General features: G+C 44.0%; 2 protein-coding genes and 2 pseudogenes across 3 annotated transcripts; 2 read left to right on the top strand and 2 right to left on the bottom strand.

Annotated features, from left to right (window-relative positions):
* Positions 1-272,858: 272,858 nt before the first annotated feature.
* On the top strand, positions 272,859-921,123 carry PDE1C (phosphodiesterase 1C). Of its 2 annotated transcripts, XM_088464282.1 has the most exons (17): positions 272,859-273,285; positions 452,446-452,472; positions 684,787-684,900; positions 689,497-689,679; positions 705,420-705,486; positions 714,823-714,939; positions 754,736-754,876; positions 804,582-804,682; positions 824,412-824,540; positions 831,384-831,485; positions 837,644-837,764; positions 859,855-859,936; positions 860,810-860,930; positions 862,924-863,099; positions 868,097-868,399; positions 918,403-918,459; positions 920,951-921,123. In XM_088464282.1, exons 1-17 carry the CDS (start codon positions 273,152-273,154, stop codon positions 921,121-921,123), a joined length of 2,148 nt encoding a protein of 715 aa, XP_088320408.1. In that variant the 5' UTR covers positions 272,859-273,151. The 2 variants fall into 2 exon arrangements, with proteins under 2 accessions (XP_088320408.1, XP_088320401.1); XM_088464275.1 differs by lacking the exons at positions 918,403-918,459; positions 920,951-921,123 and adding an exon at positions 906,524-911,938 and having other exon boundaries at positions 868,097-868,387.
* A 50,479-nt stretch (positions 921,124-971,602) lies between these two features.
* Positions 971,603-1,012,151, bottom strand: PPP1R17 (protein phosphatase 1 regulatory subunit 17). The gene is made up of 5 exons (XM_088464411.1): positions 1,012,115-1,012,151; positions 1,007,354-1,007,454; positions 985,813-985,965; positions 983,704-983,853; positions 971,603-971,775 (listed from the first exon to the last, which is right to left on the bottom strand). Exons 2-5 carry the CDS (start codon positions 1,007,430-1,007,432, stop codon positions 971,714-971,716), a joined length of 444 nt encoding a protein of 147 aa, XP_088320537.1. The 5' UTR covers positions 1,007,433-1,007,454; positions 1,012,115-1,012,151; the 3' UTR covers positions 971,603-971,713.
* Positions 1,012,152-1,051,477: 39,326 nt separating this feature from the next.
* LOC148535222 (uncharacterized) lies at positions 1,051,478-1,056,001 on the top strand (annotated as a pseudogene).
* Positions 1,056,002-1,095,274: 39,273 nt separating this feature from the next.
* The window catches only part of LOC148535219 (putative tyrosine carboxypeptidase MATCAP2), a 537,393-nt pseudogene continuing 479,234 nt past the window's right edge, over positions 1,095,275-1,153,433 (bottom strand).

Here is a 1,153,433-nt window from a genome sequence, read left to right as displayed (position 1 = left end):
TACTACTGGGGAGCATTACTAATGGGGGCATTACTAATGGGGGGCATTACTACTGAGGGAAATACAATAAGGGACATTACTACTGGCATTACTACTGTGGGCACTACTAATGGGGGCATTACTACTGTGGGCACTACTATAGGGGGCATTACTACTAGGGGACGTGTGGCATCGTGTGTTATAAAGGGCATTACTGCATGTGGCATAATGTTTTATAAAGGCCATTACTGCATGTGGCATAATGTGTTATTACTGCGTGTGGTATAATGTATTATAAAGGGCATTACTGCGCGTGGCATCGTGTGTTATAAAGGGCATTACTGCATGTGGCATAATGTTTTATAAAGGCCATTACTGCGTGTGGCATAATGTTATGTTATCTAAAAAAAAGTTCTTTCTTTTTTTTTTCTTTTTTTTTTCGGGGGGGGGGGGGGCGCAACTGGGAACTTTTGCCCTGAGCTCCACAATGTCTAGAACCGGCCCTGTCTAGAATAGGCTATTAGTGGCAGGTGCATTTTTGCAGAATTTATAAAACTTACTTTAGGGACTTAAACATATACTAGTACCCATTTTCATGTACCCCAAATTTGATGGGACCACTTAAAAAACGAAAAAAGTGCTCTTCTGCATCACTTCTTCAATGTCGGGAAAAAACACCTGCCGCGGCTATTTAAAAACCCGACTTTCTTTTGCAGGCAAAAATGGGGGTACCCATACTGATCCCCCATATCTGGACATCTTTAGGGGGGGTCCTACAATTATTTCCAAAAAATTCCAGTTTTTTTTCGTAGATCCCAATTCGCCGGGTCCCATTTTCGCTGATTTTAAATTGAATACGGGGATAAAGCGGGCACGCGCCTGATACTTTATCCCAGGAAAAGCTCCAATGTGGAGCGAAAAGTCCAGCATGGACTTTTTCGCTCCCAAATTGAATACGGGACATAATATGCTAAAACTGGGACCTCCTATTATGGCACCGGATCAATTCATCATTCCTTCAGTGCGGAGAAAGCTGATCCGAAAATCAGCTGTCTCCCCGAATATTCACTGCTCCTTTCAAAGCAGTGAAAATTAGCACTGGCTAGTCTGACTCGGTAATGCTAGAGTGCCTGCGTGAACTAGAGTTCACGCAGGCGCACAAAGTCCAGACGTTCGGCGGAAGGAGCCAGACTGGTGCAGAGGGATCTGAAAGGAATTCTCTTCACAACCCGGGACTACTTCCCGAAAACGGCGAATGCTCCCGCAGTCAAGCTCCAAAAATATTACATTTACTGAGCTTGATGAATTTATGTCCCCATACCAGTGGTCAAAGTGGGAATTTTGAAGTGGGGGTATGGAAAATCTAAGGTTGTACTTATGCGCGTGCCAGAGAAGGGGTGTGGTCACTCACAAGGGGGTGTGTCCTTAAGACACACCCCTTTTTCATTAGTGTAGTGTACTTCACCGTAGTACCCCTTCTACACATTATGCTACACAATAGTGCCCCTTATACAATGCCCACAGTAGTATTGCCCCCTCTACAATGCCCACAGTAGAAGTTCTAATGCAATGCCCACAGTAGTTCTCCTAATGCAATGCCCACAGTAGTAGTGCCCCATGCACTGCCCAAAGTAGTAGTTCCCCTAAGCAATGCCAACAGTATTAGTGGCCCTTATACAATGTCCACTTGTGCCCTCTATACAATGCGCATAGTAGTAGTGCCCCTTAGGCAGTGCCCACAGTAGTAGTGCTCCTTATACAATGCCCACAGACTGCATTGTATAAGGGGCACTATTACTGTGGGCACTTTCACATTAGCACATGCACACAGTGCAGTAACTTTGTAACCAGGTATCAGGCTGGGATATACCATTCTGGGCGCACATAGTGGCAGGGAGGGGATGTATTTTTATGCAGTCCAGTGCCAACAGCAGATGCAGAGGGCACTTATCCAGAAGAAATTACAGTCACTGGTGAAGAGGTGGGCAAGGAGTGGAGGCAGATGGGGAGGCGGGTGCGTAGAGTAGGTGAGCGAGGACAGAAGGTGGGTGAAGAGACAGGCAAGAGTAACTAGTAAGAGTAACGGCGGTGACACATCACCACGCCACAAGCCCCTTTATCTCCGGCTTGCGGCCATACTCCCGAGCCCGCCTCACCTCCCCCACTCGCGGCCGCACTCCCTAACCCCCCCACTCGTGGACGTACCCGGCACCCCCCCCACTCGCGGTCTTACTCCCGAACCCGCCTGTAGCAATACTCCCGAACCCCCTCATCTGCTTGCGCCAGTACTACCGCCGACACCTCCCCGCCCCCTGAGGCTCCCCCCGCGGGAACACATGATACAATACACACCAGCCTCGACAACCTCCGCTGTCAGGATCCAGGTAGCTGTGGCACGAGCAGCGGGGGAGATCAGTGAGCTCTGGCTGCGAGAAGCAGTGCACCTGGAGCCGGCAGCCTGTCGGTGATTAAACTAGAGATGAGCGGTTCGGATTCTGTGGAATCCGAACCGCTCCGAACATTGGGGATCCGAGTCCACCCGAACCCTGTTCGGGTGTTCACCGCCTGACTCGGATCCCCGTTCGGGGCCGAACGGCGGCCGCCTGATGTCGGATTCTCACTAGAGAATCCGACATCAGGTCTCCTCGCGTGTTGGGCAGAGCGCAGTGATAGCGCTCTGCCCTACACAGACACACAGCCGCCAGCGGCAGCTGTGTGTTTGTTACAGCAGCCAATGAGAGTTACACAGACTCTCATTGGCTGCTGCACGGAGGGAGCCGGCTGGAGCTCACACATGAGCTCCGTCTTCCGGCTCCCTCCTCAGTGTGTGACAGAGCGGACGGCGCGGGAGCGGGGATACAGGTAAGTTTTTATTTTTTTATTTGTGCAAGGGCCGGGGGCGCTACTTTGGGGGTCTGCTACTGGGGGTGCGGGGGGGCCATACTACTGGGGGGGTCTGCTACTGGGGGGGGCTATACTACTGGGGGGCCATACTACAGAGGGGCCTGCTACTGGGGGGGGTCTGCTACTGGGGGGGCCATACTACTGAGGGGCCTGCTACTGGGGGGGGCCATACTACTGGGGGGGCTTACTACTACTGGGGGGGGGCTGCTACTGGGGCAGCCTACTACAGGGGGGGGCCATACTACAGGGGGGGCTACTACTGGGGCAGCCTACTACTGGGGGGGCCTGCTACTGGGGCAGCCTACTACTGGGGGGGCCATACTACTGGGGGGGCATACTACTGGGTGGCATGCTAATGGGGGGCATACTACTGGGGGGGCCTGCTAATGGGGGGCATACTACTGGGTGGCATGCTAATGGGGGGCATACTACTGGGGGGGCCTGCTAATGGGGGGCATTCTACTGGGGGCACTGCATAGTGGACCATACTACTAAGGGGACTGCATAGGGGGCACCACTGCTGGGGGACATTGTGTAAGGGACACCGCTACTGTGGGCATTGTGTAAAAGGGTCACTACTGTGGGCATTGTGTAAAAGGGGCACTACTGTGTGTCGTAACATAAATAAGAGACACTACTTTATGGTGTAATGTGAATCAGGCCCTATGTGCGGTGTAATGCGAATAAGATTGTGCACTGTGACTCCTAGGGCCGTAGCCCACTTTGTAAACAAGTACTGTGACTCTGCTGGCCGTACCTCACTTTCATTTCTGCCACTGCTGTGTGGCAATGTGTCATAGATGTGCTTTATACTGTGGTGTCTTGTGTCGTTGTGCCGCTGCTTTGTCGCTTAGTAACCAGTCAGCTCACTGCAACCTTTGGCCAATAATGTTGAAAACAATATTATAAGCTGTGATATGGTCTAAATTGACTGAATATTAATGTTATTGAGGTTAATAATACTGTAGGAAGAAAAAAAAGACCAATTTATGTGATTTTAGCTTTTTTTGTCAATTTTTGTAAACAAATCCAAATCCAAAGCCAGTCACCGCAGTTTGGCAAATCCAAATCCAAAGCCGGACGACGAATTAGAACCAAATCCAAATCCGGCAAAAATGGTCCGGCGCACATCCCTAGATTAAACAGCTGCCAGAGTCTCCAGCCGCCCTCAGATCTGTGACTACATACACTGTAATAAGCGGGCATCATAAGAATGTTGAGGAGATGGGGTACAAATTTTGTGCTCATTATAGAACAAAAAGCACTCATTCGCTCACATTTCGGCTGGCTTTAGGGGCTGGGGCTGTCTTAGTACACACTGACACTGACAGCCTGTGAGCAGTGTCAGTGTAGCGGGCGGAGCCATGCACATTGCTTTCCAACTCAGCACTGCCCTCTGCTTAAAGTTGAAAAAAAAAATTGTCTCGTGCTCAAAGTGGCGGCATACCATACTATTGTATACCGTCACACTTCGAGCACTGTCCCATACTAATATATGGGGACAGCGGGACAGATCGAGGCTGAAAGGTAAGATATCTCCTGCAACAGCTTTATGATGAATGGCCCGGATACTTACTGTAATTTCTTCAAAAGTAGGTGAAATTAATAATTTTCACCTGCTTTTGTAGAAATTAAGTGATGATGAATAGACCATACCTGCCGACATTCTGGCTGCTCCTTCCGGGAGGGAGCAGCCAGATCGGCAGGACGAGGTGGGCGTGGCCGAGACAAGGGGGAGTGGCCGGTCGGGTGATGTCACTTGTGGGCGTGACGGGGGCGGAGTCACACGATCGCGTCAGTTTGGCCCCGCCCCGCTACACAATGCCGATAAAATAGGCATTGTGCGGCAGGGTGCGGGGCCAAAATGACGCGAATTGCGTCACTGCCCCCTCCCCGCTGCGGGGGTTACAGGGGTTATAGCGGGGGGGATAGGAGGGGTGAGCGGCAGCCGGGAGAATTGCCTGCCTTCCCGGGAGGTCGGGAGCGGCACCCGATTTTCGGGAGGCTCCCAACCAAATCGGGAGGGTAGGCAAGTATGGAATAGACCCCTAGAAGGCTACCTAGGTTAGCAGTAGGCAGGCAAATCTGATGGGTACCCTGTGCTAAAATATAAACTTATCTCATGAAAAACTGTTTGGTATTACCTATGGCGACATGCCTGGACTGTTTTTTTTTCCAATGCGAAATTTGGGTGTATTTGAAGCTGTATGTGTTTATGTACGACTGTATGTTTATATGTGTGTGACTGTATGTATGTCTATGTGTGTGACTGTATATATGTATGCAGAGCCGTAACTAGGGTAGTGCGACCTGTGCCATGACACAGGGCACTGCAGGATAGGGGGCGCTGTTTGGTCCTGTCAGTTTTCCTGCTTATTATCATTCACCCGCTCTTGCTGGGTGACACCCGGGTGCGGCCCGCACCCCCCTTTTAGATGCCACTGGCCTGAGCTATGCTTCCAGACTGCTCAACCATATCCCTTTATTTTTTGAGATTGTTCCCTTAGGGTCCGATTCATTATGGATCGCAACTGCGATTGCAATAGCGATTACGCACGCAGTCTCACTGCAAAGTTATGCTAATCCATTGCGATTGCTATGTCGTCACACCACTACGTAATGATGCCCACCTTACCTTACACACATCCGTAATAGAACAACACAAATAAGATAAAATATTAAAAATGGCAGCTATTATAATAAGTTACTCATTTGTTTTTATTAACTGTAACTTTGAATAACTGTTTTTTATTTACTTTAATAGCTGTTATTTTTTATATTTTATCTTTTTATCTTATTTGTGTTGTTCTAAAATGTTGTCTATTCAATAAATTTCAGGCTGCCTCTAATTATTAGAGAAAGCTGTGATTCATTTTACCATCAGTGCTAGTGTCACTACACCCAGGGGCGTATCTATAATGGGTGCAGGGTGTGCGGTGCACATAGGCCCCTGGTGCACAGTCTGCGCCCATATTATCTAATACTTACCTCTTCGAGGTCCCGCTTTGAGTGTCTCAGCCTGCAGAAAATGGCAGAAAAACTGCAATTTTTCCAGGCGTTTTGCGCATGCACAGTGAGGAAATCGTAGTAGACTCTGGCCACACTCTAGTGTCCAGAGTCTACAAATGCTGTGGTCGACGGTCAGACACGTCAGTCTGCTGCCAGCCGTCGGGGAGAGGGGAGGGGGCTCCGGACAGGGGATGAACACGGTCCCCCTCCTCTCTTAAAATGCCCCTGACTACACCTTAACTGTTTCATTTATACTTTCTTGGGTAAGGGATACCCTTAGTTAGTGATCACCAGCTGCTTTTGGAGGTGCGCTCAGGGACTGACCACATACTTCTGTCTTACACATCCGTAATGTTTAGCAAGACTGCAAAACCATCGGTAACATCGAGTACCATCGCAGTCTCATGCACACTTGCACAAGCTCTGATCTTACTCAGAAATTGCTAACCTCGTTTCACGCTATGAGTACTCAAGCTGCGTATGGCATCGCAGTGGATAAATTCTGCACATCCATGCAACAGCATTCAAACACACTGACACACCTGCGTTTTGCCGACCACCGCCCCCCGTCAACTCCCACAATCTGCACTTTCTGTCAATCACTCTGCAATGGGGTTGCGTAGCCACTTTGATCCCGATTGCAGTGGCTGGATCGCGATGCATACGCATGTACAGAATGCAGCAATTGCCCGATTGCGTGCGTAATCGCAGTTGCAATCTTTGCTGAATCAGGCCCAGTATCTCCTGAGGAAATTAAAAATCCAGAGGATACTGGAAGCAAAGCTTTTTACCACTGCAAATTTGTATAATAGAATAGATTAGTTTGTAATGAAATTGGGCAAAAATTATATTGTATTGCTGCAATAAAATAAATGGCAACAGAAAACCATTCTTATGGCCCACTTTATGTGAATAGGCTTGTGGTTAAAACGTAAACTTAAAATTATGAGTTTTTAATTGTCAGGTACAAAATGTACAGTATGTGAACTAGGGGCCCATGCCTTTAGTGACAGTGGTTGTACAATGACTTCCCCAGCATTCATAAACAGGTCTACGTATTCAAGCGTTCTACATGATTGGAGATATTTATGACTTTTGTGTACAGTCATACTTGCCGATATTCAGAGCTGTAAGGTTGGTGAAAAGAGAGGTAGAGGTGGGCGGGATGGTGCTTTGGCGCTGAGAATCATATAATCACAGACCCACTCCCATGATGTTTGGATGTGCACGCTGATTGGTTGCTATGGGTAACTTCTCCACTGCCCCACTTATCCACTCCTTACACGACTTGGCTTGACTAAAACTAAAATGCTTTTATGGTTACCTAGTGTGTTTGAGCCTATAGAACAAATACTGTAAACTTACAAATTTACAATCACAGTCAATTATATACATGCCCATGCTTTGTGGCTGACTGTCACTCTACATTACAAAAGCAACTTAGGCCCTCATTCAGAGCCGGACGCTGAATGAGGGCCGTCCTCCATAAAAATGGAGCGTCCTCCTGGACGCTCGTATAGCTGTGGGTCACCACCCACAGCACATACGAGCGTGCAGGATGATGGTCGCGATGGTCTTGACCATCGCGACCATCGCCAGTGCGACCAGAAGCCTGTGGTCGGGGTTTTCGACCACAAGCCCTGGAGTGATTTTGGCTCTATCAGAGCCAAAATCACTCCCACTGACATCACTAGTGATGTCAGTGGGGCCGGCTTCTGACGGTAGGCGTTCCCTTGTGAACGCCTCCATCTGGCAGACACGCCGCCGGCACGCCCACCAAAGGGGGCGTGCTGTCAATCAACATCGACAGCACGCCCCCTTTGATCAGACACACGAGCGAAGGAAAGTCCTTCGCTCGACGCGTCTGGCGCATGCGCACGACGGAGCTCCCTCCGTCGTGCGCATGCGCAGTGCACACCATCGACCCACTTGTGAGCGGACAGCCGCTTGCGAGTGGGTCTGAATGAGGCCCTTAGCTTTTGCAGGGTCTATTAATAGCAATGGAGTACACCGGACAGGACTGGTACAATGAGTCCCTGACAGGACAGACAGAAATGCAAGCAGGACTGAGGGACAGTCACACAGGCAGTGCTGAGAGATAAACTCATTGGGCTCTATTTACTACAATCCGCATTTGTAATGCAGATTGTAGTGTGACATTACCGACTGAATTCGCATTGCGATTTCAGGCAATATCACAGGGATTTACAGAGCTTGCGATAAAGCTTTGTCCCTGCGAATCCCTTCCGCACACTCATCACGGTATTTTCGCCAAAAATACAGTGACAAGTGCCAACGCATGCGCTGACTAACCATCGCTTAGCCCCGCCCCCTGCGATCGTGACCCTCCCGCAACCCCCCCTCCACTCCCCTGCGACCCCCTCCTCCCTTAATTACACTTACCTGCAGTCATCGGTGCTCTGGTGATGTCCTCCCCGGCTCTGGTCAGCTGACATCCCATACTGCACTGGGACTCAGGGCCTGATTCAGAGCCGCTCGTAAGCGGCTGCTCGTTCGCTCCGAGCGATGTTCGCACATCTGCGCATGCGTATGGGTCGTAATGCGCATGCGCCAACCAGTCAGTGCGGTCGGAAATCGTGTGTTCGCAAAATAGCGGGTGCCTGCTAATTTGAGTGACAGGATGAGGCGTTTATGGGTGGTAACAGGGGAAGGTGCTTGAAAACGGGGAGTGGAGATCCGAACGCAGGCGTACCAAACGGTCAAAACGGGCGTTTTAAGGGTGTGCATAATTAACAAAGCAGCGTCATCGGCCACGTCACTTGGTTGTCTCTTAGCCTGAACTGTTCGCATGATTGCGGTAGGAAAATCCAACCACAAGCACTGCGAGCAGTTCAGACGCCTTTCGATGTACTCGATTAATCTATTAAATAGCGGAGATGACGTAGGATGCGAGCGGCCAGGGGGCGTCTTTACAAAATAGCGACTGCATGTTTCGTTCGCTCGCTCAGACATCGAGGCGTCAACAGACCGCAAAGAGCGAGCGCTCAATTTAAATAGCCGGCCACTTTTTCTGAACGAGCGAGCGCAAATAGCGTCTGGCTCTGAATCAGGCCCTCAGTCAGGTGACGACCGGGCACCAGTGCAGGCTGGGAGACCAGCTGACCGGAGGGATGACATCACGGGAGCCCCGATCACCGGTCCCTGGACTCAGGTAATTTTTTTTTTTTTTACTATTTTTTTTAGCAGTGATCAGCGTGTGGTCTGTTTAGACCACACAGCTGATCACTGGGGCCGACTCCGGGCTCTTCTCTGCCCGTTAGAGCAGAGCAGGTGTCCGGTAACCGGGGGAGACCCTGGATAACGCCACCTCCAGGTGGCGTTATTATCACAGGGCTTTCCCCGGTATTTTTTATTTGTATTTTTAGTAACTTTGGCCAGATCACATTTCCCATTACAATTATGGGAAATGCGATCTGCTTACTAAAAATAAGTGATAATTAGGGCTTGGAGTAGAATTTTACGAATGCTACTCCAAATGCCCTTTAGTAACTTTAGGTGATACTAAAATAATGTGAAATGGGTGTGAAAACAGAAACACAATACAGAAAAACATACAGACAGTGCTGGAATACAGGCACACAGGAAGGACAGACAGTCATATTGGCAGTGATGGAATACAGACTCATAGACAGAGCCAGAATTAAGGTTGGTGGGGGCCCCAGAGCAACTAATTTTAGAGGGGTCCTAACAAAAAAAGTGTTAATACGATATGCTGCTGATGTTGTTATAATAATAATATACAGTCAGGTGCATAAATATTGGGACATCGACAGAATTTTCATATTTTGGCCTCTATTCACCACCACAATGGCTTTGAAATGAAACAAACAAGATGTGCTTTAACTGCAGGTTTTCAGATTTAATTTGAGGGTAATTACATCCAAATCAGGTGAACGGTGTAGGAATTACAACGGTTTCTATATGTGCCTCCCACTTTTTATGGGGCCAAAAGTAATGGGACAAACTAAACAATCCTAAATCTAACTTTCACTTTTTAATACTTTGTTGCAAATCCTTTGCAGACAATTACAGCCTGAAGTCTGGAACGCATAGACATCACCAGACGCTGGGTTTCATCCCCGGTGATGCTCTGCCAGGCCTTTACTGCAAATGTCTTCATGTGTGGACCTCTCAAGGAGACTGCTCACAGGACAGAGTTACAGACACTCGGACAGTGCTGAAAGACAGCCTCACAGGAGAGACACACTGACACTGTACTGGCAGAGATACTCACAGGTCAGACAGACACACTGACAATGCCCACCCTCTTTTCCTGCAGATCAGATAGCTACATATTCCCCTCCTCCCTGAGCTGGATGCTGGGCACTTCCTGATGACATAGAGGAGACACTTAGCTCATGATTGGGTTATTCTGCTGCATCCTGAACTAGTCTCACCCCTTCCCTCTGCTAGCAGCCCAGTGCAGTGCACAGAGAAGCTGTACACTTATTTTGATCACCCAGTGACAGGTAAGTTGTACAATAATTTTCAGCACCCGGTTGGCACCAGGAAACCCCTCGTATGGGCACCATTGCCCTTGACATTCCATGCTTGCAGCAGCAAACTCATTTCCCCCTCTCCAGCATCGGAGACTGACTGAACTTTCGGCTGCCCTGCATATACAGTCAGGTCCATAAATATTGGGACATTGACAGAATTTTCATATTTTGGCCTCTATTCACCACCACAATGGCTTTGAAATGAAACAAACAAGATGTGCTTTAACTGAAGACTTTCAGATTTAATTTTAGGGTAATTACATCCAAATCAGGTGAACTGTGTAGAAATTACAACGGTTTCTATATGTGCCTTCCACTTTTTAAGGGGCCAAAAGTAATGGGACAAACTAAACAATCCTAAATCTAACTTTCACTTTTTAATACTTTGTTGCAAATCCTTTGCAGGCAATTACAGCCTGAAGTCTGGAACGCATAGACATCACCAGACGCTGGGTTTCATCCCTGGTGATGCTCTGCCAGGCCTCTACTGCAAATGTCTTCAGTTCCTGCTTGTTCTTGGGGCATTTTCCCTTCAGTTTTGTCTTCATCAAGAGAAATGCATGCTCAATCGGATTCAGGTTAGGGGATTGACTTGGCCATTGCATAACATTCCACTTTTTAGCCTTAAAAAACTTTGTTTGCTTTTGCAGTATGTTTCGGGTCATTGTCCGTCTGCACTGTGAAGCGCCGTCCAATGAGTTCTGAAGTATTTGACTGAATATGAGTATATAATATTGCCCGAAACACTTCAGAATTCATTCTGCTGCTTTTGTCAGCAGTCAAATTATCAATAAATACAAGGGAACCAGTTCACTGATGAGGTGGTATGATTTGGATCATGAGCAGTTCCTTTACTTCTCTTCTCTTCCCATCACTCTGGTACAAGTTGATCTTTGTCTCATCTGTCCATAGGATGTTGTTCCAGAACTGTAATGGCTTTTTTAGATGTTGTTTGGCAAACTCTAATCTGGTCTTCCTGTTTTTGTGGCTCACCAATGGTTTGCATCTTGTGGTGAACCCTCTATAGTCACTCTTATGAAGTCTTCTCTTGATTGTTGACTTTGACACATATACATCTACCTCCTGGAGAGTGTTCTTGATTTGGCCAACTGTTGTGAAGGGGTTTTTCTTCACCAGGGAAATAATTCTTTTGTCATCCACCACAGTTGTTTTCCGTGGTCTTCCGGGTCTTTTGGTGTTGCTGAGCTCTCCAGTGTGTTCTTTCTTTTTAAGAATGTTCCAAACAGTTGATTTGGCCACACCTAATGTTTTTGCTATCTCTCTGATGGGTTTGTTTTGATTTTTCAGCCTAATGATGGCTTTTTACTGATAGTGACAGCTCTTTGGATCTCATATTGAGAGTTGATAGCAACTGATTCCAAATGCAAATGTCACACCTAGAATCAACTCCAGACCTTTTACCTGCTTAATTGATAATGAAATAATGAGGGAATAGCTCACACCTGTCCATGAAATAGCTTTTGAGTTGATAGTCCCATTACTTTTGGTCCCTTAAAAAGTGGGAGGCACATATTGAAACTGTTGTAATTCCTACACCGTTCACCCGATTTGAATGTAATTACCCTGAAATTAAATCTGAAAGTCTGCAGTTAAAGCACATCTTGTTTGTTTCATTTAGAAACCATTGTGGTGGTGAATAGAGGCCAAAATCTGAAAATTCTGTCAATGTCCCAATATTTATAGATCTGACTGTATATGCTTTAATGTCACTTTTGAAAAAATATTATCCTTAACATTAAATTAACTTGGTAAATGGTAATGCAATATGTCATACCAAAAGGTACAAATAAAATGCAGCTTTCAAAGTGATGGATCTTAATTATGGACAAAAGTCCATTTCAAAGAGTCTGTTGCTGTTCATTATTATTTTGGTCTTTTTAGATATATTTGCATGGCTTAAATTTGTGTTATTTTGGTATGCAACAGAGTGGGAAGCAGAGCAGGGAAGCAATGACATTCAATAAAACAGGATATTAAAGTGTGAGAGGAACAAGAACCCTCAGGGATCTCGCTGGCTCTTTTTATAAATGAAACAAAAGAGGAATGACCTGAAATAACCTAATATAAATGGACAGCATTAAACACGCTGTGAAGATCCAGATCTATCTCCTTGTTAAAGAAATGTTCAGCTGTTTTTATAGGAGCAAGAGGAACAAGATTTAACAGAGTATTAAAGAGATAAAATGTGTACAGTACATGTAATTCAATCCTGTTCTAGTTAGATTATTTAATTTATTCATAAATCATAAAGAAACCTTTGTTTTTTTAATTGGAATAGTACTGAATTAAATAATAGAATTTGAACAAGAAGATAACATGACAAGAGCCACAGTGGAATATTTTTCTTTACATTTGAGCTGTTGGGTAGCATGACACAGCTAGCCAGGAATGGATAGTTGGCAACATTTAACAAATTGTGTGTGTGACATACCCCCCCTGATGGCGGCCCTGCATACATATACATAGACACACACACACACATACAGGCAGGATCTAGGTTCTTTGCTACCAGCTAATACTAGTCATTAAGCTCTCAAACTGTTATGTGTTAATATTTATTTACTCCCGGGAGCATTTAGGGCCTGATTCAGAGCCACTCGTAAGCGGCAGCTCGTTCGCTCCGAGCGATGTTTGCCCAACTGCGCATGCGTACGGATCGTTATACGCATGCGCGAACCAGTCACTGCGGCCGAAATTCATGTGCTCGCAAAATAGCGAATGCCTGCTAATTTGAGTGACAGAATGAGGTGTATGTGGGTGGTAACAGGGGAAGGTGCTTGAAAACGGGGAGTGGAAATCCGATCGCAGGCGTGCTTAAAGGTCAAAACGGGCGTTTTAAGGGAGTGCATAATTAATACAGCAGCGTCATTGACCACCTCACTTGGTTTTTTTTAACTCAGAACTGCTCACAAAATAGTGGTTGAAAAAACCAACCACAAGAATAGCGAGCAGTTCATACGCTGGTCGATGTACTCGATTAATCTAATAAATAGCGGACATGACGTATGGTGCGAGCGGCCAGGGGGCGTATTTTCAAATTTACGTTCGCATGTTTTGCTCGCTCGTTCAGACTTAGAGGCGTGAACAGACCGCAAAGTGCGAACGGTTCATTTGAATAGCCACCCCTTTTTAGAAAACGAACGACCGCAAATAGCGAACGGCTCTGAATGAGGGCCTTAATTCTGTTTATGTGTTTTATATTAAATATATTTTTTATTAACTTTTTGGTCTGATACAGTATACAAAAAGAAAGGTCTAACAAGACCAGTAAAGACTCTATTGGGAGCACTGTTATAGCAAAAATTAGATCGGTCTTGATCAATAAAAGTTATTATCAACTAAATAAATATCTAAAATAAACATACAAACATATAACAATACAAAGGGATGCAAGTGCGTGTGCTATAAAATAGGATTGAGGATGAGAGAAACGTCAGATAATGTCCTACATGCGGCGCTACCATTAGGCAGCTGCCTAGAGCGCCGGCCACTGGGGGGGCGCCACTGAGCCACCTAAAAAAAATTGTTTTCTTTCACTTGGCATTGGCGGCCAGGGGCGGATTGCCAGTAGGGTCGGTGGGCCGTCGTGCTGTGGGGCTGACTATGTCAGCCGAGGGACTTTTCTTTTTTATTTGTGGCCCCGCCCCCAATAGCTCTTCATGCATTACAGGCAGTCCCGCCGGCCCCTGTCATAGCAAAAAGAGCGGCCCGAGGAGCTCTTAACGTCGCGATAAGAGGCTGTCAGCCCTTATTTCGTGAGACAGAGCTCCTCATCACTCCACCAGAGAGACCGCACTCACTCAGCTCCGAGTCCAGACAAAGGAATGGCTGCTGGCACTATTCCCCACACACACCAGGAGCAGCGCTCACAGGACAGCCTCCACACCCAGCTACAGTAGCAGGTAACTGGCCTTGGAACCAGGGGTGCTACTTTTATACTTAGACTCAATAAATTAGTCACAATATGGTCTAATATAATATCCACAAACGATATCACTGCAGCCGTTCAAAAATCAGTGGTTATCTGATTATATGAATATGTCTACATGTAAAAATAGGAACAGTGCAAAGATATTGTAGGTATGTAAAACCACTGCAAAGAATGGGTCCTAAATTGAAATTTATTAATACATATTGTATAAACTTATATATCCATAAAATTAGTAAACAACAAATAAAATAAAAAATGCATATTGATGAAAAATTATTTTTAGATATAATTTTTCATCAATATATATATATTTTTTTTCGTTTGCTAATTTTATGGATATATAAGTTTATGCAATATGTATTAATACATTTAGATTTTGGACCCATTCTGTGTAGTGGTTTTATCTTTGCGCTGTTCCTATTTTTACATGTAGTGCTACTTTTCCTACAAGTGATAACATGTCTCTCCACCCTCCCTCTCCTGCGCCTGACATCCTTTGCCCCAACCCTTCTCACCTGTGTGTGACAGACAGCCTGTCCTCTCCCCCCTCTCCTGCGTGTGACAGCATAGCCCTCCCCTTTCTGAAGAGACAACCTGCCTTCCCTGTCTATTGCGTGTGCCAGCCTGTTTCCCCATTTCATAATTAAGTGGCATCCTGCCTCCCTCCCCTGCGTGTGATGGCTTGCCATCTGTCCCGTTCTCAGCTGCAAGTAACAGCTTCCCCCAACTATTCCCTGACTGTATATATCAGCCTTTGCCTACTATACTCTCCCTGTGTGTATCCTCTCACTACCCTTAAGCCGGCCATACATGGTGCGATTTTATGTTGGTAAGATGTGTTGTACAGTTGCCCTTGAAATTCTTCTCTTGAAATTCTGTCAATGATGTGTACATATGGTGTATGATTGGTAATACAATCATACGATCCGATGCGTTGTTTCCGATTTCCAATCGTTAACAATGCATTGTTTATTGCTAAAACCCTCACGATAAAACTTCTGGAATTTGAATAGGGGAGGGCTTAGCTAGGGGGTATAAAAGGCAGCATCCATTTTAGATCTGCTTGGTGACAAGTGAGGCTTTTTTTTTATACCCTGCTGAACGCTGTACTTTGCTAGTGTGTATTGCTTTGTTTTAAGGCTCTCCTTTTACAAAGTGTGATTATTCTGCTTTCTGATGGATTCCTATCGCCATAAGCTTCTGCTAGCCTATGGCTATCTGAGGCTGAAAGGTGTAAGGCCTGAGGAGAGGAGGAGGATGCGGTTCTGCTGGACCAAGGAGTGGCAGACGAGGAGGAAGAGTGCCCCTGCTGATGGAGATTAGGGAGAACAACTCGGACGATTATCGCAACGACCTGTGGATGGATGACACCACATTTCAGGAGTTGCTGCGTCTGGTAACCCCCTATATCCAGAGGCAGGACACCAGCATGAGGATGGCCATTCTGGCTGAGGAGAGGTTGGTGGCTGCCCTGCGATATATGGCTACAGGACGGTCTTTTGAAGACCTAAAGTTCGGGACCCTCATTTCCGCCCAGGTGTTGGGGCGCATCATCCCGGACACCTGTGATGCCATTGTGAAAGTCCTGAAGTTCCAGTACTTCAAGGTGATTAAAAACACAACAATGTATTTTTGTATAAAACTGTTTTTATTTTTTTAATTTGGAAACACATATGTAACAACCAACATGGCTGTATTTAACGGTGTGTAACCAACGTTACTGTTTTTTTGGGGTACAACAAAACCAACATGGTCTTTATATTAGCCAAACTGGTATATCAACAAACACTGGCTGATACAGTGGCGAGGAAATATTCCTTCAAGAAACTTTTTCCCTTTACCGGAACACACATATAAATTACACACAAAATAACAGGTGTATCAACCATTTTTTGGCTGCCCAATAGATAGCCAGCTGGAAGGTATAGGGTGTGTCAGATGACGGATTGAAGAGGGCAAGAAGCGCAAGGCGCAAGTGCAGATTGAGGCCCCCGCAAACCACAAACTGCCCTTGCACCATACGTTTGGTCACCCTCTCCAAACCGCATCGTCCGCACCCTATAACCTGCAGCAGGTATTGGCCAGCCAAAAACTGCCTGATACAGAGGAAATATTTTTTATGAAAAATTATCAAATTGGGGTGGCTCCTCAGCCCCGGAAAACATGGCACGATAAAGCGCCTCTGAAGAGGAGGATGTTGAGGGGTAGGATGATTCAGGCATACTATAAGTGGGAGGGGGTGTGGGTTGGGATGGGGTTTACCCCATTCTTCCAGTGTCCTGGTAGGTTGGTGGGGATGTAAAGGCGATGCCATATACCCATTGGCCGTATTGAATGCGGAGGTGAGAGCCGGCTCCTTGATCACCCTGGAAGTATTTTCTAGTTGCTTCATTTTCCCCTGCATAATAATGTAATAGATCAGCATGGAGTTCCTGTTTCTCATTCATGAGGCGAAGATTGCTGGCCACATGTGATCCAAGGCTGGCGAATTGATCTGGTGGATGGCTAGGGCCTGCTTTACCTGCTGCAAAGAGGATCAGGGGCTGGCAGTTTACGGCGTGCCGTTCTTCTGATATGGCGCGGCACACTTTCAGCAGACTGGGTTAATAAGTGTGGGCTTGCACTTGCGTCAAACTCTGATGTAACAGACTGTAGGAGGAGAGATAGGGAAATGTTTGTTTAATGTGTTTCAATAAATTTATTTGCATTTTTGTTTGTTTTTTAGTTTCCAACATCAATGGAGGACTGGAAGACCATTGGCGAAGAATTTGAAAGTCGATGGAATTTCCCAAATTGCGGAGGAGCCATTGATGGGAAACATATACGCATTACCCCGCCTCCCCACAGTGGCTCCTTTTATTTCAATTATAAGGGATTTCATAGTATCGTGCTGATGGCGGTGGTAAATGCCAACTATCAATTTATTTATGTTGATGTGGGGACAAATGGACGTGCTTCCGATGGTGGTTCCTTCAAGCAAACGGAAGTTTATGACTGACTCACCAACAACCGTCTAAAATTGCCTACAACAGTGGAAACGAAGCACAGCCTGAACTTTGTGTTTGCGGCGGACGAGGCATTTGCTCTACATGAGCATTTAATGAAGCCGCATGGACAAAGGGGACTGACCAGAGAGAAACGCATTTTCAACTATCGCCTATCCAGGGCCCCGCGCATAGTTGAAAATGCTTTTGGAATTATGTGTAGTCAGTTCAGGATATTCCATTCGGCTATAAACCTACGTGTGGACAAAATTGATTCTGTGGTCATGGCCTGTTGTGTCCTACAAAATTTTTTGTGGGCGAAAAACTCCAAACAACTTGGACCAACGTGTATGAACCTGGACGACCAGGAACAACCACACGAGAGATGCCCAAATGCCCTCTGTCGCTACACCCACAGTGAGGGAGACGCTACCATCTGCATGGGCAAAACAGGTCAAGGAGCAATACCTGGCCTACTTTAATGGAGTGGGGGCAGTACCATGGCAGGAGGACAGTATACGATAAAGTACTTTTCAAAAACAATAATAACTTACCATATCTAGAGAGGACGCTGGCTCACTCCCTTGGTTCTCTGAAGACTCCTCCTCAGGGACGTGTCCTACTTGTCATTTCTGGAGAAATAAAAAACAAAAACTGCGTTAAGATATAGAATTTCAGATACAAAACTGTAAAAAAAAATGATGCTTTTACACAGTTTTTACTGTTGAATAGTTTAAAAAATTAATTTTAAATCCAAAAAAACATAATGATCCTTATTATCTAAACAATGGTATGCCGGGGTTAAAAAAAACATTGGTGGCACAGTAGTATAAACAATGGTGTGCCAGGGTTAAAAAAAACATTGGCACAGTAGTATAAACAAGAGTGTGCCAGGGTTAAATAAAACATAGGTGGCACATAGGTATAAACAAGGGTGTGCCAGGGTTAAATAAAACATTGGTGGCACATTGATATCAACAAGGGTGTGCCAGGGTTAAATAAAACATTGGTGGTACATTGGTATAAAAGAGGATGTGCCAGGGTTAAATAAAACATTGGTGGCACATCGGTATAAACAAGGGTGTGCCAGGGTTAAATAAAACATTGGTGGCACATCGATATAAACAAGGGTGTGCCAGGGTTAAATAAAACATTGGTGGCACATTGGTATAAACAAGGGTGTGCCAGGGTTAAATAAAACATTGGTGGCACATTGATATAAACAAGGGTGTGCCAAGGTTAAATAAAACATTGGTGGCACATTGATATAAACAAGGGTGTGCCAGGGGAATAAACATTGGTGGCACACTGATATAAACAAGAGTGTGCCAGGGGAATAAACATTGGTGGCAGATTGATATAAACAAGGGTGTGCCAGAGGAATAAACATTTGTGGCACAGTGGTTACAGGGTGTACAATGAGGCTGTATAGTACATATACTCACTTGCCAATGCTCACGATGTGCACGATGCTGCTTGCTGTTCTCCGTTTCGTCTTCTCTCAATCTCAAAATGGAGAAGGGGAGTGGCCAGGGATTTTGCATGACCTTGTACATCGTACATTGGATCGTAAATACACAAAAAGTACTACGATGTGTGTCACATCGTACACAACAGGTCATAATCTTACGGTTTTTCCATAAGATGTATGATGCAGATTTACGACGGCGGGGACGTGCATCGTCATCGTAAATGACCAAAAACAACACACGATGTGCACGATTGATCGTTACAATTGTTCTAAATCGCACACAACGTGAAAAAAATTGCACCGTGTATGGGCCGCTTTACTCTTCCCTGCATGTGACATATCTCTCTCTCACCTCGTGTGTCTCCTCCCACTTATGTATGACAGGTTTTTGTCCCCACTACCCACTCCCAACTTTCTATATCACTGTCTCCTTCCTCCAGCCTGTCTCCTCTCCTACCCCTCTAATCCTGTGTATAACAGACACTCATTGTGTCATGTGTCCTCTCCTGCTTTTGACATATTCTGACTCCCATACCACGTGTCCCCTCCCCTCCCCCTTATGTGTGACAGCTTCTTTTTCCTGTCTAACTCTCAGCCCTTCTGCTAAACCAGTCTCTCCTCACCACTCCCTGTGTGTGACTGCCTCAACATGTGACAGACTACACCTCTGTCACCCCCATCCCTCTCTCTTCTCCTTCCTTGTCACATGCACAGCTTTCCCTCTCTCCCCTTAGAATTTTGCAACTTGTCCTCCTCCCTTCTGTGTGTGACAGTCTGCACTATTCCTCCCTTTCCCTTCACATTCCTCTGTCTCCCTCCTCCGTCGTCTTCACGTTACAGCCTCTACAGCTGTTTCCCCCCTCTCTCCTCAGTGTGTTGCAGTCTACCCTTTGCTTCTCTCTGTGTGCTTTAGCCTCCCCTCTTTCTCCCCTTTTGCGTGATAGCATCTCCCTCTTTCTACTAGTTATTTTTTTTTTACATGCACATGCAGTACTTACCTCTTAATTAATAACTTGTGTAATATGGTGTCACTTATATTTATGTTATAGAATCACATTGGTGTTAATTTTTTATATTATTCACCCCATGAGGTACCTATGACCTATAATCATACTTGCCTACTTTTGAATAACCCATTAAGGGAGATTGTGAATGAAACACCTATGGGTGCGGCTGGCGTGTACTGCTACATCTGAGAGGTGTGCCATAAAACTGACTTACATCCAAATGTAAACAAGCCCCAAAGCAGTTACTAAGATCTATGGCCCTGATTCAGAGCCGGATGCTGTGACAGAGCGCTCGCTCTGAATCAGGGACGTCCTTCATTTTTAGAGCAGCCTCCTGGCCGCTCGTATAGCTGTGGGTGACCACCCACAGCTATAGCGAGCGGCCAGGAAGATGGTCGCGATGGTCAAGACCATCGCAACCATTAGGCTTGCGACGAGACCCTTGTGGTAGGGTCTCGTTGCCGTAAGCCCTGGAGTGCTTTCGCCTCTATCAGAGCCGAAGGCACTCCCACTGACCTCCATCGTGCGCATGCGCACTGGGCCAACATTGACCCGCTTGCGAGCGCTCAGCGCTCATGAGCGGGTCTGAATCAGGCCCTATGTGTTGATGAAAACACACTGATATTTTTCAGACAATACATGTAGCCATAGGGATCCTTGTGCCTTATATAACCAATGCAGGGAAATTATTCTAATGATCCCATTTTAATGTATATATCTCTGTTTTTTATATAACAGCTACATAATGGGGGTAAGGTGCAATAAGTGAGATTACTAGACTTTTCAGGGAGACAGGGAGATTGCTACTATTTCAGGGAGTCTCCCTGACAATGAGGGAGAGTTGCCAAGTATGCCTATATTGTGCTTTTTTATACTGTTTGGCAGACACTGAGGTGCTGTCTGTTTGGTGTGGTGGTCACTGCAATGCTGTCTGTCTAGTAGTGCGGATACTAGAATGCTGTTTATGCTCTATGGTAGCCACGGGGATGCTGTCTGTATGGTATGATGTTCACTGGGATGCTGCCTGTCCTGTATGACAGTCACTGCGATGTCTGTGTTTTATGGCGGTAACTGCAATGCTGTGTGCTGTATAGCATTGTGAATATCATATATATAACATGTAGTGGTTGTGTGAGGGGACCCAGGGGGTGTTTTTTGCTTTTGCATCAATTTTCTTTTATCTGTTTTGCTGCAATATCCTTTTAGGATAGGAGCCCCTATCTAAAGAAGGCAGCTTTAGGTGTGTGCACCAAGACAGTACTGTCAGCTATTCTATATTGTATTATCACAACTTTCTTCCAGCAAGACAACTAACTGCCAAAGACCCGTACCCACAGGGGAGCAAGGACGGTATTATGTTATTTCGCCTAGATATCTTGCATTGGCCCCGCCTAGGCCCTTCTTGGGGCAAAATATTACGATACAGTAATACAAATACACAAAGTATACATATATTGCATTAAAATACTCAGTGTCCAGACAGAAAAAATGTAATACATGTTAATATGCAAAATTTCATAAAATATATGAAGCAGTAATAATAATAATAATAATAATAATAATAAATGTTGCTGTACGTGATAAAGACCAAATTAGTAATAACATTAGAAGAAAAGTCGGGGATGTGGAGACCTGCTGTATTTTATTAACCATTCTACTTTATTCATGGAATATTATCAACTCCATTGAAGGTAGAGATAGAGGATGATTAACAGTGAATCAAAAGTTGATGAAACTGAGACACCTTGCCTTGTGTTTTTACTTTCTTACATTTCCTATCAGCCCCCACAATAAGCAATTAGCTCTCTCATTAGCTGTCCTATACCCTAGGGCAGTGATTTTCAACTGGAGGCACACTACGCAAGATTTTAAAATTGCCAAGGCACACCATCCAGCGATGCACGTGTGTGACCTAAGAAAAACTTATATATTGGCTCCCACATAAAAAAACAGACACATTGGCCTCCACAAGAACAAAACACACTGCATTAGCCTCCCCAAGAACAAAACACACTACATTGGCCTCCACAGGAATAAAACACACTACATTGGCCTCCACAGGAATAAAACACACTACATTGGCCTCCACAGGAATAAAACACACTACATTGGCCTCCACAGGAATAAAACACACTACATTGGCCTCCACAGGAATAAAACACACTACATTGGCCTCCACAGGAATAAAACACACTACATTGGCCTCCGCTGGAATAAAACACACTACATTGGCCTCCGCTGGAATAAAACACACTACGTTGGCCTCCGCTGGAATAAAACACACTACGTTGGCCTCCGCTGGAATAAAACACACTACATTGGCCTCCGCTGGAATAAAACACACATGCATTGGCCCCAGAAAAATAAAACACACCTAAATTGGCCCCACAGGAATAAAACGGACATACATTGGCCCCAGATAAATAAAATACACATACATTGGCCCCAGAGAAATAAAACACACATACACTGGCCCCAGAGGAATAAAACACACATACATTGGCCTCCACAGGAAAAAAATGCACATACATTGGCCCCAGAGAAATAAAACACACATGCATTGGCCCCAGAGAAATAAAACACACATGCATTAGCCCCCACAGGAATAAAACGCACATACATTGACCCCCACAGAAAAAAATAACATTGTCTGGCCCCCACAGAAACAAAAAACAAACACATTGCTCCCCACAGGAAAAACAATCACATTGGCTGACCCCCATGGAAAAAAATAAAAACCACATTGCTCCCCCTCAAAAAAGAAATCATTGGCTGGGCCACACAGAAAAAATATAAACCACATTGCTCCCTACAAAAAAAAACCTATTGGCTGACCCCTACAGAAAAAAATTAACCACATTGCTCCCCACAAAAAAAATCATTGGCTGGCCCTTACAGATAAAATAAAAAGCACATTGCTTCCCACAAAAAAATAAAAGAAATCATTGGCTGTCCCTCACAGAAAAAAATAAAAACCACATTGCTCCCCACAAAAAAAAAACCATTGGCTGACCCCTCCAGAAAAAAATAAAAACCACATTGCTTCCCACAAAATATAAAACCATTGGCTGGCCCCCAAAGAAAAAATAATCCCACATTGCTCCCCCCCCAAAAAAAATCACACTGGCTCGCACATAAAAAATTAAGTTAAATTTTTTCTGGCCCTACCTGTCTCTGATCGGCTGGGGGTCCACACGGTGCAGAGCTGTCAGCAGCGTGCTGGCTGACTGAGCAGGCTGGTGGGCGGGCTGGCAACACAGCATGTGTGACCTGTGATGTCATGCCGTTGCATCTTCATAGGTCACGGCCCGGGCGCGCCTGAGCCTCCCAGAAAAGCTCAGCACTGCCCAGTCTGCAGTACAGTAAAGGCGAATCTGACCGGCAGCTCTGACTGCCGGCTCTGAGGACAACCGTTCACAGCACACTAGTTGAAAAACGCTGCCCTAGGGCATGACCGTTGAAGGTATAAGTGAACAGCTATAAACAGGAAGTGATACTTGCTGTTGTTTTAATGGGTTGCTGTATAATATAGATAACATACGTCTCTCACTTCCTATTCAATACCTTTGTCAAGATAGGAAGAAGTAGGACCAGGGTTGCCTACCCTCCCAATTCGGGCGGGAGCCTCCCGATAAACAAGTGCAGCTCCCACTCTCCCGGAAAGGCAGGCAAGCCTCCCGCCTGCCGCCGATTCCCCGTCTCCCCCTCGCCAGTACCAGATAAACAACCCCGCAGCGGGGGGCCGCTGACGAGATTCGCGTCATTTTGGCCCCACCCCCTGCTTCACAATGCCTGTTTTTTCGGCATTGTGTAGCAGGGGCACTCTCGCAAACTGCCTACAACCCGCCTGGCCATGCCCCCTTTTGCCTGGCACGCCCTCTGTTCTGCCGATCTGGCTGCTCCCTCCCGGAAGGAGCAGTCAGATAGTCGGCAAGTATGAGTAGGACCTGATATATTTCAGATCTCCACATCCCTGACTTTTTTGTAATGTTATTACTAAGTTTGTCCTTTTGGACCTACAGCAACATTTATTTTTTATTATTATTATTATTATTATTATTATTACTGCTTCATATTAGGGGTGTGCCCCGGACACTTTTCGTGTTTTGGTTTTGGATCTGGATCTTTCTTCGTGTTTTGGATCTGGATTGGTTTTGCCAAAACCACCCTTCCGTGTTTTGGGTTCTGGGTTTTGTGTTTTGGATCTGTATTTTTTTGAAAAAAAGCATAAAAACAGCTAAAATCACAGAATTTGTAGGTTTTTCTGCTCCTATGCTATTATTAACCTCAATAACCTTAATTTCCACTCATTTCCAGTCTATTCTGAATACCTCACACCTCACAATAGTGTTTTTATGTCCAAAAGGTTGCACCGAGGTAGCTGGATGACTATGCTAAGCGACACGAGTGGGCGGCACAAACACGTGACCCATCTAGGCGTGAAACTGCAGTGGCAGACAGGATGGCATTGAAAAACTAGGCCCCAAACTGTACATAATGCAAAGAAAAAAAAGAGGTGCAAGATGGAATTGTCCTTGGGCCCTCCCACCCACCCTTATGTTGTATAAACAGGACATGCACACTTTAACAAACCAATCATTTCAGCGCCAGGGTCTGCCACACAACTGTGGCTGAAATGATTGGTTCGTTTGGGCCCCCACAAAACAAGCTGGCAATTTATCTGTCCCTGCACAAACTGGCTCTACGGAGGCAAGATGTCATCCTCATCCTCCTCATCCACCGATTCCTCACCCTCTTCAGTGTGTACATCCTCATCCTCACAGAGTATTAATTCGTCCCTGCTGGAACCACAGGTCCCTCTGTACGTTCTGGAGGCTGGTCTCCCTGGAAGAGTTGATAATTCATTTTATGAACATCATCTTCTCCACATTTTGTGGAAGCAACCTCCTACGCCTTTCGCTGACAAGGTTCCCGGCTGCACTAAACACTCTTTCGGAGTACACACTGGAGGGGGGGCAACTCAGGTAAAATAGAGCCAGTTTGTACAGGGACCTCCAAATTGCTTCTTTTTCCTGCCAGTACAGGTACGGACTGTCTGACATGCCTACTTGGATGCTGTCACCGATGTAATCCTTTAACAGACAGACGCACGCTTGTCGCTGCTGCTTTGAGGATTCAAGTGCGGCTACAGCCCACACAATTCACAAAGACAGAAAAAAAAAAAGAATATTTTTATTGTTTGTGGAGCACACTTTGAGGGTTACACCACCCTTTAACAGACAGACGCACGCTTGTCGCTGCTGCTTTGAGGATGCAAGTGCGGCTACAGCCCACACAATTCACAAAGACAGAAAAAAGAAGAATATTTTTATTGTTTGTGTAGCACACTTTGAGGGTGTCACCACCCTTTAACAGACAGACGCACGCTTGTCGCTGCTGCTTTAAGGATGCAGGTGCGACTACAGCCCACACATTTCACAAAGACCAAAAAAAAAAGAACAATATTTTAATTGTTTGTGTAGAACACTTTGAGGGTGTCACCACCCTTTAACAGACAGACGCACGCTTGTCGCTGCTGCTTTAAGGATGCAGGTGCGGCTACAGCCCACACAATTCACATAGACAGAAAAAAGAAGAAGAATATTTTTATTGTTTGTGTAGCACACTTTGAGGGTGTCACCACCCTTTAACAGACAGACGCACGCTTGTCGCTGCTGCTTTAAGGATGCAGGTGCGGCTACAGCCCACACATTTCACAAAGACCAAAAAAAAAAGAACAATATTTTAATTGTTTGTGTAGCACACTTTGAGGGTGTCACCACCCTTTAACAGACAGACGCACGCTTGTCGCTGCTGCTTTAAGGATGCAGGTGCGGCTACAGCCCACACAATTCACAAAGACAGAAAAAAGAACAATATTTTAATTGTTTGTGTAGCACACTTTGAGGGTGTCACCACCCTTTAACAGACAGACGCACGCTTGTTGCTGCTGCTTTAAGGATGCAGGTGCGGCTACAGCCCACACAATTCACAAAGACAGAAAAAAGAAGAAGAATATTTTTATTGTTTGTGTAGCACACTTTGAGGGTGTCACCACCCTTTAACAGACAGACGCACGCTTGTCGCTGCTGCTTTGAGGATGCAAGTGCGGCTACATCGCACACAAGTCACAAACACATTAAAAAAATAGTTTTTTATTTTTTGGAGCACTTTGAGAGTTACACCACCCTTTAACAGACAGACTCACGCTTGTCGCTGCTGCTTTAAGGATGCATTTGCGGCTACAGCCCACACATTTCACAAAGACCGAAAAAAAAAGAACAATATTTTAATTGTTTGTGTAGCACACTGTGAGGGTGTCACCACCCTTTAACAGACAGACGCACGCTTGTCGCTGCTGCTTTAAGGATGCAGGTGCGGCTACAGCCCACACAATTCACAAAGACAGAAAAAAAAAGAACAATATTTTAATTGTTTGTGTAGCACACTTTGAGGGTGTCACCACCCTTTAACAGACAGACGCACGCTTGTCGCTGCTGCTTTGAGGATGCAGGTGGAATCTAGACGGGATTTGGAACCGAGGACACACTACCTCCATCAATTGTCTAAATCCCACTGCACTAATGTCGGATACCGGACGCACGTCTAACACCAACATAGCAGTCAAGGCCTCAGTTATACGTTTTGCTTCAGGATGACTGCTGTCGTACTTCATCCTCATCGCTAGGGACTGTTGGAGGGTCAATTGTTTAGTAAAAGTAGTGATGTTCCTACTTCCTCTCTGGGATGATGAACAACTCCCAGCAGCAGCAACAGCACTAGGAGGAAGTGGTTCTTGATCTTTCCCTATTTTATTTTTATCGGAGAAAGTTTGGTCCTCCATTTATGTTATATTGATATATATACGTGCGGCTAAAGCGCACACAAACACAGAAAATATTTTTTTATTTTTGCTGGAGAGTAGTGCACTTTGTGGGTTACACCACCCTTTAAGAAATGAGCCAGCCGGCTCTTTACTTATGGGACACAGGCGCACGCTTGGCGCTGCTCCTTTGCTGATGCACGTGCAGCCACAGTGCACACAAGTCACAAACACAGAAAATATATATTTTTTTGGTTTGGAGTGTACTTTGGGGGTTACAGAACCCTTTAACGGTCAAGCCAGCCGGCCCTTTACTTATGACACAGGCGCACGCTTGGCACTACTTTGTTGATGCACGTGCGGCTACTGCGCACACAATTCACAAACACAGAAAATATTTTTTTTTTTGGTTTGGACTGGAGTGTACTTTGGGGGTTACAGCACCCTTTAACGGTCAAGCCAGCCGGCCCTTTACTTATGACACAGGCGCACGCTTGGCACTACTTTGTTGATGCACATGCGGCTGCTGCGCACACAATTCACAAACACAGAAAATAATTTTTTTTTTGGTTTGGACTGGAGTGTACTTTGGGGGTTACAGCACCCTTTAACGGTCAAGCCAGCCGGCCCTTTACTTATGACACAGGCGCACGCTTGGCACTACTTTGTTGATGCACGTGCGGCTACTGCGCACACAATTCACAAACACAGAAAATAATTTTTTTTTTGGTTTGGACTGGAGTGTACTTTCGGGGGTTACAGCACCCTTAACGGTCAAGCCAGCCGGCCCTTTACTTATGACACAGGCGCACGCTTGGCACTACTTTGTTGATGCACGTGCGGCTACTGCGCACACAATTCACAAACACAGAAAATAATTTTTTTTTTGGTTTGGACTGGAGTGTACTTTCGGGGGTTACAGCACCCTTAACGGTCAAGCCAGCCGGCCCTTTACTTATGACACAGGCGCACGCTTGGCACTACTTTGTTGATGCACTTGCGGCTACTGCGCACACAATTCACAAACACAGAAAATATATTATTTTTTTAGCACTTGGGGGGAGCACCCCTGATGGACAGAGCACCCCCTGGACAACACTACAGCACCCCTTTAGGACTGGGACACTGCACAGGACTTTGGAGTGGACACAGCCCCTATGGAGAACTGACTGCACAACACAGTCCAGCCAGCCCCTATGGACTTTGAAGTAGTGGACACAGCCCCTATTAACAACAGCAGCACAGCACAACACAGCCAGCCCCTATGGACTTTGAAGTAGTGGACAACAGCAGCACTACACTACACAGCCCTAACTCCCACCCTCCCTCTTCACTGTCCACAGCCGAGTGAGAAAATGGCGCCGACGCGGGTACCTTATATAGGATCCAAAACCCACGAGACTCGGAAGGCGGGATGATGACGTTTTGCCTCGATTTCAGATCCGAGTCAGGCGGGAAAAGTCGAGCCTGATTCGGATCGGACTCGGATCGGGGGGTTTCGGATTTCAGAAATCCGAACCCGCTCACCCCTACTTCATATATTTAATGAAATTTAGCATATTAACATGTATTACAATTTATCTGTCTGGACCCTGGGTGTAGTTTAATATATGTATACTTTGTGTAATTATATTACTGTATTGTAATATTTTACCTCCCCAAGAAGGATCTAGGACATTATTCGACGTCCCTCTCACCCTCAGTCCTATATTATAGCACACGCACTTGCACCCCTTTATATTGTTATATTTTTGTAAGTTTATTTTAGATATTTATGTAATTGATAATAAAAGTTATGTTTTATTGATCAAGACCTATCTAATTTTTGCTATATAAGAGTGACCCCCAATATAGTCTTTTCTGGTCTTGTTAGGGCTTTCTTTTTGTATTTATTACACTGTGCTTTTGTGGATCCTGTATCTAATTCTGACTCTGCCGATTCCTGCTGGCCTCCATCTCCTTAAGGTGCCCACACACATAACGATATATTTACGATCCAACGATGTGTCCGATTTCCCTTGAAATTCTCCCCGGCAGCTCAGCACACAATCAGCACACAATATGCACACGACATGCTGTCCAATCTTCATACGATCTCCTGCAGCCAGACTTTTTTATAGTGCATTGTGTCCTAGATTATCAGATCTGCCGTACTGCACGGCAGATCTGAAGATGCGATGTGCGACCTGCGGGGGCGCACATCGCATCGTGATCGTGAGTGGGACTCACGATTTGGGCATTTTTTATATGTGTGGGCACCTTAACATCATAATTCAACCCGTCACATAGAACTCTGCCCTGACACGATCTGCTCTCTCATCTTCAACTGCTGAGAACATTCTCATAATCCAGGTTGTTTTATCTCTGCCCCTTTAATCTGAGAACATCCTGAGTGAGTAGGAATTGACGATTGTCCAAGGTATAGCTTTAAAGAAAGTGGATGCATCAGAGCATGTCACATGCAGGAGACTTTCCTGCACTTCAACTTGCATTATTATGTATTTGGTTATAAGGTAATATATTTTGCATATTGAAACACTGCTCTTCATTAAGTGGAAACGTGTAAAACTGAAAAATAAGAATATTAAGAATTTAATTTAATAAACAATATAAGGAACTGTACAGCCTTGTTATTATATATTTAAAAGTACAAGATGTGGTGGATGCAACAAGTGAGTAGTGGTAATAGAACCAAGCAACAAGTCTAAAGCGTTTAGAGAAGCAGAGGTTGATCCAGGCAGCTAGCAGATAGCAGAGTCTGGGGAAAAAAGTAGCATAGAAGGGATACACAGGCAGTAGCCAGGATTGAAGGCACAACTGCAGACACAGGATGCAGCACAGGAACACTCATTAAACACTATAATAGGAAAAAAGCAGCAAGCACCAGTCATCACACAGTATGGGTCCAGCCCTATAGGTTTAATGTAGTAGACATAGGAAAGCTGATTGATCAACAGAACTACAGTATATGTAATACAATGGGAGACCTGGAAATGGTTTAGCGTGAACTGAAAGTGACAATGATCCAAAAAGTTGCATGTGTTTTTCAACGGAATGCACACCATCCGGATTAATTTGTTTTATGAATGGGACTAGCAGGGGGCAGCTAGAGGGAGCAGGATGGGCATATGCCCATGATGGTAGAGGGGTGGTGGTGGTAAAGGGGGGGATGGGACCAGCAGGGCAGTTGGAACTGCGGTCCAGCTCCCACAGTGTCAGATTGTCCAGCTGGAAAAATCCCTGGTGGGACACCCAGACCTATAGCTCTGCCCCTGCCAATGGGGAGTGAGGTCATGACCACCACTCATTGCACTTTGCCCAAATCGTGCTATCAGGCTGTGAACTAACCTACTACACTGGCAGCAGCCAGTTGAGCTAGCAAGTCACAAGAAGATGGATGACCAGACCCAGTGCCTCAGCCAGCAGTGCACTCAAATAGTACTTAAACAAACAACATGACTAAGATCAGTAAGTTTTTTAAAAAACAAAAGAAAGAAAGCAGTCTAGTGCTGATGATTGAAGAAAACTGAGCTGGGATGGAGGTGGTGATCTCTGTATTATGAGCCTGTCACTGATGCTTTCTATTATATAGTGGTGACTGATGCTATCTGTATCATATGGTGCTCACTGATGCTCTCTTATTAAATGGTGAACACTGATACTATATGTATCATGTGACACTCACAGATGGTCTCTGTATTATATAGCTGTCACTGATGCTCTCTGTATTATATGGTGATTATTGATGCTTTCTGTATTATGTGGAGGTCAGCATGGCGCTCTCTGTATCATATGGCAGTCACTGATGCTTTCTGAACTATATGGTGTCCCTGATGCTTTCTATTATATTACAGTCAATGATGCACTCTGTATTTTATGATGGCCACTGATGCTCTCTGCATTATATAACGGTCACTGTGATGTTCTCTGCATTATATGTTAGTCACTGTGCTGCTGATGCACTGGCCAGGAGGGAAGCAGGGCTGCGGGACGGGGGGCGGGATGTAGCAGAGGAGAGCCAGGGAGCTTTCTGCTTACTTCCCTCTCTGAACGCTGGCCAGGAAATGAGACATTGAGCCAGCAAGCAACAAGGCATTAAGTACTAAGATGAAGGTTCAGCCTCAGGACTAGCACATGGAGTTGAATGAGGGGAATCTGATGACATAAAGGATGAGGAGTCTGGGCAGGATGCGTACCCCATAGTGCAGACAGAAGGAAATCTTGCCAAGCATTTACTGTGATTAAATACTTTAATTTTTTAATTTCAATATTTCTAAAGATCTCAAAAACGATACCTGATATCAAATTTTGGGTCAGATCAGTGTACAAACCACCCATGTCACGTGTGCCATGACACTACTTTGTTAATTATGCACTCCCATAAAACGCTGTTCGCATAATTAGGCACGCCTGCATTCGGATCTCCACACCCCCGTTTTCAAGCACCTTCCCCTGTTACCACCCACAAACACCTCATTCTGACACTCAAACTACCTCATTCTGTCACTCAAACTACTGTGTTCAAGGAGAGAGATATTTCAGATCGTAGCAGCTAGTTTGCGCACGCGCATTGTGAACTTTACGCATGCGCAGTTTAGCGAACATCGGAGGCGTACGACCGTGCGGCCGCAACGACCGACTCTGAATGAGGTCCATAATATAATGTACAACTACATGTACCACAAAAGTATATTATATTCATAATATCAAGGCAACAATGGAATGAACAAAATGCTACAGCTTGTATTGATTAAAAAAAAAGAAAAATACACTGTTATCAACAATAGTCAAATACAATAAAAATAATAATTAGTTTGGTCCATTAACACTAGCCAATAATCAAGCGTATAATTTCAACTTGTGGTCTTGAAATGAGGACTTCGCCACTATTTTCTCTTTTTCCTACTAGTGTAAGAATAACAAAGAAAATATAGTAGTGACTTCAATAATAATGAGGGAAGTAGACGGAAAGATAGAAAAGGGGTAATGGGGGAGGAGAAAAAAAAGGAAAAAGAAAGAAAAAAAAATGGGGGGAAGGGGAGTAAGATGGGAAGGGGATATGAGCCATACACTCCCGGGCACAAGGCCATCGTTGTTTTTTAAGTGTAGGTAATTGGGGGATCTTGTAGAAGTATTCTAGTTTTATACCATTGTGTTGATTTGAAACATTGTTGTATTTGTCTTTTAATCTCAGAATTGAAAGTATCAATAAAACCTTCAATTAGCTTTATTAGGCTAATAATGCCATTTTTGGGGTTAATAAGGTAAAAAAAAAGTGTTGGAAAATGGGTTTAAAGTAGAGGGGTAGGCATTTTCTCTGATCACATTAGCCCAGGGCTGGATTAAGGCACTTATTAAATATGATGAACTGGGGGTATGCGCAATGGTGACCTCAGTAGTGTCAGTGCCCACAGTAGTGGTGCCCCCGATGCAATTCTCCCATTAGTAGTGCCCCCAGTAGTCATGACCCCTGTGGTAATGGCCCCAGTAGTCATGCCCCCTGTAGTAGTACCCTTTGTATAAATGCCCCCAGTAGTAATGCCCCTGTATCAGTGCCCCTAATAGTAATGCTCCCTCTGTAGTAGTGCCCCAGTATTAATGCCCTGCTTCTAGTAGAACCCCCAATAGTAATGCCCCCTGAAGTGGTGCCCCCAGTAGTAATGCCCCCAGTAGTAATGCCCCCCGAGTAATGCCCCCAGTAGTAATGCTCACCCCCCCCTTGAGTAATGCCCCCAGTACAATAGCCGCTTACACTAACAAAGAAAAAATAAGAGCTATTACTTACCTTAAGCCCCACTCCTGCTGCCGTCCACGTCCGGCCGCTCGGCTGCTCCTCTGCACCATGGGAGAGACGTTATGACGTCTCTCCCATAGTGCACTGCGTGAGCCGGAGCCCTCCAGGCTCCGGCTGTCGCATCGGGGAGGGAGCCGGGCGCCCGCTGGTTACAATCTCAGCGGGTGTCTGGCAAATGGTGCCTCCTTGCGGCACCGGGGTTAGGTTGGCCGGAGGAGGCGGAACTGGTTCCGTTTCCTCCGGTCCACATTAACCCCTTCAGGTGTGGGGGCCCTTCAGGTGTGGGGGCCCAGGGACGATCGCCCTGTCGCCCCCCCCCCCCCGTTAATCCGGCTCTGCCAAGCGCAGAGATTTTAAACCCATCGCCTCCCTTCTTCACCAGATTGACATCAATTACCAGTGGGGTTTCCCCTTCGATATCTTGGTCTTCCATCAGGGAAAAATGCTCATGGCCAGATCTCTCTCTGAGGCTCAGTATTTACTGTCCAAGTTGGGTATCCAAACAGAGAAGGTGACTTGGTGATGCAAGTGGGCAACTCCAATCCCAAGTTTTCTCTCTTCACTGACAATATTCTCTTACCCTTGACCCAACTGGCGATTTCTCTCCCCATCATATTTTATGTCCTTCAGTCCTATAGAACTGTCTCAGGCTATAAGATTAACCAAGTCGGAGGCCATGCTGCTCCACATTCCTCTTTGGGATGCTGAATGCCAAAGAACTAATTTTAACTTCAAATAGCAACTTAAAAAGATCAAGTACCTGACCTCCCGCTGTGATTCTCTCTTTCGTGAAAACTTCCCACCTCTGTTCTCCAGAATGCAGGCCGACTTGACATCCTGGAATCGACTTATTGTCTTGTGGCTGGGTGGGATCATAGCTGTCAAAATTATACCAGAATGGCTCTATCTTCTCCAAACCCTCACCATAACTGTTCCCACTGTCTTCCTGAGTAATGTTCAAAAAGCCCTTGACCCTTTATTTATGCAGTTAAAGTCCCTTAGAAGTCGGTTCCAGGAGGTGGTAGGGGTCTTCCTAATGTCAAACTACTACCTGGCCTCCCATTTCTCCCATATTATTGCTTCCTACTCTCCCCCGGGCTCTACTTCATGGCTTGACATTGAACCTGTGTTAATTTGGGATTTGACACTCCCTATGGGGCCTATCCTCCACACACTGACCACCTGCTTCCAAACTGTTCTCCACTATCAAATTTAATAGGATTTCTACTCTCTCAAAATTAATCTTACCTCTCCAACATCACCTTTGACCCCTATCTGGCACAATACCCTGTTCCCTCCTGGATCCTCTACTATGAGGTTTGTAATTGGACTAGCGTAGGGTGTGATTCCCCCCTTATTTTTGCAGACCAAGGCCAATGGTTATCCCTGTAAGCACTACAAAAAAAACCCCAATCCCAGATACTTAACCCTTTTGAATTCTTTCAAATTCGCCATTTCTTACACTACCTACCTCCACTGTCTTTTCTCAGAGCCCTTACCCCTTTTGAGAGTCTATGTAATCACCTCTTATCTAAGAATTTAATTTCCTAGCTTTATATTTTCCTTTTAGACACCACCCTCCCCTCTTTGAGACCCTATGAAATTGCTTGGGAGCATCCTCCAGATGATGAGGCCTGGGACGACAAATTAATTATAGCTGGTATTATACCCCTGAGAGACTTAATATAATGTTCCCGTCCTCCTCTCCCAATTGTTGGCTGGGTTGTGGCTGCAGGGATATTATGATCCATTCATGGTGGACTTGTCCAATTATTGTTCTCTTCTGGGACTTGGTTAATTTGCTCCTGAACTCACTTCTGGATGTTCAAATACCAAAGGATCCCTGGATATTTTTATTGTGCTACCCTCTCTGGGACATGGGCAAATTTTCCAGGAGATTGGGCGCACACATTTTGTCCGCAGTGAAATCCCTGATTGCTCTAAACTGGGAAAAGACCGCTCCCCCGCTTTTCTCCACACTTAAGAACCAGATCTGGCAGGGGGCGTGGCTTGGCTGCCGATTGAGTCGGGCGCGTGGTGCTGCAGCGGAGACCCCTTCTCATCCCTACTTACCTTGCCTTTGTGGGGCTTCTGCTCCTGGACGTCCCCGCTGTGGCCGGATCGTTTCCCGGGTTCCCGCTGGTGGTGTTCGGCGCTGGGGCCTGTGTGCCGCGCTGAAGCTGCGGCCTCGATTTCTCCCTGCCGCCGGAGCGGCCCGCTGCTGGAATACTAACCCGCGGGTGACCTCTAACTCCAAGTCCCGCTCTCTACTGCCTGACTCAGGTACCCGGCGCTGTGTGTGCTCCTGGTGGGGAACGGCTGACTCCTGCTGCTGGGGGCTGAGGGAGCACGGTGCTCTGATTGCCTGGGGCTGTCTCGTCCGGAGGGTGGGAATCCGGCTCACCAGGCACTGACTGCTGGGCTGTGCTGCTCCCCCTCTGTCTTCTGGGGCTGTAGCTGTCACCCTGCCAGACTCCTCACTCAGCCTGCTACACAGGCTTCAACATCTTGCCTCCCCCCACACCCGTGGTCTATGTTTCACTGCTGGAGTGATTTATTTAGTTTTGACAGGCACCATCACCTGTCAGCTTACTATATTGGTGACACTGCTGGCCAGGTCACTAATTTTGGAATACTCTCCTGTGTGATTGCAGTCCTCATACTGAACCACGCGGAATCCTAATTTTTCTGGACTTAAATAAGGTATTATAAAAAATATGCTATTTTATATAATGTGAATTACAAGTCATCTAGTGGTCGTAGTATATATTGCAAGATCAAAGTGATTTGAAGATCCTCGGTTGTGATTTTGGCCTTTTGACTCTTTATTCTGAAGAATGGATAAATACGTGGCTTCAACGCCCGCTCCTAAAAATCAGCGGGGTAAAAGTGGAGCCAAACGTGTGGATACCAACTTGCAGCGTACTGAAAACATTCCTACCACTCCTGACTCTAATGTCACCCCTTCGGCTTCGGACTCTCTGGTACCCCCTGTTTCTTTATAGTATGCGGAAGTGGTCAGAGCCATTCAGGAAACTGTTGGACCGTTATTACAAACACAAGCTGACAAATTTATGGGTGCAGTAGCGGACATAAAATCTCAATGGTCCTCTATGTCTCATCAAATCTCTAAAAATGAAAATCGTATCGGGGCTAATTTTCATGACATTGCGGAGTTAAAACAGCAAGTGTCATCACTTACTACCACACAGCAACAGCTGCTCTCACAGATTGACGACCTTGAAAATAGGTCGAGACATAATAACCTACGCCTGATAGGTCTGAGCGAATCTGTCAGGGACCCGGATATTGCTAAATTTCTACTATCTGACCTTCGTGAGCTCCTTGGCATTCCAGAAGAATTACAGCTTATGGAGATTGAACGAGCACACCGTTTAGGCCCTTTTCGTGACTCTCATAATACCAGGCCACGTGGAGTCATCTTCAAGTGTCTAAATTTTCGCCATAAGGAACTCATTTGGTCTACAGCCAAAAAGAAAGGCCCTCTTTCCTGGGATGGCAAGCGCATCTCTATTTTCCAGGACTACTCTGCAGAGGTCTCTAGAGCTCGCAGAGAGATGTCTCTGGTTTGTTCTCAACTTATTCAAGCTGGTAAAAGATTTGCTCTTCTATATCCGGCTCGGCTTCGAGTATTTACTTCACTAGGTCCTAGAGACTTCACCAATGTAGCTGATGCGCAGGCTTATCTTAGGGAGGAGGATGATGCCGCACCGTCCTCTGATATGGATCAAAATACTTGAGTATATTGATATGTAATGTATATGCCTTGCTTTTATTGCCTAATATTTTAAATGGTTGGTCTGCGTTCGATTTACCATTTATTTGGATGATATTTTCCTTTTTTCTTTGTATAGTCCACAATTGAGGGTTTTTAGTTAACTCTACCTAGAATGTTTTCACAGATAAGTCTGTCCACGTATAGGTATATGCTCATATATATACTTCTACTTATCAGCATTGTTTTTTTTTTTTTTTTTACATTACTCGAATTTATCATATTGGTTTCGAATGTATATCTTCTTTTGAAGTGTATTCTCTCTTTTATAATGATGCTGTTCCGACTTAATATTGGTCTATTGGTTCTCAATATTTGTTATTTTCTATAACTATGTCCACTAGATATTGACATTGCTTTTCTTTTTCAATTACATGTTTTCTATTCCAGTGTTTTTTCTTTTCTTTTTTCTTTTTTTGTCCGTTTTTATTTTTCTTAGTTTTTTTATTTTCCAATTTTTTTGTGTCTGTGTTGAGGGCCCTGGAGCAGTGTATGGTCTGTTTTTGCTCGCTATTAGATGTGAAATTTGTATAATTTTTCCGATTGATGTCCTGTCCAATTTAAATTATGTCGGAACTTAAATTGTGCTCCTGGAATGTGGGGGGGATTAATTCTCCTATGAAAAGGAAGAAAACATTTTTATATCTTAAAAAATATAAAAAATAAATATCTTAAAAAATAAAAGATATAGCATTATTGCAAGAGACGCATCTGACAGATAGTGAGGTTGTTAAATTGTCTTCACTGGGTTTTACGTTGGTGGCGCATGCCTCTTACAACTCCAAGGCCAGGGGGGTAGCGATACTGGTCAGGAAAGATTTATCTCCCCAGGTTCAATCTAATATAGCCGACCCTGAGGGCCGATATGTTATTAGTAATGTATCTATTTTGTCTGAGACTCTGGTGCTTTGTAATATCTATGCTCCCACAGCTTGTTCTAAAGTTTTCTTCCGGGGATTGTTGGCAAAGTTATACCCATTTACTGATTCACAGTTATTGGTGGGTGGAGATTTTAATTTAACGGTACTACCTGCTATGGATAGATCTCATAACCCTAAACGGATTCCCACTCCTCCGAAATTAGGTTTACAATTTTTTATTTCTCAATTAGGTTTAGTGGATAGTTGGAGAATGCATCATCCTACTGATAGGGACTTCACATGCCTGTCAGCAGCACACGGTACCTTGTCCCGAATCAACTATATTTTGCCAACCATATTTCTATTTTCTAAAGTATTAGATACAGGGATTGCACCTACAGTCAGGTCCATAAATATTGGGACATTGACAGAATTTTCAGATTTTGGCCTCTATTCACCACCACAATGGTTTTGAAATGAAACAAACAAGATGTGCTTTAACTGCAGACTTTCAGATTTAATTTCAGGGTAATTACATCCAAATCGGGTGAACGGTGTAGGAATTACAACAGTTTCAATATGTGCCTCCCACTTTTTAAGGGGCCAAAAGTAATGGGACTATCAACTCAAAAGCTATTTCATGGACAGGTGTGGGCTATTCCCTCATTATTTAATTATCAATTAAGCAGGTAAAAGGTCGAGTTGATTCTAGGTGTGACATTTGCATTTGGAATCAGTTGCTGTCAACTCTCAATATGTGATCCAAAGAGCTGTCACTATCAGTGAAGCAAGCCATCATTAGGCTGAAAATCAAAACAAACCCATCAGAGAGATAGCAAAAACATTAGGTGTGGCCAAATCAACTGTTTGGAACATTCTTAAAAAGAAAGAAGCTCAGCAACACCAAAAGACCCGGACGACCATGGAAAACAACTGTGGGGGATGACAAAAGAATTATTTCCCTGGTGAAGAAAAACCCCTTCACAACAGTTGGCCAAATCAAGAACACTCTCCAGGAGGTAGGTGTATATGTGTCAAAGTCAACAATCAAGAGAAGACTTCACAAGAGTGAATATAGAGGGTTCACCACAAGATGCAAACCATTGGTGAGCCACAAAAACAGGAAGACCAGATTAGAGTTTGCCAAACTACATCTAAAAAAGCCATTACAGTTCTGGAACAACATCCTATGGACAGATGAGAAGGAAAGAAACTGCTCATGATCCAAAACATACCACCTCATCAGTGAAGCATGGTGGTGGTAGTGTCATGGCGTGGGCATGTATGGCTGCCAATGGAACTGGTTCCCTTGTATTTATAGATGATGTGACTGCTGACAAAAGCAGCAGAATGAATTCTGAAGTGTTTCGGGCAATATTATATGTTCATATTCAGTCAAATACTTCAGAACTCATTGGACGGCGCTTCACAGTGCAGATGGACAATGACCCGAAGCATACTGCAAAACCAACCAAAGAGTTTTTTAAGGCTAAAAAGTGGAATGTTATGCAATGGCCAAGTCAATCCCCTGACCTGAATCCGATTGAGCATGCATTTCACTTGATGAAGACAAAACTGAAGGGAAAATGCCCCAAGAACAAGCAGGAACTGAAGACATTTGCAGTAGAGGCCTGGCAGAGCATCACCAGGGATGAAACCCAGCGTCTGGTGATGTCTATGCGTTCCAGACTTCAGGCTGTAATTGCCTGCAAAGGATTTGCAACAAAGTATTAAAAAGTGAAAGTTAGATTTAGGATTGTTTAGTTTGTCCCATTAATTTTGGCCCACTTAAAAAGTGGGAGGCACATATAGAAACCGTTGTAATTCCTACACTGTTCACCTGATTTGGATGTAATTACCCTCAAATTAAATCTGAAAGTCTGCAGTTAAATCACATCTTGTTTGTTTCATTTCAAAGCCATTGTGGTGGTGAATAGAGGCCAAAATCTGAAAATTCTGTCAATGTCCCAATATTTATGGACCTGACTGTATATGTTTATCTGATCATGCACTTATATGGTGCACTATAGCAACATCAGTAGATGTGGAATCTTGTCGCCAATGGCGCTTCCCATCATACCTTTCTTCCTCTATTAAATTCCAGAATATGATAGAAGCGAAGTGGCAGGAATATGCTCATGATAACCGGGAACATGTTTCTGACCCTTTATTGTTTTGGCAGAAGGCAAAGTCTGTTCTGCGTGGAGAAATTATTTCTTATGTTTCCAAATTTAGAAAAGATATTTCAGCTTTATATCTGCAATCCCAGGAAAGTTTAACTGCCGCTTATGTAAATTTTAAATCCTCCCTATCCCCTTGTAATAAAGCTGCTTATATACAGGCAAAGATTCGATTTGAAAAGGTATTGGCACAACAGTCGACAGTCGACTTGACATACCTTCTCTACTAATTTTATAAGCATGGGAACAAATCAGGTCGACTTTTGTCTAATTTAGTGAGGACCATTTTTTGGAATTGCTGTCGCTATTCGGTTCTTTTGCTGGGTATAATGTAAATCTACATAAATCAGAGGTCCTTTATATGCATGATTCAGGGTCCCCACCTTTGTCTCTTTCAGCTACATGCCTGGATCATTTCCGACTAGCTCAAAAAGCTATTAAGTAACTTGGAATCTATATCCCGGCTAATATCTCTAAGTTATATACGGTTAATTTCACCCCAGTGATAGCTGATATAACTAAATTACTGGACATTTGGCGACACCTTCCATTATCTCTCCTGGGCAGAGTTGAATTGTTGAAATCTGTCATATTTCCTAAACTGGCCTATCCTATTCAAATGTTGCCAATACGATTAACCCGTTTCGATATTACTTAAATTACTCGCCTATTTTTAAAATTTTTATGGAGGGATGGGAAACCACGAATATCTAGAGCTAAAATGTATTTGGGGAAATCTGATGGTGGATTAGCTGTTCCGCATGTCTCTGCATTCACCAATGCAGTATTTTTTCGATATATACGCGATTGGTTGACGGGTTGTGAAGCATATACCCATAAATCCCTGGAGGAAGAAATAGCTTCTCCCTATTCTTTATCTGCTCTACTTCATACTCCAAGATCACTTCTCCCACCATTGGTGCGAAATAATATCCTATTTTTTGACACCTACCTAGTTTGGATACAAATAAACTGTAAGCTTCACAGGCGCCACACTGTGTCTCAGTATAATACGTTCTGGGGTAATCCTATGTTTGTTCCTGGTCTAGAATACGCTGAGTACCTGGTCTGGAGAGTGAGGGGTATCGCTGCCATTCGTGATGTGTTTGACCCAGGGGGCCAAATATATTCTTTTCAGGATTTGAAGTCTAAATTTTTTCTTACTAATAGAGATTTTTTTATGTTTCTACAACTTCATCACTTTATACAATCTTTACCCCCTCCTATGTTAAGGGAGGAAGATTGTTTATATTTTACGGCCCTTATTTAATTTATCCAATACTGGGTATTACAAGACACGGTTGTTGTACCCCTACTTGCTTCCTGCGACAGCTGAGGTTTTATGGGAGAGTTGCATCCAAAATTGGTCCTCAGAAATATCACAAGTAGACTCCCCCACTGTTCTATTAAAACATACAGAGAAGACTTTAAGAATTCTCCATTCAGCTATTTGGCAGGAAGTGCATATTAGGACCATTCATAGGGCATATATGTCCCAGAGCCAGAGGAAACATGTTGTTGAGGAGGAGTCAGGCTGCTGCCCGAAGTGTAAATTTTCACGAGCTACTTTCTTCCATAATATGTGGGAATGTGGGAAAATTAGAACATTTTGGGATAAGATTATGGTATTTCTAAATAAGATATGCGCCTTACATCTTATGAAGGATCCATTGGCTATATTATGCGCTAATTTTGTGAATTGGGACCTACAAGGTCGTAAAGTGGAATTGTTGCCCTTTCTTACGGTGGTGGCAACTGTGGCGAAGAAAGCTATCCTCCGTAACTGGACAGTTTCCACAGCACCATCTCTTCAATCAGTTAAAACCATATTACTACAAATACTTTATTTTGATAGAAGAGCAACTATACCTGATGTTGAGAAGGGGGTGGTTTGCTTTTATGTTAAATGGGGTATATATATTGACTCACTGGATTCTGACGATAGAACACATATAATGAGATTATTTGAAACTACGAATTGGACTCTAGTTCATAATCTGGAATGAGGTTATATATTTAGGTCTTTAAATTCTATATTTACGAGTTAGGGGATAAGATTCCTCGTCTCCTGTAGAGGAACAATGATATTACCTCCAGTGTAGGAGTATCCGAGTAATGGAAAGGGGTCAAGCTGCACCAGGGTTCGGGGGGGGGGGGGTATATGTGTTAATTTTATTTTACTTTATACATTTATAATTTGTTTTTGTTTCTGTTATTATGGTTTTATTTTGAATTGTATATTTCATCTCTGTGCTTATGTTTAACAGTCATTTTTGACTAGCTATATCTTACAAAGAAAAATTTATTTGTTTGATGTTGCTTTTGAACTGTATTTGTTTTCACAGTTTGCAGTTCCGTATATATGTGTATATGGATTCATAGATTGTAAGCTTGTTAGCAGGGCCCTCTTACCCTTATGTATGTCATGTATGTATGTCTTTTACAACCCAGTATAATGTTAATCTTGATTCAAATTGTAAAGCGCAACGGAATTTGCTGCGCTATATAAGAAACTGTTAATAAATAAATAAATAAATAATGTAATATATCTGTTTGTATAGATATACATGTACATATAAGTTTGCATTTGTGAATATATAAAATAAAAATTGTTTTGGAAAAAAAAAAGAACCAGAACTGGCATGTTGCAGCCATGGAGGAGATAACTTATTACCTTCATGATCGAGGACTGGTTTTCTGCTAAGCATAGACCGTCCCCTTGAGTGCTAATCTCATACGTCGACCCATGGTCAGCGACTATTTCCTCTTCAAGGGGCCTATTCATTAACACTAAAATAAAGTTTTTAAGGACATTTTCCTTAATTAAAGTTATTGTAGTATTTATGAAGAGACTTAACACAGGAGATATAACTGATATCTCCTGGTTAAGTCCCCCTGTGTTAATTTCCACACTCCCCATACATTAGTATGGGGATATGGAAATTATGGTATTCATCAAATTCCAAAAATTATGTATTTTCGGAATTTGATGGAGTTACTATTCGACACTGTGAGGTGGCGAATAGCAGGTAAAACTTACCTGTGTCAGTGTGGGCAGATCCCCCGGCATCTTCCTCCGTCGCTCTGGTCCGTCGTCTGGCTCCGGTGGCTGCTCTGACACGTGTTCTCCCAGCAGAACACAATAAAGCTTTGAAAAAAATATTTTTTTTTTCAAAACTGTACTGTGGTCTGCTGGGAGAACACGTGTCAGAGGAGGAATGATGAATTCCTTCGGTAATTAGGTAAAACTCCATGCGAGTTCTAAACCTAATTACCTCCATTTGATTTTTTAGGTATGATGAATAGGCCCACAAGTCTTTGTTTTCACCCCATATGTTGTTGTTTTCTCCTATTTTTGTATTAGTAAATGGAATCTCCATCTGTATACACAATAAAAGCTGTCTGTATACCTGCCACAGGTGATGGATTAATCAAAGTCTTGATGCTGCTTTCTGGTTAAAAAAGCCTCAAAATGGAGGACTTGCACCATACATGCCTACCCTCCCGGTTTTCGCGGGAGGCTCCCGATTTTTTGGGTAACCCCCCGCACCCCCGGAAGGGTAGGCATTTCTCCCGCATTCTGCCCACTTCCTAGTGAAGTGAGCAGAATGAGGATACCCGTGGCGATCGCGGGTCTCCGTGTAGGGGGCGGGGCTTAAAACATGTTTCTACATGATCACGTCATTTGGCCCCGCCCCTATGCAAATTCTAGCCAATCGCGGCAATTTCCCCGGGAGGGGGCGGAGCTTAATTACACGAATCATCAGGCCCCGCCCCCATTGTCCCCCTCCTGCTTCTCTTACCCGGGCTTCTCACGGGAAGAGATTTACAAAGGTAGGCAACTCTGACTTGCACATGTCCCAAATTACCACTATAATATACTCCCAACTATCATTTTGTGCTGTTGCACCATCTGTGTGCTATATACTGGACCCAGAAAACAAGTTGTCACCACTTGTTTGGATTTCTGCTGCTGCTAAGAGACTGGTTTGTGAGCTCACATCAGGACTTTCTATTTCCCTTGGAGACACTTGTACAGAGCATATACACTTGGAGATTGCACTCTGCATGCCCACTGAAGAATTATCTTTATACAAGCCAGATATTCTACTGGTAATTTGGGACATGTGCAGAACAGCAAATGGATCGATGCGGCGAATGACAGAGCAGGTGAACACACTATATGTTGTGTACATATACAGATGTGTCCACATACATTTATACTCCGTGCACTAGAAGTCATGTTACACATAACGCGTGAGCACAGTGCGACTTGGTAGCACAGAGCTTCTTTTTGTGCGACTTATTCCCTATTCACAAAGCGATGGGAATATGATGAACAAGCAGCTTGTGCTGATTAAAATGATATGCGGCATACCTATGTTCTGTGTGCGACTGCAGTTATATCTGCTTGTGGAATGCTATGTTACATCATCAGCGGCTGTGACACTGTAACATAGTATTTTGCATGCAGATACAGCCGCAGTCGCACACAGAACATAGGCATGCCGCATATCATTTTAATCAGCATAAGCTGCTTGTGCACGGGAAACGTTCAGCACTATTGAGTTGCGCACGGCATGGCACGACTAGAAGGGCTGAGTAAAGCACAAAGAGGCTAGATGTATGTGGACACATCTGTATCATTCGGATCCACAAGGGAGGGCTGGGCCCAGGGGGCAGGGTGCCATTTGCCCCCAAGCTGGAACAATTTTAGTGGTCTAGAGCCGCCCAAAGCCGTGCTCTGCATATTCATAGCAGGCTGTGGAAGGCCCCGTCCAGGCTGTTGTCTTTGGCTGGTCCTCTCTGCTCCATCGCACATCCTACCTCTTGCTCCGCCATTTTTTCTCCGTGCTGATTTGCTGCATTTGCATATTAGCAATGACGGAATTGCAAAGCTGCTTGCGTGCAGCTTTGAAATTCCGTCCTAAGATGAATCCATACATGCCTACTCTCCCTGTTTTCGCGGAGGCTCCCGATTTTTCGTCTAACCCCCCGTACCCCGGGAAGGGTAGGCATTTTTCCTGCATTCTGCCCACTTCCTAGTGAAGTGGGCAGAATGGAGAGAATTTCTGCGGCGATCGCAAGTCCCCGAGTAGGGGGCGGGGCTTAATGATGCTATTCTTCATGAATCGCACCATTTAGCCCCGCCCCTATTTAAATTTAGGCCAATTGTGGCAATTTACTTCTAAGGGGGCGGGACTTAATGGTGTGATGCATCAGGCCCTGCCCCCGTCACAGCCCATCTGCTTGTCTTCCCCAGGCTTCTCCCGTGGAGAACAATAAAAAGGTAGGCAAGTATGGATGAATCACCCCCAGTGTGTACCCAGCTTAAGAACAGTATTAATCAATTAGTCGATTATGACGGTGTGAAAAATAGTAAATATAATGGGCCTGTTACAGATTCAGAAAGACTCAGGTGAGTCAGATAATAGGAATCAAATCTGAGAGCACAGAGCAGGACAATGGACCTTATTCAGAGTTGGTCGCAAGCACCGATTCGATGGTTAGTCCTGCACACGCGCAGCGGCCGCACTGCGTGTGCGCAAGCCCCGGAGCAACAGAGAAACTCTGTTGCTCCGGAGCTCGTTACCAAAGGGGCGGCTGTCGATGTTGATCAACAGCTTGCCCAATTTGGTAGGCGGGTCGGGGGGTTGGTTTCCAAAATGGAGGCATTCCTTAATGAACGCCTACCGTTTTGTGGGCGGCCGCACTGACATCATCAGTGATGTCAGTGGGGAGCTTCCTGCTCCATCAGAGCAGAAAGCTCCCTGGGGCTTACGAGTGCCCAGACGCAATCTTAGGGTCTGGTCGTAAGCCCCGATGGTCGCGATGGTGATCACCATCGCGACCATCAACCTGGTCGGTCATTAAGCTGTGGGTGGTAACCAACAGCTTAACGATCAACAAGGAGGCGGTCGTTCAGGATACAAGCGGCGCCCTGATTCAATGCGAATGCTTGCAACTAACGACCGCCTCTGAATGAGGTCCAATGTCTCAAAAGAAAGTGTCACACATCTTCATGAACAGTACTAATGGCACAGTATAATTCAGTAGCCAAAAGCTTGGGCAAAAAGGCAAGTGGGCTTATATAAATATATTGGAGATAGCAATTGAACCCTCCCAGAAGGGGACAAAAAGAGGAGAACTCCCACTAAATGTGGAGAGGCGTTCCTATCACAGCAAAATATTTCCAGCAAATGCCAAAAATATTGGTACCACCTGGACAGGACTTTGTAATGGGTCTCAACAACAGAGGTACTTAATAAGCAGGCTAGGGTTGTGGTGAATATTCTAATCCAGCTCTCTCTACTCGCACACTCCCTCTCCTGGGTTCATGGACTTACAGTATCTATTGTGCTGCATAATAATTGTAATAGCTAGTTCATTGGTAGCATAAAATGTTTCAGGCTGTGATGTCCATGTGTAGTGGTTATGCACAAAGATTAGCTTGTGAGAACCACATTAGGGATATATTTGGAGTTGGTGATGTTTCATGCATTCAGTAGGTTTTCTAATGGCTGGTTAGCAACTCTCCTGATTCCAAGCAATTTTACTCACTAAAGTGCAGGACCGGACTGAAACTAAAAATTGTTCCTGGCATTTAAAGCACACAGGCCCACCTTGGTATTGACTTCCAGCTCCTGTCATCCTCTTAGCTCCTCAAGTGGTTCCCAGCCCTCCCCAGTATGGACAACGTGAAGTCATGATGACATCACGCCTTACATTAATCCTGTGGAGAAGGACACTGGGAGGCAGAGCGGCTGAGCCAGGCCTCCAACCAGCTCAGCCTCTGACTGCCGACCAAAGGATGGATCTAGACTCCTCCTTTTTGACTGTTCCTACTTCTTAGTCTATACTCGTACAATACAAATACAGGTTGAGTCTCCCATATCCGTTATTCCAAAAAACGGAATATTTTGGTGCATATGTGACGTCACAACATCACCTGACGTCACATAGCATCAGCGGCCAATGACTAGCGGCGTGGGCATGGTCCACACGCCAGGCCACCCCCCGCATCACCCGCCGGACCCCCAGCGGCAGCCGCCGGACCCCTCGTGACAGCCGCAGCAGCCGCCGGACCCCTCGTGACAGCAGCAGCACCCGCCAGACCCTTCCGCCTTACCTGCCGGACCCTTCCGCCTCAGTCGCTGGACCCCTCACGACACCCGCCGGATCCCTGTAGCACCCGCCGGACCACTGCAAAACCCGCGCGACACCCCCGCCGGACACCTGTATCACCCACCGGACCACCGCAACACATTCTGGACCAACCCGCAGCACACGCAGGGGCCTCCCATGACACCCACCGGGCCCCCCCCAGGTATTCCGAACCCGAATAATCCAAAATCCGAAATGCTCGTGGTCCCGAACATTTCGGATATGGGAGACTCAACCTGTATAATTACAGATGAGTCCACATACACCTATCCTCAAATTACAACAAATAGCCCCGTTTGGCGCACCACAGACTTTGCGGCTGAGCCTCACCATGCATCTTGCCATAGACTTTTTCACAAAATATGTGTTTTATTCACATAGCTAATGTGACAAAATGACAATATTCGAGTACCCTGGACACTGGCCCTGGCATTGCATACAGCTGCTTTGCGCGTCTCAGACACTGATCTACATAATAAGGTTCAATACGAGTGAGCTGCACCAGAGGCGTCACTAGTGTTGGTGTCACCCGGTGCTATAACTCATGGTGACACCCCCCCCCCACCAAAAAAATAAAATAAATTGATGCGCAGCTCCGCAAACTCTCCCCAAATACCAGTCCAGCAGACACATTTACACAATGCCCCAGTAGTGGTGCCCCGTATGTGGTGCCCACAGTAGTGGTACCCCTATGCAATGTCCCCAGTGGTAATGCCCCCTAATAGTGCCCCCAGCGGTAGTGGTAATGCCCCTTATAGTAGTGCCCCCTATAGTATTAGTGCCCCCTATAGTAGTGACCCCAGTAATAATGCCCTCAGTAGAAATGCCCCTAGTAGTAATGCCCCCATTAGTAGTGCCCCTAGTAGTAATGCCTTCAGTAGTAATGCCCCCTGTAGTAATGCCATCAAAAGTAATGCTCCCTGTAGTAGTGCCCCCATTAGTAATGCCCCCTAATAGTGCCCACAATGGCAGTGTTAATGCCCCCTAAATTACCCCCAGAAGTAATGTCCCCTATTGTATTGCATAGAGTGTAACAGTGACTGCCAGATAATGCAGAGAGCATCGTAGTAACCGCCAGATAATGCAGAGAGCATTGTAGTAACCGCCTGATAATGCAGAGAGCATCGTAGTAACCGCCAGATAATGCAGAGAGCATCGTAGTAACCACCAGATAATGCAGAGAGCATCGAAGTAACCGCCTGATAATGCAGAGAGCATCGTAGTAACCGCCAGATAATGCAGAGAGCGTCATGGTAACCGCCAGATAATTCAGAGAGCATTGTAGTAACCGCCAGATAATTCAGAGAGCATCGTAGTAACCGCCAGATAATTCAGAGAGCATTGTAGTAACCGCCAGATAATGCAGAGAGCGTCATGGTAACCACCAGATAATTCAGAGAGCATTGTAGTAACCGCCAGATAATGCAGAGAGCGTCATGGTAACCGCCAGATAATTCAGAGAGCATCGTAGTAACCGCCAGATAATTCAGAGAGCATTGTAGTAACCGCCAGATAATGCAGAGAGCGTCATGGTAACCGCCAGATAATTCAGAGAGCATCGTAGTAACCGCCAGATAATTCAGAGAGCATTGTAGTAACCGCCAGATAATGCAGAGAGCGTCATGGTAACCGCCAGATAATTCAAAGAGCATTGTAGTAACCGCCAGATAATGCAGAGAGCATCGTAGTAACTGCCAGATAATTCAGAGAGCATTGTAGTAACCGCCAGATAATTCAGAGAGCATTGTAGTAACCGCCAGATAATGCAGAGAGCGTCATGGTAACCGCCAGATAATTCAGAGAGCATTGTAGTAACCGCCAGATAATGCAGAGAGCATCGTAGTAACCGCCAGATAATTCAGAGAGCATTGTAGTAACCGCCAGATAATTCAGAGAGCATTGTAGTAACCGCCAGATAATTCAAAGAGCATTGTAGTAACCGCCAGATAATGCAGAGAGCGTCATGGTAACCGCCAGATAATTCAAAGAGCATCGTAGTAACCGCCAGATAATACAGAGAGCATTGTAGTAACCGCCAGATAATGGAATGTCGTAGAAACCGCCAGATAATGCAGAGACCATCATTGACCCACATATAACCCATAACATGAATACACCCCTTATACACACAGAAACACAATGAGTATACCCACGCACATACAGTAATACACCATCCCCAGCATAGACACTCTCTCCTCACTGAATTAGTTACTTCCCATTACACCTACTGTATACATTAGACCATAGTCACTGTGCTGGCTGCTTCTGCACTGCATGCTGTCTCCCAGCTCCTTCTCATCCTCTCTGACTGGGAGGTCAGTGGGTCACGCTGGGAAGAAGCAGGGACAGTGTACAAAATACTTGTCAGTATTCAAGTGTAATCAACAGTATTTGAATACACTTGTAAACTGGCAAATGTTTTGTAGACTGTCCCTGCCTGCTCCCAGCGTGACGATCTGTCAGACAGGGAGGGAGCTGATTCACTGAAGAGAGGAAGAGCAGGAGCTCAGCTGCCATCCACCCCGGCGGCTTCAGTCAGGCTGATCGTCTTTACACTGACAGTAGGTAATCAGCTCCGTGCCTCTAGAGTCGGATTTTGGTGTTACCCCCTTGGAGGGTGACACTCGGTTCGGCCCGCACCCACCGCACCCCCCCTTGTGACGCCACTGAGCTGCACCAGGCTTCGTGTCACATATAGCTGTGCTTAATCTGCTACAGGGGACTCTGGGCCTGATTCAGACCCGCTCGCGAGCGCATAGTGCTCGCAAGCAGGTCGATGGGCGGGCAGTGCGCACGCGTGTTGTGCGCACTGCGCGTGCACGAGACCCGGAGCGAGTGAGAACTTGATCGGGGCTCGCAGCACAACGGGGCGGCTGTCGATGTTGGTCTACAGCTCGCCCCGTTTTGTAGGCGGGTCGGGTGGGGAGGTGGCTGGCCAAACGGAGGCGTTCCTGAAGGAACGCCTGCCGTTTGGGGGCGGCCCTACTGACATCACACATGATGTCAGTAGTGAACTTCCTGCTCTATTAGAGCAGGAAGTTCACTGGGGCTTGCGGTGGACGAGACCCTACCACAAGGGTCTCGTCGCAAGCCCAATGTTCACGATGGTTGTGACCATCGCCAGGCCGCCCGCTAAAGCTGTGGGTGGTTACCCACAGCTTAGCGAGCGGCCTGGAGGCAGGTGCAAATAAAAAACCGGCCCACCCTGATTCAGAGCGAGCGCTCGCAAATAGCAAGCGCCTCTGAATCAGGGCCTCTGCTTTTTTGAGCATTTCTCAAGAACCATTTGAACTAGCATAGGAGACTGACCAAGGTAGGATCTGGATGATGAAGAGTGGTCAGATAGTGGCCAGATATTTGACAGTTGGTATCTAAGACATCCATTAATACCAACCTTAAGGAAAATGCTTACAAACATTATACCAGATGGTATATGGTCCCTGAAAAACTGCATTCCATCTACCCACTGACTTCAGACCTTTGCTGGTGTCATTGTGGACATAAAGGCTCCTACTTCCACATACTGTACTGTGTGACTGTCCATTGATTTCTACATATTGGGATGAAGTTTTGTCATTCATAAGCAGTATCTTCAGCTCTGCGCCTAATAAAGAAAGATCCATTACATGTCTTGTTATGTAAACCATTTCCAGATACTTCTAAACCCTATAACAGGCTAAAGTATGTGGCAGGGGCGTGTTTATAATGGATGCAGGGTGTGCATGTAACAAGGGCCCCTGGGTCCAGGGGGGACCCGCACCGCACACCCTGCACCCATAATATTACTTACCTCTCCGGAGTCCCACATCGGCGCGGGGGTCCGGCGCTGTAAAACGACTGGAAAATGGCCATGGAGCCATTTACCCATCGTTTGCGCATGCGCAGTACAGGGAAAATGGCTGCTACGGCCATTTTCCCAGTGATTTATGCATACACTATAGACACTGGGCACAATCTAGTGCCCAGAGTCTATAACTCTGGTGCTGGCCGCGCACAGCTCAGTGCGCTGCTGGCCGCCGGGCGGAGAGGAGGGGTCCCGTGTCGGAGACTGCACACAGGCCCCCTCCTCTCTAGAAACGACCCTGGTATGTGGTCATGTGTTTAATGCTGCTAAACTCTTGATTGCCACTAACTGGAAACTACTTAGTACACCCCCTATTCCTGCACTAATCAAAAGAATTTGGTACACTGCTTCCATAGAATATATCACTGCTCTCCTCCATGAAAAAATTCCAAAATTTCACGAAGTACGGACCCCTTGGTATTTCACTTTAATAGGACCCTTCCAGATCTGGTTTGACCCTTATCAGAACCAAGTGTTATCTTTTTTCACTCTATTAAATCTGGTCTCATTTTTGGTACTTTGTTGACTCCGCTGCCTTCCCCCTCCCTATCTAGTTTATCTAATCTTACATCCATTATTGTATTTGTCAGATGTTACTGGTTACTGTACCTTAGTTTTTAAAAAGACACACAAAAACAAGGTAGTTTCACGTCTTTTATTATCTTTCATACTCTATTGCATATGATAGTTTCTGTGCCTCTTTGAAACCATGCTAGGTTTCATATTTCTCTTGTTACATATAATGTTTGGCACTCTTGTCTAAATGCAACCTTGTATTTTCTCTTTTGTTGTTAATACAATCACTTTGCTGTACAGTATTTATTTATTTATTACCAGTTATTTATATAGCGCACACATATTCTGCAGTGCTTTACAGAGAATATTTGGCCATTCAGATCAGTCCCTGCCCCAGTGGAGCTTACAATCTATATTCCCTATCACATGCACACGCACTTACCCACTGGGGTTAATTTTTGCTGGGAGTAATTTTCTTTTTTTATTTGCCTGTCTTCTACCTTTATAAATAAAGTGGTTACAAAAAACTAGGAAATAAATAAAAATCAAAAACAATAAAATAATTTTCTTTAAACCTTTAAAGATGTAAAAAAAAAAAAAAACGCATTTTTTTTTTACATGATTTTTAGGTATAAGAACTGCTCTGATAGCTGTAGTTATTAGATAGGCTTCCCATGCACTGGTGGTAACCCTTTAATAATCTTAGTATGCCATAATTTCTTTACTATTGTTTATGGGCATGCCCAGTGGCTCAGGGCTTTTGGAGATGGGTGAGATGGGAGACCAAAGTCCACTTAGTCAATTATGTTCCATTCACTCCGGAATGGGCCATTTTGGGTATCTTCCTGAGCGGTCAGAGGGTTACCCATGGCAGCAGGTAATTATTACTGACAGTGAGTGCAGCAGCAAAGAAGACTTGGATGGATGGAGGCGATGATTGAAAAAAATAAAGCTTTCTTCTCTTTGATAAATGGGAGAGTTATATTGCCACATTACTGACTTTGATGCAGTCTCAGATGTTTTGTTGCATAAGACTAACCCAGTGGTATGAGGCTCTAGCTCTTTTTAGTGATCCTCCCATTGTTTTGGCCAACAAATGTGCACCGGGACTTCTTCCCATGTAAGCCATAGTGCCCAGTTTTGGTTCCAGCTTTGCTCACTGGAACTGCAACTGAATACTGGGCCTGATTCAGACCCGCTTGCGAGCGCTGAGCGCTCGCAAGCGGGTCGATGTTGCCCAAGTGCGCATGCGCATGACGAAGGCGGCTCCATCGTGCGCATGCGCGAGACCCGAATAACGATGGCCAAGCCATCGTTATGGGTCTCGCACCAAAGGGGGCGTGCTGTTGATGGTGATTGACAGCACGCCCTCTTTGGTGGGTGTGCCGGGGGCGTGGCTGCCCAGACTGAGGCGTTTCCATGGGAACGCCTACCGTCTGGGGCCGGCCCCACTGACCTCACTAGTGATGTCAGTGGGAGTGCTTTTGGCTCTGATAGAGCCAAAAACACTCCAGGGCTTGCGGCAGCGAGTCCCTACTGCAAGGGTCTCGTCGCAAGCCCGATGGTCGCGATGGTCTTGACCATCGCAACCATCATTTTGGCCGCTCGCTATAGCTGTGGGTGGTCACCCACAGCTATGCGAGCAGCCAGGAGGCCGCTCCAAAAAGTAAGAGGGACGGCCCTAATTCAGATCGAGCGCTCTGTCAGAGCGTCCGGCTCTGAATCAGGGCCACTGTCTCCTATACTTGTTTCTAAATTCACTGCACACTATGTATTACCACTATGTACTAATTGTCGAGTTTATTTGGTTATATGGAATTTTATATCATAATCTCTGTGGACTTTATACAGTGACTATGCTTCAATTCACTATCTAGTTTCTCTTGTTATGTATTATCCTTTCTCTACACTTCATTGTACTTTGTATAATATATATATAAAATATAAAACAATGCCCTTATCTCTTCACCAGGAGGTGTTTCAACTCCTGGTGGACAAGTGGGGTCTTCCAGAGATAGACCTCATGGCCTCCCGACACAACAACAAGCTGCCTGTATACGGGTCAAGAACAAGAGACACGGAGACTCTTCTGGTAGATGCTCTGTCGGTCCGGTTTACCTTCCAGTTTGCGTACCTCTTCCCTCCGTTCTCCCTTCTTCGAGTGGTTCGAAATTTCAAGCAAGAAGGCGGCATGCTCCTGTTGATAGATCCAGCATGGCCCAGATGTCACTTATGCTCTGACCTTTGGAGTCTCTCCGTAGACACTCCGATGCTGTTGCCTCTATGTCCGGACCTGTTGTCACAGGGTCCTTGTCTTTACCCAAACCTGAGTCGTCTGTCTTTGACGGCGTGGCTGTTGGGACAGCCCTCTTAATGTCCAGGGGTTTTTCCAGCCCTGTAGTTAACACCATGCTAAGAGCTTGGAAGCCTACATCTGCAAGAATTTACCATGGAGTATAGCATACTTTCTTTGAGTGGTGTCGCCCTAGAGGCTATGATCCTCAGGTGTTCCGGATATCCAGACTGTTGGCTTTCCTACAGGCTTGCTTAAATCATGGTCTTCGCCTTGCTTCTCTGAAGGTGCAGGTTTCTGCCCTGTCCGTCTGGTTTCAGCGTAGGATTGCTACTCTTCCTGATGTCTGCACCTTTATGCAAGGTGTACTTCGTATTCAGCCTCCCTTTGTTCCACCAGTGGCTCCTTGGGATCTGGCTGTGGTCCTGAGGGCTCTCCAAGGACCGCCGTTTGAACCACTGGGCTCAGTGGATTTAAAATGGCTTACAGCTAAGACTGTATTCCTTCCGGCCATTGCTTCAGCCAGAAGGGTCTCAGAATTGGGGGCTCTCTCATGTCGACCTCCCTTTCTCATTTTTCATAGGGACAGGGCGGTGCTTCGCACTCGCCCTTGTTTCCTTCCGAAGGTGGTATCTAGTTTCCACATCAGCGAGCAAGTGCCGACCTTTAATTCACCAGACCTCTCAGTTGGTGAGGCCACCTTGGATGTGGTGCGGGCTCTAAGAATTTATGTTGACCGCACCAATTCTTTTAGGAAGTCGGATTCCTTGTTTGTCCTCTATGGCCTGCCACTAAGCAAACTTTGGCAGGATGGATTCGCATGGCAATTTCGGAAGCTTATATTCATGAAGGCCTTCCTGTTCCATCCTCTGTTAGGGCTCATTCATCTAGGTCTGTGGATCCTTCGTGTGCAGCTCGACATGGTGCCTCGGCTGTTCAGCTGTGCAAGGCTGCCATGTGGTCTTCTGTCCATACTTTTGTGAGGTATTATGCATTTGACACCTTTGCCTCTCAGGATGCTTCCTTCGGGCGGTGGATTCTTCTTTCAGCACAGGAGCATCCCTACCCTTAAAGGATACTGCTTTGGGACATCCAGAAGGTGTCCTGTGGATACTCTATGGACCTTGAAGTAGAAAATATGAGATATGGTAAGAACTTACCCTTGTTATCTCTATTTCTACGAAGTCCATAGGGTTCCACAGGACTCCCACCCTGTCGCACCTGTACTGCAGATGGGCTTTCATCTGGTCACCGTTTTTTCCATCTCCTTCTGGTGAGAATGTGATTCTTGTGTGTTCCAGATCTTTCTTCTCTCTCTTTCTTCTCCTCCTCCGGCCTATGGCTTGTTACGTAACTGATTTACCTTGGCTCGGGGGCGGCTTATAGGAGGGGGGCCCCAGTGCATCCTGAGAGGCTGAAAACTTAACTCTGTGGTGCCCGATGTCTGACGTCATTCCCTATACCCCAAGGTATCCTGTGGAACCCTATGGACTTCGTAGAAATAGAAATAACAAGGGTAAGTTCTTACAATATCTCATATTTTTTGCAGAATTTTCAAAATGCACTTTAGGGACTTAAAAATATGCTTACCCCCATTTTCATGTTCCCAAATTTGATCAATTTAAAAAAATAAATAACTATTCCTAAGTGCTATTCTTCACCACTTCTTCATAGCCGCAAATATGCACCTGCCGCGGCTATTACAAACCCCGACTTTCTTCAGCAAGCAAAAATGGGGGTACCCATAGTGATCCCCTATGTCTGGACATCTTTAGGGGGGTCTCAGGCACATTTCCCAAAAATTCCAGTTTTTTTTTCGTAGATCCAATTTCGCCGGGTCCCGTTCTTTCTCCTTTTAAATTGAATACGGGGATAAGCGGGCACGCGCCCGATACTTTATCCCCACTCTAACCTCCGATGTGGAGCGAAAAGTCCAGCACAGACTTTTTGGTCCCAAATTGAATACCCCCCTATGTGGCATATCCAATTGCAGGCGGGATATATGTAAAACCCCACGACTGCGTGGTTTTGCTATTCAATAAGGTGCCGGAAAATGGAATTTCTATAGAAATCACCACATCTTTTCTCTCGCACCTCCAGAGCAAGTCTGATTTTTCCTAAAATCGTTAACTTTAGGAAAAATAAGCAGGACTTGCTCTGGGACCCATGTGGAACCCCCTTGAGGACTAATTTTGTAAATTTCCAATTAGCTTAATTAGTCCTTAATTACTCACCTTCCACAGCGGTGTCATCTTCCTCCAGTGCCTGGAGCCTGCTCTTCTGCAGCAGGGTGAGTATGTGTATATGTGTGAGTCTTTGTGAGTGTTTTGTAAGTGTGTATGAGTGAGTGTGTGTCTGCATGAGTGTGTGAGTGACCCCCGGTGTGTGTAAACCTCCCCTCGTGTGAGTGTACACCCTCTTGTTCTGGTCGCTGGGTGAACTAGCGAGTGCTAAAGGGGTTATGTCTCATTGTGAAATGGGGCCCATGGGCTCCACATAAAAAAAACTACAGGCACACACACGAAAAAAAACACACAATATACACCCACAGGAAAAGAAAACATACAGGCACCCACATGAAATATTACTCAGCAGTTGCGCAATCTTATCCACATTACACCGCACATTGGACCTCATTCAGAGTCTCTCGCTAGGACGCGATCGCTCGCATCAGCAGTGAGCGAGAAAATGCAAAGCGAGCACTCGCTCGCAACACACAGCACAAGCAGGTAAACACCCACCACAATGAAAGCACACCTCCCGGACCACATAACAGGGCGAGCGAGGACTACAGTCGTAGTAATCTGTCGGATGCAGCCATCAACCTACGTGACCATCGTGATATCTTTGCAGAGTCTTGTTTTCTCATCTGTGCTTTCGATGGACCTTTTACTTGGTTTCGATGCGATTGCAATCAGCGTTAATTTGCACCTTGTTTTTTTTTTGTTTTTTTTGTTTTCATCATCTAATATATATAGGCTGGAGTAAGCAAATTGGACTTCCCCCAACTTTGTTAGACAAATTAAATATTGTTGCTCGCAATATATATATATCGATGTATATATATATATATACAAATATATATAGAAATATACAGAGAGATAGATCTAGATATATTTCCAGACAAATATATCTTAATTTGTAAATAAACATATAATTATATACATATATCTAGAGGTATATCTTTATATTATCTGCAATTTTTTTTTTAATTTGCCAAATATATATATATATATATATATATATATGTATATATATATATATAATATATATATATATATATAATTATATATATATAGTATGTAGAAAGCGGACGGCACTCGTGGAGACTCAATGCAAAAATGACGATGAAGCAACTGTTGCTTCATCGTCATTTTTGCATTGAGTCTCCACGAGTGCCGTCCACTTTCTACATACTACATTTCCATCTTCTGGAAGGGCACCGGAGCATTACTGACATTGACTGAGTGCCGGGTGCATGCTGGTTTCTATATATATATATATATATAGAGAGAGCTGGATTTCCTGTACGGAAGGATGCACTCACTCATTTTTTTAAAACAAATTTTCAAAGTTTATTCATTTTGAGACATCACAGTGAAACGAAGAAAATCTTGTTATCATGGTCGAAGTTTCGGTACAATCTTGTACCTTTCTCAAGACCTCAATTCGACAAGATCATAAATGACAGACACTGGAAACCGAAAGTAACAATATCTGTGAAACATGAAAAGAAACATACAATAATCTGTCTATCAGGTTCCCAAACGTCCAATATAATCAACCATGCCATTGATCACCCGTGTGTGAACAAAATATATGAATATATCAATTCATATGTGCACCCTAAACATGCAGCCTGACACCATATATAGACCTGTGAAAAGACTGCATACCTGTGCTCCGTTGAAACCAGGACATAAAGATATTGGAGATAATCTAAATATTAGATACATACAATATGTTACTATGGGCTCTATTTATTAATATTATTTTTACTAAAATAAAGTGAAAAAGGGTGTTTTCACACCCTTTTCACATTATTTTAGTTTCACCTGTAGTTACTATAGGGCAATTGGAGTAGAATTAGTAAAATTCTACTCCAACCCCCAGTATCACTTATTTTTAGTAAAGCAGATCGCATTTCCCATAATTGTAATGGGAAATGTGATCCGACCACAGTTACTAAAAATAAATTGTAAAAAAATACCGGGGGAAGCCCTGTGATAATAACGCCACCTGGAGGTGGCGTTATCCAGGGTCTCCCCCGGTTACCGGGCTCCCACTCTGCTCTAACGGGGAGAGCAGAGGCGGGAGCCGGTACCAGTAATCAGCTGTGTGGTCTAAGCAGACCGCAAGCTGATTGCTGTAAAAAAAAGAAAAAAAAAATTAAACATTTTTTTTTTTCCTTACCTGAATCCAGGGACCGGTGATCGGGCCTCCGGTGATGGCTCCTCTCCGGTCAGCTGGTCTCCCATAGTACACTGGGGCCCGGTCATCAGGTGATCGGGCCCCAGTGCAGTATGGGAGATCACCTGATCGGGAAGCCCGGAGAAGATCACCGGAGGCCAGGAGGATGCAGGTAAGTGTAATGAAGGGGGGGGAGGGGGGGTCGCGGGGGTCCGTGATCGCGGGGGCGGGGCTTAGCGCCGGGGCGGGGCTTAGCGTCGGTGGGGGGGTAGTAGCGGTGGTCGGTCGGCGCATGCGCGGGCTCTTAATCGCGGTATTTTTTCCAAAAATACCGCGACTAGAGTGCGGATGGGATCCGCAGGGACAGAGCTTTATCGCAAGCTCTGTCCCTGCAAGGGATTTATAGTAAATCCCTGTGATATTGCCTGAATTCGCAATGCGAATTCACTCGGTAATATCACACTACAATCCGCATTCAATATGCGGATTGTAGTAAATAGAGCCCTATAACTCACAACCACACATAGAGATAATACTCTAGCTTAAGAGACTGCCACTCATGCAGACCCAATCCTAATAGTAATAACAAGATATATTAAATTACCTCTATAAATTCTCACGGGGTATGGCCAGACTTAAAAAAACCATAAAGGGACATCATAACCTGTAAATATAATAACCACGAAGGTATCAACATCACAGTGTGAAACTGGACTAATAGCCATGTATATATAAACACAGGCTTACCTGCAGTCATGTGTCTAAAGTGAAAGCAGAGTATCGGCGCAGTCCTGGCGTGTCAGGGCTCCAATCCACCCCCGCTATGCTGGTAACATAGCGCTCAGTCGCGGCTAAAAAGCCGCCGTACCAGAAGTGAGTATTCATGAGACACGCAAGCCAAATGATGGTATCTAAGCAACAGTATGTAAACACGGTATCCAGGCGACCAGCTAACGCGATATGTCAAGGCACAAAATTGGAAATATGGGCAAATTGGGAGTCTGAGCCTGCTCTATTCGGGCAACAGTATGCATATTGATAAACGTTATAGGAACCTGATAGGACTAAACACAGGGTATCTATTGATGAAAAGGTTTTTTTTTTAATTTTATACAATTCACTTAATATTCATGTTTGGTGTTTCATTTAAACAATACACTACTTTGAAACATATATTGCCAAATACCCATAATATATTGCATATTAAGACCCCGTAAGGCTAAATGTACCAGAAAACTATCTATCATGTATAAAAATAAAGATTATTATTTGGAGAGATGAACAAAATACCCACTAGTCTCTCAAATCCAGTATTACAAGAACTGACTCTATAGTCCTATTAATGGAATATAATTACTCCTATATCAACTCACAAAAATACACTCCACGGGTTATGTTCATTTAAACCTCTTGGTGTGACCGTATCTAGTTTATGGATCCAAAAGCTCTCCCATCTTTTTAGACTTAAGAGCCTGTCACAGCCTGCTTTTGGAGGAATCCAATCAATTCACATCTTAGGGCTGCCGCTTGGTGAGATTTTTCAAAAAAATGTCTGGCTACCGGTTTATCACTTTTACCATTATGCAGGGCTGCCCTAATGGAGGCTTGGTGGTTTGCCATCCTATCCCTAAAACGACGTGTCGTGAGGCCTACATAATATAGGCCACAAGGACAAATAAGGATATAAATTAGATGATCTAATCCACAATGTAACCTATACTTAATGGCAATCTTGCTACCTGAATGAGGGTGAGGGAAAGAAGGACCCACTATCATGGAGGTGCAAGTTATGCAGCTTCCACATGAGTAACTACCTGGTCTTGATAGAAATAAATCCGTAATTTCACTCTTCTGATTTGAATATAAGGTTGGCCTCATTAATATCTGTTTTAGATTGGGACCTCTTCGATATGCCATCATAGGGGGTGCCATATGTTGAAAAGGTAACGTTTTATCACTTTGTATGATCGGCCAATGTTTTTTTATCGATTTCTGAATATACTTTGCTTTTCCATCATATGTGGTAGTATAAATCAAACGTTGGTCCTTCTTTCTAATATCTTCATCTGGAGGGGTCATAAAAATTAATTTAGCCTTCTGGAGGCATCTACGCAAAGTGGATTGCTGATAGCCCCTTTCGAGAAATCTTGTTGTCATATCCTTCAATTGGATCTCCCTCATTTCAGATGTAGAATTAATTCACATAACCCTCAGGTATTGTGATAACGGCAGGTATTCTTTTAATGCTACTGGATGGTGGTTCGTTGGTGACAAAGCCAAATTCCTGTCCGTTGGCTTCCTAAATAATGAAGTAGCTAGTTTGCCTTCAGATAAGGAAATAGAGACATCTAGAAAATTTATAGATCTACTTTCAATCTCGTACGTAAAACGTATTGGACTGTCCAGTGTAGTCAAATTAGTAACCATCTGTTTAAATTCTTCCTTTGTACCCTGCCATATCAAAAAAATATCATCTATGAACTGGCTGTAGAACTTAATATCATTGCCATACTCCGAGGTAATATGTTCTTTTTCATATCCGGCCATGTACAGGTTGGCGTACAAAGGTGCCAAATTCGATCCCATTGCCGTACCTGATACTTGAAGATAAAATTTATCTTTATATTGGAAATGGTTTTTAGAAGGTACCAGTGTCGCAAGGTCAATGAAAAACTCTGTTGGAATACACTTAGATTCCCTAGTCATTAGAGCTGTTCTCAAAGCTTCCAGACCTTCATGGTGAGGGATGACAGTATACAGTGACTTTACGTCTAAGGTGGCTAAAAAAACATCATCATTAAGATCTCGCATGCCACTCAGCAGTTGTAGCAGATGTCCAGTATCTCTCATGTAAGTATCCTGTCGTTGTACTAATGGTTGTAATTCTTTATCGATGAAGATAGCTAATGGTTGTAAGACCGACCCTTGTGCAGAAATAATCGGTCTGCCTGGTGGTTTAACTGTTGTTTTATGTATTTTCGGGAGTGTATACAAAATTGGGCATTGTGGGTTGTCAACCGTCAGAAATTTTAATTCATCTTCATCAATCCATCCCTGAATCCTGGCATTATTTAGTACAACATCAACCTGATTTTTAATCACATCTACAGATCACAAAGCTACATTAACATAGGTGTTACTATCAGCCAACTGTGACATGATTTCTGCGTCATAGTCAACCCAATCCTGCACAACCACTGCTCCCCCCTTGTCAGCAGGTCTAATAACTAAATTAGGGTTCTTCACCAGAGACTGTAATGCCTTATGCTCCAAGGCACTCAGGTTGTTGAATGTCCTAGATGCAACAGTCGATTTGATATCTTGATTGACAAGCCTATAAAATGTTTTGAGTCTAGCATTGCTGGAGGGTAGATCGAAAGCAGATGGTCTTTTAAATTTCTTAGTATCAGTTATATTGCCTTTATTAGAAAAAATTCTTTCAATCTAAGTGTTCTACCAAATTTATATAGATCAATGGAACTCTTAAATTCACTATGTCTATAAGTTGGCACAAATGAAAGGCCCTTGGCTAGTACTTTTAACTGTATTTCATCAAGACTACTACTGGAGAGATTGAAAACGACATTCATATCCGCCTTCCCCGTCGGCGTCTCCTTATGGCCACTCCGCCACGGGTGTGGTCTCCGACCCTTTCTTCGTTGAAATCGGGAGAGATCTGCTCCTGATTGGGTCCGACATCTAAAATATGACCGCTAGGTTTTTGTGTTCCATAATTGGCCTCAGTATCGGAAGTGGAAAATGACGATCCTGATTCTAGAGGAATTAATGGTGGTTGTCTACGTCTAGTGGTATTTTTCGATAATCTAGATATAGATTGTGCATTATCGCCTAACAACCAGCGATACACAGTGTGTTTCTGGTAATCAGATGTCACTGCATCTAACTTCTTCCGTTTGAATGATGTTAAATCCCTCTTATATGTCTCAATCTGTGTTTGTAGTCTCTCTAGCCAATTCGTGCTTTTATCATCACGCAATGAAGGTATAGTCACAATTTTCACCTGCTCTATTTCTGATTTAACCTTCTGTAGTTCACACCCCACCTCCTCGATAACGAGAACCAACAAATCCAATGAGCATTTATTAAGTATTGCACACCATCTACTACAGAATACAGGGTTGTTTCTCCCTAAAGTGGGAACATTGTGTATCCTAAACCCTCTAGGGATCTGTTTACGGCGATGGTATTCTGAGAGAAACTGACCATGCAATAATAGATCAACCTCTCTCCTCTGTAGTCTCAATAATCTATAAAATAGATCAGCCGATGTTTCTGCTGGCAATGCACTAAAATCTAATTGATCAAAAAGCACTTTGCTGATATCCTCATCAGTAAATGATAAAGCCCCACTCTCTGCTTAAGAAAGAAGACCCTCATCCAATAGGCCCGTACCTCCATAAGCCATAGTATAAATAATATAGGACTAGTCAGCAATATTACAAAAAGGAGCTCTAAGCACAATATCATATTTTCAATGTGCTTAGCAGTAATACAATAATACAGATCTTATAACATATAAATACATAAGATGTAGTTAGCTGAACAATTAGCCAATAGTCAACAAATATCATATGTTAATCACTTTCACAAACATATAAATACATATAGAAATAAATGTTGGGTGTCAGGAAAACTATATCAATCACCAATAATACTCTAAATATTGCCAAAAATCCTGCACTCTCAACTTTTTAGCGTGTCATCTTCAGGGTGCTTCCAAGGACGACTTGGTCCCAAAAATAGAGCTGGATTTCCTGTACGGAAGGATGCACTCACTGATTTTTAAAAAAAAAAATTTTCAAAGTTTTTTCATTTTGAGACATCACAGTGAAACGAAGAAAATCTTGTTATCATGGTCGACGTTTCAGTACAATCTTGTACCTTTCTCAAGACCTCAATTCGACAAGATCATGGAAACCGAAAATAACAATATCTGTGAAACATGAAAAGAAACATACAATAATCTGTCTATCAGTTTCCCAAACGTCCAATATAATCAACCATGCCATTGATCACCCGTGTGTGAACAAAATATATGAATATATCAATTCATATGTGCACCCTAAACATGCAGCCTGACACCATATATAGACCTGTGAAAAGACTGCATACCTGTGCTCCACTGAAACCAGGACATAAAGATATTGGAGATAATCTAAATATTAGATACATACAATATGTTACTATAACTCACAACCACACATAGAGATAATACTCTAGCTATAGAGACTGCCACTCATGCAGACCCAATCCTGATAGTAATAACAAGATATATTAAATTACCTCTATAAATTCTCACGGGGTATGGCCAGACTTAAAAAAAAACATAAAGGGACATCATAACCTGTAAATATAATAACCACAAAGGTATCAACAGCACAGTGTGAAACGGGACTAATAGCCATGTATATATAAACACAGGCTTACCTGCAGTCATGTGTCTAAAGTGAAAGCAGAGTATCGGCGCAGTCCTGGCATGTCAGGGCTCCAATCCACCCCCGCTATGCTGGTAACATAGCGCTCAGTCGCGGCTAAAAAGCCGCCGGACCGGAAGTGAGTATTCATGAGATCCGCTTCCGCGTGTCACAAGGACACGCAAGCCAAATGATGGTATCTAAGCAACAGTATGTAAACACAGGGAATCCAGGCGACCAGCTAACGCGATATGTCAAGGCACAAAATTGGAAATATGGGCAAATTGGGAGTCTGAGCCTGCTCTATTCGGGCAACAGTATGCATATTGATAAACGTTATAGGAACCTGATAGGACTAAATGGTTTTTTTTAATGGTTTTTTTAAGTCTGGCCATACCCCGTGAGAATTTATAGAGGTAATTTAATATATCTTGTTATCACTATCAGGATTGGGTCTGCATGAGTGGCAGTCTCTATAGCTAGAGTATTATCTCTATGTGTGGTTGTGAGTTATAGTAACATATTGTATGTATCTGATATTTAGATTATCTCCAATATCTTTATGTCCTGGTTTCAACGGAGCACAGGTATGCAGTCTTTTCACAGGTCTATATATGGTGTCAGGCTGCATGTTTAGGGTACACATATGAATTGATATATTCATATATTTTGTTCACACATGGGTGATCAATGGCATGGTTGATTATATTGGACGTTTGGGAACCTGATAGACAGATTATTGTATGTTTCTATTCATGTTTCACAGATATTGTTACTTTCGGTTTCCAGTGTCTGTCATTTATGATCTTATCGAATTGAGGTCTTGAGAAAGGTACATGATTGTACCGAAACGTCGACCATGATAACAAGATTTTCTTAATTTCACTGTGATGTCTCAAAATGAATAAACTTTGCATCCTTCCGTACAGGAAATCCAGCTCTATTTTTGGGACCAAGTCGTCCTTGGAAGCACCCTGAAGATGACACGCTAAAAAGTTGAGAGTGCAGGATTTTTGGCGATATTTAGAGTATTATTGGTGATCAATATACTTTTCCTGACACCCAACATTTATTTCTATATGTATTTATATGTTTGTGAAACTGATTAACATATGATATTTGTTGACTATTGGCTAATTGTTCAGCTAACTACATCTTATGTATTTATATGTTATAAGATCTGTATTATTGTATTACTGCTAAGCACATTGAAAATATGATATTGTGCTTAGAGCTCCTTTTTGTAATATTGCTGACTAGTCCTATATTATTTATACTATGGCTTATGGAGGTACGGGCCTATTGGATCCTAGGGTCTTCTTTCTTAAGCAGAGAGTGGGGCTTTATCATTTACTGATGAGGATATCAGCAAAGTGCTTTTTGATAAATTAGATTTTAGTGCATTGCCAGCAGAAACATCGGCTGATCTATTTTATAGATTATTGAGACTACAGAGGAGAGAGGTTGATCTATTATTGCATGGTCAGTTTCTCTCAGAATACCATCGCCGTAAACAGATCCCTAGAGGGTTTTGGATCACAATGTTCCCACTTTAGGGAGAAACAACCCTGTATTCTGTAGTAGATGGTGTGCAATACTTAATAAATGCTCATTGGATTTGTTGGTTCTAGTTATCGAGGAGGTGGGGTGTGAACTACAGAAGGTTAAATCAGAAATAGAGCAGATGAAAATTGTGACTATACCTTCATTGCGTGATGATAAAAGCACGAATTGGCTAGAGAGACTACAAACACAGATTGAGACATATAAGAGGGATTTAACATCATTCAAACGGAAGAAGTTAGATGCAGTGACATCTGATTACCAGAAACACACTGTGTATCACCGGTTGTTAGGCGATAATGCACAATCTAGATCTAGATTATCGAAAAATACCACTAGACGTAGACAACCACCATTAATTCCTCTAGAATCAGGATCGTCATTTTCCACTTCCGATACTGAGGCCAATTATGAAACACAAAAACCTAGCGGTCATTTTTTAGATGTCGGACCCAATCAGGAGCGGATCTCTCCCTATTTTAACGAAGAAAGGGTCGGAGACCACACCCGAGGCGGAGTGGCCATAAGGAGACGCCGGCGGGGAAGGCGGATATGAATGTCGTTTTCAATCTCTCCAGTAGTAGTCTTGATGAAATACAGTTAAAAGTACTAGCCAAGGGCCTTTCATTTGTGCCAACTTATAGACATAGTGAATTTAAGAGTTCCATTGATCTATATAAATTTGGTAGAACACTTAGATTGAAAGAATTTTTCTCTAATAAAGGCAATATAACTGATACTAAGAAATTTAAAAGACCATCTACTTTCGATCCACCCTCCAGCAATGCTAGTCTCAAAACATTTTATAGGCTTGTCAATCAAGACATCAAATCGACTGTTGCACCTAGGACATTCAACAACCTGAGTGCCTTGGAGGATAAGGCATTACAGTATCTGGTGAAGAACCTTAATTTAGTTATTAGACCTGCTGACAAGGGGGGAGCAGTGGTTGTGCAGGATTGGGTTGACTATGATGCAGAAATCATGTCAAAGTTGGCTGATAGTAACACCTATGTTAATGTAGCTTTGAGACCTGTAGATGTGATTAAAAATCAGGTTGATGTTGTACTAATAATGCCAGGATTCAGGGATGGATTGATGAAGATGAATTAAAATTTCTGACGGTTGACAACCCACAATGCCCAATTTTGTATACACTCCCGAAAATACATAAAACAACGGTTAAACCACCAGGCAGACCGATTATTTCTGCACAAGGGTCGGTCTTGCAACCATTAGCTATCTTCATCGATAAAGAATTACAACCATTAGTACAACGACAGGATACTTACCTGAGAGATACTGGACATTTGCTACAACTGCTGAGTGGCATACGAGATCTTAATGATGATGTTTTTTTAGCCACCTTAGACGTAAAGTCACTGTATACTGTCATCCCTCACCATGAAGGTCTGGAAGCTTTGAGAACAGCTCTAATGACTAGGGAATCTAAGTGTATTCCAACAGAGTTTTTGATTGACCTTGCGACACTGGTACTTTCTAAAAACCATTTCCAATATAAAGATAAATTTTATCTTCAAGTATCAGGTACGACAATGGGATCAAATTTGGCACCTTCGTACGCCAACCCGCACATGGCCGGATATGAAAAAGAACATATTACCTCGGAGTATGGCAATAATATTAAGTTCTACAACCGGTTCATAGATGATATTTTTTTGATATGGCAAGGTACGAAGGAAGAATTTAAACAGATGGTTACTAATTTGAATACACTGGACAGCCCAATACGTTTTACGTACGAGATTGACAGTAGATCTATACATTTTCTAGATGTCTCTATTTCCTTATCTGAAGGTAACCTAGCTACTTCATTATTTAGGAAGCCAACGGACAGGAATTTGGCTTTGTCACCAACGAGCCACCATCCAGTAGCATTAAAAGAAAACCTGCCGGTATCACAATACCTGAGGGTTATGCAAATTAATTCTACATCTGAAATGAGGGAGATCCAATTGAAGGATATGACAACAAGATTTCTCGAAAGGGGCTATCAGCAATCCACTTTGCGTAGATGCCTCCAGAAGGCGAAATTAATTTTTATGACCCCTCCAGATGAAGATATTAGAAAGAAGGACCAACGTTTGATTTATACTACCACATATGATGGAAAAGCAAAGTATATTTAGAAATTGATAAAAAAACATTGGCCGATCATACAAAGTGATAAAAACGTTACCTTTTCAACATATGGCACCCCCTATGATGGCATATCGAAGAGGTCCCAATCTAAAACAGATGTTAATGAGGCCAACCTTATATCCAAATCAGAAGAGTGAATTTACGGATTTATTTCTATCAAGACCAGGTAGTTACTCATGTGGAAGCTGCATAACTTGCACCTCCATGATAGTGGGTCCTTCTTTCCCTCACCCTCATTCAGGTAGCAAGATTGCCATTAAGTATAGGTTACATTGTGGATTAGATCATCTAATTTATATCCTTATTTGTCCTTGTGGCCTATATTATGTAGGCCTCATGACACGTCATTTTAGGGATAGGATGGCAAACCACCGAGCCTCCATTAGGGCAGCCCTGCATAATGGTAAAAGTGATAAACCGGTAGCCAGACATTTTTTTGAAAAATCTCACCAAGCGGCAGCCCTAAGATGTAAATTAATTGATTGGATTCCTCCAAAAGCAGGCTGTGACAGGCTCTTAAGTCTAAAAAGATGGGAGAGCTTTTGGATCCATAAACTAGATACGGTCACACCAAGAGGTTTAAATGAACATAACCTGTGGAGTGTATTTTTGTGAGTTGATATAGGAGTAATTATATTCCATTAATAGGACTATAGAGTCAGTTCTTGAAATACTGGATTTGAGAGACTAGTGGGTATTTTGTTCATCTCTCCAAATAATAATCTTTATTTTTATACATGATAGGTAGTTTTTTGGTACATTTAGCCTTACGGGGTCTTAATATGCAATATATTATGGGTATTTGGTAATATATGTTTCAAAGTAGTGTATTGTTTAAATGAAACACCAAACATGAATATTAAGTGAATTGTAAAAAAAATGTAAAAAAAAATTTTCATCGATAGATACCCTGTTTTTAGTCCTATCAGGTTCCTATAACGTTTATCAATATGCATACTGTTGCCCGAATAGAGCAGGCTCAGACTCCCAATTTGCCCTTATTTCCAATTTTGTGCCTTGACATATCGCGTTAGCTGGGCGCCTGGATACCCTGTGTTTACATACTGTTGCTTAGATACCATAATTTGGCTTGCGCGTCCTTGTGACACGCGGAGGCGGATCTCATGAATACTCATTCCGGTCCGGCGGCTTTTTAGCCGCGACTGAGCGCTATGTTACCAGCATAGCGGGGGTGGATTGGAGCCCTGACATGCCAGGACTGCGCCGATACTCTGCTTTCACTTTAGACACATGACTGCAGGTAAGCCTGTGTTTATATATACATGGCTATTAGTCCCGTTTCACACTGTGCTGTTGATACCTTCGTGGTTATTATATTTACAGGTTATGATGTCCCTTTATGTGTTTTTTTAAGTCTGGCCATACCCCGTGAGAATTTATAGAGGTAATTTAATATATCTTGTTATTACTATCAGGATTGGGTCTGCATGAGTGGCAGTCTCTATAGCTAGAGTATTATCTCTATGTGTGGTTGTGAGTTATAGTAACATATTGTATGTATCTAATATTTAGATTATCTCCAATATCTTTATGTCCTGGTTTCAATGGAGCACAGGTATACAGTCTTTTCACAGGTCTATATATGGTGTCAGGCTGCATGTTTAGGGTGCACATATGAATTGATATATTCATATATTTTGTTCACACACGGGTGATCAATGGCATGGTTGATTATATTGGACGTTTGGGAACCTGATAGACAGATTATTGTATGTTTCTTTTCACGTTTCACAGATATTGTTACTTTCGGTTTCCAGTGTCTGTCATTTATGATCTTGTCGAATTGAGGTCTTGAGAAAGGTACAAGATTGTACTGAAACGTCGACCATGATAACAAGATTTTCTTCTTTTCACTGTGATGTCTCAAAATGAATAAACTTTGAAAAAAATTTTTTTTAAAATCAGTGAGTGCATCCTTCTGTACAGGAAATCCAGCTCTATTTTTGGGACCAAGTCATCCTTGGAAGCACCCTGAAGATGACACGCTAAAAAGTTGAGAGTGCAGGATTTTTGGCGATATATATATATATATTATTTTTTATTTTTATTTTTTTTATTTTTTAAACACCTTAAAAATGTACATGTCTACCAAAACATTTATTCCTATAGTTCAACTTTATTAAGATCTGTTTTTATACATTTTTTGCCATTTAATAAAAACAACACTCATTTTTCTGGTCCAACTTTTTTTATTTTTTCTATTTTTTTGAGGACAAAAAAAAATTAAAGAGCATTATGTATCCATAAATGTGGAGGACATATTCTCCAATTACAGCCACCTCCCTCCTAAGTAGGTCCTGCAGTGGCTCCTCTTTTTCAACTGAAATGTAAAGGAAATTGATTATGAATTATTAAGTATTTGTTATTAATGCAAAACAGTTTTTAATAACAACCACCCACCATAGGCCTGAATAATTGGTGTGTATCCCTTTGCCACATTGCATTCTTTTCTGGTTCCTACATTACATATACATTGCATAATGACATCTGTAACATATGTACCTTCAGGTCCTTGGCCCAGCACTTCTTGGGCTGATGCAGCTCAATTACCACTTCCCGCGGAGTGGGTGGGTGAAAGCTCTTCTGGGGTTGGTTGAGAGGAGTGGGTGGGGGAGCCATCTTCTGGGGTTGGTGGGTAGGAGTGGGTGGGGGAGCCATCTTCTGGGGTTGGTGGGGAGGAGTGTGTGGGGGAGCCATCTTCTGTGGTTGGTGGGGAGGAGTGGGTGGGGGAGCCATCTTCTAGGATGGGTGGGGAGGAGTGGGTGGGGGAGCCATCTTCTGGGGTGGGTGGGGCCTCAGCTTGCCTCCTTCTTTGTCTTCTTTGATGTAATCCTATGAAATTAGAAATTTGTTTTTTTTAAGTAAATTTATAAAAAAAAGGGAATACATAAAGGCACCTGTGTCACCCATGTGACAAGAATCCACAGACACAGCATAAATTGTATCTTGACACTCAAATTGTCACACATCTTCTGCATTTAAACACATATGTCATAAACCATGTGGTTTTTCAAATAAACACACTCACACACACAAACTCACAGATACACCTAATGACTACAACAGTTGTGCTTATTTTTAAAAGACAGTCTTGAAATTATGGGTTGCAACTTGTTGGCAGCCATTTTGTGTTTGTAAAAAAATAGGCACACCTTAAAATGTGGAAAACAAACATCCCTTCAAAAGCAGAAAATAAAGCATAAACACACACGCCCACACACATACACACGCAGAAAGGCATACACAACACATAGCATACACGACGCAATGCATATACGCATTACTTACATTGGCGGTTGCCCGCATGCAGTTGCTCCAGGAGGACTGGGGTCCTCCGGAGATCCGACCACCGACGCTCTAATTAGACCACCGTCCGGAGGAATCCAAGGCGCTGCAGCCTCCCTCGGACCTCCACGTAAGCCAGCATCTTGATTCAGTTTGGCACATGTGGGCCTACGGGTCCCAGGCGACGGTCCATGACCTATGTCAAGATGCGGAGCTCCCGCCTGCAAAAGCTGGAGGATCTCATGATGGCAATGACAAATATTACAGTGTGCAAACTTTATATAAACTATGGTGCAGTCTGATCGGTTTGCCATTCTAAAATGGTGGATAAACACAGGACATTTGTTGATTTAATACATCTATAACAACACAACACCTATCAGACATCATGTGACTCACCTCATTCCACAGATAGGATATGCCTGTGCGGCCATTAGGGCAATCCCAACACTACGCAGCTCCTTGGGAAAGTGTTTGGAATTGTGAAAGGCGCTTTTAAAGGGTGTGTTAGTCGCTTGTGCATTGTGTAGTGCACTGCGTGGGAGTGGCGCACGATAGCAGACGCGTACGCAGATTGCTATAAATAGCAACGCCCGACTTTAAAACATTTGCAGTCATGGATTCAGAGGAGGCCAATGAGGACTGCATGCTTGATATACATGAATTTCTGGATGAATTTGGTTTAGGAGTTGCTTCAGAAATTAAAGTAGTGGATACACTTCCAGATGAGGCTGAGAAAGTGTGCCTGATCCCACACCAGATGATCCTCCTCCAGCACCTACAAACACATCACCTCCAAATGTGGCTGGCCCATCACATGGAATGATACAAGGTCAAGTTAAACCTTGTCGGGTTTCAGATACTCTAATCCAGATGGCACTAACCAGATTCACTTTTGGGCATAATATTCCTTTGCATAATCGGAAAAAAATCTGGGTGAAATTTACAAAGATCATCAATAGGAAGCACTCCACTCATTTGGAGACCTCTTTTCTGCGAAATAAGTAAGTTTATTGCTTAAATTGTCAATTTTTGGTTACTGTACAAAATTTTAAAAGTTTTTCTCTAGTTACGCAAACAAAGAAGTAGTAAAACTGTAAAATATTTGTAAAATGGCCTCACTCCTACAAAAATGTTTTGCCTTAAAAATAATTCTGGCGCACTTTTTCAAAAGGTGGAGTGACCTTTGCAGTTAACTCAAGTCGAAGCTGAAATTGCGGATCCAAAACTTTAATGGGCCAGTGGATCCCCTCCCTGACATCTTGGCTTTGACCAAAAGCCAACATCGACTTTTGGGGGCCTTAGATAGGAGGATAGTGGTGGAGGCACAAGTATACCATCGGGAGCCTCCACAAGATGACCCACATGCTGCGTCTGGTATTTATTTGCATGCATCTGGCTCTGTATCTGAATTTTTTTATTTTACTTTGTATTAATTGTTTTCTAATCACCCATATTTTAGGCACTAACATGGCTGAAAGCCTTCTGATGGATGGGGTGACGGTACAACCTTCATCAATTGTGCCTCACCCATCCTCCACTGCCACCCTTACCGAAGTCATGGATGGGCTTAGGGTGGCAGTGGTAAGGCAAGCAGCAGCCATGGAGGCTGTCCAGGCCAGCATGTTGGAGCAAACCTCCTATCTAAGGTCCATAAGCCAAGATGTCAGGGAGATTAAAGTACATCTGACTGGCCCAATAGAAGGTGGGGTGGACCAGTGCCCTGCTGTGGCTGGACCGAGCAACCAGCAGGGTCCACCCGGATCCGTAATTTCAGCTTACCGGAGTCGGCTGCAAAGAAGAAAAAATCCGATTGATGATCTTTAATTACACCCATAGCTTGCAAAAATTATGTCCAAAAAGTGAATCTGGTTAGTGCCCCTGGAAGGCCCACAAGTACTATTTTGATTTTGTATTGTTCCATGTGATGTGCCTGCCACGTTTTGAGGTGATGAGTTAGTAGGAGGTGCAGGAGGAGGCCTGTGGCGGCACAGGCACACTTTCATCACCCACATCTGCAAGTGTGTCCACTTCTTCATTTTCTGTTGGTAATCCAAAACCAAATTCGTCCAGAAATTCATGTATTTTTAATGAATTAAATAGTTCGTTTATTTTATGTTTTGGCAACAATATTCAAATGATGCTTTTGTTTAAAATCAAATTCCCCCCCAAAATGATGCTTTGGGTAATTATCTAAAAAACTATAGAAAAAAAAAAATAAAAAAAAATAATTGACAACATTTTTTTTGTTTCTTCATCCAACACAAATTATGATTATGACAATAGTATGGTTGAACAAATTCGGCCATGGCCTGCAACAGTATTGGCCAAAAAACATGTATTTACTCTGGAATGGCATGCTGGGATGTGCAGTACCACAATCAAAAAAGCACTATCACTTTAAAAACTTTAAAACAAAATAAACATGTATTTACTCTGGAATGGCATGCTGGGATGTGCAACACCACAAACAAAAAAGCACTATCACTTTAAAAACTTTAAAACAAAATAAACATGTATTTACTCTGGAATGGCATGCTGGGATGTGCAACACCACAAACAAAAAAGCACTATCACTTTAAAAACTTTTTTCTATAAAAAAATATGTATTTGAGAATTTTAAAAATACATGGACTATTGTATTGGAATTAACATTTCTATGGGTTTGTAATCAAATTTAAGATACAAATAACACACCAAAATAGACAAAAGAAAATAAATCTTTAAAAAAAATATGCTAATTTACGCAACCACTTTGCTATTATACAATGCAATGAGTAACACCTGTTACTCTATTAATTGACCTCAAACATCGGCAGAGGCAGAAACCATCGCCTGCACACGCAGTGCTTGTGGTAGACCCTGGGTTACCACAAGCACAGCAAGATGTTCCATCGTAATGGATGCGATATGACATCTGCTATGACACGTACTTTAAATTATGCACGCCCTTAAAACGCCGTTTTGACGGTCAGATACGCCTGCGTTCGCAGCACCACTCCCCCGTTCACAAGTACCTTCCCCTGTTACCACCCATAAACGGTACTATCTGTCACTCAGAGCAGCGACCTGATAGTGGCTTTCGAGCAACCAAAATCAGCTCGCAAAGACTGACTTGCGCACACACACTGCGAATTATACGCATGCGCAGATGTGAAAAAATTGCTCGTAGCGAGCGATCACACCCTAGCGAGAGACTCTGAATGAGGTCCATAGCGCCCCTGATTCACATCACATCACATAGTAATGTCCCTTACTCATGTTATGACACACAGTAGTGCCCCTTTTACACAATGCCCACAGTAGTAGTGCCTCTTATAAAATACACAAAGCAGTAATGCCCCTTATGCAGTGCCCCCAGTAGTGGTAATGCCCCTTATGCAGTGCCCCCAGTAGTGGTGCCCCTTATGCAGTGCACCCAGTAGTGGCACCCCTTATGCAGTGCATCCAGTAGTGGCAGTGCCCACAGTGGTTGTGCCCCTTATGCAGAGCCTCCAGTAGTGGTGCCCCTTGTGCAGTGTCCCCCAGTAGTGGCAGTGCCCACAGTGGTAGTGTCCCTTATGCAGAGCCCCCAGTAGTGGTGCCCCTTATGCAGTGCCCCCTATTCAATGCCCTCAGTTGTAGTGCCCCAGTAGTAATGCTCCTTGTAGTAGTGCCCCCTGTAGTATAGCCCTCTGTAGTTATGCTCCCTGTAGTAGTGCCCCCAATAGTAATACCCCTAATAGTAGTGCCCCTTGTAGTAATACCACCTATGTAATTCCCAAAGTAGTAGTGCCCCCAATAGTAATGCCTCCAGTAGTAATGACCCCTGTAGTAGTGCCACCTATAGTGAAGCCGCTTATACATACAAAAAAACAACAACATACTTACCTAAAGGCGATACAACAAACTGTATGTAATCAGACAAAATATCACAATAAAACAATCAATCTCATATAGGCAAAATTATACTGATACCATGGAAGGTTACATGCAGCAATTCAGTGTGCTTGGTCAAATATTTTGATGATGATCAATTATATGAAAAGAGAAAAAAATAACAACAAGGACCAATGTGTAGTAATGTTGTAAAATTCAAATAATTAATTTCCCTTATTCGGTGGATGGAAAATGAGGAAGTGAGGGTTAGGACAGATCCTCGCCACCACTAAACGATGGAATATAGCGTACCAGGGACTCACTTGGATCAAGTTTGTGAAATACTTGTAAAGGTATCTTTACTCCACCAAGTGTTGAGTCACAGTGCGCTGGACACCGGCTACCACTTACCGGGTCCGGCAGCACTGGAATCTCCGGTGCCTGCTGCTGTGACGTCTGCTCCGGGTCCCCCTCACTCTGGCTGGAAGTGCAGGTGGCCGCGGCTCTCCTAGGAGCACGGGTACCGACCTGCTAAGAGTTTAAAGTGACAGGTGTGCCAAACGTGAAGTCACGTTTGGTGTGAGAATTGAACTTACTCTATTAAAGGAAGTCTCTGGCACCAGACAGGTACCAGAGTATAGGTTCCATACCATACTCCAGTGTTCCAAGTACTTACCTGTTATCCTGATCTTGACCTTGGCTTGTTTGTGACTCCGAATTCGTCTTACCCCTTGTACTGTTCCTGATAACTGGTTCTGACCTCGGCTACTCCCTGTGACCCATTTACGTCTGCTCCCTGGTACCATCTCATCTGTTTGGTTTTGACCTGGCCTGTCGACTACGTTTATTCTTCTGCACCTCATCCAGTGTTCACCAGTATCTGTATAGGGGAACCTAACCTGAGGGCCGCGACGTGTGTGTCGGCTGCAGCCAATTCCATACCTTCTTGCGAGGGTCCCTGGTGAATACTGCCGGCACAATAGATTCCGCGCCTCAGGATAGGTCTAGCCAATTCCCTAACTACGGGCCACATCCACAATCCGTCCGAGAGTTGTGACAGATTACTATGGCCAAAAACATGGATGCTACTGGTAATCCGTCACCACGAGACCTGCTTGAGAACTTACTTGCTAGAGTCGAGAAGCAAGAACAAGACCAGGCTCAGATTATTCAGTGTTTGCAGACACTGTTGCAGCAAGTTGGTGTTTCTCAAGCACCTCCTGTACAACCAGGTCCATCTACTAAGGCACCAGCGTATACGGATTCCGATTCCAACAAAGTATGATGGGAATCCGACAGGCTGTCGTGGATTCCTGATCCAGTGCTCGATCCAGTTCGAAGTCCAGGCAGCAAGTTTCCCTTAGACAGGACAAAAGTGGCTTATATAATCTCGCTATTGTCAGGTCAAGCATTGGCTTGGGCCTCTCCATTGTGGGAAAGGAATGATCCACTTGTCAACAACAGTGCCGAGTTTCTGAGAGCCTTTCGGAAGGTCTTTGATGAGCCTGGGCGAGTATCCTCCGCAGGGTCGGCCATCATGCAGCTGAAACAGGGGAACCAATCTGCGGGACAGTATGCTGTACAGTTCTGAACCCTTGCTTCAGAGTTGGAGTGGAACAATGAAGCCTTGGTTGCCACATTTATGCAGGGACTATCGGATCAAAATTAAAGATGTTCTCACATCCAGGGAATTGCCAACTTCCTTGGATGACTTGATCTCCTTGTGTATCCAAGTAGACCTTCGCCGAGCTGGCTCCACGATTCACGGCACCTACTGAGTCTCCAGAAGAACCCATGCAGATTGGGAAATCTCGCCTTCCTGCCTCAGAAAGAGAAAGAAGGTTCAAAAATAAACTTTGTTTGCACTGTGGCGAATCAGGCCACCTTCTCTCTGGCTGTCCAAAGCGTTCGGGAAATGAGAAGGCCTAAATAATCGAGGGGTGGTCAGTTTAGGTGTGTTGAAATACACCCCAAAATACTAAGTTGCTTCCCAGGTTTCCATCGATGTAACCCTGGTCGTGGGAAAGTCCTTTGAAGAAGTCAAAGCCTTCTTAGATTCAGGTGCCGATGGCAATTTCATCACGGCTAAAAAGGTCCAAGAGTTAGATATTGCTAGCATGCCGCTGCAAAAACCCCTTGGTATCATTGGCGTGGATGGAAATAAACTTCCCATGGCTACCATTCACTTATGGACGACAGAAATCACCATGCAAATAGGGGCTCTTCATCGGGAATCAATAACATTTTATATCCTCCCATCAGCCGAAAGTCTTGTTATCTTGAGTCTTCCTTGGCTTTGCAAGCATGCCCCTGTTCTGGACTGGAGAGAGCCTCAAATCTTGTCATGGGGTTCTCAATGCCGAGGGTCTTGTTTATTATCTGCCAAACCACCTCATCGCATCATTTGGTCCTCCGTTGTCTCTTCGGAAGATCAGCTTCTGGCACCATACCAGTCCTTCAGAGAAAGGCAAAAAGGCCGTTGAGACGCTTCCTGCCCATCGGGAGTGGGATTGAGCTATAGATTGCGCTATAGATTTATTACCTGGAAAGGACCCATCTCGTGGAAGAATTTTTCCCCTCTCACTTCCCGAATCCCAGGCAGTTACTGAATACATTACAGAGAACCTGGAATGTGGATTTATCAGAGAGTATAAATCACCTGCTGGAGCTGGTCTCTTTTTTGTTAAAAAGAAGCATGGGGGTTTGAGACCATGCATCGATTACCGGGGGCCTGACTGCAATTACCATCAAGGATCGGTTCCCTCTACCTTTGATTTCAGAACTCTTTGATCGGATTAAGGGGGCAAAGGTTTTCACTAAGCTAGATCTTCGCGGGGCCTACAATTTAATCAGAATCCAATCTGGAGACGAGTGGAAGACTGCCTTTAACACTCGAGATGGCCACTACGAATACTAAATTATGCCTTTCGGATTAAGCAACGCCCCAACTGTTTTTTAAAAATACATATATATCTGTTGTATAAATACGTAGTGGTATACTTGGATGATATCCTAATATTTTCTGAAGATATAGCAAGTCATCGCCAATATGTATGTGAGGTGCTTTCACGACTTCGAGCTAATCAGCTTTTCTGCAAACTTGAGAAATGCTCTTTTGAGCAAAATTAACTGACATTTCTGGGGTACGTCATTTCGGGTTCCTGCCTTCGAATGTACCCAGAGAAGCTTGCCGCTATTGTCAACTGGTCCCGCCCAGTTGGATTGAAAGCAATACAACGCTTCCTGGGTTTTTGCAACTTCTACCGTCAATTCATCAGGAACTATGCTTCCATTGCTGCTCCCATCACTGCTCTTACCAGAAATGGTCAGGACACTCGTGAGTGGTCAACTAAGGCAGAGGAAGCTTTCGTCCATTTAAAACAGCACTTCCTTTCAGCATCTATCCTGAGACATCCTAATTTTTTCTGGAGGTGGACGCTTCCACGGTTGGGGTTGGGGCAGTCCTGTCACAGAGAGACAAAGGAAATAAGTTATACTCCTGTGGGTTCTTCTCCTGAAAGTTCTCTACATCAGAGAGGAATTATGCTGTTGGTGATAAAGAACTACTTGCCATCAAACTGGCTCTACAAGAATGGCGATACTTGTTAGAAGGAGCTAAATTTCCTGTAACAGTCTACACCGATCATAAGAATTTGACGTACCTCAGGACAGCTCACTGTCTAAATTATCATCAGTCCAGATGGTCATTATTCTTCGATCGATTTAATCTAGTGATTACTTACCGGCCGAGTAATAAGAACATCAAGGCCGATGCTCTGTCTCGAGCATTTAGTTCTGCTGAAATGGAAGAGGTAAAGGAGGATAGGGCCATTCTAAACCCTGCCTGTTTCTTAAAAAGCCACCAAGAAGGTCAAGATTCCGCTGGGAAAAACATTCATAACCTCAGAACTCCGGGCTAAACTACTTCAGTGGGCACATTCATCACGTTTCAGTGGGCATGCGGGCATCAAAAATCCTTGGAACTGATCCTCAGGTGGTACTGGTGGCCGACAATCCGTCAGGATATAAAGGACTTCGTGGCAGCCTGTCATATTTGTGCTCAGCACAAGATTCCACCGCAGTCTCCATCGGGTTCCCTGTTGCTACTACCAGTGCCTGATTGCCCTTGGACTCACAGTTCTATGGACTTTGTGACTGATCTGCCTTCATGCCAAGGGTTCAACACAATTCTGGTGGTGGTGGATAGGTTCTCCAAGGCCGCTCACGTTATTCCTTTGAAAGATCTACCATCAGCACCAAAGTTGGCAGAGATTTTTGTAAGAGAAATCTTTAGTTTACACGGGTTTCCTAAGGACATTGTTTCCGACCGAGGGGTAAAGTTTACCTCTAAGTACTGGAGAGCATTATGCAGGTGCTTTGGCATCAACCTGAGCTTTTCTTCGGCCTATCATCCCCAGTGTAATGGCAAGACTGAACGAGTAAACCAAGAATTGGAAAAATTCTTTAGGATGTATGTTTCAGACAATCAAGATGACTGGGTCTCTCCGCTACCTTGGGCTGAATTTGCCCACAATAACCTGTACCATGAGGCATCGGGAAACTCTCCATTCTTTGTTCAGTATGGTCTGCATCCAGTGTTACCCGAGTTACCAGGCATTCAGCCAGTATCACTTCCAGCCGTACGTGGTACAGTGAATCAATTCTTTAGGATCTGGAAGATGGTAAAAAGGAACTTGTGTAAAACTTCTTAAAGGTACAAGCTGTTTGCAGATAGGAGAAGGAGGAGCGGTCCGGTGCTGGCTCCTGGTGATAAAGTCTGGCTGTCAACCAAACATCTGAGATTAAGGGTTCCGACAATGAAATTCGCTCCCAGATTCATTGGTCCTTTTCAGATCTTACAAGTGATCAATCCAGTAGCATATCGTTTGTAGCACTCTAAGAATACCCAATGTGTTTCACATTTCTCTTCTCAAGCCCATGGTACTTAATCGTTTCTCAGCTCCTTGCAGCCCTCCTCCTGCGATTCCGTTAGACCATCAGGAGGAATTTGAAGTAAAACAGATTCTGGATTCAAGGGTTTCTAGAGGAGCTGTTCAGTTTCTAGTGGATTGGAGGAGGTATGGTCCTGAGGAACGTTACTGGGTCAAGGCTTCTGACATTCATGCGCCTCTGCTTCTTCAGAATTTCCACCAGAAGTTTCCTAACAAACCATTTGTGGGGTGTTAGGTGCCCACCCCTAGAGGGGGGGGGGTAATGTCACAGTGCACCGGATACCACTTACCGGGTCCGGCAGCACTGGAATCTCCGTCGGCGGCAGGCAGCGGGCGGGGAGTCCCCGGTACCAGCTGCTGTGATGTCCGCTCCGGGTCCCCCTCGCGCTGGCTGGAAATGCAGGCGGCCGCGGCTCTCCTAGGAGCACACGCGCCGACCTGCAAAGAGATTTAAAGTGATTGGCGCGCCTGTCACTTTAAATCTCTTTGCAGAACTGAACTTACTCTGTTAAAGGAAGTCTCTGGCACCAGACAGGTGCCAGAGTATAGGCTCCATACCATACTCCAGTGTTCCGAGTACTTACCTGTTATCCTGATCTTGACCTTGGCTTGTTTGTGACTCCGAATTTGTCTCACCCCTTGTACTGCTCCTGATAACTGGTTCTGACCTCGGCTACTCCCTTTGACCTGTTTATGTCTGCTCCCTGGTACCGTCTCATCTGTTTGGTTTTGACCCAGCCTGTCGACTATGTTTATTCTTCTGCACCTCATCCAGTGTTCACCAGTACCTGTATAGGGGAACCTAACCTGAGGGCCATGACCTGTGTGTCAGACGCAGCCAAGTCCATACCTACTTGCGAGGGTCCCTAGTGAATACCGCTGCTGCGGTACATCACTGTTCTCCATCCCTTGTTTCCCCGAATAATTAGTTCCGGCTTCACCGCAGCAACGCGAGATGCGAGGAACGTGTGACACGCAGCACTTCCGGTCTAGCGATTTTTCCGTTTTTTTCCTTTTAACAACTAATTTTATATCTAGTGACTGCTCTTTTATCTTATGAGTGTTTTTAGTTGATTGTTTGATCATTCAAAGGTGATTATATCTATGTATGCATGTGCCAACTTTTATTTACTTATTGAAATGAATCACATGACATCCGGTCATGTGGTATAAATACCCACATTACTCACTCCACAGTTACACCTTGAAAAAGATCCAGGAATGATCGAAACGGCGTTGGTGCTGGGAGTTGAGAACTACTTAAAGGACATTCACAGAGACTCTATCAATGATACTTATTGGAGGTATGCCGGTTTCCGAGATAACAGGTTTTAAAGTCCGGACCTTTTTTACTTGCTGTTTTTTGGAAATTTTTCCTGCGTATGTGATCGTTCCATCTCTCCATCCCATTGTTATCTGGACTCTGGTTTATGAATTTTTAGATTAAAAACTTGGCCATAATATTGGTACTTTTAAATTATTTTTGGAATAAATAACATTTTCTAACATTGTTTTGAGACCCATTTACGTACGTCTTTGAACCTAAAAGAAACATTTATATGTGGATTCCTATCATGTTTCATGTGAGTCGGGGTACTCTTTAACATTACTCATACAACACTTGGTGGAGTAAAGATACCTTTACAAGTATTTCACACACTTGATCCAAGTGAGTCCCTGGTACGCTATATTCCATCGTTTAGTGGTGGCGAGGATCTGTCCTACTCCTAACCCTCACTTCCTCATTTTCCATCCACCGAATAGGGGAAATTAATTATTTGAATTTTACGACATTACTACACATTGGTCCTTGTTGTTATTTTTTTCTCTTTTCATATAATTGATCATCATCAAAATATTTGACCAAGCACACTGAATTGCTGCATGTAACCTTCCATGGTATAAGTATAATTTTGCCTATATGAGATTGATTGTTTTATTGTGATATTTTGTCTGATTACATACAGTTTGTTGTATCGCCTTCGATCCTTTTCACTCCACATTTCCATACATCATTGTTTCACCTGTTGTTTGGGCAGGTTCTTGTGAAAAGGATTGGGCCAATATTCATTGTATTTCTTTCTCTTGCGCCAGAATCACTATTCTCATATATATTTTATATATATATATATATGTTATTTTAATATACTTTTATACACATAGTTACCTAAAGCCCCAATCCCGCTGCCTCGAGTTCGCCGGTTCCTCTGAACTATGGGAGAGACATCATGACGTCTCTCCCATTGTGCACTGCACACTGCGGAAGCCGGAGTTCAGGAGTGAGCTCTGCCCTCCGGCTGGTGAGCGGGGAGGGGCCCGCGCACCCGCAAGTAAGAAAATCTCAGCTGGCGTCTGGCAAATGGAGCCTCCTTGCGGTGCAGGGCTGAGGTGCGCCGGAGGAGGCGGTGCTGGTTTTATCTCCCGTTCCGGCCCTTTTTAACCCCTGGTGGGGACACGTGGGGACCCTTTCTGTGTGGGGGCCCCAGAACGACCTCCCCTGTCGCCCCCCCCATTAATCCGGCCTTGCCATACAGTATAAAAATGTATTATACTGCACTGTGTTTTACATTTTTTTCTTCTTCTTAAACTAACAAGCAATTTTTTTAAAATATAAATGTTGTTAACTAACAATTCTACATAATTTTCACAGTGTAAACAATAACAATTTTTATTTTAACAAAAAAAAGTCACAAATGGTGGTATTGTGAGTCAGTGGGAGTAGCGTCATGTGACAGGGTACTTGGTGCATACTGCATCTTGCCACTGTACATGGCACTATGAATGGGAGTGGAAGACTGGCCACCATAGTTGTGTGGGGTATGCAAAATTAGATGGTTTAGGGAAGAAGGCTGTATTGGTCTATATATATCAGGCTCATGCTTCAAGTAGGCCATCTAGACCCTTTGACATTGTCTCATAAACATTGCGCCCTCTGCTCCTGACTCATACGCCGCATATTAAAGACCACACTAGAACCAAAAACATCCCACTCGTCTAGGGGCTTGCACTATACTTCATGTGCATGTGTTATGACTTGGAGTGTGAGCTGGTAGTTTTCATCCTTTACATCCTCAACCACTGTTTTTTTCATTTCTTTCGTCTTTGGTGGCACTGGTTCTGCATCGACTGTAGCTGCACAATCCAGCTGCTGGCTAGTCATGCTTGTTTCTGGTGAAAGGTTGATAGGTAGTTCAGGTGTTGCAGTCTGTAAAGTATAAAAGATATGTTCACATGTTGTTTTACAATAATTGACTTTTTTTATCTAGTTCCCTACAACTGTAGAGGAATGGCAAAGTATTGCTGAAAATTCCATGGCCGATGGTACTTCCCAAACTGTGGGGGAACCATAGATGGGAAACATGTGAAGATAACCCCACCTGCCAACAGCAGATCCTTTTATATGAATTACAAGGGATTCTTTAGCATTGTATTGATGGCTGTGGTCAATGCTAATTATGAGTTTATTTTTCTGGATGTTGGCAAGAATGGTAGAGCTTCAGATGGTAGCTCCTTTAAGCTGACAATTTTCTACAATAACCTGATGTCCAAAACCCTCAATATACCGTCTGCTGAGGAAACTAAGCATACCCTCAATTCTGTATTTGTAGCTGATGAGGTCTTTGCTCTAATCGAGAATGTCATGAAGCCATATCCACAAAGGGTACTCACCAAAGAGAGGCGGATTTTTAACTACAGGCATTCAAGAATATGGTGGATTGTGGAAAGTGCCTTTGGGATATTAAGTAACAGATTCAGGATCTTCCACACAGCTATCAATCTGCGTGCTGACAAGATTGAATGGGTCATCATGGCATGCTGTGTACTGATACATTTCTACAGCAGAAAACCCACCAGCAAAGGTCAACGTACACAGTTATGCCAGATGAGTCAGAGCACGTGGAAGAAATGGATAGATGGACATTGTTGACAGCAGGGGTTGGACAAACAGCCAAGGATATACATGAGGAATACCTCACAAACTTCAATGGTGTGGGGGCAGTGCCATGGCAGGATGACTTCATAAACTAAAACATAACAGCAATATTTAATAAAACTGTACTCTTGAACATTCTGCATGGGGTGTGTTTGGTGTTTCCACTTACCAAATAATTTCTGCAACATTCTCCCATGTTATCCTCATCTTCACCTAGTCCTGGTTCTAACAAGCTCACAGATAGTCTCTGTGGCTCATGATCCGAAGTGAAGGTGGGCAAATTGTAATACCACAGACTGGGCACATATACGTCGTCAGGTCCTGCTCCCTGTCTCCTGGATGAATTTGCCTTTCTGTGTTCTTTCAGGAAGACCTCACATACTTTAATGGTGTTTGAGCAGTGCCATGGCAAGTTGACTTCATAAAGTAAAACAAAACAGAAATATTTAAAAAAAAAATGTACTCTTGAACATTCTGCATGTGGTATGTCTGGTGTTTCCACTTACCAAATCACTGCTGCAATATTCTTTAATGTCATCATCCTCATCGTCACCCAGTCCTGGTTCTAACAAGCTCAAAGATGGTCTCTGTGGCTCCTGATCCAAAGTGTAGGTAGCACGTGAGTGAGCCGTGAGGTGTCACTCACGTGCTCCGCAATGCCCCATGGGAGGAGCTAATGCGGCTCGGTATGCACAGCAGCCCTCCCTCTGCTATTTCACTTGTGAATGAGCTTCTGCGCATGCGCAGAAGTTCATTCATGACCGCTGCCTGTTCGGAACGCGGTAGCGGCCATTAGAGCCACCGGCTGTGTAAAGCTGCCCAGCAGGGGGGGAGAGGGGACCGGCCCAGCAGGGTGGAGAGGGGATCGGCCCAACAGGGGGAGAGGGGACCGGCCCAGTGGGAACTTTCCGCAGTCCCGGTGTCCCAATCCGCCCCTGCCTGTGTGTCCCGCTGTTCTATAGACAAAGTGCATACATACAATTTAAAAACATACATGGCAGAAGATTTCTAAGGGCATGAAATACATGGATGCAAAACATCTCACACTATCGATTTCAAACATCGATGGTCAGAATTATTCGATGCAGTGATTATAGTTGTTAAAGCATAAATTATAGCCAAAACTACATCTTACTGTAACCGTTGGAAACAGACCTTCATCATGAAGTGTCAAACACTGTTGGATGAAACATCGATACACTACCAATACATCAATACAAATAATATCAAGACACATTCACAGAAATAAATATAGATGCTCCCCAAACAGGGATAATGTTACAAAATACTACCTAATATCACCGATTATACTCCAAAGAAGGTTCCACCAATCATGATATAAAATATCGATGGTGATGTTAAATAGAAAAAAATCACCAATATAATAAACTGCAATAAAATCATATTAAATTAGTATCTACAGGAGGCTCATCAGATGCTCTCATCCAGCAGGCGCACCAGATATTCAAAAACAATCAAATTGCATGTCATAAGCATGTCCATACAGAACACTATGGGGCCTATTCATTAAACCTAAAAATTGTCTGGAGATAATTAGCTTTAGAACTCTCATGGAGTTCTAGCTAATTATAGGTGGAATTCATCATTCCACCTCTCCATAAGTATCTATTCCGAAAAGCTGTCATTTTTGCGATGACAGCTTTTCGGGAAATAGATACTTCTCCCTGCCTACACAACCTTATCGCATCTGGAAACAGTGCTGCGCATGCGCTGTTACATCTGTAAAACCAGCACATGCGCAGCACTGCCTACAGATGCGTTAAGTTTGTGTCTGTTTGTGTGTGTTTGTTAGAAGTGCCCTACATGCAGAAACAATGATATCATAGCAGGCAAATAGACGGCATATACAGTATATAAAATATCGAGTAAAGGACAATATGAACAAGCTTACTTACAAAAAGCAGTGCAAGCCAAAATTCTCATTCCGCTCTCTGGGGACAGAGGGCCTGATTCAGACCCCAAAGGATGCAAATCCCACGATCGCACGGCAAGGCATTAGCACGCCCACTATGTCTTGGCGTGCGATCGCGGTATATATTTAGACGCCCACCAGCCTGTCTTAAGACGCCCACTTTCCTTTATTGATACACGTCATCTCCAGGAAGTGTATACAACAATCGGTAACATTGAGTAACATCTGAGCCACACGCAGCACTTGTGGCTGACCATACCCTACCGCAAGCACTGCGAGTACTTCAGTGTTTAAATCAGCCATGTGACGTGTATTATGACTCTGCATCTTAATTATGCACGCCTCTGAAACAGCGTTAAGACGCTCAGACACGCCTGCATTCGCACTACCACTCCCCCGTTTCCATCGACCATCCCGTTACCACCCACAAATCTAGCGAGGCATCTGTGTAGAAGGGGCGATTGCTTCACGATCGCATGGACTGGTCAGTGCACGCGCATTGCCTCTTATATGCATGCGCAGATTGCAAACATCGGCAGGCTACATGTGAGCGCAGCCTAGCGAACGGGTCTGTATCAGGTCCAATGTTCCCAACCTGTGAATCCAACGTGACTCACATTGTAACAATTTCAATGATCGATTTCCCATCTAAATGTGACAGGGATATGATCAATAATCATGTAATGTAAACAAGAGAGATTATGGCCAGCCTCCGCATCAGGCGCATGCGCAGATTCCCGATAATCGTGAATTTGCGTGATCCTTGTCACTGCGTTCACAGCTGAATCACCCCCTCAACTGCAGACCAACATTGAAGACTATGTTTAGCAGGGGGGTATTTCCGGGACTGGAGTCCCGTTTCCAGACAGAAGGGGGCTCGCCTGCAGTGGCACTGTGTGGCTGCGATCAATCTCCCCTGCTGTTTGTAATCTCCATATGCTGAGCTTTGCCAGGGATTGATTATGCTGTTTGCAACAGTCTGAATGTATCAAGTGCTGAGCTGCTCATGAGCCTGCCAGGCAGTTTGCTAAGACCCACGGGGCGACTATGGTAAGATGAGACAGTGAGTGTAATGCTAATACTGCACACTGTTTAATGCCAAAGTTTATCATGCAAACACAGAAGGTTGACTAAATCCGTATTTCATATATGCGGCTGTTGGAAAAATGATATAACACAGCACTTTGGAAGAAATGAGAGTGTGACAGTGTGTATATGCAGCCAGCCCCTCAGAACCTGTGTAATTTATAAGTGTCCCAGTTTTATGGGATTGTGTAACCCTGACGAAGTTGAAACCTAGGCAAAAACCTAATCCTGGTCAAACTACACCACCATGCCAAATTTAGTGGAGCTAGGTACAAAATTCTGGCCATTCATAATCATCCACCCAATCATACACACTCTCGCTTGTTATATAAATATATCTATATAGATCTATAAATATATAAAGAGAGAGAGACAGAAATGACATGGGGTGTAGGGAAATAAACTTCAGCACACCTACCAGATATATCTTGCAGATCTGTGTCCACAACAAACGGGCTGCTGCCAAACATGCACTAGGGAGCTGGCCAGAAGTTCCTTGCATGTAGAGCAGGCGACAAGCCGACTGTGGGAGAAAATGGAAGATAGGGACTGGCTTGAGGTGACATCTTCAGAGGCCAGATCGGAACGACATATCGCATGGTCGTCTGGTTGGCCGTACACACTGTACACATGTGCTCCACATCATTAAAGATATCTTCTCATCTGCTGTATGAATGCGCAATTGTGCGTACGAATAAGACGATATGGACTATATGTTCCAATTCACCCCAAAATGACAAATCATCCAATATATCATTTAGTGTGTACCCAGCCTAAGGGTTTGGGGTCTGTAGTGGGCTGTCAGCAGAGGGGGTTGCCAGGACTAGTTCAGGAAGCAGCAGAACAACCCAATTGCCAAGTGTCTCCACTGTGTCATCAGAAGGCTCCAAGCGCACATACCAGGAGGACACCTGTGGAGGACCAGTACATGTGCTAGGTAATGGGATGATATTTGTGGAAGAAATCCTCATTGAAGTTGTAGAGACGGCTTTAAATCCTAATTGTGGAAGCACTGTACCAGAATTTTGTATGGTGAACAATGCAGAGTGCTGTACTCCCAACATAAACCAGGTTTATTTGATGAGATCTTTCTCCTAGGCCAGTGTACTCGGTTATGGAGTGGCTGTATGGCTTTCCCCTCGCTCGATGTCAGAGCTCTTACCTTTCCTATGATAGTAGGCTATAACTGACACCCCACAGATGATAATGACCTGCGTGAGGATCAGTACACATAGGATGATCACCCAAATGTATTCAAAGAATGGGGATTTGTTAGAATCAATCCCTGGAAAAAAAGAGAGAGTAGAATTATGAGTAGAGGACATTTACTGTATTATTCACTTCTTATTTTACCTTTCTATATCTGTTTCAGCTACATTTCCTATTCTAATTATTAATTTTTTTCTCAGAATATCTGACCTATCTAAAACTACATCTATAGTCTTACTTGTGGTAGATCTAGGTACGCTCTCCATTCCCACCTTGCTGCAGAGGATGCAGGCCTCACTGGTCTTGCCACTGTGGGCACTGGACAAGAACTGGATTAAGGGGGGTGGCACAGGGGCCATGTGCCCCACGCCCCCTCTCTCAGGGGCCCTCTGGGAATTGATTAATGTTGCAGTGCGGAGCAGGAGTCTGACTCAGGACTGCACTGCGAGGCTTCCAGTTGTAGAAGAGGAGACTGAAAGGGAGATAAAGTCGAAGCGGGTGCAGGGCTACACTGCACTGTACAGTCAGTACCAGAGCAACATGGGAGACAGAAGGGGAGGAGCAGCTGCAGACAGTGTGCCCAGAGGAATGAGTATTAGCCAGCCTATAATGTGAGAGGGTGGTGGTGGCTGTGTCACTATATGTATGTGTATATATAAGTGTGTGAATGTATGTGTGTGTATAAGTGTGTGACTGTATACAAATGTGTCCACATCTTACCTCCGTGAGCTACAAGTCGCGTTAAACATAACGCATCTGCGCCGTGTGACTTAGTAGCGCCTTATTCGCAAAGCAATGCAAATAGGATGCACAAACAGCTTCTGCTGAGTAAAATTATATGCGGCATGCCTATATTCTGCGTTCGATTACGGGTTACGGGAGCATCTGCATGCATAATATTACGTTACAGTGTCAGCTGCTGTGACACTGTAATGTAGCATGTTGCACGCAGATACACCCGCAGTCGCATGCAATAAGAGAATAAGATGCATTTGAAAGTAGAAAGTTGCACAAAAAAACAGTCAGCGCTACAGAGTCACACCACTGCATGGCGCGACTAGAAGGACTGTTTAACGCACAAGGAAATAAGAAGTATGTGGACACATTTGTATGTGTGTATGACTGTGTATGTGTGTGGATAAGTGTGTGACTGTATGTGTTTGTGTATGTGTGTAAAAGTGTGACTGTATGTATGTGTGTTTATAAGTGTGTGACTGAATGTACTCGTATGTGTGTGTATTAGTGTTTGATTTAATGTATGTGGGTTGGGTACAGGATCCAGGTGGTCGGGATGCCAGCACTGGCATTGTGACTGACTACATGCCATGTATGTTTGTATGTATGTATATATGTATGTATGTATGTATATGTGTCACTATGTATTTGTTTATATTTGTTGACTCTATATGTGTGTGCAAGTGTGTAACTATGCATGTGTATATATGTGAGACTGTATATATGTATGTGTGACAGTGTGTGTGTATGTTTGTATGTGCATGACTATGTATATATCCATACCCCGCGGTACAGTCCTGCTTTTCAAGGGAAAGGTAGGGAGAGGACTGTCACCTGCTGTGCGAAGCTGGGGAAGCGATTTACACCAGCCAGTGTGACTTGAAATGGGGGCGTGATGTGTGGTGCCCCTTTTCATGTGCCTGCAAAGTCCTGCATACTAGAACCCGACCCTGTGTTGCAATTAATGCTCTTTAGGGTGCCAGTAACGTCGCTATGGGGGTGCGAGCCGCATCAGGTGTCACCCTCGGAGGGTGACACCAGCAAAATCTTCCTCATTGACAGGAGCTGGGTGATGCAGTGTGACATTCTCCTGCAGCTCTTGGCTATTGTCACAGAGGAGCAGCCGACAGTGCAGGAACTAGTCTTCAAGGAGTTATTTCCAGCTAGACCACGCCCCTTTAAGGTCACACCCCTTTTTGGAGCACCGGGTGTCACCAGATCTGGTGATGCCTCTGCCTAGTTTTAAGTGCCCAGGGCCTCCCAAAGCCTTAATCCAGCTCTGCACTAGACTCTGCTGGCGGTGCTTGCCTCTATGTCCTTACCACTTGGGGTGCTGGCCTCTCCCCTGGGGGCATTGGCCTCTCCACTGGGTACACTGGCTTCTTCAGCCTCTTTGCTGGAGGCACTGGACTTCCCAGCCTCTTCACTGAGGGAGCTGGCCTCTCTGATATTTCCTATAAGTTCACTGGCCTCTCCACTGGGTACACTGGCTTCTTCAGCCTCTTCGCTGGAGGCACTGGACTTCCCAGCCTCTTCACTGAGGGAGCTGGCCTCTCTGATATTTCCTATAAGTTCACTGGCCTCTCCAGTGGGTGAGTTGGCCACTATGTCCTCTTCACTGAAGCCCCTGTTCTCCACAGACTCATCGCTGGGGGCTCCACTGGGAACGCTGTCCTTTACCTTACTGGGTATAAGGAGAGCCTATATAAATGTAAGAGATATATATGAAACTGACACAGATATAAAGATAAAAATTGTTCATGGTGTAAGGACTCAAGAAGCAAATCTGCATAATTAATAATCAACACATGCAGCACCAGTAAAATGTGTGAAGTGAATAAACACTGCAGTATATCAATAATACAGTATAATTGGGGGCATTTATGAAAATTGTTAGACTGGTAACTGATTAGAATATGTGGCATTGTAACTAGCAACCAATTAGACTTACAGCTTCCTAGCATAGTTTAAAATAAGAAAACAAATGCATATTTGGAATGAGCAAAACCACGTCCTGTGTAGTTACAGATGGTGTTGCCCATAGCAGCCAACCAGATATTTACTTTAATATTCTGTACTGTTCTAGACATATAGGACCATATCCAATTAGCCAAGCTAACGGATTTTTCCCCAATAAGCTTTCCTTACTGAGAACTTTTAGTTAAAAAAATTATCGCTAAATCCTATTAGCAGCGGTTTTCACATATGCAAAAACTGTAAAGGAATTATCGGAAATTACTTTTCACCATCTCTGAGTAGGTGATAAGTAGAGGTGTGCACCGGACACTTTTCGTGTTTTGTGTTTTGGTTTTGGATCTGGATCTTTCTTCGTGTTTTGGATCTGGATTGGTTTTGCCAAAACCACCCTTCCGTGTTTTGGGTTCTGGGTTTTGTGTTTTGGATCTGGATTTTTTCTTAAAAAATAAAAAAAACCGCTAAAATCACATAAATGGGCCTTTTTTTGTTCCTACGCTATTAATAACCCCAATAACATTAATTTCCACTCATTTCCACTCTATTCTGAACACCTCACAATATTGTTTTTAGGCCAAAAGGTTGTACCGAGGAAGCTGGATGACTATGCTAAGCGACACAAGGGGGCGGCACAAACACGTGGCCCATCTAGGAGTGGCACTGCAGTGGCAGACAGGAAGCCAATCAGCGTTATGGTGCCCATTTGCATGTAGCACGAACCCGGGAGATCCGTGCTACATGCATCTGTGTGATTGGCACAGAGCAATGACAGGTCCGTGAGACCCGTCTGTGCTGCTGTGGTAAAAAAAAAAAAAAAAAACCTGTGTAAAAAAAGAAAAAAATGGCGTGCACCCCCCCAAAAAAGAGCAACCAGCCCCGGGCATTAGTAACCCAGTGCTGGGTGTGCTTAAATACAGGGGACAAACGACGTAGGGGTCCCCTGTACTTAAGCACAACCAGCACCGGGCTAGTCAGAACCAGCGCTGGTTGCCAAAATACGGGGGACAAACGACGTAGGGGTCCCCTGTATTCTGCGCAACCAGCTCTGGGCTCTGATCCGGTCCTGGTTCTGGAAAAATAGGGGACAAAAAATGAGTAGGGTTCCCCTGTATGTTCCAGAACCAGCACTGGACTTTTTCTAGCGGGGGGCTGATGCCACAGCCAGGGGAGCCCTTTCACCGGGCCCCCCAGCCGCAGCATCAACCCTGACCGCTAGTCAGCCCAGGCCGGGGATCCCTGGAGAGCTGGGGACCCCCCCAATAAAGGGGTCACCCTCTCCAGGGCACCCCAGGCCCAGGCTGATAGCCCGGGGCTATCCCCGCCACCCCTGGTGGTGGTGGGTGGCGGGTTGATTGTGTGGTGTGGTGTAAATAAAGAATATCAAACATTGTCTTTACAAGTAGAACTGCAAGTCCCAGCTAGCCTGCCCCGCATGCTGGTACTTGGAGAACCACAAGTACCAGCATGCAGGGCATTAAGGGCCCACTAGTACCTGTAGTTCACCTGTAAAAAAAATGTTTAAAAAAACACAGGACACACACACCGTGACAGTATAAGTTTATTAAACATACATACACACACACACATGTACACATACTCACCTATGTAACCTGTAGCATCGGTCCACTTGTCCGGTAAAGTATCCATAGGGGACCTGTGAAAAAAAACATACTCACCATCTCCTATGCGAGGTTCTGTCCTCTTCGTTCCAAAGTAGGCATCCCCGGACTTGGCAAAAAAAAAAAACGAAAACGCGATCCACGAACTTAGTACCGTTCTATAGAACGGTACTTCCCGAATGAGAGCTTAGCGGCGGGGTATCACCATGGAAACCCCGCTGCTAAGCGTTCATTGGCTGAGAGAGGTCATCTCCCGTCTCTCAGCCAATGAACGGCTCCCTCCATTGTAGTCAATGGTGGGAACCGCAGGGTAAACTTTAATAACCTTGCGGCTCCCAGCATTGACTACAATGGAGGGAGCCGTTCATTGGCTGAGAGAGACGGGAGATGGCCTCTCTCAGCCAATGAACGCTTAGCAGCGGGGTTTCCATGGTGATACCCCGCCGCTAAGCTCTCATTCGGGAAGTACCGTTCTATAGAACGGTACTAAGTTCGTGGATCGCGTTTTCGTTTTTTTTTTTTTGCCAAGTCCGGGGATGCCTACTTTGGAACGAAGAGGACAGAACCTCGCATAGGAGATGGTGAGTATGTTTTTTTTCACAGGTCCCCTATGGATACTTTACCGGACAAGTGGACCGATGCTACAGGGTTACATAGGTGAGTATGTGCACATGTGTGTGTGTGTATGTATGTTTAATAAACTTATACTGTCACGGTGTGTGTGTCCTGTGTTTTTTTTAAACATTTTTTTACAGGTGAACTACAGGTACTAGTGGGCCCTTAATGCCCTGCATGCTGGTACTTGTGGTTCTCCAAGTACCAGCATGCGGGGCAGGCTTGCTGGGACTTGCAGTTCTACTTGTAAAGACAATGTTTGATATTCTTTATTTACACCACACCACACAATCAACCCGCCACCCACCGCCACCAGGGGTGGCGGGGATAGCCCCGGGCTATCAGCCTGGGCCTGGGGTGCCCTGGAGAGGGTGACCCCTTTATTGGGGGGGTCCCCAGCTCTCCAGGGATCCCCGGCCTGGGCTGACTAGCGGTCAGGGCTGATGCTGCGGCTGGGGGGCCCGGTGAAAGGGCTCCCCTGGCTGTGGCATCAGCCCCCCGCTAGAAAAAGTCCAGTGCTGGTTCTGGAACATACAGGGGAACCCTACTCATTTTTTTCCCCTGTATTTCCAGAACCAGGACCGGATCAGAGCCCAGAGCTGGTTGCGCAGAATACGGGGGACCCCTACGTCGTTTGTCCCCCGTATTTTGGCAACCAGCTCTGGTTCTGACTAGCCCAGTGCCGGTTGTGTTTAAGTACAGGGGACCCCTATGTCGTTTGTCCCCTGTATTTAAGCACACCCAGCACTGGGTCACTAATGCCCGGGGCTGGTTGCTCTTTTTTTGGGGGGGGGCACGCCTTTTTTTTCTCTTTTTACACAGGTTTTTTTTTTTTTTTTTTACCACAGCAGCACAGACGGGTCTCACGGACCCGTTAGTGCTCTGTGTCAATGACACAGATGCAAGTAGCACGGATCTCCTGGTCCGTGCGTGCATCTGTGTCATTGAAATACACAGCAGCACAGACGGGTCTCACTGACCCATCTGTGCTCTGTGTCACTGTCAATCACACAGATGCATGTAGCACGGATCTCACGAGTCCGTGCTACATGCAAATGAGCACCATAATGCTGATTGGCTGAGAGCCGTGACAGCCGGCTCTGTCAGCCAATCAGCACTTTGCCCATTAAAGGCAAAGGCATTTTTTTTTAAATGGCCGCTCGAGGCAAAACCTCGAGATCCGACAGCAGATCTCGAGGTTTTGCCTCGGGAGAGGGATCCGGGGCAGACAGGGAGATCCGAGCTTGGGCTCGGATCGCCCCGGATCCCCGAAGTTCGGGTGGGTTCGGTTCTCAGGGAACCGAACCCGCTCATCCCTAGTGATAAGTTGTGCAAAATCTCTATTATATGGTAGAAATGTCAGGACTTGTGCAGAACCTCTTGGACACCCCCCTTAATGACAAATTAGGCAATAAACTTAGCTTAATATGACCAATAATTACGTCATTTTTGGGGTGAAAAAAAAGTTTTGATAAATGAGTTTAAAGTAGTGGGTCAGGTATTTGGGGGACTGTATGGATAGGACATGTGTGTTTTTATTATTATTATTATTATTTATTATCCTTTATTTATATGGCGCCACAAGTGTTCCGCAGCGCCTTACATAGTACATAGAACTAATAGGTGAACAAGAAACAAGTAACTTACACTACATTACAGTGCAGGACAAGGACACAACTTATACACATTACATTACAGGTGGCTGCACCAAGTGTATTTTTAACATGTTTTAAAAGTGCCCTAAAATGACACAAAAATATACTTACACCCATGTTAACGTACCCCTAAGTTACCTGCAGCATTTATTTTGGCCAAAAAAAATCTTACTTTCTATAAGTTTTTCACTGTTATATTAAAATTAATATAACAGCCATTTGGCACAATTTAGGAACCCCAAATCCTTTGTTTATGTCACTAACACACTTCTATACTATTCCCCTATCTTAGGTCACCTTTATGGGGGTACAGGCTGATTTCCCCATTATCATCTGCACTTTTCGTCGGTCTTCAATGCAAGAATTAATGGATGAATGTGTTATCGCATCTTTTGCAATAGGATAACCCGATAAACGGGAGCTCGCAAACATACGAAATGCGCAAACTCAGTTGCATGGTACGAAAAGTTCTCTCTGGAGAAAACATGACGTTATCGCGGCTAATTGGATATGACCCTAAATATGAGATGTGTTTGTGGCTGCTGTCATTAATCTCTGGTGTTACCCCTAACATTTAGCACTAAGGCAATAGCTGAAGTGAAGCAAAGTTATTTTATAGGTAAATGCTGTAACATCAGAAAAACATCAGACAATAACCAATATTGTGCTATGTGCAGGACAAGGTACAGATCCCCAAGGCCAGACTAGGTCAGGGTAACAGCCAAGGTCACATAATAAATACAATGATGTGGGATACACTGATACACAGGTACTTAGGCCCTGAGTGAGAGCTGTATGCTAATACTAATATATGCTAATGCTGTATGAGGCGTCTTGTGTAATTAGACGCCTCCTGTATGCTTCTGTGATCTGTAGCCGAGGACACAGCCATCAGATCATCTGCAGAAACATTGGCCATCTCAGTAACTCTCAGGTTATACAGTATGGCCGCTGTATTCACTCTGCCAGGGATAATAAAGCTGCATCAGAAGACGCAGCCACTGGCCTCAGCACGCATTGATAACAGGGTCGACGCTCACTTGGGAATCGGTATGATTTACCGCACAGTACATTTATTTGCACAGTACAGATCCTGCGCATGTGCCGATCATTAAACATCAAACTTGTACGTAATCCATCGGGTTTGCTTACAAGTCTGAGTCAGGCCCTTATTACAGATGGAAATAATACAAGGTGATTTGGATATAGCTGATAGCGCTGTTGGTAATTCACAATGTCACATCAAAGTCCAGAATGTAAAGGAATAAACAGGTAAATAGACCGGTGATATAGCCAATAGCAATAGCACAATATAACGTGTGTTGTATATACAGGTGTTCTAATGTCACAATGAGCATAGCCATCCCTATCCTTTGTTTTCATGTATGTAATTATTTTGCCTACCTTATACAGTATGTACCTGATTACGTGTGATGTGTCCCCCCATGTCTACCATTGCGGAGCACTGTAACATGATATTATAAATAATAATAATACATTCAGGTATAATTGTATATGAGCCCTAATGCCTAAAATACATTCAGTGTAGGTTGTTCCGGGAGGGAGCAGCCAGATCGGCATTACTGGGGGGCGTGGCCAGCAGACGGGGGTGGGGCCGGCAAGATGAGAAGTTTTTGAAATTCCTGGGGGTAATAGACGGACAGCCGGGCATGCATATGAAATGAATCATTCTATAATATAGAATGATTCACATGCATGCCCGGCTGTGCCGCAGGGAGCCTGAGATGTTATTACCAGCGGGCGCCCGGCTCCTTCCCTGCAGCGCCGTGTTAGCTGGAGGCTGGAGTTCTCTTCTGAACTCCAGCTTCCGGTCTGCTCCATGCGCACTATGGGAGAGATGTCATGACGTCTCTCCCATAGTTCCGAGGAGTAGCCGGGCGGACAAGACGGCGGCGGATGCAGGAGTGGGGATTAAGGTAAGTGTTTTTTTTTTGTACAAGCGGCACTACATGAGGCATTATATGGGGAAACTATTACAGGGGCATTATATGGGGGCACTACTACAGGGTCACTATATGGGGGCACTACTACAGGGGCATTATATGGGGCACTACTACAGGGGCATAACTATGGGGGAACTACTACAGAGGCATTATATGGGGGCACTACTACAGGGGCATAACTATGGGGGCACTACTACAGGGGCATTATATGGGGGCACTACTACAGGGGCATAACTATGGGGGCACTTCTACAGGGGCATAACTATGGGGGCACTACTACAGGGGCATAACTATGGGGGCACTACTACAGGGGCATAACTATGGGGGCACTACTACAGGGGCATTATATGGGGGCACTACTATATGATTTCCTTCTTTTCAAATCAAGGGGGTAACGTCGGCGTATCTAAAAATATTTTGGGGTAAAAGGTAAAAAAGTTCCCTGACCCCTGCTTTAGAGTGATAACATCTGTTACAATCAAGATCAAACACCCGTTTGCCTGAAGACTACATGCACAACATTGCAATAATCAATTGTTGGTTTGAAGCTTAATGTTAAATGATGATTGCATTGCTATACACTAGCAGAGATGTACTTAATAAATGAAACACAGATATACTGTATGTTGTTTTGAAAGGTGGGTTTAGAAAAATGTATAACATATCTTAGGGTCTGTATTTTATAAATGAAAATGGCTTTTGTTATCTTTGTGGAATTACGTATAAGGGCCAAATTCAATTACACGCGAAAAGGCGAAATCTGCAAAAATATTTCGCCTATTGAAGGTTTTCGCCTGTTTGCGTCTTATCTCCAAATTCAATTCCGGGACCAATTCACCTAAGCGGAAACTCCATGCACTGAAACAGGCGAAAAAGTTTCTCCACTGAATGGCAGGCGGAAAAAAGTGCAAAATCTATATTTTGGGTGCAAATGTGGGAACTTGATCCAGAACCCTTTGGACACCCTCCCAAAGGACAAATCAGGCAAAAAAACAACAACCTTAGAATACCCCAAAAAAAGACATGTCATTTTTGGGGTGAAAATGTAAAAACTGGGGGGACAAGGCTAAAAAGTAGCAAAATAGTTTTCTTGGGGGGCTGTATGGATGGGACGGGTGTTTTTAGGATTGCAGGTGCCTGCAGCAGGTGGATTTTTAAATTTTTTTAAAAGAGCACTTTAGATACACAAAAATTTGCTAGCACCCAATTTCAAGTACCTCAAATTTGTCTGGACTATTTATTTTCAACCAAAAATACTGTTTTCTATCATTCTTCACCACTTTTATAAATATGTTTCTAGAAAGCGTTTAACACAACTTAAGGACACAAAGTACTTTTATTAGGGCTAATAGTACACATCTGTAATAATTTCCAGTGTCAGTGCGTCTTATTTTGGGGTAAAGACTGATTCCCCCAATCTATTCAGTACTTTCCGTCTGCTAAGCATTCGCCTATTTGCGTTTTCGCCTGTTCTGCAATTGAAGACTGCGAATCACGGCGACGTGCATTCAACGATTTTGCGTCTCAAAAAGGCGAATGCGGCGGAAAGTACAATATGCGTAGTTTCCGACTTTTCGCGTCTAGTTGAATTCGTCCCTAAATCTCTAATAAATAAGATAGATTTGACAAATCTGAAATATACTGTATATATCTCCATTATAATTAGTAACCTGTCTAGAAGATAGGGAGAATATTTGCAGCCAGGGCCGTAGCTAGGGTAGTGCGGCCGGTGCCATCGCACAGGGCACCACAGGTCAGGGGGCGCTGTTTGGGCCTGTCAAATTTCTGTTCATTATCATTCTTGCTTGTAGCTTCCTCTTATTTCATCCCCAGCATCTCCTGGCCTTCCCTATCTCTTCCCTGGTCCTTCCCCATGAAGATATGTCCCTTTTTTGGGTGCATTATGTCTCTTTGAATAATGAGGGGGGCGCCAATGCTCTTTCTGGCACAGGGCATCAAAATGTCTAGTTACGGCTCTGTTTGCAGCATTATTATTTCAATGATTATGATCATTTCAATGATTATTACACTAATGCAAGGGAGACAGAATGCCCTGTAAGTTAACAAACACATGGAAGTAACTGTCTTCCTTGGATACTAATCTCTGCAGGCTCTCTCGTGCTCAGTTATCTTTCCATCATTATAGTCTACATGCTATTCTTAGGTGCCCACACATATACTGACGTGCTCACGATACGATTTTATGGCCAATTTCCTCATGAACTTTCACGGGAGCTCCCTTGCCGTCGTGATCACGATTTGGGAAAAAAGACACCCAATCTGTCTTACGATCTCACGATCTATCGAATCGTACGCATCGTGAGATTGGACATAACAAATCGTGAGTTTAAAAAAAAAATAAAACAGGCTCTTGACTATTGGTGGGAAATTTAAATAGCCATAACAATGGGAGGGGCTATCTAGGGAGTATAAACAGCAGGAACCCTTTAAACTCTGTGTACATTCTGCTCTGCTACTAGATGAGGCTAGGTGTATTCCTGCTGAATCCTGTATATTGCTACTGTGCTCTTTGTATTTGGCTTGCCTTATACAAAGTTTATTCTACCTGCAAGTGTGTGCTACCTACCTGCATTCTATCCTGTTCCTGAATTCTGTACTGATGCGTCCCTACAGGGCCGCCATCAGGGGGGACAGCCAGCACTCCTGTACTGGGCCCGGACAGCTGAGGGGCCCGGACGTCGGCAGGCAGAGTTAATTGCTAATTTATTGCCCTCATACAGGACAGCTGAAGCTGCTAAGTGCTGGCCGGAGAGTTCTATGAATGAGTCATCACTCACAGCTCAGCAGTGTATGATGACTCATTCATTAATGAATTCTCTGGGCAGTGCTGCATGATCAGTGTCCTGCTTCTGATACTGTGAATCAGGAGCAGCTGCAGGAGGACCAGCTTATATAATAAAGGTAGGAGCACTGGGCCCCCTCACAGACAGGTTCCCCTCTCAGGACCCTATCAAATTAGTTACTTCAATCACCTCTGCCTCCATAGTTGCTCCACCCTCAGCTCTCCTCCTCTCCTCCCCCTGCTCTCATTGGCCAGATAATGTGTGCACTGCACTGAGGAAGGAAATGTGAGAGAGCAACTGCGGTGCACACACAGAGGCACCTCTGCCCCATCCCTCCCTCCTATACAATCTGCCCCATTGTCCCCTGTACTATGCCTAAATCCTGCCTCTGCCCTCCCCTCCCCCATCTATACAATCTGTCCCCTGTACTATTGCTGAATCCTGCTCTGTCCCCCTCCTATACAATCTTCCCCACTGTCCCCTGTAATATTCATGAATCCCGCTTCTGTCTCCCCACTACCCAAATTTCTATCTCTGTACTCTCCCCATATGTGCCCATACCTGTGCCCCAGTTCCCTCATAGCTGTGCCTTTGCCCCCTCTCCATCTCTGCCTCTGCCCGCTTCCCATTTTTGACTCTGCTCCTATCTCATCTGTGTCCTTTACTTAAGTGTGCTTCTCTCTATTTGCACCTCTGCCCCCTTGCCATGTCGGTACTGGGCCTGATTCAGACCCTGTCGCTAAGGAGCGATCACTCACTGCCGGGCGATTGTTGCTCAATGTGCATGCGTCTAATTCGCAGTGCGCGTGTGCAAGCCAGTCTCTGCATGGGAAATTGTGCGCTCATAGCACACAGACTGCCCGCTGCTTTGAGTGACAGTGCCATTTGTGGGTGGTAACGGGACGGTGCTTGTATCGGGAAGTGTTGTTGCGAACGCAGGCGTGTCAGGCCACCAAAACGCAGTTAAAGGGTGTGCATAATTAGCAAAGTAGCATCATTGTACAGGTCACCTCCACTCCATGTATTTCAGCCAGCACTGATCGCAGTGCTTGTGGTGGGGTAAGTCTACCTCAAGGGCTGCGATCAGCTCCGATGGCTCTTGATGTTACCGATTCATCCAACAATCCCAGGAGATGACGTGTGTTGCAAGGGGAAAGGGGGCGTCTTAACACACTTGCGAGCGCTCAGTGCCGTAGCTCGCTAAGACATAGAGGGCGTCCTTACGCGATGCAGTGCGGTCACATAATTTAAATATCCGCCCCTTTTTTTTGCAACGAGCGAGCGCATCTTGAGAGCGGGTCTGAATGAGGTCCAGTGTTCCATACCACATACAGTAATTGAACCTCCGGATGGCAGGTTAGGTCTGTTCTGTTGTAAATCATTAGGCTTTTCTCAATTTAAGAAACAAAAAATCTGTTTATTCTTTTTTAATATTTAAAGGAAAGAAAAAAAAAAAAATATATATATATATATATATATTCCAGATACCAGAGCTCAACCCCACCCCTTTGCGTCCACCAGACCTTTGGGGGGAAGAACAAAGGGGGTGGGGGGCCCTGCCTTTTTCATTTGTACCGGGCCCCACGATTTCTGATGGCAGCCCTGCGTCCCTATCAGTATAAAGTGTTGGTCGCTGAAGCCGGGGTCTGGGAGATAAGGAAGAGGGCCCAGTGAAGAAGGACGAGAGCATGCTGGACCAAGGAGTGGCTGCTACAAAGGGATACGCGCTCTCACATGTCCCTGCTGATAGAGATCAAGGAGAACAAGCCGGAGGACTATCGGAACTACCTGCGCATGGATGACGCCAGCTTCCAAGAATTGCTGCATCTGGTGACCCCCCACATCAAGAGACAGGACACAAGGTGGCGGAGGGCAATCCCTGCTGAAGACAGACTGGTGGCTACCCTGAGATACCTGGCTACAGGAAGGTCACTGGAAGACCTAAAGTTTGGGACACTCATCTCACCTCAGTCCTTGGGCGTCATCATTCCGGAGACCTGCAAAGCCATCGTAAAAGTGCTACAGTACCAGTATTGCAAGGTAAGTTAAAAAAAAACACCACACATTGGTTTCTTGTGCAAAGAAAAATTTTTATATTTATTTTTTACTCAACATATAAAGCAAGAAATTGCCTTCTTTTAGTACAATGTGCACTGACCTGCAGGCAACTGAAAGTGTGCACTAAACTGTGTGCAAAATACTTTTTTATTACAACTTTACAAAAGAACATTATTATCACCAAATTTTATGAATCTCAATAGGTAGCCGGCTGTATGTGATAGGGTGGGTCAGACGCCAGTTTGAACAGGCCAATACACACATGGCACAAGTACACATTGTGGCCCCGGCTTCCAGCTATGTGTACTTGTGCCATGTGCGTAGTGACCTTGTTCAAATGGCGTCATCACCACCCTATCCCATGCAGCAAGCACCGATTGGAATTCATAAAATTTGGTGATATTACAATATAGAAAAAATTTACATCTCTGTATATTGGGGCGACTCATCTGCTGCATCCAGCAGAGCATTATACAAGGTGGTGCTGGTGCTTGGGGTGCTTGGTGGGGGAGTAATATCTAACTGGGCAGGGGGGGGGGGCGGACATACCTATTTGGGGCAGGGGAAATAGCATTGGATCTGCAATGTATGTCGAATTTGAGATATTTTTGCTCATACAGCGACTCAAGAGGTCGTAGATTAACTGTAAAATTTTTTTTGGGATATCTGCATCCAGATTTCTCAATGTGCTGTTCACATGAGCTGTGAAATCATCAATTGCATCTGGGGGTTTCTGCAGCAGCCGTTCTGCGTTTTGTAAAAAATGGTCCTCTCGTTCTGTAAAATTCTCCTTTCTGCCTTTTTTTCTCTTTTTTTGGGGTTGTTGCGAAGATGAGGGTCCAGGTGGAACTTGACTTTCCACTCGTGTGCTATTCTCCGGATCACTGTCGCCACCGAGCAGACTGAGGTCCGGTGTTGATGTTAAATCAGGGTCTTGGGTGGGAGTCTATATAGGGAAAAAAGATATAAAAAATATTATAGTCATGTTTTAACATCTTTTTTCCTATTTTTACAGTTTCCTAACACCGTGGAGGAGTGGACTAGCATCGCGAAAGATTTTGAACAACGTTGGAATTTCCCTAACTGCGGAGGAGCCATCGATGGGAAACACATCCGCATCAACCCACCTGCCAACACCGGATCATATTACTACAACTACAAAGGATTCTTCAGCATCGTTCTCATGGCAGTGGTGAATGCCAACTACGAATTTCTGTTTGTGGATGTCGGCAAGAATGGGCGTGCTTCAGATGGTGTATCCTTCAAAAAGACGGCTTTCTACCAGAGACTCGCCAACAAAACCCTCAACCTGCCCTCACTGGACCAGACAAAGCACGGCCTAAATTACGTTTTCGTTGCAGACGAGGCTTTTGCATTACATGAACATGTGATGAAGCCATTTGCACACAGGGGCCTGACCAGAGAGAAAAGGATATACAACTACCGTCTATCCCGGGCATGGCGCATTGTGGAAAATGCGTTTGGAATAATGAGCAACCGCTTCCGCATTTTCCACACCACCATCAATCTACATGTGGAGAAGATAGACTGGGTCGTGATGGCGTGCTGTGTGCTGCACAACTTTCTGCGAAGAAAATCTACTCAACGAGGACCAGTCCCAGCTAGACCAGAAGATGTAGGACCCCTGGAGGACATTGAACATTTGACATCTGTGTCTGCACCAACAACTACAACAACATCCACCGCACGTGCCAAAGAAGTGAGGGAGGAGTACATGACCTATTTCAATGGACCAGGTGTTGTACCATGGCAGGAGGACTATCTGTGAACTACTGACTAAATTGGACATTTGGGATTTAACAACAAAAACATTAAGGATTTTGGTTTAAACTGTGTCACTACTTACCAAGACTTCTGCAACCTCCTCATCTCCCTCACGCTCAGACATCAAGATGATTGATTCCCTTTGAGGCTCTTGTTCACTGATGAATGACATCATTTGGTAGTACCACAGCGCAGGAGTATATATTTCATCTGTAGCCGCTCCTGATTTTCCACCTGAGTCATCCACCTTCTTTTTTTCTTTGATGTACACTGTCCTGAGATTTTGTATCTTTTGCCGTACAGTTTTCAGGTCTGCATCAGATATGTATTTTTTTGTATACACCAACAGTTCCTCGAGTGCGGCCAACTTCTGCGACTTATTGTGGTACTTCCGAGAACTGATCTTCCACAGACAGTCTTTCGAGTGCAGGATTTCAATGAATCCTGTAACGAATTCACGTTCAGAATCCATGGACATTATCTATGAATAAGAAAAAAAAGGACATTTAAATATTTGTGTATATTGGCCCTCATTCAGAGCCGTACGCTCTGAGCAGAGCGCACGCTCTGAATGAGGGCCGGCCTCCATTTTCATGGAGCGTCCTCCTGGACGCTCGTATAGCTGTGGGTCACCACCCACAGGCTATACGAGCGTGCATTGTGATGGTCGCGATGGTCGAGACCATCGCGACCATCGAATTTGCGAGCCGGAGCCTGCGGTTGAGGTTTTCAACCGCAAGCTCCGGAGTGATTTTGGCTCTATCAGAGCCAAAATCACTCCCACTGACATCACTAGTGATGTCAGTGGGCCGGCTTCTGACAGGAGGCGTTCCCGTGGGAACGCCCCCGTCAGGGAGGCACGCCCCCGGCACGCCCACCAAAGGGGGCGTGCTGTCAATCAACATTGACAGCACGCCCCCTTTGATCGGACACAACGAGCGAAGGACTTTCCTTCGCTCGTCGCGTCTGGCGCATGCGCACGACGGAGCTCCCTCCGTCGTGCGCATGCTCAGTCCATAACATCGACCCACTTGCGAGCGGACAGCCGCTCGCGAGTGGGTCTGAATCAGGCCCATAGTTTTGTAAAATGTAATGTTGTTATAGTTCACATTTTTTATGTTTTAATATTTTCTTTTTTACAGGTTTTTAAAGGTTTGTTATGGTATTCTAATCATGTTTTCTTTTACAGGAATGTTATGTGTTTATTGCTTGGTAATATAATGTTTTTCTTTGACAGTATGGGTTTTCCACCTTTGGGCCTGTCGTTGTGGTAGAACTACAGATCCCAGGATGCCCTCAAAATAGTTTCAAAGGTGGGTGGCAGGTCATCCTGGGATCTGTAGTTCCACAACAGCTGGAGACCGAAAGGTAGAAGACCCCCAGCTTGAAATAATGTGTGTTTTTAAATGTAATGTATGGTGTTTTTTTGGAAAAAACGTGTTTATTTATTTATTTGAGGTATTACACACATTGGTGGGCAGTGGGGGAGCTTAATGCATGACCCAGCCACCGCCCGCCTCAATACGGCGGGCGGTGGCTGGGTCATGCATTTATTGCCTGGGGGCACACATTGGTGGGCAGTGGGGGAGCTTAATGCATGACCCAGCCACCGCCCGCCTCAATACGGCGGGTGGTGGCTGGGTCATGCATTTATTGCCTGGGGGCACACATTGGTGGGCAGTGGGGGAGCTTAATGCATGACCCAGCCACCGCCCGCCTCAATACGGCGGGCGGTGGCTGGGTCATGCATTTATTGCCTGGGGGCATACATTGGTGGGCAGTGGGGAGCACATATTGGTGGTCAGTGTGGTTGCAAACTGTACAAATACTCACCAAATATCCAACAAAACAAATATCCAGTGTGCAGGCTCCCAAAGTGCGACTGACTTGCTCCATACACGATGCTGCACAAGATGGCGATGGGGCGTGTCCAGGCTTCTGTCAGTCAAATTCTGCATTGTGTGATGAATCGTACGATTCATCGTGAGGAAAAAAACCCTCACGATCGGCGTCCATCGGGTTCATGGTTGGCTAATCTGCCCTACAGCACGGCAGATCAGAAGATGCGATATACGACGAGCGGGGACGCGCATCGTGCTCGTGAGTATAAACTCACGATTTGTACTTTTTTTACCCGATTCGTCGTCACGATTCGGCCAAATCGCGTAAAATGTCGCTATGTGTGTGGGCACCTTTAGTTCTGAATACCAACTGCTACCCATGCTTTGATCTTTACTGTGTTATTGTCTACCATCTTCTGACATCTTCTCTCTGCTCTTAAAGGGGTCTATTTACTAAGCTTTGTTAGGAGATAAAGTGAACAGTGATAAGGTACGAGCCAATCAGCTCCTAACTGCCATGTCACAGGCTGTGTTTGAAAAATGGCAGTTAGGAGCTGTTTGGCTGGTACCTTATCACCGTTCACTTTATCTCCTAACAAAGCTTAGTAAATAGACCCCAAAGTATCTCTTACCCTGTAAATTGAATCATGAAGATAAAATACATTGATCAGGCAGTGGTTCCCAAACTTTTTTGAGTCACGGCGCCTTAGATTATCAGCACTTTTTTCATGGCACCCCTAGGCCCAAAACTTCTTATTCAGAAAACATTTTTAAATTGGGTAAATTGTGCTTATATATCATCATTAGGGTCAGTTGTGTGGTGCTGGTCAGGGTTGCACTTCTGTTTGTCCACATATTTTATGATTGGCAGAGACTAGCACTGGTTTAGCCTATAACATTGACCATAAATATTTGATTTGGTCCTTGACCACCAACCCATGGCACCCTTGCAAGTGCCTTGTGGCACCCCAGGATGCCACGACACACTGTTTGGGAACCACTGGATTGGTGATAACCTGATATTCATAATGCAAAACGTAGTTATTTGCACTGCCCTGTGTAAATGTAAAACTAAATGCTGCCTATTGGGAAATAAATCCACACCTTTTAAAAATAATTATTTTACAACAAAACAAACTAATTTCCAATGTGCAAAGTATGTACTATAAGAACTACTTATTGGTTACCATTTGTGAATCACATACCATTACTCAGAGTCAGATTTTGGATGGAGGGCACAGGAAGCATGTGCCCAGGGTCCTCCTCTCCAAGGTTCTAAGGAGACCCCCCACGTTTGCTACCCAGCAGTTGATTTGCTTTATTTATTTTTTTTTAAATCTTAGAAAAACTGACTTGTGCACAAGCCCAGTTTCGGGAGTGGTGGTGGGTTCAGATAGGGTCCCTCGAGAGGTTGTTGGTGTGCTGTATAATTGATAGACCAGTCAGTGACTCCCCATTTCTCTTTTCCCTTTTCTTCGTCTATGCCTCCTTGACAGCATGCCACACAGAGTCAGTGTTGGTGGAGTCCGCTGGTGGACATAATGTTAGTGTTGGTGGGGTCAGCTGGGGACCTTAGTGTTAGTGTTGGTGTGACTTTAGTGTCTAAGTTGGTGGGGTTCGCTGGTAACCTTAGTGTCAGTATTGGTAGGCTCCACTGGCAAGTTTAGGATTAGTTTTTTTAGGGCCTGCTGGTGACATTAGTGTCAGTGTTGGTAGGCTCCACTGGCAAGTTTAGGATTAGTTTTTTTAGGGCCTGCTGGTGACCTTAGTGTCAGTGTTGGTGGAGTCCGCTTGTGGCCTTAGTGTAAGAGTTGGTGGGGTCCACTTGGGGCCTTAGTGTCAATGTTGGTGGGGCCAGCTGGTGACCTTAGTGTCTGTGTTGGTGGGGTTCGCTGGTGACCTTAATGATAGTGTTGGTAGGGTCTACTGGTGATAGTGTTGGTAGGGTCTACTGGTGCTGAATTTCTCATTAGGCATGTGAGGTGTGTGCCTAGGGATGCCACTTGCTAGTGGCGGCACTCGCCCATTTATCTTATTACTGTCAGCATAAAAACATTTGAAAGCAAATTTTGGCAAGTAGGAAGCCCCTGTAAATTGTTTTACTTAGAAAATATGTGTACATAATTAAAAATAATAAAAAGCCATAGCTCATGGCTTGTATTATTATTTTATACTGGAAATCGCCAAGTTAAGGCTTATGTAATAATGCAAATAATAAAAGTGGGGGGTGACCATTAATGTGGTGCCTAGGTGAGGTCTGACCTCTAAATCCAATCCTGAGTACATACTTTGTGCCTTGGGACATAGAGGTCTATTTATGAAGGGGAGAGACACTTTAGAAGAGGTTAACCCCTCTGTACCCCTTGGCAACATCCCCATATACCACTGTGGATACGGTATCGACAGTCAATTTAGCAAGTGATGGAAAGACTAGTTTTTCCCTGTTATCTTTAGCCATTTCAGGATTGTGTTAGGTATTCTCAACAATAAAGACTAACGAAGCTGGAGAGGGTTTGATTGATCCCTACTGAGTAAAACTAGGTAAAGTTTTGAGCAATTTGGAAAAACAATTGCAGAGGAGCCCCAGATTGTTAAATACTTGAAAAACTGCCTTATGCATCTCTGCGGCATGCAGCGAGAAGGCTAGAACTAGGTGGTGTGACGTGCCACGGCACAGGTCCCCACAAGGCAGGTGTCACTGTTCGGCAGTGCCTGTCAATTTTGTGTTTTAATCATTCACACTTGCGGTGCTTCTGGTAGCTTCCACCTCTTTGATCCTAGGCATCTCCTGACCTCTCCCCCTCACCCCCTATCTCCTCCATGGCCATCTCCCTCCTCTCTGCTCCCTGGCCACCACCACAAAGCCCACTAATAGGAGCCTGAAGGTAGTGTAAAGACACAGTTCCTGATGATGTCATTTTTCAAAAGAACCTCAGGAACGGTGTTCCAGCTGAAATTATATATATATTATATATATATATATATATATTATATATATATATATACACACATATACAGTATATATATAAATTACTCCTTACATCAGAGCCGTAACTAGAGTTTTTGGTGCCCTGTGCCAGAAAGAGCATTGGCGCCCCCCCTTCACTGTTTTTCAAATAGGGACTAAAGATGGTGCACCTGAAAAATGGCAATGGCCTCATGGGGAAGGGCCAGGGAAGAGATAGGGGAGGCTAGGAGATGCTGGGGATAAAAGAAGAGGAAGCTACAAGTGAGAATGATAATAAATCGACAATTTACAGGGCCAAACAGTGCCCCCTGCCCTGCGGTGCCCTGTGCCATGGCACAGATCGCATTACCCTAGTTATGGCCCTGCCTATCATACATATTTAAGTATACGCTATGTATAAATTTAATACACACCTAGCTACATATACATATTTAAAACAGGATGATATATAAAGATATACAAGTATATACAGTTTGTTAGATAGAAAGAGGGGGCGCTCCATATTGTAAAACAGCTTGGCCACTGGGTACCACACAGTATCGTATTGTTAAATTACCCCACCGGCACACCGACAATTACCATCCAGGCTGAAGAGTCCAAGAATTAAAATATAGTGCTATGGATTGTTTGAAAGAGGGGGGCCCCAAACCGGTATTTTGCCTAGGGTCCCCTGAGATCTAAATCCGGCTCTGCTCTTACCTCTTAGTTACAGTATAAATGTCATCAGGGTAATTAAAGATATATCAACAGAGCTATGTTTGGAGTAAGAAGGCCAATGGGATTTCTCACAAGCAAAAATTGAGACTTGCCTCTGCTATTGACTTCAGTTTGGTTTAAACAAGGGGGGCAATAATTAAAGGAGGTAAAGGAATGGTGTGACAGACTATAAAGACATTATGGGTGTGTGCGCCAGTCTTTTTAATTTACACATTCTGTTACTAGAACCTGTATTTCATGTTTTATTTTTTTATCTGCTTTAATGTCGTCACCTATTCCTTGTTCTTTGTTGGCTCATTGATGCAAACTTGGTTCAGGGTAGACAGGATGTGGGTTAAGTCAGTTTGAAGGAGTCCATGGTTGCCATCCTCCACTGTCTGGCTCCTTCAACCCCGCGCCAGGGTTTTATGCACCTGCGTGAACCCTAGGCGCAGCATAAGTGGGCGGACCGGGGGCATGAGTGTACGTTTGAATGATTGTGTCCCCTTCCACGCTATAGACTGCCAGGATAATCACCACTGTAAAGCAGGAGCATGGCCAAGATTACGTATTTCAGCACATTCGGGAAGTGGGCAGCACCAGGTGCCTACGGGCAGCCTCCGGGAGACAGGTTTACTTTTCTGGTCGTCCAGCCACCCAAGATTGAAGACCCTCTTGGAAGTTTCCAGAGAGTGGGCAAGTGTGCCAAACTCCACAGTTATACTGGTAGGTTAATTGGCTTTTGATGAAATTAACCTGAGTTTGTTTGTCCATGTGGACAGCATATAAGCTCCACTGGGGCAGTGTCAGGATGCGGCCTGGGATCGGCGGCTACTCACCCCCCTGCCGGCGTCCTGGGGCTTTGGTGTTCAGTCCCTGGGAGTGGAGGTGAGTGGTGACTGAGTATTTTCCCCGGGGTCTGCTAGGGCTTCTGTGCATGCGTCCTGGTTTCCGGGGTGCCAGGCATGGGCGCAGTCATGTTGTTCCATATCACCTGACTAGTCTCTCCCACTGGTAGTCCTGTGGTCACTCAGCTGATCCTCTGATCCAATTACCAGCTACCCTGGGGTATATTAGTCAGACTCCAGGAACAGGAAACTGCTGTTCAACTTCGCTGTTCCAGTGTCTGTGTTATTAACCAGTGTTTCTCTGTGTTATTTCCTCAGTGTGTTGCTTCAGCCTACTCGCTGTTCTCCAGTGTACTTGCATTAGCTTCCATGCTAATTCTCAAGCGTGTTACTTTAGCTCTCTCTCAGTACTCCAGTGTTTCATGTTTCTATTCCTGTGCTGTCTTTTAGTGTGCTGCTTAGCTCTCTTGCAGCCTCCATGTGTTACTGTGGTGTCAGCTTTCATACTAATTACTAGCTAGCTCTCAGCTGGACCTCTAGCAATTCCAGTACATTCTCCTGTGTTCAAGTATTCAGTTCATCTCCTGTGTTCAAGTATTCAGTTCATCTCCTGTGTTCAAGTATTCAGTTCATACGCTAATACTCATTCTAATATAGTTCCGGTCTTCCTGCCACTCCCAGGTACCTGTCCAGAGGGCCGCGACCTGCTCACTTGGTGCAGTGAAACTCAAATCCCGATTGGAGGGGTCACTGGTGTAGACCACCAAGTGGGTTAGACTCCGCGCATCTGGGGAGGTCTAGCCAAACCTGGGTTTGGCCGCAATAGGGAGACCCAGTTTGTCACTTACCTAGTTGTTCCCTAGCCACCCTAACCCGCAGGCTCTTGTCCTCACCTGAGGAACTTCCGTGTGGATCATGACAGGCAGGAACCGTGAATGATTAAATATCTGTAAAAGCTGCACTATAAATAGCATAAAGGACCAAATGTAATAGGGTGAGAGCTTAGAAAATGTGAGAGTTTAGCAGTAAACTCTTACATTGGTCCAGTTTTATCTTTAAAATGGGAAAACTTCTGGATTAGAGTTTAAATCGTAAGAGTTTTTTGAGTCTGAAAAACATGCCAGTTTGCTCTGTTGCTTTGTTCTTGGACTCTATTACATTGGCCAAGTTTAAAAAGTGAGAGAAAACTCTTACATTTTCTAAACTCTCGCCCTATTACATTTGGCCCAAAAACTTTTAATAAATACATCTGGAAGAATCTTACAAATGTCTTATTATTCTACTATTTGATTGTTAGAAATATACTGCCAATAGTAGTGTACTTAAAGAACCACATTTATTTTATTAATTTTAATAACTGACTTACTTTAAACAGTGATAGAATAGAATTCCACAACTGCAGCCTGGTAGCCTGTGTTCTATTTATAATAATAATTATTATAATGATAATACTATGAAATTCCTTGAAATTTTAACATAGCACAGTTGGATATTGAGAATTACTGTAACTCTCACAACTCTCTGACATATTAGTATAATGAGCAATGAAGTCTGCCCACTCACTTCTGAGTTCTTATATCAATAATGTGCTGTTTAGAGAATATTTTATTAATCCTTCTGGTTGATAAGTAAAACATGTACTTCCCTCCCGCTGATAACTGTGTAAAATAAAATGTTCATTAGACTTGTGAGTTCTAAAATCCTGGCAATGTCAAACTAATTTCTTTAAAACATTGAAAATAGCCTGTAGATGAGTTGCATATTCATAAATAAGCTTTTTAACGAATGTAGGCTCAATGAATCAAAAATTCAAATAGACCGATGTTAGCAATTATAATTAAATAAACATGAGAAGAAATGTTAAGGCAGCCACTAGTTCTTAAATAATCTCCCATTTCAGTATGATTTAACTTTTTTGAATTGTGGTAATTTTTGAAGTTTATTAATGTTCTCAAAGCTGGAGCTTTTATTTCTTTTTAAAACAGCAGAAAATTGTTTCAGGAGGTGAATAGTTGTTAGTGCCCCCCACCACTCACATTCACTACCAACACCCAAGCAACACCCAGCCACACTCTCTCCTCCCCCTGCATTCACTACAAACACCCCTGCAGCACCAAACACACATCCTCCCCCCTGCATTCACTGTCAGCACCCAGACACTTTCTCCTGCATTAACTGCCAACACCCCAGCAGCACCCAGACACACACTATCACCCTTGCATTCACTGCTAACACTCCATCAGAACCCACACAATCTCCCCTCCTACATTCACTGCCAACACCCCAGCAGCACCAAGGCACACACTCGCTCTCCTGCATTCAATACCAACACCCCAACAGAATCCACACACTTTCCACCTGCATGCACTGCTAATAACCCAGCAGTACCCCGACACAGCTTCCCTTCTGCATTCACTGCCAAAACCCCAGCAGCACTCAGGCACAAACTCCCCCCTGCATTCACTGCTTACACCACAGCAGAATCCACACAATTCCCCTCCCTGCATTCACTGCCAACACCCCTGCAGCACCCAAACTGCGAATGGCGAAACTAGCAAAAAGTATAGCATATTTTGGGGAAATCAGTCTGTACCCCATAAAAAGCTTAACTGACACTAGAAATCAACATAGAAGTGTATTCATAGCCCGAATAAAAGTATTTTGGGTTCTTAAATTGAATCAAATTGCTGATATATACATATTTCATATTTTCAGAAATGTTGAAAAAATATATAAAATGCAATTTCTTTTGGAAAAAATAATAGTTAGAGTTAAATTGGGGGGTACATTAAAATTGGTGCTAGTATATTGTTGCGGCTATAAACTGCAATTTAAAAATTTTTTCAAAAATCAACTGCTGCAGCCACCTGCAAATTTAAAAACACCTGTCCCATCCATACAGCTCCCCAATATATCTGATCCAGTACTTTATTATTATTATTAATAATAATAATAATAATAATGTTATTTATATAGCGCTTTTCTCCTAAAAGGATTCAAAGTGCTTTATATATGCCTTACAGCACAAACTACAAAACAAACTTAACTATGGACATTAGTGAAATGCTTGGGTGACTATGTGATTCGTGAGTCTATTTTTGAAGGACTCTAGAGTGGAGGCCTCTCGAACTGTGCGGGGAAGTGAGTTCTATAGAGTCGGGGCCACAAAGCTGAAAGCTCACCCCCAGACGAATTCTGGGAGATTCTAGGGACTGTTAATAATCCTTCATCAATGGATCGCAGTAATCGAGTGGGACAGTAAGCAATCAGAAGCTGCTTCAGGTACCTGGGGCCCTGTCATGTAGGGCTTTGAAAGTTAGTTAGACAATTTTGAAAAAATTTGCCATCTGACAGGCAGCCAGTTAAGGGAGTAGAGAATGGGTGTTATGTGGCTGGAACGGGGCTGGTTGGTTAATAGCCTGGCAGCTGCATTTTGTACCATCTGCAAACGGTGCTTTTTTTTTGCTGGGAGACCAAGATAGAGGACGTTGCAGTAGTCTAGGCGTGATGATATAAATGCATGTATGACTTTAGGCAGATCTTCTGATGGAATTAAGTGCTTGATTCTGGCTATGTTCCTCAGATGAAAAAATTAGGATTTGATTGTGGCTGATACCTGATGTTTAAGTGTCAAGCCACTATCCTGGACAACACCAAGATTCTGCACATGTTCAGTATTTTGTAACTCTGAGACCCGAAGAGTAAGTCCTGTTGGTTGGCTATGCTGTAGCCTTGTTCTGTGACCTATCATAAGGACCTTTGTTTTAACAGAGTTCAGTCGTAGCCAACTCTTCCACTCCTGGAGCTCAGCTAGGCAGCCATTTAGGGTTGTTATGGGGTTCTTAGCACATGTAACAAAGGACAGGTGCAGTTGTGTATCATCTGCATAGCAGTGGTAGACCAGGCCAAGACGTCTGATTATTTCACCCAATGGTAGCATGTATACTGCAAAAAGCATGGGAGATAGTATAGAACCCTGTGGGACACCGCATGGAAGTGGCACTGGTGATGAAGAGTTACTCCAAAAGAAACTGTCTGTGACCTGCCGGTCAGAAATTATATGAACCAGCTAAGGACTGTGCCATCCAGTCCACAGAAATTTTTCAGGCGCCCAATTAGAATCCCGTGGTCCACAGTATCAAACGCTGCAGAGAGATCCTGAAGAATTAAGATTGAACAATCACCTCTGTCTCTTGCCATCAGAAGATCATTTAGCACACATACCAGGGCTGTTTCAGTGCTATGACTTCTCCTGAATCCTGACTGGAATGGATCATAAAGATCATGGGTAGACAGGTTGTTTTACAGTTGCATTGCCACCACTTTCTCAATGAACTTTCCTAGAAAAGGAAGATTTGATACTGGTCTGTAGTTGGTCATGCAGTCGGAGTCTAAATTAGGTTTTGAAGAAGTGGTCTAACAATTGCTTCCTTTAGTGCAGTAATGAAACTGGATCAGAACCTTTATATACCCCTGCCTATCCCTTCTAAATATCCTTCCTATAAACCGCTAAGAATAACGCTAATTTGCGTACGCAGTCTGACCGCAAATAAAGACAGGAGTGGAATCTGTGGTTCCAACGCACAAGTATTATTCAGGTAAAAGTACAGTCAGATACACGCAATTGATACATACACAATTTAGACGTAAAAGGAAATATTACAGACCAAGTACAGTATACATACGCTGCACCTCCGGACCCAGAGATAGACCTCAGACTAGAGACCCTCAGTACATACAGCATTCAGCATGGACTAAAAAACCTATTCGGGCACGTGTATTTATCCCCCCCAGACTAAAACAGGACAAAGGGGAAATTTCCTGCTGATGTCATTGGTTCCCAGAGGAGAAGCATATGTTACAGCATATTTAACAGGCTGGATCAAATAGACTCCCCCTGCCTCTAACAGCAGGGGAATCTTTCTAATAACGCCTCCTGTAACATTCCAACAGCTAAACATTTTGTTGTTTGTAAGTTCTGTGATCCGTAACTTGAGTTTGCATGATGCGATCTCTCCACCGATAACACCGGTATGCTGTAAAAAGCGTACACATCAGAACAAGACCAAACACAACTTGCTTATCATGTATAATACCTTAGTTATCAAAAACCTTTATTTCTCAGCATTTAAACTAACTTAACCAATTTGGATCATACATTTTGATGCTTATGGAACCTTATGTGTGAATATGAAATGTATGAGTATTCGGGGTTTGATATAAAGACATATTTAATGTGTGTATGAAGATGAGTGCATTTGTCTCTAACATTTTAGCATGCTGGGCCAGATAGTTCTTCTACATGTCCTGTCAGCAGGCCCTCCCACCTTTCCTGTGTCATTGCAGGAAGCTTGCTTATTTATTCTAGCCAGACCACCCGTAGTGAACAAACACTATGCAGGAAGCTTATCTACACAAGCCAGTTGTCACCTGGCCACTTGCTTAACGCAATACTTTAAAGCCATTTCTGGAATATATCCTTTATAATACGTAAAGTAATGAAATAGGCTTTTAGTGAATCGCCGTAACATATGGTAATGGTCACAGATGCATTCGCCTAATGCTAATGGTATTATCGCCACATGTACTAAAATGTGAGTTTATCTAAAATGGCGCTTAGGCGGCCATTTCGCAAAATGGCGTCTTGCGGGCAGTTACAAGATAGTGTCGCTGCGATTCAATTTTAAACTGATCTTGTCTCGGCCAATAATCCAGCTTCGACAGTCCACCCTTTGATAGCGAACAACATGCTATCACAATCTGCTATTAAAATTTAATTTAGGCTTACATTTACATATTATTTGGTGTTATTATGGGATGGCACAAGGTGAATCTTACTCCATCAATAATGTATCTCTGAGTGGGGAAATAAAACTACTATTATACGCACACCGCGGATCTTGGAAGATCATGTGACAGGTGTGGGAATGCACTAGTCTTATAACAGCAGTCTTGAAGGGGAATTGAGACTTTACATTGTCTGAGGTGTTCTATAAATAACATTTCAATAATACTTTCTATGCATGTCTAAATATAATACATTAAATGATGGTACTTCCTAGCTCAGGGTTGTAATGCAGTTCTGTGTCTACCTCGGTATTCATACTGGCCACTATCATAATTTCATTCTTTCGTTTTACTCTATTTTTACATTTTCTACACTTCAACACAATAGGAACACACTGGACGCATATGCCAATTACTATGATGACAATCAGTATAAGGATCAAGAATTTGCCTATGCTGGCGATCACTTGGAATGGGTCCCATTCCCCTAGACCTGAGAACCATTTCACTGGGTTCAGCCAGGACACCCATCCTTCTATCTTTTCCCCTGCTTCAGCCACTGATGCGTTATGATTCTTACGAAATTCCCACTTTAGCTGCAGAATCTCATCCATCTTCTGGTCTATCACCTCCTTAGGGTCGCTGGTATCATTGGTGACATAAGTGCAACATTTCACTCCAAATTGGGTGGCTAACGTTACGCAATACCCTCCAGTAACAGCAGTTAAATAATTCAACACTAGCCTGTGTTGCATTAGTTCTCTCTTGTACGCTTGCAATTCTCTCCCTGTGTACCTGAATGTGTCATCGTACATCTCAGTGATATTATCTATTAATTTAGCAAGTTCCTGGATATATCTAAAATTTTATGTACCCCTAGCAATCCTAGTGGGATCCAGGGCGACCAAAACTTGGAAGCCAGGTATCTCACTGATTAACTGAGCGGCTTTATGCATATCACCAGGTATCATATTTCTCTTGCCTCTGTTTTCATATTGTGTGTGAAGATATGGTGACGGTGTGTTTTTATGTATTCCCAACATTTCAACATGTGTGAGGGTCATAACTTCTGGAAGTATTTTTCCCAAATAACATAACAATTATAATACTAAAATTGGTCAGAAACTCCCGTTTGGCATTGCACTCCTCCTGACTCCACTCCATCAGCTCCGCCATCAGCTCACATCTCCTTTATCGGTCCCCCATCACAGACACTGAGTATCCCCAAACAGATCATCATGACAAAAACTCTGGAAAGAAAAAGAACTAGGATAACCATAGCAGACCACTCCATTGCTGGAAGCACTGATCTACACATTTCTTTAGCTCAGATATCTCACCGTCACCTTTTTAATTCTTCCGGCACAAGCTCGCAATCGACAGGTCCACGTTATCGGCCTTGTCTCTGGCTTGTATCTCCACCGGTTGGTTAACCACCCTATAGTGAGTGGAATGGACCCACGTATCTTCCCCAGCCACCCTTTGAGGATGCTGTATCGTCAGATACGGACCTTCCCGCCGATCAGTCAAACGACCTGAGCTAAAGGAAAAGACAGTCTGGGATAATCTCAGTGTTGTTACTTGTTACCCATCATCTTACACATGTTCTTGGAAACATCACCTGTAAAATAAGTCCCCCTATCATTTTTAATAATTCTAGGGATATAGTATCTGCATACAGGTTCCTGCAATTAAATCTTGTTATTAATAGCTACTGTTCTAAATAATGCCTGTGCCACTGTTTTGGATAGTATTCCGAGTAGTCGACCTCAGCCTGGCATGGCTGCCGTTTATCCTCAGCAACCTTGTGTCCTATGAGTGGGAGATAAAGCACAACCATTTAACATCATTTAAACATGACCTAAAATACAACAACAAATCATCCACATTTTACATTAGAACAGATCCATTGATAGGTTGAAAAGATTATAAACAGTCATATAAGGCCTGGGAGAAGATACTGGAGTTACCTATGAACCCATGGGAAACTTGTGTTCCTGTGTGGTGTTCTTCATTTTGCAGTTCTTACTTACGTGTCCCACTTGGTGACAGTTAAAACATAATTTTGAACGGGGTGGATGAAAAGATTGTTGTGGGATTTGAGCAAGAGGGAAAGGTGGTGGGTATGGGTAAGGAAAGGGAGGGTAAGGATATTGTAGGGGATATGAGTATGGGACCTGTGGTTGTGTATGATATGTGGGGTAAGGATGTGTTTGCTGTGGTGTGGGATTGGTGAGGACGTGTAATTGTTCAGGTGCAGGTGTGTGTGGGTGCAGGTGTGTCGGTTGGCTGTGATGTTATTGTCATTCCTTCCAGAGCTTGGATACTGACAGCCATTAGTTTTTCGCTCTGGGTCTCTCTCTTCTTTGTGATATTTTTATCATGTTCTATGGCAGACTCTATGAGGTTATCTATTGTGAGTCCCCTCCAGCCAGGTTGTGAGGTCTGAACCCGAATCTTTAAATCGTCTTTCAGACCGTCCATGAGTACCGTGACTATCATTCATTGATTGTGAAGATTTTGTTCCAGTTAACTACTACTGGAAAATATATACCCAATTGAATCACAATGCGGGAAATGTTACCTTGGTTTACTTGGTCTGTTAAGGGAACGTCGCCATCCAATACACAGTCCGTGATAAATTTTGTCACGTCGGTATTGTGTGGTAGACAGGCCCTTAACACCACACGCCAATCTTTATTAGTGGGCTCATGAGAACTACCCAAATTTCTCAAAAATCTTTGACATTTGGCTAATTCCTTTTTTGGATCAGGGAAATCATTTATGATGGAATTTAGTTCTGCTCTTGTCCATGGACAATGCATTACTGCTTCCCTCGTGGGCACTACACCGTTTGCATCCGCATTTCCATTCGGGACAGTTATTGTCCGAATGGGATGCAGACCGGCAGCGTTGCTACCTCTGACCTGGTTACCTGGCTGGGGGTTTAATCTGCTGCTGCTACGTATGGTATTAACAACTTCCTCTATGGGTGCAGAGTGTGTTAACACTTCCCTTGCTGTTACCGATGGAGATGGCGGCACCACCCGTGATTGTGGTGATGCAGCATCTATCATTTGCACAGCATGGGAAATGGCAGACATTACAATAGGCTCATCATCTACATCATAAACATTTTCTTTATGGTTACTTAAGAGAGGGTACAAGTTGCTTGTTACATTTTTATGGTTTTTTTTTGTAACTGTACTTGCACCTCCATCCACATAAGGTGGGGGAGGTGAGCGTGAACTGCTGGCAATACTCTCCACGACGCTACCTTGCCGCACGTGCGCGCCAATTTGCGGCTCGCCCGTATTGCAACTCAGCGTCGCGGATGTATTTTCTGGCAATGCGCTCGCAACGCTAGTTTGCATCGTTTGCACATTTTTAAGCCAAGCATCCCCTTCATGCTGCCACAGTTTTAAACATTCAAAATACTTAATCTTTTTCTCTCGGGATCGCACCATACTGATGTGATCCTGGAAATTGTCTAACACATTTTTATCAAAACTACCAATTCTGGGAAACGGTCTAACACTTGTTGAATTTGTAAATAAATATTTTTATACATTCCTGCCTATAAACCTCTAAGATTCACCTGCCTAGAACCTCTAAGACAAAACCTGCCTATAAACCTCTAAGATTCACCTGCCTAGAACCTCTAAGACAAAACCTGCCTATAAACCTCTAAACACAACGCTAATTGCGTACGCAGTATGACCGCAAATAAAGACAGGAGTGGAATCTGTGGTTCCAACGCACAAGTATTATTCAGGTAAAAGTACAGTCAGTTACACGCAATCTATACATACATAATTTAGGCGTAAAAAGGAAATAATTCAGACCAAGTACGGTTATACATACGCTGCGCCTCTGGACCCAGAGATAGACTTCTGACTAGATATCCTCAGTTCACCCAAAATTCAGCATGAACTGGCAAACCAGTGTTCAGACACATGTATTTATTCCCCCCCAGACTGAAACAGGACAAAGGGGGAACTTCCTGCTGATCTCATTGGTTCCCAGAGGAGAAGCATATGTAACGACACATTTAACAGGTTGTTTCAAACAGACTTTCCCTGCCTCTAACAGCCGGAGTCTTTCTGGTAACGCCTCCTTTAGCATCCTAACAGTTGAATCTAAAATATACATTTTGGTTGCTTGTAGGTTCTGCGGTCCATAACTCGAGAATGCATAATGCGATCTCCTCACCGATAGCACCGGGAAACTGTGGAAAGAGTATGCATCAGAACAACTCCAAGAATGACATGTTCATCTTGTATAATTCCTTAGTTAACAAATATCTTTATTTCTTAGCATTTAAACTAACTGAGCCTTCTTGAATCATACATTTTGATGCTTATGGAACCTTATGTGCGAATATGTATTGTGTGGGTATTCGGGGTTTGGTATAAGGACGCTAGTTATTAATGGGTGAGATTTAAGTGCATAATCTCTCATACACGAAGTGAACATCCAGCAGTGTGGATGGCTGAGGGTTGTAGTTCTACATGCCCTCTGTCAGCAGGCCCCCACCTGTTGTGTGTTCAAAGGAAAACAAAACCTCTTTTGTTCTCACAGACTCTTGTGTGAAGTGCAAATGTATTATCACCTCAAGCTGTGGAATTTGGGGCCATTCTGTCTAGGATTCAGACAAATCCAATTGTGTAGATATTATATTACAATTGCCACAACTATACTTTATCTGGATCCAGGGATTCCCAATTTGTATGCAAAAATACCCATTGTCTCTTCTTATTTACTTTTACTCAGAAAGCTTGTTTTTTTCAGTTGCCCTTGGTAGGTTAACAAAAACATTGCCATCTGTTCTTAGCTCCTGAGTTATAACTTGAATTGGCTGACCACAAAAATGGTGTCTTGCGATCTCATTTCCAAAATGGAGTCTTTCGGCCATTCGCAAGATGGCGTCGCTGCGATTAAATTTTAAACTGAACTTGTCTCCAGCAATTATTCAGCTTCGACAGTCCACCCTTTGATAGCAAACAACATGCTATCACAACCTAATTTGAATCTGTTTAGCCATGCATGAGAATATACCGTTCAATGTTATTATGGTATGACACAGTATGGTCATTTGAACCATTCAGATAATGCGTCTCCGGGAGGGACATAAAACTGCCCTTATACGCACACCGCGGATCCTTAAGGGATCATGGGAAAGATGTGGGGATGCACCTATCCTATAAGGAGAGTCTTGGAAGGGGTTGGGACTGCATTACCTAAGATGACTTAAAACAACATAAACGTTATATCCATGCACGACCACTCAAACTCAGGCTACATTGTTATACACTACGTCATATCTCAGGATTGAATTACAGTTCTTCCTTATTATTGTTATTCACATTTTCACAACAATTTACTGTACTGAAATTGGACTGGCACTCCCCTGATTTGGTATAGCACTCCTCCTCCTGACTCCACTCCATCAGCTCCGCCATCAGCTCACATCTCCTTTATCGGTCCCCCATCACAGACACCGAGCATCCCCAAACATATCATCATGACAAAAAAAATAAAACTCTGGAAAAAAAAAAAGAACTAGGATGACCACAGCAGACCACTCCATTGCTTGAAGCACTGATCTACACATTTCTTTAGCTCAGATATCTCACCGTCACCTTTTTAATCCTTCCGGCACAAGCTCGCAATTGACAGGTCCACGTTATCGGCCTTGTTTCTGCCTTGTATCTCCACCGGTTGGTTAACCTCCCTATAGTGAGCGGAATGGACCCACGTATCTTCCCTGGCCACCCTTTGAGGATGCTGTATCGTCAGATACGGACCTTTCCTCCGATCAGTCAAACAACCTGAGCTAAAAAAAAATTTGGATCATAACAAATTCTTCCAGATTTGACATCATGACAGTTTGCATTAGACATGTTAGTTAATAACACTTCCAATTTCGGTTATTCTCATTCATCTTCGTGAGACCCTGCACAGTAACCTCATTATCATATTTTCACATGAGGCTGCCTGTTTGGACAGTATCTCAAAGGGGGGGGCAAATAAAGGAAAAGACAATCTGGGATAATCTCAGTGTTGTTACCCATCATCTTACACATGTTCTTGGAAACGTCACCTATAAAATAAGTCCCCCTATCATTTTTAATAATTCTAGGGATATAGTATCTGCATACAGGTTCCTGCAATTAAATCTTGTTATTAATAGCTACTGCTCTAAATAATGCCTGTGCCGCTGGGTTGGATAGTTTTCCGAGTAGTCGACCACAGCCTGGCATGGCTGCCGTTTATCCTTAGCAACCTTGTGTCCTATGAGTGGGAGAAAAAGCACAACAGTTTAATATCATTTAAACATGACCCAAAATACAACAATAAGTCATCCACATTTTACATTAGAACAGATCCATTGATAGGTTGAAAAGATTATAAACAGTCATATAAGGCCTGGGAGAAGATACTGGGGTTACCTATGAACTCATGGGAAACTCGTGTTCCTGTGTGGTGTTCTTCGCTTTGCAGTACATACTTACGTGTCCCACTTGGTGACAGTTAAAACATAATTTTGAACGGGGTGGATGAAAAGATTGTTGTGGGATTTGAGCAAGAGGGAAAGGTGGTGGGTATGGGTAAGGATAGGGAGGGTAAGGATATTGTGGGGGATATGAGTATGGGACCTGTGGCTGTGAATGATATGTGGGGTAAGGATGTGTTTGCTGTGGTGTGGGATTGGTGAGGACGTGTAATTGTTCAGGTGCAGGTGTGTGTGTGGGTGCAGGTGTGTCGGTTGGCTGTGATGTTAACGTCATTCTCTACGGAGCTTGTATACTGACAGCCATTAATTTTTCGCTCTGGGTCTCCCTCTTTTTTGAGATGTTTTTGTCATGTTCTATGGCAGACTTTATGAGGTTTTCTATTGTAAGTCCCCGCCAGTCAGACCGTCCATGAGTACCGTGACTATCATTCCCCTGTGGTGAGTGCTATCTTTAATATCTTCTATCCCAGTGTACTGGGTGATAGCCTGCAGAGCCCGGTCGCAATATTCTTCTGCAGTTTCACTCTCTTTTTGCTTAATTGTAAAAATTTTGTTCCAGTTAACTACTACTGGAAAATATACACCCAATTGAGTTACAATGCGGGAAATGTTATCTTGGTTTACTTGGTCTGTTAAGGGAACGTCGCCATCCAATACACAGTCCGTGATAAATTTTGTCACGTCGGTATTGCGTGGTAGACAGGCCCTTAACACCACACGCCAATCTTTATTAGTGGGCTCATGAGAACTACCCAAATTTCTCAAAAATCTTTGACATTTGGCTAGTTCCTTTTTGGGATTGGGGAAATCATTTATGATGGAATTCAGTTCTGCTCTTGTCCATGGACAATGCATTACTACTTCCCTCGTGGGCACTACACCGTTTGCATCTGCATTTCCATTTGGAACAGTTATTGTCCGAATGGGATGCAGACCGGCAGCGTTGCCACTTCTGACCTGGTTACCTGGCTGGGGGTTTAATCTGCTGCTGCTACGTATGGTATTAACAACTTCCTCAATGGGTGCAGAGTGTATTAGCACTTCCCTTGCTGTTACCGATGGAGATGGCGGCACCACCCGTGATTGTGGTGATGCAGCATCTATCATTTGTACAGCATGGGAAATAGCAGACATTACAATAGGCTCATCTTCTACATCATAAACATTTTCTTTATGGTTACTTAAGAAGGGGTACAAATTACTTGTTACATTTTTATTGGTATTTTTGGTAACCATACTTGCACCTCCATCCACATAAGGTGGGGGATGTGAGCGTGAACTGCTGGCAATACTCTCCACGACGCTACTTTGCCACACGTGCGCGCCAATTTGCGGCTCGTCCGTATTGCATCTCAGCGTCGTGGATGTATTTTCTGGCAATGCGTTCGCAACGCTAGTTTGCATCGTTTGCACATTTTTAAGCCAAGCATCCCCTTCATGCTGCCATATTTTTAAACATTCAAAATACTTAATCTTTTTCTCTCGGGATCGCACCATACTGATGTGATCCTGGACATTATCTAACACATTTTTATCAAAACTACCAATTCTGGGAAACGGTCTAACACTCTTCCTCGTCATATTAAACCATAAATCACAATACCTTATTGCATAAGTACCGTACTTAGTATGCATAATACGACGGGCTGATCCAATCGGAGTCTCCATTAGCAGCACATCATTGCCTAACATTTCTACTGTTTGCGTGGCTCCCATTCTGAGACAACTCCTATGCTTTTCAATAAAAATTTAAACTGGTGAAAGACAATCAAGATACTTTCACTTACCTACGGACGAAATTTCTAGATGCGCCCCGCTCACCTACGGACGAAATTTCTAGATGCGCCCCGCTCACCTACGGACGAAATTTCTAGATGCGCCCCGCTCACCTATTATCTCTCAGCTCACAATCACACCTAGTGCGGCTCAACTACAATGCTCAAATTTTATTGAACACTGCAGTCACACTGAGAGCCGGTTCCTAACAAAAATAACAAACCATACACCTGCTCTGTGTACTGAACGGTAAGCTGCTTACCGAGCGGCTAGGCTAACCCTTGCACCTAGCCCTTAAGGATCATATGATACCCTTAACTGTCCAACATATACTCACTGTTACACACTTTTTCTCTGCGCAGAAAATTAACGTTTAACCCAGATATTGGTAGATAGAAAAAAAATGTAAACCTTAATGGCTTTGTTCAAACACGTGGCAGCAGAACCGGAAGTGCGTATACGCTTATTGTGCGACCGGCCGCATACACAATTATGCGACTACCACACAAGCGTATAATGACTTTTTAACTGCGTACGCAAAAATGCATCTCAGCCGCATACTCAATACTGCGGCACCCCTCTAAACGTAAGGTTCTATCAACAGAGAAAAAAACCTTTTTTTTTTTTTTTTTTCTCTCTTTTCCCTGGATTCTGATCAGCGCTTCCTCTACACAATAACCGGCAGTACGCTCTCAGCAACACTGTGGTAATGAAAGACTAATGCATCTCCCAAAAGGCGCCTCCACCCTTTTGGTGAGGGAGGAATGACCGAGTGTTATCGTGTATCAGATAGTGTGATAAACCGATGAGCCCCCACTGTTGAATTTGTAAATAAACCTTTTAATACATTCCTGCCTATAAACCTCTAAGATTCACCTGCCTAGAACCTCTAAGACAAGACCTGCCTATAAACCTCTAAGATTCACCTGCCTAGAACCTCTAAGACAAAACCTGCCTATAAACCTCTAAACACAACGCTAATTGCGTACGCAGTATGACCGCAAATAAAGATAGGAGTGGAATCTGTGGTTCCAACGCACAAGTATTATTCAGGTAAAAGTACAGTCAGTTACACGCAATCTATACTTACATAATTTAGGCATAAAAAGGAAATAATACAGACCAAGTACGGTTATACATACGCTGCGCCTCTGGACCCAGAGATAGACTTCTGACTAGATATCCTCAGTTCACCCAAAATTCAGCATGAACTGGCAAACCAGTGTTCGGACACATGTATTTATTCCCCCCCAGACTGAAACAGGACAAAGGGGGTACTTCCTGCTGATCTCATTGGTTCCCAGAGGAGAAGCATATGTAACGACACATTTAACAGGTTGTTTCAAATAGACTTTCCCTGCCTCTAACAGCCGGAGTCTTTCTGGTAACGCCTCCTTTAGCATCCTAACAGTTGAATCTAAAATATACATTTTGGTTGCTTGTAGGTTTTGCGGTCCATAACTCGAGAATGCATAATGCGATCTCCTCACCGATAGCACCGGGAAACTGTGGAAAGAGTATGCATCAGAACAACTCCAAGAATGACATGTTTATCTTGTATAATTCCTTAGTTAACAAATATCTTTATTTCTTAGCATTTAAACTAACTGAACCTTCTTGAATCATACATTTTGATGCTTATGGAACCTTATGTGCGAATATGTAGTGTGTGGGTATTCGGGGTTTGGTATAAGGACGCTAGTTATTAATGGGTGAGATTTAAGTGCATAATCTCTCATACACGAAGTGAACATCCAGCAGTGTGGATGGCTGAGGGTTGTAGTTCTACATGCCCTCTGTCAGCAGGCCCCCACCTGTTGTGTGTTCAAAGGAAAACAAAACCTCTTTTGTTCTCACAGACTCTTGTGTGAAGTGCAAATGTATTATCACCTCAAGCTGTGGAATTTGGGGCCATTCTGTCTAGGATTCAGACAAATTCAATTGTGTAGATATTATATTACAATTGCCACAACTATACTTTATCTGCATCCAGGGATTCCCAATTTGTATGTAAAAATACCCATTGTCTCTTCTTATTTACTTTTACTTAGAAAGCTTGTTTTTTTCAGTTGCCCTTGGTAGGTTAACAAAAACATTGCCATCTGTTCTTAGCTCCTGAGTTATAACTTGAATTGGCTGACCACAAAAATGGTGTCTTGCGATCTCATTTCCAAAATGGAGTCTTGCGGCCATTTGCAAGATGGCATCGCTGCGATTAAATTTTAAACTGAACTTGTCTCACTCAATTATTCAGCTTCGACACACTCTTCCTCGTCAAATTAAACCATAAATCACAATACCTTATTGCATAAGTACCGTACTTAGTATGCATAATACGACGGGCTGATCCAATCGGAGCCTCCATTAGCAGCACATCATTGCCTAACATCTCTACTGTTTGCGTGGCTCCCATTCTGAGACAACTGCTACGCTTTTCAATAAAAATTTAAACTGGTGAAAGACAATCAAGATACTTTCACTTACCTGTGGACGATTTAAGTCGGCGGCGCCCACACACCTGGATAAGATTTAGTAAGGCCACTTCCACACCTAGATAAGATTTGAAACAGGCAACTTCCACACCCGGATAAGTTTTAGTAAGGTAACTTCCAAACCTATGAGAGTTTATATGTCGGCTACTCTCACGCACCTCTATACAACAAAGACAACATGTACACCTGCTACTGTGTATAGAACGGTAAAGCTGCTTACCGAGCGACTAGGCTAACCCTTGCACCTAGCCCTTAAGGATCATACGATACCCTTAACTTTGTTCAACAAATATTCACTGTTACACACTTTTTTCCTGCGCAGAAAAATACACGTTTAACCCAGATATTGGTAATAGAAAAAAAATTTAAACCTCAATGGCTTTGTTCAAACATGTGGCAGCAGAACCGGAAGTACGTATACGCTGTTGTGCGACCAGCCGCATACACATTAATGCGACTACAACACAACCGTATAATTAATTTTTAACTGCGTGCACAAAAATGTGTTTTAGCCGCGTACGCAATACTGCGGCATCCCTCTAAACGCAAGGTTCTATCAACAGAGGAAAACAAACTTTTTCCTCTCTTGTCCTTGGATTCTAGTCAGCTTCCTTAATTCACACGGAGATGGATAGCGATCTTTCAGCACAAAGCGGTTGCAGGCAAACCCTGCATGTGGCCACTCCACCCTTTGCTGAAATATCGATGACCATATGTACCGTGTGAGCAGGTAAGTGACTTCTTTACGAGCCCCCAACTAACGAAACTGGATCAGAACCTTTATATACCCCTGCCTATACCTTCTAAATATCCTTCCTCTAAACCTCTAAGAATAACGCTAATTTGCGTACGCAGTCTGACCGCAAATAAAACAGGAGTGGAATCTGTGGTTCCAATGCACAAGTATTATTTAGGTAAAAGTACAGTCAGTTACACGCAATTGATACATACACAATTTAGGCGTAAAAGGAAATATTACAGACCCAAGTACAGTATACATACGCTGCGCCTCCGGACCCAGAGATAGACCTCAGACTAGAGACCCTCAGTACATACAGCATTCAGCATGGACTAAAAAAACAGTATTCGGGCACGTGTATTTATCCCCCCCAGACTAAAACAGGACAAAGGGGAAATTTCCTGCTGATGTCATTGGTTCCCAGAGGAAAAGCATATGTTACAGCATATTTAACAGGCTGGTTCAAATAGACTCCCCCTGCCTCTAACAGCAGGGGAATCTTTCTAATAACGCCTCCTGTAACATTCCAACAGCTAAACATGTTGTTGCTTGTAAGTTCTGTGATCCGTAACTTGAGTTTGCATGATGCGATCTCTCCACCGATAACACCGGGATGCTGTAAAAAGCGTACGCATCAGAACAAGACCAAACACAACTTGCTTATCATGTATAATACCTTAGTTATCAAAAACCTTTATTTCTCAGCATTTAAACTAACTTAACCAATTTGGATCATACATTTTGATGCTTATGGAACCTTATGTGTGAATATGAAATGTGTGAGTATTCGGGGTTTGATATAAAGACATATTTAATGTGTGTATGAAGATGAGTGCATTTGTCTCTAACATTTTAGCATGCTGGGCTAGATAGTTCTTCTACATGTCCTGTCAGCAGGCCCTCCCACCTTTCCTGTGTCATTGCAGGAAGCTTGCTTATTTATTCTAGCCAGACCACCCGTAGTGAACAAACACTATGCAGGAAGCTTATCTACACAAGCCAGTTGTCACCTGGCCACTTGCTTAACGCAATACTTTAAAGCCATTTCTGGAATATATCCTTTATAATACGTAAAGTAATGAAATAGACTTTTAGTGAATCGCCGTAACATATGGTAATAGTCACAGATGCATTCGCATGATGCTAATGGTGTTATCGCCACATGTACTAAAATGTGAGTTTATCTAAAATGGTGCTTAGGCGGCCATTTCGCAAAATGGTGTCTTGCGGCCAATCGCAAGATGGTGTCGCTACGATTCAATTTTAAACTGATCTTGTCTCGGCCAATAATCCAGCTTCGACAGCAGGGATGGGGAACCTCAGGTCCGGGGGCCATATAAGGCCCGTGGAATTATTTGGTTATGCCCTCAAAGCTTTTTTCTGCTAGCCTCATCTGGCTAGCAGGGTGCCTAGAATGGCACCCTGCAGCCAGGATCTATACAGCAGTGCCACCTTCAGACGGTCACGCTGCTGCCCTTTCCTCCCCGAAGCATCCCCAAGATGCTCTGGGCATTGCTGTAATCACCGGCGATTATGGCCCCTCCCCGTGTGATGTCACATGGAGGGGGCGTGGTCTGCACCAGGCCCGCAAATAATGTTATGTATATCAAAATTGCCCTCAGTGGAAAAAAGGTTTCCCCCCCCTTGCTTTAGTGGTTATGGAAAAATTCCTGTCTGCAAAGAGCATTGAACTATTTTTGCAATTACAGGGCCAATCGTGTTCATACTTCATACACCCTATGAGAAGCTTGGTTGAAGCAGGGTCCAGATCACAGGTGGTGGTTCGCAACATTCTGATAATTTTAGCAATGTCTTTTACATCCATTATGTCAATTCTGTTCCATAAAGAAATTTAGCAAACCTTGGCAGGCTTGGTAGTTTGGCACTCCTTTGATGGCACTGTAGGGATTCCAGGCCGGATGGAGGATACTTTATCTGCAAAGAATTTTGCAAACAAATTTTCACCGGTTTCTGCCTGTGGAGTTTTCACACGTGCGAAAACTCTGGGAATTGAATAGCGCGATACGCTGGTATGCGCAAAAAGATCACATCGGCGAGCGCTTTTCGTGACACACAAATTTTTGCACCTAATTGAATTTGGCCCTAAGTGGCAAGGGAACACTTGTGGGGTATAGTATTTGAAGAGGTCCTATTTAAAATTTGTACACAGTAGACCTTTAACAATGCCACTGCAAGATAAGCTAAATAATTTTTCAGATAAATTATCTTCCCAAATGAAACATGGATTATCAGATTTATAACATAAAGAATATGGTACTGTAAGCTACATTATGTGTAAAAGAGCAGTACAAATGTCACATTTAACCATTGGAAGTTGATAAGGTGTGTTTATGGCTACACTACATAGAAATTAACATATCTTCTACGTGTCATTGGCTGGATCCCTGTACCATCAACGTGGAGTGATTTCAGCAAGACATCCACCTCAGAAATAGACAAAACAGTAGCTTGATCCTCCTAAGTCAGCGATTCCCAACCTCGGTCCTCAAGGCACACTAACAGTCCTGGTTTTAGCGATATCTTTGGTTGTGCACTATGGATAAATCAAAATCACTGAGGTACTAATCAAGTCACTTGTGCTCAAGTATGGCTATCCCTAAAATCTGGAGTGTTAGTGTGCCTTGAGGACCGTGGTTGGGAAGCCCTGTCCTAAGTTATGCATGGCACCTAAAATCAGACCCGGCAACAGAGGGGGACTAAGGGGACCGTACCGGGCCCCGAGGTCTAGACGGGAACCATAGCCACCGCCGCCCAGCCCCAGCTCCCTTGTAGCCTGGTACGGGCAGCGCTGGGCTCTTCCAGGTGGCTAAGTTGCGGCCCGGGCCGTGCATGACCTTTACATCTGACTACAATGTGGTGGTGTGACGTCATTAGTGACGTCGCCGCATGTCTTCCCTGCCCAGGTGGAAGTGGATAGATCCCCGGCCAGCCATCAGGTGGTAAGTAGTTGAGGCTGCTGTTAGGGCTGGGGATTGAAGAAGGTGCAGGAGGCAGAGGAAGGTGACGGGCTGGAAGCAGAGGAAAGTGATGGTGTCTGGTGACGGAGGTTGAACGCAGAGGAAGGTGATGGGGGCTGGGGCAGAAGGTGACAGGGGCTGGAGGCAGAGGAAGGTGAAGGGGCAGATGAAGATGAAGGAGGCTGGGGCAGAGGAAGGTGATGGGGGCTGGAGGCAGAAGGTGACAGGGGCTAGAAGCAGAGGAAGGTGAAGGGGCAGAGGAAGATGAAGGAGGCTGGGGCAGAGGAAGATCCTTGGGGCAGAAGGTGACAGGGGTTGGAAAAAGAGGAAGGTGATGGTGCCTGGGGATGGAGGAAGATTAAGGGGGCAGAGGAAGATGAAGGGGGCTGGGGGCAGGGGAAAGTGATGGGGGGCTGGGGTCAGAAGGTGATAGGGGCTGAGGACTGAGGATGGGGGCTGGGGATGGTGAAAGGTGATGTGGGGCTTCTGGGCTGAGGATGGTGATGAGAGGCTGAATTTGAGGAAGGTGATGAGGGGCTGACGACTGAGGGTGGCTGACTGCAGACACCATCCCTCCTACCCCTGAGGCATCCACAGCACTGACATCAAGAAGACCTTGCAAGACGGTAAACAAGAACTACAGTCTGCATCATCAGTGACAGAGAGACAGTGTGGTAAGTCATAGTGTATTTTTACTTTATTTAAAGGCTGGCATAACTTTCAGTTAACATTTTCATGCTTCACATAACACACATACAGGGGAGGGATGTACGGGATTGGGGGTGGTGGCGAGAAGGTGGGGCCCCCAGGGACATCACTGTACCGGGCCCCGAGATTTCTGTTGCTGACCCTGCCTAAAATGCATACTTGAAAATACAATAGTAATACATCCACAGTCCCCCTGACATTATGCAAGATAAAATACAAAAACGCCAAACAGCAATTAATTTGCTTAAGGCCCTTACACACTGCACAATATATTTAACGATTTGGCCGATTCCGACACATCGCAACGACAAACCGTTAAAAATGCATCAAACAATGAAAAGAGAGGGCAGGGTGGACTGGGTCTTGGAGGTCCTCTTGAGTCTTGCAGTAGAATGGTTCAACCTCCATGTTGCACAATTTTATTTAGCTCCTATATTTTATTGTATAAATTAGCAGTCATGAATGAAGTAGTGCCGATCAACCACTTCAAGTTATGTTGTTTATTGTTTTTTTTGTTAAGCCATGAGAAATAAAGCTATGAGAAATACTTTATTTGTAACTAGGATGCCTAGATAATCATAAAGATGGTAATTTAAATCCACTCGCAGTCAATAAAATTTAACTAAAGATTAACATTTATGCCAAATCACTACTCTGAAGACATAGATAAGGCTAAAATATAATGTTATTATGACCTTTTCTGAGACAGACAGTTAATGATACCGCTTAGATGTAAATCGCTAATTGATGTGCTCTTTGACTTGCTGACTTTTTAATGAAATGTTATACTACACTAATATGTCTATAATTTTTTTTTTAACACTGCCAACAATTATGTACTGTAGGTGTATGTTATACTGGTGTTAGTATCAATCAATTGAGGTTTACCTAATGCTTCTATTATAACCAATTTTTTTTTTAAACATAGCAGCAATCTGAAGGCCCATTGTCATGCTAAGATACTGTATATTAGCTATGATTTTTTTTTTAGGGTTGTGGAGCTAGGAGTGGAACAGTGCATCATGGGGCTCTATTGCGATACTTATTAAGGGGCCCGTCAGTACTGCTATAGATTACCGGAGAAACCCGGTAGACAGACTGTAGTTCCGCCACTGGGCTGAGTCAGAACCAGTTTGAGCATAAAGCAGTTTTCAAACTAGAGGCAAATCTCTCTGAACATTTTATAATAGAAACTAGTGTGCCTGTGGCGAACATTTTGCCAATTGAACCCAGAACATACATACGGAAAATGCTTCGCTAGATAATGGCGAGATGATATGTTAATATGACGGAATCGGGTAATAAAAGATGTGTGTGAAACATAACCGACTAAGCCACGCCCTTTTATGGTTTTTGGGGATTTTTTTTACTATAAAATTTTGCCAATTTGTAAGCGCAATGATATATTTGGCTATGGACTCTGAAGCAACATGGAACGTTTCCAGGGGATATTGCAAGCTGAGCCCCTATAGATGCAAATGATAATGCACTGTTACTCCACCTCACCGTCTCCCAGTCTCCTGCCAGTCAGCGGCTGCCGGCAGCTCTTGTGGAAAACAGAAAAAAGAGGCGTTGCTTTTGAGGCCCACACCCAATGCTGATTGGCTGGGAGTTGCGAGCCTGGAATCGAAGTGTTGATATATTTTGCCATGGACTCTGAAGCAAAATGGGCCGTTTCCATGGGGTATTGGAAGCTGAGCCCCTATAGATGCAAATGATAATTCACTGTTACTCCACCTCACCGTCTCCCAGCCTCCAGCCAATCAGCGGCTGCAGGCATCTCTCGTGGAAAGCAGAGATAAGAGGCAGTGGCAAACGTAGGATTATTAAAGGGGGGTTTCCAAATACCGAATACATACGCTGGTTTTTCAGATGTAGCAGCGCATGCGCAGCACAGATTACAGCTGCGGTAAGGTAGTGTAGACAGGGAAAACTATCTATTTCCTGAAAAGCTGTCATCGCAAAAATTACAGCTTTTCAAAATAGATAGTTATGGGGAGGAGGAATGATGAATTCCTCAGATAATTAGGTAGAACTCCATGCGAGTTCTAAACCTAATTACATCCAGAGAAAGTTTAGGTATGATGAATAGGCCCCTTAGTAACATAAGCCTGATATTACCTGTTATCTGGGGACCATTAAAAATGACAATATAAGCCAGGGGTCACCAACATGGTCCTTGAGGGCCCCAAACAGTTCACATTTTCCAGACCATGTAGTTGGTGCACAGGTTTATTCTTTACTAGTGTTTGCCCGCAGCTTCGTTCGCGTGGATGTCTGTTATTGCTCAACTAATTTTACAAAGACAGCAGTGGCATCTAATATTGTGATTGATATTTTATATTGTAGACAGTGATCACAAAATGTCTTTGTACACAAGTGTCACTAGCTGCTCGCGGGGACAGATGATTTCGGATCAGCCTTTCAGACCCGATAATTAACATAATGAATAGACCCCTTACTGTGCCACAGAAGAGATACATTTAGAACAGGATGTCGCAAGGTTATTAATTCATATATGCGACAGTTGATCCGAAAAACAGCTGTCTCCACGAACGTTTTCACTTTCGTAGCAGTGAAGCACTGCCAAGTCTGAGTCGGCTGTGCTAGTGCGCCTGCATCAACTAGGGTTCACGCGGGCTCACAAAGCCCCAGGGTCTGGCGGAAGGTGCCGGACAGGGGCGGGGGGATACCAAAGGATCCCTCTTCGCAACCCGGGTCTATTTCCGATAGGGAAGGAGCAGGAGTGCAGATGCAAACGCCATCTGAAGATGGCAAATGTTACCGCAGTTAAGCTCCGAAAGTATTGTATTTTTGGAGCTTGATGAATTTAGGTCCCATACTAGTGTATGGGGACAATGGGACACATTGGGGCTGAAAGGTAAGCAGTAGATATCAGTGTTATCTCCTACGTTACATTTATGATAAATGGCCCCAAAACATAATTTCTACAAATGTAGAAATCAAGCATATTTGCCGACATTCAGCTCCGCGCTAACTCCTCATGGGGCGGGGCCAGGGCATGTCCGGACGAGCGCGTCATCGTAGCCCCGCCCCTCTTCACAATGCCGAAAATAAAGGCATTGTGAAGCAGGGGGCGGAGCCACGATGATGCGACTTAGCGCGAATCGAGTCATTGGCCCCCCCGCTGCGGGGGGTTTCTAGCTGTAGTTGGGGTGTCAGGCGGCAGCCGGGAGGCTTGCCTGCCTTCTGGGGGGGCGGGAGCGGCACTCGATATTCGGGAGGCTCCCGACCAAATCAGGAGGGTAGGCAAGCCTGAAGTGAATACAAACAAGACTTGCGCTGCTGATGTATAATAGATCACTGTTTATTAATAAATTCCAAAGTGGAATATCAAAATATAAAATGCACAATAAATTATATGTGATGAAAAATATTAGTTAAAAAGTATAAAGAAAATCTATAGAAGTAAATAAGTAAGAACACGTATTGAAAATGAATCAAAATAAACAGATATACAGATTCAAAATGAAACCATGACATGAAACAATGTATTGTTTCTTTAAAAAAGAAAAAACCAGCTGGTGACTAAAAAATAAAAATAATGAAAGTTCTTTATAATTAAGAAGTGGGCCTCCTTGGCACAACAGAGTCTATTAGGATATGAAGATAATCCCTAAATAGGGGTGCAAATCCTCAATATGCACACTGTAAGTTAACTTCTGTATATGAGTACAAAAAAGCAAATATTGGAGGATATTTTAGAATGTAACAAGCCCCCTTAGCACAACATAGTCAGTTGAAAGTTAGAATATATTCCCTTTGATTGGGCACAGTTCCTCAATTGATACACAGAATGTTCACGTTAGTGTAAAAATGGTGAGTAAATACTCACAGTGAGAAGGATGGAACTTAAATGTTACCTACATCAGGCACCAACTTCGATAAGTATGTATATGGTCCCGTAGATAATGGACAGGAAACAACTCACAGTTAGATGATTAAGTCCTGGAATGTAGGTATAGCTGTGTATCCCCGGTATACAGCACGGACTTGTAAATTCTGCGCTGTAAATGAAGCACGTGTAGTAACAAACGACTGTGGAATGATGCACTAGATCTATCCGAGCGTCCTCGGAGATCAGTGAAGGTTGGATCAAACGTGCTGGAATCCGGTGTGGGTCCAGAAGGGACAGATATATGACGTGGTTCAAATGAACAGATGCGGTCTCCACTCGCGGGACCAAAGGTCTCCCGCTAATCTCCACAGCACAGGTGTAGGACAGGAAAGCTGGCAATAGTAGCTGGAAAGCCGGACACTCCGGTCTCCCTGGAGGTAGACAGGGTGGTCTCCGATAAGGGACCAAGATTATCCGCTTGTCTCCACTGTACAGGTGCAATGAATAAAATAAATAAAAGCCGGCAGAGGTAGCTGGAGCGGCCAGACACTCCGGTGTCTCTAGAGGTCAGAAGTCCAAGAAGCCCTTAACGCGTTCGTCACGCTCACGTGACTTTCTCAAAAGGTGTGGCTTCAAACCTTAGATGCTTCCTATATATAGATCCCATTAAATAGTAGCAGGTGTGGGAATTAATCAAAACAGAAGTAATCGTTCTTTTTAAAGGGACATGAGCTGATAATTGCATGTTGAGCACTCATAGACTATTAATATAATAGGAAAAAATATATATGTATAGTTATTTAAATATATTGACCAGCAAAAAATCACTGAAGTAAAGATAAAAATAATTATTCTAAACACTAATCATATCAAAAATTATACACACATCTAGACAATTAAACATATATAGATAATACAACAGTATAATAATATAAGAGGGTATCATAAATAATATATTAATAAAAATGCAAATAGGAAAAAATTATAAAAGAAAAAAATAGATGACAAGACCATAGTCTCAAATATCAAAAAAAAAGGGAAATAAAGAATAAATAAGAGATCATAATGGATATCTATTGCATAGTATAGTGAGACCAAAAACTTATCTTAAAATCTAGCATTGTTAATTTAATTAGATCCTATTCATCCACAATAACTATGTAATAGTTTCGTATCCCTGCAGTGATTACGATAGATAATAGACATAATGCAGTTATATTAAACCAGATATATCATATATGTATCCAATGGAGAGAGCATCAAGTTCAATGCACATTAAAAAATATGTTCAAATAACAACATATAAAAAAATAAATAAATAGGAAAGTCTACATTCATATAAGAAAAAACCACAAGAAAGAACATAGCATAATTTCTCCTAGTGGAGTGATTGAAACAGATCCACAGATAGCTTAAGCAAATCTACATCGGCTTGACTCCATATTATGGGTCAAATTCTATACATTCATTTAGTCCCTCGGGAACGAGGGTCCTAAGTTTATGTATCCAGAAATTTTCCCTAGTGCATAATAGTTTGAATCTATCACCTCCACGGGAGGTGGGTTTGATCCATTCTATTCCTATCAAGGATAGTCCATGTGGATTATTGCCATGAAGGTCTACAAAATGTCTGGAGAGCCCATGAGTACAAAGACCCTTTATAATGTTCCTTCTATGCTCGAGGAATCTTGTTTTGAGGCAACGTGATGTTCTACCTACATACATTAATTGGCATTTACAGATCAGCACATATATAACAAATGTAGACTTACAGTTAATGTGTGACTGTATCTCAAATGATTCGTCGTCATTTGAAGTTTTAAAAAAATGTGTTTTATTCTTAATAAAAGAACATGTTATACATTTTGGTGACCCACATTTATAGCAACCTTTTACATTGCTTGGTAGCCAGGATAATTGTGAGGGCAAGGCAGTTATTAAAGGATTCCTTTTATCTATAAAAAAGCTTTGTGTTAATCGATCTTTAAGATTATCCGATTTTTTAAACACAACTGAGGGTTTATTTGAGAGACAAGAGTTGAGTATATTATCTGTTTGGAGTATACTATGGTTCCTTGTTATTATATTCTTTATAAGCTGTAGTCGGGGGGTCAGGCGGCAGCCGGGAGGCTTGCCTGCCTTCTGGGGGGGCGGGAGCGGCACTCGATATTCGGGAGGCTCCCGACCAAATCAGGAGGGTAGGCAAGCCTGAAATTAAGTGATGATGAATATGGTCCTAAATCACTTATTTAATGGGATCGAGGTACTAAATATGTAGAAAGGTAACCTGTGGTGGGGACCCAGAGATAGAATTGCACCAGCACGTATTATATGGAGCTTTCCTTTAGCTTCTGCTGTTATGTGGGACACAGCAATATATTGCACCTACCCCCCTACCTACCCCCCACCTGATGCACTGTACAGTATGTCTCAGGTATCGAATAATGTGCCTCTTGGGTTGTATAAATGTGTTATTATGAGCAGGGCTCTCTCTATCTTATGTCTCTTGTTTATTTGCTATTTGTGTGTATGTTATGATTTTCTGTGTAACTTGCACTTGTCACTGTGTATTGTACTTTTTCAATTTGTATTTGTATTTGCCCCCCCCCATGTTTTGATATTGTGTTTATTTGTTAATATGTTTATATGCATCAATATGATTTGTAATGCTGGCCATACACGCTGCAATTATCGGGACGATCCGCCCGATATCGGCGGATCGCCGCGATAATTGTAGCGTGGGGGGGCGACCGAGGGTTAAATATTGCTCGGTCGGGCATGCTGGATTGTCCAGCATGCCCGTCCGATGCGATATTACCCGGTAAACTGTCGGCCGCATCGGGCAGTGTATGCCCAGCGCAGCCAACAGACAGACATTTCCTGTGTTCCTTCCTACGGAAGGAACAGGGAAATGTCTCCTCCCCCGGGGGCGGAGTGCGGATGTCGGGCTATACACTGTGAGATTTCTCTCACAGTGTATGCCGCGGACATCTGCGGCTGGCAGCCGGCCAGATAAAATTTCTGTCGGTCTGACAGACATTTTATCTGGCAGTGTATGCCCAGCTTAAGATGCTGCAAACATTTTTGATGCCTTATAAACACTGATGTTGAGTCTATAAAATAGTACTATAAAACAAGTAATCCATATGTAATAACTTAATATTATTATGCATTACTATGAATTTTATGGGGCTCATGCTGATTTTAAAAGCATTTGCAACCAAATTTGCAGATGAACGATGCATATGGGCCAAGTTAATATCAGATAAACTTACATTACATTTTTTAAATATTTGTTTTGTAAGAAAAATACTTTCACTATTAGGTTTGAATAAAATAAAATAAAAATCCCTCTCAAATACAACGGATGTAACTATCCCCATCTATGAATATAAAAAACATGCTCATAAAATCATATAACATATGCATGAGCAACGAAGAAAGTGCCTATCAAGTGCCTATCCTAAACAGCCACAACTGATACAGCTATGTATATATCTCTGGGGTGCATCATACTTGCCTACTCTCCTGGAACATGCGGGAGGCACCCGATTCTTTCGGGTAGTCCCCTGCATCCCCAAAAGAGTAGGCACTTCTCCCGTAGGCACTTCTTTCTAGTGAAGCAGGCAGGGATGGGAAGAATGTTACCAACAATCCGTGGTCCGTGCGTAGGTATGGTAATCACGTAATTTGTACCACCCCCTATTGAAATGCCCGATTAGTGAGATTTCCCCGCAAATAGGCGGGACCTAATGATTTTAATATTCTCGCCCTGCCCCCATCACCGCTCACTTGGAAGTCCTCTTCAGCCCTCTCCTGGAGAGGTAAATATAGATATCGGTAAGTATGGTATGCATGTGTTTACAAATACAGAGACTTCCCTTTTCTGTATTTGGCCTATTATATTTTGCCCCTTCCCTCCCCCGACCTACTTTTCCTGGCACAAGTGTTAGATTAGAGCACATCAATATACGCATATATGCATGCTGTCTGTTTTCTGGACATGTGAAAAACCAACCTATGTATTTTACAGTACTGTACGCAAAATGATCCAACTCAGTATCAGCCCCTACATGTATATAAACAGTCAAACTATATTTTGCTTCTTTTTTTCATGATAAACTGTATTGTCTTTGCAACACTATAGTATTTTTTTAAATAAAATATTATATACAATTTTTTTCTAATATTTACATATATGTATAACGTACAATATATTTTTGTTTCATTATTTTCAGTTGCAAATGAAGCTGGTGACAAAAATGTACGACCCCTGGCAAGATTTTCAAGTAAGTTTTAGACCATCGAGAAATGTATAACCTATTTTTAAAATGAGCTATTTCCCGAAAATAATATTGGTAATATACTGTATGCAAAGGTTTTCATATTTTAATGTTTTTAGAATATGAATTAAAAAAATTAGTATTCCAATATTGGCCTTACAGATGGGTCCTTGCTCATCTAGCCTACATACGCCATGCAGCGGGATATGTCTGGCGTGAGTGAGCCGTCAGGTCCCGTGCAACTCTGCTAGCATCGGGTGTATTTTCTTGCCGAAAATGCAGCTAGGACGCACCAGGAGACTGTGCTGATTAATTTGATATGTGACACTTGAATATCTGTGTGCACCTGAATCTATAAACAGAACATGGAGTGGAAAAAAGCCCCTGGTGCATCCTAGTTGCATCGCTTTGTGACTTAAGTATGTAAAAAAGACGCCCAGTTCTAGCAGATTCTTACGGCATCGAGAGTGGCATGTTTGGCGGGGTTGTAGTCAGCATTCTGGCATTCGGGATGTCGGCGGTCAGAAGAACGGCGTCGAAATCCTGAGCACAGCACTAGTATCCCGACCGCTGGCATCCCGAAGGTCAGTATTGGGGTGTTAGGGGGAGGTTAGGGTTAGGTAGCGGGGTTAGGCATTAGGGGGAGGGTTAGGGTTAGGCACCGGGGAGGTATTGTTAGGATTAGGGTGCGGGGTGGGGGGGGTTAGATTTAGGCACTACGGGGGGAAGGTTAGGGTTAGGCACCAGGGAGGGAGGGTTAAGGTAGAGGTTAGGGTAGGGGTTAGATAAATACTTACCGCTGTTCTCTATGGGTGTCGTGATTCTGGCTGTCGGGATGCCACTGTCGGTATTCTGACCAGCGGCATCCGGCAGCCGGGATTTCATACCCAACCCGTTTGGTGTGACTACAGCAAAGACGAGTGAGGATACTTCTGTATGTAGACTACCATGGTATTTGGTTCAGTGCATTTATACTTAATATAATAACTTATTGAGGGGAAAAAGACAACAGCCAAAAAAAAAAATCTTTGTACAATAATATTAACTTTCATTATTATTATTGATTTGTAGACAGTGGCATCACTGAGGGGGCGACACCAAGATGCCAGCTTCTCCTCATTAATCTGGAGCCTACCTCAGCACTGTTTTCCTATTGTACTGCGCCCGGCTCCCGGTCACTGAGAAGAAGTCGTCAATGTGGGGAAGGTTTCTGGGGGCAGTCCGACATCTCCAGGAGTGCTTGTCACGCCCTCAGAGTGAGGAAAGGCCACAAGGCCACATCCCCTTGTCCACGAGGCCATGTCCCCTTTAGGGAACATTAACCTCCGGCGGGTGCAGGGGTCTATTGCCCGCACTGGATATCACTTGCTCATGAAAGAGGGCACAGTTGAAACAAAAGAAGCAAGTGTGGAGAGAGCAGAAGTTGTGAGGGTGCATTAGTGTGGGAGTGGAGTCAGCTCTAATAAATAGATGGGTTTTCAGAGAACGATAAGAAATTGAAGGTCATGGGACAGTCTGACTGGAAGTGGTAGGTAATTCCATTAGTGTGTAGTGACACAGGAGTAATCTTGTAGGCAGGACAAGGCAGAAAAGACAAGGCGAGGCTCAGGTCAAGGGTACAGATTAAGGTTTGTGGAGTCCCCAGGGCAACTAACTTGTGGGGGCCCCTACCAATAAAATTGTCAATATGATATGCCCGAGGTGTTATTACAAAGTTTCATGTGTAAATACTTCCAGCACCACAAAGGTGTTAATGTACTGTAGTGGCCCAGTTCACATTATGCCACACAGAAACCCCAGGTCACATATGCCACAGTGCATTCCACGTTGGTGATGTACATAGCTATTGGTGGGAGGCCCCTGTTTGTGAGGGCTGTGGTGCAACCGACTCTGCTGTCCTATTGTTAATCCGGCACTGCAGGGGTAGAATGAACAGAATAAGAGGGAAAATATTTTAAAATGAGGTTAAATAGTATGAATGAAGTTGGGTGGTCATTGAGGGCCTTGTGGGGAATCAGTATGAAAGACCGCCGGACGTCAGCCCAGCGGTTCAAATCCCGACGCCGGCAGTCCGCTGGGTGAAAATCCTGACAGCGCAGGTAAGTCTATTATCCTTACCCCTCCCCCCCTAACCCTAAGCCTCCATTAGGAGCGCCTAACCCTAACCTCCCCCCCTAGTGCCTAACCATAACCTCCCCTCGTTAGTGCCTAAACCTAACCCCCCTCCCCGCACCCTAAACCTAACCCTCCTGTGGGGGTGCCTAACCCTACAATCCTCCCCTAGTGCCTAAAAGTAATCCCCTCTTCCATAGCCAAATCCTAAACTTCCCCAGGGGGGGTAACTAACCCTAAGTCCCCCCAGGGGTTCCTAAACCTGACCCCTTCATCCCCGGCCAAGTGAATACCCCCGGCAGAAAACGAACGGTCCGGCGTTCTCTCAGCGTTCCGGTGTCGGGATTAACATAGGCGTCGGTATTTCGACGCCTGTGTTAAATCCCTTGCCTGGATTCCAGTGTCGGGATTGAGACCGGCAGCCATGTGGGCGCCCCGTCTCATAACTATATCCCCTTTGTGGATAAGGGTGAGTAATCTGTACATTATAGAGGACACAAGAAGGCAGTGCAGTGGTTTGCAAAGCGCTTCTACAGATGATCTTGCTGTGGCATTTAAGATAGACTGAAGTGGGGATAAATGGGAGAGGTAAATATTATTAGGAGGTTGCAGCAGTCCAGGTGGGAGATGATGAGAGATTAGATTTTGTTTTGGTAGCATTTTTTTGTGCAAAAAAAATGGCAATATTTCTGAAGTGGAGGCACAGGACTAGGAGAGACTGGATCTGCAATAAAGCAGAGGACAGAATCAAGTGTGGCACCAAGGTAGTGGAGTTGGGGCTTCCCATATTACTGCACGAGGTCAGGTTATGTTAAAGGGAATTATGCAAAAGTGATAACTCCTTGGTATACTGTAGTTTACGTTGTTTTATTTGGGAGGCAGGTTGTGGTCCAACAGCCTTAGTTTTGTGCTTCAGATATTGAAGATTGTTTATACTCTGGCTAGTTTATAAATATGCAAATAGAAATACACTTAACAGATGAAAGTGAAACTTGTACATTATTATCAGGATCAAACAAAAATATTTACTAAAATACACAAATTGATTGCTATGTATATGTGCTTAATTAATGTAAAAGATATTATCTATGGGCCTGATTCAGCATGGATTGCTATTGCGTGTTTCGTACTGTGCATGCGTGCGCATCGCAGTGGGCGAGTTAGCATTGCGATCGCTCTGCGTTCACCTACACAGATACAAAGCCATCGCAGACAGAGGGACGGGCCGTCAGCATTTGGGGGTGGGGACGGGGGAGTGGTCGGAGAAATGCAGACGTACCAGTCCGTTTGAACGCCGTTGCATGGGCGTGCATAAATTAGCCACTGTGACGGCATGCTTGTGTACTCACTGAGTGCGATGAGATTACAAATTTCTGAGTAAGATCAGACCTGTTGTAATTGTGCGTGAGGGGCCGATGTTACTCGATGTTACTGATGTGAACGCAGGATTGCAAGGTAATACGGATGTGCGAAAGTGGGAGAGGGCGTCTCTATGCTGGCTCTGGTCGTCTCTATAATAGCTTTGCAATTGCAGTCATTAGCATATTTTCACAGGAGACCTGTGTGTGTACTTGCAGCTGCGATTGCAATAGCGATCCGTAATGAATCAGGCTCTATATCTAATTATTTTGACGTGTCTTGATTTTGTTATGCCACATCATTATACTTCAATTCCACAAGTGGTTATAGTTTTCCATAAGGGTCAGTTTTACATATTTGATGGCATCTATCCATAAACAGTCACATGACTTTTTGTGGAGTTTAACGGGAACAGATTACTCATATTGCTATGCCCAGCATTTCCAACAGTTTTTACTTGTAAGAACCATATTAAAGTACTACCACATGGTGGCAGCACAGACCAAAGGTAAAAGAAGAAAAGCATCTACTTAAAATGTACCTGGTTCAAAGGGATCAGCAGATTATAGCTATTGAATACATTGTGATAAACAAAATGAAAGAATAAAGGGAACATTTTGCTGTTTTGTTTTCTTTTTTTCAAACATCCATGTACTCAATGGGAGGCAATCGGGAAGCCGACTGCCTAAATACCGGCAGCCGGCTTCCCGACTCTCTTATCCCGGCAAGGGTGAAATGCCGGGCGTCTAGATGTAGCCGGGAGACCGGCGTCCGGCATCACGATCGCGAGCGGACAGCCGCTTTTAGGTTTAGGGCTCCCGGGGGGGACTTAGGGTTAGGCACCCCCCCGGGAGGGTTAGGGTTAGGCTAGGGGGAGGGAGGGTTAGGGTTAGGCTAGGGGGAGGGAGGGTTAGGGTTAGGCACCCCCCGGGGGCGACTTAGGGTTAGGCACCCCCCCGGGGGACTTAGGTTTAGGCAGCGAGGAAGGGGGTGGTTAGGGTTAGGCACTTAGAGGGGGGATTAGGGTTAGGCACTTGGGGGGGAAGTTAGGGTTAGGCGCCCCTAAGGAGGGTTAGGGTTAGGGGGGTTAGGTTAGTGGATACTTACTTATCCATGATCAGGATTTCCAGCTCTGTCGGGCTTCCGCTGCATCGCACTCTGCTCCTGTCGGGCTGCCGCTGACGGGAATCGTGCGGCCGGCGGTGTTTCATGCCAATTCCTACTCAACACACCTTAGCTATACAATACAAAAGAGCCTCTCCACAGTCACCATATGTTTTTTTTTGTAAACTTCTAAAATATAATGAAATATAGTTGCATGCATGTGTGTGTGATTGTGTGTGTGTAAAAAATGATACTTAATGCACACAACATTTCTGAGATAAAGTGTAAATGTGGCTATAGAGTCTCAATTACTTGCTGTTATTCCATGAAAATGCCTATATGTGGACTGATTTATTTACCATTTTACCGTCTGCTATATATAATATATATATATAGATATATATATATACATTATATGTACTGTATGTATATATATATATGTATATATATATATATATATATGTATATATATATATATATATATATATATATATATATGAAAAAGCAGCAAATCCTTCACATTCTAACTTCTTTGGATATTTTTATAAATATTGATAGCAGCATATGTCCGGAACACTAGACAACCAGCACACCAATTTCAATGCAAAAAGGTAGTAGTTTTAATCCAATGATAAAAGCCATCAAAGAGAAAATCAATAGCCCAATAGCTAACAACGTCCGTTCATATGAGTTAAAAAATACAGTAATGTAGTCTTATAATAAAGTTCCATCATGGTACTCATCATGTATATTGACCCCTAGCGTCTATATATGCGGCCCGGCCCGACAGCTGTCTCGGTACCTTCTGCCAGGGGCCCCTGGAAGAAGGTACCGGAGGGTACTGAAACAGCTGTTGGATTAAGTAATTAATGTGAAGATAATTAATCCTGAAAATCCCGGGATTGGAGGCATCAATCCCGTGATTCAAAGCCCGACGTTTTTTCACACTACATCTTGGGATTCCACCAATTCTGATCCCCTACTTGTAGCCCACGAAATGTGATTTCTTTAGGCATAATGTTAAACACCAAACTATTTGTTAAGTTTTACTTGCAGTTCCATGGCTGGTGACATGTTTTGCTGCTGAATCATTGTAACTATGGGGTCTATTCATGTAGATCTGCGGTGATGAATTGTTACTTATCCCTATAGATTGCATCAGTTCGATGCGATCTAGAACCTTGATTAGGAGCAATTCACGTATACTTACCTTTCCGGAGAAGTGATCCGAAAAGCTGGCCCCTCTGCGATCCTTTAGTGATGTGCTGTGCAGCTGCATATCTCGATCCCTGGAAGCTGGATGCCTCTGCGCATGCACCAGCCAGAGCCACCGGCAAAGAGAGTTGTGGGGCAAGAGGCAGTCAGCAGCAGCCTGAAGTGACCAGGCATATGTCGGGTCACTTCATTAATCTTAATACAGGACAGAGTGGCGGCATCAGAAGTGGGGTAGCAGGCAGTAAGCAGTATGAAGTGGCCCAGCATCATTAGTACTTTCACTGTACAGAGCTGGGGTGGGGGCAGAGTGAGTGGGAACCTCTCATTAGTGTCCCTGTCACAAACACGCTAGAGACAGAGAAGGGAGCGGAGGCACAAAGGAGAATTTAGGTAGACAGCTGTCTTCCCCGCTTTTCTCCACCCAGGAGGCACATTACGCCGTTCTGAAATGGAGACATATTTTTGTTAAGCGAAACGGAAATCTGAGCTTTCCGTACTTCTATGAATCGCTCTCCCCATACTGGTGTATGGGAAAGCTATATGTATCCTAATCAGGGGCACCACTCGAGAAGTCTGAGATTTCTCCATGGTAACCCCTTCTATGAACAGGAGGAAGCAGTGAAAAGCCCTGTTATCCATGATAAAGTGTGGTCACTCTGAGAACCACAGTTTGCATGGAGTTTTTCTTTGCAGGTTATTTATAAGATAATGCAAAATATATATTGTGATCATTAGCCCCAGACTGGTCATCAAATGACTGATTTTTGCACAGTAAAGTAGGAACAATTGCCTTGTGCTGACCATCCTAGGGTTGGTAACCATTATCAGGGCTGGCTCCAGGGGGAGACGTGCCCTGTGCAGGATGAGTAATCGACGCCCCTTACTCGTGTGCGGCCAAAAATGGGTGTGTGACCTAATTACCATAGACCACACCCTATAAATGACGTTGTTTGGGGGCGTACAGTAAGTGTAATACTGAAATTGACAGCATTCATTGTGTGTTGACAGATAAGCTGTAATTAAGCGTTTTCCCATGGTAATGCACACAACTAAAAATGTCCTTCTTTGTTTGGTGACATGTCAGGGTCCAAGTCTCAGAACAGCCTGTGGAATAGCATTATCAGTGGGCTAAATCTCAAAGAAAAACAGAAGCCTGCAATTGTCACAGATCTTCGGAGCCCAGAAGAAATTTTAGCAGATGAGCTGCCACAGGTTGACAGCCCAGATGCAATTCCGAAGACATCGATCAGGTTTGACAGATACCATTCCTGTTATCCATTTTGTTTTATTTTGCCATTTCTATTGGGTACTTAGTAATGTTTTGGAAACCTACAGTACGTGTTGCTGTTTGCACTTATCATCAGACTGTAGGTAAATTGTGTGCGGATGTTTTTCAAGGTAGAGTTCTAGGGGCTCGTGCTGGGCATATTTTTAGGTTGGATGTATTCTCGTTTTCTTAGAGTAGGCATCAGATGCACCCGACTCAGCACATGGGCGTAAATACGCTTTTTTATGTGCTGCTTCTCGATTGTATTTTGTGGATGCATTGTATCCAGTTTAGCATTTACACTTTGTGGTTGATGTTGCTTACTACAATTTTTCACAGGCCAATAATCTGATTTTAAATAATTTTCTAACTTGGTATAGATTTGAAATAATGGTAAGGTTGAAAGCAAAGCCATGTCAGGTGCATAAACATATGTATTCTACCATTAAGTAATCTGAAAATCTATTTAATCTTCTACACTTGGTCAGTTGATAATAAACTGATACTTAATTCTGTGCACTTACTGTAAATGAATGTCACATGAAGTGAACATAACTTGAATGAGAGAACTAATTTCTAACTTGTATTGTGAAGTGATTCTAGCGCTTCCTGTGATCTAATGAATATCTTTTCTTTACAAAAAATATATGAAAAAGAAAAAGAAAACATATAGTGTAAAACCGTAACAAAGGCCCTCATTCAGAGCCGTACGCTCTGAGCAGAGCGCACGCTCTGAATGAGGGCCGCCCTCCATAATTATGGAACGTCCTCCTGGACGCTCGTATAGCTGTGGGTCACCACCCACAGCCTATACGAGCGTGCAGTTTGATGGCCGCGATGGTCTTGACCATCGCGACCTTCGCCACTGCGAGCCGGAGCCTGCGGTTGAGGTTTTCAACCGCAAGGCCCGGAGTGATTTTGGCTCTATCAGAGCCAAAATCACTCCCACTGACATCACTAGTGATGTCAGTGGGCCGCCATCTGACGGTAGGCGTTCCCTTGGGAACGCCCCCGTCAGGGAGGCACGCCCACCAAAGGGGGCGTGCTGTCAATCAACATCGACAGCACGCCCCCTTTGATTAGACACAACGAGCGAAGGAAAGTCCTTCGCTCGTCGCGTCTGGCGCATGCGCACGACGGAGCTCCCGGCGTCGTGCACATGCGCAGTGCACAACATCGACCCACTTGCGAGCGGACAGCCGCTCGCGAGTGGGTCTGAATCAGGCCCAATGTTTTATAAATCGTGAAAGGTTGATATAAACTCACCCTTTAGAAATAAGTTGTAGACGTTGTACCCAATTTTCACCGTGGTCCTGTGGTGGTTGCAGTATGCAACGTTGGCCTTTAAGGTGAGATCTTCAATTCCTCCCACACGTAGTGTTCTAAATGGGGAAATAAATACAACAAACCTCAATGGTACAGATCAATTTACCCAATCCAAGATTTTACACAATATGCAGTGAACTCACCTTGAATGGGATATATTATACGCCTAGGACATTCATGTTCTCATCCCGATGTCCGTTGGTATATTACTATGGGTCCTTATACCTAGTCCAAAAATAATTGTCGATATAGACTAATTTTGGAATTATCTTTGCTTTATTTATTTATTTTTTGATTTTTGCATTTTTATATATTTAAAATTTTCATTTAAACAGAAATTGTATGTGTTTTGAGGTCTGGTGAAATGAACTACATGCCGTTAAGACCTTTTTATCATATACAGATTAAGAAATAAATTACTGTTTTATAAAGAAATTAGTCTAGGGCCCTGATTCAGAGCAGGACGCTCTGACAGAGCGCTCGCTCTGAATCAGGGCGTCTTTTTTTTCTTTAATGGAGCGGTCTCCTGGCCACTCGCATTGCTGTGGGTTGCCACCCACAGCTAATGCGAGCGTCCATGATGATGGTCGCGATGGTCAAGACCATCGCGACCATCGGGCTTGCGACAAGACCCTTGTTGTAGGGTCTCGTGGCCACAAGCCCCAGAGAGCTTTCGGCTCTAACAGAGCCGAAAGCTCTCCCACTGACATCACTTGTGATGTCAGTGGGGCTGCCCCCAGACGGTAGGCGTTCTCATAGGAACGTCTCCCTCTGGGCAGCCACCCCCCCGGCCCACCCACCAAAGGGGGCGTGCTGTCACTCAACATCGACAGCATGACCCATTTGGTGCGAGACCTGGAGCGACGGATTGCCCGTCGCTATCTGGTTCTCGCGCATGCGCACGACGGAGCCGGCTCCGTCATGCGCATGCGCTCTGGGCCACCATCGACCCGGTTGCGAGCGCTGAATCAGGCCCTATATCCGCAAGACCACGGTGAAAATTGGGTCCAATGTCTACAACTTACTTCTGAAGGGTGAGTTTATATCAACATTTCACGATTTATAAAACATTGTTACGTTTTCACACTATATATTTTCTTTTTCATATATTTTTTGGAGAAAAATAACAAAAAGAAAAGATTTCCATTAGATCAGAGGAAGCTCCGCAACCACTTCACAATACAATTATCCTTTTGAGGGACCTTGATGAAAGCTCCTGCTGTTCCTGGCTGCATTCTGGGTCTATCGTTAGACTTCACAGGGAACATAGCGCCAGCCACTTACATCTGTAATTACTAGTACTGTCAGCTGTCCTCATATCTCTATCGCATTCTCAGGGTAGCGATAGTAGAGGCACCTGAGAAGCATTTCTTCCAGTGCAAATTATATTACAATATAAATTATATATTTTTTTGTATTCAGTTTTGTTTTCGCAGATTAGACTGACCAGAGAAGCAGTAATTGTCTTCTTACCACTGCTAGTCAGTATTGCCAGGGAAATGAGCAGTGTCCAGCTTCCCTGGAGATAATTTACATTGTGGCGCTAGATAGAAAGTTTTTTATTCCTGTTGTAAATGGTGATTGAATATGTTAGGGGGAGCGGGCCTGGACTGCACACCCTAGCTACTTGTAATGGGATGTGCTACCTAGCTGAGACTTAGTTCCAAAACATTAGCTGCATACACACGGGACGATTTTCCTGAATGATATAAACGATAACGATATCATTCAACAATAAATCGTTCATATCGTTCATTTTTATGCAGCGGACGAACGACCAACGATGCGTGTTCCCGCATGAACGATAACGATATCTATGGTCTTTCATGCATGCAGGCCAACTTGGAAGATTTTGTAAAGATTTGCATGTAAAAAGATAGCTTCAGTGAAATATTTATCATATATATCTATCAGTGTGTACAACCAGAATCGTTTGCCCTGCACTGCAGAAAGTTGGAGGGAAATCTATCAACGATATCTATGGTTGTTCAAGTTGTACCGTGTATGCACAATCAGACGAAAAGAGAGCAGGTCCGCCATGCAACCATTAGAGTTCGAATAAATGTAATAATTATACATCACATACGAGGTTTTTGGCATAAATTTGGCCAAAGTTATGAGCTTACCCACCAACGTCAAGGTAACCTTATTCGGTAAGTCCCTAATATTATAGGGCTTCATGTCTGGGGTGTGGGGCACACCAAACCAGCCCAGCCAAAACACCCCAGGGCTCCACACAAAAGAATAAATACATAAAATAAAGAAATAAATATAAATACAAAACAAAGTCGTGGGGTGAACTTTGGGTGTGGGGCCCCTTGAATTGTTCTGTTTGGGCCACCTCGGGGCATCACCATTTAACCCTTATTTTTAACACTTTATATCACTCTATGTTTGTTTTGTATTTATTTCACTTTTCTAACACTTCTAATACTAAGCAGCTACTTTCACTTACCTAACACTTCAACACTTAACAGCTATCTTTCATTTGTGTGGAGCCCTGGGGTGGTTTGGCTAGGCTGGTTTGGGGGTGCCCCACGACCCAGACATGAAGCCCTATAATGATAGGGACTTACAAGATTAGGTTACCTTGACGTTGGTGGGTAAGCTCATAACTTTGTCCAAATCTATGCCAAAAACCTCGTATATGATGTATAAATATTACATTTATTCTAACTCTAATGGTTGTATGGTACAGCTGCTCTCTTTTTGTCTATGTTGTAAATGGTGATCGAAAATCTCTCCAATTGCTGTAAATAATAGACACATTAATCTACACACATCTTACCCCAAATATATCACTGTTCTGACTGACAGTGTTTAATATAAAAAATGAGTGATGACATTTACTTATTTCACATATTATATTTTCCAAATACATGTTGGAGAAAGTGGGCGTATATACTTGGATTCATGTAAACACATTGAAACGAGAAACAATTATACAGCTCATAATAAAAACAGGACTAAGTAAATAAATGATTTTGTTATGTTTGAAATTGGAATTATTATGCAGCTGAAGGATTGAATGTATGCAGTATATACATCGTCAGACTATACTGTGGAGCTTGTGCGGCTGATTCAGTTAGCAACGAGAAACCCACTTTGTAGCATCCTAATTGAAGTAACAATCTTCTCTCATTTTTGCTCCCACCTCATAGGGTTGTGGTAAAAAATGAGTAATGTTTTCATTGTCTTCATGAAAGTAACTGTCAGTAATGTGCACAGAAATATACCAGGCAATGTTACCGTGGATGCTCTCTGCTAATTGAATCTGCCCCTGTATCTAGCTACTGAGTCCTGTATATCCCGTAGTCCCATATTTATTAGCAATACTGCCATCACGGAAATGCCACATTTCAAGGAAATCACATTGCTACTGTATGTGTCTGGTGATAGTTGGCACCTGAAAAAGTACGATGTTATAGCAAAGATATATGTGCTGATGATATAAGCAGTAGGGTGGGAATACATGTTAAAAGAAGTTGATCCAAGAAGTTTTCATATCTCTGCTCTCCATCGCCTGTGTGGGTCCAGCTGATATAATGGTAAGCGCCTCTACAAAAGTTTGGAATTTGTAATGTGCTCCCTGTGCTATTTCTGTTCATTCCTCTTTTAAATGGCTATACAACTCACCATACTGACATTGTTATTTATTTTGGCTTTTATAATAATTGTCAGTTCTTTATGGTAAGATGTGGCGTTACATATTAAGAAATATAGAATCCGTCAGTGGCACAAAGAGGATTTTAAAGAGGACTGGACTCATGAATTAATATTCTTATTTTTGGTTAAATGCACAAAATAGAGTAAAATCCTGTAACATACCGAACACCATATTGTTCTTTTGTTTGTCATGTGGTTAGTAACCACTAACTCAATGGACATGTTGTAGCAGCACCCATGGCCATATAATATAATGACTACACTCTTCTCTGCATACATGTGGCTCCAATCTGTGGCAGAGATAAAACAAGCATATATGATTACTTAGATGCGTATGGAGGTACTGTAGGAACATTTGGCCAGCTGGTAATCTGACTTTGGACATAAGGGAATTTTTAAAGTGATTTTATATGGAAATGTAAGGTCCTTCTTTAAACAACCTATTGCAATTGTTGGCCAATTGTTACAATTAGCCTCCCGGTGCTATTCAATTCGCGTTGAATTGAATCGCCCCCAATGAGCCTTTTACAGGGTCACACATATGTGTTATAATTTACACCATTGTAATTTATTTCTAATATCCTATTGTAAGTAAGAAAACTTTGTCACTGGTATTTTTTGTAAATATTTAAATAGTTAAATATTCACAGTATTATTATAACCTACAATATTAATGGCAGGAGTTTCAGTCAGCATGACACCAATGAATAATTAGTGTGTGAGGGTTATGGGACTCTCCATAGCTGCCTAGCTTTGGGCTAACTTATTTCTCCTGGTATCCAAGGGACAGCAAATGAGAAGGTAAGAGCCAGAGGTCAGTGGTACACTACTGCAAGGTTTCAGGTTATAATGCTAACGAGTCATAGGGCCCCTATAGACACATCAACGAGGATTGGCAACAGAGCCGTAAGTAGACTTTTTGGTGCCCTGTGCCAGAAAGAGCATTGGTGCCCCCCTCTGTTTTCAAAGGGACATAATGCACCCAAAAAAGGGCCAGGGAAGAGATAGGGGAGGCCAGGAGATGCTGGAGATTAAATAATAGGAAGCTACAAGCAAGAATTATAATAAACAGAAATTTGACAGGCCCAAACAGCGCCCCTGAGCTGTGGTGCCCTGTGCGATGGCATCGGCCGCACTACCCTAGCTACGGCCCTGATTGGCAATGTAGTGTTCAGATTTTTAGCAAGGAATTGTAGAGAGAGAAAACACTCAATGTGTACTAGAGATGCTGGGCTGTGACTTTAACTGCACTGGAATTTGTTTTAAACACGTAGAAAGTCGCAGATGAAGACAAAGCCAAAGCCGCTGCTTCCTAGCACTTTGTAAACAGATTCAGACTCAGTTGCACACAGATAAACAAATGTCACACATCCAATCAATCAGTGCAAGCTAGCAATGTAGTTATGTTACCCTCAGTTGTTTTATTTATGGGAATAAGATGGCCATTTTGAGCAAGAAAGAAGCTCAGCACGGCTCAGGGGCTATTTGCTTCGACTATAGTAACAGTGTATGCGGACATATCTGTATAATGCAAAGTGTATGTGACAGCTTTCACATTTAGGGGTCAATCCTGTTCCGTGCGATGTGCCATTGCAATGGCGTTAAAATGGCACGTCACACCCTTTGCAGCCCGACTCGACCCTGAATTCGCCAAACTTTGGGCTGCGAGCAATATTAGGCGAATCCTGGCAGCCGTAAAGTGCGGCCACTGCCGCTATGACTCGCGGCTAATAAGATTGACCCCATAGTAATAGACTATCAAATATTTATGTTTGTTTTATATGCCATATTCTCATGTCTGGATCTGTGTGCATTGCAAACATATTTAGACTAGGATACAAAAAACTTTAACTTAATTAAAATATACATCAAAGTAGGACTTTAGTGCACTATATAATTAAATAAAAACAAATCTTTCCAAATTAAACATGAATTTTTACTTGATCTTCTCTTTTCCCCATAATGTACATTTTGTGGGTGCTCGGACTGTTCTCTGCACTCATACTGTACATTGCCGGAGATTACATGTTATATCTCTTCTGCTATGGAGATTGCTAAGCAGTGTCATTGGTTTTTTTGTCCATGCTATAAGTGTGCTGACTACTTCAAATGTTTGTGGTACTGAGAAGGGAGCTCACCAGAGTACTCTTACTGGGAACAGTATAGTGAAGAATGACATGTCTCTGTGACCACTATAGAATGAGGAAGACGTTTAAATGTCACAGAGGTGACGCATGGCAAGTGACACAACTCATGAGGATATCAAACCTACATGTCTTAATTGACTTTAGAAATGTTTTTTTGACATGTCACAGATTGCCAGTCAATAGTTGAGCACATCAACTAACCGTAATTAGAGCTATATGTGTGCTATACACTAACGAAGTAGAATAAACCAATACTAGCAAAAGTCACCTGTCGTGTAACTGGGTATCAAGGTCAAGGGGGTACGAACTACAGCTCCAAAATTCCTGACAGCTATTGCTGCCTACTGATGTTGGGTGCATAGATTAAAACATAACCTACTGTTTGTTTATAGCCACTCTTTATCCACTCTTCTCGGCAGCGCCTAACCCTATTCATCAGCATTCTGAGCATGTTGACATTTCACATGTTAACATTTCAGATGTCAACATTGTGAACATTTAGACATTGCCAACAGTATATTCTAGTCTACAGTGCAGTGAACATTTGGGTATTTTTTTTTCTCTTTTGTTCTTTTAGACTTGAAGTTGAGACACTCCTGTGAAGTCAATATTTAAGCCTAATAATGTTACCATATATTAATATTTTTCTATTGACAAGTAAAATAATATATTCATAACCATAAAACACCCAGTTTACATTTTTTTTCGGTTTGTTTGATTGACTTAACAGTTTTCATGCGACTTGGGTACTTATTATGTACACTTTTAGGCCATTTACTATTATTTATATGAGTTGTGTGCTGCATTTGTGCTCCCAGTGAAGCCCCACTGCCTGTTGTACTCCTCTACAAAGAGAGGGAGGCACATGTTGCTAACCACACTGAGTTGGAAGCATTTATGACCAACAGTGCACAGAGTGCAAAAATGTGCAATTTTGTATGTAATTAATTTTACATTCTGCTGATGCGTAATTTACATTCAACTTATGATAAAGCTTTCAGGGGCATATTTATCATACTAAAATAATATGTAAATGGTTGTTTGCCCACCCTTTTCACATTATTTAGTATCATATAAATGTATAAAAGGGCTTTTGGGGGAGTTTTCATAAAACAACCACCCAATGCCCTAATATTTGCATAGTTTTAGAATGCTGATCGCATTTCCCATACATACAGTATAATGGGAAATGCAATCTTTTCAGATTTACTAAAAATAAATTGCAAAATATTAATGGAGGGAGCATCACAAAATGAACACCATCTTCAGATGGCATTATAGAGGCTTCCCTCCATTCAGCAGACGGGAGAGAAGTCTTTGCAGATACCCAGGGCCACCGACAGCTCTGCTGGGCTCTGGTACCAGAGTGGGGGCATGGCCAACACGGGGAAGTGTGACCAGACCACCTCCCGTGCTGCACAGGGGGGTGCCAGTGGCAGGTCGGGTGGAGGCGGGGGTGAATCACGCAGGGAGAGAGAGGACTGACAGCAGTCTTTTCTCGAAGTGCCGCATGCTGTTGCAGGGGGGAGGGGGCTGAAGGAGTAAAGAGTACCCGCTCCCTCCCACACACACACACTGGACGCTCCCGTTTTCCTGTCAGCTGTGCCTGGCATAGATATTTGGTCAGTATAGGCCCCAATTGATGCATTTTATCTATACAGTTAGCAAGTGCATTTTCTCTATAAAGTATATAAGCAAATAAAAGATATATGTTTACAATGGTCGAACAATTGGCAGCAATTTATTTCACCTTTGCTTCACTCTCTGTATTATAAAGGAAAATGCACTCTTAAATCTTCCTTTTTAAAACACATTAATGGCACAGAGATTGATAGAAATTGTCTGCTTTCATAGGCTATGCTTTTATATTGCATTGTACTTAGGAAATCCAACTGACACTATTTCCCAGAACAAAGGCTTATGCCAATCACTGTTTGGAAATTATTGTAAGATCACAATCCTTTCCTGCCAAATAAGGCTGTTGCAACTATGTTCCAAGAGTAGTTTTGTAAGGTCTTGGCACTAAGTAAATGCATGTTCTGTTAGACTCAGGTGTCATCTGATTAGAACAACACTGTATAATGTTTGCCAGTTATACTGCGCCAAGCCAAAATAGCCAGCAGACAGGTACCTCATTTCAAACTATCACGTTCATAATTAAAATAAACTCATAATTTTGCCTTCTTTCCAAAAAGAAGTACAATAAATAGCTGCATAATATGTCCATTGAAGGAAGCTATTTTTTTTTCTTTTTTTTGCAAATACATTATTCCATTCATTTGTGCCTTGGATAGTCATTTGATATAGTAATTGTTGTAACATGAACACACATGTCCTTATAATATGTCATGCTCAAAGGAAATAAAATAGTTGGTTAAGCCTGCTCCCTTTGGGACAGCTGAACATAAGGTGACAAAAGCTTACTATAATTTATAATTGAAGCTAGCAAGGGACTCTGCAAAGGCTAACTGCAAAATAGTCACTCAGTGATACATTATGTTAGAGAACTGAGGGTCTGATTCAGCACAGGACGGAATTGCAAAGCTGCACGCAAGCAGCTTTGCAATTCTGTGCTCGCAATTATGTTAATGCAGCAGGAGGCATCACACCTCCAGCATGCATTACTTAACCGAGCTCAAGGATGCAGCATCGGATAATCTGCGATAACATTGGTTGGCTGAGTGACCAATGGGGTCACGCAAGCCGGCCACCGCAGATATAAGTAAGAGGTTAGGAAATCTCCATCAGCCGATGGAGATCCTGGCCTCTTCCCTCCCCCCAACGGCGGCGACACGCCTCCGTTTTGGGAAACGTACAGCGCCGCTGCCCGCTCCCCGCCCACAAACGGCAGCAGACTGTCAATCATTGACAGTCTGCTGCCGTTCTGTGTGCGATCACGCAGGACCCTACTGCACATGAGTAGTAATGGTCCGGCACCTGCGCAGATTCTCGGCTTACGCGCACTGCTGAATCAGGCCCTGGGATTATTATCTGTATATAGAAATAAGCAAAAGAGCAAAAGCATGTCACATTAAGTTCTGCGGCAGATCAGGCTTATCTGCAGAGGTGTGAAGACTTTGCAGTACAGTTTTCAAACTATGTTTTTGCTTCACCTTTCCACGTAATAAGTTCTATTCGATAATTAGACCCCTTCATCTCTTGTAATTTGTATATTATGTGTAAAAGAAACATTGTAACCTATATGATATTGTTACTGGATTGTGAAGTCTTCTGTAAAATGTTTGAAAAAAATGTGATATTGGGTAACTGTTACTGGTGGAGTCTTCATGTGCCTCAGACATGACATCTTCCACCTTACACTTCAGACACAATTCTCTGATATAGAACTTCCTACTTATTTATCTATTACAGTTACCTGGTCTGAATAATGTATTGATAAGTATAACAGTATGGTTTTGCAAATACAACCCGGAATGACATGGGAGGTAGCAAGGGCGTACCTAGAACTTTGTGGGCCCCATAGCAAAATTACTAAGGGGCCCCCCAAGTTAGATTCTTCCTAATCTGTATATGCATCTTTGTGCCCCCCTCCTAATCTGTAAATGCATTATTGAGCCCTCCTTCCCACCTAGTTTGTCTATGCAATATTGTCATTCACTCACCCTTCATATGCATTATTGAACCCCCCTCCTAATCTGTCTATGCATTATTCTGCTCACCCCTCCCCTTGTCTATATATGAATTATTGTGCCCCCCTATATGTTTTGTAGTCTTCTCCCTCCCCAGTTGTTCTTACCTGCTCTGCTCTCTTCTCTTGCTCCTCTCGGCAGCTCAGCTCCTTCTCCAGTCTTATCCTCTCCTGTCTCCACTGACTGACAGGTAGCAGCAGCGCCATATCAGGACGGCAGTGTGCCCTGTGCTGCATTGCCGCCCCTCGCACTCCTCCCCCTGAGCACTTACTTTTTTCCGCCAGGGAGTGGGTGGAGGGGGGGATCTTCTTCGGCATCACTCTGCGAGCGCCAGGCGGCACTTCGGCAGGTCTCTCTACAGATCTCCAGAGCCGGACAGTCTGCGGCCGGTGACCTTGGAGGCTTCCACCCTGTGTGGAGGCACCGGCCACACCACCCTCCCTATGGCCCTGGGTAGCAGTAGCCATTAGAATCCCTGACCCTGCCTCTTCACGGTAAGGTCCTAACTGACTGGCGGGCATACAGGCAATGTTGCAATGTCATGACATCACATTTGCGACTTTGCAACTATTGAGTGCGGCATTCGCGAATAGTAGTGAGCGCCTGTGCACTGCCACGGCGGGGATCCAATGGTGTTCTGTGTTCCGGCAACCAGGAATAGCTGCTGCCGGGCCCTGTGTGTGGTGGTGCCCATTTGGGGCTTTGAGACCCAGATGACTGTCCTGCAGCCGCACCACCATTATTGCCCTCATAGATGAACATGGCGGCACTGATAGACATATCGCCTAGTCCATTGAACGGGCGATATATCTATAGTGGGTGTGTACAGCGTATATGTCTGTGAACAACATTGTATGCGAGTGGATAAGTGCATTGCTTTTGCTTTATTTTAATATACCTGTTTGATCTACAAACAGAGCAAATTGTATTATTTCATCCTCATGTACATGGGGCTATCACTACTCTCAAAATATCCCATATATAATCTTACTAGACTGTGTGTTCCTGACATGCGCAGTGACATACAGATCAGTGGTGCGCGTGCCACAGGCAGAATCACACTGCTGCCAGAATCCATTGAATTCCCACCCTACCATGTGTCACGTGGTGAGGTCCCCTCCTCATCAGTGACGCAGTTCCCCTACTCCCCCATGGGACAGCCAATTTTGTGCACTCGCATCCTGGTGAATGATTGGTATATAATACTAGTGAATTATATTTTCCATGAGTGAAATCATTTATCTCCAAACTATATATTCTATTTACATACATTTATACCTTAGCGCAACTACTGAAATCATCTATATTTATAATACAGTACTTTTGACAATTAAAATTGCAACCGGACAGCACCATAGCAGGGCTCAGAGGGACCCTTTCTGGCACAATCCACATCCAGCACACTTGATGAAGTCACATGGCATCACACAACAAGCACCCGGGGGAGCATGAAGATGCCCTGCACATTTCTGTGTAGGCACCACACATGCCTGGTGCCATTGGGCCAGAAAACTTGCTGCCACCCATGTCCTTGCACCCTAGGTGACGTCACTGCTCATACACCTCTCATTACAGCCCTGCAACCAGATATTTTACAAACAATCCAGATGTGTATGATCCACAATTGAATGTATTCAGAACCTTATACTGAATTAGACATGGCTTTTGTGTTGAAATAATTTGCAGTCAATTAGATTTGGTTTAATTGTCCCAAGAAAATAAATTTTACGCTTGTTTATGGCTAATAGAAATATCAAACCTTGTTGGAGGAATTTACCACAGAAAAAAAAATCTAGCTTCTCCTATAATACGTTTAAGAAATCATGTCTAATAATGTACAGAAAAGAAATACATATTGGAGAGTTCAGGCTTTTTATTAAACCCTCAAGGTGTCTGCTAGACTAGTGCGCCACTACTAACACAGGCCCGTATCATGCACCGTGCACTATATCTGTGTGCTTATTAGTTGTGATGGAAAGCTCTCTGTGAAATGTAATTATCATTTATAGATTTTTTATTGACTGCCTCTGTATAGTTGATGAGACATTATTTTGACTGCCTCTGTATAGTTGATGTATTACATTTCTCTCACGCTAAAAAAAAATTGAAGGAAATATCAAAGCCACAAAATATAATAGAACACATTTTAGTGGTGATATCATATACAGTAGCAGGCCGCCCACTCTCATTTCTTAATAATCATAGTGTAGTTTGTATCAGTTTATTGTCAGTGTATTTACATAAAGAACAATGACGCTGCCAGGCAAATGATTTGTATAATTTTATGACTGCTAGAAGGAATACTGTATACCGAATCAGAAGAAAAGAAGGTATAAAGAAAATAGTCTGTTTACCACAAATCACACAATGCACAATACAAAAATATTGCTGATCATTTTAAAGTGAATATAAGCAATGTCATAATTTCAGAGACTTGGACACATATACCACAGAAAATGCATGAATGATACATTTCGGTCATTTAAGGGGATTGCGAGTGAACTCTGAATCGTTTCTGCATTGTATTACCATAATCCTCAGGTTATCTAGCTTTGCTCTCCTGTTGTTTAGTACAATATTTTAAAGGACTACTAAACCTCTAAATTGAATTTTTCAGATATACTTCATGATAATATAGGTTATAATATATATAATATAATAATAAGTTTTACACATTTTTATTTGCCAGCTCAAGAAAGCGCTGAATCCACCTCCTACATCTTTGTGTCTTAATGTAATCTGATACAGGTAAAAAAAACAACAACAGCAACAACAACAAAAAAAGCAGATTGCTATCAGTTTAGCTGCTGTGATATTGCTGGCCCTGAGTGGACAGCTGAAACCACCTTCTACATCTTTAGGACCCATATTTACATAATTATAAAAAACATAATAATAATTTCATATCTAAATACTGCTTAATTTCATTTTGGAAATGCTTGTTTGTTTTTGCTATTGTCAATGTAATCAGTGCTCTGACTAATACCCCTTTTCCACTGCCTAAAAAACTCTGGGTAATTGCAGTGTCTACCAGGACTTGGCTCAGTAGAGACGGCTCCAAGGAAAAACTCCCGGGTCTACTGACCCAGAATTTCTAATGTGTTTTATATTTACTTGCATATACTGTATATGTGTGTATGTATGTATATATAAACTATATGGACAAAATGGACACCTGACCATTATACCAACAGGAACTGTAATGACATTGTATTCAAATACATATACTTTAATATGGAGTTGGTCCCCCTTTTGTAGCTATAACAGCTTCCACTCTTCTTGGAAGGCTTGCCACAAGATTTCTGAGTGTTTTTGTGGGAATTTGTGCCCATTCATTCTGTAGAGCATTTATGAAGTCAAGCACTGATGTTGGACGAGAAGGCCTGGCTCGCAATCTCCATTCCAGTTCATCTCAAAGGTGCTCGATGGGGTTGAGGTTAGGGCTCTATGTGGGCTAGTCAAGTTCTTCCACACCAAACTTATCAAACCATGTCTTTATAGTCCTTGCTTTGTGCACTGGGGCACAGTCATGTTGGAATAGAAAAGGCATTCCCCAAACTGTTGCCACATAGTTGGAAGCATAGCATTGTCCAAAATGTCTTGGTATTCTGAAGCATTAAGATTGTCCTTCACTGGAGATAGGCCCAAACACTGAAAAACAGCCCCATTCCATTATCCCTTCTCTACCAATCTTCACAGCCGACACAATGCAGTCAAGCAGGTAACATTCTCCCGGCATCTGCCAAACCCAGACTTTCCCATCTGACTGTCAAACAGAGAAGCGTGATTCGTTACTCCACAGAACACGTTTCCACTGCCCCGCAGCCCAGCATCGGTGTGCTTTGCACCACTCCAACCGACGCTTTGCATTGGACTTGGTGAAGTGAGTCTTGCATACAGCTGATCTGCCATGGAAACCCATTTTATTAAGCTCCTACCGCACAGTTTTTGTGCTTACATTAATGCCAGTGGAAGTTTGGATCTCTTCAGCTATGGAATCAGCAGAGCGTTGGCGACTTTTACGCACCATGCGCCTTAGCAGTCGTTGACCCTCCTCTGTGATTTTACGTGGTCTATCACTTCATTGATGTTGTTCCTAACCGTTTCCACTTTCTTAAAATATCACAGTCGACTTACAGTTGACTGTGGAATGTCCAGCAAGGATAAAATTTCACAAACTGCCTCATTGCAAAGGTGACAACCTATCACAGTACCATGCTCTTCAAAACGACCCATTTTGTATCACAAATGTTTGCAAATGGAGACTGCATGGCTAGGTGCTTGATTTTATACACCTGTGGCAACGGGTCTGATTGAAACACCTCAATTCAATAATTAACAGGTGTGGCCAAATACTTTTGTCCATATAGTGCATATACTGTGTATATATATATATATATATATATATATATTATATATATATATATCCATATCCCGCACTCCTGTTCATCCACTGACGCATTGCATGATGGTTACCGGTAATGCATCCTGAGACCATTCATATGTGGGTTTGCTTCTCAGCCAAGGGAGTGGGCTCACTCACAATTTTGCCTAAGAACACAGCCATTAAATAGAATGGTACCAAAACTTGGGTACTTCTATAGCTGCATCGATTCCGGATCAGATAGTGCTGTTAATGGAAGGTAAAACTGTTCCCCTAACACTCCTCCTAAGGAGGGATCAACATGAACAGAACACAGCAAAGGAGCCCCTCTATATAGCTGCATCGATTCTGGATCAGATAGTGCTGTTAATGGAAGGTAAAACTGTTCCAATAACACTCCTCCTAAGGAGGGATCAACATGAACAGAACACAGCAAAGGAGCCCCTCTATATAGCTGCATCGATTCCGGATCAGATGGTGCTGTTATTGGAAGGTAAAACTGTTCCCCTAACACTCCTCCTAAGGAAGAGTGTTAGGGGAACAGTTTTACCTTCCATTACCAGCACTATCTGATCCGGAATCGATGCAGCTATATAGAGGGGCTCCTTTGCTGTGTTCTGTTCATGTTGATCCAGTTACTACATCTTCTGGTACGGAGGTGATCTCCCCTTTTTTTATGTATTTTTTTGTGTATTAAAAGTATTATATTTTATCAAATCTGCACCATGAGGATTATTTCATGTTTCTTTGCATGAGTAACCTACGGTTTTGGACTTATTGAGAGTTCCTAAAGAAACCCTGATATGAGTACAACACAAGAATCCATGTAAGATATAGGGGCCTATTCATCAACACTAAAATAACGTTTTTAAGGACATTTTCCTTAAATAACGTTATTTTGGTATTCATGTAGCCACTTAGCACAGGAGATATCACAGATATCTCCTTGCTAAGTTCCCCTGCGTTAATTTCCACACTCCCCATACTTTAGTATGGGGATGTGGAAATTGTGGTATTCATCAAAGTCCGAAAATTATCAATTTTCGGAATTTGATGCAGTTACTATTCGCCACTGTGAGGTGGCGAATAGCAGGTGAAACTTACCTGTATCCGCGTGTGCAGATCCCCCGACGAGTCCCTCCGGCGCTCTGCTCCGTCCTCAGGCTCCGGAGGCTGGTCGGACATGTGTGCTCCCCAACAGAGCACAAGAAATTTTAGACAAAAAAAAAAAAGTTTTTTTTTTCTTCTAATCTGTCATGTGGTCTGCTGGGAAACCATATGACAGACTAGCAGGACGGAGCTGGAGGCTGCTGCGCAGACAGGTAAGTCGAGGGGGGGAGGTGAGCGGAGGGGGGAGGGGGGTCGGGGGGGGTACACAAACTTAACGCATCTGTAGACAGTGCTCCGCATGCGCTGGTTTTACAGATGTAACAGCGCATGCGCAGCACTGTTTCCAGATGTGATAAGGTAGTGTAGGCAGGGAAAAGTATCTATTTCCCGAAAAGCTGTCATCGCAAAAATGACAGCTTTTCGGAATAGATACTTATGGAGAGGTGGAATGATGAATTCCACCTATAATTAGCTAGAACTCCATGAGAGTTCTAAAGCTAATTATCCCAGAGAATTTTTAGGTTTAATGAATAGGCCCCATAGTGTGAGCATTTCCACATTCATTTGCATAGGGTATGCATTTATCTATATTGGTGGAGGTACACAGAGTGAAAGAAACCCTTATAGGAGTGACACCAAATACTCTAATGTAAGCTTTAATGTAAGCACTATTCCTTACGAGTCTAGCACTGAGAGTGAAGTTCGGGTATCTTTCATGCATGCAGGTTTTGGTCATTATTCATCTGGCTAAGAATCTGTATTTTTTCCACTTTCCACTTAGCTACATAAACTTGGTCATATCTACATTGTGCGAAAACTGTGTTTGTTTTTGTTATTTATTGTGAGAATCACTGGCACCAAGGGATACACTATTGTTGGAAGATCTTTACAATAAGTAGACACAGAAGCTAACATCTGGAACAGGATTGGCATAGAGAGCCATTACCTCTGTTTGTATTTATTGTATGGACTTGTTTTTGAGGTTTTTTTCTGCTGACTTTCTTTTGAGCACCTTGAGTGGATTTTATATTTTATTTTGTATATACTGTATATCAGTCAGTATGTGTCCCAGAAGTTGATTGACAGCATGCCAGGGCGAATTGCAGAGGTCTTGAAAAAGGGTCAACACTGCAAATATTGACTCTTTGCATAAACTTAGTGTAATTGTCAATGAAATCCTTAGACACTTATGAAATGCCTGTAATTTTACTTCAGTATACCATAGAAACATCTGACAAAAGGTCTAAAAACACTGAAGCAGCAAACTTTGTGAAAACCAATACTTGTGTCATTCTCAAAAGGTAGAGCCTTTGTACAGTAGCTTGGACTTCATTTTCCAGCAAATCCTACAGGTGCTCAATAGGGTTTACATCTGGGTAACTTGGATGCCAAGTCAAAACTTTGAACACTTTATCATGTTCCTCAAATCATTCTTGAATAATTTTTTCAGTGTGGCAGGGTGTATTATACTGTTGAAAAAGGCCACTGCCATTAGGGAATTCATTGCTCTGGTCTGCAACAATGTTTGTAGGTGGTACTGGTACATGTCAAAGTAACATCCTTATGAATGTCTACACCAAAGGTTTCCGAGCAGAACATTGCCCAGAGCATCATGGTGCCTCCGTCCGTTTTCTTGCTTCCCATAGTGCATCCTTGTACCATCTCATCCTCAGGTAAATGAAGTACATGCACCTGCCCATTCACATGATGTAAAAGAAACGTGATTCATCAGACCAGGCCACCTTCTTCCATTGCTTCATGATCCAGGTCTGACACTCATGTGCCCATTGTAGGCGCTTTTGGTGGTGGACAGGAGTCAGCATGGTCATTATGACCTGTCTGCGCCTATGCAGCAGCATACACAGCAAGCTGCAATGCACTGTGTAATCTGATTCCTTTCTAAACTTTCGAAACTGCCCAAAGATAGGTGTGCCAACCTTGTGGCATCATATTCAAAAACACTTGAGGCTGTAATTGCTGCCAAAGGTGCATCATCAAAGTACTGAGCAAAGGCTGTGAATACTTCTGTACATGTGATTTCTTAGTTTTTTTTTTTTTTTTTTTTATTAAATTTGCAAAAATCTAAAAAAAACTTTTTACATGTTGTCATTATGGGGTATTGTGTGTAGAATTTTGAGGACAAAAATTTATTTATTCCATTTTGGAATAAGGCTGTAACATTGCAAAATGTGGAAAAAGTGAAGCGCTGTGGATACTTTCTGGATGCACTGTATGTGAGATCGGACCAGACAGACTAGCCATCACTCCCCATGCACATCAGTTAGCCTTGGGCACCAATGACCCTGTCGCATTCTCACTGGTTGTCCTTCCTTGGACCACTTTTGGTAGGTACTGTCCATTGAATATAGGGAGCATCCCACAAGACCTACTGTTTTGGAGATGCTCTGATCCAGTCGTTTAGCTAAACTGGGCAGCATGGGGAAGATAAAAATGGGATTTGCAGGACTGTGGGGAAGGGATGTGCTAAATGAAGAGAAAATGCATAATTTTAGCCCAGTCCCCTCCCCAAAGGGATCGGTATGGAATAACACCGGACGCAAGTCTGGCGGTTCTAATCCCGACAGCGCAAGACCGGCAGTGAAGATCCCGACACTTTAAGTATTTTTACTATTTACTAATCTAACCCCCCCCCAACCCTCCCTTATGGGTGCCTAACCCTATTCCCCCCCAAGTGCCTAACCCTAACCCCCCCTGTAAGTGGCTAAACCTAACCTCCCCTTCCCTTCCCCGTAGCCTAAACCTAAGTCTCCCAGAGGGGCGCCTAACCCTAACCTTCCCCCCGGGGCGCCTAACCCTAACCTTCCCCCCGGGGTGCCTAACCCTAACCCCCCCTTCCCTTGGCCTGACCCTAACCCACTGGGGGGGTGCCTAACCCTAAGTTTCCCCCGGGAGCCCCTAACTTAACCCTCCCCCACACGCGGCTGTCCGCGCCCGCTGCCCGGCTTACCTTCGATCGGTATGCCGGGCGTCGGGCTCCCGGCATAGGTAAAATGACAGGCGTCGGCATCCCGACTGCCACCCCTCCCCATGGACCCTTGAATCACAGCATTTTGTGGCAAAAAGGGTGGGGCCTAATGACGTGAGAGCCCCCCACAAAATAACCTGATGCATCTCCTCTCTGGGCTTTTCACGGAGAGGGAATTCAAAAAGTACAGTAGTTAAGTATTCGTTAAAAGCATATAGTATTGCATTAATATTGCATTAATTGGAAATCATTGTTTTACTCCGCACATTTATTATGAATACTTTGTCTCATTTATTACTGTAAGTGCACCTATTTGCCCTCCAGATGCACTTCAATGTGCTTCGGAAACACCCTTAAAATGAATCTGTAGCTTAGTAGATACTCCACTAAATACGCAAGATGGAAACAGTAAAATTTCACTATGAATTCCAACCTACACCTGCTTTATTATTATTATTATCCTTTATTTATATGGCGCCACAAGTGTTCCACAGCGCCTTACAGAGTACATAAAATAACAAGTGAACAAGAAACGAGTTACTTACAGTACGTTACAGTGCAGGACAAGGCCATGGTTTATATACATAGCTGCAATAGCGATTAAAGCACTCACAATAAGCAGCCGGGAGTTGGCAGTCATGTGTTAGGTGCCCTTGTGGGGAGTAAAGAGTAGAAGAAAATGTAAATAGAAGCACATGAGGGAAGAGGTCCCTGCTCGTGAGTGATTACATTCTAAAGGGGACAATTATGACAATCACCCGCATTCGTTTCAGCTTCCCACCACCCAAAAATGTATTCTCCCTTTTCCATAAAATGCATGTGCGCAGAAGTAAACTCATAAAGTGAAAAAAGAGAATTTGGACTGTACTTTTGCAATTCTTGTGGATAACTTCTATTGTCGTGCTTTACATTTTCACGCTTTAGCACACGGTGATTCACTTACACTTAGTGATTATTCCGCAGTAATAGTTATCTATGGCAGGAGATCATCTTACTGTTACTGTGAAATTCAGACTACAGAGATGTTATGGCAAAAATGCACTCTGTTGATCCTAGCATGACTAAGAGTTAATGAAGGGGTCTTTTCGTGTTGATACACCTCTACCTTTGTGGATGAGTGGGACGTAAGAACATTTGCATCATGTGAGATTAATGCTGATGTGGAATGTCAAATTACATTTCACTCTTCACTGCAAATACTGCTCTTTTGAAGAACTGAAATGGCAGTGTACAGATTTCCTTTGCTTGCAGATTAGTAGGAACATTAAAAACGAGCTTCCTGAATGTTAACATCTTTGTATTTCCTACTATGTAACTTTAAAATATACTTGTAACTGCTTGTCCAGATGAACATTTTCTCATACTACATTGTTCCAAGTGAAACAAAGGGCCTGTTTCAGAGCTGAAGGTGTATTGGATGCATTTTATGCTCACAAAAGAATGCAAACATAGGGTGGGGTATGGATTGCCGGCGGTCGGGATGGCTCTGGTCAGAATACCGACAGCGGCATCCCGACAGTCAGAATCCCGACACCCATAAGAAAACAAGGTAAGTCTAACCCTAATCCCTATCCTAACCCTGCCTCGCCAGCGCCTAAACCTAACCTCCCCCCTACTGCCTAAGCCTAACCTTCCCCTCCCTGTACCCTAAACCTAATCCTCCCTCCCTGCTGCCTTACCCTAACCCTTCCCCTAGTGCCTAACCCCGCACCCTAACCCTCCACTAATCGGCGATACTTACCTTCGGACTGCCGGCGGTCGTGATACTGGTGCCGGGAAACTGACGCTGTCGGGATTTCAGCACCAGCATTTAGACCGTCGATATCCCGCATGCCGGGATGCTGACTACATCCCGCTAAACCATACACATCGCCAGGGCCGCCATCAGGGGGGGACTGCCGGGACTGGATTCCCGGGCCCAGTCCCAAAGGGGAGCTGGGAAGATGGAGCAGAGCACTGGATTTCATAACCGGGAGGGGAGTGAAGTGGGGGGAAAAAAAGAGCTGGGCAGAGCACTGGATTTAATAAGCTAGATGGGAGGGCCTGCCTATTTTGTCAGTCCCGGGCCCCACAATTGCTGATGGCAGCTCTGCACAGCGCAAGAGCACTAGTAGCAGAAGACCCTGGGTTATGTATACTTCCCATATGTTTAGAACAATTTGTTTTGATTGCATATAACTTTCTAATGCAACAGGTGCAGTGCTCCAATGTTGGCATGAAAATACAACGTTTGTACACATATACTTTATAATTGCATGAGCAACAAAGATAGCGCCTGTCAATTCAGAGATTAATTTGCAATCAACAAATCAGAGGTGATTGAGTAAATATAAATGGGAACAAGTATTAGATTCACACAAATTTGCATATGCACAAATGCATATGGCTTTTTCTGTGCATGCGCAGAATGATTTCGTATATTCTACACACTATGCAAACTGCGGCTCAGCATCAGCAGCAAAGGGAGAAAAACTCTGATGAAGTAATACTCATACAATTATATGTACAGTAAACAGTAATGTATCCTACACAGACAACAATAGCAATAGATTTTGGGATTCATACAACATCCTTGTTTTGCATATTTTATAGAGAATGGGATTGAAATGCCGGCAGCTGTTTATTTCGATGCCTATCTTCTGTCCCTTGCCGGTCTTCTGGTGTCGGGATATAGACCAGCGACATTTAGTCCGCCAGTCTATTAACTACATCCCGTGCATAGATATTTAATTGTTGTGTATGTAGGGTTGAATGTCAAGAAAGAATTTCATATCACATGTACCAAATTAATAAATGTTGGACTGGATAGACATACTGTAGCTCTTGTGTATCTGCACATGAGAAGTGGAGATGTTGCCCATAGCAACCAATCAGATTCTAGCTATTATCTTCTAGAAGGTTCTAGATAAATGTTAAGTAGAATCTGATTGGTTGCAACATCTCCACTTCTAAAAACCAGCACTTTAGTAAATATACCCTTTTAGTCTGAGTGAGTTTGGATAAACTATACGGTAGGTGCATTTAAGGTGATGTTACTGCCTAAATATATACCTGGGCGTATATTTACTAAAAGTCGACCTTGCTGGATTTTTGGTCGATGTTTGGTCGATTTTTGGACAATTTTGTGTTTCAGGGTCTAAATTGCACATTTACTAACAGGTGATTTTTTACATCTTTTTTTTTAAACAATGTAAAAAAAAAATCATCTCTATGTGTGATTTAGACCCTGAAACACAAAATTTACTAAAATCGACCTTTAGCAAATATACTACCTGGTGTCAAATAACAGCATTTGAACTACCATTTTCAACCTTTCATGAGTTATAATAATACTCATTACAACTACTTCAATAGTATTACATGGGTGTTAGACAGCAAGATGATTTCCTATAGAAGCCATATATGTTTTGATACTGTATTCATTAAATGTACATTCTAAGTAATTACTGAAAACTCAGACACCATTGCAGTCAGCTAGAGAATGTAAAGAAACAGTGTTACAGCTCATCATCTTACGACTGTTTATACAGTCAGAGTCATAATAACATATTAATAAAACATCTACAGAAGATTAGCACTCTTTAAAACTAGTCTCCGTGAAAGATATTCACAGTAATATAAACATCAGTGTAACCATAATTTCTAAATGGCGAGTGAAATAAATAGGAAGCAGAATAGCACAATGGGTCTGATTCTAATAGAGTATATTTACTAAAGTGAGAGTTTTTAGAAGTGGAGATGTTGCCCATAGCAACCAATCAGATTCTAGCTATTATCTTTTAGAAGGTGCTAGAAAAAATGTTAAGTAGAATTTGATTGGTTGCTATGGGTAATATCTCGACTTCTAAAAACCCGCACTTTAGTAAATACGTATACCCCTAAATTGTGAATAAAGCAAAAAAGAGCAAGTAAGTTTGCACATAAGTAAATCCATGCTGCACTGCAGATGAAACAGGTTTAATAGGTGCAGAGATATTTAGATGTGAGGCGGGCCCATCCAAACTGTGATATAAATTGCTGTGTAAAAATAAAACTGTCCGGCATGTGTGTGCTAATGCAACAGCTGCCAGTATTTATCCTGCATGCAAAAAATTTATGTATTCGCTCCCCTTGCATTGCCACAGGGTTTGTCCAGGTGCACAGTTACTTGCTCCCTCTGACTTTATTCCCACCTCAGAATCAGGCCCAATGGGGGAGATGTATGAAGGGGCGATAAAGGGGAGGAGTGGTATCAGCGCACATTGTCATTATCGCCACTGTCATTATGGGCACTGCTATCTACAGGATAGCAGCGCTGAAGTGCCAGGCGATATATGAACTGTCAGTGGCACTGACCGTTCCAACAGCTACCGCTATCGACTTCAACAGCTGCATTAAACATAATAATAACGTTATTTTTATCAAAAAGCTGCAGGTGCCGCTGGGGGTTTCTGACCAGCACATGCACAGAGTGCTAGTCACACGACGAAAGAGGGAGAGTGCCATTCGCCAGAGAGGTGAGTTAACACTCTCACTCGTCGACAACTACGTTAATAATAAATGCCGCCGATTAATTGACCTGCTTCGCCATGCTAAATGGGAGAAGCAGGTACTGACAAATAACAACCATTGCCTGCCCCTTCATACAAATCCCCCAATGTCCTTTGTGAAACAATGTATGGCTACAGTATACTGTATATAGAAGCTATACAAATACTAATCAGGGACCTGTCCAGTTCTTCTTCTATTGTGCATAATAGACCACAAAGTACACAATGGAGTTGATACAGATTTGGAAACAAATCAAGTGTATTTTAAGTAGAAAAAATAAGAACTGAAATAATACATATATATATTTTCCAGAATGCAGAGTTATACGGATCTGGAGATGCAACCACTCGTTCCTGTGCACCTGGTTTGATACTAATCATCATTGTCTCCATTGATACAAGTAATTATGTCCTGCCTACATTAAACTGTTCTGGGATTTTCTGAGTAGAACGTAGCAACTTAACAAATGTATTGCTGCTAAAATTGTCAAAGAACTGGTAAAGTCCATTAAACAATGATGACAGATTGCTTTAGTTTCTGCTCAGTTACATTTGCAAGTAAATGTCTGCAGCACAATGAAAAACACTTAACTCCCATAACTGTTTCCTGCTGTAAGAAATATCAAGCAGAGACTGCATCAGATCAAGCTGTTTTACCTATCCCTCAAATCCAAATACTCATTGAAATGTGAATATTCATGAGAAGCTAGGAACCTATTTGGCAAACTGTAAAGCCAGGTACACATTAAAAGATATATTGTACGATATATTATTCCGATGGAGATGGGAACGATATATCGTGTGGATCATATAGTGTGTAAGCATGGTTGCGTGTGCATGGTGGCGTTCATCGCATCGTCCCACCTGCATGGAACGATACATCGCATGGAAGTACACCGGATCGTGCGGTGTGTATGGCAGGCACGATGTATTGTTACATTGCATCGTTCTGACGGTGGGTACACAAATCCTGTTGTGTGTACCTAGCTTAAGCTTTCTTGCGTTTATTGTTTAAATAAATAATTGTAATCAAACGACTCAGTGGTTAGATGAGGAGCTGTAACAATGTTTCTTTACATTCTCAAGCTGGCTCCAACGGTTTCTGAGGTTTTAGTAAATTACTTATAAATAATGTATATTTAAATGCATACAGTATAAAAGCATGTATGGCTCTCTATAGGAAGCCATTTAAAAAGCACAAAGGATCTGATGCAGATTTGTGCATATGCCTTTTCTCAGAGTGTTCCCTGCATGTGTTTGCTTTGTGCATGCTCTGGAACTAAGGTAACGGAATTACGGGCCATGCAGTGTTGTATAAATTAAGTTTGCACCTACAAATCAACAATAAAGGTATAAAGAGCACATTCCATTTCTTCTAAAAGCAAAATGCCAAAACTTCCCGACAAGATGGTACAAAATGTTGGCATTGTGGTTAAATATGCCAGAAATGCCACAGTCATCTGTACACAGTAAGCATACTGTTACTTACACAAAGTCACAAGTAATTTACATGCAGTACTGTATTCATGAATAGGCATGTTAGGAGGTATTTCATTAATATAGTCCTCCTATTGTGTAACCTGCTGTTACCTGAGCTCACAGGCACTGCTATTGTGATGGATGGGAGCTATATTAATGTACTGAATGAAAAACATATATAACTGCTAAAAAAATATACTGTGTTTAGTATGTTTTCTGAAGTAACCACATACAGCATACGCAAGGGGGGTTTCTCAGTACCCAGAAACAGTATCCAGAAATCCCCCTACTGGGGGCACTGTATAAGAGGCACTACTGAGGGCACTGTATAAGGGACACTACTGGGGGCACTGCATAGGGGACCACTACTGGGGGCACTGTATAAGAGGCACTACTTGGGGCACTGTATAAGGGGCATTACTGGGGTAACTGCATAGGGGGACCACTACTGGGGGCACTGTATAAGGGACACTACTGGGGAGAGGGGGGGGTCTTTAATAAATCATGGGGTATTTTGGATAACGGAATATTCCGTATTTTGGAATATTTGCATTTAATAATGAAATCTCTTGGGAATAGGACCCAAATATAAACACAGAATGCATTTATGTGTTATGTACCCCTTATACACACAGCCTGCAGGTGATTTTATACAATATTTTCAATAATTTTGTGGCTCAAACAAAGTTTGTGTACAGAAATGAAATTCATTTATGTTTCATATACACCTTATACACAGAGCCTGTAGGTCATTTTAAACATTATTTTTAATAATTTGTGCCTTAGACAAAGTTTGTGTACATTGAACCATCAAAAATCAAAGGTTTCATTATCTCAATCAAGCAAAAAATATTCCGTATTTCGGAATATTCCGTATTTCTGAAAATTTGGATATGGGATATTTGGATATTATTTTATTTGTTGCCAGATGTTGTTTTTTTATTGGTTTGGTAACCAAGGATTTGGAAACCTCCTTTCAAAATCGTGCGTTTGCCACTGTACAGTAGTGAAATAAAAGCACAAAGGACAGAGGAGTCTAATAGTGTTATAGTTACAGCAACCGTGTGTACTATGTAATAGATAGAATGTGAAGCTGATTTTAAACATCAATATGCTCATTAGATAAACAACCTGGACATCATGCTGCTCTGGTCTCTGGTCTCCTTGAATCTGATCTCATAATGTATAAAAAAAAATTCCAGAAGTGATATCAATTTATCGCACGAAAATCTGTGAGTAACCAGGTAATAATACCTGCGTATAGGCAGAATGGTATTCTGTGTAGCTTCTGTTTCCTCAGTGCTGAAATACAAAATGAACTTAAAACAGTGGAAAAATATAAAAAAAAATGTATATAGAGAGAAAGTCAAAAAAATTCTTATGCATTTCAATTTATATGCTATGCAAGTTTGAAGTCTTTACAGTCCTTCAGATCTAAGCAGATGCCATTGTTCTCATAAATAAACAAGTAAAAGAACCATACCATATATGACACCATAGTGTAGTATTTAGATAACAATATTGTATTCGGAAGGAAAGTAATACATGTACATCTAAAGATAAAATGAAATAACTTTTTTGTATACTTGGCTTTAAGAATTTCTTTTGAAGAAGTACAGTATCTACTAAAGCAGGCAATAACATTGGGGAGATAGAACACAGGGTCTCTGGCGTCACTTCATCAGTTCTTTCTAGACGATATTCTCTTGAGTATATGACAGATTGTTATATTACTATATTGTGTACAAATAGGGTTATGGAACTTTACAATTTACTATAGAACTAACCCTGTCAAGCCACATCTCTACACTATTATCAGGCATGAGTATACACCTGTATGCCTGACCGTGTAAGGGTTTTAAGCTGGACATATTTTTAGATGCATCTGACTCAACATATACATAAGTATACTTTTTTGACATATGTCTTTTCCTGTTTGTATTCAGTGACTAAATTTGTCAATCAGATGGCTTCCCTTCCCTTTCAGAACTAGAGATGTGCGCCGACCCCTGTGTTTTGGTTTTGGATCTGGATCTCCTCTGGTTTTGGATCTGGATTGGTTTTGCCAAAACCTCACCTCCGTGTTTTGTTTTCGTGTTTTGGTTTTGGATCTGGATTTTTTCTTAAACAATAAAAAAAACAGCTAAAATCACATAAAATGGCCTTTTTTTTGTTCCTACAGTATTAATAACCTTAATAACATTTATTTCCACTCGTTTCCTGTCAATTTTGACCACCTCACAATATTGATTTTTTCATCTAGTTTAGGCCTAAAATTTGCACCAAGATAGCTGGCTGACTAAGCTAAGTTGCAGCAGTGGGTGGCACAAACACATGGCAGTTCACATGGCATATCAGGAAACACTTTTATTATTCAAGAGAGGCCTGAGGGAGTTGGAGTATGTATGTAGTTGAAGGTAGGGCAGGAACAGGAAGGGTTGATTGGTAGTAAATTTAATTTCCATTTTTGATTCCAAAGAACATTTATGAGGGAGAAGGGGACGGGAGGGGAGGAGGCATTTACAAAAAAGATGTGATACAGTACATTTACATCAATCCTTGCCACAGAAGAATCCTTGAGCATGGCTGCTGCTGCTAGGAGTTGATTTTCTCATCCTAGAAGGGGACCAGGAAGAGTGTTTTCCCCCAAAAAATAAACAATTGACTTAAATAATGCTTTGCAAACCTTCTATAAAGGCATTTCCCAACCTGTACAGGGACATAAAAAAAAACCATAGTTAGTTAGTGGCCTCAAAGTGCCACTTAACCAGCACAGATATGTGGACAAGTTTAAGATCTATGATTTAAGGGCAGGGGTAGCAAACCCTGGTCCTCGAAGAGCTACCAACAGTGCATGGTTTCCAGGTCTCCTCACAGAATCAATACTATAATAATTAACTCCACCTGTGGATCTTTCTAAATGTTTTGGTGAGTAATGAATACACCTGTGCACCAGCTAGGTCGTCTGGAAAACATGAGCTCTCGAGGACTGAGGTTGGTTACCCCTGATTTAAGGCCTTACGTTGTGTGTTTCTTGAGAATCCTGTGCCTGCTTCTGCGGCTAGGAGTGGATTTTCATCTCAGAAGGGGACCATGAAAATAAATGTAAATAAATATAGGCTTTAGTTTTTTTAGAGCATATAACTTTATAAGCTGTTAGGATAACATTTCTGCTATGTTTAAGATTAAAAAAACCCAACTCTTTGTAACCCAATAACTTAAAACAAAAAAGTTTTCATTGCAATATTCATGCAGCCACTTGACAGACAGCAGCACAGCACCCCTGTGCAGCTACGCCGATGACAGTGACAGCCAGGTGTGGCTGACATGCACACAATAAAAATTGTTTATTTATTTTTTGGGGCAGCAGCCCCTCGACAGACAAGAGCACAGCACCCCTGCGCAGCTACACCGATGACAGTGACACCCAGGTGTGGCTGACACGCACACAAAAAAATATTTGACAAAAAAAATACAATATTTTTTTATGTTTTTCAGCTCCAAAACTTGGGCTCAGAGCACAGATTGATGACGACTGAAGTCAGGCAGCACTAGTTTGCGTTGCCGACTTGCTAGATCTTGTGCGGCTAAGCCTAACACACCCAGACACACAGACAATTATTAGAAAAACAAGACAATATTTTTTTTTTACATTTTGAGAACTTGGGCTCAGAGCACCTGTTGATGATGACTGGAGTCGGGCAGCACTAGGTTGCAACTTGCGTTGCTGGCTGGATCTTGTGCGGCTAAGCCTAACACGCACACACACACAGAAAAATATTACACAAAAAAATATACTTTTATTGTTTGTTTTTTTTGACAATATATATATATATATTTTTTTTTTTGATTTTTTTTGATTTTTTCTTGAGTCCAGAACTTGGGCCCAGATGGACGCAGCACCAGCCCAGATGTATCTGCAGCAGCCCAGATAGACACAGCAGACAGCACAGCACCAGACCAGTATGGATCAGCAGCACCAGCCCAGGACACAGCAGACGGCGCCAGCCAAGAATGGATCAGTGCACCTGCCCAGGACACAGCAGACAGCACGGCACATGAGCAGGAGCACCAGCACCTCTCCCAGCCCTACACTACCCACCCTTCCTGTTCACTCTCCACAGCCGGAGTGAAATGGCGTCCACCGCGTGGTCCCTATATACTACATTGATTATAGAGACATAAGCTTGCGATTGCGAGATTTCAGACTCTATGGTTTTGCCTCGGTTTTGAGATCCGAGTCAGGCAGGAAACCCCGATCCTGCTTGGATCCGACTCGGATCTGCTAAATTCGGGTAGGTTCGGATCTCTTAGATCCGAACCCGCTCATCTCTATTCAGAACCCAATTCAAGGTTCTCTCACTCGCTTACAAAGCCCTCACCCATTCCTCTCCCATTTACATTTCTGACCTTATCTCCCTTCCCTCTCCTGTCCACCCTCATCGTTCAACAAATGCACGCCGCCTCTCATGACAATTGATTACTTCCTTCCACTACCGCCTCCAAGATTTTGTTCACGCTACTCAGTGGCGGGCTGGGCCGGGGGGCAGGGTGCCTTCTGCCCCCCGGGCCGGTACAATCGTCCAGCACTAGGGGCCGCCGCTGCGCTCTGTAAGAATATATCAGTGACAGCCGGGGAGGTTCCTATGCCTGTCTCCCGGCTGTCACTGTCAGGCAGCAGCAGTGCAAATAGTGAAGGGGCCATCAGGCACTGGGGAAACTACGGCGTGTGGCTCGGGGTGCACCCCACCATCCGCCCTGGCCGCGGCATTTACAAATTGTGTGCTGAATCCTGAAGCTGCCTGGAGGCTGCTCAGCTCCGCCTTCTCCCTCTGCTTGTGTAAGGCCGGGCGGTGCGGTCAGGGGCGGAACTACGGGATACAATAGAGGCTCCCTCCTCCATTGCTCCAGCCCCCAGAGGTATGTGCAGGCTATCTGCCAGAAGAATGGAGGGCACGGGCGGGGGTTAGGGGACCACCTGGGGCTCATCTGTTAATCGCTGCCGGCGGCAAGTGCAGATGCCTTTAAAAAAAAAAAAACCTCTATACTAATTTGCACTGGCCACAGCATCCGCATCGAGAGAGGAGGTGATGGACTAGACATACTACTTGTTCCCATAGAGGGAATATGTGGCCAACCCACACACAGCTATTCTGGGGGGCGTCACATAACTCGCGCATGCCACGCCCCCTGACCTCTCCTCTGCTGGCTTGCTGGGGACTTCACTTGCCGGGCCAGAGGACAGAAGATGGCAATGAAAATTGAAAAGTTCCTTCCAGGCACCAGCTGCCTGCGAGTCAGCTAGCCACGCCCCGTGGGATTCATGTGGCTGCATGCTGTGAGGATCTTTGCAGCAGCTGCCTAGTTAAGCACTTCCTGGATTTCTACTCCACCTCCCCCCGGTGCTGCTGTCATTGAATAGGTAGGTAAGTGCTAGTAGTGTTAGTAACCCCCCTCTCCCAGTGTGTATTATTCTCACCCTCTGTCTCTGTCCACCCTGGGGTTTATGGGCATCTGTGCCCCTGTTTGTGTTCCTGTGCTATGTCCTAAACCTCCCCTCTGTTTCCCCATCTGCCTTTGTCCACCACCCCCCATTCCCTTTCTTGAATTTGAATCCTGCAAGGTTAATGTATGTGCTTTAGGAATATATATATTCTGAAGATATAATATACTGGTTCCAGACACCTGGTGGAGGGCTGGAGGGGCTGTCTGTTCCCGCCCAGGGGCCGACTACCAAGGACTGCAGTTACTTTATTTTAGTCCATATGGGCCCCCTTGTCTTAAGCGCCCCGGGGCCCCTCGGAACCTTAATCAGGTTCTGGTCCTGGCAGAAGTGAGGCATGTAATGCACATGGCCTGAGGTGCTAATTGGCTGCTGTGTGACACTTTGTTTCTGTAGGGGACATGGCCAAAGAGTGAGTGAGAGAGTATCTGTTTTTGCTCTTTTGTCTGCTAATGCCTTCCCTAATACAGCACGTTCTCCGCACACACAGACACACTTTCAGCAAATTCTGCTGTATATCTGTGTAGTTTAGCATTGTGGCATCTGTAGTCCTAGCATAATAACTACATAGCTAAATAGGTGGATGCTATTCTTTAAAAAAAAAAGTGAGGCAAAGACTCTGCTCTGTGTAATACCTACTACCCTACCATGTTCTAGCTGTGCCCATGCATTGGGAGATAAATGGTTCTATAAGGGATACTACTGTGTGGCATATGGTGAATATCCATTAACGCCAGCGGGAGGGTGGGGGCGGGGTTTTCCGGTGATGGTGCGTTCAGACATTACCCTTTCGGGGCCAAGCTGCTAAATGCTTCACAATATGCTGAAAGAAAAGCTGGGGCAACTGGCTTGTGTTTGCCCCCCAGGCTGAAAGTTGCCAGCCAGCCCCTGACGCTACTCCCCACCTTTGGAACTCTCTCTCTCTTTCCATCAGACTCACCACCTCTCTACAATCCTTCAAACGGGCTCTCAAGACCCACTACTTCATCAAAGCCTTCCAGCTTTCACTTGCTGCTACATGCTCCTTCCTCCCTGTCTACCCATCTGTGTCACACCTGTTTGTTTTCCTCTCACCTTTAAAATGTAAGCTGTTACGAGCAGGGCCCTCTACCTTCTTGTGCTTCTCCTTACTTTACTTTCATCTACTTCTTACTCCCCACTAGAGCACCTAACACTTGGTTGCTTTGCTCTGTTGCTTATATGGGTGTTATGGTCGCTAATGTAGCAATGTATGTTATCCTTGTCCTTGTCTTATATTGTTTTGTACTGTAAGTCACTGGTCAACCTATTTGTTTATGTACTTTGTAAGGCGCTGCGGAACACTTGTGGCGCCATATAAATAAAAAAAAATAATAAACACTAAATGATCCCCTGTGTGCTTTGTATTTTAAATGCATTTGCACATTTCTTTAAGAGCAGGGTAACCTGCAGCCCAAAGTGGTCACAGACAAGTATGAGCAAAAACTACTTACAATCATCCATTGCACCGTGGTATTGGGATCTAGCAGCTTACACTGTGTGTTCTTAATGGGATGCAGTCAGGATACCGGCGGGTGCTATCCCACCTGCCGATATCCCGACACTGACAGCCCGACAGGGGACTAAGGGGTCTATTTACTAAGCAGTGTTAGGAGACAGAGTGAAAAGTGATAAGGAAGTGATAAGGTGCCAGCCAATCAGCTCCCAACTGTCATTTTTCAAACACAGCCTGTAAGATGACAGTTGGGAGCTGATTGGATGGCACCTTATCACTTTCTTATCACTTTTCACTATGTCTCCTAACACTGCTTAGTAAATAGACCCCTAAATATAGGCGTTGAAATCCCGAAGCCTATCATTAGTACCCGTACAAAATACCGATACCTGGCATACCGAACGAAGGTAAAAGGAGAGTGGGATGACTATGCTGGAGGAAGCTTTTATCCTTTGAGGACCAGATGAAGCAAAGACTTTATGAATGTGTTGTCAGGTGGCACAGTACTACACACAATGGTTTCTGCTTTAGATTGGATACCCTTTACACTATACCTTGCACCAGGAGTGGATTTATGAAGGGCTGGCTCTACCACTAAGCGAACCTAGTGCTCCAGGGTTTAGGGGCTTCTCTAAAACACTTTATTCATCGTCGAAACTGTCATCTCGGCACCCTTACACCAAGCGCCAACCATTTACGTAATAGGGCAACATCCAGCACCTTCGTAACTATGTTAATAATGCACATGTGGTAAATGGCTAGGATGTCACACCACCACACTCCAAGAATAGATAATGTGCGACAAAGGGTCAGAGAGGGCCGCAACAAAGAGTGGGCGCCATGGGCAACGCGTACCCTTGCACTGTCCTAGATTTGTGCCATGATATTATAATTTGCTTCTTATACTGTAGCAGACTGCATATGTAAAAATATATGAAAGGCAAAAATTCAACTAACCCACATCAGTTCCAAAATGTATTTGCTTATCGCTAAAATGTAGCATTTTATCTTTTAAAAAATTTTGTCATCCTGTAATATTATTGCTCTTTGACTACTTGCAGATTTGTCAATTAACAGGTGCTATCCTGTTTTAGTCTATTCTCCCAGGCACCCATAGCTGTTGCTCTAGTTTCACTTTCTAGCATCCCTCTAGTACAGGACTGGTGAGGGGAGAATGGCACAATGATAATAGTACCAAAAATAGAAAGGTGAGAATCGCACAGGACTGGTTATGATTACCTCTCTTTTGGTCTTTCAGGGCCGGTAGAGGTAAATGCAGAAAAATACACATATACTCTATACCAGTGGTCAGGGAACAGGGGTAAATTACCCCACATGGAGTAAAAATGAAATTCCTGGGGGTAATGGACGGACAGCCGGGCATGCATATGAATCATTCTATAATATAGAATGATTCATATGCATGCCCGGCTGTGCCGCAGGGAGGCTCTAAGCCGCACGCCCGCTGAGATGTTATTACCAGCGGGCGCCCGGCTCCTTCCCTGCAGCGCCGCGTTAGCCGGAGGCTGGAGTTCTTTTCTGAACTCCAGCTTCCGGCTCTCTCCATGCACACTATGGGAGAGACGCCATGACGTCTCTCCCATAGTTCCGAGAAACAGCCGGGCGGACAGGACGACGGCGGATGCAGGAGCGAGGATTAAGGTAAGTGGTTTTTTTTTGTACAAGCGGCACTGCATGGGCACTATATGGGGGCACTACTACAGGGGCATAACTATGGGGGCACTACTACAGGGGCATAACTATGTCGCACTATTACAGGGGCATTATATGGGGGCACTACTATATGATTTCCTTCCTTTCAAATCAAGGGGACAACGTCGGTGTATCTAAATATATTTTTGGGTAAAAGGTAAAAAATTCCCTGACTCTCTTTTGGGGGGCACTGCTAGTTTAAGATATTAAAAATTAGCTTTTAATAATGTACTTTAACATAAAGTTGGACATACATATACACAAAAAGGGAATTATCTCCATAAAACAAAAATCCTATAGGAAGATCCTCCTACATGGATTCAACACTCTGCTGTGATAATACAATATAGGTAACAAATTTATTCAAGGCAAATTTTTCTATCAAATAATTAGTTCATTAATACGCATTATCAGCCAATGGTATCTTAAAAACAGCACACAACAAAACCATTGCACGTGTAATTTAACCCGCTCATTCAGTAGTTGATATGATCACAGAAAAACACAGATATATAATACAGTAACAGCCTTCCAGCACACAGTTGTCTTACTATTGACACAAATAGGATGATTGTGCCAATATCAATTTACACAAATATGTCTTCCTATACGTCTCCTCATGGATGGCAGATAATAGGCTCAGTATGTATATAGTCCAAGGCAGGGCTGCAACTAGGGAAGGGGGGGCTGGAGGTGCACGTGCACTGGGTGTGCCGCTGCACCCGCCACCAGTGTCCTCCAGCCCGGCGCCGCAGGGAGTCTCTAAGCTGGACGCCCGCTGAGATTTTATTACCAGTGGGCGCCCGGCTCCTTCCCTGCAGCGTTGCGGTAGCTGGAGGCTGGAGTTCTCTCCTGAACTCCAGCTTTCGGCTCTCCCCACGGGCACTATGGGAGAGACGTCATGACGTCTCTCCCATAGGTCCGAGGAGCAGCCGGACGGACCGGACGGCGGGGGACGTAGGAGCAGGGTTTAAGCTAAGTATTAGGGGTTATTTTGTTTGTGTAAGCGGCACTACAGGCGCATTACTATAGGGACAATATGGGCACTACTACAGGGGCATTACCATGGGGGCATTACTATATGGGCACTACTACAGGGGCATTACTATATGGGCACTACTACAGGGGCATTACTATATGGGCACTGCTACAGGGGCATTACCATATGGGCACTACTACAAGGGCATTACCATATGTCCACTACTACAGGGGCAACACTATGGGGGCATTACTATATGGTCACTACTACAGGGGCATTACCATGGGGGCATTACTATATGGACACTTCTACAGGGGCATTACTATGGGGGCACTACGACAGGGGCACCCGCGCATACAGGGGGGGGATTCCGAGTACCTAGAAACCCCCCCTGCTCGACCTGGCGAGCAGCGCTGAACAAAAACTAATATTCAAAGACTGACACTGCCTGGGCTGGCTGTAGGGGGAGCTGCTGCGCACAAGCCCCTCCCAGTCAGTTCCCAGGCCGGGCACCGTGATCGGTTGACTCAGCGCCTCATGCCTGGACACTGTGGAGTGCCGGAGCTGAGTCAGCCACAAGACGTAGGTGGCCGGGTGCCGCCCGGAGGGGATATACAGCAGTACTGTCTGAGTCATCCTGCAGTACTGCTGTATGTCGGGGGAGTGCCGGGGGTCTTGCGGGCAGCGGCGGGGGGGAGGTCTGCGTGGCAGGGGCTGGGAGTAGTATTTCTTGATGCCATTCCGACTGCTGTATGTATATGGGCAGCGGGGCAGGGGGGGATATGTATTTAAATTATACCACTCCATTTCGACTGGTCTGCTCCATGTATTTGCGGTGGGTGGGGATGAAGGGGACACTGGGGGCACTGCATAAAGGGAGCACTACTGGGGGCACTATGTTGGGTGACCACTACTGGGGGCACTGCATAGGGGACCACTACTGTACATAGGGGAGCACAGTATATGGGGCACTACTGGGGCCACTGCATAAGGGGCACTACTGGGGACACTGGCATGACTGGGGGCACTGTATAAGAGGCACTACTGGGGGCACTGTATAAGGGGGCACTGTATAAGGGATGCTACTGGGGGCACTACATAGAGGGACCACTACTGGGGACACTGTATAAGGGGCACTGTATAAGTGGCACTGCATAGGGGGACCACTACTTAAGGGGGCACAGTATATGGGGCACTATTGGGGGCACTGCATAAGGGGCACTACTGGGTGCACTGGCACTACTGGGGGCACTGCATAAGGGGCACTACTGGGGGGAGGGGGTCTTTAATAAATCATGCTGCCTGTATTTATTTGCCTGCTGCATTCATGTTTTTTAGTGATAGAGGTGTGTGCTGTGTGTGTCTGTGTCAGTCAGTGTGCGCGTACCCCGTCATGGGCTGAGTGGTATATTTTACTGCAGTGGTCCTAAATCCTGTGTAAGCTGTCTCTCTCTCTCTCTTTATTTATTTGGGATCAAAAAAATTGCCTTGAATACTGTACATTTGTTACCTATATTGTATTATCACAGCAGGGCGTTGAATCCATGTAGGAGGATCTTCCTATATGATTTTTGTTTTATGGAGATAATTCCCTTTTTGTGTATATGTAGTGTTCCCGCTAGGCTGTTTAAGCGGGGCGCGGCGCCCTGCCCTCCTTCTGGAGGGCAAAAAGCACCCTGCCCTCCAGGAGGAGGGCAAAAAGCGCCCTGCCCTCACAGCCTGCGGGAGCCGTTCTCACCCGCGGGACGCAGTGTCCCGTGGGTGGAGAAACATGCGGTGACCCGGTCACCGCCGGAGAATAGACGCCGGGCGCATGCGCCCAGCATCTATTCTCCCTGTCTGCAGGGCTTGGGGGCTGCCCGGCGTGTCCGTAAGTGTCGGGCACGCCCCCAAGAGTGACGAAAAGGGGACGCGTCTTATAGACACGCCCCCTTTTCCGATGACCACGCCCCCTTCTCGGTCGCGCGCGCCTTCAGCGCGCGCGCAGGCATGCCCTCTCTAGCTCCGGCGCCCTGCCTCCCGCCGGAGCTAGAAGGAATACTACATATGCTGTATGTCCAACTTTATTTTAAAGTACATTATAAAAGCTAATTTTTAATACCTTAGCAAACTAGCAGTCCCCCCCCAAAAAGAGTCTTCTTTTTCTTTTGAACCATTTAAACAATGATAATAGTGATAGCACCTACATATGTGAACTATTCTAGCTCAAAACTCCCTTAGCAGCAAATTATTTTAATTAGAGGAGTTAAATAGATTTAGGTCAGATATAATTGTTGCTCAATTTGTACTCATAATTTAGAATCATCAATCATGCCTAAAATCTCGCTAACACTGAGACCCTGTAGCAGTTGCAGTTGATGAATTATTGTTGTATACCTCATTGAAATGCATAGACTCCATCACAAACACATCAAGCATTGTGTGTCTGGCTTACGGGCGTATATATGTTTGGTTAAAAACTGAACATAAATCGACAGATACAAAAGATGTTTTGCCCACTTTGCTGTTGACATAGATCATTGCAACAATGGCACCAAAATGTACAAGTTAAAAAGTAAAAAGTTGTTTGGGGTCAGAGCCGTAACTAGACTTTTTGGTGCCCTGTGCCAGAAAGAGCATTGACGCCCCCCTAATTTTTCAAAGGGACATAATGCACCCAAAAAAGGGCCATGGCTTCATGGGGAAGGGCCAGGGAAGAGATAGGGGAGGCCAGGAGATGCTGGGGATGAAATAAGAGGAAGCTACAAGCAAGATTGATAATAAACAGAAATTTGACAGGCCCAAACAGCACCCCCTGACCTGTGGTGCCCTGTGCGATGGCACCGGCCGCACTACCCTAGCTACGGCCCTGTTTGGGGTTATGACCTGCTTTATATCCAACGCAGTTTTTTGGTGACTGGGTTATGTCACTTCCCGTCAATCAATCTACATTACATGTGAGAGCCAAAGAGATTAACTACAGATACTAAGGGGTAAATTTACTAAAGTGAGAGTTTTTAGAAGTGGAGATGTTGCCCATAGCAACCAATCAGATTCTAGCTATTATCTTCTAGAAGGTGCTAGTTATATGTTAAGTAGTATCTGACTGGTTGCTATGGGCAACATCTCTACTTCTAAAAACTCTCACTTTAGTAAATATACCCCTAAATGTTAAAATACACTCAGTATTACAGTATATTATCACTGCAGAACATTACAGAGCAGAAGCTCAGTGCTTGCAATAGCTTTAGATCAGTTTAGCCGTTTGGCAAAACTAACTCAATGCAGTAACCTTGTCAGATGGAAATTATCTGTGTAATGATTTGTGCAGTGGTCCTTTAAAACATATTGCCATATACAGGAAAAAAAATCCCATTTGCCTGAAACCATATTAAACATTTGTTAATAAGATATTGATATTTCCTCAAAACACATTTTGGGGTCAATCCATTTAGGTGCGAATTGCAAGGTGCGAGGTGCGAGTTGTCATTTTCTATTGGAAGTCGCATAGCTAATTCATTTTGCAATCCAATTAGCAACTCGCACTGAATCAGTCAGACTGAATTCGCATCTTTTCATTCGCACCTACCTGAGGTTGAGAGATGGAAAGTAAAATCTTTATTTTATGGATAAAAATGTTGGGACACTGGCCCTCATTCAGAGGCGGTCGTTAGATGCAAGCGGTTGCACTGAATCAGGGCGGCCGCTTGCATCCTGAACGGCCGCCTCCTTGTCGATCGTTAAGCTTAACGACCGACCAGGTTGATGGTCACGATGGTGCTCACCATGGCGACCATCGGGGCTTACGACCAGACCCTAAGGTTGGGTCTGGGCACTCGTAAGCCCCAGGGAGCTTTCTGCTCTGATGGAGCAGGAAGCCCCCCACTGACATCACTGATGATGTCAGTGCGGCCGCCCACAAAATGGTAGGCGTTCGTAAAGGAACGCCCCCGTTTTGGAAACCACCCCCCCGGCCCGCCTACCAAACGGTTTCTCTGTCGCTCCGGGGCTTGCACACGCGCAGTGCGGCCGCTGCGCATGCGCAGGCCTACCCATCGAGTCGGTTACGAGCGCATCGGCGCTCGCGACCAACTCTGAATAAGGTCCACTGTGCTGAACCCCTTGGACACCACTCTAATGACTAATTAGGCAATTTGAAGTTTCCAAATAGCTTAATTAGTCCAATAATTACATGTCATTTTTTTGGGGGGGGGAAAAAAATTGTCCTCAAATTACCCCAAAATCAACTTTTTCGTTAGTTTAGGCAACCCAAATTTAATTACAATTTTTTACTTAAACAATTGTTTTTATAAAAATTTTTTGCAATTTTTCAAGTTGCCCTCAAAGTACCCCAAAATCACCTTTTTTTCCCCCTACTTTTTTGCATTTTTCGTTTAATTTTATGAGATTAAACAAAAAAGGTTTTTTTTTATCATTTTCTTGCTTTTAACAAAAAACCCCACAAATCAGCCATTTAACACCATTTCAAAACCTACTGTACCTTCCTAATGCCCACAAACAGCCTTGTATAGGGTCCGGCTAACGAAATTATCCATTTTGGGGGGTCCAGGATGGTCTCCCCACTTTTTCATGCACTTCTCTCAAATCTCATTTGGCAGTCAATTCGCACCCCTTCGCTGAGAGTAGTACAAATAGGCATTTTTAATTGGATTGGTGAATTCTCGGGAGTGTGCTTCGATGCGAAGTCTGCGAGTTTCAAGAAACAAGCTCACTACTCGCAATTTGCACCCAATTGTATTGACCCCCAAATGTAGGTATTTTCTTCTTATTGTTGTTGTTATTATTATTATTATTATTATTATTATTATTATTATTATTGGGAGCATGCTTCGATGCGAAGTCTGCGAGTTTGAAAAAACAAGCTCGCTACTCACATTTTGCACCTAATTGTATTGACCCCCAAATGTAGGTATTTTCTTCTTATTGTTGTTGTTATTATTATTATTATTATTATTATTATTATTGGGAGCATGCTTCGATGCGAAGTCTGCGAGTTTCAAGAAACAAGCTCACTACTCGCAATTTGCACCCAATTGTATTGACCCCCAAATGTAGGTATTTTCTTCTTATTGTTGTTGTTATTATTATTATTATTATTATTATTATTGGGAGCATGCTTCGATGCGAAGTCTGCGAGTTTGAAAAAACAAGCTCGCTACTCACATTTTGCACCTAATTGTATTGACCCCCAAATGTAGGTATTTTCTTCTTATTGTTGTTATTATTATTATTATTACTATTATTATATAATTTATTATTATTAATAATAATAATAATAATAATATTAAAAAAAAATTATTTATTTAGTGCCAGCTTATTCTGTTTCACTTTACAATTGGGAGCACAGTAATAAAACAAAACTGGTTATCAACAGACAGACAGAAAGGTAAGAGGACCCTGGGGCAGATGTATGAAGCTCTGGGAAGTGATAAAGTGGAGAGTGATAAACGACCAACCAATCAGCTCCCAACTGTAATTTTTCAAACATAGCCTGTAACTTGGCAGTTAGGAGCTGATTGGTTAGTCGTTTATCACTCTCCACTTTATCACTTCCAGAGGTTCATACATCTGCCCCCCTGTCCAGAAGCTTATAATCTATAAGGGTTGTATACTGGAAGTCAACACTCACTATGTGTACAGTGCAGTGGCGGAACTAGCATGTGGTGGGCCCAGGTGCAACAATATGCTTTGGGCCCCCTAAAAGAGGGGCAAGGTCTTGAGGGAAAGTGATGTGGCTTCACAACACATAGGGCCACAGTAGCGCCATATAATGCAGAGCGTTGCAGTGAGCACCATATAATGCAGAGAACATCACAGCGACTGCCTAGTAATGCAGAGAGCATCACAGTGACCACCATATAATGCAGGGAACATCACAACGACTGCCTAGTAATACAGAGAGCATCACAGTGACCACCACATAATGCAGGGAACATCACAGTGACTGCCTAGTAATGCAGAGAGCGTCACAGTGACCAACACATAATGCAGAGAACATCACAGCAACTGTCTAGTAATGCAGAGAGCGTCACAGTGACCACCATATAATGCAGAGAACATCACAGCGACTGTCTAGTAATGCAGAGAGCGTCACAGTGACCACCATATAATGCAGAGAACATCACAGCGACTACCTAGTAATGCAGAGAGCGTCACAGCGAGTGCTACATAATGCAGAGAACATCAGTGACTCACATATAAGTTATAACACAGATAATATGAATACACCCCTCACACACATGCACATAAAATGAATACACCCCACCCCACACAGACTACATTAATACAACCCCCCACCGCAGACAGAAGTGAAACACATTCCAATCTTCACCTTTCGCAAAACAAAAACAAATACACCCCTCCCCATTGCATACATATACCACCCCCCCAGATGACACTGGCACTTACATGTCCAGGAAGAGGATCTGTGTGGTCCCGGCTGGGCTCCAAGGCACAGGAAAGGACTCAAGTAGAGACACAGGACTAGATTGGAGAGAGAAGGGTGGGGACTCTGGGATAGAAGCAGTCATTATGGCAGGGATAGGAGGGTGACTGTCGTATAGACAGAGAGGAGGGGGCATGGTCTCGGGCAGTCTAGTGACAATTAGAGCAAGGAAAAGAAGGGGAGAGGCCACCTCATCTCCTCTGGCAAGACCACCTACTCCTTCATTGTGGCCGCAGTCCACACAGAGTATTATTATTATCCTTTATTTATATGGTTCCAAAAGGAGTCTGCAGCACCTTACAAAGTACAAAAACACAAATAGTTGAACAGATAACACTGGAACGTACGTGACATACAATACAGAACATTGCAGAACACGGACATTGTTTATAAACATTGCTGCATTAGCAGTCATTAGACTCAAATAAGCAGCAGGGTGGCTGAACCCAAAAATTGGGTGCTGTTGTGGGCAGTGGGCAGGATATGGTGGTAGAAGCAAGGGAAGAAAATGCTTAAAAGGTAAGAGGGTCCTGCTCGTGAGAGCTTACAATCTAAAGGAGGTGCAGACAGACTGGGCTGACACAGAGTGGAGAGACAATGAGCATCGAGCAGCAGGTTAGGATTAGAGCTGGTAGGCTTCAATGAAGAAATGGGTCTTGAGAGCCCGTTTGAAAGAGTACTGTTATTATGAGTCAGTTTGACTCATTATTAGAACTGCCCGGCTGCAGGCCTCTTCATTGTCGTGGACCCCGGTGCAATACACCAAATGCGCCTCCGATAGTTCTGCCCCTGGTACAGTGAGCATGTCGACCTCACAAAGCCTATGCCGGGATCCCAACATGGTTTAATGCTCCTCATGACTGCATACCATCTATAGGGAAGTAGGAATTTAATGCATGAAATTAAGTGCCTCATATATAGAATGCTTAGTGGACTGTATAATCACTATTGATCATACAGTCCACTGTTTTGATGATATTCTCTGATGGTGAGGGTCCTTGGTGTTTACCATCACCATGGTAACCAGCCCGTGTAGGGCATAATATGTATTTTTATATAGAAAGATAAAACATAATATAAAAAGTCAGTGAAATAGTTCAGTACGTATCATATATATCATGTATAAAGTCTAGAATGCTTTATTATATGACAATTATAAATGATTTGTTTCTTTCTACAGCATTTGTTTTTCTTAGCAAACTCTATATAGCAATACATTACTTTCTCTCTTTTTTGTGCTAAACACAATGGCCTACATTTATAAAACTGTAATTGTGTTTCTCCTGGGGAAATCTTTTTTCAATGTTATGTTCTTTTATGGAGCTGATTTATTAAACAGATAATTCTTTAGACATTTTGATGAATCGTTCTGTAAATGTTCACATTTGAAGGAAGAATTAGAGTATTTTATCTAAAGGTAATGCACTTCGTTTATCTCTTTAGGCTATATAAGGTACAGAAAACATGACAAAATTAACATAAAAATTCTACTTATGGTAAAAAAGGTAGAAACTAATTAAAACAATACAAGAAAAAAAAGTAAGCAGATGCGTAAATACTATACGCAGGTCTACATAATTATATGCATAATTGTATGCTGCTTTGACTTTTGGTTATAGGAAAACTCACTAACATTGAAACATGAATCAATAAAAGAGGCCTGGAATCAGGACAAGTCAGGTGCCATTGGGAATAAAAGACATAAACGCATCCTTTAAAATCAATACAGCATTTAATCTCTTTCATTCTGAAGGCAGATTTTGTGTCAGAGTTCTCACATATTCATTGATAAGTGATGTGTTTCTTCATGTTGTATTCATAAAGTGACAATGCAGATTTAACTTGATATTCCAGAGAACCAAAATATTAATTACGCACAGAACAGAAATCGTTTGGGCATCAGATAAAGAAACCAACATAAATCATAAATGGATATATATATCGATGCCAAGTAATTTGATCACAGTTGGTGGTGCACCATGAGGTAGAGTATAAGCATACTCGTAAAGGGGGTGATGTTCCAGAGATATTGGATCAGAAAGTTAAACTCCTTGTTGGTGCACTCTTCAGAAAATAGTATTCAAACAAAACTTTAAAGTATCAATACAAATTCAAAGATAATGATATAACTTACATAGAATGACTTAGGTAATAACTGCTCCCTCAGAACTCTTAAAGGCGAAAATATAATTACCTAATAATCACAAGACACCGGAATAAATACAAAACTGTAACAACTCTAATAGTTTCTCTATAAATCAGGTAAGGCAAAATTATGTGGTTAATAATCCAATTATGGCTTTGATGCATGCATACCTCATAGTAAAATATTTATACACAGGGTTGCTCTGTCTTGACCATATGTAATGACCGCAAAGGTGATCAAAAATAATTAAGCATTCAAACAGATAATAGTAACCAAAATAAGTTGGCATTACAGTAATGCACATATATCATGAATAACATTCACATAATGCACAAACATATCAACAAGAGTCAACATTCCAGTGTGCATATATATATATATATATATTAGGGGTGTGCACCGGCCACTTTTCGTGTTTTGTGTTTTGGATCTGGATCTTTCTTCGTGTTTTGGATCTGGATTGGTTTTGCCAAAACCACCCTTCCGTGTTTTGGGTTCTGGGTTTTGTGTTTTGGATCTGTATTTTTTTGAAAAAAAGCATAAAAACAGCTAAAATCACAGAATTTGTAGGTTTTTCTGCTCCTATGCTATTATTAACCTCAATAACCTTAATTTCCACTCATTTCCAGTCTATTCTGAACACCTCACACCTCACAATAGTGTTTTTATGTCCAAAAGGTTGCACCGAGGTAGCTGGATGACTATGCTAAGCGACACGAGTGGGCGGCACAAACACGTGACCCATCTAGGAGTGACACTGCAGTGGCAGACAGGATGGCAGTTAGAAAAACTAGGCCCCAAACTGTACATAAAGCAAAGAAAAAAAGAGGTGCAAGATGGAATTGTCCTTGGGCCCTCCCACCCACCCTTATGTTGTATAAACAGGACATGCACACTTTAACAAATCAATCATTTCAGCGCCAGGGTCTGCCACACAACTGTGGCTGAAATGATTGGTTCGTTTGGGCCCCCACAAAACAAGCTGGCAATTAATGTATCCCTGCACAAACTGGCTCTACGGAGGCAAGATGTCATCCTCATCCTCCTCATCCACCGATTCCTCACCCTCTTCAGTGTGTACATCCTCATCCTCACAAAGTATTAACTCGTCCCCACTTGAATCCACCACCACAGGTCCCTCTGTACCTTCTGGAGGCTGGTCTCCCTGGAAGAGCTGATAATTCATTTTGATGAACATCATCTTCTCCACATTCTGTGGAAGCAACCGCCTACGCCTTTCGCTGACAAGGTTCCCGGCTGCACTAAACACTCTTTCGGAGTACACACTGGAGGGGGGGCAACTCAGGTAAAATAGAGCCAGTTTGTACAGGGGCCTCCAAATTGCCTCTTTTTCCTGCCAGTACAGGTATGGACTGTCTGACATGCCTACTTGGATGCTGTCACCGATGTAATCCTCCACCATTCTGTCAATGGTGACAGTATCATATGCAGTGACAGTAGACATGTCAGAAATTGTTGCCAGGTCCTTCAGTCCGGACCAGATGTCCAAACTTGGTCCTGCCTGCCCTGCATCACCGCCAGCGGGTTGCTTAGGATACCTAAGTTTTTTTCTGGCAGCCCCAGTTGCGGGAGAAAATGAAGAAGGAGCCGTTGACGTGTCACGTTCCGCTTCAGCTGACAGTGTGTTCACCAGCAGGTCTTTGCACCTCTGCAGGCTTGTGTCGGCCGGAAAGAGAGACACCACATAGGCTTTAAACCTAGGATCGAGCACGGTGGCCAAAATGTAGTGGTCTGATTTCAACAGATTGACCACCCTGGAATCCTGGCAAAGCGAATGAAGGGCTTCATCCACAAGTCCCACATGCCGAGCGGAATCGCTCCGTCTTAGCTCCTCCTTCACTTTCTCCAGCTGCTTCTGCAAAAGCCTGATGAGGGGAATGACCTGACTCAAGCTGGCAGTGTCTGAACTGACTTCACGTGTGGCAAGTTCGAAGGGCTGAAGAACCTTGCACAACACGGAAATCATTCTCCACTGCGCTTGAGTCAGGTGCATACCCCCTCCTTTGCCTATGTCATAGGTGGATGTATAGGCTTGTATGGCCTTTTGCTGCTCCTCCATCCTCTGAAGCATATAGAGGGTTGAGTTCCACCGCGTCACAACCTCTTGCTTCAGGTGATGGCGGGGCAGGTTCAAGAGTGTTTGCTGGCGCTCCAGTCTTCGGCACGCAGTCGCTGAATGGCGAAAGTGGCCAGAAATTTTTCGGGCCACCCAAAGCGTCTCCTGCACGCCCCTGTCGCTTTTCAGAAAATTCTGCACCACCAAGTTTATTGTGTGAGCAAAACATGGGACGTGCTGGAATTTGCCCAGATGTAATGCCCGCACAATATTGGTGGCGTTGTCAGATATCACAAATCCCCAGGAGAGTCTAAGTGGGGTAAGCCACTGGGCGATGATTTCCCTCAGTTTCTCTAAGAGGTTGTCGGCGGTGTGCCTCTTACTGAAACCGGTGATACACAGCGTAGCCTGCCTTGTAACGAGCTGGCGTTTCTGAGATGCTGCTACTGGTGACGCTGCTGCTGTTGCTGCGTAAGGTGATACATCTACCCAGTGGGCTGTCACAGTCATATAGTCCTTAGTCTGCCCTGTTCCACTTGTCCACATGTCCGTGGTTAAGTGGACATTGTGTACAACGGCATTTTTCAGGACACTGAGGACACTTTTTCTGACGTTTCTGTACAGTCTCGGTATCGCCTGCCTAGTGAAGTGGAATCTAGACGGGATTTGGAACCGGGGACACACTACCTCCATCAATTGTCTAAATCCCACTGCACTAATGGCGGATACCGGACGCACGTCTAACACCAACATAGCAGTCAAGGCCTCAGTTATACGTTTTGCTTCAGGATGACTGCTGTCGTACTTCATCCTCCTCGCTAAGGACTGTTGGAGGGTCAATTGTTTAGTAAAAGTAGTGGTGTTCCTACTTCCTCTCTGGGATGATGAACGACTCCCAGCAGCAGCAACAGCAGCAGCGGCAGCAGTAGGCGTAGCAATGCAGGATCCTCCGGAGGAATCCCGGATAGGAGAGTCAGTCATGCCAGTGATATGGCCTGCAGGACTACTTCCGATCCTGACTAAGGAGGAAATTGACGAGGAGGGAGTTGACGGTGTGGTTTGCAGGCGCTTGGATACAACAGGACAACGGGATTTAGGTGTCCCTGGACTGCTTACGGTCTGAGCCAAAGTTTCTGAACTTGACAGTAACTTTTTATGAACGCGCTGCAGGTGCCGTATAAGGGAGGATGTTCCTAGGTGGTTGACGTCCCTACCCCTACTTATTTCACCTTTACATATGGTACATATGGCAAGACAGTTGTTGTTCGGATTTGGATAGAAATATTGCCAGACCAAAGAGGTGGAATGTTTGGTCTTCTGCCCAGGCATGACCGTGATGGGCTTTTTCATCCCACGGACAACAACTGTCTCCCCCGGAGCCTGATTTAAACAAACCACATCACCATCAGAATCCTCCTCGCCAACTTCCTCCTCAGCGCCAGCTACACCAGTATCCTCATCCTGTTGTACTTCAACAGTGACATCTTCAATTTGCATATCAGCAAGTGGACTGTGGGTGCTCCTTTCAGCACTTGCAGGGGGCGTGCAAATGGTGGAAAGAGCCACCTCTTCCCGTCCAGTGCTGGGAAGGTCAGGCATCGCAACCACCACCACACTTGGACTCTCCTTGGGGATTTGTGATATCTTCTTAGAAAGCACAGTTCTTCGCTGTGCTTTTGCCAGCTTAACTCTTTTGATTTTTTTAGTGGGAGGAGTGCTTCCATCGTCATGTGAAGCTGAACCACTAGTCATGAACATACTAGGGATCGACCTTAGCCGTTCCTTGCCACTCCGTGTCGTAAATGGCATATTGGCAAGTTTACGTTTCTCTTCAGCTGATTTAAATGTCTTTTTCAAGGTCATTTTCCTGAACTTTGCCATTTGGGATTGTATGTGCCCTCTACTATGACATTGGGCATCTACCTTGGCAGACGACGTTGATGGCATGTTATCGTCTATGTCATGACTAGTGGCAGCAGCTTCAGCACTAGGAGGAAGTGGTTCTTGATCTTTCTCTATTTTATTTTTATCGGAGAAAGTTTGGTCCTCCATTTATGTTATATCGATTTGATATATACGTGCGGCTAAACACAGAAAATAATTTTTTTTTTGGTTTGGACTGGAGTGTACTTTGTGGGTTACAGCACCCTTTAACGGTCAAGCCAGCCGGCCCTTTACTTATGACACAGGCGCACTCTTGGCACTACTTTGTTGATGCACGTGCGGCTACTGCGCACACAATTCACAAACACAGAAAATAATTTTTTTTTGGTTTGGACTGGAGTGTACTTTCGGGGGTTACAGCACCCTTTAACGGTCAAGCCAGCCGGCCCTTTACTTATGACTAGGGGTGAGCGGGTTCGGATTTCTGAAATCCGAACCCCCCCGAGCCCCCCCGATCCGAGTCCGATCCGAGTCAGGCTCGACTTTTCCCGCCTGACTCGGATCTGAAATCGAGGCAAAACGTCATCATCCCGCCTTCCGAGTCTCGCGGGTTTTGGATCCTATATAAGGTACCCGCGTTGGCGCCATTTTCTCACTCGGCTGTGGACAGTGAAGAGGGAGGGTGGGAGTTAGGGCTGTGTAGTGTAGTGTAGTGTAGTGCTGCTGTTGTCCACTACTTCAAAGTCCATAGGGGCTGGCTGTGTTGTGCTGTGCTGCTGTTGTTAATAGGGGCTGTGTCCACTACTTCAAAGTCCATAGGGGCTGGCTGGACTGTGTTGTGCAGTCAGTTCTCCATAGGGGCTGTGTCCACTCCAAAGTCCTGTGCAGTGTCCCAGTCCTAAAGGAGTGCTGTAGTGTTGTCCAGGGGGTGCTCTGTCCATCAGGGGTGCTCCCCCCAAGTGCTAAAAAAATAATATATTTTCTGTGTTTGTGAATTGTGTGCGCAGTAGCCGCACGTGCATCAACAAAGTAGTGCCAAGCGTGCGCCTGTGTCATAAGTAAAGGGCCGGCTGGCTTAACCGTTAAAGGGTGCTGTAACCCCCGAAAGTACACTCCAGTCCAAACCAAAAAAAAATTATTTTCTGTGTTTGTGAATTGTGTGCGCAGTAGCCGCACGTGCATCAACAAAGTAGTGCCAAGCGTGCGCCTGTGTCATAAGTAAAGGGCCGGCTGGCTTGACCGTTAAGGGTGCTGTAACCCCCGAAAGTACACTCCAGTCCAAACCAAAAAAAAAATTATTTTCTGTGTTTGTGAATTGTGTGCGCAGTAGCCGCACGTGCATCAACAAAGTAGTGCCAAGCGTGCGCCTGTGTCATAAGTAAAGGGCCGGCTGGCTTGACCGTTAAGGGTGCTGTAACCCCCGAAAGTACACTCCAGTCCAAACCAAAAAAAAAATTATTTTCTGTGTTTGTGAATTGTGTGCGCAGTAGCCGCACGTGCATCAACAAAGTAGTGCCAAGCGTGCACCTGTGTCATAAGTAAAGGGCCGGCTGGCTTGACCGTTAAGGGTGCTGTAACCCCCGAAAGTACACTCCAGTCCAAACCAAAAAAAAAATTATTTTCTGTGTTTGTGAATTGTGTGCGCAGTAGCCGCACGTGCATCAACAAAGTAGTGCCAAGCGTGCGCCTGTGTCATAAGTAAAGGGCCGGCTGGCTTGACCGTTAAAGGGTGCTGTAACCCCCAAAGTACACTCCAGTCCAAACCAAAAAAAAAATTATTTTCTGTGTTTGTGAATTGTGTGCGCAGTAGCCGCACGTGCATCAACAAAGTAGTGCCAAGCGTGCGCCTGTGTCATAAGTAAAGGGCCGGCTGGCTTGACCGTTAAGGGTGCTGTAACCCCCGAAAGTACACTCCAGTCCAAACCAAAAAAAAAATTATTTTCTGTGTTTGTGAATTGTGTGCGCAGTAGCCGCACGTGCATCAACAAAGTAGTGCCAAGCGTGCGCCTGTGTCATAAGTAAAGGGCCGGCTGGCTTGACCGTTAAAGGGTGCTGTAACCCACAAAGTACACTCCAGTCCAAACCAAAAAAAAAATTAATTTCTGTGTTTGTGAATTGTGTGCGCAGTAGCCGCACGTGCATCAACAAAGTAGTGCCACGCGTGCGCCTGTGTCATAAGTAGGGGTGTGCACCGGCCACTTTTCGTGTTTTGTGTTTTGGATCTGGATCTTTCTTCGTGTTTTGGATCTGGATTGGTTTTGCCAAAACCACCCTTCCGTGTTTTGGGTTCTGGGTTTTGTGTTTTGGATCTGTATTTTTTTTTAAAAAAGCATAAAAACAGCTAAAATCACAGAATTTGTAGGTTTTTCTGCTCCTATGCTATTATTAACCTCAATAACCTTAATTTCCACTCATTTCCAGTCTATTCTGAACACCTCACACCTCACAATAGTGTTTTCATGTCCAAAAGGTTGCACCGAGGTAGCTGGATGACTATGCTAAGCGACACGAGTGGGCGGCACAAACACGTGACCCATCTAGGAGTGACACTGCAGTGGCAGACAGGATGGCAGTTAGAAAAACTAGGCCCCAAACTGTACATAATGCAAAGAAAAAAAAGAAGTGCAAGATGGAATTGTCCTTGGGCCCTCCCACCCACCCAAACAGGACATGCACACTTTAGCAAACCAATCATTTCAGCACCAGGATCTGCCACACGACTGTGGCTGAAATGATTGGTTCGTTTGGGCCCCCACAAAACAAGCTGGCAATTAATCTGTCCCTGCACAAACTGGCTCTACGGAGGCAAGATGTCATCCTCATCCTCCTCATCCACCGATTCCTCACCCTCTTCAGTGTGTACATCCTCATCCTCACAAAGTATTAACTCGTCCCCACTTGAATCCACCACCACAGGTCCCTCTGTACCTTCTGGAGGCTGGTCTCCCTGGAAGAGCTGATAATTCATTTTGATGAACATCATCTTCTCCACATTCTGTGGAAGCAACCTCCTACGCCTTTCGCTGACAAGGTTCCCGGCTGCACTAAACACTCTTTCGGAGTACACACTGGAGGGGGGGCAACTCAGGTAAAATAGAGCCAGCTTGTACAGGGGCCTCCAAATTGCCTCTTTTTCCTGCCAGTACAGGTATGGACTGTCTGACATGCCTACTTGGATGCTGTCACCGATGTAATCCTCCACCATTCTGTCAATGGTGACAGTATCATATGCAGTGACAGTAGACATCTCAGAAATTGTTGCCAGGTCCTTCAGTCCGGACCAGATGTCCAAACTTGGTCCTGCCTGCCCTGCATCACCGCCAGCGGGTTGCTTAGGATATCTAAGTTTTTTCCTGGCAGCCCCATTTGCGGGAGAAAATGAAGAAGGAGCCGTTGACGTGTCACGTTCCGCTTCAGCTGACAGTGTGTTCACCAGCAGGTCTTTGCACCTCTGCAGGCTTGTGTCGGCCGGAAAGAGAGACACCACATAGGCTTTAAACCTAGGATCAAGCACGGTGGCCAAAATGTAGTGGTCTGATTTCAACAGATTGACCACCCTGGAATCCTGGCAAAGCGAATGAAGGGCTTCATCCACAAGTCCCACATGCCGAGCGGAATCGCTCCGTCTTAGCTCCTCCTTCACTTTCTCCAGCTGCTTCTGCAAAAGCCTGATGAGGGGAATGACCTGACTCAAGCTGGCTGTGTCTGAACTGACTTCACGTGTGGCAAGTTCGAAGGGCTGGAGAACCTTGCACAACACGGAAATCATTCTCCACTGCGCTTGAGTCAGGTGCATACCCCCTCCTTTGCCTATGTCATAGGTGGATGTATAGGCTTGTATGGCCTTTTGCTGCTCCTCCATCCTCTGAAGCATATAGAGGGTTGAGTTCCACCGCGTCACAACCTCTTGCTTCAGGTGATGGCGGGGCAGGTTCAAGAGTGTTTGCTGGCGCTCCAGTCTTCGGCACGCAGTCGCTGAATGGCGAAAGTCGCCAGAAATTTTTCGGGCCACCCAAAGCGTCTCCTGCACGCCCCTGTCGCTATTCAGAAAATTCTGCACCACCAAGTTTATTGTGTGAGCAAAACATGGGACGTGCTGGAATTTGCCCAGATGTAATGCCCGCACAATATTGGTGGCGTTGTCAGATATCACAAATCCCCAGGAGAGTCTAAGTGGGGTAAGCCACTGGGCGATGATTTCCCTCAGTTTCTCTAAGAGGTTGTCGGCGGTGTGCCTCTTACTGAAACCGGTGATACACAGCGTAGCCTGCCTTGTAACGAGCTGGCGTTTCTGAGATGCTGCTACTGGTGACGCTGCTGCTGTTGCTGCGTAAGGTGATACATCTACCCAGTGGGCTGTCACAGTCATATAGTCCTTAGTCTGCCCTGTTCCACTTGTCCACATGTCCGTGGTTAAGTGGACATTGTGTACAACGGCATTTTTCAGGACACTGAGGACACTTTTTCTGACGTTTCTGTACAGTCTCGGTATCGCCTGCCTAGTGAAGTGGAATCTAGACGGGATTTGGAACCGGGGACACACTACCTCCATCAATTGTCTAAATCCCACTGCACTAATGGCGGATACCGGACGCACGTCTAACACCAACATAGCAGTCAAGGCCTCAGTTATACGTTTTGCTTCAGGATGACTGCTGTCGTACTTCATCCTCCTCGCTAAGGACTGTTGGAGGGTCAATTGTTTAGTAAAAGTAGTGGTGTTCCTACTTCCTCTCTGGGATGATGAACGACTCCCAGCAGCAGCAACAGCAGCAGCGGCAGCAGTAGGCGTAGCAATGCAGGATCCTCCGGAGGAATCCCGGATAGGAGAGTCAGTCATGCCAGTGACATGGCCTGCAGGACTACTTCCGATCCTGACTAAGGAGGAAATTGACGAGGAGGGAGTTGACGGTGTGGTTTGCAGGCGCTTGGATACAACAGGACAACGGGATTTAGGTGTCCCTGGACTGCTTACGGTCTTAGCCAAAGTTTCTGAACTTGACAGTAACTTTTTATGAACGCGCTGCAGGTGCCGTATAAGGGAGGATGTTCCTAGGTGGTTGACGTCCCTACCCCTACTTATTTCACCTTTACATATGGTACATATGGCAAGACAGTTGTTGTCCGGATTTGGATAGAAATATTGCCAGACCAAAGAGGTGGAATGTTTGGTCTTCTGCCCAGGCATGACCGTGATGGGCTTTTTCATCCCACGGACAACAACTGTCTCCCCCGGAGCCTGATTTAAACAAACCACATCACCATCAGAATCCTCCTCGCCAACTTCCTCCTCAGCGCCAGCTACACCAGTATCCTCATCCTGTTGTACTTCAACAGTGACATCTTCAATTTGCATATCAGCAAGTGGACTGTGGGTGCTCCTTTCAGCACTTGCAGGGGGCGTGCAAATGGTGGAAAGAGCCACCTCTTCCCGTCCAGTGCTGGGAAGGTCAGGCATCGCAACCACCACCACACTTGGACTCTCCTTGGGGATTTGTGATATCTTCTTAGAAAGCACAGTTCTTCGCTGTGCTTTTGCCAGCTTAACTCTTTTGATTTTTTTAGTGGGAGGAGGGCTTCCATCGTCATGTGAAGCTGAACCACTAGTCATGAACATACTAGGGATCGACCTTAGCCGTTCCTTGCCACTCCGTGTCGTAAATGGCATATTGGCAAGTTTACGTTTCTCTTCAGCTGATTTAAATGTCTTTTTCAAGGTCATTTTCCTGAACTTTGCCATTTGGAATTGTATGTGCCCTCTACTATGACATTGGGCATCGGCCTTGGCAGACGACGTTGATGGCATGTTATCGTCTATGTCATGACTAGTGGCAGCAGCTTCAGCACTAGGAGGAAGTGGTTCTTGATCTTTCTCTATTTTATTTTTATCGGAGAAAGTTTGGTCCTCCATTTATGTTATATCGATTTGATATATACGTGCGGCTAAACACAGAAAATAATTTTTTTTTTGGTTTGGACTGGAGTGTACTTTCAGGGGTTACAGCACCCTTTAACGGTCAAGCCAGCCGGCCCTTTACTTATGACACAGGCGCACGCTTGGCACTACTTTGTTGATGCACGTGCGGCTACTGCGCACACAATTCACAAACACAGAAAATAATTTTTTATTTGGTTTGGACTGGAGTGTACTTTGGGGGTTACAGCACCCTTTAACGGTCAAGCCAGCCGGCCCTTTACTTATGACACAGGCGCACTCTTGGCACTACTTTGTTGATGCACGTGCGGCTACTGCGCACACAATTCACAAACACAGAAAATAATTTTTTTTTGGTTTGGACTGGAGTGTACTTTCGGGGGTTACAGCACCCTTTAACGGTCAAGCCAGCCGGCCCTTTACTTATGACACAGGCGCACGCTTGGCACTACTTTGTTGATGCACGTGCGGCTACTGCGCACACAATTCACAAACACAGAAAATAATTTTTTTTTTGGTTTGGACTGGAGTGTACTTTCGGGGGTTACAGCACCCTTAACGGTCAAGCCAGCCGGCCCTTTACTTATGACACAGGCGCACGCTTGGCACTACTTTGTTGATGCACGTGCGGCTACTGCGCACACAATTCACAAACACAGAAAATAATTTTTTTTTGGTTTGGACTGGAGTGTACTTTCGGGGGTTACAGCACCCTTTAACGGTCAAGCCAGCCGGCCCTTTACTTATGACACAGGCGCACGCTTGGCACTACTTTGTTGATGCACGTGCGGCTACTGCGCACACAATTCACAAACACAGAAAATAATTTTTTATTTGGTTTGGACTGGAGTGTACTTTGGGGGTTACAGCACCCTTTAACGGTCAAGCCAGCCGGCCCTTTACTTATGACACAGGCGCACTCTTGGCACTACTTTGTTGATGCACGTGCGGCTACTGCGCACACAATTCACAAACACAGAAAATAATTTTTTTTTGGTTTGGACTGGAGTGTACTTTCGGGGGTTACAGCACCCTTTAACGGTCAAGCCAGCCGGCCCTTTACTTATGACACAGGCGCACGCTTGGCACTACTTTGTTGATCCACGTGCGGCTACTGCGCACACAATTCACAAACACAGAAAATAATTTTTTTTTTGGTTTGGACTGGAGTGTACTTTTGGGGGTTACAGCACCCTTAACGGTCAAGCCAGCCGGCCCTTTACTTATGACACAGGCGCACGCTTGGCACTACTTTGTTGATGCACGTGCGGCTACTGCGCACACAATTCACAAACACAGAAAATAATTTTTTTTTGGTTTGGACTGGAGTGTACTTTCGGGGGTTACAGCACCCTTTAACGGTCAAGCCAGCCGGCCCTTTACTTATGACACAGGCGCACGCTTGGCACTACTTTGTTGATGCACGTGCGGCTACTGCGCACACAATTCACAAACACAGAAAATAATTTTTTTTTTGGTTTGGACTGGAGTGTACTTTGGGGGTTACAGCACCCTTTAACGGTCAAGCCAGCCGGCCCTTTACTTATGACACAGGCGCACGCTTGGCACTACTTTGTTGATGCACGTGCGGCTACTGCGCACACAATTCACAAACACAGAAAATAATTTTTTTTTTGGTTTGGACTGGAGTGTACTTTCGGGGGTTACAGCACCCTTAACAGTCAAGCCAGCCGGCCCTTTACTTATGACACAGGCGCACGCTTGGCACTACTTTGTTGATGCACGTGCGGCTACTGCGCACACAATTCACAAACACAGAAAATAATTTTTTTTTTGGTTTGGACTGGAGTGTACTTTCGGGGGTTACAGCACCCTTAACGGTCAAGCCAGCCGGCCCTTTACTTATGACACAGGCGCACGCTTGGCACTACTTTGTTGATGCACGTGCGGCTACTGCGCACACAATTCACAAACACAGAAAATAATTTTTTTTTGGTTTGGACTGGAGTGTACTTTCGGGGGTTACAGCACCCTTTAACGGTCAAGCCAGCCGGCCCTTTACTTATGACACAGGCGCACGCTTGGCACTACTTTGTTGATGCACGTGCGGCTACTGCGCACACAATTCACAAACACAGAAAATATATTATTTTTTTAGCACTTGGGGGGAGCACTCCTGATGGACAGAGCACCCCCTGGACAACACTACAGCACTCCTTTAGGACTGGGACACTGCACAGGACTTTGGAGTGGACACAGCCCCTATGGAGAACTGACTGCACAACACAGTCCAGCCAGCCCCTATGGACTTTGAAGTAGTGGACACAGCCCCTATTAACAACAGCAGCACAGCACAACACAGCCAGCCCCTATGGACTTTGAAGTAGTGGACAACAGCAGCACTACACTACACTACACTACACAGCCCTAACTCCCACCCTCCCTCTTCACTGTCCACAGCCGAGTGAGAAAATGGCGCCGACGCGGGTACCTTATATAGGATCCAAAACCCGCGAGACTCGGAAGGCGGGATGATGACGTTTTGCCTCGATTTCAGATCCGAGTCAGGCGGGAAAAGTCGAGCCTGACTCGGATCAGACTCGGATCGGGGGGGCTCGGGGGGATTCGGATTTCAGAAATCCGAACCCGCTCACCCCTAGTTTACACCCACTGTCCCCATGGTTACTGTAGACAAGCCCACAATTGTCTTTTCCTTTCATGTTCCATCACTGCTCTTCCTCCACTATCACTATGCAAATGTAAACATTGAGGATATCTCCATTTGTTTCACTGATTTCATTGCACATTGGCCTGATCACTCACTATTCTTAGCTATGTCTATTAATGGCGATGTTGGGGCATATGAGAAGTTACACCGGCAACAATCAGCTACAGGTTTACTAACACATCACGCTGTCATGATTATTTATTCATTTCATTTTTGCATGTGTATCTCTATTCGATCACTTTACAACCCACAATGGCCCTCATTCAGAGCCGTACGCTCTGAGCAGAGCGCACGCTCTGCATGAGGGCCGGGCTCCTTTTTCATGGAGCGTCCTCCTGGACGCTCGTATAGCTGTGGGTCACCACCCACAGGCTATACGAGCGTGCATTTTGATGGCCGCGATGGTCGTGACCATCGCGACCATCGAAATTGCGAGCCGGAGCCTGCGGTTGAGGTTTTCAACCGCAAGCTCCGGAGTGATTTTGGCTCTATCAGAGCCAAAATCACTCCCACTGACATCACTAGTGATGTCAGTGGGCCGGCTTCTGACGGGAGGCGTTCCCGTGGGAACGCCCCTGTCAGGGAGGCACGCCCCCAGCACGCCCACCAAAGGGGGCGTGCTGTCAAACAACATTGACAGCACGCCCCCTTTGATCGGACACAACGAGCGAAGGAAAGTCCTTCGCTCGTCGTGTCTGGCGCATGCGCACGACGGAGCTCCCTCCGTCGTGCGCATGCTCTGTGCAGACCATCGACCCACTTGCGAGCATACAGCCGCTCGCGAGTGGGTCTGAATCAGGCCCAATGTTATTTTTAACTAGCTGGAGTACCCGGCGTTGCCCGGGATTTTAAGAATGTTTGTTTATACATCATCCTCCAACAAACCTCTCCTTAGGCAGGCCTCACGAAAAGTGTGACAAACTTCCCCATCAACAGTCCTAAGGTCTTCGAAGGAAGTAGGACCTGTAACGGTGTAAAGCAAACTTCGGAGATAGAAGCATTCAAAATTTGTCGGATGTACAGTGTAAACACGGCCAAGAGCTTCTGTTGCTCTGATACCAGAATGACCATCTACAGCGACTCCCTGTTTTCTGCGCAGAAAAACTTTTGGAGAAGCATTCCATGTGTAATATTTTGGCAGCTCACAGGGTCCTTGCAAAGTCATCCTTTTGACACAGTTGGAAGAAAGAAGTGAATGTTGTTGCGTAATTCGGTATAGTCAGAGAGCTGAGAATGTTGGCTAAGTCTGCTAAAGCTCTCTTCGGTAATAAACATTAAGATCATGACAAAACATGAGGCCCTACCCATATGCCGTGAGGCCCCACAATGAGCGTCCAGCAAAAATTTTGTTTTTTAATTAATTAAAAATTAACAGTAATTAATTTCCATTTAAAAAATTTTTAGTTGCCTCCGACGTGTTTTAATACGCTCATATGTATAATGTCACGATCTTCGCTTGTAAACTGTGGATTTGTATAGAAAGACAAAAGTACAAAATGCAAACATTGTGGTTTTTCATTAATTATAAATTAACAGTAATTAATTTTGATTTCAAATTTTTTTAGTTGCCTCCGCCATGTGTAAAATTTCACGATCGTGTCTTGTAAACTGTGTATTTGCATAGAAAGACAGAAGGACAATTTTTCACTTTTATATAGTAGATTATGAAAATATTATTTCCTATTTTTCAAACCTATTTTCTCTGTGATCTGTCCTATCAATGATCCATCTTTTGAGATGGTACATTCTGCATTTAGCAATTTACCTATGTTTTGTCACTGTTGGCTTCATTCATTTCTTATCCTGAAGAAGCCGAAAAGTATTTGTGAAATGTATAGCAGCAATATTAAAGTGAAATACTCCTTAATTTTAATTTTATGTTTTATTTTTGTTTTTACTCAATTCAACATTTTAAATTAAAATATGTTTTATGCCATGATACTATTGTACTATATGGTAATGGTACTGTGAACATTATTTTATACCAGGATCATCTGCTATTGTCAGATGTATTCTCTATGATAATACTCTATACCAGGATTATTCAAAAGTGGGTGTTTGAACCTAAAATACTCTTTATCTATATTTGGACTGAACTATAAAGATTAATTATTTTTCTTATTACATTGGATATTCGTTCTTATATTTTGTAAAGGTCACAATCAGTAAGGAATTAGGTACTCATTCAGAACCGCTCACTAGATACGTTCGCTCGCACACAGCATATGCAAATCATGCGCACGCCCCACAAGGCAGGCGATCGCACGGCCGGGTATTAGCACGCCCACTATGTCTTGGCGTGCGATCACTTTGTGTATGCAGACGCCCACCAGCAATTCATAAGACGCCCACTTGCGCACATCAGTTCCTGGAAGTAGAAAAAGACTGTTATTTTTCAAATAATAAGGACCATCAGCTGGATCAGCGTGATTTTGCACCATACTCCCTCCCGTGAAGTGTGCCGTTCTCTCCACTATCAGCCTGCTTTCCGGAACAGTGAAGCTGATTAAGCAGAGCCCTTACTGTACTTAATAAGGGCAGTTCACACCCTATGGTTCAGTGGAGACCGATCAAGCAGAGCCCTCACTGTTTCCAACAGCGGCAGTGGTAAGAAAATAAACTAGGAGGCTGTGATATTTTCTCCTAAGAGACTTACGATCTTAATACCTCTTGTTATCTATGGGCTGCTAACCTGGACTAACATAAAGGGCTCTATTTACTACAATCCGCATTTGTAATGCAGATTGTAGTGTGATATTATTGACTGAATTCGCATTGCGAATTCAGGCAATATCACAGGGATTTACTATAAATCCCTTGCAGGGACAGAGCTTGCGATAAAGCTCTGTCCCTGCGAATCCCCTCGCACACTAGTCACGGTATTTTCTCAAAAAATACAGTGACAAAGTGCTGACGCATGCGCCGACCGCCGCTGCTGCCCCCTCGGCGCTAAGAACCCCCCCGCGACCCTTCCTCCCTCAATAGCACTTACCTGCAGTCATTGGTGCTCCGGTGACATCTTCCATGCCTCTGGTCAGCTGACATCCCATACTGCACTGGGGCACGGTCACCTGATGACCGGGCCGCAGTGCACCATGGGAGACCAGCTGACCGGAGGGAGAACATCCCCGGAGCCCTGATCACTGGTCCCTGGAGTCAGGTAAGTAAATTTTTTTTTTTTTTTTAGCAGAGATCAGCTTGCGGTCTGTTTAGATCACACAGCTGATCACTGGGACCGACTCCGGGCTCTGCTCTGCCCATTACAGCAGAGTAGGAGCCCGGTAACCGGGGGAGACCCTGGATGGCGTTATTATCACAGGGCCTCCCTAGGTATTTTTTTCACTATTTGTTTTTAGTAACTACCAGGCAGATCACATTTCCCATTACAATTATGGGAAATGCGATCTGATTACTAAAAATAAGTTATACTTAGGGGTTGGAGTAGAATTTTACGAATTCTACTCCAATTACCCTGTAATAACTATAGGTGATACTAAAATAATGTGAAAAGGGTGTGAAAACACCCTTTTTCACTTTATTTTAGTAAAAATAATGATAATAAATAGAGCCCAAAGTCACTTAACATAGGGAAAGTAGAGTTAATTTAGTTGGTGAGATTAATTATTTTCTCTGGAGAGAAGGATAAGACTATTCTTTTAAAGGCCGTTGAACATTATTTGGTCTAAAAGGATACTAACTGGCTGCCCCCAAAATTGGGTTTTTATCGGCCGGAGTTTATTCATAATTAGAACATATTTTCTTAATTATTTCAGAAGATAAAAATACTATTTTTCTAAATGTGTATCAATGTTATTTTTGTGCAATTTAATATATATTTTTATTTGATGTGTCTATGGATATATTTTATATTAAAAACTGTTTGATATCTTGATATCTATATGCGCTCCTTGTTATTTGAAAATTAACAGTCTTTGTCTATGTGTCTAGAGTATTACAGATTTACTCTGTAGGAGCAGCAGAGAATTAATATTATAACTAAATTGCAGAATATCTTTATATATTTTTATAATTGTACTATATATGCGCCTGAATTTTATTTGTTCTATTTGTTATACTAAACTCCTGGAAGTGCCTGAAACCATTGGTACTTCGCGCACCATCGTCGAAGCGATCGCAGCGCTTGAGGTTGACTATACCCTGCCGCAAGCACTGCGATCACCTCAGTGTGAAATACAACCAGGTGACGTATAGAATGATGCTGCCTGTTAATAATGCACGCCTCTGAAACATTGATTGCAAATATCGGCCAGCTACGAGCGAAAGCATCATAACGAGCGGGTCTGAATCAGGACCTTAGTCCATTAACAATCTCTGTTTGAAACTCAGAAGTTTCATCACTGAAATGAAAGTGTCACATGACACAAGAAGCCGAACCCAGATTAAAATAAGGGTTTATTTATTAACAGCATTAAAGAACTAATTTCATGTTTGGATGTTAGTCTGTACTAGATAAATTCACAGTTGCGCTCTATTTTCTATATTGTGGACTAGACAATATTCTGAGAGATATACTGTAAAAAGCCATTCCTCTTCAACTGCCCTTTTCTTAGATTTGTTTTGAATATTCTTTGATCTTTATGATGAAGCTATTCATTGGAAATGTGTTAACTAAGTGGGACAAAATTGTAATGTACTGACAAACTAATGATCTAAATAATTACTCAAAAGTTTTACATTGCAAAGTTCCCTTTTTTACCTTGATAGTATTCACTTTGTAGGTGTTAGATTACATATTGGCCTACATGCACATTTCTGCTCTCTGTGGTATCTGAACATTACTGATCTCTATTGAAACTTACATTTGCTGATCTGGGTTATTACTAAAAGTCTAATGAACATGCTTTGCAGGAACGACGTCATGATGCATAACAATCCTGCTTATCCAATCATAAAAGAAGCACACTGCATGATTTCTCTCGTGAATGAATTCTGCAGCCAATGAGAGTACAGTACTTATGATGGAGGCTTTATAGTATTTGTTAGACATCATTTTGGGTTATTTTCTACATGGAAACATACAGTAGAGTGTATACTCACTATGTAGTAGATGCTAACAGTATTCTGTGGATTCATGCCAGACACAGCACTATGTAGACACACAATACAACCTACAATCTCGATAACTCCTACAATGTTAGTGAATGAGCATGTAGGAGATTCACTGCCTTACATAATAAGGGGTTATTACTTAGCAGGATCTTAGAATCTTTGTTCCGCCCAGTAGATAACATTAACGTCTGTAATCTGTCACATTACAGCCTGTTATTACTTTCTAATGCACTGATGACATTCATGGCATCTGATACAGAAAATAGGTCAGTATGAATAGAAAGCAATTTATTCTTCCTCACCTTTTCAAAACATCAATAAACTGATAGCTGATTTTCATGTCAGTAGATTTGTTATATCCATTTTAAATTAAAAAAAACACAAGTGTCACCCAAGAGGTTTCTTTTACCAGAGTGAACTTGGATTCAGTAGAAGGAATAAGACCTCCCTATACCCTAATGAAATCTGCAGGATATGTCTATCGTCATTTTAAAATGCTTTATGCATCTAAAGAGATACGTTTTTTCCTATCCTTTTAAACCAATGATAAATTATAATAATCTATTACATATCTAAAGTAAACAAAATGAATAACACTCGTATTCAATCTGTGGAGCACTGATTACACATAAGGTGGGTACACACTAGGATGACGGATCCACCGTTCTATCTGACAATTAGTAAGTGCATACACACTTTCCAATCGTTGGCCTGATGTGTAGTGCCTGATGTCATAACCGAGCGGGTATTTACATGTGTCCCCTCAGTTATGATGTCAATCACCCGTGGCCTCTACAACAAGTGTATGGGCGGTTGCCTTACCACCCATACACACAGCGCGATGAGCCAATATAGCTACAGATATACAGTATCTGCCATTGGCTGTGGTGCACAGCCGACTTGATATGTCTGTACACACTGGCTGACGCACACATGATACATCAGCCGTTCAATTGAACGGCCAATATGTCGGCCAGTGTGTACCCAGCAATAGGTCTTTCGTCAAACACTTAGCAAGCAACCAGATGAGGTGGCATATTATTAATATTATTATTATTGATTTGTTAGGCACTACAAAGCTCCTTAGCACCTGACAGTGGAGAAAACAGGACGTACATAAAACGGACTTACATGAAACAGTCATACGATAAATGTAGACATGAAAATAAAGGGAGGTCCCTGCTCATGAGAGCTCGTACATTGTAATTGGAATGGAAACAAGAGGAGCTAGTTTGGAAGATAATGTCAAGGGAATGTCCATGGTGGTGGTCTGGAGAAGAAATTGGTTATTGTTCACACGTCCTCTACTTGGAACCCTATAATAATAATAACACTCACCTGTGATCCGGTGTAAATGTTCACATAAAGGTTTCTTTAACTTTGGGGATGATCCTTCTTGACTAAAAAACATATTTAGAGAGGAGGGGGCCCGTGTTCACTCACCATCCGTGGCCCCCTCCTCTCTCTCCAGCCGCATCGGTGTACTGACAGGTTCAGTAGACTCCAGGCACTAGTCTGTGCCCGGACTCTACTATGCAACACCTGATGTTTAATGGCAAAGGACTCTCTACTATCTCTGGATTATTATTTCCTCTTAATATCTTGGACTTTTCTGTTTAATGGTAAAGGACTCTCTACTATCTCTGGATTATTATTTCCTCTTAACATCTTGGACATTTCTATCCACTATACCCGGGAGTGGAGGAGGTGATATGCTTTTATATTAATCCAGATTTGGGATGCAGAGAAGCTCTGATTTTTTTATGTCTGTTGAATCTTATACTTTTTTGAATTCACCATGGTATTTTTATTGTTATGAAATAAAACAATGTTTTTATCCAATGTTGGAACATTTTTTCACATCTTCTGTGTGTGGAGAAAAACGTTTTTTGGTCAAGAAGGATAATCCCTAAAGTTAAAGAAAGGATAAAACCTTTATGTGAACGTTTACACATGATCCCAGGTGAGTGTTATTACTAAAGGGTTCCAAGTGGGGGACGTGTGAATAATAACCATACACCTACTGATTGACCGCCATAAAAAGAAACCTTTATGTGAATGCATTTTATTGTTAAGAGGTGAGTTCTAGTAGGAAGACTCCAGAGAGTTGATGTGTTCCTATACACTGGCATAATTTGCTATTTTATTTCTTCTATTTCTGAGCGGTAGTCCATATCAAGACGGACGTCTACTCACAATATCCAGAAGACTGCGCTTATTATTTGGACCACTGAATTGTTATATTGGTTTGGAGGTGTTGGTGCACTCGTGTGTGGACTAAGCTGCAGTTTGAAGTGTGCAGGTTGCCTTTGCCTCTTTTTCAGTCATGGAGAACAAATTGCCTAGTATGGGAGTAGGTAGGTCAAAGTACAGGAAATACAGTAAGTGAGCCAGGCAGCAAAGATTGTGCTGTATACTGTCATATAGCAGACATGCAGACTGGAATGGCAAGCGGGCCAAAAAATTTACCAACTAACCTTGTTTGGAATTTTTCAGCCACGTACAAATACAGAGGTGTAGCTATAATGGGTGCAGGGTGTCCGGGGCACACGGGCCCCTGGGTCCAGGGAGGCCCACACTGCACACCCTCCACCCATACTTCCTAATACCTCTCCAAAGTCCAAAGTCGGCTGGAGAGGCGCTACACGGAATGCCTGAAAAGTGGCCGCAGCGGCCACTTTCTGGTGTTCTGCGTATGCGCCGTAGGGAAATCACCTGGAAAATGGAGCAGCAGCCGTTTTCTCGGTGTCCTGCGCATGCGCAGTAAACTGTCTACTGAACCGGTCAGTACGCTTCGGCCGCTGGAGAGAGAGGAGGGGGCCCCGGATGGTAAGTGAACACAGACCCCCTCCTCTCTAAATACTCCCCTGCACATATAGTATATTGCCAGCTGTATGACTGTATGTGTGGCCAGCTTGTATGTGTTAGCAGCAGATAATATACAATTGCAGTAATGTGGGCATGTAAAAATTTAATTTAATTAAGTTATAGACTTAGAGAACAGTTATTTTTAGCAAACAAACTGCTAAATGGCTTGTTACATGTGCGAGTGCCCCTAATGACACTGCATTACAGTGTTAGACATTGCAATCAAGTGCTTGTAGGTGCTCAGTTCTGTTATTTCTCCAGCGGTATGTAAAAGAGGGTTTTTTTATTTTATTTTTTGCCTCACAGTGCCATGTGTATTACAAAACAGAAAAAGTTAAGAAATATTGCTCATAGATCATTTCATAAGTTGTGATGTCATTTAAAAATTTTCGAGCAGCAAGTTGAAGCAATAATTACAGATTGAACAAATAATATTTTTTTTCTTACCCAAAAAGTCTTTTTAAATCACTTTTTTTCTGTTTAAAGCAGGAATAGAGGATTTATATATCCATTTACAGAATAATGAACTACAGTATTAACCCAATAATAAATGTGAGGCACAAAAGGGCTTTGTTCTACAAAATCACATAATCTGTAGCCATATTTATGTCATCATTATATGCAATAAGTGCTACAATATTTTTGCTGTATGTCTTCCTATCGACCATTTGCTCCTCGGAACTACGGGAGAGACGTCATGACATCTCTCCGATAGTGCGCATGGGGAGAGCCGGAAGCTGGAGTTCAGAAGAGAACTCCAGCCTCCACCTAACGCGGCGCTGCAGGGAAGGAGCCGGGCGCCCACTGGTAATAACATCTCAGCAGGCGTCCGGCTTAGAGCCTCCCTGCGGCGCCGGGCTGGAGGTCACTGGCGCTGCACCCGGCGCCAGTGACCTCCATTCCTGGTGGTAATGGACAGACAGCTGGGCCTGCAATGATTAATATACATGTCCCGCTGTCCGTCCATTACCCCCAGGAATTTCATTTTTACCCCATTTGGGGTAATTTACCCCTGTTCCCCAACCAGTGGCCTAGTGGATGGGAAGCAGTACAGACGCAAACAGGTTAATTATATTGATCAGTGCAAAGCAGATCTCACACAGAGACACATAAATGAACACACTTTTATGAGGAGGACACTAAGTGCTTGACAAACTGGTTGGCCGCAAATAGACATGGCAGAATTTCTTCATGTTTGCTCATTGCATTTGTGGACATGTTGTATGGCTTCCAGTTATAGTTAATACAGTACTACATGTAATTAATCATGTTTTGTAGTTTTATTCTTATTGTTACTGTTTATCACTTCCTAAGCCAGAGTTATATCACTTATCTCATTCCACTGACTTCAAATGGTTATTTGGAAGCAAAACTTAGCAAGCATCACCTCCTTAGTCACGGTGCTTTTTATGCACATCACTTTATTAATGCAAATAGATTTTACCTTTCTGCACTTTAATTGCAACAATTGTTTTTGTTGCTCCAGGGAACTTTCTATCCAGTTTTGAATTTAATATACCTTAAATTTAACCAAAGAAGTTTCATTAAGATAAGTGCGATTGATTCCTTGCTTTATTTTCTGAGCCAGCAAAACATGAATTTTATATTAACCCCTTAGTCACTGGAGATTTTTCACACCCTAATGACCAAAGGTGATATATAATAGTGCAATATATCTTTACAGATTGTAGCTTGAGGCAGTGGCAGAATATAATGGGGATGTAATAGGTGACTGTCTGTGGCCCAAAGCAGTAGGAGGGACCATCGCTATGGACTGAACTGCCATAAGGTACCAACAGGGGAATGAGACACTATGCATCATATTGGTAGGGTGTCTGAGTCTCCCTCATCTCCATCAGGCAAACCAGCAACTCTTATGCTGGGTACACACTGGCTCCTACATTGGGCGTTTAGTTGAACGGCCGATATATTGTGGGCGCATCGGCAGGTGTGTACCAGCGATATGTCTGTGAATGGCATTGTTTACAGACATATCGCGTCAGCTTTGCAGCACAGCCGATGGCCGATATATATCTTCAGATATATCGGCACATCGTGCTGTGTGTGCGGGCGGTCAGCAGGCACTCATAGACACTGTGTTTTCAACCCCCACCTGTCCCCTGATGGCCCACTGAAGAGCTACTAGTGATGGTATTGTGAGATGATGACATCTCTCTCCTCCGGGCGGCGGCCAGGGACTGGGAGAGGATAGTGTGGTGCAGCAGCAGTAAGCGAGGAGCGGCGTCTAAACAGTGAGTGACTGTCAGAAAAACTGTGGTGCTGCAGCCTGCTAATTCTTTATACATATAATATGCCCATTAGTATTATACACAGTAACATATCTATGTACTGTATGTAAATATAGTATATATATAGATATATTTATACATATATATAAATGAATGTATAGGTATGTATACATATATATATATATATATATATATATATATATTAGTAATATATATATATATATATATATATAAATATACAGTATGTATACAAATGCATATACATATACAGATGTAGCCGGTTACATCGTTGCTGCAATGCGTGCACACGCATCACAGCATAGCGTGGCCCGAGTGTGGCCAGTGTTTGCCTATTGCGGTCTATAGTGGCCCGTGTGTACACTAGTTGCGCCATCCATGCCGCGGGATGGATGAGCGTGGCTACATCTGTATATGTATTTATATATATATCTATATATACACACAGGAAGGAAGCATTAGAGAATGATCTAATTGATAACAAAATCATACAAGCTTTGTTCCCCAATTCGCCGAAAGTACCCGTGTTTTATACGCTGCCAAAGCTGCATAAAGATGCTCTGAATCCACCAGGCAGGCCCATTGTTGCTGCACGTGACTCTTTGTACTATGATGTCTCTCGTTATGTACACTTATATTTACAGCCAGCCATACAGGCACATGGAACATATTTGAAAGACACCTCAGCTTTCTTTGAGAAACTTGATGAGTTGTCAGATTTACCTCCTAATTGTTGGCTATGCACCATTGACATAGTCAGCTTATACACCAGCATTCCCCATTATAGGGGCATTGCCGCAGTTAAGCGACTTCTCACCAACAATCCACAGTACCAGGGTCCGGATGTAACTTTTTTTATTAACTCTTTTGGAGTTAACCCTGACAAGGAACTATTTTATATTTGATGGTTCCTACTACCTGCAAATCTTGGGGTGTGCAATGGGGTCATGTGCTGCTCCGGCATATGCTAATGCATTCATTTATGGTATAGAGAGGGATTTATTCTTTAGTAACTCTACCTATTCAGATAATATCAAATTTTACATAAGGTGCATAGACGATGTATTCATGGTTTGGTTGGGCAGCAAGAATAGTTTGTTGGAAATGATGCAGGCTGTTAATCAGTTGGACACTAACATCAAATTCACATATGACATCGGTGCAGACAAGGTCCACTTTCTCGATGTTCTTGTACAGGTGACCGATTGTAAGATTGGCACCTCTATTTACAGGAAATCGACTGACCAGAACAATTTGTTGTTGACTTCAAGTCAACATCCCAGGAATCTTATCAATGGTCTACCTTATTCGCAGTTCTTAAGGATACACCGCATTTGCAGTGACCCTATAGATTAGAAAAGGCAACTAGAACAGATGTTTAATAACTTTGTGAAGAGAGGTTATTGTTCCAAATTACTTAGAGAGGCCAAATTAAAAGCCATTGCTGCCCCTAAACGAGGTAACAGTAGATCTCTCAGATCACACAAAGAAAGTCAGGATAGAATGGTATGGATTAATTGCTTCAGTGCCAGTAGTGATACCTTGCTTAAGATGGCCAAACGCTTTTGGCCCATGATAAATACCAATCAGAAATTACCTCTGCTAAAAAATTCCTCACTACTACCTTGTTATAGAAGAGGCAAAAACATTAGGAATTGGCTGGTCCACACGGATGTGTCGGGCTTCAGCGCTAAAAGCACTATACATTTTTTTACTAAAAAAACAGGGAATTATAAGTGCCTTGGCTGTACCACTTGTGGGTATTTGGAGAGAGGGGACAGTTTTGTTCACCCGTACTCGGGACATAGATACAAGATTAAACACATGTACTAGCCAATACGTAGTATACTACATAAGGTGTCCTTGTGGACTCCTATATGTAGACAAGACCACAAGACAGTTTCGCGAACGCATGGCACTTCATGCTGTCGATCATTTATTAGACTAGCCCTGATGGGCAAGGATAATGATCAACCTGTGGCCCGTCATTTCAGGGACTGCAGGCATAATTTATCTCAGCTAAGGTACTGTACAAGGAATTTGCGAGGAGGAGATAGGGCAAAAAGGCTACTCTAAGTTGAAGCCCGCTGTATACATACTTTGAATTCAGTGCAGCCTCATGGTCTAAATGAGTCATGTTTTAATTAGCCTGTATTCCATTACGTGACCAGTCACCTCAGTTCATATGTTATACAGGTCTTGCATATTGCCTAGCTACCTTGACTGCTGTTGATGAATTTGTAATTTGCTATTCTTCCGTTATCATTTTTTTTATCATTCATTCATTTTGTAAATTTTTTGATGTTATGGGATTTGCACTTAACTTTGTTTACTGTTCTTGCCATAGTGAGTTATGAGTCAGACGTTGCGCCCGCTGAGAGGTGCATCGCGATGACATCAGACCCAGTCTCAGACGCACGCCACCAAGAGCACTCATGTTGATTATCTTCTGTATATATGTAAGTGTATGTTTTATGTACTTTTCATCCTGACAAAAGTCCATAAGGACTGAAACGTTGAAGCGAATAGAGGTCTTTGTACCCTAAATATTGTTTATTGCCTATTTTAAGTGCCACCACCACCCGCACTTGTATGTATTTATATATATATATATATATACTAGCGACCCACCCTCGAGCAATTTTTAATTTACGCCAATCGTTTTTTTTTAACCCAGCTCTTATAAGATTGCCTTGAAGACGACATTAGTCGTTTTCCCTCCTGACGTCAACATGAAAAGATTAGGTTTTGATGTGACACACAAAAGGGCTACGTAGAGAAAAAGGCTACGTAAAGAGAAAAACAGTCTATTAAACTGAAAGTTTGTATCAGTAAATAGATCTTATGTAAATTTTTTCTGGAGAAACCAGATAATACGTTTGAAACTCTACATGGTATAAAATAAAGTCCATCATGATATATCTTTGACGTTAAGGTAGTGTAAACCAAGAAAGTGGTCGGACGTCCGTGTTTTCATTGACTTGCTTCACTAAGCCGTCGCTGCTTTGCAGGTGTGCCGAGAGGGGGGGAGGGGAGCAGGTACTAATCACCTGGGTCCGACAAAGCCCCCTCCCTCTTACCTGTCAGCAGCCCAACTTATGCTGGTGTGTCGATGTTTAGAGTGCTCTCAGCGCATATTTAAATACTGTTAAAGTCAATACAGACTTATGATAGGATGCTCTCGGCGCATATTTTAATACTGTTTAAATCAAAACAGACTAATAGTTAGATAAAAGAAATTTTTTTTTATTGTGTTAAATTCTTATTGAATGGATCGCAACTGTATCCACTACAAATAGATCTACCAAATGGAAAATGATGAAAACTTGTTCACTATGTATACCGGTATACAACATACCACATACATATGACAACATATAACATAAATTGAATCCTTCCTGGAGATAATTTCCTCTCCGTGGTCTCCAGTTGCGTAAAGGTAAAATCACATGATATTTAGTGAACACGCCTAAGCGTTTTACTTCCCTTAATTAAGGGTTAAAAGTATATTTTGTCCATATTGACGGTTTTTGTAACGGTAAATATTAGTATGGCAGTGCAGTGGTTGGCTTGACTGTTCTTATACTATTTTCCGTATGATTAAAGCTGCATACACACACAACGATTTAGTTAATGAACGATTTTAGTAAACGATTTTCTCCCTTGAAAAAATTAACTAAAATAATTTACTAAAGTTGTTCATTTACTATGTTCATTTAAATGTAATGAACGATTTTCTAGAACTACAAATGATTTTTGCATAGTCCCTTACTGAAAATCGTTGAGTTGAGAAGTCTGACTGAACTACAAACTACAAACGTGAAAGCGCATGAACAAAAACCGTTCATCGTTTGACTCAGAAAGTGAACGATTTTTACAAATGATTATCATTAAACGATATCGTTTAACGATAATCGTTCAAAAAATCATTGTGAGTGTATGCACCTTTACACTGACAATTAGAGCAGAATGGCTATACCTGTTTTCTGTGTCATGCCTGTCGTGGGGTGCAGTATATGGTACCTCCAGGTCTCTCGTGTGTGCCGCTCCCCAGGTGAAAACTGGCAGGTTCCAGTGTTGGTTTTATCAGGCAATGGCTCTGAGTCTTGTGTATAAGCTGTGCTGTACTAATATGTATATATATATATAGGGGGGTGCACGCTGCTGTGCTGTACTCTGCTGTAAAGGCTGTGCTGCTTAATTAATGGGTATATAGGAGGTGCACGCTGCTGTGCTGTACTTTGCTGTATAGGCTGTGTCCAGACTCACAAGTCACAAGTGACTGTGCTTCTTAGTCGTGTATAGGTGGTGCACGCTGCTGTATGCTGTGCTGTACTCTGCTGTATTGGCTGTGCTGTGTCCATCAGTAAGACATGTGCATATATATAAGCCCTGTGACTCCACTCCACGCTGTTTGAATAGAGCTGCGCCTGCAACATAAAAAAAAAATATTTAATTAAATAATTGTATTGTTTGTACTGTTAGGTGCCCTTTGTTTTACTCATGTGCATATATAAGCCCTGTGGCTCCAATCCACGCAGGAATAGAGCTGTGACATCCAAAAAATGAATTAAATAATTGTATTATTTGTATTGCTTGATGCGCTTTGTTTTGCTCATGTGCATATACAGTATAAGCCCTATGACCGCAGTCCATTCAGAAATAGAGCTGTGACATAAAAAAAATAAATTCAATATTTCTATTGTTTGTACTGTTTGGTGCACTTTGTTTATGTGCATATATAAGCGCAGTGGCTCTACGCAGTTTGAATTGAGCTGCAAATTCTTGATTAATGAAAACATTTGTTTCCTGATGTGCCATGTTGGAAGTTGAACTGCCACGTGTTTGTGCCTGCCCACTGCTGTCGCTTAGCTTAGTCAGCCAGCTAGCTCGGTGCAACCTTTTGGCCTCAACTGGATATTGTGAGCTTTGAGGTGGTCGGAATTGACTGGAAATGAGTGGAAATTAAAGTTATTGAGGTAATAATACTCAAAAAGGCTCAAATTATGTGATTTTGTTTTTTTTGTCTATTTTTTAAAAAAATCTAAAACCAAAACCAGTCACAGCACTTTAGCAAAACCAGATCCAAAAATCAAAACCAGATGACAAATTAGAACCAAAGCCGCAACCAAAACCAGCAAAAATGGTCCGGCGCCAGAGGGTCAGCAGCAGATTGAGCCACCAAAACGGTGGTGACTCACTTGTTTCAGGTTACTATAACCAATAGATATCCACGTGGATAGTAAATGATGAAGTCAGGGTACATTTTCTGAAGGGAATCTATCCCCAACCCTGCACTGACTGCAGCCACCAAGTTCAGTCCAGCTACTGTGCACAGCAAGGACTGGAGCCAGGAAAACTGCAGGGGCGGACTTGGCTTCCTGTTGTACCTTTTAAGAGTCTTATCTCAGCCCAGCATGTAATATGAGGGGTGATGTGCTGGCTGGGTGCGGGGTGATGGGTGCTGCTGCTGAGATCTGTGCTGTGCAGCTGGGTGAGGGGTGCTGTGCTGGGAAAGGAGTGCTTGGAGAGGGGTGCTGTGCTGGGTGATGGATGCAGTCAGGAGTGCTGGGAGAGGGGTGCTGTGCTGGGAAAGGAGTGCTGGGAGAGGGGTGCTGTGCTGGGTGATGGATGCAGTCAGGAGTGCTGGGAGAGGGGTGCTGTGAGGGGTGATAGGTGCTGTGCAGTGAGAGGAGAGGGGTGCTGTGAGGGGAGAACTGGGGTTCTGTGCTGTGAGGGGACAACGTGCCCTATAGAATACCTTCTATGGTGGAGGTATAAAGGACTTTCCCCTAAAATCTGTCCCTTTTTTTCCAATGTGTTATTTTTGGTGTCCGCGTATAAACACTAAGCTTGGTGGTGGAACTATCTGCTAGGGGGCACCAGCCAAAATCTTGCTCTGGGCACCAAATTGGTTAGGGCCGGCTCTGTCCGGCGCACATCTCTAATTAAAAGTGACTACAGATGTAGCCTGTGCAAGACATCTGGTGCGACAAAACATTCCGAGATGTATAGCATACCATATTTGTCTTTAAATTTTGTGTCTTATTCGCATCGCAGAAGCAGTGAAACATCACTCACAGTGTACTGGAGATGCTAGGCTGTGACTTTAACCACACAGGAATTGGTATTACACATGTACAAAGTCACAGAGAAAGCAAAACAGAAATTGGCGTTAGGAAAAGCTGCGACCGCTCGCATCAGAGCCCTTTTAACACAGATTCAGACTCAGTCGCACTCAGATGTACAAATGTCGCACACCCAATTGATCAGTGCAATCTAGCAATGCAGTTTTGTCACATATATGTGTTTTATTTTTTCTAACAAGATGCACATTTAAGCAAAAACAGTTGTTTGGCGCAGCTGAGTTGCACGGGACCTGGAGTGCCAAGAGGGGCTTCTTGGCACGATTGAAGCCACAGTATAAAAGGACACATCTGTAAGTTAAAGTTATTAACTAAAATTAGAGATGAGCACACCCAAACTTTTGGGTGTTGAGTTTGAACTGAGGGCCTGATTCAGATCCGGATGCTCTTTCAGAGCGCTCGCTCTGAATCAGTGCCAGCCTATTGTATTTTTAGAGCGGCCTCCTGGCCGCTCGCATAGCTGTGGGTGACCACCCACAGTTAGTGCGAGCGGCCAGGATGATGGTCGCGATGGTCAAGACCATCGCGACCATCGGACTTGCGACGAGACCCTTGTGGTAGGGTCTCGTTGCCGCAAGTCCCAGTGGACTTCTTGCTCTTACAGAGCAAGAAGTCCACCCACTGACATCACTTATGATGTCAGTGGGGCCGGCCCCAGACGGTAGGCGTTCCCATGGGAACGCCTCCGTCTGGGCAGCCACGCCCCCGGCCCGCCCACCAAAGGGGGCGTGCTCTCACTCAACATCGACAGCACGCCCCCTTTGTAGAGAGACCTGGAGCGACGGCTTGCCCATCGCTATCGGGTCTCGCGCATGCGCACGACGGAGCCGCCTCCATCGTGCGCATGCGCAATGGGCCAACATCAACCCGCTTGCGAGCGCTCTGCGCTCGTGAGCCGGTCTGAATCAGGCCCTGAGGTCACTTCCCGCAAGTCGGATCTCAGATATAAATAACGGATCTTGCGTGTTTTTGCTCTGCATGCTGCATGATTTCAGCTGCCAAACTTGGTCAAAATTTATTGAAAATGAATGTTATTGATGTTAATAATACTGAAGGAACATAACAGTTACATGATTTTAGCTCTTTATATCAATTTTTTCAAGAAAACCAAAACCGAAACTGAACCAAATCAGTAAAATCATCTGAGGGTGGTTTTTCCAAAACTAAAACCAAAGCACGATGATGATTTAGAACCAAAACCAAAACACAGGGGACTACGCATCTCTAACTTATATAACGCTACATAGTAATAGCAAAAATATGTCTTTTGACATGTACAACTTCTGATTGATCTACAGCACGCCTGGCCAAAACATCGATCACGATCTACTGGCGGGAGCTTTGCGAGCTACCGGTAGATCACGATCAACTTGCCTATAGAAACTGGAACGCTAGCCTCTGAAGTGACCAGAGGCTAAAGAAGTCTCTGATCGCTTCAGCGTTTCCAGTGATGCAGTACGCGGGTGATGTCATGACATCACCCGTGCACTGCATCATTGGGAATGTGTGAGGATCCTCCGCGCCTGCTGGATCCAGCTTGGTCCAGTCAGCACAGTGGCAGCATGAGTGACAGCGAGAGCGGTCCCCAGCATGAACTTCAGTCAGGTAACTTCTGCACAGGGGTGTGGGGGCTACTACTGGGGGCAATGCCTAAGGGGCACTACTACAAGGGGTACTGCATAAGGGGCACAACTACAGGGGGCACTGCATAAAGGGCACTACTACAGGGGGCATTGCATAAGGGGCACTACCACAGGGGGCATTACATAAGGGGCACTACTACACGGGACTTTACATAAAGGGCACTACTACAGGGGGCATTGTACAAGGGGCACTACCACAGGGGGCATTGCATAAGGGGCAATACCACAGGGGTCATTGCATAAGGGGCACTACCACAGGGGGCATTGCATAATGGGCACTACTACTGGGGGCATTACATAAGGGGCACTACTACTGGGGGCATTGCATAAGGAACACTACTACAGTGGGCATTGCATAACGGACACTGCTGTTGTCATTGTGTGTAAGGGGCACTACTGTGTGTCGTAACATGAACAAGGGACACTACTATGTGGTGTAATGTGAATAAAATGTTGCTGCTGTGTGGCATAATTTAAATTGGGGATACTACAGTATGTGTACTTGCTGTGAGGTCACGTCCCATGTTTCAAACTCGGTAGATGACTAATGGTTTTTAGCTTTAAAAGCAGACCACTGAGTCCAAAAGTCTGGCCACCCCTGATCTACAGTTTCTGATTATTTTAAAATCTCATAAGAGACTGCACTGTGATACATGCCATCCTAATTTTCAGTAAATATAGCATAACACTTAGCACCCTTTTATATTTTTTAATGTTATTAACCAAAGCAAAATATATTATTAGTTAGACAGCTACTATTATTGACATATTGGGGGTGATTTTGAACTGACTGCGCATGCATCCGAATCAAAAAATATACTGTGTGTACATGCACCACATTATGCATCCAAAGTAGCTAGTAGGTGCGTCCATGTCACATCTTGTGTGAATGAAGACTAACGTGAAGTAGGCAGGAGCAGAACTATGGGAGACAATGGAGGCGCCTGCCCCCGTGCTCCAGCTCTGAAGGGGTACCTCCTCCATTGTCCACAACATATTCACCTCACTTAGGGCTGGAACGATGTACCCGGAGTGTACTGTGATAGCCGACCAATACATGGCACCCCTTCCCTGTACCTGAGAAGCCACCATACACTAGTGGAGAGCTCCATGTCAGACCATCAGCTGCCGCCTTCGTCTATCGTCTATCTATAGCTTGTCTGCATGCAGATTGCTACATTACAGTGTCAGCGGCTGTGACCGGGGGGGGGGGGGGGGGGAGAGGGGGGCACCAAATTATAAAATTATAACTTGCCTCCGGGCGCCTGGGATGAATTTACGCCACTGAAAGTAGGCATTTCTGGACGGGAGCTAAGCAACGTGTATCCAGATGCATGGAATTTCTGTTTCTTATTGGAGTGTCATGGGCATGCATTGCAACTACAGTTCTTCAGTTAGGTATTCAGATGCAGTTGGGGTGCCTGTATTAGATGCAACTTTTGCACCCAGCAAGTTCAGATACTAATGATGATGGGTGAAGTACGGACACAATGTATCTAGACATTGCACATGACAGCGCTGATTCATGCACCTCAAAAGGGCCAGAGTAATGCCATAAAGTGGCAATGTCTAGTTGGATAGGGCAGGGTTTTGGCGGGCGCAGGTCAAGTGTGACCTTATTTTGACCCAATTATGTACATCCATGGCCAAAAGTTTTGAGAATGACAGTGGGCCTGATTCAGACCCGGTCGCTAAGCTGCGCTCTCTCGCTGCCAAAATTGGCCGGGTATGCAAATCCTGCGATCGCACGGTCTGGCTTAAGGACTCCCTCTATGTCTTAGAGAGCGACAGCAGTGAGCGTACACAGGAGTATTTCTCTCTTAGCACACATCATCTCAAGGAAGTGTGTGATTAATCGGGAACATCGAGACCCATCGGAGCTGCACGCTGCACTTGAGGTAGACCCTACCCCACCGCATGCACTGCGATCAGTTCAGGCTAAAATACAACCAAGTGACGTGTTCAATGACGCTACTTTGCTAATTATGCACACCCATTAAACTCCGTTTTGACTCTCAGACACACCTGCGTTCACACATCCACCCCCCTGTCACCACCCACAAACGGCGCTGTCTCTCAAAGTAGCGTCCAGTCTGTGTACTATGAGCGCACGATTCCTGGCCGAGTGACTGGTTTGCGCATGCATACTTTGATGCATACGCATGCGCAGATGTGCGATAATCGCCCATAGCATGCGTTCGCAGCTTAGCAAATGGGTCTGAATCAGGCCCAGAGTCTGCTGCTTCAGTTTTTATGATGGCAATTTGCATATACTCCAGAATATCATGAAGAGTGATCAGATGAATTGCAATTAATTGGAAGTCCCTCTTTGCCATGACAATGAACTTAGGGCCTGATGCAGACCTGGTCGCAAGGCTGCGTTTGCACGCAGCCTGCCGATGTTTGCAATCTGAACATGCGTAGAAGATGCAGTGAACCAGTCCATGCGATTGGGAAGCATTCACACCCTGTACACAGACGCTCCGCACGCACGAGTGACAGGATGTGCCGTGTGGGTGGTGACGGGGTGGTCGATGGTAACGGTGGTGTGTATACAGGTGTGTCTCTGCATTGGAACGCCATTTCAGGGGCATGCATAATTAAAACGCATTGTCAGCGTACACATCACATGGCGGAATTCAACACAGCAGCATTTGCATACTTTGTGTGCGGACAGCTGTGTGCGAACACAGCCTTACAAACAGGTCTGAATCAGGCCCTTAATTCCAAAAACAACATTTACACTGCATTTCAGCCCTGCCACAAACGGACCAACTGATATCATGTCAGTGATTCTCTCGTTAACACAGATGAGAGCGTGGACGAGGACAAGGCTGGAGACCACTCTGTTATGCTGATTGAGTTAGAAAAACAGGCTGGAAGCTTTAAAAGGAGGGTGGAGCTTGAAATCATTGTTCTTCCTCTGTTAACCATGGTTACCTGCAAGTAAACATGTGCAGTCATCGTTGCTTTGCACAAAAAGGGCTACACAGGTAGGGATATTGCTGCTAGTAAGATTGCACCTAAATCAACCATTTATCGGATCATCAAGAACTTCAAGGAGAGAGGTTCAATAGTTGTGAAGAAGGCTTCAGGGTGCCCAAGAAGGTCCAGCAAGTGCCAGGACCGTCTCCTAAAGTTGATTCAGCTGCGGGATCGGGGCACCACCAGTGCAGAGCTTGCTTAGGAGTGGCAGCAAGCAGGTGTGAGTGCATCTACACGCACAGTGAGGCGTGTCAAGAAGGGCAGCAAAGAAGCCACTTCTCTCCAGGAAAATCATCAGGGACAGACTGATATTCTGCAAAAGGTACAGGGATTGGACTGCTGAGGACTAAAGTTATTTTATCTGATGAATCCCCTTTCATATTGTTTGGGGCATCTGGAAAAACGCTTGTCCAGAGAAAGGTGAGCGCTACCATCAGTCCTGTGTCATGCCAACAGTAAAGCATCTGAGACCATTCATGTGTGGCGTTGCTTCTCCGCCAAGGGAGTGGGCTCACTCACAATTTTGCCTAAGTACACAGCCATGAATAAAGAATGGTACCAAAACATCCTCCAAGAGCAACTTCTCCCAACCATCCAAGAACAGTTTTGTGACGAACAATGCCTTTTCCAGCATGATGGAGCACCTTGCCATTAAGGCAAAAGTGATAACTAAGTGGCTCGGAGAACAAAACATCGATATTTTGGGTCCATGGCCAGGAAGCTCCCCAGATCTTAATCCCATTGAGAACTTGTGGTCAATCCTCAAGAGGCAGGTGGACAATCAAAAACCCACAAATTCTAACAAACTACAAGCATTGATTAGGCAAGAAAGGGCGGCCATCAGACAGTATGTGGCACAGAAGTTGATTGACAACATGCGAGGGTGAATTGCAGATGTCTTATAAAAGAAGGGTCAACACTGCAAATATTGACTCTTTGCATAAACTTAATGTAATTGTCAATAAAAGTCTTTGGGGTCTATTTACTAAGCAGTGTTAGGAGACAGAGTAAAAAGTGATAAGGTGCCAGCCAATCAACTCCCAACTGCGATCTGACAGGCTGTGTTTGAAAAATGACAGTTAGAAGCTGATTGGCTGGCACCTTATCACTTTTCACTCTGTCTCCTAACACTTCTTAATAAATAGACCCCTTTGACACTTATACAATGCTTGTAATTTTACTTCAGTATAGCATAGTAACATCTGACAAAAAGGTCTAAGCAGCAAACTTTGTAAAAACCAATACTTGTGTCATTCTCAAAACTATTAGCCATGGCTGTATGTCGGAAGGTATATTTTCGAGTTGGTAAGATTCAGTTTGTCATTATAATCAGAAATAACAAACATGATGGCTGCAAACTGTAATAATGTATAATTGTCCTACAAGAAAGGAGCTGCATTATATGAAGTCAGTAAGGAGAATTAAAAGTTAAAGCATGAAACATCCATATGTGGATATACAGTTGTTGTGTAACTACAGCTACCAGCAGTGGCGGGCTGGGCTGGGGGGCAGGGTGCCATGTGCCCCCCGGGCTGCAGCGTCATGCGGGCCGCGGGCCGGTGCAGTCTGTGTCACTGTGACACAGACTGCACCGCGTGTGTAGCGCTGACCGGACGGAGTTCGGTCAGCGCTAAACTGACAAACACACAGCCGCCGGCTCCGGCAGCTGTGTGTTTGTTGTAAGCAGCAGCCAATGAGAGTCTATCAGACTCTCATTAGCTGCTGCTGCTGCGCCCACTGCGGGAGCCGCTCCATCTTCCGGCTCCCGCAGTGGGTAATGGGAGAGACGTCATGATGTCATATGACGTCTCTCCCATAATGCAGAGCGGCCCGGCCTGGGAGGACAGACGGAGGAGCAGATGGTGGCGGGAGCGGGGATTCAGGTAAGTGGCTTTTTTTTTTTTTAATATTACGTGTGTCAACTGGGGGGGGGGTGTCTGGCACTACTGGGGACACTACAAAGGGGGGACTACTACTGGGGGCATTACAAGGGGGGTGGGGGACTACAACTACTGGGGGCACTACAAGGGGGGGACTACTACTACTGGGGACTACTACTACTGGGGGCACTATAAGGGGACTGCTACTACTACTGGGGGCACTACAAGGGGGGTAGGGGACTACTACTGGGGACTACTACTACTGGGGACACTAAAAGGGGGGGACTACTACTACTGGGGACACTACAAGGGGGGGACTACTACTGGGGCACTACAGGGGGGGACTACTACTACTGGGGGCACTACAAGGGGGGACTACTACTAATGGGGGCACTACAAAGGGGGCCACTACTACTACTGGGGGCACTGCAAATGGGGGGACTACTACTACTACTGGGGGCACTACAAAGGGGGGGACTACTACTACTGGGGGCACTACAAGGAGGGGGACTACTACTAATGGGGGCACTACAAAGGGGGGGACTACTACTGGGGGCACTGCAAATGGGGGAACTACTACTACTACTGGGGGCACTACAAAGGGGGGGGACTACTACTGGGGGCACAACCGGAGGCCTGCATAAGGGTGTTCTCTCCTGTGGCACACGGGGGCACTGCATATGGGCACTACGACAGGGGGCTGCCCTAATCTTTATTTTTACCTTACATTAATCCCATATGGACCCGCCTCCTCCCTGGAACACTGGAGGAAGGGGGGGGGCGCCGTAGCACGCATATTCTTCGAACACACACTACTCCTCTGCCAGGGCCGCCTGCATGCTTTTGCCCCCCAGGCTAAAAGTTGCCAGCCAGCCCCTGGCTACCAGTGAACTCTGTAGACCTGATAGGCTGCATTTGGACCTGTAGTTCAGCAATAACTGAGGATCTATAAGTTGCCTGTTCATCAGCAGCAGAGTTTGTGAAAAAAACTTGTCTGGAAGAGGAGCAGATGTCATAACTATTACTCATAAATCATATTAAAAAAGAGAAAGTGCTTAATGAATACAATTCATCATCATGTGTGTTGTGATTGAATATCTTAATACTCAATGCACTACTGAGCTATTTTCTCCTGCTGCAATCAATACAGTATTATAATATCTTTTTATAATGAGTTATGGTGTTACAACATTTATAATGAATAAACAGGACTTGAAATCTAGAACTCAGATCCTCAGCCACTGGTACCGTTACTCCAAGGGTTAAGGTGCCTACACACTAGACAATGTGCTCACGATGCGATATCATAAACGATTTCCGTGAACTCTCCCCGGCAGCTCCCCAGCACTCCAGGACACGATATGGTGCTAAAAAGTGTCCAATCTGACCAACGATCTATGGTGTGTCCTTGACAGCAAAAGTGCACTTCTCTGAATCAGGCTCATTGTAGTGACAGCTATAGTGCACTTCCCTGAATCAGGCTCATTGTAGTGTCAGCAATAGTGCACTTCTCTGAATTAGGCTCATTGTAGTGACAGCAATAGTGCACTTCTCTGAATCAGGCTCATTGTAGTGACAGCAATAGTGCACTTCTCTGAATCAGGCTCATTGTAGTGACAGCAATAGTGCACTTCTCTGAATCAGGCTCATTGTAGTGACAGCAATAGTGCACTTCTCTGAATCAGGCTCATTGTAGTGACAGCAATAGTGCACTTCTCTGAATCAGGCTCATTATAGTGACAGCTATAGTGCACTTCTCTGAATCAGGCTCATTGTAGTGACAGCAATAGTGCACTTCTCTGAATCAGGCTCATTGTAGTGACATATAAATCAAAAAGAAAAAGAAAACTCCTTTTACTTCCTGGCCAAAATATAGTCCAATCAATATACTTATTAAAATTATTGGTCACTTGGTATGCATGCAAATATGAGAGTGGTTTTTCAAGAATAATTACACAGGGCTCTATTTATTAACATTATTTTTACTTTATTATATTATTATTTATAATATTATTTTAAGGGTGTTTTCACACCCTTTTCACATTATTTTAGTTTCACCTGTAGTTATTACAGGGCAATTGGAGTAGAATTAGTAAAATTCTACTCCAACCCCTAGTATTACTTATTTTTAGTAAAGCAGATCGCATTTCCCATAATTGTAATGGGAAATGTGATCCGACTAGAGTTACTAAAAATAAATTGTAAAAAAATACCGGGGGAAGCCCTGTGATAATAACGCCACCTGGAGGTGGCGTTATTCAGGGTCTCCCCCGGTTACCGGGCTCCCACTCTGCTCTAACGGGGAGAGCAGAGGCGGGAGCCGGTACCAGTAATCAGCTATGTGGTCTAAACAGACCGCAAGCTGATTGCTGTAAAAAAAAGAAAAAAAAAATTGAAACATTTTTTTTTTACTTACCTAAATCCAGGGACCGGTGATCGGGCCTCCGGTGATGGCTCCTCTCCGGTCAGCTGGTCTCCCATAGTGCACTGCGGCCCGGTCATCAGGTGATCGGGTCCCAGTGCAGTATGGGAGATCACCTGATCGGGAAGCCCGGAGAAGATCACCGGAGGCCAGGAGGATGCAGGTAAGTGTAATGAAGGGAGGGGGGGGGTCGCGGGGGTTCGCGATCGCGGGGGGCGTGGCTTAGCATCGGTAGGGGGTAGCAGCGACGGTGGGTCGGCGCATGCGCGGGCTCTTAGTCGCGGTATTTTTTCCGAAAATACCGCGACTAGAGTGCGGATGGGATCCGCAGGGACAGAGCTTTATCGCAAGCTCTGTCCCTGCAAGGGATTTATAGTAAATCCCTGTGATATTGCCTGAATTCGTAATGCGAATTCACTCGGTAATATCACACTACAATCCGCATTCAATATGCGGATTGTAGTAAATAGAGCCCATAGTGTTTTGTGTTTGTGATGATTATGTTGAAATATACAATTCAAATATATTTCATCCTACCAATATACAATAACAGTGCATGAAAATATATTTTCTTTCTATAGCATTTGTAGCTTTTGAGAATTATATTGTGATTGATCATCCTCACTTTAATGATAGTTTACTTTCTGAATTGCTGAGAAAGTCTAGAAAGGAGATATCCATCCTGCTAACATCACATCTTTGATAAGTGATATCCTAGTTTCCAGGGCCATACCAAGGGTGACGAGACCAGTGCCACTACTCAGCACACAAGGCATACTAGGTGGCATGGTTGCAGCCCTGACGCGCCCTGGGGAGTGGGGTGCTGTGAACCCCTTAGCCCGGTGCAAATCCGGAGGGGGGGGAGCGATCAGTGTGATTGCTCGCAGCACAGGTAGACGAGACTACTTCTGCTCCTGAACAGTCTCCCAGTGCAGCCCAGCACACAGCAGTGCGTGTGCTGGGTTGCTAAAAGGTAAGAATGAGGGGGGGGCGGCATTCGACCAGGGCCCTTGCCGGGCCCCTCCAGCATGCCCAAGCCCGGGTAATTAGTACCCCCCTCTCGGCGCCCCTGTACAGTATATCTAGAAAAAGTTTCCAAAATATGGATGAATATGGAATATACTGTATCTCACACAAAACAGTGCAAAAACTTTCATTCAGGTACTCATCTTCTCTTGCACTGACTATAGCAATAAGCCTCTGTACTTGTTTCGCACCCGCGGAAAAGTTTCACCTGCCCTACTTTCATCATGTGTTTGGACGTGTAAACTTATCGTGCGAATCCCTGCTTTCCGCCGTATTCAATTACTAACCAGGCGAAAACGGCAAGTGGCAAATGCAGAACAGGCGGAAACTACTGTCAGACTTGGGGAAATCAGTCTGTACCCCAAGAAAAGATGCACTAACATTGGGGATCAATGTAGAAGTGTTCCAATAGCCCTAAGAAAACTATTTGGGGTACTGAAGTTGTTTAAAATCCTTGTTATTAGCGTCCTTGCAAAAGTGGTGTAGAATGGCGTTAAGCAGTATTTTTTTGTGAAAATAAGTAGTCCCATCAAATTTGGGGTGCTTGAAAATGGGTGCTAGCATATGTTAATGTGTCTAAAGTGAAGTTATTGAAAAGTGAAATTTCTACGTCATACAAACACCTGCAATCCCAAAAACACTCTTAGAGCACCCTCAGAAGCTTATTTCGCTAGTTATTGAAGTTGTCCCCCCACTTGTGTCATTTTCGCCCTCAATTTCAAAGGCGTTTTTTGGTGGGATCCTGGAAATTTTTATTTCTTTTTTTGGGTGAATTGTCCTTGGGGGGGGGGTGGGGTACCAAGGGTTTGGAGTGGTTTCCCAACATCTGCACCCCAAAATATAGACTTTACACTTTTTTTCACCTGCTATTCTGTGAAGAAAAAGTATTGCCTATTTCAGTGCCTTGAATTTCCGCATAGGCGAAAACGGAATGGAATTTAATACGGAGTAAGAAAAACCCGCAAAATTATCACTAAAAACCACGCGAAAACGGCTTTTCGCTTCTAATTGAATACAGCCCTTAGACTTGAATGCTACAATCTATTCTGAATGCTATGGACTGATTTGCCTTGCAAAATGTTCTTCTCTTGTACTGTGGCTCAGCTCTGTCAGTCCTTACATTAGTTGCCCGTATTTTCGCACATACATTATAAAATCCTTCTACTAACATTCAAGCACATAAACAACACTACACCAACATACAGCTCTTAGCTTATCTCAAATTATCTTCCAATGCTCCGCTCTGCACAAGATCTGTGCCTCTCATCAACACTCATTACCTGCTCCCACTCTACAGTACAGGACTTTTTCCGGCTGCATCTACTATGTGGAACAGTATTTCTTCCCTTGCACAATAAGACTTTTCTCTAGTCTCCAAACCTTGTAGTGTTCCCTGAAAACTTCTTGAAACGTAACTTCTTCAGACAAACTCGTCATTTCCAGAACCACCCATATAATCTCCCCAAGGGGCAGATGTGCTAAGCTCTGGAAAGTGATACATTGGAGAGTGATTAACTACCAACCAATCAGCTCCTGTCATTTTTCAAACACAGCCTGTAACATTACAGTTAGGAGCTGAGTGGCAGGTAGTTTATCACTTTCCAGTTTAGTACTTTTCAGAACTTAGTACATGTCCCCCTAAGTAATGCTACCCTATTATCACCTTTCTACAAAGTTCATACAAAATGTATGTTTTCTCTTTCCATATTCCAACAACCCACTATATCCCACAAAGTACAGAATCCAGGCACATTGTCAACAGTTACCATGTCGACACTCACAATGTTGACATAAGAATGTCGACATGGGTCAACATGTCGACAGGCACCATGTCGATATCCACAAAATGTGAACATATTCACAGTTTTGACATGCAATCTGTTGACATTCTCATAATGCCACTGGTTAGGGGTTGGCACAGTGGCGTAACTAGGGTATTTGGAGCCCAGGGCAAATTTGAAAAGGCAGCCCCCCACCCCAACATCCCGAGCTGCGCACGCGCCGAAGGCGTGGTCACTTAAAAATGGGGTGTGTCAACATGACACACCCCTTTATTTTCACACTGAACATTCCTATCCATATGCACCTTAACCCCAGTAGTTCACCTTATACAGTACCCCCAGTATGCAGTTGTGGTCCCTCTTATGCAGGCCCATAGTAGTGCCCCTTATACAGTATCCCAAGTAGTGGTCCCCTTTATACAGCCCCCAATTAGTTCCCCTTACTCAGTACCCCCAGTAGTGGCCCCCCCAAATGCAGTGCCCCACGTAGTGTTCCCCCTTATGCAGTGCCCCCAGTAGCAGTCCCCACAATGCAGTGTGCCCAGTAGCGGGTTCCCCTTATGCAGTGCCCTTTATATGGTGCCCCCAGTAGTAGTCCCCCCCTATGCAGTGCCCTTTATATAGTGCCCCCAGCAGTAGTCCCCCCGTGCAGTTTTCCCAGTAGTGGTCCCCTTATGCAGGCACCCTGTAGTGATCCCCCCTATCCAGTGCCCCCTGTAGTGGCCCTTCCTATTATTGCCCCCAGTAGTGGTCCCCCGAGTGCAGAGCCTCTTGTAGTAGGCCCCTTTTATAATGCCCCCAGTGGTAGTTCCCCCCAAGTAGTAGTCCCCAGTAGAGTAGGTCCTCCCAATGGTGCCCCCAGTAGTAGCCACCCCTCCCCCAGTAGAGGTCCCCCCAGTAGTAGCCACCCCTCCCCCAGTAGAGGTCCCCCCAGTAGTAGCCACCCCCCTCCCCCGTTGTGCAGATAGGTTTAAAAAAAAAATATATATATATAAAAATATACTTACCTGAATTTCTGCTCCTGGTCCTGGTCGCGACGCCGCTCCCGCCCGGGCTGGCGCGCTCAGCTTTATGGGACAGACATCATGACGTCAGTCCCATTACCCACTGCAGGAGCTGGACGGAAGTCCGGCTCTTGCAGTGGGTGCTGCAGCAGTCAATGAGAGCCTATCTGACTCTCATTGGCTGCTGTTCAACACACGCATCGCCGCCAGCGCTGGCGGCGATGCGTGTGTTATGCACAGCCTGAGCCCGCCTCCTGGCGCTATTGGGCAAACGCTCAGGGGGAGGGAACAGGCTCAGGCGTGCAGCACAGGACCGGCTAGATCTATTTGTTACTTTTTAGCCACATTGCTACAACAGTGGCTCCCTTTAGAATGATATGCTGTGAAACCTCAGTCAAACTATACCTTTTTTGCATTTAGCAATATATTACAGCCAAAGAGTTACTTATTTGTCTTATGTATTTATAGGATTTATTCCTTCATGTGCACATGATTGTAATTTTGGTGTTTTATATGTGGATCATATTGTGTCGATTAAAATATCAATTTTATTTATAAATAAGGCCTCCTGTTTACTAACAGACAGCAAACCTATCATAGACATCTTTATTCATCAAATCATCAGTGCATAGCGCAGAATTGATTTGTTGTCCCTCCAGCACACTGCTGCAATATTAGCAAAAATACTTGAATCCTACATGATTATAGCAATTCAGAGGTATTGGTTGCATACATTTGCAAATATATGATTAAGCGCCGGGCCAGCGTCAAGGCTCCTCTATACCGGCCTCCCTAACATTAAGGGGTTCACGTCCGAGGCGCAGAGCAGTCCAAAAGAACCCAGCCAAGGACCAGTCCCAGGGCATCACAAAATTGGAAGAAAGGTCCTCCCAATGCTGGCTCCTTTCATGCCTCTCAGAACTGCAAATAGAAAGTATGGTGGTCGCTCACATCAGCTTATTGATATTGCTCAGGTGCTTGTAAAGGGAGGGGTTTACACTGAACAACAGAAAAAAAAAAGATTCCCTCCGGCACACTGCAGCAATATTAGCAAAAATACTTGAATCCTACATGATAATTAATCATTAAGCTGATGTGAGCAACCACCATACTTTCTATTTACACCCATGATACTCCCAGAACACATCCATGAGATGGCCATTTTTTTTGCATTTACTTCAGACCACCTCACAATAACCTCCCAGGAATGCCCATGGCTTTCCGCTGCCAGCTCAAATACAGCATTTCCATACACAGCAGCAGTCTCTGGATACACGCAGTGGTACGCATGTGTCGTAGTGGTTTCCAGGATTTTTTGCGCAGTAGCAAGTAATTGGTCAACTACACAAACATCAACTGAGCCAGGACCAATGTATTAATCTCCAATTTCTCTATACTGTAGATTGTAAACTTGCGAGCAGGGCCCTCTTACCTCCCTGTCTGTCTGTTATTACCCAGTCTTGGCTTATTACTCTGTTCCCAATTGTAAAGGGCAACGGAATGTGCCGGCAATATATAAATAAATGTTAATAAATATTTTATACAGGTTAATTTTTTATGTTTTTGTGTGTGTACATCTCATATTAATTATAAGTAATTGCCTAGTTTATCAAAGCATTTCGTTCTGCCATTTAGAAAGAATGCCGCATGGTATCCTGGAATGTGTGATAAGACTGTAGGAACCACTTGACATTCTCTTGCTGGTCAGCTGAGTATTTGTGTGACCTCTTTGAAGAAATTTATATTACTGATTACTGTCTCACTATATATATAGTTAGTGGATAGATCCCCTTCATTATTTGTACCCTAACGTCATCAGTTACTGTCCAACGTAATTCCTTACTATCCACGTGAACATAGAGGGGGAAATAAACCTGTGTCGAGAGCAGAGCCGGCAACAGAAATCACGGAGCCCGGTACACCCATTCTTTCAGGGGCCCCCCATTCCAGGATCCCATGCAGAAATAGGCCAGTTGCTTGGGTCTGCCCTCCCTGCACAGTGAAGAGATGCCATGCGCACGGCATCTATTCACCCACTGCTCTGCGCAGCAGTGAAATTGATTTCTCACACCTCCTCCCACTGCAGGACACTGCAGCCCGTGGGTGGGACAGTACCTGAATAGCGGGACTGTCCCGCCAGAAGCGGGACAGTTGGGAGGTGTGCCTATATTTGGGTTTTCTAGGGAACCTCTGAGCCCCCACAGTTTCCCTTCATGCCTCACACTTACCTTATTCTATGTATACCTACCGCATCGACTCTGCTTGTGTGTCTTTTCCTCAGCTCGCCATACGCCGGATCCTCTCTTCTCTCGGTGCTGGCTTGACTCCGCCGGCTACTTGATTCTCGAAGGACCTAACCTAAGCAGCATGGGGGCTGGTACTAGCTCCTTTGAATATGCATATAATATATATATATATATTTCTATACTGGGAGCCCTGCTAACACCTGCAATAGGGGACATGAAGGATCCCATCTGATACCTCTCAGCCTGCGCTGTAGCAAGCGATGGTGCACCCACCATTGCTGCTGGACAGTGAGCTGGGACCACAGACACCTGCCTGATCTCCTATCCCAGTGACCACTGTTACAGAGAGCCACATGCCGGGAACCGTTGATTCTGTATCACAACAAATAGAGGCTCACTAGCATATGGTACTGCAGAGTCAGCTGAAACTCTGTGAGTCTGTATGACTCTGACCCACCAGCGTAACTGGGGCCCTGGAACAAAATGTGCATTATATATATATATATGCCAATTTTTTTTCCCCTTATTTGGGGGGGAGGGGGGGGGCACCAAACTCTAACTTGCCTCCGGGCGACTGAGATGAGCTTACGCCCCTGACTAGCCATATGCTAGGTGCAGATCATCAATCTGTGTATGGCCTCCAATGTGAACAATTCATTGTCTCTATAAGAAAACACTTTTAGCAACCCGCCCATACTATGTTACATCTGTGTCTGTCTATCCAAGCTCCAAGCTAGGAACACCCAACACATTTATAATACGCTTATTGGTGTGTGCGTCTGAATCTGTACAAACACCATAGGGATGCATGCATGATGCAGCTTGAGTGCAAGCGCCAACAGAAAAACATTGCACAAGAATAAAATAAAACACATTGTCGTCGTCCCCCAAGGAAAAAAAACAGACATTGGTCCCCACAGAATAAAAAAAAAACACATTGAACCACAAAAGGAAGCAAAAATACAAACACATTAACCTAAATAGCAAGAAACACACACACACATTTTTATTTTTGCCTCAATAGGAAAAAATTAAATAAAATACATTGGCTCCCAAAGGAGAAAAAAATTAAACCTGGGAGGGGGTAGGGTGGCCAGTGTATGTCCCTGGGGCTGGGTGTGATATAATGGCTAGTGCATGTCCCTGGGTTGGGGGGTACTGTGTCTAGGGAGCCAATGTCTGTGGGGCCAGGGGGTAGTTTAGGTCTATGGGGCCTATAGATATAGCAGAATATGAAAGAGGTAGCAGAGGAGGATAATGTGTAACAGGAGGATAATGTGTAGCAGAGGTTGATAGATGTTACAGAGCAGGAGAAAGCTGTGTTACAGTAAGTCATACTTACCTACTTTGCTGGGCAGCATTCCGGGAGCAGCAGGAGGGGACCTGCTGCTCTCCTCTTCGGGGGGCGGGGCCAGACGATAGATGGCATTAGACCCCACCCCCTTTACAGAAAACCCCCGTGATTCACGGGTCCGTGAGGAGGGGGCGGGGCTAAATGATGCGATTTGCCTAATTTAGCCCCGCCCCTTCCCAAAGGACCCGATAATTTCAGGTAAAATCTCCCCATCCTGCCCACTTCACTAGGAAGTGGGCGGGATGCGGGAGATATGCCTACGAAAAATCGGGAGCCTCCCGCGATTCCCGGGAGAGTAGGCATGTATGCAGTAAGTGTGTTGTAAATATAATCACATTTACTAAAGTGGTCCTGAGCAGAAGGCTTACATAAAAAGGTGCATATCAGATCGTCTCCTGTGTAGTGAGATGAGATAGGCAGCTCTAGTCTCTACTCACTGTGAATCCAGACACTTCCTGTTACAGCATGTGCCACCTATTCTTGTAAGATGCCGGGTGCCAGAGCATGCTGGGAAATGGAGTTTCACCAGCCACAGACTAGCATCCCATGGATTGAAAACACTACAACTCCCATGGGGCACCGTGCATATGTCGAGCCAGGCATACAGCAGCGTGCTGTACACATGAAGTGGTACAGCTTCAATATGCTCTACCCCGCTGCTCTATTCCTGGAGCTAGACGGAGCAGATGACTCACTGTTGACAGCTTCCGGTTTGCGTTCTACAGCGGAGCACAAATCCAGGAAGCTATGCAGCCAGCCCGGCTGATTTATTAATCAGTCAGGGACAGGTGAGCCGGCCCAGAGGAGGGGAGAATGGGACCGGCCCAGCGGGAACTCTCCCGCTTTCCCGGCGGCCCAATCTGCCCCTGTGCCTCCCACTTTTTAAGGGGCCAAAAGTAATGGGACAAACTAAACAATCCTAAATCTAACTTTCACTTTTTAATACTTTGTTGCAAATCCAGTATGCTTCGGGTCACTGTCCATCTGCACTGTGAAGCGCTGTCCAATGAGTTCTGAAGCATTTGACTGAATAGGAGCATATAATATTGCCCGAAACACTTCAGAATTCATTCTGCTGCTTTTGTCAGCAGTAACGTCCTCAATAAATACAAGGGAACCAGTTCCGTTGGCAGCCATACATGCCAACGCCATGACACTCCCACCACCATACTTCACTGATGAGGTGGTATGTTTTGGATCATGAGCAGTTCCTCTCCTTCTCCATACTCTTCTCTTCCCATCACTCTGGTACAAGTTGATCTTTATCTCATCTGTCCATAGGATGTTGTTCCAGAACTGTAATGGCTTTTTTAGATGTTGTTTGGCAAACTCTAATCTGGTCTTCCTGTTTTTGAGGCTCACCAATTGTTTACATCTTGTGGTGAACCCTCTATATTCACTCTTGTGAAGTCTTCTCTTGATTGTTGACTTTGACACATATACACCTACCTCCTGGAGAGTGTTCTTGATTTGGCCAACTGTTGTGAAGGGGTTTTTCTTCACCAAATAAATAATTCTTCTGTCATCCACCACAGTTGTTTTCCGTGGTCTGAGCTCTCCGGTGCGTTCTTTCTTTTTAAGAATGTTCCAAACTGTTGATTTGGCCACATTTAATGTTTTTACTATCTCTCTGATGGGTTTGTTTTGATTTTTCAGCCTAATGATGGCTTGCTTCACTGATAGTGACAGCTCTTTGGATCTCATATTGAGAGTCGACAGCAACTGATTCCAAATGCAAATGTCACACCTAGAATCAACTCCAGACCTTTTACCTGCTTAATTGATAATGAAATAACGAGGGAATAGCCCACACCTGTCCATGAAATAGCTTTTGAGTTGATAGTCCCATTACTTTTGGCCCCTTAAAAAGTGGGAGGCACATATAGAAACCGTTGTAATTCCTACACCGTTCACCTGATTTGGATGTAATACCCTCAAATTAAATCTGAAAGTCTGCAGTTAAAGCACATCTTGTTTGTTTCATTTCAAAGCCATTGTGGTGGTGAATAGAGGCGAAAATATGAAAATTCTGTCAATGTCCCAATATTTATGCACCTGACTGTATATATATATATATATATATATATATATATATATATATGTATACACGAGGGTTGTTCAAAAAGTAATGCCTAAATGCTCACAACTGAAATTTTATTATAGTTACAGATTTAAAAATTTGCAGTAAAATACTTTGAAGTCTTAGTAACAGAATGACTCTACTCAAAAAAATCACCTTCTGCCCTCAAACATTTTCTCCACCTCTCAACCCAAGCTGTGAATCCACTTTGGAAAAATTCCAGTGGTTGGTGTTTGACCCAGGAACATATGGCGTTTTTAACAACCTCTATGTCTTCAAAATGTTGACCCCGGAGAATAATCTATGAGAATAACACCTTGGCAATCCCAGAAGAATGTGTCCATGACTGTTTACGGATCGCTGTGATTTAAACTTTTTTGGCCTAGGTGAACTTGGGTGTTTCCATTGCTTTGATTGGGCCTTTGTTTCTGGGTCATAAAGGAATACCCAGGTCTCATCTCATGTAATGATGTTTTCCAAAAACGTCTCAAGGTTGGCTTCAAAGTTGAAGTTGGTCAAAAGGTCATTGCACACTTCTACCCTCTGGGCCTTATGATCCCTGGTTAATTGCTTTGGAACCCATTTAGCACACACTTTACGATATCCCAAATCATTGATTTGTGTTTCTACAGTACTATGGCTACATTCAAGTTCATCACTGATATCTCTGATGGTCACACAACGGTCTTTATGAATCGACTTTGTGTCGGTTCTCTGCTGTCACTGCAGTTGATGGTCTGCCACCACAAGGTTTGACGCACACGGACGATTCACCCAATTGAAAAAGCTTCATCCACGTTCTGACATTGCTATAATCAATTGTACGCTCACCATACCCTTTTTTCAGTCTTTTGTACATTTCTGTAGCACTGCAGCCTTCTTTTTCCAGAAATTCAATGACGGCTCTTTGTTTAATTTTGGATTTAGTGGCGTATCTATAATGGGTGTAGAGTGTGCGGGGCACACAGGCCCCCGGGTCCAGGGGGGCCCCGCACCGCACACACTGCACCCATATTTTTTTTTAAACTTACCTGTCCGGGGTCCTGCGTCGGGTGTCACTGCTGCTTAGAACACCAGAAAAATGGCAGCCGCGGCCATTTTCCGGTGTTCTGCGCATGCGCAATAGACTCCGTGCACTAGAGTGTGCCCGGAGTCTACTGCGCATGCACAGAACGCCGGAAAATGGCCGCCGTGGTCATTTTTTCGGCGTTCTGCGCATGCGCAGTAGACTCCGGGCACACTCTAGTGCCCGGAGTCTACTATTCCTCCGGTGGCTGGCCAGCCTCGTCAGTCGGCTGCCAGCCACCAGGGAGATTAGGGGGCCCCGCACGAGGAGTGCACACGGGCCCCCTCCTCTCTTAAAACGCCCCTGCTTGGATTCCATGGTATTTCTTTTACTACCTAAACAAATATACATATATAGCTAGCAGACATATTAAAATACAAACTGACAAAGTTTCAAATAATTGTTGCATAATATTTCAGAGTTATGAGCATTTAGGCATTACTTTTTGGACAACCCTCATATAGATAGATATATATATATATATATATATATATATATATATATATATATATACAGTATATATATATAAAATGTTTTACACATAAGCTCCCCATCCCATACTGTGTTTCCATATCCCACTGTGCTCCCCATCTGACACTATACTCTCATACCTCATCCCACAATGTGCTCTCCTATTCACCATTGTGATCCCCATCCCACACAGGCCCTGATTCAGAGCCGGACGCTCTGACAGAGTGCTCGCTCTGAATCAGGGCCGTCCCTCTGAATTTAAGAGCGGCCTCCTGGCTGCTCGCATAGCTGTGGGTGACCACCCACAGCTATAGCGAGTGGCCAAAATGATGGTCGCGATGGTCAAGACGAGACCCTTGCGGTAGGGTCTCGCTGCTGCAAGCCCTGGAGTGCTTTTGGCTCTATCAGAGCCAAAAGCACTCCCACTGACATCACTAATGATGTCAGTGGGGCCGACCCCAGACAGTAGACGTTCCCATGGGAAAGCCTCCGTCTGGGCAGCCACGCCCCCGGCACGCCCACCAAAGGGGGCGTGCTGTCAATCACCATCGACAGCACGCCCCCTTTGGTGCGAGACCCATAACGACGGCTTCGGGTCTCGCGCATGCGCACGACAGAGCCGCCTCCGTCGTGCGCATGCGCACTAGGGCAACATCGACCCGCATGCGAGCGCTCAGCGCTCGCGAGCGGGTCTGAATCAGGCCCACTGTGCCCTCCCATCCCCACTGTGTGCTCTCCCATCCCCCACTGTACTATCCCGTACTGTGCTCTCCCACCCCACACTGTTCTCTCCCACCCCACACTGTGCTCTCTCATCCCCCACTGTTCTCTCCCATCCCACACTGTGCTCTCCCACCCCACACTGTGCTCTCCCATCCCCCACTGTGCTCTCCCGTCCCCCACTGTGCTCTCCCATCCCCCACTGTGCTCTCCCATCCCGCTCTCACACTGTGCTCTCCCATCCCACACTGTGCTCTCCTATCCCCCATCCCAAACTGTGTGCTCTCCCATCCCCCACTGTGTGTTCTCCCATCCCCCATCCCACACTGTGCTCTCCCATCCCACACTGTGCTCTCCCATCCCCCCTCTCACACTGCTCTCCCATCCCCCCACACACAGCTCTCCCATCCCCTACTGTGCTTCCCAATCCTATCCCTAATTTTGTATCCTCGCCTCTCCCAGGCTGCACTCACCTCTCCTGCTTGAGCTTCCTGGGCAGCTTCTTCTGGAGTCCTCCTTCTCTGTCCAGACTGCTGCTGCTGCTGGGCTGGACTGGAGAGAGGCAGAGCACTGGGTTGGGGACGGAGCTACTGTATAATGACTCCTTCTATCTCTCAGCCATTGATCTTAGAGGACAGTTCCACTTACATGAGACTCCTCGGATCACCGGCTGAGACATCGAGGAGTCATCAGGCAACAGATCCGCCCCCACCCCAGTGCTGAGCTTCTCCAAGAGCCCCGGCAGCAGCCAGTAATAAGTGGGCCCACCCTGTCGCCGGGCCTGGTCGAGAGAAGTGAGCCCGCAATGGGACAAATTTCTTCTTTTGGTGGACTTCCGCCCTCACTCACTTCACTTCCAGGTACAAATACTGAAGGGGATCTATACACTACCGTTATACTGTATATACAATTGCTATCTGGCTGGTAAACATGGCACACAAGGCCTATCTTATTCTCAGTGCTTTAGCATTTATAGTTTTGTGTTTTGTTTTGTTTTCAGAAAAATGTTGGAAGCTGACTGTAAATGAATAGGCAGGCAGATTAAATGAGCCTATAGAGCAGGGGAACCTTTTTTCTGCCGAGGGCCATTTTGATATATATAACTTTTTTTGCGGGCCCGATGCAGGCCACGTCCCTCCGTGTGACTTCACACAAAGACGGGGCCACAATCGCTAGTGATTACAGATTACTCATGGGTGTGACTTATTGTGAGGCTGTGACTGCTGCTCTGCTGGCTGCCTGAGGATGCTGCTGGTGAGTACACTGTGTGGGCACTATAGGTGGCATAATGTGTGGAGACTACAGTGTAGCATAATGTGTGGGCACTACAGGTGGCATAATGTGTGGGGACTACAGTGTAGTATAATGTGTGGGCACTACAGGTGGCATAATGTATGGGGACTACAGTGTAGCATAATGTGTGGGCACTAGAGGTGGCAAAATGTGCAGCCACTACAGGTGGCATAATGTGGGCACTACAGTGTAGCATGTGTGGTGGCATAATGTGTGGGTACTGCAGTGTGGTATAATGTGTCGGGCACCCACTGCATGTTTCTGTCACACACTGCCTGTCACCTCTTCCTATCACCCTTTCCCTATCACCCACTGCCTCTTCCCTCTCCCTATCACTCACTGCCTGTCACCCTCTCCCTTTCACAGACTACCTGTCACCTCTCCATATCACCCACTGCCCCTCCCTCTCCCTGTCACTACTGCCTGTCACCTCTACCTATCACTCTCTCCCTTTCACCCATTGCCTGTCAACTATCCCTGTCACTCTCTACCCTCTCTGTCACCCACTGGTTCTCCCTGTCACCTCTCACCCTCTCCCCTGTCACCCACTGTCTCTTCCCTCTCCCTGTCACCCACTGCCTGTCACCTCTTTCTGTCACCGGAGTGCCTGTCACCCACTGCCCCTTCCCTCTCGCTGTCACCCACTGCCTAATATCTCTACCTGTCACCCACTGCTTCTTCCTGTCACCCTCTCCTTGTCAATTTCTTGCCTCTCTTTGCCTACCTCTTGCCTCTCCCTGTCACCCTTTACCTCTCCCTGTCACCCACTGCATTATGAACTTGGAGTAGGGCGGAGGAGGGAGGCCCAAAGCAAATTTTTGCACTTGGGCCCACCACTCACAAGTTCCGCCACTGCCTGCAACCCAGTGGTAACTGTAACATAGAAACATAGAATTTGACGGCAGATAAGAACCACTTGGCCCATCTAGTCTGCCCCTTTTCATGTGTCCTTTAGGTGACCTCAACCCTATTTACTCCTTACGTGTCTCTTAAGGATATTCTTATACCTATCCCAAGCGTGTTTAAATTGTTCCACCGTTTTAGCTCCAACCACATCTGATGGGAGGCTATTCCACTTATCCACTACCCTTTCTGTGAAGTAATTTTTCCTCATATTTCCTCTGAGCCTAACTCCCTCCAGTTTCAGTGCATTTCCTCGTGTTCTTGTACATCTCTTCCTTTGAAGAATGCTTCCATACTGTCCCTTGTTGAAACCCTTCATGTATTTGAAAGTTTCTATCATTTCCCCCCTTTCCCTTCTCTATTCCAAACTATACATATTAAGATCTCTTTCTGGGTAAGTTCTGTGCTGTAGGCCATGCACCATTTTAGTTGTCCTTCTTTGTATAGTCTCTAATGTGTCTATATCCTTCTGGATATATGGCCTCCAGAACTGAACACAGTATTCTAGATGAGGCCGTACCAAGGACAGTGGCATTATCACTTCTTTTTTCCTGCTACTGATTCCTCTCCCTATGCAACCAAGCATCTGACTTGCCTTCCTCATTTGCTTTGGTGCATTGCTTGCCTGCCTTCAAGTCATCTGAAATGGTGACTCCTAAATCCCTTTCCTCCTCTGTATTTTCCATTATAGTGTCCTTGTTACTATATTTAGCCTTTAGGTTACTGGGACCCAAGTGCATGATTTTGCATTTTTTTTACATTAAACTGTAGTTGCCATGTTCTTGCCCATTCCTCTAGTCTACTCAGATCCTCAGTCATTTGTTGTACCCCTCCTGTTGTGTCTACCCTGTTGCATACTTTTGTGTCATCTGCAAAAAGGCATACTCTCCCTTTAATATTATTTGCAATATCACCAACATAGATATAAAAAGCATTGGCCCAAATACTGATCCCTGGGGTACTCCACTGGTTACCTTTCCCTACCGTGAATACACTCCATTTACTACAACTCTCTGTTTCCTATCCTGCAACCAATATCTTATCCATTCAACAGTCATAGAATCCAATCCCAAGCTTTCCAGTTTGGTTATCATTCTGCGATGCGGGACCGTGTCAAAAGTCTTACTAAAGTCTAGATAAGCTACATCTACAGCCCCCCCTTGATCTATTACTTTTGTCACCCACTCAAAAAAGTCAATAAGATTTGTTTGGCATGATCTTTACTGAGTAAATCCATGCTGTTTGGGATCCTGTAAATTGTTTCATTTGAGATATTCCACCACTCTTTCTTTTAATAGTGTTTCCATAATTTTTCCCACTACTGATGTAAGGCTTACTGGTCTGTAGTTACTTGCTTCTTCTTTGCTGCCACTTTTGTACAGTGGTATTACATTTGCTCTTTTCCAGTCCTCTGGAATCACTCCTGATACTAGCGACTGGTTGAATAATTCTGTTAACTGTGTTACCAGGACCCATTTAAGCTCTTTTAGTATCCTTGGATGTATCCCATCTGGCCCCATTGATTTATCCACTTTCAGTTTTGAGAGTTCTGTTAGGACCCTCTCCTGTGTAAATTAATTTTATGTACTTCATTTTTATGAATGCCTCTACAACTTAACTGTGGCCCCTTTCCCTCTTTTTCTGTAGTGAATACTGAACAAAAATAATTATATAGATGATCTGCTATTTCTTTGTCTCCCTCAATCATGTACTCACTCTCTGTCTTAAGTCTTATTATTCCTCCATTTGACTTCCTCCTTTCACTTATATACTTAAAAAAAGTTTTGCTCCCTTTATCTACTGACTGGGCCATTTTCTCCTCAGGTTCTGCCTTTGCACGCCTTATCACCTTCTTAGCCTCCTTCCTTCTGCCAAGATACGCCTCTTTGTCGCTATTATTTTGAGTCTGGTTATATTTCCTAAAAGCCATCTTTTTTCATTTCACACTAGTAGATACCTGTTTTGTAAACCACACTGGTTTCCTTTTCCTGGTGCTTTTCCTAACCCTTTTAATGCAAAGGTCTGTAGCCTTCAGTATTGCATTTTTTATTTTTACCCACCTCTCCTGCACTCCCTCCAAGTTCCTCCAATCTGCGACTGACTCAGTAACACATCTTTCCATCTCTGCAAAGTCAGACTTCCTAAAATCTAACACTTTTGTTTGTGTATGGCATGATTTGAACTCTGGGCCTGATTCAGGCCCGCTCTCGAGTGCTGACACTCGCAAGCAGGTCGATGTTGGCCCAGTGCGCATGCGCAAGACCCGGATAGCAACGGGCAAGCCGTCGCTCCGGGTTTCGTACCAAAGGGGGCGTGCTGTCGGTGAGTGACAGCACGCCCCCTTTGGTGGGCGTGCCGGGGGCGTGGCTGCCCAGACTGAGGCGTTCCCAAGGAAAGCCTACCGTCTGGGGCCGGCCCCACTGACATAACAAGTGATGTCAGTGGGAGTGATTTCGGCTCTGATACAGCCGAAAGCACTCCAGGGCTTGCGGCAACGAGACCCTACCACAAGGGTCTCGTCGCAAGCCCGATGGTTGCGATGGTCGTGACCATCTTCCTGGCCGCTTGCTATAGATGTGGGTGGTCACCCACAGCTATACGAGCGGCCAGGAGGAAGGGCCTGATTCAGAGCGAGCGCTCTGTCAGAGCGTCCGGCTCTGAATCAGGGCCTCTGTCTTTATACTAAACCATACTGCTTGGTGATCACTGGATCCTAGGTTCTCACCCAAGTAGGTATACAGTAGATCACTATGGGCTGTGTGCTTGTAATAATGTTTACATTGCTTTATTTTTATTATTGTCCTTTATTTATAAGGCACAATAGCTACATAGGTAGAGACAACAACTACATAGGTAGAGAAAAGATCAATAAACATAAAAACATCAAGCATATCATGCCTCCTAAAGATTCACACAAATTAGAATGACTTTTTGAGCATAACTCCTAACTGGAAAAATTTCAGCTGGACAGTCCAGATTTAGTTGACTCTCGCGCTGTTCCGCAATCAAAGCATTTGTACCAATTCACAGCAGGTTGTCAGTAATTTCCATGAAAACTCCACGTCCAGTATGATGCAATCAGTCCAGTATGATCCACATCCAGTATGATGCAGTAGCCATATCCCCATCCGGAATACAGTAACTGTGTTCACTGTCAGTCTCATTATGAGTAGAAAATGGATAAGATTTTGGATATAACTTGGGTACAAACTGCATATTCTAGCAGAATTTCAGAGGTGAAGGCGGAAGTATTGCTAAAAAGACATGATGAGAAGAGTAATGCTGGCCATACACCTATGTGATTTCTGTCCGATTGCACGATTTCCGATGTATCGTACGATCAATCCTATAGAAATCGTGCATTTTTTTCCCCGGATACGATCCGATGCGCGCTTCCACAGCTCCTAAATTGGATCGTATGATCAGATTTGCAGCACATCTTGTCCGTCGTAATCGTATGCTGATTGTGCCGTATTTTTCAGCATGCGATGCAACGTGCATCCTAACGTCTGAGCCCCGTCACTTGAGTGACAAGTTCCTGTTTACGCGTACTGCAGACAGCAGCCCGAGCGGAGAGGATCAGCAAAGTGAGCAGCAGACACGATTGTGCAGGTATTGTAGTATTTGCAGGCCACTTGTTTCCGATATACAAAGCTCACTGGCCACCAATGTTTAGCATATGCATAGTGGGCATTGGTTTGAGCCCTGCACACACTGACCACCCCTGTTTGCCCAGCAATGCCCATCTATTCCCCAGCAATGCCCACTGTCTAGCTATAGTTTACCCAGCAATGCCCACCCCTCTTTGCCCAGCAAAGCCCATCTATTCCTCAGCAATGCCCACCATCTAGCTATAGTTTACCCAGCAATGCCCACCCCTGTTAGCTCGGCAATGCCCATCTATTCCTCAGCAAATCCCACTGTCTAGCTATTGATTACCCAGCAATGCCCACCCCTTTTTGCCCAGCAATGCCCATCTATTCCTCAGCAATGCCCACCATCTAGCTATTGTTTACCCAGCAATGCCCACCCCTTTTTGCCCAGCAATGCCCATCTATTCCCCAGCAATGCCCACCCCTGCTTGCCCAGCAACTGCCATCTATTCCCCAGCAATGCCCATCATCTAGCTATTGTTTACCCAGCAATGCACACCCCTTTTTGCCAAGCAATGCCCATCTATTCCCCAGCAATGCCCACCCCCACTGTTGGGGGTGGCCAGAATATAAGTCCACTTGGGGGCCCCATTTACACAGGTCAGTGGCCACCCCCACTGTTGGGGGTGGGCATATTAAAAACCATCAAATGAATATGTCCGTATATATATATATTTTTTCCCTAGAGGAATGTCTCTGGATCGTGAACCAGAATTCATAACTGGCTTTCTCGAGCTATACAGGCACCATGACTGTCGTTGGCGTACCATGTAAAAAAATGTACAGCAACAGACAGAAGCGTGACCAGGCCTTAAAGGAGTTGTCAGAGTATAGTATGCCATATCACACAGATGCAAAGTCCCTAGTGTGGGTGCGCAATAAGATACAGAATCTGCATACAACCTTTGTCAAACAGCACAAGAAGGTGGAGGATTCTAAACGTTCTGGAGCTGGGGCCGACAGCATATTCAAACCCAAGCTATGGTATTATGACCCGATGCTGTTCCTGGTGCAGCAGGATCCCGTGAGATCTTCCGTACAGGTGATGGCTGAGTCAGAGGAGTGCAGCCTGCTGGAAGAGGATTTCCTGGAATCTACAGAGATATCAGCGGTAAGTTCCACATTTTTCAGATCATATCCTCATATCCTCTTGCCACAGCACTGCACAGTCCCCATTAAAATAGGCCATATATTCCTCTCTGACCATTTTGTCCAGAGAAGTCCCGGGTTCCCTAACCGCGGGTGGCGCCACTGAGGGGAATGGAACAACCTCTTCCAGATTTTCGGGGTCTTCAACTGCAGATGTTCCCAATAACCTTTGCTGGGTGGCTTTCTTGCGCAGGAAGTTGTGCAGGATACAGTAAGCCGTGACCACCCAGTCAATCTTCTCGACCTTTAAATTTATAGGGGTATGCAAAATCCGGAATCGGCTGCTCAAAATCCCAAAGGCGTTCTCCACAATACGCTTTGCATGAGATAGGCGGTAACTGAACACCCGCTTTTCATGAGTCAAGGCCCTCTGAGGGAATGGCTTCATGACATTTTCATGAAGGGCGAAAGCCTCGTCAGCCACGAAAATGAAATACAGCCCATGTTCGTTGACTCTCTGGACGGCAAATGAAGGGTGTTAGTGGTGAGCCTCTCGTAGAATGCCGTCTTCTGAAAGGAGCCACCGTCAGAAGAACGGCCGTTCTTCCCCACATCTACAAACAGGATCTCGTAGTTTGCATTAACCACAGCCATCAGAACAACACTGAAGTACCCCTTATAATTATGGTAGTAGGACCCAGTGTTGGCAGGTGAGTTAATCCTAATATGCTTGCAGTCGATAGGTCCTCCGCAGTTAGGGAACTGCCAACGGCTCTCAAACTCATCCCCAATGACTATCCACTCTTCTGTGCTTGTAGGGAACTGTGAAAGAAATTGAAAACTTAATAAAAAAATTAAATTTTAAAAAATGTTCTCTATTTACAGACTTCAGATATCCCCAGCAACCCGGACCTACACAGTGGAGAAGAGAGTGTTGCGACTCCAAACCCCACCCCACCAATTTCTAAAAAACAAAAGCGGCAAAACAAAAATAAAGAAAATGAAGAAGACCCACTACTTTGCCAGGCCAGAGAGGCCTTATTAAAACCACCGGATGAATATGACAACTTTGCGGCCTATTTCAGTGCAGTGGTGCGAATGGTCCAGGACCAAAGAATACAATTTGAAAGACTGACGTCTGACCTCATATTTCAAGCAAGGCAATGTCTACGGACATCGGACACTGCCATTATTATCCCGCCAGTAGTTCCAACCCCCCCTATACTCAACACGGCAACACCCACCTACTATTCATCCCAAACATACCATCCACCAACTTCAATCTACCCACACTACCCTCCTGATACCCCACCCACCTTCACCTTCTAAACCTCATCCCCCACCCACCTCCTCCTACCAACCTCATCCCCCATCCTGCTCCCCCAACCACATCCTCTAGCCAAACAACTCACCCAACCACCTCTTCCTACCAACCTCTTCCCCCACCTACCTCTACCTACCATCCTGCTCCCCCAGCCACCTCCTCCTACGAAAATATAACTCCATCCGCCGCATCCTACCAAACTACTTCTACACCTTCACCACCCAATTTTTTCACACTATTACGCAAAGTAAATGAGGAAAATGAGGATTTCTCTTAATTGTTATGTGCTTCCCAAAGAATTTTACACACTTGTTTGTTATTAATGAAGTTTCATACTCCCTGGTAAGTATGGTGCTGAATGCAGCATGGTGTTTGTGTTCCAGACTGTCAGGCGGCTAGGAACACATGCTGGAAGTGCATGTCAGTGGGGCTGGGCCCACTGAATTTGCACTTTCTGAATGTGTTTGCGCCACTGAAATCTGGGCCAGAAACACCAAAGCTCATGCCGCACCATACTTTACAGGGATTAGGTAACTTGGTGATGCTTTTAACATTTTATAGACATGTGTTTTGGAACCAAAAAGAGCCATGTTGGCCTATTTTTGCACTGTGATAAGGAATTTTCATACTCCCTGGTAAGTATGGTGCTGAATGCTGCATTGGGGTTTGTGTTTCAGACTCTCAGGCGGCTAGGAACACATCCCTCATCCCCCATCCTGCTCCCCCAACCACATCCTCTAGCCAAACAACTCACCCAACCACCTCTTCCTACCAACCTCTTCCCCCACCTACCTCTACCTACCATCCTGCACACCCAGCCACCTCCTCCTACGAAAATATAACTCCATCCGCCGCATCCTACCAAACTACTTCTACACCTTCACCACCCAATTTTTTCACACTATTGCGCAAAGTAAATGAGGAAAATGAGGATTTCTCTTAATTGTTATGTGCTTCCCAAAGAATTTTACACACTTGTTTGTTATTAATGAAGTTTCCTACTCCCTGGTAAGTATGGTGCTGAATGCAGCATGGTGTTTGTGTTCCAGACTGTCAGGCGGCTAGGAACACATGCTGGAAGTGCATGTCAGTGGGGCTGGGCCCACTGAATTTGCACTTTCTGAATGTGTTTGCGCCACTGAAATCTGGGCCAGAAACACCAAAGCTCATGCCGCACCATACTTTACAGGGATTAGGTAACTTGGTGATGCTTTTAACATTTTATAGACATGTGTTTTGGAACCAAAAAGAGCCATGTTGGCCTATTTTTGCACTGTGATAAGGAATTTTCATACTCCCTGGTAAGTATGGTGCTGAATGCTGCATTGGGGTTTGTGTTTCAGACTCTCAGGCGGCTAGGAACACATGCTGGAAGTGCATGTCAGTGGTGCCGGGCCCACTGAATTTGCACTTTCTGCATGTGTTTGTGCTCCTGAAATCTTGGCCACAAACACCAAAACTCATGCCACACCATACTTAACAGGGATTGGGTAACTTGGTGATACTTTTAACATTTTAGCCATCTTTATATCTAAATATATATAATTTTCACATAAGTATTTAAGTTTCACATAAGTATTATTTTTAATCTAATTTTTCACATAACTAGCAAACTACAAAAACTTGAAATAAAACATTTTTCTGGTTTGACAATAAATAAAGTGTGGTGTGTGTGTTATCTTACCTTACAATAACGGAACTGCAGCACCTTCACGATAGCCTTGCACGTCTCTGGGATAATGCGTCCCAAATCTTGAGCCGAGATGCGGGTCCCAAACTTTAGGTCCTCAAAGGAGCGTCCCGTAGCCAGGTACCTCAGCGTAGCCACGAGCCTCTCCTTGGCCATGATGGCCATCCGAAATTTGGTGTCCTGCTTCCGGATATAGGCGGTCACCAGACGCAGCAATTCCTAAAAGGTGGTGTCATCCATCTGCAGGACGTTGCGGTAGTCGTCCATATTGTTCTTCCTCATCTCCGTCAGCATGGGCATATAAGATTGACTCTCCCTCTCCAGCAGCCAATCCTTGGTCCAGCAGGACATCATCCTCCTCCTATGCTGGGCCCTCTTCCTCTCCTCACTCAGCTTGACCACAGCATAGGACAGCAGTACTCTATAATGGCAGGGATCCATCACCACAAAAAAGAAGAAAACAGACCGACCACAGGAAATAGAGCAAGAAGCGCTTTGTAAAGCTAGGCAATACAAAGCAATGCACAGTAGCTAGCAATGTGGAACGTTCAGCAGGGTAAAAACCAAGCCTCACTAATCACAGAGCAAACAGGAGTGCACAAAGCTGAAGAGACAGGCATTTTTTATACCCCCAGGGAAGGCCAGCCCTCTTTTTAATTTTGGGGCCAATCTAGCGCATGATCGCATGTTTTTGGTGAGGCACACGATTAACCGTTTACACAATCCGTCGTATAGTGACGCGTGTTCATGTGACTGATCTAATGAAAATCGTGCGTGAAAAAAAAAAAAAATCGTGTGGTCAGGACTGCCGGGGAGCTCCGGGGAATTGAAGGGAAATCGTATGACGAATCGGATCTTATGCTGGTCGTGCAGGTGTATGGACAGCATAAATTGGAGTCATGTATGACAACTAGATAGATTTTAGGGGAGATGGTAATGCTGAGAGGAAGGAAAATTATCTGCTTTGTACATGTTTAGCTTTATGTGTACTAAGTCCTCCAAGTGCAAATAGCAGAGAGACAGTTGAACAGATGAGATAGTAGAGAAGGGAAGAGGGTGTGTAGGAGCAGTGGCGTATCTATAATGGATGCAGGGTGCACGGGGAACACGGGCCCCTGGATCCAGGGGGGCCCCGCACTACACACCTTGCACCCATAGAATTACTTACCTCTCCGGAGTCCCACGTTGGCGCGGTGCATGCTCTATAGACTCTGGGCGCACTCTAGTGCCCAGAGTCTATAAATCCGGCGCTGGCTGCGCCCAGCTCAGTGCGCTGCGCTGCCGGCCACCGGACAGAGAGGAGGGGGGCCGTGTTGGAGACTGCTCACAGGCCCTCTCCTCTCTAGAAACGCCCCTGTGGAGGAGAGATAGATTATGATGCCATCATAGGGGTATTGTTGCATCAAGTTAATTAGTTTACCAAAAGAAGCGGTATATAGTGTAGGGGCCTATTTACCCCAATCTACATTTAAAACGGGCTGTGGTGTGATATTTTCGCCTAAATTCCCATTGCGAATTTAGGAAATATGATATTACATGAAAATTGGCACACAGGGATAGAGCTTGTGAGAAAGCTCTGTCCCTGCAAATTCCATTGCTGCACTTCTCAGGGTATTTTGTTTACAAAAATACCACGAGACTGTGTCTGCGCATGAGCCGCCGGCATAAAATATTTGGTACTACTATAGGCCTTGTTAAGTACTTACAGCATTTCTTACATATAGACCGGTATACAGAATGGGTCTTAACCATTTTAAAAATAGCTTTGTTCCATTTATAGGGGTGATCATTTTGACCTTCTGTCCATGGGGCCTATTCATTATCACTTAATTTTTACAAAAGCAGATGAAAATACACATATTCACCTGTATTTTTTCGGAGCTTAATTGCGGTAGCATTCGCCATCTTCAGATGGTGTTTGCTTCCGCTACCTGCTCCTTTCATATGGGAAGGAATCCCGGGTTGCAAAGACATATCCTTTTGGATCCCTCCGCCTCTGTCCGGCTCCTTCCGCTGGACGTCGGGGACACTTGTGTGCATGCGTGACTGCTCCGAAACGAGCAGTGAAGCCGCTCGCTGGGGCAGCTGATTTTCGAATCAGCTGCCTCAGCGCCGGAGTAATGATGAATTGCTTCGGCATCTGCGGCGAGTCAGGGTGTTAATTATCGTGCTCCGTTCGGACCTTGACAATTAACATCTTGAATAGGCCCCCATGTGAGGACGATGTGGCCTATATGTGAGATAAGCATTAGTTTGTGCAAGGACTTCCAGTCTTTCTAAATCAGGATTCTGGAAGCTCTCTTCAACTCATTATTTAAATCCGCCAGATAGGGTAATTCAGACGCCCAGCACAAGGTCCTGAAGGACTACCTCCAAGTATGACCAAGGAAGAGGCAGCTTCCATTAAACTAAGAAACAGAAATATAGGACTGCGTGAATATGTGAGTTCAATATACTGTATATTAAGATAAAGGAAATTAATTAGAAAGGAGAACTATACACACCTATAAATGGGGATGTATATTAGGGGTGTGCACCGGCCACTTTTCGTGTTTTGTGTTTTGGTTTTGGATTTGGATCTTTCTTCGTGTTTTGGATCTGGATTGGTTTTGCCAAAACCACCCTTCCGTGTTTTGGGTTCTGGGTTTTGTGTTTTGGATCTGTATTTTTTTTTAACAGAATTTGTGGGTTTTTCTGCTCCTATGCTATTATTAACCTCAATAACCTTAATTTCCACTAATTTCCAGTCTATTCTGAACACCTCACACCTCACAATAGTGTTTTTATGTCCAAAAGGTTGCACCGAGGTAGCTGGATGACTATGCTAAGCGACACGAGTGGGCGGCACAAACACGTGGCCCATCTAGGAGTGACACTGCAGTGGCAGACAGGATGGCAGTTTGAAAAACTAGGCCCCAAACAGTACATAATGCAAAGAAAAAAAAGAGGTGCAAGATGGAATTGTCCTTGGGCCCTCCCACCCACCCAAACAGGACATGCACACTTTAGCAAACCAATCATTTCAGCACCAGGATCTGCCACACGACTGTGGCTGAAATGATTGGTTCGTTTGGGCCCCCACAAAACAAGCTGGCAATTAATCTGTCCCTGCACAAACTGGCTCTACGGAGGCAAGATGTCGTCGTCATCCTCCTCATCCACCGATTCCTCACCCTCTTCAGTGTTGTGTACATCCTCATCCTCACAGAGGGCCTGATTCAGAGCCGCTCGTAAACGGCTGCTCGTTCGCTCCGAGCGATGTTCGCACATCTGCGCATGCGTATGGGTTGTAATGCGCATGCGCCAACCAGTCAGTGCGATCGGAAATCGAGTGCTCGCAAAATAGCGAGTGCCTGCTAATTTGAGTGACAGGATGAGGCGTTTGTGGGTGGTAACAGGGGAGGGTGCTTGAAAACGAGGAGTGGAGATCCGAACACAGGTGTGCCAAACGGTCAAAACGGGCGTTTTAAGGGTGTGCATAATTAACAAAGCAGCGTCATCGACCACGTCACTTGGTTGTCTCTTAGCCTGAACTGTTCTAATGATTGCGGTAGGAAACTCCTACCACAAGCACTGCGAGCAGTTCAGACGCCTTTCGATGTACTCGATTAATCAAATAAATAGCAGAGATGACGTAGGATGCGAGCGGCCAGGGGGCGTCTTTACAAAATAGCGAGCGCATGTTTCGTTCGCTCGCTCAGACATAGAAGCATCAACAGACCGCAAAGAGCGACCGCTTAATTTAAATAGCTAGCCCCTTTTTCTGAACGAGCGAGCGCAAATAACGTCCAGCTCTGAATCAGAGTATTAATTCGTCCCCTCTGGAATCCACCACCACAGGTCCCTCTGTACGTTCTGGAGGCTGGTCTCCCTCGAAGAGTTGATAATTCATTCTTATGAACATCATCTTCTTCACATTTTGTGGAAGCAACCTCCTACGCCTTTCGCTGACAAGGTTCCCGGCTGCACTAAACAGTCTTTCGGAGTACACACTGGAGGGGGGGCAACTCAGGTAAAATAGAGCCAGTTTGTACAGGGGCCTCCAAATTGCCTCTTTTTCCTGCCAGTACAGGTACAGACTGTCTGACATGCCTACTTGAATGCTGTCACCGATGTAATCCTCCACCATTCTGTCAATGGTGACAGTATCATATGCAGTGACAGTAGACATGTCAGAAATTGTTGCCAGGTGCTTCAGTCTGGACCAGATGTCCAAACTTGGTCCTGCCTTCTCTGCATCACCGCCCGCGGGTTGCTTAGGATACCTACGTTTTTTCCTGGCAGCCCCAGTTGCGGAAGAAAATGAAGAAGGAGCTGTTGACGTGTCACGTTCCACTTCAGCTGACAGTGTTTTCACCAGCAGGTCTTTGCACCTCTGCAGGCTTGTGTCGACCGGAAAGAGAGACACCACATAGGCTTTAAACCTAGGATCGAGCACGGTGGCCAAAATGTAGTGGTCTGATTTCATCAGATTGACCACCCTGGAATCCTGGCAAAGCGAATGAAGGGCTTCATCCACAAGTCCCACATGCCGAGCGGAATCGCTCCGTCTTAGCTCCTCCTTCACTTTCTCCAGCTGCTTCTGCAAAAGCCTGATGAGGGGAATGACCTGACTCAAGCTGGCAGAGCCTGAACTGACTTCACGTGTGGCAAGTTCGAAGGGCTGGAGAACCTTGCACAACACGGAAATCATTCTCCACTGCGCTTGAGCCAGGTGCATACCCCCTCCTTTGCCTATGTCATAGGTGGATGTATAGGCTTGAATGGCCTTTTGCTGCTCCTCCATCCTCTGAAGCATATAGAGGGTTGAGTTCCACCTCGTCACAAACTCTTGCTTCAGGTGATGGTGGGACAGGTTCAAGAGTCTTTGCTGGTGCTCCAGTCTTCGGCACGCAGTCGCTGAATGGCGAAAGCGGCCAGAAATTTTTCAGGCCACCCAAAGCGTCTCCTGCACGCCCCTGTCGCTTTTCAGAAAATTCTGCACCACCAAGTTTATTGTGTGAGCAGAACATGGGACGTGCTGGAATTTGCCCAGATGTAATGCCCTCACAATATTGGTGGCGTTGTCAAATATCACAAATCCCCAGGAGAGTCTAAGTGGGGTAAGCCACTGGGCGATGATTTCCCTCAGTTTCTCTAAGAGGTTCTCAGCGGTGTGCCTCTTACTGAAACCGGTGATACACAGCATAGCCTGCCTTGGAACGAGCTGGCGTTTCTGAGATGCTGCTACTGGTGACGCTGCTGTTGTTGCTGCGTAAGGTGATACATCTACCCAGTGGGCTGTCACAGTCATATAGTCCTTAGTCTGCCCTGTTCCACTTGTCCACATGTCTGTGGTTAAGTGGACATTGGGTACAACCGCATTTTTCAGGACACTGAGGACACTTTTTCTGACGTTTCTGTACAGTCTCGTATCGCCTGCCTAGTGAAGTGGAATCTTGATGGGATTTGGAACTGGGGACACACTACCTCCATCAATTGTCTAAATCCCACTGCACTAATGGCGGCTACCGGACGCACTTCTAACACCAACATAGCAGTCAAGGCCTCAGTTATACGTTTTGCTTCAGGATGACTGCTGTCGTACTTCATCCTCCTCGCTAAGGACTGTTGGAGGGTCAATTGTTTAGGAAAAGTAGTGGTGTTCCTACTTCCTCTCTGGGATGATGAACGACTCCCAGCAGCAACAGTAGCAGCGGCAGCAGTAGGCGTAGCAATGCAGGATCCTCCGGAGGAATCCCAGATAGGAGAGTCAGTCATGCCAGTGACATGGCCTGCAGGACTACTTCCGATCCTGACTAAGGAGGAAATTGACGAGGAGGGAGTTGACGGTGTGGTTTGCAGGCGCTTGGATACAACAGGACAACGGGATTTAGGTGTCCCTGGACTGCTTACGGTCTTAGCCAAAGTTTCTGAACTTGACAGTAACTTTTTATGAACACGCTGGAGGTGCCGTATAAGGGAGGATGTTCCTGGGTGGTTAACGTCCCTACGCCTACTTATTTCACCTTTACATATGGTACATATGGCAAGACAGTTGTTGTCTGGATTTGGATAGAAATATTGCCAGACCAAAGAGGTGGAATGTTTGGTCTTCTGCCCAGGCATGACCGTGATGGGCTTTTTCATCCCACGGACAACAACTGTCTCCCCCGGAGCCTGATTTAAACAAACCACATCACCATCAGAATCCTCCTCGCCAACTTCCTCCTCAGCGCCAGCTACACCAGTATCCTCATCCTGTTGTACTTCAACAGTGACATCTTCAATTTGCATATCAGCAAGTGGACTGTGGGTGCTCCTTTCAGCACTTGCAGGGGGTGTGCAAATGGTGGAAAGAGCCAACTCTTCCCGTCCAGTGCTGGGAAGGTCAGGCATTGCAACCACTACCACACTTGGACTCTCCTTGGGGATTTGTGATATCTTCTTAGAACGCACAGTTCTTCGCTGTGCTTTTGCCAGCTTAACTCGTTTGATTTTTTTAGCGGGAGGAGGGCTTCCATCGTCATGTGAAGCTGAACCACTAGTCATGAACATAGGGAAAGACCTTAGCCGTTCCTTGTCACTCCGTGTCGTAAATGGCATATTGGCAAGTTTACGTTTCTCTTCAGATGATTTAAATGTTTTTTTTAAGGTCATTTTCCTGAACTTTGTCATTTGGGATTGTATGTGCCCTCTATTATGACATTGGGCATCGGCCTTGGCAGACGACGTTGATGGCATGTTATCGTCTATGTCATGACTAGTGGCAGCAGCTTCAGCACTAGGAGGAAGTGGTTCTTGATCTTTACCTATTTTATTTTTATTGGAGAAAGTTTGGTCCTCCATTTATGTTATATTGATATATACGTGCGGCTAAGGTGCACACAAACACAGAAAGTAATTTTTTATTTTTTTTGGAGACTAGTGCACTTTGTGGGTTACACCACCCTTTAAGAAATGAGCCAGCCGGCTCTTTACTTATGGGACACAGGCGCACGCTTGGCGTTGCTCCTTTATTGATGCACATGCAGCTACAGTGCACACAATTCACAAAGACAGAAAAAAAAGAAGAATTTTTTATTCTTTGTGGAGCGCACTTTGAGGGTTACACCACCCTTTAACAGACAGACGCACGCTTGGCGCTGCTGCTTTGAGGATGCAGGTGTGGCTATAGCCCACACAATTCACAAAGACAGAAAAAAAAGAAGAATTTTTTATTCTTTGTGGAACGCACTTTGAGGGTTACACCACCCTTTAACAGACAGACGCATGCTTGGCGCTGCTGCTTTGAGGATGCACGTACAGTGCCGACAATTCACAAACACAGAAGAAAATGTTTTATTTTTGTTGGAGTGCACTTTGGGGGTTACACCACCCTTTAACAGACAGACGCACGCTTGTTGCTGCTGCTTTGAGGATGCAGGTGCAGCTACAGCCCACACAATTCACAAAGACAGAAAAAAAAAAGGAGAATTTTTTATTTTTTGTGGAGCGCACTTTGAGGGTTACACCAACCTTTAATGGACAAGCCAGCCGGCCCTTTACTTATGGGACACAGGCGCACGCTTGACGCTGCTCCTTTGTTGATGCACGTGCAGCCACAGTGCACACAATTCACAAACACAGAAAATATTTTTTAATTTGGTTTGGAGTGCACTTTGGGGAATACAGCACTTTTTAATGGTCAAGCCAGCCGGCCCTTTACTTATGACACAGGCACACGCTTGGCGCTACTTTGTTGATGCACGTGCGGCTACTGCGCACACAATTCACAAACACAAAAAAATATATATTTTTATTCTTTTTGGAGTGCACTTTGGGGGTTACAGCACCCTTTAACGGACAAGCCAGCTGGCCCTTTACTTATGGGACACAGGCGCACGCTTGGCGCTGCTCCTTTGTTGATGCACGTGCAGCCACAGTGCACACAATTCACAAACACAGAAAATATTTTTTTATTTGGTTTGGAGTGCACTTTGGGGATTACAGCACCCTTTAACGGTCAAGCCAGCCGGCCCTTTACTCATGACACAGGCGCACGCTTGGAGCTACTTTGTTGATGCACGTGCGGCTACTGCGCACACAATTCACAAACAAAAAAATATATTTTTAAATTTTTTTTGGAGTGCACTTTGGGGGTTACAGCACCCTTTAACGGACAAGCCAGCAAGCCCTTTACTTATGGGACAGGACACAGGCGCACGCTTGGCGCTGCACCTTTGTTGATGCACACAATTCACAAACACAGAAAATATTTTTTTATTTGGTTTGGAGTGCACTTTGGGGGTTACAGCACCCTTTAACGGTCAAGCCAGCCGGCCCTTTACTTATGACACAGGCGCACACTTGGCGCTACTTTGTTGATGCACGTGCGGCTACTGCGCACACAATTCACAAACACAAACAAATATTTTTTTACATTTTTTTTGGAGTGCACTTTGGGGGTTACGGCACCCTTTAACGGACAAGCCAGCCGGCCCTTTACTTATGGGACACAGGCGCACGCTTGGCGCTGCTCCTTTATTGATGCACGTGCAGCCACGGTGCACAATTCACAAACACAGAAAATATTTTTTTATTTGGTTTGGAGTGCACTTTGGGGGTTACAGCACCCTTTAACGGTCAAGCCAGCTGGCCCTTTACTTATGACACAGGCACACGCTTGGCGCTACTTTGTTGATGCACGTGCGGCTACTGCGCACACAATTCACAAACACAGAAAAAATATTTATTTTTTTTGCACTCTGGGGGAGCACCCCTGATGGACAGAGCACCCCCTGGACAACACTACAGCACCCCTTTAGGACTGGGACACTGCACAGGACTTTGGAGTGGACACAGCCCCTATGGACAACTGACTGCACAACACAGTACAGCCAGCCCCTATGGACTTTGGAGGAGTGGACACAGCCCCTATGGACTGCAGTACAGCACAACACAGCCAGCCCCTATGGACTTTGGAGGAGTGGACACAACCCCTATGGACAACAGCAGCAGAGCACAACACAGCCAGCCCCTATGGACTTTGGAGGAGTGGACACAGCCCCTATGGACAACAGCAGCACAACACTATACTGCACTACACTACACAGCCCAGCCAGCCCTAACTCCCACCCTCCCTCTTCACTGTCCACAGCCGAGTGAGAAAATGGCACCGACGCGGGTACCTTATATAGAATCCAAAACCCGCGAGACCCGGAAGGCGGGATGATGACGTTTTGCCTCGATTTCAGATCCGAGTCAGGCGGGAAAAGTCGAGCCTGACTCGGATCTGCCTCGGATCGGGGGGGCTCGGGGAGGTTCGGATTTCAGAAATCCGAACCCACTCACCCCTAATGTATATTGGACATATAAATTACATAGGGCCCTATTTACTACAATCTGCATTAAAATGCAGATTGTAGTGTGATATTACCGACCGAGTTCACATTGCAAATTCAGGAAATATCACAGGGATTTATTAAAAATCCCTTGCAGGGACAGATCTTGCGATAAAGCTCTGTCCCTGCGAATCCCCTCGGCAGGATTATCATTGTATTTTTCTCAAAAAATACAGTGAACACGTGCCCGCTACCCCCCCCCCTCCCGCGATCGCGTGGTGCATATACAGTAAGTCATATTGACAGAAAACAGCAAGCAATTCAAAAAAGATAACCAATATAAGAATCAATACTCAACTTATGTGTGAACATCCTTGGATATGTCTTTCATATCTTTAAACTTCTGAGGGGAACCCATCACCACTACTTTGATGCACAGAATCAATGATCAGTCATTACAGAAATACTAAGCACAGCCACATATCGCTCTCTACCATAGTCGAATCCCAATGATACATAGAAGAAGTCTACTATACTATGCATTCTGCTGACCAAAATATATTTTCTGCTATTGGAACAACTCAGTATAATCTGGCTCTAACTGGTATTTGGTCCAATATGCTTATGTGTGCCCACTCTGTTACAGCCATTGCCTGTCTTATGGTTTTAACTTCAAGGTCTGTTTGTCATTCTGTTACATAAACAAGGGCTGTGTACAGACTCCTGATGGCCGCAGACAATATATTTGCAAGTCTATGTAGATATCACCAGTTACCATTTATTCCAATGCTGAAATCAGTCTTATAAAACACTATATTTTGTACACTAAAAAAAACACACATTGTGTTTTTAGATATTCTTTTCATGATAGATGCAATGTTCATAAAGATCATAATATGCAGTGGCGTAACTAGGGTCTTCGGAGCCCAGGGCAAGTTTCAGATTGGCGCCCCCCCCATTAAACAGCCATATATATCTTGCGCGCCGTAGTCGCGCGTCAAAAATATGGGCGTGGTCACCTACCAGAAGGGACGTGGCTACTGAAAATGGGGCATGCCAACATGACACGCCACCCATTTTTCGTCACATTCCTTTACATTCCATATGCTAGATAGATTTGAGTGCGCTGATCACCTAGATAGTATATCCTGATTATGACAGGCTGCTCCTACAGCAGGATCTGCACCTGCTAATATGATAAACAAGAAAAAAGGTGTGTATGGAGTGCTAGTCAAGATCAGGTGACCACAATGTGTAAATTGTATTTATTAAAACTCTTATAAAAAATTAGACCGCGCACACAGGATACAATAAATGATAAGTATCAAATCACAATAAAAAAACATGGGTAAAGAGCATCTGAGAACACCTGGAGATGTAATATGGAACTGCTATGAAAGTCCCTCTCCTAAGACGGAGCTTAAGACGGAGTCTCTGCTACCTTGTATTTATCCATATTACATCTCCAGGTGTTCTCAGATGCTCTTTACCCACGTTTTTTCTGTTATTGTGATTTGATACTTATCATTTATTATATCCTGTGTGCACTTTGTCATTTTTTATAAGCGTTTTAATAAATACAATTTACACACCGTGGTCACCTGATCTTCACTAGCGCTCCATACACACCTTTTTTCACATTCCATATGCACCTTACCTTTGCGGTAGTTTCTCACAATGTGGAACCTCTGAAGAAATGTATCCTCCCTGGAACGATGGCGTCTTCAGTCGGTATTCACTATTCATGTAGGTCACGTCGTCCGGAAGATGCCTGTTTGTGTGTTAAAAAAGTAATCATAAAACAGCGGTTCAACCAGACTCATTCCCCCTGTGTAACTTCCTTCCCCTGCGCCTCTCAGCCACACCATCATCTCACTGCATACTCTCTTAGCCACACCATCATCTCCCTCCCTGTGTCATCTCTTCTTAGCTACACCATCCCCTCCTCCTGCGTCGTCTCTCAGCACACCATCACCGCCTCCCCCTGCATCAATTCTCAGCACACCAACAACTCCCAACCTAGTCGTCTCTCAGCACACCATCACCGCCCCCCCTGCATTGTCTCTCAGTCAGGCGATCAGCTCCCCCCTGCATCGTCTCTCAGTCAGGCGATCAGCTCCCCCCTGCATTGTCTCTCAGTCAGGCGATCAGCTCCCCCCTGCATTGTCTCACAGTCAGGCTGTCACGGACAGGGTATTTCAGCATGGCACTAGGCGAGTGTTACCTGTGAGGTCATTGTGGCGCGGGCTGTCTGGTGGCGGAGCTGGTGTCTGGCGGGGGGCTTTGGCTGCGCGCGTTGTTGTGCGTGCCTGTTGTCACTCTGCGCTGGTAAGGCCTGGCGGCGTCTCCATTCCGTTTGGCATGGGCGCCGCCATCTTGCCTTCTGGCCATGTGATGCGGCTGGCCAATCCTGATGAGTCACATGTTCCCTCCGGCCAGTAACAGCACGGCATGGGGTATTTAGGAAGGGTCAGTGCCTTCCTTCTTTGACAGTGCAACGTGTATCTCAGCCTAGCTGAGAGGGAGTTCTGTGTGCTTATCCTGCTCCTGTGAATTCGCAGTCTGCCAGTCTGCCTGTCGCTCCTAGCTCCCACTGGACTACCCCGCTTCCTCCTTCACCCTTGCCCATACCTGAGTGCCTGAGCCTGCTGACATCCTGCGCTTCAGTTCACTACCTGCATACCTGGCTTGTTTATTTTCAATTCACTACCTGCATACCTGGTTTGATTATTTTCAGTTTCAATACCTGCACACCTGGACAGCTCTAATTGTTTCTACTTGGACATTAACCCTTTTACTCCCACCACAGAACTCTTGTGCACATTTATATATTCCTGGACTTTTATTTACTGCCACATTATGTCTACTCAAGCACTTATTAAAAATCCTAGTTTTATTTTCAAATCTGCTTCTGTGATCGCTCCTGCTACCACCCCGGGTCCACAAACAACCCAGAACATAACAGTTTGCAGTGGCCCCATGGAGCCGGCCACGGATCAGGAGTCAGGAGTGGATTTGTTCCGGTGCATTTCTGGTCGTTTAGAAAATCTGGAAAACATGCAGCATCAGATGGCTCAATTTCTGCAAGAGATGTCCAAGCGACAGGATAGTTTGGAAACTTTTCTACCCCTGAAGTACCAGCATCTACATCCGCATCAGCGTCTGGGAATACAGGAGGCAGATCATCTCCCCGCTTACATCTTCCTTTACCAAGTAAATTTGACGGCAATCCTAAACTCTGCCGAGGATTCCTAAATCAGTGTGACATACATTTTACCCTGCAGCCTGACAACTTTCTAACTGCAAGAACTAAAGTGGCTTATATAGTCTCTCTGTTATCCGGCCAGGCCTTGGAATGGGCTTCCCCACTCTGGGAGCGCTCAGATCCGCTGCTGGATAATTATGCAGGCTTTGTGTCATCCTTCAGGAGGATTTTCGATGAACCTGGGCGTACTGTATCAGCATCATCAAACATCATGACACTGAGACAAGGGGTCCGTCCTATCAGTCAATATGCGCTTCAGGGAATGGCTGAAAAAAACAGAACTGACCGGCAAAGGTCATTTACCCCCTCCATTTCTACCCGTCCCATTCCTTCGCCTACTGAAGAGGAGCCTATGCAGGTGAATCATACACACCTCTCCAAAGAAGAACGTCAGAGAAGAATGCAATAGAACCTCTGTCTGTACTGCGGAGAGTCTGGTCACCTGCTGATCTCTTGCCCCCGTAAACCGAGAAATGCCAAATCCTAACTGACCCTGGAGACATCAAGTTAGGAGTTATGAACCCGTCTCCAAAAATTAAAGATTTCACGATTACCCTAGCCTTGGATCTTAAACCCAAACCTGTCTTTGCTACTGCTCTACTTGACTCGGGAGCAGCCGGAAATTTCATAACGTCTAGTTTCATAGATAAATTTCAGATTCCTTGTTTGTCTCTCAACCATGCCATCTGTCTGACCTCTATAGACGGACGCCCTCTAACTAACGGGATAGTCACCAAAGAGACTGAACCAGTATTGGTCCGAATTGGGGCACTTCATTCTGAGTCCTTAAAATTCCTGGTGATATCAGAGGCCTCTCAAGAAATTGTTCTTGGTCTACCCTGGTTACATCAACATAATCCCAGGATTGATTGGAGTTCTATGCAGATTCTGTCATGGGGTATGGACTGTCAGAAATCCTGTCTTCCAAAAATTTGACCTGTGAGAAAGACATTAGTTTCTTCTGCCATTCCCAAGGAATATCAGATATTCGCTGACGTGTTCTCTGAGCAACAAGCAAATATCTTACCCCCTCATAGGGAATGGGACTATCCAATTGAATTGATACCTGATAAGATACCACCTCGGGGTCGTACCTATCCGCTGTCTTTGCCTGAGACTCAAGCCATGACTGAGTACATCCGGGACAACCTGGCAAAGGGATTCATTCGCCCCTCTACTTCACCTGCCGGAGCTGGGTTTTTCTTCGTTGGCAAGAAGGACGGTGGTCTAAGACCATGTATCGATTATCGAGGTCTTAATGACATTACTGTAAAGAATCGATACCCTCTTCCCCTGATTACTGAGTTGTTTGATAGGGTCAAGGGCTCTGTCATTTTTTCTAAATTAAATCTGAGAGGGGCTTACAACCTCATTCGTATCCGAGCTGGCGATGAATGGAAGACCGCTTTTAATACCAGAGATGGACATTTCGAGTATTTAGTAATGCCTTTTGGATTGTGCAATGCCCCTGCTGTCTTTCAAAGTTTCGTTAATGAGATTTTCCGGGATCTGTTATATGTTTTGGTTGTTGTCTATCTGGATGACATACTGATTTTTTCACCCTCTGTGGCTAAACATCAAGAACATGTTAAAGAAGTTCTGACCCGTTTGAGAGAAAACCACCTTTACTGCAAACTGGAGAAGTGCGTCTTTGGAGTGCCCAGTGTACCTTTTCTGGGCTATGTAATATCTGGCTCCAGTTTAGAAATGGACCCCAAGAAGGTACAAGCAATTCTGGATTGGACCCGACCTCAGACACTGAAGGCCATCCAGAGATTGTTGGGCTTCGCCAATTATTATAGACGCTTCATTAAGGGATTTTCTACACTGCTGGCTCCCATTACAGCCTTGACCCGCAAAGGTGCTAATCCTGCCCAATGGTCACCTGAGGCAGAGTCTGCCTTTCATCTTCTAAAACAGGCCTTTATCTCAGCACCAGTTCTTCTACAACCAGATCTGGACAGGCCTTTTTGTTGGAAGTAGACGCATCATCTGAAACTGTGGGAGCAGTCTTGTCTCAACGTTATGAGGACAACCGTCCATCCATGTGGGTTCTTTTCTAAAAAATTCTCACCTGCCGAAAGGAACTATGCCATAGGAGAGCAAGAACTACTAGCTGTAAAGTTGGCGTTGAAAGATTGGAGATATTTGCTAGAAGGCGCCAAGTTTCCATTTACTGTATTTACGGACCATAGAAATCTCCTATTTCTCAAAAACCTCCAATGTGTGAGTCCTCGTTTGGCCCGCTGGGCAATATTCTTTGCCAGGTTTCAGTTCACCCTGACCTTCCGGTCTGGAGCACTTAATCAGAAGGCTGATGCCCTATCGAGATCTCTCCTCTGTGATGATCAATCTGAAAATCAAAGCAATACCCTTGTCTTGGAATCAGGAGTTTTCGCCGCATTACAAGTTCAGCCTCCTACGGGAAAATCATTTGTGGCCCCGGAATTAAGGAAGCAGCTTCTCACTTGGGCACATTCCTCTCGCTTCGCAGGGCACTCAGGCACTCGGAAGACCTTGGAGTTCCTGAAAAGACACTATTGGTGGCCTTCTATGAAGGCAGATATAATGGAGTTCATCTCTTCCTGCTCCTCCTGTGCCCAGCATAAATCATCACGACAAGCTCCAGCTGGGGAATTGCTTCCATTACCTACTCCATCATGTCCATGGACGCATCTCTCCATGGATTTCGTCACAGACCTGCCAGTCTCTCAAGGTTTCAACACTATCTGGGTTGTAATAGACCGATTTTCTAAGATGGTCCACTATATACCGTTGAAGAAGTTACCTTCTGCCCCTGACCTGGCACAGTTGTTTGTCCAACACATATTTCGTCTACATGGCCTTCCTGCTGAAATTGTCTCTGACCGTGGTGTGCAGTTTGCTGCAAAATTCTGGAGGGCTTTGTGTTCTGTTCTTCATGTGAAGTTAAACTTTTCCACGGCCTACCATCCGCAAAACAACAGCTCCACCGAGAGAGTTAATCAAGATCTAGAGACTTTCTTAAGAATTTTTATGTCATCTTCCCAGGACAATTGGGCTGCCTTGCTGCCGTGGGCTGAGTTTGCACATAATGCTTCCTACCACTCGTCAACTAACCAAACGCCATTTCAGGTTGTATATGGCCTTCATCCTCGTGTTCCCGAATTCCGAAGCCTGTCTGTTTTCGATGTTCCGGCCGTGGAGGACACGGTGCAGAATTTTGCTGCCATCTGGACTCAAGTACGGTCAGATTTGTTGAAGGCATCCTCTCACTATAAGACCCAGGCTGATAGAAAGCATAGAATAGTTCCACGCATGCAAGTTGGAAGCCAGGTCTGGTTGTCCACCCAGAATCTTCATCTGAGGGTTCCTTCTATGAAATTTGCACCACGCTTCATTGGTCCCTTCTCCATAACAGAAGTCATTAATCCAGTGGCCTATCGTCTACAGTTACCCCCATACCTAAAAATCCCTAATTCCTTCCATATTTCCTTATTGAAGCCCCTGGTCCTGAATAAGTTCCATAGTGCTCTACCTGCTTCTCCTTGAGTCCAGACGGAGAGAGGAGTTGTGTTTGAAGTCGCCCAGATCTTGGACTCTCGTCTACGCAGAGGTCATCTACAGTATTAGCTGGACTGGAAAGGTTACGGTCCAGAGGAACGTTGCTGGACCGATGCTCGTGATGTCCACGCTCCCACGCTCATCAGGAGATTCCATTCTGCCCATTCGGAGAAGCCTGGTGAGTGTCCTGAGGCCACCCCAAAAGGGGGGGGTACTGTCACGGCCAGGGTATTTCAGCATGGCGCTAGGCAAGTGTGGTCATTGTGGCGCGGGCTGTCTGGTGGCGGAGCTGGTGTCTGGCGGGGGGCTTTGGCTGCGCACTTGTTGTGCGGGCCTGTTGTCACTCTGCGCTGGTAAGGCCTGGCGGCGTCTCCATTCCGTTTGGCATGGGCGCCGCCATCTTGCCTTCTGGCCATGTGATGCGGCTGGCCAATCCTGATGAGTCACATGTTCCCTCCGGCCAGTAACAGCACGGCATGGGGTATTTAGGAAGGGTCAGTGCCTTCCTTCTTTGCCAGTGCAACGTGTATCTCAGCCTAGCTTAGAGGGAGTTCTCTGTGCTTATCCTGTTCCTGTGAATTCACTGTCTGCCAGTCTGCCTGTCAGCTCCTAGCTCCCACTGGACTACCCCACTTCCTCCATCACCCTTGCCCATACCTGAGTGCCTGAGCCTGCTGACATCCTGCGCTTCAGTTCACTACCTGCATACCTGGCTTGTTTATTTTCAGTTCACTACCTGCACACCTGGACAGCTCTAATTGTTTCTACTTGGACATTAACCCTTTTACTCCCACCACAGAACTCTTGTGCACATTTATATATTCCTGGACTTTTATTTACTGCCACATTATGTCTACTCAAGCAAAAAAAAAATCCTAGCTTTATTTTCAAATTTGCTTCTGTGATCGCTCCTGCTACCACCCCGGGTCCACAAACAACCCAGAATATAACACAGGCGATCAGCTCCCCCCTCCATCGTCTCTCAGTCAGGCGATCAGCTGCCCCCTGCATCGTCTCTCAATCACGCGATCAGCTCCCACCCTGCATCGTCTCTGTCACACCATCATCTTCCCCTGCATTGTCTCTCAGCACAGACACAGATACACACACACACACTGACATATATATATATATATATATATTTATATATATACATACACACACACAGACATATACACACTCTGACATATATATCACACATACACACAATGACATATACAGTACACACACTGACATATATACCGTGTTTCCCCGATAATAAGACACTGTCTTATTATTTTTTTGGTTCCAAAAAACACCATAGGGCTTATTTTCGGGGTAGGTCTTATTTTAACTAACATTGACAGCCCCTTATGCAGGCCCCCCTGTAGCAGTGCCCCTTATGCAGGCCCCTCCTGTAGCAGTGCCCCTTATGCAGCCCCCTCCCCTGTAGCAGTGCCCCTTGTGTAGCAGTGCCCCTTATGCAGCCCCCCCCCCGTAGCAGTGCACCTTATGCAGCCTCCCTTGTGTAGCAGTGCCCCTTATGCAGGCCCCCACCCTGTAGCAGTGTCCTTTATGCAGGCCCCCTTATTGCAGTGCAAATACGGTACTTACCTGAGTCACCGCCGTCCGGGATGTCCCTTTCACTTGCGCGCTGACTGGATCTAATATGATCCAGCAGGCGCGGCCGCACAGGATCCTCAGCGCGCGGGTGACGTCATGACGTCACCCGCGCACTGCATGACTGGGAACGCTGGTCTCTGCAGCGTTCCCAGTTCAAAAAGAAAAAAAGGTAGGTCTTATTTTCGGGGTAGGGCTTATTTTAGACCGGGCTACAAAAGTAAAGCTTATTTTCAGGGTAGGTCTTATTATCGGGGAAACACGGTATATATATATATATATATATATATATATATATATATATACACACACACACACACACACACACACATACACACACTGACACATACACATACACACTCTGACATGTACACATACACCCACTGACATACAGTACACTGACACATATAGACATACACACACTGACATATACAGTACACTGACACATATAGACATACACACACTGACATACAGTACACTGACACATATATACATACACACACTGACATACAGTACACTGACACATATAGACATACACACACTGACATATACAGTACACTGACAATATATACATGCACACACTGACATATACAGTACACTGACACATATAGACATACACACACTGACATATAAAGTACACTGATACATATAGACATACACACACTGACATATACAGTACACTGACACATATAGACATACACACACTGACATATACAGTACACTGACACATATATACATGCACACACTGACAGCCTATACAGACACAGATATCTCTTTCACACAAATGCAGCCAGCATTCCCCTCCCCACACATCACACACACCAACCTCTTCCCCCCCACACATAACACACCCCCCCATTACCCACCCCCCCATTACCCACCTGCAGTGAGCAGAGAGAGCTGGGGAAGGAAGAATCACTCCTCTCCTGGTACCCGGAGTCAGATGGCAGCTCGTTTCAGGCAGGTCAGGGGACAAGAAGAGCTCTCACTCTCTCATCAACAAGACTGCCTGTGAGGGGCTGCGCGCTTCCACTGCAGCTCCCCCTAGAGGCAGTCCAATTAGTAGCAGGCTAGTAGGCACAGCACACTGACCTGCTCGTTATTAGTCGGGATACAATGATGGCGGGAGGGTGAAGGGCGGGTGTGCGTGCGGGTATGATGCCCAGCCCAGCACCCCTCTGCTGGGCTTGCCAGGGCGCCCAGGGCACGTGCCCCGCTCAACCCCCCCTAGTTACGCCACTGCTAGCATGAGAGTAAAATCTCATATGTAAAAACAGTGACACCCAGATGTCAGTTTCCACTTTGCACAGCTGCTATTATGAAGAAAGGATAACAATTACCGGTGATGTTCCGTATGGATGAAAAGTCTTGTGCAGTAGTTGGTCCACTAGTAAACTCTGATGAAAAAGTGGCATCTGTCTGCAGCTTGTGCAGCTCCATCCAGGAATGGCAGATGGGTGTGAGGAGCTGGAACGAAGTAATGATGAGCAGCAACTCTTTTGTATGAGATGCAAATTCCAGTATTTGGGGGTCCAATTGGTAGAAATAAAAGAGGCGTTTCCCCCAAAGCTGTGCAAGGTCCTGGGGAGTCTTTGGGCGTCACTGAAGGCAAGTTTTACTAAATCACTCAGCTTCATCAGAAACATAAAACTTTATGGACCTGCACTACATCTCCCTTTTCTGTGTTAGGGCCGGTACATATTAGAACATGGCCCTCGCTAACTATGTCGCCCATTGGGCGGTGTCGCTGACGACACGTGGGAGCGTGCATCGTCAGCGACATAGCGGGTATACACTAGACGATGTGCCCGATATGACGTCCGATCCGATCACCTCCTAATTGATCTTATTTATCATCAACCAAATTAGTTCTGTAAATGAAGACTTTCATATGAACAATTCTACACTAGTCTAAAAGCTTGTGATTTTCTATTTGGGTTACAGTGTGTTTGGAGTATAGAAGATTCTGGCCTTAGCTGACAACAAAAGTCTGAAGACAACTGAGTCTATAATTATATGTTATTGGGTTACTGTGCTATTTTAGTATATGCTGCTTGGATATAGCTCAAAAATTCTGTTATGGGTATTGAAAATCTTGGGCTGATTCAGAGTGGCACACTACTGCCTCTGCTTTAGCGTCTTTTGCCGTAGTCGTGTCTCTGACTTAATGCTAATGCTGGTATCTGCCTTTCCCCTGGTGTACAAGTGCCAACTGAGTGAGCAAGGACTGGGATGCCCACTTTATGTGTCTTTAGATGCAACAATCCCACTTGCAGTGTGTCTACACTCACTACAGTAGGACACACAATAGAAACTTGCACCTGCCCCATGCTAGATGCAGATTCTACATCAGAGTATGTAAAGCATCTCATTTTGCAACCTGTTATTCAACATGCCCATAAGGTGGTACATCTCCGTACGTCAGAATAGTCACCTCTCAGTCACCACCCAGGTATGCCCAAAACATTTCCACTACAATTCTGAGACTGTGTGTCTCAATCACTACTGTGAGACTTTTTAACTATTGCGTGTGACTCATGCTGGGCATACACTGGCACATAAAATGCCTGTCAGGCTGAAACCCAGTAGATATCACAGGCATACACTGTGAGATATCTCCCAGTGTATGGCACCCGATACCTGCGCTCCGCCCCCCGGGGAGGAGACATTTCCCTGTTTCTTCCCTGTGAAGGAACAGGGGAAATGTCTGTCGGTCAGTGGTGGCTGGGCTTACACTGCCCGATGCAACTTACTTTTAACTTACAAAATATCACATGGGACAGACATGCTGGATGAGCCGGCATGCCCAAGAAACCGATATTCTCAGGTCAGTTGTTTGCATACTTAGTACAGCAATCTGGGCGATCCGTCGATTAGAACTAGGCCCCTTATGTTTTAAAACTGACTTTGCTATTGATATACAGTACTGTAAGTTCCCAAATTGTTTTGGTTTTTGCTTTTCACAACATTTTCCTGGTGATTTGTGTAGCGCTGTCACTGCCGACGCGGGATTTTGGAGAGATAAGTATTAAAGTAATGGGTGAGGTGTGAGGACCCCCCAGGGGCCCATGTGCACCGCACACCCTGCACCCTTTGTACGTGCGCCACACCGGTTAGGGGGGGAAGGGAGAGGGGTTGGGTAAGGATACACAGTGCCTGAAGCTGAGCTGGAAACATATTGGACATAATTTATGCTCCAAAAAGTTACACAGAAAAACAGCATATTTACCCTCAAATGCTGGGGCATACGTCCTGCAAGTCTGCACCAGCTTATGTGCCCAGTTTATAGCAGGGATATGTCACATACACTTAGACCAATGTTTTTTTTTTTAACCATTTGCTTGGATTGTGATTTACGCATTCACTATTAGCTATCAGTAAAGCTGTAATACAGCAGGTACAACTCTTCATCTCGTGTACAGAAAAAAAATGTAAAACATACAAAAAACATAACCTATGCATGACCAGCAAAGAAAGCTTCAAAAAGGATTTTGCAATCAGCCAATAAGAAGGGTTTAGGTAGTGCTGGCCCTGTCATCATCATTAGCCTCACAGACACCTGCAACAGATACGACTTTTTACAGTCATGTATGTGTCTCCTTGTCGATCTGCATCTGTTTTTAATTACATGAAGTTGTGTCAATCAAAGTCATGCAAATGTGCATGTATGTTACCGGTCTTCTTGGCATGCCAATTTGAGTATTTATATTTTACATTATGGCAAAGGAATCCCTTCTATAACGTAAGCCTCCCGGCTGGTTCAGTCCGGTGCTGGTTACTGAAAAATAGAGGTGACCACATGCCGGTTTGCACCCCAATTTTCCAGTACCAGACCGGGCTCAGAAGTACGTGGCTGGTTATGCTTTTGGTGGGGAGACCCCACGCCATTTTGTTTTCATTAAACCTTTGTTTAATCCTTTAAACACAAAGGCCTACATATATCATACTGATCTGTGCAGTGCTTTATTCAAACACGCTGCTCACAGACAGGCCTATTTATTTTGTGCATTCTGCTGCAATTATTGGTGTGATTTTCATCAATTTGAATAACACGATTCTCAGTAAATTGGTGATTTGTATTCCTGACAATGTTAACTATGCAGTGTTCAGTCCAAACGTGTATTGCCGTATATTGGAGTGTGAAGTCGTGTTTCACATGCTATTTGCTTTCGATTTGTGCTTTAGTAAATCTCCAATTTACAAAATCACACCCATATCGTAATAAAACACCAACTCAACCAGAAACTAATCTTACTAAATTTATCCCTATGTCTTACTTGTCTACTTTCCTGGAACATCCAGAGGACCAAGTGTTTGGGGAGTCCTACGGATTCCCAGAATACTACAGATGGTTCCTCATGGATTCCCAGAATATTACAGATGGTTCCTCACTAACCCTCAAATCACGCCAAATAGCTCCACTTTGCGCGCCACAAAAAAGTTACTAAGCCATGTGTCCCATCACTTATTTTTTTTTTTACTGAATTTGCATCTGTTTCGTACTAATGCTTTTAAAAGAAGTATAAGTACACCACTAGTGGAGTTATGTGCTATAGTAGTGTGACAACGAAGCTAATCTGAGAAAAAGGCTAGACTCCAGGGCCAGATATGACTGAGTTGTGCCATGTGTCCGACCACGCAACATTGTGCAAATTTGCACAATTGCGTAAAAAGTACAAATTCTAAGCCCTCAGTACACTACAGTCTTGTGTGAGTGCAGCTGCGATGGGAGGTAGACAGGGGTATTTCTATTATAGGGTGTATGGGGCTCATGGGCCCTTGGGTCCAGGGGGGGCTCACACCGCACACCCTGCACCCATATTTTGAATACTTACCACTCCGCCGAGGGAGCCCCACGTCAGCACCTGTATCAGCCGCGGCCATTTTCCTGTCATTTTGCGCATGCACAGTAGAGAAAACACCTGGAAACTGGCCGCACATTCTAGTGCCCAGAGTCTACCGTTGTGGCGCTGCTCTTAGTGCGCAGCCGGCCGCCGTATAGAGAGGAGGGGGCCCCAAACAGACGCGCTCACCCCGCACAGGCAGACAGCCATAAACAGCCCTTGTTAGACGCAGCAGCACCACCGACAACAGGACCAAAGCAAATGCCAAAAACCAGCAGATGACAAGGCACACTTAGGATATGCGTCTGAGGCCAGCCCTCCAAAACTATGAAGGCGGCCAGGCATCCAGTAAACTCTGGGCCTGATTCAGATCCGGTCGCAAGCGCTGAGTGCTCGCAACTGGGTCGATGGTGGCCCAGAACGCATGCGCATGACGAAGCCGGCTCCGTTGTGCGCATGCGCGAGACCCAGATAGTAACGGGCAATCCGTCGCTCCGGGTCTCGCACCAAAGGGGGCGTGCTGTCTATGTTGAGTGACAGCATGCCCCCTTTGGTGGGCGGCCAGGGGGGTGGCTGCCCAGATGGAGGCGTTCCCATGAGAACCCCTACCGTCTGGGGGTGGCCCCACTGACATCACAAGTGATGTCAGTGGGAGAGCTATCGGCTCTGTTTGAGCCGAAAGCACTCTGGGGCTTGCGGCCACGAGACCCTACTACCATCGCGACCATCATCCTGGCAACCCACAGCAATGCGAGCGGCCAGGAGGTCGCTCCATAAAAAAAAAAAAGACGTCCTGATTCAGAGCGAGCGCTCTGTCAGAGCGTCCGGCTCTGAATCAGGGCCTCTGTGCAGAATATAAAGTTGTTTTTGCTGATATCAAGAAATCCCACTCTTCATCTATCAAAGTGCCCAAATCAGTATCCCAGCGAGATCTAAGGGTACACAGCCTTGCGGCACCAAATTGAGTTAATAAAGAGGAGTAAGCCATAGAAATTGAAGTTTCTACATAATTTTATAAAAAAAAAACTTTGATAAATAGACCCTATAGACTTAGCAGTTTTCTCTGCAGTGTGGCTCATCCAGATTTGTGTAGTAACAGAATTTGCTGTGTTTCATATGTAATGTGGCATAAGGTCTACTTATATACAGGGTTGTTCTTTTTGCTTGAATAGAAGAACTCACTTGAGCATGATTAAAGATATCTGGAAAACATTACCTGTTTAGTACTTGTAGATTGGAGATGGAAACCACTGGGTTAGAATAAAAGTTGGAAAATTGTGCATGAATGATTTTCCAGTGTTTTAGTGTGACATCAGCTTGTAGGGTCACTCGTGTGAACAGCAGTGGTGTGTTGGCACAGGTATCATTTAGTGCATGCCTAAATGCTTATAATTAAGGGTATTTTTCTGGTAGATGCAATATTATTATAACAAATTAAAAAATATTTACCACCATAAGGCAACAAGAAAAGTTTTAAAAAAAAACAACACAATACAAATATTTAAATTGGCAGATATTATTTTTGTTTAAATGGGCAGTTTTCACAACTGGTTCCTTGATAATTTTCTGACAAAATCCTAATTTCCCATGTGATTTATCTGCACAACCAGCGTATGCATAAAAAGGTCAATTGATGGATAAACCCAGATGCCAAGGGCTGACAAGAGTGAATGAACATGGTGTGTGACTTGGTTCTCACCCTTGTTGTTTTGGAAATGCCCTAATATAAAATGGCCTTCCTGATGAAGCTGAGTGAGATGAGAGTTAGCAATGAAACAAATTAAATATCATAGTGAACATTTGCTGGCAGCTGTATATCTCTCTGACATAGGACATTTTGTCTTATTTGGAATGTGAACGTGTATCTGTGGCTTCTACATAGCTGCTGTGTGTCAGTGTGTGAGACTATGGATTTCTTTATGCAGCCAACTTTAAACCTTAAAAGCTTGGTCTTTTGTGTGGATCTACTCCAAACAGCACCTTGCCAGTATCCCCCTCCTATATATCACTGTGCTAACGAGAGCCAGTTTTATTATTACTTTCCTTCAACCCACCCCCATTTCTTCCAAGTAGCAGCCAATTTTTCCTGCAGCCTGCTTAGTGCATCTGTGCATGAGAGAAGAAGCGTGTATGTGTGTGTGCATGTGTTAGAGGCATATCCCTGGCTGGCTACGGGATGACTTTTCCCTCACTTGTCAGTTCTCTTGCCTGTCAGCGGAGCTGCTGGTAGTGGAAAGGGGATAGAAGGGAGGAGAGAGGCAAAGAGTAAGGGGAGGGAGAAGCAGTGCTGGAGGGGACAAGGGCTGGCATTCAGAGCATCCTGGAGTAAAGAACACGCAAGGTCCATCAAATGGGAGGAATACACATATTAGAAGCAGTGCGGATGCCTCTGCTCTGTACTCCCCACCTTGTTGTCAGAGTGGTTTTTTCCTATCCTTTTTCCAACGACATAGAGTCTTCAGCTGGTATTACCGATTGTATGTCTGGCTTATCGTTTCCCAAAAAAAAATCTGTAGTGATTTCAATCTAGAGATCAGCCTAATCCCTTACATCAGACTCAGGATCATGGCATTCTGCCACAGCTACTCCCAGTATACACCTGGAACTCCTGGTGCCAGCACACACTTTCTGTAATAAAGAGAACAAATCTGGAAAATAAATTAAAGGGAGTAATAAGGAAAAGAAGAAACATTAGGAAAATGTTTGATGCTCCCCATTAGTGTTAAAGGTGAAGTGTGTTCCGTCTGTCTGTGTATGTATTGGTATTTGTTTGTTCAGAGTAACCATCCTTCATGAGCTTCAACCAAAGTCACAAACCTTTAGCCATGGAGTCACCCACAAAGGAGATTGAAGAATTTGAGAGCAATTCACTGAAATATCTGCAGCCAGACCAGATTGAGAAAATCTGGCTACGTCTTAGAGGACTGTAAGTACTAGTCTTTTATATATATATATATATATATATATATATATATATATATATATATATTTATATTTTTATATTTTCTATGTACTGCCCACTTAATTTTGTCTTAAATAGCGTCTGCTAAACATTGTTTAGAAAATGTCCAACATGTGAAAGTTTCTGTTTAAAAAGAAAAAACTAAAAGCATCATGGTTGAAAGTTTTATCATTTAAAAACTTACATTTAATTGAGTGCATATAGATGGTGAGGATTGTCAAGTGTTGATATATTTTATTTTATGATTTTTATTACACATAATGGGGGTTATTATCTTCACAGCGCTGTTATTCCATATGTTTCACCATGGATACAAAATGGGATTTGTTTTTTGGGGCCTGATTTATGCATTGATAATTATCTGACACTGTATATTAATAGACCTTGGCTGTATATGTTTTTCTCAGAGATGTAAGAGTGTCTGAGGTTATGAGACTGTAATGCAGTCTCTGCAGAACACTAACTCTGCTAGGAGGACTGTGAGCACTCAGGTGTTTAACCCATATAGACTATGGGCCATAGTAAAACGTAAACTTAGCAATCCAAAGAAAAAGTTTCTCTCTATACAATATCTTTTATTTCTATATTTCAAGTGCTGAAAGAAATTCACTTGTATAATGCACAAGGTTGGACTAATACCATATCAAGTACACTTTGGATATTATATTTAATCTAGTAGTACATTATAGCAGAGTTTATATATGAATCAGTGGCAGGTTATACAGGTAATATACATTGTGCAGACATACATTGGCACCCTGCATTATGGATGTCATGTAGTAGGTGGAATGACATTGTCACAGTGAAATATCCAGAATGAAGTTGTCCTGTGGTGCTACAGTATCTGATATTCCTGATTCACATCAATATCAGCTGATTATTCACACACTATAGAACTATTTTACTAAGGTGACTCAGAGGACCGTCTCACTTGAATAAAACATATAACATAGTGTTTTATATCTTCTTCACCTCTTATCAGACTGCATAGACCTTCCAGTATAGCATTGATTATCTGCTTCCGGGGCTCCCTGTGCTAAATACCTGATTCATAAGAGATGTTCCTGTTTTTTATTCTATTCTCATCACACAATTGATAACACAAACAATAATTATTGACTAGTTTACAGAATGCAGCATAAATCATTCAACAAAGTAGTCATCTGGGCCGCCTAACACCCAGGGAAATACCGGAGATATGAGTAGTGAGTGAGAAATATTTTTATTGCAAAGACTGTAGAAGAAAAATTTATAACAGTTAGCAAATTATATTATTATGAACTGGGGAATATTTTACTTTTTGAGCATAGTGTTCTCTTTAACACACTACAGGTACCACATACAGTAGTTTACAGAGTTTAATCTATCTCTCTATCTATCTATCTATCTGTCTGTCTGTCTATCTATCATATTGTTCTTATTCGCTTAATTTCTCATCAAGGTATACCGTACTTAAAACTTTTTTACAATCAGTTCTTATTACTGTATATAGAAGATCACAGTTCAGCACATACCACAGAAGAAAATATTTAAGTATATAGTAGTGTTTGGCTCAGTAAGTGTTTGTTACTGGTAAGTTACAAAATGTTACTTTTCTTATTTTATTTGAATTTTTTAAGTGGTGTTTCAGAGCTTAAAGAGAACATTAATGACAAAGTAAAATGCAATCATGTCAAGAATTGTTTTGCTGAGACAGAAATAAATCGTTTCCTACACACTTGTTTAGGAATGCACTGCTAAATGGTGCCTAGCCTCCCAAATAACAGCCACTGTGGCCTGCAGTCACAGCTGTAACTTATGTACAGTACAGTTGCAAAATATTGCCAGTTTGTGTTAAACTCATAAGGCAGCACTGTCCTGTGCAAATTGGTATAAAACAGAGATTTTTTTATGTTATGATTTTATCTTGTGATTACAACAGAGAAGTGCAAACAATGATAGGTTTATGTGCTATTCATTTACTGCATCAAGTAAGAATATTTGAACTTTGATGATTATTTTAATACTGCAGTAAATTACCTTATGGAATCAGTTATGTTTAGATGTCCCAGTGTATACTGTCCCAGCTATGCCATTTGGAGCTTGGTACATACTGTAGGGCTAGACAGTAGTCCTCATTGAGAATAATGGGGACTGCAGTTTGTAGCACTAATTAGCCTTTTGCAGGAGAAATCTGTTAAATCTGCTGCATTAGGCTATTGCAGTGATTCACAAACTTTCTTGGATCACGGCACCCATAGCAGCAGTATTTTTTTCATGGCACCCTTGAAAGTTTCTTATTGAGGAATTCAGCAATAATGATTAAATTAGGTACATTTTGCTTACCTGTTATCCTTAGGGTTAGTTATGTGGTGATAGTCAGGGCTGCGCTTCTGTTTGTACACATATTTTATGATTGGCAGCCAACAACACTGGCTTTGCCTAACACATTGACCATAAACAAAATTTGATTTGGTAATGGATTTCCAACCTGTGGCACCCCTGCAAGTGTCCTGCGGCACCCCAGGGTGCCACGGCACATAGTTTGGGAACCACTGGGCTATTGTTACATTGCTGGGATATATAAAATCATGCAGAAGCTGTAGTTTCCTCATGATTTTATGAGAAAGGAGCTTGATACATGGGCCCCTTTGCCCACAACGTGGCTGCCAGGACTGTAGTTAACAAATGAGCTGTAAACTCAATTACTATGAATATATTAATTTTAGCAACTTGTGTTTTTTTTTTTTTTAATACTGTGGGCAACTAGTACAGTATTGGGCAAAGAACCTAATAAATAAAGAGAATGGAAATATGCCTACCAGAATTGTACTGGAGACCAATGCACCTAGAATGGTTGTAGCCTTGTGAGAAAATGGCATTAACTCCCAAGAAATTATTGGTTGAAGAATGGTTTGGTCTGATCTGGGTCATTGTTTAGAATTTAGTTTGTCCAGATTTTCCAATAAGGGTTGTTAGCAGGACTAGATATGTGCTTTAGTTTTGATAGTAAGTAACTGAATATGTATGCATGGGTATTGTACCACTTACCTGCACCTGGACAGTTTAGATCACCATTACCATTTCTTCTAATTACGAGTTACACTCTGATACAAAATCCATCTCAGTGGGTGGTCTAGACCAGTGCTTTTTAATATTTTCTGTGATAACAGGTGTGATAATTATTGACCAATCAAAATAGATGCATTTATCTGTGCATGATTAAAGAAATCCTGAAAACATGACCTGTTGGAGGTATTTGAGGACTTAAAGTTGAGAATCACTGATATAGACCCATATACTTCTCTTTCAGTAGGGTAAACGCACAGCATCTTACCTCTGTTACCCTACTTTGCTAATGTGGCATGCAAATTCCTGTGCTTTTAATAGTTAACCATGAATTGTATTGAACCATCTCAATATTATTTGGCATTTAGATAAGGCAGTGGCTAAACAATAAATACTGCAAGTACCTCCTTTCCCAATCCCTCACTGTCATACTGTACATAATCCCATAAAATGAACCTTCACTGACTTCAGGAGAATAAGCACAAGATTAACTGTGTAAACCTGTATCAGAGCTTGATGAAGCTGTACATATATTCAATACAAGCTCCAGATTACAAGGAAATGACCTATGAAAATCATTTTTTTTTTTACAAATCCCCAGTAGATTTTGCACATAATTGTTACATAATTTTAGCAGTTATGAACATTCAATATCTTCATAATCAGCAGTCTTTTTTTATTTTTAATCTGTATTTAAAATAAAGAGCTCATGTAATGCATATATGCAATGTGGCTCTCCAGTTTTTTTTTGTGGAAATACAAGTCCCAGCATGACCTGCCAAACATACATATCTGACCACATTTCCGATTGTAAAGTCAGAATGCATTAGTCTATGATGTACCTATATTAAGCTTAGATCCACCTGAACCACACCCATTTGAGCCACAGTCATGTCCATTTCAGTCACAGCTATGCACCTTTCGGCCGCTTGAAATAGATTGAAAATGAAAATTGGGACAACTGGCCAGGAGGGGGAGAGACTGGGGAAGGGGGGGGTACTAAATAACCAGGACCAGGATTTTTCAAGGGGCCTGGCCAGCTATGCAGTGGATGGACACCCCCTCCTCAGCATGCAGGGACTTGCAAAGCAATTTTCATTCATATTTTCTGGGAAGGGAGGGGGTGGCATGGCCATGCCAACAGAATTTGGCCACTCCTCCCCATATCATCGGGGTCTATCATTTCTCTATACGCAATGCAATTGACAAGTATGACTAGGGAGAATACAACGGATTAATACTTCTTTGAAAGGAATAGTATTGAATTTTGCCCCTATTTTTGGTTGTTTATAATGCACACTTGTTTTTATTTACCTTAGACATGATTAGCCTTTATTTATAGAAGACCAACATATTATGGAGCACTGAACAATAGAAAACCAAGTTATAGACAATACAACATACCAAAAATAAATAAATAAATAAATAAAGAGCACTGTTCAAATAAATACTGTGTACAAGAATATTATATCTGACTTTCTACTATAATCTACAAATTGACGCATAGGTATTTTCTTAACTCATAGATATGTATATTTAAGCCAATATTTATGTTCCATGCAAAAAAAATTATCATTGTCATTTGTATATTTGCCTTCAAATGATGTCACATAACTGTAATAATAATATTCACCTGTGAATTGTTGCAAATTTGTTAAAATCCCTTTTTTAATTCTCAATTTTGAAACATCATCATATGCTTTAATGCATTTTATCAAGATCCAGGATACTGAAGAAACTAAAACTATTCCAGATCATTTTCTGTCTGGGAAATCTAACAATCTTTTTTTTGGCAAAATATAATCATAAAAATGTAATAATAATATTATAATAATGTATCATACCCCAGCAGATCAGTGCCATCTAGAGGCAAGTCAACAGTGCAACTGAACTAATGAACAAAAGATAATAAATTAAGAAATTAGATAAAATTACCAGAAAAATTATTATTCAATAAGTTCTTTTTGTATTCAGTAGCATGATGCAAATGCCACAAATGTGTTTTAGACTATAACAAAAAAAAAATTGTTTCCACCAGCCTCCCACCAGACCAGTAGTGGGCAACATGTGTCTTGGAGTGCCTTCAGCCCCCAGTCTGTGGCGTAACCTGCACTGATTCTCATGAGTCTGCATCATGTGACCTGCCCTGCACAGCACAGGGGGGGGGGGTCACGCAGCACATCCAATCAGAGGAAGAGGATGTATCTGCACCATGTGCTACTTCTTTCACTTACCTTTTTAGTGGCGCTCAGAGAGGATGCTTCTTTTGTCAATTGGGCACATCGTCCAGTTATCTCCCAGGTGCAGTTGCAGTAGGAGAGCTGGAATCCTGTGATATGGATGCTTTCCAGTCACTGATTGGCATGAAGCATGCAGTTCAGTGACTATTAGTGATTAAGAGCAGTTACATTATGGAACTCCATCTATTCTACATTAAGCAGCTGGGAGAGCCTGAGAGGACTGGAAAATGCGACCAGACCCGAATAGTGAGTAGCAACCCACCCCGTGCCAGTCCACAGCTTGTTTGGAATCCCAGTTTAATTATTGTAATCCTGGGTATTTTTGGGACCTAAGAGAAGGGCATGTTTGAGTAAGTGGGAGACAGTTACAGTATATAGAGGTGTAGAGGTTGGTTTTGGGCTGAAGAATATCAATTTGCTCATCATTGAAATAGACTGAATATTGGTTTTGTTATTATGGCTACAGCAGTGGCATCACAAGGAGGGTGCAGGCCGCAACCGGGTGTCGCCCTTCGAGGGGTGACACCAAAGTGCCGACTCCTCCTCAGTGACAGGAGGCAGGTGCTACACTGTAACATTACGTGCGGCTCTCGGTTCCTGACACAGTGAGGGAGCTGGCACTGCACACAGAGCAGAGCTTTCCCCGGGGGCAGTCCACACCTCTGTGACCCCCGGAGTGACTAAAACGGGGGTTCGGGTCATGCCTCTTACCAGCAAGGCCACGCCCCTACCAACGAGGCCACGACCCCTTTTTTTACAGACTCGCAGCGTGCACTGCAACCCTCCCCGCACCGAGTGTCACCACGAGAAGGGACGCCACTGGGTTACAGTGGCGCTTGTTCTGGGATCCCCGCTCCTTACTTTGGGAAGGAGTTCCAGGAATGCGAAGAGGAATCCAAGTGAATCCCTCCGCCACCTCCTCACTACCTCCCCGGCTGCTGTACGCATGCGTGACCCGAGGTCACGCATGCGTAGGCGGGAGCGATGGGGGTAGGTAAGTAACTGCGATACTAACCGAGGGGACAGCTGCTTTTCGGAGCAATTGTCCCCGCACCGGACCAATGTCACGTTTACCCCGCTGCCAGTTGGATACTTAAGTGTCCCTCTCAGTCTGATGATTACTTAATCATCTAGGTTTATTTTTTAATCAAGCTTGTAAATATACTTTTTTTATAACAATTTTTTATTACTGGGTTGACAAAAGATAAAAGACTAACATTTATCATTGACAATAAAGAGGCAAGTGAAAAACAACATTGTCTTATGATCATGAAAAGGGAATACTGTAGCGCTAGTAGAGACAATATATACAGTTTAATAACAAATGTAGCAGTCAATAAAACAATGTGACGTGCACAAAAATCAATACACTGTATCTCATAGGAAGTCAATATAAAAAAATCTATCTGGAGTAGTTGATATTTTCCAGAATAATGTAGACACAAATATTGTGATATCGGGGAGGACTTCCACTTAGATGTAAGCCCAATGGGTAAGTGTTCAACAAATGACAAGCTGGTATACTGTTCTCCAGATAAAAAAAAAATTGTTCTTATGGGAGCCGTGATGTATGATAACTATATCTTGCGGCTCACCTGATTCTCAAACAGTGTCCGATGGGAGGAATCCGCTAGCGTGTGGCTGATATACGTATGCTGGCCGCGGCAATGCACAGCCAGAAGCGGTCCAAGACCGATGGAACGTCCGTAGAAAATGTGCCACTGTATGGGCTCAGCCGGTGGGGAGAGTAATGTGCTCTCGTCCATGGAAATGGATGCAGCTGCTGCCGAAAAGATTTCGGGTCTCACCTGAGAGAGCCTCCACAGTCTGAATGAATGGGAACACTCAGACCGCAGGCAAGGTGTGACACTCTTACTCAGGGAGGCTGTGAGATGCAGCTGCTGCCGGCGTGGAGTCAAATAGGATTCTCTCACTTGGGGATAATCACGGAGAAGCAGGTCTTTTCAGAGACAGTGTATCGCCCTGTAGCCTTACGCGTTTCTCCGGGACAATGCTCCCGGTTTCTTCAGAAGGAGGGCTCAGATGGTTTTTCACTTCCTGTGGAGGTTTATATTGGCTCCACAGTTTATACACCTATCATCAATGATTTAATAATGAAAGGCAATTGTGATTGTTTTACCATGGTCTCACTTAGAACGTATTGCACCAGATATACAACTAAACAATTAATATATAATATATAAAATCAATAAAATTTAAATAATACATAGATAAGACATGCAGAACAATATAGATAAAAATTAATAATAATTATAATACCATAATGATCCATAAATATTTTTAAAAAACATACTACATAGATATACATATATAGAGAAATATATAAAAAGAAACAGATATATTCATGAAACACGGTGTGATTGAACTGAGGCCTGAAAATAGACATATATCAAGAGTCAGTTATTCTATTGTAAACATAATATTCTATGTTGCCATCATATGATTACGCAAGCCTAGATGGTTCCAGATCCCACGCAAATATATATCACAATAGCGTCCTCAAATGAAAATTCTAGTATAATAAATGATAAATCATCCAAATAATATGTATATTGAAAAACAATAATAATGAATAAATAATAAATATAATAATAAAGAACAGAACGGGGAGAGGATAAGGAATATAGGGAATAGAGAATAATGTTAGAGAAAAATAAATATAAAAATAGTATTGATAAGTATGATCTATAGAGAGCAAGGTATACATGGGGGACAGAGATAGAGTATAATATAAATTATATATCTAATTCAATATTTTCATTGTGTCCTTCAGGAAAAAGTGTATGCATTACATATATCCAATACGCTTCTCTAGCGCATAATTTATGGTATCTGTCCCCCCCCTCTTTCTGTGTGTCCAATCTGTTCTATTATAATAGCAGTTAACAATTCTGAATCAGCATTATGTGTCTCTGCAAAGTGACGCGACAGACTATGATTTAAATATCTCTTCTTGATGTTCCGACAGTGTTCAAGGAATCTAATTTTAAATTTCCTGGTAGTATGTCCAATGTATTGTTTCTTGCAAGGACACGCTAGCATATATATTACAAAATCTGTCTCGCAATTTACAAATGATTTAATTTGATGGAAGGGTGGAAATTAAAGCCACTGGGTGATCTTTCCCTCTGAGGGAAGGGGGATGGGCTAAAATTTAATGGGAACCTATGGACACTGGGGGGTCTGTTCATCAAAACTAAATAGCCCGGTAACCATATCTTAGTTACCGGGCCATTCATCTTCAGGGGTCTGAAAAGGTCCGCTGATATTCAGCAAACTCTTTGCTTCCGAGAACAAGGGCCAGCTTCAGACGGCGCTTGTTCTGGGATCCCCGCTCCTTACTTTGGGAAGGAGTTCCAGGAATGCGAAGAGGAATCCGAGTGAATCCCTCCGCCACCTCCTCACTACCTCCCCGGCATCTGTACGCATGCGTGACCCAAGGTCACGCATGCGTAGGCGGGAGCGATGGGGGTAGGTAAGTAACTGCGATACTAACCGAGGGGACAGCTGTTTTTCGGAGCAACTGTCCCCGCACCGGACCAATGTCACGTTTCCCCCGCTGCCAGTTGGATACTTAAGTGTCCCTCTCAGTCTGATGATTACTTAATCATCTAGGTTTATTTTTTAATCAAGCTTGTAAATATACTGCTTTTATAACAATTTTTTATTACTGGGTTGACAAAAGATAAAAGACAAACATTTATCATTGACAATAAAGAGGCAAGTGATGATGTTTAGCTTTTAGATGCAGTCTAAATTTTACTTTTAAAGATATCTTTTTTACTTAAATTTGTGCTGCCCCCCTCCAAGCCCCGCATCTTACCTTGTGCTGGCAAGTGGATTCCTTCTCCTACGTGGCGCCATCATTCTAGGGATATTCGAAAAGGTGACGCATATGGACAAGAGAGCAAAGGCTCTGGCACAGTGCCAGGGTGTTTGCTGTCACTGCACAGTGCCATCTTCCCAAAGATGTAACTGGGTAGATGGCATCGCACAGGAGGAGGGACCCACGTGCCAGCACAAGTATACTCTGGTGCAGGGTGTGCAGTGCAGGGGCCCTTTGAACCCAGGGGCCATGTGCACCGCACACCCTGCACCCATTATAAATACGCCTGTGGTCCTGACCCATTATAAATACGCCTGTGGTCCTGACCCATTATAAATACACCTGTGGTCCTGACCCATTATAAATACGCCTGTGGTCCTGACCCATTATAAATACGCCTGTGGTCCTGACCCATTATAAATACACCTGTGGTCCTGACCCATTATAAATACGCCTGTGGTCCTGACCGCAGGACAGTCCTCTAGAATCATATGCAAAGGGAAAAGTTGTTGTTGCCATAGCTACCAGGCAGATGTTTGCTATGGGCACCTCCACCTTTTTCCTTTGCACCAGTTTTGAGAAATGTTGGAGAGATTTATCAAAGCTTGGAAAGAGATAAAGTTAAGAAGACAAAGTACCAACCAATTAGCTTCTAACTGTCACTTTACAGGCTATGTTTGAAAAATTACAGGAGCTAAATGGCTGGTACTTTATCTCCCTCTACTTTATCCTTCTCCAAGCTTTGATAACGCTCCCTGCCACTCTTAAATATAAATGTCATTTATAAAGTTGTGTTTTTGTCTCTAAAAAAAAATCACCTCTAAACATCAACCTTTTAAATATTTAAACCTCAGAATTGCTTATATGTTTTTAGCTGCACTGATAGTGCCAGTGCTGTAAGCAAATCTGTAAATGTCTGTATTCATTAGAATAATCTATGATGCAACTGGAGCAAGCAATCAAAGACATTGTTGATTAAACGGAGCACTCTGAAATATGGTGCAAGAAATCAGTAAAGATTATTGTATAAACTGTTGCACTAAAACATCAATCAACAGAGGAAGCAGCCTGATTTCTGTTAGTGTTGCACGGTCAGTGATCGCAAATACGCGCTATAGCATGTATTTTACCTGTTCTAGAAGACCGGGGACTCACTTTTAAAAGAGGGTCGGGGACGCGCTATGCTGTGGCCAATCCCTGACAAGCTGTCAGGGGATTGGCCGCAGCATAGCGCATCCCCGGGGACCCGGCCGAGCCGCCCTGCATAGAGAGGCATAGTGTTCCCCCCATTGCTGCCCGCACCCCCCAGTGGCTACCCACTTCCAAAGCAAAAGTGGACAGTCTTGGGGGCCATTCGTGCTGAATCACATCGTAGCCACCATGTGCCACGCCCTGCAAGATGTAAACAAAGTGCCTTATTCAGAGATGCACGCTAATGCAAACGCAACTGCATACTCTCACAGATTGCATTTGATAAAATATGCTAATGCCTTCCAAAGCACAGCTGAGCATAGGGGAAGCCCACTACTGCCTTCTTATATCCGTACGACGACGTGCAACAGCGTAAACATAAGTACCATCGACATACAGCAGCCAGTCACGCAATATGTAAGTCAAGTCTGGCCAGCCGCATACACTGCAGCTCTTCTGACACACAGAGAGCTCTCATGCTGCACAGGAAATCGCAATGTCTAATCTAAGCATGCCCGTGAAATGGTGTTTAAATGGTCAGATGCCTGCGTTTGCCTAGCCACACCCCGTTTATTTGCCCCAAACGGTGACTTTCTGTCACTCACTTTGCAAATGGATTTGCTGTGCTGGCGTAATTGCAAAATAATCGCTGCACAATGTGGCTGACACGTGTGTGTAATGGCAAATAATCTGCATTGCGTCCAGGGCTGGATTAAGACTTGTGGGGGCCCCGGGGCTACTAAATTGTGGGGGCCCCAACCAATCAAATTGACGCTAGTCGCCTGTTGTCACTCATATGCCACTGCATGATAGTATGACACATGGCAGGTGGCATTTGTAAGGAGCTTTGGGGCAGTAGAGCATCTGGCAGGGAGGGTGGTCTCTGGGGAGCCAGCTGCAATCTTGGAATGCAAGGTTGCTGGAGCCCCCCATCACAGCCACAATGGGCAGCGGAGTGCAGAACGCACACACAGATACAAGGAGGGAGCCAGGAACAGGTGAGTTACCTGTCAGGACCCCAGTGACCGCGAGTGGTGCGCATCGCGCCATCGGCTGCCATCATCCTTTTGCTGGAGGTGCTGTCACTGCCCCGGCTTACACTGAGGAGCATCAATGCAGCCTGGGCTGGTAGAGTAGGGAGCCAGACAAGCGAGCAGAGCGCCGAGGTGCACTCCGCCTGAGGGAAAGCCGAACTGGATCACGGACTGGAAGGTAAGTAGGGGAAGGGTCTGACTTTGCAGTCAGCTATGCTTGCAGAAGCCGGACGGGCAAGGTAGGTGGCAGAGTGGGCCAGGTAGGGGCAATGTGTGGGGGCCCCCAGTGTGTGGGGGCCCCTGGACGACTGCCCCGTTCGCCCTGCCTATAATCCGGCCCTGATTGCGTCCATCTCTGAATCAGATACAGTGCACAAAGGGCCTGATTCAGCTAGCAACGCACAGGAGAGAACGCACGCACTTGGCCAATGGTTTTGTACTGCACATGCGATGGGGTAAGCGTACACAGACTACACACAGCGTGTACGCAGACCCCTTCAGTTCATAATTGACAGGAAGTGCTGTTTGTGGGTGGTGATGGGGGTAGTCAGGTGAACGCAGGCCTACCTGTGCATTGGGATGCCGTTTTAGGGGTGTCCATAAGTAAGCCAGTGCGGCGACGGACGCAGTGATGAGACTCCATGCACACAGGAAGTTGCCAAGATCCTGCGTGAGGTCTGGTCAACCACTATTATGCAATGTGGTCGATGGATCTCGATGTTACCGATGTTTACGCTATCTTGCGTACTGATCAGGCTTTGAGTAAAGGGAAGATGTGCTGCGGTCTCTGTGCGTATGCATTGATTAGCATATTCTCGCAGCGGCAGGGTGTGTGCGTTCTCTCCTGTGCGTTGCTTGCTGACTAAGGCCCAAAGTAAGCAGAATGCCAACTCTACACACATGCCACCCTAAGTTGGTGTCTATGAGGCTTTTCCATAAGTCCGTGTTGGCTAGTAAGGTTAATTAGCAATTATTTAATAGACAGAATATTGCAAAAGCAGCATTAAACATGCACCAATTTTATTTTGGAGTATTAGGGGTTTATTACTATGGAACAGCGGTAACAATCATTTGCATTGCTGCATATTGCAGTGATAAATAATAATGTACTGCAGCAATTTACCACCGAGTATCTCCTTAGCAAGATTTGTCTCCTGGTCACTGGCAGCCAATTATGCTGGCCAAGAGTTAAAGCCTTTTATGCGTCGACTGCGCGCAGCTAACATGATCCGTGTATGGGGTGGCATCCAGTGAAGCCTTTTTGCTGAGCGTGGCATTAGTTATAACCTTTAGCGGGTATAGCCAATGCCATGCTGAGAATTTTGCCACTTGTTAAATTTTCTCAGGCCGCCATTCGGTATCACAGGAGAAATCAGTGATTGTTCTGCAGTTTACCTCTTGGTAAACTGCGAGAAGCTGAGCAATTTATGAAGCTGGGAAAACAGCTTCATAAATAGTCCTTGTGATTATACTGATATGAATGCAAGTCAGATGTAATTGCTCCTGCATTATATGCCCCAAACTAAATGCATATCTTATTCTTCACCCACGTGCAGAGATGTATGCACTGTATTGAAAAATGCACATGCGCTGCATTGCTTGTACTTGTGTACGTTTTTACCTGGAGCAAGCACTGTACGAAAACATGCAGACAGGCTTACAATCAACTGTGCATCAGACATATGGAGGCATATCCAATTAGCCAGAGGGTTTACCCCACAGCTAATTGTCGGCGCTTCAATCACCCTGAACGTTAATTACCAGAGAGTGGACCATACTTGCCTACCCTCCCAAATTCGGCCGGGAGCCTTCAGAAAATTGGGTGCAAGCCTCTCGGTCCCGGCTGCCACCCCCCCCTCCGCCCCCCCACCGCGATTATAACAGAAGCACCCGCAGCGAGGGGGGTGGGGGGGGGTGACGCGATCCATGCTGAATCGCGTCATTTTTGGCCCCGCCCCCTGCATCACAATGCCAGTAGTCTCAGCATTGTGTAGCAGGGGTGGGGCCAAAACGTTGCGATCGTGTGACCATGCCCTGCTCTGTCCCCAATGGCGGCCACGCCCCCTTGCTTTGCCGATCTGGCTGCCCTCTCCCGGGGGGGAAGCCAGAATGTCGGCAACCCTGGGGTGGACTTCTCCTCTGCGTAAAAATGCACCTCTGGTAATTAACACATGGGGAAACCCATCAGATTATGCATTTTACAGGGAATCTGTAGGTTACCACATGTTATCAGGGGTCTTACCGTGCGGGGAAAAGACTAAATAATTGAATAATTCTGGGTGTTAATCCTGGAGCTTTCCCCACATGGTAAAACTCACGCCTGATTGTATTTGCCCCTTAGGGGTCTATTCATTATGTTAATTATCGGGATACTGATAATTAACATACTAACTTGACACAAGAGCTGGAGCAATTCATCATTGCTCTGGCGTGGAGACAGCTGATCCGAAAATCAGCGATCTCCCCAAAGCACTGCTCCGAATGGAGCAGTGACACTTAGCACTAGTGCGCCTGTGTGACCTAGAGTTTACACAGGCGCACAAAGCCCCCAACATCCGGCAGAAGGAGCCAGACAGGGGTTTAGGGATCTAAAAAGATCCCTTTCCGTAACTCGGGACTCCTTACCATATGGAAGGAGCAGGGTATGCGCTGCGAGCTGGAGCAAACGCCTTCAGAAGATGGTGAATGCTCCCGCAGCCAAGCTCCGAAAATATTATATTTTCAGAGCTTGATGAATTTCTGTCCCCATACTAGTGTATGGGGACAGAGGCCACATCATAAGTGAAAGGTAAGCAGTAGATATCGGTGATATCTCCTGCTTTACCTTTTTGACGATTGGCCCGAACACTTAATTCCTACAAAAGCAGGTGAAAATGTTAATTTTCACCTGTTTTTGTAGAAATTAAGTGGTAATGAATAGACCCCTTGAGTGAGCAAAAAAATTATATTTACATGATTAAAAACCTTCTGTTTGTCAGGATATATGTGGTATTGTGTAGCTGTCAACACGTCCTGTTTATAGGCCTATTTGTTTTCAGAAGTCCAAGCAGTAACTAGGAAGCCTTAACATTCACTAAGAGAGCTATTTTGGAATTTGTTAATGTGATTAGTTTTCCTTTTATTTTAAGTAACTTGCATTTCAGGTTTAGTCACACTTCATAAAGGATTTTATATAAGTCTCTGCAGACATACTCTGTTGTGTTATAAATAATTCTGATTCATGAGAATGATGCAGAGGTTTGTATATTGGTTGTTTATGAAACATGTCCAGATAACCCAAAGTACGTACAATTAATTCTACACTGCGTTTGGATGTACACTTCTGTATTAATACATTTATACATACAAAACTTCCAGGTTTTCGCGGGAGGCTCCTGATTTTTCGGGTAACCCCCCGCTACCCCGGAAGGGTAGGCATTTCTCCCGCATTCTGCCTACTTCCTAGTGAAGTGGGCAGAATGAGGACAATTCCCGCGGCTATTGCGGGTCTCCGTGTAGGGGGTGGGGCTTAAGACGTGATTCTACATGAATCATGTAATTTGACCCCGCCCCTCCTATGTAAATTCTAGCCAATCGCTGCAATTTTACTGTGAGGGGGCGAGGCTTAATGACACGAATCGTCAGACCCTGACCCCGTCGCCACCCTCCTGCTTCTCTTACCCGGGCTTCTCCCGGGAAGAGATATTAAAAGATAGGCAAGTATGAATACATATAGTACAGTACAGAAAAAGTCGTTTTCCAAATTGGTCACACAAGTTGTAACAGAAGGTGCATACACACTAGACGATATGCTCCCTGAGCGATATCGTCTAGTGTGTCCCCGGCAGGCTGTGCTCAATGTCGTTCATGACATTGAGCACAGCCGCTGAACAATATCATTAGCGATATCGTTCAGCGCCGGGCTCTCTCACCCATTCCCTGACATGCAGCAACCTGACGAGGTCGTCAGGTTGGCCTGCATGTCAGCCCGATGAACGAGGATGACGAACGACCCGCGGGAACGCGCGTCGTCGTCATCGTTCATCTTTTTTGTGTTAAAAATGGACGATAAAGTGGACGACTGAACGATAACGATATCGTTATCGTTCAGTCGTCCACTTTAATCGCCCAGTGTGTACGCACCATTACTGTAGTTGCCAACTTTGTGGGACTTCCCTACATAGTGAGAAGTCCCAGGGGCAATTATTTGGGGTTTCCATAAATCACATCATCTCAACCCAGCACCCGTTGCAAAATGCCACAATGACACTATTCACAACGAATTGCCCCAGGCCTACTCATTTTACTGCAAATGTTGATGTAATACAGGAAGGTTGTCCTCTCTCCCACATTAAGAACTCCCTCAAATCCTGGGAGTCTTATGGACACTCAGGGACAATAGGTAAGTATGAGGTACAGGCAGTGCTATTTTTGTGGGGGTGGGGCAGAGGTGGGCAGAGCTGTGTACAATGTGGGTGGAGCTATAGTGGGTGGGGCATCAATTGGTATTTAAAAAAAAATTGTCAAAGTTTGGGCTGTGGGGGTGGGTGTTATTATAACATGCCAATCTATCATATAGGAAAAAAACTGCTGTAAATTCATACACCCACAGAAAATCAGAATCCATCCTACATATATAGGGAAAGTCACATCACAGATACCCTGAGGCGCTGAGTATCCAAGCTTTACAGCAGCCGTGATAAGAGCCTGCAACTCCCAAAAAACAATCCAAATAGACCACAAGAAAACACAGGTGCTTGAAAAAAAAACTTAAGAATATCTGTATAACAGAGAATTTTTAATGAATTCACTTGAATATAAAAGAATTAGAGCAAATGCTTACTGGTATATCAAATTGATAACCACATGTATGTAACAAATTAGATCTGTAAATCCACCACTTATATCCCTTTCAGACATACGACCCAGGAAATTTACTGCTCAGACCAGGGAATTTCTCCTGTGCAAATTCCCGGGTATTTGGTCGAGACCCCCCTTTCACACTACAGTGTCTACCCGGGAAATTCCCAGGTAGACCCCTTTCAGGCATAAGCTGCGTTTTTTAGTTTTTAATATCACCTGCCTCCCCTCTGCCCTTCCTAGCCTATCCCCTCTCCGGCTGTCGCTGATGATGTCATCATCATGCAGCAGGCAGTCAACTAATCACTGCAGCCATTTTATTTTATTAATATTAAATTATTTATATCTGCCCTGGTGGTCCAGCGGGAGTGCGGGCGGCCCGCTGTGGCAGAGACCCGCCAGCGATCTCCAGCGCCAGCGTGTGTCCCTGGCGTCCGGCTGGAGTTCTCTGTACACAGCCACCAGCGTGGGGGGTGGTGAGCAGCAGCACTGGGCGTCCTATAGGACGCTCTGCACTGCCAACTCAAGCAGCAGCGCTGCGCTGCCAACTCAAAGCAGCAGCGCTGAGCGTCCTATAGGATGCTCTGCACTGCCAACTCAATATAAAAGCTGCATGGTGCAGCCCGGGAGTAAATTCCCAGGTAGCACCATTCAGACATAAGCAGGGCAATTTCTCGGGACTTAAGTCCTGGGAAATTCCCTGGTCGATTGAAAGGTCGGCTACACGGGAACCTGTTCCCGAGTAGATACCTTGCAGACATAGCAACCCGGGAATTTGGCTGAGACATGCCAAATCCCAGGAATTCTCGGTATGTCTGAAAGGGGTATAAGAGGTTACTATATACAATAGCTCAGCAATTATCCAATAAGCCACAGAGCTTAAAGGTGGCAACTCTACAGGGATGTGGCCTGGTTGGCAGCCGCAGTGGAAGTGCTCTGCTTGAACTCCTACAGCTGAGCCACTAATCAAGCACTTTCATGGTATACTACGCCCACACAAATAATTTAAAGTGCCCCCGTGTCCTACCCAACTCTTATGGAGGCTCCGATGCTTCTGGCGCTGCTCTGAGACTCAGGTGTGGACAAGGGCCTCCGACTGCAGACTGAAGTTGGAGCCACCTCCACTGTCATGATGATGAGACAGCCGCAGCATTTCAAATATGGTGCCGGCCACGAGCCACTCATAGCTCACGGACTGGCAGCCAATCAGGAGCAGCCAGCGCCATATTTCCAATGCTACGGCCGCTGTGGCTGTCTCTTCAAGGACTGTGACTGGATGGCTCCGGCCCGCAACTGCAACGATGACAAGTGGATTCCAGACCATTTCGTCTGAAATATAGCCTTGGGTATAGGCAGGGCCTGTGCAAGGTTTCTTGGCACCCTAGGCATTTCTTCAGCCTTGCGCCCCCACCCCCCCACACCCTCGGATAGCTACACAAGCCCTTATACAGTGCCCCCATCAGTGGTCCCCTCTATGCAGTGCCCCCAGTAGTGCCCCTTATACAGTGCCCCCAGTAGTGGCCCCCTATGCAGTGCCCCTTAAATAATGCCCCCAGTAGTAGTCCCACCTACGCAATGCTCCTTATATAGTGCCCCAGGTAGTGGTCCCCATATGCAGTGCCCCTTATATAATGCCCCCAGTAGTAGTCCCCCTGTGTACAGTGCCCCTTATATGATATCCCCAGTACTAGTCCCCCTCTGTGCAGTGCCCCTTATATAGTGCCCCCAGTACTAGTCCCCCCTGTGCAGTGCCCCTTATATAGTGCCCCCAGTACTACCCCCCCAGTGCAGTGCCCACAATAGTGGAGTGGTCCCCCCAAAGCAGTGCTCCCAGAAGTAGTCTCCCCCGGCAGTGGCTACAGTAGTCTCCCCCCCAGCTGTGCCCCCAGTAGTAGTCCCCCACCTATGCAGTGCCCCCAGCAGTAATCCCCACCTTTGCAGTGCCCCCAGTAGTGGTCCCACCAGTGCAGTGTCCCCAGCAGTTATCCCCCCCAGTAGTAGTCCCCCAGCAGTTGCCCCAGTAGTAATCCCCCACCAGCAGTGCCCCCAGTAGTAGTCCTCCCCTTAGCAGTGCCCTCAGCAGTGCCTCAGGCCCCAGTAGTAGTCATCCCCCCAGCAGTGCCCCCAGTAGTTCCCCCAGTAGTAGTCGTACCCCAGCAGTGCCCCAGTAGTAGTCCCCCCACAGCAGTGCTCCCGGTAGTAGTCATGCCCCCAGTAGTAGTCTCCCCCAGCAATGCCCCGTAGCAATCATGCCTCCAGTAGTAGCCTCCCCCTAGCAGTGCCCCCAGTAGTAGCCTCCCCCAGTAGTAGTCATGCCCCCAATAGTAGCCTTCCCCCAGCAGTGCCCCCAGTAGTAGTCGTGCCCCCAGTAGTAGCCTCCCCCAGCAATGCCCCCAGTAGTAATCGTGCCCCCAGTAGTAGCATCCCCCAGCAATGCCCCCAGTAGTAATCGTGCCCCCAGTAGTAGCCTCCCCCAGCAATGCCCCCAGTAGTAATCGTGCCCCCAGTAGTAGCCTCCCCCCAGCAGTGCCCAAAGTAGTGATACCACCTCCCCCAGCAGTAATCCCAGACAGACACACACGGAAGAAAAAACGAAACCCTCCACTTACCTTAATCCCCGCTCTGGTGTCCACTCCTCTGTCCCCCCGGGCCGGCCCGCTCTGCTTGATGGGAAAGACGTCATGACGTCTCTCCCATCACCCACTGCGGGAGCTGGAAAATGGATCTCATGAGTGAGCTTCAGCCCGGCTCCGGCAGTGGGTGCAGCAGCCAATGAGAGTCTGTTTGACTCTCATCGGCTGCTAAAACAAACACACAGCTGCCGCGGCCGTGTGTTTGTTCCTAGTAGTGTAGTGCGGTCCACACTACACTTTATTCCAGCGGCGCCCTGCAGTGGCCAGCGCTCTTAAACAGCTGCCTAAATTTGCCTAGTGGTAGCGCCAGCCCTGGGTATAGGCGTATATACAATGGGTGCAGGGTGTACTTAAGTTTTGCTGGCAAGCGGGTCCCTCATCCTCCACGGTGCCATCGTCCCAGTGACATATTCAGGAATTTGGCTCTGCCCAGTGAAAGTAAAGACCCTGGTGCATGAGCCATCTTCCCAAATGTCACTGAGAAAATGGTGCCGTAGAGGAGGAGGGACCCGCTTGCTGGCACAAGCTAAGATGTGGGGTTTAGGGGTGTCCCACTGCTCAAAGGAGAGGGCACGCTGTACATGGTCCCCCTCCAGTGTTAATAAGCCCCTGGTATGAGGTGTGTTCTAGTGTTATTTTAATTAAAATGGATCATGAAAACAAGTCAACTCTGCTGGATTAACCTGTAAACATACCTGGTTTAATAATCACCAATAATATTGACTAAATCCTAATGCTTTATTTTCTAGAACTTGTATCCTGCCTAAATGATGGATAGAGGTCACACAAGAGCATTGAAAAACAAAGCCTGTTAAAAGTGTTAACAAAACCTCATAGTACAGTACATTGTCCTTGCTATTAACAGTGCATTCAAAGTGGGTTCATAAAGCCTCCCTGCAGTATAGATTACAATGCACTTCATGAGCACTCCATTATATTGAACAGGCCATTAATACTCATGACGCTGTAAGCAACATTAAAATTGATACAAATTCGAACTCGAGTCAGAAAGTGTGCATGTACAGGCCAATTACATGAATGTGGAACTATCAGTGTTAAAGTGCATTTACCAAGCTTTAAGAACATATGTTGTACTTTTAAGCCTAGTGTTAATTCCCATGTGTGCAAGTCAGTTAGAGAAAATTGTATTGTTTTGAATTTTTCTATGGTTTACTGTTATTCCATCATTGTTGAGTTTGTTAGCATTATTTTCCTTTAGAGGTAGCACCGCTGTGTTGGTATTGTTGTCTAAAGCAGTGTATCTCAAACCTGATCCTTAGGGTCTTCTAATGCATTTTCATATGTGGAGCAGTGGTGTATTTCTTCTGACAGTCACATTTTAAAAGATTGACATGTGGTACTGATTATTGCACTGCTGATTATAATTTATGAAGAGAACCCAAACCCTATTTTGGAAACTACACAAAAGTAGACAAAAGTGATTGGACACTGACAGCAAATAGATCAACAAGATTTTTTTGTAGTCAGTACTTTGTTGGTCCACCACGTGCAGTGATTACTGCAGACATCCTTCTTGGCAAACTGTCCACAAGCAGGTGGTATGTTTTGCCATTCCACCTTAAGTACATTGACCCACTGTGACACTGAAGAAGGTTGAGTCGTCGTAGAAGGCACCCGTTGCTCCAATTCGTCCCAGAGGTTCTCAGTGGGGTTAAGATCTGGACTCTGAGCTGACCAGTCCATGCGGGTTATCAAGTTTTTTATATACCAGTCCAGCGTCATCCTGGAAACATGACAGGTGGCAGTGTCGTCCTGATAAAAACATTAGTTGTTTCCGTAGAACTGCAACAATGTAGGGAGCACAGAGTTATCGAGAACATCTCTATACTTCTCAGAGTTAATGTCACCATGCATTACATTTAGTGGACCCATGCAAAACCAGCTGAAACTGGGAGTGTCCAATCACTTTTGTCTACATAGTGTACTACTGCTACTATTTCCTTCAAAACAGATATCAAGACCATTTCCGTACATTTTTTTGTGACTTTTAGTATAGGCACTAGGGCTGTTGCAAAAATTCCCTGCGCCCTAGGCAAATCTTCATCATACTGCACTCCTGTCCCCAATGCACCTTCTCCAGCCCTTCACACAAACGGGTGTTTTCGGGGAATACCCAAAAATAATAAGGATCCCCTAAATGTAACAAGGAGGGTCGCAGGAGATACCTCCGATATTTGCTGCAGCCCCTTTATTTCCGACAGTGCAGCTACAATAGGTTTCTATGGGGGCTGCTAAACTATCAGCTATAGGCTACTCTTTCACAAATTTCAGTGCAAATTGTTTTTTATTGATTTGATTTGCATTAAATAGATAAACAAATAAAAAAAATGTTTAGACATGTAAATCACAGTCTACATACAAATAAAGTATGAAGAGACAACATAATATAGAAATAGCAAAATCATACAAGACAGTCTCAAATGAAATCATAGCAGAACAATATCCTTAAGAACAAAAAATAATGAAATTACTAGTAAAATAAAAAAGGAGGCAACAAACTTGGTGAGTTAAGGGAAGAAAGGAAAGAGAGAAAGAAGAGCAGAAGGAAAGAAGAAAAAAAAGGGGGTATTGGGGGGAAAGAACAGCTCTGGGTCCTACAATAACAAATAAAAGAGGAGCAAGCTCCACTCAATCAATTCCAAAGGCCGGCCAAATTAAGAAAACCCAACCAGTGTCAAAACCATGGTGCTGCGGACCCAGAAGGTCCCACAGACCATAAAAGGATGAGATGTAATAATATCCTTAAAGCTCTATGAGCCATGTATCTCTAAAATCTGTGTAATTACCTTCCGCAGAAGACAAAATATCTTAAATTTTCATATAGAAATCGATTTTAATTAACCAGTCTCTAACCGCTGGAAGATAGGAGGAGCGCCACCGTACAGGGATAACTGACTTAGCAGCGTTATTCAAATAGCACAGCGTGGATATTTTATATCTTGAGATAGGGGCAGGGGATACATGAAACAGCAAGAACCTCTTTCACAAATTTTATCTTCCGGATCCCTCTTCATCGGACCCCATTGATGTACGTACCAACGCCGACCCCGGAAGTAGAGTGATGCTCTCAGCTCTTCACTGCGATGAGCTCTTATCGGAGCCTATTCCCGGCAAGAGAATTATACTGAATATAGTATAACTATATAAGTACATTCTGTAAATATTAATAGATGAATTGTATATATATATATATATATATATGTGTGTGTATATATAGATATACATGTACAGATGTAGCCATGCTCATCCATCCCACGGCATGAATGGTGCGACTAGTGTACGCACGGGCCACCATAGACTGCAGTGGGCAAACATCGGCCACGCTATACTGCGATGCGTATGCCCGTGCGCATTGCAGCAATGATGTAACTGGCTACATCTGTATGTGTATATACATATGTATACATATATATATATACATACTTATATATGTGTATATGTATATATATATATATATATATATATATATATACAGTCAGGTCCATAAATATTGGGACATTTACAGAATTTTCAGATTTAGGCCTCTATTCACCACCACAATGGTTTTGAAATGAAACAAACAAGATGTGCTTTAACTGCAGACTTTCAGATTTAATTTGAGGGTAATTACATCCAAATCGGGTGAACGGTGTAGGAATTACAACAGTTTCAATATGTGCCTCCCACTTTTTAAGGGGCCAAAAGTAATGGGACTATCAACTCAAAAGCTATTTCATGGACAGCCGTGGGCTATTTCCTCATTATTTCATTATCAATTAAGCAGGTAAAAGGTCTGGAGTTGATTCTAGGTGTGACATTTGCATTTGGAATCAGTTGCTGTCAACTCTCAATATGAGATCCAAAGAGCTGTCACTATCAGTGAAGCAAGCCATCATTAGGCTGAAAAATCAAAACAAACCCATCAGAGAGATAGCAAAAACATTAGGTGTGGCCAAATCAACTGTTTGGAACATTCTTAAAAAGAAAGAACGCATCGGAGAGCTCAGCAACACCAAAAGACCCGGAAGACCACGGAAAACAACTGTGGTGGATGACAAAAATTATTTCCCTGGTGAAGAAAAACCCCTTCATAACAGTTGGCCAAATCAAGAACACTCTCCAGGAGGTAGATGTATATGTGTCAAAGTCAACAATCAAGAGAAGACTTCACAAGAGTGAATATAGAGGGTTCACCACAAGATGCAAACCATTGGTGAGCCACAAAAACAGGAAGACCAGATTAGAGTTTGCCAAACAACATCTAAAAAAGCCATTACAGTTCTGGAACAACATCCTATTGACAGATGAGACAAAGATCAACTTGTACCAGAGTGATGGGAAGAGAAGAGTATGGAGAAGGAAAGGAACTGCTAATGATCCAAAACATACCACTTCATCGGTGAATCATGGTGGTGGTAGTGTCATGGCGTGGGCATGTATGGCTGCCAATGGAACTGGTTCCCTTGTATTTATTGATGATGTGACTGCTGACAAAAGCAGCAGAATGAATTCAGAAGTGTTTCGGGCAATATTATATGCTCATATTCAGTCAAATGCTTCAGAACTCATTGGACGGCGCTTCACAGTGCAGATGGGCAATGACCCGAAGCATACTGCAAAAGCAACCAAAGAGTTTAAGGCTAAAAAGTGGAATGTTATGCAATGGCCAAGTCAATCCCCTGACCTGAATCCGATTGAGCATGCATTTCACTTGATGAAGACAAAACTGAAGGGAAAATGCCCCAAGAACAAGCAGGAACTGAAGACATTTGCAGTAGAGGCCTGGCAGAGCATCACCAGGGATGAAACCCAGCGTCTGGTGATGTCTATGCGTTCCAGACTTCAGGCTGTAATTGTCTGCAAAGGATTTGCAACAAAGTATTAAAAAGTGAAAGTTAGATTTAGGATTGTTTAGTTTGTCCCATTACTTTTGGCCCCTTAAAAAGTGTGAGGCACATATAAAAACCGTTGTAATTCCTACACCGCTCACCTGATTTGGATGTAATTACCCTCAAATTAAATCTGAAAGTCTCCAGTTAAATCACATCTGAAAATTCTGTCAATGTCCCAATATTTATGGACCTGACTGTATATGTATACAGATTGAGTCTCCCATATATTCAAATATTCCGAAATTTAGAATTTTTTTAGCATGACTGAGATAGTGACATATTTGCTTTTTGATGGCTCTGTACACAAATTATCTTCAAGCTGTGTGTATAAGGTGTATATGAAACATAAATGTATGTACACAAACTTTGTTTGAGCCACAGAATTATTGAAAATATTGTATACAATTACCTGCAGGCTGTGTGAATAAAATGTATATAAAACATAAATGCATTCTGTGTTTAGATTTGGGTCCCATTTCCAAGATATTCATTATGGTATGCAATTATTCCAAACTACGGAATATTCCAATATCCAAAATACCCCTGGTCCCAAGCATTTTGCATATGGGAGACTCAACCTGTATACAGTAGATGGATGGTGTCATCACTCCTCATTGCTTCGTGTGTTCTAAAGGCTCATATACACTAGACGATGTGTGTGATGAGTGATATTTGACGTGGTGAGCCCGGTGGGGGTGCCAATATTGGTAAGTGTATACACACTTGCCGATGTCGGCCACGACGAGCTACGGCAGGGGGAGGACCGTGGCCATGCTACATTCGGCAGCATGGCATCGTTAACGATATCCCCAGATTGAGCTTTATGTTCAGCCGACTGTGGATATCGTTAACGACCCGCAGAAGCACGCATCATTGATCGTTCACTGCATACACACATATCGTTATCGTCCATATCATTCATAAATATCGTCTAGTGTGTACGCAGCTTAAGTTCAACACTGCATGTGCATGTCGGGAGTGTCAGAGCAGGGGAGAAGTGCGACGGCGGCTGTAGCTTATAAGGTCCACGGCTGCCATAATTAAGCAGCATAAGGATGTGTCTTTCAGAGACAAACTTTTTTTTGTGCTGGATATCCTTTGTGCAGCTGCCTAATGGTAGCACCGGCCCTGATTGACACCGTGTATCAATGCTTTTATATAGGAGATATCACAATTGCTGCATCATACTGATTAGCAGAGCCATGGCAGAGGTCATGCTGCAGCTAAAGTGATTGCCGGGGCTTGGGATATATGAAAAGCAGACACAATCATCCTGCAGTTCCAGCCTTTTACTATTGATTTGGCACTTGTGCAAATACAGAGTGCAAATGGCAGATGCAAAAGACTGAAGTGGACGGCTTCATACTGTACAGACCTTTTTCGCCTGGACAACAGATTTTCAAAATAGTTGTCCCATCACTGGATGTTTGATACATTATGATGATAAAATGTACAATGTTGACGCAATATGTGGCGACATTAGACAGTATGTATCGGGCCATTTTCATGATAGTTAATACATATTACACTTGGGCAGAACTTTTTAGCAATACATCTGCCAGTTATTTTCAAGAGGACTAATGCCACATATCTGTACTGTGTATGACAGCATACATTTCCCTTTACGTGTTATTTTGTCCTTCCCAGATAAACCAGTAGTTTGAATACAAATGGATGACAATAATAATTTATTTAATCTACTCTCAAATAATTAGTGACATAAAACAGGTAATATATCTATATTTCCCAGTACACAATATAATTTCATAGCACACATTACCAAATGGCAGGACGTACCGCTGAAGTATAACAGCTCTATTTGATAGGTAAATGTTTAACTGACAATAAGTGCTGTGCTATTTCTTTCCCAGCATCAGGATATAAAAGGCTCTCATTTGCTCATTGTATGGAACCTGCATTGAGTGCCTGCATGAAATTACAGAAGACTTGAGCACTGTGCAAATCTCCAAGCCTTTTACTATTTACTGCTGTTTAACAGCTGTATCTGACAGAACATTGACATCATGTTCTACACTTGCTGTTCTGCAGCCCTACACACTTTCTGTGCTTCCTGGCAGTCAACTAGTTCTTCTAGCACATTGCACTCTTAGGGGTCTATTCATCATTACATAATTATCACTTGTGATAATTATGTTTTAAAGGGGCCTATTCATCAACACTAACATATCAATGGAGGTAATTAGGTTTAGAACTCGCATGATATTCTACCTAATTACCGGAGGAATTCATCATTCATCCTCTCCATAAGTATATATTCCGAAAAGCTGTCATTTTTGCGATGACAGCTTTTCAGAAAATAGATACTTTTCCCTACCTGCTCTAACTTACCGCAACAGTAATCAGTGCTGCACATGCGCAGCACGTAACATTCACAAAAGAGCAACATGCACAGCACTGATTACAGCTGCGGTAATTCTGTGTCTGTCTGCCCCCCCAACAACTCCCGCTCCCCTCCCCCACCCCCCCCACCTTCCTGGCTGCCTGGACCCTGGACCTCGACCTCCCGCTCGGCTTGCTGAATTTTTTTTTTTTTTAAAAGTTTTTGTTTTAAAACTTCATTAGTTTTTTTTACTTTACTGTGTGCTGCCGGGAGAACACAGGGCCTGATTCAGAGCCGGACGCTCTGACCAGAGCGCTCGCTCTGAATCAGGGCCCTCCTACATGAAAATGGAGCGGCCTCTTGGACGCTCGCATAGCTGTGGGTGACCACCCACAGCTATAGCGAGCGTCCATGATGATGGTCGCGATGGTCAAGACCATCGTGACCATCGGGCTTGCGACAGAGACCCTGCGGTAGGGTCTCGCTGCCGCAAGCCCTGGAGTGATTTTGGCTCTATCAGAGCCAAAATCACTCCCACTGACATCACTAATGTCAGTGGGGCAGGTTTCAGACGGTAGGCGTTCCCCCAAAGGGGGCGTGCTGTCAATCAACATCGACAGCACGCCCCCTTTGGTGCGAGACCCAGAGCGACGGCTACCCCGTCGCTGGCCGGGTCTCGCGCATGCGCACGATGGAGCTCCCTCCGTCGTGCGCATGCACAGTAGGGCACCATCGACCCGCTTGCGAGCGTCCTGCGCTCACGAGCGGCTTTGAATCAGGCCCACAGTGTCAGAGCAGCAGCCGGAGACGGAGGAGGGACCAGGGAGCGACGGAGGGAGCCGAGGAGGACCTGCCCAGCTGAAAGCAGATAAGTATATCCCGCTGTTCGTCACCTGAGAGTGGAGGATAGTAACACCATCAAATTCCGAAAATACATAATTTTCGGAATTTGATGAATAGCCTAATTTCTACATTCCCATACTGATGTATGGGGAGTGTGGAAATTAACGCAGGCGGACTTAACTAGGAGATATCAGTGATATCTCCTGTGTTAAGATACTTAATGAATACTAAAATAACGGTATTTAAGGAAAATCTCCTTAAAACCGTTAATTTAGTGTTGATGAATAGGCCCCAAACTCACTGCAAGTTTAAAAACTATTCGGAGGCATTCATCATGCCTCATTAACAAAAGTATCATTTCCAAAAAGCTGCTCTTTTTGCAGAGTCACCTTTTCGGAAAAGTGATACTTTTTCCTATACACCTGCCATGTCCCTATGGATTTCGCCTCTGCCAGGGTCTGTGCTCCCCCTGCCTATAGTTGCAGTTGCAGCCTCCACCATGCACCTGCCGACATCTGTGCCCCCCACTAACCCCGCTGCCCTCTGTATTATCTCATCTCCACCTGCATTCTTTCCTCGTTGTCCGTGGTGTGCGCTGTCCCCCCATCTCTCCTGCAGTGCAACTACAGCAGGGAGAGATTTGAATAAATTCATGTGCTGGCTGTAGAGTAAATCTTCATAGGCTGCCATGTAAACAGCAGCCTGTGAAGATATCGGGGGCTGTACGGCATCTCAGGATGACATACTGTAACACCACCAGTTTCCGAAGAAAATGCTTTTTCGGAACTTGATGAATAGCCCTGACACTTAAGTATATGAAAGTATTAATTTTCACCTTCCTGAAGAATAGACCCCTGTGTTTGAAAAATGACAGGAGCTGATTGGTTGGTACTTTAGCTCCACACACTTTATCTCTCTCCATGGCTTAGTACATAGACTTCTAGGGCCCTATTTACTACAATCCAAATTTGAAATGCAGATTGTAGTGTGATATTTTCACCTAAATTTGCATGGTGAATTTAGGCAATATCACAGGGATTAATCAAAAATCCCCTGCAGGGCCAGAGCTTGCTATAAAGCTCTGTCCATGCAAATCCCATCTGCAGCCTTATAACTGTATTTTTCACAAAAAACACAGTGAGAAGGTGGTGCTCATGCGCTGACCGGCTCACCATACAAAGCCCCCCCGAGACTGCAAACTTCTGACGAGGCCACCCTGCGATCCCCCTCAGTGCCCCCCCACGTATGCCCCCACCACGAACAACACGCTCCCCCCCCCGCACTTTCACTTACCCCCAGTTATTTGTGCTCGGCGATGTCCTCCAAGGCTCTGGTCGGCTGGTTCCCATCCTGCATTGTGACCCCGGTCAGCTGTTCCATTCAGCAGCTGACCAGTGTCACTGCATTAGCCAGGAGACCAGCTGACTGGAGCCCCGGAGGACATCACCAAGCACCGATCACCCTAGATGCATGTAAGTGTGTGTTTTTTTTTTTTGCAGTGATCAGCTTGTGCTCTGCTCTGCCTGTTAGAGCAGAGCAGGAGTCCGGGAACCGGGGGAAGCGATATATATTTAGTAACTTTGGCCAGATCACATTGCCCATTACAATTATGGGAAATGCGATCTACTTACTAAAAATATGTAATAATTAGGATTTGGAGTAGAATTTTACGAATTCCACTCCAATTGCTTTTTAGTAAATTCATGTGATACTAAAATAATGTGAAAAGGGTGTGAAAATGTGAAAATACCCCTTTTCACTTTATTTTAGTAAAAATAATGTTAATAAATACACCCCCTAAAGAGTTGTTAAGATCATATGGTTATTCACTTTAGGTGACTAATGATAACAATTATAAATATCTTAAGAGTGTATGTTTATAAATGTGTTGTATGAATGACCGTTAGAGTAGACATTGTATATCACCTAAAAAGGGGAGTCAGGAACAGTATATTAATCCATTTTCTCGCAGTAGTGTTTTTGGGAAGGGGAAGCTACACATGTAAGAACATTTGCATGATACTGTAGAAAGGAAATAGCACAATGGTAATATCTGTTTAATATGTGTCTTATGGCATTACTTAGCCTAAATAGTACAGTATAACCAAGGTACAGTACTTCTAAAGTGTTTTATAATGTAAGTTGTAGACTACTTAAAGCACGGTCTCTAGAAGGGTCATCTGGCCAATACAAACAGGATGATAATAGATTTGTATATGAATACAGCTGGGAGCATCCCACCATCCCCAGGCCCTGCACTGACCTCCGCTCACACATCACAGACTGGGAAGGTGCTATCTGTGTCCTCAGATTCTGGACCCTTGGATGAGCAGAATGGCAAGGAATTTTGCCCAAACTCTGGAGCCAGCAATGGACAAGAGCAGCACCAGCAGGGGGCAGTACAGAGACAGTACAGCACTCTCTCCCCCTGCGCACCACATTCAGACCCAGTTATAGTGCAGGCATCCACCGGTGAGCTCCTGCAGTTCCTGGGAGAGTATTTCTGCAGGCGGTGTCCCAACCTAAGAGACCTGAACCCAGAGAAATTCACTCAGTGGTTCCGTGATGCTGACTTCTGCAACACGGCCAAGAACACAGCTTCATTACTCCAGCCAATGTAGTGTTTGTGTATATGATCTGCAGAGAGGCCATTGGTGACCACCTGGACAATGAGGATCAACTACAAGCCACTACAAGGCTGATCTAGGAGAGAGTAGACCATTCTATCAGAGATTAGACAGAGGCAGCCCAGCCTCTCAGAGCACAGGGAGCAGGCAGAGGAACCAGTGCTGAGAAAGAATCACAGACAGTGACATTAAAGAGAGAAATTGCCTTATCTGTAATCAGAGGGCTGAAAACAGCAATAATTACCAAGTGGTGATAGGAAACTACTTACCACGAGTCGCATTTCCTCTGTGGGAGGAACTAGGAGATAGGCAGCTGCTGGGAACCAGTCTAGGAATGTACACCAGCCTGCCTGCTGATCAGTGCATGCATAAACATACCTCCCAACTGTCCCTGTTTCAGCGGGACAGTCCCGTTTTACAGGCACTGTCCCGCTGTCTCACCCGCAGGCCGAGGTGTCCCGCGGATGTGTGGAAATTGGAAGGGACACGCTAACACCGCTGCTCTGCATAGCTGAGCAGCGGTGAATGGATGACGTGGTTATGTGCGCGTCATCCATCTATATTTTGCCGTCTCTGGAATAGGCTGGGGGGCTGTCCAGCAGCTCCCGAAGCGATGGGCAAGCCCCCAGCATGATGAAAACGGAAGCGTGGATCGTGGGTACAGCATTTCCAATAAGGCCACACCCCTTTCCCTATATCTCTTAGAAAAGGAGGAGAGAGAGGATGATATTAACAGCCGGAAAGTTGGGGGTCTATTCATCATCACTTAATTTCTACAAAAGTAAGTGAAAATTAAGATTTTCACCTATTTTTGTATAAATTAAGTGTCAGTGTATTTCATCTCTCATGTAATGCAGGAAATATCACGGCACTGTTCGGGGAGACAGCTGATTTTTGGAGCAGCTGTCTCCGCGCAGGAGCAACGATGAATTGCTCCGGCACTTGCCGCAAGTTACTATTGAGAACTGCTATTGGACATTGATGCAGTTATGTTCCTTTGTTGAGTATGTTTAATGCTGTGCAGAAACAGAACTGTCGTGTTTTGTTTCTCTATGGGACAAGGAAGAAGACGTTAGACAAAAACATAAGCCCAAAGCTTTAAAAGACAGATTTATTGGCTTGTTGTCCTTTCAGTAATAAAAATGCCCTCTACATATTGTTGGGAGATGGCCATTTATGTCATTGCAAGCCTGAGATCTCAGGCCTATCCTTTGAATTACAATTGGAAAGTCAGTGTACAGTAATAGTCCTTTCACACATACTTGAAACTCCTGGGTTTTTGCACATGAACAAGCATCGACCTGGGATATTGGTATGTGTGAAAAGAAACAACGACCAGGGTCGGGCTGAGACCCGGGAATTTGCTGTATTGATAGATCCTGGAATTTCTGGATCTTAAGTCTGAAAGGGGTTACGATACAAAAGAGCACAAAATGGCCATGCAGACATTCTCATAATATTCCCGAAGACCTACATACTACTACTCCCTCCTGGAATAAACCTTGTGCATATTGTATGCTACCTTTGCTGATCTACATGTAGCTTGCGATATGAACATCTCTGTAAGCTGAGCAAAAGGCACCTTTTTGAGGATGCATTTATGGTTGCGATTTAAATGCTAATTCTGTCCAGCTCTATATGAACCCCATGTGAGACTGGTAATGGAGGCAAGAAGTAAGTCACAGGGGGTGATTCAATAGTTTTCACCCATGGCTGTGACTACTATGCACCAGATGGTTCAATTGTTGCTCCGTTCGGGCATGAATACCGTGGGTGGCCACATTTCTGGTCGCACTCTTCTGAGGTGACAAGCAGAAATGTGAGAAAACACCAGGTTTGGGCATGCTAAGCAGGACTTTAGACGTGTTTAGCAGTTTTACACGGCTAAACCCAGTCTATTTGGATGTCACATGCGCAAAAAGTCATGGGTGCTTAAAAATAATTGAATATGGCACCCCGATCTACAGTACCATCAATTTATACAGGAGATCAGGCATTATAAAAGAATTGAATTGCCCCCACAGACTGAGAGCTGCTCAGTGGAAGGACAACTGTAATCCAACAGCAAAAGTAATTCAGTGAGGCTGTTATCACACTAGAGTATAAAAACCATGGTGTTTAATGCAACTTAATACCATGTTTCATTAATACAACTAATCTATTTCAGCAATTAATTCTATGGATGGTGGTCTTTCCTGTTGAGGTGTTGCTGAGATACATTGCTATTCTAGCTGGAACAGGCAGGTGTAACTTCATATGCTAAAAACTGATCAGGTTGTCATGGCAGAGTAATTTACAGAGTTTTCAAATGTGTTAATTAAGTGAAAACAAGCCTTTACACTGAAACACACTAAATAATACAGCGTCAGTAGGTTCATTCGAACAGATGTCTTGACGAAATGCTGAATTTCTCATTCCTGTTGTCTCATAGACTCATAAGTTAATCAGTTATTACCAAGATAGGCATGTATGTATATGGGCTTATAGATGTTATGTGTCAATTTAAAATAGAAAAAATGTACAGTACTCTATAATTCCAGCTAGATAATGTACCAATACAAGTGGTGACATTTTAATGCAGAAATAAGAAAATGTAACCCATGCATTATTTAAGTTATTAAGCTGTATTCACTGTACTCACTGAGTATAATGTAGCAGGATGCATCAAAGTATCATCAAGCAATCAGGTTTTTTAGATTGCTCTTAAAGATCAATTAGACATGTTTATATAATTTACTCCCTACCCTAACAGATTTGCATATAAATTTCCCTTCCTCCCACCTAACTGATATATTTTGTAAGATAATCTTTTTCCCATTACTCATCACCCCATGACATAAAAGGATTCAAACAGACAATGTAAATGTCTAAATATTAAGGAAAGCTGTATATCTCGTAACATATTCCTGGGTTCCCTGTTTAAGTTCATAGTATGATATTGATGTAACATTGGTTACATTTTTAACTTATAGCACCTGTTATCTTTTGATACAATTATTTTGTTTTTTATTGTTTTATCTTATGGCACTTTGTAATAGTGGCCTGTTATAGTTTACCTCTCCCCTATGTAAACACATATTGGGGAAATGTAATAGTTTGTGATTAAGTGAAACAGGCATGATTACAGCGTGTTTTCTGCTAGTTTCAAGTGACCATACGTAATAGAACAATATTGTCTGTAAACCCATCAGAATCGCTCCTTAATCAGCCACACCGCAATACAATTCACCCTCCAGATGTTCCTAATACTAAGAATACAATTCACCCTCCAGATGTTCCTAATACTAAGAATACAATTCACCCTCCAGATGTTCCTAATACTAAGAATACAATTCACCCTCCAGATGTTCCTAATACTAAGAATACAATTTGCCCGATGTAATAGTTAGAAGGTTCAAATACAAGTTAAGTTAAAATGTGCCAGAATAACACACAAAATAATCAATAGGCCTCAGGACAGTAGGATTGATGAAATCTGACATTTGAGGCCTATTAGTTCACATATGTGGCTTATTTCAAAACATTCAAAGCTTATAGAGAAACTATCCCACAATCCATTTCACTACAAAAATTACAATTTGTTGTGTTTAATGGGTCTATTCCTTATCACTTAATTTCTAGAAAAGCAGGTGAAAATACCTGCTTTTGTAAGAATTACGTTTTCGGGCCATTCATCAAAAAGGTAACGCAGGAGATCTCACAGAAATCTCCAGCTTACCTTTCTCTCCTGATGCTGCCTGCTGTCCCCATACACTAGTATCACAGATATCTCCTGCTTACCTTTCTCTCCCCATGCGGCCTGCTGTCCCCAAAACTAGTATCACCGATATCTCCTGCTTACCTTTCTCTCCTGATGTGGCCTGCTGTCCCCATACACAAGTATCACAGATATCTCCTGCTTACCTTTCTCTCCTGATGTGGCCTGCTGTCCCCATACACAAGTATCACAGATATCTCCTGCTTACCTTTCTCTCCCCATGCGGCCTGCTGTCCCCATACACTAGTATCACAGATATCTCCTGCTTACCTTTCTCTCCCGATGCGGCCTGCTGTCCCCATACACTAGTATCACAGATATCTCCTGCTTACCTTTCTCTCCCGATGCGGCCTGCTGTTCCCATACACTAGTATAACAGATATCGCCTGCTTGCCTTTCTTTCCCAATGCGGCCTGCTGTCCTCATACACTAGTATTACAGATATCTCCTGCATACCTTTCTCTCCCGATGCGGCCTGCTGTTCCCATACACTAGTATAACAGATATCGCCTGCTTGCCTTTCTTTCCCAATGCGGCCTGCTGTCCTCATACACTAGTATCACACATATCTCCTGCATACCTTTATCTCCTGATACGGCCTGCTGTCCCCATACACTAGTATCACAGATATCTCCTGCTTACCTTTCTCTCCCGATGAGGCCTGCTGTCCCCATACACTAGTATCACAGATATCTCCTGCTTACCTTTCTCTCCCGATGCGGCCTGCTGTCCCCATACACTAGTATAACAGATATCGCCTGCTTGCCTTTCTTTCCCAATGCGGCCTGCTGTCCTCATACACTAGTATCACACATATCTCCTGCATACCTTTCTCTCCTGATGCGGCCTGCTGTCCCCATACACTAGTATCTCAGATATCTCCTGCTTACCTTTCTCTCCCGATGTGGCCTGCTGTCCCCATACACTAGTGTCACAGATATCTCCTGCATACCTTTCTCTCCCGATGCTGCCTGCTGTCCCCTACACTAGTATCACTGATATCTCCCGCTTACCTTTCTCTCCTGATGTGGCCTGCTGTCCCCATACACAAGTATCACAGATATCTCCTGCTTACCTTTCTCTCCCGATGCGGCCTGCTGTCCCCATACACTAGTATAACAGATATCGCCTGTTTGCCTTTCTTTCCCAATGCGGCCTGCTGTCCTCATACACTAGTATCACACATATCTCCTGCATACCTTTCTCTCCCGATGCGGCCTGCTGTCCCCATACACTAGTATCACAGATATCTCCTGCTTACCTTTCTCTCCCGATGCGGCCTGCTGTCCCCATACACTAGTATCACAGATATCTCCTGCTTACCTTTCTCTCCCGATGCGGCCTGCTGTTCCCATACACTAGTATAACAGATATCGCCTGCTTGCCTTTCTTTCCCAATGCGGCCTGCTGTCCTCATACACTAGTATTACAGATATCTCCTGCATACCTTTCTCTCCCGATGCGTCCTGCTGTTCCCATACACTAGTATAACAGATATCGCCTGCTTGCCTTTCTTTCCCAATGCGGCCTGCTGTCCTCATACACTAGTATCACACATATCTCCTGCATACCTTTCTCTACTGATACGGCCTGCTGTCCCCATACACTAGTATCACAGATATCTCCTGCTTACCTTTCTCTCCCGATGCGGCCTGCTGTCCCCATACACTAGTATAACAGATATCACCTGCTTGCCTTTCTTTCCCAATGCGGCCTGCTGTCCTCATACACTAGTATCACACATATCTCCTGCATACCTTTCTCTCCTGATGCGGCCTGCTGTCCCCATACACTAGTATCTCAGATATCTCCTGCTTACCTTTCTCTACGGATGCTGCCTGCTGTCCCCATACACTATTATCACAGATATCTCTTGCTTACCTTTCTCTCCTGATGCTGCCTGCTGTCCCCATACACTATTATCACAGATATCTCCTGCTTACCTTTCTCTCCTGGAATGGCCCGCTGTCCCCATACACTAGTATCACAGATATCTCCAGCATACCTTTCTCTCCCGATGCGACCTGCTGTCCCCATACACTAGTATCACAGATATCTCCTGCATTACCTTTCTCTCCCGATGTGGCCTGCTGTCCCCATACACTAGTATCACAGATATCTCCTGCTTACCTTTCTCTCCCGATGTGGCCTGCTGTCCCCATACACTAGTGTCACAGATATCTCCTGCATACCTTTCTCTCCTGATGTGGCCAGCTGTCCCCATACACTAGTATCACAGATATCTCCTGCTTACCTTTCTCTCCAACTGCGGCGTGCTGTCCCCATACACTAGTATCACAGATATCTCCTGCTTACCTTTCTTTCAAGATGCGGCCTGCTGTCCCCATACACTAGTATCACAGATTTCTCCTGCTTACATTTCTCTCCTGATGCGGCCTACTGTCCCCATACACTAGTATCACAGATATCTCCTGCTTACCTTTCTCTCCCGATGCGGCCTGCTGTCCCCATACACAAGTATCACAGATATCTCCTGCTTACCTTTCTCTCCCCATGCGGCCTGCTGTCCCCAAAACTAGTATCACCGATATCTCCTGCTTACCTTTCTCTCCTGATGTGGCCTGCTGTCCCCATACACAAGTATCACAGATATCTCCTGCTTACCTTTCTCTCCCCATGCGGCCTGCTGTCCCCATACACTAGTATCACAGATATCTCCTGCTTACCTTTCTCTCCCGATGCGGCGTGCTGTCCCCATACACTAGTATCACAGATATCTCCTGCTTACCTTTCTCTCCCGATGCGGCCTGCTGTTCCCATACACTAGTATAACAGATATCGCCTGCTTGCCTTTCTTTCCCAATGCGGCCTGCTGTCCTCATACACTAGTATTACAGATATCTCCTGCATACCTTTCTCTCCCGATGCGGCCTGCTGTTCCCATACACTAGTATAACAGATATCGCCTGCTTGCCTTTCTTTCCCAATGCGGCCTGCTGTCCTCATACACTAGTATCACACATATCTCCTGCATACCTTTATCTCCTGATACGGCCTGCTGTCCCCATACACTAGTATCACAGATATCTCCTGCTTACCTTTCTCTCCCGATGAGGCCTGCTGTCCCCATACACTAGTATCACAGATATCTCCTGCTTACCTTTCTCTCCCGATGCGGCCTGCTGTCCCCATACACTAGTATAACAGATATCGCCTGCTTGCCTTTCTTTCCCAATGCGGCCTGCTGTCCTCATACACTAGTATCACACATATCTCCTGCATACCTTTCTCTCCTGATGCGGCCTGCTGTCCCCATACACTAGTATCTCAGATATCTCCTGCTTACCTTTCTCTCCCGATGTGGCCTGCTGTCCCCATACACTAGTGTCACAGATATCTCCTGCATACCTTTCTCTCCCGATGCTGCCTGCTGTCCCCTACACTAGTATCACTGATATCTCCCGCTTACCTTTCTCTCCTGATGTGGCCTGCTGTCCCCATACACAAGTATCACAGATATCTCCTGCTTACCTTTCTCTCCCGATGCGGCCTGCTGTCCCCATACACTAGTATAACAGATATCGCCTGTTTGCCTTTCTTTCCCAATGCGGCCTGCTGTCCTCATACACTAGTATCACACATATCTCCTGCATACCTTTCTCTCCCGATGCGGCCTGCTGTCCCCATACACTAGTATCACAGATATCTCCTGCTTACCTTTCTCTCCCGATGCGGCCTGCTGTCCCCATACACTAGTATCACAGATATCTCCTGCTTACCTTTCTCTCCCGATGCGGCCTGCTGTTCCCATACACTAGTATAACAGATATCGCCTGCTTGCCTTTCTTTCCCAATGCGGCCTGCTGTCCTCATACACTAGTATTACAGATATCTCCTGCATACCTTTCTCTCCCGATGCGTCCTGCTGTTCCCATACACTAGTATAACAGATATCGCCTGCTTGCCTTTCTTTCCCAATGCGGCCTGCTGTCCTCATACACTAGTATCACACATATCTCCTGCATACCTTTCTCTACTGATACGGCCTGCTGTCCCCATACACTAGTATCACAGATATCTCCTGCTTACCTTTCTCTCCCGATGCGGCCTGCTGTCCCCATACACTAGTATAACAGATATCGCCTGCTTGCCTTTCTTTCCCAATGCGGCCTGCTGTCCTCATACACTAGTATCACACATATCTCCTGCATACCTTTCTCTCCTGATGCGGCCTGCTGTCCCCATACACTAGTATCTCAGATATCTCCTGCTTACCTTTCTCTACGGATGCTGCCTGCTGTCCCCATACACTATTATCACAGATATCTCTTGCTTACCTTTCTCTCCTGATGCTGCCTGCTGTCCCCATACACTATTATCACAGATATCTCCTGCTTACCTTTCTCTCCTGGAATGGCCCGCTGTCCCCATACACTAGTATCACAGATATCTCCAGCATACCTTTCTCTCCCGATGCGACCTGCTATCCCCATACACTAGTATCACAGATATCTCCTGCATTACCTTTCTCTCCCGATGTGGCCTGCTGTCCCCATACACTAGTATCACAGATATCTCCTGCTTACCTTTCTCTCCCGATGTGGCCTGCTGTCCCCATACACTAGTGTCACAGATATCTCCTGCATACCTTTCTCTCCCGATGTGGCCAGCTGTCCCCATACACTAGTATCACAGATATCTCCTGCTTACCTTTCTCTCCAACTGCGGCGTGCTGTCCCCATACACTAGTATCACAGATATCTCCTGCTTACCTTTCTTTCAAGATGCGGCCTGCTGTCCCCATACACTAGTATCACAGATTTCTCCTGCTTACATTTCTCTCCTGATGCGGCCTACTGTCCCCATACACTAGTATCACAGATATCTCCTGCTTACCTTTCTCTCCCGATGTGGCCTGCTGTCCCCATACACTAGTATCACAGATATCTCCTGCATACCTTTCTCTCCCGATGCTGCCTGCTGTCCCCTACACTAGTATCACAGATATCTCCCGCTTACCTTTCTCTCCCAATGTGGCCTGCTGTCCCCATACACTAGTATCACAGATATCTCCTGCATACCTTTCTCTCCTGATGCGGCCTGCTGTCCCCATACACTAGTATCACAGATATCTCCGGCTTACCTTTCTCTCCCGATGCGGCCTGCTGTCCCCATACACTAGTATAACAGATATCGCCTGCTTACCTTTCTTTCCCAATGCGGCCTGCTGTTCTCATACACTAGTATCACACATATCTCCTGCATACCTTTCTCTCCTGATGCGACCTGCTGTCCCCATACACTAGTATCACAGATATCACCTGCTTACCTTTCTCTCCCGATGCTGCCTGCTGTCCCCTTACACTATTATCACAGATATCTCCTGCTTACCTTTCTCTCCCGGAATAGCCCGCTGTCCCCATACACTAGTATCATAGATATCTCCTGCATACCTTTCTCTCCCGATGCAGCCTGCTGTCTCCGTACACTAGTATCACAGATATCTCCTGCATACCTTTCTCTCCTGATGCGGCCTCCTGTCCCCATACACTAGTATCACAGATATCTCCGGCTTACCTTTCTCTCCCGATGCGGCCTGCTGTCCCCATACACTAGTATCACAGATATCTCCTGCTTACCTTTCTCTCCTGATGCGGCCTCCTGTCCCCATACACTAGTATCACAGATTTCTCCTGCTTACCTTTCTCTCCCGATGCGGCCTGCTGTCCCCATACGCTAGTATCACAGATATCTCCTGCTTACCATTCTCTCCCGGAATGGCCTGCTGTCCCCATACACTAGTATCACAGATATCTCCTGCTTACCTTTCTCTCCCGATGCGGCCTGCTGTCCCCATACACTAGTATCACAGATATCGCCTGCATACCTTTGTCTCCTGATGCGGCCTGCTGTCCCCATACACTAGTATCACAGATATCTCCTGCTTACCTTTCTCTCCCGATGCGGCCTGCTGTCCCCATACACTAGTATCACAGATTTCTCCTGCTTACCTTTCTCTTCCGATGCGGCCTGCTGTCCCCATACACTAGTATCACAGATATCTCCTGCTTACCTTTCTCTCCCAATGCGGCCTGCTGTCCCCATACACTAGTATCACAGATATCTCCTGCATACCTTTCTCTCCTGATGCGGCCTGCTGTCCCCATACACTAGTATAACAGATATCGCCTGCTTACCGTTCTTTCCCAATGCGGCCTGCTGTCCCCATACACTAGTATCACAGATATCTCTTGCTTACCTTTCTCTCCCAATGCGGCCTGCTGTCCCCATACACTAGTATCACAGATATCTCCTGGTTACCTTTCTCTCTCTATGCGGCCTGCTGTCTCCATACACTAGTATCACAGATTTCTCCTGCTTACCTTTCTCTCCCGATGCGGCCTGCTGTCCCCATACACTAGTATCACAGATATCTCCTGCTTACCTTTCTCTCCCGATGCGGCCTGCTGTCCCCATACACTAGTATCAAAGATATATCCTGCTTACCTTTCTCTCTTGATGCGGCCTGCTGTCTCCATACACTAGTATCACAGATTTCTCCTGCTTACCTTTCTCTCCCATTGCGGCCTGCTGTCCCCATACACTAGTATCACAGATTTCTCCTGCTTACCTTTCTCTCCCGATGCGGCCTGCTGTCCCCAAACACTAGTATCACAGATATCTCCTGCTTACCTTTCTCTCCCGATGCGGCCTGCTGTCCCCATACACTAGTATCACAGATATCTCCTGCTTACCTTTCTCTCCCGATGTGGCCTGCTGTCCCCATACACTAGTATCACAGATATCTCCTGCTTACCTTTCTCTCCCGATGCGGCCTGCTGTCCCCATATACTAATATAACAGATATCGCCTGCTTACCTTTCTTTCCCAATGCGGCCTGCTGTTCTCATACACTAGTATCACACATATCTCCTGCATACCTTACTCTCCTGATGCGACCTGCTGTCCCCATACACTAGTATCACAGATATCTCCTGCTTACCTTTCTCTCCCGATGTGGCCTGCTGTCCCCATACACTAGTATCACAGATATCTCCTGCATACCTTTCTCTCCCGATGCTGCCTGCTGTCCTCAAACACTAGTATCACAGATATCTCCTGCTTACCTTTCTCTCCTGATGCGGCCTCCTGTCCCCATACACTAGTATCACAGATTTCTCCTGCTTTCCTTTCTCTCCCGATGCGGCCTGCTGTCCCCATACACTAGTATCACAGATATCTCCCGCTTACCTTTCTCTCCCAATGTGGCCTGCTGTCCCCATACACTAGTATCACAGATATCTCCTGCATACCTTTTTCTCCTGATGCGGCCTGCTGTCCCCATACACTAGTATCACAGATATCTCCTGCATACCTTTCTCTCCTGATGCGGCCTGCTGTCCCCATACACTAGTATCACAGATATCTCCAGCTTACCTTTCTCTCCCGATGCGGCCTGCTGTCCCCATACACTAGTATAACAGATATCGCCTGCTTACCTTTCTTTCCCAATGCGGCCTGCTGTTCTCATACACTAGTATCACACATATCTCCTGCATACCTTTCTCTCCTGATGCGACCTGCTGTCCCCATACACTAGTATCACAGATATCTCCTGCTTACCTTTCTCTCCCGATGCTGCCTGCTGTCCCCTTACACTATTATCACAGATATCTCCTGCTTACCTTTCTCTCCCGGAATGGCCCGCTGTCCCCATACACTAGTATCATAGATATCTCCTGCATACCTTTCTCTCCCGATGCAGCCTGCTGTCTCCGTACACTAGTATCACAGATATCTCCTGCATACCTTTCTCTCCTGATGCGGCCTGCTGTCCCCATACACTAGTATCACAGATATCTCCGGCTTACCTTTCTCTCCCGATGCGGCCTGCTGTCCCCATACACTAGTATAACAGATATCGCCTGCTTACCTTTCTTTCCCAATGCGGCCTGCTGTTCTCATACACTAGTATCACACATATCTCCTGCATACCTTTCTCTCCTGATGCGACCTGCTGTCCCCATACACTAGTATCACAGATATCTCCTGCTTACCTTTCTCTCCCGATGCGGCCTGCTGTCCCCTTACACTATTATCACAGATATCTCCGGCTTACCTTTCTCTCCCGATGCGGCCTGCTGTCCCCATACACTAGTATAACAGATATCGCCTGCTTACCTTTCTTTCCCAATGCGGCCTGCTGTTCTCATACACTAGTATCACACATATCTCCTGCATACCTTTCTCTCCCGATGCTGCCTGCTGTCCCCAAACACTAGTATCACAGATATCTCCCGCTTACCTTTCTCTCCCAATGTGGCCTGCTGTCCCCATACACTAGTATCACAGATATCTCCTGCATACCTTTTTCTCCTGATGCGGCCTGCTGTCCCCATACACTAGTATCACAGATATCTCCTGCTTACCTTTCTCTCCCGATGTGGCCTGCTGTCCCCATACACTAGTATCACAGATATCTCCTGCATAACTTTCTCTCCCGATGCTGCCTGCTGTCCCCTACACTAGTATCACAGATATCTCCCGCTTACCTTTCTCTCCCAATGTGGCCTGCTGTCCCCATACACTAGTATCATAGATATCTCCTGCATACCTTTCTCTCCTGATGCGGCCTGCTGTCCCCATACACTAGTATCACAGATATCTCCGGCTTACCTTTCTCTCCCGATGCGGCCTGCTGTCCCCATACACTAGTATAACAGATATCGCCTGCTTACCTTTCTTTCCCAATGCGGCCTGCTGTTCTCATACACTAGTATCACACATATCTCCTGCATACCTTTCTCTCCTGATGCGACCTGCTGTCCCCATACACTAGTATCACAGATATCTCCTGCTTACCTTTCTCTCCCGATGGTGCCTGCTGTCCCCATACACTATTATCACAGATATCTCCTGCTTACCTTTCTCTCCCGGAATGGCCCGCTGTCCCCATACACTAGTATCATAGATATCTCCTGCATACCTTTCTCTCCCGATGCAGCCTGCTGTCTCCGTACACTAGTATCACAGATATCTCCTGCATACCTTTCTCTCCTGATGCGGCCTGCTGTCCCCATACACTAGTATCACAGATATCTCCGGCTTACCTTTCTCTCCCGATGCGGCCTGCTGTCCCCATACACTAGTATAACAGATATCGCCTGCTTACCTTTCTTTCCCAATGCGGCCTGCTGTTCTCATACACTAGTATCACACATATCTCCTGCATACTTTTCTCTCCTGATACGACCTGCTGTCCCCATACACTAGTATCACAGATATCTCCTGCTTACCTTTCTCTCCCGATGCGGCCTGCTGTCCCCAAACACTATTATCACAGATATCTCCTGCTTACCTTTCTCTCCTGGAATGGCCCGCTGTCCCCATACACTAGTATCATATATATCTCCTGCATACCTTTCTCTCCCAATGTGGCCTGCTGTCCCCATACACTAGTATCACAGATATCTCCTGCATACCTTTTTCTCCTGATGCGGCCTGCTGTCCCCATACACTAGTATCACAGATATCTCCTGCTTACCTTTCTCTCCCGATGTGGCCTGCTGTCCCCATACACTAGTATCACAGATATCTCCTGCATAACTTTCTCTCCCGATGCTGCCTGCTGTCCCCTACACTAGTATCACAGATATCTCCCGCTTACCTTTCTCTCCCAATGTGGCCTGCTGTCCCCATACACTAGTATCATAGATATCTCCTGCATACCTTTCTCTCCTGATGCGGCCTGCTGTCCCCATACACTAGTATCACAGATATCTCCGGCTTACCTTTCTCTCCCGATGCGGCCTGCTGTCCCCATACACTAGTATAACAGATATCGCCTGCTTACCTTTCTTTCCCAATGCGGCCTGCTGTTCTCATACACTAGTATCACACATATCTCCTGCATACCTTTCTCTCCTGATGCGACCTGCTGTCCCCATACACTAGTATCACAGATATCTCCTGCTTACCTTTCTCTCCCGATGGTGCCTGCTGTCCCCATACACTATTATCACAGATATCTCCTGCTTACCTTTCTCTCCCGGAATGGCCCGCTGTCCCCATACACTAGTATCATAGATATCTCCTGCATACCTTTCTCTCCCGATGCAGCCTGCTGTCTCCGTACACTAGTATCACAGATATCTCCTGCATACCTTTCTCTCCTGATGCGGCCTGCTGTCCCCATACACTAGTATCACAGATATCTCCGGCTTACCTTTCTCTCCCGATGCGGCCTGCTGTCCCCATACACTAGTATAACAGATATCGCCTGCTTACCTTTCTTTCCCAATGCGGCCTGCTGTTCTCATACACTAGTATCACACATATCTCCTGCATACTTTTCTCTCCTGATACGACCTGCTGTCCCCATACACTAGTATCACAGATATCTCCTGCTTACCTTTCTCTCCCGATGCGGCCTGCTGTCCCCAAACACTATTATCACAGATATCTCCTGCTTACCTTTCTCTCCTGGAATGGCCCGCTGTCCCCATACACTAGTATCATATATATCTCCTGCATACCTTTCTCTCCCGATGCAGCCTGCTGTCTCCGTATACTAGTATCACAGATATCTCCTGCATACCTTTCTCTCCTGATGCGGCCTGCTGTCCCCATACACTAGTATCACAGATATCTCCGGCTTACCTTTCTCTCCCGATGCGGCCTGCTGTCCCCATACACTAGTATAACAGATATCGCCTGCTTACCTTTCTTTCCCAATGCGGCCTGCTGTCCTCATACACTAGTATCACAGATATCTCCTGCATACCTTTCTCTCCCGATGCGGCCTGCTGTCCCCATACACTAGTATCACAGATATCTCCTGCTTACCTTTCTCTCCTGATGCGGCCTCCTGTCCCCATACACTAGTATCACAGATTTCTCCTGCTTTCCTTTCTCTCCCGATGCGGCCTGCTGTCCCCATACACTAGTATCACAGATATCTCCTGCTTACCTTTCTCTCCCGGAATGGCCTGCTGTCCCCATACACTAGTATCACAGATATCTCCTGTTTACCTTTCTCTCCCGATGCGGCCTACTGTCCCCATACACTAGTATCACAGATATCGCCTTCATACGTTTCTCTCCTGATGCGGCCTGCTGTCCCCATAAACTAGTATCACAGATATCTCCTGCTTACCTTTCTCTCCCGATGCGGCCTGCTGTCCCCATACACTAGTATCACAGATATCTCCTGCTTACCTTTCTCTCCCGAAGCGGCCTGCTGTCCCCATACACTAGTATCACAGATATCTCCTGCTTACCTTTCTCTCCCAATGCGGCCTGCTGTCCCCATACACTAGTATCACAGATATCTCCTGCATACCTTTCTCTCCTGATGCGGCCTGCTGTCCCCATACACTAGTATAACAGATATCGCCTGCTTACCTTTCTTTCCCAATGCGACCTGCTGTCCCCATACACTAGTATCACAGATATCTCTTGCTTACCTTTCTCTCCCAATGCGGCCTGCTGTCCCCATACACTAGTATCACAGATATCTCCTGGTTACCTTTCTCTCTCTATGCGGCCTGCTGTCTCCATACACTAGTATCACAGATTTCTCCTGCTTACCTTTCTCTCCCATTGCGGCCTGCTGTCCCCATACACTAGTATCACAGATTTCTCCTGCTTACCTTTCTCTCCCGATGCGGCCTGCTGTTCCCATACACTAGTATCACAGATATATCCTGCTTACCTTTCTCTCCCGATGCGGCCTGCTGTCCCCATACACTAGTATCAAAGATATATCCTGCTTACCTTTCTCTCTCGATGCGGCCTGCTGTCTCCATACACTAGTATCACAGATTTCTCCTGCTTACCTTTCTCTCCCATTGCGGCCTGCTGTCCCCATACTATAGTATCACAGATTTCTCCTGCTTACCTTTCTCTCCCGATGCGGCCTGCTGTCCCCATACACTAGTATCACAGATATCTCCTGCTTACCTTTCTCTCCCGATGCGGCCTGCTGTCCCCATACACTAGTATCACAGATATCTCCTGCTTACCTTTCTCTCCCGATGTGGCCTGCTGTCCCCATACACTAGTATCACAGATATCTCCTGCTTACCTTTCTCTCCCGATGCGGCCTGCTGTCCCCATACACTAATATCACAGATATCGCCTGCTTACCTTTCTCTCCCAATGCGGCCTGCTGTCCCCATACACTAGTATAACAGATATCGCCTGCTTACCTTTCTTTCCCAATGCGGCCTGCTGTTCTCATACACTAGTATCACACATATCTCCTGCATACCTTTCTCTCCTGATGCGACCTGCTGTCCCCATACACTAGTATCACAGATATCTCCGGCTTACCTTTCTCTCCCGATGTGGCCTGCTGTCCCCATACACTAGTTTCAGAGATATCTCCTGCATACCTTTCTCTCCCGATGCTGCCTGCTGTCCCCTACACTAGTATCACAGATATCTCCCGCTTACCTTTCTCTCCCAATGTGGCCTGCTGTCCCCATACACTAGTATCACAGATATCTCCTGCATACCTTTCTCTCCTGATGCGGCCTGCTGTCCCCATACACTAGTATCACAGATATCTCCGGCTTACCTTTCTCTCCCGATGCGGCCTGCTGTCCCCATACACTAGTATAACAGATATCGCCTGCTTACCTTTCTTTCCCAATGCGGCCTGCTGTTCTCATACACTAGTATCACACATATCTCCTGCATACCTTTCTCTCCTGATGCGACCTGCTGTTCCCATACACTAGTATCACAGATATCTCCTGCTTACCTTTCTCTCCCGATGCTGCCTGCTGTCCCCTTACACTATTATCACAGATATCTCCTGCTTACCTTTCTCTCCCGGATTGGCCCGCTGTCCCCATACACTAGTATCATAGATATCTCCTGCATACCTTTCTCTCCCGATGCAGCCTGCTGTCTCCGTACACTAGTATCACAGATATCTCCTGCATACCTTTCTCTCCTGATTCGGCCTGCTGTCCCCATACACTAGTATCACAGATATCTCCGGCTTACCTTTCTCTCCCGATGCGGCCTGCTGTCCCCATACACTAGTATAACAGATATCGCCTGCTTACCTTTCTTTCCCAATGCGGCCTGCTGTTCTCATACACTAGTATCACACATATCTCCTGCATACCTTTCTCTCCTGATGCGACCTGCTGTCCCCATACACTAGTATCACAGATATCTCCTGCTTACCTTTCTCTCCCGATGCTGCCTGCTGTCCCCTTACACTATTATCACAGATATCTCCTGCTTACCTTTCTCTCCCGGAATGGCCCGCTGTCCCCACACACTAGTATCATAGATATCTCCTGCATACCTTTCTCTCCCGATGCAGCCTGCTGTCTCCGTACACTAGTATCACAGATATCTCCTGCATACCTTTCTCTCCTGATGCGGCTTGCTGTCCCCATACACTAGTATCACAGATATCTCCGGCTTACCTTTCTCTCCCGATGCGGCCTGCTGTCCCCATACACTAGCATAACAGATATCGCCTGCTTACCTTTCTTTCCCAATGCGGCCTGCTGTCCTCATACACTAGTATCACAGATATCTCCTGCATACCTTTCTCTCCCGATGCGGCCTGCTGTCCCCATACACTAGTATCACAGATATCTCCTGCTTACCTTTCTCTCCTGATGCGGCCTCCTGTCCCCATACACTAGTATCACAGATTTCTCCTGCTTTCCTTTCTCTCCCGATGCGGCCTGCTGTCCCCATACACTAGTATCACAGATATCTCCTGCTTACCTTTCTCTCCCGGAATGGCCTGCTGTCCCCATACACTAGTATCACAGATATCTCCTGTTTACCTTTCCCTCCCGATGCGGCCTGCTGTCCCCATACACTAGTATCACAGATATCGCCTTCATACCTTTCTCTCCTGATGCGGCCTGCTGTCCCCATACACTAGTATCACAGATATCTCCTGCTTACCTTTCTCTCCCGATGCGGCCTGCTGTCCCCATACACTAGTATCACAGATATCTCCTGCTTACCTTTCTCTCCCGAAGTGGCCTGCTGTCCCCATACACTAGTATCACAGATATCTCCTGCTTACCTTTCTCTCCCAATGCGGCCTGCTGTCCCCATACACTAGTATCACAGATATCTCCTGCATACCTTTCTCTCCTGATGCGGCCTGCTGTCCCCATACACTAGTATAACAGATATCGCCTGCTTACCTTTCTTTCCCAATGCGGCCTGCTGTCCCCATACACTAGTATCACAGATATCTCTTGCTTACCTTTCTCTCCCAATGCGGCCTGCTGTCCCCATACACTAGTATCACAGATATCTCTTGGTTACCTTTCTCTCTCTATGCGGCCTGCTGTCTCCATTCGCTAGTATCACAGATTTCTCCTGCTTACCTTTCTCTCCCATTGCGGCCTGCTGTCCCCATACACTAGTATCACAGATTTCTCCTCCTTACCTTTCTCTCCCGATGCGGCCTGCTGTCCCCATACACTAGTATCACAGATATCTCCTGCTTACCTTTCTCTCCCGATGCGGCCTGCTGTCCCCATACACTAGTATCAAAGATATATCCTGCTTACCTTTCTCTCTCGATGCGGCCTGCTGTCTCCATACACTAGTATCACAGATTTCTCCTGCTTACCTTTCTCTCCCATTGCGGCCTCCTGTCCCCATACTATAGTATCACAGATTTCTCCTGTTTACCTTTCTCTCCCGATGCGGCCTGCTGTCCCCAAACACTAGTATCACAGATATCTCCTGCTTACCTTTCTCTCCCGATGCGGCCTGCTGTCCCCATACACTAGTATCACAGATATCTCCTGCTTACCTTTCTCTCCCGATGTGGCCTGCTGACCCCATACACTAGTATCACAGATATCTCCTGCTTACCTTTCTCTCCCGATGCGGCCTGCTGTCCCCATACACTAATATCAATATCGCCTGCTTACCTTTCTCTCCCAATGCGGCCTGCTGTCCCCATACACTAGTATAACAAATATCGCCTGCTTACCTTTCTTTCCCAATGCGGCCTGCTGTTCTCATACACTAGTATCACACATATCTCCTGCATACCTTTCTCTCCTGATGCGACCTGCTGTCCCCATACACTAGTATCACAGATATCTCCGGCTTACCTTTCTCTCCCGATGTGGCCTGCTGTCCCCATACACTAGTATCACAGATATCTCCTGCATACCTTTCTCTCCCGATGCTGCCTGCTGTCCCCTACACTAGTATCACAGAAATCTCCCGCTTACCTTTCTCTCCCAATGTGGCCTGCTGTCCCCATACACTAGTATCACAGATATCTCCTGCATACCTTTCTCTCCTGATGCGGCCTTCTGTCCCCATACACTAGTATCACAGATATCTCCGGCTTACCTTTCTCTCCCGATGCGGCCTGCTGTCCCCATACACTAGTATAACAGATATCGCCTGCATACCTTTCTTTCCCAATGCGGCCTGCTGTTCTCATACACTAGTATCACACATATCTCCTGCATACCTTTCTTTCCTGATGCGACCTGCTGTCCCCATACACTAGTATCACAGATATCTCCTGCTTACCTTTCTCTCCCGATGCTGCCTGCTGTCCCCTTACACTATTATCACAGATATCTCCTGCTTACCTTTCTCTCCCGGAACGGCCCGCTGTCCCCATACACTAGTATCATAGATATCTCCTGCATACCTTTCTCTCCTGATGCAGCCTGCTGTCTCCGTACACTAGTATCACAGATATCTCCTGCATACCTTTCTCTGCTGATGCGGCCTGCTGTCCCCATACACTAGTATCACAGATATCTCCGGCTTACCTTTCTCTCCCGATGCGGCCTGCTGTCCCCATACACTAGTATAACAGATATCGCCTGCTTACCTTTCTTTCCCAATGCGGCCTGCTGTCCTCATACACTAGTATCACAGATATCTCCTGCATACCTTTCTCTCCCGATGCGGCCTGCTGTCCCCATACACTAGTATCACAGATATCTCCTGCTTACCTTTCTCTCCTGATGCGGCCTCCTGTCCCCATACACTAGTGTCACAGATTTCTCCTGCTTTCCTTTCTCTCCCGATGCGGCCTGCTGTCCCCATACACTAGTATCACAGATATCTCCTGTTTACCTTTCTCTCCCGGAATGGCCTGCTGTCCCCATACACTAGTATCACAGATATCTCCTGTTTACCTTTCCCTCCCGATGCGGCCTGCTGTCCCCATACACTAGTATCACAGATATCGCCTTCATACCTTTCTCTCCTGATGCGGCCTGCTGTCCCCATACACTAGTATCACAGATATCTCCTGCTTACCTTTCTCTCCCGATGCGGCCTGCTGTCCCCATACACTAGTATCACAGATATCTCCTGCTTACCTTTCTCTCCCGAAGTGGCCTGCTGTCCCCATACACTAGTATCACAGATATCTCCTGCTTACCTTTCTCTCCCAATGCGGCCTGCTGTCCCCATACACTAGTATCACAGATATCTCCTGCATACCTTTCTCTCCTGATGCGGCCTGCTGTCCTCATACACTAGTATAACAGATATCGCCTGCTTACCTTTCTTTCCCAATGCGGCCTGCTGTCCCCATACACTAGTATCACAGATATCTCTTGCTTACCTTTCTCCCCCAATGCGGCCTGCTGTCCCCATACACTAGTATCACAGATATCTCTTGGTTACCTTTCTCTCTCTATGCGGCCTGCTGTCTCCATTCACTAGTATCACAGATTTCTCCTGCTTACCTTTCTCTCCCATTGCGGCCTGCTGTCCCCATACACTAGTATCACAGATTTCTCCTCCTTACCTTTCTCTCCCGATGCGGCCTGCTGTCCCCATACACTAGTATCACAGATATCTCCTGCTTACCTTTCTCTCCCGATGCGGCCTGCTGTCCCCATACACTAGTATCAAAGATATATCCTGCTTACCTTTCTCTCTCGATGCGGCCTGCTGTCTCCATACACTAGTATCACAGATTTCTCCTGTTTACCTTTCTCTCCCATTGCGGCCTCCTGTCCCCATACTATAGTATCACAGATTTCTCCTGTTTACCTTTCTCTCCCGATGCGGCCTGCTGTCCCCAAACACTAGTATCACAGATATCTCCTGCTTACCTTTCTCTCCCGATGCGGCCTGCTGTCCCCATACACTAGTATCACAGATATCTCCTGCTTACCTTTCGCTCCCGATGTGGCCTGCTGACCCCATACACTAGTATCACAGATATCTCCTGCTTACCTTTCTCTCCCGATGCGGCCTGCTGTCCCCATACACTAATATCACAGATATCGCCTGCTTACCTTTCTCTCCCAATGCGGCCTGCTGTCCCCATACACTAGTATAACAGATATCGCCTGCTTACCTTTCTTTCCCAATGCGGCCTGCTGTTCTCATACACTAGTATCACACATATCTCCTGCATACCTTTCTCTCCTGATGCGACCTGCTGTCCCCATACACTAGTATCACAGATATCTCCGGCTTACCTTTCTCTCCCGATGTGGCCTGCTGTCCCCATTCACTAGTATCACAGATATCTCCTGCATACCTTTCTCTCCCGATGCTGCCTGCTGTCCCCTACACTAGTATCACAGAAATCTCCCGCTTACCTTTCTCTCCCAATGTGGCCTGCTGTCCCCATACACTAGTATCACAGATATCTCCTGCATACCTTTCTCTCCTGATGCGTCCTGCTGTCCCCATACACTAGTATCACAGATATCTCCGGCTTACCTTTCTCTCCCGATGCGGCCTGCTGTCCCCATACACTAGTATAACAGATATCACCTGCATACCTTTCTTTCCCAATGCGGCCTGCTGTTCTCATACACTAGTATCACACATATCTCCTGCATACCTTTCTCTCCTGATGCGACCTGCTGTCCCCATACACTAGTATCACAGATATCTCCTGCTTACCTTTCTCTCCCGATGCTGCCTGCTGTCCCCTTACACTATTATCACAGATATCTCCTGCTTACCTTTCTCTCCCGGAATGGCCCGCTGTCTCCATACACTAGTATCATAGATATCTCCTGCATACCTTTCTCTCCCGATGCGGCCTGCTGTCCCCATACACTAGTATCACAGATATCTCCGGCTTACCTTTCTCTCCTGATGCGGCCTCCTGTCCCCATACACTAGTATCACAGATTTCTCCTGCTTTCCTTTCTCTCCCGATGCGGCCTGCTGTCCCCATACACTAGTATCACAGATATCTCCTGCTTACCTTTCTCTCCCGGAATGGCCTGCTGTCCCCATACACTAGTATCACAGATATCTCCTGCTTACCTTTGTCTCCCGATGCGGCCTGCTGTCCCCATACACTAGTATCACAGATATCGCCTGCATAACTTTCTCTCCTGATGCGGCCTGCTGTCCCCATACACTAGTATCACAGATATCTCCTGCTTACCTTTCTCTCCCGATGCGGCCTGCTGTCCCCATACACTAGTATCACAGATATCTCCTGCTTACCTTTCTCTCCCGAAGCGGCCTTCTGTCCCCATACACTAGTATCACAGATATCTCCTGCTTACCTTTCTCTCCCAATGCGGCCTGCTGTCCCCATACACTAGTATCACAGATATCTCCTGCATACCTTTCTCTCCTGATGCGGCCTGCTGTCCCCATACACTAGTATAACAGATATCGCCTGCTTACCTTTCTTTCCCAATGCGGCCTGCTGTCCCCATACACTAGTATCACAGATATCTCTTTCTTACCTTTCTCTCCCAATGCGGCCTGCTGCCCCCATACACTAGTATAACAGATATCTCCTGGTTACCTTTCTCTCTCTATGCGGCCTGCTGTCTCCATACACTAGTATCACAGATTTCTCCTGCTTACCTTTCTCTCCCATTGCGGCCTGCTGTCCCCATACACTAGTATCACAGATTTCTCCTGCTTACCTTTCTCTCCCGATGCGGCCTGCTGTCCCCATACACTAGTATCACAGATATCTCCTGCTTACCTTTCTCTCCCGATGCGGCCTGCTGTCCCCATACACTAGTATCAAAAATATATCCTACTTACCTTTCTCTCTCGATGCGGCCTGCTGTCTCCATACACTAGTATCACAGATTTCTCCTGCTTACCTTTCTCTCCCATTGCGGCCTGCTGTCCCCATACTGTAGTATCACAGATTTCTCCTGCTTACCTTTCTCTCCCGATGCGGCCTGCTGTCCCCATACACTAGTATCACAGATATCTCCTGCTTACCTTTCTCTCCCGATGCGGCCTGCTGTCCCCATACACTAGTATCACAGATATCTCCTGCTTACCTTTCTCTCCCGATGTGGCCTGCTGTCCCCATACACTAGTATCACAGATATCTCCTGCTTACCTTTCTCTCCCGATGCGGCCTGCTGTCCCCATACACTAATATCACAGATATCGCCTGCTTACCTTTCTCTCCCAATGCGGCCTGCTGTCCCCATACACTAGTATAACAGATATCGCCTGCTTACCTTTCTTTCCCAATGCGGCCTGCTGTTCTCATACACTAGTATCACACATATCTCCTGCATACCTTTCTCTCCCGATGCAGCCTGCTGTCTCCGTATACTAGTATCACAGATATCTCCTGCATACCTTTCTCTCCTGATGCGGCCTGCTGTCCCCATACACTAGTATCACAGATATCTTCGGCTTACCTTTCTCTCCCGATGCGGCCTGCTGTCCCCATACACTAGTATAACAGATATCGCCTGCTTACCTTTCTTTCCCAATGCGGCCTGCTGTCCTCATACACTAGTATCACAGATATCTCCTGCATACCTTTCTCTCCCGATGCGGCCTGCTGTCCCCATACACTAGTATCACAGATATCTCCTGCTTACCTTTCTCTCCTGATGCGGCCTCCTGTCCCCATACACTAGTATCACAGATTTCTCCTGCTTTCCTATCTCTCCCGATGCGGCCTGCTGTCCCCATATACTAGTATCACAGATATCTCCTGCTTACCTTTCTCTCCCGGAATGGCCTGCTGTCCCCATACACTAGTATCACAGATATCTCCTGTTTACCTTTCTCTCCCGATGCGGCCTGCTGTCCCCATACACTAGTATCACAGATATCGCCTTCATACCTTTCTCTCCTGATGCGGCCTGCTGTCCCCATACACTAGTATCACAGATATCTCCTGCTTACCTTTCTCTCCCGATGCGGCCTGCTGTCCCCATACACTAGTATCACAGATATCTCCTGCTTACCTTTCTCTCCCGAAGTGGCCTGCTGTCCCCATACACTAGTATCACAGATATCTCCTGCTTAACTTTCTCTCCCAATGCGGCCTGCTGTCCCCATACACTAGTATCACAGATATCTCCTGCATACCTTTCTCTCCTGATGCGGCCTGCTGTCCCCATACACTAGTATAACAGATATCGCCTGCTTACCTTTCTTTCCCAATGCGGCCTGCTGTCCCCATACACTAGTATCACAGATATCTCTTGCTTACCTTTCTCTCCCAATGCGGCCTGCTGTCCCCATACACTAGTATCAAAGATATATCCTGCTTACCTTTCTCTCTCGATGCGACCTGCTGTCTCCATACACTAGTATCACAGATTTCTCCTGCTTACCTTTCTCTCCCATTGCGGCCTCCTGTCCCCATACTATAGTATCACAGATTTCTCCTGTTTACCTTTCTCTCCCGATGCGGCCTGCTGTCCCCAAACACTAGTATCACAGATATCTCCTGCTTACCTTTCTCTCCCGATGCGGCCTGCTGTCCCCATACACTAGTATCACAGATATCTCCTGCTTACCTTTCTCTCCCGATGTGGCCTGCTGACCCCATACACTAGTATCACAGATATCTCCTGCTTACCTTTCTCTCCCGATGCGGCCTGCTGTCCCCATACACTAATATCACAGATATCGCCTGCTTACCTTTCTCTCCCAATGCGGCCTGCTGTCCCCATACACTAGTATAACAGATATCGCCTGCTTACCTTTCTTTCCCAAAGCGGCCTGCTGTTCTCATACACTAGTATCACACATATCTCCTGCATACCTTTCTCTCCTGATGTGACCTGCTGTCCCCATACACTAATATCACAGATATCTCCGGCTTACCTTTCTCTCCCGATGTGGCCTGCTGTCCCCATACACTAGTATCACAGATATCTCCTGCATACCTTTCTCTCCCGATGCTGCCTGCTGTCCCCTACACTAGTATCACAGAAATCTCCCGCTTACCTTTCTCTCCCAATGTGGCCTGCTGTCCCCATACACTAGTATCACAGATATCTCCTGCATTCCTTTCTCTCCTGATGCGGCCTGCTGTCCCCATACACTAGTATCACAGATATCTCCGGCTTACCTTTCTCTCCCGATGCGGCCTGCTGTCCCCATACACTAGTATAACAGATATCGCCTGCATACCTTTCTTTCCCAATGCGGCCTGCTGTTCTCATACACTAGTATCACACATATCTCCTGCATACCTTTCTCTCCTGATGCGACCTGCTGTCCCCATACACTAGTATCACAGATATCTCCTGCTTACCTTTCTCTCCCAATGCGGCCTGCTGTCCCCATACACTAGTATCACAGATATCTCCTGCATACCTTTCTCTCCTGATGCGGCCTGCTGTCCCCATACACTAGTATAACAGATATCGCCTGCTTACCTTTCTTTCCCAATGCGGCCTGCTGTCCCCATACACTAGTATCACAGATATCTCTTGCTTACCTTTCTCTCCCAATGCGGCCTGCTGTCCCCATACACTAGTATCAAAGATATATCCTGCTTACCTTTCTCTCTCGATGCGACCTGCTGTCTCCATACACTAGTATCACAGATTTCTCCTGCTTACCTTTCTCTCCCATTGCGGCCTCCTGTCCCCATACTATAGTATCACAGATTTCTCCTGTTTACCTTTCTCTCCCGATGCGGCCTGCTGTCCCCAAACACTAGTATCACAGATATCTCCTGCTTACCTTTCTCTCCCGATGCGGCCTGCTGTCCCCATACACTAGTATCACAGATATCTCCTGCTTACCTTTCTCTCCCGATGTGGCCTGCTGACCCCATACACTAGTATCACAGATATCTCCTGCTTACCTTTCTCTCCCAATGCGGCCTGCTGTCCCCATACACTAATATCACAAGTATCGCCTGCTTACCTTTCTCTCCCAATGCGGCCTGCTGTCCCCATACACTAGTATAACAGATATCGCCTGCTTACCTTTCTTTCCCAAAGCGGCCTGCTGTTCTCATACACTAGTATCACACATATCTCCTGCATACCTTTCTCTCCTGATGTGACCTGCTGTCCCCATACACTAATATCACAGATATCTCCGGCTTACCTTTCTCTCCCGATGTGGCCTGCTGTCCCCATACACTAGTATCACAGATATCTCCTGCATACCTTTCTCTCCCGATGCTGCCTGCTGTCCCCTACACTGGTATCACAGAAATCTCCCGCTTACCTTTCTCTCCCAATGTGGCCTGCTGTCCCCATACACTAGTATCACAGATATCTCCTGCATTCCTTTCTCTCCTGATGAGGCCTGCTGTCCCCATACACTAGTATAACAGATATCTCCGGCTTACCTTTCTCTCCCGATGCGGCCTGCTGTCCCCATACACTAGTATAACAGATATCGCCTGCATACCTTTCTTTCCCAATGCGGCCTGCTGTTCTCATACACTAGTATCACACATATCTCCTGCATACCTTTCTCTCCTGATGCGACCTGCTGTCCCCATACACTAGTATCACAGATATCTCCTGCTTACCTTTCTCTCCCGATGCTGCCTGCTGTCCCCTTACACTATTATCACAGATATCTCCTGCTTACCTTTCTCTCCCGGAATGGCCCGCTGTCCCCATACACTAGTATCATAGATATCTCCTGCATACCTTTCTCTCCTGATGCAGCCTGCTGTCTCCGTACACTAGTATCACAGATATCTCCTGCATACCTTTCTCTCCTGATGCGGCCTGCTGTCCCCATACACTAGTATCACAGATATCTCCGGCTTACCTTTCTCTCCCGATGCGGCCTGCTGTCCCCATACACTAGTATAACAGATATCGCCTGCTTACCTTTCTTTCCCAATGCGGCCTGCTGTTCTCATACACTACTATCACACATATCTCCTACATACCTTTCTCTCCTGATGCGACCTGCTGTCCCCATACACTAGTATCACAGATATCTCCTGCTTACCTTTCTCTCCCGATGCTGCCTGCTGTCCCCTTACACTATTATCACAGATATCTCCTTCTTACCTTTCTCCCCCGGAATGGCCCACTGTCCCCATACACTAGTATCATAGATATCTCCTGCATACCTTTCTCTCCCGATGCAGCCTGCTGTCTCCGTACACTAGTATCACAGATATCTCCGGCATACCTTTCTCTCCTGATGCGGCCTCCTGTCCCCATACGCTAGTATCACAGATTTCTCCTGCTTTCCTTTCTCTCCCGATGCGGCCTGCTGTCCCCATACACTAGTATCACAGATATCTCCTGCTTACCTTTCTCTCCCGGAATGGCCTGCTGTCCCCATACACTAGTATCACAGATATCTCCTGCTTACCTTTGTCTCCCGATGCGGCCTGCTGTCCCCATACACTAGTATCACAGATATCGCCTGCATAACTTTCTCTCCTGATGCGGCCTGCTGTCCCCATACTATAGTATCACAGATTTCTCCTGTTTACCTTTCTCTCCCGATGCGGCCTGCTGTCCCCAAACACTAGTATCACAGATATCTCCTGCTTACCTTTCTCTCCCGATGCGGCCTGCTGTCCCCATACACTAGTATCACAGATATCTCCTGCTTACCTTTCTCTCCCGATGTGGCCTGCTGACCCCATACACTAGTATCACAGATATCTCCTGCTTACCTTTCTCTCCCAATGCGGCCTGCTGTCCCCATACACTAATATCACAAGTATCGCCTGCTTACCTTTCTCTCCCAATGCGGCCTGCTGTCCCCATACACTAGTATAACAGATATCGCCTGCTTACCTTTCTTTCCCAAAGCGGCCTGCTGTTCTCATACACTAGTATCACACATATCTCCTGCATACCTTTCTCTCCTGATGTGACCTGCTGTCCCCATACACTAATATCACAGATATCTCCGGCTTACCTTTCTCTCCCGATGTGGCCTGCTGTCCCCATACACTAGTATCACAGATATCTCCTGCATACCTTTCTCTCCCGATGCTGCCTGCTGTCCCCTACACTGGTATCACAGAAATCTCCCGCTTACCTTTCTCTCCCAATGTGGCCTGCTGTCCCCATACACTAGTATCACAGATATCTCCTGCATTCCTTTCTCTCCTGATGAGGCCTGCTGTCCCCATACACTAGTATAACAGATATCTCCGGCTTACCTTTCTCTCCCGATGCGGCCTGCTGTCCCCATACACTAGTATAACAGATATCGCCTGCATACCTTTCTTTCCCAATGCGGCCTGCTGTTCTCATACACTAGTATCACACATATCTCCTGCATACCTTTCTCTCCTGATGCGACCTGCTGTCCCCATACACTAGTATCACAGATATCTCCTGCTTACCTTTCTCTCCCGATGCTGCCTGCTGTCCCCTTACACTATTATCACAGATATCTCCTGCTTACCTTTCTCTCCCGGAATGGCCCGCTGTCCCCATACACTAGTATCATAGATATCTCCTGCATACCTTTCTCTCCTGATGCAGCCTGCTGTCTCCGTACACTAGTATCACAGATATCTCCTGCATACCTTTCTCTCCTGATGCGGCCTGCTGTCCCCATACACTAGTATCACAGATATCTCCGGCTTACCTTTCTCTCCCGATGCGGCCTGCTGTCCCCATACACTAGTATAACAGATATCGCCTGCTTACCTTTCTTTCCCAATGCGGCCTGCTGTTCTCATACACTAGTATCACACATATCTCCTACATACCTTTCTCTCCTGATGCGACCTGCTGTCCCCATACACTAGTATCACAGATATCTCCTGCTTACCTTTCTCTCCCGATGCTGCCTGCTGTCCCCTTACACTATTATCACAGATATCTCCTTCTTACCTTTCTCCCCCGGAATGGCCCACTGTCCCCATACACTAGTATCATAGATATCTCCTGCATACCTTTCTCTCCCGATGCAGCCTGCTGTCTCCGTACACTAGTATCACAGATATCTCCGGCTTACCTTTCTCTCCTGATGCGGCCTCCTGTCCCCATACGCTAGTATCACAGATTTCTCCTGCTTTCCTTTCTCTCCCGATGCGGCCTGCTGTCCCCATACACTAGTATCACAGATATCTCCTGCTTACCTTTCTCTCCCGGAATGGCCTGCTGTCCCCATACACTAGTATCACAGATATCTCCTGCTTACCTTTGTCTCCCGATGCGGCCTGCTGTCCCCATACACTAGTATCACAGATATCGCCTGCATAACTTTCTCTCCTGATGCGGCCTGCTGTCCCCATACACTAGTATCACAGATATCTCCTGCTTACCTTTCTCTCCCGATGCGGCTTGCTGTCCCCATACACTAGTATCACAGATATCTCCTGCTTACCTTTCTCTCCCGAAGCGGCCTGCTGTCCCCATACACTAGTATCACAGATATCTCCTGCTTACCTTTCTCTCCTGATGCGGCCTGCTGTCCCCATACACTAGTATAACAGATATCGCCTGCTTACCTTTCTTTCCCAATGCGGCCTGCTGTCCCCATACACTAGTATCACAGATATCTCTTGCTTACCTTTCTCTCCCAATGCGGCCAGCTGTCCCCATACACTAGTATCACAGATATCTCCTGGTTACCTTTCTCTCTCTATGCGGCCTGCTGTCTCCATACACTAGTATCACAGATTTCTCCTGCTTACCTTTCTCTCCCATTGCGGCCTGCTGTCCCCATACACTAGTATCACAGATTTCTCCTGCTTACCTTTCTCTCCCGATGCAGCCTGCTGTCCCCATACACTAGTATCACAGATATCTCCTGCTTACCTTTCTCTCCCGATGCGGCCTGCTGTCCCCATACACTAGTATCAAAGATATATCCTGCTTACCTTTCTCTCTCGATGCGGCCTGCTGTCTCCATACACTAGTATCACAGATTTCTCCTGCTTACCTTTCTCTCCCATTGCGGCCTGCTGTCCCCATACTATAGTATCACAGATTTCTCCTGCTTACCTTTCTCTCCCGATGCGGCCTGCTGTCCCCATACACTAGTATCACAGATATCTCCTGCTTACCTTTCTCTCCCGATGCGGCCTGCTGTCCCCATACACTAGTATCACAGATATCTCCTGCTTACCTTTCTCTCCCGATGTGGCCTGCTGTCCCCATACACTAGTATCACAGATATCTCCTGCTTACCTTTCTCTCCCGATGCGGCCTGCTGTCCCCATACACTAATATCACAGATATCGCCTGGTTACCTTTCTCTCCCAATGCGGCCTGCTGTCCCCATACACTAGTATAACAGATATCGCCTGCTTACCTTTCTTTCCCAATGCGGCCTGCTGTTCTCATACACTAGTATCACACATATCTCCTGCATACCTTTCTCTCCTGATGCGACCTGCTGTCCCCATACACTAGTATCACAGATATCTCCGGCTTACCTTTCTCTCCCGATGTGGCCTGCTGTCCCCATACACTAGTATCACAGATATCTCCTGCATACCTCTCTCTCCCGATGCTGCCTGCTGTCCCCTACACTAGTATCACAGATATCTCCCGCTTACCTTTCTCTCCCAATGTGGCCTGCTGTCCCCATACACTAGTATCACAGATATCTCCTGCATACCTTTCTCTCCTGATGCGGCCTGCTGTCCCCATACACTAGTATCACAGATATCTCCGGCTTACCTTTCTCTCCCGATGCGGCCTGCTGTCCCCATACACTAGTATCACAGATATCGCCTGCTTACCTTTCTTTCCCAATGCGGCCTGCTGTTCTCATACACTAGTATCACACATATCTCCTGGATACCTTTCTCTCCCGATGCAGCCTGCTGTCTCCGTACACTAGTATCACAGATATCTCCTGCATACCTTTCTCTCCTGATTCGGCCTGCTGTCCCCATACACTAGTATCACAGATATCTCCGGCTTACCTTTCTCTCCCGATGCGGCCTGCTGTCCCCATACACTAGTATAACAGATATCGCCTGCTTACCTTTCTTTCCCAATGCGGCCTGCTGTTCTCATACACTAGTATCACACATATCTCCTGCATACCTTTCTCTCCTGATGCGACCTGCTGTCCCCATACACTAGTATCACAGATATCTCCTGCTTACCTTTCTCTCCCGATGCTGCCTGCTGTCCCCTTACACTATTATCACAGATATCTCCTGCTTACCTTTCTCTCCCGGAATGGCCCGCTGTCCCCATACACTAGTATCATAGATATCTCCTGCATACCTTTCTCTCCCGATGCAGCCTGCTGTCTCCGTACACTAGTATCACAGATATCTCCTGCATACCTTTCTCTCCTGATGCGGCTTGCTGTCCCCATACACTAGTATCACAGATATCTCCGGCTTACCTTTCTCTCCCGATGCGGCCTGCTGTCCCCATACACTAGTATAACAGATATCGCCTGCTTACCTTTCTTTCCCAATGCGGCCTGCTGTCCTCATACACTAGTATCACAGATATCTCCTGCATACCTTTCTCTCCCGATGCGGCCTGCTATCCCCATACACTAGTATCACAGATATCTCCTGCTTACCTTTCTCTCCTGATGCGGCCTCCTGTCCCCATACACTAGTATCACAGATTTCTCCTGCTTTCCTTTCTCTCCCGATGCGGCCTGCTGTCCCCATACACTAGTATCACAGATATCTCCTGCTTACCTTTCTCTCCCGGAATGGCCTGCTGTCCCCATACACTAGTATCACAGATATCTCCTGTTTACCTTTCCCTCCCGATGCGGCCTGCTGTCCCCATACACTAGTATCACAGATATCGCCTTCATACCTTTCTCTCCTGATGCGGCCTGCTGTCCCCATACACTAGTATCACAGATATCTCCTGCTTACCTTTCTCTCCCGATGCGGCCTGCTGTCCCCATACACTAGTATCACAGATATCTCCTGCTTACCTTTCTCTCCCGAAGTGGCCTGCTGTCCCCATACACTAGTATCACAGATATCTCCTGCTTACCTTTCTCTCCCAATGCGGCCTGCTGTCCCCATACACTAGTATCACAGATATCTCCTGCATACCTTTCTCTCCTGATGCGGCCTGCTGTCCCCATACACTAGTATAACAGATATCGCCTGCTTACCTTTCTTTCCCAATGCGGCCTGCTGTCCCCATACACTAGTATCACAGATATCTCTTGCTTACCTTTCTCTCCCAATGCGGCCTGCTGTCCCCATACACTAGTATCACAGATATCTCTTGGTTACCTTTCTCTCTCTATGCGGCCTGCTGTCTCCATTCACTAGTATCACAGATTTCTCCTGCTTACCTTTCTCTCCCATTGCGGCCTGCTGTCCCCATACACTAGTATCACAGATTTCTCCTCCTTACCTTTCTCTCCCGATGCGGCCTGCTGTCCCCATACACTAGTATCACAGATATCTCCTGCTTACCTTTCTCTCCCGATGCGGCCTGCTGTCCCCATACACTAGTATCAAAGATATATCCTGCTTACCTTTCTCTCTCGATGCGGCCTGCTGTCTCCATACACTAGTATCACAGATTTCTCCTGCTTACCTTTCTCTCCCATTGCGGCCTCCTGTCCCCATACTATAGTATCACAGATTTCTCCTGTTTACCTTTCTCTCCCGATGCGGCCTGCTGTCCCCAAACACTAGTATCACAGATATCTCCTGCTTACCTTTCTCTCCCGATGCGGCCTGCTGTCCCCATACACTAGTATCACAGATATCTCCTGCTTACCTTTCTCTCCCGATGTGGCCTGCTGACCCCATACACTAGTATCACAGATATCTCCTGCTTACCTTTCTCTCCCGATGCGGCCTGCTGTCCCCATACACTAATATCACAGATATCGCCTGCTTACCTTTCTCTCCCAATGCGGCCTGCTGTCCCCATACACTAGTATAACAGATATCGCCTGCTTACCTTTCTTTCCCAATGCGGCCTGCTGTTCTCATACACTAGTATCACACATATCTCCTGCATACCTTTCTCTCCTGATGCGACCTGCTGTCCCCATACACTAGTATCACAGATATCTCCGGCTTACCTTTCTCTCCCGATGTGGCCTGCTGTCCCCATACACTAGTATCACAGATATCTCCTGCATACCTTTCTCTCCCGATGCTGCCTGCTGTCCCCTACACTAGTATCACAGAAATCTCCCGCTTACCTTTCTCTCCCAATGTGGCCTGCTGTCCCCATACACTAGTATCACAGATATCTCCTGCATACCTTTCTCTCCTGATGCGGCCTTCTGTCCCCATACACTAGTATCACAGATATCTCTGGCTTACCTTTCTCTCCCGATGCGGCCTGCTGTCCCCATACACTAGTATAACAGATATCGCCTGCATACCTTTCTTTCCCAATGCGGCCTGCTGTTCTCATACACTAGTATCACACATATCTCCTGCATACCTTTCTCTCCTGATGCGACCTGCTGTCCCCATACACTAGTATCACAGATATCTCCTGCTTACCTTTCTCTCCCGATGCTGCCTGCTGTCCCCTTACACTATTATCACAGATATCTCCTGCTTACCTTTCTCTCCCGGAATGGCCCGCTGTCCCCATACACTAGTATCATAGATATCTCCTGCATACCTTTCTCTCCTGATGCAGCCTGCTGTCTCCGTACACTAGTATCACAGATATCTCCTGCATACCTTTCTCTCCTGATGCGGCCTGCTGTCCCCATACACTAGTATCACAGATATCTCCGGCTTACCTTTCTCTCCCGATGCGGCCTGCTGTCCCCATACACTAGTATAACAGATATCACCTGCTTACCTTTCTTTCCCAATGCGGCCTGCTGTCCTCATACACTAGTATCACAGATATCTCCTGCATACCTTTCTCTCCCGATGCGGCCTGCTGTCCCCATACACTAGTATCACAGATATCTCCTGCTTACCTTTCTGTCCTGATGCGGCCTCATGTCCCCATACACTAGTATCACAGATTTCTCCTGCTTTCCTTTCTCTCCCGATGCGGCCTGCTGTCCCCATACACTAGTATCACAGATATCTCCTGTTTACCTTTCTCTCCCGGAATGGCCTGCTGTCCCCATACACTAGTATCACAGATATCTCCTGTTTACCTTTCCCTCCCGATGCGGCCTGCTGTCCCCATACACTAGTATCACAGATATCGCCTTCATACCTTTCTCTCCTGATGCGGCCTGCTGTCCCCATACACTAGTATCACAGATATCTCCTGCTTACCTTTCTCTCCCGATGCGGCCTGCTGTCCCCATACACTAGTATCACAGATATCTCCTGCTTACCTTTCTCTCCCGAAGTGGCCTGCTGTCCCCATACACTAGTATCACAGATATCTCCTGCTTACCTTTCTCTCCCAATGCGGCCTGCTGTCCCCATACACTAGTATCACAGATATCTCCTGCATACCTTTCTCTCCTGATGCGGCCTGCTGTCCTCATACACTAGTATAACAGATATCGCCTGCTTACCTTTCTTTCCCAATGCGGCCTGCTGTCCCCATACACTAGTATCACAGATATCTCTTGCTTACCTTTCTCCCCCAATGCGGCCTGCTGTCCCCATACACTAGTATCACAGATATCTCTTGGTTACCTTTCTCTCTCTATGCGGCCTGCTGTCTCCATTCACTAGTATCACAGATTTCTCCTGCTTACCTTTCTCTCCCATTGCGGCCTGCTGTCCCCATACACTAGTATCACAGATTTCTCCTCCTTACCTTTCTCTCCCGATGCGGCCTGCTGTCCCCATACACTAGTATCACAGATATCTCCTGCTTACCTTTCTCTCCCGATGCGGCCTGCTGTCCCCATACACTAGTATCAAAGATATATCCTGCTTACCTTTCTCTCTCGATGCGGCCTGCTGTCTCCATACACTAGTATCACAGATTTCTCCTGCTTACCTTTCTCTCCCATTGCGGCCTCCTGTCCCCATACTATAGTATCACAGATTTCTCCTGTTTACCTTTCTCTCCCGATGCGGCCTGCTGTCCCCAAACACTAGTATCACAGATATCTCCTGCTTACCTTTCTCTCCCGATGCGGCCTGCTGTCCCCATACACTAGTATCACAGATATCTCCTGCTTACCTTTCGCTCCCGATGTGGCCTGCTGACCCCATACACTAGTATCACAGATATCTCCTGCTTACCTTTCTCTCCCGATGCGGCCTGCTGTCCCCATACACTAATATCACAGATATCGCCTGCTTACCTTTCTCTCCCAATGCGGCCTGCTGTCCCCATACACTAGTATAACAGATATCGCCTGCTTACCTTTCTTTCCCAATGCGGCCTGCTGTTCTCATACACTAGTATCACACATATCTCCTGCATACCTTTCTCTCCTGATGCGACCTGCTGTCCCCATACACTAGTATCACAGATATCTCCGGCTTACCTTTCTCTCCCGATGTGGCCTGCTGTCCCCATTCACTAGTATCACAGATATCTCCTGCATACCTTTCTCTCCCGATGCTGCCTGCTGTCCCCTACACTAGTATCACAGAAATCTCCCGCTTACCTTTCTCTCCCAATGTGGCCTGCTGTCCCCATACACTAGTATCACAGATATCTCCGGCTTACCTTTCTCTCCCGATGCGGCCTGCTGTCCCCATACACTAGTATAACAGATATCACCTGCATACCTTTCTTTCCCAATGCGGCCTGCTGTTCTCATACACTAGTATCACACATATCTCCTGCATACCTTTCTCTCCTGATGCGACCTGCTGTCCCCATACACTAGTATCACAGATATCTCCTGCTTACCTTTCTCTCCCGATGCTGCCTGCTGTCCCCTTACACTATTATCACAGATATCTCCTGCTTACCTTTCTCTCCCGGAATGGCCCGCTGTCCCCATACACTAGTATCATAGATATCTCCTGCATACCTTTCTCTCCTGATGCAGCCTGCTGTCTCCGTACACTAGTATCACAGATATCTCCTGCATACCTTTCTCTCCTGATGCGGCCTGCTGTCCCCATACACTAGTATCACAGATATCTCCGGCTTACCTTTCTCTCCCGATGCGGCCTGCTGTCCCCATACACTAGTATAACAGATATCGCCTGCTTACCTTTCTTTCCCAATGCGGCCTGCTGTCCCCATACACTAGTATCACAGATATCTCTTGCTTACCTTTCTCCCCCAATGCGGCCTGCTGTCCCCATACACTAGTATCACAGTTATCTCTTGGTTACCTTTCTCTCTCTATGCGGCCTGCTGTCTCCATTCACTAGTATCACAGATTTCTCCTGCTTACCTTTCTCTCCCATTGCGGCCTGCTGTCCCCATACACTAGTATCACAGATTTCTCCTCCTTACCTTTCTCTCCCGATGCGGCCTGCTGTCCCCATACACTAGTATCACAGATATCTCCTGCTTACCTTTCTCTCCCGATGCGGCCTGCTGTCCCCATACACTAGTATCAAAGATATATCCTGCTTACCTTTCTCTCTCGATGCGGCCTGCTGTCTCCATACACTAGTATCACAGATTTCTCCTGCTTACCTTTCTCTCCCATTGCGGCCTCCTGTCCCCATACTATAGTATCACAGATTTCTCCTGTTTACCTTTCTCTCCCGATGCGGCCTGCTGTCCCCAAACACTAGTATCACAGATATCTCCTGCTTACCTTTCTCTCCCGATGCGGCCTGCTGTCCCCATACACTAGTATCACAGATATCTCCTGCTTACCTTTCGCTCCCGATGTGGCCTGCTGACCCCATACACTAGTATCACAGATATCTCCTGCTTACCTTTCTCTCCCGATGCGGCCTGCTGTCCCCATACACTAATATCACAGATATCGCCTGCTTACCTTTCTCTCCCAATGCGGCCTGCTGTCCCCATACACTAGTATAACAGATATCGCCTGCTTACCTTTCTTTCCCAATGCGGCCTGCTGTTCTCATACACTAGTATCACACATATCTCCTGCATACCTTTCTCTCCTGATGCGACCTGCTGTCCCCATACACTAGTATCACAGATATCTCCGGCTTACCTTTCTCTCCCGATGTGGCCTGCTGTCCCCATTCACTAGTATCACAGATATCTCCTGCATACCTTTCTCTCCCGATGCTGCCTGCTGTCCCCTACACTAGTATCACAGAAATCTCCCGCTTACCTTTCTCTCCCAATGTGGCCTGCTGTCCCCATACACTAGTATCACAGATATCTCCGGCTTACCTTTCTCTCCCGATGCGGCCTGTTGTCCCCATACACTAGTATAACAGATATCACCTGCATACCTTTCTTTCCCAATGCGGCCTGCTGTTCTCATACACTAGTATCACACATATCTCCTGCATACCTTTCTCTCCTGATGCGACCTGCTGTCCCCATACACTAGTATCACAGATATCTCCTGCTTACCTTTCTCTCCCGATGCTGCCTGCTGTCCCCTTACACTATTATCACAGATATCTCCTGCTTACCTTTCTCTCCCGGAATGGCCCGCTGTCCCCATACACTAGTATCATAGATATCTCCTGCATACCTTTCTCTCCTGATGCAGCCTGCTGTCTCCGTACACTAGTATCACAGATATCTCCTGCATACCTTTCTCTCCTGATGCGGCCTGCTGTCCCCATACACTAGTATCACAGATATCTCCGGCTTACCTTTCTCTCCCGATGCGGCCTGCTGTCCCCATACACTAGTATAACAGATATCGCCTGCTTACCTTTCTTTCCCAATGCGGCCTGCTGTCCTCATACACTAGTATCACAGATATCTCCTGCATACCTTTCTCTCCCGATGCGGCCTGCTGTCCCCATACACTAGTATCACAGATATCTCCTGCTTACCTTTCTGTCCTGATGCGGCCTCATGTCCCCATACACTAGTATCACAGATTTCTCCTGCTTTCCTTTCTCTCCCGATGCGGCCTGCTGTCCCCATACACTAGTATCACAGATATCTCCTGTTTACCTTTCTCTCCCGGAATGGCCTGCTGTCCCCATACACTAGTATCACAGATATCTCCTGTTTACCTTTCCCTCCCGATGCGGCCTGCTGTCCCCATACACTAGTATCACAGATATCGCCTTCATACCTTTCTCTCCTGATGCGGCCTGCTGTCCCCATACACTAGTATAACAGATATCTCCTGCTTACCTTTCTCTCCCGATGCGGCCTGCTGTCCCCATACACTAGTATCACAGATATCTCCTGCTTACCTTTCTCTCCCGAAGTGGCCTGCTGTCCCCATACACTAGTATCACAGATATCTCCTGCTTACCTTTCTCTCCCAATGCGGCCTGCTGTCCCCATACACTAGTATCACAGATATCTCCTGCATACCTTTCTCTCCTGATGCGGCCTGCTGTCCTCATACACTAGTATAACAGATATCGCCTGCTTACCTTTCTTTCCCAATGCGGCCTGCTGTCCCCATACACTAGTATCACAGATATCTCTTGCTTACCTTTCTCCCCCAATGCGGCCTGCTGTCCCCATACACTAGTATCACAGATATCTCTTGGTTACCTTTCTCTCTCTATGCGGCCTGCTGTCTCCATTCACTAGTATCACAGATTTCTCCTGCTTACCTTTCTCTCCCATTGCGGCCTGCTGTCCCCATACACTAGTATCACAGATTTCTCCTCCTTACCTTTCTCTCCCGATGCGGCCTGCTGTCCCCATACACTAGTATCACAGATATCTCCTGCTTACCTTTCTCTCCCGATGCGGCCTGCTGTCCCCATACACTAGTATCAAAGATATATCCTGCTTACCTTTCTCTCTCGATGCGGCCTGCTGTCTCCATACACTAGTATCACAGATTTCTCCTGCTTACCTTTCTCTCCCATTGCGGCCTCCTGTCCCCATACTATAGTATCACAGATTTCTCCTGTTTACCTTTCTCTCCCGATGCGGCCTGCTGTCCCCAAACACTAGTATCACAGATATCTCCTGCTTACCTTTCTCTCCCGATGCGGCCTGCTGTCCCCATACACTAGTATCACAGATATCTCCTGCTTACCTTTCGCTCCCGATGTGGCCTGCTGACCCCATACACTAGTATCACAGATATCTCCTGCTTACCTTTCTCTCCCGATGCGGCCTGCTGTCCCCATACACTAATATCACAGATATCGCCTGCTTACCTTTCTCTCCCAATGCGGCCTGCTGTCCCCATACACTAGTATAACAGATATCGCCTGCTTACCTTTCTTTCCCAATGCGGCCTGCTGTTCTCATACACTAGTATCACACATATCTCCTGCATACCTTTCTCTCCTGATGCGACCTGCTGTCCCCATACACTAGTATCACAGATATCTCCGGCTTACCTTTCTCTCCCGATGTGGCCTGCTGTCCCCATTCACTAGTATCACAGATATCTCCTGCATACCTTTCTCTCCCGATGCTGCCTGCTGTCCCCTACACTAGTATCACAGAAATCTCCCGCTTACCTTTCTCTCCCAATGTGGCCTGCTGTCCCCATACACTAGTATCACAGATATCTCCGGCTTACCTTTCTCTCCCGATGCGGCCTGCTGTCCCCATACACTAGTATAACAGATATCACCTGCATACCTTTCTTTCCCAATGCGGCCTGCTGATCTCATACACTAGTATCACACATATCTCCTGCATACCTTTCTCTCCTGATGCGACCTGCTGTCCCCATACACTAGTATCACAGATATCTCCTGCTTACCTTTCTCTCCCGATGCTGCCTGCTGTCCCCTTACACTATTATCACAGATATCTCCTGCTTACCTTTCTCTCCCGGAATGGCCCGCTGTCTCCATACACTAGTATCATAGATATCTCCTGCATACCTTTCTCTCCCGATGCGGCCTGCTGTCCCCATACACTAGTATCACAGATATCTCCGGCTTACCTTTCTCTCCTGATGCGGCCTCCTGTCCCCATACACTAGTATCACAGATTTCTCCTGCTTTCCTTTCTCTCCCGATGCGGCCTGCTGTCCCCATACACTAGTATCACAGATATCTCCTGCTTACCTTTCTCTCCCGGAATGGCCTGCTGTCCCCATACACTAGTATCACAGATATCTCCTGCTTACCTTTGTCTCCCGATGCGGCCTGCTGTCCCCATACACTAGTATCACAGATATCGCCTGCATAACTTTCTCTCCTGATGCGGCCTGCTGTCCCCATACACTAGTATCACAGATATCTCCTGCTTACCTTTCTCTCCCGATGCTGCCTGCTGTCCCCATACACTAGTATCACAGATATCTCCTGCTTACCTTTCTCTCCCGAAGCGGCCTTCTGTCCCCATACACTAGTATCACAGATATCTCCTGCTTACCTTTCTCTCCCAATGCGGCCTGCTGTCCCCATACACTAGTATCACAGATATCTCCTGCATACCTTTCTCTCCTGATGCGGCCTGCTGTCCCCATACACTAGTATAACAGATATCGCCTGCTTACCTTTCTTTCCCAATGCGGCCTGCTGTCCCCATACACTAGTATCACAGATATCTCTTTCTTACCTTTCTCTCCCAATGCGGCCTGCTGTCCCCATACACTAGTATAACAGATATCTCCTGGTTACCTTTCTCTCTCTATGCGGCCTGCTGTCTCCATACACTAGTATCACAGATTTCTCCTGCTTACCTTTCTCTCCCATTGCGGCCTGCTGTCCCCATACACTAGTATCACAGATTTCTCCTGCTTACCTTTCTCTCCCGATGCGGCCTGCTGTCCCCATACACTAGTATCACAGATATCTCCTGCTTACCTTTCTCTCCCGATGCGGCCTGCTGTCCCCATACACTAGTATCAAAGATATATCCTACTTACCTTTCTCTCTCGATGCGGCCTGCTGTCTCCATACACTAGTATCACAGATTTCTCCTGCTTACCTTTCTCTCCCATTGCGGCCTGCTGTCCCCATACTGTAGTATCACAGATTTCTCCTGCTTACCTTTCTCTCCCGATGCGGCCTGCTGTCCCCATACACTAGTATCACAGATATCTCCTGCTTACCTTTCTCTCCCGATGCGGCCTGCTGTCCCCATACACTAGTATCACAGATATCTCCTGCTTACCTTTCTCTCCCGATGTGGCCTGCTGTCCCCATACACTAGTATCACAGATATCTCCTGCTTACCTTTCTCTCCCGATGCGGCCTGCTGTCCCCATACACTAATATCACAGATATCGCCTGCTTACCTTTCTCTCCCAATGCGGCCTGCTGTCCCCATACACTAGTATAACAGATATCGCCTGCTTACCTTTCTTTCCCAATGCGGCCTGCTGTTCTCATACACTAGTATCACACATATCTCCTGCATACCTTTCTCTCCCGATGCAGCCTGCTGTCTCCGTATACTAGTATCACAGATATCTCCTGCATACCTTTCTCTCCTGATGCGGCCTGCTGTCCCCATACACTAGTATCACAGATATCTCCGGCTTACCTTTCTCTCCCGATGCGGCCTGCTGTCCCCATACACTAGTATAACAGATATCGCCTGCTTACCTTTCTTTCCCAATGCGGCCTGCTGTCCTCATACACTAGTATCACAGATATCTCCTGCATACCTTTCTCTCCCGATGCGGCCTGCTGTCCCCATACACTAGTATCACAGATATCTCCTGCTTACCTTTCTCTTCTGATGCGGCCTCCTGTCCCCATACACTAGTATCACAGATTTCTCCTGCTTTCCTTTCTCTCCCGATGCGGCCTGCTGTCCCCATACACTAGTATCACAGATATCTCCTGCTTACCTTTCTCTCCCGGAATGGCCTGCTGTCCCCATACACTAGTATCACAGATATCTCCTGTTTACCTTTCTCTCCCGATGCGGCCTGCTGTCCCCATACACTAGTATCACAGATATCGCCTTCATACCTTTCTCTCCTGATGCGGCCTGCTGTCCCCATACACTAGTATCACAGATATCTCCTGCTTACCTTTCTCTCCCGATGCGGCCTGCTGTCCCCATACACTAGTATCACAGATATCTCCTGCTTACCTTTCTCTCCCGAAGTGGCCTGCTGTCCCCATACACTAGTATCACAGATATCTCCTGCTTACCTTTCTCTCCCAATGCGGCCTGCTGTCCCCATACACTAGTATCACAGATATCTCCTGCATACCTTTCTCTCCTGATGCGGCCTGCTGTCCCCATACACTAGTATAACAGATATCGCCTGCTTACCTTTCTTTCCCAATGCGGCCTGCTGTCCCCATACACTAGTATCACAGATATCTCTTGCTTACCTTTCTCTCCCAATGTGGCCTGCTGTCCCCATACACTAGTATCAAAGCTATATCCTGCTTACCTTTCTCTCTCGATGCGACCTGCTGTCTCCATACACTAGTATCACAGATTTCTCCTGCTTACCTTTCTCTCCCATTGCGGCCTCCTGTCCCCATACTATAGTATCACAGATTTCTCCTGTTTACCTTTCTCTCCCGATGCGGCCTGCTGTCCCCAAACACTAGTATCACAGATATCTCCTGCTTACCTTTCTCTCCCGATGCGGCCTGCTGTCCCCATACACTAGTATCACAGATATCTCCTGCTTACCTTTCTCTCCCGATGTGGCCTGCTGACCCCATACACTAGTATCACAGATATCTCCTGCTTACCTTTCTCTCCCGATGCGGCCTGCTGTCCCCATACACTAATATCACAGATATCGCCTGCTTACCTTTCTCTCCCAATGCGGCCTGCTGTCCCCATACACTAGTATAACAGATATCGCCTGCTTACCTTTCTTTCCCAAAGCGGCCTGCTGTTCTCATACACTAGTATCACACATATCTCCTGCATACCTTTCTCTCCTGATGTGACCTGCTGTCCCCATACACTAATATCACAGATATCTCCGGCTTACCTTTCTCTCCCGATGTGGCCTGCTGTCCCCATACACTAGTATCACAGATATCTCCTGCATACCTTTCTCTCCCGATGCTGCCTGCTGTCCCCTACACTAGTATCACAGAAATCTCCCGCTTACCTTTCTCTCCCAATGTGGCCTGCTGTCCCCATACACTAGTATCACAGATATCTCCTGCATACCTTTCTCTCCTGATGCGGCCTGCTGTCCCCATACACTAGTATCACAGATATCTCCGGCTTACCTTTCTCTCCCGATGCGGCCTGCTGTCCCCATACACTAGTATAACAGATATCGCCTGCATACCTTTCTTTCCCAATGCGGCCTGCTGTTCTCATACACTAGTATCACACATATCTCCTGCATACCTTTCTCTCCTGATGCGACCTGCTGTCCCCATACACTAGTATCACAGATATCTCCTGCTTACCTTTCTCTCCCGATGCTGCCTGCTGTCACCTTACACTATTATCACAGATATCTCCTGCTTACCTTTCTCTCCCGGAATGGCCTGCTGTCCCCATACACTAGTATCATAGATATCTCCTGCATACCTTTCTCTCCTGATGCAGCCTGCTGTCTCCGTACACTAGTATCACAGATATCTCCTGCATACCTTTCTCTCCTTATGCGGCCTGCTGTCCCCATACACTAGTATCACAGATATCTCCGGCTTACCTTTCTCTCCCGATGCGGCCTGCTGTCCCCATACACTAGTATAACAGATATCGCCTGCTTACCTTTCTTTCCCAATGCGGCCTGCTGTTCTCATACACTAGTATCACACATATCTCCTACATACCTTTCTCTCCTGATGCGACCTGCTGTCCCCATACACTAGTATCACAGATATCTCCTGCTTACCTTTCTCTCCCGATGCTGCCTGCTGTCCCCTTACACTATTATCACAGATATCTCCTTCTTACCTTTCTCCCCCGGAATGGCCCACTGTCCCCATACACTAGTATCATAGATATCTCCTGCATACCTTTCTCTCCCGATGCAGCCTGCTGTCTCCGTACACTAGTATCACAGATATCTCCTGCATACCTTTCTCTCCTGATGCGGCTTGCTGTCCCCATACACTAGTATCACAGATATCTCCGGCTTACCTTTCTCTCCCGATGCGGCCTGCTGTCCCCATACACTAGTATAACAGATATCGCCTGCTTACCTTTCTTTCCCAATGCGGCCTGCTGTCCTCATACACTAGTATCACAGATATCTCCTGCATACCTTTCTCTCCCGATGCGGCCTGCTGTCCCCATACACTAGTATCACAGATATCTCCGGCTTACCTTTCTCTCCTGATGCGGCCTCCTGTCCCCATACGCTAGTATCACAGATTTCTCCTGCTTTCCTTTCTCTCCCGATGCGGCCTGCTGTCTCCATACACTAGTATCACAGATATCTCCTGCTTACCTTTCTCTCCCGGAATGGCCTGCTGTCCCCATACACTAGTATCACAGATATCTCCTGCTTACCTTTGTCTCCCGATGCGGCCTGCTGTCCCCATACACTAGTATCACAGATATCGCCTGCATAACTTTCTCTCCTGATGCGGCCTGCTGTCCCCATACACTAGTATCACAGATATCTCCTGCTTACCTTTCTCTCCCGATGCGGCCTGCTGTCCCCATACACTAGTATCACAGATATCTCCTGCTTACCTTTCTCTCCCGAAGCGGCCTGCTGTCCCCATACACTAGTATCACAGATATCTCCTGCTTACCTTTCTCTCCCAATGCGGCCTGCTGTCCCCATACACTAGTATCACAGATATCTCCTGCATACCTTTCTCTCCTGATGCGGCCTGCTGTCCCCATACACTAGTATAACAGATATCGCCTGCTTACCTTTCTTTCCCAATGCGGCCTGCTGTCCCCATACACTAGTATCACAGATATCTCTTGCTTACCTTTCTCTCCCAATGCGGCCTGCTGTCCCCATACACTAGTATCACAGATATCTCCTGGTTACCTTTCTCTCTCTATGCGGCCTGCTGTCTCCATACACTAGTATCACAGATTTCTCCTGCTTACCTTTCTCTCCCATTGCGGCCTGCTGTCCCCATACACTAGTATCACAGATTTCTCCTGCTTACCTTTCTCTCCCGATGCGGCCTGCTGTCCCAATACACTAGTATCACAGATATCTCCTGCTTACCTTTCTCTCCCGATGCGGCCTGCTGTCCCCATACACTAGTATCAAAGATATATCCTGCTTACCTTTCTCTCTCGATGCGGCCTGCTGTCTCCATACACTAGTATCACAGATTTCTCCTGCTTACCTTTCTCTCCCATTGCGGCCTGCTGTCCCCATACTATAGTATCACAGATTTCTCCTGCTTACCTTTCTCTCCCGATGCGGCCTGCTGTCCCCATACACTAGTATCACAGATATCTCCTGCTTACCTTTCTCTCCCGATGCGGCCTGCTGTCCCCATACACTAGTATCACAGATATCTCCTGCTTACCTTTCTCTCCCGATGTGGCCTGCTGTCCCCATAAACTAGTATCACAGATATCTCCTGCTTACCTTTCTCTCCCGATGCGGCCTGCTGTCCCCATACACTAATATCACAGATATCGCCTGCTTACCTTTCTCTCCCAATGCGGCCTGCTGTCCCCATACACTAGTATAACAGATATCGCCTGCTTACCTTTCTTTCCCAATGCGGCCTGCTGTTCTCATACACTAGTATCACACATATCTCCTGCATACCTTTCTCTCCTGATGCGACCTGCTGTCCCCATACACTAGTATCACAGATATCTCCGGCTTACCTTTCTCTCCCGATGTGGCCTGCTGTCCCCATACACTAGTATCACAGATATCTCCTGCATACCTTTCTCTCCCGATGCTGCCTGCTGTCCCCTACACTAGTATCACAGATATCTCCCGCTTACCTTTCTCTCCCAATGTGGCCTGCTGTCCCCATACACTAGTATCACAGATGTCTCCTGCATACCTTTCTCTCCTGATGCGGCCTGCTGTCCCCATACACTAGTATCACAGATATCTCCGGCTTACCTTTCTCTCCCGATGCGGCCTGCTGTCCCCATACACTAGTATAACAGATATCGCCTGCTCACCTTTCTTTCCCAATGCGGCCTGCTGTTCTCATACACTAGTATCACACATATCTCCTGCATACCTTTCTCTCCCGATGCAGCCTGCTGTCTCCGTACACTAGTATCACAGATATCTCCTGCATACCTTTCTCTCCTGATTCGGCCTGCTGTCCCCATACACTAGTATCACAGATATCTCCGGCTTACCTTTCTCTCCCGATGCGGCCTGCTGTCCCCTACACTAGTATAACAGATATCGCCTGCTTACCTTTCTTTCCCAATGCGGCCTGCTGTTCTCATACACTAGTATCACACATATCTCCTGCATACCTTTCTCTCCTGATGCGACCTGCTGTCCCCATACACTAGTATCACAGATATCTCCTGCTTACCTTTCTCTCCCGATGCTGCCTGCTGTCCCCTTACACTATTATCACAGATATCTCCTGCTTACCTTTCTCTCCCGGAATGGCCCGCTGTCCCCATACACTAGTATCATAGATATCTCCTGCATACCTTTCTCTCCCGATGCAGCCTGCTGTCTCCGTACACTAGTATCACAGATATCTCCTGCATACCTTTCTCTCCTGATGCGGCTTGCTGTCCCCATACACTAGTATCACAGATATCTCCGGCTTACCTTTCTCTCCCGATGCGGCCTGCTGTCCCCATACACTAGTATAACAGATATCGCCTGCTTACCTTTCTTTCCCAATGCGGCCTGCTGTCCTCATACACTAGTATCACAGATATCTCCTGCATACCTTTCTCTCCCGATGCGGCCTGCTGTCCCCATACACTAGTATCACAGATATCTCCTGCTTACCTTTCTCTCCTGATGCGGCCTCCTGTCCCCATACACTAGTATCACAGATTTCTCCTGCTTTCCTTTCTCTCCCGATGCGGCCTGCTGTCCCCATACACTAGTATCACAGATATCTCCTGCTTACCTTTCTCTCCCGGAATGGCCTGCTGTCCCCATACACTAGTATCACAGATATCTCCTGTTTACCTTTCCCTCCCGATGCGGCCTGCTGTCCCCATACACTAGTATCACAGATATCGCCTTCATACCTTTCTCTCCTGATGCGGCCTGCTGTCCCCATACACTAGTATCACAGATATCTCCTGCTTACCTTTCTCTCCCGATGCGGCCTGCTGTCCCCATACACTAGTATCACAGATATCTCCTGCTTACCTTTCTCTCCCGAAGTGGCCTGCTGTCCCCATACACTAGTATCACAGATATCTCCTGCTTACCTTTCTCTCCCAATGCGGCCTGCTGTCCCCATACACTAGTATCACAGATATCTCCTGCATACCTTTCTCTCCTGATGCGGCCTGCTGTCCCCATACACTAGTATAACAGATATCGCCTGCTTACCTTTCTTTCCCAATGCGGCCTGCTGTCCCCATACACTAGTATCACAGATATCTCTTGCTTACCTTTCTCTCCCAATGTGGCCTGCTGTCCCCATACACTAGTATCACAGATATCTCTTGGTTACCTTTCTCTCTCTATGCGGCCTGCTGTCTCCATTCACTAGTATCACAGATTTCTCCTGCTTACCTTTCTCTCCCATTGCGGCCTGCTGTCCCCATACACTAGTATCACAGATTTCTCCTCCTTACCTTTCTCTCCCGATGCGGCCTGCTGTCCCCATACACTAGTATCACAGATATCTCCTGCTTACCTTTCTCTCCCGATGCGGCCTGCTGTCCCCATACACTAGTATCAAAGATATATCCTGCTTACCTTTCTCTCTCGATGCGGCCTGCTGTCTCCATACACTAGTATCACAGATTTCTCCTGCTTACCTTTCTCTCCCATTGCGGCCTCCTGTCCCCATACTATAGTATCACAGATTTCTCCTGTTTACCTTTCTCTCCCGATGCGGCCTGCTGTCCCCAAACACTAGTATCACAGATATCTCCTGCTTACCTTTCTCTCCCGATGCGGCCTGCTGTCCCCATACACTAGTATCACAGATATCTCCTGCTTACCTTTCTCTCCCGATGTGGCCTGCTGACCCCATACACTAGTATCACAGATATCTCCTGCTTACCTTTCTCTCCCGATGCGGCCTGCTGTCCCCATACACTAATATCACAGATATCGCCTGCTTACCTTTCTCTCCCAATGCGGCCTGCTGTCCCCATACACTAGTATAACAGATATCGCCTGCTTACCTTTCTTTCCCAATGCGGCCTGCTGTTCTCATACACTAGTATCACACATATCTCCTGCATACCTTTCTCTCCTGATGCGACCTGCTGTCCCCATACACTAGTATCACAGATATCTCCGGCTTACCTTTCTCTCCCGATGTGGCCTGCTGTCCCCATACACTAGTATCACAGATATCTCCTGCATACCTTTCTCTCCCGATGCTGCCTGCTGTCCCCTACACTAGTATCACAGAAATCTCCCGCTTACCTTTCTCTCCCAATGTGGCCTGCTGTCCCCATACACTAGTATCACAGATATCTCCTGCATACCTTTCTCTCCTGATGCGGCCTTCTGTCCCCATACACTAGTATCACAGATATCTCCGGCTTACCTTTCTCTCCCGATGCGGCCTGCTGTCCCCATACACTAGTATAACAGATATCGCCTGCATACCTTTCTTTCCCAATGTGGCCTGCTGTTCTCATACACTGGTATCACACATATCTCCTGCATACCTTTCTCTCCTGATGCGACCTGCTGTCCCCATACACTAGTATCACAGATATCTCCTGCTTACCTTTCTCTCCCGATGCTGCCTGCTGTCCCCTTACACTATTATCACAGATATCTCCTGCTTACCTTTCTCTCCCGGAATGGCCCGCTGTCCCCATACACTAGTATCATAGATATCTCCTGCATACCTTTCTCTCCTGATGCAGCCTGCTGTCTCCGTACACTAGTATCACAGATATCTCCTGCATACCTTTCTCTCCTGATGCGGCCTGCTGTCCCCATACACTAGTATCACAGATATCTTCGGCTTACCTTTCTCTCCCGATGCGGCCTGCTGTCCCCATACACTAGTATAACAGATATCGCCTGCTTACCTTTCTTTCCCAATGCGGCCTGCTGTCCTCATACACTAGTATCACAGATATCTCCTGCATACCTTTCTCTCCCGATGCGGCCTGCTGTCCCCATACACTAGTATCACAGATATCTCCTGCTTACCTTTCTCTCCTGATGCGGCCTCCTGTCCCCATACACTAGTATCACAGATTTCTCCTGCTTTCCTTTCTCTCCCGATGCGGCCTGCTGTCCCCATACACTAGTATCACAGATATCTCCTGTTTACCTTTCTCTCCCGGAATGGCCTGCTGTCCCCATACACTAGTATCACAGATATCTCCTGTTTACCTTTCCCTCCCGATGCGGCCTGCTGTCCCCATACACTAGTATCACAGATATCGCCTTCATACCTTTCTCTCCTGATGCGGCCTGCTGTCCCCATACACTAGTATCACAGATATCTCCTGCTTACCTTTCTCTCCCGATGCGGCCTGCTGTCCCCATACACTAGTATCACAGATATCTCCTGCTTACCTTTCTCTCCCGAAGTGGCCTGCTGTCCCCATACACTAGTATCACAGATATCTCCTGCTTACCTTTCTCTCCCAATGCGGCCTGCTGTCCCCATACACTAGTATCACAGATATCTCCTGCATACCTTTCTCTCCTGATGCGGCCTGCTGTCCTCATACACTAGTATAACAGATATCGCCTGCTTACCTTTCTTTCCCAATGCGGCCTGCTGTCCCCATACACTAGTATCACAGATATCTCTTGCTTACCTTTCTCTCCCAATGCGGCCTGCTGTCCCCATACACTAGTATCACAGATATCTCTTGGTTACCTTTCTCTCTCTATGCGGCCTGCTGTCTCCATTCACTAGTATCACAGATTTCTCCTGCTTACCTTTCTCTCCCATTGCGGCCTGCTGTCCCCATACACTAGTATCACAGATTTCTCCTCCTTACCTTTCTCTCCCGATGCGGCCTGCTGTCCCCATACACTAGTATCACAGATATCTCCTGCTTACCTTTCTCTCCCGATGCGGCCTGCTGTCCCCATACACTAGTATCAAAGATATATCCTGCTTACCTTTCTCTCTCGATGCGGCCTGCTGTCTCCATACACTAGTATCACAGATTTCTCCTGCTTACCTTTCTCTCCCATTGCGGCCTCCTGTCCCCATACTATAGTATCACAGATTTCTCCTGTTTACCTTTCTCTCCCGATGCGGCCTGCTGTCCCCAAACACTAGTATCACAGATATCTCCTGCTTACCTTTCTCTCCCGATGCGGCCTGCTGTCCCCATACACTAGTATCACAGATATCTCCTGCTTACCTTTCTCTCCCGATGTGGCCTGCTGACCCCATACACTAGTATAACAGATATCTCCTGCTTACCTTTCTCTCCCGATGCGGCCTGCTGTCCCCATACACTAATATCACAGATATCGCCTGCTTACCTTTCTCTCCCAATGCGGCCTGCTGTCCCCATACACTAGTATAACAGATATCGCCTGCTTACCTTTCTTTCCCAATGCGGCCTGCTGTTCTCATACACTAGTATCACACATATCTCCTGCATACCTTTCTCTCCTGATGCGACCTGCTGTCCCCATACACTAGTATCACAGATATCTCCGGCTTACCTTTCTCTCCCGATGTGGCCTGCTGTCCCCATTCACTAGTATCACAGATATCTCCTGCATACCTTTCTCTCCCGATGCTGCCTGCTGTCCCCTACACTAGTATCACAGAAATCTCCCGCTTACCTTTCTCTCCCAATGTGGCCTGCTGTCCCCTTACACTAGTATCACAGATATCTCCTGCATACCTTTCTCTCCTGATGCGGCCTGCTGTCCCCATACACTAGTATCACAGATATCTCCGGCTTACCTTTCTCTCCCGATGCGGCCTGCTGTCCCCATACACTAGTATAACAGATATCACCTGCATACCTTTCTTTCCCAATGCGGCCTGCTGTTCTCATACACTAGTATCACACATATCTCCTGCATACCTTTCTCTCCTGATGCGACCTGCTGTCCCCATACACTAGTATCACAGATATCTCTTGCTTACCTTTCTCTCCCAATGCGGCCTGCTGTCCCCATACACTAGTATAACAGATATCTCCTGGTTACCTTTCTCTCTCTATGCGGCCTGCTGTCTCCATACACTAGTATCACAGATTTCTCCTGCTTACCTTTCTCTCCCATTGCGGCCTGCTGTCCCCATACACTAGTATCACAGATTTCTCCTGCTTACCTTTCTCTCCCGATGCGGCCTGCTGTCCCCATACACTAGTATCACAGATATCTCCTGCTTACCTTTCTCTCCCGATGCGGCCTGCTGTCCCCATACACTAGTATCAAAGATATATCCTACTTACCTTTCTCTCTCGATGCGGCCTGCTGTCTCCATACACTAGTATCACAGATTTCTCCTGCTTACCTTTCTCTCCCATTGCGGCCTGCTGTCCCCATACTATAGTATCACAGATTTCTCCTGCTTACCTTTCTCTCCCGATGCGGCCTGCTGTCCCCATACACTAGTATCACAGATATCTCCTGCTTACCTTTCTCTCCCGATGCGGCCTGCTGTCCCCATACACTAGTATCAAAGATATATCCTACTTACCTTTCTCTCTCGATGCGGCCTGCTGTCTCCATACACTAGTATCACAGATTTCTCCTGCTTACCTTTCTCTCCCATTGCGGCCTGCTGTCCCCATACTATAGTATCACAGATTTCTCCTGCTTACCTTTCTCTCCCGATGCGGCCTGCTGTCCCCATACACTAGTATCACAGATATCTCCTGCTTACCTTTCTCTCCCGATGCGGCCTGCTGTCCCCATACACTAGTATCACAGATATCTCCTGCTTACCTTTCTCTCCCGATGTGGCCTGCTGTCCCCATACACTAGTATCACAGATATCTCCTCCTTACCTTTCTCTCCCGATGCGGCCTGCTGTCCCCATACACTAATATCACAGATATCGCCTGCTTACCTTTCTCTCCCAATGCGGCCTGCTGTCCCCATACACTAGTATAACAGATATCGCCTGCTTACCTTTCTTTCCCAATGCGGCCTGCTGTTCTCATACACTAGTATCACACATATCTCCTGCATACCTTTCTCTCCTGATGCGACCTGCTGTCCCCATACACTAGTATCACAGATATCTCCGGCTTCCCTTTCTCTCCCGATGTGGCCTGCTGTCCCCTTACACTATTATCACAGATATCTCCTGCTTACCTTTCTCTCCCGGAATGGCCCGCTGTCCCCATACACTAGTATCATAGATATCTCCTGCATACCTTTCTCTCCTGATGCGGCCTGCTGTCCCCATACACTAGTATCACAGATATCTCCGGCTTACCTTTCTCTCCCGATGCGGCCTGCTGTCCCCATACACTAGTATAACAGATATCGCCTGCATACCTTTCTCTCCCGATGCGGCCTGCTGTCCCTATACACTAGTATTACAGATATCGCCTGCTTACCTTTCTTTCCCAATGCGGCCTGCTGTTCTCATACACTAGTATCACACATATCTCCTACATACCTTTCTCTCCTGATGCGACCTGCTGTCCCCATACACTAGCATCACAGATATCTCCTGCTTACCTTTCTCTCCCGATGCTGCCTGCTGTCCCCTTACACTATTATCACAGATATCTCCTTCTTACCTTTCTCCCCCGGAATGGCCCGCTGTCCCCATACACTAGTATCATAGATATCTCCTGCATACCTTTCTCTCCCGATGCAGCCTGCTGTCTCCGTACACTAGTATCACAGATATCTCCTGCATACCTTTCTCTCCTGATGCGGCTTGCTGTCCCCATACACTAGTATCACAGATATCTCAGGCTTACCTTTCTCTCCCGATGCGGCCTGCTGTCCCCATACACTAGTATAACAGATATCGCCTGCTTACCTTTCTTTCCCAATGCGGCCTGCTGTCCTCATACACTAGTGTCACAGATATCTCCTGCATACCTTTCTCTCCCGATGCGGCCTGCTATCCCCATACACTAGTATCACAGATATCTCCGGCTTACCTTTCTCTCCTGATGCGGCCTCCTGTCCCCATACACTAGTATCACAGATTTCTCCTGCTTTCCTTTCTCTCCCGATGCGGCCTGCTGTCCCCATACACTAGTATCACAGATATCTCCTGCTTACCTTTCTCTCCCGGAATGGCCTGCTGTCCCCATACACTAGTATCACAGATATCTCCTGCTTACCTTTGTCTCCCGATGCGGCCTGCTGTCCCCATACACTAGTATCACAGATATCGCCTGCATAACTTTCTCTCCTGATGCGGCCTGCTGTCCCCATACACTAGTATCACAGATATCTCCTGCTTACCTTTCTCTCCCGATGCGGCCTGCTGTCCCCATACACTAGTATCACAGATATCTCCTGCTTACCTTTCTCTCCCGAAGCGGCCTGCTGTCCCCATACACTAGTATCACAGATATCTCCTGCTTACCTTTCTCTCCCAATGCGGCCTGCTGTCCCCATACACTAGTATCACAGATATCTCCTGCATACCTTTCTCTCCTGATGCGGCCTGCTGTCCCCATACACTTGTATAACAGATATCGCCTGCTTACCTTTCTTTCCCAATGCGGCCTGCTGTCCCCATACACTAGTATCACAGATATCTCTTGCTTACCTTTCTCTCCCAATGCGGCCTGCTGTCCCCATACACTAGTATCACAGATATCTCCTGGTTACCTTTCTCTCTCTATGCGGCCTGCTGTCTCCATACACTAGTATCACAGATTTCTCCTGCTTACCTTTCTCTCCCATTGCGGCCTGCTGTCCCCATACACTAGTATCACAGATTTCTCCTGCTTACCTTTCTCTCCCGATGCGGCCTGCTGTCCCCATACACTAGTATCACAGATATCTCCTGCTTACCTTTCTCTCCCGATGCGGCCTGCTGTCCCCATACACTAGTATCAAAGATATATCCTGCTTACCTTTCTCTCTCGATGCGGCCTGCTGTCTCCATACACTAGTATCACAGATTTCTCCTGCTTACCTTTCTCTCCCATTGCGGCCTGCTGTCCCCATACTATAGTATCACAGATTTCTCCTGCTTACCTTTCTCTCCCGATGCGGCCTGCTGTCCCCATACACTAGTATCACAGATATCTCCTGCTTACCTTTCTCTCCCGATGCGGCCTGCTGTCCCCATACACTGGTATCACAGATATCTCCTGCTTACCTTTCTCTCCCGATGTGGCCTGCTGTCCCCATACACTAGTATCACAGATATCTCCTGCTTACCTTTCTCTCCCGATGCGGCCTGCTGTCCCCATACACTAATATCACAGATATCGCCTGCTTACCTTTCTCTCCCAATGCGGCCTGCTGTCCCCATACACTAGTATAACAGATATCGCCTGCTTACCTTTCTTTCCCAATGCGGCCTGCTGTTCTCATACACTAGTATCACACATATCTCCTGCATACCTTTCTCTCCTGATGCGACCTGCTGTCCCCATACACTAGTATCACAGATATCTCCGGCTTACCTTTCTCTCCCGATGTGGCCTGCTGTCCCCATACACTAGTATCACAGATATCTCCTGCATACCTTTCTCTCCCGATGCTGCCTGCTGTCCCCTACACTAGTATCACAGATATCTCCCGCTTACCTTTCTCTCCCAATGTGGCCTGCTGTCCCCATACACTAGTATCACAGATATCTCCTGCATACCTTTCTCTCCTGATGCGGCCTGCTGTCCCCATACACTAGTATCACAGATATCTCCGGCTTACCTTTCTCTCCCGATGCGGCCTGCTGTCCCCATACACTAGTATAACAGATATCGCCTGCTTACCTTTCTTTCCCAATGCGGCCTGCTGTTCTCATACACTAGTATCACACATATCTCCTGCATACCTTTCTCTCCTGATGCGACCTGCTGTCCCCATACACTAGTATCACAGATATCTCCTGCATACCTTTCTCTCCTGATGCGACCTGCTGTCCCCATACACTAGTATCACAGATATCTCCTGCTTACCTTTCTCTCCCGATGCTGCCTGCTGTCCCCTTACACTATTATCACAGATATCTCCTGCTTACCTTTCTCTCCCGGAATGGCCCGCTGTCCCCATACACTAGTATCATAGATATCTCCTGCATACCTTTCTCTCCCGATGCAGCCTGCTGTCTCCGTACACTAGTATCATAGATATCTCCTGCATACCTTTCTCTCCTGATGCGGCTTGCTGTCCCCATACACTAGTATCACAGATATCTCCGGCTTACCTTTCTCTCCCGATGCGGCCTGCTGTCCCCATACACTAGTATAACAGATATCGCCTGCTTACCTTTCTTTCCCAATGCGGCCTGCTGTCCTCATACACTAGTATCACAGATATCTCCTGCATACCTTTCTCTCCCGATGCGGCCTGCTGTCCCCATACACTAGTATCACAGATATCTCCTGCTTACCTTTCTCTCCTGATGCGGCCTCCTGTCCCCATACACTAGTATCACAGATTTCTCCTGCTTACCTTTCTCTCCCGATGCGGCCTGCTGTCCCCATACTCTAGTATCACAGATATCTGCTGCTTACCTTTCTCTCCCGGAATGGCCTGCTGTCCCCATACACTAGTATCACAGATATCTCCTGCTTACCTTTCTCTCCCGATGCGGCCTGCTGTCCCCATACACTAGTATCACAGTTATCTCCTGCTTACCTTTCTCTCCTGATGCGGCCTTCTGTCCCCATACACTAGTATCACAGATATCTCCTGCTTACCTTTCTCTCCCGATGCGGCCTGCTGTCCCCATACACTAGTATCACAGATATCTCCTGCTTACCTTTCTCTCCCAATGCGGCCTGCTGTCCCCATACACTAGTATCACAGATATCTCCTGCTTACCTTTCTCTCCCAATGCGGCCTGCTGTCCCCATACACTAGTGTGACCGGACGCCTTTCGCCTAGGCCATCCCTGGTCATGGGTTAGCGCTTTTGGACTCCCACTCACCGTCTGTGACCGCCTCTCACTGACTCCGCCCACTGTGCCGTGGGCGTGTAACGATGCTGCCACCACCAAACTCTACCATCGGCGCTTATTAGGTACCCTCAGGCTCCTACGTCGGCACCTGGAACCGCTTCTGCTGCGTATGCGTTTGATTAACTGCGGACACACCTCCTGTTTGGTGTCGGCTGTTCCCACCTGATCCCTCGCAATGGACCAGGTCTGCACGGTAGCTTGGCAGAGGGCTTGAACTTGGAGACATGGAGCTCTTACCCAGAACAGCAGGAGAACGGAATAGCGTTTTGCGCAATTTTGTTAGTCGCAGGATTGAGATATCATTGAAGTCAGGCAAGGTGTTTATAGCTCAAAGTCTTAAAAAAGACCCTCCCTTCCGCCTGAAGGGGAATATCAGCATACAAGATGTTACAGCAATTCTTCTCCACACAGGATTTACAAGGATGTACACATACAGGGCTCACAGGCCCTTCTTTTATGCCACTCTAATACACATTTCCACAGGGGGTAAGCCCGCCCTGTGGTTTCCAACCAATCATCATAAGTGCATGACCTGTGCATGTGCTAGCCACATGCACGTTTAACATTGTCCCTTATGGCAAGGGGGAGTGGTGACTCCCCTGTGCCTGGGCTCAACCTCTGAGCTGGGCAACGCCCACGGCTCCGCTCCGTCTGGACACAGCCTGGGAAGATAAGGTTTTCCCGCCGAAACGGACTTCCAGGAATCTGCTAAGGGACCAAGCTTGCTACTCTTGCCCGAATCTGAGCTCCAGAGGTGGGCAAGCAGGGTCCCCGAGCACGGTTTCCTGACCATGGAAGGGAAGCGATTTGAAGCTCCCTAAACCCACTTAGCTGGCTGCATTAGCCAGCTACCTATGCACCCCCTCATACCACTTCCAGGCATGAGGCTGCATTGGAGGACATTTTATTCCCCTAGGGAAGAGGCCTGGGGACCCAGCAGCCCACAGAGAGCTCCGGATCCCCCTGGACCTCCACAGACCACAGGTAAGTGCACTTTTCTTAAATTATACATTAAACATGTACATTTCATGTTTTTACACATACACCAAGCCTGTGCCCTGCATCAGACTGTTACACACTGCAGCACTGTAGCCCAGGACCTGCTGTCCTGGCTCAGTGCTGCACAAATCATTTCAAATGCATTTATATTTATTTATTACACTGCCCAGTGCTCAGCGCTGGGCTCCCTTATCCCTGCCGCCCTGGACTGCAGGGTTCAGTGCTGGGGCTCTCTCAGCGCTGGGGGTTACCAGGAGTTAAATCTCCTGAGCACCGCAGCCACAGGACTTTGGCTGCGAGCGCTCTGTACTGCCCCCATACAGCCCCGCTGCACTGGGAGCCGGCTTCTCCGGTCTCCCAGCATGTGGCCTCCTCTCTGCACTGGGGTATCGGGAGCTAGCACTCCCGACCCCCAGCGTGCGGCTATGGCGACTCTCCCCTCGGTGCCACGCACCAAGGGTTAACTGCCAGCCCCGCTGCGTTGTACAGCTGGGGCGCCGGGAGCATTGCTACCGGTCCCCAGCGATCAGCACCACCTGGGGGAGCCGGCTAGCCCGGTCCCCGCCCCTTGAGCCACTTAGCCCTGCAGTCCGGGACGATCGTAACCCAGCTGCAGAGGCTCCCTGCTGCCCTGGGCACCAGGAACTCTGCTCCCAGTCCCCAGCGGTCAGCATCCCGCCCTGCCCTCCGCTGCCTGGCCGCAGTAAGCAGCCGGCACGGAGGGACCAGCGGCGTCCCTGTGGAGCTGGGACGCCGGGAGTCACACTCCCGGGTCCCAGCGTGGAGCGCAGAGCGGCTCCCTGCCCTCCGTTCTCCCCCGGTGTGGCACACCGGGGGCTACGTCATCCCTGCCGCGGCCGCCAGAGCAGGGCTGGACCGCGGCAGGAAAATACATAAATTGATACATTTAACTTAACCCTCGGCGCTTAGCGCCGTGAACACATTTTAAATATGGCGCCCAGCGCCCGGTGTCCCTTTTAAAAATGGCGCCGCAGCACAGGGGTTAACCCCTTCAGTGCCGCGGCCGCCATTCCCCACGTGAGGCCGGCCTCCGGCCACAACTAGTATCACAGATATCTCCTGGTTACCTTTCTCTCTCTATGCGGCCTGCTGTCTCCATACACTAGTATCACAGATTTCTCCTGCTTACCTTTCTCTCCCATTGCGGCCTGCTGTCCCCATACACTAGTATCACAGATTTCTCCTGCTTACCTTTCTCTCCCATTGCGGCCTGCTGTCCCCATACACTAGTATCACAGATTTCTCCTGCTTACCTTTCTCTCCCGATGCGGCCTGCTGTCCCCATACACTAGTATCACAGATATCTCCTGCTTACCTTTCTCTCCCGATGCGGCCTGCTGTCCCCATACACTAGTATCAAAGATATATCCTGCTTACCTTTCTCTCTCGATGCGGCCTGCTGTCTCCATACACTAGTATCACAGATTTCTCCTGCTTACCTTTCTCTCCCACTGCGGCCTGCTGTCCCCATACACTAGTATCACAGATTTCTGCTGCTTACCTTTCTCTCCCGATGCGGCCTGCTGTCCCCAAACACTAGTATCACAGATATCTCCTGCATACCTTTCTCTCCCGATGCAGCCTGCTGTCCCCATACACTAGTATCACAGATATCTCCTACTTACCTTTCTCTCCCGATGTGGCCTGCTGTCCCCATACACTAGTATCACAGATATCTCCTGCTTACCTTTCTCTCCCGATGCGGCCTGCTGTCCCCATACACTAATATCACAGATATCGCCTGCTTACCTTTCTCTCCCGATGCGGCCTGCTGTCCCCATACACTAGTATTACAGATATCGCCTGCTTACCTTTCTTTCCCAAGACGGCCTGCGGTCCTCATACACTAGTATCACAGATATCTCCTGCATACCTTTCTCTCCTGATGCGGCCTGCTGTCCCCATACACTAGTATCACAGATATCTCCTGCTTACCTTTCTCTCCCGATGCGGCCTGCTGTCCCCATACACTAGTATCAAAGATATATCCTGCTTACCTTTCTCTCTCGATGCGGCCTGCTGTCTCCATACACTAGTATCACAGATTTCTCCTGCTTACCTTTCTCTCCCACTGCGGCCTGCTGTCCCCATACACTAGTATCACAGATTTCTGCTGCTTACCTTTCTCTCCCGATGCGGCCTGCTGTCCCCAAACACTAGTATCACAGATATCTCCTGCTTACCTTTCTCTCCCGATGCAGCCTGCTGTCCCCATACACTAGTATCACAGATATCTCCTACTTACCTTTCTCTCCCGATGTGGCCTGCTGTCCCCATACACTAGTATCACAGATATCTCCTGCTTACCTTTCTCTCCCGATGCGGCCTGCTGTCCCCATACACTAATATCACAGATATCGCCTGCTTACCTTTCTCTCCCGATGCGGCCTGCTGTCCCCATACACTAGTATTACAGATATCGCCTGCTTACCTTTCTTTCCCAAGACGGCCTGCGGTCCTCATACACTAGTATCACAGATATCTCCTGCATACCTTTCTCTCCTGATGCGGCCTGCTGTCCCCATACACTAGTATCACAGATATCTCCTGCTTACCTTTCTCTCCGGATGCTGCCTGCTGTCCCCATACACTATTATCACAGATATTGCCTGCTTACCTTTCTCTCCCGATGCGGCCTGCTGTCCCCATACACTAGTATGACAGATATCGCCTGCTTACCTTTCTCTCCCGATGCGGCCTGCTGTCCTCATTCACTAGTATCACAGATATCTCCTGCATACCTTTCTCTCCCGATGCGGCCTGCTCTCCCCATAAACTTGTATCACAGATATCTCCTGTATACCTTTCTCTCCCGATGTGGCCTACTGTCCCCTACACTAGTATCACAGATATCTCCTGCTTACCTTTCTCTCCCGATGCGGCCTGCTGTCCCTATACACTAGTGTCACAGATATCTCCTGCATACCTTTCTCTCCCAATGCGGCCTGCTGTCCCCATACACTAGTATCACAGATTTCTCCGCCTTACCTTTCTCTCCCGATGCAGCCTGCTGTCCCCAAACACTTGTATCAAAGATATCTCCTGCTTACCTTTCTCTCCCGGAATGGCCCTCTGTCCCCATACACTAGTATCACAGATATCTCCTGCATACTTTTCTCTCCCGATGCGGCCTGCTGTCCCATACACTAGTTTTACAGATATCTTCTACTTACCTTTCTCTCCCGTTGCGGCCTGCTGTCCCCATACACTAGTATAACAGATATCGCCTGCTTACCTTTCTTTCCCAATGCAGCCTGCTGTCCTCATTCACTAGTATCACAGATACTGTATCTCCTGCATACCTTTCTCTTCCGATGTGGCCTGCTGTCCCCATACACTAGTATCACAGATATCTCCTGCTTACCTTTCTCTCCCGATGCGGCCTGCTGTCCCCATACACTAGTATCACAGATATCTCCTGCATACCTTTCTCTCCCAATGCGGCCTGCTGTTCCCATACACTAGTATCACAGTTTTCTCCGCCTTCCCTTTCTCTCCAGATGCGGCCTGCTGTCCCCTACACTAGTATCACAGATATCTCCTGCTTACCTTTCTCTCGCGATGCAGCCTGCTGTCCCCAAACACTTGTATCACAGATATCTCCTGCTTACCTTTCTCTCCCGGAATGGCCCGCTGTCCCCATACACTAGCATCACAGATTTCTCCTGCATACCTTTCTCTCCCGATGCGGCCTGCTGTCCCATACACTAGTTTTACAGATATCTTCTACTTACCTTTTTCTCCTGATGCAGCCTGCTGTCCCCTACACTAGTGTCACTGATATCTCCTGCTTACCTTTCTCTCCCGATGTGGCCTGCTGTCCCCTACACTAGTATCACAGATATCTTCTGCCTACCTTTCTCTCCCGATGCGGCCTGCTGTCCCCATACACTAGTATAACAGATATTGCCTGCTTACCTTTCTTTCCCAATGCGGCCTGCTGTCCTCATACACTAGTATCACAGATATCTCCTGCATACCTTTGTCTCCTGATGCGGCCTCCTGTCCCCATACAGTAGTATCACAGATTTCTCCTGCTTACCTTTCTCTCCCGATGCGGCCTGCTGTCCCCATACACTAGTATCACAGATATCTCCTGCTTACCTTTCTCTCCCATCATGGCCTGCTGTCCCCATACACTAGTATCACAGATATCGCCTGCATACCTTTCTCTCCTGATGCGGCCTGCTGTCCCCATACACTAGTATCACAGATATCTCCTGCTTACCTTTCTCTCCCGATGCGGCCTGCTGTCCCCATACACTAGTATCACAGATATCTCCTGCTTACCTTTCTCTCCCGATGCTGCCTGCTGTCCCCATACACTAGTATCACAGATATCTCCTGCTTTCCTTTCTCTCCCTATGCGGCCTGCTGTCCCCATACACTAGTATCACAGATATCTCCTGCATACCTTTCTCTCCTGATGCAGCCTGCTGTCCCCATACACTAGTATAACAGATATCGCCTGCTTACCTTTCTTTCCCAATGCGGCCTGCTGTCCCCATACACTAGTATCACAGATATCTCTTGCTTACCTTTCTCTCCCAATGCGGCCTGCTGTCCCCATACACTAGTATCACAGATATCTCCTGGTTACCTTTCTCTCTGTATGCGGTCTGCTGTCTCCATACACTAGTATCACAGATTTCTCCTGCTTACTTTTCTCTCCCATTGCGGCCTGCTGTCCCCATACACTAGTATCACAGATTTCTCCTGCTTACCTTTCTCTCCCGATGCGGCCTGCTCTCCCCATACACTAGTATCACAGATATCTCCTGCTTACCTTTCTCTCCCGATGCGGCCTGCTGTCCCCATACACTAGTATCACAGATATATCCTGCTTACCTTTCTCTCTCGATGCGGCCTGCTGTCTCCATACACTAGTATCACAGATTTCTCCTGCTTACCTTTCTCTCCCATTGCGGCCTGCTGTCCCCATACACTAGTATCACAGATTTCTCCTGCTTATCTTTCTCTCCCGATGCGGCCTGCTGTCCCCATACACTAGTATCACAGATATCTCCTGCTTTCCTTTCTCTCCCTATGCGGCCTGCTGTCCCCATACACTAGTATCACAGATATCTCCTGCATACCTTTCTCTCCTGATGCAGCCTGCTGTCCCCATACACTAGTATAACAGATATCGCCTGCTTACCTTTCTTTCCCAATGCGGCCTGCTGTCCCCATACACTAGTATCACAGATATCTCTTGCTTACCTTTCTCTCCCAATGCGGCCTGCTGTCCCCATACACTAGTATCACAGATATCTCCTGGTTACCTTTCTCTCTCTATGCGGTCTGCTGTCTCCATACACTAGTATCACAGATTTCTCCTGCTTACTTTTCTCTCCCATTGCGGCCTGCTGTCCCCATACACTAGTATCACAGATTTCTCCTGCTTACCTTTCTCTCCCGATGCGGCCTGCTCTCCCCATACACTAGTATCACAGATATCTCCTGCTTACCTTTCTCTCCCGATGCGGCCTGCTGTCCCCATACACTAGTATCACAGATATATCCTGCTTACCTTTCTCTCTCGATGCGGCCTGCTGTCTCCATACACTAGTATCACAGATTTCTCCTGCTTACCTTTCTCTCCCATTGCGGCCTGCTGTCCCCATACACTAGTATCACAGATTTCTCCTGCTTATCTTTCTCTCCCGATGCGGCCTGCTGTCCCCATACACTAGTATCACAGATATCTCCTGCTTACCTTTCTCTCCCGATGCGGCCTGCTGTCCCCATACACTAGTATAACAGATATCGTCTGCTTACATTTCTTTCCCAATGCGGCCTGCTGTCCTCATACACTAGTATTACAGATATCTCCTGCATACCTCTCTCTCCCGATGCGGCCTGCTGTCCCCATACACTAGTATCACAGATATCTCCTGCTTACCTTTCTCTCCTGATGCGGCCTCCTGCGCCCCATACAGTAGTATCACAGATTTCTCCTGCTTACCTTTCTCTCCAAATGCGGCCTGCTGTCTCCATACACTAGTATCACAGATATCTCCTGCTTACCTTTCTCTCCCGGAATGGCCTGCTGTCCCCATACACTAGAATCACAGATATCTCCTGCTTACCTTTCTCTCCCGATGCGGCCTGCTGTCCCCATACACTAGTATCACAGATATCGCCTGCATACCTTTCTCCCCTGATGCGGCCTGCTGTCCCCATACACTAGTATCACAGATATCTCCTGCTTACCTTTCTCTCCCGATGCGGCCTGCTGTCCCCATACACTAGTATCACAGATATCTCCTGCTTACCTTTCTCTCCCGATGCTGCCTGCTGTCCCCATACACTAGTATCACAGATATCTCCTGATTACCTTTCTCTCCCAATGCGGCCTGCTGTCTCCATACACTAGTATCACAGATTTCTCCTGCTTACCTTTCTCTCCCATTGCGGCCTGCTGTCCCCATACACTAGTATCACAGATTTCTCCTGCTTACCTTTCTCTCCCGATGCGGCCTGCTGTCCCCATACACTAGTATCACAGATATATCCTGCTTACCTTTCTCTCTCGATGCGGCCTGCTGTCTCCATACACTAGTATCACAGATTTCTCCTGCTTACCTTTCTCTCCCATTGCGGCCTGCTGTCTCCATACACTAGTATCACAGATTTCTCCTGGTTACCTTTCTCTCCCATTGCGGCCTGCTGTCCCCATACACTAGTATCACAGATATCTCCTGCTTACCTTTCTCTCCCGATGCGGCCTGCTGTCCCCATACACTAGTATCACAGATATCTCCTGCTTACCTTTCTCTCCCGATGTGGCCTGCTGTCCCCATACACTAGTATCACAGATATCTCCTGCTTACCTTTCTCTCCCGATGCGGCCTGCTGTCCCCATACACTAGTATAACAGATATCGCCTGCTTTCCTTTCTTTCCCAAGGTGGCCTGCGGTCCTCATACACTAGTATCACAGATATCTCCTGCATACCTTTCTCTCCTGATGCGGCCTGCTGTCCCCATAAACTTGTATCACAGATATCTCCTGCTTACCTTTCTCTCCCGGAATGGCCCGCTGTCCCCATACACTAGTATCACAGATATCTCCTGCATACCTTTCTCTCCCGATGCGGCCTGCTGTCCCATACACTAGTTTTACAGATATCTTCTACTTACCTTTCTCTCCCGATGCGGCCTGCTGTCCCCATACACTAGTATAACAGATATCGCCTGCTTATCTTTCTTTCCCAATGCGTCCTGCTGTCCTCATTCACTAGTATCACAGATACTGTATCTCCTGCATACCTTTCTCTCCCAATGCGGCCTGCTCTCCCCATACACTTGTATCACAGATATCTCCTGCATACCTTTCTCTCCCGATGTGGCCTGCTGTCCCCTACACTAGTATCACAGATATCTCCTGCTTACCTTTCTCTTCCGATGTGGCCTGCTGTCCCCATACACTAGCATCACAGATATCTCCTGCTTACCTTTCTCTCCCGATGTGGCCTGCTGTCCCCATACACTAGTATCACAGATATCTCCTGCTTACCTTTCTCTCCCGATGCGGCCTGCTGTCCCCATACACTAGTGTCACAGATATCTCCTGCATACCTTTCTCTCCCAATGCGGCCTGCTGTCCCCATACACTAGTATCACAGATTTCTCCGCCTTCCCTTTCTCTCCCAATGCGGCCTGCTGTCCCCATACACTAGTATCACAGATATCTCTTGCTTTCCTTTCTCTCCCGGAATGGCCCGCTGTCCACATACACTAGTTTTACAGATATCTTCTACTTACCTTTCTCTCCTGATGCGGCCTGCTGTCCCCTACACTAGTATCACTGATATCTCCTGCTTACCTTTCTCTCCCGATGCAGCCTGCTGTCCCCAAACACTTGTATCACAGATATCTCCTGCTTACCTTTCTCTCCCGGAATGGCCCGCTGTCCCCATACACTAGTATCACAGATATCTCCTGCATACCTTTCTCTCCCGATGCGGCCTGCTGTCCCATACACTAGTTTTACAGATATCTTCTACTTACCTTTCTCTCCTGATGCGGCCTGCTGTCCCCTACACTAGTATCACTGATATCTCCTGCTTACCTTTCTCTCCCGATGTGGCCTGCTGTCCCCTACACTAGTATCACAGATATCTTCTGCTTACCTTTCTCTCCCGGAATGTCCTGCTGTCCCCATACACTAGTATTACAGATATCTCCTGCATACCTTTCTCTCCCGATGTGGCCGGCTGTCCCCTCTACTAGTATCACAGATATCTCCTGCTTACCTTTCTCTCCCGATGTGGCCTGCTGTCCCCATACACTAGTATCACAGATATCTCCTGCATACCTTTCTCTCCCGATGCGGCCTGCTGTCCCCTCTACTAGTATCACAGATATCCCCTGCTTACCTTTTTCTCCCGATGTGGCCTGCTGTCCCCATACACTAGTATCACAGATATCTCCGGCATTACCTTTCTCTCCCGATGTGGCCTGCTGTCCCCATACACTAGTATCACAGATATCTCCTGCTTACCTTTCTCTCCTGATGCGGCCTGCTGTCCCCATACACTAATATCACAGATATCTCCTGCTTACCTTTCTCTCCCGATGTGGCCTGCTGTCCCCATACACTAGTATCACAGATATGTCCTGCATACCTTTCTCTCCCGATGCGGCCTGCTGTCCCCTCTACTAGTATCACAGATATCTCCTGCTTACCCTTCTCTCCCGATGTGGCCTGCTGTCCCCATACACTAGTATCACAGATATCTCCGGCATTACCTTTCTCTCCCGATGTGGCTTGCTGTCCCCATACACTAGTATCACAGATATCTCCTGCTTACCTTTCTCTCCCGATGCGGCCTGCTGTCCCCATACACTAGTGTCAATGATATCTCCTGCATACCTTTCTCTCCCAATACGGCCTGCTGTCCCCATACACTAGTATAACAGATATCGCCTGCTTACCTTTCTTTCCCAATGCGGTCTGCTGTCCCCATACACTAGTATCACAGATATCTCTTGCTTACCTTTCTCTCAATGCGGCCTGCTGTCCCCATACATTAGTATCACAGATATCTCCTGCATGCCTTTCTCTCCCGATGCGGCCTGCTGTCCCCTCTACTAGTATCACAGATATCTCCTGCTTACCTTTCTCTCCCGATTTGGCCTGCTGTCCCCATACATTAGTTTCACAGATATCTCCGGCATTACCTTTCTCTCCCGATGCGGCCTGCTGTCCCCATACACTATTATCACAGATATCTCCTGCTTACCTTTCTCTCCCGAAGCGGCCTGCTGTCCCCATACACTAGTGTCAATGATATCTCCTGCATACCTTTCTCTGCTGATGCGGCCTGCTATCCCCATACACTAGTATCACAGATATCTCCTGCATTCCTTTCTCTCCCGATGCGGCCTGCTGTTCCCATACACTAGTATCACAGATATCTCCTGCTTCCCTTTCTCTCCCAATGCGGCCTGCTGTCCCCATACACTAGTATCACAGATATCTCCTGGTTACCTTTCTCTCCCGGTGCGGCCTGCTGTCCCCATACACTAGTATCACAGATTTCTCCTGCTTAACTTTCTCTCCCAATGCGGCCTGCTGTCCCCATAGACTAGTATCACAGATATCTCCTGCTTACCTTTCTCTCCCGATGCGGCCTGCTGTCCCCATACGCTAGTATCACAGATATCTCCTGCTTACCTTTCTCTCCCGATGCGGCCTGCTGTTCCCATACACTAGTATCACAGATATCTCCTGCTTACCTTTCTCGCCCGATGCGGCCTGCTGTCCCCATACACTAGTATGGGTTCCTAAATTCATCAAGCTCCGAAAATATTATATTTTCGGAGCTTGACTGCGGGTGCACTAAATTACATTCATCCCATTATCTCTTATAACATATTTCTTTCAATTAGACTTTATACAGCTTCAGTCAGTACTAGCTGGTCAGAATGTGCTTATTTCTATATTTATTGTTAAAACAGTGGCGCCAGCATTAATGACAATTAAATCAGAAATGCAACAATATTCTGCCTGTGAAAACAAAATGCAAGTAAACAGTGTCTTCTGCACTAAACATTTTGGCAGGTTTATCTGTTTTCATTTTATCTGTTAAACATGTTCCGTTTATTTTATTTTTTTTGCCACAAATGTAATAGGCTCTGATTTGTGGGACCCAGCATGATTTTGGCAACATCGGGCCTGATTCAGAGATGGACACTAAATGCACAGCAGCTGCAACTTTGGACCCAGCTCCTGTGCAAAAATATATAAAAGCAGCAGGAGGCGTCTGTAGTTGAAAGATACCCACTGCATCCTTTTGTGATTCGCTGCTACTAACGATCATCTGCATGAACATTGGATCATCTGCGTAAAAAGATCCTCTGCATGTGCGCAGATCGACAAACATCGGAGATGTACGTGAACCATCATTAGGGCCAGAATTAGGCCCATAGTCACTAGATTTATAGCAGCAATGACTTTTAAGACAGAAACATCCTGATTTTGACTTAAACCGAAGTGGCACTTTAAATCTAGCGGCTAGATCGCCAGAATTACACCAGTACCAGCAAATAGAAGTCTATTACATTTGTGCCTTTATCTTCATCCAATCTTGTTTCCCTGGAATGTGCCTACTATATACTGTATATTCTCCAACCATTTGTAATGCTTTTTCCGATTTACCATCACTCCTGTCCTTTTCCTCACAATCATAGGTGTCGGGACAGAACCCCCAAAAAAACATTTGAAAGGCGCCGGCCGCATACGGTCAGGGGCTGTGCATTATAGCAATAGGCTGCACAGCCCCTGCACTGCAAGAAGGAGGAGGAAATGTAATGTGCAGTCTTTAAGTTAAAACACTGCTCATTACACCACCTCTTCCGTACAGTGCAGGGGCTGTGCAGGCTGATTGCTATAAAGCACAGCCCCAGACCGTCTCCGGCCGCCGCTCCAGTCCTGGCCTGCGTTGATATTTCCCTTCAGCTACAGAGGACCCGAGCCAGACATGACTTCTAGTAAGGGCGGAAGTGCGGTTCCATGCCCGTACGGATAGGGGCTTGGGTTGAGGTTGGGGGGGAGGGGAACGGTTTTATGTTGCGCACCCCAAAACAAAATCATTCCGATGCCCCTGCTCACATTACCAGGAACTGCTCTCTTCTCAAAAATAATACCTTTTCCATCATGCCCCTCAAAACGCACACCTCGCACATTCTTAATTCTTAATTCCCAACAATGTCGCTCTGGAGCATGAATTACCTAGGGATGCCCATGCCAATGCTAAGTAGCATTGGCCCCATCCTAATACTTCTGGCTGCTGGGTACACAGGGAAAAGAGTAAATATAATCCCATTTGTCTAATGTTATCTGTGTCCCCTTTAGATATTAAATATAATGTGGGTCTCACGTCAATATATGTAAACCTGCCATCAGCTATATGGCAGAAGCTTGCAGTTTAACAAAACCTGGAGAGCAACAGATTGTCTAGGCCTGCCCTAATCCTTGTTCTATTCTCAAATTGCAATCTACAGTATTTCTGGCATTCATTTAACCTCTTCTTTCACTACTAAACTAAATAAACTTATAAAGATCATTTTTTTCACTGGTATAACCTGTACTCCATGAAATGTCTGTAGTAAATTATTCTCTATCCACAATCAGATTATAATCAACACCTTCACTTGTCCTTGGTTGCAAAGAAGCACAGGGCCTGATTCATTAAGGATCGCTATTGCGATCACAGCTCCGTAATAGCACGCAGGTCTGCTGCGAAAATATGCTAATGAATTCAATTGCAATGCCATCACACTGCCAGCGTAGAGACGCCCACTGCCTTCCACTACCACTATCTCACATCGGTAATACTTTGCAAACCTTCACAACCATCGGTAACATTGAGTACCATCGGTCCCTCATGCAGAATTACAGCAGCCCTTACCTTACTTACAATACAAATTGCTAATTTTGTTGCACGCAGTGAGTACTGAAGCTGCATCTGCAATCGCAATAGCTAATTTACGCATGCCCACACAACGGTGTTCAAACAGTCAGGCACGCCTGCGTTTCTCCGACCACCATCCGTCACCACCCCCAAATGCTCACTGCCTGTCAGTCACTCTGCGATGGCTCCGCATGGTCTCCATCATCGCATTACAATCGCAGTGGTGCCTTCGCACATGCGCACTGCAATGCCTATGCATACTAAGTGCGCAACAATCGCCCGTCTGCATACACTTTAGAAACAGCGATCTGTAATGAATCAGGCCCACAGTTTGCGTCCTGACATTACCTCTCTGATCTACTTTAGTTCAGCCACAGCTATAAACCTGGAATCGAGATTGTAAGTTAGGCTCCTACTGCTCAAAATTGGATCCTTCAAACCTACAGCATTTAAATTCATCTAAATTCTTCGATCTCTACATTGCTCCTTCTATTTCTCTCCACTGTCAACCCCAACATAGGGCCTGATTCAGAGACGGATGGTAATGCAAACACAACTGCATACTCTCACAGATTGCAGTTGCTAAAATATGCTTATGCCTTCCAAAGCATATCCGAGCATAGGGATGCCCACTGCTGCCTTCTCATATCCGTACAATGACGCGCAAAAGTGTAAACATCTGTATCAGAGTAGGCTCTAGGCACGTTCGACTAGTGTGGTTGAACAGGGGCGCCACCCTATAGAGGGCGCACCCCTCCCAGCCATCCCGATTTCAGTGGGACAGTCTCGTATTTTGGGCACTGCCCAGCTGTGCGGCGGTGCCAGCCTCGGAGAAGAGGAATGGCTCCGCACGGCATGCATTCAGTGCAGGGAGAGAGCTGGAGGCAGCCCAGCTACTGATGGAGTGCTGGGCACACCCCAGCCTGATGTTAAATGGGAGGCGTGCCATACGGGCACGCCCCCAAATAAGCGTAATTTAGGGGGCGCGGCCTATGGTAATGCGGCGTTAGAGTACCTGTCTGCAAAGGGCGTGGCTCTTACATCGTTTGGCCGGGGGCTTAGTTGTTCTTTTGGAGGGGGGCACGCCTGCACCGCTGCTGCTAACGCACGCTACCCCCCCTCCCCCAGGTCCCGGCCACAGCTAACGCCCTCCCAAATCCACATTTTTTTTTGTTTTTGACTTGAAATATGGCATGCAACACCGAGCAACAGTTCTACCCACTCATGCCAAATTTCAACTTGGTATCTCCAATAGCTTTTGAGGTGTAGCCCCTTAAACACCATACCCCCCCTCAGGAGTTCTCTATGGGAGAATGCTGTTTTTTTTTTATTCAGCCTTAATATAAGGGCACGACTGAGCCCTTATAATATGTATGTATGTTTATGTGTATATATACAGATGTGTCCTCATACACCTTTAACTTTTTGCTTCATTTGGCAGGAGATGCCAGCACGGCTAAGACGGTCCACGACAAGTAGCAATTGGATTGATCCCAATTATTTTTTTGCTGCAAAAGTATTCAAGTAAAGTAGCAGATTAAAGAAGCAAATTTTTAGAAAAATCCAAAGGCTTGGCTAATTCGCAAATTCAAAGGCATGGCAAATGTTGCCATATTGCTAGATTTTAGGAAAGGTGACACATCTGTATGTATATATATAGACAGTCAGGTGCATAAATATTGGGACATTGACAGAATTTTCATATTTTGGCCTCTATTCACCACCACAATGGTTTTGAAATGAAACAAACAAGATGTGCTTTAACTGCAGAATTTCTGATTTAATTTGAGGGTAATTACATCCAAATCAGGTGAACGGTGTAGGAATTACAACGGTTTCTATATGTGCCTCCCACTTTTTAAGGGGCCAAAAGTAATGGGACTATCAACTCAAAAGCTATTTCATGGACAGGTGTGGGCTATTCCCTCGTTATTTCATTATCAATTAAGCAGGTAAAAGGTCTGGAGTTGATTCTAGGTGTGACATTTGCATTTGGAATCAGTTGCTGTCGACTCTCAATATGAGATCAAAAGAGCTATCACTATCAGTGAAGCAAGCCATCATTAGGCTGAAAAATCAAAACAAACCCATCAGAGAGATAGCAAAAACATTAGGTGTGGCCAAATCAACTGTTTGGAACATTCTTAAAAAGAACGAACACACCGGAGAGCTCAGCAACACCAAAAGACCCCGGAAGACCACGGAAAACAACTGTGGTGGATGACAGAAGAATTATTTCCCTGGTGAAGAAAAATCCCTTCACAACAGTTGGCCAAATCAAGAACACTCTCCAGGAGGTAGGTGTATATGTGTCAAAGTCAACAATCAAGAGAAGACTTCACAAGAGTGAATATAGAGGGTTCACCACAAGATATAAACCATTGGTGAGCCACAAAAACAGGAAGACCAGATTAGAGTTTGCCAAACAACATCCTATGGACAGATGAGACAAAGATCAACTTGTACCAGAGTGATGGGAAGAAAAGAGTATGGAGAAGGAAAGGAACTGCTCATGATCCAAAACATACCACCTCATCAGTGAAGCATGGTGGTGGTAGGGTCATGGTGTGGGCATGGTGGTGGTAGGGTGATGATGTGGTTCCCTTGTATTTATTGATGATGTGACTGCTGACAAAAGCAGCAGAATGAATTCTGAAGTGTTTCAGGCAATATTATATTTTCATATTCAGTCAAATGCTTCAGAACTCATTGGACGGCGCTTCAAAGTGCAGGTGGAAAATGACCCGAAGCATACTGCAAAAGCAACCAAAGAGTTTTTTAAGGCTAAAAAGTAGATTGTTATGCAATGGCCAAGTCAATCCCCTGACCTGAATCTGATTGAGCATGAATTTCACTTGATGAAGACAAAACTGAAGGGAAAATGCCCCAAGAACAAGCAGGAGGGTTCTTGGGGCCTGGCAGAGCATCATCAGGGATGAAACCCAGCGTCTGGTGATGTCTATGCGTTCCAGACTTCAGGCTGTAATTGCCTGCAAAGGATTTGCAACAAAGTTTTAAAAAGTGAAAGTTAGATTTAGGATTGTTTAGTTTGTCCCATTACTTTTGGCCCCTTAAAAAGTGTGAGGCACATATAGAAACCGTTGTAATTGCTACACCGTTCACCTGATTTGGATGTAATTACCCTCAAGTTAAATATGAAAGTCTGCAGTTAAAGCACATCTTGTTTGTTTCATTTTCATGTCAAAGCTATTGTGGTGGTGGTGAATAGAGGCCAAAATATGAAAATTCTGTCAATGTCCCAATATTTATGCACATGACTGTATATATTACATTACTTGTAATACATTACTTGTATTCTAACATATCCCTGAACACACACATGCCCACAGTGGCAGCAAACCAGCCAGTAGATCACTGATGAGGGCAGAACCGGGTGCATAGCATCATTAGACCCCACCTCCTCACAGTGTGATTTTGTAGGTCTTTAAAGAGTTGATGGGCAAACATTTCACAAGGGTTGGAGCTTCAATCACAGACTGTGGAAGACGACTTAATCATATAAAAAATTTCGCCCATCAGGGGGGTTTCTGGGTACTCCCCTGCATGCGGCACTACTGGCACAGTTTTAAAATCCCTAATAGCAAAACTGTTGCAGGGCATGCTGGGATGTTTAGTTCCACAGCAGCTAGAGTGACACATGTTTCCTAGCCCTGCATTAGAAGTTATCAGTTATCAGTTTATAGAAACCGTTGTAATTGCTACACCGTTCACCTGATTTGGATGTAATTACCCTCAAGTTAAATATGAAAGTCTGCAGTTAAAGCACATCTTGTTTGTTTAATTTCAAAGCCATTGTGGTGGTGAATAGAGGCCAAAATATGAAAATTCTGTCAATGTCCCAATATATATGCACCTGACTGCATATATATATATATATATGTATATATATAAATTATATATATATATGTGTGTTTATATATATATATATATATATAAATTATATATATATATATATATATATATATATACCGTATGTGGAAAAATATGTATATGTGTGCGTATATATATATATATATATATATACACACAGTTTTTTTTAACCACTTAACTGGTGTGGTTGCATGTAATGCGACCGGAGCCAGAAGTGCTTTATCTGGCAAAGTCGCATTACATGTCCCCTGCCTACAGCAGGGGAGATCCATTTCCCACAAGTGCAGAACAGCTCTTCTCTGTCTCTTGGACCCCCCTGCAGTGATACAGTGGTCTGTGACCACTGACATCACTGCCAGAATCGCACCCAAACAGCGCTCTGGAGGGCATGTGCTGATAGTAAAAGTACGAGGAGGGGAACATAGCTCCCCCCGAGCACCAGTCTCCTGATCTTTGCGTGTGCATAGATCAGCTGCAGCAGGAGGGACTAATGATTGGTCCCCCGTGCCCCACTGCGCTCTGCATTTGTGAGGGGGCGGGGATATATCAGGGGTAACAGGGGTGGCATCTTTTTGCCCTTGGGAGGGGGAGGGTTATGCAGGCCAGTAAAATATTTTTTATTTGGAGAGGGTGGGGTTATCTAAATTTTTTTGTAACATATATACAGTATATATATATATATATATATACATATATATATATAGTGACACATGGGGAGGAGGGGGCCTTAAATTTGGCACCCATTGTCCCTGGGGGTTGCTGTGCAACAGGTACCTATTATAACTAGGGAGGTGGGGGCTGTTATTGCTGTGGATCTTTTGACACTGGGGAGGCTATTTTTAATGGGGGGGTGGAACGTTAAATTACAATGGGAGCCTATGGACAGGGAAGTTAGGGGGGGATGCAAAATATCCCTTAGATATATTAAATATTTAAAAAAAAAACTTTTTAAACTTCATTAAATTTGAAAAAGAAAAACGACAATTTCTGTGCGGTTTTGATGAAAAACAATTGTCAGTTAAGTGGTAAAAGAAATGGAGCAGTGGTGGATTTTACCTAATGCTGCAGCCCTCCCCAGTAAAATCCACAACTACTCTATGAGCCCCCAGTCCTTGGCCCCACTTAACAGTGGCAGTTCCTACCTTTTTTCTCATTGGAAGCACTTTCTGCTATTCACACTTCAGACAGGCAGTCCCAGGAGGACTGCCATTAGCAAAGAGAGTGCTTCCAATGGGAAGCCTCTTCTGCTTTTATTATAGCAGCCCTATTCAGCGTCTAGGGGCTGCAGCCGATGCCGTTTTACTGCGCATGCGCAAGACTTGTGTGGGTTTATTTTCCTTTTCCTTTTTTGCACATGCGCAATGGATAGGACCTTGGCCGAAGCATGGGGATGTTGCAGCCCGGCCAGCCTCTACACGGGAGTCAGGTAAGAACCGCCACTGGCTGAGAGTGAATATTGTTACATATTGCCTCACAATTAGCCTTAAACATCAACTTCTAACCACAGACTGTGGTAACTCCCAATCCGCCATTTTTTTGACAACGTATAAAATTTATGTAAAGCTGTCAAGCAAGCACCAGGCATAAAGCTATGAAGAACCTCGTGATAATGATGTCCTAAAATGATGTATATTTATTTACATGGTATCAAAATGATGAAAGTATAACCATGTGTTTCAGCTACGTAATTGGAACTATAAGTGACCCTCATATCTCAGCTGTAATAGCAGAGGAGTATATAATTAATACAATAGGTGAACATATAAGAGACAATATATAACAAATAAACAGATAAGCTCTGAAGTAAAGACTGGAACATAAATCCGCCGTATCAATTCGTAATGACCAAAAATGAAAGGTGCCAGGTGAGTACAATAATTTTCAAGGCACTGTGTAAATATCCGTAATGATTCACTAGGTATAAGCGTGCATATGTAGGTCACCATATTTTAGTATCAACAAATATCAACATAGAGGATTATAACAGGTATCAGGGTTATAGAATACAATCAAAATTGAACAGTCTGGTATCTCTCACTAAGGATGAAAGAGAAGGCACATAGCCAGGTCATATATATATAGACACTACATAAGCATTATGGACAGGTTTCACCTATAAGCAGTGCCTATGCCTTAGTCATATTGTTAAAGGTAATAGTCCATAGCTATATGAGTGGTACAACCAGTGTTCGTGACAGAATAATATATGAGTTGTAATGACACAGTCAGGATACCACTCACTTAAGGTAAGGGGATAGGTGGCTTCTGTATCCCATGTACACCAGTATTGAATGGGATATGAGTGGACCCACCACATATACCATGAGGGTATGAAGATAGAAAGATAGCGAGCATATACTGTCACCTGTGTGTGTCCACCTAAAGCCAGGTATATAAATGTTGCCTAACTGGTGGACCACTGGAGAAGTGAGAGAATATCCAGAAATGAACAGTGAGTAGTGAGTTTCTTTGCCTGATTACTGTTATCTATAGGCTGCCACGCCTTGTGTACCATTTCCCGAGATACGATGGTCTTTGATACCTTCTCATATATACAGATGAGATATGATGGTCATTGATACCTTCTCATATATATCGATGAGATATTTAGCTCAATTTCTGTTATTTGTTGTCTAGTCTTGTTAGTCCTTTTTACATTTAAATACTTATTAAAAGTTAAGTTTTATATTACAGAGGCAGATACTGTGCCCCAGCAAAAGAGAGTACTTCTCTTTCTTTCTCCCATACTACACTTTACTCTCATGGGTGCACCTCCTTTTTGCCATTATTACATTGGGACATATCCCTCTTATTGATCTCTTTAATTGTAGTGGCGTTTTTATCTGCCTCATTTCTCTATCAATACAGTGCTTTGGTACCAGTGCTTAGGGTCTCCCCGTACCTCTCTCCCTACATATAGAGTCCATTTATCTGGCTTAGTCCAGATTTCTTTGCCCTGACGCACGGATCAATACCAAATTTTTATTTACTAAAGTATGGCTTTTAGCCTTAAAAATTAATTGATATCTAAACGTAGGACAGCTGAAGAATTAGATCCGGATGTGGTTTCTGAATGTACACATAACACCAATTGGGAAGATGACTTTAGGAAACTAAAACTTCTGTTACAAAAACAAATAAGAGTCAAGTGGGACGCAACTACTATTGAAAATTATGTTAAACATAAGATAGTACCAAGAGGTCTGAGACCAAAAGTGTTCCCTACTTTTGATTTGGCTACCAAAAATGTAACAGATGAATGGGAAACTGCGCTCCTAAAGTGTTCAGGTGAATTACTGAATATACTTAATAAACATGATCTATTAATCCTGGAAGAGGTCGAAAGAGAAATAGAACAACTAGGAAGTAATTTAGAGGAGTGGGAAAAAGATAAAAATTTTCAAAAGTGCTTTCAGAAAAATAAAGAGGACCTACTATCCTATGAACAAATTATCATTGAAAGGAATAAAGGAAAATTCTTGAGAGACAAACGGGATTTTTCCACAGGATCAGTATTCAAGTGGAATAACGTTAGCATTATATAGCTCCTCAGAAGCTGAGTCCTCTGGAACCGAAGATAATCTGCCTTCATCATCTAACCCTCAGTTAACTTTTTTAGAAGAAAGTACCACAATAACCAGAGGAACAAACCGGAATCCAAAAAGAGGACGCGGAGGAGTAAGAAAAAGAGAAGTCGATCCAAGATCATGGCTATCTACCCAACCCTAGCGGCAATCTTTAAGGACACTGCAGAAGAGGTTCTAACATGCAGGGATAATTTGAAAATCATTAACCTATCAGACAAAGTTCTCTCTGATGTTGAGATCCGTTTACTCAGCAAGGGACTCTCGTTCTCCCCCACAACATCATTCAATAGATTCAACTGGGAAAAAGATCTACGACTGTTTGGCAGAAAGTTACTCCTGAAAAAATTCCTCAGTAATAAGAAAAATGAGGAGAATATCATAACCTCTGATACATCCATCCCCACAGCTTATTCAGAAGAAGAATTAGAGGCCATTGAAGCCTTGGAAGATCTTTTGAGGGCTAATGAGGAAGTCCCATGCTCCACCCCTATAATGAGGAGACATCTATGCAAGAAGAAATCTACCTTCTCCCCACAGGAGATTATATGCCCAGAGGTCAAAATATTCATGGACCTCATTTCAAAAGACATGGACCAATTATATCAAAAGACATGGACATGAAAATTCATGTCATGAAAATTCTCTTTTCCAGTAGAAAAAAAGACATGAAAATTATCTTTTCCAGTAGAAAAAAAGACATGAAAATTCTCTTTTCCAGTAGAAAAGAGATTTTTCCCTCCAATAATAATTTGACCCAAGAAGAGAGAAAAGCCCTGAGACAGTTGAAGGAATGGAATGTGGTTGTTATCAAACCCTCTGACAAAGGGGGCAATATTGTTATCTGGCCTGTTGGAATGTACTTAGAAGAAGCCTATAGACAACTTAATGACATCACATGCTATAGACAACTTTTATTTAACCCTATTGACAACTACCTCTATCTATTCATCAAAACGGCTTTTAATAAAGGTATCATTACTAAGGATGAAAAAGCATTCCTACCGGTGGAGAACCCCAAAACGCCTAACTTTTTATCTTCTGCCGAAGATTCATAAAGATATTGTCAAACCACCCGGTAGATCTATAGTATCAGGGATTTCGAGCTTACTTGAACCAGTCAGTATTTTTCTCGACAAACACCTGAGACACCATGTGATTAGCCTCCCATCATACCTTCAAGATACATCGGACCTACTAAGAAAGCTGAATGATATCCAGTTGGATCTTAGTCACACTGGATGTAGAATCACTTTATACCTGCTGAATGATGTCCAGTTGGATCTTAGTCACACTGGATGTAGAATCACTTTATACCTGCTGAATGATGTCCAGTTGGATCTTAGTCACACTGGATGTAGAATCACTTTATACCAGCATTCAACATCAATATGGGATAGCATCGGTTAAGTACTTTCTCAATATGGAAGGTTTTAATCCATTCCGTAAATTTCTATTGGAATTGTTGGAATTTGTCCTAACTAGAAATTATTTCACCTTTGATAACAAATTCTTCCTTCAGACACGTGGGACAGCGATGGGTGCGGCTTGCGCACCCACGTACGCAAATTTGTTTTTGGGATGGTGGGAGGCAGAATACATCTTTAATGAAGGCATGGAAATCTCTACATGTCATATAACAACATGGCAAATATATATTGACGATATCTGTATGATTTGGCAAGGAATGGAACTGGAACTACACCAATTTATTGACAGGCTTAATTTGAATAACTTTAACTTAAAACTGACAAGTAACATTAGCAGAGAGATGGTTAACTTTTTGGATCTTAACATCATCATGGGAGATGAAGGTACCATTAGGACAGAACTTTATAGGAAGGACACAGCTACTAATAGTGTCCTGCATCATAACAGCTCACACTTTCCCTCAACAATAAGGAACATACCTAAAGGAGAGTTCCTAAGATTGCGGAGAAATTGCTCCAAAAAGGACACATACCTTGAGAAAAGTGTGGAACTATGTCAAAGGCTAAGGGACAGAGATTACAGCAAACGCTCAATAAAAAATGCCCAATTTCAAGTGTGTAAAATGGAAAGAGATAACCTTATCTTTTCTGGCAAGAAGGATAACATTGACACCAACAAAATTTGTTTTGTTGAGAATTTCTGCCAGGAATGGAAACAATTACAGGATATAGTCAATACACATTGGCATATTCTACGATTGGACCCAGATCTTAAAGAACAACTGGACCATCGGGCAGCTTTTAGTTGGCACAGAGCTTCTAATCTTAGGGATACCTTAACCAATAGCCATTTCAATCCAAATCCCAGAAAAACTAGTAAGATCAGAGGGACATTCCCATGTGGGAAATGTAAAGCCTGTCCTCATATGGCAAAGGTAGACTCTATTAAGGACAGATACAATAATACCTTAGAAATAAAGCAATTTTTCAACTGTAATGCTATTGGAGTGGTTTATTGCCTGGAATGCCCATGTCACAAAAGATATGTAGGCATGACTACGAGACCCTTCAAGAATAGACTTCTTGAACACATTGGTAACATAAGATAAGCCACCACTGTCTCACAGAAAATGAAAAAACTGACCTCTGTGGCCAGACACTTCCTGAATCATCATGTTGGTTCCCCTATAAGCCTTTCAGCCTTTGGTTTAGAACATGTGAGACTAGGCATTAGGGGAGGTGACCTGACTAAGGTCCTATTACAGAAAGAGAGTGAATGGACATTTAAACTGCAGACCCTCTGGTCTAAATGAATATATCAACTATACGGCTTGATCATGCAACAATAAGCCTATTAGAATTTTCGTTTTTTTCTTACACTACTCTTTTACCAGTATTTCACTACTTCATAACTGTAATAATATAATACTTATTATTCCATTCACGTTAATATTCACATCCCACATTATATATATCAATTCTCTTATAATTTCATTACTTCATCTACCTTCACATTCCACATTACATACACCACTTCCTTGTATCTTATCCTTATTTATTTATCACCATATGTATTATCTTATTATACATTATAAACACCACTTACACCTCACTTTACGAGATACATATAATTTGCTCTTCTCTTCTTTTTTCCACTTGCACATGGATTTCTAACAATAACTCTACCCAATACACTGAACAACTATGTTTTATATTTATTGACATAATTTCTTGGTCTATCATCCATTTATTTCCTTGCTCTTACTCCTTATATGAGGTACTTCATTTACATAATCTCTAATCCAGTATTCTGGATATACTTATTTATCTTTCTCTAAATCCTATTCGCGGAGACCAGTTACCATGGAGACGCGGCTACTAGGCTAATAGCCAATAGAAACGGACCTGTTTTTCAGCCTTGCACCTGATTGGCTATATGTGTACAGAAAAGAGGCCAGCCCTCTGTGACATCACGGAGCTCACTGACGAAGCCGTAGGTGAAACGCGCGTCTGCTTCCTGTTTGCTGGGAGCCCCCAGAGTGCACGTGGGGACTCCCGCTATCTGGACTCTCCGCCGCCGCATACACACAGGTATCTCCCCTGTCCTATTCAACAGACATCCGGACTGCACCACCTCATTTACTGTTCCCACTGCACTGTCTTATGATATCAGTGTGGTGAGGTGCGCTCATTGCAGAGACCGGCGCTGTTCCGTTCTTTACTTTCATGGTGCTATTTTGTACTACTGGCTATTTCTATCAGCCGATTACATTTTCTATTTGACAGGGATGGTTATTTTATTTCTACTCACTGTTCATTTCTGGATATTCTCTCACTTCTCCAGTGGTCCACCAGTTAGGCAACATTTATATACCTGGCTTTAGGGGTACACAGACGGGTGACAGTATATGCTCTCTATCTTTCTATCTTCATACCCTCATGGTATATGTGGTGGGTCCGCTCATATCCCATTCAATACTGGTGTACATGGGATACAGAAGCCACCTATCCCCTTACCTTGAGTTGTATCCTGACTGTGTCATTACAGCTCATATATTATTCTGTCACGAACACTGGTTGTACCACTCATATAGCTATGGACTATTACCTTTAACAATATGACTAAGGCATAGGCACTGCTTATAGGTGAAACCTGTCCATAATGCTTATGTAGTGTCTATATATATGAGACCTGGCTATGTGCCTTCTCTTTCATCCTTAGTGAGAGATACCAGACTGTTCAATTTTGATTGTATTCTATAACCCTGATACCTGTTATAATCTTCTATGTTGATATGTGTTGATACTAACATATGGTGACCTACATATGCACACTTATACCTAGTGAATCATTACGGATATTTACACAGTGCCTTGAAAATTATTGTACTCACCTGGCACCTTTCATTTTTGGTCATTATGAATTGATACAGCGGATTTATGTTCTAATTTTTACTTCAGAGCTTATCTGTTTATTTGTTATATATTGTCTCTTATATGTTCACCTATTGTATTAATTATATACTCCTCTGCTATTATAGCTGAGATATGAGCGTCACTGACACCATCTCCTGTGTATCGATTGGATATTTCTTTGCTTTTACAGCATATACCATTGGCCACTAGGCATAGCCTGATTACTGTTATCTATAGGCTGCCACACCTTGTGTACCATTTCCCGAGATACGATGGTCTTTGATACCTTCTCATATATATTGATGAGAGACGATGGTCTTTGATACCTTCTCATATATACAGATGAGATATGATGGTCATTGATACCTTCTCATATATATCGATGAGATATTTAGCTCAATTTCTGTTATTTGTTGTCTAGTCTTGTTAGTCCTTTTTACATTTATATGCTTATTAAAAGTTAAGTTTTAGATTACAGAGGCAGATACTGTGCCCCAGCAAAAGAGAGTACTTTCTCTTTCTTTCTCCCATACTACACTTTACTCTCATGGATGCACCTCCTTTTTGCCATTATTACATTGGGACATATCCCTCTTTAATTGTAGTGGAGTTTTTATCTGCCTCATCTCTCTATCAATACAGTGGTTTGGTACCAGTGCTTAGGGTCTCCCCGTACCCCTTTCCCTACATATAGAGTCCTTTTCATTTCTTAACAATCATTTTGGACAACCTTGCAATGTCTAATGTTCCCCAAGCCTCCTGGTTAGTGGCAATTTGTTACTCTCAATCCTCATGTTCATGCTCACATTAAGCCTCACATTCATGCTCACATTTAAGCTCAAACAACTGTCTACCATCTTTATCAGCATACAGTATTTCATATCTGCATGATTCAAATAAACTATTAGTACATACTTTAATCATATCCTGGCTACCGTTGAACAGACTAGTCCAATCTGTTGTGAATTCTGAATTGAGATCTGGACCGTATAAATAAATGTCTGTATCATCCACATAGAGGTGATATTTCAATTCTATAAAGCTTACTAGTTTTTCAAAGGAAGTGATATAGCTCAAGAACAGTAGAGGGAATAGCACTGAGCCTTGTGGTACTCCCAATTTATAGAGGAGGCATAGAAGACGTGGATCCAGTGAAACAACAACACAGAGAAGAGGATGAGAACCATTATAGAACAGTCTACTCAAGACCCAGGGACTGTAGTGTTTGTATGAGAAGAGAGTGATAAACAATGTCAAATCCAGCTGAGGGTTTTAGGAGACTAAGAAATGAGTATTGACATTTAGATCTAGCAATGGTCAAATTAATGACCATCTTAGTCAGTGCAGTTCTGTGGAGTGGTAGAAGCCTGACTGAAGATGTTGTGCGAGAGGAGGAAATGTGTAAGGTAAATGTAGGCTTGTCTCCCTAGAAGAGCATGAACGAATGCAGTCAGCATGTCATCATTCACTATGCCGACATTCCCATTAGGGTTAGGCTTAGGTTTAGGGGTTAGGTTTATCGTTAGGGATACCTTATAAATACATTATCGACATTATGAATATCTCCTCAAAGCCCAGTGCTAGTGCTGGCCCAGCGGTGATGTTAAAAAAAGGTTTTTGCTGGTCTTAAAAAAACAATAACAAACCCAGATTACAGAGCCATGGCTAGTTCTCAGTATTAACGGGGTAATGAGACCGAAAGAGGTAATTAGGGTGCTAAGGTAAATTAATTGTATTATTTGATGATTAATGGTAAAAATGAGAGGTAGTATAATGATTATAAAGAGATTAATTATATAGAATGGGGTTGTTACAATGAAGCTGAGTAGTTGATGATTTTTGAGGAAGGGTTGATTATTGCTGAGGGAATGATATTGTAAAGTGATCAAAATATGGCAGTCACTGATGCTCTCGGTATTATATGGTGATCACTGATGTTCTGTACATTATATGGCAATCACTGATGTTCTCTGTATCAGATGGCTACCACTAATGCTCTCTGTACTATATGGTGATCACATATATGCACTATATTATATGGTGGTCACTGATGCTCTCTATATTACTTGGTGGTCGCTGATACCCTCTCTATTATATGGTGGACAAAAATATTCTTTGTATTACATGGCGGTCACTGATGCTGTCTGTATTATATGGTGGGAATAAATACTTTCTGTATTATATGGCGGTCACTGATGCTCTCTGTATTATATGGAGGTCACTGATGTTCTCTGCATAACAAGTGGTCACTGATATGTTCTATGTATATGTTGACATCTGCTTTCAAGCAAGTCGAAGGTGACTACCAACTGCTGAGAATGGGGGGATCAGCCAAGAGGAGTCTTTGGCTTAGGTGACAGAAAGCCTAGCTTCGTACGTGACCAATGGAGTTGCAGTTTTGCCACCTCAGCTGTCCCTACAATCCGTACTCATTTTGTGAATATAATATAAATACACACAGAATCTTCCTAACATATAATCCATAGGAAAGTATTCTTAGGGCCGTATTCAATTAGAAGCGAAAAGTCCGTGTCCAGACTTTTCACCGTCAATGCTGATATTGCGTGCAAAAAAATATCTTGCTCGTCTCCGCTTATCCCCGTAATTAATTCCAAGGTGGAGAAAACGGGACCCAGCGAAACTAAAGTGGCCGAAAAGTTCTGTCAGTTCTGGGGAAATCAGCCTGACACCCCCCAAAAGATGCACTGACATGGGGGATCACTATGGGTACCCCCGAACAGCCCTGCTAAAGGTATTTGGGGTTTTTAAATGATCTCAATAGGCGCTATTTAGCGTCTTGCAGCAAGGGGTGAAGAATAGCATTTTGAAACTTTTTTGGGGGGAAATTAGTATTCCCATCAAATTTGGGGTACATGAAAATGGGTGCAAGCATATGTTAAAGTTGCTAAAGTAAAGCATTAAAAAGCACCAAAAATGCACCTTCAGCAAACACCTGCAATCTAAAATACACCTCACCCATACTTGCAGACTCCCCCAAAGACTATTCCGCTAGTTTTTGAATTTGTACCCCCACTTTGCTTTTTTTCGGCCACTTTTTCAAAGTGCTTTTTTGGGGTGTCCTTTGTGGCTTTTTTTGCGGTTTTTGACACATTTAGTGTCAGGGGGGTATCCAAAGGGTGCAGGGTGGTTCCCGCAACGTTGCACCCCAAAACCCCAATTCTGAACTTTTTTCTGCCGGGTTTTCATAGGCTAAACTTTTTCGCCTATTACATTGCATTGCGTTATCGCGCTGTCGAAAAGACGCTACAATTGAATACAGGGATAAGTTGAAACCGGCAAAAATGACATCATCGGCGAAAAAGTATCGCCGAAACTGACTTTTCGCTTCTAATTGAATACGGCCCTTTCTTTGAAATTGAACTGATAACTTCTAATGCAGGGCTAGGAAACATGTGTCACTCTAGCTGCTGTGGAACTAAACATCCCAGCATGCCCTGCAACAGTTTTGCTATTAGGGATTTTAAAACTGTGCCAGTAGTGCCGCATGCAGGGGAGTACCCAGAAACCCCCCTGATGGGCGAAATTTTTTATATGATTAAGTCGTCTTCCACAGTCTGTGATTGAAGCTCCAACCCTTGTGAAATGTTTGCCCATCAACTCTTTAAAGACCTACAAAATCACACTGTGAGGAGGTGGGGTCTAATGATGCTATGCACCCGGTTCTGCCCTCATCAGTGATCTACTGGCTGGTTTGCTGCCACTGCATCGGACCCATAAATACTGATAACTTTGGTGTGTGGGCATGTGTGTGTTCAGGGATATGTTAGAATACAAGTAATGTATTACAAGTAATGTAATATATACAGTCATGTGCATAAATATTGGGACATTGACAGAATTTTCATATTTTGGCCTCTATTCACCACCACCACAATAGCTTTGACATGAAAATAAACAAACAAGATGTGCTTTAACTGCAGACTTTCAGATTTAATTTGAGGGTAATCACATCCAAATCAGGTGAACAGTGTAGGAATTACAACGGTTTCTATATGTACCTCCCACTTTTAAGGGGCCAAAAGTAATGGGACAAAGTAAACAATCCTAAATCTAACTTTCACTTTTTAATACTTTGTTGCAAATCCTTTGCAGACAATTACAGCCTGAAGTCTGGAACGCATAGACATCACCAGACGCTGGGTTTCATCCCTGGTGATGCTCTGCCAGGCACCAAGAACCCTCCTGCTTGTTCTTGGGGCATCTTCCCTTCAGTTTTGTCTTCATCAAGTGAAATTCATGCTCAATCGGATTCAGGTCAGGGGATTGACTTGGCCATTGCATAACATTCCACTTTTTAGCCTTAAAAAACTCTTCGGTTGCTTTTGCAGTATGCTTCGGGTCATTGTCCATCTGCACTGTGAAGCGCCGTCCAATGAGTTCTGAAGCATTTGACTGAATATGAAAATATAATATTGCCCGAAACACTTCAGAATTAATTCTGCTGCTTTTGTCAGCAGTCACATCATCAATAAATACAACGGAACCAGTTCCATTGGCAGCTATACATGCCCACACCATGACACTACCACCACCATGCTTCACTGATGAGGTGGTATGTTTTGGATCATGAGCAGTTCCTTTCCTTCTCCATACTCTTCTCTTCCCATCACTCTGGTACAAGTTGATCTTTGTCTCATCTGTCCATAGGATGTTGTTCCAGAACTGTAATGGCTTTTTTAGATGTTGTTTGGCAAACTCTAATCTGGTCTTCCTGTTTTTGTGGCTCACTAATGGTTTACATCTTGTGATGGATCCTCTATATTCACTCTTGTGAAGTCTTCTCATGATTGTTGACTTTGACACATATACACCTACCAACTGGAGAGTGTTCTTTGATTTGACCAACTGTTGTGAAGGAGTTTTTCTTCACCAGGGAAATAATTCTTCTGTCATCCACCACAGTTGTTTTCCGTGGTCTTCCGGGTCTTTTGGTGTTGCTGAGCTCTCCGGTGCATTCTTTCTTTTTAAGAATGTTCCAAACAGTTGATTTGGCCACACCTAATGTTTTTGCTATCTCTCTGATGGGTTTGTTTTGATTTTTCAGCCTAATGATGGCTTGCTTCACTGATAGTGACAGATCTTCGGATCTCATATTGAGAGTCGACAGCAACTGATTCCAAATGCAAATGTCACACCTAGAATCAACTCCAGACCTTTTACCTGCTTAATTGATAATGAAATAACGAGGGAATAGCCCACACCTGTCCATGAAATAGCTTTTGAGTTGATAGTCCCATTACTTTTGGCCCCTTAAAAAGTGGGAGACATATATAGAAACCGTTGTAATTCCTACACCGATCACCTGATTTGGATGTAATTACCCTCAAATTAAATCTGAAAGTCTGCAGTTAAAGCACATCTTGTTTGTTTCATTTCAAAGCCATTGTGGTGGTGAATAGAGGCCAAAATATGAAAATTCTGTCAATGTCCCAATATTTATGCACCTGACTGTATATTAGTTTAATGGACCTGGCATATGCCATATGACCTCAGTCTCTGCCTGCTCTCAGCTCTGCCCCTCTGGCTGGCCCTGCCACCTACCTGCTGTCCTCTCTATACCCCCTCCTTCCTTCTTTCACGGCCCAGTCATAACCACCCGAACCTCCCCACGCACCGCAGCGGCTCTGTCCTGAACACCCTCTATACTTACTCCAGTGGCCGGCCCTCCTCTCGTAAGACTCTCCCCATTTGGGCTCGCACAGTGAGGAGATGGGACAGCCTTACCCAAATTATGTAGAGATATATATATATATATATATACAGTCATGTATACAGACATACACACGCACACACACACAATACCTTCCCCACCCCTTCCTATACCAATAAGGGCAGTATTTAGATTTCAAGGTGTAAAGTGGCCCATACACCTACGCGATCAGCATCCGATCTGATTCAGATCGGATTAGCCTGCAGTCCCGTCGTCACCATTTCTTTTTTTTCTTAGCACAGGATCTGTCGTAAGATCGATCCTGTGCCTCACGTGCTCATTAGGGAATAGGGACAAACAGTCATTGAAATGACTTGAATTACCACACGATGGATCGCATGAACCAAAAAACGGCACGATCTGCACACGATAAGATGGATCATATGTGCTGCACATATGATCATAAGATCCAATTGAAGGACCCACGGGAGCGGGCATCGGCTCAAAAAATGCACGATTTCTACAAGACTGAACACACGGCGAGTCGAAAATCGTGTAATCGTCCACAAATCGCGTAGGTGTATGGGGGCCTTTATCTCAAATTCATTCCACCATTAATGATGCACTGTGGATTAAAGCAACTGAAAGCAGGCACCTAATAAGGGTTATTTTGTTGTTTTAACAAAAAAATATTTGCTCTTTGTTGGCTAACTGTGCAACTTAACTTGTTAAATAAATTGCTTAGAATTCCGAAAGTGATCAAGAACAAGCAGTGAGGTTTTAGTTGTATAATATGGTAGCAGCAGGTGGATCATCTGCACATACTGTAAAACACATTTTGTGGTACCCAATATCCCTTTCTATAATAATTTACAAAGACGTTAACACCCCCTCCATCTTGCTGTAAGCAAGAGACCAGCGTAGAGAGTATGACCAATCTTGCTATTTAGTTGTTTTCTAGCTACTGTTAAATCCAGTTTTTCTTACACAGTACTAAAACGATGACTAACATTGAATAAATACAGACAAAATAGTGAACAAAATTTCTTAAATCGACTTGACAAATAAAAGAACACAGAAACATTCATGCATTAGATGCAGCAGTATTTTCACAAATACGCTTGATACATTGGCCCCTACATGTCAGAAGAAAGCACAAGATTTCTGCAGAGCTATCTGAATTAGAATGTCACTTGCTGAATAAAACGCTCTCTCACCTCATCATAGGTCACCTTTTTCTTATTTCCACACAGTGAAAGATGAAGCTTCTATTTCCTTTATGTGGCCTTTAAACAAAAGGCTTTGATGCATCTATTTCCATTACAAGCTATTCTCACACACTCCAGAAGCAACACCTCGGTGCCAAAAGTGTAAATTAGATTTCAGTTGGAAAATATGAATATGCAAATGTATTTTACGTAACAGAAGACTATGTTATACGTGTTATGCTTCAGCTAATATAACGATGTAAAGAATTATCTCTAGTGCTTCAAGGCTGCAATATTGGTAATATAAAACAATGATAAACAATTACATCTAATGCATCAAGACTGCACATATTAGGAGTAAAATAATCTATAGATTTATATCTACACACACATATAGGTTTAGGAAAGTATTGCAAACAAAGTGCATCCACCTAGTTATGCCACAATCACATAGATAAATGCATTTATTAACAATTACTTACTGTATATACTGTAGCACCAGCATTTCTGTTGTGTTTTATAACTGAAAATAAAACAGTAATAGAACAGTAATAAAGCTGCTCATTTTCCGGAGTCAGCTTTTCGGAATTGTGATACCTTTCCCCTGCAGCTGAGGTGTCCATAAAGACTTCCGCAAACTGAACATGCGTCGTCGTCGCCACCACCGGTGTCCCCCCCCTAGCCAACCACGCTGACCCTGCTGCTGTCTGTATCGTTTCCCAGTACCCCCCCACTCACCCCTCCCCCACGCCAGTCTATGTCCACCCCGCCGCCGCTGTCTTCCTCCCTGCATCCTCTCACCTGCCTTCTCGCAGCGGAGCTGTGGATCCTGTACGGAGTCTGGACGAGAGGAGCAACTGAGGTGAGTCGGAGGCAGTGTGTGGGACAATGGGCTGCGGTGCCGCTGGAGCTTTGCAGATACAGCAGAGAGGGATCTGAAGAATCCCTCTGCTGGCTGCAGCAGCTGCCGTATAAACAGCAGCCTGTGAAGATTATCGGGGGTTGTACGCCATCGTGAGATGGTACAGTAACACCACCAAGTTCCGAAAAAATTATTTTTGGAACTTGAGGAATGGCCCTGACACTTAATTTATACAAAGTATGTGAAACTGTTAATTTTCACCTGCATTTGTAAAAATTAAGTGATTATGAATAGACCCCCAAAAGAGCACAGGCCGTAATTACACATAACTTTTACCTAGAATCTTTAATTTACTTGAGTAAGGACCCCATGCACACCCAGACTGGGCATGAAGGGCCCACTGGGGGAATGCTGTGATAGGGGCCCATACTTAGGGGTGTGGCCAGCCTCCAGAGGGGGTGTGGCAAGCCTTCCCAGAGGCTTGGCTAACCATTACAGAGTGCATGGACTGGGCCCCTTAAAAATGTATATATATTTTATAGTAAATACACTATAGTCCTGTGCATGTAACATATGTATAATATATAGGTCAAGTGCACAGTCTTGAACTCGATCCCTAGAGGAGGGGGTGGGCCCTCAGGCTGTGGGGCCCACCGGGAATTCCCCTGTATCCCTGTGTGGGTCACTCCGGTCCTGTGCACACATAACAATAGGTGGACCAAAAGAAATATACATACATGATGTCACAGTACAGAAAGTCAGTGACTTTTATTCTGTACCAGAGTATTCTTTTATGCCATAGGTGGCCCTCAGTATCTGCTTTGAAATTAAAAGCATGTTTAATAAAGCTGATGTTTGTATGCTGTCATCAGCTTTTGTTCATTTATTTAGTGTATATAAAAATTGTTAATAAACATTAGAAATAGTTGTGTAATTGATGCAGCATTCCCATATATTGTTTTTATCAAATTTATACTTTTTAGGTTGGAAAAAATATGCTGAATACTGTATATCACTCATCACCATGCGCCATTTAAAATGTTTTATTGTAGTTGTAGTGCATAAAACTCAGATAATGCATGCTCTTAGGAAAGAGACAGTGACAGAGTGAATACATTCTTGGCAAAGGACTTTGATTTTGGTACACTAGTCATGTTAGGAGAGCTCTCAAATGTGTCCCCTAAGCGGTATCAGCATATATTATTTTCTAGGAGCAAACTTAAAGAAGGAATTTTCAAATAGCTCTAGCGGTCAGATAACACCACTTGAACAACATTCTCAGGCCTCTAATTAGCTACAGACAAGATATCGGTGAGTAGGCTCTTACTACCTCTGCATGTATCTCTCTGCTGTGTACATGTGTACAGTATGTCTGAGATGTGGTTTGCACTAGAAAATATATCACTACGCTTTTTATTTAATTTAAATCAGGGGTGGGGGACATTTTTTCTGACGAGGGCAATTTTGATATGTTTAACATTATTTGCAGGCCCTGGTGCAGACTACGCCCCATCCATGTGATGTCAGATGGGGCGGGGCCACAATCATTGGTGATTACAGCAATGCTCGGAGGATCCTCAGGATGCTCCGTGGAGCTGTAAGGGCAGCAGTGTGACCATCTGAAGTGTCCTAAGGATGCTCCAGGCGGCACTGCTGCATAGATTCTGGCTGCAGGGTGCCATTCTAGGCACCCTGCTAGCCAGACGAGGCTAGCAGAAAAAAGCTCACAGGGACAGACCAAATGATTCTGGGGGCCCCGGGCCTGAAGTTCCTCATCCCTGATTTAAATGGAAAAAGATAATTTTTTAAAGAGAATAAAATAATAGTTCCCCATGCTTTGGCCTAGATAACCAGTAGATTCCTGTTCATACCTTCCAACGTTCCTCATTTCAGCAAGACTGCTCTGATTTGTGGATTGGGAAATGAGATTACAGGGACATAAGTGGGACTTTAGCATCAAAAGTGAGCAGATTATGGAAGGGTTTGGGTGAATTACAAGAGTGGTTTGCGTAGGTCGGGATCTTATTTTATCAGAATTTTATAACTGCATAAAAGTTGGTAAGGTATGCGTATTCATATCTTTTGGCCACCTACACCCAGAGAGGCAGATCACAAGCAAGCACATCTTATTTACAGTAAGGGCATTCACTCTATAGTTAGGCTGGTTGGTGTATATACCTTACTGAAAGCAACCATCACCAAGATATGCTCTGTGCTCCAGATCAGCACAAGGCTGACTTCCCTAGAAGCAGTGGCATCACTAAGGGGTGTACACCGCACTGGGTGCCACCCTCCGAGGGCGTGACACCAAAATGCCGGGTACTTCTCAGTGACCGGGAGCCAGGTGCTGTACACTGACAATTTGGGATTCAAGATATATAAAACTTTCGGTTTTACCGAACATAGGTAAGCCGGGCGTCGGGGGGGTGGGGGGATGGGGGGTTAGGTCTAGGCATCCCTGGGGAGAGGTTAGGCCCTTTAGGGTGGAGGTTAGGTTAGGCACCCCTAAGGGAGGTGCCTAACCTAAAATTCCTGGGGGTAATGGACGGACAGCCGGGCATGCGTATGAATCATTCTATAATATAGAATAATTCATATGCATGCTCGGCTGTGCCGCAGGGAGGCTCTAAGCTGGATGCCCGCTGAGATGTTATTACCAGCGTGCGCCCGACTCCTTCCCTGCAGCGCCACGTTAACCGGTGGCTGGAGTTATCTTCTGACGCCCGGTATACCGAACATAGGTAAGCCGGGCGTCGGGGGGGTGGGGGGATGGGGGGTTAGGTCTAGGCATCCCTGGGGAGAGGTTAGGCCCTTTAGGGTGGAGGTTAGGGTTAGGCACCCCTAAGGGAGGGTTAGGGATAGGGGGGGAGAGGGGAGGGTTAGAGGTCTTACTCACCTCTGTCTGGATCTTCATGTGCTGGCCTTCCAGCATCGGTATTTCATCCGCCGAGCTTAGGGTCCGGTGGTAATTCATACCAATTCCGGCACTGAAGAATTCAAAAACAGACATAGAAAAGAGTGCAGTGACATGGCCATGAGGTGCAGCACATTAATGAGTATATATAAAATATGCATTGTACAATTTGGGATTCAAGATATATAAAACTTTCGGTTTCTGTGCATTGTTGTTCTTCCCTATTTCAGGATGATATAAAACAGATAAACTGTGCAGCACCCGGCCCCCGATCACTGACCAGGAGCCGGTAGTGCAGGGAGAGTCTCTGAGTGCAGGGCAGGCCGCCTAGAGTGATGGAATGGGGTGTGTGCAGCAAGGCCATGTCAGTGTAGCAAGGCCATGCTCCCTCCCAGCACGTCCACATCATACTTGCCTACTTTTTTTTTCTCTTACCCAAAAAAATCGGGACCCTCCTGCAAATTCCGGGAGGGTAGGAATGTATCGTCCACATTCACTTTTTGGTCACTTGGGTATGTCTACTTGTAGCACTGGGTATCACCCACCCCAGGGCCACTATTGCCTAGAGCAGTGGTCAGGGAACAGGGGTAAATTATTCCACTTGGGGTAAAAATGAAATTCCTGGGGGTAATGGACGGACAGCCGGGCATGCGTATGAATCATTCTATAATATAGAATAATTCATATGCATGCTCGGCTGTGCCGCAGGGAGGCTCTAAGCTGGATGCCCGCTGAGATGTTATTACCAGCGTGCGCCCGACTCCTTCCCTGCAGCGCCACGTTAACCGGTGGCTGGAGTTATCTTCTGACGCCCGGTATACCGAACATAGGTAAGCCGGGCGTCGGGGGGGTGGGGGGATGGGGGGTTAGGTCTAGGCATCCCTGGGGAGAGGTTAGGCCCTTTAGGGTGGAGGTTAGGGTTAGGCACCCCTAAGGGAGGGTTAGGGATAGGGGGGGAGAGGGGAGGGTTAGAGGTCTTACTCACCTCTGTCTGGATCTTCATGTGCTGGCCTTCCAGCATCGGTATTTCATCCGCCGAGCTTAGGGTCCGGTGGTAATTCATACCAATTCCGGCACTGAAGAATTCAAAAACAGACATAGAAAAGAGTGCAGTGACATGGCCATGAGGTGCAGCACATTAATGAGTATATATAAAATATGCATAGTACAATTTGGGATTCAAGATATATAAAACTTTCGGTTTCTGTGCATTGTTGTTCTTCCCTATTTCAGGATGATATAAAACAGATAAACTGTGCCACCTTAACATTTTTCTAAATATCCGCTATAGGAATCAATATGGAATAGATCAGTTCTTATTCATTTTTATTTATTTATTAACAGTTTCTTATATAGCGCAGCATATTCCGTTGCGCTTTACAATTGTCAACATTGATAGAACAAAACTGGGTAATAACAGACAGATATATAGATAGGAAGGCCCTGCTCGCAAGCTTACAATCTATAGGGAAATAGGCAGTAATACACAAGGATAGGTGCTATATATTGCATCTTGGTCCAGCCACAATGCACAGTTTCTTGGTTGGCTGCATGATCCTGTCACACAGGAATGTCGGCCAAATGTCATGAGGATGTGAGAGAAAGACGATGTGTGAGGTTGTGTGTGGACTGTAAAAGGGGATGTAATTAGATATGGAAACTATGAAGGTTGTGTGGGCGGTTCTGGGATCTGATAAGCTTGCCTGAAGAGGTGAGTTTTCAGGGATCGCTTGAAGGATTGGAGACTATAGGAAAGTCTTATTGTGCGTGGTAAGGCATTCCATAGAGTGGGTGCAGCCCGAAGAAAGTCCTGTAACCGTGAGTGGGAGCAAGTAATGCATAGGGATGAGAGACGCAGATCTTGTGCTGAGCGGAGAGGTCGGGTAGGGCGATATTTTGAGATGAGTGAAGTTTATTTAGTTGGTTCCAAACGCTTTGGTTTGGGGTTTCAAGAAGCAACGAATTTAAACATGAAAATGTACTGACCAAGGGGCATATTTAAAAACTTTTTACAAAAATAATGTGAAAACGGGTGTTTTCACACCCTTTTCACATTATTTTAGTATCACATACATTTGTTAAAGGGCAATTGGAGTAGTTTTTGTGAAAAATTACTCCAATCCCTTCAATTCACATATTTTTAGTAAGCAGATCGCATTTTCCATATGTCTAATGGGAAATGTGATCTGCCCAGCTTTACTAAACAGGCAGAGCAGAGCTGGGAGCTGGAACCTGTGATCAGCTTTGTGGTCTAAATAGACCACAAGCTGATTATTGAAAAAAATAAAAAAATAAAACGCTTACCTGATTGGAGCTCTGGAGAGGTCCTCTCTCAGGTGTTCCGGTCAGCTGGTCTCCAGGCTTCTGCACTATGACCCTGGTCAGCTACTGCTGACCGGGATCACAGTGCAGGAGCCGGGAGACCAGCTGACCGGAACCCCTGAGAGAGGACCTCACCAGAAATGAGCAGGGGTGTCGCGGGGGGTGACAGTCGCGCGTTGGGGGGGGGCATCGGTATCCAGCAGCGGCGCATGCGCAGATACATTCTCCGTGTATTTTTTCACAAAAATACAGAGAGAAGTGTGCAGGCAGGAGCATTATTGCAAGCTCTGTCCCTGCATGTGGATGTTAGTACATCCATGTGATATTTCCTAAATTCGCAATGTGAATTTAGTAGGAAATATTACACTACAACCGCATTTTAAATGTGGATTGTAGTAAATAGGGGCTTTACCTACATAAATACAAATTTATTTAACACTAGCTGGAGTACCCGGCGTTGCCCGGGATTTTAAGACTGTTTGTTTACACATCATCCTCCAACCAACCTCTCCTTAGGCAGGCCTCACGAAAAGTGTGACAAACTTCCCCATCAACAGTCCTAAGGTCTTCAAAGGAAGTAGGACCTGTAATGGTGAAAAGCAAACTTCGGAGATAGAAGCATTCAAAATTTGTAGGATGTACTATGTAAACAGGGCCAAGAGCTTCTGTTGCTCTGATACCAGGATGACCATCTACAGCTACTCCCTGTTTTCTGCGCAGAAAAACTTTTGGAGAAGCATTCCATGTGTAATATTTTGGCAGCTCACAGTACAGCAGGGTCCTTGCAAAGTCATCTTTTTGACATGACAAAACATGACAACACAAAACGCTTGCTCCGAGGCCCTACCCATATGTCGTGAGGCCCCACAATGAGTGTCTGGCAAAAATTGTGGTTTTAAATTCATTAAAAATTATCAGTAATTAATTTATATTTTTAATTTTTTTAGTTGCCTCCGCCATGTTTTAATACGCTCTTATGTAAAATGTCACGATCTTCGCTTGTAAACTGTGGATTTGTATAGAAAGACAGAAGGACAAATAGTAGATAAGCTAAATCCTTTTGTAATTCCGTGCCTGACCTGTAGAGGGTGAATGCTATGCCAAAATTGTGTTTTTTTATTAATTAAAAATTAACAGTAATTTATTTTGATTTCAACATATTTAGTTGCCTCCGCTGTGTTTGTAAATGTAAATACGATCGTGGCTTGTAAACTGTGGATTTGTATAGAAAGACAAAAGGACAAATTTTCGCTTTTATATAGTAGATTTCTTGATCTACATATTAAAATAAGGGACATATGGTCCCCAGAGAACAGGGGGTGTGTAAAAACATGGACCTTCCAGGAGGTGACCATTTAAATTTTGCAAGTGTGCCCAGTGCAAATCAATTACAAAAAGCAGAATGGGGTGTTCAACTGTTCAAGTAGATCCATTTCTAATTTCTAATCCATTTCTAAAAGATATGCACTGAACATGTATATATTTTGCAGCTCAGACAATTACAGGTCGAGTCTCCCATATCCAAAATTCTTTGGACCAGGGGTATTTTGGATAACGGAATATTCCGTATTTTGGAATATTTGCATATCATAATGAAATATCTTGGGAATTGGACCCCAATATACACACAGAATGCATTTATGTTTCATATACACCTTATACACACAGCCTGAAGGTCATTTTATACAATATTTTTAATAATTTGTGCCTTAGACAAAGTTTGTGTATATTGAACATCAAAAATCAAAGGTTTCATTGTCTTAGTCGTGCCAAAAAAATTCTGTATTTCGGAATATTTGGATATGGGAGACTCAACCTGTACCCATATTCTCTTATTCTGATTATGTTTTGGTATTTAATTTATCATGCATCAGCCAATCAGAGCTCAGCTGGCAGCAGGTTCTTAACAGGATTGGATTAATTCTTGATTAACACAGGATAGAAAAAAAGAAGAGCTATATAGATTTAGAAGTACAGTATAATGGAAATGAAGATTTCTAATGGTCAGTGTTCATGTCTTATATGTATTTAATTAAATTAGTGGAACTGCACCTCTCAGTAGGCCTGGTTACCAGCACCAGCATGCCATGGCAGCAGTGGCTATACTGGCACCTGCCGAAATAAACGTCATCCTCTCCTCCACAGATCTGGATTTCCTGGGGGATTAGTCTGCACATTTTCTGTGGGCCAGAATCTCCTAGGAAATGATGACACATGCTGACCATGCTGGGACTGCTGCACATTATCACATATGGTGACTCCACGTGGTGGGTCTTTCTGTTGTACAGCCAAGTCTAAAGCTGATTGCTACTATTGCAGGTGGCCACCAAGTTTTTTTCTTTACATTTATTTACTGTACCCAGGTCAGGTTATAAACACTGGCCCTGCTCACTCTTTTGAGGGATAAACACGTTTTATTTGTTTAATCATTTACATTAAGTGGCAGTCATCATCATCAAGTTGATGATGATGACGACTGGTGCAAACATACTGCAAGCACATCAAGATAAGCTTAAAAATACACATTCACTTATACTATGGGTAGCAACATTGTTTATTTAGGTACTTTTATTAAGTAAGACTCAAGCTGGGTACACACCTATACAATCATCGGGCCGTTCATCCAATATCGAGAGAATGGTCGTTGGATTGTATAGATGTGTACACTGTCCTGATGCAGGAGCGTTAGCTGATAAACGGCTTTTAACGCTACTGCAACGGTCGGGATCGGGAGGTCACATCTTAAGCTGGGTACACACTTTTTCGATTGTAGGCTGATCGGGTAAAAATATCCCGATCAGCCGTGCAGTCTGTTCCCAGTGTGACCCCTGTCAGCTGCCTGTGAGCTGCGCACACACTGTGCAGACATAGCACAGTGGGCCTGATTCAGACCCGTTCGCTAGGATGCGTTCATATGCAGCCATCCTTTGGGGCCTCATTTATCAACGAGTTTATAACTCAAAACTAGTGATAAATATCACTTTTTATGATAAATGGTGCTCAGCCAATCAGCTCCCAACTGTCAACTGTTAGAAAAATGACAGTTGGGAGCTGATTGGCTGAGCACCATTTATCATAAAAAGTGATATTTATCACTAGTTTTGAGTTATAAACTCGTTGATAAATGAGGTTGAAATTATTCAAATCCTGTGATCGCTAGCACTATGTCTAGCTGTGCAATAGCGGTATGTATTTAGATGCCCACCAGCCTGACACAAGACGCCCATTTTCCCTTAGTAACAAGCGTCATCTCTAGGAAGTATACTAAACAATCGGTAACGTCAAGTAACATCGGACCCATACGCAGCACTTGTGGCTGACCATATCGTACCACAAGCACTAGGAGTGCTGTTGTGTGTAATTCAGCCATGTGACGTTTATGCTGACGCTGCGTCTTAATTATGCACGCTCCTGAAACGGTGTCCAGATGCACAGATACGCCTGCATTCGCACCACCACACCCCCGTTACCATTGACCACCCCCTGTCACCACACTCAAACGGCACGTCCTGTCACTCATGCTTGCGGAGCGTCTGTGTACAGGGTGCGAACACTTCCCGATCGCATGGACTGGTTCGCGCACGCACAATGTGTCTTATACATATGCGCAGATTGCAAACATTGACTGGCTATGTGCGAACGCAGCCTAGCGAACAGGTCTGAATCAGGGCCAGTATGTACGGGCTTTTATGGGATCAGGAGGTGGAACCGATAAAAATTAAACAGTACATAAGATGCGACCTCTCGATCCCGACTGTTGTAGGAACGTTAAAAGCGCTAACGCTACGGGACAGTGTACACACCTATACAATCCAACGGCCGTTCTCTCGATATTGAATGAATGGCCCGATGACTGTATAGGTGTGTACCCAGCCTTATGTACTGTTTAATATTTATTGGTTCGACCTCCTGATCCCATAGAAGCCTGTACACACTGCTATATCTGCACAGTGTGTACGCAGTTCACAGGCAGATGACAGGGGTCCCACTGGGGCCAGACTACATGGCTGATCAGGACAGTTTTACCTGATCAGTCTGCAATCGAAAAAGTGTGTACCCAGCTTTAGCTACGCTATAAACTTTACATGAACAAATATTGTTCTATACAATCATCGGGCCGTTCATCCAATATTGAGAGAATAGCTGTTGGATTGTATAGGTGTGTACCCTGTCCCAATGCAGGAGCATAGCTAATAAACGGCTTTTAACGCTCCTGCAACGGTCGAGATCGGGAGGTTGCATCTTATTTACTGTTTAATATTTATTGGTTCGACTTCCCGATCCCATAGAAGCCCGTACACACTGTGCTATGTCTGCACAGTGTGTACGGGGCTCACAGGCAGATGACAGGGGTCACACTGGGGACAGACTACACGGCTGATCAGGACAGTTTTACCCGATCAGCCTGCAATTGAAAAGTGTGTACCCAGCTTTAGCTACGCTATAAACTTTACATGAACAAATATTATTCTAGAATGCTGCGAGACACTTGAGAAATGTTGTATTATTTATGCTGTTTGTAATACACACTGAAATTTATGAAACAGACCAGCTGCAGTATCAGATTCAATGTTACGTGGGCAAGGATGAGAGCATGACAAGTTTGCCAAAAGCACGCCTCAGGAAAAGCACTCTCATCAGCCTTGTATAATGAGGCGTCCACAGAATCTGCACTGCCGACTGGCAAGTGTACTAAGACCTAGGGCTGTCTCTTTGCCCAGGCTGTTTTAAATCAAGGAGGGGAACTATTGGCCTGCTTACTGCATGATGCATCACGGTCCTCTCCAGCACAAGAGGGCTTCAAGCAATCATTTATATGTAGTGGGAAAGAACCGCATTTATTTCCTAATTTATGACCTGCTTAAGCAACAAATACAATAATGTGTAACAGCAAGTCATTAGCAGGCACAATGACAGGCACAAGTAGCACATGTCTAAGCAAGTACTGTGCTTTAATCTGCAATTGGTATGCTTAGATCTGTAGCTATATCCTTTTATGTGGATAATATAATAATACAGCTATCAACAGCACTTACGTAGCAACACATACATTTGCCTTCATTACTCTTAAGATGCACATAAATGCTGTACTTGTGATAGTCCAGGAGAATTTATTGAATCCAAGTGGCCACAACTTTCAGCCTATGGCCCGTATTCAATATGTTTCACACCCGCGATACTTTTTCGCCTGGTGGACTTTTCGCCTACATCACGTGTTTTGGGTGCGGAAACTTTTCGCGCACGTCCCCGCGATTCCCCATATTCAATATGAAAGTACGCAAAACGGCACCCGGCGATACTTGAACAGGCGGAAAGTCCTCTCCAAAATGGGGTAATCAGCCTGGTACCCCCCAAAACATGCACTGACATGGGGGATCACTATGGATACCCCCGAGTTGGCCTGCTGAAGGTATTTGGTGTTTTGCGTATTTGCATAAGTGGTGAAGAATAGCATTTTGTTTTATTTTATGGATAAAATAACTAGTCCCTGCAAATTTTGGGTACCTGAAAATGGCATATTTTAAGTTACTAAAGTATCATTTAAAAATAGGTAAAAATTCCACTTGCCGCAAACACCTGCAATGACAAAAACACCTGGGGCATACTTGGGGACCCCCGGAGTCTATTTCGCTAGTTTTTTACTTCGTCCCCCAATTATTATTTTTTTGTCGCACCCAAAATGAAAGTAATATTTTGGGGTGTTCTTAAGTATTTTTTAAGAATTTTTTGATGCAGTTTACCTTTGGGGACTGTCTTAAGGCTGTACGGGGGTTCCCGCAACATTGCTCCCCAAAACCCAAATTCTGCACTTTTTTCCGCCTGCTATTCATAAGTGAAACTTTTTCGCCTATTACATTGCATCTTTCAAATTGAATACGGCGATACATTTCTGCCTGGTGAAATGAGGTCATTGAATACGGGCCTATGTGGGAGCAAAAAGACCATCGATCCTGATTAACAACGAATCAAATGTTGGTCAGGTCAGATGGTAAAGAGGATGGGCACAGCACTGCCAGGACATGTTAAGTGCCCCACCTGATCCTGTAATTCGGCCTGGGCACGTTTTGGCTTAATCTTTTCTATATAGCCAAATCTGACACAACTGGCTGGATTCTAAGATCATTCTATAGACAAGTGTGGGAACCTTTAGGCTATGTGCGCATGGGCTGATTATGACAACAACTCTGCCTGTTGGGATCAGACAAACACTGACAGGAGAAGCGCTATAGTGTTGGATCATTACAGGCCTGCTGAATCTGGATATTGACACTCTGGGCCGAATGCAATTAGCCTTGAAGTGAGGTTTAGCCGCGATGCTGCCTCCGGGGCCAGGGCCATGTCACAGGGCAACGCAGGGCAGGGGGCGCTGTTTGGGCCTGTTAATTTTCCTGTTTATTATCATTCTCAGTTGTAGCTTCCTCTTCTTTTATCCCCAGCATCTCCTGGCCTCCCCTATCTCTTCCCTGGCCCTTCCCCATGAGGCCATGGCTCTTTTTCAGGTGCACAATCTTATGTCCCTATTTAAAAAATGTGGGCGGGGCGCAAATGCTCTCTCTGGCACAGGGCACCAAAAAGTCTAGTTACGGCTCTGCCCAGGGCTATTCAGTTGCAGCCCATGAAGCTCGAACAGTAAGACTGTTTGCCCTTATTGCGGTTGCCGCATGCAATGGCAGAATGCCATATAGAGAACAACAGCAGCAAGTTGTGCTCAACTGGGAAGTGGAGGTCTGGAAACTCAGCATTAAATATTGTTTATAAATCAAGTCTTGGCGAGGAATTTATCAAACCTTCTAAGGAAGACAAGAGGAGCTTTTGCCCATAATGTAACAACCAGATTCTAGCTTTCATTTATCTAGAACATTCAATAAAATGATAACTATAATCTGACTGGCTGCTATGGGCTACATCTCTACTTGTCCTCTTTATGGGCAAGACCTAGGGCACAATAATCTTAGACTGACTGACTACAAGAAGCAGTGATAATTTCAGCAAGTCAGCTGCAGCCGCAGATAAGCAAGAACATGACATACTTATTGATTGCCGAGCATGCCAAAGATGATTGTGTACTTTGTGATTAAAGTATCTGGGCATGCTCTGGTGTTATAAGAATTTCTCAAAATCCTGACAGTCCTATATATTCAGCACTAAGGCCCTGATTCAGACCCACTCGCAATTGGGCGTACGTACGTTCGGCATACGTAAAAAAATATTTAAATTCAAGCACTCGCTCGTATTTTCGTACGCAGCAAAAAATCCGCCCCAAACTCAGCCGACCCCTCCTCTAACTAACGAGCGTGCCAAATAGCGAGCGTACATCCCCGAAATGGCTTGAAGGGAACGCACGCACAAGTACAAACCGGAAGTGGGACTGTCAGATTCCGATGACCTGCTCATTTTTTCTGCCTACCTCCCTCAATCGTATCATGCCAATCAATGTATCAATTAGCTTAATTGTTTTTTTTTTTTCAACACAATGCAATAAACTTTAATCTTGTCCGTGTTTGTGTTTGCTCGCAGAATACGTACGGCTGAAACCTTCGCTTTTATTGTTCAAAAGACATGTTACCCCAATTAAACAATTGTTCTATTTGTTTGTCTCCCCACAAATTTTCTGTGGTTCATTTCTTTATTTAAATTTGCTTACGCATGTCACTGCATCAAGCCTATCATAACTCTCGAGAGATTTGTGGCCCTGTCGAACACATGACTCATACACTAACCAATAGAATTTGTCCTGTTAATTTCCCAAATACATTAGCCAATCAAATTTTTTTGGGGTGCTTTATTAAAAATATTTAGCCAAAAAAACACCATTGCCATCATGAGATCCGCTGCATTCACCAGGCGCGAACTGCTGGTGCTGACGGAGGTGATGGACAGGCGGATCACCAGTCAGCCTCCACCCATCTCAAATAGGCGAAAGCGTTCCGCATATGCGGAGGTACGTCGCCGCCTGCGCGCCTTCGGCTCACGCCGACATATTGGCCAGCTGGAGCGCAGGTGGTCGGACCTGCACCGGTGTACGCCCCGCTTGCTGGCATGCTTTCGCATGCAGATTGCGGAAAGTAAGTTTTCTGGACTGTGGTTTTCAAGTTTATCTTGTGGGCCCTAACTGCGTGTGCATGTTTTCATGTCTGTCCTATTGAGTCATTGTAGTCATATCTGCATGTGCATGTTTTCATGTCTGTCCTATTGAGTCATTGTAGTCATATCTGCATGTGCATGTTTTCATGTCTGTCCTATTTAGTCATTGTTTTTTTTTTTGTTTTTGTTTTTAATTTTGGATTCCTGTTGAAACTAACCACAATATTTTTTTCATTTTTTAGGGGCACAGCAAAGACTACGGCGGCATCGCCAGACAAGACGCCGGTCCCGGCCCCTCTCTCCAACCCCCAATTCCTCAATTACCCCCTCCTCCCCAGACCCTGTGGCCGAGATTTCAGGTCTACTTCCCCTCCAGCCCAATTCCCCCTCTCCTCCATCCATCCCTCCTCCAAATACCCCCTCCCAGGATTCCTCAAACACCCTGCCCCTAGGTTTGGGGAATGTAGCCACCTCCGAGGTGGGCCAGGGAGTGGCTTCTGGCTCTGGCGTTTTGGAGAACGGTATGTTTTTTAATTTTATTTTGGGCACCACAAACTGTTTGTATGTAATCATGTGTCGTCCCCATTTTTGTTGGCTTTCTGTCGCCTTAGGGTATTTTTGGGGGTTGTCTTTACCTGTTCCTGCTGATGTCACCATACACATATCACACCTGTGTGCATTTTTTTAGGGCCCTTGTATTTTTGGCCTACGACATTTTGGGGTGCTGGGTTTTATCCGTGTAATGTTTTTTTTGGCCACAAGCTTTTAAGTTTTGGTTTGCTTGTTTTTTGTATTTTTAGAATGTTGCTTCATTATAGATTTATTAATCCCCAAACTTTTGTCACCCACAGAGGAACAGAGGCGTCGGGCAGAAATCTTTCATTGTGTGGCAGGTATGCGGGAGCAGGTCACCGGGCTTCTGCAGGGCCTTGACCATCTGTTGGTCCTCCTTAGGAATTAGTTTTTTTTTGTTTTTTTTTCTAATTGTTTCCTAATAAATCAGTTTTAATTCAAGCTCTGTCTCATGCGTTTTGAGTAAATCCAAGATTCTTTACACTGACATAAGTAGACTCTTCAAGCAAGGATTGCCACAGAATCTCACTACAGATTGTGTGTTGTATTTTGAATGCAAACAGGCACAAGAAACACCTCCCAGTACCAATGTCATTTTCCTTTTTTGTGGTGGTCAACATGATAGTTTACAACATTTTCAGTGGCCAAACTGCTTAGGACAATCTTACGAAGGCAACTGATTGTACAGGATTCCTTGGTGTGTTGGTTAGTACCCCGAAAACATATTACATTTTAGCTCCACTTGCTTCATTACTGGGTTACCCCTTAGGTAAAATTAACGTTTGGGAGTTTGTTTACACTTGCTTCTAACGTGCCCAAAAAGGAAACAAATTACACTCTCCAAATATTTATTCACAACAGAAATCAAAATACAAAGTGGTCACTCACAAACAAAACACACAGTGATAATCAGAAATACACCACATACCAAAAACACGAAACAAACACACAACAAATCAAGAACTGGTTGACGAAGGTCCATGCCCACATGATTTCAAAAATATGGCGTTGCAATATTGGTGTCAGAATATATTCCAGAAGTTTCCAGATAAAGGTTTTTGAAGGGTAGCAGGAAGTAGTCATCGTGGGAGTGCCAAAGATTATGCAAACAAACAGAAGATGGTGCAAGAATTAATATCAAAAAAGATGAACGCTAAAAAACCGTAACACATTGGGTATACACACTGTTGTTTGGTCAATAATTACCTAAAATATTGGGCCACCACATCATCGCGTATGGCCCCCCCCACATACTGACCTCCGACCAACCTCGGGGGGGCCATCCTCAGGTAAGGCATCCTCTGGCTGCATTGGAACACCACTCCTTATGGCGATGTTGTGAAAGATCCCACACAGGACCACAATTTTCGAAACCATATCCGGCAAATACATGAGCTCGCCACCAGAGTGGTGGAGGCATCTGAATCGGCCTTTTAAAAGGCCGATACAGCGCTCCACCACTTGCCTGGTGGCTGTAAGTGCGGTATTAAACTCACTTTGTGGACCTGGTGTGGGAGCCAAATAAGGAGTGAGCAGCCAGGGCATGCAAGGGTATCCACTGTCTCCTGTGAAAAAGAATAGACAACATCAGGATCACTGTGTATCAAGCTTAACATTGTTATGTACTAAAGGTCTCCACTTACCCAGAAGCCACGCATCACCAGCTTGGAGGTTGTTTAATTTGTGCCATATCCCTGATTGCCGGATGACGAAGGAGTCATGTGCACTTCCTGGTAATTTTGCATTCAGGGACAGGATCTGGAGGGAGGCATCACATACCACCATTACATTCAGGGAGTGATAGTGTTTACGGTTGCGAAATATTGCCTCCAGCCGTGCTGGAGGCTGAAGTGGTATGTGAGTACCATCCACAACCCCTATGATGTGTGGGAAGCCAGCTATTTGGTAAAAATTGGCCTTGGCCACACTAAGGGCACCCTTATCCAAAGGCATTTTAATAAAATGATGGAGGTGCTTGAAAAGTGCCTCCATCACTGCCCTCAGGATCCTGGAAAAGGAGGATTGTGAGATGCCCGCCACTATTCCCACCGTTGTTTGAAACGATCCTGAGGCACAGAAATGTAACACCGCCATAAATTGCGTAAGTGGTGGTATTGCTGTTGGACTGTCAATTTGCCGCTCAAGAACACTCTCTATTAATGAGAGAGTGTTTATGATGATTTTGGGAGGAAGACCTCATCATCGGGCATTCCAAAAAGGGTGACACGTGTTCGAAATATCTGGGGCCTTGCACGCCTACGATGCCTACGCCTGGGACGAGATTGAGGTTGGTCGGCTTCCGGGAGCATGGCCAGAACAATCCGCCAAAGATCAACCTGAAATGGCAAGATTTGAATGTAAGGCTTTGGACCCACCCCAAAAGAAAATTAAGAACAACTTAGCTTGATGATACCATCCATTGCTGCTTAGATGCCGGGGTATTGTCATGATACGTCCAAACTGAAATTAATCCCAAAAATAATTTGAAAAAGTTTAGTCTGTGCATTTATGTTTCTAAATTTTGTGCTAGACAAAACTTAAAATATGCGAAACACACATTTGGCCAAAGAGCAAAACGACATTTCACACAGTACATCAAAATGGGTTGAAATGTAAGCCAAAAAAGCGAAAGGGCAACCACAAACAATTTTACAGGATTAATAAGCATTTAAAAATGCGCTAATTAGTTCACCAATACAAGTTAATAAACAAACAGAAAAATGCGCTAATTAGTTCGCAAATACAAGTCACTATACAAACAGAGAAAAATGCGCTAATTAGTTTGCAAATACAAGATAAAAAATGGACTTACCAAGAGCAAATATATAAGATTCCAAATCAAAAGGTCTTTGGGTCTGAAATTAAAAAAAAAGCTAAAAGAGATGAAATTATGGATCCAAAAAATAAAAACAAGAAGAAACACAATGAGACACCAATTGAACCAAAGTTAGACTTCACAAAACTTACCAAATCAAGAAACGAGGCCAAAAAAAAAAAAAGCGAACGGAAAATAAAAACGCAAATCTAGCAAACAAAATAAACTCCAAACGCCAACTCCTTTATCCGCAAACAAGAAACTCCAACCAAGGTAACCTCCAACAATCCAAAAACGCCACCTCGACTCGAGACACACCAAGCCATAAATAGTGTTTCGTTTCCCGCACAAATTAAGGAGGGATCATAGGAACGCACAATCAATGATGCGGCCGCAAAATAAGGACGCATGTATAAATACGTCACGAAAACACATTTAAATTCTGGTGTATTTCTTGTTTGGACCTCAGACATGGCTACAGACCAGGGAAACAATGGACAAGAGTCAGGCGGTAAGTCTTTCATGCATTTTGTCTCAATGATTCATTTGAAACATAAGATTGGGCAAGTTGTGAATTTGAAAAATCTGAATATTTACACAAATAGGTGAGGAGGATGACATGGAAGAGGCTGCTGGGCCCAGTATTCCGGCCAAAGCTGCAAAAAAAAAAAGGCAGCCACATTTCACAAGAAAGGAGATGGAGGTTTTGATTCAGAAGTGTGTGGACATCCTGCCACAGGCAGACAGGAATATGAGTACAAGCCAGAAGTGGAGAATGTGGGAAGAGGTAGCCGTTGCTGTCAATAGGGTGGGTGATTATGTCCGTCTAGCCCGGGATGTCAAATGGCGGTAAGTAAACACTTGCCCCCCCTAAAAACAAACACCATTTTAAACAAAAGGATAATGGCTTCCATTTTATCCCACAGATGGGGCGACTTCAAATATCGCCTAAAGCAAAAACTCGCGGACAGGGCTAGGCATGCAAGGGGGACAGGTGGGGGTCTCACCCCTGTGTCATTGGAGTTGACGGATTTAGAAGAGCTGGCACAGGGGTGTGTGCAGCCTGTGGAGGTGTTTGGCGTGTCCAACATGGATACGGACATGCCAGACTTTGCGGCTCCTCATGTTGTCCCAGGTAAATCTTGTGATGTCACCAACTCTGAAATGTTAGTGGGCCAATATGTAGATTCTAATGTGTCTTTTCTCATTTTTCCTAACAGAGACACAGGCGGATGAGTCTGCTCCAGAGGGGAGCCTTGGCCGCCAAATTTCTGCTGGCTCTGCAGGGGAGGAACCAGTACATCCGGCTGAGGACCCTGCAGAAGCCAGTCCAGGGCAATCCCCCTCGCAGGCAGTGGCCCTCCTCACAGAACTCAATTTCAAATCGGATTTCCATACGGAGATTCTGCAGAGGATGGACGCCAGTCTGCTACGGGTGGCTGAGGCCCTGGAGCAAAATGCTGCGGCCAATGTGACCATTGGTCAGGCCCTGGCGGAAAATACCAGGGCCAACATCCGCATCGCCAATGCCCTGGAGCAGCTCGTTCGCCAGCACATGGTGGAGCCGACCTCCCTTCCTGCCGGAACATCAGGATCCTCCACCTCTGGCACAACATCAGCCAATCCTCCAAATGTGCCTAGCCCTGTGCCTAGTCCAGAGGCCACAACATCTGCCTCTGGACAGGCAAGCCCGATGGCATCCCGGACCCGGTCTGGCGCCCTCCCTCCCCCAGCCAAACGGGTGAAAAAACGGTAAAGCAATGGCGACTTTTCCCACACTCCTTCTGTGCTTGGCTCATATTCCTTTCTGGTCAAAACTTCCCTCTCCTTTCTTGTGAATTGTTTTTAATTTTGTGTTCTACATTTCATAAATCTTTTATTTTGGCCCAATTATTGTAACTTTGGAAATGAACCCTGCAAAAAAACTTTGGCAAAAATTTTTAGAATTGTGATTTTTTCTTTGAGCAATAAAAAAAAAATAAAAAACTGACATTGTATTCTCACATTATTGTCACAATGGATTACATTTAATCCTGCGCCAAAAGGCACAAACTGGCAAGAACCACATTTTACATGCCCCCCCAAAAAAGGGCTCTTTAAGGAACGTTTCAAATTCAACATAACGAGGCAAATTCAACAGGCCAAAAGAAAAAGGGAAAAACCAAAAAAACATGATGACATTATTGTTACATTAGGCCCTAACCAACAAATTGAGCCCCAAAGAAACTACCACAAATGTACGTAAATTGATTGTGTAATCATCACATTAGCAGCTATGATTTCCACCTGCGTACGCTTTTGTGCTAACACATAAAAATTACTTTCAAAACACATACCAAGCCGGTTTTCAATCCACCACTAATTGCTGTTCAGACCACCCCCGATTAATCGCAGCAACATCGAGGAGTGCCGGGATGGAGGTGAAGGCCATCGCCAATGTGGTCAAGTAATCCAGACCCTAAGCTGTGCGAGCATTTTGAAGGGAAAGAGGATCATCCAGTGACGTATGAGTCGGTCTGTACACATTTTACGCTCGCATCTGCTAATGTATGTACGCCCCAAAAACGCCTCGCCACGCCTGCGTTTTTCCATCTCCACCCCCGTCAACACCCAAAAACGCCCTGTTCTGTCAATCACATTTGACATGTCACTTCCTGTACGCTATTTGACGAACGAGACCAAAAAAACTCGCAATCTGCCGTACGCACATGCGCAGTGTTACACCGACGCATGCGCGGTTAGTCAACATCAGAACGCAACGAGCGTACTGCTGTTTGCGAGTGGCTCTGAATGAGGGCCTAATTACCATTGTAGAGGTGGCACCTAAAAGCTACCAAAATCATGCTGTCCTAAAGTATTTCAGTGGTTTTTTTTATTGCCAGAAAGTAAGCTACACAGTTCAGAATTTGTATTGAAGCCAAAAGTAATATTTTTTATATTATCCAAGTGCCAAATTTATGTACGGTAATTATAATAATAATGGTCACATTAATCAATTTCTATTTTACAGAATTTTACACAGTGTAAGTAGGCATATTGTACACTATCGTTACTAGGTATTAGTGACACCAAGTGGCATCGCTAGGGGGGTGCGGGCCGCACCTGGTGACACCATCCGAGGGGTAACACCAATGGGTCTATTCTTGTACAACATGAAGTGGCTACTTAAAGATATCATTGTATATCGCATCACATCGATGTGATATATAGTGATGTTTAGTAGTCATTCATGAACACTTACCTGTCCGGCGTTTTCGGGCACAGTCCGGCCCCTCCCCGATCCCTGGACGCCGTGAGAATATAGACATATCTGGAGCCCGTTATGCCTGTATTCTTACTGCGCATGCGCCGGCGTCCGAGAGCAGCAGGTCAGGTCAGACCTGCTGCAGTGGATGCTAGTAAAAGGGGACGGAGCCAGCGCCGGGTGCTAGGCAGACAGCAGGGAAGTATGCTAGTTCCCAGCTCTGTCCGGCTTGCAGTACAGATTACACCACCCTGTGATGGCAAATGTGTACCGCAGGAGAGGAACGGAAAGCTCCTTCATGAATCGCACTCACAATACAATAGAATGGTGATGTGATGCAGGCATGGAGCGGGAGTGCCGCTGGAGAAGTAATTCACTTCTTCATGGTAACTTGCTCCATGAATAGCACGAAGCAGAGAAGAGCCCTGATTTCAGCAAATCAGGGCTCTTCTCTGCTTCATGAATAGACCCCAAAATAGCAGAATTGCTCTACTTTTTTGGTGATAGGTTAATTCTCAAGAATATTAGTTTAACTCCAAAAATAGTCACCTTTCCTGTTTGTAAGTGATAGGTACACTTAAATGATGTCAGTTATGTAAACCAATATTGTTCAACTGCAGTCCAAGATCAAACTCCTTGGATTTTTGTGTGGCCCTTACTATCATGGCAACCTATACAGACTTTACGCTCTTGTGCATGTAGTTATACATAGATGGCCCTAGTCTAGTAAATATTTGGACATCACTGATGTAGGCTCTGGCTTATTTTGGTAAAACAGTTATGTAAAATGGACTGTTTTCCCATTAATGATAAAGTAGTGAGTCCTTCGAAAAGTTTCTATCACTGCAGATGTTCATACCAAGGGGCCTATTCATCAACACTAAAATAAAGTTTTTAAGGACATTTTCCTTAAATAACGTTATTTTGGTATTCATGTAGCCACTTAGCACAGGAGATATCACAGATATCTCCTTGCTAAGTTCCCCTGCGTTAATTTCCACACTCCCCATACATTAGTATGGGGATGTGGAAATTGTGGTATTCATCAAATTCCGAAAATTATCAATTTTCGGAATTTGATGCAGTTACTATTCGCCACTGTGAGGTGGCGAATAGCAGGTGAAACTTACCTATATCCGCATGTGCAGGTCCCCCGATGAGTCCCTCCGGCGCTCTGCTCCGTCCTCAGGCTCCGGAGGCTGGTCGGACATGTGTGCTCCCAAGCAGAGCACAAGAAAGTTTAGACAAAAAAAAAAAAGTTTTTTTTTTTTTTCTAATCTGTCATGTGGTCTGCTGGGAAACCACATGACAGACCAGCAGGACGGAGGGGGAGGCTGCTGCGCGGACAGGTAAGTCGGGGGGGGGGAGGTGAGCGGAGGGGGGTCAGGGGGGGTACACAAACTTAACGCATCTGTAGGCAGTGCTGCGCATGTGCTGGTTTTACAGATGTAACAGCGCATGCGCAGCACTGTTTCCAGATGTTATAAGGTAGTGTAGGCAGGGAAAAGTATCTATTTCCCGAAAAGCTGTCATCGCAAATATGACAGCTTTTCGGAATAGATACTTATGGAGAGGTGGAATGATGAATTCCACCTATAATTAGCTAGAACTCCATGAGAGTTCTAAAGCTAATTATCTCCAGAGAATTTTTAGGTTTAATGAATAGGCCCCCAAGAGTAAGCATAAACAACTGAAAATCCAAGACACAGTCCAAATGATTTACTGCAGCTTAGAGCTAGATGTTGATTTGTTCTGTTTCTCTTAATAAAGTGCTGGCCAGTTTGATGTGATTCTAATCTGTCATTTTTGCTGCAGCTGGTAATGATAAATCTTTCTTCCTCTAAATTCCCGTACATTGCTGTAATTCCTGATCCCAACTGTACAGCTGCCATTTCATTGTTGCAGAATATTACAATACATTGTTTAAACATGACCACCAGTACTCTAACAAAACTATTAGACTGTAATTATATGCAAGAGTAAATGCGAAAACAATTTAGTGATGTAGAAAACAATTCCACTGAAGTTTATGTACTCTAAAACACCAAGTACAAAACATTGTATATACTGTACATAAAGAAGAAACTAGTCTAGGAAAATCACGGGGCCTACAGATGTCATAGGCAAATGCAGGGTGGTTCCGGTTGCTTGAAACCCCCCTCCCCAGCCCACACCATGACCACAATAAAAATATTAATATAATAGGATTTTGCTACTGCTGAATGTTCTTCTCAGTATCACAAATCAAATTATTAGCACCACCTCTGGATCTTTAACATGTGTAAGACAGTAATAAATACACCTGTGCACCAACTAGGAGATATGGAAAACATGCACTGAAAGGAGTGCACTGCTATAGATCATCAATAGAGTTAATTATTAGTACTGTATAATAATACACTATCCAGTGTATAAGAAGACCAATATATACATATATGTCCAGGGCAGTGCTAGGTTCTTCTGCTGCTCCCCCAGACTCCCGGACTTGCTCCAATGCTGTGTAATGGTGCCCACATCTGAAATAAAATCAATCAGCTAAGGCAGGATGGCCCTACTGCGGGATGCAATCGGGAAGCCGCCTGATCTTATACCGACAGCTGGCTTCCCGACTGTCATATCCCGGCGAGGGTGAAATGCCCAGCGTCTAGATATAGACGCCGCTCATTTCACCGATGCCGGGTGCCGCGAGCGGACAGCTGCGGGGGGGAGGGTTAGGTTTAGCGCACCCGGGGGGGACTTAGGGTTAGGCACCCCCCGGGGAGGTTAAGGTTAGGCTAGGAGGAGGGAGGGTTAGGGTTAGGCACCCCCCGGGGGACTTAGGTTTAAGCAGCGGGGAAGGGGGGGATAGGCACTTATAGGGGGGATTAGGGTTAGGCACTTGGGGCGAGGTTAGGGTTAGATACCCCTAAGGAGGGTTAGGGTTAGGGGGGTTAGGTTAGTCATTACTTACCTTACGACGATTGGGATTTCCAACGCTGTCGGGCTGCCGCTGCCGGGATCTGTTCCATGCGGCTGGCGGTATTTCATACCGATTCCCCCTACTGCAGCACCTAATGACTATTATTGTGATCGCTGATGCTGTATATGCTGGATTTATGACACACAATATGCTTTGAATGACAGATATAAGTGCTAATTATTCCCTCTTCATGGACTGGCCACACTCATTCTAAAATCAAGCATTTGGAAACCCCCCTCTAGAAATTCTGCGTTTGCGACTAGATGGTGGCTAGCCAGCTTTATATAAATAAGGGGTCTATGTACTAAGCCTTGGAGGGAGATAAAGGGGTCTCTTTACTAAGCCTTGGAGATAGATAAAGTGGATGTAGATAAAGTACCAACCAATCAGCTCTTGACTACCACGGTCAAAGTCCCTGGAATAGCGACTGGTTGACCTTTTCACACAGAAAAACGACCTGGGTCAACCTGGCTCGTGCCAGAAAATTACTGGGCACTTTCTCTGTATGAAAGGGGTATAACTCATTTTACAGGCTGTGTTTGAAAAATGACAGATAGGAGCTGATTGGTTGGTACTTTATCTCCATCCACTTTATCTCTCTCCAAGCCTTAATACATAGGGCTCTATTTATTAACATTATTTTTACTAAAATAAAATGAAAAAGGGTGTTTTCACACCCTTTTCACATTATTTTAGTTTCACCTGTAGTTATTACAGGGCAATTGGAGTAGAATTAGTAAAATTCTACTCCAACCCCCAGTATCACTTATTTTTAGTAAAGCAGATCGCATTTCCCATAATTGTAATGGGAAATGTGATCTGTGTGCAAGTTACTAAAAATAAATTGTAAAAAAATACCGGGGGAAGCCCTGTGATAATAACGCCACCTGGAGGTGGCGTTATCCATGGTCTCCCCCAGTTACCGGGCTCCCACTCTCCTCTAACGGGGAGAGCAGAGGCGGGAGCCGGTACCAGTAATCAGCTATGTGGTCTAATGAGACCGCAAGCTGATTGCTGTAAAAAAAAGAAAAAAAAAATTAAATATTTTTTTTTTACTTACCTGAATCCAGGGACCGGTGATCGGGCCTCCGGTGATGGCTCCTCTCCGGTCAGCTGGTCTCCCACACTGCACTGGGGCCCGGTCATCAGGTGATCGGGCCCCAGTGCAGTATGGGAGATCACCTGATCGGGAAGCCACCACCGGAGGCCAGGAGGATGCAGGTAAGTGTAATGAAGGGAGGGGGGGTCGCGGGGGGTCGCGGGGGTCGCGGGGGTCCGCGATCGTGGGGGGCGGGGCTTAGCGCCGGGGGGCGGGGCTTAGCGTCGGTGGGGGGGTAGTAGCGGTGTTCGGTCGGCGCATGCGCGGTCTCTTAGTCGCGGTATTTTTTCCGAAAATACCGCGACTAGAGTGCGGATGGGATCCGCAGGGACAGAGCTTTATCGCAAGCTCTGTCCTTGCAAGGGATTTATAGTAAATCCCTGTGATATTGCCTGAATTCGCAATGCGAATTCACTCGGTAATATCACACTACAATCCGCATTCAATATGCGGATTGTAGTAAATAGAGCCCATAGACCCCTAATTCTGTGTACACACTGGCCAACATATCGGCCGTTCAATTGAACGGCATATATATTGTGTACATGTCAGTCAGTGTGTACAGGCGATATGTCTGTGAATGACGTCGTTCACAGACATCTCGTGACGGCTGTGCAGTACAGCCGATGGCAGATATATCTACAGATATATCTGCTCATCGTGATGTGTGTACAGGCGGTCAGCCAACCGCCCGTACACTTGCTGCAGAGGCTGTAAGGGAGGGGGACGGGAAGCCATCCCCGGTCAGCAGGACCCGCGACCAGAGGCAGTGATGGTTGTTCAGTGTGTGTGTGAACAACCATCAACTGCTGATATATCTGCAGATCAATCGATCTACAGATATACAGTATGTTCCCAGTGTGTACCCAGCTTAAGTCTCCTATACTCATTGGGTAGCCATTATCTGGCCATTGGCAATCCCAGAATCATAAGACTTGTATAGCAGAACAAACTTCTGTTGAGAAATGTATCTCAATGTTATAAGAGCTTATCTTTGATGTTATTAACATCTAACATACAGTTTATTGTGCAGCTCAATAACATAATAGCAAACTATATAAAATAATACCATATTCCCATGTTTTTTAACTCATATTTGGGGCCCACATATGCAGTCTGCTTTAAATTACAAGATTAATCATGCAAAATGCACCTAAAATGTTATTATGGATGCTATGGAGACTCTCTGGACCAGTGGAACAAAAAACAATAAAAAGCCATATCTGCTTAAAATGATACTGAACTCAGGAACATCATATAATAATTTTGGTGTTGGATCTTATGGTGCTTGGGGCCTATTTAACAAATAATATTTGCTGGTTATCGCCAGCAAATATTAAGGATCCCCTGAATTTATGGATATCCGGACTATAGGTAGTTATTAGGTCGACAATGTCTAAATAGACACCAGATGTTAGACAGGCAATAGGTCGACAGGGACAAAAAGTTGACATACTAAAGGTCAATATAGAAGATCGACAGGTACAAATGGTCGACGGGGTCAAAAAGTCAACACGAAAATGGTTAGGGTTAGGCACTTACCATAGGGTTAGGTTTAGACCCTTACCCCAACGGTTAGGCACTTACCCAGACAGTTAGGGTTAGGCACCAGGAGGGAGGGTTAGGCACTTACCGGAGGGTTAAGGTTAGGCACTAGAAGAGACGAATAGGGTCAGGCACCTACCCTGATGTTTATTGTCAGGGCCGTAATTATGGCGGTGCGACCTGTGCCATAGCACATGGCACCGCAGGGCAAGGGGCGCTGTTTGGGCCTGGCAATTTTCCTGTTTATTACCATTCTAACTTGTAGCTTCCTCTTCTTTTATCCCCAGCATCTTCTGGCCTCTCCTATCTCTTCCCTGGCCCTCCCCATGAGACCATGGCCCTTTTTCAGGTGAACTGCATCTTATGTCCCTATTTAAAAAATGGAGGGGGGGGGGCGCCAATGCTCTCTCTGGCACTGGGCACCAAAAAGTCTAGTTACGGCTCTAGTTAGGGTTAGACACAAATAGGTAGGGCTAGGGTTAGGCACCATGGGGAGGGTTAGGGTTAATATTAGGGTTATAAACAAATAAAGCATGTGTCGACCATTGTTTTGGTGTCGACCATATTTGTGTCGACCTTTTGACCATGTCAACCATTTGTACCTGTCGAACTCCATCAATGTCGACCTTGAGTGTGTCAATCTTTTGTCCCTGTCGATCTATTACCTGTCTACCATCTGATGTCTATTTAGACATTGTCGATCTTTTAACTGTCTTTTATACCACACCCAAATTTATGTATGGGTGACCGCAGCAGATACTGTATCAGAGATATTTTTCCCAAAAGCGCCCCCGTAGGTTTCTATGGGGCTGCGTAATGCCGAATTTATTTAGCTCCTGAAAACAAAGCATTCTAGAGCTTGGTGTCGGTGGTATATGCAATCATTGTACTACTTACTGATTCAGTGAGCAAAGATTACGGAGTAATCATGTATTGCGGTGATAAAGAATCTTAAGGTGCGTACACACTAGACGATATGCTCCCTGAGCGATATCGTCTAGTGTGTCCCTGGCAGGGTGTGCTCAATGTCGTTCATGACATTGAGCACATCCGCTGAACGATATCATTAACGATTTCGTTCAGCGCCGGGCTCTCTCCCCCATTCCCCAACATGCAGCAACCTGACGACATCGTCACGTTGGCCTGCATGTTATCGATGAACGATAATGACGAACGACCCGCGGGAACGCGCGTCGTCATTATCGTTCATCGTTTTTGTGTTAAAAATGGACGATAAAGTGGACGACTGAACGATAACGATATCGTTTTCGTTCAGTCGTCCACTTTAATCGCACAGTGTTTACACACCATTACACATTGCAATTAATCTACACTAATATAATAAGAATGTTGTGTCTGTCTGTTTGTTCCAAGTTGGCGCAAAAACTCCTGAACTGATTTTCATGAAATCTGCATCATTTTGTAGTGGAAACTCCTAGAAGTAACCTGCACTATGTTTCATCTCGGCTAAAGGCTGAGCAATAACAAAAGCAAAATTTACTGACATCATCAATAGAAGAAATAGGTGTGGCACCATGCGTGCGGCCAGTAAGAGGTGCGAGCAGAGGTGCTTTAGGTCTGCGTCCACTTGAATAGGATAGGCTACATAGCAGTCTGTGCACAGGGCACACAGTGACATTGGTGTGAGTGGTGGGTGATGGCGCTGCTGTCACCAGTCTGTATAGCGCTGCTGGTCAACAGGGCCCTTATGCAAAGCAATACAACTAGAACACCTCAAATAAAAAAAAATTGGCAGAAGCAATTTCATTGTGGGCGAAGCCGTGGGCAACAGCTAGTATACTAATATAGCAATGAACAGTAAATTAAAAAAAAATGCAGAGCTCAATACAATGGGACTGATTCTGAATTGAATGTACCGCATACTTACAGTACTTACTCTCCCGATAGGTGCATAATATTCCCGATATTTTGGGTATTCTCCTGGACCCCGGAAGAGTGGGTGGATCTCCCACATCCCACCCATTTCCTAGTGAAGTCGGCATTATGAGAAGATAATATAGGTAATCGCAGGTCTGTATGGAGGGGGAGGGGCGAAAATTAGGAGAATTAGGTAGTTTAGCCCTGTCCCCTCCACACGGACCCATGATTCACGCCCAGAGGAGTAGCGTGTAGCCAGGGTGCCTGGAGCATGTGCTCCGGGCACCCTGGCTCCGTCCGGTCAGCACTACACGTGCAGTGCAGCTGTGTCACAGAGACACAGACTGTTTGCAACCCGCATTGCGCTGTGGCCCGGGGGACACATGGCACCCTGCCCCCGGCCCAGTCCGCCTCTGCCCAGCAGGCTGTCAGCTTAGACAGCTGCCGGGTACACAGCAGGTGGCGCCTCCGGACACCTTCTGCGCATGGAGCTTGCGCTCCACTGGAACTGCCCTCCCTACGCCCCTGTTCACGCCATTTTGCTGTGATGGGGGCAGAGCCTTGAGACATAAAGTGTCAGCCCCACCCCTGAAGTGGTCATCTGTATCTCCTTTCCGGGCTTCTCCTGGACAGGACAGAGGAAAGTAGGCAAACATGTATGTACATCTATCTGAAGGGGGTATCTTGCATATTTTCGCACTGCACATGCCATGGGCAATGCAAAGTCATACGCATTTCAGTTGCATCCAGCCAATTTCCATTCATCTCTTTTTTATAAGCCTGATTTAAAATAATTGGACGTAATTCCGATGTTTACGCAGTTGAGCTATTATTGGTGATCTGTGGTTGCGTCAAGTTTTGTTACTGTTGGTGGTCGATTTGGTTACATTGTGATTGATATCCAGGGACTGTTTTGGGGAGGTAACGAGGGAGTGGTGACAAAAACACAGACGTGTTGTTGTGACCAGAGGTGGGTCCCTACCTATCTGGTCGGGGGTTCTGCACGTCATAGGCTGCAGTCTATGCAGACCTCTATTCCCTGCCATCCTGGTGATTGATAGCTGATGACACCGGGAGACAGGGCTTAAGTCCAGCGCAGCGAGGGACGGAGCCTAAATGAGGGGGCATTGCTTAAGTCCGGCGCTGCTAGCAAACAGACTGGCATCAGGTGCAGCCCCTATTAGCCAAATAGAGCTGTTGTAATAGCATGGGAGTGGCTCCATGGGAAGCACTCTCTCTGTTATTGGAGTCCAGACTGGAAGTCCCAGGGGGAGAAAACACCTCCCCCTGGGACTGCCTATCTGGTTGTGATCAGCAGGGTGTGCTTTCAATAAGAAGTCACTGCCAATGCTATGCAGTACCTACGGCTGGCAGATTTTACCGGGGGGCTGCACTGGGTTCGACCGTTTTGGTGGGGTGTCAGACTGCGATTGTGTTTCCGTATGTAGTAAAAATGGCTGTGGAGCCTCAGGGCCTGATTCAGAGCCGGACGCTCTGAAAGAGTGCTCGCTCTGAATCAGGGCGATTTTTTATTTTTTTGGAGCGGCCTCCTGGCCGCTCGCATAGCTGTGGGTGACCACCCACAGCTATAGCGAGCAGCCAGGTTGATGGTCGCGATAGTCAAGACCATCGCGACCATCAGGCTTGCGACGAGACCCTTGTGGTAGGGTCTTGTGGCCGCAAGCCCCAGGGAGCTTTCGGCTCTAACAGAGCCGGAAGCTCTCCCATTGACATCACTGGTGATGTCAGTGGGGCCGCCCCCAAACGGCAAGTGTTCCGCTGGGAACACCTCCGTTTGGCCGGCCACCTCCCCGGCCCACCCACCAAACGGGGCGAGCTGTCACTCACCATCGACAGCTCGCCCCCTTTGGTGCGAGACCCGGAGCGACGGAGCACCCGTCGCTAGCCGGGTCTCGTGCATGCGCACGACAGAGCCGGATCCATCGTGCACATGCCCAGTGGGCAAACATCGACCCGGTTGCGAGCGCTCAGCGCTCGCGACCGGGTCTGAATCAGGCCCTCAGTTCCTGCGGCCATTCTGAGCAGGGTCGGATTAATGTCTGTGGGGGCCCGTGGGTAACAAACATGTGGGGCCCCTATTAAATATGGACAAAATGGTGGTATGCGCAATGGGGAGTGTATAGCTTGTAAGCGGTACATTGACAAACATCAATAAGCTAAGCTTAGCGCTGTTTGTTAAATACTGAAAGGAGTACATAACCCCTTTAGTAGTGAGTGCAAAAGGGGTTATGTCTCATTGCAAAATGGGGCCCATGGGCTCCACATGAAAAAAAAATCACAGACACACACACGAAAAAAATCTACACCCACAGGAAAAAAAGACACACATACAGTATAGGCACCCACATAAAATATTACTCACCAGTTGCGCAATCTTATCCACATTACACTGCACATAGGGTCTCATTCAGACCTGCTCGCAAGTGCCTGAGCGCTTGCAAGCGGGTTGATGTTTTGCTTAGTGCACGCGCAGTGGCCGCACTGCGCGTGCGCAAGTCCCGGAGCGAGAGAGAAATTCTCTCGCTCCGGGGCTCACTACAAAAGGGGCAGCTGTCAATGTTGATCGACAGCTCACCCCGTTTTGTAGGTGTGGCGGGGGGGTGGTTTCACAAATGGAGGCGTTCCCAAGCGAATGCTTGCCGTTTGTGGGCGGCCTCACTGACATCACCAGTGATGTCAGTGGGAGAGCTTCCGGCTCTGTTAGAGCCGAAAGCGTTCTGCAGCAGACGAGACCCTACCACAAGGGTCTCGTCGCAAGCCCCGATGGTCGCGATGTCTTAACCATCATGACCATCAACCTGGTCACTAGCGAGTGGCCAGGAGGCCAGATAATTTTTTAGATGAGGCTGCCCTCATTCAGAGCGAGCGCTCGCATTTGGCGAGCAGCTCTAAATGAGGTCCATAGTGCCCCTAATTCACATTGCACCACATAATAATGTCCCTTATTCATATTATGACACACAGCAGTGCCCCTTATACACAATGCCCACAGTAGTGCCCCTTATACACAAAGCCCACAGTAGTAGTGCCCCTAAAACACACAATGCCCACAGTAGTAGTGCCTCTTATACATATCCCACAGCAGTAGTGCCCCTTATGCAATGCCCCCAATAGTGGTGCCCCTTATGCAGTGCCCCCAGTAGTGGTAGTGCCCCTTGTGCAGTGCCCCCTGTAGTGATAGTGCCCCTTATGCAGTGCCCCCAGTAGTGATAGTGCCCCTTGTGCAGTGCCCCCAGTAGTCATGCCCCTAGTAGTATTGCCCCCAGTAGTAATGCCCCTTGTGGTAGTGTCCCCTGTGGTGGTGCCCCCTGTGGTAGTGCCCCAATAGTACTGCCCCAGTAGTGATGCTCCCCTTAGAAATGCCCCCAGTAGTAATGTGGCCAGAAGTAGTGAACCCAGTAGTAGTGTCCGCAGTAGTAATGCCCCCGGTAGCAGTGCCCCCTGTAGTAATGCCCCCTGTAGTAGTGCCCCCTGTAGTAATGCCTCCTGTAGTAGTGCCCTATGTAGTAATGCCCTCCTGTAGCAGTGCCCCCTGTAGTGTCCCAACTTACCTTAAGCCCCGCTTACGTGCCCATCCGGCTGCCCGCTCCTCTGAACTATGGGAGAGACGTCATGACATCTCTCCCATAGTGCACTGCACACTGCGGGAGCCGGAAGCCGGAGCTCATGTGTGAGATCCAGCCAGAGGTGCAGCATGTGGCCAGGGTGCCCGGAGCACAAGCATGCTACCGTGCCCCCCCCCTAAAAAAACAACAACAACCAGTGTGTACTATATAATATAACCACTATATATATATATATATATATATATATATATATATACACATACATAATGTACATGGCAGGGTCACACATGCACACATACAGGCAGGGTCACACATACATACATACATACATACATACATTCATACAGGCAGGCAGGGTCACACATACATACAGGCAGGCAGGCAGGGTCACACATACATACATACATACATACATACATACACACATACAGACATGGTCACACATACATACAGTACATACATACACATGCAGGCAGGGTCACACATTCATTCATACATACATACACACACATACATACAAGCAGGGTCATTCATACATACATACACACACACACACATACAGACAGGGTCACACATGCATATATACATACATACTGTATATACATACATGCATACAACATACAGTACATACAGGCAGGGAGGGTGACAGACATAACTGGGGTATAACCTCTCTTACCTTAATGTGGACCCTCCTGCAGCGTCTTCCTCGTCGATACAATATGCTGTTGCAGGGGTCAGATGAACATGTGCTGAGCTCCACCAATCAGGGCTCAGCACAAGCTCCTCTGACCACAGAGTCTATTTAGGTAGGACAGGACGCTGTTGCTGCGGACCTGGCAGGCTGTCAGCTACTTGACAGCTGCTCCGGAGTCTGACTTCAGGGCGCCCTCTGGTAAGTAAGGCGCCTGGAGCTTGCGCTCCAGTGGAACCGCCCTCCCTACGCCCCTGGCTCCAGCCTCCGGCTATCACTGGCCCTTCGGAGGAGGAAGCCAGGCGCTCACTGGTAACAAAATCTCAGCGGGCATCCAGCAAATGGAGCCTCCCTGCGGCGCCGGAGTTAGGTGGGCCGGAGGAGGCTCCCGGACCACTTTAACCCCTGCTGGGTGTGGGGGCCTCTTATGTGTGGGGGCCCCGGGACAACCGCCCCTGTCGCCCCCCCATTAATCCAGCCCTGATTCTGACTCTGAGCAACCATAGGGTTACTGAGACCTTTGATGAGCACCTGACCTGTGACCAATACTGCGTCTTGGTATGCGATTGTTTAGATTTTTGCTTTGGATAAGTCTCTATGAGCTTGCCGCATCTTACCCCTGGGATTTTTGCCCATTCCTCAAGGCAAAACTGCTCCAGCTCCTTCATGTTGGATGGTTTCCGCTTGTGAACAGCAATCTTCAAGTCTGACCACAGATTCTCAATTGGATTGATATCTGGGCATTGACTAGGCCATTCCAACAAATTTAAATGTTTCCCCTTAAACCACTCGTGTGTTGCTTTAGCAGTATGCTTCGGGTCATTGTCCTGCTGGAAGGTGAACCTCTGTCCCAGTCTCAAATCACAGGCAGATAGAAACAGGTTTTGCTCAAGAATATCACTGTAGTTCGCACCATCAATCTTTCCCTCGACTCGAATCGAGTCCCTTCTGCTGAAAAACATCCCCACAGCATGATGCTGCCACCAACATGTTTCACTGCGGGGATGGTGTTCTTGGGGTGATGGGATGTGTTGGGTTTGTGCCAGACATAGCGTTTTCCTTGGTGGCCGAAAAGTAAAATTTTAGTCTCATATGACCAGAGCACCTTCCTCCATACATTTGGGGAGTCACCCACATGCCTTTTGGCAAACTCAAATCTTGTCTTCTTATTTTTATCACTAAGTAATGGCTTTTTTCTGGCCACTCTTCCATAAATACACGAAAAGAGATACAAGTGCACAACTCCAAATTAACTGATTATATATAAATACATTTTTGCAGTAAATAGAGGTTTTTGGCATAATCTTGGCCAAGGTTATGGGCCTACCCACCACATCCGGGTAACCTCTGTAGGGTAGGTTACCCTAGGGTTCAAATCCAGAGCGTAGGACACCCCCAAACAAGCCCAGCTAAGCCAACCCAAGGCACCGCTATAATAAGAAAAGTGAAGTGTAAAGGAAATAGTTAAGAGCAGCCGCAGCTGCATATAAAGACTAAAAATAAAAAAGTGACAAATAGTAACTCCATCAAATTCCGAAAATACATAATTTTTGGAATTTGATGAATACCATAATTTCCATATCCCCATACTAATGTGGAAATTAACGCAGGGGGACTTAACCAGGAGATATCAGTGATATCTCCTGTGTTAAGATACTTCATGAATACTAAAATAACGGTATTTAAGGAATATGTCCTTAAAAACGTTATTTTAGTGTTGATGAATAGACCCCTGTATCTTGTTGAACATATTAATAAAAATATGACTCCTTTCTCCACAACAAGCCATCAGGCCACATTATCTTCCCAGATCCCATGGTTGGAAAACAACCTGATAATGGGAAACGTGGAGTACACAACATGTAATTACAACCATTTGAAAACACACAGGGCCTGTTTCAGAGCCGCTCGTAAGCGGCCGCTCGTTCGCTCTGAGCGATGTTCGCACAACTGCGCATGCGTATGGGTCGTAATGCGCATGCGCAAACCAGTCATTGCGGTTGGAAATCGTGCGCTCGTAAAACAGCGAGGGGCTGCTAATTTGATTGACAGAATGTATCGTTTGTGGGTGGTAACGGGAAGGTGCTTGAAAACGGGGGAGTGGAGATCCGAACGCAGGCGTGCCTAACGGTAAAAAGAGCGTTTAATGGGAGTGCATAATTAGTAAAGGAGCGTCATCGACCACGTCACTTGGTTGTCTTTTAGCCTGAACTGCTCGCAGTGATAGCGGTAAGAAAATCCTACCACAACCACTGCGAGCAGATCAGATGCCTTTCGATGTTCCCGATTAATCTAATAAATACCAGAGATGACGTGTGATGCGAACGGCAATGGGGCGTCTTTACAAAATAGCGACCACAAAGAGCGAGCGCTCAATTTAAATATCCGGCCCCTTTTTTAGAACGACCGTCTGCAAATAGCGTCCGGCTCTGAATCAGGCCCACACTTAACTAGAGAAACATTTCCTGTGATTTAAAATCTTGTCTTATTCTGTTTCCATCTAATAAGTAAATGTCCTCACATTATGTTTGTCTGATACAGTCTGCTGGAAAAAAAATTATGAGTGGAAGGATTTGAAAAGTAACTAGCCAAATTTACAAGTACTTAAAAACAGATGACAAAACTTCATGTTTGGGATAAGTAATCTAATTTACTGTATACTGTAATCTGCACACAAGCAATAGTGTTTATACTTTATAGGAATAGCATATGAAGCATAGAACAGTTTGTTGCTGAACATCATTAAGGGGTCTATTTACTAAGCTTTGGTAGGAGATAAAGGGAACGGAGATAAGGTACAAGCCAATCAGCTCCTCCTAACTGTCATTTTTCAAACACAGCCTGTGACATGACAGTTACGAGTTGATTGGCTGGTACCTTACCTCTATTCCCTTTATCTCCTAACAAAGCTTAGTAAATAGACCCCTGAATGTCAAAGTATAACTTATAAGTGTTTTGTACATAGTCATACTGTAGGATCATTTTGTTTAAAAAAATGTGATCAACATTTTGTAGTCATCAGAGCCACCTTTTGCATAGAATTATTTTTTACAATGCAAATCAAATATCGTTCAGGAAGGTCTTCCCAACACTGCTGCAGAAGTTCCCACAATTGTGTTGCACATGTAGGTTGCTTTGTTTTCACCCTTCTGTCCAGTTAATTCCAAAACAGCTACAGTATATAGGGTTTAAGCCTGGAGACTACGCTGGTCATTGCATGATTTGAAGCGTACCAACTTGTACTTTTTCTGAAGGTTCTGACATAGCTGCAGTTATGTTTTGGTTTGGGTCATCGTCTTGCTGTAAGATGAACCCTCAACCAAATAGGCGCAGACCAGAGGGTATTGCATGGTACTGCGAAATGCTGTGTAGCTCTTTTAGCACAGAGTGACAGTCATTGACACAAGATCCAGGAAAGAGTCCCAGACCATCAAACTTCCTTCTTCATGTTAGACAGTTGGTGTCACGGTGGTGCTAAGCGGTGAATTGTAAAATCCACCACTTCCTGCAATTTAAAAGGACAATATTTTTAATAACAAAACATGGGTTATAGAGGCTGGGAATACAAAACCCATAAATTAATAAACAGCAAACTTTCTAAGTACCTCCCTCTTTTCAGAATGCTAAGTATCCCAGGACAGTTAGCGTGATCCACAAATATCTTCATGGGAGGACATGGAGCCAGGGAGAATTGGAAATTGGAAGAGAGAGCATGACATGTCAGGTTGCACACAGAGGTGTTGAGGGTTGGGCTGGGGAGTGGTACAGAATACAAGGGCACGGTCTGCAGGGTCCCGGGTGTGCAAGGGAGACGTATCCGTGCCCCTTTGCATGCCTACAGTACCTGTTACCATATTCTTCTTGTCATCATGGTGGCTGATGAAAATCCAAGGTGAGACATCAGTGATATGATGTCCAACAATCACAGTGCTCACTCCTGGCTGCGTGTCTCACTAGCACTGCTGGCTTGAGATCCTCAATGTAGATAGGGGAAGATGGGATGTAGCTGTTTTACAGTATGTAGAATGGGGTCCAAAAAACCTTTGTATATGCAAAATTTTTGTCATTCCTCAGCCTTATTATAAACTGAGCTGTTTGTTAGCATGTGTCTGTGCGTATAATGCATGAAGCGCTATATAAGAGACAGACACATGATATATGTTGCAAATCAATATTGGTTGTCTACATGACTTAAGGATCACTGTCATCAACTCTAATGGCCTTTGCCTCATGCACAGTAGCGCTCAACTTTTTATACCCTCATTGCTATGATGGCTTACGGTTTTTACAAAAAACTGTATAAGATGAAAAGCTTTTTATGGAGCAGTCACTGTTCTGCTTCAGTGCACATTTTACTCAAGCTGCTTGGCTGCGCTATACCCACGTCATTGTATGTCCTCGATTTGAACAGCATGGGAGACAGGAGGCCTTATATAAGTATGTCAGGCCCCAAGGACACATAACTCATTTCCTTTTATGAAGAAACTTAAGTAAAACCTCTAAAAGGTTATGATATTATGTTGGAACAAAGACATGCAGACTTTCAAAACTAGGTTGATGATAAATACAGTGACAGAGCAAGTGCAGCATACAAGTAACTTACAGCTGTTTCTAATGTAATTGTGCATCACCATGAAATAAACAGAAAACATGCCTCACACAGTTCTTCAGGCTTGTCCAAAATCCTAACACATTATACAGTATTTAGGCTGCATGTTCCATCAAGCGAAAAAGTGGAAAAATTATTTTTTTTATAAATTTACTGCTGAAAAGAAGAATTTTATAACTTCACTATGAATATATAAAAGACGTGTGTTTTGTGATACAGAACAGATGTCTAAACAGTCTAAATTCAATAGAAATGAATAGCTATTTAAAAAAATATTGATTAGAAATGACTAAAAAAAAATATATAATTAATTCATTATCCAATCGCTCTATTCTACCGGACAGTCATTTTCTTTCCAAATCAAATGAACATCATAGTTTTTAGGTAATATACAGAAAAATTGCTCCCTAAATATCAGAACATTTTCCCATGCAATTCAATAGTCCATTTTTGTCAGTGGGATTCTGCAGGACAAGTAGAAACCTATCAAAAGAAATTGCCTTTTAAATAGATGGAGATCCAAAGCATAGTTAACTGGCTTTTTCTACATCAATACAGATTTACACAATACAGTCTGTTTTGACGTGCCATCAAGCATGGAGTCACCCCTGAGTGACAACCAATAAGAGCAGCCAGTGTCAGGATTTGCTCATGATTGGCTGGCAGCAAAGCTGAACCCCAGGATTACCCTGCCTTGATGCCACATCAATATTGACTAAATAAATCGCTGTTGATGTTGAAACATTTACAATGCTGTGGAAGCTCCAATCAATTAATTGTCCTATTCCTTCAAAACATTGGGGCCCTAGTCAATTATAAAGGGACCACTGATGTGGAAGGTGTCAATCTTTTTCATTACTATTAACTGTATTACTATTTAATTGCAGGGCTGATACAGTAGTTTTGGTGGGTGGAGTATGCAGTCAAACCTTTTTTGTTATTGTCAAAGCTTTCACTATTCAGTGGCCTATCCATTTAAATGGGGTTTCTTGCATGAAGTGACTGGCATGTCGGGAAACATGTCAAAGTGGGTATAAGATAAATTGCTCCCAAAATGTTTGTATGATTTCCTGTGGATGGCTATGTATGGGATGTTTGTTTAGCATCTGCTGTATATCATTGATCCTTGGAAAGCTTAGCATACAGAGATAAGGATGGTCATCGGTGTGGCATCCATCGATGGTGACACAAACCATTGATGCCCGGTAACTATTCAGTGTGGTGCCATAAATGGTTTTACCATTGTTGTCTTTGCGCATGTGTGTTGGCTGGCTCTGCTTCAGACTGAGCTGGTGGCAGGGCAGAGCTGTGAATGACAGCTCAGCCTATGACAGAGGCGGGACATCCGATTCCCGGCTCTTACTCATAGTGTAAGAGGATGGGGCGGTGCAGGGCTGGCTGACAGTCAGCTCTGTGTACCAGCAGCAGCCCTGAAAATGACAGGGAAACAAAAACAACCATTGTGTATACAGCTGCCATCGATGGTGGGACACCATATGGTTTTCCAATATCGATAGTAAAAGTATTCAACAACGACCATAAACCATCGATGATTTTGAATCATCTGTAGTTGATGGCCATCCCTCTAAGGAGACAACAAACATCAGGGGAGATTTATCGCAGTCAAACAGTGCCACTACAGTTGGGCCCCCTCATTCCGGGAAAGGGACTCCAGTCCCAGCATTCCCCGCCCTGATGGCACTCCTGTTAGCAGCTCTGTGTACCAGCAGCAGCCCTAAAAATGACAGGGAAACAAAAGCGTCCATCATGCATACAGCTACCATTGATGGCAGGAAACCATATGGTTCTCCGCCATCGATAGTAATAGTATTCAACATTAACCATAAACCATCAATGATTTTGATTAATCTATGGTTGATGGCTATTCCTATAAAGAGATTACAGACAGCAGGGGAGATTGATCGCAGCCAAATAGTGCCACTGCAGGCGGACCACCCCTCTGTCTGGGAAAGGGACTCAAGTCCTCTGATGCCACCCCTGCTAGACATGATCTTAAATTGGTCTGCAGTGATTTCAGGGGGTGATTCAGCTGCGGACGCAGTAACAGGGATCATGCATATTTGCATATTCCTGATTATTGGGAATCTGCACATGCGGATGACCTGTGCAGCGCATGTGCAGTACGTGATTGACAGTTTGCTGCCGTTTCTGGACGGGAAAGGAGCGGCGACAGCCTTCATTTCCAAAAACAGAGGGGCTGTTGAGAGGCCAGGATCTCCGTCGACTGACTGAGATTTCCTGGCCTCTTTTACTCATCTGCGGCACCCGGCCTGCCTGATCCCATGGTCAGTCAGCCGGCCGAAGGGATCACAGACGATCCGATGCTGTGTTTGGACGCAGCTCGGATCAGTAATGCATGCAGGAGGTGTGACACCTCCTGCTGCATTACAATATTACAGCCATCGCAGCTGCTAACAGGTGAGCATCTGCAATAACATATCCATCTGCAGCTGAATCACCCCCTCTGTTCTGCAGTGATTTGTGAAACTCCAGTGATTTGGAAGCTATACTGATTTCTGTTCTGTAAGTCAGTCTACTCCTGACACAGCCGTAACTAGACTTTTTGGTGCCCTGTGCCAGAAAGAGCATTGGCGCCCCCCCCTCATATTTCAAAGGGACATAATGCACCCAAAAAAGGGGAATGGCCTCATGGGGAAGGGCCAGGGAAGAGATAGGGAAGGCCAGGAGATGCTGGGGATGAAATAAGAGGAAGCTACAAGTGGGAATGATAATAAACAGAAATTTGACAGGCCCAAACAGTGCCCCCTGACCTGTGGTGCCCTGTGCGATGGCGCCGGCCGCACTACCCTAGCTACGGCCCTGACTCCTGATATACCCAATTCCAAATGATATGAGAATATGCCTGCCTCCTAATTTGCATAGTTATCTAGATTATAGGCGAGGACAATGTAAAAAAATGAAGGTTGCAGGTGTATTGCAGGGTCCAGTCTTCAACCCGGTCAACGCTGGGTATCCCAGCCAGTAAAATAATAAATCTTCCTTTTTGTTTAATATTGGCAAAGGATTTACAACTTCTTACTGGTTGCTGAATGTTCTAGTTATAAATTACTTTTTAAGAACTGAGATAAAATCTTCTTTGAAACAAATGTAAGTGCTACAAACTTGTCTCCTACAAACCATGATTATACCTTAAAGTAGTAATGTGGAACATGATATGCACTTATGACTGTGTAGAAGGTGATAGCGATGCGTCTACATTTGCATATACACCCACAAACATAATGTACTTACAGTCAGTTTTGCTGCCTACGTTATTCTCATTTTTTTTCTACTTAAATTGTTAACTTGAAAACATTTGTAAAAAATTAAGTTTATGCTGTATGAACAGTATGTATATACTTCCGTGTATGCTGGATCGGGTATTTCATTTTTTGCCAAGACCCCTGGATTCCTACTGGACTGGAAGGGAGACCCTAGTTTATTTTTGGGGTCCCCACTTTCCGAGAATTGCCAGCCCTGGGATGACCAGTTTGGGGCTGGTTTACATTATGGCATGTGGACCACACACTGTGTCTCTCGCTATAGTGTAAGCCTCCTGGCTGGTTCAGCCCGGTGCTGGGTATAGGAAAATAGGGGGAACTCCTTCATTTCCAAAAACAGAGGGGCTGTTGAGAGGCCAGGATCTCCGTCGACTGACTGAGATTTCCTGGCCTCTTTTACTCATCTGCGGCACCCGGCCTGCCTGATCCCATGGTCAGTCAGCCGGCCGAAGGGATCACAGACGATCCGATGCTGTGTTTGGACGCAGCTCGGATCAGTAATGCATGCAGGAGGTGTGACACCTCCTGCTGCATTACAATATTACAGCCATCGCAGCTGCTAACAGGTGAGCATCTGCAATAACATATCCGTCTGCAGCTGAATCACCCCCTCTGTTCTGCAGTGATTTCTGAAACTCCAGTGATTTGGAAGTGCTTCTGCAGAACACGCTGATAAGGAGGTGGTCTATTTAAAACTCTTATTTTGGCCCGAGTTTGCTCCATGTTCGATCATGTTTGCAAGCATGATTCTTAGTAAACCCCCGTGTTGTATTCCTGTCTATGGAAAGTACTAGCGAGTTGGTTCGACTTCTGTTTGTGTTTTTGTCTGTTTTTTGCAGTTAGAATTCTATTTTTACACCAGTGTTTGCCTTTAGTAAATTTCCGTGTTTGAAATTCAGACTTAACACGCACGGGAATGCAGTCACGACCAGACATGATTCTTAGTTAATATACCCCTTACAATATGACATTGTATTATTATAACCTTCAAAGGTTTGTTTTTACAAAACAAGTGATAAAAAATGATGCTTCTTAAGGATGGTTATCCACTAGCATTGACTTTTTGGCAAAAATAAAAACACAAACCAAGTGTGAAAATGCATATAAATGCTGAGCGTTTGATATGTGGTTTACATGTAGTATATATCATACTTGCCTACAACAACAAAAAATAATTTTAGGCTGGCTAAATTGAATGTGCCTCGCAGATCTCAGATGGCATTGCCAGAACAGGAGCAATAAATATGCTTTATTCTTGGATGAAAGGTTCTTAATTGTACGTCAATGTAGCTTACCAGTTCTACAATGCTTCTCTATCTTGAACCATTGTTTACATTTCTTACTCCCTGGCTTAAGTCCTTTTAAGTCATCACATCAGCGATGTATCAACAGATTTGGAAAGAGTGGCATGGCAACAGTAAAATTAAACAATACATGAGGGTGGTTCAATAAATAAGGGTATCTAGACTATAGATAGACAATTAAAAGGTCAACAATGTCTAGATAGACACCAGATGTTAGACCGGCATATAAGTCGACAGGGACAAAATGTCGACAGGGTCAAAATGTTGACACGCTAAAGGTCAACATGGAAGAAGGAGTACGAGTACAAATGGTCAATAGGGTAAACAGGTCGACATGAAAATGGTCGACACGCAAATGGTTGCCACATGTTTTTATGTTTTTTAGAGTTAGGGTTGGGCACTTCCTGGAGTGTTAGGGTTAGGCACTTACCCCGGCGGTTAGCATTAGGCACCAGGAGGGAGGGTTAGAGTTAGGCACTAGGCACTAGAAGGGATGGTTAGGGTCCAGCACATTCCCCAATGGTTAGGGTTAGGCACCAGGAGGGAGGGTTAGGCACCACAGATAGGATGAAGATTATGGTTTGTCTGTTGACCTTTTGTCCCTGCTGACCATCTTCCATGTCGATCTTTAGTGTGTTGACATTTTGTCCCTGTCGACCTATTGCCTGTCTAACTTCTGGTGTCTATCTAGACATTGTCGACCTTTTAACTGTCTATCTTTTATCCCATACCCGCAAATAAGAGTCAAGACCCATCATTACTTAAATTTATTCAACTTGTGCATATACGTATAATCAATATTATGGCTTTGGTACAGATTATTTTTCCACATAATCCCCATACAGTATTTGTTTAAGCATTTGTTCCAATCGTACATTAAGGTATTTATCCCGGCATAGAAGAAATCAGTGTCAAGTGCCTGAAGCCAGGATATGATAGCTTGCTGAACTTCACCGTTGGTTGTGAATTGCCTTTTACCCAGCTGAAGGGAGGATGGTCCAGTACCTCCCAATGGTAACGCTATAAAAATACGACGCCTGTTTGCAGCAAACTAAACCCAAACCTGTTTTCGTGACATGACATTATCACTGTACACCTCAACAAGTTGGTGCTGAAGTTTAGCTGCTGATGTGCCCTTTACTATGCACCTCAATGTTTGACCATGTTTTCACCAGACCCGCCATCTTACAACTGATGTTGGGACAGCATGACTGATATGAGGCACAGGCTAATTGCCGTGAGGGAAGCAGTGGTCTACCAGCTCTGGCCTGGTGGGAAATTAGAATGAAGTAGAGAACATTACACACGTGAGAGGTCGTTACCTTACTTATTGAATCACCCTAATTTTTCTACAATATTCAGCAGATGCCAAGACATTTTCAACTTCATTTCTTTCTACTGATAAACGTAATGTAACTGTCACAGTGACTTCAGATGATGTAGTAAACATTGGTGACTGGTTCTATGTTGATATGATGAAAAGAGTTAAGGAGCGTACACACTAGACGATATGCTCCCTGAGCGATATCGTCTAGTGTGTCCCCGGCAGGCTGTACTCAACGTCGTTCATGACATTGAGCACACCCGCTGAATGATATCATTAACGATATCGTTAAGCGCCTGGCTCTCTCCCCCATTCCCCAACATGCAGCAACCTGACGATATTGTCAGGTTGGCCTGCATGTTTACCCGATGAACGATAATGACGAACGACCTGCGGGAACACGCATCGTCGTTATCGTTCATCATTTTGGTGTTAAAAATGGATGATAAAGTGGACGAGTGAACGATAACGATATCGTTATCGCTCAGTCGTCCACTTTAATCGCCCAGTGTGTACGCACCTTTACCCAGGTGAGATCAAGGACATCAGAGATGTTGAATACTTATATGAGCAACGGAGCAAACTGGCAGCAACTGCCAGCCCTTTGACTAGGGACAGAAATGTAGCATGAGCCACATTCATATATAACATGTCAAAATTGATTTTGAGTACAGTTTGGTTAACATTCAGTTTTTTTGTTTTTGTGTCAATCATAGGTTCATGGTCTTTTAAATGTATTGTATAACAAACATATTGTAAAAATAATTGGTAGAGCAGATTTAAATAAATATATAATATATCAGTTTAGTTATTAGATGTTTTTCCTCAAACGACTGGGACAACTCACTTGACAAGTTGCTCCAGCAACAGCCTTCCAGTGGAGGGGCCATTTCTCTAGTCTATAAAAAACTCCAGGTTCACCTGGACCATTCCAAATCACAAAGCGGCCTTATGGTTTGGTCTTCCCAAATTCCAGGTTTACAAATAGAAGACTTAAGCCGGGCATACACTATACAATTTTCTGTCAGATATCTGTCCAATCTGGCTTGTTGGAATGAAAACCTGGTAATGTATGGGAGCAACTGACAGTCGATCATATGGTTTTAAACACTGAAAAAGAACAAAAACAATTGTTCAAATTGGTTAAATTTGTGTGTTTTAACCAATTTGTCTGAACGACCATTTTTGGCTACTTTCCAGTGTTTGTGAGCAAATGGAAGATTGTTATTTCCTCCCATACATTACCAGATTTTCATTCCAACCAGCCATTTGTATATATATATATACATGTCCATCTCCCACTCTAAGAGTCACACACACATGTAAATAATACGGTTCAGGACCATAGTGTTGCTGATTCCTATGACATGTTCTGTATAACAATATATTGCATTTCTCAAATTTCTTTTAAAATACCAAAAAAACAGCTTGTTATTTACTAACATTGTATTTACATGAAAATTTGCAATAAATAGCAACTAAATGATTAATATTTTTATCTATCTAGAGCAAGTTAAACGGTCAAAGTAAAAGTTTGATTAAATTTTATAGTTTTGTTCAAATTTGCAGTCACTTGCAATATTAGTAAATAGCTCACTGTGTCTGCAAACTCTGATGCACACATGATATATTTTTGTGTACCATGCTGCTGTCTGTGTTCAGCATAGAACATTGCACAGAGAAACTAAGACAACTTGTAATTAGGACAAGAAGCTTTTCTCTTAATTTGTCTCCAAACTTTATTAATGAATTAACTCCGTTGGGATAGAATAGGGTTAAAGATTCTGGCATTTAATAATTCAAAAAACATATTTTGCCTTTGAGTTTTAATTTTCTCTCATTATTAGGTTCAATGCTTTTGTATTCAATCATTTGCTGTCTATTATTGTGGATTTTCCACTGTTGGAGTCAAGGAAAAAAATACTTATAAGTATACATGATAGATAGATAGATAGATAGATAGATAGATAGATAGATAGATAGATAGATAGATAGATAGATAGATAGATAGATAGAGAGATAGAGAGATAGATAGACAGATAACTTTTTTAACACAGATTTTCATGAAAATTATTCAGCATTTGGAAGAACCTTTTATACCATACTATACTAAATACCATCATTTGTGGACTATTTAACCTGAAAACAATACTGTCATATTTTCTGGTCATTTTTAATATTGTTAAAACAAAAAACAAAACAAATGAACAAACAAAATATAATTATAGGAATTACATAGATCTCAATTGTTGATCTTAAACAAGCTCAGATAATACCAGCAGAAATGATAAAACAAGGACATGGATTGCAACAATGTTTAGGTAATAAATAATCAGCCATACATGTTATGGTAGGTAATAAAGCCAAACGAATGTAGGCTTAATATTACAACAATGCTTGTGCAAAATATCACAGCACATAGGAAATGTTTAATACCATGGAAATATTATTTCATATGCTTAGAGATTAGTTTATCACAGACTATCACATTGGCTGTGGTTTGAGCATACAATGAAACTGATTTTAGATATTTAACCAATGGGCATTTTAAGAAAGTAGAACAACATTATACTGTTCTGGATTTGTAAGTGTTATATTTATTAGGGAATGGTGGCATTCGTAGTAATTTCAGATCAGGGAATATTAAGGATCGGGGCAACACTTGTAGTGCACAGTTGTTGCACTACTAGTATTGCACTACTAGTACTGCTGCCTGCTCCTTTGTATTGCGGTGCTGGTAGTCTGGCTTAGGGCGGTATTCAATTAGTTTCACATCAGCGAGAAAGTTTCGCCTGTTGGACTTTTCGCCTGCATAGCGTGTTTTGGACGCGAAAACTTTTCATGCGTATCCCCGCTATTCGCCCTATTCAATTACAAACCAGGCAAAAACGGCAATCAGCGAATGCGGAACAGGCACAAAGTACTGTCAGAATAGGGAAAATCAGTCTGAACCCCCCCAAAAAGATGCACTAACATTGGGGATCAATGTAGTAGTGTTCCAATAGCCCTAATAAGACTATTTGGGGTACTGAAGTTGTTTAAAATCCTTGTTATTAGCGTTCTTGTTAAAGTGGTGAAGAATGGCATTAAGCAGTATTTTTTGGTGAAAATAAGTAGTCCAGTCAAATTTGGGGTACTTGAAAATGGGTGCAAGCATATTTTTATATCTCTAAAGTGAAGTTTAAAAAAAAAGGGAAAAACGCACCTGTTGTATGCACCTGCAATCCTAAAAACACCTGATCCATCCTTGCAGACCCCTAAGAAGGCAATTTCTCTAGTTTTTATGCTTGTCCCCCCACTTTGTACTTTTTCGAATTGAAAGTACTTTTTTGGGGGTCTTCTTATGTTTTTCTCCAGGATTTTTTTACACAGTTGTCCTTTGGAGGTCTGTCCCAAGGATTCTGGGTGGTTTCCCCATGTTTGCACCCCAAAATAAAAATTTGCACTTCTTTTCTCCTGCTATTCTTAGGCAAATCTTTTTCTCCTATTACTTTGCATTGACTTTCCGTGTAGGCGAAAACTTGCTAGAATTGAATTTGGAGATAGGTTCCGACCACGCAAAAAGCCCCGACCCGCGATACTTTTCTGCGCAAAACGGCTCTTCACTTCTAATTGAATACGTCCCTTAGTCGCAAAATGGTCGTGACAAACTGCTTGAGAACACTGCACTGATTAATTTGATATGCAACACTTGTATATCTGAGCACGACTGAGTCTCTCAAGTGTCGCATATTAAATTAATCAGTGCAGTCTCCTCAGGCATGCATTTGCAATTAAGACTAATCTTCTGGCAAAAGCGCTCACAAAATGCGCTAGCATTAGAGTTAGGGTTACAGTTAGGTTTAGTATTCGGGTTAAGGAGAGAATTACATAAAAAAGACCATTTTCAACATTTCAGCAATGTCGACATTCTCACGTCGATATAATTATTTTCAACATTGTGAATGTCGACATAATGTACTACACCAATTCTCAGTCCTACGCCTACCACTCTACATGGCACAATGATCCCACCTCCATTCATAGAAATTCTACAGAAAACATTGAAGAATAGCATTCATGGAACAGGAACATTGTATTGCTTTAAAGTTTGATTCTCTAAATACTGCCCACTTCTGCCACCAAACTCGAGTTATGCAAATGTTGCTCTAATTCATAACATTCAGGTCCTTCCATTAAAGAACTGGTCTATTAGCCTAGATATCCTAATGTTTTCCCTAACCTTTTACTTTCTTGATATTTTTATCCTTCTTCCTACTGTACACTTTTCCCTCTAACATAATGTTGAATCCTGCATCTTACTGATGATATATTAATGAAAATTCTAAACATTGATGTCTCTGTACCCTGAGGCTATACAGTTCAATGAGAGGCGTGTAATTAATTTTTAGATTCTAGCATACCGTACACCCTTGAAATTAGCCAGCAGAGAAATTCTGAATGAAGTCAGATTCTTTCAAATATTGTGTTTTTGTTGCTAGGTTCTGATAAAGAAAACTTGCAACTCTAACATGCCCTTTTTTACATGGAATGAATCAGATGTGAAGATGAAGCTCAGATGCTGACTCTCAAGGGTCAGATGACACACTGAATGGATTTCACATCTCATTTCCTACGTTTTGGTTCAGAGATTCCAATGTGAACCTTTTTTATCCATGCTGTTACATTTAAGTTGAGAGAAGCCTAACAGCCAAACTGGATTCCAGCCATCATTAAGTGAATGCAAAGCTTCCTTCAAATATAGACAAGAGAAGCAACCTCATATAGGACAGTTTTAGCTAGAGGTCAGTGAAGTCTGGTTTGGGTCAGCAACTCTGATCTGCTTGTTAAGTTTAAAGTGACTTTTAAAAGGGGTTATGAATAATGGAAGGGGAACCAGAAATGACTAAAGCAAATGGTGAGGAGAAAACATTACTTAGATAATGGGTTGAAGGGAAGAATTAGATATTTCAAACTTGAAAGAAAATATTTTAGTGTGGAACGATGTAGTCTGCACTATAAGCTGCTATTCTGTGCTGCAGAAAAACAACATCAGCTGTTCTGTATATGTAATGGCAATGTATATTCACAATCCCAGCATTACAGCTTATGATTTATGAATATATATAATAAAATAGAAAAGCTTCAATACTCCATAAAAAATTTTCAGCAAAACTGTTAAGCACACTGATGTTATTAGATTCGAGTGTCACAACAATGACCTTCAATGGCCTTGTTCGCAGAGAGGCATCCTGACAACTAGGTCTGCGTACAGTTTGGAGAAATATTGGTGTCGATGCAGAACTGATCATATGTTGGTTATAATTCCTCTCTTTATGTGCTCAGAACGTAAATGAATATGTTCACCCATATGCTTAGTATGCATCTCTGCAGTTGGGTGCTTGGTTTCATAACCGTCATCACTTTCAGTGCACACTTGACAGCCCTAACCTTGGTCAGAGCTGGATTAAAGCTTGTGGGGACATCCTCCAATAAAATTGACACCCCGCCACCACTAGGCCCCTTACCTTGCCCCACAGTGTTCCCCATGTATGCCCCACAGTGCCTTCCCCCCAATATGCACCACAGTGCCCTGCTGTTTGCTGCATTGTGCCCAGTGGCGTAACTATAAAGTTTGCTCCCCCATGCCAAAAAAGTTTCAGGCACCCCCCCCCCCCACCCCCTGCCCAAAGATCAAACACACCCAAAGACGACGTTTAAGGTGTGTGGTTACATGATACAGCAACGTGCCTTACACATTATGACACACTAAGTAATGCCACTTATAACACATTATGCCACACCGGAATGCCCCTTACAACACATTATGCCACACAGCAATGCCCCTTACACATGCCACACAACAATGCCACGTATAACACATGACATACAGTAAAGCCCTTATAACAAATTTATGCCATGCTGTAATGCCCCTATTTCACATTATGCCACACTGTAATGCCACATACAACACATTATGCCACACAGTAATGCCACATACAACACATTTTGCCACACAGTAATGCCCCTAATAGCATATTGTGCACACAGTAATGCTCATTACATCCCACCCTGACAGATCTACTTCACCAACCCTCCTCTCTGCTCCTGCCAGTCTGTCACTTCAGCTCAAGACATGTTGCACAATTTTTATGTCCATGTAGAACCAGATTATTGGGAACATAGTTTATAACCTGTAAACTGTGTGTATCAAGTTAGTGCCCCTTATACAGTGCCCCCTGTAGTTGTGCCCCAAAATGCAATGCCCCCTATACTAGTGCCCCTTATGCAATGCCCCTGTAATAGTGCCCCTTATGCAATGTCCTCTGTAGTAGTGCCCATTAAAGTAGTGCCCCCTGTAGTTGTGCCCGATATGCAATGCCCCCTATACTAGTGCCCCTTATGCAATGCCCCCTGTAGTAGTGCCCCTTATGCAATGCCCCCTGTAGTTGTGCCCATTATGCAGGGCCCCCTGTAATTGTGCCCCTTCAAGTAGTGCCCCCTGTAGTTGTGCCCCTTCTAGTAGTGCCCCCTGTAGTTGTGCCCATTTTAGTAGTGCCCCCTGTAGTTGTGCCCAGTAGTTGCCCCCTGTAGTTGCCCCCAGTAGTGAGCACCCAGTAGTTGCCCCCTGTAGTGAGCCCCCTGTAGTTGCACCTTGTTGATCCCAATAGTGAGCCCCTGTAGTTGCCCCCAGTAGTGGAGGCAGTAGTGAGCCCCCTGTAGTTGCCCCCTGTAGTTGCCCCCAGTAGTGAGCCCCCTGTAGTTGCCCCTGTAGTTAGACCCCTGTAGTTGCTCCCCCCGCTCGCACACAAACACACACATAGAAAAAAAAAACACTTACCTTTATCCTCGCTCCTGTGCTGCTGCCGTCCATACCCCGGCGTCCGCTCCTCGGCACAATGGGAGTGACGTCATGACGTCACTCCCATTTTGCCTTTGCGGGACCCGGAAGACGGAGGAAGCGCCATCCTCCAGCTGCCGCCGAGGGTTCGAATAGGAGCCGGGCGCCCACTGGTAACACACTCAGCGGGCGCCCAGCAGATGGAGGGTACAGGGGGTGCGACCGCACGCCCTGCACCCTCCGTAGTTACGGGAGTTCCGCCACTGAGTGGCTTAACTACTGCCCCCGTTGCCCCCAAGCTAGCCAGCGCCTCCAAGCCACCGCGGGGGCTGCGGGGGCAGTAGTTACACCACTGATTGTGCCACCCCCACATGCCCCCAAGTACTCGCTTCCCTTGACTTGTCCAGCTTCACTTGAAACCTTCTGGCTCTTCTGTGCTCTGCATGCACAGCCAGTGTGCATACAGTGCGAAGCGGCTCCCACGTGAGTCCCCTCATCACAGACTTGATGTGTCACATGATGCTGATGAAGGGCTTTGGGAGCTTCTCTGTGCCATGTGCACTCACTCTGCATGCAGAACATAGACCCGCAGCAGCCGCCCCCTTCTGGGAACAGGTGCTGTTCTTAACTATTGCAGTGTCACACTGACCCTGTGTGGGGGTCCCTCTGTGTGTGGGGGCTCCAGGGTGACCAACCCTACCACTCCCCCCTTAATTCGGCCCTGCTCTTGGTACAACAGTTGAATAATCACTAGAGGAAGACTTTCAGACCAATATTATGCTGGTGTTTGAATCCACAGAATGAGATCTCTTTTGCCATCTTGGATACTTTAGACAGTGGTTCCCAAACTGTGTACAGTGACACCCTGAAGTGCCACGGGGCACTTGCAGGTCAATGTGATCAGCAAAACCAGTGCTGGTGGCTGCCAATCAGAAAATATGTGGACAACAGAAGTGTGTCACGGCACGCCGGACACCGACATGCACTGCAGCGCTGGTCAGCAGAATTTCCCTCCCCCGCCCACACCATGATGACCACAATAGATATAGCATATAATACCAAAGTGTCATGTTTTTATAGATCCCCTCAGTGTCACAATGAAATAATTAGCACCACCTGTTGTTTAAAATGTGTGAGCCAGTAATGAATACACTTGTGCACCAACTAGAAGATCTTGTAAATATGCACTGTTAAGGGTGCACTGATATAGACCATCTATAGGGTCAGTTATTAATACTGTATAATAATACACTATTCAGTGCATAGGGAGACCAATGTGTACATATATGTCCAGGGCAGTGCTAGGTTCTTTTGCTGCTCCCCCAGACTCCCAAACTTTCTCAAATGATCTGGAATGGTGCCCACTTCTGAAATAATAACATTCTGCTCAGGCAGGATGGCCCTACTTACGCATATAATGGCATACTGTGATTGTTGGTCCTGTATGTATTAGAATTATTACATACACTGCAATCCGTATGGCGTATATTATAGCTGGTTAAGTGCTGATTATGCCCTCTTCATGGACTGGCCACATTTGCTTTAAAATCAAGCATTTGGAAACCCCCCTCTAAAAATCTTGCATTGCCCCTGATCACTTATTGTTTTTTCTTTCTCGCCCCCAGATAAAATGGGACATTCATGGGTCTATTTATTAAGGTCATTCTTCTCTAATAATGAGAACTTTTTTTTAAATATGAGAGCTATTTAAGAAATGCCTAAAATCTGAGATATCAGAGCTAAGGCTACAGCTGCCATAACCCTATGTGGAGAACATCCATGAATGAAGAACTTCTGATCTCTCCACAGTAGTCTCCATGATCCTCTCCATTACTGTACTGTGTGTGCGGCCTCCTGGTCATACATGTGCTGTGTAAGAGCTGTCAGTAAAGTGTTAGCTGTCACCTATCAGAGCCACTGATCAGGCAAGAGGCAATATGTGATATAATAGAAACCAGAACCCTCATTTATTCCTACCAGAAACTGCACTGTGCCTTTACCATGTCATGTCACTCTGTGGTTCACTGTAGTATTATTGGTCACATACACGATCCCATTTCACCTTCCAAGAAAGGTTTTAATTAGTTATCAAAACTACAATATGTTTTTTACTAAACTGTCAATCATTTCCGATACATTTTGTATTGTTCTCAAAGGTCATTTCTCTACAAGGCATAATTATTCCATTTCATATATTTTAGTATGAACTCCTCATATGCAAATCTGGCATTTGTATAGTGGTAAATTAGCAAAATGACTTTAAATTATTCAGACCTTGTACAATGCACATGTCTAGCACAACAAAATATAAGGTTGCACAAAGTTAAACTCATTAGGGTAAATTCAGTTAGCTTAAAGGGGGGACGAATTGCTGTTGCAGTGACGTGGAAATGCGAGCAGCGGCTACCGTATATGTGGCATATGATTGACTTGATCCCAATGTATTTGCTTTTATGTATTTGTGAATAGTTCAGCACCAAAAATTTTATTTTTGTATATAAGGGATGTACACAAACAATGTCCAATAATGGAAAGTCTGTTTAATAGGAAACATCTATTCATTTTCCATGTAGAAAATGGAAGCCAGGCACAGTTCTCTTACACAATGCCAAGTTAAGTCATTAAAGCTAGTTTAATAACTGATTGTCCACGTCATTAGAATAATATTCAAATGTGATTTTCATTATTAAAGTATAAAGAAATAAACAGCTTAAACAGCATAAAAAGCTGAATCCAACTCCAGCTTTCAATATTGAACAGCTTTCTGCCCACAAAGAGCAGAGCATGTACATTTTACATTCTCTCAGTAGGATGGTGGAGATCGGGAGCATGTCGTAGCATTCCATTGTGAATACATTATATTCTGCTATTCCATTGGTTATGGAGCTTGTCTGTCAAATACACAATGTCACATTGGTGGTTTCCTCCCATGAGCAGCACAGACGGTGTAATGGTTAGCGTTACTGCCTCACAGCAATGAGGTCATGGGTTCAATTCTTACCACATGATAATTTTATCTCAATTGAATTCAAAATTGCTAATGTTCTATGTACAAAATAGAGATATGAATTGCAATAGGAATCAAAATCTCTAGTGCAGCTTTCGCTGTCAGAGTCATGAATCTCATCTGTGGCCCTAATGACTGTTGTCTCTTGCAGTATTTCATAGCATTATCATTTTTTTAAACATTGACATTCACAAAATTCCCATAACTGGACATCTCTATTTACTATAAGGGGTAAATTTACTAAGATTTGAGATGATCCCGATTTTCAAAGTGATTTATCTCGCTGGAATTCACCCAAATTTGGGTGATTTAATCCCTTTTCTTTTACCAAATTTACCAACAGGCGATTTGAGGCTAAATGAGTTTGCTGATGGTGAAGCAGAACGAGATATCTCTCTGAGTAACTCATTTTGCAGAAGATTAGTTACCCGAGATTGCAGTGTTTTCTCTCTGCAAATCTCTCCTGAGCTAGCAGCCTGCACATATCAGTGAGATATGTGCTTGCTGCTTGTGATTTAACCCTTGTAAAAATTTGAAAAATGTTTTTTTTTTTTTAAATGACGTGAGGTCCCCCCCCAAAACACTAACAAGCCCCGGGCTTGCCAGCCTGTCCAGGTTCTTAACATTACAGGGAAAAAAATGTATAGGGATCCCCTGTAATGTAAGAACCAGCACAAGGCTGCAGGGTCAGAGCTGGTTTTAAATATACGGTGAAAAAAAATTACGTGGGTTATACCGTATATTTAAAACCAGCCGTGGACCCTTTCTAATGGGGGGCTGATGCCACAGCCAGGGGTGCCCTTTCACTGGGCCCCCCAGCTGCAGCATTAGCCCTGACTGTTAGTCAGCCCAGGCCAGGGATCCCTGGGGAGTTGGTGACCCCCCCAATAAAGGGGTCACCCTCTCCAGGGCACCCCTGGCCTAGGCGGATAGCCCGGGGCTATCCCCGCCATCCCTGGGTGGTGGGTGGAGGGTTGATTGTGTTAGGTGAAGTGTAAAAAATAGATGTATCATCATTGTCTTTACAGTGGAACTACAGGTCCCAGCAAGCCTCCCCCGCATGCTGGTACTTGGAGAACCACAAGTACCAGCATGCGGGGCATTAAGGGACCACTGGTACCTGTACTTCACCTGTAAAGAAATGGTTAAAAAAACACACAATACACCTGTAAAATAAAGCTTTATTACATACATGCATACACATACTGTACATACTCACCTGTTTCAAGATGTTCGCGTCCACTTGTCAACGTAAAGTATCCTATTGGAATTACCTGTAAAAAAAGATCCAATACTCACCTTTGTGTCCCACGATGTTCTCCGCAGAAATCCAAGACCGGCCCCGGATACAGTGTAGCAGCATGTTACTGCATGCTGTTACATTGCACTACTGTCTGCTCGTGGGAACTAGCAGACTTCAGTAGCGGGCCACCGCCAATCAGTGGCAGCTAACATTAGCGGCCGCTCATTGGCTGGGACCCACGTGGAGGAGCCGCTCATAGGCTAAGCCCACGTGGGTCCCAGCCAATCAGCTGGGATCCTTGTGATCTGGATGTAATTGTAACAACAGTAACACTAAACATTGCAGCTATGTCATCATGCATCTAAAAGTAATGCCTTGTTTGTGGAGCTGGTTTGTCGACTCTACTCCAAGACCTATACCATACAGACAGTACATGTCCCTGTAGCTGCGCCTGTTTTTAAGCCGCCAATCTGCGATACGGCATTTGCAATTGTGTTACATTTTTAGGCATCATATTGTGTTAATGGGTTTAAGCTATTCATTCATTTGGGATTGCTGCATATTTGCATGAACATTTACTATACATACTGCGAGAAAAGAATAGCAAATCCTGTATCTGCTTTTAGTTCTCCTGCCACACTCTCGCATAACCCCAGTAATGTTTCATTACTTCAGTTAATCTTTGTTTCCCTTTATCTTCAGGGAGAATTGATTTGTTACATTCACATAACATGATAATTTTGATCTACTACATTTATTAGACTAGGGATGAGTCTTTTTTATCATTTACTGAATTTATTGCTGGGAGCATATGAGGTGTTGTCTCTGGGTGTATAATAGAAGTGATTTCTCTCTTGTGGCCTCACATCTATTCTCTGCGCTGTATTATAATTTTAATCACTGTGAACATATTTGCAAGTAATTCCCATTAGGATGGATAGTAAGATTTCACAATGATTACTTTAGGAAACAATGAGATATGGCATTGATCAGAAAAGACCTGTTCAATATGTTCATTTGGGAACTAAAACGTATCAAAATAAATTGCTATTTGCTTATGCTGTTACTATAATAGATGGGAATTCAAAATAGCATTGCTCTGTGAATGTATATGGGATAATGGGCCTGATTCAGAGCTGAACGCTCTGACCAGAGCGCTCGCTCTGAATCAGGGCCCTCCTACCTTTTTTTGGAGCGTCCTCATGGACGCTCGCATAGCTGAGCGTCCCTGCGGTAGGGTCTCGCTGCTGCAAGCCCTGGAGTGATTTTGGCTCTATCAGAGCCAAAATCACTCCCACTGACATCACTAGTGATGTCAGTGGGGCCGGCTTGAGATGGTAGGCGTTCCCATGGGAACGCCTCCGTCTGGCAGGCACGCCCCTGGCACGCCCACCAAAGGGGGCGTGCTGTCAACCAACATCGACAGCACGCCCCCTTTGGTGCGAGACCCAGAGCGATGGTGAGCCCGTCGCTCACCGGGTCTCGCGCATGCGCACGTCGGAGCTCCCTCCGTCGTGCGCATGCACAGTGGGGAACATCGACCCGCTTGCGAGCGTCCTGCCGCTCGCGAGCGGGTCTGAATGACCCCCAATGTACCATCCCAATAGTCATAAAAGGAGTTCTGTGACTCTGTCCATATCCAAGCCCTAATGAATCACAAAGCCTAAAAAAAAACAAGTTTAATTATTTGAAAATGATGTTGGAAAATTCATAAGTATATCTGTAAAGCAATGAAAATGTCATAGGTGCAGTCACTGCACCCCTTATTCCTTATCTCATAATTGTGCGTTCACTGACTCTCCCAAAGCATAGTCCTAACCCCTGAGAGCTTTTAGAGAAACCTCAAACATCCATCTTACATTACAAATTAGACCAGTGTTTCCCAAACTCATTTCTCAGGGAGCACTAACAGTGCATGTTTTCCAGGTCTCCTCACAGAATCACAAGTGAAATAGTTAGCTCCACCTGTGGATCTTTGAAAATGTGTCAGCCAGTAATCAGGGGCACTGAGAGCCGGACCTGGGCGAAGGGGGCGTGGTCTAATTGAGAGGTCTGGCCACGCCCCCTTAGGATTAAAAAAATTTTTTTTTTTAGCGGTGCTGGGGTGTCCAGCATACAGCAGAGTGTGCTGGGCTGCTGTGAGGTAGAAGGAAGGGGGTCCCCTCCAGCAATAGCTGCCCCCCCCCTTTCGGGTGCCCCTGCCAGTAATGAATACACCTGTGCACCTATTAGGTAAAATGGAAACCATGCACTGTTAGTTCTCACTGCGGAATGAGTTTTTCGAAACACTAAACTAGACATTCTGCATGCATGTGAGAAAATAAATCACTATGATCTCATCAAGCTACTTGTGTGAGTATCTCATCCTCTGACTAAATGATCATTCTACAAGCACTAGCAAATGAACAGCTGTGTATGTTAATCTCGGTTATTGCTTTTATTACAGCTTCAGTTATCGGAGTAGATGATCTACAGTATGTTGCAGAAATAAGACTTCAGGTTCAGGAGCAGTGTTTTCTCACTGGCTGCTTTGTCAACAGTTCTCATGTTTGTTTCTATACACTTACAGAGGAAGACACATGTAACTAACTCTAATACAGCTTATACAAGCAACTTTTTCTTGCTGAACTTACAGAGTAACTTTGTAAAATATGATAGAAGCTTTTTAGGCCTGAAACAGCCCTCAAAGATAAATCCCATTAGTTAGGTCATATGGTATGGAACATTGTGTTACATTTCAATAATGTGTTAATAAGGTGGGAAGTGTTGCTATTATTATTATTATTATTATTATTATCCCTTATTTTTATGGCACCACAAGGATTCTGCAGCGCCTTACAAAGGAGCAAAACAAGAAAACAGTGGCTTACAGTACAAAACATTGCAGGGACATGGACATGGTTTATAAACATTGCTGCATCCGTGATCATGACACTCAAATAAGCTGCAGGGCGTCAGCAACCAAAGGTGATGTCGTAGGAAGTATATGGTAGTGTAAAGGCCGGCATACACTAGACAATGTCTAGTGTGTACCGGTGATGTCTAGTGTGTACCGACCTTGTTAATGTTGGGACTCGGCGGGGTGCCGGCATCGGCAAGTGCGTACACACTTGCCTATGCCGGGAGCAATGGTGCGACTGCGGGGCCATTCTGCATTCGGCAGTATGGCTCCCGCTGATGATATCAGCCGTCTGACCTGTATGCATGTCCAACGGGCAATGTTGCTTACAATGTAACATTTAGTGGGCATTACACAACTAGTACTCAGTTGTAGCACCATTTGTGGCTGAAGGTGCATATGGTAACCGGGAGTTTACAATTAGGCAAAGTTTAATGATGGTGAGTCGAGGGCATGGAATCGGTATGAAATACCGGCAGCGCCTGGCTGACAGATGAGCAGAGCCCGGCAGCGGAAGCCTGACAGCGCTGGAAATCCCAATCGTCGCTAAGGTAAGTATATACTAACCTAACCCCCTAATCCTAACCCTCCTTAGGGGTGCCTAACCCTAACCTCCCCCCAAAGCGCATAACCCTAATCCCCCCTCTAAGTGCCTAACCCTAACCCCCCCTTCCCCGCTGCCTAAACCTAAGTCCCCGGGGGTGCCTAACCCTAACCCTCCCGTGGGGGTGCCTAACCCTAAGTCCCCCCCGGGTGCCCTAAACCTAACCCTCCCCCCCGTGGCTGTCTGCTCGTGGCGCCCGGTGTCGGGGAAATGTCAGGCGTCTACATCTAGACGCCCGGCATTTCACCCTCGCCGGGATATGACAGTCGGGAAGCCGGCTGCCTGGAATTAAGGCAGCCGGTTTCCTGATTGTATACCGAGGGCATTTGGATGGAATTGCGAGCTGTACAAAGTTGTGTTTGTATGCAGAATTACGCCTGATTTCAGATGGATCTTGTGAACCAGGGATAGGGCTGAAGGAAGTTTGCAATCATAATGAGACAGCTATGACACCAAGCATATGGTTGGGGTGGCCTGCCTTTAGAAATGTATACGGATGAATATACTGTAAGCATTTAGATCTACGCATGTAATGTGGGAGCAATTACAGCTTTGTTACCACCACGGCTGATTTAGAGACCAGTGCAATACCTGCTAGAAAAGAAATTTAGTCTACAGTATGCTCTCGTTTTGTGTTTACACAGGTGAGCTTTAAGTGGCTCTAAGCATTTTCAACCCCAGTCTCTTCACAAGATGAAAAATAAGTTGCTGGAAGAAAAGAAATTATTATTTTTTCACTATACTTACAGATTAGATTTTGTTGGCATTCATGTAGCATAGAGATGTGCAGCTACTTTCTGCAGGGCATGTACAAATGAGGTATAATGCGTAGCAGCTGTGACTGTTTACTTTCTGCACCGGAACAGTATGGCTAAGGAAGGCAAAACCATACGCAGATCCGTAATGTGATCTGAATATTACCAGCTTCCATGTAAAGAAAACGCAGGTGTGGGAATAATGACACCAGCGACAAATCTTTCTTCTTGGGAATTCATCTGTCAAGTGATTTTCCATGGTCTATTTAAATAATTTGATATATTATGACCTAAATCAATAGACGTACATTTGTATGGAGGAGAAGACGGCTTTTTATTAACTACCATTTCAGATATGGTTTAAGTATATCTCTATTCGGTGTGCAATTCCCTTAATGAATTTTACTTTGGAAATTAAAACTTCGTTGGTACAAGTGGCTAAGATGCAGGTTTTATTTGACTTATGGCCTTATAGATAAAAAACAAATTTCTTAATATTAACTTGAGATAAGAGTGTCACAATTTTATAAAATGTTCAGGGGCATAAACATGATTTATAGGGGGAGTTCTACATATGTACATATACAGTCAGGTCCATAAATATTGGGACATTGACAGAATTTTCATATTTTGGCCTCTATTCACCACCACAATGGTTTTGAAATGAAACAAACAAGATGTGTTTTAACTGCAGACTTTTAGACTTAATTTGAGGGTAATTACATCCAAATCGGGTGAACGGTGTAGGAATTACAACAGATTCAATATGTGCCTCCCACTTTTTAAGGGGCCAAAAGTAATGAGACTATCAACTCAAAAGCTATTTCATGGACAAGTGTGGGCTATTCCCTCATTATTTCATTATCAATTAAGCAGGTAAAAGGTCTGGAGTTGATTCTAGGTGTAACATTTGCATTTGGAATCAGTTGCTGTCAACTCTCAATATGAGATCCAAAGAGCTGTCACTATCTGTGAAGCAAGCCATCATTAGGCTGAAAAATCAAAACTAACCCATCAGAGAGATTGCAAATACATTAGGTGTGCCCAAATCAACTGTTTGGAACATTCTTAAAAAGAAAGAACGCACTGGAGAGCTCAGCAACACCAAAAGACCCGGAAGACCATGGAAAACAACTGTGGTGGATGACAAAAGAATTATTTCCCTGGTGAAGAAAAACCCCTTCACAACAGTTGGCCAAATCAAGAACACTCTCCAGGAGGTAGATGTATTTGTGTCAAAGTCAACAATCAAGAGAAGACTTCACAAGAGTGAATATAGAGGGCTCACCACAAGATGCAAACCATTGGTGAGCCACAAAAACAGGAAGACCAGATTAGAGTTTGCCATACAACATCTAAAAAAGCCATTACAGTTCTGGAACAACATCCTATTGACAGATGAGACAAAGATCAACTTGTACCAGAGTGATGGGAAGAGAAGAGAAGGAAAGGAACTGCTCATGATCCAAAACATACCACCTCATCAGTGAAGCCTGGTGGTGGTAGTGTCATGGTGTGGGCATGTATGGCTGCCAATGGAACTGGTTCCCTTGTATTTATTGATGATGTGACTGCTGACAAAAGCAGCAGAATGAATTCTGAAGTGTTTCGGGCAATATTATATGCTCATATTCAGTCAAATGCTTCAGAACTCATTGGACAGCACTTCACAGTGCAGATGGACAATGACCCGAAGCGTACTGCAAAAGCAACCAAAGAGTTTTTTAAGGCTAAAAAGTGGAATGTTATGCAATTGCCAAGTCAATCCCCTGACCTGAATCCGATTGAGCATGCATTTAACTTGATGAAGACAAAACTGAAGGGAAAATGCCCCAAGAACAAGCAGGAACTGAAGATATTTGCAATAGAGGCCTGGCAGAGCATCACCAGGGATGAAACCCAGCGTCTGGTGATGTCTATGCGTTCCAGACTTCAGGCTGTAATTGCCTGCAAAGAATTTGCACCAAAGTATTAAAAAGTGAAAGTTAGATTTAGGATTGTTTAGTTTGTCCCATTACTTTTGGCCCCTTAAAAAGTGAGAGGCACATATAGAAACCGTTGTAATTCCTACACCGTTCACCTGATTTGGATGTAATTACCCTCAAATTAAATCTGAAAGTCTGCAGTTAAAGCACATCTTGTTTGTTTCATTTCAAAACCATTGTGGTGGTGAATAGAGGACAAAATATGAAAATTCTGTCAATGTCCCAATATTTATGGACCTGACTGTATATATCTCACACACGAATACTGTATTATTTATAATAACACACACACTTACATCTTAAGGGGAGATGCAGCAGCAGGTTACTGATGGGTGCAGGCACTTTGCCTGATTTGGCACCATCTCTCGCTGCAAGCTGCAATTTGTGGAGTCATGGGGAAGGGGTGGGGCAAATATGACACCGTTGCCATAGAATCACCTCATATTGGCTCTGCCCTCTGTCCGTAGATTTAGGCATAAAGGAATTATGCTGCAAGGGAGCAGGGCTACAGTGTCAGAGAAAAATAGGTCCATCAAGGGGGGTTCTTGGGTACTCAATAGACCCCCCTGTATGAGCCACTGATGCTAACATTAGCAAATGAAGACTGAACCTCAGCTGGCCATAGGCATGGACATTCAAAGCAGTAGGTCACTAATAAAACAAGTCATGATACATACTGTAGAGCCATCATTTTTCCTGTTGGGCTTTAACAGGCCAAATTACATTGTTATTTTCAAACTATGCCATGCTATGTAGTACAATCAGATGAATCATAGCAGTATAAGTCAATTGCAATGTAACAGGCTTTTGGTGTTTTAAGTTAAACGCAACTTTCACATGTTGGCAATATGAAGGGTTCTTCATTTATACTCTCATTTCAAATCATAAATGTGGGCAGTGTCATGAGTTATCAAATATCCTGATTTGTCTGTTTGTTATTATTATTTGTTTTTAGAGAAAACACCTGTTATAGGTGTAGAAAATGAGAAATGTATGATTTTCTAAGCTCCTGGATAAGATGAAAAATTCCCACCTGTGATGTTTTTATGAAAATGAAAAATAAATGCGCTCCTGAGCACAACCTCTTAATTGGATTCAAAATACCTGTTTACACCATTTGTTGCTGTAAATCCAGACAAAATAATTGCTGGCTGTTAATCACACCCATCCACCTAGTTTAGAGTAGTTACTTAATAATAAGTGCAGGGGCAGATTTAGGGGTCAGGGCGCCTCTAGGCATAACAGTAATGATCGCCCCCCTCCCTCCACTGCCTAATTTTATTTTTATTGATTTGGTTATAAGTCCTGATTTAATGATTGGTAATTTAATAAAATCATTAAAAAAGCCATGCACTTTGAATTTTGTTTTGTTTTTAATTATATATACTGTACATACATATTTACTAACTAGGACAGCATCCAGGGCCATTTATGCATGTCCTACCCGTGTACACTCCACTCAAAATGGCATATGGTACAGGAGAGTGGAAATATTTTGTAGTTAGTGTTACATTTCAAACTGACAGTACTGAAACAAACAGCTAAGTGATGCCCCCCAACAAGTGTCATCTCGAGGCACGTGCCTCATGGGAGATACACCACTGCGTGAGTGTCAGTGACAGCATCATATTTCTGCAGATTCCCCCAGTCTTCATTTTCTTATTTTTTTCTTCTAGGAGGAAATACAAGAAAACATCACAGAGGTAGGAGTCACTGTCAAGAGGAACTTCAGCAAAATTAATTTGACGCGTCTTAAAAATGAAGACTATATTTGTTTATGTTGTGATCTTGTGACATAGTGCAGTGTGATAAGTGTCTTTTAGAGAGATGCAATTCTCTGACCGCTATCCAACACTCTGACAGTGTCATGGGGAAATAGTGGGGAAGATGTATCAAACCTTCTAAAAAAGACAGGTGGAGAAGTTACCCATAGAAACCAATCACATTCTAGCTATTATTTTATAGAAAGTACTACATAAATGCTACCTAGAACCCCTTTAACATATGTATGAAATGGATTTTCATATAAAACCAGTTCATTCAAAGGTTTAAAAGTCCACAGTGTATGAGACTGTCCAACATTCTTCCCTTTGGTTATTGTACCTCATAAGAAGAAAGAAATGGGATATGTGTTGAAACGTAAAGACATTTGAGAAGTTATATGTGGTTGGTACTACTCACAAACAAATGTCCTGTACGCAGTCACATAGTAAATACTGGTGGTGAGCTTTGTCGCCTCGGCCTTATCTGTGGATTTAGCTCAGTATAATATAGGAGAGAATCTCCATATAGTGTGATCCCTCTCAGAGGTATTACTTGGCCACATAAAGACTCCATCCTCACCAACACTTACAGACTTTATTACCTCCTAAATCCGGTACACGACTATTCTCACTATATGGTGGATTTTTTAATCATTGTTCATATATCGATACATAGGGCCATATTCAATATGGGGCGAAAAGTCCGTTATAGGCGATTTTTCGCCTATTTCCAATATCCCTGTATTCAATTTCATTGACTTTTCGCTGGAGCAAAAAGTCAATGTACAAAACCGGGGATAATTTTTCGCTTGCCTTTAGCAGGCGAAAAACAGGGCAGAATTGGGGTTTAGGGGTGTAGGCTTAAAAAAAATTGCCTGCACCCCTGGGAATGGTCCCTAAAAATAATCTGTGTTAAAAAGTTTAAAAAAAATAGGCACACCCCAAAAAATGTATTTACATTTTGAGGTTTCAAAAAAAAAATAGGGAACACACTTCTAAATTAGTGGAATTGAGTCCAGAGGGGTTCCCTTATATGCGGCAGGTGTTTCCTTCATTGCGGGAGTAGCGGCAGGTGCATTTTTGCAGAATTTTAAAAAATCATTTAAGGGACTTAAAAATACCCATTTTCAAGTACCCCAAATTTGATTGGCATAGTTATTTTTCCCCAAAAAAACTTTTAAATACTCTTCTGCATCACCTTCTTCAAATCCGCATTTATGCACCTACCGCGGCTATTTAAAAACCCAACTTTCTTCTGCAGGCAAAAACGGGGGTACCCATAGTGATTCCCCCATGTCTGGACATCTTTAGGGGGGTCCTAGGATTATTTCCCGAAAATTCAAGTATTTTTTTGCTGATCTGAGTTTCGCAGGTTCCCGATTTGGCCTACTTTGAAATTGAAAACGGGGAATAGCGGGCACGCGCGCGATACTTTTCCGCCTGGAAAACAAGCGAAGGAGGCGAAAAGTCTGGACTTTTCACCTCAAATTGAATACGGGCCATAGTATAAAATAAAGTCCCTGGTAGGCATCTATTTGTTCGGGCTAATCTCGAGAACCACTGAACGGATTTTGATGCAGTTGTCGTTATTTGATAGAGTACTTGTCGAGGAAGGTTTAGGTGCATGAAACATTAATGTATGACAAAAGGGAGCCGAGCAGTGACAATTTTAGTTGAAGCAAGTCAATGAGAAAAATTAACGTCCGAGCGCTTTCTTTGCCTACACTGCCTAAATCATTAAAGATATATAACAACAATGGCCTTTATTTTATACCATGTATAGATTGATTTGCATTAACTGGTTTCTCCAGAAAAATTGATGTAAGCCCTGTTTACAGAAACAACATTTCAGGTTTTCCATTCTTTTACCGTTCCTATTTAATTTATCTGAAAAACAATTCTTTCATTTCAAACGAGAATTAATAAAGCACAGGGACAGACACTTAACGTGACTAGAGTTGACCTGAGTGGAGACTGTGGCCATGATTCAGACCCGCTCGCTGCCGGAGGCAGCTCGCTGGTCTGAAGGGCGTTTTTTTTGGGGGTTCTAGCCTTCTGGCCGCTCGCTAGGCTGTGGGTGACTACCCACAGCTTTTGCAAATGGCCAGGTGAAGGTTGCAATGGTCGCGACCATCGGGTTTGCGATGAGACCCTTTGGTAGGGTCTCGTCTGCCGCAAGCCGTGGTGAGCTTCCGGCTCTAATAGAGCAGGAAGCTCACTACTGACATCACTGGTGATGTCAGTAGGGCCGCCCCCAAATGGCAGGCGTTCCTTCGGGAATGCCTCAGTTTTTCCAGCCACCCCTCCGACCCGCCTACCAAACCAGTTTGGATGCGAGCGCCGGAGCAAGTGCTTTTTTGCTCGCTCTGGGGCTCGCGCGGCATGTGCACTGCCTGGCCATCGACCCTCTTGCGAGCGCTAAGCGCTCGCGAGCGGGTCTGAATCAGGCCCTGTGTTTTCTCATGGACAACTTTATTTGGCCCTTTTGTATGTCACATCAAAATTAAATCTTTTCGTGTTGATGGACTAATGTAATCTACAAGGAAATCTCATAAGACCTTGGTTAAAAAAGACTGTAAATTCAAAATTGGTTCTGTGTGTCGCGAGTGTTTATATAAAGTGATTTTTATTATTGTTGAGTAATAAAAAAACGGTATCACACTATATGAAGATAAAATTACAATGTAATTGAAATTGCTTGTGTAGCAAAGCACATAGAAAGGAATGGTTATGCAGCTACTATCTATCTCTAATGAGTTAAAAGTCTACATAACTCAAAATCAACCCATGTAGCCTAGACCCCTTAGATACACTCTCCATTATACCCCTTCCCCTTAGTACAAAATGCTCTGCTCCCCAATTGACCTTTTGATTTACTATTCTGGAAACTTGACTGAATTATTAATTTATGTTTGTTTTTTAAATACCCTTTTTATTAAATTGCAATATTAAACAGAAATAATAAATTAAATAGAGAGTCAAAGTCAGACAACAAACTTTTTCTACTAGGAGGAAATGACATATATGCTGAAATATATGTACTACTTCTACTTATTTTAGTGGATATTTTTCTGTTCCTTACAATACTTACTATAACAATTGTGCATGGTTGTACATATATTATGCTGTACATGAAAATTCTATGTACACCTTAAATAAAAACATTATCCTGGCTTAATTTTTGGTTAATATTAAATATTTTACACTTCATCCCCTTAAATCTTTTAGTATTCAACAACAGTTATAGTGATTTGTCAGTTTAGAAAGACTTCTGATATCTATCTCATTAGCATTTCCTGCTATAGCTAATAGAGAGTACATTGTATCAAGGGAGAAACTGGAGATGAAACAGCAGTTTTGTTACTACTGGTTTCACTAATAGATATAAGCCACTACTAACGTGTGTGCTCCAAACATGCTTCTTATTGTGCAGATGGAGCAGACTTTATTGCACTGACTGGGATACCCTAACAATTGATTTGACTACCTGGTTTATTGACATCATAATCTATGTGTATAGTGTGTGATCTCTTCATAGGATACTAAACTATAACAATGCAATAATATTGCACTGAGGGCCTGATTCAGAGCAAATCGTAAGCGGCCGCTCGTTCGCTACGAGCGATGTTCGCACAACTGTGCATGCGTATGGGTCGTAATGCGCATGCGCCAACCAGTCATTGCGGTCGGAAATCGAGCGCTCGCAAAATAGCGAGTGCCTGCTGATTTGAGTGACAGGATGAGGCGTTTGTGGGTGGTAACAGGGGAAGGTGCTTGAAAACGGGGAGTGGAGATCCGAACGCAGGCGTGCCAAACGGTCAAAACGGGCGTTTAAAGGGTGTGCATAATTAACAAAGCAGCGTCATCAGCCACGTCACTTGGTTGTCTCTTAGCCTGAACTGTTCGCATGATTGCGGTAGGAAAATCCTACCACAAGCACTGCGAGCAGTTCAGACGCCTTTCGATGTACTCGATTAATCTAATAAATAGCGGAGATGACGTAGGATGCGAGCGGCCAGGGGGCGTCATTACAAAATAGCGAGCACATGTTTTGTTCGCTCACTCAGACATAGAGGCGTCAACAGACCGCAAAGAGCGAGCGCTCAATTTAAATAGCCGGCCCCTTTTTCTGAACGAGTGAGCGCAAATAGCGTCCGGCTCTGAATCAGGCCCTGAGTTTTTACTGGACAGTAAATATTCTCCACTTGCTCTACTAAATCAGATCATTTTAAATCATGGTGACAAGACATTTAGTAACATACAAAATCAATCTTAAGTTGATGTTTTTTGTATCACAAATTCAGAAAAGTTATTGCAATTATTTCTAACACAAATCAATAATTTCATTTTGTGCTACCCTTATTTACATTGCTCTATATCCCTGGGATTGAACTGTGTTTTTTTCAGAAATGGTACTGACTAATATATTACTGCGCACGTATAAGAGCTTCATGGTGTACTTTGTGAGTGCAACTGACATAGCCAGTAATCATTCTATCAGTTCTGTGTCAGTAATGTAGTTGCTAACAGAGCCTAGCATCATACTGAATGTATTTTTTCAGCCTGCACAGAGAAATCTATTTATACAGTGTGATATAGAGTGCCATAATTTCTTGCAATCATCATTATTCTTTGATAGTTTATACTTGCTTTTTCAACAGGATATATACTGTATGTAATACTGTGATTCTGCTTGTGGATTTGCTCCTGTATACCAAGGGTGTTAGCTTTTATTTTCTGGATAATTTTTTGTAATCTTTTTTGGCAGTCCACCAGTTCCTAAAAAGATGGATTTAGTGCATTCTAGTTATAATACATATTATGTGTAGCTTGCATCAGAGTTTCCTATTTACTAGCACAGCAGACTGTAGTTTTAGGAGGATAGCAATCCCTAGAAATCAGTGGTAATATACTGTATGTGGTCAGAAAAAAAGTTGAAATGTGGCAAACTTCCAAACACATACCTGAGTTCTCTATGGGTGGGATGCACTAAAATGCTGTCAAACCTCCGAATATGCCGTTTTCTGTGGCTTGACCATATTCCCCATATGCATCAAGCTCCAGTTTCATCACTCTGGGGATGTTGAGCTGCCCCAGAGACTCTCCCCCCGTACTGCAGACTCTTCCTCAGTGATCGGGAGCCAGGTGCTGCACACCTATAACATCACAGTGCAGTGTCAGGTTCCCAATCCCTGAGGAGGAGCCAGAAGTTTGGTGTCACCCCCTTGGAGGATGATACCCGGTGCGGGTCGCACTCCCGGCACCCACCAAGTAACACCACTGCCAATATCAGATACATGCAGGTGAGTCATGGTGTATACTAACAAAGAAAGGGAACAACGCCTACAAAAAAGGGACTCTGGTCACTTCACTTCTATATCAGGGCCCCGCAGTGCTACTGTGCATGTTTTGGTAAATCTTGGTCTTGCTAAATCTGGAATCTATGCGCGCTGCAGTTGCTGTTGCAAATGGAGGGACCACAGCAGAAATCAGAAATATCTGCTGGGGTCCCTCTGTGTTACATTCTGGTGATTTCTGGCAAATATTGACTGATAAAAAGGCCCCAAGCACCTAAATAATGTCTAAATTTGTCTTTCTATTCTATTAGAGTGATATCATGATAAAATATAGAACTGAGATAATATATTATTATTACATTTAGTATTATTATCATATATTATTATTACATTTATATGTCATGTAATGTTGCATTAAGGAGCCCTGCTAGAGCTGATTCTAAAGAAGATATTATGTTACAGCATATAGTCATCTGAAAATAAAAAGACTGTAACGTACATTATGCAAATAAAGTTATACTTCAAACTAATGATTACACCCTAATGCTACCTCCAAACAACAGTATTTGGTAGACCATTAGGTACTGTAAGTATATACGCTGGCTGATGACAGGGAAGAAAATCAGACAAGTTTTCAGACATCTGTGGCCTTAGGGCCTGATTCTGGTTGGTTCACAAGGCTGCGTTCACACGCAGCTGGCCGATGCATGCATTCTGCGCATGCGTACGCATCGCAGTGCGCGTGCGGGAATCGATCGCAGTAAGCACGCAGTCCCTTTACACAAAGATTGACAGGAAGTGACCATTTGGGGGTGGAGAGGGGGGGGGGGTCAGGCGATCGCAGGCATGCCTGTGCATTTGAACGCTGTTACAGGGGCATGCATAATTAAACCCCTGCGATTGTATATGTAGCCAGAGATCTAGTTAGCGACAGGAAGTTTAGCAGTTTGTGCAGCAGGTCATGGTCAACCACAACTGTGCGTATGGGTTCGATGTTACTCAATGTTACCAATGTTTTTGCTGACCTGCGGATGCATGTCATGGGAAGTGGGTGGCTTTATATAGTGGTGGGCGTCTTGGTATAGCGCTGCGATTGCCGTGCAATTCCATTCATTAGCATATTTTCGCAGCGATCAGATACGTGCGAACGCAGCCTTGCGAACCAACCTGAATCAGGCCCTTAATCCTTCAATTCCCTCATTTGCCCAGCAGTATGTTTAACTATATCAGAATTGCTTTTGTCTTTGCTGTTTGCTTCAATAAATTCCAGTGACCAATCAGAAATCTAGTAAACTCCAACTGGCTACTTAAGTTAATTGAAGAAATCTTAAAAAGAATATATTTAAGAAAGTACCAGTCACTTGTTAGTAATTAGTTCAGGCACTGCCTACAGTAGGTGATAGAAAAATTGCTTAAAATGACACCAACTACTACATGAGAAAGCTGTGACTGCTGATGTGGTGTTACAATTCTGCCGTTCTTAGCTAGACCCATTCATGTGAATAATTGAATGCTGCATTGTGTCCTTGTAGGGTACAGTATTATATCCTGAGATGCAGATGTCCCTGCTTTTTGTGCTGCTAGAATAGGACAGCATTGTATGCTGGGTAGAGAAATCTGTATTGTTTTCTAGACAGATGAGTTGTCTGGCATAAGGGTAAAAAATTGCCTCTAGATAAGCAAATGTTTGGAGTCAGTATAACTGTAAGTGTTGGGATGTGCAATAAGTTTTTGTATGCACAAAAAGTATTATAATTACAAATAAAGTGAACATTAAATGTTATCAAAGTATTCGCCAGAGGAGTCTATGCAACAGTTGCATGCGCTCAAACCACTTGGTGAAGCAGCTGGATAAGTCCGAAGCAAGTATGTCTTCTGCATGCTAGATTAAAGTCGCAGGGGGCCAGGTCTGGACTGTACGGCGGATGAACAAGCTCTGGGATGCGTACATAGGCCAGAAATTCCACCACTTTCCTGGATTGTGGGCAGGTGCATAGTCATGATGTAGAAGGGCTCCACGAGCACAAGTTCTTGGACGGCGCCTGGAAATGGCTTCCAACAATTGCAGCAGGCATTGGTTGGCGTACCAGTTCCCAGTGATGGTGCGCTGCTACATGAGGGTTATGGTAGTTACATGTCAAATCTAGGCCACAAAAACAGCCACCAACTGCATGGCCATGTTGTCCTCAGGTCGGAAGTTCTGTGGTGGTGCACCTCCAACTGGGCTGACTGTTGTTTGGTCTTTGGGTCGAAAGTGTAGATCCAGGATTCATCTCCCAGACAGAGTTTGAGCGACCGCCATCAAACCTGGCCAGCATGTTGTGGCTCCAAGTCACCCGAGCCGCCTACTTCTCATGAGTCTGCTGATGGGGCATCCAGCATGCAGAAACCTTGCTGAGGCCAATCTTTTTGTGGAGTATCGAGCGGATGGATCCCGATGAGGAACCTATTTCCTTCTTTAACTGGGCCAAGGTCACAGGGTCACCCTGGATTCCACCTCAACTATGGAATGCACGTCAGTAACGTTGTTCAGTGATGGCGGCCACAGCTCCCGCGTCAAAATTCTGCAACCTACTCAAACACAGTGGTTCAGACGGTTCTTCCTCCCCAAAAGCAGCTCGCAGTCGGTCAAAACTCTCCTGCTGTCACAGACTACTCTTGTAATCATAGAAGATCATGGATCTCTAGTAGCCTCTGTTGAGCTCCATAACATGTTTCTAGAAGGAAGTGAACAAGCTGACTTCTTCAGTGCGCAGTGCTGCTTTATATGGTTCTGTGCCCTTAAATGTCACAAGAACTTTAGTCAGGGATTACAGTTCACAACCAGTCAGATTGTGTCTTCTCTACCTATGCACTGCACCAGAAATTTATTGCACACCCCTCATATGTTTATATGATGTTCCCCCATCATAAAATAGAGAACAAAATTATTATTTGCAAATCATCCTGTATTAATTAAGGTATATTTCTTAAAATAATATTGATCTTCCTTAATTTAAAGCAGAGATATGCGGTTTGATTTTTGGCAAAATCTTTATCTTTGTCCGTGAAAGATTACGTTTTGCCGTAATTAGCGGGAAGATCCGAGCCAATACCGAACCGCTAATCTCTAAAAGTGAATTCTTTAGTGGCTACTGACAATACTATTCAGAGACCAACACAGAGATGGTCTGAGGAAAGCAGCATCGTAACTAGATTTTTTGGTGCCGCGTGCCAGAGAGACCATTGGCACCCCCCCCCCATTTTTTAAATAGGGACATAAGATAGTGCATCTCAAAAAGGGCCATGGCCTCATGGGGAAGGGTCAGGGAAGAGATAGGGGAGGCCAAGAGATGCTGGGGATAAAAGAAGAGGAAGCTACAAGTGAGAATGACAATAAACAGGAAAATTGTCAGGCCCAAACAGCACCCCCTGCCCTACGGTGCCCTGTGCCATGGCTCTGGTCGCACTACCCTAGTTACGGCCCTGGAGGAAAGGTCTCCTGAAATCCCCGGCCTATTCTGTCTTAGTCAGTCTAAAGATAACAAATATGACATACTGTACCTCTTGCAAAAATGTTTTCCTTTGAATTTCAAGAAATGATTCACTCACACCCCCCTCTCCCTCCCCAAAACGTATTTCAATAAAAATATTAATATCAAACACAAGACTCTATTGTATTTGCCTTATTGAGATTGTCGCCAGTTATTATGTACAGGGTGTTGGGGGCAGGCAGAAAGTACCCAGGCTCAGACTTCCCTCCGGGGCTGATTGGTGGTGTTGGAAAATTTATGTCTATAGGGAAATGATCTCTTAGTGGACTAGGGGCCTGATTCATTACGGATCTCAATTGCAACAGCGCATGCAGATCGGTCGATGGTGCTTACTGGGCATACGTATGCACCGCAGTGCGCATACGTGAGTTAGTATTGCAATTGCACTGCGCTCATGCAGATACAAAGCCGTCGCACAGTGAGTGACGGGAGGTCAACGTTTGGGGGTGGTGACGTGGTAGTGGTTGGAGAAACGCAGGTGTGCCAGTCTGTTTGAATGCCATTACTTGGGCGTGCATAAATTAACCACTGCGATGGCATACACAGGTTGAGTACTCACTGCATGTAACAAGGTTAGCAATTTCTGAGTAAGGTCATGGCTGCTGTAATTGTGCGTGAGGGGCCGATGTTACGCAGTGTTACCGATGTATACACAGGATTGTACAATATTACGGATGTAAGATAGTGGTAGTGGGTGTCTCTGCTGGATGTGCGACGGCTTTGCGATTGTATTCATTAGCATATTTTCGCAGCAGATCTAAGTGCGTAATCTCAGCTGCAATCGCAATAGCGATCAGTAGTGATTCAGGCCCTAGGGGCGGCATCTGTGTGCTTTCTCTACATAATAAAGCACATTTGTCAGCAGGCAGAGCGCTCATGCAAGGGTCCAGACAGGGCTGCCATCAGAAAAAATAGGCAGCCCCCCCACCGCCCCCACAACCCGAGACACTTACCTTAGTTACCTCACTCTTATTGTTATTCTGTTCTAGTTGCTCCCCAGTCCTCACATGCCACGGCTCCTCTCTTATTCAGTGGCGGGCGTTATGACGTCCCGTCGCGCCGGCTAACAAGAAACATTCTATTGTACAGAACAGGCGCGACATAGGTAGGAGGTGGAGCTGGAGGGTGGCTGGGTGAGAAGTGACCCACGAGCAGGGGTGGATCCAGAACAAAATGACAGGGGGGGCACCATGATGGAAAAGGAGGGGGCTTTTTTGTGCGCGCCCCCGGGAAAGGACAACAAGGAGCCCCCTCACAACAAGGAGCATGGCCTCAATGGGAATGCTGCATCCACAAGCCACACCCTTGTTGGAGAGGCAATGGGTGATGCCTGGGAGAGGCAGTGGGAGACGCCATGGAACAGTTGACAGGGGGAGTCAGAGGGTGAAGCTAGGGGTTGGCAGTGGGTAACGTAGAGGATATTTTTTAGAGGCAATGAGTGACAGGAGAGATGGGTGATGGGTAGAGATAGTGGGAGATGGATAGTCAGTGCGTGACAGAAAAGGGTGATGGGGAGGAGCAGCAAGTGACTGGAAGAGTCAGTGGGTGACTGGAAGAGTCAGTGGGTGACGCGAAGAGGCAGTGGGTGATAGGGAGAAGCAGAAAGTGATAGGGAGAGGATGATGCCTTGTAGAGGGCAGAGGGTGACAGGAGTGAGAGGGTGATGGGGAGATAGTGATGCAGGGGGGAGGCAGAGGGTGACGGGGAGAAGATTACAGGGAGAGGCAGTGGATGATACCTGGGAGAGGATGACAGGGAGAGGCAGTGGGTGACGCCAGGGAATGGGCGATGGGGGAGTCAGTAGGTGATGCCAGGGGGTGATGTGGAAGATGTAGCGGCTGGCAGGAGATTTAGGTGACTGGTAGAAATAGTGGGAGATGGAGAGGTAGTGGTTGACAGGAAAGGGTGACGAGAGTGGGTGACGGGAAGAGGCAGTGGGTGATAGGGAGAAGCAGAGAGTGACAGGGAGAGGGTGATGCCTTGTAGAAAGCAGAGGGTGACAGAAGAGAGAGGGTGATGGGGAGATAGTGACACAAGGGAGAGGGAGAGGTTGACGGGGAGAGGCAGTAGCTGACATCAGGGATAGAGTGTCAGGGTCAGAGTTAAGCTTCACAGAAGGCAAATCACCATAGCGGAACTACCTCTTTGGAACCACAGGTATATTCCACTTTATATACTACTTTGCCAATGCACCACCCCCGCAGCAATATTTCTGTGGGACCCCTGCAGGTGGCAGAAGGACTTATGAGTGTATAGCCACTATGCATATATGTATATAAACTGAATCACACGCATTTGAGTCATAGCACACTGGACCTACAAATGTGGAGTTACCTACACTTTTTATACATTGTGTTACATTAACCTAACACCAACATATTGGACTTAAAAGGAGTATCAACGTTTTAGCAGTGGCCTAAGCATCTCCCACTATATACACAGAGTGAATAAAACACCTCAAGTGTATCACTCAGTGACACTGTATGTTTTGCTATATTGCACATGTTTTATGTTCTATGTTGTATACCGGTATTAGATTCATTTTATTCTAATTTTGAAATCTTGTTTACAAATACCTATCGCATATAGCGATTTTTCATACTTTTTATCATTCTAAATAAATTCATTATATTTTCTTTTTATATTGAGTACGACTCTTTACTTCACACATTGTAAGATTTTACTGTTATTTACAGCAATCTATATGATTGTAAAAAGACTGTGGTATGCGCTTAGTGTCTTTTCTCTTTATACGCAATTCCAGTAAGGGTTAGTAGTGCTCTTGACACACCGAGCAGCTACCGCTATAGCCTTATTATAACGGTTTAGCGCACCCCCTTCCAACTATTTACCCTTGTCTTTCCAGCCTGTGTCGCCCTCTCGTACCATTTGCATGGTTCTCTAGTAGCTGGTCCGGCTCTCCCACGCAACTGGCGATTCCTTTCTATGGCAGTGAGTGCAACGTGATGTCCCCGCAGTCCTGCAGGTATGACTAGGAACTGTCAGGCCGCCGAGCTCCATGGTCTTGCTCGGTGGCATAGCGGCAGTTCCTGCATAATGGCGACGGATGGTACGGCGTACCGGCTGACAAGTATTTAACGGTATGCCATACTGCTATATGGCAGGTGGAGCGGGAGGGCCTCCCTGGGCTTGTGCATCGGCAGTGGAAGGGGAAGTGGAGAGGTGGGCCCACGGAGTGTCCGGCCGCGGCTTTGTTAGGAGGCGGAGCAAGAGGGCTTACCTGGCTTGTACGGCAGCAAGGGGTAAAAATGGGCGGGCCCCCCGAGTGTCTGGGTCTGGGACTCCAGTCCTGGCAGTCCCCCCCTGATGGCGACCCTGGTCCCAGATAACTCTCTATGCATCCCAGCTCTGCACTGTCCATAAACTGCAACACTGAAGGATGTTCCTCTATTTCTTCAGAATATATTTACCATATTTTTGACTGTTCTGATAATTCTGGTTATTAGTCTCATAGAATATTAATTTATTTAATTTACACTGAATTTTACTATCATGAAAATGTTCATGTGATACTGAAAGTAATACTAATACACAGTGTGTTTATACTTAGGATTAAATATTTGTATTGCATCACAGCCCACTGCACATGAATGGGGTTAATCTTAGACTGTAAGCTCTTCCATACAAGGATTATGTTAAAGCAACTATCTCTTGTGTTTCTATTTCAGTAATGGTTTTCTTAGTATCTATAATTACGGTTTGTCATTTTGCTTTCTCGTTACATTATAAATCACAGAGTATAATTTAAAAGAGGTCATGGTAATGAATTGGAGATGTCATTTGTGTGTCATGATAAAGTAAATAAGGGATGAGTTATAGGTCTAAATTATGAAATGCAGCAGCCGATAATTATACTCAATTGACTCACATTTCTGTCACCATTTTAACCTTACTGCGTGCATCAATCTATAAAGCATAAAGATAAACATGTGTGTATTTAAAATAATAATTTAATACACAAAGCTTTTTTTTTTTATTGGATTAACAGGCAGTAATATCAATCATTTATTGATGGCCAAGAGCAGTGGCGTAAGTTCATGACAGGCACCCAGAGGCAAAATAAATGGTGGTGCCCTCCCCCCCGTAGGCTCCGGCTTGCTCCAGACCCCCCATTGTGTCTCCATTTCCAACCAACCCCCAGTGTCTCTTCAGCCACTGCCAGTGTCTCTCCAGCCAGCCCCCCTCTGTCTCTTCAGTCAGCCCTTCTCGGTCTCACCTGCCAGCCCCAATTTATTTGCCTCTTCATCCAACCACCACTGTCTCACCTGACAGCGTCCCTCTTTCTGTCTCTCCAGCCAGCACCCCTAGTGTCTCCCCAGCCAGCACCTCTAGTGTCTCTCCAGCCAGCCACCCTCTGTCTCTCCAGCCAGCCCCTCTATGTAGCTCCAGTCAGCCCCCATTGCCAGCCACCTCTCTGTCTCACCTGCCAGCCCTCCTCTGTTTCCCCAGCCAGCCAACACTGACAGCCCCCCTCTCTCTATCTCTCAGCCAGCCAACACTGTCTCTTGCCAGCCCCCCTCTCTGTGTGTCTCCAGGCAGCTCTTATAGTGTCTGCCAGCCCCTCTTGTTTCATCTGCCAGCCCCCTCCTCTCTGTGTCTTCAGCAAGTCCCCATTTTGTTTTCAGCCAGCCCCCACTATCTCTGCAGCCAGCCCCCGCATCCCTCCGGATCCACATTCCTTCTTCTGGGTTGGTTGCATCTTTCTGCTCCTCTTCATGCCGCTGCTCCTTTGACTGCCACAATACATATCTGAAGGTACCACCGGTGGTTGGTTTAATAAAGTTTTTTTTGTTTATTGCAACTCGCAATAAGCAAAATAAAAACTTTGTTGTACTGCCTTTATTGTACTGTGTGCCTGAAGAGCGGAGACAGCAGCTCTACTGAAGGTATGCACACCATAAACAGATCCATCTATAACCGCAGGCAGTGGTTATATATGGATTTATCTGTGTGCCTCTGCTGCCTAGAGCCCCCCTGACAGCTGGCGCCCGGAGGCCAGTGACTCCACTGCCTCTGGGAGTTCTGGCCACTGGCCAAGAGAGTCGAAACTATTCTCAATTTATTAATATAAAAGACACAGCCATGCACAGCTATATTAGATGTCCCACGGTACAGCTGTTTTCAGAAATTAGGGTCTTCACTCTAAAGCAGGGATGGGGAAACCGTATAAGGCACCCAGAATAATTTTATCTGGCCCTCAGAGCTTTTTTCTGCACACCTCATCTGGCTAGCAGAGTGCCTAGAATGGCACCTTGCAGCCAGACTCTATGCAGCAGTGCCGCCTGGAGTGTCTTTAGGATGCTGCCCTTACAGCTCCCCGGGGGATCCTGAGGATGCTCTGGGTATTGCTGTAATCACCAGTGATTGTGGCCCACCCCGTGAATAATGTTATATATATCAAAATGGCCCCTGGCAGAAAAAAGGTTCCACACACCTGCTCAAAAGCAAATACTGCTTGACCAGAGAGGAAATCAGCTGAAAGGACAATACCAGCAACAGGGCCATAAATTAAATCCACAAAACCAATTTGGTACTGTACACCTAATCTTAAAGTTATAGATTTGCCCACTTGGATGAGCACTTTATCACATGTAATAGAGAACGTTCTTATTGTGATGCGAGGTGAGAATCTCAATTTAGGAGGCACTTTTGTCCAGTGGTAACTACTGTACGAGGCTCTTTTCTCGCCTTCTGGTCCCCATCCTGTTATGTTCCCTTCTGTCCACTGTTACCTGCACCTAAATCATTGATTTTGGGATAGAACTTAGTGTAAAATTAAAGAGAGTTTCGATAGGGGCTGCAAATGGGATTTCAGGTGGCATAAGGGAAAGGAACACCCCTAACCTTTGATAACATTATCCAACAAATCCAGAAACCTAATCTAATTAAATGGGTTAAAAAAAAAGTGTTTCCACTTTTCATTTCCACATTTTATTTGGGGGACCAGCGCTGTAACTGCGGTTGTGTGAGCAGTGCCACTGCCCAGACGCAAGGTCAAGGGAATGGCACCATTGCTACCCCATGGCTTCTGTATTTGGCTTGCATGGTGTGTGATATGGCACCCTGCAGCCTGCAGATCCGCCGAGGAGCCGTTATTACATGTCAGCTTCTTGGATGCCAGGCAGCCCAGCCCCCTCTTTTTAACCTTTTTAGGTTGTGTAGCTTTCTAAAATGTTAAATGTGCCATTATAATGTTAGAACTCAGTGGTGGGAACAAGTCCATGCTAATCGTTCATCCAATTTTTAATGCACTTATTCATTAAAGGCTGGAAAGATATGAACGAGCATGGAACTAAAGGGGCATATTTGCCTTTCTGTAAAGTTGTGCACATCTGGACTGTTGCTATCTGTATGCTTGGTTTCATAGCCATCATCATTATCAGTGCGCACTAGCAACAGCCTTATCTGTGGTGCAAAAATTCATATAAAAATAAATAAAACAAGTGACTATAGTACATAAATTACTGGGGAAACAATATACAATGTGTGCTTTTCGAAGCTGTTGGATTTAAAGGGGTAATAATAATAAATAAAAAAACGGATATTTTTTATATATAATATTATTGCCCCTTTAAATCCAATGGATGAAACCGAAAAGAAATTGCAGCTTTGAAAAGAACCACTCAGTAAATTTACCCCATTGAGTCTTACAAATTATGCTGTAAAGGAATATAAACAAAATGTTAGAAAGAAAAACAACGAGAACATATCAGAAGCAAAAATCCAAAGATTTTCTATATATTGGATGATGATTTGTATTAATGTAAGTAGTGTTACTCTATAGGCAGCAATTGTATTTATGTTACAGAAAATAATTACATATTATTATAATTGAGGTATTTTGTAACTACTGTTTTCTAAGTAGCATAGGGCCTGATTCAGACCCACTCGCGAGCGGCTGTCTGCTCGCAAGTGGGTCGATGTTGTGCACTGCGCATGCGCACGACGGCGGGAGCTCCATCGTGCGCATGCGCCAGACGCGACGAGCGAAGGACTTTCCTTCGCTCGTTGTGTCTGATCAAAGGGGGCGTGCTGTCGATGTTGATTGACAGCACGCCCCCTTTGGTGGGCGTGCCGGGGTCGTGCCTCCCTGACGGGGGCGTTCCCAAGGGAACGCCTACCGTCAGAAGCTGGCCCACTGACATCACTAGTGATGTCAGTGGGGAGTGATTTTGGCTCTGATAGAGCCAAAATCACTCCGGGCCTTGCGGTTGAAAACCTCAACCGCAGGCTCCGGCTCGCAGTGGCGATGGTCGCGATGGTCAAGACCATCGCGGCCATCAAACTGCACGCTCGTATAGGCTGTGGGTGGTGACCCACAGCTATACGAGCGTCCAGGAGGACGCTCCATAATTATGGAGGGCGGCCCTCATTCAGAGCGTGCGCTCTGCTCAGAGCGTACGGCTCTGAATGAGGGCCATAGTGTGAAGAGGATACTTTTTTATCAGAATGATATTTCAGAATATATTATAGTATAAAATAGTTTAAGATACTTTAAGATACAAATACATTATTAGTCAAGCAATTTATTAAACATCTTCATTGTAGTAATTACATTTATTTTTCCGTTACTATTTTGCTGCCATTTATGTAGCCCACTAAAATGAGACTTGTTCTGGTCATCATAAAGAGAATTTCTGATATCTAAAATTGTTAAAAAGGGACACGTAACTGTGTTTCTGTTGGTCAACATCTGTATGTGCTCTAGTCTAGCCTTGGCCTCCCTGGCTTTACTCTATTCCCATAGGTTTAGCGTAGTAATATCATCGCTGTTTACTATTACACTTATGTTTACTGCTTGCAGCATATTAACTGACAGAAACAGTGTACCATTACGTTATTACTGCCCCTGTTATAATCCAAGCGCTCTTAACCTTATTTTCTATGCTCTTCCGTATACCTTGCAGGCGTACCTCCTTCATTGAAGTTTAAATCAAGGTGGGGTGCTCCTTCGGGAGGATTGCTAGAGTATAGTAATATAATTACTGTTTCTACCATTTGTGTTCATTATTTTATCTCTCACATTGTAGGTTATCTCTATTAGTGGGGAGTTAGCTAGTGGATTCCCCCAGAATCTATCATTTCATTTTGATTATTTCTTCACACCTCCGTTGATCAGCCCCTCTACTATGCCTTTCCCTACTAGGCATGGACAAATTTCCTACCTCCACTATGGTGAAGCCAAAGCCCACTCCCTGTAAAACAATTTCCCCCTCATCCCCTCAACTGGACACTGATGCTCCTGCATCCTCAGGTTCTATTCTATTTATTTATTATTTATTACCAGTCAAGGTGTGTATCCACTAGCAGATAGTGCAACGACAGTACGATTACAACATTGTAATCGTGCAGACGTTCCTCTTCTCCTGCAGTGCCTACACTGAACGATATGTCATTCAGTGTAGGCACCCTCCCTCATCACCCTCCCTCATCCCTGAACATGGTCAATCTGTCGTTATCAGCAGATTGACCAGCATGTTCAGGCGATGATTGATGTCGAAAACGACCAGCGGGAGCTCGCATCACTGGTTGTTTTCCACATTTTCATGACCGATTCATGCACGATTAATGAGCGTTTAAACGATAACGATATTGTTATCATTCAATCGCTCATTTTAATCGGCAAGTGGATACACAGCTTTATTTATATAATGCACATATTCCGCAGAGCTTTACAGAGAATATTTGGCCATTCACATCAGTCCCTGCACCAGTGAAACATTCCCTATCACATACACAATAGGGTAATTTTTTGGGAGTCAGTTAACCTACCAATATATTTTTCAAGTGTGGGAGGAAACCAGAGTACCTGGAGGAAACCCACGCAAGCTACACCCGCTCACACTCTGTAAACACCAATTTGACACTAATCTTCTGGAATGGTGATAGGTGGACGGAATATGTCTATAAAGAGAAGGCAGATGGTATAGTGTATCTCACCTGGGTAATATTGTTTTTCTTCAATAGACATATTGGGTGTTGGGAGCTCCTCATGTTCTCCGAGCACCTTGGACAGGGACCTGCATTTCTGCTCCATATCGTATAGCTCGTCTCCTCAACAAAAACCTACCAGTCCACATCTTGTCTCAAATTATAGACCCAGTAGGTCACTTTATCATTTTAAATGTGGAGAGATGAAATATTGCCTATAGACTGGTTAATAAATATGCCCCTAGTATGGAAATCAATATATTTTTGGTCCATATTACTTAAACACTTCTCTGCCGCTCTAATTTGTTGGCAGGAATTTCAATGTGGTGGATAACCCAACCCTAGTCAAATCTTCCCCAGTTCAAGGACCCCAGATATTCAAATGGAAAAATAGTTTATCCACGACCTTAATACATGACTCCACTTAACAGACCCCTAGCTTCTGCTAAATCCTACAAATAGGACTTTAACTTTCCACTCTGCAGTTCACTAATCTTTTTGTAGAATTACCTATGTCTTTATTCACCTTGGTCTCCCAGGTGAATAAAATGACCATACATGATATCTTAATCTTAGACCATGCTCCTGTATCATTGCATTTGAGATATAACTAGTTAAAACCTTCTTATCATCTTTAGAACGCCATAAACTATTTATCTAATTCAGAAGATTTTCAAGCATACCTGATTAGTAGGTGGGCTGATTGCTTAAATGATAGCATTAAACACTAGGATAATCCTGTACGTTTTTTGGGGGGCCTCAAAGGAGGTCATGTAGGGTCACATCACTAGGTATGTCGCACAACGATGCAAAAAGGATGAGGCCAATTATACTTTCTTCCATCAAACTACGGCGTGAGCATTTGATGTCTATATGACTCATCCAACTGATGAGACCCGAACGAGCTATAAACAAGCTTGGCACTTACTTATCACGAGCTAAACGGGACACTGATTTCACCAGGCACAATACTGTAGGTGGGGTAACAAAACAAGATGACTCTTTGCATCACTGTCTCGACCATGAAAGACACAACATTTTTTAACTTGAATTAAAGACCCTTTAACTCACTGTCTACATCTGCAGTTTACTGTGCAACCTCAATATTCAAGATGGCATGGCTTCCTATACCGTCTATTTGTGGAGGGTGGGGAGTCTTACTTCTATCCACCATTTAATGAATAAATCTGGTCTTAAACCACTGATCTATGTGGGGGCTTCTGGCAAATTCGAGGTTATATGGCCCTTCTACCTAGCATTTCTACAAACACCAGCACTACGTGATTCATGTAATACAGAACATTTCTGCTGCGGATTGGTCCAACCCAGCCAATACCTTCCTCCTCAGAGATATCCACAGTTATGTCTAAGTTTTTTCACACTTTCCTTCCCTAACTGTTCCTATATTGGTATGGACTCTTCTTTTTCTGCTAGCATTTACAAGAACTTTTTCTTTATATTTTATATAACACCTATATATCACCTGCCCAGTGCTTTCGGATTGGATCTCTCCTAAACCCATACTTGCCCTAAATGTGACATAGACGAAGCTGACAGTTACCACTGTTTATGGGAATGTCCTCTTATTAGATATATTTGGCATTCTGTTTGTGTATGCGCAGAACAATAATTGACTAATTATATTCCATCCACCCCTGAATGGGCAATTCTAGGGATTTTACCTCAGAACCAATACGTGACAAAGGGCTATAGGACATTACTCTTAGCCATCAGTGCAGCAGGGAGGAAGACAACCCTACAAAATTGGACAGGCTCTGGATCTCCACAATTGTCTCTATGTTTACAAAAAATGTCCTTCCTCTTTCAAATGGATTGGGTAGAAACATTACTACAAAAGGAAACTCACATTTATTTATTACCAGTTGTTTATATAGCGCACACATATTCTGCAGCGCTTTACAGAGAACATCTGTCCATTCACATCAGTCCCTGCCCCAGTGGAGCTTACAGTCTATATATTACCTATCACATCTGCACACACACATACACACTAGGGTTAATTTTGTTGGGAGTGAATTAACCTATCAGTATATTTTTTGAGTGTGGGAGGAAACCGGAGTACCCGGATAAAAACCCACGAAATCACAGGGAGAATATACAAACTCCACAGTGTTAGGGATGTGGTGGGAATCGAACCCACAACCTCAGTGCTGTGAGGCAGTAAACATTACACCATCTGTAAATATAAATAAATTAATTGGGTAGAGATATTACTACAAAAGGAAACTCACACTTAACATTTTGGCCCTGATTCAGAGCCGGACGCTCTGACCAGAGCGCTCGCTCTGAATCAGGGCCCTCCTCCATTAAAATGGAGCGTCCTCCTGGACGCTCGTATAGCTGTGGGTCACCACCCACAGCATATACGAGCGTCCAACAAGATGGTCGTGATGGTCTTGACCATCGCGACCATCGGAGTTGCGAGTGAAACCCTGTGGTCGGGTTTCTCAACCACAAGCCCTGGAGTGATTTTGGCTCTATCAGAGCCAAAATCACTCCCACTGACATCACTAGTGATGTCAGTGGGGCCGGCTTCAGACGGTAGGCGTTCCCATGGGAACGCCTCCGTCTGGCAGGCACGCCCCCGGCACGCCCACCAAAGGGGGCGTGCTGTCAATCAACATCGACAGCACGTCCCCTTTGGTGCGAGACCCGGAGCGATGGAAAGTCCTTCGCTCGCCGGGTCTCGCGCATGCGCACGACGGAGCTCCATCCGTCGTGCGCATGCGCAGTGGGGACCATCGACCCACTTGCGAGCGTACTGCCGCTCGCGAGTGGGTCTGAGTGACCCCTTTTGTCTCCATATGGGAGAGTTATATTGATATCTTATCGAATTCCACCAAACATCAAGTTAAAAATTGTCTCCAACATACTACCTGGTACGAACGTATAATGGTGGCAGCAGACCCCCCTATCCAATTCGCTACCCCTCTATCTGCCGACAATTGCTTACATAATTATTTTGGTTCTCCCTAGAAACCTTTTCTCTGCAGCCTCCCCCTGGGCATAACATATTGCCATTGTGGTTTCTCACATTTTATGCTATACTACTAGAATTCATCACTCGCCTAGGGCCTGATACAGAGATGGACGCAGTAGCACAGTAGATACGTCTTTGGATGCAGCAACTCTGATAAAATATGGTAATCCCGCAGAAGACATCTTGAAGAAATAGATGCTTCCTGCTGGTTCTGTGATCCGTTGCTGTACCCTGAGATGCAGCATTGGTTCACTCTGCGAGAGCATCAGACTTCTGAGTAACCAGGTTACTCAGGATGGCCGGTGTTTTCATGCAGCTGAAATCAGTGAACTTGCATGCTTCGGCATGCCCAGAAAACAGGGCTGACATGCTCCCGTTCTTCTGAGAGATAATACAGAGAACGGGGATAGCACACAGAGGGGGTCATTCAGACCCGGTCGTTAGCGCCGATGCGCTCGGACCGGGTCGATGGCCCCCCACAGAGCATGCGCACGCCGGCGCCGTCGTACGCAGGCGTGAGACCCGCTATGACCAACAGCGCCGGTCGCAGCGGGTCTCTTTCCAAAGGGGGCGAGTTGTCGATGTTGATTGACAGCTCGCCCCGTTTGGAAGGCGGGCCGGGGGGGTGGCAGCCCAAATGGGGGCATTCCCATGGGAACGCCTACCGTGTGGGGGCGGCCCCACTGACATCACTAGTGATGTCAGTGGAGAGCTTCCGGCTCAGACAGAGCCGAAAGCTCTCCGGGGCTTACGACAAGGGAGACCCTACCCTAGGGTCTCGTCGTAAGCCCAAATGGTCGCGATGGTCTTGACCATCGCGACCATCACCTTAGGCGGTCGTAAGGCTGTGGGTGTTAACCCACAGCCTTACCACCGCAAAGGAGGACGTCTTGAAAATTCAAGAGGTCCTCCCCTCATTCAAACCGACCGCACGCTCTGTGCGACTAGCTCTGAATGAGGTCCAGAGTCTCCAATAAATCAACAATCCAATGCACAAGTAGTAGGCTACTACTTGTGCATTGGATTGTTGACTTACTGGAGACTCTGGACCTCATTCAGAGTCTCTCGCTAGATGCGATAGCTCGCACCCACGTATGCAAATTTGTCAAAGTGACGCCACGGGAAGCGATCACTTGCCAAGGCATAAGCACACCCACCATGTCTTAGCGAGCGGCCAGCGTACACCCAATCGCACAGGCAGAGCCGCCTTCCAGCACAAGTCATCTCCAGGAAGTGTATTAAAACATTGGTACATAGAGGACAATCGGAAGCAATCTCAGCGCTTGTGGTTGCCTTACCCTACCGCAAGCACTGCGAGGACTTCAGTGTAAAAAACAGGCATGTGACGTGTACTATGACGCTGTGTGTTGATTATGCATGCCTCTAAGGCGGCGTTGAACACTCAGACACACCTGCGCTCGCACCTCCACTCCCCCGTTATTAGTGTCCTGCCCCTGTTACCACCCACAAACGGCCTCTCCTGTCACTCATTTCACTGGGCTGTCTTTGCTGGGCGAGCGAGCGGCATGCGATCGCACAGAGTAGTTCGCACCAGCGCAGTACTAAGCGTGCGCATGCAAACCATCGGGCCGCTTTGCGAGCGCACAGCGCTAGTGAGAGACTCTGAATGAGGTCCTCTGAGTGCTATCCCTGTTGTCTGTATTATCTCTATATCTATCATTGGATAAGCAGCGGGGCTTGTTGCATGTTTTCTGGAGTGCCGATCCTTCATCTATATATATATATATATATATATATATAATTTTTTTTTAAGAGTCACCTAAATGCCTTTGAGCTTTATTAGTACAAATAGACATACCATTGTAATTAAACAATAAGAGATGTACGTTGAAGTGCAAAAGTCATGGGATAGATGCCTTGTATCGTGTAAGACCACCTCTTGCCGCAACTTGATGTGGCATCCAAGTGCAGCAACTCCATGTGGCATCCATTTCACAAATGGACAGAAGACCTCTGATGTGGATATGAATAGACCTCTCCACCACGTCCCATAAATGCTTGTTTGAGTTCATGTCAGGCGAAGGAAGGTTGTGGCCACACCATTCGCCAGAACTCTCCAGAATGCTCCGTGAGCGAATTCTGGAAAACTTGGTACTGATGACATGATGCATTACCCTGCTGGAATATTCCATCATTGTGGGAGTATATGATGTCCATGAAGAGTTGCAAATGGTCATCAAGCCTTGTTGATAAGTGGGGTCCATGGCCTCATGGGATCCGCGCCACACCCGAACCCTGCCATCGGCCCGAAACAACTGAAACCATGATCATATGACCATGCCGCATGTTGCTAGTCCTGCAGGGTCCAATTAGCAATGTCACTAGCCCAGTTGAGGAGCTGTGTCTGGTGTGATAGTGTTAACAGCTGCACTCTGGTGGATCTTCTATCCCATGAAAGCTAGAGAACGCTGCACTGACATGCTGGATATGCATCTAGTACCTCCTGTACTGAATGTGGATGTGATTTGAACCAGTCTCGCTTATGTTACCACGGACAATACTGGCCAGACTCCACTGGTCATGATAATTAAACATCCATGGTCGGCCACTGCTCTGCCCATAGTGGGTGGTAATCAGGGGTTCCCAACCATGGTCCTCAAAGCAAACTAACAGTCCAGGTTTTAAGGATAACCATACTTGAACACAGGTGACTTAATTAGTGACTTGATTTAACCATCTGTGCTCAACCATGGATATCACTAAAGCCAGGACTGTTAGTGTGCCTTGAGGACCAAGGTTGGGAATAACTGATGTAGATCGAGGAATGTTAAATGTATGCACATCTTCGGAAATGGAATGTCCCATCCAAATGCCGATAATTCACGTCACCTTGCCATATCAGATTACAATTTATGCAGGTGTGGGCATTTGTGACACCACCTACCACTACCTTTACATACTGCTATCCCATGACTTTTGGCACTTCAGTGTATATCCCTACTACAAATGTTGAAAAGGAACTTCAGACAAATTAAAAAAAAAATGCATTGTAACCAAATAAAATGATTTGCAAATTATTGTTATTAACTTTTCTGCTGCACTCTGATAAGAAAATAAGCATATATTAAAGTTTCCCTAAATAGCTTGCTTCTGACCAGGAGAGTTTAGGTTTCAGAGAGAGTAGTCAGAACTCTCTAATGCCTATCCCTCCGTACTTACTACAACAGAACTTGGCAGATAGCCATGACCACTATTGGTGTTTTTTACATTGATGCAGTAATGTTGCTGCTTTATACAGAACAGTCTGGATCTCCACTGGTATTAAAAAAAAAAAAAATTTTTTTACTAACCTTTTTTAATGCCAGCAAATACATTGAATTGGGTATAGAAATGAAACCTGTTAGTTCCAGAGAACTGATACATGCTACCAGGGCCGTAATTAGGGTAGTGCGACCAGTGCCGTGGCACAGGGCACCACAGGGCAAGGGGCGCTGTTTGGGCCTGTCAATTTTCCAGTTTATTATAATTCTCACTTGTAGCTTCCTCTTCTTTTATCTCCAGCATCTCCTAGTCTCCCCTATCTCTTCCCCTGGAGACCATGGCCCTTTTTCAGGTGCACTATCTTATTTCCCTATTTAAAAAATGGGGGGGAGGGACACCAATGCTCTCTCTGGCACAGGGCACCAAAAAGTCTAGTTACGGCTCTGCATGCTATGGAAAATGGTTATAATATTTCTGGCACAAATATATAGATAGTGTGCTTCTATATGGATAAATATATCGCTAATTCTGGAACTATTGGGTGTGCTGTAGGAGTTTAATAAGAGAGGAATAAAAATGGGGTATATAGATTGTTTTTATTCTGGTAAAATAAGGCATAAAATGAATGACTTAAAAGAAAAATGTAACTGTATAATGTGCTTTTAGACACATAGAGAGGTATTCAATATGAAACGTTAACTTCACTGTCGAAGTTAACGTTTCATATCAGAGTTTTTACCTGCGTTAAAGTATCGGGCGCGCTCCCGCTTATACCCTTATTCAATATAAAATTAACGAAAACGGGAAACTCCGAAGTTGGATTTGCTTAAAAAAATTGTAAGAGCCCCTAAAGTTGTAAAAACATGGGGGATCACTATGGGTACCCCCGTTTTAGTCTTTAATTGAAAGTCGGGGATTTAAATAGCCGCAGCAGGTGTTTTTTTTCCGACATTGAAGAAGTTATGCAGAAGAGCACTTAGGTTACTTTTTTCGTTTTTTTTAAGTGGTCCCATCAAATTTGGGTTACATGAAAATGGGTACTAGCATATTTTTATGTCCCTAAAGTAAGTTTTTAAAAATTCTGCATTTGTGCACCTGCCGCTATAATTCTATTCTTCAAAACACCTGCCGCATACAGAATAGCCCTGAACCTATTTCCCTATTCTTAAACAATTTTTTTCCATTTTTTTTTTTTCACCCGAATTTTTAAATTCATTTTTTGGGGTGTCCCTATTTTTTTTTAAACTTTTTTTGACACAGTTCTTTTTTAAATGTCATTCCCAGGGGTGCAGGCGATTTTTTTTAAGCCTGCACCCCTAAACCCCAATTCTGCACTTTTTTTCGACACCTATTCAATGGTGAAAAGTTATCCCCGTTTTTTATCAAAGACTTTTCAAAACTGCGATAAGTCTTTGAAATTGAATACGGCGTAAAAGTAAAACCTGCGATAATGACGTCATACCTCCGATATTCACGCAAAAACTATGTTTTCGCTCCCATATTGAATACCCCTGATAAACTTGTGCATAAATGGAATCAATATATCACATCTATTTACATAAAAAGTCTGCATGACATTAAGCAGAAAAAGAAAAGTTTAAAAATTGCAAGTTGTCATTAGTTTGGAAAAAAGTTTACTTTTTCCGGTTAGCGCGGAGTAATTGTGTTTTCAGAAATGTCATGAAAAGTCTCTTGCCGTCAATGTTGTGGCAATTATGCAGTTTTTATAGGTAATATAAGGTGTGATCCTGCGCTGTATCAAAGAGATACACTGACGCTCCGGCTTTTACCTGTGGTGTAAGCAGGAACTGTGGATGCCGCGACTGTCCAGGTATGCTTCTCCTAGACGTGGATGTTCAGGTTCCACTGAGCTTTGTTACTCTGTAAGTTCCCCGGCATCCCCATAGCTCGACTGAGCTCAAAGCCGGACGGGGTCTCCTGGGGAAGGTTTGTGTGGCACTGTGTAGAGTGTGAGTCCGGACCAACGCGTTTCGATCTCCAATGGGCGGTGATCTTCATCAGGGCGATTTGATTGGCTGTCTGCCTATCTGTCTTTTATGGGAGAGTTTGTTTCCTTTTTGGTTAAGTTTGGTGTCAATCATTTGTTCGGTGTTTGTGTCAATTTCTCCAACATGCATTTTGATACAATACAAGGTAATGCAGTATATGATGTTTCAACTAAAATACGATCTATAATAATATTATAAATGTGTGTTTAGTTTGAAATGGAAATAGTAGTTTCTACATAAATCTAAATGTTCAGAAGTGTGGTGATTGCTTGTCAGACTAGTTTAAGTAGTGCAATGCTGAAGTGTATTGTGGATACCTTCAAATTAAAGAATGGAATTTTGAGAGACAGTATATATAGTGTTTTATAACTATTGTCTTTAAGCAGAGTATTGTGGATTTTGATGTGTTCAAACAACTTAATTTCCGGTGTTTTATGATCAATAGTTTAACCGAATTCTAATAGTTATAGTGTATTTGATTGTTTGGGAAAAGGGGATTTCATTATTAATGAGTATATAATAATAGAAGAGGGCAATAACATTCAGGTCTTTTCTTTTTCACAATATTTCTAATTTTTTATTTTTTTTATTTTATCGGAATATTAATTCTACTTTTGTTTTGGTAGATTTCTTCTGTTTTTGGTTTGCATGATTTTTAATCTTGTTTATATCCTCAAAATTTTCCCTGTGGCTGTAGTTTCTCTATCGTAACATGCCATTGATGTTGGGAGCTGCAGTGGCATGTCAGCACCATTTGAACAAACTTACATTTTTTGCCTTCACGGTAGTGAACACAAGGTGGTGAACACAAGGTGGTCAGTGGAGCTTATCTCATTACCCCCCCTCCCACTGCACTTGTAGCCCCGGATCATGCTTTACGTTTGGTGTTTCTGGTGTTTTCATAATAGCAATCCATAAGAGGCTTGCAGATTTTTAATGTTGAAAGATATGGGATTGAACCTGTCCCCATTTGCATGCCATGGGGGCCAGTGGTATCTTTGGCCATTGCCTGCTGTATTTACAGCTCATTGCAAGTGAATGTATAGTGGTAATTAGTTCCCCTCCCCGGCTACCACTGCATGTCCATTGTAATCTCTGTGTCTTCCAAACGTCTGTCAGCAACAAACCTGACAGAGCAAATAAATTTATATAATTAATGTGGGGAGGTCTTTCTATGAAGTTGTTAATAAAGTTCTACTGTCACGCTGTGTGAGTCTTGTCTTTATTTTAGTATTTCTTTTGCAGGTGAACTAGAGGTACCTGGGGGCCCTTAATGCCCGCATGCTTGTACTTGTGGTTCTCCAAGTACCAGTATGCGGTAGAGGCTTGCTGGGACCTCTAGTTCTCCTATAAAAGACAATGTTATTTATTCTATTTTTATACACAATCAACCCGGCACCCTCCGGCCAAGGGTGCCAGGGATGGCCCTGGGCTATCAGCCCAAGTCTGGGGTGACCTGGAGAGGGGGAACACCTTTATTGGGGGGTCCCCACCTCCCTAGGGATCCCCTGCCTGGGCTGACTAGCGGTCAGGTATAATGTTTTGGCCAGGGGACCCGGTGAGAGGGTACCCCGACTGTGGCACTACACTCCACTAGAAAGAGTCCGGGGCTGGTTTTGCAAAATATGGGGGACCTCTACTCATTTTGTCCCTCGTATTTCAAAAACCAGGACTGGCTCACTGCGCCTGGTGCTGATTGTTGAAAATACAGGAAAACCCTACGTCTTTTTCGCCTTGTATGTTCACAACCAGGACCCGCTCATAAAAGACCAGTGCTGGTTGTACATTTAGGGAGGCCTCATTTCATTTTTTTGGAAGGATTTTACACTTTATATAAGTTTGTTCACATAGAAACATGAACGGATCTCACTGATCTGTGCATGTTTTTGTGTAACTGGCACCTGCTCATGCTAAAATTGACAGCATGAAGCAGGTCTATTATTTAGGGGATTTTAAGTTTGATCTTCTGTTTGATTTGGTGTTCGATTTGGACATGGGCATCCAAAATCTAACAAGAAATCACTAGTCCAAATCGAACCACATCGAATTCGATTTAGAAAAGGCTTACAAAATCAAAATTTTGTAAATGTGGGATTTTGACAGTGATTTCTACTTTCGATTTGATTCGATTTCAGGTGAGCTAAATCAAAAATATAATCAAATGCAAAATCGAACTTTGATAAATATACCCCTCAGTCTCTGACTGGTTGGCCACCTCTCATATGCTGTACATAGTGTTAAAAACACAAGTAAAAGTAACTTAAAAATGGGGGCCATCAATGAGAACTGGAGCACAAAAAAAAATATTGTAACTAAATATATTCTAAGAAATGTAAGCCCATTTGTTTAGTTCAATTTATAAAATGGAACCAAAAATATTAATTGGCTGCTACAGGATACAGCAAATTTTCCCAATGCACCAATTTTTACAAATATCTTTAAACATATTTGGGTTTATTTTTGTTATTTTTTTTTATATCTGGTACTACTCACATGATAAACTCAAACATATCAAACAGGCATATAATTGGCATATGTATTGATAGACAGATTGATTAGGTTATTACAGTGGTTCTCAAACTCGGTCCTCAGTACCCCACACAGTTCACATTTCCCAGGTCACCCAGTAGGAGCAAAGGTGTATTCATTACTCATTGACACATTTTAAAAGATCCACAGATGGAGCTAATTATTTCACTTGTAATTCTGTGGGGAGACCTGGAAAACATGCACTGTTTGGAGTCCTGAGGACCGAGTTTGAGAACCTGTGGGTTATTACAATTGTTAATGTTAACCTAACAATGGATAAGGACCGAAGTTACACTATATATGGGAAATCTCATTTCCTTTCTACATTTTGAATCTCAGTTTCTGTTAATAATTTATGCTAAGTATGTCAATATATTTTATGAGGTTAACTGTCATGTTATAAGCACTGTACAATAACCTTGAGCAGAATAGATGCTAACATGGAATTATAGTCTAAGCATCACCTAAGGACTTGATCGCTAATAAAGAAAATGAAACTAGCTTGATTATACATCCACATTATGCAGAATTAATAATTAATTACAAATTCAGATTACCATATTGTTAATCATATTACATTTATATGCCTCTGCATAGTAAACAGATGATTTATTATTGAGTAAGATTTCTTATAACATTTCTGACTTAAAAATATACATATTAATTTTATTTATGTGACTGAAATACACTTTCTGAAAGTATTTGCCGTCACACAATATTAGCACTTTTTTGAGAATCATTTTAACCGCAAATAATAATTTAGTTAAAATATATTTTATTCTCAAGACCTTATTCCAGTGACCTTCAATTTGCTTTAGAAACCACACATAAAAACAGGCTCTATTTTCAGCTAGAAGCTATGCAACCAGCAATATGCAATGCACCATTTCTTATGCAAACTGAAAATAATTTAATTTCAAAAATCCTATTTTCAAATAAAGATGATTTATATTCAAATGTTATCCATTTCTAGAATTCACAATTTGCAAACATTTAAAAATATCCATATAAATTATTACAAAACTATGGCTCATAGAAAATTAAAAATATTTTTTATCCATATCTGGTCTCCAGACAATTGTCTTTAATAATTATTATGATTTAATTAAGACAATGATATTTATTATTTTATTTAATTAAATACATATGCTTTATCCAGTATAAATTGGCAAGTCTGCATTAATTAATGATTGGTTATGTATTTACAGTGAAATAAATTGTATAATATTGATGTCTAGTCTTAGGGGTCAATTCATTTAGACGCAAGGGTGTGAGTTGCCATTGTAATGGTGTGGAAATGCCACTAATGGCCCTGCAACTTGCCCCCCTCACAGCCTGATTTTGCCCCAAGCTCATATATTTATTGTATGCAGCCATACTTAGTCTTGGCCACGAGTTAGTCACTTTTAATTTAATTGACTCCTTAATTTACTTTTATGATATTTTTTTTTTAACTCATAAACACAACAAAATATTATAAAAACATCACAGAAGGTAACCTATTTTACATATGAGCACATGTATGCAGAGCCGCCATAAGCGGGGGCCTGCCGGGACTAAAGTCCCGGGCGCGGACACTCAGACAGAGAGGGGAGGCCTGCCCGCACCTACATCCCACCATGCAATAAAATGACAGGGGGCCACTCCTACCGCCACAGCTGTGCAATAGTTATTTTTTTGAGAGCCAGCGCATATGACGTCGCTCCGCATCGCTGAAATAAACATGGTGTGTTAGGAGCAGCAACAACAGAATAAGGTAAGCATCATGTCATGCGAGGGCTGGCTAGGGCTGGAGAGTGGAGACAAGAAATAAAGCAGGACTGGAGAGACAAAAAGGGCCTGGCTGTGGTTAGGGAGACACTACAGGGCTGGGGAGACAGAAGGGGTGCTAGCTGTAAGACAGAAGGGGTGCTGGCTGTGGAGACAGAAGGGGTGCTGGCTGGGGAGACAGAAGGGGGGCTGGCTGGGGAGACAGAAGGGGGGCTGGCTGGGGAGACAGAAGGGGGGCTGGCTGGGGAGACAGAAGGGGTGCTGGCTGTGAAGACAGAAAGGGTTCTAGCTGTAGAGACAGAAGAGGTGCTGAATGGGGAGACAGAAAGGGTGACAGTATCAGATACCCCTCCTGGGGTCAGAACATCAGATACCCCTCCTGGGGTCAGGATATCGTAGACCCCTCCTGGGTTCAGAACATCGGATGCCTCTCCGGAGGCTTGCAAGTCTTGATATAAGACTCCTTTTGAGCAACTCTCCTGTTACCCCTACCAGGGACAGTGGTAACTGGAACTGAACAAGAAACTTGAGATTGTTTGTAAACATGAATGTCCTGAGCTGGAAAGACAGAAGGGGTGCTGGCTGGAGAGACAGATGGCGGCTGGCTGGAGAGACAGAAGGGTGCTGGCTGAGGAGACAGAAAGGGTCCTGGCTTGGTAGACAGAAGGGGTGCTGGCTGGGGAGACAGAAGGTGGGCTGGAGAGACAGAAGGGGACTTGCTGGAACTGGCTGCCTGTTTTGTCAGTCCCAGGCCCCACAATTTCTGATGGCAGCCCTGCATGTATTCATTAATGTACTTTGTCACACAGCAGTGGATTAGGACCTTAAAGTAAACTTGGAAAAAAATGATGACGGTGGCCTTACATACGGATGTGTCCACTTGCACCTTTGCCGTGATTGCAAAATATCACGGGATGCACAAAGTGAAAATCGTGTCTGCAAATGGGTGTGTGCACTGCGTTTGCACCCGCGATACATAGAATTGCATAGAATTGCATGGTGCCTCTCTAATCCACACTCATTACCTGCTGCCATGCACTGTTACAGGACTATTTACGTACTGCACCCACTCTGTTGAATGCCCTCCCACGCTCAATAAGACTTTCCTCTAGCCTCTAAAACTTTGAAGCGTTCACTGAAAACTCAGCTCTTCAGGCAAGTTTATCATTTTCCAGAACCACCCACATAACCTCCATAAGCAATTCTACCCATTAACTACTATCCCTCTACACAGTCTGCACAGAATGTACACGTTCTCTTTCTGCACCTACTCATCCCACTGCCGCAGGCCATTATTGCTGGATCATATAATCCACTAAGCATCTCTGCAATCTGGCTGGACCAATATGCAATATGTACTGTAGCACTTATCCTCCTGTATGAAAACTCTATAGATTGTAAACCTGCAAGAAGGGCTCTCTTACCTCTGTTGATTTGTTATTACCCAGTCTTGTTTTATTACTGTTGTAAAATGCAACAGAAAATGGTGGCGCTAAATAAATAACTGTCAATCGCCTAAATAGTCAGAGTCTACTGCTCCTGTTTAGGTCTCTGGGACACGGGACTCCTTGAGTATATTAAATGGGTGCAAAGAACAACAATAATCACAGTATCACAATATTTGTACTGTGTTAAAAGTACTGTATTATCAAATACTCCAAAAAATACAGAGGGGTGTAGCTAGGCATCCTTTCATCCGGGACAAAGACTAATTTGTTTGCCCTCAAAAGTAGCATAAATATTTACCAATTTAGAAGGTTTTAGTTAGGTCCTTCATGCTGTGTTACGGTTTGCACAGTAAGATGCAACTCCTTCTTCAGTATATTTCGAGAGGAGATGCTCCTCAGATTGCATCACTCACCAGAAAGCTTCCTAAAGGCTAAAAACAGTGATAGGAGGTCAAATGTCATTATTAAGTGCAGGGGCATTTTAAGAGAGGAGGGGGCCTGTGTGCAGACTCAGTGCGGGCCACCTCCTCGCTGTAGCGGTGCTGCTGCCGCTGCGGCCAGTGGGTGCAGCAGCAGATTCTGGCTTAGCATGTGCGGGTCTCCGGGAAATGGCACAGTTTTCCCAGGTACAGCAGTACTGCGCATGCGCGAGTCACCGGGAAAATGGGCGCCGCCATTTTCCCAGTGATTTTTGCTGCTCTGCAGCGCGGCCCAGAGCAGCACTCGGACGGGTAAGTACGGTATGAAGAGTATATGGGTGCAGGGTGTGCACCCATTATAGATATGCCTCTGATTAAGGGGTCTATGCATCATCACTTAATTTATACAAAGACAGGTGAAAATTATCATAATGGGGCTAATCATCATAATGGTAACGCCTAGATCTGTCCCGCTGTTCCCATACATTAGTATGGGGACCTAAATTCATTATTTTCGGAGCTTGACTGTGGGAGCATTCACCATCTTCAGAAGGCATTTGCTCCGGCACACCCGAGTGCCGGGTTGCGAGGATCCATTCGCCCCTGTCAAAGTCGACTCGGCAGTGCTAAGTTACAAAGTAGCAGTGAAAACATTCATTCCGCGCCGGAGCAATGATAAATTGCTCAGGCGTTCGGCGCAAGTTAGAATGTTAATTATCTGTGTCCGCCCGGACCCCAATAACTAACATAATGAATATGGCCCTAAGCCTCTAAAAAAATAAATAATAAATTATATGTGTGTACATACAGTTTAATATTTAATAAATACTACAGTTGCAGAAAAGACTGAAAATGAGGCAATTTCTTAGAGAATAGATAGAGCTGTTATCTGGAGCACAATAGAGAAATATCCTTGTGTCATTTAATTTGCTATATTAAGCTGCACGTTTGCATATAATATCTGTAAGAGGAGTGCGGTGCGGTGCCTGCTGCCGTGCAGGTGTACTTCCATATCTTACCTTGCGTCACACCCTCTCACCTTCAGGCCGTATGGAGAACAGACGGTCCTGGAAACCAAACTGGACATGGACACGATGACCTAGGACAGCGGTGGCCAACCTGTGGCTCTTGAGCCACATGTGGCTCTTCCATTGTCCTGACACGGCTCTCCTGCCGGATCCCCTGACTGTCACTGACTGCTGGAGTGACACATGGAGAGGCTGCTGTTGTGACACATCAGGGGACGCTGGAGTTACACATGGAGGGGCTGGATTGTATTATATGAATCTGTTTTTTTTTCCAATATACTGTATATTTTTTGGAAGTGGCTTTTTCAGTGTATTATTACTGGATATGGCTTTTTCATTGTATTTTATGTGGATCTGGCTTGTTTCAGTGTATTTTATGTGGATATGTTTTTTTCTGGCTTTTTCTTTAATAGTTACCTCCATGGTGATTGCGGGCATGCGCTTTTACATACTCCTACAAAAATCGTATCAGGGACGTGGCCTAGCTGGTATAAGGCCACACCCCTTTTTGCATGTGCGCCTTCGGTGCGCGCATGATCACGGCTCTTTGACATACCTACAGATATTTTTGGGCTCTTTGACTCTGACTGGTTGGCCACCCTTGACCTAGGAGGAAGGAAATTATGTGAGAACCATCCTTCCTCTATGTTGACCGACACTGCCTACTGGACCGAGGACCACACAAAACAGGGATTCCAGTTTTAAGTAAAGATCATCACTGGCACTTTTGGCCTCAGATTCCGAGTTTCACCTATAAGTACTTGCGCACCAGGTGAAGACTTGACCTTGCGCCGGAGTGCAAGGCCCACTGTCCACCCAGATGGAAAGAAAGACAGAAAGGAAAACAGACAAACACAGAGGTTCTCTCCAGTGGCACACTTGTAACTTCGTCCTGCTCGATTCCTCACAAGTCCCTGTAGGGAGACAATGATAACGCCATGCAGGGCCCTATCCTGCTCTAACAGTGTATCACACTAATACACCTATCTACACTAATAATGGCCCTAACTCACCACCTAACAAACTGTGTGTCCTGTCCTGCCCACTTTGTTTGGAAGTGGGCGGGATGCGGGAGATCCGCCTACTCTTCCGAGGGTGCGAGATGGGAACTTCCAAGAGAGTGGGCAAGTATGGATTTATTCCAATTTTACATTTGTTAAAACATTTGAAAAAATGTGTTACTCTGCTGCAACCAACGTTACAATAGCTAAAGTGATCTTTATATTTTTAGGGAATAGGTTCAAATAATACATGGCTTTCATTTATATGTAAACCAATGTTTGGTTTCTGCGACACATCCCTTGCTCTATTTTTATCATTTGAAAAGAAGGGTCATGAGTTCAATTGACATTTAATTTGCTTCTAAAGTTATTCATGTGTCCTCAGAAGACTTCACCTCGGGTCCTGGCAATGCCACCCTAAATATCCTTGAGGCACTACATCTTTTTTATACTGTACTTTGTCCTCAATTTCTACTGCGTGCCTGAACATTATGAAATACATTAGCATAGCTACCTAATGCATGAAACCTGGATGTCAAAAATCACATTCTGACTTTGTCTAATTTTCAAACTGAGGTAACAAGTAACAAGTAACCATATTTGAAAATTCACCTTTTATGCTGGCCATACACGCTACGATTATCGGGGCGATCCGCCTGATATCGGCGGATCGCCCCGATAATTGTAGCGTGTGTGCGGGCGACCGAGGGCTAAATATTGCTCGGTCGGGCATGCTGGATTGTCCAGCATGCCCGTCCGATGCGATATTTACCCGGTAACTGTCGGCCGCATCGGGCAGTGTATGCCCAGCGCGGCCGACAGACAGACATTTCCTGTGTTCCTTCCTACGGAAGGAACAGGGAAATGTCTCCTCCCCCGGGGGCGGAGCGCGGATGTCCTGCTATACACTGTGAGATTTCTCTCACAGTGTATGCCGGCGACATCTGCGGCTGGCAGCTGGCCAGATAAAATGTCTGTCGGTCTGACAGACATTTTATCTGGCTGTGTATGCCCAGCATTAGTAATAAATATTTTATTTGTATAAAAAATACATTATTTTCAAACTTTCTTTTATATTTTGAAATGAATCTGTTAAGAAGATGTATTTCATGATACAGAGCTATGTACTGTAGTAGGCATTGTATAGTTGAGCAAACAGCAATGCCAAAAACACAGCACTGTGATCATAAAGCTATTATCTAACAATAATAAGTATATAAAATGACTATGCTTATGTCAGAAGTATCCATTTAATAAAGGCACGTATCCAAATAACAGACATAAAATCAATCATACATGAACAGAAATGTCAACAAAAAATCAGCAACTATGGACCAATGATAAGAGGTACAAAATGTACCCATTGTAAGCATCTATAATAATGATGTCTCCAATTATACAAATAGCCTAAATTTATAGGGGCTGACTGGATTACTGGGCAGGCGCTAAAGAAAGAAATCAGCTTCTGTGATGTGTTGGATCAGGTATCCGCACACGGAAGGAGATAGCTGGTGCATGTGGATTGGTCTGTCTGCAGACGGAGCACATTATACATGAATTGGGCATGTCTGTGCAGTAGCTGGGCAACCAGTACAGAACTCTTCTGTCTCATAGGAGTGTCATAGGCGTGTAAGCTGGCTACCTTGCTCGATCACGGCGTATGGATGGAACTTTGTTTCCACCAGATCTTTTGTACCCAGCATGGGGCTGGTGTAAGCCCTGTTAATAATGATGATGGCTACAGCTGCAGACATAAGAATGGTGGACAGGATAGACTATCAGATGCATTGGCATGGATTTTTTAGTATACTAATATACAAAGATGAATTCTCGCATTAGCATACACTAGTAAGCAGGCTGCCATGGGCGTACGGAAAAAGGGCTAGTTGCGTCTCACTCGGAATCAGGTCCATAATGCAAATGTTTGTGATTGTTCCTATAGTTGCTTTTATCAAATTAATAGAAATGCAGAAATTAAAATGATACCGCATACATTTACTTAATACATGGGTTGACATCTACTTACAAACAGTAGGTGCATATTCAACCATTCAGCCATCAGTTTTCATTGGTCTGGTGCAAGTTAGGTTAATAAAAGAAAATGTTACTGCACAGTTTCACTTCTGTTTTTATTCTGGCAAGTGACCTCTGATGGCAGCACCTGGTCATTCTGCCATTGTTGCAAGACTTGAAAACATTATATCATTATTATTATTATTATTATTATTATTATTATTATTGTTATTATGATTACAGAGGTCCTATGCCTGGTGATTCTAATAGACACTCCCCATAAATATTACATAAAATTTAATTTTACCTAAAGAGACAGATAGTGGAGCTCATTCAGACCCGCTCGCTAGATGCGTTCGCTCGCACCCTGCGAATGCAAATCCAGTGCACGCCCAGCAAGGCAGGTGATCGCACGGCAAGCCATTAGCACGACCACTATGTCTTGGTGTGCGATCACTTTGTGTATGCAGACGCCCACCAGCCATTCATAAGATGCCCAGTTGCGCACGTCCTCTCCTGGAAGTGCATGAAACCATTGGTACATCGAGCACCATCAGATGCGATCGGAGAGCTTGAGGTTAACTATACCCTGCCACAAGCACTGCGATCACTTCAGTGTGAAATACAATCAAGTGACGTGTACTATGACGCTGCCTTGTAATTATGCACGCCTCTGAAACACTTAGGCACCCCTGCGTTCGCACCTCCACTCCTCCATTTTTAGTGGACTGTCCCTGTCACCACCCACAAATGGCTTCTCCTGTCAATCACTCTGCTGGCTATCTATGCGCAGCGAGCGAACGCTTCCCGATCTCTCGGGCTGCCAGAATGTCGGCAAGTATGTATCAACTTGTTTAAAAATGCTACACTACTTCCATTTTGAAAGCACTGGTTCACGCACGCGCTTTGCAATTCATACGCATGCGCAGATTGCAAATATCGGCCAGCAACGACAGATCGCATCCTAGCGAGCGGTTCTGAATCAGCTCCAGAGTTCCAGTTCAACTGTATTACTCATAGATATTACAGCCTCTCGCTGGCTAGAATAGTTAAGACAGGTCATTAAAGCTACCAGATGTATGTTCCATTAAAATCTCTCGTTCAGTTTTACAACAGAAATTGAGTGTAGATCTCGCTCTGCTTTGAATTTTGCAAGACCTCTCAGGGAAACCTCACCTGACAGCTCATCTCCTCTTTAGAGTAATCAGTTATCAGCGACAGTCTCCCTTCTGCAGGGCGTACCATAGCCAGAAACCTGTAGCTCAGAAACAGAACTGCAAAAGAGAATTAGCTAGGCAATAATGCCTTTCCAACCCCCTCCACAGACATTCTTATTTTAATATTAGTAATTGTGAGTCACTGCTGCCTACTGAAGCTGAAGACTTTACATTTGTGCCAAATTTTTGCTGTACACTGATAATGTAACAGCATTTGACAGAGTTCCAGCTCCACTGGGTGCCTCTGACACCTATAGCTGGGGGGGAACCCATATTACTTCTGACCTTTACTCGTTAGAGCATGACACCCATGCTAAATATTTTATTTTTTTTATCTTTTTTTTTTCTTCACTATTTAATATTGTGTTTTAAATTGTATTTCCATTATGATTTCATCACAAATCCACTAAGGCTGAACTTTGTGTTACCAGGAACTGGATCCAATGATTACAGTGCTAAAACCAGACACTATCGACTCATACTTACCTACTCTTCCCGAAAATCGGGTGGCGCTCCCAGCTCCCCGGAAAAGTAGGTAAACCTCCTGGACCGCCAGACCCCCCACGAATCCCAGACAAACCCCTGCAGCGGGATGGTGGGCTGATGACGCGATTCGCGCTGAATCGCATCATCATGACCCCGCCTCCTGCTTCAAAAATCTCGGCATTGTGTAGCAGGGGTGGGGCCAAAATGACGTCATTCCATAGCCACGATCCGCCCCTATCGCCACGTAGTATCCCCGGCCGCGCCCCCCTCTACCGCGCCATGCCCTCTTGCTTGTGCGACTTGGTTGCCCCTCTCTGGGGGGGCTGCCAGAATGTCGGCAAGTATGTATCGACTTGTTTAAAAATGCTACACTACCGCCATTTTGAAAGCATGCAAGTCCTGTCAGATAGACAGACAATGGGTGCTGGTGGTTAAACGTAGCACACAAAAATTGATAGAATTACACTTTAAATACATGTGTTAATCAATCTTGGCATCTGTATCTAACAGTATAGTCATTGTAATATGTGATATTTTTCCTGCATTCATATCACACTCTGTAAGTGTAACGTGTTTGTTACTCATACTGGTAAGTAAATTGCAAACAGAGCTGCTCGTACTTTAATGTACAGTAAACCACTCAGAGTACTTATACCTATGTTGACCTCATCCATATTACAAAGCATGCAGAAGTGGGTGTGAGATGTTGTATCATTCAACAGTGTCTGTTAATAAGACCATATATAATGTATCATAGATAGAAACACCTTCTTAACAAATATGTAAAAAAAAGTGAGCTAGTCAAAAATGTATTGTAGGACCACGGGCTTTTGTGCATTGTCTAGAAAAATAAAAAAATAAAAAAATAAACCAACCTAATCTATTTAAACCATACCTGCCAACTCTCCCTGATTGTCAGGGAGACTACCTGAAATAGTAACAATCTCCCTGACTCCCTGAAGAGTCTAGCAATCTCCCTGATTGCACCTTACCTCCATTATGTAGCTGGTATATAAAAAAACAGAGATATGATGAGATCATTAATATTAATTCACTGCTTTGGTTATAGGGACCTACGATCCCTATGGCTACATGCATTTTCGGAAGAGTATCAGTGTGTTTTCATCAACAAGTAGATCTTACTAATTGCTTTGGGGCTGGTTTACATTTGGATGTAAGTCAGGTTTATGACGCGCCTCTCAGATGTAGCAGGACACGCCCACTTTACTACCACACTCATAGGTGCTGCTTTCACAATCTCTCTGAAATGCTTTTTCAGAAGTAGGCAAGTAAGGTTTAAACCATTGAATTGTATTCCCGAGACAAGATCTCCATTCATTTATTTATTTATTTAGCCTATTTCTTCCTCCTTTTCCAAAAACAATATATATAAATGAAACATATTAATGAATATAACAAAGCTGTCACCTCTTGGGTAGAGTTTTACATATTCCAAATCATTTTGTAGAAACTTCCTGTTTTTAAGGTAATCTGAAATATGTAGACTGTATACTATTGCAACTTATCCAAGGGAACAAGAGCCCAAAACAACTATAAATGAATAAAATTATGTATACAATGGAAGTGAAGTGAAACAACTCCACCAGGTTTTGTATGTATGGACTGGAACCTACAAAAACCCCATATCATTTACACAGATTGTTATTATAATATTCTGCAACACCATACAATGGGTAAACTAAGCATAATTCAACGGCTGTACAAGTATAATACAAAATATACACAACAAATAACACATCAAAATGCAATACAAAAAACAAGCAAATGCATTAGTTTAACACAGTGGTCCTCAACCCTCAAGTTTTCTCTACAGGTCATGTTTTGAAGATTTCTGTGTATGGAAACAGGTGGAATAATTACTGACCCAGCAAAATGGATTAACTCATCTGTGCTTGATTAAAGGAATCCACAAAACATGACCTGGTGCGGGATGCACTATCCTCTATTATGTGGTCAAACCCCCGAAAATGCAGTTTTCAAGGGTTTGACCACATTTCTCATATGCACCAAACAGCTCTCGTCAGGAGAGCTGTCCTTTGTGATTTTCTTCATGCATACTGGCTACTGACTTCAGCTACGCCATCTAGTCCCAGAAGTAGCTCCCGCCCCTCCCCCCTCTCTGCGCCCCTAAGGAGAGATTGGGGAGACATAATGATGAGAGGGGGGATTGATGACATGAAAATAGTGTTAGACGCACTCCTGGATGGTGCTAGAGATGCCACAGAACACAGAGTTTCTTGCATTAAATTTGCCTGGGTGCACATTTTAATAAAATATGCTGCATACATCAATGATTTGCATATTAATGCATATAATCAGCTGTAGCTCCTTTCCTATCTGTCCAGGAGGTCTGTGTGTCATAGGTTGCAGTCTATGCAGCCCTCTCTTCCCTACCATCCTGGTGATTGTCCAGCAGTAGTGAGGGGTGGAGCCTAAATAAGGGGCATGACTTAAGTTCGCCACTGCTAGCAAGCAGGCTGGCTTCTAGGGACTGCAGCCCCTAGAAGCGAGATAGGGCTGCTATAATAGCAGGGGAACAGCTTCACATGGGAATCACTCTCTGCTATTGCAGTCTGGAGAAAACACCTCCCCCTGGGACTGCTTGTCTGGCTGTGCTCAGCAGGGAGTGCTTCCAATGGGGAGTCACTGCCACTGCTAGGCAGTCCACTGCATATAATGTATTTTTTATACAAGTAAAGCTGGCCACACACTAGACCAACTTTTATCCAACCATCCTACTAGTTGGTTGGTTGGAATGAAAATCTGGTAATGTATGGGAGTAACTGATGATCAGCAATTTGCTCCTAAATACCAGAAAACAGATACAAATGATTGTCAGACAAGTTTGTTAAATGTTTGATCTAAACAATTTGTTCAAACAACAGTTTTTGTCCATTTTCTGGCGTTTGGAAGCAAATTGCTGATTGTCATTTGCTTTCATACCTTACCAGATTTTCATTCCAACTAGTTGGCTGGTTGGATGTAAGTTGGTCTAGTGTTTAGCCAGCTTAACAGTTGTTATCGGTAAAAAAAAAAGAAATAATGCTGCATGCTAATAAACTTGTGTCACCCTTTGCTCATTATATATTCTACATTTCTTATAAACACAATTAATTTGTCAACTGCAGGTGCTCTGAAAATTAATTAAGTGGCAGGAATATTTATGACACACTGAAAGCCCTTAATAATAATAAGACTTGGTTTGAATATACTCTCCTGTGGCTTCTCTAAATGCAATTTCTTGTTCTGACTTGCCATTCAGTTGCAGGCACAGCTGTTTATGTTCATCACTCTTAAGGCACACATCCACTAGAAAATTAAATTGATTGATTGAACGATAAAGATATCGTTATCACTCAATAATCATTTCAAAATCGTTTCAAAATCATTAGCAAAATGTCTTAAACAACCAGCAATGCGCGCTCCCGCTAGTCGTTTAGACATCTATCATTGTACAAATATGTTGTACATTCTGAAGATATCATCAGGTTTAACATGCTTGCAGATGATTAATGAGCCTGCACTGAACGACTGCTTGGTCAGTGAAGGCACATCACAGACAAACGACTGCACGATTACAATGTCGTAATCGTGCAGTCTCTTGCCTGTCGTCTAGTGTATGTGTGCCTTTAGACATGACACATTACTGCTCTGCTTTGTACAGAGAATATCAACAGAACTACAGTACTCTTTAAATGGTTTACTAACTTACCAAGGGCCGGAGCAAGGTTTCTTGGCACCCTAGTCATTTCTTCAGCCTTGTACCCCCCCCTCAGATAGCTAAACAAGCCCTTATACAGTGCCCCCAGCAATGGTCCCCTCTATGCAGTGCCCCTTATACAGTTTCCCCAGTAGGGGCCCCTATGTAGTGATTCCCCTATGCAGTGCCCCTTATATAATGCCCCCAGTAGTAGTCCCACCTACGCAGTGCCCCTTATATGTCCCCAGTAGTAGTCCCCCCTGTGCAGTGCCCCTTATATAATGCCCCCAGTAGTTGCCTCCCCCCAGCAGTGCCCCCAGTAGTAGCCTTCCCCCAGCAGTGCCCCCAGTAGTAGCCTCCCCCCAGCAATTCCCCCAGTAGTAATCGTGCCCCCAGTAGTAGCCTCCCCCCAGCAGTGCCCCCAGTAGTAATCGTGCCCCCAGTAGTAGCCTCCCCGCAGCAGTGCCCCCAGTAGAGATTCCCCTATGCAGTACCCCTTATATAATGCCCCCAGTAGTAGTCCCACCTATGCAGTGCCCCTTATATAGTGCCACAGGTAGTGGTCCCCCTATGCAGTGGCCCTTATATAATGTCCCCAGTAGTAGTCCCCCCTGTGCAGTGCCCCTTATATAATGCCCCCAGTAGTTGCCTCCCCCCAGCAGTGCCCCCAGTAGTAGCCTCCCCCCAGCAGTGCCCCCAGTAGTAGCTTCCCCCCAGCAATGCCCCCAGTAGTAGTCGTGCCCCCAGTAGTAGCCTCCCCCCAGCAGTGCCCCCAGTAGTAATTGTGCCCCCAGTAGTAGCCTCCCCCCAGCAGTACCCCCAGTAGTAGCCTCCCCCCAGCAGTGCCCCCAGTAGTAGGCTCCCCCCAGACAGACACACATGTAAAAAAAAAAAAATCTCCACTTACCTTAATCCTGGCTCCGGCATCTGCTCCGGCGTCCCCCGGACTCCGGCAGTCCCTGCGGGCCGCTTTGCATGATGAGGGAGATGTCATGACGTCTCTCCCATCACCCAGTGCGGGAGCCGGAAAATGGAGCTCATGAGTGAGCTCCAGCCTGGCTCCGGCAGTGGGCGCAGCAGTCGATGAGAGTCTGTCTGACTCTCATCGGCTGCTAAAATATACACACAGCTGCCGGCACCGGCGGCTGTGTGTTTGTTCCTATTAGTGTAATGCGGACTGCACTTATGTGCGGTCCATACTACCGCCCTGCAGGGCTGGCGCTCTCAGGCAGCTGTCTAAGTTTGCCTAGTGGTAGCGCCAGACCTGAACTTATCTGCTCTGTCCCATATCTTCCTTACTGTATGTTGAAGTCCTATTTTTTGTTTTATAGTTTTTCTTTCTCTTTGAAGCATAAAGTCCATTTCTCATTAGTGTTATTTGACTTGTTCTGCCTTGCTCACCTAGAAGTAAATATAATTTCATGTATTTGTATGGTCTGCACAGCATGTATTCATTTCCTTTAGTCTATTATGTTATTTTTCATATGAAACTGCACTTTACATAGATCTGTATGGGCAACATGCAAGTATGCATACATTACACCCAGGGCCGGATTAAGGTTTGTTAGGGCCCCAAGGCAACTAATTTGTGGGGCCACTACCAGTAAAATTGTCAATAAAATATGCTTGTGATGTTATTAAAAAGTATACAGTGTTATACTCCCAGCACCACAAATGTGTTAACACACTGTAGTGGCCCCAGTTCACATTATACCACACAGAAACCCCAGTCGCCATATGCCACACTGCCCCCCATGCTGGTGATGTAGGTATGTGTGAGTGCCTACTAGTGTGTGGGGCCCTGGGGCGACCACTCCACCTGCCCTGTTGTTAATCTGGCTCTGATTACATTTACTGTTATCCCTGCACAGTGCCTACCTACTCTAATTATTATTTTTAGGGAGAGAGACTTCACTGGCCAGCTCGTATACAAGATACAGGTACTGTCATTTCAAGATAACATTACATAGCGGCGAAAAAAATAAAGCTGCAAAAATGTGCAAAACTGGGTAATGGCTCTTCACTACTTAAATAGATATACCCTTAATGTCAACAGAAAATTAACCAGGTATTCATGATTATTAAAAAGAGACCGAGAGGGGGAGATGTATCAAAACCTTGGAGAGAAAAAAAATGGAAAGAGATAAAGTACTAACCAATCAGCTTCTAACTGTCCTTTTACATGCTGTGTATGTAAAATGTCAGACGCTGACTGGTTGGGTACTTTATCTCTCTCCAAGCTTTGAAAAATCTCCCCCTGACCATGTTTTTCTATATACTAGCATGCTCACTCTTTTCCTCATCAAACAGGAAGTCTCCTAGCTATCAGAATACAGGACCTGGATGATTACATAAGATCTGTGTCACCAGATCACACTAATAACTTGCAATGGCTATAAAAATCTGCTAAGAGATCTGTGCAGTAATAGAAATGGAATGGCATACATTAATTTAGATTAATACATTTTTTTTTCAAGAATTGTATGGGAGAAACTGTATACTGAATGGGGAAGCATTTGAGAAGCTGACGGACGGAATCCCGACTGTTGGCTTCCTGACTGTCTAATCCCGGCAAGGGTTACATGACAGGTGTCGAGATCCCGACGCCTGTCATTAGATCTACGCTGGGAGCCTGACACCCAGCTTACCGATCGAAGGTAAGCCGTGCGCGGGTGGGGGGGGTTAGGTTAGGGGCTCCTGAGGGGGGCTTAGGGTTAGGCACCCCTCCGGGAGGTTAGGGTTAAGCTAGGGGAAGGGGGGGGTTAGGTTTAGGCACTTAGAGGGGGGTTAGGGTTAGGTACTGGGGTGGGAGGTTAGGTTTAGGCACCCTTAAGGGTGGGTTACAATTATGGGGGGGAGAGGGTTAGGGGTACTACCATGCGGCCGGCGGTAAATCATACCGATCCGTATTGAATGTAGGCTTTTAATCAATCCATACTAATAAAGTACATTTTTTTTTTCAAAACTGCCTGATGTACTATAAAGGGTATTTTTACATCAGAGAAAGGTTGACTATTTTACTTTCTAATATAGACACTTTAGTCATGCCACAAATAGTGACTTGCTCAAGGTCAAAACTAGCTGAACCACAGTAATCAAACCAAATACGCCAGAAGGTGCAAATGTTACACTGCTGTTGGGTACTTTATGGTCAAAGTCAAAACCCACAAAATACTCACAAATCCAAAGTCGAGTTTCATTACATGAGGCATGTTTTCTTTGAAACCAATGTAGCCATTGGTCTGCAAATGTCGCCGGAATTTGACCTCATTGGCCGCTATATAAGTAGAACGTCAGCATATATTTCTCTGTTTTGGGAAGGAGCCAGGTGTAAGAGAGTGTAGTTGATGAGCAGATTAGGTTTGGAGTGTGTTGAGTTGTGATATTGTCATTGAGGTGTCATGAGCCCGAATCTCCTGGTGATTTTAGAGAGGTAAAAATTAATACAAACATATCAGGAAAGAGTTTACATATCATACTAATCACACCAGGGATGTTTAAGGTTGAACGTGAAGGAACAATAGCCAATAAACTTGTAAGCTATTTCAAGCAGAATCACAGGAAGGCTATTTTGGTATTTGCAAAAATTGTTTCCAACACAGATGCAGAAAATTTTAACCAAAAGTTTATTTTGAGCAGATTGTCTGGGTCACTTTAAGAACATGCTTGTTAAGGGCCCTGCAGTCACAAACTATTACACACCTGCAACACCAGAAGTAAATGCTAGTGGGAAGAGCAAGTATTACATACCGAGTAGCCAGCCCTCCGGCATCTGTCCACATTCAAACTTCTCCCATAGAGCTGACTAGCACAGGAATTAGGCATCAAGACAAGATCCTGGATAACCTGTAACCACACTGAGCATTCGGAGGTGAACATCACAGACAACCTGCACATTGAGAGAGTAGAAGTGATACCTATTGACATACACTTCCCCCCTCAAGTGTTGTACTCTTTTCCAAATGTGGGTAAAATCCATGGCTCCCTGTACATTAATTACATTATTTGATAGGGGCACTAGTTAAAATTTTTGTCTTGCTTCTTTGCCCAGAATAATTGATGATTAGATCTTCTGTAATTGTATGGGGCTTCTTTGGCTACTTTATATTCAACTTGGTATGAAACAAAAAGTAGTGGTTTTTCTACAGAAATGAAAACCATCTTTGGGAGAGTTCCTCTAGAATCAAAATGAGCACTTTTCATTTTCAAATATCCAAGATCATGTCCTTCAACATCAGCTCCACCATGTTGTTGAAGTGCTCCTGAAGCTTTGATGGCTTTAGATTTGAGTTGGAAAACAACGCTACAAAGAATGTAGTGGGGTTTTTGCACACCATCATTTCCAGTTGTCAAACTGTATCCGAAGCGCACATATTCAACATTCCATCTCCTTTTTGACATAATGAAGGGATGAAATCTGCGAAACAGAAAGTAAAAATATGAGCTATTTGACCTAATCATAAAGCCCATTCGGACAAATGTTATGTCCAAACATTACAAAACAATAATAAAGAAAATTAAAATGTTGACATAACACTCAAAGCACAATTTAAAACACCAACAAAATGGCGGCACACAGGAAACTGATTGCACCACAACAGAGTCGGACAACGCACCTCATTTAGACATCCAAATGCATACTGAAACACAGTGCCGCTGACAGCAGTGATGTAACTGGCAGCCGCGCCTTGGCTCGCTTGCTGGATGGCTTCGGCCAGCAGAACTTGCGGAGCACGCATGGCCAGCACCAGCCAGCCTAGCATTGTCGCACCTCTTGAAATGCAATCTCACTGCCCAGGTTGGGAACCCCTGCTGTAGCTGAAACAATCCAGTCCACACTCAGGGTTATATTTACTAAAGTGAGAGTTTTTAGAATTGGAGATGTTGCCCATAGTAACCAAATTCTATTTAACATTTAACTAGCACCTTCTAGAACAGGGGTTCCCAACCACAGTCCTCAAGGCACACTAACAGTCCAGGTTTTAGGGATAGCCATACTTGAGCACACTTAACTTAATTAGTACCTCAGTTATATTGATTTAACCATCTGTGCACAATCATGGATATCACTAAAACCAGGAGTGTTAATGTGCCTTGAGGACCGAGGTTGGGAATCACTGTTCTAGAAGATAATAGCTAGAATCTGATTGGTTGCTATGGGCAACATCTCCACTTCTCAAAACTGTCACTTTAGTAAATATACCCCTCAGAGCCTGATTCAGAGGTGGACACAAATCCTGATGCGGCTACTATCCCATACGCAGCTGCGAAAATCTGCAAATCTTGCAGCAACTGGGATTCGTATTGAGACATCTACTAGCGGCGTCTCAAGTCCGTCATTTGCGTAATTGATCGCACATCGGTTGCAGCATCGATGTTCTGAGCAACCCTATTGACGGTCAGTCTTTCCTGGAAGTAAGCAGGAGTCTTAACCACTGCATACGAATTCTCAGGCACAGATATGCCCCCAAAACAGTTGCAACAGGCTTGTGTTTGAGTGGCCACTCCCCCGTTTCCTCTTACAAATGGTTACTGACTGTCAATCACTCTGCGTCCAAGTCCTCACTGTAACCGCCATCAGTAATGAAACTTGGAGCATGCACAGTGTGAGCATAATCACTTTAACATGCAAACATCATTATTGTGTTCACCTCTGAATCAGGCCCTCAGTTAATATCATAAGAAGCAAATATGTGTGAATACAGACACATTGGTATAGAAATAATGGCGTTAGTTACTGCTGCGCCTTTGCTGTGTCTTTACATAAGCTAAGCTAAATATACCTAGGGAACACAAGACAATATTGTTTTTGTTTTCATTCACATTTCCAATGTAGGGAACATTTTAACAGGTTGTTCCGAATGGCAGACATCTATAGTGTGGTGCTTATCTGGGGAAAAATAAAACTACCAGACTCTTACTGTACAATCTTCCTAAATATAGATGCATTCTTTTATACTAATGCAATCTCTGTTTTGATCTACATTTTAGTTCCATAGCACGTTCTAATCACAAGAGTTGCAAAGTGCGCCTGCTAGGTGAAAATTAAAATGGAATGTGAGAAGGTAGTTTTGAGGTAAACATAAGAAAAATGAGAACAGCTTTGTGATGGTGCGAGAAGAAAAAAAATAGCTTTGGGTGTACAGGCAAAACTAAAATTAGTTAGGGGAAAAAAAATAAATTAAACCCCTCATTTAAATACAAGTTAGCTATAGTTTTGACCACTATAACTATGAAAAATATCATTGGATGAGCTGCATTACCAAAAAAGATAGTTAGCAACCATATCAAACCAGGAATCGAATGGAAAAACAATTTCCATTAAGCCAGGAACATCGATGGTTTCTAATCAACGGCTTTCTATGTTCATCCCTAAGCTAAACTCTAAATTGCAGTGTAAAAATAAAGATGTGCAGTATTTATGTGCTGCATGCAAAAGTAGCCAGTATTTACCCTGCATGCAAAAGCAGCCAGTATTTACCCTGCATGCAAAAAAACAAACAAAAAAAGTATTTGCACCCTTTGCAGTGCAGCATAGTTTGTCCAGGTACAAAGTTACTAATTTTTTTTGCTTTGCTCCCAACTCTGAATCAGTCACAGCCTACAGTACCATAGATTTCTGCTAACAGAGCATCAACAATCCCAGAAGAGTTTCATCTTATCTTACCTAATTAACACCTAAGAATGCAGCTTAGAAAAGGTTTCCAAAGATAACCATTGGGGATCGATATGGGACTATACATGCTCTATTTGTAGAATTGGATTCTAAAGAGTATGGCAGCAACAATTGGGAAAATAATAGGGTTTTTTTGCTGAGTAAATAGAGCTGTTCTGAAAACCATTGATAAGAAAAACTGCACTTCAACCTCTTAACTAAAAATATAATAATAATGCTAAGCTTACATACTAAATTGAGGACTGTGATAATATTGTCTTTCCTTGAATGTCATAATAATCGCTCTGCTTACCCTGAAAATCATTTTAAAGTTGCTAATTGCATACTGCAGGCAAAAGCTTCTGGCTCTAAATGGTGTAGTCAGATACATCCACTCAAGGTCATTCATGTACATTGTACCCAGGAGGAGCAGGGGTCACAGTCAAAATTCATTCAGATTAATGTGGATCACACACAGGCTGATCCTTACTCTCATGATCGCTTTACCAGTTGTGCTTGTGGTTGTCTTAAATGGATACAGTAATGTACAACTGTTTGGAACTTCTTCCATGCAGCTGGATTATATTCTGGCCTGTAGTGCAGCAGGCATAAATTATATCAAATCCCTTTATATTCCATTTGCCACAATTCTTTGAAAAGTAAAATGTATTGTTTATTCTGATCTTTTGAAAGTATGTGATTAAGGGGTCCATTTACTAAGCAGTGTTAGGAGACAGAGTGAAAAGTGATAAGAAAGTGATAAGGTGCCAGCCAATTAACTCCCAACTGTCATTTTTCAAACACAGCCTGTGAGTTGACAGTTGGGAGCTGATTGGCTGGCACCTTATCACTTTGTTATCACTTTTCACTCTGTCTCCTAACACTGCTTAGTAAATAGACCAGGCTTGCCTACCCTCCTGATTTGGCCGGGAGCCTCCCGAATATCGGGTGCCGCTCCCTGTCCCCCGGAAAGGCAGGCAAGCCTCCCGACATTCCCCAGAAGAGGGGACGGGGCCATGATGATGCGATCATACGTCCCCGTCCCCAACGTGTCACAGCTGTCCGGACACTGCCCCCGCTGTTAGCCGACAATCAGATCCCTCCCGGAAGGAGGGAGCTGATTGTCAGCAAGTATGAAATAGACCCCTAAGGGGCCTATTCATCATCCGATAAATGGCCCAATAACCATGCGGAACAGCTGTGACCATGCCGAAGCAAAGATGAATTGCTCCGGATTCTGCAGTGAGTTAGAATGTTAATTATCGGGGTCCGTTTAGAACCCGATAATAAACATCATGAATAGGCCCCTATATCTCAGTTCACATGACAGATCAGATGACCGGGTTACAGAAGGAGCCCAGCAATCATCTGACCGGGTAAGTGTATTTTTTTTTCTTTTATTCTAACTTTTTTACTTTTTAAGCCTGGGGTCTATCAGACACACACGACTGGTCACAGAAGCCTACTCTGGGCTCTGCTGTCCCTGTCAGCGATCAGGAAAGGCTGAGCTGGAGTGGATAAAACGGGGAACACTGCATAACGCCAACTCGAGATAGTATTGTTATCATCGAGGGCTTCCTTCCGGTATTTTTTTTACAATTTATTTTAGTACATCTGAAACAGGTCACATTTCCCATTACAAGTATGAGAAATGCAATCTGCTTACTAAAAGAATGCTAATTTAAGAGCTTGGAGTAGTGTTTTATGAAAATTGATCCAAAAGCCCTTTGATACATTTAAGTGATAGTAAATAAATGTAAAAAGGATGTGAAAACACCCGTTTTCACATCCTTGATAAATAGGCCCTATTGGGGGGATAACAAAGGCATAAATGATGAGGGGGGTGGAGACATACATACAAAACTGTAAACAAATACAGAAACTGGTTGTGGTATGGTATGTCAACAGTCATAATGTCGACATACATTATGTAGGCAGTGATGAAATGTCGACATGATATTAGAATGTCAACATATTGTCCCTGGTGTCCCATTGGTGACTTACCTGCTCCTGACAGCTGCAATGAGTCCCGGCAGTCATGTGACTGTGACTTCCAGGTCATACATGTGATCCTGCTGCCTTTGTTCTCATAGTTCTCAAGTATTCTTCTCCTAACTCTAATCCCTACCCCTCATCTCTCCTCAAGTGCCTAACCCTAACACCCCTCTCCCCCCCTGCAGCCTAACCATAACCCCTCCCCCTGCAGCCTAACCTTAACCTTCCTGCCAGCAGCCTAACACTAATGTCGACATTCTGAGAATGTAGGCATGTTGCCTGTTGACATTTTAACAATGTCATCATCATAACAGTCGACATTGTAGTGTTGACATTATGACCAAAGGCTACTTCTCTTGAAATACAGACAGCTGCACAGGGATTACTCTGAATATTGTATTTTCGGAGCTTGATGAATTCTGTCCCCATACTAGTGTATGGGGACAGCGGGCCATTCCGCACAAGGAAGGTAAGCAGGAGATATCTGTGATATTTCCTGCTTTACCTTCTTGATGAATGGCCCGATAACTTGCAGTTTAACTGTGCATTTTCACCTGCTTTTGTGAAAATTAAGTGATGATGAATAGGCCCCACATTGTTTTATTGATCTGTTCACCTAGTAAGGTTTAACAGTAGTATTACTGAATATTGATGTTAAGTGGTATTACTAAATATTGGTGTTGCTAGGCTTTAGCACCAGGGATACAGCCCTTGTGCTTCACACACAGTGCATGGTTGACGGGTCGTTTAATTCATTGATTCTTTTTTTTTACATTTTCTTTTTTTGACTTACAGTATAGAGATTTTTTTGCTATAATTAAACTGGTAGAAATGTCTTCATTTATTTGTGTCACTTGTACTGTAACTTGTGGATTATGGGAGTGACTACATTATGGGCTACCATTGGATGTGTGACCCTAGATCTTTATAGATCCTCGTAATGACTGTGAAGATAACAAATTAATTTCTTTTAATAGAAACTGTGGGCCCCATTCAGGGGCGTAACTAGGTATTTGAAGGCCCAATAGCCAAAGTTTGTAAGGGCCCCTATGTACCACCCAATGATGAAAAATGCATAAATCATATGTAACTTTGACAAGGACGATGGGCCCCCATTAGCTCTGGGCCCCATAGCAGCTGTACCCCTTGCCCCTATGGTAGCTTAGCCCAAGGCCCCATTTGACAACAAACCTAAATACCAGCTGTATATTTTGTTTAGTGTCGCAGTGATACAAATGAATATGCCACTGGTATTCACCATTACTAACACCTCCGGGTAGGTCCAGCGATGTCCAGGGTCATGCCGTCAGGGTAGGCAAAGGAGGCAGACTTAAATATTGACTTCACAGGAGTGTCTCAGCTTCAAGTCTAAAAGAACAAAAGAGGGGAAAAGAGACCCAAATGTTCACTGCACCCTAGACTAAATGTCCTCCTCATTGGTAGGGTCCTCCGCTCACCTACTCTGTCATGCGCAATAACCGTTGTTACTGACCACACCTTCTGGTGCTACTATGCTACCAGTTGTAGGAGAATAGCTTCCGCCACCACCATGCTCCTTCATTTGCACCTTGATCCCCTGCGTTTGGGAGGTGGGTGTAGTTGCTTTTTATTTCTTCCCATTTGTTGGGGAAGGTAATTCAACCACAGAAACTCTCATTGAATCCTTCTTTATACAAAATATATTTTCTCAAATGAGATGTCCAAATTATTAAGATACGACCAACGTAAAATTATAAAATAACTTTGCTTGCAATAAATAAATACAAGCAGAGTTTATTTAAGTGAAAAGAGCAGCTCCTATATTTTTTCTATATGAACACAAATATTTTTAAACTTTTCAGAGCTAAACTAATCAAAGATCTATCAGAAGACAACACAGATTCTCATAATAATCCTTATCCATAGTGAGGTACTTGCACAATAAACTTTGCTTCATCCCTCTGAATGCTCAGCAAAATCTATTCTATAACACAAGCGAGCAGAAAAGCTGGTTTACTTCGCACCACATGCCAAATGCCTACTATGCAAGCCGTCACTATTATTGTAGTATTTCTATTCTGCTGAGCATTTCTGATCTCCAATCTCTGTATGTCAAGTCACACAGGAAAAATTACTGATTTCATGTCATTCCAGCTGACAGACAGTTGGCGTATAATCACTAGCTACCTCGGTTCTGTATTTTTCTCAGCATCTTTAAAGGAATGGATAAATAGATAAGCCTAGTGTTACACACAGTTAGTCACTGACACGGTATGATAGTTTATTTTTAAAAAATGCAGAAAAAATCTTAATAGAAGCTATGACAAATAGTATTAAATAGATTAAAAATTATTATGTCTAATTATAAAATACTATGGGGCCTATTCATCAACACTAAAATAACGTTTTTAAGGACATTTTCCTTAATTAACGTTATTTTAGTATTCATGAAGCCACTTAGCACAGGAGATATCACTGATATCTCCTTGCTAAGTCCCCCTGCGTTAATTTCTACACTCCCCATACATTAGTATGGGGATATGGAAATTATGGTATTCATCAAATTCCGAAAATTATGTATTTTCGCAATTTGATGTAGTTACTATTCGCCACTGTGAGGTGGCGAATAGCAGGTAACACTTACCTGCTTACAGCTGGACAGGTCCCCCGACGTCTCCCTCCGGCGCTCTGGTGCGTCCTCCATCTGCTAAGCGGTCATGTGTTCTACCAGCAGAACACAATAAAGTTTAGAAAAAAAAATAATATTTTTTTTTCTAAACAGTACTGTGTGCTCTGCTGGGAGGCCACATGACCGCATAGCAGACGGAGCCGGAGGCTGCTGCGCGAGCAGGTAAGTGCTGAACGGGGGGAGGTGAGCGGTGGGGGGAAGGGGGGCAGGTGAGCCGAGGGGGACACACAAACTTACCGCATCTGTAGGCAGTGCTGCGCATGCACTGGTTTTACAGATGTAACAGCGCATGCACAGCTCTGCTTCCAGCTGCGGTAAGTTAGAGTAGTGAGGGATAACTATCTATTTCCCAAAAACTTGTCATCGCTAAAATTACAGCTTTCCGGAATAGATAGTTATAGGGAGGAGGAATGATGAACTCTTCCGGTAATGAGGTAGAACTCCATGCGCGTTCTAAACCTAATTACCTCGTGGGAAACTTTAGTTATGATGAATAGGCCCCTAAGTTGTTAAATATTGTACACATCGGAATTTACTGAAATATGCTAAATCATTCCATTCAGCAAACTATGTGGTTTCCATTTAATTAAATTTTTTTACTTTATTTTATTACCATTTATTTTATTATATAGTGCACACATATTCCGTAGCGCTTCACAGAGAATATTTGGCCCACATCAGTCCCTGCCCCAGTGGAGCTTACAATCTATGTTCCACTGGGGCAGGGACTGATGAAAACACACATAATAATCATACTAATAAAGAGATATCTGCATTGAGTAATTAAACAAAAGTTAGTAGCTGAGTGGGGGCAGGAAGATAAACACAAATATAACTAAAATCTAATAGCTTGAAATTTCTGTTCGCTGAAACATCATTAAGATACTAAAGTGAAAGGCAAATCAAAGCTAACAGGTGTACTTTAAGTGGTGATGGGGCTGTTTTCTTGTCACTGCTTATCACAACGGCAGACAACCTATCGCCAGTATTTAATAAAATACTGTAGTATTCTGGTAGCAATAAGAGAACTCGTACCACTTTGCCAGCCAGTCTGGATGAATCTGTGCAAGGGATGTGCGCTGACCCCCGTGTTTTGGTTTTGGATCTGTATCTCCTTCAAGGGTTTGGATGTGGATTGGTTTTGCAAAACCGCCCTTGCATGCTTTGGTTTTGGACATGTATTTTCTTAAAAATGTTATAAAAACAGCTAAAATCACATAATTTGGGCCTTTTTTGTTTGTTCCTACAGTACTATTTACCTCAATAACATTAATTTCCAGTAGTTTCCAGTCAATTTTGACCACTTCACAGCCACAATATTGTTCACCAACATAGGCCAAAAGCTGACTGGCTAAACTAAGCAACCAACAGAGCAGTGGCACAAACACACGGCAGTTATTTCTGTTTACAAATGTTTTGCAAATTAGTAATGTATTAGCAATAACCAAAGAAACAACTCACAAGTACGTTCAATAGAAAACAATACAACACAGTAATTTACTAAAAATCGTGCGTGGAATATCCTTGCTCAAAACAAGTAGGCGTAGCAGCAAAAAAGAAGAACCCTAAACTACGTGTAAATAGCAACAGCAGACATAAATGCCCCCAACGCAAGTGCACATGGCCCCAGTACATGCCTATTCTCAGTGCCCAATCTGTACCTCCCTCTTGGGGGCGCTGGGCCACTGATGACTGGCACTCTGTGCCCATGTAAAGCCCCGTTCAATCAGCCTTTTTGTTGATCAGTTCCCCAAAATCTCCCCAACCATAAAAACAGCATTTCATACCTGCGGGTCAGAAACAGTGCTGGTCGGATACAGTGCAGGTCAGATACAGTACAGGTCGGATACAGTGCGGGTCGAATATAGTGCAAGTCAGATATAGTGCAGGATACAGTGTGGGTTGAATACAGTGCGGTATACAGTGTGGGTTGGATGCAGTGCAGATCTGGATACAGTGCGGGTCTGATATAGTACGAGATACAGTGTGGGTTGGATACAGTGCAGACCGGATACAGGGCCTGATTCAGACCCGCTCGCAAGCGGGTCGATGTTGCCCAAGTATGCATGCGCATGACGGAGGCAGCTCCGCCGTGCGCATGCGCGAGACCCGAATAACGACGACCAAGCCGTCGTTATGGGTCTCGCACCAAAGGGGGCGTGCTGTCAATGGTGATTGACAGCACACCCCCTTTGGTGGGCGTGCCGGGGGCATGGCTGCCCAGACGGAGGCGTTCCCATGGGAACGCCTACCGTCTGGGGCCGGCCCCACTGACATCACTAGTGATGTCAGTGGGAGTGCTTTTGGCTCTGATAGAGCCAAAAGCACATTAATAACTATATATTTGCAGAGAAGCAAAAAGAACAAATGTAGTCTTACTGGTGCACTCTTAATCAATAGGAAGAAAAAGTTAAAAAAAATCCATAAAAAAGGAAATAGGAATGATCAATTATCTATATTAAAACTTAACCTTTAATTGTTATTCAATAAAATAGTGTATTAGATACACTAATTATTACCCGGGATCACAAAAACAGACAACGAATAATCATAAATTACACATCACAAGACAATACAACATTAACATAATAATAGGCGAAAATATTGTTTCACAGTTCCCTTGTGTGATCATATAGTCAGATAAATTATTTAGGATAAATTTCTCAGGGAACCAGAATCAGTACACCACATACCTGACAAATGAAATACTTATTTACATGATCTCATTAAATATGTTAGCAGGGCCGAAACTAGGATTTTTGTCACCAGGGGCAAGACAGTAATTTGGCGCCCCCCATGTAATTCCCCCTGCAGTAGTGCCCATATTGTAATGCCCCCATAGTAATGCCCATATGTTAATACACCCATAGTAATGCCCCTGTAGTGCCCACCATACAGTAATGCCCCTGTAGTGCCCATGCTCCCATATTAATGCCCCTGTAGTGCCCATGCTTTCATAGTAATGCCCCTGTAGTGCAGATGCTCTCATAGTAATGCCCCTGTATTGCCCATGCCCCCATAGTCATATCCCTGTAGTGCCCTTACAGTAATGCCCCTGTAGTGCTCATGCCCCCACAGTAATGCCCCTGTAGTGCTCATGCCCCATTAGTAATGCCCCTTATTGCCAATGCCCCATAGTAATGCCCCTGTGGTAATGCCCCTGCCCCCATAATAATGCCCCTGTAGTGCAGCTTATTAAAAAAAAAAATACTTACCTTGAACCCCGCTCCTGCATCCAGCGTCGCGTCCGGTCCGCCGGCTGCTCCTTGGAACTATGGGGGAGATGTCATGACGTCTCCCCCATAGTGCCCGTGGGGAGAGCCGGAAGCTGGAGTTCGGGAGAGAACTCCAGCCTCCGGCTCCGGCTACACCGCGTCGCTGCAGAGAAGGAGCCGGGCGCCCGCTGGTAATAAATATTACCAGCGGACGTCCGGCTTGGAGCCTCTCTGCAGCGCCGGGCTGGAGGTCACTGGCACCAGGTACAGCGGCTCACCCGGTGCACGTGCACCTCCAGCCCCCCCCTAGTTGCGGCCCTGATGTTAGAGAGATATTTAAGCAATAAAGTCAGCAATCTGAACAGCTGTATAAAGAAACCAACATCGTTGGTGCTAATTATCCTTAATGGCACTGTCCCTAAAAAGGGATTAATAGAGAATACTCAATGCTATTATAACAGCCTTAAGCTCACATATGTAATAACCGTGGTTAATCATACAATTAAAAAAGCATATATAAACCCGTGACTACTCCTGTGTCATCATAATCATACCTGTAACGGCAAAAATTCAAGTATTTACCCTGGAAGGTCACACTCAAATATCTCTATATCTTCAATAATACAGAGAAAGCCTACTAAGTATATACACTCAAATAATTGGTGGTTTAGAAAATGATGAAAAATCCATTCATTAAAGTATAACACGTGACATGGTATGGATAAACCTGCTTAATATATAACATGGCACGACAGAGTTAAATCAGTGTGTAGTGAGAGATAAAGTATAGCCTGGTGTCAAGCTGCATCACACACCTTCTACTGTCCCTTGTCTTATATAAATATAGCGAACAAGGGATGAGAGAGGAGTGAACCAGAACTACCAGGGAAACAACAGGTTAAGCGCCTCTGCTGTCCCCGCTCCTGACTGTATCTCCCCTCTGTTGCTATGTGGGCATTGCAGAGGGAGAGTGTCAGCCCGGCTTGGATGAGAGAGCGCTAGAGTGATAGGAGAAAAATGGATACCTGGAGTAAATACGGTAGTGCTGATACAGTGGTCAAAGGAGTTTCTATTGCTGTTTATCAGTCCATCGCGTGTAATCGCGAGAATACAGCTGCTCGTGGTATAGCAAGGTAGAGCTGGTTACATGTGGACAGCCCGTCAGATAGCCATCGCGTGTAATCGCGAAAATACAGCCGCTCGTGGTGTAGCAATGCAGGGCTGGTTACACGTGGACAGCCCGTCAGGACGTGCGTTTCGCCTTCCCAGGCTTGGTCACCTGATCGGTCTATCACTCTAGCGCTCTCTCATCCAAGCCGGGCTGACACTCTCCCTCTGCAATGCCCACATAGCAACAGAGGGGAGATACAGTCAGGAGCGGGGACAGCAGAGGCGCTTAACCTGTTGTTTCCCTAGTAGTTCTGGTTCACTCCTCTCTCATCCCTTGTTCGCTATATTTATATAAGACAAGGGACAGTAGAAGGTGTGTGATGCAGCTTGACACTAGGCTATACTTTATCTCTCACTACACACTGATTTAACTCTGTGGTGCCATGTTATATATTAAACAGGTTTATTCATACCATGTCACGTGTTATACTTTAATGAATGGATTTTTCATCATTTTCTAAACCACCAACTATTTGAGTGTATATACTTAGTAGGCTTTCTCTGTATTATTGAAGATGTAGAGATATTTGAGTGTGACCTTCCAGGGTAAATACTTGAATTTTTGCCGTTACAGGTATGATTATGATGACACAGGAGTAGTCACGGGTTTACATATGCTTTTTTAATTGTATGATTAACCACGGTTATTACATATGTGAGCTTAAGGCTGTTATAATAGCATTGAGTATTCTCTATTAATCCCTTTTTAGGGACAGTGCCATTAAGGATAATTAGCACCAACGATGTTGGTTTCTTTATACAGCTGTTCAGATTTCTGACTTTATTGCTTAAATATCTCTAACATATTTAATGAGATCATGTAAATAAGTATTTCATTTGTCAGGTATGTGGTGTACTGATTCTGGTTCCCTGAGAAATTTATCCTAAATAATTTATCTGACTATATGATCACACAAGGGAACTGTGAAACAATATTTTCGCCTATTATTATGTTAATGTTGTATTGTCTTGTGATGTGTAATTTATGATTATTCGTTGTCTGTTTTTGTGATCCCGGGTAATAATTAGTGCATCTAATACACTATTTTATTGAATAACAATTAAAGGTTAAGTTTTAATATAGATAATTGATCATTCCTATTTCCTTTTTTATGGATTTTTTTTAACTTTTTCTTCCTATTGATTAAGAGTGCACCAGTAAGACTACATTTGTTCTTTTTGCTTCTCTGCAAATATATAGCTATTAATGTGTTTTCACAAATTTATCTGGTGCACCACCAACCAAGTAATAGTCTTACTGCATTTTCTCAACTAAGACCAGTATGTTGGTTTATACATTATGGGCCTGATTCAGAGCTGGACGCAATTAGCGCTCGCTCGTCCAGAAAATAGGAGTGGCTATTCAAATGAACCGTTCGCTGTTTGCGGTCTGTTCACGCCTCTAGGTCTGAACGAGCGAACAAAACTTGCGGTCGTTTTTTGGGAAACTACGCCCCCTGGCCGCTCGCATCTTATGTCATGTCCGCTATTTATTAGATTAATCGAGTACATCGACCAGCCTATGAACTGCTCGCTATTCTTGTGGTTGGTTTTTGCTACCACAATTTTGCGAGCAGTTCTGGCTATTAAATAACCCAGTGACGTGGTCAATGACGCTGCTGTTTTAATTATGCACACCCATAAAACGCCCGTTTTGACCTTTAAGCACGCCTGCGAGCGGGGCTCCACTCCCCGTTTTCAAGCACCTTCCCCTGTTACCACCCACATACGCCTCATTCTGTCACTCAAATTATCAGGCATTCGCTATTTTGCGAGCACATGAATTTCGGCCGCACTGACTGGTTCGCGCATGCGTATTACGATCCGTACGCATGCGCAGTTGGGCAAACATCGCTCGGAGCGAACGAGCGGCCGCTTATGAGCGGCTCTGAATCAGGCCCTATATTCTCAGTAATTGTGTGTTAATGGTTCTGATTGACTAGTGCGGATTCTACCCAATTTTTCTATAGAGCCAAAAGCACTCCAGGGCTTGCGGCAGACGAGACCCTACCACAAGGGTCTCGTCGCAACCGACCATCGCGACTATCATTTTGGCCGCTCGCTATAGCTGTGGGTGGGCACCCACAGCTATGCGAGCGGCCAGGAGGCCGCTCCAAAAAGTAAGAGGGACAGCCCTGATTCAGAGCGAGCGCTCTGTCAGAGGATTAGGCTGCGGGCAAGGAGGGTTAGGTTTAGGGGTAGGGTTAGAGTACTTACTGCTAGCTGTCAGCATTCTAACCCGTTCGAAATACCGGCGGCAGGATTATGCGCACCGGGATCCTGAGCGCTGCCATCCCGTACCCAACTCGTACTCGCAGACAGGGTGCCCTAATTTTGAGCATGCCATTGTTAATATTTTATTTGACTAATTTACTAAATTCGGAAGAAAATTTGTCACGTTTAACTCTGTACCATGCAGAGGTTTTATTTTCTATTAGAGTTTCAGTGAAACACAATCTGATTGAGGGTGCAGAAAATTTAGCACATGCCATGTGTGGCAAGCAAACATTGTTCATTTGTTCATTTATGTACAGTTCCTATTCAGTGTAAGCGATTCAATAAAAAGTAACTTAGATAAACAGTAGCTTACATGTACTCTTGTTGGATTTAAATATGGAGTGGTGATGCTACTAGTGTAGCTGCCATGGTACTTGCAAGACCTTCAGGTGCTGGTCCCTGTGTAGATGTTACAAGTCCTGCTGTAGGGTCTTGCTTCTCTTTGCAGTATACATAGTCAGCAGGGTGCCTAATGTATTGGCAGATCCTATAGCTGTTGATATAGGTGCCAGCAGTGTATGATGGACGTCAGTCCTCACGATAGATAACTAAACCAGATCTTTGGTTCATTATACCAAGCAGAACAGGTTTGCAGGATGACACAGGGTTAATGTAGCAGGTATGTACAACAGGTACACAATGCACATGTACAATGGATGTACCCGATCCAGCAAGGAATATATGGGATAGCATCGTACTTGCCTACTTTTGAGAAAAAAATTCAGGGAAATTATGAAAGCAACACCTATAAGCGCAGCATGTAAGATCTACATGTTGATGAAAACACTGATACTTTTCAGGGCTTGTTTATGTATTGTGTTTTACAAGTGGTTCCATACAAGTGGCCACAAGAAACCTTATATAAAAATGCAAGTAGCCATAGGGATCATTGTGCCTTATCATAACCAATGCAGGGAAATTGCACTGATGATTCTTTCTGAATGTATATATGTCAGATTATTTTTTCTAATATATAATAGCTATATAATGGGGGTAAGGTGCAACTAGACTCTTCAGGGAGTCAGGGAGATTGCTACTATTTCAGGGACTCTCCCTTATATTCAAGCAGAGTTGGCAAGTATGGATAGGGCCAGAGCCAGCCCTACCTAGTTTGATGCCCTAGGCAAGAATTTGGTGGTGCCCCCTAGCACCATTGGTGGTTCCGCCTCTGACCCAGCACCCTGCTCCCAGCACAGCACGCATCAACCAGCAGTACAGATCACAGCAGCAGCATCCATCACCCCTCACCCATTGCAATCCTCATCCACAGAGCTGTAACTAGACATTTTGGTGCCCAGTGCCAGCAGTGTGTGTCTTCCTGCAGACAGGCTCAGCCTACTGGACTCCGCATGGGAGGAGCTGCTGCGACTGGGCAAACTTTGCAGCCCTCCTCCAGCAGCAATTTATGTTACTGCCCCCTGCCCCCACTGTTTTTGCTCCCCGGTCCCGCTGCTGACAGCTTTATGAGCTGCTGCCCAATCAGAGCTGAGCTGAGAGCTCCAATTGCTGTAGGACAGCAAGAGCTGAGGCGCTGTCCACCTGTTCCCCGGTCCCGCCATTGCCCGCTGTCAAGCTGGGCTGGTTCTTGGCTTCAAATACATGCCCCTAGGCATTTGCCTAGTTTGCCTAGGTCTAGGGCCATCTCTGGGTAGGACAGGTGATATGCAGATAAACGGGTGCACATTCCTGTGTGTATACATATAGTGGTGGCAGTGGAGTATGTACACACTGGCATATACTGTATATGTAGCGGTTATAGTGGTGTTGTTATAATGGAACATGCATGCTCTGGGAATGTCCTTCCTCTATGAAGGATGGAGCTGCAGACGTGCGATATGGCTGTGCAGTAAGGGTTGGAGATCACCCATCTGGCACCGTAGGGTCCTAATGCCGCCAGGTAATGAAACAGTGCAAGGAGCTCTCCCTTAAGATAATTAACATAATGCTCTGTAACCAATAACACTATAAGGAATTTGAAACTGGCATTCTAGGCCTCAAAAATAATTTTGTTTTCAAAGGGGAAGGGAATTGTGGTGTTCCCTGCCTTTCTGAACAGAAAGTGCAGAGCAATTGGGGAAGATGAGGCAGATAGCCATAAAGTGAGGAGTGCCTTTCCGTAGATGGAGGCTCCATCAAAATTTTACTATGTTCTATTACCAACACTTTCTTTCTGCATACAGTATTACCCAAAATTGGGTGTACTGTAGACTCTTGTACATCATTTGTACCTTATATGTGTATGGTATGGTGGGTGAAATGTACTTGTGAATCCATCGCATACAGATGAATATTGGCAACCATTCTGTGCACAGATCAGTATTATTATTGGAAATACACGTACACTTGAATAATGGACATTTAAAAGGCTATAAATAATCATGAGTTCTATTTTTGGTGGACTTTCTGGCAGCTGTGTTGAAAGCCAGGTGATTGTGACACAGTTGGCTTGCCAAGCCTGAAGTACATGTACAAATTAAATCAAAGTAAAAATCAAAGTAAAAATAGACAAGGAGATAACTGCCAGTAACATACATACGGGTATGAATTCCTCCAGGACAAAGATGTCAAATTATGATTTTCTGGTTGGCAGTAAATGAGGTTCATTTTTTTATTCAAAATTTAACGTGACTTAATGCTTTAATGCATAACAAACTCCATATAAAACCAGCAGTAGCCTCAGTACTGCTACTGAAATTACAGGAAATATATTCAAGTACAATTTTGGAATCTCAGTGTGAACTTCTCAGACGTCTGACAAGGTGCATACTTATTACCTGGGTTCATGTGAAATACATATAAAGAGAAGCTATGATTTACATTTATTTAAAATAAATATTTAGTTCTATTTTTACCTTTTGAATATTGTAAAGAATATTATCACATATCTGCTCAAAATCAAAACAAAACCCCTTTTCAGTTGTTCCAAATTTGTAATAATGGCTTTCTAAACTAAAAAAAAGAAACTACCCACAATCCCCATGGGCTCAAATCTAGAAGCCGGTTCTCCCATTAGCTGCTGTACACCCCTACAGGTACTTCAGAATTCTTGCCTTGCATCAACTAAACAATCAGCTTTATATAATTTTTATTCCAGCAGCTGCTGTCCTGCTTACATACAACCTCTACAGTGGCGTAACTTCATACCAGACGCCCGCAGGCAAGTTATAATTTGGTGCCCCCCGTAAAAGAAGGTAAAATATATATGGTGCATATCTATCTGTCTGTCTATCACATATGCACAAAAACACTTATATGAAATAGCCTTAAGTGGGGTAAATATATTTTGTGGCGCAATGGAGGAGATACCCCTTCAGTGCTGGCGCCTGGCTGAAGGCGCCTCCATTGTCTCCCATAATTCTGCCCCTGAACCTCTATAGTACAAGGAGGGTAGACTGACAGTATGAATGTCCATATATTGCGAGTTCTTTTAGACTATGCCACTTTTTAAATACAGTAGGTACTTTTTGTGTTTTTAATAGTTTTAATCTGGTTTTGGGCTATTTACAGAAAATACTGAGGGATATGGATCGGCTTGGTTAGGTCTAGTAAAAATACTTGAATCACTTAACTGACACATTTTTTCACAAAAACTGCTCCATAATTATCGTTTTTATTTTTATGATTGAATTTAGGTCAGGAACATCATTTTAAAACTTATCCAACACGATTTAAAAAAAAAAAAAAAAACAAGTTTAAACACAGTATATGTTATATTGTATTGATGGCTATTGACAGCTGTACCATTGATGGTCAATGGGCCAACTATCGATAAACAATCATTGATTGTTTGAGACCGCAGCTACCGATGTTTCATTAACACATATACATAAATATATATACATAAATATATATATATATATATATATATATATACATACATATACACAGTCAGGTCCATAAAAAAATTCTGTCAATGTCCCAATATTTATGGACCTGACTGTATATATATATATATATATATATACACACATATATATATATATACACACATATTGTATACATATATATACATATATATACACACACACATACATACATATATTACACACACATATATAAATATATATATATATATATATATATATATATATATATACACACACACACACACACACACACACACACACGATAGTGATGTCCGGCACTCCTCCAGTACTTCAATGCAGCTTGCCCGCTGCCTATCCTAAAGTAAGTAATATGTCCACATCAAATGGATGGCACTCTGGGTCTCATATATGCTGGAAAGAATCCCCCAAAGGCTGGAGTACTGTTGGTCAACGTTTCAGGGTTTGCGCCCTGAAACGTTGACCAACAGTACTTCAGCCTTTGGGGGATTCTTTCCAGCATACATGAGACCCAGAGTGCCATCCATTTGATGTGGACATATATATATATATATATATATATATACACAATTAATCCAATGAGCTGCACTCATAGCATCAAGTTCACCATGTGGGGTGCTCTATTTAGAGACGGCAAAGTCCAAAGCATAAGGAAGAGAGAATAGGCACTCACCATTCAGTTGAAGGAATCTTTAATAACTCACATACATAGCATGATGAAATTGACGTTTCGGTCCTACCAGGACCTTTGTCAAGACAGAGACAATCGCCACAAAGCTACCACCAACAAGACACACAGAACACTATCCCCTGTGCCTGCTGATATAGCCACATCAATTAGTAAGCTCCACCCTGTCAATCAACACAATGAGTGAACATAAGGAAACTACTATCACATACACTGCATCAGAGCACTATGGGAATACTTACAACACTATATTGTGCGAAGCAGACATACCGCTAATGCAGCATCAGCTGCTAGCATGTTATTAGTCAACAAAACAAATACAGTTCATGCCTGCATCGCGTCAAGACCGGAAATAGCATGCGCTCCACCAAGTGGAACGCACCAGCCCCGGAAGTGACGCAACAGGTCAGTGCCAGCCAAACGCCTAAGCAGTTGCTAGGTAACACAGCATAACAATAAGCCAGTAATGTACTACATGGCCTATCATAGATAATCACAACTACAGTTAGCATAGGGACAATCCCCTCATAAAAAACGCACTACACAGAAAGAATAAGATCAATCAAACAGATAGATCGCATAGATAATTACTAAGTAACATGGCACAGCAGCAAACCCATATCAGAGTGAACTGTAAATCGAAGATGTTCACCACTACAAGCTACATTAGGACAATTACTACAAAAAAGACAAACGACACTAAATTACCAAGACAGAGCTACACAAACCATTCAAATGGACAGTTGCCAAAATAGTGGCAACAACAACCATCGATGTCAAAGATGAAACCATCGATGAATATTGAACATCACCATATTCAACATTGAATACTATAGGTGGCTAACTCAACAGGCAACAAAGGGATAACCACATGGAGACACACATAACATACAAAACCAACATATTAGACACCAAATCTATAAAAACAGGCACCGAAGTGCACATTAAAGGGTTAAATATCCAGAATATTGGACTGTCACTAATAATCACCAAATAATCCAAATGGAATGAAAAAATAACCATGTGCTGACATTGCAAAACAAGACAAAAAAAAATATATATATATATATATATATCAATTCCAGCAATCGAAATCCTCATATACCATATAAGGCACACCACAAAGCATCGGTCGCAAGCGGCTTATGGGTATTACCGCAAGAAGATATTATACGGATGGTATTCATTGAGGCCCTTTGGGGATACAGTATCCAGTTTAAAGATCCACATTGCCTCACGTTTTTTGAGAAGAAGCTCCCTATCCCCACCACGTACAGGTGGTGGGACATGGTCAATAAGCATAAATCTTAATGAGGCCGCAGAGTGTCCACAAGCCACAAAATGTTTAGCCACTGGTTTATCGGACTTATTGGTAAGTAAGGCAGTCCGAATAGTAGAACGATGATTGGCCATGCGGTCCCTGAATGGTCTTGTAGTCATCCCTACATAGTAGAGACCGCATGGACACATCAAAATATATATTACGAAGTCCGACAAACAATGTAATCGATGGCGAATGGCTATCTTCTTGCCATTATGCGGATGAGAGAAACACGCCCCCATTGTCATTGAACGACAAGTAATGCAATCTGCACATTTATAACAGCCAGGGCGACGAGTCAACAGCCAGTTTGTCTGTAGCGCCATGGGTTGTTTCATCGGCCGCATAAGTAACTGTCGCAGACTGGGACCACGGTGGTAAGCCATCATAGGGGGTCTTTTGTTCATACTCTTAAATGCTGGATCCGTAGTGATAACCGACCAATGTCGTCGAATAGCCTTATCGGTAGTTGAAGCAGCTAAATCATATGTGGCAGGATAAATCATTCGTGAGGGATCTATCTCCTTTTTAGTTGTAATATTTAAATGTCTCTGTCGTGCCTTCAACAAGCATCGATCAACAACTGAAGGTGAGTAGCCTCTCTCTAGGAATCTGGTACACATATCAGTTAATTGTATCTCAGCGGCCTGCTGAGAAGTGTTATTCCGTAAAACTCAGATAAACTGAGATATTGGAAGGGACTCCTTGAGTCTGCTCGCATGATGACTCGACGCATGGAGAAGTGTGTTGCGGTCTGTTGGTTTCCGGTACAGGGTAGAACTCAGACTGGTACCCTGACATGTGATAGTCACATCCAAAAAATTTAAACAATCCTTATTGATATCAGCAGTAAATCGAATGGGACTATCTAATGCATTGAGAATCAAAACCATATCGTAAAACTCTATATCTGTCCCGTGCCAAATAAGGAACAGATCGTCAATATAACTTTTATAACAAATAATTTTATGTCCAAATTTGCCCAAAATATTTCTCTGTTCATAAGCTTGCATGTACATATTGGCATAGGATGGGGCCAAATTCGACCCCATCGCCGTACCAGATAATTGGATGTAAAAATCACCCCCATAACAAAAATGGTTGCAACCTAGTACTAACTCAATCAGTTCACATAAAAACTCAATAGGCGGTCCAACATGTATGCCATTGTTAAGAGTGGTTCTCACAGCATCAATCCCTGCCTGATGGGGAATTACCGTGTATAAGGACGATACGTCCATAGTAGCCAGCCACATGTCATCTGTAATATCGTTCAGGACAAAAATTTTATCCAGAAAGTCAGAAGTATCACGTAAAAAACTATCCATACACATCACATGTGGCTGAAGGAAACTATCTACAAAGATAGCCAGGGGTTGTAACACCGAACCCCTAGCCGAAATGATCGGACGTCCTGGGGAGTCGACCAGTGTCTTATGGATTTTAGGCAATAAGTAAATGATAGGACATATCGGGTGCGGTACCGTTAAATACATTGCTACTCCTTCATCAATCCATCTACACTGTAGCGCCTTAGTGACTACCTGGTTAACCTTGTTTTTAACCCCACACATTGGATTAGTAGTAACCTTTGCATACGTACATGTGTCATTCAACTGGCGACGGACCTCACGGTCGTATGCGTGCCAATCTTGTACCACCACAGCTCCACCCTTATCGGCCTGGCGTATTACCACTGTCTCGTCATGGATTAATCCAGTTAGGGCTTGTCTCTGGGGCTGGGTTAGGTTATCATAAGTTTTATAGATCTTAGCAGAGGACACGTCATGTTCAACCAATCGCAAAAAAATTTTTATACTGGCGTTGTTTGACTGAGGGTCGAACACACTGGGGTTTCTAAACATGCTGATAGTAGTCAAATCCTTTGAGGATGAAAAATGTTCCCGTAGGCGCAATTTGCGCCCCAATTTTTTAATGATCAATCGACCAATTAAATCTATTATGTTGCACTGTGGGGACAAAAGATAAACCAAGGGCTAGAACTTCAGTCTCTGCCCGTGTTAAAGTTCTACGTGACAAATTATAAACAGGATCTATTTCCTGGACCGTCCTTTCCCTTGTTTTCTTGGGTTTACTACCGCGTCTACTGGGATATCTGGGGCTCGATTTAGGCCTATTCCCTGACCCCTGCCTAAAAAAGAAGAGGAACCACTCGGAGGCCGTTGTCGAATAGGTTCACTCTCAGAATTGGATTGAGAGGAAGAAGAGTCAAAACGGACAGGGGATCTGTATCTGGAAACGCCAACCTGTCGGCGAGGGGCACTATCACTTCTTAACCACCGATACACTTGGTGGTTAGTATAGTCGGCGTTAACAGTCATCAGTTTTTTACGTTTAAATGTGATAAGGTCCCTCTGGTAATTATTGACCTGTTCTTGTAATTTACCTAGCCAACTTTCACTGCTATCACCAGTCAGTGTAGTGAGGTGGCTATTATTAAATAGTCTAATCTCTTCCCTTACTTTAGGTAACTCGGTCCCCACCTCTTCAATAACTAATAAAATTAGATCAAGGGAACATTTGTTCAATATCCCACACCATTTGGTACAAAACGCCAAATTGTTGCGCCCAATGGTGGGGGTATTGCTCACTCTAAATCCCCTAGGTATTCTTTTGTTACGGTAATACTCAGAGAGGAATTGACCGTGCAGAGTTAAATCGACCTCTCTTTTTTTGAGTCTTAACAACTTATGATACAAGTCAACACTTGATTCATCAGGGAGTTTCGCAAACTCTGCATGTCAAATAACACCCTATCAGCATCGTCATCCGTGAGTGAAACAAATGTATTTTGTGCCAATTCCATGTGGCATCATCCAGCATATGTCCACCCTCACTAGTCATATCAAACAACGCCAGTACACAATCAACAAATATTATATAATATATTGGGTATCAACCGGATGATCACCAACAAATGCGAACTGACAAATTAGATATCAGACTACCACCCCATCATGACATACAACATATAACACAACACAAATACATATAAAGGTAAATCGAATGGCACGATCTCAATGCAAAAAATAGTACCCAGCAATGTCAGCACATGAAAATATAGAACATCAAGAAAAACCAAAATCATTCAAGAACAAAAAAAAATAAAGAAAAAAATAAAGAAAAATATAAAGAGATACATATACAAAAAAATTATATATATACTCTCAAAAAAAACAATCCAACCATGCGGAGGTCTGTGTGCATCAGAGGTCCATTGTGGAGAAAGAAAAACAAGAACCAGCAATGCAATTGAAGCAACAATCCAATGTAGTTCCAGGTGCTAGCTTAAAGGTGTATATCAACACCCAAATATCCAATTAATCCAATGAGCTGCACTCATAGCATCAAGTTCACCATGTGGGGTGCTCTATTTAGAGACAGCAAAGTCCAAAGCATAAGGAAGAGAGAATAGGCACTCACCATTCAGTAGAAGGAATCTTTAATAACTCACATATATAGCATGATGAAATCGACGTTTCGGTCCTACCAGGACCTTTGTCAAGACAGAGACAATCGCCACAAAGCTACCACCAACAAGACACACAGAACACTATCCCCTGTGCCTGCTGATATAGCCACATCAATTAGTAAGCTCCACCCTGTCAATCAACACAATGAGTGAACATACGGAAACTACTATCCCATACACTGCATCAGAACACTATGGGAATACTTACAACACTATATTGTGCGAAGCAGACATACCGCTAATGCAGCATCAGCCGCTAGCATGTTATTAGTCAACAAAACAAATACAGTTCATGCCTGCATCGCGTCAAGACCGGAAATAGCATGCGCTCCACCAAGTGGAACGCACCAGCCCCGGATGTGATGCGACAGGTCAGTGCCAGCCAAACGCCTAAGCAGTTGCTAGGTAACACAGCATAACAATAAGCCAGTAATGTACTACATGGCCTATCATAGATAATCACAACTACAGTTAGCATAGGAACAATCCCCTCATAAAAAACGCACTACACAGAATGAATAAGATCAAACAGATAGATCGCATAGATAATTACTAAGTAACGTGGCACAGCAGCAAACCCATATCAGAGTGAACTGTAAATCGAAGATGTTCACCACTACAAGCTACATTAGGACAATTACTACAAAAAAGACAAACGACACTAAATTACCAAGACAGAGCTACACAAACCATTCAAATGGACAGTTGCCAAAATACTGGCAACAACAACCATCGATGTCAAAGATGAAACCCAATGTGTGGGGTTAAAAACAAGGTTGACCAGGTAGTCACTAAGGCGCTACAGTGTAGATGGATTGATGAAGGAGTAGCAATGTATTTAACGTTACCGCACCCGATATGTCCTATCATTTACTTATTGCCTAAAATCCATAAGACACTGGTCGACCCCCCAGGACGTCCGATCATTCCGGCTAGGGGTTCGGTGTTACAACCCCTGGCTATCTTTGTAGATAGTTTCCTTCAGCCACATGTGATGTGTATGGATAGTTTTTTACGTGATACTTCTGACTTTCTGGGTAAAATTTTAGTCCTGAACGATATTACAGATGACATGTGGCTGGCTACTATGGACGTATCGTCCTTATACATGGTAATTCCCCATCAGGCAGGGATTGATGCTGTGAGAACCACTCTTAACAATGGCATACATGTTGGAACGCCTATTGAGTTTTTATGTGAACTGATTGAGTTAGTACTAGGTTGCAACCATTTTTGTTATGGGGGTGATTATTACATCCAATTATCTGGTACGGCAATGGGGTCGAATTTGGCCCCATCCTATGCCAATTTGTACATGCAAGCTTATGAACAGAGAAATATTTTGGGCAAATTTGGACATAAAATTATTTGTTATAAACGTTATATTGACGATCTGTTCCTTATTTGGCACGGGACAGATGTAGAGTTTTACGATATGGTTTCGATTCTCAATGCATTAGATAGTCCCATTCGATTTACTGCTGATATCAATAAGGATTGTATACATTTTTTGGATGTGACTATCACACGTCAGGGTACCAGTCTAAATATTACAACTAAAAAGGAGATAGATCCCTCACGAATGATTTATCCTGCCACATATGATTAGCTGCTTCAACTACCGATAAGGCTATTCGACGACATTGGTCGGTTATCACTACGGATCCAGCATTTAAGAGTATGAGCAAAAGACCCCCTATGATGGCTTACCGCCGTGGTCCCAGTCTGCGACAGTTACTTATGCAGCCGATGAAACAACCCATGGCGCTACAGACAAACTGGCTGTTGACTCGTCGCCCTGGCTGTTATAAATGTGCAGATTGCATTACTTGTCGTTCAATGACAATGGGGGCGTGTTTTTCTCATCCGCATAATGGCAAGAAGATAGCCATTCGCCATCGATTACATTGTTTGTCGGACTTCGTAATATATATTTTGATGTGTCCATGCGGTCTCTACTATGTAGGGATGACTACAAGACCTTTCAGGGACCGCATGGCCAATCATCGTTCTACTATTCGGGCTGCCTTACTTACCAATAAGTCCGATAAACCAGTGGCTAAACATTTTGTGGCTTGTGGACACTCTGTGGCCTCATTAAGATGTATGCTTATTGACCATGTCCCACCACCTGTACGTGGTGGGGATAGAGAGCTTCTTCTCAAAAAACATGAGCAAATGTGGATCTTTAAACTGGATACTGTATCCCCAAAGGGCCTCAATGAATACCATCCGTATAATATCTTCTTGCGTTAATACCCATAAGCCGCTTGCGACCGATGCTTTGTGGTGTGCCTTATATGGTATATGAGGATTTCGATTGCTGGAATTGATATATATATTTTTTTATTTTTTGTCTTGTTTTGCAATGTCAGCACATGGTTATTTTTTCATTCCATTTGGATTATTTGGTGATTATTAGTGACAGTCCAATATTCTGGATATTTAACCCTTTAATGTGCACTTCGGTGCCTGTTTTTATAGATTTGGTGTCTAATATGTTGGTTTTGTATGTTATGTGTGTCTCCATGTGGTTATCCCTTTGTTGCCTGTTGATCTAGCCACCTATAGTATTCATTGTTGAATATGGTGATGTTCAATATTCATCGATGGTTTCATCTTTGACATCGATGGTTGTTGTTGCCACTATTTTGGCAACTGTCCATTTGAATGGTTTGTGTAGCTCTGTCTTGGTAATTTAGTGTCGTTTGTCTTTTTTGTAGTAATTGTCCTAATGTAGCTTGTAGTGGTGAACATCTTCGATTTACTTTTCACTCTGATATGGGTTTGCTGCTGTGCCACGTTACTTAGTAATTATCTATGCGATCTATCTGTTTGATTGATCTTATTCTTTCTGTGTAGTGCGTTTTTTATGAGGGGATTGTCCCTATGCTAACTGTAGTTGTGATTATCTATGATAGGCCATGTAGTACATTACTGGCTTATTGTTATGCTGTGTTACCTAGCAACTGCTTAGGCGTTTGGCTGGCACTGACCTGTCGCGTCACTTCCTGGGCTGGTGCGTTCCACTTGGTGGAGCGCATGCTATTTCCGGTCTTGACGCGATGCAGGCATGAACTGTTTGTTTTGTTGACTAATAACACGCTAGCGGCTGATGCTGCATTAGCGGTATGTCTGCTTCGCACAATATAGTGTTGTACGTATTCCCATAGTGTTCTGATGCAGTGTATGTGATAGTAGTTTCCTTATGTTCACTCATTGTGTTGATTGACAGGGTGGAGCTTACTAATTGATGTGGCTATATCAGCAGGCACAGGGGATAGTGTTCTGTGTCTTGTTGGTGGTAGCTTTGTGGCGATTGTCTCTGTCTTGACAAAGGTCCTGGTAGGACCGAAACGTCGATTTCATCATGCTATATATGTGAGTTATTAAAGATTCCTTCTACTGAATGGTGAGTGCCTATTCTCTCTTCCTTATATATATATATATATATATAGCCAGGGCTCTGCTGAAGACACATACATGGAGGGGTGGGCGAGTGGGGGGACAATACGCTGCTTACACCCGGTGGCTGCATAGAGGAAAGAGCTGCCACCGGTGGACTGGTGCCGGGCTGCCTCTAGCTAGGCTGCGGCGGCAGCGGCAGGGGGGCGAGGAGAGATGGACTGCGTGCTGCTTCTATTTACTTGGCGGCTGCTTCTTCCTCTCTGCAACCGCCAGGTTGCCTCTAGCTAGGCAGTGGTGAGGGTAAGTGGGGAGGCGGAGAGGTGTTCGTGGAGGACAGCGGGCTGTTAACTTTTTCCTCGGCGGCTGCTCCATCCACTCTGCAGCCGTGGATCCGCGGGGCTGTCTTCTCTAGCCAGGAGGTGGAGGGCTAGAGGAGGACAGCAGCTGCCTTTGTCTATTTGCTCGGTGGTTGATCCTTCCTCTAGCAGCCGCTGGGTGTGTGTGCTGCTGGGCTGTCTCTAGCTAGGCAGCGGAGGGTAGGGATGCGAGAGGTGGACAGCGGGCTGTTACTTTTTTTCCCTGCCGGCTTCTCCATCTCCTTTACAGCCGCTGGGTGGGGGTGCGCCGGTATTGGCCATCCCGATCACTACTTCCTAACAGTGATCGGGACAGGGTGAGGAGCAATGGGACCAGCAGGTCCCTCTGAGATGGGCGGCTGCTGGAAGTTAACTTCCAGCAAGCCGCCCACTGGGCATTTCTGACTGGTCGCATCAGATGAGACCATGACAGGGAAAAGCCCAGCCTGGTGTGGTTGAATCTTATACGAACATGCCAGGCAAGTGGTTAAGCCGCTGTTACCAGGGTTGGACTGGCCCACAGGTGAACAGGGGAAATACCTGGTGGGCCACACCCCTTCTTTTAGGGATCCGTAATTTGGTGGAGCAGGATCATGGATAAACTTGGGTGCTTAGTTTGTTTCTATGGAAACTACACCAAGATTAGCCCTCCTGCTAAGCAAAGTGGGTGGTCCTGACACACCCCTGTCCCCTTCTTTATGAAGGGGCACTGGGCCTGATTCAGAGCCGGACGCTATTTGCGCTCGCTCGTTCAGAAAAAGGGGCCAGCTATTTAAATTGAGCGCTCGCTCTTTACGGTCTGTTGACGCCTCTATGTCTGAGCGAGCGAACGAAACATGCGCTCGCTATTTTGTAAAGACGCCCCCTGGCCGCTCGCATCCTACGTCATCTCCGCTATTTATTAGATTAATCGAGTACATCGGAAGGCGTCTGAACTGCTCGCAGTGCTTGTGGTTGGATTTTCCTACCGCAATCATGCGAATAGTTCAGGCTAAGAAACAACCAAGTGACGTGGTCGATGACGCTGCTTTGTTAATTATGCACACCCTTAAAACGCCCGTTTTGACCGTTTGGCACGCCTGTGTTCGGATCTCCACTCCCCGTTTTCAAGCACCTTCCCCTATTACCACCCACAAACGCCTCATCCTGTCACTCAAATTAGCAGGCACTCGCTATTTTGCGAGCACTCGATTTTCGACCGCAATGACTGGTTGGTGCATGCGCATTACGACCCATACGCATGCGCAGTTGTGCGAACAACGCTCGGAGCGAACGAGCGGCCGCTTACGAGCGGCTCTGAATCAGGCCCACTGTTCTTTGCATGCCCTCTGTAATGACTGGTCACACCCCCTCTGGTGGCTGGCCTCACCCCTTAAGCTTGGGCCCCTACTACTGCATTCCCTGGTGAGCCCTTCATGCCCCAGTCCTACACCGCTTGCTACAGAACAGAACTAGAAGCCTGCCATGAGTTAACTATAGTTACATTAGTATTTTCATATCAGCAAAAACAGATCTTCTGGACAGACAAACTCATAATTTTTCTGCCAGGGAAAATGTTTTTTTTTTAAATTCCGCAATTTCTCAAACAAGCACTGTATTGTACAGATTATATAGTTTTGTCGGTGTACTGCTTGTATGCAATTCTATAACAAGGCAGCAAAGCATGGACAAAGTCAATTAATAAAATATTTTAAATTAATTGTCGGAGAAGTCAATAAAGTATTATTGTACTTGGGAAGTATTATTGTATAGGCTGCGGAGCTGTGTACCTTTTGTGTGTACACAATTGGCCTGTTTTAAAGATGTATGCAAACTCATTTGCATAAATCTCTGATTGGTGGGGGTTTACATGTGCAGAACGGGTCCTGCGTGGTCACTCACAGTCTCCCCTTAGCTTCAGCATGATTGACATGCTGCGTCGTTTGGGGGGGGCGATCACAAGAAAAGGTCTCGACAACAGGGCGTTTAGTTCTGATGGCCGAGCTGCGTAAGTTTCAGCTTACACAGCCTGGCCAAAGCAGCAACTATCGCGACCGGTTGTGATGGTGATCCGAGGCAGCATCTGCGGACACTGCACATAGATCGCAGATGCATGCAGGAAGTGTCTATTACCTACAGACACTTCCTGCTGCATTTACATTTCCTACCATCCATCTCTGTATCAGGCCCAATACACACAAATCGTCCTCTATAAGCAAGGTTGGACAGCTATGTTCTGTCTAAAAACAGCATCAAATACATCTTTTTTTTGTACATATTGAGACTATAATTTTAACATATGTGCTTTCTGAATATTCTTATAATGAAATTTCACACTTTTTCTTTCCTCCCTGCTAGACAGCACAGGTGGGAACATAGCACATGGTTCTGTATACCAAACAAGGTAATATTCTATTACTAACCACTGATCACACTTCATTTTCACCGAGAATAACAGCTCATTCTGCAATAACTGCTACACGGACTTTTGAAAAGTTTGTTAGAATTTTATGCAGTGATATATTATAAAGCTGTATGAATTACTGTTTGCTGACAAAAATGCTGTTATTTCATACTTATATGCATCCTGAATGTAGAAATATTTGTATATTTTGTAGATTATTACAGAGGCCTTTCAGGGGCAGAGATTAGCTTCAAAAACAAATTTCAACATCAGGGTGGCTAAGTGGTCTTTCTGTGGAAGATATAAAAATTATTGTAATATGATTCACCCCAAAATGGGGTTATAAAGAAATCTCAGCACTCAATTGTCCAGATTAATACACTGTATTCTGTGGGAGGGGATGTGGTTAACAATCCCGACAACCAGGACACCGTCTGTCGGAACCTTGGCATCAGAATCCTGATCGGTGAGACAATCCCAACATGCGATCGTAAGGACACCGGGGAAAGGTATCAGCCGCGGGGGGAGAGTTAGGTTTAGGCAGCCTGGGGGGATTTAGAGTTAGGCAACAGGAGGGGGGAGGTTAAGATTAGGCTCCGGGCAGGGGGGTTAGGGTTAGGCACTAAGGGGGTAGGGTTAGGTTTAGGCACATACCGGGAGGATAATGGTGCGGGTAGGGAGAGGTGGGGTTGAAAGACACAAGATAAATCATGAGATAAAATGTTTGCACAGGTGAGTGATTTTTCTGCTACTGCACGTGTGCAAAAAAATCAGAGAAAACCCCTATGGCACAGGCGTACCACTGAATGTACATAGAGACCACCGGGGCAAACAGTGTAGCTTGTATAAGAGCTGGCAGCAGACAGTCATGGCCGTTCCTGTGAGACAGGGCCGTAACTAGGGGCGTGCAAGTGATTTCGTTGGACAGGGCCCTGGGGCGGCATTGTCACTGTCCACGGCACATCATGTGGCTTGCAGGGTGCGTGGAACGGCACCCTGCAACCAGTAGGACTACTGCAGAGCTGCCTGGAGCGTCCTAGAAATGCGCCTGGAAGGCACCCTTCAGCCTGCGGAGCTGCCCGAGCATTCTTAGGATGCTCCGGTGTAGTGCCAAACTTCCTAGAACCTGTGTCCCTTCCCTCTAGGTGTGACATGGTGCACCGATGGTGGAGTGTTTGAGTTCAGATGTGGATTTCCACTTTCCAGGGACTTGAAAGTGGGTGTCTCACGACTTGCAATCTCCAGTGCTCATTACACAAGGCGAAGGCTGAAACTAGCATTTGCATATTATCACAGTATTGACTCTGAAAGAATTCAAAGCCGCAACAGCATTAGCGCCAGGCCCGAAGGGATGAAATTAAAATGTAAGCTATATTTTTTATTTATTTAACTAAATAGAGTTGAATAAATTGAACTAACATTGTGCAAATGCTCAGAGCAAGAAACTAGCACTATATTTACTATATACACAAAGCCAGACAGCAGCACTGTACATGTAATCACCAACTGCCCAGAGCCACAAAAGAATACTGTACCTGTGATCACAACCTGCTGGGAACTGGCATCTGCCTGTGGTCATGTACTGCCTGGAGCCAGGAAATAGCATAGTGCCTGTGTCTGCCAACTACCTACTGTATGGTCAACTACTGTCTAGAGCCAAGAACTAGCACAGTGCCTTGTACTCCTGAACATATATATCCCCACCAATGGACATCATTTGTTAAACCTCTACCTTACATATAATGGCCGGATTAAGGCTTGTGGGGGTCCCGGGGCAACTAAATTGTGGGGGCCCTATCAATAAAGTTGCCACACCCCCACACAGCGACTACTATTCCTCTTATATTGTCTCCAGACTCTCCACTGACTGGCAGGTCCGCAGTATACTACTTCATGTCTGCAACTCTACTGGGAACCGACTCCCGCCAGCATACCGGACATGATCTAGTACACTGCCAGGGGCAGTGAGAGAGAGGGGGGAGAAAGAGAGAGAGGCATGGAGGGAGGCAAAGGGGTAAATTTACTAAGAATCGAGTCTGATAGAGTTTGTTTTTTTTTAAACTCGATTAGCATCGCCGAAACTCGGGTGATTTTCCCATTTTTCAACTCGCAAAGTTACTAAGAAGTGAGTCTCAGATGAAAGTGAGTTTTCCGATGGTGAAGCAGATCAAGATTTCTCCCCCGAGTAGCAAGTTTAGCTGAGATTACTTACCCGAGATTGCAGTGTTTTCTCTCTGCAAAACTCTCCCGAGCAAGCAGCCTGCACATATCAGTGAGAAATGTGAAGGCTGCTTGGTGTGGTCATCCTGTTAAAAAAGGGTTACATCTTTAAAAACTATTATAAAATTATAAAAGAATCATGTAGGGTTCTCCCCCCAAAATACATAACCAGCCCCGGACTGGTCAGCCAGTCCTGGTTTCTAAAATGATGGCGAAGAAACAAGTAGGGTTCCCCGAAATTTAGGAACCATCACCTGCCGCAGGGCCAGTGCTGCTTTTAAATATAGGGGGGCCCCTATGCATTTTTCTCCACCCTATATTTAAAACCAGCACTGGCCCTGCAGCCAGGTGCTCGTTCCTAAATTACGGTGGAATCCTACTCGTTTTGTTCCCCGTAATTTTTGGAACCAGAACTGGCTGACCAGTCCGGGGCTGGTTATGTATTTTGGGGGGAGACCCTACGTAATTTTTTTATAATATAACTTTACATTAAGTACACGTGCAGAACTATACACAAATCACACTGATCTGTGTATGTTTCTGGCAAACTCGCAGCTCGGGATATATATATTCTATTATGCCCCTGCACAATAGAATATATGTTGCACAACATTCAACAGCTTAAATAAAATAGCAGTTGTAGTTAGTACAATACCTCTTTTCCACCAGATCCTGGGTCCAGCCCAGGACACTGAACACGGGTTTCAAGCCCTGTCACAGCGACTTGAACCCTGTTTTCACCACAGACCGGACCCAGGATATTGCCGGGGCTTGCCTCTGCCGGCGCTTGGAGATTCCATTATCTGGGGAGTGGCTCTAGACTGCACACCCTAATAGTAATGAAAGGTGCTTTCATGCTGGGATGTTAAAGTAATATGCACAGGAAAAGAAATAGCAGATGCACTATGCGATCATTACTGTTCAAATTTAAATGTACATTGTGATTGTATATCATATCAGAGGTAGTTAGCATATCGTTGGCCAGTGATACTGCCCTGCCCACCAACGTCAAGGTCATCTCATCAAGCAGGTCCCTAACACTCTGGGGTTCACATCTGAGGTGCAGGGCACCCCAGAAAACAGCCCAGCCAAAGACCCCCCCAGGGCATCACACGAAAAAAAGGGTGACAGTGAAATTAAGTATCAGGTGTGTGAAGGTAGCTAATGAGTGTTGAAATAATTACAAAAGTAAAAAAATGTGTGAAAAAATAAATGAAGAATAAACAAACATAAAGAGTGATATAAAAGTGACTATGTGTATTAAGTGGTGATGCCCTGAAGAGGCCCAGCCAGAACAGCTCAAGGGGCCCCACGCCCAAACGCTCACCCCAAATATACTGACACTTTATAAATATAGATAGGATTTATTTTGGATTATGCCTGTTACCAAGTGCAGTCAGATGCTACTGTAGTTACCTGCTTAAAAACATATAGAGGGAGGTGGGGGAGGGGTGCCAATCTAGACTGAAGTAATCTCAGACTTCAGGTGTGTGTATGGATGCACATAACATAGAGCTTTGGGAAGTTTCTCTAGACTGCACACCCTAATAGTAATGAAAGGTGCTATCATGCTGAGATTTTAAAGTAATATGCACAGGAAATGAAATTGCAGATGCATTATGCGATCATTACTGTTCAAATTTAAATGTACATTGTAATTATATATATTATTATATATTATGTACATTTTATTATATTATTTTATATATATTCTATATTATGTATATGTAAATTTGAAGCATCTGTGTGTGAAAGTGGAGGGGACATCATGGTTTTCTATGCTGAATACAGGCCTCATATCGCATCAAGAGCGCTCGCTCTGAATCAGAGCTTTTTTTTGGAGAAGCCTCCTGGCCGCTCGCATAGGCCGCCGGAAGCTCTCTCACTGACCACACTGGTGATGTGAGTGGGGCCGCCCACAAACGGCAGGCGTTCGCATGGGAACGCCTCCGTTTGTGAAGCCACCCCCACGCCACGCCTCCAAAACGGTGCGAGCTGTCGATCAAAATCGACAGCCGCCCCCTTTTGGTGCGAGACCCGGAGCGACGGAGTGCCTGGAATGACCTAACATTGACCCGCTCGCGAGCGCATAGAGCATGCGAGCGGGTCTGAATCAGGCTCCATGTTACAAGTTGATAGAGAAGCGCAATCCCACACACAAAGAGTTGCATGCAAGTCTGTTTTTCATATGGATCTTGCATATTTTTGCACTGTTTATGTTCTGTAGCCAAGGACATGCATCTATGGGCAATTCGAAACTCAGTTGTATCTCCACTTTCTGCTGAAGAGGCACATCTACAGTAGGTGGTACACCCCTTGCATGTAACCAAAGATGAGCAAAGGTGTCCAGCGTGTGTGGATGGATTTGCGCTTTATGCAGAGTTGTGTTTACTCAAAGATACGCCTCTTTTCCCAGTGTGCCCAGTGCTAGTTCAGGATATAATAGAGGGGGGAAAGGGAGTAGTCATCTAGAGGGGCTGTCCATGGTTTTCAATATTTACATCAATACAAGTTAAGAAGATACTGCAGATAAAAGAGACACTGAGTAGTGCACACTGTAGATTCTTGCATCAGTCAATGTACAGAAATACATTAGGTATATTGGATTTACCAAGTGTATCTCAAAGGAAGTATTAACCAAAATATAAAGCTGGGTACACACTGGGCAATATATTGATTTAACGGCCGATATATGCGCAAGTGCGTGGGCGGGTATGTACCCCCGATATGTCTGTGAACGACGTTGTTATGTGTATAATTTACCTGATCAGATTAACGAACCAAAACCAGATAGGAAAAGTTAATGTATTATAATGAGTTTATGGCATACTTGCCTACTCTCCCGGGACTGTCGGGAGCCTCCCGAAAATCGGGTGCCGCTCCCAGCACCCCGCAAGACTAGGCAAGTCCCCCGGAATGGATGCCGTCACCCCGCTAATCCCCGCGCCAACTGCAAAAGTGGGCGGTGCAGGGGTGTGATGACGCGAATTGCGCTGAATTGCGTCATCGTATCCCCGCACCCTGCCGTATAATGCCAGTAATATTGTCATTATAAAGCGGGGGGCGGGGCCACTATGATGCAATCACATCAGCACGCTTCCCCAGTCCGCCTATTTGATCCGCCCCAATCCTCCTTGCTGGACAGACCTGCCAGCTCCCTACCGGATTCCCCTGCCGAAATGTCGGCAAGTATGGTTTATGGACATCTGCTGTCCTGAAGGTACTAGATGAATACCTAGATTCCCAATAGTCTCAACACCTTAGCTAGCGCCAACCAATAGTAACATATTGGGGTTACATCAAAGTCAATGTGCTAAAATAACTTTTTGATATGAAATTACTTAGCCACATAGCTACAGTTGTTGGGGTGACGAGGCTTCCTACCCCTGGATCACGGTATACAAAACACTACTCCTGTGCTTTATCAATTTTCCTTACAGCCGGCTGGGAAGATAAGGAAACTCAACACAATCTGTGATGAATTGCACTTAGCTCTCACAGGTACATCCTCTTTGAGCCGACTTTTATAAGTTCAGAAAACTGCTGTCACAAACATTTGCCAAAAATGGTTTGACAGAAAAGAATACATATGATTGGTTTAACAAGTACATAGGATGTGTCAATGCATCTTCAGTTTGTCTTTTTTTCACAGTGTCCAGACTTGGTATCCTATTCTGGGATCATTCAGCTGCTGCTGTCTTGTAACATGCTCGCTCAGTATGGATCAATCTCATGATATTTGTGTAAAGGAAAATGGCTTTTTCTGATAAATCATACAGTATGTTTTAAATAAACACTATAAATTATTATAGACTCTCACACAGTGCAGTCTTTTAGGTTTATAGATATTCTACCCTTTTCAGCAAAAGCCTGCAGAGTTGGATTGTGCAACTCCAGCTGGAAAATGGAAAGCTTTTAGAGTATGTTGACAAGCACATTGCTAGAAGCACAGGATAGATAAGCATTTCATTACACAAGCATATTAAAAAGTTGATTACTTTATGGGGGATAGTCTGTAGATAAGACTAACTGGGGAATGAGCTTCTCTTAAAGACACTAGAAACTAGAATTACTTTTCAGTCTCGCTTTTTCTCTTATAAACTGTACACTGCTTTCCGTAATAGTTAATAAGACACACAGCACAATTTCAGCACTGGCAGAAAGCCATTTCCTTCTAATGAGAAAAAGAAGGCAGACAACTGAGGGCGTAAATTGAAGTAGTATTGGCATACATGCAATTTTCAGCTGGTTATGAGAGGCCTTGCAATCTAACCATGATTCCTTATTAATCAGTGATCACAGGGTTGTCATAAAATACCAGTCAAGTAACTTTTTGGACTTGCTTTCAGCTTTTGCTGAACTGTAGAGAGATAAATCACGTGAGGACCTCAGAGCACTTATACACTCGTGATTTATCACTCTATACACCCTAGTGGGGTTGGGACACCTCGCACGTATAGAGCAGCTAGAGGAACAATACACTCCCTAGTAGCGCTGACCATCACAATCCTCTTTGCTGAACTGTAGCCTTTGTTATGGGTGATACAGGTAATCAAAATCTGGAGGTGCCAAAGGTCCTCCATGTCTGTGCACATAACATAATATAATCACAGTAAGTCATATCAATTACCTTCAATTCATTTTGGGTACGGCACACAACAATGTTTCAAAACAATAATTGGATAATTAAAAAGAAGAAAGAACACATTTCCTTTTCAATTTCTAAAGACAGACCTACTTAATTAAGACCCAAAGAGGCAGAAAATATGGCACAAGAAAGGGGTCGTAATGACCTCTGGCCATTATACTATGGCAGACAAATTATGATGCCCCTTCGTATGTATGGTTGACCACTCTGCTAGACAAGCTTTGCTGGCTAACATGATTTTGAGGGAACACGCAGCCTGGTGAGTGCACACTGAGTTGGTTCGCATGCAGTTGGTTGATTTCAGTGTAAGGGGCAACAAACAGTAAAACAGAATGGCCATCTTCTGCTAGTCACAAACAGACTAGTATGTAAAAAGACTTTCAAGGCATTAATATGTTTTTATTTTACTCTAATATTTAGACCCAATGGCCACGATTCAAATCAAAGCACTGCTGAATAGCCCCTGGAGGGAGCTCCCGGAGCTATTCAATTCAGCGCGCTAAGTCGGAAAATGGCGGTTCTCCTTAACCTGGGTGTTAGTCGCGAGAACCATTATTCTCTGACTAAAGTGGCGGCCGCGAAGCTGTTAGCGCTGCGCTAAGCCAGCAAACAGCCGTGCGGCCGGCACTTTAGTCAGACTAAGGAGGGTGCAAGAAGAAATCCTTTAGTCAGACTAAACAGCGCGCTGAATTGAATAGCTCTGGGTGCACTCTCCCAGGGCTATCCAGCATCACTTTGAATTGAATCACGGCATTTGACCCTTATACATCACTCTGTCTCCCATTAGCATGGAAGTTAGTAAGCCGCTGGGTATGACATTCATTGCTGCTTCTGTGGATGCTATTGTCCAAGCACTGGATGTCACTATTAAGGTGCTTCCAGGCATAGATTCATTTACACCCATCCACTGACCAATGAAATATGTGGTTTTGAAACAAATGTCACGCTCTTGTCAGGATTGCAATATAATGTACTAGTCATTGTGGTAACAACACCTTTCTGTAAAGACCTCATAAACTGTTCAAAACTGTCTACACACTAACACCAGGGAGATTAAAAAGAATTATAGCACTTTAGGTGCTGGCCTGGAACCCTAGTGAATTTATCCTGCTAATCACTAGTCCTGCCGACCTTGTGTTACTATTAATGCACTGCTTTTAACCCATCAGGAAGTTCTTGCAAACTCTATTTGTAGTATAACTATTACCACAGGGTGAGGCAAGCATCAAAAGCTATATACTGTAGTGTAGAGTGATAATTAGAAAAGATGAATGACAATTAGAAGAAATCACGGACTGGTGGGATTGGAAGCATAGAAAAGTTTAACATCTGCTCACAGAGGAGACATCTATGGAAGAGAGGAAGCAGACATTACATATTTCCCCTCTTGTAAAACCTTGTAATTGCAACTGTGACGCATAAATAAATATAAATCGTATTATACTTAATAAGACATATGGTGAACCCTAACAGTCCAAAGCTATATATAGTTGTATGTATAACAGTTCTGGGGCATCTTTGCAATGATGTATCATAAGTACTAAGAGGTAAAAGATAAATAAGAAGAAAGTGCATCATTTACATACTGTAGTCTTCTGGACAGCAAATCTCACAACTAAATATGTCATCTCTGTAACTAGGTTCATCAGTGCTGCAATGTCAGTGTTTGTTCCGTTCCCCCACATTTATAACATGCTTGAGAATCAAACTGTGCAGAAGCAGCTATTTGTAGACGTGTAGCTCAATAGTAAGAAGGGAAGCTACAGTATTTACAATGGGGTTGGGCACGGGATGCTGGCGCTCTGATCCCAGCAGTCAGAATCCCGATGCCGGCATCTCCCCAAGGTTAGGATACCGACACCTGACAGTAAGTATCCTAACCCTACCCCTGAACCTAACCCTCCCTCCCTGCACCCTAAACCTAACCTCCGCCTCTAGTGCCTAAACCTAACCCTTCCCCTTTAGTGCCTAACCCTTACTATCCCCCCTAGTGCCTAACCCCCCCATAGTGCCTAACCCCTAACCCCTCCCCTCTAGTGCCTAACCCTAACTATCCCCAACTAGTGCCTAACCATAGCCCCCCATAGTGCCTAACCCCTAACCCTTCCCCTCTAGTGCCTAACCCTAACTATCCCCCCTAGTGCCTAACCCCCCCCATAGTGCCTAAGGCTCCACAACTAGGGCCTAACCCTAACCATCCTCCCATAGGGCCTAACCCTAACCATCCTCCCATAGTGCCTAACCCTAACCATCCCTCTAGTGCCTCACCCCTAACCCTCTCCCTAACCCTACTACTTACAGTTGGGATTCTGACTGGTGTCGGGATTTCGGCGCCAGCAGTCTGGACACCAGCATACCAACCGCCGGGATTTGAACTACATCCCTAGCCATACACATTTATAGATGCCTGGTTTACAAAAATGAAATATCTTGCTTTATAAGAAGTATAATCTAAAAACTGTCCAAGTCTAGTGTTCTAGTGTTTCATCAGGTATCCTGATGAAAATGCTGTGAGCATTGAAACGTCGATCCAAAACTTGTTTTGCAGTCTGTGTGATCTTTATTAGTCGTCCTGAGTGCCGCCTGACGTTGTGCCATGATTATTTCCTCCCTGCCTGGGTGGTAAGACGGAGGGCACCAGATGCAAGTTTCTACATGTACTAGAGGAGTGCCGGCTTCTCTGTATTATATATATATATTGGAAACCGGAGTGCTGCACCTTGTGGAGTTTGTATATATATATATATATATATATATATATATATATATATAATTATAATGAATACTTTCAATTATTGTATATGTTATTTGGCAAGTGTTTATAGTTGGTTTTAGTTCATCTTTAATAGCAAAATGTATTATAGGACACAATAGAGAAGAAGGAAACTGGCCATTGTGTAATGTAACTTTACATACTGTAAGTTTTAATGCGAACATTTTCTTTCATCAATACTTTTGACAAATGTTCTACTTTACAGATGCAAGAAAATGAAGCCATAATAATGATTAAGACTAATACAATATGCTGGTAATGGGATCTGTGATGCTCCTTTGTTATCTCTGAACTGTGACTGCCACAGAAAAGTAAAAGTAATCATTGTATCATTTTACTATGCATTACACATAAATTCCTACCAGTATGATATGCATCTTAAATGTAATTGAATTGCCAACATTGAAATTGGGAAGCAGTAATATAGTGAGAGGCTGTTTGCCTGGCTTGCAGTGCCTGTGATTCATTGTCTAAGTAAAAACAATAGCACTGTGCTCGAATGGGAAATTTGAAATGTAACAAAAGGAATTAAGGAATTACACATTATAATATTATGCATTACAAACACAAAAGAAAGGCTAGGTGTTGATTGGAAATTGGATTGCTCAAAGGCATTTTTGTCTTATGTCATTAGTTTACAGAATTTATCATTTGTGGGTATTTTGCTAGAAGGAAAACATGCAAATGTATAAAGAAATGTAACATAATCTAGCTGTTCTTTGGCAGATATATATTGTACGACGTACTGGATGTGCAGTAATACTGAATGTCAGAGCCAGCCCTAGGCCTAGGCATTCTAAGCAAATGCCTAGGGCGAGTGGAATGCCTATGGGCATCCACGGCCCTGCCCCCCACCCAGAGCCAGCCCTAGGCATAGACAAACTAAGCAAATGCCTAGGGGCACACAAGCCTGCCTAGGGCCGGCAAAGCTTTGGGGCAGGAGCTGTCGGGGCACCTGCTGCTGGCTGGGTAGAGACTATGGCAGCTGCTACTGTCACTGTGCAGCATCCATGATTGGAGCTCAGCTGACAGCTCTGATTGGGCCTGGCAGCAGTAAACACTGAGCGGGCAGCGGTGGTTTGTGGAACAGGCCACCTGGACAATGGCTAGTGGTTAGCACGGGTGCTGTGCTGGGAGAGGGGTGATGGGTGCTGTGCTGGGAGAGGGGTGCTGTGCTGGGAGAGGGGTCAGGGGACAGGGGTGCTGGGTGATGTGTGCTGTGCTGTGATCTGTGCTGGGTGAGGGGTGCTGGGAGCGCAGCACAATGGGGAAGGGGCCACAGCACAGTGAGACCACGCCCCATCTGTGAGGCCACATGCTTTTTCAGAATCCTATGAGGAGGGGGCACCGCCCAAACTTGCCTAAGGCACTAATTTGGTTAGGGACGGCTTTGCCCCCACCCCCTGCTACCGCGATTGGAGCTCAGCTCCGATCAGGCAGCACAGCAGCCAGCCGGTCAGGTTGTCAGCTAAGCCAGGTCAGAATGAGCCTCTGCACAGAAGCTCATCCTGGCTACAGGAGGAGACCAGGTAGGTGGCCGCGGGTGGGCATGCTGTGCATACCCACCCGCAGCCACTCCTCCCATGGGTTTTTGCGGCGCAGAGCCATGAGTGACAACTCACAGCTCTGCCTCCAGATTAGCCGCCGCTGCCATCACCCGTTGGACCAGCATCAAGAATGAAGGCAGCAGGGCGAGTGAGTCTCATTCTAGGTAAGCTAGATCTAGCTCAGGCTGGGCCGCTGGGTGACAGGAGGGGAGGGGCGGGCACCCACTAAGCAGAGAGGGGTGCCACTGAGTCTGACACTGAGAGGGGCTGGGTCTGTCACTGTGTATTATGGGCAGAACGGGTCCTGCGAGATCGCTCGCAGTGGCCCCTGAGGCGCAGGCTGTTTGACAGGCTGCGGCTGTTTGGGGGTGAGGATGGAGCGGCGCTGGGCAGCTTTCCTGAAAAAGGGAGCATGTCGTCCCCAATATCTAGGAGTGCCGAGGCCAGTGTGTGCGTTGGGCTCCGTTGGTAAAAAAAAGGGCAAAATGGAACCTCTGCAAACACATGTTTGAAATCCAGGTCAAGTTACACAGATGTGTAGGTACTATAGTGGTATAGTACATATCACAGATGTTAATGAAATTGGCACCAGAATATCTCTCAATAGTGTTCACTACTCTTGAATTTTTTCAGCAGGTGCTTAATAGCTACAATAAATATTCAGCAATGATTTGTAAGTGCTGCCAACTCTCCATGGAGTTAATTGTCACTTTGTTCGGACTACTCTTTCCTTCTCAGAAACTCCCCTGATTTCTCAGGTCATTCTCCATGTCACTTGTCCATGTTTCCTTTCAGTATACACAGATATATCTTGCGACTTACAGGTACTCACAGGTTGATGTATCAAGCACTGAATAGAGGGGAGAAGTAAACCAGTGGAGAAGTTGCCTATAGCAACCAATCAGCTCCTACCTATTATTTTATAGAATGTGCTTGATAAATGCTACATCAAAGCTGATTGATTGCTATGGGCAACTTCTCCATCAGGCCACTTCTCCACTCTTTTCACTGCTTGATACATCACCCCCTAAAACTGTGAGCTCAGTTGTTATCTTCACTGTCTTTACTCTCTAGACAGTTGAATTGACAGTCTAATTCTGGGTACACACTTGCCGATGTGTACCTGGACGATATGTTGACATATCGTTACTGCAGGTACACATTGAGCGATGCAATGAATGACGGAACGATCCTTCATTACTTGCAACGGCACTGCATGCGATATCGTCCGGTTGACCGTGCAGCACGGCCGACCGGACAATATCGCATGCGACCGTAGGAGCGCACAGATAGTACATACACACTATGCGATTCCCACGATCTATCGTTCAGATTAACATCGGAACGATAGATCGTTCAATGGATCGCATAGTGTGTACCCGGCTTTAGGCTCAAATCTTAACATCAATAAATGAGTGGGGTTGGAAGGAGGAATGAGTGTAATTAAGGGAAATTAATGTTGAGCATCTGTGGTTAGTTAGAATGATTGGGTCTATGGTTTATGAGCATAAAGAGGTTAATGATCGTATTACAGTTAATTATGAAAGGGTTCTGTTCATGAGACTGGGGAGGTAATGAGGTGGTTAATGAATATGAATAGTATGATATGAAGGTTAAGTATAGATGGTAAACATGCTTTTTAATTGGGTGTGCGTTACATACAATACAGCATGCAATCGGGAACGTTGGGGGATGGGTACAGATTACCTAGGCCTGGGTCTGTCTATGGGACCCAATTGGGGTCAGAGATAGACAGCTAGGGGGAGCAATGCCCCCCTCAGTGTGCGCCGCCTCATTGTTTGCAAATTATTCATATGACCATGTGTTTTGTTTGGGGCATGGCCACGCACTCATCTTAAGCACTGGAGCCCGCAAGCTCTCTCGCCAACCCTGTATGCAATATTGTATAGGTATGATATGTCATATATTATAATATTTGTTCCCATCTATTCTTCTACTTTCTTTTTGACACATTTAAGAATAAATGAAAATGATATTTCCAAAGTCACCCACCATTTTGCTACCTACTATATATAACTCTTAGGGGTAAATCTAGTTCTAAACCAAAACCGGTGGTAACTTGCGGACATCGCCATTGTGTTGCTGTCCAAAAACCGGCTATTTATCATCTGTCGGGTTTCAGCTCCAATTGAAACCTGACGTTGATGGCAGTTTTTGCAGCTCTAAATGCCATCGGTTTTGATCTTGCAGTTCAAAACTGAGGCAAATAGAAGTTAAAAACCGACGGCAAACCCATCCAAACATAAGCACTGCACTATGATCTATGCAGGCGTAGTGATCTGTGCGTTAGGTTGAAATCTTTGAAAGAGATCATTTAAGGGACTGATTCAGTTTGGATCGCAGTTGCTAATACGCACACAATCGGCTGATTGTTGCGTACTGCGCAAGCGTATACATCGGAGTGCACGTGAGCAAATCAGTCACTGTGACAGTAACATCGTAGAGTGATTGACAGGAAGTGCCGTTTGTGGGTGGTGATGGGGGGTGCTTGGTAAAATGCAGGCGTGCCAGTGCGTTTGAACACTGTTGCATGGGCGTGCATAAATTATCCATTGCGATGCCCTACGCGTCATAGCGTGCGCTGAAGTTAGCAATTTTTGAGTAAGGTCAGATCTTGTGCAAGTGTGCGTGAGGCTGCGATGGTACTCAATTGTACCAATGTTATTGCAGTGTTGCTAAAAATTACGGATGTGTGTAAGGTAAAATGGGCGTCCTTATGTAGTGCTGCGTCGGCATAGCGATCACAATGAATTAGCATATTATCACAGTTGAACTGCATGCGTAATTGCTATTGCAATCGCAGTTGTGATCGGTAGTGAATCAGGCCCTAAACCCATAACTAGCCCCAGACCTTTCAGCCTGAGCTCGTATAGAAAAATAGGAACAAAGAAACGGTGTGGGGCTTTCCTATAACCAGCAGCGGGCTGAACTAGCCAGGGGAACAATGCCATAGCAGGGAGACACACAGCATGGAGTCCTGCTGCCATAACATTAATGTGAGTGCGGGATTAATGTGTAAAGAATAGATAATAATATTGTTCTTTACAGATGGACTATAGGTGTCAGCAAGCCAGCAGCGGCATGACAGCACTTGTGAAACAACAAGTGTATATATATATATGTATATATGTATATATATATATATATATATATATATATATATATATATATATGTCCACGTGGCGGCACTCCGTGATAAAAAAAAATTGAAAGACAGCAGCTGTACATGCAACATTTCAGCGCGCTGAAACGTTGCATGTACAGCTGCTGTCTTTGAATTTTTTATCACGGAGTGCCGCCACGTGGACATTTGTGTTTGGTGCGCCCCGAGCAGGGCTGACTACGGAGGGCACCCGGTTCTTTTGCTGTATCCTCATGGAGTGCCGGATTATGGATAGATAGATATATATATATATATATATATATATATATATACACACATTTTTTTTTTTGCACTAGCAATAATAACCTTAACAAGCTGTGTGCTCATGGTTTAGTTTACAACTGAAAAGATAAAGGCCCTGATTCAGACCCACTCGCAAGCGGACGCACGTACGTTAGGCGTACGTACAAAAATATTTAAATTCAAGGGCTCGCTCGTATTTTCGTTCGCATCTAAAATTCCTCCCTAAACTCTGACGGCCCCTCCTCTAACTAACGAGCGTACGAAATAGCGAGCGTACATCCCCGAAATGGCTTGAAAGGAACGCACGCACAAGTATAAACAGGAAGTGGCCTTGTCAGATGTCGATTACCTGCTCCTTTATTCTGCCTACCTCCATCAATCGTATCATGCCAATCAATGTATCAATTAGCTTAATTGTATGTTTTTTTTCAACACAATGCAAGAAACTTTACTCTTGTCCGTGTTTGTGTTTACCCGCAGAATACGTACGGATGAAACATTCGCTTTTATTGTTCAAAAAACATGTGAACCACAATTAAACAATTGTTCTATTGCTGTGGATCCCCGCATATTTCCCTGGGTTCATTTCTTTATTTAAATTTGCTTACGCATGTCACTGCATCAAGCCTATCATAACTCTCCAGAGATTTCTGGCCCTGTCGAACACATGACTCATACACTAACCAATAAAATTGCTCCTGTTAATTTCCAAAATACATTAGCCAATCAGAAAATTTTTACACACTTTATCAAAAATGATTTTTAAGAAAAACACAATTGCCATCATGAGAGCCTCCGCATTCACCAGGCGCGAGCTGCTGGTGCTTACGGAGGTCATGGATCGCCGGATCACCAGCCAACCTCAACCCATCACCAACCGGCAGAAGCGCTCCGCGTATGCGGAGGCACGGTCCCGCCTGCGGTCCTTCGGCTCACGCCGCAACATCGGGCAGCTGGAGTGCAGGTGGTCCGACCTGCAACGGCGAACGCCCCGCTTGCTGGCATGCTTTCGCATGCAGATCCTGGAAAGTAAGTGTTATGTATTGTGGTTTTAATGTTTGTGTTTGTGGGGCAAACTGCGTGTGCATGTTTTCCTGTCTGTCCTATTTATTATTTGTACTCATATCTGCGTGTGCATGTTTTCCTGTCTGTCCTATTTATTATTTGTACTCATATCTGCGTGTGCATGTTTTCCTGTCTGTCCTATTTATTATTTGTACTCATCTGCGTGTGCATGTTTTCCTGTCTGTCCTATTTATTATTTGTACTCATATCTGCGTGTGCATGTTTTCCTGTCTGTCCTATTTATTATTTGTACTCATATCTGCGTGTGCATGTTTTCCTGTCTGTCCTATTTATTATTTGTACTCATATCTGCGTGTGCATGTTTTCCTGTCTGTCCTATTTATTATTTGTACTCATATCTGTGTGTGCATGTTTTCCTGTCTGTCCTATTTATTATTTGTACTCATCTGCGTGTGCATGTTTTCCCTCTATTTCTGATTTATTCATTCTACTCCTATTTGGCTTATTTTTTGGGTTGTTTTTTTTTTTTAGTTTTGGTCCCCGGATTTGTCCATAAACTAACCGCAATTTCTTGGACATATTTTAGGGGGACAGCCAAGACTCCGCCATCACCGTCCGTCCAGACGGCGTTCCCGGCCACTATCCCCAACCCCCAGCCAACACTCCACCCCAAATCTTTCCCCTATTCCCCACTCCTCCCCATCCTTCCCAGACCCTCTCCCGGAAATGTCGGGCCTCCTTCCCCTCCGTCCCACTTCCCCCTCTCCTCCACCCACCCCTCTTCCAATTACCTCCTCCCCGGAGTCCATCATAACTCCTCCCCATTCTTTGGGGAATGACGGATCCTCCGAGGAGGATCATGGAGGCATTTCCGGAGCTCCCGTTTTGGCTCCCGGTATGTTTTTATTTTGTTTTTTTTAAAGCACAAACTGTTTGTATGTAATCATGTGTCGTGCCTTTCTTCGTGTTTTTGTGGCTTGACTTTTGGTGATTTTGCAGTTTGCCTTTACCTCTTCCTGGTGATTTCAACATACACATATCACACCTGTGGGAATTTGTACATAGGCCTTGTATTTTTGGCAGCACCCCCTTTTTTTTTTTTTTTTTAGGTTTAGGAGTGATTTCGTTGTGTTTTTGTTTTTTTAATGTGGATTCCCTATTGTTGTATTAACCCACACACTTTTCTCACCCACAGAGGAACAGAGGCGTCGGCAAGAGGTGGCGGATTGTGTTGGCCAGATGCGCCAACATGTAATTGGCATTCTGGTGGCCCTCGACCGGCTGTCTGGCCTCCTTCGCCAGTAGTTTTTTTATTTTTGTTAACGTTTCAAAATAAATTTATTCAGACAAATATACGTTCTGGCTCATTTTTTAAATCCAAAACCAAGATAGTTTAGCATGACATAAGTAGACTGTTCCTGCAAGGATTTCCCTTTTTTAAAAGTTAGATTGTGTTTTGTCTTTGTATGTCAAACAGACACAAGAAACACATAACAGTAACAATGTCATTTCCCTTTTTGGGTGTAGTGTCAATTACATATTTCTACATTTTACAGGTTCCTAGTTGGTGCGCAAGCTGCTTAGGCCAATCTTACAAATCCCAAGGTTGGGCCAGGCTTCCTTTTGGTGTGGGTTGGGAAGCTGAAAACATATTTCAGTTTAGCTCAACTGGCGTCAGTACTGGATTACCCCTTAGTCAAATGTAACTTGTGTTAACCTGGTTACACTTGCTGTTAAAGTCCCAAAAAAGGAAGACCATTTCACTCTCCAAACATTTATTCACAACATAACAGAGAAAACAAAGTGGTCACTCCCAAAAAAAGAACACAGTGATAAATTCAAATACAACACATACCAAGAAATAATTAAATAAAAACAAAAAATCAAGAACTGGTTGACGAAGGACCATGCCAACATGATTCCACAAACATGGCGTTGCAATATGGGTTCCAGAATATATGCCCAAAAGGACCAGATCCAGGTTTGGTAAGGGTAGCAGGAAGTAGTGAGCGTTGGAGTGCCAAAGATTATGTGAACAAACAGAAGATGGTGAGAAAAAAAACACAAAATTAGATGTTCGCAAACAAACACAAACACATTAGGTATAAACACTGTAGTTTTGTTACAACTTACCTAAAAAATCTGGCCACCACATCATCGCGTATGGCCCCCCCACATACTGACCTCCGACCAACCTCGGGGGGGCCATCCTCAGGTAAGGCATCCTCTGGCTGCATTGGGACACCACTCCTTATGGCAATGTTGTGAAATATCCCACACAGGACCACAATTTTAGACACCATATCCGGCACATACATGAGCTCGCCACCAGAGCGGTGGAGGCATCTGAATCGGCCTTTTAAAAGGCCGATACAGCGCTCCACCACTTGCCTGGTGGCTGTAAGTGCGGAATTATACGCACTTTGTGGCCCTGGTGTGGGAGCCAAATAAGGAGTGAGCAGCCAGGACATGCAAGGGTATCCACTGTCTCCTGTGAAAAAAAATAGACAACATCAGGAACACTGTGTATCAAGCTTAACATTGTTATGTACTAAAGGTCTCCACTTACCCAGAAGCCACGCATCACCAGCTTGTAGGTTGGTTAATTTCTGCCATATCCCTGATTGCCGGATGACGAAGGAGTCATGAGCACTTCCTGGTAATTTAGCATTCAGGGACAGGATCTGGAGGGAGGCATCACATACCACCATTACATTCAGGGAGTGATAGTGTTTCCTGTTTCTAAATATTGCCTCCAGCCGTGCTGGAGGCTGAAGTGGTATGTGAGTACCATCCACAACCCCTATGATGTGTGGGAAGCCAGCTATTTGGTAAAAATTGGCCTTGGCCACACTAAGGGCACCCATATCCAAAGGCATTTTAATAAAATGATGGAGGTGCTTGAAAAGTGCCTCCATCACTGCCCTCAGGATCCGGGAAAAGGAGGATTGGGAGATGCCCGCCACTATTCCCACCGTTGTTTGAAACGATCCTGAGGCACAGAAATGTAACACCGCCATAAATTGCGTCAGTGGTGGTATTGCTGTTGGACTGTCAATTTGCCGCTCAAGATCACTTTCTATTAATGAGAGAGTGTCTATGATGATTTTGGGAGGTAGACGGTAGCGTCTTAAAACCTCATCATCGGGCATTCCAAAAAGGGTGACACGTGTTCGAAATATCTGGGGCCTTGCATGCCTACGATGCCTACGCCTGGGACGAGTTTGAGGTTGGTCGTCTTCCGGGAGCAGGGCCAGAACAATTCGCCCCAGATCTACCTGAAATTCAAAGTTTACAATGTAAGGCTTTTGAGCCACCCCAAAAGTAACATAAAACAACTTAGCTTTATGATACCATCCATAGCTGCTTACATGCCGGGGTATTGTCATGATACGTATAAACTGTAAAAAAGCCAAAAATGAGACATCAAAAATTTAGAGGGTGATTTTATGTTTGTCAAATTGGTGCAAGCCAACACATAAAATAGGCGAAACACACATTTGGCCATCGATGAAAACGACATTGCACACCGTACGTCAAATAGGGGTCAAATGGACCCCAAAAATGGAAAAGGGAAAAGCAAAACTGGTTTACATGATGAATAAGCCTCGAAAAATGCGTTAATTAGTTCGCAAATGCAAGTCACTACACCAACAGTCAAAAATGCGTTAATTAGTTCGCAAATGCAAGTCACTACATCAACAGTCAAAAATGCGTTAATTAGTTCGCAAATGCAAGAAAAATAATGGACTTACCAAAATCGAATATATAAGATTTCCAACAAAAAGGTCTTTGGGTCCGAAAGCCAAAACAAACTAAAATAGATGAAATTAGTGTTAAAAAATATATATAAAACAAAAAACCAGAAGTAGACACCAATTGGCCACAAATTAGACTGCACAAAACTTACCAAATCAGGAAACGATGGCAAAAAACCCCCCCAAAAAATGCGAACGGAAAACCAAAACAACTGTAGCAAAACAAAAAAAATACAAACACCGCCAAATCCTCCAACCGCAAACAACCAAATCCAACCAACTTAACCGCCAACAATCCAACAACGCAACCTCGACTCCACACACACCAAGCCATAAATAGTGTTTATTTTCCCGCACAAATTAAGGATGAATCATAGGTACGCACAATCAATGATGCGGCCGCAAACTAAGGACGCATGTATAAATACGTCACGAAATCACATTTAATTTCTGGTTGATTTCATTCTGGAAGCAGAGACATGGCTTCAGACCAGGGAAACAATGGCCAAAAATCCGGCGGTAAGGCCTTCATGCATTTTGTCTCAATGATTCTTTTAAAACATAATATTGTGCAAGTTGTGAAGTGGCTAAATCTGCATATTTACCCAAATAGGTGAGGAGGATGACATGGAAGAGACTGCTGGCCCCAGTCAACCCGCCAAAGCTGCCAAAAAAAAAAGGCAGCCACATTTCACAAGCAAGGAGATGGAGGTTTTGATCCAGAAGTGCGTTGACATCCTGCCCCAGGCAGCCAGGAATATGAGCCAAAGCCAGAAGTGGAGAATGTGGGAGGAGGTCGCCGTTGCTGTCAATAGGGTGGGTGATTATGTCCGTCTAGCCCGGGATGTCAAACGGCGGTAAGTAAACACTTTCCCATCCTATAAACAAACCCCATTGTAAAAAAAAGGATAATGGTTCCAATTTCATTCCACAGATGGGCAGACTTCAAATATCGTCTCAAGCAAAAACTTGCCGACAGGGCTAGGCATGCAAGGGGGACAGGTGGGGGTCCCACCCCTGTGTCATTGGAGTTGACAGACTTAGAAGAGCTGGCACAGGGGTGTGTGCAGGCTGTGGAGGTGTTTGGCGTGTCCAACATGGATACGGACATGCCAGACTTTGCGGCTCCTCATGTTGGCCAAGGTAAGTCTTGTGATGTCACCAACTCTGAAATGCTATTGTGCCAATATGTAGATTCTAATGTGAGTCTTTTCGCATTTTTCCTAACAGAGACAGAGGCGGATGAGTCTGCTCCAGAGGGGAGCCTTGGCCGCAGAATTTCTGCTGGCTCTGCAGGGGAGGAACCAGTACATCCGGCTGAGGACCCTGCAGAAGCCAGTCCAGGGCGTGCCCCCTCGCAGGCAGTGGGCCTCCTCACAGAACTCAATTTTAAATCGGATTTCCATACGGAGATTCTGCAGAGGATGGACGCCAGTCTGATACGGGTGGCTGAGGCCCTGGAGCAAAATGCTGCGGCCAACGTGACCATTGCTCAGGCCCTGGCGGAAAATACCAGGGCCAACATCCGCATCACCAATGCCCTGGAGCAGCTCGTTCGCCAGCACATGGTGGAGCCGACCTCCCTTCCTGCCGGAACATCCGGATCCTCCACCTCTGGCACAACATCAGCCAATCCTCCAAATGTGCCTAGCCCTGTGCCTAGTCCAGAGGCCACAACATCTGCCTCTGGACAGGCCAGCCCGATGGCATCCCGGACCCGGTCTGGCGCCCACCCTCACCCAGCCAAACGGGCGAGAAAACGGTGACAGCAATGGCGACTTTTCCCACACTCCTTCTGTGCTTGGCTCATATTCCTTTCTGGTCAAAACTTCCCTCTCCTTTCTTGTGAAATTTTTTTAAATTTGGTATTTACGTTTATGTTACCAGTTATGGCTTTTTTTTTTTTTTTTAACAAATATCTTTGCCACAAAAAAAAGGCAACAAAATATTAGGCCAATTTGTTTGTGTTTAAACAATAAATTTAAAACAAAAAACTGACATTGTATTGTGACATTATTGTACAAATGGGTTACATTTAATCCTGGCCCTAAAGGCAAAAACTGACCCTCTTAAAAAAAAAAAAAAAGGCCTCTTTAAGGAACGTTTAAAAAATCACATAGCGATGCAAATTCCACAGTAAACCAAAAAAAAGGGGAGCTAATTAAAACATGATGACATTATTGTTACAATAGGCCATAACCAACAAATTGTGGCCAAAAGAAAACACCAAAAATGTACGCTAATTGATTGTGTAATCCTGACATTAGCAGCTCTGATTTCCACCTGCGTACGCTTTTGTGCTATCCCAATAAACTGCTTTCCAAACACATACCAAGCCGGTTTTCAATCCAACACTAATTACTTTACTGACCAGCCGCGATTAATCGCAGCACCATCGTTGAGTCCCGGGACGGAGGAGAAGGCCATCGCCAATGTGGTCGAGTAATCCTGACCCTAAGCTGTGCGAGCATTTTGAAGGGAAAGCGGATGTTCCAGTGATGTATGAGACGGTCCGAACACATTTGACGTTCGCATCTGCTAATGTATGTACGCCCCAAAAACGCCTCGCCACGCCTGCGTTTTTTCATCTCCACCCCCGTCAACACCCAAAAACGCCCTGTTCTGTCAATCACATTTGACATGTCACTTCCTGTACGCTATTTTAGGAACGAGAGAAAAAAACTCGCAATCTGCCGTACGCACATGCGCAGTGTAACACCGACGCATGCGCGGTTAGTCAACATCGGAACGCAACGAGCGTACTGTTGTTAACGTGCGGCTCTGAATGAGGGCCAATGTTCAGTATTGTTACCATCTCAGCTTTTGCATTTCCCAATTGCAGGGTTTTCTATCATATGATTTTTCATTACTGGAAGAAATTGTTACTACATGTTTAAGTTGTAAATTTTCATTCAGCAACTGCCTAATGGAAAAAAAAATCATCCCAATTGCCCGTTCTAATGGAAGGAAGAGAAATACTCACAAAAGTTTTCTTATGAAAGACCAAGAACTATTAAGCTGCATACACACAAAGATTTTCTGTCCAACCATCCAACTAGTTGATTGGTTGGAATGAAAATCTGGTAAGGTATGAAAGCAAATGATGATCAGCAATTTGCTCCCAAATGCCGGAAAATGGACAAAAACTGTTGTTTGAACAAATTGTTTAGATCAAACATTTAACAAACTTGTCTGATTGACCATTTTCATCTGTTTTCTACCATTTAGGAGCAAATTGCTGATCATCATTTACTCCCATACGTTACCAGATTTTCATTCCAACCAATCAACTAGTTGGACAGAAAATCTTTACGTGTGTGTGCAGCATTAGAGTCGTATTAAGGCTGCCACTGCATGTCACAATTCTTGAATTCCTTTTCAATTCATGCCATACTTTTATATTTCTGTTTTTTTTTAAGTTCTTTATTTCTAAAGGCCCCCATACTGTGGCAATTCTGCAATCGATTGAAAAAGGGAAAGATTTTTATACACAATCGATTGCAAATTGCACAATTGCTACAATCAATTGCTGATGTATGGGGGCCTTTACATGTTATTCATTCATGTGTTACCAATAGGTAGGATTTTCATATGGAATACACATAGGGGTCAATCCAATTAGGTGCGAATTGCGAGTAGCGAGTTTGTTTCATGAAGCTCGCAGTCTTCGCACAAATGCGCACACCCGAGAATTCTCCAATCCAATAAAAAAGGCCTATTCGCGGTACTTGCAGCAGAGGTTTAACCAACGTGGACCCCCCAAAATTGATCATTTTGTTAGCAGAACCACAGAGAAGGCTGTTTGTGGGCATTAGGTAAGTACTGAAGGTTTTTTAATGGTGTCAAATGACTGCAAAATGCAAAAAAATATGTAAACAGCAAACTTTTATCGTTTAATATCAAAAGGATTAAACGAAAAATGCAAAAAAAAAAGTAGGAAAAAAGGTGATTTTGGGGTACTTTGAGGGCACTGAAAAATTAAGAGAAATTATAGAAAAAAAATAAAAATATTTTACAATTAAAAAAATACTGTTATTAAAGTTGAGGTGCCTAAACTAACATGGAATTATTGGCCTAATTAAACTAAATTGGGGGCAGGGGATTCAGCATGGTGTCCTGATATTTTAACCTTAAAATAAAGATTTTCCTTTCCATGTCTCACCCTCAGGGAGTTGCGAATGGAAAAATGCAAATTCAGTTGCTAATTGGATTGCAAAATGAATTCACTATTGAAATTAGTAGGGGTGTGCACCGGCCACTTTTCGTGTTTTGGTTTTGGATCTGGATCTTTCTTCGTGTTTTGGATCTGGATTGGTTTTGCCAAAACCACCCTTCCGTGTTTTGGGTTCTGGGTTTTGTGTTTTGGATCTGTATTTTTTTGAAAAAAAGCATAAAAACAGCTAAAATCACAGAATTTGTAGGTTTTTCTGCTCCTATGCTATTATTAACCTCAATAACCTTAATTTCCACTCATTTCCAGTCTATTCTGAATACCTCACACCTCACAATAGTGTTTTTATGTCCAAAAGGTTGCACCGAGGTAGCTGGATGACTATGCTAAGCGACACGAGTGGGCGGCACAAACACGTGACCCATCTAGGCGTGAAACTGCAGTGGCAGACAGGATGGCATTGAAAAACTAGGCCCCAAACTGTACATAATGCAAAGAAAAAAAAGAGGTGCAAGATGGAATTGTCCTTGGGCCCTCCCACCCACCCTTATGTTGTATAAACAGGACATGCACACTTTAACAAACCAATCATTTCAGCGCCAGGGTCTGCCACACAACTGTGGCTGAAATGATTGGTTCGTTTGGGCCCCCACAAAACAAGCTGGCAATTAATCTGTCCCTGCACAAACTGGCTCTACGGAGGCAAGAAGTCGTCCTCATCCTCCTCATCCACAGATTCCTCACCCTCTTCAGTGTTATGTACATCCTCATCCTCACAGAGTATTAATTCGTCCCTGCTGGAACCACAGGTCCCTCTGTACGTTCTGGAGGCCGGTCTCCCTGGAAGAGTTGATCATTCATTTTATGAACATCATCTTCTCCACATTTTGTGGAAGCAACCTCCTACGCCTTTCGCTAACAAGGTTCCCGGCTGCACTAAACACTCTTTCGGAGTACACACTGGAGGGGGGGCAACTCAGGTAAAATAGAGCCAGTTTGTACAGGGACCTCCAAATTGCTTCTTTTTCCTGCCAGTACAGGTACGGACTGTCTGACATGCCTACTTGGATGCTGTCACCGATGTAATCCTTTAACAGACAGACGCACGCTTGTCGCTGCTGCTTTGAGGATTCAAGTGCGGCTACAGCCCACACAATTCACAAAGACAGAAAAAAAAAAGAATATTTTTATTGTTTGTGGAGCACACTTTGAGGGTTACACCACCCTCTAACAGACAGACGCACGCTTGTCGCTGCTGCTTTGAGGATGCAAGTGCGGCTACAGCCCACACAATTCACAAAGACAGAAAAAAGAAGAAGAATATTTTTATTCTTTGTGTAGCACACTTTGAGAGTTACACCACCCTTTAACAGACAGACGCACGCTTGTCGCTGCTGCTTTAAGGATGCAGGTGCGGCTACAGCCCACACATTTCACAAAGACCGAAAAAAAAAGAAGAATATTTTTATTGTTTGTGTAGCACACTTTGAGGGTGTCACCACCCTTTAACAGACAGACGCACGCTTGTCGCTGCTGCTTTGAGGATGCAGGTGGAATCTAGACGGGATTTGGAACCGAGGACACACTACCTCCATCAATTGTCTAAATCCCACTGCACTAATGTCGGATACCGGACGCACGTCTAACACCAACATAGCAGTCAAGGCCTCAGTTATACGTTTTGCTTCAGGATGACTGCTGTCGTACTTCATCCTCCTCGCTAAGGACTGTTGGAGGGTCAATTGTTTAGTAAAAGTAGTGATGTTCCTACTTCCTCTCTGGGATGATGAACAACTCCCAGCAGCAGCAACAGCACTAGTAGGAAGTGGTTCTTGATCTTTCCCTATTTTATTTTTATCAGAGAAAGTTTGGTCCTCCATTTATGTTATATTGATATATATACGTGCGGCTAAAGCGCACACAAACACAGAAAATATTTTTTTATTTTTGCTGGAGAGTAGTGCACTTTGTGGGTTACACCACCCTTTAAGAAATGAGCCAGCCGGCTCTTTACTTATGGGACACAGGCGCACGCTTGGCGCTGCTCCTTTGTTGATGCACGTGCAGCCACAGTGCACACAAGTCACAAACACAGAAAATATATATTTTTTTGGTTTGGAGTGTACATTGGGGGTTACAGAACCCTTTAACGGTCAAGCCAGCCGGCCCTTTACTTATGACACAGGCGCACGCTTGGCACTACTTTGTTGATGCACGTGCGGCTACTGCGCACACAATTCACAAACACAGAAAATAATTTTTTTTTTGGTTTGGACTGGAGTGTACTTTCGGGGGTTACAGCACCCTTTAACGGTCAAGCCAGCCGGCCCTTTACTTATGACACAGGCGCACACTTGGCACTACTTTGTTGATGCACGTGCGGCTACTGCGCACACAATTCACAAACACAGAAAATAATTTTTTTTTTGGTTTGGACTGGAGTGTACTTTCGGGGGTTACAGCACCCTTAACGGTCAAGCCAGCCGACCCTTTACTTATGACACAGGCGCACGCTTGGCACTACTTTGTTGATGCACGTGCGGCTACTGCGCACACAATTCACAAACACAGAAAATAATTTTTTTTTTGGTTTGGACTGGAGTGTACTTTCGGGGGTTACAGCACCCTTAACGGTCAAGCCAGCCGGCCCTTTACTTATGACACAGGCGCACGCTTGGCACTACTTTGTTGATGCACGTGCGGCTACTGCGCACACAATTCACAAACACAGAAAATAATTTTTTTTTTGGTTTGGACTGGAGTGTACTTTCGGGGGTTACAGCACCCTTAACGGTCAAGCCAGCCGGCCCTTTACTTATGACACAGGCGCACGCTTGGCACTACTTTGTTGATGCACGTGCGGCTACTGCGCACACAATTCACAAACACAGAAAATAATTTTTTTTTGGTTTGGACTGGAGTGTACTTTCGGGGGTTACAGCACCCTTTAACGGTCAAGCCAGCCGGCCCTTTACTTATGACACAGGCGCACGCTTGGCACTACTTTGTTGATGCACGTGCGGCTACTGCGCACACAATTCACAAACACAGAAAATATATTATTTTTTTAGCACTTGGGGGGAGCACCCCTGATGGACAGAGCACCCCCTGGACAACACTACAGCACCTCTTTAGGACTGGGACACTGCACAGGACTTTGGAGTGGACACAGCCCCTATGGAGAACTGACTGCACAACACAGTCCAGCCAGCCCCTATGGACTTTGAAGTAGTGGACACAGCCCCTATTAACAACAGCAGCACAGCACAACACAGCCAGCCCCTATGGACTTTGAAGTAGTGGACAACAGCAGCACTACACTACACTACACTACACAGCCCTAACTCCCACCCTCCCTCTTCACTGTCCACAGCCGAGTGAGAAAATGGCGCCGACGTGGGTACCTTATATAGGATCCAAAACCTGCGAGACTCGGAAGGCGGGATAATGACGTTTTGCCTCGATTTCAGATCCGAGTCAGGCGGGAAAAGTCGAGCCTGATTCGGATCGGACTCGGATCGGGGGGGCTCGGGGGGGTTCGGATTTCAGAAATCCGAACCCGCTCACCCCTAGAAATTAGTAGAGAAAACAGCAGCTCGCACTTCGCAATTCGCATCTAATTGGATTGACTCCATAGTATGCTGCAGGGCCGTAACTAGGGTAGTGCGACCAGTGCTATGGCACAGGGCACCACAGGGCAGGGGGCGCTTATTGGGTCTGTCAATTTTTCCTGTTTATTATCATTCTCACTTGTAGCTTCCCCTTCTTTTATCCCCAGCATCTCCTGGCCTCTCCTATTTCTTCCCTGGCCTTCCCCATGAGGCATAGTCCTTTTTAAGTGCACTATCTTATGTCCCTATTTAAAAAATGGGGAGGAGGGGCACCAATGCTCTCTCTGTCACAGGGCACCAAAAAGTCTAGTTATGGCTTTGATATGCTGGTCTGCCTTAGATTTCACATAGCACATGTTCTTCATTCCTTGATTCTGAAGCTGTCTGTACATGAGCAGATTCAGACACTCACATGTGTGAACAAGGCCTAATTCAGAGATGTACGCAGTGCTGATGTTTACACAGTTGAGCGACTATCGACCTACTGCGAATACGTCACGGTTGCACTGCGTACATGCCAAGGTATCTTCTTCTCAAAGTGATTGACAGTCAGGGACCATTTGGGCAGGCCCGCCAAGAGCCGCGGCAGGCCCAGGTAACAGGGGGCGTGGCCTAATTGCGGGAGGCATGGCCACGCCCCCTTCAGGAAAAAACAATTTCAGCGCGCTGGCGAGGGGGGCGCTCTAAGCCCCCTCAGCCCGGCACAAAGCCGGGGGGGGGCGTTCAGTGTGATCGCTCCCACCCCCACAGGCATAGGAGACTGCTGTGGCTGCTGCCACGAGCAGTCTCCCACTGCAGCTCAGCACACGCTGTGTGCTGGGCTGCTGTGAGGGAGGAGGGGGCCGCGTCGGACCCGGGCCCCCGCCGGGACCCTCAGGAAGCCCAGGCCCGGGTAACTTGTACCCGCTCCCCCCCTTCTCAGCAGTCCTGCGTTTGGGGGTGGTAGCGGGACGTGGCAGCAAAAAGCAGGCATATTGCAACTGTTTTCAAGGCATGTCTCAGCCTACAACTGCGATTCTGTATGCAGAAAACATAAAATTTGCATAGTCAATTATTGAAGTATCTGCAACCGCCGCTGTGGGTGTGTACGCACCTGCTTATAAGTCTGTTATCACATCAAGCTTCTGAATCACATGGGGCCAAATACACATGGTCGGCCAGTGACCAGATGAACATTGGCCAACTGGATTTTTATACAATCCTGATCATGCTATCAATGGTAACTGTGTGGTTCACAGAGAACCACTGTCCTGGAAATTTGTGAAGCTTAGCTTTGATTTTAATAGTCTAAAGCCGGGTACACACTGAGTAATGTGTACCGGCATGATAATCGGCCGTGACGGGTGCACATCCCTCGTTCTGTATTTCATTACAGGCAGTGGGGACGCATGCTATATCGTCCGGTTGGACATGCAGCACGGCCGACTGGACAATGTCGCATGCGACTGCGGGAGCGCCCATATTGGTCGTATACATTGAGCGATGCGGCTGATATATCGTACCGATTTGGCCGGAAACAATATATCGTGCCGACATACTGTGTCATATCTTAAAAGTTTTACAACAAAATTATATTGTACAACTGATATAGCAATTGGTAGCTTGTCTTTTCAAATCTAATTGCATGGATAATGTAAGTGTGTGATTATACTTATATACTACAGGATAGGGATCATTGATCCCTATGTGAATATGGATAAAATACATATATTTTGATTAGATACACATATTTTCTGGGATGTAGTCTGCATCCCGGGGGGGGATGCTGACGGATTGAAGTACCGGCACCGAAATCCCGACAGGTCGGGGTCCCGGGACCAGTATCCCAACCGCCGGCATCCTGAAGGTAAGTATCGGGGTGTTAGGTGAGGTTATTGTTAGGGTGCGGGAAAAGGGTTAGGCACTAGGGGGAGGGATTTGGTTAGGCACCAGGGAAGGGGTGTTAGGTTTAGGGTGCGGGGAGGGGGAGATTAGCATTAGGCACTAGGGGGAGGTTAGGTTTAGGCACTGGAGAAGGGGTGTTAGGTTTAGGGTGCAGGGAGGGTGAGGTGAGGCATAAGCACTAGGGGGGAGGTTAGGTTTAGGCACCAGGGAGGGAGGGTTAGGGTAGGGGTTAGAAAAACACTCACCGGTCATCCCTATGGGTGTCGGGATTCTGGTTGTCGGGATGCTGCTATCGTTATCCTGATCAGCGGCATCCCGACAGCCGGGATTTCATACCCAACCCATATTTTCCCTATGCACATTTAATACAGCCATAATCCTGTATTTAATTTAATTGCTATGGAGATTAAGGGCCTGATTCAGAGCTCGCTCTGAATCAGGGGGTTTTTTACTTAATTTTTGTTCCGACCTCCTGGGCGCTCGCTAAGCTGTGGGTGACCACCCACAGCTTTTGCGGGCGGCTAGGTGATGGTCGCGATGGTCGCGACCATCAGGGCTTGCGACGAGACCCTTGTAGTAGGGTCTCGTCCGTCGCAAGCCCCAAAGAGCTTCCTGCTCTAACAGAGCAGGAAGCTCTCCACTGACATCACTGGTGATGTTAGTGGTGTCTCCCACAAACGGCAGGCATTCCTTCGGGAACGCCTCCGTTAGTGTAGCCACCACCCCTCCCTGCATACAAAACGGGGCGAGCTGTCGATCAACATCGACAGCCGCCCCTTTTGTAGTGAGTCCCGGAGTGAGAGAATTTCTCTCTCGCTCCGGGGCTTGCGCATGCTCGCGGCGCGCAGTACACCACCATTGACCCGCTTGCGAGCGCGTCTGAATCAGGCCCTAATAACACTGTGGTAAATTGCAGTCATAAATCTAGCCTTGCACATTTTTTATTTAGTTACCACTGCTTTGGTATGATCACGATTTGAAATTGTTGCCCTCTGTGTGGTTGTAAAGATTAAAAATGTCGGTCATAGTACTTTGTACAGTAGTTTCCAGTTATCTCCCTAAAACAATGCTTTTTTCTTACTTAAGGGTTGTCTTTATTTTGCGTCTCATGATTGTGTGCAGAGGTGTAACTACTGTAACTGAGGGTCCCTGGATTGGGCCAGGAATCATGGCATTTAGTTGCTGGCCATTTAGCCATACTGAACACTGGGCCTGATTCAGAGCCGCTCGCCAATGCATTAGCACGTCCAGTATTTCTTAAAGAGCGATCACATAGTGTATTTAGATACCCACCAGCCTGTTTTAAGACGCCCACTTGTGTACGTCATGTCCAGGAAGTGTATGCAACCATCGATACATCGGTTGCTATAGCAGCGCTTGCGGTTGATCATACCCTGCTGCAAGCACTGCGAGCACTTCAGTGTAAAAACAAGCTAGGTGATGTGTACTATGATGCTGTCTTATAATTATGCACACCTCTAAGATGCTGTTGAGATGCTCAGGCACGCCTGCGTTTGCACCTCCACTCACTCGTTTTTAATGGCCAGCCCGTTACCACCTACAAACGGCTTCTCCTGTCACTCACTCTGCTGGGCTTTCCGTGTGAACTTTCGCTAAGGTATGCGCATGCACACAATGCATACACACTGCATACCATCTGCAGCAGCGAGAGTATGCATCTTAGCGAGCGGGTCTGAATCAGGCCCACTATACCAAGAGGGCATACAGGATTTAGAATAATAAAATCCTGTGTTGGTGATGTGTTGGTGCAGTTCTGTTGAAGAACTATGTGCGATAGCAAGGGTTGTGTAGCCATTAGTGATAAGAGAGCAGCCAGGCCCTAGTGCTAGGGATAGTAGCCAAGCGCATGTGGAAAAGCAACCCATCGGCTGCCCCCTACAGAAGGTGCATGTGCTACCTCTCTGCTATAGGGAGTCTAGTCTCGCCATCTTGGGCATTGATACACCTCCCTGGCAGGACCAGGTCCCCAAGGAGGCTCTGGTACTTTGTTTCCATCCTCCACCTCTTTCACCACCCCTGAACCTTCTACAGCTTCAACACTGATGTGTCCTTTGTCATATATATTCCACATTTCTCTTTATCTATTTAGTTTAGGCTATGAAAATCTTGTGTGCGTAGGTTGAGAAAGTACAATTTAATGTGACTGTTAGCGTGATAATTTATATGGTGGGCAAGGGACTGTTATGAGGCTTTTATTTTGCTGGGTATGGAACTTAGGGCTGGATTCAATTAGAGGCGAAAAGTGCCGTTTGGAGATAAGTTTCCGCGGATTTGGACTTTCCGTCTGTTTTCAAAGTATCTCCATATTCAATTCCAGGACGATTTTGCCTAAGCGGAAACTCAATGCATTGTAATAGGAGGAAAAGTATCTCCTAAGAATATCAGGTGAAAAGTGCAAACTCGCTATTTTGGGGTGCAAACGTGGGGAAATGGCTCAGAGCCCTTGGGACAGCCCCCCAAAGGACAAATCAACAAAAAAAAAATTAACTCAGAACACCCCAAAAAAGTACTTCTGTTTTGGGGCGAAAAAGTCAAAAGTGGGTCGACAAGCATAAAAACTAGCAAAATAGACTTCTTGGGGTCTGCAAGGATGGGTCAGGTTTTTTTGGGATTGCAGATCAAATTGTGCTGATGAACCAACGCGTTTCATCCCTAATTCAGGAAAAAGTTCCGAATTAGTGATGAAATGCGTTGGAAGCATCAGTGCAATTGCTCATTGACTCTATTGATTTTGACATTGATTTTATAGACTGTACCTATACACTATAGTAATCGTATTACTGGTGTAATTAATGTAAGCATAAAGGAGAGGGAATAATATGATAGTAACTATACCATATATATACCATATATATGCTTGTATAATAATCACTAGTCCTCATACCCACACACATTTACCCTCGGGATTGCAGTATGCCAGTAACCAGAGGACCAGCAGAAGCCGCTTGGTAAGTAACATCAAACTTACTTAATATCTGCAATATAGTGTCCGCACCACCCTGATTCTGCACTTATTATTCCCAAGGTATTTAAGACCTGATACAGTGGTGGACCAATAAGAACACACTAAGAAGGGATATCTTTATGCATATAATTGTGATATATTACATATGTTTTATTAATGTGTGCAGTTTACCAATAAAACATTTTGAAGAAAAAAAAAAGAAGGAATATCTTTAAAGGATTGTGATTCACTATAATATGGATTGAAAACACTGCCAACAGTTTTTGCCCACCTGGTTGTAAAAGACATTATTGTTGGAATTGTAATGATGCATGTCATCTCGCGTGAATATCGTGCCCACAGTTATTGCCCACCAGTTGTTCATAGACTTTACAAAAGTTGGGCCAGACTGCATCCACCATAACAACACGGAATACACTGAACGTCGCGCTACAGAAAATCAAACACTGTCAGTTTATTAAACATTAATCACACATAAAATAGAAACTATTACAACACATCCCTATACCATAGAGCACTTACTCCCCCCAATCTGCGACTTTATCTATATATACAGTATATTTATATATAGCCTATTTATTGCAGGCTTGATGAGAAATTATTGTGTAAATTTACAAAGTGAAAATTAATATTGTGGTGGCCGGTAGGAAAAAACTATGCTCTGAAGTAGCCTATACCATACTTGCCTACTTTTTAATTCTTCTCTCCAGTATGCAGCTGACCACTTTTGGGGACGAGGCCAGTTTCTTTTCGTCATTAGGCCCTGGCCCTCCTCGCCATTTGCTTAAATTTAGCTCCTTTTCCTACCGGTATTATCTCCCCAACCTGCCCACTTGGGTGGGATGCAGCAGAGCCACCTACTCCAGGGGTGCAGGGGACTGCCTGAAATTTGGAAGTCTCCAGCACCTTCTGGGAGAGAAGGAAACATGGCCTATAATGCCTGATGATATGTTGTAAATATACAAGCACCTTTTCATGCGAGAACATTTTTTAAATACATTTTTTGTTTTTTTTTATTGTCCATAATGTTTTATTGTTGTTTTACACTATGGAGACAAAAGTGATTGGACACTGACAGCAAATAGAACTACAAGATTTTATTGATGTCATTACTTTGTAGGTCCGTCAAGTGCAGTGATTACTGCAGACAGCCTTCTTGGCAAACTGTCCACATGTTCTTGGACAACACGAGCGACCAACTGTGACACTGAAGAAGGTCGAGTCGGCCTACAACACACCCATCATTCCAATTCATCCCAGAGGTTCTCATTGGAGTTAAGATCTGGACTCTGAGCTGGCCAGTTCATCAAATTTTCTGTATACCAGTCCAGTGTCGCCCTGAAAACATGACAGGTGGCATTGTCGCCCTGATAAAAAACATTTTTTGTTTCCGTAGAACTGCCACAATGTAGGGGGCACAGAGTTAAAGAGAACATCTCTTTACTTCTCGTTTTATACCTTCACGAACATACTGTATGCCTGCTGTGTCCAGTCACTTTTGTCAACTTTTAAAAAAACATTTTATATATATATATATATATATATATATATATATATTAGGGGTGAGCGGGTTCGGATTTCTGAAATCCGAACCCCCCCGAGCCCCCCCGATCCGAGTCCGATCCAGGCTCGACTTTTCCCGCCTGACTCGGATCTGAAATCGAGGCAAAACGTCATCATCCCGCCTTCCGAGTCTCGCGGGTTTTGGATCCTATATAAGGTACCCGCGTCGGCGCCATTTTCTCACTCGGCTGTGGACAGTGAAGAGGGAGGGTGGGAGTTAGGGCTGTGTAGTGTAGTGTAGTGTAGTGTAGTGCTGCTGTTGTCCACTACTTCAAAGTCCATAGGGGCTGGCTGTGTTGTGCTGTGCTGCTGTTGTTAATAGGGGCTGTGTCCACTACTTCAAAGTCCATAGGGGCTGGCTGGACTGTGTTGTGCAGTCAGTTCTCCATAGGGGCTGTGTCCACTCCAAAGTCCTGTGCAGTGTCCCAGTCCTAAAGGAGTGCTGTAGTGTTGTCCAGGGGGTGCTCTGTCCATCAGGGGTGCTCCCCCCAAGTGCTAAAAAAATAATATATTTTCTGTGTTTGTGAATTGTGTGCGCAGTAGCCGCACGTGCATCAACAAAGTAGTGCCAAGCGTGCACCTGTGTCATAAGTAAAGGGCCGGCTGGCTTGACCGTTAAGGGTGCTGTAACCCCCGAAAGTACACTCCAGTCCAAACCAAAATAAAAATTATTTTCTGTGTTTGTGAATTGTGTGCGCAGTAGCCGCACGTGCATCAACAAAGTAGTGCCAAGCGTGCACCTGTGTCATAAGTAAAGGGCCGGCTGGCTTGACCGTTAAGGGTGCTGTAACCCCCGAAAGTACACTCCAGTCCAAACCAAAATAAAAATTATTTTCTGTGTTTGTGAATTGTGTGCGCAGTAGCCGCACCTGCATCAACAAAGTAGTGCCAAGCGTGCGCCTGTGTCATAAGTAAAGGGCCGGCTGGCTTGACCGTTAAAGGGTGCTGTAACCCCCAAAGTACACTCCAGTCCAAACCAAAAAAAAAATTATTTTCTGTGTTTGTGAATTGTGTGCGCAGTAGCCGCACGTGCATCAACAAAGTAGTGCCAAGCGTGCGCCTGTGTCATAAGTAAAGGGCCGGCTGGCTTGACCGTTAAAGGGTGCTGTAACCCCCGAAAGTACACTCCAGTCCAAACCAAAAAAAAATTATTTTCTGTGTTTGTGAATTGTGTGCGCAGTAGCCGCACGTGCATCAACAAAGTAGTGCCAAGCGTGCGCCTGTGTCATAAGTAAAGGGCCGGCTGGCTTGACCGTTAAGGGTGCTGTAACCCCCGAGAGTACACTCCAGTCCAAACCAAAAAAAAAATTATTTTCTGTGTTTGTGAATTGTGTGCGCAGTAGCCGCACGTGCATCAACAAAGTAGTGCCAAGCGTGCGCCTGTGTCATAAGTAAAGGGCCGGCTGGCTTGACCGTTAAGGGTGCTGTAACCCCCGAAAGTACACTCCAGTCCAAACCAAAAAAAAAATTATTTTCTGTGTTTGTGAATTGTGTGCGCAGTAGCCGCACGTGCATCAACAAAGTAGTGCCAAGCGTGCGCCTGTGTCATAAGTAAAGGGCCGGCTGGCTTGACCGTTAAGGGTGCTGTAACCCCCGAAAGTACACTCCAGTCCAAACCAAAAAAAAAATTATTTTCTGTGTTTGTGAATTGTGTGCGCAGTAGCCGCACGTGCATCAACAAAGTAGTGCCAAGCGTGCGCCTGTGTCATAAGTAAAGGGCCGGCTGGCTTGACCGTTAAAGGGTGCTGTAACCCCCAAAGTACACTCCAGTCCAAACCAAAAAAAAAAATATTTTCTGTGTTTGTGAATTGTGTGCGCAGTAGCCGCACGTGCATCAACAAAGTAGTGCCAAGCGTGCGCCTGTGTCATAAGTAAAGGGCCGGCTGGCTTGACCGTTAAGGGTGCTGTAACCCCCGAAAGTACACTCAAGTCCAAACCAAAAAAAAAATTATTTTCTGTGTTTGTGAATTGTGTGCGCAGTAGCCGCACGTGCATCAACAAAGTAGTGCCAAGCGTGCGCCTGTGTCATAAGTAAAGGGCCGGCTGGCTTGACCGTTAAAGGGTGCTGTAACCCCCAAAGTACACTCCAGTCCAAACCAAAAAAAAAATTATTTTCCGTGTTTGTGAATTGTGTGCGCAGTAGCCGCACGTGCATCAACAAAGTAGTGCCAAGCGTGCGCCTGTGTCATAAGTAAAGGGCCGGCTGGCTTGACCGTTAAAGGGTGCTGTAACCCCCAAAGTACACTCCAGTCCAAACCAAAAAAAAAATTATTTTCTGTGTTTGTGAATTGTGTGCGCAGTAGCCGCACGTGCATCAACAAAGTAGTGCCAAGCGTGCGCCTGTGTCATAAGTAAAGGGCCGGCTGGCTTGACCGTTAAAGGGTGCTGTAACCCCCAAAGTACACTCCAGTCCAAACCAAAAAAAAAATTATTTTCTGTGTTTGTGAATTGTGTGCGCAGTAGCCGCACGTGCATCAACAAAGTAGTGCCAAGCGTGCGCCTGTGTCATAAGTAAAGGGCCGGCTGGCTTGACCGTTAAGGGTGCTGTAACCCCCGAAAGTACACTCCAGTCCAAACAAAAAAAAAATTATTTTCTGTGTTTGTGAATTGTGTGCGCAGTAGCCGCACGTGCATCAACAAAGTAGTGCCAAGAGTGCGCCTGTGTCATAAGTAAAGGGCCGGCTGGCTTGACCGTTAAAGGGTGCTGTAACCCACAAAGTACACTCCAGTCCAAACCAAAAAAAAAATTATTTTCTGTGTTTAGCCGCACGTATATATCAAATCGATATAACATAAATGGAGGACCAAACTTTCTCCGATAAAAATAAAATAGAGAAAGATCAAGAACCACTTGCTCCTAGTGCTGAAGCTGCTGCCACTAGTCATGACATAGACGATAACATGCCATCAACGTCGTCTGCCAAGGCCGATGCCCAATGTCATAGTAGAGGGCACATACAATCCCAAATGGCAAAGTTCAGGAAAATGACCTTGAAAAAGACATTTAAATCAGCTGAAGAGAAACGTAAACTTGCCAATATGCCATTTACGACACGGAGTGGCAAGGAACGGCTAAGGTCGATCCCTAGTATGTTCATGACTAGTGGTTCAGCTTCACATGACGATGGAAGCCCTCCTCCCACTAAAAAAATCAAAAGAGTTAAGCTGGCAAAAGCACAGCGAAGAACTGTGCTTTCTAAGAAGATATCACAAATCCCCAAGGAGAGTCCAAGTGTGGTGGTGGTTGCGATGCCTGACCTTCCCAGCACTGGACGGGAAGAGGTGGCTCTTTCCACCATTTGCACGCCCCCTGCAAGTGCTGAAAGGAGCACCCACAGTCCACTTGCTGATATGCAAATTGAAGATGTCACTGTTGAAGTACAACAGGATGAGGATACTGGTGTAGCTGGCGCTGAGGAGGAAGTTGGCGAGGAGGATTCTGATGGTGATGTGGTTTGTTTAAATCAGGCTCCGGGGGAGACAGTTGTTGTCCGTGGGATGAAAAAGCCCATCACGGTCATGCCTGGGCAGAAGACCAAACATTCCACCTCTTTGGTCTGGCAATATTTCTATCCAAATCCGGACAACAACTGTCTTGCCATATGTACCATATGTAAAGGTGAAATAAGTAGGGGTAGGGACGTCAACCACCTAGGAACATCCTCCCTTATACGGCACCTGCAGCGCGTTCATAAAAAGTTACTGTCAAGTTCAGAAACTTTGGCTAAGACCGTAAGCAGTCCAGGGACACCTAAATCCCGTTGTCCTGTTGTATCCAAGCGCCTGCAAACCACACCGTCAACTCCCTCCTCGTCAATTTCCTCCTTAGTCAGGATCGGAAGTAGTCCTGCAGGCCATGTCACTGGCATGACTGACTCTCCTATCCGGGATTCCTCTGGAGGATCCTGCATTGCTACGCCTACTGCTGCCGCTGCTGCTGTTGCTGCTGCTGGGAGTCGTTCATCATCCCAGAGAGGAAGTAGGAACACCACTACTTTTACTAAACAATTGACCCTCCAACAGTCCTTAGCGAGGAGGATGAAGTACGACAGCAGTCATCCTGAAGCAAAACGTATAACTGAGGCCTTGACTGCTATGTTGGTGTTAGACGTGCGTCCGGTATCCGCCATTAGTGCAGTGGGATTTAGACAATTGATGGAGGTAGTGTGTCCCTGGTTCCAAATCCCGTCTAGATTCCACTTCACTAGGCAGGCGATACCGAGACTGTACAGAAACGTCAGAAAAAGTGTACTCAGTGTCCTGAAAAATGCCGTTGTACACAATGTCCACTTAAGCACGGACATGTGGACAAGTGGAACAGGGCAGACTAAGGACTATATGACTGTGACAGCCCACTGGGTAGATGTATCACCTTACGCAGCAACAGCAGCAGCGTCACCAGTAGCAGCATCTCAGAAACGCCAGCTCGTTACAAGGCAGGCTACGCTGTGTATCACCGGTTTCAGTAAGAGGCACACCGCCGGCAACCTCTTAGAGAAACTGAGGGAAATCATCGCCCAGTGGCTTACCCCACTTAGACTCTCCTGGGGATTTGTGATATCTGACAACGCCACCAATATTGTGCGGGCATTACATCTGGGCAAATTCCAGCACGTCCCATGTTTTGCTCACACAATAAACTTGGTGGTGCAGAATTTTCTGAAAAGCGACAGGGGCGTGCAGGAGACGCTTTGGGTGGCCCGAAAAATTTCTGGCCACTTTCGCCATTCAGCGACTGCGTGCCGAAGACTGGAGCGCCAGCAAACACTCTTGAACCTGCCCCGCCATCACCTGAAGCAAGAGGTTGTGACGCGGTGGAACTCAACCCTCTATATGCTTCAGAGGATGGAGGAGCAGCAAAAGGCCATACAAGCCTATACATCCACCTATGACATAGGCAAAGGAGGGGGTATGCACCTGACTCAAGCGCAGTGGAGAATGATTTCCGTGTTGTGCAAGGTTCTCCAGCCCTTCGAACTTGCCACACGTGAAGTCAGTTCAGACACAGCCAGCTTGAGTCAGGTCATTCCCCTCATCAGGCTTTTGCAGAAGCAGCTGGAGAAAGTGAAGGAGGAGCTAAGACGGAGCGATTCCGCTCGGCATGTGGGACTTGTGGATGAAGCCCTTCATTCGCTTTGCCAGGATTCCAGGGTGGTCAATCTGTTGAAATCAGACCACTACATTTTGGCCACCGTGCTTGATCCTAGGTTTAAAGCCTATGTGGTGTCTCTCTTTCCGGCCGACACAAGCCTGCAGAGGTGCAAAGACCTGCTGGTGAACACACTGTCAGCTGAAGCGGAACGTGACACGTCAACGGCTCCTTCTTCATTTTCTCCCGCAACTGGGGCTGCCAGGAAAAAACTTAGGTATCCTAAGCAACCCGCTGGCGGTGATGCAGGGCAGGCAGGACCAAGTTTGGACATCTGGTCCGGACTGAAGGACCTGGCAACAATTTCTGACATGTCTACTGTCACTGCATATGATACTGTCACCATTGACAGAATGGTGGAGGATTACATCGGTGACAGCATCCAAGTAGGCATGTCAGACAGTCCATACCTGTACTGGCAGGAAAGAGAGGCAATTTGGAGGCCCCTGTACAAGCTGGCTCTATTTTACCTGAGTTGCCCCCCCTCCAGTGTGTACTCCGAAAGAGTGTTTAGTGCAGCCGGGAACCTTGTCAGCGAAAGGCGTAGGAGGTTGCTTCCACAGAATGTGGAGAAGATGATGTTCATCAAAATGAATTATCAGCTCTTCCAGGGAGACCAGCCTCCAGAAGGTACAGAGGGACCTGTGGTGGTGGATTCAAGTGGGGACGAGTTAATACTTTGTGAGGATGAGGATGTACACACTGAAGAGGGTGAGGAATCAGTGGATGAGGAGGATGAGGATGACATCTTGCCTCCGTAGAGCCAGTTTGTGCAAAGACACATTAATTGCCAGCTTGTTTTGTGGGGGCCCAAACGAACCAATCATTTCAGCCACAGTTGTGTGGCAGACCCTGGCGCTGAAATGATTGATTTGTTAAAGTGAGCATGTCCTGTTTATACAACATAAGGGTGGGTGGGAGGGCCCAAGGACAATTCCATCTTGCACTTCTTTTTTTTCTTTGCATTATGTACAGTTTGGGGCCTAGTTTTTCTAACTGCCATCCTGTCTGCCACTGCAGTGTCACTCCTAGATGGGTCACGTGTTTGTGCCGCCCACTCGTGTCGCTTAGCATAGTCATCCAGCTACCTCGGTGCAACCTTTTGGACATGAAAACACTATTGTGAGGTGTGAGGTGTTCAGAATAGACTGGAAATGAGTGGAAATTAAGGTTATTGAGGTTAATAATAGCATAGGAGCAGAGAAACCAACAAATTCTGTGATTTTAGCTGTTTTTATGCTTTTTAAAAAAAAAATACAGATCCAAAACACAAAACCCAGAACCCAAAACACGGAAGGGTGGTTTTGGCAAAACCAATCCAGATCCAAAACACGAAGAAAGATCCAGATCCAAAACCAAAACACAAAACACGAAAAGTGGCCGGTGCACACCCCTAATATATATATATATATATATCTGTCCAAGAAGGCGGCACTCACAGACTTCAAATCATGGTAACACAAACTCCAGTTTATTTGATCGACGTTTCGGAGGTCGATCCTCCTTTCTCAAGACACTGACATACAATATTACAATACATACAACTACACTTAAATACCTGATCAGACAGCAAAGTTCCTCCTCCCCGCAAACAAGAGATGCCAGCCACACTTACGGTGACCAACAGAGACATGCTTGAGCCCAATGCCTGGCCCCCGTACACATCACAAGGAAGCGCCGCTGTCGCCACGATGACGTAGTTCGTTGGGAATGTGACCATGGCAACCATCTAAAAGACGGGAGCCAATCTGCACAGACCGCAGAACCACATACATCGGGATAAAAAACATATAACACTCACAAAAAACATGAATATGGTATTGAATACTGTTGAAATGTTTACAGAAAGGATATACATACACATAAATAGAAATGCCATAATCTGTCCCAGGGATTAAACTAGTGAATACCGCATATAACGTGTGGTTACAGCATGTTCAAAAAAATCAACATATATCAATACTATCCAGAAAAAACAGCGAAAAAAAAATCACTTAATGTACAACAAAGCTGTCTCCATATAGGAATACATAGCTACAAAAAACAGTTGAGGCCCAGAGATTCATTAAGGCCTCTTGGTGCCAACGTATCTAATAAAAATATCCATCGTGATTCCATTTGCAACAGATGTTTAGGTCTGTTACCACCACGTAGTGACAAGTGAACATGGTCGATCATCTGGTAGCGTAATGTGGCTACCCCATGCTTTGCCTGGGCAAAGTGGCGAGCCACTGGCTGGTCACTAGAGCCACAGGCAATCGCCGCCCTGATTGCAGAGCGATGCTGGGCCATTCGCTCCTTGAATTGCCTCTCTGTCTTGCCCACGTAGTATAGCATGGGCAAGACAGAAGGTATACCACTAAACGAGAACTACAGGTTAGAGCATGAAAAATCTTAAACTTCTGTCCAGACTATGGATGCAGAAAACTATCGCCTGTGACCATATAATGACAGGTAAGACACCCAGGGGCCTATTCATCATAACTAAAGTTTCCCAGGAGGTAATTAGGTTTAGAACTCGCATGAATTTCTACCTAATTACCGGAGGAATTCATCATTCTTCCTCCCTATAACTATTTATTCCGAAAAGCTGTCATTTTTGCGATGACAGGTTTTCGGGAAATAGATAGTTATCCCTCTCTACTCTAACTTACCGCAGCTGTAATCCGTTTTGCGCATGCGCTGTTACATCTGTAAAACCAGCGCATGCGCAGCACTGCCTACAGATGTGGTAAGTTTGTGTTACCTGCCCCCACTCCCCCCCGCTCACCTCCCCCCCCGTTCAGCACTTACCTGCCCGCGCAGCAGCCTCTGGCTCCGTCTGCTATGCTGTCATGTGGTCTCCCAGCAGCACACAGTACTGTTTAGAAAAAAAAAAACGTTTTTTTTTTTTCTAAACTTTATTGTGCTCTGCTGGGGAGAACACGACAGCATAGCAGACGGAGCCAGAGGAGAGACCAGAGCGCCGGAGGGAGATGCCGGGGGACCTGCACACGCTGACACAGGTAAGTGTTACCTGCTATTCGCCACCTCACAGTGGCGAATAGTAACTACATCAAATTCCGAAAATACGTAATTTTCGTAATTTGATGAATACCATAATTTCCATATCCCCATACTAATGTATGGGGAGTGTGGAAATTAACGCAGGGGGACTTAGCAAGGAGAAATCAGTGTTATCTCCTGTGCTAAGTATCTTCATGAATACTAAAATAACGTTATTTAAGAAAAATATCCTTAAAAACGTTATTTTAGTGTTGATGAATAGGCCCCCCAGTGCATTAGCATCCATTTTTCCTCTGCAAAAAATAAGTGGGGGCAACCTGAGAGAAACATGTGATTTTAGATTTTACTAAAAGATCTCTAAGGTTGCGACCCCTAATGTAGCAAGGGCGAATTCGAGAGTTCGCTAATGCTGCTAATTCTGGATCAGTCTGTATCAGCGGCCAAAGTTATTTGGCCTTTCTATAACAACTTTTGCTGCTGGTACTAAACCTGTTAACCCAAGTAATAACATTCTGATCCGGGGATTTATTAAAAGGCTGCAATAAGTAGTTACGATGATCAGATAAGGCTTTTTGTTTGGCATGAATTAATAGACAAAGGTCCAGAAGAGACCGAAACGTAGTTCTTACTACTCGTTGTTATCATGGAATAAAAATCTTTTTTACTATCAACTTTAAAGACTGGTGAGTGTACCCCTATGTTTTGAATTATGTACGGTGGTTGCAGATTTTCCTCACCACAGTTTGGTTGGCACCCAGGCATACAGGGTATATAAAGAGCTGAGCGGAAACACTGTGAACGTATATATATATATATATATATATATATATATATATATATATATACATATATTCTATAAATTGTGAGCAAAGTAAATTCTACTCCTTAAATATAATTATCTATTTGTTTCAAACCTTGGCCCTCAATCAGAGCCGTACGCTCTGAGCAGAGCGCACGCTCTGAATGAGGGCCGGGCTCCATTTTCATGGAGCGTCCTCCTGGACGCTCGTATAGCTGTGGGTCACCACCCACAGGCTATACGAGCGTGCATTGTGATGGCCGCGATGGTCGAGACCATCGCGACCATCGAAATTGCGAGTCGGAGCCTGCGGTTGAGGTTTTCAACCGCAAGCTCCGGAGTGATTTTGGCTCTATCAGAGCCAAAATCACTCCCACTGACATCACTAGTGATGTCAGTGGGCCGGCTTCTGACGGGAGGCGTTCCCGTGGGAACGCCCCCGTCAGGGAGGCACGCCCCCGGCACGCCCACCAAAGGGGGCGTGCTGTCAATCAACATTGACAGCACGCCCCCTTTGATCGGACAGAACGAGCGAAGGACTTTCCTTCGCTCGTCGCGTCTGGCGCATGCGCACGACGGAGCTCGCTCCGTCGTGCGCATGCTCAGTCCATAACATCGACCCACTTGCGAGCGGACAGCCGCTCGCGAGTGGGTCTGAATCAGGCCCCTTGACACCGGTATTTGGCCTGGGAGTGAAGTATTGAACACCGCAAATATTTGTGTTTTCTATCTATCTGAATTATTACATATTTTGTATTCCATACCATGTGATTGATCTATTGTAAGTATTGCTTTCTTATTATTGAGTGACTAAATAATTGGATCTCTAGTCTGTTTAACTCTCGATACCCATGATCAGAGTTCGCAATCAGACTAGGGCTCATACATTGTGGGTTTAATCACATATTATTACCTCTTTGCTATGACCTCTGGGAGTATTTTGGGAAGTCCTTAATTCTCTTAGGCTGCAGGATACAGACAGTACCCCTTCTTTAAAAACCGCCTCTATGATAATCGGCTTTTTTGCCGCCAGTTAGAACACAATTACTACTAGGGTCAAACTTGCAATCTAGCAACCCCCTTGAAAAGCTAATGGGGCTACTTTTGCGATGGAACACGTGGGACTGCAGCAGTTATCTCCGATATCTGCTGCACTCTTCCCTAGATACATTGTGGGGAAGCTTGAAATTCGTAGATATCCAGCCAAGTTCTTTTGATTAATACATACTTGCCCACCTTCCCGATTCGGCCGGGAGCCTCACGAAAATCGGGTGCCGCTCAAGCCTCCTTGCCCCCGGCGATCCCCCCGCCCCATTTCCGCGGTTCCGCAATAAACCCCCGGCAGCAGGGGAGACCCGTGACGCGATTTCACTCTGAATCGTGTCATCATGACCCCGCCCCCTGTTTCACATTGCCATTAATTGTCCTTTAACCGCTACACGCCCCCCGCTGTGAAAGACCGACAGCTCCCTCCTGGAAGGAGGGAGCTAAAAGCCGGTAAGTATGAATTAATATGCCCCATGGTGAGATTAAAAAAGTCACTCTTCACAATTATCATCATTATTGTAATATAGTGGTGATAAGTAGTAAAACATATGAGTATTGTAATGAAATGAGTAGGGTAAACACTGCTATTCTTATTTACATGAAAAAATATATTTTAGATAGTCTTTCAGTGGGAAAATGGATTTAATGTGCATATATGAAGAGCACATCCTAAAAATTGTAATTCTTGAAAAGTTACTGTACTGTAGCTAAAATGTCTACAAGTCTAGATTGTGTGTGCACTTCATGCCTGACGACTCATAAATTCTCCTACCTGGGAGAAGCCTTGGGAGGAGAAGCAGGTGAGCGGAGTTGGGGGCAGGCCGGCTGGGTCGCATAATTAAGCTCCGCCCCTCAAAGGAATTAACGTTGTGTATTTAAAGCAGGGCTGGGGCTATATGATGTAATTATAGAATCCCGTCATTAGGCTCCGCCCCAACACATGGACCCGCTGATCCCGGTAATATTCTCCCCATTCTTCCCACTTCACTAGGAAGTGGGCAGAATGCGATAAAAGTACCTACCCTTCCGGGGTGCGGGAAAAATCGGGAGCCTCCCGCGTCTTCCGGGAAGGTAGGAAAGTATGGTGTACTTGTACAGTGTGCATACATTGGAGATTATTTACAAAGGTAACACATCAAGGCGCAAAACAAAACACACATCAAGGTGCACACTTACCCTATGCTCACAAGAGACGCACCTAGAAGTGCTGAAAGGCGTACTGAGCAACATGTCTTATCAAAGGCTTGTGGGAAGGTATATGAAAAAATTCAGACTGAACTACTACAAACTGAAGCAATGTTGATGAGTGTAAATGACCTTTTACTGCTTCACACCAAAAGGAACACACCCAAAAATGTGGCCTTTAACCCATTACCCTGTTATCTCATCACTGTCAGTCTCACATTTACCAGTAGTTGCAAGCAGAAAAAGACAAATGCAAGTGCACACTCTAACTATGCTGAACCTAATAATAATACTGCTAAATTGCATCCAAGAGGTTCTTAGCATAATAATGGCCATAATTATGGGCCTGCCCACCACGTCCAGGTGACCTCTATCAGGCAGGTCCCTAACACTCCTACGGAACCAATACAGGGCACGGGACCCCCCAGGCCAACCCCGCAGAACCGCCCCATGGCATCACACTAGTGTGAGATTTAAAATGAGGGTTGAAGAATAATAAATAAGAAAGCCTATGTGTTAAGTCCTAAATAAGTAGGAGGTTATAATAAAAAGTGTATAAAGTGCTACATATACAAAAAACAAACTAAAGAAGTGAAAAAGTGTACATTATGATGCCATGAAGCATTCCATTCACACCAGCCCAGAGAGCCCCACACCCCAATACCAGTCCCAAAACTGACACACAGCGTATATATAATAGGTCTTACCCACAGTGTGCCTCATTAGATGTGCAGGCTAGTGTCACGTTCAAAGCTGACAATTAGTAAATGACCAGCACTGGGTTATGTAGTGTTTGTGTTTATTTCTTTTGATGTATGATGTGTGTTCAGTTTAAATAGTTTAATCTTTTCCCCAGTACTTGTCACCTGTGTTTTATGTAAAATAATGATTATTTCCCCCCTTTGAGCAACGCTCTGATTTAACTGAAGAAAACTCATTTATCTTAAAAATCAATGACTTTGTGCTATGTATTTTTTGGGCTTGTTCATCACTTTATTATTGTACACCATATTTGCTTACTCTCTCAAAACATCCCGGGTACTCCTGAATCTTGGAGAGTCCCAAATGACTCCAGGGAGAGGCGCACAACCTGCCTTCTCATTTTCTCAAAGTACGGATGTGTCCTTGCTCATCTAGCCTCAGAACACCATGCAGCGCGATATGCCTGGTGTGAATGAGCTGTCAGGTCCCAAGGAACTGTGCTAGTGTTGGGCATCTTTTTTTGCCAGAGACTGTTGTAATTAATTAATGAATTTGATATGTGACACTTATATATCTGTGTGCATCTAAGTCTGTATATGAAGCACAATGGAACTTGACGTGGAAAAAAGCTGTGGCCACTGCATCGTAGCACTTTGCATGCTGATTGAGAGACTAAAGCCGCATACACACTGGACGATATTTATTAATGATTTGAACGATACTGACATCTTTGAACGATATAGCGTTCAAATGTGTATGCACTAAGCGATGAACAATGCGCGCTCCCGCACGTCGTTAACGATATCTCCAGACATCTGTACATGCAGCTCAATCTGGGGATATCGTTAACGATGCCATTCTGCCGAATCCCCCCCTCCCTCAGCCGTCGTTCATTGTTGCCAGCATTGGCAAGTGTGTATGCACTTACCGATGCCAGCACCTCCGCCGGGCCCGCCACTGCCGATATCGCTGAATACACACATCGTCCAGTATGTATGTGGCTTTAGTCACACACAGATATACAAGTTTCAATTATCATATGGTGCCTCCTAGTTGCATCTTCATCAATAAAGACGCAATAAAGATGCCAGCCACTAGCAGGTCTCACGGGACCAGGCGCGCCAGGAGGGGCTGTTTGACATGATGTATGGCCACTGTGGCTGTGGTGCTGCAAAACAGTGCACAGCCGCATGCTGAAACACTCCCATAACACGCCTATGCCGCCTTCTCTTTTTGCAATCACTTTAGGTCACCCCCCAGTCTCCACCCTGAAATGCCCATGGATCTCAGACATTGTCTGAAGTTATAGCAATGTCATATTCAAATGCATAGACCATCGCACACAGTGGTTTGCGCATATGCTGAAAGGGTTTACTAAACTTTTTGCGCATGGACAGTAGTAAATAATCACTGAACTGCGTAACATTGGCACCTCTGAATCATGCCCTTAGTTCACCTCAGGTAACTGCAGATGGGTGGTTTGGGAGCAGAGTTCTCTTACTAAATGGAAGAGATCATATTGGGCTGACTGGAGGTTAAAATTTGATAATAAATTAGGTCAGACTCTTAACCAATTTTAGTGCTTGAAAGAAAGTGTAATACTAATGCGCAGAATGATCATTCTCTGACAACTGTGGAAAAATGTATAACTGTCTTAGGAGCAGATGTACTAAGCTCTGGAAAGTGATAAACTGAAGAGTGATAAACTATCAACCAATCAGCTCCTAACTGCGATTTTTCAAACACAGCGTGTAACATGCCAGTTAGAAGCAGAGTGGCTGGCAGTTTATCACTTTTTAATTTATAATTTTCCAGGGCTTAGTAAATCTCCCCCTTAGTGATTTATACAGATTTTTTCTCACCGCCTAATTTATAGAGTCTGTCTCATTATTTGCACCTCTTTAGAAAATAGTTTCCTACCTACTGACTGAAACTATAATTGTTATGTCATTGGCAGAAGGGTCTTTTGTCGGAAAAATGAGCATGCATTGTAAGCGATCCTTACTTTACAGAGCAGCATGATTGGTATTACCTAAGTGCTACATGCAAAGATAATGACCTTCTTTAGGAAAACTAATAATCTTGGACAGACATGAGAGTTTCATAATTATACATGATAGGTAGAGTATTAAAACAAATTACAAGTTCTACTGTGTAATGGAAAAACCAACCTATTTTTACTTCCTGGTAACTGCACCTGCAATACATGTTTAAGGTAGTAAGATCTTCCTGTTAGTTGTTAACATGTTATTCATTATGCCAAGACAATCATCTTCTAGGTTAAATACTAGCTTTTGCATAGTGGAATGCAAATTAGAATATAACACCAGGGCTACTTACATCCTCTCTCATTTTACTTCTTTTTATTTGTATTGTATCTCTTTTAATGGTAACACCAGACAACACGTGAAATTAAACTTTAGTTTTATTAGGGTAGCCTTTCCATTTCCATTTTTACTTCCATAAGGTTCCCTGTGTCCAAACATATGCTTTTTATATGTACCTTGCATCTATATACAATGCTATAAATTTACGTTATCATTGGTTGTATGCACCATTTGCCAAATGTATTATTATTATCTTTACAGTAATTTTAAGGCACCATATAGTTTCTGCAGAGCCATACAGGCAATATACAGATAGCAGTAAAACTTGTCATATCGATCCATTTAGGGTCCCGATCTCATCCTGCACTCGCACATTTTTGCTCGCAGCCCTATGGGACTTTGGACAAAAATGTGTGATTCCAGCAGTACAGTAAGTGCGGTATTCAGCGGTACAGTAAGTGCGGCATTCAGCGGTACAGTAAGTGCGGCATCCAGCGGTACAGTAAGTGCGGCATCCAGCGGTACAGTAAGTGCGGCATCCAGCGGTACAGTAAGTGCGGCATCCAGCGGTACAGTAAGTGCGGCATCCAGCGGTACAGTAAGTGCGGCATCCAGCGGTACAGTAAGTGCGGCATCCAGCGGTACAGTAAGTGCGGCATCCAGCGGTACAGTAAGTGCGGCATCCAGCGGTACAGTAAGTGCGGCATCCAGCGGTACAGTAAGTGCGGCATCCAGCGGTACAGTAAGTGCGGCATCCAGCGGTACAGTAAGTGCGGCATCCAGCGGTACAGTAAGTGCGGCATCCAGCGGTACAGTAAGTGCGGCATCCAGCGGTACAGTAAGTGCGGCATCCAGCGGTACAGTAAGTGCGGCATCCAGCGGTACAGTAAGTGCGGCATCCAGCGGTACAGTAAGTGCGGCATCCAGCAGTACAGTAAGTGCGGCATCCAGCAGTACAGTAAGTGCGGCATCCAGCGGTACAGTAAGTGCGGCATCCAGCGGTACAGTAAGTGCGGCATCCAGCGGTACAGTAAGTGCGGCATTCAGCGGTACAGTAAGTGCGGCATTCAGCGGTACAGTAAGTGCGGCATTCAGTGGTACAGTAAGTGCAGGAATTCAGTGGTACAGTAAGTGCAGCAGTCAGTGGTACAGTAAGTGCGGCACTCAAGCGCTTTTACTTGCACTGCAAGGAAATCACTGCACTGCTCCAAATCAGATCGAGCCCATTGTTGGAACAACACAGAGCATGTAAAAGTCAACCTAACTAGGACATAGACAAAGGTGGGGTTAGGTAACTCACTGTGGGTGGGATGTATGATGCATTGCATCCGGCCACCCTTCGCATGCATGCCGGCGTTAGTTACATTGGTATGCATGAAGAAATGAACAAAGGACTCTCTCAGTTTGAGCTGTCCTTTGCGAATGAGGGACATCTGGGTCCCATGCGAAGAAGGACGCACACGCCGCGGAGGGTACTGGGAGGGATCTGATCAGATCCCTCTCACAGCACTCTGTGGAGAGAAGCCCATAGGCTTTTATAGAGAGATACGTCATCTGAAGATGGCGTTACTCACCGCATCCATGCCCCGGAATGCATCGCATTCCAAGGCTTGGTGCATATGAGAAATGCGGTCAAACCTGCATTTTCGGGTTCAGACCCCGATAATTAACATAATGAATATACCCCTAAATCTCTGGTGATTTGCAATCTTTAACTATTATATTACAAATTCATATTACAATTTTGTTTTTCTCTTGTACCTCAGAGATGAAAGAGTTCTGCACTACAGTGTAAAATAGTTTCTTGTCAGGGGCAGAACTATAGGAGACAATGGAGGCACCTGCCACCGGGCTCCAGCTCTGAAGGGGCACCTCCCCCATTGTCCACTACATATTCATCCTACTTAGGGCTGTAACTATGTACCTGGAGTGTACCGTCACAGCCGCCCAATACATGGCACCCTTTCCCGTCACCTGAGAAGCCACCATACACTATTGGAGAGCTCCATGTCAGACCATCAGCTGCTGCCTTCCTCTATCTATAGCCTGTCTGCATGTGAATTGCTACATTACAGTGTCAGCGGCTGTGACGGAGGAGGGCACATAATTATAACTTGCCTCCGGGCGTCTGGGATGAATTTACGCCACTGTTTCTTGTTCAGACAGTAAAACTACCGAAGCCGTTATAGAATAATTGTCAACTGCAAACAAATGCACATCAGATATTTTAACAGATATCTAAATATATTAATTTAGCTTTTTATTACGACAAAGTTACCCTGAGCGACTATAAATAAATACTTTTATGTCAATAGTCAGATGTTTCACGCTGCCTCAGTTCTTAATGATTTAAGCAGGGCCGGACTGGACATCTGTCACTTCTGGTCCGAAAGCCTGGACGAGCAGCTCTGCTCGGCCAGCATGAAGAGAGAAAGGGGTGTGCCGTAAGACCACACCCCACTGGCTCGTGGCACTCTCCATGACATGTGGCTATGCCCCTTTTCCGAATGCCGAGGCTGTCCTGCAGCCACAGAGTCCCTGGATTTAGGCATAAGCAGCTGGAGGACTTAGCCAATGTCATCATCGTCATAGCGTTTTGTTGCTCCAGCCTTCTAGTTCACACAAGAAATACAGTATGCCTCTTAAAGCAGGGGAGTTTTATCAGTTGTGAGGTCCTATGTGCAGCGCCCTCTCCCCACCCCCCATACCTGTACTGGAAGCCGATATTTGGAAAGACGGCGCATGCATAGTAGAAAGTAAAGACTCTGGCACAGTACCACTACCAGAATATTTGCTGGCTGCTGTGCCGGCACCATCTTCCTAAATACATTATGACCCCTATATTCGATTCCATGCATTTCTCTGAGTGTCCACTAGAACTATAGATATGATCAGTATATGGAATTAATTACAAGGAGGACAAAGACCATTCTACTCAAGGGAGCTGATTACCAGAGACTGTCACTGAGAATTCTGATTGAATGGATGCTTAAAGATTAACAAATATTATTATTTGTAAATTCCCTATTTGGCTCTTTCATAAAACTCTTTTTACTAACAGAAAAGAGTAAGAGGATTCAGATGTGAACTGCTTGAAACATATTTCTGTTCATGCGCATGTTAAGATATATAAATCTTTTATTAAATTAAATACTTTTTATACCAATATTATTTTGTATGGATTGTAAATAATTAATACGTTTATTTTAACATTCGGAATATATCACCGGAAAACGACGGCACGGGGCTAGATATGGGGGTAGGAGGGCTGCACACTTGGGGAAGACCACTACACATGGCCCCTCCCTCCGCCAGCTCTTAAAATGACACAATTACGTTTAATGCGACTTTCTTTTTTTTTAATAACTGTCATGCAATATTTTTGTGCTGTTTGTTAGTTACTGAGTTTCCAAGGTGCGTTCAAGTGTGACTGATTGGGGAGTCAGTTGAACATAAATAGCAATTTCTGCATCTAATGTGAATGTCTCTGGCAATGGTGAGCACTAAACTCGGTAGAGTGAAGTGTATAGTCCGGAGTACCAGTTGTCTATGAAGATAAACTCCTTTTAGTGAGTTTTTGTACTGATTATTTATCATTTCTGTCATGTTTCAGCATATTTTCTCTCATGGAGTGATCATTCCTGCCATGTCTATATAGCTCTTTTGCAATGCTGGTCTATAGTATTGCGACTCAGCTCTTTTTTTCGCTTTGAGTTTCTAGCTGTTCTTTTGTTTGTGTAGTTAGCCCTACAACATGACACTTCATTCTGCTTGTGGTCTGATTGCGGTATAATTAGGGAGATGAGTGGATTAAGGTGAATATTTAACAGAAATGCTTAGAAAATGTAATTAATTTATACTGTGCATTGAATAGCAATTAGTGAGCATAACATTACTTAAAAATACTGACAATATGTTCCCATATATGTAATGGATTTTAAGAGTAACTACTATATATTTGCGATTGTATATGGTTCTGTCCGCTTGAGGTCAATACTGTGAGCAATGTGCAGCAAGAACTCCTAAAAAGAAGTAAGTTTTCACTGTCACAGTAGATTGTAGAATATCCCAGTGGTTCCCAAACTTTCTCAGTTTAAGGCGCCCTTAGGGACTCCATAATTTCAAGGCACCCCTAATCCAAAATAATTACCGATCAGTACAGTTTTTTAAGTAGCTGGGTCAACGTAATAAGAAATTAAGAAAGAAAGAGAAAAACTGTTCTATTTCTTACCCATTTGTCTCTCTCCTATTGCCTCCTCCATCTCTCTCCCATTGCCCACTGTCTCTCTTCCATTGCCTTCCAGCTCTTTCCCTTTGCTACCTCCACCTCCATGTCTCTCCATATGCCCCCTCCATGTCTCTCCATATGCCCCCTCCATGTCTCTCCCTTTGTCACCTCCATGTCTCTCCCTTTGCCCCCTCCATGTCTCTCCCTTTGCCACCTCCATGCCTCTCCCTTTGCCACCTCCATGCCTCTCCCTTTGCTACATCCATGTGTCTCCATTTGCCCCTCTCCATGTTGCTTCCATTAACCCCAGTATGTCTCTCCCATTGCCCCCTCAGCGTCAGCGCTGTTGTGCAGCATCACTCCTCAGATCAGATCAGACACTTTGGGCCAAATGTAATAGGGTGAGAGTTTACAAAAGTGAGAGTTTCTGACACTTTTTAAACTTTGCCAATCTAATAGAGTCCAAAAACAAAGTAACAGAATGAATTTGCATGTTTTTTTAGACTTAAAAAACCCTCAAGATTTAAAATCTCATTCAGATGTTTTCCGATTTTGAAAATAAAACTCAACCAATGTGAGAGTTTACTGCTAAACTCTCACATTTTCTAAACTCTCACCCTATTACATTTGGCCCCTTCTGTCTGATCTCCCACAACTCACTGCGTTGTAGGACCCCATTCACCATCAGGCAGCCTCAGATTCACTGCCTGTAGCTTTACAGTGACAGCTCTCCCCCCCCCCCGCTCATCGCAACACAAACCCCTCCCCCCTGCAGCACTCTCCACTCTACTTAACGTCGCCAACCCCTCTCCCAACTGTGCAAAAAAAAATAAAAAAATGACACAAAAAATAAAAAATACAGCGATGGGGAGCCGCAGCGCGCAGTGTGGGAACCGCTGAGCCATATTTTCCCCGTATTTATCAAGGCATTTTTTTTTTATTTTAAAATTATGCAGGAACTGCGGTTTCTGCTTAATTTTATGTATCACCACTATGTACTAATTGTCATGCTTGTTTTTGTTTGTGGAACCGGAGTCGAATAGATGTCTGTTATAGAAGTGGAAGGTGTGTATGCAAAGCTGGCAGGCCTGAGGAGACCTCTTGACATGTAGTTAGATGCCTCCCTGACTGGGAATCAAAAAAGTGGTTTGAGAATGACACAAGTATTGGTTTTCACAAAGTTTGCTGCTTCAGTGTTGTTAGGCCTATTTGTCAGATGTTACTATGGTACAGTATACTGAATTAAAATTACAGGCATTTCATAAGTGTCAAAGGCTTTTTATTGACAATTACATTAAGTTTATGCAAAGAGTCAATATTTGCAGTGTTGACCCTTATTTTTCAAGACCTCTGCAATTCGCCCTGGCATTCTGTCAATCAATTTCTGGGCCACATACTGACTGATGGCCGCCCATTCTTACCTAATCAATGCTTGGAGTTTGTCAGAGTTTCTGGGGTTTTGTTTGTCTACCCGCTGAAGTTCTCAATGGGATTAAGGTCTGGGGAGTTGCCTGGCCATGGACTCACAATTGACTCTTTGCATAAACTTAATGTAATTGTCAATAAAATCATTTGACACTTATGAAATGCCTGTAATTTTACTTCAGTATACCATAGTAACATCTGACAAAAAGGTCTAAAAACACTGAAGCAGCAAACCTTGTGAAAACCAATACTTGTGTCATTCTCAAAACTTTTGGCCATGGCTGTACATGAAAGATTTATAATGCTTTAATGCTGTTGGGCAAAACATCAATACTATCCTTAAGGGCTCACTGGTAAGTGCTTAAACTTGCACAGCACAATGCATGTTTTGCCAAACTCTGATGAGTTTTTTTAATCAACTAAATCCTTTCTCTCACTGATTAAATTATTTATAGTGTGTTTAGATGAGTCTGAAGTTGGCATGCAGGCATGAGGCTTGACTAATCCTTGTTAGCTTGCTCACCTCTGCCGCTGGTAGAAATTACTTTTGGAAGAATCATGTCTGTTTCCCTGTTAGTGCTGTAAAGATTGCATTTAATCATGCTGCAGAGAAATCCCTCTGGAAATGTGGTGCAAAGGATTGAAACAAAAGATGCAGATTATGTGGGCGTAATGTTATTGTATGTATTGTATTACTAACTAACTTAAGCATGTTTTAAAGTTATTTTTTTTAGCATACAATTTTTCTTATGTGCACTTTATAAGTAGAAAATACATAGTACTAACATGCTAATAATAAAAATAACAAATGTAAAGGGTATTCCGTCATCATTACTGCAATTATGAATATTTGATATATTGACCAACTAACATATGTAACTTGTGTAATATCCAAACCAGAAGTCTCCAACAAAATCTTGTGCCATTTTATCAAATCTTGGAGAGAGATAAAGTAACCAATCAGCTTCTAACGGTCACTTGTTGTGTCTAAAAAACAAACAAACAACAAAACTGACGGAAAACCTGCACACATATGTTAACTGATTACCTATGTGCAGCTTTATGATGGCCATACATTCCAGCCTTACTGGTTATGATCGCTGTAGTCAAAATGTGTGTACTTTTGTCGCACAGATTACAATGCAGTTGGGCTGCACACATCTTCCATAAGATCTCGGGGGATGGGGGGGAATGTGTCGGCAGCACATGTGCGGACACATTCTCACTGTATTTTTTGCAAAACATACAGGGAGAAATGTGCGGAGGTGATTGGCAGGGTCAGAGCTTTATCACAAGATCTGTCCCTGCAAGTGATTTTTCCTGTGATATTTGAAATGCGATTGCAGTAAATATGCGCTGTAGGCTAAACTCACAATGCGAATTTAGGAAATATCACTTGGTTGGACTAACATCTGAATGCAGGGACAGAACTTGTGATAAAGCTCTGTCCCTGCGAATCCTCCTCGCACACTTCTCATGGTATTTTTTGCATAAAATACAGTGTGAAGGTGTCTGCACATGCGCCGCCACCGGCTTGCGCTACTCCCCCTCTCCCCTACTGAATTGACACTTACCTTGGTGATCCGGTGAGCTCTCTCCTCCAGTCAGCTGGTCTCCAGGTTCCTGGTTTGTGACCCCAGTCATCTGGTGTGTGCTGCAAACTGAGATGCTGATTTATAGTACAGCTGATCAGGGTCACAGTGCAGGAGCCCAGGCAACCAGGTGATTGGAGGAGAGAGCTCACCGATCACCAATCAGTGGACCCGCAGCTGCAGGTAAGTGTTTCATTTTCTTTTAAACTATTTTTTTTTTACAGTCATCACCTTGTGGTCTTTTTAGACCACAGGTTCTCAAACTTGGTCCTCAGGACTCCAAACAGTACATGTTTTCCAGGTCTCCTCACAGAATCACAAATGAATAATTAGCTCCACCAGGGGATTTTCTAAATTGTGTCAGTGAGTAATGAATACACCTGTGCACCTGCTGGGTGACCTGCAGAATGAGAACTATGTGGGGTCCTGAGGACCAAGTTTGAGAACCACTAATTTAGACCACAGAACCAATCACAGGGAGCAGGCTCCCGGCTCGGCTTTTCCCGTCAGATGGAGCAGGAGTCTGGGAACCAGGGGGGAACCCTACATGACGCCATCTCTAGATGGAGATTTTATAGCAGCGCTTCCAACCGGTATTTTTTCACAATTCCCCCATAGTAAATTTCAAGTGGATCGCATTTCCCATTACAAGTATGGGAAATGCGAACTAATTACTAAACCAATGTAAATTAAAGGGCTTGAAGTAGTTTTTCACAAAAACTGCTCCAAATGCCCTCTAAAATATTACAGTGAAACTAAAATAATGTGAAAAGGGTATGAAAGACACCTGTTTTCCCATTATTTTAGTAAAAAACAAATTGATAAATAGAGCTTTTAAGGTCCAGATAGGCTTAGTAGTCAGGTGAATGAATGGACCAGATGGTGTATAAGCACCTTATAAAATCTGCCTACCATTCATCGAATTCAAATAGTACAATACTTACATAGAACTGGTAAGAACACACTGGGGGTCATTCAGACCCGCTCGCGAGCGCAGGACGCTCGCAAGCGGGTCGATGTTGCCCCACTGCGCATGCGCACGACGGAGGGAGCTACGTCATGCGCATCCGCGAGACCCGGATAGCGACGGGCTCTCCGTCGCTCCGGGTCTCGCACCAAAGGGGGCGTGCTGTCAATGTTGATTGACAGCACGCCCCCTTTGGTGGGCGTGCCGGGGGCGTGGCTGCCAGACGGAGGCGTTCCCATGGGAACGCCTACCGTCTGAAGCCGGCCACACTGACATCACTAGTGATGTCAGTGGGAGTGATTTTGGCTCTGATAGAGCCAAAATCACTCCAGGGCTTGCGGCAGCGAGACTCTACAGCAGGGTCTCCGTCGCAAACCCGATGGCCGCGATGGTCTTGACCATCGCGACCATCATCTTGGACGCTCGCATAAGCTGTGGGTGGTCACCCACAGCTATGCGAGCGTCCGGGAGGACGCTCCATTTTCATGGAGGAGGGCCCTGATTCAGAGCGAGTGATCTGGTGAGAGCGTTCGGCTCTGAATCAGGCCCACAGTCCCATCTATTCTGCCAATTTTTATCCTTAGAACTCCCAGTTGCTTTAATTATATTTATTATATTATATATTTTATTGGTGGTAATTAAAGCCCAACACACATCACTTTGCATTGTTGGCCCAATTTGTCAGCCTACAAAACCAAACGATTAGGAACAAGAACAATGGATATGGACAATTTTCATCTTAATATGTGTCTACAAGTAGTGAGTACAGATATGGTTTATAACCTGATTATGTTAAGATATGAAGATTCTCCCTGCTCCCTGAATGTTCTCAGTTTTGTCATAGTTGGCCACACACATAATTGGTTAGATCACATGAGTGAAGACACACTGGGCATGATTCAGAGGTTGTTGCTAAAGCAGCATGACTGCATCTTTCTGCTAATTCCACAGTTGATGGGTTTTAGCACAGAGATGCCCACTGGCTGCGGTGTTAATCTGCCGCTGTGCACATTAAGACACATCGCCCACGCCATGGAACATTACACCAGTCCTATGGAGGTGCAGAATCTCTGAACATAGCAGCCAGAAGCAGTTCAACTGCGGCAAAAGACACAGTCACTGATTGCGACACGTCCGTGTCTGGTTAGCCACACCCTTTTACCACCCACAAATACCCACTGAAATTGCCTATCTTTGCATCCAAATTTGTTCTGCGGCTTTCAGCGGTAACCATGGAGACGCATGTGCAATGCGACTTGTATGCAAACTGAAGACATCAGCCACTTGCGTGTGGCATCCAGGGCCGGCACTACCAATAGGCAAACTTAGGCATTTGCCTAAGAGCACCGGCCACTGCAGGGCGGAAGTGTGGACGCACTACACTACTACGAACAAACACACAGCCGCCGGCTTCGGCAGCTGGGTGTTTGTTTTAGCAGCCGTGAGAGTCAGACAGACTCTCATCAGCTGTTGCGCCCACTGCCGGACGGAGGACCATGCCGGAGCGGGGATTAAGGCAAGTGGAGTTTTTTTTTTTCATGTGTGTGTGTGTGTCTGGCGGGGGGGGGATGGACAGACTACTGCTGGGGTACTACTAGGGGCACTTTTGGAGGCACTACTAGGGGCACTGTGGGGGTACTACTAGGGGCACTGATGGGGGTACTACTAGGGGCACTGTTGGGGGTACTACTAGGGGCCCTGTTGGGGGCACTGATGGGGGTACTACTAGGGGAACTGCTGGGGGTACTACTAGGGGCACTCATGGGAGTACTATTAGGGGCACTGATGGGGTACTACTAGGGGCACTGCTGGGAGGACTACTAGGAGCACTGCTGGGGGGACTACTTGGGCACTGCTGGGGGGACTACTGGGGGCACTGCATAGAGGGGAGTTAATACTAGGGATACTGTTTGGGGGGACTGCTACTGGGGGCACTGCTGGGACAGACTGCTACTAGGGGCACTGCTGAGGGACTACTACTGGGGGCACAACATGGGGGGATTACTGCTGGGGGGGCTACTACTAGGGGCACTGCTACTGTAGGCAGTTCACTGGTGGGACCACTACTGGGGGCACTGCATAGGGAGAGCTGCTACTTGGGGGATTACTACTGGGGCACTGCTGGGGGGGAGACTACTACTGGGAGCACTGCATCGGGAGGACCACTACTGGGGGCACTGCTTAGGGAGGGTTACTACTGGGGTCACTATATAAGGGACACTGCATAGGTGGGGGACTACTACTGGGAGCACTGTATAAGGGGCACTACTGAGGGCACTGTATAAGGGGCATTAAATTGGGGGAACTGCATGGGGGGACCACTACTGGGGGCACTGCATAGGGAGGGACCACTACTGGGGGCACTGCATAGGGGGGCCACTACTGGGGGCACTGTATAAGGGCTTGTGTAGCTATCAAGGGTGGGGGCAGGGAGGGGCGTAAGGCTGAAGAAATGCCTAGGGTGCCAAGAAACCTTGCATCGGCCCTGGTGGCATCTGGATCAGGCCCACTGTGCACGCACGTTCAGTGTCGTTTAGCTGTTAACCAAAGATTAAGAGGATTCCATTTTGACATAAGATATAGAATTGTGTTACCTCATCTATATGATACTGAAAAATGACATGTCCTGAGACGCATATGCACATTCTGATAGGGGGCACGTGCCGCAGACACCCCCTCCTCTAATGACTCCCACCACAGGACAATGAAAGAAAGGAGTCGCGACTGGGATTACGAAAATATAATTGTACTTGTACCTAATAAAAAATTAATTGTCCTACTGTTTATTTGTAATTCTGAAAATGATTTAAGGCTGCACTATCACCTATGGAAAAGTCTTCCATGCTCTTCCCTCAGGGGCGGATTGGGATGGTAAACCAGCCCGGGAAATTTTTGAAAGCAGCCCTAATGGGGGTGGGCTCTGTTGAAAGGGCGGGGTCTGTTGATGGAATGGGATACTCCCTCCTTATAAGGCCTGATTCTAATTGGATGCAGTCGCGGCTACTTCTAAACCCTTGCATGGTGCACAGCTGTGTCAGAATGCAAGGACTGAGACGCCTACATTTAGAGTCTATAGATGCCGCAATACCACTTGGTGCGCTTTTAGATGCCACCATCGGTTGCACCAGCAATATACAAGTTGCATTTCATCCATCCGTATGGCCTGAATGTGTATGCAACTACTTCAGCAAACACTCGCAACCTTCCAATAACATGCCCATACTATGCAACATCTACATCTGATTAGTAACCACCTGTAACCTCCCAGGATTGCCCAACACATTTAAAATATTGATATTGCTTTGCAGAAATAAATAATTGAACAGCACCTTATTTTATCATAGGGCCTGATTCTGAGTAGGATGCGGCAGCGTCCATCTGTGCGTCCTTTGCCGCAGTGGCATCTGCAACCTTATACTAATGTTGCTGAAAACTCCTTGCATGGTGCACAGCCATGCATCTGAATGTGCAAGGACTAAGACCAGAGCCGTAACTAGATATTTTGGTGCCCTGTGCCAGAAATAGCATTGGTGCCCCCCCATCCCATAGTCTAAACAAGGACAGTGTGCGCCTCAGGCGTGCGGCTCAAAAAAGGTTGTGGTCTTGTAGGGAAAGGTCATGGCCGCACTATAGTACCCCCAATTCACATTACGAGACATAGTAATAATGCTTCTTACACATTATGACCACACAGTAGTAGTGCCCCTTACACATTAGGTCCACAGTGTTAATGCCCCTTGCACATTATGCCCACAGTTGTAATGCTCCATACATATTATGCCCACAGTTGTAATGCTCCATACATATGCCCACAGTAGTAATCCCCCATACATATGCCCACAGTAGTAATCCCCTCCCATTTACACGTTATGCCACAGTACAAATGCTGTGTGTTCACGCTCATGGAAAAGTGGAAGTGAATTCGCAACAAGGAAGCATGGCCTCAAAGGTAGTGTTGTATCCACGAGCTATGCCCTCATTGGAGAGGAAGTGGGTTACGTCTGGAATGGATGACAAAGGGAGGCAGTGGGTGACGCTATGGGGAGGTAGTGGGTACTGTAGAGGAAGATAGGGAGAGGCAGTGGGTGTCAGGGAGCAAGGGTAACAGGAGACATAGGTGACGAGGAGAAATAGTTGGAGACGGAGAGGCAGTGGGTGATGTATAGGGAGGCAGTAAGATGGGAATGGGGCAGTAAGATGGTGCTGGGAGGGAGGGAACACTAGGCTGGAGAAGGGGGTTCACTGGGTTAAATGATGGGGGGACAACCCCCAGTCTTGCTGAGAAGCAGTGGGCTGGTTGGGTTAGGGAAGGAGCTAGACACTAGGCTGGCAGGGTGGGAGACACTGGTATGGGGGCATGAGATGGTGAGCTGGATGGGGGGACACTTTGTGAATGGGGGCACTGGGCAGGATGGGAAGGAGGCAATTAGAAGGTATAGGATTACTGTGACTGGACTGTTTGCATAGTACTTGTGCCAAATAGAATTGCATATAGTAGATGTGCTGGGGTTTTGGAATTGTAGCGAGAGCAGAGCAATGAGCTGCAACACAAAAGATGTCATCTGTGGAATTGCTTTTCCACATTTTTGTTTTGCATATCATTGTACTCTCTTTCTGCAATTCAATTTCAAAACCCCAGCACATGTACTATATATTACACATATACTATGTATTACACATGTACTATATATTACACAGTTACTATGTATTTGCCACATACACAGTGTGTATGTGTGTACTAAATAAAAAGACACCTTACCTATATGGTGGTTTCTCTACGATGGGGAACCTCTGAAGAAATTGATCCTCCTTTGGCAGACAGTCGGTATTCATTATTCATGTAAGAAATCCCATTTACCGGAAGATGCCTGTTTGTGTAGGAATATAACCAATATCATCATCATACAACAGAGGTTCAACCAAACTCGTGCCTCATGTCCCCTCCAGCCTCCTACCTGTGTCACTCCAGACTCCTGCTCCATGTCCAATCATTCATGTATCTCTCAAGCTACATGCCCCGTGTCTCTCAAGTCTTGTGCCCTGTGTCGCCTCCAGCCTCCTGCTCCATGCGTTACCTCCTGCTCAAAGTCCCCACCAACCTTCTGTGTCTCCCTAACCTCCTGCCCAATGTCGCCTCCAGCTCCCTGTGTCACCTCCTGCCCCATGTCACTTGAGCTTCCTGTCCGACTGTCTTTCCTTCCTCTGCTACCTGTCTTTCAAGACTCCTACACCCCTCTGTAATTTCAAGACCATCCCCTACTGTCTTTCCTGCCCGTCACCTGTCTTGCAAGCCTCTGCCCCGTTTTCAAGCATCCTGTCTCCCCTCTGTATTTCCAGCCTCCTGTGTCCCCTCTCTATATCCAGCCTCCTGTCCCCCCTTTGTATTTCCAGCCTCCTGTCTCCCCTCTGTATATCCCGCCTCCTGTCTCCCATCTGTATATCCAACCTCCTGCCCCCTCCGTATATCCAGCCGCCTGCCCCCTCCGTATATCCAGTCACCTACCCCCTCCGTATATCCAGCTTCCTGCCCCCTCCGTATATCCAGCCTCCTGCCCCCTCCGTATATCCAGTCACCTGCCCCCTCCGTATATCCAGCCTCCTGCCCCCTCCGTATATCCAGCCTCCTGCCCCCTCCGTATATCCAGCCGCCTGCCCCCTCCGTATATCCAGCTGCCTGCCCCCTCCGTATATCCAGCCGCCTGCCCCCTCCGTATATCCAGCCTCCTGCCTCCTCCGTATATCCAGGCTCTTGCCCCCTCCGTATATCCAGCCTCTTGCCCCTCTGTATATCCAGCCTCCTGCCCCCTCTGTATATCCAGCCTCCTGCCCCCTCTGTATATCCAGCCTCCTACCCCCTCTGTATATTCAGCCTCCTGCCCCCTCTGCGCAGAAGTTGTAACACTGCCGATCGCGGCAGCAGGGGCCGGCCCGGCTGATCATAGAGGTGGTGGGTGATGGGACCGCACCAGGCAGCCGCCGGCCCCTAAAGGCATATAAACGGACCGGCCCAGCAGGAAACGGCCCAATCCGCCCCTGTCTTCCCTACAGGGGACAACATACATCTGTGTTTTCTAGGCCTCCTTTCCTCCTTCATCCCATGCTGAAAACCAGGGAGAGCATTGATCACAATCACACTGATGAATGGTTCTACTGCTAACATCCCTCCTGAACCTGCTCTCATAAACCATCACTGTTTAAAAGTGGCAAGCTGCACTGATTACTGGTTCCATAATACAGAACCAGTAGCGACATGGAGACAGAAAATAACAGCCTGGGGTTCTGGCTGGGAGACAGGCACCTTAGTCAAATATTTTCCGTACATGGTGGTTCAGCTTTAAGGTATTGTTAATTATAGTAATTGGAACTTTCAGCTTTATCATGTTCCGGGTTCAGCTTCATCATTTACAGTACAAGTATAGTCTCTTCTGCATTGTCAATTTCCCTCATATCTGTTCCTTTTAGCTGTCATCTAACATGTGTAATACATTTCTCCAAACTAGATTATCATCAATTCTCTTTGCACAATTGAAAACATAAAATGATTATATGGAGTGGAGATAAAACCCATAATGTAGGAAGAAAATAAAACCATAGTGAATGTGGCTGTATTATTCTAGATACCAAACAATGCAGATGTATATTAGTATTAGTATATTAGTATTAGTATATTAGTATTAGTATATTAGTATTAGTTCAGAAATAATTGCCTGTTTGTTAATACTTAATGTAATGCATCTTTTTAAAAATCTATAATTGCAATTCTTATTTAGCTGCAGTGTAGCCAGAGTGCTGGAACTCTGCTCTTATTAAAATAAATACAAGGCAATATTTTCAATTGCTACTTTATCTTTTTTATGTAATTTTGCATTGCAGTATATCTTACAACATGCTTAATGGCGAAGAGTTCTTGAATGAATCTGACCTTTACCTGAACTCACAATAAGCCACACAGGACGGGAATTTTGCTTCTGCAATAACACTAAATGATTTAGGCCGGCTGTCAGCATGCTAAAGAAAACCATGTAAATCAAGTTGACAAAGTCATACTTAATAAGGGAATCATGAATGCTGCCAGATTATAACAGTAATGGAAATTAGCTCATATGCCTTTGCATGGATTGGTGGCAAAATCTGCAACATTGGATTCTAAAGATTGTCAGGCAATGGTGTATCCTAAATAATAACATAGTAATTGCACTGACTTCTAGCTAGAAATAAATATGTTCTGGCAATGCAATGAGAGGATCAGAAAAAAGAAGGGTGTCGGTCCTAGGACTTCTACCCAAGAACTCTAGAAGGGTGCACTCTAATAGCCAGAGTCACATAGAATAAAACATAACTTTTAATACTTGAATAAATTGAGTATAAAAAGACTAACATGGATACCACAAATATGTAACACACAATTGTCTGGTTGTATTAACCTATATGTGGTAGGCGAAATATGAAAGAAACATATATAAATCACATGATTATGACCCCTGAATGGGCCTTATTTGGCATTCTTCCAAGTGGGACTAGAGTTACGAGAGGAGGTAGTCGTCTATATTTGGCGGTCAGCGCGGCCGCTCGTAAGTCTATTCTGCAGGTGTGGATACACCCAGAGCCTCCCACCCTATCCCTCTTCAAAGCAAAACTGTTCTATTTGTTTTGTATGGCCTGGGTGGAGACGGTGCATGACAAAGAGATTAAAACGTAAAAAATTTTTGAGATGTGGGAAAGTTTTTTTTCAACTCTTCCCACGAGTATTCAAGACCAAATTCGAAACTCCATACGATATACATCCTGGTATCTTTTGCGGGAGATTGAAGGTGTTCCACCGATCCCGATCCCTGACTTGGGATAGGAGTGGGGGGAGGAGAGAGCAAATTTTATTTTATTTTAATTAAATTTTATTTTATTATCTTATTCTTCAGTTTATTTCTATTTGTATTATGTGTTGTTTATTTTGTTTAATTGAGTAATCGATGATTTACAATGTATGTACTTTAATATCTAAACAAACCTATTAGTTGTAAGCTGTGTATAAAATGAAGGCGTATTGTTTCATTGTCAACATCACTAGCTTTATTTTTATGGCCTATGTAATAACTGTTTCATTGGGTCTAACTGTACCTGATTTTGTACATGTATTATCGCATTGTAAGAAATGTTTATGTTTTTGGTGCATTGCTTCAATAAAAATATATTTAAAAAAGAAAAGAAACATATATAGACAATACAACATTAAACATGTATAACAATGATAACAAACACCAGGTCAAAAGATGTGAATAAATTGCATCTGAGATAAAAATGCCACACAATAAGTTTGTATTGTGCCTTATAGAAATCGTGGTAGAGAAATGAAATAGAAAAGTAGGGGTATAAGATCCAATACTAGGCTCTGCTGCTCCTTTCACACTAAATAGTGGAGGAAGCGGAGTGAGAGATCTGCTAGTCTGGTAACCTCTAAGGAAATAGTATAGTCAACAGTGGTTCTCGTCATCAACCCCAATTACTGCTGTTGGTTGTCTTACCCATTGGCATTGGGCAACAAATGAGTGAATCTTTAGGTTGGTATGGGAACCACTGGGATAATACAGAGAAAAAAGTAAGATGTAATGGCAGTTAAGGTAAATATTAAATCTCTCTGAGGTAAATCGCCCCAAGATATAATAAAACGCCAATAATGTAATTTACCAGAAAAACAGATAGAATATGTAGGGACTAAAGATTCCGCAACTAGGCTCTGCTGCTCGTTCTCATACACATGTGTAGAGGAGAGGGAGTGAGAGATCTGCTAGTGAGGTAGTCCCGTGAAAATATAGTTAAGAGCGGCGGGTGCTGCGGCTGTCACGAGGTGTCCGGCGGGTGCTGCGGCTGTCACGAGGGGTCCGGCGGCTGCCGCTGGGGTCCGGCGGGTGATGCGGGGGTTGACCTGGCGTGTGGACCATGCCCACGCCGCTAGTCATTGGCCGTTGATGCTAGTGACGTCATGACATATGCACCAAAATATTCCGGTTTTTGGAATATTTCGGTTTTTGGAATAACGGATATGGGAGACTCAACCTGTACTGTAACTGTGACTGCGCAGTACAGGACACCCCAACACCAGGTCATATTGCAGTTTCTTGGGAGATGCCTCAGCAATAGCGCTACACTCAGAGTATGTCTCTGTATATGAGTACCGATTGACATAGTAGTTGTTATTTACCTTCTTACTGCCACTGTATTTCCTTGTCTCACTTACACACTGTCATAGCCGGATGGAGTGGATATGCAAGGGATTTCTTGTACATGCTCAGCATTACGTGTATTAAATTAATTCTACTCTTTATATAGATCACAGCAGGGGCTGGCTGGCAACTCTTAGCCTGGGGGGCAAATGCATGCAGGCGGCCCTGGCAGAGGAGTAGCGTGTAGCCAGGGTGCCCGAAGAATGTGCGTGCTACGCCCCCCCCCCGCTCAAGTGTTCCAGGGAGGAGACGGGTCCATATGGGATTAATGTAAGGTGAAAATAAAGATTAGGGGCAGCCCCCTGTCGTAGTGCCCATATGCAGTGCCCCCGTGTGCCACAGGAGAGAACACCCTTATGCAGGCCTCCAGTAGTGCCCCCAGTAGTGATCCCCCCTATGCAGTGCCCCTTGTGCCCCCAGTAGTAAGCCCCTTATATAGTGCCCCCAGTAGTGATCCCCCCTATGCAGTGCCCCCAGTAGTAAGCTCCTTATATAGTGCCCCCAGTAGTGGTCCCCCCTGTGCAGTGCCCCTTGTGCCCCCAGTCGTAAGCCCCTTATACAGTGCCCCTAATAGTGGTACCCCCTATGCAGTACCCCTTATATAGTGCCCCCAGTAGCTGTCCACCCCCCATGCAGTGCCCCCAATAGTGGTAACCTTTATGCAATACCCCTTAAATAGTGCCCCCAGTTGTAGTCTCCCCCCTATGCAGTACCCCCCAGTATTGCCCTTTATATAGAGCCCCCAGCAGTGGTCCCTCGATGCAGTGCCCCCAGTAGTAGTCCCCTCCCCCTATGTAGTGCCCCTAGTAGTAGTCTCCTCCCCCCTATGCAGTGCCCCTAGTAGTAGTCCCCTCCCCTTGTAGTGCCCCTAGTAGTAGTCCCCCCCTTGTAGTGCCCCCAGTAGTAGTAGCTCCCCCTTGTAGTGCCCCCAGTAGTAGTAGTCCCCCCTTGTAGTGCCCCCAGTAGTAGTCCCCCCTTGTAGTGACCCCAGTAGTAGTCCCCCCCTTTGTAGTGCCCCCAGTAGTAGTCCCCCCCTTGTAGTGACCCCAGTAGTAGTCCCCCCCTTTGTAGTGCCCCCAGTAGTAGTAGTCCCCCCCTTGTAGTGTCCCCAATAGTAGTAGTCCCCAGTAGTAGTAGTCCCCCACCCCCCTTGTAGTGCCCCCAGTAGTAGTAGTAGTCCCCTTGTAGTGCCCCCAGTATTAGTAGTCCCCAGTAGTAGTAGTCCCCTCCCCCTTGTAGTGCCCCCAGTAGTAGTAGTCCCCACTTGTAGTGCCCCCAGTAGTAGTAGTCCCCTACTTGTAGTGCCCCCAGTAGTAGTAGTCCGCAGTAGTAGTAGTCCCCATCCCCCTTGTAGTTCCCCCAGTAGTAGTAGTCCCTCCTTTGTAGTGCCCCCAGTAGTGCCAGACCCCCCCCCCAGTAGACACACGTAATATAAAAAACAAAAACAAAAAAACAGTTACCTGAATCCCCGCTCCCGACGTCGCCATCCGCTCCTCCGTCTGTCCTTCCCGGGCCGGGCCGCTCTGCATTATGGGAGAGACGTCATATGACATCATGACGCCTCTCCCATTGCCCACTGCGGGAGCTGGAAGATGGAGCGGCTCCTGCAGTGGTTACAGCAGCAGCTAATGAGAGTGTGACAGACTCTCATTGGCTGCTGATCAAACACACAGCTGCCGGAGCCGGCGGCTGTGTGTTTGTCACTTGTGTAGCGCTGACTGAACTCCGTCCGGTCAGCGCTACACATGCGGTGCAGTCTGTGTCACAGTGACACAGACTGCACCGGCCCGCGGCCTGCATGACGCTGCGGCCCGTGGGGCACATGGCACCCTGCCCCCCGGCCCAGCCCGCCACTGGATCACAGGGTCTTTACCCTTTCAGTGCTATAGTGTTATCTCTTCTTAGATATGATATCTACTGCATATATGCTAGTAATACAGATAAGGGTTCCCTTTATATCCCTATGAGGTTTTCGCAAACCTGTCTAATTATTTAGTCGTATTTTATTATGCATGTTGCAGGGTTGTAACCCTTTCAATGCTATGGTACTTACCATCTTTTACATGATAGGATATCCACCTCATGACTGAGAATACCAAGGATTCATTGGACATACCTAATGTTACATAATGACACCCATTAGAATTTTTGTGATATGGTATTAACCATATGACTGCTAATATATTATATTTGGCTGTCATTCACTGATACATATACTAAATGTAGCAATAGTCAATATTCTAAACGATCTATCGTATTTATGACTGTAATTGATTTGCTGATCTCTATGCTACAGAATTTATATTTTGTTGCGCATGACACCATCACAAAAAACTTTTTTTGTATACTAATTTTTTCATATACCGTTTGAGTTAAGAGTGTATGTAGGACACTCTACCTATGGATGAGTATGAGGTATCAATACCATCTATGATCTGAAGAGATGGTGTCTTTATTAATGTAATTTCTATGTTACAGTATATTTATTTCAAATATGTGGTCCCACATGATGATTATTGATATTGTAATTGTTGACTAGCAACCATTGAGAAATATCTATTTCTACAATTCCAGTGGCTTTGTATCAACCTGCGGTTTCTCTCATTGGTTGTCCAAGGCCTTATGGTATGAGAACCAACAGCAGAAATTGGGGTTGTATACTAAAACTGCTCTTAACTATATTTTCACGGAACTACCTCACTAGCAGATCTCTCACTCCCTCTCCTCTACACATGTGTATGAGACCGAGCAGCAGAGCCTAGTTGCGGAATCTTTAGTCCCTACATATTCTATCTGTTTTTCTGGTAAATTACATTATTGGCATTTTATTATATCTTGGGGCGATTTACCTCAGAGACATTTAATATTTACCTTAACTGCCATTACATCTTACTTTTTTCTCTGTATTTTCCCAGTGGTTCCCATACCAACCTAAAGATTCACTCATTTGTTGCCCAATGCCAATGGGTAAGACAACCAAAAGCAGTAATTGGGGTTGATGACGAGAACCACTGTTGACTATACTATTTCCTTAGAAGTTACCAGACTAGCAGATCTCTCACTCCGCTTCCTCCACTATTTAGTGTGAAAGGAGCAGCAGAGCCTAGTATTGGATCTTACACCCCTACTTTTCTGTTTCATTTCTCTACCATGATTTCTATAAGGCACAATACAAACTTATTGTGTGGCATTTTTGTATCAGATGCAATTTTTTCACATCTTCTGACCTGGTGTTTTTTTATCATTGTTATACATGTTTAATGTTGTATTGTCTATATATGTTTATTTCATATTTCGCCTACCACATTTAGGTTAATACAACCAGACAATTGTTTGTTACATATTTGTGATATCCATGTTAGTCTTTTTATACTCAATTTATTCAAGTATTAAAAGTTATGTTTTATTCTGTGTGACTTTGGCCATTAGAGTGCACCCTTCTAGAGTTCTTGGGTAGAAGTCCTAGGACCGACACCCTTCTTTTTTCTTATTCCCATATATTTACTCTGGGTAGCACCACCACCTTCTTTATTATTATCTGTTTATTATAACCTTATGCTTTGTAGAGGTGGTTATAGCCTGCATTATATACACCTTTACACATACAATTACACTTGAGTTCAGTGCGGTGTTCTTCCTCCCTCTCCCATTCCCCATTGATTTTCATAATGCAATAAGAGGGTTACATATCACCTCTGATGCTCTTTGCTTGGCATAATCCATTTACTAACGATGTTAAAATGAACCTCTATATACCCCTGCCTGTACCTTCTAAAATCCTTCCTATAAACCTCTAAGGATGATGCTAATTTGCATACGCAGTCATACAATAAATAGAGACTCCAGACTCAGAACATGTGGTTCCGAGGCACAAAGTATTATTCAAGTAAAAGTACAGTCAGTTACACGCTATGATCTGTGTACAATTTAGCGCAAAGGAATTATACAGACCCAAGTACAGTATACATACACAGCGCCTCTGGACCAGATCCAGGCCTTCAGAAAGAAAACCTCCGTCAATCAGCATTCAGCAAGAAGACTAAAGACCCAGTGTTTGAGCATACATGTTTATACCCCCCAGAATAGACAGGACAATAGAAAAGTTTCTTGCTTATACCATTAGTTCCCAGGGGAGAAGCATATGTTACAGTGCATTTAACAGGCTGGTTCAAATAGACTCGCCCAGCCTCTAACAACTGAGGGTCTTTTCCCTCCCGCCTCCCCATGCTGCATCCTAACAGTTGTTCCTAAAATATACATTTTGTTGCTTGTAGTCTCTGCGGTCCATAAGTTGGGAATGCATGATGCGATCTCCACACCGATAGTACCGGAATTCTGTTGAAAGAGTACGCATCAGTTCGAAACCAAACACGGCTGTCTTAACATGTATAGAACCTTAGTTATCAAATATCTTTATTTCTCAGCATTTAAACTAACTGAACCAACTTAAATCATATACTTTAAAGCTTATTAAACCTTATGTGTGAATATGTAATGTGTGAGTATTTGGGGTTTCATATAAAGACGTATTAATGTGTGTATGAGGAAGGGTGCACTTAACTCTCACTAAGTGAACATCTTAGCAGTGTGACATGCTGAGCCAGATAGTTCCACATGCCCACTCTGTCAGCAGTCCCCCCCCCACCTGTCCCAGGCTTCAAAAGAAAAACTCTTTATTCTCCCAGTCTCTTGCGTGAAATGCAAATAGCCCAGCTACAAGAGACAGACCTAAGATGACACTCTAGTCTTTGAAATCATGTCATTGCAGGAAGCCTGCTAATGTAAGGTGTGTATTCTAGCCGGACCACCTGGAGTGGGAGCAGACACTGTCCAGGAAGCTTATCTACACAAGCTAGTTGTCACTTGGCCACTTGCTCTATTCAGCTAATGCAATTTTGGCATACTGTAAAGCCATTTCTGAAATATATATCCTTTATAATACGTAAAGTAATGAAATGGTGAATCGCCGTAACCTATGGCGATGGGCACAGATGCATTCGCATGATGCTAATAGTATTATCGCCACATGTACTAAAGTGTGAGTTTATCTAAAATGGCGCTTAGGTGGCCATTTCGCAAAATGGCGTCTTGCTGCCAGTCGAAAGATGGTGTCGCTGCGATTCAATTTTAAACTGATCTTGTCTCAGCCAATAATCCAGTTTTGACATTACTTTAAGGTGTTTGCAATGGAGGTATTTCTAGAATATTGTCATATTTCATTGTGGAGAATGTAGTAGTAACCATGGGGCTACACCAATTATTTAAGGGTAATTTTCTGCATTTATTATGTGGAACCTTAAGAAACAGCAGAAAGTTTGGGGTGCTGCATCAGTCCTTCCCCTGGCATTACAGTGTGATCATCAAAAGCAAAATTAATATCTAAAATAGGTGGCAAAGTGGTGACTAGAACAAGACACATCTCCACCAGGAAAATACGGTCAACACCTCCTAAATTCTGTTTGTGGGGGATGTCCTGGATTAGTGTACACTGGTGCATTGTTGTTTGCTTTGGATGATTACATTCCTGCATGTATGATCACATCTCTACTCAAAGAACTCTCATTAGCCCTCAATCTTGGTAGTTTGATTACAATTGTTTGCACATACTGGAACAGCAGGAGCCAGCTTTATTGGCAACATATTTTGTTCATGTGTAACTATTGATATGTACTCTATCAGTGGGAAACGCAGGATTTTGAGAGGGGGGTTTCCAAATGCTTGATTTTAGAGTGTGGCCAATCCATCAAGGGGGTATAATTAGCACCTAACCAGCTTTAATATGCGTTATTTCAAAGTGTACTTTGTGTCATAATTCCAGCATATACAGAACTAGCAAGCACAGTGTAGCCATTAGTTTCGGCCATAGGGCCATCCTTCCTGAGATAAATGGTTTTATTTCAGATGTGGGCACCATTCCAGAGCATTGCAACAAGTCCGGGAGTCTGGGGGAGCAGCAGAAGAACCTAGCACTGCCCTGGACATAGTGTATATGTACATATTGGTCTCCTTATGCATTGGATATTGTATTATTATACAGTATTAATAATTAACCCTATTGGTGGTGTATAGCAGTACACCCCTAACAGTGCATGTTTTCCAGGTCTCTTATTTGGTGCACAGGTGTATTTGTTACTGGCTCACACATGCCAAAAGATCCACAGGTGGTGCTGATTATTGCCTTTGTGATATTGAGAAGAACATGCAGCACTAGTAACATTCTATTATATTACTATTTTTATTGTGGTCATGGTGTGGGCTGGGGAGGGGGGTTTCTAGGCAACCAGAACCCCCCCTGCCTTTGGCCTTTGGCCTTTGCCTATGCTCTATAGTACTCACGAGTTGTCTGTCTTGTTTGTACTCTATGCTTGTGCATTTATGCATAATGATAATGAGAACATTCATTCAAAAACAAACATAATGGTGCTGATTGAATAGTGTACTTCTTGTGATTGCATATGCAGCATGATTTTGCCACATGTCCTCTTGTATACTCGAAACGGTTGTGTTCTAATTTTCGCCAATTAGAGTAAGAAAGTATTTGTGCAATCGTGAGAACATGCAGATCAGGACGAAGAAGCATCCTGGGAAAGCAGTTTTATTTCCTGGTGGTCGGCAGCAGACACATCCAGAAGATGGCGATGACATCCCCAACAATTAGCATATCACTTGTGATTGGTTGATTGCAAACACTACACCTGAAATGATTGCTAGGCACTTTTGTACCTATTTTTGGTACATGAGACAAGGATTTTTGTCTGCTGGATTACAAAAGGTTTTAGCAGTTTTATTGACTAATGACTATAACTATATGACTAATAGTGAATGCATGTGTTGTAAATAAAATAAATGGTTAAAAACATGGGTGGGACATACGCGTATGTGACACATGTCTGGCATAAACCATATACTTCCCCTTCTGTTGCTGTCACACATCATAAAATAATAGCCACATTGCATATGCATGCAGATTACTTATGAACACAAATTGCATCTGAGATTTGGAGTGCAAGCTCCGGGGACCTAAGCATTTTGGATAATAGACCCCATACCTGACAGGAAGGTCAGAGAGACAGTATTTTTAAAACATTTTAGGAGTCATTTACGACCAGCAGGCATAAAATGTAAGTGCACATATTGTTTGCAAGCTTATGCCGGCTTTGAGTTTGAAATAAAATTATCAAAACTGGGCTGATATTTACATCCAAACTGGGTTTGTGTCCATTTGTGAGTTGTACATTTATTCTGCCCATAGATCATAGGTGCATCATTATATCTAAGTGTTTCCTCTTTAAAATGCAATTTACAACGTTCTAACATTACACTGCTCTTTTTTTTATTATTATTTTTTTATTGAAGCGTCATGTATAATAGGTTTTCCATATACAGAAAATACAATGCAAAGACAATAATCAAAACAATTAGATGATACAAATATACATCTCTATATATTAAGCTGACAATATAAATTTAATTGTAACAGCGTAATATCTTTTGTAAATATATTCAAGAAATATATTGTCATTTATATAAATAATATATAATAAATTAAATGAAATTAAAATAAAAGAACTCTCTCCTTACCTTCCCCCCCCCCTTCCGCCGGCCCACCTAGTCAGGATCCGCATCTAAAATGATAGGTGGAACATTATCGACCATCCGCAGTAAGTACCATGAAGTAGTATGGAAACTTTGGTGTATTTGACGTCTCATATCTATGGACAGTGTAGATATGTAACTTTCCCACATATCGAAAAATCTCTCCGTTTTGTATTCTTTCTCCAAAATAACCTCCACCCATTCAATTCGAAATAAGTTAAATATTTTAGATCTGAATAATGATAAGGATGGAATAAGTGTTGATATCCATTCTTGTAAAATAGTTTTGCGGCCTGCCGCAGTTATAGCCATTAATAGTCTTTTCCCTGCCTTACTTATCTTAATATTTGGTGGCAGAATGCCTAATACAGCCCATTCTGCTGTAAGTGGTAAATCATTTATTAAATTGGTTTCTGCATATTGTTTTATTTGAAGCCAGAATATTCTGACCAATGGGCAAAGCCAGAAACAGTGACGACCCATTTTAAAGCTTCTCTTTGGGGACAGATACGCTCGATGGAAAATATTTAAAAACATCTCCACATACTTGGCTGATGGAAACTGTTTACGGGAAGTTTCTAGTGCCCTCAGTAACTCATTGATAGTTAATGAAGGGAAATGAAATAGCCACTTTACATACCTATAGTTGAAGTTGAATGCTCCATATTATCCGTTAAGGCAATATAGTAGTGGGAAATAGCTTTCCCAGTGACAGGAGAACGCCTAAAAAGTGTATCTATGGAATTTTCCCAATCATTATCTGTAAAGTTACTGACCACCGAGTTAATATAGTGCTTTGTTTGGAGAAAGGCTATGGGATGACCTGCTATGGTCGGATATCTATCCACTGCATCTGAGAAAGATAATTGTTTTGTGCTTCTATTGACCATGCAGCCTATGTTGTTAATCCCTCCAACCTTCCATATTGTGAATGGATATGCAGCTTGGACTTTTTGAAAGTTTAGGTTATGTAACAGTGGAAGAAATAGCGTGTTGTATGAGCTTAACTTGGCTTTATGTCTAAGCAGATGCCAAACCTTTCTGGTGTTCCATAATAATGGGTTAATTCTTAAGTCTGGAGGTATTTTTTGGTCTTGAAGATGTAAGAAAGCAGTTAGACTTTTGTTAGGTAAAAATGATTTTTCTACTGAAGTGTTAGCATAAATATCGGAGTCATGGAGCCAATCAGACAAATATCTGCACATAGCTGCCCAGTTATATTGTTTTATGTCTGGGAATCCCAGTCCCCCGTTAATTCTAGTTTGTTGTAATCTAAGTAAACTGATTTTTGGTCTTTTACCATTCCAAATAAATCGTCTGAACATCTTATTAATATCTTGTAAATCTTTGACTGTTAAGAATAAAGGGAGAGCTTGAAGAAAATAAAGGAATCTTGGAAAGGATACCATTTTAATTAAGTGAATTCTACCCAAATATGTTAGGGAGATGTTTTTCCAACCCTCCAGCTCCTCTGAGATCTTTTTTATAATTTGCGTATAATTTAAGGAATAAAGATTACTAATACATCGGTGTAAACATACCCCTAAATATTTAAAATGAATTTTAGTTTGATGTAGAAGAGTGTTTCCCATTGTCAGCGGTTGTATAGGTCCTGAGCCTAGCAGAGTGCTACTGATTTTTCCGCATTTACTGCAAATCCTGACAGTTTTTCAAATTTGTGTACAATTTGGGAAATAGGAGTTAATGAGATAGATGGATTAGCCAAATATAATAATACGTCATCAGCAAATGCCGTCATTTTGATTTCCCTGGGTCCAAAACAAATTCCCCCAAACTCTACACACTTGTCCAATGTGCAAAATAAAGGGTCTATCGCCAAATTGAATAAAAGAGGAGAAAGGGGGCAGCCCTGTCTGGTTCCTTTATGTAGCTCTATAGAACTACTGCGATGTCCATTTCTAATTAATGTTGTGGATGGTGATGTGTACAAGTATCTTACCATATCCATAAACACAGGAACAAATTTTCTTTCTTGGAGTATGTTAAAGAGGTGTGGCCACAAAACTGAGTCAAATGCTTTCATTTTGTCAAGACTCAATAGTATGCTTTTGTTGGTGTGTACTTTTGATGATTCTGTAATTGCTGCTATGGCTGCTCTTATCCCTCGAACGGAATGCTAGTTCTTCACAAATCCTAGCTGGTGGGGAATTAATAAATCGGGGAGAATTGATTGTAGGCGATTTGCCATAATCTTAGCAAAAAGTTTTGTGTCTGTATTCATTAGACTGATTGGTCTGTATGAGTCCATAGAAGTAGGATCTTTTTGCGGTTTGGGAAGTAATATAGTATTTGTGTCTGTAAAATGTGGGAACCAAGTGTGTCGGGTAAGTAGATCATTAAACAGTCTGGTGCTACTTGTTGTTTTAATAGTTTCAAATATTCGTTGGATAGGCCATCCGGACCGAGAGATTTGCCTAAGTGTAAATTCGAAATAACAAATAGAATTTCATCTATGGAAATGTCTTTATTAAGCATCTCTTTTTGGTCCAGAGTCAGCTTAGGCAATGTAGCCTCCAGCAGCATTTGACAATGGGCATCGGGATCAAATGGTTGATCTTTATATAGGGCTGAATAATAGTTTTCCAATAGTTTAACTATTTTAACTATTTCTTCATTAGAATTTACAATCAAATTTGTGGAAGGGTTTCTAATTGAAGTTATCTATGTTCTTTTTTGTATTGGTTTAGACATTCTGGCCAGTAGTTTACCAGCCTTATTTCCCCATCTAAAACATTTTTGTTTAGAGAAAAGAATGTCTTTTTTCGCCTGGGATAAGAGATAACTGTCTAGTGCTTGTTTAGCTCGTTTATATCCCTCACTTAATGTAACATTGGGGTTATTAATATAATCTTTTAATGCAGATGACATTGAATTATAAAGGGCATTATAGGTTTTCTTTGCCTCCCTGCGCTGACTGGAAATATATTCTATGATGTAGGCTTATAACACTGCACACTGCTCTTTTTTATAATTAACTTATTGACCTAATGGAGCAAATGTGTTAATTTGATTTGTCACTTTTATTAACATTGCCTTGCAGTGTGTAGACTTTAGTGCCATGTGCAAAGTGTGCACCTGGTTGTCCAGATGTCTTCTCATTAAAGATCTGTGACAAGATGACATTGAGATCAGGCTCAAAATTCATCATGTGCATTTATGCACAAAAAAAGCCCGTGCCACCAAGTTTGGCCAATCACCTACTCTTTGTGTTCATTAAAAATCAAGGTTGGACATCAGCCTAATTAGTTATATTGATGGACTCCTTTAATACATCAAATGTTCTGAAAAGTTCTTGACAGATGTCAACCACATTCAGAGGTTGGAGTTGCAAACATTGAGTCTGCCCTCTGCCTTGTATGATTGATAGCTGGTGCCGATAATTTTGCTGTCTGAAAAAATCTATTCTTACCTCAATCATTAACACCCCTCAGCCATCTCGCCCCAACCCACACCACCATCAGTTTGTATGGTGTACAATAGGAAACACAAACTCACCAACAGGATTTGAACTACTAATACAGGCTTCTGCAGCAAGAAAATGTGTGTGTCTTACTGTACCTCCTGCCTTCATTTGCATCATTACAGTCACAGCTGCCTAGATTTCATTTTACTGCATATATTTTGTTTTAGTGCATCACAAGATAAAAGTAATTTAAAAAAACCAGTGCGGTTAATGTGTGTGAGCTGCTGAACTACTGTCTATTAGACACACCTTTCAAACAATCTTTGACCCAATTTGCAGTAGTTTGGGGGTATTTCCATAGAAACACCATAAAACTTGTGGCAGTTGTCACACACTCTATGAAATGGTCATGTCCACAGTATGCCATGGTCATACTACCCATCCAAATTGCCAATCAGAGATATGTATTAGAAACATCTAGAAATTAAGATAATATGAGGAAATATAATATATTTTATATGATAAGTAATAAATACAGAAGAATCAATATTTCAAGTGGAAACTTAAAGAAACAATTCGACAGGAAGCATATATTTAGCTAGATGATGGAAACAAATATAAGGTTGAAGTGAAACAAATACACAGAGAAGTGTTCTGAGATAAATCTAGGTGCAAGGTATGCCAAAGGATAGATCAGGCTCATTGAGCTATGAATGTAACACACTCATAAAAGTAAAGTATACTGTACAATAGGTGAGGATGAAGGTGCTTTCATTGATAAAGAATAGATGTGACAATAGGATGTTATACTTGTAGGAATAAAGTTTTGAGTCGGATTCTCAATGTTTTGCTGGAGTTGTGCATGTGTGGAAGAACAATTTTGATGCAAGGATAAAAATTACCATTTGTAATATAATCTTAATTTATTCATTGCAAATATATTTATACCAAGTACATTGATTTTATTATATTTATTCAACAGATCCTAAATTGAACAATACAACAGAATTAAAGTCTGAAAATTACTTTCGTGACATAACATTATAAAATGACTGTAGGTTCCAAGCGCCACAGATCTGTGTACAATTTAGTATTCATGTTATATCAATATAATATTTAATTAAAAGTCACCTAAGCTCATGAAACAAATTACTTTTTTCCCTTCAGTATATAAGCAAGAAGCTCACCCTGTTGAGAAAACTAACTTGTTCCAATAACAAATAGGTCGGTGACAGACCTTCGAAGGTGTTAAAGGGAGCACTTACCCCTTAGGTCATTGTATCCTTGTTAAGATAGGTACACAGCATAAGATTTTACCCAATGATGCTAAAGGCTAGAATGTGTAGACCGACCAAAACAATCCCGAAAACAGCCAATGTACATCGTACACACTACCCAATAATTGTTTAGTTCCAAATAATCCTTTCAATTCCAAATCATTTTCATCTCTGTAGGGGAATGCTAATGAATCAGCAGACAGCAGGCCGACGTCCGTACATGCTGCACTATCTAACCAATACCATAATAATGGAACCAACATATCACGTACAGCACACGTTATAACGGGAGCCTATCCGATGAGCTTAAGATTGACCATTGGGCCCTGGTGTTGCGTACACTCTAGACAATTATCGACCCTGTCTGGCGGATATAGCTATGTTGGACCGAAAATCGCATAGTGTGTACCCAGCTTTAGTCAAGGCTGGCCTAGCACTTGATTAGTAGATAGTGCTGGCCATTCAACAGTCAGAGATTATGATATCCTACACAGTGATTGGTGAATGATTAGTGTTATCTATCAATCAAAATGCTGGTTTCAGTCTAGCGCTCGCCACTGCACTAATGGTGGGTACACACCGCAAATATATATCTGCAGATGGAGTGATCTGCAGATATATCTGCAGATGATGGTCTTTTCACTGAACGGCCATCATCTGCTTCTAGCTGTGGGTCCCGCCGGCTGCGGGGCGGGATGGGGATGTGTCCGCTCCCCTCCCCGCAGCCTCTGCTGCATGTGCTTTTGGTGGACCGACTGCCCATACACATGGAGATATATCTGCTATCGGCTCTGCAGCAAAGCAGAGGTGATATGTCTGTGAACGACGTCATTCACAGACATTTCGCTGGCACACACTGGCCGACGGGCACCAGATATATTGGGCGATCAAATTCCAGTGTGTACGCACTATTGCACGCTCCCGTTTGACATTTGTCGCATCTTCAGATCTGCCTGCAGTGCAGGCCAATCTGAAGATCCAGCAGACAACACCATGCCTACGGTGGGGAACGATACAGTATATTGGGAAGTTACATTTAAAAATATGATTTGCATAGTCTCTGTATACACAGACACACACTCTAATTGTGTTCATAGTTCACCTCATTTGATATGTACAACCATTACAGCTTTGATGGTTAAACACGTAGCCAAAACATGTGTTATTCCAGTAAAGAAAAAAAAAAGTATAGTAAGTATTTTTTGTTCACCTTTAACAATTAATTAATTTTAAAGAGTAGACTTTATAAATTATAGGGAATTAGTTCAAATAATTACAGTTGTGGCAATAAGAAATGAAGTATCTGCCAGGATTTAACAACAGAGCCGGCACTAGGCATAGGCATAATAAGCTAATGCCTAGGGGAGACGAATGCCTAGGGGCATTCAAGGCTCTGCCGCTGCCTCCCACACGCTGCAGCCGCGATCGGAGCTCCGCTCCGACCTGGCAGCGCACCTGTCAGCCGGTCAGGTGACTGACTGGTCAGAATGAGCTTCTGCACAGAAGCTCATTCTGGATACAGGACAGGGGCGGAACTAGTGGCGGTGCAGCTGTTGCCCGCTGTGGTGCAGGTGCCCATGGTAGCCTGCATCCGACAGCGCCGCTGCCCGCCTACCCGGTCCCCATTATTTAAATGGTTGGAGTCGGAGCGGGCCCGCTTCGGCCGCTTCGGCTCCACCAACATAACAGCCACCCGCCGTGGCCCGGCCCCTTGTTATGACACGGCACGCGTGATGTCATGCGCACCGTGTCATAACAAGGGGCCGGGCTGCTGGAAGGAGAAGATCAAGAGGAGCCGTGGAGAAGAAGCAGCCAAGGTAAATGGCGGCTACGCTGGTATGGGATGGGGAGGATGCAAGGCTGAGACACACTCTGGGGCGGGGCGGCTGAGACATGCACTGGGTCTGGGGGGGAAGGCTGAAACACGCACTGGGGCTGGGGGGGGAGGCTGAGACACTCACTGGGGCTGGGGGGGAAGGCTGAGACATGCACTGGGGCTAGGGGGAAGGCTGAGACACGCACTGGGGCTGGGGAGGAAGGCTGAGACACACACTGGGGCTTTGGGGGAAGGCTGATACATGCACTGGGGCTGGGGGGAGAAGGCTGTGACACACTGGGGCTGGAGGGGGAAGGCTGAGACACACACTGGGGCTGGGGGGGAGGGCTGAGACATGCACTGGGTCTGGGGGGAAGGCTGAAACATGCACTGAGGCTGGGGGGGAGGCTGAGACACTCACTGGGGCTGGGGGGAAGGCTGAGACATGCACTGGGGCTAGGGGGAAGGCTGAGACACACACTGGGGCTGGGGGGGAAGGCTGAAACACGCACTGGGGCTGGGGGGGAGGCTGAGACACTGGGGCTGGGGGGAAGGCTGAGACATGCACTGGGGCTAGGGGGAAGGCTGAGACACGCACTGGGGCTGTGGGGGAGGCTGAGACACACACGGGCTTTGGGGAAGGCTGATGCATGCACTGGGGCTGGGGGGAGAAGGCTGAGACACACTGGGGCTGGAGGGGGAAGGCTGAGACACGCACTGGGGCTGGGGGGGAGGGCTGAGACATGCACTGGGTCTGGGGGGAAGGCTGAAACACGCACTGGGGCTGGGGGGGAGGCTGAGTCACTCACTGGGGCTGGGGGGAAGGCTGAGACATGCACTGGGGCTAGGGGGAAGGCTGAGACACACACTGGGGCTGGGGGGGAAGGCTGAGACACACACGGGCTTTGGGGGAAGGCTGATGCATGCACTGGGGCTGGGGGGAGAAGGCTGAGACACACTGGGGCTGGAGGGGGAAGGCTGAGACACACACTGGGGCTGGGGGGGAGGGCTGAGACATGCACTGGGTCTGGGGGGAAGGCTGAAACATGCACTGGGGCTGGGGGGGAGGCTGAGACACTCACTGGGGCTGGGGGGAAGGCTGAGACATGCACTGGGGCTAGGGGGAAGGCTGAGACACACACTGGGGCTGGGGGGAAGGCAGATACATGCACTGGGGCTGGGGGGAGAAGGCTGAGACACACTGGGACTTGAGGGGGAAGGCAAGGCTGAGACACACTGTGGGGCTTGGGGGGAGAAAGAGGCTGATGCACTGGTGGTGGGGGGAAAGAGGCTGACACACCCTGGGGCTGGGAAACATGCTGGAGGGGAGACTGATGCTGACACACCCTGGGGCTGGGGGGAGAATGAGGCTGACACAGTGGGGGAATGGTGCCGAGAGACACACTGGGTCTAAGGGAATGGGGCTGAGACACACACTAGGTCTGGGGGAATGGGGCTGAGACACTCACTAGGTCTGGGGGAATGGGGCTGGTGGAACTGCAAGGTGCTATGCCGGCCTTTTGTTATTAGCTCTGCTCCGACCTGGCAGCGCACCTGTCAGCCGGTCAGGTGACTTTGACCGGTCAGAATGAGCTTCTGCACAGAAGCTCATTCTGGATACAGGATAGGGGCGGAACTAGCGGCGGTGCAGCCGGTGCACGCTGTGGTGCAGGGGCCCGTGGCCGCCTACATCCGACAGCTCCACTGCCCTCCGACCCGGTCCCCATTGCCCTCCGAGCCGGTTAGAGTTGGAGCAGACCCGCTTCGGCCACTCCGGCTTCACCAACATAACAGCCACCCGCCGCGGCCCGGCCCCTTGTTATGACACGGCGCGCGTGACATCATGCGCACCATGTCATAACAAGAGGCCGGGCTGCTGGAAGGAGAGGATCAAGAGGAGCCGCGGAGAAGAAGAAGCCAAGGTAAGTGGCGGCGGCTGCGCTGGTATGGGATGGGGAGGATGCAAGGCTGAGACACACCCTGGGGCGGGGAGTCTGAGACATGCCCTGGGTCTGGGGGGGAAGGCTGAAACACGCCCTGGGGCTGGGGGGGAAGACTGAGACACGCACTGGGGCTGGGGGGGAGGGCTGAGACACGCACTGGGGCTGGGGGGGAAGGCTGAGACACGCACTGGGGCTGGGGGGGAGGCTGAGACACGCACTGGGGCTGGGGGGGAAGGCTGAGACACGCACTGGGGCTGGGGGGGAAGGCTCAGACACACACTGGGGCTGGGGGGGAGGCTGAGACACGCACTGGGGCTGGGGGGGAAGGCTGAGACATGCACTGGGGCTGGGTTGAGAAGGCTGAGACACACTGTGGCTGGAGGGGGAAGGCAAGGCTGAGACACACTCTGGGGCTTGGGGGGAGAAAGAGGCTGACACGCTGGGGGTGGGGGGAAAGAGGCTGACACACTGGGACTGGGAAACATGCTGGAGGGGAGAATGATGCTGACACACCCTGGGGCTCGGGGGCGAATGAGGCTGACACAGTGGGGGAATGGTGCTGAGACACAGACTAGGTCTGGGGGAATGGGGCTGGTGGAACTGCAAGGTGGGGTGCCGGCCTTTTATTACGTAGATAGATAGATTTTATATATATATATATATATATATATATATATTAATAATACATGCTGTGGGGCATCAGCCAAAATTTTGCCTAGGGCACCGAATTGGCTAGGGCCGGCTCTGTTTAACAATATTCACATGTAGGGACAGGAGCTCTGACAGGAGCCCGTCCCTGCAATGTGTTAGAACATTAAAGTGACAGGTAATGTAACACGGCTGTGCCACTGCACATGTGCAGTAATCAGGTTGCACATGTGCAAGAGGAGATGGATCCTATGGAAACTTTTGTGTAATGTAGCCCATAGGCTACTGGGGCCTAGCTCCGGATTTCTTTGTATTACGGAGGTTGGTAAATTTGGCACTTTTGCAGCCTCCATAGAAAACCTAATAAACAAACACTAATTCAGGCGCTAAAATTATAATCAAAAATTGAATGGATATGATGAACTCCTATTACAACAAAAAGCAGCTCCTAAAAGGTGACTCTGCAATCACCGCTTGAAACAACTAAATATTTATAATAATTAATATTATACAAAAGAGCGCTTATATAAAATGACACAATATAATAACAATGTATATAAATCAATAGCAATGTTCATACATTCTACATATAAGCAATATTAAAGCTACAGAAAGAATGCAAAAACAAACACATAAGTGAATTTTTTTTTCTTTTAAAAAAGCTCATGTAGCGTGCCTCTTTCAATTAAAAAAGCATACTCTTGACATATTTTAGGCAGTTCTTATAGATGTATATAATCATCCATGTATTGAAAATCAATATATAACAAAAGTTCCAATTGCCCTTGTGGACTGAGAGGTATAATGCCGTTTATATGGCCGCTTACCAGCGCTTTGTCTCAACCTCCCCGTGGGTCCAGGTCTCGCCGACAGCAGTGTTCCTTACCCACGTGGGAAAATGTATTTTAGGCTTTGCTGTATTAATCCCGCTGTGGGTTAGGGAGTGCACGGCTCTTGTGTAGCGGCTCCTGTGTATAGATGACAAAGCTGGTGAAGATAGCAGCTCAGCCTAGGATGACTCCTCTATAAAGTCCAATAACCAAGGATCTTTCTGCCAAGTCTCTGCTGGTGTGGATATAGGCCCTCATTCAGAGCCGCTCGCTAGCGGCCTTACGCTCGTTCCGAGCGATGTTCGCAAATCTGCACATGCGTGCGGTTTTTAGTACGCATGCGCGAACCAGTCAGTGCGGCCGAAAATCGTTTGTACGCTATATAGCGAGTGCCTGCTATTTTGAGTGACAGAATGAGGCGTATGTGGGTGGTAACAGGGGAAGGTGCTTGAAAATGGGGGAGTGGAATTCGAACGCAGGCGTGCTTAAAAGTCAAAACAGGCGTTTTAAGGGAGTGCATAATTAATACAGCAGCATCATTGACCACGTCACTTGTTTTTTTTTAACTCAGAACTGCTCGCAAAATAGCGGTTGAAAAAACCAACCACAAGAATAGCGAGCAGTTCATACGCTGTTCGATGTACTCGATTAATCTAATAAATAGCGGACATGACGTATGGTGCGAGCGGCCAGGGGGCGTTTTTAACAAATAAACGAGCGTATGTTTTGCACACTCGTTCAGACTTAGAGGTGTGAACAGACTGCAATTTGCGAACGGATCATTTGAATAGCCACCCCTTGTTTTTGAACGAACGACCGCAAATAGCGAACGGCTCTGAATCAGGCCCATAGAATCTAAAGCGTTTCTCCGCTGTCCATATTAGCGGTTTCCTCAGAGGAAAGGCCCATAGGCTACTGGGACCTAGCTCCGGATTGCTTTGTATTACGGAGGTTGGTAAATTTGCCGTTTTTACAGCCTCCATAGAAAACCACGGGTGCTGCTTTTGTGGACAAAAATGGGGGATCACAGGGGATGCTTACTATTTTATGTGATAAATATACTCCCAGGGGTCATAGATATAATTGCACAATGAATTTCTAAAAATATTGAAACACATCCATTCCTGCACCATTGGAGCATATTAGATTTCCTACTACACAAACAGACACTAGGGTCCATTTTTGATTTGAAGTTCCTTTTGCCCCTTTATGAAAACAGCTTTGGTGGAACTCATAAATTGCTTCAGTGACACCACTGTATCATCACTGAGTATGGCATATAACCACATTTTCCCACTCTTCTCACCCCATAAATATTTATATTGTTCTACCAATAAACTGCTGATTATTCCTCATTTATGTTTCACATAATTCCTGACAGTTTCAGGACATCATGGTTGCCTTTATTTTAGGTAGGGTGATATCAGCAAACACAAAACTACTAACGTGAGTGCACCCAAATACAGAAAGCAATATAACACTAAACAGCTGTTCTTTTGCACCACAGACACACAAACCGCACCAGGACAGAAACTAACACATCCACAATTAGAGAGAGAGGGTGCTAGATCAGGTACAAAGAGGCCCACACGTAACCACACCTGTCTTATATAGACTTCCTAAACCCACCCTGATCAGCACTCCTCCATGCAATCATTGGTCCCTGATAAACTGTCCATTACCAAGCTCTAGCATCAACAATCCTGTATCACTAACACAAAATGGCTGCAAATAATCACAACCTCAGAATTTAGAAGCTGACAGGCTTAAATACAGTCTTCTCCTGTCCTTCTCCATCTCCATCAAAGAAGGTCTGCAAGTGCTGTGAGGTATAGTATGTTTAAACACAGTGGAGTACTTTGTATCAATTTGGATTTAAATCCTGTATGTTCCATACTGATGTTCTTACTGCAGGGTCCATAGGACTCCACAGGAGACCTTGGGTTATAGGCTGATGACGTCAGTCGTCGAGCACCTCAATAGTTAAAATTGTGCTTCCAGGATGCACCAGGTCCCTCTCCTATACCTCGCCCCCATGACAAGGCACCTCAGTTTCATAGGTGCTCGGCACGGAGTCGGGTCACTTCAAGGTGGGCTGTGTGGACAGCCTCTGAAAATAGTTATTTTTTCTTCAAGAGTGGTCAGCATGGGCTGTCCGGAGGACGCCCATGCTGCCACTCCAACACCCCGCCGGTGCCGAGATGCTGGCACGGCGCCAGGGATTGCGGCGGGTGTCCGGGGGTTTTGGCTAGCAGAAGCCCCCAGACGCTCAGAACTGTGGCCGGACTGCACGGGGGACATTCAGGTAAGCAGCGGGCGTCTGCTGCAGGCGCCCGTTGTTACACAGTTCCGTTTTACTTCCCTGAGTGGGGGTCCCTGGGTTGGGCTGCGCGTGTCAACAGGCACAGCGCCTGCTCTGACACTAGACCACCAGGGAAAGGTTGCCACAGCGTGCAGTCGTTGTGGCATCCCTGAGGTTAACTGCATGACAGGGAGCTGGCCTTCCCTGTAAGGCACAGCCGGCACCTCCCCCGCTGCTCTGCGCGCCTTTCCACTGCAGTCTGGTGGTTGCAGACAGCTCTCCTCCCTCAGGCACGCCCCCTGTGAGTCCTCCGGCGGCCATTTTATGTGCTAAAAATGCTGGTCTCAACCAGGAGCTGTGGAGCCTGGGACACCCTGCATATCTCTCTTCCACGTAGGTCAGTGTATGTAGCACTAGTCCTACTAGACACAAGGTCTAGTTAGTTGATGATAGTGCAGTATAGTGCAGGTTTTTCCTGGCATTGTATGTGTCTGTTGCTAGCGCTGTCTGACTGTATTCTTTTCTCTGTCAGCCATTTTAACTATCCCTGTACCTTCTATTTCACTAGCCCTTGCGGTGACAGTGCTGCTGAGGGATCATATTACTTCACAGTTCAGTCATTATTGAGCTGAGGAGTTGACACATACATTCATCATGTCTGGCAGTGATTCTGGACAAGCTGATATTCCCCTCACACAGTCCAATCCTGCAACAGGTGTTTGGCTGGAATAAAGGAGGGAGAGATTATTGTGGGAGGATTATGTACCCTGTGTTCCAGAAATGCAGGACTACCTGCTGGGCCCAGCTCATCTCAAGAGCCGCCCTGGGCTTGTTTCGCACAAGCACTAACTACCCTGATGGGTTGGCTTGCTACACCTCAAGTGGCCCCACAATCGGGGTACACTCAGCAGGTAGCTATGCCATCTATGTCACAGGGAATTCCCCGACAGTTGGTTGTGGCTCATAATATGCCTTTGCAACCTTCTCCCTACCAGGCGTCACCTGAAACTGTATGGGTTAATACTCTCTCCAATACGGTGCAAATCCTGACGGAGGTGTTACAGGGGGAGTCCTTCCAGCATACCGCTAGGAAGGAGGTACTGTCCCAGTCCACTTACTATCATGATGACGTGTCGACTGATGATGGGAAAATTCAGGACTTATCTGATACAGAGCCCCCTCAAAAAAAGGTGGAACCAAAACCCAAAATTTATGTACATGGCCTCATTCGGGCGGACCGTGTGGCAATGGATATTAGGGACGAGGATACCCCAGCAGCCAAATCTAGGCATGCTTCCTTTAAGGAAGTCAAAAGCTCAGCGACAGCTTTTCCTCTGTCGGATCAGCTAGTAGAGCGCCTGGAGGAAGCCTGGAAAACCCCAAGCAGGAGGTTTCAACCACAGAGACGGTTGGAGGCCACTTTTCCGTTTGAGGAAAAGTATTTCTCTAAATGGGAAACTCCTCCTCAAGTGGATTCTCATATTACGCGCCTTGTCAAAAGTGCGACACTTCCTATGCCATCCATGTCATCATTAAAGGATGTTACGGACAGAAAAGTGGAAGTATGCCTAAAGTCCATTTATTCCCTGTCGGGGGGGGGGGTCGCTTGGCCGGCTACGGCTATATGCTGGGTGGCCAGGGCCATGGAACGTTGGGCTAATGCCTTGGAGGCATCCTTACCTGTAGAGGCTACCAGTGAACAAATTGAACTAGTAGGTTTCCTCAGAGACTCGGCTACATATGTGAATGAAGCTGCTTTCTATGTTAGTCTCCTGACATCTCGCATTTCATCGGCTGCAGTATCAGCTAGACGCTCTCTTTGGTTGCGATCTTGGAGAGCAGATGCTGACTCCAAGAAAGGATTAGAAGGTTTACCCTTTAATGGCCAGTCCTTATTTGGACCAAATTTGGACAAAATCGTGGACACTTTGGCTGCCGCCAAGTCGGCCTGCTTACCCTCGGCCCAATACCATCAGGATCAGGAACTCAGTCCTTTCGGACTTTCCGTCCTCAGAGTAAGGCCAAGGTTCAGTCCTTTCCCAGACCGTCAGGAACTAAGAAGGTCACGAAGCCCAAGAAACAGGCTTGGAGTGCCAGGCGCCCAGCTGCCAAGCCCAACGCTAAACCCAACGCTAAACCTCCAGCCTGATGGGGCAGATCTCTCTTTGGGGGACCCCAAGGTGGGAGGCCAACTTTTTCAGTTCGCCCAGTGTTGGTGTCAAACCACTACAGACACTTGGGTAAGGGAAGTGGTCTCTCAAGGGTACGCCCTTTCCTTCCAGAACAGACCTCCTCATCAGTTCTTCCCTACAGGACTTCAGAGGGATTAGGAAAAGGCATTGGAACTGCAGAAAGTTATACAATCTATGATCCTGAAGGGAGTTATAGTTCCGGTACCTACTCCCCAGAGGGGAATGGGGTATTATTCCACCCTCTTTTTGGTTCCAAAACTGAATTGTACATACAGGCCTATCCTGAACAAGTTTCTCCGAGTGCCTCGGTTCAAAATGGAAACCCTGCGGTCGATTATACTGGCTATGGAACCTGGGGATTTTATGATGTCTCTGGACATTCAGGATGCATATCTGCATGTCCCGATAGCCTCAGCTCACCAGAGGTACCTCAGGTTCGCAGTGTTACAACAACACTTCCAGTTTCAGGCCTTGCCGTTTGAACAGTCTACGGCACCCAGGGTATTCACAAAACTTATGGCAGTAATGGCGGCCCAACTGCGGCTGCAGGGGATCTGTCTATTACCCTACCTGGATGACCTGCTGCTGTTAGCCAGGTCTCCAGATTTGCTTCTTCAGCATCTGCAGCTGACGATAACAGTACTGCAAAGCCACGGTTGGTTGATCAACTGGAAGAAGTCCTCGCTGATGCCCTCACAGAGGATGCTACATCTTGGGGCATTGTTGGATTCTCAACAACAGAGGATTTTCTTAACCAGGGACAAGATAACCACACTACAGCAGCAGGTTCGCAGCTGCTTACACAGTCGCCGGGTGTCGATTCACTTGGCAATGCAATTACTGGGCTCCATGGTGTCGACATTCGACATGGTTGAGTATGGCCAGTTTCATTCCCGGCCTATATAGACACTGATCCTTTCCAGATGGGATGGGTCTCCACGTCGGATACGAACCCAGACATTGGTAATGTCTCCGGTGGCATGTCTGTCTCTGACTTGGTGGCTACACACAGGTCACCTCACCAAGGACCACCCTTTTTGGATCCCAGAGTGGGTCCTGTTGATGCCTGTCCCCGGGATTGGAGTGCTGTGACAGGTTCACACCTCTTCCAAGGAAGGTGGATAATAGAGGAGTCTGTGCTTCCAATAAACATATTGGAACTCAGGGCGGTTCTAAGGGCTCTTCAGCAAGCAAGGCTCATACTTCACGGAAAACCCGTGCAAGTCCAGTCAGACAACGCCACCACAGTGGCCTACATAAACCGTCAAGGAGGCACCCGAAGTCAGGTGACACTAAGGGAAGTGTCCCGCATTCTGACCTGGGCGGAGGAAAATATCCCAGCCATATCCCGGGAGTCCTGAACAGGGAAGCGGACTTTCTAAGCCGTCACGACGTACATCCAGGGGAATGGTCACTTCACCAGGATGTATTCAGCTTCTAGTGGAAATATGGGGCCTTCCCGAAGTAGATCTGATGGCATCTCGGCACAACCACAAGTTGCCAAGGTACGGCTCAAGGACACGAGATGTGGGGGCTCTGTTGGTAGACGCTCTGGCGGTCAAATGGACCTTCCAGTTCATGTACCTGTTTCCTCTGTCCTCCCTTCTGCCTCGGGTGATTCGGAAGTTCAAGCAGGAAGGAGGTACGCTGCTGCTGGTGGCTCCAGCATGGCCCAGACATAACTGGTACGCAGATCTTCAGGGTCTGTCCATAGACACCCCGATGCTGTTGCCTCAACGTCCGGACCTGTTGTCCCAAGGTCCTTGCCTCTACCCGGACCTGAGTCTTCTGTCTTTGACAGCATGGCTCTTGAGGCTGCCCTCTTGAGTTCCAGGGCTTTTTCCAGCTCGGTGGTAAACACCATGCTCAGAGCTCGCAAGCCTGCTTCGGCGAGAATTTATCACAGAGTGTGGCACACAGTCTTTGAATGGTGTCGCCCCAGAGGTTATAATCCTCAGACATTTGGATTATCCAGGATTTTAGCATTTCTACAGGTGGGCTTAGATCACAGTCTTCGCCTTGCTTCTCTGAAGGAGCAGGTTTCTGCCCTGTCAGTACTGTTTCACCATAGGATTGCTTTATGAAATGGGTGCTTCGCATCCAACCTCCTTTTATCCCACCAGTGGCTCTGTGGGATTTGACTGTGGTCCTTAGGGCTCTACAAGGACCGCCATTTGAAACACTGGGCTCTGTGGATTTAAAATGGCTTACTATTAAAATTGTGTTTCTTCTGGCCATTGCTTCGGCTAGAAGGGTTTCAGATTTGGGGGCTCTTTCATTTCGTCCTCCCTTTCTGATTTTTCATAGGGACAGGGCAGTTCTTAGTACTCGCCCTGGTTTCCTGCCTAAAGTGATATCCAGCTTCCACATTAATGAGGAAATTGTTGTGCCAGGCTTTAACTCCCCAAACCTCTCAGCTGGTGAGGCCTCCTTGGATGTGGTACGGGCTCTAAAGACCTATGTGGACCGTACCAACTCATTTTGGAAATCGGACATTCTTTGTCCTTTTTGGTTTCCGAAAGAAAGAATGGCCTGCCACTAAGCAGACGTTGACAGGCTGGATTCGCCTGGCAATATCAGAGGCTTACATTCATGAGGGCCTTTCTGCTCCGTTCTCTGTCAAAGCTCACTCTACTCGGTCTGTGGGTCCCTCGTGGGCAGCTCATCGTAGCGCCTAAGCTGTTTAGCTGTGTAAGGCAGCCACTTGGTCTACTGTCCATACATTCCTAAGGTATTATGCATCCAATACCTTTGCCTCTCAGGATGCCTCCTTCGGGTGGCGGATTCTCCTCTCTGCAAAGGAGCGTCCCCACCCTTAAAGAGACTGCTTTGGGACATCCCCAAGGTCTCCTGTGAAGCCCTGTTGTCCCTGCAGTAGAAAATAAGAGATATGGTAAGACCTTACCTTTGTTATCTCTATTTCTACGAAGTCCATAGGGATCCACAGGACTCCCACCCTGTCGCACCTGTGCTGCAGATGGGCTATATTCTGGTCACCGGTTTTTCCGTCTCCTTCTGTTTGTGAGAATGTGATACTTGTGTGTTCCAGAAGTTCTTTCTTCTTTCTTCTCCTCCTCCAGCCATTGGCTTGTTATGAAACTGAGGTGCCTTGGCATGGGGGCGGGGTATAGGAGAGGGACCTGGTGCATCCTGGGAGCACAATTTTAACTATTGAGGTGCTCGATGACTGACATCATCAGCCTATACCCCAAGGTCTTCTGTGGATCCCTATGGACTTCGTACAAATAGAGATAACAAAGGTAAGGTCTTACCATATCTCTTATTATTTTACATTCACAAACAGAGCTAACTGAACTAATTTGTTTTCAATTATGCTAGAAAAAAATTGTTACGTCCATCATATGAATAGTCATATACTTGGGAACAACATGTAAATCAAAGGTAGCATTTATGATTTATGTCAGTCACTGTTGGTTCCAAACAATTTTAACTAAATAATTATCAGAGAAATTATATGAATGTCCCAGCTATGGAATTATTTACTGCATTCTCCTGTGTGAGTCGATTCTCTACAGTGCTGCCAAATATAATTATTGTCTCTGTAAGTCCCACAGCAGATATTTTAATGCTGTGCTATTTCTATTCCCTGTGCTTGGCACATTTTTTTTTTCTTGCATTGGTTTCTGGAGGATTGTATTTAAGAATGAGTCACCGTGCTTTACAAGAGCACTTAGGCCCTAGAGCGCTCAAGTTCAGAGATTCACTTCTCATCACAGTAGAACGTCGCATGTGTGACTGAAATGCTTTGACTTTGGGAAAATGTAGATAGAGATGGATAGTACTATCTAACTTAGTACAGTTATCCAGTATTTTAAGTCTTCATTCATAAATGTAAGAGGAGTGATCATGAAAATGATAGGAAAGTATTTTTTGTACTTTATATAAAGGGACATTACAATTCAGAGCCATGTTCTGACCATTATGACAGTATCTTGCGACCACTAACATCACAGATTTTTCCGTGCACCCCATAGAGGTGAGCAGGGAAATCTGTGATGTTGGGCTATGGTAATCCCAAGTGATGTGTACTGCTGCATATCATGACTTCATATCACTTGGAGTCTAATATATCCAGCATAATCATATACTAAAGCTACAATATCTGGTTCAGCTTAGCACCACTGACTCCTTGGTGGCTGTTCACAGTCGTTGTTTGACAATGTGAGGGAGAAGTAAGCAGGAGGAACAATGGAAACCTGCAACCACAGGCACTATTTCTCACACCTTGCACACACAATATAAAGTGAGGAACAATATTTTTCAGTACTTAAGTTATAATAGAGCTTAATTTATGCTTTAAAAAAATCCTTTGTTCTCCTTTAGTGGTTACCGGCTAAAACATAATCTTTTTAAATATGGAACAAGTGAGATTATTATGATATCCAAAACGGCAAATGCACGCTGCAGATATGCAAAACAGCAAATGCGCGTGTTTCAGACCACAAGGTCCTTCCTCAGGATGTTCAGACCTTGTGGTCTGAAACGCGTTGATGGTGGTGGACCTTGTACATACCTAAACAGAAGAACTTATATGTCATCTGGCTATTGTTTCCATCCAGCTGAGATCACCTTGCTTCCCGGGTTTATGTAAGGAGATCCATCAGCCTATTATAGCTTTCATCTTCTGTTCTGAGTTTACCCATGGTTAATCCATGTTTTATGTTTTTTGTGGAATAAAATTATCTATTTGGAGAAGCTGATTTTTCTCTTCTTTGAAAAACGGAGGTGTCATCTGTTGGAAACTGCTCCCCAATAAAGATACCTTTATATGAACGTGACAAGGGGCAAATAGGTGAGTCCCATTCCATAAACCTTATGTGTGTGGTGGTAACGAGTAGGAGAAAGGAAGAGAAAATTGAGAAACCTTTCTAGTACCGATATAGGTTCCAGTTGGCAAGTTCTATCCAGATTAATTAGAACACAGCAGCTCCATCACAAGTCGGTGAAGAACTCACATAAGGATCAGAAATTTTAGTTGGATCCATATATCTCTCTGTGTTGTTTTTTATTTTAGACAGTGCTGATGTATTATTCCAATTTTTAGACATATGATTGTTTAGGTTGGTGAACCTTGGGCATAATACTAAGCAGCAGTCTGAGGCGCAAGGCACTGTTCTTTTTCTTTGTAGGTATTAAAGGCAGTCTGCACATATATGTTCATTTTGCAGTGCAAAATTATTGAGATGGATAAAGTGTTGGATAGGGTACATTTTTGCAGAGGTAATATCTAATATGGTCCGCTAACATATCCTGTTGATGTATAAACTGTAAAGACATATATACCTAGACTGCCTAAGGCAGAATTAAGTGTTACTGGTATGTACTAATATAGAAAAAAGAAGATATCTGCTTTCAGTCCACCAGCCCTTGCAGCAGCCATTCACATAGCCATTCCCATAGTCTTCTATGGGGACAGTATTTAACAAGATCCACAGTCAATGCTTTGCAGATCTTGACTGCGTGGGTCAACGCCATCTTCAGATGGTGTTAGCCCATTGATTGCAATGGGATAGCCCTACCAGAGATGGATTTTGCGATCCTTCTCCAGTATGCTGGAGGAGGCATTTTTTTTCCACAGTGTGCATGTGCAGCTGGAAAGCCGCACATGAGAAATAGCCGCAAGGGTGTGTCCATAGGTAGAAGTAAAGTGATCATGGATGCGATCACTTTACTTCTTACTGATCGCTCGGATGGGCTCTTATCAGAGCCAGTGTCCCAGTGTTTTTTATTGATGCATTTAAGCAAATAAAGCAGTGAACAAGTCTAAGGCATTGGACAGGCCAAATTCAATTTCATTCTGAGAACCTTTATATGTAGGTATAAGAATTCTGCAGCATCCAAATAATGTTAAATCTAAGAATACACCAGATATATTAATATATAAAAAGTTTGATTTAATGTCGGTAGCATCTTCTTAAATTACAAAATAAGTTATACATAAAAAAAACCTGTCAGCACATATTTGTGTCTGTGGTGCACTTCCACTGAACTTCTCACCCAGATTTCTGCAGTGTAGAGACAGACATTAGCATCAAAATATTAAAAAGCACCCTGTGTAGTATGACAGGCACTGAATCATTCAATACCTGTCATGGTAAGCCCCACTCCTTTTTGGTTGGTTTCAAGTACTGCCACTGTTGCAGTAAACGATTCTTTCATATTGTGTTATCGCTTTCATAGTCTTTGTGAGTTATAGGACATTTAAGAGGTTGTGTTTTATATGGGAAAATGTACTCAGCATTTTGCAATTAATTTAAACTGAGTAGTTTAGAGAGAATGATTGCTTCTCACATTGTTTTAGGGCAGGGGTGGCCAACCCGTGGTTCTCGAGCCGCATATGGCTCTTTCTTTGTTGTGATGCGGCTGGGCAGTGGCGTAACAACGGCACCCGCAGACCCCACGGTGGCCACTGCAACTGTGAATGCTGGCCTCTGAGGCGATCAGAGGCTAAAGAAGCCTCTGATCACTATAGAGGCCAGTGGGCCTGATTCAGACCCGGTCACAAGCACTGAGCTCTCGCAACCAAGTCGATGGTGGCCCACAGCGCATGTGCATGACGGAGCTGGCTCCGTCGTGCGCATGCGCGAGACCCGGCTAGCGACGGGCACTCCGTCGCTCCGGGTCTCGCACCAAAGGGGGCAAGCTGTCGATGTTGAGTGACAGCCCTTTGGTGGGCGGGCCGTGGGGGTGGCTGCCCAAATGGAGGCATTCCCATGAGAACGCCTGCTGTTTGGGGGTGGCCCCACTGATATCACAAGTGATGTCAGTGGAGAACTTCCGGCTCTGTTAGAGCCGAAGGCTCTCTGGGGCTTGCGATGAATGAGACCCTACCACAAGGGTCTCGTAGCAAGCCTGATGCTCGCGATGGTCTTGACCATCGCGACCATCATCATGGCCGCTAGCTATAGCTGTGTGTGGTCCAAAAGTAAAAAAGCCGGCCCTGATTCAGAGTGAGCGCTCTGTCAGAGCGAGCGGCTCTGAATCAGGCCCAGTGTTCCCAATGATGCAGTGCACGGATGACATCATGATGTTACCCGTGATGTGAGGAGCCTGCGCTCCTGCTGGATCCAGTTAAATCCAGTCAGCGGCAGCAACAGTGGGAGCTTGAGCCCTGATGGCATGGAGAGAGATGATGCCCAACGTTGTCAGGTAAGTACTGGTGGCACTGCATAAGGGGCACTACTTTAGGGGGCACTGCAGAAGGGGCACTATCCCAGAAAGCACTACATATGGGGCACAACTACTGGGGGCACTGCATAAGGGGCACAACTACTGGGGGCACTGCATATGGGGCACAACTACAGGGGCACTGCATAAGGGGCACTACTGCAAGAAGCACTGCATAATGGTCACTTCTACCGGGGGCATTGCATAATGGACACTACTACAGGGGTGTGACACAAAGTCATGCTCCTGCAAATGTCATACCAAAGGCGAGCGCACAAAAATGGGGCATGGCCTTGTGACTGCTAGGCCACTCCCCATTTTGCACATGCACCTTCGGCGCGCATGATATTGTCTCTTTAACTTGACTACAGATATTATTTGGCTCTTTGCCTCTGACTGGTTGGCCATCCCTGTTCTAGGGGCTTAATCCAAATTGGAACGAATTACTCACAAATCGAGTAACAGTGACTGTATGCACTTACGGTACTACTGGACTCGCACATTTTTGTCCGCAGTCCCATAGGGCTGTGAGCACAGATGTACGAGTCCGGGGTGAGATCGGGCCGCGAGGGGAAGAATAGTACATTGTTACAACAGCAATTCTCCCCCCTCCTGGGGACATTGCAACTAATTTGATTGCGTGCACAGCTTGTCACAATTTGCTGGTGGCCAATTTTGGGATGCAATCATTCACGCACAAGTAATGCTGGGCGCTGTGAGAATTTTTTCAAATTGTATTTGTCTGATAAATTTCAATTGGTTACTTTATATGTTCTCCAAAAATCATAATAATAATAATTATTCATTATTATTATACAATAGGAAAGGGACTCAGTCATCTTAGTATCTGCCTGTTGCTCCGACCCGCTCTCTCCCATTCTGCTCCATGCTCCGGCTGAGTCCCGTGCCTTTCCTGCTCCTCCCTGCACCCATAACCCCCCCTCCCCCCCACCGATGCAGATGCTTTGTAATGCTTTCCCCTACCCTCATGTTTACCATGTTCCTGCCACGTGCTTTCCTCCTGTTCTGTCTCCCTAGCAGTGGGAGCCTTCTTTGTGTGTGCACATGTTGGACCAGAGTGGACAGACCTTAAGCAATTATTATATAGATGTTAGCAAAAGAGATATCATTCTTTCTCAAAACAGAAACAAAATGTATTTCGATTTATTCAGTACAGTTTAACTAGCAGTAGATTGGTAAAATGACTAATGTAAGAGATTCATGACATTTATGCCATGTGTGTAATAAAGCCTCTTAGCTTAAACAAACCATTTATACTTGTCAATCTAGTGTCAATGTAATCATGCCTTTACTGACCGAATGCCACAAAATGTGTATTCTTATGTTTAGGAAATACTTCTCATGACAAGTATTAATGGCTGAATATTATTATTGTTTAATTACATAATATACAGTTCATCTAGCTACACAACTCGATCTGCAATAAGAGTACATTTAATTTTAAAATGTGATTTTAAGAACCGTCAGCTATTTATAAGCCTAAATACAGATTAATATTTGTATATAGGTGAATTAGTGGTAGGTGGTGTAATTCTACCTTGGGAGGAGGACCATGGGTACCTACATATAGGACCTCATTCAGGGCCGGTCGCACAGAGCGTGCGGTCGGTCTGAATGAGGGGAGGACCTCTTGAATTTTCAAGACGTCCTCCTTTGCGGTGGTAAGGCTGTGGATTAACACCCACAGCCTTACGACCGCCTAAGGTGATGGTCGCGATGGTCAAGACCATCGCGACCATCGGGGCTTACGACGAGAGGGTAGGGTCTCCCTTGTCGTAAGCCCCGGAGAGCCCCGGAGAGCTTTCGGCTCTGTCTGAGCCGGAAGCTCTCCACTGACATCACTAGTGATGTCAGTGGGGCCGCCCCCAAATGGTAGGCGTTCCCATGGGAACGCCCCCGTTTGGGCTGCCACCCCCCGGCCCGCCTTCCAAACGGGGTGAGCTGTCAATCAACATCGACAGCTCGCCCCCTTTGGATCGAGACCCGCTACGACCGGCGCTGTCGGTCGTAGCGGGTCTCACGCATACGCACGCCGGCGGCGGCGCCGTCGTGCGCATGCCATGTGGGGGGCCATCGACCCGGTCCGAGCGCATCGGCGCTAATGACCGGGTCTGAATGACCCCCATAGTCTTCAAGCATGTCAGTGAGCTTTTATTGTACATACTGTATGAATCTGTGCAATGTGTGAAATTTGATCCAGGATAATGCAGTGTGAATGTCTCTATTGTGTCTCTTATGTCCATTATTACATTGTTTGGTTAGTTGTAAAATTAATCATTTATTTTTCCACCATAAAATATTATCTCAACTCCTGTTATGTTGGGCTTCCGTTAAGCCCTTCTCGGGGTAATATTATTATCCAGTGTAACCATTGTTAGGAACTGCGGCTTCTATTTATCAAAGGCATCAAGGGCCGTATTCAATTAGCTGTGAAAAGTGCCGTTTGGAGAGAAGTTTTCTCTTTGGACACCCTCCTAATGAGTAATAGGACAAAAAAATGTAAAAAAAAAAAAATTTACTTAAGTGACCCCAAAAAAGACATGTCATTTTCGGGGCGAAAATTAAAAAAGTGTTGGAAAGTGGAAAAAAAGTGGAGGGCCTGGTACTTTGGGGGGCTATATGGTTGGGACATGTATTTTTGGATTGCACGAGGCTGCAGCAGGTGTATTTTTGAGATTTATAAAATTTTCATTTTAAAGACGACAAAATATACTAGTACCCATTTTCATCTATTCCAAATTTAACCTCGGTACTTATTTTTTAGAAAAAACATTGCTTTCTATAATTTTTCCACATACTGTATATGCAAATATGAATATAACAGCCCTTTGCCTCAAAATAAGTTCACTAAATACCTTTATTAGCGCTACTAGTACTACTATTCGATATTGAATCCCAGGGTCACTAAAGCTATTTATGGGTACAGACTGATTTCCCCCCCAAAGAAAGAGGTCCCTTTCGCTAGTTTCGCTTTGGAGAACATTCGCCTATCCGCGTTTTCGCATGTTTTTCAATCGAATAGGGCGAAAAGCGGGGATGTGCATGGAGAAAACATTGCGGCAAAACAGACGAATGAGGCAAATTCAATCCACTTTTTGCCAAACGGCACTTTTCGCAGCTAATTGAATTCGGCCCTGCTCTAAATCCTGTGAAAACAAGTTGATGTTTTTTTTGCACAATTCTGGGTTTCTACGTATTTTAATGCCCTGGAACCTGCCATGGTCATTGTGCCTGATTCATTACTGATCGCAAATGCGATTACGCACACAATCGGCCAGTTGTTGTGTACTGCGCATGCATCGCAGTGCGGGTGCGCGAAGGCTCCACTGCGATCAGACTGCAATTGCAGTGAGTACGCAGACCCATCACAGAGTGATTGACAGGAAGTGAGCGTTTTGGGGTGATGATGGGGGTGGTTGACGAAACGCAGGCGTGGCAGTGCATTTGAACGCCGTTACAGGGGCATGCATATATTATCCACTGTGATGCCATACGCAGCTTGGGCTTTCACTGCGTGCGATGAGGTTAGCAATTTCTGAGTAAGGTCAGACCTTGTGCAAGTGTACGTAAGGCTCCGGTGGTACTCGATGTTACCGATGGGTTTTCAGACTTGTGAAGTATTACGAATGTGTGTAAGGTAAAGTGGGCATTTTTATGTAAGGCTGCGACAGCATTGTGATAGCAGACATTAGCATATTTTCGCAGTGAGACTGTGTGCGTAATCACAGCTGCGATCGCAATAGCGATCCGTAATGAATCAGGCCCATTGTTGGGTATTGCTGTTGGTGGTCATTGCTGCGGCTGTCCTGTGATGGCTTCCCCATTCAAAGCATGGGGATGCTTGTTACTGCATATTTAAGAGGACATCGATGGTACCGTTACCGCAGGCTGTCGTCCGATGCTATTGCCATCTCAGGATTCGAGAAAGAAGATATTTAAGCTTTAATTTAAATGAAAGCATATTTTCTTTAAAGTATATTCAAATGTTTTGCTATATTTCTTTTTTTAACACTTTATTTTTATTTATCTTTTTTTCATTTTTATTTTATTATTAAATCTGCACCTGGAAGCCCAAACCAAAGGCTCCAGATGCAGTGTGCAGGGATGACCTGACAACACTAGATCACACATCAGCAGGAGGGACCACAATGCAGTAAGTCATTGCTGAATGCTCGCGGCCAGCCTTTGAGCTAAGCATCGGTAAGCTGCCTCTGGTGATTTTTTTTATTTTGTTAAATAGCCCCCCAAAACATAATTGCAATGGGAAATGATAGAAAAATTTTCCTTTTGATAAATAGACCAATGTATTTTAAAATATAAGCAAACACTTCAGTTGCATGATTAGCAAAATGAAGAGTCATATACTTAAAAGAAATATGACTCGATTGGTAAAACTAACAAATCAATAAGTTAGCATGTAGAAAGGCATTATTCTGCTAGGTGGGTTAGCCAGTTCATGTTACATAAAATATGCAGGGCCAAATTAACAGTGAGGCGGATGGAGCTCCAGCTCCAGGCCTCTACATAAAAATAGGCTCATCATCATGGCAGCATGATAATAACCGGCTACCCAGCTGGGCACAACACTGTCAGCCATAAACTAAGTGTTAAGTATTAATATTGTTTTTCTAGTTTTATCATAAAATTCAGCAATTATCCTATATGTATTTCAGAAGAGAGTGAGACTGATAGTGTAGGGGGTGTACACCGGGGCGTATCTATAATGGGTGCAGGGTGTGCGAGGTACACGTGCCCCTGGGTCCAGGGGGGCCCACACCGCACACCCTGCACCCATAGGTAATTATACTGGCATGAAGCCAGAATCTACAGCGCTCAGTGCCGCTGAGCCGCCGTCAGAGAGGAGGGGGCCCAAACGGAGGCTGCACATGGGCCACCTCCTCTCTTAAAATGCCCCTGGCTGTTCACACATAGCACTGGTCACAGGTCCGTATAGGGCCTTAAATATTTAATACATTGCTGAGAATATTCATAGCTATAAAGCATGAGCATTTCTTTGGGAATAATGTTGCTTACTTATTGTTGTTAATATGCGGTAATTAATTTGTAATTGATATCACATAACCCATGTGAGTTGTAATGTTTGGTTGACCTTGATACTATGAAGTAGGCATGTTCTAATACTAACATAATTTAGAGTAACAAAGCAAAGTCCCCGCAGTTTAATAATTTTATTTATTGTCAAATAACCTTTGCTTGAAATTATTAAAATTATTATGAGAACTACGTATATCCCAGTCACCGATTTTTTTTGCGAATAGTACCATACATATACATCTTTAATACAATACATTCCCACCACCCTTTCCCCGCTCCCTGGTTTCTCTTGTGTGCGCCCTTCAAGAAAAACCCATATATTTCTGTACATATCTTTGAGTGATCAAGAAAGGGATCACATTGATCTGTGGCAGCCACAAAACCTATTTCCCCCACCCCCAAATTTTTCAATCCCTATTTCCCCCCTCTCTCTTAAAATAGCGTGGATCACATACCATTCTAAATCGTTAACGATATATCGTTTGGCAGCAAACAACCTCAAGTTAATTATTCTGTCTCTCCGTCAACTCGTACAAAATGTAGGAATGGAGTGGCCAGGAAGAGTGACGACATATCGGTCATCTTCCATCGCATCGTTCATTGTGCATACATACAAAACGATGTGTGCCAAATCGTGAAAAATAGGTCGATATCTTTCTGCAGGTTCAGCGACCACGATCAGCGACAGTGGGAGCGCGCATCGGTATCGTGATCATCCCCACATACGGCACTTTTTAAACTATTGGTCGTTCCAATCGATCGAAAATGGCCAAATTGTGTAAAAATCGTACCGTGTGTGGGGGCCTTTAATTTCATCCAAAGCCAATTAACCTACCAGTATATTTTATGGGACTGCAGGAAGAAACTGCAGAAGTTGGAGGCAACCCATTTGAGTTCCATACAAACAGCGTTGGTGAGAGATGTGAGGGGAAGGCTGTGTGCTCTCTGGGGACCTTGGTGTGCCATGGACGTGTAACCACACTTCTAAGATGTCACAAAAACACACCCTTAATTCAGCTTCTACAGAGGGCACCAGATGGCATGTGGCCACACCCACACCCTTAATACCAGGGTCTGGCCGCTCTTAGCCACCATGTGCACAAATAGTGCCATTTGGGATCAAATCCATTGCCCCATCCCTGTGAGGCAACAATGCAATTTAAGCTTATATCTATCCCTTGCAATTCTGTATTTTGTGCAGTGTTTTTAATTAGATGATTAAAAGCGTATGAGCATTTTCAAGGCTGAGGTTAGTTGACATTTGCTTATTATCATGAGGGATGCAGTGCTTACTACAGTGATCACTTAAATTTGTCTTGAACTTTTATATCTTTCTTAATTAACTATACATTAAGAACAGTACAAAACACACTCTGCATACAAAACTTATTCGCATGCATGCAGTGACCCAGACCAAGATATGAATCTGAACCCAATTTAAGTATAACAGCTATTTATCTCCTCCAATTTAACCCTCAACATGTGGGGATTTGTAACAGAAGACACTGGGGTAGATGTATTATAGCGGCACGCTATAACGCTTCCCTCTTCGCCTCTTTACCGAGGCGAAGCAGGAAGCACTACCGATGAGATGTATAAACATCTCATCGGCTGGAGAGGGGGAACATTAACTTCCCCCTCCAGCGCTACCCGCTAGAGACAGCAGCGCATCAGCCTAGTGCTGATGCGCTGTGTCTCTGTCCCGGCCGGCTCCACTGAGCATGCGCGGGATCTCACAAGTATCGCGAGATCCCCGCGTGGAGCCCTGGAGCCGGCAGACGCCGCAGCAGGGACAGCGCTGTCCCTGCTGTGGGGATAGGCTAGCGCCAGGCTGTAGTTGTCGATAACGACAGCTACAGCCGGCCGAACGGTCATGCGTTATGACCGTTCGTACATGGCCACCCATCTGCACCCTCTCCTGCAGCTGCAGAAGCCACCCATTCACCAAGCAAAAGTGAGCGGTGCGGGGCGGCTGATGACACGATTTGCACTAATCATATCATTGTAGCTCTGCCACTGCTTTATAATGAACGTGATCTCAACACTGTATAGCGGGGTGGGACCACTATGACGCGATTGCGCCGCTACACTCCCCGCACCCTCCACCTATGCTGCTGCCATACCCCTTGCTGTGTCCAGAGGGGGCAGCCAGAAAGTCGGCAAATATGAATTGTTACCCACAGTTGTAGAGCAGAGGGGAACTCGACGCTCAGTGGCTTCTGCTAGGGACAGGAAGAGAGAGGGCCCATCCCTCCTGTCAGTGCCCAGAGTAGCCACACACATTCAGGCAAAGAGTATTGCGATATATAAATCTTAATTGGTACTGAGCACTCGTCTATTTGTATAGCATTTATATTTCATAAAGAATTGATATCAGTACAAAGGGCATTACTTTTATATCGAGGAAAAAGCGCCATCTCCAGTCAATATGTGTACAAATGGTATTTCTTTCCAAATATTAGTTATCCTTAAAATATTTTTATTATCTAGTTAAACATTTTATGCATTTTTACAACAAGTAAGTACTAATTTGTCTATTTAGATCTTAAATGTGCTTATCTCTTGCACCTGACTGTACAAGAGCTAATTACTGCACCACCCTATTACCAGATATCAATAAACAAAGGCTTGTAAATCGTTCTCCCCAAAAGGTAGTGACTTGCGGATTCGTTCAGAGGGGTCTTGGGTAAGATGATGCTATTCTATGAGAGCTGCCTCATTATCCAACCGTGCCTTATTTAATTTAGAAGTGTGCGGGATGAGGGAGGGTGACCTACACTTCTGGGAAGCATAAAAAAGTCAATTTGTGGTAAGAAAAAGCCTTATTTGAGCACTATAAATGTGTCCTTTCAAACATTGGCATGTCTATAATGGTTGCAGGTTGTGCAGTGCACAAGGGGGACTACACCACACACCATGCACCCGTTTATTAATTATACTGGACTGAAAATCACGACCATTTTCCCAGTGATTTGCGCATGCACCATTGATGTCACTCTGTTTTGAATTAATAATATTGTCCTAGGGATATCTGCAGCACTTTCTACTAACATGCCTACCTGCAATTTATTTAGATGTATTTGGTAATGGTTTTGCTGTGGTTTCTAAAGCCGGCGCTAAGTAAATCGGATGTTTCTATACTGCAGTATATACAATGATAAAACATTGACGGTGAACTAAAGTCTGGCTTCGCAGCGGTTTTCTGGAGATTAGTAAATCAGTGAGATGCAATCCTGACAGAAAACCGCAGAAAAGCCAAAACCACTGCTTAGTAAATTTGGTATCCGGATGAAAGGTTGACAGTTAGAAGGTCGACAATGAATAGGTCGTCACCTAATGGTCGACATGCACTAGATTGACAGGGACAAAAGGTCGACAAGTACAAAAGGTTGACACATGTTTTTACAGCATTTTTAAGGATAGGGTTAAGTACTTGGGGGAGGGTTAGAGTTAGGCTGCTGCAGGGGATACTTAGGGTTGGGTACTAGGGGGAGGGTTAGGATTGGGCTACAGTTAGGTTTAGACACAAGGGGGAGGTTTAGGGTTAGGCACCAGGGCTAGGATTAATTTTAGGGTTAAAATACAATAAAAATGTGTTGACCATTTTTGTGTCGACCATATGAACCTGTCGACCCTTTAAATTATTTTGGCCTTTTGCACTGTCGACCTTTTGTCCCTGCCAACCTTTTGACCCTGTTGACCTAGAGCATTTCGACCATTTGATGTCGACCAATTCATTGTCGACCTTTTTACTGTCAGTCTTTTATACCACACCCAAAAAATATAACACTTAATTCCTGTACAACTCATCAGGGACACGCCTACATGAAGGTCTACTTTGCTAATTCACAAAATATTGAGGGTATCCCATGCAGGGACAACATTTCCACAAGTGCATATTTATAACACAAATACCAGTTGTAACAGCTCTTGACCCTGTGTTACCTACCGTCGCAATTGCCCTTGTTATGATTCACTGCAGCTTGCAGGAAATAAGGCAATCGTTCAATGAAGTTTCCAGAGTCGTTCTCCAAGAGAGCATTATCTATCACAGTAATGGAGAATGGATCATGCACAGTACTTTGTAATGCCTAAGAGGCCATCATTTTCTAAATGCAAAATGCATAAAAACATGAGCACTGAGCTTGCCACGGACATCATATCATAAACGGCTCAGTCCTAAAATTAATTTTATTATAGCTTATAAAAATGAATGGATTATTAAAATAATAGTGTTTCTTATAATTATTTAATTTTATCCAAATGTGTTGTTCATAGCCCCTGATTCAGTAGTGCACTGCTGAACGCAGATACCCGATGGTCGGGAATCTGCGTAGGTGCCAGACCTGTTCTGTGCATGTGCAATACGGGACCTGTTCGCACGCAGAGTGGCAGCAGACTGTCAATGATTGACTCCCACAATGGAGGCGTGTCGCCGACGTTGAGGGGGAGGGAAAACGCCATTATTTCCAACGGCTGATGGAGATTTCCTGGCCTCTTTGTTGTATTACAGTAATTGCAAGGACTGAATTGCACTGCTGATTGTGTGCAGCTTTGCAATTCCGTCCTGTGCTGAATCAGACCATAGTGTCTTACGTTAGACTGTATAACTATTGTGGTAGCACTTTTTTTATTCCTGCATGACATACATGTGGATACCTCTAGCCTACGTGCTGTATGCTCACTGTACAAGTCATTCGAAAAATTATTATTTTTTATTTAACATATTGGATTCTTTGCATAAGTTATTTAGAATGTTTTATGGTTGGGTACAGCTAAATAAACTGTTTTGTTACCTAGATTGAGAAACTATACACTATAAATCTATTTATTATATTCATAATAATATAATTGACATTTCAATAATTCTTAGAAACGAGGAAAGAACGGCTGGTCCTAAAACATTCTCTATGATTATATATCTGTAAGTGCTTTTTTAGCTATAACTTGAAACGTAGGTCACTAAATTGTGATTTATCTTCAAATATAAGACCTTTAATAGCATTGTTTATTATATGTGCACATATTTAACTCCAGACAAGAGAAGCCCGGGGCAGCGTTTTCTAAGTGACAGATAATATGAGTTTGCAGGGAGAATCCAGGACTGCTGAAAGCCACAGTCATTGCAAACAAAGGGGACGAACCATTAGCAATCTAGACTCTAAGAGGCTTTACCCCTCTTTCCCAGCAGGTCTTTGTGTTTCTCTCTCCATTGGCGGCAGTGCTGATGAGATTAGAAAGCACATTAAGATCAGTTTCATTAAGCTCTAAAAGCAAATATTAACAGTATGGTCTATTAAATCTTTCATTAAGACAAAAAAAATATTACTTATGTGCTATTTTAATAATATTATTAATAATAAAACTTATAATGATAAAAGTGAAACATACACATTTATACCTGTCAGTTTTATGGTTTAAGTATTTTTTAATGTTTGTTTGTATGACAAATATGTGCATAGCATACAGATGTTGGATTCATTTGAATATACTATACTGTACTGTAAGACAGACCACTGAGCACTTCTAGATGTTTTCATACAAAGTTTTAATCAAACTATACTAAATCCAAATTGTAAACTAATAACAACATTTGTACATTTGTACCAGTAAACAACTATTAATAACTGAAAAGCTAAATATACAGTAGCTATTTGCCATGCTACAAAATGTATTTAAAGCTTTCATTATATAGAGTGCGTGGGTCATTCTTTACATTACATTATATAAAGAGTGAAAGGGTTTCTGCTGTAATCTGGCTCCACTCCACTCACATCACATGCCTCAGATGTGGATGTGGCACAAATCATTGGTATAATACATTGTAAATAACGCCATTGTTTTTTTAATGGGTTTGTTTATAAGTCTACAACCCGCCTTTGGCACATTCCCCGAGAAAGTGTATGTGCATGTGGGAGCTAGTTATAAAACAGGTTACATGTAGATTTGAATAACAAATTCATTTTTCCTTCATTTAAAACAACAATGAATGTTATTCCGTCCCCATCTGAGAGGGTAGTGGTTCAGTGGCTGTGTGTTTCAGAGCTGGCTCTGATTATTGTTTGCACTTTTTCAGACACATTTGTAAGCACCTGTTCCCAAGTCCGTATATATATTCGGAAACAATGCTTTTAGCGTGTTTTATGTAATGGAGCCATTTACTATTACTGAAGCTTAGAAAACTAAACGATTCGGAGCTTGACTGCGGGAACTGACACCACCTTCAGATGGGGCTTTCTCACTGAGGCCTGCTCCTTCCTACAGGTAGGAGACCTGGAGTGTGAAGGGGGATCCATTCCAATCCCACTGCCTCTTCAGGCCCTAACTGTGTGCCCGGTAGAGTAAACTTTTGCAGCTTCTAATTAGAGGTGAAAGTGTAGTTGTTAGGGATCGCAGGACAGCTGTTTTTTTTTTGGAGAAGCTGTCCCGGCATAGGAGCAATACTAGATTGCTCTGGTGGATTTGTGTCTGCCGCTGAAACTCACAGCGAGTTATATACATCATTTTTAGCATTTTAAACTTTAAAAGTTTTAATTTTTAAATAAGCATTGTAAATAAAGTGTTTCTTTATTAGTCTATTTCATATATACTCTAAAAGAAGCTATCCTAAACTATTATTGATTATGCTAAAAGTATTGGGGGACCAACTGAGTGCTAGTTTGTGTTGCCAAGACTGCACAGTTGTACAAAAGTAATTTGGGGACCTGTGGCCCTTTCTCTGCATGTTGTGGCAGACGTCTGGCTTATAAACACATATTTAGGGGGGTGTATTGTATAATGGACACAGTGATAAAATATTAATTATGAGTATATTATAAAGCTCTGTCCTCACTACATCGAAATCTGGGGGATGTGCGGGAACGTAGTCCTGACCCTATTATAGCACAAAACAGTTAGATACACCTAGTGCACCTGTCATACATTAAAAGGAAATCTAAATACTCCTTGACTTAATATCCTAAAAAATACCTCTTTGCAGAGAATCAGTCTAAAACACAGGTTCTCAAACTTGGTCCTTGGGACCCCAAACAGTGCATGTTTTCTAGGTCTCCTCACTGAATCACTAGTGAAATAATTATCTCCACCTGTGGATCTTTTAAAATGTGTCAGTGAGTTATGAATACACCTGTATACCTGCTGGGTGACCCGGAAAACGTGACCTGTGTGGGGTCCCGAGGACCAAGTTTGAGAACCACTGGTCTAACACTATGAAAATATTTTAAAATACTGAGTGGTATCATATCAGACAGTTGTGAGTAATTTCTAGGTTGGTAATGTTTGATGTCGTAGATCATTATATAACCACCCCTCCTTCTTTAAAGCTCCCATTGTTCCACATGTTGCCCCCCTGTCACATCTGACTCCTTAGAGCTCCTGGATATGTTGGTGAAATCCTTTGGCACCAGTGGCTTGAGTCTGAGTCTATGTTTGGATTTATTGTTTGCAATTGGTAACTTATATTTTATAGGTTTGTATGTTAAGTGTGTTGTGTGTACTTTAATTTGACCTTTATCTTTATTACAGTATCTGGGGATACTCCTCCCCCCCCCAAAAAAAATTATAACCAGCCCTGCCAAGCCCGGAATGGTATTAAAAAGATAAGGGGGACAAATAACCTCACTAGGCTGAACCAGTGGGACACACAGCATGGTGTCCTCCTGCCATAATGGCAACCAGCCGTGACTGGTCAGCTTAGGGCTTTAACTCCTAGGGAAGTGGGGTACCCCTGCAAAAAATGGGATCCCCCTCTCCAAGTACAATCTTCTCCACACCCCTGGCCCTTTGGGTGCGGAGGAAGTAGTTTAAATAAAGTTAAAATAATATAGTTCTTTACAGGTGGACTATAGGTCCCAGCAAGCCTGTCTGCATGACGGCACTTGTTGAACCACATACTTAGACATGAAGTGCTCGTTGGCACTTGTAAAAATAATAATGACACAAACGACAGGACCCACTGGTAGTAATATTTTATTAAATAAACACACTCCGACACATCTGACATTTACCAATTTATTACTCACATAGGGTGCAGATGTACTAAGCTCTGGAAAGTGAAAAAATTGGAGAGTGATAAACTACCAACCAATCAGCTCCTAACTGTCATTTTTCAAACACAGCCTGTAACATGACAGTTAGGAGCTGATTGGTTGGCAGTTTATCACTTTCCAGAGCTTAGTATATCTTCCCCTCACCCATTTATTACTCACAAAATGAAGGGGTCAAGTCCTCTTTGGTACCTTTAGCTTCCTGAATCTTGGCAAAAAAAAACAAAAAAACGCTGCGACTGCTTCTTATAGAGCCCCATCTCTAATGGGAGGTCATTGAGGGACACTTTCCATTGGAATGAATAAAGCCACGCTGATTGGGCAGAGCATAGGAACTGCTACAAACTAATGCTATTGTAATTCCACAAATAGTTCTGTAGCATATGGATCCTTGGTGCTGCTGTTGTATTTTTTAATAGAAATTCAAGGCTTGTTTAATCAGTTACCTTGTTAGGATGATGTTGCTTCTACTACAAGTCTATTATATATTCTGTATACTTGCTGAGGCCGTTTGACACTAATAAGTACATGTCTTAGAAAATACGGTTTGCTGTGAACTAAACTAGGAGAGGGCAGACGGCTGTGTACTGACTTTGTACATTCTGATTCATTTTTCATTTACAATACAGTAACTAGCTGTTATTATCTACAGTTATTTTCCCAATAAATGTAAAAAATAATGGACACTGACAAGAAATAAAAAACCCTAGCCACTAAAGTCATAACACTCTGAACCTTTTATATTATTACTTTAACATATCCAGCCAACAGCAGTGTAGTGAATATTTATGTATCAGAAGAGGTTTCATTTACATTTCAGATTTAAATGTTTTTTTTTATATATTACATTCTTCGATTGAGCCTGGGGTCATTAATAGAGAACTGGAACAATTTACTGCTTCGCCCTGAAAACAAAAAGACGGACCGGAGATCACAGTATTTTGCTGGAAACAATAATCTGGAGAAGGTTATTTTAGTGCTCAAATAAACTGCCATAAAACACACTACAGAATATGCCCTACTACAGGTCTAGTTACAGAACAATTCAGATAGTGGTTACAAGGTACAGTACAATATATATTTTTGACAACAAAGCATCCTAAGCACTTTCTGAGCCTAAGTAAAAGAAATAGATTTGGTACTATCACAAGCTCAACATAATTCACTTTAACAGTGCGACCATTTTTTCAATTACATTGGATGAGAATTGATTAACTTCTCTATCTACTGCATGCAGATAGGGATTTGAAAAGAAATCAGATAGTGACCTTTTACATGCACAGTAATGGTCTTCTCTTTGGCTAAAGATGTTTCTGTTGGTGACAGTGGGGGCGGTGATACATTGCTCAACATTGTGATGCACACATTACTCAGTATTACTGTACAGTAACATCTTCGATTTTCCTGTGCACTTCTATGGGCTAAGAAGGGAAAACAGTTGTTAGTGGCTAGAGGTTGACGGGAACGGTCTAAACACCAGTAACTCACGGACATCACAGTAACTGAATTGCCCCTCATTCAGTTTGTTTACACAGAGCTGGCACCTTCAAGAGGTCAACTACACTAGAGATTAAACATATACCTAGTACTATATGGTAGCCCTAAATAGTGCCAGGGTCATGAAGTGCTCTGCCAGGCTCTGGTCTGAGTGGGCATATTCTTGCCATCTTAGATGTATGGTTACACTTCCTGCTCTCGTGGGCTCCCAGAAGAACCTACCTAATTATTTATTTGCATATTGAAAATCAATATAATCATAACAAAAATGTCAGGAATATTGTTATATTAATGAAGTATATATATATATATATATATATATATATATATACTCATGCTTACCTCCCAACTGTCCTGATTTCAGCAGCTGTTGCCTTTGCCAGTTGGAAGATACGTCTCCCACTCACAATGCTGTACTCATCAGAGACATAGGCCTGTGCATGTGTGGCAATTTCAAAGGAGTTTCGGGAGAGGGGAGCTGTATAGCAGTTCAGAAATGTTAGTCCTATACCGTGGGGGTGTGACTATTCTCCCTGTGATGTGGACATGTGTCTATTGTGATAAAGTTACACCATACCCCTTACAGAAGCTGCAACCCAACCTGGTCACACAAAATGTTGGAAGGTACGCACATGCAATTCATCTACATGTATATACCATTACTGGAGTACAAGAGGGCATGTATGTGTGTATATCTATCTATCTATCTATCTATCTATCTATCTATCTATCTATATATATATATATATATATATATATACATGATATATATATATAAGTACTTTATAAAAGAACCAGCCCTGTCCCGCTCTGTCCCCTCCCCACCCCTTCACATGAACACAAACCTGATAACCTAATATTTATCAGATTCCAATTTTATATACAAATTACAAAAAAGAAAAACAGCACCAAATCAGTTAACACTTTTATTACTGTAATGTATATATAATAAATAAACAAAACGCCGGACGACTACACTGGTCAGGCTAAATAAAAAAAAAAACAATCAAACCTAGAAGCCCCCTGAGCCATTGGCCCACCCAGGATAACTCTTGGTGTAGCCTATGGCAAATCCGCAGCTACACTTACATGAGCTCACAGACAAGATAAACATAAAGTCTCTATCGGTAGATGCAGTCACACTCCACACATACAAATGCTTATCTAAAATAAAGACACGTACAACTGAAGTTGGAGTGAAAAGGGATCAGCTTAATTGAAAGGGACTTTGACCTAAATTAATTAATTTAATAGAAACTGATTTATACTAAGGTATGGTAACAAGGGAAAGAACGGCCTAGTTTAAGCAAATCTAAACATAACAATAAAAAGAACAAGATGGGCCATCTGCCCTCGACAAAGATACGACCAACTGCCAACATCCCTGTCCAGCAACTCGCAAGGGTGAACGGGCCATCTGCCCCAGCCCCTTGTGGGAACCTTACAATAATCTAAAGCGGCCAACTGCCGCTGTATCTACATACATGCCAACCCTCCCGCATCTCGCGGGAGGCTTCCGTTTTTTTTACAAGCCTCCCGCTGCCCCGCTAGCTAATGAAATCTCCCGCATCCCCCACAGCCCTGTCTGAAATCCGGACTGCGCAGTGTAAGGTAGTAACAGGGAGGGGGGACACTGTGTGTAAATGTGTGATTATATGTAAATATGGGTGACAGTATGTATATACATGTGTGTGACTGTACAGTACATATGTATGTATATTTGTGTGTAACAGTATTTATAGTATGTATGTGTGTGACTGTGTGTATATGTGTGTGACTGCCTCTCCCCCCCTTTGCCAGAGGTCACCTCACCTTGCAGGAGTCCTTGCTGTCAGCTCTTATTAGCCTGCTATGCCCATGTCACACTGCTACACCCATATACCACTGACAGCCAGCACCCCTTCCCCCACATACCAGGGGTTACCTCACCCAGCAGGAGGTAGTGGCGGCAGCTGTGACTATTATCCTGCTTGTGCCCATGTTACACTTTTACAGCAAAATATACTGAGGCCAGCTGCCAGCTCCCTCCTGCAACCCCTATGCCCACCTCCCCACCAATGTTAGGGGTCACCTTACCTTGCAGAAGACATTGCTGGCACTGTAATCACCTTGCTGGTGCTCCCTTTTACACTGTTACACCAAAATACTACTAAGATCAGCTACCAGCATTCTACTGCCCCTCCCTGTACCTTGCCCATGCTGCTCTTAGTATTACTCATACTTGCCAACTCTGATTGTCAGGGAGACTGAAATAGTAGCAATCTCCCTGAAGAGGCTAGTAATCTCCCTGATTACACCTTACCCCCATTATTTGGGGCCGTTTACATTTTGATGTAAACCAATTTTATGACACACCTCTCAGATGTAGCAGTTCACGCCCACTTTACCGCCGTGCTTATTGGTGTTGCTTTCACAATCTCCCTGAAATACTTTTTCAAAAGTAGTCAAGTATGCGTATCTATAAACTTGAGGCACCAACCCAACCACAGAGAAGGTAAAAGAGCCTCCAGGATTGGTGATCTCCTTGCCTATCCTCCTCCATGGCATGAGTCGCACCCAGGAGAATCTAATAGCAACAAGTTTAACTGAGCAAATGCCGTTCTGAAACCGGCCACCTAAACTATAAAAGCTGACCACCATAAACAAATCCAGGGAGGGAGGGTGGGCAATTTCAGAAAGGAAGAGAAAGAAAGAATTACCTCCTCCCTTGAAAAACTATACAACTCCTCCCCTGTGCTATAAAACAAACAACTAATGGATTCTTACCACAAACAAAGTCCCTCCCTACAAAAACTTAACCCCTGCATTGTCTGTGAGGAGAGTCAAATGCACAGGCCTGGAGGTTTATGACACTACTGTCATATAAAACGTCCTCCGTGTTCTTTTTAAATATATTTACAGTGCATACTGTCATCTGCTGTTTTATAATGCTTTATAAACAATACAGTCTGCAAACAGCCACAGTAAACTATTTCAGGGCTGCAGCCTATTCAGCCAAAACGGGTAGTTACATTGTTTGTGAATAGACTACATGCTCAAGATTGTGTTTTGCTGGGGATTATTGAGAAATATATGGTGTGCATATATAATTTTGCAATCATTTTGTCAGCTCATCATCTATATATCAATATATATATATTTTTGAAGCAAACACATAGCACAGTGGGTTTATAGAATTGTATGATTAGAGAAGCAATGTTAATTTGGTTGCCCTAGTTTTTTCGTTTCCTTCTATCTAGAGGGTCAATCCTCACAAAGCCTGGCAAACAGGAGATTAACAAAGGATTTCCGTCAGAACACGTTTATTATAGATTATTACCCAATCCTAAAGGTATTGTTCCTGTTGGAGACTCGTTTCGCACAATAATAATATTTACTAAATGTTAAAGATTTACGCTGGACAATCAGCAGTGATTTATCATGCACTCCAATCAGTAATACCACAGTAACAGAAACATGGAGAGTATGAAAAGGGCTTTCTATTTCAGACTTATTCACAGCCATATCTACTGTACAATATATATTTTATACCACTTTGGTAAATACAATGTCAACATGTTATTGTTGCCTATTTATTGTTTGTACTATTTATTGTGATTTTATCCTAGTAATAATTCTTAAAGGGGCATTTTACTGAAATATTGCTAACGATAAAGGCAATATATGTAATAGAACTGTTGTTGTTTATTAAAAGAAATTTAATTGCATGTTTCAGAGAGTTTTTCCTTATTTATAATTATTTTATCAAGTTAAACTGACCAAAAGGTAAACTGTTTCATTGTAATGAAAGACTATATAGAGGCTGATTCAGAGTTATGTATAAATCAGTTATACAGTATTATGTGCTTTAAATTAATTTGCTATTATGCATCAGTTAAACTACAAAAACTTTTCTAAAACAAAAATAAGTCCATCTCGCATACAAAAAAATATTGTTGCGCATACACGCTTACAAATGCATAAGCTATGCCCAAGTGATGGCGACAGCACCAATCAGTGTCAGCAGAGCTTTCACAAGCAACCAATAACATGGGGTTCACTCTTGCCAGTGGCCATCATCCTCTTCATCATCCATTATTAGCACCTGCCCCTATCCACCTGCCTGAGGCGCTTTAAGAGAGGAGGGGGCCTGTGTGCAGACTCCGATCAGGCCCCCTCCTCTTCGGTGGTGCAGTAGATGCTGGCATTGTGCTAACATAGGCAAACATTGAGGCTTAGTGTGTACACGCCCACATGGCACTGGCCACACGCTCGCAGCACTAGTTGTGGCTCCTCCTCTTCTCACAACAGGCCCTTGATCATATTCAGCCTAAATCCATTTGGCCCTTAATCTGTCCCTGGAAAGAGGAACAGATTTTAGCACAATTTTTCACATTTAAGCCCTACCCATTGGCCCACTCCCAGACCCCCATAGCCTTGCCATAGTCCCAGCATATATCTATATCACTACTGTAAGAAAAAAAAGACCACAAATACCCACCCATACTGTATTTCCCCCAGATCATGGCCCCATATTGATTTTGCGCTAAATTATGCACTTACCCCAGGTTATCAGTGCAAATTTTTAATTAGGGCCCACATGTACCTCCCAGCTACCTGGAATGTGTTTATACCAAATTATAAATCCTGGACTCCCATATGCGAATGTTTTTTTTATTAATAACCCTTTTTCTTTTCTATTGAAAGATGAACTGGAAGTCCAAGCCGGAGGTTCCAGTTCACTGTACATACAGTATGTGAATCATCACAGCTGACTTTATCACTGCCACTGCGTGAGCTGAGTGAATGCCCCGATGAATGACAGTCCCTCTGTGAATCAATGGTGGTATAGGGTACTTGTAGTTAGTTTTACTGGCTGTACTGACATGTATTCTGGTGAAAGCCTCTGGAGTCCGTCCTGTCCTCAAGGACAAGAGCAGAATAAAGACGCATAGAGACAGTAGCGAATGTCAGAGGTCGGGCTCCTCCTGACTGAGCTGCACCGAGTCCTAATGTCCGCCGGCTCAGTTCCACCTACAGGATGCTGAAGGGAAGCAGGGTAGGAGCACACTCCTTCCAACATTTTTTATAAGCAATGAAGAGCCAAAATGTCAATGCTGTTTGCTATTTAAAAATAATTTATAACACCAAACAAAGTTTTGATTCACCACATTCCAGCAGCTTACTACCATCCATAGACCTCTATGGGGACTACAAATGTGATAAACTTCAGGATTTCAATCCCAGCTTAATGTGTCCATCTCATGAAGATGTTAGCATACCTGGTTGAGAAAAGCTTTGCTGGGTCAAAACCCTAGGCTCATCTGCTGTCCTTTGCCACACTACCTCCTTTTTGGCTGCAGTGTAAGGCTGATGGAGAAAGGCATATCTTCTTCACTGAGGAGGGAGACGAGCCCGGTCATAGTAAATTACTTCATTATGTATCACTGCGATGTGCAGCAATACATCATGATATATACCAAAAGCTCACTTCCACCACTGATGCGTAGCAGACACGATGGGCCAAGGCTAAGACTTATCATGTTCGGTGTATAGGCAATCCAGTCCAATCCTTCAGCTCATCACAGAATGAGATGTGTGCAGTCTGACATCTTACCTCATAGGCTGTGCTGTCGGATTACCCTCTGTTTTTGCACACTGTTTAAACCTGCTTAGATTGCTGTTCAATGATCTTCATACAACCTTCTAGGTGCCTGACATCTTGGCTCCCTGGAATTCCTTCTGTCTCTTAGTTTACCTGTGTCTCTAAGTGCTGTATTAGTGCTGTACTCTACTTTCTGGTGCAACGTGCTTCACAACACTTCCATTGTACCTATTGCTCCATCTCCATTTTCCCGAAGGTCAGTACATTGCTGTATCTTATATTGCAAACCACTAACCCACCAGACCTCCCGGTGCCTTGTACCTCACAGCACATTACAGTATCTACTACCATATTCCTTACCTCCTGGTCAGCCTGTGTCCCATCAAGTCAAGTGTGTTAGTCACTATACCTACACTGTACATTTCCAACTACTTTAGTAAAACTTAAGTTTTGCCCCATTCATTAAGCAGGTAACACTTCCAAAATTATGTATTTTTGGAGTTTGATGAATGAGGTCCCCCATACTACAGTATGGGGACTACATTCTGCTGCGGGGATGACAGGTAAGCATATGAATTTGATTTCGAGAACGGACACCATCTTCAGATGGCATCCATTCTCGATGCTCTATTTGGATCCCTCTGCATCCTGTTCGGATCCCTATGTTGACTTCTGGGTTCTTTGTACACATGCGTAAACTCAAGTTCACGTATGCACACTAACACTGCCGAGTCAGGCTCGCCAATGTTCATTTTCACTGCTACAGAAATACTGTAGCAGTGATAAAGTTTGCAGGGACCGCTGACTTTCGGATTAGCTGTCTCCACATCGGAGCAATGTTGATTTTATCCAGTGATTTTGTATCCACCACTGCTACTCACAACTGGATGGATACTTAATTATTGGGGGACAACGGCTCCCGATAATGAATAGGCCCCTAGCTCAATAATAAAATAAGGTATAATGTGGTATTTGGAAGCATACCACTTATTGAACTTTTGCAAATTATAATGTTATTTTATGAGATATAGCACCCTCTGATATTTTGTTGTGTGCAAAATACTATAGGCATTTACACTAACAATGTCTAATGGCAATTGCCATACAGTATTTTAGACGTCAAAAAAACACCCTTGTTGTTACAGTATTCAACAGACAAATATGATATATGTAATGCATAATTTCTTTAAGGTATGAAGTCACAATATTATGTACCTCCAGGTATTGTTAAGACTGACAATTCTAATGTATCCCACTCTGTTTTGAATATTTGGCACATAGAAGCATAATGGATTTTGTGAAATGTCCAAACTACAATCACAAAAACAATTAAGAACTATAAAATATCTAAATATTTTGCAACTCACCAACCATCTTATTTCAAAGCCAAAATATGTTTACAGCAATTGCAGTACGAAGTACAATAAATTGTATTACATGAGATTGAACCCCTCTGTTTTTGAAGTTGTTTGAAGAGCAATGAAAATAAGAAAATGCCCCATTTGAATACTACTTTTTTTCCCATGAGAATTTTTTTTTGGATAGATAGACAGTGTAAGTGTATGAAGTATAAACAAATGACATATTAACAATTTTACACATTTAGGGGCCTATGTATTAATAATTGCGGTACTGCAGTGATTATTTATGGTCCAACGTGCCGGGAATATTTTCAGTTTTAATGAAAATATCCCAGCTATGTATTACCGGGAACACGTAGGGACAGTGGTTGCGGTAACCACTGTCCCCACGAGTTACTGTATATCCCCAGCATTTAGGAGAAGTCTTTCACTGAAGTAAAAGACTTCCCCAGGTGAAGCGGACACTGCGCATGCACACCGTATCAGCTTCCGGGGGCTGCGGGGGAGAGTTCAAAAGATCTTTCTCCTGCCCCTGGAGCCCCCATAGACAAACCAGCATGTGGGGGGGACCCTGAATAACCCAATCGGACTCCATTGAAGGCAGTGTATTAATTTATACATTATCCAGGAACAGGGTGGTGTGAACGTAGGACTAATTGATTTATTGACAGGGGTATTTAAGAGACCCAAATGCAACTAAGTCCCATGCATCTTGAAAAAGATCTGCAGATGCAGATCAAAACGCGTTGATACTACGGGACTATCTTTCTGGACATATCATTTTACACAGGACTTCACAGTGAACAACATTGGGAACCTTTCTCCCAGTTTTTTAGAAACTGAACTCAAGGACATCTGACAGGTTGTGAACAGCCTTTTTTTTGTTTGTTTATTTAACTTTGTGTCATATAGTGATTATTGCTCACGTTTATGAATATTTTTTTTTAGTTTAAATAAATTGGAGCCTGTGATTTCCATGAGTCCATCTCCCTTGATTAACTATCATCTGTATTGAATTTAACCACTAAAACTGGTTATGAATTTATTGTATTTTTTTCTATATATGTATTTAGAACATCAATATGATTTAAAGGTGTACATCAAAACACCCAACTAATACGTCTTGAGACTGTCAACTCATATTAGGATTGAGTATTACATATATTTTTTATCCTTTTATATGTCACGTTATTAATTTGATATCCAGCGCCATTTTTACACTCATAAAATCTTTTTGCTATTTATGTTATTGTGTGGCGACACTTTTTTGGGGGGGAAAGTGAATAGGCTGCAGGTTTTTCGCACCTTTTTGCTACAAGCTTAATTTAGCCTTATTGTCTTTTGCATCTCCAAACTATTTTCTACTTCTTCATCTCCCTCCCCCACTATCTCTGTATCACTGCCCCCTTATTCTCTCCTGTGCATCACTGATACTGGTGGGAGGGGTCAGGGCTCTTACAGTACTAACTGTCATTATATTTTAATGTACAATAAAAAATAAATGGGTAGAAAAAGCACAAAAACATAATTAATAGCAGCCACTAGCGCTCAAGGAGGATGCCCATCAATACTTCTCAATAAATGTTTTTACCATAAAAATGTGTACCGTATCTGGTCTTAGGCTCTCAATGTTGATGTATCCCACAAATTCAATAGCAGCTAATACATTAAAATAAAAGAAAACACTAAACTGTAGTATATCATCAATTAAATTGACACCAAATAGTCAAATAGTGTAGAATTGATTCTGAAAAAGTGAATATAAGTCCCATAGAGTTGAAAAAGAGGGTCACTGTACTCTTTTGGAGAGGCTAACTGTAATACATGGGCATGATTGCTTATCGAGGTATCTATTCCAAGTCCCCTGGTCTGCAGGTGGCTTCATTTTCTCTCAGGGACATATAAAAGGAAGAGAAGGGATCTAGAGCAACACTGTATGACTAAATTAAATGTATTAATAATACACAATGCAAACTCACATGTAGACAAAGTAGAAGCACATACATGAATGGCTAAACAATCCTTCCAACATTCAGAGCGGCTACCATAAATGTCTGGATAAAAAGCACATCATAATATTCAGAGTCCTGGTAACTCCTGTATCAAGAAGTGGTTCTACTCTGCTGGTGCCATTGGAGTCAGATGAAAAGCGTGTTGTGTTGGAATGGATGATGATAACTAGTCTCTGCTTCTGGGAGGGGGCAGCCAGATCGGCATTTGTGGGCGGAGCCATGAGACCGCGTCATTTTGCCCCCGCCCCCGCTACACAATGCCAAGATTGGCATTGTGCAGCAGGGGGCGGGGCTAAAATTACGCATTTCGGTGTGAATCGCGTCACCCCCCCACTGCGGGAGATTCTCCTACAATCGTGGGGGGGACAGGAGAGGTCAGCGGCTGCCGGGTGGCTTGTCTGCCTTTCTGAGGGGCCGGGAGTGGCACCCGATTTTCGGGAGGCTCCCAACCAAATCTGGAGGGTAGTCAAGTATAGTTTATATCCTTTTGCCTTTATCAAAATTGGATATAGTGTATTGGAGTGGCCAACATATATTCCCTGAGGGAACTGTCATGTTTGTCCAGGCTTGAAGGAAACGGGGAGGTATGTTGCTCCTTGCTTTTCATGGTGAACAGGTGCCACATCCAGTCCAAGGTGCCTGTGGCACTTTAATGGTGTTTTTAAGAGTGAAGTAGGTTTGACAGTGACCATGCCCAATGTGACACTCTTTAATCTATAAAATGGAAAATCCTGGTACAGGTGATTGAAGGGCTCACTTTACAAAGTAGTGGGCTCTCAAGACCCACTACTTCATCAAAGCCTTCCAGCTCCCATCCTAACTTGCTGCAACATGCTCCTTCCTCTGTTTACCCCATCTGTGTCACACCTGTTTGTCTGCCCCTCCCCTTTAGAATGTAAGCTCTTACGAGCAGGGCCTCTACCCTCTTGTGCTTCTCCTTACTTTACTTTCACCTACTTCTTACCCCCCACCATGACACCAAACACTTGGTTGCTTACGCTCTGTTGCATATCTTGATGTTATGGTCACTTATGTATCAATGTATATTATCCATGTCCTTGTCCTATTTTTTCTGTAAGTCCGTTGTCAAATTATTTGTTTATGTACTTTGTAAGGCGCTGCGGAACACTTGTGGCGCCATATAAATAAACGATAATAATAATAATAATAATACTATTTATTGGCATTAGTAACATCTGTGGCATTTCAATAGTCACTATGATAACTGCATCAATTCAATTGTACAGACAATTCTCTTTTATGTTCTAGAACAATCAAATGTTACTTTAGAAATATACTAATTGCAAAATAATGTTTCTTTGTGGTGGGATAAACTGCTTTAGTACTATTGTATTGTGGAAGGAGGAAGGGCCATGCTCTGAAATGTCACATCTTGATGCACTGTGAAAGGATTGCTGTGAATGGAAATCATAGCAGCTGGGACAAGGCATTGGAGAAAGTCATATTCATGTTGTGTCGTGTGTGAAGCACTTTACTAAATTCACCAAGCCCAAGGCTGGCATTGATTTTCATTAGCAAAGTCACTACTAAAGTATGTTAGGCCAGGCGTCTATTGAGCAACGCCAGGGTGACGAGACAATTCAGTTTTTAAAATTAAATAGCTCATTAATGTGTTAACCCATTCATATGAAAACATTAGGTAGTTTCTTAAAGTTCTTTGTTTATTGGTATTACTAATACAACATGTTGGTCACTGGTCTTAATGCTAAAATTATATTTACTTATTAGCAGAGTGATAGCAGCAGTGGCCTGTGGCTCAGGACCTATTAGCAGGGTGCTGGAGTTCTTGGCTGAATGCGCAGTGGATGTGTGAGTGTCAGTCAGTCCACACAACAAATAACCACATGGAAGGTTTATTAACCAAGTCAAAACAAGCGGCATTATACATAGGGTTTATCACAGGTACAGGTTGCAGATATGGTGTCAGATACAGTTTGGAGCTTAAGGCGTTTGCTGTGGGTTGCAGTGTGCCAGCTAGTATTAGCACATATGTCCTGGTGGTGTGGATCGGTATGCTCCCTATGATAAGCGATGGTGGCACAGTGTATTAGGGGCACACATGTAAGAGGGGTGCGGTGCCTTCTGCCATGTACTTCCATATCTTACCTTGCGTCGCACCCTCTCACCTTCAGGCCATATGATGAACAGACGGTCCTGGTACACCAGACTGAAAACTGACATGATGACCTAGGAGGAAGGAGATGATGAGAGAACCATCCATCCTCAACGTCAACCAACACGCCCTACCGGACCGAGGACCAACAAAATGGATTTGGGTTTTAAGTGAAGATCATCACTGGCACTTTTGGCCTCAGATTCCGAGTTTCACCTATAGGTACTCACGCACCAGGTGAAAACTCGACCTTGCACTGGGGTGCAAGGTCCACTGTCCACCCAGAAGCAAAGATAGACAGAAAGGGACAAACAGAAAGTGAGAGACAGTACACAGATATTGCTCACCGTGTCCACTCTTGTTCTTTGTCTGCTCATCAGTGGCGTAACTAGAGTATTTGGAGTCCAGGGCAAATTTGAAAAGGGAGCCCCCCCCCGATATATGTGTGCGGCAAAAAATGGGAGTGGTAACTTAAAAATGGGGCGTGTCAACATGACATACCCCTTTATTTTCACGCTGAACATTCCTATCCATATGCACCTTAACCCCAGTAGTGCCACTTATACAGTACCCCCAGTATGCAGTTGTGGTCCCTCTTATGCAGGTCCATAGTTGTGCCCTTATACAGTATCCCCAGTAGTGGTCCCCCTTATACAGCCCCCAATTAGTTCCCCTTATTCAGTGCCCCCAGCAGTGGTCCCCCCAAATGCAGTGCCCCATGTAGTGTTCCCCCTTATGCAGTGCCCCCAGTAGCAGTCCCCACAATGCAGTGCGCCCAGTAGTGGTATCCCCTTATGCAGTGCCCTTTATATAGTGCCCCCAGCAGTAGTTCCCCCCATGCAGTTTTCCCAGTAGTGGTCCCCCTGATGCAGGCCCCCAGTAGTGATCCCCCCTATCCAGTGCCCCCTATAGTGGTCCTTCCTATTATTGCCCCAAGTAGTGGTCCCCCCAGTGCAGTGCCCCTAGTAGTAGGCCCCTTTTATAATGCCCCCAGTAGTAGTTCCCCCCCAAGTAGTAGTCCCCAGTAGAGGTTCCCCCTCCCGATTAAGTGCCCCCAGTAGTAGCCCCCCCAGTAGAGGTCCTCCCAGTAATGGTGCCCCCAGTAGTAGCCCCCCCCAGTAGAGGTCCTCCCAGTAATGGTGCCCCCAGTAGTAGCCCCCACCCCCAGTAGAGGTCCCCCCAGTAGCAGCCACCCCCCTCCCCCGTTGTCCCCCCAGTAGTGCAGAGAGGTTTAAAAAAATCTATATACAAATATACTTACCTGAATCCATGCTGCTGGCTCTGGACCGCGACACTGCTCCCGCCACCCGCCAGTTCTCCCGGGCTGGCGCGCTCAGCATTATGGGAGAAACGTCATGATGTCATAACATCTGTCCCATTACCCACTGCAGGAGCCGGACAGAAGCCCGGCTCTTGCAGTGGGTGCTGCAGCAGTCATTAAGAGTCTATCTGACTCTCGGCTGCTGTTTAATGCACGCATCGCCGCCAGCGCAGGCGGCGATGCGTGTGTTATGCACAGCCTGAGCCCTCCTCCTGGCGCTATTGGGCAAGCGCTCAGGGGGAGGGAACGGGCTCAGCTGTGCAGCACAGGACCGGCGCTGGAAGCCTAGCACCGGTCCTGTGTAAATGTGTAGTGCTGACCGCACTCACTGCGGTCGGCGCTACACTGGCTAACTAGGGTGGACCGGACCGCCCGCGCTGCCGGTCCCACGGCGCCCAGGGCACGTACCCCGCTCGCCCTGCCCTAGTTACGACACTGCTGCTCACTCACTTACAGGTCCCTGTAAGGAGTTAATAAAACACCACAGCCGTGCAGGGCCTAAACCTGTGTCACGTTACTACACATACTATGACAACATCGCCCTCAACCTGCAGTGTGTAGTGTGGCATGTATAACAATAAACCATTAAACTTTTACCCTGCACGGAACAACAATCACAGATGGTAATCACACAAGAGTAAAACATGGTGCTGTCCCTTTAAATGTTTGCTACCTGCCTAACTGGAGCTGGCCAGCTCCTCTTCTAGTTGACTGGGAAAACACTACATTTTGGTGGGAGCCTGACAGCTCTCCACGGGGTATTTTGAGGGTTAAAGTTATTTAGGTGGGAGCCTGACAGCTCTCCACTGGGTACTTGGAGGGTGGGCTGCCTACTTACTATACCAGTGGTCTGGGCCTAATACCCAGAGCCACTCTCAATGGGCACAGCACCCTGGGCATTATGCCCAGGGTCTTACCGGTGGCTCAGGCTTTTAAGCCTGCCTACTACAGGGCACAAAGGGACTTGGGCCTACAGCTCAGAGTCCCTTTCCTTAATGTTGCCCCAGGCCTATGGCCTGAATAATGGAGGAGCTTAGCTAGTGGCCTGTGCCTAATGCCCATGGCCACTGTATACAGGGCTCAGGCCTATGGGCCTGCCTAACCGGGGCACTTACTTGGTTGCCTGGGCTTAATACCCAGGCCACTTCATCTATTTAGGGTGGCCCGCCTATTTGTGGCACTTTTAGTGACCTGGGCCTAACACCCAGGTCACTCAATCCTAATTGGGGTGATAATAACTCTATATGGCCAAATGCCCCCTATAAAGCACAGGCCTAGTGCCCACCTATATGCCCACAGGCCTACTGCCTGAATTTACCCCACGGCTTAGTGCTCGACACCTGGTGGTCTAAGGAGTGGTTAAATAATACCAGTGGCCCAAGGCCACCTGCCGGTATGCTGGGAGAGGCTGCAGTGTGGAGCTTCGTTAGCTCTTTTGCATTCCACCACTGCATCACTTCTCTGGTCCTCAACCTCTTTCTTGTGCCGCTGGCTCATCCTGGCCAGCAGTGCCACCTCTTCCTCTCTTCATCCAGCCGCTGTCGATCTCTCTTGATCGCGGCGTCTCCTGGCCTCTTCTGTGGCCGCCGGAACTGTTGCCGCAATGCTCCTCACTTCTTTGGGAGGTCTTCTTTCCTCCTCCTCCGCCACTGGACTGACTTTTCCGACTCAGCGGCGGCTATTACAAGACGCCGCAAGTGGGCATGGCTATGACATGGTGAACCGCGATTGGCTCATCGAATCTGCCTCCTATTGGCTGCTGGACCGCGAGCCGTGATTGGCTCACGGCCAGAGCCAAACACCCACCGGACCCGACGATGCTTTACCACTGGTGCTGGTGGAAGGGACCAGGCAGTCCCTTTACCAGGTACCTGCCGCGTCTCCACTGCTGGCGCTGAGGACACTGTCCCAGCGCCTGCTATGACTGTTTCCCCTTGGAGGACACATCCACACTGGCCCCTTTGCTATACCGTTGCTGGGATCAGCCACTTGATCCCAGCACGGCTTTCCACACACAGTAGGGCCTTCTATGGCTCAGTAGAGTGGAGTGTCTCAGGGGCGCGTCCACACAGCAAAGTACCACATGTCAGAGGTCAGACTACTAGGAATGAGCCAGACGGCTCTCCTCCATGAACAGTAGCGCTGAGCGTTCTGTATCCCGACACATGGGATGCCGGTGCCGGCATCTTGACTTTCGGCATCCAAAAGTAAGTAGCGGGTTTGGGAGGAAGGAGTAAGGGTTAGGGGTTAGGGTTAGGCACTAGTGGGAGGGTTAGGATTAGGCACTGGGGGGGAGGGTTAGCGTTAGGCACTAGGGGGGAGAGTTAGGTTTATGGTGTGGGGAGGGGGAAGTTAGGTTTAGGCACTGGGGGAGATGTTAAGTTCAGGCACCAGGGAGGGAGGGTTAGGGTAGGTAGAGTGGAAGGGTTAGGATACCGACCATACGGTGCCGGTATCTTAACCCTGTTGGGATGCCGGTATCTGGATTTTCACCGCCGGGATCCCTTACCCATCCCTGTATAATATCCTTCTCAGTTTACAGTGTCATGTGAGAGATACCTGATAACTGGTACACAAATTATTCTAGTAATGTTGTTTAGTAATCACTTACAAGTTTTAAACTGAAGTGTAATGTGCAGTGCTTTGAGATGTGTGTTAGCATTATATCAGTAATGGATTGCGATAAAAAGAAAATGCTTTGTGCTATTTTGGTTAAAGGTTGCAGATTTTGCTACTGCAATTTTGATCTGTGTAAATTATTCTGCAAATACATAATGCTGTGATTAGAATCAGCAGGCTAAATGGCTGCACTTTATTGAAGAAAAACATTGGACATTTTGGAATGACCAGAAACGCATTAGAATATCAAACTACTGTGTCCATATATTACGGTTTTAATTTCAATCCTGAAACATAACCGTATTATACTATGATTATTCCTCCTCATTTTAAATAATTATTTCCACTGAACAGAAATTCTGAATAATTTATTTTAAGGTATTGAATTGTGAACATCTTTTTAAAGCTTTTTCTATGTTCTCTTATTAATAAGTGATTATTTAATGAATATAGAAAATGACTTGTTTAGGACTTACTTTACATGTAATGTCTTCAGCAAGTGATTATTACCTTTTTCTTAGTTTAAGTGGATTCGGTTTAAGGTGCCGTAAAGTTAGTGTTAAGCCATCATCTGAAGGAAAATGTGAGAAAGTTTTATACAGATCCTTCATTATCATAATTTAATAAATTCTTCATGATCTTTTCAGAACTTGCCAAAGTTTAATTAGTTTGCAGCGTCCGAAAAACAATCATAACACACTGTTTGTGCAATTATGGGATCGACTTGCAGATTGGTATTTGGGAAATGACAGGTAATTCCTTGCTCTTCCAGTTTGATCACAGAGCAAAACATTTTATAAGATGAGTAAAACAATTTTGACATTTCAGTCGTTGTTGTCCAAAACCTCATATAACGTCACGGGTTGTTCAGCCGTTGAATAGAATAGTAAAGGTCACACAATTGCTGGACTACTGAATGCTTTCTTGCCTTTGTGGTGCTGTGTACCTCAGGTTCTTGTGTTGAGATGTAAATTCTGACCAAAACTGCTTCATCATCACTGTTGCCTAATAGCAGCTATTAGAATCACAACAGATAGAAACATTACTGTAGGTAGAGTTCTGATTCACCCAAGGGTTTGTAATCAGTCAATTTAACCCAGTATACACAGTCAAGTTCTCTCTGTGTCCTGTTTCTTAGTACTGTACAAGGATCACATATGATTCTTCTAGGGGAAGCAGACAGTGCCAAACATTTATGAATTAGGAGGAATCTGCAGAACAAGTTGACACTGTCTCAGTAGTACAAGGGAATATAGCTGTCCAACAGATTTGGAACACAGGGAACATAACTTGAATGTTTTAATTCTACTATCAGATAGTACTGTAGTTGGGACTAGACTCTTCTTAATCTCAGTATGCTTTGCAGAATGCATCAGTGACTTCTTTTCAAGTGATATCACCAAGAGTACTGTTTACAGGGACCCTAGTCTCTGTAGATAGCAGTCGCATTGTGATTGCCAACACATTCCTCTCTGTGGCTCATCATACTGTAGGACATAACAACAATAACACAGGAAGCGTTCAGTTACATGGGGAAACGCGGTTTCAAGAACCCTTTAAGTGAGGATTGCATCATTTATTTTTTATTTATTATATGGTTTATTTTTATAAGTTTTGTTTTAAAATTGTTATTTTCAGGTTGTTTATTTAGTGTTGCTACATATATTTTATTGTTTCAGAAACATTTTTACTTTTATATTTATTATTATACATTTTTACTAGAATGTTATTTATTGGGAAACATTATTCATATTGATAAGAGTGAAGGGATTAACCAGTTTGCATTCTAACTATATTCTGGGAATTCTAAATAAAATATTATTTTAGTATTGGATGATCTCTCTATTATTGATATCTAATGAAATGAGTAATTAGTAGGTCTCCTCCTATTTTTTAAACATTGTTTATTAGAATTACCTGAAATTAGAGCCCTCAATTTTTTAGGGTTTGGATTCATCTTTAGGGGTTCCCTATTCCAGCGCTGGCAATAAACAAATCTATCTTATCATAGGACATAACAACAGACAAAGTGGTCTACAGATGCTTTCAAGTTGATAAAATACTGGTGAGATGTAGGGATGCTTCCATTGGAATTTAGTTCCTGGTTACAGTGTTCTGCTTACTCAGGTGGTAAATTATATAAACTAAGGGTACATGGATGCTGTGGTATATTTAATCTAGTATTGCAGCATCTCATAGTGATACTATTATACCTTCATTTAATAATTGCTTACCTGTCTGCAAGGTCCATCTGTTTCTCCCTCCTCTGGGTTGTTTTCTCCTGTGTTGTCGGCGACTGCTTAATATCAAATTTGCATGCGCGGCAATTGTGCGCATGGCTTAGCTCTTCCCATTCTGTGGGAATTTAGCAAAGCCGATACGGCCAATTGCAAGCAATGGGGATGTTATCAGTAATGTCATCTATACAGTAGCTTAAGTTTGTGCCGCTTGATAAATACAGTGTAGCCGCTATAAGGTCTATGGGAATGTCGATATTTGACAGCAAGTGGGTCAACCTTTTGATAAATAGCCCCAAGCAATAAAGAGCCTATCTGGTGATTTTGTCAGAAAATTGGTTTATTGCTGCTTCATAAATAATGCAATAAGTGCAGTTTTTAATTTAGTTCAGCATTCTATATTAGCATAATGGGCCAATTTGGTGAATTGCCTCAATCAGTGTAACACCACAATTTCTATAGTACAGTGGATTTGCAAGAATTCATATTTATGTTCATTATTGTACTAAAAATTCTATTAGTCCGACAAGCTAAACTGAATTTACTGAGCATTTGGGATGAATATGCAATTTCATTTGGCAATGTTATGTGCTCTTCAATCTATCGTGCATTTTAATAAAGTTCTGTTTACTGAAAAAAGCAAAAACAAACTAAATCTTCCTCCAGTATAAATGGAAACAATATTCCTAATTATTACAATCTGTCATCATATTTATGAGGTTACAGAAAGTCAATTGTATTTCATCTCACATTAGTCAGACACCTTTTATCAGGGACATCTCATTTCTAGCTGAAAGTACAATACAAATAGTGATTAGTGAACGGTGAGCTTTTTTGGGGGGAGATTACTTAAATATTGAATGGCTGCGGGGCTGTGCTTCAATATCTAATAAAGAAAAACAACACATGAAGTCTGGGAAAAGAAAGAAATGGGAAAGAAAATAATTATATCTTTTTTTTTCACCTTTGCAATGAAATGTTAAAATTAAAAAGCTTTCACCCGCTGGATATGAGAGTATAGTTTGATATTTATTTCAACAAAGGTCGGTAATCTGTCTGAAATACTTCTAGTATTATAAAATGACACATTAAAATTTAAATCTGAGACATTAGAGGACTAAACTTATATTAAATCATGTAAAGGTTGTCTTTCTGTGAAGGGGGCTATTATTAACAAATAATTTGTGTAGCCTCTTGTTTGCCTGGTGGGTGTTGTAGGTGCATTTCTCTGTGACACCCACTTCTTCAGCATTCATTAATCCACCATGTGACTTAGCTCAGTGTCATTCACCTCAGGCTATGGTGAGTGAATCCGCACACAGGTGTAGTAAGTGTAATGATGCACATTTGGCATGCAGATACAGCCGCAGTCACACACAGAATATAGGCATGCCGCATATCATTTTAATCAGCTGAAGCTGCTTGTGTGTCCTATTCACATCGCAATAAGATGCATTTGAAGGGAAAAAGTCGCACTCATGCGTTATGTGTAATGAGACTTGTAGTGCACGGAGGATAGATGTATGTGGGCACATCTGTACTTTCTTTTGTAAAATTTGCATTGTCGGCATCTTCTCCAGGGTCACATATGTTCAGCATTCACTTATCGCTGTTGTAGCCATGCTTCCTAACATTCCCAGCAATTGGATCAGTAGGACAAATCGGGACTTTCCCACCTAGATCAGGGCAGTTGGGAGGGAAACAATAACTGATAGCTTATCAGATTGAAATAGTGCTCTTACATTTCTGAAAAAAAGTTGTTGGAGAAGAGCCGTAACAAGGGATGTATAAGTGATGTCACTGCTCAGGTCACAGGGTCAGGGGCTGACATAGCTGCTGCTCAGTTGTACGTGCATTTAGCTTGCAGCGTCCCTGGAACGTCCCTGGGACACTCCAGGCATGCACCCTGCAGCCTGAAGAACCACACTGGTGATCCCGTCCCCTGGATTTGATTTCATTATGTCACATGTTTCAGGGCAGGGGGCAAGCACAGGTTGGATTATAGCCTTACTATGGCCCTGTGCTGGAGTGAAGTAGAATCACGAGGGGGTGTCTTATCCAGGTACCATTCTACAGGAACCTTGCAACATTTTGCATTCACAGGAGTTAGAGTGAGTAGTGGCCACGCCTCCTGTAAATACCATTCTTTGTGAATATTGTGCATGACAGGGTTGGGAGGCGTTGCTGAATTTGTCACCTTAATGTGTTCCTGCCTTTCTATCCTTTTGCCTTGTTGTTTGCTCTGCAATCTGTGCATGCTAATATTTTTGCCTGAGCAAGTGGGACTTAAACAGAACATGTTACAGATTAGATCATCACTGGCTGAAGAAAATAATGGGTTTCTTTAAATTCTCTTTTTAATGAGAATTTCCTCATGATTGATATATTGCAGAAAAAAACAGAAATTGTAAGAACAGATGAATTACTTTGTAGGAGCAATCATTTGTTTTAACTGTCATTTAAATTAATGAGTCAAATAATCTTTTATGTTACAGCAAATTGTGAAGTGACTGGCGTGCCAGTCTGTTAACCTTAGCACAACTGTTGCAATATTGGCACTGATATATGGCAGCTGGACTGTGTGTCCCAAAAGCAAACCCAGGTGCCAAATAATAAATTAATTTCCATAAATATTGGCAAATGTGGTTATAAGATTACCAGTATTGGCATGCATGTCATACTTGCCTACTTTTGAAAAATCATTTCAGGGAGAGTGTGAAAGCAGCACCTATGAGCGCGGCGGTAAAGTGGGCGTGTACTGCTACATCTGAGAGGTGTCATAATACTGACTTACATCCAAATGTAAATGAGATCCAAAATAGTTAGTAAGATCTACTTGTTGATGAAAACACATTGATACGTTTCAGAAAATGCATGTAGCCATAGGGATCATTGTGCCTTATAACCAATGCAGGAAAATAATACTAATGATCCCATATGAATGTACATATCTCTGATTTTATTTATATATATATCAGCTTCATAATGGGGGAAAGATACAATCAGGGAGATTGCTAGACTCTTCAGGGAGTGAGGGAGATTGCTACTATTTCAGGGAGTCTCCCTGACAATGAGGGAGATTTGGCAAGTATAATGCATATACATTTATCTTCTGATGAACTAGCAGGCCCCAATGACTTGTCCAGTAAGGCCACCAACGTGTATCACAAAAATTGTACACCAATACTGTTGGTCGGCCAAGTGGCAGCATCGACCCTTTTATAACCAGCATTAGATTAGTGTGTTATACTAACCAAACAGCAGACTCACTTCTCCTAGTGTACTTATGTTTTCACATATTCACTTATGAAAATAAAACCTATTGAAATAAACCAGCCCCCATGCCATAAGATTTTTATTTACAGTACAACATGATAGATGTGTTAGTGTAAAAACAATAAGTGAAGATTAAAACACATAGAGGGAGATGTATTAAACCTTGTAGAGAGATAATCTGGAGAGAGATAAAGTACCATCCAATCAGCTTCTGTCATTTTTCAAACACAACCTCGCGTTGTCCCCCCTCTCCCCCATTGTTGTTTCCATAACAATTTGCATCTCATCAGTTATGAGGGAATGTGTGGCATACTTGTTTTCAGTAACAGGAGTGTGTGATATAACCCATAATGCATTGTACCTACGATTACAGCTGTGCTCTCAGCTGGTGACCCAAGCCCTTAGGGACATTTTGCTTGAAGTTTCTTTGTATGTCAGACAATGTCTTTGCTTTCTAGGCTGTCACAAAAGTATTCTGAGTATTATTATTAACCTTGTCAAATGATATTACTAAACACCAAACATAGATAACAAAAAAGTTCCCAGGGCAAGAGAAATACTATTATTAGTTTGATGATGCACTGCTGTAGGTTGTACATGACAGCTGAGATTGAATAATTGCCATCTTCAAATGTCCAGGGGCTTCACACCGCACACCCTGCACCCATGTTCTTTAATACCTACCTCTCCAGAGTCCAGCAGCAGTGTTTCACAAATCAGCAGGTGAAATGGCGAGGTGGACTTTTTCCTGGCAATTTGCACATACGCAGTAGAAAAACCTTTGCGAAAACGGCAGCCGTGCCATTTTACAAAAGAACTTCGCAAGCGCAGTAGACTTTGCCCCAGCACTGGAGGCTACTCCACACGCTGCCAGCTAGAGAGGAGGAGGCACTGATGGAGACTGCACACTGCCCCCCCCTCATCCATGTACTAGAAATATTGTCTATGTCCCATTATTGCTTGTCACCTTCAAATCTAATTTACGTTGTGCTAATTCTCTCACAGTACAACAGTTTATTGGGCAGAGCCAAATGAATGTTTTCTGCAGTAAGGTATATTTTATTCAAATAAAAGTAAAACACATAAGCGCATGATTACATTATTGATTTATAACCATTTCATATCTGAATGATTTTCACCCTTTAATGACCAGACCAAATTGCACATTTTGAAGATCTGTTTCATAACATTTCTTATTCCTTAGACTACTCTTTTATTTTTTTCACCAGACTAAGGGCTGATCAGTGTAAATCAAGCGCTCCCAAAGTGTGTAAAGCAGCTCTCTATTTTGGAAGGTCAGATAACAGACCAATCAATAATTAGAAATAGATGTGATAGAAGCGCTAACTGCAAGCTGCATACCCCCAGACCTTTCTAAATCCACCTGCAAACAGAAGGGATTCCACTTTTGTCTGGACTGCAACTCCACGAAACCTATTTTGAGTTTTTGTTCCAACACCAACAAAAGGACATTTCCCATTAAACAAAATTTGAGTTGCAACACAGAGGGTGTCGTATACCTTCTACATTGCCCCTGCGGCCTCCAATATGTGGGCCACACGATAAGAAAATTTAAAACAAGAATTGGTGAGCACATTTACAACATACAGAAATGAGTGACTACACACAGTGGACCTCATTCAGAGTCGGTCGAAGCGGCCGCACGGTCGTACGGGAAAAGGGGTCGGATATTCAAATGATTCCCTCACAAGTTGCGTCCCTAAGTTCGGATCGTTAGCTGGCCGACCAAGGGGAGGAAGTGGTCGGAATTAAAAAAAATACGCCCCCTTCTCGTACACATTGCACGTCATCCCCGGGCATATAAGGATTAATCGAGACCATCGGGAACCATCGGAACTGGCCGTACAGCTTAAGGTTGACCATACCCTCTCTTAAGCTCTACGATCATGTCAGTGTAAAAACCTCCCATGTCACATGTGCCATGACGCTACTTTGTTAATTATGCACTCCCATAAACCGTATGCACTTCCATAAAACGCCGTTCGCATAATTAGGCACGCCTGCGTTCGGATCTCCACTCCCCCGTTTTCAAGCACCTTCCCCTGTTACCACCCACAAACGCCTCATTCTGTCACTCAAACTACCGGCCTGGCTGTGTTCAAGGAAAGAGAAATTTCTGATCGTAGCGGCTAGTTTGCACACGCACATTGCGAACTTTACGTATGCGCAGTATAGCGAACATCGGTGGCGTACGACCGTGCGGCCGCAACGACCGACTCTGAATGAGGTCCAGTGTCTCAAACCATTTCCTCACACACCATAAAAAAAATCTCAAATGGTTAAGATTTATGGCGATTAAAATTTTTTAAAAAGATTGGAGAGGAGGACAATTTGTGGAAAAGATTTCAAGATCAGAAACAGAGTGGATTTATAACCTAGGAACTTTACCCTGGAAGGACTTAATATAGATTTTGATCTGGGAGCCTTTCTAAAACTCTAATCTCTTATACTCTCTGTTATCCCATGCTATTACGGCAAATATTAGTCACATCTTTTTATTTACCGTTAACATCAACACTCTAGCTTTTTAGTTTCCCTATTTATTCAAATTTTTATTTTTAGTCAGGACTCCAGCAATTATTAACACATTGTAGAGCAATCTGCTGATAATATCGTGATAATGTTATTTTGTAACAATCCGTTGTGGTGTTGTATCCATTTACATAATTTTTAAATATTATTAAAATATTTTAACCATTATCTTTTTTTAATTAAAATTTCACATTTATTATTTTACATATTTTGTATCATTCCCTTTACTAACCTCCTTTCCCTAAAAACCTTTCACAATTGAGTGGGACGACTGGCAAGTTTGAGTGACAGGAATGTAGCCAATTAGAACAAACCCACAGGTTTAAAAGGAATAAGGGAGAATTCATGGACACACCTTGACAAAGTCTGCATAGATGAAAGGCGTTGGTGTTACTCATTACCCCATTGACGCTACCACCTAACGAGGACTAGGAGCGGGAGCTATAACCTAGCGGGGTCCTGAACAAGACTGCACAGAAGCACGTGACACCCGACGGGGTTGCCATTCACAAAGGTGGCTGATGGCCACAGCGTGCACTTCCAGCAGCGGTTGAGCTTCAGGAGATCACCGTCATTTTCCAGGATCGTTCATCGGGCAAGGTAGGGTCAGACCTGTTCTCTGTGTACCCGCATCAGCCCTCTACGGTGATCACGGGGGAACTACATTATTCAACACCTTCCCACCCACTCATGGAAAGTGCTGTAAACATTATCACTGTTATATGTTTGTTTGTTCAGTATTGTCTCAACATTGCTGGTCCTGCTAACATCGTAGTTTTTCATGTGTTTTTAATTTGTTCTATATTGCCCACAAACACCTCATTGTCACATTCAGCTGCACATCGTTTATCTTTATCAGCACACTTGCTGACAAAAACTTGCATCATTTGTTTTATACAAAAGCGCTTCTATCACATCTATTTCAGACTAAGGGCTCTATTTATTAACATTATTTTTACTAAAATAAAGTAAAAAAGGGTGTTTTCACACCCTTTTCACATTATTTTAGTATCACCTAAAGTTACTAAAGGGAAATTAGAGTAGAATTCGTAAGATTCTACTACAACCCCTAAGTATCACTTATTTTTAGTAAGCAGATCGCATTTCCCATAATTGTAATGGGAAATGTGATCCAACCAAAGTTACTAAAAATAAATTGTGAAAAAATACAGAGGAAAGCCCTGTGATAATAACGCCACCTGGAGGTGGCATTATCCAGGGTCTTCCCCAGTTACCGGACTCCTGCTCTGCTCTAACATGCAGAGCAGAACCTGGAGCCAGCCCCAGTGATCAGCTGTGTGGTCTAAACAGTAGAGATGGCTAGTGAGTGAGTGTCTCGACACAATGACTAAAATCATTTAGATGTTCGAATGATTCGAGTCACTCAAAGGTTGGGGAGTCAAGACACCCACCCACCTCTCTAGCCTCCCACAGTTACATAGTCAGAGGGAGCCAGAGGTTACAGTGTGTAAATGTGTGTAATTACTGTAGTCAGGGGCAGCTCCAGGAGTCGGGACCCGGGAGAGTCATCATTCATGTGATCCTGCCAGTGTGCCTGCCTTCACTGATAGCCAATGCTCAGTGAAAGAGTCGTGTCCCGAGACTCAGTAGAGTGAATCACTCTGCCCATGTCTACTAAACAGACCACATGCTGATCACTGCTAAAAAAAAGAAAGAAAAATAGTAAAAAAAAAAGAAACTTTCCTGAGTCCAGGGACCGGTGATCGGGGCTCCCGTGATTTCCTCCCTCCGATCAGCTCATCTCCCAGCCTGCACTGGTGCCCAGTCGTCACCTGACTGAGCCCCAGTGCAGGATGGGATGTCAGCTGACCGGAGCCACGGAGGACATCACCGAAGCACCGATGACTGCATGTAAGTGTAATTAAGGGAGGGGAGGTTGCGCGTCACGGAGGGGTCTGCGATCTTGGGGGGCGAGGCTTAGCACCGGGGGGCGGGGCTTATTGACTGTCAGTCGGTGCATGCGTCAGCACTTGTCACGGTATTTTTTATGAAAATACCTTGATAAGTGTGCAGAGGGGATTCGCAGCGATAGAGCTTTATCGCAAGCTCTGTCCCTACAAGGGATTTGTAGTAAATCCCTGTGATATTGCCTGAATTCGCAATGCGAATTAATATCACACTACAATCTGCATTACAAATACGGATTGTAGTAAATAGAGCCCAAAAAGAGATTTCTTTGGTTTATTGTTTCCTGAGGATAAGCTACATTTGCAAGCTGGTAGAATGGGATAGGTGTTGCACAGATAATGCTAGATCTAATAGTTTTAGTGCTAAAGCAGATCCATTCTGTCACTGACAGGTCCTCCACACAAAGAATCAGAGATTCATATACAACTCCTAAGTTTTCTCATAGCCTGTATAACCCCTATTTCTCCTTTTACACTGACGTGAAAATCCCGGGTTTTTGCGCGTGAACGTGAACGCACATCAACCTGGGATTTTTGACAAGTGACCCGTGGATCCAAAATGGGTAGCTTGCAGGGTTGGGCACGGGTAGTTCCCATGTCACCCTGCAGTGTAAACGGCACGACCCAGGTCATGATGACCCAGGTCGTGCCACATGCTACCTGATTGGTCGGATTCAGTGGTGCTTGGAGATTACATTATCTCCAAGCGTCCACTGCAACGCTGGAAGTCCCGGTTACTGCAGACCCGGGTTCGGTGTGAACGGTGGCGACCCGGGGATAACTTGAGTGTGAAAGGGGTCTGTCCCAGGTCTGATATGGGTTTGAAACGTATTCCAAAACCCGGGTCAGACCCGGGACTTTGGTGTAAAAGGGGTATTACATACTTATTGCAGAGGTGTTAATTCCGCCACTACCAGCAGAGCCCACGGCTAGTTTATTACTATTAGTTGCAATCTATAATTTGATGATATTTGCTATTTTATCCTACACTACCTACTACCTGGCCCGTAAATATGTTAATTGCAGGTGCTCTTTTTTTTTTGCAATATGTTATGTGGGATACACACTTGCCCGACGGTGTCACTGACTTACAAACCCAGTGATCCTGCGACCCATGTTGGTAAGCCAATGGGCCGCATGATATGTCTGGCCAGATATAACAACTGGACGGGCATTTAAATATGCCCCAATCTGTTGTGATTTCATTGTCACTGGTTCCTGTGGCCAGCATATTGGTCGACTGGTTGTCTGTACACACTTGCAAAAGTGAACAATATATCTTTCAGATGGATTCAGTATGATTTACCGCCGGCCGCACGGCCGTCGGTTCAAATCACGACAGCGGCATCCCGGCATCACTGAAAATCCTGATCGTCCCCAGGTAAGTATTCTCTAACCTATTCTACCCCCTAACCCTAACTCTCCCTTAGGGGTGCCTAACCCTAACCTCCCCCCTTAGTGCGTAACCCTAATCCCCCATCTAAGTGCCTAAACCTAACCCCCCTTCCCCAGCCGCCTACACCTAAGTCCCCCAGGGGGTGCCTAACCCTAATCCCCCTTCCCCTAGCCTAAACCTAACCTCCCGGGGGGATGCCTATCCCTAAGTCCCCCCCGGGAACCCTAAACCTAAAACCCGCGGCTGTCCGCGCAAGTCGCCCGGCTTACCTTCGATCGGTAAGCCGGGTGTCGAGCTCACGGCGTAGGGAAAATGACAGGCGTCGGGATTTCGATGCTGGTCATTTAACCCTTTCCGGGATTATACAGTTGGGAAGCCGGCGGTCGGGATTCCGTCCATCGGCTTCCCGACTATTTCCCCTTTCAGATATATCACATCTGCCATGCTGCTCGGCCTATGCAATATGTCTGGGAAAGACATCGTTCACAGATGTATTGTGTGTACGTACAAGCTGATGCAATAAACGATATATTGTTCATCGGCTGAATGAACAATATATCACCTAGTTTATACCCAGCATTAGTATGCTCCTAAGCATTTTATAATATACACAAAAATATTGTAAATGTTTAAATACTTTGATACATCTTAAGGTGCATACACACGGAATGATCTGTACCACCAACGACTTGAAAGATATCTTTCAAAAGATTATATTTCAAAGATATCTTTCATAGATATCGTTCATAGATCGTTCAAAGATCATTCAAAGATCTTTCAAAGATATCTTTCAGTGAAGTCATCCTGCCACATCTCTGAACAGGAAAAGTTGACGATATCGTCCAGATTGGCCTGCATGTACGGACGATCATACCGTAGATATCGTTATCGTTCATACGGGAACGCGCATCGTTGGTCGTTCACTGAATAAAAAATGAACGACATGATCGATATATCATTGAACAATATAGTTATCGTTCATATCGTAACAATATATCTGTCCGTGTGTACGCACCTTTAAGATCTTTGGTATCATGTTTGCTGATTTGCAATTGATTATAAGCTATTTTCAGTTTTCACACATTTCACACATTGAAAGACTGGCTTCAGTACAAAAGTGGATTGACAGGAAGTCTCATGTGTCAAGAAAAAAGCTGTTGCTAGATACTATTTCAACCTGGTGAATTCCATGAGGATCTCTAAAAAAGGAGATGAGTGCATTTTCAAGCTACTCAACCAAGTGTCGTACTGGGGCAGGAAGGGCCCACCAAGGAATGCCGTGGAAGGGGCCCAAGCTTGTGTGGCCAGCCACCAGAGAGGGTGCGGCCAGCCACAACAGAGGGACTTGGACCTCCATTAGAGAGCACATGCAAATAACAGGGTTCCTTTATAAAAAGAGGGGATAGGGGTGTGTTAGGATCACCCACTTAGATGGCTGGAGGGCTAATTTTGTTGTAGTTTCCCTAGAAACAAACCAGGCACCCAAGTTAATCCATGATCTTGCTCCGCCCCTGGAGGAGGGGTGGGGCCCTCAGTCAGTGGGGACCACCAGGGATTTCACATATCTTTCCATACACTACCCTGGAACTCCATTCTTCATTGTCTTGAGTTTTAGCACCACTCACTGTAACTATGGGAATCATCTACAGTAAGGAGCAAATTCAGCTAAGGGGGCACACTTTTTCTTTACGCGTGCAGTGAAATTACTGTCCGATTCTGCATGTAGCACATAAATCTGGGCTGATTTAGCTTTACTAGGTGAATTTAGCATTGAGCTAGGAACACAACCCCCTCCTCAACCCTTAACTGTCCACACAATATAAATTTTCTCAACTGCTGCTAAAAATTGCTCCTATAGCTTTGATTAATCCTAACTGTTCATGAAGTCTGTTTCAGAGGGTTGCCACATTGTTTAGTATTGGGTCATTTACCAAGGGTGTCCCACAGCAGAAATCAGAGATATCTGCTGCATTCCTCCTCTTGTTAACTGTTGCAAAATAAGTCCTTATGGTTGTCTGTTGGAACTGTTCAACAGCCATAATAATCAAGCTCGGAAAAGCTGAGCTTTAGGCCTTGGTAGCTGATGGCATCTTAGATGGTGTTCATCATTTGTAGCCTATACACTACATATTTGCAAATCTTTTTAGATAGGGACTTAAAGGATCCTTTACCCGGAAGTAAAACAATCATTTTACTTTTTAGAGTTTGCTGTGAGGAGCTATTTATTAGGCCCAAAAGAATCACATTGCTCCAAAAAGAATCACCACGATATGCAGCGATGAGGAATGTGACTTTAGGGGGCTTTTATGTAAATTTTAATAAATAAGCACTATAATCACCTAATAGCAAAATTTACTGTCTTTTACTTTGTGTTTTTAGAATGTACTGAATAACATATCCCATAATCATATTTGTGGCACAGTCATTAGGATTGCTGCATCATAGACCACTATCTGGAACAGTCTGTATATGTTCTCCTAATATTTTTGTGACTTTTCCCCAGGGTGCTCCAGTTACCCACGCCGCAGTCCAAAGTGTATTGGTAGGTTAATTGGATTCTAATGTTTATATATGTGTGTGCCACCATACAAATTTCTGATAATACTTAAATATTAATATAGCATCAATTTAGTGAAACAGTTGACACTTATACCCCTTTCACATCAAGCTTCTGCTTGTGTCTCCCGGGATTTCAACCCTGGTCGCTACCAGGGTCGAACCCAAGACCGACCCGGATACATTGCATGCTGAGAGGGAGGACCCAGGTTATTCTACCCAGATTACGTTTAAAAGCTGTTGATTGGCTGCGGATGTAGAGACCCACCTCAAGGGAGTGACATGCAGGGCAAACATGGGTGCAGTGTGAACGGGGAGGACCCAGGAATAACCCCAGGTGCAGTGTGAAAGGGGTCTGAGCAGCTGTGACACGGGTTGAAACCGTGTTCAGTAACCTGGGTCGGACCCGGGATTTTAGTCTGAAATTGGTAATAGTTGTAAATTATACCAAAAGTGTTTATTTGCAATTACCAACACTATTAAGGATAGTTCAATATTATACAGTATACAACAAATGTATTATAATTATATTAAAATAATTACAAGATTCCAGTTTCAAACATGTTGGATTAGTAAAGATTAGACACATAAGGAGTATGGCTTTAATAGGCATGTGGATGAGAAACAGGAAATTATTGAGCTGTTCATTCTGTTAAGCTCCCTTCATTTTAATTTAATTAAAGGATCAGAAGATATCTGATCCAAGCATTGCTCCAGACAATCTCATTAGGCAGAAGCATCCCTTCAGCCAGTTCACTGAGAGCCAGAACCAGCACTAAAAAGCTTAATTTGGCAGTGAACCTGAAATCAAGTGCTACAAATTGTCTTTTTTAACGTATTCTGCTTTTGATCAAATTTAGACAATCAGTAATGAAACTGTCGTCATGTTAGTTGGCAGCTCAGTCATTTCAACATATTCAGCAGTACAGCTCGAAAGATCTTTAGCAGTCATCGGATGATAAGATGTCTGATGTATGACTTTTATAAAAACAATAATTTACAAATAATTCCTGCAGACTTCAAGTTCAGACATGTATGACTGGAACTTTAGATGTTTGACAATTGTATTCGCTGCTATTGCAAAACGACAGTAACTCCCATTACCTCTGGGTCCAAGTGGTCAGTCATCATGAGTTAACATTTTGCATAAACAGTACTTCAATAAGTACATGAGTTTCATGTTAGCTATGATTACAGAAATATCTTCAGTTTAAACTATTTCAAATTTGTGTGTTTTTTCATATGGTAAATACTGTACATTGTGGGTAAAATATCAAGAAAAATGTAACTTATATTTTACTCAAATTTTTGACCTGTCATTTGCCGGTTTGCTAGCTAGTGTGTGGCTGTGCTCTGTGTCTCTGTTATCTAATCTCTCCCATGTCTTTTATCTCTGTCACCACCCCCATCATATCTTCTCCTCTCCCTCACAATTCCCATTCTCTAATCTCTGTCCCCCATTAGGCAGGGAGGTGTGGTGGTCTGTCAGCATATTGTGGTGGTGGGACATGTGGGGGCTGTGTAGGCAGGGTGTGTCAGCTCCAAGCACTAACAGGTGTCTTCCACCACCTTCCCTTCTCTCCCACCACACTCACCCCCATCTGTCTCTTGCATCTCTCTCCATCCTTTGCCCATTTCCGTCTCTCTGTCATCTCTGTCCCCTTCCCCCATCTCTCTTTCATTTCTGCCCCTCTCCCCCATCTCTCTTTCATCTCTGTCCCTCTGCTTCCCCGATCTCTTTAATCTCTGCCCCCTGACACCAGGGCCAGATTAACAATGGGGCGGATGGAGCTACAGCTCCAGGCCTCGACATAAAAATAGGCCCATCAACATGACAGCATGATTACCAGCTGCCTAACTGGCCATAAATTTTAAGTATTTAAATAGTTTTTGTAGTTTTCCCCCTAAAAAAAAATTATGCAATTATTCTATTTCTATGTAGTTAGGGAGACATTGTGCCTCATAGTGTAGGGGGTGTACACACCAAGGTGACTCTGACCACACCCACACAGCACCGATCACAGCTCTTCCCCTTCTCAGTATAGGCCCTTTGAACATTTTCAGCTCCAGGCCCATGTGGGCCTTAATCCGGCCCTGCCTGACACACAGGGCCGGCCTGAGCCTAATATTTTTGGTAAGCGAAGATACATTTTGGCGCCTCTTAGTGGACTTTGCATGTGCCCAAGGTGCGCGCACCCGGCAAAGGAAAGGGGTGTGGTCTCATGGGAAAAGCCATAATCACGAGCACCACCCCGCAATTCCAATCATGCTGGGTACATGCCCAGTGCTCTTGGTGCTGCTGGGCATGCTCCCAGTCCCTTTCTCCAGTCAATAGATGCCGCATGAATGCGCATGGCATCTATTCACCATTTCCCCCCCCTCATCAGGGACACTTTCTCACTAAAATCAGGATGGTTGGGAGGTTTGCTAAAGGCGAGGTCTCAAAAGAAAGGGGCGTGGTCACACAATAGTATGCAAAATTCAAAGTACACCACACAGTAGCACAATCTTATTAAAATTACACGACACATAGTGCCCCGATTCACATTACACCACATAATAGTGTCCCTTATTTATGTTCTGACACACAGTAGTGCCCCTTTTACACAATGCCCACATTAGTGCCCCTTATACACAATGCTCACAGTAGTAGTGCTCCTAATACAAAGCCCAAAGTAGTAGTGCCCTTAATACAATGTCCATAGTAGTAGTGCCCCTTATACAATGCCTACAGCATTAGTGCCCCTTACACATAATGCCCACAGCAGTGGTACCCATTATGCAGTGCCCCCAGTAGTGGTGCCCCTCCTGCAATTCCCCCATTAGTAGTAGCTCCAGTAGTAATGACCCCTGCAGTAGTGCCCCCAGTACTAGTGACCCTGTAATAGTGCCCCTAAAGTAATGTTCCCTGTATTAGTGCCCCCAATAGTAATGCCCCCTGTAATAGTGCCCCCAGTATTAATGCCCCTGTAATAATGCCCCCAGTAGTTAGCCCCCAGTAGTAGTGCCCCCAATAGTAATGCCCCCAGTAGTAATATCCCTGGAAAATTGCCCCAGTATTAATACCACCTTTAAGAGTGGCCCCAGTAGTAATGCCCCCTGTAAAAGTGCCCCCAGTAGTAATGCCCCCTGTAAGAGTGCCCCCAGTAGTAATGCCCCCTGAAAAATGTTCCCCCAGTAGTAATGCCCTCTGTAAAATGTGCACCCTGTAAGATGTGCCCCCAGTAGTAATGCCCCCTGTAAGATGTGCCCCCAGTAGTAATACCCCTGTAAAAGTGCCCCCCCCGGTAAGAGTACCGCGCCCCCACACACAAAACCCCCCCCACAATATTTACCTTAAGCCCTGATCCCGCTTCCGCTGCTGTCCGCCGCTCCTCGGAACTATGGGAGAGACGTCATGACGTCTCTCCCATAGTCCCCGTGTGGGGGAGCCGGAAGCCAGAGCTCAGGAGTGAGCTAAGGCTGTCGCTACGGGGAAAGAGCCGGATGCCCACTGGTAATTAAATCTCAGCGGGTGACCGGCAAATGGAGCCTGCGGCGGCCGGCGCAGGGAGGGGGGCTATGGAGTGCGGCGGCGGTGGGGTGCGGGAAGGAGATGTGGCACTGGGGACTGAATTGTGATGGTGGCTAATCACAGCGCCCTCTGCTGGCTGGCGCCCTATGCACCTGCGTAGTCCGCGTAATGGGCCGTCCGGCACTGCTGACACAGCACCCCTGTGGGTGGGGGATGCAGCAAACGTGTGAGTAGGTGCCGTGAGGGGGCGACGTGAGTGGGTTGCTGATGGGTCCATGTGGTGACAGGACTTGATGAAAAGTCCTGTCCATCCGTGGGGTAAATAACCCCAAAAATGCTGTATAGTATGGTAGAGTTAATAAAACATAGGTAGAGGTTTGTTAACATCCTAACTAAAACTGGGGCTATTCAAAAGTGGCCCCATTCGATTCCCACCATGGCCCTACCTGTGCGGAGTTTGTATATTCTCCCTGTGCTTGCGTGGGTTCCCTCCGGGTACTCCGGTTTCCTCCCACACGCCAAAAATATACTGGTAGGTTAATTGGCTCCCAACAAAATTTAACCCTAGTGTGTGTGCATGTGATAGGGAACATAAATTGTAAGCTCCACTGGGGAGTGGCCAAATATTCTCTGTAAAGCGCTGCGTAATATGTGTGCGCTATATAAATAACTGGTAATAATATATATATATATGTATGTATGTATGTATGAATCATGTTTAGGTATAGCTTGTTCACATGTGCTGATTTTATATACTGTATATAAATAACAATGATTACATTGTCTTAATTACATGGGGAAATTACATAGTCACATTTTATTATATTTTGCCACATATAGTGATGATCTAATTAAACTTTTCAAGTGACAGACAATTTAATATGATTTTAATGAACCAGTTACCATACCACCGGTCAAAAAAATGACAAGATAAAATCTGCATAATTGTACATAATTATGATGCATAATTTTTACTTGTCTTTCGGGAGCTACTCATTTTGTCCTTCATAAACGTACATCATAATATCACAGCATGCATGACATTCGTGATATATTATTCTTTCAGCACAGTATTCTCCGTAAGATTCATAATGCTACAAAGTACAGAACCCCTATTTAATAAAATATATTCCAAGGCAAGGTGCTTCAAGTGTATTTTTTAAAATACTTAGGGGTAAATTTACTAAAGTGAGAATTTTTAGAAGTAAGTTTTAGAAGAGATGTTGCCCATAGCAACCAATCAGATTCTAGCTATTATCTTTTAGAAGGTGCTAGTTAAATGTTAAGAAGAATCTAATTGGTTGCTATGGGCAACATCTCTTCTAAAACTCACTTCTAAAAACTCTCACTTTAGTAAACTTACCCCTTACAGTCATTTCTCCTAATATAAGGTTCTGGTTTTTCCACTAACAATCTTTAATATACAGCAGCTGATGTAGAGATGCTGTAGATGTAAAGTTCTTTATTATGTGTAAAAGACACATTTTTGTAATGCACATGTACATAAATACTTATACCTCTTTTTCCACCAAAAACCCTGGTCCAACCTAGGTATTTGGACATGGTTCCAACCCAGGTTAGACCCAGTTCAGACCCCGTTTACACTGCACCTTTGATCTGGGTTACTCCCAGGTCAGCCCTGTTCACACTGAGCCCAGGTCTGCCCTGCTAAACCTGTGAGGTCATAAAGTGGGAAGTGACTGCTCCACAACCACCAATCAACTCATTTTAGGCATGACCCAGGTCGGATAACCCAAGTCACGCCGTTTACACTGCACCATTACCCGGGTACATCCTGGGTCCAACACTGGTAGCTACCTGGGTTGGATTCCCGGGTCACTTGACCCGGGTTATTTTTCAGGGACTCTTTTACACAGCTGCGACCTGGGTAGACCTGGCAATAACCTGGGTTTTTGCACCAGTGTGAAAGGTGTATCAGGCAGTGTCTTTCTTCCATCAGTATGCAGATTTTTTAGCATTTTGTGCTTCTGACTGCTAAGAATGAAAGAGCTGGAATAGGGGTAGGGAGTGGTTTACAAGAATAGGTCAATTGTACAAAGGGTGTCTTCACATAAAAATGTCTTGTGCAGGCAAAGATGCATATCTGTCTGTCGGGAGGTGCATAAATTGTGGGATCCAACCTCTTCTGCAAAATACGCAGTGCCGGATTAGGGCCTTTAGACCGGCTCCCTGCTGAGAAAGCCGTCAAGCGAAATGCGCTTTCAGGAGAACGGGAGTGTCAGTGGTGCACGACTGATCTCCCCAACAGCATCTGAAAAACTCTCACGAGACGCTACCCGCACACTACTTCTTCTTGTTATCTCATTCAGGTACTGTATCTTATCCTCGACTCTCTCACGGCTCAGGATTAGTGAAAAGGCTGTGCTGCAATATCTGGCATATCAGCGGGTTAGGCACAGCCCGGTAGCCGCAGCAGAAGCCCCTTTTTCCTTTCTTCAACAGCTCACATACTTCGTCAACGTACTCTCATTTCTCAATCAATGCTTGTCATATTGTCAGACAGTAGATGCGGCACGGGGAATATGTGACTGTAACTTACAGTATTTCCATCTAGCACATCTGAGTTGAGCTCACGTAGGGTTGTAAGGCAGGTCTGCTCCAAGTGGCACTACGACTGACAATATATCAATTATTACCAACTATAGAGGTGGTAGGGGTTAATATGAGATTCTGAGATATCACTTACAGAAAGTGAATTCTATATAGTAAATACTAATTATTTATTGTATATCATGAACGATGCTGATTATGTATATTCATGTATTATGACGTAAATAGTGCCGTCCTGTGATATATATTGAGAGCACAGAGCATTTAAGCCCGTTATTAAGACTAATTGCAACAGATGCCGGTATTTGTATGGATATAGCTTGTTAAAATATGGTAAATGTGTTTTTTCAATGATTTGTGTGAAATTAAATTTTCTCTGATATCCCATAACTAATTCAAGCATATCCAATATTTTTGCCTAATCTCTCCCTAAAAGAGTATTAGTAAGGTGACTTCATAATACACTATGATGTGTCTTAAATTTTTATTATTAATTTTTTGTTTGTTTTTTCTGTGGTGAATATAATTAATTTTTAACCACAATTATGTGTTCTATTGAACAGTGAGTTCACGTGTGAATAGTACTTTTCTTTTAAGTGCATATCGAATAAAAGTTATGTTTTAATATTTCCAAATTTTCATTAGTTATCACAACATAAGCGTGCCCCCACTAAGGAGTTTTCTTTTGTTATCCTGCTATATAGGATAATATTGGTTTCTTGCTTTAGAATTCTGTTATACAGAATGAGTATATGACTATTTCTTCTGGCATAAAATTGGTGCATATGCTTATTCAGGCTTACCTACCCTCCCGATTTGGCCAGGAGCCTCCCAAATATCAGGTGCCGCTCCCAGCCCCCCGGAAAGGAAGGGAAGCCTCCCGACAACCCCCCCCGAGTAAATAGAGAAACCCCCGCAGCAGGTGGGCCCGGTAACGCGATTCGCTCTGAATCGCGTCATCGTGTCCCAGCCCCCTGCTTTACAACGCCGTTTATTCCGGCATTATGAAGAGGGGGTGGGGCTTTGATGATGCAATCTCGCAGTCCCGCTCCCGGTTTTGCCCCCAAAACTTCACCATCGTCCGGCCACAACCCCCGTTGTAAGCTGACATTCAGCTACCTCCCGGAAGGACCTGTGATTACACAAAATGTGTCCGACTGGATTTTACTAATGTGTAGTTCTTCTAAGGTTTGCAAACCACCTATTCTAGGCTCCGCATGATTTACTATTCTTTGGTTTGGCTGAAACTTAGAACCATATGTGATATGTTGCTGTTTGAGAATCCCTAAACTTCAATCAGCATTTGATGATGCCCCTTCCAATTCAACAAGCCCTGTGTTGCTCAGCATCAGGCCCAGTCCTCTAAGAGTGGCCCCTACATCTAGGGAGGAGCTGCTAATGCTGAATAACACTGGGCCCTTCTGGTACTCATGGCTAGTGGGTACCGAGGTAATGCTCTGGACATAGTGTACACTCTTGTGTCCCTACAAACATCAGTATGCCCATGTACACAATACATACTGTATGCACTTGTAGTGACAGCATGAAAATAAATAGCATTACCCCCAGTAGCATGACGATAAATAGTGGTGGGCAGTGGAATTAAATAAAGAGATAAGGGCACATTCATCAAAATAATATTATCCCCTGTGTAACTTTAGTTTGGAACTCGCATTGATAAACTGTGAGTGTCCTTTAAATACCAGGGCCACTCATCACTCAGCAACTACATTAACATCACTTCCACAAATCTGTTGTTTTTGCGAAGACAGTTTGTCTGAGGTGTGTTAGCCTAACCCTCCTTGATCTTCGCTTCTTTTTTTGCATTTGGGCATGTGCCATTAGCCTCCTGCCCCAACAGACAGAGCGGTTGAAGCAGTCCATCTATCTATTTATCTATCTGTCTGTCTGTCTGTCTGTCTGTCTGTCTGTCTGTCTGTCTGTCTGTCTGTCTGTCTATCTATCTATCTATCTATCTATCTATCTATCTAATGTGTATATAAACCGTGGCTGCAAGTAGAGTGTTACTGTATTTAATTTGCATTTTAAATTTAGTTAATTACTGGGGTTTAAATATATACACAGCAGCCAGGAAACAGCACACCACTCCAGAGTTTTCGTGCAAGCTAGACGGAGCTAGTTTTTATTGTGCAATATAAAAACTAGGGATGTGCGCCGGACCATTTTTGCCGGATTTGGATTTGGATTTGGTTCTAATTCGTCGTCCGGCTTTGGATTTGGATTTGCCAAACTGCGGTGACTGGCTTTGGATTTGGATTTGGATTTGGATTTGGATTTTTTTACAAAAATTGACAAAAAAAGCTAAAATCACATAAATTGGTCTTTTTTTTCTTCCTAGAGTATTATTAACCTCAATAACATTAATTTCCAGTCAATTTAGACCATATCACAGCTTATAATATTGTTTTCAACATTATTGGCCAAAGGTTGCAGTGAGCTGACTGGTTACTAAGCGACAAAGCAGCGGCACAACGACACAGACACCACAGTATAAAGCACATCTATGACACATTGCCACACAGCAGTGGCAGAAATGAAAAGTAGTGCACCCACCCAGTGGGGTACGGCCAGCAGAGTCACAGTACTTGTTTACAAAGTGGGCTACGGCCCTAGGAGTCACAGTGCACAATCTTATTAGCATTACACCGCACATAGGGCCTGATTCACATTACACCATAAAGTAGTGTCTCTTATTTATGTTACGACACACAGTAGTGCCCCTTTTACACAATGCCCACAGTAGTGACCCTTTTACACAATGCCCACAGTAGCGGTGTCCCTTACACAATGTCCCCCAGCAGTGGTGCCCCCTATGCAGTCCCCTTAGTAGTACGGTCCACTATGCAGTGCCCCCAGTTGAATGCTCCCCAGTAGTATGCCCCCCATTAGCAGGCCCCCCCAGTAGTATGTCCCCCATTAGCAGGCCCCCCCAGTAGTATGCCCCCCATTAGCATGCCACCCAGTAGTATGCCCCCCCAGTAGTATGGCTCCCCCAGTAGTAGGCTGCCCCAGTAGCAGGCCCCCCCAGTAGTAGGCTGCTCCAGTAGTAGCCCCCCCTGTAGTATGGGCCCCCCCTGTAGTATGGCCCCCCCTGTAGTAGGCCCCCCCAGTAGTATGGCCCCCCCCAGTAGCAGGCCCCTCAGTAGTATGGCCCCCCCAGTAGCAGACCCCCCCAGTAGTATAGCCCCCCCCAGTAGCAGGCCCCTCTGTAGTATGGCCCCCCCAGTAGTATAGCCCTGCCCAGTAGCAGACCCCCCCCAGTAGTGCAGACCCCCCCAGTAGTATAGCCCCCCCCCAGTAGCAGGCCCCTCTGTAGTATGGCCCCCCAATAGTGCAGATCCCCCCCAGTAGTATGGCCCCCCCAGTAGCAGACCCCCCCCAGTAGTATAGCCCCCCCCAGTAGCAGGCCCCTCTGTAGTATGGCCCCCCCAGTAGTATTGCCTCCCCCAGTAGCAGACCCCCCCCCAGTAGTGCAGACCCCCCCCAGTAGTATAGCCCCCCCAGTAGCAGGCCCCTCTGTAGTATGGCCCCCCCAGTAGTATAGCCCCCCCCAGTAGCAGACCCCCCCAGTAGTGCAGACCCCCCCCCAGTAGCGCCCCCGGACCTTTGACAAGTAAAAAAATAAAAAAAATAAAACTTACCTGTATCCCCGCTCCCGCGCCGTCCGCTCTGTCACACGCTGAGGAGGGAGCCGGAAGACGGAGCTCATGTGTGAGCTCCAGCCGGCTCCCTCCGTGCAGCAGCCAATGAGAGTCTGTGTGACTCTCATTGGCTGCTGTAACAAACACACAGCTGCCGCTGGCGGCTGTGTGTCTGTGTCTGTGTAGGGCAGAGCGCTATCACTGCGCTCTGCCCTACACGCGAGGAGACCTGATGTCGGATTCTCTAGTGAGAATCCGACATCAGGCGGCCGCCGTTCGGCCCCGAACGGGGATCCGAGTCAGGCGGTGAACACCCGAACAGGGTTCGGGTGGACTCGGATCCCCAATGTTCGGAGCGGTTCGGATTCCACAGAATCCGAACCGCTCATCTCTAATAAAAACTAAATAATAAAAATCCTAGCCCGTCTGGCACTAACTAAACAACAGGTTCCCTCTCTGAACAGGACAGGGCCTATTGCCCTCACCACAACATAGGCATATGCACAGTACTTACAATAAGTATAACACAGTGTCCCTGAACAAGCCTGCCGGCTTCCTCTCCCCAGGTGTAAGACCCTGACCCAAACCCTGACCCAGCTTATATCCTCATTCAGGTGCAATAACTAATCAGCCTGCTTTCAGGCTGAAAGGCCCAAACACCTCCCTTCTCTCTCACATCCACACCCCCAGGACCCATTATCCGACTTTTACTTAAAGCCCAAAACTCCAACAAACCAAATGCAGATATTTCCTGGGGGTTTTAAAATACATAGGTCCGAAACCTTTTACAAATGTACACTCCATTTAGTACTTCACCAGTGCTTCTATCACTATATATATATATATATATATATATATATATATATATACGCACAAGTAATTAACTTAATTACAAATAAAGGTAATTTTAGAAACTTTTTTGATACTTATTGAAAAAAAAAGTATTAAAAAGGAAAAACTAGACAAATAAGTAACTATGTATACTGTTTGTTCTAGATAAACATTCTCTTTTAGTTATTCCCGCTTTCATATCCCACTGCAAAGTCTTGAATAATACTTGTGGCATCTGTAATGAAAAGCGCATACATGCAGAACAAAAAGAGAGAGAGGATCCAAATCAGTATGTGATATTCGCACGCACATATCTGTTTAAACAGCAGCATTATGCAGGAAAAAGTGGTGGAGTTAAAAAATTCCCAGCACTGCATTAATTTCCACATGCCTCTGGCACTTCGACTCAGAGCCTAAATTATTTTCCTTGGTTTAGTTTTCCTGCGAGGTGTATACATCCACCTCCAGTAAAAGACATTAGATTTTTCTTGGTAAGTCAGTTTCGCTACTTTGACCATTAAAAATACAAGGCATGTTGTGATATTAATCATTCCTGTCTGGGCAGCAGAAACTAAATGAAAAATAGAAAAAAAGCTAGTAGTGACGTACACTTGTATTTGTATGAAGCTATGTTCAAGCTGGGGATATTGACTCCCGCAGCCGCCTGCTGCTCATGAAATAGTATTTTAAAAAGTAGAATCAATCATTGCTGTAACAATCTCCTGTCACATGAAAGCTTAGTTTAGATTCCTCATGGGCATCATTGATGCAATTTGCATTTACTTAGACAGTGATTATTCAATTATAAACAGCAACTGTTGTGAAAGAGATGTTTTGCCTAAATAAAACAAAGAGCTTCTGTAGGGGGAATATAAAAGCATAAAAAGAAAAAGAAATAACTAACGAACAGGTCAGAAGATATGTTTTGGTAAGTATGTGTTCAGAGCTGGACAAAATCATTACGCTTTAATTGTGACATAAGAGTATTCAGGTAAATTCACAATACCGACTAATTTTTTGACTACATGTCTTCAATTGCCCATTCTCTTGATTAATGGGGGTGATCATCAGCTTTCATCTCTTAAAGGGGATAATTCAGTTGGTGGCAATGGCTATAAATCTGGCATTGATTCTTTGTGACCACAAACATTGCCATCATTGCTGTACCAGGGTGCGTTTGCACATTGGGCCAGCACCTCCTTCCATGGTGCATGGGGACATCATAAGATCATACAACAAGCTCTGGAGGAGCACTTGGAGCAGGAATGTTGCTGCCAGAAATGTCCTGCAGTTTTTTATGGCGTGGGGTGCCTAAACAGGCAAAAAAAGAGCAGTAGAATGATTCTACAAGGTGATGTAGGGGTAGCGACAGTGCTGCCTCCTCCGCCTTGCGCCCTGGACGGGAGCACCAATCGCATACCACTTTTTACGGCCGTGATCACCATTTTCCCTCTCACTCCGTATGGGAAATCTAGTTCATTTTGGTGATCTAGTTCACTCAAAAGATCAGTTAATTTAGGTCATTGCATCACTGGCTCTGTTACACTGCTGATATAAGTGATTGGAAACAGAACTAGTCTATTACACAACACATAGGGTTAGGCTAGGGGAAGCGGGGTTAGGGTTAGGCACCCCCAGGGGGAAGTTAGGGTTAGGCACTGCCCCCGGGGGATTTAGGCTTAGGCGGCGGGGAAGGGGGGGTTAGGTTTAGGCACTTAGAGGGGGGATTAGGGTTAGGCACTGGTGGGGAGATTAGGGTCAGGCAACCCTAAGGGAGGGTTAGGTTTAGGGGGAGAATTAGGTTAGCGATACTTACCTTAGGGACGATCAGGATTTTCACCCTTGCCGGGCTGCCGCTGTCGGGATTTGAACCGCTGGACGCATATCATTAACGATATCGTTCAGCGCCGGGCTCTCTCCCCCATTCCCTGACATGCAGCAACCTGACGAGATCGTCAGGTTGGCGTGCATGTCAGCCCGATGAACGATAATGACGAACGACGCGCAGGAACGCGCGTTGTCGTTATCGTACATCTTTTTGGGGTTAAAAATGGACGATAAAGTGGACGACTGAATGATAACGATATCGTTATTGTTCAGTCGTCCACTTTATCGCCCAGTGTGTACGCACCTTAACTCCTCCCACTTGTTTTAGGTCCTGATGAACTGATCTTTGCCAGAGCTGTGAACTGAGTGAACTAGTTCATTTTGAAGATCAGTTCATTTGAACTGATCATTCTTGAACTACCCATCACTAGTTGGGAGTACCATATTCTACCACAATGTATGCAGCCGAACATAGTGACTGTACATTGCAGAGAATTGAAAGCAGGCCAAAGTATGCTAGATAGACTATAAATGTCCTCCATTGAGAAAACAACAGTGTGAGCACAAAATGATGTTCCTCATGATTATGTTGCCACTATCCACTCCCCAAGATCGTTGCCTCATGTTCTTCTACTGACCGATGCTTTCCTACATCTTTGATAGCAGGAGAAAGCAGAGTAAGGGCACATAGACAAACCTACACTCCCTATATCAGTGTTATCCCTCCTTATACTGTATCTGACTTGGTAATACAGTGTTAGTAGGCAGGAGAGGTAATAAAGTGGCGGTTTGTAACCTAGTCCCAGCTGCCTCTAGAAATGCTCTGGCTGTGATGAGTACAGTTTGCTTCCTAGGAGAAACGCCCCTGATTGTAATGTTTACCTCAGCTGTAAATGAATGTGCTTTGCAACTTGTTTGGGAGAAAGAAATGATGCATGTACTGAGATGTTTTATGTTTTTTAAAACATGACTTTGTTGTTTATAACAAAAAGGATCAATTAACTCTTGTGAAACTTGGCTGTACATGATGCAGAAGTTAATAGGTAATATACACAACTGGACTTAGGGCCTGATTCAGACCTGGTCGCTATGAGCGTACGCTCGCATGATGTGTATGCAAATATTTGAAAGTGAAGCGGTGGGGAGCGATCGCTGGGTACGCCCATCGTACCTGTACGAGCATTCACTTTGTGTATGCAGACTCCCCTTAGCGTATGCAGAGACGCCCACTGCCCCACGTCATCTCCTGGAAGTTTATGAAAACATTGGTACATCGACCACTATCGGATGTGAATGCAGTGCTTGTGTTAGCTTTTTTTTTACTGCAAGCATTGCGAGGAAAACAGAGGAAAAAAATACCTGGTGACGTGTACTATGATGCTGCCTGTTAATTATGCACGCCTCTAAAATGGCGTTGAAACACTCGGGCACGCCTGTGTTCGCATCCCCAACCCCCCGTTTTTACTGGACTGCCCCTGTCACCACCCACAAACGGCCTCTCCTGTCACTCACTCTGCTGGGCTGGTTTTGCTGGGCGAGCAAGGGATCTGTGAACGCACAGTGTAGTTCACGCATGCGCACTGCGATGCATACGCATGCGCAGATTAGCAACCATCGTCAATTGCGAATGGACTGAAGATACCGTCTGGGTCATTTTTCATACATAGGCTGTGAGATGGCAGTTAGGAGCTGATTGGCTGGCACCTTATCACTTATCACTCTGGGCCTGATTCAGAGCCGCTCGTAAGCGGCCGCTCGTTCGCTCCGAGCGATGTTCGCACAACTGCGCATGCGTATGGGTTGTAATACGCATGCGCGAACCAGTCATTGCAGTCGGAAATTGTGTGCTCGCAAAATAGCGAATGCCTGCTAATTTGAGTGACAGAATGAGGCGTTTGTGGGTGGTAACAGGGGAAGGTGCTTGAAAACGGGGAGTGGAGATCTGAACGCAGGCGTGCCAAACGGTCCAAACGGGCGTTTTAAGGGTGTGCATAATTAACAAAGCAGCGTCATCGACCACGTCACTCGGTTGTCTTTTAGCCTGAACTGCTCGCATGATTGCAGTAGGAAAATCCTACCACAAGCACTGCGAGCAGTTCATACGCCTTTCGATGTACTCGATTAATCTAATAAATAGCGGAGATGACGTAGGATGCGAGCGGCCAGGGGGCGTTTTTTAAAAAATAGCGAGCGCATGTTTCGTTCGCTCGTTCAGACATAGAGGCGTCATCAGACCGCAAAGAGCGAGCGCTCTATTTAAATATCCGGCCCCTTTTTCTGAACGAGCGAGCGCAAATAGCGCTCTGAATTAGGCCCTCTGTCTCCTAACACTGCTTAGTAAATAGACCCCTCAAACCTGTAGAAATTGTTTCCGACTCTTGCTATTCCCTGAGAGAACAACATGAACCAATTGCCCCAAGGGTGACACTTGCAATATTGCTCTGTGTGTCTTTATCATCTTAGTACAGGTTGAGTCTCCCATATCCAAAATGCTTGGGACCAGGGGTATTTTGGATATCGGAATATTCCGTATTTTGGAATAATTGCATATTATAATGAAATGTCTTGGAAATGGGACCCAAATATACACACAGAATGCATTTATGTGTTATATACACCTTATACACACAGCCTGCAGGTAATTTTAGACAATATTTTTTATAATTTTGTGCATCCAAAAAAGTTTGTGTACATACATGAAATTCATTTATGTTTCATATACACCTTATACACACAGCCTGAAGGTTATTTTATACAATCTTTTTAATAATTTGTGCTTTAGACAAAGTTTATGTACATTAAACCATCAAAAATCAAAGGTTTCATTATCTCAGTCATGCTGAAAATATTCCGTATTTCGGAATATTCCGTATTTCGGAATATTTGGATATGGGAGACTCAACCTGTATAGGGTTTGTCCTTCTTATCTACTCCTTCTTATATTTCACAAATGAAAGTATTTTTCAGAGACAGGTGCAGTAATGAATTAATTAATTTAAGTCTCAGAACAAACATCTATTTTATTTTCTTTATCAGTTCCTCATATATCTCTGCACCTCACATATTTCTGCAATTTCTGTCAAGACCATCGCGACCATCAGGCTTGCGACGAGACCCTTGTGGTAGGGTCTCGTTGCCACAAGCCCTGAAGTGCTTTTGGCTCTATCAGAGCCGAAGGCACTCCCACTGACATCACTTGTGATGTCAGTGGGGCCGGCCCCAGATGGTAGGCGTCTCCGTCCGGGCAGCCACGCCCCCGGCATGCCCACCAAAGGGGGCGTGCTATCACTCACCATCGACAGCACGCCCCCTTTGTAGCGAGACCCATAGCAACGGCTTGCCCGTCGCTATCCGGGTCTCGCGCATGCGCACGACGGAGCCGGGTCCGTCATGCGCATGTGCAGTGGGCCAACATCGATCCGCTTGCGAGCGCTCAGCACTCGTGAGTGGGTCTGAATTAGGCCCTCTGTCCCAACAGCTGTCAAATGTGTTGTGCTCCTGCACCTCACTACCATTAATTAGTACAATCATTAGGCTCTCAGTATACAGTATCTATAAAGGCAGTACTACTTGCATCAGCTGCAAACTCCAAAGTACAGGAGTGTATTTATGATCACAAAGAATTGTACAGGAAATTGAGCCACCAAATTGACAGGTGGTAGAAGCCTGGACAATTTAAAGCTTATTAAGTTCCACTATAATTATTTTGTTGGGTTCAGCCATGTTCTGCATGAGCCATTATAAGTGATGGTATTGTTGGCAGGAGTTCGATCTATAGGATAGATAAGTACCCGCTGTATTGTTAGTCATTATTGGGATGTCATCAGGTAGCTACACGATCCATAGAACAATCTTATCCCCTGACTGTGGGATTGTGTATACTAGTATCCGTCGCACCGGGTCTCGCAACAAAGGGGGCGAGCTGTCGATGTTGAGTGACAGCTCGCCCTCTTTGGTGGGCGGACTGGGGGGGTGGCTGCCCAAACAGAGGCGTTCCCATAAGAACGCCTGTCATTTGGGGGCGGCCCCACTGACATCACGGGTGATGTCAGTGGAGAGATTCCGGCTCTGTTAGAGCCGAAATCTCTCTGGGGCTTGCGGCCACGAGACCCTACCACAAGGGTCTCGCCGCAAGCCCGATGGTCGCAATGGTTGACCATCGCGACCATCATCATGTCCGCTCGCTGTAGCTGTGGGTGGTCACCCACAGCTATGCGGGCGGCCAGGAGGCTGTTCTAAAAAAAAAACCACGGCCCTGATTCAGAGCGAGCGCTCAGGTCTGAATCAGGCCCTAAGAGCAGTGAGCAATTAATTTCTATTCCCTGCCAATCCAGCCCTTCCTCTGCCATCCACCCACATGACCTCATCCAAGAGTGTGGGTAAATAAATTCCATCGGCATCTTCCTATTTATTTATATTTTATATTTCACTAAGGGCCATAACTATGTTGCATGACCTCCTATCATTGATTCTACACTTATTAGAATGGTGCTGAAATGAGAAATGAAATAATTCCAAAAAGATCCTGTCCAATTGAATAAGGGAGATCTGCATATTAGCAGGGTTCCTGATATTGCAATCACTCAAAATTTCTCCGGGGGCTTTCCTCTTCAGTCCTTCTTCAGTCATGGGTCTTCCAACGTGAAGGAAAACTTTCTGATTTGATTTTTGCTTTCTTTGTAGTTTGGCTTATCATAAAGTATATTTTCCAGGGACCCTTTCAGAGTCTATTAAGACTAGCCCTGGGGAAGCTGACACCTGTTTTTTACCTAGGTGGCCCTGTCTAATAAAATGCAAAAATGTGGATGTGAACTGAATGCAACTATTCATTAGGAACAATAGTTAGATTGCCTATTTAAGTTAAATTGTATTATACAGTTTCTAAATTACTTTTAATAAACATATCAATATCATTGGAACAGCATGCATCAACACCTTATCTAACTTGAGTAGCCCATGGCTGGATTTATGAACAGCGTAACTACAACGGGAATACTCAGGTTGGGGGGGGGGAATGATGTTGGATTCAGGTTCTTTATAGGGGATGTAGGCAGAATTCCTGTGGCGACCATCCCGATGGTCACAATACTGACTCTGGAATCCCAATGGTCATCACAATACCAGCTCCAGAATCCCGGCAATGAGTATTAAGGTTAGGTTTAGTGCCAGGGTTAGCCACTAGGGGGAAAGTTAGGGTCAGGCTGTGGTAGGGGACGGTCAGGTTTAGGGTGCGGGAGGGGATGGTTAGGGTTGTGCTGCCAAAGTGGACGGTTAGGGTTAGGCTGCAGAAAGGGTGGGTTAGGGTAAGGGTTAGAATACTTACCAACATGCCTCAGGATTTTGACCATAGGGATTCTGCTGCTGTAATTGTGACTTTATAGAACTTTGCACAGCTCTGTTGGGTAGGTTGTTGCTTCGGATCTAATTGTAAATATATAGCAGACATTTCGCCATATTATATAAGAGAAAAGAAATCTGTTGGTGTGGACTTGAATGAAATAAAGGGTAATGAAAATGAATGTGTTGATATTACACTACATGGAGTGATTTAAGTAATGCAACAGAACATTCTAACATGGTCATGTACTGTCTGTAAGCAATAATTGTGGTATATTCAGAAAACACACATACTGTATATAATTTAGGAAAGTTATTTTATTACTTTGCAGTATATTTCATATCTCTTTGTATAACCTGTTGTGAGAAACTACAGCCTGAAAATAGACCAATTAAGATAATTAATATATAATTGCATAAACTTCATATTTGACTTTCTGACAACTCCTTTCAAAGCAGCTAACCATGGATATATGTTTTCCAAAAAGCCCTTACCAGAAAGAGGCCTACAGTATATAGAGTTTCAATACCATAACTTGTTTCAGCACTGCTATAATTTTACTTATTATTTAAAATGATCAATGGCATGGCAATATGTAGAGCAACATCAATCACAAGGAGTTTTACATGAGAGATGTACAGAATGTGTACACAGGCATCTATTATTTATCTGATGCAGAAATTATAGTCTAGGCATTAAAAATATTTTATTACATTGGTCCAGGTGTTTTGTTTATTATACTTTTGTTATTTATATCTGGATTATCACATAATTATTAATTAACTAGTGCTCAATGCGGCTGTTTCCTGCAGCGCTGTTGTTCATCTCACGTACTAGGGAACAGCAGTTGCATCTTTCAACTGCAGATTCTGATTGGTCCCTCAGTTCACTACCCCATGACAATCACTTCTTAGTGGATAGAATAAAGATTTGTTGAGTCTACATTACAGAAATGAAGGAGCTGCATGGAGTGGCCATGGGACTCCAGAAGGGCAAAAAGCAGGTGGATTATGGATAAAATGTAATGATTATGTGGTAATGCAGCTTTAACGGAAATAAAGAGTAGCCTATAGTATAATTAATAAAAGGCTACAATTGTTTCTGTTCACTTCCAACAAATGAGTCAATAATTTTTCTTAAAACAAAACGTTTTAATTGTTCCAGTAATATATTTGTATTCTTAAGAATGCAGTTAATGCAGCTTGTAAATGATTATACAGTATGCTGTTGAATAAATGTATTTGTAAGGCATGTTTAATAAATAAAATGTAATATGCTTTTACGTCATTAATAACTCTAACATATTTTATGTGATCTGCAGGTTACGATGTCTAGTAAAACAGCTGGAAAGAGGAGAAGCTTCAGTGGTGGACCTGAAGAAGAATCTTGAGTATGCAGCCACTGTACTCGAGTCCGTTTATATTGATGAAACAAGGTGAGGAAGGCTCATAGATTCTCAAGTGTTGCACATTAAATTAGGGGAGTAATTGAGGGTACATTTATATTATGAAGTTTAATTTTACAGGAATCAATATAATTGCTATATAATATTTAAAGTAGAAGGCTGTTAAAAGTGAAATATTATACGATAAATCTTTTTTTTTTCCATATAATGACCAAATTAAAGAAAAAGTATTATTCATTTTAGTATTTTGCTTCAATAAATGTAGTTTTTCAATGTTGTGACAATACAATGTAATGTCTAGGAAAGGACATAGCACGCAGCTCTGGCTCTATAAAGCTCACTGGGAGATCCAATTTGTTAAAGCAGAGATTTAAAAAATATATAAGACTCCTTTTAACTCCATAAACATTTGGGATTAGAGTTTCCTAGCATTTGTTTGATATGAACTTTAGGACCACTTTAAAAGATGCAAATATGTTTTTATAAATTATATTTTTAAACCTAGAGTTATGGAATTTATTCAATGAAGATAAAATGTGAATGTAATGGTTTCAATGCTTTGGAATCACTGTGTACCATTTGTTTTTCTGCGGTTTCCATGCATCCTAATTCCCCAATAAATATATATATATATATATATATAAAATTATTAAACTCAAATGTGCAATTAACTTGATCTTGAAACATATTAATTTAGTTCATGCAATTGTGTCTCAATGTCAAGGAGTACTGTAGGTGTATATATATATACATATATTGTACTAATGATAAAGAGCACCTATAAGTGCCTAATAAAGTGAAAAATCAGTGTGGAAATTTTCTGTGATATGTAAAGTGCATATGTGCAGCAATGAATAAATAACAATTGGTAAAAAATGTATTAATTAATCATTAAGCAGTTTGCATAACATATAGAAAAGGGCATATGTGCAGCAATAAATAGATTATAAATAGTGAATGTATCTCAGTGCATACTGTACATTTTCAAACCCAATAACAGACCTCAGTTGTATTTGATAATAAAAAATATATAAAAAAAAATGTATGTACTATAAAATGACTAAGCACCATACATTGCTTTTACAGTCAACCAAGCATATAGAAAAAAAACACCAAATGGATAAAATAATAATAAATAAAAATGAGCAATAATGAAAATGGCTGAACAGTATTTAAAAAACAAGATTTCAAGATTAACAAGATTATCTCTTATTCAGGTTTTGGAAGGTCCATGAAGGTAGGATAGCACAGACCCAACGCGTTTCGTCTGGTATCTTGACGAAGTCTAGATACCAGACAAAATGCATTGGTACTGTGCTATCCTGTCTTCATGGACCTTCCTAAACCTGAATCTTGTTTCTTAAATACTGTTCAGCCGTTTTCATTATTGCTCATTTCATTTTTTTATTCTTTTATCTATTTGTTGCTTTTTTTCTATATGCTTGGTTGACTTTTAAAGAGATGTATGGTGCTTAGTAATTTTATAGTAAATAAATTGTTTTTTTTGTATATTTATTATTATCAAATATGACTGAGGTCTGTTATTTGGGGTTGAAAATGTATGCACTGAGATACATTCACTATTTATAATATATTTATTGCTGCACATATGCACTTTTCTTTTCTTTTTTCAAATCACTTTTTATTTAAGCATCACATCAACTTACAGACATCAAACATAGTATTTCGAAAATACAGAAGAAAAATATATATGAAAAATACACATACATATTAATTTCGTAATCATATACAGAGATATACAATAATATACACAGATGTAGTCAACCACATGGCTAATATGTCTAAAGCCATAATTAATACATAACAAATCTCAGGATTGCTTTAAAGCCTTAATCCAGTTAGGCCCTTCTCAGAGACGAGAGGAGCCAAAAACCAAAACAGGTAAATATAAGGTATCAAAGAGTTAGTCCTCCAATATTATGGGAGGATCGCCCAGAAAAAGTCTGGTTTCATATCATTCTGTATTTTTAAGAGAATGTCTAATTTGACCCTGAAAGTCTGCTGGGAGAATGGAGACATAACTTTCCCAGGACCCAAAGAACTTAGAAACCAATTTTTCTTTATCTAAGGTTGTATCCAACCAGTCCATTTGGAAAATATGGTGTATCTTTCTTTTAAATAAATTTAAAGAAGGTGGGAGAGGAAGGGTCCATTCTTGTAGAATGGATTTAATCGCTGCTGCACTAATTGCCAGCAAGAGTTTTCTACAACCTCTGGAAACATTCTTTGGGATAATTCCAAAAATTGCCCATTCCGCAGTGAATGGCTAATAATTTACTAAATATTCCATTGACAAATTGTTAACTTGGATCCAGAATCGTCGTATCAAAGGACAGGCCCAGAAACAATGAAAAAGATCTGCCTCAGGAGCACGACAGCGACGACACTTGTGGGAAGCAGACATACCTGCCAGACATTGCCTGTGGGGCGAATAATATGCTATATGAAATATATTGAGAAACATCTCTTGGTATTATATTGAGGGAAGTAGATGACATGAAGAAACTGCATTTTTAAGTAATATAGGGCAGCTGGAAAGTCCGCGAGCCACTGTTGCACTCCTGATCTAGTAGTAGAATGCTCTAAAGAAGAACGCAGGAAAGATCATTGTGCAGATATGGCTTTTCTAGCAGCAGGCCGGGATCCCAACAGGCAGTCCAGTGAATTTGACCAGTCCGAATCTGAAAACCCTCCAACAACTAAGTTGGCATAGTGTAGCATCTGAAAGTATGCTAGTGGAAAGCGTTGAAGGAGAGGGAAGGTTTGTTTGGCTTCTTCAAAGCGTTTAAGCTTATTAGTGGAAGAATCTACTACTCCGCCAATAGAATCGTGAAGGGCAAAGCTGCCTCCCCATGTTGGAACGCCTCATTATCCAAAAAGGTAAAAAATAAAGACTTATATTAATTCAAATTAGCATTACATCGTAATAAGTGCCATAAACGATACTCTGACCAGAGCAAAGGGTTCTCCTTTATCTCCTGATCAATCTCTGCTTCAAAGCGGTGAAGGAAAGTGATGAAGTTACCTTATGAAACAAACCGAGTTTCTAGCATAGTATTTGTATACATTTCACTGTTAGAGATCCAATCACATAGATATCTTAACATTGCCGCTTGGTTATAAAGTTGAATCTGCGGAAAATTAATGCCTCCATTTAATTTATGTTGCTGTAATTTTATTAATGCTATTCTCGGTCTCTTTCCTTTCCATATAATTTACGAAATAGCATATTAATGTTAGCCAAGACAGCGTAGCTAATTAATAGGGGCAAAGACTGCATTAGATATAAGAGGCGTGGGTAGCTTGACATTTTTATTAAATTGGCTCTGCCCATATACTGTAGGAAACATCAGATGATTCCACCCTTCCAGCTCAGACGAGATGGCCATGATTGTTTCTCATATATTTATACGGTATAATTCCAAAGGGTATTTTGGACAATTAATGGCTAGGTATGTAATATGGGATTTAGCCTATGTGAGTGGGAGCTGTCGGCTCCAAGTTGGTTGAGTTACCCCCGGGACAAGATACATACCCACCGATTTAGAGAGATTGACCTCAAACCCGGATATACTTCCGAACTCCTGTAAAAGATCTAGGATCTTGGGTAGAGAGTTGGGTTAACTGTATACAATAACACATCATCTGCAAATGCAGATAACTTTACCTCTATGTTACCAATTTGAATACCCTTAAAAACAGACGAGGCTTGTAGAATACAGAGTAGAGGATCAATGGATAAATTAGAAAGTAGTGGTGATATAGGGCACCCTTGTCTTGTGCCGCGCTGCATAATCAACTGTTCACCCCTTGAGCCATTAACCAAAAGAGAGGTGGAGGGCACCGTATAAAAGTATTGTATAAGTTTAATAAAGTTTCATCGAACTCTCTGCCTTCCAACACTTCAAATAAGTGGGGCCAGGCCACTGTGTCAAAGGCCTTATGGGTGTCGAGACTGAGGAGCACATGTCCCGTTTCCCCCCCCGAGCAGAGGCTATTGTCGCACAATGGCACTATGAATCGCTTTTACCGAGTGGCGTCCCTGAACAAAACCCAATTGGTGGGAAGTTAACAATTCGTGGTGGATCTGCCGTAATCTGTTCATATGCACTTTTCTATATGTTATGCAAACTGCTTAATGATCAATCAATTTTTTACTAATTGTTATTTATTCATTACTGCACATATGCACTTTATGTATCACAGAAAATTTGCACAATTTGCAATTATAGGTGCTCTTTATCAACTATATTATTTTGATATATGTGTGTGTGTATATACAGTATATATACTGTACATATATTTTATCAACTACATTATTATAATCTTGAAACCTAGGTGGCAGAACCCAAATGTCACTACTGTATACTGTTGATTGAGCCGACAACCAAAAGGAAAATGGGACTGCAGTAAGGTTTTTATTGAATAATTTCCACACAATTGTTTAAGTGTTTATTTCACACAATTACACAATTCTTAGACAGGAGTATATATAAAATAAGCCATATATTGTATTATTAATTTTGTATAGAAGTGAAACTGCATCCTACATAAGCATAGAGTGTGCCATTGCACGTGTCTAACTAAATGTGTTGTCTTCTGCAGACGTTTATTGGATACGGAAGATGAACTCAGTGACATTCAGTCCGACTCTGTTCCTTCAGAAGTGCGGGACTGGCTTGCCTCCACCTTTACGCGACAAATGGGGTTAATGTTAAGAAGAACAGAGGAGAAACCACGGTTTAGAAGCATTGTCCATGCAGTGCAGGCTGGGATATTTGTTGAAAGGTAAGAGAGGATTTAAAGCCATATGAAAGTACTTTCTGATATATGAAACAATGCTACCTGGCACAAATACAGCATCACACACACTGTACCAGTGTATTACCAGTGTAGCAAATACATTTATGTTATTGATATCAATAACAATACTTTGTATGTTTCAGTCAACTAGCGATGCCCACTGATACCACTTTATGTGAATCAATGACAGCAGATGTCAGACTTATAACTATGGTTAATGCAGCTTTGTCTTTAAATGCAATGTTAATAAATAATCCTCATTGTTACCTATTTACAAAACAGTTTCCGATTGATTTCCAAGTAATGAGAGCTGGCTGACTGTAAGCCCTACTTCTCCCAGGCTGACTGTAATCCGTACTTCTCCATGCTGACCATAATCCATACTTTTCCCCAGGCTGACAGTATCCCATAATTCTCCCAGGCTGACTGTAACCCGTACTTTTCCCAGGCTGACTGTAACTTATAATTTTCCCAGTCTGACTGTATCCTCTACTTCTGTCTGTAACCTGTACTCTCCCAGAAAGACTATAGGTGGTATTTACTTTAGGCAGACTGCAACCCATATTTCTCCTAGTCTGACTGTAACCCATACTTCTGCCAGGCTGACTGTAACCCGTACTTTTCCAGGAGGACTGTAGCCTGTACTTCTCCAGGATGAATGTTACCTATATTTTTCCCAGGCTGACTGTAACCCCTACTTCTCTCAGGCTGAGTAATCCATGCTTCTCCCAGGCTGACTGTAACCCCTACTTTTCTCAGTCTGAGTAACCCATGCTTCTCCCAGGCTAAATGTAATTGTAACCAGGGCTGTCATCAGAAAATGTGGGGCCCAGGACTGACAAAATTGGCAGCCCCCCCGTTTCCCCTGCTACCTTATTCCTATGAAAATACATTTGTCCAAAAATTATCAAACCTGCCCTCTTCTGTATGCAGGTTGGGTGGTGCTGATGCGCTACTTAGGAGTAAAGCTGCATACACACGCAACGATTTTGTTACCAACGATTTTCTGAACGATTTTCTGAACGATTATCTGTCAGATTATCTGTCAGATTTTTTAGAGTGTAATGAACGATTTTTTAGAACTACAAACGATTTTTGCATTGTAACTTAATGAAAATCGTTGAGTTGGCCAGAGTGACTGATCTACAAACTACAAATGTGAACGCGCATGAACGATAATCGTTCATCGTTTTCACTCAGAAAGTGAACGATTTTTTCAATGATTGAATGATAAACGATATCATTAACGATAATCGTTCAAAAAATCGTTGTGTGTGTATGCACCTTAAAGGTGGAGGATGAGGTGGGCTAGTGTTGCAGCTTAAGACACTGGTGATTACCCCAATATCACCAAAGGGAAATATAATCGATATGGTAGTGTGTCTAGTTAATAGCACAACAAAATATATGTTACTAAGAAGATGTCAAAAGTATAAAACTGTATTCTGATTAATAAAACATGAATATATATAAAGTAAAATCTGAAATAAAATATGACCAATAGTATTGTACAACTGGATCAAGTTGAGAAGTACAGACAATGCATAAAATAGGTAATGTCTCAATATGATTGAGAGCAATCCTGTCTAAAGGCAGTGATACTGATACAATGTGTAGATAGAAAAGTTCACATTTGTTACATGGAATGCTGTAGTTCACAGGATGGTCTTAGTCAGAAAGGTTTGCAACAGTTTGAATGATTGTAGCTGTAGCTACTGAGCGCTGCATTGAATACAGTGTAGCACCTCCTACCTGCTGTGACGAGGTAGGAGGTGCATGCACTCACTAACAGACATTTGCTACACTGCATTCAATGCAGCGCTCAGTAGCTACCGCTACAATCATTCAAACTGTTGCAAACCTTTCTGACTAAGGGGGTCATTCAGACCCACTCGCAAGCGGCAGTACGCTCGCAAGTGGGTCGATGTTCCCCACTGCGCATGCGCACGACGGAGGGAGCTCCGTCGTGCGCATGCGCAAGACCCGGACTGCGACAGCCAAGCGGTCGCTCCGGGTCTCGCACCAAAGGGGGCGTGCTGTCGATGGTGACTGACAGCACGCCCCCTTTGGTGGGCGTGCTGGGGGCGTGCCTGCCAGACGGAGGCGTTCCCATGGGAACGCCTACCGTCTGAAGCCGGCCCCACTGACATCACTAGTGATGTCAGTGGGAGTGATTTTGGCTCTAATAGAGCCAAAATCACTCCAGGGCTTGTGGCAGGGAGACCCTACCGCAGGGTCTCCGTCGCAAGTCCGATGGTCGCGATGGTCAAGACCATCGCGACCATCTTTTTGGACGCTCGTATATACTGTGGGTGGTGACCCACAGCTATACGAGCGTCCAGGAGGACGCTCCATTTTAATGGAGGAGGGCCCTGATTCAGAGCGAGCGCTCTGGTCAGAGCGTCCGGCTCTGAATCAGGCCCTATATGTAGTGTAGTTTGTGCAGCATTTTGCAAAATACATTGAGCAAAATTATAGGGAGGGGAGAAAAAAGGGTGTGCACTTTAAAAGAATTGATTAGTTCTCATATATTATCTGACTATAGGGGTAATATATGGTTGGACATATCATGGAACACTGGATAGAGATATAGGGACTTGATGTCAGCCCCCCCTTGTCTGTCCAACCAGCCCCCCTTATATGCATCTGGCCAGCCCCCTTATGTACGTCCACTCATCCCCCCTTATGTGCGTCCATCCAGCCCCCATTATGTGTCTAGCCTGCCCCCCTTATGTGCGTCCAACTAGCCCCCCTTATGTGTCCAGCCAGCCACCCTTCTGTGTGTCCAGCAAGGCCCCCTTATGTGTCCAGCCAGCCACCCTTCTGTGTGTCCAGCAAGGCCCCCTTATGTGTCCAGCCAGCTCCCCTTATCTGTGTGTCCAGCCATCTCCCTTATATGTCCTGCCAACCCCCTTCTGTGTGTGTCCAGCAAGGCCCCCTTGTGTGTCCAGTTAGCCCCCCTTATATGTCCAGCTAACCCCCCTTCTGTGTGTGTCCAGCAAGGCCCCCTTGTATGTTCAGTCAGCCCCCCTTCTCTGTGTATCCAGCCAGGCCCCCTTCTCTTTGCATCCAGTCAGGCCACCTTGTGTGTCCAGTCGGGCTCCATTGTGTGCCCAGCCAGGCCCCCTTATTTGTCCCCCTCCCTTCCCTCCCCTCCCTCATACAGCACAGCGCAGCACATCGTGTTTAAACTTTCTTACCGGCTTCACGATGAGTGCTTCCCACTACTGTCTGTCTCCTCTGTGTTCAGGGCATTTATGTGGATGCGCATGCGCAGTAGTTGCCAGACGGACCTGGCCTGTTAGTCAGCCAGTCTACTGGAGTCAGCAGCAGCAGTGCTGCTGCGCTGCGTAAGTTTTTTTTAGAAACTATAGGGGTAGGAGCAGGCCTCCCCCTTTCTGCTAATTGTCCGGGCCCAGGACTCCTGTCCCGACAGTCCCCCCCTGATGGCGGCTAAGATTGTAACCCATACTTCTCCCAACCTGAATGTAACCCATGCTGACTGTAACCCATATTTCTCCCAGGCTGACTATAACCTATATGTTTCTCAGTCTAATTGTAATCGTACCTCTCCCAGGCCGACTGTAACACGTACGTCTCCCAGGCTGACTTTAACGCGTACGTCTCCCAGCCTGACTGTAAGCCCTACTTCTCCCAGAAGAATGTAACCCATACTTCTCCCAGACTGACTGTAACCTGTACTTCTCCCGGGCTGACTTTAACCTGTACTTCTCCAATGCTGACTGTAACCTGTGCTTTTCCCAGGCTAAATGTAATTGTAACCCATACATCTCCCAGCATGAATGTAACCTATACATCTCTCATGCTGACTATAACCCATATTTCTCCCAGGCTGACTATAACCTGTATCTCTCCCAGGCTGATTGTAATTGTACCTCTCCCAGGCTGACTGTAACACGTACGTCTTCCAGGCTGGCTGTAAGCCCTACTTCTCCCAGGAACAATAACCCATACTTCTCCCAGACTGACTGTAACCACTACTTCTCCCAGGCTGACTGTAACCATTTCTTCTCCCAGGCTGACTGTAACCTATACTTATCCAATGCTGACTGTTACCCCAACTTCTCTCAGGCTGACTGTAACCCATGCTTCTTCCAGTTTAAATGTAATTGTAACCCCTACATCTCCCAGCCTGAATGTAACCTATACGTCTCACATGCTGACTGTAACCCATATTTTTCCCAGGCTGACTGTAACCGGTATTTCTTCCAGGCTGATTGTAATCGTACCTCTCACAGGCTGACTGTAAAACGTGCATCTCCCAGGCTGGCTGTAAGCCCTACTTCTCCCAGGAACAATGTAACCCATACTTCTCCCACACTGACTGTAACCACTATATCTCCCAGGCTGACTGTAACCGATACTTCTCCCAGACTGACTGTAACCATTACTTCTCCCAGGCTGACTGTAACCTATACTTCTCCAGTTTGACTGTAACCCCTACTTCTCTCAGGCTGACTGTAACCCATGCTTCTTCCAGGCTAAATGTAATTGTAACCCATACATCTCCCAGCCTGAATGTAACCTACAGTATACATCTCCCATGCTGACTGTAACCCATATTTTTCACAGGCTAACTGTAACTGGTATTTCTTCCAGGCTGATTGTAATAGTACCTCTTCCAGGCTGACTGTAACACGTACGTCTCCCAGGCTGACTGTAAGCCCTACTTATCCCAGGAAGAATGCAACCCATACTTCTCCCAGACTGACAGTAACCACTACTTCTCCCTAGCTGACTGTAACCTGTACTTCTCCTAGGCTGACTTTAACCTATACTTCTCCCAGGCTAACTGTAATCCATACTCTCCCAGGCTGACTATAAACTGTACTTCTGTAGGCTGACTATAAACTTCAATTTTCCCAGGCTGACAGTAACCCATACTTCTCCCAGTCTGACTGTAGCCCTTACATCTTCCAGGCTGACTGCAACATGCAGGCCCCTCAAGAGCCGCGCCGGGCCCCAGTAAAAAGGGGGCGTGACCTAATTGTGGGAGGCGTGGCCACGCCCCCATAGGTAAAAAAAAATTGGCGCCCAAAACATGCGATTTCAATGAAAAGTATGGCATACGAAGAAGTATCGCGGGTGTGAAACTAATTGAATACTGCCCTATGTTTGAAATGGTTGTATTTCGTAGAATAAAATGTACTGTAAATGTTTCCTGCTTAACTTGTATGCAGCAATTTGCTTTAGTAATCTTATCATTGCCTTAGGGGAAGAACAGGGAATCATAAAAAATGTACATTAAAACAAAACAGTGTACTTTCGTATCTAATATATAAATGTGCATATACTCCTATGCTATCTTTATGTAAATTCTGTTTTGTGGGATAAGAACAAATGTTAAGGTTTTAATTTAAAAATGTAACGCAGAAGAACTCATAAACTAAATATTTAAGAGAATGAACTAACCTGCTAACAGAATTGCAGTAGTTTTAACAGTAGTAATAATCAAACAATTAAGACTTTGGAAGAGTTTGCTCTAAATAAAATTAATTAAAATAATGGTTTGGAAAAATACAAGTTGTAATTTATACAAGATTTAACTGATATATGAATAATAGTATTGTCTGTCTCATTTTGGCCCATCATTGTAAATTTTGCTACACTGAGTAGGTAGGTTAATGTAATAATCACTATAAAAAGAATAACATAATTTACAATCTAGACTTGTTCTTATCTTTTAATACTTTGTTTATATAATTTGTCTAAAGTTGCCAGTAAAAAATATATCTTCCTAAAAAGCCTAAAATGTCTCTCTCCATAATTCTGTGTGACCATTGCCTGACACATTCTAAATTCCCTCCCCAACCCAAGGAAACCCACTAAGCTGGATTTTGACCTAGAGCTTTTTGAAGTTCAATACTTGAACACTTTAAAGATATATATTTTTAAATAGAAGTAGATAAATAATAAAGTTTAGGTAACATGTTTTTAAAATGGAGGTGAATTCACTTTATGTTTTATAACAATTCCTTCTCAGTAACCTTAAAGTGGTGGAATATTTGTTATGGACTATGGAGTTAATTTGCCTCCATTTTTGGGACAGGCTTCCTCCAATTTTTAAAGCCTCCACCTGCCTCTTTCCACTCATGCTCTACTCTAACCACAGTCCACTACAGACAAATCATGTACTGTTTTCATTGCCATTGATTTTGCATGTCATTTATTCATCCGCCAAGAAATTCTATTGCAATCTCCATGCATCAAATCCACTTACTCCTTGGCTATATCTTTATGCACCCCATAGGCAAACGCAGGGGGGGTTCCAGTTGCCTGGAACCCCCAGCCCACACCATGACCACAATAGAGATAGTAATATAATAACATTTTACTAGTGCTGCATGTTTTTCTCAGTACCGCAAAATAAATAATTAGCACCACCTGTGGATCTTTTAACATTTTTCAGCCAGTAATAAATACACCTGTGCACCAACTAGGAGATCTTGAAAACATGCACTGTTAGGGGTGCACCGCTAGAGACCAATATGTACATATATGTCCAGGGCAGTGCTGGTTCTTCTGCTGCTCCCCCAGACTCACGAACTTGCTCCAATGGTCTGGAATGGTGCAAACATCTGAAATAAAAACATTCAGCTCAGACAGGATAGTGCTACTGCTGCATCTAATGGCTTAGTGCGAATGCTGGTCCTGTATATGCTGGAATTAATACACACAATACACTTTGTATGACACATATTAAAGCTGGTTAAATGCTAACTATGCCCTTTTCATGGACTGGCCACACTCATTCTAAAATCAAGCATTTAGGAACCCCCCTCTAGAAATCCTGCGTTTGTCACTGCACCCATCCCCTATTAACAATTGTTTAAACAAGAGAAATATTTTTTCTTCATTGCCACCTCACTACATGCCCTCTTGATTCTTTTAGTGAATGAAACTAGCTAGGGTCTGATGCTGTGCTGAACATAAGTTGGCCTGGCTTTGTGTACATGGAACTACAGATATGCCCAGCTACATCCTTGTCTGTAGGGCAGCGAATTGCGTCTCCATAGGAATGAATGGGAGACGCACTCCCACAAACGGAGATTTGCAATCGCGTCTCCATATGATTGAATGGAGACGCACTCCCGCGATTGGGGATGCACCAAAGCCTATCGTGGCGCATAGCGCGAGCATGTTTGTGGTGTGATCAGCCACAATGAACTTGGACGCATCAGTAAATGCAGAGTTGTATGCATCTTTGTGGGTGGAATGTACCTATCTGTACACTTGAATAGGCATCGTTATCAGGGCACCTGCACCAACCTATCCTTGGTGCAAAAGAAACTGCTTGGAAGCATGCATATTTACACATCCAACCACCTCTGCATAGCCCGCTAATCCATCCCTCCCTGAGCTTCGCCTACGTGAGAACATCCCGATACAGACCTGTTACACCCATTCATTCTCTTGTGAAGATGCAACTGAAGTGCGTATGACTGTACATCACTTTTACTTGCTTATGTTTGTTTCCAGAGCATTTGTAGTGCAAACAAATGCAAGATGTGCTCAGCAAGCAGGCATACTTTCAACTCTGCATCAACCCCCAAATCTCTAACCTTTAGCTTACATCAAAAATAGAAAACAAAAACAGCTAACTAATACTAACGTTCCACCTGACCTTTGGGCTGTAAAATGAGTGTGTTGTAAAAATGGCAGCAACATAATGACAGGACATTGAAGTTATAGGAGAGAGGAGTAATCGTAAAGAAAATGAAAAGTGTATCAGGTTGAAAGTATTTAAATGTTGCTGTGTGCATGTACACATGGGTGCAAGGGTCTTGGCAGCTGGTTTGGTTTTTTTTTGTAAGTATGTGGTAGAAGAGTGGGAAGGCTGAGTTTCAGAAGGAGAAGAGATAGAGCAAGAGCAGGTGCAAGAAACAACAAGGTCAAATGTGTGTCTATCACAGTGGATGGAGAAAATGGCCCACTGTTAGAGACCAAGGGGTCTATTCATTATCACATAGGGGTCTATTTACTAACCAGTGTTAGGAGACAGAGTGAAAAGTGATAAAGTACCAGCCAATCAGCTCCCAACTGTCATTTTTCAAAAACAGCCTGTGAGATGACAGTTGGGAGCTGATTGGCTGGCACCTTATCACTTTTCACTCTGTCTCCTAACACTGCTTAGTGAATAGACCTCTTAATTTTTACAAAAGAAGGTGAAAATGAAAATTTGCACCTGCTTTTGTAGAAATTAAGTTTTGGGGCCACCTATCATAAAGGTAAGGCAGGAGATATCACATATATCTCCTGCTTACCTTTCTCTCCCAATGTGGCCTGGTGTAACCATACACCAACATTTATCAAGCCCCAAAAATATAATTTCTTTTGGAGCTTGACTGTGGTAGCATTCGCCATCTTCAGATGGCATTTGCTCCCACAACCCGATCATTCCCTATGGGAAGAAGTCCTGAGTTTGCGAAGAGGGATCTTTTTGGATTTTTCCTACCGTCGGATGCTGGTGCTTTTGTGCGCCTGTGTGAACTCCACTTCACGTAGATGCGCTAGCACTGCTGAGTCAGACTCAGCAGTACTAAGTTTCACTGCGCCGAAAGGAGCAGTGAAAACATTTGGGGAGAAAGCTGAATTTTGGATCAGCTGTCTCCACGCCAGAGCAATGATGAATTGCTCCGGCGGTCGTCATGAGTAGGACTGTCAATTATCGGGGTCCACCCGGACCCCGATAATCAACATAATGAATAGACCCTTAAAGGTGTAAGTGAAAGAATTTTGTAGAAACTGAGACAACGGGGTTGTCAATGGAAAGTCAAAGAATAAAGTTTTAGTAGTAGCAGTAATCCAATCTCCAGATTTTATGCAGATCAAATAGTGGAATACTGACACATATAGAATGAGTTCAATAATCATTTCCTGTCCTCCTATTACCAATATTAACATTTTGGGAACTAATAGTACCAAAATAACATCCCAAGTATAATAATCAGGACATTAAAAATTAAGATGTCAGAAACACACTTAATCTCTCTGCCAAAGTAAGAATATGGGAGTGTTTCAATAGTAGATATAGCAAACTGAAAAAAGCAATCAGACCTGTAAATGTTAGAACTGTAGCATATTAGTATTGATGGATCTGTCTCTGGTGCCTGTTTGACGTGTTTCGTCCACATAATTGGACTTTTTCAAAGATATCAGGAATGGAAAATTGCAGGTATGTAACCCCCTCTCCAGCTCCTCGTATAACTAAGGAGTGTTCCAGGGGTACAGTGTAGCAGAAGGTGGAATGCCGACTCTGCCACCTTGTCTGTCTCTGAGTGAGTCTGGGTGTGTAGCTTACAGTGACTTCCCCATACAGAACTTAGTTTCAGAGAGGGTAAGCAAGATTATCCAGAATGGCTAGGATGTTGAAGGATTTTTAAATGAATAGATCATGGATGGATGTTTGCTACAAACAAATCTAGTGTTTCAGAGTCCACAGATGAGGTAAGGAAGTTGAGCTATGTAGATAAGGTTGGAGGGATGGGAAGTTCAAGGTGGAGTAGAAGTTTTGGTTTGGAAAGAAGAGTAGAATCAGATAATGTGGTCCAGAGTTGGGTGAAATGTCTTTAGCAGCCGTGTGAAGCAGGAGAATGAAGAAGAGGCCATTAGAGGGTGAATTTTATTTGATCTGTATTTCTAAGTGTGATGAGTGAGGTGTCTACAGGAATCAGAACAGTTTGTGGGTGCAGACAAGCGAGGAGGTAATGAGGAGAGAAATAATAATAACAGCTGGAGAAATAGGGCGTTAGAGAGAAGAAGAAAATTAAATTAAGAAATAGTGAAGGTAAGTTGAAAGGAAAGTTGAAACACATTAAATATACACAATTGTACTCCAATCTATTAATTATGTTACCTCAGAAAATACATTACTGCCCTGGGTTACAGTGTAACCAAATTTGTCTGTTATACATTTGTTAGTAATTAAGAAAAGAAAATACATTTGTTGTCTATAGTTGACATTATAGAGCATTTCTGCTGATCATTTAATTCCTTTATTTGTAAAATGTGAACATGCCAATAGGAAATTATGTGATTATCTATTACCGCACATTTCACTTCTAAATATTATTGATACTGATGCTGCAAATAAATAGTCAGTCTTGCCCTGTGACATGCGTCAGTGATTACTAAACACTACTGTACACTATGGGCCCGATTCAGAACCTCTCGCAAGCGGCTCGATGTTCTAGCCCTGCGCATGCGCCGCGTCCGGTGTGCGCATGCATGAGCCCCGCAGAGCGACTGAAGTTCACTCGCTCCGGGGCTCGCAACAAGATGGGGCGGCTGTCCCGTTTTGTGGGTTGGGTAGGAGGGGTGGCCAGACAAACGCAGGCGTTCCCTTAGGATCACCTGGCATTTGTAGGAGGGCTTACTGACATCACTAGTGGACTCAGGAGCGTATCTTCCTATTGGCCTGGATGGCCCTCACCTATCTTCCTATTGGCCTGGATGGCCCTCACCAGGGGCCCGACATAATTAACAAATGATCACCGGTCTCCTGTGCGCAGTGTGCCACAGACAGCTGTCATTAGTAAATGATCCCTGGTCTCCTTCTGTCTCCTCTGCTCTTATCAGTGTCCTCCATTGATTGTTAATGTGTATCAGGCTTCTTATATGTCCCTTTATATCAGAAACATTTAAAATTAGAGAGACTCATTTTTTATATATTTTTTTTCTAATATATCTCTTCTCCCACAATACCCACTACATACCAATCACCACTCACTAATTCCCATATGTCAACCTTGCAGGAAAAGAGTGTAAGCACAACATCAACCACAATGCTCTATTCGCAAGATAATTTTCATATATGCAAATTATCTTGTCCACAATGCACCTTGTTTGTTATTGATGCCCTCTTTTCCTGTGTTGTTGACATATAGAAATTAATAAACAGTGCTTGCATGTAGTAAGTGTTATAACTGAAAAAATATAAAAATATATATATATTAAAAAAAAAGTATATATATATATATATATATATATATATATATTGTCTCCCTATTTCTACAGGCGTGTAAGTTGAACTACCCCCAGTGTAAGTACTAATACATTTATCTTTTCCTCAGTATGGGGAATTGACCATGATCTTTATAGATTGTGGGTAATCAGGTGTCAGGATTAAGATATAATCCTTATGGGTTGTTTTTATTTGTGTGTGAAATAGCAATGGACTTATGTGGGCGGTTTTACCAGTGAATTATATGGCAGAGTTAAAAAAGCATAATGCAGTGTATAGTCCAATTTGAATATATGTAAATTATTTTACCCATAATGCATGTTTGCTTTTGATGCTATGTTTTCAAGCTTTTCCTGTGTATTTTGGCATTAGTAAATAGTGGTTTGCAATAGAGTAAGTTCTGTAAAAGATATATATATATTAAAAAGAGAAAAAAAAATTCTCCCTATTTCTACAGGTGTCTGAATTAAACTACCCCCAGTGTGTGTTATTTTATTTTTTCAAGTAGAAGCAGTCTTTGGAGGGGGGCGCCAGTCCCTTAGTTTGCCAGGGGCACTCGGACCCCAAGATACACCCCTGAGTGGACTTCCTGTTAGAGCAGGAAGTCCGCTCAGGCTTGCGGCAGCTAGACTCTACCCCAGAGTCTTATCACAAGCCAAGTGGTCGCGATAATCGCGAAGGTCTCCAGCCTGCTCGCACAAGCTGTGGGTGGTCACCCACAGCTTTGCGAGAGGCCTGGAGGAAAAAAAAAACGCCCACAGACCCAGCGAGCAGCCAGCGGCTGCGAGCGGGTCTGAATCAGGGCCAATATCCACAAATCACTAATCAATGTAGGAATAGTATTATTTAGAAGCCACCTTGTCTTGGTACACATGTACATAATATATAAGTGAATACATACCTATTGTGTAAGAATCTCTTTCTACATTTTCTGACAGTTAATGCACATTACAATCAAAGCTATAGCCACAAATTTGTTTGAAAAAGTATTGTATCCTTTTTATAAGCTGTCGCACATAATGGTGGCCAAATCCCTCTGTGGTAGCTTGGGACCCTACCACTACATTCTCCGATGGGCCCTTCATGGCCTAGTCCTACACTGTTGTTTCATTATATGTTTCCTTATTAATAACCTGATGTGACTTTTCTCCCTGACATTGTGATAATACTAATATTATTATTAATAAACTAATAGAACATACAATCCTTAGTCTTTACAGTATACAGTATATGAAAATAATGAAATACAGTATATTAAAATTATATTTTCATATACTGTACTTCCCAAATATGTGAGCAATGTTATTTTTTTTTTCATATATTTTGTGCAAATAATGTTTTAATATACAATAAACTTATCTTACATTAGTCTATATGATGTAAAAGCTACAGTAGCAGGCATAAAACAGAAGGACTCACAGGACAGCAGATCACCCTGCCAGATCACGTCCACTTCCCCACTAAGGTCCTGATTCAGAGCCGGTCGCTCTGACAGAGCGCTCGCTCTGAATCAGGGCCGTCTTTTTTTTTTTTAGAACGGCCTCCTGGCCGCGCGCATAGCTGTGGGTGACCACCCACAGCTATAGCGAGCGGCCAGGAAGATGGTTGCGGGGGTCAAGACCATCGCGACCATCGAGCTTGCGACGAGACCCTAGTGGTAGGGTCTCGTTGCCGCAAACCCCAGAGAGATTTCGGCTCTAACAGAGCCAGAATCTCTCCACTGACATCACTTGTGATGTCAGTGGGGCCGGCCCCAAACGGTAGGCATTCACATGGGAACACCTCTCAGTGATCAAATGGGAACACCTCTGTTTGGGCGGCCACCCCGCCCTACGGCCCGTTCACTCAACATCGACAGCACGCCCCCTTTGGTGAGAGACCCGGAGCGAAGGATTGCCCGTTGCTATCCGGGTATCGCGCATGCGCGCGACGGAGCATGCGCTGTGGGCCACCATTGACCCGGTTGCGAGCGCTCAACGCTTGCGACCAGGTCTGAATCAGGCCCTAAGTTCCTTGTTCTCAGACAGCTGATAACCAAATGTTCTTGGCTTACATTGTTGTTTATACCCAAACCGAGTGGCGTCATAATATGATATAAATCAGTGACATGATCAGTCTAGTCAAATCTGTTTAATCACTACCAGCCTTCATTTTGTAAATGAATAGAGGGAAAGTACATGTCTGTTCATCACATTTTAATGAGTACTATCAGCTTGTTAGATAGTACTTGTTAATCCCAGCTTGTATTTCTGGCAACACCTGTGATGAGGACAAATACATCAAAAGGATTTTGTGCTATTACAGTATGTGGATATTCTTCAAGATGAAAAAATAATTCAGTTAAAAGAAATGATGAACTCGGCAGTGGTACAAGTTGTTAGTGATTTTGCTGCTCAAACTAGAGTTTCAAAAATGAAGCACTTTCATCTCGGTATACACTATTTACAGAACATTGCATGATAGATGCTGAGAATGGTCACTGCTAACTGACTGTAATGTGCGGAAGACTAGTCAGGCATATGATTGATCTGGAAGTGATTGTGGGTTTGAAAACTGAATGATAAACCTTCACAGCTGGATAGCCATATATCAACATTTACAGCACATGTTGCATATATAAATAAATATATATATATACAGGTTTATGCATAATAAGGCAAGGGTATGACGTGAGCTTCCAAAAATACATGCATCAAGAAAGACAATGGCAGACAATGTGTTGGGAAAATCAGGATAGAGAGCATTGTATGGAGGAGAATATGTACAGTGCATATTTTGGAAGGACAGGGATCGGGAATAACTAGTGCAAGAGGCAGAAAGGTGAGCTGCTGCATAGGGAAATACTATATGCATCGTACAGAAGAGCATGAAAGTGACTGAGTTACATGAATACTGCTGGGAAAAGACTCAAGGACTGGTCAGGGAACCAGAATAACATAGATGGTAGAGAGCCTGCTGACACATGTTGTTATTGACAAGTAATTAAATAAGTAGAATTTTAATATTTTAACAAAGTGAAATGGAATATGGTTTGATTATATTGCTTTCCTCAGAGAACTTGATAAGCAGATAAACTGTACTTTTGGGACACACATGTTTTGTAAGTGGAAACAGATCCTTCTTATGTGAATTTGCCCTAGGCTCTGATTTTACAAACAACTTAAACTATATATGGGATAATGCCCTGTTAGAGATATAGAAATTAGAAGTTAATGTGATATGTGACCATTTAATGCTGAAGACTGTAGGTCTTTATACAAAGCAAAGAATACTGAGGTGACTTCTAAAATTAGTTGGATCCATCATTCGCCACACTGAAGGGTTTTTAACTGCCACCTGTCTCCCCCTATTCTCTTTCTCTCCTCCCTCCCCTCTGTGGACTGTATTGACTCCTTCCCCTCTGTGGACTGCATGAACTGTCAGGATGGTCAGGCATCTAAGCTCCCAGCTTCTTAAAAGGCTGTTCTGCTGTCCTTCTACCCTATATTGTCCATCCATCTCAGCACTGAGAGCATCATTTATGATTATATAATAGATCATTCATAATAGGGATGCATTCTTGTTATATCATGACTCACTGATTATACAGTTATTTACAGGAATTTTACACATATTAGTATAATTTACGGAATGGGTATGAAATACCGCCGGGCGCATGGCCGGTGGTTCGATTCCCGTCAGCGGCAGCCCGACAAGAGCAGAGTTAGAAGCAGCGGAAGCCCGACAGCGCTGGAAATCCCGATCGTGGATAGGTAAGTATGTACTAACCTATCCCCCCTAACCCTAACCCTCCTTAGGGGTGCCTAACCCTAACTTCCCCCCCAAGTGCCTAACCCTTATCCCCCCTCTAAGTGCCTAACCCTAACCACCCCCTTCCCAGCTGCCTAAACCTAAGTCCCCCCCGGGGGTGCCTAACCCTCCCTCCCTCCCCTAGCCTAACCCTCCCGGTGGGGTGCCTGACCCTAAGTCCCCCCCGGGAGCCCTAAACCTAACCCTCCCCCCCGCGGCTGTCCGCTCGCGGCCCCCGGCATCAGTACGATCAGGATGCCGGGCGCCGGACTCCCGGCGTCGGGGAAATGCGGGCGTCTACATCTAGACTCCCGGCATTTCACCCTTGCCGGGATATGACAGTTGGGAAGCCGGCTGCCGGTATTTAGGCAGTTGGCTTCCCGATTGCTTCCCTAATTTACAGCATACATACCTACCATCTCGGTTTTCGCGGGAGGCTCCCGATTTTTTGGGTAACCCCCCACACCACCGGAAGGGTAGGAATTTCTCCTGAATTCTACCCACTTCCCAGTGAAGTGGGTAGAATGAGGAGAATTTCTGCGCCGATCGCGGGTCTCTGTGTAGGGGGCGAGACTTAATTCTGCATGAATCATGTCATTTGGCCCCACCCCTTATGTAAATGCTAGCCAATTGCGGTAATTTTCCCATGAGAGGGCGGGGCTTAATGATGCAACTCATCAGGCTCCGCCCCCGTCGCCACCCTCCTGCTTCTCTTACCTGGGCTTCTCCCGGGAAGAGAACTTACAAGGTAAGCAAGTATGACTCACAGTATATATATTATTTTATGTACAGTTTATCATTCTCTGCAGTGTAATGCATAGCATTACTGCCATTTCAATAATTTATTTAATGTTAATTTTATATTCCAAAGATAACCTAAATTCCATTTAAATAAATTTGTTTTCTGATTATAGCAAAAATATGTAATAATTGTCATTTTTTACTTTAATAGAATGTACAGAAGAACATCAAACATGGTTGGACTCAGTTATCCTCCTGCTGTCATTGCTGTTTTAAAGGTAAATATTGTACTATTGGATTATATAAAATATAAACTTTATTTCTTGTAGATTGCTGTATACAGTGATCCTGCTGCTACTCACAAAATAACTGCATCCTATGTACAGTTGTAATTTCCTTTTATGCTATTTACAACTGTTCACACAATAAAAACGTGTTAAATGGGATATACATATTTATTATGGAATACACTGTAATAATAATATTTAGAACATTGAAGTTGTAAATATAAATCAAGCATACTCACACTTATGGTGCATACACACGATCAGATTTTTCCTTCAGATATGAACGATAACGATTTAAAAATCGTTCAGTCGTTCATATCTGAAGGAAAATCGTTCATATCTGACATGCCTGAACGATGGACGATCAACGATGCGCGTTCCCGTTTGTCAGATAACGATATCTGACATCTGATGGGTTTGCAGTCAGACTTGGACGATTCCATTCATTTTAATGCAGTCAAAAATCGTTCAATCGTTCAAATCGTTCAAATCGTTCAAAACTTTGGTAAAATTGTTCAAATCGTTCAGATCGTTTAATCGTTCAGTCGTTCATCTGACAAATCTGACAAGTCTGACAAATCTGACCGTGTGTACGCTCCATTACAGTATTAAGCAGCTTGGCCACTTCTAGGTTTAACACATCTACTAAGTACATATATGCAGGGGCGTAACAAGGTAGTTGAAGGCCCCATAGCAAAAGTTTGTAAGAGCCCCTACGTACCACCCAATGGTGAAATATGTATATAACACATGTAACTTGGACAAGGAAGATGGGCCCCCTCAGCTATGGGGCCCGGCCCCCATAGCAGCTGCACCCCTTGCACCTATGGTAGTTACACCTATGCTAATTTTGGTAATTTTAGAGATTCTGGAATACCACTGATGTCATTAGAGCAAATACTTAAAGTAACTTTCCTCCTTCACATAACTTTTATGTTTGCATGTGCTCTCCTGCAGCTTTTACTAAGCACATTGGGTTTCCCTTTTTTACCTTGTAAAAGTTATTTTTGAAAAATTCAGAAATCAAGCAAACAATTACCCTTAGTCATCAACACATACCCCAACCATAGTATTGTCACAAAGGACATATGAGTCCAAAGTTCCTAGCCACATGGCTCCATTGTATAAATGGCTACCTCATGCAGCACATGACTGCCTCAGTAAAAGGCCCGCCACTAGAATCAGCCATAAGTGACAGTCCAGCGGTCTGGATCACTTGCACACGTTGAATGATATGTGCCGAATGAAGCTCCAAGCAGGCATCTGATGTCACATGCTGAGATCACTAGTAATCACCTACATGAAGGGAAACCTATACTAAATCAAGGACGATCTAAGTCACAGAGTGTCTGGTACACCCAGTTCAGCCACTATGCAGACACTGCATCTGCCATTTGGAATGTTGCTACTAAGGGTTTCTTCATAAGTATATCTGTAACATGGAGCACCATGCCTAAAATATATCTATCTAGATTTCAAAATGACCCCTTGTTTTCCCCCATATTGCCCTTGCATTCCCCCCATTACATGTTATGTTCCTTAGGGGCGCAGATTCCCAGCCTGGGCCCGGGGAAGAGGGCGTTGCCTATATGTGGGGGTGGGGGCGTTATCACTCCCCATTCGGGAAATAAAAATTGTTTTGGGGAAGGGGGCTATGTGAGCTTCTCAGCCCAGCACAAAGCCAGGATCAGTGTGATCGCTCCCACAGGCAGAGAAGAGGAGACTGTTGCTACTCAGCAGCAGCGACCAGTCTCTCACTGCAGTGTGTGCTGGGCTGCTGACAAGTAAGAGGGAGGGGGGGCGGCGGCGGACCCGGGCCCCCCGTCTGGCCCCTCGAACAAGCCAGGGCTCGGGTAATTAGTACCCGTTCCGCGTCCCCTCTCGGCACCCCTGATGCTCCTCTCAGTGATCATGTCAGCATTCAGCAACTATTCTTTACATTCTCCTTCTGGTTTTCAGAAGACAATACAGCATTTGCAAAGAAAGACCCCATACTCATATACAGTATAAGCAGGACACTCTCTGTTTAAATATTGGAGATGTCTACCAACCAAACCTGCAGTACTTTGCTTGGTCTATTGTCACAAAATAGAAGACTGTCACTTTCCTATATTTGAAGTTACATACCAGTTTTTTATTTGATTAGGTTAAATGTCAGGGTTTGATCTGAGATTGTGCAATTATTCTTTTTGAAACTTTTGTGACAGCTATCATAATGCCTGATCCGTTTTCCATAAGTCATTTGTCAGCAGTGAGTCATGCTCACATATACCAAATACCACAGCATTTTTCTTTAGTTTATTGATGTGACTGCTGGGAATTGGACCATAGCCCCTGACAGATATTGAGCATAAAGCAAAACTTCCAATTTAAAGATTTAAATCTTTAATGCACAGTAGGAACAATGAGACTTAGCTATGCATGAATTTACACAGACTGAACGCACACAATCATATTTAGTTAATATGAATTAGGGCTTGCCAGAGGCCATAGACTGCTGCTTAATTACACATCAAAAGAAATCTCACATTTAACCTCTTCAGCTAAATGAGATAATGTATAGTGGTATATTCAGTACTATACTAGCAGTAGAGGGTGGAATACACAGGTACAACAATGCAGAAAGAAATCACGCCACTTTTTACGCATAAATGTTGGATTTAATAACTAAACCAGACACATGGACACATTAACATAAAATATCACAGCAAACTGCAAACAAAAATGGACTTGTACACTTGATTGATGATCAGTGAAGAGATGTGAGAACAGATTAGCGTTGTATATGAATGTGAGCCTTTAGGGGTACTGTCACTTTTTAATGCTTTCTGCCATTGCACAGTGCTACTGCTTTGTGCTGTAAATCTCCATTCAGCGCATCCAATGGCGTCATTGCTGGCCACCAGCTCCTCTGAACGTTCACTATAAAATACAAACTATATGCAATATTCTTCCTGTAACACCTGCAACACTGGACATTCAGTATAAAATACAAACTATATGCAATATTCTTTCTGTAACACCTGCAACACTGGACATTCAGTATAAATACAAACTATATGCAATATTCTTCCTGTAACACCTGCAACACTGGACATTCAGTATAAATACAAACTATATGCAATATTCTTCCTGTAACACCTTTACCACTATATATGGAATTTACCCACTTTTTTTCAGTTAGAAAACTTTTGACTAGTAGAGAGCATGGGTTGGGTATGACCTCCCCCCCTAGTGGCTAAACCTAACTGCCTCCTCCCCGCACCCTAAACCTATCCCTCCCCCCTTAGTGCCTAACCCTAACCCTCCACCTAGTGCCTAACCCTAACTTAACCCTCCCCTAACCCCTGATACTTACCTTCGGGATGCTAGCGGTCTGGATACTGGAGCTGGGATCCCACGTATTTAGACCATCGTCATCCCGTACGCCGGGATGTTGACTACATCCCAGGAGATATATGTGCCCCAGGTTCCTAGCTTCTGTCTGGTAGACAGTTAACTAATTAGCAGCATTGATTGCCAGACCACCTTTGTTAGTTAGGCTAGGATTTATTCTTATGTTTTGTCTTATTTTATACTTATACCAAGGCCATGGAATGGTGTACTTCTAATTGGCTACTGCCATTTACCCCAGGAGTTGGTAACCCTTAGCTGATCTTGTGACACAGTATATATACTTGCATGTTTACTTTAGATGATTGGCATAGTGGATAATGTGCGTGATTGATGTTAAATAAAAAAAAAGACAATATTTTTCCTTAAGTATGGAGCCTGTTAATATATAGATCCACTGTTCCCTGAAGTAGCATCTCTTCAGTATCTGTTCTGCTGTATTACCTCTGCACCGTTTGTTAACTATAGAGCCAGCAATAATGATTTAATAATTTTGTTCTTCAATGATCACAACGTTGCCCAGCCTCACAATGCATGGCCAGCTACCAGTTTAAAACAGATGAGGACCAAAATACTGGAACAGCTGGCTGCATAGATTCTCTAAGCATGGACTGATCTGACCTGACTATTACTGTAAAGCGCATTAAGACAGGCAGCATATGCCTCAATAGTTCCACAATTAGATATACAAGATGCAAACAACCTAATTCCACCGAAAAATACATTCTTACAATCAAAAGTATATGGTGTTCTTTGCAATAAATCTATTTAATAAAATTAACTGGTGATAGAAAATATCATGTTGGCATGTAATGACAGTTGGTATGAACTTTGACCCCTCCCACCAGTGTCTGCGATGTTACTTCCAGGAAGTTTCGACATAACACACATCTACTGTCTCCAAACACTTTTGTTATTTTTGTTGGATGAGGATAACTCCTGCCCTGCCTCCACCCACACGGCATTCAGGTAACTGAGCCAGCAGTCTGTAGGACCTACTGGAACTCAGCAGGAGGCCTGACCTCCGACATGCACAATTGCACATGCATGCCCTGTTGGCGCATTTTTTCCTCTGCGTTCCGTGTTATTGGATGTGCCCTCTGAGACTATCGCTAGTACACTGTATTACCACCGCTACTATAGAGGGGCATAGGGCAATATACCACCGGGGTGTATGAATTCATACTGCCTGGCGCACTGCAATGCCCAGCAATACCCTTGCGCTCCAGGTTGCTCTATACCGTCACTATATAGTTACATGGGCAATTGCAGGATTTCCAAAGGGGGGTTTCCAACTGCTTGATTTTAGAGCAAGAAAGGCCAACCCATAAAGAGGGCATGATTAGTAATAATCTGTAGTCTGCCTCATACAAAGTGCAGTGTATATAATGTTATAGGGGAGAGAGTCTGAAAAATGAACCTTCTGTTCCAAACATATTTATCTAATATAAATAAAAATAACATAAGTGTTCAGGAACATTTTAAAAATCCCATAATAAATATACATACGTAGTATAACCAGATGATGGAGACAGTACTGACATTTTTAAGCTCAGATTCTCCCGCGTCATGGTAAGATGCCTGTCTCTTCTTGTTGGCAGCTGCTCTCTGGTCTCTCTGGTCTGGTGCGCTAATTAAGCGCTCAGATCCACACACACAGTGACTTGGTAGGATAAGCTGCTGCCAATAGGCATACACAGCAGCTTTGTTCCATCCGTTATACTGCATGTTGTGGCCGCAGCTCTAGTAAAATCTACTATTGTGGTCATGATTTGAGCTACTTGCTGAAGTGGAGGAAGGGGGTTTCCAGGCAACTGAAAATCAACCAATAACATCATAACCAAGAATGTATAAGAAGACAGGAAAAAGGTACACAGGATTGCACAGGCCACTAAGGATGTGTGAGAAATGTAATAGTAAAGATGAAAAATAAAGGTAATGTAAATAATAATCTATATAATAAAATTATGTAATCACATTGGTCGTACCTGACGTGCACAGTGACTCTGCACACTCCACAACCCTGTCCCCACTCCCCTTCAAATACATACAAAATAATTACATTAGCCCTCCATAAAGTTAAAAAACACAATCCAGGCACACTCATGTGCTCATCAGGTCTGCGGTTCACACGTGACAGCCAGAAGAGTGATGTGCACAGTGTGTGCCACAGCCAGTGATTGGTCGGTGCAACAACAACTGCAGAAACTGAAGATGGGCCCGGGAGCAGGAATTACAGAGACACAGACACAGGGGCAGGAGAGTGAGAAGAGGGAAAATAGCAAGACAGAAGGGTGAAGAGAGAGAGGCAACAGAAAAAGAGAAAAAGGGAGAGGTGTCAGAGGGAGAAAGAAAAATAAACAGTTGTGGGGAAAGATGGAGTAAGATGGGAAAAGAGAGAAGGAGAAAATGAGGACGGGGCACCAAAGAGAGAGAGAAGGAACGAGAGAGACAGTTGGAAAGTTAGAAAGAGGGATAAAAAAAACAATAAATGTAATGGAAAACAGTGTTTAATGATTTTTGAAGACATTTATAGATAAGGAACTTTACCATATTGTTAAGAGAATCTGAGTAGCAGTCTGTACCAGGGTCATTAATCACTCCACATATAAATGTACTAATAAAGACATTCCCAGATGCTGAGGAAAATTCTGTGCACAAAGAAAGGTTTCTCATGAATTTGTTTAATTTGATTAAACAAAGAAACAATGTGTTTAACAGTGCAATAAATATATATAGTGACAAAAACACTGGAAAGGTTGTCAGAGTGAGATTGAGATATATATATATATATATATATATATATATATATATATATATATGCCCCAGCTTTATAGTTTATGTCTGGTAGACTGAAGCTGATTAGCAGCCTTGATTGCCAGACCACCTGTGAGAGGCTAATAAAGGGTGAGTGAGATTCTGTAGTCAGTCTCTCACTGCCTAGTGACAGGTAAGAGGCATGTTGAGAGACACTGTGATTACTGAATGTAAGTGCTTTTTTGTGAGATGACCTCCGCTCTGAGAAAAGTGATAATTTTGTTTTGTTAGAGCCTGACAGACCAGGATTCACTTTGCTTTATTTTTATGCTGCTAATAAAACTAGCTGCAGATACTTGTACCACGGCCCTTGAATGGTGTACTACTACTTGGCTGCTGTATAACTGTTTACTCCAGGAGATTAGGGTTAGTGATTAGGGTAGGCGAGAAATAGTCACCCAAATGCCAGAGGATTGGTGGTCTGACCCAGAAGTCACAGTCACATAACCACTGGGACCCGAAAGATGCTGCTGCTGCAGCCGTTGGGGGCAGGTAAATCACCACTGGGCCACCAGGGACGATATATCGTGATTCTAACATGTCAACATTTCATCACTGTTTACATGATGACTATGTCGACATGATGAATGTCAACATATCATACCCAACCCAGGGAGCATAGATGCTATAGATTTGCATGCAGCTCTCAATTAGGCTCAATCTCTCTCTCTGTATAACAAATACTGTACTTTTATTTACCAAAATATACATAGCATTTTGAAAGACTTTTGCAATCAATTACATAATCCCATGACTATTCTCCACTTCCACACCAGTATTTCTTAATTTACTGTATCCCTAGACAGCATTATGAAATCCTTACAAATGTCCCCCACCCTCTGACCTGTCAACAGCTCCTCAACTGCATTTGGTTTGTAGCCAAGATGATGTTTATAACAAGCCTCCAAAATAATATTGTGGATAAGTTTCATGCAGTATGGGCACCATGGTAACAAAGTGTGACCCGCTCTCCCCTCTTTCACTTCTGGAACTCCTCTAGTTGTCTCCCCCAACTCCCTCTACTTTTTCTAGCCTTCTATTTTTTATATATGTTCTTTCACTCACTATATTTATTTTATTTTTCTCCCCATCCCTCTTTCTTCCATTGTCTTCATTCCCGCCCCTTCCACCCACCTGGACTTTTGAAGTTTACCTTCAATAAATGATATGCAGTTGTGCATTGTGACCCTCTAATTATCTCTTTCTTTTATGTTTTTTTTTCTTTCTTTCTTTTTCTTGGTTTGCTTCCCCACTGGGTTCTTATTCACAACCTCTACCCCATCTTTTCTCTATTTATTTTTCTTTTTTGGGATAATTAATATTGCTGAAAAGCTTCCCCATGTTATGTTATGTTTTATTATGTAGCATGTTATTCTTTGTTTCCGTGTAGGATGTTTAGAATTTGTTTTAACACCTACTCTGTTATTGTGATTTATCCTCTATCATTTATGTATGGTTTTTTTTTCAGATTTTTCAATAGAATTTTAAGATTTAAAAAAAGAAAAAAAATTCCATGTCCCAAAGTCTTCATTTAATGGAGTTACACACAAAATTATATATTTTCCATCCTTGTAAAAATCAGCCTCTGTGTTCTGCTCACCATCTCCTAATATTTATGTTATGTAAAATCTAACTTCCAATGTGGTAGTGAGTTTTCACATATTTCCAATTTTACATTTCAAGGGAGACATTAACTTGTGAGTTTCCTCTTCAGGCCTGAGTGGATAAAAATGTTTTGTACATCTGCTCTTATCCCATTGAAAAGGCCACTATAAATGTCTCTTATTATTGTTTTTATGCCCCACCAGACTTAATAATATGCTCCCTCTGTTTCCTACCGAAGAGGTTGTGCAGATAATCTTTCAGATGATGACTTTAGTATATACTATGACGAGATGTTACAATTTTCAAAGATGAATTTTACTTCAGAATTCCATTCAGTTACATAACTTTCGCTCAGTATTTAACTATTAGAAAAAGTGTAAACTCTGAAACATGAAAGATCAAAATTTAAACATTACAGGTGCTGTCAATATTTTATAAGGCCTATGTGTATTGACTGTCTGTGGGGTACATGTAATAGCCTTTGAGTTGCAGGATAATTAGCCGATTTTTTGAAAGGTAAAACCAGTCCCCAACTTGGTTTTAGAATTTTCTGAGTAGTATCTATGTACATAACTGCTATCTGATACAATATATGCTGATTGCTGTCACTGCTTGGAAATGTACCATACTAGGTTTAACCTAGATGACATCAAGTTTGTTATGTTAGGTGATATATGTGAAAATGTGAAGTATGTACTGTACATATTGTAAATCATTGATACTCAGTTTTTACCCTTTGAACGTATCGTGTATTCCCTATATTCGATACAAACATTTATATGATAAGCGAGAAAGTATTTGTTTGTGTGTCTGCCTGTCTGTTTGGCCTTTATGCATGGCCAGAGTTTTGTACCTAGTTCCACCAAATTTGGCATGGTTGTGTAGTTTGACCAAGATTAGGTTTTGGCTACAGGTATGTTTGAAGTATCAGGGCCATGGAGATCTAAATGGTTACCACCAAGTAGGCCGTGTAGTCTCTGATTTGAATTTTTTGTTGCGCAGGATGTCTTCCAGTGCCTAAAACTGCACTGATATGCAGGCACAGGCTGATATGTACCAGTTAGTGCAGGCAGAGCTCCAATAGAAGAGGAGTGAGTCAGAGGATCAACTGTCACACTGCACCCGCACTGACAGTTACTAATTCAAGCACATTTTCATAGGCCATGGTCTCCAATGTTAGTCTGCAATGTAAAAAATGAAGACTGCAGATGTACTTCAAGGTCCATTTTTCAACCCAGGCAACACCGGAAATCCCATCTAGTATTGAAAAAAAGATTAAGGAGGCTACAGTACATATTTATCTCTGGAATCATTTAATTAGTTATGTTGCTAGATGTTTACTAGATTAAGGTGGTTTAAGATAACATAAATTGTTTGATTTACTACAAGATTAACTGTTTTGAGACAATCCCTGTACTCTGTAGATCAGAAATGTATTCAATGTGAATGTTAATATATAGTGTATGTGATTAATGTGTAGAATTAATTATTGTACATGTTACTCTCTTGCAGAATGTTGACAAGTGGTCCTTTGATGTGTTTGCACTAAATGATGCTAGTGGTGATCATGCACTTAAATTCATCTTTTATGAATTACTCACACGTTATGATTTGATCAATCGCTTCAAGGTGAGTGGCTCCAATATATATTCACTGAATCCAAAATAACAAATTATTCATTTAAATTAGATATTCAGTGATATTATAGATTACAATTCATCATGTAACTTTAGTTGGCTCGCTTACAATTCCATTTTCATTAATTTAATTTTAATAATAGTTGATGATCCATAAAAAGACTTGTATCTGAGACTGATAATCGCTAGCATACAAAGGCTAATATAAAAACATTGTTACCCTAACTATATCTTAAGTGCACAGTATTGCTAAAGTATGTTTCTTAAAGCCTAATTGGAGGTTATTTGGTTATTAAGTGGCACTTGCTTTACTCAAAATAACTTTAACCTAATTTGAGAAAAATATGAATCAATATATATATTTTTGTGTGAAAGAATAACTAGCCAAAACCAAAACAGTAAGGTAAGTTATCATCTGGTGTTACATAATCCTCGCTGCTAATAAGGCCTTTATAAAACTAACTGCTGTAGTTACAGTTTTGTCAGGTTACCATGAACTTTCTATGAACATAGGGCCTAATTCTGCAATGGGAGAAAAGCAAAAAAAGCACATAACTCTGCACCTAGACAAACCACGTTGCACTGCAAGGGGTGCAACTAAATTTGTTTATACAGAATAAATACTGGCTGCTGTTGCATGTATCCCACAAATGCTGGACACCTTTATTGTTGCACTGCAATTTTAGTTTGGACTCACCCCTCCCAAATCTAAATCTCTCTGCACATTTTAAATCTGCCCCACCTGCAGTGCAGCATGGTTTTGCCCAGGTGCAAAGTTATTTGCTTTTCTTGTTTTGCCCCCAACTCCAAATCAGCCCCATAAATGGGAAGCTCACATGCGGAGAAGTGTTGACAAAGCTGCAGCCTTTTGATGGATCATTGTAGCTTTCGGAGTACCGTACCAAAGGTAAATAGAAATCAGAAATGTATCTTATTTCTTGCATAAAACGCAGGGCGGCCACAAACAATTTTTCCTGCATTATGCGCATGCACAGTGGGTAAACCGCTGGGAAAATGGTGGCCACGCATTAAACTCTGGTCGCAGACTAGTGCCCAGGCTCTACTGTTGTGGTCAGTCGGAGGAGAGAGGAGGGGGCCCCCCCGGACAGGGAATGCATATGGGCCCCCTCCTCCCCTAATACGCCCCTGGTGAAGGGGTGTCCGAATACATAACCGGACTGGCAGACAAGCAAACAAACAGACCAATTAATTTTGTATAGATAGATAGATAGATAGATAGATAGATAGATAGATAGATAGATACAATATCCTACTGCACTCACATGCAGAAGTGTATAGTCCATGGGGTGCTTCACTAAGGAGATAAAGTCAGGTACTCCACTTACATATCCAGGTATAGGCTTATTACACCTAAAAGAGAGCACTCACCGCAATTCTTTTCAAAGCAATTAATCAAACATCTTAAATGTAAGAAATTCATATCACCATAGTAGTATATCTGTCGACGTTTCGACCCCATAAGGATCTTTTTCAAGACAAGTCACCAGATCCAACCTTCCAGCATGCTGACTAGGATGAGTGCTCTCTTTTGGCTGTAATAAGCCTTTACCTGGATATATATATATATATATATATATATATATATATATATATTATTGTAGATGCTGTTTCAACATGGAAAGAGATATTTTACCTATGTGGGTCCACATTTTAGCCTATCTGCTCTCTGCAAGCTAATTGTTTGTTATATTTTACTTTTATACTACTATTTGTTACGTGTTTAAATAAACCTTTTCTGTTACACCTTCCGACTTGAAGGTATTTTATAAGGTCCATAGAGCTGTATACACTACCATTGTTTTTAGGATAACACTTTGGAGTATTTTGGGTAACCCTGGTTAATTGGTCTCAGGCTGCTTAATCTGCTGCGCTGTTTGGATTTGCATGTCCTATCAACATATTCTTCAATACTAATGTAATCCAATGTTAGTTTGCACTTTTTGGGGGCTCAAACTGATTTCTTCATTGTTTCCGACACAACGCTGCTAACATCATAGAAAATAACAGTGCGACCACTTTTTACAATTGGATTAGGTGGTAAGCGGGATTGCACATAGCTGCACTAAATGGTATTACCGCATTAACTCAATCTGCAGTAAACAAAAATCTTACTGCGGATAATTGAATATGCCCCATAGCTTCTAATATTTTCAAGTGTAGAAACATCCTAGGGCAGTGGTTCCCAAACTGTGCGCTGTGGCACCCTGGGATACCTCGGGACACTTGCAGGGGTGCCTCAGGTTGGTGGTCCAGCACCAAATCAAATTATTTATGGTCAATGTAATGTAAATATGTGTACAAACAGAAGCGTAAACCTGTCCAACACCACATAACTGAGCCTAAGGATGACAGGTAAGCACAATTTATTTCACTTTACCACTTCACTACATTTTTTCTGAATTTCTCAATAACAAACTTTTAGCTCATGTGCCATGAAAACAATGCTGATACATTAAGGCACCGTGATTCAAAACAGTTTGGGAACCAATGTCCTAGTGTGAAGTAACAGGCATTATCAATGAGAGGGGGGGGGGTGCCAAAAATAAATTATATATTGCCCCCCAACATAAAATCATTCTGAAGCCCCAGCAATCCAGTATATTATTGCTTTATATTCTTGCAATTTAATAACATGTTGATGAGAGCTACAGTTAACCGACATGTGTAACATTGGAGGTATATCATACAGTTAATGGAGATCATACATTAATATTTCTTATGGTGCATAGCATACACACGGTCACATTTTTCTTCAAATCTCAATGATAACGATTTAAAAAATCGTTCAATTGTTCATATCTGAAGGAAAACCTGACATATCTGACATGTTTGAACGATGAACGATGCGCGTTCCCGATGGTCAGATAACGATATCTGACATCTGATGTGTTTGCAGTCAGTTTTGGACGATTTCAGTCATTTTAATGCAGTCAAAAATCGTTCAATCGTTCATCTGACACATCTTTAATGGATAAGTTTACACAACATCATTCCCCAGCTTGTACACAGTATTTTGAGCAGCAGCTTCTTCAGCAGAGCAACCCAGTACAAGATGCTTTAGTCTGAGTTAAGGGTGTATAGATCTTGCAACACCAAAGGTTAATACCCTTCATACATCCTGTCAGTTAGCCTTCCATGTACCTTGCATTACTTTATACTGTGTTCACTCCAAAGTTTGAAGGCTTATAAAATAGTGAACATTGATCCCTACAGTAAATATTTGCTAGGCAACAGTGATACACCACAAACACACCATGTTTTATTTTCAGCATGTCACTACTGGCATCTCTTATTTTTATCTGCCCAAAGGGTTGATGCAGAGGGCATGCAGTCGGGATGCCGATGGTTTAAATCCCGACCTCGGCATTCCGACTGTCTAATCCCAGCAAGAGTCTAATGACAGGCGTGAACAGCAGGGGTAGGTTTGGTTAGGGGCTTAGGGTTAGGCATGGGGAAAGGGGGGTTAGGATTAGGCACCCCCGGGGGGAGGTTAGGGTTAGGCACCCCCCCTGGGAGACTTAAGTGTAGGCGTGGGGAAGGGGGGGTTAGGTTTAGGCACTTAGAGGGGGGGTAGGCACTTGGGGGGAGGTTAGGGTTAGGCACCCCTAAGGGAGGGTTAGGGTTGGGGGGTGGTTAGGTTAGTTTATACTTACTTTTAGCGTATTCAGGATCTTCACCTCTGCCGGGCTTCCGCTGTCAGGATTTGAACCGCCGGCCGGTGGTAAATCATACAGATCCCGATGCAGAGATCTCCACAAAAGCACATAATTTACCACTAAAAAGTCAGACCAAGAACAGTTTATTTACACCCACATGCAGAGTTAAGATGTGCGCCTATCAGAAACATAAGCTCATGCTTTATGCCAGACACGTGTCACTGTCACACTTCTGCCTATTTTTTAAACTAATTTAAGTGCAACAAACTCTTTCAATATTATGCCTCAATTAAACTACAAAACCTTTGTAATACATCACAACATTTCCGTCTCATGTACCAAACACTCCCCTCCCTCCAACCTCGCTCATAAAAAAAATAGCTTCAGTTTACTCACAGAAGCATTATATATGCCTAAGTGATGAAGGAAGCACCAATCAGCACTTTCGGAGTGTTCACAAACCGCCAATCACATGCAGTTTGCTATTGCCAGCATCCAGCATCATCAGCCAGTATTTGCTCCAGCCTCTGACCATCAGCAAGTAATGAGGCTTTCCCGGATGCATATACATCTTTATAATGGTCTACATCTGATTGCAATTGTGGGAATTATCCCTTACTGAATCTGATATACAATTGATATCACCCATTCTGCCAATTCATGCTTAAGTGGCAGAATCACACAAATCTGCATAGGGACCTATATATCCCGCCACTGTTACGGACATGCGCAGTGTGAAATAACACTACACCGTCTCATGTAGTACTCACTCTGCATCAGTCCCCAATAGTCTAAGCTGCTTTTACTCTGCAGTGGGGACACAACATAATACAGAATACTGAAGTATATTCCAACATGTGCATAGCATAAATGTTCTCAGAACAAACAACTTTTGGGCACAGTTTTGTGACTCTACAGTTCAGCATTTGATGACATTGCAATATGTTGATGTTTTATGAATAAATGAGAATAATATTGATAGTGTTTTATGTATTGCACAGAAAACATGGACTACAATATATTAAACATTATGCACAGTCAATGGGAATTATTCATTTCATTAAATATATTTATGTGGAGTATTCTCCATATTGATTAAAATGATAATTTGGCCATTGCTGAGAATGAAAACTTACCACTACAGTACATTATATCCATAAACACGTTATTTGCTGCCAGTGGTGTAACTAGGGGGGGGGTTGGGCAGGGTGCGTGCCCTGGGCGCCGTGGGACCGGCGGCGCGGGGGGGCGCCACCGGCCACGGTCCGGCCCGCCCTAGTTAGCCACCAGTGTAGCACCAACCGCAGTGAGTGCGGTCAGTGCTACACATTTACACAGGACCGGCACTAGGCTTCCAGCGCCGGTCCTGTGCTGCACAGCTGAGCCCATTCCCTCCCCCTGAGCGCTTGCCCAATAGCGCTAGGAGGCGTGCTCAGGCTGTGCATAACACACGCATTGCCGCCAGCGCTGGCGGCGATGCGTGTGTTAAACAGCAGCCAATGAGAGTCAGATAGACTCTCATTGACTGCTGCAGCACCCACTGCAAGAGCCGGGCTTCCGTCCGGCTCCTGCAGTGGGTAATGGGACAGATGTCATGACATCATGACGTCTCTCCCATAATGCTGAGTGCGCCAGCCCGGGAGGACTGGCGGGTGGCGGTGGGAGTGGTGTTGCGGACCAGAGCAGCAGCAGCATAGATTCAGGTAAGTATATTTTTATATATATATTTTTTAAACCTGTCTGCACTACTGGGGGCACAACGGGGGAGGGGGGTGGCTACTACTGGGGAGACCTCTATTGGGAGTGGGGGCACAATGGGGGAGGTGTGGCTACTACTGGGGGCACCATTATTGGGAGGACCTCTACTGGGGGGGGGCTACTACTGGGGGCACTTAATTGGGAGGGGGAACCTCTACTGGGGACTACTACTTGGGGGGGGGAACTACCACTGGGGGCATTATAAAAGGGGCCTACTACTAGAGGCACTGCACTGGGGGGACCACTACTGGGGGCAATAATAGGAAGGGCCACTACAGGGGGCACTGGATAGGGGAGATCACTACTGGGTGCCTGCATAAGGGGGACCACTACAGGGAAAACTGCATGGGGGGGACTACTGCTGGGGGCACTATATAAAGGGCACTGCATAGGGGGGGACACTACTACTGGGGGCACTATATAAAGTGCACTGCATAAGGGGATACCGCTACTGGGCACACTGCATTGTGGGGACTGCTACTTGGGGCACTGCATAAGGGGGAACACTACATGGGGCACTGCATTTGGGGGGGCCACTACTGTGGGTACTGAGTAAGGGGAACTAATTGGGGGCTGTATAAGGGGGACCACTACTGGGGATACTGTATACGGGGCACTACTATGGGCCTGCATAAGAGGGACCACAACTGCATACTGGGGGTACTGTATAAGGGGTACTACTTGGGTTAAGGTGCGCATGGATAGGAATGTTCAGCGTGAAAATAAAGGAGTGTGTCATGTTGACATGCCCCATTTTTAAGTGACCACGCCCATTTTTTGGCCGCGTGTGCCTTCAGTGCGCGCACATCGGGGGAGGGGGGGCTCCCTTTTCAAATTTGCACTGGGCTCCAAATACCCTAGTTACACCACTGTTTGCTGCATGGTCACTGATGGCATTGCTCTTCATTAAGCATTCAAACTCAGTGAACTGCCAAGATGTAATAACTAAGATTAATGCATTCACATATTACACAGCTAATTAAAATAACTTTAGGAGGAAACTCTGCAAACATACCCACTTTCCCATAATAGAGGTACAGTTGTGTCCTCATACACCTATCCCTTCTGTGCAATATGGCGCAAGATGCCTGGTGCAAATCCCTTGCTGTGTATTTGTTCCTCAAGTTTCCTACTTTTTCCTTAAATGTGCTACTTCTTCCTCTATTGGCAGTGATTTAATTCAGCGGGAGTTGAATAGCGCCAGGAGGGAGCTCTCGGAGCTATTCAATTCAGCGCGCTGTTTAGTCCGACTAGAAGCTGTTAAGACGGAGAATGCTGGCTCTTGCGACTTAACCTGGGTGTTTCGTTGCGAGACCTGGCATTCTCCAACTAAAGTGCTAGACACGTGCCTGTTAGCGCCGTGTTAAGCTGAAAATCAGCCTCAAAGCCAGCACTTTAGTCGGATTTCTCCTCACACTCTCAGGAGGAGAAGAAATCATTAGTCGACTAAACAGCGCGGTAAATTGAATAGCTCTGGTAGCTCCCTCCATGCAATATTCCACTCCAGCTGAATTGAGCTACTTTTCCTCATCTTTGCAAATTAGTAAGCAAATAGTGTACTAGGTACTTAGGATAAGTTTTTTGTAGCAAAGGAATTGGTATAAATCTGAGCTGTCTTTATCGTCTTCTACCCCTATTCCACTAGCCAAAATACCCAGGTTATTGTCGTGTCGACCCAGGTAGTGGCTCAGTGGAAAAGGCTCTTAGGAAAATTCCCGGGTTGATTGACCTGACATTTTTTCCTGGGTCTGGTCAAACTCAGTGGAAACAGGTAACCTGGGTCTTCTGACCAGGGACCTGTTTACAGCATACTGATTGGGTGCTATTCAGAAGTTGACTGTGACAGCTGTCACCGGGGAGGTAGAGATTACAGCCTCCCCGTATGGTCCGGACCGTTCTGGTTTTTACCTCATCCTCGCTTCATATGGGGGAAGCTGTAATGTCTCCCTGCCCGTCTCCCCAGTGACAGCTGTGACATCAGCCTCCCAAAAGGATAGCCCCCCCCCAGGAAGGACCCCCTCCCCTGGTCCCCGGTCCACTCCAGTCTGGCGTTCAGGGAAGAGCTGGAGTTTCTGGTGCTTGGTGATGACATCATCTCTAAGCGCCAGTACTGCACCCATGTGTATTGTGAATGGTGCCGACCCGGGATATTCCCAGGTCGGCGCCGCAATGGGAATGAGGTAAATCCCAGGACCTGGGATTTTGTTGGGAAAGGGGCATTACATAGATTGCATACCTTTTACTCAACTTTGCTACATTCTCTTTCATTGTGCTACTTTTTCCTTCATTGTGATACTTTTTCCTCAATTTTGCATCTTAGAGCACATTTAGGACCTGATTCAGAGGTGCATACAGATGCGGCAGTGACTGCGTCTTTTGATGCAGCCGTATCTTCAGCTTTATGATAATTCCTTGACCGATGATATTCCTACTCAGATGCTCACTGGCGGCGGCGCTAATCTGTCTCGGTGCGTCTTTAGATGCACCATCACTGCACCAACGAAGCTAGCACCAGTCCTATGGCAGGTGCAATTTCTCTGTAGTTGGCGTCCTGTGTCTGCGCTAATAGATCTTTAGACACAGTCGCAGTAAGCAACACGCCCCCATCTGCCTAAACATCCACCTGTTATCTCCCTGGAAAGCCCACTGAATTCCATGGCTCTTGCGTCCAAATTCGTTCTGCGTCTCTCGGTGGTAGCCATCAGGACACATTTGCAGTATGTCTCGTATGAATCACAGTACTTCCAACATCGGCCAACTGCATGAATTTCGGCATTTCATACAGTTAGCGCACACCTCTGAATCAGGCCCAGATTGTACCACAATAGGATTTGTTTTTTGTCACAAAGGAATTGTTATAAAATTGAATTAGTGCAAATATTTAAAAGTGTTCTATGGAATACTGTCATCATTTTGCAAACTTTTGCACTTTTTGTCAGCAGAAAATATAAAGTTCCAGCACTCTAATCACATCACACAGAGGAAAGAGTTGGTCATCATTGTCCCAGCTTTATTTAAACACTATAAATGATACAAAATGTACAACAGGGTTATAGTATCATTTTCCTTACAGTAATTTTGCATCTTAGTTCGCTTATAATGTACTAGGTACTTAGGATTAGTGTTTTTGGCGCAGCTAAGTTGCAAAGTCTGTGGAGCTTTTTGGCACAATTTGAGGATATGTATATGTGGACACATCTGTATACGTGGGAAGTAGGGTCGGACTGCCCATCTGGCACTTCTGGCAAATGCCAGAAGAGCCGATGGTCAGATCGGCCAGACTGGCGCCAAACCCCGGCCAAGCAGCCCTGCCTCTCGGCACTCTGCTTGGCTGGGGATACTGAAAGAAGGGGGCGTGCTGCAAGGCCAGGCACCCGTGACTCACGGCATGCCCCTTGGGGCGAGGCCATGCCATGTTTGAGGCGAGGACATGCTCCTTTTCTGGGCTAGCACAAGTGGGCTGCCAGTCCGTCCCTAATGGAAAGGTAGTTCCGGATCTCATAATTAGACATGATATCCCCAAAATCTGTTCTGTCCATGCAGAACATGCTCAATTAGTATAACACTGTATCAAAAATAAGTACAATGTATTAATAACATTGAATAGCATTGCTTATTCTTTATATAGGTGTTTTTAAGTTTCCTTCACTATTATTGTTGAATATACAGTACTGTACAGTAATTTGAGTATCTTGATTTGGTCTCTATTGAACTTTAATGTGCGCTAGCCCTATTTGTTTATTTCCCATTTATACTTGTTTAATGGAAATATAAAGGGATCTATTTAAAATAATATTCCTGTTGCAGGAAATTGCCTGGCTTCAGCTAAGGTATCTCTGCCTGGGAAAACATAGTTTACCATGCATTAGACAGCCATTGTTTTAGAATTTGAGTCATAACCTTCAGTTATGAGTGCCGTTAAGTTGTTAATTTTTAGTACAGAAGAAAAACAGCAAAAACAAAAAAAACACAGCTTATAGTTATTTAAGATAACTATTGTGATGTATTCTTAGATGTTTTATACATCTGAAATAGTATTACAGTACCTCTTATGTATGGCATTTATAAAAACATGTAAATGTTAGCTGAATGTCATATTTAAATAAACATTAGTATATTAAATATCAGAATCATTATTAATTATATGTGAGAACATACAGTACAGATATTAAGTTCCTCCCATTTGTAAAAAGCATCCATGATAACAACTTTCCACCTACCCTGTGGATTGTTAGCCAATTAGTTTGTAAGCTCAATGAGCAGGAACTAAATACCTTTTACTATTGTCTAAAGTTGGACTATTTTTTTTTCTATAATATTGAAAGTATTTGTACTGTACAGCATGTCTTCCATGTATCTCTTCCCTATAAAGCTGAATTACTTGCAAGAAGTGATAGCTGTTACTGGATTCAAATAAAATATTACATGGATGCAGCTGCACATATGGTTTACAGGCATTTTAGGTAATGTGGTCCTGATAACCTGTGTGCAGCATCATCTATGTGTTTTTGTTTCCTTAAGAGTTATCACATTTTGCAAATAATGTTCCAAGTTTTTATAGTATACATCAGCTGTAGATTCTAGCTACTGGATCTTGCAGAATATGTAGGAGAGATGCACATGTCCATCCCTTCATATGACTAGAAGAAATATTGATGAACCACCCTTCTTCCAGTCTACGTCTCTGAAAAACTGAATTACTTAATTGAGGCTATCTGTGTAGCCTGCTCTTATGACCCGGCTACCCATGTAACCCTTTTACAGTAGTTCAGATCAGAACTCTGGACAGCGCAACTCTCAACTCAGCAGTCCCTAAACTGCAGCACTATATCCTGATGAAGACAACACTCCTTGACTGGAATACAAAAAGGCTGTTTGGTTTATTTTCAGACATTCTAATTTCAGAGATTTAAAAAATGCAATACCAATAGTAGTATGTATAATAAACCTTTATTAAATACTGCATAGCATTGAAAACAGATTTCATAACCACTGCCATAACAAAGCCTGGATTTCTGAGTTACAATAGCTGTCACAATATGTTATTATATTCCTATGATGTGATTTTTATCTGCGTATTATATTATCATTTTTATTTTGTTTATTTATTTTTTTTGTTCCATTTTGAACCAGCTAGTTTTTCATTTGCCTCCAATGTAAATTTCTAATTATAAAAGCTATAAAGATCATTCATCACCTGTTTTGTTTCCACAGGATAGAGACATTGGGCCAAATGTAATAGGGTGAGAGTTTAGAAAATGTGAGAGTTTAGCAGTAAACTCTCACATTGGTTGAGTTTTATCTTCAAAATGGGAAAACATCTGAATAAGATTTTAAATCGTGAGAGTTTTTAAGTCTAAAAAAACATGCAAGTTCGCTCTGTTACTTTGTTTTTGGACTCTATTACATTGGCAAAGTTTAAAAAGTGTCAGAAACTCTCACTTTTCTAAACTCTCGCCCTATTACATTTGGCACAATATATTCATACAGGCATTCCTCACGTAAAATGTGCAGTTAAAGCATATTGAGATCTTAGTTGTTTTTCTTTTAATATTGTTATACAGTATATGCAACAACCATACAATCACACAACTACTATATTATAGTATATGTTTTGTAGTAATGCGCCCATCTATATTAAATCTAAATTCTACTTTTTGGTTTTTATTCAGGTGCCAAGGCACAGTTCCTTTCATGTAAGCCCAAAATAAATATGTATTATGTCCTCTTTATTTTAATTTGAAAGGTTATTCATTCTTATTTTAGTTGTATTGGATTACTGTTCGTTCCGTTGTAGTTGCTGAAGAATTTAGCTAAAAATTTACTTAATATGATAAACAGTATAATAAGTAGGATAGTAGATTTGGGATATGTTATTGGACAATACATTGTGGCTGATTCTGAGTTGGGGACAAAGCAAAAAGAGCAAGTATCTTTGCACCTTGGCAATACCATGTTGAATTACAGATGGGGCAGTTGTAAATGTACAGAGAGATTTACATGTGAGAGAGGTATGTGTCCAAACTCAAATCTAAATGGCCGGCGGTTCAAATCCCGACAGCAGCAGCCAGACAGGGGTGGAAATCCCGATCGTCGGAAGGTAAGTATTGACTAAACTATTCTACTCCCTAACCCTAACCCTCCCTTAGGGGTGACTAACCCTAACATCCCCCTCAAGTGCCTAACCCTAATCCCCCCTCAAAGTGCCTAAACCTAACCCCCCCTTCCCTGCAGCCTAAACCTAAGTCCCCCGGGGGGGTGCCTAACCCTAACCTCCCCTGGGGGTGCCTAACCATAACCCCCGCTTCCCCTAGCCTAACCCTAACCTCCCGGGGGGGGGGCTAACCCTAAATCCCCCCCAGGAGCCCCTAACCTAACCCTTTCCACGCCCGGCGCCCTGCTTACCTTCGTTCGGTAAGCCGGGTGTCGGGCTCCCGGCGTAGGTCTAATGACAGGCGTCGGGATTTCGAAGCCTGTCATTAGACACTTGCTGGAATTAGACAGTCGGGAAGCCAGCAGTCGGGACTACGTCCGTCGGCTTCCCGACTGCTTCCCATCTAAATGACAGTGTGAACACAGTGGCGGAACTCCCGGAGACAATGGAGTCATTTGCTGCCGGGCCCCAGCCCTTAAGGGGCACCTGGCTCCATTGTCCCCCGGGCCGTTCCGGGCACTGCTATGGAGATGGAGCGCCGCTGATCGGCGCTCCACCTCCAGCGGCGTCACTACGGGGGGTGCGGTCACACCCCCTATTTGCCGGGCGCCCGCTGAGTGTGTTACCAGCGGGCGCCCGGCTCCTTCATTCCCCCCGGCGGCAGCCTGAGTAACGGAGCTCACTCCTGAGCTCCGCTGTCGGGTCCAGCAATGCACTATGACGTCACTCCCATAGTTCCAAGGAGCAGGCACCGGGGACAGAAGGCAGCAGCACTGGAGTGGGGTTTCAGGTAAGTATTGTGTTTGGGTTTTTTTTTGTATGTGTGTGCACTCGCTACAGGGGGAATTATTGGAGGCTCACTACAGGGGGCATTACTGGGGGCTCACTTCAGGGGGCATTACTGGGGACTCACTACAGGGGGCATTACTGGGGGCTTACTACAGGGGGCATTACTGGGAGCACTACAGGGGGCATTACTGGGGGATTTCTACAGGGGGCTTACTACAGGGGGCATTACTGGGGGCTGGCTACAGGGGCATTATGGGGGCTTACTGCAGGGGGCATTACTGGGGGCTGACTATAGGGGGCATTATGGGGGCTTACTACAGGGGGCATTACTGGGGGCTTTCTACAGGGGGTATTACTGGGGGCTTACTACTGGGGGCACTACAGGGAGTTTACTACTGGGGGCACTACAGGGGGTTTACTACTGGGAGCACTACATGGGGTTTACTACTGGGGGCACTACAGGGGCCCTTACTACTGGGGCACTGCAAAGGGGGACCACTACTGGGGGGCACTACATAGGCGGCACTGCATAGGGGGACCTCTACAGAGGGCACTGCACAGGGGGACCACTACTGGGGGAACTTCATAGGGGGGCGGCAGCTGGGGCTGGCATAGGTGCTGGGGGGTGGTACATTTTAATTTGGGGGGGCACCAACATTTCTCTATCTGGGCACCTGGGATGAAGTTACGCCACTGTGTGAACATAAAGCTGCCCCGTATTTGTGGGCTAAATGCAAAAGCAGCCAGTATTTACCCTGCATGGAAAATAAATGTTTTTGCACACCTTGCATTGGAGCATGGTTAGTTCCAGAAAAAAAGTTTCTTGCTTTGTTTGATTTGCTCCCAGTCCAGAATCAGCCCCATTATGTTCTTTAATAAAATATTTGTCTATATTTAAAGTGAAATTAAGCATCAGAAGTCGAAATGCTTCCATTAAAATAATATGCTAAGGGCATGATATTGAAAGTGCGAAACGAGTATTACTTAATGGTTTCCATAAAAGCTATGATTTCCTGACTGAGAGCTGCCATAAAAAAATAATTGTTTTTAAAATGTGCAGCACTGTGTTGTCTTGATTGAGAGAAAATAAATATGGAGATTGTCCTTTTACTAATTGTCCACTGAAACATAAGCTTGGTTCTTTTTATCTGATACTTAAAGGGGAAACAGCATTTAAAGAGCAAAACTGTATTTTTTCAACTGTTCTACATAATTTAGAGAGAAGTGTATTGCCCTTACATCTCACAGCAAAACTGCATATTTTCTAATTTTTTTTTAGTTTTGGCACAGTATTTACATTTTTTAAAATCTACCCATTAATGCAATGGACAGTTAGCATGACTATGTGCTGGGGTAGTGCTCGTCGGTGTCGGCGCATGCGTGGTGGTGCTTACTGTATTCTTTGTGAAAAATATAGTGAGAATTGTGTTGTGATGATTCGCAGGGACATAGCTTTCTCACAAGCTCTGTCCCTGCTTGAAAATGTTGATACATTCTCGTGATAGTTCCTATATTCACAATGCGAATTTACCGTAGGTGAAATTATCACACTACAATTCGCAATTGAAATGCGGATTGTAGTAAATAGAAGCCTAAGGGGTAAATTTACTAAGATGGGAGTTCTATCTAAGTGATGTTGCCCATAGCACCCAATCAGATTCCAGGTATTATCTTCTAGAAGGTGCTAGATAAATGAGAAGTAGAATCTGATTGGTTGCTATGGGCAACATCACTTCTTAATAGAACTCCCATCTTAGTAAATTTACCCCTATGAGTTCTAATACTCAAATAACATCATAATGCAGCATGAGTTGGTCATCATTGTCCCAACGTTATTTATACACTAAACTTACATCAGGGTTATAGCATCTGCAACTCATACCTCCCAGGTGACTACATTTGGGACTTTTTGGCCTCCATTTTAGTTGTTATTCATGACTACACTCCCACTCCACGACGTTACGTTACTATATTTGGCCGTTTTAGCATGCCACTACAGTACATGTGTCTGCGTGTCAATTCTAGCCCTGGTTCCAGCCTCCTAATCATATGGAATCACGTCTGGCATAAGATTGAAAGAAACGAAAAGATTCTCACCCACATTAAAGACAAATGCAACATGCTTCTAAAAAAGTTGCCGCAAAGCACTTTTATGAAAAAAACACTGCGCTCTGATAATTAAGTAGAAACATATGAGTAACACCTTGGTATGTTAAACTCAATTTATTATCTATAAAAAAGATATTAAAATAATGATAAGACACACATAGAAAATGACATATAAAACACATAATAATCACATAAAGTCAGATGAGGAAGCTATATAGAATGTGAACAATAAAGGATAATTAACATTGTGAATACAGATAAAGGAGATGATCAGGCTCCGATATTAGTATCTCAATCCTCTACTATTGACTATAGATATATTAATTATGACAATCTGTGCCAAAAAGTAAAGTTGCAGCTAAGTAGCCAATTCAGGTGTATTCAGCAATGCATGTAAAATGAGAACATTGACACAGTCTAGCTAATGGTAGCTCTCCCCTTTATAAAAACAGAAGCCTTTGGTGTTATGTCCAACACATGTATCAAAGTCCTGGATACAGTGGGTTATGCCCAACAAATTGTAAATATGAAGAACCGCAAGTGAGTCTGTATCAGGAAATGATTGTAAATTCTTGAAATGTGTTGCAGGACACAAACATAGGTACCTGAAAGTTTATACAATGATGGAAGCCATAGGTTTACCTGTGAAGGCTGCAATCACGATCTCTGAGTGTTAGAAACACAGGACCTAGTGTGGCTTAACGTGGGTCAGCACAGCCAGCCAGGGAGTGACGTCCGGCAGAGGTAGATGTACTGCAGCGCACTGTGTAATGGAAATTAATACCAATCTCCGTCTGTGTGCTGACGTCCACCGGGACCTTCAACTGGCAATGATAGCATCTTGGGTGCCTCTGCTCTGATCGCACAGTGTGGTCAGCAGACAGGGAACCGGTGTGCACCCGCACTCTCTCAGGAGAAGTTATAGATTACCGCTTCTGGTACAGCCGCGATTAGGTAGTAGTAGCAGGTCTCATGAAGAAAATGTGAGCGGCTGTCAGACCATTAACTGCAGGTATCTTGATTGGGAAGCAGCTCCAATTAGCTGAATATAGAACACAGCAACGCGTTTCGGCTACTGCTTGAAGAAGGCTACAGCAGTAGCTGAAACGCGTTGCTGTGTTCATTATTCCTTATCAAGTCTATAAGCTGAAGTCACAAAAATCCAAGGAGACTTACAATATCCATAGTAATATACAGTAGGGTCTATATTGTCCATAACAAGGTGATGCGACTGAGACAGGATGAAGCGGGCTTGAGGGCCGTGGCGTGACTGGAACAAGGTGATGTGACTGAGACAGGATGGAGCACCTTGAGGGTCGTGGCGTGACTGGAACTAGGTGATGTGACCTTGCGGCCAAGATGCAACTGGAACAAGACGGTAAACAGGTAAACTTAGACATGGCAGGAACATAGACTGGAAGCAGCGCGTATGAGAACACTGCAAACTAAACTTTGGTGGACATAAACAGACACAACTTGACAGTCAATGGATATGCAGGCTGTGATGTGGCCTAGCAGGCTGAGGTGCAGGAACCAGATGACAGACAGGTGCAGTCAGATGCGGCAGGACTACAGGCTGGATGACACACAGGCAGATCCAGATCAAACAGACAGACACTGAGTACTGGTACAGCAGAACTAGGTAAACCGGCTACAAATCAGGAACTGAGAACACAACCACATACTCTTGAAGTCAGACAGTATAACTGGCACAGAGTGCAGGACTGGCTGTAACTTATGTGATGCAGGATCCAATCAGAGCCATTTCCTGCAGAGAGCCTTTCCTAATGACAGGGTAGTGTGCAGCTCGGTTCAGCACACAGAGAGACAATTAATTACTGTGCAGCAGAGGTCAGCACACAGACAGACAGGTAGGATTACAGCTTAGAGCTGAAAACAGACTAGACAGGATTTCCAGCTTCCTGCAACAGCCGGAACAAGGACAAGACATGATGCAGTGTCCCACTTGCAACTGACTGGGAACTGCCACCAAGATGATCCACTGTTGCGGTTACTAACACTTTGTCTATGTGAGAATCCCCTGTTACTACCCAGTTATGCCCCTTAAGGCTGCAAGATGCCAAATCTGCATTGCCTGTACTTGTGTATACTGGGCCTGATTCAGAGATGGATGGAATTGCAGAGCTGCACATAAGTGGCTGTGCAATTCCATCCATCTCAAATGCAAATGCAGTAGGAGAGATAACCATTGCTTCTTTGGCCAGGCTGCAGAAGCTGAAACATACCGCAGCCTGACCGGTCCCTGGCAGCTGCAAGGCCAGGAAGTCTGCATCCACCGACACAGACACTGGCCTCACCCCTCCCGCAAAAGGGGGGCGATATGCCCCCATTTCAAGGGAACATTGGCAAGCGACACATGCACAGATCCTAAACCATCAGAAATGTACGCTAACCATCAGGTTAGCTTACATCTTTCAATCTGGCCCACTGTTCTCTGGGGAATGCACAGTGCACAGCCATGCAAGATACGCCCACAAAAGTGTCTTGCATTCAAGCCATGGGGGTGGTGTTGGGGTCCTTCTATCCCCTGGTTACTCATACCAACTCATACCCTCAGAACCATCCCTTACATTCTCAACATTTGAAGTTCATGCAATACGCCTCTTCCAACCAGTACACCTCTGAGTAGCTGTCATTTACCATCCCCCTGGCCCTCCCTCTAAGGTCCTTGACAACTTTGTTTCCTGGCTCCCTCACTTTCTCTCCTCAGACCTTCCCTCTATTATACTAGGTGACTTCAATATTCCAATTGATATCCCCACAGAATCCTCTGCCTCCAAACTCCTCACCCTCGCTTCCTCATTTGGCCTCTCCCAATGGACCATCCCATGTGAGTGGGCATTTGCATGATCTGGTATTCACTCACCGTTGTGATATTTCTGCCTACTCCAATTCCCCATTCCCCCTCTCTGATCATCACCTTCTCTCTTTTAACCTATCCCTCTCTCCTTCACCTCCTCTGCCTCCAAAAGCCACCATCACTAAGAGTAACATTGAAGCTATCAACACTGCTTTCTTTTCTTCCCTACTTGACTCACTTCTCTCCCCTATCCTCTCTTTCTCCTACCCTGAACAAGCTACTACCCTATACAATGCCTCCCTTACTTCTGCTCTGGACTCTGTTGCACTGGCGATCACTTCTCACCCTTGCAAATCCACACTTCAACCTCAGTTTTTCAAATGCACCAGATACCTGCAAAAATGTTCACGAACCGCTAAGCGACAGTGGAGAAGATCACGCTCTCAGGCAGATTTTCTCCATTTCAAATTCCTACAGTGCTGCCCTTTCCCTCTCTAAACAGTCATATTTCAAAATCTCTTCTCCCAGTGCTCAAATACCCAGCGTCTCTTTTCCACCTTCAACCCCCTCCTCTGCCCACCCCCTCCTCGTCTCCCCTCCTTGCTCTCTGCCATTGACTTTGCTACCTACTTTACATCTAAAATTGATTCCATATGTCAGGACATCATATCCAACCAATCCCCCAGCTCTCCACCTCCACCTTACCCGGATAACCCCTCCCGACTCTAACATCCTTCTCCCCTGTATCTGGAGAGGAAGTAAAGGCCCTCATCCAGTCCTCCCCCCCTTCCACCTCTCCCCTTGACCTCATCCCCTCCCGCCTCCTCTGCTACCTCTCTCCTTCTGCCTGCTCCCATCTTGACCACCTCATTAACCTCTCCCTCTCTCCTGGCACTGTCCTGTCTGCATTCAAACATTCCCTTGTCTCCCCCATTCTTAAAAAATCTACCCTTGATCCATTCTCTCTAACTACCAACCCATCTCTCTCCTCCCTTTTGCCTCCAAACTCCCTGAGCATATTGTTTACAACCGCCTCACCGCATTTCTTTCATCCCACTCCCTCCTTGACCCTTTTCAGTCTGGCTTCCGTTCTCTCCATTCCACTGAAACAGCCCTCATGAAAGTCAGCAATGACCTCATTGCTGCCAAATCCAAGGGCCACCACTCCCTGCTCATTCTCCTTGACATCTCTGCTGCTTTTGACACTGTGGATCACCCTCTCCTGCTGCATATCCTTCACTCCCTTGGTCTACGTGACACTGTTCTCTCCTGGCTGTCCTCCTACCTCCCTGACCATTCCTTCTGTTTCTTCTCACGACTCCTCCACCCCCCCACGGCCTCTTAAAGTAGGTTTTCCCCAAGGTTTTCTTCTTGGACCTCTCCTATTCTCTCTCTATACATCCTCTCTAGGTAAACTCATCCACTTTTTTTACCTCAATTATCATCTATATGCTGATGATACTCAGATCTACCTTTCCTCACCTGATCTTTCCCCCTCTCTACTGACTCGTATCTCCAACTGTCTCTCTGCTATCTCTTCCTGGATGTCCCAGCAATTTCTCAAACTTAATATGTCTAAGACTGAGCTGATTGTCTTCCCACCCTCCCACATAACCTAATTTCCCACTATTTCCTTACCAATAGATGGCATAAATATCTCATCTAGTCCCAAAGTGCGTTGTCTTGGAGTCATCCTGGACTCTTCACTCTCCTTCAAACTACATATTCAGAACCTCTCACAGTCCTGTCGTTTCCATCTCAAGAATATTTCCAAGATCAGACCCTTTCTCAACCAGGATGTCACCAAAACCCTCATACACTCACTAGTCATTTCCAGATTTGACTACTGTAACCTCCTCCTATCTGGCCTCCCCAAATCCCATCTCTCTCCTCTCCAGTCTGTGCTCATTGCTGCTGCTTGGCCCATCTTCCTCTCCAAACGCTCTACATCTGCCTCCCCTCTCCTACAAGCTCTCCACTGGCTCCCCTTCCCTTTCAGAACCCAATTCAAGGTTCTCACACTCACTTACAAAGCCCTCACCCATTCCTCTTCCATTTACATTTCTGATCTCATTTCCCTTCACTCTTCTGTCAGCCCTCTTCGTTCACTTCATACATGCCAACTTTCATGCCAATTGATTACTTCCTCCCACTCCCGCCTCCAAGATTTTGCCATCACTGCTCCCCACCTTTGGAACTCCCTCCCTCTCCCCATCAGACACTGCACCTCTCTACAATCATTCAAACGAGCTCTTAAGACCCACTACTTCATTAAAGCCTTCCAGCTCTCATCCTAACTTGCTGCTACATCTTCCTTCCTCCCCGCCTACCCCATCTGTCACTCCTGTTTGTCTGCACCTCTATTTTAGAATGTAAGCTCTTTTGAGCAGGGCCCTCTAGCCTCTTGTGCTGCTCCCTGCTGTATTTTAATTTTATCTCTTACTCCCCACTAGGGCAACTAACACTTGGCTGCTTATGTGGGTGTAAAGGTCGCTAATATAGCAATGTGTATTATCCTTGTGCGTGTATTGTATTGCATTGTAAGTCGTTAGTTACTTATTTGTTTATGTACTTTGTAAGGCGCTGCGTAACGCCATATAAATAAATGATAATAATAATAATAACTCTGCATCAGCTCTTATAAAAAGTATAAGTTCCCCAAAATGTAATTCAATTACTTTACTCTCATTCTTTTTTATTTAGTTTTCGAGATATTATATTATGTTCAGCTGATGTTTTAATTTCATTTAGCGTAGCTAGCAAAGCCTTCACTTGAAGCACAGCAATTAATACACTATGGGAGACAGATAAATCAGGATTTTGAAATTTTTTCAATCATTTTTTGCTGAACTTTCATATATCTGGAAATGGTATAATTCTCGGTGTGGTAACAATCGGGGCCCATGCGCAGTGTGACTCAGACACATGTGCAGCACTTAAAACATTGACCAACTGCGCACATATCGGCTTAGCGTGTGACTCTGAATCTGGCCCTACATGGTTTCTTTTAAGTTCGTCAGAAATATATACATTATTATTTTGTGATTAAAATGTAATCAGTAAATATTATAGGACTTAGGCCATATTTAAAATGCATTTAAGGCAGCTCTGTATTTTGACTGACATTTTTGATATTGTCAAAATATGGACAATCAAAATGTTGACATTAAAAGTATAGGTAACTGCACATACTGTAGTATAACCTGCCGTCATCATGTAGTCAGGTCTGCATGCTTTACTTGTCATTTATTTATCGGAACTATGAAAGGGAATAGCATTACCGTGACGGGGCTTAGTGCTACAGTGACGGGTTTATTGCAACAGTAGCATCAATTAATTATGTACTGAGAAATATATATAAAAATACAATAAGTGCAATATGCATAAGTATATTGGATATCTTGGGGTACCCTATTCAGCTATAACTCCATCAATAGAAATGTTGCACTGTAAGTATCTCCTTAAGTACTGAGGTAGATAAATAGCAGTAGTCTGTAAATGATATTACTAGTCCTTGAAAAGTTCAAATCGTAGTTCAGCCAGTGTAACCGAGCAAAGAGCAAACTTTTTCCTGCAGTCTGTGCACTTCCTTAGCTCCGGAACTGTATACAATGCTTGTGGACTGTGTTGTTGGATGTCACTGTTAGACTATAGACAATGGTAGTTTGCAGTCCATAATAGATTTAGCAGAATTCCCAACGTGGTAAAGGTCACCTTAGTAGTATGTAGAAGTTGGAAAGTTTGCAGCATCTGTGTGGGTACCACAAGTCCAGTAGTTCTAACGCGTTTCGTGATGGGGTTTAGCACAACGGTTGCCGCAATGAATTTATGGTGTGGCACATAACAGGTGTACAGTTACTCAATGCAAAGTTCTCCAGCAAGGGGGTGATAATGATTTTTATTATGTGACAGTTATGGAAATCTGGCTCTATGAATAATATGATAGAGTCAGTGGTGTTGTACATGAACAGTGCATTTCCATCAGCAGGCAAGCTCCGGCAGTCCAGCTGCTGTGCTCTGGCATGTGCTGCCTCAGTTTTAGTATATCCTAACAGCAAATCTGTGACATGGAATGCTGGCATGTGTAGTTCCACAACAGATTGAGTGTTACAGGTTGCCTAATTCTGTTATACACATATCTTCATATGACAATTAGGCACATCAGGCAATGTGGCTGACATGACAGGGTCACTGTTTGTGCATGTGCAGTGCTCGTCTCTCAGTGGGACACATTTATCTATTATGAAAGGTCAGCATTATTTAACTGTGTCTACATTTTGGTTGTCAACGTTTATTTTTTTCATTGTCATCATTTTGACTATGTCTATATTTTAACTGTTGACTTAATGACCCTGTCAACCTCATATCCATGTCAACCTTATGATTGTGTAGATTTTCACTGTCTAAATTTTAACTACATCCCCATTTGGAGAAACGCAGAGGAAAGCACTCTTCATGTGCTATGCATGGCTCTATTCATTAAAATTTTTTAGGATTCTACACTTCCCAGAATATCACTGAATTGAAAATAAATTCAATAAGCTCAGAGACCCTAATGTAACAAGTTTACCAACTCAATGAGTAATGAACGGGTTGGGTATGAAATGCCGGCAGTCGGGATGCCATCTGTCAATATACAGACCGCGGCATTCCGATGCTCAGTATCCCGACAGGGGTATGTAACTATGCTAACCCTCCCCCCTTCTCCCTCTAATCCTAACTCTGACTTTTCTCCCTTTCTTGCACCCTAACCCTCCCCACCCGCACCTTAACCCTAACCCTCCCCTTAGTGCCTAATCCTAACCCCCCCAGTGATGCCTGACCCTAACCTCCCCTGTCCGAAGCCTAACCCTAAACTCCTCCCGCAAACCTAACCCTAACCCCCATGGTGCCTAAACCTAACCCTCCCCCCCGTGGCTAACACCTAACCCAGCCCCACTACACTTACGTTCGGGATGCTGGCTGTAGGGATTCCGACATCGGTATTTAAACTGGCATCAGGATTTAGGCACCTATGGGCCTGATTCAGGTTGGATCACAACTGTGATCACGGCTGCGGTTACATACGCAATCTCACAGCGAAGGTATGCTAATCCACTGCCATCGCTATGCTGTCGCAGCACAACAACTTACACACTTCCATAATACTTAGCAAGATTGCAAAACCATCGCAGCGTCATGCACACTTGCACAAGGTCAGACCTTACTCAGAAATTGCTAACCTTATGGTACCCAGTTAAAGCTCAAGCTGCATATGTCATCGCAGTGGATAATTTATGCACGCCCCTGCAACAGCGTTCAAACGCATTGACGTGTCTGCGTTTCGCCAACCACAACCCAAACGCTCACTTGCTGTCACTCTGCGATGGGTCAGCATAGTCACTGTGAACGCGTACACACACTGCGATGCATATACATACACAGAATGCAACAATCGGCCGAGAGTGTGCGTAGTCGCAGTTGCTATCCAACCTGAATCGGGAGCTATGTTTAGTCCCGGGTAGGGATTCCGATGCTGGGATTTCAACATCCTGTCCGTTGGCAAGGTAATTACATCCCGTAAGGTAACTACATCCTGTAATGAACACGAGGAAGTTTAAATGGAGAGGGACATTATTTATTAATGGGGCAAGAACCTTGCCAATTTTTGATGGAGTTAGGTCTTTCCTGCTCGGCGCCAAAACAAGTTTTCACATGGGTATATGCAACAAGACCGGCCAATGAAGTGCTGAGTTTAGCCTTATGGCCACCAGTCTTTATCATTCAGCTGTCACTACAGCATTTTGTTAGCTAATTGCGATGACAACTGATTTTCATTAGAATTTCAGCCTCATTGCAGATTTATAATATGCCTGAGTGAATCAACTATGAGTGGACTGTTTCATCCTATACTCTATAGCATATTCTGTTTTTCTTTTCCTATACTGTAACAATTATACTATAATCTGCTTGATGTAGTCATGAGTAAAGGCTCTGTGGTAGCTCGATAGCATAAACCCTACTCTTGATCTTCTTAGTAGACATGGGTTTATCTTTTTAACACAATAAGTACCTACAATCTCATTAAAAATATTTTGCATTACTTCTAGCAGCAGCTAAATATTGATTTGTATTTATACAACTAGCAATATGTAAAACTGTCAACTATCTATAATTCATAGCTATAGATTATAAAAGCCTCGTTCTCATCAAGTATAACATACAGTCCAAATCACGCAAATCATATAAATTGTAGTGATTTAAGAAAAAGGGCTTTGTGACCTCATTTCTTTTGGGATTTAGTCTTGGATTTATTAGTAGCAAATAGTTTACCATCTGGTCACTTGGAGTTTATTTTCAGGACAGGACTGCTAAACTGTTCAATTGTAAGTTTACTCAGAAAATTGCGTGGTGGTGCTTATCACATTGCACAAATGAAAGTTGCTACGGTAAGTTTACAGATCTTTTATTCATTTTTTTACCACTTTTACAAAGACAGTACACAAAAAGTTAAATAATTTAGATGACACTGAAAGATGTCAACATATTTTGTACAATAGGATATAATATTTCACATTTACAGTTTTTTTGTTGTTTTTTAACTCTGTTTATTTTATTTTCATACAAGAACAAATAATATACAACATAAAAATTGTGAAAACACATCTAGTGCAGAATATGTCAGCAGTGATAATAAAAAGTAACTGTGTGACAAGAAAGAAATAATTTTCTCAAAATAGTGTACAGTACATGCAGAACATAAAACCTATAAAACAAACTGATACTTACAAAACTAAAACAATAGATTTAAGCTCGGACTCAGGCCACCGATGTTGGAGAACTGCACCACCTCATCTAGGAGTTTCAAGGGAACCAGAGTCGACAAGAATAAAATTAGGGGAAGGTGCAGAGGATGGTCGGTATAGGTAAGGATCAGAGATGGGAGCTAAGGGAGCTGGTTGGATAGGGGGCCCACAAGTCATGATAACAAGGTCATTGCAAACCTATAAACTTCTCACAATTTTCTAATCGGATACCAATCAGTGTTTTAAAATATGTTCATAATAGTAGACTGAGGGCTCTATGTACTAAGCCTTGGAGAGAGATAAAGTGGATGGAGATAACGTACTAACCAATCAGCTCCTAACTCACTTTACAGGCTGTGTTTAAAAAATTACAGGTAGGAGCTGATAGTATTTTAACTCCGTCCACTTTGTGTCTCTCCAAGGCTTAGTACATAGACCTCTTAGTCACTGCATCGAGAGATTGTATATAGAATCTACAGAATTTTTTGACTCCTGTCAGGGAGAGTGGCTGTCCTATCTATATATCGGGGGATATGTAGAAAGCCTTGAGGAGAAATAAAGTGAAGAGAGATAAACTACCAACCAATCATCTCCTAACTGTAATTTTTCAAACACAGCCTGTAAAATGACAGTTAGGTGCAGATTGGTTAGTATTTTATCTCTCTCCACTTTATCTTTCTCCAAGGTTTGCTACATCTCCCATATATTGTATCCAAGAGGTCTGTCCTGATAGTTTCCAGAAGAGGAGGGATGGGGAAAGCACACAGAATAGTTTTCTTTTTTTTTTAGGGGTGGGGGTTTACAGTAGAGTGGGTACACACGATGGTGCAACCCAACAACGGTGCGTTGCGATGTAACGGTGCAGTGTATCATTACTGTACATGCTTCATGTATCAGCACCGCGTCATTCATTGCATTGTCCCATCTGCCGTGAAGAACACCAGATGACACAACGTGATGAATGACTGATTTGAATGACAGATCAGGCGTACACACTATACGATCTGTAAGATATATCGTTCTGATGTGTGTTGGAACGATATATTCTACAATACATCATATTATGTATACCCAGCTTAAGGGTTAAAGAGAATGTGCTAGAGGGGCCGGGGGCTACTAATGGAAATGAACAAATAAAGTTGCCTCTGGAATCATGGTAACAATTCAATAGACCGTGGATTAAATTGGTTCTAGAAAACCTACACTATGGGCATATCCCCTATTTTCCTTCAATCATTGGTTTATGTTGTTATCGAGTAACATAAGCTCTATTGGGCACCTTTTGGAATGGAAAGATTTCATGGTGTGATTATAGTGTGTCAGAATCAAATATGGCTGGGATGTCTGCATACCAAGTCCTCACCACACCAGCCCAACCCATCTCTGGCTCAGAGTGGGCATATTTGCTGTTTTTAAGATGATATATGCCAGATACATTGGTCTGTAGCTTTTGTCAGACCTGTAACTATATTGTATATTGTGTTTTTGGGATGTACAGTAGAATGAATAAATCTATGGACACACAGACAGCACATACAGTATTAAATGGAAGGCAAGCTGTCTCTTAAAACTGAAATAACAGAGAAAATAGGGTAAAAAGTGTTGTAATATTTATTTGTATTTTCTTGTCCACAGAGTGAAGATAGACATTCTAGTAAACAAAATCAGAGCTACATATACACCAAGGAATTTATTTACTAAAGGTCGATTCTAATAGTCTTTTATCAATTTAAGATCAATCAACATCGATGTTGTGTTTCTGGGGCTAAATCACACATTTACTAACTTTTTTATTTGTTTTTTTTAACCATTAGTAAATGTGTGCTTACAGCCACATACACACTTAACTATATGCTCCATGAGCGATAAGTGTTTTCTTTGAACTGCCAGGCTCAATGTCGGGAACGACATTGAGCATACACTGAACGATATAGTTAACGATATCATTCAGTGACGGCACCCTCCCTCATCTCTGAACATGCACAAGCTGACGATATCGTCAGGTTGCCCTGCAAGTTCAGGCGATTAAATATACATCGCTAACAATTCGTGGGAGCGCACACTGTTCACGATATCATGCATACACACTGGGCGATATTGAACTCTATGAACGATAACAATATTGTTATCGTCCATATCATTCAATTTATCATCATTTATCAATTTATCATCTGTGTATGAGTCTTTAACCCACAGAAACACAACACCGATGTTTATTGATTTTTAATCGATCGAAATCAATTAAAATTGTTGTTTAGTAAATATACCTCTTACTATATAAATTCATACAGTGTGAACAGAGTAATGTAAACACATAGATTGGTAAAAAGATAAATTGTTTAAATTATAAGCTAAAAGTACTTGTAAAGTGTATTTAACACAAAAAAACATACCTGCTTGTATCACATAATATCAATCATATAGAAATGTCTCCTGTGAATCAATGCTAATTGATATAATGTGCTATTCATCATCCACACTGTGATGCAAGGAGTTCTCTGTCCATGCTGAAATGAAACAGGGAAGGTCACAGCGTCTGACATCGCTTCCTGTTTCCTCTAGACAGTTACAGATTGGGGACCATAACTAATGTGCAATTTTACTTCATCAGTGGAGTGGCTTCCCTAAGCTCTATACTCTATTTAAAGAATATGGCTGGATCAATGATACTAAAAAAGCATATAAATAATATTCCCACACTAATTCCTAATATAACCTGCTCCACCACTTTGAACTTAGAGGTACAGTAGTTGGATTTTTATTGTTTAAATCAAAAAATGTAATAAGCAGACGTACTGGAACTCGCTTTTGAAATTTCTATGATGCTCGTGAATTTTATTTTGAATTATCTCTTGGTTTTGCCTGTCTGAGGTAACTCACAACCCATCATATAAATTGCACACTTAACAATGCAATTAATTAAACTGCTATTAATATCATCAGGGATACTACATAAAACTATTTTCAGAAGCTATCTGCGTTATTGAATAAAGCATTATTTCCCATACTGTGAGCTGTGGCACCCTGGGGTGCCTCAGCGCACTTACAGGAGTGCCGGGCAGGGCCGGATAATCTAGAAAATGGACCAGGCAGCCATGGGGGCTTATAAGATTTTTTTTATCAGGCTGTAGGGAGAACAAAACTCTGGGGCCATGTGGGGAGAACCGCATTATGGAAGGGCATGGTGGTGTTGAGATACAGTGCAACAGCAGTTCCATTCCTTTTTTCCTGCTGTGAGTATGTATGTGTGACCCCGCCTGTATGTATGTATGTAACTATGTATGTATGTATGTATGTATGTGGCCATGTGTGACCCTGCCTATATGTATATGTTTATGTGTGACCATGCCTGTATGTGTGTGTATGTATGTATCTATGTATGTGTATGTCTATGTGTGACCCTGCACACATAAGAGGTTATTATTGTAAGAGAACCTTGGTTGCTTTTGCTAGTGTTACATTAGTGTGAGAAGTTCCAATGGAACCTTAATGCTAATTGAATCTATTCCTTGGATTAGGGGTGCCACAATAAAATTCGGAGACAATAAGGGTGCCACAAACAGAGAAAGTTTGGGAACCACTGAAATAAAGGCTGAACTGAAGCAATTATGCCCATGGACTAGTTTCATTATCTTAATAAATTAAAAAACAATATAATTACATTTACATTAGATTCCATTCAGTTAATTATTGCACATGATTAATTTCAGTGTAGTAATTTTTTTTTGCAGACTAGGGGACAGCTAAGAACTAAATTGTCCCAATGGAACCAACATTAGCCCATGGTGCATTAGGAACATGTTTTCTTCTATACTAGGAAGTTTTACTCCAATAGCATTTGTGTCTACAACGTATATATGAATAATTTATCAATAGTTTGGAAGGGTATGGGGGCAGATGTTGAGAAAATTCTGAATGATTTCAATAAGGATTATTTAAACCTCAAATTTAATTACAAAATATTAAAATTAAATATTTGTATTTTTGGTTTAAAAGTGGAGACAGGTAACATTTTTCATATAATTATTAGTACATTATATAAACCAGCAAATGATGAGTAGTGATAATAATAGTGTATGAGGAATATTTATGTAAGACGAGAAAGTCTGGTAAGAAAAGTGTTGTATACTCTGATACTGTGAGCCCTTTCATTACCAGGTACATGTATTCCAGTAACATGATTAAATCTGTTTTATGATGACATTGGCCCCTTGTCTTGTGAAAAACATTTAATCTACTGTATTATGTTTTCTATAAATTTTTTTAAATAGGACATCGAAAATTATAGTTATACTTGTTCAAACTGCTTGGTTTATAAATATATAAAACAATATAAAATATACACTGTTAGAAATGAATGTATTGAAATACTACAGTTATAATCTATTTATTTCAATAAGCTGTTCATTAATTTATTGCAATTAACACTTGTAAATATAACCCGTTAAGCTAGTTTACAACTAATAAAAAACGACAAGACACCACTGCGTTGGTTTCAAATTAAACGGTATTTATTTAATTAATTTGAATTTAAATAATAAGGGTGGCAAAGAAGGACGCTACCACACACCAGCTCTAGCCCAATTGACTACCTTTAAAAATTGGGGGATGACTAAAACGTCCCCCCTGTATAACGGCATACCCTGCGTTGTGCAGAACTCACCACCTTTTACTCTGGCACAGTGTGGACGCTCCGTAAGGAAATGCCCGCTGTCCTCCCGTAGGGGTAGGACATACCCGCCGTCTTTCAAAAGGATAAGTGCCCCACAACCGCCACTTATGCCACGTGTGGCCACTGGCTAGTAGCCCCTTCCCGCCACGGCTAGGTTCTGAAAAACCACAGCCCCGCCTCCCTCAACTAACCTATACCCAAAAATGCCCCTAGTCCTTAATCAACGAAGAAATGAAAAAATATCTTTGAGGAAAACTTCTACACCAATGTCAGAAAGATGCACCCCGTCCGATCTGAACTATTGCGGACTCTGTAACGTCAACAACTGATGTCTAACAACTACTCCTCCCGAAGCAGACACATACTTAAAAATAGCATTGACCTTTTTTCTACATTTGTCTATGGCCACCAGATCCCTGGAATCTCTCCAAACAAATCTAGGTATCATTTCTGACCATACAACGTGAGCATCTGGCAAGCGTGAAGCCACTTCTTCCAAGTACGCCTTCACTTTCAAAATCAAATCAATACCTTTTACCTGCCCAATGTTATTGCCTCCAAGGTGCACTACTAACCATCCTGGTCTCCCCCAAAGATGTTCTTTCTTGAAGATTAATTCCAAAAACGCTGCCCACCTTAAGCCACGCACCCCTATCCATCTGACCCTACGCCCTTGCAACATCAATGAAGCTTTCCTAGCAAATGGATGCCTTTCAGCCCAAAATATGTAGGAGTGACCTACAATCCACACTTGCTCCGTTGACGTATGGGATGCTGTAAAAGAAGAATCCCTAAAATCCAGTATCCTTACCCAGAAACCAAGTAACTGAAACAATACAAAAACTGAGTTAGTACGAACGATAAAAAACCCAAGTGAAGGAGAAAAATCGAAAACCTCCCGTGGACCTTGAAGTTCAGCCAATTGTAATTAGGCCCCCTCGGAGGAATATAAAAATCCCTTCACACCCCCACTTTTTGAATGCTAGCCATTCAAAAATTGACGGGTAAGCAACGTTTATGGGTTAGCCCAACCGGTGCAACTTCAAACCTTATCAAAACGAACATAGGACTTAAAAGCCGAAGACTTCCATCGTCCCATCTCTTGGATGGCTGATGCTGGCAAACTGCTGGCCGCTGCGCAAGTAGCCGCTCCAATGTGAAATGAGTGGGTGCCGTAGTCCTCACTTTTCAATCCCAATTTAACCAAACATCGCTTAAAAACTGCTGCAAATTTAAATTTCGGAAGGGGCAGAGAGTCTGCATGTAATAACAACTGTCCCTTTACTGCTGGCCGCGACTGCAAGTAATTCTTAGCTAATCTCAATGGGCAAATATCAGCTACTACATTACTTTTAATAGACAACTAACGTCCCTTTCCCATTTGATCAGTTTTAGAGCTAGGGATCTTACAGAGAACCGCCTCATCCTTTACTACAACATTTTTAAATAATAAACCAGTATCCCTGGAACGTTTACTTGATGCCACTAGCTCACTAATTCTAAAGGCCCCGAAGAAAGCAAAAGAAAAAGCCACTTGAAATAGTGCTGTCTCGAACCTTGAATCCGCTACCGACCTAAGGATTTCTAACAAATCTTTTAACAAACCCAAATCAATGGGCCTACACGAATCTGCCGGCGATGGCCTCTCTTTAGCCCACCCCTTAAGTGCCCTTGACAAAACAAATGATTTAGTGGGATCAGGAACCTGATTAAGCTTAGCAAAAAAGGAAATTCCTGCCAAAGCTGTAGCCATGGAAGATTTTAACCTCCCTTGACTATAGTGTCCCCAAACAAACTCCATCAAACAATCCTCCGCTGACTTACCCTCCTGCTGGCGACTACGACAAAAAGCCTCCCACTTGTACCAAGCAGACGAATAAGTTCGCAGTGTAGATTTCCGCCAAGGATTTCCGTGCAAATTCCGCTATGCCTGATCGATAATCTGCCAGATTACACGTTACACAGAGGACACGTTTATCCATAGGGTTCAGCTCCTGGCACCAATTTTCTAAACTTATCGAAGTTGAAACGGGATAAAGCATCTGCTATCCCATTGTCAACTCCTGGGACATGTTTGGCAATAAAATTAATATTAAACTGTAGACACTTCAAAACAAGGTGGCGTAAAAGCCGCAGTGCCTGTGATGATGAAGAACGCTGGTTATTAACCACATGAACCACTCCTAAATTTTCGCACCGAAAGACAATGCTCTGATTCGACAATCTTTTTGCCCACAGCTCCACAGCCACAATTATTGGAAACAATTCCAACAAAAGCAAGTTGGCCGTGAAACCACGTGAAAACCAAGATGGAGGCCAAGGGGCAGCACACCATTCCCCCTGGAAAAAAGTTCCGAAACCTGAAGAACCAGCCGCATAAGTGAACAACTGAATGACCGAATTTGAGACCGGCCTGGAAGTCCAGATCAGTTCCAAATTGAAATGAATCAAGAACGAGGACCACACCCGTAAGTCGTCCGTCATCTCTTTAGACAATCTCATGGTATGATGTGGCTAGACCACTCCTGCAGTTGCCCTCTCCAGCTTCCTACAAAAAACTTTCCCCAGTGGAATTACTCTACAGGCAAAATTGAAGGAGCCGAGGAGGGACTGAACCTGACGCAGTCCCACCCTCTCCTTGCTCAAGCATTCATCTATCTGGGCCAACAGCTTCCGGACCTTGTCCGCCGGAATGCGACAACAACCTACTTCTGTGTCTACCTCTATCGTCCAAGTAGTGTGCTATGCCGGTGTGACCAGTGCTCGCTTGGATGCACCAATCCAAAAACGTGCTGAATTTCTCAAAATATGCACAAGAGACAGAGCAACCCATGGGTAAACACTTATCTAAGTAAAAAAGGCCATCCAATTTAAAACCCATGTACCTCAAGGAATTGGGGTGAAGCGGAAGAAGACGAAAAGTGGACTCGATGTCCAATTTCACCATCAATGCCCCGGAGCCAAAAAACCTAATCAAATCAAGGGCTTCCTCAAATAACTGGTAGCGAACCCTACAATACTCGTCAGGAATGGCGTCATTAATAGAGTTCCCCTGGGGGTGAGACAAATGTTGGATTAAGCGGAATTTCCCCGGAACTTTATTGGGCACCACCCCCCAAAGGGGAAATGCACAAACCGGGTAACGGTTCAGATAAGAAAGGACCGCTCATCCAGCCCAAATTGATTTCCGCTTCCACTTTCTGCTTCACCACCTGAGGTAACTCCCTTGCAGACCTTAAATTCCTGCGTGCTACCACGTGTACCGCATCAACAATGGGCAAACTGAAGCCTGAACTAAAACCTGCCCGCAAAAATTTAGCATCTTTATACTTGGGATATCTTGCCAACAATTTGTTCAATTCTGAAAGAACCACTGGGGATGACGCCTTACTTACTACCTCCACTGCCTGTACGCGTTCGGATTGACCTTCCCTTGCTGACGACTTACAGTCTCTTGCTGGGTGACCTGCTCCACAAATTCTACATGAGTATCGAAAACGACAACTCGTGCCCCTGTGACATTTAGAGTCATTGTATGCAAAACATTTCCCCCTAGCTACGTACCCAGGCCCTGCCTTAGCCGTGTGTGTGTATTTTTATCTTGGCCCTCAAACGTGTTTTTGCTCTGCTGCGTTACTTCTAACCAAACCTCTACATCTTTAAATCCTAAAGGCATGGTCGTGTATCCATCCTGTTTTTTACGAAATTATTCGTCGTATTCCCTCCAAACATAACCCCTCGACTTTATGAACATTTCGTGGACCAAAAATAGATATTTCAAAATGTTGGGATGCTCGTTGGGCCTTGTTTCAAGATAAGATACTGAAAAAACGAATAAACCCGTTAACCAGTGATGAAAACTCCGAAAAGCGTTTTCACCTATGCCTCCTGCCTTTTTAGCCTTTTCAAAATCCCTCTTCATCTCATCCGTAAGTGTAAACACGTCTACATACTTCCCCTTTTTAATCTTTTCCTTCATTCTTTTTCGTAAACCCCTAGTTACAGCTGTATTTGCGCAATGCACCATCTCTGAAAAATTTGCCGGCTCTGAAGAAGGTACCGCCACTGCCTTATCCTTCTGTTTTGCTGCTTTTTTAGCTAAGCGGTGCGCAATTAACTTGGCTAACTTTCGCGGGCGCTTAGGCGAACCGGAGGATTCGCTACTGGTTGACGATGGAGATGAAGAACTGACAGAGGACATATTAAAAACCGCATGCTCACCAGATCCAGATGGTCCAGGAATCTCCACCGCGTCTGCGTTGGCTGCTGTCACCGAACTGGACGACTCCCCGGTTAAAACCCTTTGCTCGCTTGCTGCTTGTCTCTTCCTTCGTACAACTTCCATTGGTGCTACATCCATAGCTGAAGTGCTAGCTACCTCAGAACCAGAGACAGTGTTCGTTAAAATGTCAGAAATTGCAAATTCTGCAGCAGGAGTGGGGGGAAGGGGGGGTTCTGTGCCAGCAGGGACTGGGGGGGCTGGAGGTAAAAGGGGCACACTTCTGGTAGAGGTAGCATGTTGAGGGGGTGGGGCGGCGGGTGAAGGGGTTAGCAACAGGCGTGCTATTCGCCGGTGTGTAACCAGGAAACCAAAGGCCCGGCGGCACGTGGCCTTCTTGCCAGGGGTACGTGAAATGGCCTGTGGGTTGTTGTATGGATGAAAAAGCTGGCTGCCAATATGGTGTTTGTCTAAAACATTGATACCGGCGGGGGGTTTACTTGTAATGGCGCGGAAAAAGGCATGAAATTGGGGCTGGGCATAAAATTCAGCTGTGAGCCCGACGACCAGGTGGACTGCACGGCAGCAGGGGAGGATACTACTGCAGGAAGGTTTGAGGTGACATGCGGGGACGCTGTCAAATGAAAATATTGCTGGCATGGGACGTTGGCTGGACAAACCTGTAAACCAGGAAAACCTGCAGAGAATGCGCTAGCAGCCATGGACCTATGTGTCCCTAATTATTATTATTATTATTATTATCATTTATTTATATGGCGCCACAAGTGTTCCGCAGCGCCTTACAAAGTACAAAAACAAATTGTATACAAGTGACTTACAGAACAATACAATACAGGACATGGATAATATATATTGCTACATTAGTGACCATATCACCCAGATAAGCAACAGAGCATAAGCAACCAAGTGTTAGGTGCCCTAATGCTAAAGGCTGGGCTTGCAAATTAACTGTCGCAAGTGAGCTGTGCGAACTAACAACCTGCATAAATCCTGTGTGGGCAGCAGGTGGCGCTGCTGCTCCATCTAAAATGGAGTCTGCAGCTTGAGACCCAAGACTCATTCCTAAAATGGCGGCAGCTGTATTAACCCCTGCAGCACTTGCAGCAGGGGTTGCCATATATGCCCTACTGTGGGGGTTAATGCGACCTCTGCACAGAGGCCTGCTGCTTCTAAAACTGATAACCCCCTCGGAATATATAAGGACGCAGCCGGGGATGCCCAGTCCCCGGCGTTCGCGTCTGAAAGAACAGCCTGCCCCGCATTCATCACTCGTGATGCGGGGAGGTCAGGCGGAGGCTGCTGAGAGGGGGATGCAGCCAGCGCGGGAGAAGCCGCGCGCTGTAAAGGGGCACCGCTGCATAGTTCCCCAGAGACGGGAGAACTTTCACCCGCACAGGGGGGGGCGGGAGGCGGAGGGCGCCGGCGAGCTGGCTGCATCCTCGGAGCGATGGGATGGCGCCACCGGCTGCAAGCCCCCGCTCAGACAGGGTGGGCAGAAGCCGACGAACGCCAGCGGGCGGGCCGCGTCTGCAAGGCGCTGGGGTGGGGGAGCGGACCGTTTGGGACGCTGGGCAGAGCAAGAGGCGGGGAACAATGGGGGGGCGCTGGGCAGAGCAAGCGGCGGGGAAAAATAGTGGAGGGGGAACAATATCAATAAAGGAGAGCAAGAAAACAGTTAAAAGATAAGAAATGAGAATAAGAATTAGTGAAAAGGGGTGGGGAAAGAAAATAATGGAGTGAGACAATTAAAGGAATAAAAGATGATTCAGAGATAGAGTGGGGAAGGAATAATGGATTTAATGAAGCTAAGACGGATTTTAAGAAAGACAAGAAAGGTTTTTAATACAGTGAAAATTCCTGAGGTAACAGATATCTGACACAGATTCTACTCAGCCTGACTTCCAAACTGCAAAGAGGCTGAACCCTATTCAAATCCTTCCTTACATAGTTACTTTAAGGTATACGCCCTAAAAACCATACATAGGCTAAATCCTATGGCCGTCACTATCAAACAAACCAACTAATCTACCTAGCAACAGGTTCCCAACCTTTTAACCAATCACAAAAAATTAGGACACTTATATGCTTCGTGCCTATGCAGCGCTCAGCTAATTATAAGATGTCAATTATCTTATTTACATAACAAACCAACAACTGAAAATCAGGTTTCAGGAGTATCTTAGAAAAATATAAAACGGGTTCCAGAACCATAGCATCTCCTAGCACTTTTTAAAAAAATACAATAAGGAATAAAGGATCCATAGAGGAGGAAATAGGGAATTAAGATTTTCCAAACGAGAATCATATTGGATTTTTGAATCCAATTCATTTGTTTATTTTATTTAGTATAAATATTTTATTTTATTTAGTATAAATAAAGATGTTTCTTTTTTTTGGTCTGCTGATAATCTTAAATTACATACATTTTATAATGTTCTATGTCAGGGTCGGACTGGCCCACAGTGGGCCCCACTGTCTGGAGGCCCCTTCCCCTCTTCTTGGTTACCTGGTGAAGCAGGACTATTGATGTACTTTGGTGCTTGGTTTGTTTCAATGTAAACTACACCAAGATTTGCCCTTCTGCCAATCAAAATTATCGGTTATGTTAACAGTTTTTTGTGTAAAAATAAAACTTTAAATACAGCATATTGCAAACTATGAATGTAGTTGTAAAGTATTTTCTGAGAACTTAGATAATAGAAGTTGTTTTTTTTGTACAGTGGAAGGTATTTGGCCTTTAATACTATAACAGGTTTCATTGGGGTCATGGATTGGTCCTCTATCACATGTGCAGTGCATTATTTTGGTATATATAGACAGGATCACCATCTATGCATTATTGTTATACATATGTTACATTTTACAGCTATCCTACGACTAAAGTGTACTGCTGTTATCAACCTGGTACATTATACTTCATGCACTGTCTGTGTAAACTAAAAGGGGACCAGACCATGGACTGTAGTAGCCATGTTGGCTGCAGGCTCTGTCCTTTCTAATGGCTAACCAAGCCACTGTTGTAGATGGCCACACCACTTAAGCATGGGCAATCGCCGGTGGCCCATGCCCTTCATACCCCAGTCTGACACTGTTCTATATCATTATTTCATGTTCTACAGTATCTATTATTAATGGTCAAACCAAAACTCTCTGCAAAACTGCAGCATCTATGTGGCTAATCCGAAGGTAATGGTGCATACACATTGGACGACCGTCAGCGATAACGATATCGCTGAATGATCTCCCGGGTGTGCTGGATGATCGATATCGATCATCCAGCATACCACCAACCCACCAACGATGGCCAGGTCCCTATAGTAACCTGGTCGATATCGACCAGGGTGGCCTGCATGCACGGTCGATGGATGATATCTTTATCGTCCATACGTGCCCGAGCATTGCAGGTTGTTGGTGGGTTGGTGGCACCGAAAAATGCACGATATGAACGATATAAATATGATCGATATCGTTATCGCTCATATCGAGCATTTTAATCGTACCGTGTGTACACACCTTAAGGACTCCCAATACGCTTTTAGTAAGTATTAATTATGTATTGATGAAGGAGGAAATTAGAATTAATAATACTCCAACAGGGACGATTATATTTTACTTATATATTACGGATGCAATTTGAATCAGTTGCTAATTGGTGTTAAATACAGAATAGCATTGTGATTGTAACACAAACTATATATTATATGTATTGTAATCTAAAGCATAGGACACAAATGTATTAATGTCTATTTAATATTCTGTTTTTGTATATCTTCCTCTCTTGTGATCTGAAATTAAGGAACAACAATTATTAATGATAATTTTCTAAAACTGGGAACAAAGTTATTCACACGTCTTTGTTTTCTTGTGCGTTTCAAGCACTAAAGTCTAATGATACAACCAGTGAATGCTACCCTAATCAGGGCTGTAACTAGGGGTGTGCGACCTGTGCCATCAAATAGGTCACATGTGGCTTGCAGGGTACTTGGAACAGCACCATGCAACCATTATCGCTACTGCAGAGTCGCCCAAAGCATTCAAGTAAAGCTCCGGTTAGTGCTTTACTTCCCAGAGCCAGCGGCCCTGCCCCCCAGGTGTAACGTCATGCCTTGTCATGTCCCATGTGTGCTACATTTTAGCTATGAGTAAGACACAGGATACTTTCCCATTCCTTTATATTGCAGGATCACTGCTTACTAATACTTTTTCCACCTATGTCCCGGATCTGACCCGAGATTTGGGACACAGGGCCTGATTCAGAGATGGACAGTATTGTACAGCCGCACACAAGTGGCTGTGTAATTCCGTCCATTTAAAATGCAAATGCAGAAGGAGATATCAGACACCCCCTTGCTGCATCAGCGTGATCCCGGTGCTGCTGTGGTCGCAGCCTGGGATCGCTATCAGAACAATCGCGACCATCTGCACCGTTCACACTGCACGTGGACCACTTCTCCCGGCACTCCCGGCATCTCCAAGTGCCGAGAAACCCAGAAGTCCCGGGTTACCCGTTTACACTGCAGGGTTTTCAGTTAGTTTTATTTTTTCTGTCTTTTTTGAGTACTATTAATTTAATTGAAACACCCAGGTAATAAAATAATTGACACATGCAATAAAGCCAGCCTCAAATGCACCTCATTTGGTTAATTAAAAACATGATTGAGGCTGAAACAAGCAACCTTTTAAGTGGAATATGACCAATTATAATACAAAAAGGGGCAGTTCTAATGTTTTAATAGGCAGGTAATTTAACTTTTTACTATTTCCACCATGGATATTTCCAACTGGGCCATAATGCTGCCTAAGCAGGTACAGACTGATGTTGTGGGAAAATGTCTAAATACCAGAATATGGGCATCTTGTCATGTTTGCACTTTGCATCATGCAGGTAGATGATTTGCGCATATAGAAATGCATTGTGGGGGAATGTTGTTGCATGTTCTTAATAAAACCTCAGCTGTGTAAAGGAGACAGCGCACAGGATCAGACCAATCACTTCGCACTTCCTCCTGTAGCCCGGGAGCAGGATGGCCAGTGAATGGCTGCAGTGTAAGAGTGAGTCACAGGATGTATAGCAGCAATCTGGGAAAAAGGTAAAAATATGCTTCTTTTGTGAGTGTGTGATGTAAGATTGTTTTATCTACTATTGTTATGGCTTATGAAAAAAGTGTCAAGTGTTCTATATAAGTTCAACTTAGGTTTTGGGTAAGAGCCTATGCTTTTATTTATTGTTATAGCTTGCTGGTTATCTTCTGGCAGCCTCCTGGGCTAGCCTGTACTTGGGTGTACTCAACTTACTCGGTGACACTGCTGCCTGTTTGCTAATAACACCAATTTATAAAGCTAAGAAATGATTCTTTAGTCAATCATATTATAAAGCTGACTAAAAACGTGTTTGCTTGATGATTAATAAAAAAAAGTCAGATCACAAATTAAAAGGAGGCTAAGAATCGGGGTACTAGAAGCAGGGTATGTTCAGGAGAAGTCAGACAAGACTTCTACAGACCTGTGGTCTTAGCACCCTGAGTTATCACTGAACACCTTACCTTTCTAAACTCTGTATATTAGTTTTAGTTCAGTAGTATGTGCAAAAGGCATAAAGGGCCTGATTCAGATTTGGGAATAGAGTAAGATAGAACAAGTAACTGTACACCTGGACAAACCATGTTGCGATTCATCGGGTGCAAATACAGATTTTTTTTTTGCATGCAGGGTAAATACTGGCTGCTGTTGAATGTAGCCCACAAATGCTGGACAGCTTTATTTTACACTGCAGTTTAGATCAGTTTGGACACACCCCTCCCAAATCTAAATCTCTCTGCACATATTACATCTTCCCCACCTGCAGCACAGCATGGTGTTACCAAGATGCACAGTCACTTGCTCTTTCTTAAGGGGTCTATCCATTAGCAGATGTTTTTCGGAGCGATGAAAGACAAAAGATATCCCTTGAAAATTCATGACATCATTCAGGGAGTGGATTTTTTTCTCTGCATCGCTCTGTAGCTGCTGCTAATATCTTTCATCGTTCGTGGTTTACCGCATATAAACTGCACGATATTGCTAATATCTGGCAGCGATATGCGATAATTGACCAACATGTTGGAGAGATGAAAGATTCAATTTATCAACCGCGGGAGTGCGCATCTGTCATCGTTCAGAGCCTATCGTCAATTTATCTGTTAATGGATAGGCCCTTTCAATCTATTCCCAAATCCGAGTCAGGTCCAACGATCCAAATGATCTTTGATAAATAAGGATAAAGGATAAGGTGAATTGATTCCTAGAAGGGAACAGAATTGGTAGGTATTATGTATATGTGTTCATGTGTCTGTGTAGAATCAAGCAACATTTTTATTTTTGTTTACATTTTGTATCATTTTCCTTTTTATACTTTTCTAACATTCACAATGGGGCATAAAGAAAAGGTCATTACATTGCATTTTTTTCATCTGAAACTGTATTGATACATTGTCCAAAGCCTAGATGACTGTTTATAGTGGTAATCTCCATTGTTTGCCTAAGAGCACTTCTACTCTGACAGGCTATGATATTGAAACACAACGGATGTATTATTCAAATTATGGTAACGATTTTTATCTTTTCTTACATGTGGTATACTTCATTTATAATGGTCTCATTGTCTTTTTTTACTCTATATCCTAGTTTATTGTGTCTAGTTTAAGTGTTCTCATTGACTAATTGTGAGTCACTATATTTGTACAGTTTTCCTCCTGTTGATGTCATATGTATGAGACAACATAATCATATTGTTTTCTATTCTAGATACCGATCTCTGCACTTGTTTCATTTGTGGAAGCCCTGGAAGTCGGATACACCAAACATAAAAATCCATATCATAACCTGGTACATGCAGCTGATGTTACCCAAACTGTTCATTACTTTCTCTTTAAGTCAGGGTTAGCAGTAAGTACAAGCTTGCCTTTTCTATTTACGCACTCTATATGCTCTCTCTCTCTAATTTTTTTTTTATATAAGATATCCGTACTCACATCCACACACATCAGTCACATCAGGGGTGCTCCACTATAGAAACAAAACACAGCTTGGTTTCCAAATTGTATCCAGATTATTGATGAAGAACTATATCAAAGTGTTTTATTCAGCGAATATCACCATAGTCAGTCAAGATTTTGGCTCTGAATGGTCTTTATCAAGACCAGCAAAGGAGGGATGTCAGCACAGAATGCAGGCAGGCAGCTTGCTCCCTCTGCACGTCGTCATGACGTCATGCGCAAAGGGGGTTTGCGAATCAGCATGGAACTTTTTCTGGCAAGCTGCCGGGTGGTCAATGGGGAGAGAGCTTGACTGAGGGTGGCACTAAGCTGCAGTGAGCCAAGCAATGGTTTAGGTCCTAGATGTGCAGACTGGCAGCCAAAAGGGCACTGTGGTGTAAACAGTAACTGAAGGCTGAGGAATAGTAAGATTGATTAAACTCCTTATTGTACATAGGATCTTGCCGATGATGCCCAAGAATCCAAGTGCCCCAGGCTGCAGACTGATCAGCCTATTGGCTAATCAGGCACTGCCAGGGTGCCTGCTTTGAAGCTAGGTCACCCTAGGCAAGTCCAAATAGGCAAGTGCCTAGTTTGCCTATGCCCAGGGCCGGCCCTGACCTACTGGTTGGTTAGGTAGCAAGGCTTACTGGCAGGCATTTGTCTGAAGACGCTACCTGCACAGATAGAAAGAAAATGGCCTGGTGAAATGTTTTAAGCCAAAATAAGCATTTAATACAAATTCACTGGTATAAAGATTGTACTTCTAAGCCAGGCATAACTGCTCTAGGCCCTGCTAACTTCATTCAACCCCTCTGAGCATGTTGGGAAAGATTGTGTTCTGAAAGCCATATCATGAGCCTTCTATATGCTGATAGATATGCTGTGTGATATATGATCAAGAAAATTTCATTAGAAGTAGTTGCTGGTAGGAGTCTGCTATACTGTAGTCTCTGTGTCAGGATATCTCAGAGAGAAGGGGAGGCCATACTGCATATAATGGCATAGTTAGCCTGTCTGGTTACACAGAACATTTAAATGTAGGGAGATAGCTTTATATCACTGGGGTTATTAGGTTATTGGTTTTTTTTTGTCAGGAAGATATCTAATATTGTTATTATAACTATGTAGATATAGAGAATGCCCTGCTTTTCCCACATAGTGAGCAGGTTGGCTGCCATGCTGTTCTGAAATGGCTAGTTGGGCAAGAAGGATTTGCAGGCATCCAACTTTTGTTGATGTCTGAAAAATGAAAATGTGCCTACTATAAATCTGCTTTTGGTCATTAGTAGTGGGTTGTGTAAAATGTGCTGGGGAATCACATGGTCGAGTACTGTAGATGTAAGAAAGATATTAGGTTGATGTCCTTGCTGAAGTTTTTATCAGGACAGTTTTGGGCTTAATTATCTTGATTGACAAATCTCTTAAATACCATTGTTGAATAGCTTTATAAAACTTTATATTTGATGGGTAATCCCTCCATTTGTTTTGATTTTTTTATCTACTGTAGGTTTACTGTATCTGCAATCTTTTGTCCAAATAAAATTATGACCGGTACAAGTTTCTAGGCCTCCTAAACAAAGCTATACAACACCGCCCCTGCTTCCCCAATAACCTAGTCCTAGTCAATGAGGGTGATCTGGTTTAAAAGGTTCATGGTGACCATGTTGTATGACCACTCAAAGCCCATAAGCTTACAGTCTTAGCAGGAAAAAACTTTTTAAGGAGCTATACTAAAAATCCCTACAATTAAATCAGCAGGTGAATTACTCACACATGCCTAGTACACACAACTGTCTACTTACGGGCAAACTTGACATGGGCTTTCATCAAGCAAGTGAAACCACGTTTGCACATCTTGTGGTGCAATGTGCATCCTTATGCAGTCAGTGTTTGAGGAGAAGGGTTTTATCCTAGAACCTGTCAATCCTCCGTAACTTAGTCTTTCCTGTGCACCCTACCCTGATACTGTACTTTATAGCACCCATAAACTTGGCAGACCCTTGTTGTGCCTCTCCTGTACTCCATACACAACTAGAATCCTGGTAGAGCCCATTTCCTTTAGCCACATCAAACTCCTGGTAGTGCCCATCTCCTGCATCCACCTCACACTCCTGGTAGTGCCCATCCTCTGCATTCACCTTACATTCTTAGAAGTAGGGGTGAGCGGGTTCGGATTTCTGAAATCCGAACCCCCCCGAGCCCCCCCGATCCGAGTCCGATCCGAATCAGGCTCGACTTTTCCCGCCTGACTCGGATCTGAAATTGAGGCAAAACGTCATCATCCCGCCTTCCGAGTCTCGCAGGTTTTGGATCCTATATAAGGTACCCGCATCGGCGCCATTTTCTCACTCGGCTGTGGACAGTGAAGAGGGAGGGTGGGAGTTAGGGCTGTGTAGTGTAGTGTAGTGCTGCTGTTGTCCACTACTTCAAAGTCCATAGGGGCTGGCTGTGTTGTGCTGTGCTGCTGTTGTTAATAGGGGCTGTGTCCACTGCTTCAAAGTCCATAGGGGCTGGCTGGACTGTGTTGTGCAGTCAGTTCTCCATAGGGGCTGTGTCCACTCCAAAATCCTGTGCAGTGTCCCAGTCCTAAAGGGGTGCTGTAGTGTTGTCCAGGGGGTGCTCTGTCCATCAGGGGTGCTCCCCCCAAGTGCTAAAAAAATAATATATTTTCTGTGTTTGTGAATTGTGTGCGCAGTAGCCGCACGTGCATCAACAAAGTAGTGCCAAGCGTGCGCCTGTGTCATAAGTAAAGGGCCGGCTGGCTTGACCGTTAAAGGGTGCTGTAACCCCCGAAAGTACACTCCAGTCCAAACCAAAAAAAAAATTATTTTCTGTGTTTGTGAATTGTGTGCGCAGTAGCCGCACGTGCATCAACAAAGTAGTGCCAAGCGTGCGCCTGTGTCATAAGTAAAGGGGCGGCTGGCTTGACCGTTAAAGGGTGCTGTAACCCCGAAAGTACACTCCAGTCCAAACCAAAAAAAAAATTATTTTCTGTGTTTGTGAATTGTGTGCGCAGTAGCCGCACGTGCTTCAACAAAGTAGTGCCAAGCGTGCGCCTGTGTCATAAGTAAAGGGCCGGCTGGCTTGACCGTTAAAGGGTGCTGTAACCCCCGAAAGTACACTCCAGTCCAAACCAAAAAAAAAATTATTTTCTGTGTTTGTGAATTGTGTGCGCAGTAGCCGTACGTGCATCAACAAAGTAGCGCCAAGCGTGCGCCTGTGTCATAAGTAAAGGGCCGGCTGGCTTGACCGTTAAAGGGTGCTGTAACCCCCGAAAGTACACTCCAGTCCAAACCAAAAAAAAAATAATTTTCTGTGTTTGTGAATTGTGTGCGCAGTAGCCGCACGTGCATCAACAAAGTAGTGCCAAGCGTGCGCCTGTGTCATAAGTAAAGGGCCGACTGGCTTGACCGTTAAAGGGTGCTGTAACCCCCGAAAGTACACTCCAGTCCAAACCTAAAAAAAAATTATTTTCTGTGTTTGTGAATTGTGTGCGCAGTAGCCGCACGTGCATCAACAAAGTAGTGCCAAGCGTGCGCCTGTGTCATAAGTAAAGGGCCGGCTGGCTTGACCGTTAAAGGGTGCTGTAACCCCCGAAAGTACACTCCAGTCCAAACCAAAAAAAAAATTATTTTCTGTTTGTGAATTGTGTGCGCAGTAGCCGCACGTGCATCAACAAAGTAGTGCCAAGCGTGCGCCTGTGTCATAAGTAAAGGGCCGGCTGGCTTGACCGTTAAAGGGTTCTGTAACCCCGAAAGTACACTCCAAACCAAAAAAATATACGTTTTCTGTGTTTGTGACTTATGTGCACTGTGGCTGCACGTGCATCAACAAAGGAGCAGCGCCAAGCGTGCGCCTGTGTCCCATAAGTAAAGAGCCGGCTGGCTCATTTCTTAAAGGGTGGTGTAACCCACAAAGTGCACTACTCTCCAGCAAAAATAAAAAAATATTTTCTGTGTTTGTGTGCGCTTTAGCCGCACGTATATATCAATATAACATAAATGGAGGACCAAACTTTCTCCGATAAAAATAAAATAGGGAAAGATGAAGAACCACTTCCTCCTAGTGCTGTTGCTGCTGCTGGGAGTTGTTCATCATCCCAGAGAGGAAGTAGGAACATCACTACTTTTACTAAACAATTGACCCTCCAACAGTCCCTAGCGATGAGGATGAAGTACGACAGCAGTCATCCTGAAGCAAAACGTATAACTGAGGCCTTGACTGCTATGTTGGTGTTAGACGTGCGTCCGGTATCCGCCATTAGTGCAGTGGGATTTAGACAATTGATGGAGGTAGTGTGTCCTCGGTTCCAAATCCCGTCTAGATTCCACCTGCATCCTCAAAGCAGCAGCGACAAGCGTGCGTCTGTCTGTTAAAGGGTGGTGACACCCTCAAAGTGTGCTACACAAACAATTAAAATATTGTTCTTTTTTTTTCTGTCTTTGTGAAATGTGTGGGCTGTAGCCGCACCTGCATCCTTAAAGCAGCAGCGACAAGCGTGCGTCTGTCTGTTAAAGGGTGGTGACACCCTCAAAGTGTGCTACACAAACAATTAAAATATTGTTCTTTTTTTTTCTGTCTTTGTGAATTGTGTGGGCTGTAGCCGCACTTGCATCCTCAAAGCAGCAGCGACAAGCGTGCGTCTGTTTGTTAAAGGGTGTTGTAACTCTCAAAGTGCTCCAAAAAATAATAATTTTTTTTTAATATGTTTGTGACTTGTGTGCGATGTAGCCGCACTTGCATCCTCAAAGCAGCAGCGACAAGCGTGCGTCTGTCTGTTAAAGGGTGGTGACACCCTCAAAGTGTGCTGCACAAACAATAAAAATATTCTTCTTCTTTTTTCTGTCTTTGTGAATTGTGTGGGCTGTAGCCGCACCTGCATCCTTAAAGCAGCAGCGACAAGCGTGCGTCTGTCTGTTAAAGGGTGGTGACACCCTCAAAGTGTGCTACACAAACAATAAAAATATTCTTCTTCTTTTTTCTGTCTTTGTGAATTGTGTGGGCTGTAGCCGCACCTGCATCCTTAAAGCAGCAGCGACAAGCGTGCGTCTGTCTGTTAAAGGGTGGTGACACCCTCAAAGTGTGCTACACAAACAATTAAAATATTGTTCTTTTTTTGTCGGTCTTTGTGAAATGTGTGGGCTGTAGCTGCACCTGCATCCTTAAAGCAGCAGCAACAAGCATGCGTCTGTCTGTTAAAGGGTGGTGTAACTCTCAAAGTGCTCCAAAAAATAAAAAACAATTTTTTTAATGTGTTTGTGACTTGTGTGCGATGTAGCCGCACTTGCATCCTCAAAGCAGCAGCGACAAGCGTGCGTCTGTCTGTTAAAGGGTGGTGACACCCTCAAAGTGTGCTACACAAACAATTAAAATATTGTTCTTTTTTTTCGGTCTTTGTGAAATGTGTGGGCTGTAGCCGCACCTGCATCCTTAAAGCAGCAGCGACAAGCGTGCGTCTGTCTGTTAAAGGGTGGTGACACCCTCAAAGTGTGCTACACAAACAATAAAAATATTCTTCTTCTTTTTTCTGTCTTTGTGAATTGTGTGGGCTGTAGCCGCACTTGCATCCTCAAAGCAGCAGCGACAAGCGTGCGTCTGTCTGTTAAAGGATTACATCGGTGACAGCATCCAAGTAGGCATGTCAGACAGTCCATACCTGTACTGGCAGGAAAAAGAAGCAATTTGGAGGTCCCTGTACAAACTGGCTCTATTTTACCTGAGTTGCCCCCCCTCCAGTGTGTACTCCGAAAGAGTGTTTAGTGCAGCCGGGAACCTTGTCAGCGAAAGGCGTAGGAGGTTGCTTCCACAAAATGTGGAGAAGATGATGTTCATAAAATGAATTATCAACTCTTCCAGGGAGACCAGCCTCCAGAACGTACAGAGGGACCTGTGGTTCCAGCAGGGACGAATTAATACTCTGTGAGGATGAGGATGTACACACTGAAGAGGGTGAGGAATCGGTGGATGAGGAGGATGAGGATGACATCTTGCCTCCGTAGAGCCAGTTTGTGCAGGGACAGATTAATTGCCAGCTTGTTTTGTGGGGGCCCAAACGAACCAATCATTTCAGCCACAGTTGTGTGGCAGACCCTGGCGCTGAAATGATTGATTTGTTAAAGTGTGCATGTCCTGTTTATACAACATAAGGGTGGGTGGGAGGGCCCAAGGACAATTCCATCTTGCACCTCTTTTTTTTCTTTGCATTATGTACAGTTTGGGGCCTAGTTTTTCAAACTGCCATCCTGTCTGCCACTGCAGTTTCACGCCTAGATGGGTCACGTGTTTGTGCCGCCCACTCGTGTTGCTTAGCATAGTCATCCAGCTACCTCGGTGCAACCTTTTGGACATAAAAACACTATTGTGAGGTGTTCAGAATAGACTGGAAATGAGTGGAAATTAAGGTTATTGAGGTTAATAATAGCATAGGAGCAGAAAAACCTACAAATTCTGTGATTTTATCTGTTTTTATGCTTTTTTTCAAAAAAATACAGATCCAAAACACAAAACCCAGAACCCAAAACACGGAAGGGTGGTTTTGGCAAAACCAATCCAGATCCAAAACACGAAGAAAGATCCAGATCCAAAACCAAAACACAAAACACGAAAAGTGGCTGGTGCACACCCCTACTTAGAAGTGACCATTTCTGCAACCCTCATCTCACCCACAATCCTAGTAGTGCCCATCCCCTGCACCCTAATCACACTCCTGGTAGTGCCCATCTCCTGCACTCACCTCACAATCCTGGTAGTGTCCATTACTGCAACCTCCCCCACCTTCCCCAAACGCACACCCCTGGTGGTGCCCATCTCCTGCACACCCCCCTACACACACACACTTCACTTCAGTTTGGTGAGTCCATCCAGGGCCGACAACAGAAATCTTGCACTCATGTTTTTGGGGCCCCCTATACCCTCTCCTAGTCCTTATCCAAGCCTGTCACACACACACCCCTCTTCCCAGCCCCTGTGACTGTCACACACCCCTCTTCCTCAGCCCCTGTGTCAGTCACACACCTCCTCTTCCCCAGCCCGTGTCAGTCACACACCCCTCTTCCCCAGCCCCTGTGTCTGTCATCTCCCCTCTTCCCCAGCCCCTGTGTCACACACCCCTCTTCCCCTGCCTCTGTGTCACACACCCCTCTTCCCCAGTCAGTCACACACAGCCCCTGTACTGTCACATCTCCCCCTCTACCCCATCCGCTGTCACATCTCCCCCTCTTTCCCAGCCCCTGTCACATCTCCCCCTCTTTCCCAGCCCCTGTCACATCTCCCCCTCTTCCCCAGTCCCTGTCACATCTCCCCCTCTTCCCCAGCCCGTCACATCTCCCCCTCTTCCCCAGCCCGTTCCCCTCTTCCCCAACCCCTGTCACATGTCCCCCTCTTTTCAACCCCCTGTCACATGTCTCCCTATTCTCCAGCCCTGTCACATCTCCCCCTCTTCCCAAGCCCCTGTCACATGTCCCCCTCTTCCCCACCCCTGTCACATGTCCCCCTCTTCACCAGCCCCTGTCACATGACCCCCCTCTCCCCAGCCCGTCACATTTCCCCCTCTTCACCAGTCTCTGCCATATGTCCCCCTCTTCCCCAGCCCCTGTCCCCCTCTTCCCCAACCCCTGTCACATGTCCCCCTCTTCCCAAGCCCCTGTCACATGTGCCCCTATTCTCCAGCCCCTGTCACATCTCCCCTTCTTCCCCAGCCCCTGTCACATGTCCCCCTCTTCCCCACCCCTGTCACATGTCCCCCTCTTCCCCAGCCCGTCACATGACCCCCCTCTCCCCCAGCCCCACATCTCCCCCTCTTCACCAGTCTCTGCCATATGTACCCCTCTTCCCCAGCCCCTGTCACATCTCCCCCAGCCCGTGTCTGCCACACCTTTCATCTGTAGCACCCCACCACCCGACCCATGACTCTCTAGCTCAGCCGAGCCATGGCCAACACTTACCTGCTGCGCTTGCCTGTATTTTTCAGTCTTCTCTGGTGGCTCTCACACCCGGCAGCTCCTCAGTCTGATTCAGTGGCGCGACGTCATGACTTCACGCACGCTGCACCGGTCTGGCCTCCCTGTGTTTGCCAGGACTAGTCGGGAGCATCTAGCCGCAATCGTCGTGCCGGGTGCCCTGCTTACACAGCAGGTAGCTGTCTGCAGAGCCAAAAATCTCTGGGCCCGGTACAAGTGTCCCCTTTGTCCCCCCCTGTCGCCGGGCTGAGTCCATCACTGCAGTCTCCCCTCTCAGGGACTTTTTCAGTGGTGGTCAGGTCATCCCTGTAGCTGCTGTGCAGTGATTCTGGGATTAGATCCAATTTAGCGGGAACGAATAGTATATATGGGACAGGGACAACGTGAATCCTGATTGGATGGCAGGAAAGTGGTGGGCAGGTCATGTAATGTTATGCGTGTCGTGCTGAGCCTGTGTGACGGAGTGAAAACGTTGGTCCAGTCATGTGGTTAATGTGAACATTGGTTCCGCGTCATGCAGCATATAATGAGTCAGTCTGACTCATTATAATGCCTCTGGCTATGGGCCCCTTCATTGCAGTGGGCCCCGATGCAATGCACTGGCTGCACCACCGCACAGAGGGCAGCCCCTTTTATCAAGAAGGGTAGGAGCCAAACGCTGTTCCTGACCAGTGAAGTTGCATAATCACTGTTTACATAAACGTGAAAATGAATAGGAGCTGCACAAAAAATGACAATAAAACACTATGGGCCTGATTCATAGCTGAACGCTCTGACCAGAGCACTCACTCTGAATCAGGGCCCTCCTACTTGTTTTAGGAGCGTCCTCATGGACGCTCGCATAGCTGTGGGTTACCACCCACAGCTTATGCGAGCGTCCATGATGATGGTCGCGATGGTCAAGACCATCGCGACCATCGGGCTTGCGACGGAGACACTGCGGTAGGGTCTCACTGCCGCAAGCCCTGGAGTGATTTTGGCTCTATCAGAGCCAAAATCACTCCCACTGACATTACTAGTGATGTCAGTGGGGCCGGCTTGAGACGGTAGGCGTTACCATGGGAACGCCTCCGTCTGGCAGGCACGCCCCCAGTACACCCACCAAAGGGGGCGTGCTGTCAATCAACATCGACAGCACACCCCCTTTTGTGCGAGACCCGCAACACAGGAGAGCCCGTCGCTCTCCGGGTCTCCGGGAGCTCCCTCCGTCATGCGCATGCGCAGTGGGGGACATCGACCCGCTTGCGAGCGTACTGCCGCTCACGAGCGGGTCTGAATGACCCCCTATGTTCCCAACCTTTGCTGTGCTGCTTATTATCTTAGCTGATACGTTTTCATGGCAAAGAAAAGTCTTTCATTGGTTATTCATTCCAAAGAAAAAAAAAGTTAATTACTGTGGTGTCCAAAAAAAACTCACAAAAATAAAAGATTTAAAACTCCTAATATTCAATAGTCATGTTTAAAAATAAAGTACATGTGTTAGGTTTCACTAGATAGGCAAAAATACTTAAAATGATTGTGAAAAAATTTGTATTTTGTTTATTTGGAATTTACTACTATATTGTTATAAGTGGCAAATTCATAGGAAAGATGAACAATACAATACACATATGTATGAAGAAACTACTAAAGTTGTGATTTGGGGGGAAATTACTTTGAAAAATTCACTATAAATATCTTTTTTTCAAATTTATGTGGAAACTTATGATCTCTTCATTAAAATATATGAGTTAAGATGAACAATATCTAGACATTTCAGGTTGCTTAATCCACCATATTTAAAAATATTATAAAAAGTGTGCTTGAAGTGTCACAACCCCTACTGTATATCATTTTATTTAATTGGCTGTTTTCAAAAAGAGCCAGTTGAATAGAAACAAGTTAATCATGTAGGTGGCAAGGTTAAGTAAAATATTTTCCTAATCTAGAAGATATAATTTTTTACTTTCTAGTTTTAAATCTCAGTTTTTGGGCAAAATGTAATAGGGTCCGAGTTTGGGAAATGCACAAGTATAGCACATCCAGATGTTTTGCCATTGTTAAGCTACAACTCGGCCAATGTAATAGAGTGCAAGTTTTTAACTCACCCAATATTACTGATGCTGGGCATATACTCTACAATTATCTGTCAGATATCTGTCCAATCTATCTGGTAGGAAGGAAAATCTTGTCCGTTTTCTAGTGTTTGGGAGCAAATTTCTATTGTTATTTGCTGCCATACATTACCAGGTTTTCATTTCAACCAGCCAGATTGGACAGATATCTGACAGATAATTGTATAGTGTATGCCCAGCTTTACTTAAAACTCACAAAAAAAATAGATTTGCCCTTTAGGCTAGCGAGTATAGCCTGAGCAGGTGCGAGTTACACAGAGACATGCACAAATCAGTGAGATCCGTGTATGATTCTGTGTCAAAAAACCTATAAAAGTGTTAAAATAAAATAAAAAATGACGTTGGGTCTCCTCCTAAAAGCATAACCAGCATCTGGCTTTTCTGAGCCGGTCCTGCTTGTAAAATCCGGGGGACAAAAGACGTAGGGGTTCCCCCTATTTTCAACAACCAGCACCAGGCTTGTAAAAATATGGGGGAACAAATGAGTAGGGGGCCCTAGTATTTTCCACAACCAGCACCGGACTTTTTCTAGCGGGGTTGTAATGCTACAGCTGTGGGACTTACTTCTCGGGGGGTTCCCTGGCCAAAGCATTATCACCTCATGCTAGTCAGCCCAGGCCGGGGATTCCTGGGGAGGTTCTCCCTCTCCAGGACACCCCAGGCCTGGGCTGATAGCCCGGGGATATCCTCGGCACCCCTGGGCGGTGGGCAGGGCCGCCATAAGGGGGGGGTCTGCCAGCACTGGAGTTCCGGGCCCGGACATTGCCAGAACGGGAGGGGCCCGTCCGCTGATACTGCCGCTACATAGCATGTAACCCCATACATCCCCTTGATTGAAAGAGGTGGGCCACTTCTACGACCCGCCGACCCGGCCCGCACTACCCAGGCCTCATAAAAAAAAGGAGGAGGCTGGCCTGCTCTGGCCACTTTAACCTAAACGTAGCACTGAGGTGACATCCGCCGGTTTTGGTGATCAATAAAGTTTATTTTGGAGCCGGCGCGCGTGACGTCATGATGTCACGCGCGCCGCTGGACAGGAGAGGTCGGAGGAGCCGCAATGTGAGAGGAGCAGCTCCAGGGTCTGCCGGAGAAGAAGATGTAAGAAAGGACTCAGAGCCTTCTTCAAGGAGAGATGAGGTAAGTAAGTAAATCGTTAGATGTAATAAACCAGGGAAGTGGGAAAAAGAGCGGGGCAGAGGAGCACTGGTACACATTTAATAAACCTTGAATAAAGGTAGCGTGGAAGGGGCAGGGGGTCACAGGGAGGAAGGTGTGGCATGGGGGCCCTGGCTATTTAGTCAGTGCCGGGCCCCACAATTGCTGATGGCAGCCCTGGCGGTGGGTGCCGGGATGATTGTGTGTAAAAATAGAATAAATAATATTGTCTTTTACGAGAGAACTAGAGGGGGTGCCGGGTTGATAGTGTAAAGTGTGTGTAAAAAAAGGATATAATAACCTTGTCTTTTACAGTCGAACTACAGATCTAAGCAAACCTCCCCCGCATGCTGGTACTTGGAGAACCACAAGTACCAGCTTGCAGAGCACTAAGGGCCTGCTGGTACCTCTAGTTCACCTGCAAAAGAAAGTCGCATTACAAGGTGTGAGTTTACCCGTAGTTTTAACTCGCATGTGAGTCAAAATGGGACCCTTACATTCGCACCCTATTACCTTTGTGAGTTTCAGGAAAAACCTGCACATTCTAAATGTGTGAGAATGCGCGAGTTTGACTCACACAGAAAACTCACACCCTATTACATTTGGCACTTGGCCCTGATTCAGAGCCGGACGTTCTGACAGAGCGCTTGCTCTTAATCAGGGACGGGCTATTTTTTTTTTAACGGCCTCCTGGCCACTCGCATAGCTGTGGATGACCACGCACAGCTATAGCGAGCGGCCAGGAAGATGGTCGCTATGGTCAAGACCATCGCGACCATCGGGCTTGCGACGAGACCCTAGTGGTAGGGTCTCGTTGCCGCAAGCCCCAGAGAGATTTCGGCTCAAACAGAGCCGAAATCTCTCCCACTGACATCACTCGTGATGTCAGTGGGGCCGGCCCCAGACGGAGGCGTTCACATGGGAACGCCTCCATTTGGACAGCCACTCCCCCAGCCCGCCAACCAAAGGGGGCGTGCTGTCACTCAACATCGACAGCACGCCCCCTTTGGTATGAGACCCGGAGCGACGGAGTGCCCGTCGCTATCCGGGTCTCGCACATGCGCATGATGGAGCCGGCTCCGTCGTGTGCATGCGCTCTGGACCACCATCGACCCGGTTGCGAGCGCTCAGCGCTTGCGACCGGGTATGAATCAGGCCCTCTGTCTTAAGTTCTCCTCTGATGTTTACTTGATCTGTGCATTTTGAATTTGTTTTTAAGGATCTAACCCTAGGGTTTTTTTTACATTTTTAAAGAATAAAAAAAAATAGTTTTTTGCTCTTAAGTTTTATATTTCTAAGTAAAACAAATGAAATCATATCGAATTGAATGATACAAGACAATGAATTATAGTCATTTATTTAAGAAGTACAGTAACTCATTTTAGCCTGATGATGTCACTTTTATAAGCTGTATTTGTCGGTATCTAGTTCTCTTCTTACACAGCAGAAACCACTTTCTGACTATATATGTTATATTATTTTAGACACTTCATGACTTTTGAATGATGTATCAAGATTCTACCAACACTAATGTTTTAATTAGCAGAAATAGAGATACAACATATGCATATTAAAAAAGTGTGATAAATGCAAATTATATTTAAACTTTCCATATGTAGCAAGCATGAGTATTATTTTCTACATTCCTGCCAACTCTTACAATTAATGCTGTTATCAATTTAACAATTATGCTGCTCCAAATACTTACATATTTGGCATTGTCGAACGTACAAATAAAAATAATACATTTACTATAGAAACGGAGGACCTCATTCAGAGGTGGTCGTTAGTTGCAAGCGGTCGCACTGAATCAGTGGGCCGCTTGCATACTGAACGACTGCCACAGCTCTAGCGACCGACATGGGTGATGGTCGCGATGGTCAAGACCATCGCGACCATCAGGGTTTTCCGACCAGACCCTAAGGTTGGGTCTGGGAACTCGTAAGCCCCAGGGAGCTTTCTGCTCTGATCGAGCGGGAAGTTCCCCACTGATATCAGCAATGATGTCAGTGGGGCCACCCCCAAACGGCAAGCATTCCGGCGGGAGCGCCTCCGTTTGGGCAGGCACGCCCCCTGCCCGCCTCCCAAACGGGGCGAGCTGTCACTCACCCTTTGGTGCGAGACCCCTAGCGACGGAGTGTCCGTCGCTAGCCGGGTCTCGTGCACGCACACGACGGATCCGGCTCCGTCGTGCGCATGCCCAGTGGGGCAACATCAAGTCGGTTGCGAGCGCTCAGCGCTTGCGACCGACTCTGAATGACCCCCCGAATCTTTAGCCTGTTTGTCTGAGTCCAAAATAAGCAGATGGTGTGTGCAGTTGCTTTGACAAGCCACAGCAACACTTACTTTGGCTCTGACCTCCTGACTTTAAAACTAAAAGATTTTATTCGGAGAGTAGAATCCAATAGATAGTAATAAATAGGATTGAATTAGGGAGAAATTGTTCTGTTAACAAAGTCAGAGCCGACCCTAGCCAATTTGGTTCCATAGGCAAGATTTTGGCTGGTGCCCACCCTATCTACTGTATAGATTATATATATATATATATATATATATATATATATATATAAACAGATAACTCAGCACTCACCATTGTTAAATCACTCACGGTAATATATAAATAAATAATGGGGTTTTGGTCATGGATTGATCAATGCATTTAAGCCTGCAGCCCACATCACGGGACCCCACTTCTCTGCAGGTCCTACACTATCTGTCATACTTATGGAAACCTAGTAGCTGCTATCACAGAGTTTAAACTGAAAAAATGTTAACAGGTTTAAAGCTCACCTGCCAGCTAATGGCTTTTAAATACAAGGCAGTCACTAAACATAGCTTCTATCATACTACCAAAAAGGCAGCTGACACAGGTTGTGATTATAAATGAGCTTACTCAGGGGTGCATGAGAAAGCTATGGTCACAAAAGGTTAATTAAAAAATTAACCAAATATACAAAGTCAGAAACCCACTGCACTCGCCACTCCCAGATTTGGGGTGCAGACCTGCATTCGCCATTCCCAGGCGGTATACACTCGGGAAGCCGGCTGCTGGAATCCCGGCAGCTGGCTTCCCGACTGCTTTATCCCGCCGTGGGATAAATGACTGGCACACCCCTCTTCCTCAGCCCCTGTGTCAGTCACACACCTCCTCTTCCCCAGCCCGTGTCAGTCACACACCCCTCTTCCCCAGCCCCTGTGTCTGTTATCTCCCCTCTTCCCCAGCCCCTGTGTCACACACCCCTCTTCCCCAGTCAGTCACACACAGCCCCTGTACTGAAACATCTCCCCCTCTTCCCCATCCGCTGTCACATCTCCCCCTCTTTCCCAGACCCTGTCACATCTCCCCCTCTTTCCCAGCCCCTGTCACATCTCCCCCTCTTCCCCAGTCCCTGTCACATCTCCCCCTCTTCCCCAGCCCGTCACATCTCCCCCTCTTCCCCAGCCCGTCACATCTCCCCCTCTTCCCAAGCCCGTCACATCTCCCCCTCTTCCCCAGCCCCTGTCACATCTCCCCCTCTTCCCCAGCCCCTGTCACATGCCCCCCTCTTCCCCAGCCCTTGTTCCCCTCTTCCCCAACCCCTGTCACATGTCCCCCTCTTTTCAACCCCCTGTCACATGTCTCCCTATTCTCCAGCCCCTGTCACATTTCCCCCTCTTCCCCAGCCCCTGTCACATGTCCCCCTCTTCCCCACCCCTGTCACATGTCCCCCTCTTCCCCAGCCCCTGTCACATGACCCCCCTCTCCCCCAGCACCTGTCACATTTCCCCTTCTTCACCAGTCTCTGCCATATGTCCCCCTCTTCCCCAGCCCCTGTCCCCCTCTTCCCCAACCCCTGTCACATGTCCCCCTCTTCCCAAGCCCCTGTCACATGTGCCCCTATTCTCCAGCCCCTGTCACATCTCCCCTTCTTCCCCAGCCCCTGTCACATCTCCCCTTCTTCCCCAGCCCCTGTCACATGTCCCCCTCTTCCCCACCCCTGTCACATGTCCCCCTCTTCCCCAGCCCGTCACATGACCCCCCTCTCCCCCAGCCCCACATCTCCCCCTCTTCACCAGTCTCTGCCATATGTACCCCTCTTCCCCAGCCCCTGTCACATCTCCCCCAGCCCCTGTGTCTGCCACACCTTTCATCTGTAGCTCCCCACCACCCGACCCATGACTCTCTAGCTCAGCCCAGCCATGGCCAACACTTACCTGCTGCGCTTGCCTGTATTTTTCAGTCTTCTCTGGTGGCTCTCACACCCGGCAGCTCCTCAGTCTGATTCAGTGGCGCGACGTCATGACTTCACGCACGCTGCACCGGTCTGGCCTCCCTGTGTTTGCCAGGACTAGTCGGGAGCATCTAGCCGCAATCGTCGTGCCGGGTGCCCTGCTTACACAGCAGGTAGCTGTCTGCAGAGCCAAAAATCTCTGGGCCCGGTACAAGTGTCCCCTTTGTCCCCCCCTGTCGCCGGTCTGAGTCCATCACTGCAGTCTCCCCTCTCAGGGACTTTTTCAGTGGTGGTCAGGTCATCCCTGTAGCTGCTGTGCAATGATTCTGGGATTAGATCCAATTTAGCGGGAACGAATAGTATATATGGGACAGGGACAACGTGAATCCTGATTGGATGGCAGGAAAGTGGTGGGCAGGTCATGTAATGTTATGCGTGTCGTGCTGAGCCTGTGTGACGGAGTGAAAACGTTGGTCCAGTCATGTGGTTAATGTGAACATTGGCTCCGCGTCATGCAGCATATAATGAGTCAGTCTGACTCATTATAATGCCTCTGGCTATGGGTCCCTTCATTGCAGTGGGCCCCGATGCAATGCACTGGCTGCACCACCGCACAGAGGGCAGCCCCTTTTATCAAGAAGGGTAGGAGCCAAACGCTGTTCCTGACCAGTGAAGTTGCATAATCACTGTTTACATAAACGTGAAAATGAATAGGAGCTGCACAAAAAATGACAATAAAACACTATGGGCCTGATTCATAGCTGAACGCTCTGACCAGAGCACTCACTCTGAATCAGGGCCCTCCTACTTGTTTTAGGAGCGTCCTCATGGACGCTCGCATAGCTGTGGGTTACCACCCACAGCTTATGCGAGCGTCCATGATGATGGTCGCGATGGTCAAGACCATCGCGACCATCGGGCTTGCGACGGAGACACTGCGGTAGGGTCTCACTGCCGCAAGCCCTGGAGTGATTTTGGCTCTATCAGAGCCAAAATCACTCCCACTGACATTACTAGTGATGTCAGTGGGGCCGGCTTGAGACGGTAGGCGTTACCATGGGAACGCCTCCGTCTGGCAGGCACGCCCCCAGTACACCCACCAAAGGGGGCGTGCTGTCAATCAACATCGACAGCACACCCCCTTTTGTGCGAGACCCGCAACACAGGAGAGCCCGTCGCTCTCCGGGTCTCCGGGAGCTCCCTCCGTCATGCGCATGCGCAGTGGGGGACATCGACCCGCTTGCGAGCGTACTGCCGCTCACGAGCGGGTCTGAATGACCCCCTATGTTCCCAACCTTTGCTGTGCTGCTTATTATCTTAGCTGATACGTTTTCATGGCAAAGAAAAGTCTTTCATTGGTTATTCATTCCAAAGAAAAAAAAAGTTAATTACTGTGGTGTCCAAAAAAAACTCACAAAAATAAAAGATTTAAAACTCCTAATATTCAATAGTCATGTTTAAAAATAAAGTACATGTGTTAGGTTTCACTAGATAGGCAAAAATACTTAAAATGATTGTGAAAAAATTTGTATTTTGTTTATTTGGAATTTACTACTATATTGTTATAAGTGGCAAATTCATAGGAAAGATGAACAATACAATACACATATGTATGAAGAAACTACTAAAGTTGTGATTTGGGGGGAAATTACTTTGAAAAATTCACTATAAATATCTTTTTTTCAAATTTATGTGGAAACTTATGATCTCTTCATTAAAATATATGAGTTAAGATGAACAATATCTAGACATTTCAGGTTGCTTAATCCACCATATTTAAAAATATTATAAAAAGTGTGCTTGAAGTGTCACAACCCCTACTGTATATCAATTTATTTAATTGGCTGTTTTCAAAAAGAGCCAGTTGAATAGAAACAAGTTAATCATGTAGGTGGCAAGGTTAAGTAAAATATTTTCCTAATCTAGAAGATATAATTTTTTACTTTCTAGTTTTAAATCTCAGTTTCTGGGCAAAATGTAATAGGGTCCGAGTTTGGGAAATGCACAAGTATAGCACATCCAGATGTTTTGCCATTGTTAAGCTACAACTCGGCCAATGTAATAGAGTGCAAGTTTTTAACTCACCCAATATTACTGATGCTGGGCATATACTCTACAATTATCTGTCAGATATCTGTCCAATCTATCTGGTAGGAAGGAAAATCTTGTCCGTTTTCTAGTGTTTGGGAGCAAATTTCTATTGTTATTTGCTGCCATACATTACCAGGTTTTCATTTCAACCAGCCAGATTGGACAGATATCTGACAGATAATTGTATAGTGTATGCCCAGCTTTACTTAAAACTCACAAAAAAAATAGATTTGCCCTTTAGGCTAGCGAGTATAGCCTGAGCAGGTGCGAGTTACACAGAGACATGCACAAATCAGTGAGATCCGTGTATGATTCTGTGTCAAAAAACCTATAAAAGTGTTAAAATAAAATAAAAAATGACGTTGGGTCTCCTCCTAAAAGCATAACCAGCATCTGGCTTTTCTAAGCCGGTCCTGCTTGTAAAATCCGGGGGACAAAAGACGTAGGGGTTCCCCCTATTTTCAACAACCAGCACCAGGCTTGTAAAAATATGGGGGAACAAATGAGTAGGGGGCCCTCGTATTTTCCACAACCAGCACCGGACTTTTTCTAGCAGGGTTGTAATGCTACAGCTGTGGGACTTACTTCTCGTGGGGTTCCCTGGCCAAAGCATTATCACCTCATGCTAGTCAGCCCAGGCCGGGGATTCCTGGGGAGGTTCTCCCTCTCCAGGACACCCCAGGCCTGGGCTGATAGCCCGGGGATATCCTCGGCACCCCTGGGCGGTGGGCAGGGCCGCCATAAGGGGGGGGTCTGCCAGCACTGGAGTTCCGGGCCCGGACATTGCCAGAACGGGAGGGGCCCGTCCGCTGATACTGCCGCTACATAGCATGTAACCCCATACATCCCCTTGATTGAAAGAGGTGGGCCACTTCTACGACCCGCCGACCCGGCCCGCACTACCCAGGCCTCATAAAAAAAAGGAGGAGGCTGGCCTGCTCTGGCCACTTTAACCTAAACGTAGCACTGAGGTGACATCCGCCGGTTTTGGTGATCAATAAAGTTTATTTTGGAGCCGGCGCGCGTGACGTCATGATGTCACGCGCGCCGCTGGACAGGAGAGGTCGGAGGAGCCGCAATGTGAGAGGAGCAGCTCCAGGGTCTGCCGGAGAAGAAGATGTAAGAAAGGACTCAGAGCCTTCTTCAAGGAGAGATGAGGTAAGTAAGTAAATCGTTAGATGTAATAAACCAGGGAAGTGGGAAAAAGAGCGGGGCAGAGGAGCACTGGTACACATTTAATAAACCTTGAATAAAGGTAGCGTGGAAGGGGCAGGGGGTCACAGGGAGGAAGGTGTGGCATGGGGGCCCTGGCTATTTAGTCAGTGCCGGGCCCCACAATTGCTGATGGCAGCCCTGGCGGTGGGTGCCGGGATGATTGTGTGTAAAAATAGAATAAATAATATTGTCTTTTACGAGAGAACTAGAGGGGGTGCCGGGTTGATAGTGTAAAGTGTGTGTAAAAAAAGGATATAATAACCTTGTCTTTTACAGTCGAACTACAGATCTAAGCAAACCTCCCCCGCATGCTGGTACTTGGAGAACCACAAGTACCAGCTTGCAGAGCACTAAGGGCCTGCTGGTACCTCTAGTTCACCTGCAAAAGAAAGTCGCATTACAAGGTGTGAGTTTACCCGTAGTTTTAACTCGCATGTGAGTCAAAATGGGACCCTTACATTCGCACCCTATTACCTTTGTGAGTTTCAGGAAAAACCTGCACATTCTAAATGTGTGAGAATGCGCGAGTTTGACTCACACAGAAAACTCACACCCTATTACATTTGGCACTTGGCCCTGATTCAGAGCCGGACGTTCTGACAGAGCGCTTGCTCTTAATCAGGGACGGGCTATTTTTTTTTTAACGGCCTCCTGGCCACTCGCATAGCTGTGGATGACCACGCACAGCTATAGCGAGCGGCCAGGAAGATGGTCGCTATGGTCAAGACCATCGCGACCATCGGGCTTGCGACGAGACCCTAGTGGTAGGGTCTCGTTGCCGCAAGCCCCAGAGAGATTTCGGCTCAAACAGAGCCGAAATCTCTCCCACTGACATCACTCGTGATGTCAGTGGGGCCGGCCCCAGACGGAGGCGTTCACATGGGAACGCCTCCATTTGGACAGCCACTCCCCCAGCCCGCCAACCAAAGGGGGCGTGCTGTCACTCAACATCGACAGCACGCCCCCTTTGGTATGAGACCCGGAGCGACGGAGTGCCCGTCGCTATCCGGGTCTCGCACATGCGCATGATGGAGCCGGCTCCGTCGTGTGCATGCGCTCTGGACCACCATCGACCCGGTTGCGAGCGCTCAGCGCTTGCGACCGGGTATGAATCAGGCCCTCTGTCTTAAGTTCTCCTCTGATGTTTACTTGATCTGTGCATTTTGAATTTGTTTTTAAGGATCTAACCCTAGGGTTTTTTTTACATTTTTAAAGAATAAAAAAAAATAGTTTTTTGCTCTTAAGTTTTATATTTCTAAGTAAAACAAATGAAATATACAGAAGAGGTTGGATGGTAAAAATTACTAATTTATTCCCTGTTGAAAAGTTGAAATAAAGCCTATTTAAATGAAGCGGTCTCTTCAAGATATGATTTACAGTAACTTGCAAATATCATATCGAATTGAATGATACAAGACAATGAATTATAGTCATTTATTTAAGAAGTACAGTAACTCATTTTAGCCTGATGATGTCACTTTTATAAGCTGTATTTGTCGGTATCTAGTTCTCTTCTTACACAGCAGAAACCACTTTCTGACTATATATGTTATATTATTTTAGACACTTCATGACTTTTGAATGATGTATCAAGATTCTACCAACACTAATGTTTTAATTAGCAGAAATAGAGATACAACATATGCATATTAAAAAAGTGTGATAAATGCAAATTATATTTAAACTTTCCATATGTAGCAAGCATGAGTATTATTTTCTACATTCCTGCCAACTCTTACAATTAATGCTGTTATCAATTTAACAATTATGCTGCTCCAAATACTTACATATTTGGCATTGTCGAACGTACAAATAAAAATAATACATTTACTATAGAAACGGAGGACCTCATTCAGAGGTGGTCGTTAGTTGCAAGCGGTCGCACTGAATCAGTGGGCCGCTTGCATACTGAACGACTGCCACAGCTCTAGCGACCGACATGGGTGATGGTCGCGATGGTCAAGACCATCGCGACCATCAGGGTTTTCCGACCAGACCCTAAGGTTGGGTCTGGGAACTCGTAAGCCCCAGGGAGCTTTCTGCTCTGATCGAGCGGGAAGTTCCCCACTGATATCAGCAATGATGTCAGTGGGGCCACCCCCAAACGGCAAGCATTCCGGCGGGAGCGCCTCCGTTTGGGCAGGCACGCCCCCTGCCCGCCTCCCAAACGGGGCGAGCTGTCACTCACCCTTTGGTGCGAGACCCCTAGCGACGGAGTGTCCGTCGCTAGCCGGGTCTCGTGCACGCACACGACGGATCCGGCTCCGTCGTGCGCATGCCCAGTGGGGCAACATCAAGTCGGTTGCGAGCGCTCAGCGCTTGCGACCGACTCTGAATGACCCCCCGAATCTTTAGCCTGTTTGTCTGAGTCCAAAATAAGCAGATGGTGTGTGCAGTTGCTTTGACAAGCCACAGCAACACTTACTTTGGCTCTGACCTCCTGACTTTAAAACTAAAAGATTTTATTCGGAGAGTAGAATCCAATAGATAGTAATAAATAGGATTGAATTAGGGAGAAATTGTTCTGTTAACAAAGTCAGAGCCGACCCTAGCCAATTTGGTTCCATAGGCAAGATTTTGGCTGGTGCCCACCCTATCTACTGTATAGATTATATATATATATATATATATATAAACAGATAACTCAGCACTCACCATTGTTAAATCACTCACGGTAATATATAAATAAATAATGGGGTTTTGGTCATGGATTGATCAATGCATTTAAGCCTGCAGCCCACATCACGGGACCCCACTTCTCTGCAGGTCCTACACTATCTGTCATACTTATGGAAACCTAGTAGCTGCTATCACAGAGTTTAAACTGAAAAAATGTTAACAGGTTTAAAGCTCACCTGCCAGCTAATGGCTTTTAAATACAAGGCAGTCACTAAACATAGCTTCTATCATACTACCAAAAAGGCAGCTGACACAGGTTGTGATTATAAATGAGCTTACTCAGGGGTGCATGAGAAAGCTATGGTCACAAAAGGTTAATTAAAAAATTAACCAAATATACAAAGTCAGAAACCCACTGCACTCGCCACTCCCAGATTTGGGGTGCAGACCTGCATTCGCCATTCCCAGGCGGTATACACTCGGGAAGCCGGCTGCTGGAATCCCGGCAGCTGGCTTCCCGACTGCTTTATCCCGCCGTGGGATAAATGACTGGCACACCCCTCTTCCTCAGCCCCTGTGTCAGTCACACACCTCCTCTTCCCCAGCCCGTGTCAGTCACACACCCCTCTTCCCCAGCCCCTGTGTCTGTTATCTCCCCTCTTCCCCAGCCCCTGTGTCACACACCCCTCTTCCCCAGTCAGTCACACACAGCCCCTGTACTGAAACATCTCCCCCTCTTCCCCATCCGCTGTCACATCTCCCCCTCTTTCCCAGACCCTGTCACATCTCCCCCTCTTTCCCAGCCCCTGTCACATCTCCCCCTCTTCCCCAGTCCCTGTCACATCTCCCCCTCTTCCCCAGCCCGTCACATCTCCCCCTCTTCCCCAGCCCGTCACATCTCCCCCTCTTCCCAAGCCCGTCACATCTCCCCCTCTTCCCCAGCCCCTGTCACATCTCCCCCTCTTCCCCAGCCCCTGTCACATGCCCCCCTCTTCCCCAGCCCTTGTTCCCCTCTTCCCCAACCCCTGTCACATGTCCCCCTCTTTTCAACCCCCTGTCACATGTCTCCCTATTCTCCAGCCCCTGTCACATTTCCCCCTCTTCCCCAGCCCCTGTCACATGTCCCCCTCTTCCCCACCCCTGTCACATGTCCCCCTCTTCCCCAGCCCCTGTCACATGACCCCCCTCTCCCCCAGCACCTGTCACATTTCCCCTTCTTCACCAGTCTCTGCCATATGTCCCCCTCTTCCCCAGCCCCTGTCCCCCTCTTCCCAAGCCCCTGTCACATGTGCCCCTATTCTCCAGCCCCTGTCACATCTCCCCTTCTTCCCCAGCCCCTGTCACATCTCCCCTTCTTCCCCAGCCCCTGTCACATGTCCCCCTCTTCCCCAGCCCCACATCTCCCCCTCTTCACCAGTCTCTGCCATATGTACCCCTCTTCCCCAGCCCCTGTCACATCTCCCCCAGCCCCTGTGTCTGCCACACCTTTCATCTGTAGCTCCCCACCACCCGACCCATGACTCTCTAGCTCAGCCCAGCCATGGCCAACACTTACCTGCTGCGCTTGCCTGTATTTTTCAGTCTTCTCTGGTGGCTCTCACACCCGGCAGCTCCTCAGTCTGATTCAGTGGCGCGACGTCATGACTTCACGCACGCTGCACCGGTCTGGCCTCCCTGTGTTTGCCAGGACTAGTCGGGAGCATCTAGCCGCAATCGTCGTGCCGGGTGCCCTGCTTACACAGCAGGTAGCTGTCTGCAGAGCCAAAAATCTCTGGGCCCGGTACAAGTGTCCCCTTTGTCCCCCCCTGTCGCCGGGCTGAGTCCATCACTGCAGTCTCCCCTCTCAGGGACTTTTTCAGTGGTGGTCAGGTCATCCCTGTAGCTGCTGTGCAATGATTCTGGGATTAGATCCAATTTAGCGGGAACGAATAGTATATATGGGACAGGGACAACGTGAATCCTGATTGGATGGCAGGAAAGTGGTGGGCAGGTCATGTAATGTTATGCGTGTCGTGCTGAGCCTGTGTGACGGAGTGAAAACGTTGGTCCAGTCATGTGGTTAATGTGAACATTGGCTCCGCGTCATGCAGCATATAATGAGTCAGTCTGACTCATTATAATGCCTCTGGCTATGGGCCCCTTCATTGCAGTGGGCCCCGATGCAATGCACTGGCTGCACCACCGCACAGAGGGCAGCCCCTTTTATCAAGAAGGGTAGGAGCCAAACGCTGTTCCTGACCAGTGAAGTTGCATAATCACTGTTTACATAAACGTGAAAATGAATAGGAGCTGCACAAAAAATGACAATAAAACACTATGGGCCTGATTCATAGCTGAACGCTCTGACCAGAGCACTCACTCTGAATCAGGGCCCTCCTACCTGTTTTAGGAGCGTCCTCATGGACGCTCGCATAGCTGTGGGTTACCACCCACAGCTTATGCGAGCGTCCATGATGATGGTCGCGATGGTCAAGACCATCGCGACCATCGGGCTTGCGACGGAGACCCTGCGGTAGGGTCTCACTGCCGCAAGCCCTGGAGTGATTTTGGCTCTATCAGAGCCAAAATCACTCCCACTGACATCACTAGTGATGTCAGTGGGGCCGGCTTGAGACGGTAGGCGTTACCATGGGAATGCCTCCGTCTGGCAGGCACGCCCCCGGTACACCCACCAAAGGGGTCAATCAACATCGACAGCACACCCCCTTTTGTGCGAGACCCGCAACACTGGAGAGCCCGTCGCTCTCCGGGTCTCGCGCATGCGCACGACGGAGCTCCCTCCGTCATGCGCATGCGCAGTGGGGGACATCGACCCGCTTGCGAGCGTACTGCCGCTCACGAGCGGGTCTGAATGACCCCCTATGTTCCCAACCTTTGCTGTGCTGCTTATTATCTTAGCTGATACGTTTTCATGGCAAAGAAAAGTCTTTCATTGGTTATTCATTCCAAAGAAAAAAAAAGTTAATTACTGTGGTGTCCAAAAAAAACTCACAAAAATAAAAGATTTAAAACTCCTAATATTCAATAGTCATGTTTAAAAATAAAGTACATGTGTTAGGTTTCACTAGATAGGCAAAAATACTTAAAATGATTGTGAAAAAATTTGTATTTTGTTTATTTGGAATTTACTACTATATTGTTATAAGTGGCAAATTCATAGGAAAGATGAACAATACAATACACATATGTATGAAGAAACTACTAAAGTTGTGATTTGGGGGGAAATTACTTTGAAAAATTCACTATAAATATCTTTTTTTCAAATTTATGTGGAAACTTATGATCTCTTCATTAAAATATATGAGTTAAGATGAACAATATCTAGACATTTCAGGTTGCTTAATCCACCATATTTAAAAATATTATAAAAAGTGTGCTTGAAGTGTCACAACCCCTACTGTATATCATTTTATTTAATTGGCTGTTTTCAAAAAGAGCCAGTTGAATAGAAACAAGTTAATCATGTAGGTGGCAAGGTTAAGTAAAATATTTTCCTAATCTAGAAGATATAATTTTTTACTTTCTAGTTTTAAATCTCAGTTTTTGGGCAAAATGTAATAGGGTCCGAGTTTGGGAAATGCACAAGTATAGCACATCCAGATGTTTTGCCATTGTTAAGCTACAACTCGGCCAATGTAATAGAGTGCAAGTTTTTAACTCACCCAATATTACTGATGCTGGGCATATACTCTACAATTATCTGTCAGATATCTGTCCAATCTATCTGGTAGGAAGGAAAATCTTGTCCGTTTTCTAGTGTTTGGGAGCAAATTTCTATTGTTATTTGCTGCCATACATTACCAGGTTTTCATTTCAACCAGCCAGATTGGACAGATATCTGACAGATAATTGTATAGTGTATGCCCAGCTTTACTTAAAACTCACAAAAAAAATAGATTTGCCCTTTAGGCTAGCGAGTATAGCCTGAGCAGGTGCGAGTTACACAGAGACATGCACAAATCAGTGAGATCCGTGTATGATTCTGTGTCAAAAAACCTATAAAAGTGTTAAAATAAAATAAAAAATGACGTTGGGTCTCCTCCTAAAAGCATAACCAGCATCTGGCTTTTCTAAGCCGGTCCTGCTTGTAAAATCCGGGGGACAAAAGACGTAGGGGTTCCCCCTATTTTCAACAACCAGCACCAGGCTTGTAAAAATATGGGGGAACAAATGAGTAGGGGGCCCTCGTATTTTCCACAACCAGCACCGGACTTTTTCTAGCAGGGTTGTAATGCTACAGCTGTGGGACTTACTTCTCGTGGGGTTCCCTGGCCAAAGCATTATCACCTCATGCTAGTCAGCCCAGGCCGGGGATTCCTGGGGAGGTTCTCCCTCTCCAGGACACCCCAGGCCTGGGCTGATAGCCCGGGGATATCCTCGGCACCCCTGGGCGGTGGGCAGGGCCGCCATAAGGGGGGGGTCTGCCAGCACTGGAGTTCCGGGCCCGGACATTGCCAGAACGGGAGGGGCCCGTCCGCTGATACTGCCGCTACATAGCATGTAACCCCATACATCCCCTTGATTGAAAGAGGTGGGCCACTTCTACGACCCGCCGACCCGGCCCGCACTACCCAGGCCTCATAAAAAAAAGGAGGAGGCTGGCCTGCTCTGGCCACTTTAACCTAAACGTAGCACTGAGGTGACATCCGCCGGTTTTGGTGATCAATAAAGTTTATTTTGGAGCCGGCGCGCGTGACGTCATGATGTCACGCGCGCCGCTGGACAGGAGAGGTCGGAGGAGCCGCAATGTGAGAGGAGCAGCTCCAGGGTCTGCCGGAGAAGAAGATGTAAGAAAGGACTCAGAGCCTTCTTCAAGGAGAGATGAGGTAAGTAAGTAAATCGTTAGATGTAATAAACCAGGGAAGTGGGAAAAAGAGCGGGGCAGAGGAGCACTGGTACACATTTAATAAACCTTGAATAAAGGTAGCGTGGAAGGGGCAGGGGGTCACAGGGAGGAAGGTGTGGCATGGGGGCCCTGGCTATTTAGTCAGTGCCGGGCCCCACAATTGCTGATGGCAGCCCTGGCGGTGGGTGCCGGGATGATTGTGTGTAAAAATAGAATAAATAATATTGTCTTTTACGAGAGAACTAGAGGGGGTGCCGGGTTGATAGTGTAAAGTGTGTGTAAAAAAAGGATATAATAACCTTGTCTTTTACAGTCGAACTACAGATCTAAGCAAACCTCCCCCGCATGCTGGTACTTGGAGAACCACAAGTACCAGCTTGCAGAGCACTAAGGGCCTGCTGGTACCTCTAGTTCACCTGCAAAAGAAAGTCGCATTACAAGGTGTGAGTTTACCCGTAGTTTTAACTCGCATGTGAGTCAAAATGGGACCCTTACATTCGCACCCTATTACCTTTGTGAGTTTCAGGAAAAACCTGCACATTCTAAATGTGTGAGAATGCGCGAGTTTGACTCACACAGAAAACTCACACCCTATTACATTTGGCACTTGGCCCTGATTCAGAGCCGGACGTTCTGACAGAGCGCTTGCTCTTAATCAGGGACGGGCTATTTTTTTTTTAACGGCCTCCTGGCCACTCGCATAGCTGTGGATGACCACGCACAGCTATAGCGAGCGGCCAGGAAGATGGTCGCTATGGTCAAGACCATCGCGACCATCGGGCTTGCGACGAGACCCTAGTGGTAGGGTCTCGTTGCCGCAAGCCCCAGAGAGATTTCGGCTCAAACAGAGCCGAAATCTCTCCCACTGACATCACTCGTGATGTCAGTGGGGCCGGCCCCAGACGGAGGCGTTCACATGGGAACGCCTCCATTTGGACAGCCACTCCCCCAGCCCGCCAACCAAAGGGGGCGTGCTGTCACTCAACATCGACAGCACGCCCCCTTTGGTATGAGACCCGGAGCGACGGAGTGCCCGTCGCTATCCGGGTCTCGCACATGCGCATGATGGAGCCGGCTCCGTCGTGTGCATGCGCTCTGGACCACCATCGACCCGGTTGCGAGCGCTCAGCGCTTGCGACCGGGTATGAATCAGGCCCTCTGTCTTAAGTTCTCCTCTGATGTTTACTTGATCTGTGCATTTTGAATTTGTTTTTAAGGATCTAACCCTAGGGTTTTTTTTACATTTTTAAAGAATAAAAAAAAATAGTTTTTTGCTCTTAAGTTTTATATTTCTAAGTAAAACAAATGAAATATACAGAAGAGGTTGGATGGTAAAAATTACTAATTTATTCCCTGTTGAAAAGTTGAAATAAAGCCTATTTAAATGAAGCGGTCTCTTCAAGATATGATTTACAGTAACTTGCAAATATCATATCGAATTGAATGATACAAGACAATGAATTATAGTCATTTATTTAAGAAGTACAGTAACTCATTTTAGCCTGATGATGTCACTTTTATAAGCTGTATTTGTCGGTATCTAGTTCTCTTCTTACACAGCAGAAACCACTTTCTGACTATATATGTTATATTATTTTAGACACTTCATGACTTTTGAATGATGTATCAAGATTCTACCAACACTAATGTTTTAATTAGCAGAAATAGAGATACAACATATGCATATTAAAAAAGTGTGATAAATGCAAATTATATTTAAACTTTCCATATGTAGCAAGCATGAGTATTATTTTCTACATTCCTGCCAACTCTTACAATTAATGCTGTTATCAATTTAACAATTATGCTGCTCCAAATACTTACATATTTGGCATTGTCGAACGTACAAATAAAAATAATACATTTACTATAGAAACGGAGGACCTCATTCAGAGGTGGTCGTTAGTTGCAAGCGGTCGCACTGAATCAGTGGGCCGCTTGCATACTGAACGACTGCCACAGCTCTAGCGACCGACATGGGTGATGGTCGCGATGGTCAAGACCATCGCGACCATCAGGGTTTTCCGACCAGACCCTAAGGTTGGGTCTGGGAACTCGTAAGCCCCAGGGAGCTTTCTGCTCTGATCGAGCGGGAAGTTCCCCACTGATATCAGCAATGATGTCAGTGGGGCCACCCCCAAACGGCAAGCATTCCGGCGGGAGCGCCTCCGTTTGGGCAGGCACGCCCCCTGCCCGCCTCCCAAACGGGGCGAGCTGTCACTCACCCTTTGGTGCGAGACCCCTAGCGACGGAGTGTCCGTCGCTAGCCGGGTCTCGTGCACGCACACGACGGATCCGGCTCCGTCGTGCGCATGCCCAGTGGGGCAACATCAAGTCGGTTGCGAGCGCTCAGCGCTTGCGACCGACTCTGAATGACCCCCCGAATCTTTAGCCTGTTTGTCTGAGTCCAAAATAAGCAGATGGTGTGTGCAGTTGCTTTGACAAGCCACAGCAACACTTACTTTGGCTCTGACCTCCTGACTTTAAAACTAAAAGATTTTATTCGGAGAGTAGAATCCAATAGATAGTAATAAATAGGATTGAATTAGGGAGAAATTGTTCTGTTAACATAGTCAGAGCCGACCCTAGCCAATTTGGTCCCATAGGCAAGATTTTGGCTGGTGCCCACCCTATCTGCTGTATAGATATATATATATATATATATATATATATATATAAACAGATAACTCAGCACTCACCATTGTTAAATCACTCACGGTAATATATAAATAAATAATGGGGTTTTGGTCATGGATTGATCAATGCATTTAAGCCTGCAGCCCACATCACGGGACCCCACTTCTCTGCAGGTCCTACACTATCTGTCATACTTATGGAAACCTAGTAGCTGCTATCACAGAGTTTAAACTGAAAAAATGTTAACAGGTTTAAAGCTCACCTGCCAGCTAATGGGTTTTAAATACAAGGCAGTCACTAAACATAGCTTCTATTATACTACCAAAAAGGCAGCTGACACAGGTTGTGATTATAAATGAGCTTACTCAGGGGTGCATGAGAAAGCTATGATCACAAAAGGTTAATTAAAAAATTAACCAAATATACAAAGTCAGAAACCCACTGCACTCGCCACTCCCAGATTTGGGGTGCAGACCTGCATTCGCCATTCCCAGGCGGTATACACTCGGGAAGCCGGCTGCTGGAATCCCGGCAGCTGGCTTCCCGACTGCTTTATCCCGCCGTGGGATAAATGACTGGCGTCTAGATATATCTAGATGCCGCTCATTTCCCCGACGACGGGAGACAGGCGCCCGGCATCGAGCGGATGCCGGTCACCGCGAACGGACAGCCGCGGGGGGGAGGGTTAGGTTTGGGCACCCGGGGAGGACTTAGGGTTAGGCACCACCCCGGGAGGGTTAGGGTTAGGCTAGGGTGAGGGAGGGTTAGGCACCCCCGGGGGGGACTTAGGGTTAGACACCCCCGGTGAACTTAGGTTTAGGCAGTGGGGAAGCGGGGATTAGGGTTAGGCACTTAGAGGGGGGATTAGGGTTAGGCACAGGGGGGGAGGTTGGGTTTAGGCACCCCTAAGGAGGGTTAGGGTTAGGTTAGATTAGACAATACTAACCTTACCACGATCTGGATTTCCAGCGCTGTCGGGCTTCTGCTGCCAGGCTCTGCTGTTTTGTCGGGCTGCCACTGCCGGGATTCGAACTCCCAGCCATGCGGCAGCCGGGATATCATACCCATTCCTCCCAGGCATGGGGTGCAAGTGGCTTGTGACCACATAAATAAAAACAGAAAACTCAGCTCTCACCATTGTTAGACCACTAATAATAATATATTTATAAATAATGGAGTTTTGGTTCATGGATTGGGCTGCAGGCTTAAATGCATTCATCAATCCATGAACCAAAACCCCATTATTTATTTATACATTATTGTGAGTGATTTAACAATGGTGAGTGCTGAGTTTTCTGTTTTTATTTATTTAAGCAATGTGGTCACAAGCCACTTGCACCCCATACCTGGGAATGGCGAGTGCAGGTCTGCACCCCAAATCTGGGAGTGGCGAGTGCAGTGGATTTCTGACTTTGTATATATGGTTAATTTTTAATTAACATTTTGTGATCATAGCTTTCTCATGTACCCCTTTGATGAAGTCTGGAGGAGACGAAACGCGTTAGAAAGCTCCATACTCTTGCCACTTGAACTTTTTTCTCCTGAATTAAGATAAGCTCTTTTTATAAAATAATTTTTGTTTACTGAAATATTCTCTTAATACTGGTTTTAACCATTTTATACTTAGAATAACACAGGGGTGGGTGGGTTAGGTTTTGGCACCCCCGGGGGGACTTAGGGTTAGGCACCCCCGGGGGAGGGTTAGGCTAGGAGCAGGGGGGTTTAGGCATCACTAGGGGAGGTTACGGTTTGGCACCTCCCCGAGGGGGTTAGGATTAGGGTGCGGGGGGAGGGTTACGTTTAGGCACCCCGGGGGGCACTTAGGGTTAGGCACCACCCCGGGAGTTTTAGGGTTAGGTGCCCCTAAGGGAGGGTTAGGGTTAAGGGGGGGAGAAGGGTAGGGTTAGGGTACTTACCTGCTCCACCGGGATTACGCATGTTCGGGTTTCCGGCATCTGCATTCTACCCGGCCACCGAGATTTCATGCCCAACCCATATATATACAGTATATACTGTATATGCATAGATACATACACGATATAGATATGATATATATATATTTATGTTTAAGACCAGCCACAAGGAAATATATATATAAATATATATATATATTCTCAGAGTCAGCACCAGCAGCACAGCCAGCTCCCCTCTCTTTCCAGTGCCCAGTGTGTGCCCACCGCCCCTCTCCTATCTCCTAGCCTGAACTAACTTACCTAGAGAGAGGGAGACTCACTGTCCAGGCTGGAGTGGGAGTTACCAGGACCGTCTGTCCTGGGTTGTGCTGGCTGCAGTGCCAGTGGACTGGTGCCTGTCTTCTTTCTTGATGCAGATGCCTGGTCCGATGGGTGCTGGCTAGCAGCTAATATGGAGGCGGAGCCGTAAGTAGTTACTGCTCTGCTCCGTAAAAGCCCATGAGACGAGTGGGCGCGGCTGGACATGCATAGCATGCTCTCGCATGGCCATCCTCGTCTCCTCCTGTAGCTAGAATGAGCTTCTGTGCAGAAGCTCATTCTAATCTGGCTGTCACAGTCACCTGACTGGCTGACCGCGGCCTCCCTTATCGCTGCTGGGGGGGGAGCTGCAGAGCTGTGGAATGCCCCTAGGCATTCCAGTTGCCCTAGAAATTTGCTTAGAGTGCCTATGCCAAGGGCCGGCTCTGAAAATACTGTTGACATTTTAAATATGATTTAACTTTAAAATTATTTTTCCCCAAAGGAATAAAATAAATTATTTATTAAGGTTGTCCCTTCTCCTTATAGTCATACAATATGTTTAGATAAAAATAACCAAAAAACAAATGCCACTTATAAACATATATGTTTCCCTTTAAGGATAAAGAGCAACCGTATTATGCCTAAAATAACCTAAATTCTTGGCCTTTTTGCATTTATTAATATGGGAACATCCATGCTGTTTCTCTGTCAAAATTTAATTGTATATCATTATTAGACTACACTGGAAGAGTGTCACTTGTAACCAGACTATGCTGTAAAATGTTGAAATATTGCTTTACCATACAATAAATCTTGAAGAAACTGCAGATAGTGTGAAAAAAACTCACAAAAAAGTTAAGTACATATGATTAAATGGTGAAAAGCAGCATAAAAGCATTTATTTGAAATTTTATTCCATCTTCATCTACTGTACATTTACATTGTAACTTGGGATTTTGTGAGTCAAGAAGGCAGCTTCCATGAGGGGATGTAGTTAATAGACCGGCGTACATGATGCCACCGGTCTAAATCCCGACTCGTCCTGCCCGACAAGGGATTTAAGATAGGCGTCGAAATGCCAACGCCTATCTTAATCCCGACGCCTGAAGACCGACCCCTGCCATCCCGATTGTCCTCTGATGGGTAAGTAGAGCACATAGACCAGGGATGGGGGGGGTTAGGTTTAGGGGCCCCTAGGGGACTTAGGGTTAAGCACCCCCCGGGGAAGGTTAGGCTTAGGCTAGGGGAAGGGGGGTTAGGGTTAGACACTAGGGGGGAGGTTAGGGTTAGGCACCCCCGCTGAAGGGTTAGGTTTAGGGTGCAGGGAGGGGGGTTAGGTTTGGGCACCCCAGGGGGGAGGTTAGGGTTAGGCACAAAGAGGGGAGGTTAGGGTTAGGCACCCCTAAAGGAGGGTTAGTGGGAGGAGAAGGGAGGGTTAGGTTACTTACCTTTACCTGTCGGGATTTCGACCCGCCGTGCTGCCGCTGTTGGTATTTGAACCTATTCCTCTATGAGAGTGCACAGGAATGTTTGATCCATAGACAAGACAGAGTATTCTGCAGCCCAAACCAAGACTACGAAAGCATATCCCATGTATTCTGTATTTAAGGGGATACAAACCCACCATATACTACCCACTCTGATTGATGGGTTAGCTTGTAGTGTTGCAGCAGGAGACCCACTACTGCAGTATCATGATACGTGCATGTGTCCTCAAGTCAATATTGGAAATGGCAGGTATTGTATGATTTAGACTTATCATCATGTTTATATGTTATTAGCTGAAGTACCTGGCATTGCCCACTTGATTTACTTCAAATTATTAAGTTAGGCATCCCAGAGCAATTGCCACCCCTCTGTGAAATTTCATCCAAATCCATCCAGTGGAAGGCCCAGAACAGGTTCCCCAAGTCAAAGTTCTGCCCAGCGTACACCATTGGGAGGTCTGACTGGGATCTAGGGGTCTATTTACTAAGCAGTGTTAGGAGACAGAGTGAAAAGTGATAAGAAAGTGATCAGGTGCCAGCCAATCAGCTCCCAACTGTCATTTTTCAAACACAGCCTGTGAGATGACAGTTGGGAGCTGATTGGCTGGCACCTTATCACTTTCTTATCACTTTCCACTCTGTCTCCTAACACTGATTAGTAAATAGACCCCCTAATTTGCTAATTATCAAGTTATTAAGTTAGGTATCCCAGACCAGTTGCCACCCCTCTGTGGCAATTCATCCAAATCCATCGAGTGGAAGGCCCAGAACAGGCTCCCCGGGTCAAAGTTCTGCCCAGCGTACACCAACAGGAGGTCCGATCAGGACCCTAACCCCCTTAAAACCTGTCCAGGATCCAAATGGACCACCTCACATTGGTTTCATCCCAATTGGTGCAGCGGTGTCCGAATGCATAACCGGGCAGGCAAACAGTCCAATGAATTTTATATATAAGATCAAGACCATTTACACCTTACTGCAATCTAAATGTCAGCTTCTGATGCCCCTACTGACAGAGGATTTGATCTTGGTTAAGACATTTGTGCTTTTTATTACTAATGTGGGAGCCACCTATCAGGCCCGCAGAGAAATGAGGCGGTCATGAATACTAGGGAGCATGGCCAGTGAAGGGTGCACAGCTATGCTGTACATATGTGCAATGGGGGAGTGAACATGGCATCATGGTGGCATGGTAATGCCTCTCCTGTATTCTTGGGTCCCTACAACGGTCTGGGCCCAGATAATGTGTACCTCTCTCTTCTCCCATATCTTGATGTCCCAACTGCCTTATGAATTAGGCTCCCATTTAATTACATTTATTTTTTTTATCTGAATAGTGGAAATGGGCGTGGCACTGACACTCACACTCATCATCTTTAGCCAAATTGTAGACAGTGGTAACCACCATGCCACTCACAGAATTGGTCGTATAGTACTCCTGTAGGCAACTGTAGCCCTGTAGAACTAATACTGCATTAGTGAAAGCTATTCATAGGTGGAAAAATCAATTATAACTGGTGCTGTCACGTTAGTCATAACATATTGCTCATACCATACTTTTACAATTAATGACCTGGCCACACATAGGCAGGATGCAGGTGGTGGCCAAAAGCTCCCCATGGCAGTCTTACCTTGTCCGTTTGGTTCCAATTAACTGTATATTTTAAGGTGTGATTGCTTTTAAATTTCTTAGCAACTTTGTTATCTCATGGCTCTTCTAGGCCTTGATTAAAGTTCAGAAAATGTAGAACAATATTTGTCAACATCATTGCTATGATTTTAAATTGGTTTCCAGGGACACTTTGAAACTTAGCTGATGAATCTAAGAAGGGACGTTGTGAAAAGGTCAACAATAACAATGTTGAAATGCATAATGTCAACACCACAATGTTGAAAGTTATGATGTTGACATTGTTTAAATGTGGACAGGTAACGTGTAGACATTGTCAGAATGTAGACAGATGAAATGTCGACATTGTCAGAATGTCAACATTAGGGCTAAGCTGCAGGTGGGAGGGCTAGGGTAAGGCTGTGTGGGTGGGGGGAGTTAGGGCAGGGCCGTAGGGAGCTGTACTGGGCCCTGCTACTTTTAGGGAGTGTGACCTAATCTGTATGATTGCCCAACGCCCGCACAGTCACAGGAGACCGCTGCTGCTCATCAGCGGCAGCAGTCTCCCTGATCCCACCGCAGCCTAGCACATAGACGCATGTGTTGAGCTGGGGAGGCACAGACTGCTGCCGCTGACAGGTAAGGAAGGGGGTGGTCGGCGCACCTGGGCCCCTGCCAAGCCACATCATCAAGCCACGATAATAAGTATCTAAGCCTCTGGGTTAGGGTTACGCTACGTACATTAGAAGATTCTAACATGACGACATTTCATCACTGTCTTCATGATGAATGTCAATGTTGACATTATGACCATGTAGACATTATGGCTATCGACATATCATACCCAACACTGTAAGAGCGAGGACCAGCTGTTCCCCTGGCTTAGTGGGGGACAAGCTGCACACGGGCCTTCTATTTCTTAAAATACCACTGCATTTTATTAATGAAATGGGATGAATGTAGTCAGCATCCCGGCGCTCAGGAAAAAATGTGGACATTCTCAAGGACAAATTCTTAAATTGTAGGACTGAATCTGTAAACCAGGGACATTGATACCCCGGTTTACAGATGATACCCTGTTCAAATAGGCATTTTATGGGCACTATCAGTTTCAGTGTAGAGAGACAGTGTGAAGTTTAAACACTAAATTCCATATAGAAAATAATTGTAATTAAACTTATACCTTATTGAAGCTAGATACTTGGTCCTCAATAATTTTTCAGCTGTGGACTCCTTGTATAGTATACTATCGCTTGTCCCGATCTAATGTAGAGTATTAGTAGAGGATGCAGCACATTACAAAAAAATAATCACTTGGCCTTAATCTTATGAATGTGGGTCAGAAGAAATGTTGTCTAGTAGCAATATATATATATAAAATAAGTACAGTACATACACAATGCAAAGTGAAGCAAAGCAACAATACTATAAATAGACATTTTATAAAAATGATACTACAATAGACATGAAATAATTTGTATAATAATAAGGAGTGAAAATAATGACATTAGATTAATTTGCCAGTGTCTACTTTTCTAATGAAACAGCTTAATTAAATGTACAAAGACTCCAGGGACCCAGTGTCTGTCTGCGAGAATTGCTTCTCTTTTGAAACACTCAGGAGAGTTCTTTAAATACATGAATAATCTAGAAGACCCAACAGTGTAAACAAGCATTTATCAATTTCCCACATTTTTGTAAATAAATATTTAATGATTTGTATGATAAATTGCCCTTTTAATAATGTAATTATGGCAGCTGCTGGCAGAGCATCACACGTATTGCTTGACGGATCTGTCATGATAATACAAGATTTTACATTGTGTAGAAAAATCAAGCATGACACTGGCTGATCTATAACAGACCAGCATTCAATACATATGATATTGAACATATTAGATGGGGATTTATTTAAAGAGAAATGACAGTTACAATGTTTCCCAAAGCCGGCTGATCTATAACAGGCCAGCATTTAATATACAGGTGTGTCCTCATACACCTAGGGGTAAATTTACTAAAGTGAAAGTTTTTAGAAGGGAGTTTTAAAAGTGAAGTTGCCCATAGCAACCAATCAGATTCTACCTATTCTCTTCTAGATGGTGCTAGCTAAATGTTAAGTAGAATCTGATTGGTTGCTATGGGCAACATCACTTTTAAACTCACTTCTAAAAACTCTCACTTTAGTAAATTTACCCCCTAGCCTCAATATGCCATGTGGAGTGAAATATCCGGAGTGAGTGAGCCGCGCCAAGTGGTGTAGCATAGCGTTTTTTCGTTTAAATTTGCATCTTATTCGCACCACACTGAAACACCACTCAATCTGTACCAGAGACGCCGGGCTGCAACTTTAACTGCATAGAAATTAGTTTTAACTATGTACAAAGTCGCAGATGAAGCACAACGGAACTTGGCGTGAAAAAAAGCCATGGCCGCTGCATCGCAGCACTTCATATAAAGATCCAGACTCATTCGCACACAGATGTACAAATGCTGCATATGAAATTAATCAGTGCAGTCTCGTTAAGTGGTTTTGTCGCATCCAATTGTTTCAATTGTGTGAAAGACGCACATTCAAGCGAAAAAGACTATCAGTGCAAGCTGCGTTGCATGAGATATGGTTCGGACTGTTTGGCGCAAGTGTGGCTATACTGTATAAGGACACATCTGTATAAGAGATTATGGGGTCTATTCATTATCACTTCATTTCTACAATGAACAATTTCAGTGGTCTTGAAAGTGGCCGAAAAAATGACAGTTCGAACTCTAGATTACTTCCAAATCCTCATTGTTTATTTGTTTGCCCTGAAAATTGGCATGCAGCACTGAGTGACAGTTCTATCCCTGCATACCAATTTTTAGCTCAGTACGTCCAAAAGCTTTTCAGTCAGGTGTAGCCCATAAGACATCATGCCCATCTCAGGAATTCCCTACGGGAGAATGCCGTTTTCTTCGATTCAGCCTTATAATATATATATACTGTATATTTAATTGGAGCGCCAATACTAAAAAGCTAAATACAACTCATGGTTTTTGTACAAATAAATTTAATATCCATTAATAATTACATGACATGTAGAATATAAAGTTAAAAAAACCTTCAATCAAAAGGACATAAATATAGACATGATATTTTTCAGCAATAGCTGTGCAAAATCAACTCACACGGATGACTATCCAATTTAATATTGTTAATTAGAGCAGCTGACTTGATGCAAATGTATCACTAGAAAAAATATTCCAGCAAACCTACAAAAGTCACTCATAGGTATGTACTTACGTTGGCCCAGAACGTGCTAATGGGAGCTTGGGAAGATGTATAGTGATTTGCTGCTGTGCTCCTGGTCTGTAGGACAGAAGAAATGACCTGACTGCAGCTCCACTTCCAGCTATTCTCCCCGTCTGTACTGTCCTTAGCTAACCGCAAACTTACATTCCCGCACTCGTCAGTGCTAAAGGGTACTCACATATGTCCATGGTGTATGTAACGGAGTTTAGTGGCGCTATACCCCTTAGTGATAGTGGTGGTGGTATATGGAACTTGTGGTGCTCTATAGTGCTCTGCATGGCTCCTAAGGCTGATAGTCTCAGAGTGCACATACTGTACAGTCGCCTGGAACGCTGAGGAGGAAAACGTGTTAACAGGACGTACATGTGCAGCAGCGCATGTTGGAGGTCAGACCTATTGCTGAGCTGCTCTGTGGATCTGAACATTTATAACAAATTATATAACAAATCCTAAATGCATTTGCATTCAACATTATATCATCATGGACAGTTCTCTTCTACAGCTCACATGACCTGTTAACCAGGTAGTCCTTCAAGATTTATATCATGCCTGGGACCTCGCATGATTTCCCCTTACCAGTGCGTAAGAGGGTATGCAGTCAGGAAGCCGGTGGACGTAATCCCGACAGCTGGCTTCCCAACTGCTTGATCCCGGTGAGGGTTAAATGAAAGGCATCTAAATCTAGACCCCTGTCATTTTACCGACGCTGGGAGACCGGCGCCCGGCATCCCGATCGAAGTGATGCCGGGCGCCGCTGTGGACAGCCGCGGGGGGGAGGGTTAGGTTTAGGGCTCCTGGGGGGGACTTAGGGTTAGGTACCCCCCCGGGGGGTTAGGTACCCCCCCGGGAGGTTAGGGTTAGGCTAGGTGAAGGGAGAGATAGGGTTAGGCACCCCCGGGGGGGACTTTGGGTTAGCCGTTGTCGGGATTTGAACTTGCATCCGGCGGTAATTCATGCCGATTCCGTAGGCGCATGTTTACTATAAACTTTGTGTTAACCCATCAGGTAGTTGGGTTGGGAACCAAAACCAGGGATGCTGGCAAGCAGGATAGCACTTCTAAATTTCTCTTCCTGACACAGATGAATTCCTGACTTCCTGTTTTCTGCTTCTCAACTCATTTTCAAAAGTGTTATTAGTATAAAAGGAACTCCAGCCATGACTACAGATATGCCCAGCTATATCCTTGTCGCTGGCATGGCAAATCACGCCACGCATAAACTCGTGCCCGCGAATGGAAGCACACACAACCGCGTCTCCATAGGAATGCATGGTGCAATCGCAGTGCGCGCCATATCGTACCTTAGCGTATGCAGGCATGGGGAATCGCATGCTGACAGCATGGGCTGACTGGCAACTTTAATCCCTGGGGGCTTAATGCGTGTGGCCCTCGATTTTCTACCAAATAACTGGACAGACACAATAGCATAATAATTTCTCAGAGGCGTGGTGTATCTAATGTGGGTGGGTGTGGTTTAAATAGCCATAGAAAATACTTGTTATGTCAAAGAGCTATAAACAAATACATAACCTACCAGCCCCATCTGACAAAACAGAAACTATACAAGTGTAATTCCTTCAATATAGAGACCATAACAGTGACCTCTAATAATTACACATAGAATAATTACACATAAAACCAGATCCACAATCTGGCTGCCTCTCCTTGCTCATTAAAAATAATCCCCCCCTTTTTAAATTAGACCCCAGATTTCACCAACCCAAACCTCCATTATTAAAATTCCTACCCCAGATATGACGCCCCACACACACTCCTGATTAAAAGCTGCACCTCAAATTTGATATCTCCCTTTCTTCCTCATGAAATATCAGACTACTCCCTCATTGAAAATAATGCTACTACGATGAACTGAATACAGTGTAATTGATTAATCCAATCCCGGAGAGCCGCTGTGTATGTTATACATCTATCCATCATAGATTCAGAGGGCACCTGGGTCCTACATTCCCACTGGTCGGAGGAGTGCCGGGCTATATAACTATTGTGTGTATATATATATTATACACACTATATATATATTAGTTAAAGTAGAGATGGTGGCACTCTCGGTTAATATATTCAGCTTTTTTTTTACCTATTAACCGAGAGTGCCGCCATCTCTGCTTTAACCATCTGTACATTTGTAGAGGGCACCAGTGAAGCTGCTTATTGTATCCTGGAGTGGCGAGTTCTCTTCTTTATTGATCTCTCTCTCTCTCTCTTTATACATAAAACAACTACCTAGGTACCTCCTTTAAGAATAGAAAACATTGAAGTGTGTGCATCTATAAATACAGAAATGGGCACGATCAACACTCTTTGGATTTCATGAAAAGGAAATATTATAAAATGCTGACACACAGGGGTCTATTCATGTAGATCTGTGTTAAAGAATTGTTACTTATCACTATAGATCACATCAGTTTGATACGATCTTTAGTTTTGATAAGTAGCAATTCATGTACACTTGCTGTACCTAAAATGTAGGAGGTGGCAGGGGTAAGAATGGGTGGGGGGTGTGGTGTCAGCGGGCAGCAGTATGCTAGGTGACCCGGCATATGCATATGCTGGGTCACTTTACTTTAGAAGCTGGCAGCGGCCGGTGGCAGTTTAAATTTGGCTCCAGTTACGGCAGCCAATCAGAAACAGCGGAGGTCAAGCAAGGAAGACGGCAGAAGAAAGAAGATGAAGACTTAAGATAAAGAAGGAAGATTGGCGGCGTTGGAACAGCGGTAGAAGAAAGAAGATGAGGACTCGGAGAGTGCTGCAGGTAGTGGGAAGATAAGAGCTAAACAAAGCTCCCCACTGCAGCCTCTCCCTGCTTACAGGTACAGTAGGCTGCCTTGGCTACAGGCAATTTGCCTCCCCCTGCCTTCTCCCTGGACCACCAGGCGTCGGGCATTAACCCAGGTCACTTTTTATGCCCTATGGTAGGCAGGCAATAGCCTGAGCCCCTGGCATTAGGCCCAGTCCGCTCATTATCGGCAGATAGGTAAGGGCGGTCTCTACTGTGTGGCATAAAGCTCCTTTATCACATTATGCCACACAGTAGGACCCCATTACCTATCTGCACTTTAATGTGAATAAGTAGATATACTGTGTGGCATACTGTGTATAATGGGCTCTACTACTGTATGGCATACTGTTTATAATTGGCACTACTACTGTGTGGCATACTGTGTATAATGGCCACTACTACTGTGTGGCATACTGTATATAATGGGAACTACTACTTTGTGGCATACAGTGTATAATGGGAACTACTACTGTGTGGCATACTGTATATAATTGGCACTACTACTGTGTCGCATACTGTGTATAATGGACACTTTTACTGTATGGCATACTGTGTATAATGGGTACTACTACTGTGTGGCATACTGTGTATAATGGACACTACTACTCTGTGGCATACAGTGTATAATGGGTACTACTACTGTGTGTCATACTGTATATAACGGACACTACTACTGTGTGGCATACTGTATATAATGGATACTACTACTGTGTGGCATACTGTGTATCATTGGCACTACTACTGTGTCACATACTGTGTATAATGGACACTTCTACTGTGTGGCATACTGTGTATAATGGACACTACTACTCTGTGGCATACAGTGTATAATGGGTACTACTACTGTGTGTCATACTGTATATAACGGACACTACTACTGTGTGGCATACTGTATATAATGGACACGACTACTGTGTGGCATACTGTATATAATGGACACGACTACTGTGTGGCATTCTGTGTTATTACTGTGCTGTTGCTCTGAGAGCTTGCATAGGGGCCCTGGAGCTGCTCCTGTGCTAAGCTTGCGGTGCCGCATATTGTATTTTTTTTTTACTTTTTCTGGGAGAGGCATGACCATGCCTCCCAATTTTGCCATGCCCCAGTGTGTCCCGTTTATCTTTTTTTTTTAAATATAGCAATCGGTCCCTACCTCTGCCCAATTAACTGTCATTAGTGTAATACAGCTCCTGCTCTATGCCTAGAATGCGGAGGTTGAAGTACAATGGTAGCATGGTATACAATGGTGCCTGCAATTGTAAAGGTTCCTCCTTTCACAAAGCCCAAACAGCACCAGTGCAGCTGCAGTCAATTGCTCAACAAATGTTGTCATAGCAACCAAAAGGAAGCTTTTGATTGGTTAACAGTTTAGGCCATACATGCCTACTGTCTCGGTAGTTGTGGGAGGGTCACGATTTTTCGGGTAAACCCCATGCATCCCTGGAAGAGTAGGCATATCTCCCGCATTCCTGCCCACCTCCTAGTGAAGTTGGTATGATGGGACGATTTTATGTGGAAATTTCAGGTCTGTAGGGTAGGTGCCATTTAGCCCCGCCCCCTCCTCACTGACCCGCAAATTTCGGGGTTTTCTGTAAAGGGGACGGGGCCTAATGACGATTATAGTCTGGCCCGCCCCGCCGAAGATGAAAGCAGCAGATCCCCTCTGGCTGCTCCCGGATAGGTGCCCGGCAATGTTGGTAAGTATGGTTTAGGCTGCTTCCTATTACAGGTTGAGTCTCCCATATCCAAAATGCTTGGGACCAGGGGTATTTTGGATAACGGAATATTCCGTATTTTGGAATATTTGCATATCATAATTAAATATTTTGGGATTGGGACCCAAATATACATACAGAATGCATTTATGTGTTATATACACCTTATACACACAGTATGCTGGTCATTTTATACAATATTTTCAATAATTTTGTGGCTCAAGCAAGGTTTGTGTACAGATATGAAATTCTTTTATGTTTCATATACACCTTATACACAAAGCCTGAAGGTAATTTTATACTATATTTTTAATAATTTGTGCATTAATCAAAGTTTGTGTACATTGGACCATCAAAAATCAAAGGTTTTATTATCTCAGTCACGCCAAAATTATTCTGTATTTCGGAATATTCCATATTTCGGAATATTTGGAAATGGGAGACTCAACCTGTATTTACTAACATTAATAACCACAGAATATTCAATAAAGGGAGCTTCAGTAGGCTGGAGGAAGTGAGAAATTGTCTGCTTCATATACATGGGAGCCCTTACAAAATATTGCTAATTGGATTTGCAAGTTATGTTTATAGGCAAAAGCAGGAGGGGTTTCTGGTTGCTTGGAAACCCCCTCCCAGCCCACACCATAACCACTATAGAAATAGAATGTACTACAATTTTATTAGTGTTGCATGTTCTCCTGAGTATCAAAAATTAAATAATTAGCACCACCTGTGGATCTTTCAACATGTCGGCCAGTAATGAATACACCTATTCACCAACTAGGAGATCTGGAAAACATGCACTGTTAGGGTTGCACTGATTTAGACAGGGGCGTATCTTCCTATTAGCCTTGATGGCCCTTGCCAGGGGCGCCGGCTGATGGGGGCGCTGTTTCAGCCCAACATCACTTAGCACATGATACATGATCTCAGTCTCCTCTGCTCTTAGCAGTGTCCCGCAGTCAGCTGCAGCAAAGATCCCTGGTCTCCTTCTGTCTCCTCTGCTCTTGCCAGTGTTCTCCATTGATTGCTAATATGTATTAGCCTTCTTATATGTCCCTTTATTTCAGAAACATTTAAAATTAGGGATATATCTCTTCCCCCACAATATCCAACACATACCAATCACCACTCACTAATTCCAATATGTCAACTGTGCAGGAAAAGAGTGCAAGCACCACATCAATCACAAGGATCTATTCACAAGGTAATTTGCATATATGCAAATTATCTTGCCCACAATGCATCTTGTTTGTTATTGATGCCCTCTTTTCCTGTGCTGTTGACATATAGAAATTAATAAACAGTGCTTTTCATGTAGTAAGTGTTATAACTAAAAAAAAATTATCGTATATATATATATATATATATATATATATATATATAGTCTCCCTATTTCTACAGGCATGTAAATTGAACTACCCCCAGTGTAAGTGTAATAAATGTATCTTTTTCTCAGTTGGGGGGACTGGCTATGATCTGTATAGGTTGTGGCTAACCCCGTGTTGGGAATAAGATATGATCCATATGGACTGTCTTCATTCTTACGTGGTATAATATAAAAGATCATGTGAGTTATCATCCCCGTAAATTAATGGTGGAGTGTAGGTATCAGTTGTTAAAAAGCGTAATGCAGTATAGATAGCCCAATTTGAACATATGTAAATTATGTTACCCTTAATGCATTTTGTTTGTTTTTGATTCAATGTTTTAAAACTTTTCCTGTGTTTTTTTGTATAAATAAATTTATATATAGTGGTTTGCAATAGAGTAAGTTCTATAAAAAATATATATATATATATATATTAAAAAGAGAAATGAAAATTATACATTCCCTATTTCTTCACATGTGTGAATTAAACCATCTACAGAGTTCATTTTTAATACTGTTCTCCAAGGAAACCAATATGTACATACATGTCCAGAGCAGTGCTAGGTTCTTCTGCTGCTCCCTCAGACTCCTGTTTTGCTACCATGCCCTGGAATGGTACCCACATGTGAAATAAAAATATTCAGCTCAGGCAGGATGGCCTTACTGCCACATCTAATGGCTTCCTGTGATCACTGGTCCTGTATAATGCTGGAATTATGACATACATTACACCTGGTATGTTGCATATTCAAGCTGGTTAAGTGCTAATTATGTCCTCTTCTTGGATTAGCCACACTCGCTCTAAAATCAAGCATTTGGAAACCCCCCTTTATAAAACCTGCATTTGCCCCTGGGAGCACCTGTTTAAGTTATTGAAATCCAGTGGCACAGAGCACAGTGTAATCGCCATAAGGTACTTGTGATTCTTGCAGTCAATGTCACTGTGTTTGTGACTTGTGTTTCTTAAAAAAAAATAGGCTGCTCCTTATCCCCATTATCTTGAAACACCAAATCACTGCCATTTGCACCAGTGGCAGTTGTACATGGCCCCCATTCGAGACATACTGTACCTTCAACAAAGGTGTATGCAGGTGAAACAATGGGTCAGAACACTCAAATTTGAACTATCCTACCTGGATCAGCATAGTTTGGAGGTACAGACGTGTAATCATATACCTATTGTCACAAGCTGCTGCGTTTGCTAGGAGATGCGAACGCCGGGCGATCAATCACTGAACTCTTCCTACCTCCTGCCTGTCATTCCTGAACTAACCGGATTGGCTCCTGTGGCTTTTTTTATCTTGTCCGTAGGTTGCTCGGGTGCCGGTGATAAAATTTTCACGTGTTTCCTGTTCTGGTGGTTAGTTTCTGTTCAGTCGAGTGTCCAATACCTCTGCCTGTCTTGAATATCTCCTGCCGTTTGTATCATCTAGGCGATACGGCCGCACCTCAGTTTCCTGCCACTTGTGCCATCTAGGTGGCACGGGCCGCACCCCAGCGTCCTGTTGCTTGTATCAAACCGGCGGCACAAGGCGTACACCAGCGTCTCCTGTACACGCAATCCAGCGTCCTGCCGCTTGTGTCATCTAGGCAGCACAAGTGGTATCCCAGCGTCCTATCACTTATGTCAATGCGGCGGCACAAGGCGCACACCAGCGTCACCTGTACACGCAATCCAGCATCCAGCCGCTTCTGTCATCTATGTGGCATGGCCCGCACCTAAGCATCCTGTTGCTTGTGTCAACCCAGTGGCACAAGGTGCACATCAGCGGCCCCGGAATATGCAATCCAGTGTATTGCCGCTTGTGTCAACCCGACGGCACAAGTTACTTACCAATGTCTCCTGTACACGCAATCCAGTGTACTGCCACTTGTGTCAACTCAGTAGCACAAGTAGCACACTAGCGTCTCCAATATACACTATCCTGCGTACTGCCACTTGTGTCTACCAGGAGGCACAAGTCGCACTCCAGCATCATCCTGCCAAGCATTACCAGCTCTCAAGGATGCTACACGGCTCAAGGGCTGCATCTTGCTAAACGTCACCAGACCTCATGGCTGATAAACGGCCCAAAGGCCACATCTTGTTGGAAACATCATCGGCCCTCAAGGCTGTTACACGGCCTCATTTTGCCAAGCATTACCAGCCCTCAAGGCTGTTACATGTCCTCATCTCACCAAGCGTCATCAGCCCTCAAGGCTGCTACACGACTCAAAGGCTGCCTCTCGTCACCGTCATCTGCCCTCAAGGCTGCTACATGGCCCAAAGGCCGCATATTGTCAAGCATCACCAGCCCACAAGGCTGTTTCACGGCCACCTCTAACCAAGCATAACCAGCCCTCAAGGCTGTTACACGGCCGCATCTAGCCAAGCAGTATAGGGGCTGATTCTGAGTCGGAAAGCAAAGCAAAAAAGATCAAGTATTGGCCTGTCTTTTACCTTTTTACAGGTAAAATTTGCTACTTTTTCCTCAATTTTGTATCTTACTTTGCTTATAGTATACTAGGCAGTGGCGTAACTATGGAGGGTGCAGGGGGTGCGGTTGCTATGGGGCCCGGCGGCTTAAGGGGTCCGCCAGCCCAGCGATCGCACCCCCTGCACCCTCCATTTGCTGGGCGCCCGCTGAGATTGTGATACCAGCTTCTTCATTCCCCCCCCCTGGAGCCAGCAGCAGCGGCAGCCAGAGGACGGAGTCAGGCCCGGCGACAGGGGGGTACAAGGGGCACACCGCCGGGCCCCGAGGTCATGAGGGGCCCGAGTGCTCACTGGCACAAACCGCATCTCTGCCGCGAGTCTGAGGCTAATATTAAATACTGTTTTAACTTAATTGGCCCGCTGGTCGCCCGTTTGGCTCCCCTCCCCCTTCCAAAGAACACACCGCCTTCCCCATCACTTTTGTTGTGGCACTCGCCCGTGATCAGGCGCCTGCACATATCGCGTCATGACGCTGCGCCAGTCCTCCTCCCGGTATCCCTGGCCTCCCTCCCGCTGCACTGTGTCATCCACCGCGGAGCAGGGAGACCAGGAACTAAAGTACAACCGACCACACATAGAGAGGCCACCTGTGTGCCTGCAACTCAGCACTGTTCTCCACTGTCTGTCCCAGCGCAGCGGATCTTATAGGGGTGAGTAAAAGTGACTGACTTCCATAACAGACAGTGCTCATTTTATTAAGATCTACAGTGCCCTTTATCTTAATTATACAGACAGCTCCAATATATATCTATATCTAGATCTATATATGTACACTACAGGGGCCTTACTACTGGGGGCATCATATGGGGGCACTACAGGGGCCTTACTCCTGGGGGAGTCATATGGGGGCACTACAGGGGCCTTACTACTGGGGGCACTATTGGGACCATTACAACTGGGGCCACTACAGGTGCCCTTACTACTGGGGGCACTTCAAGGGGCATTACAGGGAGCATTACTACTGGTGGCACTGCAGGGGGAATTTTTACTGGGGGCACTACTTTTAGGGGGCATTACTTTTAGGTGCATTATTACCAACGGGCATTGTTACCAGGCGCATTACTATAGGGGTATTATTACTACTGGGGGCACTGCGTAAGGGGCACCATTACAGTGGACATTGCTTAAGGGGCACCATTACAGTGGGCATTTAATGTTTTAGTGGAACTACTATGGGCTTTGTGTAAGACCTACGTTAGGGGGGCCCCTTAAAAATGTTGCTATGGGGCCCAAACAGTTCTAGTTACGCCCCTGATACTAGGTAGTACGGATTAGTATTTTTGCAGCAAAGGAATTGTCTTAAAATAGCAGAATAAGCATAGTGGTGCATGGCGCAGATCTCTTGTATCAGTGCTGGATATGAGGGGGTGGGGTGATCAGGGTGATCACCCCATGTATCACATAAACCTTCGCCTTTGGCAACCTCCTTCTCGTCATCAGGGCCATGCTCTCAGCGTAGAGAGGGAGGTCATGGCCGCACCCCCCTGGATCTGCCACTGGCTCATATCGGACCTGTCCTTTGCCTTTTTACACTAAATTTAGCACTTATTTCTGTTATCTACTTTTGCTTTATTGTGCTACTTTTTCCTCAATTTTGTGTCTTTAGTGTTTTGGCAAAGCTAAGTTCAAAAGTCTGTGGTGCGCTATACAGAGCTATTTGGAGCGATTTGAGGGAAGGTGTATGTGGACACCTCTGTATATGTGATCCAAGATGAGAAAGTCGTATCATATGAGGAGGTGGGGTGATCAGGGCTATCACCCCATGCAGCACACAAACCACCTTTGGGCAGCCGCGACCTCCTTCTCGTCATCAGGGCCATGCTCTCAGCGTAGTGAGGGAGGTCATGGCCGTACCCCCCTGGATGCACCACTGAGACGACTCGGATCTGTCCTTTGCCTTTTTACACAAAATTTTGCACTTATTTCTGTTTTGCTACGTTTTGCTTTATTGTGCTACCTTTTTCTCAATGTTGTGTCTTTAGTGTTTTGGCAGAGCTAAGTTCAAAAGTCTGTGGTGCGCTATACAGAGCTACAGAATTTGGAGCGATTTGAGGAAAAGTGTATGTGAACACCTCTGTATATGTGAACCAAGATGAGAAATTCCTATCATACAGAGAAAGGGACATTTGCAAAACTGTTGTATTGTTTAAATGTCACACAAGTGCGATCATAAGGTCATGAAAGTATATTTGTGGCTATGCCTGTGGAATAATACAAGGATGTTCAAGGAAAAGTTATTACATTTAACACCAGATAATGTTAAAATCATAGACAGTAAAAGTGCTGCAGGCTAGGTACAGTATAACATTCTTCACTATCCACAAAATCCATAAAACCAAGATGTCTATTTATAGAGTGAAACCCTTCAAGTAGTGTTGACATAGAATTTTCTTGCAACTTATTCTCTTAGCATTCTGACCTGTGGTTGTTAACCGTATTAGAGAATGGAATGTTACCCAAGTCTATCATTGTATATATTCACACACATGCCATCCTTTGTTTGATAAGTTATGGTTAATAAAAAGTGAAAATGGTTTAACGTTATTTTTATATGTATTTCCATGCAATGGTTAATCTTTGCCAAGTAAGCCACTAATGAATTTATATTTGTACGAAGTACTCTTAATGTATTTATATATATTTTTTAATTTCAAAGTAGCTAAAACAAGAATGATTAAAAAGTCAGCATTATCACTATTGAGAAAACAATAACATTTGCTTTGGTTGTGTAAAAAGTAAAACAGGTATTCCCATTATCGTTTAAATCAGCCTGTTTTGTTCCATTTTGGCAAGTATGGTGCCAGTAACGCTCAGTGCTCATACTGTAGATATCTAGTTGTAGACAAATTATATATTAACTTCTATGAGTGATCCAACACATCAATGGGAGTCAAGTGAGTTCATTCAGAGAATTTTTTTTTTAATTAATGGTAAGGAAATGCTTGAGGAGATGATGTGCTGAGGACTCGTGCCTTCCTAATTGCAATGACCGTGCACAGTGTGTGTAGATGAACAGTGACCTTGCTGAATGATGGATGTGAACAAATGACTTTTAGACTAGGCCCAGTATGCTGCACTCGTAAGTCTTGCTGATCCTACGTACTGGCACGTACGTACGTGGCAGTTTAAAAGAGGAAAGGACCCATGTGCAGGCTCCATGCGGAACCCTCCTCCATGGCAGCGCACTAGACTCTGGCCACGTTCCCGGAGACTTCTCTATTGCATATGCGGAAAATACCAGGAAAATGGGCGCCACATCATTTAACGCGGTCTTCTAGTAGTAAGTGCAGGGGTGAAATTTGCCTTTCTGTCACCAGGGGCACCCCACGCCTGTCCCAGTGAATAGTAGTTACCTAGTCACCTTCTACCTATATGACCACCATATAATACAGACATTTCGCTATATGCTGGGACTAACAAAACATAACTACTAAATTAATATAACATTTTATGCCATTTCATTTCTAGTTTACTCTGTTAAATGTTATTGTACCTTTTATATCTAGACTTTATCTCTTGCCATACTTTTATATGCTGAAATTATAATGTAAAGAGGCATTCCTGCTGGCTTAATATGGTCAGTTAAATGCTAAGCAGTACATGGAGTAAGAGAATGTAGGGATTTTGCCTTAGGCGACAATATTTACTCCTAGCACTGAATAAGAATGTTAGGAAGTACTTTTCCAAAATGTAACAAATAAATAATTTTACCAGCAGATTTTAATGAAGGAAATAGAAAATTACATACTTGAATAATAGTAGCAAATAAGTTTCTTGATAGATCATGTCACTCATCTACTTTTGCTTTTCTAGCACTGGCTAACAGAACTGGAGATATTTGCAATGATTTTTGCAGCTGCTGTCCACGACTATGAACACACTGGCACTACCAACAACTTCCACATCCAAACAAGGTAATACAATTATTACTTTAGTTTACATCATCCTTTTATAATGCTTTCTTCCCAATACTACAGCTGTTAACAAGTTGATCATATTACTCTGAGTATCTGGCCTCAGCTTTAGAAACCAACGGTTCTGAATGCATAGTTAGCTCAGCTGGCATAAAAGAAGAGATTATTTTGTTTCTGCTCTCTCCTTTACTCCTTGGTTTATAAAATAAGATACTCTCGGGCTGAAAATTCGATGGGGCCATTACCAGAGCAGAAATTGTAGTTAAGTCTAAGAAGTGTTATTCTACTATTTGTTTTAACAATAGGCTAATTTTTCTCTTAAATGTGGACTTTGGGAAAAAGTGGCCAAAAACGTAGGCTCCTGGTTGGGCTAAGCTATTAACTCTGAGGTATGCCTGAACATTGTAGATTTTATCCCTGGCCAACAATTGATGAATAGTGAAATATTCAAACAATAAGCATTACTTCTGGGTGATTAATATACACAAAAGCTGATATAGCAATAACTAAATGACAGCAGCCCCACAAAAAAACGAAAGAGTGTTAGAGGCGGTAGTCAATCTAAAATACATTTATTATTGGTATAACTATAGGGAAAAATAATAAATAAAATGATTAAAAAATGAAAACAAGAAACAACCTATTAAAAGTCAGATTTAAAATGCATCAAATGGCCAATACACATGAAAATATGTCAATCTTACTTATGCTGACGCACAATGGAGCTGAAAAAGTAACTACTCAGATAATCAATTAGGAATACATAGTTAATAGTATCACAAATGAAAGCAACTAGCGAATATGTTGCAATCTAATTCATAGAATAATGCTCAGTGTTACAAGTTAGCGTTTTGTAGCAATATAGCACTTTTAGCGCTAGTGCGGCAATATCCGTGAGTTTCCGTCTGTGATGATTCTTTGTGTTAAGAAAACACACAGAAACAAGGTAATCCAAAAACTAAAAGTTCCAATATGAAAGTGATAGACTGTGGATTCATTTAGGCATTGTTGGCAGGGGGAGTGTATGAGAAAAAAAGCATGCATGTACAGTAATAATTATCCGAACACTCACTCCCTCGTGGTGTGCCTTGTATGCAGTTAGCATTCAGATCTTATTGCTTTATAACTGTGTAGTTACCAGTCCTTCATATGATGAAACGGTGCTCAGAGACTCAGCATACTGTGCCAGCACCAATATGAACATCAAGCATCAAGAAAGGGACCCTTGGTGACACGCCAACCTTCCTTTTCCTTATTCGTCTCCACACGTGGGCAAACTCACTAACGCGTTTCTCTGCCTCTTTGGCCCATCGGCAGCTTCTGAATTGATGGATAGTACCTGCAAAGCAATTTACCTCAATTATGTAGTAAACATCGGTTTCAGCCTGCATTGGTGGAGATTATGGTGATGGCCTTCAATAGGATTGATTGATCTTTCATGTGCTTTAACTTACAGGCTTTTGGGCTCCATGGCAATTATCTATGCACAGTTGAGTCTAGTTTAATACTTGAACTTTGATGTTAGTCAATGGTTATGCCTCCACCCTCTTTATCATCAATATTGACAGGAGACAGGGGGTGTTCCCTATCACCTCTATTGTTTGTCTTAACTATGGAACCTATTGCAGCCAAACTGATTAGAAACCCAGATACTTATGAGATTCTGGTTGGTCCCTGGGATCATAAGCTAGCTCTGCATGCAAAGTGGCTGTAGTTACAGGCAGCTGCATTAGCCGGATTTACAACCTTATGACAGTATCCATTCAACTAATGCAGGGGATTGTGTATTTGCAAGCAAAACCTGTGCCGCCCATTGATTTTGCACCGGCCACTGCAACCATCATTATTAGTATTTGCACTTGCACCAGCCCCATGCTAGATGCAGGAGATACATTAGAAACTTTTTATACTGTACATGCCCACGACACTCCCATGAAACTCCTATGAGACTCCCACAAGTCAGGGTAAGTATGTGTGTTCGCATTGTCACCGCCCAGTTCACGCTCCAAAATGCCTAATTTTACAGAAAGACAGTTTCAACAAGTTGCATCGACATAGAATAGGGCATACATATACCTATACAGTATCTGTAAATTCATATCTACTCATGCACTTAAAGCAAAAAGTCACCATGTACTTTGCTTGATTTGCTTGTGACTTAGAATCAGCATCATTGTCTTGTTCACCGTTACAAAGCCTCTGGCCTCTCATCTTTGCTCAGAAGACTTCAAAATTATGGGAAGTTGTTTAACTTTATAATGAAAGCCCTTCCCTTGAATACTGTCCTGAACATGCTCTCCTTACTCTATCGCAAATACGATTTCCACAGGCGAATCAATAATATCAAATATTTAGGTGTTCATCTTACTAAACCTTTTGACCAGCTATTTCCAATAAACGTCCCTTTCTTTTATGAACTCTGCAAGGTAGCTGGGTGCTAACAGGGGCGGATTGGGATGGAAAACCAGCCCGGAAAATTTTTGGAAGCAGCCCTAATGGGGACGGGCTCTATTGAGAGGGCGGGGTATGCTTAGGGGACGGGATACTCCCTCCTTATAGGGCCCATTTCTAAATTGGGCGCAGTCGCAGTGACTACTAACCCCTTGCATGGTGTACAACTGTGCGCCCTTATGTGCAAGGACTGAGACGCCTACTTTTAGAATCAACAGATGCTGCAATACATCTTGGTGCGCCTTTAGACACTACCAATGGTCGCACCATCTGCTAAGTGCAGATTATCCATCTAAGTATGGCCTCCAATGTGAGTGATTCAGCATCTCTGCACGCAAGCACTTTCAGCAACATGCCCGCGTCACTCCAATAACGCCCAGACTAGGCTAAATCTGAGCATGATTAACCAACCCAATGTAGCTACACAGGAACGCTCAAAACATTTCTGATGCACTTCTTTGTGTGTGTGAAACTATACTGCGACTCTGTCTAAACACTATCGGAATGTATGCGAGGTGCAACTCAGACAACAAACACCACTCCACTGCATCCAACATCTCCACTGTGTCTGACTCACAATCAGGCCCATAATGTTGTATACTGTGCCATAGTGGTTCTTCCCATATAAAATAACTACAAAAGGACCATGCATATTTACATAATGTCACTCCCCTTCTATCAGCTGATCTCACTTGTTATAATAACGTTCAGAGGTGCAATAAATATAAAAAATAACAATTACCTTAACTACCACATAATACAAAGAACATTGCAGCTACCAGCATATAATGCAGAGAATATTGTAGTGACCACCAAAATAATGCATATATATTATACACACATCTACAGTGCCACCCATCCACTTGATATATATATATATATATATATGTATATATATAATATATACATATATATACAGTATATATAATATACATGCGCATGCATGTATATATATATATATATATATATATATATAAATACAGTAAATTCAGTGCGCAAATCAATCAATCAATCAATCAATGCATAAACACATATAATACTGTGAAAAGTTTTTTAGAATCCAATAAATAAATGGATTTTTGGAACAAAGTAAATCTGTGTCACAGACGCCAGATATAGCACAGGCCACAGGTACCACACAGGCCGGCGTCTTCCCCACGTTAAAACCCGGATCCAAGCGGGTATTGGTTTATCTGGAATTGAGAGCAAGAAAGAAGGGGCGCCACATAATGCATGAAACTGTAAAACAGATTTTATTGCAGACAGCGGACATAAAACTCGTTCAATGAATATGCGTACCACAATCAGCGGTCAGATACCATCGCAAGTAATAAAAATGAAGAAGCCTGAATATCACCCCTTCTTTCTTGCTCTCAATTCCATATATATATATATATATATATATATATATATATATATATATATATATATATAGCTAGCAAGTGGATGGGTGGCACTGTAGATGTGTACATATATATATGTATATAATTATATATACTGTATATATAATAGTATATAAAATATATATATATATATACTATATACATGTATATGTGCAGATATATATACACATTGCACATACATATATACATGTATTTTAGAGGCATTCATTCAAAGGATTCAGCATTATGCAGGATGATTTTTTTTATTAATTGTTGATAAATTGATGACTTCACTAAAATGCACATCTGAGTATCTCCTTAGTTGAGAAGTCAGCATGTGAAATGAAATGTTTATGGATGTTTAGCACATACCGAGTTACCTTGCTTAATGAATGAGGTCTTCATTGCTGACACACTGTGGAACAGTCCAAATAATAGCTTAGCAGTTCCTGGTTCGAATCCTGCCCTGGAGAGCAGGAAGCGGAGCCGTCAGTGGTGACTGACTGGCTCCGCAAAGGCTTATGGGCAGAGCTGCTGGTGCTGGGCATGCGCTGCCCTCAGCGGGCATTTTTCTTTAGGTTGATTAAGTTGTAACACTGCCCGGTCGGAGCTGAGCTCCGTTCGCGGCAGCTGGTGTGGCAGAGCAGAGGGGTGGTTGAGCCAGGGAAGGACCGGCCCCTAAAGGGAACAAAGGGACTGGCCCAGTGGGGACCGGTCCGGTGTCCCGGCGGTCCAATCCGCCCCTGGGTGCTAAAGTCCTAGATAATGTTCCCCGAGATATGCTCCAACCATATAATAAATAGAACACAAATATAGTATAGTACAATATGGGCAACAAAACGGTTACATTCCCTTCTTCCCCAGATGATCCACGATGACCAGGTGGGATTTGTCAGAGGTCGTGAGGCATGTGACAATACCATGAAAATCCTCAACCTGGTTCATTTTGCCACTTCTCAGATGAACACTTCAATTATCTTACGCTCTACCGACGCAGAAAAAGCGTTTGATAGAATCAATTGGTCTTCTATGGGGTCTGTGCTCGTTCACATGGGATTGGATCCTCTTGCTCTTCATAGGATTTTATCCCTGTATTCATGGTCAGTGGCAATCTAACTGAAAAATTTTCCATAAACAATGGCATGCGGCAGGGTTTGTCGCCATTGATCTTCATTCTCTGCATGCAGGCACTAGCACGATCCATTTGGATCAACCCTTTTATTTCTGGTATTCTAGCAGGCGGTATGGAACACAAATTGGCTCTATTGCTGACAACCTACTAGCTACCATATCCCATCTGGTGACATCCCTGCCACATTTAATGCGTGAGTTTGAACAGTTTGGGAAATTAACCAATTTTAAGATTCATTTTTCAAAATCTTGGGCTTTAAACCTGTCTGCTCATGCCTCCATGGTAGCAGGTCTACAAACCACATTTCCATTCTCCTGGCATCCCTCCCATATCACATGCCTAGGGGTTAAAATAACCAGAAACTTGTCACAACTTTTTGCTACTAATTTCTTACCTCTTCTCTCTTCTATTCAGTTGGATTATTCCAACTGGAATTTGAAGCAGCTTTCTTGGTTAGTGAAAATTAATGTAGTAAAAATCAATATGCTTCTCAAATTGCTTTACCTCTTCCAAACTGTACCCATTCTGGTACCTGATTCTTGGTTTCATTCTCTGAACTTACTGATTCAGCAATTTATCTGGTCCCGGAAAAGGCCTTGGATTAGACGTGATCTTTTATCGCGGGCAAAACAATTGGGAGGTCTCCAACTTCCGGATAGCAATTCTTATTATCATGCTGTACACCTTAATAGAAAACTGGAGTGGACTAGATATAGGGAGGTTAAGCAATGGGTTGCTCTTGAAGGCTGCTTCATGCAACTTCCCTCTGAATACACCTTGGCTACCTTCCTTCCATAAACTAAACATGCTTCATCCGACTATGTACCCTTCTCTTTCTATTTGGAAGTCCTTACGACGTCTCTCACAAACATTTCCTCATGTTTTGGCCCTCTCCCTTCCTTTCTAGCTAAACCTGATTTTCCCCCTGGTATTAACCTTTCGCATTTTCCTAACTGGGTGCTTGAGGGCCTCTTTAGAGTTGGCCAGCTGGTGACTGAGTTGGGTGTTAAGCAATTTGATGATCTCCAAGAAAAATGGACAATATCACATTCTGACTTCTGGAAATTCCTCCAGGTTCTGCATTTCCTGAACTCCGCAGATAGACTAGGGCTATCTAAGAGAGACCTCACCTCATTTGAGAGTCTCTGTGTCTCTCCAACTTCTCCTTCACACACAATTACTGCTATATACTAGCTTCTTTAACCAGTTCAGCCTCTCCTATCCCCCATGGACAAAAAAATGCAAATCAGACCTGGATATTGCCTTTACAGAACAAGAATGGCAAACTATATTTCTCAAAACTCACTGTAGCTCTGTTTGCACAATTGTTAAGGAAACTTTAATGCGGTGGTGTAGACACCCTTCCCTACTCCATGCCATGTTCCCAACGATATCTGGCTCTTGTTTGAGATGTCTCTCTACGACATATATGGTGGGACTGCCCTTGATTATATAAATTTTGGTTAGAGGTTATCTCCATTTTGCAAAAAATTCTAGGCTCCCCTGTCCCTACTGATCCTGCATTTTGGCTGCTTAATCATTCACATACCTCATTGGGGTCCAAAAAAATACTTGCTACGCCATCTTAGTAATGCGGTCAGAGCAGTTATTCCATTACTTTGGAATTCCTGCACCCCTCTCATCAGTAAAGATTGGTTCCAGAGGATCGATTACTACATGTCCATGGAAGACCTCTGAAGCTCTTCTACCAATAGGCCCTCTACTTTCACCGATATTTGGTTCCCATGGCTGGAATATAAGTCCACCACATAAATTTAAAACTATGTGTCTTCAACCCACCATCCCAGGTAACATGTTTTGGCTTCCTTTTAATCTGCTACCATCAGTTTACCCTGCATACGGTGACCTTACTTTCTCCCCCCCCCCCCCGTTCCATATCCTCTGGTTCTTTTCTCTCTGCTCTGTTTTCCTTATGTTTGTACACATTTACAGCCATATTCAATTTGGAGCGAAAAGTCCGCGCTGGACTTTTCACTCCACATCGGAGCTTTTCTGGGGATAAAGTATCGGGCGCGTGCCTGCTATATCACCGTATTCAATTAAAACGTTACGAAAACGGGAGTCGGCGAAACAGGATCGGCGAAAAAAAACGGGATTTATCTGGAATAAATTGTAGGACCCCCCTAAAGCTCTCCAGATATGGGGGATCACTATGTGTACCCCTGTTTTAGCCTGCAAAAGAAAGTCTGGGTTTTACATAGCTGCGGCAGGTGTTTTTTCGCGACATTGAAGAAGTGATGCAGAAGAGCACTTAGGTTATTTTTTTCATTTTTTTAAGTGGTCCCATCAAATTTGGGGTAGATGAAAATGGGTACTAGCATATTTTTAAGTCCCTAAAGTGTTTTTTTTTTTTAATTCTGCAAAAATGCACCTGCCGCTAATAATCTATTCTAGAAAACACCTGCCGCATATTTGCAGAATAGCCCTGAACCTATTTCCCTATTTTTAAACACTTTTTTTTTCCTTTTTTTTTTTCACCCCAAATTTTTTAAGAAATTTTTTGGGGTGTCCCTATTTTTTTAAAAACTTTTTTGACACAGTTTATTTTTAAATGTCATTCCCAGGGGTGCAGGCTGTTTTTTTTAAGCCTACACCCCTAAACCCCAATTCTGCACTTTTTTTTCGCCATGTAAAACATGGTGAAAAGTTATCCCCATTTTTTTTCAAAGACTTTTTGCACCTGCGAAAAGTCTTTGAAATTGAATACGGGGATAATTGAAATCGGCGAAAATGACGTCATCGGCGATAATTTATCACCGATTCCGAACTTTTCGCTCCAAATTGAATACCCCTGTTAGTGTGTTACTGTACAAATTTTACTGCATTGGATCCCAATTTATGTACACTTTTGTTATATTATCTGTTTTGATACGGATATGCTTGTATTATACTGTTTCTGTATATCTGTTTATTTGGAACCTTTAATAAAAGAAAACAGAATGCACACAATATGGGCAACAGCACCCTCAGTGCATAATTCCCTTCAATCCAGATAGACTTCAAGAACTGAAAGCAGTCTCTCACCGGCAATCCCCTTGTTAAGATATGTTTACAAGAAGAAACCAGTATAGACTTTGCCTTATATTACTGGGTCTTTACTGTTGAATCCTCACTGGTTCCATCTGTTAATGTTTCTGTTGTTCAGGCACAAACAGATAGCCAGTCCAGGGCAACATGTTTTGGCTAAATCCCTTTTTTAAACCATAATTCTGATAAAGGGACTTACCTGAAATGACCCTGCTACTGTATTTCCTTAATTTCCAGAGCTCCTGGATCGATATGGCATCCTCCCAAGAGATTCTATCAGTTCTTTCAATTATGACATTTCTACTCCTGCCTTGTGAGCACTTACAGCACAGCTCAGTACAACTCACTAAAGACCTGTCTACTGAATCAAATTGAGAGGACTTACCTCCATCTTCTGCCATTCTGATTACTGTACCAGTATTTTCAACAAATTTCCCAACAAGATTAGTTGTGCATTGTTCCCTTTCCCTTGTATCTCACATAGGGCGGAATGCATCAAGCATCGCATTTTGGATGGAATGCATTCCGCCAATCATCGCATGCATGCCGGCGTTTATTAACACCATATACATGATGATTTAAGCAAAGGACACCTCTTCCAATAAGAGCTGTTCTTTGCAGGTTTATGACCCAGAAGTCCCTCTGAGCATGTGCGGCTGCCGGCCAGCATGTGCGTGAACCGGGGGGGACCCTGGGAGGGATCCCATTGGATCCATCAAGAGGAAAACTCAGAAAAGAAGCTTATAGGCTTCTATTAGGCAACGCCAACTAAAGATGGCTTTGCCTATCGTGACTTTCCAGGGCTTGGTGCATACAAGAAATTAGGTCACACCTCCAAAAACTGCATTTTCTGAGGTTTCACCAGATTTTTCTGCAGTGTGCACCCTGCCCCTGATGAGGCCTCACAATAAGGCTGTAAGACTGAGACAAAATCCTTTTTTTTCCCAGTGCTTCCAGCAAGTCCTTTCATCCATCTCTTTGTCTCTTTGTCCCCTGTGCTTACATTCCCTTCCTCTTTTTTTTTTGCCTTTCTGTCCACGATTTCAGCTTCAGCTTTATCCTATGTCTGTCACAACTTAATTAGCCTTATCTGTTGGTTATTCATTGCAATAAGTACCAGATGCTCAGTCATTTACTCATTGTTATACTTATCTCTATTAGTGGATTGATTGTTGCTGATTTTAATAATGGCTATAATTTTCTTGTTACTTTTTTGAAAGCTCAATAAAATTATATTTTCAAAAGAAAGCAATTTGGATGTATCCGACCATTACTTCCATAATCTCAATATTTAGTTTTTGTGAGGCAATGACATCAGGCAATATTTAAGGACACACACATACTACATTTTAAATACAGTGTTTGGAATTTTGGTTCCTGCAGAATCGATTCATATTTGCATGTAAGTTTACAGGAATTACACAAGTGCAAATATGAATTGAACCTGGTGTGTATATATAACTTTTAACTTGAGAGTCAAAGGTGTGTTTTATATTGGCTTTGCATTAAATCTCACTACATGTAAAAATGTTTAGTATACACTTATTGTGCACTTAATGAGCTTTAGAAGAATTTACGAAGCATGGGAGTACGGTAAGCTGTAATATAGAGATAGATTTATACTTGATAAATGCTACCTCAAAGCTAATTGGTTTCAGGGGGCAACATCTGCACTCTTTGAAGGCTTGATATATCTCCCACTGAGAGAGAAAGCAATAAAGTAAAAGATTAAGGGGTATATGTACTAATAATCGCGGCACTGCCACGATTATTATGTATCTATCTCGCCGGGAATATTTTAATTTTTAATAAAATTATACCGGCTATGTACTACCGGGAACTCACAGGGACAGCAGTTGCAGTAACCGCTGTCCCCACGAGTTATATCCCTGGCATTTTGGAGAAGTCTTTCGCTGAAGTGAAAGACTTCCCCAGGGGAAGCTGTCACTGCGTATGCGCACAGACTCAGCTTCCAGAACTGGCCAGGGGTGCAGGGGAGAGAGCGAAAGATCTCTCTCCTGCCCCTGGAGCACCCATAGGCTTACAGTAGTTTACACCATCTGAAGATGGTATAAACTACTGGTACTAAACTCCGAAAAAAGTATGGAGAATTTACCATAAACTTGCTGTAAGTACTGTAGATCGTCGATCACTTTTTTGAGTATAGAATCAGTGGAATGGAGGGGGGAAAACCCGATTGCAGAGAGCAGGGAGTGAGGAGAGAAAGTGGGATAGCTGGTTGTACAGTATATAAGTTGTAGTTTGGAGACAAAGACAGGAGAGAAATAGAGTGGTAGTTGGAGAGAGGATGGGTCAACAAATGGTTTCCATAGGATTAGTGAAATTTTATATTTAAAGGAATGTATTGGGGATGGCTTAAATAAAACTTGGGAATGAAATGTTTGAAAAAATCCAGTGAATGAGTGATGACTTCAGTATTACCATGAAATGGAAATACATAGGGGCCTACGTATCAAGAATTTTTTTCATAGAATTATGTGGAAACTGCAGTCTCTGCATAATTTTATGAACTATTGCTATGTACTAATAGCACAATGCAGGAGATTTCACAGAAATCTCTGGCAGAGTGCTAATTAGCACTGTAGATCACAGTCCCCTTTATTATAAATGGGACTACGATCTCAGCCCTATGTACCAAACTTCAAAAGTTAAGTTTTTCAGATTTTGGACCCGGTAGTTTACTCCATCTTCGGATGGTGTAAACTGCTTTAAGCCTATGCAGACTTACAAATAGGAGAGAGATCTTTCGATCTCTCTCCCGCAGCCACTGGCCGGTGGCGGAAGCTAACACTGTGCGCATGCGCAGTGACAGCTTCCACAGGAGAAGTCTTTCACAAACGTGAACGACTTAAATTAAATGCCCGCGAGTTCCCCTTTGTATGTAGTGGTGATATTTTTATTAATAATGAAAATATCTGTCGCGATATGAAACCTTCACAATTGTGGAGGTTCTGTGATTATTAATACATAGGCAGTGGTGTAAGTTGAAGTACAACTATAACACAATGCTTCAACTAATATAATTAAATGAGATAACATTAGAAGAACATAACAGACTAGAAACATGCACTATGGATTTAATAAATGGTAGAAATTAATGAGATTAGAAAATATGAATGGAATTGGAAAAGATACAATGATAGATAAAGTAAATAGTTTTGAAGCTATACATAGATGCAATCAATATTTGTATACAGCATTGCCCAATAATCTCCCTATGAGACAATAATGACTATAATGACATACCTGCTTTATATAAGATTATGACAATGAGAAAGAATGAACAATGTGATCTACGTATATTTAAATAAGAATCTTTGTGGCTTACACTGTGTGAAGTTATGTGAATAGGAATAACAGATGGTCAATGAAGACAAGCCGTAAGAGAGGAGATTTTTGATTAAACACATAAGTGACTGCCTATCATGACAAATTAAATTGAATGCTTATCTGCTTAACTGGAATAATTATTATGTCCTGTTTGGATGAGAAGTGTACATAAGCATTAACCTGTGGTACAAAAAATACAATTAAATTAGAAATGGGGTAGTGTTTTGGAGTGCTAAGATACCATGTGAAGCTAGGTGATCCAATGCTAGGGTGGTTTAAACAAGTATGAAGCAAGGAAAGAAAGTAAAAGGCAGACAAGGGATATTCAGCTTAAATAAATGTACAATGAAGCATCATTTAACTGATTGAGGGAATGTGGAATTAGGTAGTCTACTGTAAATGAATGCAGATAAAAGATGGAGAGATGAGGTTACAAACTGGAGTAATCCTCATGCAATTATTGTAATCTGTTACAAGAATAATATTAAATACTTACCATGAATTACAATACACACTGAATAAGTGCACAGACCTCGTTCTAAAAACTTTTTTCTACACTTTTTTCACTATATTGTGAAATATTTTGCTGATTTGAGATTCATGAATACAATGTGTTTTATTGCTAAATTATGCTAATAAAAGTTATGTTTTATTTGAATATTCCTATGGTAGGGTCATTAACATGTACATTTGGTTTCCATGTTCCTGACCCTAGGCCAAACACACCACACAGCACAATGAAGACAAGACACAAGACACATACAATTAACCACAGATCAAGAAAATGTTACTTAATGTAAACTAAATTGGAGCAGATCAGATAGGGAGGGTTTATGTACAAATTGCGCACTTTTGCCATCCATGACGTATTTATGCCATGGCCACCACTTCCCAAATGGAGAGGAGGATAGGGTAGAATAAGTAAATATCTGTCTTAAGCTGGTTACACACCACATGATATGTCGTCTGATACTGTATATTGTCCCAACGTGGATTGGAGCGATATATCCTACACATAGTATAGTGAGTGCTCTCGATCCGTAGTTCCCGGCCATCGCTCATTGAATGTGCTACACATCCAATGGGATGATTCAATGATGACGTAGTGTAGTTACATGTAGCATGTAATGAAACATCGCGCCGTTGTTTGGTGGATTGTGTAGTGTGTACGGCACACGTGATGTATCGTTACATCGTTCACTGCATTGCTGGGTCGCATTGTTGTAAGGTGTGTACCCAGCTTAAGGAATCAAAGGTGCAACAATATCTTTAAAGTCCATGTAAAAAATATTTTTTTTTTCTTTTTAGTTTGGTACTACTGTACTGATCATTGTTATTCTAAGACAAGCATTTATTTCATACAGGCACTCATACACACATCAGTACGGGATGTAGTCAGGAAGCCGGCGGTCGAAATGCTGACCGCCGGCTTCCTGACAGTGAAATCCCAGCATGGGACTTATGATAGCCGTCTAAATATGACGCCTATCATTAGCCCCACACCGAAATCCCAACGCCCGGCATACCGAACGCAAGTAAGCCGGGCATCGGGAGGTGATAGCCTCGCGGGGGTGTGGAGGGGTTACGTTTAGGGGCTCCCAGGAGGTTTTAGGGTTAGGCACCCCCCCAGGAGGGTTAGGGCCAGGCTAGGGGAAGGGGGGTTAGCATCAGGCACCCCTGAGGGAAGGTTATGTTTAGGCACCCCCCCGGAAGTGTTAGGTTTAGGGTGCGGGGAGGGAGGGTTAGGTTTAGGTGCCCCTGGTGGGAGGTTAGGGTTAGGCACTAGGGGGGGAGGTTAGGGTTAGGCACCCCTAAGGGAGGGTTACGGGGGTGGAGGGGAGGGTTATGGGTCTTACTTACCTCTGTCGGGATCTTCATGTGCCGGCCTTCCAGCGTCGGTATTTCATCTGCCGGGCTTAGGTCCAGCGGTAATTCATACCGATTTCATCAGTACTACTCTAAAAGTAAGGGGGCTGGCAATGATTAATTTGATTGATTTATAAAGCATTGCATTTAATCTGGATCTATAATTTAATCCTTTTAGATAGATTTGCATCACTCCTTCCCTTTGATTGATTTGTATTTTCATTAGAAACTTCCATGCTGATAATACAGCAGTAATAACAGTAATTTGGTGGCTCTGGATTTAAAATGCTTAGAAATATAAATAGCTACAATATAGCACAGTAACAACAGTCGAAGTGCATATGTTCTCACCCTTTCAGACAAAATACATTTGATCTAAACCTGTCATCAAAATATATTTAATATACAGTATTCTATTAAAAGATGAAATAATGATATTTATACACGGGTATACTTCTACCAAGTGTGCCGGCTTGTCTCTCCTTAAAGGTTCTTTTCACCTGTTATTAATCTTACCAAGTCCTTCAAACATTGCTTCTATTTTTATTAGTTATACACCTACTTGCCTAATTGCCTACAATGTTGTCAGTATGCTCAGCAGTCAGAGGCAGCCACTTGACTGGTTGGCAGACCCACTACTCCACTTATCCCTTGGCTTCCAAACTTCATTATAGTGTAAAAGCCCATTATAGAAAAATCAAGCACTATAATATGTGTTCACGCAGAGACTGCTGACATTGTGGTCAGTGTTGGAAATAGCAAGTCTCACTAATAAAAACAGTATACTTACGGTGGGCTATTTTTACATCAGTTCAAGCTGCACTCGCAGCACAAGGATAATGTACCTGGAATGGATTTTAGAATCCCCTCCTTACACCCCAGATGTGGATCCCAAAACCCACTATTGTAAGAACTACTTTTTTTTTAATTCTCTTTATTAAGTTTCCTCCTCATTTAAAAAACATAATGTAACATAGTCAGATTTTTCACAAATACATTTTCTTAATAACTGTAAAGGATTTGTAGGATCATATTTATATAAAACATCAACATACAAAATCAACTTACACAATTTGGCAATATCTAAATTCATCTTCATTTCCTTTCTTCCTCTTATGTCATTTGAGGTATGATTTCTTCCTAATTCTGATATAATAATTTCTTTTTATCTACATTGGTAATCCTAATCTCTATTTCAAATTTATTGGTGGATCTCCCAAGGTGATGCTTGTTTCATACCATTCCGTGTTCTCAAAACACTTATGCAGTTGTATTTTTATAGATTCAGGTAAAGAATGAATAAATCCTTCCTCTCAATATATTTTCCCTGTGTATAGCAGTTTCTATCCTTTCCATTCTAAATACAAAAAATAATATACTTAAAAATAAAGATATTTATGGTGGATTGGGTTCGATCCATATTTGTAATACCCCTTTTACACTGGAGCTAAAACCCGGGTTATTGCAGGGTTAACCCAGGCAGCTCCTTGGTGTAAAAGGGGAGAGGGTTGGATCGCCGGGTTGAGTGACCCTGCAATCCAACCCAGGTAAATAGCAGGGTTTAACACGGTAGTAGCCCGTGAAATCCTGCTGTGAGAACAGCGCACTCCGGGTCACGATGACCAGGAGTGCGCTGGAAGCCGGCCGATTGGTCCGGCTTCAGTGGCGCTTGGAGATGACGTCATCTCCAAGCGTCCACTTTCACTGGGGGAAAGCCGGGTCTATGCAGACCCGACTCCGGTGTGAGCGGCGCTGACTCGGGAATATCCCGAGTCGGTGCCGGCTAAATTCCGGGTCTGAACCGGATAGGAACTCTGGCCCTGATTCAGAGCCGGACGCTCTGACAGAGCGCTCGCTCTGAATCAGGGCCATCCTTCTTCATTTTTAGAGCGGTGGTCAAGACCATTGCGACCATCGGGCTTGCGACGAGACCCTTGTGGTAGGGTCTCGTTGCCGCAAGCCCTGGAGTGCTTTCGGCTCTATCAGAGCCGAAGGCACTCCCACTATAGAGCGATGGTCAAGACCATCGCGACCATCGGGCTTGCGACGAGACCCTTGTGGTAGGGTCTTGTTGCCGCAAGCCCTGGAGTGCTTTCGGCTCTATCAGAGCCGAAGGCACTCCCACTAACATCACTTGTGATGTCAGTGGGGCCGGCCCCAGAAGGTAGGCGTTCCCATGGGAATGCCTCTGTCTGGGCAGGCATGCCACCGGCACGCCCACCAAAGGGGGCGTGCTGTCACTCACCATCGACAGCACGCCCCCTTTGTAGCGAGACCCATAGCGACGGCTTGCCCGCCGCTCTCCGGGTCTCGCGCATGCGCACGATGGAGCCGCCTCCGTCTTGCGCATGCGCACTGGGCCAACATCGACCCGCTTGCGAGCGCTCATGAGCGGGTATGAATTAGGCCCTCTGTTCCAACTCTGGGTCAGACCCGGAATATTGGTGGAAAAGGGGTATTATATAAATTTTTTTTACCACTGCTAATACTATTGTAAGTATTGCTTCTTTTAGTATATCTTAGATCAGAATCTAATATCCCCAGAATTGCCCATTTTGCTGTACAAGGAACATATTCTACTAAGTGTGTATATGTAAAATTTTGTACCTGTCCCCAAAAGTGTTTTATCTCGGAACATTCCCATAAACAGTGATATAGTGAAGCATTAAATTCCTTACATTTAGGGCATTCATTTGATTCAGCAAGTCTCATCTTAAATCTCCTTTGTGGGGTTATACTCGTATATTTATTATTTATTTATTTATTACCAGTTATTTATATAGCGCACACATATTCCGTAGCGCTTTACAGAGAATATTTGGACATTCACATCAGTCCTCTATGGTATATATTCAAAATCATTTCTCTATATGACACAGATGTTATAGTTTTATTACAATATTCTAATGATCTTAATTCTCTACTGAAATATCAGGGAAGGTATCTTGCCATTTTTCAATTCCTCTCTCTATTATGGAGGTGTCTAACAATTTTCTCAGTAGATTATAATGTACTGTAATAGCCTGTCTAACTATTAGCTGTTTATTAAGTATTTTATCCTAGTAATTATTGATATCATTTTGCGATAATTCCTGTATCATTTCTTGAGCATAATGAAGGGCCTGGAATAATGCAAATGTATCCTTTAATAGTAAGATTACAGTATATTTCCTCATAAATTCCTCAATATACATCAATTTCCCCATTCTGGTGTTAATTAAATCCCCTATATTTATTATTCCATTTAGTTTCCATCTCAGAAAACGCTCAGCTGCTCCTCCCCTTTGCAATGAGCGATTGTTCACAAACTTCAAAAATAATGTTGATTAATCCTAATTGTTTCCTAATATTTTTCCAAGTTTCCCATACTGTCATTAATAAAGGATTATTTTGGATATCTATCGTGAGATCAGATCTTATAGCATGTAAAAATGAGATAAGTGACCCGTCTAGCAAAAATGATTGTTATAGTTTGGTATTTGCATAGTTTTGCATACACGGTCAGATTTTGTTAAAGATATGAACGATATCGATTGCAAATATCGTTCAATCGTTCATATATTTGACATGTGTGGCATGCATCGATGAATGATGCTCGTGCCCGCATGTCTGATAACGATATCTGAAATTTGATGTGTTTGCAGTCAGATTTTAATGATTTCATTCATTTTAATACTGTCAGAAATCGTTCATCGTTCATGAAATCGTTGGTAAAATCGTTCAAATCATTCATCGTTCAAATCTGACCGTGTGTATGCACCATTATGCATCCAATCCCTAATGTATCTAAGAATGCTAGCAATGTTATATCTCTTAATGTTCGGGAGATTTAAACCCCCTTCAGATACTTTTTGCTGAAGTTTAACTAGAGCTATACGGAGTTGTTTATTATTCCATATAAATTTCCTAAATTCTTTATTTAGCAATCTCTCATCCCTTTTCGTAAGTAGTAGAGTATAGTAGACTTGAAATGGGTATAGTATTTTAGGGAATAGTACCATCTTAATGAGATTTATTCTTCTAGTGTATTTAAGAGGTAGTTTTTGCCATCTCCTATTTAATTATTGTCCCCATGTTAAGCTTATACTGTACAATTTAAGAATTACTTCTTATATGTAAATATCCTGTAGTATACCTACATATGCCAATCGCTTAAAGCTGGACTCCCAAGTAGTGAAGGGCTGTGTGAAGATAAATATGTTTTCAATAAAAATGACTGTATGATTCCAGCATAACACTTTTGCACAGTGTGTCCTGAATTGTACTAGGTTGCCTGCATTCCTTAAATGTAATTAAACAATTTCCAGTCCGGATGAAACCAACCATTCAAAGGAAAAATGCCTATTGTCATTACCATTTCACCAGACAAAACTAAATCTGAAGTCCTTTGCTCATAATTCAAGAATAATGCAAACTTAATACATAACTGGGACTTTGAAATGTCTATGACACTGACATTGCTGTATAAAAGCAATATTTTTACACTGATGATCTATGCTAGAGGTGGGTTATTTGCTCTGATTACAGATTACAGTTTGAGGCTGTGGCTCTTACTATATTCTATCCAAGACTTGTATTTCTATCAAATTACAGACAAACAACGGGTGAAAAAAAACACCACATGTTATTTATTAAGGAACGGGAATGTTGGTGGGTTTGTCCAGCAAGCCACCGGATTTATTACGGATTGGTTTGGAGAGTAAAAACTCAAATAACCAGTGATGTGCTATGATGTCAGAATTTCCATGCATGCAGAATAGGGAAACTGCCATTAAGAATATTGCAAGAAAGCCCCTTGCTCTCCTACTGCAGTTCTACTAATCTGGGGGCAGGGGACAAGGGGTGCCACCTAAGATAACCAACCTAAAGCAATGTATCATACAGTAGTTCTTATCACTTTGACCACCATACTATATTGTGGAGCACCATACTCAGAAACCACTACCCCTTGAATGTGCCATGCCTCAGGACCCCATTATAATGATGGACTCAGTTCCAATAAATGCTAAGTGCAAGAATCTGTGGATAGATCTAAATTATTTTTAATGTAAAAAGTAAATGTATCCAAAGGCATAAAGCAGTGGTTCCCAAACTGTGCGCCGTGGCACCCTGGGGTGCCTCAGGACACTTGCAGGGGTGCCTCAGGATGGTGGTCCAGAACAAAATCAAATTCTTTATGGTCAATGTAATGTAAATATGTGGACAAACAGAAGCACAGACCCGTCCACCACCACATAACTGACCCTAAGGATGATGGGTAACCACAATTTACAAAAAAAAATTCTGAATTTCTCAATAACAAATTTTTGGCTTAGGGGTGCCGTGAAAACAATGCTGATACTCTAAGGTGCCGCTGTTCAAAAAAGTTTGAGAACCACTGGCATAAACTAAGTATTGTGTAGTGTAAATATATCACTCTTAACAAAGTATAAAAGAGCAGTAGTCCTAGATAGAACCATCCTGCTTTAGATAAACAGGCTTATCCTGAGAATAGGAAAAACCTGATAGCTTGATTTGCTGACAACATTGTACATCTAGCATAGAAAGATCACCTGTCACCTACACAGACACAGTGAAGGCATACATTGTATGGACTGACTTAATATTCAACAAAATGTATCCCATTGGGTGCACTTCATGTGTATCTTCTGTTACTCAATTCTTTAGGCATGTTTGTCATACTGAACCTCCTTCTTACACTCCTAGTTACCTCCTCTCTTCACAGCTCATGCAGAACATGCATTTATACTGTATTATATTCAGACTCCCAAACCAGCATTGCTGTGGTGACTGGATCATATAGTCCCACTAAGAACTGTTACCATTGCCATCTGGCTGGGCCAATATCCAATCTCTTGCATTTAATCTCATGTCCCAAGATAGCACTTTTGTGTAGATTTCTATAGATTGTAAGCTTGCAAGTACAGTAGCGTCCACTTACCTGTTTTCCTGCTGTTTTCCTAATATCTGGTCTTTATAACTGTGTGCCTGATTTAGAGGAGCAGAAATCCCACCACAACTGCGATTCTGTACGCATTTCGGTTCTGCGAAAATATGCTAATGCCGCAGCTACTAGGATTTGTACAGCCACACCATCGGTCACAAATCAGTCACAGAATCTATCCTCTCAGCAGCCATAGGAAGTAAGCCGCCGGAGCCTTTGCAAGTGCGTACACAGGCGCAGTCACAGGCTGAGACACACATTGGTTGCGACACGCCTGCGTTTAACTCGCCATCACCTTATTACCTACCACAAATGGTCCTCGCTGTGACCGCTGTCGGTAATCAAACTTGATGCGTGCGCAGTGCAACTGACGCATGCGCAGTACAAAATAAATCGTTCATCTCAGCAATCATCGGCCTTGCGTCCGCCTCTGAATCAGGCCCTGTGTTTGGTCCGAATTGGAAGGGACAGTATAGAATGCTGTCCCTTTATAAATGAAGGTTCATAGTACTAAAAATAACAGTAGTGTGATGTTTACTCTTTTTCCTGTTTCAGGTCAGATTCAGCAGTTCTATACAATGACCGATCTGTACTTGAAAATCACCATGTAAGTGCAGCATATCGCCTCCTTCAGGATGATGAGGAAATGAATATACTCTATAACCTTTCTAAGGATGACTGGAGGTGAGATGTGTAAGCAATATATAATCTGCTTTCTTTTGTAAGTATGCATGTATTTACTCAGAATCCTTTGGTGCAGGCATGTTTTGCTGTGTTATATGATTCTGTGGGGTGGCTGGGCTTCTACCTGCATACATTAAACATATGTCTGTTATTAAAACTTCACATCCTGTAAATACTATAGTTCAAATGTGCATTTCCGCACTTATCCCCTCTATTTGCCTGCATGGGATAGGCAGTGTAAGCGCTGAGATTCTATGACCCAAGAACACCTTTTGTTGAACACATTAGAACTTGTATGGCAGGGACTCTGGGCCTGATTCAGACCCGCTCGCGAGCGCTATGCGCTCACAAGCGGGTCGATGGTGGCCCAGTGCGCATGCGCACGATGGAGCCGGCTTCGTCTTGCGCATGCGCGAGACCCGGATAGCGACGGGCAAACCGTCGCTCCGGGTCTCGTACCAAAGGGGGCGTGCTGTCGATGTTGAGTGACAGCACGCCCCCTTTGGTGGGCAGGCCGGGGGAGTGGCTGCCCAAATGGAGGCTTTCCCATGTGAACGCCTCCGTTTGGGGGCGGCCCCACTGACATCACGAGTGATGTCAATGGGAGAGATTTCGGCTCTGTGAGAGCTGAAATCTCTCTGGGGCTTGCGGCAACGAGACCCTACCACAAGGGTCTCGTCGCAAGCCCGATGGTCGCGATGGTCTTGACCATCGCGACCATCTTCCTGGCCGCTCACTATATGCGAGCGGCCGGGAGGCCGCTCTAAAAAACAAGAAGGCAGGCCCTGATTCTGGCAGAGCGTCCGGCTCTGAATCAGGGCCTCTGTGCTAATAATGCCTCTTATCTGCAAGCAAATAAAGGGCCTTATCTGAGTGAGACATAAATGTGATTTGTGGCATCTTTTCGCAATGCACATCTTTTTTTTTCGTTAGACAGACATGCGACTGTGTACACCTAGGCCAATGTACATTAAGGGCATGGTGTAGTCGCGGATTGCAATTAAATGAATAAATAAAATGTCTGGCAAAAAGTCACAAACATAATCATTTGGAAAGGTTGGCCATGCATTCCCTGGTGTAAGTTGCACAGTGATGATGATGATTACTTCTTTTGATTGGCCATATTCCAGGACAGGGATGTGTGGCTAGGGGATTGGCTAAAACCGCAATAGGGTTACAGCCATTTTGTTTGATTTCAAGATATTTTCTTACCACTCTAATAAAGAGCCCCCTCATGCCCCTTTATATGCCAGCCCAGAGCCTCTTCAAGCCCCTTTTATATGCCAGCCAAGAGCCTCCTCATATCCCTTTATATAACAGTCCACAGCCTCTTGATGACCCTTTAAATGGCAGACCAGAGCCTCCTCATGCCCCTTTAGATGGCAGACCAGAGCTTTTTAATGCCCCTTTATATAACAGACCAGAGCCTCCTCATACCCCTTTATATGGCAGACCAGAGCCTCCTCATGCCCCTTTCTCATGCCCCTTTATATGACAGACCAGAGCCTCCTCATGCCCCTTTATATGGCAGACCAGAGCCTCCTCATGCCCCTTTCTCATGCCCCTTTATATGACAGACCAGAGCCTCCTCATACCCCTTTATATGGCAGACCAGAGCCTCCTCATGCCCCTTTCTCATGCCCCTTTATATGGCAGACCAGAGCCTCCTCATGCCCCTTTATATGCCTCAGAGTTGCCTCTTGCTTCTTATATGACAGCCCAAATTTCCCTCATACCCATATATTCCAGCCCAGAACCTCCTCATACCCATGTATATGCATCAGAGCTGCTCATGTCCAATTATATACCTGTTATGAATCACTGGGTAGATTCACTGTGTGTGAATGGTTAAAGTAATCAGAAAAGAGGAACACAAAGGAGCTTGAAGAAGACTGGATAAGAAAGTAGCCAAAAGGCCTGCAGTAGTCAGAAAGGTCAGAAAACAACAAGGTAGGAGATGCGGAATTGGCCCAGTGGTAGCCTTGAGTGCTGATGTGTACAAGGTTTGAGATGTGAGAAAATGATAATTATAGCCTTGAGGTTGATATATACTTTGTTGAGGTGTGGCCTTGTGGCCGAGTTGCAGCCTTGAGGGCTGTTGTGTACTTGGCTGGGATGCGGCCTTGTGGCCGAGTTGCAGCCTTGTGGGCTGATGTGTACATGGCTGGGATGCGCCTTGTGGCGAAGTTGCAGCCTTGAGGGCTGATGTATACTTGGCTGGGATGCGGCCTTGTGGCTGAGGCAGTCGTGAAAGTCTTTTGCTCAGCTGTGGCCTAACGGCCGTGATGTGTCCGGGATGAAGTAAGAAAAGTCCACTCAGATGCAGCAGTGCGGCTGAGACTGCTGTGATGTTGGTAACTAAAAGTCCACTCAGACGCAGCAGTGCGGCTGAGACTGCTGTGAAGTTGGTAACTAAAAGTCCGCTCAGACGCTGCAGTGCGGCTGAGGCTGCTGTGAGGCTGGTAACAAAAAGTCCACTCAGATGCCACAGTACTGCTGAGGCTGTAAAGATACACGCTGGACAGGAGGTGCTGGAACACACTGCGAGAATGATCTCCACACACGGAACCGGAAGACACATGCTAAACGCTATAGCCGGCATCCGAGCAGAGAATCAGCAGAGGTGAAAAAGGAGAAGGATCCAATCAGGACAGGGCAGATATGATGGTGCAGCCAGGTAGGAGAACCTCATGAAGTAGCAGCCCGGCATCCTGGTCTCTTAGCAACGGGCCTGAGAGGATGCCTGGAGCACTGTTGTCAAACAAGGTGCAGCGGTGGCTTGTGATAGTACCCTAACCCCCTCATGCCCTTATATCTGCCCATAGCCCCCTCATTCCTATATGTCTGTCCAGAGCCCCCTGATGCCCTTATGTCTGCCCAGATCCTCCTCAAGCAATTATGTCTGACCAGAGCCTTCCCTCTGCCCAGAGGCCCCTAATGCCAAATTATTTGCCAGAACTCCATCATGCTCAGGACAGCAACTCATTGCCCCTTATACCAGAGCTCCCTAATATGCCAAAGTTCCTCATGCCTTTATATGCTGCCAGCCAAGACTGAAAGCTTTCCTTCAGCTGTCTGAAGAGGAACTAGGCTCAAGCACCTTTGTTATCTCCACGGCTGGCACCCACAGGCAGAAGGAACATTCAGATGAGGCTGGTCGTGGAGCAGGCTGAATAAGAGTGGCAGAAAGGGTTTCCTGGGTGCTGCCCATCCGTGATTAACAAGCCTAGAAATCCAAGATGTGTGGTCAGGCCGCACTACAGGGCCATGAGTTTTACATGTCTGCTTTACACTTACAGATTATATAGTATTTAAAATTGCATGTAAAGATGGATCAAGCTTGTTTTAAACATGTGGCATAATTACAAAGTATGTACCAGTTCACTGAACACCATGCTGCTCCACAGATACAAATATATATTCATTCAAAACACAAAGATAATTATTTAATAATTTCAGACAATTACAAATGTCTGGGGCACCTATGGGAACCATCGTAGCAGTTCATGTTGTGCCGCATGGGTAATTAACAGCAGTAGCGGCTCCTACTTTCTTTAGTCAGGGGGCCTGCCTGGGTTGCAGATCTTGTCATGATGGCGGCAAGAGCGAGCATGCACAATTAATCTGTCAGGAAAGAGAACAGCATACATGCGCACAAAACCCGGCTTCTATGGAGTACAGCGACTGCAGCATTTAGAAGCCAGGTAACGCTGGTGTACAATCAGCAGAAGTTGCTTCCCATTGGATGCACTTTCTGCCAATGAAAGTGGTGTGTGATTAGCAGAAGAAAACGCTTCCAATGTAAAGTCTGTCAGTGCACGGACCGGGGCTTACTGAAGATGGTGAATTTTCTCAATCTTCTTTCTTCTCAACCCACACTCTTTTCCCTCTCCCCCTCATTCTTCTCTTTCTCTCTCCTTTTGTTTTTGTCACACCCTATCTTCTCTCTCCCCCTTTTTTCTCACCATTCCCTTATTTACCCACACTCTCTCTCTCTGGGAAATGATAATTGGTAGGATACAGGGAGAAGAAAGAGGTTGGGCATCCCCTAAAGCACCCAACTGTAATCACCACCACATGTCCCTTAAGTACCATTCAGATCTCCCGATGCCATCAGACCTCTCACATACCCTGAAGTGAGAATCAGACCTCCCTTATAACAAAAGACCCCCTTCATGCCCCTTAAATACCAGTCAGACCTCCCTCATAACCAGCACCTGCCCATTAAGAGCCAACTAGATCTCTTCCTTATGCCCATCAGATCCTCCACATGCCCCTAAAGGGCCAAACAGACCTCATCCACATGCCATTAGAACACCTCCACATGCCCATTAAGCGTCAATAAGACCACCCCCACATGCCCATCAGACCGACCATGTGCCCCATAAGTGCCAAACAGACTTCCCCCACATGCCCCTTAAGTGTCAATCAGACCTTCACAGCACATATAATGTACAATTACAGCCAATATTACACATATCAATGTTTGGTTGTGGACTGCCACTCTATATCATCAACGCAATCTAGTTTGTGCAGTAGCTGTTGACTAGACTGAAGGACACACAGATATGACTGAGACACAGACTCACTGAGAGAGCAGAAAGAAACACAAGCAGGACTGAAGGACAAACACTGTCAGAGAATCGACAGTAGAGGTAGAGACACAATCAGGATTGAAGGAAAGTCACATTGACAGTGCTAGAAGACAAGCTCACAGGTCAGAAAGACAGACACACTTGCAGAGCAGACCGAGACACAAGCAGGGCTGAGGGACAGTCACACCGACAGTGATAGAAGACAAGCTCAGAGGTCAGACAGATACACTGACAAGTCAGACAGACACACTGATAGACTGCGGATCCATCTACAGACTTCCCTGAGGGGAATCCCCACTTCCCATAGCTGTGTGCTGGATACCTCTTAATGAAATAAAGGAGACACTAAGCACAAAATTGGTCTGTTCTGCTACTTCCTGAAACAGTTCCACACCTACACGCTGCTGTGTGCTTGGCTGCAGTGGGGCTAGGGAGGCTGCTGCTGCTCAGTCTCCTCTGCCTGCGCGGGGTTGGAGGAGATCAATCACACTGGATTTGCCCCTGGATTTGCACACTGGATTTGCCACCCTCTGGATTTGCACGTGGCTGAGGGGTTTACAGCACCCCCCATGTTCAGCATGCTGCAAATACTTTTTTTCAATTTTTTCCCTAAGGGGGTTCTGGCCACACCTCTTGCAATTAGGCCACACCCCTTGAAAAAGTACTGGGGTGTGGATCAGCTCTCTATGGCCCTGTATGGGATAGTTATTAGGGTATAGTCTAATGAACTCCCCATTGGAAGTCATGACAATATAAATAATAATAAAATTACTTTAGTAATTCCAAAGTAAATATTGATTAATAGCACAATAATAATAATAATAATATATAATATATGCAATAGGGTTTAAGACCTGTAAATAAATCTACAAATAAATAGTACACACTGCCAATTTTACATAATCTAAATATGGGAACATAGATAATGTAAGATTAAAAATAGGAATACATGATTTAATAATAGTATAGTAGTTAAAAAAAGTATACAAAATTGGAAATCAAGACATGTAATACATAAATCATGAAAACAAATGAGAGGTTGACTAATTACCCAATTATTATAGCGTCTTGAAGATACAGTACTACAGGAAGAGGCATATTATGATAAATGAAAATAATAAAAGCTTTCATTTATATAAAACTTATTTTAATAGTGACATGAATATAAATACTTTGTTAAATCCCAATGGGCATCTATTATGTAAGGTATATATACAAAATTTCTCATAATTTAAGAAGTTTTCTATCTCCATTATGTAAATAGGGAATACCAAATTCAATGCATTTACATTTAAATTGTGCTGAGTTTCAATTACAAATTAAGTCAAAAACAGAACAATAATTGAGTAAGCTTTCTGTTCTTGTTGGTATTAAGGATGTGCCTGATTATGTTTATATAATCTAACAAGAAAGTTTTCTACTTAGAAAAGATTTTTCCAACACTGCAATTCACAAGGCATGTCCTAACCCACAAAATCACATTGACAATTAATAGATGAAGAAATATTTTATTGGAGTTTAGTTATGACATACATAATTGTTCCTTTTCAAGATAAAATCGACAACTTTTAATTTCAATATTTTCATTCATTTTTAAAAGGAAACACATTAGGTAAATTAATTTGCTCAAAATTAGGATCCTTTATAGCAAAATATTGGGTCACTTGCCAACATATTGGGTAAATAATATTGCATATTTATTATTTTTTATAATATTCAGTTATGTGGGGCTTTACCAAGAGTGTTTTGTGCAAATAATTCTCAGATTATCCTAAAAATCACCCAATTTTCAAATGTGGTCATCACAAACCCAGTCAGTAAAGGTTAAGATTACTGAATGACACAACTGTGTAAATGGGACATTGCTAATAGCTAAGAACAATGCTTTGCACTTAGATTCATAACACAGTTAAATACAATGTGAAACCTGTCACATTCTGCCAAGGTAAGAAGTTATTGAAGAGGAAATTACCATGTATTGCCCTATATTTTATTTTATTAAATTCTAAAGAAAAAACATAAAGATACAAGACATATATTTTTTTCAATGTCTTAAATTCATTTAAATTAAACTAATCTTCTGAATAAGTAGAAAGTATAAGTTTACCTCCCTCAGAATAAAGATATCTGCCAGGGTTTTGTGACACATATGGTTTGCAGTAGAAATGTCACAAACAATTAGCAAATGCACAAGAAAAAATAAAGTCTTACACGCTCTTTTACTTTCTGCCTTATGACAACCCTGAAGGGAATTCCGGGCCTTGGTGATTGAGATGGTGTTGGCCACAGATATGTCCTGTCACTTCCAACAAATCAAAGCAATGAAGAATGCGTTGCAACAGCCGGAAGGGTGAGTAACCTTGTTATGATGTCCTGTGGTGAAAGATTACAGCAAATAATTGTAGTTTGTTAATATTTTACACTTTAAACCTATATTATGAAAGCTACAATATTGTGTTCTCTGATGTCATCAGTAAATGTGAAGAATTAAAGATTGAGATCATATTCTAATAATTATACTCAACTTAAACTACTGTAAGTGCACACTTCTTGTATAATACAGTCTTGGTGCCTGCTCATACTTATATAGAAGCTGATTCAATTGGCTGTGAGGTCTCGTAGTAGCATAGGGGGGATTTATCAAATCTTGGAGATGAGATAAAGTGGAGAGAGATAAAGTACCAACCAATCAGCTTCTGTCATTTTTCTTTCAAACAGATACATCTTCCCCATAGTGTGTTATGTTCCTATGTGATATTTAGATGTAGGGATGTGCACCGGACCATTTTTGCCGGATTTGGATTTGGTTCTAATTCGTCGTCCGGCTTTGGATTTGGATTTGCCAAACTGACTGGCTTTGGATTTGGATTTGCATTTTTTGCCATAATTCGCAAAAAAATCTAAAATGACATAAATTGGGCTTTTTTTTCTTCCTAGAGTGTTATTTACCTCAATAACATTAATTTCCAGTCATTTACAGTCAATTTAGACTACCTCACAGCTTAAATTATTGTTTTCACCATTATTGGCCAAGGGTTGCAGTGAGCTGACTGGTTACCAAGCGTCAGAGCAGCGGCGCAGTGGCACAGACACCACAAAGTCACGGTGCTTGTATACATAGAGGGCTAAGGCCCACAGAGTCACTGGGCTTGTATACAGTGGGCTAAGCCCAGTCACGGAGCTTGTATAATATTATAAATACACACAGTGGGCTAAGTCCAGTCACGGAGTTTGTATAATACACACAGTGGGCTAAGTCCAGAGTCACGGATCTTGTATAATACACACAGTGGGCTAAGCCCAGTCACGGAGCCTGTATAATACACACAGTGGGCTAAGTCCAGTCACGGAGCTTGTATGATATAAAAACACACAGTGGGCTAAGTCCAGTCACGGAGCTTGTATAATACACACAGTTGGCTAAGTCCAGTCACGGAGCTTGTATAATACACACACAGTGGGCTAAGCCCAGTCACGGAGCACACAGTGGCAAGAACTACTCTCTCTAACTGTAATCTAACTCTAGTCTCACTTTTCCCCTCTCTATCACTAACTAACTAAGCGTGACTGTTCCGTCTGATACAGTCACGCGAAATGGCGCCGACAGCCGGGCGCCGCGCCTTTTATAGAGGCCGAACGTCACCCGGCTCTCGTGAGAATCCGACGCTGGCCGGGTGATGTTCGGCCTCGAGGTGGAATCCGAGTCAGGCGGGAACACCCGAACTTGCGTTCGGGTGGACTCGGATTCCACCTGTTCGGAGCGGTTCGGATTCCTCAGAATCTGAACCGCTCATCACTATTTAGATGTGGTCATTACTGTAATTATTACTGGATATGTGCGCAGAAACTACTATATAGCCTATCTGCTAATTGAACTGGCCTCATAGTGTGTAATCAAAAATAGAAATTGTATGATACAGGACATTGAATAAAATGGTGATATGAGACTCCATGTTGTATTATTTTTGGATTACGAAAGTAGTATCTTATATGTGTCATTTTAGACCTATGAATGCTGAAAAAAACATCTCCAAGTATCCAGTTCTAAGGTGAAGAGTACACAGTCTGATCAGATTACTTGGCCCAAGAATAAAGTCAGATTTTACCATTATATGCATACACGTCTGACAAAACACAACTAACATTTTTGTATGATGATATGGTCCACATTTACCACCGTCCTCATCAATATATGATAGCTCACATCAGGTGTTGACTGGGATCATTAGTATTTTTGGACCTATACAGGCTGCAATTTCTGGCCAATAAAGGCTAAACTGGCTTAATTGAGCATTTAAATGGTATTAATTCTCCACCCAAGTCTCCTCTAATTCAAGCATCTTGTATCCTGATGTGAATAAACAATGATTTATTTATTTACAAAAAATATATCCATAAGGGAGAAAAGGCCAAGCCCATAATAGAACTGATTATGTTGGCTACCACCAGACAGGTATTCAAAAAATAAAGCACATGCAGACTTATTTAATGATGCCATGCAGTCAGATCGCTGGTTTAAAAAAACTCTAATATGTTGTTCACATATAAATTGGGCTAGGCACTCAGATTTAATTTGTATATTAAAAGCAATTAAGGCAAATTGAATACAATTTAATCTCTAATTATCCCAATTAGTAAAACAATTAAGTCATGCGAAAATACAAAGGATTTACTGATGTAGTTAGTTAGGCTTTTTTTTATCTGTACTCTGTACACAGGAGGAGCTCACAGTTCATCTTTGTTGAATATGACGCTTGTGTTTGCATTCAAATACATACTGATGTAAAACTGGGCTACTGTACATCTCCATTTGATTCAGGTCCAAGTTGAGGCTGATGATAATGTACACTAATTTTGGCTATAATTACCAGAATAGGGACATCCTGGAAGATAGCCACTCTGAGATATTAGTATGCTTGGGGCCTGACGCTATGCTGGTATTCACGCTCACGCAATTGTTTTTTTTGTCTGAGTATGCATCTGAGTTGCAGCAGCGCATGGGCCTCGATTTTGAACATACAGAATCACAGTATAGATTTGGACTCATGGTAGCAGAAATGTTAAGGGCGTTAATGGTCGGTGACTGGGAGGTAATAGGGGACGCTGACAGTCGGTGTCTCAGTCCTTGCACATTCGGATGCATGGGTGTACACCAGGGAAGGACTTTTGTAGTGGCAATAGCCTAAAGACGCACATGTGACTGCGGCAGAAATGCGCTGTCTCTGGCTCAGGCCCTAAATGAGAAAGTCAAATTTTCCTGGGATGGAGGTGGGGACGCCAAGTTTTCCTATAACAAGGTCTTGTTAGAACCAGACAACCATATATAAGTGGATGTAAACAAAATAACCATGGGAGGAAATAAGGCAGTAGAGGTTCATCCATGTGGAAAAGAAACATGCAGCGCAGATTGATATATTGATCATGATATAAATAGCGGTGGAGCTGTTAGCCCACATTAAGGAATATACAACCATACAAATTGAAGTAGATGCTTTAGAGTACATTGGAGGGATGTATTATTATTCATATATTGTATATGTATGTATTGTTATTCAGGGATGTAGTATCTCTGGATGGATCATTTGTGTCTTTATACAAATTTAGGGTACACTGGGATGATTAATTGATGGAGACTATAAAATAAAGATTGCTCAAAACTGAGCAGGTGATCACTCTTTTATACCAGAACTAAAACCTGAGTTATTGCAGGGTTAACCCAGGTAGCTCCTTGGTGTAAAAGGGGACAGGGTTGGATTTCCGGGTCGAGTGACCCGGCAATCCAACCCAGGTAACTTGCAGGGTTTAACAGTGAATAACCTGTGAAACCCTGCACTGTAAACGGCGCGATCCGGGTCACGATGACCTGGAGTGCGCTGCATCCTGGTCGATTGTCCAGTTTCAGTGGCGCTTGGAGATTACGTCATCTACAAGCGTCCACTTCCACGCCGGAAGAGCCGGGTAACTGCAGACCCAGCTACGGTGTGAATGGTACCGACTCTGGAATTTCCTGGGTCGGCGCCGGCTAAATTCTGTGTCTGATCCAGTTTGGAACCCTGTTCCAACCTCCGGGTCAGACGCGAAATTTAGGTATAAAAGCAGTATAACAGTGGCAAGGAGCAGAACATTCAGTGTATTTTAAGATGATTGTAAAATGGGTGCATGAACAGTCAATGGGAGATTTTAAAGTACAGGTAGTTGATTGAAAGCAAGGGATGAGATTAAAGCATGGTAATTACTAAAATGTGACCCATAAATAAATATTAGACAACAAATGGTAACAAAATAAGTTTGTTGGAGTGGGAACACATTAAAGGGGGAGGATATGACCAAAGTGAGGAATGGAGAAATAAATGCAAAAAAATGGCCTTAAAGTAGGGATGTGTAAAGTGATTGAGCAGATAAACAGGGATGTGTAAAGTGATTGAGTAGAATAAAATAGGGATGTGTAAAGTGATTGAGTAGAATAAAATAGGGATGTGTAAAGTGATTGAGCAGATAAACAGGGATGTGTAAAGTGATTGAGCATAATAAAGTAGGGATGTGTAAAGTGATTGAGTAGAATAAAATAGGGATGTGTAAAGTGATTGAGTAGAATAAAATAGGGATGTGTAAAGTGATTGAGCAGATGAATAGGGATGTGTAAAGTGATTGAGCATAATAAAGTAGGGATGTTTAAAGTGGTTGAGTAGAATAAAATAGGGATGTGTAAAGTGATTGAGCAGAATAAAATAGGGATGTGTAAAGTGACTGAGTAGAATAAAATAGGGATGTGCAAAGTGATTGAGTAGAATGAAATAGGGATGTGCAAAGTGATTGAGCAGAAAAAAATAGGGATGTGTAAAGTGATTGAGCAGGTTAAAATAGTGATGTGTAAAGTGATTGGGCAGAATAAAATAGTGATGTGTAAAGTGATTGAGCAGAATAAAATAGGGATATGCAAAGTGATTGAGCATAACAAAATAGGGATGTGCAAAGTGATTGAGCAGATACAATGAGGATGTGCCTAGTGATTGAGCAGAATAAAATAGGGATGTCCAATGTGATTGAGCAGAATAAAATACTTTATGGATGCAGAAAGTGATTGAGCAGAATAAAATAGGGATGCGTAAAGTGATCGAGCAGAATAAAATAGGGATGCGAAAAGTGATTGAGCAGAATAAAATAGGGATGCGGAAAATGATTGAGCAGAATAAAATAGGGATATGTAAAAGTGATTGAGCTGAATAAAATAGGGATGTGTAAAGTGATTGAGCAGAATAAAATAGGGATGTGGAAAGTGATTGAGCAGAATAATATAGGGATGTGCAAAATGATTGAGCAGAATAAAATAGGGATGTGAAAAGTGATTGAGCAAAATAAAATAGGGATGTGCAAAATGATTGAGAAATAGGTATGTGCAAAGTGATTGTGCAGAATAAAAGTTTACAACACGACAAACTGATGTGATGTGAAGTAGAATAGGTCGTCAACTCATTGCCTAAGAACATGGAAAACAACACAACAAAATCATACATTACAATGCAGCATAGATTAATTAGTTGAAGAGTTTTTTCTCTTGGAATGGTATCTTTCTATGCAGTCAGAAGGACAGCTCGCCTAACCTTAGACAAGGCCCTTACTTTTATTATACAGGACGCCATATATTTGATGTACAGGTAATTAACACAGATCAAACAATGGAGGGTGTAAAGTGCATATCCTTCTGGCCAATATGCGCTCTTCATTGGAGCTTACTGCAATTGGTCACCTTTTTATTTTTTGTTACACTTATCATTTATTGCTGCAGGAAAGAGGGCAGGACAGTTTCCAGAGTGGATTTTTTTTTTTTTAATTCATTTTTTTTATTGAAACGCTGCACATTTTCACAACCAAAGATTTCAAAGACAATAGTACATTGTGTATGATAACATTCAGTACATAATACATTTCTATGATATTTTCAATGTAGTCATATAAAATCTATATCAAATATTAACAAACAAACAAAAAAAAAATATCTCTCGCCCCCCTCCCCTCCGCCTCGAAGAGACAAGGCTCCTCTCACTTTCAATTTGTTCAGGGACCAATAGAAGTGATATCCATTGGAGGGTTATTTTCAATGTTCCGAAGTGTAAGCCAAGTGGTATCCTTCACACTATTATGAATTTGGCAACGCATATCTAGAGATAATGTAGATATAAATGACTCCCACGTATTGAAATTTTTTTATATTTTGGTTTCTTTTTCTAATATTATCTCTACCCAGTCCATTCGAAAATCCAGTGTGGATTTTAAAGGGGTCTTGTTGGCATTAAGCAGGCCTAGTGGTCCCAGTAAACAAAATAAAATTGGTACATCTTTTTTTAACAGTGGCCGGAGATAGAGGACCCTATGCAGGAACACTGTGTGCAAAGTGGATAGTTCCTTCTGTATATTGTGTAGATGTGCTTTAAGATATTTTATCAAAAACTATTTGTCTTTTTTTTCTGCTTATTAGAAATTAACTTATACACTTATTTACATTTTTAGGATTGACAAGCCAAAAGCCTTATCCCTGTTGCTGCACACAGCAGACATAAGCCATCCAGCCAAAAACTGGGACCTCCATCACCGGTGGACCATGTCACTGCTAGAAGAATTCTTCAGACAGGTGCATTTATATACTCTCATTTTTAGACCACAGTTGTCACCTCTAGCTTATTTAGTTTTACTACATAGTGCCTTGTGACAAATGGGCTCGACAATTAATACAATATTAATGGGTGTAAGTCCATCAGTTAATGGATGTCCATTAGCACCGTAAAACTTGACACACCTTGCATGTGTATAACTTGTGTCCTATTTAGAATTTGATATAATGTGTTATGCTTACGCCCACTTGCACTTGGAGAAGCATTCATGGTCATTAATGTTTAAGTTAATTACAGGAGCTGGCGTCCCTGACTATGATTTTATCCTTAAGATACTCCTTTAAGGAGATGCATCCATAGGCCTGGTGCTGGTTTCTGTGTTGATGATGGTGGCTGCATCTCTACACCCATCGTATCTGTATGAAAGATTTAAAGTCATTCATGCAACTCACCCTACCTTTCTAAGTTTCTATAAGATGTGGGATCCATAGATGTTTCCCCTCAATACTTGCCTGATGTCTGGAGTACCTTCGCCTTTGCTCTTTATCCCTTTCTTTTAATATTTATTCTTTTTAATATTTTATCTTCAACTTTACCCCTCAACAACCTGCTTTAATATTCCTACTCCTACCAATTACTCTTTTATTCTTCAAAGCTTATCTTTGCGGCCTGCCACCCTTACCCCACCTCAATCACATTATTATAACGTCTGTGATTTTGTATTTCTGGATTGCTAGTCACCACCATATTTTCTATCACTTGTAATTTATGGCACTGTTTGTATCTTACATTATTCATGTACTTCTAAACTACCCATTTATGTTTGAACTTGATCTGTCCCATAAAAAGCCTTTAGAGAAAAAATATTAATAAATTTATACATAGCATAAAATAAAGTCCCTGGTAGGCGTCTGTCCGTTTGTTCGGGCTAATCTCGAGAACCACTGGACGTTTTTTTTTTATTGTGCAATTTGTTTTTTTTAAGGGTTCCAAAGAGAAAACGTACAGATATTAAAATGCATAGAAAACATCAGCAAATCCGTATTCAAATGTATATATATATATTGGAATCCAATTTTACAAAAGTATATAAAAAAAACATTGAAAAACAGAATAGAAGAAAAGAAATGAACAGAAGGAGTATCAGATGGGGGGGACAATAAAGGGTCATCTTGTATAAGTATATAGACTTTAGCAAAAATAAAGAAGTCATATTATATTACGTGGTAGAAACCTTTGAAGACATATAATTTTTAAATTCCACAGAAGTTTTATACTCTAGCCACAGAAACCAAGTATTAGCAAAAGTAGAAGGCACATTGGTAGAAAAGATCAAAGGGTCCTCCATGGACATATAGTGGTCAGTTCTTTGGAACCAGTCTTTACAGGTGGGGGGGGTTGCAGGAATTCCAATAAGTCGGAATGACTGCTCTAGCAGGATTACTTAAATGGCATAACAAGGACTTTTTGTAGGATCCCAGCGAGGTATCTGAGTGGTTAAGTAGCCAGAATGCCTGATCTGTGGGGACAGGGGTTCCTAAAATGTGTTGTATAATGGAGATAACCTCTAACCAAAATTTAGATAACTGAGGGCAATCCCACCATATATGCCATAGTGTTCCTGGGGCCCTGAGACATCTCCAACAAGTGTTAGGTTTCGTTGGGAACATGGCATGAAGTAAAGTAGGGTGTCTGTACCATCTCATTAAAATCTTATACTGAGTCTCCTTGATACTTGTGCAAACAGAGCTACAATGAGTTTTGAGAAATATAGTTTGCCACTCCTGCTCTGTGAGGAAAATACCCAGACCTAGTTCCCATTTTTTAGTCCAATGGGGGATGGGAGAGGAAGGGTTCGGTAGAAGAATCTGGTATACGGCAGAAATTGTGTGGGAGGGAGAGGTTGGGGAGATACAAAGTCTCTCAAAGGGAGTGAGGTTTCTATTAAAGTCTATTTGCTGAAATCAGAAAGTGACGAACCTGTAGGTACTTCCAGAAGTCAGAGTGTGGGATTGACCAATTTTCCTGGAGCTCAGTAAATGATTTAACACCTGATATAGTCACCAGCTGGCCAGTTCTAAAAAGGCCTTCTCGCACCCAATTAGGGAAATGTGTAAGATTAAAACCAGAGAAAAAGTCAGGGTTAGTCAGAAATTAAGTAATGGGCCAAAGCGTGAAGAAATGTGGGATAGATGTCTTAAGGACTTCCAAATTGAGAGAGAGGGAAAAATTGTTGGATGAGGAAAATCTAATTTAGGAAGAGAAGAAAGCCAAGGTAAGATTTCAGGGGGGACATTCATGAAGCTACTTTCGAGAGTGATCCATTGCTTGACCTCTCTATATCTAGTCCATTCAAGGATTCTATTAAGATGAGTAGCATGATAATATGATTTGATATCTGGAAGTTGTAGACCTCCAAATTGTTTTGGTCATACTAAAATATCACATCTGATCTGAGGTTTTTTTCCTGGACCAAATAAATTGCTGGATTAAAAAATTTAGCGAACGAAACCAGGAATCTGGAATCTGAATGGGTAGAGATTGGAAGAGGTAAAGCAACTTAGGAAGCCTATTCATTTTCACCACATTGATTTTCCCCAACCAAGAAAGATGTTTCAAGTGCCAATGGGAATAATCCATTCGAATGGAGGAGAGGAGGGGGAAAAATGAGTGGCAAAAAGTTGCAATAAGTTATTAGTAAGTTTAACTGCTAAATAGGTGATATGTGTGGAATGCCAAGGAAAAGGGAACGTTGACTGTAAACCTAAGACTACGGAGGCATGAGCGGACAAGTTTAAAGCTTAAGATTTTGAGAAATTAATCTTGAAGTTGGACAATTGTCCAAAATGATCAAATTCACACATTAAGTGAGGCAAAGATGTCAGTGGATTGGATATGATAGCTAGTAGGTCATCTGCGAATAGGGCTAGTTTATGTTCCTGGTCACCTGCCATAATCCCAGAAATGTGAGGGTTGGCTCGAATAGATCTCGCCAATGCCTCCATGCAAAGGATGTAAATCAACAGCGACAAAGGGCAACCTTGTCATGTGCCATTGTTTATGGCAAAGGACTCAGATAATTCACCATTGACTCTCACCCTCGCCGAAGGAAAAGAATATAGGGTTAAAATCCTATGAAGGGCAAGAAGACCCAATCCCATATGGGCAAGCACAGACCTCATAAAATACCAGTTGATTCTATCAAATGCTTTTTCTGCATCCGTTGAGAGTAAAATAATCGGGGTCTTCATCTGAGAAGTAGCAAAATGTAACAGGCTGAGGACTTTCGTGGTGTTATCGCGTGCCTCACGACCCTTGACAAGTCCAACTTGATCGTTGTGGATAAACTGAGGAAGGAGAGGGTTTAGCCTATTGGTTATTAATTCGGCATATAATTTAAGGTCCACATTCAATAACGAAATGGGTCTGTAGCTTGGGCATAGAGAGGGGTCTTTACCTATTTTGGGGATGACTGAAATATGTGCTTCCAAAAACTGCCTAGAGAATCTGAATTCCGCTGAGAATTTGTTAATAGCATTCAACATCATAGGGGCTAGTTTGTCTTGAAAAGTTTTGTAGTAGACTATGGTTAGGCTGTCAGGCTTTTACCCACCAGGGAAGAGGCTACAGCCAGCTCTATTTCTTGCATAGAAAATGGAGCTTCCAAAGAAAGTTTATCTAAGGGGGAGATAGTAGGGAAGGAAATAGAAGAGAGGTAATCTAGAACCACTTGTGAGGTGAGGGGACCAGATGAGGCAGGGTTAAGGTCAGGCAGGTTATAGAGGTTAGAATAATAGTGTTGAAAACAAGAAGCCTGCTTGGAGGTCTCAACATGGGTTATTCCCCGACTATCCTTAATTGTGTGTATAAAACCAGATGCTCACTGGGCTCGCAGCTCTCTAGCCAAAAGTCTTCCTGGTTTGTTCGCCCATTGATAAAAACGACTTCTACACTTTTTAAAGGACGATTGTATGTTAGCCGAAAGCATTCTACTAAGAGCATTGCAGGTTTCCAAAAGCTTATGGTAGTCATCTTTGGACATGGTCAGTTTATGGGATGCCTCTAGCAACTTAATCTGATGTAAAAGGGATGCAATCTGTGCAGATTTCTGTTTTTTTCATATACTGTATGAACCTTATTGAATGAGTTTGCCTCGGATGACACATTTGTGCGCCTCCCAAACTGAAATTGGTGACATTTCTGGGGTAACATTATGGGCAATGTAATCAGATAGGGCTGTATCAAGTTCGGCTTTATAGTATGCATCTTGCAGAAGGGACTTATTAAGTCTCCATGTCCATTGTTTAGAGGAAAGATGTGGGAGAGTCAAAGTCAGATAAACTGGGGCGTGGTCCGACCATGTTATTGGTCTGATTTTGGCTTCAGAGAGCATGTGTAAATGTCTATGACTGAGGAATATATAGTCCAAGCGAGAATAAGTGTTGTGTGGATGGGAATAAAAGGAATAGTTGTGGCCTGTGAGATATAAAGTCCTCCAAGAGTCTGCCAGCTGGTAGTTGTGGAACAATGTCTTGACCTGTTTATATTTAGTGGGAGGGTATCTAAGTGCACTATTAGATGTATCTAGTAGGGGGACCAACGTCCAATTGATATCCCTACCCAAAAGAGTGATACCTATAATTAAGGGGTCAAGCAAATCCAAAGTAGAACGATGGAAGTTATGTTGACCTTGGTTAGGGGAATATATATTAACGAATGGAAAATCTTGTTATAAATATGGCATGTAAGTAAAAGGAGCCTACCTGAGATCAGTCTATGTATGGTTACATCAGAGATGGGGAGTTTCTGTGAGAAAACTTTGGATTTCCCCTCGGGATTATTACTATAGTAAGCAGTTGGATAGTGCTTGTTACATAGACTGGGGCCGTGCGGGTATTTTAAAATGGGTCTCTTGGACCATTGCTACATCTACCCGGCTAGCCCATAATGAGCGTAAAAGTTTAGAACGTTTTTCGGGAGTATTTAGTCCACGGGCATTCACGGAGGAGACTAGAAGTTTAGTAGGTAGAGACATCTGGGAGGACGGAGGAATGGTAGCATTCACGGACCCTGGAAGGGAAAGGAGGAGAAAAAAGGAGGGAAAAGGGAGAAGAGAAATGGATAAGTACAAACATAAACAAGATATATGAGATAAGCAACAATGAAAAACCCGCGACTGAGATCACGGAACGGAAGTTATGTTCCGAGTCTCAGTAGTATTATACATCGCAGGTGTGGGGGCATCAACTTAAACCTCAAACATCTAGCAAAATTGAAAATCTAGCTAAAGACATCAAACCACAGACTACCAATCTTTACTCTATGGGAAAATGCAACAGTAGTAATGTTAAGTATATAATATTGAAATATAATGAACAACATCCTAGAAGGAAAAAAGAGACAGACAATCAAGTAACATCTCTTTCTGAATGAGTTGGAGAAGACCTGAGTCGACGTCGAGGATTTTGGACCGTCTGCCAAGAGGAAGGACAGGCCGAAGTTGAGGGCAAGTCCCATTGTGCTAACGGTTCTTTCCAGTCAAAAGTGTCCATTTTTGGGAGGCCCAGAGAAGAGCAAAAGGAGGGTAGATCTGAAGAAGTGTAGAGTGAGTGTGTTTTGCCTGAGAAAGTTAAGCCCATCTGTATTTTAGTTGGCGTTTACGTAATTCATCAGTTAACGGGCGCAGAGCTTGGCGTTGTTGCAGAGTGTGCCAGGGCAAATCTTGATAAATATGAATGACATCGCCATTAAAATCTACTCCACCCAGTTGCCTAACTTCCGCATTATTTCCTCTTTTTGAGAAAAATAGTGTAGTCGGCAAACTACATCTCTTGGGTGATTGGAGGAGGAGCCACGGGGTCGTAGAGCTCTATGGGCCCGGTCGAATTGTAATTTGTCATTTGGATCATTGCCAAGTATTTTGTTGAAAATTTTTGTTAGAGCGTCAATTGAATTGGAAGGGAGGACATCTTCGGATAGACCCCTTACACATATGTTGTTTCTTCGGCCACGGTTATCCGAGTCTTGGATCCTAGCTTTAAGGAAGAGTAGTTCCATAGACTGTTGAGATATTATATTTGTCAACTTGGACATAGTAGCATCTGTGTGGTCCCAACTATCTTCTAGAGATGTGAGGTGATCCGAAAGTAAGGAGGGGTCTTGTTTGACAGATTCCAGTTCCTGTTGAAGGGTATTTTGGATATCACTTTTTGTTGTGAGTTTTACGTATGCCAGGAGTTCTTGTATGCCTGACTTCGTAGAGGGATGAGGAGCTGAGGTTTCCATTGATAAAAGGCTAGGAGAGTTTGATGGATCTGAAGAAGAATCTAAAGACTCAGGGAGAGAATCTTGCTTAGAAGGAGTCGACAGAAGGTAAGGACGTAGGTCTGGTTGAGATGACTCTGTTCTAGGATGAGGAGCGTCTTTCTTATGAGCAGATTTCCCAGTCTTGCCCATGGCATGTAGAAATTAGCAAATGTAGGTAAATGATGGGCTGAGTGTATACGTAATAGAGTTACAATATCATAGAGAAATGAGGTAGTCAAGCACCAACCCCCAGAGGCCAAAATTTATGCAGCCATCATGGTCGAGCGAAACCTAGTTTCATGGTAGCATGGTGGGGATATTCGTTGCGGTCGTGAGCAACCAATACAGGATTTTAACCCAAAAATGTTGGAAATAAAAATGAGAAATAGAAATCAAGTGCTTTTATGTCCTGCAATACAAAGCTATGACCACAAGGGGGAGCACCAGGATCACTGAAGCATAGTACATATTGATGAAAAATGATAATTGCTGGTTCCAGTACAAGTTAACCTCTTGGCAGATATAACTATAGAGGGCTATGTAGAGAAGATTACAGAAGTAGCAGTAGTATCCTCAGAGTGGTCACCGAGGCAAACGTTTTTCCCGGAGAAAGCCACCCACACCTAAGGTGAGTGTGGAAAGACAGGGGTTTTGTAGATTGTAGGTTGTAGTGGGAGCTGGAGGCTGTGTAAAGAGGGCCAAAATGGCGGACCTGCGCAGCTTGTGTCACTTTGCAAAACCGCTTCCAGGGGTCTAAAGGAGGCAGTGGGTTTCCAGCAGGAGAGCCCCCACGGGGGAGACAGCGGCACCTGCAGGACACAGCAGAGGTCAGCGGTGGCTGCCGCGACGGGAGTTTAGCGCCTTATAGAGCGGCGTACAGGGGGCCACAAACGGCAGCAGAGGAGTCTCCAAAAGGGGGGAGGCAGCGGCACATCCCAAGATGCAGCCGGAGTCAGTGACAGCGGCTATGACGGGAGCACAGCCGGTGGTCCGCGGAGGTCTCAAACTTGAGAATGCGGCTTTAGGGGGAGAAGTAGGCTTCAGTCGTGGCTGGGGCTCAAATACACTCCGCAGCCCAGGGAGTGGAACCAGGGCGGTGTAGGTACTTAGGGGTATCCACAGAGGGTCAGGTCAATCCATCAGGAAGTAGGCTCTTCCCTATGAAGGCAGGAGCTGCACAAAGCCACGTCTGTCCTGTCTGCCAGTTAGGCCACGCCCCACCTACTGGACGGATTTTGATGCACTTTTCACAATTGTATAGACCATCTGTCAAGGAAGGTTTAGGTGAATGAAACATTAATGTATGTATGATAAGAAGGAGCCAAGCAGTGACGATTTTAGTGAAATAAGTCAATGAAAACAGGGACGTCCGAGCGCTGTGTTTGCTTATGTACCGTTAAAGATATATCACAATGATGGACTTTATTTTTTACCATGTAGACATTGATATGTATTATCTGGTTTCTCCAGAAAAATTGAGGTATGGCTTGTTTACTGATACAACAATTAATTTTTTTCCTTTTTTTACCGTTCCTATTTAATTTATGTGAAAAAAGATTCTTTACTTTCAAACAAGTCCAATTCCTGGTAAGAGTCTGCTTTGGCATGACAATAAATAAATAAAGACTATTTTGCTCATGGACAACCTTACGTGACCCTTTTGCATGTCAATGTAACTGTGATGTAGGACAGGAATTGAGGATAGTCTAACATCTTGACTTATGCTGGGTGTACACTGGCCGATATATCGTGTGCATTGGCCAGTATGTATAGACGATATGTCTGTGTACGATGTTGTTTACAGACATATCGCGATGGCTGTGCAAATATATTGGCTCATCGTGCTGTGTGTACGGGCAGTCGACTACCTGTACACTAACTGCAGAGGTTGCTGGTGACTGACATCACAACAGGGAAGCACATGTAAATGCCCGCGCATTTGTGATGTCAGGCACGACACATCAGGGCAAGAATTGGAAAGTGTGAATTCACCAATTGTCAGATAGGACGTCCAATCGCCTGGACGGCTGACCCATCGTTCTTGTGTGTAACCACTTTAATACTAGGTACAGACTAAAAGATTATCTGTCCAACTCGGCTGGTTTTAACGAAGACAATTGACCAATTGTTTCCAAACACTGGAAAACAGGCAAAATGGTAGTTCAGACAACTTAGTTAAATAGGTATAATTGAACTAGTTTGTCCGAACTACTGTTTTTGGGCAGAACAGCTGACGTCCTATTTGTCCGCAGAGGTAAGCATATATATATGGATTTAATAGGCACCTCCACTCAGTTTCTGGAGACAATTACCTTGCAAAACATTGAATCTATCACAATTGTTATTATTATTATTAAATTTTATCTACAGGTGGTCCCCAGAGCCATACATAAGTCATTAGTAGGACAGTACAGGGTACACAGAACATTACAATACGGTAACCAAAACATAAACAGAGCACAAGTAACAATTAGCACCACAATTCTCAGTACAGAATACAGCTGGGAAGCTGAAGGCTGTCATTGAAGTGCTAAGGAAGAGGGCTGTGAGACAGTAGGGAGGAGGACCCTGCTCCTAGTAGCTTACAATTGTTAAGGAACTTCTTGCCCTTTACCCAACTGGGTATCACAAAGTAGCAGGGTTTATGTACTGCCTAATGAAGGACCTCTGCTGGTTCTTAAATATTAATAATTCATAAGTAGGCTCCTTAAAGTTAAGAGTAAATCTAGCTATGCTGCATAAGAGTACATTTTAAATAGGATTGGGTAAGAAATGTTGACAGTCATAATGTCGACAATCATCATGTCAACATTTATTATGTAGACAGTGATGAAATGACGGCATGTTAGAATGTTAGCATATATCGTCCCTGATAGTCAAGTGGTGACTTACCTGCTCCCGATGGTTGCTGCAGCTCTACCCTATTCCTCCAGACCACATCCTAACCCTAATGTTGACATTCTGATGTCGCCATTTCACTTGTCGAAATTCTGAGAATGTCGACAAGCTGCCCGTTGGCATATTGATAATGTGGACATCATAATTAACATTGTCGCCCTTTTGACTACATCCCTTTAAATGAGCAGACAGATTTACAGTTGGAGACGGAGCGCATCTTGGCTCAAGTCTAAGTCACAGTGTACAGACAAAACCCAGTATTTGCTGTGCTACAGGCAAAACAGGCCATCTTTTTTTTTGCATTTAATAAATAAAATTGTTCTCCCTTATCATCCGATGTGAGTGACACTGCTAGCTGATGCTGGGTTAAGTGGCTTGTAACAGAGGAGTAGACACTAGAAGACTAATCTAATTGGCTCCACCACCCTACATAACCCCCCTGCATCCTTGAAGCCTTAGCTGTTTTCTAGTGCCTGTGGAGTGAGGCACTATATTTCTCCGCTCCTTCATTATTTTCATACAGATAGGATGGTATCACGGACTAAGCCATCTTTCTTGCCTAAGGTAATGTCCAGGTTTCATATGAATCAGGACATTGGCCCTCATTCAGAGCCGTACGCTCTGAGCAGAGCGCACGCTCTGAATGAGGGCCGCCCTCCATTATTATGGAGCGTCCTCCTGGATGCTCGTATAGCTGTGGGTCACCACCCACAGCCTATACGAGCGTGCAGTTTGACCATCGCGACCATCGCCACTGCGAGCCGGAGCCTGCGGTTGAGGTTTTCAACCGCAAGGCCCGGAGTGATTTTGGCTCTATCAGAGCAAAAATCACTCCCACTGACATCACTAGTGATGTCCGTGGGCCGGCTTCTGACGGTAGGCGTTCCCTTGGGAACGCCCCCGTCAGGGAGGCACGCCCCCGGCACGCCCACCAAAGGGGGCGTGCTGTCAATCAACATCGACAGCACGCCCCCTTTGATCAGACACAACGTGCGAAGGAAAGTCCTTCGCTCTTCGCATCTGGCGCATGCGCACGACGGAGCTCCCGCCGTCGTGCGCATGCGCAGTGCACAACATCGACCCACTTGCGAGCGGACAGCCGCTTGCGAGTGGGTCTGAATCAGGGCCATTGTTCTTTATTCTTTTCTGGGTCCATCTTCTTCGTTTCCTGATTCCTTGCTCCATTGCTTAGATGTGATGAGGGCTTTACGGATTTATATTCAGTGTACCTCAGTCTTCCACCGTAATGATTCTCTTTTAGTGCAGGTGGATGCTCCAAAACGTGGTTGGTCAGCCCCCAAGCATTCTATTGCCAGATGGGTGCTAGCAGCTATTTGTCAGGCATATCTGTCCTCAGATGTGCCAGTCCAACTTCACTCAAGGCCCATTCAACATGGGTGGTCAAGGCTTATTAGGCGGGTTCGTTATGGTGCTTCGATAGAACTGTTGTGCAAGGCAGCAACCTGGTCTTTTGTGCATACGTTCACCAGGTTTTATCATTTTCATACTCTTGGTTATGCCGAGGTTGGTTTTGGCCACCGTGTATTGTGTGCGGCCTTGCCGGTCGAGGTTCCCCCCTGTTAGGCTTACTTTGGGAAATCCCAGCGTCAGCTAGCAGTGTCACCCAGATCGGATGATAAGGAAATTTGATTTTTTATGTACTCACCGTAAAATCCTTTCCTTGTCATCCATCTGGGGTACACTGCGATCCGTCACTTTCTAGTCTTTTGCTGTTATTGATTTGGTTTATGTTTTTTTTATTGTGGTGCAACTTTGCTTCCTACAAGCGGCTTTGTTAGAAAATAATTGAGGCTTCAGGGAATCAGGAAGAGTATGTAGAGGGGTGGAGCCAATCAGACTAGTCTTCTAGTGCTTAATTCTTTAGTCCAACCCACTTAACCTAGAGTCAGCTAGCAGTGTCCCCCAGCTGTATGACAAGGAAAGGATTTTGTGGTGTATTGCAGTATGATTTCTTCTGGTTAAAAATTGCACCCTTTAACTGGATTTGCCCTAACTCTAAATAAGGTCCAATATGTGTTACGAGGAGAGCGACTATGTAAAACCAGAATGGTTTAGTTTGCAGGACAATACTTGATCACATTGCTTCCTGTCAGTGCCTGATATATACTTGAGCATACTTGTCTATCCTCCTGGAATGGCCGGGAGGCTCCCGGAAAAGTGGACAAGTCACTTAGTTGAATCGCGTCATCGTGGCTCTGCCGGTGATCTTGCATTGCATAGTGGGCGACGGGGCTACAATGATGCAATTTCATCATCATGCACCCAGACATGCCCCCCTACGCCGAGCCCCACCCCCCACAGTGCCGTCCTGGCTGCCTCCTTCCGGAAAAAAGAAAAAGTGTATGTTCTTGCTTGAAGCAAGACCTTAGGATGTCTCGCCTGTAAGGTAGTTGAGATTGGAGGGCTTTGACAGGTTGGTCTGCTCACTTGCTCGTTGGGAGACAGCAAGGCTCACCTTTTTGTATAATGATGTCTGTGTGTATTATTATTATTTTATTATTATTTTTAATCCTGTCATTCTACAGTTACTTATTCCTTTATAAAAGCAAGCATCTAATTGCCAGCAGAGGGACATTTAGATGTTTTCTCCTGGAATTATTTTGATTCCTGCATTGTGCTGCTCCTTATTTTACCCCAGAGTAAAGGGTAAGAGAGCCATCTGCTGTTTATGGCCCTCATTCAGAGCCGTTCGCTATTTGCGGTCGTTCGTTTTCTAAAAAGGGGTGGCTATTCAAATGAACCGTTCGCACTTTGCGGACTGTTCACGCCTCTAAGTCTGAACGAGCGAGCAAAACATGCGAACGTAAATTTGAAAAATACGCCCCCTGGCCGCTCGCACCATACGTCATGTCCGCTATTTATTAGATTAATCGAGTACATCGACCAGCGTATGAACTGCTCGCTATTCTTGGGGCTGTTTTTTTCAACCACTATTTTGTGAGCAGTTCTGAGTTAAAAAAAACCAAGTGACGTGGTCAATGACGCTGCTGGATTAATTATGCACTCCCTTAAAACGCCCGTTTTGACCTTTAAGCACGCCTGCGATCGGATTTCCACTCCCCGTTTTCAAGCACCTTCCCCTGTTACCACCCACATACGCCTCATTCTGTCACTCAAAATAGCAGGCATTCGCTATTTTGCGAAAACATGAATTTCGGCCGCACTGACTGGTTCGCGCATGCGTATTACGATCCCTACGCATGCGCAGTTGGGCAAACATCGCTCGGAGCGAACGAGCTGCCACTTACGAGTGGCTCTGAATCAGGCCCTATGTGCGGAGATGCCAGAAAGAAAAAGTGCAGAACAGCACAAAATGTCCACAAATAGAAAAGACATAGGGCCTGATTCAGAGCCGTTCGCTATTTGCGGTCGTTCGTTCAAAAACAAGGGGTGGCTATTCAAATGAACCGTTCGCAAATTGCAGTCTGTTCACACCTCTAAGTCTGAACGAGCGAGCAAAACATACGCTCGTTTATTTGTTAAAAACGCCCCCTGGCCGCTCGCACCATACGTCATGTCCGCTATTTATTAGATTAATCGAGTACATCGACCAGCGTATGAACTGCTCGCTATTCTTGTGGTTGGTTTTTGCTACCACAATCTTGCGAGCAGTTCTGGCTATAAAATAACCCAGTGACGTGGTCAATGACGCTGCTGTATTAATTATGCACACCCATAAAACGCCCGTTTTGACCTTTAAGCACGCCTGCGTTCGGATCTCCACTCCCCGTTTTCAAGCACCTTCCCCTGTTACCACCCACATACGCCTCATTCTGTCACTCAAAATAGCAGGCATTCACTATAATGCGAGCACATGAATTTCGGCCGCACTGACTGGTTCGCGCATGCGTATAACGATCCGTACGCATGCGCAGATGTGCGAACATCGCTCGGAACGAGCGTACTGCCGCTAGCGAGTGGCTCTGAATGAGGGCCATACTCTACTAAGACTACAGTATTCAATATACAGAGTAAATCCCAATCATCTGGCTCAGAGGGAATGTACCTTCCCTATGGAGCTGATACAGAGTTGTATGTATGTCTATGTGCATGCTCCAGAACCAAGCGATCGCAAGTAAAAGTGTATCATGGCATTGTGGGTTGTGTAGTTTCAGAGATGGGTGACTGCTTGGTAATAATAATTTATATATGAAATGACAGCTGTGACAATACAAAAAAAAAAATCTCATAAAAAGATTACTCTCCCATTCCTGGGACACACAACCGATAAAGTTCTACTATGGAGCAATGGTATGTGCTTACATATCTCTAGGTACAGTACTATGTACTAAGCACATCTACCCATTGTTAATACTACAGTATATGATAAGAAAAATAATTATCATAAGCAAGTATTGTTAGAGGAAACCAGTTATTTCTATTATGCCACCACAAGTGATGGGCACATTTGTTTCAGAGTGGTTTTCAAACTGATTTGTCAAATCGGACTTAAAGTTAAATTGTGATAACTTCTCGAACTTCAGATACAACAAAGAGATAATTTGAGCCAAAATTAAGTAAGGAGAACAGGTTTAACCATTTTTAAGCTGTTTTAGGTGTTAGGCGTGGCAAATATTGTAGATGCTCCCAGCAGCATACAGTAAACACAACCCTGGGGGTGAATGGTAAATTGAGATTTAAGATCATAGGACTGACAGAGGGCCTGATTCAGCAAGGAACGCACGTTTTCAGACGCACGCACCCGTCCGCTGCAAGAATATGCTGATCAATGCATACAACGGAGACCGCAGCACAAGATGCAGACGCCCAGCCCCATATTAAGATATCGTAAACATCGGTAACATCAAGAAACATCGGACCTATTAGCATAATAGTGGTTGACCTGACCTGCCGCAGGATGTTGGCCGCTTCTTGTGTACCATACTTGCCTAATCTCCCGGGAGTCGTGGGAGGCCCCCAATAGTTCGGGTAACCCCCCGCACCCCAGAAAGAGTAGGCATATCTCCCGCATCTTGCCCACTTCCTAGTGAAGTGGGCAGGATGGGGAGATTTTAGGACAAATTTGAGGGTCCGTATGCAGAGGGCAGAGCTAAACAATGTGAATTGCATCATTTAGCCCAGCCCCCTCCTCACGGACCCACAAATCGTGGACTTTCCAGCAATGACAGCTGAAACCTGGCCCCGCCCCCGGAAGCAGAGATGACCGGGCTGCTCCCGGAAGAGATGAATGCTAAGTCGGCAAATATGCTGTGTACAGTTTACAGTATGGCTGATTATGCCGCCACACTGCCTTAATTATGCATGCCCTTATTACACGCGTTATAACACCTGCGTTCGCCTGACCACCCCCCATCGCCTGATGGCGTTTCAGGGCCGTGCATAATTAAGCCCTGGCGGCGGACGCAGCCTGAGATCTAGTAGCACACAGGAAGTCTTGCTATGTCTGCGGGAGGGTCAGGTCAACCACTATTGTGCGTATGGGTCCGATGGTTCTCGAGGTTACTGATGTTTCCGCTGTCTTGCCAGGTTTAGAGGATGCAAGTAAAGTGGTATTACCGGTATGTAGTGCTGGGCGTCTGCTTATGCATTGATTAGCATATTCTCGCAGCGGCCGGGTGTGTGCGTCTGCATCTCTTTGTTCCTTGCTGAATCAGGGGCAGAGCCTAATGTCACCACCATAGGTGTAGGGTTGGGTTTTATATTAGTCGGCATAGAGAGGGAACTTGCACGATATATCCAGATGCAGTGCTGTTATTAGGAACAGCAGGTAACTGTGTTTTGTTATGCTTTCTGTTTATCTGCAATATTTTGTTTTTATTCTTGCTGTCACATGATTTATATGTAATCTGGGGGCTGTCCCGGGCTGGAATCTCATTGGTACCAGCTACTTTAAATAGCAGTCCTTAGCACTAGTACCGAACCAGTTGAAGTGTTTACACCTTAACGTTCCAGTGTTCCTGCTCAGCCTGTATTCTGATTTCATTTTGTGATCTTACCAGTTCATTGTCTGCTGCCTGACCCAACACTCTTCTTTGTGACCCATGCACTGTGGCCTTGATTGTTGCCTGGGCAAACATTTTGCTTGTATTCCAGTACTCTACATCGTTTGCTGACCAGACCCACCATCTACTTGTATAAAAAAAATTGCATTTGCTATATAAGGCCAACTTTTCCCTGTTTGCCTCATCAGTTACCTTTGCTCTGTACTGGCAAACTGTGTTACTGGGTACCTTTGGGTATTACATCCTGCATTAAACTCATACTGTATTCTGTTGGATAGACTATACAATGGCCTGGCATCCCCTGTGATAAGTAAAAGCTGAAAGCACAGAAAGTTCCTCAGTAAGGATATTACTTTCCACTTACATTTGCTGTAGAAAAGAAGAAGGATTTATGCTTAGTTGCTGTCTGAACATTCAGTTGACATGCACATATTTTACTTAGTCCCTTGGGTGCTCTCTAAGAAGGGTACACTACATTGGTACAGGCAGTGCATGCTGACGTTATATAGTGAATAGTAATATGTATACAGTCAATCATTACAGAAGGTAAATAAAGATAACATAATATAATGTAAAATACAAGAAGTCAACAGATTACCAGATGAATACTCTATAAAGGTTGTATATTCAAGATTTAAATGAAATACTTTAGATGAAGGTATTGTTTTAATTTAAATTGCAGATTTGTTTTGATGGTTTTGTTTATACTAAGGGCATCATTTATTTATATAGTATTCCCACTCTACAGCCAGACTAAAACATTTTTTTACAAGCAATGTTCCAAATGACAGTGATGTATTCAGTGCTTAGAATAGTGCAGAAAGGATCCATGCTTGGAACAATACACTGCAATTATTCACAGAAAAACACTATTTTATTACTGTGGAAAGAAGATCAGTAGCACTCTGCACTGTCTCCGTATCAGTGTATGGAGCCAGCGGGCGCGAGGACTCGCCACAGTTCCTTCAGGAGGTCTGACCTCCGAAATGTGCTCTTCTCCAGCGTCTTTGGTGCATGGACGCAGCCCACAAGCTCTGGTTTAGGGTGGTTTAGGGTCTGCGCATGCGCAGGAGCCATTCTGTGCCTGTGCAGAACGGGTCCCGTGATCTCGCTCCCAGTCCCCCAAGCCGCAGCATAATTGGCTGTGGCATTTTGGGGGCAGAGCCTCCCCTACATGCAGCAAAGAAAATACCTCCCTCAAATTGGGACAGACGTGCCAATTGTGGGACAGTGGAACAGTCCCATCAAATCGGAACTGTCCTGACAAATCAGGATGGTTGGGAGGTGTCGGCATATTGTCATTCCCTTTCTTCTATAAAGGCACTCCTTTGCCTACATAAAACTCAAGCTGGTCATCTCTGGACCTGATTCAGGAGATGTAAGGTAATGCAATCGCAACTGGCATCTCTCAGTGATTGCAACTGCGAAAATATACTAATGCCTCACTCACCGCCCAGTGCTTAGAGATGCCCCCACTGAAAGCATCTCACATCCGCCACTCACACACAAAATCAGAAACAGCAAATGCAGATCAGGCTGCTACTAGCCTTCTGAGTTAGTCTAACATGCCTCCAGCAAGGACGCAGTGGCTAATTTATGTAGGCATTGTAAACGGCATGTGAACCGTCCAACACGCCTGCGTTTTTCTAACCACCCATCTGTTACTTCCTCCAAACACTGATAACCTGTCGCTTACTTTGCAAGTGAATCCTCTGTATAAGCATAATCGCAATTCAAGCACTGTTTGCGCGCAGTGTGGCTTACACACATGCGCAATGGTAAACAATCTCTCAGTCTGCGTAAATATCGGCATTGGGTCCATCTGTGAATCAGGCCCTTTATGTCTAAGTTTATATATGTGCATGTCTCCTGTGTCAGATACCTTTTCTGGCATATTTGCTGTCTTGTCCTGGTGACCCAATACCAGGCTTGCCTACCCTCCCGATTTGGCCGGGAGCCTCCCGATTTTCGGGTGCCGCTCCCGGCCCCCCGGAAAGGCAGGCAAGCCTCCCGGCAGCCGGCAACCCTCCTGATCACCCCCAAGAATAAACGAAAAAGCCCCCGCAGCGGGGGGGGGCGGTGACGCGATTCGCGTTGAATCGCGTCATCGTTGCCCCGCCCCCTGGTTCACAATGCCAAAAATAATGGCATTGTGAAGAGGGGGCGGGGCTACGATGACGCGATCACGCAGCTCCACCCCTGGCTCCGCCCCCAAAAGTTACATCATTGCCAGGCACGCCCCCTGCTGTTAGCTGACAATCAGCTCCCTCCCGGAAGGAGGGAACTGATTGTCGGCAAGTATGCCCAATACTGGAAAACTGACAACAAATGTCTCATGATCTGCTCAAATTAAAAAAAACACAGGGGCTCATGCAGTTGGCACAGTGATCGCACTGAGCGAAAAAAATTGTGGGTCCCGGGGATCCCTTACTTTAAAAAATGGGGGTCCTACTTCACAGTTTCTGGGTCCCATCACATATTATGGGGGTGAGGGCATGCAACAGTTGGGACAGTGCTGGGAGCAGGTTGCAGTTGGGGTAGAAGGGGTTAAGGGCAAAAATCAGTTGGGGTATAGCTGAAGGTATAGCCAGGGAAAAGTTGGGGTAGAGCTGGAGGTAGAGGGGAGTAAGGGCAGGCAATGCCATGGGTAGAGAGGGGTAAATGCAGACAGCAGTTGTGACAGTGCTAGGGGGCAAGGAGGGGGCTAGGGGCAGACAGTGCTGGGGGTAGGGAGGGGGCAAGTGTAGAAAGCAGCTTGCACAGTACTGGTGGGCAAGGAGGGGGTAAGAGTAGATAGCAGTTAGGGCAGTATTGCGGGTAGTATAGGGCGTGTTTTGCAATCACTGATTATACTATGTTGTTACATTTTACTTTTTGTTTTCACACTTCTGACAAATTATATAACTTTACTTATGTGGCGTTTGATGAGGTATTATGATTTTAAACACCAACATATTCTAGCACTGTACTATCAAGCCGCATGCTAAAGACACATTCGCTATTTTGCGAGCACATGAATTTCGACCGCACTGACTGGTTCGTGCATGCGTATAACGATCCGTACGCATGTGCAGTTGGGCAAACATCGCTCGGAGCGAACGAGCGGCCGCTTACGAGCGGCTCTGAATCAGGCCCATAAGTCATTCTTCCTGCAGATTCCTCCACACCAGGCTGATGATGTGTTTAATCAGAACAAAGTAAAGGTGCGTACCCACTTGATGATTAAAGTGAGTGATTGACATCGTAATCGTTAAATCGCTCCTTAATCGTTTAGTAATCGTGTAGTTTAATATCGAAAATGACCAGCTATGCGTGCTCCCGCTGGTCGTTTTCGACATCAATCATCGCCTGAACATGCAGGTCAATCTGCCGATAACGACAGATTGACCATGTTCGGGGATTAGGGAGGGTGTCCGCAGTGAACCACATATCGTTCAGTGTAGGCACTAAACAGGATGAGGAACGACTGTACGATTACAATGTGTAATCATACTGTCGTTTCTCTATCGGCAAGTGGATACGCACCTTTAGACTGGCAGGACACATACCTGCTGAGCCATCACTCTGTAATGCTGCTATAGGTGTGTATGAGCTGGGCTCCCTGTAGTTACTGTGCTGTGCTCCGCTCCCGGCTCTTCAACAATGAGTGACCCCATGCAGACGTCACTCTGAGGACCTGATTCAGTAAGGATCGCAAGTGCAAAAACGCATGCACCCGGTCGACTGTTGTCTTCTGCGCATGCGTATGTATCGCAGTGTGTGCGCGAACCAGCCACTGCGGTCAGGACTGCGATCGCAGTGACTACTCAGACCCATCGCAGAGTGATTGATAGGAAGTGCCATTTGTGGGTGGTGACAGGTGGTTGGTCGGAGAAACGCAGCCGTGCCAGTGCGTTTCAATGCCGTTACAGGGGCGTGCATAAATTAGCCAAAGCGTCGGCATACGCAGCATGAGCTCTAGATGCTTACAGGAAGTTTAACAATTTCTGGGTAAGGTCTGACCTGCCTTAATTGTGCATGAGGCTCCAGTGGTACTCCATGGTGCCGATGTGTTCGCAGACTTGCAAGGTATTATGGATGTGAGTGAAAGGGAAGTGGGCGTCTTTAGGTTGTGCCGCAGCGGCATTGCGATTGCTGTCATTTGCATAAATTTCGCAGCAGAACTGCGTACGCGCTGACTGCCGCTATTGCATCAGTGATCCTCACTGAATCAGGTCCTGAGTCCAACCTGGGAACAGGGGGAATGCATAGAGGAGATGCTGCCTCACTGCTACTCCCGAGCAGTGGATGAGGCTTGGCAGGATGGGGTATGGTGGGCCAGCCGGTGTCTGACTGACAGCTCAGAGTTACCTGTTATAGCCAGAGATTGGGATAGGAGACGCCGCGTGGCAGGGACTGTTTGAGGAGACTCTGGGGGCTATTGGTTGAGGATACGCCACTGGCGGTGATTGGCTGCTGCACACAGCACAGCCAAACACAGCGCGTCCTGCAGTTTTTAAAATTCGGTCCGCAACTGCCTGTAGCGCATAAAAATGTGCTACAGCGCGTATTTTGCGATCACTGTGGCTGTGTTTGTACTCTAAATTGCCTCCACTAATAGTTACTTGCATATGCAAAATTGCACCTATGGCAAGTAGTTAGTAGTATATAATTATAGGCAGCAGGTTTACATTAGGCATACAACAGACAGTACTCGATCTGTGTTAGAATGCCTCTTCCCTCCTCTCATTGCGCAGCTGGGTTTATGTGCAAGAATCACACACATCTGCATAGGCGCATATACAGTATGCTTGCAGATTGCTTTTTTGAGCACATCGATTTTATGCAATTTACTATGAAAAGATTCATAGTGTTCAAATCCCAGGTTCTTTTCTAATGGTTTTGATGTCAGACATACAGTACATACTTGTTTGATGTCCCAGAAGTTGCTGAAGGCTCCCGATTTTTCAGGTAGTCCCCTGCTACCCCGAAAGAGTAGGCAGATCTCCCGCATCCTGCCCACTTCCTAGTGAAGTGGACCGGATGAGGAGATTATACAAGGAATTTGTGGGTCTGTACGTTGGGGCGGGGCTAAAATTATGTGAATCAGGGTCTAATGGCGTGGAGAGCCAAGCTCTGCTCCCCAAAGCTGTCAGCTACATCTCCCCTCCGGGCTTCTCCAGGATAGGAGTTAATTAAATTATGCCAGTATGCTACATTATCTGCCTGTCTTGTTTCTGGTTCTACTTTATTTTGTCCCTCCACTTTGTCTGACTGCTCTTCTGGCTTTTTAACACTTGGTTCTCATCTTAATATACAGTATGTACTGTATACAGTACAGTATGTACATATGCATAATTGAAATTCTTGATATTGTATGTTCAGGTACCATACAGTGGAGGATTACATGTTATGAGAAATACTATGGGGCAGATGTACTAAGATCTGGAAAGTGATAAATTGGAAAGTGAATAACTACCAACCAGTCAGCTCCCAACGGTCACTTTTCAAACACAGCCTGTAACATGACAGTTAGGAGCTGAGTGGCTGGTAGTTTATCACTTTCCAGAGCTTAGTACGTATGTATTAAAACTTCATAGGACCCTAGGTAAGATGCTGATTGACCCTGTCAAAATGACTTTCCTATGGCATTCCCCTGCACAAAACAGAGCGCCCGTCCCAGCACCCAAGCTGCTGTGGGACTCATATCCATAACACCCTCTCTCTGTACACGGTGAGATGTTGTGGCACGGTGGCACCCATACTATGCTATCATAAAGAGAAATAAAAAAAGCATTTAAAAAAGCATAAATGCTGATAAAACATTTACATTTGCATTTAAAGAGACAATAGAATTGTACATGCAGGTATAACATAAAGTTTGTCTATGTGCACCTCTTATTTGTAACCTTTCAGTTAAATGTATATAAAATGGATAGTGGTAGACAAGCATCACAAATTCATCAAATACAATGTCAAATTTACATTACAAATAAATACCATGCTACTCAACACACCACTTACAGCAGTATTTTCCTGTCGCTCACAAGGAGTTACATCTGGCTCTCCTGAAGTTCCCAAAGATGTGCTGCACACCTACGGATGTGTGATTGTGTCAAATTAGTGGGGAATTCTGCAATGTCAGAACATCATCTCTATAACTTTCTTTGTAGGCTAGACTGCACACTGCATTTCCATGCTAGTTTGACACCTGGGGGGGGGGGGGGAGTGAAGTGGGTAATAAGCACCCATAGTATATTACATTGATATTTTTTGGAGTGGATTTGGCCACGGCCACGACTAGCGGATTTGGCCACGTCCCCTTAGTACCCTGGCCCGTAAATGTCTTGACGCCCCTGAGCCTAACACAGGAGATATCTCTGTCATTCAGGACAGACTACTATGGGGCTAATTCAGAGGTGGATGCAGAAGCACCCGCAGCTGCGTCTATTGGCGGTCACCCATCTGTGATTATATGCAAATGGTGCTACAAAGTCCTTCCCTTGTACATTTGTGCAATCTTTAGGCTAATACCAATTTTCGGTCGCACCATGGAAACTTGCACCAGCCCTATGGCAGATGCAGATCCTCTGTCCAAGTATGTGAGCTTTTGAGCACCTGTCTTTGCAACTACTCTCACTGACATGCCCTTGACACCCCTATAACATGACCATAAGATGGATCATCTCCATGCAGGCATTAGAAATCGCACCTGCGACTCTGTACTGACACAATCGCAGTGCAACTTAGACGCATGCGCAGTAGCAAAAAAGCCGCTCTATTACGTTTTGAGGTACTTTGCTGATTTGTAAATGGCATGGGAGTCAGATCCAGACTCTAAATATATGCAATACTATAAATGACAGAAGTGAGTTTTTGAGTGGTTGGTTTGTATAGAATTGTATACAATCCATTCAATAATACATAATATTTTATTTTCCAGGGTGACAAAGAAGCAGAGCTCGGTCTTCCATTTTCTCCACTGTGCGATCGCAATTCAACAATGGTTGCTCAATCCCAAATAGGTGAGAATGTGTAGTTTTTTTATTATGTTTATTTAACTTGTGATAAGTACATTAGAATACTGAGAATAATGCCTGCTTATATTGTGATCAAATATGTGTGTTTAGTATAGTGACATTGGTGCACAAGTTATAAATCAAAACACACTGGCCGCATAAACTGTTATTTTGTTTGACAGTTTGGTCATTTTAAGCCAATCACACCAAAATCACAGAGTGTGAGCCAAAAATTAATACTAGGTTATTTACATGAAAATCTGATTGTCCAATCACTGCTTCCCTATTTACCCAATTATTGCAGGGGCCAGGGGGTCCCATGTCATCTGATTTTTCAGCCTAGCAAATGACTGGATCTGTTCAGACTCTTCCATTGTAAGTAATGGTCTCAGGTTAGGCCGTCCCATGATGTTGAGGACCAGTTGTGCGTAGTGCAGCACTGTGCCGTAGTGCAGTATTGTAGCCACTTCTTTGGTGTCATGCAATGGAAGTTACTTTCCAGAAAGGATGCTTGTGTTCCTTTTAGACATTTTTTATACATTGGCTCCATCTAGTGGAGACTATACACAAATACATCAACAATACACACTACTTTGAAGTTTTACTATTTTGTGGGTGAGTCACAGGTTAAAAGGGTTGTCCATTTTTAAACAACCCCACTCTCAATTAACTAGTTGACGACTGTGTTCTAGTGTATTGTGAGCTACACAGCACAACCTGGCTCCGATCTTCAGATAACAGGGATAATCTAGTTTGAAGAACCACACTATTACCACACCTTAAAGAAAATAATCTAATGTAAAATTTCTTTTATATATATTTGCTAATAAATATTTAGAATTAACACTAACAATTGTGTGCTAACATTTTATTGCTTAGGCTTTATTGACTTCATTGTGGAGCCTACGTTTACCGTGTTGACAGACATGACAGAGAAGATTGTAATTCCACTCGTTGATGAGGCCTCACGGTCTGGGCTCACAGGATTTAGGAGATCTAGGTATGTTTCATTTTCTTGCTACTATGATGAAAATGTTATTGCAAATACAGCACTCTAGAAGATTGCGCTATCTGTCTTGGTGTATTACAGGTAACATAGCTACTTCAGATAGAGACAAACAAAACAGTGGCCCTGATTCAGAGCCGGACGCTCTGACCAGAGCGCTCGCTCTGAATCAGGGCCCACCTCCATTAAAATGGAGCGTCCTCCTGGACGCTCGTATAGCTGTGGGTCACCACCCACAGCATATGCGAGCGTCCAACAAGATGGTCGCGATGGTCTTGACCATCGCGACCATCTGACTTGCGAGTGAAACCCTGTGGTCGGGTTTCTCAACCGCAAGGCCAGGAGTGATTTTGGCTCTATCAGAGCCAAAATCACTCCCACTGACATCACTATTGATGTCAGTGGGGCCGGCTTCAGACGGTAGGCGTTCCCATAGGAACGCCTCCGTCTGGCAGGCACGCCCCCGACACGCACACCAAAGGGGGCGTGCTGTCAATCAACATCGACAGCACGCCCCCTTTGGTGCGAGACCTGGAGCGATGGAAAGTCCTTCGCTTGCCGGGTCTCGCGCATGCGCACGACGAAGCTCCCTCCGTCGTGCGCATGCGCAGTGGGGAACTTCGACCCACTTGCGAGTGTACTGCCGCTCGCGAGTGGGTCTGAATGACCCCCTGTGCCCTATAGACAGTGCAGGGTTTTTCCAACTCACATAAACTCACTATGGGGCAGATGTATTAAGCTCTGGGAAGTGCAGAGTGATAAATGACCAACCAATCAGCTCCCAACTGTCATTTTTCAAACACAGCCTGTAACATGACAGATGCTTCATACATCTGCCATATCTGTAATCATCTATTAAATAAGCAACAGGGGTAAGCAGCATTAAAGGGAAACTACCCCCGTCACTAATACCCCAACCATTCCCTAGAACGGACGTTCAAGAAATGTGAGTTATCCACCTATTTATGAAAAATATGAAAAGGTGTGACAACAAAATGCAGATATACCTATATAACTGTAAGGGTCATTGTACAGCTTCCCTGGGGGCTAGCCACTGCTAATATTTGCTTGCGTGTGCCAGCGGTCTGTCTTGTGCAATCACAGAGGAACGGAAAGTCCACATCTAGGCTTTCAGTTCCGCCAATTAGAAAAAAAAAGATAGCACATCTGAAAAAGAAAAATGCTTAATTCAGAGAATAAACTTTTTTCTACAATTATATTCTGTTATCGCCATCCTGAGATGTCAATAAAAGAACTAGTACAATAGATCCTTCTTAAATCGACTTCTCCAAGCGAGCGCACAGCCCATGAAAGTTAGCAAATCTATTTTGTCATAAGTTTTATTTATACATAGCTGTAACCCAGCACTAGGTTTGCTATATTGTTAGGCGTATTCCGAATACAGCAAAGTTCACATTTCAGTAATACATTTATTATCTATAAAGAAAATCAATAAAACAACATAAATGCATAGCTGTGAAAATGAGAAAGATATAAAACACAGCTCAGCTAAAACATATAACGTACATCAGGGAGTTTTTTCTTGTTCCATGTTTAACTGTCTGTGGTCAACTCTGTTCTATTTTCACTTGACTTAGTAAATTAGGAACCTGCAAACTTATTGAAATCCCTTACAACTTTATAAAACTGATAGACAGAAATCTCCTGCAACTTCATTACTTTCATAAAACTCGGCTACTCATCAAATCAATTCATGCTTGCTGACTTTCTGGCTGCCCCTTCCTGGCAGACAATGCCGGCTGACTCGTAACTGCGGGGCAGTGACATCGGCATAGGTGGGCGGTGCCGGGGTGTGGTGGCGCGATTACATCAATGTGGCCTCACCTCCTGCTATACTACCCTGATTTTAAAGGAATTGTAAAGTGGTGGGGGCAGGGCTGCGATGATGCAATTCAGCGCAAATCGTGTCATTAAGCTATACAAGTTGCACTGTTCTCTAACTTGTTACATTGGTTCATTTTCTCAGTTTGAACAGCATAACCCCCTCAGAAGTTAAAAGATCGAGTGTGAAGAGCACTGGATCAGAAGGAAGTGCCTCCTTGAATTGCTCAATCCTCACTGTGGACTTCAAGTGTTTTAAAAACACCTGGTATGACGTTGTGCTACAGAACAGAGAGAAGTGGAAGGCGCAAGCATCCAAAGGCGAGTGATACTAAAGGGAATAAATGTGTTTTATTTACTACAGTATATGTCAATGTATACTTTACACATTGATGAATCATTTAGAATATATTAAAAGTTGTATTTAAAAACTAAAACACTTCATGCAAAAATGTTATAAGAATTAAATGATAACATGTTTGCTTCATTTACAAAAGAACCCACTGCATTATAACTACAGGTATTAATGCATCAAATATTGTGAAACATAAAGATAGGCGAAGTCCAATACCAGTGGATGACGATTATAACTTCAAACGGTTTACTCCAATTACTTTGTATTTGCTTGGCTTTAAATACGTAGTTCTCTCTATGGGCGGGATGTACTAAGGTTGCGGTGACCATTCCGCCAGTTACCGCAACCTTACTACCTTACTATTCGCATATATACTAACATTTGCGATTAGTATCGCAAAGTACAGCTCTTGCAATAAGAGCTGCTGTTTGCGAAGCAGCCGACGCCTGGTGACGGGTTCTCCGTGGGACCCCGTCCCCTCCGAGCACAAGGAGCTTCCTGCTGGTCACATGTGCAGAAAGCCCCGGGCTCCTCCTTCTCCTCCCTGCACCCAGAAGAAGATTAGAAGAAGGAGGAGACAGAGGACCCAGGAGGAGCACGGGCCGGCGAACATGGACAGCAGGTGAGTGGGGGCCAGCGCTGGGCGGTGGCGGGGCGGCGGCGAAGAGTCGGGTGCGGGGTCCGGTAAGAAGCCCATAGGCTTCTATGGGGTAATGCCAGGTTTTACTGGCGTTACCCTTCGTGCCGAAAAAAGGGTGGGCGGGGCTTAGTACACATGGAAATGCGGTAAAAACCCCGAAACCGTATTTTTCCTTAAGAACATCCCGCCCTATAACTGACAGAGTTGTACAAACAGCAGCCATTTTTCAGTAGACCAAAAATGCACCGAGCCCTATGTAAATAACATGGCCACTATGGCTTCAGAATTTGAGACAAACTGATATTACAATTGATCATCAAGTGGTAAACGAAGGAGTAAAATATCAGTGAAGTGCCAGACAGCATAAGTAGCGCAGGGCTCCTTTGGCACTACAGGCCTTTAACAAGTGTAGTCGTCTGTATCCTTCTGATGACAATTTTGCCCGTAGTTGCTAAAAGTTTCTTTTGCTCAGCTACAGAACATGCACAGTGCGAAAAACACATGATCCATCGAAAACGGAGTCTGCATCAGCCCCACAGTACGGAATGGAGACGCACGGTGATACTTTGAAGTTTGTTTATTTCCTCTAAAAACTGCCTCTTCCACCAAGAAACATGTTTGAAATTGTGCTGCAATTTCACTCATCTTTATATAGTATATAAGGCAGTGGTACCCAAACTTTTTTGAATCATGGCGCCCCAGAGTATCAGCATTGTTTTCATGGCACCCCTAAGCCAAAAGTTTATCGAGAAATTCAGAAAAAATTTAGTAAACTAGTAAAGTTAAGTAAATTGTCCTTATCTGTTATCCTTAGGGTCAGTAATGTGGTGGTGGACAGGTTTGCACTTCTGTTTATACACATATTTACATTACATTGACCATATATAATTTGATTTGGTGCTGGACCACCATCCTGAGGCACCCTTGCAAGTGTCCTGAGGCACCCCAGGGTGCATCGGCGCACAGTTTGGGAAACACTGATATAAAGGAAAAACACTGATGACTAAGATATAAAAATAAAATTAAAATGGGCATTAACCCACCTAGACATATAGAGCATAAGGTGGACGAAAGTCCAAATGTGGACAGACATCAGCAACTGGGTGGCTGCATTGCGATCGCACAGAGCTGAGTGTTGCGGGCATGTAAGCAGGCTTCCATGCTCTTTTGTGGGGTGTGGACAGATATGGGTTGCCTATTTAAGATGGATCTTTTGCACAAAGCACAAAATGGGTGGTCAGGCTTCCCACATGAAGATGGATGTATATTCAGCATAAGGTAGTAAAGCAGGCTACCACTTCTATGTGGAAAAGCAGCCATAGATGGGTTTGACTAAGAGCATACATGCTTACCCTCCCGGAAGTCGCGGGAGGCTCACGATTTTTCAGGTAAGCCCCTGGACCACCGGAAGGGTAGGCACTTCTCTCACATTCTGCCCACTATATAGTGAAGTGGGCAGAATAAGGAGAATTTTCTTGCGGACCGAGGCGGCCGCGAGCAGCGGGCATGACCTAATGACGATATGAGAATTGTGTTAATTTGGCCCCACCCCTTCTTTAAATATGTGCCATTTGTGGCAAATTGCCGCAAGGGGGCAGGGCTTAATGATGCAACCAATCCAGCACCGCCCCCAACACCTCCCACCTGCTTCTCCTCCCCGGGCTTCTCCAAGGGAGGAAATCTCCAATGTCAGCAAGTATGACTAAGAGTCAGCACAGAATGTAAGCACAGGTACCCTATAAATATCAAACTAATCTCATGTTTGAGATATATATATTTTATCAAGACATTTAACCACTGCTGCGGAGGGGCAAAAAAAAATAGTCCCTGTAAACCCTCAACCCAACCACCAAGAAATATGTAGGTATCTTCATTTGAAAGAGGGTAATCTCCTCTTTGAAATGGTATGCCCAAATAAAAGTTAATGCCTTGTGATCACACTAGACATTAACCCCGTGCTCCAACAGAAAAATAATGTAGTCCAGGCATGGGCGAAGATCTCCCCTAACCTGACTACAAATTATTAAGGGGCACCCATTTTAGAAAGAAGAGGGTCAATGTTACTCCATATATGGGGAGAGAGCACTACGTGCCTGTCACCCCCCCCCCCATAATGACATCTGCAACGGAGTGGGCATCCATATTTGAAAGCAGGAAGTCCCCAATTTCAAATTATGTGGCCCACTAGTAGTTATTGTTTGTTGATCACCTGTGATCGTCAGACAATATTACCCTATGCTATGGTAAACAAACATTTGCCGTATATGGGCAGGAGGGCACTATGTGCCCTATCATGCCCATAATTACATCTGTAAATGTGGGGTCACCCACATATGAAAGAGAGGAGTCCCCTCTTTCAAATTATGTGGCCCCTTTAGCAGCTAATGTCTGGGGATCACCACAATGTGCCCTATCTCCTCCTTGCTGGCCCGAGCACACATGTGGGCACTCTGTCTTGAAAGAGGGCAGTCTCCTCTATGAAACGATGTGCCCCCTTAGTAGTTATTGTCTGCTGATCACAAGACAGTAACAGAAATATTACACAAAACAGAACATTTTCCACAGAAGGGAATGTGTGGGGGGAATCATTTCTAAAAGTCATATCTCGCCATCTTGTGTCAAATAAAAAAGTTGGTTCCTCATTTAATGCGTAGGTTGTCTATTTTATAAAATGGTAGGCCTTGTTGGACTACTATATTCTTCTTACATATACTGTTGTAAGCGTTTAAATCGAGACAGCAAAAAATAAAGGGCAGATTTTTTTTTCTGTCAAAACCTATACATAAAATCCTGTTTTTTACTATTTTCGATGGATTATTGCCAAAACTAGAACTACAAAGTATTTCTTTGTGGTGTTTATAAGATGGGGAAAAAAATAATCATATTTGCTTTTTCTCACTTTTCAATAAAAACAAACCACTTTATTGGCTATTTGGCTAAACAAAAACTTTTGATGTGTAGATTGGGTAAAGGGGTGCAGTTACTAAAGTGAGAGTTTTTAGAAGTGGAGATGTTGCCCATAGCAACCAATCAGATTCTACTTAACATTTAACTAGCACCGTCTAGAAGATAATAGCTAGAATCTGATTGCTTGCTATGGGCAACATCTCGACTTCTAAAAACTCTCACTTTAGTAAATTTACCCCTAATAGTATTTTCTAAAACAACAAAGTTTTCTGAAATAAATAAGGTATCATTTGTGTGGGTACCGCATAAATAAATCAGTGATATTGATGTTGGACTGTGATGAGCACAAATGTGAAAAAAGGTGAGAAACCCCTCAGCAGCAAAGGGGTAAATAACCCCAAATCACGCCACACATTGCGCGAGATGTGCACCCATGAGCGGATATATGTGCACTGCATTCGCATGGTGCGATCGCAGTGCGTGCCATAGTGTACCGTATCATATGCAGGCACAGGGGAATGGCATGGTGTGATGTGTGCGCACGTTTGTGGCGCGATCAGCAAAATTTGTAATTGGGCGCATCTGTATATATTTTGGAAATAATGAGTTCATATGCAAGCTATACAAATATATCTTCTTAAAACCAATAAGGATATACTGTAGTATATACTGTAATAGTATAAAGATACAGTAGTACAGCTGTTTACAAAAGTGACTTTTGATTATATACTGTACCATGATTTAAAAAAAAACAAAAAACATTATTTTGAGATCCCTGTCCTCACACGCTATATACTGTAGGCTAGTCTAGCAGTGTTGCACTGCACCTAGTAAGCCAACATAAAAAAGGATTACTTAGTCATTCATAGCCATGGAGCGCTAAATGCAAGTCTTCTTCCATACAGTAGTTCATGCATGTAATGGAAATAGAGGCCTTGGGCCAAATGTAATAGGGTGAGAGTTTAGAAAATGTGAGGGTTTAGCACTAAAATCTGACATTGGTGGGGTTTTATCTTCAAAATGGGAAAATATCTGGATGAGAGTTTAAATCGTGAGAGTTTTTTTGAGTCTGAAAAACATGCGAGTTGGCCAAGTTTAAATAGTACAAGAGCTCTCACATTTTCTATACTCTCACCCTATTACATTTGGCCCTTCAACTCCATGTAATAATAATGATGTAAGCAGGTGGGATCAATAAGAACTCCGTCCATCATAAGCATTGTCATAATGTTGGGTAATTTTTCCAGCCCAGGACAGTATACAGGGGAAATACAGCAGGCCTTATAAGGCCTATCTGTGGATGTGTCCTCATATGTCATAATTGCAGAAACACGTACTTACTATACTTGTCCTACTGCTTTCACGTCCATTCCATTTTAAAGACAAATGATTCCAACTTTTGTTCCTCCTATACAGATGCAGAGGAAAGAGCGAAGAGAGACGCAGAAGAAGATGTGCTCCAAGAGAAGGATGATAAAAAGAGTGATGAGCGAGAAGAGAAAAATGAAAATGAAAAATCCGTACAATCAAAACATGAAGCAAATAAAGAAACAAATTCCAGCGACGGAAAACTCACAGAATCTAGTCAGGGAAATGTTAATGGGACTCGATTACCAAATGTAAACAGACGAGATGATTCCTCAGGACAAAGTCAGAGCAAGCAGGAAAAGACTGGAGAAAGTGATGGCAAGCAGCAGGTTAAAAATGGTGAGTCACATAGTACAGCATAGTATTATACTGTATGCTTTATGTGTAACTTACTTCTATGTTGTTCTCCACTAAAATGTAGGGCTTGTACTAGCTCTCCATTGTTATTACTTGTATTCACACAGCAGTAGCTGTACCCTGCAGCTATATCCAAGTGATGATACTACTGAAGAATAAAATATTTGCTTCTTCAGATTTCTTCTGTACAAATGACACTGTGAGAACAAAATGAAAAATGGCGTCCTGCCCCCAACTGTGTGCACGCGCGTCAAAAATTTGCGTTGCTACCTGACTGTATTTTACATTAACAAAAATGTGTAGTAGCTTGATATGGTTGGAATTCACAGGCTTACCCGGTGGTAGCAAGTGGCACAATTGGTAAAGTAACTGACTGCAAAGCATAAGGTGCTAAGTTCGATTTCTAACTATGACTATTTAGAGGGCCGGATTAAGGTCCCTGGGGGCCCCAGGGCAACAAACATGTGGGGGCCCTATAACTAAAAGTTGTATGATGTATATATGACACACACATTCACAGGGCTACCTGCCTGGTGTGTATATATATATATATATATATATATCTCAGCATACCATGCGAGAAATAATGAACCAGGCTCGTCCTTTCTTGCAAGGAATGTTGCCATATGCTGGTTTTGTATACATATATATACACACACATATATATATATATATAGTATACACATACACATATATATATATATATATATATATATGCATATTTATACATATACACATGTATACATACACACACACACACACACATACATTACTGCTTACCTGGTTTCAGAGCCGGCAGCAGAAAACAGCAGGTCATTTAAAAGGGGGCGGGGTCAAATGCAGGGAGCGGTGGAGCTTCATTGCGGGCTGCGGTTCCGTTAAAAGAAGAAAAAAAAGGATCATCTCTACTTGTGGCCGGGGGCCGGGGACAGTGTGTGGGGGCCTCCTATGTGTGGGGGCCCCAGGAGGACCGCCCCTGTCGCCCTGCCTATAATCCGGCCCTGATTATTTTAGATTAATAAGAATGTGTAGTAGCTTTATACAAAGCATCAAGTGACATGTTTGATTCCCAACTATGACTGTATTTTAAATAAAGGAGAAGTAAAGTAGCTTGATATAGTGAGAATTCACAGCTTTCCCTTGTAACAGTAGATGACTCATTGGTAAGCTGTCTGACTGCAAATCATGAAGTGACAGGTTCAGTTCCCAGCTATGACTGTATTTTAAAATGTGAATAAGAGTGAAAGGGAGAAGATGTGAACAAAAGCAGAGAGGAGATGCTGGCCCGGGACTCACAGACTTACGTTTCTTGTATAACAGCAACTTGCAGCTTCAGGATACATTGCGCCCAGGGCACATGCCCTGCTCGACCCCTCCTAGTTACGTCACTGGTATTATTACTAGAGATGTGCGCTGACCCCTGGGTTTTGGTTATGGATTCGTATTCATCTTCGTGTTTTGGTTTTGGTTTCGCAAAACCACCATCACGTGTTTTTATTTTGCTTTTGGATCTGTATTTCTGTTTTGGTTTTTATAAATGAACATAATAAAACAGCTAAAATGACATAATTTTGACCCGTTAGCATGCAATCCAAAACCCGAGTTCGGTTTTTAAATCCGAATTCCAAACCCTAGGAAGATCTGATCAAGGACTCAGTTTGACTCGGTACCGCAAAGTGATTCCAAACTCGGACTTGGGTTGATTCGGAACCCCTACATTTGGTTGTTGTCAGTTCTCTGAGAACCTGACCCGCTCATCATTTATTACATAGAAGATCAGAGCTCAATTAGCACATACTACTAGTACAAATTCCCTAAAGATGGGGAACAAAGTGTTTCAATGTTATAATAACAGGCATGTAATTTTCCTTTTTCTATTTCAAAATGCAAACTAGTTGAACAAGTGAATTAGGCTAATAATGTCCCCGATATTTATCATAAATAGCATTTGCTATGTCACTGTTCGGCTGATGAGTTGAAAAGTGGGTGTAAATAACAGCAAAGTGCACGCAAAGCAGACATATTTTTGCTCATATGTCTAAAGGCAAACTATGTTTGAGATGTGCGGGGGCTACCTATGCTCCTGTATTATGGCCAGATGACATCAAACGACCATACAAATGAGATAGGCCCTTGCTTCAAACTCCTAACCCTTATGATTAACAACCACATTTCCCTTTTTGCTTTGTTGTAAATACTAAAACCTAATGCATCAGTAACACACCCTGACCTTGCACATGCAACACTAGTTTAATAAGTTATAATTTTACAACTAACTCTAGATAACTGTCTGAAGCATATTCTGTGCCTGGGCGACAAAGGGATGACCAATCTGTGCCAATAACGTGTTTGCTAGCTACCAATCATGGATGAGTCCCCCAATCTTAAAGCCATCATCACTATCATCTGGGATTTGTAAACTCATTTAAGTGGCTACGGGACATATTTATCACAAGCCTCATTTCAGATGCGGATGGGATGTGACAATAGCGCACATATTTGCAATGCGATATTTGAATATATTGCAAGGATGTACAGATGTGTCCTCAATATGCCATATGACAAGCGCGACTTGCCTGGTGTGAGTGAACCGGGTCACTTGCTACTCTACTAGTATTGGGCATCTTGTTTCACCGGATATGCATCAAAGTGGCAATGTGATGTGCCTAGGAAGCACCAGCAGACTGATTCATTTGATATACGACACTAAAGTGCAACTTAGTTGGAACCAAGTACCAGCGAGAGTAAACTTTGTAACAAGTCTCTCTAACCGATACATTAATAGAGGCTTTGGCAGTACGCATTCTGATCTCCTCCCACTGCTCATCTTCCATAGACAAAGATAAATAATTTTCCCAAGCTAATTCGTGGGGTTCTCGAGATGGGGGGTCAGGAAGTAAAACTGAGTGATAAATGACAGAGATATTACCCTTCCGGTTAACTGCATAAAGACATAATCTTTCAAACGGGGTAGAGGTACGAAGTGAAGGAGACCTAATTTGAGATCGGATAAAGCTAAGGATCTGGAGGTACTGGAAATGACACGAGGAGGGCAGGCCGTATTGATCCTGAAGATCTGAGAACGATGATGGTGCAAACGGACCTTTAATATGTGTGAAACGATCAATACCACGATTATGCCACATAGCCGCAATCATGACGTCACACCCCGTAATAAACAGAGGATGGTTCCAAATCGGAGTCAGAGGTGAGGGGTAAGACGCTAAATCCCGGGTAATACTGTAGGTATATTTTATTTGGCTAATTCACATTTAGCTTATGCTGCATGCAATTAATGTGTAGTTTTGGACACATGCACGTTCAACTCTACATGAGACCCAGAATGTGGAGTGGCCATAATGTGGAACTGTGAAGGAAAATCATTACTTTAAGATTATATCATCTGCGGGATGGCCTGTTCCATAGCAACATTTAATTTGTGCAAAATTCTGTAGCCACTTTGCTCTCTTAGTCAGCTTGGGCAGCTGTTATTTTGCATCTTCAGAGATATAGCCAGACAAGAGCTGCAGTTTTCTTTGCAATGCTCTGCTGTCCAATATTTTGTTAGTCTGTCTATGTACAGTATAAGAGCTCACTAGTCCAATAATTCTTCAACTATTCTTGTCCTGGTATGCAGTCGGAATGCCGACAGTCTGAATGCCGACCGTCAGCATCCCGACTGTAATCCCGGCAAGGGTCTAATGACAGGCATCGAAATCCCGAGGCCTGTCATTTTACCTACGCCGGGAGCCAGACACCCGACATCCCGATCGAAGGTGAGCCAGGTGCCGGGCGTGGACAGCCGTGGGGGGGGGGGGTGAGGCATAGGTTAGGGGCTCCCGGGGGGGACTTATGGTTAGGCAGCCCCCCCGGGAGGGCTAGGGTTAGGCTAGCGGAAGGATGGGTTAGGGTTAGGCCCCCCTGGGTGGAGGTTCTGGTTAGGCACCCCCCCGGGAGACTTAGGGTTAGGCTGCGGGGAAGGGAGGGTTAGGTTTAGGCACTTAGATGGGGGTTAGGCACTTGGGGGGGAGGTTAGGGTTAGGCACCCCTTAGGGAAGGTTAGGGTTAGGGGAGGAGAAAAGTTAGCGATACTTACCTTAATTAACAAACTGGATTTTCACCCTTGTCGGGCTGCCGATGTTGGGATTTGAACCTATGTGGCCGGCGGTAAAACATACTGATTCCCTTGTCCTTTCATATATACCGTATAATCTATAATATTGATGTTATGAAAGCTAGCATAATTAAAATAGCTTCTGTATATTAATTGACTGCAGATTTTAAACAACAACAACCACTATATTTATCCCAACCAATGTACTTTTCAGTGCAAATTAATTAAATATAAAAATAAATGTATAAATTATAATCCCCTTATACAATGATGATGCTCCTACAAGAATATATTCTGTAATATTCAAATAACCAACACAATAAAACAAAGGTGTCTCTATATTATATATATATCAATTGATAAAAATTAAGTGGACTCCAAAAGATCTGATAATATTGCTTTTACATAAGCTGGGTACACACTGGCCGATATATTGGCCGATCAATTGATAGGCCAATATATCTGGTGCCCGTCGGCCAGTGTGTACCAGCGATATGTCTGTGAATGACGTAGTTCTCAGCTCAGCTGTGATGATGTCACACACATCTCCCCATGTGTAGTCTCTTTCTCCTTCTTACTGCCGCCCTCAGCACACATAGGTATACGGACCCCAATTTTCCCGCTCTTGGCTATCCTACTGATCCACGTAATAGAGGGGAACTGATGATGACATGTAAGTTCCCATCTCTGTACTTCTGAATTGTGACCACAAAGCATTGCCTGTAGTGTGGAGGGAAATGGGGTACTACAATCTGTAATGCAAGACACCCCCTGCAGAATAGGTTGCATAGACCATACCATGAAAAATAGAAAAGTCACTTTTGCCATCTCCTGCTTATCCATCCAGCTCCCCCCCCCCCCAGCCAGCCCACTCCTAGGCAATTCAGCAGCCCCCAGTGGTGGTAAGGTCCACTTTGGGAATCACTGTTACACAGTGGCGTAACTAGGGCAGGGCCGTCAGGGCTCGTGCCGTGGGACCAGCAGCGGGAGAGGGTGCTGCCAGCCACGGTACAGGTCCCAGAAGTCCGCCCTAGTCAGTCAGTATAGTGCGGACCGCAGTGAGGGCCTGATTCAGAGACGGACACTCTGAATGAGCACTCGCTCTGAATCAGGGCGTTTTTGTTTTCTTTTTGTTCGGCCTCCTGGCCACTCGCATAGCTGTGGGTGACCACCCACAGCTACTGCGAGCGGCCAATTTGATGGTCGTGATGGTCAAGACCATCGCGACCATCGGGCTTGCGACAAGTCCCTTGTGGTAGGGTCTCATGGCTGCAAGCCCCAGAGAGCTTCTGGCTCTAATAGAGCCGGAAGCTCTCTCACTGACATCACTGGTGAGGTCAGTGGGGCCGTCCACAAACGGCAGGCGTTCGCTTGGGAACGCCTCCGTTTGTGAAGCCACCCCCCCGACCACGCCTACCAAACGGGGAGAGCTGTCAATCACCATCGACAGCTCGCCCACTTTGGTGCGAGACCCGGAGCGATGTTGCACCCGTCGCTAGCCAGGTCTCGCGCATGCACACTACGGAGCCGGCTCTGTCGTGCGCATGCCCAGTGGGCAAACATCGACCCAGTTGTGAGTGCTCAGCTAACTGTGAGTGCGGTCCGCACTACACAGTTAGGTCTATTTCACACTTGCCGGTTTTGCCCGGCCGGCAAAATCTAGGCAGAAGCCGGGCGTTTTTTTCAGGCACTCAGTGCCTTTCACATACAGCGGCTTTGAGCCATTTGTAATGTTGTTGTTGGGCATGCTGGGCATGCGCAGCAGCAGGAAACTGAGATAACCCTACTGGCGAGTGTGAAAGGAGACATTGTTTCTTATACACCACTGGCTTTCAGGGATGGCACGGGCACGGCACAGAAGCCGTCATTCTCAGTGGATATTCCCGGCTGTAACACGCAACCGTGCCGTGCCCAGGCCATCTGAAAGGAGCCATTTCGCTTTCATGATTGGGGACCACTACTGGAGGTACTGTATAAGGGGCACTAATGGGGGCTTGCATAGGGGGGACTGTAAGGGGCACTGCATAGGGGGGCACAATGTAAGGATACACTACTGGGGCACTGTATAAAGGGCACTACTACATGGTGCACTGCTACTGGGGACATTGCATAAGGGGCATTACTACTGTGGGCATTGCAAGAGGGGCACTACTACTGGGGGCATTAAGGAGCATATGGAATGGAAAGGAATGTTCCCACAGTAACGAGAAAGGGGTGTTGGTCATTTTGACACGGCCAATTTTTCAGTGACCATGCCCCTTGTGGCATGTGACCATGCCCAATTTTTGGTGCAAGCACGCTTAAGGCGCTCGCCCATAGAGGGGGGGCTCAATTTTTCAATTTGACCTGGGCTCCAAATACCCTAGTTACGCCACTGCTGTTACATCCTGTGACCATTCCATATTGGCATACTGTATGAGTCAAGTCCATTAATTATGCCCACCAGTTTGTTCTGGTCTTTCCATGTTATGGCATGTGTATTTTAGTGCAAGTGTTGCAGTCAGCACTGTGGGCCTGATTCAGAGATGGATGCTAATGGGATTTCCACGCTGATTGAGTGATTGTTTGCCATCGCGCATGTGTATAAGCCTCACTGCGATCACAAACACACACAGTGACAGGTGGTCTGAGAAACGCAGATGTGAATGAACCTTTTTGTTTTTTTTGTATTCGTTTATTAGATAAGAATTGAATAAACAGTAAATTGACAAAATTGCATTATTGGGGAATAGAAATTTTTTGTGAAAAAAGAATCAGTTTCATCAGTTGCACTCACATCCTCAGAATGACATTTACATATAAAAAAACTATCTTTATTAGGTATGCCTTAAAAGGACCAAAATCTTTTGGTCTATATGTATTAAGAGTACTCTAATCCTACTCTATTATATGAAGGATATATTATAGTATAAGAATTGTATGCCCTTAAATAAGGTCATCTAGTGAAATATAATCTAAAAATCAAAAGAAATAAAGAGTGATAAAGAAATAAAATTTCATAAGTGAATAAAGAGTTGTTTAAAACCAAGGCTGTGTGCTGTCTTAATGTGTAAGTTTTTAGTTTAGTCACTGTGTGTGCTTCAAAAAATCTATGTATCTCTTCTTCAAATTTGATACATTCACTGCAGGGTTTTCCTAGATACAAAAGTGTCAAAGAGACTGGCAGTCATAGAAATAGCTACTTCCAACCTGGCTGTTATCATTCAGTCCAGGCTATCTATTTGCACATTATGCCCTATATAGATCATATATTCAGGGATTTTCAGTATTATCCTTCATATAATAGAGTAGGATTAGAGTAGTCTTAATACATATGGACCAAAAGATTTTGGTCATTTTAAGGCATACCTAATAAAGATTGTTTTTTATATGTAAATGTCATTCTGAGAATGTGAGTGCACCTGATGAAACTGATTATCTTTTTTCACAAAAATTTTTTGTCTACATACTCTAGTCAGTGGGTGGTACCATCATACAAATAAATATATAATCCTAAATATTGTAAATATGATATGTGGCATCCTCAATTTAATATTTTCTACCTAATAATCTTCGTGCGGGAAAATTGATTCCTATATACAATATTGGAGAATACCAAGACAGTACAGGTAGAAAACGGGCGTCAAAGCATTGTACATTATATTAAAAAAGATTAAATAAAATAAAAATTCACATATAATAATGATGCAATAATAACCCTTGTAGAAACTTCGTAAAAACGATTAAACTAATACACGAATTGTGTACAGAATAGATCAAAACATCAGATTGGGTTGGGTAAGGGCTGGGATGAGAAGGGAGCGGTGGAAAAGGGGGGGAGGGGGAGTACGACTCGGGGTAAAGAGAAAGAGAAAATAAAAATAAATAAAAGAATAATGTAATATGGGGAAACAGAGAACCCTAGACCTGGGAGGGGGGTATTGTGATAGAAGAACCAATGATTCCAAATAGAGTGGAATTTTTTAACCGTGTTGTTCTGTAAACTAGTAATATATTCCATTTTTGCTATATACCAAATTTCTATTTATAAGTTCCTGATGAGTGGGGATATCTGGTGACTTCCAGTTGCGAGCTATTTGGTATTTGGCTGCGCAGGAGATATGAAGGCCAGTTTGTTAGAAGGATTAGGGGCATCATCAATTGGAGCACAAAGTAATAAATTGATAGGAGAGAGAGAAGTCGGGAGGTTAACATTTTGGGATATTAAGGAGCGTACCATGTAAAAAAAAGGGATAATTAAGGGCCAGGACCACCATATATGTATAAATGATCCTTGATGGCCACATCCTCTCCAGCACAGATTGGAGGCGGAAGGATAAATTTGAGTAAGGCGTTCCGGAACCATATACCATCTTGTATATATTTTGTAAGAGTTCTCTTTTATGGCTACGCTAATGGAACACTTAGAAACTGCCAAGCGTATATTAAACCAGGTATCTTCATCAAGGGTCAAGCCTAAATCAGATTCCCAAGCCTGCTCATGCGCCTCAAGTGGAGGAGACTGCTGTGCTAAAATTGAGTGATAGATTTGTGAAATAATCATACTTTCGCTGGGTCTGTAGATACAGAATCTCTCCAAAGATGTAAGGCTAGGTGAAGTGAGGGCGCTAAAGGATGATGTGGCGAAATGTCCAATTTGTAAATACTGATAATGGAGGGAGTTAGGAATTCCGTGATTTTCATGGATTTCTGCAAATGATGTAGGAGAAAATGACCCTACTATATGATGGAGTCTAGTAATGCGAGCAGTTTGCCAGGGGCGGGCCATCTCTTGGGAAAGGCCTGGGGGGAATGCAGGGTTGCGCCATATAGTAGTCAGAGGTGAAAGTTGAGAGGAGAGAGTGAATTTTTTGTTGAGAGAATCCCAATTGTTGAGAGTTAGCAAGACAGTTGGAGCCAGAAGCACTGAGTTGGGTCTGTGTTTGCAGGGGAGCCATGGTAAATCAGAAACCGAATGAGAGCCTATCAGCTCGTTTTCTAAGTCCACCCATCATTTTGCGTGACCAGAGGAGTGCCAAGCAATCATCTGGCTAAGTCGAGTGGCATTGTAATATTGGTGTAGAATGGGCAACCCCAAACCCCCCATTGATGAGTGTTTAGCGAGTATTTTTCGGCGAATTCTGGATTTTTTGTTGTTCCAAATGAATTTACAAAGTGTGGACTGGAGGGAGTTAAGAGTAGAGATAGGGATAGATACTGGAAGGGTCTGCAATAGATATAAAAATTTGGGAAGAATATTCATTTTTACCGCGTTTATTCGGCCTATCCAAGAGAGGAATATGTATTCCATTGTTGTAGGTCTCTGTGAATTAATCTAATAAGGGGAAGATAATTGGACTTGTAGAGGGAATCGTATCGCTTCATTATGAGAACCCTAAGATATTTCAGGGGGTCTCTCCTCCATTTGAAATTAAAATTGCCTGCAACAGTGATCTCATGCCTTCTGTTAAATGAAGAGGGAGAGCTTCAGATATAGCGTGGTTAATTTTATAACCCGATAGATTCCATAGAGAGAAAGTTCATGAAATAAGTTGGGGTGGGACATATTTGGGCGGGTCAATGTAAGGAGTACATCGTCAGCGAATAAAGAAAGAGTATAGTGAGATTGTTGGATCCTAACTCCAGCTATATCAGGGTTAGCCCGTATGCGACTAGCCAGGGGCTCGAAAATAAGTGCAAATATAAGGGGCGACAGGGGGCACCCCTGTCTAGTCCCGTTAGTAATGGGGAAGGGTTCGGAAAGTAAGCCTCCAGCTGAGACTGAAGCGGAGGGGTTGTGATATAGAGCATGAATAGCCTGGAGAAATTTCTCACGAAATCCGAAGTGGTGTAGTGTTTGAAACATAAACGGCCATTAGACCCTGTCAAAGGCTTTCTCCGCGTCCAAAGCAAGCACCAGAGAGGGAAGTTTATGAATATTAATGTAATGGATTAAATCAATAGTGCGTCTGGTGTTGTCTAATGCTTGTCTGGATGGGACAAAGCCCACCTGATCAGGGTGTATCAGAGCGGGTAGAAGTGGGATTTAAGCAAAAAGTTTCAAGTCAGTGTTGAGCAGTGAGACGGGGCGATATTTAGAGACTATGAGGGGGGTCTTTGTTGGGCTTTGGTATTACTGTAATAGTGGCTTAAGTTGTGTTTGAGTGAAATGGGGCTCCCTCACAAATTTGGTTAAAGACCTTAGTTAAATGGGGAATCAGAGAAGATTGAAAAGTCTTGTAATAGGACATTGGGAGTCCATCCGGACCTGGAGCCTTAGAGGACTTTTGTGTTTTAAGGGCTAAAATAATCTCTTCTTCAGAGATAGGTTCATTTAAGTCAGAAGAAGTCGTAGAATCTATACGCGGGAGGTTACAAGAGGCTAAATAATTTGAGGTCGCAGAGTCATTCGTAGCGGGCGAGGAGGATGATGTAGTAAGATTATAAAGGCGCTCGTAATAAGTTTTATACAGCGAGTTGATGGTGGTGGGATTGTATTGAGAGATACCATGATCATCTTTCAACACAGGGACGGCTGTCCTAGCCTTTCTAGCTTTGTCTGTTGGCCAGTAATGTATCTGCCTTGTTGCTTTTGTCTTAACATTTTTGATTGAGCCAACGAAGAGACTGTTCAGTTTTTTCAGCTAGAAGTGCATTGAGAGATGCTCTGGCTGAAATCAGTTGAGCATACAGGGAGCGAGAGGGACTGTGTTTATGAGCGGTTTCCAGGCGATGAACCTCCACGGCAAGTGAGGTCAACTGGACTCTACATTTCTTATTTCTAAAATAGGCATAGCTAATTATTTGCCCACGGATGACAGGTTTATGAGCTTCCCATTCTAGCGGGGAATATGTGGAGTTTGTAGTATTTAGGAGGAAATAATCTGTTATGGCATGCTTATTCTTCTCTTGAAATTTTTGGATTTGCAATAGGGTTTCGTTTAAGTGCTATGGAGGGCGGGATGGTGGCATATCGAAAAAATTAAATGAAGAGGTCACAATAGAGTGGTCCGACCAAGAGTTGCGGGATATAGATGAGTCGAACAGGTGTTTGGATGCTGATGTACAACAAAGAATTAGGTCAACCTTTGAGTAGGATTGGTGAGGCACCGAAAAAAAGGTATAGTCTCGGTTTGTGGAGTTTAGAGTGCGCCAAGTGTCAAAAAGGCGCGATTGTATAAGATGTTTGTTTAGAGAGCGAGTCAGTGAACATATTCGTGAGGTGGCAGAGACAGGGGATTTGTCGAGTTCATTATTAAGAACAGCATTGAAGTCTCCACCCACAATGAGGCAATCCATTCTGTATTTGTTCAGTTTGGAAAAGAAAGAGTTAAAGAATGAGATTTGGCCAGAGTTAGGGGCATATACATTTGCTATTGTGGACTCCAAATGACCCAGCCTACCTGTTAAGATAATATATCGTCCGTCGGAGTCTGTATGGACAGAGTTCTGAATGAAGGGGATTTTGTTGCTAATTAGTATCGATACTCCATTATGTTTAGTTTGACTAGAGGAATAAAAGGCAGTTGGAAATCGTTTAGAATGTAGCGATGGGTGAGATGAGGCTTTGAAATGAGTTTCCTGTAATAGAACAATCCCTGCTTTAAGTGTTCGGAGAGAACGGAAAAGCAGACAGCGTTTCTAAGGGGTGTTAAGACATTTAGTATTCATAGAGGTAATTATTAGAGACATAATTAGGAGAGCTAAAGAAAAAAATATATATATGAGAAATAGAAAGAGTAATGACCCCGGCTCGCAAGGGGGCAATGGGTAGGAAGTAGGGTTATTAAAGGGAAGGTAAGGGGGCGAGGTCCAGGTGGGAGTTCCTCTTGACCAGCAGAGAAAAAACCCACGCGGAAATCAGGACTGATAAGTCTGGGAAGGAAGCAGAAAAAGTGAAATCTGCTGCCTATAGGATAATATGTAGAAGAGAGGGGAGAGTGGAGATGGGAGGAGTCAAGGAGATATGATCCTCCAGTAGTGTTTTTGCAAATGGGAAAAGAAAAAAAAGGGGGGGAGGGGGAAGTATTTTGGAATATAGGATGAACATATAAACATTAAAACATTCGACATAACAAATAGCATGAAAATAATCTTATGAATTTTGTAGGAGGTCCCAAATAATAAAAAAATAAAAAAAGGGGAATGCACCAGAAATGATTCACAAACATTATGGAGATAGTTAAAGAAAAACTCCTGTGGAATCATAGTGCGCGGAAATAAAACATTTTAGGGGCCACCGAGGAAATCCAATCCATTAGAAATATAGCATTACAAATTTGACATACTACGCAAACACAATATATAAATATTAGAAGACGTGTCAGGTGGCTAAATTGAAGTGAGAAATCAGCTAAACTACATATTTGGAAATTTGAGCAAACATTATCATTTGCATGTAAACCCTGGTAAACAATATCCACAATGGGAACATAAATTTTGAAACCTGGAAATGTCAAGTATATCTAACTGTAAGATCACTAGAAAACAGAAGCATTACGACTTATTAGTAGGGATGTGCGCCGGACCATTTTTGCCGGATTTGGATTTGGATTTGGTTCTAATTCGTCGTCTGGCTTTGGATTTGGATTTGGATTTGCCAAACTGCGGTGACTGGCTTTGGATTTGGATTTGGATTTGGATTTTTTTACAAAAATTGACAAAAAAAGCTAAAATCACATAAATTGGTCTTTTTTTTCTTCCTAGAGTATTATTAACCTCAATAACATTAATTTCCAGTCAATTTAGACCATATCACAGCTTATAATATTGTTTTCAACATTATTGGCCAAAGGTTGCAGTGAGCTGACTGGTTACTAAGCGACAAAGCAGCGGCACAACGACACAGACACCACAGTATAAAGCATATCTATGACACATTGCCACACAGCAGTGGCAGAAATGAAAAGTAGTGCACCCACCCAGTGGGGTACGGCCAGCAGAGTCACAGTACTTGTTTACAAAGTGGGCTACGGCCCTAGGAGTCACAGTGCACAATCTTATTAGCATTACACCGCACATAGGGCCTGATTCACATTACACCATAAAGTAGTGTCTCTTATTTATGTTACGACACACAGTAGTGCCCCTTTTACACAATGCCCACAGTAGTGACCCTTTTACACAATGCCCACAGTAGCAGTGTCCCTTACACAATGTCCCCCAGCAGTGGTGCCCCCTATGCAGTCCCCTTAGTAGTACGGTCCACTATGCAGTGCCCCCAGTTGAATGCTCCCCAGTAGTATGCCCCCCATTAGCAGGCCCCCCCAGTAGTATGTCCCCCATTAGCAGGCCCCCCCAGTAGTATGCCCCCCATTAGCATGCCACCCAGTAGTATGCCCCCCCAGTAGTATGGCTCCCCCAGTAGTAGGCTGCCCCAGTAGCAGGCCCCCCCAGTAGTAGGCTGCTCCAGTAGTAGCCCCCCCTGTAGTATGGGCCCCCCCTGTAGTATGGCCCCCCTGTAGTAGGCCCCCCCAGTAGTATGGCCCCCCCAGTAGCAGGCCCCTCAGTAGTATGGCCCCCCCAGTAGCAGACCCCCCCCAGTAGTATAGCCCCCCCCAGTAGCAGGCCCCTCTGTAGTATGGCCCCCCCAGTAGTATAGCCCTGCCCAGTAGCAGACCCCCCCAGTAGTGCAGACCCCCCCAGTAGTATAGCCCCCCCCCAGTAGCAGGCCCCTCTGTAGTATGGCCCCCCAATAGTGCAGATCCCCCCCAGTAGTATGGCCCCCCCAGTAGCAGACCCCCCCCCAGTAGTATAGCCCCCCCCAGTAGCAGGCCCCTCTGTAGTATGGCCCCCCCAGTAGTATTGCCTCCCCCAGTAGCAGACCCCCCCCAGTAGTGCAGACCCCCCCCCAGTAGTATAGCCCCCCCAGTAGCAGGCCCCTCTGTAGTATGGCCCCCCCAGTAGTATAGCCCTGCCCAGTAGCAGACCCCCCCCAGTAGTGCAGACCCCCCCAGTAGTATAGCCCCCCCCAGTAGCAGGCCCCTCTGTAGTATGGCCCCCCAATAGTGCAGATCCCCCCCAGTAGTATGGCCCCCCCAGTAGCAGACCCCCCCCCAGTAGTATAGCCCCCCCCAGTAGCAGGCCCCTCTGTAGTATGGCCCCCCCAGTAGTATTGCCTCCCCCAGTAGCAGACCCCCCCCCAGTAGTGCAGACCCCCCCCAGTAGTATAGCCCCCCCAGTAGCAGGCCCCTCTGTAGTATGGCCCCCCCAGTAGTATAGCCCCCCCCCAGTAGCAGACCCCCCCAGTAGTGCAGACCCCCCCCCCCAGTAGCGCCCCCGGACCTTTGACAAGTAAAAAAATAAAAAAAATAAAACTTACCTGTATCCCCGCTCCCGCGCCGTCCGCTCTGTCACACGCTGAGGAGGGAGCCGGAAGACGGAGCTCATGTGTGAGCTCCAGCCGGCTCCCTCCGTGCAGCAGCCAATGAGAGTCTGTGTGACTCTCATTGGCTGCTGTAACAAACACACAGCTGCCGCTGGCGGCTGTGTGTCTGTGTCTGTGTAGGGCAGAGCGCTATCACTGCGCTCTGCCCTACACGCGAGGAGACCTGATGTCGGATTCTCTAGTGAGAATCCGACATCAGGCGGCCGCCGTTCGGCCCCGAACGGGGATCCGAGTCAGGCGGTGAACACCCGAACAGGGTTCGGGTGGACTCGGATCCCCAATGTTCGGAGCGGTTCGGATTCCACAGAATCCGAACCGCTCATCTCTACTTATTAGGAGTCTGTCAGCGTGGCGGGAGCCATCATCCTCTAGGTGGGAGAGGAAATCTTTACCTTCTTTAGGGCCCGAATAATCACTGTTATACCATTAAAATTAACTAGCAATTTAAAGGGAAAACCCCATCGGTGATGGAGACCACGGTTGCGAAGAGCAGTCGTCAGATCTCGAAGTTCTCGGCGTTTCATAATTGTAATAGGTGCTAAGTCCTGCAAAAATTGAAGTTTAACATACGACTTGTCACGTGTTGGGACCAAAATGTTTTCCTTATCTTTAAAGCTCAAAAAGCGAATGATTAAATCTCTTGGAGGTTCACTGTCACGAGGTTTAGGCCTGAGGGCTCGTTGCGCTCTTTCCAATGTTATTTGAGTAAGATCTGAATCTGGAAGGATATGAGAGAATAGTTTATGGAGGTAAGGCTCTAGGTCAGTTTGGAGTATCATTTCTGGAATGTTGCGGATACGTAGAATATTCCTCCATTCTCGATTCTCTAGATCCTCATTTTTAGTACAGAGATCGGTAAGGTCTTGAATGATAAGATCTCTGTGAGTCTCGTTTTGGAGTTTTTGAAGGGCATCTTGGCGGGATTCCAATTTAGAGGTTCTGGTGGGTAAGGAAGCCAAATCAGATTTAATAGACAAGACCACTTTGTCCAACTTAGTTTCCAAAGAATCCTTGAGATCTGTGATGAGGGATCTAAGCGCCATAATGTCTTCTTTGGTAGAAGGAGCTGGAGAGGGTGTGACGTCGCCCTCCGCCTGGGAAAGGCAGGGGAAGGAGGGTCGGTGATCACTGGGGTTTTGTCCCCTTTAGAAAAATGTTGAGTAATATCTGTACCAGCACGCTTTCTGGCATTTGTGTTTGATCTATTCATGTTGATATCAAACAGGTAGTATCAGAGGTAAATTGGATTAATGATGTAGCAATGGTAGGGGACCTGGGTTAGAGGGGGGCTTACACCACCGAAGGGCACAGTGATAGTTTGCTTAAGGAGACATAGGTTCAGTTCATATAAGATTCAGTGAGAATATCAAGGGTTATCAGCCTTGGGTTGAATACGCCACAAGATATATTACCCAGTCACACACCAGTAATGTAGGTATGATCAGGAAACAGGCTGTCATGTAACATTACAAATGGCAGTCAGCTTCACCTCTCAGAAGCAGACCTGCACTACACACTCATGCGTGCTGATAGGAGAGAGTCTGTCGAGGTTCCCAGAGGTACCATCACTCAATACACCGCAGGTGTCAGAGGGGTCTTCTTACAGGGTGGGCCGAGTGGCAGTTCCAATGCGTGTCCTCGTTCACAGCGGACGGAAGGCAAAGTCCGCTCCATTCCTCACAGGGGAAGTGGCGGCATCCGTCTCCAGAGAAGGCAGCAGCGGCCAAAGGTAGACGGCGGCCTTCACCGACAAGGCAGCAGGGGAGCAGGTTATACTTGGTGGTGGGGAGGAGAGACCCAGGCGCTGTTGTGAGTGACGGGGGCAGGAGCCGCCGCCAGGCGAGTCCCCGGCTTCAATACTGAGGGTAGGCTGCAATCTGCAAGGGCACAGTGAATGCACCCCCCGAATCCACGAACCCAACCCCCGTAAATAGAGGGCTTCAACAATGGGAAGAGACTGTGCTGGGGCGTTGGGTGCCCAATTGAGGCAAATAATATGCTTAAGAAAGCTAATATAAGCAGGAGCTCTTCCAAAGTACGTCTGCTCAGTTTGCTTGTTAGGCCACGCCCCCCAGATGTGCCTGTACGTTTAAACGCCAGTACATGGGCGTGCATAAATTAGCCACTGCAAGTGCATATGCAGATTTGCCTGTCTGAAGAGCTCTCAAGGCTGCACAATGCCTGTGATCTCAGCATTGTGTAGCAGGGGCGTGGCAGAAATGATGCGATCGCGCAGTCAAGCCTCCCATCCCGCCCCCAAATTCGCATCACGCCCCCTGCTATATCGATCTGGCTGCCTCCCTGGAGAGGCAGCCAGATTGTCGGCAATCCTGATGTTTCCCTAATTTTTTTGATCTTTTAACCAGATCTTGGTTTTCTTAAAGACTAACTTTGTATTTGTGTGTTTTTTTATATGTTGTTTGTATATTATAGCACAGCAACACTAACAACAACACACACGCACGCACACGCGTGCGCACACGATTATGGTTACAGGAAGAGATATTGTTATTCCATGTGAAATCTAGCTTGAGCCATGTTAAGGCATTTTACTGTAATTACACTTAATGCAGCCAGTGGTGTAACTACTGTGGAGCAGTCTATGCGACTGCTATGGTGCCCACTTATTAGGGTTGCTGAGCTATAGTGGCCCAGAATTGAAAGCTATAATGGAGCTTCACCAGAGGCGTCACTATAGGGGTGCAAACCACACCGGGATACGGGGGTGACACCAAAATAGCAGAGCTGCTCTGCTATTTTGGTGTCACCTCAGATGTGTCACCAAGCAGCACTGCAGTAGTGATCCACTGTTCTGGGGGCTGACCAGCAATTCCGGAGTGCTGTGCAAGCCCCCAGCGTGACGCCACCGATCTTCACTGCTCATATACTCGCCTCCAATTATGTTACCAATAGAAAAACAGGTGCATGCAGAGCAGATGGGCCAATATCAACAGCCCCCCAAATTTTGCTATGAGGATCGGAGATTATATCTGATGTCCCTGAATTCCTCCTAGTAAATAAGTTAGTTAGTTTAATAAATAATAAATAAGTCCTACATTTGAACGGGATGGGTACGAGATGCCGACGCTCTGCGGTTAAAATCCTGACGCAAACATCCCGACAGGGTTAGGATACCGAGACACATGCCCTCTTCATACCCTAACCCCCCCCTCCCCTAGTGTCTAAACCTAACCTCCCCCTTCCCGCATCCCTAAACCTAACCCTCCTTCCCTAGTGCCTAACCCTAACCCTCCCCTAGTGCTTAACCCTAAACCTCCCCCCAACCCCGCTATTTACCTTCGGGATGCCGGCGGTCGGTATGCCGGCACTTGTATTCTGGGCCTGATTCACTACGGATCACTACTGTGATTACGCATGCAATCGGCCTATTGTTGCATTCTGCGCATTGTATGCATCGCTGTACATGTGCGCGAACTGGCCACTGCGATTGGGACTGCAATTGCAGAGACTACGCAGACCTATTGCAGAGTGATTGACAGAAAGTACCGTTTCTGTAAGGTGACGGGGTGGTCGGCGAAACGCAGCCACTCCAGTGCGTTCGAACACCGTTACAGGGGCGTGCATAAATTAGCCACTGTGATGCTATACGCAGCTTGAGTGCTCACAGCGTGCGCTGAGGTTAGCAATTTCTGAGTAAGGTCAGAGCTTGTGCAAGTGTACGTGAGGTTCCGATTGTACTCGATGTTACTGATGGTTTCACAGTCATGCTAAACATTACGGATGTGTGTAAGGTAAGGTGGATGTCCCTGTGTAATGCTGCGATGGCATAGTGACCACAATGGTTTAGCATATAGTCGCAATCAGACTGTGTGCGTAATCACAGCAACGATTGCAGTTGCAATCCGTAGTGAATCAGGCCCTCTGAGAGGTGTTGGGATTCCGGCGCTGTTATTCTAAGCGGGGATGCTGAACGTATATAATTTGAACAGTGTATCTCATTTACACTATGTCACTAGACTCACTACGCAGTATTTACTGTAGTTCAAGAATTAAAATCTATTTTATTACCATTCCTTATATAACTGACCTACTCTTCATTGGTGGCTGTTTAATAAATCGTTTTTGTAGATTTACATTTTTATAGATTCTCCAACTAAAATAATTTAAATTCTGATATCCACATCAATACAGGAACCTCAGGACATGTAAATCAAATTGCAAGTGCCAAATATAATTATTGTTCTTCAATTTCTCATAGCTGAATTTTCAAGAACGTTACTAATTATTTGTTTTCCCACCAATCAGTATTATTGTTCTTACACAGTATTATGTATCTTTTAATAACTAATTTTTCCTTGCAGATACAATTAAATAAAACAAAAAGTTCTTTGTGTTTCCCCGGGACCAAAATCTCTAAAATATGACTGTCTCCAATGTCTGATTTTGTATCACCAGCTGTACAGTAGGTCATAAGTGTCTGCTGAGAAACATAGGCATTCCATCCTGTATTCAGAGGAAGATATTGCATTCCTTCATACTGAGCTAGACAGCTCCTTCCCCCTCCTCACTAGGCTTAGTGGAAGTCTTTCACAATATCAGTAGATTTAGATAATCTAGACCAGTATTTCCCAAACTCATTCCTTACTAGTATTCATTACTCACTGACACAGTTTAAAAGATCAACAGGTGGAGCTAATTATTTCACTTGTAATTCTGTGAGGAGACCTGGAAAACATGCACTGTTTGGGGTCCTGAGGACCGAGCTTGAGAACCTGTGATCTAGCCCAACTGAGAAGGCCAGTGGAAAAGTCCATCTATTTGTGTATTTTGCTATACATACTTGCCAACATTCTGGCTGCCAGATCGGCGTTGCAGAGTGGCGTCGGCAGCAATGGTGGTTGGTGCAGGGGTGTGGCTACGTGATCCCGTCATTGCGGCCCCGTTGTATAATGATGAGATTTCTGTGGCTATGAAGAAGCGATTCAGCGCCAGTTGCATCATTGCCCCATCTATATCGCCCCCCGACTATCACTCTTCCATGGACGGCAGCCGAGGTGGAAGAGAGGGACTTTCCGCCATCGGTAGCCGCCAAACTGTCGGCAACTCTTGCTACAGAACAAGATCTTCCACTATGTGCACAGATTTAAGACCACACAACAACTTTATTACAGGCACCTGTTTTATCATGGCACCTGACATATAACTAGAGTAATTGTAATAGTATACTTTGTTCTTTCATGAGGCTGTTCTTGCCAGGGCAATATTTACGACAAATACAAATGAAATCTGTCACTATTTTCCAAGCTGTCAAAGTATGTGCAACTAGAAACCTGAAGCATATACGAAGTTAACTAACTTGCAAAAAACCATGTATCAATAATATTATAATATCAACAAACGTTGGGACCTGCTCCAGGGACAGTGGCAGGTAGGGAGTGTGACTTGGGCATTACACCTGTCTAACCGTAATGGAGATTTCCTAAGTCAAACTCAGGGAGGACAGATACTTCATATGAAGGACTTACTTCTTGGTACCCTGTCCTAAGCAATTCATTCAGTTACCACAGAGTCACGTACTGGTTAGAGTTTTCATAAGGGAAGCACCAGGCGTCCACCCTGAGGAGAATGAGCAACAGAGCTAATCTTTTGGGGAGGACACCAGAACTACCCAAAGAAAAGTTCAGATGCTGCTGTGGAATTAGCTGTGGCTGTGCATTAAGTAGTTTAGCCAGGGGCGTTTCTAGAGAGGAGGGGGCCCGTGTGCAGTCTCCATCACGGGCCCCATCCTCTCAGTCCAGCGGCTGCGCAGCCATCGCTGCTCTTATAGGTGCCGGACACTAGAGTGTGCCCAGAGTCTATAGCACATGTGCAGGTCAACAGGAAAATGGCCACGGCGGCCATGTTCCCTGTACTGCGCATGCGCAAACGACAGTTTCCAGCCATTTTTACAGTGCAGACATCGGAGCCGACGAGGGACTCTGGAGAGGTAAGTATACTATGGGTACAGGGTGTGTGGTGCGGCCCCCCCCCTGGACCCAAGGGCCCATGTGCACTGCACACCCTGCACCCATTATAAATATGCCCCTGAGTTTAGCTCTTCAGCCTGATTAATAGCAGAAGTAGTAATAGCAGAAGCTTCCTGCACAAGTATGTAACAGCCCAGACAGCTTGTTAAGTTTTCAGCCAATAGAGGTTTTGCAACAAATCCCACAAATGACATGACATGAATCATATTTCCACATTTAGATCACAAAAAAACCAGGGGGGCATAACACTTTTATTCCAGCATAGCAGCATTCCACCAGGTGAGGCTTTGGTCCACTTTTACAGCCCCATCCTTGACAAGACTATGGGTAAACACCATGACACCCAAAAAGAGTTAGCCCACAGTGCTATTCAGAGGTCATTATCACTTCATTTCTACAAAAACAAGTGAAAATTAACATTTTTACCTGATATCTCCTGCTTATCTTTCAGCCCCGATCTGTCCCACAGTCCCCATACACTAGTATCTTTAGATATTTAGATGGTGTTTGCTCCTGCACCCCCGCTCCTTTGCTATGGGAAGGAGTACCGGGTTGCGAAGAGGAGTCCTTTCGGTTCCCTCCACTCCTGTCCGGCTCCTTCCGCCGAGTCTAGTGCGCCTGCGTGAAGCCCAGTTTATGCAGGAGAACTAGACTCGCCAGTGCTAAGTTTCACTGCTCAGAAACTTTCAGGTCAGCTGTCTAAATTGTTCAGGTGAACTTGTATCCACCACTGCTACTCATAGCGAGTTGGATACTTAATTATAGGGGGCCACCCACTTCATTTGTAGGACACCTGGATCTCTGTGCATGATGGTCATACTGTACTTGTCAATAGCCAAAATGGATAGATATGGTGGTTTGGTGGTTGATTTTTCTGAATCGGCCTGCCGAGTTCACAGTCTAGTGCCTTCATACCATTCAATAAATATGAATGTCAGCTTTCATAACATGCAATATAATTGTCATTATCATGGCTATCAAAGGTCCTTCCACACTCAATTGCATATATAAAACAAGGTGTAGGCCTGAGATAGGTGGGGGTCATAAAAATGAGAGTGATTTATTAGTAATTCCAATTTTCCCCTGTATGTGGATAGGAAACAGGTGCCTAATCTAGTATGGTGATCTCTATGATGTGGGGATTTAATCTGCCACTGCAAATTTGTGGGGCATTGAGTTCCGGCAGCAACATAGTGACTGCAATGTTCAGCGTCAGGTTGTGAGAAGGCATTCCTGGTGGGTTGCCTGAGTTCTGGACATCAATTGGGTAGTTAATTGAGTTTTATCATTCCTTGTGCTTTCCAATGACTGCTTTAGACTATCCTTGGGGAAATAGCGTAACAGGTACTCATTCATATCATTCTATAGTATTACAATGGTTAATTTGCCATTACATGTTTGGAACTACTGGTTCTACTTAAATACATTGTTGTAAACACTGGTTTTCCAGGGTGTGAACTATGTGGCCCACTTAATCAATTATTTGGTTTCAATGTTTGTTCTGAGCACTCTCCAGTGGAAGTGTCGCTTTCTTGGTTCTTATGTTACCATGTTAATTCTCATATTACTGTTACCACCTTTCCCCACATAGCAGAACGTTTGGTTGATAAGTTCACTTCTTTAGCTCTTGCCATTCTCTCTTTTAGTGGTAGAATTACTGATGGAAACCACTCATAGTACTGTCTAAGCATCCTACTGTATGTTCATCAGCTTTGATTCCTCTCAAAAGTTCATAACAAAAGCCTGCATGCTGTAACTTTATCCTGACCTGTCCTTTTCTTGTTCCCTCAGACTGAGAAGAGCATCCTCCTAGACCAGGGGTAGCCAACCCTGGTCCTCGAGCGCTACCAAGAGTGCATGCTTTCCAGGTCTCACAGAATCACAAGTGAAATAATTAGCTCCACCTGTAGATCTTTTCAAATGTGTTAGTGAGTAATAAATACACCTGTGCACCAGCTTGGTGGTATAGAAAACGTGCACTGTTAGTAGCTCTCGAAGACCGAGGTTGGCTACCCCTGTCCTAGATACTGTGTTGCTGCACTTTGAAAAGATACTTACCAAGATTTAAGCTGGGTACACACCTAAAGATTTTCTGTCCAACCATAGAACTAGTTGATTGGTTGGAATGAAAATCTGATAACGTATAGGAGTAAATGATGATCAGCAATTTGCTCCTAAATGCCAGAAAACAGATGAAAATGGTCGATCAGACAAGTTTGTTAAATGTTTGATCTAAACAATTTGTTCAAACAACAGTTTTTGTCCATTTTCCGGCGTTTGGGAGCAAATTGCTGAAAGTCATTTGCTTTCATACCTTACCAGATTTTCATTACCAACCAATCAACTAGTTGGCTGGCTGGACAGAAAATCTTTAGGTGTCTACCCAGCCTAATAGGGCCCATACACATGCACGACCAGCATAAGATCAGATTCATCATATGATTTCCCTACGATTCCCCGGAGCTCCCTGGCAGTCACGGCAGCATGTTTGTTGTTTTTCTTAGTACAGGATCTGTCGTAAGATCGATCCTGTGTCTCACAGGCTCATAAGGGAAACAGTCATTGAAATGACTCGAATTGCTGCACGATGGATCGCATGAACAAAATAAACGGCACGATCTGCACACGATACGATGGAACATATGTGCTGCACATATGATCATAAGATCCAATTGAAGGTGCAGCGGGAGCGCGTATCGTATCATATCACAGTTAAAAAATACATGATTTCTGCAAGAGTGATCGTATGCAAGTCGAAAAACGTCTAATCGTCCAGAAATCGCGTAGGTGTATGGGGGCCTTAAGGTCTTGGTTCACCTTTTTTTATGTCTTTGTTAGGCCAGCTGATATTTTTGTCAGGAGTACCTGCAAATGTCTCATTACCTGAAGCTTTTGGGATTTGAAAATGGGTGAAATGTTGCATGCCTTTTGGGGAGAGGTTCTTGCCACGGGCCATCACCATAGGGAGGAGTATAATCTGTACTCATCAATGGTGGTGTCATTAATTGGTGTTAAAGCTTGGGGTTGCTGGTTCAACTTGGACACTTCAAGGGTAGACATTGGAGAATAGCTTATATTCACATGCTTACATTAGTTTAAGTATGAATGTCAGTTTAGTACATATGTCCCAGAGTTACCTAACCTATTTTAATTACATCAATGTTGATATTGTATGTATATTCAGTGCATGATTTATCTGAAAGTGAAGCAATTCCATCTGGTTCTAGAGTGTATGTTCCACAGATTTGAACCTAGGGTCCCCTGAAGGTGTTGGGGATTTTTCCTGTCAATTATGACATAAAAGCTATCAGTGAGATAAATTTCCTTATATAAATAATAATAATTCTTTTTCCACCCCTTCTTCTATACCCTACATCTTTAACTTAAAATTAGTTGTATGTTCTCCCACATTTTCTTCAATCCCATGGCTAAATGCAATGCCATCTTGATTAATTTTCTATCCTGCAGTACTGCACACATTTTTCCCCATTCAGCAATGTTTGAAACATGACTATTTACCATACTCATTCTTTTTAATTAATTTTGATTGAGTACCGCAACAGTTGGCATATCATATAATCTAGGAATTTACACTGCATATGCCCAGAACAGTGCACCATATTCCGCCTAGTGCCAGCCCTGCCCCCAGAACATTTGCAGGGCCACCGAGACTAGATAGGAGCTGAGCAACTGGAGCGTCGTAAGGATGCTATGCTCTGCTGGGGTTCTCTGAGCTGCAGAATTCTGTTCCATGTACCCTGGCTGCAAGCCAAATGATGGTTCCACGGGGCTTCGACAGTACCACCCACTAGGCCCTCGCCCACCCCTAGTTTCGACCATGCTTGCTCCTGTCTAAGCCAGGATGGGCTGGACAGGATGGGATAGAGTCAAGTGCAATAGTAAGGATGCATTTTCACAGTGAACACATGCAGACTGACAATGAAGCATGGAAAAGTGTGGGAAAGCTGTATTATTTATGAGTGTTCTGGTGCAAGCACAAATGCCGGATGATGATCATGGTTGCCAGCAACAGAGAACCGCTTATGACTGGCTGTTTGTAAATGCTCTGCTGATACTGATTGGTGCCTTCTTTGTTGCTTGGGCATAAATTATGCTTTTGTGTTTAGGCTCTTTTTTTTTTTTTACAGGTAATATGGGAAGTTGTTTCTGCTGTATTAGAGAGGTTTTTGTAGGTAAATTGATGACTAAGGCAGGGCCGAAACTAGGATATCTGTCACCCGGTGCAAGGCAGCAATTTTGCTCCTCCTCCCTTCCTGTACCTGGATTTTGTCCTTGCTCCTCCATAAGGCAGTGCACTACTCAGACATCCCTGGTATAGTGACTTACATTATTCCACACATCATAATGCCCATTACACATTATGCCACACACTGCAATGCCTATTACCAAAGTGCCACTTACATATTTGCCCAACACCATTTTATGCCCTACAGTAATGCTTCTAATTACTTTAAAATTACCTGCTCGTTGCCAGGGGGTTTATGCTCGTTGCCAGGGGTTACATGCTCGTTGCCATGGGGTTTCATGCTTGTTGCCAGGGGGTTTCATGCTTATTGTCAGGGTATTTATGCTTGTTACCAGGGGTTACATGCTTGTTGCCATGGGGTTTCATGCTCGTTGCCAGGAGTTACATGCTCGTTGCCATGGGGTTTATGCTCGTTGCCATGGGGTTTATGCTAGTTGCCATGGGGTTTATGCTCGTTGCCAGGGGTTTCATGCTTGTTGTCAGGGGATTTCATGCTTGTTACCAGGGGTTCCATGCTCGTTGCCAGGAGTTACATGCTCGTTGCCATGGGGTTTATGCTCGTTTCCAGGGGGGTTTGAAGGGAGAAGATGCAGCTCTCGGCATCCTCTCCCTGCAGCGCCAGCGTTCCCGGCACTTCCGGGAACGCTGTGTGCATTGCGCTCTGCTAACAGACACTAGAGGTCCAGTAGGACCTCTAGCATCTGTCTCTTCTTTGGCGGCGGCCATTTTTGGATGGCCGTTTTCAGCAGAGTCCATGCGGACGGCTAGTCCGCATGGAATCTGCTGAAAACGGCCATCCAAAAATGGCCACCGCCAAGGAGGAGACGGAAATATACTAATGGCTGCCATAGCTCAGTCAGTATAAAGATGCCCACTTCTGCTTTCTCATATCTGTCCAGCCTCCCCACTCCTGCATATACATCGGCACCATCGATGGACATCGGCCATCACGCAGCATTTACACCAGCTTTGACCAGCCGCAGAAACTCGTCGCACGCAGCGAGTACTCAAGCTGCGTATGCAATCGCAGTGGCTAATTCATGCACGCCCATGAAATGGCGTTCAAACGAACAGACACGCCTGGGTTTTTCTAACCACTCCCCGTCGCCACCCCCAAACGCTCACAGCCTATCACTCACTCTGCAATGAATTCCCCTGTTCATCTGTAATCACAGTGTGATTTCAGAGCAAGCGCAGTGCGGTGCATACCTATGCGCAGTTGCTATCGATCGATCTGCATACGTAATTGCAATTGTGTACGCTGCTTAATCAGGCCCTAAAATCAAATGCTTAAATTGCACATAAACTAAATGGTTTACAACATGGGTGAAAGTGGGTCTTAAATGCCTATGACGTGTACTGTACCTGGAGTAAACCAAACTCATATACTACTGTACTGTTGCTGACCAGAACTCATCTCGAGCAGCGCATACTGTATGGGTGGATATATACTTTTTTAAAAAGAACAAAAAGTATGCTAATTCTTTGGTTCGGTATGTATTAGGTCCTTACTACTCATTATCCCTTCAAAGTCTTATTGGCTTGCTGCGCGGCTTGCTGGCTGAAGACACAGCTGTCCCTGTCGGCTATCACGTGTGACAGCAATAGCCAATAAGAATCAGGCTTATTCTTACTGGTTTGCTGTGCAGTGAAGCAGCAGCTTCCAGTATCTGCTGCATTACTGTGACTAGGTGAGAGAGACGGAGACACCAGCGCACCGAGGGTCTGATTCAGAGCCGCTCGCTCTGAATCAGGGCCGGGCTTGTTTTTCTTTGGAGCGGCCTCTTGGCCGCTCTCATAACTGTGGGTGACCATGATCAGCCATGATGATGGTCGCGATGGTCAAGACCATTGCGACCATCGGGCTTGCGACGAGACCCTTGTTGTAGGGTCTCGTTCATTGCAAGCCCCAGAGAGCTTTCGGCTCTAACAGAGCCGGAAGCTCTCCACTGACATCACTTGTGATGCCAGTGGGGCCGCCCCCAAACTGCAGGCGTTCTCATGGGAACGCCTCCGTTTGGGCAGCCACCCCCCCGGCCCACCCCCCAAACGGAGCGAGCTGTCACTCAACATCGACAGCTCGCCTCCTTTGGTGCGAAACCCGGAGCGACGGAGTGCCCGTCACTAGCCGGGTCTCAAGCATGGCACGACGGAGCCGGCTCCGTCGTGCGCATGCGCTGTGGGCCACCATCGAACTGGTTGCGCTTGCGACCGGGTCTGAATCAGGCCCCGAGTTCCAGAGGGTAATTGCATGTACAGTATGTGTACAAGTGTCCTTGGCTCCCAGCCTCCTTCCTGACCCACATTGCTGTTCACGGTGGTGTGTGCCCGCTGCCACACCTCTCTTGATGCCATTTTGCCTCTTAGGGGCATATCCAATTGGCCTGGAGGTTTTGACCGCAAAAAATCACGTGGACCGCAAACCCAATTTTGGATTACCTTGGGTATGCACGCTCCTGATACCCGTGGTATCCAATGAAAAGCTTTGAAAACCTTGCAGTGCGTTAAAAAAGAAAAGAAAAAAAAAAAGTACTCCTCTGCTTCGGAGGTCTGCTGCTATCTGTGCCCGGCTGCTGCATCCTCCAATGGCTGGACTGGCTCATGCACTCCCCTGCAGAAGAATGAAGCCGGCCAGAGAAGGTATGTGTAGAGTATGCAGGGAGGGCGGTGCAGGGTAGCAGGGTAATATAGTGTGCGGGGAGGGTGGTGAAGGGGTAGTACATACCTGTCCTGTGTCTGGCCAGTCCCTGAGTCCCTGGAAGCTGTCTGAGACGCTTGAGAGGAGAACCGGAGGAGGAGGCAGCGCTGCGGAAGGTGAGTAATTAATGACTAATTAAGCTAATTGGTAACTTCTGGGGTCCCAGAGCATTTCCCGATAATTTTTCCTAAAAATATTTATGCTAGGAAAAATTGGTCGTGCTCTGGAAGTGTTAAAAAAAAAATACCTCACAGCGCTCAAAAACTGAAAAACCCTGCACCTAATTGAATAGGAAATATCCGACACCTGCAGAAAAAACCCTGCACCTAATTGAATAGCAAAAATCCGGCACCTGCAGGAAAAACCCAGCAGTTGCAGGTTTATCGCTATTCTCCCACCTAATTGAATACCCCCTTAGTGCCCATAATGCAATTTTAGAGGACATTTGTACTGGTTGGTCAGTGTGCATCCATTCCCTTTCTGCACTGGCTGGGTGGTCAGCACCCATTCACTGTCTGCCCTAGCTGGGTGGCTGGCACCCATTACCTGGCTTGGTGCCTGGCACCTATTCCCTGCATACCGTCAAACCATTCCAAATCGCCAGAGCCGTAACAGGGCACAATTGCTCCCTGTGTCTGCTCTGCCCACTGAGCGCACAGTGCATGACGTCATTACGTTGCATAGAGCAGCTGTGACTGGCAGCTCTGGTAAGTGCAGCGCTGGGTGCTCGATCGGCCGACAGGATGCTCCATGGGTGCTGCAGCAGCAATCCTGGCTACAGGGTGTCGTTAACTTCCAGGCACCCTGCTAGCCAATAGCAAGGTTTATTGGGCGGAGATGGTGCCACACACAGAGTGTGGCGGCACCGGTCGCCCATAGTAAGTTACGTCCCTGCCCCTTACCCCATTTACTTGCTGCGAGTCCAAGTCCCTTTTTTATGCGCACCATGCCCACTTTTTTAGGAGCAAGCAAATGTCCCTAATTAGTAGATCGCAAACCATTTTTGGCTTTTAGACTAGATCACCAAGTCCAAAAGTCTGGCTACCCCTGGCCTAGACCATAACCATTTTATCAGTAGATTTTAAACAGTAGAGCTTTGAGGGTTTACCTACTGGAACATCTTCTTACAACCCGCAGTTTTAATAATGAAAGTGTTTTGAGATATGGCAACAAGCTGACAACACTTAGCTAATGCATTTTATAGCTTGGAAAGTCTACATGTATATAATTAATATGATATCTTCTATTTTTGGATAGTCTTTATATATTATACATTTCCTTATTCATGATAATGTTTAACCTCTTCAGCCTCTATGACCAGAACAATTTTCACATTTTCTCTGTAAGTCACATTCTGCACAAATAACTTTTTATTTTTAAATCTATCAAAGTAATATTATGGCGTTTTGGTACAATTTTGGAATTATTTTATTTGGATATTAGAAAGAAAAATTAGCAAATAAAAAACTGAGTCTTGGCCCCTTTTAATGCTTTTAGCGTAAAGCCACAAATATATCGGTAGATTTATTGTACAATATGTTTCTAGCAATATCTTATTATATATAAGAAAGGGCAAGTATCCCGGCCCACCGCCACACCCGGGGGCTATGATGTGATTCGCTCAAATCGCATCATCGTAGCCCAGCCCTCTGCTTAACAACGCTGTACATATCTATTGTAGAGCAGGGGGCGGGGCCGTGATGCCACACCCCCGTATCGGCCACCATTTCCACCACCACGCCCCCTGCAGCCAGAAAGTCGGCAAACCTGTCTTATATGTGTTCTTTATGCACAGATTACTGTACTTTGATTGGGTGTTATTTGATATAAAAATGGTGTGCGCTTTTATTTTTACTTTTAACATCTAAGGTAATGTTAAAGCAAGTTAACACATGCTATAAAGATAGGGGCAGAGGTTTCCGATGAAGGTAGATAACAGGGCAATTTAATGGCTGGAAATCACTTGTTATGGCTCAAGGTTATACAGGGACCAGCAAATGTCAGCTACAGAATGGCTTATTTTCAGGCATAACTACTGTGTATTGCCAAGTTGTGCACAAAGGTATCTCACAGCAAGCATACCTCCCAACATGTAGGGCCAGCAACTGAAAACTTGGGGCCCATTAGACTGTGTCTGGGGCCTCCCTTCGTCAACCACTTACCAATTCCCCCATCCCTTCACCAATATATTAGTTTCCTTCACCAATATATGTTGCCAGGCCTTTGGCAAAATACTGAGGCACAATGAGGAAGCAGATTTTGGGATGTTGCAAAATATAGCAAACCAATTAGAAAACAGTTGGAAGGAGTCTTGCTGTTTAACTGATCTCAGAGTAAAGCTTTGATATAGTTTTTATGCTCAATTATCAAACATTAGCTCCCTGAACCCACCAGTATATGCCTTGTCTTTTTGTGAACTTGACCTTGTACCTGCATCTACTCCTCTTTGTCATTTTTATCTTACCCTGTGGCGCCATTAGTGAATGAGTCTAATAAAAATGTATCATCATAATGACAGTAACATTGCTAAGACTTGGAGCTGGTACCTGTTACTCAAAGTTAATCGGCTCCAGCGTCCACTCAAGTTCTTCTCCCTCTGCTGCTCCTCTTTGTGCTGCCGTTAAATGAGACAGACATCGCCTCATTATGTCACCGCATCACATTCCCGGCATGCCACAGGAGGGGGAGGCAGGCTGGGCAACTGACTGTTGCGCCAGCGCCACCCACAATATTTATTGAACTGGGTAGCACACATGCCACACAGTCGGGTGAGCATTCTGCGTGTGACTCCTCTCAGGGGAGGTGTTACTGGAATGTCAGGCAGTCAGCAAGAACTGTGTGCAGCAGGGCTCCGAAAGAGGCAGAACTCGTTCCCCCTCCAAATTAAACTAATGGAACGCAGTTCCTCCCCAAACTGGCCCACTTTAATCCTGGCGTGATGATGTCCCCATCATCATAATCATCTCCATCAGCATGGAAAATTACACTAGACTTATGGAACAGTTTTATTAAAATATGTCCTATAACTATTGTATGAAACAAACAAGCAAGCAAAAAAAAAAAAGGCTGACCAAGTGTGTAAATTAACAAACACTTGCCACAATTATTCTTTACCATATTTTTTGCATTAATTGTGACAGTAGACTTCATTGAGAAAAGAGACATACAATGCAACTTCTACAAAAATACATTATGCCACTATTTTGTAATTATAGAAAACTATATATCAACTAGCATTGATTCAAATATTTGTGTTTATTTTTTCTTTTGCACTTCTATTTGTTTTGTGTTTGCCATATTTTTCGGACTGTTTAATAGGCCAGAGTAGTAATATGTTTGCATTATAAAGCTTTCAGTAAATTTTACATCCTGTGTACACATCAAAGCGATGTAATGAACGACGGAACGATCAATCTTTCCTTCCTTCTTTACACTGCATGGCGCCGCATGCGATATCGTCAGGTTTGATAAGCAGCACATCCCCACCTCCCCTGAGATCCCCGGCTTGGCCTGGCCGGCTTGGGGTGAGAAATCTTTGGCCATGGAGACCTGGTAATGGCTGTAGCATTACACCCCGGTCGATTTGAGTCCGGTGCTGGTTTTAAATATAGGGGGGACCCCTATGCAATCCCCCCCCCTATATTTAAAACCAGCACTGGCCCTGCAGCCAGGTGCTGGTTCCTAAATTACGGTGGAACCCTACTCGTTTTTTTCCCCGTAAAATTTGGAACCAGGACTGGCTGACCAGTCAGGGCTGGTTATGCTTTTGGGGGAGGGACCCTACATCATTTTTAATAAAAATTGACCCTTCTTTTACAGGTCTAACACACAAACGGCCTTCACATATCGCACTGATATGTGCGGGCTGCTAGCTGGGGAGAGATTTGCAGAGAGACAACACTGCAATCTCGGGTGAGTAATCTCATCTAAACTTGCAACTTGGGGGAGATATCTCGATCTGCATCACAATTGGAAAATTCACTTTCAGCTAAACTCACTTCTTAGTAAATTTGCGATATGAAAAACTGGAAAATCACCCGAGATTTGGCGATGCAAATTGAGATATTAAAAAAAATAAAACTCGACCAAACTCGAATCTTTGTAAATATTATACCTAGTACACAGTCACATATATACTATAACATTTCTTGTTATCCCAGAATTAGGGACATTTATTTTAAACATGCTTTCAATCAGCATCTACACCATACTTGCTAACTCTCCCTGATTGTCAGTGAGACTCCCTGAAATAGTAGTAATCTCCCTGTCTCCCTGAAGAGTTTCGCAATCACCCCAATTTTACCTTACCCTCATTATGTAGCTGTTATATAAAAATAAACAGAGATATATACATTCAAATGTGATCATTAGTATAATTTCCCTGCATTGGCACAATGATCCTTATGGCTACATGCATGTTCTGAAAAGTATCAGTGTGTTTTCATCAACAAGTAGATCTTACTAACTTCTTTGGGGCCCATTTACATGTGGATGTAAATCAATTTTATGACACGCTTCTCAGATGTAGCAGTACACGCCCACTTTACCACCACACCCATAGGTGCTGCTTTCACAGTCTCCCTGAAATGCTTTTTCAAAAGTAGGCAAGTACTGTTCTGAACTGTATCCAATTAACATTTCATAAAAATGATGCTTGGAGGTAAAGGTGAGGAGAAAATAAGATGGCTTGGAGATATATGTAGTTCTCGGTAACAGACAGATTACTGTTCTCCATTGTCTGGCCTATTAGGGGTCTATTCATTATCACTTAATTTCTACAAAAGCAGGTGAAAATGAACAGGTATTGGGCCATTCATCATCCAGGTAACGCAGGAGATATCACAGATATCTCGTGCTTACCCTTCTCTCCCGATGTGGCCCGCTGTGACCTAAATTGATCAAACTCCGAAAATACAAAATTTGACTGCATTCGTCATCCTTTACTCCCGCACACAGCTCACACCGGGTTGCGAAGAGGGATCCTTTCGGATTATTCCGCCCCTGTCCAGCTCCTTCCCCCTGGATGTCGGGGTTTTGTGCACCTGCGAGTCAGACTGGGCGTCTCTGATCCGAATGGAGCAGAGAAAACATTCGGGAACACAGCTGATTTTCGGATCAGCTATCTCCGCGTCATTGCTCTGGCGATCGCCGCTAGTTAGAATGTTAATTATCGGGTCCCCCAGGACCACGATAATTACCATAATGAAGATACTCCTTAGTCTGTTTTTCATCCTAACAACTAGAGAATACTATACAGAAATGTTATGACATGATGCATTGCTGTATTTATTGCATTAGAATGTGCACCTCTTTGTCAGTAGTTAGAGGGTTCTATTTATCAAGTGGTTATAACCCCTTTCAATGGCTTTTTTGAAGTAAAAAGAGACTACCATTGCTTCATGTTATTTATAAACAGGGCAGACTTGACTACTTGCCCGTTTCGGCCAGGAGGTTCCCGAAAATCAGGTGGCACTTCCGGCTGCCCGGAAAAGCAGGCAAGTCTCCTGGCCGGCCACCTACCCCCTGACCCCCCCACACACACACACGCAGCGGGAAGACGACGTGATTTGCACTGAATCGCATCATCGTGTCCCTGTCCCCTGCTTCACAATGCCTTTAATCTCAGCACTGTGTATCGGGACGGGGTCAAGATCGCGTGGTCCCGCTCCCGCTCCACCCCCTTATGTCCCCCCCCCGCTATGTTGGCCTGGCTGCTCCCTCCTGGAGCAGCCTCAGTGTCAACAACGCCGGCTCCAGATCTACTATCACCCTGTGCAAGAGTGTTATGAGCGCCCCCTTCCCCATTGCTTGACACCAGATGTAGATATATAACGCATGTCGTCAGGATCATGATGTAACCAGGCCACTTTCACCAAGAAGTACAGTACTGCCAGGAGCATCCAAAGGGAAATACTGACTGCAGGGTGCCATTCCATATGCCTTGCTCGCCAGATGCAGGGGCTGTTGGGCAGCAACAGTGCCGTCCACAGAGCCCTGCACTCTGTGCGACGGCACCACTTGCATGACCCTAGTTACGGCATTGTGTATATATACACATATATTACATATATATTCCCACCACTTAGCACCAGTTATAAAAGTAGATCAACAGTGTCAAATTGGATCAGGTTTACCACATGTGTACCACCTATGTAACAGACATATATTTGCATGCATCCACTGTTAGGAAGCCACCCGGAGCCCATTTCTACATATGTGTCCTCATACACTATTGCCGCAATTGCGCAAACAGCCCTTCGCAGTGCCCCAGGTCCCGTGCAGCTCAGCTTGCAGCGAGCGTCTTTTTCACTTAAATGTGCATCTTAGTCACAAAGTGATGTGACAAAACCTCTTCCTGAGTCTGCACTGATTAATTTCATATGTGACACTTTTATATCTGTGTGTGACTGAGTCTGAGGGGTATATGTAACAGCCTGCGGACTGCAGGCATTGGCGAATCCCGTGTGAGACTGGCTGTTGTTTTAAAGTAGCCGTCATTTAAAAGGCAAAACCTGTTGATTTTGCATTTTAAATGGTGGCTACTTTAAAACATCAGCCAGTCCCACACGGGAATCGCCTATGGTTATGCCTTTGAAGGCTGCTATTTTGAAACATCATGTAGTCTTGCACATGACTCCTAGATGCCTACAATCTGCAGGCTATTACAAATCCTGCCGAATCTGTACACAAAGTGCTACAATGCTGTAGGCGCATTTTTTTGTTACACCAAGCTTTGTATCAGTGGTCGAAGTGGGGCGGTATACGGCGGTATGACATACCGCCACTTCCCGGCCCCACTTAATTTTAGATGTAGAAAAGAATGCACCAGCGCTGGGATCCAGTATGGGATCCCAGCGCTGGAACAGCAGCGGCAATGTGTTAAGATGTGTCCCGCAGGGGACACATCTCAATCGGGGCAGTGGAGGCGCTGACATGTAGCCGGGACAAAGTACCTGGTCCAGGCTGCACTGTAAGCACCACGTACTGGACGGCTGCCAGCCAATCACGAGGCTCACAGCTGCCAGCCAATTGCAGGGCTCGCAGCCGCCAGCCAATGAGAAGCTGCCAAATGGCAGCTTCTCATTGGCTCGCAGCGGAGCCAGATAAACTGGAGGGAAGACCCGAGGATCCCGGTGGCTCCACTCCAGCAGCGCAGGTAAGAGAGAATTAGAGAGAGGGGAGGGTGTGAGAGAGGGAATAGAGAGAGGGGCAGACAGAGGCAGGCTAGCTATTGTAGGGGGTGAAAGAGAGAGGGAATCAGTAAGGGCAGGGTGTGAGAGAGGGGAGCAGGCAGGGAGAAGTGTGTGTGTGGGGGGGGGGTTAGAAGTACAATGGAGTGATATGGAAGCAGGGGCCCATAGGGGGGGGGAGATTCAATCTCCATACCCCCACCTCTAAATTACCACTTCGAGCACTGCTTTGTATACATAATCAGACTCACAGATATACAAGTGTCGCATATCAAATTAATCAGGGCCATCTCATGAAAAGGTTTTGAAGACTCGGTTTGTGACTAAGACACACATTTGAGCGAAAAAGACGCTACACTGCTCACCGCAACTTACTTGCACCAGGGCTAGGTATATGAGGACACATCTGTAGATTTGATGCTTACTCAGTTGAATAAATATAATTTAATAGCTACTGAACATTACATATTTGCAATGTGAGCTGCAGTCGGAGTCAGTTTACCAAAATATCTCTACAGAGCTTGGCCATTGATGGATCTAAACTAGAATCCTCAGTCGTCAGTCACTGGCCAGAGCTCTATATGTGTGTCAGAACCCCTGTGTGAGCGCTCCTCAATTAATCAACTGGAGAGAAAGAACACTAGAGCACCAGTTCCATGTTCTAAGATTCTCTGACTATATATGTCATACAGTTTTATAAGATTTCTACAAACATAATGATCTCACAGTATAACGTGATTATTCAAAGTATAAACACTCATTAATTCTAGACAGCTCATTATTGAGTGCTTGTTTATCATACAATAATACCTTGTTATTTCTTATCTGTGGTCTAAGGAGTAAAAGAACATTCTAAAGAGTATAGCATTCTTAATTGGCAAAATGCAATTTTCTCTGGTACATTCCAATCTCATGAGTATATGAAGCTACTAAAATCTGTCTCTAACTATTTCAAAGTATATAAACTTATGAATAACTTTTAAAGGCATACACCATCTTGTTACAAAATGGAGTCTCATGTGGGCAGCTTAAGATCAACTTTCTCAGCCATGTTACTTAATACCAGTGCTATTTTTCTGCAGGAACTCAGTTCCTGAACCTCTCATTAACTATGATGGGCCGCAATGTATTTTTCATAAGATAAGTTTTAATTCAAAGGCTCTTTTGAGTGCCTTCTTTTCTAAATACTATATATATGTATAAATAATAGATATATAAGTATATATAATGAAATATATAATTGTTTTTCTATAGCTCCACCCCCAGTAGCTCCTCCCATAACGCCTGAACCTATTTTTCTAGGAAATAACCCTGCTTAATACCATATTCAGATGGCATTAGTGGAGAGTCTTCTAAGCCCTCCCCACAGCCTCCATGATCCTCTTGTCTCAGCCATCACATTTTGCATACACAGTGTCCTACTCAGCAGTAAAGTGATAGCAATAGTGATTGCTTTAATGACAACCTCTTTGTTTTCTCGGCAAGGGTTTTTTGCTCAATTACCCCAAAAAACATTCTTTATCTTTGCAATATGGAATGATACTTTTCTAGGTCACACTGCCACCAATGATAAATAGACCTTTAAGGGCTCTATTCAACATGTTAATTATCAGGGTCCGAATGGAACCCAATCATTAAAGTTCTTACTCGAGAATCAGCTGTCTCCACGAGTTTTTTCACTGCTCCTTTTCGGAGCAGTGAACCTTTTCACTTCTCCTTTCAGAGCAGCGAAACTAGTGCGCATGCCTACAGGTCAAGCATGAGCACAGGAGCCCCATCATCAGACAGAAGGGACAGGACAGGGGCGAAGGGATCCGAAAGGATCCATTTTTGTGACCTGGGACTTCCCCATAGGGAAGGAGCAGGCAACGGGAGCACTCGCCATCAGGAGATATCACTGATATCTCCTTGCTAAGTCCCCCTGCGTTAATTTTCACACTTCCCATACATTAGTATGGGGACGTGGAAATTATGGTATTCATCAAATTCCGAAAATTATGTATTTTCGGAATTTGATGGTGTTACTATTTGCCACTGTGAGGGGGCAAATAACAGGTAAAATTTACCTGTGTCAGCGTGGGCAGTTCCACCGGCGTCTTCCTCCGTCGCTCTGGTCCCTCCTCAGGCTCTGGTGGCTGCTCTGAGACGTGTTCTCCCAGCAGAACACAATAGAGTTTAGAACAAGAATTTTTTTTTTTCTAAACTGTACAGTGTGCTGCTGGGAGAACAGCCACCGGAGCCGGAGGTGCTGCAGAAGCCAGGTAAGTGCGGGGACGGGGGGAGGTGAGCAGAGGGAGGCACAAAATTACCGTAGCTCTAGGTAGTGCTGCACATGCGCTGTTTTACAGATGTAACAGCGCATGCGCAGCACGGATTACAGCTGCAGTAAGTTAGTGTAGACAGGGAAAACTATTTACCGAAAAGCTGTCATCACAAAAATGACAGCTTTTCTAAATAGATAGTTATGGAAAGGAGGAATGATGAATTTCTCCGGTAATTAGGTAGAACTCCATGCGAGTTCTACACCTAATTACCTCCAGAGCATTTTTAGGTTTGATGAATAGGCACCAGAGACACATCAGCATTACACTGAATGTCGGAGGACACCGGTGGGAGTCTTCACTGGTCACAGTCCACATATACCAAAAATAAATAATTTAGGTAAACCACTCCTCTTATTCTAAGACAATCTAAATTATAATATACTCACTAACTGACTGTGGGCAAGGGCAGGAGAAGGTGTGTGGAGAATGGCTGTGGGCACTGGGACAAGTGGGCGTGGTTTTGCATGTGGGGGCGGGACCACGCACTTGAACCCAGGTTTTAGTGTCTCCAGGGGGGTCCAGGAGGTGCGGGCTGCCCCAGGGACCAGTGTGCTTGTAGTGCTGGCTCCCTCACTGTGACAGGTGTCGAGTGCTGCACGTAATTCTACAGTGCAGCACCCGGCTCCTGTCACAAGAGGGGGAGTCTGCACCTTGGTGTCACCCCTCGGCGGGTGACACCCGGGTGCGTCCCGCACCCCCCTTCTTGGCTATCATTAAAGTTCTCATATATAAGGCGATTGTTGGGGTATTTGGTCTAACTTGGTCCATTCAATAACATTTTCAAATGTATTTACGGTTTATAATCTCTTTGTTGTGGTTAATGGAGGGCTTTCCGAGCTTGTTGTAACAGACCTCATGCCTGCTATGATCCACCTGTCCACCCAATAAGGCAAACCCACACCTACAAGACTGTAATTAATATAATATACAGTCAGATACTCTGATGCAGACGTTCCCTGCTAAACATAGGTTCTAACTCTTCTCATGGTCCTTAATAACTGAAGTCCTCATATGCAGTATTACATATGGTAGTCTATTTACAAAGGTGCAGCTTTATAACACTTTCTCTTACACATTCCTTGATTTCTGATCCCAGCAGCTTTCTCAACAGATGGACGATCGGTGGGACTAAAATATCACAAATGACTCCTTTTTTTCTTTTTATTTTCCAGATAAAGAAGAGTAAAAGAGAATGCCAATAAATGTCATCATTTTAGCTGAGCTTCTTCATTTTGTTCCTACTTCCACAAAGACAAGTCTCTTGGGAATAAAAGGCATTAGCTTTATAAGCAAGACATCCACTGGTTCCTTTACAGTTAAAGACGTTTTTTTTTGTGTATTTTTTTTTAAAGTTCTCCTTTTTATTTTTTATCACAAAAAAAACAAAACAGACGGCTTTTTACACAACAGGCAACATTAGTAGGGGAACTTTAATGCATTGCTCGTTATGTCAGGGGTTTAGGAAGCCTTCATTGAACTCAATGAACAGTCACATGGAATTTATCTTGAAACCTGCACTACTGTACCACAATCATTTTGGAAAGTTAATTTCATGTGTCCCAAAAGTCAAAAGTGTGTTTTCGCATGTGTTTGTTTAAGCCAAAACAAGGGATTATCACCCTGCACTTAAACAGAACTGCACATCATGGCTTGACACTTGCTTCACAGGGTTAAACACTGTCTAGTTGAGTGTGTTTATTTACTGTATGTTTGACAGATATGTTAGAATTAATTTTATCACCAATGGCTTATATTTTATTATTATTTTCATAATATGTGTTTAGTAAAAAAAAATAATAATAATATATAGTATCTCCCGTAATGTCTCATTTAATGTGGAAAATGGTAAAGGCTACATTTACAGGTTATCATTTCTAGGTCTTCCATAAATATTGGTTCCTACGGCACAGCATGCTGGGAAATGCTCTTTCCTGCATCTCACATTTATACTTTTGCCAATGCACTGTTGAAACTAAGGAAAGAAGCAAAACTGTTAATTAAATGGACATAACGGACTAAACCTGTTTTTTTATTATTTTTATATATTTTTCCTCAAATAATTATCACAATTTACTGTATCACACTTTTTTTTCTCTTAAGAATGGGATCTGTGTTCATTCAAATGCTTTCAAATATGATAGCCCATAGTGCACAATAATAGTAACCAAAGGGAGTTGCACGTGCTTTGGAGAGCTAGCAATGAATGACAAAACTCATTGGCATTGCTGCATGTAGTACTGCTGTAGGTGTTATCTGACCTTCAATGGGGCCTATTTGTAAAATGTGGTAGCTGGCAAAGCCACAAAGAATGCTACATAGGCAATATTTAGCTCTCCAGCTGTTGTTGATATACAACTCTCAGTATGCTCTACTAGCTGAAGAACCACTATATAGTAAAGTTAATGAACCGTCATAAAATAAGGTTGAATTCCCTGATACAGGTATATTAATAAGTGTTTATTGTGTTAGCTGTTTCCTATTGTCTCACTCATTTTAGTCTTTAAAAACAGTTATTTAAACTACTACAAAAAGGGATAGTTGTGATATTTTCTTATGGACTAAATTATATATAAATAAATAAAATTAAAAGCTGATTTATATGCAAATATATATTTACATTACAAAAAATGAGGACAATATTGACTGCAAATAATTAACCACAAGTGTTAATTTCATATATAATCCTAGTAAATTTCAATCTAATTCCTTTATATGTTTGACACATAGGCCCGTATTCAATTAGAAGCGAAAAGTTCTGTCAGTTTTGGGGAAATCTGCCCGACACCCCCCAAAAGATGGACTGACATGGGGGATCACTATGGGTACCCTGGAATAGCCCAACAGATGGTATTTGGCTACTTTAAATAGTCTCAATAGGTGTCTTTTAAAGTGGTGAAGAACATTTTGGAGGGTTTTTTTTGTGACAATAACTAGTCCCAGCAAATTTGGTGTACATGAAAATGGGTACTAGCATATTTTAAAGTTGCAAATGTGAGGTTTTAAAAAACTTTAAAAATCCACCTGCTGCAACCACCTGCAATCAAAAAAACACCTGGGGCATACTTGGGACCCCCCTGGAGTCTTTTTCGCTAGTTTAGAAGTTTGTCACCCAACTTTGTTTTTTTCGCCCCCAAAACGAAAGTACTTTTTTGGGGTGTCCAGACGTGTTTTTTTTTTTATTTGACGCAGTTATCCTTAGGGAGGCTGTCCCATGGGTGCTGGCTGTTTTTTTTTAACTTGTACCCACAAACCATAATATTGCACTTTTTTCCGCCGGGAAACTTTTTCGCCTATTACACTGCATTCGTTTTCGCGTCGGCGAAAACACTACAATTGAATATAGGGATAAGTTGAAACCGGCGAAAAAGTATTGGCGAAACTGACTTTTCGCTACTAATTGAATACGGCCCTTAATGATAATTGAATAACAGGATTTACGAAGAAATGAGTATAGCTAACCATAAATAACAAATGACAAAAATACTGTAGCAACTATGTTGTGCTATAATTTTCAGCTGTAATTTCTCCAACTAAATTTTACATTAGTCCTATTTTAGCAAAATTTGCAACTTCATGAGGTAAAAGTCATGTTCATCTCTGGCCTTTCCAGTTTGCATAGCTTGCCATTAATACATTTAGGAGCTGTATGTTTGCTAAATATCCTCAGCTTTTATTCCTTGTTCGTGAATAGACCCTACTCTTACTTGGCATTGCCGCTATGACAATTATAGTGCTTCATCTTGACTTGCACCGAATTTGAATTGCATCTATGTGAATTTTTGTAAAAATGCTGTACGCTATATTCATAAAGCCTATTTTAAACACCTTAAGACATCTTAAACTATTTCAAATACTCCAGCACTGAAAATTGGCCACACGGACTTACCTTTATACAAGTTTATTACATTTCCTTGATACTTTCTATTAAATTTAGTCACAAATTCAGTGGCCATTATATAGGATTTTCAGTACATTTGTTTTTAAATAAATAAAAACATATTTCCTCTAAGGTATTTGTAACAAGCAATTTTCAGCTGTACCTGCAATAATTCTAGTCATCCGCATAATTTACCTGATGTCGGAAAATTACTGCCGCTGTGTTTAGAGATTTACGTTGGTGGTTTGGTGGGGAGTGTGTGTGTGGGAGGGGCTGTTATACTGCTCCAGCGTCACAGTGAATAGAGATTTGTGATAACAGTTCAGGTAGGATTGTAGCAATGTGCACTGGTGTCAGAGCAGGGGGGCTGTTATACCACTCCAGGTCACCAGGGTCATTGATTGTCTAAACTGTTAGCATAGGCTCAGCATTTACAAGTACCTGAAACTGGAAAGATATATAGGTTAGGTGGGGGATTGTATTAGAATTATTTCTAGAGGGATATATTATTATAATGAACTGTATTAAAAATTGAATTAGCACCAGGGCCGGTTCTACCATTAGGCATTAGGCTGCCTTAGGCAACCTTAGGCAGCTGCCTAAGGGTGCCAGCCACTGGAGGGCGCCAATGAGCCAACAAAAAAAATGGATGGTGTAATTCATGGCTGAGTTGCATATAATGAATTTATGGCACAGCTGTGTGGCATATTATGAATTGGCGGCAGTGTTATGAGGTACATTATGATTTTGGCGCTCTGCTGAGTGTAATATTCCATATAGTATATTATGAATTTGGGACCCTGCTGTGTGGCATGTTATGAATTGTAGGGAGCAGGGGTGGTAGGTGAAATGTTGCCTTGGGTGCTCGGAAACCTTGCACCGGCCCTGATTAGCACTAAGAATATTATTATGTTTGGTCATGTTATAATAGTATGTGCAGTCACCCCACAATAGCTCCTCCCACTTACCCTCACATTTGCTCCACATCACTCAGCTTGTTGAAAAGAAAACTGCTCCATCTACTAATACATATATACACATAATTTGGCCAACTGTGCACAGATAGAGATAATACACTACTGCAGAATACATTATCACCACTGGTGGATTATAGTAAGACTAGATTCACCCAATACAGGGCCCCACTAATGAATTGGTCTATTAGTTGGCCGCAAAATGGGGTGGGTGACTGCAACAACTGTAAGCAGAGAACTAGCAGCTTCTATTGGTCTACATGGTCACTATAGTTAATTTGTTGTTCGCTAACGAAGTCAGGTACACACTAGACATCGTCTAGTGTGTACCGACCTTTAGTGTGAACAACAGGGAAATAATCAGGTCATACAGAAACAAAACAAATAGGACTATATACATATGAATATACAATTATGCGTTGGAAAATGTTTCTAAAATTATAGATGGGTAAGTGATTTCAAGTTTTGAGAATAGCCAGGGGCTTCAGATATTCTTACTGTACCAATGATTATTACACAAAGCCATGTCCAAGACAAATCACTAACACTTTCAATAATGCAGGCTTTATGTGAACTATTATCATGTCTCTTACATGCCAGTAAAAGTAAAACTGTTTTACCTGTAATGCTTTCAGCTGCGCTCTCGGCATGAGCACTTAAACAACTACAGTGATATAAGGTAGATATTTCATATCTACAGTATGGTAAACGTTCTTTGCACACACCCTAGTAAAACAATTGCCTTTATGATTACAGCCATTCAGGCTTTGTTCTTCACAATGGAGTCAATGCAGCTAAAATTACTGCAGGTGTTATGCTATATAAGAGAAATCATCAGTCCAATGGTTTGTATATGTTTAAGTGGCATTTTACAAGCAGATGGAACATGCTTACATTCAGTGAAGGCTGAATATCTTTATGTAATGGATCCTAACCAGGGACAATGAACAAAACCCAGACACTGGGGTTTATAAGTCAAAAGCTTTACACTTTCAGGTTTGAGGGTTGTCGGTTGTGTCTACAGATCATTTCAAGTTGGGTACACATTAGGACAACAGATCGGCCGATCCGTCGTTCTATCTGACAATTGGTAAGTGCATACACACTTACCAATCATCGGCCCGATGTGTCAATTACGTGTGCCAGCCCAGTTGTGATGTCAGTCACCGGCGGCCAGTGCAGCAAGTGTACGGGAGGTCGGCTGACCGCCTGTACACAAAGCACGATGTGCAGATATATGTATCTGCAGATTTATCTGCCATCAGCTGTGCTGCACAGCGACCACACGATGTGTCTGTGAACGATGTCCACAGACATATTGTTTGTACACACTGGCCGACGCACACACGATACGATATATCGCCCATTCAATTGATATGTGGACCAGTGTGTACCCAGCATAAGACATGATGTAAGAAATGCTTATCATGCATCACAACAAAGATCTTTTACAATCTCCATTTCAAGGATCATTTGCACATTTAATGTATAGGCTCCACTGAATGTCGGGAATGCTACACTTCTTATATATAATTGACTACATGTTTTTCTCTCTGGCTGTTTTAACTAAATCTATTTATAATAATGTTATAATCAAGGATATAATTATTGGAACACAGGAAAAGCTGATATAGTGATGTAAGCCAGACTCACACAATGTTAATCTGTTTCTAGACAAAAATAAACATTTTTAGAGATAAACAAAATGCAGAATGTTGATTGGCATTATGTGGTACTATTATGTTTTCCACTAAAAATATAATTTATTTTAACAGACACAAATGAGTTGTATGCATTGTTCTCCTTGTTTTTATTGTAATACACGACCGCTGGTACTATATTCACAGCTGGCTTAGGTACGGGGTCATATACTTATTATTACCTTTGCTTTTTCCTTTATCAGTAACATAGATAATCATGATCAGATCTTGACCCCTGACCTAACCTTGTGGTATCCTTAGACCAGGTACACATCAGAACGACGTACAAAAGACGCGATGGTTGTTCCACTTTCCCTTCATCCCAGAACACACGATATAGAGCTTACACACTGTTTAAACTTCCGAATGACGGCATGATATATAATGTGGGAGCATTGTATCAGATTATTCTTTCCTCCTGTACACACTATGCAATCATCGTATAGACCACTGGCAGGTCAGGTGATGTCTACAGAGGAAAGATTGGACCTATATATCGTGTACGTGAGCGTACACACTGCTCGATGTGCACCACATCAATCACAACATCTTCTCATCTGACATGCAGCACATCAGATGTGGAGATGCGATGAACGACACACATGAATGCATAATTGAGCATTTACTACACAATGTAAATGATATGTCATTCCAATTTGCCTCAAGACCACATATCGTCCAATATATATCGCCTACTGTGTTCCCGGCCTTAAGCTGGCCACACACTAGACCAACTTACATCCAACCGGCCAACTTGTTGATTGGTTGGAATGAAAATCTGGTAACGTATGGGAGTAACTGATGATCAGCAATTTGCTCCTAAATGTCAGAAAACAGATGAAAATGGTCGTTCAGACAAGTTTGTTAAATGTTTGATCTAAACTATTTGTTCAAACAACAGTTTTGGTCCATTTTCCGGCATTTGGGAGCAAATTGCTGATTGTATTCCTTACCAGATTTTCATTCCAACCAATCAACTAGTTGGCTGGTTGGACAGATAATCTTTAGATGTGTGGCCAGCTTTAGACTAGGGCTATACTGGTCTATGCACGTCTATGAAATGAATCACTTAAAAAGAAAACCAATGTGATTTTACACAATTGTATCTCATGACAGTAGTCAGCCAAAGGAAAAACAATACTATATATTCTCTATTTCATTTAGCAGTTATTTGCTCATCCCATTAATTTCTGTACCACAGATTAATTGCCTTAAGTTTTTGCAAGGAATTAAAATGCTGTATTGAGCAATTGTAAGAAATCATGGGATATTTATCATTGGTGGGTCAGTGGGATCATTCAACATCACTGAATATCGCAGAATATGGAATGTATTTCTGGTACATTTTATTCATCCAGGGCTCCTCTTTGAAGTATGTGGATGTTTTCTAGCTGTCAGCAAAGAGGTCCAGAAATGTGTGTCTTGCATTGTGATATTGTAAGTCTCTATGACTTTGCCGGTCTTCCAATGATGGGTATATGGTAACAGCACCTCATGATGGCATTATCTAGAGAAGAAAAGCAAAGTTTCCAATCCTTGATACACTATGCAGGCACCACTGCCCCCAAAGTGCAGGCTACGGAGATGCCGTAATCAATGAAAATAGAGGGACCACAGGAGAAATGTGATTTCTCCGTAGTAACCCTATTATGAATTAGGAAGAAGTATCCTTTAGCTACTGTAAGAAGGAGTTATCATTGCTGCATAAATGAGCCACTACTGTACATGGATAAAACCCCCAGTCTGTTTAAAGGTCATTGGGCAGGCATTGTATCTGCAAGCAAGAAATGGAAAAAAGGCTTTGTCAAAGACTACATTAAAAAGTTTTCAATATCCCAGTGACCACAATTGTTGCGATAATCTAAAATGTGAAGCTGCATCACACCCCTACCACACTACTTATAAACTATGACCCTTAAACTTGGTGTCTGAACAAGAAGAAGATCTCTGAGGGAAAGACGCTAATCATCACTTTAACTTACTGTAAACTTCAGAGGCTGAGAGCAAAGTTGCCTCAGTTAATTATACCAAGAGCTGCGCTATACACTGGAAAGTAATTCCTAAAAATCCAATTTCTCACAAGTCTTATAATTTAGGTTATGACCCTGGGCAAATATAGACTTGATATCCAGGGCCGCCGACAGCTGCGCTGGGCCCAGGTGACACGGGGTGTGACCTAATTGCGGGAGGGGTGGCCACGCCCCCCTTTGAAAAAAATTTTTTTTATAGCCCCGCGAAGCGGCACTGCATGCTGGGGAGGGGGGTGCTGTATGCCCCTCAGCCTGGTGCACAGCCAGTGGGGGGCGCGACCAGCGTAATCGCTCCCCCCCATAGGCATAGTAGACTGCTCCGGCTGTTGCTTTAGCAGCCACGAGCAGTCTCCCAGTGCAGCCCAGCACACAGCAGCGTGTGCTGGGCTGCTGTGACGTAAGAGGGAGGAGGAGTGCTGCCGGACGCGGGCCCCCGCCGGGCCCCTCCAACAAGCCCAGGTAATTAGTACCCGCTCCCCCTCCCTCTCAGAACCCCTGTTGATATCACAGATCAGGACGTTGCCAAATAGTTATCGCCTGTATTTTCCTGCAGTGTTGTGAGCAATGTATGCTGCCCGGTATGGTAGGAATACAATAAAAAAGCTATCACTCAGTTCTTCTCTAATGGCTGGCTGTAGTCATCACACAGGATGACAGCGATTCATACAAAGTTTGGGTAACAGTTATATAGCCCAATGTCACTGAGGTGGAGCAATTGGGTAAAAGTGCTATATATGGTAAACGTATTGCATGGTGGTCACAGCATCATGGTGTGAGGTGATTGCTCATCAGCACAAGACTGGAAGGAGATCTTGTTAGAAGTGAAAGAAAAATGTATAGAGCAAAACGATCTACAGGGAAATTGTGTTATGGAACTTGTGTCCCTGAAGTTTGGGGAAAGTTCAGCTTTCAGAAGGACAAGGACTAAGCACATGGACAAAGCAGCATTGTAGTGGCTCAGTGATAACAAAAATAAAATAAAGAAAAGAAACAAATGCACTCAAGTGACCCTGTGAAAGTTCCGGCATCACCCACAATGAGAACTAAAACTACAATTAAAAATTGCGATCCCAAAGAGATATCTAAGAATCTGAATTTGCAAATCCGCCAGGAGAAATGGGCGACTGTGACTGCCACCAGGTGTGCGCAGCTGGTAGACTCCCACTACAAAATATGTACAGCTGATGTCATGTCAACAGGTGTCTATGCTAAATATTAGAAGCATATTTCCGTATTTTAATTTTTAAATCATGTGTGAACAAATAATGCTGTCTTTAATATGACATGAGCCATGTTTATGTGCAAAAAAAAATAAATACAGATTCTCTATCCTATACAATATATAGATGTTCATTTCTGCTACAGGTACTGTAATTGCTAAAACCTAGTGTAGCTCGTCATAATGTGTCACTCAGTTATTCCAGGCCAGGGTGCAAATGCTGACGATGGCGGATGCAGTGTTTGAAAATCTGCATCTTAAATTATATAGAATTAAAATGAAATGAACAGGTTGCCATTCATGTTCCACTGATGCAGTAGTACAATAAAAAGGAGTAACAACCCCAGATATTGTTCCAAAAAATATAAATGTTTATTGCCTAGAGGGAGATGTAAGCAGTTTTTACTGGGAGAACAAAAGCAATGAACCTGCCGCAATATCTTGTGCATTGGGTTATTGGCCAAATATTACTGCAATCACCTAAATACTATCATTCAAATTTAAATATAGATCTGTCCAAAAAGAAGACAGCAAGAAAATAGAGCAGGTTCAGAGCCAGAAAACGTGCTGACGCATGAATGAGGTGGCTAGTTTACAATGATTGATTAGACTAATGTGTTCATTGAGAAAAATATGTACCTTATAGATGAGCTGATTGTGGTACAGTATATATTCCAGGGTCACTTCTTAACAATACAAAATCAGTCTAATGAGCTTTCCATACCTGTGAACGTACAAGTGACAGTGCCATGCACATTTTAAAAAAGGTCTGTCGCTTTTGGCATAGAAATGGGATCTCTTAATATAAGGATATTCTTTACCTAGGAGCGTGGTGATGGCTAATTAATTAACTGGACTTGCTGCATTTCTTAAAAATGTAAATCTGATTGGCATTTATTGGGTTGGTAAGTATTCAGCTATCTCACTGGGTTGTTGTTTTTTTTAACCTTCCTCTGGATCAACACATAAATCATTTAAAATAGGCTTACCTTCATGGAATTGTATCTTTTTTTCAATCTTGATTGTTATTATGCTATTTTACTTACAGGCTGACACATTAAGCCCATTACATGGCTAATCTTTTAGTATAAAACATACAGTATTCGGCAAAAATCTAATCTTATATGGTTCCCAAACAATCACAACTTTTACCATCCTACCTGTTCTAAATGGATCTTTAGTATGCTAGGAGTTAAATCCTGTCACCTAAGGACCAAAGGGGCCTGTATACATGGCCACCAAGTGACATAGGGGTCTATTCATGTAGCAGTGAAAATCCTTGTTTAGCTGAAAACAGGGCTGTTCACTGCCTTCGCCTATTCATAGAGAGACTTACCGTGGAGAAAGTTATTCTTTCTCCTTCGGCGCCTCTGACTTTTTTAAGCATCGCATCACCATATTTTAGTATGGTGAGTGCGATTCACTAAGAAACAGAAGCTTTGTTTTCCGTTTCGCTTGCTGGAACAGTTTACGCCGTCTGTGGACGACGCAATCTGTTAGTTTCTATGTTAAAGACATGAAAGTGGAATGCTTCCCTGTCCTTCAAGCACTCCTCTGTTATGGCTCCGCCCCCTCTCTGTGACAGGAGCCAATCAGTCGCCCATGGCATATGCTGGCATATGCGGGTTGCCTCCTCTGACTGCCCGCTGCCCAGCCAGTGCCCCCTTGTTCTGCCTTACCCCTGCCCCCATCAGTAAGGTGACCCAACGTATGCACCATCTCGTAACTAGAGATTCCCCCCTTGCAATGCCCCCCACTCCCCCCTTGCACTGTGCCGGGTTACTTCAGGCTGCTGCTGCCTACGCTGTACCTGCCGCTGCTCTGTGAGGTGACCCGTCGCTGGGTCACCTCACTCTGCTGAGTCCCTGCTGTCCCCTTGGTCTGCATGCTGTGTCCCCCTTCCTCCGGTCTGCATGCTGCATCTCTCCCTCTCCGGTCTGCAGGCTGTGTCTCCACGCCCCCACCCCCAGTCTGCTTGCTAGGCGCATTGCCAGAACAGAGTGGATAGGGAAGAAAATAACAAAATGAAAAACAAGAGAAGACCGGACCGCATCCAACAGCATATATGGCATTGCTTTGTAAAACAGGTGAAGGTACATGAATCGCTACTTATTTAAGCTATAGATGCATCAAACTGATGCGATCTGTAGTGATAAGTAACAATTCTGTACCACAAATCTTTATGAATAGACCCCATAATCACTAGGCCATATATTAGGCTCACCGCAATATCCAGTTCATTTATGCCTTCTATGTGAGTGACTGGAATACTGTATGTACAACTTTACTGTTACAAAATAGTTTCTTTAAGCCTTGGAGAGAGTTAAAGTGAACAGAGATAAAGTAAAAACCAATCAGCTCCTAACTATCACTTTACAGACTGTGTTTGAAAAATGACAGTTAGGAGCTGATTGGCTGGTACTTTATCTCTGTCCACTTTAGCTCTTTCCAAGTCTTAGTACATAGACCGTGACTTGTGCACAACACATTATATACAGTATAGTTACATAACATTAGAAGTTATCTCATTTTGTAGCCTTCTATTGTGATCTTAGGGCCTGATTCAGAGCCGCTCGTAAGCGGCCGCTCGTTCGTTCCGAGCGATGTTTGCACAACTGCGCATGCGTACGGATCGTAATACGCATGCGCGAACCAGTCAGTGCGGCCGAAAATCGTTTGTTCGCTAAATAACGAATGCCTGCTATTTTGAGTGACAGGAGGAGGCGTATGTGGGTGGTAATAGGGGAAGGTGCTTGAAAACGGGGAGTGGAGATCAGAACGCAGGCGTGCTTAAAGGTCAAAACGGGCGTTTTATGGGTGTGCATAATTAATACAGCAGCGTCATTGACCACGTCACTGGGTTATTTTATAGTCAGAACTGCTCGCAAGATTGCGGTAGGAAAAACCAACCACAAGAATAGCGAGCAGTTCATACGCTGGTCGATGTACTCGATTAATCTAATAAATTGCGCACATGATGTAGGATGCGAGCCGCCAGGGGGCGTAGTTTCCCAAAAAAGGACCGCAAGTTTTGTTCGCTCGTTCAGACCTAGAGGCGTGCACAGACCGCAAAGAGCGAACGGTTCATTTGAATAGCCACCCCTTTTTTCTGAACGAGCGAGCGCAAATAGCGTCCGGCTCTGAATCAGGCCCTTAGATTGCACCTTTCTGTTAGTATTTGTTTGTTTCATTGGCTCTATCTTGGCACTGTAAATTATTCTAACTAGTATTTCCTTTTTTTTAAATTATAGACAAAGTTAACGATTCATCTTGCACTGTTGATTCTCCATATCTGCTGAAATTGCCTGGTAAGAGTACCATGTACATACAAAATCATAAAAGTGGGAAATGATGCCGACTTGTATATAACAAGGTTCTGTTATCCTAAAAGGAGCATAACTTATATCAGTCAGTCTGATATTACATTTATCAATCTAGTTAAATAAAAAACTAACTAAAGGAAATGTCTTAGTATTTGTTTTTTTTTAAATTAGTCTATAAAGAAGATATAATTTTGCCTTTAACCCCTGCAAATACACAAAGCTGTTTTCTCTGTATGACAGGCCCAATCTGCCAGTTTTACTATGAATAACATTTTTTTATTTCTTTCTCTACACTTGTAAAATTGATTGTACAGATATCTAAGTGCCAAAATAAGTAATAGTAGTGGGGAGAGAGATTGAATGGAGAAGACATACTGCTGTTCTGCCTTCATATAGACTGTTAATGATGTACAATTGAAAGAATAGTTACTGCATTGCCCACACTTGAAGATGGGGGATATCTGAATGGGATATGTTCAGTATCCCAACGTGTGGGATGCAGGCGCTTAGAGTGCTGGTGCCGGAATCGCAACACCTGTCAGAATCCTGGCGCCGCATCTCAGCTGCTGGTATCCCAAAAGTAAGTAGCAGGGTCAGGGGGAGAGTTAGGGGTTAGGGTTAGGCACTGGGGGAGGTTTAGGGTCAGTCACTCAGGGGGAAGGCTTAGGTTTGGGCATCGGGGAGGGGGAGGTTACGTTTAGGCACCGGGCAGGGGGAGGTTAGGTTTAGGCACCGGGGAGGGAGGGCTAGGGGTAGGGAGAGGGGAAGAGTCAAGAAACCGGCCAACAGGTGTCGGTATCCTAACCCTGTCCGGATGCCGGCGTCGAGATTTTGACCACTGGAGCACCTAGCTCCAGTGGTCATCCCGTACCCATCCCATCTGAACGTCCCAGACAAGGATATTTATATTTATGCTCTGTGCAAAGAAGAAGAATATGGCCTTCTGATATGTAATATGCAAGGTGTACAGGGCTTTATTACTGTGGACAGAGAACCTGTCGGACACCTGTACCAAGTGAAAGAAATCTACATTTTGTCACATAGGGACCCTGGATTTCAACTTACCCTCATAGCCTAACAAGTCTATCTAGGGAATATAGCTTATTAGTTAATTTTCTTTGATTGGTACATAATTCATCTATTTTATACTGTACATATTTGACTCCCGCCAAGAGGGCGGGTCTGATGGCGTGACCCCGCTATACAATGCCATGATTACCAACATTGTGAGGCGGAGGACGGAGCCATGATGACGTGATTCAACACTAATTGTGTAATCGCCGTCCTGTACCACCCACTTCTCTCGCGGCTAGGTGGCACCAGCCTCCATGAGCCTTTGCCATGTTTGACACATAATTATAAATACATATCCGGGATATTCTAATATGCCCTAAGAGTCCCTAAACCAATGTCAGTAATCAATTTTACTTTTGTAGAAAAGGAATAAAGAGATATTCACAACAAAACCTGCAGATCATTAAAGCAAAAGAGTTTTTTTTCCCTAGCTTGCAATGAAATGCACTTAATTATAAGTATTATCTGTGCACAAAACTGTAATGGAAAAGAGGGGCAGAAATAGTGTTATGCCAGGTATACACTATGCACTAATAGGGCTGATCAGCCGACTGTCGGCTACTCGGCCCGTTAATCTCAGAGTGTATACACAGTATCCAGAACCGATTACCATTTAAAAATAAGTCAGATCAAATAACTGGATCTGACCTGTTGCACAAAGGATGAGCACTTAGCATACACATTATGTAGTGTGTACATGATCCATCCGACATGTCAGCTTGATAGTTCATTTAGGAACATTACCCTTGACGACCTTTAGGACATACAATTGTTCAGTGATAATTAAGTAGTACAGGGTGTTTCACTCACTATTAGTCCCAAAGTCACGCGCATGTGTGATTCCCTGGCCTGGATGCTAAAGGCGAACACTGTTTCTCATAGACCAAGGTATATCTGTGTTACATTTCACTAAATTACGTCAATTACTTTAAAAGCTATAAGAAAAACCTTGAGGCCCATAACGAGTGAAACACTCTGTATGTGCACTGGAAATCGAATGTTATTAAGATTGTTTCATCTATCACAAAATCATAAAGACTGCCGGATTATGAGTAAAATTGTCTTGGTGTGTACCCAGTTTAAGCCCACAAGAGCAAACATTACAGGTGGCAGCACATGTTGTATAAGCTGGGGCACAAATGCATGGCTACATTGTGTAAGCTTTCCAAGACTGCAGTCTCAAACTTTTCCTGCACCAGGAGCTGATTTTACAGCTGCCCCACAGTTATACAGTAGGTACCAGAACTAGCTGACTTGATGATTGATATCACATAAGTGACATTGCTCTATTAAGGAGCATGTATTGGAAATGCTGTACCTGTCCTGTAGTGTATATAATTAAATGCTTTCTACAGTTACTTGAGTCTGTGCAATATTACCATAATACTCCTTTGTGTTCTAGTGCTCAAGCCTCAGTTGAGATATTTCAAGAGGCCCACCTACTGTACAACAACTCACCTGCCCAGCTTCCAGAAGAAGACAGATGAAAGCATGGCAAAGTACAGACCAGTTGACCAGCGGGGAAGAATGAAGAAAATACAACATATTTCCCTGCACTGGACCAAGAAATTATAGGAAGAATTAAATTAACATTGAGCTTTAGTAAATATTACTATTTCACATAGGTTTAGATAGCGGGTTTTTGCAACATAACATTCAAAATATAGTACATGCATTTGTTATTAATGTACCTTCGATGGTTGGCAGAATTAGTTATCTACATATGTAATGTCCAGGGATGAGATGTAAGAAACTGTTAATAAATTTAGTGCAAACTTTAGTGACAATTTCAATAACTTAGGGGGCCTATTTCTAAAGCCAGAAAATCATGAGGTAATTGCAGAATTGGACCCATAAGGTGTAACACAAGAGGTATTGCAGAAAAACAGCACAATTTTGATAAATTGGGCTATACAATTACTACTTATTACTGCAATTTGTGTTTATAAGCAATTATACTTAGGTGGATAATTGGGAATAATGATAAATCAGACCCCCAATCTAGTGTTGAGGTGGAACAGGCCATTTCTCATAGGTGTCACAGGAAGTAGAATCTGTGAGTTCTGCTTTTGACCTGCCATTCTGAGCGGCATTTGGTTTCACATATATAGTCTATGGGGACGATTCAATTCCCTGAGGAATTGAATGTATCATTGATCCTCACACCTTATAGAGGTGCACCGAAAAATGAATGAAGATTGTTTATCGGAATAAGCGGTAATGTGAGCAGCCGGACATTGCCATGTCACATCACGGAGAACTGAATTTTTACATATGGATATACTGTAGATGAGGTTGAATTAATTTGGCTGTATGGTGTGGTTAATATAGGAATGGAAACACTAGAGGCCAAATCCCTCTGTGAACAATTATGCAACCAAATGTAAAACAAAGTGAAGTGAAAGAACAGTTTTGAAAATTATGTTGTTTTTTATTTTTTTAAAAGTATATAAAACTAATGGCGCTAGTAAAAAAGTATAAATAATCCCAATATAAATCACAAACTAATTTGGATCTCAAAAATTATCTAATTATGAATACACAGCAGCAGTAATTTAGATGAACTGTGGTTGCTCATCAAGAGAAGAAAACAGCTATTAACTATGTTCATTACTGCGCTAATTAAAAATATGTTTATTTGAGAAATGGCAGAAAATAATTATCGGTCGGAACTAAATGTAAATGAATAAAAATATATATTTAATCACATAAAGTATACACAAACAATACACAGTCTCAATAGTTATCAGATATATGTAATATATTTTGTTTCCTGTCGAGCTCATATAATATCCAATATAAACAGTAGCAGCAATATTTGATTTAAACAACACATCCCAATTACATTTATGTCTTTATCAATGTTCAAGAAGATTTGTAATTGAGAGTGTTACTCTCTATGGCTATACTCAATTGCTTTGAAAAAGCATCCGGTGGTAAGAGGCGAAATGCATCAGTGAATCCCGAATTATTGATCCCCTCGATGGTCATAGCATCCTGGATATCCACAGGTGTAATAGCAGTTATTGGACATTTACCGCTGCAATATTGAAAATCATGGATACTTCCAGGGAGAAATATTTTATACTGGGAAATTCCATGGAAATTAGAGACTAGTAACACATTTGGAAAACTACTGTACTGTAGATTCCTAGGGGTATATTTACTAAAGGTTGATTTGAATAGATTTTCATAGATTTTAAATAGATCAAAATCATTTAACATCTCGCGTTTCTGTGGTTAAATCACGCATTTACTAACAGACAAATTTTTTTACTTTTTTTTTAAGTATTAGTACTGTGTGATTAAGCCCCAGAAGCAAAAGATGTTGATCAATTTTTCACTCAAAATTTATTAAAATCATCCATTAGTAAATTTACCTCTTAATATGATTTTTCATTGACCAAGATAGCCAATCTGTAACAACCACTGCATATGTTGAAGAAAAAATTCTTATGAGCTTATTTCTTATGTCAAACTACACTATATAGACTAAAAAGTGATTGGACACTGACAGCAAATAGATCATAGAGATTTTATTGACGTCAGTACCTTGTAGGTCCACCACGTGCAGTGATTACTGCAGACTCCCTTCTTGACAAACTGTCCACAAGTTCCTGGACAACAGCAGGCGGTATGTTTTGCACATAAGTACAGTGAACAAGTGTGACACTGAAGAAGGTCGAGTCAGCCTAGAACGCACCCATCACTCCAATTCATCCCAGAGGTTCTCATTGGGGTCAAGATCTGGACTCTGAGCTGTTCAGTCGATCTGGGTTACCACTTTTCTGTATACCAGTCCAGCGTCGCCTGGAAACATGACAGGTGGCATTGTTGTCCTGATAAAAACATTCATTGTTTCCATAGAACTGCAAGTGCATGGACCTCCCTGCAAAGTGTTTTTTTCAAAAACCACCACATAAGTGGCCATTTGGAATTTGTGTGCAATGGTATACATGGGGCCATTTCCCTTGGTGCAGAGGAGGGGAACCTTTTTTCTGCCGAGGGCCATTTTGATATATATATATACATTATTATTTATGGGCCCAGTGTAGGCCACGTCCCCTCAGTGTGACGTCACACAGGGGACGGGGCTACTATCACCGGTGATTACAGCAATGCCTGGAGCATCCTGAGGATGCTCCGGGGAGCTGTAAGGGCAGCAGTGTGACCATCTGAAGTGTCCTAAGAATGCTGGAGCATTCTGGCTGCAGGGTGCCACTCTAGGCATCCTGTTAGCCAAATGAGGCTAGCAGAAAAAAGCTCAGAGGGCCAGACCAAATGATTCCGCGGGCCTTATACGGCCCCCGGGCCTGAGGTTCCCCATTCTTGCCTTGGGGTGTCCAATCACTTTTGTCTGTATGGCAAGCATCACAATTGTGCTATTCACTCCACATTTAAAGTTCAGCATCCAATTGCTCCTATCTCAAATGATTCATTTATTTTAGTAAAGTGGAGAGGATCTCATACAAGTGTTTTTATCACTTGAATGTTTTTCGTAAACACTGCACTGCTTTAGACATGTTCAAATACATTATAGGCGAGACGCACCATTGACAATTTCCCGAAAACGGCACTTAATTATCACCAAAAGCAGACTATGCATATGCAGCATACCTCTTAGCATGGCCACGGTGTCTGTAATGACCGCGCACCCATCCCTCTCGATCACCGGCATCAGCGTAAATAGACTCCATTGAGCCTAATGACGTGACGAGGCGCTGCATACACCACTTGTAAAAATGCCATTTGCTAGTTGGCGGTTGTAGGAAAGCGTCCGGGGGCCTCTATTGCACATGTCACAACAACAACAAAAAAACATTGCAGGAGTAACCAATTACCATGGCAGCCTCTCTGGAAATAGAGGTTTGCTGCATATTAACAAAAGAAACAAAAATGTTACAGTGGCGATAGGCGCTGTTACACAACGCAATTTCCATCCTATATTTGAGCACACCCTTTAATACAGAGCATTTTAAGCATTCATTAAAAGCTATGAGATTAGAACTGCAAAGACTAACTATGAGGGCATCTGAAGCTGGAATAGTGCTAGAGTTATAGCATAAGCACCCATGTGGCACCACCCAAAATACTGTTACTGTTCAAGTTGTGCTGCTAATATTATGTTTGCCAATTTACTACATATTATACTATATATCATGTAATTAACCAATACATTTTACAGCTAATAAATTATCATTTGCATAACACACGTTGCTTTTGATTTTCTTTATTAATAAAGGATAGTGAAAAAAATCAATACACTTATACAGTAATTCATGTATTTGTATATTTGTTATCATATTACTTGTTACCATTAATTTAGAGAGACCATCAAGGATGATGGAATACCTTACTTTCTGTGGACATAACTTTGCACATTTCTAACCAATAATAATTGCCTGTCAGGAAATATAAGCACTTAGGTGATTACTGGCATAAGTAATATGTTGTATAGAATACGTGCGTACACACTAGACGACTCGCAAACGATGCAATGTCGTCAATGATTTCCCTGAAACTCCCCGACACTCCCGGGCAAACGATATTGTGCATAAAACTGTGCAATCTGACCAACTACCTAACGATATATTGTGCATCGTTAATGATTTCGAAATTGTTAGATCATTCACAATATATCATTTGTTTACCAAAACATCTGACGATTATCTTAAAGATTTCTGCAAAATGTAAATAATGGGCTGGACTAAGTAGATTGTACATAAAGTGCTCTGTGACTAGTGTGGCTTGGTGTATACTTACTGAACACTGTACATTGCTATTGTGCTGTGCTTTTTTTGCCTGGCTTGAACAAAGTGCTTCTATCCTGCCTTCTATCCTGCATTACGTGGTGATTGATCATTATCGGTATAAAGTTCTGGTAGCCTATGCTGGGGCTAAGGTGGTGAAGGAGAGGGTCCAGCATAGGAGGAGATCATGCTGGATTCCACTGAGGAGTGACTGCTGCAGAGGGATACTCGCTCTCACATGTCGCTTCTGAACGAGATTATGAAGAACAATCTGGATGACTACCGCAACTTCCTGTGCATGGATGACGCCACCTTCCAGGAGTTCCTGCCTTTGTTGACTCCCTACATCAAGAGGCAGAATACCGCTATCCCTGCTGAGGAGAGGATGGTAACTACCCTGATCTTCCTGGCTACAGGAAGGTCCCTGGCTGACTTCAAGTTTAGGTCCCTCATTTCCTTCAAACTTTGGACATCAGCATCCCTGAGACCTGCAAAGCGACTGTGAATGTGCTGCAGTATCAGTATTGCAAGGTAAGAAAACACATCACACTTTTATTTCTTGAGAAAGAAAAAAAGTTTTTAATTAAACTGTTTTTTTTAAATGAAAGTGTAAAAACACCTTAAAACTGAGAATGTTGCTGCAAATATGGCTGCATTTTTTTTTTTTATAAACCTTTAAATATTAAATGTAAAATACGTATAAACATGAATACACTAGTAAATCTAATTTATCAACAAGTTTTATCAGTCCCAAAAAACTATGGTGCTCTATGACATATGGTGCTTCTGGCGCTGATTTGAATAGGTCAATAAACACATGCAGTAAGTGCAAATTGTGGTCCCGGCCCCATCAATCTACCCTTACGCGTATATTTATTAACCTAGAACAATCTGCGACAGAAGCACCATACAGTATATCATAGAGTAGCTATTGGAAATGATAAAACATTTTGATAATTGGGGGAGTAGAGTGTTATGGGGTGGCAGCCATCACTGTAGTGGGAGGGGCAGGTGCATAGGGCTGAGGCTCCATGATGTAAGTTTCCGGAGTGAGTGTCGCTTTTTCTCCTGGATCACTAGGTCGTAGAGAAGCCTCTGGAACACAATTTGAATATCAGGGTCCATTTGGCAGACGGAGCTACTGATATAAGTGCCTAGGTAGTCAGAGTGGTCCGGGGGGTTTCATCAGCACTTCCTCAGCCTGTTGTAAGAGGTCGTCCGCCTTAGTTGCTTGCGGATGGCTCTTGGGCTTGCGACGCTGTCTTTTGAGAGAGGTGGGCAAGGTAGCAGTGAGGATTCCCCCTCACTTTCACCTATCAGGCTGAGGCTTGGGGTATCCGCCAAGTCCAGGTTTGTGGTGGGAGTCTGTTGAGAAACAGGAAAAAAAAACATAAAGATCATGTTTTAACCAATTTTATAATTATTACTAGTTCCCTACAACAGTGGAGGAGTGGAAACCATTGCTGAGGAATTTGAACGGCGTTGGAATTTCCCTAACTGCGGGGGAGCCATAGATGGGAAACATATCCGCATTATCCCACCTGCCAACACTGGATATATAATATATAATTATAAGGGGTACTTCAGTATCGTTCTCATGGTTGTGGTGAATGCCAATTATGAATTAATCTTTGTTGATGTTAGCAAGAATGGCCATGCATCGGCACCTCCAAGACCTTTAACTTGCCGACTGTGGAGGAAACCAAGCACGTCCTAAATTTTGTGTTTGTGGCTGACTAGGCATTCGCACTACACGACCACATCATGAAGCCATATGCGCAAATGGGCCTGACCAAGGATAAGCGGATCTACAATTACAGGCTTTCCAAGACATGCCATATTGTGGAGAACACCTTTGGAATCCTCAGCAACCACTTCCACACCGCCATCAACCTGCGCATGGACAAGATTGACTGGGTCGTCTTAGCACGCTGTGGGCTTAATTCAGAGCTACTTGCAAAAAGCGAGCGCTTGCTCTGAATCAGGGCGTGTGCTTTTTTTTTTGTTGCGGCCTCTTGGCCGCTCGCATAGCTGTGGGTTACCACCCACAGCTTATGCGAGCGGCCATGATGATGGTCACGATGGTCAAGACCATCACGACCATCGGGCTTGCAACGAGAGCAAGCCCTATTAGAGCAGGAAGTCCACCTACTGACATCACTAGTGATGTCAGTAGGGCCGCCCACAAACGGCAGGTGTTCGCATGGGAACGCCTCTGTTTGTGAAGCCACCCCCCACGCCACGCCTACAATATGGGGCGAGCTGTCGATCAACATCGACAGCCGCCCCTTTTTTAGTGAGTCCCGCTGCGAGTGCTTTTTGCGCTCGCTCCGGGGCTCGCGCATGCGCAGTGCGCACGTGTGCACTGGGCCACCATCTACCCGCTTTCGAGCGCATAGCGCTTGAGAGCGGGTCTGAATCAGGCCCTGTGTCCTGCACAACTTTCTCCATCGCTAGACCACCCAGCAAAGGATATCAGGCGAAGCTATGCCAGAAGACCCAGACCAGCTAGAGGAGATACTTCAATTGTCGTCTGTAGCAGCACCTGCACTTCAATACACGGGGACTGCCCGGACAAAACAAGTCAGGGAGGAATACCTGACCTATTTTAACGGAGTTGGGGCAGTGCCATGGCAGGAGGACTGTCTAAGATAAAATGGAGTGGACAATTGGGGACTTTCTGACATGTTTTTTCTCAAAAACATTTAACATGGTGTGTATGCACTGAATCAGGGCCGTCCCTCTGATTTTAAGAGCGGCCTCCTGGCCGCTCGCATAGCTGTGAGTGACCACCCACAGCTATAGCGAGCGGCCAAAATGATGGTCGCAATGGTCAAGACCATCGCGACCATCGGGCTTGCGACGAGACCCTTGTGGTGGGGTCTCGTCTGCCGCCAGCCCTGGAGTGCTTTTGGCTCTATCAGAGCCAAAAGCACTCTCACTGACATCAGTGATGTCAGTGGGGCCGGCCCCAGACGGTAGGCGTTCCCATGGGACCGTCTCTGTCTGGGCAGCCACGCCCCGTCAGGCCCATCAAAGGGGGCATGCTGTCAATCACCATCGACAGCACGCCCCCTTTGGTGAGAGACCCATAATGACGGCTTGGCTGTCGTTATTCGGGTCTCCCACATGCGCACGACGGAGCCGCCTCCGTCGTGCGCATGCGCACTTGGCCAACATCGACCCGCTTGCGAGCGCTGAGTGCTCGCGAGCGGGTCTGAATCAGGCCCTGTGTCTCTACCCACCAAAACTGACTCAGACGTTTCACCTAATATAAACTTCATATCTTATGCAATCAGCACCGGTATAATCTATCTGGGTTGGATAAGGCAACACACCGCAAGAGCCATCGCGGCATAAACACAGCAGCCGCAACCACGTGACTGATGTGTTCTATTGGGTATGATTTCATATTGCTGGAACGCAAACTAGCATTGTGTTGCTAGGTTATGCGTTCCAAGCCTCCAGAGTAATCGGGATTGGACTTCCGGATTGTTATTTCCGGTTGCGGCTGCTGTGTTTATGCCGCGATGGCTCTTGCGGTGTGTTGCGTTATCCAACCCAGATAGATTATACCGGTGCTGATTGCATAAGGTATGATGTTTATATTAGGCTCTACTGCTGGTTGAATAACATTAGGGCATTGATGAGGTCACTTCCGGTCGCGGACAATGTGACTGATGTGCTTTATTGATATGGGTATATATGAGCACACAGGTGTTAGTACAGGGCTTCATTTTTATTATGCGTGGTTGCTGTGCAGGTTGCTGGTCTTGAGAAAGGTCCCTGCGAGGACTGAAACGTTGACCATTTATGACTGTCTGACGCAAGAATTAAACGCTGAGTATATCTTTGCTTATTTGAAAAGAAAGCCTGGTGAGTGCGCTCTTTTTTTCTATATATATATTTTGTTGAATCGTGCAACTGAACCTTTAGTACATTCCTGCCTATAAACCTCTAAGATTCACCTGCCTAGAACCTCTAAGACAAAACCTGCCTATACCTCCTAAAACCATAAGGTGTCGCTAATTAGCGCTGTGTTTTAAATATACCATTAATAAGACTCTAAGACAGTGGAATAGCGGTCCAACGCGCTAGAGATTATTATTCAGGTAAAAGTACAGATGTTACCACGCTATGATCTAACAATGAGCGCAAACTAAATTGTACAAACATTTAGGTCATAAGGTACAGTCAATACATACGCGTGCGCTCTGGGACCAGATACCGGCATCAGTAATGAAACCTTCGTCGAAACAGCATAACAGGACCACCGCAGACTGGCATCTCGTTTCAGAGCACTCACATATATACCCGTTCTGGGATAAGCAATACAATAGAATACGTTGGCAGGTTCTCATTGGTTCCTCTTCTTGCTTCTTCCGTTACGGTACAATTCATAGGTCAGTGCAAAGACTCAAACCAGCCTTTAACAGCCTGATTGTGTCCACTTTCCCGCTGCATAATAAATCTAGTCTAAACTATGGCATACAACATTTCAAGAAGTTATTCTCTCTATCATTCATATTTCATAGCCGCATGTTCTGATCTCCTCACCGATGCCACCGGAACGCTGTGGGAAAAGAGTAGATCAGTACGGCACCAATCACGGTCCATTTGCCATTTACTAAACCATAGTTACAGAAAACATTCATTTCTTCATATGCTGACATTGCGATTAAACCAAATAATAATCATTCCTTTCGTGCTGCGGGACCATTGCTTTTAAATGTGTATGCGGGGAGAAATGACATTAAATTGTGTTGTGCGTTTGAGGGTCTGTGGGGCACTTAGCGACCAGCACTAAGTTGGAAAGGCTTCTGTGTATGTGTGTGAGCATGCCAGTAAGGGTTTGGGAAAGATCACTAAAAAGCTGGCTGTGCGTCTAAATAGCTATTTTGCGTTGTCCTATGTTTAACATGAAGTGCAGGGAAAACACCACTAATTTGCTACTTTTTGCTACATCGCGTATGTGTTAATGTGAATGCAGGGGAAAACACCACTACTTTGCTACTGCTCAAATATGTTTGTGGTGATTTTAATGTGTTGCAAAGTTATTTTATGTCTGCTAAACACCGTCGGTAGGTGTTTGGGGAAGATTGTGAAAAGGCTGTTTGTGCTACTTTTTAGCAACTTTGCTACTTTTCAAATATAAGTCTGTGATGATTTTAATGTGTTGGAAAGTTATTTTATGTCTGCTAAACACCGTCGGTAGGTGTTTGGGGAAGATTGTGAAAAAGCTGTTCGTGCTACTTTTTAGCAACTTTGCGTTGTGAGTAGCAAAATTGGTACTTTTAGCAATTTTGCACTGTGGATTGTGTACTAAGGGCCTGATTCAGACCCACTCTCGAGCGGCTGTCCGCTCGCAAGTGGGTCGATGTTATGCACTGAGCATGCGCACGATGGAGGGTGCTCCGTCGTGCGCATGCGCCAGACGCGACGAGCGAAGGAAAGTCCTTTGCTCGTTGTGTCCGATCAAAGGGGGCGTGCTGTCAATGTTGATTGACAGCACGCCCCCTTTGGTGGGCGTGCCGGGGGTGTGCCTCCCTGACGGGGGCGTTCCGACGGGAACGCCTCCCGTCAGAAGCCGGCCCACTGACATCACTAGTGATGTCAGTGGGAGTGATTTTGGCTCTGATAGAGCCAAAATCACTCCGGAGCTTGCGGTTGAAAACCTCAACCGCAGGCTCCAGCTCGCAATTTCGATGGTCGCGATGGTCTCGACCATCGCGGCCATCACAAAGCACGCTCGTATAGCCTGTGGGTGGTGACCCACAGCTATACGAGCGTCCAGGAGGACGCTCCATGAAAATGGAGCCCGGCCCTCATTCAGAGCGTGCGCTCTGCTCAGAGCGTACGGCTCTGAATGAGGGCCTATGTATTTTTGACAAAATGGCGCTTGTGTAAGCTTTCTTTTCTAAAATGGAGTCTTGCTGCCATTCACAAGATGGTGTCTTGAGGCCAGTCGCAAAATGGCGTTGTCGCGATTAAATTTTAAACTGAACTTGTCTCAGCCAATTATTCAGCTTCGACAGTCCACCCTTTGATAGCAAACAACATGCTATCACAATCTGCTATTAGGATTTAATTTAGGCTTACATTTATATATTATTTAGTGTTATTATGGGATGGCACAAGGTGATTCTTAATCCATCAATAATGTGTCTCTGGGTGGGGACATAAAACTACTATTATACGCACACCGCAGATCTTGGGAGATCATGTGACAGGTGTGGGAATGCACCAGTCTTATAACAGCAGTCTTGAAGGGGAATTTGAGACTTTACATTTTCTGGGTGTTCTATAAATAACATTTCAATAATATCCTCTATGGATGTCTAAATATTACACATTTAAATGATGGCACTTCCTAGCTCAGGGTTGTAATGCAGTTCTGTATCTACCTCGGTATACATATTATCATTTCTAACCACCATCACAGTTTCATTCCTTCGTTTCACTCTGTTTTTACATTTTCCACACTTCAACACAATAGGAACACACCGGACGCATATGCCAATTACTATGATGACAATCAGTATAAGGATCAAGAATTTGCCTATGCTGGCGATCACTTCCTGGACCCATTCCCCTAGACCCGAGAACCATTTTACTGGGTTCAGCCATGACACCCATCCTTCTATCTTTTCCCCTACTTCAGCCACTGAAGCGTTATGGTTCTTGCGAAATTCCCACTTTAGCTGCAGAATTTCATCCATCTTCCGGTCTATCACCTCCTTAGGGTCGCTGGTATCATTGGTGACATAGGTGCAACATTTTACTCCAAATTGAGTGGCCAATGTTATGCAATACCCTCCAGTAACAGCTGTTAAATAATTCAACACTAGCCTGTGTTGCACCAGTTCTTTCTTGTACGCTTGCAATTCTCTCCCTGTGTACCTGAATGTGTCATCGTACATCTCGGTGATATTATCTATTAATTTAGCAAGTTCTTGGATATATCTAAAATTTAATGTACCCCTCGCAATTCTGGTGGGATCCAGGGCGACTAAAACTTGGAAGCCAGTTGTCTCACTGATTAACTGAGCGGCTTTATGCATATCACCAGGTATCATATTTCTCTTGCCTCTGTGTTCATATTGAGTGTGAAGATATGGTGACGGTGTGTTTTTATGTATACTCAGCATTTCAACATGTGTGAGGGTCATAACTTCTGGGACTACTCTTCCCAGGTAACACAAACCATCGGAACTCGGGGAGAGCCATTTATACGCTTTTCTTCCACATATAAAATATACATTATCAGGGAGAACATAAGGAATGGTATGCATCATTATCATTAAACACATTTCTCTTGCAAACAATCCTATCTCAGGCTCTTCCATCTGGTATATACAAGTTTCTGGTTGTATTATTTTAGCACAATAACCATCTGGTACTTTACCAATCATTTCTTTGGTGGAACTCAATGTATACCGGTACCTAAAATATTTCCCACTTGATTTAATTGAGCGTAGCAGATCATAGTTTATGGACTCATTATCAGCTCTTTGTGAGAAGGTCATCGTCTGATTATTCCCCGTCACTTCCCAACCTCCGGGTTTATTGGGGTTGGTTATGTTCAAACACAAAAGTGATCTATCTACTTGGAATTGATAGAGTTTGAATGAGGTGGTTTGGATGAGAGGAATTTTCCATCCAATGTTTTCCCTTTTTGCAATTCTAAAATTTCCGTGATATTCAGCGGAAATGGCACCAACCCTACATTATGCTGTCCCTGTGGCACATGTGAACACACCCAGCAATCGGTTTGATTTAACACTTTGCCTACCATGCTGTGATAATCCTCTAAAGGATACCCTCCCCAGTACGGATTATATTTTGGTTGGCACCGTTGGATACAGTTCTCATCAACTAGGGACCCACAAAGCTCACAAATACAGGAATCCTCAGACGATAACCCTCCACACCTTCCCCGAGTATCCGGAATGATAGCTCTTTTAACAATAACAGTACTAAGATTGGAAAGACACTCCCCTGATTGGCATTGCACTCCTCCTGTCTCCACTCCATCGGCACTGCCATCAGCTCCCGTTTCCTCAATCGGTCCCCCATCACAGACACTGGATATCCCTGGACTGACCAGAATGGTGAACACTCTAAAAGAGAATATGAAAATGAACACAGCAGGCCTGTCCATTTTAACAACAAGTCCTGCAAAATTTCTCTCGGTTCAAGTATCTCACTATGACCTTTTCAATCCTCCCGGAACAAGCTCGCAAGTGACAGGTCCACACTATCAGCCTTGTTTCCGACTTGTTTCTCCACCGGTTGATTGACCTTTTTGCAGTGAGTCGAATGGACCCAGGTATCTCTCTCGGCCACCTTCAAAGATGTAGTACTCGTCAGCAGCACCTGGTATGGACCTTCCCACCGGTCAGTCAAACAACCTGAACGCAAGAAATTTCTGATCATTACATATTCTCCTGGTTCAACATCATGACAGTTAGTTTCAGGCATATCATTAGACAACAATTTCAGTTTCTGCTGCTGTTGCTTTTTCTGCCTACTCATTGATATAAGATACTTTACAGTTACCTCGTTGTTACCCTTTAGATCTTCCTGTGGACTTATAATCAAATGAGGTTGTCTACCGAACAATATTTCAAATGGGGACAGATTCAGAGGAGGTCTAGGAGTGGTCCTTATGCTATGTAGGACCAAGGGTAATGTTTCTGGCCATCCTAGTCCAGTCTCTGCCATGATTTTACTTAGCTTATTTTTAATAGTCCCGTTCATCCTCTCTACCTTGGCACTGGCTTGCGGTCGGTAGGGGGTGTGAAGTCGGCTATTAATACCCATCAGCTTACACATATTTTGGATAACATCACCTGTGAAATGGGTACCCCTATCACTCTCGATGATTCTAGGGATACCATACCTGCATACAAATTCCTGAACTATTTTCTTGGCAGTAAATGCAGCAGTATTAGTGGCCACTGGGTAGGCCTCAACCCAGTTAGAAAATACATCTGTGCACACTAATACATACTTAAGGTTCCTGCAGGGTGGTAATTGGATGAAATCAATTTGTATCACCTGGAAAGGTCCATCAGTCGGTGGAATGTGGGACGGTTCGGTAGGGATCGCTTTCCCTATGTTCTTTCTCAAGCAGGTCAGACAGGACATTGCTATCTTCTCTGCTTGTGAAGAAAAACCTGGTGCGGACCAGTATGCCCTCACCAACTTGCACATACCCTGTTTACCCAGGTGAGTCAGACCGTGTGCTGCCTCAGCCATGCTGGGGTAATATGCCTTGGGGGCTACTGGTTTACCATGTCCGTCCCTCCAGAGCCCAGAGGACTCTTGCCCACACCCCTTGGACTTCCAAATGGATTTTTCCTGAATTGAACACAAATTTTGCATCTCAATTAATTTTAGCATGTCAACGGTTTGGAATGACATAATTGTTTCAGTTGGAGAAAACATTTTTAATCCTGCTGCCCATTTTGCTGCTTCATCGGCTCTGTTGTTGCCCAGTGACACCAGGTCATCCTCACATGTGTGGGCTTTACATTTAATTACTGCCACTGCCTTGGGCAGTTGGATTGCTTCTAAGAGATGTTTTATGTGTCGGGAGTGTGCAACTGGTGTGCCTGCTGCTGTCATAAAATTTCTCAGACGCCATAGAGCCCCAAAATCATGCACTACCCCGAACGCGTACCTCGAATCAGTGTAAATGTTAGCAGATTTGCCTGCTGCCAGTTCACATGCACAGTGCTACTAACTCTGCCACCTGGGCCGAGTGAGGAGGACCGAGAGGTTTAGCTTCTATGATGTCTGTGTCATTTACAACAGCATAACCTGTACATAACTCACCTGTGTCTGTTTGTCTATGACAACTCCCATCCGTATAAAAAGTTACATCCACATTCTCTAAAGGTGTGTCATGTATGTCAGGTCTAGCAGTAAAGGTCTGATTCAGATATGTCATACAATCGTGCGTATCATTATGTCTGCCGAACTCACCTCCCGCCAGCAACTCTTCTCCTTCCACCCTTTGTACATCATGTTGTACATATGGTAGGAATGTTGCTGGATTCAGCATACTGCAACGCTTAACAGTAACATTTGCAGGAGCGATTAGGGCTAGTTCCCATTTGGTGAACCTAGCTGAGGAGACGTGTCTGGTTTGAGCTGAGTTCAACAGAGCAGATACAGCATGGGGAGTGTAGACAATCATATCATGGCCCAATACTACGTCCTCACTTTTACTCACCAATAGAGCGGTAGCTGCTACACTTCTCAAACAAGTGGGGAGTGCTCTTGCTACCATGTCCAATTGGGCACTGTAGTATGCTACGGGCCTACTGGCATCACCATGTTCTTGTGTAAGGACACCTGCAGCACAACCATCGGCTTCCGTACAATACAAATCAAAAGGTTTTTCATAATCAGGTATTCCCAATGCAGGAGCTCTTGTCAGACTATCCTTAAGATTAAGGAAAGCCTGTTCTGATTCCTCTGTATGTATGACACGATCGGGATTTGAGGAAGAGACTAATTCCTGTAAAGGTAAGGCCAAAATAGAAAAACCTGGGATCCACATTCGGCAATATCCACACATTCCTAAGAAGGTACAAATTTGCTGTTGATTCTGCGACAGTGTCATGTTTTGTATGGCTTGTATTCTATCTGTTGTAAGGTATCGTAACCCCTGGGTTAGGCAGTGTCCCAAATATTTTACTCTGGATTGGCACAGCTGTAGTTTGTCCTTAGCCACCTTGTGTCCTGTTTGTGAGAGATGAAGTAATAAAAGTTTAGTATCATTCAAACATGACATAAACGAGTCAGAACATAGCAATAAATCGTCCACATATTGAATTAGAACAGATCCATTGGCAGGTTGAAAAGATTGTAAACAGTCATGCAATGCCTGGGAGAAGATACTGGGGCTGTCTATGAAACCTTGGGGTAATCGTGTCCATGTGTATTGTAAACATCTGTATGTAAATGCGAATAGATACTGACAGTCAGGATGGAGAGGCACAGAGAAGAAAGCAGAACAGAGGTCAATGACAGTGAAATGGGTTGCATTTGGTGGGATCTGCATCAAAATGACAGCTGGATTTGGCACTACGGGGAATTGGCTCTCTACTACCTTATTAACACCTCTAAGGTCTTGTACCAGCCTATAGCCCCTCCCACCACTCTTCTTCACTGGAAAGATGGGACTGTTGGCTATACTAGCTGTATGGACTAAAATTCCTTGTTGTAACAATCGCTCAATTATTGGAAACACCCCTAATTCTACCTCCTGTTTTAGTGGGTACTGGGGAATTTTTGGAGCTTGCCTACCGTTTTTTAAGTTTACCATTACAGGGCTTACATTTGCCATTAATCCAGTGTCCTGTCCATCCTTATTCCAAAGGTAATCTGGAATTAGGGACAACATTTCGTCTACTTGTGATGGGGTTTCATTTACAACTGTAGAGTGATACATTATCCTTTGAGGAGTGTCTAACTTATCCCGCACCTCGTATACCATTCTCTCTGGGATATCTAAATATACCCCATCAGGGGTGCAATATATAACACATCCCATCTTACATAACAAGTCTCTGCCCAGTAGGTTAGTAGGAGCCACAGCAGCCAGAAGGAACGAATGTTTGGTATGCAACGGCCCAATAGTAACCTCTGTGGACTTTGTTAAAGGATAACGTTCCACTTTACCTGTTACACCCATTGTTGGTACTGTCTCATTGGTCACCTGTAAATTAACGGGAGATTTCATCACTGACCTGGTCGCCCCTGTGTCTACAAAGGATATTCAGTACCAGCTACATCAACCATCATGACCGATTCTTCCCTAGTACTTCCCGTTAACCTGACTATCTGTAGACTACAGGTATGACCTGACCCCTAGCGTTGGCTACCGTTCTCCAATAAAGCATTTACGGCTACAATTGGAGCTGGTGCCTGTTGAACATTTGCTGGCCTTTGTGCATATCCTTTATGAGGATATCTAAATTTTCCCTGATGTGGGATTCCTACTCCTTTTACTGTGCAGTTTCTACTTAAGTGTCCTGTTTGTTTACAGTTAAAGCATGTTCGTGTTTCGGGTGAAGACATGTGGTGTTGTGAGGTTTGCGCAGAGGGTAAAGGTGGTGGATATGGGTAAGGATAGGGAGGGTAAGGGTATTGTGGGGGATAAGAAGTTGGTGGATAGCCTGGGACCTGTGGTTGCATCGGGTTAGTGGGATAGAGTTGCGTTTGTTGTTGAGTGGGGTTAGTGAGAGTGGGTGTGTGTGCAAGTGCAAGCGTGTCTGTTGGCTGTGATGTTACCGTCATTCCCTCCAGAGCTTGTATACTGACAGCCATCAGTTTCTCGCTCTGGGCTTCTCTCTTTTTGGAGATGTTCTTATCATGTTCAATGGCGGTTTCTATGAGGGTATCTATTGTAAGTCCCCGCCAGCCAGTCTGTGAGGTCTGTACCCGAGTTTTCAAACTCTCTTTCAGACCGTCCACAAGTACTGTGACTATCATTCCCCGGTGGTGAGTGCTATCTTTAATATCCTCTATCCCAGTGTACTGGGTGATAGCCTGCAGAGCCCGATCGCAGTAATCTTCTGCAGTCTCACTCTCTTTCTGTTTAATTGTGAAAATTTTGTTCCAGTTAACTACTACTGGAAAATATATACCCAATTGAGTTACTATGCGGGAAATGTTACCTTGGTTTACTTGATCTGTTAAGGGGACGTCACCATCCAATACACAATCCGTGATAAATTTTGTCACATCGGTATTGCGTGGCAGACAGGCCCTTAACACCACACGCCAATCTTTATTAGTGGGCTCATGTGAACTACCCAAATTTCTCAAAAATCTTTGACATTTGGCGAATTCCTTTTTGGGATCGGGGAAATCATTTATGATGGAATTTAGTTCTGCTCTTGTCCAAGGACAATGCATTACTACTTCCCTCGTGGGCACTATACCGTTTGCATTTGCATTTCCATTTGGAACAGTTATTGTCCGAATGGGATGCAGACCGGTAGCGCTGCTACCTTTGACCTGGTTACCTGGCTGGGGGTTTAATCTGCTGCTGCTACGTATGGTATTAACAACTTCCTCTATGGGTGCAGAGTGTGTTAACACTTCCCTTGCTGTTACCGATGGAGATGGCGGCACCACCCGTGATTGTGGTGATGCAGCATCTATCATTTGCACAGCATGGGAAATGGCAGACATTACAATAGGCTCATCAACCACATCATAAACATTTTCTTTAAGGTTGCTTAAGAGAGGGTACAATTTGTTTGTTACATTTTTATGTTTTTTTTTTTCATTGACTGCACCTACACCCCCATCCGCATAGGGTGGTGGTGGTGCGCGTGAACCATCAGTACTACCTTCTGCGACGCTACCTTGCAGTGCGTGCGCGCTATCAAGCGATGCGTATGTGGTGCTATTTAGCGTCACCGGCGCATTGCCCGAGACTGTGCCCGCGACGCCTGCTTGCGTCTCGGGTACCTCCTTCAGCCACATTTCCCCCTCGTGCAGCCACAGTTTTAAACATTCAAAATATTTAATCTTTTTCTCTCGGGATCGCATCAAACTGATGTGATCCCGGACATTATCTAATACATTTTTATCAAAACTACCAATTCTGGGAAACGGTCTGACACTCTTCCTCGTCATATTAAACCATAAATCACAATACCTTATTGCATAAGTACCGTATTTGGTATGCATGATATGATGGGCCGATCCGATCGGCGCCTCCATTAGCAGCACATCATTGCCTAACATTTCTACTGTTTGCATGGCTCCCATTCTGGGACAACTCCTACGCTTTCCAATAAAAATTTAAACCGGTGAAAGACAATCAAGATACTTTCACTTACCTGCGGACGATTTAAGTCGGCGGCGCCCACACACCTGGATAAGATTTAGTAAGGCAACTTCCACACCTGGATAAGATTTGAAAAAGGCAACTTCCACACCCGGATAAGATTTAGTAAGGCAACTTCCAAGCCTATGAGAGTTTATATGTCGGCCACTCTCACGCACCTCTATACAACAAAAGACAACATGTACACCTGCTACTGTGTATAGAACGGTAAAGCTGCTTACCGAGCAACTAGGCTAACCCTTGCACCTAGCCCTTAAGGATCATACGATACCCTTAACTTTGTTCAACAAATATTCACTGTTACACACTTTTTTCCTGCGCAGAAAAATACACGTTTAACCCAGATATTGGTAATAGAAAAAAAGATGTAAACCTCAATGGCTTTGTTCAAACACGTGGCAGCACAACCAGAGGTACGTGTACACAATTGTGCGACTAGTCGCAGACACAGTGATGCGACCAGACCCACGTGTTATTACCTTAATGCTATTATGCTACTCCCTCTAAACTTTTATCAATGAGAGAAAATAACTTTTCTCTCCTTGTCCCTGGATTCTGATCAGCGCTTCCTCTACACAATAACCGGCAGTACGCTCTCAGCAACACTGTGGTAATGAAAGACTAATGCGTCTCTCAAAAGGTGCCTCCACCCTTTTGCTGAGAGGGAACTGACCGAGTGTTACCGTGTATCAGATAACGTGATAAACCTACGAGCCCCCAACTGTTGAATCGTGCAACTGAACCTTTAGTACATTCCTGCCTATAAATCGCTAAGATTCACCTGCCTAGAACATCTAAGACAAAACCTGCCTATACCTCCTAAAACCATAAGGTGTCGCTAATTAGTGCTGTGTTTTAAATATACCATTAATAAGACTCTAAGACAGTGGAATAGCGGTCCAACGTGCTAAAGATTATTATTCAGGTAAAAGTACAGATGTTACCACACTATGATCTAACAATGAGCGCAAACTAAATTGTACAAACATTTAGGTCATAAGGTACAGTCAATACATACGCGTGCGCTCTGGGACCAGATACCGGCATCAGTAATGAAACCTTCGTCGAAACAGCATAACAGGACCACCGCAGACTGGCATCTCGTTTCAGAGCACTCACATATATACCCGTACTGGGATAAGCAATACAATAGAATACGTTGGCAGGTTCTCATTGGTTCCTCTTCTTGCTTCTTCCGTTACGGTACAATTCATAGGTCAGTGCAAAGACTCAAACCAGCCTTTAACAGTCTGATTGTGTCCACTTTCCCGCTGCATAATAAATCTAGTCTAAACTATGGCATACAACATTTCAAGAAGTTATTCTCTCTATCATTCATATTTCATAGCCGCATGTTCTGATCTCCTCACCGATGCCACCGGAATGCTGTGGGAAAAGAGTAGATCAGTACGGCACCAATCACGGTCCATTTGCCATTTACTAAACCATAGTTACAGAAAACATTCATTTCTTCATATGCTGACATTGCGATTAAACCAAATAATCATTCCTTTCGTGCTGCGGGACCATTGCTTTTAAATGTGTATGCGGGGAGAAATGACATTAAATTGTGTTGTGCGTTTGAGGGTCTGTGGGGCACTTAGCAACCAGCACTAAGTTGGAAAGGCTTCTGTGTATGTGTGTGAGCATGCTAGTATGGGTTTGGGAAAGATTACTAAAAAGCTGGCTGTGCGTCTAAATAGCTATTTTGCGTTGTCCTATGTTTAACATGAAGTGCAGGGAAAACACCACTAATTTGCTACTTTTTGCTACATCGCGTATGTGTTAATGTGAATGCAGGGGAAAACACCACTACTTTGCTACTGCTCAAATATGTTTGTGGTGATTTTAATGTGTTGCAAAGTTATTTTATGTCTGCTAAACACCGTCGGTAGGTGTTTGGGGAAGATTGTGAAAAAGCTGTTCGTGCTACTTTTTAGCAACTTTGCTACTTTTCAAATATAAGTCTGTGATGATTTTAATGTGTTGGAAAGTTATTTTATGTCTGCTAAACACCATCAGTAGGTGTTTGGGGAAGATTGTGAAAAAGCTGTTCGTGCTACTTTTTAGCAACTTTGCGTTGTGAGTAGCAAAATTGCTACTTTTAGCAATTTTGCACTGTGGATTGTGTACTATGTATTTTTGACAAAATGGCGCTTGTGTAAGCTTTCTTTTCTAAAATGGAGTCTTGCTGCCATTCACAAGATGGTGTCTTGAGGCCAGACACAAAATGGCGTCGTCGCGATTAAATTTTAAACTGAACTTGTCTCAGCCAATTATTCAGCTTTGACAATATATATATAATTGCCTTTTGATGTTAAAGTAAAATATTAGAGTGCCAAAACAAGATTCATTCACACAAAAGTCATTGTTTTTTTTTCAGAGATCACAGTAAAAAAGTTTTAAAAATGTATATAAAACAGCAGTGACCTGTGTGTGAATAAAGTACACATTTTGGGTCAGTAGCGTATAATACACATTTGGGGGTTAGTCGCGTATAATACATATTTGGAGTCAGTAGCATATAATACACATTTGGGGGTCAGTGGAATATAAACATTGGTGTTCAGGGGAATATACGCATTGGTGGGCAAACATTGGTGTTTAGTTGAATATAAACATTGGTGTTCAGGGGAATATACACATTTGTGGGTAAATATTTGTGTTCGGGGGAATATACACAATGGTGGTCAAACATTGGTGGTCAGTGGAATATAAACATTGGTGGCCAGCAGGGTACCAGCAGCACTGTGGGCCTGATTCAGAGCTGGACGCTCTTTCAGAGTGCTTGCTCTGAATCAGGGTCACATTTTTTTGACCACCCACAGCTTTTGCTTCGGGAACGCCTCTGTTTGGCCAGCAACCCCCCTGCCCGCCTCCAAAAAAGGGTGAGCTGTCAATAAAAATCAATAGCCGCCCCGTTTTGGAGCGAGACCCATAGCGACAGAGCGCCTGTCGCTGGCCGGGTCTCGCGCATGCGCACGGCGGAACCGGCTCCGGCATGCACAGTGAAGTATCATCGACCCGCTTGCGAGAGCTGTGCGCTCGCGAGCAGGTCTGAATCAGGCTCTGTGTACACACATTCCCAATAACACTGGAGCATTGGCTATAAGATACTGCTGTGTGCCAAGCTGCTCCTCGTGCAGCTGCTGCAGATCTCGCTCTCATAATGCTGCACAAAATCGAGAAGGGGAGTGTCCTGGGAAATGCCAGTCAAGTGACGCCGCATCGTACAGGTCGGACGATATATCGTTTGATCAATCATTAGTGCCCAAACATAAACTATCTGCGCCAAATCGTTAATGAGATTGCCAGATCTTAGTGCATGTAGGGAAGATCTGAGAATACGAGCAACGACCTGCGGGACTGCATATTGGCATCATTGTTGTTTGTGGACACTGGATGATTTGTCATTCCCAAGTGTCGGAATCGGCCAAATCGTGCAAAAAAATCATCTTGTGTGTACCCAGTCTGAGATTTCGGTACTTAAAATGGCAGCATGGCTGCATTTTAACTGAGTGATAATCCAGTGTAAACCACGTCATACTGTATGCAGGCCCTGTCAGAACCCAAGCCTACAGGGAAATATATGGTCACAATTAGCTAAAGTGGTCTAATAGCTGATCATCTGTTGAAGGATGCCCCTCTGCTTCTAAGGTGATGATTCAATCAAAATGACTCTGTGAGACATTGCAGGTAAGAACCAATGCTTGTATTTGTGAAGGTCTGGCAGGCGTGTGAGTAGAGTGATGGAAGCTTGGGGGGGCTATATGAAGCTTCTCCTCATGAGAGGGAAAACAGAGCTGATATTGATACAGTGATACTAAGAGGGGGCTGAATATTGACCACAGACCATCTTGGATGTTGAAGACAATGCTGAATACTGTACAGCGTACAGTAGAGAGTTCTGATGTCTGCACTGATAAGTAGGAACAGCGTTGTACTGTAAAGCAGGGAGTTCTGATATCTGCTTAGGTAATTGGGGTCTGCGCTGTAGTAGTCAAAGCGGAGAGTACAGATGTCTGATGGTGGTGATAGCAGAGAGTACTGGTGTCTGTGCAGGTGACTGTTGCAACGGTGATGTACAGAATGTGTGGCACCCCGAATTCTGGGAGTACCACTTCTGAAATCCCTGTTGGTTAAGATGCCTTGTTTAATAGGTAAGAGCTGAATGTAATTATAAAGCATGTATATGTTTAATATATATGAATAGATGGTATCATAAGGCTGTGCCATATGTTTTATTTATGCCCAGGACTGGCATCTACCTGCCCCACTTTGTGGCATAGACTGTAACCTGTCCCCCGCCCCCTGGATTGTGGCCTTTCCCACCTGACCTATACTGTTAAGGGTGGGCACGCGGCAGGGACTGTTCCACTGAATATTGAGGGGAGCCCTGCACTTCATTGACTAAATGACCAGCTCCCGTTGACTGGCTGCAGCACTGAAGCACTCGACCCCGGAGGAAGCAGAACCGGCTCGAGTACAGGACCAAGAGAAAACTGATATAAGGGGCAGTCCTGAGGTGACTGTGAGGAGCGCTGGAGTTGCACACTCACCGGACAGCAAAGGTGATCGACGGTGGGAGCCGGGCGCTATCCAAGACGTCTGTGATACAGGAAGCCTGGTACTAGTGGAGAGAAGCCGCTGCCAGGACCGAAGCGGGCTGTGAGGAGAGCCGCAGGCAGGTGTGAGGAGGCACAGGGACCAACGCTGACAGGAAGTTGCCCAGTCCATAGAAAGAAGCAGCATCATCAGGGCCTCCCAAACTCCATCCCCCTGGTGGTGACTGACAGCTGGGATCTGGAGAGCTGTTCCTGGTGCTGACTGAGAAATGAGGAGCAGGTCTGTTCAGCTGCATCTTAATCCCACCTCAGCACAACACTTGACAGACAAAGCTAGTCCTTGTCATAAAGAGAATAATAGACTAGGCTGACATATTCCCCGTGACTGTGTGGCAGCTTAATTTATCCCAGCCTGTCAGCACTGGTGGTGTTTGAAAAAGGAGTATAAATTAAACACAGACACTTACCTCAGCAACATCAATACCTGAAGTAACAGTTTACAGTATTAAGTGAGGACAGTGAAACACTGTAGGTTTGCCAGAACTGTTTTCTTCAGGGGCGAATGCATGTCGGTACTTTATACAGCCTATAGGAGGTTAATTGGATATTTAATTCTATGCTCTAATTAAACATTAAGCAAAGAACTGTAGCACTTTATTTACTTCAATTGCACGTGATTAGTATAGTCTCACAGGACTTAACCTATGCTGCAAAGATATGTGAGTAGGATTGCAGGAGCATATTCAGACTAGGACAAGTCAGTAATCTTCAGGGACAGCGACATTGTAATAAAAGAAAGGAATTGACAAGCCCAGGCTTGCAATGTCCAAGAGTCAGCGTCAGAACCAGCAAATGTGCACCAACGCAAGGGGTTCTGGCCAGACTGTGAGGGACATAAAAACTCCTAAAACTCATAATTTATTGGAGCATAGGGCCTGATTCAGACCCGCTCGCGAGTGCTGAGTGCTCGCAAGCGGGTCGATGTTGGCCCAGTGTACATGCGCATGACAGACCCGCTATGGATCTCGCTACAAAAGGGGCGTGCTGTCGATGGTGAGTGACAGCATGCCCCCTTTGGTGGGCGTGCTGGGGGCGGGGCTGCCCAGATGGAGGCGTTCCCATGGGAACTCCTTCCGTCTGGGGCCGGCCCCACTGACATCACAAGTGATGTCAGTGGGAGTGCTTTCGGCTCTGATAGAGCCAAAAGCACTCCAGGGCTTGCGGCAACGAGACCCTACCACAAGGTTCACGTCGCAAGCCCGATGGTCACGATGGCCTTGACCATCGCGACCATCTTCCTGGACGCTCACTATAGCTGTGGGTGGTCACCCACAGCTATACGAACGGCCAGGAGGCTGCTCTAAAAATTCAGAAGGACGGCTCTGATTCAGAGCGAGCGCTCTGTCAGAGCGTCCGGCTCTGAATCAGGGCCATAGTTCACTAATAGTTATTTCTCCTATTGCATATATAGAGTTATTTAAATATAAGGTTAAACTATTTCCTCCACAGTACAAAAACAGAAGCGTTCCGGTTTAATAAAATCTCCAAGATAAAGTTTGTGAATTAATTGGACAAATGTTATTAGTGTAATATTACTGCTCTTGTTATAAATAACAGTTATTGTGAGAGACGAACGTTGTTGAATAAATTCTGCAGGGCTGCAGGGCTGGTGATAGTGCACAGGTGAACTGAAAAGGAACAGAAATACAGGGTTGATGGTATTGCATAGATGAATTTAACAGGAACAGAACTGCAGGGCAGGTGAATTGAATGAGAATTGAACTGCGGGCAGGTGATGCCACACAGGTGAATTGATGGAGAATTGAACTGCAGGCAGGTGATAACCACACAGGTAAACTGAACAAGAACAGAACTGCAGGGGAAGTGATAACACACAGGTGACTGAAGAGGAACAGCACTGCAGAGCATCCTGGAGCCAGGTAATGGCCACTGCAGTGATGTTGTTCTGACAAAGGTCAGTATACAGGAGCTAACTTAAATAGGATGCCCTTCAACCTTATAGGCTGTACATTTCAGAACTAATTGGTGCAAAAGACTTCATGTTATTTGGCCAAAGAAATGGAGCAAGAAAGGGTACTGCAGGAACGCTACCCACATAGCAGACTGAAGGGACTGACAACAGAGAGGGCTTGTGGTGACCCACCAGGTTAATGATGGCAGAAAAGTGGCAGCTCTGTGTCAAGTACCTGAGTCTGACTGACAGATGTGTAACAGTACAGTATATGTGCGTACCCCTTGGTGAAAGAAAAAGTAAGTAATGGTTTACTTTCTGTAACACATCACACAAGGGTCCAGCTGGAAACTCACATTAAATTGAGTCTGCTTCTAAAAGTTTGTACATAGGAGAACACTATTGTTATTATTCCTTAATGCATATGTCACCCATAACTAGGTTAGAACTTCCACCTAAGTCAGATGCAAAGTGGCTGTATTTGTGGGTAGCTGCGGATGCCAGATTTACTATCTTATGCTAAAGCAGGAATCCGTTCAGCTAGTGCAGTGGTTCTCAAACTCGGTCCTTAGGACTTCACACAGGTCACATTTTCCAGGTCACCTATCAGATGCACAGGTGTGTTCATTACTAACTGACAAATTTTAAAAGTTACACAGTTGGAGCTAATTATATCACTTGTGATTATGTGAGGAGACCTGGAATACATGTACGGTTTGGGGTCCTGAGGACCAAGTTTGAGAACCTGTGAGCTAATGTGAAGATCCGTGCATTGGTAAGTGGGAAGCCGTGCTGTCCACTGATTTAACTCAGATCTCTGCAACCATCATCATTAGTATTGACACTTGCACTAGCCCCATGCTAGATGCAAGAGATCTGTCAGAAATAGGTTTCCAACACTATATGGTTCATGAGTAACTCCATGCGCTCCCTTTAGAGAGATTTTAAAGCAAATAGGTGCAACAATTAGAATAACCCTAACACTTTGAGTTAAAGTGGTTCTTGGATTGATTTTATGACTAATTCCGTTTTCCTTTTTTTAACTATTCTAATTGTTGTTCTATTGATATCTTTGAAGTTTTTTTAACCATTCTAATTGTTGTTCTATTGATATCTTTGAAGTTTTATTTATATTATATATTGAAGTCTTATTAATTTTTATCTTTTTATTTTCTTCTCTTTTTATTATATATAATGAGATGAATCCAGTCTATATGAGAGAACCCACAAAAGTGTGGATAAATAATAGATTTTTAAAGAATATTAAAGTTTGGTTTCATTTTATAGATGACATTTTATTTATTTGGGAGGGCAGTGAAACAGACTTGAAAATTTTCTGCACAGAGTTAAACATCAATGATTTTAATATTGAATTGATTTATAACGTAAGTAAGGCGGAGGTAACTTTTTTAGACTTAACTATATATGTGGAGAATGGCAATATGAAGATTAAATCCTTCTGTAAATCTACAGATAGCAACTCCTATTTATCTACTGAAAGCAATCACCATCCTTTATGGATAAAAAATATCCTGAAAGGGCAAATGAGAAGGATCCGTCATAATTGTACAGATATAAAAGACTTTAAGGACAAGGCCACTGACTTAAAATATAAATTTATGTCTAAAGGTTATATAAGGAAGAGGTTTTGGATGAGCGTATAGTAGATTTCATGGAAGTAGAGAGAACTGAGCTTTTAAAATCGAAAGAGGAAAAAAGAAGCAAGGATGTCACCTTCCCATTTATCACCACTTACAATAAACAATATAAAGATGTGGAGAGATTGATAAAGAAACATTGGCACCTTTTATCAAGAGACCCTGTACTTAAACCAATTATTCCTCTAAAACCACAATTTATTTATAGGAAGGCTCAGAATTTGAAAGACAAAGTGGTAAAAAGTGCCATTCCGACAAAAAAAAATCAGGTCGAATAAAGACAACAAGGTTTCATAGATGCGGCCTCTGTTTGATTTGATGTGTAGACACCATAAAACACAATCCAGTAAAACGGAAGAATTTAAATCTACTGTAACTGGTAAAACCTACCGTATTACAGATTTTATCACTTGTAATACAAAGAATATTATATATTTAATAGAATGTTCTTGCGGCCTACAATACATAGGCCGCACTTCAAGGCCCTTAAAGGGATGATGGGCCGAACATTTCAGAAATATTAGAAATGGGTTTGAAAACCATTCAGTGTCTATATATAATTAGGGATAGGAGTATTTTGAATTAACATTTCAATTTCCATCCCGGTATCAGCCCTTTAAGTGCGAAATCGGAAATGAGTATTGTTGCGCTCCAACTGGGATGGAGTGCATTGGGACTTTCTTCCAGTCCAGCGGAGGCCGGATGACACGGAAACCCGGAAGTACCATGCGTCCACCTTGATGACAGTGGAACGCACTGCAAGCTCTGTGCAGTCACTTCCGGTACAGCGGAGGTAGAAGATGCCGAAACTGGAAGTAGTGTGTGATAATCAGATTACACAACGTTCTTTGGGATTTATATAAATATGATCCGGTCAGGGACACTCCGGGATAAATTTTAAGAGGTATGGGACATTTGGCAATGTTTATTTTATTGAATAGAAAATGAAATAGGTTTAATAGAGAAGAATTATGGTCTAACCATTCATTGGGAATCTAAGGGTATATAAGTGGATCAGGGAATCAGTATGGCACACCTTGAAAAAGGTTCCTGGAGAGCAGAGACGCGTCGGTGTTGTGTGCAGACCTTACACGTCCAGGTGATATTTGTGGAAGGATTCATCCCATTCTTGTTATCTGTTGATGCACCAGTACTCTAACCCGGGTAGTTACTGTTGTAACTTATATGTGAACTTGGGTGTGTGATATAGGCACCCCCACACCATCTGGTACGAGGCTCTGTATGTCTTTGTTTTACTATATATAATTTTTAACCTTGAATAAACAATACTTCACTATATACCCATTTTATGTTTTATATGTCATTGTATATGGAGGATCATTAAGAACATATCCACTGGGATTGTTACTTCTGAACATATTTATTGGAACGAAGGACAGTCGTTGATGAAAGGAATCTTAAGGATTAAGAACTGGAATACGTGAATCATAAAAATACCTCAGGGAGCGCAGAGGACCGCAAATACTGTGTTATAAGAATTGGTTGGAATGAACACCTGGTAATGTATGGGAGCAAATGACAATCGTCCATTTGCTCACAAACCCCGTAAAATAGCCAAAAATGGTTGTTCAGACAGATTGGTTAAAACACACAAATTTAACCAATTTGAAAAATTTTTTTGTCCTTCTTTCAGTTTTTAAAACCATATGATCGACTGTCATTTGCTCCCATACATTACCAGGTTTTCCTTCCAACCAGCCAGATTGGACAGATATCTGACAGAAAATTGTATGGTGTATGCCCAGCTTAACAGCCCTGTAAGATACTGGCTAATTTTGGGGCACTTTTTGGTAAATATTTAGAAATTCCGAGGCAATCTATATAGGAAAGAGGTGAGCTGTGGAGGCCTAGTGAGCTACATATACTTATTATAATACAGTCTATAACATATATAGATTACAACCAACAAGACTGCAATACCGTCGCACCCAATATAATGAACATACTCATAACAAATGTATTAAAAATATATGTTCAATATATAAAAATATGTATAAGCATAAAAACATAGGCATTCAGATATGAATTTCAAATAGATACAGTACATGCATAACAAATAAAAGTAAGAAAGGTGTAGAAGACTTATGTCAATTAAATAAGTGTGGAAAAATGCTAATTCTTAGGTCAAAAATACTGTGGTATTACGATAATACACTTATATCCACTGTGTACCCAATATAATCATATAAAAGAACATACGCTCAGTTTGATCCCTTAATATAAGGCTCTCATTTGGAGCAATTAAATGCTTTCAGCGGCTAGGTGAACAAGTAGTCATTGATCTATTGCACACAATAATGATAATGAATTCTGCCAGGCGTTCCCGGGCTCAAGTGAAAAAATATATATGTAGTAAATAATTATCCGAATCTTCGATCTGTGGCTATGCTACAGAGACCGTACTGCAGCTGGTATGTGTGGGAGTTCTTGAACGGGAGAGTTCTCCATGTTTGTGTGTTTTGTGTAGAGCATGCAGTAGCTTAATGAGCAGGCAGCCACGATCTGTCTGCAATGATGTTACCTGCAGTCACTGATAGTCTTGCCCCGTACGTGGTAGTCAGTCAGCAGCGTACTGTATGTATGCTGTTACCTTACGATTAGGATATATGAAGCAATTGATACTGGATAGTATATGCTCTGATGTCCCGTTCTATTAGTGAGAAATGCTCTGTATCGGTATACTTTTCTTATCCTTATAGGAGTGTAAAAGGATAAAACAGCGGCGTGGAAATAATTGCAGTAACCCACAGGTCTGCAGTTCCCTTTGGAATATCAATCTATAACATATCTGTGGTAGGGATGGCCATCGACCATCGATTGTTTTGCATTCATTGATGGTTTACAGCCAATGGCAAGTGTTTTACCATCGATGTCGGCATTTGTTGTCAAGAAAACATCGGTGCCACAAGTCTGATTGCCACAATCTGTGCATGCGTAGCAACCAGCCAAATGGCTAAATCATCATTACTTTTCTATTGATGGTTTTAAACCATTGGCCATAGATTCTACAGCCGTTGATGGCCTTCACAAATCTGTGGGTAAAAATCTAACTTTTAAGTCTGACCTATATGCTAACTATTGACAGACACTACAATGGTAGGTGGCAGCGGTGTGCAATAGTGATTGGTCCACACGGCAGAACAACTTAACCAGGGAATGGCTTATTATCCAGTAAAAGCTGGCAGCAGGATAACACAGGTTTAATAGTAATACGCAGCAGGTACAAGTTACAAGGAGTTCCCAAATGTAGCCAAGAGTGTACAGGGTATGTAGTACACACACACTCATATACTGCAATGGTGGCATTGGGATCCTTAATATGCACTGCAATGGTGGCACAGTGTAAATTGGGGTTTGTATACCGTATATATTGCCTCCATTACCCGAGGCACTCAAGGCAGGGGCACATTCATTATAGAGAACGAAGCAGGAATAAGATATGCACAGTAGCACAGGTTGGAGATCGTCCTCTGGGAATCTCCGGGTCATAGTACCCGGGGGTTTCAGCAGACAGAGGCAGCTCGGAACACTCCTCTAACGTTAACAATATCCATGAATCTAAGCAAGAGTTTGGCAGGTGGCTGTCATTACATATATTTGGCTGCGAGAGAAAGTTTCATTAAAATGATCTTGTTTGCTCTGGTGCTTTCCCATTACAGGTGATGCAGTTACTCCTTATACATGCAGATATAAAATGCCTAACTCAAGTATTCACTGCTATCCTTTAATGATGTAAGAACCTACAACCATGCATGCCTCCTTAGGGTACATGATTGACTGGATTACAGGGCAAACTGTGTGCAATAACACAAACAAAGAGAATTCATTCACATTGCCGACATCCATGCCAACAATGATCCATTGTACATGGGAAAAAACTAACACCCCAAATAAAGCAGAATAATTTTTTGAATGATACTGCATAATTGTAACATAGAAAGTATTAGGGATAGTTTCCAGCTTCCCTACATGCTCTCTAGATACTTAATGATCACAGCAAGCCTAAAATATTTAGGAGATTGTCTGAACAATGTCCATGGATACAATGACATTCCAAGAACTCATGATAAAATATGCATTCTCTTCTGCCATTTTTTAATAATGATTAAATTATTAATCACCTTAAACATCTAAATTCTTTTTTCCGAGCATTGTCAAAACCCACAGCTTCTGACAGCATTATATTATTAGATAAAAACCCCAAATTCTGAAAAATACATTAGTTAATGCTGAAGTGGACTGTTCTTAACACTGCACAAGTATGACAGAACAGCTTCCCTAACATATTAACCATTGGAGGTTCATTAATGAACAAATAAGATTAAAATACATACAAAATGATACATAAAGGAAACGATCTGCATTTTGGCCAATGCCAAAAATTTCCACAAGATGGCGCTCTCCTCCACTCATCTGATGATAATTTCAAGGTTTAAATTTGATATCCAGATAAATGAGTGGAAATACAAATGTGTTGTCATACCTTATTGCCGCAGCCGAAGGGGGGTGGTTAGTAGGGATGTGCGCCAACCCCGTGTTTTGGTTTTTGATCTGTATCTCCTCATGGTTTGGACCTGGATTTGGTTTTGCCAAAACCACCCTTGCCGTGTTTTTTTATTTATTTTGGATCTGTATTCATAACCACAGCTAAAATCACATAATTTGGGATCTAGAGTATTATTAACCTCAATAACATTTATTTACAGTCAGTTTTGACCACCTCACAGCTCACAATATTGATTTCATCTAGTTTAGGCCAAAAGGTTGCATCCAGCTAGCTGGTTAACTAAGCTAAGCGACAACAGTGCACTAACATGTGGCAGTTCAGCTTGCATCATGGCACACAGTGGCACTGCAGTGGTAGACAGGATGGCATTTTAATAAACTATACGACCCCTAGGAAGTTTAAAAACCAAGAATGTTTTCCTTAACTAGGTCAGAGGCCCGACGGAGTTGGAATATGTTTATGGACTGAAGACAGGGAAAGGACGGAAGAATTGATTAATTTATTTATTTTAATGTTTTGATTCTTAAAAAAAAAAATGAGGGAAGATCAATCTAAGATCAAGTTCTTCAGTTCCTAAAAGACATCTTTGATCTGGAGGAGGTTTTTTATACATCTAATAGATGTGCAGATAGGCCACCTGCAGAGTCACAAATACGTGGACGATAAACTGCGGTCTCGCCTGCAGTGTCACCAAACAATAATAGCACAACTAAGTTGCTAACGCACACACACACAAAAAAAATATTTTTTGTGAATTGATATGAATTTTACTTCACTGTAATTTTTTTTTTGTAACCATAATTTTTATTAAAAAAAAGGAGAATGCAATATTATTGACAACAAATCGTTAAAGATATCAAGAACATAATATATCAAACAATATAAGCATTCACCTTACATTTTCATATCAAATTTGAATGAATAAAAGAAAGAAAAAGCAAAAAAAAATAAAAAAGAGAAAGAAATTAGAAGAAAACAGAAACAAAAATAATAACACATTAGAACCCAACTTAAACACATATAACCATAGCTTTTTTTATTATTATTATTATTATTATTATTATTATTATTATTATTATTATTATTATTATTATTATTATTATGTATAGTATTTAGTGAGACAAGGAATCAGATTCTAGGTACAGTAGTGGTTGAATAATTAAACCATGGGTCCCAGATCTTATTAAATTTGTCTGACTGATCCCTAAGAGCAAAAGTAATTTTCTCCATATTAGCAATAAACCAAATCTTGGAATGCACTAAATGTATTGCAGGTGGGAAAGGTTGTTTCCAAGTCTTGGCCAAACTACATCTTGCAGCATGTAAAATTTGAAGAACTAGTTTGTTTGAAACGGAATTCAGTCCAGAGACAGGTAGCCCCAATAGAGCGGTCCATGGGCTTAAAGGGACCGAAGTTTGAAATACATTATTTAGTAGGGATTTTATCTCATTCCAGTAATGAATAATTTTGGGACATGACCACCAAATATGTATAAAATCCCCCCCGTATACCACAATTCCGCCAATACAGTGGGGAAGAGGATGGGAAAATCCTACACAATCTAGTGGAAACCAAATACCATCTTGTATACATTTTATAAGAGTTTTCTTTTATCAGGGTGGAGATAGAAGATTTTGCCACATTACTTCTAATAATTTGCCAAGATTCCTCACTAGGAGGAGGGCCCAAATCCTTTTCCCATGCCACTTCATGGGATAGTGAATCTACAGAAACTGAAGAACAGAGTAGGCGATATAAGATAGATATAATACCCTGTCTCGTAGGTGTGTAATAACAGAACCTCTCAAGAGGCGTACAAATAGAATCTTTAGGGAAAGAATTAAGAAATGATCTAATTTGAAAGTATTCATAGAGAATTGGGCAAGAAATTTGATATTTTTGTACCAAATCCTCCAGTGAATACAAGGTAGTGCCCTGTATAAAATCATACAAAAACCTAGGACGTGATGGTAGATTATACTACGAGTGTTTTGAAACAGTGTGTGAAGAGACTAGAGTGCGCAAAGTGTGATCAGAGCAGCTAAGGTATTCTGTGTCTAAAGGAGTTCTCCTCACCTCCACCAAACAGAATATGCAAAAAAAATAGAATAGACACAGCTCACCAGCGCAATCACATAAATAAAATAGTGAATGTCATTCAAAAGGTAAATGATGTTAGACTTAAATCCTTTTTTTATATGGTAGTCCTCAAAAGAATAGGATTCTTGGTCCGATCTTTTCAATGGTCAGTCGTCATGAACCCCCAAGAAAAAATAGAAAGGGGTATATATAGTGTAACACAATTTAATGATCCAATATTAAAACATAATACAAACAACCAAAATGACATGGACTGATGAATCCCCCAACAGCTGAATAGGTAACAATTACCAGATCTCAGGAAAAAACTTGCATCAAACAGTCCTTTAGGAACAGTAGATGGTATGTTCACCAACAGGTATTCAGGATCCACAGCCGGCTAGGATTCCTTTTTGTCACCAATATTCAATCAGCAGGGTCCTCAGTCCATAAACACCGACGCGTTTCCACCCCTGTCCTGGGGTCTTTTTCAAGGTGCAGCAGCAAGCAGAATGACTTAAACTGCTAAACAACATTCTATATATACACAGACTAACCTATCACATCAGCGCTAGCACAGCTGGTTCCTATACATGAATTGACTACAAATCCCATGAACCCCTGCTGTGCTAGGCCTATCAATAAGGAGACAAACCTCCCCTACGTCAAACCAGAAGGCCTCCGTAGTCATCCCATTATTGCTGGATTTGTTCCTTTCCTAATACGTTCTGTTGTTATGGGAACCGTCTCCATAACAATCTGAGCGCTATCGCTGTATTCCATACGGAACGTCACTTCCGGGTAGTTACCCGAGTAACCGGGGACTCCTTTACAATTTCTTTGTTTTTGTTGCTATGGAAGCCATCTCCATGACGATCAGGACGCCAACGCTGTATTACATGCGGAGAATCCCTTCCGGATAGTTGATGGAGTGGCTCAGGACTCCTTTATAATAAAATCCTGTATCTTCACATCTTTAATACTTAGCTGTGAATTAACATCCAGCTAATCGTCATAATGGAGTCCTACATAAACTTGGGGCATCCGGTATTAGTTTCTATAGCGTATGACATGGAATACAGACTTTAATTCTCTACAATAAAAAGGGAATGATATCAATCATCACAGAAATATAAAAGTAAAACCATAAATAAAAACAGGACCTTAAAATCAATAATAAAGTGCCCAGTGCAAATGAGTGAGTAAAAAAACTTATAGAAACCATTTAACTTCAAAGTCGAGATTTAACCCTCCAGGCTTCAACGTATTGAATTCATATATTTTCTGCATTTCCAGCTTAGCTAATTGACTTGCCAAATCCCTTTGTCTCCAGTTGCCTTTTACCCAAGTCAACCCCACAAATCTTTTTATACCCGAGGGTGAGCAATTATGATGAACTTTAAAATGGTTGGACAATGCATGCATCTCTAGCCCTTTCCTAATGTTCCTTAGGTGCTCACTAATCCGCACCTTAAGTGGCCTACTGGTACGACCTATATAAAATAGGCCACAATTACATTCAATCGCATAAATTACATTGCTGGTGTTACATGTTATAAATTCTCTGATCGGGTTATTTTTCCCATTTATCTCAATTTCAGTTGTTTTCATGGTTCCATTTCCAGAAATATGTCTTCATTCCAAACATAACCCACAGCGAAAGAAACCTTTCGATTTAATGGTTGCAACAGTTTTCTTCTTCGGTAAAGCACTTTTTACCAGAGCCGATTTAATAGTAGGTGCCTATCTGTAAATACATTTGGGTACTACTGGTAATAGTGTACCAATCACTGGATCCTTTTGAAGGATTTTCCAATGTTTCTTAAGAGAATTTTCTATTAATTTAAATTAATTTAAATTGACTACTGTAGGAAGTGATGAAAGCCCATTCATACACTCCTGAATCTTCAACCTTTAATTTATCTTTCAAAAGATCTTCTCTTGGAATTTGGTCTACTACCTTCAGAACATCATTTATTTTCTTCCACCCGGAAGACCGATAGTCTCTGGAGTAAATTCAGCTACTTCTAACCTATCTGAGTTTATAGATTTCTACCTGCAACCTTTGGTAGTCACAAATAGGTCTCATTTGAAAGATACCAAAGACCTTTTAAATAGACTGGGGTCAATCCAATGGGAGGAAGGTATGACGATGGTTACAGCAGACGTCCGGTCGTTATATACCATCATTAACCATCAAGATGGGTTAAAAGCTATCACTATGTGCTTACAAAAAAGTGAATTACAACCAGGTTTACAGAATTTTATTACTGAGGGAGTGGAGTTTATTTTAAATAATAATTATTTTAACTTCGATGATGCTTTTTATATACAAAAAGTAGGGACAGCGATGGACACCAGGTTCGCACCAAGTTATGCAAATATTTTTATGGGGGAATGGGAGAATGAAGTGATATGGAACCCTAACCCATATAGTGCGAACCTGGTGTCCTGGCTTAGATACATCGATGATGCATTTTTTATATGGAAGGGGAGTCAGGACCTTTTAAAGGAGTTTTTTAGATATTTAAATGATAATATTTTAAATATTGAATTTACTTTTGTAGCCAATGAAAATACTGTCAATTTTTTGGATGTTACGATATTTATTGATAATAATTGTCTAAACACCAAAAACTATTCAAAACCTACAGATTCGCAGTCTTATATACAAGCAGATAGCTGCCATCATTCCAATTGGATACACTCAATCCCAGGCAGCCAATTGAGACGATTGAAGCGAAATTGTACCAATACAGATACTTATTTGGCACAATCGAGAGAGATGGTGTCTAATTTCAAATTGAGTGGTTATCAAGAACAGAAAATAAATGATGTTCTGAAGGTAGTAGACCAAATTCCAAGAGAAGATCTTTTGAAAGATAAATTAAAGGTTGAAGATTCAGGAGTGTATGAATGGGCTTTCATCACTTCCTACAGTAGTCAATTTAAATTAATAGAAAATTCTCTTAAGAAACATTGGAAAATCCTTCAGAAGGATCCAGTGATTGGTACACTATTACCAGTAGTACCCAAATGTATTTACAGAAAGGCACCTACTATTAAATCGGCTCTGGTAAAAAGTGCTTTACCCAAGAAGAAAACTGTTGCAACCATTAAATCGAAAGGTTTCTTTCGCTGTGGGTTATGTTTGGAATGTAGACATATTTCTGGAAATGGAACCATGAAAACAACTGAAATTGATATAAATGGGAAAAATAACCCGATCAGAGAATTTATAACATGTAACACCAGCAATGTAATTTATGCGATTGAATGTAATTGTGGCCTATTTTATATAGGTCGTACCAGTAGGCCACTTAAGGTGCGGATTAGTGAGCACCTAAGGAACATTAGGAAAGGGCTAGAGACGCATGCATTGTCCAACCATTTTAAAGTTCATCATAATTGCTCACCCTCGGGTATAAAAAGATTTGTGGGGTTGACTTGGGTAAAAGGCAACTGGAGACAAAGGGATTTGGCAAGTCAATTAGCTAAGCTGGAAATGCAGAAAATATATGAATTCAATACGTTGAAGCCTGGAGGGTTAAATCTTGACTTTGAAGTTAAATGGTTTCTATAAGTTTTTTTACTCACTCATTTGCACTGGGCACTTTATTATTGATTTTAAGGTCCTGTTTTTATTTATGGTTTTATTTTTATATTTCTGTGATGATTGATATCATTCCCTTTTTATTGCAGAGAATTAAAGTCTGTATTCCATGTCATACGCTATAGAAACTAATACCGGATGCCCCAAGTTTATGTAGGACTCCATTATGACGATTAGCTGGATGTTAATTCACAGCTAAGTATTAAAGATGTGAAGATACAGGATTTTATTATAAAGGAGTCCTGAGCCACTCCGTCAACTATCCGGAAGGGATTCTCCACATGTAATACAGCGTTGGCGTCCTGATCGTCATGGAGATGGCTTCCATAGCAACAAAAACAAAGAAATTGTAAAGGAGTTCCCGGTTACTCGGGTAACTACCCGGAAGTGACGTTCCGTATGGAATACAGCGATAGCGCTCAGATTGTTATGGAGACGGTTCCCATAACAACAGAACGTATTAGGAAAGGAACAAATCCAGCAATAATGGGATGACTACGGAGGCCTTCTGGTTTGACGTAGGGGAGGTTTGTCTCCTTATTGATAGGCCTAGCACAGCAGGGGTTCATGGGATTTGTAGTCAATTCATGTATAGGAACCAGCTGTGCTAGCGCTGATGTGATAGGTTAGTCTGGGTATATATAGAATGTTGTTTAGCAGTTTAAGTCATTCTGCTTGCTGCTGCACCTTGAAAAAGACCCCAGGACAGGGGTGGAAACGCGTCGGTGTTTATGGACTGAGGACCCTGCTGATTGAATATTGGTGACAAAAAGGAATCCTAGCCGGCTGTGGATCCTGAATACCTGTTGGTGAACATACCATCTACTGTTCCTAAAGGACTGTTTGATGCAAGTTTTTTCCTGAGATCTGGTAATTGTTACCTATTCAGCTGTTGGGGGATTCATCAGTCCATGTCATTTTGGTTGTTTGTATTATGTTTTAATATTGGATCATTAAATTGTGTTACACTATATATACCCCTTTCTATTTTTTCTTGGGGGTTCATGACGACTGACCATTGAAAAGATCGGACCAAGAATCCTATTCTTTTGAGGACTACCATATAAAAAAAGGATTTAAGTCTAACATCATTTACCTTTTGAATGACATTCACTATTTTATTTATGTGATTGCGCTGGTGAGCTGTGTCTATTCTATTTTTTTTGCATATACTACGAGTGTGACCAATTGGTATACAATCCAGGAAGGAAATCTAGGTTATCCCAAATGGGGGTCATGGGGGATGGATAAGAAGAAAGGTCAAATCGCCTAATGCATAAAAGCCATATAGATTGGGTGAGTTTAGTAGTCAGACCAAGCCCCAGAGCACTTTGTTTAGAAGTAGAGGGAGTGAGAATGGAGGACAGAGAAGACAAGGAGGATTCAGCAGTTTCAATGTGTACCGATGGTAGATTACTTGTAGGTGTAAACCATGTAAGTGCTTGACCTAAATGAGTAGCAAAATAATACTTTCGAACATCAGAAAGACCACGTCCACCTTCTATGGGACTCCTGATAAGAGTAGAGAATTTCTCTCTGGGCGGCTTACCAAGCCAGATAAATTTAATTATTGCCCCCTGTACCCGACTCAGTACCTCACTAGGAATTCTTACTGGTATAGTCTGCATAAGATAAAGAATTCTGGGTAACACATTCATTTTATCTGCAGTCATCCTGCCAAACCAAGAATTTATCTGGCCCCTCCAAGTTTTAAGATCAGATTCCACATTAGCAAAAAGAGATGGGAAATTTTCCTTGTAAAGAGAACTATATGAACTAGTGATATAAATTTCAAGGTATTTTATATTTTTGGAAAGCCAAGCCAATTGAAAATTATGTTATAATAATTTACGGGTGTCTGGGGATACATGTAACGGGAGGGCCTCCAATTTAGAATAATTAACTTGGTAACCGCCCAGGGTAGAATAAGAGGATAAAGTTTGAAAAAGAATAGGGACAGAGATATGAGGGGAGGAAAGTGTGAGTAATACGTCATCCGCGAAGAGTGACATTTTATGTTCCTTCTCACCAACGTGAATCCCTTTAATATCAGGGGAAGACCGAATCAAACAAGCCAGAGGTTCTATAGTTAAGGCAAAGATTAAAGGGAAAAGGGGACAGCCTTGCCTGGTGCCATTACTAATTCCAAAGAGATCAGAATCGCTTCCATTTACTCGAACCCTCGCTGTCGGATTGGAATACAAGGTCCGTATACCTCTTAGACTGTTACCTCCTAAACCAAAACTCAGAAGAGTAGCAAACATAAAAGGCCATAACATTTTATCAAATGCCTTCTCAGCATCTAATGAGAGAAGCAGAGAAGGCATCTTAATTTTATTTATAATATAGATAAGATCAACTGTTCTCCTTGTATTATCCCAGGCTTGTCGGCCTGGGATGAAACCCACCTGATCAAGGAGGACAAGCTGTGGAAGTACCTCACCTAGTCTAGTCGCCAAAATTTTGGAGAACAACTTAATATCATTATTGAGAAGGGATATAGGCCTATATGTTGAACAAACATTAGGATCCTTCCCAGGTTTGTGTATAACAACAATTCTAGCTTCCAAAGTGTGAGGAGATAAGAGTCTCCCCCTTAAGAAATCCATTAAAAAGTCTACACAAATGGGAAAATAAAATAGATTTAAATTTCTTATAGTACAGTAGGGAGAAGCCGTCTGGCCCAGGACCTTTACCAAATTTTTGAGATTTTAACGTCTCCTCTAATTCTTCTAAATAAATATCTGCACTTAATTGAGCAACCTTAGAGCGGCTTAATTTAGGGAGATGACACTTTGCCAAGAAAGTATCAATGTCTTTATCTAAAGAAGGAGATGGAACAGAATTGTGGTTAGAGTTGTACAGATTTTGATAAAAGGATTCAAATTCCTTCACTATCTTCCTGGGGTCATGTGTTAAATCACCCACTCTAGTTGTAATTGACAAAATATTTTTAGATGAAACTTTAGCTCGTAATTTCCGAGCCAGTAGCTTGTCGGCTTTATCCCCTTTTTCATAATACCTCTGATTTAAACGAAGGAGGCAAAATTCTGTTTTATGAGACAATAACACATTAAGTTCTCCTCGAATTTTAATAAGCTGATCTAGGTCGGTTTGAATAAGAGTAGATTTATGTTTTAATTCCAGTTGGTGAAGCTGTGTGGTTAAATCTAAGATGGCTTGAGTATGTTGTCGTTTAATTCTAGAAGCCATTTGAATAAAATGACCACAAAGAACTGCTTTGTGGGCTTCCCACAAAGTCATATCTTTGATGTCAGGGGCCTGATTTATGGAAAAATAATCTTTAAGTAATTGGGAAATCTGTACTAAAACATCATTGTTCTGTAAAAGAGAATCATTTAGGCACCAGGAAGGAGGAAGAGAAATAGGAGATAGACAAGACAAAGTAAATGAAACTGGGGCGTGGTCGGACCATGTGATGGGGTGTATATTAACCCCATTAATATGAGGAGTCATGGCTTGACCAACAAAAATCATATCAATTCTAGTATATATTTTATGCACTTGGGAGAAGAACGTATAATCTTTAGCAAAAGGGTCTTGCACCCGCCAGGTGTCAAGCAGTAAATGGTTTTTAAGCAGGGATAGTAGGGCTTTAGAATTACGTTCTCCAATATAGGTCAGTGAAGGAGGCAATGGGTGGGATCTGTTATATTTTTGATGGAGGACTGTATTAAAATCCCCTGCTAAAATGACCTCTCCCTTACGATAATGAGAAATTTTTTAATCTAGAGCAGCAAAAAAAGAAGATTGATTTACATTCGGGGCATAAACATTCACCAAAGTAACCGGGGTATTATTTAACATACCTACTAGAATAATAAACCTACCCCTCCTATCTCTGTATAACGATTCCGGTACCAATTGTAAATGACTAGCAATTAGAACCACCACTCCCCTTTTTTTTTATGAATGATCACAGCATGAAAAACAACAGGATACCTTGGGGAGTGGAGTTCAGGGTGGGAAGAACTTCAGAAATGCATTTCCTGGAGAAAAATCAAATCACCAGACAGTCGCTTTAAATCAAAAAATAACTTGGTCCACTTTTGTGGGCTGTGTAAACCCTTAACATTATGGGTTACAATAAAAATTTACATTTATAATGAAAATAAAAATCTGTCAAATATAACGAGAAATGGCCCCCCAGAAAAAAACAAAAGAGAAAAACAAAATCAAAGTAAGAACAAGACAAAAAAAGGAAAACAAGGAAAACAAGAATAAAAAAGAAAACAGACTAAAATAGTACATAAAAAAAATGTAAGACCCGTAAACCCCAAGAGGGAAGAGAACCTAGAAGAGGCAAGGTAGGAGAGAAAATCCCACCAAAGCTCAGAGAGGGTCATATTGACCCGAAGGGGCAAGACACTGGCCTTACACCAACTGATATTTCTGAAAAAAGAATCCCACTCAATACAGATCACAAATACCGAAATTATCTGACATATAGAAACATATATAAATCAAAATAAAAAACTGAGGTCACACTGCCAACATGACCAAAAGATAACACATATAATATACTGTGTATCAAAAAAGAATACACTTATCCCAATTTGTATATATATATATATATATATATATATATACACACAAAAGGAAGAAAGATCTAAAGAAACAGAAGAAAAAATCCAAACCTGCAGAAGCGCAGATACATCACATAAACATTGCATACTAGATAAGACATCATAAATAAACCAACCCAATTCTGTAATAACACAAAAAAGGTTAGCAAAAAATTAAATTGGTATAGCTATAACTAGGATGAATGGAGAACCAAGCTCAAGGTGGATTGCGGGGAGATGTAGATGTAGAAGGCACTGTTGACCAAACATGCTTTGGAGCCCTTGGAGGTATGGGAGAGCCAGAGGACTGCTTGTTAGCTGGACTCACTTGAGATGTTGAAGCAGTCGTAACCCCAGGAAGGGACAGGTTGAGCTTAGTCAGTAGTCGAAGAGCATCTTCTTTGGATTTAGCGGACAATTGACTCCCTTCTGACGAAACAAGCAGAGAGAAAGGAAAACCCCATCCCGAAGAACCTGAGTATAATCCTGGAAATCAAAGTGTCTTTAAGGTCATAGGGGAGAGATCTTGGAAGACCATTAGGTGATGCGAGTCGAAGATACATTTGTCCCTCTCTCGAGCCGCGGCCAGCAACCACTCCTTCGTCTTGAAGTAGTGGCACCGTAACACCACATCTTGTGGAGGAGCCGATTGTGCCGGCTTTGCCCGCAATGGGCGATAAGCTCTGTCCATAACAAACTGATCAACTGGAGTAGTAGGTAACAGGTGTTGAAAGAAGCGAATGAGAAGGTCTTCCAATTGAGCCGGTTCAGTGGATTCAGGGATATTCTTAATCCGCAGATTATTCCTTCGGGCTCTATTCTTGATATCCTCCTGCTGATCTTGGAGTAAATAAATGTCTACTTGCATGGTGGACAAGGAATGTTCCATCTCCTGTTGAAATTGGATCACCTCATCCATTTTACGTTCCATCTCATCCGTACGAGTACCAAGCTCTGAAAACGGCCGTCGGGCTTATGACTTTTCACAACGCATGTGGTCACCAGGCACTGTTGAGTATTCAGTCTGTAATTCAGCTGTGACATGCATTTTTTAGCAATCCGACTTACATGGTTACGTTAAAAATACAAATGAACCTTTTTTGATGAAATTTGTCTGGTGTGCTGACTTCGCTTTTGATTCTCTTAGGATCAATGCAATAATCTATATATATATATATATATATATATATAGTATTTAGAAAAGAAAGCACTGAAAAGATAGAGCCGAAAGCACTCCAGGGCTTGCGGCAATGAGACCCTACCACAAGGGTCTCGTCGCAAGCCTGATGGTCGCGATGGTCTTGACCATCGCGACCATCTTCCTGGCCGCTCGCTATAGCTGTGGGTGGTCACCCACAGCTATACAAGTAGCCAGGAGGCTGCTCTAAAAATTAAGAAGGACGGCCCTGATTCAGAGCGAGCGCCATAGTCAAGACATTGGCAAGGTTAGAAATAATGATTTTTATTTGAAATAATAATTTTGTCCTTCAAACTTTTGTCTAAGAATGCTCCTTTTGCAGCAATTACAGCATTGCAGACCTTTGGCATTCTAGCTGTTAATTTGTTGAGGTAATCTGAAGAAATTTCACCCCGCGCTTCCTGAAGCACCTCCCACAAGTTGGATTGGCTTGATCGGCACTTCTTGCTCCCACAACAGCTCAATGGGGTTGCATAATTTGGAGGTGTGCTTTGGGTCATTGTCCTGTTGGAGGAGGACATTGGCTCCAATCAAGCGCTGTCCACAGGATATGGCATGGCATTGCAAAAAAGAGTGATAGCCTTCCTTATTCAAAATCCCTTTTACCTTGTACAATCTCAATACACCATGCAGCTCAACTTACCTGGCGTGAGTGAGCTGCCAGCACCCATGCTAACTTTACTGCTCAGCTCCCCTGCCAACAGCATTGTGTATCAGCAGCATGTGCAGTGCAAAAACTACTTCTGTGTCGAACTCACAAGTGCTGGTGTTCATCGTATTCCTTACTATTGGTTTGGGGGCACTGACGGTGACAGTGTGACTGATAGCCATACTTGCCTACTTTTGAAAAAACTTTTCAGGGATATTGTGAATGCAACATCTTTGAATGCAGCGGTAGGGCTATTTCACACACGCCGGTTTTGACCGGCCAGCAAAAAAACGTCCAAAACCATACGTTTTTTTTCCGGCAATCAGTTTCTTTAAGCCCTTTTTAATGCTGTGGTTTTTTTTTTAAAGTAGTAGGCATGCGCAGCAGCAGATGGAGTTGTGGGTGGGTACAAGGTAAAAAAAGACGTTCTGTGTGAAAGGAAACATTGGAATTTGTGCTCACTGACTTGCGGACACAGCACGGCGGCCGTCCTTGTCAGTGGATATTCCTTGCTGTAACATGGTGACCATGCCCTCTGAAAGTACCCATCTGTTTTCATGCATGATTAAAAATACTACACGGCAAAAAAACTGCCTTTTTTTTTACCGGCAGGTGTGAAATAGCCTGTAAAGTAGATGTGTACTGCTACATCTGAAAGACGTGTCATAACATTTACTTACATCCAAATGTAAACGATCCCCAAAGCAGTTAGTAAGAACTATTTGTTGATGAAAACACGCTGATACTTATCTGAGCTTGCTCATGTATTTTATTTTACAAAGGGTTCCACATAAGTGGCCATGAGAGACCTCATATGAAAATGCATGTAGCCATAGGGCTATTTCAGACATGCCGGTTTTCACAGTCCGGCAAAAAAAGGGCAGTTTTTTTGCCGTGTGTAAAATGTAATTAAGTATGGAAATGGATGGGTCCTTTCAGACTACACGGACATGGCACGGTCGCTGTGTTATAGCCGGGAATATCCACTGACAAAGACGGCTGCCGTGCCATGTCCATGTCGTACCTGCAAGGCACTGGAGTATATGTTACAATGTTTCCTTACACACATGCCAGCTTTTTCTATTCTGCTGCTGCTGCGGCTTCTGCGCATGCCCAATACATTTAGAAAAAAAACAACAACATTAAAAATGTCTGAAAGCCGTTGTATGTAAAAGGCACTATTGATTGAAAAAAAAGTGCCTTATAGCCAATGCAGGGAAATAGCACTGATTATATCATTTGAATGTATATACAGTATCTATGATTTCTTTTTTTCCCCCAAGTATATACCAGCTACATAATGGGGGTAAGGTGCAATCAGGGAGATTGCTAGACTCTTTAGGGAGTCAGGAAGATTGCTACTATTTCAGGGAGTCTCCCTGACAATCATGGAGAGTTAGCAAGTATGCTGTTAGCAGTAGGAAAGTGCGCCAGACCATTTTTGCTGGATTTGGATTTGGCTCTGATTCGTCATCCGGCTTTGGATTTGGATTTGCCTAACCTGCCGTGACTGGCTTTGGATTTGGATTTTTTTTACAAAAAGTTATAAAATAAAGCTAAAATCACATAATTTGGGCTTCTTATTGTTCCTGGAGTTTTATTAACCTCAATAACATTAATTTCCAGCCATTTACAGTCAATTTAGACCACCTCACAGCTTATAATATTGTTTTCACCATTATTGGCTAAAGGTTACAGTGAGCTGACTTTTTACTAAGTGACAGAGCAGTGGCGCAGCGGCACATACACCACAGAGTCACGGTGCTTCTATACAGTGGGCTAAGGCCCATGGAGTCACGATGCTTCTATACAGTGGGCTAAGGCCCAAGCAGTCACGGAGCTTGTATACATAGAGGACTTATGCCCAAGAAGTCACAGTGCTTGTATACAGTGGGCTAAGGCCCAAGCAGTCATGGAGCTTGTATACATAGAGGACTTATGCCCAAGAAGTCACAGCGCTTGTATACAGAGGGCTAAGGCCCAGGAGCTTGTATACACAGTGGGCTTATGCCCAAGAAGTCACAATGCTTGTATACAGTGGGCTAAGGCCCAATTAGTCACGGTGCTTGTATACACAGAGGACTAAGGACCACGGACTCATTGTGCTTTTAATTTATTTTATAAATAGAGGGCTAAGGCCCACGGAGTCACGGTGCTTGTATACACAGAGTGCTAAGGCCCACAGAGTCACAGTGCTTTTATTTTATACACAGAGGGCTAAGGCCCACAGAGTCACTGTGCTTTTAATTTATACACAGAGGGCTAAGGCCCACAAAGTCACAGTGCTTGTGTAACACAGAGGGCTAAGCCCCATGGAGTCACGGTGCTTGTATACACCGAAGGCTAAGGCCCACGGCGTCACGGTGCTTTTATTTTATACACAGAGGGCTAAGGCCCACAAAGTCACGGTGCTTGTATACACAGAGGGATAAGGCCCACGGAGTCATGGTGCCTGTATACACAGAGGGCTAAGGCCCACAAAGTCACAGTGCTTTTATTTTGTACACAGAGGGCTAAGGCTCACAAAGTCACGGTGCTTGTATATACAAATGGCTAAAGCCCACGGTGTCACAGTGCTTTTATTTTAGACATAGAGGGCTTATGCTGGCCATACACGGGACGATTGATCACACGATTTGGGCAGTGTCTACAGATTGGACAGACCAATCATTTGAAAATAGTTGTATTTTGAGTCTTCTGCGACCTCGATGCGCGTCCCTGACGTCGTCTTGTTGGATTGCAGATCAGATGGTTTTGCAGAGAGATCTCAACTGATCGTGTAGGAATTGACACACATTATGTGATGTGATTGATCATATCGTATGGTCTTATGTGAAATAGTTGCATTTTAAATACAAATCGTCCTGTATCTGAAGGGAAGAATTTTCAAGTGAAACCGTACAACTGATCTGACCAACTTTTGAATCTCACCGTGTATGGCCACCTTAAGGCCCACGGAGTCACTCTGCTTTTATTTTGTACAAAGAGGGCTAAGGCCCACAGAATCACGGTGCTTATATTTTATACACAGAGGGCTAAGGCCCACAATGTCACGGTGCTTGTATACCCAGAGGGCTAAGGCCAAAGGAGTCACGGTGCTTTTATTTTATACACAGAGGGCTAAGGCCCACGGAGTCACGGTGCTTGTATACACAGTGGGGTACAGCACCACTTTTTTTTACTTTTTTTTTTTTACACACAGCCACTTGTGAGTCTCGACACTTTAATTAGTATAGCGGTGCATACATCACCGTGCAGTCAGGGTGCCACCTTACACAGTCACTTTTGCCAGCACAGCCACTTGTGAGTCTCTGGACACAGCACTTAATCAGCAGAGTATAGCGCAGCATCAGCGTGCAATGTGCCCCATATACAGCCACTTTGCCAGCACAGCCACTTGTCCCACTCATCCAGCCAGTGATCAGCAGAGCATTGCGCAGCATACATCAGCCTGCCTCCTATACAGCCACTTGTCCCACTCAGCCAGCCAGCCCAGTAGCAGAGCAGTGCACAGTGCGGAACGTGCAGGAGAAATGGCGCCGAGTCGCAGGACTCGGCGCCTTATGTAGAGGCGAACTCTCGCCTCTTGCAAGAGCTGACGTTCGGCTCGCACTGGGGATCCGAGTCGACGGGAGTACCCGAGCCTGGGCTCGGGTGGGACTGGGATTCCCATGTTCGGAGCGGTTCGGATTCCACAGAATCTGAAGCGCTCATCTCTAGTTAGCAGTATATAGTAAATGTAAAAGGTTGTGTCAAAAAGCAGAAATCAGACACTGCACAGATTTATTATATGGGGTTTGGGTTGTTATATAGACAATGGCTATCTGGTGTTCTGTATGGCAGTGATAGTCTCTTTGGGTCTACTTATCAAGATGGTTATTCATAATATTATGTTGAAATTGTGGTTTCCGCAACATTTTATGTAACAACAGCCTAATGTAGGAGGATTTCGCAGATATCTCCCACAAAAGGTTAACTACTGCTGCAGACCGCAGTCCCCATTAATTATTATCAATGGGGACTGAAGTCTGACCTCGATGCTTTTCATCATTTGGTCCCTTTGCATTACACCATCAGGGGTGCCGAGAGGGGGGGGAGCGTGTGCTGAGCTGCAGTGGGGACTGCTCGTGGCTGCTGAGCAGCAGCCACAGCAGCCTCCTAAGCCTGTGGGGAGAGCGATCACACTGATCACGTCCCCCCTGGCTTTGCGCCGGGCTGCAAATCTTTTTTTTTTTTTATCGGCAAGGGGGCGTGGCCACGCCTCCCGCTATTAGGCCACGCCCCCTATTACTGGGGCCCGCCACGGCTCTTGGCGGGCATGTACACCATTCTCAGATTATGTAAACTGCTTTATGCCTATAGAGGCATTCTCACAGGAGAGGTATCTTGCAATCAATCTTCCACAGCCTCTGGGCCTGATTCAGACCCGCTCGCAAGCGCACAGCGCTCTCAAGCGGGTCGATGGTCCCCCACTGCACACGCGCCGCTTCCGGCGTGCACGTGCGCGAGCCCCATCCAGCAACTGCAGCTCAGTCACTACGGGGCTCGCTACAAGATGGGGCGGCTGTGGATGGTGAGTAACAGCTCACCCCGTTTAGTAGGTGGGGAGGGGGGGTGGCAACACAAACGCAGGCGTTCCCTTAGGAACACCTGGCGTTCATGGGAGGCCCTACTGACATCATTACTGATGTCAGTAGTGGACTTCCTGCTCTAATAGAGCAGGAAGTCCACTCGGCCTTGCGGTAGCCGAGACCCTACTACAGGGTCTCATCGCAAGGCCGATGGTCGCGATAATCGCGACGGCCTCCTGGCCGCTCGTACAAGCTGTGGGAGGTCTCCCACAGCTTAGCGAGAAGCCAGAGAAAAAAATCCCAAAAAACAAAGAACACGCCCATCAGACCTGCGAGCTGCAAGCGGGTCTGAATCAGGGCCTCTGTCCGGGAGATCGTTCGGCGATATCGCTGTCGCTGATGATTCTCCCGTGTGTACGCACCATTAGATTCTCATGAGGAGTCTTTCACAAATGTACCCCGGGAAAGTGACTCACACGGACAGCAGTTAGCGCGACTAGTACATATAGTGGTGTCCCTCCCCGCGGTGTCACTTGGTACGGGGAGGGATACTGTATGCCTGCCGAAAAGGGGACATGGCCTCGTGCACTGGGGCATGGCCACGTGGGAAGGGGACGTGGCCTCGTGGCTGAACCCCCGTGGTCCCGTCATTACTGGGGGGAAAGGGGGGTGCCGGAGGTGTGGAATGCCCTGTGTGCAGTGTTGGCCGGATCCCTCACAGTTGTCAGGAGCCAAGTGCTGCACTTATTATAGAGTGCAGCACCTGGCACCTGTCACTGAGGGGGAGTCTACACCTTGGTGTCACCCCTCGACGGGTGACACCCAGATGCGGCCCGCACCCCCCTTGTGACGCCACAGAGTACATAGCAAGGGTAATCATATAAAACTGGTTTATCCCCACTGCGACATACTGTACAATGAAAAAAATTACATCACTTGTGGAATGAATGCCACGTTGAGTTGCTGTACTTCGCCAGGCTAGAGGTGGTCCTACTTGATACTAGGCATCTATGCGAATACTTTTGGCACTTCAGTGTACACATATAGCTGTAATGTGTTGTGTGTGGAGGGTATTGTTGTAATGTGTGTGTATGGAGAAGAACTGCTGTAATGTGTGTATGTAGGGGTATTGATGGAATGTGTGAGGAGGGGGGGTTTAGGTTGCTGTAATATGTGGGTTATTCATGTAGTGGATATAATATTGATGTAACAGGGCTACCAGTAATATGTAGTGTGTGTATTTTTAGGGGAAATAGGCTGATATGTTACATTTTAATGCTATTGATCCAGTGCCCAGTGTTGGAACTGGTTGGAGGAGCTAGACTGTTTATTTGCTACTCAGACTTCCAGAAGATGCACATTACGTACCTATTTCTTTTCCAAACATGGCCCAAAATTCAAGTATCTGTCCAAGCAGCAACTAAGTTTAAGTCACCAGAAGGTGGTGAAACCTGCAAGAACAGATACTGTAGGAGAATGTCTGCCAACTATCTGATTGTGGTGGGAATGTTTCACTCAGAACTTGGGACCTGATTCAGAGCCGCTCGCTAGATGCGGCCGCTCGCTCCCAGCATATGGAAATTCAGCTAAGTGATGTCAAGGCAGCCGCTTGCACGGCAAGGCATAAGCATGCCCACTACATCTTGGCGAGCGATCTCTTTGTGTTTTCAGATGCCCACCAGCCTGTCTTTAGTCGCCCACTAGCGTACGTCATCTCCAGGAAGTATATACAACCATCGGTACATCGGGTTCCATCGGATCTGACCGCGGCGCTTGCTCATATAATAAGGATATGAAAAGTATAAGTATATGATAAGTATACCATTAATTTACCTTTATTTGAATATCATGGCTTAGAATATTTTTGGCTTGCGAATCATTTGGCAATTATATTTACTACTTGGTGTTGTGCCAGTCTGGCTTTTGGCCAGTGTTTATCTGGATCATTATGTTTTTACTAAGCACCCTCTATTAATTTAAGCAGTTTGTGGGTGCGAATCTCCTCTTGTTACTATGTATAGTGGTGTATATATTTTTATGTATTAGCTATGCCCTCGATGGTGCTAGCCACTCTCCCTGTGCACACAACACCCACACAAGCACTGGTCATTCACACCACATCACTAGTCACAAAGTCAAATTCCTGGTGTGCACCAGTGTTCCTAGTTCTTAAGAAAAATTTAAATATCTTTATATGCACATATCGTAAGGAGTAGAAGGGAAAAGTTTGTACAAGTTCATAAAAAACTAAAAGTACCTCCAAAGTTGGAAGCATTCACCCTACTGTGCAAAAACAGATTACATTTTAGCAACTGGAATAAAAAATGCTTCAGACATTTTTTATAGGACTTATGGGGCCCAAACATCAGCAATCAGAGAAAAAAAAAAAAAAAAAAAAACGATTAAATGATTCAATGATTGTTTTTTTTCTGGATTTAACAATTCCCCAATCTGCACCCATACATTGCAGAGAGTTTTCAGTGATTTGCAGATAGTAAATCACAGATCTGCCAATCATGAAAAGCTCTGCCGTTTACTTGTAAAAGTCAGCAAATCAGCTGATTGTTACCATACACTAGTAATCTACAGCCATGATTGAGTAAAAAACCAACATGTTGGACAACCTGATTTACCAATTCTGGTCACTTTTGGTCAGAATCGGCAATCTGTGAACCCCATACATTGCAGATATTTTTATACAATCATCTGCAAAATGGGGAATTGCCTCAACTGATTGCTGATGTATGGAGCCCTTTGCTTTTAGTTGAGATATGCTTCCATTTATCTCTCCCTTTACCTTTGTCCTCATCCAGCTACATAATATAGCAAATACATTACTGTAATTACCCTACGCTTGGCTTCCCTAGAACCTCATAATATGGAATTTAATATGGAAGTAATTAGGCACTATATAGGTATATGCACTATCTAAAAAAAAGTTGCATACACAATTTTAATTGTTACTCAACCATGTATTTTCATCATACAAACAAAATATACAAATCAGTTATAAAAATTACAAAATGTTCCATTACACATTGCTATATTTCATTCTCAACTATAGTACTTGAAAAAGATTATTGAGTTATGTAGAACTGTTAAGCTGAACAAATTATTCTCTATCCATCGGTTTCTTCACTCTCCACAATGGTTCTCCTATCTTCTTTCAGCAGTTTGACACCTGGAATATATAAAATCAAAGCAAAAAAAACAACAATGGTGTTCATGAAGAAAGTCACATTAGAAGCTGACCATAGCACCAATATAACATCTATCCTCTGTCTAGATTCAGCTATATCCATCTCTCCTCTATTCCAACATTTTACATACTGTAAGTAAGAGAGATACTAACATTAAGATGATTAATGGAGAGATGGACTGACAACATGTTCTCTTTACAGAGGTAGATAACGGAGTAGGGAAGGTGGAAAATACATATTTATGTATTGGTACATTTTAGTCATGAATGTTACATCCTGTTTATCTCAATACCAGGCTGGTCTAAGTAATCATTTATACTGAGCCCTAGTTATCTACTACTAGCCAGTACTGATATGAGATGGGTCATATACAATGTGAGGTGGTATGTTTACACTATATATTTATTACCTAGACACTAACATAGGGGGAGACATTATTTATTTACTATGTAGATTTATTGCCCTTTATATTTTCTGGACATGAGAAAAGGAGTACACAAACACTTCTTGTATGGTTATCTCTCTTTCTACCAAACCAGTATAATAAATGTTTATATGTTAAGCCTGTTCCAAATGTCAGATTCTCCATCAAATAGGAAAACTGTGTCAACACTTTTGCCTAAATCAACATCCTTATAGTACCCATTAGTCTCCTGTTTTCTTGTCACGGTTATCAAACTATAGGTCCCTTTTCTTTGGACTTCCCTAGAGGCATGATTGCAGTGATGTCTGCACGCACTATTTATTAGGCCCCTACAGTCTTACAAATGATTACACATTGGGAAAAATGCTGCCTTTTAGTATTTTGAAAATTTACGTTTTTGCACTGACTCAGATTAACTTTGTATTCACTGGTATTTAGCTTCACTGGATGAGGGCATCATATACCATATACCATCTATACCATGTCAAGTATTATAAATGTGCCCCACAACGAAATAGAACCCAAATCCCTTCTCCTTGTTAAACAAATACTTGAAGTATGCTTTGGAATCTGTGATCCCTATGACTACCCTATTATCTGTCCTGTTTGAGTTCACCTTACCCTCATTGAACATACATATGCAAAAAGTATGCAGGGCCTGATTCAGCAGTGCACACAAGTCCACTGCTGATTGCAGATTCACGATTATCTGCAAGTGTACAGAATGAGTCCTGCTAAGTCGCACGCAGCCCCTTCGATGCCTCTGCCTGACTAAGCCGGCGTTCCCGGAAGCGGGGGCGTGTACTTCCCGTTTTCCGGAAGTGGCAAGGCCAGGGACCATGTCGACTGATGCAGCTTCCTGGTCTCACAACTCGGCCAGCCTGGGTAAGCTGAGGCTTACTCAACTGGCCAGTGGCCCCGCGCCGTCCACTCTTGCGACTATCGACCACCGATTGTGATCCCAGCCTGTGACCTCTGTCACAGTGCTGGGATCGCAAATGCTGCAGGGGGTGGCATACACCCAGGGCCGGCAACAGAAATTTTGGGGCCCTTTACACTTATATCTCTGGGGCCCCCCTCAACCCACACATCCATCCTGCATCTATATCAATGTTATGTAGTGTACGTACATATATATATATATATATAATATACATATATATATATATATATATATACACACACACACACATACAAAGCAAATGTTTTAGCACTCGTATAAGTCCAAGTACATCCACCTGAGTGCCTTTGCCATAACGTGTACAATCCCATGTGAAATACCCCTAAGGATAGGCAAGTAATTCACAGCACTCCAGGAATTTAAATATATAAGTTATATATATATATATATATATATATATATATATATATATATTAGGGATGTGCAGGCTCGGTTCTACTCGGTTCCGTTCGTTTTTTTTTACCGAATCTTATTGGTTATCCAAAACTCGTGACAGCTGAAACCCAATAAGATTCGGTAAAAAAAAACGAACAGAACCGAGTATAGAACCGAGCCTGCACATCCCTAATATATATATATATATATATATATATATATATAAAATATATATATAGCTCCAGCTGGGGGTACGCATATATATATATATATATATAAATATAAAAACATTATATATATATATATAAACATATCTATATACTGTATATATATATATATATATTTACATACACACATATAAGCATATATACACACATATAAGCATATATACACACATATATTATTTATATACACTTATATATATATTTATACACACACATATATATTATATATAATATATATATATATATATTATATATATATATATACACACACACATTCTGTCATTTATGTCACACTCACAAACAGCTGCTGAAACAGTGGAGGTGCAGAGCTGGGCCTTTGTGCTGTGTGTGTGCCCGGCGTAGGTCGGCTCCATTTCCTCCCTGCTTCCCTGCTGCTGCTGCTCCTCAGTGGATCACGTGACACGTCAGGCAGCGGCAAACCAGGGACAGCATACACCTCCTGCTGCATTTGCATATTAGCAAAGGCCGGGATTGCAAAACTGCCTGCTTGCAGCTTTGCAATTTCAATCCTTGCTAAATCATCCCCACGGTACCAGTGATGAATCTACAAAACTATCAAATGTTTTGCTGAAATGAGCAGTATTTTATGAAAAAAATATTAATTAAGAAGGACATCTATATGTAATAGTAAATAAAATGATAATTAAACAAATGGACCATGAAAATCCAGAGACGTGTTCACAAACTTTTCTGCAGTAAAATAGGTACAGTTGTCTGGAGTGAGATTGCCCATGTTTTTAGTTTCAGTGAGAGAGATGCAGCTATTTATTTAACATACATTTACTTATGATTATTAATTAATTATGAAAATCAATTCAAGATAAAGGTTTATGCAGGAAGTTTCCAGCTGGAATATCTACTGTATAAGGTTAACATCTGTTGAATTGTTTTAAATACATACATTAAATTCAGGAAAATGTTTTTATCAATAATATAAATTATTTTATTTAGAGGAAAGATCTACTTATAATAAATAATGGAACTGTTACATGATGTATGTATATTCTCATTAAAATGCATAAAAAAAAATATTGTTTTCCTGCATATAGGTCCTTCAGCTATAGTTATTCTAGCCATTTATTACTGATTACCACTGAGCCTATTGCAGAGTTGCCTACCCTCCCAATTTTTAATGAAGCCTCTCGCTCCCCCGCAAATTGTTCTTCAACTCACGGTTTTGGAAGTCATTGGACTGCGCATGCGCGATTCTGAAAATGTCGGGGGGGTGGGGAAACGTCACGACGCGTGACGCCATGTTACTTAAAGGCCGGCCACCGCGGGGTTGTGGGTAGCGGTGGCTGGGACTATACAGCAGTGCGCACACAGAGTGTGCTTGGGCGCGATAGCGGCTGCAGGCAGAGCCTAGTAGCAGCGCTGCACTGATCGGGACAGCAGCGCAGGTGTCCGGCATCTGTGAGCAGCCGTATGGAGACCCAGACCACACACTAGTGTCTATCTCCAGCGGCAGTGGCCGTAGCAGCGGATCCCTCCCTCTCTCCTACCTGTATTATGAGCCGCGGGGACTGTGACTTGGTAGTCCTGTTGGTGCTGACCCGGCGCAGAGAGAAGCTCTGGTCTGGTGGAGAGAGCGCTGTTCGGTGGTGGCTGGGTCTGGGAGCTCGGTGGAGAGGCTGGAGAAGGAGGAGTGCCCGGTCCCAAGGTGAGTGCACTAACCTGTGTGTGCGTGTGTACATGTGTGTGTGGAGGGGATCTAGTAATGAGTGTGTGTGGAGGGCATCTAGTAATGTGAATGTGGTAGGACAGAGATATATTAATGTCAGTGGGGGAGCCTGGGTCTCAGTTTATAGGAATATATACGCCCATAGGTGGACCTAGACACACCCTTTGGGGGCGGGCCATGCCCCCTCAGCGGCGCGCTGCGCATGGTGCATACTGCTGCTGCAATCTCCCTGAAACTATTTTTTAAAAGTATGCAAGCATGGCCTATCGTAGTTGTCTGATTAATAAGCAGCTTTACCATGGCTGTAATGGGTCATGTCTCAAGAGGCTCTCTGGAAATAATTCCCATTAAAATAATTAGTCCAATATTTATAATGATGTAATTGTTATTTATGAAATTAGTTTCCTGTTTACTATCTGTATTAAATGAATATTTGAGATCTACAAAATTAAATATATTGTAAATCATGATAGTTCTATGTCCCTGAATTTCCTTGAAGAATTCTCTGTTGTTTGAATTTTGATTCTTTAAATAGTACCTTATATAATAACTCACAGCACTCAATAGATTTGTATACTAGAGGATGATAAGATGAGAGGTTAGTACTGTTACATAAATCATTTCTATACTGTACCTCCCAACATTTAGATAAACCCCTTTTGGGTGACATTGCAAAGCATACTTGCCTACTCTCCGGGAATGACTGGGAGGCTCCTGAAAACCAAGTGGCCAAATCTCCCGTAGCTGATCGCTACCCACCGTCCAACTCACACTGAATCGTATCATCGTAGCCCCATCACACACTTTACAATGCCTGCGAACTTGGCTGGGCCACGATGATGCAAACATGTTGCCACGCTTCCAACACTTCCTATGCCGCTGCCTCACCCCACTGGGGGGCAGCCAGAAAGTTGACAAGTATGTTGCAAAGTCTGTGCTTCGTAATTGTCCAAACAAAATGGGGACAACTGGGAGCTAGGTTTATAGAAGTTCCAAAACTTTTCTGTACTACCTTATTGTCCTAGAATCATTTATGTCTTCTTGCCCCATACCTAGGCTTGCCATATCCTTCCTTTTATTTGGGATACAAATGAATTACACAGGTTCTATGGCTATCTGACTTCAAGAAGGAGATGTACTAATCCTCAGAGAGTGTTAGGGCTCAATCCAATTAGGTGCGAATGGCGAGCAGTGTTTGTTTCTTGAAACTCGCATACTTCGCAGCGAAGTGCACTCCTGAGAATTCTCCAATCCAATTAAAAATGCATATTCGCACTACTCTCAGCGGAGGGGTGTGAATTGACTGCCAAATGAGATTTGCGAGAAATGCATGAAAATGTGGGGAGACCATCGTGGACCCTCCAAAATTGATAATTTCGTTAGCAGGACCATATAGAAGGCTGTTTGTGGCCATTAGGAAGTTACTGTAGGTTTATAAATGGTGTCAAATGACTGATTTGTGCTTTTTAAAAAAAAAAAATCAATAAAATTATAAAAAAACAAACTTTTTTTGTTTAATCTCAAATGAATTAAATGAAAAATGCAAAAATAAAAAGTAGGAAAAAGGGTGATTTGGGGTACTTTGAGGGCACCTTTGAGGAATTTGATATTAGGCTATCAACATAAGACTCCATTTTGTATTAAGATGGTGTGTGTGCCTTTAAGTTATTCATAAGCTCTAAATGCAGAATATTATAGAGAATGATTTTTGCTAACCCTCAAGGCTGTGAAACTTTGAAATGTGCAGATGTTGCCAGAGAGATAGTAGCATGAATAGACTATGTATTCTAAGCTCCCATGTATGCTCACCTCCCTTACCTCCTTAACAGTTCACTTCCTCGCGTATAAGGTAATAATATAATGAATACTAACAATGACTGCTGTATTAAGTTGTAATGTGAATATACTGATATGTTGCAAAGTGAGAACACTTTGCTTTATATTATTGTATGACACTTAATTATACTCAGAGGAATCTACAAACATGAGACTGGTGGCTGTGTTGATTCTTTCTCCTGAGTACTCAGCATTGACACACAATAATGAGCTTTGGCTGGTGATTACCCACAGAAGATTAATTCCGATCTATCACCTTGGAAATTTTTTTTAGAAAAACAATTATTTTTCAACTAAAAAATTATTGTAATTAAATTTGGGGTGCCTAAACTAACAAAAAAATGACATGTAATTATTGGACTAATTAAGCTAATTTTTAAACTTCCAAATGCCTAATTAGTCATAAGGGAGGGTGTTCAAGGTGTTCAGCACAGTGTCCCGATATTTTAACCTTAAAATAAAGATTTTCCTTTCCATCTCTCACCCTCAAGGAGGTGCGAGTGGAAAGTTGCAAATTCAGTCTGACTGATTCAGTGTGAGTTGCTAATTGGATTGTAAATTGAATTCGCTATGCGAATTTGAAGTGAAAATAGCAACTCGCACCTCACAATTCACACCTAATAGGATTGACCCCATAAAGTGTACAAGCCAATCAGCTCCTAACTGCCATGTTACAGGTTGTGTTTGAAAAATGACATTTAGGAACTGCTTGGTTGGTACTTTATCACTCTCCAAGGTTTAGTACATCTCCCCCCAAGTCTCCATTTCACTTGGTTTTAATCAGCCACAGAACCTGTGTAATTAACTTGTGTTCCGAATTAAAGGGATGATAAGGAAAGCCTACCCATACCAAGGCTTGGATGCTATTGACACTGCCAATGGTTATAGAATATAAAGGTTTAGGAAATACTGTAACTTAGTGAACTATGTTTGTTTCTGTCAGCATGTTAGGTCCTACAAAGACACTGATGGGGATTAGATTTAAACAACAGAATCTGCCAAGGACCATGACAGCTAAATAATAATATTACAGAACTGAGATTGGCTGCCCTAACACTGACTTCTCAAAAATATGCTGCCGTTTCATCGCCGGCCTTTCGCCTATTAATTCGGTAAATATGGTAGAGGATTTTATACTTCTGGACATAATATGTATAATTATTCTGTACACTGAACTGCTAGTATTTGTTATGCTGCCTTTCTAGAAATCTTATTCAATTTTTCAACTTTTTCTTGTTCTGTATTCTGCTAATTTAGTCTGTTGAGTTTTTTTGCAGCTCTGTTGCGTTTGTTTTTGCCTAGCTGTTTGGGCCATGTGGCAGCTCAGAATGCTGTTAGCAGCAGCAGCCTCCACGTTGCCATCATTCCGAGCAACTCCTGGCAGACTCCCCGTGTAGTTTGCTCAGCTCTAAAGCATTGTATCTTGTTATCTACATCTTACTGCTATTACTAATCACATTTGTGTACAATTTATTACAGAAACCTACTCTGCAGGACCTTGATTATTTATACCAGTCAATTCAATATGCTGTGTTAAGAAAGAGCGGGGAAGTTCTGGACATTTTACTGTCTGTGATACATATGGAGATAATGGGTTTAGCTATATGAATAACTACACATTTCACACAACATAATGTCAGCAGCTAGCCTCTGTCTTGTTATTCAGTTTAGTTAGGACAGAACACTAATACATGGGTATCGGTGAAAGCCGGACCGGACAAGATTCCAGAACGCCGGACAGGGACAGCTCCCTACAGCGACCTCTGCTGCTGAGGAGCTGTCAGCTGTAATGCGAGTCCCTGTCCGGGGGGTGTGTCAGTGACAGGCAGGGAGCGTTCATTATAGTGGCTCCCTGCCAGACCAGATGCCGGAACGGACCAGCTCTGCTGCTAAGAAGCTGTGTCCGGGGGTTGTGTAGTGACAGCCTGTCACCGGGGGGGAGGGAGAGATTACAGCCGGCTCCCTTGGACAGACAGCACATTACAGCAGAGCTGTTCCGTCCCGGCATCTGGTCCAGCAGGGAGCCACTGTAATGTTCGGCCCTGCCTGTCACTGACACACCCCCCGGGCGGAGTGTCGGGGACGCGCATTATATAGCTGACAGCTCCTCAGCAGCAGAGGTCGCTGCAGGGAGCTGTCCCAGTCCGGCGTTCCGGAACCTTGTCCGGTCCGGCTTTCACCTAATCCCCTAATACATGTAATATAATATATAGAATATATATAGTATAGCAGAGGTTGCACATATCCTCAGATAGTTTGCGATCCGATTAAAATGTTTCTGTTTCCCTGTATCTGCTCAGAGACCTTTTCTCATTGCAGAGTGGCACATCGGATTAGCTGTCAGTTGAGGCAGGATATAATATTTATTTGAAAAACATAATACTAACCGCATTACATAACGTTTTGTGTCACCGAGACCATCCCCACTGACAAAAGTATTATCTCTTTTACATAAATGAGAGATTCATACTTTTTGGAGAAATAGTAAAAAAAAAAACTAATTTTTCAAGTATTGCTTATTTTATTTATGTACTAGTCATTACCTTTGATAGCATTTGTATAATTACACAATAGTTTTGTGGACCTTTTTTTTTATTTGGTTTTATTGGATTTTGATGTAAGTTATTACTACAGTATTAGTTGGCATTTACCATCTTGTCATTTACCATCATTATGTAAATATTCATTTAAATATGTCTCAAAGACAGATCCCATTTAAAAAGCCATCTGATTAGCAGAATAAGAAGTGCCTTCATATTGTTTGTGGAAGGATTGACACATCAGAAGGGGACATGAGGTTCTGGCCTGCTGACTGATTCATTAATATGTATTTTACTATGTAGCTTGTATTACTATGTTAATACAGTAAATGTGTTAAATATACACTTGGTCTATCGTGTGCTTTTCATATTTGCAGTCCATTGCTATTTACACATCCATTAATAGCCCCACCACACTGTTTGAGTTCCAAACTTTTGGATGCATAAACCTGTATTATGACTTGCGAACATTTTCCACCCTTTGAAATGCACATTAGGAATTGGGGTATCTGGGCTCAGATCTAACACAACCCCCATTCTGAAAGGTCTTGTCTGATTTTGTGCAAAGCAAAAAGAATTGAGTGAATTTGACGTGTGTGAAGGGAATAAGCGAGCTGAGTGGTTGGTGTCTTAGTAGAATCGTTAACAACTAAGGAAGCTATGTACTAATAATCGTGGACCAGCCTCTATTATTATCTATCCTAATCGCTGGGAATATTTTCATCTTAATTAAAATATCTGCGCTATGTACAAAGGGGAACTCACTGGAACTGTCCCCATTGAATTCTGTGAAATCTCCTGCATTGTGCTATTAGTACATAGGAACTATACATAAAATTTAGCAAAAACTACAGTTTCTGCATAATTTTATGTAAAAATCAGCTTGATACATATGCATTACTTAAGCTGGGTACAAACTTAATTATGTGTGTACAGAGCAATGTGAGCCGCGATCCCCCCACAGACGGGCCAACATATCTGGCAGGCGGTATACACTAGACGATCCAGTGCCCGACCGCCCAATATGTCGGCACCTGCCGTATACCGCTGCATGGGGTCATCAGGCGCATCGTTAGGTTGGCCTGCATGTAGTGCCGACCTGATGATGCGGCTGACGACCCCATGGGAGTGCGCACCGGACGATATAGAGCCCACACACTAGAGGCTTTTGAACGATATGTCATTCCGATGCATCGGGATCGGGGATATCGTTCAAAATATGTAGTGTACGCACCTTTAGACAGTGTCTGATCTTCTGAGGATTTATCTAAATACTAAAAATGAAGTATGCATAGCTTACATTATCATAGATAGCTGCAGTACTCTTTGAAGATAATTGCGGATTGTACTTAATTGCAGTGATAATAATTAAATGTAGTACTATACAAACTGTTAACCTTAAGGAAGTCTAGTGAAATCAGACAAAAGCTTTATTAATTTCAGATAACATGAGTTTTCTGAAATCAGAAGTTAATCAGTGATTAGAATGTCATTGATGAGTTCAGAAGAAATCCATTATATATTAAAAAGTATGACATACAGTAGTATATTAAACCACCATGTCAGTGTATAATACTACTTTAACTATACCACATTAATTAGTATCACTGGTAGGACCTAAATTCATGAATGACATACAGTAGTGCTGTATAACTGACAGACCTACAGTAAATGCAAACAGCACGCCTCCAGCTAGAATCATTACTGTACTACTATACTGCTATTGATGACTCATCACATATGTGATTGTGCTGCTATGATCAGCGCTGCTACTGAATAATTGATATACAGATTCTCTGAAAAAACACAAGTGAGGGGTCTAAATTAGGGGACACTTGCTTGGAAATAATTATTTAACAATGTGATATTTCCCATACGAAAGTTTAGGACATCAGCTTTCCCTTTCCAGTACATTAGTACACCAGATTATATTTTGCCATTTATTCCATCTAGTAGTAAATTAGTTATCATGTAATTCATTAATAAAGAGGTAAGACATTTCAGCTTTCTAAATTTAATATTCTCAATTGGAAATAAAAATATATAAAAAATATTTTCCTCTGTGTACTCTATAAGAATCTTTACACTAGCACTGTTCATTCACATAAATGTGTTTTTAATATTTAGCTGCGTTGATTCAAATTGTTAATATACATGGGGAATTTACTGTAGATTCAATTTTAATGCATGGCTTATAAATATATTAGTTTGCATTTAATTGAGGTTACCCAATTAAACTTAAAAATTGGAATACTAATAACTTAATTTTAATTTTAAATGCGTATATAATAATATCATTGTATCTACAGTATGTGACATTTTATTTTAATTATTATGACATATATTATATTTTTTTGTCTTTTATTAGGATTTGTAGGTTTATTTTTGTGGAAATATATATTATATCCTTTCTTCGTACATGTTACTATATAGAGGAATTAGATTAACTATTCACTTTTATCATGTTATATTCACTATAACAGTTTTACACTATTCAATAACCTTGGTAATAATTATTGTCATTTGTGTCCATAATTAATTTTCCTTTATTCGTTGCAATCCACACTTTTACTGACAATATTGTCATCATGTATCCTTGAAAAAGCTTTAATTAATAAAACCGAAATCTGAAAATCATCGTCTCCCCAAATGTTCAGCTTAGCACTGCCGAGTCAGACTGTGCAAGTGCACCTGATGCATCCCAAAATTATCCCACTTCGCAACCCAGGACTCCTTTCCAAAGAAAAGGAGCGGTTGTGTGTGGGCAAACGCCATCTGCTCTCGCAGTCAAGCTCGTAAAATATTGTATTTTCGGAGCTTGTTCATTTTCATCTGCTTTTTTAGAAATTAAGTGATAATGAATAGATCCTCATGCCCCTTAAGCATGGGCCCTTACCACCAGGGCCGAATTAAGGATTGTGGGGGCCCCGGGGCAACTAAGTTGTGGGGGCCCCATAGGAAAAAAAAAAGTAAAATGCAGGATTTAGAGTGGGGGAGATTTTATATACATATATATATATATATATATATATATATATATAGTTACACAGTATATATATTATATAGATAGACAAATAAATTGAGTTATATAAATATATATATTAATAGATAAAGATAGAGATATAGATACAGTAAAGAGAGAGTGGGGGGAGGGGGAGAAAGGGACAAGGAGGGAGGGAGAGAGGGAGAGAGAGAGATGGGGTGGAAGTGAGACAGAGAGGAATGGGGAGGGAGACAAAGAGGGAAATAGAGGAAGGGAGAGAGAGGGAGGAGGGGACAGAGGGGGGGAGAGAGATGGAGGAAGGGAGCTCGCACACTAACCTCTTGCAGCTGCAGCAGGCAACCCAGCAACCATTCTGATGGGGCAGGCACTTCACTGCATTAAGCCCCGCCCCCTACTCGTGCACCCGCGAATCGCGGCATTGTCAACAAGGGGGCGGGACTTCCATACAGCCACTGTCGGGTGAAACAGTGGCAGTGAGGCTGTGATGCTGCCGGGACCAGAAGCTGGCCAGGGTGAGTGGCCAGGTTCCAATCATTATTCTCTTCAGTGTGGGGGCCCCAAAGGTGTGGGGGCCCCTGGACGATCGCCCCGCTCGCCCCTCCTATAATCCGGCCCTGCTTACCACTGTAGTCCCCTGGTGTGCACTTCATGCCCCAGTCTGGCACTGGAAGTGCCTCCCTTTCTGCTCTTTTCAGAAATGGGAACACTGGAGGCTACAATGGAATTACTGGGTTCCTACTTAACTTTTTCTATGGGGCCTGGTGATGCACTGTACTGTCCCCTGTATATAGTACTGTATACAATATAGTAATGTAGCTAGCCATTACAGTGTTCTTACCATACCTGGGAGGGATGGTGATGAGTGCAGTGCAGGTGTATCTTTTCTTCTAGGTTTTCTCAAGTCCGACTCTTTGTTAATGGCAACTGGGATTTGTTTGTTCTTCTGCTGTTTGTCAACTTCATCAAACTTTTTTAATAAAATCTCTGAAAAATCTAAATAGTATTTTTTTGTCATTACTACATCATGACAGATACATAATATGAAGATCACATTAAGAGCTTGCATCAATTACAAATGATTAACATTTTATGCCTTGACCAATGTTTCAAAATGTATTTTATGGGGTCATTTCAATAAGATGCAAGTTTGCATCTCAAAACTCACATACATTGTGGCAATGCACTCACCCACAAAATGCGAGATTCAATTAGAAAGACTCTTGGCGAGGTGGAGTGACTTTTCCACCAAAAACGTCCTGGTGGACGTGCATGAATAAGTAGGAAAACTATCATAGACCCCAAAAAAGTGATAACTACTATTATAGGACCATATGGAAGGCTATTAGTGACTGGCCAATAGGAAAGTACTGGAGGTTCTTGAAAGGTGTTTTTTTTAATGATGGAAAAATTACAGGCAACAAGTGTTTTTCAGCTCATTTAAATCTACAATATTTCGAGGTTCAGAAAAATGTTTTAATGTTTATCTGTATTTTTATACAAGTTTTAAAAAGCTATATAAAAAACTTTTAACTGCCATCTGCAAGTTCTAAAACTCCCCTCCTATCAATACAAAACCTCTACGTACATGCTCCACATCCTTTAACCAATTTTTTAGCTTTTTAGAGAAATTCACATAAAAAGTGACATGTCTTTATTGGCCAAAATATACAATTTGAACCCCTCCAAGTGCAGGATTATTCATTGGAAAGGGTGTGCCAGAGGTTCTGCACTATAGGGCTGATTCAGCACAGGATGGAATTGCAAAGCCACACACAAGCAGCTTTGCAATTCCATCCTTGAAAATATGCAAATGCAGCAAGTGGAGTCTGACACCAACTGCTGCATTTGTGATCCCAGCACTGCGACTGATGGTGAATGGCGCAAGCCATCTCGGTAAACCTCAGCTTACACAGGCTGGCCGGCTTGTGAGGTCAGGAAATGTAGCCATGGACACAGATCCTGCCCTTTCCACTCCCAGAAAACGGATTTGATACGCCTCTGTGTCCGGTAACCCTGCCGTCTTCATTCCGAAAATGCCTCTGCCTGTCAATCAGGCAAAGGCATAGCAGGGACTGATAATCGGGATCTGCATTCAGTGTTGCAGAAGCGTTCAGTGCTGAATCAGCCTCTATGTCCCAACATTTTTACCTTAAAATCAAGATTTTCCCTACCTTTTCAGATGCTTAGGAGGGTGTGCACATAAAAAACATGTATTTGGTGGGAAAATACAATGTGGTTTTGGAATTGAATTGCAAATGTAATATGCTGTGTGAATTTGGCGTGAAATTTGCTTGCAGGACCCTATTTGCTCCTAAATTAATTGACCCCTAAATGTACAGTATAATGGAATTTGTCTTATGCATGATTGTTTAAGGCAGTTTTGTAGATAGGGTTCACAGTGCACAAGTGCTAGTTATGGCTCTTAAATATGCTAATTAGAACACCAACCTAAATATATTCAAACTGAAACATTGTCCCTGACATTGGGCCAATAAGTGTCCCATTACAGATACTTAAAAATACAGGATCAAGAGCACTCCAGTCTAAACCCATTCATTACCAGAGCTGTGTATCCTTGTAGCCAGTGTGCCATGACCAGAGCTGTAACTAGACTTTTTGGTGCCCTGTGCCAGAAAGCACATTGGCGCCCCCCTATTTTTCAAATGGGGAGAAAACGCACCCGAAAAAGGGGCATGGCCTCATGGGGAAGATGGGGAGGCCAGGAGATGCTGGGGATAAAATAAGAGGAAGCTACAAATGAGAATGATTATAAACAGAAAATTGAAAGGCTCGAACAGCGCCCTCCTGCCCTGCGGTGCCCTGTGCGGTGGCACAGGTTGCACTACCCTAGATACCACCCTGGCCATGACTGTACCATATACTGTAGTTTACAAATTCAAACCCCAAATACAAACGTCCATAGGGAGTCAGCATGGGAACGATTATTCTTGCCTGGAAGAAATGGTGGACGGTTTAGGGCTGGTGTATCTTTTCTCCGAGGCTGTTTTACGTCCATTTCACTATTTTGAGAATCTGATGCAGTTTTTCCCTTTCTTGTTTTCATTTGGATATCACAGCTCCTCATCAGTTGTTCAGAAAGGTTGTCTGGAAGCAATTTAAATATAATTACATAGTACAGTCAAAATTACATTTATATAGTATTATGCATAAGTGTTACCCCAGAGAAATTATTTACTACTGTCCATCAATACATATTTATTTGTGCAAATGTGGCTGTTTGTAAGCCTCCCTCATATATAGGCATCTGTAAATGACTCTAGTCACTTTTGCGGTGCTGAGGGTTGGTAATGAGTATAAAGAAAAGAGTAAAAATGGAATTTCCATCTCCTGCCAACTACTGTGCCACACAAGGCCACTATTTCATTAAATCTTATATTTTGATTCTATAGGGTTTATTCACACATCATTTACTACTGTACAGTATGTCTTAAATTAATCACAAGAGTGAGGGGACATACTGTATGAACTGTCTTATTATATGTAATTTTGTATTCATATACAGATATGTCCTTTCTCGTCTATTCTCCGTGGGTTATGAGTGGTGTTACTAGGTCGGCACTGTGTGTATTTTTAGCCGCAAATGCGTCTTATTTGTAATGCGATGAGAATGAGACGCACTAGCAGACTTTGCTGATTAATGTTATATGCAGCGTGTGTATGTTCTGTGTGTGGCCGAGTCTGTATAATTATCACATGGGAACGTGATGTGTAAAATAGCTGCTAATACTGTAATACAGCATTTTGTATACAGATACAGCAGCAGTCACACACAGAATATACACATGCCGCATATCATTTTTATCAGCAAAGTCTGCTTGTGCATCTACTGTAAGTTGCAAAGCATTGCAAATAAGATGCATTTGCGATAAAAAAGACGCATGAAAAGAGAAACCGAAAGATTGCATAAGAAAAGAGGTGTTTTAAACCTCTAGGATGGGGGCAGGCATGTATGCAAATTACTTGTGGGAGTTAGCCTATGGCAAGCAGGGGCGGGTTTGTAACAGGAACATTATATAGTGGGCTAAAAGTGTGGGCCAAAGCCTCTTTGTTCCAGATTCCTCCAGGACAGGGAAGTGCATTTTGTCAGTTGTCATTTTCCTTAATAAAACTCTCTTAGTGCTTCTCCTTCTTCTCTCCTCCTTTTCCTTATTGTATTTAGTCATTCTTTTCATTTACTTCATATCATTGCTTTTACTTTTCCTTTCTGTCCTCAATCAGTGTCTTTTCTGATTTCTTGTTCTGCTGGGGGTGGGTGTAGCTATGTCCTGCCTAGTAATGAGCCTCCCCAGACCCTGGTCCCTGGCTCCACAGTGCCCCCATGTTATTATGGGCTGCAGGTGTGGTTCCCCTATGGCCAGTGCGGGGGAGGGGTGCTTCCCTTCAGTCCTTAATGTCCCTGGTCAATATCATCTTTGTGGCTGCAGTGGCCAGCACCATAGGCAAATGCAGGAGGGGTTTTTGCCTGAACCCCCCCCCTCAGCCCACACCATGAGGACTACAATAGAAATAGCATATAATACTAAAGTTGCGTGTTTTTTAGGATCCCCTCAGTGTCACAAATGAAATAACTAGCACTACAGTCCCTGTTGATCTTTTAAATGTGTCAGCCAGTAGAAAAAGTTAAAAAGCCAGTAATGAATATTGTTGTGCACCAACTAGGAGATCTAGAAAACATGCACTGTTCGGGGTGCACTGATATGGACCACCTATTGGATCAATTATTAATACTGGATAATACACCATCCAGTACATAAGGGGACCAATTTGTGCATCTATGTCCAGGACAGTGCATGGTTTCTTTTTCTGCCCTCCCCCAGATTCCCTTGCTCATATGATCTGTAAAGGAGCCTGCACATGAAATAAAAAGATTCAGCTCAGACATGATGGCCCTACTTCTACATATAATTGCTTACTGTGTTTGCTGGTCCTGTATATGCCAGAATTATTTCATTCAGTACATTCGTATGATGTATTTTATAGCTGGTCTAAGTGCTGATTATGCCCTCTTAATGGTAGAAAACAGTTGCAGCAAACAGTGTCAGTATTATGCTGGGCATTGAGGTATCATTGGGGGAATAGAATGCTTTAGTGATGCGTTATCTGACAGTAAGGGGTAATGGCTTTGACACTGCTTTATTTATGTATAGCACCTAAGATCTAGCTTTTATCTCCTTTGAATCATTATTATCAGTCAATAGAGGAGACTGTATTATATACTGTATTCTGAGCGTTTAACTTACAAAATAGACAGAATACATGTGCTACAGTGAATTTCTACAGGGTGCACAGCTTATTATTGCAATCACTGCCCCACGCAGCTATCACCGGGAAGCTCCATTCTCAGCTATGCTCCTACTTTGACAAATATACATTGCTGGAGGTCACGCAGCCTTCGCGTCCTGCCTATGAGGGGTACAACGCGAGCAAAGCAGCTAGTTCAGTTCGTCAGGGCTAACAGCAGGCGTCTGGGGGAAAATGCTTAGCCTTTAATAATTCCACCTGTACACAGGGACGAAAATGTCGTTTTCGTCACCTCTGCTTGCGATCTGGTGGCAACCACCCAGTTGCCAAGTGTTTCAAGGTGGGTGCCCAGCAGCAGCCTGCACAGCCAGCAAAAGGCACAAGTGCTAAGTAAAGCTCCATCCCCTGTCCGTGTCACAGCGATAGCAAAATGGTTGAGTTGGTACCCGGTTCTGCAGGATGCAGAATTTTCGTTAAAAGGCTTCAGTTTTGGTTTTCGTTTACCTATTTGCAGGGATGTCGACACATATTCGCCTAGAAATTTGAAGTCTGCCTTTGAATTGCCTCACATTCTTAGGGAAAAAGTGGCTGGCGAGGTTAGCGTCAGGCGCATTGCAGGGCCTTTTGCAGAACCCCCATTAGGGATCTTGTGAATTCCCCGGTGGGAGTGGTTCCCAAGAAAATTCCAGGAAAATACAGGCTCATGCAACATCTGTCTTATCCGCCAGGCTCGTCAGTAAATTATGCCATACCAGTTGAGGTTTCCTCGGTGGTGTACCAGTCTTTTGACGATGCTTTGGACGTCATTAGGTGTTATGGTCCGGGCGCACTGATGGCTAAGATAGATGTTGAGTCAGCTTTTCGTCTACTTCCTTTGCACCCAGAGTCATTCCAGTTTATGGGTTTTTAGCTTGGACAACGGATATTGCATAGACAAATGCTTGCCTATGGGGTGTTCTGTGTCCTGTGCGTTTTTCGAGCGTTTTAGCACCTTCCTACACTGGTGTGCGGAATTTATTTATTTACATTTTGCGGTAGTCATGGGATAGCCCACTATCTCGATGACTTTCTGTGTGTCGGCCCTTCCGGTTCAGGCAGATGCAGTTATCTTTTGTTTTCTTTACGAGCGCTGTTTTTTCATTTGGAGTTCCCGTTGCTGCGAACAAAACGGAGGGCCCTTCCCCTTGCTTGTCATTCCTGGGTATCGAGATCTGTACCTCGGCGGGTTCTTGTCGCATTCCTCTCGATAAGCCTGTCAAGTTGCGTAATGCCATAGCGGAATGCACGGCTTCCAGTAGAATTACCCTGCGGCAGGCGCAATCCCTCCTGGGCCTGTAAAGCAATTCCAATGGGCAGAGTTTTTTCACGCAAATTGGAAAGGGCCACGGCTGGTGTCACTAACCGAGACATTTGCTACGTTTATCCTCAGATATTAAGCAGGACCTCTCTGTCTGGGTCTCGTTTCTTCGGGATTTTAATGGCGTTCGGTTGTGGATGTCTCGAGCCGCTGACAATTTGCAGCTGCAGCTGTTCACCGACGCAGCAGGCACCACGGGGTTCGGATGTTACCTTGATGGCTCCTGGTGCGTTGGCCATTGGCTGGAAGAATGGGTGGGAAAGGGTTTGACTAAGGACTTACTCCTTCTCAAACTCTTTCCCATAATGGTTTCCTTGGAAATCTGGGGGGAATGGTTACGCAATCGCAGCATCATTATCAGGTGTGACAACCTGGGCGTGGTCCATGCGATACAATCAGCAACATGCGGCTTCCCTGCTGGTTTTGCGCTTGCTAGCGCAGCTGTGCTCACATGTTTGCGCTGTAACATCATGTTTAAGGCAAGACACGTTCCTGGGGTGGAGAATGAGATAGCCGATGCGTTATCACGTTTCCAGTGGGTTAGGTTCCGATCTGTGGCCCCTGGTGCTGACGTTGTGCTTTGCCCCTCTTATGTTTGGCAGGTGATCGAGCCGGCATGGAGGGCTTAGCAGAACAGTCTCTAGCCCCCTCCACGTTGCGAGCATATCGGCAGGCATGGAATGAATGGGAAGATTATTCCCGTAGCAGCAAACAGGCAGGTAAGAGTCAGCATCGTTCGATGCTTTCTTTTATTTGGAGTCTCCGTTTGGCTGGCAGATCCAGGGCTTCTGTTACACACTCTTTGGGGGGCATTGCATTTTATTGTAAATTGAAGGGCCAACCTGACTTTACTAAAAGTTTTCTGATTGTGAAGGCTTTAAAGGGTTGGGCACGGGTCTCCCGGCCAGTAGCTGACCGTAGGAGACCTGTGGACGCTCATCTGCTTCCGGCAGTATTAGGGGCGGTTCTCGGAGTGGCTCTTACTGCGTATGAGGCGGTCCTGATTCAAGTGGTGTTTTCGGAGGCTTTTCACGGCACCTTGAGGGTATAGGAGCTGGTGGCATCATCCAAATGGGTTGATGCCCTCATGCTCCTCTCGGATATCCTGGTCAGTGAGAGGTCTGTTCTCTGTAGGATTCGGCGGTCGAAGACCAACCAGACTGGTAGGGGTAGGTGGATCTCGTTGGGTCCATCTAGGGACGAACAGATCTGCCCCGTGGCACTAGCTATGCGGTATGAGTTATTGCGGCCGGATGTTCCTGGTTCATGACTCATGCATATGGACAGGACTCCGCTTACCAAATACCAGTTTGGTTGGTTGTTGAAGAGGTGTGTATCAGTTTTAGGCCTCCCGCCTCAAGATTTTGGTACACACTCGTTTCTGATCGGAGCCGCAACTTCGGCGGCAGCTGCGGGTTTCTCGGCATCAGAAATTAAGGCCCTAGGACGTTGGAAATCGGATAGTTATAAAGGTTACATTCGACCTAGGCGTGAAGGCCCTTTGTTTAAAGTCATTTCACAGTCTGTTCCGGTTACATTTATATTTTATGCTTGCCTGGTTTTTGTCTTGTCTCATGTACTGTCCTGTCTTGTCTGTTACCCCTGTCCGTCCTACTCAGGATTAGCTACTCGCCATTGCTGGTAATGGGAGTCTTGAGGGATTTTACAATTTTTACCTGAACTGACGGATTCAATTCGGCTATTCTCAATCATTTAATTAGGCCATAGTCCATCCCTCAGCAGGTTTTTATTTTACCTCTTGCCGAGTTCACCTGTTTTTTCCCAATTCCCCCCCACACATTCTTCCCCTTTGTGTCTTCTGTTTGTCTCAGCCACTTTAAATAGTAAAGTCGGCGACCAATAGAAAATTTTTCTTTTTGGCAGATACTCACTTATGTTCTATCAGATCCCACTAATACACCATAAAATTTTATTGTTTTATGACAATTACTAATTTTTTATTTACTGCTTTCCTCCACCTTTAGGATTGCTTTGACACATTTGGGTTATAGGCCACTCATATATTTTCTGGGCTGCTAGGTTTGAGTTCAGATCAAGCTCCAATTTTTGAATATTCAGCTAGGGTCCGTTGGATAGGTTCCAGAGGTATGAGATGGCATTCCTTTTGTCCTAAACTGTTAGAGTATGCAAGGCTTTTTGGTAGGCCACGTATTTTGGTGGCTTATTTAGGAGGCAACGACTTAGAGGTCCACTGTAGAATTACGAGTTGATATTGTCAACGATTTGGTGAGGGTGCTATCGGCCTGGCCCTTGTATAAATTAATTTGGTCTTGCATTGTACCTCGACAGGTCTGGCGTGGGGTTAGGAGTTTTCCTGCTAATGATGAAGCTAGGAAGAAACTTCATTTCGCAGTTGCCAAATTTGTGATGGCCAATTATGGCCGTGTCATTTACCATAAGAACATTCAATTTCGATTTAGTTATATGTATAGACCTGATGAAGTTCATTTAACAGAGGAGGGTTTGTCATTGTTTATTGGGGATCTTTTTGAGGAGTTGGCGTTATTGGGGTAGTACTTGGTATGGTGGCGGTGCGGCGGTTCTATAAGCAGAACCTTGCTGTGGCGGGAAAGAACGGCAGGTCGCCAGTCCGGGTGCAATTATGATTTAAGGGCGCTCCCTTCGTTGACTGGTAGTTGGCTGTACCAACCTAACGGGGGGCAGTATCACCACCTAAACGGGTGGGAAGTCAAGATGGGGGTGAGCGTTACCTTTTGTTGATGATATGAGTTACATGGTTATGTGTATGCACTCTGGGCGATCTACGCCTGCTATGCCTTTTGTTGTTTGTGTGTGGGCATAGCAGATCTGGCTGATTTCTGGCCGTCCTTTCTTTGCCACCATACATCCTTAAATAAATAATAATTATTATTGCTCCAATAAATCGCCATCAAGTTATCTGCCAAATCCACGTCTCAGTGTCTTTATTTTATCTTAGTATGATAAGTGGTTTGCACACATGACAACACCTCATCCGATAGAAGGTTTAGATGCTCTGCATGAGTAAAGTCACACAGGGCCAGGCGCGACTAGAAGGGCTGTTTAATGCGACTGCAGCAGCAACGACGGAGGACACATCTGTATTTTTAATTACATGTATGTTGGTTATATCTCACATTAAATGTGCTTGATGGGTATATAAATTAGTTTAAATGAAAACATAGGAAGGCTACTAATTACTGACACCTTCTAAGCCCTTTTGTTGGAAAGGAGGTGCACTTTAACCCCTGCTCTCCACACATGGGCACAACTACCATAGGTGCAAGGTGTGCAGCTTTGGGGGGCTTATCTTCCTTGTCAAAGTAAATTGTGTTCTATGCATTTTTCACAGTTAGGTGATACATAGGAGCCTTTACAAACTTTTGCTGTGGGGCCTTCATATACCTAGTTATGCCCCTGTCTCCACTCCTTAAATCTCATTTAAATATCTCATCCTGTTCAACTAAATTTTGGTTTTATAAATGTGCAATTTGTGCACATTCATATCCATCCTCCATTAATGAAGAAACAAAAGTTGCAAAGCTATCAGCAGACGGAATCGGTATGACATACTGCCGGACCTAAGCCTGGCGGATGAAATACAGATGCCGGAAGTCCAGCAGATGAAGATCCAGACGGCGCCTGGTAAGTATCCTAACTCATCTCCCCCCAGGGGTGCCTAAACCTAACCCCCCTCCCAGCTCCCTAAACCTAACCCTCCCAGGGGGGTGCCTAACCCAATCCTCCCCCAGGGATGCCTGACCCTAACCCCCCCTTCCCCTAGCCTAACCCTAACCCCCCTGGGGGGGTGCCTATCCTCAAGTCCCGACAGGAGTTCCTAATCCAAACCCCCCCCTTTTCTAACAGGTCCCGACGCCCAGCTTACCTACGTTCGGCGTCGGGATTTCGGCGTGGGGCTGATGATTGGCATCAGTATTTAAACCCCTATCATTAGTCCCATGCCGGGATTTCACAGATGGGAAGCCGGAGGTCAGCATTTCGACCGCTGACTTCCTGACTACATACCCTGCAGGCACCACCATTTTCAAGTACACATCCTTCCTTAAAACTGGGAATATTTGCATAACAATAGTCATATGATGTCACACTATAGGGTAGATGTACTTAGCCTTAAAGAGATAAAAAGTGGAGAGAGATAAAGTGCCAACCAATCAGCTCCTAGCTGTCATTTTTAAAACACAGCCTGTAAAGTGACAGGAGCTGATTGGTTGGTACTTTATATCTTTCCGGTTTATCTCTATCCAAGGCTTAGTACATCTTTTACATTATGTGCACTGATCAGAAATTACCAGGTTTTTTTTTGGTTATGTCATACCCTGATTAACAAAAGGCTTCCCAACTTGCTACCTATTAGTAGTCACTTTTTTACATTTAAAAAAACTTATAGCTTTTCAAAAAAGTCCTTATTTATTTTATGTAAAGTCTACCAGGCGCGTCCCCTGTAGATTAGCTGTTTATTTGCTCATATTGCAGACCCTCCAACATGATCACTTCCATCCAGGTACAAAATGCTCTGGTCCTGGACTTCCCACTTATGATAGCAGTCACCTGTGTTAAACTAGTTATTTGATGAGCGTTGTGTTTAAACACAGGTGAGGGTAATTATAAATTAGGACGGTAGTCCAGGACCAGAGCATGTTGTACCTGTTGGAAGGGGTCATGTTGGAGAGTCTGATATTCTGAAGTATACTGTATGTAAATACTCATCTGCAGGTCCTCCAACATGACCCGTTCCACCAGGTACAGTACAAATTGCTCTGCTCTTGGAAACAATTCTCATCAATTACCTAGTTCAACAAAGGTGGCTGCAATCATAAATTAAAAAGGAAGTCCAGGAGCAGAGTATTTTGTTCCTGGTGGAAGGGGTCATGTTGGAGGGTCTGACTTTTCTGAAATATATACGTAACTAAATATGCATCTTTTGCCTCAAAAAATCTAAATTTTAACAGTTCTGTGACCCCTATAGTCTATGTTGCCTGAGCAAGTAGGGCAAGAGACTGGCATTGCTATTTTACTCCATGAACATATTCAGTTTTATCAATCATGTCTAATTGTAGACCCTTAAGGGATACTATTATCTTAATATGGTGTTTCTACATAGCACACTTTAATGACCTAAACATTTCATATGAAAGTATTCTGCTAGTTTAGGCTACTGAGTTTTCTGCATCTGTGTTGCGTTTGCTTTTGCCTAGCTCCATGAGTCTTAGTCATGTGGTAGCAGTCTCCATACTGAGGGCGTGAATCATTACCGATCGCAACTGCGATTAAGCACGCAATCAGCCGAATCTTGTGTTCTACACATGCGTATGCATCGCATTGTGCGAAGGATACACTGCGATCGGGATTGCGATCGCAGTAAGATTGCAGAGTGTTTGACAGGAAACACTGTTTGGGGCTGGTGACGGGGGGGGGGGGGGGGATGGGTCGGTTAAATGCAGGGGTGCCAGTGTTTGATCACCGTTACAGGGGCGTGCATAAATTAGCCATTGAGATACCATATGCAACTTTGACTTTCACTGCGTGCGATGAGGTTAGCAATTCCTGAGTAAGGTCAAACCTTGTGCAAGTGTGCGTGAGGCTACGATTGTACTCGATGTTACCGATGGTTTTGCAGTCTTGCTAAGTAGATGTGTGTAAGGTAGAGTGGGCGTCCTTATGTTAGGCTGTGTATGGCATTGCGATTGCAATCATTAGCATATCTTCGCAGCGAGACTGCGTGCGTAATCGCGATAGCGATCCTTCCTGAATCAGGCCCTGAGAGTCAATCTGTGTGCAGCTTCTGGCAGACTCTCTTTGTAGGTCTCTGAGCTCTAAAGCATTGTTATCTGCATATCACTAATCACATTTATTAGAGAACCCCCCCTGCAAGATTTTGATTATATAATGTGTTTAGTTATTTGAATATCTACACATATCACGCATGCTGTGTAGTAAGTTCATAATGGCATGTATAATATATGTAATCAAGAGAAATTCTGGGCCCCGGTACAGCAACCCCCGAGGGCGCCCCTGGAGGGGGTGTGGCCACAGCATGTTAGGGGCAGGGCTGCACATCTTAGGGGGTGTGTCTAGCAGTTTCATTGAAACCAGTGAGGGCCGGACATATATATATATATATATGCATTACAGTCGGCGGCACTCAGGTACTGAAACAGCATTAGACACAGGAGTATTCCAACGTTTCAATGTTTACTACATCGTGATCCCTGATGACGATATAGTAAACATCAATACTTTGGAATACTCCTGTGTCTAATGCTGTTTCAGTACCTGAGTTCTGCTTACTGTAATGCATATTGTGGATTCTGTGTGATGGGATTCTTTTGGAAGGCCTTTGTTATTCAAGTTATACTGTGAGTGCTGTCCGACTGCAGTTTATATATATATATATATATATATATATATGTATATATTAGGGGTGAGCGGGTTCGGATTTCTGAAATCCGAACCCCCCCGAGCCCCCCCGATCCGAGGCCGATCCGAGTCAGGCTCGACTTTTCCCGCCTGACTCGGATCTGAAATCGAGGCAAAACGTCATCATCCCGCCTTCCGGGTCTCGCGGGTTTTGGATCCCATATAAGCTACCTGCGTCGGCGCCATTTTCTCAATCGGCTGTGGACAGTGAAGAGGGAGGGTGGGAGTTAGGGCTGGCTGGGCTGTGTAGTGTAGTGTTGTAGTGTAGTGTAGTGCAGTGTAGTGTTGTGCTGTGCTGCGCTGCTGTTGTCCATAGGGGCTGTATCCACTACTTCAAAGTCCATAGGGGCTGGCTGGACTGTGTTGTGCAGTCAGTTGTCCTTAGGGGCTGTGTCCACTCCAAAGTCCTGTGCAGTGTCCCAGTCCTAAAGGGGTGCTGTAGTGTTGTCCAGGGGGTGCTCTGTCCGTCAGGGGTGCTCCCCCCAAGTGCTAAAAAAAAAATATTTTTTCTGTGTTTGTGAATTGTGTGCACTGTGGCTGCACGTGCATCAACAAAGGAGCAGCGCCAAGCGTGTCCCATAAGTGTCCCAAAGCGTGCGCCTGTGTCCCATAAGTAAAAGGCCGGCTGGCTTGTCCGTTAAAGGGTGCTGTAACCCCCAAAGGGCACTCCAAACAAAATAAAAATATATATTTTTTTGTGTTTGTGAATTGTGTGCGCAGTAGTCGCACATGCATCAACAAAGTAGTGCCAAGCGTGCGCCTGTGTCATAAGTAAAGGGCCGGCTGGCTTGTCCGTTAAAGGGTGCTGTAACCCCCAAAGTACACTCCAAACAAAATAAAAAAATATTTTCTGTGTTTGTGAATTGTGTGCGCAGTAGCCGCACGTGCATCAACAAAGTAGTGCCAAGCGTGCGCCTGTGTCATAAGTAAAGGGCCGGCTGGCTTGTCCATTAAAGGGTACTGTAACCCCCAAAGTACACTCCAAACAAAATAAAAAAATATTTTCTGTGTCTGTGAATTGTGTGCGCAGTAGCCGCAAGTGCATCAACAAAGTAGTGCCAAGCGTGTGCCTGTGTCCCATAAATAAAGGGCCGGCTGGATTGACCGCTAAAGGGTGCTGTAACCCCCAAAGGGCACTCCAAACAAAATAAAAAAATATATTTTTCTGTGTGTGTGAATTGTGTGCACTGTGGCTGCACGTGCATCAACGAAGGAGCAGCGCCAAGCGTGCGCCTGTGTCCCATAAGTAAAAGGCCGGCTGGCTTGTCCGTTAAAGGGTGCTGTAACCCCCAAAGGGCACTCCAAACAAAATAAAAAAATATATTTTACTGTGTGTGTGAATTGTGTGCACTGTGGCTGCACGTGCATCAACGAAGGAGCAGCGCCAAGCGTGCGCCTGTGTCCCATAAGTAAAAGGTCGGCTGGCTTGTCCGTTAAAGGGTGCTGTAACCCCCAAAGGGCACTCCAAACAAAATAAAAAAATATATTTTACTGTGTTTGTGAATTGTGTGCACTGTGGCTGCACGTGCATCAACGAAGGAGCAGCGCCAAGCGTGCGCCTGTGTCCCATAAGTAAAAGGCCGGCTGGCTTGTCCGTTAAAGGGTGCTGTAACCCCCAAAGGGCACTCCAAACAAAATAAAAAAATATTTTCTGTGTTTGTGATTTGTGTGCGCAGTAGCCGCACGTGCATCAACAAAGTAGTGCCAAGCGTGCGCCTGTGTACCATAAATAAAGGGCCGGCTGGATTGACCGCTAAAGGGTGCTGTAACCCCCAAAGGGCACTCCAAACAAAATAAAAAAATATATTTTTCTGTGTGTGTGAATTGTGTGCACTGTGGCTGCACGTGCATCAACGAAGGAGCAGCGCCAAGCGTGCGCCTGTGTCCCATAAGTAAAAGGCCGGCTGGCTTGTCCGTTAAAGGGTGCTGTAACCCCCAAAGGGCACTCCAAACAAAATAAAAAAATATATTTTACTGTGTTTGTGAATTGTGTGCACTGTGGCTGCACGTGCATCAACGAAGGAGCAGTGCCAAGCGTGCGCCTGTGTCCCATTTTATGTACTTATGGTACATATGGCAAGACAGTTGTTGTCTGGATTTGGATAGAAATATTGCCAGACCAAAGAGGTGGAATGTTTGGTCTTCTGCACAGGTATGACCGTGATGGGCTTTTTCATCCCACGGACAACAACTGTCTCCCCCGAAGCCTGATTTAAACAAACCACATCACCATCAGAATCCTCCTCGCCAACTTCCTCCTCAGCGCCAGCTACACCAGTATCCTCATCCTGTTGTACTTCAACAGTGACATCTTCAATTTGCATATCAGCAAGTGGACTGTGGGTGCTCCTTTCAGCACTTGCAGGGGGCGTGCAAATGGTGGAAAGAGCCACCTCTTCCCGTCCAGTGCTGGGAAGGTCAGGCATCGCAACCACCACCACACTTGGACTCTCCTTGGGGATTTGTGATATCTTCTTAGAACGCACAGTTCTTCGCTGTGCTTTTGCCAGCTTAACTCGTTTGATTTTTTTAGTGGGAGGAGGGCTTCCATCGTCATGTGAAGCTGAACCACTAGTCATGAACATAGGGAAAGACCTTAGCCATTCCTTGCCACTCCGTGTCGTAAATGGCATATTGGCAAGTTTACGTTTCTCTTGAGATGATTTAAATGTTTTTTTCAAGGTCATTTTCCTGAACTTTGTCATTTGGGATTGTATGTGCCCTCTACTATGACATTGGGCATCGGCCTTGGCAGACGACGTTGATGGCATGTTATCGTCTATGTCATGACTAGTGGCAGCAGCTTCAGCACTAGGAGGAAGTGGTTCTTGATCTTTCCCTATTTTATTTTTATCTGAGAAAGTTTGGTCCTCCATTTATGTTATATTGATATATGCGTGCGGCTAAGGCGCACACAAGCACAGAAAATAATTTTTTATTTTTGTTGGAGACTAGTGCACTTTGTGGGTTACACCACCCTTTAAGAAATGACCCAGCTGGCCCTTTACTTATGACACAGGCGCACGCTTGGCACTACTTTGTTGATGCACGTGCGGCTACTGCGCACACAATTCACAAACACAGAAAATATTTTTTTATTTTGTTTGGAGTGTACTTTGGGGGTTACAGCACCCTTTAACGGACAAGCAAGCCGGCCCTTTACTTATGACACAGGCGCACGCTTGGCACTACTTTGTTGATGCACGTGCGGCTACTGCGCACACAATTCACAAACACAAAAAAATATATTTTTTTATTTTGTTTGGAGTGCCCTTTGGGGGTTACAGCACCCTTTAACGGACAAGCCAGACGGCCTTTTACTTATGGGACACAGGCACACGCTTGGCACTACTTTGTTGATGCACGTGTGGCTACTGCACACACAATTCACAAACACAGAAAATATTTTTTTATTTTGTTTGGAGTGTACTTTGGGGGTTACAGCACCCTTTAACGGACAAGCCAGCCGGCCCTTTACTTATGACACAGGCGCACGCTTGGCACTACTTTGTTGATGCACGTGCAGCCACAATGCACACAATTCACAAACACAGTAAAATATATTTTTTTATTTTGTTTGGAGTGCCCTTTGGGGGTTACAGCACCCTTTAACGGACAAGCCAGCCGGCCTTTTACTTATGGGACACAGGCGCACGCTTAGCGCTGCTCCTTCGTTGATGCACGTGCAGCCACAGTGCACACAATTCACACACACAGAAAAATATATTTTTTTATTTTGTTTGGAGTGCCCTTTGGGGGTTACAGCATCCTTTAGCGGTCAATCCAGCCGGCCCTTTATTTATGGGACACAGGCGCACGCTTGGCACTACTTTGTTGATGCACGTGCGGTTACTGCGCACACAATTCACAAACACAAAATATTTTTTTATTTTGTTTGGAGTGTACTTTGGGGGTTACAGCACCCTTTAACGGACAAGCCAGCTGGCCCTTTACTTATACCTGGGCAGAAGACCAAACATTCCACCTCTTTGGTCTGCCAATATTTCTATCCAAATCCGGACAACAACTGTCTTGCCATACTGTATGTACCATATGTAAAGGTGGAGTAAGTAGGGGTAGGGACGTTAACCACCTAGGAACATCCTCCCTTATACGGCACCTGCAGCGTGTTCATAAAAAGTTACTGTCAAGTTCAGAAACTTTGGCTAAGACCATAAGCAGTCCAGGGACACCTAAATCCCGTTGTCCTGTTGTATCCAAGCGCCTGCAAACCACACCGTCAACTCCCTCCTCGTCAATTTCCTCCTTAGTCAGGATCGGAAGTAGTCCTGCAGGCCATGTCACTGGCATGACTGACTCTCCTATCCAGGATTCCTCCGGAGGATCCTGCATTGCTATGCCTCCTGCTGCCACTGCTGCTGTTGCTGCTGCTGGGAGTCGTTCATCATCCCAGAGAGGAAGTAGGAACACCACTACTTTTACTAAACAATTGACCCTTCAACAGTCCTTAGCGAGGAGGATGATGTACGACAGCAGTCATCCTGAAGCAAAACGTATAACTGAGGCCTTGACTGCTATGTTGGTGTTAGACGTGCGTCCGGTATCCGCCATTAGTGCAGTGGGATTTAGACAATTGATGGAGGTAGTGTGTCCCCGGTTCCAAATCCCGTCTAGATTCCACTTCACTAGGCAGGCGACACAGAGACTGTACAGAAACGTCAGAAAAAGTGTCCTCAGTGTCCTGAAAAATGCCGTTGTACCCAATGTCCACTTAACCACTTAACCACAGACATGTGGACAAGTGGAACAGGGCAGACTAAGGACTATATGACTGTGACAGCCCACTGGGTAGATGTATCACCTTACGCAGCAACAGCAGCAGCATCACCAGTAGCAGCATCTCAGAAACGCCAGCTCGTTCCAAGGCAGGCTACGCTGTGTATCACCGGTTTCAGTAAGAGGCACACCGCCGACAACCTCTTAGAGAAACTGAGGGAAATCATCGCCCACTGGCTTACCCCACTTAGACTCTCCTGGGGATTTGTGATATCTGACAACGCCACCAATATTGTGCGCGCATTACATCTGGGCAAATTCCAGCACGTCCCATGTTTTGCTCACACAATAAACTTGGTGGTGCAGAATTTTCTGAAAAGCGATAGGGGCGTGCAGGAGACGCTTTGGGTGGCCCGAAAAATTTCTGGCCACTTTTGCCATTCAGCGACTGCGTGCCTAAGACTGGAGCGCCAGCAAACACTCTTGAACCTGCCCCGCCATCACCTGAAGCAAGAGGTTGTGACGCGGTGGAACTCAACCCTCTATATGCTTCAGAGGATGGAGGAGCAGCAAAAGGCCATTCAAGCCTATACATCCACCTATGACATAGGCAAAGGAGGGGGTATGCACCTGACTCAAGCGCAGTGGATAATGAATTCTGTGTTGTGCAAGGTTCTCCAGCCCTTCGAACTTGCCACACGTGAAGTCAGTTCAGACACTGCCAGCTTGAGTCAGGTCATTCCCCTCATCAGGCTTTTGCAGAAGCAGCTGGAGAAAGTGAAGGAGGAGCTAAGACGGAGCGATTCTGCTCGGCATGTTTGACTTGTGGATGAAGCCCTTCATTCGCTTTGCCAGGATTCCAGGGTGGTCAATCTGTTGAAATCAGACCACTACATTTTGGCCACCATGCTCGATCCTAGGTTTAAAGCCTATGTGGTGTTTCTCTTTCCGGCCGACACAAGCCTGCAGAGGTGCAAAGACCTGCTGGTGAACACACTGTCAGCTGAAGCGGAACGTGACACGTCAACAGCTCCTTCTTCATTTTCTCCCACAACTGGGGCTGCCAGGAAAAAACTTAGCTATCCTAAGGAACCCGCTGGCGGTGATGCAGGGCAGGCAGGACCAAGTTTGGACATCTGGTCCGGACTGAAGGACCTGGCAACAATTTCTGACATGTCTGCTGTCACTACATATGATACTGTCACCATTGACAGAATGGTGGAGGATTACATCGGTGACAGCATCCAAGTAGGCATGTCAGACAGTCCATACCTGTACTGGCAGGAAAAAGAGGCAATTTGGAGGCCCCTGTATAAACTGGCTCTATTTTACCTGAATTGCCCCCCCTCCAGTGTGTACTCCGAAAGAGTGTTTAGTGCAGCCGGGAACCTTGTCAGCGAAAGGCGTAGGAGGTTGCTTCCACAAAATGTGGAGAAGATGATGTTCATAAAAATGAATTATCAACTCTTCCAGGGAGACCAGCCTCAAGAACGTACAGAGGGACCTGTGGTGGTGGATTCCAGTGGGGACGAGTTAATACTCTGTGAGGATGAGGATGTACACAACACTGAAGAGGGTGAGGAATCGGTGGATGAGGAGGATGAGGACGACATCTTAATTAATTGCACATTAATTGCCAGCTTGTTTTGTGGGGGCCCAAACGAACCAATCATTTCAGCCACAGTCGTGTGGCAGACCCTGGCGCTGAAATGATTGCTTTGTTAAAGTGTGCATGTCCTGTTTATACAACATAAGGGTGGGTGGGAGGGCCCAAGGACAATTCCATCTTGCACCTCTTTTTTTTCTTTGCATTATGTACAGTTTGGGGCCTAGTTTTTCAAACTGCCATCCTGTCTGCCACTGCAGTATCACTCCTAGATGGGTCACGTGTTTGTGCCGCCCACTCGTGTCGCTTAGCATAGTCATCCAGCTACCTCGGTGCAACCTTTTGGACATAAAAACACTATTGTGAGGTGTTCAGAATAGACTGGAAATTAGTGGAAATTAAGGTTATGGAGGTTAATAATAGCATAGGAGCAGAAAAACCAACACATTCTGTGATTTTAGCTGTTTTTATGCTTTTTAAAAAAAAAAATACAGATCCAAAACCCAGAACCCAAAACACGGAAGGGTGGTTTTGGCAAAACCAATCCAGATCCAAAACACGAAGAAAGATCCAGATCCAAAACCAAAACACGAAAAGTGGCCGGTGCACACCCCTAGTATATATATATAAAAGAAAGCAACAAGTATCGCACACTCACAATAAATATAAGGTGGTGAGTGCTCAGTCATAAATAAATCACAGCAGCATCTCTATAAAAAGGAACGACCAGCACACCTTCATATAAATGCAAAGTATTTTGTATTGTGCATTTTTAAGTAAAGCATATCAGCTTCCTAAAAGGTACCTTCAGTCACATATTAAAGTACATAGGCCCTGATTCAGAGGCGATCGCTATTTGCGAGCGCATGCTCTGAATCAAGGTTTTTTTTTAGCGGGCGGCCTGGCGATGGTCGCTATTATTGGGCTTGCGATGAGACCCTTGTGGTAGGGTCTCATCCACTGCAAGCCCCAGTGAACTTCCTGCTCTAATAGAGCAGGAAGTTCACTACTGACATCACTTGTGATGTCTGTAGGGCCGCTCACAAATGGCAGGCGTTCCTTCTAGAACGCCTCCGTTTGTGCAGCCACCCCCCCGACCCGCCTTCAAAATGGGGCGAGCTGTCGATCAACATCGACAGCCACCCCGTTTTGCTGCGAACCCCGAGCGATCGGATCTGCATCAGGCCATAGTTCAAAAAAGCTTATACTTAACAGACTTCACAGGGACCATATGGAGTCATAGTATTACAGCAAGGGCAGCCCGACACAACACCAACTAAGATGTACAAGAAAAGTAAGAGTATATAAGGGGCAAAACGCCCACCCAATGCGTGACAATAATTAAGAACAATAATCACCTGATATATAAAATCAATCAGTCTCAAAAGAGACACATGCATGTAGCGTCTCAACCACCAGAAAACCTAGAAGTGACGCGTGCATGTCAGGGGTAATGATAAACGCTATGTTCAGTTTATCCTTACCCCTGACACGCACGCGTCACTTCCAGGTTTTCTGGTGGTTGAGACGCTACATGCATGTGTCTCTTTTCAGACTGATTGATTTTATATATCAGGTGATTATTGTTCTTAATTATTGTCACGCATTGGGTGGGCGTTTTGCCCCTTATATACTCTTACTTTTCTTGTACATCTTAGCTGGTGTTGTGCCCCGTGATGATGGTGCTGCTAAACACCGAAATGGCTGTCGGGCTGCCCTTGCTTTAACACTATGGCTCCATATGGTCCCTATGAAGGCTGTTAAGTATAAGCTTTTTTGCACTATGCACTTTAATATGTGATATGCTTTACTTAAACATGCACAATACAGAATACTTTGCATTTCTATGAAGATGTGCTGGTCGTTCCTTTTTATGCAGATGCTGAGATATATATATATATATACTGTATATATATATATATATTACACACACATAAATATTTACACACGTTTAGATCGATATACCTATTATATAATATTACATATATATATATATATATATGTGTGATAAGAGAGATATATATATATAATAGATATATAATATAGATATATATTATATATATATGATGTACCTAACACTTGGTGGATGCATTGTATTTGTAAATGATATAGAATTACATAGTTGCAGCACCACAGTGCCAAAGACGGTTATTTCACAGTCACTCACACATTGATGGACTCACAGGTTCACAGCACAGCAGCAAGCGCGCCTGGGCTCTTCTTCCCTTCACAGTGCAGCCACGGTCACCTGCTTTTCTGTTATACCTTCCAGTCCCCACCCGCCGTCTCTGCCTGGAGGAGCCTGGAACTGGTGTCCCCGCTGGTGATGAGAGCCTCGCGAGATGATGACGTCATCATCTCGCGAGAGCATCAGCTCCGCAAGTAAGTTACACCACTGTCTGTGTGATTTATTGACACACAGACAGTGCGCGGTGACAGTGACCCCTTGACCCACTTCTCGAACCACCGCCCGCTGCCGCCAGCGATTATTTATTAAAGGGAAATGCAAAAAAAAAGAAAAAAGTTGGAAAAAAAAAAACGTGGTGTGCTGCAGGCGGCCTGCCAGGCCCGGGCCCGGGTAAAATGTACCCGCTCCCCCCCCCCTCGGTGCCGCTGTATGTAATAATATAGAATATATACATTATAATAGAGCTTGCACATGTATTCAATTTATGTGAACTCCCATTAAAAAATATTTCTCTTTCCAGGCCATATGGAATATAATATTTCTCTGAAAACAACAATACTGACCTCCATTACATGAGGTTTTGTGGCACTGAGACCATCCCCATTGATAAACGGAGAATAGATTTTTACAGAAATGAAAGACCTATTTGGTTTATACATTTTGTGGAATAATAAAAAATTATAATAAGTTTTTGATATGGATTGTTTTATTAATATATTAGTCGTTACCTTTTATGTTTTTGTATATTTACACAATACTTTCATATTGTTTGTGCATTCATCATTCTCCCCTTTCCAAGTTGTCCCTCCTCTGACATCTATTCACCTGCCTGCACAGTAGCAATGAATGATCATACAGTATATGCAATATACAAATCATGTATTCAGCTTTATATCATGCACATGGCTTACTGTAGTAAGGATTGCTAGAAAATGTGGATTTATTATTGACCCTATGATGATACTGAGCTTATTTACAGACTGGTTGAAACTTTAAACAACACCACAACTGCTGTTACCACCATGTTTAAAAGATCAACAAAATGTATAATTAATGAATTGAAAAACAAAGAAATGTGTGTACATTAATTAGCCTCTAAAATTTGATCTAAATGATCTCTTCTTAAAAATCTCACTATTTGTGGACAACATGCCCAGACTTTTGTGATGTTCAGCACAGATGAATCTTGATAAATATGGATGGTACTCAGGGCCTGATTCAGACCCGGTCGCGAGCGCACATCGCTCTCAAGCGGGTCGATGGTCCCCGACTGCGCATGCGCCGCCTCTGGCGTGAGCATGCGTGAGACCCGTACTGCGATGGCAGCTCCGTCGCATCGGCTGTTGATGTTGATTGACAGCTCGCCCCGTTTTGTAGGCAGGGAGGGGGGTGGCTGCACAAATTCAGGCGTTCCCCTAGGAACGCCTGGCATTTGTGGGCGGCCCTACTGACATCACTTGTAATGTCAGTAGTGGACTTCCTGCTCTATTAGAGTAGGAAGTCCACTCGGGCTTGCGAGTGCTGAGACCCTACCACAGGGTCTCCTCGCAAGCCCGATGGTCGTGATATTCGCGACCATCACCAGGCCGCCCGCAAAAGCTGTGGCTTAGCGAGCGGCCTGGAGGCCGAAAAAAAAACAAAAAAACCCCCACCCTGATTCAGAGGGAGCGCTTGCAAACAGCGAGCGCCTCTGAATCAGCCCCTCAATCCCCTGAAAACGGAGGATGTAACAATTGTAGTTTTGATGGGGTGTCATCTCTCTCCAAAGCTATAAATATACTATTGGGCAAAGCTCAATATGTAAAACAAAAAAGCTAGAGTTTGAATTGCCTCGGGTGCACCATTCTCCCAGTTTTGATGGTCAAACACTGCCTGCGATACACCAGTTGTACGCTACATTACATCTGGCACACCCACATAAACAAAACGTAACATACTGAACACCACTTAATACTAAATTTTTAAGAAGTCCTAGTGATATCTGAGTTCCATAAAATTAGAATGATGAGTGAAAAGTTGTGTTTGTGGCAACCTGTCTGTTAGATACTGTATGCTGCATGAAGAAATAAGCGCTACAGGAAATCCACACAAGATGTAACATGTGACATCAGCGCATGCTTGAGAGAACTCTAAATAGTTACTAGGCATTCTTCCTGCGAAAACACAGTGCAAACTCTAGCACTGATTATTACACAGATCATGTGATGTCCTGTTTAAAATTCTGGGTTATGTGATTGCACATAAAAGAAAAATAATATACCATGCAGTCAGCATGACAGTTACTGTAAACTGTAAAAACTTTGGCAAACGGAGGTGGTTCTATATCCATATTAATAACAATGGGACCAGATGGTACTAAAGATCATTAACTCAATCGATATAAAATGAAAAATAAAAATGACATATTTATGGTTTCAAAATTGATTAATTAGAATGACCATTAAACAACAAGACTTTAATCAAATAGGTAAAATCTAGGTGCTAAATGACAATTCTAGAATATTTTCTATTGATTTTTAACATAAATGTTATATAAATAAATGAATTAAAATTAATTTTTAAATAATTAAGTAATTTACCTGTAATCAAGATTTATTTACATATCAAGCAAGTCCAATATGATAGCTAATTATCACAAGTGACATTACCCAATGCATTCGTTGCACAATGTACTTTGAATTATTATAGGAAGGGGTTAATATTCCTAATCAGACACTGACCCCAGGAGGAGAAACCCTACTCTTTCCCTTCCCATCTGGCAGCATGTCTATTACCAAAAGTCAAAAGAGATCAGGTTTCTACATTTCATCAGTGTGAATCATCCATTGTGCTGTAGTGTGACTCCAGATGACTCATCAGCTTATCTAATGAATTATAGGACATAATGACCAATAATGGTATTTACCTAAAAGCTTACAGTGCTGTTCTCGCTTATCCAATATTTCTTCTGAGACGTCTAGTGGCGACACAAATCCTGTTGACATATTAGAAATGATTTTTTCCTCTCTGAAAAAAAATCACAAATATGGGAAAGCAGCAATTATTAATGTATTAGATTTCTTTAAATAAGAAATATATAAAAAGTAAAATGATTAGACTAAGCATGATATTCAGGTGATATATTGACAATACATGAATTTCATAAATGTATTATTTCTTAATTCATAATATACAGCAGCAAGATCTCACCTGGTGCCATTTCCCAGGTACAGTAGAGTGTCCTGGGGTACCTATTGCTATCTATTGCTGACTGTAGACATCGCTTTTCAGTTTCTACACAAAGCATTACAACCGTATTGTTTTCAAAGACCACTTGATACCTAGGCTATTTCATAGGATTTTAAATAAATATACTGTATGTAGTGATTCAGAGGTCTTTATATTGGTAAGAATATATATATATAGTATTAATATGATGTTATGTTATGTATCCCTGTATCATATTTGAATTTTATTTCAAAACACAATGTTTATACTTATATATTACACAGTAAGCTATACATGCAATGGTTTCCAAGAAATTGTACAATCAGGGTTATGTTGAATTGGATGTAATTTGCACTAATTTGGGAGACATGATGCGTTAGCAAAATCACAATGTTGAGGCCAGCTCTTCCAGCATATGCATAATCGTTATCCATGTCATCTTTTTACTTGCACCAGAGTCAAAACCCCTCCAGTTTCTCCTCTGCTGGCAGGGGCAGATGTACTAAGCTCTGGAAAGTCATAAAGTGGAGAGTGATAAACGACCAACCAATCAGTTCCTAACTGTCATTTTTCAAACAGCCTATAACATGACAGTTAGGAGCTGATTGGTCACTCTCCACTTTATCACTTTCCAGTGCTTAGTACATGTGCGTATGTGTATGCAGTTTAAGTTGCATTTGTGCCGACATGCCTTCACTGTATTCTGGCCACACTTACACATCTCCATCCTTTTCCCTGTCTGGTCTTCAATAATAAGGAGCTGCAAACCATTGTACAGTAAGTGCAAGATTTAACTGAGTGTTCATATAGCCGCAGATAAGTATGTGCAGAAATGAAATACATATTTTATGCAGCAAAATGGACTCAACATGACCCCTTAACGTACTGATTATGTTTTAGTACTAGGCTGTTACTATCTGTTGTAGGCCTAAATAAACTATTTAGGCTCAGTTTTTTTGCTTTAGCTGGTTATATTTGTAAAGACAAATGTTGAGATTTACAAACCGATAATAAATGTATAACATGAATTGTAAAACCAAAGTCACATTTAAGAGCATAATGAAATTGCTGATTATATCATTGTGTACATATGGGGAGGCTATTCAGTACCCATGAATAATTTATAATTTAACCTCTTAGCATGTTGATAAAATTGCAAATGGAAAATGAAGATAATATGCTAGAAATGACCAACCAAAGAATCCTTCAGTAAAGTGTGTACACTGTATGGACGATCTGTAATTTGGACATGTACTATAGGGTATGATAAAACAATACACTTGTATGCGCACAGCATTTATTAACCGCTGATTTGCTAAGAAGAGCATCGTGTGATAGGGGGCCTCTCAACCTCCCCCCCCTCCACGTGGGACACTACGGCCTGTGGGTGGAACGGCGGGACATTGTCCAAAATCATGAAGGTTGGAAGGCAGGAAGGTCTTAGGCAATACTGGAACATAGAATTATTCAGAATAAAATATAGAATGAATTATCACTTACAGAGCAACTAAAGTAATTTTTTTTTTGAACCCCGGCTTTATTGATTCCGGGCACCTATAGGGGTGAACTTCTATTAGGCCATGCCCCCGAAAAGTACCCGGGCCAGCTCTTTAAGGGCCTGTTTACATAGTGTAGATACTATTATAGAAAACCTGAATGAATTAAACAATTTTGGTCCTGAAATAGAGGTGCAAGTAATGTCATTGCCGCATACAAAAGGTCAATGTTTTTAGTCTGCGCATGCGTCCAAGTCACATTGCGCATACATCCCCATGGTTACCACTGTAAGACACAGATTGAAATTGCACGCAGAGAGAGATGCAATTTTGCTGGGTATTTCAGGGAGATAACAGGGTGGTGGTTAGCCAGACATAAGCATGTCGTGGTCACTTGCCCTGACTGCCATAGGGTAGGTGCAATCTTTGATGTTGCCACTGATGGGATATCTTATTACATGCAGGAGGGGGGAGGTTAGGGTTAGGCTCCAGATAGGGGGGTTTGGTTCAGGTACCACCAGGGGGAGGTTAGGGTTAGGCACTAAGGGGGAGGGTTAGGAATAGGCACTAAGGGCGGAGGGTTAGGTTTAGGCACTAAGGGGGAGGGTTAGGATTAGGCACTAAGGGTGGAGGGTTAGGTTTAGGCACTTACTCAGAGGGTTAGGGTTAGGGAGGGTTAAGGGGTAAAGATTAGCAGGTAAATAGGACAGGGGAACAGTACTCACCGTTCCCCTGTCGGGATTCCAACCATCAGGATGCTGCTGTCACTGTACTGACAGCCGGCATCTCCTCCGTCTGTATTTCATACCGATTCCACTCAGAGTGCTGACAGCAGCAATGTCCATATTGTCACTCTGTTTAGTTCTCTCAGCTCTAACACTGTTACCTGTATATTACTAATCCCACTTGTTTTCCATTTATTACAGAAACCTCCACTGCAAGAACTTGATCCCAGATAATTGAATATACTGTGTTAAGAACGAGTGGGGAAGTTATGGACACTTATGACACACATGGAGATAAAGGGTTTTGCTATTTGTATATCTACACATATCATGCACCATGTGTAGTGTGGTCATAATATATAATGCATATCATATATGTAATAATCTGTATATATAGAAATATACAGTATAATAGAGCGTCCACATATACCCAAATCATTTGAAATTCAGTTAAAAATGTTTCCCATTCTTTCCATCTGCTCAGAGACCCTTCCTCACAGTGCGGCATCTGGACTAGCTGTCAGGTGGGGGTGGAAGATAATATTACTCTGAAAACCAGAATACTGATCTCCATTACATGAGGTTTTGTGGCACTGAGACCATCCCCATTAATAAAAGGAGTAGAATAGATTTTTACAGATATGAGAGATCTATTTGATTTTAGAGAAAATAATGATAAATAAAATTCTATAATGTTTAATAGACACTGTTTTATTAATATATTAGTGTTTACTTTTTATAACAGTTTTCTATATTTACTCAAAATTGTTGTGTAGAACTTTTTTCAATTTGGTTTATTGCAATTTATTACAATTAGACTGTGTCCAATGGACCATATTTCTATTTTAATGTATTTGTCTGTAAGAACAATCATTTACTATTAAGTACAGCAAAATATTTTCTTAGAAGTGCATTAAAAAAAAATCTGTTCAGTTAAAGATATTTTAATTATAATTTTGTTAAGTATGTGTAGTATAGCACAGTGCTCCTGGTTCCAGACTGTTGTGATGGAATTACTCTAGGTTTGTTTTTTACAAATGCTGTTCCCGGGATTATGTGCACAATTTCCTTGTATCTATGTATGGTGGAGAAAAACTAGATTTTCTTAACCTGCACTTTAACCAAATAATAAACTACAAATGTGATACTTGCTGATTTATGCTAGTATGAAAACTATCTAAAGCTTATAATTACTGCTTGTTGATAGGTCTGGAAGTGCAGTAATTATAATTTTTTAATTTCAGTCTATGGGTCAGAAACAGAGTTGCATGCAAAGTTCCATTAATTGCTATTGTATTGCTCGCGTGGCAATAAATGCATCTTTTTGCACCATCTTATATTATTGGCAAAAAATTCATCTGATAATAGGAAAATGTCCTTGTACTGTATGTACAACTGCATTGCTTGCAACTCTGTCAACGTGCCTTTGCTAAACTTAGCGCACATGCAAATGACCTGCAACCGCCTAGTTATGTTCCAAGTGGAAATGCAACTTAGTTCCGTATTATTAGGAGTTACCCATAGATGTGTGCGCTCGTCTCTGGAGAATGCGCAGTGTGAAAAGACACAAAACTCTTCTGTAAAACTGACTTATGTTCAACTCTGAATCAGCCCATATATTGTTCTCTCAATCTGTATCAACTCCAAACTATAGCTAAAATACCAAATACCCCATTGTCACAAGACAGAACTGCTTTGTGGCACCAGAAACATTCAGGGTGCAGTCAAAATGTGGGTGCACTTTGGCTAAACAGGTGCATGGTTTGACAGAAAAGAGTGGTTGGGTGAATCATGGCTTTTTTAGCTGCCAGTGTTAGCAGGTATGTCATCATATTAGTGATGCATATATCATATATTATCCAAATGATAAAATGAGCCCTTGCTGCTATACAAGGCTCACAGTACAGTAGATCTGCACACACAGCAGTTCCAAGCCAATAAAGGATACTAAAAGGTGTCCATTAAATAATGTGAGTATTACCAAAGTGTATCTAATGAGTTGCATTTATATTTCACTGGTATATACTGTGAAATCACATGTAGTTAAACATAGTGTGAAATTATACTGTTGTAGTACAGATATTTTCCATGTACTGTACCATAAATATGTAATAGTAACAATAACTGGAATCTGGAATACATTCTCTGTTCTATTCCCTTATAGCAAACATTTATAAGGACAAGAACAGTATAGTATAAAAAGTTAAACCTACAGAGAGAATACAAGTTTGTACTCACAGTCGCAGTCCTGGGTTGGAGCTCTGTACAGCCTGTGTTGCTGATTCAGCTGATGACGCCTTCTGTTCTTCTTTCCTATTTAAATGATTGGGACTGTTGTTACCATGGAAATACTGTCTAGGACCACGTAATGTGCTTCAAAAGGAAATTCAGCTGCCCCATGTACAATCCTGTTTTGATGGTTAATGTATGTAATCTCCATTAACAACACACTTAATAAACTAAAGAATGAAACAATTAGAGGAGACAAGAAGTGGGCAACATAAAAGAAGATACTTATAGCACAATTATAGCATGAGCTCTCACGCAGATGATGCAAGTTCATGAAAAGTTAAATGGGTGTACAATACAACAGTACATTTATTTCTGCTAAAGCATGTGTTGGTAAACAGTGAAATATTGTATGGTGTAATCAGAGCTGGATTCATCTTTTGGGATGTAGATTACATTCAAGACAAAGGCCCTCCTACAGATGTGTCTAAATCCACACAGTATTATGGTGTTCCAGCCAACCAGCTCCCAACTGTCATCTGTTTGAATGATGTGAATGATACAGCTTGTTGATAAGTGAGGCCCTTAGATGCTCCTCCATGGGTAGTGATGTGTACTTTTTCTAAAATTGTGCTTCTTAGTCGCATAAAAGCACAGAGTACCAGGGTCACTGGATTAATACTTTTGTTGCACAGGAATTGGTATAAAGGGGGATATTTAATAAAACTTGGAGAGAGATAAAATTGGAGTTAAATAGCACCAACCAATCAGCTCCTAACTGTCATTTTTCAAACACAGCCTGTAAGTGACAGTTAGAAGCTGTTTGGTTGGTGCTATTTATCTCCAATTTTATCTCTCTCCAAGCTTTATTAAATCTCCCCCAAAGTATGTATAAAGTTGCAGATTAAGCATATCAATATGTGGCGGGAGGCATGGCGTGACTGCTCTTATTGGATCTCTGTCTTTTGCCTTTTGTAACCAGATTTATGACTTAGTTGTACACAAATGTACACGTTATACAATAGTTTATGTAACCCTGCATTATACGTTTGTTGCATTAATGATGCAAAGAAGAGGCATATTGAAAGAAGAAAACTCTTTGGCCCGGCTAATTTGCATAGTCTGTGTCGTGCCAAACAGAGCTATTTAGTGGGATTTGAGCAAAAATGAATCTGTATGGCCTAAGTTTAGGAGCAGATTGTCATCATATGAGAGATAGAGGGGTATATTTACTAAAGTACGGGTTTTTAGAAGTGCAGATGTTTCCCATAGCAACCAATCAGATTGTACTTAACATTTATCTATCAGAATTGGTATGAAATACCGGCAGCGGCAGCCCGACACTGGAATAGATCCCGGCAGCGGCAGCCCGACAGCGCTGGAAATCCCGATCGTCCCTAGGTAAGTATTAACTAACCTAAACTACCCCCCTAACCCTAACCCTCCCTCAGGGGTGCCTAACCCTAACCTCCCCCCCTAGTGCCTAACCCTAATCCCCCCTCTAAGTGCCTAAACCTAACCCCCCCTTCCCCGTTGCCTAAACCTAAGTCCTTCGGGGGGTGAGTAACCCTAACCTCCCCCGGGGGTGCCTAACCCTCCCTCCCCCTAACCTGACCCTAACTTCCCGGGGGGTGCCTAACCCTAAGTCCCCCCCGGGAGTCCTAAACCTAACCCTCCCCACCACCGAGGCGGTCCGCTCGCGGCGCCCAGCATCCCTTCGAACAGGATGCTGGGCGCCGGTCTCCCGGCATCGGGGAAATGAGCGGCATCTACATCTAGACGCCGGGCATTTCACCCTCGCCGGGATATGACAGTCGGGAAGCCGTCTGTCGGTAAAATGTCAGCCTGCTTCCCGATTGCATCCCTATCTAGCACCTTCTAGAAGAAAATAGCTAGAATCTGATTGGTTGCAATTGGGAACATCTCCACTTCTAAAAACCTGCACTTTAGTAAATTTACCCCAGAGAGCGTTAAAAGCAATGGCAATAAAAAAAGTGTAGTCTGATGATTTCCATCATTAAATAATATTTAACATGTACAATACAAATACAGACATAATACTAGAGATTGCCATAAAATATAGATAGAATCCTATTGATGTATTTGTATACAAAGATCCTGATTTAGAGTTGTACGCTTTTGCACATCAGACGCAGCTGCTGCACAATAATATGCTAATGACTGCAGACAGCTTCTCAGGTCCGACCAAAAATGCAGGATCGGATTAATGTAGTGACCATCAATCGCGATGTTTGCAGTTTTGGTCATCTGATTAAGCTTAATCTTACTCAGAATGGCCAAATCTTACCCACTTGTGAGGCCAGTAAATCTGCATCAAAAGACGCAGACACTGGCCTCGAAACTCCCAGAGAACGAATCCTACACGCTCCTGTTTTCTGGAAATGCAGGCAGCACCACCCCGTCCCTGTCCCCAAATTACTTGGAGGCACTGTGTGTGAGTTCGCAGGATCTGTTATGTGCATGAGCAGTCCCCCTGCCACTTGAGATGTACGCAAATCAGACCCAAAATACAACGAGGATTCTGTGACCCCATTTATCCTTTCAGCGTTGGAGGTATGTCGGTTGAAACTTTCATTGTTTCTGGAGCTACAGATTTTTTCCCTCAATGCTGAAAGACTGGCAACTTTTTTATGTACATGTTTTTTTTATGATTTTTCTTTTATGACCTTTCATGATTTTTATTGTTGTTTTTTTAATTGGCATGAGACATTTCAGTGCCATTTATGGAGAAATGGATTGATGTTTTTTATCTCATTGTTTGACTTGTGTTTTGTCTAAATAAACAACTTTTTGGATTACCTCTCCTTGGCATTGAGAGATACATTATCCAATGTGAATTACACAGTGAACTGAAGGGAAACAACTCTATTGTTCCAAAAAACAAAAAAAGAAACCTTGATGTGCAGAGTCTGATCTCTTTTAGAGTGAGTTGGGGTACGCCACTGTTACATCAAAAGATAACTTTTTAAGTTGTTACCTTCATTCTGATAAGTGAGTCACGGAGAGGATATATGTTTGAACTCCCAGAACACGCCATAAAAGACTAATGACTCTCCAGGAGGAACTACGATTCTAAGGGAACGTAATATTGATTGTTCATATGTTTTAGTTATCATTTATGTACTTGGAGCACCCAATTGTGTACCCGCTTTCCCATTTCTTTTTTTATACAGACCCAAAATACAGTAAGGAACATTACTACCAAAAATGCAGATCAGAGGACAGGTAGTAGTGTATCAGCGCTCCATCCCGCACCTGAGAACGGCACAAGGGTTCTACAGTGTCCCTTATAAAATGTCATATAATACAAAAAATTGTGGCACCCAGTGCTTGAGGGAATATGGGAGTTTAGTCTGTAATTGTGCAATGAAGTCTGTATATAGAAAATTGTTAAAGCATAAAAGTAAAATATATTGTTTTGACAGGTTTGTTGTGATGTGATTATGTCTATTTTCTTAAATAATTAATATACAGTAGTACATGTAAATTGAGCAGTAAATCAGTTGGGAGGCATGACACCACCTTATGGGGTCTATTTACTATCAGTCCACTTAAAGTGGAGTTATTGCAGCTACTGCTTCTCCTGCTAGCGCTGCGAAGCAGGAGCCGGCTACCACAATGTTTACTAAGAAACCTGCTGACAGTAAGGGTTGAATGTTAAGTTCACCCTTCAGCGGTTTCTGCCCCCCTCCTTACCGTCGGCTGCATAGTTATATGCATACATATCTGGCGTCTGAGAGGTAAGCAGGAAAAAAAAGCAGCACTATATTTTATTTTTAAATTAAACCCAACTTTATTGACTAGGTAATAATAGACAGCAGGGACTTCCTGTAGGCAGTGCACCAGTGAAGACAGAAGAAAGGAGTTATTGGCAGCCAGAGTACGCGATGCAGCGCTGGAGATGCTGGACACGGTAAGTGTAAAAACTATTTTGATAATATCTGAGGCACTTATCGCTGCCGTAAAGAGCATATGGCAGTGCGATAAGAACTCTCAGTAATAGCGCTGACAGCAGAGCAGAACAGAAAATCCATTAGTACATATGGAGAAGCGTTATGTACTTGGATTTTCAATACCTCTTTTCCCCCCTAACTCCTGTTAGTAAATAGACCCCTATGTGTCTCTATGATGCTCTGCACCAAATCACACTAATGACAGTCAGGGCTGGCCCCAGGTTTACTAGCACCCTGTGCGAGAAATTTTGGAGTGCCCCTCCTCCCCGATCCAATTGTATGCATATTTAATACTTTTAGTAAACAAAAGTAATATTTCCTATTTGTTAAGTAAACAAATTATTCCACAAAAGAGAAACAAAGAAATACCAGGGAGTCATGAATTTACACGTTGCAATGCCATTTATTAAAATATAAATGAAATCAACAAACAATATAGAATGATGAACTTTTTGTTACAAAAAATATCAATTGGCTTTAACACATTACATACATAAATTCTCAAAAGTACAACAGCGTGATTAAACCAAGTAACTAATGTTATGGGCATTGACCCATTACATACTGAAATTCTCAAAAATAGAACAGCATGTATAAACTAAATTATGAACATTGGCTTTAAAAATTGGAACAACTATTCAGTCTAAAAACACTACCTTTCTCGCTTTTTTACTAGTGAAAGTTTTTATTACTTGTGAAAATCAATGTTTCAAGCTATATAATTTTCAATCGATAGGCTTGCTAATGAGCTCAACATTTATTGCATAGTAGCTTTTCTCTCCGCTAGCCACAGAAACTGGTGTAGTTAATAAGATTCTCAAATATACCCATAAATTCGGATATAGATTTTCTAGCTTTGTTATTTTGCTAAAATTCAATATGTTGAGTGAGATTGGCATTGCGATGTTTTTTTTACAAACTTCTGGATATTTATCAGTTCGTCACATAGAAGACCGCCCTAAAGACCTGCATTCGCACAAGTAGTTAGGGCCAGCTGTAAATCACAACTGTGCTTTTCAAGTTAACATGTAGGGCAGTGATTTTCAACTCAAGGCACACTACGCAAGATTTTAAAATTGCCAAGGCACACTATTCATCGATACGGCGTGCACGACCTATGAAAAAACATATATATTGGCTCCCACATCAAAAAAACACATCCATTGGCCTCCACAGGAAAGAAACACACTGCATTGACCCCAGAGAAATAAAATACACTACATTGGCCCTAGAGAAATAAACACACTACATTGGCCACCACAGGAATAAAGCGCCCATACATTGGCCCCAGAGAAATAAAACACATATAAATTGGCCCCCACAGGAAACAAAATAACATTGGCTGACCCCCACAGAAACAAGAAAAACAAACTCATTGCTCCCCACAAAAAAAATAAATAACCATGGCTGGCCCCCACAGAAACAAAAAACAAACACATTACTCTGCACAAAAAAAAATTAAATCATTGGCTGGCCCCCACATAAAACCTGTCCCTCAAACAGTGCAGAGCAGGTAGCAGCGTGCTGGCAGTCAGCCAGGCGGATGGATGGGTCTCGGACAGGAGAGCGGGCTGGCTTACTGGCAGAGTGGGCGGGCTGGCTTGCAATGTGGGGCGTGCATGACCTGTGATGTCATGCCGCCACATCTAGGCAGGTCATGCCAGGGGAGCTCAGCGGCAGCCCGGTCTGCACTCTGCTGTACTATAATGTGTGACTGGCGGCTCTGCCTGCCGCAGCACTTTTTAGTGGTTGAAAAACGCTGTTGTAGAGGAACCCCATGTGTCTGCATGCTGATTAAGTTGCTCAGATATTTCTTAAACAGACTTAATGGCTACATCAAGCAATGAAACATTAAATTTAAAATTTGTTTCTTGGGTGTTGCAATATCATCATCTCTACTCTTATAATCGAAATGGAATTTCACATCACGTATTCTCTTTGGCACTTGAAATAGTGCTCTTCAAATTGCTCTCCTTATATTACTCCAAAAACTTGATACAACCCCTTGTTAATTCCATGGTATTGCTCACATCTATACTCTGATTCTGGATTGCTTTATGAATAACATTTATTTGAAACAATATACTGTACCAGATGACCAATGAAACCAGAAAATTGTAATCTTTCAGTTGATAGGATAATGTAATTGCTTCATGTACAATCTCAGGATCATGTTTTCCCTCTTTCTCAGCAAGAGAATGCATCATAAATGTCAGAAATCTGATATCGAACAGATTTCACACTGGAGATTTTAGCCTCCCATCGTGTGTTGCTAGGTTGTTTCTGTATGAAAGATTTTATATGATCAATCAGAATCTGCCAATGATTAATAGAGGCAGCGCAAAGAGAGTATAATTTTCCAACTATTCCAAATAAAGATTTTGCTGCATCGCACAACACAAGGTTGGCATCTGCCATCATGCCAATGGATTATGATCCCAGATTCTCTTTTGAACCCCACTATTTTTCACTCTCATTTTTGCCCCATTGTTATATACCAGCCCTCTACAATGTTTTAAGTTGATTTTATTTTTTTCTAATAATTTAAGTATAACGTCTGAAAGTCCTTTACCAGTGGTCAATTATTGGAGTGAATCCCAAGAACCATTCACAGATTTCAGCATTTTTATTTACTAAGTAAACAAACCTTATGTCTCGTGTACAGTCGGCTGTTATTGAAAAATATTTAGCATTTTGCAGGGATGAGTTTATTTTAGCATGAACTTTCTCAGTCATTAGATGAATAAGTTAATTTGAAATATTCTTTCCACAGTAATGAGCAGCCAATGCATCTTTCAAAATATGACCAACTTGTTCTTGCATAGCGGGATCATATTTTGCCAATGAACTAGTTAGACCTAAGTAATTTACATTGTTTTTTTTGTATACAATTTATCAGATGAATCCCAAAATGGCATGTTATTTTCTGCAAAAGTGTTCATCAGTTTATTCAAAATGTTTTTCCAATGCTCTTACTCTTTCTGAATGAACATTTGTTCTACTCCATCAATTGTTTTGCCTGATTTAAGTCTTGCTTCAGTTTCTATCCATGACTGATAAGATAACATGTCATTTTAACAACGTTTGTGTATGTGAAGACTGCAGATACATGAATTCGATCATTTAAGCCTACAATTCCTAAACTTGATCTTGAGCTTTGATCAAAACATAGACAGTCAAAACAAAATATGGCCTTTTGTTTCAGAATACATTAACCATCTATATGGAATACATTCACCATTGGAAAGTGTATGAATATAATTATTATTATTTTTTTAAAACTTATTTTTATTCAGAAAGGAGCGAGTAAAGATAATACATAAATCGTACAATAACCAATATAGTGTATATGAAAAATACAGTAATTGGCTAATCAGCAGGATCATAAAATATATAATAAAGAAAATAAAGTACATGGCAGTTAAAACAAAAACCAGCAATGCATACATTTTAAATATTAAACAGGTTGAATAAATTATATCAAAATCAACAGCCGTGGTCGGCAACTCTGTAAGATTGGACCGCGGAGGCAGGCCTTGGCAAATTAATTGGGGCATCTTCTAGCAATAGTCTAGTTTCGTACCACTGAGTGGAGTGAAAGCATTTATGTAATTGAGTCCTTATATCTTCTGACAAGGAATCGATAAATCCCTCCCAAATATGAAAAAATGTTTCAGTATGCTCCTCCTTATGTAGTGAAGCCTCCAACCAGCCTATATTAAACACATGAAATAGCTTGTATTTAAATAAATGTATAGAGGGAGGTTCCTTATGCATCCACTGGTGTAAGATACATTTACGAGCAACAGCAGAAATGATAAGAATCAATTTTTGCTTCCCTGCAACATTTGTGTTGTAGAAGGTACAAACCCCAAAACTGCCCACTCTGCAGTCAAGGGTAAATAGTTAAGAAGGTATGTCAATGCGAACCGCTTAACCTGTCTCCAAAAAAGGTTATTAGGGGGCAGTCCCACATGCAATGCATGAACGTAGCATTTGAACTATTACAGTTAGGGCATGCTTCGGAGTCGGAAATCCCTATCAGGAATCTGCGATGTGGGGAAAGATACCCTTTTTGGAATATATTATAGAACATTTCCCTATACATGGACGCAGATAATGTTCGCAAGGAAAAGGTGAAGGTCTTTAAGAGAATGTCAATTGTTAAATGGGGAAAAATTTGTGTCCAAGAAAATATACCAGTGTTTCATTTTGTCAGGTCTAAGGGGTCATGTGTTAATTGGTAAAATAGTGATAATGTTTTTCTGCCAGATGAAGGCCTTGCTAGTGTAACATCTAGGGGGTTGGACCAATCTTGTGTGGACAGATGTTTAACAACTGAACTAGCATAGTGTTGAGCTTGATATAAAGCTAGAGTATGAGAATGAGGTATCGCATATTTATCCACGAGTACCTGTACTTGGTGAGGAGATTTAGCAATAGTATCCACCAATGCCCTGACGTGGGAAATGCCCTTGGATTGCCAGGAAAGAAAAGGGTGTAGTGCCTGTCCATGTTGAAATTCCGGGTTAGCTATCGGGGAGAATTAATGAGTGATGACTATTGAAACCCTTCCTACGTCTGGTAAAATGGCAAACAGTCCAGGAGGACATTAAGAGTGGATTTTCAGATATTGAAGAGAGTATTTCATGTTAATGATTGTGTAGGAATGAGAGCAAATGCTGATGTGGTAAGAAGGATTGGTCTATAACCGAATTTGTGTGAAAATCTGTGCCATGAATCCAGTCACGAATGTATTGAAGAATTCCCGCATGAATATATAGATTCAAATTTGGTAGGTTTACACCGCCAATTGGCCACAGATTGCTGCAACTTGAGTATACTGATCCGTGGTCTTTTACTCTGCAGATTAATTTTCTAAATGTAGTGTAAATTAATTTCTCATTCGATGTGGACAACAAAACTGGGAGCATCTGAAGTGGGTAAAGAAGTTTTGGGAACGTGATCATTTTTAAAAGGTGGATGCGCTATAGGTAAGATAACATTAGGTGATTCCATTTTTACAATTCCCCTAATGCTTCTTTTATTATTTTAGATATACTAAGTGTATACATGTTCTGAATGTTATGTGGGAGAAGGATTCCAAGATATTTAATGTAATTGGCAACCCACTTTATCCACCAGGAGGGCGGCCTTGGGAACCCAAAAGCATTCCTTGTGACTTGTTGTGGTTAATGGTAAAACCAGAAACCACTCTGTAGTCTTCTAATTTGTCCAGTAAAGGAGGCAATTTGGTCTCCGGATGCGATACATATAAAAGTAGGTCATCAGCGGGGGCGTGGCCTGGAGGTCAAGTGCAAGAGACGTGCCTCAGGAGAGCTCCGGCATTTATTGCTGTTGGGCACTGATTTTCTGTGACCAGCGGGGCCCCCAGCAGCGATAACAAGTGGGGTAGTCCCCCTTCACCCACCTAAACCCTCAAGCACACTAACGGAGCCCAGGTCTGGCGCTCGTGATCGGGGACTAGCTCCCGGGCAGAAGCCGTGGCCTCAGTGCAGTGGCTGGAGCCGCCCGGGACCCACGTGACAGAGCGTGCGGAGGCTGAAGAGCCGGCCCTACACAACACATGCTGCCATTCTGCTAGTCCGCCGCGTACCTGCTGCTGCCGCTGGACTCCTGCTGCTACTGCTCCCGCGGAGGGGAGTCGGGACTGAACAGCTGTCCCTCTCCCTGTCTGACCTGCATCCGGCGGCCATCTTATCGGCAGCCTGCTGGGCACATCCTGGGTGGCCTCTGAAGCGCTATTGCTGCTGGCTGGATCGTGACAGGCATTTCCCACCCCTGTGCTTTCCTCCTTGGGGCTGAATGGTCTCCTGATGTACAGAGGACAGTGATGCTGGTGGTGAGTCTCTAGGGGCCTGCAACATATTTCCTGCACTGCCACTGTTTGTACTCCCCACCTGCTTTTGTGCTGGACTTTCTCTGATGCTGGAACTCTGTGGCTGTTCACTAACTATTACATATTCTGCCCATCTCAATTATTGAGTCACGTATTATACTATTGAAGTGTGCCTTCTTTATATCTCAAGTTCGCATATTAAGGTGGATGTGTACACTTTATGACGCTCTCTATATTTTGTGTACACTTCAGCGCACCTGCTATATGTGCAAATAACTGTAATTTATACTGCTGACATCTTCTGTTTGTCATGTGATGAAGTGATATATACCCTTTGAGGCCCTCACCTGTCTCGCATTATATAGTGGATCCGTGTTTCCTACCTATTATTTGTTCTGGTGACCCTGATAACATGTCTGGCAAGGGACGGAGGGCTCCAGCTACTACCACTCCCTCCATGTTTACTCCCAAATCTAAACCAACGCCGCAGACAATTGAGCAAGCTGGATCTTCTCCCCCCAACTCTCCTGAGATGGATATCGACCCGTCTATTCAGGCTGTTTTAACCACCTTAGTGGACGGGATCAAATTGACATTTCAACAGGAGCTCAAAAGAGCGGTGGACGACTTCAAGTCCGAACTAACCTCTTTGGGATCAAGAACAGATGCTTTGGAGACCACGACGAATTAGCTTTGTCGCCAGCAGGGAGTGGTGGACATGGAACTCTCCCTCTTAAGAACCGAAGTCAATGACCTCAAGGAGAAACAAGAGGATCTAGAAAACAGATCGCGTAGGAACAACCTTAGGATTAGGAATGTTCCTGAATCCGTTAATCCTACGGCTTTGTCTACTTTCCTGCGAGACCTCTTTAAACACATTCTCCCTAATCTCCAAGATAATGATCTCCTCTTAGACAGAGCACATCGCGCGCTTAGAGCTAAACCACCTTCTGGACAACAACCTAGAGACATTGTCACTAGATTACATTATTTCCGTACGAAGGAGAAACTTATGATGGCTACTAGAGACACTCCGACTATTGTATTTCAGGACTTGGCTCCATCTACCATTCAGAAGAGGAGAGACCTGCAGCCAATCACAAGGGTACTCCGCCAACACAATGTGAGATACCGCTGGAACTTTCCCTTCCAACTACAGGTTTTAGTAGACAACACAACTCGCATGGCTAAAACACTGGAGCAGGGTCAGAAGCTTCTTGACGACCTAGGTATTCTACCAACCATAGCTCCACCTGCCCCTTTGCCGGGGTCTCCTAGGTCTCAACGTCGAGGGCCTCCACAGGCGAGCTGGACGAAGGTGCCTCGTGGTCGGAATGACGACTCTGCCCCACCTTGAAAGGACGTTCTTGTCTTACTGGATATGTTGTTTCACACACGGCTGGAGTTGACATTATGTCCTGACTCCAGATATCCACCTTTTAGGTTCTGCACAATAGTCTGTTTATAAGCTGATTGCTTTTTCGTGAATTCTATATTACACATTTATACTTTTTCTATTTTCTTTACATATATTCGCCATCTATTGTTTTTTTTTTTTAATATATTCTAGCGATTGATAATCGTATTATGTCTATATAGGACTTGTATTTATTTATTTTAGTTTATTATTTTTGTTCTCTAGCAATGTTCTATTTCAAAATGATTGATTATAAAGGTATATTTGTTGTTTTGGGTTGATTTAACACGGTTCCACTATTACCCTATCCCCTTATGTGGGATATATATGTTCAAATTTATCTGAGGGCCTCTGGTCTTGTACCGGTTTTTGCCCTATAACGCCCCACATCCCCTCGACCATATGTTTATACCCTCCTTTTGTTGTGTACTAATGCTGATTTATCTGTCCAACCCCTTTGTTAGGGTTTATTCTTTACAGGGTTTTGGCCTATCGAGGCCTTTCTTCCATATGCTATCTTTTTCTTTTTTCTTTTCTCTTTTTCTATCTCTGTTTTTTGTTGGTTTTATTTTCTTCCTCTTTCTCTGTTTTTATTTTCTTCCCTTATCCGGCTGGACTGTCTGTGGTAGTTGCACCCCTTGTGCCTGGGCTTTTAAAGATTCCCGTATCGTGGCTCTATCATGGGTCTGAAGATCCTATCGATAAATGTTAATGGTCTTAATTCACCGAACCGACGTACTTTGGTCCTTGGAACCTGCAGACGTGAAAATGCGGATATCGTAATGCTCCAAGAGACACACCTGACTGGGGAATACTCCCAACTGCGAGGTAAACGTTTCCCACACACTTATTTCACGTCAGCTCCCTGTAAAAAACGAGGCGTGGCGATCCTCATTTCTAGTAAAGTTCCCTTTGTTCTCTCTAAGCAAGTTGCCGACACAGACGGTAGATATCTCATATTAATAGGGACTCTTAAGACGGAGACGGTCACGTTAGTTAACCTATATGCCCCCAATACTGGCCAGAGTTCTTTTTTTTCTACTGTATTCAAACAGGTAGAGCAACTCTCTCAGGGTCATTTAATAATTGGTGGAGACTTCAATGCAGTCTTAGACCCTTCCCTCAATAAAAATGCATCGTCACAAATACAACATTCCCCTGAAGTGTTGCGCACATCTAGATCTCTTAGTAATGGTTTAAATAGATTGTCTGTTGTAGATTCCTGGCGTCTCAAAAACTCCATGGCTAGAGATTACACGCATTATTCTGGTCCCCACCAAATTTATTCCCGCATTGATCTAATTTTAGTCTCGCGCTCCCTCGCTCCTAAAGTCACTAGTGCAGGCATTACTCCTTTCTCATGGACAGACCATGCAGGTACTTATATTTTGTTTGATTTATATGATTCCCCCTGTAGATCTAGATCTTGGTGTCTTGATGATACTTTGTTGTTAGACCCGTCTACTCTACAAGACATTAAGTATGCTGTATCGGACTATTTTGAGATTAATTTGACCGATGAGATTGCCAAGGGTGTAATCTGAGAGGCACATAAAGCCACGATTAGGGGCAGACTCATCAGTAAGGCGTCACACTTTCGCAAGAAAGCTCAGCATGAAATCTCGCTACTAGAAACTGAGATTTCTCAGCTTCTTTCTCAGCATAAGCAATGCCCCACAACTGCTGTACTTTCTAGAGTTAACACCCTTAGAGGTAGGTTGCATACTATCCTCTCTCGCAGGTCGGCTAATTTATTAAGAAAGCTTCAACAGAAATACTATGATAAATCAGATAAGGTAGATTCTGTATTAGCTAGTAATCGGCATCTGGTCTGATTACCAAAATTAAACTGCGACAGTCAGGGACGACCACTTACGACCCAGAAAAGATAATGTCTGAGTTTTATGCTTATTATAGAAATCTGTATAATATATCCTCTGTTTCACCACATCGAGAACCTCGAGACATCCCTTCCTTGTCTGCCTTCTTTTCCGATAATTTGCTCCCTTCTCTTAATGAGCAGCAATTGTTGGAGATGAATGCGGATATTACGGAGAAGGAGGTACTTGTGGCCATCAAAGGACTCAAAATGTCTGCAGCTCTGGGTCCAGATGGATTTACGCCCCAATACTATAAGAAATTTGCTTCTGTCCTATCACCCTTCCTCAAAATCTTTTTTAATGATTTATTAGATGGTGCTGCTTTTGACCCATTGACCTCCTTGGCCAGCATAGTTGTGATTTCAAAGCCGGATCGTGATTTAGAATCAGTCATTAATTACAGACCCATTTCTTTACTGAATGTCGATATCAAAATCTATGCCAGACTCTTGGCAAATAGATTGGGTCCTCTTCTCCCCAATTTGGTTCATCCCGACCAAGTTGGTTTCATACCTGGGAGACAGGCCCTTGACAATACACGCCGGACAATTGATCTGATCCATGCTATCCACAAACAAAAATCGCCAGCCTTGGTGCTGGGGTTGGACGCTGAGAAGGCGTTTGATCGGATCCATTGGCCCTTCATGTTTCACGCCCTCCGATCTGTGGGTATTTCTGATCATTTTTTCCATGGTGTGACCGTTCTATATAGATCCCCCCGGGCAACTGTGCTGGTCAACGGGATTTCATCTTCCCCTTTCCCGATTTCTAACGGGACTCGACAAGGCTGTCCATTGTCCCCCCTCATTTTTGCCCTGACTATAGAGCCTCTTGCGGCGTGTATATGTGCCAATCCATATATAAAGGGTATTAAGATTGGGTCTGTCGAACATAAGATATCACTTTACGCAGATGACATTTTGCGCACTATATCCGATCCAGCTCATTCCTTACCTCATCTTTTTCGAGAGATAGAGGATTTTGGTGCTCTCTCTGGCTTTAAAATTAATGCACAAAAAACTGAAGTTCTTGACTTCTATATCCCACAAGCTGTTAAAGATACCCTAGAACAATCCTTCCACTTTCGTTGGAATCGACGCCAATTGAAGCACTTGGGGGTCTACATTACCAAACACTATAGACAACTTTTCCAAGAAAACTTTCCACAATTGCTAGCACAATTTCAAAAAGATCTTAAGGACTGGGGAGGTTGTCACATCTCCTGGATCGGCCGTGTTAATGCCATCAAAATGAACCTATTGCCAAGGTTGTTATATCTATTTCAGACTCTGCCCATCCTGATACCTCCTTATGTTTTTAAGCATCTACAACACATAACTGCACAATTTATTTGGTCCAATAAACAACCTTGGGTGGGACGCGGGGTGATGCAGAGGCACGCTTCTGGTGGCGGCCTTGGGGTCCCTAATTTTAAATTATACTATTTTGCCACCAGATTAGCACAATGTGTATTGTGGAATGGACCCAAGTCTGAGAGGGTGTGGGTCATGATAGAAACTAATGAACTTAAACTGCATTTAATTTCTTCATTGTTGTGGCTTCCCAAAACGGCCCGCCCTCGGGCTGCCCTGCATCATCCTGTGATTTCCCATTCTTTAGATATTTGGGATACGGCTAACCACCAACACAATATTGCCCCACAACCTAGTCCTCTGATTCCGCTGCTTGACAATCCACTTTTCCGTCCAGGCTGTCTTTCCTCCGCCTTGGTGCATTGGAAGAACGGTGGAATTAGATTACTAAATGATATTACGCAGACCTCGCTCTTCCCCACGTTTTCGGATATACAGGCCAACCTTTCCATCCCTCATACCTTCTTTTTCCAATACCTGCAAATACGACACTTTCACTCCACATTGGTGTCTCAACTTACCCACAGGTCTCTCACCATGTTGGAGGACCTGGCCCTTCGTATGACATCCCCTAAAGGACTCATCTCCACGTTGTACAATTTGCTCCTGTCCCCATCATCGGACATTAGAGACTCTCATGAAAGGGCCTGGGAAGCTGACTTGGGGGAAACCTTAGACAATGATGACTGGACTGATATCTATTCTAACTTGGTCAAAAGCTCAATATGTGTTCGCATAAAAGAAAATGCGTACAAGTTATTTTTTAGATGGTATTATGTTCCTACTCGTCTTAACAAAATGTACCCTGGGACTTCCTCATTGTGTTGGTGATGCTGCTTAACAGATGGGACATTCCTACATATTTGGTGGAGCTGTTCGAAATTAGTTCCCCTTTGGAAGGAATTGTGTACATTGGAAAAATTCTGTCTTGAGTATTCAGGTCCCTTTTAGCCCTAAATATTTTCTAGTCCCTATAGGCATCCCTGGGGCATCTCCCCACCAAAATAAATTATTTACTCAGATGGTATTGGCAGCCAGATGCGTTATTGCATCAGCATGGAAGAAGTCTGAAACGCCTAGTTTGGGTCTGATTATAGCTAAAATATGGCATGTCCACTCCATGGAATACGTCACTAGCATACTGAAGGGCTCCTCCACAAATTTCATTAAGGTCTGGGAACCCTGGACCTCTTATTTTCAGGTCCCCCTAGCATTTCTGTGAACACTTTTTGATATGTTATTTTGTTATCTTATCCCAGTTTCTGATTTATTATGCTAGCTTGCTTCGTCCAGTCCAGTCGGATCTATCTCCTTCCCTCTTCCCCAACCTCCTTCTATTCTTCTCTTCCGTTGGGTTTTTTTTGGGGGTTTTTTTTGTTTCCTCTTCTTCTCTCTTTTTTCAATATTGAAAAAAATTAGATGAGACTGTTTTATTGCACATCTGTTTATTATTGATGCACTGTGCATTTACTCATCTTTGTAATATGGTGTGTCTCTATGTTTAGACCTCTGTGTAGGTCGCTTTCGTATTGTCTCTCATCTCACTAATAAATTATGTTTTCAAAAAAAAAAAGTAGGTCATCAGCAAGGGCTACAATCTTTGTTTCGTGAGGTCCTAATTTTATACCCTGAAAAGTGGGCCAGGTTTGTAACAATCTCAAAAGGGGGTCTAGAGCAATATTAAAGAGGAGTGGGGACAAGGGGCATCCCTATCTTGTACCTCGTGAAATAGTGATCGGGGGTAGAGTATATAGAGCATAAGTATAAGTATCTAAATAACTGGGAGAAGACACTTCCAAAGGCTCTGATCTCAAATATCCACAGTAGGTGATACCAAGAGACAGTGTCAAAAGCCTTCTCAGCATCTATGCTAAGAAGCATGTTAGGAGTGTCAACAGTATTATTGGAGGCAGAAATTATTGCAGCCAAGGCAGTGCGAACCCCTTTGACGGTGTATCTATCATGAGTAAACCCTAGCTGGTGCGGAGTTAAACTATCTGGCAAAATAGGCTGAAGACGATTTGAAATTATTTTTGATAATATCTTAAAGTCCTGATTAAGTAGAGTTATGGATCTATAAGAGGCTACAAGCTCCCGGTCTCTGTCAGGTTTTGGGAGCAAAATGGTGTGAGATTCATTGAAAGACGGAAAAGGAATATGATCCTTGTGAATTCCTCTGTAAAGTGAAGCAAGAATAGGGACTATGGACCTCATTCAGAGTCGGTCGAAGCGGCCGCACGGTCGTACGCCACCGATGTTCGCTATACTGTGCATGCGGAAAGTTCGCAATGCAAACTAGCCGCTACGATCAGAAATTTCTCTCTCCTTGAACACAGCCAGGTTGGTAGTTTGAGTGACAGAATGAGGCGTTTGTGGGTGGTAACAGGAGAAGGTGCTTGAAAACGGGGGAGTGGAGATCCGAACGCAGGCGTGCCTAATTATGCGAACAGCGTTTTATGGGAGTGCGTACAGTTTATGGGAGTGCATAATTACCAAAGTAGCATCATGGCACATGTGACATGGGAGGTTTTTACACTGACATGATCGTAGAGCTTAAGAGAGGGTATGGTCAACCTTAAGCTCTACGACCAGTTTCAATGGTTCCCGATGGTCTCGATTAATCCTTATATGCCCGGAGATGACGTGCAATGTGTACGAGAAGGGGGCGTATTTTTTTGAATTCCGTCCGCTTCCTCCCCTTGGTCGGCCAGCTACCGATCCGAACTTAGGGACGCAACTTGCGAGGGAATCATTTGAATATCTGGCCCCTTTTCCCGTACGACCGTGCAGCCTCTTCGACCGACTCTGAATGAGGTCCTATGTGTGGTTTTAAGAGTTTTAAATATTCTCCGGTGTATCAATCGGGTCCCGGGGATTTATTGTTTGGAAGCTTAGATATCACCATAGATACTTCCTCCTCCTCAATGTCATTATTAAGGATTTCCCATTGGGCAATGGAAAGTCTAGGTAACTTCGCTTCATCTAGCAAACAATCATGTAGGAGAGGGTCAGTCGGAGAGGCCATATATAGAGATATATAGTATGAGTGAAAATAAGAGTGTATGTCTGTCGTGGAATGGACTGTTGAATTATTGATGGGGTCTCGAATTGTTGTAATGTGACTTTTGGTTTTCAGCCCTCTAGTCATATTTGCCAGTAAACGACCGACCTTGTTGCACCTAACGATAATACTTGTTTGTAGTGTATTTAAACTGTCTTTGAGCATTGGCGAAAAGAAAACTTTTAAGAAGTTGGCGCTTATGCCTGTAATCCGTCAAAGTAGGATCTGAGGGCTCCGATTTATAAGGTTGATAAACTGATGCAACCGATTGATGTAATGAGCCATATTTTTGTTGGTATTCCCGCCGTCTCTGGGCCTGACAAGCGATAATATAGCCCCTCAGTATCGCTTTAGCAGTCACCCAAAAAAGGGCCGGGTCATCCCAGTGTTCTAAGTTATCGTCAGTGAACTCCTGCCATTTAGTTTGAAGATGTTGAATAAAATGATCAGATTGACCCAGGGAGGACGGGTACCACCAAAATCTAGAAGAGACATCGGTATTGTGAGTGAAACAAACAGATATAGGAGTGTGGTCAGATATCAGTATGTCATGAATATCAACCAAAGTTACTACTCTCTGGTCCTCGAAAGCACTTGACCAGAGAGTAGAAAATAATCCATTCTCGAAGAACTTCGATGTACATAAGAATGAAATGTGTAGGTTCTATCGGCGGGGTTAAAAATCCTCCAAACATCATGAAGATTGTGAATATTTTGAAGTAAGTGGAAACTCGTATCTCCCAGGATAGAGTGGGGAGAGGCTACTCCAGACCTATCAAGATGAAAATCTTCTACTCTGTTCAAATCTCCACCCACTATTAGATTACAAATAGTACGTTGCAGTAATAGATTAGATATGGCACGAAAATAATGCATATTGGGGGCAGAATGGGCATAAAGATTCAATAATGTATATAATGTTCCTCTTAAATATAGTACATCCAGTAATAGAAATCTACCTTCGCTATCTATCAAGGAATCGACTATAGCATATTGCAGACGCTTGTGAAATGGAATTGCTACACCACGTTTCTTAGAAGTAAAGGATGCGGATATGCATTCCCGTATCCAGTTATCCTGCAAAGACATGTTCTGAGAAATTGCCCAATGGGTCTCCTGCAGGAATACAATGTCTGGAGACAAACATTTTAAGTTGATAGACACTTTCCTGCGTTTCACAGGGGAATTCAAGCCATGATACTACATGAACATTGGAGGATTAGTGGTATACTGTACAGACATTAACCAATACCTGTTTTGTGAGAAATCAACCTGCCAATCATAATTACCAATTTGTCTGGTCCCCCATCCCAGCCTCTGGAGGAGACAGTGATCTGTATTGTAAAATTATGCCGACCACACCCGTCAGTTGTCACACAAAAAAGAAAAGATGTGCATACGATCAACAAATTACCAGGCGCTGCCATAAACCTGCTCCAATCCTTACAATTTAAAATTTTTTCCAACCAAATTAAAGTTTCACATGCATAATATATAATACAGGTATTAGGAACATTAACCAAATACGTAACATTCGACATCAGAGATAAAAGCATTAATACAAAAAAAAGGAAAAAAGCAGAACTTTTAGCAAAAAATAAAACATGAGAAAATATGCATGTCTCTCTTATGAAAATGACATCAGCAGTGTCTTAACCCCTAGCATTCATCTAGGGGAACGAGACACTGCTGATCGGATCGGATAACTGCAGTGTAGAGACAAAGGACCTCATACAGAGTCGGTCGTTGCGGCCGCTCGGTCGTACGCAACCGATGTTCGCTAAACTGCGCAATGCGTAAAATTCGCAATGCGCGTGCGCAAACTAGCTATTACGATCAGAAATTGCTCTCTCCTTGAATACAGCCAGGTCGTTAGTTTGAGTGACAGGATGAGGCGTTTGTGGGTGGTAACTGGGGAAGGTGCTTGTGAACGGGGGAGTGGAGATCCGAACACAGGCGTGCCTGACTATGCAAACGGCGTTTTATGGGAGTGCATAATTAACTAAGTATTGTCATGGCACATGTGACATGGGAGGTTTTTACACTGACTTGATCGTAGTGCTTAAGAGAGGGTATGGTCAACTTTAAGCTCTACGAACAGCTCTGATGGTTCCCGATGGTCTCGATTAATCCTTATATGCCCGGAGATGACGTGTAATGCGAACGAGAAGGGGGCATACTTTTAGTCTTACGGCCGCATCCTCCTCTCGCTCGTCCAGCTAACTATCCCATCTTAACGACGCAACTTGCGAGCGCTTCATTTGCATATCCGGCCCCTTTTACCTTACGACTGAGCGGCCGCAACGACCGACTCTGAATGAGGTCCAAAGTGCCTCGCCGAGCTGGAATCATCAAAAAAAATTTAAATTTCCATTCATTGCGACTTTAAGTCTAACAGGAAATAATAGAGTAAATTGGTAGCGATTCTCAAAAAGTGTTTTACATATTGGGGAAATTTCTCACGTTTTTGTGATACTGCTGACGAAAAATCTTGGAACACCAAGATCCTATGGCCATCTACCATTGTGGAGGTGGCCTTACAGTACATTCAACACCAATTCCTTGTCTTTAAATTAAAGTACATGGCGATAACCGGTCTGGGGCGATTGCCCTGTGAGTTCCTATCGGGGCCTAGGCTATGTGCTCGTTCAATTGTCATGGTGATATGGGTATCTGAGATACCTAAAGCACGGTTGAGGTCTGTTTGCAGATAATCTACTAAGGCCGGACCCGTTACAGATTCTGGTATACCTATGAAGCGCAAATTGTTGCGGCAGCTTCTGTTCTCCAGATCATCAATCTTGTCCAATAAGGATTTAATAGTAACCTCCTGATTATCAGATGAGGATTGAAGTGCTACTATAGCATCTTCACTGTCACTCGTTCTCTGTTTTAAGGTCACTATATGTTTAGTGTTGGATTCCAATTGGGACACTACAGATGTCAGGGTACTACGAAATTCCTGAAACTGCTGTCTAATTGCTAAGAGAATTTCCTGAACCGCTGCTGTAGCAGATGGGGCAGCTATGGGAGTGGGGGTATCTGCATGGATGGGATCAATGAGGAGAGTGAGGGAGAAGCGGGCGGGGATTCTGAGTTACTAGGAGATCCCGAGGAAACAGCAGTTTTATTCTGAGGGGTTTTGGGCGCGGTTGGGCGACTTTTCCCCGTGGTTCTGGCTGGTCGCTGATCTAAATATTTGTACATAACCAGTTTGGAAAATCAATTACAGTGGCAACCGATGGTTGTAGAGAGACACACAATATCACATAAATCACATAAATAAATCATAAAAATAAAAAAGGGAATAAAAGTAAAAAATAAAATTGGGCTTAAATAATATTCCGTCTAAAACAGAAAATAATAGTACGTCCTAGCCACCTAAATATTTTAAATAGCAGAACAAATTAAACATATATAGAGAGATATATAGTATAACCAGTAATCACAGTATATCTCAGGGGTCAGACAGATGACAATAGTAGCACAGATATCAGAGAAATTATAACCTGATCTACAAACGGGTGTAAATACAATAACACTAATTAAAGGTAAACCTTGAAAGTCAGCAGTAGCGCTCCCAGAAAGTTAATGTGGAAAAGGTACTGTAACTTGCTGATTTAAATATTCCGGTCATCAAAAGAGGTGGAATACTGCCAATTTAGTTTAGGATCCAGCCAGTGAGGTGATGTGATTACTAGATATAGTGAACACAATGTTGAAAAGCAGGGAAGCTTCTTGGTATAATGAACCTCCAGGTCAGGTTGTTGTGAAGATCACGATAGGTCACTAAATGTGATGCGGTCAAACCGCGGAGCCCAGAACACTGCAAGGAGTATTGTGTCGCAGGTGGGAATGAGGAGTATCACCAATCTCCCGCACCTCCACAGTAGGCCTCCAGGGCTTTGGGTGTCTGTCTTAGGCAATATAGAGGCGCATCCACGTGAGGTACAACAGTAGAGCGATCCCCAGGGTTTTGCAGCCCAGTAATGTGGAAGACCAGCAAGCTCCGGTCTGAACCGGCTAGAGGCAGGATACAAAAAAGCCCTATGCAGACTATAGTCAGTTCATGTAGCAGCGAAGGAAAGGCAGGTGCATACAGGGACTCTGGTCACTGCTCATGTCTCCCTCCCATCTGCGGGCCGTTACAAGTCCTAACCTCCGGGGTGATGGTATATTAAACCACAGGATAACAGCGATAACGTCCGTTGTGTCGTCTGTAAGAAACGAGAGGTAGCCGGGAACCTGTCCGTGGGTCGGAGCCCCTCTGGTGCCTATCCACCAAGGCGGCGCGCAGTCACAGGGGCTGGAATCAAAGTGCAAAGCTGTCAGGAAGAGCAGGTGTGTAGGAAGCTGCCAGCTGCTGTCCCTGTGTCCTTCTCTCTACCCGCAGGGTATTGCAAGACCGAGTCTCTGGGGTGAGGGTGATACTTCAGAGATCCAAGAAGAGGGGAGAGGAAATGGTGTGCTAGGCTGCGAGAAAATGGCGGCCTCGCTCAACACTCCGTATGTTTGGAGCTAAACTCCGGTGCAGGAAGGTAGCCGGGAACCGGTCCATGGGGTGGACACTTGCCGGCACTTATCCACCACGGTAGCGCATGGTTTCGAGGCTGATTGGTTGTGAAAAATGGTCTTAAAAGCAGATCAGCCTGGATCTCGATTAGGATGCGTCCTCCATGAAGGCACACCCACCGTAAGTCCTGAATATAATTATTATTTAAGATTGACGAACATATTCATCATGCGGATATCTTAAAAACTGAATTTGTTGTGGACCTTGAACAACCAATAAATCTATAACTTTACTATAAAGACTGTTAGGCCATAAAATTGGGTCTGATAGATTCATTGGAGGTGTTGCAGAAGTTTTGACAACAACCACTTTGGAAATATCAGACTTCCAAGCTGGTTCATCTTCCTCTGGAACATCTCCAGCACTGTTATGTGAGTCACACAATGAAGCTATCACTGATGTTGTTGGCACCTCTTGGTTAGAATTTTCATCCACAGCTTTAGTATTTGTTGATGTAAAATATTCTTGCAAGTTCATAAATTTCTTTCTTCTTTCCTGAAATTCAGCTTCCTTTTCTGCCTTTCTTTTCCTATATTCAGCACCTGATGGTTTCTTTTTACCACTTGCTACCATTTTTGAGGTTATATTTAAATCTATGAAAATGAATACTTGAATAACCTAATTTAAACAAAATCCATACATTATTCAATTTATATATATATTTATAATAAGTTTTTCTCCTAAGCTTCCGATTGATCATATTCATAGTACTTAGGGGGTCATTCAGAGTCGGTCGCAAGCGCTGAACGCTCGCAACCTACTCGATGTTGCCCCACTGGGCAACAGCAGGCTCCGTCGTGCGCAAGCACGAGACCCGGCTAGCGGTGGACACTCTGTCGCTAGGGGTCTCGCAGCAGACGGGGCGAGCTGTCGATGGTGAGTGACAGCTTGTCCCGTTTGGGAGGTGGTCAGGGGCGTGCCTGCCCAAACTGAGGCGTTCCCGCCGGAACGCTTGCCGTTTGGGGGCGGCCCCACTGACATCATTGCTGATGTCAGTGGGGACCTTCCTGCTCGATCAGAGCAGGAAGCTCCCTGGGGCTTACGAGTACCCAGACCCAACCTTAGGGTCTGGTCTTAAGCCCCGATGGTCAAGACCATCGCGACCATCACCCATGTCGGTCGCTAGAGCTGTGGGTGTTAACCCACAGCTTAGCGATCGACAAGGAGGCGGTCGTTCAGGATGCAAGCGGCCGCCCTGATTCAGTGCTACCGCTTGCAACTAACGACCGCCTCTGAATGAGGTCCGTAGACCCCTCTGACCCTATATATAAATTGATTTAGGTATATTCAATACAGAGTTCTATACTTCCCATTTGCTTCTTTTTTTGTTCTCTGTATATTACTATTGTGATTTTATTTATCAATAAAGTGTTCAGTTTTATTTCTTAGTGTGCCGCATAGTGAAGTACTTTCTCTGCCCTTTTTCTTGTTATTATAAGGTATACTTCAGGGAGCACCTATTACTTAGTTTGATTCTCCTTAAATCATCCAAGCGCATATCTTCCTCACTTTTATATCCCTTACATAGCTCTTCACCCTGACATTTCCTATTTTCTACCTCACTCTCTTAAGCTCCTTAGTTCTTGCTCCCTATGGGGTCTATGTACTAAGCCTTGGAGATAGATAAAGTAGAGAGAGAGAAAGTACCAACCAATCACTGTAATTTTCCAAACAAAGCCTGTAAAGTGACAGGAGCTGATTGGTTGGTACTTTATTTCCATCCAATTTTTCTCTCTCCAAGGTTTAGTACATAGACCCCTTTTACGTCATCTTGCTCAGGTGCTCCCCCTTCTTATGTGAGCCGCATAGGTGTCACTGGTCCCAGTCTCCCAGTGGCAAGCGCTACCAGGAGCTGAAGTTGCTTTTATCCCTGCCTGGCAGCAGGTAAAGAAAAATTATACTAGTAGGCTGACAGATGATAGAGGCACTTCTGAAACATGGACCCACTGACGTGCTTACAGCTTTGTGTCAGACCTGTGCAAGGTGGAAGCAATTCTTCTCTGGTTCCTGCAGAGAGGTGGGCTTCAGCCACTTGCCCTCTGGTCCCCTCTTAATCTGGCTTTGGGTAAAAATTAATGTCTACATTGTCAAATTATATAACTCAAAATAAGTCTATAAAGCCAGTAAAATGGCTTAAATTAAAAACCAATAACTTTTACAGATCATATTTAAAATGAATACTGTCAAGAAAGAGGTTTGCTGACCTTTTCTTCTGGAAAAAACTGAATTAGTGTAGTAGTATTATGTAATATATGAAGATACTTTTGTTTTAGAGCAATGTTTTTATTGTAGTAAAAAAATGGGGGATATTTAGAGTCTTGCCCCATGTGATGTTAGAGAGGTAACCTAAAGTAGGGATAACAAAATAGGGAGTAACATAGTGTAAATCTATAGTAATCAGTCCTGCTATGAGCAAAAGAGAGAAAGTTTAGGTAGTAAAAAAGTAAATGATAATGAGGTGGGTAAAGAATATTTAGGTAAAGGATATGTTGATAAAATAATTTGAGGGGAACAGTAACGTTAAAGCAAATTTTGTCTTCAGTAATAACTGGAAAGAAATGTTTTGCGATAAGCGCTCAAAAAAAGGGGGGACCCCCAGGTGGCGGGAGCAGCTAGGTACTGGAGGTGTCCTTACTCCAAAAGAAAATTTTAGTAAAATAGATGTGGGTACTAAGCACTCACCTATTGAGGATAAAAATAATGATATATCTGAATGTTAAATGAATTAATGTATATAAGAAATCTAAGTGACTCTAATTTATGGAAATAAAGTTGTTTAATATGTGGCAGACACAATGCTCCAATTTTCAACAACTTATGGGTTAAAACAGTCCAAATCTGTGTGTGGTTGTGAGGGAGTTTAGATGGCTCCTTTAGGGTACACTTTGATCACCCAGAGTCAAGTTGCAAAACCACTAGCCGGCAGTGTGTCCCATCATTGTTTATCCAGCCACAGACATTTGGAACACAGACATGGATTTTGAACTAAGGCCCTCATTCAGAGCCGGACGCTCTGAGCAGAGCGCTCGCTCTGAATGAGGGCCGTCCTCCATAAAAATGGAGCGTCCTCCTGGACGCTCGTATAGCTGTGGGTCACCACCCACAGCACATACGAGCGTGCAGGATGATGGTCAAGACCATCGCGACCATCGCCAGTGCGACCAGAAGCCTGTGGTCGGGTTTTTCGACCACAAGCCCTGGAGTGATTTTGGCTCTATCAGAGCCAAAATCACTCCCACTGACATCACTAGTGATGTCAGTGGGCCGGCTTCTGACGGTAGGCGTTCCCTTGGGAACGCCCCCGTCTGGGAGGCACGCCCCCGGCACGCCCACCAAAGGGGGCGTGCTGTCAATCAACATCGACAGCACGCCCCCTTTGATCAGACACAACGAGCGAAGGAAAGTCCTTCGCTCGTCGCGTCTCGCGCATGCGCACGACGGAGCTCCCTCCGTCGTGCGCATGCTCAGTGCACACCATCGACCCACTTGCGAGCGGACAGCCGCTCGCGAGTGGGTCTGAATCAGGCCCCAAGACACCATCTCCAAACTGATTTTGTTCCTAATATGCAGGCTATCAACTATACGCATTTAGCACATTTATTCACCATTGCTATTATTCATATGCACTTCACTAATATATTGTATCTGGGATCATAAAACAATCGACTTCCCATATGGTTTTATAATTCTGAGTGCTATAATCTGCTGCTGTTATTGATTAATATACTGAGCCAACTATTGGATTTAATCGGCCTTATTTTCACTGTGTGGCCACAGCGTTTTTAATTAATTCTCTAGGATTTCCCTTATGGACTGAATTTAGTTATATTTATTTTTTTCACTCTTATATGTTATGGATATCTAGTATATGCTGCTTTTATATGTTCTAGTTCATGCCCCAAAGGGTCTGTTATATGTTTATTGGTTATTAAACTATTGTTTAAACATCATCTTAATGAGATATTTAATTACATCTTTGTTATTTTAGCTCTCCCAGCCTCTATTGTCTATTTACTAAGCCTTGGATAGAGATAAAGTGAATGGAGAATAATTACCAACCAACCAGCTCCTAACTGTCATTTTACAAACACTATTTGTGATATGACAGTTAGAAGCTGATTGGCTGGCCCCTTATCTCCACTCACTTTATCACCATCCAAGGCTTAGTGAATAGACCCCACAGCCTGTAACATGACAGTTAGGAGCTGAGTGGCTGGTTATCACTCTCCAATTTATCACTTTCCAGAGCTTAGTACATTTCCCCCCTGTACCAGTGATGCTGTTGTTTACAGTTGGATTTGCTTAAAGATGGTCATGTGACAGTTGTTCAGGTGAGCTGTTAGGCTGGGAAGTGTGCGGCTGTTGGGAAATAATGCACAGTCATGTGATCTAGTGTGTTTAATTATCTTACTGGGAATGCTGTCAGTATAACACACTACCTTACGTGGGAACTTTGACACAGTCCACCATGCCTGAACTGTTGCTCCAATCTCATTTTTCTCTTCGACTGGCACATCTACAATGTAAAACCTTCATTTTGATACTGCAACCATATTTTTACATTCAGCCATTATCTCAAAATATGTCTCAGTAAAAAACCTTATAGAATGAATATATAGATTTGCAGCAAGGAGTACTTTACTCTTATAATATAAAAGATTTATTTAAAAATGTTTTAAATATTACAAAAGACTCCCTCCCCGCATTCGCTCACCTCCATCCACCTCCATTAGGCATGGTACGCTTTATTCTCATTATAATGTAAATGTACTATTACTTTTCTCTTAGTGTGTATGAATTCAGATCAATTAGTTATATATATATATATATATATATATATATATTTTTTTTTTTTTTTTTTTTTCTTTTAAAGCACACATTTTTTTATATAACAAAGTAAAAAATTCTAATGAATCTATATTGCATAAAATGAATGCAATTTTCTGTCATCTAAAAAGTAAGATATACACTATATGATATTTTTTAATATAACATAAATGTACAATTTAAAACTGATTTATTTTACATAAAATTAATAATTTTGTATGCTTTATGATAGGGAACATAAACATCACATCGTGTGACAAATGGCAGGTCATTCTGTCTAGCTAAGAGAACCTACCTCTAACTATATGAAAAGATCTCTTTTTTTCTGTGAAAGCAATTACAGTGATGACAAAAAAGAATGCAAAAATACAGTATCTCAAAGTAAAGAAATACATTTATCTGCAAATAGATTAATACAATTTTATACAACTTAGTATTTAATTAAAGCAAATTCAGAATAGAGAGGATTTCATATAGCTTTGGATTTTTAACTAATGAACCTACTAATTTTGTTTGTATTAATTTAGTCTCTAACAATAATTACCACATATTCTCATGTGGATTTAAAGATATGACGTGATCATCAACTTAATAAAACACTTCTTTATATGGCCATCAGCGAGGATTCCAGGAAATCAACAGGATTTAGTGAGCAAAGAAATCAATAGATGGATCGATAGCACTGCTCTACTGAGAGCAATTAATAACAGACAGGAAGTCTCAGAATCAGATTACACAATCTGGTCTTCTAGTGGTGATGCATATGATTCTATTTAGTTATTACAACATTTAGTGTGTACCATCTCACATTACAATGTTTTGGCCAGAAAATACAAATACTCATGTTAATGTGGGGCAAAATGTAGTAAAAAAATTAAATGATAAAAATGTACCTATAAACGAGTTGCTGACTTTTGGCGCAGGCTTGTGAGAGGGGGATATGCAATGCACCAAAATTGTGTCTACATGGCCCTGCCCTCTGCTGTACAATGCCACAATTACCAGCAGTGTAAGTGGGGGAGAGGTCACAATGATTCAATTCAACGCAAATCATGTAATCAAGCTGCTGGGCCAATCACTTCACTTGGGAAATGGGTGTCCATGGGCAGCCCACAGGAGAGTTGCCTATTCTTCTGGGTGTCTGGGGTCTGGGAGTACCACCCAAGATTCAGGAGTCTCTCGGACATTTCTAGAAAGTATGGTTATTTCTTTACACATTGGGTCAGAGTTGCTGGGGCATCTGAGTATCTACAGTATATATCACAGCCGTGATAGTTTTATTCTTAAATTGCAGTGATAAGTGATTTATAGAGGACAACATTGGACCCACTTGGGATACTTCTAACACAAGGGTGGCCAGACTTTTGGACTCGGTGATCTACTTTTAAAACTTAAATCCTTTCATGATCTACCAAGCCAAAAATGGGGGCGTGGTTTGCAAAAAAAGGGGCGTGACCTCACAGCAAGAAGCGTAGGGGTCTGTCCTGGCGAAATCACACATAGTATCCCCAATTCAAATTACTCCACACAACAGCACAATCTTATTCACATTACACCACATAGTAGTGTCGCTTATTCACTTTACGGCACACAGTTGTGCCCCTTATACACAATGCCCACAGTAGTGCCCCTTATACAATGACCATTGTAGTAGTGACCCATATGCAATGCCCACTGTAGTAGTGCCCCTTATTCAATGCCCGCAATAGTAGTGCCCCTTATGCAATGCCCCCAGTAGTAGTGCCCTTTATTCAATGCCCCCAGTAGTAGTGCCCTTTATGCAGTGCCCCCAGTAGTAGTACCCTTTATGCGATGCCCCCTGTAGTTGTGCCCATTATCAGTTCCCCTGTATTTGAGCCGCTTATGCAATGCCCCTATAGTTGTACCCATTACAAAATGCCCTCTGTATTAGAGCCCCTAAAGCAATGCCCCTGTAGTTGTAAACATTATGCAATGCCCCCTGTATTAGAGCCCCTTATGCAGTGCCCTTTATGCAGTGCTCTCAGTAGTGCCCTTTATGCAGTGCCACAGTAGTGCCCTTTATGTAGTGCCCCCAGTAGTGTCCTTTATGCAGTGCCCTCAGTAGTTCCCTTTATGCAGTGCCCCCTGTAGTGCCCTTTAGGCAGTGCCCCCAGTAGTGCCCTTTATGCAGTGCCCCAGTAGTGCCCTTTATGCAGTGCCTCCAGTAGTGCCCTTTTATGCAGTGCCCCCAGTAATGCCCCTTATGCTGTTCCCCCACTAATGCCCCTAGTAGAGCCCCTTATGCTGTGCCCCCACTACCGGTGCCCCCTCCCCTGTGCATTACTTACCTGGCCAGTGCTCCCACATAGTCATCCACCGCCTGCCACTGGCTAATTAGATCCAGCAGGTGCGCAGGCTCTTCACATCGCGGGAGACACGGGTGACGTCATGACGTCACCCACGCTCTCATGCACTGCATTACTGGGAACGCTGGCCTCTGAAGCAATCAGAGGCTTCTTTAGTCTCTGATCACTTCGGAGACCAGCATTCCCAGGAACTGCAGCAGGTTGGTCACGATCTACAGGCGGGAGCTCCGCGATCTACCGGTAGATCGCGATCGACCTTTTGGCCTGCCCTATTCTAACACCTACCTGCAGTGTTTGGAAGACATGAGAGACGTGAGAAGTACATTATCTGGACATTTTCGGTGCAGGGGTTGAGATTGGGATTGAGATACGGCTGGAAGGAATTATACCTATGCAAGGTTAGCCGCCATACACTATATCTCTCCTAAGGAAGTTGTGTCTCTTTCCCCTCCCCCCGCCACTCCGTCTCAGCTACATAGCCCCACCGTGGATTCTTTGCCGGTGACTCTGCAAGGATTCGGTAACATTCAAGTGCTGGTATGGAGTTCTATGGAGCTTGTTACAATCTTTATTAAGTAAAAGTGTGTGCATATATATAAATATATGCTGATATTTAAGCTTAATGTTTTTATTAATATAAAATTTGCAACGTTGCTTTCTCTATATATTTGTGTATGTATTATAGGTAGGGGTGAGCGGGTTCGGATTTCTGAAATCCGAAGCCCCCCGAGCCCCCCCGATCCGAGGCCGATCCGAGTCAGGCTCGACTTTTCCCCCCTGACTCGGATCTGAAATCGAGGCAAAACGTCATCATCCCGCCTTCCGGGTCTCGCGGGTTTTGGATCCTAAATAAGGTACCCGCGTCGGCGCCATTTTCTCACTCGGCTGTGGACAGTGAAGAGGGAGGGTGGGAGTTAGGGCTGGCTGGGCTGTGTAGTGTAGTGCAGAGTAGTGTTGTGCTGTGCTGTGCTGCTGTTGTCCATAGGGGCTGTGTCCACTACTTCAAAGTCCATAGGGGCTGGCTGTGTTGTGCTGTGCTGCTGTTGTCCATAGGGGCTGTGTCTACTACTTCAAAGTCCATAGGGGCTGGCTGGACTGTGTTGTGCAGTCAGTTGTCCATAGGGGCTGTGTCCACTCCAAAGTCCTGTGCAGTGTCCCAGTCCTAAAGGGGTGCTGTAGTGTTGTCCAGGGGGTGCTCTGTCCGTCAGGGGTGCTCCCCCCAAGTGCTAAAAAAATATTTTTTTTCTGTGTTTGTGAATTGTGTGCACTGTGGCTGCACGTGCATCAACAAAGGAGCAGCGCCAAGCGTGCGCCTGTGTCCCATTAGTAAAGGGCCGGCTGGCTTGTCCGTTAAAGGGTGCTGTAACCCCCAAAGTACACTCCAAACAAAAAAAATATATATTTTCTGTGTTTGTGAATTGTGTAGCAGTAGCCGCATGTGCATCAACAAAGTAGTGCCAAGCGTGCGCCTGTGTCATAAGTAAAGGGCCAGCTGGCTTGACCGTTAAAGGGTGCTGTAACCCCCAAAGTACACTACAAACAAAATAAAAAAATATTTTCTGTGTTTGTGAATTGTGTGCACTGTGGCTGCACGTGTATCAACAAAGGAGCAGCGCCAAGCGTGCGCCTGTGTCCCATAAGTAAAGAGCCGGCTGGCTCATTTCTTAAAGGGTGGTGTAACCCACAAAGTGCACTACTCTCCAGCAAAAATAAAAAAATATTTTCTGTGTTTGTGTGCGCCTTAGCCGCACGTATATATCAAATCGATATAACATAAATGGAGGACCAAACTTTCTCCAATAAAAATAAAATAGGGAAAGATCAAGAACCACTTCCTCCTAGTGCTGAAGCTGCTGCCACTAGTCATGACATAGACGATAACATGCCATCAACGTCGTCTGCCAAGGCCGATGCCCAATGTCATAGTAGAGGGCACATACAATCCCAAATGACAAAGTTCAGGAAAATGACCTTGAAAAAAACATTGAAATCATCTGAAGAGAAACGTAAACTTGCCAATATGCCATTTATGACACGGAGTGGCAAGGAACGGCTAAGGTCTTTCCCTATGACTAGTGTGTGTCATACTAGTATGACTAGTATGTTCATGACTAGTGGTTCAGCTTCACATGACAATGGAAGCCCTCCTCCCGCTAAAAAATCAAACGAGTTAAGCTGGCAAAAGCACAGCAAAGAACTGTGCGCTCTAAGAAGACATCACAAATCCCCAAGGAGAGTCCAAGTGTGGTGAGGGTTGCGATGCCTGACCTTCCCAGCACTGGACGGGAAGAGGTGGCTCTTTCCACCATTTGCACGCCCCCTGCAAGTGCTGAAAGGAGCACCCACAGTCCACTTGCTGATATGCAAATTGAAGATGTCACTGTTGAAGTACAACAGGATGAGCATACTGGTGTAGCTGGCGCTGAGGAGAAAGTTGGCGAGGAGGATTCTGATGGTGATGTGGTTTGTTTAAATCAGGCTCCGGGGGAGACAGTTGTTGTCCGTGGGATGAAAAAGCCCATCACGGTCATGCCTGGGCAGAAGACCAAACATTCCACCTCTTTGGTCTGGCAATATTTCTATCCAAATCCGGACAACAACTGTCTTGCCATATGTACCATATGTAAGGGTGAAATAAGTAGGGGTAGGTACGTTAACCACCTAGGAACATCCTCCCTTATACGGCACCTGCAGCGCGTTCATAAAAAGTTACTGTCAAGTTCAGAAACTTTGGCTAAGACCGTAAGCAGTACAGGGACACCTAAATCCCTTTTTCCTGTTTTATCCAAGGAATCGGTGGATGAGAAGGATGAGGACGACATCTTGCCTCCGTAGAGCCAGTTTGTGCAGGGACACATTAATTGCCAGCTTGGTTTGTGGGGGCCCAAACGAACCAATCATTTCAGCAACAGTCATGTGGCAGACCCTGAAATGATTGGTTTGTTAAAGTGTGCATGTCCTGTTTATACAACCATAAGGGTGGGTGGGAGGGCCCAAGGACAATTCCATCTTGCACCTCTTTTTTTTCTTTGCAGTATGTACTGTTTGGGGCCTAGTTTTTCAAACTGCCATCCTGTCTGCCACTGCAGTGTCACTCCTAGATGGGCCACGTGTTTGTGCCGCCCACTCGTGTCGCTTAGCATAGTCATCCAGCTACCTCGGTGCAACCTTTTGGCCATAAAAACAATATTGTGAGGTGTTAGGTGTTCAGAATAGTCTGGAAATGAGTGGAAATGAAGGTTATTGAGGTTAATAATTGAATAGGAGCATAAAAACCCACAAATTCTGTGATTTTAGCTGTTTTTATGCTTTTTAAAAAAAAAATACAGATCCAAAACACAAAACCCAGAACCCAAAGCATGGAAGGGTGATTTTGGCAAAACCAATCCAGATCCAAAACACGAAGAAAGATACCGATCCAAAACCAAAACACAAAACACGAAAAGTGGCCGGTGCACACCCCTAATTATAGGTTGTTATTGTGATTTTATTTGACCAGTCAATGTATTATAATTTATTTTTTTAGTTATTAAAACTGTTTATAGCCAATTTGTGAAGTGTATGAATCATTTCATGCCGCTCCTCTCTCTATATATATTATCAAGCACAGAGGTCTATTTCTAAATTTGTGTTATATACCCGTTTATAAGGTTATTTTATGTGCAACCACAAGCACATTTTTTCCTCTTTGCTGCTGGGTCTGACAGTTTAATTGACATTAGTATCATTAAATTTACATATCAGCGCTGGGCTTCCTTTTTTCTATTATCCCAAATATGGCCATTCAGTGAAAATGGCAAATAATTCACCAAATTGTCTATAGAATATCGCCTGATCTGAATCCAGATTCTATGAAGGAGAGAGCAAGTGCACAGGCAATGCAATACATCCACATGTAATGTACAACAACATTGATATTTTCTGGTAGCAGACATTCCTACCAGGAACTGACAATGGGGCAGGAAATAAGCCTAGTGAAATATATTTCGGAACATCTCCTGATATTGTGCTGAGGGCAATAATTAACAGGAGGTAATCAAATTTCTGACCATTAGGTCGCAAGTAAGTGACATAAAATTGGGTAGCCACTGACTCATATCCAGTCGTGTAGAGACGAGAGTGATATATAGTTTTCAGCAATAGAGTGTAACAGGAGCGGATTGCGATGGAAAACCAGCCCGGGAAAATTCTGGAAGCAGCCCAAATGAAGGCATGGTCTGTTGAAGGGGTGGAGCCTGTTGAGGGGGACGGGATCACTCCTCATAGAACCTAATTCTGAGTTGGACACAGTTGCGGACTACCTTGCATCTTTTGCTTCAGTTGCGTCTGCAACCTTTTTGCTAATGCTGCTACAAAGCCCTTCCCTCATGCGTAAGAATGTGCAAGGACTGAGACGCCCACTGTCAGTGTCTACAGATGCTGCAATCAAGTTTTGTGTGTCCTTAGACGTCACCATTGGTCGCATTAGTGAAACTTTTACCAGCCCTACGCTAGGTGCAAATCATCCGTCTGAGTAAAGCCTCCAATGTGAGCGATTCAGTGTCTCTGTACATAACTACTTTAAGCAACACTCCGCTGTCACTCCAATAACACACCCATACTACATTACATCAGCGTCTGATTAGCCAACCACCTGTAATTACCCAGGAACGCCCAACACGTTTCTAATACACTTCTTCATGTGTGCATATGAATAAGTACTGCGACTCTGTAAGAACACCATCAGGATGTATGTGGTGCGACCAGTGCCATGGCACAAGGCACCGCAGGGCAGGGGCATACTTGCCGACAATCTGGCTGCTCCTTCCGGGAGGGAGCAGCCAGATCGGCAACACAGGGGGCGTGGCCGGCAAAAGGGGGTGGGTCCAAATGAGGTGAGGTCAGTTTGCGGGCGTGACAGGGGGCGGGGCCACATGATCGCGTCATTTTAGCCCCGCCCCCGCTACACAATGCAGGAAAAATAGGCATTGCAAAGCAGGGGGCGGGGCCAAAATGACGCGATTCGCGTCAGCGGCCCCCCCGCTGCGGGGGTTTATCAGGTAATTCGGAGGGGGGGTCGGGGGATCGGCGGCAGGCGGGAGGCTTGCCTGCCTTTCCGGGGGGGCGGGAGCTGCACCCGTTTATCGGGAGGCTCCCGCCCGAATCGGGAGGGTAGGCAACCCTGGGCAGGGGGCACTGTTTGGGCCTGTCAATTTTCCTGTTTATTATCATTCTCACTTGTAGCTTCCTCTTCTTTTATCCCCAGCATCTCCTGAGCTCCCCTATCTCTTCCCTGGCCATGCCCCTTTTTCAGGTGCACTATCTTATGTCCCTAGTTAAAAAATGGGGGTGGGGGGGGCACCAATGCTCTCTCTGGTACAGGGCACCAAAAATTCTAGTTGCGGCTCTGCTCTGTAAAGTGCTACGGAATATGTGTGCGCTATATAAATAACTGGTAATAAATAATAAATGCACGCACCCCAGCTGTGACATCCACATAGACTAAAATTATGTTTAGTCAGCATGTCATAGCGCTTTTTCAGGCAAACTATATATTTATATAAGAAAGTGCATAAGAATGCACCCATAATATTTAAATTAACACTTAACATATTTGTGTTTAAACACTGCACATAATAAAAATAGTAGTAATAATAGTAATAACCTCTTCACTGCCAAAAGGCATGAGAGTAAATAGCAGTACACAGTATACAGGAAGCAGCCAGACCACATTACCATCATTACACTGTTCTTCATAGCCAGGAGCCCTGTAAATATACATTATGTCAGACTCCTACACCAGGCCATACACAGTTAAGCACACAGGCAGCAGCCATTAACCCGAATACGCAAAAGCTTATTGCTGCTCCCCGATTGGAGCTATACTCTTATTACGAAAGCTGCTGTCCAGCCTAGCAAGCAGTGTGAGCTGGCCTGACAGAGGGGAGCATGAGACTGACCCTGCAGGAACTTGCTCGCTTTTTCGATGGCCCAATCCGCCCCTGCATATATTTATTTCAATTTTAATTTCAAATATTCAATTATATATTGAAACCAAGCTCATACTTCTTTTGCATCTTTTGCAGTTTCTTGTGGGATTACAACTCTCAGCATGGCAGGGCTTCAGGGCTTGTAGTACCTAGTAAGCTAGAAAAAAAAATTATATACAGTTTATCATTTTTTTCAACCTACACACACTTCCCCAGTTGATTCAGAGATGGACGTTAATATGATTGCAGCTGCGAAATATGCTAATAGTTCAAAAACTTACCAGAGTATAAAGACTCCCACGATGCCTTCTCATATACGTCCAACGTCATTTACCTGTGTAAATATCGGTAACATCAATGAGCATCGAGCAATCATCTTAGCCTTGCGGCCGGTCTGACCTGCCACAAACACTGCAGCTCTCCTGACTCGCAGAGAGCTCTGCGTATGTAATAGCAATGGCTAATTTATGCACGCTCATATAACGTTGTTTAAACAGTAAGACACACCTGCATTTTTCTGATTCCCCCTGTTACCTCCTGTGAGGAGATAAGTTTTGGGTTGCGTTTCTGTACTTATCCCATTAACTAATTGTACATTTTACAATATTGCTATTAAGTCCTCCATATTTCTTCAAATTCCTGTATTGTACTATATCAACCTCACTATATAAAAAATTGGTTGTGGTGGATATACTTATACTTATACAATATAAACAATATAAACCAGGCAATTAATCAATTATAAATCATTGTTTATTAAATTGCATATAAGTACAATATGGATTTATATATCTAACTCCTCTTTAGAACATAAGGGGATAGGTTCATCAGGAAATTAACCAGTATATTCCAGCGCAGTGATTAATTTTAATTATGAATATCACCATTAGGAAGTAAATAGGTTTAATACAACACTAGAGTTATTGCAGTGTAACCAACTAATATGATGGCTACCGCACATACATCAGTAATGAGTTTAGATAAGACCAATACATTAGGAAGATGGCTAGTATATGAGCACAAGATGTATTGTTAGGAATAAGGCCACCTTCTGGCTATTCAGCTATATTAATGATAGTAACCACAGGCAAAATGGCCGCTGGAGTCTTCTGGGATAACATACTAACTCTAGTGCCAGTGTAACATCATTAACAAGAGGCACAGCGTTTAGCACAGCAGGGACAATAACAAAATGGCCGCCGGAGACCGCCCATGCGCGATGGCCTAATAATATAATAATATGCACACTCTAGTGCCAGAAATCAGACCAGCGCTATTAGGCTATGACGCGCTTGCGCGCACGACTCGGAAGTGCACCCAGCGCACGCAGAGGCCCTGGACACTGACCAATGAATTGATGAATGCAGACCTATATAAGGACACTGGGAAGAAGGGTGGGCACCCTTGAAAAAGTCAGCGAAAACCGGATGAAACGCGTTGGGCCACGCCCCCCTATTGACATGACTTTTATGAGAGACTTTATTCCAATTAGTCAGCAACACTGGTTATTATATAACCTATGTTCCCTATGTATGGGAAGCTTTTATAGATGTTAGGACTCCTCTGAGTCCCTTTCCTACTTGCAATAAAGCAGTTTAATCAGACTAGAGTCTGTAGTCATTCACAGTATGATTTAATGTGCAGTAGCCATTCCTACCCATAATATCCCCTCATAAGCATCACACAAGCACCGGGACAAGGAGAACCAGCAGGAGCAGCACAACATATGGGGTAAGTACAATCCAACCTTACCTACCTGCATTATAGTGTTACCTAGTTCCCTGATACTGTGCTATTATTATATTTGAGGTGGAGAGGAGGTAAAGGCACTTCTAATATCTGGAATCAAACTATAAGAACACCCATCCTACAGACATTACAATTTATTAATCACTGAGACCATCTAAGGACAATCCTTTATGAGAGACAGTAGTACTTTCAGACATACCCAATCCCGGTCAGGGAAAGGCAACGTATACCATCCAGCAAGCCATTTTTTCTACGGTTTTAAGAACACCCTGCCTACAGTCTAAGAGTTTTACAGCTTGAGAGTTGGGACTTTAGAATTTAACCACGGGACACTGTGCATTCTAATTACTAGCATAGTGCAACTTTCATTCAGCAACATCTGCATATTAATCATTGCCCCAGAGCGCACCACTAAAATTTGTTTATTAGATAAGGGAAAAAGACTTCTCTGACTTGCCTGCATGTTAAAGAGAGTTATGACCCAGTTCTATGTTTTTAAATTGAAGCCCTCAGTCTGCATGTCTCATACAGGAAGTTTGTCAGCAGCAGACAGCAAGGGAGTGTTCCTGTTACAAAGCCCTCCTCCTTCCTCTTTAGAAAGACTGACACCTGGGCCCACCAATGAGAGAGAGAGAGGGAAGTAGGGTGGTGCAGCAAGGGGAATTGTGGGTTAGTGTGTGACTACAGTGTGACTCTGGAGGTTGGGGTGTTGTCCCCTCTCAGTGTCTTAAGATATATAGCAGCTCTGTGTGCCCTGTTACAGCTGTCCAGGTAGGGAGGAGATATACAGCAGCTGGAAAGGACTTTGCTGAACTCTGAGTGGACTGTAATGATAAAACCCTGCTTACTGTTTGCTGGATTTCTATGTCTCCATGAATACAGTTCATCATTCCTTCATTATAACCTGCTCCACTGTGTGATCCCTGAACCCCAGGATACCCAGGTCATCCGGTATCCTCACATTTGGCGGCAGCGGTGGGACGTCACACAGTTCCTGCAGTAATTTCAGGGGAGTGAGTAGAAGCAACGCTAACACCAGAGAATATCAGCATGGAGAGTCAGTCAGGAGTTGCAACTGGTGGCCAAATTGAAAACGTTATGAGAGAGGAGGAGAAGTTTTACCGGACAGCCCGGAAACCGCACCTGCAAGGATTTTGCAGGATGAAGGGAATTGCATATAATGGAACTGACACCCGGGAGATTCTGGTATTGCGGTTGTTGGAGTGGGATCGTGCACACCCAGAGGATCCCGACCACCTGAGTGATGACGAAGAAGGACCGACAGGCAGTAGAAGCACTTCTTCCAGTCGGTTACCCGAGTCAACCACCGCTACTCCCGCCCCACTACGGAGCTGGCTGGGGGCGCTAGGTGAAAGTGCAACTACACAAGAGAGAGCTGGCATGATCCAAGCGATATTAGGGGTACAAATCCCTGCTAGCAGCGGAACTGTGCTGTCGCCCAGAGGGGCTGAACAAGAGAAGCAGCGCTTGGGATTTAAGGATGTTCCCACATTTCGAGAGAATGAAACTGACATTGACACTCACCTCCAGATCTTTGAGAATCTCATGGGAGTGCACGGGATAGAGCCAGCTGAATGGCCCAAGTACTTGGGGCCAAGTCTCACTTTAGAATTTAACCATGGGACACTGTGCATTCTAATTACTAGCATAGTGCAACTTTCATTCAGCAACATCTGCATATTAATCATTGCCCCAGAGCGCACCACTAAAATTTGTTTATTAGATAAGAGAAAAAGACTTCTCTGACTTGCCTGCATGTTAAAGAGAGTTATGACCCAGTTCTATGTTTTTAAATTGAAGCCCTCAGTCTGCATGTCTCATACAGGAAGTTTGTCAGCAGCAGACAGCAAGGGAGTGTTCCTGTTACAAAGCCCTCCTCCTTCCTCTTTAGAAAGACTGACACCTGGGCCCACCAATGAGAGAGAGAGAGGGAAGTAGGGTGGTGCAGCAAGGGGAATTGTGGGTTAGTGTGTGACTACAGTGTGACTCTGGAGGTTGGGGTGTTGTCCCCTCTCAGTGTCTTAAGATATATAGCAGCTCTGTGTGCCCTGTTACAGCTGTCCAGGTAGGGAGGAGATATACAGCAGCTGGAAAGGACTTTGCTGAACTCTGAGTGGACTGTAATGATAAAACCCTGCTTACTGTTTGCTGGATTTCTATGTCTCCATGAATACAGTTCATCATTCCTTCATTATAACCTGCTCCACTGTGTGATCCCTGAACCCCAGGATACCCAGGTCACCCGGTATCCTCACATTTGGCGGCAGCGGTGGGACGTCACACAGTTCCTGCAGTAATTTCAGGGGAGTGAGTAGAAGCAACGCTAACACCAGAGAATATCAGCATGGAGAGTCAGTCAGGAGTTGCAACTGGTGGCCAAATTGAAAACGTTATGAGAGAGCAGGAGAAGTTTTACCGGACAGCCCGGAAACCGCACCTGCAAGGATTTTGCAGGATGAAGGGAATTGCATATAATGGAACTGACACCCGGGAGATTCTGGTACTGCGGTTGTTGGAGTGGGATCGTGCACACCCAGAGGATCCCGACCACCTGAGTGATGACGAAGAAGGACCGACAGGCAATAGAAGCACTTCTTCCAGTCGGTTACCTGAGTCAACCACCACTACTCCCGCCCCACTACAGAGCTGGCTGGGGGTGCTAGGTGAAAGTGCAACTACATAAGAGAGAGCTGGCATGATCCAAGCGATATTAGGGGTACAAATCCCTACTAGCAGCGGAACTGTGCTGTCGCCCAGAGGGGCTGAACAAGAGAAGCAGCGCTTGGGATTTAAGGATGTTCCCACATTTCGAGAGAATGAAACTGACATTGACACTCACCTCCAGATCTTTGAGAATCTCATGGGAGTGCACGGGATAGAGCCAGCTGAATGGCCCAAGTACTTGGGGCCAAGTCTCACCGGTAGGGCTCTGGAAGCCTACAGGGCTCTAACTCCCCAGGAATGTGGAGTCTACACCTGTATAAAGAAGGCATCGCTGGCTAAGTTTCAGATCACTGCAGAAACTTATCGTCTCAAGTTCAGGACACTGAGTAAAAGTGGGACTGCTTCCTACCAAGAGTTTGCCAGTCAGCTACGGCAAGCTTGTGGAAAATGGCTCGAGGGCAGACAGGCCTCTACTGTGGAGCAGATTGTCAACCTAATCATGGTAGAACAACTAATGATTAAGATGGAACCAGAGGTACGGGAGTGGGTCGCAGACCGGAAGCCTAGCACACCTGAACAAGCTGCAGAATGGGCTGATGAATATATAGCTAACCGTCCCCAATGGAGAGTCTTCAGTGCAACAGGTGGTACAAGAACACCATGAGTGGAGAAGCTCCCTGACAGAGAACCACGCATAAATGATAGTAGTAAAGGAGGCCCTATCAAAAACATCTCTTATCAACCACCCAGATTCAAAGTGGCTAACCCAGAACCTCGGAAGCGTTACCGCTGCAATCAACCAGGACACTTGTTGAGGGACTGTCCACGCACACGAGGGCCATTCCCTGGGGCTAGACCGGCCCCAGTCTCTGTGGTATGTTACCCCATGGAGGATTATTGCAAGGAGGTCATCCAGTCAGATGTGGCCGAAATGATGGATGGGGTGTATATTGTAGACCTGGTTCTGGGGGAGGAGCAGGCAACTCCTCAGAATATACAGGGGCACTTACAGCCTGTGTTGGTAGAGGACCAGTGGGTACAGGGCCTACGAGATTCTGGGGCCTCACTCACATTGATTGAGCCAGACCTGATTCCCACCTCCCGGGTGATTCCTGGACAGTATGTACAATTGCCACCACCAGGAGACAACAGACTGATATCCCCATCACCAAGATACATCTCGACTGGGGAGCCGATCAAGGAATTGTGGAGGTCGGAGTACTCAAGGGGCTACCAGCCAAAGTCATCCTCGGGAATGATCTGGGACAGGGACTGGTGACACGCTTCATTCAAGTGGTGACCTGGAGCTAAACCCAAAGAGCAGTGACCCAGGTGACAGATTCAGAACAGAACCAACCTACCCCGACCACAATGGTGAGTGATTCCAGTCCCTTGTCCAGTACTTTAGAGTTAGACTTGGGGGAGGTTGACCGGAGCGAGTTTCGACAGGCCCAATGGACAGACCCTTCCCTAAGTAAATTAAGGAGCGCAGCCAACCTGGGGTTGGAAACAGATGATGGGAGCAAGATAGTTTGGGAAGAGGAATTGCTGTACCGAGTGGTCGTTCTTCAGTCTGGACAGGAAACAGTAATGCCTACTAAACAGTTGGTGGTACCTACACCGTACAGAGCACAATTACTAGCCCTTGCTCATGACATTTCTTCTGGCCATGAATCTCTAGATACGTTAAGCAGTATCGAGACACCTGCAATACCTGCCAGAGGCTCGGGAAGCCCAGGCGAAAAGCTCCTCTGCACCCATTACCTATTATAGGGGAGCCCTTTGCCCATGTTGCCATAGACCTAATTGGACCATTAGCTATTCCCAGTCATACGGGAAAGAAGTACATCCTAACACTGGTGGACTTTGCTACACGCTATCCTGAGGCTGTGGCCCTTTCATCTATTGACACAGAACACATTGCGCAAGCATTGACGGACATATTCAGCCGGCTTGGATACCCGCAGGAAGTCATCACAGATCAAGGGCCCCAATTCCAAAGTGAACTAATGCAAACCCTGTGGGAAAAGTGGGGGGTTCGACCTCTTCGGACCACCTCTTATCATCCACAGACCAATGGACTCTGTGAACGTTTCAATGGAACACTAAAAAGACTTCTACAAGCTTACATGCTGTCCGAGGGGAGGGACTGGGAGAGAGCCCTTCAACAGCTTCTATTCACTTATCGCGAAGTCCCACAGGCGTCTACTGGATATTTCCCATTTGAACTTTTGTACGGCCGGAAAGTGTGGGGGCCTCTAGACCTGGTCAAAGAGAGCTGGGAGGGAACTTTCCAAGAACACCAGTAGCCCATTTTACAATATGTAGAGAATATGCGGAACCGCATGAGAAGATTGCTACAGTTAACCCAAGAGCATCTCAGGGAATCACAAGAGAGACAAAAGGAATGGTATGATGCCCACGGTCAAGACTGAGAGTTGCATCCAGGGCAAAAAGTAATGGTGCTTATCCCAGTGTGAAGAAACAAACTGCAGGCCACGTGGGAAGGACCGTATACCGTGGTAAGGCGCACCGGGCCGGTCAATTACGTGATTGCCCTGGATAAGGGAGGGAAGTACCTACGCACCTTCCATATAAATCGAATTAATGCCTATCGTGATCGTCAAGTAGTAACAATGGCAGTATGTTGTCCTCCGATGGAGATACCAGAAACTGATCCTTTGCTTGACCTTTTGGGAGCTGCTAAAGAGAAGAAAGGAGTGGAATCAGTCCAGGTGGGACAACAGTTGAATGCAACCCAGCAGCAAGAGATGTGGTGGATCTTAGAGGCTGAACAGGCCCAGTTTTCTTGTCTACCTGGTCGAACTCATCTGACCGCCCACCATGTGGACACTGGGAGTGCTAGGCCCATCCGACAAGTTGCTTACCGGATGACTCCGGGTGTTATGAGGCAGGTAAAGGCTGAGATCAAGGAGATGCTAGCTTTGGGGGTCATAGTGCCATCTAAAAGCCCATGGGCTGCTGGGGTTGTGTTGGTTCCCAAGAAAGATGGGACCACACGGTTTTGTGTGGACTATCGCAAATTGAACGAAGTCACCACCACTGATGCTTACCCTATGCCCCGTGTTGATGAGCTACTGGATAGGATTGGAGGGGCTGAGTTTGTCTCAACGTTGGATTTGAGCAAAGGCTACTGGCAAATCCCACTTACCAAAGAGGCCCAGGAGCATTCTGCCTTCATCACACCGGAAGGACTCTTTGAGTGAACTACAATGCCTTTCGGGATGAAGAACGCCCCTGCCACATTCCAGCGAATGGTTAATGACCTCTTGGAGGGGTGTCAAGACTTTTCCCAAGCCTACTTAGATGACATTGCCATCTTCAGCCATACCTGGGAGGAGCATTTAATTCAGGTGACAGAAGTGCTGAAGAGGATTAGACAGGCTGGACTCACCATACGCCCAGATAAGTGTCAGATGGGGATGGCTGAGGTTCAGTACCTAGGACATCTGGTCAGAGGAGGTGCTATCAGACGTGATCCGGCAAAGGTGGAGGCTATTGCCAATTGGCCCCAACCTGTCAACCAAAAACAAGTGCAGGCGTTTCTTGGAGTTGCTGGCTATTACAGGAAATTTATACCACATTACAGCACCGTGGCCAAGGCTCTGACAGACTTGACCAAAAAGAGATATGCTCGAGATATTGAATGGACTGTTGAATGTGAGCAAGCTTTCAACACCTTAAAAGACTTGCTGACTCGAGCCCCAGTGTTGGCTGCCCCTGACTACAACAGAAAGTTTATTGTGCAGACAGACACATCAGGGTATGGACTTGGGGCAGTGTTGAGTCAAGTGGGAGCAGACGGTAGGGAACATCCAATTGTATATCTATCCCGTAAACTAGCTGACCGAGAGATAGCCTACGCCACTATTGAAAAATAATGTCTAGCCATAGTCTGGGCTTTAAAGAAGCTACAACCATATCTTTATGGGAAAGAATTTACTGTTGTCACTGACCATAACCCGTTCTATTGGCTAAACAGAACCTCGGGGGAAAATGGTAGGTTGTTGAGGTGGAGTCTGGCGTTACAAAGTTTCAACTTTTCCATTTCTCACAAAAAGGGACGAGAACATCACAATGCTGACGGGCTATCCAGAAGCATATCAAGCTTCGCAGACCCTCGGGCCGAGTCGACAGTCAGGCCTCCAACATTGGGACCATGTCTGTCTCCTCGATTTAAGAAGGGGGAGGTATGTGAGAAGACAAGGGAAAAGGACTTCTAGGACTTGCCTGCATGTTAAAGAGAGTTATGACCCAGTTCTGTGTTCTTAAATTGAAGCCCTCAGTCTGCATGTCTCATACAGAAAGTTTGTCAGCAGCAGACAGCAAGGGAGTGTTCCTGCTACAAAGCCCTCCTCCTTCCTCTCTAGAAAGACTGACACCTGGGCCCACCAATGAGAGAAAGAGAGGGAAGTAGGGTGGTGCAGCAAGGGGAATTGTGGGTTAGTGTGTGACTACAGTGTGACTCTGGAGGTTGGGGTGTTGTCCCCTCTCAGTGTCTTAAGATATATAGCAGCTTTGTGTGCCCTGTTACAGCTGTCCAGGTAGGGAGGAGATATACAGCAGCTGGAAAGGACTTTGCTGAACTCTGAGTGGACTGTAATGATAAAACCCTGCTTACTGTTTGCTGGATTTCTGTGTCTCCATGAATAAAGTTCATCATTCCTTCATTATAACCTGCTCCACTGTGTGATCCCTGAACCCCAGGATACCCAGGTCACCCGGTATCCTCACACCTCCCCCAAACACTGACTACCTGTCACTCACTTTGCGAGACAATCACAGTACATGTGCAGTGCGGCTTATACACATGTGCAGTGGCAAACAATCGCTCCATCTGCACACAAATCGCCATGACATCGGTCTCTAAATCAGTCCTAGAGGCAGAACAACGTGGGGCACCCTGTGTCTGCATGTGAAACAAATGGTCTGGCCACAATTCAATTCGATGCAATGATGAATAGCCCTGGGAGAGAGCTCCCAGTCCTATTCAATTCAGTGCGCTGTTAAGACGAAGGGAATGCCATCAAACTGCTGCGCGGCACTTTTGTCTGATTCCTCGTTGCACCCCAGGAGGGTACGAGAAGAAGTCCTTTAGGTGGGACTAAACATCGTGTTGAATTGAATAGCTCCGGGAGCTCCCACCCGGGGCTATTCAATATCGCTTTGAATTGAATCAGGGCCTCTGTGTCTTATCTCCTAGACTGTGTATAGGACATGCACCTACTGTATAACATCAAAATTCAATGCAATGCAATTAATGCAAACAGAGAAAAACAGATAGGCTATGGATGTTTTCTATTAGTACACATCAATTCGATGCAATGATGAATAGCCCTGGGAGAGAGCTCCCAGTCCTATTCAATTCAGTGCGCTGTTAAGACGAAGGGAGTGCCATCAAACTGCTGCGCGGCACTTTTGTCTGATTCCTCGTTGCACCCCAGGAGGGTACGAGAAGAAGTCCTTTAGGTGGGACTAAACATCGTGTTGAATTGAATAGCTCCGGGAGCTCCCACCCGGGGCTATTCAATATCGCTTTGAATTGAATCAGGGCCTCTGTGTCTTATCTCCTAGACTGTGTATAGGACATGCACCTACTGTATAACATCAAAATTCAATGCAATGCAATTAATGCAAACAGAGAAAAACAGATAGGCTATGCATGTTTTCTATTAGTACACATAATTGTAGAAATAAACACCATATAAAAACAGGTATGTGTATATGTACATATATATATATATATATATACACATATATATATGTTCAATGGGAAGTGATTGTATATTGTGGGATGTGATTTTATATATATATATATATATATAATATATATATATATATATATATATACATACAAATAAATATATACATATATGTGTATAAATTTCTCCTTCATCCACCAAGGGACACTGGAGCCTCAGTACAATGGGGTATAGGAGTGGGTTAGCCGGGAGCTGGCACCTTTAAATAAAATACTATGGTAGCTAGCTCCTCCCCCTCTATACCCCCCCAGGTCAGTCTAAAAAAGTGTGCCCTGGGAGCTGGACATATGCCTCCTTAGGGCTCTGAAAAGTTTTAACAAAGCACTTCAGTCAGCAAGAGGACAGACAAGCAGCCTACTGCTCCTGCCTGTCTGCGCCGATGGAGCTGCCGGGGAGACCTCACCGCTGCTGCATGCGGTTTGCGCTGAGGTCTCCTGCTATAGAGACCTCAGTCTCTGGGATGCCCAAAGACATGCTGCATGCAGTGCACGTCGCGGGCTCCGGTAGCACATGCAGGCCGCCGGCAGCACAGGCAGGGCTAAGGTAGTGCTCCCTGGCTCTCTGGTTAGCAGAGGAGCCAGGACAAGATTTTAGGCGGGCATCCACTGTGTGCTCCACTAGCATAGCTGGGGGCGGAGCCTAAGTATCCCTTCTGCTCCTGCCTCCCAGCAGCTTCAGTGCTTCCAGAAGAACGTTGGTGGCCATTTTGACAGCACTACAGGGTGGAGACTGTGCAGGCTGTGTCAGGAGTCAGGCTAGTACTCGGTGTATCAGCACTTGCATTTTCTTGTAATCAGCACTATTCTGTTAGTGCTGCAGGGATCATAGTTTATCTCGCTCTATGCCCCTTTCAGCAAGGTCTCTGTTGGTGTGATTGTATAACGGTTAGGTGTGATTGTATAACGGTTATTGCAATCTTACTATCCTTTTCACTGTGTGTGTGTGTGTGTGTGTGTGTGTGTGTGTGTGGTACACTATAGACATGTCTAACAAGGGGTCTAAAGCTGCCCAAAAATCATTTTCTTGCAAAACTTGTGGTGAGAAATTTACACAGGGACAGTCTAATACTTCCTTACTGTGTGACAAATGTGTGTCTCAGCCTCAAGATACTGATCTTGTAAGTCAGCCTATGTGGTCTGATCAATTGACATCAGTTATATCATATCTGTCATCAGAGCTGGAAGCAGCTTGCAAAGACAGGGAGAGGCTAAAACAGACAGCAGCTTAACCAGATTGGGTTCGCTCACTGGCCAGATCTGTTGAAGGACTTACAAAACAATGTCCCAGGCTCTGCATCTTCTCCTACTCAGGTCCTTAGTAAGAGATTGATTCATAACCCCTTACGCTGGGATGAATCAGAGGATGAGGAGGTGCAGGACCCTGAAGAGGGCGAGGTTCAGGAAGAGGAGGTTCACATTCCTGAAGACCCTGAACCTGCATCTCAGGGTGTAGATGCTTAATTACTGCAGTATGCCTGGTGTTACATGTAAAAGATTTAGAGTTTACTGCAAAACCGTCTATCTTAGGTAAAAGATTTAAACAGTCTGTTACTTTTCCAGCATCTTAAGAGCTGGATGAGATTCTTTCCTCCGCTTGGAAACACCCAGAAAAGAAATTTCAAACTTCTAAGAAATATCTGTCTTATTACCCCTTTCCACCTGACAGTAGGCTATTATGTGAAACTCCTCCAGCAGTGGACCCGTCAGTAGCCCATCTTTCCAAAAAGATGGTGCTTCCGGTGCCTGGTGCTGTTTCCTTAAAGGAAACCTCTGACAGGAAGCTGGAACACACATTAAAATCCTTATATACAGTAGCAGGGATTTTGATGCGTCCAGCACTAGTTAGTTGTTGGGTGAATAAGGCCATTGAGGCCTGGGCGATGCAGCTGGCAGAGGGACAGGATTAAGACAGGAACACAAACTGACAACCTAATTCAGTTAGCCGAACAGATTGCAGAATCGGCTGCAATCCTTGGAGAAGCATCTAAGGACATTTGTAATCTATCTGCCAGATCTTCAGCATTAGCTATATCAGCTAGACGGGCTCTGTGTCTGCGTCAATAGTAAGCAGATGCAGAGTCTACGAGAGCAGTAGAGGCCCTTCCTTTTACTGTGGAGGTACTTTTCGGCTCAGAATTAGATAAGTGGATCTCGTAAGCTACAGGTGGGAAATTCACTTACCTACCATCTGCAGCTCCTCCTCCTACTAGAAGACCCTCAGCAGGTCCTTCCTTTCGGGCCTTTCATGCCCTGGAAGATTTAGAAGGCGTTCCAGAGGAGCTCTGGCCTTCTCCAAGGGTTCCAGAGGCCGCGGTAGAGCTTTGGCATCAGCTGCCTCCAGCTCACAGCAGGACAAAGCAGCTGCTAAGCCTTCCGCCTGACGTTCTCCCTTCTCATTTGGGGGATCCCAGGATTGGGGCTCGCCTTTTACGTTTCAGGCAGATTTGGATCCAGTCTTGCCAGTATGCCTGGGTCCGGGACATCATTATTCATGGCCTGAAGTTAGATTTCAAGGTCCAACCACCTTCTCATTTTTTCAAAACCGGTTTACCTCTGGTTGCAGAAAAACGAGTTGAAATTCAGGAAGCAATACAAAAGCTGTTATTGTCTCAGGTAATAGTGAATGTTCTGACCCACCAGAGAGGTCAAGGGTTTTATTCCAGCCTGTTTGTGGTGCCCAAGCCGGATGGCTCCATGAGGCCCATCCTCAATCTCAAGGATTTAAACCCTCATCTTTGAGTTTTCAAATTCAAGATGGAATCCGTTATAGCGGGTCTCGAGAGGAATGAGTTTCTGGTGTCCTTAGACATAAAGGATGCTTATCTCCACATCCCCATCTGGCCTCCCAATCAGGCTTTTCTTCGTTTTGCGGTCCTAGACCCACATTTTCAATTTCAGGCCCTACCTTTCGGTCTTTCGTCAGCACCAAGAGTGTTCACAAAGGTTATGGCAGTGATGATGGCCCTGCTGCATTGTCAGGGGATCGTCATTGTTCCATACTTAGACGATCTCTTGATAAAAGCCTCGTCGGAAGCTCGTCTGTTATGGGATATTCACTTAACAGAGCATTCTCTTACAACACGGATGGATACTAAATTTCAGGAAGTCCTCCCTGATCCCTACACAACGCCTACTATTCCTGGGAATGATACTGGACACGGTGGAACAAAAAGTTTTCCTGCCTCAGGACAAGGCTGCCTCCATTCAGCACATGGTGCGCCTGATTTTACAACATCACCGAGTGTCTGTACATCTCTGTATCCGCCTTCTTGGGAAGATGGTGGTGGCCTTGGAGGCGATCCAATATGCAAGATTTCATGCCCGTCCTTTTCAGCTGGATCTCCTCTCCCAGTGGTCAGGATCCCACCTATTTCTCTATCAGAGAGTCCTCTTGGTGCCTCAAACTCGAACATCCCTCATTCGGTAGTTGAACCCCTCCCACCTGCTGGTGGGAAGAAGGTTTGCAGTGTGGGATTGGACCCTCCTCACCACGGATGCAAGTCTGAGAGAGTGGGGAGCAGTGACCCTGGGGAAGCATTTTCATGGGCACTGGACTCAGCAGGAAGCCAGACTGCCTATAAATATTGAGTTGAGAGTGGTGTTTTATGCTCTCCAGCTGGCGCATCCCCTGTTGAAGGGTCCGGCAATCAGAGTTCAGTTGGACAACGGCACAGCGGTGGCGTATATAAACAGGCAGGGCGGCACAAAAAGCAGAGCCGCCATAAGGGAGGTAAGCAGGATTCTGCTTTGGGCAGAGAAATTCGCAGTAGCGATTTCTGCAATCTTCATCCCAGGAGTGGAAAACTGGGAGGCCGACTACCTCAGTCGGCAGGACATTCATCCAGGGGAATGGACGCTCAATCCTCAGGTATTCCAGCAACTAACTCTGAGGTGGGGCTGTCCTCAAGCTGACCTCATGGCATCGAGGTTAAACCACCAATTACCAGTTTACTACTCCAGAACAAGGGACCCACGGGCAGCGGCAGTGGACGCACTGACAGCTCCGTGGGAGTTTCATTACATCTACCTATTCCCTCCGTCTCCACTCATTCCCCGCTTACTTCAAAGAATCAAGTGAGAAGGGGTCAAGGTGCTCTTGGTAGCACCAGATTGGCCCAGACGAGCGTGGTACTCACAGATACAGAATCTGTTAATAGACGAGCCGTGGCCACTGCCTCTTCAGGACGACCTCCTTCTTCAGGGGCCGTTTGTTTATCAAGACTTAAGGTGGCTTCGTTTGATGGCCTGGCTGCTGAAAGGGCCGTCCTCAGGAAGAAGGTTATTCCGTCTAGTGTGATTCCCACTATGATTCGGACCAGGAAAGAAGTCACTTCTCAACATTACTACTGCATATGGAAAACATATGTTGCTTGGTGCGAGAGATGTAATTCTCCTCCGTCAGTCTTTAAGGTATCACGTCTCCTTCTCTTTCTTCAAGCTGGTCTCACAGCAGGCCTTCATCTTGGTTCTTTAAAGGTACAGGTATCCGCGTTGTCAATTTTCTTTCAATTCAAGGAAATTGGCCTTGCTTCTGGATTTTCAGACTTTTCTCCAAGGAGTTGTCAGGATTCAGCCTCCTTGTGTGCCTCCCACGGCACCATGGGATTTGGTGTTGACCTTCCTCCAGTCTGAAACTTTTGAGCCATTGCAGAGGGTGGCGATAAAGTACTTAACATGGAAGGTGGTTCTGCTGTTGGCACTCACTTCTGCAAGGCATGTGTCAGAACTCAGTGCTTTATCCTGTCGCCCTCCTTACCTCATTTTCCACAAAGATAGGGCGGAGCTACGTACTCAAAAGTCCTTTTTCCCCAAAGTGGTGAAGGCTTTTCATATAAACCAGCCAATTGTGGTCCCGGTGTTGAAGGATGACTCGTCAAATCAAAAATCCTTGGATGTAGTCAGAGCGCTCAGGATTTACGTAGACAGGACTGCCTCCCTCTGACAATCCGATGCTTTGTTTATTCGGTTTGATTTGGGCCGTCCAGGTTGGCCTGCCTCCAAACAAACCATTTCTATATGGATTTGCCTGACTATCAGACAGGCTTACGTGGTGACTTCCAAAGGATATCGAGGGTATCTACTCAAATGAGAATTTCAAGTCGCTCAACCCAAGAGGGAGAATGTGCCATACCCCAGGAGGGGTTTTCAGGTGATCTACCCCAAAAGGTGGTTCCAAGTGCTGTGCCCCAAGAGGGGGCTTTAACCTCAAGTTCCTCACCCCAAGAGGGGGTTACAAGTACCGTGCTCCAGGAGGGGGCTTTAATTTCAAGTCTCACACCTCAAGAGGGGGTTACAAGTCTCTTACCCCAAGAAGGGGTTTCAAGTACTGTGCCCCAGGAGAGGGCTTCAAATTCAAGTTTCACACCCCAGGAGGGGGTTACAAGTCTTACACCCCAAGAGTGGGTAACAAGTCTCATATCCCAGGAGGAGTTTTCAGGTGTTCTACCCCAGGAAGGGGTTTCAAGTGCCATACCCCAGGAGGGGGATTTAAATTCAAGTCTCTCACCCCAAGAAGGGGTTACAAGTTTCATGCCCCAGGAGGGGGCCTATGTTTTGAGTTTCACGCCCCAGGAGGGAGCCTTTGTTTTGAGTTTTATGCCCCTGGAGAGGGCCTTTGTTTTGAGTTACATTTCCCAAGAGGGGGTTTCCAATTCGAATTTCATGCCCCAGGAAGGGGGTCTTCGTTTCAAATTCTTTACCCCAGGAGGGGATTATAAATTTCACGCCTCAGGATGAGGTCTCCAATTCGAGTTATATACCCCAGGAGGGGGTCTCAAATCTCCATTCCAAAACAGAGGTTCAAGGGATGTACCCCAACAGGAGTTTTCTGATGCTATACCCCAGAAGGGGTTCTCTAGTCTCACACCCCAGGAGGAGAGTTCAAGTTTCATACCCCAGGAGGGGGTTTCAAGCATCGTAGCTCCTGAGGAGGTTTCTTGTTGTGTACCCCAGGAGGGGGTTTCAATCTTCGCACCCCAGAAGGGGATCTTAGGTCCTATATCCCAAGAAGGGGTTACAAGTGTCATGTCCCAGGAGGGGGCCTTTGTTTTGAGTTTCGCATCCCAGGAGGGCGTTTCAAGTATAATGCCCCAGGAGGAAGAGTTGAGTCAACTCCCCCAGGAAGGGGTTTCTAGTCACATACCCCAGCAAGGGTTTTCAAGCGTTACACCCCAGGAGGGGGGTCTCAAGTCACATACCCCAAGATGGGATTTCTAGTCCTATACCCCAGCAGGGGTTTTCCAGTGTTACACCCCGGGAGGGGATTTTAAGTCTTACACCCCAAGACAAGGTTTCAAGTCTCATACCCCAGCAAGGGGTTACTAGAGTTACACCCTGGAAGGGGGTCTCAAGTCTCACACCCCAGGAGAGAGTCTCAGATCTTACATCCCAAAAAGGGGTTTTAAAATCTGTATCCCAGGAAAAGGTCTCAAGTCTTATACTTCAGCAAGGGTCTACCAGGTTTACACCCCGGAAGGGGGTTTCAAGTCTCATGCCCCAGGAGAGAGTGTCAAGTCTTACATCCCAAAAAGAGGTTTCAAAATCTGTATCCCAAGAGAAGTTTTCAAGTTTCCTGCACCAAGGAAGGGTCTCTGGTTCTTTACTCAGTGAAGAGTCTTCTGGTGTTGTGTCAGAGCCAAACATATAGCACTCCATCAGTTGAGAGGTTCACTAGATGACACTACCACTACATCTGTAGGTATCACTCAGGATCCATCTGATGTTTCTATGCCCATTTGTTTTGATGGTGATATAACGCAGTATTTTGCCTTGGTGGAACACTTCATCGCTATTATGAAATCCTCTCCATTGTCTGAAGTCAAGCCTACTAATGTAGTAAAGTTTATAATTTTGTCTTTCTGAGGTAAAGCTTGGGACTGGGTTGAACCTATTTATGATTCGAAGGATCCGATGCTGTCCGATTTAGTAACCTTTGGTGCCGCAGTGATTAAGGAATTTAGTCCAACTTATTCGAACAGCTCATTCATGGATACTCGTCTCAACAAAGTCTCAAATTCTGGGGCACCATTTTCTACTGTTAAACTCAGATGCACTTCTTTGAGTCTTTCCCTAATAATCCAGCACAAGAACAGCCAGTTCAGAAGGAGAAAACTCAGATAGGTATTAGAATGATGAATTATAATACAGATTTCGACTACGATCTTCAGCACAAGCAAAAACTGTTTTCGGTAGTTCCCGTGAAAAACTCTTTTCAACTTAAGTCTTCTTCTTCAAGTGGTTCGAAAAAATCTCGGAAAAAGAAGAAGAATCGATGACTTCCTGGTGACCAACCTTTCTATGACAAGTTGACATTTTTCCCAATTATTTTGTCTCATTTGTGCTGAAGTTCCTCACATCGTGAAGTTTGAGGACCATCTGGTAGTTGTGTAAATTGTTCTTCTAAAATCTTCTTATGTTTTCAAGCAAGATTTTTTGATGTTTTCAAGTAAAAAAATTTTTTTGTGCACTCCTAGTGAAGGTCTCTTCAGGTTTTTTGGAAGCCTAAGCCCAAGAAAGATTACTTGGAGGTATTCACTTTTTGTGGTGGAAAGTTGATGTTCTGTCCTTCTGAGAAGTTCCAACCGAGCCTTCATGGGTGTCCGGTGTCCACCCTGAAGGAGGGGGTACTGTCAGGGTTCAGCCTGGGATCAGCCATCTCTTACCTCCGTCCCGGCTTCCCCTGACTTCTCATTCGGTCAGACGTCTGGTGCAGTGATGGGCAAGGTGCTGAGTATTCTGCCTTGGGTGCTTGCAGACTTCCATGGTCGGCTGTGTGTGTCGGGGATTGGAGTTCCCAGCATTGGCGCTGCCATGACAGTTCCTATCATGTGACAGTATCCCAACCAATGCTAGCATGGTTTAGGTCAGCTGACGCTGTGCTCCAATCATCTGCTACCCCTGGGTATATATCCGGCTCCAGAACTCCAGGAAGTTGCCTGATCAACAATTGTCACTCCTAGTGAGCTAGTAGAGTCTTGTTCCAGGTTCCCTTGGTTTTCTCATTTGTTTCCAGAGTCTCCAGTGTTTCCTTTGAGCAACAGTATGATTACATCTCTGCCTGTGTATTAGTTCCAGTGTCTCCTTTGAGCAACAGTGTGACCAACATTGTCTCCCGGAGCAGCAGTGCGATTAAACATCTTCTGCCTGAGTGCTTCACCTCCAGCGACAGTGCTACAACAACTCTACCAGTGTGCACTGTCTATGCCATTCCGCGGTGCAAAAGTGCGTCCGCACACCACTCCTTGTGTATTCCTTGTATGCCATCCGATTGTGCTAAAGTGCGTCCGCACGCCACTCCTTGTGCATTCCTTGTGTGTCATCCGGTTCTGCTAAAGTGCGTCCACACGACATTACCTGTGTTTCCCTCAAGTGCCAGCCCATGGTGCAAAAGTGCGTCCACACGCCATTACCTGTGTCTTCCTCAAGTGTCACCTCGTAGTACAAAAGTGCATCCACACGCCATTACCTGTGTCTTCCTCGAGTGCCACCCTGAAGTGCTAAAGTGCGTCCATACGCCATCACCTGTGTTTTCCTCGAGTGCCACCCCATGGTGCAAAGGTGTGTCATCACTCCACCATCTGTGCATTTCTCAAGTATCTCTCAAGTGCCAATTCTAGCATACCTTTCTAGTGCCAACTCTAGTGTACTGCTCAAGTGCCTCTTCCTAAGTACCTCTCAAGTACAGTACCATCTTCTGGTGTAACTCCTTATGTAGTAGTGCCTTGTTAGGCACTTCCCCAGGGCCACTGATATTTGAGTCTCTATTCCCACAGGGCTTGGATACCTGGTCAAAGGGGTGCGACCTGTCTGCAGGGTGCAGCTAAGCCCATATCCCGCTTGGAGGGGTCACTGGTGAGGTATACAATCGGGAAGCTGGCTGCCTTAATACCGGCAGGCGGCTTCCTGACTGTCATATCCCGGCGAGGGTGAAATGCCGGGCATCTAGATGTAGACGCCTGACATTTCCCGGCACCCGGCATCCCGATCAAAGGGATGCTGGGCGCTGCGAGCAGACAGCCACGGGGGGGAGGGTTAGGGTTAGGGCCTCCGGGGGGGACTTAGGGTTAGGCACCCCCTCGGGAGGGTTAGGCTAGGGGGAGGGAGGGTTAGGCACCCCCGGGGGGGGACTTAGGTTTAGGCAGCGGGGAAGGGGGGGTTAGGGCTAGGCACTTAGAGGGGGGATAAGGGTTAGGCACTTGGGGGGGGAGTTAGGGTTAGGCACCCCTAAGGAGGGTTAGGGGGTCAGGTTAGGTTAGTCAATACTTACCTATCGACGATCTGGATTTCCAGCACTGTCGGGCATCCGCTGCCGGGAACTGTGTTGTGGTCGGCCAGGCGCTGCTGGGAATGGAACCGCCGGCGGTAATTCATACCGATTCCACTGGCGAACACCTCCCTGCAGGTTAGACTCCGCACATTTGTCCAGGTCTCGTCAACATCCAAGACCTGTGGATGAGAAGTTCTGATATCCAGGTCAGTCACCCCGAAGTCTTCCAAAACCAATATCACAACCCCTCATAGGGGATTCCAGAATGTCAGACCTGACAGAAACTTTTGACCTAGGGGTGTTGTAGAAAAAATGCTGATACTCCAGTGGGCCGTGATTCAAGAAAGTCTGGGAACCACTTCAATATGAAAATAAAGGATGAAGGCACTGGGGGACAAAATTTAAAGCCACGTGCTGTCCATCACCTCCCACAGCTTTGATATTAAGGTGTGGTGGTGGTATGACTTCAATAATAGACTTGCAATTCACATAAGGGCCATGGCTACAGTGACTTGACAAGAATATAGTAACATAGCAGCAGACTGAAATTCCCTACATTTATTTTACTTATACCCTATACAGATGTGTCCACATACATCTACCCTCTGTGAGCTACACATAACGAGTGAGCGCCATGCGACTCGGTAGTGCTGAGCATCTTTTCATGCAACTTTTTCCCTTAAAATGCATGGCATGGTGCGACTGGAAAGGCTGTTTAACGCGTAAGGAGGCTATATGTATGTGGACATATCTGTAAAAGAAAACAAATTGCATTTATGGACTTGGCTTCATATAGAAGTCTTTGACATACCAGTATTTTATCACCAGTTTTATTGGAGCCTCATATCTCTACTCTGGCCAATTCCCCTCCATACATCATGACAAGAGATTAGTGAAAGCTACAATTCTTCATGTGTCCTTCAAAATGTTCAGGTAGTTCCGCATTTCCCCATGAAAAATCACTTGTTTACACGTGTTCTGATATCTTTATAATGTGTATATACTATATTTACATTTGTCTATAATCTACATGGAAGTAACTGTATGTGAACATTGTCCTAAATGTTACTGTTTATGTTAGATACATGACAAGTACCACCCCCATTTTATGCTGCATGCTGTGGAGACACCTACCTCCATGCTGTGCAGCAGGAGAACACCACATTCAAATTGAGACGAACATCCTGTTTGCAAGACAGCCAAAAGCAGGAAGGGTGGGTAGTATGGTTTGTTAAATCTGTCTTCTATTTTTTCAACCTTTTATCACAGTGTGATGGTAAATGTGCGACATATAATGTCAACATCGAAAATATAGACAATCATAATATAGGTAATTGGTATGAAATTCCGACACTCGAGATGTCGGCTGTCAATAGACTGACAGCGGCATCCCGATGCCTACAATCCCGCCTGGGGAACAGTAAGTACTGTTCCCCTGCCCTATTCAACCTCTAACCCTCTTTTACTGTACCCTAACTCTCCCTACCCCGCACCCTAACCCTCCCCCCTTAGTGCATAACCCTAACCTCCCACTGGTGGTGCCTAACCCTAACCCCCCCTCTCCGGAGCCTATCTCCCCCCATTGGTGCATAAACCTAACCCCCGCAGCTAACAGCTAAGGGCGCCCGCTGTTCTGTCGGCATCTCCAGCCATGTCGGGATTCCGGCGCCGGTCTTCTAGCGCTGATCGGGATTCTGCCACCGGGATTTCAGTAGCCGGAATCCCACCCGTATGTATATTAACTGTATCCAATAATATAGACACCTTAATGTTAACAGGTACATTAAGTAGACAACCAAAATGTCTACTTAATGTATTTAAAACCAACATGTCAAAATGTCGGCAGGAACATAATGGAGACATGGACATAATGTAGATTAAATATATGTTAAAATATAGACAGTCAAAGAATAGACATGGTCAGTGTGTCAACATGGTCAAAATGTCGACAGTTAAAATATAAGCAGGTCTATATTTTGATTGTCGCCATTTTGACATGGTCAGATTGTCGACGTATACAGTAAGTCGTGTTGCTTTTCCACCATGTAGCGCGGCAGTCCTGGCGGGTGTTATACACTGCACAGAGATGCATCATTGTGAACCATACTTGCTTACTTTTGAAAAAGCATTGCAGGGAGATTGCGAAAGCAGCACCTATGGGCGTGGTGGTAATGTGGGTGTGTACTGCTACATCTGAGAGGTGTGTCATAAAATTGTCTTACATCCACATGTAAATGAGCCCCAAAGCAGTTAGTAAGATCTACTTGTTGATGAAAACACACTAATACTTTTCAGAAAGTACATGTAACCATAGGGATCATTGTGCCTTATTACCAATCCAGGGACATGATAGTAATGATTCCATTTGAATGTGTATAGAGAGGGTGTAATACTACTCTGCAGCCATCAGTTGTTGCCTTTCCTATACTACTGTATACGTAGCATGCGTCAAATCGTCAATGCAGTCAATGAGGTTTTAGTTATGAAAGATGACAATAACTTTTTAAAAATGGCATAAATCCTATATTATTTACCGATTATTAAATGTAAGTTGTGAAGAAAAAAATCACAATATAGTGTTCAGGGGTGAAGCTAGGCTTTCTGGCACCCAGGGTAGGTACTCACCCTCCTTGTAGATAGTAGTCACCATTGGCTAGCTTGGATACAGTTGCCAATATTGTAAAGACTGAAATGTATGTAGGGTGAGGGAAAACCCATTTTTAGTCCCGTTACATAAAGGTGTCAGGCCTGGTCGTGCTAAGGTGCTCAGAACCCCTCTGAACTATATATAATAAATGTTGGTAAAGCCATCCGTTCTTTAACAGATGATATACAGAGGTGGGAACGCCTCCTGCTCTCCTTCCTTGGCCGACATGCTTAAAATGATCTAATTTCCTTGTTTAATATATCCTTTACAATCCCTTATTCTAACTAGAGCTGATGTGCAACGGATACTCTCTTCCTCATATTCATTTGGAAACGTAGATCGTAGATCTTGCATTGCTCCCAGCCTAAATCTAATGGAGGTATACATTTTCCATATGTGGCAACATATATCCATGTAACATTGTTGTGACGTTTACGTGACTGGCTGCACAATGAAACATACACCATTAGAACAGGGCTTCCTGGGAGATACTGCTCTGGTTTGTTTCCTTCACCAACATGACCAGGAGATATCAGAATCAATTAAAGCTAATCCAAGAACTTTGGCACATACTGCGCCATAAGGGGGGAATCAAAGCCTTTTGCTCTCTCTACTTACCCATCTTTCACAACCCTAATTTCCTGGATGGCATGGCTGCTCACCCCGTTACTATTTGGTGGGTAGCAGGGATAACTACACTCCGGGCTTTGGGAATGGTGCAAGATAAGCGCCCTATGACATATTCAGAAGTTTCCCATGTGTGTGAGACAGTTAGACAGTACCCCTTAGCCAGTCCCAATTCTGTGTAAACCATGTCATTAGGTATTTCTCAGAAGGAGATTGGGATAGTCCACTCGATAAATTACTGTTACACGAACAGTATAGCTATATCAATCTATTACACTTTCCTTCGGGATATCTTGGATTATTCTAAAATGTCTGGGGGATAGCAAAATGGGTGACATATTTGACCTCTTTAGATATTCCAAAACTAGAACGTGCCATTATTTTTTCAAGGAAAGCATTTCCAGCTAGCATGTACAGTATATGGAACTTTTCCACAAACATGTCATAATGCTCACCTATCCCCTCTGACACATTTTCAAATGGGGACTTCTACAAGTCATCAATGTCCCAAATGTCACCAGAGGCAGACATTTACCATTGTTTATGGGCTTGCCTCATCATGAAATACCTTTGACACCTCGTATGACAATATGCTGAGTAAAAACTTGTCAACCATGATCCCTTCACCCCAGAATGGGCTATTTAAGGGGTATATGATATATTATTATATATTGGTATTTTATATTTCTGTGTACTGTAATTCCTCAACATAAAAGTTTATAAAAAAAAAAAAGAAAAGATAAATTATATAATTTCCTTAATCCTAAGAGTTTATGATGTAAAGTGACATAAGAAGACCAACATTCAGTGATAAATTAGTTGGGGAGAGGAGTCTGGGACCAAGTAGAAGAGGCAAGTGGTCAGAAAACACAGATTAGGGGAGGGGATCAACGGAGATCCATGACACTGCTCCCCTGCCTGTCATACTGTATGACAGGAATGGTAGTGCAGCTAACTGGATAGTTGGCTGCCAGCAGAATGGAGAAGGTGCCTCTCCAGCCTGAAGCCCTACTGCACTGCATTACTTGCTTACCGAATAGCGCCGGCCCCGGTGCCAGAACCTGCTGTATTGGTTCTGGGGTTTCTACAAAGGCTCAACTGTCTCAAAACTCAGTGGCTAAGTATTGCTGCCTGTACTACACTACCTCACCCATCACAGAGCATTGCAGTGTCTGCCACAAAATGCAGAGAACATCACAGTGACTGACGTATAATACAGAGAACATTGCATTGACTGCCATATAATGCAGATCATTTTATGGTTACCACCATATAATTCAGAGAGCATAATAATAACAAGATAATGCAGTGATGGCACTATAATGCAAATAACATTACAGCGACCACCATACAATACACAGAGCATCACAGTGACCGCTATATACTACAGAGACCATTAGTGATCACCATATACAGATGTATCCTTATACATCATTGCTGCAGTCACCTTAAAAAGCCATTCTTTTTTCAATGAAAATGCATCTAAGTGTCAATGCGATGTGACTAGAACACACCAACAGACTGTGCTGATTAATATAATATGCAACACTTGTATATATGAGTGCGACTGAGTCTCTGATTCTGTATACAAAGTGCTATAATGTAGCTGCCGCAGCTTTTTTTATTCCAAATTCCATTGTGGTTCATATATGCGGACCCAGGTGCACGCAAATATAGGCATATCAAATTAATCAGCACAGTCTGCTGGTACGGCCTAGTCGCATTGCGATTTAGATGCATTTTCGACCAAAAAAGACGCCAGACGCTAGCACAGTAGAATGGTACCTGGCGGCTCAGCCACGCCAGGCAAATCATGCTGTGTTGTGTATTGAGGCTAGATGTATAAAGACACATCTGTAAGGGGTAAATTTACTAAGATGGGAGTTCTATTTAAGAAGTGATGTTGCCCATAGTAACCAATCAGATTCTACTTCTCATTTATCTAGTACCTTCTAGAAGATAATACCTGGAATCTGATTGGTTGCTATGGGCAACATCACTCTCATCTTAATAAATTTTCCCCTAAAGGTGCGTACACATGGACAGATATATCGTTACGATATGAACGATAATGATATCATTCAATGATATATCGTTCATATCGTACCATTTGTATGTAGCCAAAGATGAACGATGCGCACTCTCGTGGACGATCAACAATATCTTTGATCGACCGTGCTGCAAGGCCAATTTGGACAATATCATTATCGTTCATATCGTTCAAGAATGAACAGAATGAAGATGAACGATATAGATATAATGCCACTCCCAGGGATACTCCCCGTCGCCATTTTGAGAGTGTAGCAGAGCAGCACAGATGCCCAGCACTCAGCCTTCTGAATCAGGATTCCAGTAAAAAACGATAAGTAGGCTTTACTGCCCACCAATGTGCCCGCTGCCTGCAATGTAGCCAATGGCCACCAATGTGCCCTGTGCCTGCAATGTAGCCACTTCCCACCAATGTGCCCGCTGCATGCAATGTAGCCACTGCCCACCTATGTCCCCTGTGCCTGCAATGTAGCCACTGCCCACCAATGTCACACACACTGTTCATCAATGTTTAAATATGTATACGTCATATGTGTGTAGGTCCTCTCTGTTGATATGCACCAACCCCCCCCTGTTTATAGGTCCACTCAGTTAATATGCAGCCCCCTCTGTATAGGAGCATGTATATGTATTTAATAAAATATATATTTTTTTATTGTTTTATGATTTTTTTCCTTTTTTTCATTAGAAATATCTCAACACTCAGAATTCTGGACGGGTTTTATAGAGCTATAGCAGGCCTATGAATGCCTATGGAAAATGAGGACGGAGTAAGGAATACTCTGACCGTAATCTGAAAAATAAGGCATATGAGAAAATGGTCCTGTATAGCAAAAGCCACAAGAGAGATGCTGACGTACGCTGGGTCAAAAACAAGATACAGAACTTCCGTACGGTCTTCCACAAGGAGCACAAAAAAATTAGTAGATACTCAACGATCAGGAGCAGGGGCCGACGAAGTCGTCAAGCCAACTCTTTGGTATTATGACCTCCTTAGCTTTGTGTTAGAAAAAGAACTGGAGAGGCAATCTAGGAGCACCCTGGATCCTGATGAATTGGACGACAGTCCAGAGGCTGTTCCGGAGAGTCAAGATCAGGTATGAACTTCTCAATGTATATTAATTTTTTTTTTTTTTACATTTTAGAAATCTGTACTTCTGTAGTGCTAGAATGTAAATCTTTTTTTTTGGGGGGGGGTTAAATAAATTCTCGTATCCCTTTTTGGTCCTATTTTTCAAATGTATCTTACATTTTGTATTGGCAACAAATTAATATCTTTTTCCTTCCTAGTCCGTTAACTTGGACGTCGATGTTGACTCTCCGGCAAGTGAGCACACAGTGCTAGAAGTGAGGCACCATCGCCAGCACAGTCAGGTGCAAAGAAGCGGAGGACGGCGTCAAGGGTTTCAGCTTCTAGTTCTGCACCGTCTAGGTCTGAGCAATTTATGAAACGAGCAGAGGAAATATTACAAATTCCCAAGCATCAATTTGTTGCTTTTGGCCTAAATATTGCAAATTAAATGTGAGCTATGCAGCCAACCCAACAGCTCCATTGCAGACGTGTGATATACGAGGCATTAGGACGTGGTGTGATCGGAAATCTGGGTGATACCACGGCCATAAAACCATATATCACACCGCAACCCACTCCACCGGCAACAAGCACTTATTTACCCCCTCCATCATATCCCACATTTCCTCCACAACATTCCTATTCCTATGTTCCGCTACGTACCCCTGTGCCTCCTTCCTACCAACCTGCCACATCTGCAAGTAGCATGCCCTCAGCTTGGCTGAGCACTCTTCAGGGCGAAGAAGAGTTTCATAATGATTAATTTTTTTTATTCCGTTTTTCATGCTTGTTTCATAAATTGTTCAGACTTTAATCTCTGGTTCTTTCACGAGGATGATAATGATTTGTGTGGGTCATCTTACCATATTGTTGGCTTTTTCACTTCAAAATCCCCTGTTCTTGAAATTTTTGCATTTGTATTTTTTTGGTTGACTCCTGTGGATACTGTATGGCTTCTAAATTGTGATTTCTGCTATACAGGTCAATTTTTTAAAATCATAATATTCTTTACTGTAAAGGCACTCATTGGCCTGGTTATAATGTTATAACTCCCATTCATATTTATCCCAAAAAATATGGGAAATTTTGGCTTATAAAAAAATGCAAAAAATATATGAGTTGTCTGTGTGAGTTATTGGCGCAATAGACACACCTAATAAGTAATTGTATCAGTTTAGTTCTAGATGGTAATATTTATTAAAAATAATGTAATGTGTGATTTATTAATACTTGCCTTTGGATTGAGAACCATCAGATTTCCAACGTTTAGTACCAGGAAATTGTAAAACATGTACATGTTCAGGTGGCCCTGCACCGCACACCTTGCACCCATAATATACTTACCTCTCTGGAGTCCCACCTCGCTGTAAAAACGTCTGGAAATTGTCCGCAGCAGCCATTTTCCCATTTGCGCAGTACAGGGTAAATGCCCGCCACAGCCATTTTCCGAGGTGACCTTTGCATGCGCTGTAGACTCTGGGCACAGTCTAGTGCCCAGAGTTTATAACTCTGGCACTGGCTGTGCACAGCTCAGAGAGTTGCGGGCTGGTGAACAGAGAGGTCATACATAACACAATATATCTTACCTTGAAAAAGCGAGGCTTGAGAGCGGTGTATATAGCCTTGCAGGTCTCCGGTATAATTAGTTTACAGCTCACTATATTGTTTTCATCCAGTTTAGTCCCAAAATTTGCATCAAGTTAGCTGGCTGATTAAGCTAAGCGGCAGCAGTGGGTGGCACAAACACGTGGCAGTTCAACTTCCAACATGGCACATCAGGAAACAAATATTTTTATTATTCAAGAGAGGCTTGAAAGGAGTTGGATTATGTATGTAGTTGAAGGCAGGGACAGGAAGGGTTGATTGGTAGTAAATTTCATATTTTGAGGGAGAAGGGGAGGGGAGGGAGAAGGGGAGGGGAGGCATTTACAAAAAATATTTAAATCATTCACATCAGTCATTGCCCCAGAAGAATCTTTGAGCACGTTGACTGCTGCTGCTGGAAGAGGATTTTCATCCCAGTACGGGACCAGGAAGACTACTAGTAGTACTTTAAAAAACAATTGACTGTTAAATAATCCTTTGCAAAGCTTCCACATGAAAAGCATATACCAACCTGTACATGGACATAAAAAAAACATAGTTAGTTAGTGGCCTTACTTAACCAGCACAGATATGTGGACAAGCGCAAGATTTAAGATTTAAGGTCTAACGTTGTCTTTCTTGAGAATCCTGCGCCAACTTCTGCTGCTAGGAGTGGATTTTCTTCCCAGAAGGGGACCAGGAAAAGTGCTTTCCAAAACAATTGACTGTATACCGTGTTTCCCCGATTATAAGACCTACCCTGAAAATTAACCCTACCCATACTTTTGAAAAACGATCCAACATAAGCCCTACCCGGAAAATAAGCCCTAACAAAATCCCCATTTTGTCCAGTCCCTGCGCTACACTAAAATGCCCCCAGCTCCACCCCCCGCATGAAATGGATGCCACTGTTAAAGATTTAACAGTGGCATCCAATCACAGCTGCAGCGTCTCACTCTCTCACAGTGAGCGCGCGGCAGCTGGCGTGCGTGGCAGCGTCATTTACAGCAGCGCCGCATAGGAGAGTAGAGAAAAAGAGGAAAATAAATAAAGGTAAGCAAAGAATTGTAAAGCAGGACTGAGGGCATGATGGGGATAAAAGCAGGACTGAGGGCATGATGCTGTCAATGTTAATTAAAATAAGCCCTACCCCGAAAATAAGCCCTATGGAGTTTTTTTGACCAAAAAAAAAAATAAAGACAGTGTCTTATTATTGGGGAAACACGGTAATAATCCAAGTTTCCACATGAACATTTCCCAACCTGTACAGGGACATTAAAAAAAAAACTGCCGTTGTACCCACAGTCCACTTAACCAGAGCAGATATGTGGACAAGCGGAACAGAGCAGCAACATTTCAGATGAAGGTTTAAGTCTTATGTTGTGTCTTTCTTGAGAATTCTTGAGTGCCATGCCTGGTGCTGGGAGTGGATTTTCATCCCAGAAGGGATGAAGACATTGTTTCGTCTTCCCAACGGGCACAGATCTGAAAAGATGTAAAGAACTGTTGATAAGCAAATTGTCAGCTCAAGTGGCACGTGATGCTGCGATGGCTTCTTCAGTCTCTCCAGCAAGTGCATCTGGTGAGAAAAAAACTAAACTTTAAGTTTAGACATCTAGTCGGGTCAGACTAAGAATTGCAGACAATTAATGACACCTCTACCGGTGATACGGTCACCATTCATAGAATGGTTGAGGACTATTTAAAAAAATTTAAATTTGGCATGTCAGACAGTCCGTTTGACTACTGGCAGGAAAAAAAGGTAATTTGGAGGCCCTTGCACAAACTGGCTTTGCTTTACTTGAGCTGTCCATCCTCCAGTGTGTACTCAGAAAGGGTTTTCAGCACAGCTGAGAACCTTGTCAGTGATCGGCCTGAGACTACTTCCCCAAAATGTGGAAAATATGATGTCCATCAAAATGAACTACAAATTCTACTAGAAAAACCTTTACCCTTCAATTACGTGCAAATATTACAGAGGCACCTGTAATGGTGGATTCTAGAGGGGACAAATTAATATTGTGTGAAGAAGAGGATGTATACATCACCCCAGATTCTACCAGCACCCAAGCCTATATCGTCATCCCATCCTGTGTTGTGTATAAATTACAGCTGCGCTCCCTGTTCGATTGGGGATTCATTGTCCACTTTAGTGGATGTGAGCTCTATTTTAGTCCATATAACCATAAGTGGCCCCTACACATCTTCTGACCTGGGCTACAGGAGGAGCAGAAGAACTCTGGAATACGGTTGCATGGAGTTGCCCCTCTGACTCGCTGAAATTCAGGTAGAGGGGCCATGGGTAGATAGTAGGGACACTATAATCAGAGAACGCAGTTTTAGCTGCTTTATTAAATTTTTTAAACCATATCCTCTATTTTCACCTTTTGAAAATGTTTATGCAAATCTCAGCTAAGGCGTTTGTGATGTCATGGCTAATGCACACAAACAGAAAAAAAACCACATTGACTGATTAATTAAAACAAATTGACACTTGGGAGGGAGAGCACCCAGATGAGGCAGCAGCCTTTTGATAAACGACACAGGCAGCACCCCTGCGCAGCTACGTTGCTTGAGTGCCATGTGTGTGTGTGTGCCTAACGCGCACACACACACACTGAAAAAAAAACACATTGATTGATTAATTAACTTTTCTGGCACTTGGGAGGGAGAGCACCGAAACAAGGCAGCAGCCTCTTGATAAATGACACAGGCAGCACCCCTGCACAGCTACGTTGCTGTTGATAAGTGTGCCTAATGCGCACACACACAGAAAAAAAACATATTGATTGATTGATTAATTAATTAATTTTTGGGGACACTTGGGAGGGAGAACACCCAAAGGAGGCACCAGCCTCTTGATAAACGACACCGGCAGCACCCCTGCGCAGCTAAGTTGCTGGTGATAAGTGTGGCTAACGCACACACACACAGAAAAAAAACACATTGATTGATTCATTCATTTCTTTTGGCACTTGGGAGGGAGAGCACCCAAACGAGGCAGCAGCTTCTTGATAAACAACACAGGCAGCACCCCTGTGCAGCTACATTGCTGGTGTTAAGTGTGGCTAATGCACACACACACGCACAAAAAAACCCCCCATATTGATTGATTGATTAATTTTCTTTTTGACACTTGGGAGGGAGAGCACCCAAACGAGGCAGCAGCCCCTTGATAAATGACACAGGCAGCACCCCTGCGCATCCTTGTTGCTGACAATTGTGGCTAACGTGCACACAGAAATAACATACTTTATTTTTTTCACACTGGGGAGAGCACCACTGAACGAGGCAGCAGCCCCTTGATAAATGAAACAGGCAGCACCCCTGCACACCTACATTGCTGATAAGTGTGGCTAACATGCACACACACACAGAAAATAAATATATATTTTTTTCACACTGGGGGTGAAGAGCACCCCTGATGGACAGAGCACCCCCTGGACAACACAGTAGCACAGCCAGCCAGCCCCTATGGACAACAGCCAGCTAGCCCCTATGGACAGGACAACAGCCAGCCCTATATGGACAACAGCCAGCCAACCCCTATGGACAACAGCCAGCCCCTATGGAGTGGACAGGACAACAGCCAGCCCTATATGGACAACAGCCAGCCAACCCCTATGGACATTAAGCAGCCAGCCCCTGAGTGACAACAGTAGCCAGCCCCTATGCATGACAGCAACAGCAAAGCGATCACATACATAGCCCCCTCCCTCTTCACTCTCCACAGCCAGAATGAAAAATGGCGGCGATCGCGGGACCTTTTATACAATCCAAAGCCCGCAAGAATCCAACAGCGGGATGATGAGGTTTTGTCTCGTTTTGAGATCCGAGTCAGGCAGGAAAACCTAAGTCGACTCGGATCTGCCTCATATCTCCTAAGTTCGGGTGGGTTCGGATCTCTGAAATCCGAACCCGCTCATCTCTAGTTTGAACTAGGGATGTGCGCCGATCCCTGTGTTTTGGTTTTGGATCTGTATCTCCTTCAAGGTTTTGGATCTGGATTTGGTTTTGCAAAACCACCCTCAAGTGTTTTGGCTTTGGACATGGATTTTTAAAAAAAAAATAGATAAAAAGTTTTAAAAACAGCTAAAATCATGTAGTTTATGCAATCCAAAACCTGAAATTCTGATTGAAAATCCAAATTCCGAATCGCAAAAAGATCAGAACCGTAACCCGGATTTAGGATTCAGGAGATTAGAACCGCGAATCAGATTTACCCGGATTCACGAAATTCAGGTGGATTCGGATTTCTGGAGAACTGAACCGCATATCTCTAGTTTGAACCTGAACTAGGGATGTGCGCCGACCCCCGTGTTTTGGTTTTGGATCTGAATCTCTTCGTGTTTTGAATCTGGAATTGGTTTTAACTAGAGATGAGCAGGTTCGATCAGAGATCCGAACCCACACGAATTTCGGGGATCCGGGGCGATCCGAGCCAAGCTCGGCTCTCCCTGCCTGCCCCTAATCCCTCACCCAAGGCAAAACCTTGCAATCCTGCTGTCGGGTCGCGAGGTTTTGTATTGAGCGGGCTTAACGCTGATTGGCTGAGAGAGCTGTCTGTCATGGTTCTCAGCCAATCAGCGTTAAGCTCATTTAATATGCACAGTTGCACACAATCAGGAAGCAAAAGAAGATGGCGCCCACCATACCCCGCTGCCTGACACCGCCGGCACCCCCCGCTGCCATCACCGTCATCATCCCCACTGGCAGCATCCTCCGCTGCCAACACCACCGCTGCCGACACCCCTGCACTGCTGCCCCACGTGCTGAGGACACCATCAGCGACCCCCACACTGCGACACTGCCAGCACTCCCACACTGAGGACACCACCAACACCCCTGCACTGCTGTCAGCACACATGCACTGAGGACACAGCTAGCACCCCTGCTCTGCCAACACCACCGGCACCCTGCATTAAGAACACCCCTGCACTGCCGACACAGTCAGCAAACCTGCACTACAGACACCACTGGCACTGCCGACATCTCCGGTACCCTTCACTGAGGACACTGCCAGTACCACAGCACTGCCATTCCATATACTGAGGATACCGTTAGCAACTCACGCACTGCCTACACGACCAGCAATCCTGCACTAAAGACACCACTGGCACTGCCGACATCGTTGGTACCCTTCACTGAGGACACTGCCATTCCATGCACTGAGGACACCGTCAGCAACCCCTGCACTGCCGACACAGCCAGCAAACCTGCACTGAAGACACCGATGGCACCCCGCTCTACTGAGGACACCGTCAGCAATCCCGCTCTGCAGACACCGCTGTCACAGTAAGTGCACTATTGTGTATCCAACCCACACTGTATAACACTGTATCTGTGTTGGAAATTGGAAGCTGAACTGCCACATTTTAGTACCGCACTCTGGCCCTGATTCAGAGGTGCTCGCAAGTGGCCATTCGTTCGCACTCAGCCGATGTTGTCCAACCACGCATGCGTCAGTGTAACAGTGTGCATGTGCGTACGTCTGATTGCGGTGATTTTTCAGTCGATCGTATACACAGCGAACAGGAAGTGACATGTGAAATGTGACTGACAGAACTGTCCGTTTTGGGGTGGTGACGGGGGTGGAGATGGGAAAACGCAGGCGTGTCGAGGCGTTTTTTGGGCGTACATAAATTATCTTATGCGAGCGCCAAATGTGAACGGAACAAGTGATACGTCGCTGTCTGATCCAATTTCCATTAAGACTGCTCGCTCAGCTTGTGGTCTGGTATAGTCTACCGCAATGACGATGGTCTCTTCGTACTTCCCTGGGCTCATCGATGGTGTAGCGATTTGTCAATTGAGGCCACAAAAACAATCATCTTTTAATTGCTAGACTGCTTGTAAGGTGTTTAGCAAATAGACCTTTTTTAGTAGCTAAAAACCCAACGCAGGTGAACTACTCAGCTGCTAATTTCTGGGTCATACAATCAATTAGCAAACAAATGGATTTTTTTTTTTGTGGGCTTTTAAAATATTAATAAGTGTTTCTTTTTTAGGGAAACAATATTGTACGCATGTTTGTTTTTTTTCATATTTTTTTTTGGGCCAAGAAACCAATCGTCCTTTTGTTTTTTGCTAAGTGTTAATTAAAACTCATAAATTGTTTTTAACCCTTGCTTTTTATAAAATTAAATGTTTCTATTTCCGTTGTATTGTTTGTAAATTTGAGGGATTACCTTTTAACCAGTTTTTGAATAAATCAACAATAGAATTTTGCAAATTTTGAACATAATGTCCATTTTTGGATTTTTTTTTTTTTTCATAAACATATTTATTTTAAGGTAAAAAAATTTACAAATGATTTTGGCCACACACAAACAAAATAAGTGGCATTTGAACTAAAAAAATAAAAACAAATAAAAACAATTCACAAGATAGGAGAGGGAGGTTTTTGGCATGAAGGAATATAGGGCAAACACAGAGATGGATTGTGGGGAAATTAGCCAGTGCTATCATCGCCTTTTAGGCCATTTGGCCGGGGGTTGGAGGGAGCCTGAACGGGTCCGGGATCTCCTTCGGCTGGCCTGGCCAGAGGCAGATGTTGTGGCCTCTGGACTAGGCATAGGGCTAGGCACATTTGGAAGGATGGCTGTTGTTGTGCCAGAGGTGGAGGGTCCCGATGTTCCGGCAGGAAGGGAGGCCGGCTCCAACATGTGCTGGCGAACGAGCTGCTCCAGGGCATTTGCAATTCTCACGTTGGCCGCAGCAGTTTCCTCCAGGGCGTCCGCCACCCGTAGCAGATTGGCATCCATCCTCAGCAGAATCTCAGTGTGCTGATCCGTTTTAACATTGAGATCAGTGAGGAGAGCCACTGCCTGCGAGGGGGAATGCCCTGGATTGTCTGCCACAGGGTCCCCAGCCGGATCTACTGCTTCCTCCCCTGCAGAGCCAGAAGAAATTCTGCGGCCAAAGCTCACCTCTGGAGCAGACTCATCCGCCTGTGTCTCTGTGAGAAAAAAGAGAAAAGAGTAAAATTATAATCTAGATATTTTCCAAAACACATTTCTGAGTTGTTAACATTACAACATTTACCTGGGGCAACACGAGGAGCCGCAAAGTCTGGCATGTCGGTATCCATGTTCGACACGCCAAACACCTCATCCTGCACACACCCCTGTGCCAGCTCCTCCAAATCCGTGAGCTCAAGTGACACAGGGGTGGGACCCCCACCTGTCCCCCCTGCATGCCTAGCCCTATCAGCCAGTTTTTATTTAAGCCGATATTTGAAGTCGCTCCATCTGTTGGTTAAAAAGTTGGCGCTTTTACTGCAGTATTTGGACCTGTAAACACTTTTTAGTCAAATGTAGTTTTTACGTACCGGCATTTGACCTCCCGGGTTGAACGTTCAAACTCACCCACTCCATTGACAGCACTGGCTATGTCGTCCCACAGTTTCCATCTCTGGGTTGCACCCATATTCCTTGGTGCCTGTGCCAGGTTGTCGTTGCACATTTGCACCAAAACCTCCATCTCCTTCCTTGTGAATTGTGGCTGCCTTTTTTTTTTGGCCCTAGTTTGCCTACTAGGCCCAGCAGCCTCTTCCATGGCATCCTCCACACCTTTTTTTTAAATGGTTTAAAATGTTTTAATGTAAAATGTTTCAAAATGTAATGTTAAACATAAGCATTTTCCCATAAAAAAACAAATACTTACATGGCGCCTCTTGGCTAGTACTTTGCTGCTCTGTACTCATTGTGTTTTTTCTCAATGCAGCAGACCGATTTGGGCCTTCAGTGATGTTTTTATACATGCGTCAGCATTATTCGGCCGCATCATTCATTGTGCGCTCCTATTGTCCGTCCTTAATTTGAGCGTGAAAATGTAGACTATTTATGGCTTGGTGTGATTCCATTCGAGGTGGTATTTTTTGATTGTTGGAGGTATTTCGGTGTAGAGTGGTTTGTTGTTTGGTTGGTGGAACGTGAAGGAGTTATTTATTATTTTTTTTTGAAGGAGCGTTTTTTTTTATTACTTTCTTTATTACTTAAGTTAGCATTTTTGCGTATTTTTATTTGCTATTTTTATTTATATTTTTGAGTAAGTATTTAAAAAATTCCCATAAACATTTATTGTGGCAAAATTTTTATATATATATATATATATATATATATATTTTATAGTTATTTTGGCTGGAACCCAAGTGACCTTTTATAACTTTTTGATATTTGTCTGTTTTTGGTAAGTGTTTTTGGTTTTATTAATTAACAAATTAGATGTGTTGGTCTTAGCATATGTTTCGCTAAGTAATGTGTGCTTGTTCTGTGTAAAATCATGTCTTAAGTCTAAATGTAGCGTACTATTTTGCGAACTAATGTGTGCTTGTTCTGTGTAAAATCATGTCTTAAGTTTAAATGTAGCGTACTATTTTGCGAACTAATGTGTGCTTGTTCTGTGTAAAATCATGTCTTAAGTCTAAATGTAGCATACTATTTTGCGAACTAATGTGTGCTTGTTCTGTGTAAAATCATGTCTTAAGTCTAAATGTAGCGTACTATTTTGCGAAATAATGTGTGCTCCCTTCTCTAAATTTTAGAAAATTATATTTGGTTTAATTCCTAGTTTATAAAATTAATCTTAAAAATATTTTCTCCTTTTGAAATGTAAGTGGATTTTCACATGACACTACCCAGGCCTGTAAGATTCTTTGGTTTTCTTTGAAAAGATAAATATATTTTTCTTAACACATTTGTCTAAAACAATAACTACCTTGCTTAACATTTCAGGTTGATATTGGTCGTATTCTCTTGGCCATGTTTCCAGAACCCGACCAACCTCAACTTCGTCCCAGGCGTAGGCCTCGTAGGCATGCAAGGCCCCAGATATATAGAACACGTGTCACCCTTTTTGGAATGCCAGATGATGAGGTGTTAAGGTGCTACCGTCTGCTTCCAAAAATCATCATAGACACTCTCTCATTAATAGAGAGTGATCTTGAACGGCAAATTGACAGTCCTACAGCAATACCACCACTTACGCAATTAATGTCGGTGTTACATTTTCGTGCCTCAGGATCCTTTCAAACCACCGTAGGAATAGTCGCAGGAATCTCCCAATCCTCCTTTTCAAGGATCCTGAGGGCAGTGATGGATGCACTATTTAAACACCTCCATCATTTTATTAAAATGCCATTGGATATGGGTTCCCTTAATGTGGTGAAGGATACATTTTACCAAATTGCTGGCTTCCCACACATCATAGGGGTTGTGGATGGCACTCACATACCACTTCAGCCTCCAGCAATGCTGGAGGCAATATTTAGAAACCGACAATACTTTCATTCGATGAATGTAATGGTGGTATGTGATGCCTCCCTCCAGATCCTGTCCCTGAATGCCAAATTCCCAGGCAGTGCACATGATTCCTTCGTCATCCAGCAATCAGGGATTTGGCACAAATTAAACAACCTACAAGCTGGTGATGCGTGGCTTCTGGGTAAGTTGACACCTTCTGTTGAAACCAATGCAAAGCTTGGTACACAATGGTCCTGATGTTGTTTTTTATATTTTCACAGGAGACAGTGGTTACCCATGCACGACCTGGCTGCTCACTCCTTATTTGGTTCCCACACCAGGGCCACAAAGTCAGTATAATTCCGCACTTACAGCCACCAGGCAGGTGGTGGAGCGCTGTATCGGCCTTTTAAAAGGCCGATTCAGATGCCTCCATCGCTCTGGTGGCGACCTCATGTATTTGCCGGCTGTGGTATCCAAAATTGTGGTCCTGTGTGGGATATTTCACAACATCGCCATAAGGAGTGGTGTCCCAATGCAGCCAGAGGATGCCTTGCCTGAGGACGGCCCCCCCGAGGTTGGTCGGAGGTCAGTATGTGGGGGGGCCATATGCGATCAAATTGTTGCCAGATTTTTTAGGTAATTATTTCCACAAAGTTATTTAATTGACACAATGTAGACATGTATTATTTTAATGTACACTTTTAACTTTTTTGAAATTTTGTTTTTGTTTTATTGCCTAAAATGACCATAAAAATCCATGCATACTACCTGATCAACACAAATGACTTTATGTGGACACATTGGATATAACTTCGGGAACAATGATTTCTTCTCTTCATTTGTGGATTCATGTTGGCATGCTACTTCTTCAAACAGTTCTTGATTTATTTTTTTGGGGGGGGATTTTGGAATTTTTTGGTCTTTTGTGTGTGTTTTAACTGTGTGATTTTGTTTTGACAATTCACTTGGTGTTTATTATTTGTGTGCAATAAATTTGTTTTTTTCATTAAACAACCATTTCCTTCGTAAATTACAAACAAGTGAAACCTGCTCCAAAAAATGCAAACATGCTTAATGCCTAATACTGTAATTTCTTAATTTCTAAACTTTTGTACCCTGCTTTGTGGCTAAAAACAAACACCAAAGGTATTATGGTGAATCAGTATGTTTACAATTCTAGGCCTAAGCAGGTTGCTTTAATTTTTTACATTACCACCAAAAATATTTAATCTATTTTTGACGTTAAGTCTAAAAACCTATTGGTATTGTTACGTGTTTAATGTGCAAGCTTACATACTTACTTGACCTTTCTACAAACAAATTGACATTACTTAAAAACACAGGGACAAATAGTAGACTTATGTAAGGTTCAACAATCTAAGATTTACAGACAAGGAATGAGACTTAAATAAATCAAAATAAACTTTTTTTTTTTCTTTTTTTTTGTCAAAATACATAAAATTATTGGTGCAGGATCGCCAAAAGGTGGTCCAAGGCCACCAGCATGCCAATTACATGGCCCCGGAGTTCCACCAATTGTCCTGCAATGGCCTTGTTAGGCCTCTGGGCCTCTGTGGTGAAAAAAAATGTGCGGGTTACTAAAATGACACCTTCATTTAGAATGTTAAAACCCACAAAAAATTCAGGCTATACCAAAAAAAAACATCAGTTACAAAAACATGTCCAAAAAAAAAGGAATGCCAAACGAAAAGATTTTCAAAAAATAAGGGGCCAAAAAGTAGAAATAACCTAAAAAAAAATATGTCTTAAACCTAAGCAAAACTACGACATTTGTTGTTACCGTAAACAAGAAAGACACAATTGGGAGTGTTTGTACATGTGTCACATGTGTAAGGGGAAAACATCCTTGACATTGTTTCACAAAGATATATATAAAAAACATTTGAACTACTTTACTATTTTGAACTGCACAGGCAAAAGGACAACATCAAACAAATTAATTTACACAATAAAAAACAAAACAAAAAAAAAACCCCATAGTTTACAATGTAAACATACCAGCCACACTGCGGACTGGGCCTGGAGCCACGAAATCCTCCTCATCTGAGGTGGGCCAGTGGGTAAGTGAAGGAGGAGGGGTTATGCCTGAGGGAGTGGAGGGTGTGGAAAAGTGAGGTGGGTTTTGAGGGGAGGGGGAAGTTGGAGGGATGGTCAAGTGAGGAGAGGGAGTGGACTGAAGGATAACAAGGTCTGGGGTGGAGGGGGAATTTGGGGAAGAGTGGGCAGGGGATGTTTGGGTGGGAGTGGGCGATAGGGGACGAGCCACACGTCGGCGCCATCTGACTATCCGCTCTGCCCCTAAATGATGGAGAAAAACATTTTTAATTACATTTTTTTTTTTTCAATTTTGGGATAAAATAATAAAAACAGGGATATACTGTAAACAAGCACATGCAGGTATGACCAAAATAATAAAAACAGGGATATACTGTAAACAAGCACACGCAGGTATGACCAAAATAATAAAAACAGGGATATACTGTAAACAAGCACACGCAGGTATGAGAAAAAAAAAAACAGACACAGAAACACTTACTTTGGCCAATCCGGCACCGCAAAAGGGCCAGCAGGCGTGGTGATCGGCGCCTCAGATCCGACCACCTGCGTTCCAACTGGTCGATATTACGGCGATAGCCGAGGGAACGCAGGCGGTGGCGCATCTCCGCGTAGGCCCTATGCTTTTTAAGATTGGTGATGGGGAGCGGATGGTCAGTAATGCGCTCGTCCATGACCTCAACTAGCACCATTAGCTCCCGCCTACAGAAAGCGTTGGCTCTCATGATGGCAATGATTTTTTTTACACAAACCAGTTTTATTAAAGGTCCTAGAAAAATTTTGATTGGCTAATGTACTTTCTAAATTAACAGGAACAATTCTATCGGTTAGTGTTTGAGTCATGTGACCTACACCGTCACAAATATAATGTGAGTTATGATAGGCTTGATGCAGTGACATGCGTAAGCTACGTTAAATGTGAAAAAAAAAATGGAAAATCTGCATTTAAAAAACAAAACATTAGTAGCATTCAAACAAACTTTTACATTAGAAAAACCATCCCCTTGGTCAAACCGTACGTATTCTGCGGAAGAAATGACACACACTAACAAGAATAAAGTTTATTGACATTGAAAAAAAAAACAGGATTGCAAACATGTGAAACAAACAATTAAGGTAATTAATATAGTGATTGCCAGTAATCGATTCAAGTATATTTGCAGAATTAAATAGCAGGCAATCGAAACTGACAGGACCACTTCCGGAATTGACTTGTGCGAGCGCTCACTGCAACCAAAGAGGAGACGGACGCTCGCTATTTTGTACGTTCGCTAGCTAGAGGAGAGGTTGGGAGAATATGGGGCGGAAGGTTAGCTACGAGCGAACATACGAGCGAGCGCTTGGATTTAAATATTTCCGCTCGTACGGCGGACGAGCGATCGGCCACTTGCGTCCGGCTCTGAATCAGGCCCTCTGTGTCCTCTGTGTTAGTTTAGTCAGCCAGCTAGCTGGATGCAACCTTTTGGCCATAACTAGATGAAAAAAATAATATTATGAGGTGGTCAAAATTGATTAGAAATGACTGGAAATAAATGTTATTGAAGTTATTAATACTGTAGGAACAAAAAAAGGCCCATCTTATGTGAGTTAAGCTGTTTTTTTGATTTTTTAAGAAAAAACCCAGATCCAAAACCAAAACCCGAAAACAAAACATGGAGGTGAGGTTTTGGCAAAACCAATCCAGATCCAGAACCAGGGTAGATCCAGATCCAGACCAAAACACTGAAGTCGGCGCACATCCCTAGTTTTACCAAAACCACCCCTTGCTTGTTTTGGTTTTGGATATGTATTTTATTTTTTTTAAACTGCTAAAATCACATCATTTGGTTTTTTTTTGTTCCTACATTATTATTAACCTCAATAACATTAATTTCCACTCATTTCCAGTCAATTTTGTCCACCTCACAGCTCACAATATTGTTTTCATCCGGTTTAGGCCCAAAATTGACACCAAGCTAGCTGGCTGAATAAGCTAAGCGGCAGCAGTGGGCGGCACAAACACGTGGCAGTTCAACTTCCAACATAGCACATAAGGAAAAATATGTTTTCATTAATCAAAAGGCCTGATGGAGTTGGAGTATATATGTAGTTGAAGGCAGGGACAGGAAGGGTTGAAGGGTTTGGGCTTCGGCTTTAGTAAGTGATGTAGATCAGGGGTCAGGGAACTTTTTTACCTTTTACCCCAAAATATATGTAGATACGCCGACGTTACCCCCTTGATTTGAAAGGAAGGAAAATATATTATAAATTATTTGAATTCCAAATTTTATTGAATCTATTAAAAATTTCTTTGAAAGCTTCAACTTCAAAACTTCAGGTTTTGGAGAAATGACGTTGCTTAATTTTTGATACGAGAGCATCAATATTGGGGCATTTTGATGTCAAAGCAATTTGGATGCAGTCTTCATCGTCCAATCGATTTCTCTGCTTTGTTTTTATTTTCGTTGGAGTGGAAAATTCTTGTTTACAAAGGTAGGTTGTTGCAAAAGGCAACAACTTTTTGACTGCCTCCTCATATGCAATTTTGAATGCCTTAGCAGCTGTTGACATCCAAAAATATGACAGATCTGCTTTGTTTTGAAATGCAATATGTGCTTCATTATTGCATCGAAGCTCAAGAAGTGCCTCTGCCAACCCTTGAGGCTCTTCTGGTAGAACAGCAATTTCACATTTAAAGGGGTCTACAATCCAACTGACAGGATGTGAATAAAGATCTGGACAGGAATCAGAGAACCGCTCTTTGAGTTTGGTAAGATGCCTTATAACTGTCTACAAAAGTAATATTTTCACAATCTTCCAAGAACAACGCTAACTTTGAAAAGGTAGCTATCTTTTTCTGTTCAGCTTTCTGTCTCCAATACAAAAACTCAGACAAACGCAGAAATCTAATCTCTGGCTGAAATTATATTTAAGTTTTTTTCTTGCAGTTCTTTGTTCAGTGCATTAACATGCTCAAACATATCAGCTAAATATGCGAGATGTGGAGGAGTTTGTAAACTTCTCTGCGAGAACATGCTTTTGATCAACCATAAAAATTTCAAGTTCAGTTTAGAGAGCCCACACCTGGTTCAGAACGTTTTCACGTGAGAGCCACCTCACTTCTGTATGATAAAGTAGGTCTGTATATTCAGCCTCACCATCTTTACACAATTCACAAAATAATCGCGTGTTTAGTGCATGTCCTTTGATAAAATTGACAATCTTAATAACATCATGCATGACGGCTTCCAGTGCAGGTTCCAAATGTTTCACAAGCAGTGCCTGGCGTGGATAATACAGTGGTTTACTTCAACTTTTAGATTTTTCCCCTTCGCCAAACCCAAAAAACCATTAACATGACCCAACATAGCTGGAGCTCCATCAACAGACACAGCAATGCAGTCTTCCCATTTTAAATTGACGTCATTAAAGTATTCATTAACTTTATTGAAGATATCAATTCCACGAGATTGCAAGTCGAGAGGAGAACACAACAACAATTCCTCTTCAGTTAAATGTAAACCTTTGTAGCGGACATATACCATCAGCTGCGAATTACTACTAACATATGTAGTCTCATCAAACTGAATAGCAAAGTATTTACTCTCTTTTATTGATGTAATAACTTCTTGCCTCACATTTTCTGCTAAAATAGAAATTCTTTCTTTAACAATTCTTGCAGACAAGGGCACTGAATTTAGTTTCTTGGCTTCATTCTGACCACACATAGGACCTCATTCAGAGTCGGTCGAAGCGGCCGCACGGTCGTACGCCACCGATGTTCGCTATACTGCGCATGCGTACAGTTCACAATGCGCGTGCGCAAACTAGCCGCTACGATCAGAAATTTCTCTCTCCTTGAACACAGCCAGGTCGGTAGTTTGAGTGACAGATTGAGGCGTTTGTGGGTGGTAACAGGGGAAGGTGCTTGAAAACGGGGGAGTGGAGATCCGAAAAAAGGCGTGCCTAATTATGCGGACGGCGTTTTGTGGGAGTGCATACGGTTTATGGGAGTGCATAATTAACAAAGTAGCGTCATGGCACATGTGATATGGGAGGTTTTTACACTGACATGATCGTAGAGCTTAAGAGAGGGTATGGTCAACCTTAAGCTCTACGACCAGTTCCGATGGTTCCCGATGGTCTCGATTAATCCTTATATGCCCGGAGATGACGTGCAATGCGTACGAGAAGGGGGCGTATTTTTTGTCTTCCGACCGCTTCCTCCCCTTGGTCGGCCAACTACTGATCCGAATTTAGGGACGCAACTTGCGAGGGAATCATTTGCATATATGGCCCCTTTTCCCGTACGACCATGCGGCTGCTTGGACCGACTCTGAATGAGGTCCATAATCTCTGCCATTTTCAAAGCAGCTGGTTTAACCAAATCCTCACCAATAGTATACGTTTTTTGTTCCGGGCAATCAACCAGGCCACGTCAAAGCTAGCCTTGATGCTGAATGTTGATTGAATGTGCCTCTCAAGTTGCTGTCCAGTCTTTGGGCTCTATTTATTAACATTATTTTTACTAAAATAAAGTGAAAAAGGATGTTTTCACACCCTTTTCACATTATTTTAGTTTCACCTGTAGTTATTACAGGGCAATTGGAGTAGAATTAGTAAAATTCTACTCCAACCCCTAGTATCACTTATTTTTAGTAAAGCAGATCGCATTTCCCATAATTGTAATGGGAATTGTGATCCGACCAGAGTTACTAAAAATAAATTGTAAAAAAATACCGGGGGAAGCCCTGTGATAATAACGCCACCTGGAGGTGGCGTTATCCAGGGTCTCCCTCGGTTACCGGGCTCCCACTCTGCTCTAATGGGGAGAGCAGAGGTGGGAGCCGGTACCAGTAATCAGCTATGTGGTCTAAACAGACCGCAAGCTGATTGCTGTAAAAAAAAGAAAAAAAAATTGAAACATTTTTTTTTTAGTTACCTGAATCCAGGGACCGGTGATCGGGCCTCCGGGGGTGGCTCCTCTCCGGTCAGCTGGTCTCCCATAGTGCACTGCTGCCTGGTCATCAGGTGATCGGGTCCCAGTGCAGTATGGGAGATCACCTGATCGGGAAGCCCGGAGAAGATCACCGGAGGCCAGGAAGATGCAGGTAAGTGTAATGAAGGGAGGGGGGGTCACAGGGGTCCGCGATTGCGGGGGACGGGGCTTAGCATCGGTGGGGGGTAGCAGCAACGGTGGGTCTGCGCATGCGCGGGCTCTTAGTCGCGGTATTTTTTCCAAAAATAACGCGACTAGAGTGCGGATGGGATCCGCAGGGACAGAGCTTTATCACAAGCTCTGGCCCTGCAAGGGATTTATAGTAAATCCCTGTGATATTGCCTGAATTCGCAATGCGAATTCACTCGGTAATATCACACTAAAATAAGCATTCAATATGCGGATTGTAGTAAATAGAGCCCTTTGTCTTTTGACAGACATTTCCAAATTTAAGAAATATTCCTGCGGTTTTCAAGTCAGATGTGGGTGCAAATTATCCAAGTGTTTCTTCAATTGACTCTTTTTGAAAGATTCTGCATTCAGTACTTTCAAACAAACAACACACTGTGGTTTAATTATTCCTTTGTCGTCAATTTGGGTAAACCCATAATCGAGAAAAACTCTTCCTGGTATATTCTTTTTCTATTTGATGTCATCTGAAGGGTAAAAAAGACAGTGATTGGAAAAGTTGTAACCCTTCAGCACACGTGTAGAGAGCACAGAAAGGGGGTTCCTTAGCCCCTTCAGGATTGCAGCACCATAACCCCTGAAATTAATTGTAATGTGGTACAAATTTTGTACCACACACCGCCATACATGGTAATCATCATCATCAATGGCTGCCAGGCTGTGTGTGATATAGCCATTGATAATGTGATGTCCAGGCAACTATTAGTGTCAGTATTTCAAGATGATATACACTTATACAGATATAGTGACAGTCTGTGCAAATTTTTTTCCTTAGACTAGAGATGGGTATACCTTGATACATATACATATGGGGGTATTACATATAGTAATGCCCCTGTAGTAGTGCCCCCATAGTTATGCCCCCGTAGCAGTGCCTCCATAATTACACCCCTGTAGCAGTGCCCCCAAATAATGCCCCTGTAGTAGTGCCCCCACAGTTATGCCCCTGTAGCAGTGCCCCCATAGTTATGCCCCTGTAGCAGTGCCCCAATAATACCCCTGTAGTAGTGTCCCATATAATGCCCCTGTAGTAGTGCCCCCATATAGTGCCCCTGTAGTAGAGCCCCCATATAATGCCCTTGTAGTAGTGCCACCATAGTTATGCCCCTGCATCAGTGCCCCCATATAATGCCCCTGTAGCAATGCCCCCATATAATGCCCCTATAGCAATGCCCCCATATAATGCCCCTGTAGTAGTGCCCCATATCGTGCCCCTGTAGTAGTGCCCCCATATAGTGCCCCTGTAGTGCCGCTTGTACAAAAAAAAAGAAAGAAAAACACTTACCTTAATCCCCGCTCCTGCATCGCCACCATCCTGTCCACCCAGCTGCTCCTCAGATAGTGCGCATGGGGAGAGCCGGAAGCTGGAGTTCAGAAGAGAACTCCAGCCTCCGGCTAACGCGGCGCTGCATAGAAGGAGCCGGGCGCCCGCTGGTAATAACATCTCAGCGGGCATCTGGCTTAGAGCCTCCCTGTGGCGCCGGGCTGGAGGTCACTGGCGCCGCACCCGGCGCCAGTGACCTCCATTCCTGGGGGTAATGGACGGACAGCCGGGCATGCAATGATTAATATGCATGCCCGGCTGTCTGTCCAATACCACCAGGAATTTCATTTTTACCCCATTTAGGGTAATTTACACCTGTTCCCTGACCACTGATGTAGATGGACTAGTATCGTCATGACTGGTGGCACTGGCAGCAGCTCCAGCACTAGTGTGTGGTTTCTGCTCTCCTTTGCTCTCCTCTCCTTTCAACTGATCGTTCTCCATATCAACATACACAAATTAAGTGGGGTACCAATTTTAAATATTACACTGTGGCATCAATGACCTACAGCAGCCATGTCAAACTCAAGGCCCAAGGGCCACATGCGGCTCAAATATATATTTTATGCGGCCCGACATCGAGGGCTCAAATATACATATTTTGCGGCCCACACTGCTCCTACTGCCTGCCCACTATTACGCCCCCTGGCCCACGGTGGCAGACTGTGACATGCCAGTGACAGGCCCTCCCAGGGGCCTGCTCCTACCAGTGTGCAGCAACTACCAGCGCCCACTACTTTTCCCCCACCTGGCGCCATCGCCCCCACCGCATAATAGTGAGTCAAGTGACTTACTCCACATCCCACCTTTCCTATGCCGTGTTGTCCGGTGTGCCCGCAATAAAGTTTTTCATGTGATAATTGAAGCAGGCATGACGTGACGTCATAACATCAAGCCGTGCCGGTTTCAGTGCTCTTAAGAAAAACTTTACTGCGGGCATGCACGCTGAATGAGAGGATCCGCCATGGGTGGTGGCAAAAGTCTCAGCAGGTGCTGGAGCAGACAGACAGAAGAAGGAGCGAGTGTGGTAATTAACTAAGGTAATTCTTATCTTGCATGATTACATTTATTGCAGACAGCATTTTATTACATGTATTGCAGGCAGAATCAATACATTTATTGTAATTTTTTTTTATTGTGTATGAATAAAGTTGTAGGGGAAGGGGGTGGAGGGCTGGGCAAAAGGGGGGGGTTGGTGGGCCCTCCCTATTTTGCCAGACCCAGGCCCCACAATTTCTGAAGTCAGCCCTGGTGTCACGTGATGCCGTTTTCTTTACTTGCGGCCCACGCACACACAGACCTTGAATATTCGGCCCGGTTGGGATTTTGAGTTTTACATGCCTGACCTCAGTGTCACAAGATTTTTTATGAATAAGAAAAGAATAATACACTGCGATACCACTTACAGTGTTACAAGATTATTTTTGAAAAAGAAAAGAATACTCACTTAGTGTCACAAGATTATTTATGAATAAGAATAACACACTGCGCTACCAGTTACAGTGTCACAAGATTTTTTTATGAATAAGAAAAGAATAACGCACTGCGCTGCCACTTAGTGCCACAAGATTATTTATGAATAAGAATAACACACTGCACTACCACTTATAGTGTCACAATACGTGGACAATAAACTGCAGTCTGGCCGGCTTTGTCACCAAACAATAATAGCGCAGCTAAGTTGCTAACACAAACACACACAAGAAAGCACTTTTATATTTTTTTGACACTGGGGAAGAACACCCCTGAATGAGGCAGCAGCCCCTTGATGAACAACACAAAGCACACCCCTTTTTTATGGACAACAAAGCACCCCTGTCGAGTGCGGACAGACTACCTGCAGAGTCACAAATATGTGGACGATAAACTGCGGCAGTGTCACCGTACAATAATAGCGCAGCTAAGTTGCTAATGCACACACACAAATAAAAGCACTTTTATTTTATTTGACACTGGGGAAGAGCACCCCTGAATGAGGCAGCAGCCCCTTGATGAACAACACAAAGCACACCCCTTTTTTATGGACAACAAAGTACCCCTGCCGAGTGCAGACAGACCACCTGCAGAGTCACAAGTAAGTGGATGATAAGCTGCAGCAGTGTCACCATACAATAATAGAGCAGCTAAGTTGCTAAAGCATACACACCTAAAAAAAAAAAAAGAAAGAAAATTATTTTTTTTTACACTTGGGAAGAGCACCCCTAATTGACAGAGCCCCCCCCCCCCCCCTGGACAGCACAGCACCCCTTTAAGGACTGCAGTGCTACCCCCTTTATGGACAGCATAGCAGCAGCCTTCAGCCCAAGTCCCCGAATGGACACACACTGAGTGACTGACAGTGACTACACGTCTGCTAGCTTCTCTCTCCACAGCCGGAGTGAAAATTGTGCCGATTGCAGGGATCTTTATATAATCCAAAACCTGAGAGAATCCAACAGCGGGAGGATGATGTTCCATGTTGTGTATATGAATAATACAATAATTTATTGGCAAGATAATGATTACCAACTGTTGTAAAACAAAAGAAATATGTCCACATTCTCCTGGTCGGTCACGTCACTGGGGTCCTGTAGATTTGGATTGGGACCCCTGGGGTTAGCTATTAGTAGGAGAGTAGACAATCAGTGACAGTGGTGTGGTCACACGATCAGCTTCCTCAGCATCTTGTCCGTCAGGCCATTCACTTCCATGATGTGCTCCAGATGTTTCATGTACCGTAATCGGTCTGTGAGGAACAGAGGAATTCTGGAAGTGTGACAGACGGCAAATCGCTTCAACCGAGTTATATCCTCATAAGACACCTTGGAGAAGAATCACAATATTGTAGTTAGATAAATGTACAGTAAGACTTCATATAAAGGGACTAGAAAGTAATCACATACTTTGGCATTTTTCACATTTTAGTTTCTTACATCATGAAATGAAAATTAATTTACTCTGTGGTTCTTATCACCAACCAACAAAAAAACCCTCTGTAATAAAAAATTCTCCTCTAAAACACTTTCTTAATTGCAAATGAGACAAACACATAAATATTCACCCTCTTTATTCATTTTTGGTGCCAATGCTTTTAGCTGTAATTACAGATGTGAGTCTATTTGGACCTGTTTTGCACAAGGTGAACATGTATAAAAGTTAAAAATGTTAAGACCAGCGGTGGATTGGCCATAGGCTAAGGCGGGAGTCTCACAGTGAGCATATGGCACAGGGGTGAACTTGGAGCAATTTAATTTTTAAACATATATGTTTTTATTAGGGGTGTGCACCGGCCACTTTTCGTGTTTTGTGTTTTGGTTTTGGATCTGGATCTTTCTTCGTGTTTTGGATCTGGATTGGTTTTGCCAAAACCACCCTTCCGTGTTTTGGGTTCTGGGTTTTGTGTTTTGGATCTGTATTTTTTTTAAAAAAAGCATAAAAACAGCTAAAATCACAGAATTTGTTGGTTTCTCTGCTCCTATGCTATTATTAACCTCAATAACCTTAATTTCCACTCATTTCCAGTCTATTCTGAACACCTCACACCTCACAATAGTGTTTTCATGTCCAAAAGGTTGCACCGAGGTAGCTGGATGACTATGCTAAGCGACACGAGTGGGCGGCACAAACACGTGACCCATCTAGGAGTGACACTGCAGTGGCAGACAGGATGGCAGTTAGAAAAACTAGGCCCCAAACTGTACATAATGCAAAGAAAAAAAAGAAGTGCAAGATGGAATTGTCCTTGGGCCCTCCCACCCACCCTTATGTTGTATAAACAGGACATGCACACTTTAACAAATCAATCATTTCAGCGCCAGGGTCTGCCACACAACTGTGGCTGAAATGATTGGTTCGTTTGGGCCCCCACAAAACAAGCTGGCAATTAATGTGTCCCTGCACAAACTGGCTCTACGGAGGCAAGATGTCATCCTCATCCTCCTCATCCACCGATTCCTCACCCTCTTCAGTGTGTACATCCTCATCCTCACAGAGTATTAATTCGTCCCTGCTGGAACCACAGGTCCCTCTGTACGTTCTGGAGGCTGGTCTCCCTGGAAGAGTTGATAATTCATTTTATGAACATCATCTTCTCCACATTTTGTGGAAGCAACCTCCTACGCCTTTCGCTGACAAGGTTCCCGGCTGCACTAAACACTCTTTCGGAGTACACACTGGAGGGGGGGCAACTCAGGTAAAATAGAGCCAGTTTGTACAGGGACCTCCAAATTGCTTCTTTTTCCTGCCAGTACAGGTACGGACTGTCTGACATGCCTACTTGGATGCTGTCACCGATGTAATCCTTTAACAGACAGACGCACGCTTGTCGCTGCTGCTTTGAGGATTCAAGTGCGGCTACAGCCCACACAATTCACAAAGACAGAAAAAAAAAAGAATATTTTTATTGTTTGTGGAGCACACTTTGAGGGTTACACCACCCTTTAACAGACAGACGCACGCTTGTCGCTTCTGCTTTGAGGATGCAAGTGCGGCTACAGCCCACACAATTCACAAAGACAGAAAAAAGAAGAAGAATATTTTAATTGTTTGTGTAGAACACTTTGAGGTGTCACCACCCTTTAACAGACAGACGCACGCTTGTCGCTGCTGCTTTAAGGATGCAGGTGCGGCTACAGCCCACACATTTCACAAAGACCGAAAAAAAAAGAACAATATTTTAATTGTTTGTGTAGAACACTTTGAGGTGTCACCACCCTTTAACAGACAGACGCACGCTTGTCGCTGCTGCTTTAAGGATGCAGGTGCGGCTACAGCCCACACAATTCACATAGACAGAAAAAAAAGAACAATATTTTAATTGTTTCTGTAGCACACTTTGAGGGTGTCACCACCCTTTAACAGACAGACGCACGCTTGTCGCTGCTGCTTTGAGGATGCAAGTGTGGCTACATCGCACACAAGTCACAAACACATTAAAAAAATAGTTTTTTATTTTTTGGAACACTTTGAGAGTTACACCACCCTTTAACAGACAGACGCACGCTTGTCGCTGCTGCTTTAAGGATGCAGGTGCGGCTACAGCCCACACATTTCACAAAGACCGAAAAAAAAAGAACAATATTTTAATTGTTTGTGTAGCACACTTTGAGGGTGTCACCACCCTTTAACAGACAGACGCACGCTTGTCGCTGCTGCTTTAAGGATGCAGGTGCGGCTACAGCCCACACAATTCACAAAGACAGAAAAAAGAACAATATTTTAATTGTTTGTGTAGCACACTTTGAGGGTGTCACCACCCTTTAACAGACAGACGCACGCTTGTCGCTGCTGCTTTAAGGATGCAGGTGCGGCTACAGCCCACACAATTCACAAAGACAGAAAAAAAAAGAACAATATTTTAATTGTTTGTGTAGCACACTTTGAGGGTGTCACCACCCTTTAACAGACAGACGCACGCTTGTCGCTGCTGCTTTGAGGATGCAGGTGGAATCTAGACGGGATTTGGAACCGAGGACACACTACCTCCATCAATTGTCTAAATCCCACTGCACTAATGTCGGATACCGGACGCACGTCTAACACCAACATAGCAGTCAAGGCCTCAGTTATACGTTTTGCTTCAGGATGACTGCTGTCGTACTTCATCCTCATCGTTAGGGACTGTTGGAGGGTCAATTGTTTAGTAAAAGTAGTGATGTTCCTACTTCCTCTCTGGGATGATGAACAACTCCCAGCAGCAGCAACAGCACTAGGAGGAAGAGGTTCTTGATCTTTCCCTATTTTATTTTTATCGGAGAAAGTTTGGTCCTCCATTTATGTTATATTGATATATATACGTGCGGCTAAAGCGCACACAAACACAGAAAATATTATTTTATTTTTGCTGGAGAGTAGTGCACTTTGTGGGTTACACCACCCTTTAAGAAATGAGCCAGCCGGCTCTTTACTTATGGGACACAGGCGCACGCTTGGCGCTGCTCCTTTGTTGATGCACGTGCAGCCACAGTGCACGCAATTCACAAACACAGAAAATATTTTTTTTTTTGGTTTGGACTGGAGTGTACTTTCGGGGGTTACAGCACCCTTAACGGTCAAGCCAGCCGGCCCTTTACTTATGACACAGGCGCACGTTTGGCACTACTTTGTTGATGCACGTGCGGCTACTGCGCACACAATTCACAAACACAGAAAATAATTTTTTTTTTGGTTTGGACTGGAGTGTACTTTGGGGGTTACAGCACCCTTTAACGGTCAAGCCAGCCGGCCCTTTACTTATGACACAGGCGCACGCTTGGCACTACTTTGTTGATGCACGTGCGGCTACTGCGCACACAATTCACAAACACAGAAAATAATTTTTTTTTAGGTTTGGACTGGAGTGTACTTTCGGGGGTTACAGCACCCTTAACGGTCAAGCCAGCCGGCCCTTTACTTATGACACAGGCGCACGCTTGGCACTACTTTGTTGATGCACGTGCGGCTACTGCGCACACAATTCACAAACACAGAAAATATTTTTTTTTTGGTTTGGACTGGAGTGTACTTTCGGGGGTTACAGCACCCTTAACGGTCAAGCCAGCCGGCCCTTTACTTATGACACAGGCGCACGCTTGGCACTACTTTGTTGATGCACGTGCGGCTACTGCGCACACAATTCACAAACACAGAAAATAATTTTTTTTTGGTTTGGACTGGAGTGTACTTTCGGGGGTTACAGCACCCTTTAACGGTCAAGCCAGCCGGCCCTTTACTTATGACACAGGCGCACGCTTGGCACTACTTTGTTGATGCACGTGCGGCTACTGCGCACACAATTCACAAACACAGAAAATATATTATTTTTTTAGCACTTGGGGGGAGCACCCCTGATGGACAGAGCACCCCCTGGACAACACTACAGCACTCCTTTCGGACTGGGACACTGCACAGGACTTTGGAGTGGACACAGCCCCTATGGAGAACTGACTGCACAACACAGTCCAGCCAGCCCCTATGGACTTTGAAGTAGTGGACACAGCCCCTATTAACAACAGCAGCACAGCACAACACAGCCAGCCCCTATGGACTTTGAAGTAGTGGACAACAGCAGCACTACACTACACTACACTACACAGCCCTAACTCCCACCCTCCCTCTTCACTGTCCACAGCCGAGTGAGAAAATGGCGCCGACGCGGGTACCTTATATAGGATCCAAAACCCGCGAGACTCGGAAGGCGGGATGATGACGTTTTGCCTCGATTTCAGATCCGAGTCAGGCGGGAAAAGTCGAGCCTGACTCGGATCGGACTCGGATCGGGGGGGTTCGGATTTCAGAAATCCGAACCCGCTCACCCCTAGTTTTTATATATGTTGTTTTGCCTAATCTGGGTGGCCAGCGCTCAGCAGGGCCTGTCTTATAGTGGCTGGCCCTGACATAGATATGTGTCCTGGTGTCTGGGCTCTCCCCAGGGACAGCTATATTAGTTTATATGTGGCGCAGATCAGCCCAGGGATAGTACTAAGGACCCGGCCAGCTACCAGGACTTCATTTGGGAGCCAGACATAGTAAAGTGTGGAGGAAGGGGGTTGAAAGGGGGATGAGTTGGCAGCAGTCAGAGCTGAGGGTAGAGCAGCAAAAAGGGAGGTTAGGCTGGACAGAGTGGGTTCAGTGCTGACTAATGTGACCCTGCCTGCATATGCCAGAAACCTTTACTAGTTTAAAAAAACACATATAACCTTCTGCAGAATTGTCTCATTTTGCTTTAGTAGGTAATAAGAAAAGGTAATACACAAACATTTGGGTTAGGCTGTGAGGGAGAAGTTAGGGTTAGGCTGCGGGAGAGTGGCTAGGGTTAGGCACTAGCGGGTTGTTAGGCTTAGGCTGCGTGGGAGAGGTTAGGGTTATGTACAATAGGGGGAGGTTGGGGACAGGCACTAGGGGAGGTTAGGGTTCGGCTGTGAGGGAGTGGTTAGAGTTAAGCACTAGGGAGGTAAGAGTTAGGCTGCGAGGGGAGAGGTTAGGGTTAGGCAATAGGGGAAAGGTGAGGGGTAGGGATTAGGGTTAATGATAGGCAGAGACTACTCTCTGGAATGCCGCTCAATCAGAAGCCTGTGTTGGATCTGCTCCAAACGTAACTGCTGGGCCGCCAGGGACAGTTTGTTAATATTCTATCATGTCAACATTTCAATAGGGTCTACAAGGTTAATGTCCAATCCTGCATGTTCACGTATTGAGCGTGTCATTATTCTCATGTCCACATTATGGGGTCAATCTAAGTAGGTGCAAATGTATCGCACCCGCAAGTAAGTGCAGCTATATGCCACACTTATGGAACCTCCAAACTCACACATTTCTGTTCATAGCCCCATAGGGTTGCAAGCAAAAACGTGTGAGCCCAAGGTGAGATTGCGCCGTGAGGGGGGTCAGTTTCCATGCTGTTGCCAGCGTTTCTATAACGTTGCACGGCAATCCATCCCCTTTGCTCCTAATTGGATTGAGCCCTTTGATTGTCAACATGATGAATCTCAAATTGTATACCACACCCCTATGAAATATCACCTCTCATGTTACATAGATCAATCTATTAATAGGCAGACACAGTGTTTATTTGACAACTTTGTGCAATTTAATGGAGTCTATATATTAAAAGTCAAGAACCCTACATCTGTTTTTGTCTGCTTTAGGGATTCATCCTATTTATCAAGCCAACCACGGCGCAATGGCCATCAGTGGGTATCGGTTGTGGCACCCATTTCAGAGTTTATAATGCCGTATATTGTTAATGCAAGTCATGGAGAAGCTTTTTACCACGTATTTATGAAGGTGCAGTACCAGTAACACTGACCAGGGCCCTAAGCAGGGATATGTGAGCAGTGCCGCCACTCAGGGCACAAGGACAAGGGGGTGGCACCATTGTTGACCTGCTGGTACCTACATTTGGCTTATAGGGTTCCAGGAAACACACCTTGCAGCCAGGAAATCAACCTTAGTGATACCCTCGCTTCCCTAGGATGTGCCCGGCTGTCAGAGTCCTGGTCCCACTTTACATACTGTATGTGGGAGGCGAGGCTAGCCCAGGGTGCATTATTGTTCTGCTACAGTGCTGATGCTGACTGCCTCCCAATGCTATCACTGTTCCTGTGGGTTGGGTATTAGTGTTAGACAATTAAAATGTCGACACTCAGAATGGGGAAAATGTCAGGACAAAACTGTAATGCTTCCCTGTTATTAATGCAATTTAAAGCATTTTAACAGTGTCGGCTTTACAACTTAAAAGCTGATGATAACGCGCCATGTTTGTCATGTACTAAGGGCCTGATTCAGACCCAGTCGCTATCTGCGTACGCTCGCTGGATGCATATGCAAATTTGTCAAAGTGATGCCACGGGAAGCGATCGCTTGCCAAGGCATAAGCACGTCCACCATGTCTTAGCGAGCGGCGACTTTGTGTATGCGTACGCCCAATCGCACAGGCAGAGCCGTCCACCAGCACCACGTCATCTCTAGGAAGTGTATAAAAACATTGGTACATCGAGCACCATCGGATGTGAACACAGTGCTTGAGGTAGCTTTACCCTACCGCAAGCATTGCGAGGAAATTAGTGGAAAAAAAAGGCAAGTGACGTGTACTATGACGCTGCCTGTTAATTATGCACGCCTCTAAAATGGCATTGAAACACTTTGGCACGCCTGCGTTCGCAACTCCAACCCTCCGTTATTAGTGTCCTGCCTCTGTTACCACCCACAAACGGCCTCTCCTGTCACTCATTACACTGGGCTGTCTTTGCAGGGCGAGCGAGCGGTATGCGATCGCAGTGAGTAGTTCGCGCATGCGGATACACAGAACATCGGGCCGCTTGCGAGTGCACGCATATAGCGAACAGGTCTGAATCAGGCCCTAACATCTAAGAAATAATTGTCTGATTTACTGGATAAATGTTTATTGTATATTTGAATGTTATAATTGGGGAAGAGTAGGAACAAGCATAACAATGTTGATCGACAGCTCGGCCCATTTTGTAGGGGGGGTGGCTACACAAACGGAGGCGTTCCCAAGCGAATGCCTGCCGTTTTGTGGGCGGCCGCACTGACATCAGCAATGATGTCAGTGGGGAGCTTCCTGCTCGATCAGAGCAGGAAGCTCCCTGGGGCTAGCGGCTGCCGAGACCCAACCTTAGGGTCTCGTTGCAAGCCCTGATGGTCGCGATGGTCTTGACCATTGCGACCATCACCCTGGTCGGTCGCTAAGCTGTGGGTGGCAACCCACAGCTTAGTTAGCGGCCAGGAGGCCGCACTAAAAAAAAGAAGCGGCCGCCCTCATTCAGAGAGAGCGATTGCTTCTTGTTTGTTACTAGTAGTGTAGTGCAGGCTGCACTTATGTGCGGTACGCACTACACATTATTCCAGAGGCGCCCTGCAGAGGCCGGCGCTCTTAGGCAGCTGCCTAAGTTTGCCTAGTGGTAGCACCGGCCCTGCACACAAGGCATTATCATATTATCACACAGTGTACACAGTCTTTCTATGCAGCGGCTGTGTGATTAGCATACATCTCGGAACTGGCCATCTGTGAACAGTGTATGAATATAAATTATACCCAACGATGTAACTTTCCTATTATTTCATTACTGAAAGACATACTGATATAATATATACCTTGCCCATGCATGTTAGCAGGTGGAAATCTATGGTGTGTCTGTGTCTTAGAAGGGGAAGCAATCGGGAAGCCGACTGCCTAAATAACGGCAGCCGGCTTCCCGACTGTCTTATCCCGGCATGGGTGAAATGCCGGGCGTCTAGATGTAGACGCCCGCATTTCCCCGACGCCAGGAGACCGGCGCCCGGCATCACGATCGTAGTGATGCCGGGCGCCGCAAGCGGACAGCCGCGGGGGGGAGGGTTAGCTTTAGGGCTCCCGGGGGGGACTTAGGGTTAGGCACCCCCCGGGAGGGTTAGGGTTAGGCTAGGGGGAGGGAGGGTTAGGGTTAGGCACCCCCGGGGGGAACTTAGGGTTAGGCACCCCCCCGGGGGACTTAGGTTTAGGCAGCGGGGAAAGGGGTGGTTAGGGTTAGGCACTTAGAGGGGGCATTAGGGTTAGGCACTTGGGGGGGAAGTTAGGGTTAGGCACCCCTAAGGAGGGTTAGGGGGGTTAGGTTAGGTTAGTACATACTTACCTATCCACGATCGGGATTTCCAACGCTGTCGGGCTTCCGCTTCTTCGCACTCTGCTCCTGTCGGGCTGCCGCTGACGGGCCGGCGGTTTATCATACCCATTCCCTTAGAAGATGTAGAATCCCATCCAGGTAAACTTGATCTTTATTAAAGCAACCTGTGAAAATAAAAAGGAACATTAATATACAAATGACCCCAGCAATGATATTATATATCTGTAGCGTAAAATCTCATTATAAAACCTGTTGCTGGTACTTGTAGATTTTTTCACAATAGTTATTATCCTTTATACACAGAGGAAAAACATAAATAGAAAATGTGCACGTGTGTGGCAGGGGGGAGGGAGCAACTCTGGCAAACATGCAATGGTCTAGTGAGTAAATATGGATAAGCAGAATGGCAACTCTCCTGCTACACATTACAGCAATAGTTCCTCACAGTTACAGCTCTGGTAGATGTAAGATATACAGTAATACAGTACATGTGTGTAACTCTGTGATAAGGCCAAATATAAGGATTTATGGAGTTTGAACTGGAAAGTCAGCGAGTGGTTAAAATAATAGTGTTATACTGTAACTTGAATTATAACTAAAGAATACTAAAAGAAAAGGAAGTAGCAGAAAGTTCCATGTACTTAGGGTCGCATTCAAACCCGCTCGCAAGCGGGCCGATGTTGGGCTCTGCGCGTGCGCAGCGGCCGCACTGCGCGTGCGCAAGCCCCGGAGCGAGAGAGAAATTCTCTCGCTCCAGGGCTCACTACAAAAGGGGTGGCTGTCAATGGTGATCAACAGCTCGCCCCGTTTTGTAGGCGTGGCGGGGGGTGGCTTCACAAATAGAGGCGTTCCCAAATGAACGCCTGCCGTTTGTGGGGGTGGCCCCACTGACATCACCAGTGATGTCAGTGGGAGAGCTTCCGGCTCTATTAGAGCCAGAAGCTCTCTGGGGCTTGCGGCAGATGAGACCCTACCACAAGGGTCTGGTCGCAAGCCCCGATGGTCGCAATGGTCTTGACCATCGCGACCATCGACCTGGCCGCTTGCTAAAGCTATGGGTGGTCACCCACACCTTAGCGAGCAGCCAGGAGGCCGGCTCTTTTTAGAGATGCGGCCGCCCTCATTCAGGGCGAGCGCTCGCATTTTGCGAGCAGCTCTGAATGAGGTCCTTAGGTCGCACCTCCACATTAGTGACCATAGTACAAGCAAACATGGCTGCTATATGCTCCCTGAAGAGTCTAACAATCTCCCGGATTGCACCTTACCCCTATTATGAAGCTTTTATATTACAAAAATATATATGTATATACATACAAATGGGATCATTAGTATAATTTCCCTGCATTGGTTATAAGGCACAATGATCCCTATGGCTACATGTATTTTCTGAAAAGTATCAGCGTGTTTTCAATATTCATAAACAAGTAGATCTTACTAACTGCTTTGGGGCTCATTTACATTTGGATATAAAGCTGGCCACAGACATAGCGATTTGCACATGATGAGCTGATGTGTACGATTTCCCTTGAAACTCTCCCCGGCAGCTCTGCATACGATCTCCACACGATCTGCGCACGATTTGGTGTCCAATCTTCATAGATCTCTCCTGCAGTCAGACTTTCATAGTGCATCGTGTCCTAGATTGTCAGATCTGCCCTACTGCACGGCAGATCTGAAGATGCGATGTGCGACCAGCGGGGACATGCATTGCATCGTGATCGTGAGTGGGGACTCACGATTTACTCAGGATTTGGCCACATTTTACACAATCTGTTGTTCCAATGTGTCGGAATCGGCCAGATCGGGTAAAATATCGCTATGTGGGTGGCCAGCATTAGTCAGTGTATGACGTACCTCTCAGATGTAGCAGTACACAACCCACCTTACCGCCACGCTCATAAGTGCTGCTTTCACAATCTCCCTGGAATGCTTTTTCAAAAGTAGGCAAGTATGCCCTAAGATCCTTACAACTTAATAAATGATGAAATATTTTAGTTTTCTATGTAATCTTACACTGTGCAAAATGATGGAGCACATTCCCTTCTACACCCATAGGGGTATATTTACTAAGCGGTGGGTTTTCAAAACCACGGATTTTCAGGGGCTTTGCCTGTGGAATTTTAAAGTGTTAAAAATAATAATTGTAAACACGGATTGTTTAGAAAATCCACTTCTTGGTTACTTTACCAGACCATGTTTATGGAATAGGAAGTTCTCAGTTACCTGGCTGGGATGTGTCAGAGCAGCCCCTCTTTGCTCGCATACAGTAATCCCACCTTGTGTTAGGGTCTTCCACAAACTGAGCCATATCCTGGAACAGCTCACAAAATGACATGCGGCTGGCTTGGTAGACTGTATAATAGAGCAGTGCAGTTCTCCACAGGAAAGGGTCTTTGTCACTCAAGACACTGTGGATGCTTGCCAGGCCTTCTTCAGTGGGAGTGACGGACTTTAGATCATATGTGTCACGCCCAGCATTGTCATACCATGGCTGCTGCCTGTTGTTCACTGACCGGAAATAATGGGTGCCTGCATTCACACAAGAAACAAGTAATACAGCTTTTTCTATAATCTTTAAAATGGAAATGAAACTTGGTGCATTGAGACATTCACAAGTGTCTATATGGATTTTGGCCCTCATTCAGAGCCGCTCGTTAGCGCCAGTACGCTCGTTCCGAGCGATGTTTGCACATCTGCGCATGCGTACGGTTTTTAGTACGCATGCGCGAACCAGTCAGTGCGGCCGAAAATCGTTGGTACGCAATATAGCGAGGGCCTGCTATTTTGAGTGACAGAATGAGGCGTATGTGGGTGGTAACAGGGGAAGGTGCTTGAAAATGGGGAGTGGAGATCCGAACGCAGGCGTGCTTAAAGGTCAAAACGGGCGTTTTATGGGTGTGTATATTTAAAACAGCAGCGTCATTGTTCACGTCACTGGGTTATTTTATAGCCAGAACTGCTCGCAAATTTGTGGTAGCAAACACCAACCACAAGAATAGCGAGCAGTTCATACGCTGGTCGATGTACTCGATTAATCTAATAAATAGCGGACATGACGTAGGATGCGAGCGGCCAGGGGGCGTTTTTAACAAATAAACGAGCGTATGTTTTGCTCGCTCGTTCAGACTTAGAGGTGTGAACAGACTGCAATGTGCGTACGGATCATTTGAATAGCCACCCCTTGTTTTTAAACGAACGACCACAAATAGCGAACGGCTCTGAATCAGGCCCTTTGTTTGGTTAAGATTTACTGAAGATGAACATACATGGTAATAGAATAAAACAGAAAGTGGTGACAACTACAACATTCTTTATGGGACAACACCATATTCTAGTCAAGTGATGTTTCTGTTCATGAAGAGAATTAAAACTTGTATAATAAAAGATAAATTGTTCACTTACAGTAATAGGTCTGATAAATTGTGATCATAGTATAGGGTCACAACAGAGACAAGCAACACACAGTAGATGGGAGTGCTAGGTAATGGAAAGACATGACCATTAGGATAGGATAGGAATGGGGCTAAGGATCACATAGCTAATTATATAAATTGACATACATCATAGTGTCAAATGTCTGCATTGTGGCCCCGCCGCTTTGGTGTGAAGTTATGACATCATGTGTTTGGGGAAGGGATCGGTACAGGGTGGCACAGAACCCGTCTCCGGTGATGACAGGGATAAGCAGAGGAACAGCCCCATAAGTGGCTTTGTAGACAACATTTTCAAAAGGCTATTGCTAAAGCACCAGACCAGTGCTCTCTGGTGCCCTGTCGTGACCTCGCCTCCAAACCTGTGACATCACGGAAGGGGTGTGGCCTGGAGGCTCTACAATGCAGTGTGCATGCCTGGAGTGTTATTTGGACACTCTTAGCAATACTGTAGCTGCACTACTGGCTGCAGGGTACCATTCTAAGGGCCTGATTCAGCTTCAGATGGAATAGCTAAGCTCTCACAAGCAGCTTAGCTATTCTGTCTGCGCTGATATGCTAATGCAGCAGGAGCAGGAGCTGCATTACGTATCCGAGCTGGGTTGTTCAACGCAGCATCAGATACTCTGCGGGCCATCAGCCGGCTAAGGTCACGCATCCGGCCGTCGCAGCTGTGAGGAAGAGAGCAGGAAATCTCCGTCAGCTTACAGAGATCCTGGCCTCTTCCCTCCCCCCCAATGGCGGCGACATGCCTCCGTATCGGTAATGGAGGCTTTCGCCGCCCCCTTCCCACCTTCCCATCCCCAAATTGCAGCAGACTGTCAATCACTGACAGTCTGCTGACAGTTTACGTGCGGGCTCGCAGACCCATTCTGCACATGCGCAGAACGGATCTGGTGCCTGCGCAGATTCCTGACTAGCGTGCACTGCTGAATTAGGCCCTAAGTACGCTGGTAGTCAGATAAAGCCTATACCCTTCCAGATGGCTGGGTTCATGTAGGGATTGACATGCATGCGCTTTTCACACACATAGTAACAGATGTACTGTACACACGAAAAATCATACTTGCGTCTGTATGTAAAGTCAAATGTATTTTGAAATAGAAAATAAAAAAAAATTAAAAAGAGTTCTTACTTGTGCACTGAGGGGGTGATTCAGCAGAGAACGGAATTGCACACAAGCAGCTTTGCAATTATGTCCTTGCTAAAATGCGAATGCTTTTTTTGTCTATGCATTATACCATTCAGCATCATTTAAACTGCTAAAGACCTCTCTAAAGAGGCAAAGTCCTATCTTGTGTATGCTTGAAAAAATGAAAAAACTAAATTGGTAAAACATGCTCACAAAAAGAATATTGTATGTGTGAGTGGTGATGGGAACACCTACTGTATCAGTGTTACTGGAGTGCTCGCAAGCCGCAAATCACAAGCGGTTTGCTACATATAGAAACCGTCATCGTTATCTGTTACTTGCACCCACTGCTGGCCGCCTACAGGTGACACGGCTTTCCCTGGTGTATTACTGTCTCTATCTAGCTCTGAATCTGGTCACACTTCTGTGAATACTCCCTTAGTGTACACGGCCTATGTTAGAATGACCATGGCCAACCCTATGTGGTCATAAGCTGAGGGGCGAGTACTCTATGTACACTTGGCTTAGGGGTGCATTTGTGTGTGCTTGGGTCTGATTGCTTCCATGCACAGTGTAAGGACATGTAAGACACGCCACGCCAACTGACATATATTCCACTCTGCATCAGTCCCATATCTAACACGTTATAAGCCATAGATTTTTTTCTGAATTATGTTCCCTGTAATAGGAAATATTTTCTTAAACAATATACTGATAAGGCACCAGAGATTGGTACAGTGGAAATAAAAGAACAGTGAATGTAAATCAGCAGAAGCCAGTACCTATTTCATGTCTGAGCATCCCTTCCAGCCAGTGTTCCTGTACAGCGGAAACATTAATGGCCATTGTTGCTCGTCCATTCCTCACACTCATACAGGCTCGTGACAGAATATCACTTGTAAGGTCAACAGCGATCTGGAACATGGAGAAGGACACTGTCATCTTATGCGGCAGGAATAAAAGGCCGATAGTAGAATAAACTTTTACAAACAATACAAGTTATAAACTAAAAATTATTTCAAATGTGTGGGGCCCTTACTGCATTACAGCAATTTTAAAAAGTCCACAAACCATTGACAGATAATGGACAATAATTAATAAAAATTACATGTGAACGGTTTCAATACACTGAAAAGCAAATTATATTACAGGCAAGGATTACACGTCGGTGTGGCTCATGCATTAATAGGTAAATCATTTCTCAGTGTCATCAGGGTCATGTATAAAATACTGGACTGTCCTGGTCGCCTACAATTATGGCTGGCACGGCTGTAAGTGGAGACCTCAGTGACTGAGGATAAGAGATGATAATTGGGACATGTTTAGTAAGAGCTTCATAGATCAGAACAGTATAACTAATGTTTCACAAGTAACAGTAAGTGTCTCACTATCACACTGCTTCCTGGTTCAGGTCCCTGGTGCACACTGTGCATGCGCTGCCCTCACATCCCTCTTCATAACAATGTGCTAAATAGTAGCCCATAGGCTAATATAGGTAACGCCCCAATAGGCACCACCTATCACGGCCAAGCTTCACATTTCAGAGCTTGGTAAATCTGGCAGCACAGCAGCCCCCATAGAGATCTATGGGAGCTGCATTTGAAGACAAAAATGGAGGAACTGTAACAGATATAGGAGATATCTGCTGCAGTTATTCCGTAGTACATCTGGGGGAAACTTAATATTTTGGGACACACCCACTGAAAAAGCTGTTTTCTGCGAATATTGGGCAAATATTTAATGATAAATAGGCCCCTTAAGAACAAATGCTTTAGACCACTTACCTCACCCAGGCAGCGTTCTCTCTCCATGTAGCTCTGAATTTGGCGCAGTACCTGTCTCTTTGGCAGCATCCGGCCTCCTGTTGCTTTTTTAAAGTTTTCATAACTACCATATTTCATAAGGACGCGCTGCATTATGCCAACAGCCTGTACAAGAAGACAAAGACACAACAATATATATTATATATATATATTGTAGAAATTTTGGAATAAGGACATTATTAAGCTTTTAATATTTCATTATAGAGAGCTGAAATATAAGTCCATCAAGAATTAATGGAAGGTTCTTTTAGCCCAATGACATATAAGCACCCGGGATGCAGAAGAGGTAATGGAAATCCAGATTGCATGTAAGAAGGAGGAGGGGAGTGTACCCTGAGGGGATTGGCAGGATAGTTTGCTGGGTGTTATCCTATGGGATGTATGGGTTTGTGTATTTCCATAAATGGGTTGGCTATGGAGGCTTCCTTCCTCTTTATAGTTTCCTAATACAGAAATACTATACCTATACTATACTATTGTAGTAGTACTGGCAAGTCTTCATATGCATCATTTCAATTTCTGAAAATCTTATGCTTGTTGAAGCTACTGTGCAATTTTTTTTGTTTGTTAAACATTCATACATATGTATAGTGTGGTTCAGTTTTCCTGAAGAACGAACACACTCGAACTTAGGGGTTCCAAATCGAGTCCTGACTCGGATTACTTTTGGGGTTCTGAGCAGTACCAGAAGTAGCAGTGCCAGTGCCAGCAGTGCCAGTTTGGAACCCGGATTTAAAAATTGAATCCCAATTTTGGATTGCATGTAAACAGGTTTAAATTACATGAATTAAGCTGATTTTATCAAGAAATCCAAAACTGAATTCAAACAAAAACTTGAGGGTAGTTGTGATAAAACCAAAACCATAATATTTGAGGGTTAAAAAATCAAGTCACGGGGATCTGTGCACATCTCTCTATATAAGATCTATTATATCCCTTTATTGGTTAGATACACTGCCTAGCAGATATACTGCTGGTACCTTAATGGATGTGTACATAAGTATTCACTCTGTCCCCACCATATGTGCGTGTGCATGTTTTCTTGTTTGGCCTGGTTTTTTTTTTCACTCATATCTGCGTGTGCATGTTTTCCTTTTTGTTTGTTAAACAATTAGCGTTTAGCAAGGTGATGTTCTAAACTAACCTCAATTTGTTTCCCATCATTTAGGGGCCGAGCGAAGACTAAGGCGTCATCGCCGCCAAAGACGTCGCTCTCGACCCCTCTCCCCAACCCCCAGCCAAACCTCCTCTCCCCAAAATTCCCCCTCCACCCCAGTCTGCCCAGACCCTGTCGCCCATCCCTCTTTGCGATTTCCCCTCCATCCCAATTCCCCCTCCCCTCAACCCACCCCTCTCTTGACCACCCCATCTCCCGAGTCAGTGATAACCCCCCCCACCTCCTTGGGAAATGTGACCACCTCCGAGGAGCCGTCATTCACAACGGTATGTTTCCCTTTTATCCTTGTTTTTAAAGGAAAATGTGTTGATGTAATCCTTTGTCTGTGCCTTTTCCCTTTTTTTTTTTTTTATAAAGGTTGGTTATATATCTGTTTGTATTTACATTTCACAGCTGATTTCCCCATACACATATCCCACATGTCAAAACAGTCAAACTTGTATCTCTGGTTTACGGTTGCCTGACTTTTTAGGTTGTTTTTTTTTTTTTTTTTCTTGTTCAAGGTTTTTTTTTTAATGTGGTTTTGGAAATACTATTGTCACTTTTTGCTAAATTTATTTTGCTTGAGTAGTTTTTTAGATTCATAAATTATGGATTCCTTTTAGTAAGCACCACAATTTTATAACCCACAGAGGACCAGAGGCGTTTGGAGGACCTAGCCGGGTGTGTCCAACTGATGCGGGGACATGTGATCGGCCTGCTGGTGGTCCTGGATAGGATGGCGGGGATCCTGCGCCCCTAATTTTTTTTGTTTTCACCATAATTATTTTTCTAAAATAAAATTTTAAATTTTGAATACAGTCTCATTCCTTGTCTGAAAATCTTAGATTGTTTAAATTTACATAAGTAGACTATTGCAGCAAGTATTTGAAACTAATGTAACTAAGATTGTGTTATGCTGTTTTTTTAAAGCAGGCACATGAAACACCTAACACTAACAATAGGTTTGGAGAGTTACCAGATGTTTTTTTTGGGTTTTTTTTATTTTAATTTTTACATTTTTTAGGTAAACCTGCTTAGGCCGAGATTCAAAAACATACTGATTCTACATAATACCTTTTGGTGTTGGTTTTTACCCACAAAGCATAGTTTAAAAATGAGCAAATTGACACATTGCAGGATTAGCAACTTTTCCTTGGATGAACCTGCTTACACTTGCTTGTAATGTCGAAAAGAATTGTTTTGTTTCAAATAACCAAAAATTTATTCACCACAAAATAAAAGCACAAAGTGTTGGGTCACAAACAATACACACAGTGATAACAAACTGAAAAAAACAGCAAACACCATACTAAAAAATAAGCTAAAAATCAAGAACTGGTTGACGAATGAGCATGCCAACATGATTCTACAAATGTTGCATTTCAAAATGGGGTCCAGAATATATATCCAATGTGGGCCCATGAAGTCATTTTTTGGGAGCAGGAAGTAGTCATCATTTCATTCCAAAATATTACGAAATAAAACACAAGATGGGAAATAAAAAAACGATTAATTTGATTGCAAAATAATTTCCTTTCCACATTGTGTCAAATAACTTATTTTGTGCCAATAATTACCTAAAGAATCTGGCCACCACATCATCGCGTATGGCCCCCCCGCATACTGACCTCCGACCAACCTCGGGGGGGCCATCCTCAGGCAAGGCATCCTCTGGCTGCATTGGGACACCACTCCTTATGGCGATGTTGTGAAATATCCCACACAGGACCACAATTTTCGAAACCATATCCGGAAAATACATGAGCTCGCCACCAGTGCGGTGGAGGCATCTGAATCGGCCTTTTAAAAGGCCGATACAGCGCTCCACCACTTGCCTGGTGGCTGTAAGTGCGGAATTAAAATCACTTTGTGGGCCTGGTGTGGGAGCCAAATAAGGAGTGAGCAGCCAGGGCGTGCAAGGGTAGCCACTGTCTCCTGTGAAAAAGAAGTGACAACATCAGGAACACTGTGTATCAAGCTTTGCATTGGTATGTACTAAAGGTCTCCACTTACCCAGAAGCCACGCATCACCAGCTTGTAGGTTGTTTAATTTTTGCCATATCCCTGATTGCCGGATGACGAATGAGTCATGTGCACTCCCGGGTAATTTTGCATTCAGGGACAGGATCTGGAGGGAGGCATCACATACCACCATTACATTCAATGAGTGATAGTGTTTTTGGTTCCTAAAAATGGCCTCCAGCCGTGCTGGAGGCTGAAGTGGTATGTGAGTACCATCCACAACCCCTATGATGTGTGGGAAGCCAGCTATTTGGTAAAAATTGGCCTGGGCCACACTAAGGGAACCCATATCCAATGGCATTTTAATAAAATGATGGAGGTGCTTGAAAAGGGCCTCCATCACTGCCCTCAGTATCCTTGAAAAGGAGGATTGGGAGATTCCCGCAACTATTCCCACCGTGGTTTGAAAGGATCCTGAGGCACAGAAATGTAACACCGCCATAAATTGCGTAAGTGGTGGTATTGCTGTAGGACTGTCAATTTGCTGCTCCAGATCACTCTCTATTAATGAGGGAGTGTCTATGATGATTTGGGGCGGAAGACGGTAGCGCCTTAACACCTCATCATCGGGCATTCCAAAAAGGGTGACATGTGTTCTATATATCTGGGGCCTTGCACGCCTACAATGCCTAAGCCTGGGATGAGATTGAGGTTGGTCGGCTTCCGGGAGCATGGCCACAACAATCCGACCAAGATCAACCTAAAATGGCAAAAATTTAAGTTAAGGTTTGTTTCCCCCCCAAAAAACAGAAAAATACTTATCTTTACGATACAATCCAAAGATGCTTACATGCCGGGGTATTGTCATGATTTACCAAACCTAAAATTCAACAGACCAGAAGAAGGACAAAATTTGTGTTGCCCATTTTGTAAACTTAATTTTGTTAAAGACAAAACATAAAAGGGGATAAACACACATTTCTACAAAGAGCAAACCGACATTGCGCCGACTACCACAATTTGGGCCCCAAACAACAACCCAGATTGTGAACGGTAAATATCTCCCAATTTAACTAGAGAAATCAAGCAGAGAAAAATGCGCTAATTAGTTCGCAATTTAACTAGAGAAATCAAGCAGAGAAAAATGCGCTAATTAGTTCGCAATTTAACTAGAGAAATCAAGCAGAGAAAAATGCGCTAATTAGTTCGCAATTTAACTAGAGAAATCAAGCAGAGAAAAATGCGCTAATTAGTTCGCAATTTAACTAGAGAAATCAAGCAGAGAAAAATGCGCTAATTAGTTCGCAATTTAACTAGAGAAATCAAGCAGAGAAAAATGCGCTAATTAGTTCTCACATTTATGATCCACAAAAACACAGAAAAAAACAGTAATGTCCACAAAAGATGCGTAAAAAAAGTCAGGAACATTTAACAAACAAGGGAAAATCCAAACTTACCAATATAGGATATAGAAGTCACAGAACAAAAAGGTCGTTGGGGCAGAGCCAAAAGAAACCTACAAAAGGAGAAAAAAAAATAATTGTTGGTACCAAAAAAACAAAAAAGGAAAGCCAAATTTTACAAAAGGAAGACGGTAAAAAACTTACCAAAAAAATACACCACAACTAAAAGAACCACACCAAAAAAAGCGAACGGAAAGTTAAACCCCCCAAAAAACGCACAGAACAAATCACCAAACACCGCCAAATACAACTCCCACCAACAATCCACTCCGACCAACGTAACCTCCAACAAACAACACCCGCCACCTAGACTCGAGTCGGCCAAAGCCATAAATAGTGTTTCTTTTCCCGCTCAAATTAAGGACGGATCATAGGAATGCACAATCAATGATGCGGCCGAATAATAAGGACGCATGTATAAATACGTCACGACCAAAAAAAAAGGTCTGGTGTATTTCTTGTTTGGACTAGAAAAATGGCTACAGACCAGCCAAACAATGGCCAAGAGGTGGCCGGTAAGTATTTCTGGCAGTTCTAATCAAGGATTATTTTGAGCCAGAATATAGTGAAAGTTGGCCAGCGAAAATTTAACAATTTTATTGTAAATAGGTGTTGAGGATGACATGGAAGAGGCTGCTGGGCCCAGTATTCCGGCCAAAGCTGGGAAAATGAAAAGGCAGCCACAATTCACAAGAAAGGAGATGGAGGTTTTGGTTCAGAAGTGTGTGGACATCCTGCCACAGGCAGACAGGAATATGGGTGTAAGCCAGAAGTGGAGAATGTGGGAGGAGATAGCCAGTGCTGTCAATAGGGTGGGTGATTATGTCCGTCTAGCCCGGGATGTCAAACTGCGGTAAGTAAAAACCTGACCACCCAAAATAAAAAGAGTGAAATAATGCAGGAATAATGCCTACTTTTTCACCCACAGATCGCAAGACTTCAAATATCGCCTGAAGCAAAAAATGGCTGACAGGGCTAGGCATGCAAGGGGGACAGGTGGGGGTCCCACCCCTGTGTCGTTGGAGTTTAATGATTTGGAAGAGCTGGCACAGGGGTGTGTGCAGGATGTGGAGGTGTTTGGCGTGTCCAACATGGATACGGACATGCCAGACTTTGCGGCTCCTCATGTTGTCCCAGGTAAATTTTGTGATGTAACCAACTCAGAAATGTTATTGTGACAATATGTAGATTGTAATGTTCCTCTTTTCTCTTTTTTCTCACAGAGACACAGGCGGATGAGTCTGCTCCAGAGGGGAGCCTTGGCCGCAGAATTTCTGCTGGCTCTGCAGGGGAGGAACCAGTACATCCGGCTGAGGACCCTGCAGAAGCCAGTCCTGGGCAATCCCCCTCGCAGGCAGTGGCACTCCTCACAGAACTCAATTTTAAATCGGATTCCCATACGGAGATTCTGCAGAGGATGGACGCCAGTCTGCTACGGGTGGCTGAGGCCCTGGAGCAAAATGCTGCGGCCAACGTGACCATTGGTCAGGCCCTGGCTGAAAATACCAGGGCCAACATCCGAATCGCCAATGCCCTGGAGCAGCTCGTTTGCCAGCACATGGTGGAGCCGACCTCCCTTCCTGCCGGAACATCAGGATCCTCCACCTCTGGCACAACAACAGCCATTCCTCCAAATGTGCCTAGCCCTGTGCCTAGTCCAGAGGCCACAACATCTGCCTCTGGACAGGCCAGCCAGAGGACATCCCGGACCCGGTCTGGCGCCCACCCTACCCCAGCCAAACGGGGAAAGAAACGATGACAGCACTGGCTACTTTGCCCACACTCCTTCTGTGCTTGCCCCATATTCCTTTCTGGCCAAAACTTCCCTCTCCTTTCTTGTGAATTTTTTTTTTATTTTTGTGTTTTTTGTACCAAAAATATCATTTAAAAAAGACAAATGTACCAAAGATTAGTGGGTAACAATGACCCCAAAATTGTACGTGAAAATGCACATGATTTGTTTTAAAATGTGTTTTGAAAATAAAACCTACAAATGGTTCTCAACTGTATTGTGACATTAATTTCAAATTGGTTTCTAGTTAATCCTGTTCCACAAGGAAAAAATTAAATCTTAGCTTTGGAGTTCCAAAAAATGAAGGGTTAAAAAAAAATGTTACTTTAAGGAACACTTTGGTAAAAAAAAAAAAAAAAACTCAAGCCCAATGCAAAAGGTTACAATACACACAAACATGATGACAATATTGTTACAATATCCAAAAACACTAACAAAATTGTAAAATACATTCCGACAAAAAAACGCAAATTGATTGTGTAATCCTGAAATTAGCAGCCGAGATTTTCAGCTGCGTACGGTTTTGTGCTATTCCAAAGAAAAAAAAACAAAAAACATTACAAGCTGGTTTTCAATACAAAGTTGATTGTTTTTCTGACAAGCCGTGATAAATCGATGAAACATCGAGGAGGCCCGGGCCAAAGTACAAGGCCATCGCCATTGTGGTCGAGTAATCCAGACCCCAAGCTGTGCGAGCAGTTTGAACGGAAAGAGGATCAGCCAGTGACGTATGACTTGGTACGAACACATTTGACGTTCGCATGAGCTAATTTATGTACGCCCCAAAAACGCCTCGCCACGCCTGCGTTTTTCCATCTCCACCCCCGTCAATGCCCAAAAATGGCCTGTTCTGTCAATCACATTTGACATGTCACTTTCTGTTCGCAATTTGCCGAACGAGTGACAAAAAAGCTCGCAATCTGCCGTACGCACATGCGCAGTGTTACACCAACGCATGCGCGGTTTCTCAACATCGGAAAGCAACGAGCATACTGCTGTTAACGAGCGGCTCTGAATGAGGGCCCAAATAAACACCAATTCTGGAGCACTGACATCTTTGTAGCCTACTTACAGTGGAGCCTGTTGAGTTCTCCTTACAAGACAGTCAGGGAATAACGCTCTAATGGTGGGTACACACCTGAACAATAGTGCGATGCGGAAATGTGATATAACAATATATGTAATCGTCGTAGACACTACACAAATGTATAATAATTCATATTAATAATAATATATTGTTACATGCTTTATGTAACAACACTGCACCATCCATGTAATTGTCCCATCTGATGTGCAGCACCTTGGGATGGGATAATGCCACCACCCAATTCATCAAACAATGAATTGGGTGGATTTTTCTATACTCACTATATGATGGTTGATGCAATCTGTTCTGGATCACAAGATCGGCCACAATATTATATAGTGTGTACCCCACATTAGATATTATCCTACAATAGGAACTGTTTTACTCTTGTTGGAACTTAGCAGTCTATGACAGTAATTGATACCCACTTCACAGTGGTTCTTAAACTCAGTCCTCAGGACCCCACACAGTTCACGTTCTCCAGGTCTCCTGGCAGGTGTATTCATTACTCACTGACACATTTTAAAAGATTCACAGGTGGAACTAATTATTCAACTTGTGATTCTGTGAGGAGACCTGGAAAACATGCACTGTTTGGGGTCTTAAGGACCAACTTTGAGAACCTGTGGTCTACAGCAGGGCCGACCAAAGGTCAATCGCGATCTACTGGTAGCTCACGCAGCTCCCGGTGGTAGATCATGACCAGCCCGCTGCAGTTTCTGGGAATGCTGGTCTCTGAAGTGATCAGAGTCTAAAGAAGCTTCTCTATGGTAGATAAGCTCCCTTTCCAAAGCCTGCCAAAAATAAAGTTCAACTTTTACAGAAAATGAGTCCCGTTACCAGGGGTAGAAAGGACCCTGAATATACACTACACAACATAATGGTACAATGAATGATTTCTGATACTATATTATTGACTTATAGACTTTTTAGTACTGATGCCATGAAGCCACCCAAAAATAAAGGTACCATCTTTTGGGCCCTTATATTGCATTTTATAAGCCACCCACTGGCCAGGTGGTATACCTCCCAACATTACATACCTCCTGCTCTAACTGTGCCTTGTATGGTACTCCTAGACCGTGCTTGGGTGGTTATTGCAGGTGTTAGGGTACGTGTCTTCTCCACTTTCAGAGGTGGACTCCTTATAAGCTCCTCTCTGGGCCTCTGAAGTGTTTTTGTATAAAATATAACCACAAATTATTATTATTCATCTATAGGTTAAAAAAGATGTCAGATATATTTTGGCTTTTTATTTCGTAATTGAATAAATTAGATTTAACCATCTACTTAGTGACCAAATTGTAAATAAGCATCACCAATGCTGGAGCACTGACGTCTGGTAGCCCATTTACAGTGGAGCCTGTTGAGGTTCTTACAGGACAGTCAGGGAAACACTCTCTCAGAGAGTCAGGGAAAGACTCTCTCAGAGAGTATCTCTGCTACAATAAGAACTGGATGACTTTGGGGTCTATTTACTAAGCAGTGTTAGGAGAGAGAGTGAAAAGTGATAAGGTGCCAGCCAATCAGCTCCTAACTGCCATCTCACAGGCTGTTTGAAAAATGACAGTTGGGAGCTGATTGGCTGGCACCTTATCACTTTTCACTCTGTCTCCTAACACTGATTAGTAAATAGACCCCTTTGGCTCCAATCTCTCCTCCAGATAGGTAATCTTTATTTTGCCCATTGGTTGCAGTCAGTAAACCTAATATACTACTCAATTCAATTATAATGTATTTTATAATCGTAAACATATGTGTGAAATTCCCCCAGTCACACAGATAAAATAATTGCCGTTATTGCATGAATGCTTGCTGTGTGATTTATGGGTACATACTTGGCGATATAGCGTTTGTTTGATGGACAAACAATATATCTTGAGTGCATCAGCGGGTGTGTACACGTAATATATCTATGAACAACGTAATTCACAGACATATCAGGTCGGCCCTGCAGAACATGCTTCACCTATGATCAAACCAGTCTGTCACAGTACCATACAGTAGTTCCCCAAATGTTTCCATATACTGTATATGTGCATACTTGCCGACAAACTGGCTGCCTCTTCCGGGAGGAGGCAGCCAGCTCAGCACTGCAGTGGGGGGAAAGGGGGCGTGACCTGGTTTTGGGGCTTCACAACGCATATATTATTGGCGTTGTGTAGCCGGGGGCGGGGCCATGATGATGCGATTCAGCGTGAATCGTGTCATCAGCTCCCACGACCCAGCCACTTTGACCAGGTAAGTGGTGACGCCGGCGGGGGGAGTGGACGAAAGCCAGGGAGGCAGGCGGGCTGCGCTGGCCGGGAGACTTGCACCCTCTTCCGGGGGGTCGGGAGCGACACCTGATTTTGGGAGGCTCCCGACCATTTCGGGTGGGTAGGCAAGTATGTATATGTGTAAATGTTACTAGTACTGTATTACTTTTATATAAAGCCCATTATATTTTATTGTGGTTCTACAAACTTCCTATATGTAAATGACAATTGCTGCATGTGATAGTGATCATAAAAGTCACTGGTATATCTCCAACAATATAGCCATAGTGAGAGCTATGCTCTCTGCTGACATCCTGACCTGTAGCCAGATAGCCAGTGACAACAATTGCAGCACTATGATGTAGTTGTTTGGTCTCCATGGCAACAGCTGGTACCACGTCCCATGTCATAGTATATATTATCTATCTATCTATCTATCTATCTATCTATCTTTATAACTATATACAGTATATATATATATATGTAATAATATAAAATTGATTTCTATTTAAACAGTGTGGTCACTTACCATGTTGCACCCCAAATCTAGGAATGGTGAGTGCCGTGGATTAGTGCTTTTTGTTTATTTTGATTAATTTTTATAATTAATCATTTTTGTGATCACATTTTCTCATGCACCCCTTTTAACTAGTTTAATTAACTTGTGTCAGCTGTTTTCCTAGGTGCTTTGCAACAGGTCTGCTTGGTAACTGTCTCATGTTTAAAAGCAAAGTTGCTGTGAGCTTTAAACCTTGATAGCATACCATGAGTTTAACACTAATGTGATGGTTATGTCCATGTTATAATTCTGAGCAATAGAGTAGGGACTTGCAGTAAAGTGGAGTCCCGTGACGATGGGCTGCAAGCTTAAATGCATTGATCAATTCATGAACTAAAACCCCACTGTTTATTATGTTAGTATTATTATTAGTTATTATGGTGAGTGCAGAGCCCCTGTGATTTCTATTTAAACAATGTGGTCACATACCATGTTGCACCCCAAATCTAGGAATGGTGAGTGCCGTGGATTAGTGCTTTATATATATATATATATATATATATATATATATATATATATATATTAGACGTTTGTGTGTGTGTATATATATATATATATATATATATACAGTGTTCACCCCAGAATTTTTTTCCAGCCGGGTGGCATCAAGAAGTAGCCGGGTGGGGGCCATTGCAATTATGCGCGCTCTGGGAAAAGGGGTATCTCACTTACCATTCCAGCGTGACAGCTCTCAGGCTGCTCCCCCACTGGCTCTCAGTCAAAAGTGCCCATTATGCAGTGCCCGATGTAGTTATTCCCATATGCAGTGCCCCCTGTATTTGTGCCCAGTATACAGTGCCTCCTGTAGTTTTCCCCTTTATACATTGTCCCCTGTAGTTTTCCCCTTTATGCATTGCCCCCTGTAGTTTTGCTTTGCCCTTATGCAGTGCCCCCAGGCTGAAGAAGTGCCCCTATGTAGTGCCCCCAAACTGGTTCCTTATGTAGTGCCCCTGGGCTTAAATAGTGCCCAGAGACTGGCCCCTTATGCAATGCCCCCAGGCTTAGTGTCCCTTATGCAGTGCCCCCAGGTTGGCCCCTTATGCAGTGCCCCCAGGTTTAAATAGTGTCCCTTATGCAGTGCCCCCATTCTGGTCCCTTATGCAGTGCCCCCAGGCTGGTCCCTTATGCAGTGGCCTCAGGCTTAAATAGTGTCCCTTATGCAGTGCCCCCAGGCTTAAATAGTGGCACTTATGCAGTGCCCCCAGGCTGGTCACTTATGCAGTGCCCCCAGGCTTAAATAGTGCCCCTTAGGCAGTGCCACCCAGACCCGGTCCCGGTCCCAGCCCAGAACTTACCTTAACTTGCTCGCCGCTCACGCTCCCACTCCCGGTGCCTCGCTCTGACTGGATCTAACTAGATCCAGGCGCGCGGGGCAGGCTCCACGCGTCGCGGGTGACATTGTGACATCACCCGCACACTGCATCACTGGGAACGCTTGCCTCTGAAGCGTTCGGAGGCTTCTTTAGCCTCCGGTCACTTCAGAGGCCAGCGTTCCACAGCAGGGGTCGGCGGGGGAGAGTGCCGGGCGGTAGGTTGTTTCTGCCGGGCGATGCACTGCATTACATTTATTTTGGACTCAAAAGTTAACAGCACTAACTTCAAGAAAAAAAAGTCAAGGTAATGTACAGTAGTTACAAAAAAAGTATTTGCAATGTAAAACAGCATTTAAGCAGAAGGTTCAATACTGTACATACATACATGTAGTGTCCCAGGGTAGCTACGGGAAAACAGTATTTTGCAATGTAAATCAACTTTTAAGCAGAAAGATCAATACATGCAGGTGATTGTAGTACTTACAGTGCACCAGGCTAGCTATGGAAAAACAGTCTCTGGAATGTAAAACAGCTTTTAAGCAAAAAGTTCCATACATGCAGGCTATTATAGTACTTCAACGAAAAAAAGGAGAGTGGAGGTCGCCAAACGGTATGGATATCAAGAGAGTAAATTGTCTACCAAAATAAATTGTAAAAACCCTGTAGGACCGCTGTTTCCAATGAGGCGCTGACCCTCATAAACTGTCCATGGAACGAATTAAAAAGAAATGGGAGCGCAGTACTACTTACAGGACTGAATTGAATTAAATGAGTTTATACAATAAAAGAAGAAAGTTTAATAAATCTCACTGGAGCCGAGTTCAAAACAGACAATAAGACATATGCAAATACGAAAAGCATTAAAAAGCAATAAAAATGTGCAAGTCAGTGGGATACTAGAACAATGTTCAAGCGGCCGCATATAACATGATACAGATCAAAAGGAAACAATGGGCCTGATTCAGAGCCGTTCGCTATTTGTGGTCGTTCGTTCAAAAACAAGGGGTGGCTATTCAAATGATCCGTTCGCAAATTGCAGTCTGTTCCCACCTCTAAGTCTGAACGAGCGAGCAAAACATACGCTCGTTTTTTTGTTAAAAACGCCCCCTGGCCGCTCGCACCATACGTCATGTCCGCTATTTATTAGATTAATCGAGTACATCGACCAGCGTATGAACTGCTCGCTATTCTTGTGGTTGGTTTTTGCTACCACAATCTTGCGAGCAGTTCTGGCTATAAAATAACCCAGTGACGTGGTCAATGACGCTGCTGTATTAATTATGCACACCCATAAAACGCCCGTTTTGACCTTTAAGCACGCCTGCGTTCGGATCTCCACTCCCCGTTTTCAAGCACCTTCCCCTGTTACCACCCACATATGCCTCATTCTGTCACTCAAAATAGCAGGCCCTCGCTATATTGCGTACCAACGATTTTCGGCCGCACTGACTGGTTCGCGCATGCGTACTAAAAACCGTACGCATGCGCAGATGTGCGAACATCGCTCGGAACGAGCGTACTGCCGCTAGCGAGTGGCTCTGAATGAGGGCCAATATTGTTGTCTTATGAGGACAATAAAAGTGAAGATGGAGGGACCTTGATGAAGAATAGCCTTCAATAAGGGTAGTAAATCAAGGTGTATTATTAATGTAATGAAGTCCAGCAAGAGCTAAAGTCTCTCAAAAAAACATCCAAATATTGTGTACCCGGGATACAATTCCAAAAGGCTATATATTAAAAATACATAGTTGATGACTGATTGCACCTAAAACACTGCTGATGTAACCTTCAGACCATTAAACATCAGATAGTGAGAAAATTCTTACTGCAGACATGAAAAAATGAGTAATGGAGGTAAATGGTACTCACTCAGACTAATCGTGTCTCAAACCAGCCTGGGTTTGATAATCCAGAATGCTGGTGAGAGAATGGTCCTGGTCGTCTGAAAGGCATTGCGTAACCGGGGTAAGCGGGTCCGACGTGATGTTGGTGTCCGCCAGGACTTGGGCGGACGCCGGGTTTGCATGCACTCTGGTGGGTGTGTTGGTTCACACGGTGAGTGGTACAAGGCGGTGGTAGGAATTGGGATGATGCGGCACGCTTCCTCTGATGTCACTGGGGGTGTGTCGCCGACACGTTTCTCGGCAATAGGCCATTTCCTCAAAGCAGTAATGCAGGTGATTGTAATACTTGCAGTGCACCAGTCTAGCTATCGAAAAACAGTCTCTGCAGCAAAAAGTTCAATACATGCAGGCTATTATAGTACTTGTAGCTCACCAAAGTAGTACGGGAAAACAGTCTTGCAATATAAAACAACTTTTAAGCAGAAGGTTCAATATATGCAGACTATTGTAGTACTTGTAGTGTACCAGGGTACAGTAGCTACAGGAAAATTGTTATTGCAACGTAAAACAGCTTTTAAGCTGAAGGATCAATACATACAGGCTATTGTAGAACTTGTACATTTGCTGGTATTTAAATACCGTAAAAATTGAATATATGCATTCAAAGCATAGTAGAACAGTCCAATGTAACATAACTCTTTAGCAAAAGAGCATTCAATAATAAGCAACACAGTGGATTTCAGAATAACACTTTCTGAAAACGAGATGCTACAGTTCAAGATATAGCACCATCCAACAATAACAGGCACTGTGTTTACATGACAGCAGCATTGAGAGAAGTGTCAGCTAAAATAATAGCAGTTTTCAGACTTTAATGAAGTATCAGCACATGGTAGCTTAAGCGGACCAGCTTAATACCTAAGCCAATGGCCAGCGGACCCATACAGTATTAAATGAAGCTCAAAACAAGGACTAGGATGTTATGGATACCGGCGGTGTTGTGGTGGCTGCTGACATATAAATGATGGCTTCATGATGGTCCGACCTGATGGTATGTGTATAGATCTTTTATCATACAGATTATTGCCCAGTGCCCAGGGCAGGCATACATCCGATGATGCGCATCCAGTTGTGGTGAAGGCTTTCAGACAGCAAATGGCTGCTATGCCCAGAGGAGCTCACCTACATTACTGTGGGGAGAATTCAATTGTTTTGCCGGTGACTTTTTTTCTAAGACACCTGACGGAGCAATTAAATTGTTGCTCCGTCTGGGCGCAATAGCCGCTGGCGCCGACATTTCTGCCCTCATGAGTGTGCAAGCAGAAGTGTGCAGAAAATTAGAAATGAGCAGAAATTTGTGAGAAACCCCCTGGTTAGTGCGCAGTAACCGCATTAAGTGCACCCTAACCAGAACTGTTTACACGGCTAAACCCGGGGCGAAGAGGGCGATAAATTAAGGAACGCCCAGAACAATCGAATTGCAACACTGGGCCCTCATTAATTATTACGCCTTAAAAAACATTGTGTTATTAGTATGGTGTAATGCACACAGGCCCTGATTTAGAGCCGGACGCTCTGACAGAGCACTCGCTCTGAATCAGGGCCGTCCTTCTTAATTTTTAGAGTGACCACCCACAGCTATAGCGAGCGGCCAGGAAGATGGTTGCGATGGTCAAGCCCATCGCGACCATCAGGCTTGCGACGAGACCCTTGTGGTAGGGTCTCGTTGCCGCAATCCCTGGAGTGCTTTCAGCTCTAACAGAGCCGAAAGCACTCCCACTGACATCACTTGTGCTCGCGAACGGGTCTGAGTCAGGCCCACAGTTCTGCTATATTCGATTGGATTGGATTGATTAATAAATTAAATGTATATATATTCTTTAGCTGATTGATGAGGTCATTTCCTGTCTTGGAAAGTGGACTGGGGCCTCACTTTATACTTACATATATATTATAGTATACATAGAGGGGCCTGGGAGACTATGTTGTTCACATTGCCTGTATGGCATTCGGTATGAAATGCCGGCTGCCGCATGACCGGCAGTGCGATTCCTGGCAGCGGCAGCCTGACAAAAGAGCAGAGCCCAGCAGCGGAAGCCCGACAGCGCTGGAAATCCAGATCGTCCCTAAGGTAAGTACTTACTAACCTAACCAACCCCCCTAACCCTCCTTAGGGGTGCCTAACTCTAACCTTCCCCCCAAGTGCCTAACCCTAACCTCCCCCCTCTAAGTGCCTATCCCTAACCCCTCCTTCCCCGCTGCCTAAACCTAAGCCCCTGGGGAGGGGGTGCCTAACTCTAAGTCCCCCCCAGGGGTGCATAACCCTAACCCTCCCTCCCCCTAGCCTAACCCTCCCGGGGGGTGCCTAACCCTCCCTCCCCCTAGCCTAACCCCTAAGTCCCCCCCGGATGCCCTAAACCTAACCCTCCCCCCCCCGTGGCTGTCCGCTTGCGGCGCCCGGCATCCGCTCGATTGGGTTGCCGGGTGCCTGTCTCCCGGCGTCGGGAAAATGACAGGCGTCTAGATCTTAGACGTCTGTCATTTAACCCTAGCCGGGATTGAGGATTCAGGAAGCCGGCGGTCGGTATTGCGGCTTCCTAAACGTATCCCGTCTGTATGATGTCTTAAAGTCGATGTGCTGTGCATCTGTACATTATGCTGCCTTGAAAAAGATTTGCTACAGAATCGAAACGTCAAAGAGAAGGCATGACGTATTGGCAACTTGCATTGATGTGAGATCTAATATATCAAGTTGGCAAATCTGAATAGTACACTGTGGGCCTGATACAGCAGGAATGCAGTTGCTAATACGCACGCAATCGGCTCATTTTTGCCTACTGCACATGCGTATGCATTGCAGTGTGCGTGCGCGAACTAGCCATTACGATCGGGACTGCGATCGCAATGACTACACAGACCCATTGAAGAGTGATTGAGAGGAAGTGCCGTTTGGGGGTGGTGAGGGGGGGTGGTCTGCCACACGCAGGCATGCCAGTGCGTTTGAACGCCGTTGCAGGGGCGTGCATAAATTATACACTGCGATGCCCCACAGGGCCGCCATCAGGGGGGGACTGCAGTGACTCCAGTCCCAGGCCCTGTGAGAGAGGCGGCCCGGGTAGTGAAGGTGTGAAATGCAGTGATGTGCAGTACCACACGTCACTGGTGGAATGCATCGGGGGCAGCCAAAGAAGTAAAGAGACTTGGTGGAATTTAAAACATGGAGCCGACCGCGAGCCAATCACAGCTCGCGGAATGGCAGCCAGCTAATCAGCAGCGGCCGCTGCTGACTGGCTGCCGTTCCGCGAGCTGTGATTGGCTTGCAACCGGCTCCATGTATTAAATGCCACCGAGATTCTTCTTCTCCTCTTCTCTGGCAGCTGCTGCCGGTGACACTTACAGTACATTTGCATGCTTTTTTTGTGTATGTATGTATATATATATATATATACCGTTTATATTATATATACACAACACAAAACATCTTGTGCTTTGTGCTTAGATATATTAAATTAAAAACATGCAAATAAAAATGTCAGCGCAGCAAGTAATATAACAGAACTTACGAATGATTAATCTGTGCCCCCAATAGGTCCAGCTCTCCCTGTCTCTCACCCCCGAAGTAGCTCCACCCACATCCACAGCTCCGCCCACTGCGAGAGGGGCTCTGCCTAATTTGTCAGTACTGTGCCCCACCATTTCTGATGGCAGCCCTGATGCCCTACGCAGCCTGAGGGCTGATAACGTGCACGGAAGTTGGCAATTTCTGAGTAAGGTCTGGGCTTGTGAAAGTGTGTGTGAGGCTGCGATGGTACTTGATTGCACCAATGTTTTCGCAGTATGGCTAAACATTACAGATGTGTAAGGTAAAGTAGGCGTCCTTATGTAGTGCAGCGGCGGCATTGCGATCGCAATGGATTAGCATAGTATCGCAGTTTAACTACGTGCGTAATTGCTATTGCATTCGCAGTTGCGTTCTGTAGTGAACTAGGGCCCTCATTCAGAGCCGTGCGCTCTGAGCAGAGCGCACGCTCTGAATGAGGGCCGCCCTCCATAATTATGGAGCGTCCTCCTGAACGCTCGTATAGCTGTGGGTCACCACCCACAGCCTATACGAGCGTGCAGTTTGATGGCCGCGATGGTCTTGACCATCGCGACCATTGCCACTGCGAGCCGGAGCCTGCGGTTGAGTTTTTCAACCGCAAGGCCCGGAGTGATTTTGGCTCTATCAGAGCCAAAATCACTGCCACTGACATCACTAGTGATGTCAGTGGGCCGGCTTCTGACGGTAGGCGTTCCCTTGGGAACGCCCCCATCAGGGAGGCACGCCCCCGGCACGCCCACCAAAGGGGGCGTGCTGTCAATCAACATCGGCAGCACGTCCCCTTTGATCAGACACAACGAGCGAAGGAAAGTCCTTCGCTCGTCGCGTCTGGCGCATGCGCACGACGGAGCTCCCGCCGTCGTGCGCATGCTCAGTGCACAACATCGACCCACTTGCGAGCGGACAGCCGCTTGCGAGTGGGTCTGAATCAGGCCCTAGGCCCTGTGTACATACTGGATATTATTTTCTCACTCTCTGTAAATGGTGCCCTAAAGTTTTGGTGTCATCCCAACTGTTAGACTGGATCATATAGATGTGTTGTAGCCCCTGTCATATTTTTTTAATTAGATAGACAGACAGATAGATAGAAATATAGATAAATATACCTCCCATTAAGCCCTATGGCAAAGCTGTAGGTGAACCTTGCCTGACCCCCCTCAGCCTGGATGTCACAGAGCCTGCAATGAGCAAGCAGAATGGACCTGTCGGGCAGCAACATCCTAGGGATTGGTGGCTTGTTAAAGGGAAGACATCCCCAGTGGCAGGCTGTTGTGAGGGGACAGGAGCCAGTGAGATGGATGGGACCCAGGCAGGGGCGTATTGGGAATTTAAAGTGGCCCTGGAAACATTTTGAATGTGAGCTTATGTGCGTGGGCCTTCGGCGCATGGCCAAAAATGTAGATGTGGCCTTGTGGAAAGGGGTGAGGCCTCGTGTGAAATGCCATGCCTGCAAGCCGCTGCCCCGTTTTCATCATGCTGGGAGCATGCCCACCACTCCAGGAGCTGATGAGCAAACCTCCAGTCCCTCTCTTCAGTGAATAAACACAGTGAGCATGTGAATGAGTATTTTCTTACCTTTATGATTTCTCTGCAACGGGGAACCTCTGAAGAAATTGATCCTTTCTGAAAAGGCAGTGTCTTGAGTCAGAATTCAATATTCATGCAGGAGGTCTGGAAGCCGCTTGTTTGCGTAGGAATAAAGCCAATGTCATCAACACGCAACAGTCCACCAGCCATCCCCATGTCTCTCCAGCATCATTTACTCTGTGCCATCAGTGCCCCTCTGGCCCTTTTTCACCTGCAGTAAGTGCCCCCCGCTCCTATATCACCTGCAGTTAGTGCCCCCTGCTTCTATATCACCCGTAGAAAGTGCCCTCTGCTCCTATATCACCCGCAGTAAGTGCCACTTGCTTCTATATCACCCACAGTAAGTGCCCTCTGCCTCTATATCATCCACAGTAAGTGCCCCCTGTCCCTCCTTCACCGACAATTAGTGGCCCCTCCACCTGTAGCACCCACAGTAAGTGCCCCTTGCTCCTATCTCACCCACAGTAAGTGCCTCCCACAATATACTCCATTTTGTTTCTGTAAAATGGGTGTCTTTGTCTGCTTGAATCCTCTCGGACATCCCATAATAGCAAAAAGTCATTAAGTCTGTGTCACAACTTCAGGATAGTCTCTTATCTTGTATCACTCTGCTTGAGACAACTTCACTCCTGAATAACAGTGTTTTGTAGTTATTCAACAACACTTGTCCTCCATCTTCTTGGTGGCAAAAGATGAATTCAAATTGCCAGACTTGTGCAGTCATTTCATATTATATGAGGCCTTTATCATTAGCAAGCAAGGTAGGCCACATTTTCAGCTGTTGGCAAAAGTAACAGGTTTTTTGCAATGTCTCTGACCACGGTTTGGATGTAAGGAATCCCTTTGATTTGAGCTTGCTTGAATGCAGCGTCAGCTCCGTCATGACTTAACAGTTCTCCTAGCATCATCAGTGCTGTCTTTGCGGTGAATTGCACACCATGTTCTGTGCTCAGTTCAGCTGTGCACACACCATTGAAGCTATAAGTGTGTGTATCAGCATGTCCCATGTCGATCTTCCAGCTTTGGACAGCAGTCCATATAGAATTTGTGTCAAATGTCCATTTCTCAGTGTGAAGACTTACAGGGCATTTAGTCTTGTCAGTGACTTGGAAAACAGTCATAGATTCCACAAGTTCGCTAACCCCTTCTTCTGTCTTTCAGCTGTCAGCTTGAAAAGATAGCTGCTTAGCTCCAGCAAAGCTCCACAAAAGTCCTGTTTGGGTGCAAGTAGCTCCACAGTCCATGAACCAATTATGCTCTCTGGGCCTGATTCAGAGCCGGACGCTATTTGCGCTCGCTCGTTCAGAAAAAGGGGCCGGATATTTAAATAGAGCGCTCGCTCTTTGCGGTCTGTTGACGCCTCTATGTCTGAACGAGCGAACGAAGCATGTGCTCGCTATTTAAAAAAAAACGCCCCCTGGCCGCTCGCATCATACGTCATCTCCGCTATTTATTAGATTAATCGAGTACATCGAAAGGCGTCTGAACTGCTCACAGTGCTTGTGGTAGCATTTTTCTACCGCAATCATGCGAGCAGTTCAGGCTAAAAGACAACCAAGTGACGTGGTCGATGACGCTGCTTTGTTAATTATGCACACCCTTAAAACGCCCGTTTTGACCGCTTGGCACGCCTGCGTTCGGATCTCCACTCCCCATTTTCAAGCACCTTCCCGTTACCACCCACAAATGCCTCATTCTGTCACTCAAATTAGCAGGCATTCGCTATTTTGCGAGCACACAATTTCCGACCGCAATGACTGGTTCGCGCATGCGTATTACAACCCATACGCATGCGCAGTTGTGCGAACATCGCTCGGAGCGAACGAGCGGCCGCTTACGAGCGGCTCTGAATCAGGCCCTCTGTCTTGGAAATCTTCCAACCCCCGTGGAGCTGTGCTCATAAGATAATCCAATATGGACAGTTCATACATTGGTTTAAATTTCACCTGGCCAGCAAGTAACACTTTAATCTCCTCAATCAGCATGAGAGTTTCTGCTGTTGTCATTGGCAACTGTGTGTCTTTCAGCTGCTTCAAAACCTTTGGCTGGCAAGGCTTTGTAAGAAAATACACTGGGATATGAATTTCATTACCAAACACAAAATCTGCAACTTTGTCACAAAATATTCCCACAGTGTGCCTGTTATGCATGTATGCCCCTTGTCGTTAGTCAGTGTGTACCTACCAACCCCTCCTTCACAATTAGCAAGTAAACCATGAACATCATTTGCAATTGATGTTTCAGCACTTTTTGCATTATTAAACTCAACAATGACATGCTGATGTTCATGCCATGTAAAAGTCATATTCTCGTGGGGGTAGTCTTCAGTCTCAGGGGCCTGGACTTTTACTGAAATTCAGCCTATTTCCCACCCTCTGGCTTTGGGTAACTCCCACGCCTCATTGGGCAAGGCAAAAGGCATCATCACCACCCCTTCACTTAGTGACACCCCTTTTAATGGGTACTCAGACACTTCCTGGTTTTCATTCATTACACAATGCATGGCAAGCAGGACAGTGGCTGGTCATTCAGGCATACCATCATTCACCTCAGGAGTACCACAAACCATTGCCATTTTGTCAGAAACCTCATTTGCATTCAATTTTGACTATGATTTCTGGACGTATTCCCTGAATTCATAGGTTTGTACATTTTGTTCACATTTTGTCAAATAATCAGACATTTTCATCACACAATCACACATATCAAATACTATTTCCTTATCTGCAGTGTGATTACATTGCTTCATTTCTGTCTGAAATTCTATCTGTGTAACTTAACACACTTCTCTGTGTATCTCAAGCTCACTGCTGTGTGTAAATCAGCACCTGACATTTCAACTTCTTGTGAACACTCACTCCCCCTCCCTTCTGAATTTTCTAAAGGGAGACTGACAGACGTCTCAGAAACACATAATGGCAACATTTCATCATCTGATTCAAAATTATTTGCTTTTAGAAAGCTCATATCACTACATTGTATGGGCGTACCCAAACACATTGGATTAAACTGAGATTTCTTAACACATTTCTGAAATTTCATCAACTTATTCTGTAATCTACCTTTTGCAATTTTCACATTTTAAAAACAATTCGCAAATCATTTTTCTATTCTTTTTTTTTTTTAAAAGAAAAAGACAAAACAACACACAATGTGATTTTAGCTAAATCACAATCCTTTCTCAAAGGAATGAGACAGAGGAAACACAATACAGTGTTCACGACAGCACGAGAAAAAGAAAAACATCATATTGCCTTTTTTTACAGAATCAGTCAATTGGTCACAAACTATTTAACCCTTTTGATCCCACTTCTCGACACCAAGTGCATAACAGTGGGTTTCATTCTGATCGAAATGAATAGTTACACACACGTGACCATTTGAGCGAGTACAAATGAACACATTTTATTTACAAGTAACAAACAAATAATTAACATACAGCATACAAAGTATACAGTATACTCAACTTTTGTCTAGGAATTCAGATGATACCGGTAGTTCATCATCTTCAACATAAGATGTACTTCATCTTCAACTGGGGAGCTCTCGTTTCAATAATGCCCTACCAATATACATTGTAGGCACCCTACTGCAGTCTCAGGTCCATACACGAGCCAAAGAGCCTTTGTCTAGGTCTTGATTTATATACCCTAGTATGAGTGTTGGCATTCTGGATATTAAGCCCATATTAGTTACATACTGGGTACCAAGCACTGATTGGTACAGCATAGCACGGACCATTCTTACTTCTTGCACATGTTCTGTAAGCACTAACATATACTACCAGACAAAGAAATGCAGCAATGATGTGTCCTAATGTCTGGAGATAAACTCTCAAAACCCCCTTTGCCTAGAGAAAATGGGCATCTCTGTCAATAACCCATAATGCTTAGCATCTCTACACATCTTACAATGATCACCCCACTGGAATGTGGCTCACTGTCTTCTGATAACACCATATAAGCTATGGATGGCTCATTATACATCTACTAATAGTGACAGGTACAAGTTAGGGCCTCTCAATTTATGTCTTGTTTGACCTCAAAAGGTGAATCTGACCATTCTGTGCATAGACTGCAACTATATGAATACAATATCCTATTCAAACCATAATGGGGTCTAACACAGGTTGTGTGTTACAATTTATATGCCTATGTAGAAATTAATTATTTAACCCACTGGTTACAGGGTATTATGAATAGGGTAATAGTGTTGGTGTAATGGTTTGGGTAAAGAGATAGGGGTAGTTTAGATTTTTGGATTAGGATTTAGGAATAGGTTATTAGTGTTGGTTTAACGCTATTGGTTAGGGTATTAGGTTCAGAGGTTATGGTTAGGTGGAGGTTTGGGGTTAGGGTTGAGTTAGGGTCAGGATTATGGTAGGGATGCCTTCAGCTGAGATCATGTACATAGAGAATCATGGCAGCAGCATCACTACTATCGCAAAAAAATAATGTAAGGGGCATAAAGCAGGAACAAAAGTATAGCATTTTGAATTAGTGAGGGAGGGGGCCCCCAAACTGGTATCTTGCCTATGGCCCCATGAGGTCTAAATCTGGCTCTGCAACAGAGTGATTGACAGGAAGTGCCGTTTGTGGGTGGTGACAGGGGGGTGGCCGTGCGAACACAGGTGTGCCAGTACGTTTCAACGCCATTGCATGATCGTGCATAAATTATCCACTGTGATACCAGACACCTCTTGAAAACTCATAGCGTGCGCAGAAGTTAGCAATTCCCGAATGAGGTCTGGGCTTCCTTAACTGTGTGTCTGGGTCCGATGTTACTCGATGTTACCGATTGTTTCGCAATGTTGGCCAAGTGTACGGGTGTGAGTAAAGGGATGTTGGCGTCCTTATGTCAGGCTGCATTCGCAATGTGAATGAAAACATTTAAATAGCACCACTGATATTAGCAATACAGTTGCGTGCGTATAAGCAGAATAGCATTCCTTGCTGAATCAGGTCCACAGTGACCTGCTTATACTGTTTGCAGTTCAGAAACTACTTACTGCATAATTTGTTAAGTTAATGTATTGCTGTAACCTGTCAACTGTTGCTTCAAATACAATAAAATGCAGTAGCATTGTACATGATAATATGCAGGGCCAGATTAAGGGAGGCGACAGGGGCGGTTGTCTCTGGGGCCCCACACACGTAGGGGGCCCCACACAGGGTTGGTGTGACCCTGACGAGAACAGGTATCCAGTGGCACTTGTTCCCAGATTGAGTCTTACTGCCACAGCTCTGTGTTACTGCATGCAGCAGCACAGTCAGTGCTGCTGCATACAGCGCAGAGCGGCTCCAGAGTCCTCTTATCGGCATCATGTGACACTTAACATCCGTGACACTGATGAGGGGACTAGGGAGCAGATCTGTCAGGAGGTCACGCCATCACTCAAGTGAGTAATCAGCGGCAGAGCAATAGACTCCATGTGGTTTGGGGGTAGAAGGGGGCGGAGGCTCTGTGTGGCTAGGGGGAAGGGCGGTGGTCTCCGTGTCACTAAGGGGGGCGTGTGGCTATGTAGGCTCCGTGTGGCTAGGGGGAAGGTGGGTGGCTTTGTAGGCTCCATGTGGCTTGAAGGGGCCAAAATAATTTAGTTGCCCTGGGGCCTGCACAAGCCTTAGTCCAGCCCTGATAATATGTGTCTGTAATTGTGTGTGAGAAAAAGGGGAACACATCATTATCTGAGAATAAGCGCATCTTCAGGCTTTTGAAGCTCCTGGCTCAGCTGTCACGATGAAGAGGAGGAGGCCATGTCCGCCTACACAGAGCTCAGCTGCTCTGTCCACTGGGGACAGTGTAACGTCACATGGTGGTGGAGGTGCTGAGGTACTAGATGGCACTGGGAGGGCCTGGGAAGCCTTCCTCTACACTGCCTTTTGTATTATGGCCGATACTCAATGTCCTGGACACGAAACCCAGAGGGTGGCTGGCTGTGGCGCAGCTCGACTCGCTGTTTCCGGCCACCACAGCAGAGTGACTGCAGTGCGCAGTTCACCCTGCATGTCTGTTATGAGCTCGGCGGCTCTTGCTATGGGCTCAGGGGACACATTAGAGGAGTATTGGGGGGTAGGGTGCTGACATATGCGTAGGTGGTGGTGGGTGCTCCCCCTCTTTCTGTGGCACCTTCTATGGCGCCTCCTCCCATCCCTTCGGCGCCTGGGATGGTTGTCCCTGCATCCGCGGCTGTGGGTGCGGCGTCAGCTTTCGGTTTTGATGTCTGCCATGGCTTCTGCTGTGGCGCCGCTGCTCAGGGGCTCACAGGTTGCGCAAGTCGTAGGGACATCTATTCCAGCTTTAGATTTGCAGCAATTGGGGAGTCAGCTGGCACCTCTGCCGGTGCAATTCCTGCAGATTTTAGCACCAGCTTTAGGATTACAGGGGTCTCTAGTTCCCGTGGGGGCTATTTCAGTGACTACTTCCGCGGGGGCCCCTGCTGCTGCGGATAGTGGCGTTGCTCTTGCATCTGTTCCCTCAGGGGACAGTTTGGTGTGTGCTGTGCCTGGTACAGTTGCTCCCTTGTCCGTTTCTATTCCAGATGCTGTGGCTGCGGTTCTGGAGATTGGCGTTCCTGCCAGGGATGGGGTGGTGTCCGAAGAGGCTTGAGATGGTGTGCGGGAAAGTGGTTCTGGTGAGTCGAGTTCTTAATCAGATGTGGATTGGGAGGCTAACTCCACTTGGGCTGGAAGTGCTAATTCAAATTCGTCTGATTTATCGTCAGAGGTTTCTCGGCGAAATTCTCAGTGGGGATCCCAAAAACGCAGGCGTAGGGGGCATAGGTCCAAAAAAGGACATCGGGGATCGTCATCTTCTTCATCCATGGACTTCGGAGTCGTCGAAGGATGACAAGGTGACATTTAAACGACGATGGAGGCATTGGTCTAGTAGCCTCAGCTCCTCTCACTTGGAGGACCCGGATGAGGTGGTCCTTTGTGCCAACTCGACCGTCCTCCGTTGTCTTCGTCCGAGGATAAGGGAGCGTATTCGTGTGGGTCATTAAATCAATGATTTTGCTTTGACCTCTAAGGCCCGCAAAACCTTGGCGGCCACACGTCAGGAGAAGTGCGAAGACTCCTATAAGTCTTATTCGAATTGGTTTAGTGGGTTTTGTGTTTTTATGGTGTGTTACTTGTGAACACGGCCCAACGAGCAAATTAATTTGGTCCGATACTTACACCTGATCCATAGCCTCTATATATCAGCTAAGGGTCAGGTGTGGCGAACTTACGATGAAGAGTTCCATCGCAAACAACATGGGTGGTTGGTCATAAAATTTTTCTCCAAAGATGCGGAAGTGTGGTTGGATGTGACGCAGCCTCAGTGGGTTGGAGGAGAGGTAATGGTGGTGAAAAAAGGACAGCCAGCTGGGAAAGCGGGCCATCCATTGTTGGTTCAATGACAAAGGGGCGTTGATTCGCGTTCAATAACGTTCATTGTCCTTTTGGGTCGAAATGTCATTTTCGACACTAATGTTTGCGCTGCGGGGAGCCCACCCGGGGAAAGACTGTAATTGTGCAACATATGCCCAGGATGGGGTCCCCTCGTCGGTTTGCCAGGCCTGGAGCCCTGGTACTAAGTAGGGCTCCCACGACGGTAGGTGTAGCCGCCATGTCGCGTTGGCTTGACATCTACCCCAGGTGTTCCGAAGCAGCTATGTTGCGGGATGGCTTTCTTCATGGCTTTCGTATCCCAATTATTGATGAGGTTCGCATGGGGTTGCCGCAGAATTTACGTTCCGCGATTGATTTTTCAGCGGCTTTGCGGGAGAAGGTCATGAAGGAGGTCAGTTTAGGAAGAATGATTGGCCCCTTTTCGGAGCTGCCTCTGCCTGATTTGGTGTTGTCTCCGGTAGGGGTGATACCAAAGAAGATTGAAGGGAAATTTCGACTTATCCAGCATTTGTCTTGGCCGGGGGGGGTTTTCGGTTTATGATGCAATCCCGGAGTGACGTATCAGTCATTTCATGAAGCTTTAGATATGGTTAGGTCCTTTGGGGTTGGAGCGCTCATGTGGAAGATCGATGTTGAATCTGAATCTGCCTGTCGGCTGTTGCTTTTGCATCCGGATTGTTTTCAGTTCATGGATTTTCGGCTGCAGGACGGATTCTATGTGGATAGATGCCTTCCCATGGGATGTTCAATTTCGTGCGCTTGTTTAGAAAAGTTTAGCACGTTCTTGCCCTGGTGTATCACGAGTCGGATGGGTACTTTCGTTGTTCGCAGAGTTTGGCGTGCCCATCGCCTGCGATAAGACCAAAGGTCCTTTTACGGTTATGTGGGCTTTGGCGTCTGGTAAAGTTACTTTACGCCAAGCTCAATCACTATTGAGACTTTTGAATTTTGCGTGGCAGGTGATACCTACTGTATGGGGAGGGTGTTTAGTCGGAAATTGGAGCGGGCTACGTCGCGGGTGCGAAAACTGCATCATTTTATTCGACTTTCAGCGGAGCTTATGAGGGACCTGAGAGTTTGGGTGGAATTTGTGTCTGCATTCAATGGGGTACACATTTGGATGTCGCCAGGGGAGTAAAATTGCGTGATCCAGTTGTTAACGGATGCAGCGAGCTCCTCGGGTTTTGGGGCTTACTTGAACGGCAGATGGTGCGCAGCCCTTTGGCCTGATGAGTGGGTGACCAGGGGCTTGACGAGGGATCTTCTCCTTCTAGAGCTCTTCCCTATCATGGTTTTCCTAGAACTCTGGGGTGTTCCTTTTGAGTAACCGCAGCGTTATTTTTTGGTGTGATAACCTCGGCATTGTTTACACAGTGAATAGGCAGCAGGCCGCTCCTTTGCCGGCTTTACATTTGCTTGCTCAATTTGTTTTGCGTTGCCTACAATTTAATATTCTGTTTTGGGTGCAACACATCCCAGGGGAGCAAAACGAGATTGCAGATTTCCGTAAATTGGCCCCCGTTGGCTTCACAGGTCGGTGAGACATGCCCATCTTATGTCTAACAGGTTATCGAGCAGGCATGGAGGGGCTAGCTCATCGGTCTCTGGCTCCTGGGACCTTGTGAAGTTATCAGGCTTCCTGGTTGGAATGGAGGCGATTCAGGGCTCGTACAGAAAACCGAGGTAAGACCAATCGGAAGCTTATTCTCGCTTTTGTGTGGTGTTTGTATGAGTCAGGCAGGTCCAGAACCATGGCTGCTAAGGTTTTAGCGGGTTTGTCCCATTTTTTTCAGGTTAAGGGTCTGGAGGATCTTTCAAAGACATTTTTTGGCAAAAAGGCTTTGAAGGGTTGGGCCAGGATAGTCCCCGTTCCCCCGGACACATGTCGCCCTATTGATTTGAGTCTGCTGGCGCGGTTATTGCAAGTGCTGATAACCGTTTGTGTTTCTGATGTGGAGGCTCGGTTATTTAGTTTGGCGTTTGTCATGGCCTTTCATGGGGCATTTCGGGTTTCAGAATTGGTGGCACCTTCAAAGCGAGGCCTGCCATCTCATTTGTTTCCGATTTTTTTGTGGAAGATTCAGTCATGTTGTGTTGCATTCGGCAATCTAAAATGGATCAGTTGGGATGGGGTCGCTGGGTTTACATGCAGGCATGCACGGATGCAGAGGTTTGTCCAGTGGTGTGGGCCAGGTTTTATCGAGATTATTGTCCTTCCACGAAGGGGGAGTGGTTAGAGCATGCCGATGGTTCCCCAGTGACCCATGTCCAATTTGCTTGGGTGTTAAAGTGGTGCATGGCGGCGCTTGGGTTATCCCCATGTGATTTTGGTACCCATTCATTTAGAATTGGGGCGGCTACGTCGGCTGCTGCATCAGGTTTTTCCGTCAATCAGATTAAAGCCCTGGGCCGCTGGAAGTCTGCAGCATATAAATCGTACATCAGACTTCGCTAGAAATTTTTGTTGATCGCCATCGGGTGTCTTGAGGAATTTAATTTAACCACTTGTTTTAACTTCGGTTGCATGCCGGCTGGTGGAGTGTTTGTGTTTTGCCTTGTGTTTGTGTTAGAATCTCATCCCTGCACCCCTCTCCTCTCACTGTCCTAACTTTCTGTTTTCTCACTTCTTCCTTCTTTCTTAACTTTGTCTCATGATTTGTTTATTTCATTTTACAGGTGCGCAAGTTGAAATGTTTGACCTGTCTGGATTGTGGGGCATTCCTTTGTGTTTTGGGCCGGACGGTCCAATTTTGTGCAGCGTTTGGATTTGTTCCCTGTGTTGGATAGGGTTAGGTGGTTAGGAGTACGGGGCATGCTTTTGGGCTTCGTCATTGGAATTTTTACATAGAATTTTTGGGTTTCCCTTGGTTCTTGTCATTCATTTAGGGGGCAATGATTTATCGTCCCGTATATCTTTGGATCTGAGGTTGTCAATTTCGGCTGATCTGGAAGCGATTGTTGCCATGTGGCCTTGTAAATATTTGCTAACCTATTCGACCCCCTAACCCTCCCTTAGGGGTGCCTAACCCTAACCTCCCCCCCAAGTGCCTAACCCTAATCCCCCCTCTAAGTGCCTAAACCTAACCCACCCTTCCCCACCGCCTATACCTAAGTCCCCCGGGGGGTGCCTAACCCTAACCTCCACCCAGGGGTGCCTAACCCTAACCCCCCATTCCCCTAGCCTAACCCTAAGTCCCCCCCGGGAGCCCTAAACCTAACCCCCCCGCGGCTATCCGCGCTCGGCGCCCTGCGTCCCTTCGATCGGGATGCCGGGAGTCGGGCTCCCGGCGTATGTCTAATGACAGGCATCGGGATGTTCGCCTGTCATTAGACACTTGCCGGGATTAGACAGTCGGGAAGCCGGCAGTCGGGATTACGTCCGTCGGCTTCCCGACTGCCACCCATTCTTACTGCTACTGTGCCGGCTGCTGCTGCGCCTGCCATACTGTATGACAGGCAGCAGCAGCCTGCTACAGACAAGCGCAGCCGAGCATGAGAGGCTCCTCACACAGTCCCTCCCCCTGCTGATCGCAGAGTGCCAGGTGAGGTGACTGTACTGCTTACTTCAATAGTCCTCCTCTCTGAATGGCTGCCTGCTCCACCTTAGTGTGGATGCCCCAGGGATCCCTCTCTCTCTGCCTAAGAACCCAAGTCTCCACCGCCTCCTACTATCTACCTATCACAGCTGGTCCTTCTTCTGTTCTATGGAATCTCCTCCTGTGACTGTCCCTGACTGCTCTGTCCCCCTCACCGCGAGTCTCCACCCCCTCCTGTCTGTCACTACTCTATTCTATTGAATATGTGAATATGTTCACCCCTTGTCCTTAGCCAAGACCCCGCCCCTCACACATCCTCATCTACCCTGTCTGACTATTCTATTCTATTCAGCCTTGGTTAAGACCCCGGTGGTCGCGGAACGCAGGCAGGGCTGTAACTAGGGTAGTGCGGCCTGTGCCATGGCACAGGGCACCGCAGGACAAGGGACACTGTTCAGGCCTGTCAATTTTCTGTTTATTATCATTCTCACTTGAAGCTTCCTCTTGTTTCATCCCCAGCATCTCCTGGCCTCTCCTATCTCTTCCCTGGCCATTCCCCTTTTTTGGGGTATGTTATGTCCCTATTTGAAAAATAGGGGGCGGCAATGCTCTTTCTGGCACAGGGCACCAAAAAGTCTAGTTACAGCTCTGAACACAGGTGTGTCAGTGCGTTTGAACGCCGTTACATGGGTGTGCACAAATTAACCACTGCAATGCCATACGCAGCTTGGGGACCCATAGGGTGCGTGGCTGTTAACAATTCCTTAGTGAGGTATGAGCTTGTGCAATTGCTGCGCATAGGGAATTGGTATGAAATACCGATGGACGGGATGCCGGCTGTCAGTACACTGACAGTGGCAGCCCGATGGTACAAATCCCGACAGGGGGACGCTGGGTAATGTTCCCCTGTCCTATTTACCCCAAACCCTCATTTTTATTACCCTAATGCTAACCCACCCCGCACCCTAACTCTCCCGGTAAGTGCCTAAACCTAACCTTTCCCCTTGGTGCGTAACCCTAACCCTCCCCCGCTTAGTACCTAATCCTAATGTCCAGCCCCCCCCTGGTGGTGCCTGAACCTACCTCCCCCTGTCTAGAGCCTAACCCTAAATTCCCCCATCCTGCCACGCCTAAACCTAAAACCCACGGATGATACGCCGTCTGCCGGCATTGCCATCCCCAGTCCTGTCGGGATTCCGTCGCTGGTGTTCTCTCAGTAATCGGGATTCCAGACTGCATCCCAGTTATCGGGATCTTAACCGCATCCAGCGTATAGGTTCTGATGTTACTGATTGTTTAGCAGTCTTGGAGACTGTGATCGCAGAGCAAAACATAGTGGACGTGCTAATGATTTACTTGCGATTGCAGGATTAGCATACCTGAACAGTGGCCCCCTGTGTGCATATTAGCAACTGCAATCCAAACTGAATCAGGCTCTAAGATGGTCCTGTCTTAAACTAGTAATAATGTTGTACATGAGTTTACATGAATGGTAAATAAGGGGCATTGACTCACGTACTGCTGTCTGAATGAATTAACGGTTTGGTTTATAGTGTCATATTTTTAAGTATATGATTCAGTAATATACAGCTTTTCCTGATAATATCCTATAGGGTTACTTGCTGTTTAGAATGTTTGAAATTATTTAAATAATAGCCTGGGAGATGGCAGAGGGGGTGACCAATGTGGGAGGTGTCTACTGCCATCAGGAAGGTGCCAGGCTGGTGAGGCGCCACTGCTGTCTTCTCTATAGGTCGGGTGACCGCTAAGAGTTTGTTAACAGTGAGCGCTCAGGAACTTCCGGTGGGTGGGCCAGCTAATATGGCCGCTTTTTAGAGTCCTTCTCACAGAGGGCTCCCTGATTTGACCTCCATCCTCATTTTAAGGGGCTTTTTGAGCTCGCAATAAACCCCAGTTTGCAGCCCAAGTAGGGAGGAACAGATACATAGGTCTCTTGCCCCTGTGAGACCATATACCGCCGGAATCTGGTCACAAGAAATGCTGGCTGCATGGCTGCCCTTCCCAGGACGGGATATCTAAACGTGTGACAACATGTCCCCCTGCTCCCCGACTGCGGAGGACACCTTACCCGCACTCCCTGCTGCCTTCCTGTCGGGAGCTTGCATCTGTCCGCCGGACACAGAAGACCAGCGGTAATGCCTGTCACCTACCTCACTGTGTGTTCCGCAATCTCCATCCGGGCAACGGCGCGTCTCTCTACCTCCCAGCTACAGAGGACGCATCACCTGCATTCCCTGCTCCCCCCCGGTCGGGAGTGTGCATCCGACCGCCGGACCCAGAACACCAGCAGTAGCGCCTGTCACCTTGCTGTGTGTGCGTGTCGCTGGGCAACAATGCATCTCTCTGCCTCCCAGCTGCAGAGGATGCATCACCCGCACTCCCTGCTCCCCTCCCCATCGGGAGTGTGCATCTGACCGCCAGACCCGAAGACCAGCAATAGCGCCTGTCACCTTGCTGTGTGTGCGTGTCGCTGGGCAACAACGCATCTCTCTGCCTCCCAGCTGCAGAAGACGCATCACCCGCACTCCCTTCTCCCCCCCCCATCGGAAGTGTGCATCTGACTGCCAGACCCGAAGACCAGCAATAGCGCCTGTCACTCACCAGTGTGAGCGCTGCTGGAGCCGCTTCTCTCCGGCTGCAGACCCTTCCCTGGGCGCGACACATAGAGAGCTGTTGGGATTCCTCCCTCCTTGGTCTCCCGTCCCCTGGTGCAGGTCCCTTGAAACGTACTGTTGCCCTCTGGTCTCTGTGCTAACTGCGGAACCGCCCACATCCTGTCTAGATGGGTGCTGTGACCACCTCTCTGCTCTGCCTACCCCTGTACAGCATGAAAGTCAGACCCTAGGTGAATTAGTCACCTTTTAAATATTGTCTGCCCTTTGGAGTCACTGGTATATTGGTGAGTGGAGACTGTGATATGTGTGACACACACTGTGGGGGTCATTCAGACCCGCTTGTGAGCGGCAGTACGCTCGCAAGCGGGTCGATGTCCCCCACTGCGCATGCGCGAGACCCGGAGAGCGACGAGCTCTCCATCGCTCCGGGTCTCGCACCAAAGGGGGCATGCTGTCGATGTTGATTGACAGCACGCCCCCTTTGGTGGGCGTGCCTGCCAGACGGAGGCGTTCCTACCGTCTCAAGTGATTTTGGCTCTGATAGAGCCAAAATCACTCCAGGGCTTGCGGCAGCGAGACCCTACCGCAGGGTCAAGACCATCGCGACCATCATCATGGACGCTCGCTATAGCTGTGGGTGGTAACCCACAGCTATGCGAGCGTCCATGAGGACGCTCCAAAAAAAGGTAGGAGGGCCCTGATTCAGAGCGAGCGCTCTGGTCAGAGCGTTCAGCTCAGAATCAGGCCCTGTGTTCTGTATTAGCAGCAGTGTGCTATTATATACTATACCTGTGACTTCCAGGACTTCACAGAATAAATTCAGCATTCCATTTGTTGGCCTATGCTACCCTCTAGTGGTGAACTTTCATATCAGTAATTTTTACTGTTGCATCAGTGTATATACTATTTCTCGGATACACAGCCACATTTCATTTTTTATATTTCCATTTTTGTGATTGAGAATTTTTTCACAATAATTATGGAGAGATATGTTAAAAAGACACCTAAGCCTTCCAAGAGCTCACAGACAAATAAAAATAAATCTGCAGCTTCTGTCTCAGAAGCATCTTTATCACCGCGTTCACCTCAGAAGCATTATTTGACACCAACAAATACAGCCCGCTCTCCATAGAAAGAGCAAAAGAAATTTCTTATATAATTTCGCCTCTTTTAGATATTAAATTGGCTCCACTCACAGAGGCTATTATCGCAGCTACTGCACAGCTGTCTCAGCACACCAAACGTTTGACAGAAGCGGAAGATCGTATTTCAACTTTGGAAGATGACCTTCATGAAGTTAAATCTCTGTTCCATTCTCACGATGCCACCATAGCGGCCTTAAATTACAAGGTTGAAGACCTAGAAAACCGCAACAGACATAACAATCTGTGTCTGATAGGTCTCCCTGAGTCAGTCAGACCTAAAGATCTTCACGCCATAGTCTCTAATTGGCTTCCTGTGGCCCTTGGAATAATTTCTGGATCCTCATTTTTAATAGTGGAAAGGGCGCATCGAATAGGTCCTGACCGACAACAGACACAACAACGTCCACGTCCAGTAATTTTCAGATTATTAAACTACCACGACAAGGTGAAGATTCTGGAAGCATACCGCAAACTCAACAATTTATCCTACGAAGGCTCTAAACTTCTGCTATTTCAAGACTTTTCCTTTCAAGTCTCCTCTAAAAGGCGTGAATTTTCACCAATCTGTAAGGAACTATTCTCCAAAGGCATACGGTTTTCCTTACTCTACCCCGCTAAACTGCGGATCATCAATAATGGTAAACCATATTATCTGGACTCTCCATCTGCCGCGCAGAACTTTCTAAAATCAATGGGATCGGCTTTCCTTCATGTCTCCATGGACGACAATGACTGAGTCCACCACATCGACGTTGATAAGTATTGTGTTACTGTTTATATTTGCTGACAGTGTCTTCATTTTCTTTGCAATGCAGATTTTGCTAGTATTATGTTGTTTAGGGTCTATTATTGGCAATGTATGTTGTTTTCAATATGTAATAGAGGGCCTTTCCAGAGGTTCTTCCAGCTTCCATGCTGTTTTTTCTTTTTTTGTTTTCTCTAACCTTGCTAAATTTTTACTATTATTGCGACAACCTTTCGGGTTGTCATACTGGGTTCAGTTAAACTTTTTAAAAATTGACAGATTGTTTTTCCATAATATATCTATTGTTATTGTTGGGTATATATTAGATTTCATTCTATACAAATGTTTAGGGTTTCTGTTTGTGGGATTCCCCCAGCTTGCTCGTTGGGACGGGCTTGGGGATTTTCTTAGATTTTATCCTTTTGCCGGATTTTCTGTTGTTGGTATAGGTTAATGACTACTAGGCATAACCAGACACCTCAGAATACGATGGTTAAACGTGATCTCACACTTATATCCTGGAATGTAGAAGGGTTAAATAACCCTATCAAACATAAAAAAGTTTTAAGTCACCTTAAGAAACACCGTCCTGATATAGTTTTCCTACAGGAAACTCACTGGCGATGCACTGATCCAAACTCCTTGAAGGATACATGGTTAAAGGAATATAGAAGTGTTTCATATATAACAAAAACCCTTGGGGTACTTATTCTGTTTAATAAATCTCTTACCTACACTATAAAAGACGAGAAAATAGACCTGGACGGTAGATATTTATTATTAAAGGTTGTTATTGAGCATGAAACTTATACTTTATCCTGTATTTATGCCCCCACAGGGCCTAATGCAGAATTTTTTTCATCTTTATATGTGACTATACAAGCTTGGTCAGAGGGCACCTTAATAATGGGAGGTGATCTTAATGTAGCTCTAGACTCCTCGTTGGATGTCTCTGGCAGTCCTAGACATGAGGGACGGGCTCGCTCTGCTCCCTATACCATGGCATTGCTACTAGATTCCCTGGAGCTAATTGATCCCTGGCCATGTCTTCACCCGATATCTAGGGAATATACCTTCTTCTGCCATCTCCATAAAAAATTTTCCAGACTAGATTATTGACTGATGTCCAATTCCTTACTACACAGAATATTAGATGCTTCCATTGAGGACATACTTATTTCAGACCATGCCCCTGTTAAATTAAAGTTACAGTTGGAATCTCCTATATTTCGCTCCCCAAATTGGCGTTTTCCTGATTATTTGGCCTCCTCGGAGGATTTTCAACAATATTTACAACAGACTTTCTTAAATTATGTATCTGATAATTCTGAGCATGTTGGAAACATTAATCTTTTTTGGCAGGCATCGAAACCAGTTGTGTGAGGTTATTTGATTTCCTATGTAGCATCAAAAAAAAGAGATATACAACAGAAATTTTCCCAAGCCGCTAATACAGTGTCTTCTAAATACTCTGCTCTATTATCAAACCCAACAGAAGCTAATAGAATATCATGTAGAGATGCTAAAACTGTTTACGACTCCCTTTGTGAAGAACAAGCTCGAATGAATATTACTTATCGTAATAATAGATATTTTCGTTGGGGTAATCGCCTGGGTAAATTATTGGCGCATTTGGTGAAATCTGCAACTGCACCTAAGCATATTTCATCCATTCAATTAGATTCGGGTTCAATGGGATCCACTCCAAACCAGATTAGTGAGGCTTTCCTTAGGTACTTTGAATCTTTCTATTTGGAATCTCCTGACCACCCCACACAAGGTATGGAATTTTTATATAAGGCTGATCTTCCAACCCTTACTGAAGAAGACAGAAACATTTTAACGGCCCCAGTTACTGATTTAGAACTTATGTCACTCATAAAAGGTTTGCCTACAGGTAAAACGCCAGGTCCAGATGGTTTTTCAGTGGCCTATTATAAATTACTATCCCCACATCTTGTTCCTCATCTCTCTAATCTATTTAACTCTATTTTACAAGGTAAACCAGCCCCAAAAGATTTTAATATCGCCCGGGTCATCCTATTACCAAAACCAGACAAGGACCCTACGCTAGTTACCTCGTACAGGCCGATTTCTCTTTTGAACCAGGATATTAAACTTTTTACAAAACTATTATCAATAAGACTACAATTGATACTGCCTAAAATTCTTCACCCCGCTCAAACCGGTTTTCTTAAAAAATCGTCATTCAATACATAATATAAGAACACTCCTTGCAGTCATGATTAAAACCCACCAGATCCAGGGAAAAGATAGTATAGTTGTCAGCTGTGACGCAGATAAAGCTTTTGATCGAGTATCATGGGCACATTTGGGTAGAATTTTTTCTCACCAGGGATTTGGTTCGGAATTTACCCATATTTTTAATGCTTTATATCATAAGCCAACAGCTTTTCTGACCATAAATGCACTAAATACAAGATCATTTAATCTTTTTCGTGGAACAAGACAGGGTTGCCTGCTGTCCCCGCTTTTATTTAACTTAGCTCTGAATCCCCTTATCAGGCTTTTTTTTAAAGAAACTAGATGGCGAGGCATTATGTTGGTGCAAACGGAAATAAAATGTTCTGCATTTGCGGATGATTTGTTACTATATTTTGCTGAGCCAAAATTAGCAATGCCTTACATGCTAGACTTATTTGAGGCTTTTGAATTAGTATCGGGATTCAAAATTAACTACACCAAAACAGAGGCCTTAACCTTTTTTCCTGAGGCCAAATTGGGTTGGCGGGATTAATTTCCATTTAGATGGGCTAACGAGGTTGGCATCACTTATCTGGGTATTAAAATTCCGTCTCATCCTGCTAATCTATGTGATATTAACTATTTCCCTCTCCTGTCAAAGACCATTTAAGATTTTAATAAATGGTCTCATCTTTCCCTATCATATCTGGGTAGATGTCACCTATATAAGATGATATGTTTCCCCAGATTCCTTTATATTGCACAGATGCTTGCAATAATTCCGACTAAAATATTTCTGGCAATATTGAACAAGGCACTGACAAAATTTATATGGGCAGGTAAACGTCTGAGAATATCCCTATTTAAATTGCAGCAAAAAAAGGAGTTAGGAGGTGTTAATTTACCTTGTCTTCGTAATTATACCCTGGCCGCAAATTACAGAGTGGCGCTGGATTGGATTGGGGGATCTGATGTTTACATGCAAAGACATATTGAACAATCCTTTACTCCTGACTGGAGTCTGGTTTCCCTATTACACACTCCTCAAACATCTCTCCCTGCTTCATTTAAAGACAAAATTTTGTTATATTCCACATGTATGGCATGGAGACTGATTAGATCTAGTCTAAAAGTGCCCAAAACTAAATCTATCTTTCTGCCTTTATGGGGGATCCCATGTTTTCCACCTGGCCAGAATTCATCTATTTTTAAAACATGGCATGATACGGGATTGTGTTATATTTATCAATAAACTCCCCATCGCCTGATGAGTGTTCTCTCCTAACAGTGCAGGGTAAATCACCAACCATAGTCATAATGAAATAATGACACAGAGACTTATATAAGGGGAAAGGAAGGTCAGCATTATTTAATTTTAAACTAATTAAACTATTTAATGTATAACTGAACTAACTAATAGAATAAGAAAGAAAGACAGACAAAGTATGGTGGCGCAGAAAGAACGGCCCCACAATGCAAGATCACCAACTGCATACTCACATCGATCTTCTAAATGGGAGGCGAGCAGCCAGCCCATTACCACGCCCAAGGTATCCACCTCCCACCTCAATGACACGACGTGAGGCCCCCCTGGTTAGGTGGTTGCCGCTGACCCCAGTAGGGTAAAATCAGCCTAAGCCATGTATTGGAAGGGAGAGCACCTCAAGCTCCAAAGACAGATGGCGACTGCTACCGTTCTTTCCCGCCACAAGAAAAGCTGACACCAAACAACTCAATGAATAAGGGAGGGAGGGCGGGAAACAGCCAACCAGAGAAATTTCTATAAAATGGCCGCCAAGCAGCAACTCTGACATAGCACTGAAAAAACCCACCCTCTGCCAATCCTATAGGCTAACCAAACCTAACCCCACCCCACAACACTACCTCACTAAACAACTAGCCCCTTCTTGTCTAGAGGCCGACACCCACAGGCTCAGGTGTTTACTTTAACTCCTTGCATATGAAATGCACTCCGTCCTAATTCTTGAATATGGAATATTTAACTCCAATTACTAGATCGCAATTACAAGACAAATTTCCCTCCCTTTCTATTCCATTATTTCCGTATTTACAAGCTGTCAGCTATGCGTAAATCTCCCTAAGGAGTCAAAATTCTAAGTTAGATCAGCTATGCTCTCTTGATAAGATACTATATTATAAGCCTAAAGACCCCCTCACCACTTCCACCATATATACATATTCCCACCCTGAACTTAATTTCGAAACTGGTTCGGTAGGTTTGTTGAAATGGAAGGAGGTATTTCCTGATCTTACCATGGCAAACATGCTAGAAGCCTATATGAGACTTAATAAACATTTAGCTTCAGCATCATATATGGAAATGCATATAAAATTACTGCACAGGGCATATTTCACCCAAAACTAAAATTTATTATAGGAGAAGCACAAGACTCAAACTGTTACAAATGTAAAACCCCTGATGCAGATATTATGCTTTGTTTTTGGTCTTGTTCTCAAGTCCAGTCATTTTGGAAATCTCTCCAAATTTATATTAATACTATTTTGAAAATAGAGTTTACGATTACTAGTGAATGGGTTTTTTGGGGTATATATCCAACCTCTATGGAAGATGGACTGACAAAGGGGAATTGCATTATATTGATTAAATTGGCAGCTGCTGCAAAAAAAGACTATTCTGTCACACTGGATCTCGTCAGAACCTATCTCCATACACTTACTTCATACCAAATTCTCCTTTTTATTTTTTATGGACTGGACCGAAACTTCTTTGCACAAAGAGAAAATGACGGAAAGGTTTTTTGATGTTTGGCTCCCATATGTTCTCACACTTTCTGATGTTATAAAGGAAGCATTGCAAAGATGTTTTGGTTTAACAGCATGGCATAATTTTGAAGCTTTGTCCATTCTAATAGATTTAAAAGGTACAATGTGGATATTTTTTTTGTCAGTGTCTCATGGTTCTAAAATATATACCCTCTAATCTATGTACCATGTTTAATTTACCCGATATTGTAATATTTATGTATTTTGTCATTTTTGCCAATCTGTCAATAAAAATTTGTTGAAAAAAAAAACAGTGGGCGCTCAATAGCTCCATCCCTGTAGCCAGAGGCTGGAGCTCACTTCTGAGCTCAACCTTCTGGCTCCCACAGTGTGTATAGGGAGAGACGTTATGCCATCTCTCCAACAGCGCCGAGTGAGAGGAGCTGTCGGACAGCAGCAGGCACAGGTGTGGGGTTTCAGGTAAGCATAGTGTGTCATTATGTGTAAAGGGCATTATTACTGTGTGTACTAGTACTGTGGGCATTGTATAAGGGGCACTGCTTCTGTGGGCATTGTATAAGGGGCACCACTACTCTGGGCATTGTGTAAGGGGTACTACTACTGTGTAGCATTGTGTAAGGGGCACTACTACTGTGGGCATTGTGTATAAGGGGCACTACTACTGTGGGCATTGTGTATAAGGGGTACTACTACTGTGGGCATTGTGTATAAGGGGTACTACTACTGTGGGCATAATGTGTACAAGGGGCAGTACTGTTGGCATTGTGTATAAGGGGTACTACTGTGTGTCGTAACATAAGGGATACTACTATGTGGTGTAATGTGAATCAGTGGCGCTATGTACGGTGTAATGTGAATACGATTCTGCTACTGTGTGGAGTAATTTGAATTGGGGGGTACTATTGTGTAGCCACGCCTCTTCCTTGTGAGACCACACACCACGCTCTGAAGGCTAGCATTATCCCTTTTTAAAAGCTGGGAGAGAGGGCGCAAATTTATAGTTTGTAGGGGGGCGCCGAACACCCTAGCACCGGCCCTGCCCATACATTACCAGATTTTCATTCCAACCAGCAAGATTGGACAGATCTCTGACAGATAATTGCATAGTGTATGCCCAGCATAAGAAAGAGCAAGTAACAGCATCTTGGTGAAACCATGCTGCACTGCAGGTGGGGGAGACATAAATGTGCAGAGATTTAGATTTGGGTGGGGTGTGTCCAAATTGACATCTAAATTGCAGTGTAAACATAAAGCTGTGCAGCATTTGCTACATGCAAAATCAGCCAGTATTTAACCCACATGCAAAAAAAACTATGTATATATTTGCACCCCTTGCATTGCAACATGGCTTGTCCAGGTACACAGTTAATTGCTCTTCGTTGCTCTGGCCCTGATTCAGAGCCGGACGCTCTTTCAGAGCACTCGCTCTGAATCAGGGCGGCTCTTTTTTTTTTTTTTGGAGCCGGCCTTCTGGCCGCTCGCTAAGCTCTTTAGCGAGCGGCCCGGTGATGGTCGCGATGGTCTCGACCATCGGGTTTGCGACGAGACCCTTGTGGTAGGGTCTCGTCTACCGCAAGCCCCAGTGAGCTTCCGGCTCTAATAGAGCCGGAAGCTCTCCACTGACATCACTCGTGATGTCAGTGGGGCCACCCCCAAACTGTAGGCGTTCCTTCGGGAACGCCTGTTTGGCAAGCCACCCCCCCGACCCGCCTACAAAATGGGGCGAGCTGACGATCAACATCGACAGCCATCCTGTTTTGCTGCGAGCCCAGGAGCGATGGAGCTGCCGTTGCTCACGCACGCCGGGGCTCGCGCACGCAGGAGCCGGCTCTGGCGTGCGCATGCGCAGTCGGGGACCATCGACCCGCTTACGATCTCTGAGCGCTCGCGAACGGGTCTGAATCAGGCCCTCTATTCCCAACTCTGAATAAGGCAAGTCTGCAGATACGTGCATAAGACCCTTTTTCATTATATAATATTACGTATTGTAGATACATTATAAAAAAATATCTGTTTAAAAAATATGAATACCTAATAATGTTTATACCCAAATGTCGCTATTTAGCGTTGTTAGTCGCACAAGAAATAATTGCTTTCCAGACTTTGAGTGTGGTTTCAAAGCACAAAAAGTTATTATTCACATAAAAGAATTCAGTTCCACGCTTTGATCTAAATACAATTAGCGCAAAAGATTATACATTCACAAGGTACAGTCGATGCATACGCAAGCGCTCTGGATCCAGATTTCTCGGCATCAAAGGTGAAGCCTCTGTCAAAAGAAAGAATATGATGACTACCTGAAAGTGCTCTGAAAGTGCTCTGAAAGTGCGCTCGCTCTGAATCTGGGCGTTTTGGGTTTTTTTTTGTGTGGCCTCCTGGCCGCTCGCATAGCTGTGGGTGACCACCCACAGCTATTGCGAGTGGCCAGGATGATGGTCGCGATGGTCAAGACCATCGCGACCATCGGGCTTGCGACAAGACCCTTGTGGTAGGGTCTCGTGGCCGCAAGCCCCAGAGAGCTTCTGGCTGTAAAAGAGTGATGACTCACAAGTGATGTCAATGGGGCCGCCCACAAATGGCAGGCGTTGGCTTGGGAACGCCTCCATTTGTGAAGCCACTCCCCGGCCACGCCTACCAAACTGGGCGAGCTGTCAATCACCATCAACAGCTCGCCCCCTTTGGTGCGAGACCCGGAGCGACGAAGCACCCGGAGCGTACTGGGTCTCGCGCATGCGCATGATGGAGCCAGCTCCGTAATGCGCATGCCCAGTGGGCAAACATTGACCCAGTTGCGAGCGCTCAGTGCTTGCAACCGGGTCTGAATCAGGCCCAGAGAGTGGGCAATACAATAGAAACGAGTTGGCATAGTCCCATTGGTTCTTCCTCTTGGTTCTTCTGTTATGATACAGTTCATAGGTCAATTTGTACAGTAGTGCTTCAACCCTCTAACGTCTCTATGTGTGTGTTTTCCCGCCGAATAACTAAACAATAGACACTACATACAAAGTACATTCTATCACCTAATTCTCTATAATTCATAACTTGCAGACGCATGATGCGATCACCTTGCTGATGGAACCGGAGATCTGCAAATAAAGTGGATTAGAATGGCACCAAACATGGTCTGCTTATCATGTACTAAACCTTAGATGTCAAATACATTCATTTCACGACATAATTGATAACAAGTAAAACCACTAATATTAACCTTAATACTAGGGAACCTTTCAGTGTAAGTGTGCAATGTGTAAGTGTAGGGCTATTAAGAAAAGATGCTAGTATGCGTTGTGCGTCTATGTGTTTGTGGAGTACACCATGGTACGTGCTTTGCGGGGTTGTTCATATTATGTGTATTAATAAATGTACGTATTGTATTGTGAGGACTTTTAATGTAGGTCAGTGGCAGACGCTCGATGCTAATTATCATAATATAGCGCCGTACACGGAGGTATCGTGTAGGTGGCGCAAGATGGCGTCGTGCGGACAACGCAAAATGGCGTAGTGCAGATTTTATTTTTAGAATTTAGGTCTCAGCCAACCATCCGGCTTCGACAAAATCATTAGGAAAAATGATTAAACCCCCGACTTGAATGTTAGATAGTTATAAGAAAAATACAAACATTAATATAGAAGATTATTTAATAATCAAACTGACATAAATGTAGAAACGGGAATACAAAGCAATAAACATGAGACTACTGTATTCTTAATTCATGGGTGGGTAACCTTTTTTCTGCCGAGGGCCATTTTGATATACATATATACATATAACATTATTCGCGGACCTGGTGCAGGCCAAGCCCCCTTCTTGTGTTGTCACACAGGGGCGGGGCCTCAATTGCCAGTGATTACAGCAATGCTCGGAGCATCCTCAGTGGTGTTACCATCTGAAGCGTCCTAAGGACGCTCCAGGCAGCACTGCTGCATAGACCAAATGATTCCAGGGGCCTTATACTGCCCCAGGGCCTGAGGTTCCCCATCCCTGACTTAATTGAAGGTAAGGAGGAACAAGGCAAGGGAATACATAGTAAGTAGGCAGGAAGCCCCACAAGGAAGGTATGGGTACAGATATTTTGTACCTACCATCCTCTCAGCCTACAGTATATGGATATGGACTTCAAAATATAAGAAGAGTGAGGATTACAGGATAAATGTGACACAGAAAGGACAACTAGCAGAATGTCTACTCTGCCAACCTGACTGGGTCTAGACACACAACTATGAGAGATTCCCCCAGAGTAAGTAAGCCATATCGGAAATAAGTAGATCATGGATGGAT

This window comes from Taudactylus pleione, unplaced genomic scaffold (assembly GCF_031769625.1).
Source record: "Taudactylus pleione unplaced genomic scaffold, aTauple2 ptg000054l, whole genome shotgun sequence".
In the NCBI taxonomy this organism is placed as follows: Eukaryota; Metazoa; Chordata; class Amphibia; order Anura; family Myobatrachidae; genus Taudactylus; species Taudactylus pleione.
Note: the sequence above shows the minus strand (reverse complement) of the source record. Positions and strands in the feature narration are given on the sequence as shown.

Excerpts from the sequence above, each read along its gene's own strand:
- PPP1R17 (XM_088464411.1), bottom strand. The coding sequence starts at position 1,007,432 with ATGTCAACAGGATTTGTGTCGCCACTAGACGTCTCAGAAGAAATATTG. Across the intron at positions 985,966-1,007,353 it reads ACAGCACTGTAAGCTTTTAG|ACAACCTTTCTGAACAACTG; the intron begins GTAAATACCATT and ends AATTGCTTCCAG. Across the intron at positions 971,776-983,703 it reads CTCATCACCATCCCTCCCAG|GTGTCAAACTGCTGAAAGAA; the intron begins GTATGGTAAGAA and ends TATATATTCCAG.
- PDE1C (XM_088464282.1), top strand. The coding sequence starts at position 273,152 with ATGAGCTTCAACCAAAGTCACAAACCTTTAGCCATGGAGTCACCCACA. Across the intron at positions 804,683-824,411 it reads AACTTCCACATCCAAACAAG|GTCAGATTCAGCAGTTCTAT; the intron begins GTAATACAATTA and ends TTCCTGTTTCAG. Across the intron at positions 863,100-868,096 it reads GAAGGCGCAAGCATCCAAAG|ATGCAGAGGAAAGAGCGAAG; the intron begins GCGAGTGATACT and ends CCTCCTATACAG.